The 824,648-nt window shown below is 47.7% G+C and overlaps 2 protein-coding genes across 5 annotated transcripts; one reads left to right on the forward strand and one right to left on the reverse strand.

Annotated features, from left to right (window-relative positions):
• Nucleotides 1–15,687: 15,687 nt before the first annotated feature.
• LOC119962444 (CD63 antigen-like) lies at nucleotides 15,688–56,685 on the reverse strand. Of its 2 annotated transcripts, XM_038790400.1 has the most exons (7): nucleotides 56,579–56,685; nucleotides 54,577–54,765; nucleotides 49,847–49,921; nucleotides 49,589–49,699; nucleotides 22,536–22,685; nucleotides 22,322–22,405; nucleotides 15,688–15,985 (listed from the first exon to the last, which is right to left on the reverse strand). In XM_038790400.1, the coding sequence occupies exons 1-7, from the start codon at nucleotides 56,642–56,644 to the stop codon at nucleotides 15,917–15,919; spliced, it is 744 nt and encodes a 247-aa protein (XP_038646328.1). In that variant the 5' UTR covers nucleotides 56,645–56,685; the 3' UTR covers nucleotides 15,688–15,916. The 2 variants fall into 2 exon arrangements, with proteins under 2 accessions (XP_038646328.1, XP_038646329.1); XM_038790401.1 differs by lacking the exon at nucleotides 54,577–54,765.
• Nucleotides 56,686–129,397: 72,712 nt separating this feature from the next.
• Nucleotides 129,398–681,819, forward strand: LOC119961939 (myosin light chain kinase, smooth muscle-like). 3 transcript variants are annotated; one of them, XM_038789529.1, is made up of 32 exons: nucleotides 129,398–129,812; nucleotides 295,412–295,591; nucleotides 312,579–312,786; nucleotides 349,484–349,532; nucleotides 371,880–372,042; nucleotides 389,299–389,464; nucleotides 400,772–400,793; nucleotides 400,944–401,953; nucleotides 409,768–409,971; nucleotides 416,999–417,133; nucleotides 453,786–453,938; nucleotides 519,905–520,039; nucleotides 523,164–523,361; nucleotides 533,875–534,121; nucleotides 538,526–538,606; nucleotides 538,955–539,748; nucleotides 540,164–540,280; nucleotides 540,955–541,044; nucleotides 571,587–571,637; nucleotides 573,730–573,857; nucleotides 577,214–577,367; nucleotides 626,801–627,100; nucleotides 627,659–627,691; nucleotides 627,778–627,871; nucleotides 627,976–628,179; nucleotides 639,005–639,222; nucleotides 642,176–642,299; nucleotides 661,776–661,928; nucleotides 662,080–662,203; nucleotides 664,189–664,324; nucleotides 670,174–670,305; nucleotides 680,765–681,819. In XM_038789529.1, exons 2-32 carry the CDS (start codon nucleotides 295,427–295,429, stop codon nucleotides 681,004–681,006), a joined length of 6,030 nt encoding a protein of 2,009 aa, XP_038645457.1. In that variant the 5' UTR covers nucleotides 129,398–129,812; nucleotides 295,412–295,426; the 3' UTR covers nucleotides 681,007–681,819. The 3 variants fall into 3 exon arrangements, with proteins under 3 accessions (XP_038645457.1, XP_038645456.1, XP_038645458.1); XM_038789528.1 differs by lacking the exon at nucleotides 129,398–129,812 and adding an exon at nucleotides 281,534–281,736; XM_038789530.1 differs by lacking the exons at nucleotides 129,398–129,812; nucleotides 295,412–295,591; nucleotides 312,579–312,786; ... (5 more) ...; nucleotides 409,768–409,971; nucleotides 416,999–417,133 and adding an exon at nucleotides 453,482–453,689.
• Nucleotides 681,820–824,648: the final 142,829 nt, after the last annotated feature.

Below are 824,648 nucleotides of genomic sequence, written 5' to 3' on the forward strand. Positions count from 1 at the left end.
TTGGATTTTCAATGGAGCAAATAACATTGTGGTATTTTATGTTTCCAAGTTGTTCTCAACTAATCAAGAACACTTGCAGCAAACTAACTGAATGATAAACATATATTTTATATCTAAACCTAACTAAATTAAAGCTCAATTGTTTGAAATGTGAAATTCTAATTAAGAGTTTCGGATCTTGAACAAATGAAAATTAGTACTTATTAAAAGAGAAATCATACAGATGATTTAGTACATAAATCTATCCACTGCAATTAATTAAACACAAATGTATGAAATTATGTCATCTGGTCTTAGTATGCTAAAATCTAGAAATCGTCCTAAAGCAATCATTTGAAACTGCAGACAAAAGGGAGGAAATGTAGGGAAAACAGAATATCCAGGATAAAGTCTTAAAAAAGATATGGAAAAATGGGACACACTTTGAGCAATGTCTAGACTGCAAAGGAAACACCTGGAAAAACTGGTAAGGAAGTATAAAGATACTTGGAGACCAAATATAATTTGAAACATTATATACCTCCTTTCTTTTAAATTTTTTAAAATGTTACTTTATCTTAAAAGACAGCGCTATCTGTAAATAAATCGATCATATGAAACACAGCAAAGGTGAAAATTCACATAAATGACCAAAAGACGGCAGGCTGTTCTTCTCAGGCCATCCCTCAGGATTAAGGATGACTTGTTTCCACTCCAATTCAATAGGTTCAGAGGTGGCTGATCAGTTCAGTGTGAGGTCTGCCGATTCATGTGGGGCAGCTGGATTTGTTTGGAGGTTTGTGTGCTCCCTCTGATACCTCAACTTTGCCCCTGCATGTTTCCAAGATCTCTTGATGTGTTCAGTGCCTTCTTGAATGAGCCTTCTCCATTTGGATCAGTTACAAGCTGAGGTATGTTTGACCACTTTAATGCTATGAGGAGATTCCTAAAGTGTCTCTGCTATTCTCTTGGGAACTCTCCTGCTGTGATAGAGTTCAAAGTAAAGCAGTTTCTGTTAAGGTCTGGCACCAGGCATACAAACGACAGTGGAGCTAGCTTTGAATGATCAAAGAACAACAAAGAACAAAGGAAAGTACAGCACAGGAACTGGCCCTCCAAGCCTGCGCCAACCACGCTGCCCGTCAAAACTAAAATCTTCTACACTTCTGGGGTCCTTATCCCTCTATTCCCCTCCTATTCTTGTATTTGTCAAGGTGCCCCTTAAACGTCACCAACGTCCCTGCTTCCACCACCTCCTCCGGCAGTGAGTTCCAGGCACCCACTACCCTCTTGAGTAAAAAACAAAATTGCCTCGTACATCTCCTCTAAACCTTTCCTCTCGTACCTTAAACCTATCCCCCTAGTAATTGAGCCCTCTACCCTGGGAAAAAGTCTCTGACTATCCACCCTGTCCATGCCCCTCATAATTTTGTAGACCTCTATCAGGTCGCCCTTCAACCTCCGTCGTTCCAGTGAGAACAAACCAAGTTTATTCACCGCTCCTCATAGCTAATGCCCTCCATACCAGGCAACATCCTGTTAAATCTCTTCTGCACCCTCTCTAAAGCCTCCACATCCTTCTGGTAGTGTAGCGACCAGATTTGAACACTATACTCCAATTGTGGCTTCACTAAGGTTCTATGCAGCTGCAACATGACTTGCCAATTTTTATCCTCAATGCCCCGGCCAATGAAGGCAAGCATGCCTATGCCTTCTTGACTACCTTCTCCACCTGTGTTGCTCCTTTCAGTGATCTGTGGACCTGTACACCTAGATCACGGTCAATACTCTTGAGGGTTCTACCATTCACTGTATATTCCCTACCTTTATTAGACCTTCCAAAATGCATTACCTCACATTTGTCCGGAATAAACTCCATCTGCCATATCTCCACCCAAGTCTCCAAACGATCTAAATCCTGCTGTATCCTCTGACAGTCCTCATCACTATCCGCAATTCCACCAACCTTTGTGTCGTCCGCAAACTTACTGATCAGACCAGTTACATTTTCCTCCAAATCATTGATATATACTACGAACAGCAAAAGGTGCCAGCACTGATCCCTGCGGAACATCACTACTCACAGTCCTCCAATCAGAAAAGCACCCTTCCATTGCTACTCTCTGCCTTCTATGACCTAGCCAGTTCTGTATCCATCTTGCCAGCTCATCTCTGATCCCGTGTGAGTTTACCTTTTGTACCAGTCTGCCATGGGGGACCTTGTCAAAGCCTTACTGAAGTCCATATAGACAACAACCACTGCCCTATGTGCCTCAATCATTTTTGTGGCCTCCTTGAAAAACTCTACCAAGTTTGTGACACACGACCTCCCTTTCACAAAACCGTGCTGCCTCTCTCTAATACGTCCATTTGCTTCCAAATGGGAGTAGATCGTGTCTCATAGAATTCTCTCCAGTAATCTCCTTACCACTGACATAAGGCTCACTGGCCTGTAGTTCCCTGGATTATCCTTGCTACCCTTCTTAAACAAAGGAACAACATTGGCTATTCTCCAGTCATCCAGGACATCACAAAGACTGTGTGGATCCAAAGATTTCTGTCAAGGCCTCAGCAATTTCCTCTCTTGCCTCCTTCAGTATTCTGGGGTAGATGCCATCAAGCCCTGGGGACATATCTACCTTAATATTTTTCAAGACGCCCAACACCTCATCTTTTTGGATCTCAATGTGACCCAGGCTATCTGCATACCCTTCTCCAGACTCAACATTCACCAATTCCTTCTCTTTGGTGAATACTGATGCAAAGTATTCATTTAGTACCTTGCCCATTTCCTCTGGCTCTACACAGAATCTCCCACCCTTCAGTGGGCCAACCCATTCCCTGGCTACTCTCGTTTTTTATTAACGTGTAAAAAGCCTCGGGATTTTCCTTAACCCTATTTGCCAATGACTTTTCGTGACCCCTTTTAGCCCTCCTGACTCCTTGCTTAAGTTCCTTCCTACTTTCCTTATATTCCACACAGGCTTTGTCTGTTCCCAGCCTTCTAGCCCTGACAAATGTCTTGTTTTTCTTTTTGACGAGGCCCACAATATCTTTTGTTATCCAAGGTTCCCAAAATTTGCCATATTTATCCTTCTTCCTCATGGAACATGCCGGTCCGGAATTCCTTTGAACTGACATTTGAAAGCCTCCCACATGTCAAATGTTGATTTACCTTCAAACATCCTCCCCCAATCTAGGTTCTTCAGTTCCCGCCTAATATTGTTATTATTAGCCTTCCCCCAATTTAGCACATTCTCTCCAGGACCATTCTTATCTCGTCCACCAGCACTTTAAAACTTACTGAATTGTGGTCACTGTTCCCAAAATACTCCCCTTCTGAAACTTCTACCACCCGGCCAGGCTCATTCCCTAATATCAGGTCTAGTAGAGCCTTCTCCCTAGTTGGACTAGCTACATATTGTTTTAAGAAGCCCTCCTGGATGCTCCTTACAAACCCCACCCAAGCTCCCAACACCAAGTGAGTCCCAGTCAATATTGGGGAAGTTAGTCTCCCATCACAACAATCCTGTTGCTTTTACTCCTTTCCAAAATCTGTCTACCTATCTGCTCCTCTATCTCCCGCTGGCTGTTGGGTGGCCTGTAGTAAACGCCCAACATTGTGACTGCACCCTTCTTATTCCTGATCTCTACCCATATAGTCTCGCTGTCCTCTGAGGTGTCCCCCGCTGTACAGCTGTGATATTCTCCCTAACCAGTAGTGCAACTCCTCCACCCCTTTTACATCCCCCTCTATCCTGCCTGAAACATCTAAATCCTGGAACATTTGGGACAGGATTGACCTTCCCTCAACCAGGTCTCCGTAATGGCAACAACATCATCGTTCCAAGTACAGCGCCTCAATACTGGGCAAGTTAACTTGATAGAGGACATTGCTGTTGGATCACCTTTCTTGCCACTGGATTTACAGCCTCTTGCAAAGGCACCACTGGTGATACTTCTCCAGTGCTTGCTGTAAGAAAGCATCATGCACTGGTTAGGATGATCTGTGCTGTCATAAAGCACTCACTTATTCCACAGAGGAAGTCACTGAGGAGCCAGACAAGCTCACTTTCGATGACGAAGCCCACCCCATGGAGATATCATTCCTATTGTGGAAGGCCCTTCCAGAAACAAAATGTGTACCTACCAGCTCGTTCTTTACGGTTGGCCGTTCATGCACATCATGTCTCACTTAAAGCAGCAAGGTCGATGTCAATATTCCTGAGTTATGATTTTTTTAAGTACCCAATTATTTTTTTTCCAATTAAGGGGCAATTTAATGTGGCCAATCCACCTAACCAGCAGAGTTGTGGAGGTGAAACCCACGCAGACACAGGGTGGAATGTGCAAACCCAACACAGACAGTGACCCAGGGCTGGGATTCGAACCCAGGTCCTCAGCACCGTATTACCAGTGCTAACCACTGCACCGTGTGCTGCCCCATTTCTGAGGTATGATAGCGGTGCGGTGCTCATGTCTGTCTGTCACTAGGTTGGGGTTGTCCATCATCGTTCAGATGTTCCAAACTTCATTTTGATGAGTGGAAGATGTCTGTGCATTCAATCTTTCTAAAATGTGTAGTGGTCATTGCATTCTTTAACCACACAGTCTCAGCAAAATGGAGTCTTGGTTCTGAGAAAATTGGAGGCCAGGCTCTGCTGAGAGGCATTAACATGTTCTGCCCATGGTCATACAGATGCGTATGCAACCTTGGCCAAGAGCAGACACATCTAGTGTGGAAAATCAGAGAATGGTGAGCTCTCTAGTTGGCGAAAGGGAGAGGGGATTGAGGCCCTGAAGGGTGATTGTGGAGAAAGGAATCAAAAGTGTGAACTTGCCGTTCAGCAACCTAGGAGGTTGTTCAGGGCTTAACATCACTAGAAGAGAGAGATAAGGGGGAATAAGAAGACTGTGGTATTCATAGTTTTGGGGAAGGTACAGGAACACACAAAGGCAGAGTACCACATTGGTATGCAACCTAGATTTAAAGAATTAGGATTTGAACACATAAGCAAAGGAAAGTTGAGGTTGAATCAGTGTTTTACACAGGTTTAAAAGAATTTCCTTACTTTTATACTCTATGTCCCTATTAAAAAATCCCTGGATGCTGTAGGCTTCATTAAACATTCTCCCAACCTGTCCTGCCACCTTCAATGATTTATGTACGTATGCATCCATGTCCCGTTGCTCCCACACCCACTTTGGAATTGTACACTTAATTTCATACCTGGAATAATCTCTAATTGGTCTTATTCCTCTTCTACAACCCATTTATTATTTATATATCCACAGAAGATTTTGGAACTGCCTTGTAGGTTAGGTGCCAGTTTCTTCTAATACTCTCTTTTGCTTCTCTCATTTGCTCTCTGAACCATCTATATTCTGCCTACTTGTCAATTGCCTTATTCACCTGTCAGGAGCATAATTTGTTTCTTCATCTTAATCTCTATAACTTGTTGGATTTGTTTTCGTATCTTTCCCTTTCATGGGAATATACTTTGACTGTGCCTAAACATTCTCTTAGCCCATTGTTCAGTTACAGTCTTACTACTCAAAATTTGAATACAATTATAGAATTCCTACAGTGCAGAAGGAGGCCATTCGGCCCATCAAGTCTGCATTGGTCCTCTGAAAGAGCACCCTATCTAGGCACATTCACCCGCCCTATCCCCGGAACTCCATAACCCCACCTAACCTGCATCTCTTTGGACACTAAGGGACAATTTTAGCATGGCCAATGCAGCTAGCCTGCACATCTTTAGGCTGTGAGAAGAAACCAGAGTACCCGGAGGAAACCCACACAGACACGGGGAGAATGTGTAAACTCCACAGTCACCCGAGGTCAGAAATCAAACCCAGGTCCCTGGCACTGAGGCACTCTGCTGGGTCACCCACTGTGCTGGGTCAGATCCATTCTTACCCCATTGAAGTTGGTTTTCCACCATTTAATTATTCTTAATCTGGATTGCTCCTTGTTCTTTTTCATCGGCAACCTAAACCTCATGATACAATGATCACAGTCTCCTAAATCATCACCGACTGACATTTGCTCCACTTTGCCCAACTCAATCCCAAGAACTAGGTCTCACAGTAACTTTCTTATTGGATTGGAAACACACGGCTGATGAAAATTCTCCTGAACACACTTTGAACTCTCGTCCCTCTCTTCCCTTTAGAAATATCCCAGTCTATATTCAAACTATTTTACAATTTTGGACCTCTGCAATTTCCTTGCAAAGCTATTCAACTGTCTCATTAATTTGTAGCCTATAGACTACACTAAGCAATGGAACTAAATTTGTGTATTATCTCTAGCCAAAGAGATTTTCCTTATTACCTTAACCTCTTTTTAAACTATTAATTAATAATTATTTAAATAATATTTAAATTTTATATTTAATATCCTCCTCATGTCTGTCTGGTTTTTCTCCGGGTGCTCCGGTTTCCTCCCACAGTCCAAAGGTGTGCAGGTTAGGTAGATTGGCCATGCTAAATTGCCCTTTAGTGTCCAAAAGTTTAGGTGGGGTTACAGGGGTGGAGACGTGGGTTTAAGTAGGGTGCTCTTTCCAAGGGCCAGTGCGGACTCAATGGGCTGAATGGCCTCCTTCTGCACCGTAAATTCTATAAATTTACACCTAGTCGGACCTAATCCGACCTTTCTTTGAGCCTGGTTTCAGTCATAGCCGCAGCATATTCCTACATGGCTATCTGCACCTGCGATTCACCGATCTTATTAGCCACACTACACACCTTCACATATGCACAATAATCCTAATTTAGACTTTATTACGCTGAATCCACATAACATCTTACTATTTGTTCCTCACCATCTCTCCCACTATTCTGTCTATCTTGGTATTTCTCTCTAGTATCACCTCTTCATTCCCACATCCCTCCAAGTTCATTTAAACCCTCTCCAATAACACATGCACAATTTCCCCACAGAGAAAGTGGTCCTAGCTATTTAGCTGCAACCTGTCCAGCCCATCTCTTCAGAGCTGGTTCCAATGCCCAAGGTATCTAAAGTCCTCCCTCCTGTGCCATCTTTCCAGCAATGCATTAATCTGCTTTATCATTCTATTTCTACACAATTCAGAGATTACTATTTTTGAGATCCTGCTTGTGAATTTCCGACCCAGTTCCCTTACTTCTGAATGCATGACCATCTCTTTCTATCTTTGTTATCGGTATTGATATGGATCACACTTGCCGACTGTTCACACTTGCCCGTCAAGATGCTCTGCAACCATTCAGTGACATCCTTGACCTGGGCAATATACCATTTTAGAATCACATTTGCGACCACAGAAGCGCCTGTCTCTTACTAATGCCTGTTAGTTCTTCAAACTATTGAATCCCCGATCACTCATGTTCTTCCAGTCTTCTTTCTGTTTTTCTATAGAGCTGAGTCAGCCATACAGTCATGGACTTGGATCTGACTCCACTCCCCAGATGAGCCATCACTTTCATCTGCATTCAGAACTGATTACTGGTTGGCAAGTGAGAAGTACTCAGTGGACTACTGCACGATCTGCAGGTTTCCTCTCAATTGCCTGATGGTCATCCATTCCCTCAATATTCTTTACTGCAGGGTGATCACATCTCTAAACATGCTATCCACAAAGCTCCCAACCTCACGGATATGCCATTGTGATCTCAGCTGCTGTTCAAGCTCCAAAGCCCAGAGCTCAAGCTGTTGCAACTGATGACACTTCCTACACACATGATCAAAGGACACAGGAAGTATCCTGGAGTTTCCACATGGCACAGAATGTGCATTTGAGGGGTCAAAGCTGCCCTGCCATCCCTTTATTTATGAGATAAATGAAACTGGCTACTTAAAGACAGGCTTACCAACTACTGGCTTCCCTATGGTTGATGTCACTTAAATAAAACATTTCAGTGAGCACCATCTATATTTAACGCTATCCAAAACATTTGAATTTAATTTTCCAGAAACTTCAACTAACTCCTCAACCTTGAAGGAGGGACAAGTACCTACAAATTTCTCTGACCAATGCTGTAACAAACAGATGCATCTCTTGTGGTGATATGCCTGTTATCAATATTGTAGGTGGCTGGTGGCGCGACCTCCAACCCGCAGGACACCCTAGTTAAACTTGTTCACATTGATTAAACATATCACAAATGCATAAAGTTAAAAAAGAAACAGTGATTGTGAACAAGGGGCGGCAAGGTGGCACAGTGGTTAGCACTGCTGCCTCACAGCTCCTGGGTCCCAGGTTCAATTCCGGCCTCGGGTTACTGTCTGTGTGGAGTATACACTTTCTCCCCGTGACTGCGTGGGTTTCCTCCGGGTACTCCGATTTCCCCACACAGTCCAAAGATGTGCAGGTTAGGTGGATTGGCCACGCTAAATTGCCCGTTAGGTCACGTTACTGGGTTATGTGGATAGGTGGAAGACTGGGCTTAAATAGGGTGCTCTAGCCAAGGGCATGCAGACCCAATGGCCAAATGGTCTTCTTCTGCACTGTAAATTCTATGAAACATTAATGTTTTCTGAGGAAGGGGGTTGTGGTGATATGCCTCTAAGCAATATTGTAGATGGCTAGTGGTGTGACCTCCAACCAGCAGGCGGCGGTACAGACTCACCATGTGGTCTCCAGACAGGGGTCATGTGACAAAGCACTCAGATACAAGTGCGGGTACATCCAGGGATCGGCAGATGATTATAAGATGTACACGTGAACCGCCGTGCCTACGTGTAGTTACAGTTGAGTACAAAAATACTGCATGATAACTTGCTCTGTATCAGATCGCTATCTTACCATGTGTGATTCAATAAAGATCCTGGTTTGGATAAGTCACAAGTTGTTTGGTAGATTCCTCGAATACCAAACATATCTCTGACAGGGAGATTAATGTGAACATGGTCAAGTAGGGTATTCCCTGTTTTTCTCTCACCATCGATGCAAGCCCAGTCTAGTAGCTATGTCCTTCAAGACTCAGCCAGCTTGGTTAGTAATGCTGCTACTGAGCTGCTCTTGGTGATGGACACTGAAATTCCCCAATCAGAGCACATCCTGTGCCCTTTCTACCCTCAGTGATTCTTCCATGCAGCTTGCAATATGAGGATATACTGACTCATCAGTTGAGGGAGGATGATGAATGAGGATTTCTTGCCCAACATTCCCTGATGCCATGCAACTTCACAGGGTTAGGATGTATGAGGATCGGTTGAGGACTCTGGGTCTGTACTCGTTGGAGTTTAGAAGGATGAGGGGGGGATCTTATTGAAACTTACAGGATACTGTAGGGGCTGGTTCAGCACAGGGCTAAATTGCTGGTTTTAAAGCAGACCACGGCAGGCCAGGAGCACGGTTCAATTCCCATACCAGCCTCCCCGAACAGGCGCCGAAATGTGGCGACTAGGGGCTTTTCACAGTAAACTTCACTTGAAGCCTACTTGTGACAATAAGCGATTTTCATTTCATTTTTCACTGCGTGGCCTGGATAGAGTGGATGTGGAGATAATGTTTCTACTTGTAGGAAAAACTACAGGACACAATCTCAGACTAAAGGGATGATCCTTTAAAACAGGGAGGAGGACGAATTTCTTCAGCCAGAGGGTGATGAATCTGTGGAACTCTTTGCCGCAGAAGGATTTGGAGGCCAAATCATGGAATGTCTTTAAAACAGAGATAGATCGGTTTTTGATCAATAAGGGGATGAGAAAAATATCAGCCATGATTGAATGGCGGAGCAGACTCGATGGGCTGAGTGGCCTAATTCTGCTCCTATGTCTTATAGGACTCAAATATCAAGGACTCCCTGGGCACTCCCTCTGACTGCATAACAGTGTGCTGCCACCACTGCTTGGTCTGTCCTGCCAGTAGGTCAGGGCACCTCAGGGATGGGATGACAGAATCTGGGATGTTGGCTGAAAGGCATGATTCAATTCTCTGAATATGCCAGCTGAAAGTTCGAAAGTTGTCCCACAAAGACCCCAAATGTTAGTGATGAGGCCTTCACAGCATTGTCTGTGCTGAGCATCCCTTGTATCCAGTGCCTAGGTCAATGCTGGGTGGTCTGTCCAGTTATTTTTTTGCCGCTGTTGGCTTGCTAGTTTCAGAGTGCGGTGAGCATCAGAAGTCATGTAAAAAGGCCAGACCACGTTGGATGGCAGATTTCCTTCCCTAAAGAACATTAAGAATTAGAGGGTTTATATAACAATCTGGTAATTTCACAGTCATCATTATTGATCCTCACTTTAATCAAAGCTTTACTTAATTATCCAAATTTAAACTCCCAAGCTGCCAAATAACTCATGTCAATAAATTTTTAGGCCAGACCTCTGGGTTACTGCTCCGATAATCTAACCATTGTGCTACCTTACCCTATTGTACCCAAGACGATACATTCATTTTGGGTCAGCTCTATTTATTTGAATGGGGCCTATAATTTAGAGGAGTTATTCTACAACAACTAAATTCAGGAACACATTGAAAAGCATGGGCACGTTGCATAAGCAAGGCTGAAAATTAAACACTGGAGTTAGAATAAACTTGTACCAGATCCAAATCTCCTTCCTCGCAAATCCTAAACCAAGCAGTAATTGTCAGGGAAAATTAGTTACACATTTATCAAGGTACTATGTGATTCGACTATGTTACTGTCATTGATTCTACGTTTCTTAGTAAAATGAATCTTATATTCCCAAAGTCAGGAGGAATTAATGTCTTTGTTAGTCTGATAGTTTCAGATAAGATATTTATGCCAAATTTGGCTGACTGAACACAAGACGATTTAAGCCACAGAAATGTGTCTGGAATGTGTATGGAGGGTGGTAAAAGTAAATTTAGCTTACTAAAGAGGAGAAATGTCTAAAAATGGCAAAACAGAACACCAAAAACATATTGCTTCTACTTATTCTCTCAATTCTCTTCTGTCACTAGAAAGAGGGAAAATATTATTGGAATGCTTTTATGTTTGCAAGTTTCCAGCCACTGTGACGTGTGTGCAAATCATGATGGTATTTGAACCTGTTCACTTCACTAGAGACATTCCAGCAAGCTCCATCAGTTTATATATAATGCTATTAAGGCATTGAACTGGCAACGCATTTTGTAACTATTTAAAATTGTATATCTTGTGTTTTTGTGCAAACAAAACATGCACTTTTAATTGTATCCCTCTCAAAGATTAAACAATAAATATTGAAATTGTGGAGCTAAGTTTTCTTCATTCCATGCACCCACTGAAAAGACCCAAGTGCTAGTGTAGCATCATGCTCCCAACATACAAATTTGTTTAGAGACAAAATCAAACCTGAGATACAGGGCTCACTCCAACCCCAAATGTTATGCAAATCAATGAAGAGGGTTCCCTGGTGAATTGTCTGTGTTTTCAGGCACCATTATATTGGAATTGATGATTTGGATTTTGCACCAATGTTTGACTTTTCAATTTCTGTCTGCTGTTTAATGGGTAATTTTGCTACTCCGATTATTCTGCACAGAGCTGTAGTCACAGCTTTGTTGATACCAGAACTGCAACTGGCTGCAAACTGCTCAGCATTGGTATTCCACTAGGTTTTCTCCTAGTCGTCATGAAGTTGGAAGAGAACAAGGAAGTTTTGCTGAAGGTAGAAACAGACACCTGAGCTGTAAGCATACCTGCTCAGAGTTACCTCAGCAATCAAGTTTCATACACCAACTAAAGGTCTGCATGTTGGCAGCTACCTCTCCATCTCTTCTACAAAAGAATGTGTGATCAAGTTATTATCTACTGGAACTGGACATACAGCAGCAGAAAAATTCCAGTACAAAGGCAACTCTAGCCATTTCACTAAAGCTCATCGTGGCACTGAGGTTTTATGGAACCAGATCTTCTCCGAACACCTACCTACCCCACTTTTCAAACCATGGTGTTGACAAGAGTGGTACAGATGGGTTTTGAGTCACTAGTGACCCTGGAAATGTTGATGGTGGTGCCTTTGAAAGTTTAGAAGCAAAGGGTTTTCTAGTTTGAGATGGTCATCACTTGTCACTTATCTGCCCTAAGCTTGGCTGCTCTTCAAATCTTTCCCTAGATTGGCATGTTAAATAGAGCTGAACACAATAAATTTATCAGTGAACACACCCACTCGTGTCTTATAGTGGGTAGAATATCATTTATGAAGGAGTGAAAAGATGGTTGGGCCAAGGATACCTTCCTGAGAACCCCTGGGATGATAGCTGGGTTTAAATTGTTGGTCTCCAATAACCATTGTTACAAATAATAATATTTAGTAGTGTCACAAGTAGGCTTACATTAACAATGCAATGAAGTCACTGCCTGGCACAAGGCAGAGAATGGATCTTTTTCAGGATGACAGCGGTTACCAGTGGTGTGCCTCAGGAGTTGGTTTTGGGACCACAACGTTTCACAATATACATTAACGATCTGGAAGAAGGAACTGAAGGCACTGTTGCCAAGTTTGCAGATGATACAAGGATATGCAGAGGGACAGGTAGTATTGAGGAAGCAGGGTGTCCTCCTCTAAGGAGAGTGGACAAAGAAGTGGCAGATGGAATACAATGAGTGTGTGAAGTTATGCCCTTCAGTAGGAAGAATGGAGGCAGAGACCATCTTCTAAATGAAAAAGGCTTAGGAAATCAGAAGCACAAAGGGACTTGGGAGTCCTAGTTCAAGATACACTTGTGCAGGTTCAGGATAGCAGTTAGGTGAGAATACAAGAGCAAGAATGTACTTGAGGCCGTATAGGCTTTAATCAATTTGGAGTATTGTGAGCAGTTTTGGGCCCATATCTAAGGAAGGATGTGCTGGCCTTGGAAAGGGTATAGGACGAGGTTCACAAGAATGCTCCCTGGATTGAAGAGCTCGTCATATGAGGAACATAAGAACTAGGAGCAGGAGCAGGCCATCTGGCCTCTCGAATCAGCTCAGTTATTCAATAAGATCATGGCTCATCTCCTTGTGGACTCAGCGTCACTTACCCTCCTGCAATTCCTTCACTGCTCAAACTCCGATCTTTGCCTGAAAAACATCCAACGAGGTAGCCTCAACTATTCTTGTGGCTGCACTGCGTGTGTAGCAAGTGGAGCGCTTAAAAATAGGTCCAGCTGGCAGGTTCTTTGGCGCCAACTTTAGCCCCAGTGCTTAAAACGGTTACAGGGCCAGAAGCGCTCTCAATTTGCAGCAGCTGAGTGTTAACCTATTTGCATGTCCTGCCTCACTTTCCAAATAACACCCCAAACGGAAGTGCGAATCGCACGCTATTCAATCCCGGTAGTAACACATTAGCGTGGGAGTGATTCAATCGCAGCCAAACTCGCCTAGCTAGCGTTTAGCTGTGCGTTTCCCATCGCTTGCAGTGCCAACAAATATGGCTATGCAACACGACTCGCGTTAAATAAAGGGGCCTGAATGGGAAATGCGTGGCAGAGACTGCACATACCCCATTTTGTACAGCGGTGAGTGTCATGGTGCAGACACACACACTGATGGACATACACTAGGACCAATCAACATGCACAAATACCACAGCCAATCACTATAAAGGCAGAGTGCATCACTTTTCCTGCTCATTCTGGTGCTGCCTCTCAGAAGCACAAGAGCTCATCAAGTTTAGTACTGACTCATACCACGTGCTGAGAAATTCAACTGGTTCGGACAGGCACAGGTCTCTAGTTAAACTAGCATCGTTTAGACCCACAGTTCTCGTATGTCTATTATTTTATAAGTAGTTAATAAAATAAGAGTTGAACTTTCTTCAGTGTTGGTGGCATATGTTAGCTTCACAAGTCTACACTGCCCAAAACTTCAGTGAGCTCCGCTCGTCAGAACATGGGCAGCACGGTAGAACAGTGGGTAATCTGCACGTTCGCCATGTCTGCGTGGGTTTCCTTCCGGTGCTGCGGTTTCCTCCCACAAGTCCCAAAAGATGGCTGTTAGGTAGTTTGGACATTCTGAATTCTCCATCTCTGTACCCAAACAGGCACTGGAATGTGGCGAATAGGGACTTTTCGCAGTAACGTCATTGTAATGGTAACGTCAGCCAACTTGTGACAATAAAAGATGATTATTATTATTAATTCCTCAGTGTAACGGGATGCTATTTTTTAAGTGCTGTTCCATCTAGTCCCCGTTTGTGGGGACCAGTGCTGAACAGTACTCACCCAAGGCAAAGGTTTGAATCCCAAAGCCTCTGGTAGCTCTGGAATCTGCATGAGAGAATAACTGCCTTACTCCAATATTTGGATTTACCAAAAAGTGATCCTGCGTATTGTGGGCGGGATTTACACCACAGCATCTCATTGGATCTTGTGAGACGTAGATCCCGGGAGCAGGGTCTCCCAGCTTTCATAGACTATGTTGCACCGTCGAGCTGCTTTAACGGTGCACCGTGGCCATTGGATCATGCTTTAGACTCCGGAGAATAGCAGCCTAATATTTTCCCCAATATCTCTATACTGAGAAAAGGCTTGTGAGAGAGTATAGGTGTAAATAATTTACTTAAACAGAAAACGGTGAACTGCAAGGTTTAGAACATCAAAAAAGAACGGGTTAGCTGTAAAATTAAGGAGTTTGAAATGGAGATAAGCAGAGCTAAACTGGAGAACCAGTGGGGTCTCCGAGGATAATAAGGAAAGAGAAGTGATATGAAGTCAATTATGTACTTCAAAAGGAACATGTACAATTGACATAAATCGTAAATGGATGAAGCAAAGTATTCAAGTTTTCTTTTATCCAAAAAAGGTAGTCACCATAAAACATGAAAGACCTGTAAATTTTGAGAAAAGAAAAAAGGATTGTAAAACATTTCAGATTTTACAGCGCAGGAGGTGGCCATTTGGCTCATTGAGTCTGCACTGGCCCTTGGAAAGAGCACCCTACTTAAGCACCTGGGACACTAAAGGAGTGATTGATCAGGGCCAATCCGGCTAACCTGCACATCTTTGGACTGTGGGAAGAAACCAGAGCATCCAGAAGAAACCCATGCAGACACTGGGAGAAAGTGAAACTCCACAGTCAGTCAGCCGAGGCTGGAATTGAACCTAGGACCCTGGAGCAGTGAGACATCAGTGCTAACCTCTATGCTACCCCAATTGCTCCCTTCCTGTTGAAGGGAGAGAGCTCGATCATCCAAGTCCTGAAGTCTTCTCTCAAATAAATCATTGAAAAAAGGTTTCACAATCCTAATTCAGTTGTAGTAGAGATCACAGCCCAGTTACCAGTAGCCATGGAAAGCTACTGCCCCACTCCACCAATCCGTTAGTCTTCCAGGTAGACGACAAGCAACGGCATGTCTACAACATCCTCCCAGAGAGCTGTGATGACTGTGGGTGTTTGATGCCATTTATTGCAGTGACTCTTTCCTTATCATCCTCGGGAAGCATGTTGGTTTCTTTCTCAAGTGAAGCATCTTGGCTTCTATATTTAGAATCATAGCATTTACAGTGCAGAAGGAGGCCATTCAGCCCATCAAGTCTGCACCAGCCCTTGGAAAGAGCACACAACTTAAGCCCACGCCTCCACCCTATCCCCATAACCCAACCTAACATTTTGGACACTGAGGGGGTTAATTCACCTAACCTGCACATCTTTGGACTGTGGGAGGAAACTCCGGAGCACCAGGACGAAACCGTGCATCATTATAACTGAGATATTCTTGATTTGGATTCAGTTTATCCAAATGTCATTTGCTAGTTGCATTTACTTAAAAAAAAACAAACAAAACAATCTGAGATGAAGGTTTTATTCATACAAGTTCTCACATACGTATAAAAATCAATTAACAGAAGTACTAGTACCAACATAGTGGCCATTTTCTATCGACACTGCCCATGAAATGCACTCTGCACACTTGGCATGCAAATAAAATTCAAAACATGGTACAGCTCAATAGCTAGATCTATATATTCAAGCCTGAAGAAGTGAAGAGAGAAACTGAAGAACTCTGTATTGTGCATCAGTAACTTGGTATATAATCATCTTGAAGCTTCTTGATATAGAGATAGGAGGTGAAAATGCCAATAACCTGGGTAGGGAATAATTGATTTCTTGTAGTCATTAAAACAATTCTCTAATACACCAACATCCTTGCACTCTAACCCAAGGACATAAATAGAACTAGGTCATACAATCCTTCAACTGCTCCATAATGCAATAAAACCTGGATTTCAACTTCATTTTCCTGTCCAAGCCAGATCAAAAATGTATCTTAACATTGAACCTGCACAGCAAAAAAGCATCTGCAGCACTCTTGGATAGAGAGAGAATTTCAAAAGATGCACAATTCTAGATGAAGAAATTTTTTGTCATCTTAAGTCTTGAAAAAAGGCTGTTTGGAGTCTGCACGTTCTTCCAGTGTCTGCGTGGGTTTCCTCCAGGTGTTCTGGTTTCCTCACATTCCAAAGATGTGCAGGCATGCTAAATTGCCCTATGAAGTGTCCAAAAGGTTAGATAGGGTTAAGGGTTATTGGGTTAGAGGGATAGGTTGGGTTATGGGCCAAAGTGGAGTGTTCTTTGAGGGTCGGTGCAGACTCAATGGGCCGAATGACCTCCTTCTGCACTGTAGTGGTCTATGATTCTAAATGGCCAATCCCTTGTAGTGAGACCGTCCTCCAGTTCTCAAATCGCCAATTAGTGCAAGTAGCCTGGATTTTATATACCTGCTGGCATATCTGAAGGCAGGGGATTCAAAGTAATATGGGTAGCCCTCCCACTTCTTTCCTGTCCACTCTTGACCCGTTATTAGGGCATTTTTGCAGGAAATATGCCTCCATATAAAACCCATTCCATGCACTCATCTTAGACATCAAATTATTTTAACCTCAGTGCATTTAGGCCCACCTTTTCTCAGAGAGCAATCCTCTCATTTGAACCTTTGTTCCCTTATGGAGGGATGCAAATGGTATACACAACGAAACTATATACACTACATGTGGTTTCAACAATGCTCTCCACAATTGCAGTCAAATGTGCTTAGGTGTTTATTTCTTTGCAATAAAGTGCCAACACGCTATTTGCCTTCGTAGTAGCTTGCTTGTATCTGTGCATTATGTTCCTTGTACAAGGTCAACCATTTCTGGGCCTACATTTAAATTTCAAAACATGCCCCTCCTTTCTGCCTATCAAGCAAATAGATTCACATTTCCCTACATTAAAAAAAAATGACATCAGCCAGTATGTTTAGCTGCGGCATTTTTACATTTAATAACTGCAGCAAACAAAATGCTCTTATCGTGGCTGCCATTAGAATTGCAAACTGCCAAATCAATTTTTTCATCGGCCTTCCAGTCAGGATTGCTTCATAGAATTCCCTGCAGTGCAGGAGGCCATTTGGCCCATCTGCAACAACCCTCCAAAAGAGCACTGTAACCAGGCCGTCTCTATATAACCCTACGCATAGATCATGGTCAATCCCCTAACCTGCATATCTTTGGACTTGGGAGGAAACCAGAGCACCCGGAGGAACCTCACAGACATGGTGGCAAAGTGCAAACTCCACACAGACACCAAGGCCAGAATTGAACTCCACTCCCTGGCGCTGTGAGGCAGCAGTGCTCTTCACAGTCACCGTGATGTCTGTTCTGCTGTTTTGCAATGGATTAAACATTTAAGGCAAGATTAATATAAATGGGAGGTTGCTAAGGCACATTTTTCCAAAACTCAAACATTCATTTGTTAAAAAGTGCACACACAAAAGAATCACTTCACAAGTTGAATACAAACCACTTCGATGTTGCTTAAAATAATATACACAAGTGACAGATTGGGACCAATATTTGGTCCCTTAACTTAAATCCAGAAGATGGCAAGGTGAAAAATACAGTCCAGTCAAGTCAATTTTGTGGGAAACAATCTTATTGATTTACACAGATTAGGAAAGTTGCGCAATATGTACTTCTAATAGGCAACTCCATAAGAAGGGGCCAAAGCAACAAACTTTCAAACTTTGAAGGGAAAAAAGAGAGAACAAAATGAGAACACTATCACCCTCAGGCAGAGCAAAAAAAGGTGACAAGTGTGAGAAGGGAGGTAGTCAATGTAGGACTAAGGGTGCGCAAATGCGCACAGTATACGGAACAAGGTAAATGAGCTTGTTGCGCACATTGATTAGACTTGATTAGGGAATTTAAGGTGAAGGAACCCATAGGGAGCAGTGACTACAATGTGATAAACTCTGCAGTTTGAGGGGGAGAAGCTGCAATCAGATGTAGCAGTATTACAGTTAAATATGGGCAAGTACAAAGACACGAGGGAGGAGCTGGCCTGAGTGATTGGAAAAGGAGCCGAGCAGGGAAGACAGTGGAACAGCAATGGCAGGAGGTTTTTGGGGGTTATTAGGGAAGCACAGCAGAAATTCATCCCAAGGAGGAGGAAACATGCTCAGAGGAGGACAAGGCACCCGTGGCTGATGAGGGAAGATAAGGACAGTATGAAAGCAAAAGAAAAAGCATACAAAGTGGCAAGGATTAGTGGGAAGCCAGAGGATTGGGAAGCCTTTAAAAGCGAACAAAGGACAACTGAAAAGGCAATTGGGGGGAGGGAAGAAGACGATGAGGAGAAATATATAGGAGTAAAAGCTAGCCAGAAATAAAAGAGAAGATAGGAAGAGGTTTTTTTTCAATAAAGCGGTGAGAGGCAAAAACAATAGACATTGGGCCACTGGAAAATGTGGCTAGAGAAGTAATAATAGGAAACAAAGGTATGGCAGCGGAACTGAATAGTTACTTTGCATCAGTCTTCACGGTGGAAGGCAACAGTGGAATGCCAGAGCTCCAGGAGAATTGAGGGCAGAGGAGAGTTCAGTGGTCATCACCAAGGAGAAGGTTCTGGGGAAACTAAAAGGATTGAAGGTGGATAAATAACCTGGACTGGATGGACTACACCAGAGGGTTCGAAAAAAAGAGATAGCCGAGGAGATTGTGGAGGTATTGATAGTGATCTTTCAGGAATCACTGAGGCAGGGAAGGTCCCAGGGGACTGGAAAATGGCTAATGTAACATCCCTATTTAAAGGGGAGGGAGGCAGAAGACGGGAAATTGTTAGCTGGCTAGCCTGACTGGTCATTAGTAAGATTTTAGAGTCCATTATTAAAGATGGGATTGTGGAGTACTTGGAAGTGCATGATAAAATAGGACTGAGTCGGTACGGTTTCATCAAGTGGAGGTCATGTCTGACAAATCTGTGATGTGGAGATGCCGGCGTTGGACTGGGGTGAGCACAGTAAGAAGTCTTACAACACCAGGTTAAAGTCCAACAGGTTTGTTTCAAACACGAGCTTTCGGAGCACGGCTCCTGTGTCTAACTTCCTTGTTACCACCTCAAAGAACAAAGAGAACCAGTGGATGTGATTTATTTAGATTTCCAGAAGGTCTTTGATAAGGTGCCACACAGCAGACTTGTCAAATAAGTTAAGAGCCCATGATGTTAAGGGTAAGATACTGGCATGGATAGAGGATTTTCTGACTGGCAGAAGGCAGAGAGTGGGGATAAAGGGGTCTTTTTCAAGATGGCAGCCAGTGGTGTGCCTCAGGGACCACACCTTTCATCATATACATAATAATCTGGAAGAAGGAACTGAAGGCACTGTTGCCAAGTTTGCAGATGATACAAAGATCTGTAGAGGGGCAGGCAGTATTGAGGAAGCAGGCGGGCTGCAGAAGGACTTGGACAGGCTAGGAGAATGGGCAAAGAAGTGGCAGATGGAATACAAAGTGGAAAAAAGTGTGAGGATACGCACTTTGGAAGGAGGAATAGAAGCATGGACAATTTTCTAAATGGGGAAATGCTTATGAAATCCGAAGCACAAAGGGACCTGTGAGTCCTTGTTCATGATTCTCTTTTATTTCTGGCTAGCTTTTACTCCTATATATTTCTCCTCATAGTCTTCTTCTTCTCTTTCTCTCCCCCCCCCCCCCCCCCCCCCCATTGCCAGTTGTCCTTTGTTCGCTTTTAAAGGCTTCCCAATCCTCTGACTTCCCACTAATCTTTGCCACTTTGTATGCTTTTTCTTTCATGCTGTCCTTATCTTCCCTTAATAATGGACTCTAAAATCTTACCAACGACCGGTTCACGTGCAGGTTCAGTCATCAGTTAGGAAGGCAAATGCAATGTTAGTATTCATGTTGTGAGGGCTAGAATACAAGACCAGGGATGTACTTCTGAGGCTGTATAAGGCACTGGTCAGACCCCATTTGTAGTATTGAGAGCAGTTTTGGGCCCCGTATCTAAGGAAGATGTGCTGGCCTTGGAAAGGGTCCAGGGGAGGTTCACAAGAATGATCCTGGAATGAAGAGCTTGTCGTATGAGAAACATTTGTGGTGCTGGCCTTGGAAAGGGTCCAGGGGAGGTTCACAAGAATGATCCTGGAATGAAGAGCTTGTCGTATGAGAAACATTTGTGGACTCTGGGTCTGTACTCGTTGGAGTTTAGAAGGATGGGGCCGGGGGGGGGGGGGGGGGGGGGGGGGGGGGTGCGAGGATCTTATTGAAACTTACAGGATACTGCGAGGTCTGGATAGAGTGGACGTGGAGAGGATTTTTGCACTTGTTGGGAAAACTAGAACCAGAGGACACAATCTCAGACTAAAGGGACAGTCCTTCAAAACAGAGATGAGGAGGAATTTCTTCAGCCAGAGAGTGGTGAATCTGTGGAAAACAAATCAGTGTCTTCAAGACAGAGATAGATAGGTTCTTGATTAATAAGGGGATCAGGGGGTTATGGGAGAAGGGAAAAGAATGGGGATGAGAAAAATCAGCCATGATTAAATGGCGAAGCAAACTCGATGGGCCGAGTGGCCTTATTCTGCTCTCCTGTCTTATAAGAGAGTTCAGGCAGGAGCAGAAATCCTTACTAGATTCTAGAAACAAAGAATAGTCAAGGAATGTTATGCTTTCCCAATCTTATGGAATTCTTTGTAGTAGTAAATCTTATTGAATTCTTTGAAGTAGTAATGTAGTATATTTGGATTTTCAAAAGATGATCAAAGGTAATAAAGTGGAGTTGGAGGACAAGTAGTAGAATGGAGGACAAATATATGGAGGACAAACGAAGGAAATTTTCTCAGGAAACTAAGGAAATTCGGCATGTCCACATTAACTCTTACCAACTTTTACAGATGAACCATAGAAAGCATCCTATCTGGCTGCATCACCGCCTGGTATGGCAACTGCTTGACCCAAGACCGCAAGAAACTTCAGAGAGTCATGAACACCGCCCAGTCCATCACACAAACCTGCCTCCCATGCATGTCTACACCTCCAGCTGCCTGGGGAAAGCGGGCAGCATAATCAAAGACCCCTCCCACCCGGCTTACTTCTTCCATCAGACAGCATCTACAAAAGTCTGAGAACAAGCACGAACAGACTCAAAAACAGCTTCTTTTCCGCTGTTACTTCAAAACGACCCTCTTATGGACTGTCACTAACACTCCCCCACTATATGCTTCACCCGATGCCAGTGTTATGCAAGTACATTGTGTACCTTGTGTTGCTCCATTATGTATTTTCTTTTGTACATGATCTGTTGAGCAGCTCATAGAAAAATACTTCACTGTACCTTGGTACACGTGACAATAAACAAAATCTAATCCAACCCAAATAGTAGAATGGATAGTAGTTTTCAAAAAACAGAACAGAAATCAGAGGGATTGGGTACAGATTACACAAAAGCACCAAAAAGTATAAAGGTTTAAATTGCCATAAAAAGGGACTCGGAGTTCATTTCTGGGTAATGAACGGAGAAGCCATGTTAAAATTGTATGGTTGGGACACACAAATTACTCTCCATATTATAATAAAAAAAAAAGTGATAGAAACATTGGAGAAGGTACAAACAATTTACTTGAATGATGCAGACTGAGGCATGACCAAACTGCAAATTGGCTGATCGTACTGATATATCTGTGGCAGCCTGGAGGGAGCCAGAGGTCAAAATGTTCAAGGTTGCAGTGACCTTGTACTTGCAGTTGGCTTTAAGGTTCCTGGTGGGGCCATCAGTATCTGCATGGTAAACACAATCCCTCCATATGCAACATTTCTCAGAACTGCAGGTACATTGTCCTGGGCATACCTCCGTTTGGTTAATTAGAACATTCTTTCTTCCACTGGAACTTCACAAAGTTTCTTTATTCCCAGAATGGGATTGTCAATCAACCACCCCATTCTGCCCACACTCAAAATGAGGATTTGCTATGTAAAGAACCCAGATCATGTAATAAACTTACAGGAATTACAAATTATGTACAACTATTAGAGGAATGTTTCATAGAAGCTTTTTCAGAATTGTTGACACAAGTAAAAAATCAAAATTAATGCTCTATTTTCCCCCAGAGCAAAATCATTAATACCGTTCTACCTGTCCTTACCTGTGCGAATCCAAAGCCGATTCCAGTTCCTCTAATAAATGAAAAATGCTCTTCAATCCATGTTGCCATCATTCTTGTACAGCCCTGAATATATCCGTCAATACGATTGAAAAACAAATAATCACAAGGCCATATTAATCTGGACATAAAATGTGCAAGTGGTTTCTAAAACCTCACACCATCAATATACCAATTTGTAACGGCAGAGCCTTACCACAGTATGAATATTTGCTATTTGATAGGAAACTCTACTTCCACAAGATTCTGTGATATTGATGCAGCAGCTCAATGGAACAGATAAAGTTGCCTTCCCAAATGTTGTTTTAAACCAGTCAGTGTAATTGTGGGAACCACAACAATGAAACTGTGGAGACAAAAGGAAGGGTCATTTCAAATAGAAATTTAACAGCAGAGCTAAGTAGTCAAACTTTATATACTTGCAGTTGCAATAATCTGAAGTGTTTTCAGACATATTGACCTGGAGAAATACACAGTTGACAGTAGAACTCTGATCTGTCAAATTAACATCACAGTTCACGGCTACTTGTCAGATTTGAGAAATTTCTGGTGTGCAGCAACATTCCAACAATTTGCACTTAAAAAGTTAAAAATAGTACAAATGTAAAATGTACAAGTTATTATGCAGTTAAATCTTATGAACAAAGAACCTTTCAACAGTTCGTGGTCTGCGCTCTGCCAGGTCAGCTATCCATATCCACCTAAATTAACTGACAAGTTGTCTGAGCATAACCTTGAACCAATATCTGACATGCAACATAATATTTTTGCAAATGCAGGTGAATTCAAATGCAAATCATGAAATGATCACCAGGCACAGTATCCTGTAGTATGCTTTTTCTTGGATTGCTTCCTTCCCCTGGAGGAGGAGAGGCTTGGACATTCCATTGATCCAGAGAGCAATGCTGTAGGAGGAGATCTTTTCCTGGCAGGGTCACCCATGGTGGCAAAGTTGGAGGGGAGGAACCAGACAAAAAGTGAAATCCAAAACAAATGCCCAATGGAGGAAGATACCCATGTGGTATCAACGGCTGCAATGGATGAGGGCTGCAGCAGTTGGGAGATCCCCCGTCATCGAGGTTCCCTTGCCACTGGAACTGGACCTACCCTCCGTCAAGGACAGTGTGCCTGATGTAGAAAAGATGTTCTGCACCAGATATCTACTTGGAGGAAACGAGCACCCCCCCCCCCCCCCACCCCACACAGACGTGCTCTGCAGCAAATTGGCAAGAGGTGGTAGGGACAGGACCGAGAGATGTGGAAGTCCCTTCGGACCGGCACGGTGGCTGTGGAGTTTGGTTCCATCGTCTCGCTCTTGGAATAGGAACAGAAGCGCGTTTTGGTTGCTTTCTTCACAACTGAACAGCCCTCCTCAGGATCCACTCTTCTCAACCCTCGTAGGAAAAAGGGAGAAAAGGGGTCCTAAAAATAGTCTGTTCCATACCATACCTGGCTGGAAAACCACACCCAGCAGGTTTATCTACCTGCAGTCAGAAAATAAAGTTAAGCTGTATTTCAGAACCTGGAAAGTACAGACACCCGTGGATAATGAGCAAAACAGTCAGTCAGCACAGAGAACTGCCCTTATTTTCCGTGAACTCCATACTGACGTCGCTGCCCTACAAGAAACCCGAAGAGCTGAGGGGAGGTGGCATTGGTTACACCTTCTTCCGCAGAGGAAACCGGGAGGATCAGCCTGGGATGAATGGAATTGGTTTCGCCATCAAGAACTCACCAACTGACTCAAGCTCCCCGTCGGCTTCAACGAGCTCCTCCCTGACTGTCTGTCTACAGCTCATGAACCAGCAGGCAACAGTCACGAGTGCCTATGTCCCAACCCTTGAAGGAGTCCAAAGGCAGCTCAACTGCACCCCGGACACCACACTCTCCCAACATCGATACAAAACCGAAATGACAAACTATCAACAACTATCCACTCCTAAAGAAACCTAAAACATCCTCCTCCTTCTCTTTCTCTCTCTCTCTTCCCCCCCCCCCCCCCCGCCCCGACAAACAGCAACCAGATCCTTAGTGCTTTTGAATGGCTGCCATCTACAACAGAACCCGGCAATTGACCCCTCAGTGAACTTGACCTTAAAACATCAGATCACGCTGCAGCACTGGGTGATATCGCCTACCTCCAACTCAGCGGAATCATAGAATTTACTGTGAAGAAGGAGGCCACTCGGCCCATCAAGTCTGCACCGGCCCTTGGAAAGAGCACCCCACTTAAGCCCACACCTCCACCCAATCCCCACAACTCCAATCAACCTTTTTGGACATCAAGGGCAATTTATCATAGCCAATCCACCTAACCTGCAGATCTCGACTGTGGGAGGAAACCCACACAGACACAGGGAAAATGTGCAGACTCCACACAGACACACAGTGACCCAAGCCGGGAATCGAACCTGGGACCCTGGAGCTGTGAAGCAACTGTGCTACCATGCTGCAAAGTCAGCAATGAAGTGAAAGCCCCCATACTCTTACTCAATTCTGGGTGGTCCAACACCCCCAATTTTGCTACTATTGGGCAAGGCTCCAGATCTACGTTCAGGATTGCAGATATGGTGTTTTAAAAAAAAAACACTAACTAGGGACAGGACCAGAACATGTGCATATGATGAGCAGGCCCTCTCGAGCACCGCCCACACCTATCCTGAACCCCTTCAAGAAAACCAATTCATTCTGGCCTTGATGAGGAGTGCCCTGAACACCACCTCGAGCTCCATCAAATATAACCTCACGCAGGATGAAGTTGTATTCACCCTACGGAGGGACTCCCTCCAAAAATAAGACCCAGTTCCTCCTCCCACCTGGCCTTCATCTCACTGAAACCTGCTTCCCCCCTCTTTTCCTTCCCTCCCTCCCCCCCCCCCCATATGATCTATCTGTATATCTCGGACGTATTGCCCTTCTTCAACCCCACATAGGAGAGTATCATTTCCAGCAAAGTGGGTGACAGTGCCGTTGGAAACATCGAAAAAGACCACCAAACCCAATCATGCTCCTCTCATCCATCCCCCAAAGACCTTCTTTCTCCTTTAGCTCCTCCCAGCTAGCAAACTCACCCTCCAATTAAAAATCCCTCACCCTCTCCTTACCTTGTTACCCCCTTCAATTGTGGTACTCAATTTCACTGGTTTGAAAAAAAAAAAATAGTCCCTAATAATCTTTATTGAGACAAGGCAGCTTATACATTAACACTGCAATGAAGTTACTGTGAAAAGCCCCCAGTCGCCACATTCCAGCATCTGTTCGGGTACACAGAGGGAGAATTCAGAATGTCCAATTCACCCAACAGCATGTCTTTCAGAACTTGTGGGAGGAAACCGAGCACTTGGAGGAAACCCATGAAGACACACGGAGAACACGCAGACTCCACAGAGATAGTGACCCAAGCCGGGAATCGAACCTGGGACCATGGCGCTATGAAGCAACAGTGCTAACCACTGTGCTACCATGTCACATTACATCCAGATACTACCAGCAGCTTAAAATGTTGGCGGAGTTGCCAACATATTAGTGATAGACAGCATTTATTTGTGAAGGGAATGTTGTGCCTTACTAACTTGATAGAGTTTTTTGAGCAGGTGATTGACGAGGGGAGGGTGGTGGACGTTATTTACATGGACTTCAGTCAAGCCTTTGACAAGGTGCCTCATGGCAGACTGGTAAAAAAAAAATGATGAGGTGGCAAGATGGATACAGAACTGGCTCAGTAACAGAATGTGGAGATGCTGGCACAGTAAGAAGTCTTACAACACCAGGTTAAAGTCCAAAGGGTTTGTTTCGAATCACTAGCTTTGAGCGCAGCTCCTTCCTCAGGTGAAAGGTCAATAATAGAAGGCAGAGGGTAGCATTTCTGAATGGAAGGTTGTGACTAGCGCTGTTCCACAGGGATCGGTGCGGTGGCCTCTTGTTGTTTGCAGTAAACATGAACGATTTAGAGGAAAATGTAGCCGGTCTGATTAGTAAGTTTTCAGCTGACACCAAAGTTGGTCGAGTGGCAGATAGTGTTGAGGACTGTCAGAGGATACAGATAGGTTGGAGACTAGGGTAGAGAAACGGCAAATAGAGTTTAATCAAGACAAATGTGAGGTAATGCATTTTGGTACGCCCAACGTAGACATGAAATTGACAGTAAATGGCAAAGCTCTTAGGAATATAGAAAGTCAGATCTGGGCATACCGGCCCCCAGATCTTTGAAAGTGGCAACACAGTGGACAAGGCAGTCAAGAAAGCATACGGAATGCTCGCCTTCATTGGACGGGGCATCGAGCATTAAAAGCTGGCAAGTCATGGTACAGTTGTAAAACGTTGGTAAGGCTGCATTTGGAATATTGCACACAATTCTGGTTGCCACACTACCAGATGTGGTGGCTTTGGAGAGGGTCCAAAAGAGGTTTGCTAGGATGTTGCCTGGTCTGGAGGGTGTTAGCTATGTGGAGGGGATGAATAGACTCGGACCATTTTCATTAGAATGACGGGTGACTTGATAGAGGTCTACAAGATTATGAGGGACATGGATGGAGTGGATGGGCAGGCACTCCATCCAAGGGTGGAGGAGCCAAGTCATGAGGGGGCATAGGTGTAAGGTCTGTGGGGCAAAGTTGAGAGGAGATGTGCAAGGCAGGTGGTTTTTAAAAAAATATATATACACAGAGGGTGCGAGTGCCTGGAGGTTGCGGAAGCAGATACCCCTAATGGCATTCAATGTTAATGAATGGTCTGGTCCCAGGGGAATTCTTGGATAGGATGGGTATGGAGGGATGCAGAACTAGGAAGTGCTGAGGGTTTTGGCCAAAGGTCCATCATGACCGGTACAGGCTTGGAATACTTGGATAGGATGGGTATGGAGGGATGCAGAACTAGGAAGTGCTGAGGGTTTTGGCCAAAGGTCCATCATGACCGGTACAGGCTTGGAGGGCCGAAGGGCCTGTTCCTGTGCTGTTTTGTTCTTTATATATATTTAATGTGAAAGCATATTTTCGCTGGGGCAAACATCACCACAAAATATTCACTCTTCCCAGCATTTACTTTATATCCGAAAGAGCTGAACCTTTTCAATATCAATCTCTCCATCACAGTCACTTATGTACAGAAAAGTTTGTCACCATACAAAGACACCGTGCGCTCCCCACCATCCCTCATAATCCCTCTACAATAACAGCAATGGACAATGGTTCGATTGCCAATACAAACAACAACGGAGACCCTGTCACATCCCCCTATACAGCCTAAAGGACCACAAACTCATGGTGTTAGTTCACATAATAGAAGACGGTGCCTCATACAACAGCTGCACCGGACTTCCAGTGGCGATTGAATGGGTCAGCTGCATCTAGAGGAGCTCCTGCCAGTGGCACCTGGAGTGGAGGCGTTGGGCCCAGCGCATGCGGTGGTCAGAGCAGTGTGGCCGGAGCCAAATGGAGGACGAGGTGGCAGGCCTGAAGTCAGGTGAGAAATTCCACCTTGGGTGCCTCCCACCTAGAATGTTTTAAGACTGAAGCCCAGTCCCAGGGGAATTCTTGAGGAATACAAAAAAAGTAGAGAAAGAAGTTTTAAAGACAGATTGTGGAAAAAAAAACTTCTCTTTTTCTTGAAGGTAGAATTTTTTTGGCTTTAAGATTGAAGAAGGAAAGAAGGGGGAAAAAAAAAGGAAAAATAATAAGTTGTTAAAGGATGCGAAAAGCAGCTTCGAAGAAGGGAGGAAGCACGGGCTCGCTGTTGAATAAGACGACCAGCAAAAGGGCTGACAAGATGGCGGATGCCGGACCACATGGTGGGGCCGCACTGATTACGGTGGAGAAGATGACCGAGGTGATGGCTGTGGAGCTGGAAAAGCAGTTTGCAAGGCACATGGAGATTGAGGCAGGAGATGGCGGTAGCATTGTCATTGGCAGAGGAGGCAATCGCCCCGGAGAGGGTAGCTGTGGCAAAGACATCAGCCGATGAGAGAGAGCAGGGCGAGAAGATGAAGGAAGTGGGGAGACCGTGTCGCAGCACAGCGACCAGCTCACCTGAATGGGGGAACAAGCTGCGGAGGGTGGTGGAGGTCAACAGAGGACTCCGAGCAAAGCTCGAGGACTTGGAGAACCGCTCAAGGCAGCACAATCTGAGAATTGTGGGCTTGCCTGAATTGACAGAGGGGCCCAAGGCCAACAGAATACTTCGCTAAGAGGTTGGCGGAATTGATGGGGGAGAGTGAGAACCCCTCCACGAGCTGGACCGAGCTCATCGGTCATTATGGCCGAAACCCAAAGTGAATGAGCCACCAAGAGCAGTAATTATCTGCTTCCATAATTACTGCATGAAGGAGAAGGTGTTAAGCTGGGCGAAGCGGGATAAGTTCGAATTTACCAGGACCAGACAGTGGAATTGGCAAAAAGACGAATGGCGTTCGGGCGAGTGAACGCGGCACTGTACAACAAGAGGGTGCGATTTGTATGGTATACCTGGCGAAGCGGAGGGTGACATATAACGCAAAGACTTTTATTTCAAACCAGTGGAGGCGGCCGAGGCGTTCGTGAGGGCAGAAGGCTTGGGACAGACGTGAGGAGCGGAGCTGGAAGAGAGACTGTGGACTGTGATTGGGGAGCTGGAAAATGTATAAATGCTATAACTTGCTTTTCATTGACGTGTATTGCAATTTACTTCACTTCACATTGTTACAGAGCTCAAGGTATTAGTTGGGTTGATTGGCATTCTGTGTTGCGACGGTTATATATTATTTTAGTGAATAGCATGGGTTGGATTGTTGTTTTTGTTTCTTTCTCTGGGACTGGGTGAGAGGGAATGGTATACCTTGGGGTTGGGAGAGCCACCCACACTAGCTAACTAAAGTTGGCTAGTGAATGGAAGGAGGTGAGGTGAGAGGAGGGCTAAGGACATTGGAGCCTGGATAGCAGGTTTTGATGAGCCTACGAGGCAAGCGGGGGAGGAAGGAATCGATGCTGGGAGATGTTGCTGATGTTTTTGAGAGGGAATGTGGGGGGGCGGGGGAAAAGGGGTTCGATGTTAATAATGGATAGGGATAGGTCAGGCTCGTGGGGCAGGGCCCGGTGGTATGATGATGGTGGATCAGAAGAGTGGGGGGGGGGGGGGGGATTGAGAGACCCCCAGTTAGGATAGTCACGTGGAACACGAGGGGGTTTGGAGGTCTGGTCAAGAGGTCAATGGTGCTTGCGCATCTTAAAAGTTTGAAAGCCAACGTAGCAATGCCGCAGGAGATTCACTCGAGGGTGAAGGACCAGGTGAGACTTAAAAAAAAGGGGCTGGGTTAGTCAGGTGTTTCACTCTGGATTTGACGGAAGGGCTCGAGGGATAGTGGTAATGGCCAGCAAGAGAGTACGCTTCCAGATGGAGAAGGTGGTGGCAGATCAGGGGGGGTAGATATGTGATTGTGACACGGGTGCTGGAGGAGAGATTTGGGGTGCTGTTAAGTGTATACGATCCCAATTGGGACAATGTGGGATTCGCAAAGAAGGTGTTTGGGGCCATCCCTGACTTGGACACACAAGCTGATTGTGGGGGGGACTGGAACTTGGTGCAGGAACCAAGGTTGGACAGATCACAGCCACGCTCGCTGGTCCCATCAGGGGGGGCAAAGGTGTTGGATAGGCTAATGGGAGGGGTGGACCCTTGGAGGTTTCTGCACCCGAGGAAATGGGAGTACTCGTTTTTCTCAGCGGTCCATAAGGTATACTCGCGGATCGACTTTTTTGTGGTGGGGAAGACTTTGCTGGCTGGGGTTAAGGGGTCGGAATTCTCAGAAATTGCAGTGTCAGATCATGCTCCGCATTGGGTGGATATTGTACTGGGGAAGGGGGTAGCGCAGAGGCCGGGGTGGAAATTGGATGTGGGACTTTTGGGGGACCAAGGTTTCTGTGACAAAATTGAAAAGGTAATTGAGGAATATGTAGGTTTTAACTGTACGGGTGAGGTGTCGAAGACAGTTGTCTGGGAGGCTCCAAAGGTGGTGGTGAGGGGTTAGGTGATAGTGTTCAACTCCAAGGTGGACAAAGAGGAGAGGTTGGAGTGGCAGAGGGTATTAGACGAGATGTTGGAGGCAGCTTGGAGTTATGGAGAAGATGGGGACCCAGCGAAGCTGGAAAAGAGGAAGGAACTACAGGCGTGCTTTGACCAACTATCTCCCAGGAAGGCGATGCACCAACTGAGGTGAGCAAGGGGTGCAGTTTACGAGCATGGAGACAAAGCGGGGCATATGTTAGCAAGTCAGCTCTGGAGGGAGGCAGCAGCAAGGGAAATTGTTCACGCGAGGGACAGGGAAGTTAGAGGTGGCTCCGGATCTGGTTGGCAAGGTCTTTGAAAATTAAATGAGGAAAATCGCTTATTGTCACAAGTAGGCTTCAAATTAAGTTACTGTGAAAAGCCCCTAGTCGCCACATTCTGGCACCTGTTCGGGGGAGGCTGGTACAGAAATTGAACCCTGCTGCTGGCCTGCCTTGGTCTGCTTTCAAAGCCGGCGATTTAACCTTCTGCGGAAACCACAGATTTGAGCCAGGACAGTGGGATGGAAATTTCTAGAAATGAGAGGAGAAGGGGATTAAGACACTAAAAGATTGGTTTCTGTCAGTTTGCAGGATTGAGGGAGCTGGAAGTGAAATATGGGTTGGAGCAGGAGGGAATGTTTAGATACATGCAGGTTCGAGATTTTGCCAGAAAGGAGATGAAGCTTCCCGGTGGAGCCAGCCTCCACATTGCTGGAGGAGTTGCTGATGACAGGGGGATTGGGGAAGGGGAGTAGTGTCGCTGGTTTATTGGGCTAATTTGGAAGAGGAGAAGCCACCACTGAAAGAGATCAAAGCAAAGTGGGAGGAAGAGTTGAGAGAGGATATGGAGGAGGCGTTCTGGTGTGAGGTGCTCCGAAGAGCGAACGTCTCCACCTCGTGTGTGAGGTTGGGGCTGATACAGCTGAAGGTGGTATATAGAGCACACCACACGAGGCTGAGTCGATTCTTTGAAGGAGTAGATGATGTGTGTGAACGATGCAGGGTGGGGGGCGCTAATCACATTCACATGTTTTGGTGCTGACCAAAGCTGGAGGTTTACTGGAAGGTGGTTTTTCGGGTAATTTCTAAAGTGGTGCATGTGAAACTGGACCTGGGCTCTCGGGAGGCCACAATCGTAGTGTCGGATCAGCCAGGGTTGGAAACGGGTGCGGAGGCAGATGTTGTAGCCTTCGCCTCGTTGATCGCCCGAAGGTGGATCCTGATAGGTTGGAGGAAACTCTCCACCCTTTGCCCTGGCGTGGGAAACCGGTTGGAATTCTTGACTCTTGAGTTTGAACTGAGGGGAAGGATGGAGGGGTGCTACAATTCATGGGCATTATTCATTAACTGGATAACATCGAACATTAGTTGTGGGGAGGGGGGCTGTGTGTGTGTTAATGGTGACTATGGATGATTCTGGATTCCTTTTTGTCATTTGTTTATGTGAACATGCAGGCTAATGTTTTGGGTTTGGTGGGAGGATGGGATCGTGGTTATTGACATGAGGATTGACATATTTGTTACTGATTATTGTTGGTGGGTGTAAATTTGGGAGAAAATGTGAAAAACGAGAATAAAAATATTTTCAAAAATACAACAGCCGCACCCAAGAAACAAATCCATTCAACACCTTTTCCACATATCCCCGGTTCTGGTCCCACCGCCGGCGTGAGAACTACATTGAGTAACCACCTCACTTTGGATGCCAACTTGCTACTCTTCACAAAGCCAGTTTGCTTCGTCCCCCCCCCCCCCCCCCCCCCCAACCACACACACACACAACCTCCAGAGACAGGGCTCCAACCTTAAATGCCAAAACCTTAGCCAAACCTCTCATCCTCATTGAGCAGAGAAATCGGTCAGTATGACCCACACTCTGTAGGGTCCCAATCCTTCATCAGAAAAAGGATGCTCACCCCAACATCCCTGGGAGAAACACCATGCCAATGAATCATTAAACACAATTGATCCACAAGATTCTTTATACAATTTTACCGTGAACCCATCCGGCCCTGGCACCTTCCCCATCGACAAAATTTCCCAAGGTTGTGCAAACCTTCTCAAAGCCCAACGGTGCCTCCAACTCCCCCCATAGTTCTACCCTCGGCTGGGGGGGGGGGGGGGGGCTCCAAACCCCAACTTCTCATAGAAGACCTGAATCACCCAATTAACCGCCTTCTCGGAGGCTGACACCATGCCACCACCCCCAGCATTCACACCTACATCATCTCTCTAGCCACCTTAACTGATGAACAAAAGGACTAGCTTTCTCACCATAATCATGAACCATAACCTTGCAGGTCAAACTGAATTTGCAGCTTCTTCCTAAGAGCCCAAATCTCTGGCTTGGGGTCACTCGCATACTCCACATCCACCAGACCCAGGTACTGCTGCCTAGCCACATGTGCCTGGTAAGAGATGATCTTTCCCCTGACCACTGCCTTTAGTGCCTTCCACAGCTAGGAGAGACCATCTCATTCCAGTCTACACATTATGGCCCTAGAGATCTTTACACAAAACACGAGGTCCACGAGCAGTCCCACATCCAACCTGCAAGCGCACCTGCCCCACCTCCAGCTTCAAGTCCACCTAATACAGCTCATGGTCCGAGATAACCACCGAATACTCTCATTTTGTACCTCAGGAGTAGGATCTTGCCCATAACAAGGGTACACTCTAGGATTGACTTTATGTACAAAAACAAGAATTCCTTACCCCCAGGTTCACAAACAGTCAAAGATCCACCACCCCCATAAATGCTGCCAACACCTTCACCATCCCTGAAAGGAACAGTGATCCAACTTCAGCGCCAGAATGCAACCCCTCCCAAAATCAGCTGGTACACATCTACCTCCAGACTAGCAGCCAAGAGCCATTCCATTAAACTGGATATCGTATGGAGCATACATGTTCCTCAATACCACTGCCTTCCCCTCCAGTGTACCCGTGACCATCACATAACACCCTCCCAGATTAGCCACCACCGTCCACACCTGGAAATGAACCTTCTTCCTGACCAAAATCATAACCTCCCTTGAATTACTAACCCCGAGTGAAAAATCTGGCTCACCATCCTCCACAACTTGACCTTGTCCCACACCCGCAAGCACACGTCTCCCCCCCAAACCTTGGAAAAAACCCCCCCCCCCCCCCCCCCATGTTCCAAATGATGCATCTTGGGAAGTCTCTCACCCCCTCCCCTTCCAGTCAGTCATCAACAGCATTATAATTTAGTGAGAAAGGGGGCCATTGTTCCATCGTGTTTGCACCAAGCCTTGGAAAGAGCATCCTACTTAAGCCCACACCTCCACCCTAGCCCCATAACCCAATAAACTCCACCCAACCTTTTTGTACATTATGTTCCTTCCCAAATTCCTGGATCCCCAGCAGGGTCTTTTCCTTTCTTCAAATCAATTTAGCGCCAAAATGGCGGTGTCAAATGATCGGTGCCAAAAGGGCGCCGCCAAAACGTACCCGACCCATCACCACAGCCAATGTGTCTAGCGTGAATCGCCGTGACCATCTTCCCTCCTTCAACTTCTTTTGATGGGCATCTCTTGAACTGAACGTCTTGGTTGAAGATTTTGACATATATCCCAAATGGTAAAGGTCTCTAAACCCTTTGGTCATCAAAATCCCAACCCCACCAAACAAAGAAGTAAAAGGATTAAAAACAAAGCCCCTGCCAGGAACCACTTTTCCTCGTCTTGCTCTCACATGTTGTCAGTGGAAACCCCTCTCCAACATTGCCAAGGAAGACGAGATCAGCCCAGGGTTGGAAAGGATGCCTAACACTGGAAACAAAACATTGGACGAGTTGGGAATTGCAATTCCAAACAGGATTCTTCTGCTCACCAAAATGTTCAGAACAGCAGCCGGTCATCACTAAATGTTTCACCAAGAAGATGGGTTCCAAGACTTCCTGGAGACATCCACGATCAAAGCATTGGCACATGAACGGCATGGTCATAGTCAGATCAGGAGACAAAACGATGCACGCATCACCAAAGGGATAACCTGTGTAGAGGACTGCTGGACAGATCATCCACTCCTCTATATCCATCAAACTCCACCAGAAGCAGCAGATAAAACAGCATTTAAAATGTCTAATTAAGGGGCAATTTAGTGTGGCCAATCACCTTTGGGTTGTGGGAGTGAGACTCATGCAGGTGCGGGAGGATTGTGCAAACTCCACATGGACAGGGTCCTCAGTGCCGTGAGGCAGCAGTGCTAACCACTGTACCACCATGCTGCCTTACACCTGGGATAGAACCAGCAAGGCAAAGAGGAGAGCTCATTAATAACTAAGTTGGAGGTACAAGAACTAGAGACCAATGGTGGACAGATAAAGCCAAGGAACTGCAACTCTTCGCTGACGAGCATGACACCTGGGGTTCTTGTGCCACCAAGACAATATCTGGACCCAGTACCCTAGTCCTCAAAACCAGTGCAAAAGGATGGAACCCTAGAGTCAGAAAACATTAACCTTTAATGGAGAGAACACTCAAAAAAATCTTCTAAACCATGATATAACCATAGATGAGGTGTGCTTGAGGAAATACCCCAATCAATGATCTTGGACTACCATTAAGCGCGGATGAAGTTGAAGCCACATTAAACATGAGGAATGGTAAAACCACAAGAGAAGAGATCACCCGTCATCTCCTGCAGCTGTTGCTGACAACATAAATGCTTGCCGACCTTGGGATGCCGTCGTTGCCACCACCTTCAAGAAAGGAGACAAAATTGACAGTGGAAACTACCGAGAAATTGCCCTATTCTCCATCGCCAGAAAAATCATTGCCCAAATCTTTGTAGCCCAGTCTTTGAAGAATTCCTTCCAGAAAGCCAGTGTAGCGATTGACCAAACCGTGGAACAGCAGTCATGATTTTCACTGTCTTCAAAATCGATCCGACCAAGGCTTTTGACTCAATCAGGACGTGCTACGGAACATCCTGTCAAAAAGCCAGCTGTCCAGAGAAGTTAATCAATATTCACCAACAAGATGACAGCAACAGTCCTCGCTGATGGAAATAAGGCAAATCCTTAGCAGGTCAGAGTCAAATAGGATTGTGTAAACCCCTACCCTTTTCTCAATATTCATCGCCACCATCCTTCACCTCATTAAGACAAGCATCTCAGTGGAGTGGACACATGCAATGACGGATAACCTTTCAACCAGAGCTGGTTGAGAATCCAAGAAGAAAACAACATGATATTGCTCATGGAGGAGGACATTGCCATGCCATCACCACTCAAGAGAATCTCCAAGCCACGTTTGACACCTTCGCGGAAGCATACTAATGAAATTGGTCTCAGCCACAACCAGTTTACTAACCAGCCCCAGGGCAAGATACGGTCCTTCCCTCCATCGAGATAAATGGAGAAACCCTCCCGTAGCCACCTCTCCTCGAAAGCCGACATTCACACAGAGATTCAACATCGTATACAATCGGTGAGCGGCATCCATGGACACTATAGTGTCTTTGATGATCACAACATTTGTGCTGATGATCCTCGCGTACAAGGCAGTCGTCCTCCCAAATCTTTTATAGTGGTCTTTGAGAAGGTAGTGGTCTTTGAGAAGGTAGTGCTAGTCACCTTTTGAGCTACCCAACGCTACAAATATGTTAATAATATCTACCAAAGTACATCCAACATCTGAAAACATGGTGGCAGCAAATGGAATGCAATTTTGGAGACCCAAGAAAAATTAAAACCCTGGAAAACCGAAGGGAACAAAATAGCATTCAGCCCTGAAGAAACATCCGAGCAGCAAAAGAAAAAAAAGGTAATCAAGAGAAAAGCTCTAAAGAAAGATGTGAAAGCTGAAGGCAGAAATTAAGGGTGGGATCCTCCAGAGCTGCCCGCCACCGGTTGGAATCCAGATAGCCCAGTGAGGCATTGGCAAACGTTTCACACCAGTCGTGAAACCCGTCAAGTCTTCCAGCCTTCCCCAGATATCAGAGGAGGAGGTTCCCGACGGCAGGAATATGCAAATAGCTGATTAGTGGTGGTGTTTTGAATCTAATTTGTGGGCTGGATGCCCGGTTCACATGCTTCCAGGGCCCTGCTCGCACAAATTGGTCCAAGCCCCAAGGAACTGGTACCTGGTCACCTGCAGTGAGGGGTGGCAAAGTGGAAATTATCCTCCCGACAACTGCCGTCAGGGTGCCCCTGGATAAGTGTTTTTCCAATTGGCGAGTCAAGTTTGCTCCCAGCAGCAGTTTCGGCTGGCGGGAGCACTTATTTGCCAATCTGAAGAATCACACTTTACGTTCTTCACTGTGGAAGACTTCATTCAATCCGGTGACAGTTCGGCTTCAATACCAGAGTATGCCAAGTCAGCAGACCCAACAGGGGCAAGCTAAAAAAAGTTTAAATTCATGGACAGCACAAGTCCTTAAAATATCAAATACTTCAGCAGTCAGAAATTGGCATTTAAAAACCAGGGGAGGATAGATTTTTCCACCCTCTGCAACATGTTTCTTTGTGGTGGGAGGCGGCCTGCTGTTGGCCAGCAGCAGAATCTTCCTATCCACTGAGTCAATGGGATTCCCACTCCCTGCCGCAGGGAAACCCATGGCAGGGGGGGGGGGGGGGGGGGGGGGGGTGCCGTTGGCAGGATTGGAAGATCCCACTGGTGAGGACAGCCAGAAAATGCCACACCTCCCACGCCAGCATCCAGCTCAGTTTGAACAAAGAAAAAAATAAACTTAATAGCTTCAGAAAAAAGCAAAAGCTGAGAGTTAATGATTCCAAGACCTGGAGAACATTAATGTGCTAAAAGGGAAGACAAACCAGCCGATCCAGGCAGCCATTGTTAAATGCCGAGATTATCATAGAATTTACAGTGCAAAAGGAGGCCATTCGGCCCATCGAGTCTGCACTGGGTCTTGGAAAGAGCAACACGAAGGGCAATTTTGGACACCAAGGACAATTTAGCATGGCCACTCCATCTAACCTGCACATGTTTGGACTGTGGGAGGAAACCCGCACACACACGGGGAGGATGTGCAGACTCCGCACAGACAGACGGTGACCCAAGCCGGAATCGAACCTGGTACCCTGGAGCCGTGAAGCAATTGGATTGGATTATTGTCACCTGTACTGAGGTACAGTGAAAAGTATTTTTCTGCAAGCAGCTCAACAGATCATTCAGTACATGGGAAGTAAAGGGAATTAACAAAATTCAAGATCCGTTGGGGAAGAGCTTGCAGAGTCGACTCGCTCCGGTGCAATTGTGCTATCCACAATGCTACCGTGCTGCGATTATTCCAGGAGCCCGCCAAAAGCAGCAAGGATGGAAAACACTTTAGTGCAGTGAGGCACCATCTTGGATTTTCAGAAATTTCTTCTGAACCTGCAATTTAAAAATTAACCATGCATCAGAAATCTACTCTTCCAGATCATTTTGGGTTTATCCAAGGTCCAGATAAATTCCATGGCCATCGATTCCTTTACACATGGCTTTATTTCCCAATAAATGATAGAAGAGTAATAAAACATCTGCAAAATTTGATGAAGTATTAAAGCAATTCAAAACTTAACCTCCAAAGTAACAAAAAAAGACGGGTCATATTTAAACAAAGCAGCCAAGGTCCCAGGTTCGATCCCGGCTCTGGGTCACTGTCTCGTGTGGAGTTTACACATTCCCTCCGTGTTTGCGTGGGTTTCACCCCACAACCCAAAAATGTGCAGGCTAGGTGGATTGGCCACACTAAATTGCCCCATAATTGGAAAAAAATGAATTGGGTATTCTAAATTTTTTTTTTAAAAATATTTAAACAAAGCGTCCAGCATCCAGGAGAACCTGCCAACTCCTTCATTACGGAGCTGTGCGGAATGGCTGAAGGCTGTGATTATGGTGATCTGAAATCAGAGATATAATATAGATGTAGAGTGGCAGATGACATTCTCCCAGACATGTTTCAAGCAAAGGAAGATCAAACCCTCAGGACAACCATTCAGATTGTCACACAATCTGATTCTGAAATCGGTTTGTACAGATCCATATTAAAGGGGATAAAACAAACCATGGTTCAAAGTAAACCCCAGTGTCCAGTTAGTGAAACAGCAACAATCCAGGCCAAGGGAGGCAATACCCTAACCAACCAGGAGAGCAATCAAGGCAGCATTGGGGATCGAAGTATTCCTGCAGGCGCAATTTCCAGCAATTCCAGCCCAATGCTTTCAGTGTAACAGAATAGCACTTCAGGAAGCTGTGTAAAGCCTCACCCTCTAGTCATTAGAATCCCATCCAGCTCAATTCCAAATCCACACTCACCAATCCTGGCCTCATTGAGCACGTTAATGGCACCACCACTGGTGGTCATTAGTTGCCTTGGTCAGGATAGCTATAGAATTTGACCAGGATTTTGTTAATCTGACCCAATATCAACCTATATGGCCCAGTATCGTATTTTGTTTTATAATACTCCCGTTAAACATCCTGGCTCATTGCATGCCTTTAAAGACACAATACAAATACAGATGTTTGTGGTGGAAGTTCTGTGCCCAGGATGATGATGATGCTGATCTGTTTTTAATCACTTCAGCCCTTCCACATTGCATTTGTTTCCACTTTAGAATCTAAAAAATCTCCAATCTTTCCCTTCAGTTATGTTTCAATCCCAACTGTGTTTCACAATATTGTAGAGACAACACCAAACTCCGTCTCTTTCTTCTTCCCTCCCCTACCCCGCCTCCCTACACAGTTGAAAGAATTAAAATTGAGGAAAATAACTGACTGGCTGTTTGCTCCCCGCTCCCTATCCGTCCCCTCCTGTAATGAAACTCATCAACACCAATGTCACTGGTGTCAGCCAGTTTAAATGGCTTTGCATAATTTGGTGCCAAAACCTGTGCAGTAGTCAATACAGCTTTTAAGCTGTCAAGGCACTGGTCTAAATTCCTCCAACAAGCTTATCGAGGAGCCATTACCAGTGCTGAAACAAATTTCTGCTAGAAATCACTTAGTTTTGTCTTTGACTTGCTGTGAACAGGATGGTGTGTGTGTGTGTGTGTGTGTGTGTGTGTGTGTATCTGGTTTCACTACTTTGCAGGTCATATCAGTCCAATTCACTCAAAATGGCCAATTATTTACCTTGTAGCCAGAGACTTCAACCAGGTTTCTTGCAATAAACAGAACAATTGCTAGTTATAAAACAACTTGCGGGTTAACACACAAATTGTACTTGGCAAGTATAAATACTTCTCGCACACGCACCCACACATAGGACAAGCACAAACAGATATCTGCAGAGATGGGCCTTGGATACAGACAGTGCACAGATGAGGATTCTTTGGCAGCTGGTTGAGAACCACACAATTTCAGGAAGGCAAGAGAGAGACAGAAGACCAGTACAGTGGCTCTCTGTTCTCACTGGATAAAAGCAAATTACTGCGGATGCTGGAATCTGAAACGAAAGAGAAAATGCTGGAATCTGGCAACATCTGTAGGGAGAGAAAAGAGCTAAAGTTTCAAGTCCAATGACTCTTTGTCAAAGCTAACAGAGAAAGTGGGAAATATTTATACTACATATTACTCCACAGTACAAATATTTCCCACTTTCTCTGTCTGTTAGCGTTGACAAAGAGTCATTGGACTCGAAACGTTAGCTCTTTTCTCTCCCAACAGATGCTGCCAGACTTGGGAGATTTTCCAGCATTTTGCTTTCTGTTCGCAAGCTTATTCCCCAACAAAACCAGCAGTGTCTGCCATGGGATTTTCAGTAAGTATTTGCCTTTCAGTTTTTCCCTCATCAATTAAAGTGATTAATAAACAAACAGCTCTTCCTCAGGTGCCAGCCAGGTGTTTTTGGAAGCAGGCAGGCTTGCTCCCAGTCCAAGGTGAACTAATGACATTCTTTACTCCAGGTCAACATCCAAGCTTCCAGATAATACAATGTCTTTCCATATTTTTTTTTAAATGGAGCTTTTAAACTTTTTGCCATATTAGCTGCTCCAGCTGCTGTGACTGTGTTCAATAATGGAATGCAATAAGAACTAGGAGCAGGTGCAGGCCATCTGGATCCTCAAGCCTGCTCCACCATTTAATAAGATCATGGCTAATTACGTACACGCCCGCTCACCATTACCCCGAATTCCTAAAAATCCATCTTTGCCTTAAAAACATTCCATGAGGTAGCCTCAACTGTTTCACTGGGCAAATGCTTTAAGGTACTGGGAGGCTGGAAAACTCAACCGCACTTGAAACACCACCACATTCAAGGATATGGGATCAGTGCTGGTAACTGTGATTCACGCAAGATTAGGGGTTTTTATTGTTTTGTGCAGAACAGCCTTTCTGCACTGTATGACTATGACTCTTCCATAATCAACATGGGAGGCCTTGTGGTGCAGCACTGGTAGTATCCCTACCACTGGACCAGAGCTCTGTGGTGATATGCATCACGGTAAACACACAAATACACTGCGGCTAAGTAAACACTAGAGGGTGCACTAGAGGGTGCACCAGAGACGTCATGACCTGCAGACATATAGCTCATGAACACATAGAATAGGGCATGGCCAATGGGCAGTCAAGACACCCAGAGGTGACACTACCACAAGGAGGCATCACACAACCTATACACCAAGGACAGGGCACACATGCTCTGTCTCTATCCACAGGCGACACAGAGTAGAACAGGGGCAGATCAGAAGCATCACACCCACCACGTGGCTTAGAGCAGACTGGCTAAATGGACTGAGTTACTATAGCAAGATTAGCAGGAGAGTCGAACTCTGAACTGTGCTAATGGTTCAATAAATCACATTGATTTTACTTCAACGTTGGGAGTATCTTTTGGTCAAAGCTGCATCGAGTTGCAGCCTGTGTTATCCCAGAGTACATACACAACACTCTGGGTCTGGATTGATTCGGTCAGGAAGTTGCTTTATGGGTAATGCATCACCAACCTCAACATGTGTGATCAAAGACATTTTCCCTGGCCTACTCACACAAATTGATTCATGAGCTGGTTAACAGTTTGACAGATTTCTGGAAGACAGCTTAACATCTGGTCCATGTTTTCAAGCACTTTTGTGTTGTCCAATTAGAATACTGGAGGGTTGACTTTAGAATTTGTCTTGATTCACTCAGTATTCTGATATTTACATTTCACCCCTGAATACATTCCTCTCCTGGCTGGCCAACGCATACTTTTGGGAGGCAGTGGCGTAGTGGTATTGTCACTGGACTAGTGATCCAGGAGACCCAGAGTCATACTCTGGGGACCTCGGTTTGATCCTGCCATGGTAGATGGTGAAATTTGAATTCAATAAAAATCTGGAATTAAAGAAGTCTAAAAAGGTGACCATGAAAACATTGAAATTGTCTAAAGCCATCTGGTTCAATAATGTTCTTTAGGAAAGGAAATCTGCAGTCTTTACCTGGTCTGGCTAACATGTAACTCAGCTCCACAGCAATGTGATTGACTCTTCTTCGATGGGAAAACGCTGGCCCAACCAGACACTTGTATCTCATGAACAAATTAAAAAAAGTAATTCTGGAAATTTGAAACATTTGATTCATTAATATCTCTAATTCAGAAGTCATCTCATCTCATGCCCATATCAATTCAAAAGGACACAATCCTGTGGACTCATTAGGGTTATCCCAATGGCAAATAGTAAAAATGGAATCATGTATCTCAACTCATTCAGACATTCCTGATAATTGGCTTTAGAATCATAGCAAGTTTGATGCCATCTTTCTGATGCTCCTTTAAGACTGCAGATAACTGGAAGACAGTTTTATTGCCAAATCATTCATTTGAATATTTGTGGTGCAAATTTTGAGCCTTGGTCCAATTGTCATCCATATCTTATTTAAAAAGAAAATTGAACTGACTTTTCTGCTACCACTTGTTATTATTTCCCCCCAAAGCCCTGCCTCAGAAAATCTTGCTGAAACGTTGGTTAAAAAGAAATGGATTCCCACTTCTGCTTTTAGATAGGGACCCTAATAAAGGGTCCATAAAGAGCTGGTATCAGAATGAAGTAGGGACCCTAATAAATGGTCCATAAAAAGATGGTATCAGAATGAAGGGTACAAGTTTAAGTTTAATTGACGATTGGGGTTTCGCCACTACCTGACTGATCTAGCAGAATTTAACTAAGTCTTGATGTAATCCTAGCAAATAAAAAATAAGTTTTCGTACATTAACTTGCATATTCCAAATGCCCAAGTGACCTGCTGTTGAAAGTTACTACTGCCCATTCCTCATCTGCTGGTATTGGGAGTGGTTGCCCTTCCCCCCCCGAGCATACCACTTTCACTGGTTGTTTCAACACAAAGGTGAGGCTGATATTTTTCAGCCTACCAGGTCATTCAGCAAGATAAAAATCCATTCCTACTATAGGGGTTTGCTTCAGTCAGCATCAGTGACCGACTTACTCACGTAGTGTTTTAATTGGTTCCCTCCAAACCGTTCTTGGAATTGGTTTTCCACAATTACTTGATTTATCTGTGGAATTGTCCCCAATTCTTTGGTAGATTCTACACCTTCACTAGGCTACTATTTTGTCAGTAATCTCATTACCCAGTTTGTCTAAAGGCTCTTCGGGCGGCCCTATTACTGCAATCGACCTCAATTAATTTCTAGAAATTAGCTTTCGTATTGCGATGGAAGCGTACTAGGTGCAAAAGCGTACTAGGCGCAATTCAACTAATTGGGAACAAAAGTCCCATAGCTGACGTGTTAGCCGTGAGTTCCCCGGCACTTGCAGCGCTGAGAAACACATGAAATACCATCACAGTGTGCAGTACTGTGCATTCACCGGTCAGAAAAATCACCTTCACACAATAACTAAGAGGAGCAATATAGAACATAGAACAGTACAGCACAGAACAGGCCCTTCGGCCCTCGATGTTGTGCCGAGCCATGATCACCCTACTCAAACCCACGTAATCCACCCTCATCTTAGAAGGTAATATTTTCTCTGGTGCAATATGTGCTCCAAGCAGGGCTGGTATAAAGAAAATTGTTCTTTTTTTTGTTTTAAAACAGCACGGTGTCGACCAGGCTTTCTCATTTGAAGACCAATTGACACAGATCTACAAGCGTCAAGCTTGTGGTGTCTCAGGCTGGTACACCACTAATGGCTTAGAAATTGCCTGGAATGTTCCCACTAAGCAGAACAATCAGGTGATCTTGGCTGCTTGTAGTCTTTGCCATTTTGGATACTGCCAATAAAGTGGTCTCATTAATATTGAAAACTTGGTTTGGGAGAGTAGTCATCATCTTCAATCACTCGAGAATTTCAGCTTATTCACCAAGGAGCAGATAGCAATGCCTCTTGGAAAAGCTCAAACCATTCGCTACTGTGGTGATATGCATCACTGTAAATACACAAGGGGTTAATGTGAACACATTACACCTAGCTAGACACTAGAGGGAGCACCAGAGACATCATGACGCACAGACAGTCAACCAATAGGTCAGTAAGAAAAAAAAAATAGGACACAACCAATGGGCATTCAGGAGGGCATTACACCAACCCATATATAAGGACACAGCACACATGATCTTCCTCTTTCCAGTGGAGAAACTTGGTGAGTATAGACAGGGTTGACTGAAACACATCACACCCACCACGTGGATTGTAGCAGACTGGTTTGTCAGTCGAAGTAGCTATAGCAGGATTAACAGGAGAGTCAAATCCAAGTAGGAGAATCATTAACAGTTTAATAAATATGTGTTAAAGCTAAGTCTGAACCTTCCTTTGTCAGAGAGCACATCAAGGAAGCAGCTTATGCTACGTCAAGAGCATGGCAAAACATGGTACCTAGGAGTGACCTGTTGAATCCAGATAGTTCAACTCAACAAATTTGTGACAACCAGCAACAGCACCCAGGCATGATGTTCGAGATTCCAGTTCCACAGCAACTCAGGTACCACGGCAATCTCAGTGCAAACTGGTGTGCGTTTAGGCAGAGATTTGAGATCTACCTGGTAGCTTCCAACCTAGATGGCGTAGCGGATGCAGAGAAAATAAAGCTTCTACTTACCTTCACGGGTCCAAGAGCAGCTGAAATCTTCCAGACCATCAAATACTCAAAAGGGGCAAAACAAGAGACACTTCCAGGCAGTCCTGGACAAATTCCAAGAATTCTGCGAGGAACATACAAGAAAAAAAAACAGACACCAATACGGACCACAAGGTGGTGAAGGTAGGCTTTCCATTGCAGAAAACGGCAGTTTGATCTGGCGGCCATCTTGGAAAAGGGTGCCACACATGCGCAGTTGAGAGAAGGGAGCAAAGTAAAGGAACAGCGATGTGCGCATGCACAATCCATTCCTATGCTCTACGTCAGCGTCATGACGTCAGAGGTCCCAGACCACGCTCACTAAAAAGGGGAAATGTCACAAAACAAGAAAATTTTTTTTAAAGCCTCAAAACAAGATTCTTTCAGCTGGAACGACAGCACAATCATAGATCATAGAATTTACATTGCAGAAGGAGACCATTCGGCCCATCGAGTCTGCACCAGCTCTTTGAAAGAGCACCCTACCCAAGCCCACATCTCCACCCTATCCCCATAACCCAGTAACCCCACCTAACACCAAAGGGCAATTTAGCATGGCCAATCCACCTGACTTGCACATCTTTGGACTGTGGGAGGAAACCGGAGCACCCGGAGGAAACCCATGCAGACACGGGGTGCAGTCTCTGCACAGACAGTGACCCAAGCCGGGAATCGAACCTGGGACCCTGGAGCTGTGAAGCAATTGTGCTGCCCCAAGAATCAGGATCAATGCCCGATCTTCGACCAGTAGCTGAAAGTAACCTCCGCAGAACCCTGCAAGAAGCAGTTAGCACTGCCTTAGATGATGATATGGTCCTTGATGACTATGACTCAGACCTGGATTTCTTCTTTGGACATCGCGAGCCCAATGCCAGCTCCAACACAATACGTGATTGGAAGACAACGACTCAAGATGAAGATTTAATCATTGGACATGGCGACCCCGGTACCAAATCCAAACCGCAACTGTTGTACATTGAAGACCCCAACGACCGGTTATTTGGATTGGGGAATCCTCAGCCCAGCATATACGACATCCCGACTCGTGAGTGCAGGATTATGCGGCAGCCTGATGCCAAGAGACAGAGAGCAGTACAAGCCTCCACAGCGAGCTCATGGACAGCCTCCACGATAGAAGCAATGCAAGACTCCAGAGCGCAGTCCTTGCATGAAGACAAAGTGATGACAGTTTCCACAGGGAACGCTGCAAGACTCCACAGGAGGGTGTGACACAAGCCTCCACGATGGAAGGACGCAAGACTCCAGCGCAGTCCTTGCATGAAGACGACCACGAGGGTCTAGCAACCTTATCTGAACAACCAGCGGCAGACAATGCAGGTCTGCCACACTCAAGTGAACAGAGGACAGTCTACCCAGCTCGAGTGAACAACAAGACGACACTGAGGCTCTACCCACTGCATGTGCGACAAGTGATGACGGCATCCCACGTCCCACAGGATGTGCGACATGACAGACCTCAGCTAGTGTGCGCAGAGGCACTCGACAATCAGAGTGAGACTACTGGTGACTCCGGTGATACCACGTTACTTCAAACCTCATTCGCTCGAGCCCTTCCTGCATTCCTGAACATTTTTACTCCAGACGTGGAGCATAAAGAAACCTCAGTTGACTGAAGTGAACCTGCAATGACTCCGGATGGGCAGCGGCAAGAAACCAAAAGCTGATTCAGGTGAACCAGAAACGGCTCCAGATGGAGAGTATCGACAAGCCAAAGCCGATTCAAGTAAGCTGGATATGACTCCAGACTGGGAGTGCTGCAAACTCAGTAATGGCATGCTCAAGGAAACAGCAGATGCCACAAAGGACCCTGACACAAGTAACTTTTTGAAGGACTCGTATTATCCACAGAGTGGTCCTCGAGCGCAGCAAACACGACAACAAAACCAACCAACACAAAAACCACATCAAAGACAATAACAAGAAGCGTACCAAAGGCAACAGCATCGACAACAAGCACGACAAAAACAACACCGATGGAAGTACGACTGGTGCAACATGGTACAACTCTGCAACTGCGGGACACTTGTTACTGCTCAGCTCAGTACAATGACAAACCATGGTTGGACACAACACAGATTGCATACATTGCTACCACAAGCAGAGTCCAAATCAGACAACAAAATGATTTGACCACTTCTTGGTTCCTTAGGCACAGGGACACTGACAGCATTCACAAGAACATGCCACCATCAACATTACCACCTCACCAAGACAAGAAAGCCACTCAACCATATTAATTAATGAACTTTGGACTCATACATATGATTTAGACTTGTTGTTTAATGATCACCGTTATCATGATTTGTACATATCATCCCTTATCTACCTAGTTTGTTCAATTTTCTTTTAACACTGTACAGAAAATATGTAACACGATAAAAAGGGGGGGGGGGGAGATGTGGTGATATGCATCACTGTAAATACACAAGGGGTTAATGTGAACACATTACACCTAGCTAGACACTAGAGGGAGCACCAGAGACATCATGACGCACAGACAGTCAACCAATAGGTCAGTAAGATAGGACACAACCAATGGGCATTCAGGAGGGCATTACACCAACCCATATACAAGGACACAGCACACATGGTCTTCCTCTTTCCAGTGGAGACACTTGGTGAGTTATAGACAGGGTTGATTGAAACACATCACACCCACCACTTGGATTGTAGCAGACTGGTTAGATAGTCGGAGTAGCTGTAGCAGGATTAACAGGAGAGTCGTTAACAGTTTAATAAATGTGTTAAATCTATCACCAAATCTGAACCCTCCTTTGTCAGAGAGTGCATCAAGGAAGCAGCTTATGCTGCATCAAGAGCATAACAAAACAACTACCAGCAGTGAAGATTTCCCATTGACAACACTCACCTTGTCCAGTCCAAGTCTTCAAACAGATAGCAGTACTGGTTTTGGTCTTCGATCCCGATTACCAAGAATCTTTCCATGTTCTCAGTTATGCTGCTTCTAGTCTGACTCACCTGCCATCACTTGCTGTGATCAGTGTTATCAAAGATCGTACTCAAATGGTAGCCCAAGCACTTTACCAATATCAACTGCCCATTCTCCAACCAGATGCTTTAAAACATCCACTCACTGCTATGCCGTTTTCCTAGTAACAGCAGACTCACTGCCATCACTTTTGGGTGTTTGACCAGGTTCAAAAGCAATTTCAAGAGATTGCAGAACTAAATCACAAGCTTGAAACAATCTCAAAGCTTTAAAATGGTTGGTGTTGTGACCCCATTGGTGGCAAGGACAGTGCTCTATTCAGTTTACCCCTTACACAGCGTAGTACAAACTCCCCCAGTAATTGGGGGCAGGGTTTCCCCTTAAAAGGGGAACTGCTCAGTATAAAAACTGGGTGCAGGTTAGGGAGGGTGTCCCTTCAGAGACAGCAGTAGTATTTCCATTATTGTTGTGTATACTGTAATAGGCCAGACATGCATTTCTACCCTACAGTGTGTTCTTGTTGTCTCTCCCGTTCGGGTTCTACAATTTCTCCACTTCACTGCAACAAATTGTTTTCTGGGTAGCACTAGTGGATGGCACTGTGGCTTCACAGCGCCAGGTTCGATTCCCCACTGGGTCACTGTCTGTGAAGAGTCTGTACATTCTCCCCGTGTCTGTGTGGGTTTCCTCCGGGTGCTCCGGTTTCCTCCCATAGTCCAAAGAAGTGCCGGTTAGGTGGATTGGCCATACTAAATTGCCCTTAATGACCAAAAAGGTTAGGAGGGGTTATTGGGTTACAGGGATAGGGTGGAAGTGTGGACTTAAGTGGGTCGGTGCATACTCGATGGGCCGAATGACCTTCTTCTACACTGTATTGCAGCCTCACATGTATAAGGGTCAGACCTGGGATGAGAGCACATCTTACAACACCAGGTTAAAGTCCAACAGATTTGTTTCAAATCACTAGCTTTCAGAGCACTGTTCCTTCCTCAGGTGAATGAAAAGGTATGTTCTCCAGATTGTCTACCATCGACACTGCAAACTGCCGGCTCAAAGTGGAGAGGATCTCCAAGAACCTTCCTCTTCATTCACCAGAGGAAGGAGCAGTGCTCCGAAAGCTAGGTGATTTGAAACAAACCTGTTGGACTTTAACCTGGTGTTGTAAGATTCTTACTGTGCTCACCTGATCAAGTACAGCACTGCAGGCACACCCAGGGCTTCTACATTCAAATTGCTGAGTCAAACGGGCCTTCTCACAGAAATGAACAGCCCAGACTTCTACTTCATTTTGCAAAATAAAATTTTGTTTGGGTATTCATGGAAAAGTTTCAGCTTCTGAAAGAATTGTGAATCCTTCAAGTGCAATCAAACAAACACCTCGCCTTGTACTCTATTCAGTCAGGTGCCGATAAGAGTACATGAAAGAGCAGCACAAAAACACAAAGAGTAATGCCACATAATAACATGAAATTACAAGGGAAAATCAGAATGGAAAACAGAAATTCGGAATTCTGCAAGTCATTAAATAGAAACAACGAGCAGGAACGCAAGGTGGTTTTCTAAGGAACAAAAAAGGAGGAAGAAAGATAAAATGGAAAGCGCAGCCATAATGCCTCCTATTTGGTTCGTGCTCAAGAGATTTTAAAGACTAGTTTATTCATAATTATGGGCTCTTACCATTTGTGGAAGAAATATTAATGCATCCATAAAGCGAAAATTTACAATACTGCTACAAATCGAAAGAAATCCCTTCTCCATGCAAGAAATTGGGATCACAAGCCTAGAGTTACAAGTATAGAAATGATAACAGCACAGAAGGGGCCATTCAGACCCAAAGACAACCAGGTGCCCTTTCTAATCCCAATTCCTGCACAGTCCACTGAACATCTGAGATCCCCAACTATATCACTTTTAAATTTCCACTATTTTTTAAAGGTAATCTAGTTTAGTAGCATTTGTTGAAGTAGAACAAAATCTATTCTTGAACCACTCTCCCAATCACTACAGCTTCCTTTAAATATGTTAATGATATAATTTTGCGTTAAAAAGGACCAGCTAAGTCCTTAGAACAGTTTTTTTTTTTTAAATCAGCCAGCATTTTTAAATTCTAAAAGAAAGTTATCTTTGATTAGAGTTACTAAAATCTTTAACACTTCATAAAGCCATGTGTTCCTTTCATAACAGCAACAGATGAAGCAGAGGAAAAGCAATTGAAGAAAAAGAAAACCTGGATTTGCAGTTGATCTATCAAAGTTTCCAGTTTTGACTCAAATCCATGAACAGGCTTTGCGTAACCAGGAATTGATTTCTCCAGACTGTCAGTTATGGTACTGTACACCTACAGAATAGGGAATGCAAAACTCAGAACTTTAGGATAGATAACACAATGCAAAATGATGCCAGAAATTCAGCATGTGGTCAAGTACAGTACATTTTACATTTCCAACCAACAAAAATGTACTGCTTCTCTAAAAACAATACTTGCCTGGTTCCTGAAGATATATATAAACATCTCAACAGTTACTTCCACAAAAAAGATGAGAATCATCAGAATCAGAAACTGCAGAAGAAAAAAGGTTTTGAAGTGAATCAAATATGACCATTTGTCCTTCAATTCAATAAGTTACATTTTCTATGTTTAAAGTCAGTTTTTGGCACAGCAGAACTATTACAATTAGAAATTACTAAATTACAACTCCAAAAGCAATGACCTAATAAGTCTTGAATATTGGGCTGAACATCCGTGGGAATTTTGTCTGCTAGAACTTCAACCATTTTACAAGGTAATCTTTATTTTACATGCTCCAGCAGATCATAATTTTTGTCACAACTTCCTGGGCTAGTGCGCGGTCAATTCCAGCCTCACTTGAACTGGAGTCGCAACACAGGTGAAATTAGATTTTATTTAAAATACCAGAGATCCTTCATTGGGCCCAATAAACTACAGCACTAACTTTAAAACACAAGTAACCTTTTATCACATACAGTATCATAATTAAATGGTTAGAATATCTACCAGCCCTTTCCACAGACCAAAAAATAATAAAACAGAAAAAAAAGGAACAAAGGAAATGACAGGAAGGACTCAATTTTTAAAAGCATTAATAGAGAATTTAATTGAAATCAATGCAAAGTCATTGTCTCGGATTGCTACCCAAGTGAAGAACCAAGCTATTTAAATTTAACAAATTGCACTAATCTCGCACTTATGCAGGAAAAATAAATTTAAAAAAATAAATAAATAAAAAAAAAGAGTAGCACTTCATACAGAACAAATCTGAAAGATAAAAACGTATAGCACTGGAGAGGCAAGGATGAAATTTGAGTTCAGAGCCAAAAATGGCTGATGGCATGGTGAATGCATAAGACATCAAATGTTGCAGGAGCATGGGGTTCTAGATTATGCATCTTGTTGTGCAAATGTGTTGATTTATTAAAAATGAAACAAAATTTAAATCTGACAATTTTTTTTGAAGGGGGTAGGTTTGGGGGCAATTTTTAAACGTGGGTCAGTGGGTAAGGGGCTGTTTAGCTGAGCAAAATAAAGCCAGTCAATAAAAAAAATGTCCGGAAGCAGGCTCCAACTGCTGACTTTTGGGTTTAACTCAAGCAGTCATACCCACTTCCAGGTGAAAGGTTAGCATATTAATATGCTAATGAAGCAGGAACCCGCTGATTTTGCCATCGCGGTCCTGGATCCCCAGGAACCCTTGTGGGCCAAGAGCAGTAGGAGCACCTAAATTGTCCTCCCCCACCCCAAATTCCACCACCGCCAGAGTTCGCTACCCATCCTGTCCTTTGTGGCCTCTCCTCCAGTGGTCTCCACTTGACTGGATACAAAAAGTCTGTCAATCCACAGGGTGACTTGCAGGTGGTGAAATTGGTCAGTACTGTAGCGTCACACGAGACTTGTGGATTTCCTTGTGCTACCGGCTGCTGACAGATCACCTCCCAGTCGCTCAAAAAGGTACCCCCAGCCAAAATCTGTAAAATAGCTATACAAATGTAAACTTACCAACTCTTATTTTTTTTAAACTAAAATCAGGTTTTGCTGAAAATCCATAATGGTAATTTGGCAACTGAAACCCAAGTCAATTTGTGAGAAATTATTTTTCTGCCTTTCCAAGATCAGTAGGGTTGTGTGGGACCATATGATGGAACGGCTGAAGTAATTTGAAGGATGTTCATTACATAGAGATTGAGTTGAAACATATTCTGAAGGAACATGTGTACAATGCTTCACCTATAAAAAAGGTGAGCTTGATTCAGGGAGGCCACAAATATAGATTTTAAACTCAATTCAAAACAAAATGAATACTAGTAGTTCCAAGGGAGAACCACATGCATGTTACTGGCTGACACAGCTATCAACACAAATGTTCAGTCAGAACATTAAAGCACAATTGTATGTGATTTTAATTATTTCAGGAGGTTTGTCACCACAAGTCAGCAAGTACTGCAATCTGTCAAGCGGGAAACAGATGAAATTCTGCTGGAACCCTGGTTAAACCACTTAAAGAGCACTGCTTGCAGTTCTGGTGTCATTTTATGAAAGTAATATTGAGACACTAGAGAGGGTACAGAGAAGATTTATAAACAGGATGATACCAGAAATGTGGGGGTATACAAAAAGGAGGAACAGACTGGGTCTCAATTCTCTTGAAAAAAAAGGAGGCTGAGAGGTGCCTAATGGAGCTATTTAAAATTATGAAAGCTTTTGATAAAGTGGATTAAAATTTGTTGGGAACAAAGGCGACCAATAGAACATTTAATTCAGCCAGGAATTTAGAAGAAACTTCACCCCACCAGTGGTAAGAAATGTGAAGTTGTTGAAGCAGATAATATAAATGCATTTGTGAGGGAGACAACGGTAAATTTAGATGAGAAAAAAAAGAGAAAGAAGTTTTGAGTGGAACATTAACACCAGCATGAGCTGGTTGGGCTGAATGGTCTGTTTCTGTGCTGTATATCCTATGCAAGTCGAGTGTAACACATCGAATGTCAGCAATAAAAATTTTCGGAGAAATACAACAGCTATGTTCTTGCAAGACAATTACATTTAATTATTGCACACCAATAAAAATCAACTACTCATTTTTGCCAGGTAGGTAGAGGGCACAAGCTGCTTTAAGCAACTGTTGATTTAAAAATTACTCCCATAATTTCTCAGACATTGCAGAAAATGTACATTTCTGGGGAGTGGGTGGGGGTCTAGTGACATGTACAATAGATTTTAAAAAGTACATAGAATTTCTATGCACCCATCTTCAGCTGCATCCAAATGGATTTGACCCAGATCAAAGTAACTGAGCTGCAAGTTCAAAAGGTGTTGCTTTGTACGAAATGAGTGGACCAATAACGTTAGTTAAGGTTTTGAGGGAGAAAAGCACATCAACAACAACCCCAAGAAAATAGAGTGAAACTCTGGTGAACAGCTGGACTTCATCCATCTCCAAACTCAGCTTGTTGATGCTTCATGCTTATTCCACCTGACCCAAATCGTCCATTGTAGTTTACTGGTTATCAAGTTAACTTTACACATATATCGGTTCAAAACCAGGCAGAAACATCATCTCGGTTCAAAACCAGGCAGAAACATCATCCAGATCGGTTTGTTTAAGTGAGGGCAGGTTACATTATTCAATCAGGTGACCTCCCATTTACCATCACCTTATGTACCCTGATGTTTACATTTAGATCTATGAAACCGGTTCTTCCTGCGCTCATTCACAATTGGCTGCTGCTCGCCCAGTCTATTTTCACCAAAGAACATTGGTGGAAATAGACTGATGGGCTCAGGTCTGGAGCAGCAGTCAAAATATGTATGCAAATGTACGCAGGAAGCACTTGTGACTATAGGCCTAGTAATGTAATGGCTGATTGGACACTTCACTTTGAAGTGTCATCTACACTTTCTACCTTCTTACCATTTAGAAAATGCACTGCACATCTGTTCCTTCTACCATGATGGATTACCTCTTTTTCCACATTATATTCCATCTGCTATTTTCTTGACCACTCATTAAGTCTGTCCAAATCCTCCTGTAGCCGCTTAATGTCTTCTTCGCAACACACATTCCTATCTAGCTTTGTATCACCCACTAACTTGGAAATATTACATTTGGTCCCCACATCCAAATCAGAGCAGCTGGGGCCCCAAGTACTGATCTTTGTAGCACTCCACTAGCCAAAAGTGACAATGAATACAATCTTATTGTATTCTGCCTGGTCTCCTCCTATCCCATATGCTTTTGTTTTGCAAATTAACCTCGTCTGAAAGCCCACATATACTACACATTTTGGGAACATCTTAATGAAGGGTGCTTCATTAGGTACCAAGTTGTTGTGGAATGTCAAACACCAAAGACTATCGTAACTGTGGGAAGACACTTGTACGAACATGAACCATAGCCAAGTAGAATGTTCACTGCCAATTCGGTTCTTCAGTTTGTAATACGATTCCAGCTGTTTCTGGTAAACTGTAATATGCAAACTGTAGAAGTTTGTAAACTGAATTTTTTGAGGAGAGTACACCCCTCCACTGAAGTGAAGAACTCGGGTCAGACTACAGCCAAGCATAATAAGCTGAATGCATTCTAGCTGTGAATGTTCTGCATACCTCACAGACAGAACACCTAATGAGGAAGTGCTCGAAATGGCTGAAGAGGAGAAACAGTTTCAATACTTTTGCCAATCATTTAGACCACACGATAGACAAGGGGAAGACAAGAGACAGAAAACATGGGAGGGGAAAGCAGAAGGATAGATATAATAAACCAGATGCACTTGACCCATGTGGAACATGCAGAGACAGCACAAGATAGAGAGGTGGGAGATCAAGTCTTCCAAAAAGATCCCAGGAATGAACAAAAACATCTGAGCGAGTTCTTCCTACAGTGCACATCAAGAAATCTGAAAGGTGATTTATATCTCTCCAAAAAAAGCATGTTGACTAAAAGGTTGATTACCTGGAATCCCATTTGCCCCAAGAGTTCCAAGCAAGCCATCTAGTTTTTTTTAAGTATCAAAAATCATCTTACACATGTGCTAATGTAGCGGCAGGAAGAAAGGTCTGTTGTAATAATATTATTATTGACTGTGGGAACATTTAAAGCTTTACAGAAAGTTTAACCATTCTGTTTAACTTCATTTTATAAACATGTTAGTTACGAATACAAACAAAACAAAATCATGGAAGCAAAGTACAGATTTTACCACTTTCATCATAGTAATGTTTTCCTTCCAAACAGCAGCAATCCCAAAGATAGCCATGAAAAAAATTAGGACACCGACAATCAGGAGAACAGCAGGGACGCCAGAGATCGATTTACCAGCCAGTAAAGAAATGGGATATAGGTTCAGGTGAATTGAAGCACCCATCCACACAAGTTCAATACCAAATACCTAGAACGAAAATAATTGTTTTATCTTTAAAATGAGCTTTTGCAAGGTTACACATCCGGAAGATTCTAAACTGTATTGTCAAAGCTCTGCAGAGCAGGAGGCAAGGTAAACGTGCCACATCACACAATTAACTTTGAATCAGGAGGGATGGATGTTTAAAACAAAACTACGATGTACTGACAAAAACTCTCCAGGTGCAGTAAGCCTCAATCGATTTTTAACAATTCAAAGTTGAATGAAATTGGCTTCTCACTTTAAAAGTTAACACTTGTATCATTGAATTATTTGGAATTTGTGTTGATTATCGATTTTTAACAATTCAAAGTTGAATGAAATTGGCTTCTCACTTTAAAAGTCAACACTTGTATCATTGAATTATTTGGAATTTGTGTTGATTATCGATTTTTAACAATTCAAAGTTGAATGAAATTGGCTTCTCACTTTAAAAGTCAACACTTGTATCATTGAATTATTTGGAATTTGTGTTGATTATTTCAGTCTTTCAAAAGAGTGACCCGTATCGGGGTGGCGGGGGGAGCATTTGACTCCCAACTCCCCCTTCAAAGACTCAATGCCAGTTGGGTAATCGCCCTTCCTCAATATAAAAGGCACAAGCAAGCCTAGCCTCCATTATAGATAACACAAGGGTTTATTTTTACTATGGTGATCTCAGGATTAAGGGAATGTACAACTGTTCTAAGTTTTGTTCCTTTCTCGAAGCGAATACAAAGTGGACAGGGCATGCTGCTAATCCATCTCCTGGCTTGTTCAGAAAACTAATTCAAATTGAATCCAATTCATGGTCCCGACAGAAGAGGCATACCAGATCCAAGCTGATAAGAATAGGCAGTACACCCGATCTTAGGCAAAATGCCGAGAAGGTGCAGCTGCTTAATGCCAGTCGTGAAACTAAGTTCACGATTGACTCAAGGTTGACCATTAGAACTTGTTGGCCCACATTTATAGTCATATTCACCAATAGGCAGGCTCTTTACTGCAAAGGATGTTTATGAATCGACTGGCTACAAACGCAAAGTGAGGACATTTTGACAGTATTTGATCAGTCTGAGATTGGGCCTATATTACATTTCAAAGGAAGTATTTGGAGAGTAGTTTCCCTAAATCAGTGCCTGTAGCTTTAAGTAGTTTCCCTTAGCCTGATGGGAAAGCCACACAATGTGAAACGGGAGGTGCTGCAGACTCAGGATGAATGAGTGACTTTAAAAAAAAAGGTGAAGTGGCAAGCTGTTCAAAACACCTTCGTTCCAGTAATTTGGACAAGCGGTAAATAAACCTTCAAAAAGGAGTAAATTATGTTTTAAAATCAAATTTATATCTCCATTCAATCAATAGGTAACAAATTCAACAAGATTCCTACCCGCAGGAATGCTGAAAGTACTGTTTGAGCAATTGACAATTAAAGTATAAGAATGTCCGTCAAAAGGAACATAAATCATTTCGATGATGAACTAAATTAAGAATTACTGCGCCAGTTTGCAGAGAACTAGTTTCTGATCCTTAACACCCATGTTCAGAGAATTGGGCACAACTTACTGACGAAGTCTTTTATGTCGATATCACTCTCGCTACATTTACCACATATTTAAATAAAATAAATTATGGAAACTAACTCTGGTAAATAAGACATCTAAAATGGTCGGGTAGAAAAAAAAAGAGAGCGATCTGACCACATTAATGCGACTTAATGAAATCGGCACAGCATTTACATAAACTTATTTCTAGTTCAACAAAGTCATTTAGATTTTTAAATTCCAGGGATTAACTTTTCAAATAAAAATGTATTTAACGTTACCAAAAAGAGCAGGTTAAGCGCAAACAGTGTGATTTTAAGCATCACTACCCCATCTCTGGACTCCATCACAAACCACTTATCGCAAACTCAGCCAAGGTAAACTTGGATGATTATATGGTTGCAATTCACACGTATAAAAGCCTCCCCCCCCCAATTAAAGCAAATTGCTTTTAACACGAGTAGTCTGACATTTTCTAGCGATGGGATTTATTCAATAGCACCCCTGGTTTCATGCAATTTAAATAAATTACTTTCAAATAGTTCCAATGAAAGGTCATTGACCTGAAACGTTTACTCTGTTTCTCTCTCCACATATGCTGTTTCTTTTATTTCAGATTTCCAACATGCACAGTTTTTTGTTTTTGTATTTTCAAATTATTTTTGCTGGAAATTAGATTGGTTGAACTGGTATGACATACTTGCATTTATATAGCACCTTTCGCTTCCTGGGTACATCCCAAAATGCTTTCCTGCCAATTACTTTTGAAGTATGGTCACTGTTGCAATGTAGGAAAATCAGCAACCAATATGCACACAGCAAGCTCGCATTGACAGCAATGTGCCAATGAGCTGATCATCTGTTTTCATGATGTTGATCGAGTGATAAATATCGAGCAAGACACAGGATAACATTCCTGCTCTTCTTCCAAATTGTGCCATAGGATCTCTTATGTGATAATAATGCTAATAATCTTTATTTTTGTCACAAGTAGGCTTATATTAACACTGCAATAAAGTTACTGTGAAAATCTGCTAGCCGCCACACCCCAATGCCTGTCCAGGTACACTGAGGGAGAATTCAGAATGTCCAATTCACCTAACAAGCACATCTTTCAGGATTTGTGGGAGGAACCGGAGCATCCAGAGGAAACCTACACAGACGCAGGGCAAACGTGCAGACTCCGCACAGACAGTGACCCAAGCAGAAATCGAAACCGAGATCCTGGCGCTGTGAAGCAACAATGCTAACCTCTGTGCTACCATGCCGCTCACCTGAGTGATAAGGCAAGTCCTTAGTTTAATGTCTTATTCAAAAGATGGCTCCTCTGATAGTGCAGCACTCTCAGTACTGCGCTGGAGTGGCAATGTAGACTTTTGTGCTCAAGTTGTGGCTTAGGGCCCTCGGTGTATGTATGAATTCTTGTCAGTTGTGGCTCCATTGATAGCAGTTCTGCTTCTGAATCACACGACTCTGGGTTCAAATCTCACTCCAAGGATTTGAACACAAAAATCAAGTCTAACACTCCAGGATGGTACTGAGGGAGTGCTGAACTGTCAGAGGTGCTGTCTTTTGAATGTGATGTTAAACCAGGCCCTGTCTGCCTGCTCAAAGATCCCATGCCACTACTTTAAAGAAGCGCAAATAAACAGATAACCTGGTCCTTCTTGCATTATTATTTTGGTAGTTTGATGCAAAAATATTGGCTGCCATATTTCCTTTGTTGGATTATGGCATCATTCCATCGCTGAAAGATGATGGGCACACCACAAACAACCCAGTTAGGTGGTGTACCTTTATTTGGTGCATCTTTGCTCATGGCTGTGGATGCCAGTCCTTGAGAGGCAGGTTCTGCCACAAGCATTCTACATGAAGTTGTGCAAAGTGACCTTGTGAGTTATTGTTTTTGGCATTTGCAACTGTTGTATAGCGACTGGGCACACCTGCAGGAAGTGTCGCTATTTCTGCATTTTGCTAGTCAGTAACTCCCAGGTGCAATAATCAATGTTTAGGGTCTTCCGTGTCACACTTACAAGCATCATTGAAGTGAAGCTTTGGACTGAAAGTCGGCCTCATTCCACAGCATGATGCCAAAATCATTTCGTACATTACAACAGTGACAGCACTTCAAAAAATAATTCACTGATTACAAGCACTTTGAGACATCAAGTGGTTGTGAGGAGCACTATGGAAAATGCAATTGTCATGAACAGAACGTTTTCCACCTGTCCATTCCATCTGTAGTTTGGGTGTGAGGTGTGTGTATGTTTTTACCCTCAGAGTGATGGTCTCAAAGTAAATAATTCCAGCAGCAAGTGTTTTGTGAGTTTGCAAATAAAGAAGGTTATTTATTATCCCACACTTTCTCCAGCAGTTCAGAAAATGCAATTTCATTCACTTGCCTCACACACTATCATTCGCACAACAATCAGATACAGACGAACAAAAAAACAATACAATTACAAAGTATAATTGTCTCAATTCCACTCTTCAGTTCCAAAGAAGTTACATTGGATTCAAAACTTTAATTATGCTGCTCTTGCCACAGATGCTGCCAGACCTGCTGAATTTTTCCAGCAGTTTCTGTTTTTATTTTAGATGTGAAGCATCCACAGTATTTCGCTTTTATTACATAACTGTCTCACTCTGTTTTTCCTTGCAGGTATGTAGGTCAGACCGTCCTTACCTGGTCTGGCCTTCATGTGCCTCCAGACCCACAGTAATGTGGTTGACTCTTAAATGCGCTCCGGGATGGGCAATAATGCTGGAACAGCCAGTGACAGCCATATCCCAGTGACGCCTACATCCCAGAAGCAAATAAGAAAAACAATTTGCTCCTGTTCCTATTTCCAATGTTCTTACTTTCACAACCTTCAGTTTAAATTGGGAAATGGTGTTAAATCAAGGGGAGATAAGTACTTAGAAGTAATGAACATTTTGTCACATAATTTAGAATTCTCACAATTCCTGTAGAATTTTGCATGGTCAATCTCTCTTATCTGCATCTGGTATATTCTGGCTCATTCCCTCTAATTGTTGCTATACACCCTGACTCCTTCACTCTTTCCTCTTCCCTTCTTCACTTACCCTCTGTTCCTTTCCTTCCATCTCTCAATTTTACTTCCTCTTTGCTTTCTTCTTCCCCCTTTTTAGATAATCATAGAACAATACCACACAGATAGACTCCACTTTGGGCATTGTATGATTTTTTAAAAAATACAATGTGTATTTCCTGTGTATTTGAGAAACTCACATCAAGTTGTTTCTATCACGGCTGGGAATTTATTCAATTCTCCCGAAGCCAGTTATTGCTGTGATGTCTTGATCCACAATGACACGGACTTGGTACATTGGATTGGACACCCTCTCATTCCTAAATATATCTATTCAACTGTTTTTTCCACTGTTTCTCCCCCATTGCCAACTAATTCATCATCAGAAAACTTCAGGTCTCAGCTTCCCATCCTCACATATCCATGTCTCATGCTTCGCTGGGCCTGCTGCTTTGGACCCTAACCATTCCATTTAGTAAGCCCTCTTCATACTTGTGCACCGTTCACCAAGCTTGTACAATCAGTAACTATACTAAAAGTACACAAAATTTGGGGTAGAAATTTATTTCAACTGATGGTGCAACATGGGTGATATTGGATCGACCACCTACTTAACACAGAGTCTGAAATAGAACCGAATATTAGTAAGGAGATTATTAGCCACAGTCCATGGGTAGATCTCTCTATCAGTGACACAATTTATTAGATAGCTTGAGGGACACCAATCCACATCAATCATGGAGCAAGGCAAGGAGGCAGACCCTCATGAAGTACCACAGTTGGTATGGGGGCTGAACCCTTGGTATTGGCATAATTACATATCATATTCTGGCAAAGATTGTATAAAGGTATAATTCTAGCATGCGGCGCAGTGGTTAGCACTGGGACGGCGGCACTGAGGACCCGGGTTCAAATCCCAGCCCTGGGTCACTGTCCGTGTGGAGTTTGCATAGTCTCCCCATGTCTGTGGGCTTCACCCACACAACCCAAAGATGTGCTGGTTAGGTGGATTGGCCACGCTAAATTGTCCCTTAATTGGCTACTCTAAATTTATTTAAAAAAAGGTGAATTTCAACACCCAAAACCCCTGTCCTGAATTGGTCAGATGCCGGAGGTGGGATAGCAAAAAAGAATGCCTGCAGAGTAATCTAGCTGGAGATCCCAACCCCTTTCCTGTCCTCTGGTATTTTCCTGAGGACGGGAGAGTGAGAGGAACCCAAACAGTCCCACTCCTATTAACCAACTAATTTACATGGTACCAGGCTATGAAGATCCCATCTCCAGTAAGATTTCAGATTTTGTGGGAGATGGTCAGGGTTCAGCAGCTTTTGGATTTTACTCCAGATGCATGGAAGCAGGAAGAATTTTATGGGAGGCACGGTAGCACAGTTGTTAGAACTGTTGTTTTACAGCACCCGCTTCCCGCTTGGGTCACTGTCTGTGTGGAGTCTGCAGATCCTCCCTGTGTCTGCATAGGTTTTCTCCAGGTGCTCCACTTCCCGCCCACAAGCCCCGAAAGACATGCTGTTAGGTAATTTGGACATTCTGAATTCCCCCTCAGTGTACCCGAACAGACGCCAAAATTTGGCGACTAAAGGATTTTCACAGTAACTTCATTGCGGTGTTAATGTACACCTACTTGTGACAATAAAGATTGTATAAAGGTATAATTTTTAAGCACTTTCGATTGCTTTATTATTTTCAATTTAGGCAAATGCTGAGATAAGGGTCAAATTGTTTATTTGGGGAACGTATGGGCTCTTGGTTACATTCCAGCGTTTTAATGGGCGATTCGCTGGAAAACTTTCTAAGTATGTTCGCGAGCTTCCCGGCGCTCGGCCCAGCAAGGCCAACAACGCTATTCAACGTTAATGGTCTACTTAACGAGGCCTCATGGGCTTCTCGCCACAAATGGAAGCTCGCCAACTGATTTGCTCTCCAGCCCCCTGCTAACAAGGTTGTGCAGCGCTAAAGCTGCACTTTCTTAGCCAACGATAGTCAGCTCGCATCAATGGCGCTGATGGAGACCAGCCCCAAGATTTGGGATGCTGACCTGAGGAGGCTCCTAGACACAGTGGAGGCCAAGACGGATGGCCTCTTCCCGTGAAGGTCCTGGTGGGTGAGCCATAGGGCAGCGAGTGCTGACTGAGATGAGGTTGCAGGAGCTGTGAGCTCAGGGAGTGTGACCGGGAGGACTGGCATCCAATGCCGAAAAAATTTCAATGATCTACACCATGCAGCATGATTGAGTAGACACCAATGCCCCTCAACCCCCCCCCCCCCAAGGGAGCATCAACCTCCCCAATTCCCCATGCGATCCCCAGCCCGCTCTTCAGCCCTCTCCCCCCCCCTCAACCCCCCAACACACCCCACTTCCCACCACTGTGAACCAAGCATATGGCTAATGACGCCCCCTCTAAGTCGTGTCAAGAAAAGCTCTCCCATAATCGTCAGGAGAGGGCCCAGACTGGCGGAGGGGTGCCGGACTTAAGCATCCTCACCTCCTTCGAGGAGCGTGCCCTGGAGGTGACTGGTGTGGCCAAGGACAGATCGGTCACCCACATGGAGGCCACAGAGATGAGAAACCACCAGGCCCCACCCGGGGGACCTTTCAAATGTGAGTTGTTGTTGCCTCACAGACTGATCCATCCCTCCCACTAACCACATGTCCACTCTCCCACAGGTCCTCCAGCCGATGGTGGAGGAGAGCTCCGAAGATGCCACCATTATAGTCACGGCACAGCTGTAATCCCAGCAGATACAGACACCTTGTTGGGACATGTTAGTGGACAGGCTTCGGGAGCACAATCTGGTGAGCACCACTTTGCTGCACATCAGGTAGAGACAGGAACCCGCAGATGAGACAGCAGTCGAAGGGCTGCCAGATCCCAGGACTCAGCTGGGCCCAGCCTGATGCTGAGCCTGAGAAACAGAGTTACCTGGAGCAGATAGGGAGCAGCTCGGACATTCAGAGGGAGATGTCAGCGGCACTCCAGCAGATCCGTAGCCAATTAGAGGAGTCTCAGAGGCTATGGGCGGAGGAGATGTCACGGGCAATGCGTGGCACCAAGGCGAACACTGCTAGGGTGGAAACCACAGAGGAGAGCCTGGTACATGACGTCAGCACCATTAGTGAAGGTGTCTAAGGCGTTGTGCAGTCGGTGATGGCCACGGCTGAGAATTTCGACAAAATAACTGCCTTTCTGGGGGATTTCACCCAGTACCAGGCTGACCTTGATGAGGTTCTGCGGGACTTGTCCCACTCTCAGGTGGGAATGGCACTGCAGGGCTTGACCCAGTCGCAGATGGGCATGGCCAAGGCACAGTGGAGCTTATCCAGTCACAGGTGGGCATGGCTGAGGCACTGCAGAGCATGTCCCAGTCACTGAGGAGCATCACCGAGGGCATTGACACAATGGTGCAGACCATGGGGAGCCACCATGGCTGGCAGAGCCAGATGATGCAAGGGTAGCCAGGGCTTGAACGAGCTGCCACTCCATCCCATGGGGAAACGCAGGGCCCTATGGGCACCGTGGGAGATGGGGCCGCTGAGTGCCAACCTGGACCCATCCCATGGACTGGCTACAGAGGCCACCAGCTTCTCCGAGTTCCACCACTCTAATGAGGCCACATCTCAAAATCAGCTCATGGGACAGGGCAGAATGGCTGTGCATGTGCCGTCAACAAGTGAGCCGGGGCCCCCCAGCCTCGGAGCCCCCAGAGGATGACCGCCAGGGACATCAAAGGCCATGGGACAAGGTAAACAGCTGGTTGCCTCCACCTCTGATGTGCATCCTGGGGAGCCAACAAGACATAACGGTAGAGCTAGGAGGGTCAATCATATTGAGGATCACTGAGGGCATTGTTAAAGGGGGGGTAGGGGGGCGGGTAGGTTGGAGGCAGTCGGTGGGGGTTGCGGGGGGGGGGGGGGGAGCGGCACCATCAGGAGAATGGGAACTTGTACTACACATTAAACACCCTTGTGCACAACCAGAATGATGCCTTTGTCACTTTCATCCACAATGTGGGTCGACCTTCAAACCCTTGGCCCATCTCTCCAGGCATCTCTCCCTCCCCATGGCATCCACGCACCCACTGGCCATGGACATGTCACATTCAGATTTGATGCCAAAATTACGGCTGGTGCCGGGTTCATGCCAAATCGTAATTCTGCGGTGCTTCGACAGCGCCGTCAATGCATTCTATTCTGCATGTACAGTAAACACCATTTGCTTTTCATTAGCAGGCCTGACCCGGTGTTCTCTGGGGCCTCCACGATTCCCTGCCTCCAGTGGGGGGAATTTCTGGCGGCGAGCTTCATTTGTACTTTCAAAAATCATGAAACAGGCGCCGTGGCTGATGAGGGGGAGAGAGGCGGTATGGAAAGTGTCCAACATCACCATAGTGTGCTGACAGAGGGTTGTGCCGCTGGCTAGGGGGCATTTGCCAGGGCAGGGGAAGCAGCGAGGGTTGGCCACGTGGTGAGTCGTGGGGTCAGGGTGGACGGGCAGGGAACACCATTGCCGCAGCTGGCAAGGCAGCCATGCAACTGTGCATGCTGCTGACTGACCACTGTGAACCTAGCACCACAGGTTGTATGGGTGCACCCCAGGCCACCCTCCTAGGTACCCTCTAGCCTCAGTCGATCCAACAATGGGATGGCCGCATTCCAGTGCAACCAATGTTCTTGTTGGCTGGCATCATTGTCTGTGGGGAATGGAGTGCTAATATATGGCTGCTGCTTGTCAGCCTCTCTCGCGTCAATCTCATCCCCAGCGAATCTGACTCCATTTTCCATTGGAATCAATCATGTTCCTTGTGGCACCGGTACTAGCCTCTCAATTGCCACTGAATCGGTCCAGGTGCAGTGGCACAAATTCCATAGGCGGTACGTGATTCTGGAGAAAAGCTACTTTAATGAGATGATAATGAACGCAAATGGCATTCACACCACTAGTTAACAGAATATATTGAGAAAATTGCAAACTATTTATATGTTGGTAAGTTTCAATTTTTTTGTCTCCCGCTAGGTCCTCCATGCCCGCCCGCCACAAAACCTGCAGCGGACAGGATGGGAAAATCATGCCTCGAGACGGAGAGCAGAGAGTAAGAAGCAGCAAGTCTCTATTGTTCACTGTACGGGATGCGGGTTGGATATCATACTTGGACTGAACAGACAAAGTTCATGAAGGTTTAAACAAGGCTGGAAGATTTGCCTAGCTTTGGCTAGAGAGAGGTTTCTAATTCATCCCTCACTGTGAGAATCAGTTCAGGGAGTAGAAGTTATCATCTAGAAAAGGAAAAAGGAGTTGAAAATCTTTTTGGACTGGTTCATGGAGAATAAATAATATTAATCTTTATTGTCACAAGTAGGCTTATATTTACATTGCAATGAAGTTACTGTGAAAAGCCCCTCGTCATCACATTTCGCCGCCTGTTCGGGTACACAGAGGGAGAATTCAGAATACCCAATTTACCTGACAGCACGTCTTTTGGGACTTGTGGAAAGAAACCGGAGCACCCAGAGGAAACCCACGCAGACACAGTGAGAACATGCAGACTCCACACAGACAGTGACCCAAGCTGGGTATCAAATCTGAGACCCTGGTGCTGTGAAGCAACAGTGCTATCCACTGTGCTACCGTGCTTCCCCTTGACATGTCCACTAATGGGCCAGAGTCAAATGGAAACATGGCAGGGGGAGTTGCCTACTGAAATAGTGCTTTCATAATTTTGCTTCCAGCTTGTTACAGTAAAAGACTTAAAACTTTAAATCTTGTCATATCATCCTTTCAGTCATTTCGTGGAAGTTTGAATTTTTTTAAAGTTACTAATCCCTACAGCAATTGTAACACTTTGAAAAATTTATCCAAGTAGATGACCAAGGATTATCGAGGGAATTTATATGAGCTTCCAGAAGGTATTTGATAAGATTCCACATAACGGGTCTGTTAGCAAAAGGTAAAATTAGTAAAATGTAAAAGACTGTTGCAGCATTTACAGGTATGGGGAGAGTACTGGAGTATGGCGTTGAGATAAAGGATCAGCCATAATCATGTTGAATGGTGGAAGGGCCAAATGACCTATTCCTGTCCCATTTTCTATGTTTCATTGTTTCTAACAACTTTCGCAGAGGATGAAAATTACATTCCTTTATAAGAAAAAAAACAGAGTGCTGCTGCTTTCTCCTAATCTGGAAGTATTTTGTTTGAATAGACGAGCAATAGACTGCTTCTGTTATTTATGTGGAAGATCTTTCCTGAGTGGCATTGGCAGGTTGTCCTACATGTATGAAGCTATTTTAAACGTGTCATAAAAGACGTGTTTTACAACATCCAGAAACTGGACGCCAGTCAGGCCTGTCAAATTCAACAAATAGGTTCTCTCTTCAGAAATGTGCTGTAACCCCAGCTGACTCTTGCTGGAAAAATTCACTAATTATACAATTCTAAGCATTAGAAGGAGGCATTTAAGTGCAGAACATGAACTCAATAATTATACAGTGGGGCAATATGTGCTTTTAGATTTTAGGTGTCCCAGAGTATTTCCGGTAGAAAAGCAGTTTCAGTTATGGTGTATCCAGTTATGTTCTACAAGTAGCCTGCTTGGCTGCTGGTAAGATTGCAATTGACTTTCTTTTCCTTGGAATAATCAAGGTTGAAAATAAGATAGGTACAGGTTAGGGTTATCTTTCTTGTTCAAAGAATGAGTTAGACTTATTCGAATTCTTAGAAATAGGAATAACTTAGAAACCCACACTGTAGAAGCAAACATTCAAGGTTACTGTTCAGATAAGCTTGCTACAAATCTGAAAGTTGGAAAGTATGTTATCTTGCTTCGTAAAATGTGAAGTTCCATACAATGTGTTGGATTCATTAAGAAGTTGGATGGGCGTACCTGAACCTTATTTTAAATAGTTTTGACGTTTGCACACACAAAATATCAACTTCCATGAATATCTGTTGGAAACTTGAGAAACTTAATCAAAACCAGGCCAAACATTTGAAATCTGAAAATATTTATCATGAAATGAAATTATTAGACATGTCACCCATCATTTAAGTGGTAAAAATAAATGTAATATTCCAGCATCCTTTGCGGATAGCCATTTCACGTTCCACAAGATATGCAAGCAAGGGTTGTTTGTTGATCCTGCATATTTTAGAAAATTCATGTTACAGCACCCTAGGCTAATGCACGGTCAATTCTGGCCCCACAGGCCCCAGCATCAGAACACAAGTGAATTAACCAATAATTCCTTTGAAAATACACAAATCATTGACCCTTGGCTGTCCAATACCTACAGTCAACAGGCTTGTAAGTTTACACACAATTACTATTTATTTATAAGCAGAAAAAATATAGAATATGCAGCAAAAAAACTAGTTAATGGCGAGCAAATACCTGACTCCCCTTTTAACTACCCCACCCATACACACAAGATAGACAAACACAGAGGGGGGGGGGGGAATAATAGGCATGAAGGCCAAAAGTTAAAGGTCTTTGCTTCTGATGATGCACTTTCTTCCCTTATTAGATTCTTTTGTTTTCAGCAGGTAATGACTTTGGCAGAATCATTCAGTCATATTCCTGGAACTTGAGAAAATGTCTTACTCACAGGCAACAGCCTTTCTGGAGACCCCTGACTTCTCATCAAGCTGGCCCTTCAGCCCAAGTTTTGCAACCAGACTTCAATCTTCCTGTAGAGACACTTGATTTCACACCAAACCCTGCTTTCAGCTGTGGTCTGACTTTACTTTTCTGCAGCCCCAAGAGAACCATGCCTAGATGTGCTAGAGAGAGAGAAGAGCTCTTACACTAGATTTCCAGAGAAAATTCATCATATCTTTGAGAGATATAACTCCTCCATCCATGCTGCAGAACCAAAAGTGAAATGAAACACAAGCCTTGTGACACTGAAAAGCATATCAATGTGATCATATCCAATCACCACCTGTTACCGGGCAGAGCACCGGCTTTTTGGGCTTTTTGGGCCAATTCATTTGCCACCAGCCAAGTCAGTAAAACCAAGTCACAGCCAATCTCTGTCATTGGTCAATCTCCAGTTTAAACCAGCACAGACTTCTGCTTGAATTAGAGGCATAGGTCATTGCTTCTGCTTGAGTTAAAGATACCGGCTGGGCAGCATGGTGGCACAGTGGTTAGCATTGCTGCCTACGGCACTGAGGACCCGGGTTCGAATCCCGGCCCTGGGTCGCTGTCCGTGTGGAGTTTGCACATTCTCCCCGTGTCTGTGTGCGCTTCGCCCCCACAACCCAAAGATGTGCAGAGTAGGTAGATTGGCCACTCTAAATTGCCCCTTAATTGAAAAAAATAATAATAATTGGGTACTCTAAATTTAAAAAAAAGATACCGGCTGCATTATAGTCACAGGGCCATGACACATCCATGGATCAAAATGGTAATAGCAAAAATAAAAGAAAGGGGAAATAAGGGATTAAACAGGAAACAAACAGGAGGGACCCACACAATGTTCATAGATCATTGCAAACTGTGTACATTTTTAAAATCACACACGTTTCACTGCGGCTTTGAATTTACTTGAAAGGGCTATTATGTACATGGCAACATCTCCAAAACTGCAAAGCATCACTAAAATAAATTGATTCATGTGCTAAATTTGAACTGAAAAGTTTTTTTTAATGACTTCAGTGTTTCAACATTGATTTTTGCCACTCAGGCCTGATTCTAAATTTTAACCCAGGTGTATTAGGAAAAGACTCCTATCACTCTCCATTGACTAAAAATCCTACCTGAAATGGTAATGATCAATTTTAACATAGTTCCTCATGGTTATGACACCATATCACAACATAAATAGTTTGACACTAAATTTTAGTCTCAGATTAGCTAAAAACACACATATACACAATAGGTGATTGGTCCAAAGCTAGGGTACAGCATATTGCTGGGGTCATGAAGAGGAAACGTATTCGTTGAATTTGACAGGGAGGTAACTCCTTCCAATGGAATGCAGCAACCTAATTGGCTTTCAGTTTCTGCCTCTTTTGAAACACCTCTCTTTTAACATGAATAGCTCACTAACCCTGTTACGTGCACATGGCTACAGACATGCAGCTTGCGGATGCCATCCCAGAATCTATAATGAAGACATCCAAATGTTCATAGACTTTCAAATAAAGGGATGTAGTATGTTGAAAATTCTTCAGTGTCTGCTCTGAGTCTGGAGGTATAGGCCATGAAATTACCAGTTTAACGTTAAGCAATGTATAGTGACATCAGAATGTCTCCCTTATGATTGAACTGAGTCTGAGCCTCACTGAAGCCTCAATAGCCAGGCCAACTGACAGCTGAAAATTGTAAAACATTTGCATCTCAGCCACACCTTGGATGCCCAAGGCTTGCCTGATGCTAATTTCAGGAAGGTCTCTAAACATGTTTAAAGCTTACATAAGACAGGAGATTGAAAATAAGACTCCTGTTACTAGACCGACGAGGCAGAGTTCTGCGCCAGTTGTAGATCTCAATTTGCAATTTTCAGGTACAAATGGATGGAGCTTGCACTGCCCATGATCTGTCTATGTGCACCTGTTAGTGAAAGATCCAAGAGACCACTGGAGGCTGCTCCAAAAAAGGCCGAGGGTGTTTTAGGGGATTTTTGTGGGATCAGTTGAGCAGGCGCACCATGACACATTGCACTGGTTACTGGGTGAGCTCCAATTTTGCAGAACTCTTCTAGATTGGCTCGCTTGTGGAGTGATTAGATTTTCTAACCCATTTTGAGTATAACATTCATAGAATCTCCACAGTGCTGAAGACGGCCATTCAGCCCATAAAGTATGCACCAATCCTCTGAAACAGCACGCTCCCTACGCCCACTTCTTCGCCCTATCTCTGTAACTGCACCTAACCTACACATCTTTAGACACTAAGGAGCAATTTCCGCATAGTCAATCCACTTAACCTGCACATCTTTGGACTTGGCAGCTCATCTGAAATATGCTGATGCAGCCCAAAGCTGAAAATGGTTCAGATCTCCTAATACTGGCTTTGTGCCAGACATTACAACTGCTGGATTCCTATTCTCTTTGGACGTTAGTTGAAGAATCCTCACCTCATGGGAAACTTTGGGCCCCAACAATATAACTGCCTGCATGAAGATCAACTGCACTTAACAAAATGGAATGTAGAAGTGCAGCAATTTTAGCTCACTATCTAATATCCAAGATGCTGTGTAAAGGTAACTAATCAGACATCAGTGGTTTGTGCTTCTTCAATATTAATTAGCTGGTTAATTGTATTCAGTTGGTGGGCATTGATTGAGGATTCACCCATACTCATTTGTACACGAGCAGACTGAAATTGTGTTGAATGCATCTTGAGGTGCATGGACATTCCAGTTCTGTCCACACTGAGACCAGATTCCTGCTGAGGCTAGCGGACCTTTCAATGATCTGTCAAATTTTCTACCTCGCCTGCGATGATTCTGGTGGCGGGTGGGACTGGAGAATTTACCCTGTAATGCTCTGTAAATAAAAGGTTGTCAGTGTATAAAGACTAGACTCCAGTTCTATCTTTCACTGCCTGGCTTTCAGAATTATAATAGTTGGTTGATATTTTATTGAAATATCTTCAGACCTCTTGATGAATGGTCAATTTAAGATTCAGACTTCTTTATAAAGACATTCAGCAATCGGTGGTTCAAGAATTAATGGTTCTTGAAACTTCCTTCCTGACAGCACAGTAGGTGTACCTACACCAAGTGGACTGCAGTGGTTCAAGAAGACAGCTCACCACCACCTTCTCAAGGGCACAGTAAGAAGTCTGACAACACCAGGTTAAAGTTCAACATGTTTGTTTCAAACACTAGCTTTCGGAGCACAGCTCCTCCCTCAGGTGAATATTAATTAGCTGTTTAATTGTATTCAGTTGGTGGGCATTGATTGAAGATTCACCCATACTCATTTGTACAAGAGCAGACTGAAATTGTCTTCACCTGAGGAAGGAGCAGTGCTCCGAAAGCTAGTGTTTGAAACAAACATGTTGGACTTTAACCTGGTGTTGTCCGACTTCGTACTGTGCTCACCCCAATCCAACGCCGGCATCTCCACATCATGGCTTCTCAAGGGCTAGTAGGGATTGGCAATAAATGCCGGCCATGCCAGCAATGTCCCGATCCTGTGAAATAATTTTTTAAAATGAACAGGCATAATATATACAATCTCAAAATTTACTAAAATGTAACACACAGGCGTATCAGGATCAACGGCTAACTGAATGTTGTGTGAAAATAAGTGGGTTTTACATCTCAATTCTGTACATAAAATTAATTTTTAATAATTGCGATTCTTCTCCCATGCCACATGAGCACCTCTTCCTCTGGTTTTGTCACTTGCTTTTGCGCAAATGACGCTGTTGCATAGTGTTACATTCCAAGAGAAGGATTGGGCATCTCAACCTATGTGCTTAAGAATGTTCTGTCACAGTGAAACTTTCAGCCACTTCCACATAATCTGCAAGCCTAACAAGCATTATTGCTGTGCTGTGTGAATGAATACTGTAAGAAGGTTGACCAGCGAATTGTCAGCAGTTTAACCTAAATTCTCTTGCACAGGTTGTGTACATTCCTTTGCTGGTTAATTGCTATTCATCTAGAGGCCTGACTGATTGCATCCTCCAGTTCTATCATAACTGTCTGTCTTAAATTGCAAATGTCAGCCACACCAGTGCTCAAAGCATTGTAATGACTGCTCATCCTAGTCTCTATAGTACCTTGCTGATCTGCGACGGCATTTTAAATGACAATTTTGATTTGTGATACCAATAAATTCTCATGAAAATCATTACAATGATAGTAACATGAGAAATAATCTTTATCCAAGGGTGAACTTTTACATTGGTACCCCAATTCCAAATATCATCCCACCAACTCGTCTTTATCTTTCGCTCAGTTTCTTTGGCATGTTGGATAACTCTAATGAATGTTTGGTGGTCTCTCTCCAACTGTTCTTTAATCCAATGTAGATGCTCAGGTAACAATTGGATATTGGTTTTGTAATTCTCAAAGAAATTGCCCAAATTCCCCTTAATTGTTTCGGTGACGTTAATGATGACATTTTCAATTTCGTTTCGCCGGTAATTCAGACAGCTGTAATGAAGTAGATTAAATTTCGCAACTGCTATTATTTACTATCAAATTGTTCAGAGAGGCCCCATCCGTCCCAACCTAGGTCCTCTTTATACTTTCTTGTCAGATATCTGCCATGTTTCCTTTCCCAAACTGGAGACAGGGGGCTGGATTCTCCGCCGGCGGGATGCTCCGTTTTGCCAGCAGCCCGGGGGTTTCCTGGCAGCGTCGGGCTGTACCAAATTGGGAAACCACATTGACCAGCCGGCATAATGGAGCATCCCGTCGGCGTGCTGAAACAGAAATGTGGCGCGGCGGGGCGGAGAATCCAGCCCAGGGTTCTTTGTTTTCTGGATTTTATTTTAGTTAGAGGTTGTACAACACCAGCTGAAAACTTGCTCTTCCCACGTGTCCATTCCTTGAAGGAGAGCAGCTGTGCTGGTGAATAGCAGGAGAGGCAGAAAATGTGAAATGCGTCAGGTGCCAAACTGTTTGCGATGCAACCTGCCTGCTTCTGTAGGCGAAATCGGGATCTCGCCACCAATTATCACTACTTCAGCCCTATTTCTGTACAATTAATGGAAACCACCCCATAACCAACGGCTTCCACTGATTCAGCAGCCTCCACAGCAAATGGTCACGCTGGTGCCGATTAGTACTCCTTTTGAAAACTTGGTGGATGGGCTTCTGCAGGGAGCCAAGGAGGTGAGTAGCCATCCTCACTCACAGGCAATGAACCCTGGAGCGCTGGACATGCTGCCGGTATGCTCAGGAGAAGGGGGGGGTGGGGGGGGGGGGGTGCAACTGGGGTGTAATGTTCTTGTCGGATGGCCTGATTTATAGAACAAAGGCAAATAAAGAACATAGAACAGTACAGCACAGTACAGGCCCTTCGGCCCACAATGTTTTGCTGACCATTTATCCTAATCTAAGATCAACCTAACCTACACCCCTTCTAATTTAGGATGTCCATGTACCTGTCCAAGGATCGCTTAAATGTTCCTAATGACTCTGATTCCATCACCTCTGCTGGCAGTGCATTCCATGCACCCACTACTCTGTGTAAAGAACCTACCTCTGACATCCCCCCGATACCTTCCTCCAATCACCTTAAAATGATGTCCCCTTGTGACAGCCATTTCCGCCCTGGGGAAAAGTCTCTGGCTATCCACTCTGTCCATGCCTCTCATCACCTTGTACACCTCTATCAAGTCACGTCTCTGCCTTCTTCGCTCCAGTGAGAAAAACCCAAGCTCCCTCAACCTTTCTTCATAAGACATGTCCTCCAGTCCAGGCAGCATCCTGGTAAATCTCCTCTGTACCCTCTCCAAAGCATCGACATCCTTCCTATAATGAAGCTACCAGAACTGGGCACAATATTCCAAATGTAGTCTAACCAGGGTTTTATAAAGCTGCAGCAAAACCTCACGGCTCTTAAACTCAATCCCCCGTTAATGAAAGCCAACACACCATACGCGTTCTTAACAACTCTATCAACCTGGGAGGCAACTTTGAAGGATCTATGTACGTGGACCCCAAGATCCCTCTGTTCCTCCAGACTTCCAACAATCCTGTCTTTAACCCTGCATTCAGCACTCAAATTCGACCTTCCAAAATGAATCACTTCACATTTATCCAGGTTGAACTCCAACTGCCACTTCTCAGCCCAGCTCTGCATCCTTTCAATGTCCTGTTGTAACCTGCAACAGCCTTCAACACTATCTACAACTCCACCGACCTTCGTGTCAACAGCAAACTTACTACCCCACCCTTCCAGTTCCTCATCCAAATCATTTATAAAAACCACAAAGAAAAGAGATCCCAGAACAGATCCCTGCGGGACACCAGTGGTCACCAACCTCCAGGTGGAATACTTTCCATCCACTACCACTCACTCTTCTTTCGGCCAGCCAATTCTGTATCCAGACAGCCAGATTTCCCTGTATTCCATGACCCCTGACTTTCTGAATGAGCCTACCGTGGGGAACCTTATCAAATGCCTGACTGAAATCCATATACACCACATCCACTGCCTGCCCTTCATCAATGTGTCTCGTCACACCCTCAAAGAATTCAATGAGGCTTGTGAGGCATGACCTGCCATACTGACTATCTTTAATCAAACCATGTTTTTCAAAATAATCATAAAACCTAACTCTCAGAATCCTTTCCAATATTTTGCTCACCATAGGCGTAAAGCTGACTGGTCTCTAATTCCCACGGATTTCCCTATTCCCTTACTTGAACAGAGGAGCAACATTCGCCTCCCTCCAATCATCCGGTACTACTTCAGTGGAGACTGAGGACGCAAAGGTCATCGCCAATGACTCCCTTCCTCGCTTCTCGTAGTAACCTTGGGTATATCCTGTCTGGCCCAGGGGGCTTATCTATCTTGATGCTTTTCATAATTTCCAGCACATCCTCCTTCTTAGTATCAACCTGTTTGTGTCTATTAACCTGGTTCATGCTGTTCTCATGAGCAACAAGGTCCCTCTCTCTAGTGAATACTGAAGCAAAATACCTCCTACCTCTACCTCCCCAGACTCTAGGCACAAGTTCCCTCCATTATCCCTGATCGGCCCTACTCTTATTCTGATCATCCTCTTATTTCTCACATAAGTATAGAACGCCTTTGGGTTTCCCCTAATCCTTCCCGCCAGGACTTTTTCATGCCCCCTTCTAGCTCTCCTAAGTCCATTTTTTAGTTTCTTCCTGGCTACCTTGGAACCCTCTAGAGCCATGCCAGATCCTTGCTTCCTCAACCTTGCATAAGCTTCCTTCTTCCTCTTCACTAGAAACTCCACTTCTCTTGTCATCCAAGGCTTCTTCACATTACCATTCCTTCCTCGTCTCAGTGGGACAAAACTCACAGCAAGTGCTCCTTAAACAACCCCCACATTACTGTTGTGCATTTCCCTGAGAGCAACTGTTCCCAATTTATGCTCCTCAGCTCCTGTCTAATAGCAGTATAATTTCCCCTCCCCCAATTAAATGCCTTCCCACACTGTCTGTTCCTATCCCTCTACATGACTATGGTAAAGGTCAAGGAGTTGTGGTCACTGACACCGAAATGCTCCCCCACCAAGACATCCGACACCTGGCCTGGTTCGTTGCCAAGCACCAAATCTAATATGGCCTTCCCCCTAGTCGGCCTATCTCGATATTGAGTTAGAAATCCTTCCTGAGCACACCTGACAAAATCTGCTCCATCCAAACCATTTGTAGCAAGGAGGTTCCAGTCAATATTAGGGAAGTTGAAGTCACCCATGACAACAAGTCTGTTACTTCTGCACCTTTCCAAGATCTGCTGCCCAATCTGTTCGTCCATCTCTCTGTTGCTATTGGGGGGTCAATAGAAAACTCCAAATAAAGTGACTGCTCCTTTCTTGTTTCTGACTTCCACCATACTGACTCAATAGTCCAACCCTCTTCGACTACCTCCTTTTCTGCAGCTGTGATGCACTCCCTATTTAACAGTGCCACACCATCTCCTCTTTTACCTCCCTCCCTATTTTTTTTTTTAAATTTAGATTACCCAATTATTTTTTCCAATTAAGGGGCAATTTAGCGTGGCCAATCCACCTACTCTGCACATTTTTGGGTTGTGGGGGCGAAACCCAAGCAGACACGGGGAGAATGTGCAAACTCCACACGGGCAGTGACCTAGAGTCAGGATCGAACCTGGGACCTCAGCGCCTTGAGGCGGTTGTGCTAACCACTAGGCCACCGTGCTGCCCTTTTCCTCCCTATTCTTAAAAACATCTAAACCCCTGTGAAATCCATGTCTCAATAATGGCCACAACATTAGAATAACACTTGTAGCTAAAGCTATAAACGATTTATTAACATAAACTGTGGATCAAATATATACAAAACAACAGATGAACAACAGCATGATCATGCACAAGCAACCTCTCTGTTCCAGCTCCCTCGTCAGTCTGCGGTCGCCTGACTCCAACATTCACTTATATACTAATGAGACTCCTAGTGGTCAGTCCGTGAAATACAGCACAACCATGATATCATTAAACGGAGGCGGGGGGCCCCAGTTGGGAGTGGGCTGCCATGAGGGGCTGGAGTATCGAGGCTGGACAGGGGGCCGGTGGGGCTGTGGGCAGGGGGGGGGGGGTGCTGGACATGCATGGGTCTGCCATGTATGTGCAATGGTAGTACAATGGTTAACACAGTTGCTGCACAACTCCAGGGTCCCAGGCTCAATTCCCAGCTTGGTTCACTTTCTGTGCAGAGTCTGCACGTTCTCTCCGTGACTGGGTGGGTTTCGTCCGGGTGCTCTGGTTTCCTCCCACAGTCCAAAGATGTGCAGGTGGATTGGCCATGATAAATGGGGAGGGGTTACTGGTTATGGGAATAGGGTGGAGGTAAGGTGCTCTTTTCAAGGGCTGGTGCAGACTCGATGAGCCGAATAGCCTCCTTCTGCACTGTAAATTCTATGATTCCAAGATGCCAATGCCTGGACTGTGTGTTCTCGTACTAGGTGCAACCCTAGCCCCTGCTTGTCTGCCCCATCAACCACCCACAATTTCCACTGACAGTCAAGGCCTCTGACCATGTGACTGAAGGCTATTGCAAATAGGGAATTGGCAATCGCGGTTAAGTGAGCACTTCACACATCCTTAGTGGATCCCCATGGATGGGTAAGCCATGTAGCATGTGGGGCTCATTGACCAGCATCCTAACCACTCCTTGATGCATGGACATTGAGCTTGAAAACTGCAAGAGGCAGCACCTCAGATGCAGTGGCCAACCTTTAATCACCCAGGGTATGGGACCCAGCCTCGGGCACATGTCCGCGGGCCGGGTGTATGTGGGCAGGGCATGTCGGGAGGGAGCACGGGGGCATGTCTGGCGGGATGGAGTATGGGATTGGTGGTTGGCCCGAATCGCAGACCAAAGAGCCAGAGGCGTCATACTAGTTGTGATGAGGGTATTTTAATGTTAAAAGTGCACACTACTGCCCCACTATCCTGATGGTGCCGCCCCACTATCCCCACCCTCCCTCCCCCCCAAATCCCCACAACGCCCACTCCCGCTTTGCCCAATGCACACTCCACTTCTTATCCCCCACCCACCTTGCCCCCCCGATACCCGCCCTTGACATCCGCCTCCCCCCGTTCTCTCCCCCCCGCTGTGAGTGCCATCAGTGATCCTTGATGTGCTTGGCCTTCCTTTATCTACTGCTACGTCTCGGTGTATCCCCAGGATGCACATGAAAGGTGGAGGCAGCCGGCTGCTTGCCATGTCCCGTGACTTTCGATGCCCCTGGCGGACATCCTCTGGGGCACTTGTCGCTGGCACATGCACAGCCGTGCAATCCTGTGTCGGGTATTGGCTGTGAGACAATGCCCAAAATAACCTTATTCACCCGTTTACAAAAGGCCCTCGGGATCAAGATGGGGAGACACTGAAAGACAAACAGAAATCTGGGGCGGACCGTCATTTTCACGGTCTGTACCCTCCCCGCCAGTGATAGCGAGAGCATGTCCCTCTCTTAAAGTCCTCTTTCATTTGTTCCACGAGCCGGGATAGTTTTAACTGGTGCAGCGCCTTCCATCCCCGAGCCACCTGGCTTCCCAAATATCGAATGCTCCTGCCTACCATTCTAAATGGCAGATCTCCCAGTCTCTCTCTCTCTCTCTCTCTCTCTCGCTCTCTCTCTCTCTCTCTCTCTCTACCCACACCCCCCCCCCCACCACCGAACCAGCTCTTTCCAGTACCTAACGCCATGGCCAGTGGCTCCATGGCCAGAGAAAACAGTAGCGGGGAGAGGGGACACCATTGCCTGGTCCCTCCATGTAGTTTAAAATAACCCAACTTCCTACCCTCAAGATTTGGGGGCAGTGGAGGCGACATAGGGGAGAAGTGGGGGGCTCGATGGAGGCTCCGTTAAGGGGGAACCATAGGTTCGTCCCCGGGAACATTGATGGGGGATTTCAGGGTTGGCACAGAGCGGGCATCAGACAGCTGAGGGACCTGTTTATTGATGGGAGGTTTGTGAGCCTGGGGGAGTTGGAGGAGAAATTTGGGCTCCCCCGGGGGAACATGTTCAGGTATCTGCAGGTAAAGGCATTTGCTAGGCGGCAGGTGGAGGGATTCCCTTCGCTTCCCGCGAGGGGGGTGAGCGACAGGGTGCTTTCGGGGGTCTGGGTCGGAGAGGGGAAGATATCTGATATCTACAAGGTTATGCAGGAGGCGGAGGAGGCATCAGTAGAGGAGCTGAAAACTAAGTGGGAGGGGGAACTGGGGGAACAGATCGAAGACGGGACATGGGCTGATGCCCTGGAGAGGGTTAATTCTTCCTCCTCGTGTGCGCGACTTAGCCTCATCCAATTCAAGGTGCTGCACCGGGCCCACATGACTGGGACGAGGATGAGTCGGTTCTTTGGGGGTGAAGACAGGTGTGTCAGGTGCTCGGGGAGTCCAGCGAACCATGCCCATATGTTCTGGGCATGCCCGGCGCTGCAGGAGTTCTGGAAGGGGGTGGCGAGGACGGTGTCAAGGGTGGTGGGATCCAGGGTCAAGCCAGGATGGGGACTCACGATTTTTGGGGTTGGGGTGGAGCCGGGAGTGCAGGAGGCGAAAGAGGCCGGTGTGCTGGCCTTTGCGTCCCTAGTAGCCCAGCGAAGGATCTTGCTACAATGGAAGGATGCGAGGCCCCCAAGCGTGGAGACCTGGATCAATGACATGGCAGGTTTCATTAAGCTAGAGAAGGTCAAATTCGCCCTGAGAGGGTCGTTACAAGGGTTCTTTAGGCGGTGGCAACCTTTTCTCGACTTTCTGGCTCAACGATAGGGTACGGGGATAGTAGCAGCAGCAACCCGGGGGGGGGGGGGGGGGGGGGGAAGGGGGAGGGAAAAGGTGGGGGGGGGGGGCGGACGATGACTATGTTTGTTTATTTAATTTAAATTTATTTTGAAGTTCTTTTGTTGTTCATTGGGGTTGGGGGGGGTGGGGGATGGGATACATGCGTCGATACGGTCTGGGGGTGGTACGGTTATTATGGGTTATTTTGTTGCATTTCATTGTTTGTCGTTATGTTTTATATTTTCTGTAAAATATTCCAACAAAAATTATATTTAAAAAAAAATAATAACCCAACTTCAGCTGGTTCGTACACACACAAGCTATTGGTGTCTGATAGAGCAACCGCACCCAGTCAATGAAGCCCTCACCAAGCCCAAACCTTCCCACAGGTAATCGCACTCCACCCAATCAAAAGCCTTCTCCGTATCCATCGTGACCACCACCTCCATCTCCCCTCCTTCTGAGGGCATCATAATAACATTTAGGAGCCTTTGAACATTGGCTGTGAGTTGCCTGCCCTTTACAAACTCCGTCTGGTCTTCCCCAATCACCCCCGGACATAGTCCTCTATCCTTGTGGCCAATATCTTCGCCAGCAGTTTGGCGTCCAAATTCAGTAGAGAAATTGGCCTGTGTGACCCGCATTGCTCTGGATCCTCCTGTTTCAGGATCAATGAAATCGAGGCCTGCGACATTGTTGGGGGGAGGACGCCTTTCTCTCTTGCTTCATTAAATGCCGTCACCAGCAGTGGGCTCAATAACTCCAAAAATGACTTATAGAATTCCACCGGGTAGCCGTCCGGCCCGAGGCCTTGCCAGATTGTATGCACTCCAACCCCTCCATTATTTCTTCAATTTCAATCATTCCACCAGATCCTCATCCATCCTCGGGAACCTCAACTGACCCAAGAACTGCCTCATCCCCTCCACCCCAGCCGGGGGGTTCCGACTTGTATAATTTACTGTAAAAGTCCTAAAACACCTCATTCACCCCCGCTGGGTTCAGGACCATGATCCCACCTCTACTCTTTACTCTCCCTATCTCCCTGACCGCCTCCCTTTTTCTGAGCTGGTTCGCTAACATTCTGCTTACCTTTTCCCCGTACTCATAGATCGTCCCCCTTGCCTTCCTCAGCTGTTCCACCGCCTTCCCTGAAGTCAACAGCCCAAATTCCACCTGTAACCTCCGCCACTCCTTCAGTAGCCCCGCGTCCGGGGCTTCCGAGTATCTCCTGTCCACCTGGAGTATCTCATCAACTAATCTACCCCTCTCAGTTCGTTCCACCCTTTCTCTGTGGGCTCGTATCGAGATTAATTCCCCTCTGACTACTGCCTTCAAAGCTTCCATTTCTGCAGAGACCTTCCACAGGCTGCTTCACCTGCTAACAACCCCACATCCAGCCTCCATAGTGGACGTTGTCCTCTGTCTAAACTAACCCGTCGATCCACCCAATGTGGGGCATGATCCAATATTGCGATTGTCGAGTACTCAGTATCTGCCACCCTCGGAAGTAGAGCCCTGCTCAGAACAAAAAAGTTGATCCGAGAGTATACCTTGTGGACATGTGAGAATAAAGAAAACTCCCTCGCTCTTGGCCGTCCAAACCTCCATGGATCTACTCTCCCCATCTGTTCCATAAACCCCTTCAATTCCTTTGCCACGGCAGGCATTCTCTCTGTCCTAGATTTTGACCGGTCCTCTTGCTCGGACACCTTTTTGCACGTCTGTGGATTTCTTGATTTTGCACCACCTGATCAATCAAAGCCTTGATCGGGTCCAGCGTGTCCTTCTTAAGCTTGGCTAAGCATTCTTCAAAAAACGTCACCAGCTGCTCCGTCGACCACTGTGCCATCTCCCCGCGGCCCTGCTTCCCCGCCAAGTCTTCCTGCGTTGCCAGCTCTGCTTGCGCCTTTCTTGTAAAACTCTGACTTCTCACACGACCACGTCTGGTCCAATTCTCCATGCGCTGGAGGGGGACTTCTCCTCACCGTCTCACTCTCCATCCATCAATCCATCAAAATCCAGAAAGAAACAGGAGAAAAAGGTCCAAAAGTCCGTCACAGGCGGGTGCTATCAAATCTGTGACCTACTCCTCCATGGCCGCCACTGGAAGCCGCTTTTTCTTCAGCTTTTGCGATGTCCTTGACTTCCCTCATCAGCCATAGATGCCTTGTCCTCCTTTTCACACGTTTCCTCCTCCTTGGGATGAATTTCTGTTGTGCCTCCCGAATAACTCCCAAAAACTTCTGCCATTGCTGTTCCACTGTCTTCGTGCTGGGCTCCTTTCCCAATCAACTCTGGCCAGCTCCTCCCTCATGTCTTTGTAGTTACCCTATATTTAATTGTAATACCGTTACATCTGATTCCAGCTTCGCCCTCTCAAACTGCAGGGTAAATTCTATCATATTGTGGTCACTGCTCCCTAAGGGTTCCTTCACCTTAAGTTGCCTAATCAAGTCTGCCTCATTACACATCACCAAATCCAGAATTGCCTGTTCCCTAGTTGGTTCTGTCACAAGCTGCTCCAAAAAGAGCAGGACATCCATCCTGGGCTCCACTGAATCTATGACTCTCCCTGCGTCACCAAGCCAGGGGCCGGTTGTCTTGGTGCCATTGCTGCAAGCTGAGTGGGGCTGGTTGTTCAACGCTGTTTAAGTGCTGCTCGACCTTGTTCGGGGGTGGGAGGGTCAAGCTAGCGAGCACGGACCTATGAATTGACTGGTGATCCTACATTTGCGGCGTGATGCCCGTGAGGCATTGTTAAGTGGACCAATTAACATTGAATAGCGTTGCCAGCCTCACCGGGCCAAGTGCCAGGAATCTCATGGCAGTTCATGCTCGCGACCACTCTTGGAAACCTTTCCCGAGAATCGCGCCCGTAGTCTCCCAAACAGAGAATCCCATCTAAGGTGTTTTCAAGAAGGGATTAGATACAGCTCTTGGGACCAAAGGGATCAAAAGATATTGGGGAGAAGCAGGGACACGTTACTGAGTTGGATGTTCACCATGATCATAATGAATGGCAGAGCAGACTCGAAGGGTCAAAAGGCCTCCTCCTGCTCCTATTTTCTATGCTTCTGTGTAAAAAAATGAAGGCTGGAGAATTCCTTGGGGTAGTTTCCGCACTGCTATCTTTACTTCACTGAATGGGAATTTTAAACCCTGTTTACATTGTGAATAGGGATTCTGCTGCACTTACATTAAGATAACACCAACAGAACAGGAGTAGTTCCAAGTCAATTCCCAGCCGTGGCTTCTAAAATAGGATTAAAATCTTGGCTTTTGTGTGATTGCCTTTGGCAAATAAAGCTGACATTTCACCAAGCTTTGTTCTGGAGTTTTTACATGAAGTTGGTCATTTTTCGCAGTCAAGTTGGAATGGTTTATTGATTCCATGTTTGGGCAACTATGTGATTGAAAGTGGGATTGACCTAAATAGCTTTATCTTATTCCAAATTTCTGTGAAATCCAGTTCCATTTCAGCATAGCCAGCTTGGATTAATCTTCAAAGTGGAGAACACTGGAAATGTTTCAGAAGGACCCTGTTGCAATTGACACAACTCCAAGTCACCTTGGGTTCCAAATTTTCAGTAACATTGGACACTGAGCTAATTACAGCTAATGATTTTGTTTTGAAGTGGAGTTCCTGTTGTACCCTGTCAAACATAGCACACAGAAAGATCTCACAAGGAAGAGGAAAGTAACTGACCACATAATCTGTTTTAGTGATGTTAACTTGAGAGTCAAACAGCATAACCAGAAAACAATAGGCAGAGCTATGCAATTCCACAACCAACAGATCAGATATAAGCTCTGCAATCATGCCACATTCTGTCACGAATGGTAGTGGACAATTAAGCAATTCACTGGAGAAGGAAGAAACCAACAGGAAATGCCTGAGGGCAGTGGATACTGAAAAGGCAATGGGCCCTGATAATATCCTGGCAATAGTATTCAAGACTTGTGCTCAGAACTTGCCGCATCCCTAGCCAAATTGTTCTGGTACAGCTACAACACTGGCAATGTAGAAAATTACCCAGGTATGTCCTGCACACAAAGCACGACAAATCCAACCTGGCCAATTATCATCCCATCAATCTGCACTTGATAATCAGTGAAGTGATGGAAGGGGTCTTCGACAGTGCCATCAAGCAGCACTGGCTTTGCAATAACCTGCTCACTGACACTCAGTTTGGGTTCCGCCAAGGTCACTCAGCTCCTAACCTCATTCCAGCCTTGATTCAAACATGGACAGAAGAGCTGAACTCCAGAGATGAGGTGAGAGTGATTGTTCTTTACATCAAGGCAGCATTTGACTGAGTATGGGATCAAGACGTCCGAGCAAAACTGGAGTCAATGAGAACCAGGAAAGCTCTCCAGTGGTTGGGGTCATACCTAGAACAAAGGAAGATGGTTGTTGTGGTGGAGGTCAATCATCTCAGTTCCGGGGCATCACTGCAGGAGTTCCTCAGGGTAGTGTCCCAGGCCCAACCATCTTTAGCTGCTTCATCAATGACCTGCCTTCCATCATAAGGTAAAAATTATTATTATTAAGTGGGGATGTTCGCTGATGATTGCACAATGTTCAGGACCATTTATGGTTCCTCAGATACTGAAGCAGTCTGTGTCCAAATGCAGCAAGACTTGGACAAGATACAGGCTTGCGCTGACAAGTACCAAGTAATATTCACGTCAGTGCCAGGCAATGGTCTTTTCCAACAGGAGAGAACCTAGCCATCAGCCCTTGACATTCAATGGCATTACCATTGTGAATCCCCACTATCAACATCCTGGAACACTGTTCAATCTCTCTTGATACGACAAACCCCATATCTCTGGAACCAATCTAGTGAACCTCTTCTGAACTGCTTTCAATGCCACTACATCTTTCCTCAAATAAGGGGAATAAAACTGGGCACAGTACTCCAGGTATCGTCTCATCAATGCCACTGTTAATGCTCTGTACTCCATTGCGATGAATGTTAGCTATTACATTACCCATAAATATTAAAATAAATGTACTGAGCATAATTTAGTAAACATTAATGTTTTTAATATATTTTTATACATTTATGAAATATATTTTTATTCCAAACAATACAAAAACTTTCACGGACATAACAAAAATGAAGTTTGCCATCTTTTGTTTTTGCAGACTAACTATAATAACCCCAAGGCCCCCGGGACCAACCCCCCCCCCCCCCCCCCCCCCCACCCCACTCCACTGCATAACACCCCTTCCTCCCCCCAGCAATTACTGGCCACAAACAAATTTTTGAAGAAAGCGATGAACGGCTTCCATCTGGAGTAAACCCTACCTCCGATCTCCTATTTGCATACTTAATTTTTTCCAGTGTCAGAAATTCTGCCAAGACCCCGACCCTGCCACAATCCTAGGTGGTATCGCTGACGTCCACCCAAGCAGGACTCGTCACTGGGCAATCAGAGAGGCGAAGGCCAGGACGTTGGCCCTCTTTCCCCAAAAAAACTCCAGAAAATCCAACACCCCAAGATTGTCACCAGTGGACCCGGTTCAACCTAACCCCCATGATCTTCGGCCATGGTCTCAAAGAACAATACACGGAACTCGACCAATTTTGGCAAGGGGCAGAATATGTGCGGGTGGTTCACCGGACCCCTTAAATACCTCTTATACCGATCCTCCACATTGGGGAAGAACCCACTCATGCGCACTCTAGTCAGGTGCACCCTATGGACTACTTTAAATTGTATCAAACTCGGTCTGGCGCAAGAGGAAGTAGTATTTACCCGATACAAAATCTCACTCCAGACCCCTCCCTCCAGCCCCAAATCCAATTCTTCTTCCCACTTCCTGTTTATCTCTTCTAAGGGAGCCTTCCCCTTCTCCAGCAACCACCCAAAAATGTCAGAGAACTTCCCTTCTCCCAACTTATCATAGGATAGCATCCTGTCCAACAATGTAGGTCTTGGTAACTGGGGAAGGATGAGAGTTCTTTGCGAACAAGGTCTCAGACCTGCAGATATCTAAAGTCACTGCCCTTCGGGAGTTGATATTTTTCCATCACCTCCTCCAGTCCTACAAACTTGCCCTCCGCTAAATCTCTCGAACCCCTCCCACTTCCAAATCCTGTACATTGCATCCATCCTTGACGGTGCAAACCTATGGTTTTCGTAAATTGGTGACAGTACATGTCCCTTAAACTTAAATGTTGCCTGAATTGATTCCAGATTTTTAGCGATGCCACCCATTACCGGGCTCATTGTGAATCTGGCCAGAGAGAATAGGAGAGGGGCAGTAACCAGCGCCTGTAACACAACCCTACATAGGAGGCCTCTTCCATCTGCTCCCACCCTGACCCCAGCTTCCCCCACCACCATTGCACCTTCTCAATGATGGTCGCTGAACACTGGCCCCTCTGCAGAAAGGCTTTCCGAATCCTGGGTATCTCACCCATCCGCAAAAAGGCTAAAATAAACTTATCCACCCCAATGAAAAAAACTTTGGGGAGGAAGATTAGGAGAGACTGGAACACAAATAGGAATCTCGGCAAAATGTACTCTCCCCGTGAAAGAGAGGATGTTTCCACTTGTAGGAAAAACTAGAAGCAGAGGTTACAATCTCACTAAAGGGGCAATCCGTTAAAACAGAGATGAGGAGGAATTTCTTCAGCCAGAGGGTGGTGAATCAGTGGAATTCTTTGCCGCAGAAGGCTGTGGAGGCCAAATCACTGAGTGTCTTTAAGACAGAGATAGATAGGCTCTTGACTAATAAGGGGATCAGGGGTTATGGGGAGAAGGGAGGAGAATGGGGTGAGAAAAAAAAGCAGCCATGATTGAATGGCGGAGCAGACTCAATGGATCCAGTGGCCTAATACTGCTCCTATGTCTTATGGTCTTATGATACACTCCATAGGACAGCACGGTGGTGCAGTGGGTAGCACTGATGTCTCACGGCGCCGAGGTCTAAGGTTCGATCCCAATAGAATGTCTCAAATGCACCATTAATTTTATATGGAGCCATCAAAAGCCACCCCCGTCATACTTATCCTGAGCTATTTCTCATGTGGACTCCTGTCACCTCAGCTGGTGAGCCAACAGATGGCTGGCCTTCTCCCCATGCTCATAGAATGCTCCCCGTGAGTGATGCAGTTGGTTCACTGCCTTCCCAATTGGTACCAGTTCAAAAAATATTTGTAACCTCTTTCTCTCTTCCAATAGCTCCATTTTTGGGGCTGTGGATTACTGCCGGTCCGTCTCCAGAATTGAGTCGACCAACCTCTGCTAGTTTACCCTCCCAACCTTGTGCCTGTGAGCTTTATATGAGAGTACCTCCCCCCTAATCACTGCCTTCAGTGCTTCCCAGAACATAATGTGGACGTGCCGGCGTTGGACTGGGGTGAGCACAGTAAGAAGCCTTACAACACCAGGTTAAAGTCCAACAGATTTGTATTGAATAACTAGCTTTTGTAGCACAGCCTGAGGAAGGAGGGCAAGACTTCCCCAGTCTGATTGAAATCTACATGTTTCCCTATGGCCCAGGCTACCTTCTCATAGAACCCATTGTCTGCCAGACGCGTTGTGTCTAACCTCCACTGGGGGCGCTGGGCTCAAGCTACCCCCACCCTCACATCAACATACTGTGGTGCATGATCCGATATCACTATCACAGTGTGCTCAGCTCACATTATTTCCAGGAGTACCGATTTCCCCTCCACAAAACAATCCATTTGTGAGTATGCACCTGGGAGAAGAAGGAGAACTCCCTCTCTCTCGGGATGACTAAACCTCCATGGGTCCGCATACACACATCTCTCTATAAACACTACCAATTCTTTTGCCAGCCCTGAAGTTTCAAAATACTTGGGACTCGACCTTGGATCCAATACACAATTGAAGCCTATCCCATTATCAACTGATGAGAGTCAACATTGGGGAAGGCCACCAATACGTTCTTAATAAAATCTACATCATCACAATTCGTAGTGTATGTATTTACTAAAACTCAATTTACCATACATACCAACCCATAGGGTCCGTCAAAATATTGGCCGCTGTAAAGGCCACACTCTTGTTAAACATAATCGATGCTCCTCGTGACCTCATAGCAAAATTTGAATGGAACGCCTGCCCCACCCATCCCTTCCTTAACCTTGTCTGATCCCTAATCCTCAGACGTGTCTCGTCCAGGAAGATTACATTGGCTTTCAAGCTCTTCAAGTGAGAAAACAGCCAGGATTTTTTTACTGGACCATTTAATCCCCTCACGTTCCACGTGACCATCCTGATAGGGATCTCTGAACCTCCCCCCCCCCCCCCCACCGCCAATTAGGATCCGCCATATCTACCTCATGAGGCAATCCAGCCAAATCCGGACCTGCCTTGGTTCCAGGCCCAACCAAAATGGCTATCATCAAAGTTTATTGTTGGAGGATCGTAAATATTTAAAACTCACATATCACCAGTACATTTTTGAAAACATCTTGCAACTTCAGGATTGTGGGAGATTTCTAAATAAAGGCGTAGGATTATATTTCAAAAAGAGTGTCCATTCAGACATTCCACTGTTAGTATAGTGCCAATTAATCCGGCACCTCTGTTTCGGATAACAGCTAATGCTGTTATCAGTACACATTTATAAAGAAACTTGTTTTTCAATTTTTCTTCGAAAGGGGAAACATTGTTTTCTTGTGACATAAATTTATTCCATATGCCCTTGTTATCCAGAGATAGCAACCTAGTCTGTTCAAAATACTTCTATTTTTATAGTTTACAGGTGGAGAGACACAAATAGACTTTTGTAATCCTCAAAACCTGAGACCAGTATAAATGGTCAACTCGATCTGATATTTCAACTAACACATTTGTCTTGGATGAGTCAACTGGGATGCGCCAGATTTCTGAACAAAGGAAGTGGGTGAGAAATTGATGCTATATTATAGAAAGCCAGGTGGTGAAAGATAGAACATGAGCCAATCTTTACATAATTTTATAAGCATTTATTTACAGATTTACACATTACAAACATTCATCTCAATGATAGGCTTCAGTCTTTTCCTTTTTATTCGTATTTACCATCACAGGTTTAAAAAAAAATGTTTTGAATACATTCCTGTTTATAAAGCACAAGTGAATCCCCAGTTAATAGCCACAAATTTACAATTAACCATTTTCTTCTCTCTCTTTAAACAAAAAGGAAGAGTTCATCATAGAATTTACATTGCAGAAGGAGGCCATTCGACCCATCGAGTCTGCACCGGTTCTTGGAAAGAGCACCCTACATAAACCCCCACCCCCACCCTATTCTGTAACCCAGAAACCCCCCTTAACCTAAGGGCAATTTAGCATGGCCAATCCACCTACCCGGAACATCTTTGGACTGTGGGAGGAAACCAGAGCACCTGGAGGAAACCTACGCAGACACGGGGAAAATGTGGACAAGAGCTTTCCAAACAAACTAAATCCAAGGCCTCCATATTTTGCACAAAACATTACATTGTGAGTGCCTATGCTCTTGCACTCCGAACAATTTATTTGTATAGTATGTGCATTTCTTCTGCAAAAACATTTTGTACAACACCTCATTTAAAAGATTTGAAAAACAAAATTCCATATTCACTACCTCCAAACAGCTAATGTTTTGTTAGTCGAAGTAGTATAAAACAACCTGTTTTATTTCCTGGTTTCACAAGCTAAAGGATAACATTTCCCATTCCTACCCATCAGATGTATTACAAACGCAGTTGCATTGGAATACTTGTCAAGAAGATTAGAATGCAAAGCATTGGTAAAAAGGACTTTGTGATCTTTGAACCAGCCAAGGATGGAAATGTAGGTATGTATTTCTCAAAATTGAACTTTCTTTGTGTTTAATTTGTAAGAGTCCTTCCTGTTTATTTACTTTGTTCCCATTTATTTTAGTTTATTATTTTGGTCCATTGACCATAATCAGAATGTGCTTTTAAGCAGAAGACTCAAAGTTAAAACAGTCTGCTTTCCAGGACACTGTATTCCCAGGTTTTGTTTTTGGAGAGGAGAAGCCAGACTCCTTGGCATCCGTGGATCTTAGGAACCAGGTTTAGAGGTGGTTGGTTTGATTGGGTTAACCAGCAACTGGTGGGGTTGGCCAGGGAGAGTCTTCTGCCGGGCAACTGTCAGTGATTGATTCCTGCACGATGCTTTCTGGAAGCAATGAGTGCCTTGCACATGCTTTGATGTGAACCCGAAATGATATTGAGTCTGCAGAGAAAGTAGACAACTTTGCCAGAGAAAACAACTTCAAGCCTAAGAGAAAGAAGTACCAAACCGAAAGCCTGAACTTCAGAAAGACATTGACTGGAAGTCATCCCAGTGCATCAAAGATCTTTACCCTTCTACATTTATTAATATTTTTTGTCCCCTTTCCACCACACTTTCCTCTCTGTGTTGTTTTCCTGTGCGTGTATGTGTGTGTGTGTATAGAGTGGGATGAGTTAGGAAGAGAGGGGTTTGAAAAGGGACAGTAGATAATCATGTACATTTTCTGCCCGTTTAATTATAATACTGTGCACAATAAAAGGTTAATTGTGTTTTAAAGTTACAAACCTGGTGACTGTAGTTTATTCAGCTCAGCCAAGGGCCTTGAGTATTTTAAATTAAATCTAATTTCACCTGTATTGTGACTCTGGGTCAAGTAGGGCTGGAACTGACTGTGCATTAATCTAGGGTGTCCTGACACCTTAAAAAATTGCTTTTGGGTGTTTCTACATCAGACTTAACTAACACATCAAAACTAATACCTGGTCTAGTCAAATTGCACAACCAGTTCAACTGACCAAACAAAATGCAAAAATGCTTGTCTCTCTTTAGATTTAATTGTGCGATTTTGTGCTTGTGTTTGCTGTTCTTGCAAAACATTACGCGACTTGGAAAACGGAAATCTCACCGATGAGATCTTGTATTCGGATTCACCCTGCACATGTACCATGTCCATGATGACTTTGTGCCATATGGCGGCAGAGGACACCCGCTCCCCATATATTTAACTTTGTATACCATTCACATTAGGATAAAAATTGGGCAAGTTCTCTGAAAGCCAGTTGATACTCTCCACAAGCTTTTAACCCATTTTTAACTTTCTGTAGTTAAAAATGACCCCCATACAGCATTTTTCTATTAATCCCACCCCTGATAACTTGATGCTTCTGACCGACATTTTGCGAATCATTAGAACCTAGTTGAAGGTTTCAAAATTTTATGTCCAAAAATGTAATAATGACTTGCAAAACACAGATGTATTCCCATGTTATTTTAACAGCATTATTGCAGTTTTACTGAAAAGAGATAAAATAAATTGAAGAAATAAACAATCGAACTTGAGTGTTAAATGTTAAGAAAAGGTCCAGAAAGCAAGCAACAGCTCAATGCAACATTCATATATTATTCTGTATGATACACATTTAGTTAATTTACATCCATCCAGTTCATTAAGTTTGCTGCACTATTTTAATAGCTTGTTACATTTTTAAAATTACAGGTTTGCTGAATGTTTCTGCACCACTAAAACTAGAAACCTTTGTTAAACCCCCAAATTTGTGCCATTGGCAACGACAAATGACTAAATACGACAGCAAATTAACCACAGTGGCAGTGAATTAAGTTCCACAGTGCGCTCAATATTTTAGAACTTACTCACCCAGATGTATCCTTCCAAACATATTACACAAAGTCATGAATGGGAAAGCACCAACATTGGCAAATTCAGCAGAAAGAATTAAATAAAGACAAAAATAAGGACATCATGTGAATTGGAATGGACAAGAAGGTATGAAGTGTTCAGAGTTAAAAATAATATTTAGACGTGTATTAAATAGAGCTGTTGATCCTCATACCAAGCTACTTCAAAACCTTTCAAATATTAATATTTTAAACTCAAGTCTTTCTCAGTAAAATCTCAATGTGAGATTAAATTTTAATTCTGTATTTACACAAAATGTGCCTATAACTTTTATGAATAAAAGCTTTGATGGTACTCTTCAGAGTTTTAAGTTTACTTCTTTCATTTCTTTCCTCTCAACAATCCTTGACTCTATCATACTTTAGTAACTAAAGATTAATTGTATATTGGCTGCATCATAGCTATTCAGCTCCTATTCCAAAGAAGCAATGACTATTAGGCGAATTTGTGAGTATTTTATTTGAGAGGAAGAAGAAATTCTTTGTGCTCTGATCTATCTTGTGAAACATATGTGTATGTTTTGCTTTATTAATATAATTATTATTTAAATAACCATCTTGATGTTTATTTTTAGCCTACCCACCCACCAGAAGCAGAGTGGTATTGCATTGGAAATGACATCTTGTCCTGTTCCTGCCATTGATACAGCTGCAGAGCCTACTTCAGGGCTTTTAATACAACTGTTCACAACTTTGGTGTCATGCTTTACACTGATATGAGTTTCCAAACAAATATCCATGCCATCAATAACGCTGTCTATTTCGCTCTCAATAACATTGCCTGACTTCACCCATACCTCAGTTCATCTGCTGCCAAACTCCTCAGCCATGTCTTTGTTACCTTCAGATTTGACTATCCCAACCCAACGCTGTCCAGGTTCAATTCTACCCTCCATAAACCTGAGGTCATGCAAAATTCTGCAGTGTGTTACTCCAAACGTCCTGTTCGCCTTTCATCCGTATATTCGCTGACCTACATTGGCTCCCAATCAGGCAACACATCAATTTTTTAAAATGTTGATCCTAAATTTTCAAATCCTTCCATGACCACAAATGAATTTGAAGCAGGAGTAGGCCATTCGGCCCTTTGAGCTTGTTCTGCCATTCATGGCTGATCAAATTCTAACCTAGACTGCACATTCCTGCCTATCCTGAAGCACCGATCACCCCTGTGCTTGTCAAGAATTTATCTCCCTCTGCCATAAAAATATTCAAAGACTCTGCTTCCACTGCCTTTTGAAAAATAGTCTCAGGTTCCAAAGACGCATGGCCCTCTGAGAGAAAAAAAATCCTCCTCATCTCTGTCCTAAATAGGTGACCCCTTATTTTTTTTAAAAATGGCCCCTAATACTAGATTTTTCCACAAGCGGAAGCATCCTCTTGACACCCTTCAGGATTTTATATGCTTCAATCAAGCTGCCTCTTACTCTTCTGAACTCCAGTGGATTCAAGCCTAGCCTGTCCAACCTTTTGTCATAAGATGACCAGCCCAATTCAGGTATTAGTTGAGTAAAACTTGACTGAACTGCTTCCGATGCTTTTACATGCTTCCTTTAAATAAGGATGATGTGGAGATGCCGGCGTTGGACTGGGGTGAGCACAGTAAGAAGTCTTACAACACCAGGTTAAAGTCCAACAGGTTTGTTTCAAACACGAGCTTTCGGAGCGCAGCTCCTTCCTCAGGTGAATGGAGAGGTATGTTCCAGAAACATTTATATAGACAAAGTCAGAGATGCTGGACTTAAATAAGGAGACCAGTACAGTACTCCCGATGTGATCTCACCAATACTCTATTACTGAAGCATAACTCCCTATTTTTGCGATCAATTCTCTTCACAGTAAACTATGATAGTCTATTAGCTTTCCTAATTACTTGCTGAAATGAAATGAAAATCGCTTATTGTCACGAGTAGGGTTCAATGAAGTTACTGTGAAAAGCCCCTAGTCGCCACATTCCGGCGCCTGTCCGGGGAGGCTGGTACGGGAATCGAACCGTGCTGCTGGCCTGCTTGAAAAGCCAGCGATTTAGCTCAGTGAGCTAAACCACAGCAACTGTACTTGCTGTACTTGCATTGGAGCTATTCAGTTTTTCATCACAACCAGAATTCTCCGGTCGTTGCAATTCACTTTTCCCGCTGCCATCGCTCCACTGCCCACAGGTTTCCCAGCAGCGTGAGGTGACTTCAGTGGGAAAAACCATTGACAAGCGGTGGAAGTATAAAATCCCACTGCCAGCAAAAGGCATTTCGCCAAGAAACACGTGACTGGGTGACCAGAGAATCCAGTCCCATGTATATAATGTGTTTATTTTTCATTTTTCCTTCCAAAATGACAATTTTCCACTTTGCCACATTTACTAGGTCTTTGCCAGCTCACTTAATCTGTCTATTTCCCTTGTGTCCTCTTCACGTTATACATCCCCGCTAACTTGCAAGTCAGATTCTTGCACCACGCAGTCCCAAAATTTTGCAGTAAAATGTGTTTGTGGACTCTGCTAAGACCGCAAGATAATGAAGCATGTGCGGTACAGCTCCTCACACTCTGCCCCCTGTAAGAACTCTGTGGTGATCACAAGTTAACTAGATGCAATACAACTGAGCAAACACTAGAGGGGGCACGGGAGAGCCATATAAATAGACGGGGACAGGAAGTGAGGACACACTTCACTAAGGGCAGAACTTGGAGCAACACAGATACAAGACACACGCCAGCTAGGAACACTGAAGGTAACTTTAGGAAACAGCTCTGAAGAGAGAACGAACTCACAATAAAGCATCTTCTCCACATTTGAGACTACGAGCTTTATTAAGACACGAGTAACAACACATGGTACCCAGGAGTGGCTTCAGACGCTTACTACAGGACAACTCAGTGGCAGATACAGAAAGCTCAAAATGGCATGGAAATCTCCTACTGGACATTTCACTCAGGAAGACATCGCTAATGCGAGGCTGTGGCTTGAATACCCAGAACAACTGAACCTGACTGGCAATGTAAGAGGTATCTGGAAAAACTTTAAACAAATGTTTGATATTCATCTCGTAGCAAATGGAATACCAGACGCCTCCGACAACACTAAAATAGCAATTCTCACCGCAGGGCCTGTAAATAGGAAAGTGTATAATGGATTTAAATACTCAAAAGATGAAGACAGAAACAGCTTACAAACGTTACTAAACAAATTTGAAGAGTACTGTGAGAAATTTGAACAGCAAGACATACTCAGAGTCCAAACTGCACAGAGACTGAGTGATGCAAAACTTAAAAAATCACGAAAAGAGCAAGAAATCGCGAATGAAAAGTACAGATCAAAAAGAAGAAATAAAAAGAATTTCTCACAAAGCCAAAACGCTGAAACCCTGTCCAAATCGGGAAGAGAAGATAACTTACGAATTTTGGAGAGTGAGTCCTGGTGGGACAGAAAAATCGCTGAAATCCGCGAAAAACGGCAAAAAATGGCGTTGGAGCACATTTTGCAGTCTCCGGTAAGCAAAGAACTACAAATTGCATCTGCGCATGCGCCGGAACCGGAAGCCGCGCATGCGCAGTTTAAAAAAGATCGCGGTGCCGATCGTGATGCGCATGCGCAAGCCGCGCATGCGCAGTCAAAAGAAGTTTTGGTCGCGGATCGTAATGCGCATGCGCACGCCGCGCATGCGCAATGGAAACAAAACCGCGCAGTGAAGGAGGAAGGCCGATTTGCGCATGCGCAATGCATTCCTGCGCGTGACGTCATGACGTCTGAGCATCCCGACCACGCCCACTTAAAAGGGAAATGCCCGAAAATTGAAAATAAGACACTTAAAGTGGTAAACACAAATTTTCTTGCCTCAGAACACAGAAAAACGCCTGAACTTACACCAACAGTAAAAAACAACTTGCACAACACCCAGAAAAAAGCAGTCTGCACCACCCAAAGGGAAGAGAACAAAAAGAATTCCGAAACAACAAAAGATGATTTGTTTTTCGACGAATACTACTCAGACACAGCTGAGTCAGTCGGATATGCTTCTCACAGCATCAGCGACACGGTCGCAAAGTTCAACACGAATCAACTCGTGGTAGAAGAATCCAACCAGGATGATTTGTTTTTCGAAGAATACTACTCAGACACAGCTGAGTCAGTCGGATATGCTTCTCACAGCATCAGCGACACGGTCGCAAACTTCAACACGAATCAACTCGTGGTAGAAGAAGCCAACGAAGATGAAATGGGTATCAAAGAATACTACTCAGACATGGAGGAGTTATTTGGACATGCTGATCACAGCATCAGCGACACCGTTGCAAAGCTCAACACGACTCTACTCATGGTAGATGAATCCAGCACCATGAGGCCATGGCAGCTCGTCGATACATTGGATGACAGCAATACCCAAGACGAAGACGACGCCACACAGAGAGCACAGGAAGACTCCACAGAGCGAGCGATGACAGGCTCCACAGTGCGAGAAATGAAAGACTCCAAAAGGGATGCAAGCAAACACTCCCTGGCGAACACCATGCATGAACAAGACCATGCAGGTAAACCCGCAGTATCTGAGCAACCACAAGCAGACTATGAAAGTCTGACAAGCTCACAGGAACAAGAAGAAGACAATGCACCTCTACCCACTGCATGCGAAGACAGTGACAAGGTGATCGCACTCGACGTACAGGATCACAGCGAGACTGACAGTTCTCAGCTTGTCTGTACAGAAGCACAGAGTCGGGCCACCCAACAGTCCAGAGAGACCAAGCCAGAAGAAACCATACAGATTTTGACTCCAGAAGAGGAGCACCTGGAGTCCAGTGAGATAACATCAACGGAAATCATGAAGATTTCAACTCCAGAAGCGGAGCACCAAGAGTCCGGAGACACCACGTCAACTGAAATCATGCAGATTTGGACTCCAGAAGAGGAGCGCCAGGAGTCCACAGACACCACGTCAACTGAAATCATGCAGATTTCGACTCCAGAAGAGGAGCGCCAGAAGTCCACAGACATCACGTCAATTGTAATCATGGAGGTTTTGACTCCAGAAGAGGAGCGCCAAGAATCCAGAGACACCGCGTCAAATGAAATCGAGAAGAATTTGACTCCGGAAGAGGAGCACCAAGAAAGCAAAGATGAGGAATCCAATTCTCCACAAATGATTGAGGTCACCTGCACCGATGCAACATCAGATCATTCGCACCACTCTCGAGACGAAATGCTCAATGACTCAAATTATCCACTCGGAACACGAATAGAGTATAACAAAAAAAACAAAAGTCAAAAGAAGCACAGCAGAAACGGGACAAACAACAGCAAGAACAAAAGCAACATGAAGCGCGACAAGACCAACAACAATAGCAAGAAGCACAGCAGAAACGAGAACGACAACAGAAAGAACAAAAGCAACATGAAGCGCGACAAGACAAACACCAAAGTCAGGCACAAAGATAGCGACAACGACAGAAACAGAAACAACAAGAACGGCAACGAAAACAACAAAGTCAGGAACAAAGATAGCGACAACACCAAAGACAGAAACGACAAAAACAGCAACACGAACGGCAACGAAAACAACAAAGTCAGGAACAACGACAGTGCCAACACCAAAGACAGAAACGACAAAAACAGCAACAAGTACGGCAACGAAAACAACAAAAACAGGAACGACAGAGACAACAGCAATGAAACAACGACTTGTACACAATGGTACTACTCGGCACATGAAGGACAATGCCACAGCACACTGCAAAACGATGACAAGACTACAAACATGTCATGGGATGACAACGAATCGCACAAACTCACGTCTGCTCCAGAACGAGCAAGCACACCAGCATCCAAGGCGGATGAGACAATAAATCAACACCACAAGCACAGAAAAAAGGCCATGCCAGTCAACATCAGTGAGGTGACCATGCAAACACCTCGGGATGATGCATTGGGTACTTAAAATAACAAGGAACACCAACAACATTCACAGCGGACTTGCAATATCAATATCACCACGTCATCAACAACAAAAAGAGAAAAAAAAAAAGCTCTGAACAAATTCATCAAGTTTGGACTCATAAATGTTTTATTGAGATTGGACATATAACTACATTGGCTTTGTACAGTATGCAATAGCACCATCACCTGTATAGATACGCATATCATAAGTAACTGTTTTCTATAATTTTCTTTAACGATGTACAGAAAATATGTAAAGAGAAAAAGGGGGATGTGGTGATCACAAGTTAACTAGATGCAATACAACTGAGCAAACACTAGAGGGGGCACGGGAGAGCCATATAAATAGACGGGGACAGGAAGTGAGGACACACTTCACTAAGGGCAGAACTTGGAGCAACACAGATACAAGACACACGCCAGCTAGGAACACTGAAGGTAACTTTAGGAAACAGCTCTGAAGAGAGAACGAACTCACAATAAAGCATCTTCTCCACATTTGAGACTACGAGCTTTATTAAGACACGAGTAACAACACAAACTCCATCCCATTTTCCCAGTTTCTCCATTGGTCCCAATGATGCAACCCTTGAAAACAGCTCTTCTGCCATGCCTGCCTTCTTTCTCAAGCAAGGATTTCCCCCATTGTGGTTGACAGGGCACGCGACCATGACTGATCCATCTCCCACACTTCTGTCCTCATCCCTTTCCCTCCCTCCAAGAACCATGAGAGGGTCCCTCTTATCCTCACTTTTCACCCCATTAGCTTCCACATTCAAAGGATCATCCTCTGCCACTTCTGCCAACTCCAGAATGATGCTGTCATGAAATACATCTTCCACTCACCTGCCACCCAATATTCCATAAGGACCCCTCCCTCTGTGACACCCTGGTCCATTTCTCCAACACACCCAACCCTTCATCCCCTTGCCACGACATCTCCTCCCTCCTCACAGTCCAAGGGCTCAAACTCAATCCTTTTAGATGATGTGACATTTCACTTGCACCTCCTTCAATCTGGTCTACTGGATTCATGCTCCTAATGCAGTCTGAGACTAAATGTGGACTGGGTGACTGCTTTGTGGAACACCTTCGCTCAGTCAGCAAGCATGACCCCAACCTTCCGGTCACTTGTCATTTCAACTCAGCATCTTGCTCTCATGTCCACATGCCTATCCTAGACCTGCTGCAATGCACCATTGAGGCCCAGTGCGAATTGGAAGAACAAGATTAGGCACATCACAGTCTTTTAGACTCAACATTGAGTTCAATAATTTTAGACTGTGAACTTTCCTCTTCACCTTGACCTCCCCTTTTTGATTTTTGTTTCTCGATCCCCTTGGCTTACCCCAACACAACCCCACCCCTCTCCCATAGCCACCTGTCCCTTGTTGTTCAGTTTAACTCCCACGAAGCACTGATCTTTGTTCTCCTATTAACACATTCTGCTATCTTACCTTTTGCCACTATTAGCACTCTTCAGTTCTTAATGGAACCACTAACACTCGCCTTTGTCTTATGTCCACTTTTGCCAATCTCTCCCTTGCTTCGACCGATCCCTGTCTTTCTAATCTATCTCACCTCCTTCACCCGCCTCTCCAACTGTATAATTAATTACATTTCTACCTCTCTTCATTTCTGTAGAAAGGTCATGCAGACTTGAAATATTAACTTTGTTTCTCCCTTCACAGATGCTGCCAGATCTGCCAATTTATGCAGATTTTCAGCATTCACGGTATTTTACTTTTATTAAGATAATCAATATGCTGCATTAACCAGTGGTTGTTGAGTATGCTGCTTGGGAGTGCTTCTCGGCCTTTTGGCTAAGATGAGCATGAGGTCAGGTGTAATGCCTGGATCTGGTATATTTCTCTTGTGGGGACCATGAATTGGATTCAATTTGAATTGGTATTTGGAACAGACAATGAGCTGGATTAGGGATTTACCCCTGCCCACACTCAGCTCTGGCTTTGTAACTCTGATAAAAGGAATTAGAAAAAAAATAGTATGCTGTTTTGGACTATGTTTTGTAATAATTTTGCTACAGAACACCCTTTTCCTCTTCTTGTTCAATACTTTCCGCTAATGATTTCACCTGTATTTAACCCACACGAGACTACGGGGCAGAAGCAGTTAACCTCCCTGCGAGCCTTGTTGACTACGAGCTCCCCCGCTGAGGGGCAGGTAGCTCTTGGGACACTAATAACCTCTAATATAAAGTCGGCCAGGTTTGAAACTGGCACCTTAGACCTGGCTGGGATCTGAAGAGTATTGTAAATATTATTGCTTCATAATAAAACTAGTTTTATTACTCGCCTCAGACTTGTCTGTGGTCATTCAGTCTCGTTCCAGCAAAATTATCTAATTTATTCCCAATTTTATCTCATGATTTTCCCTTCTCTTATCCTCATTAATCTCCGTGCCTAGTTAGTTAAATTGGAATCTTGATGGAGGTGGATAGCTCCTCACTCATTTACAATTAACTCCTGTTCCTTTCCCCCCTTGAGGATAACTAACTTATGATTATTTCAAACAAAACAGAAATCAATAAGGTCACATTATAAATGTATCTTTTATTACAATCCAGAAACAAGTAAGTTAATTGGTACCAGAAAAAGAAACACATCCTGTTCCGGCATTGTAAGCCACAGTACCGAGCAAACTAAAATGCATCAAGCTTATTCTTATCACCTGGACACAGAGCACCAGGGCAGCACGGTGATGCAGTGGGTTCGACCTGCAGCCTCACGGCGCCAAGGTCCCAGGTTTGATCCCGGCCCTGGGTCACTGTCTGTGTGGAGTTTCCACGTTCTCCCTGTGTTTGCGTGGGTTTCGCCCCCAGAACCCAGAAACGTGCAGACTAGGTGGATTGGCCACACTAAATTGCCCCTTAATTGGAAAAAATGAATTGGGTACACTAAATTTATTTTTAAAAACACAGACTACCAAATATGGCACAAACTTTTGAGTGTAACTTATGACGGGTCAATCGTGATTCCAGCATTAGCACCACCCACCTAATTTTATCAGGAAGAAGTCTGAACCATTTTGATGGACCACATTTACATTTATTTCATTTTTTGGCATCAGGATTAGAATGTTGATAGGCAGCTTGTCATTTTGGAAGGACAGAAAATTGTGGTATGTAATATTAAAGGAGTGGCTGTGGTGTGGGCGTTGCTGGTTAGGCCAGTATTTATTGCCCATCTCTAGTTGCCCTTCAGAAGGCGCTGGTGAGTTGTCTTCTTGAATTCCTGCAGTCCTCGAGGTGTAGGTACATCCATTGTGCTGTCACGGAGGGAGTTCCAGGATGTTGCCACAGCGACAGTGAAGGAATGGCGATATATTTCCAAGTCAGGGTGATGGGTGACTTGGAGGGGAACCTCCAGGTGGCGGGGTTCCCAGGTATCTGCTGCTCTTGTCCTTCTAGATGGTAGTGGTCATTGTGATGATAGGTAGACTATCACCTATATATATATATATAAAATATGAGTTGATCATCATCTGTATGTGTATTATAAATTATATGTTTTAATGTTGTAGTTCTAGAATCCGACCAGCAGGTGATGCGAGTATGCAGGCACAGCCCCGGACGCACATGTGTTCCAGTACAGGGTGTTAGTAAGGAGTTGATAACAGTCACATATTAGAGTAGCTCTGTAGTATCTTAGTGTAAGTTAGTGTTAGACCATTATTTCCAACTGTATTAATCTTAGACATTATCGTAATCCTTTAGAGTAATGTTAGCAATAAATAGTTTTGTAGTGAAGTAAAGTCTAATGTTCTTTGTTAACACTACCACATCAAGATTCAACATCGGCATATCAAAAGAACATTACAGTCGAGGGTTTGGAAGGTGCTGTCTAAGGAACCTCGGTGAGTTACTGCAGTGCATCTTGTAGATGGTACACACGGCTGCCACTGTTCGTCAGTGGTGGAGGGTTTGGATGTTTGTGGAAGGGGGGCAATCAAGCGGGCCATATTTGGTGGTCTGGTTGGTGTTGAGCTTCTCTGGTGTTGTTGGAGCTGCACTTATCCAGGCAATGAATGGCGAGATTATTGAAAGGTGTAGGGTTGCCAGATATGAGTAGGGTGGTCGATTACAATCATCCTGAGGACCAAACAGCACCACATAGATATGTGATTATTTGGCCCTTTACTCAGTGAACAAAGTGTTATTTAATTTTAAATTCATTTAAATGGACACCCCTTTTTAAAAAATTAACATTAGGGGCTGCTGCCATGGAGCTCTCTATGCTATATGTGTACAATCAATTGCATGCTGTACTCTGGCTGTTTCTGAGGCTCCCCTGGACCATGGACCTGAGACCAAACCTCCTCTTGAAGCTGCATTAGGTGACACCTGGCCTTTCTTCTCCTCAGTTAGATCACTACCATCAATAAGGCAGCATTGACCACAGGGGCCATTATTCAATCCACCTTTTCCTAGGGAAATTACAGATGAAAGAGATTAATGAACACTGAGCAGATACAACACACCCCCCACTCACACACAGAAAGTCAACTTAATGCCCCAGAGCGATGTCTGCGATAATAGCTTCTCGTTGAAACAGCATTGCAGCTGAGACAAACACTTACATATCTAGATGTCCATGATGCCTGCCCTGACACTTTACTTCTCAACCCTCCTAATCGCCGCAGCCCTGAGCAATGCACTGTGGCTGTACGAGCTGGTGTGCATGTGTGTGTGTGTGTGGGGGGGGGGGGGTAGTGACACACGTGTCATTGGAAACCGCAACACAGCGGGATCTCACTTCCTCGCCCAATGCCAACCTCCGCCCTGGTGGCTGCTCTTTCTTCGGGCCCTCCAACCATGTCCACTATCTGTTCTGCTGCAGTGAAGGGCTGCAAGTCCAGTGGTGCGGGGGGGGGGGGGACACAGAAAATGCACAGTGTTAGACAGTCCGACGCATGCAGCCCTGGAGGAGGGTAGTTGGTGGCTTCAGTGGCCAGTGCACCGATATGGGTGCCGGCATGTGGTGCAGAGTGGGGGTTCTGCCACCCTCCAGGTGGTGGAGTGGTGGGGTTATGGGTGTGTGGGATGGAGGGTTGCTGCTAGGGGCACAGTGCTGCCTACTTCACCTGGCCGCCCTGAGGAGGTTGTGCAGTTTCTTTCAGCACTGCTGGCCGGTCCTCGCGATGTTGCCCACGGCGCTGAAGACATCTGCCATCTACGAACAGGCGAAGTGACCGGTGATGGCTGGCAGCCTCCTTCACACCCCGGGTTACAGGGTTGCCCACATCTCTTCCACGGTGTCCAGCAGGGTCTCCAGTTTGGCATCTGTAAACCTTGGTGCCGCTCATCTTGCTGCCACATCTTATTGGCTGGGATGGTGCGTGTGGGGAGTGCTGTGTGTATATGCGGCTGCAGCTTGTCAGCTCCTGAGTTCCAATTCCGAACCCGGCGAATCCCACACCATTTCTCATTGGAATCGATCGTGTTCCATGTGGCGCCGGTGCTAGCATCTTAACATTCGGTGAATTGGTCCAGATGCGGCGCCAGTTTTGCTGTCGTAGAAGTCCCCGAATCCTGACCCATCGTCAATCCGGCTCATGGACTCTCTTGGTCTACAGCTTAATGTTGCCAGATGAAATAGGTAGAGTGTCAAGAAAGTTTAGAGCCAGGATGACCTCCTGTGGATTGGGAGATTCGGATATTGTATGTGGCAGTGGAAGCCTGCTCACAGTGTCTGCACCTGATATCTGGGTTCCCGGTCTATGCTGAAATATATATGAACGTGCATCCAAGAGCAGTGCCCATTTTACACTCGGGCTGATGCTATAAATGGGTATTTTTCTGGTTGGCAAGATGTAACTTATGGGGTGCCACAGGGTTTGGTTCTCGGCCCCAACTGTTTCTAATATATGCTAATGACTTGGATGTAGGGATAGAAGGTTTTATAGCCAGATGTGCAGATGACACTAAAATAGGTGGGATAGTAAGTTGCAATGAGGAAATAAGAAATTTACAAATGGATATGGATATGTTTGGTGAGTTGGCCAAAATTTGGCAGATGGAGTTTAACTGGATAAGTGCGGGGTTATCCATTTTGGGCGGAAATATGGAAAGGCAACTTGGATTGGATTGGATTGGTTTATTGTCATGCATACCGAGGTACAGTGAAAAGTATTTTTCTGCAAGCAGCTCAAACAGATCATTAAGTACATGAAAAGAAAAGAAAATGAAAATACATAATAGGGCAACACAAGGTATACAATGTAAATACATAGACACCGGCATTGGATGAAGCATACAGGGGTGTAGTATTAATCAGGTCAGTCCATAAGAGAGTCGTTTATCTAAATGGAGAGAAACATCAGAGTACTTCAGTGCAGAGGGATCTGTGTCCACGTGCATGAATCACAAAAAACTAGTTTGCAGGTACAGCTGGTAATAAGGAGACAAATGGAATTTTGGTCTTTATAGATAAAGGGATAGAGTTCAAAAGTAGAAAGTGCTGCTGCAACTGTGCAAGGCATTGGTGAAACTACATCTGGAGTACTATGTACAGTTTTGGTCCCCTTACTTGTGGAGTGATGTAGTTGCATTAGAGGCAGTTCAGAGGAGGTTCACGAGATTGATTCCAGAGATGAGGGGTTTGTCTTATGAAGCGGGATTGAATAGGGAATGAGAGAAAATCTAATTGAGGTATATAAGATCATAAAAGGCATTGACAAAGTGGATGTAGAGTGGATGCTTCCTTTTGTGGGGAAATCTAGAACGAGAGGTTGTAGTTTTAGGAAAATGGGTATCAGATTTAACACAGATATGAGGAGAAAGTACTTCTCCTAAAGGGTCGTGAATCTGTGGAATTCACTACCTCAGAGTACAGTGGATATCAGGACTTTGAGTAAATTTAAGGAGGAGATAGACAGATTGTGAAATAGGAATGGGTTGAAGGGTTATGGAGAACGGGCAGGAAAGTGGAGTTGAGGCCGAGAGGAGATCAGCCATGATGGTATTGAATAGCAGAGCTGGCTCAAGTAGCTGAATCGCCTGCTCTTGGTCCTAGTTCTTCTATATTTATGTTCTACTGGTGGTACAGGTTTATTCTCATGATAAATACCAAGTAATGGTTGATGGTCTGAGGCGAGGGTGAAGTGCTGGCGGTGTTATTGATTAAATATTTTTATCGTGTAAATGACCGCCAGATTTTCTTTTTTGATTTGGGAATATTTCCTCTCAGCATCCGACAGAATTCTGCATGTGAAGGCGGCAGGCCTTTCCAGATCAAATTCCATTTTGTGGGTGAGTACCGCCCCAATGTCATATGGTGATGCATCGCAAGTGACCATGATGGGTTTATCCAGGTTGGAATTGACCAGCCAGGCTGTTGGCTCCAAGGCATGTTTGGCCTGGTCGAAAGATTTCCTCTGGGAATCTTCCCACTTCCAGCATTGGTGCTTCTTCAGCAGTTGATGCATAGGTGCCAAAATGATAGACAGATTGGGTAAAAAATGGCCGTAATAATTGACCATCCCTAAAATGGAATTAAATTCCGACTAATTCCTTGGTTTAGGTACCCCTTTTATTGCCTTTATCTTATCTTCAAGTCGGTGCTTTCCCTTTGCATTAACTCTGAAACATGGGGCAGCACGGTGGTGCAGTGGTTAGCAATGCTGTCTCATGGCACCGAGGTCCCAGGTTCGATCCTGGCTCTGGGTCATTGTCTGTGTGGGGTTTGCAAATTCTCCCCGTGTTTATGTGGGTTTCACCCCCACAACCCAAAAGATGTGTAGGATAGATGGATTGGCCATGCTAAATTCCCCTTAATTGTAAAAAATGAATTGGCTACTCTAAATTTAAAAAAAAACTATGCAACTTAAATACATGACCTCATCTGTCTGAAACATACACATCTCTCACTTTAAACCTCTTAAGAACTTCTTCTAAATTTGCTCTGTGCTCCTCTGGTTTGCTCCCCTCACTAGGATATCATCCAGATACACGACAACCTTTAGAATTCCCTACAAAACATTCTCCATTGTGCGCTGAAATATAGTGCAGGCCCATGAAATACCAAAGGGCAGTCTTGTATATTAGAACATATTGTATTTATGGTAATGACATTTTTTGACTCATCTTCCAGCTAAAGCTGCTCGTAGGCATGGCTTAAATCCAGCTTGGTGTATTTGAGGCCCCTGTCAACTTGGCATATAAATCTTCTGTCCTGGGGATAGGATATTTATCTACTTTAGCAACCCTGTTCACTGTCATCTTGTAATCATTGCAGATTTGTACTGTGCGGTCTGGCCTCAACACTGGGCTGATGCTGGCACGATACTGGTATTGATGCCGTTCCCAATGTCTTCAGAGCCTCCGCAGTATAGGTGGCTAAGGTTGCCAGAGTACTGCTGAGATTTACAGGCTCTCTGATTTGCAGCCCTCCCTGAGCGTTTGTTCACCCACTACTGTGGCATTTTAAACGGATGGCCATTGACAACAAGGACAATCTTGGTGTGGAGGGGGGGTGTTTTACTTAATCTGACCATGTTAAGCTTGTATACTTCTGATTTTTCTTCAGGGTCTTAAAGAGCTTGTTCACTGGAATCACCGACCTTTTTGGGGGAACTTGGACTGTCTGACTCTGCATCTGGTTTGTATATCGTCTTTCTTATTATATCTGAAGCAAATTAATTCCTTATACTTGCATCTGTCTTAGGAATGCTCTCCCCGCAACGATAACAAGCTCCAAACCGTTGTGATTCTCGGTCACTTTTCTTCTTCACAGGCTCCACTGCTCCCTCACTTCAGGAACCTCCAGCGGCTGCCGTTTCCCGCCATAACTGATTAACCTTGCATTGCACACTTTGTAATTCAAAACCACTTTGTTTAGTGCTTTCAGTCGCTTGAGCCAACTCACCCACTTTGTCCAAGATATTCTGGTTTCTGCCAGCAATGTCTTCTGAATATTTAAGCTGTTTATCCCACCGACCAACCGGTCACGAAGCATGTCACTGAGAAAAGTACCATATTCACAATGTTCTGATATTTGTCGAAGTCTGGCTACAAAGGCAGATACCATTTCTCCATGACCTCTAATGGCTGAATAGAATTTATAGCACTGCATAATAATGAAGGCTCAGGGATTGTAATGGTCCCTCACTAGTTACACCAAGTGATCAAAGGACTTGGAGTCCGGATCCTCCAGAGATGTTAAGCTTCGCACAAGGTTCTATGTTGTGGGCCACAAACTGTAAGTAATATAACTTTCTGTTTATTTTCTGCCAGGATTTCATTGGCAATGAAAATTTATCAACGCGTTTCTACATATTGGCCCCAACTTTCAACCTCCGGATCAAAAGGATCAATTTTCCCCAATAGAGGCAACGTTATTCTAAAGCTGATGATCGTTTACCTTTTCAGGACTCTTTCCCCCGCCACCTTTCAATTTTCAACAAGTTTCCTTCAACTGGATTGAATTTTTCTCTTTGCCAATGTTGTATTGCACAGAAAGTGATGAGGTAATGTTAAATCATAACGGTGATTTGTTTAACTAAGAAGAACTTTATACACAGGTCTAGTTCCCTTGTTTCCCAAACTTACTCTGGCCAAACCCCAACAGCCAGGTCTGCGTCTAAATGCCTGATAGGCTAACGTTCGCCCACTCCATCCCCATCGGTTCCAGGTTGGTCACATGGCCTGCGAAGGATCGCCCCTTTAAGGGGCTACGCTACCACATTATCATTTAAACATCTAAGTCGTTTGTGATAAATAAATATTGCTGCAAGTGAATATGCAATGGCCAGTTTTTACTGTTCGCAATTAGTAAACACACGTGACAAAATAACTGCCAGAAGGAAATGTAGTGGATTTTACATTTAATTCTTTTCATTCTGATTGCGATTTGATCTGAATTTGTCCTTCCCTCCCACTCTCGACTAAAATGCCTGTACATGTTTGGTCTTTATCTTCTTGTAAATACTTACTTTCTGGAGATTGGAAATGCTGATTTTCCTTCTCTCTGTAAAGCTTTTTTGTTTTTTTTTAATTCATACATTGAAATCCAATACACACTATCGCAAAACAATCTTTCTTGAAATGAAATACAGCAGTTCATGGTCAGTTCAGTGAGTTCAGAAAAAAAAATCAACTTTTCCCGTAATCAAATTAAGGGATTCGCTGTGACCTAAAGTTCCATAAATAGTTTGTTCTCCAACTCCTCCGCACCTATAGTAGCCCCAGCACAGACTGAGCTCGCTAAGTTATCTCTTGTTGTGCTGTGATTTGTATATAAAGCGGGTATTGGTTTCGATTAGTAGAGGGGTAGGGTGCAAATCAAAATAAGTTAAATTCTTTAATGTAAGGCACTGTCAGACAACACTAGACACATAATTAAAGGAAGGATATTGCACTGCATGTTAAAACACATGGAATGATATTTTCAGTTGGATTCCTCTGACAGGAGCAGGACATGATGTGTCCATTAAGTTACACTTTTATCTGCACCCTTCAGCTGATGAATATTGTTGTTGAAAATACGGAAAAATGTGTCATTTGAAACATGGAGGTCTGGCAATATCTGGTCTGAGAGAAACATGAGAGGATACAGGGAAAGATCCCATAAAGGGTTAATAGCAGCTGCAAAGAACAGGATTATAAAGTGCAGATTCTTTCTCTCAAACAGGCATAGCAAACACACAGGATTCTTGCATTTAAGCTAAAAACAATGCTTCACACCTTCATTGAAAGTAGCTATCTTAGGAAGCATCTGGAAAAGAAAAGGATTAGGTTCAGTTGAATTTGGTGTCAATTCTAAGTGTGAAATTCTAATAACATCAAGTAAATTAAAAGAAAATTGGAGACAACCTGTCTACGAGAAACATAATTTAAAGTCAAAATCAAAGTCAAAGTTATGAGCTGGAGACAATTGGAAAATCAAACTATTGAAATCACAGGAATTAAAAGTAACACCTCTTGAAACCAAAGCATTTTTGAACATCACAAAGGACAATGTAATCAGATCTGAGGTTATGCCCAAAATGAATACTTAGTTGTATTAGAATGTTTAGATCAAAGATACTTTTTAACAATCAAAGTGAAATAAGTTAATTGACAATAAGGTAATAAAAACTGAATAACTGTAAGAAAGAGAATATAAACCCAGAGACCAGAAGCAGAAGGAGAACCAGAACTCAGAGAGATAAGAAACAAGAGAAGCAGATTCAGCTTTCACAGCTTGGTCATGGGAAAGATAAAGACAAGCAGCCGAGCTAAAACAAGCTAATACATCTAAGGAAGACTAGAATTTAAACAGGAGTCAGTCAGCTCAGTGATAGCCAGCAGAGCCAGCTCTTATAGCTCAGTACATGGGATCAACAAGACACAGCAACAGAGCTAACCAGCAAATACATCTCAAGAATACCAGACTTTAAAGAAGATTGATCGTCAAGTTAGGCCTGAAGGTCCCTTCAACCAACCAGCAGAGTCCAGAAGCAAGATCTTTTTACCTTTCTGTAAAGAAATTGATTTCAGTTTTTAAAAGAAAAAATATAATAATAAAATAACTTAATTTAACCTGAAACAGTGGTTATTCCTAAAGTCTACTTTACTTACTTAGCAATGCGGTACCCAGGATCGATGCTACTAAGTGGTAAGTAGATAAAATCTTCGGTGAAGGGGTTATACCGGGGGAATAACTTGAAAGTATAGTTTGACCTGAATAGCCCCCACTGAAGCCTGCATCAGAGTTAGGGAGTGAGAATCCCTGTTCACCGTTTAGAATGTCGGCCCTTTTTGGTATAGGGGGAATTCTAAGAATAATGGTGAGTTTTCAAATTCAATATTTTGTTCTGTACTTGCTGGAAGTGCGAGCTGACATTAACGGCCAGAAATCATTAAAAGCCGGTGGGCAAGTGCAAAAAATAATTCTTAAAATAAAAATAATGGAATTCAGGCCTTTATCTCAAAGAAACTGGAATATAAAGAAATGGAATTGATGCGACAGTCATATAAAGCTCCTGTTACACCCTATTAAGACCGCTTGCAGAAATTGAATGCAGTTTGTACGCAAGAAATTGTCTGGATAGCATAAAATTTAGTCATGGTTTTCAGGGCTGGCAAGAAGCAGGCTTGCTTGTAACTTTGCAGGCAGTGGTTGAAGCCACCAACCCTGTTAAATCCATACCGCTGTGTTCAGTTCTGGGATTGCACAATCTCCCCCTTGTGCTGCTAGTGGTACTGTTGCATTACAAGATGCTAAGTAACGATACGACAAATCACATGCTTTAAGCTACCTTCCTTTCTCATACGTGCAGAATCTATCAAAGGGAAGCTGCACTAGTGCACTGCAGGCTGCTGGATAGTGGCTTTGGAGCAATCATGGTCAAGTGATATGTCACGCCATTGCAGAGAGAGGAGCATTCCTTGGAGGCATTGGTCAGACAAGGTGGAGGCCAAAAGAGGAGCCACGCTTTGCCTGCTCGGGAAGTCAAAATTTCGGAATGGGAGCAGGTAGTATGGGCAATTAATTTGCAAATTGTTGCCTGATGGGTGGCACGGTTGTGCAGTGCCTCACAGCGGCAGTGCCTGGTTCGATTCCCAACTTGGGTCACTGTATATTTTGCACTTTCTGCCCGTGTCTGTGTGTGTTTCCTCCATGTGCTCCGGTTTCCTCCCACAGGCCAAAAATGTGCAGGTTTGTTGGATTAGACAAGCTAAATTGCCCCTTAGGGTGAGGTTAAAGGGCCTAGGTAGAATGGTTTTTGAAAGAGCTGGTGTCAGTGGGCCTAATGGCCTCTTTCTGTATTGTAAAATTCTATGATTCTATGAGATAACGCAGAAAGAACTTTAAAGAACTCACACTGCTCAATGCATCACACAGCCATCATTCACCCAGCAACACACCCAGGCACTCCGGACTCACCCCTAACATTCTTGCACTATATCTCACCCACACAAACCTTCTAATCATGTCAACTATTCACAACTTTTAGTTTAATAATAGTTGGCAAAATCAATTTTACGGTCAGACATAGAGAGATTCAACATTTCCACAGCCGGGTGGAAGATTTCTCGCATGTCTCTTGATGTGCCATAAATGTACAGCGTCTCAGCTGTAGAAGGGACATCACCCAGGTACATGGACACAGTTTCTCTTTTGCAGGAGAAAGCAACACACAATAGGTGAGAAAGCCAGAGGTCCAGTGGATGATCTGCAACCCCTCAGTACCGTGGGAAGACAGTTCGGCAAATCATTGAGACCAATGCCACAGTGCATGTGGTATCCAGCGCTGCTGTGGAGGTCCAGAATGATGGCATGTTCCTGCCAGGTGCACTTTCTCCACCCACTCCTCATCCTGAAATATGCCATAAAACAGAAAAGAAAGATGATGTGACTGTGGAATTCCTGCTTTCCTCCCCGCCCCAATTCTCCTTACTTTCAAAGATAGTCAAGAACACTTGACTGGTCAGCCTTCAGAGATCCATCAGAAAGAGAAAGAGCACACAAATAAAACTGAGGATACAAGGCACAGAAACAGGCCATTTAGCCCAAACAATTGTGTACCCCAGCATTAATATTCCACTTGAGCCTCCTCCCATGTTCCTTCATCTAAATGTATGATCATAACCCCCTATCCCCTTCCCTCAGAAATGGTTGTCTAGCTTCCTTTCAATACTTCAAGTCTTTGCTTCGACCATATTCTATGGTAGAGAGATTTACTTTTTCACCACTCTCAGGTAAATTCTTCTGAATTCCCTACTGGATGTCTTGGTGACTATCTTATATTGATGACCTCTATTTATGTTCTTCCCCATAAGTGGAACACCTATCCAATTCGGGAAGTAGTGTGAGCTATGCAGGAAGTGGCCAGGAATGCATCTCACACACAGAAAGGTGGTAGACCTCCCTCTATAATGCTGAATTTTGCACCCATCGTCTACTATATTCCCAACAAAGTGTCAGACACGTTTTAGACCCATTTATAGTCCAATCTACTTTGTGTATCTGGAAGGAGAAGGTGTGTCTAACCCCTCAGACATGTTTCACTTAAGTTCAACTTCAATACCACCCAAGATGGATGGTGTTAAGAGCGACAGGAGTGTACCCTGAAAGTGGATGCTATACTGACAAGCATCGTTATTTTGTACTTTGGTTGAGTATGACTGTTACTTTGACTGCATATGAATCACTTCAGTGCTTTAGAGGCCAAGGTTTCTATTGCTAGTTTTCCTCAACTCCATGCAAAGTACCGCTTCACACTGGCAAGTATTTTTGAACAATTAAATCTCCATCCTTAAGCTATGAAGAGAGGAAGATATGGAAGAGATTAGACTGGATGCTCTTAAAGTCAGGCTTAATTCACATCAGAAAGTGGTTTGTCTAAGTGATCATAACAAATCACCAGGGTCTAAGATATGCAGCTGAGATGTTTGTGAGGTGTGGTGACGTAATGGGTAGTGTCCTTATCTCTGAGCCAGAAGCTCCAGGTTCAAGTCCCACTCCAGGACTTGATGGCTACAGAAGATGTGAACATAATGCAGCCAAACATGCTGATTGTCAACCTGCAAATCTTTCCAACATGTCCATGATAAGTGGTCTTCAGTGATCACTCGCTAACTAGTATGATTGTCCACCTAAGAAACTCTATGTGGGTCCTTGCATGGCTGATGACCCGATCCTTAAGCCGCATCTTCGACCGCACACTTGGCAATGTTTCTGGGAGGTGGGATCGGTCCTTAGGCTTGTGATTGCTGGTATTCCTTTCTTAGGCTCTTTTTCCAGGCCACCTCTTGACTTCAGGTGTCCTCAAAGAATTATGTCCCTTCAATCAGGAGGTTCCGCTAAGTAGGTTTCTTCTGAGCAAGGGCCTCCCAGGTGTTGACATCTATGCTGCATTTCTTGCAGTAAGCCTTCAGGATATTGTTGAACTGCATTTTTTGTCATCCTCTAGTTCGGGAGCCTTTCTTGAGCAGGGCGATTTGCATTGGCAGTCCTGCTGTGGAAGTCCAATCATTGAGCACGTTCAAGGCAGAAATCGATGGATTTTTGGAGACAAATTGTATCAAAGAATATGGAGATAATGCAGGAAAGTGGCACTGAGGCAGATATTCAGCCATGATCTAATTGAATGATGCAGCAGGCTCAATGGGCTGAATGCCCTGCTACTAAGTCTGTCCTAAAGGCTGAGTGGAATGATTTTGAAGTGCATTGGAAGACTTGACTTTGGCATAGCAGGGAGAAGAGAGCCTCCTGAAAAGCAAGAAGAAACTTGGAACATAATATTTAAGGCTACATATCTACCATAAGCATGTGTTATGAATTGGAGAGATGACAGGATAACATTGCCCTTTTGTCCTCACTTCTTAATTGTCTGCAACAGGATGTATATTTTAGAGGGAGTATTTTAGACCTCTATCCATGCCTCCAATCACCTTGTATACCTCTTTCAAGTCACCTCTCTTCTTTCTTTGCTCCAGTGAGAAAATGTTTAGTCTGTTTTGATAATAGTTTGCTTGTTGCAGTAAAAGTCAAAATATGAAATTTTTGACCTTCAGTATTTCCATTGGTCATTGGGAAATTTATCTCTATGGGTATTGTAACAATTTCAGCACACAATTGCTGGCTACCATAATTTTAATCATCTGGAGATGCTAAAACAATCACTTGAAGTTTTAGCACTTAAGCACTGAATAGAAACTGTCTTTGAAGAGCAATGTGGGTGGCACAGTGGCCTCACAATGACAAGGACCCAGATTCAATTCCAATCTTGGGTGACTGTGTGGGTCTGCACTTCCTCCCCATGTCTGTCTGGGTTCCGGGTGCTCCAGTTTCCTCCCACTGTCCAAACAAGTGCAGGCCAGGTGGATTGGCCATGTTAAATTGCCCCTTAGTGTCCAAAGATGTGTAGGTTAGGTGGGGTTATGGGGAAAGGGCGTGGGGTGGGGGTATGCCTCTGTCGGGTGCTCTTTCAGAGGGTCACTGTAGACTAAATGGGCCAAATTTGTAGATTCAATCCAGGCAAATGCGAGGTGATGCATTTTGGAAGATCTAATTCAAGAGCGGACTATACAGTCAATGGAAGAGTCCTGGGGAAAATTGATGTCCAGAGAGATCTGGGAGTTCAGGTCCATTGTACCCTGAAGGTGGCAATGCAGGTCGATAGAGTGGTCAAGAAGGCATACAGCATGCTTGCCTTCATCGGACGGGGTATTGAGTACAAGAGTTGGCAGGTCATGTTACAGTTGTAATACTGTGTGCAGGCCACATTTGGAATACTGCGTGCAGTTCTGGTCGCCACATTACCAGAAGGATGTGGATGCTTTAGAGAGGGTGCAGAGGAGCTTCACCAGGATGCTGCCTGGTATGGAGGTGTAGCCATGCTGGCCACGCAAAATGGACACTGAGCCAAACTAAAATGGAAGGCAGCAGGGAAAGCCTGTTTAGTAAGAACAGACAGCCTGCTCTCAACTAATTAGCATTTTGCAAACAGCAAACCAGTTTTCTGGCCAGGTGCAGATCTCCAAGCAAAGGTGTTAATGGCAAAACGCTTAACATCCTGATGAGGCAGCCCAGATCCAGACACAAACAATGGCAACATTTCCATCTCAATGTAGCAGTTAATTGGTGGAGTAGACAGGATGGCACCAGAGTAACAAATATCGAAACCACCCCCCCCCCAACATCGAGGAAAGCCCCGCATTGGAGGATTTCGAAGGTAGCCGTTTGGAAACGTTCCAATCGGTACCGAAAGGTAGAGCCCGCCTAGAAGGGGGCAAGGACATGAGAGAGGGGTATAAAAGCAAATCCCCCACAGAGCCCCGGTCTGTTAAACCCGTGCTCCGGCTCTGACTGACATCTTGCATCCTGACTCCAGCCGTTGAGCACCAGCCGCCGAAACCGTAAGTTCAACGCTCGCTACGCGATCCAAGCCCACTAGACTCCCAAGTACCAGAACGCTTGCTGAAGGCTGCAGACAAAACCAGGACGAAGGCCTCGTTCTCTGACCTTGCCTGTTCCTGTTAGATAAGTATTCTGTTTGCTTAAGTTTAGTTATAGCTTAGTCTCTTAGTGTGCATGAGTATTTATTATAACTGTATAATAAATATTGATCGTTTGAACTTTACTAATCGGTGTATCGTCTTTATTACTTTGAACTTGACCTTGGAATACTTGTGACGTTGCCTATACGGCAACTGGCGACTCCAGAGCTAAATAATTACATAGAACAGAGCCTAGTAGTGTTAAGCACACGTCGAACTCGGAGGCGTGTTAATACACTCCAATAAACGCGTTTTACGCCCATAGTAAAACGTGCAACATTTAGTGGCGACTCTGGTGGGATCCTGTTGTAAGTGGAAACACCACAGTGTCCAGGACCCTGAAATTTGAATTAGAACTCCAAATTGCAGAGAAAGAAAGAGATCACAAGTATTCAAGGTGTTCAAAATAATAAGCGAAATTCGGAAGTGTGTTTAGTGCATGCGTACTAACAGGGCTGTAAGGTAAAACTGAAAGCTTTTTGTTGCGACAAACTTTCGGTAGTTTTGTGATCGGAAAATAGCGTAAGCCGTACCCTTTTCTCGAAACACCACCCCAGCAACCCCCTGTTCCAAATTATAAAAAGAGAGTCAGAGGAAATGGCCATGCAGGCAATGGAACGTCTGATGGATCCAGCAAAGTTTGTGGTCGCAGCGACCAGCAGCAGTAGCAGAGTAGGCCAGTGTCCCACGTGGGAGCTGGAACTCCGCAAATATTTACAAGGAAAGGGATGGCCCCTTTGGAAAGAGTTTTGTGCAAATGAGGAGACAGGTCCCGGGAGTATAGGTCATACTTGGTGGGAGAACCTCTCTCAGATACACAAAAAGAGTTTAGGTAAAGCACGCAAGCCGATGGCGATTGTGTCCTGCTTGGCACAGTTGCGAGGCGCAGAGGAGGTCATCAGGACGCTCCGGGCAGATTTAGAGGAAAGGAACCGAATGAGTAAGGTCGATGTCAGGGACATCGAGAAAGAAAACCTGGAATTAAAAGGGAAGTTGGCAGAGAAGGATAGAGAGGTGGATGATGCCAAGAGGGCTCACCAGTCTTGTCTAGCTCATCTGAGCAGTTCCCAGACCCAGTATGAGAAAGCCTATCAGGACGTGCAACGTGCCGTTCTGATAAGACAGGAATCGGAAAAGCAGGTGGAGGCATTGCAGAGGCAATGTTCCGATCTCAAAGCAGCTTTGAGAGCACTCCACGCTGCAACGACCGAACAAAGACAAAGCACAGTTGACCACGCGAAATGCAGGAAACAGATTGCGGAACTGCAATCTCTGCTTTCGGTGCAGAATGGCTTCCAAAGCACCTTTGGAGCACAGTTAGATGGGGAAAATGCCCCAGATTGGCAGGAATTAAGCGAGACAGCGCAGCGTTATGTTCAGGGAACATGTGCGCCCGCAGCTCAGCAGAAACGACAGGCACCCCAACCCCCCACAGCTCAGACCATAACCGCACCCATGAATCCCGTAACCACGCAGAGAAAAGCCGAATCAGAAGGCGCCCCAGACATAACTTACACCACCCCTTTAACAGTAACCCAGCTAAGGGACGCTTGTGAAAAGATCACTCCGTTCCTCCCCACCGCAGACCCCCACCAGTTTTTCGCAAAAGTAAAACAGCAGGCTACCATGTACGGCCTGGATGAGAGAGAGCAGGTTAAGCTCACCGTGCTGAGCTTAGACCAGAGCGTAGTAGCAGCCCTCCCCGACCCACAGAACGTGGCAGGAGGCAGCCTAGAGGAGATGCACACCGCCATTTTAGATGCCATCGGGTACAATAGAGGTGACCCCGTAGAAGGATTGAATAAGTGCAGGCAGAAGAGATCCGAACACCCCACAGCATTCGCAGGAAGGCTGTGGATTCATTTCAGTGCAGTTTTCGGACAGCTAGATAGAGCGCATTTAACCCGCGAAAACATGGTTAAGTGGACGCGCACAATTATCTCACACGCAACAGAAGCAGGACAGAGCGCTTGCAATAGCTACGACCCCTCAGAAGAGGCCCATAACGAAAAATGGGTCCTGAAAAGATTGTCCCGCGCTTGGGAGCAATCGCTTCAGGGAAAAGGAAAAGTTAGATCCCCAGAAGAGGCTCAGGCTGCTGCAGATATCCAAGCAGTCAGAGAGCACCAGAAGCCCGCATGGGTAAATGAAGGCAAGAGCAGCCCACAACAGAAAGGACAGGAATGCTATAACTGTGGACAGTTAGGGCATTGGGCAAAAGAGTGTAATGCACCCCAGCGATCTCAGAGAGGCCAGCAGACAGGCACTCTGAACCGCAGTAAGGCAAAACCCATCCACAATGTAGCAGTACAGTCAGGACCCACCAATGTGGACGAGACGAACTGACGGTGTTCGGGCTCCCCCACTTGGGTCTGTGACACACTATGGGACTCATCAGGGAGGCCCGTAGTCACAGCAAAAGTCAAAGGGAAGCCCATAGAGTTACTGTGGGACACAGGAGGATCCCGCACCACCATTAACTCCACAACCACGGCACACGCAGACACGTGGCCGACCACCTCCACCATCACACTTAGCGGGTTCACCGGACACTCGCAGCAGGGACATATCACAGCACCCGTAGCGATCCAGCTAGGGAACATTTCCACAAGACACCCCGTAGTTTTAGTAAATCTTCCCCGGACAGCAGAGCACATCCTGGGGATAGATTTTATGAACGCTCACAGCTTGTCGTTCGACCCAGTGAACCAGTGTGTCTGGCGAATGGCGAGATCAGACAGAGCCCCAGCCACCCTCACAGTAGGAGACTACGCTAATCGGATTAGCGCAGTGGGAGAGTACTCATTCGACCTGACTACACTCCACACCGACAGACAAATTAAGGCCCTACTAAACAAACACAGGACAGCATTTGCAAGTCACCGTCATGACTGTGGTAGAATGACTGGACAAGTTCATGTTACCGGACAGGACCCCCGACCGCAAAAGCAATATAGATTTCCCCTCGAGGCAGAGGTGGAAATAGAAAAGGTTATAGGCAGCTTGTTGGACCAAGGTGTACTGAGAACGGTAGCCTCCACCAACAATGCCCCTATCTGGCCAGTGAGGAAGCCCGATGGATCATGGCGTCTGACCATCGATTATCGGGAACTCAATAAAGTAACCCCCGCAGTAGCCCCAACGGTAGCTACTAGTCCCGAGACCATGCTCAAGCAGGGTCTCAACGCCAAGTACTTCACGGTATTGGACATCAGTAATGGATTCTGGTCAATACCATTGGCAAAAGCGTGCCAATACAAATTCGCATTCACTTTTAAAACTCAGCAGTACACGTGGACATGCCTCCCACAAGGATTCCACAATTCACCCTCCATTTTCCACCGACAGCTGGCAAGTGGATTAGAGAAATTTTCCCGACCCGAATGTCTGGTACAGTATGTAGACGACCTACTACTGCAGACAGACACAAAGGCAGAGCACATTTCGCTTCTGGCCGAACTCCTGGAACTCTTAACTGAAATTGGCTGTAAAGTTAACCCGAAAAAGGCCCAAATATTGGAAAGTAAAGTGATGTATTTGGGAACAGTCATCACGCACGGCAAACGCGAGATCGAATTCAAAAGAATTGATTCGATTGTCAAATTGCCCCTTCCCCAAAATGTATCAGCCCTCCGGTCGTTTTTAGGACTGGTTGGCTATTGTCGGAACCACATAGACGGATTCGCGACAAAAGCCGCCCCACTTTCAGACCTCCTTAAGAAAGGAGCCCCCTGGGAATGGCTTCCGCAGCATACAGGCGCTGTGGAAGAGTTGAAACGAGCCCTTAGTGCAGCACCCGCGCTGCTAGTCCCCGACCAACTTTCACCGTACGCAATCGAGGTAGCGAGCACCGATCTGACCCTCTCGGCCGTGTTGCTTCAGGAACGGCACGAGCAGCTAAGACCAGTGGCTTATGCCTCCCGACTGTTAGACCCGGTAGAACAAGGATTTTCAGCCTGTGAGAGGCACCTCCTTGCTGTCTTCTGGGCAGTACAGTATTTCTCATACATCACCGGACTCAACCCCATTACTATTCTGACCGAACACACACCCACACAGCTACTACTAGACGGTCGACTGAAGGACGGTTCAGTTAGCCAGATTAGGGCAGCTAGGTGGACCCTACTTTTACAAGGACGGGACATTACTGTAAAACGGACACGCACACACACATACTTAGCAGACAACCTCCAATACCCCGGACAGCCCCATGACTGTGAAATTGTAGCTCCCCTGCATAACACAGGACCCTTTTTAGCAAAAACACCCCCCAGGAAGATAGGGAACCCGAAACAAAGCCCCCAGCCCACAGACACGTGTGGACCCTTGAGGATTTATGTAGACGGTTCCTCCACAGTTTTAAATGGTGAGCGTATCACAGGATGCGGCATCTACGTAGAGGACGCGCAGGGGCGCGCTCTCGAAGAGATAGCTCTTAAGTTACCAGGTCACTTAGGCGCGCAGGCAGCAGAGCTAGCAGCCATAGCGTACATAGTGGACCACCCCGATTCTTTCCCCAGCCCAGCAGACATATATTCAGACAGCTTATATGTATGCAATAGCCTAACAGATTTTCTGCCCCTGTGGAGGACACGAGGTTTTGTCTCCGCAGACGGAAAACCCCTTCCATCAGCCCCCTTACTCCAGCATATCCTAGAGAAAGCGAAGGACAGGACCTTCGGCATAATAAAAGTAAGAAGCCACCATAGGTCATCACCCCCTGGGAATGTAAAAGCCGACGCATTGGCTAAGGCAGGTTCCATGAGAGGACACTTATGGACCCCCCCAGCTAGCGCACCAGCTAGCGCCCCTGTGAGCGCAGTCCAAGTCTCACAGACTGATATTAAAGATCTCGTGGCAGCACAGAAACAGGACGGAGACCTCAGGGAGGTTTTCAAGGGAAACTTTGTGCCTGCGTACGAGCACTTTAAACACACACTGACCACACATGAGGGTGTGATCATTAAGGACCAACTTTATGTGGTCCCACAGCAGGACAGGAATCAGATGATTGCCTTGTTCCATGACGGACACGGGCATCAGGGAATTGATGCAACAACGAGGCACCTCAGGCAACTCTGTTGGTGGCCTAATCTTAGGACTGATGTCACACATTACATAGAGAATTGCCTGATTTGTGCTCAGAATAACCCGGAGCGGTATTCTAAGAAAGCACAACTTCGGCATACTCGCCCAGTTAACGGCCCTTGGACAAACCTCCAGATCGATTTCATAGGTCCATTGCCCCCTTGTAGGAATGGCTATAAATACGTTCTGGTGGTGATAGATACCTTTACCAAATGGGTAGAGGCATTTCCCTCACGAACAAATACAGCAAAGACAGCTGCAAAGATCCTGACCCACCACATCTTCACGAGATGGGGTTTACCCCGAAGTATCGATTCGGACCAGGGATCTCACTTTACAGGACGGGTCATGAGGAACGTCCTGACAATATTCGGTATAAAGCAAAATTTTCATATTGCGTATCATCCACAGTCCAGCGGGATTGTGGAGCGCATGAATCGGACCCTAAAAACTACCCTTAGGAAAATGGTTCAAGAGAATAATTCCACATGGGATTCAGTGCTCCCCTTTGCACTTATGTTCATAAGGAACACTGTCTCCACATCGACAGGATACACACCACACACACTCATGACCGGACGCCCTATGAAAGGTACAGAATTCCTTTTAGGACTGGACATGACAAGCCCCGAAGTGACGGCCCTCACACATGAAAAGGCAGTTAAAGATCTAGTTGAGACTGTGAGGTCTGCACAGCTCGCAGCCGCAGTCCAGCTAGGGAAACGCCGACAGCAACGGACTGCCTGTTTCAATAAGACCGTACACACCACAGAATTCCAGGTTGGGCAACAGGTAATGTTATCTGTTTATAACCCCAGCAGTTTTTTGGCTCCAAAATATTCCGGTCCCTACTCAATTTCGGACAAAATTAGCCCCTCCGTTTACAGGATCAAATATCCTAATGGCAAGACCGCGTGGTTCCATATAAACCAGTTAAAGGCATATGGAACACAGGCCAACCATGCTCACCATGTCCTGCTGGATGCAGCAGAACACTTCACCCCGCCCACCAGAGACACTTTTCCACCATCCCCCTCACAGACCAGTTCATCCACGGACTCGCCCACGACTCCACCCACAGACCACTACAGACCACGCCCCGACACGCCCACAAGCTGCCACAGCAGAGACAGCAGGACTGACACTGACTCTGAAGACAGCGACAGCACACAGCCATACAGCCCACACTGCACCAACTACGACCCCGACTCCAGTGACCCCATGGAAGTCACCTACCTCAAATATCCAGAACCACCACCCGACCCCGACTACCCCGACAACACACTCGACACTACACAATGGCACAGGGACAATTCCTACAGACTTGTCCGCAATGACGAGAGTGACCCCCGGTCACACAACTCCAAAGTTTCATGCCTGATCCACACAAGGGTGTGGGATCCGGGAGAGCAGGACGACACGGTGTCTGACTCCCGACACGGCAACCCCTTTGTGACCCTGTTCACAGAGGCAGAATCAAAGTGAGGTGTCCAGATGATGTAAGATAGGAATCGTTTGAGGGAAACGATGTCCTTTCTGATGGAACCTGCACGTATGTTTGTCTTCGTTTTATGTTTGTTTGTTTTCAGGAAAGTAAATGGTTCAGCTGGAGGATGGACATCTTCTTTTCAGCTGAAAAGATTGTGACCACCTCACATACACGTTAGCTTGTCCGCAGATATCTCTGAGAACTTCAGTGATGTCCTCAGTTGGAGCATCTTGGCTCCCTTGGTTTTTTAGGTGCCCCTCTATTCGGCGAAATAGAGGCTGCAAGTCATGGTAAACACATTCATACCCGTTTCTTTCCAAGTTACTCAGGCAGTGGACAAACGGCACTGAGGACCCGCCCTGTCTGAGAACCAACCCTTGGTCAGCCAAGCTCGGGTATGGCACAGCACGCCCTACCCGGGGATCCCATCCAACTCGTACCCGTAGCGGCCCATACGCGACTCATTCGGATGTTTATTTCCAAGTTTGTTTTCATTTTAGGTTAGGTAGCCCTTCGGCCGCCATCCCACATGCTATTTACATCCGGGAACATTCGGATGGTAAATCAGCAAAGCCTGCGAGACGGCTCGCAGAAGGAAGGATTGTTAGGTGTATGCTGGTCTTTAAATTCGCTTTTTGAAAACAAAATGAGGGGAGTCACAGGGTGTGACTTAGCCAGTCATTTTAAAGGGTCAATTGGGTTTTGAAAGACAGATGCACTAACAAGTAAAGGTCTTAAACTGTGTATTGACAGATACTGTGCTTGATCCCAAAGGTTTCAAAGGACGAGACAGAGGTCGAAGCCAGGATTGTCAATACCGGAGGAAGAAGGAAGAGAAAGAAGAAGAACAACAAAAGATGATGGAAGCCCACTTATTACTGTTTAATGTCATATGTATATGTGTGGAAACAAGACACGTTTCCCCCACAACCCCCACCGTAAATGTTTCCATTACAGCAAACCCCCAGTGCTCAGCTCTGATCAGCGAGGTTCAGACCTGGTGTACTAAATTCATGACGTGGTACTCCATGTCCTACATAATCGAATCACTGTTGGTGATCGCGATCCTCATCATCCTAGTGCAGACCCTCAGGTTGAGGAAATGGAAGAGGAGAGCCTCTCGTTCCAGCACCTCACCCATCTATAGAGTGCAATCCCCCATCTTCGGATTCCACCAAACCCCTCAACCCCTCACTGATTACAACACTCTGTAAATAAAATTCAGCCATGTATTATATTGTTCCATACTCGACTGCCGAGTTGGGAAGTGTGATGTTGTGGTGTGAATGGTTAAGATTTTAGAGTGATTAAATGTTTAAGTTAAGGTTAAGGTTAATAGTGATAGGTAGAGGTTCCCAATTGTAGTAATGCATGTCCCTTTTGACATAGGGCCAAGTAGAGATGTTAGTTAAAAAATTTTTTCTTCTTCCCATAGTTTAGGAACAGAGTAGAACAGGAACTGGCAAGAGGTCAGAGAACACAAGGAAGGCAAAGTACATAGGTGATCCTTCACAATAGTATGATTGTGAGGATCACAAGGAGGGAATGTAGCCATGCTGGCCACGCAAAATGGACACTGAGCCAAACTAAAATGGAAGGCAGCAGGGAAAGCCTGTTTAGTAAGAACAGACAGCCTGCTCTCAACTAATTAGCATTTTGCAAACAGCAAACCAGTTTTCTGGCCAGGTGCAGATCTCCAAGCAAAGGTGTTAATGGCAAAACGCTTAACATCCTGATGAGGCAGCCCAGATCCAGACACAAACAATGGCAACATTTCCATCTCAATGTAGCAGTTAATTGGTGGAGTAGACAGGATGGCACCAGAGTAACAAATATCGAAACCACCCCCCCCCAACATCGAGGAAAGCCCCGCATTGGAGGATTTCGAAGGTAGCCGTTTGGAAACGTTCCAATCGGTACCGAAAGGTAGAGCCCGCCTAGAAGGGGGCAAGGACATGAGAGAGGGGTATAAAAGCAAATCCCCCACAGAGCCCCGGTCTGTTAAACCCGTGCTCCGGCTCTGACTGACATCTTGCATCCTGACTCCAGCCGTTGAGCACCAGCCGCCGAAACCGTAAGTTCAACGCTCGCTACGCGATCCAAGCCCACTAGACTCCCAAGTACCAGAACGCTTGCTGAAGGCTGCAGACAAAACCAGGACGAAGGCCTCGTTCTCTGACCTTGCCTGTTCCTGTTAGATAAGTATTCTGTTTGCTTAAGTTTAGTTATAGCTTAGTCTCGTAGTGTGCATGAGTATTTATTATAACTGTATAATAAATATTGATCGTTTGAACTTTACTAATCGGTGTATCGTCTTTATTACTTTGAACTTGACCTTGGAATACTTGTGACGTTGCCTATACGGCAACTGGCGACTCCAGAGCTAAATAATTACATAGAACAGAGCCTAGTAGTGTTAAGCACACGTCGAACTCGGAGGCGTGTTAATACACTCCAATAAACGCGTTTTACGCCCATAGTAAAACGTGCAACAGAGGGTGCTAGCTATGAAGAAAGGTTGAGTAGATTAGGATTGTTTTTTTTGGAAAGACGGAGGTTGAGGGGGGACCTGATTGAGGTCTACAAAATTGAGAGGTATTTCCAAGAGTGGGGGTGTCAATTACAAGGGGTCACGATTTCAAGGTGAGAGGGGGAAAGTTTAAGGGAGATGTGCGTGGAAAGTTTTTTACGCAGAGGGTGGTGGGTGCCTGGAACGCTTTGCCAGCGGAGGTGGTAGAGGCAGGCACGATAGCATCATTTAAGATGCATCTAGACAGATATATGAATGGGCGGAGAACAGAGGGAAGTAGGTCCTTGGAAAATAGGCGACAGGTTTAGATAAAGGGTCTGGATCGGCGCAGGCTGGGAGGGCCGAAGGGCATGTTCCTGTGCTGTAATTTTCTTTGTTCTTTGTTCTTTGTTCAAATGGCCTCCTCCTGCACTGTAGAAATTCTTCTACTGGTGACTCCCATATGGTCTCAAATAAGATAGTGCAGCAAAGCACTCACTCTTTTTAAGTGAATTCCTCAGAAAACTGCTGAAATAAATACTGATATTGGTGAAATCTAGACAGAGTATCCCAGAAAGCCTCTCAATTTTCAAAAATTCTTTCGAACTTCCAGCATCAAGTGAACATTAAAAGGGGACATCCCTTTAAGTAACACTGAAAATCCTCAGCAATAACTTCTTTACACTCAATCAGGGGTGGCACGGTAGCACAGTGGGGAGCACTGTGGCTTCACAGCACCAAGGTCCCAGGTTCAATTCCAGGCTTGGGTCATTGTCTGTGCGGAATCTATACATTCTCCTCGTGTCTGCGTGGGTTTCCTCCGGGTTTCTTCCCACAAGTCCCGAAGACATGCTGTTAGGTAATTTGGACATTCTGAATTCTCCCTTTGTGTACCCGAACAGGTGCCGGAATGTGGCATCTTGGGGCTTTTCACAGTAACTTCACTACAGTGTTAATGTAAGCCTACTTGTGACAATCAAGATTATTAAATTAAATTAATTAAAATCAGCTAGTTACTGTTGGGAGAGGACATTGTGTCAAGCTCAGTCCACCAAAATACCATACAGTCTTGCGAATGAGTGCTAGCAGATAATGTAAACTGCAGTCAGCTCCTTAATGATCCTGTGACAGCTGATCCAAGGGCACCATCAACACCTTTACCAAAATGGTGTCTTGGCATTTCAGCTCAAGATCCTCATTGGTTAACTTGGAGGCCTCTTAGTGGTTGGAGAAGCCATTGTAAATCACCATCTAACTAAAAATCTACTGAGCATAATGTTTTCAGAATTCTAATTTCTTTAATCATACATTAGATTTCTGAATATGGAAGTGAGGCCCAACAGTGATTCTTCAGTTACATCTTACATTGTGTTGCAGTTCACATAATAGATTGTGTACAGTATCTATCACAATGCTGAAAGAGGCCATTTGACCAATTGAGTCTATGCCAGCTTTCTGGAGAGAAATCCAGTCAGTTCCATTCCCCCGTTCTATTCCTATAACTCTGCAAGTGTATTTCCTTTAAGTGTCCGCCAATCTCCTTTTGAAATCAGTTTGTCTCTGCATGCACTGTTTTCGTGGCCAGTGGATTCCAAGTCAACACTATTTGCTCCTTAAAAAATGTTCTTCCTTACCTTCTTCCTGCACCTCTTACCCCAAACCTCAAATATTTGTCCCCTGGTCATAGAACCATAGAATTCCTACAGTGCAGAAGGGGGCCATTTTGCCCATCACGTCTGCACTGACCTGCTGAAAGAGCACCGTACCTAGAACCACTCCTCAGCCCTACTCCCATAACTCCATAATCCCATCTAACCTGCAATCCTTGGACACTAAGGGGCAATTTAACATGGTTAACTCACATAACCTGCATATCTTTGGACGGCTGGAGGAAACCAGAGTACCTGGAGGAAACCCACACAGATATAGGGAGAGAAAGTTCATACTCCACACAGACAGTCATCCAAGGCTGGAAATGAACCCAGGTCGCTGGCGCTGTGAGGTAGCAATAGTAACCACTGAGTCACCGTGCCACTCCTCTGTCACATCTTTGTAGTCTTTCTAGCATGTTAATAGGTACAGCTTTTCAGTGACTACCTTATCTAAACCTGTCATAATCTTGTTTACCTCTTATGAAATCGTCAGTCAATTTTCTTTGCTTCAGGGAGAACAACCTTAGGTTCTCGAACTTGACCTTGCAACTGGAATCCTTCATCTCTGGTAAATCTCCTTTGTACCCTCTCAAGGACCCTCACATCTGTGCGGTGACCAAAACTAGATTCAAAACTTTAGTTGTGATCTAACCAGAGTTTTATAAACGTTCAGCATTACTTCTCCGCTGTTATACTCAATGCCTCTATTTATGAAGTCCAAGATCCCAAATGCTTTTCTAATCAGTCTGTCAATATGTCCTGCCACCATCACAGATTTATTCACATGCATCCACAGATCCCTTGGCCCCTGTGCACTCTTTAGAATTATGTTATATTGCCTCTCCCTATCCCATCTGCCAAAGTGCATCACATGCACTTCTATGTATTACATTCTATCTGCCACTTGTCTGCCCATTCTGCTCATAAGAACATAAGAACATAAGAACTAGGAGCAGGAGTAGGCCATCTGGCCCCTAGAGCCTGCTCCACCATTCAATGAGATCATGGCTGATCTTTTGTGGACTCAGCCCCGCTTTCTGGCCCGAACACCATAACCCTTAATCCCTTTGTTTTTCAAAAAATGATCTATCTTTACCTTAAAAACATTTAATGAAGAAGCCTCAACCGCTTCACTGGGTAAGGAATTTCATAGATTCACAACCCTTTGGGTGAAGATATTCCTCCTAAACTCAGTCCTAAATCTACTTCCCTTTATTTTGAGGCTATGCCCCCTAGCATCTATCCTATCTATTCCCTTCATAATTTTATTTGTTTCTATAAGATCCCCCCTCATCCTTCTAAATTCCAATGAGTACAGTCCCAGTCTACGCAACCTCTCCTCGTAATCCAACTCCTTCTGCTCTGGGATTAACCTAGTGAATCTCCTCTGCACACCCTCCAGCGCCAGTACATCTTTTCTCAGGTAAGGAGACCAAAACTGAACACAATACTCCAGGTGTGGCCTCACTAACACCTTATACAATTGCAGCATAACCTCCCTAGTCTTAAACTCCATCCCTCTAGCAATGAAGGACAAAATTCCATTTGCCTTCTTAATCGCCTGTTGCACCTGTAAACCAACTTTCTGTGACTCATGCACTAGCACTCCCAGGTCTCTCTGCACAGCAACATGCTTTAATATTTTATCATTTAAATAATAATCCCGTTTGCTGTTATTCCTACAAAAATGGATAACCTCACATTTGTCAACATTGTATTCCATCTGCCAGACCCTAGCCCATTCACTTAACCTATCCAAATCCCTCTGCAGACTTCTAGTATCCTCTGCACTTTTCGCTTTACCACTCATCTTAGTATCATCTGCAAACTTGGACACATTGCCCTTGGTCCCCAACTCCAATTCATAGATATAAATTGTGAACAATTGTGGGACCAACACGGATCCCTGAGGGACACCACTAGCTACTGATTGCCAACCAAAGAAACACCATTAATCCCCACTCTTTACTTTCTATTAATTAACCAATCCCCTATCCATGCTACTACTTTATCCTTAATGCCATGCATCTTTATCTTATGCAGTAACCTTTTGTGTGGCACCTTGTCAAAGGCTTTCTGGAAATCCAGATATACCACATCCATTGGCTCCCCGTTATCTACTGCACTGGTAATGTCCTCAAAAAATTCCACTAAATTAGTTAGGCATGGCCTGCCCTTTATGAACCCATGCTGCGTCTGCCCAATAGGACAATTTCTATCCAGATGCCTTGCTATTTCTTCCTTGATGATAGATTCCAGCATCTTCCCTACTACCGAAGTTAAGCTCACTGGCCTATAATTTCCTGCTTTCTGCCTACCTCCTTTTTTAAACAGTGGTGTCATGTTTGCTAATTTCCAATCCACCGGGACAACCCCAGAGTCTAGTGAATTTTGGTAAATCATCACTAGTGCATCTGCAATTTCCTTAGCCATCTCTTTCAGCACTCTGGTATGCATTCCATCAGGACCAGGAGACTTGTCTACCTTTAGCCCCATTAGCTTGCCCATCACACTACCTCCTTAGTGATAACAATCCTCTCAAGGTCCTCACCTGTCATAGCCTCATTTCTATCAGTCACTGGCATGTTATTTGTGTCTTCCACTGTGAAGAACGACCCAAAAAACCTGTTCAATTCCTCAGCCATTTCCTCATCTCCCATTATTAAAACTCCCTTCTCATCCTCTAAAGGACCAATATTTACCTTAGCCACTCTTTTTTGTTTTATATATTTGTAGAAACATTTACTGTCTGTTTTTATATTCTGAGCAAGCATACTCTCATACTCTATGTTACTCTTCTTTATAGCTTTTTTAGTAGCTTTCTGTTGCCCCCTAAAGGTTTCCAGTCCTCTCGTCTCCCACCAATCCTTGCCACTTTGTTTGCTTTTTCCTTCAATTTGATACTCTCACTTATTTCCTTAGATATCTACGGTCGATTTTCCCTCTTTCTACCGTCCTTTCTTTTTGTTGGTATAAACCTTTGCTGAGCACTGTGAAAAATCGCTTGGAAGGTTCTCCACTGTTCCTCAACTGTTCCACCATAAAGTATTTGCTCCCAGTCTACCTTAGCTAGTTCTTCTCTCATCCCATTGTAATCTCCTTTGTTTAAACACAAAACACTAGTATTTGATTTTACCTTCTCACCCTCCATCTGTATTTTAAATTCCACCATGTTGTGATCGCTCCTTCCGAGAGGATCCCTAACTATGAGATCATGAATCAATCCTGTCTCATTACACAGGACAAGATCTAGGACCGCTTGTTCCCTCGTAGGTTCCATTACATACTGTTCTAGGAAACTATCGCGGATACATTCTATAAACTACTCCTCAAGGTTGCCTTGACCGACCTAGTTAAACCAATCGACATGTAGATTAAAATCCCCCATGCTAACTGCTGTACCATTACTCCATGCATCAGTTATTTCTTTGTTTATTGCCTGCCCCACCATAACGTTACTATTTGGTGGCCGATAGACTACTCCTATCAATGACTTTTTCGCCTTACTATTCCTGATTTCCACCCAAATGGATTCAACCTTATCCTCCATAGCACCGATGTCATCCCTTACTATTGCCCGGATGTCATCCTTAAATAACAGAGGTACACCACCTCCCTGATCATCCACTCTGTCCTTCCGAATAGTTTGATACCCTCGGATATTTAACTCCCAGTCGTGACCATCCTTTAACCATGTTTCAGTAATGGCCACTAAATCATAGTCATTCACGATGATTTGCGCCATCAACTCATTTACTTTATTCCGAATACTACGAGCATTCAGGTAAAGTACACTTATGTTGGTTTTCTTACCTCTGTTTTGAATCTTAACATCTCCAGTTTTATTCCTTTTAGTATTACTGGGCCTATTCACTGAGCTCCCCTCAGTCACTGTACCTTGTACTGACGCCCTTTTTGATTTTTGACTCTGTCTTCTCTGCCTTGCACTTTCCCCCTTACTTCCTTTTGCTTCTGTCCCTGTTTTACTGCCTTCCAACTTCCTGCATCGGTTCCCATCCCCCTGCCACATTAGTTTAAACCCTCCCCAACAGCTCCATCCATGTCTTTTTTTTAAAATTTAGAGTACCAATTATTTTTTTTTCTATTAAGGTGCAATTTAGCGTGGCCAATCCACCTACTCTGCACATTTTTGGGTTGTGGGGGCGAAACCCACGCAGACACGGGGAGAACGTGCAAACTCCACACGGACAGTGACCCAGAGCCGGGATCGAACCTGGGACCTTAGCGCCGTGAGGCGGTTGTGCTAACCACTAGGCCACCGTGCTGCCCTGCTCCATCCATGTCTTGATGCAGGAAATTAGTATCAGTCTGACTGTCCTTGAAATTTGGCATTATCAGCAAATCTTGAAGCTCTTCTCTGTATTCCAGTGTCCAAGATATTTATCTGTATCATAAAAAGCAGTGGTCCTAGTACTGATCTTTGGTGATATCACTGTCTACCATCCTCCAGTACAAAAAAAAAACATTTACCAAGACGTGCTGTTTTCTGTCTTTAAGCCAAATTGACACTGGCCTTGCTATTCCATGAGTCATAGGTTTGTTAACCAGCCTTTTTCTGTGACACTTTGCCAAACGCTGATTTAAAATTCAGAAAGCCAACATAAATTGCTGCCCCTCCATCAGCCTTCTCAGCTGCTTCATCAAAAATTTCAATTTAATTAGTCAAGTACAATCAGCTTTTTGCAATTGGTGCTGGCTCTCCTTCATTAACTTAAACTTTTTTGAGCACCTGTTGAGTTTTCCCTTGATTCTTGTTTCGAAAACATTACCCACCACTGATGTCAAACATATATTTACGACATATATTTTTTGGTTAGTGTTCAATTATTTTGTTCTGTGATGATTGATTTTGTGGTCAGTGTTATACATTCTTCTTTTGGAATTACTGCCATGTCATCTGGCCATTACTACATGATCTGCATGCGATGATTTAATGATGTCTTGTTCACAGGAGACAAAAAATCCAGAGACAACACAAGGAAACATTTTTAACACAGCAAGACACTGTGACCTGAAATGCACTGCCTGAGATGGAGGTGGAAGAAGATTCAATAGTAACTCAAAAGTTTTAGTTTTAAAGGAGAATTAGCAAATAATTGCAGGGAAAATGTTTGCAGGTTTATGGGGCTAGATGTGAGTGGGACTCGTTTTGGTAGCTCTTTCAAAGGAGTTTGCCCAGGCATGATGAGCCAAATGATCTTCCCTCTGTATCACTCTATCATATTCCTCTGCTGCTTAACGTGCCTGCGATTGAGTGTATGGACTAATCATTTAGGGCTGGCAATGGGCTAAGTAGTGGAATGTGCAGGTATTATTGATTTAACCAGCTCAGTCAGCAACCTCACAGCTATTAATTGGGATACAGGGCCATCTATTCAAATTATTAATTAATGTGTGGTATCTAAGGTTCAGTAACATGCCAACTTTAGTTTAAACACTTCTGGACTACATAGAAAATGACAAAGGTGAATCAGCTTTGCCCAGCTTTACTCAACGATGGCAAAATCCTTATTCAGGTTATTTTTAATTGTTGGAATGGAGACATCGCTGATAAAGGCAGTATGTGTTGCACATCCCTTACCCTCGAGAAAGCGGTGTTGATTGTTTTTGAACTGAAGTGTGTGTAAGGGGGAAGGTGCCCTCACAATGCTGCTGGGCACAGTTCCAGGATTTTCTGCCACTTTCCCTTTGTTGTGCTTTAACATTCTCTCCTGCCGGTTTGATATTCTCTCCTGCTCTCTGTGCTCTGTTCCTCTCTGTTGTGTGGAGAAATCCAGTCTTGTGACTGCCAAACGGCTTGCTTGCTTCACTGAGAATACTTTGTGGTTAACATTGTTTTAATACAGCCGCTCTAAAGCTCCCCTCCCACGAAAACATTACCTAATAAGGCTGACGGTAGCTAATGCACGAAATCAGTGAAAAAATGTGGTCCAGGGCGCCATATATCACAACAATGTGATTCTTTTTCGTGCAGCAATTGGACTCCCAACAAATCGCAAGGTTAGTCGATCTTGTGCAACCTCCAAGGAATCGCAAACTGGCAGATCCCTCCAGTGGGAGCAGCTGCGAGATATCTGTGGCAGTTATAGGAAAGCTGTAACCGACTACAAGGAGAGAGAGAAAGAAATCAATAACTAACTGGTTAAGGTAATCATTTTTGTTTTGGCTTCTTATGCGAAACAGCTCGAGCATCTTGAAAATAAATAGTTTGTGCTCCGTTTTAGAGACCTCCATCTCAAATCTCCGACTCCAGTACCTGTTGAATGGACTGTGAATGAATGGGTTAGTTTGACCTGGTCTTAAACAACCAGGTTTAAATATTCCCTGAGACAATGAGCGCTGGAAAGTCAGCTTCTGTGACCTGTAGAGGTGAAGATTGAGAATCGATATGATGTTGTCACAATAATTAGAAAGTTCCAGTGCTGACTGTCAGCAGAGGGAAGTTTTTTTTTGCCATTTCTGGCGGTGGCTGGATTCGGTAACCTGTTGTTACTCGAAGGAAAGCAGTGATCACATCTAGTCCTGTTGGAGATTTTAGCCGCTGGATGGGGTCAATAGTGGACTGCCGAAATATTCCATTCTGTGACCGATGAAATGGAGTATGTGGAACATGATTGTGGTGAGCTCGGTGGTTCCTTCACCCTCTGATTGTCGGCAGTGAAGGTCTCGCTGCCGCCTCTCCCCTAGCTCGCAGGCTCCGTCTGCCCTGGGTGCAAACCGCAGAGAGGCGGCGGACAGATTGGAGGGCTCTCCCTGGGACTCTCCTTCTCTGCAAGGTTGGTGTGCTGGAACAACATCATTGCAGCCTGTCCTGTTAAGCCAGCCTTAGCACTTTTTTCTTACCCCCCTGGGCAGGGTTGCATTTATCCGAGATAGCTGAAACAAAGGATTGTGCAATCCGAAATTTAATTCAGCCAGTGTGAGAGACCTGACTATCATCAATGTATTTTTTTATTTCATCGGTCAAGACTCTCAGTTTATACCGTGCGCTGGCAGAAGTAAAGGGGCATTGTCTTTGTGAAAGCATACACTGTCGATCTTTATTAATGTAAAATCAGAAAATGTTGGATAAGCTCAGCAGGTCTGGCAGTATCTGTGGAGAGAGGAACTCTGTCAATCTTTATGTTGATGGCTGTAGGTAGAAAAGCTGTGTAGCTTTTGCCAAGTTGGGAGAAGTATGAATGTTCTTGTACCTCTACGTATTTGTGTTTACAATGAATCCGAAAGACCCACTGTATCTACGTGAAGACGCGTATCTTTTAAGTGCATATCTCTTTAAACTATAAAAGGATGGGCATTCTTGCAATGGCGTTCTGAAATTAGATTTGAACCTGTACAATAAACAATGCTGGGTATAACACACTCCTCACCCAGCTGTTGTCGGGCACGAGCAGGGACAGAGCATACTGCATCTGCCAATGTTTCGAAAACAGTTCATCACCGCCAAATTAACACAAATCCCCACCGGACTTTCCTCAGCGTCCCCAGGTGCATTAATATTTTAAGGTGGTTTTTGCATGCTTTCATTGGAAGCAATGAATGCCATCCTGTAAATTTACATACTGAGGATAAGGGAATAATTTCACAGGGCATTTTTGAGAACTGACATTTGAGCCTGTCACAAACTAAATACTTAAAAAAATGAAAATTGAAATGGGATTCAGCGGTCAGCTTCTTTCAGCAATTACAATGAAGGGACTTGGACTTTGAATTTGTTTGTGTTTTTATTTTTTGCGCCTTTCAAAATATATTTTCACCTCTTTATAACTCCACTATGTCCCACCCCCCAATTAATTCCTTGCCTGAGAAAATAGTCAAGAATTACAAATATTAAGAGGCAATCCAAGAAGAAATGCGCACCAGTTGTCTGTCCCCTCCCCCGCCCCACTTAAGTAGCAAACCTTCACCCGTCTCCTCTGATGGGGCAGCTGAGACCATACCAATGAGTTCCATCCTACACCACACCTCCCAGGCTTTCCTGCAATATTACAAGAATGTCAAGTGGGATAATTTGCCCTGGATTTATTCTGTGTGTTGGGATTGTGCTCCAACACATTCTGTTTCGTCTTACCTAGGCAGTCCATAATTTTAAGTGCTTATTCTTGGTTAAGTGGGTTTGCAAAGTTGGCAGAAGAGAGTAAGCTGTCATCTAGTAGTCTTTGTCTACACTACAACCATGCATGAGAAGCCATTACTATCAAAGTCTTCCTTCAGATCAAGTGCCCAGAAATCAGTCATGTAACACATTTGTGAAAAGTATACTTCATTCATGATGTCAAATGTCCAAAGTATGCTCTTTTTTTATTTCTCTAATTAAGCTTTCCAATTGTCTTTTACTCTGATTCAATCCCTTCTGGTACCACTAGAAATCTTGGACTGACACCTTACTTAATATTTTCACCTTCTGGTTCAATGCCCATCTTTCTGCATTGCACACTAATATAGACCGTTGAAATGTAGGTGGTGAATTGGGCACAGACGTAGCTTGTGTTCCAGAAAACGGACCTCCCCAAAGGTAGCTCTTTGGCATAATTACCTGGTGCTCCCTGTGCATGACATACTAGAAATGCCAAGGTTAAAAGCAGGATTCCCCACAACATAATCTCATCATCTTGTAAAATGTTGCAGGCTACCCACAAAGGGAGTCATCTTTCTGGGTTCCATTACAGACAGGAACAGAAATGAACAATCAGGTTCCTATCTAGAGAAGTGGACATCTGTACTCACTGGGTGGGAGAGTGAGCACCCCCTGTGAACAGCCAAAACAATGGAATTACTGACTGAACATGGCAAAGGTGTGTTTCACAGTGAACCTGATGGATGCATGGGCTGTATTATATTTTTCCTGAGCTCCTGCCAATGGCCAAAGCACTGGTGCCGTGAGATACAGCAAATGTATATATCCTTGAACCTGGAAAAGACATCCAAAGTCTCCCTTGGAGGCATGGGCTTGGGTGCTCTTTCCAAGAGCCAGTCCAGACTTGATGGGCTGAATGGCCTCCTTCTGCACTGTAAATTCTATGATTCTATGATTCCTAGTCCTTCAGATATGTCTGACATTATTGACTGCCACAGGATGAATGGATTAAGGGAATCTTCAGCATTATGTGTATTTTCCTATTTTATTCTGTACCTGTGATGGTAGAGCACCTGTGTGTTGATGGACTGGTAGCCTTTCTATCCATAATGCTGTTGTGCTCAGGCAAGACTAATGTATGGTCACATGAATGCACTAAATTACTATGTAGATGTAAGAATATTACTATGTTGTAGGAATGCAGGAGTCTTTCTTGTTACTGGTTGATTTCCACAGGAAACATAATTATATGTTTCTCCCATTGCAAACAATGTATCATTTAACTTGATACTATTGTGGACTAAGGTTGGAAGATGTGATCAATATCTCCCCCATATGCCTGAAAAAAACATGTCATGTAAAAGTTTCCAGCAGTTAATACTTTGACTGGCACTCACACAGCTATTCTGGTGTTGAATCCAGGTTTTCAATTCTACGTGCAGAACTCTGCAAGATTTAGTGATTTATTCCATTCTGGATAATAGCTGGTCCTAGTAGATTTCTTCATACACACGGGTTCAGATGAGACATCCTGACCCTATAAAGATAGGCTTTAGTTGAAGGACATGTTTTAACATAGAACATACAGTGCAGAAGGAAGCCAGAACATACAGTGCAGAAGGAAGCCATTCGGCCCATCGAGTCTGCACTGACCTACTTAAGCCCTCGCTTCCACCCTATCCCCATAACCCAATAACCCCATCTCAACTTTTGGACAGTAACGGCAATTTATCATGGCCAATCCACCTAACCTGCACGTCTTTGGAATGTGGGAGGAAACCGGAGCACCCGGAGGAAACCCATGAACTCACGGGGAGAACGTGCAGACTCCACACAGACAGTGACTCAGCGGGGAATCAAACCTGGGACCCTGGTGCTGTGAAGCCACAGTGCTAGTCACTTGTGCTACCGTGCTGCCCTATATGCAGGATCACATGCTTTTTTTTCTATTTTTATAATTCTTGCTCTCCAGAACCACAAAGTAAAGAGGTATGACTGGATAGGGATGGCATGGTGGCACAGTGGTTATCATTGCTGCCTCACAGTGCCATGGACCATGGTTCAATTCCAATCTTGGGTGACTGTATGGAGTTTGCACATTCATCCCGTGTCTGGATGGATTTCTTCCGGATGCTCTGGTTTCCTCCCACAGTCCAAAAATGTGTAGGTTAGGTGGATTGGCCATGCTAAATTGCCCTTACTATCCAAAGGGCCCTGCATGGAGATGTGTAGGGCACTTTGGACACTAAGGGGGCAATTTAACATGGCCAATCCACCTAACCTGCACATCTTTGGACCGTGGGAGGAAACCAGATATCTCCCAGGAAACCCATGCAGACACAGAGGTAACGTGCAAGTTACCCAAGACCGGAATCAAACCCGGATCTCTGGCAGTGAGATAGCAGTGCTAACTACTGTGCCACCACATATTCAAAAATCAGGGTCCGATGCTTTAATTTGGAGCCTAATGTGCTGTGGTGGATTCAATGGTGAAATCTGGCAGCAGGTCAGACCCTGGCCAGAAGATGCTTCGGAAAGTTCAAATATTTAAAGTTTTTTGAGTGCTTTCTTGTGAATTAGGAGGGGCAGGAGTGCTCTACCAGGCCTCCTAAGCAACTCTTCTCCCCCTTTCACAGCTGTGATTGAGTCAAGAAATCCACCTCTCACCATTTTTCTTAGCGCCAGGCATCATCCCTGCCCTTCATCCTCATCATCATTCCTGCCATGTTCATGCAGAGCTCAATCCTGGAAGAGAATGTTGAGGAGCTGCAATAGCTTAGGCTGCAGACTGAAACCACCATAGGCTGTTCTGCCTCACATCATCCCAACCAGAGTTGGATCTGTTAACCTCCAACCATGACATCACAATGACCTGCATTTTGGGTGGTGCTGAGGGAGTGAATGTTGACTAGAATATTGGGGGAATTTCCCACTCCTCAAATATTATTGAGAGCTTTCAGAATTACATTAAACTATGGCATAAATTCTCCTCTTCCTGCCGCCAGCAGCAAAAATTGGGATCGGGTGGAGAATAGTGCACAATGAAAAAATATAGCACATGAGAGTTACAAGTTCAGGAAACACGGTAGCATAGTGGTTAGCGCAATTGCTTCACAGCTCCAGGATTCCAGGTTCGATTCCCGACTGGGTCACTGTCTGTGCGGAGTCTGCACGTCCTCCCCGTGTGTGCGTGGGTTTCCTCTGGGAGCTCCGGTTTCCTCCCACAGTCCAGCGATGTGCGGGTTAGGTGAATTGGCCATGATAAATTGCCCTTAGTGTCCAAAAAGGCTAAGTGGGGGTTGCTGGGTTGTGGGGATAGGGTAGATACGTGGGCTTGAGTGGGTTGCTCTTTGTAAGGGCAGATGCAGACGCGATGGACCAAATGGCCTCCTTCTGCACTGTAAATTCTATGAAAATAATTCTATAAGCTAGCCAGGAAGGACCTAAAGAGAGAGCTAAGAAGAGCCTGGAGGGGACATGAGAAGTCCTTGGCAGGAAGGAATTTTTCCATTATGAATAGAACGTTACAGCGCAGTACAGGCTTACATTGAGTGTTATACAAGGAAAACCCTAAAGCTTTCTATAGGTATGTCAGGAATAAAAGAAGGACTAGGGTAAGAGTAGGGCCAGTCAAGCACAGTAGTGGGAAGTTGTGCATGGAGTCCGAGGAGAATGGAGAGGTGCGAAATGAATATTTTTCATCAGTATTCACACAGGAAAAAGACAATGTTGTCGAGGAGAATACTGAGATACAGACTACTAGACTAGACGGGATTGAGGTTCATAAGGAAGAAGTGTTAGCAATTCTGGAAAGTGTGAAAATAGATAAGTCCCCTGGGCCAGATAGAATTTATCCTAGGATTCCTTGGGACGCTAGGGAGGAGATTGTAGAGCCTTTGGCTTTGATCTTTATGTCGAGATTGTCTACAGGAATAGTGCCAGAAGACTGGAGGATAGCAAATGTTGTCCCCTTATTCAAGAAGGGGAGTAGAGACAACCCTGGTACTATCAAGTTCAGTTACTAGTTGTGTACCACAAGGATCTGTTTTGGGGCCACTGCTGTTTGTCATTTTTATAGATAACCTGGAGGAGGGCATAGAAGGATGCGTGAGTAAATTTGTGGATGACACTAAAGTCGGTGGAGTTGTGGACAGTTTGGAAGGATGTTGCAGGTTACAGAGGGAGATAGATAAGCTGCAGAGCTTGGCTGAGAAGTGGCAAATGGAGTTTAATGCAGAAAAGTGGGAGGTGATTCATTTTGGAAGGAGTAACAAGAATACAGACTACTGGGCTAATGGTAAGATTCTTGATAGTGTGGATGAGCAGAAAGATCTCGGTGTCCATGTACATAGATCCCTGAAAGTTGCCACCCAGTTTGATAGGGTTGTTAAGAAGGCGTATGGTGTGTTAGCTTTTATTGGTAGAGGGATTGAGTTTCGGAGCCATGAGGTCATGTTGCAATTGTACAAAACTCTGGTGCGGCCGCATTTGGAGTATTGCGTGCAGCTCTGGTCGCCGTATTATAGGAAGGATGTGGAAGCATTGGAAAGGGTGCAGAGGAGATTTACCAGGATGTTGCCTGGTATGGAGGGAAGATCATAAAAGGAAAGGCTGAAGGACTTGAGGCTGTTTTCATTGGAGAAAAGAAGGTTAAGAGGTGACTTCACAGAGGCATACAAGGTGATCAGAGGATTAGATAGGGTGGACAGTGAGAGCCTGTTTCCTCGGATGGTGATGTCCAGCACAAGGGGACGTAGCTTTAAATTGAGGGGAGAAAGATATAGGACAGGTGGCAGAGGTAGGTTGTTTACTCAGAGAGTAGTAAGGGCGTGGAATGTCCTGCCTGCAACAGTAGTGGACTCGCCAACATTAAGGGCATTTAAATGGTCATTGGATAAGCATATGGATGATAATGGAATAGTGCAGATGGGCTTTAGATTGGTTTCACAGGTCGGCGCAACATCAAGGGCCGAAGGGCCTGTACTGCGCTGTAATGTTCTATTCATAATGGAAAAATTGGGATTTGTGTCTGCCACTGATTCCTCCGCCATGCTCCAGTCCCGCTGGCAGCGATAACAAAGTTTGCACCCTGCACCTACGGGTCCATGCAAAACCATAATTTGCATGGATTTAAATATCATTAGCGAGTTGAACACTTCATGCTCCATCCCTCTGCAATGCTCCCCCCCTCTTAGGCAGAAGGCACGCAGGTGTGAATTGGTGCAAGTGTCTACAAGCAGGGCCTGAGGGCCATGGCTGCTGAGGGAGAGCAGGAGGCTAAAACATTGTCAGGCTTGTTGGGGGTGTGGCTGCCCGGGCTGGGAACAGTAGCGTGGAATAACTTGGTGTCATGTCCGTGGACTCAGTGTGTTCCCCTCGAGATCGGGGTGACCTGGATCAGACTAACATTGCTGCAGCACGGTAGCATTGTGGATAGCACAATTGCTTCACAGCTCCAGGGTCTCCGGTTCGATTCCGGCTTGGGTCACTGTCTGTGTGGAGTCTGCACATCCTCCCCATGTGTGCGTGGGTTTCCTCCGGGTGCTGGTCAGGTTTCCTCCCACAGTCCAAAGATGTGCAGGTTAGGTGGATTGGCCATGATAAATTGTCCATAGTGTCCAAAATTGCCCTTAGTGTTGGGTGGGGTTACTGGGTTATGGGGATAGGGTGGAGGTGTTGACCTTGGGTAGGGTGCTCTTTCCAAGAGCCGGTGCAGACTCGAGGGCAGAATGGCCTCCTTCTGCACTGTAAATTCTATGATCATCTATGATAAACGCACCCTTTGGTGCCACTTACAATCTCCTGGCTTTTCACACTGCTGACTGCTCACTGTGTCCTGTAAGTGCCCAGAGAGCCTCTGGTGATGTGGGAGCCTACCCATGCCTCCCATCTGGAAACCCTCAGACCCCAGTGGTAACAGCAAGGGGGTGGGCATGGCCATGCTCAATCAGTAACAGCTCACCAGGTGTTGGCACTCCTCAGAAGTGCTGCCCTACTGCCGAGGAAGCAGGGGAGTATCTGAGGTCACCCCAAACAAAGGACACTTGCACAGTGGCCTTTGCAACCCTTCCTGGTACTCTGCCCCTCTCAGAGTAGAGGTCTCACGAGTAAACCCCATCCCTTAGGACCACAAGCTATCTCCTCCTGGTGAGGCTAGCAGCACTGACTGCCTCTGTCATCACCTCCCAGGCACTGTTCAGGAGGACGGGCTTGAGTCTGGGTCCAGCCTGGGGAAGAGAGTGTACCTCTTCTCCTCACTGGCGCTGAGCAGTGGGTCCATTTCGGACTCCCAAAATCGGGGAGCCATCTGCATGACTGCAATGAGTGTGTGGTAAGTGGAGCGCTTAAAAACAGCTCCAGCTGTCAGGCTCTTTAGCACTAATTCTGGCTGCAGTGGTCACAACGCCGGCAGAGCGCATGCCCTGAGTCGCAGAATGAATAGCGTCCCCAACAGAAATGCAAATTGCAAGCTATTCAGTCCTCGTGGGAACTCCCAAACCGATAATCCAGCATTGGTACAAAACAAAGTGGACAGCCTCACTCTGCTTCATCTTTGTAGGTGAGTTTGAACCACCTCATCGGATTTCTATTCAAAGTTCAGTTTTGTGCAAAGCAGTTTCAGTTTTGCATCGACACAAAACTGGTGGAATACGAATACGTCACTATTCAAAATCAAATCACTAGAAGTGTCAAGTTAAGCACGTCATGTCTAACTAACCTCAATACTTCCACAATGTGGCTTAAATTCACAATCTGCTGACTCAGAAGCAAGTGTGGCAAACCAACATTTCTATCTGCATTTGTGAAGTATGGGACGAAAATAGTAAAAGCATTCAGTGGTGAATTAGAAATGATAATGTTTTGTTTGTTATAAGTATCAAATCACAAGGCTGCATATCCTCCTCCTTGAAGAAAGAAGTTGAAAATTCCAATCATGCTGTGGGAATTTTCTTAATAATGAGTCACGTCATCTGGATGGTGAGAAGAAGCTCATATAACACAAAATACTTGTAGAAATCTTTTGAAACTAATTTGAATCTTTCAGGGTCACCTGTGGCTCCAGATTTGTTGTGAAGACTGAATATGTTATTCAAAATTTTAGAATGCCAAATTTACATCACGTGTGAGAAATAAATTTATGAGAACCTTTTCATTCTCAGTGCATTTAAAAACACTCTTTCTCATGCAAAGACATTGTGGGTGGTGATGCATTGTGCAGGCATTGAAGTTGAAAATGACCCCCAAAGTTATCCAAGAAAAGTTTTTTTTAAAAACCTTGAACCTTCGGGAGATGAGGGACACAAACCACAGCCATAATAACATGTGGAAGTGACATTTTCATGCATTTCCCCAGTGCCTATGTCAATTTTCCACAGACTACAGATGTGTGTCTCAGTGGCCGCAGTCTACCATGCCAACACCTGGACTGTGTTGTCCCATTCCAGGGGCAACCCAGCCCCAGCATGCCTGCCCCACTGACCACCCATAACTCCCACTAACCATGGAGGCCTCTGGCCACAAGGTTGAGGCCATTGCTAATAGGGAATTGGCAGTCGTAGTTAAGTGAGCACTTCACACATCCCGAGTGGATTTCCGTGGGTAGGCGGGCCATGCAGCATGTGGGAGTCATTGCCTAGCATTCCAATCAGACCGTGATGCCTGGACATTGTGCCTGAGCACTGCAGGAGGTAACATCACGGCCGCAGCAGCCAACATCTGACCAACCAAGGGCTGGGCCCCAACACCGGGGACATTTCGGCGACCAGAGGTTGGGCATGTGAACCGGGGAGGGGACCAGTGTCCACTCCAGGTAACGTAATGTGCAAGTGTCTGGTGAGCAGAGGCCCTCGCTCTGCATGGGCAGAGCGTGTTGGATGGCAGGAGATGTGGGGGGGAGTATTGGGATTGGAGGGTCCCGGGGTGGAAGACACTGCTGGTTGTCAGTCTCACACCCTCTCACAATTCCTCACAGATATTTAACGGCATGGATGATGTCTTGGACCCTGTGGAAGCTGCCCCACTGGTGCTGCTGGCAGGCCAGGTGGCCAGAAGGTGGAAAAGGCGGCAGCAGCAGCATTGACAGAGGCCCGAGGCAGTGGTCCATGTTCAAGGCCCCACCTATCACTCAGAGGCAGGGAGGGACCCAGAGGGAGAGGCCCATGACAACCCAAGGTGTACAGGCGTCGCTGATCTTTCAAACAAATGACGGCCAGTGTGGCCTGCTGGAGGCTCTGATTCAACAAGGGGACGGTGCGGCACCTCTGCCATGTCCTCGCAAACTTTATACAACATGGGGGAGGAGGGTACCCACTTTGATGACTGTCAAGGTCACCGCAACCCTGTATGTTTAAATCCCAGGATCATTCCATGGTTCAAGCGGGGACTTGTGTGGCATCACAAGCTGCAGCCCACAAGTGCAGGCGTGAAATCATGAATGCCCTGTTTGCCCAGGCAGCGGACTAGATAAACTTTGAGATTGGCCAAGCCCTGCAAGCTGCCCGGGCACCATGTTTCCCTGCCATCAATGGGATGCCCCAGGCCCAGGGGCTAATAGATGGCACTCATGCCTTGCGCTCAGAGGGCCATCTGGGAGTACCCTACATCAACTGGAAGGGGTTCCACTCCCTGAATATCCAACTTGGGTGAGAGTACCACATGAAGATCATGCACATGTGTGCAGGCTTCCCAGGGAGTGTGTATGACAGCTACATCCTGGGGCAGTCAAACAACCTCAGTCTCTTCAAGGACCACCCCAGGATGGCCAGTTTGCTCTTGGGGATATGGGTTACCCACTGAGGACCTGGCTAATGATGCCAGATCGGAGGCCGGTGACCGATACGGAGACTTGATACAATGAGGCCCATGCGGCCACCCAGGCTGTCACTGAGCAATGCATCGGATTCCTCAAGGTGTGGTTCCGATGCCTTAACTGCTCTGGTGGTGCACAGCAGTACACCCCCCAGAGGGTCGCCCACATTGTGGTGGTCTGCTGTGTCCTTCATAACCTGGCACAGCAGCAGGGTGACATGCTGGAGGTGGAGGGGGATGAACATGGACCAACCTCTGAGGAGGAGGTTGGGGAGGTACCTGACCAGGAGGGGTTGGAGGACATCCTGGGGAGGACCTGCAGGACAGGTGACAGGGGTGTGTGGGGTGTGGCTAGGAGTGGGGTGGGGGCAGGGGAAAGATGCATCCAGGGCCTCCATGTCCAGGGAGATGGGGCATGGGATTGTGGAAGAAAGTGTCAGAGGCTTCACACTGGTCGAGGTCAATGATTTTTAATAATTTACACATTTGGTGCTGTCTCAATCTCCTCGCCCATCCCTCCCTCACAGTGCACCCCCCCTACCCCTTCCCCACCCCTCGTGTCCCCTCAGTGATCCTCGACCTGCTTAGCCTTCGTGCTTTGCCGCTGCATCTTGGTATGTCCCCAGGATGTACACAGAGGTCCAGGCAGCCTGCTGCCTAATGCAGTCCATTGCCTTCGATGCTCCTGACGGGCATCCTCTGGGGCCGGATGATCCTGGAGCATTTGCCGGTGGCACATGCCCCACCGTGCCATCCTGTTCTGGGTGCTGACTCCAAGATGTGCCATAATCAGTGGGGTGGGTCTCAGGGGAGCAGGTGGCCACCGTCGCCATTCCATAGGGTGTCTCTCGGTTGGCACCCAGGACCCCTCCTACTGGTCAGTGCCCATAGGGCCCTGGCGTTCACCTTGGAATGGAGGGGCAGCTAGTATGACCCCTGGAAGCTCTTGCGTCATCTGCCTCTGCCAGCCCTGGCAGCTCCCCAATGTCTGCAGCACAGTGTTGATGCCCTCGGTGATCCTCCTCAATGACTGGGACATCCTCTGGAATGTCACGGAAATGCGATCTGCAACTGGAACACGTCCTCCAATGCCCCAGACATGCGCTGCAGTGCCTTGACTATGCCCACCTGAGACTGGGAAATGTTCGGCAGCTGCTGATGTTGCACAACAGGCTCTCCACTGCAGTTGCCACCCCAGCTGAGTTGGCTCCCGTAGCCTCTGGGACTCCTCCAATTGGCTATGGACATGCTGGATGGACGTTGAGATATCCCTCTGGATCTCTCGGCCGCACCCTATTGACTGCATCAGCATCTGAATGGGACGCAGCTGGGTCCTGGGATCCAGCAGACCTCCGACTGTTGTCTTGCCTGGGCGTTCCTGCCTCCAATTGATGTGCATCAGCAACTGTGTGGTGCTCACCAGAATGTGCCCCAGAAGCCTGACTACCATTTCCCACCGAGGTGTGTGTCTCTGCACTGGTGGGGGTCGGGATGACAGCTGTGACGCATCGACGATGGCATCCTTGGAGCTCTCCTCCGATGTGTTCTCATGGGAGGCAGGGGGCGGTGGGGGGAGGGACCATCCAAGATGGGCCAGCACCGCCGGATGAGGATCCTGTGGGAGAATGAACATTTGGTCAGTGGAAGGGATGGGTCGTACTCACGTGTGACAGTTCATCTGGGTCGGGGCCAGTGGATTCTCACCTCTCGCCATCCACTGATCTCTACGTTCTTGACAGATCTGTCCTTGGCCACCCCTGCAACTTCCAGAGCTTGTTCCTTGTAGGGGATGAGGATTCTGAAGACCGGCACCCATCGCCTGTCTGGGTTTTGGACCAGCTTCTACTGTGGGGTCACAGAGGAGGGTATCGTTAGCCGCATGCCTCGTTCATCGTGGGGTTGTGGGCGGGGGTTCTCAGGGGCAGGGGGGTTTGGGGAGATGTGTGATGGTGGTTTGGGGAGACGGGCTGGTGAGCACGGCCCTGGCGAATCAGCCGGTGGGACCATCATTTGCGGCATGGAGCCTCGTTAAGTGGACCGATTCATGTTTTTATAGCCGGGCTGAGTGTCGGGAAGCTCGTGGCAGTTCCTGCTACCACACTGAGACATTAAATCGCGTCCTATGTACTTGGGATTCGGGTCATCAAATATATTTTGGGAAAAAATCCATTGAAAAACATTTTATTCTGACCACATTATTATGCAAAAATTGAGTCGCCTCCTACATTTCCAGGATTTTCCACTAACAATTCGTTGATATATAAACAACTTTTCTGTAAACAGTGATATGTTTTTAAAGTATGAATGCAAATAAATGAGTGATTGCAGTCCTCAGCTTGTCACGTTTACTGAAGACAACACAATTTGGTGGTTTTATTTACTCCAATTTATCATCGAGTTTATATTTAAATTGATTTGAAAAGCCCCTAAACAGAAATACTTCGGCATGCAGACTATCAGTTACCCTATTTGGGAATATAAACAAATATAAACAAAACAAATGTTTTGGAATCAGTGCTGTCCCGAAATAGTTTGACTTGTTTTGGTTAATTGGTCTCTGCAAGGGCAGCACAATGGTGGTGGTTAGCATTGCTGCCTCACGGAGCTGAGGTTCCAGGTTTGATCCTGGCTCTGGGTCACAGTCCGTGTGGAGTTTGCACATTCTCCCCGTGTTTGCGTGGGTTTCGCCCCCACAAAACTTTGCAAAATCACTTCACAGATATTGTCACAAGCTGAAAAGAAACCTTCTTCTAGTTGGGCTGACTAAAGATGACAATACATCCTGGGAAATGATGCATACTGCACTTGCTCAGGCTGTAGGCTCTGCCTTCAACCAATATAGTTACAATGATGTAGAGATGCCGGCATTGGACTGGGGTGAGCATAGTAAGAATTTTTACAACATCAGGTTAAAGTCCAAAAGGTGTTTTTCACATCACTAGCTTTCGGAGCATAGCTCCTTCATCAGGTGAGTGAAGAGGTGGGTTCCACAACCACATATATAGACAAAGTCAATGATGCAAGACGATACTTTGAATGCGAGTCTTTGCAGGTAATTAAGTCCTTACAGGTCCAGATGGAGTGACTGGAGAGACGGACAATCACAGCTTAAAGAGGTGTGAATTGTCTCAAGCCAGGACAGTTGGTAGAATTTCACAAGCCCAGGCCAGATGGTGGGGGGTGATTGGAAGGCCGAAGATCAGTGGCTGAATGCCCTTGACTGCTGAAGTGTTCCCCGACTGGAAGGGAACATTCCTGCCTGGCGATTGTCATATGATGTCCGTTTATCCGTTGTCGCAGCGTCTGCCTGGTCTCGCCAATGTACCACGCCACGGAACATCCTTTCCTGCAGCATGTGAGGTAGATAACGTTGGCCGAGTCGCATGAATATGTACAACGTACCTGGTGGGTGGTGTTCTCACGTGTAATGGTGGTATACATGTCGATGATCTGGCACCTCTTACAGAGGTTGCCATGCAGGGTTGTGTGATGTCGTAGTTGCTGTTCTGAAGGCTGGGTATTCAATGGTCTGTTTGAGGTTCCGCGGTTGTTTGAAGACAAGTAGTGGGGGTGTGGGGATGGCCTTGGCAAGATGTTCATCGAGGCCATTCCCACACCTTCACCGCTCCCTTCCAGTCGGGGAACACTTCAGCAGTCAAGGACATCCAGCCTCTGATCTTTGGATAAGCGTTCTCCAAGGCGGCCTTCAAGGTGAATCGCCGAGCAGAAACTGCTAGCCATGTTCACACACGTGAGTACGGCCTCAACCGGGACCTTGGATTCATGTCTCATTAAATTCACCCCCCTACATCTGGCCTTGCGAAAGTCTACCAACTATCCTGGCTTGAGACAATTCACACCTCTTTAAGCTGTGATCATCGCTCTCCAGTCGCTCTGTCTGGACCTATGAGGACTTAATTACCTGCAAAGACTCTCATTCAAAGTATCATCTTGCATCTTTGACTTTGTCTATATATGTGGTTGTGGAACCCACCTCTTCACTCACCTGATGAAGGAGCTATGCTCCGAAAGCCAGTGATTCGAAACAAACCTATTGGACTTTAACCTGGTGTTGTAAGACTTCTTACAATATGGTTACAATTTGGGACAAAAATGTCACCCCTAAGATTGATGTTATAATAATGGTTGATGCCTTCCACTATTAACTTAACAAAAATGGCATCATGTCTGGATCCTTGTTCAAATGCATTAACTGGCATGACATGTTTGTACCTGCACTCTGAATACAATGCATTTTCAACACTAAATTAAGTCATATTTAGTCTAATTAAGCTTTAACAACATTATAAGTGTTAATTACCACTAGTCAACCTCTTGGACTCTGAGAATTATTTTCTTCATAAGGGTGGTGTCACATTCCTTCATGTTTTAATTGTTGTTGGATATTATTTTTTAATCATCTAATATTTTCCTGATTTTCTTTTTCTCTCCTTTTAATCTTTCCCTTTTATTTATTTGATCTGTACCTCATTTGACACTGAAATCACCCACCCTGATGGACATTTCCTTGCTCAGACCTTGCACTGTTCATTTTACAATGCTTCATTCTGTTGGTCCAGGAGATAAACCATTGCTTGCCTGTTCACTCTCATTCCAGATGCCAAACTTCCTTGACTGCAACATTATCAGTTCTCACTTTCAGCAGCCTGCCACACACGGAAAGAAATGGCCTAAATGTGCATTGGCAAGCCTAACTAATGGCAAGTGCTTTTCATTTACCAGTTACAGGAATTTCAGGGCCAACATCTCTAAGGCCAGGCTTTTGAAAGGAGCAGAGGCCTTCAAGCAAAAACACTAATGCATGTACTCAAAGGCACAAAAGATAACTTTATAATTACATTTAATAACTTTTCTGCAAACTATGCCAATTTTAATGTTAATTTTATATTACAAACGTGAATAATTTCAGAAATGGAAGAAATGTAGTGAATTAAATTTACTTTCAAAATTATTAATTTACCTTTTTCTTTATCATTCTACACATTCGCCAATTGATCATTAAGGTTGGAGTTTTCATTGGTCTTTACTAATTATTACTGATAGATTTCTCCCCACTTTTGATTCATCCTCTCCTTACCTCTCCAATTCTGATTCCCAGCCAATCAACAAAGTAGGACAAGAGATATCTACTAGGCAGGGCTTTTATCTATTTCGTTATATATTCTTATTCCAACATTCTGCAACATTTTCATCTATGTAGTTGAGTATTTAGGGACTTAGTACTTGACCAAACAGGAAAATATCAAATCCTGTTCCAAATTAGCCTGAAGATGTTTCATGCAAAGGGAACCAGGACCTTATTGATTGGTGTAATTCACTAATGTTATGGGAAGATAATTCTGATAGTGAAAAATGTGATTTTTGATAATGGTGCTAGAAGTAGAGTTAAACCAAAATTATAAATTTATAATTATAAATTCATGGTAATAACTGGATAATACCATTTTTATTGAACCCGCTGAATGTAATGCCCGCCCCCCTCTGCCCCAAGATGAGTTTGTGGTATTTAATCGAGCCAAAGGGTGCACATAGGCGACCCATCTGCCTTCCCACCTCAGTCAGATGCTAATTGAGGCCCAATTTCCCACAAAAGGGCCTCATCCCACTCCTGCTTGTATACAACCAAAGGTGGCTGGGAAAAATCACCATGTTGGGAGCCCAAAAAGCAAACGCTTGTCACATTTGCTCGTGGGCTTCTGGGGTGGGGTGGAGTGGGACTCCCATGTTGAAAGGCAATGAGTGCCTGATAAAGGAACACAGCATTAGGAAGGGGCAACCTCTTAACACCCTCACTGTGAGCCCCATCCCACCCTCACTTACCTGTGGTCTGGATTCCTTATTGATCCTAGGCCTCTGCTGGCTGTATTACTGACAGCAGCTTCTGCTCTGAGTGGTGCTGACAGGAAATTGAGAGCTTCTCGGCCTCTTGGCTAAGATCAAGGGCACAATCTACCCGCTTAGCGTGCAAGATTAACCAGGTGTGTCCCAGCACTCTGTGCACCGAGAAACAAAGAACAAAGAAAAGTTCAGCACAGGAACAGACCCCTCGGCACTCCAAGCCTGCGCCGACCATGCTGCCCATCTAAACTAAAATCTTTTACACTTCATGGGGCCGTATCCCTGTATTCCCATCCTATTCATGTATTTGTCAAGATGCCCCTTAAACGTCACTATCGTCCCTGCTTCCACCCATCTCCTCCAGCAGCGAGTTCCAGGCACCCACTACCCTCTGTAAAAACACTTACCTCATACATCTCCACTAAACGTTGCCCCTCGCACCTTAAACCTATGTCCCCTAGTAATTGACCCCTCTACCCTGGGAAAAATTCTCTGACGATCCACTCTGTCTATGTCCCTCATAATTTTGTAGACTTAAACACCCCGCCCTCTTACGTCCAACCGTGTAGGTCAGGGCCTCAGCGGGGAGGGAACGCTCTAACAAGTCTGCGCTTAGCCCCATTTTCTGCACTGAGGTGCTCCACATGTCAAAACTCCTCAGTGCAGCAAGAGATCAGGATGCCGTTTTTAAATGGCATCCTGATCTCTTGAGGCCCCAACTCAACCCCTGAATCCCCAAGCCTCAACTCGCTATAAGAGAGCCCCCCAGCCAAATCGTCCACTACCACACAAAAAATGCCATCCTGGCAGTGCTCCCTGGGCACCATGGCAGTATCAGATTGGCAGCCAGGGCACTGCCAGAGTGCCCAGGTGACACCCTATTCAGGGAGCATGCAGCTGGGGGCCTCCAATCCACTGGGAGACCCCATAGGTCTCCCATTCCGTCTGGCCCCTGTTTGTAGAGACAGAATGGCACTCACCCAAGGTCTCCAAGACAAAGGATTTATATACCACCACCTTGAGTAGATCTCGGCAACGCATTTTAGAGTGAGACTTGCTGTCTCACTCCAATGTGCAGATTTTCCAAAAAGTGATCCCACCCATCTTGTGAGGCGTGGCGAGCCAGGTAGATCCCGGAAATGGGATCTTCTGGCATCCACTGGTCACATTGCGCCACACTGCTTTTCGGGCGCAACGCGATCAATAGTTCCTGCCCCAAGTGTGAGATCAGTTGTTCTTGTCAGCTTGGACCTAGTGTGTCGCGTTTGTGGGGACCATGAATTGGATTCAACGTGAATTGGTTTTTGGAGCAATCAAGGGGATGGATCAAGGGTTTTCCCCATCTGCTCTGCGCATTTTCTTTGTAACTCTGAGAAAGAAATAAAAATTTTTAAAAGTGGAGAGCTGCTAGCTACTGATTGGCTGCCAAACTTTAGCAGGTGGGATTCCTGCCACCAGGGCCCTAAATCCCAGGGAATGCCTGATGCTGACCAGTTACGTGCCTGACGAGCATTTAATTCTGATGGGCCTTTTCCAATGGAGGCAATCCCTGCCAGTTGCTTAGCCGTCAGACGCGATCCTGGTTGCCAACAGAGGAACTCATATGTGAAACTTTAATTGATTGCTCAATTACCAAAAAAATGCCATATCTTGAGAAAGTTTGAATACTTTTTTGCTATTTGAAACTGGCAGTCTGCAGCACAGTAATTAGAAAATATCTTAAATAGTAACTAATGAAGCCAAATGTCCTGGATCACAACCTTCTCTGTGAGTGCTATCTTTGTGTAACAGGGTGAGATGGGAATTCATGTGCCATTGGCTGAATAAACTACACTGCTTTAGGAACATAGGAATTAGGAGCAGAAATAAGCACTTGGGCCTTTCAATCCCAATGCTCCTCCATTCAATCAGATCATGGCTGATCTCTTTCTGGTCTCAAATCCACCTCCTTACCTGTTGCCCATTTTTAAAAATCAGAAATGTATCTATTTTCTTCTTGAAACCATTTCATGACTCTGATTCCACTGCACTATGGGACAGCGAGTTCCAAAAATTCACCACTCTCTGCGAGAAGTAGCTCCTCCTCATCTCAGTTTTGTGATGACTTGGTTCATTTTTTAGACTCTGGAGTGCTGTTCTTCAGGTAAAAATTTAAGCCGAGCGTTGTTTCCCATTCATGTGGGCAATAAAAATCTCAAGCGACTATTGAAAGAAGAGGAGGGCATTCAGTGCACCAGCCAACATTTCATCCTCAACCAACACTATTAAATAAGTAAGAATTAATTGGCCATTTAACTTGTTGCTCATGTGATAATGTGTAAGAGAGGAGCTCCAAGAGATGTAACTAGACAGCTTATAAATACATTTTTTCTGAACAAAAACATTTCATCCAAAACCTTTGCCATTGTAGCACATAAATGAAGAAACAAGTGCTTACTTAGGGAGTATTTGATTGAAGTGAATAAGAGGCCACACATGGAGTGAACTATCTAGGAACTTGGCATTATTGGCATTAATCTTCAGTTTGTATTGTATTTCCATTCTATGCATACTTTGTTTCTATTCATTTTTATTCATTTGTTCCAACTATGTTTTGCAAAATGTTATAAACATTTTTCTTCCAAACAATGTGATTTAAAGGCATGAAATCTGTCATTGTGCTGCTTGCATTTGATGTCTTTATAACAAAATTGATATGCAGCTGTCCTACTGTTCTGCCTCCCACACAACCAGGATGGTAGTGTTTCTAATCCCCAATTGGTAATTGTGCCAAACATATTTAAATATACTTGATTTAACTATTGGAGAAGGGCACTTTGTATTCAGAATATACCTCCTAATCCCGTTATTTGAGTTCCTTACTGGCAGGAACAGCTTTGTTGGCATGTCTGGAAGAAAAATGACCCTTGGTGGTTACTGAATTTCACTGAAGTGTGTAATGCCTGTCTGCATTGCTTCTGCTCCACTGTTCCCTTTCGAGATAAGTTGCTGATAAATCACTCTGATGACATTTAACAAACCAAATAGGGTGTTTCAGTGTTCAACACGGATCTTTGATGGTGGATTTTAGTAGCAAATGGTGCTTGCAAGTCTTTAATGGAGAACAACAAAAATATTGTGTTCGGGTAACTATAGTTGTCACTGCTCCCAAGGTACTTAAGACAAATGTCCTACTTTTAATGTGGAATTTGTAATGAGTAACATTTTGAATCTAATAGAACGTTGGATTTTAATGTAGTGGAAATGTTACGTTGCCTCGGCACAGACCACTAATAATTGATCTGGCTGCTGAGAAATGTTCTTTTGGACAGACGAAATGTGGACAAGTCAGGTAGTGCCCTGACTGACTTGTGTTCTTTTAGTGCAATTCAACAGTGGGAATCCTGAATTGAAATTTTGACTACTGTTGTAGATCCCATTTCTTTTCTCATCCAATATTTCTCCCAGCTTTCCTGCAAAGCACTGATTGTGCTTTTAATATGCATGTTTCTTATGATGGATGTTACTTTTTAAACTACTTTTGGAATATGGGGATATTCTGTAAATAAGGCTGTGTGTGTGTGTGTGTCCATGATTAATTAAACTAAGGGAAGGTTTTCAAAAATATACATTTATTGGAATTTTCAAGTTTTTAGAAATGTCACAACAGAAGATGTGAAAAGAAAAACATATCAGGTATCAATGCAAAACAGGTACAACATAGAATAGGAGTCATTGCAAGTATAGGAACAAACAGAACAGGACAAGTAGGAGCAATATGTCCAACATGTTACCTTCAAGGATTCAAGACCTCTCTGTACAAGTGCAGGATATAGTCAACAGCACAGAGATACATCGTATCCATCATTTCAAAAGAAAACAAAATTCCACAAAATCTCAGAACTAAGGGTACATTTATGTCCCAAAACGCTATCCAACCTCATTTAGTACCAGGCAGTACTGACAACCATATAGCTATGACTACAAAATACTGAAATGAGACCAGCAACAACAATTCCAAGTTAATCTCAGACCCAGGGTCTCCCACAGAAAATGAAGAAAAGAGCTAGCAGGCCCAACGCATCGGTCTCCAGTCCAGATACGTTACAGCGCACACAAGGTGCCCAACAACCAAAGAGGAACAGGCCACCAAACCATCAAGCAAATAGCACATCCCTATGGGGGAACAACAGAATAACCTTGAGTCCCCTGAGTTTTAAGTAAGAATATCTTCCGGCCCCAGTTGAGGAAGGGGAATCCGGCCCTGGGGTGAAGGGGGCCATCAGGACACCGCCGAAACCAGGAAACGCCACACCACCAACCAGGGCCACCCAGAAAAAAGCCCATCACCACAAAAGAGCACACCAAGCGGGCCTATTCCTAAACAGCCAGAACACAAGGATCCGACCGACCATCTTCCACATATACCAAAACTAAACTTCACCTCAGTAGCTCAGTTGAAAATAAATGCAAGGTGAGGGGCAGAACAGAAGAATCACCTCTGGGTCTCTCAGAAAGGAGTCAAACAAAACCTAGTGCTCACCAGGGTAACAGTCTGCCCGGGCAACTAAGGGAAGGTTAATAGAGATGACTTGTCTGTGAGAGCCGAGAGATACTGCATTTGTAATGCGGGGTTAGTTGAGATTGGATTTACAAGTAAATAGGTTGGATTTAAAACTTGCTTTATAAGATAAGTAAGGACTTGACTTTTCAGCTTTTGAATTTCAAAGAGAAGTTCCAAAGTGACAAGGAACGTTTACAACTTGCAATCGTTTCTCAAGTAAACAGGGGAAGGTATATTAAGATATATTTGAGAACAGATCTAGCAACTCGAGACAGGGCATCCATGAGGCGCTGTGGGCCATCATCACCAGGAATCAGGGGAAAGCTCTCCGCTGGTTGGAGTCATACCTGGCACAAAGGAAGATGCTTGTGTTGGTTGGAGGGCAATCATCTTAGCTCCAGGACATCACTGCAGGAGTTCCTCAGGGTAGTATCCTGGGCCCAACCATCTTCAGCTACTTCATCAATGATCTCCCTTCCATTATAAGGTCAGAAGTGGGGATGTTTGCAGATGACTGCACAATGTTCAGCACCATTCGCGACACCTTAGATAATGAAGCAGTCTATGTCCAAATGCAGCAAGACCTGAACAATATCCAGGCTTGGATTGACAAGTGTCAAGTTACATACAAACCACACAAGTGCCAGGCAATAACCATCTCTGACAGGAGAGGTCCTAACCACTGTCCCTTGACATTCAATGGCATTACCATTGCTGAATCCCCCACAATCAACATCTTGGGGGTTAACGTTGATCAGAAACTGATTAAACAAAAAAAAACGATTTATGGTCAGTGAGAGCGGTTTCCTTCTGGGATCTGGATTGCTCATCAAATAACATCTGTTCTGGTCATAATATTCTATAAATGTCAGGCACCTCAATATCTTGCCAAACTGGTCATTATTCAGCTCTACTGCTTAACCATTAGTAATAATGACTGAGGCTGCACATAAATCTTGCAGAATGTGAAGGGCAACAGCTATTTATTGTGAAAGATAACCATTCGGAGTAGGTTGAGGAGTTTCCAGTGAATCGAACAACAACTAGCAAATCCCTAGGGGTGGGACTGTCCATTCCGTCAGCCCTGTTTTCTGGCGCGGTGTGTGTTTCTCCGTTCCTTGTGCCTGCCAATGGAGTTTCCCATTTGGACCACCCCCACGTCGCTGGTAAACCTGTGGGCTTGGGTGCACTGCCAGCGAAGCGGAGGGTCCTGCCAATGGAGAAACCCACAATAGATATTTTGCATACTTTGTTCCCAGCAGAAATTGTGTCCAACAATGGATGGTGGTAGTGTTCAGAAGAATTTAAAATTCATGAGAATGATTGGGGTAAAACACACTAGAGTGGCTACCCGGCAGAGTTGTGAAAATATGTGATTGTGCACATATTTGATCAAGATGTTTGGTAGTGGAAAGGTTCAGTGTGTACATACAGATCATATCTTACCTTCAGATATTCACAAAGAAGAAGGAAGTTGAGAAGAATCAAAAGAGTTTGATGAATTCCATAGTTGGGTTATAATTAGAGTTTCAACATTTACTCCAAAACAAGGGGGGCGAATCTCCAATATGGAGCCCAAGTGTTTGCGCCGTTGTGAACGGCGTCGCGCCAACCTGCGCATTTGCGGGGGAATTCTTTAGCATGCCGGCCCCGACTCAACATGGTGTCGGTGCTCAGGGGCCGGCCATACCAGAAAGTAGGCCCGGGGGGGAGAGGCCGGCCCGCTGATCGGTGGGCCCCTATCGCGGACCAGACCCCATCGGAGGCCCCCCCCCCCCCCCCCCCCCCCCCCCCCCGGTGAAGGTGCCCCCCGCCTCATACCCCCCCCCCCCACCCCCTGACCGTTCGCGCAGAGTTCCCGCCAGCAGCGACCAGGGGTGACCGGTGCCGGGGGGACTCTGTCGTATCGGCGCGGCTGCTTGGCCCATCCGGGCCGGAGAATCGGCAGCCCCACCGATTCCAGCGGCCCGTGGCCGGCGCAAATGGCGCCGATTCTCCACACCTCAAGCATCGCGAGCCGGCGTCAGGGCGTTGTGGCGCGGTTGCGGCGATTCTCCGGCCCGGCGCGGGGCTCGGAGAACCGCCCCCAAGATGTACCCGAAACAAGTTCATATCCAAGTCAGAGTCGGACAGGCATGACTGATGAAGTGGAAAATTGAATTGATGGTCAAAGGTAAAATCATTCCTCATTGGAGAAACTTCACCTCAGACTCGGGCCCAAATTGTCAAAGTCCTTCCCCAAGTTCTGAAAGTTAGATCATGAAAGTAGGTATCATCTTAAGAATGGGAAACCAGAATATGAAACTATTGGTTAAGTTAGATTTGGAGAAAATTGAAAAACAGGAAACGTGTGGTATGTTGAATGGAATTTTGAATGTTGTGTAACTTTTATATTAAGGAGGGAGGTGTGTAATGGCACCCTCTTGTGGTTATTTGTGTATGTTTGTACGCAAGCAATCTGGAATAACTAGTTTGGTTGGGTATTAAGAGCTCCATGTACATGCTTCAGGGGGCAGAGTCTTCCATTCTGAAGTCTAAATTCAGTGGTAGGAATACAAGTTGGACACCCACTGGAGGGACGGGACAGCTGACAACGTACAATCTTGTGCTGTTCACCTCATTACTTCTGAATCCATGCGGAGCACAGTAAATCCCGTGGGTGGGTAGGTAGTCACCCCCCCGACTGTTACCTCATGAGGTCAAAGGTCAAAGCGTCATATTTAGAGGGCACCCGGATAGCCTGCTTCCCCTCCCACCCTTTGCATGCTTCCTGTCTAGCCTCCACACCAACCTTCCACCCTACCCCCCACGTTCACCTTTTCATGCCTCCCGTGTCCATACTTGGCACAGCTTGTTGTCCAATATGAGTCGAGTTGTGAGTGGTCCCAAGAAGGTGAAAGCCTCATCCATCCACCTCAATTTTGTGGAAGAAGTCCATCTCGCCATGTGCATGCTATTAATGTGCAGTCATAAAAGGGAATGTTCTATTTTCTGGCTGGTAGGAAAATTAATTCTGGCGAAGTGGTCTTTTAATGAGCATGCATGATACGTTAATGCCATGAAATGAATAAGGCTTCCCAACATTGTTCATCGGAAAGCTTAACCTGACTTTAAGCCTCCTTTAAAATCCCAAGAATTCCTGCATTTCATCTTGAAGTTGGGAAACTGACTGAAGTTCCCCTGCACGCCATGCTTAGCACTGCCGGCAGGAGCAGAGGATTCTGCCCAGTGCTTCCATGCCATAAAGATATCGCAGGTAGAAATGTAAGAGGATAAATGGAGTCACATATTTCAGCAGCAGGCAAATTTAAGGAGCATATTGATGAAACCATCAATTCACAAGACGCGGGCCTGCGAGTTTGGGAAGCGAGTGCTCTGGGCTGCGGGAGAGTTTGGAGTAGGAGTTTTCTTCGCCAGGCAGACCCGGGCATAGTGCCCTTTGCGACCGCAGCTGCTGCAGGTCGCGTTGCGGGCCGGGCAGTGCCGCCGTGGGTGTTGGGTCTGCCCACAAAAATGGCACACTGGAGCTGCGTAGTGGGTGGGTGGACACGCGGCGCAGGCCTGGGGCAGTCGCTGGTCGGGGGCCCATGATGGGGTCGCTTGGTCCGCGGGGAGCGAGGTGAGGCTGCGGAACGAGACCTCCGTGGTTGTAGCTAACTCTACAGTGTCCTCCAAGTTCTGGGCCCCTTTCTCAAGCAACCGCTGGCGGACATAGTTGGAACTGAGCCCTGCCACGTATACATCTCGGACAGCGAGCTCCATATGTTGGGCGGCTGATACAGCTTGATAATTGCAGTCCCGAGCTAAAGCTTTTAAATTGCGCAGGAGTTTGTCTAGCGACTCCGCGGGGCGCTGGCGGCAGGTCGTAAAAATGTGGCGCGCGTAGACCTCGTTGATGGGCCTCACGTACATTCGATTGAGCATGGCCAGGACTCCGTATACGAGGTAGTACTGTTAAGTTAAGTAGAGATACGGTGGCTCACCCTTGCGTGCAGTAGGCTGAGTTTCTGCTCCTCCGTAGTTTCTGAAGTGCTTAATTCAGCCAGGTAGGCCTTGAAACATCTGAGCCAGTGTAGAAAGATTTCTTTCGCCTCTGCAGCCTGCGGGTCGAGTTCTAGTCGGTCAGGTTTGAGGGCTGATTCCATAGTCGTTTTCTTCAAGTTTCCTAAGACTATTAAATTGATGAGACCATCAATTCACAAGACACGTGATTGGAAGTGAACAGTGGTTTTAATAGTCTTACAACTGAGCCTGCCTGCGACGAGATGAACTGGCAGCAGGCTCACGACTGCAGAGCTTTATACTTCTGGTTAGTGGGAGGAGCTATGGGCGGAGCCATGGGTGGAGACAAGGGTGGCGCCCAGTACAAACTCCTTATCTCCCCCTATGGGCAGAGCCGCGCAACGGCTCGTATACAGAGCCCACAAGGACACAGTACATATAATACAACACAGTGTGAATTACTAGGTATATAATTCACCACACATATCCAGCAGCATGTTGTTGAAATTAAGGAAGTTGTAAGACTCAAAATTCACAGAAGATCGAAGTTTATGTGAGAGTCAGACCTACTTCCACTTTCTTTGACTGCAGCTAATGATCCTTTTGATTCCTTTATCTAATTTTGCAAACTACACCCTCCCCCTCCCAAATTGTACTGTCCATGCTTTTTGGTTGGGTGGAGGAAGTAGCAGTCATACTAGGGATCCTGATATTGTCTGGTTCAATATCTTGTTGTTTCTTGCAGCATTCTTTGGGCAGCACGGTAGCACAAGTGGATAGCAGTGTGGCTTCACAGCGCCAGGGTCCCAGGTTCGATTCCCCGCTGGGTCACTGTCTGTGCGGAGTCTGCATGTTCTCCTAGTGTCTGCATGGGTTTCATCCGGGTGCTCCGGTTTCTTCTCACAGTCCAAAAGCATGCAGTTTAGTGGATTGGCCATGCTAAATCGCCCTTAGTGGCCAAAAAGGTTAGGAGGAGTTATTGGGTTACGGTCCATTTGCTGTGAGGGCATAAGTGAGTCAGTGCGGACTCGATGGGCTGAGTGACCTCCTTCTGCACTGTATGTTCTATGTTCTAACTATCTATACCAAGGTCCATACAAAAATCCAAACAGGCAGGTTTCCAGGGTTAGATTCTTGTCCCATTTACAGGCATCACAAGATGAAAACTGGGTTTGGGGAAGGAGTTTGAAATGGGATCTAAACTATTCAAGTTTGTTGCTGAGTTGTACAGAATATTTCCACCGAAGATTGTTCCCTAAATTTTCTCAGAAAAGGAGAAAAGCCTGCATTTCACCTGCACCCAGCCCTGTTTAAATGCAAATTGTTTCTGTCCTGCACTCAGGATATGTTACTGGATAGGGCAGCACGGTAGCATTGTGGATAGCACAATCGCTTAACAGCTCCAGGGTCCCAGGTTCGATTCCGGCTTGGGTCACTGTCTGTGCGGAGTCTGCACATCCTCCCTGTGTGTGCGTGGATTTCCTCCGGGTGCCCCGGACTCCTCCCACAGTCCAAAGATGTGCAGGTTAGGTGGATTGGCCACGATAAATTGCACTTAGTGTCCAAAATTGCCCTTCGTGTTGGGTGGGGTTACTGGGTTATGGGGATAGGGTGGAGGTGTTAACCTTGGGTAGGGTGCTCCTTCCAGGAGCCGGTGCAGACTCGAGGGGCCGAATGGCCTCCTTCTGCACTGTAAATTCTATGAAATCTGTCATGACAGAACTGAGCTCTTTATGTATGTCCCTAATAAAATGCTGCTGATTTCAGTCCATGTAGCGTTTCGAATCAGCACAAGTAAGGGTTAAAATCTCGAGCTGGAGAAGTATATTTGTCAGTAGCTTAATGCTGCCAGAGCACCAGACAGACTTGCATTACAGATGACTATAGGCTCAAATCCCAGGGCTGACAGAATCTGACAAATATTTGGCTGCTACGATTGATGAATGTGTAGATATATTTGGAATCAGAACTGAACTCCCTGTTCACTCCTTTGCTCAACACAATTTTGAATAAATTGGAAAAGAAGTCTATTTGAAACAAAAAAGCTTCAGTTTAACCTAAACTGATTGGGAGCCGAGTAGACAGGACATGTCGGAACAGGAGTAGTGCATTTTGCCCTCTTTCAATTAGATCATGGCTAATCATTTAACTCTATCTGTTCCCCTTGGTTCACACCCGTGCCTGCCAAAAATCTATATCTATTCTGATGAAAGGAATCAGATTTGACTTGCTAACTCTGCTTTTCTGCCCACAGATGCTGGGATGAATTTTACATGGCCCCAGTGGACTTGTTTCCTGCGGGGGGAGGGGCTACAAAAATGGTGTGGTCATCTCACCACCTTCCCACCCACTTCCCAGCTCATCCCCATACGCCACATTTAAATGGCTATTTATGGATAAAGTAGGCTTGTTATCATAGTGACACTAATAATACGCTGAACATGCCTTAATAAATTTGGCGGGGTGGCGGGGTGGGAGCAGGAAGCCTGATTTTTAACCTCAAATCATTAAAGGCGGGAAGAGGGTGGGTCCACTTGCAGGGCAGTCCCCCTTAGACTGAAACTCCCCCCCTTCCTTCTTACCCGCTCCCTCCCTTAAATCCACCTGCTCCCTTAACCTCCCAATCCAAGAGCAATGTCTGACCTGCTTCAGGGATGCTCGGCCTGCAGTCTCAGCAGCTCCAACTGACACCTTCCTGGTGTTTCCTGGACCCATAGAGCTGTCAGCCAATCAGATTAGCCGGCAGCTCTATGGGGCTGGAATTCTACCCCAACCAGTGGCAGAAGTCTCACTAAGCCCTTGTTTATGAGCCCCACAGTGTTATATTGCTGCAGGACTGGTCAGTGTGAAGACTGTCGGCTTCACATCAATGTGGTTTCTGGGAGGGGGGGTGAGGGGGTGGGGTGGGGGCATTTCCTTCCCATCCTGGCCGCTGTTCCAGCATTTTCTGTTTTTATTTCCGATTTCCAGCAGTATTTTCTTTTTGCTAAATCTATCCACCTTAGTTATGACATTTTAAATTAACTTAGCCTCAACTTTGAGGGATAAAGTTCTTGTATTAAATTAATCATTGTATGAAGGAATGCTTTCTGACATCACCCCTGACTGGTGTAGCTGTAATTTTCATGTTATGTCCCGTGTTCTGGATTCCTGGGCGGTATTTTCCGATCCTGGGGCTAAATGTAGACTCTGTCGTAAACGCCAGAGCGATTTATGGCAGTGTCACCTGTCCCCTAGGATCAGCAATCCTGCTGCGCACAGGGGGGCAGCATGGCACTGGAGCGCCTCACGCAGCTCCAGCTGCTGATAGGGGCGCCAGCACGGCCGGCACGAGTTCGCACATGCGCACCACTGCCGGCGTGAGTTTGCGCATGCGCATGGGTTGCCTAAGGATGGCAAATTTCCTTCCATAAAGGACATTGGTGAACAAGATGGCTTTTTACGACAATTAACAATGGTTTCATGTTCATTATTAGACTTTTAATTCCAGATATTTTTTTGAGTTTAAATTCCATCACCTACCGAGGTGGGATTTGAACCTGGGTGCCCAGATCATTATGCTGGGTCTCTGGATTACTAGTCCAGTGACAATACCACTATGTCACCACCTCCCCAAGTATAATGGCTCTAGTTCAAAATTAGTACCGTAGAAATCTAGAAATTCTGAGATTAAATCCCATTGAAGTAAGTTTGTCATTTGCATTATAAAATAATTACAATTAAACTGCTGGATTGTTGCTCGAAAACTCAACCCTCGAGAACCTACATAGTCTGTCCACACATAACTCTAATCCTACCGCATGTAGTTGACTCTTAATATCATTTGAAGTGATTTCCCTCGCACTCTTAGCTTCAATTTCTTTCGATAAACTTAGCGCTGGGCGTCCAAGATCATAGAATCCCTACAGTGCAGAAAAAGGCCATTATGCCCATTGAATGCGCTCCAATCCTCTGAAAAGGCACTCTACCGAGGCTCAATCCCCACCCTATCCTTAACCCGGCCTAGGGGCAATTCAGCATGGTCAATACATCTAACCTGCACATATTTGGATTGTGGGACAAAAGCAGAGCACCCGGAGGAAACCCATGCAGACATGGGGAGAATGTGCAAACTCCACACAATCACCTGAGGTCGGAATTAAATTCGGGTCTCTGGCGCTATGAAGCATCAGTGCTAACCTCTGCTCATTGAGCAGATGCTGAAAGATGGTCGGTTAGGGGATGTGCTGACTGGAATGTGAAGTCTGGGTGCACTAGTGACAAATGTTCCCGACTACTGTGAAGACTGAAAACAAGAGGAATGTTGAAGAAATTGCAAACAGAATTATGCTTTGCCATCTTACAGGTGGTCCCTTTAATGACTGTCTATTAAACAACATGTGAACATGATTTCCTTGAGTGTAGCTGGGGGCCTCAAACGAGCATTAGGCTCCTTATTTCCACATGCAAAGGACTAACATTTAGTTAAGGGTTCAAAGAAATTTCCATCTGCTCCACTCCCCAGACCTATGCTCTGTTCCTTGTAGTGTAGTTTGACAACTTGTTCCCTATTCCTCATGCTTAATAATATGCTTAATGCAATCATTTTATTTGCAATATAGTATATTTTATTCATTCATTGGGGTGTGCACAGTGTTGGCAAGGCCTGATTTTATTGCCCAGCCCTAATTATATTTCACATGGTCATGGTGGTGAGCCACCTTTTTGAACTACAGGAGTCGGTGTCCTGTTGTGCTGTTAGGGAAGCAGTTCCAAGATTTTGACCCAATAAACAGTGAAGGAATAACAATATAGTTCCAAGTCAGGTTGGTGTCTAACTTAGAGGGGAACTTGCAGATGATGGTTTTCCCATGTGTTTATTCCCCTTGTTTTTCATGATGGTAGAGATTATGAGGAGCTGTCAAAGGAGCCTCAGCCTCACAAAATGCAAAGTTTCTACATTGCATTTTGTAGATGGTACAAACTCTGCACCGGTATTGCAAGGAGTGAATGTTTAACGTGGGGGATTGGCTGCAGATCAAGCCTGTTGTTTTGTCCTTTTTTTATTCATTCGTGGGATGTGGGCATCGGTGGCAATGCCGGCATTTATTGTCCAAGCCTAATTACCTTTGAGAAGGTGGCAAGGTGCCTTTTGCAGTCCTTGTGGTACAGGTTTAACCACAATCCTGACAGGGACGGAATACCCTGAGTGATGTGTTTCTTGAGTGTTGTTAGAGTTGCATCTATTTAGACAAGTGGAGTTTACCCTATCCCACTCCTGGTTTGGGCTTTGGAAGTATGTGATAGCCTTTTGGGAGCTAGGAGATGAGTCATTCTGACTTCTCCATATACTCACATTATTTAAGTGACTGGACCAATTAAGTTTCTGATCAATGATATGATAATCTTTTTCCAATCTTATAATCTTTATTATTGTCACAAGTAGGCTTACATTAACACTGCAATGAAGTTACTGTGAAAAGCCTCTAGTCTCCACACTCCGGCGACTGTTCGGGTACACTGAGGGAGAATTCAGAATATTCAATTCACAAAACAAGCACGTCTTTCGGAACTTGTGGGAGGAAATTGGAGCATCCCACAGACACGGGGAGAAAATGCAGACTCCGCCCAGATAGTGACCCAAGCTGGGAATTGAACCTGGGACCCTGGCGCTGTGAAGCAACTGTGCTCACCACTATGCAATCATGCCACCCTCATTGGAATTTAGAAGATATTGATAAAGGTGATTCAATGATGGTGATATCATTGAATGTCAAGGGGAGGTGATAAGATGCTCTCTTATTAGGGACGATTATTGTCTGCCACTTATGTGGTCTCCTAGGGGAAGTGGTGGCATAGTGGTATTGTCACTGGACTAGTAAACCAGAGACCCGGGGTAAGTTCTGGGGACCCAGGTTCAAATCCCGCCACATGTGATGGAATTTAAACTCAATAAAATAGATGGAACTAAAAGTCTAATGATGACCATGAAACCATTGTCGATTGTTGTAAAAACTCATCTGGTTCACTAATGTCCTCTGGGGAAGGAAATCTGCCGTCCTCACCTGATCTGGCCTACATGTGACTTCAGACCCACAGCAATGTGGTTGACTCTTAACTATCCCCTCAAGGGCAATTAAGGATGGGCAATAAATGCGGGTGCAGCCTGCAATGCTCATGTCCAATGAACGAATAACAAAAATGTTACTTGCTGCTGATCAGCCCTAGCCTGGAAATTGGATTATGGCTGATGCGACATTCCTCACGCCCACTTTCCTGCCTTTTTCCCGTAACCCTTGATTCCCTTACTGATCAAGAATCTATCTGTCTCAGCCTTAAATATACACAAGGACTCTATCCCCACAACTGCCTGTGACAAGGAGTTCCAAAGGCACTCAACCCTGAGAGAAGACATTTCTCATCATGGCCGGGAATCTCCCCTACCCAGCGGGGCGGGGGGTCCCGGCGGGATGGAGTGGCGTGAACCACTCCGGCGTCGGGCCGCCCCAAAGGTGCAGAAGTCTCCGCACCTTTAGGGGCCAAGCCCTAACCTTGAGGGGCTCGGCCCGTGCCGGAGTGGTTGGCGCCCCGCCGGCCAGCGGGAAAGGCCTTTGGCGCCACGCCAGTCAGGGCCGAAGGGACTTCGTCGGCTGGCGGAAGTCCACGCATGCGCTGGAGCGTCAGCGGCTGCTGACGTCATCCCCACGCATGCGCAGGGGAGGGGGTCACTTCCGCGTCCACCATCGTGATGAGTTCCAACCTGTTTAACATTTGCTCATAAGACAATCTATTCATACCAGCGATCAATCTAGTGAACCTTTTATGAACCGCGTCCAATGAAATAATAGCTTTCCTTAAATAAGGGGACCAAAACTTCTCACAGCACTCCAAATTTTGCCTCACCAGTGCCTTGTAAAGTTGCACCAAGACTTCCCTACTCCTATACTCCAACCCCTTTGGAATTTTTTTTTTATTCGTTGATGGGACATGGACATCACGGGCTGTGCCACATTTATTGCCCATCCCTAATTGCCCTTGAGGGGATAGTTAAGAGTCAACCACATTGCTGTGGGTCTGAAGTCACATGTAGGCCAGACCAGGTGAGGACGACAGATTTCCTCTCGAAAGGACATTAGTGAATCAGATGGATCTCCTTACTTGAGAAAGGATGGGCTGTCACTGGAGTGGGTGCAGAGGAGATTCACTAGGTTGATTCCAGCTTTGAGAGGAATAGTTCACGAGGAGAGACTAAGTAGACTGGGACTATATGCATTGGAACTTAGAAGAGTAAGTGGGGGATCTTAGAAAATTATGAAGGGAATAAATAGGATAGAAGCAGGGAGGCTGTTTCCACTGGCGGGTGAAACTAGAACGAGGAGGCATAGCCTCAAAATAAGGGAGAGCAGATTTAGGACTGAGTTGAGGAGGAACATCTTCACCCAAAGGGTCATGAATCTGTGGAGTTCCCTGCCCAGTGATGCAGTTGAGGCTACCTTGTTAAATGTTTTTAAGGCAAAGGTAGATATATTTTTGAACAGTGAAGGAAAAAAAGGTTATGGTGAGCAGGCGGGTAAGTGGAGCTGAGTCCACAAAAAGAACAGCCATGATCTTATTGAATGGTGGAGCACAGGGGCCAGATGACCTACACCTGCTCCGAGTTCTTGAGCAGGATTTTCCAATAATGGGGCTATGTCCCCATGCCGGCATCAAAGCATGGACGTTTCACTCTGGACTTTCCTTAAGAAAGCCCAGAGTGATTCTCCAATTTGCGGGGGGCTAGCAGGGCCCCGGAGTGCTTCTCACAGCTCTGGCTGCGGATACAGGGCCCTGCATTTTCCGGTTGGGAGTCCGCACAAGCGCACGGCGGCGACCTACAGCGGCCACCCCGTATGACATGGTGGACTCGGCCCGCGGAGCGGCGCCAGGAATGTAGGTCCCCCCCAAGATCGCGCACACCCGTGGATCGGTGATGCCCGATTGCTTGACTGGTCGTCTGTGAGGCCCCCCCCCCCCCGGTGAAGGATCCCACCGCCCCCCCACCAGGGTGGCCGCGGCCTGAGTCCGCATCCGCCACCAGCCGTTCTTGACAGGCAAAACATGGCTTGCACCACACCGTCGAGGACTCGCCCAATTGTCCCCAGAGAATCACCGCGGGGCCTCTGTCAATGGCCCCTTACCCATGCCGCGTAGACTGTGTGTGCATGGTAATTCTCCGGGAATTGCGGGAGAGGCGTCGGGCCAGATTTCGGCATCAACGCCCATTCTCCGCCCCTGTGCCGATTGTGATTTTGGTACGGAGACTCGCAGAATCCCGTCCCTTATGTTTACAATAATCGACAATCGTTTCGTGGCCACCATTTTTTTTATTCCAGATTTTTATTGAATTCAAATTGCACCATCTGCAGTGGCAGGATTTGAACCTGGATCCCCAGAGCATTACTTGGGTCCCTGGTTTACAATTCCAGTAACAATACCATTATTCCACCGCCATTGGAATCATTCCATTAGCCTTCCTAATTACCTGCTGCACCTGTGTGCTAGCTGTCTGTGTTTCGGCACAAGTACCCTCAAGCCCCGTTGTGTTGCGGCTTTCTGCAGTTTTTCTCCATTTAAATAATCTGTCCTTTTTGTTTTCCCTTCCAAAATGAACAACTTCACATTTTGCCATATTATACTCCATTTTCTAACTCTTTGTAATCTGTTACATCCCTCTCGCAACTTGTTTTTCCACCTATTTCTGTGTCGCCTGCAAATCTGTCTACAGTACATTCGCTTCCTTCCTCCAAGTCATAATATGTATTGTAAACAGTTGCGGTCCCAGCACAGATCCCCATGGAACCCCACTGGTTACAGGTCGGCAACTTGAAAAAGAACCCCTTATTCTCACTGGCTGTTTTCTGCCCATTATCCAATTCTCTAGTCATGTCAGTATACTACCTTCAACTCCATGGGTTTTTATTTAGCACAGGGCTAAATCACTGGCTTAGAAAGCAGACCAAGGCAGGCCAGCAGCACGGTTCGATTCCCGTATCAGCCTCCCCGAACAGGCGCCGGAGTGTGGTGACTCAGGGCTTTTCACAGTAACTTCATTTGAAGCCTACTTGTCACAATCAGCGATTTTCATTTCATTTTATGACAACTTTTTCTGAGGTACTTGTCAAATGCAATCTGGAAGTCCAAATACAAACATACTGGTTCCCCTCTATCTGCTCTGGTTGATACTTGCTGGAAAAACTCTGATAAATTATTCAGTAACAATTTCCCTTTCATGAAGTCATGCTGACTCTCCTTGATTAGATTATTATTTTCCAAATGTGCTGCTATTGCTTCCTTAATAAGTGATTCGAACATTTTTAAAACAATAGATGTTAGGCTAATCGGCCTACCTTTCTGAATAGGGGTGTCATGTTGGCAGTTTTCCAATCCTCCGGTATTTCTTGAGAATACAAGGACTTCTGGAAAATTACAACCAATGCATCCACTATCTCTATAGCCACTTATTTTAGGATCCTAGGATGCATGCCATTAGAGCCAGGGGACATATCTGCATTTAGCCCCATCAGTTTGTCTAATACTACGGTCGGAATTCTCCGCAAGGCTCGACGCCGTTGTGAAACCTGGAGAGGTTCACGACGGCGTTGGAAGCCTCTCCCGGCCCCCTATTCTCCCCTACCCGGGGGGGATTGGCGGGCCGTACCCGGAAACTCGGCGGCCGGGCCTTGTCCCTGGCTTCAAGGCCCGGCGCGACAAGAATGATGCCGCGGCGGAGACTAATGACACCAGCCGCGCATGCGCGGGTTGGACAGCTCAAACCCGCGCATGCGTGGTTGCTGTCTTTCCCCTCAGCCGCCCCGCAAGACGTGGCGGCTTGATCTTGCGGGGCGGCGGAGGGGAAAGAGTGCGTCCCCTTGAGACGCCGGCCCGACGATCGGTGGGCACCGATCGAGGGCCAGTCCCCTCCCGAGCACGGTCGTGGTGCTCGATCCCCGATCCGCCCCCCCCCAGGCCCCACACTTACCTGGCACGCCATGTTCACGACGGCAGCGACCAGGTGTGGTTGCCGCCGTCGTGAACAGGTCGGGAACGGCAGGCTGCTCGGCCCATCTGGGTCGGAGAAAGTTTTTCACGGCGGCCTGCGTTTCTCTGAGCAGCGTGTCGGCAAACCGGACACGCCATTTTGGGTGGGTGTGGGAGAATAGCGGGAGGTGCGGGAGCCATCGTGGTTGCGGAGAATCGCGGCCTACTTCTCTAGTGATGATGATGGTATTTAATTACTCCCCCGTATTCGTTAGTATTAATGAGATGTTTGAAGTATCTTCCACCATAAAGACAGATGTGAAATGTTTAACACCTCTGCCATTTTCTTGTTCCTCATAATTATCTCCTCAGATTCATTTTCTAAGGTGCGTATGTTCACTTTGACCTCTCTCTTCATTTTTATATATTTAAAGAAGTTCATATTGTCAGTTTTTATATTCCTTGCCAGTTTCCCTCATAATTTATTTCACCTCTCTTTATTATCTTTTTAGTCCTTTGTTGGATTCTGAATTTACCTCAGTCTTTGGGGCTATCACTGACTTTTCCCTCCTTATCTGCTTTTTCTTTCAACTTAATATTCTCCTTTACTCTCCTTAATTTCTTAGTTAGCCATGCTTGGTTTATCCCTCTCTTAGAATCTTTCTTCCTTACAGGGTATATTTTTGCTGAGAGTCGCGAATTACTTGCTTAAATGTCTGCTACTGCTTGTTTACTGCCTTTCCTGCGAATCTATCCGCCCAGTCCACTTTAGCTAACTCTATCTTCATTTCATGTAATTCCGTTATTTGAGTTTCTCACTCCCAAAATGAATATTAAATTCTATCATATTATAATCATTACTTCTCAGGGGATTTTTTACTCTGAGGCATTTATTAAACTTGCCTCGTTACCCATTATCAGATCCAAGATAACCTGTTCCCTGGTTGGCTCCATGACATATTGCTCTAGGAAACTATCCCTAATGTACTCTATGAATTTGTTGCCATAACTACCCTTACTAACTTGATTAACCCAATCGACATGAAGATTGAAGTTACCTCTAATTATTCTATTCTTTTTACATGATCCTATTATTTGTTGATTTATACCCTTTCTTACAGTGATGTGTGAGGGTGCGGTTGAATGGGAATGGTGTGACTGCAAGTGAGCCACACACATACATATTTCCCACACTCAGTAAGCACTCTTTCTCCCACACTCGCTCTCTCTTCGTCCCACACTCAGCTCTCTTCCCTTCTCACACTCTCTCTTTCCCACACTCCCTATCTCACATTCTCTTTCCCCTCCTATACTCACTCACATTCCCTTTCCCCCACTCACACTCTCTCCCACACTCACTCTTACTGTCTCCAATAGTTGTTCACTTTCTCCAACACTCATTCTATCTCTCTTTCACACTCACTCATTCTCGCTCTCCTGCACACTCACTCACACTCTCTCTCATACTCACTCACTCTCTCTCTCCCACACTCACTCATTCTTTCTTCCTCCCATACTTTCTCTCTGTTCCTCCCACACTCACTCACACTCTCATCCTCCCACACTCACTCTCTCTCTCCCACATTCACTCTTTTGACCACACTCACTCACTCTCTCCAACACTTACTCATTCTCTCTTTCCTAATGTCACTTATTCTCTCTCCCCACTCTCTTTCTTTGCTCTCTCCCATTCATTCACTCCCACTCTCGTTCTATCAACAATACAACTAATGGCATTATAGCTGCAGTTGAAGCCAAAACAAGTTTATACGCCACTGCACTCCCATTGTAACTATCATTGTATGTTATCCGAGAGGTCATTTGATTTCAGTTGTCATGGAAAAACAAGCTGAAATAAAGAATTGAATCTACTCACTCACTTTCTCTCTCGCACTTTTTCTCTCTCATGCATACAGTCACTCACTCTCTCTCCCCCACTCTCTCACTTTGTCTCTCCCACTCATTCACTCTCTTTCCCACTCTCACTCTCTCAACAATACACTAATGCATTATAGCTGCAGTTGGAAGCCATAAGTCTATGTATCTGTAACAGGTTTATACGCTACTGCACTCCTATTGTAGCTATTTTTGTATGTTATTACAGTAGTGAGATAATTTGATTTCTTATGCCATGGAAAAACAAACTGAAATAAAGAATTGAATCCAAAAATGCTAATTAAAATCCAGAAATCTAATGTAATAACAATTAATTTAATGTTTACCATCACCTTGAAGCAATGGCCTTGGTCACAGACCGTAAGTCAGGGCTGTTTTTAATTATATGTTGTTTCTTCTTCTTTATGGGCTGTTTTGGGTCTGTGTCAGCTTTTATAAAGCTGTTTGCCAACTTTACTGTGTGTTCTCTGTTACATGAAGTTATTATCTTCAGAAGAGTAAAGGAATAAAAATTTCGCAACACAATAATTGAAGTACAGCATTTATCTGAAGCAATAATTTCATGAATATTTCTCTCAAACTGCGCTGATCTAAGTGTGCCAAATAACCCCAGCACTACACAAAGGAAATGAAATAAAGTGTAGATTTGTTGCTAGAAACTGAAGAACCATTATAAAACACCGAGTCCCTCTACAACAGCATCGAAAAACTGAAGAAAGATTGGGAATTCTGTTAAGCAGGGATGGCAAAATCCTCTAATTTTATTCCCTGTTGTGCTGGGAACAATCTTCTGATTTGTTTTATTGCATTGTGCATCAATTTATATTATGTATATACTTGTTTTGTTGTAACAATAATATGCTTAGTGTTTTGAAAACATTGAGAAATTCTAACTTCTGCCCTGTCCTTTGATTGCCAAGAACACAGTAAAAAGTTGCCCTTGCAAGCACTGAATGCGTGAGCCACTAATTTCTGTATTTCACAGTACACAAAGAAATTACAGCACCGTAAGCCACTAAATCACAGCTCAGTTGTTTTTGCCTTGTTATCTGTTGATAACAATGCTATTACAACATTTGGGAGTGGGTTCAATTCAGTCTTTAAAAGCTTTCAATGAGCCAGTCTATATTGTAAAATTCAAACAACCTAGTGTGAAATATAGGAAGGAATTGCATGACTGATCGATTTCCAGGATAAGAATGTGCGTGTCAATTGACCACAGTGCAGCTCCAGCCTGAGCCTATAAATTATGAAGCAGTTATGGCCCGGCAAACATTTGGCTCTCAACCAAAAGCATTAAAACAGCCTAATTGGTCATTTATTACATGTTTTCTTTCGGGGGGAAGCTTGGTGTACAGAAATCAGTCGTCTCTTTTCTCCACAACAGTGAGTAAAGTGCAAAAGTAATGCATTGGTTATTAAGCACATTTCTAAGTCCTGAGGTCATGAGAGATGACGTGTAAATGCAAGTTCTTCTCTTTCTTAACTTTTTCTTATTATTCGTGAACTATTCTAGCACATCCAAGAAATTATCAATGCTCCCAGTATCAAGGTGCAAAACAGTTCGCTAGGTAAGGCTGAGCAAGCATTTTGCTGGAAATAAGTTTTATTTTGTTTCATTTACTGATGAAAAGAGGAAATGGTTGTACTTGATTTTATAAGAAGCATTTAAAATGTCTTTGCAAAGGTTAAGGCTTTATGTCTTCCGCGTGATTGGGAGAAATATATATTGGCTGGAATTCTCTGGTTGTCGGGATCCTCTTTTCCCGCTGGCAGCACAACCCCGCCCACGGGCTTCCCGGTGACGTGGGGTGGTTTCAATGGGAAATTCCATTGAAAATGGTGGAAGTTTAGAATCTCACTGCCAGCAAACGGTGCACCGGCGAGAAACACGCGGCTGGGAAACTGGCAAATTTATTTCCATTATATCAGGCATTTAAATGGTAAAAGGAGGAGTAAGGCCATTACAGACAAAAAAGAGGATTTATGTTGGGAGGCAGTGGACATAGCTTGAGACATTAAATGGATGCATTGCAACCATGCCCATATGTTCTGGGCATGCCCGGCACTGGAGGAGTTCTGGAAGGGGGTGGCGAGGACGGTGTCGAGGGTGGTGGGATCCAGGGTCAAGCCAGGATGGGGACTCGCGATTTTTGGGGTTGGGGTGGAGCCGGGAGTGCAGGAGGCGAAAGAGGCCGGTGTGCTGGCCTTTGCGTCCCTAGTAGCCCGGCGAAGGATCTTGCTACAATGGAAGGATGCGAGGCCCCCAAGCGTGGAGACCTGGATCAATGACATGGCGGGTTTCATTAAGCTAGAGAAGGTCAAATTCGCCCTGAGAGGGTCGGTACAAGGGTTCTTTAGGCGGTGGCAGCCTTTTCTCGACTTTCTGGCTCAACGATAGGGTACGGGGACAGCAGCAGCAGCAACCCGGGGAGGGAAAAGGGGGGGGGGGGGCCGACAATGACTATGTTTGTTTATTTAATTTTAATATTTTTAAAGTTCTTTTGTTGTTCATTAGGGTTGGGGGGGTGGGGGGATGTGATACATGCGCCGATACGGTCTGGGGGTGTCACAGTTATTATGGGTTATTTTGTTGCATTTCATTGTTTGTCGTTATGTTTTATATTTTCTGTAAAAAATTCCAATAAAAATTATATAAAAAAAAAAAAAGTGGATGCATTGCATCTGTCTTTATCAAGGAAGAATTTGCTATCCGGGCCATGGCGAATGAGCAGATAAGTCAGACACTGGAAGGGTTTTAAATCGATAATAGCGAGGTATTGGATAGACTCATGTTAAGATCCCAATGAGAAACCCAACAATTTGCAATTTGTTAAACTGTGTGGAAAGGATACCTCACCACGGGAGTGATAACACTGACCAATCAGTATGTTTTATGCTAAAACAAACTTTAATTTAAACATTGAATCAATCACATTAGATACTAATTAACAGCTTTACAGTTAACAATTCTTAAATAAAAGGAAAAACGTTTACTTACTCCCTTTAGCTGCAACTAAATATATATTGCGATTAAGCAGACCAGTATAGTTCAAATACCACTTATAAATAAAGTTAACAATCAGGTTTACTTTCTTTCCTGTGTGCAAATACCTTGGAAAGAACCTTCTCGGAGTCAGCTGAAGCCCTGTCTTGTCGGACTAAAATCCTACGGCAAACTGCAAAACTACACACAGATCTGGGTCCACCTCTGAATTACATCATAAGGCATTTTATGGTCTCCTCCCACAACGATGTCCCATAACTTGTTTATCCAGGACTAAGTGCCATCCCTCATAAATTATCTACATCCCAGGGATCCTCTAGAACCCAAATAATATTCCATTAGCCATCTATCTGTAAACAAGTAAATGGTTAAAATTAATTTTGACCTCACTTTTATGGCCCCTGAATCTCAGGTTTTGCAGGCATACTGCCAGTATGTATCATAAACCAAGGTTTTTAATATCATTACTGCAGCACATATAACATATAATATATAACAATTTCTTACATTCATCACACTCTCTGTGGATAAGGCACCAGGACCAGATGAGATATATGCAATGATACCGAGGAAAATGAGAAGTGGAAATTACAGAGGCACTGGCCATAATTTTTCAGTCTTCCTTAGACTCACGGGTGGTGCCAGAGGAACCGGAGAATTGCAAATGTTACAACCTTGTTCTTAAAAGGGTGTAAAAATAAGCCCAACAACTAATGGGGCTGGTTTAGCTCACTGGGCTAAATCGCTGGCTTTTCAAGCAGGCCAGCAGCACGGTTCGATTCCCGTACCAGCCTCCCCAGACAGGCGCCGGAATGTGGCGACTAGCGGCTTTTCACAGTAACTTCATTGAAGCCTACTCGTGACAATAAGCGATTTTCATTTTCATTTTTCATTTCATTTCATACAGGACAGTCAGTTTAACTTTGGTGGTGGGGAAATTTCTAGAAACAATAATTCAGAATTAAATTAATAATCAAAAGGACAAATGAAGGTAAATTAAAGAAAGGCGGCATATATTTCTTCAGGGAAAATCATCTAATTAACTTACTGTTTTTTTGAAGAGGTAAGAGAGAGGGTTGATGAGGGCAATGTTGTTGATGTGGTGTACATGAACTTCCAAAAGGTATTTGATACACTGTCACACAACAGACTTGTGAGCAAAGTTATAGCTCATGGAATAAAAAGGACAGTAGGAAACAGCTTATGGAACGGAAAGGACCGTAACAAATAGTGTATAGAATTGGTTGAGTGAGAGGAAACAGAGAGTAGTGATTAATTTATTTTCAGGCTTGAGGAAGGTTTATAGTGGAGATCCCAGTCGGTGTTAAGACCCTTTTCAAATACATATTAATGACTTGGGCTTTATTAATAGGAGTACAGAGTACAGGAGCAAGGGGGTTACGTTGAACTTGTATTGCGTCCATTTGTGTGCCGCTCTCCAGGAAGGATATGAAGGCATATTGGAGAGAGTGCATAAAAGATTCATGGGAATGGAATGTCAGTTTCGAAAATAGATTGGAGACGTTAGGATTATTTTCCATCAAGAAAATAAAGTTGTGGAGATTTGATAGATCATCCAGCAGAGGTGGCAGAGGAGGATTCTGGGAGAAGTCAGCTCAGTCACCTCAACTGTCGTCACTGTCCGTCCTCTGTCCGTCCCGCTCGAGAGTCCCGGATTTGGGGGATGGCCCTCCTGGCCGACCTCCTGCCACCCTCTGGCGTGCAACCCTGGGTGCTACCCCCGGTAGCTGTTATTTTAAAAAATTAATTTATGGGATGTGGGCATCGCTGGCTGGGCCAACATTAATTGCCCATTCCTACTCGCCCTTGAAGAGAGGCCATTTAGGAATCAACCACATTGCTGTGGATCTTCAGACACATGTAGGCCAGACCAGGTAAGGACAGAAGATTTATTTCTATGCAGGATATTAGTGAATCAGACTTTTTATTCTAGATTTTATTGAATTCAAATTTCACCAGCTGCCATAGTGGGAATTGAATTAGGGTCCCCAGAGCATTACCCTGGGTCTCTGGATTGCTAACCCAGTAACAATACCACTACACCACTCCCTCCTCAACATCTGAAAAGGAAGAATGTTCAGGGTTACAGAGAGAAGGCAGGAAAGTGCCACAAAGTGAATTGCTGTCTCAGAGCAGATATAATGGATCCTTATGCACAATAACAATTATGTGATTCTGTGACTGTGATTATTTCTTGAGACACTTTTATTGACTGTTTGACAATTGACTGTACCACTCTGATTCCAGCCTTATCTGCTTTTATCTCTCTTTCTTTTCTGCATTACCTCTTCCTAACTTTGTGTAACTCTCTGTCTTTACATCTTTCTTTATATCCGGATGGGAAGTGACGCATGACAGAACAGCCGAGAGCATTTGGGCTATATTTTCCAGTGAGATTGGGAGTGAAACGCAATCTGTGGCACTCAGCAGCTGCCTTTTCCATCCTCTCCCTCATCATTCATACTATCTCTCACCCTTTTTCTTTCTCACAATCTATTCTCTTTATACCAACACGTATTCCACATGCTCCTACTTCTGCCCCATCTTTTCTCTTTTTTTTTCATAATTCCTGTTCAAATTGGACAACCAACATAAAATAGGATGAGAAAAGATTCTGTCTCTCTTGATCTCTGTTTTTTTTACAGATTCTGAATTATGTGACTCACAATTTTAAATTCAGCTATAATCTGATTAATAACATATGTAGTATATTGCAAGATATGAGCATTTTGTTCTGAAGGTTAGAGAGTCATTCATAGCTGTTACAAGGGGGCATAACTATAAGATTCAGGGTGGGAGATTTAGGAGGGATGTCCAAGGTAGATTCTTTACTCAGAGAGTGGTTAGGGTGTGGAATGGACTGCCTGCTGTGATAGTGGAGTCGGACACTTTATGAGCCATCAAGCGGTTATTGGATAGGCACATGGAGCACACCAGAATGATAGGGAGTGGGAAGCTTGATCTTGGTTTCGGACAATGCTCGGCACAACATCGAGGGCCGAAGGGCCTGTTCTGTGCTGTACTGTTCTATGTTCTATAACACAGTAGGAGGCCATTCGACCCACAAAGTCCATGCTGGCTCCCTGCAGACCATTCCAGTCAGTCTCACTCCGCCAGTTGGTCCCTATAGCCCAGGAAATTTATTTTCTTCAAAAGTCCTTCCAATTTATTTTTGGAATTGTTGATAGTTTCTGTATTTACCAACCTCATGTTCAGCGAGTTCCAGGTCATTAGCGCCCACTGCGTAAAATTACTTCCTCACATTCCATCTGCATCTCTTGCATCAAAATCCTATATCTGCTTTCTCTAGTCCTTGTCAATCTGCGATTGGGAAGAATTTTTTCTTGTCTACTTTAAAAAAAATAAATTTAGAGTACCCAATTATTTTTTCCAATTAAGGGGCAATTTAACATGGTCAATCCACCTATCCTGCACATCTTTGGGTTGTGGGGGTGAAACCCACACAGAGAGAATGTTCAAACTCCTCACAGATTCGACCCAGGTCCGGATTCGAACCGGGGTCCTCAGCACTGTAGAAAGCAATGCTAACCACTGTGCCACCGTGCTGCCCTTTTCCTTGTTTACGTATTCAAACCTGTCATAATCTTCTACACCACTTATCAAATCTCCCCTCAATTTCTTCTGTTCCAAGGAGAATAACCCTAGACCTTCCAACCTAACCTTGTAACTAATGCATAAAAATACATTATGGTAAATTTCCTCTGCACCCTCTCAAGGAACTCCACATATTTCCAAAGGAGTGGTGACCAGAACTGGGCACAATATTCTAGTTTTGCTGCCCTCTCTGAAACCCTCTGTGGGCACGGCGGGCTGCAAATAAACTTAGCTCAATAATGGCTGCATGTAACTGAGTACGTGTCAATTTTACTCAATGCAATACACATCAGAAAGATGGCGTCAAGGATGATGAGATGGCATTTTCTTTTACACTTCATTTGAGAAATTAAGGACCGAAGAACATTGTAACACATATTTGGAACTCCTAAAGTTGAATTTGAGAAGGTTTGAGCAATTTGAAAGATTGTTCAATGCGCAAATTGCATTCAGGCATACAATTGAATCAGCGTGGTATGTAATCTTTTAAAATGGCACTGAAGACATATTTGAGGACAATGCAGGAAAGAGGACTGGGGTAATTATGAATCAATTTCACATTTGGCTGGAAGTGAATACAGTAGGAGGTGAGGATAAAGTAAATATTTTCCTCAGCATGATGGGGCTTTTAAGAAAGTTTTCAACCAATCTTGACCAAGAGATCCCAGTTTGATGGACTATATTGAAATTAAGATTCTAGACTTAAAATCTGTCACAAGAAATAATGAGTTTGCACTGAGTGTTGCATTCCATGAAAGGAAACATATGCCAAATGAGATTGTTACACATTCCTGAATTAAAGAAACTCTCTCCTCACTGTGAGCATGTTGTGAACTTAGAAATTAACCTCAGAGGCAAGTCCGTAGGAGGCCTAAAGAAGAATAAAATCCAGGCCAAGCTTTTGAAAAAAGACAAAAAGCTAACATGGAAGAAGGCTTGCGATGAGGGCACAGCCATTGAACTGGCAGAAAGAGATAGATGGAAAATAGCAAGTGAGTCTTTTCCTAATTCAGCAGGGGAGGTCCAAGCCATGACTCTCAAGTTCCCAGTCTGATTCAGAAACTTAGATGGTGCTGTTGTGGTAGTCAACAACCATTTAAAAGCCCCTATTCCATTTCAAAGCACTATGCTTGTGTGGAATCAAGCAGATCCAGGACTAGAGGAAACAGTAATGTTGTGGTAAAACTGCAGGTCATAGCCATACAGCAGGTTGAGGTCATGGTATATTTCAAGCTGGTTCAGGAGTCTGGAAATCCTGAAATCGCATACGACAGATTGGAAACAGAAGTTTTTCTTATCGAGGAAGATTGAATTGTACTCAGTCAGATAGCAAGAAAAACAGCACATGGTAGATGTGAATAATAGGGCTGAAGATAAAATTCCAACACCCACAGTAGAAATCAGAGTCAGAGATTCACAACTTACTCTTATTGATACAGCAGCCGTGTCTGTTATTTCAGAAGGAGAGTGTAAGAAGTCCTCATGCCACATCCCCATATACAAAACTGATATGAATCTGACTTTTAACTCCAATTACAGTATTCCAATGTTGAGTTAATTTTGTGTTCGAGTGGAATATGATGATATCCTATTACTTGCTATCACAGAGAGAGAGAACACAGGGCTGGATTCTCCGATTTGAAGACTAAGTGCTGACACCGGCATGGGAACAGTGGCATTTTACGCCTGAAAAACGGCGCAAAAGCTGCACCGGTCTTCCATCTGGTGGGGAGCTAGCTAGCAGGCACGCAGGGTAAATCCCCTGGCTTTACCTGTAGATTAGGCCGGAGGATTTCCGGGTCCGTAGCACTGCATGCGAAGAACGGCCGCCTGGCGCTTGCTGTGCGTGGACCCGGCCTGCCAAAAACTGCCCCCCCTATAATCAGTCTCACCATCCCCGGAACGCTCCCTCTCCCCCCCCCCCCCCCCCCCCCCCCCCCCCCCCCGCCCGACTATGGCAGCGATGGACTCAGTCTGCAGCCACCATGCTGGGTTCATGAAATGAAAAGGACAAGTGTTCCACACCGTTGGGAACTCGGCCCATCGGGGGAGGGCCTCAGGTGACGTCGTGAGGCCGTCACGACAGTGTGCGGTGTACTAGTACACCACTTTCAAGGGGGCGGACCATTGCAAAAGCGCCGTTGCCCCCGATTTCGGCGCAAACGGGGATTCTCCAGCTGATCGCCGAACGCGATTTCGGCGTCGCCACCTGGAGAATTCTGCCCAAAGTCTTTGTGATGGGAAGAATTGCCTGAGAAATATAAACTGGGCCAAATTACTAACTCGATTAGGGATCAGTAAGAGTATGTCTGACCTCAAGCAAGTGCTGGGAGAGCACCTATCTTTCAGCAAAGAGGACCAAATGATAAAATTTGACATCACAAGGCCCAAGTCAAGATTAAGGTGCCCAGTTCTGGTCACCACTCCTTTGGAAATATGTGGAGTTCCTTGAGAGGGTGCAGAGGAAATTTCCCATAATTCATTTTTATGCATTAGTTACAAGGTTAGGTTGGAAAGACTAGGGTTATTCTCCTTGGAACAGAAGAAATTGAGGGGAGATTTGATAAGTGGTTAACATTTTGCAAGGCTTGGTCAGTGATTTATGTACTGTTAGAACTAGTAAGAACTGGATAGATTAGAAAGAATGGGGGCAATTAGGAAGATGAAGAGCAGTGAATGGGCCACACCGATTGCTTGTTCAAAAAGCAGATATATCCATTTAGATTTGTACAGATTATAAGAAAATTATAAATAAGGTTATCAAGAATGATACTTACCCGCAGTGAAGATTCGCATTCTGATTTAGCCAATAGAAGGTGTTCAGTCAGATTGATTTGTCAAATGCATATTTACAATTATAATTAACTGACAAGAGCAAGGAATTGCTTTCCATTCATAAACACAAGCGGTTGCACCAGTATGAAAGGTTATCATTTGGGGTGTCTACTGTTCCTTGAGTATTCCAGAATGTCATGGATCTGGTATCAAGTGGGATGAAGGGGGAGTGCTGCGTCTGCGATAACATTCTAATTAGCAGTAAGACCGAGAAAGATGTTGAACAAAATCCTAGATCAACTTCAAGAGTATGGTATCAAAGCTGAAAAGCACAAGTGTTGCTTCATCGTGTCACATCTAACATACCTGAGTCATTAAATAGATGGTGAATGTATCCACCCAGTGCAGGAGAAGGTTGAGAGGATTTTGAAAGTAAAGAGACCAGAGAAAAAAGAAAACTGAAACTGTGCAGATCGATTTTTAAAAATATTTTTGTGGAGTATTATGTAAAGAAGTCTGCAGGTTTGCATTTGTGCAAATGTTTTAATTAAGCTGTGGAAATGCTCATGGAGATAGCTTCTCTGGGAGAATTGAGAGTAGAAAAGACAGAGGTGCTAAATGTATGCATTTTAATGAAGCTAGGGTCAAGTCAATTTATAAGTAAATAGATAAAGTTTAGAAATTTGCATTAGGAGATAGAGAAAGACTTTTTTCACCTGTTAAATTTCAATGGGGAGTAAAAGGCTTGCAAAGGTTTCATAAGTAAATGAGGGAAGGTTATTGAATTCTATCCGACCCAAAAGGGGAGGCAATAAGAAAAATATGAAAGATTTTTATATTTTGGAAAACTGCTGAGGACAATGGAATCAAAGATGACAGAAAAAGGAATGCATAAGGAAAGATGTTTAGCTGAGTTGTTTTGGCTGTATGGGTGAAGACATCCTGGAAACAGCTCTATCCTGGGCGAAGGTGCAAAATTTGAATCAGCCATCCAGTCAAGCCAGAAAAGTCTTGGGTTTCAGAATGCTGTCTTATTTCTCGGGTTTCTTAGATTTCCACAACAGAGTGAATGAGCTGAGAGGTTGTGTGGTATATCTTTACTATAGCAACAACAGTCTTTTCATGAGTAATATCACTGGATTTGTATAGTTAAACATTCATAAGGGAGTGTTAGTGTTGCTTGGAATCTGTTAATGTGCGGGTCTGACCTATTAGGGTTTCTGGTGGGACTATTTGTAAGACTATTTGAACTGTGTAACTATAATTTTGTGTGCTTATATTGTCTTTTCTTCTATTTAAAATCCCAGAAATGGTACTGGGATTCTAGCTGTTGAGATCAGGAGGTTCTTGCACATTTTCGGGTTACAGAAAAGGGTATGGAACCAAATGTTCCTCTGGGACTTGGCTTACTCAGAAGTTAACATCTATTGTGGTTATAACAAGAGGAATTATTGTGTATTGTTCTTAGTTAATCTCCAACTTTGCTGATACATTCTCTCCATTATATTAACTGCTGAAAAGTGACATTTTTGGTTGTGGTCTGTGGAGTGTCAAAAGCATTTAAAGAAGGTACTGACTAGTGATGATACTTTGGCAAACTACAATCCCAATAATAATTGTTTTTAGTATGCGATGCCCCTCCGCAGAGGTATTATCTCATATAATTGGGGATGGTGTGGGGAAGCCTGAAGCATAGCTTCATGTACTTCAACACGGGCAGCACAGTAGCATTGTGGTTAGCACAATTGCTTCACAGCTCCAGGGTCCCAGGTTCAATTCCCGGCTTGGGTCATTGTCTGTGTGGAGTCTGCATGTTCTCCCCGTGTGTGCGTGGGTTTCTTCCGGGTGCACTGGTTTCCTCCCACAGTCCAAAGATGTGCAGGTTAGGTGGATTGGCCATGCTAAATTGCCCTTAGTGTCCAAAATTACCCTTAGTGTTGGGTGGGGTACTGAGTTATGGGGATAGGGTGGAGGTGTGGACTTGGGTAGGGTGTTCTTTCCAAGAGCTGGTGCAGACTCGATGGGCCGAATGGCCTCCTTCTCCACTGTAAATTCTATGAAGTGTCTATAACAAAGTCAGAGAAAAATTATTCACAAGTTGAGAAAGAGGCATTAGCGATCATATATTGTGTTACTAAGTTCCTCAAATATCTCTACGGCAAGATATTCACTTTGTTAACTGACCACTAAGCCCTTATGATCATATTTTGTTCAAAGAAGGGAGTATCATCCCTAGTTCTAGCACAGCTTCAGAAATGGGTTTTGATTTTGATGACCCATCAATAGGATATCAAATACCATCCCCAATTATGTGAGATAATACCTCTATGGAGAGGCATCGCATATCGTGCAAATACAGAGGCACCGCATATCGTGCAAATACAGATGTTCTTTTGAGATTTCCCCTCAAGACAGATTCATTTCTAAATAGGAACGCCGAACCTAGGAGTAGGAGCAGGCCATTCAACCCTTTTAACCTACTCTACCATTAAATAAGATCATGGCTGATTTGATCATGGCCTATAATGGTTTTTAACCTTTTTTTCTGTCCTGGCTCACCTTTATACCATAAAACAATATAAGGCATACCTCCTATTTTCTCCAACTGAGCTTTCCTCGAGCAAAAGGCTTTTATCTCTAAAACCTCTTAAAAACACTTCAAAACATTTAATACAATTTTCATTAGTTCAAGAAGTTAACATTGAAAGCTTTATCACCAGTTGCCTGCCAAACAAAATAATTTTAATTGAAAATGTACACAATTTAAAAGTGTTCCCATTAAAGATTGACTTTGCTTGCAGTTTTTTTAAATCAGCATTTCTCAATATGAAAGTTTAGAAATGAAGGAAGTACTATGAGCAGCATCTTACAGACAGTGTTAATGTGACACCTGGGCCTGCCTCTGTGAACATAGTCTCTTGATCCAGGGTGAACAGAGTCCAGGGACGAACTAATGACAGAGCAACTTGCAGCTCTAGCTCCACTGACATACGCTCCCTCCTTTATTTTATCACATAAACCAGTGTTCAGAATGCCAACTTGCACAGGTATGTCATGGGGAACAGTAAGAGTAAACACACGCAATTTCAAAGGACCTTACTTCACAAAATTCACAATTTTCACTCTTTGATGTAACACTGCTGTTAATTTTAGAGATAGTGGCTGATCTGGGTGTCACAATTCTGTTCTTTCGCCTTACTTGCAAATACTTTGTCCAGTCAAGATTGTTTCCTGCCATATAGGCAGTTGTGTCACAAAATGTTTACTCTCAGTTCACATGACCAGGCAATTGTTTGCACTCCATCAACATACCTGGCTTAGGCCAAGAGCTGGCAATGTCTGTTAATATCTGTGGAATCATCAAACTGAAGGGCAAATTTCCAATCATTTCTAAATTCTGTTGAACATCAACAGACATTTTGTCAATATGCCGTATGATTGTACTATTAGAAAGAGGAACTTTGTCAATTTTCTTGGCAGCATTAGTTCCCAACATTATTCTCCTAGTACTTTTGCATGCCGGCAGGATTAGGGTTTTGGCAATGGAGTGCGACTTCTTTGATTTCACTACCAGCTCAGCCACCAGCTTCCTTTACATTATCTGACACATGCACACACTCCCACACTCCATCATATGTTGATTTTGCTTTACATTTTTTTCTCTCAGGCACTTGACATACTGTATGTCATTGCAGGAGAATGAATGATGTTTTGTATTGAAATGGTGCTTCAACGTACTTGGTATCATTGCAGTGTTTGGGAGGTTCTCCCTGAAAATTAGGCAGGGCAAGGAGCACCTAGGAGCAATTTACTAAGTGAATTATTTGCATGCATAACTATCATGACTGTTTGCTCGAGAAATTAGTGCAGCAACTCACAAGGATGTGGCACTCAGTAAAGTGATCAATTATGACATGAATAGCTGGGCACAAGAGTATGAGGATGATAAATTGCAGAAGTAATTCATATGTAGAAATGAACTAAGTGCAGATTAAGGCGGTCTCCTATGGAGTTTAGAAGTCATTATTCAGCCCATTTTTAGAAAGAGATTGTTAGAGGAAGAGCACACAGGAATAATGTGCATGAAAGCAATAGCAAGAAGCTACCTTTATTGTAAGGATCCTTCCTGTTTCTTTTAGTTTGTCTTTTTTGCTTTTGGTCCACGGATCATTACTGGAGGCATACCTTTAAGTCGAGCAGAGGAAATAAGGAATTTAAAATGTCGAAACAGTACACTGTTATAAAGTTTTGCATTTTGGGCAGAAGAACCCAGACTTTATGGCACCCACAAAATTGGAAGAATTATATTTTGAGTGGTTGACTGGTGGCCAATGGATTGGCCAGAGACAGTATTTTGCCCGGTAACCAACAGCAATTGATTCCTGTCAGGTGGGCTTTTTCAGAGAGAACCCAGGCGGAGCCACTAGACCCTCAAGGTGGAAGCAGCTCTCTCTCTCTCTCTCTCTCTGCTCTACTGCCGGCTGTCTGAAGGCAGAAGCTTCGAGACCCTGAAAAAAGAAGCTTTCTCTCACTCTCTCTCTCTCTCAAGTGCTGGCTGCCTGCTCTAACTCTGAGTCTACAGTGACAATCGCAAGCTGAAAGAAAAGATAACATTTATCTGAAAGCCGAGCCTGAAGAAAGAAAATAACTAGAAGACGTCCACCTGAAACAAAAACTTCTCCTTTTACTTTCATTATTATTTTACACCCATCTTTGCCCTCTGTGTGGCTTGTTTGTGCGTGTGTGTAGAGGGCGGGTGAGTTAAAACGGGGTTAGAGATTAGATAGTCGTAAACTAGTTGTTTTTGTTGCCTATTTAATTATAATTACTATTAATAATAAAAAGTTAATTGTGTTTAAATTTACAAGCCTGGTGACTGTAGTTATTGGGCAGATGAAGACCTCGGGTATTTTAAAGTAAAAGTTACTTTCAACCGTGGGGCTGGAAATTGCTGCGCACTGGCCCAGGGTGTCGTTATACCACTTAATTTTGGACAATGAGAATTTTAAAGAATTGGTGAAAGATTGTGAAGTGTGACTCAGCATGAGAAAGACTGTTTTCATTCTATGGTTAAACACAAGAAAATTATGAGAATGAATACATGTTGATTTCTTTGAAGTGGAAGGGAAAGAGTGTTTTGCTTTGGTTGATAGAACTTCGAACAGTACAGCACAGAACAGGCCCTTCAGCCCTCAATGTTGTGCCGAGCTTTGTCCGAAACCAAGATCAAGTTATCCCACTCCCTGTCATTCTGGTGTACTCCATGTGCCTATTCAATAACCGCTTGAAAGTTCCTAAAGCGTCCGACTCCACTATCACAGCAGGCAGTCTATTCCACACTCTAACCACTCTCTGAGTAAAGAACCTACCTCGGACTTCCATCTCCCCTTGTAACAGCTACATCCACCCGAGGAAATAGTCTCTGAACATCCACTCTATCTATCCCCCTCATCATCTTATAAACCTCTATTAAGTCGCCTCACATCCTCCTTCGCTCCAATGAGAAAAGCCCTAGCTCCCTCAACCTTTCCTCCGATCCAGGCAGCATTCTGGTAAATCTCCTTTGCACCCTTTCCAATGCTTCCACATCCTTCCTATAATGAGGTGACCAGAACTGCACACAATACTCCAAATGTGGTCTCACCAGGGTCCTGTACAGTTGCAGCATAACCCCACCGCTCTTAAACTCAAGCCCCCAGTTAATAAATGCTAACACACTATTGGCCTTCTTCACGGCTCTATCCACTTGAGTGGCAACCTTCAGAGATCTGTGGACATGAACCCCAAGATCTCTCTGTTCCTCCACATTCCTCAAAACCCTGCCGTTGACCCTGTAATCCGCATTCAAATTTGTCCTACCAAAAGGAATCACCTCGCACTTATTAGGGTTAAACTCCATCTGCCATTTTTCAGCCCAGCTCTGCATCCTATCAATGTCTCTTTGCAGCCTACAACAGCCCTCCACCTCATCCACTACTCCACCAATCTTGCAATCAGCAATTTTTACTGACCCACCCTTCAGCCCCCTCCTCCAAGTCATTGATAAAAATCACAAATAGCAGAGGACCCAGCACTGATCCCTGTGGTACACTGCTGGTAACTGGTCTCCAGTCTGAAAATTTTCCATCCACCACCACCCTCTGTCTTCCATGTGATAGCCAGTTACTTATCCAATTGGCCAAATTTCCCTCTATCACACACCTCCTTACTTTCTGCATGAGCTGACCATGGGGAAACTTATCAAACACCTTACTGAAATCCATGTATACGACATCAACTGATCTACCTTCATCTACACACTTAGTTACCTCCTCAAAGAATTCAATCAAATTTGTGAGGCAAGACTTATCATTCACAAATCCATGTTGACTTTCTGAGATAAAGTTGCATCTTTCCAAATGGTCATTAATCCTAAAACGAAAGGGAAAATGCTGGAAAATCTCAGCAAGTCTGGCAGCATCTGTAGGGAGAGAAAAGAGCTAACGTTTCGAGTCCGATGACCCTTTGTCAAAGCTTTCCAGCATTTTCCCTTTCGTTTCAGATTCCAGCATCCGCAGTAATTTGCCTTTATCCGGTCATTAATCCTGCCCCTCAGGACACTTTCCATTAACTTACCAACCACCAAAGTAAGACTAACCGGCCTATAATTACTAGGGTCATTCCTATTCCCTTTCTTGAACAGAGGAACAACATTCTTCACTCTCCAGTCCTCTAGCACTATCCCCGTGGACAGTGAGGACCCAAAGACCAAAGCCAAAGGCTCTGCAATCTCAACCCTTGCCTCCCAAAGAATCCTAGGATATATCCCATTTGGCCCAGGGGACTTGTCGACCCTCAGGTTTTTCAAAATTGCTAATATATCTTCCCTCAGGACAGCACAGTAGCATTGTGGATAGCACAATGGCTTCACAGCTCCAGGGTCCCAGGTTCAATTCCGGCTTGGGTCACTGTCTGTGCGGAGTCTGCACATCCTCCTCGTGTGTGCGTGGGTTTCGTCCGGGTGCTCCGGTTTCCTCCCACAGTCCAAAGATGTGCAGGTTAGGTGGACTGGCCATGATAAATTGCCCTTAGTGTCCAAAATTGCCCTTAGTGTTGGGTGGGGTTACTGGGTTATTGGGATAGGGGGAGGTGTTGGCCTTGGGTAGGGTGCTCTTTCCAAGAGCCGGTGCAGACTCGATGGGCCGAATGGCCTCCTTCTGCACTGTAAATTCTATGATCTATGATCTACTTCCTCCAGCCTACCCGCCTGTATCACACTCTCATCCTCAAAAACATAGCCCCTCTCCTCGGTGAACACTAAAGAAAAGTATTCATTCAACGCCTCTCCTATCTCTTCTGACTCCATGCACAAGTTCCCACTACTGTCCTTGACTGGCCCTAACCTCACCCTGGTCATAGAACATAGAACATAGAACGATACAGCGCAGTACAGGCCCTTCGGCCTTCGTTTATTCGTTTATTTCTCACATAAGAGTAAAAAACCTTGGGGTTTTCCTTGATCCGACACCAAGGACTTCTCATAGCTCTCCTAGCTCTACTGAGTCCTTTTTTTAGCTCATTCCTTGCTCCTTGTAACCCTCAAGTGACCCAACTGACCCTTGTTTTCTCATCCTTACATATGCTTCCTTTTTCCTCTTGACAAGACATTCAATCTTTTTTGTGAACCATGGTTCCCTCACATGGCCATTTCCTCACTGCCTGACAGGGACTTACCTATCAAGGACACGCAGTATTTGTTCCTTGAACAAGCTCCACTTTTCATTTGTGCCTTTCCCTGACAGTTTCTGTTCCCATCTTATGCTCCCTAATTCTTGCCTAACCGCATCATAATTATCCCTCCCCCAATTATAAATCTTGCCCTGCCGTATGGCCCTATCCCTCTCCATTGCAATAGTGATAGCTTTAACAAGACGTTAAATGTTGAGTCTGTGTTAATGCCACAAGTGCCAAAGCTGTTGAGGTTTTGAGATGTTCCCGTACCAGCCTCCCCGAACAGGCGCCGGAATGTGGTGACTAGGGGCTTTTCACAGTAACTTCATTGAAGCGTACTCGTGACAATAAGCGATTTTCATTTCATTTCATTTCATGTTGTTTGAAATTTGTGGGTAGCCAGAGTTATTGGTGTCAGACAAATGGTCCACGGTTTACATCAGAAAAGTTTGAAATATTTCTGAGTAAGAATGGAAGTCAAACACTCAACTTGTATTGCCATGTCACCTAGCATCGAATGGCTGAAAGAAGTGGACATGTTGTGAAGATGTCTTTGCAGAAATATGTGCAAGGTGGCAAGCTAAACAATTTTGTGTTCTCTTCCAGAAAAACCCCACAGTCTACAACAGGTTTTTTACCTTATGAGCTAGTCTTTAAGCACGCTCCTAGAATATGGTTCAGTTTGCTTAAACCTGATATCAATAGCAAAGTAACAGAAAGGCACGACAAAGTGAAGATGAGTCACGATACATAAGGCATGAAACGTAGACAGTTCAATGCTGGTCAGACGGTCATGGTGAAAAACCAGCAAAGTGATAAGGAGAACGATATGATTGGACTTGTAAAGAAACTAGGTGCATTCACATATCTAGTGAAGATTAGAGAGGCACTCTGTCCGTCATGCAGATCATTTGCTCGAAAGAGGAAATCTGATCAAGTGAGAGCAGGAGAAACTCTTACCATTCACATTTCTCCTACAGCCCAAAGTGGAAGTCAGAAAGTGAAAATCAAAAGCAAACTGAAAGTTTGCCGTATTACAGAATCCATCGGTAGAGCAAAATGAGTTAGGGTTTTTGATTAACAGAAAAATCCGTCAATGTGATGGACCCAACCATGAAGTAAACCTTGGTAGTCAAAGTAAAAGTTGATGTTTGACACATTCAGAGGTGGTGGGAAAGCAGATCCAAGCTAATAGGAATGAATGGAGATTAATAAACAGAAAGAGATAGAAGCCAGATAGGTTAATTAATGTGGGAAGGAGAAATAACATATTTATTCCTTCCATCATTTCTTGACAAATGATAATTTTGTTAAACACACGCTGGTGTTCAGTAAAAACAGTTTTGTACTTGCATTTTTACTCTCTGGCTGTACTTGGTCATATGTTTTGGTCATGCTTTGGGTTTAAAACAAACTTACATCCCAATCTGTTACATTTCCAAAGTATTGTTCATGTTGGTTTAGTCATTTTGTATTTTTGGAACTTATGTACATGTACCATTTTACCTTTTATTGTACAACTTGTTATTTTAAGTGGGGAGTGAGTGGAGTACATTGCAAGATCTGAGCATTTTGTTATATTGCCCTTTCTCCTGCAATTTATGTTGAGGAAGTGTAAATAAAGTTAGTTCTTACTCCCTGCAATACATAAATACACATGAACACATTTTTCAAATTCTGCACTAACCCCCCCCCCCCCCCCCCCCCCCCCCCCGCCCCCCGCCGCCTATAAGAAATCATTATGGTACACCCTGAACATTCCTGAAAATTTCCCTTTAGGACACCAATAAAACGTTGCAGGATCTTTTTTGAGTTGAACACAAACTATTCCAGCAAAACAGTTTTTGGGACCTGCCTCCTTTCCTTACCAATGATGAAGATCATGATGATATTGGTTGGACCTACATTCGGGCAGAGAACTCCAAAAGAAGAAGAACATTATATTAATGTGCAGCACTCGGACAAGCAAGAGCACATGGGATCAGGCACTTAGGGAATGCACAAGGGTGATTAGTTGTCATTGTAATGCAATATGGCATAGCTTGATTTATACATTTACTTTGGAATACTTATTGTGTGATGCCTTTTATTTTTGCTCTGTAACCAAGTGGACATAGTGGAATACAAAGCCTGCAATGGCCTCCAGTATGAAACAGTGAATGGCAAACTGGGAAATGTTGCAAATTTTGCCTGCTCCAACAATGATCATCTTCACCACTGGCAATGCTGTCCTTGCCCTGCTCTGAAGTTGTGGTTGTTGCTGCAGTGGGTGCCAGGTTTCAGTGAGGGTGTCCATAGTGAAACAGAAATCTCTGACACACTGACCGGGATTCTCCGACCAGGCGCTGGGTTGGAGAATCCCCGGGCGGGGGGGGGGGGGGGGGGGCACGAGAATTGTGCCCTGCCGCCGACTTCCCCATTCTCCGGCGCCGTTTTCTAGGCACCCGCAGGCTCGAATTCCTCACTTTCGGGGTCATTGATGCCGGAGTGGTTGGCCTAGATTTTCACGCTGGCGTGAGGTCATAGCCCCATAATTAGAGAATCCCGCCCACTGTTCCTCATTGAGATTTGGTACAACATCCTGGGCGAGTGCACAGTCAATTATAGCTCCATGTGCCCCGGAGTCACAATACAAATGAATTAACCGACAGTTCTCATAAAAATACCCAAAGTCTTTGGTCCTTGGCTGCCCAATAATTAGTCACCAAGTCTTTAAATGTAAACACAATTACTGTATATACAACTGGTTAACGAAAAGCTAATACCTAATACCCACTTTAACGTGCCCCCCATCCACTATACTCACATACAGACACACACTCAGCACGGTAGTAAAGTGCTATAGCTTCACAGTGCCAGGGTCCCAGGTTCGATTCCCGGCTTGGGTCACTGTCTGTGTGGAGACTGTATATTCTCCCTGTGTCTGCATGGGTTTCCTCCGGGTGTTCCGGTTTCCTCCCATAAGTCTCGAAAGATGTGCTATTAGGTAATTTGGATATTCTGAATTCTCTCTCTGTGCACCCGAACAGGCGCTGGAATGTGGCGACTAGGGGCTTTTCACAGTAGCTTCATTGCAGGGTTAATATAAGCCTACTTGTGACAGTAAAAATTATTATTATTGCACGCACAGCCACATACAAGACAGACAAACACAGAGGGGTAGAAAGAGCGGAAAATCATATGTGGTGGGAAGAAAGAGTCTTTCTTTCAGATAGATGATGGTTTTTAACACACTTTTCCTCACAGCAAGCTTGCAGATTAAAGTATTTGGTTTGCAGCCCAGAATGAGCTTCTCATCAAACTGTGCTTTCATTTTGTGGTTTGTCTTCAAGCCTCTGTAGTTTTAGGAGAGAGAGTTGGTCAGTTCTGCCTTTGTCTTTCAGGAGAGAGTTGGTCAATTCTGGACTTTGCTTGCTCTTGTACATAGATTCATCCAGACTCTCTGCTTGTCCCAAAACACAGCCTTTTTGGAGGAAAATGAGGATAAAGGATAGCAGGACCTTTCCCAGGGCTGCCAAGATCATAACTTAAACCAAGCTCAAACATTGGGATTTTGAAAAGCATTCCTGTGGGATCAGTTCCAATCACCACGTGCTACCAGGCCAATTCATTAGCCACCAGTCAATCAATCAAACCATGTTGCAATCTATCTCTCTGCCACTTTTGCCGGCCAGTCTGCAACTGTAGTTTAAACTAACAAAGGCTTCTGGGTTCTCCTGCTTGAACTAAAGATACAGGCTGCGAGGCTTGAAGACACATGCCCATTAATCATCCATGGATCAAAAATGCAATGGCAAAAGTAAAAGAAAGGGGAAATAAAGGAATAAACAGGGAATAAAGGAAGGATCCTGACAGATTGAAGTAGGAAAATTGTTTAATTAACAATCTTGGTAGAGATGACCTCCTGCAGAGAGCCCTATTCCTCTTTCCTCTTCTAGCAAGTTGTCTTGCTCTTGTGGCCTTTGATTATTCTCCCTGCATTGCTACAGACCAAGGGGGATGCAGACTATTGCATGAAGACAGGACAAAGTCCTGCTTTACGTGATGTTACTCCCTGTAGACATTGTTATCAATACATATCTCCAGGAACAATGGGCAGGATTCTGCAATAATGGGGCTATGTCCCCACGCTGGTGGGAAAACCGGCGCCAACCACTCTGACATCAACAACCCCCGAACGTGAGGAATTCTCACCTTTTTTGGGGGCTAGGTTGATGCTGTGGAGGTCCTGATGCTCCATCCGGCGCCAAAGGGCTGGCGCGAATTTGAGCAAGCGTGGAACGGCCGGCGTGATCTCGCGCATGCGTGGACTGACCGGTGTATTTCCGCGCATGCGCAGAACGTCCGCCGTATTTCCGTGCATGCGCGGGGGTTCCCTTCTACACGCTGGCCCTGGGCAATATGGCAGAACCCTACAGGGGCCTGGCGCGGAGGAAAGAAGGCCCCCATGGAACTAGCCTGCCCGCAGGATCGGTAGGCCCCGATTGTGGGCCAGACCACTGTGATGGCCCCCCTGCGGTCGGATCCCCGCTCCCTCCAGGGACCGCCCCCGCACACTTACCGCACACTTACCTGTCAGGTCCCGCCATGTGTGAGGTGAGTAATTCACACGGGCGGGACTGGGAAAAACTTGATGGCCACTCGGCCCATTGGGGCCCGGAGAGTTGCCGGAGGGGCCGCTGTCAACAGCTCCCAACCGGCATGGGGAATCCCGCTGGCCCCCGAAAAACGGCGCAGGAGAATAGGGCAACCGACGTCTGGGTGGCGGGGCGGGATTCACGCCTCCCCACGGGGATTCTCCGACCCGCCGCAGGGGGTTTTGTTTAAAGCTTGTAAGTTAATTTTGGCATGTGGCAAACTGCCCAAGTAACCAGTGTGGTTCGATAGATAGCAATGGGGAACCCGTCAACAAAGCTGGGGAGACACTCCCAGCCAAACTCCCAGAGCTGACATTTAGGAACCTTTCCGTTAAACTCTCTCACTTTGGTGAATCTTCATGGTGTGAATAATGCATGTAACTGGAGGCTATTTAATTTAGTTGTAACCATAGTTCAGGATGTGTACAAATCAACAAGGTCAGAATGGGAGGAATATCTCTGCTCCATCTGCAAGTGTGATCCTGTTCCAATGAAACTCAACAGCATCTCAAGAGCAGCGCCTCATCTTTCAATTAGCAATAATGTAGCCTCAGGACTGAACACTGAGTTGAATAATTCCAGATCAGAACCACATTTTCAGAGACAACATCTGTTGGTAATTATTCTATTTTCATTTACATTTCCTCTTTTGTGTCTTTACTCATCCCATTAGCAGCTCCTTCTGATTTGCACGAGAATTTCTTGAAAGTGCTCCATCCCTTCAAAGACAAGCCTATGCCACCATTCACCAACCAGCCCTTTCTGCCTCTCAGGAGCATAGGTGTCCATAGGAAATGCCATAACTACTTCTGAGTATCCCTGAAAGTGTGAAAGTTATGGGTGTTCAAATATCTCCAAGTGCTCTCATCTTCTGAGGAGTCAGAAGCAAGCACAATTGAAGTGCTTTGCAATTTTTTTATTTCCTGCACAAATCTGATTTTTAAAAAATATTCAACCTGCTTTCTTTCAGGAACTCCTCACTCCATTCTGCTTTTGTCAGCAGATCCTGACAGCTGTTACATTAATTGAACCATGTGTAATCTCCTGCAGGTACATCAGCCAAATATCAATACTCTGGGTTAGGTTCAGGGTGCGATGGGAGAGAGTGTCCTCCACCTTGACTTCTCGCATACAGGTATAGAAATGAGGCCAGTGATATCTAAGTTAGACCATAAGACCATAAGACATAGAAGCATAATTAGGCCACTCGGCCCATCGAGTCTGCTCCGCCATTCAATCATGGCTGATATTTTTCTCCTCCCTATTCTCCTGCCTTCTTCCTATGACCCCTGCCCCCCTTATTAATCAAGAACCTATCTATCTCTGTCTTAAAGACACTTAATGAATTGGCTCCACAGCCTTCTGCGGCAAAGAATTCCACAGATTCACTACCCTCTGGCTGAAGAAATTTCTCCTCATCTCTGTTTTAAAGGATCGCCCCTTAGTCTGAGATTGTGTCCTCTGCTTCCAGTTTTTCTTACAAGTGGAAACATCCTCTCCAGGTTGGTGAACTACTGCACTGTTCCAGGTCCATAAGCAATATTGAGAGAGGCATTTTATAAGTAGAAGGTTTTTTCACCCAACATTCCCCATCAAGACATGTGGTACCAGACTAAGGGTAAGAACCAGAGTGAATAGTTTGTTATACTTTGGAGAATTTGGACGAGATCTACCAGCCACGTTATGCCTGGAAGACAGTGTGTGTGATGCAACTCGACTGGTTGATGCCAGGCGATCCCTCTTCCGGGATCTACCTGGTTCACCACGCCTCACGAGATCGAACACGATCTTGCAAGATGTTGCAATGTGAATCCCGTCCATTATAAGCAGGATCACATTTTAGCAAATCTGCATATTAGAGTGAGGCAGCTAGTCTCACTCTAATATGAATTTCCACAATCTATCCAAGGCATGGGATCTAACCCCCTTGCCTTGAGAGATCTCTGGCGAAAGCTGTTCAGTGCTGGTCTCCACAAATGGGGGCCACATGGAATGGCACTTGTGGGGGTCTCCCAGGGGATTGGAGCCCCCAGGCGGTTGCCCTCTGGGGAGGATGGTACCCTGGCACTACTGGTGCCAGGCTGGAAGTGGCAAGGAGCCCATGTGGCAGGGGCCCTGCCAGAGTACCGGGCTGGAATTTTTCCTGTGCTGCGGATCAGGCCCAGGAGTGCCCTTGGGAGACTGCTCAGTGCAGGAGACGAGGGGCCCCTTATCTATCCGAATGGCTGTTCGATAGTGTGGTGTTTCTTGGCGTTCCAAATGCCGGGAAACACCCGGCTAATCCCGCGCTACAGGTCTCTGTTCCCATTTGAGTTGATTGCGCCTATTGTTTCTGTCATGCTTTTATAATTTGTTTTTCATGTGTATAAACAGTAAAGTGGAAATTGTAGCCATGATGTGAAGATGCCGGCGTTGGACTGGGGTGAGCACAGTAAGATGTCTTACAGCACCAGGTTAAAGTCCTTCACCTGAGAAAGGAGCAGTGCTCCAAAAGCTAGTGTTTGAAACAAACATGTTGGACCTTAACTTGGTGTTATAAGACTTCTTACTGTGGAAATTGGGCAGTGATAGAATCGGTCCTCTTTTTAAAATTGTGATCTTTATAGTGAAGGGATTGAAAGCATTGAGTAAAAGATGATGGACTGCAAGTCATGGGAGGTACATCACCTGGCAACACTGCTCGGGAGTCTGAAAGTGACGCTGGTTTCAAAAACATGCTTCAATTAGATGGCATGCATGAGCATCGCTCCCAGAAGTGAGTAACCTACCTGGAGGTCTCTAAAGCTTCCCTATGTTCCCCCTTCCGCTTCCTCATATTGTGGCTCCTGAGTGTGATCACCTGCTGTATTTGTTGGTTGTCGTGGCTGACATCTCATGAAGCACAGATTGTGGAGAATGCAGCAATTCACCTTGAATTTTGACAATCTCAGCCAAGCGCTGCAGGGTAGCTCATGGCTATTCTAGGCATCTAAACGTCAGTTTGGGTTCGCAATGGTTTGCCCAATGTTATTCCTGGTTGTTGAGTGAATCTCACTGTAGGAGCGCTCAGTTGGTATTTGTGGGTCTTCTCAGTGCATTCATGAGCCATGATAACAGAGGGTGTCCCTTGTCATCTAGTAGCCAGCCATGTACATTGTTGAGGCTCAATAATCTGTGAGATGGATAACTGTCTCAGTTTAGATGCATCATCCCTGGATAATATACATGATCTGCTGCCAATGGTCAGATGCACACTAAGGGAATAGATTCCCTGCCTGATCCTGAAAAACTCAAGAGTAGAAATGAGAGGTTCACAATCAGTGTATCTCTGGTCCATGAGGAATCCCGTTGAATTCTAGAGCTCTCTGTCTTAGGTCTTCACTGTTATTAGTGTATGATAGCTAGTCAGTCTTCAGCATATGGAGCTGCAGAGGCCCCCCATTGTACAGAGGATTATGGGATGTGACTTATATTATGGCAGCCTGGAAGAATCAAACAGCATAAAAATAGGTACTGTGACCTTGACTGCAACAGGCAGTGCAGTCCTGGTGTGCTGTATAGTTTGAGTCTTTGTCACAGGAGGCCATAGATTACTGCACTGACCTCCTTGGGAAAGCAGTTTCCTCATGCACTGGCCTTGGGCCATGCAAGTGTCGGCTTAGTACTCTCTGAAGACCCTGAGTAGATAGAGCCTCCTGCTGAAAACTCACCTTGCACTCTAGTCCTTCCTGTCTCTTTCTTTCCTGCAGCAGTTGGTCCTGCTCTCTCTGTGCCTCATTCCCTTCTCCAATTCCTCATGCAGAGGGAGGGGAACTCTGTGCATGACCATGCCATCCCTGTCTCCTGGTGACTCCTTAAAGTATCCAATAAGGTAGAGTAGCAAAGAAATCACGGGCGGGCTTCTCCGTAGCCTGACGCCGAAATCGGGAATGGCAATCGGGCGGAGAATGGCTCCCGACGCTGGAATCAGGGCAGGCACCGGCTCGATGATGGGCTGCAATGCTCCGCCCCCTCCAAATCGGCGTCATCGGGTACGTCATTAGCCGGCCCACCTGCAATGCTCCACCTCTGACAGGCCAAGTTCCCAATGGGGCAGGCCATGTGTGATCCCAGTGGACGGGAGCATGGCGTGGCGGCTGCGGGGAGATAGAGAGGGCGTGCGGATAGTATCCAGTGCTGCCACACTCGGCCGAGATCCGTGCCGCTGGCTGAGGTGCTTCCACCAAGCCTGGGGGAGTGGTGGGGGGGTGGCCAGGAGGTAGGCTATGGGTTATGGGGTCGGGGTGGGCGGGTACGCGGCCCAGCACAGCCGGCGCCATCTTTTCGGGCGCGACCGGTGTGTGTAGGCGTACGCGCGGCTGCAGCTTGTCAGCCCTGTGTATGTGCAGCACGGGCCCGGCGATTCTCCAACCGTTTTCCGTGCGTTCCGTGGGTGTTTCATGTGGTGCCGGTGCTAGCCCCTCATTGGTAGCAGAAGCGGTGATGATTTTGCGCCGATTTTCCCATTATGAAATACCACAGATCCTCCATTGGCGTCGGCACTTAGCCTCAGGAATGGAGAATCCAACCCCGCATCTTTTAGGTGAAATCCTGAGAGACTATCTGGGAAAAATGTTGTTGGTGAAGTCTTTCTAGGAATTCTTATGTATCAAATCTTCTCTTCAAATGCAGTTCTCAGCTGATTTCAATCAACTAATGAGCGAAAAGGCGAACATGGCTTCAAGCACAGCTCAAAAGCCTCTGAAATAACTTGTTTATTCCTGTTCAGTTGTTCACTACTGTGAGTAGAGGTCGTTATACGGAGCATAATCCACCAGAATGCCATGCAGCCTCTTTAATGAACACCATAGAAGAAGCAGGAAATTGAATTGTCAATCAACTCCCCAATGATTCTGGGTCAACCATTCCTATCTCACACTTCAACTCCTTTACCAAGATGGCGTCCTGTGTGAAAGACTTGGTTAACCCATGGGAACTGGATTTTATGGGGTGCAATGGTCCCCACCACCATGGTATAAAATGTCAGGTAGTGGCTGCCCAGCAGAGGAATGGTTGCCTCACAGCCATTTACCTGACTCAAAAAATTGCCAGTCAATCAGAAGCCAGCAGCTTTCCAGTGCTGGTAGTGCCATGGGAGCAATAGCCACTGCTAGTACTGTACTCAGGGCCCGAGAAGTCGAACTGCTCTGGATTGTGACTTTGTAAGTGTTTGGTGTCTTACCGGATGTTGGGTGTTAGGAGCCAGGGTTTTGAGAGGCCATAGGAAGAGGGGAACCTGGGTGGTTAAGACTTTGGGGGGAACTCTCTATTGGGCCCATTAAGAAGGGACCCCTAACTGCCATCAGTCCATGTTGGTGTTGGCTTCTCCTACCACTGGGAATTAATAGCTCACTCAATTGGCTCACTGGTGAGCAAGCCATATGATGCCATCCTGTGCAGCTCGTAAAATACTGGTGGCGGCAGGGGCGATAGGGTCGGTGGTGGGTAGGCCGCCTCCTGGATTTGACGTGAGCCCCACCTTCAAATCAGCTTTATGTTGCAGCTTGAGACACCACCTCAGAGACCTTTGATCATTTAAAGCAGTGCTTTTCAAACTTTTTGCCCAGGACGCATTTTTACCAACCAGCCATCCTTCGGGACCCACACCGGCTGATCTTCGCGACCCACGTCGTCCGACCTTCGCGACCCACGCTGGCCAACATTCGTGACCCACCATTTTCTCTTACCTTTAATGCGAGAAGTGAGACTAGGCATATATTCTATAGTCTAGAGTAGTGAAGAATGAAAAATGACCTAATTGAAACAGGCATTATTCTCTCAGGACTCTACAGAGAAGATGCAAATATAAGTTTTCCTCAGATGGGTGGTTTACAGTCTGGGGATACAGCCCGCAAATTATAATGCAACAATTTTAGACATAGATGAGAAGGTATTACTTCACTCAAAGTATTGTGAATCTTCTTAATCTCTAAAATTCACTATCAAAGAGAGTTCCGCAGGCTCGGCCATTGAGCATATTCAAGACAAATGCAGGAAGACTGAATTGAATTTTTAAAAATAGCTTCTCCTGAGTCAATGCGCTGTTGTCAGGAGGAGGTGTTGTTTCTCTCTGGACTCTGAGAATGCGCACAGATGAGCGGGCACACATGCGCAGCACACCCGCATTTGTTTTACAATTCGGGGCAATTTAACTAGGCCAATCCACCTATCCTGCACAACTTTGGGTTGTGGGGACGAAACTCACGCAAACAATGGGGAGAATGTCCATAATCCACACGGTCAGTGACCCAGAGCTGGAATTGAACCTGGGACCTCGGCACCGTGAGGCCGTAGTGCTAACCACTGCACCAATGTGCGGCCCATGCGCCCGCACTTTTAACGGTGGTCGCGGACCTTATTCTTAAAGCCGCTCGCAGCCGGCATTTTTAAAAGCCATATGCTGCGGCCGTTGCGCCTGAATTCCCGTGATTGGGAACGCAGTGATGAATGGCTCCGTGGCCCACCCGTAGGTCACAACCCCCACTTTGAAAATGACTGATTTAAAGTATCTAGGGAGGGAGGGGGGGGTGCTATTCCCTTCATATCTGATGCCCAAGAAAGGTCTGGCAGTTGGTATACCTTTGTGCATCCTGTCCATTTAGTGTGGATATAAAACAAATATAAAACTAATGTGACAGAAATGATTAAACACAGATGCGTCTGGATTGAAGAAGATGTCATTGCCTCTATACAATAAAGATGCTAATATTTATACATGGGATATTTGGCTTTGTTCCCACAAGTTCCCCTTTGCACATGAAAGTACTTTCTACTAATAGACGCATGATTTGTAATATCACAAATGAAAAAGAGTAAGGCTGCCTTTGCTTCAATCTATTCACACTAACTTCCCTGACATTCTTGGAGTAATTCAGAGCTCCAACATCTGGTGATGTTGGTGGGGGAGGTGAAAAAGTGAGTCTTATTGCAGGCAGGAAAGTGAGCTCGACTGTTCTGCTCCCTGCTTTTGTTTGCTCAGTGCCAGTAACTTCGCACAATACTTCATGGATGTTTAAGTGAATGCGTGACATGAGAATGTTGACATGTCCACATATGACAGTAGATTTGACAATGTGATGTTAGAAAATGCAAATAACTCTCAGGATGGGCCACTGAGAATCTTTCTGTGTTGTGCTACCTTTCCCATATCCTTTTTTAAAAATCTGGATTGTTTAATTTCACTGATAATTGGATTGTTAATTCTCCTTTCTGTACTTAGAACTATATTTAGTATTAAATATTGTAAAGGCATGAAGGAGGAATCATCTTTTTGCAGAAAGGCATTGCTAATGAATTAGCAAATATACTTGAAAGATGACAAAGACATTGGATTGCTTTCAGTGATTTACTTAAATAGTAATTCAATCTCAAGGTTCAAGTGACACTGCAGACTTGTGAGAATGAAGTTTGAATAGCTTATGTTCTTCATCTGATTCCAGAGACTGGGCTATTGTTTTAATTCACTGAGAAGCATCTGGTATTATTTAGCAGATATATGTTGGATAGTTAATTTTCACATAAAATAGGTTTGCAGTGTATTTTCCATTGGCATTGCCTGATTTCTTTGATGCTGCAGAAGTCTGTTTTGGAGATGAAAGCAGTGTTGCGTGATGTAAAACATCACATCAAGTCTTGTGAAGCATTAACAGATTATTTTGGATAGTGAATTACTGAAATAAATCCGTGCATATTATAACATTAATCACTTCAGTATACAGTGACCTTTAAAGAGGCAAGAAAATTCAGCATAATTTGCTTGTGTTGACTTCCATCTATCTGCCCAATGAAACACCTGAGTGGTCACATTTTGTCGCTCTATTCCCCAGAGCCAGAATTAGATAGCAATTAATTCTTCTTTCCCCTTCCCCAACCCTTGAGAGTGTGCACACTTGTGAACTGCGCTCTGTCACATTTTGACTGGATAAAAATGATGGATAAAGAATCATTACTTTTGTACCTATTTTTCTTTTCCACTAACACTACAGACACTATGCCTCGCTGGGGAAGATATTGCCGAGCAAATGCTTCATTACCAAGATGGAATTTGTTGCAGAAGCTGGTAGTAGACAAACTCCTTTGAAAGAGAGGAAAAATGTTGCTTTTTTTAATTGGCCCGAAATGAAAGTGTTTAATCCTTTCGTTTATTTCAAATCTGCAGCTTGACCTGTTCCAATTAAAAAGCTTCACTCTTCTGGAATCCTGAATATCTTAAACAAAGTTCAAAGAATTTTGGCAACACTCCCAACATCTGAAAGTCCTTTACAGATATTTACTGCAGGTTTGGTTTTGCTTAGAGTGAATGGCCCATTTTATTCAACAAAAAGTAGATATGCATTGTTTCAATATGAGTTTTGCTAGTCTTGTACCTTGTTGTTGAGGTTAATGCTTTAATTGATAAATTGCTAAGTTTCAGCCTTGGCTACACATGGCAACATGCTTACCTCGATATCAGAAGGTGATTGGCGCAAGGACCTGATCTACTAGGCTGATACTTCTGGTACTGTGCTGGGGATCACTGCATTGTAAGAGGATGCTGTTTCAGATGAGACATTCATTAGGGCCCTGTCGGTTTGCTCTGTTGCCAATTTAATGGAATACTATAATGATGTTGCTCTTTAGAGTCGCCAATATGATACTGAGGCTCATTTTGTGATATGATGTAATGTCCCAACAGCGTCGCCAATACTGTGGGTGTTTCTATTTCTCTTACAGAACCACAAGGCTTTCCCGTATATCAGTCAAATGACCACACAACCAGTTAGTCAGTTCAAGTTCAAAGATGGTTTATTTACACGCAAGGATTACTTCGACATGCAAGCACAATATAGTACAAGTTAAACTACACCTATCAACTACAATAACCTATACTTAACTTCAGGTGACCGGCACTGTGCAAGTGGATAAGGCCTTTATCTTGATCACATGGCTGGTTTGAAGAAGTGGCTCTGTCTCTGCCGGCCTCATCCATCAGGTAGCGATCGTTGGTCTTGAACTTGGCTGTCTGATCGTTATGCTGCAGTTGGGCTGGCACAGGCTGGATTCAAAGGAGGCTGGCACAGGCTGGGCCCAAAAGAGACAGAAATCATGGCTGCATTGTCTTTTGACTGGCTTGGGTTTTCCCCGTCCCTTTTGTGGGTAGTTTCTGCGTCACTGTCAATCAATTCCTCAGGGCTCCACCCTCTGATTGGTCACATCCAATCAGTTTTGGGGTGGGCATCAGTGGCCAATCCTGGGAGGGCTCCGAGCAGGACCTCGGTGCCGCCTAGGCCCAGTCTGGAAGATGAAGCGATGGACCAGATGCTCCCATTGTTATTTTAATCGCCTTGAATGGCCCATTTGCAGGTGTGAATTCCTGCATACTTCTGGGCTGCCGTTTGCAAAGATTCAAGTTGCAGCTTGTCTGTCTCCCAAACCTGGCCATAATTCCCATCATTCTTTGCAGGTGGCCATCTCAGATGGCTACAGCTCAGATTGAAAAAGAGCAGGAGAGTTCTCCCAGTTTTCTGACCAACATTTATTCAATTACAATTCATAAAAAACCATGTACAAATTATCTGCTGTGTTTCTCTACAAAGCAACAGTGACTACACTCAAGCTCCTTATTTGTAAAGTTCTATAGGGCAGTCTGGGAATGTGAAATACGCTATATAAATGCACGTTCATTCTTTTCTCCTATCTATCATGGGGGTTAATACCGAAGACCAGGTAAAACAAGTCAGTGCAGATAGTTTTTGTATTCACCACTTGGACGGTAACTGGTGTACTGGATTGTCTGCCGATTATATGACCTGCTCGTTTGTTGTCAGAAATTGGATTTTAAAAAATATATAAATTTAGAGTACCCAATTCATTTTTTCCAATTAAGGAGCAATTTAGCATGGCTAATCCACCTAGCCTGCACATCTTTGGGTTGTGGGGGCGAAACCCACGCAAACACGGGGAGAATGTACAAACTCCACACGGACTGTGACCCAGAGCCGGGATCGAACCCGGAACCTCGGCGCTGTGAGGCAGCAGGGCTACTGCACTGTGCCACCATACTGCCAGAAATTGGATAATTAACTATTCAAGAGATGAAGGTGAAAATTATCCACAATATGGTTCACATATTGAAAGATCATTTCAACATCAATTCCTTGTAATGCCCTGCAAATGATTAAACTAATTTTTCCTCGGATGGTGATGTCCAGCACGAGGTGACATAGCTTTAAATTAAGGGGAGATAGATATAGGACAGATGTCAGAGGTAGGTTCTTTACTCAGAGAGTAGTAAGGGCGTGGAATGCCCTGCCTGCAACAGTAGTGGACTCGCCAACACTAAACGCATTCAAATGGCCATTGGATAGGCATATGGACGATAAGGGAATAGTGTAGAGGGACTTTAGAGGGGTGTCACAGGACGGCGCAACATCGTGGGCCGAAGGGCCTGTACTGCGCTGTAATGTTCTATGTCAGGGGTGGGCAAACTACGGCCCATGGGCCGCATGCGGCCCGCCAAAGGTCTTTATGCGGCCCACCAAGATCAAGTCATCAAAAAAAAAAAAAAAAAATTTTTTAATTTGTTTTTTTAATAATTATTTTTTTTAAAAATAAGGTTAATGGGGGGGCTGTTGGGTTACTGGTATAGGGTGGATACGTTGACTTGAGTAGGGTGATCAGTGCTCAGCACAACATCGAGGGCTGAAGGGCCTGTTCTGTGCTGTTCTATGTTCTATGTTCTATATGAGGCGCCCAGAATCATAACCGGGTGAAGCGCCATTTTTGAAAAGTAGAGAAAAAGAGGGCTAAAGGCAGGATGCCGCCGGGGGAAGCGCTGAGGTATATGCCGCACGCTAATTGGTTACAACCGGGACTATTAATTAATATACTATGCGGCCCTTTAAAATTGTGAATTTCTGAATGTGGCCCTTGCACGGAAAAGTTTGCCCACCCCTGTTCTATGTTCTAAAGGAATCAAGACAGCCTTAAAATGTTAATACTTTTTCATTACAAAGCTATTAGTAAAGCCCTGTCCATCATGCGAACCCGCCTCCCATCCATTGACTCTGTCTACACCTCCCACTGCCTTGAGAAAGTGGGTAGCATAATCAAAGACCCTTCCCATCTGGATTATTTTCACTTACAACGTCTTCCATCGGGCAGAAGATACAAAAGTCTGAGAGCACGCACTAACAGATTCAAAAACAGCTTCTTCTCCGCTGTTACCAGACTCCTGAATGACCCTCTTATGGGCTGAACCGATCTCTCTGCGTTTCTTCTCTACTGTTGTTAGCAATTTACTCCGTATGCTTTGCCCAGTGTCTACGTATTTACATTGTGTATTTATTGTATGTCCTATGTATTTTCATGCATGGAATGATTTTCTGGACTGTATGCAGAACAATACTTTTCACTGTACCTCGGTACATGTGATAATAAATCTAAATCTAAAATAATCTAAATCTTGTGCTGATCACATCAGTCACATTTCTTACTACCTCTATGGTGATAGTACATGGATTCTGGAAGATTAATACCTTGATATCTCATTTGATTGGAGGCAATAAAGGTAGCCTTTGAACCTGTATTTGTGTAAGCCTTGGTTTAATTCCCTATGTGTTCTGGAGAGTGGGTGGTTGCAGTGCTCATGGGCTACATAGACTCCTCCGCTGTCCAGGCAAGTGCACACAACCACACAAGAATACCTTCCACATCTCCATGAATCTTGTGCTGTATTTCCAGCATTTGCCAACTGAAGAACAACTCCAGGCGCTCGCCATCAGTCTGGGGCTCAGCAATTAGCTCACGTCCAACACTCGCTATCTCAGTCTCTGACAGCTGGTTTGCTGACTGTGATATCCTAGCACCTTTGTGTGGATCCCTTTTAGATGACTTGAACGTTCTCACTAAGGTGCATGTGTCTAATTTGCTGTTAGGTGCTGCGGAATGATATGACCGTGAACTCTCTGAGGCTCTGTCCTCTTCCTCCTCCTCAGTTAATGTTGGTCCCATGCAGTTGGTGAGCTGCTAATGTGTCACCTGTGCTTTCCTTTTTTTTAAATAAATTTAGAGTATCCAATTATTTTTGTTTCAAATTAAGGGGCAATTTAGCGTGGCCAATCCACCTACCCTGCACATCTTCGGGTTGTGGGTGTGAAACCCACACAAACACAGGGAGAATGTGCAAATTCCACACGGACAGTGACCCAGAGTTGGGATTGAACCTGAGATCTCAGCGCCGTGAGGTAGCAGTGCTAACCACTGCACCACTGTGCTGCCAAGTAATCCCGCACTTGACGCATATCACACCTTCGCACACTTCCATTAAGACTCATTTGCAAAACAGTTACACACTCATTCTGGCAGATTGGGGGGCGCAATCATTGAGTCACTGCAGTTATGTCCTGTGGATAACTCATGGCTGCTTACCTTCGCTGTGACATCCATCCAGACTGCTTGGTCTGTCTGAGAAATCTCCTGTTCCCATCAGCATGCATGAGGACCTCCCACCGATCACTCACAGCCTCGAGGAAGACTTGCAAGAAGTTATCATCAAACTCTGGGGCCATCCTCAGACTGGGCCCATGAATAGCTGCTCACTCTATTTTCTCGGCCTCTGCGGAGAGACAATGAGAGTTAAAGGGTAGAGCTTCAGTCTTTTCCTAAACACTTGTTATTCATGAGGGGAATGGGGCAGGTATACTCCAATGTTTTTTTTTCTCCCTGGCAAGGGTCCTGACTAATACACTGCTGGCACAATAATCACCAAAAAAAAACCACGCCCTTATCTGCTGCTGCAATAATCCAATGGATTTACCGGCTTCCAATTGACAGCCTCTGACCCCGAGCTCACTGGATGTCCTGCCCTAGCATCCTGATTGGGCATGTTACTGTTCTTGCAGGCTGTTGGATGGATTCCTGTTATTTGTTATTATTGTTGTTATTTGGCCAATAAATGTTTTCAGCATCTTTAAAGGTAGGTGTGGAATCGGTGAACCACCCACTTCCAGCTTGGGCTACCACATCAACCCCAACCCACCGTCCCTGAAAAGTGTAAAATTCACCTCTTCTTGTTTCTTCGAGCCTCCCCTCCTATCCCCAACTCTGACCCCTCATCGCTGTAGCTTGAAATAGTAATTGAGCCCAGAAGATATTACCAGAGCCTGGTCTGCATGTTTAAAGAAGGGCCCATCAGTCTCTGGCAGATGTCCCTCATGACTGCTGAAAAGTGCAGGTTACAATTGGTGACAGGACAGCGTTACCTCAGCGGATAATTCCTGTTGGCAGTTTGAACTGGAAAAGAAAATTGTGTGGGGTGTAATCACCCATTTTTCATCCGGCTCTAACAGTTAACGGTTGACATTTTTAGTGCATTCCTTCAAAAAAGAATGACGTTTAATTTGCCAAGTGCTGAAATAGATGCTTTACTGCAAGTTTAACAAGAATTACACTTCAAAACCTTTGGACATTTCTTTAGCCCCAATTTTAATCCGCATTAGGCAACGAGAAGTACTTTTTGCACATAGTTGATCACAGAAATTATGCACATTTTGAAGCTAAGAGCACTGAGAATGAATACCTAAAATTAATGCATTTCTCCAGCTGGCGTCTGGCACTTTGCAGTTGTAGCACTACTTCTTTACTTATTTCTGTATTTTCTTTCTTATATTTTCATTTAGATATACTTCTGGGAGAAAAAACACTTGTATTCATACAGCACCTTTCACAGGCATAGGATGTCCCAAAGCATTTCTAGCCAATGAAGCACTTCTGAAGTGTAGTCACTGTTGTAGTATGTAGAAAACATGGCAACCAATTTGTGCACAGCAAGTTCCGACAGACAGCAATGAGAGAATGGCCAGAAAATCTGTGTTTTGTGATGTTAATTGAAGGATAAATATTGGCAAAGACACTTGCGATAATTCCCCTGCTCTCCTTTGTCATTGTATCAGGCGGTATTGTACATCCACCTGAAAGAGCTTCCACAGTTTCCATTTAGCATCTTACTTGAAAGACATTACAGCAGTCGTTCAGTACTGAACCCGAACAGCTACCCCGATTTCTGGTGTGGAAATTGAACCCACAACCTTCTGACTCAGAGGTAAGCCTGCTACCAATTAAGCGATGGCGGATACCTCTGATCAGCATGTTTTTTGTAAAAATCATATTGCTTACAAGATTATAAGTGATGTTACAACACTTAGGGTAACCTAGCGGAATCAGTGCCTGGGATGGTGATAGCTTTTCTTTGTCTTTCCTTAGGTAAATCCGCAATTTGCATCGCTGGTGAAGAGACTGTTTTAGGACATTTTGTAATAGACTTGTATCTTGCTAATGTGCAGGTTATAACTTGCAGCCAACAATTGAAGTCTATAACCTGAATTATTGCTCGCAGGTCAGGATTGAACAGTCAGGAGATTTCCCAGCTCTATGTACCCGACTCCTGAAAAACAACCCTGCATGGGGCAAGGGGATCTAATGGAAGCCATGCCCACCAAACCTGGAAAAGGTTTGGAGGCAGCACAGGGGCGGCGAGGTTCAGAGGCAGGCTGGGCAAAGCCTTCACTGATCTGGCACTTGTGTCCTCCCCACCCAACTCCTCATGTTACCTCCATGTCAACCCATGCTATCATATGCCCCTTACCCTTCCCCATGAACCCTCATAGCCTCCATGCAATATTTTAAAGAAAACACCCTCATTGTTCTCTACATTTAATTCGTTAAAGCACATATTCTCTCATAACAACAAGCATTTGTATTCATAGTCCCATTTCAAAGATTTTAAGAACTTGTAGCTGTCAATGAAACTGTGATTGGACAGGTACCCCTCTGTGATAATTGTAGGTTGTAATTTCTGTCATGCAGCACTAATTCTCTAATATCAGCTGAGTAAAATGGCAAGTTCTGTTTTTTAAACACTGCAGGCAGTTCCCCCCAAATATTTAAAGGGTAGAAGATTTACATTTCTTGAGAGTTCCCTTAGCAGTTTCCATGACCGTTTCCTCAACAATTCCATTTACAGCTACCTTGGCAGTTCCCTTGATACGTTTTATGCACATTCTTGTCTGTTTTAACAATCCTAAAGGGCATTTGATCTTCTCAAAGGAGAGTCAGAGAGGGGCAAGGGAGGAGAGAGAGAATTTTGGGAGGGGAAGCGGAGAGAGATTGTTAGGCAGGAAAGGGGAGAGAGAGTTGGGCAGGAAAGGAGAGAGAGTCGGGCAGGGAAGGAGAGAGAGTGAGAAAGTTGGCTTGAGAAGGACAGACAGAGAGGGAGTTGGGCAGGGGAGGAGAGAGATAGAGGGAGTCAAGCAGGGAAGGAGAGAGAGAGAGAGTGAGTTGGGCAGGGAAGGAGAGAGACTCGGACAGGGAAGGAGAGAGAGAGAGTCAGGCTGAGAAGCAAAGCATGTGAGATGGGAGAGTCTGGTAGGGAAGGTGTGAGAGGGAGAATCGGGCAGAGACGGGGGAGAGGGAGAGTTGGGTAGAGATGGGGGAGTTGGGTAGGGAGGGTGAGAGGGGGAGTTGGGTAGGGACAGGGAGAGGGAGAGTCAGGTAGGGACGGGGGAGAGGGAGAGTTGGGTAGGGACGGGGGAGAGGGAGAGTTGGGCAGAGACTGGGGGAGAGGGAGAGTTGGGTAGGGACGGGGAGAGGGAGAGTTGGGTAGGGACGGGGAGAGGGGGAGTTGGGTAGGGACGGGGGAGAGGGAGAGTTGGGTAGGGACGGGGGAGAGGGAGAGTTGGGTAGGGACGGGGGAGAGGGGGAGTTGGGTAGGGACGGGGGAGAGGGAGAGTTTGGTAGGGACGGGGAGAGGGGGAGTTGAGCAGGGACGGGGAGAGGGAGAGTTGGGCAGTGACGGGGAGAGGGAGAGTTGCGCAGAGACGGGGGAGAGGGGGAGTTGGGTCGGGGCGGGGGAGAGGGGGAGTTGGGTAGGGACGGGGGAGAGGGAGAGTTGGGCAGAGACGGGGGAGAGGGAGAGTCGGGTAGGGACGGGGGGAGAGGGAGAGTTGGGTAGGGAGGGGAGAGGGAGAGTTGGGCAGAGACGGGGGAAAGGGAGAGTTGGGTAGGGATGGGGAGAGGGTGAGTTGGGTAGGGATGGGGAGAGGGAGAGTTGGGTAGGGATGGGGGAGAGGGGGAGTTGGGCAGAGACGGGGGGAGAGGGGGGGTTGGGTAGGGACGGGGAGAGAGGGAGAGTCGGGTAGGGACGGGAGAGGGGGAGTTGGGTAGGGACGGGGGAGAGGGGGTGTTCGGTAGGGACGGGGAGAGGGGGAGTTGGGTAGGGACGGGGGAGAGGGGGAGTTGGGTAGGGACGGGGGGAGGAGGGAGAGTCGGACAGAGACGGGGAGAGAGGGAGTTGGGTAGGGACGGGGGAGAGGGAGAGTCGGACAGAGACGGGGGGGAGAGGGAGAGTCGGGTAGGGACGGGGAGAGGGAGAGTCGGGTATGGACGGGGAGAGGGGGAGCTGGGCAGGGACGGGGAGAGGGGAGAGTTGGGTAGGGACGGGTAGAGGGAGAGTTGGGTAGGGACGGGGAGAGGGAGAGTCGGCAGAGACAGGGGAGAGGGAGAGTCGGGCAGAGACGGGGGGAGAGGGAGAGTTGGGTAGGGACGGGGAGAGGGAGAGTTGGGTAGGGACGGGGAGAGGGAGACTCGGGTAGGGACGGGGGAGAGGGTGAGTTGGGTAGGGACGGGGGAGAGGGAGAGTCGGGTAGGGACAGGGGGAGAGGGAGAGTTGGGTATGGACGGGGAGAGGGGGAGTTGGGTAGGGACGGGGGAGAGGGAGAGTCAGGCAGAGACGGGGAGAGGGAGAGTTGGGTAGGGACGGGGGAGAGGGGGAGTTGGGTAGGGACGGGGCGAGAGGGGGAGTCGGGTCGGGACGGGGGAGAGGGGGGGGGTTGGGTAGGGACGGGGGGAGGGAGAGCTGGGCAGAGACGGGGGAGAGGGAGAGTTGGGTAGGGACGGGGGAGAGCTGGGTAGGGACGGGGAGAGGGGGAGTTGGGTAGGGACGGGGGGAGGGAGAGTTGGGTAGGGACGGGGGAGAGGGAGAGTTGGGTAGGGACGGGGAGAGGGAGAGTTGGGCAGAGACGGGGGAGAGGGAGAGTTGGGTAGGGACGGGGGAGAGGGAGAGTTGGGTAGGGACGGGAGCGGGAGAGTCGGGTAGGGACGGGGGCTAAGGGAGAGTTGGGTAGGGACGGGGGAGAGGGGGGGTTGGGTAGGGACGGGGAGAGGGAGAGTTGAGGTAGGGACGGGGGAGAGGGAGAGTTGGGTAGGGACGGGGAGAGGGAGAGTTGGGCAGAGACGGGGGGAGAGGGGAGAGTTGGGTAGGGACGGGGGAGTGGGGGGGGTGGGTAGGGACGGGGAGAGGGAGAGTTGGGTAGGGACGGGGGAGAGGGGGGGTTGGGTAGGGACGGGGAGAGGGAGAGTTGGGTAGGGACGGGGGAGAGGGAGAGTCGGGTAGGGACGGGGGAGAGGGGGGGTTGGGTAGGGACGGGGAGAGGGAGAGTTGGGTAGGGACGGGGGGAGAGGGAGAGTTGGGTAGGGACGGGGAGAGGGAGAGTTGGGTAGGGGAGGGGGAGGTGGGTAGGGACGGGGAGAGGGGGACCTGGGCAGGGACGGGGAGAGGGAGAGTTGGGCAGAGATGGGGGAGAGGGAGAGTTGGGCAGAGACGGGGGGAGAGGGGGAGTTGGGTAGGGACGGGGGAGAGGGAGAGTTGGGTAGGGACGGAGAGAGGGAGAGTTTGGTAGGGACGGGGAGAGGGAGAGTTGGGTAGGGATGGGGGAGAGGGGGAGTCGGGTAGGGACGGGGAGAGGGAGAGTTGGGTAGGTACGGGGAGAGGGAGAGTTGGGTAGGGACGGGGAGAGGGAGAGTTGGGTAGGGATGGGGGAGAGGGGGAGTCGGGGAGGGACGGGGGAGAGGGGGAGTGGGTAGGGGAGGGGGAGTTGGGTAGGGACGGGGGACAGGGGAGTTGGGTAGGGATGGGGGAGAGGGAGAGTCGGACAGAGACGGGGGGAGAGGGAGAGTCGGGTAGGGACGGGGAGAGGGAGAGTTGGGCAGGGATCGGGGAGAGGGGGAGTTGGGTAGGACGGGGGGAGAGGGAGAGTCGGGTAGGGACGGGGAGAGGGGGAGCTGGGCAGGGACGGGGAGAGGGGGAGCTGGGCAGGGACGGGGAGAGGGAGAGTTGGGTAGGGACGGGGGGAGAGAGAGAGTCGGGTAGGGACGGGGAGAGAGGGAGCTGGGCAGGGACGGGGAGAGGGGGGGAGGGGCAGGGACGGGGAGAGGGAGAGTGGGTAGGGACGGGGAGAGGAGAGTCGGGTAGGGACGGGGGAGAGGGAGCGTCGGTAGGGATGGGGGAGAGGGAGAGTCGGGTAGGGACAGGGGGAGAGGGAGAGTTGGGTAGGGACGGGGAGAGGGAGAGTCGGGTAGGGAAGGGGGAGAGGGAGTCGGGTAGGGATGGGGGAGAGGGAGAGTTGGGTAGGGACGGGGGGAGAGGGAGACTTGTGTAGGGACGGGGGAGAGGGGGCGTTGGGTAGGGACGGGGAGAGGGTCTGTGGGTAGGGACGGGAAGAGGGAGAGTTGGGCAGAGACGGGGGAGAGGGAGAGTTGGGTAGGGACGGGGGGAGAGGGAGAGTTGGGTAGGGACGGGGGAGAGGGAGAGTTGGGTAGGGACGGGGGAGAGGGAGAGTTGGGTAGGGACGGGGGAGAGGGAGAGTCGGACAGAGACGGGGAGAGGGGGAGTTGGGTAAGGACGGGGAGAGGGAGAGTTGGGTAGGGACGGGGGGAGAGGGAGAGTTGGGCAGAGACGGGGGAGAGGGGAGTTGGGTAGGGACGGTGAGAGGGGGAGCTGGGCAGGGACGGGGAGAGGGAGAGTTGGGTAGGGACGGGGGAGAGGGAGAGTTGGGTAGGGACGGTGGAGAGGGGGGTTGGGTAGGGACGGGGAAGAGGGAGAGTTGGGTAGGGACTGGGGAGAGGGAGAGTTGGGTAGGGACGGGGAGAGGGAGAGTCGGGCAGAGACGGGGAGAGGGAGAGTTGGGTAGGGACGGGGGAGAGGGGGAGTTGGGTAGGGACGGGGGAGAGGGGGAGTTGGGTAGGGACGGGGAGAGGGAGAGTTGGGCAGGGACGGGGGAGAGGGAGAGTTGGGTAGGGACGAGGGAGAGGGAGAGTCGGGCAGGGACGGGGAGAGGGAGAGTTGGGTAGGGACGAGAGAGAGGGAGAGTCGGGCAGGGTCACGGGGAGAGGGAGAGTCGGGTAGGGACACGGCGAGATCGAGAGTTGGGTAGGGACGAGGGAGAGTTGGGTAGGGACGGGGAGAGGGGGAGTTGGGTAGGGACGGGGGAGAGGGAGAGTTGGGTAGGGACGGGGGAAAGGGAGAGTTGGGTAGGGACAGGGGAGAGGGAGAGTTGGGTAGGGACGGGGGAGAGGGAGAGTTGGGCAGGTACAGGGGAAAGGGGGAGCTGGGCAAGGACACGGGGAGAGGGAGAGTTGGGTAGAGAAGGGGGAGAGGGAGAGTTGGGTAGAGAATGGGGAGTGGGAGAGTCGGGTAGGGACAGGGAGAGGGAGAGTTGGGCAGAAATGGGGGAGAGGGAGAGTCGAGCTGAGACGGGGGAGAGGGAGAGTCGGGTAGGGACGGGGGAGAGGGAGAGTCGGGTAGGGACGGGGGAGAGGGAGAGTCGGGTAGGGACGGGGGAGAGGGAGAGTTGGGTAGGGACGGGGGAGAGGGGGGTTGGGTTGGGACGAGGGAGAGGGAGAGTCGGGTAGGGACGGGGGAGAGGGACAGTTGGGCAGGGACACGGCGAGATCGAGAGTTGGGTAGGGACGGGGAGAGGGGGAGTTGGGCAGAGACGGGGGAAAGGGTGAGTTGGGTAGGGACGGGGAGAGGGAGAGTTGGGTAGGGATGGGGGAGAGGGAGAGTTGGGTAGGGACGAAGGAGAGGGAGTGTCGGGTAGGGACGAGGGAGAGGGAGAGTCGGGTAGGGACACGGCGAGATCGAGAGTTGGGTAGGGACGAGGGAGAGGGAGAGTCGGGTAGGGACATGGCCAGACAGTGAGAGTCGGCCTGTTGGAGAGGCAGTGAGCGGGTGGCACATATGATTGTTTGGCAGAGGTCGAGGGTCAACATTGACATGAGTTTGACTATTAGTTAAGTATATTTGGTATATCAACCAGGAGCTTAAAGCAATTTTGGGAGAATGCTGTTGGCTACCTAGGTTGTAGAATTCCCTCCCTAAACGTCTCTACCCATTCATCTTTCTCTGTTCTTTCAGATGAGAGGGAGAGTTGGGCAGAGATCCTCTTGGACCAAACTCATGCTCCTGTGTCTCTTTATGTGATTTGGTGTGCGGTTTTGTTTGATAATAAGCATGTAAATGCTTTGGGATGTATTACCAGACAGGTATATAAGTCGGATCAAGGAATTTATTCCCAGTTCAGCTCCTCAATAGGACACTTCCTTAAAGTTTATATTGGTGAAGGAATTTAACATTCTGTAAAATGAGTTGCTCTAGGTTTTAATATTTTGGTTTGCATTTAGCTAATCTTAATGGTAGGACTATGAGGCACTATAAAGATTTGAGTATCTTTGTTCAGATCCCCTCCTCCGAGTTGGAGCCACTTTCTTAATCCTTTAATACTTATGGTCTTAACTACCATGATCAGAGACCCAATGGACTCTTTGGGAGTGCTCTATTTGCCAAGCAGAACAATCTAAGAAGTTCTGCTGTGTGTATTTCAGCTATTGGTCAACAAAATATGTTACTTACAATATATAAACTTGTCAGACGGGCACATTGGTTATCACTGCTACCTCACAGTGCCACTGACTCAGGTTCAATTCCGGCCTTGGGTGACTTGTGTAGATACCCAGGGTGGGATTCTCCTGCACCCAGCGGGGCGGGGGGTCCCGGTGGGACGGAGTGGCGTGTACCACTCCGGCGTCGGCCCGCCCCAAAGGTGCTGAATCCATCGCACTTTAAGGGCTAGGCCGGCGCCGGAGTGGCTTGCGTCCCGCCGACTGGCGTGGAAGGCATTTGGCGCCACGCCAGCCGGGGATCGAAGGGACTCCACTGGCTGGTGCGGGTCCGCGCATGCGCGGGAGCGTCAGTGGCTGCCAACGTCATCCCCGCGCATGCGCAGCGAGGGGTTTCACCTACGCGTCAGCGATCGCGGAGGCTGACACGGCCGGCGCGTAGGAAAAGTGTGCCCCTACGGCACAGGCCCGCCCATGGATCGGTGGGCCCCGATCGCGGGCCAGGCTACCGTGGGGGCACGGTGGCGCCACCGGAGTGGCGGAGCCTGCCCGCGCCGCCAGGTCCCTGCCGGTAAGGGACCTAGTCTAATTTACACCGGCAGGACTGGCAATGAACCAGCGGGACTTCGGCCCTTAGCGGGTCGGAGAATCGCTGGGGGGGGGGGGCTTCTGCGAGCGGCGCGACGCTGATTCCCATCCCCGCTGAATCTCCGGTGCTGGAGAATTTTGCGGCCGGTGGGAGCAGGATTCACGCCGCCCCCTGGCGATTCTCTGACCCAGTGGGGGGTTCGGAGAATCCAGCCTCCAGTGTCTGCTTGGGTTTTCTCCGGGTTTCCTCCCACAGTCCAAAGATGTGCAGGTTGGATGGATTGGCTATGTTCAATAGACGGGGTTACAGGGACAGGGCGGGGGAGCAGGTCTAGGTTGAGTGCCCTTTCAGAGGGTCGGTGCAGACTTGATGGGCTGAATGGCCTCCTTCGGCACTGTAGGGGTTCTATAACTTAAACTCTTATTTACACAATAGAAGTGTAACAATTTCAAAATTATTGAGACGTTGCATACATAGGATTCTATAGGATATACAGCACAGAAACAGGCCAATCAGTCCATGCCAAACTCCCAACTTTCGTAATCTAACTATGTCAGCATAATCCACCATTCCATTCTTCCTCATATGGTTTTCTAGCCTTCCTTTAAACACATCTACTCAACCATTCCTCATGGTAGTGAATTCCAAATTCTTACATTCTCTGTATAAAGAGGTTTCTTCTGAACTCCCTATTTGATTGCTTGCTAACTATTTGATATTGATGGCCACATGTTTTGTGCTTCCCCACAAATGGAGGCAGTCCGATCAAAAATCATAAAAAAGCTAAAACCTATCGTCATATTGATGTACCATCAATTGGATGCGAGACACGATGAAGGTCCAAACTTAGGCTTTAATCAGCTAGATGTTAGCCCGGTGGTCGACTACAGTGAAAGGCCGACCGCTGGGAACTCTGGGGACTTATACCCCGCCTCAGAGGCGGAGCCTACTTGCCTCTCGACGAATTGGTGAGCAGTCACATGACTAGTCCCAGCCAATCAGCCGAGAGGCACATGACCAGCCAGAGCCAATGGGAAACCAGTGCTCTGCACCAATGGCAGTGCTCCCATACATACCACCACATTCACCCCTTGTGGGGAAAGAAGCCGGGGGGGTGTTGTAAGGGGAAAAGAGAGGGGGGGGGGGGGTGGCCGGGAACTGGTGGTATGAGTAGAGACAATCGAGAAGATGGGGGATGCCCACTGGCTCGTGGCAAAAGTGAACAAAACCGAATACAGTTGGGTGCAAAACAAATATTACAATAGAGTCCAATAAAGTCCCATGGTTGCATCAGATGGACACGATCAGCCTGTCGGGTGCCCGTGGTGTTCTGGTGGACCGTCGCAGTGGAGCCGGTGACGTCGGGCCGGTGGTCGTTCTTGACTCCGGGAGCGTCGGTCGTAGATGTGTCTCCGTACACGGGACCGGTGGTGAAGACGCTGTGATCGGGGAAGGGGGGTCTGTGCGCTGGGTCGTGGGGGCACAGGGGGCGCTGGGGGTAATCGGGATTGGGGGGGAGGTGTTGATGTAGTGGGGGAAGGCCGCACGCCGGTGGGTGCCAGGTCCCGAAGCGAGACCGTATCCTGCCAACCATTGGGATACTCCACATACGCATACTGCGGGTTGGCGTGGAGTAACTGGACTCGCTCAACCAACGGGTCGGACTTGTGCACCCGCACATGCTTCCGGAGCAAGATGGGCCCGGGGGTGGCCTGCCAGGTCGGGAGAGGGGATCCTGAGGACGACTTCCTAGGGAAAACAAGAAGACGTTCATGAGGTGTTTGATTAGTGTTGGTACAGAGGAGAGACCGGATTGAATGGAGGGCGTCGGGGAATGACCTCTTGCTAACGGGGAATAGGGAGGTCTCTGGACCGTAGGGCCAGCAATATGGTCTTCCAGATGGTGCCATTCTCCCGCTCGACCTGCCCGTTACCCCGAGGGTTATAACTGGTCGTCCTGCTAGAGGCTATGCCCCTGCTGAACAGGAATTGACGCAGTTCGTCACTCATAAAGGAGGACCCCCGTCGCTGTGGATGTACACAGGGTAACTGAACAGGGAGAAGATGGATAGGAGGGCCTTTATGACGGTTGTTGTGGTCATGTCGGGGCAGGGGATGGCGAACGGGAAGCGGGAGTACTCGTCAATAACACTCAAGAAATATGTGTTGCGGTTGTTTGAGGGGAGGGGACCCTTAAAGTCTATACTGAGACGCTCGAAGGGGCGGGACGCCTTGATCAGATGCGCTTGCTCGGGGCGGTAGAAGTGAGGTTTGCACTCTGCGCAGACGTGGCAGTCCCTGGTGACGGTCCTGACTTCCTCAACGGAGTAGGGCAGGTTGCGGGATCTTGATAAAATGGTAAAAACGAGTTACCCCTGGATGGCAGAGGTCCATGTGGAGGGAGCGGAGGTGATCAATCTGCGCGCTGGCGCAGGTACCGCGGGATAGGGCATCGGGAGGCTCGTTGAGCTTCCCAGGACGATACAAGATATCGTAGTTGTACGTGGACAACTCTATCCGCCACCGCAAGATCTTGTCGTTCTTGATCTTGCCCCTCTGTGCATTATCGAACATGAAAGCTACTGACCGTTGGTCCGTGAGGAGTGCAATCTTCCTGCCGGCCAGATAGTGCCTCCAATATCGCACAGCTTCAACTATGGCCTGTACCTCCTTTTCCACCGAGGAATGGCGAAGTTCGGAAGCGTGGAGGGTCCGGGAGAAGAAGGCCATGGGTCTGCCCGCTTGGTTCAGGGTGGCCGCTAGAGCAACTTCGGACGCGTCGCTCTCGACCTGGAATGGGAGGGACTCGTCGATAGCATGCATCGTGGCCTTTGCGATATCCGCTTTGATGTTGCTGAAGACCTGGCGGGCCTCCATCGACAGGGGAAAGGAGGTGGACTGGATGAGGGGGCCGGCTTTGTCGGCGTAGGTGGGGACCCACTGGGCATAATAGGAGAAGAAGCCCAGGCAGCGTTTGAGGGATTTGAGGGAGTTGGGGAGGGGGAGTTCCATCAGGGGGGGCATGCGTTTGGGATCGGGGCCTATCACTCCGTTACGCACTACGTTGCCAAGGATGGCTAGAGGTGGGTGCTGAACACGCACTTATCCTTATTGTAGGTTAAATTAAGGAGTTCTGCGGTTCGGAGGAACTTTTGGAGGTTGATATCATGGTCCTGCTGGTCGTGGCCGCAGATGGTGACGTTATCAAGATACGGGAAGGTAGCCCATAAACCGTGCTTGTCGACCATTCGGTCCATCTCCCGTTGGAAGACCGAGACCCTATTTGTGACACAGAATGGAACCCTGAGGAAGTGGTAGAGGCGCCCATCTGTCTCAAACGCGGTGTACGTGCGGTCACTCGCGCGGATGGGGAGCTGGTGGTAGGCACACTTAAGGTCCACTGTGGAAAAGACTTTGTATTTCGCGATCCTGTTAACCAGGTCGGAAATACGGGGGAGAGGGTACGCGTCCAGCTGCGTAAACCTGTTGATGGTCTGACTGTAGTCAATGACCATCCGGTTTTTCTCCCCAGTCCGGACTACCAGCACTTGGGCTCGCCAGGGACTGTAGCTGGCCTCGATGACTACTTCCTTTATGAGCCTCTGGACCTCGGACCTGATGAAGGTCCGGTCCTGGGCACTGTATCGTCTGCTCCTAGTGGCGACAGGTTTACAATCTGGGGTGAGATTAGCAAACAAGGAAGGGGGGTCCACTTTGAGGGACGCGAGGCTGCAGACAGTAAGGGGGGGGGGGGGGTAGGGCCACCGAATTGGAAGGTCAAGCTCTGCAGGTTGCACTGGAAATCCAGGCCCAAGAGTGCCGGAGCGCATAGACTGGGGAGGATGAGGAGTTTGTAGCTTTTGAAAACCCTCCTCTGGACCATAAGGTCCGCTATGCAACACCCGGTGATCTGGACGGAGTGCGAACCCGAGGCTAACTCGATCTTATGTTTGACTGGGTGGATGGGGAGCACGCAGCGTCTTACCGTGTCGGGGTGGACGAAACTTTCCGTGCTCCCGGAGTCCAGTAGGCATTTCGTCTCATGCCCGTTGAGCTGGATCGACGTTGTTGTCTTGGCGAGCGTGCGTGGTCGCGACTGGTTGAGCGTGATGGAAGCAAGTCGTGGTGAGAGTTCCAGATCATCCTCGGTGGCAGAGTAATCGCTGGCAGGGCCTTCCGTGTTGGCCCATGATGGCGGTGCCCAGGACCCGCACGTGGAGTCGGGGCCCCAAGATGGCGGCGCCCAGGACCCACACGTGGAGCCGGGGCCCCAAGATGGCGGCGCCCAGGACCTGCACATGGAGTTGGAGCCCCAAAATGGCATGCCGTCCGGGGCCCAAGATGGCGGCGCCCGTGGGACCCTCATGGCGGCTGTGGGCAGGATCAGCGGCGTCTGCGGGCTGGTCAGGGTAACCGGGAACGGGGGTAGTGAGGACCATGGGCCTGATGCGGGGGCCGGGAGGCGAGCCGGAGAGGCCGGTGCACGGCGCTGGGCCCTGGGAGGGCCCGGGGTGGGGGGGGGGGGAATCCGCGGTAGCTGCGCAGAACAGCAGCGACCGACTTAGTCTGGCAGACCACAGCGTAATGGCCCTTCTTCCCACAGCTCTTACACAGAGCGGAGCGGGCCGGGCAGCGCGGGTGGGGGTGTTTTGAGAGGCCACAAAAATAGCAGCGGAGCCCCGCTAGCTTGTCGGAGCGTCCCGCAGCGCAGTCCTGGTCAGGGTCAGCGGAGGACGGAGGTGGCGCGTGCCATGAAGTCCAAGGGGTTGCTGCGCGGCCGGGGGCGTATGCGCGGGCGTTCAGGTCGGTGACCTCCAGGGAGGTTGCGAGGGTCCGTGCCTCAGCTAGGCTGAGGGCGTTCTTTTCCAGTAATTGTTGGCGGATAGAGGAGGATTGCTCGCTGGCAACGTAAGCGTCTCTGACTAAAAGTTCCATGTGCTCTGTCGCCGAAACCTGGGGCAGGCGCAATTCCTCCCCAGAGCCGCGAGGGCCCGGTAAAACGCGTCGAGGGACTCACCAGGGAACTGTTGTCTAGTAGCCAGGAGTTGCCGTGCATATACTTGGTTGACTGGCCAGAGAAAGTGTCCTCTCAGGAGATCCATAGCCACGTCATAATCCTGTTCGTCCTCAATCATTGAGTATACCGCCGTGCCCACACACGAGTGGAAGATGTGGAGTTTCTGCTCCTTGGTGGGCTTGCTGGCTGCAGTCGTCAGGTAACTGTTGAAACACGCCTGCCAATGTTTAAAGGTTGCAGGCGCGTTCGAAGCATGCGGGCTGATGCGGAGGCAGTCAGGCTTGATGCGTAGCTCCATTCCAAAATTCTAGCTGATTAAATTGATGTACCATCAATTGGACGTGAGACACGATGAAGGTCCAAACTTAGGCTTTAATCAGCTAGATGTGTTGCTCGTTCTGGGTGAGTGTGCTTTTCACTCAATTGGCTCTGTTTTATTCCTAAACTCTAGAGTTGCCAGGTATCTTTATGATACCGCCACGAGGTTCAAGTTCAAGTTCAGATCAATGACTCAATACACCAGTTAGTAAGTTCAAACAAGACACATTTATTATTACACAGTTATTTACTACTCATGCATATAATACTAAGACTAAACCGTTCCTACCACTACTAGGCCAATACTTATCTGGAATAAGGGAACTGCTGGATCAGGGAACAATGGCCTCTTGCTGTGTCCTGGATCAGCAGGCTTCCAGTTGGTGTGGACTAAAGGGGTCAGGAGTGTCTATTCTCGTAGCGGGCGTTGTATGACACTTACTTGTCGGTGTAGCAATTGGCCAAGCCTCTCCTTCTCACGTTCAAGTTAGAGAGCTGCTGCAAAGGTGTTCTGCTGGGAGGGCCGGCTAAGAGAGAGAGGCCTGCTAAGAGAGAGAGGCCGGCTAAGAGATCGAATTCGTCTTGGGACCTTACTTTTATAGGTCCCAGGGGCTACGCGCCCTTTTGGGTGGACCCCTAACTCACTGGCAATCGATTGGGTCTCATCCCAATCGATTGATACGAATCCCCCAATACTGAGGCTGTCCCTCGATCGCGGGGGGGTTCTTTTTAACTTGTTTGTGTCCTTTTGTTTCAGACTCCGTTGGCGCCAATAAGTCTGACCTGCTATAGAATGTTTCTATTGCAGCTAATTGTTGTGTCCATTGTGCCCTGGAATCACGGGGAATCGCTCAATTAGTATGCAAACTTGTTAGTTTCTATGCTGTCTGGTTTCTTCACGGACAGAATCCAGAGAGGTTCTGCAGCCTGCTTGCCTTTCTGACCTTGTCCGGTTTTCCCTGCATGCAACTCAATGTTCCATTTTATGTCGGGACGTGGCCAGCTACGGTGGCTCCAGATGTTAGCCCGGTGGTCGACTACAGTGAAAGGCCGACCGCCGGGAACTCTGTGTACTTATACCCCACCTCGGAGCGGGGCCTACTTGCCCCTCGACCAATTGGTGAGCAGTCACATGACTAGTCCCAGCCAATCAGCCGAGAGGCACATGACCAGCCAGAGCCAATGGGAAACCAGTGCTCTGCACCAATGGCAGTGCTCCCATTCATACCACCACACATAGCATGGTATAGAGTGTTTAATACACAAATTTCTGTCTTCAGACTTTGACACGGTTTACCACACCAAACTGCTCCAATGCCTCTCCACTGTTGTCCAGTTGGGTGGGATGATTCTCAATCGGTTCTGTTATAACCCCCATGAAGACCTGGGGGGGTGGATCATCGATTGATCTCCATGTGGGGTTTGTGGAGTACGGGTTCTCCCGCAGGCGATGGCCTGCCCATTAGTGGCTCATTAGCAGGGTCTTAAATACCATGACCCAAACTGGGCCAGCAGGACCCCATGGTCCCGGGCTCGGTCATGAGCATTGTCCGCCATGGCTGAGGATTTATTTCTGTTCACGAATAAACCTTTGCTTGCCTAGTCTGGCCTCTGCTGGAGTTATTATTATCCATTTTTATCCATCTAATCATAGCCAAAGTGTCAATGTCAGAGACCTCTTGGCCTGTTCCCACACCCTTAGCAAGGGTCTATCCTTGGTCCGCTTTTGATCTCATCCATATGTTCCCCCTCAACAACTGACATCATCCAAAGGCACAGTGTTAGGTTTCATGATGTACGCTGATGATGTCCAGCTGCACTCACCAATACCTCTGTTAACTCTTCCACTGTTGCTAAAGTACTAGACTTCATCTGACATTCAGTACTGGATGAGCATAAATTTCCTCCAATTAAATATCAAAAAGTCTGATGCCTCTGTTTTCAGTCGCCGCTCCAAACTCCGTTCCCTCGTGACCGAGATCACCATCCCTCTCCTTGACAACAGTCTGAGATTAAACTTGCCTGTTTGCAACTTTGGTTGACATTTGACCCCAAGATGAGCTTCTGAACTTGTATCATCACTCAGACAGCCTAATTCCACCTCTGTAACATTGCCTGACTTCTCCCTTGTCTCAGTTCATCTGTTGCTGAAGTCCTCATCCATGCTGTTATTACCTCTAGACTTGACTATTTCAACACACTTCTGGCTGGTCTCCCCTATTCTATCCTCTGTAAACTTGAGGTTATCCAAAACTCTGCTACCTACAGCTTAACTTGCAACAAGCCCTGTTTCCTTCTCACCCCTGTGCTCACTGAGCTACATTGGCCCACAGTCTAGCAATGTCTTCTCTTCCTTGTTGTCAGGTCTGTCCCTGACCTTGCCCCTCCATATCTCTGGAATCGCCTCCAACCTTCTAACCCTCCGAGATATCTGCACCCGTCTAACTTTGGCCTCTTGTGCATTCCCAATTACAATCACTTCACCAATGGTGGCCAAGCCTTCAGTTGCTGAGGCCCCAAGATCTGGAATAGGCTCTTGCCACCCCTCTGCCTCACTCCCTCGCTTTCCTTCTTTAAGACATTTATTGAAACCTGATTCTTTACTTGAGCTTTTGGCCATCTGACCTAATAACTCCTCATGTGACTCAGTGTCAGACTTGGTTTTATAATGCTCCTCTGAAGTGTCCAGGGATGTTTCATTATGTTAAAGGAACTATATAAAATATAAATTGTTGTTACACAGAGAAAAAGCTTTGAGGCACAGCTCAATCAATTATTGAATTGAGGGGCTAAGCAGTGTAATTTTCATCTTTTTGATATTTTAGAACCAGTGGTAGATGATCAGATTTAAGTTGGAACCTTGCATTCCTACAGTGTAGATGGAGGCATTCGGTCCATCAAGTTTGCACCAACCCTCTGAAAGAGCAACCTACCCGGGCCCACTGCCCCCATAACGCCAACTCACCTACATCTTTGCGGGAGGAAACCGGAGCACCCGGAGGAAGCCCATGCAGACACTGTAAGAACGTACAAACTCCACACAGACAGTCATCCAAGTCCGGAATTGAACTCTGGTCCCTGGCACTCGCCACCGTGCCACAATGTCACCATGTTAGCGGAATAGCTAAAACATTAACCTTACCTGCTTAATGGATACCAGTTAAAGATGTGAATAGAACCTGACTCTTTACAGCTTTTCCAATTTCACACAAGAAATTGGAGCTAGATGGGCCATTCAGCCCTTTTAACCTGCTCCTCCATTCAACACGTCCATGGCTGATCTTCTATCTCAACTCCATCTTTGTCCCCATATCTCTGAATTCCCTTAACCTGCAGGATTCTGCAGATGATTATTTGGTTACCGAAAGAAGGCAGGATTCCATGAACTTATCTAAATCAGCATTTTATTACAATAATAGGATCTTGGTAACATTTTACCGAGGGCCTGGACCAGGGGTCCGCCATGCGTTTCCTGACTTGCTAAAGCAAGTCGACAGCTGGTGAGAAGGAAATCTTTCACGTAAGGGAAAGCATTTCCTTTTAAGGTGTCAGGAAGAGCAGGATTCCTCCTCTGGGTCTCATTGGGAAACTCATGGGGAGCGATTCTCTGAAATGGAGACAGCGTGTTTGCGCCGTCATGAACACTGTCGCATTTCATGACGGCGCGAAACGGGCACAGGATTACCGATTCTGCCCCCCATAGGGGGCCAGCACAGCGTTGGAGCAGTTCACGCCGCTCCAGCCTCCCTTCCTGACGCCAAATGGGTGCCGTGCCACCCCGCGCATGCGTGGGGGACTTCTTCAGCACGCCGGTCCCGACACAACATGGCGTGGGGGTTCAGGGGTCGGCCGCGCAACAAAGTAGTCCCGGGGGGGGGAGGCCGGCCCGTCGATCGGTGGGCCACGATCGCGGGCCAGACCCCATCGGAGGCCGCCCCCGGGGACGGAGCCCCCCTCACCCCCCACAGGCCGCCCATCAACCCTTCGCGCAGAGTTCCCGCCGGCAGCGACCAGGTGTGGACGGCGCCGGCGGGACTCTGATTTTCCCACGTGACCACTCGGCCCATTCAAGCTGGAGAATCGGTGGCCCCATCACATACAGCGGCCCGCAACCGGCGCCGCATCAAATGCGCCGGCACAAACGGTGCCGATTCTCCGCATCTCGGAGAATCGCGGCTGGCGTCAGGGCGGCGTGGCACGGTTGCGCCGATTCTCTAGCCCCGGCACGGGGCTCGGAGAATCTCGCCCATGGCCTCTTCTCCTTTTGCTTCCCTTCAAAGTCATAAGTCTGTACCAAAACCTCCACCTCGCCACTTTAACTATTAGCTGGTGGGAAGCCAAACCAAACATGCTGGCAGCTGTTCTGTGCCCACATCCCAAGTGGATCGATGGTATTTAATTGAGGTCCAGGATGAAAATAACTCAGACAGAAAATTTAACCCAGTGAGTGCATTTCATCAAGTGAGGTGATCTGACACAGTTACCAAATCCCCTATTTCTGATCAGTGAATCTTCAAATCTAATAAGACAAGTGTGATACGTTATTAGAATATGTTCCATGCTAATTAATGTCTTTCGAGCTGTTCAAAATGAATTATCTTATTACTTTAGGAAAACCTATTATTCGTCATTACATATTGGGTGCTTAAAATGGTGGAACCTGAAAAGAATCTGTTTAATTTTTTTCAGCGACAAATTGTTGCAATGGTGGTTAATGGTTTCCAGCTGTATGCAGCTGCAAACATTCCTCTAGCAATTGGTCTTCTACTGGAATGAGTGCACGGATGCTTTGTTCAAATGCTCTATCTGCTCTCCAAAGCTTCTGGATTTCCTGTCAAACATCAGTAGCTGTATTTCATAGCAGAGCTGGAATTTAAGAATGGTTTTATTTTAACTATTTATGTTCAGGTCCATGGTTTCAGACAATCGTGCAGCATTATATTGATTTTCCTTCCATCCTCAAAGCTTTGAGTGAATTGAAAATGAGGATGATTATTATTTTGAAATCTCCGTCGAGGTTTTGCACCACATCAATTGTCTTCACTCGCTCCAGTAATTAGGCTGATGCAGTGATTTTAAATTCAATCTGTAGGCTTTATCTGCTCGCACAAAGAGGAGTATTCAATTCCTGTGGACAAAACTTGACTGGTTCTATTTAAAATTTAAACCTGCTGAGAGTAAAAGCATCTTCCACGTATGTTCCTGTATCCTTAGGAACCAGCATCAAATAACTCGCATTTGTGAAAAGAAGTGTTGCTCCTTCAACTTTGAAAAGGAACTGAAATAATTGAAACCGATAATAAGGTGAAAAGCACTGAAAACATCTCCATAGCGATTTCTCATTTATTCGGTTGGCTTAATGGGAAAGCAGTGAATTAATCCCACTTCTTTAAGTTGCTTAAAAAGACACCTTTTGGAGCTGAGATTAGTTTTTGTAGTTTGATTGACATTCACACTGGAAAGGAAGTGATTGACAAACACTTCAGGGTAATTTGCTGTCGGTTCTTGGTATTCTCGCTTCACGTAGCTATAACTGGCCTGTATCAAAACTTCAAAGTAAAATGCATGTTTGGGGTTTCCTTTCTTTCGACGTTCCATTGTCTTTCGGCCACAATTGTCTCTACTCAATAGATTTGGGGTCACATCTGAAAAGCAAATTGAGATGCATTTCAATGCAGCATGGCTTGACTCTTCAACAGTTTGGCACTATAGAAAGTACAACGATTGAAAAAGAAATAACCTATGACACAATCACTTAGCAAATGACCACTGAAGTGATTTATTTAACTCAGTGAGACACTAACATACCGCCAAAGAAATGTTGCCTTTAAAAACAGCATATATTTAAAATGGACGGAGTACTAGCATGCCTTTCTATCATCATTTAGTATCAATAAACCACCAACTTTGTAAGCTATCATGATCATTTGAATTGTTTCAAGGGCCTGTGCCAGAAGATGGCTCCAATCTTCGTTGTCTCAACTCAACCATCACATCTCCTCAATCTCCTCCTCTCATGTTCAGAAGGGATCCTGCATTTTTCCATATTCTCTATCCTTGGTTCTCATTGCCGAGACCTAGCTCCTCCCCGTTGGCTTCATCTGAAAGCATGGGATTCGCTTCCAATATACAGTGATACTATCTTTCTGCTCCCAACATTAATTTCAGGGCTGTTACTGCACTATACAATGGTATAACCATTGGCGTGCAGAGGGGGGGGGGGGGGGGGGCCGACGGTGCGTTGGCCCCGGGCATCCATTGGATGGAGGCATCAGCAGATCTTCCTCAAGGCTCCCCTACCTCCCGTTTGCTTCTACCCGCAGCGTGTGGGGAGGGAAGCGTTCAGTACGCCGGGAAGAGATCCTTTGGGTCTCTCTCTGCCTGCGTTCTGTGTGAAGGCGATCCACACAAGATTGAATGTTCCGCTGTGGGCTGAGAGAGATGGAAGAATGAATTGCAGTTGGAGCAATGCTTTTGTGTATGTGTATGTATGTCTGTGTGTGGATGATGGTAAGTTCTCCTCACGTCACATCATTCACGAGTTGCGATTCTTTTAAAACTGTGCTAATTGTTGCCTGACAGCCTAGAATTCTGCCGCTCGACTCCCAGTGACTCCAGAGAAGCCAATCCCACTGTGAGCAGATAGGTGACATAAACCACTGACAGGGTGAAATCACACAGAATCATCCATTAAGCCCGAATTTCTCTTAGAAATATAACATATCCACCTGATTCCATCTCGCCCTTCAGAATTCCGATCGGAATTGCCAGGAAAAAGAGCATGTTTATTGGATGTTTCAGTTAATTTGTGATAATCGAAAAGAAAAATCAATTATGTTCTGATTATAGCAAAAGTATTCTGCATTCTACTTGGTTCATATCTTCATTAATTAGCATCTCCTATCAAACTAATGGAGAGAGATGGTGGGGCTGTTTAATTTTGTCCAATTGCTCTACAGCATAATTTACTTTTTGCACATTGTAAAGTAGGACTTTTAATACGAAAATAATCCAAGGCTGTTGCAGTAATCCACCATCCCTCCATTTAATTTCCTGTCAGCCTAATCAGGTTGCTTTCACCCACAGCTGCCTTGGTGGTTTGCTTTGCAATGTTTCTGGAAGAGTGGGGAGGTAGGAGATTAATCACTGCAAACAAATATCTTCACTTTCATCACTGGTTTTCTTCTATACAGACAGAGAGAAAAGGGGGCCGGGCTTCGAGCATTTTATTGCTTCTTAATATGGGGTTAGGTTTTAATAAAAGTTAAACGGTCTCTGACCAAATTGATTTTGTGCAGTTATCCATGTCACAAGGAAACACGTTTGCCGGTGTAACTGCCTGAAGGATTTTGCTGTCCCTTAGCCCCAGTGAGAGCTTTGTGAAATGCATTCAAAAGTGTGGCATCGGAGGAACTATAATGACACAATGCAAGACTGACCTTGCTTTAAGACGAGTGCTATTGCCATGCGCATAAAGTGGGGGGGGGGGGGGGGGGGGGGGGGGGGGTTGGTGCTACTTGAGTCTTTGGGGCATACAATCAAGATTTGCCCCGGGCATCACCAAACCTCTGCACGCCGCTGGGTATAACTGACACCAGGTCCTAGATGATTTGCAATATTTTAAAGTTGAACATCAGCAGAATGTGAATTATTCTATTTGGCTTTCATCAGAACCTGAGTCCACCAACTTTCCTGGCTGTTTTTTGAGATGAAACCTGAGAGTGCACAACATTGGGGTTCAGTTTGATCTCAAGCTGATATTTGAATTACACATTGGTATTGTTGACAGAATCTGTAACTTCTGGAATTTCACCCAATCATACCACCAGCATTCCCCTCCATATGTTTACCACCTCCTTCTTGGAAATAAAACCTCAGAATGCTTCACAGCTCCAGGGTCCCAGGTTTGATTCCCGGCTGGGTCACTGTCTGTGCGGAGTCTGCACGTCCTCCCCGTGTGTGCGTGGGTTTCCTCCGGGTGCTCCGGTTTCCTCCCACAGTCCAAAGATGTGCGGGTTAGGTGGATTGGCCATGCTAAATTGCCCGTAGTGTCCTTAAAAAGTAAGGTTAAGGGGGGGGGGGTTGTTGGGTTACGGGTATAGGATGGATACGTGGGTTTGAGTAGGGTGATCATTGCTCGGCACAACATTGAGGGCCGAAGGGCCTGTTCTGTGCTGTACTGTTCTATGTTCTATGTTCTATTCAAGAACTCTTCAATAAATCCTTGAGGTGCCCCTTGTGCTTCAATGGCAACGCACTTCTGAATCAAAAGGTTGTGGGTTCAACCTAGTTTTGGTGAGGACGCCGTGTCGAATTCTGTGCTCTGGAATATTGGGCGAGATTCTCCCAAAACGGGAGAAATCGTAAAGCTGCCGTAAAACCCGGGCGGGTTTTACGGCAGCGGGCCCCTTCCCGACGGAGGACCGATTCTGGTCCCCGGTCGGGGCTAGCAGCCCGACGCCGTAGGCTCCGGTAAGCGGGCTTAACGATTTTCGTTAAATCGATTTTCGGAAAATCGTTAAGCCCGCTTACCGGAGTTAGCGCCGGCTGACGCGTCATATGACGTCAGCCGCGCATGCGCAGTTTGGAAGACTCCAACCCGCGCATGCGCGGGTGACGTCATCGCGTTTTTGCGCGAAACCCGCGCATGCGCGGGCCGGGTTGCCCCTCAGCCGCCCCGCGAATGGATACTGCGGGGCGGCGGAAGGACAAGTAGTGCGCGGGCATCGGGCCCGCTGCCCGCGATCGGTGCCCACCGATCGCGGGCCCATGGCACCCTTGGCACGGCCGTGGTACTGCCGTGCCAATCGGTGCCATGGTTATAAAAAGCGAGTTTGTGACGCCGTTTTTATGAATGGCAAGACCAGGTGTGTTTGCCGTTCGTGAAAACGGCGGAAAGGGCTGGGACTTCGGCCCATCTAACAGCTGAGAATCGCTGCCGGCTGTAAAAAAACGGCGGCAGCGATTCGGGTCGGGACTTCGGCGGGGGGGTGGGAGAATAGCGGGAGGGCGGCAAAAATGTCGGGAAGGCCCTCCCGCTATTCTCCCACCCGTCGTGGGGGGTGGAGAATTTCGCCTATTGTAACTAACTTTAGGCATTACGGGCGCGATTCTCCGCTCCCACGCCGGGTGGGAGAATCACGGGAGGGCCGCTCTGGCACCCCCCGCGATTCTCCCACGCCCCCCAAAATGGCGTGTCGCGTTTTGCGTGTCGCCGCTCGGAGAACCTGGTCGCTGCCGGCGTGAACATGGTGCCAAAAGCTGGTTTGTGAATTGTGGGGGGCGGAGAGGGGAGTGAGCATCACGGCCGTGCTCGGGAGGGGACTGGCCCGCGATCGGTGCCCACCGATCGTTGGGCCGGTGTCTCAAAGGGACGCGCTCTTTCCCCTCCGTCGGCCCGCAAGATCAAGCCGCCACGTCTGCGGGGCAGCGGAGGGGAAGACGGCAAATGCGCATGCGCGGGTTGGAGCCGTCGTGACGTCAGCTGCGCATGTGCGGGTTGGAGCCGGCCAACCTGCGCATTCGCGGCTGACGTCATTAGGCACGCCAGCCGCGTCATTCTCGGCGCGCCGGGCCTTGACGCCAGCGACAAGGCCCCATGGCCGAGATTTACGGCACGGCCCTCCTAGCCCCCCGGGAGGGGGGGTGGGGAGGGGGGAGAATAGGGGACGAGGAGTGGCCTCCGACACCGTCGTGAACCTCTCCAGGTTTCACGATGGCGTCGGACCTTGCGGAGAATTCCGCCCCACACTTCAGGAAGTCCTCACAAAGAATGCAGAAAAGATTAATGAGAATGGTTCCAGGAATGGGGAACTTGAGGTAGGTGGATATATTGGAAAAGCTGAGCTGTTCTCTTTGAAGAAGAGAAAGTTAGAGGAGATTTGATAGAGATGTTCAAGATCATGAGGGGTCTGGACAGAAGACATAGGGAGAAACTATTGCCATTGGCAGAAGGTTGGAGAACCAGAGGACACCAAAGGCAATGTGAGGAAAAACCTTTTTCATAAGCAGCGAGTGGTTAGGATAAGCAGCGAGTGGTTGGAATTTGGAATGCACTGCCTAAAAGTAGTGTGGAGGCAGGTTCAATAATATTTTTCGTAAGGGAATTGCATCATTATCTGAAAAGAGGAAATTTGCAAGGTTAGCAGAAAGGGCAGGAAAGTGGGATTGTCTGAGTTGCTCTTGCAGGAGCTGACATTGACACAAAATGACGAATGGACTCCTTCTGTGCTGCAGTGGTTGTTATGCCACCCTGGGCAAGTGCACAGTCATTTCCAGCCCCAAGTGCCCCGGAGTCACAACATGAGTGAATTAACCAACAATACTTCCAAAAAAATCTGGAGGTATTTGGCCCTTGGCTACCCAATAATTGCAGTCATCAGGTTTGTAAGTAGAAACACAATTACTGTTTATTTATAACAAGAATAACGATGAAATATGCAGTAAACACAACTGGATAACGACAAGCTAACCTACGATTCCCCTTTAACTGTTCCACCTCTACCCACACACACATAAGACAGACAAACACTGAGGGGGAAAAGAGGTAAACATAATAAGGATGAAGGCCACATTTCCCATTTTACAATGAACAAAAACCAAAGAACAGGCCCTTCGGCCCTCCATGCCTGCACCGATCATGTGTCCTATCTAGACAAATCGCCTGTATCCTTCAATACCCCATCTGTCGGTGTTTATCTAGATAAGTCTTAAAAGCCACTAACGTATCTGCCTCAACCACCTCACTCGGCAGTGCATTCCAGGCCACCACCACCCTCTGTGTAAAAAACATAAGTTCCCATCCCTGGTCACCCTGCAAGCATGTCTCCATAATCACGATTATATCATACCCGTTTACATCTATTTGCACAATTAGTTAATCTGTTTTATTGTGTATGCTTTGCGTGTTAAGCTTGTCTTTTTAACATTACTTGTCTTGCCCCCAATATTTTTCACTGTGTCCCTGTTTGAATCTGGCTCTTGGTTTCTCTGCATATCACTTTTATTATTTCCCTTTCTGTCTTTAGATTTTGTCCTTGTTTCTTCCTCCTCTGACTCCCAAGCCTTGATATCGTCCAGGTCTTGCTACATTTGGACATGGACTCCTTTAATGTTGCATAGAAAGGACAGCACCTTTGGCAGTGCAGAATTCCCTCAGTACTGCACTGAATTGGCAGCCTCCATTTGCAATAAGTCTCTGGAGTGGCACTTGAACTTTCTGAATCAGACAGGAGAGTGTTACTATGGAACTATGGCTAACACGCGACATTGTAGGATTGTAATAAAAATTGTCGTACTCTATTTTTAGAGTTGACTTATTACCAACTATAACTAATTCCTTGTCGAATTTATTCATTTTACATATGTATTTATCAAATAACAAATTAATGGTTCTTGGCAGCAGTTCCAGAATGACCAATACATTTTAACTGCACTTTCACCAATTGACTGAGTTTCACACTTAGAAACATTGACCAGTGTCACAATATACATCCATGTATATAATGGAGTGCAGACAGGCAGTGATTGACACACAGGATGACCAGTAAACACACAGAACGCAGCAGCCAATCACCAGACAAGACGCGACCACTATAAAGCCAGAGGGCACCAGTTTTCCCGCTCTCTCGGGATCCAGCCTCTGAGACAGTCAGAGCTCGTGAGCATTAGCCAGTGCAAACACCATGTGGTCTGGTCAGGCTAGCCTCAGGTCTCCAGTCAAGTCAGCATAGTGTCAACCCACAGTTGAACATGTAAAATAGTTAGATGTTAAATAAAATCGTGTTGCATCTCATCAAGTGTTGGAAGTCTGTCTCTCGCTACACTGCATCAAACGCAGTCCACATGAAATGAAAATCGCTTATTGTCACGAGTAGGCTTCAATGAAGTTACTGTGAAAAGCCCCTAGTCGCCACATTCCGGCGCCTGTCCGGGGAGGCTGGTACATAGATCCAGCCTACCCAACACATCAACCAGAATCTCACACTCTCCCACCAGCAGATATTTAGGCAGGGGAGCCCTCCTCCTCCATCAGAAGCCCCCTTTTGAAGTTGGTCGCTCCACCCTGATGGTCCAGCAGCCTCCGGACCATCCTTCTCCTTCCCATGCACATCTCTTCCGTCCACCCTCAGTCTCTCCCTTGAGATCCCAATCATCCACTTTGTGCCCCTGCCCAAGGCCTTTACTACCCCCCCAACCCCCTTTGCTCTGCGACCCCTTGAACTTAGTTGGGCCTCCAGTGTTCCTGCAATTCTTCTGTGTGTTTTAATAATGTGACTAATTACAATGATTACAATAATGAGTTTAATTACAATGATTACAAAGTACAATTACAAAATGCTGTGGAAGCAATTTTCATCCTTGTTTTTGCTTGTGAATGGGGTAATAGCATCCCTGAAAACTGGGGGTGCACATGTATTGCACTTTCCCCCTGATGATCAAAGTTTTGGGTCGGAGAATTGGTGGTGACGCTGGAAATTCCCACCATGCCGCTCCGACGCCAGGACGCGATTCTCCGGCGACCAGAGAATCGGCGGCAGTCGCACGCACATGGTCGACGCCGCGCCGGTTGGAGGCCATTTTCAAAGGCCGACGCGGCGATTCTCCGCGATTGACAGGCCGAGTTCTGCTGGCGTAGTTCCAACCTGGTTCCACCCGGCGGGAGCTCGGACTCGCGGCCCTGCTGGGTGTCCTGGTTGGGGGGGGGGGGGGGGGGGGGATCAGACTCCTTTGCTCCTTTGGGCAAGTAAAAATCACTCCCACTGAATGGCTGTCTGCAGCTCTCATCATGATTTCCTTCCACCCTCTCCTTAACTTACCTGCCCACATTTCCCACCCTATCTGATTAATGAGCTGCTGAGAGTTTGTGAGCAGCTTCTTAATAGGAATCTTTAGGCCATAAAAATACTTTAATCGTTAATTGATAGATCAACAGCAGGAAAAGCAATAACTGGCATGTGTGTAGAGATTTTTTATGCATTAGAAGATCCCAGGCCTGTTCACAGAAGAGTTATCAAACAGATCTTGACAGACTTTAAGGAGTGTCTTAAAGGAGGAAAGAATGGTGGAGAGTTTGGATTGGATTTGTTCGATTGGATTGGATTTGTTTATTGTCACGTGTACCGAGGTACAGTGAAAAGTATTTTTCTGCGTGCAGCTCAAACAGATCATTAAGTACATGAAAAGAAAAGAAAATACATAATAGGGCAACACAAAGTACATAATGTAAATACTTAGACACCGGCATCAAGTGGAGCATACAGGAGTGTAATATTAATCAGATCAGTCCATAAGAGAGTTGTTTAGGAGTCTGGCAACAGTGGGGAAGAAGCTGTTTTTGAATCTGTTAGTGCGTGTTCTCAGACTTTTGTATCTCCTGCCCGATGGAAGAAGTTGGAAGAGTGAGTAAGCCGGGTGGGAGGGGTCTTTGATTATGCTGCCCACTTTCCCCAGGCAACGGGAGGTGTAGATGGAGTCAATGGATGGGAGGCAGGTTTGTGTGATGGACTGGGCTGTGTTCACGACGCTCTGAAGTTTCTTGCGGTGTTGGGCCAAGCAGTTATCATACCAGGCTGTGATGCAGCCAGATAGGATGCTTTCCATGGTGCACCTTAAAAGTTGGTAAGCGTCAGCATGGACATGCCGAATTTCCTTAGTTTCCTGAGGAAGTATAGGCGCTGTTGTGATTTCTTGGTGGTAATGTCGACGTGGGTGGGTGGATCAATTCAGACTTTTGTTGATGTGCACACCTCGGAATTTGAAGCTGCTAACCATCTCCACCTCCGCCCCATTGATGCTGACAAGAGTGTGTACAGTACTTTGCTTCCTGAAGTCAATGACCAGTTCTTTAGTTTTGCTGGCATTGAGGGAGAGATTGTTGTTGTGACACTACTCCACTAGGTTTTGTATCTCCCACCTGTATTCTGAAACGTCATTGTTCGAGATTCAACCCACTATGGTCATGTCGTCAGCAAACTTGTAGATGGAGTTGGAACCAAATTTTGCCACGCAGACGTGTGTGTACAGGGAATATAGTAAGTGGCTAAGTACACAGCCCCGGTATTGAGGACTATCTTAGAGAAAATGTTGTGGTTTATTCTTGCGGATTGTGGTCTCTGGATCCAGTTGCAGAGTGAGGAGCCAAGTCCTAGGTTTTGGAGCTTTGATATGAGCTTGGCTGGGATTATGGTGTTGAAGGCAGAGCTGTAGTCAATAAATCAGAGTCTGATGTTGGAGTCCTTGTTGTCGAGATGCTCCAAGGATGAGTGTAGGGCCAGGGAGATGGCGTCTGCTGTGGACCAGTTGCGGCGGTATGCGAATTGCAGTGGATCTAGGCATCCTGGGAGTGTGGAGTTGAAGTGCTTCATGACAACCTCTCGAAGCACTTCATTACGATTGATGTCAGGGCCACCGGATGGTAGTCATTGAGGTACATTGCCTGGTTCTTCTTTTGCACAGGTATGGTGGTGGTCTTCTTGAAGCAGGATAGAGGTTAGAGGTTCGCGATATAGGTTTAGGTATCACAGCAAAGTCTTTGCTCCTTCCTGAAAGTTGTCGAACATAAATCAAAAGTATACCAGGAGTGCAATTAATAGTAAATAAAAGTGGTTAGCACAGTTACTTCACAGCTCCAGGGTCCCAGGTTTGATTCCCGGCTTGGGTCACTGTCTGTGCGGAGTCTGCACATTCTCCCCGTGTGTGCGTGGGTTTCCTCCGGGTGCTCAGGTTTCCTCCCACAGTCCAAAGATGTGCAGGTTAGGTGACTTGGCCACGTTAAATTCCCCTTAGTGTCCCAAAAGGTTGGATGGGGTTACTGGGTAACAGGGATATGGTGGAAGTGTGGGCTTAGGTAGGGTGCTCTTTCCAAAAAAAGGGCCGGTACAGACTCGATGGGTTGAGTGGCCTCCTGCTGCACTGTAAATTCCATGATTCTATGAAAATACTGCAGAAGCTGGAAATCTGAAATAAAAACAGAAAAACTGGATAAACTCAGCAGACTTGGCAGCAACTGCGGAGAGAGAAACAGAGTTAACGTTTTGAGTCCATATGACTCTTCTTCAGAACTGAAGAGGGATAGAAATGAAATTAATTATATAGATGGGGGTAGGATAGAATATAAGGTCAGGGATAAGTTGGAGCTGAGGTGAGACTGACAAAAATGGTCTTGACATAAGACAAAGGGAGTGTTGATGGTGGAATTAAGGGCTGAAGAAATACTAATTGTGACATAAAGATAAGAGAGCAGAACCTTGTGACCAGATGAGACAATCACAGGGTGATATACTCTCACTATTAAATAATAGTTATTGTGTGGGTGATGGACTGACAGGGAAACGTGTCACCTGTAATGTTGATAATACCTATCACAACATTGCCAACTATAGGAGATAATTTAGTTATTTAAACTGAGTTTTCAGTTATATCCCTGGCATATATTGAACTTAATACATATAGTTGTCTGTTAATACATATGTCAGACTTTTAGCTCTTAGCTTAAACCTTTAGTTACCTGACTGATGATGAAATCTATTTTACTCATTGAGAACATGACATCGTTGTTGCATTGTTCACATGATGAAGATTGAAAAGTAGGAGAGGCTCCTACCAACCACCTGCTTACTATAATTTTCATCAAATTTTGTAATAGGAATTTAGATTATCAAACAGCACAAACATGATTTGTTCCACAAATTTCTCCATCTATTTTGCTTTTTATGAGGCAAACAGCTGTATTTAGGATTGAACTTGCTGTTGAAATATAAACCTTACCCCTGTGCATTTTCTGTTACACGCAGACACATACCACTCTGCTGGTTTGGAGTCAAACAAAAGACTTGGAACATTTTTCATTCCCACTGTCCTGGATTTTCTCCAGTTACTTCAGGCTAGTTATTAGGATTCAGAGACAAAGAGGATTATTATTGATTCAGGTAAAATCCTCTTTTTTGTTAAATATTATAGTTATTCAGTTTTTTCCACATTCCAGGCATACAACAATTTCATCTTATAAATGTATATTTTGAGAAAAGATGTTGATCCGGCAAGGAAATACTGACAGATTTGTATTTAGCTTACCATAATGTACTATGTGGCAGTGGAAATATTTGGTCACGCATACATTAATTCCCCATATGCAATAATGGAACATTGCTTTACTGAATAATAGATTATTATTTTATGAACATGATACTCAGCCAGTACTGCAATTAATACATTATTAGTTTGGAAATATAGAATGGGATAATCTTTGCCCCTTTTCCCTTACCTCTTGGTTGTGCACAACAAGATATATGGGCAGGACTTTCCAATACTGCCTGCTGTGGAATCACAGCGAATGGGACGGACAATTTGATGGAGCAGCAGAAGGTCCATTAACTTTGGATAGAGATTTTTGGTCCCAACGAGGATGGGACTGGAAAATCCTGCCCTATGTTTTAGAGGGAGTGTTTTAAACATCCTGAGTGTTCTGACCTTAAAGAATAGACCTAAAACAGGCTTTCTGGTATGTTTAGACCGAAGGAAAAGATAAACGTTTAATCACACAGCATTCGAAATGTAACACTCACTTCCTCAAACACTCAGACACATAAACAGAAGAAAAGATGAGTGCTGGAGAGGAAGAATGCATTTTGGTTATCAACAGAACAACAAGAAACAAGTCACGTGTTTTAAATTAGTCATATAAGATGGGATGTATTATAGGCCTGATGAGTTCCTTCTCATAGTTCTGAAGATAAGTGGAGTTTAAAAGTCTTTGGGCGCGATTCTCCCACGCCCCCCAAAATGGCGTGTCTTGCAACACGCCGCTCGGAGAATCAACCCCTCGCCATTTTTCCCGGCGACCGGCGATTCTCCGGCCCAGATGGGCCGAGCAGCCTGACGACCCCGACGGGTTCACGCCGGCGGCAACCACACCTGGTCGCTGCCGGCGTGAACAGCGAGCGACAGGTAACTGTGGGGCCCGTGGGGGGCGGAGAGGGGATCGAGCACCACGGGCGTGCTCAGGAGGTGACTGGCCCGGGATTGGTGCCCACTGATCGTCAGGCCGGCGTCTGTAAACGACGCACACTTTCCCCTCCACCGCCATGTCTTGCGGGGCAGCGGAGGGGAAGACGGCAACTGTGCATGCACGGGTTGGAGCCGGCCAACCTGCGCATGCGCGGCTGACGTCATTTAGGTGCCGCCGGCCGCGTCATTCTCGCCGCGCCGCTTTGACGCAAGCGTCAAGGCCGGCGCCCGAGTCTCCCGCAATGCCACTCTTCGCCGCCGGTGGTGGTGGGGGGGAGAATAGGGGGCGAGGAGCAGCCTCCGACGCCGGAGTGAAACAGTCCGGGTTTCACTCCGGCGTCGGCTATTGCGGAGAATTTCGCCCTTTGGGTTTTCTCATTAAGTTGAGGCCAAGATTCTGTAGAAACCTTGGAGGTGGGAATAAATTAATAACTCTCTCACTACCTGAATTAATTGGTTGTTAGGTAGGGTTCTTTGCTTCTTTCTGAGTGGTGGTTTCCCTTTGTACTGTCTAGCCCAGAAGACCTGCACCTGGCTCGTCCTTGGAACAATATGATGTTATCTCAAGTCAGTTTCGATCATGTGGCTATATGATCAATACATCTATTATCCACATAGATGATACAATGCTAGATGTCATTGCAATACAATGAAAGATGAATTGTGGCCAGTCACACCTGCCTTTAATAAACTGATCTGAAGAAGAGTCATACAGACTCAAAACATTAACTCTATTTTTCTCTCCAAAGATGCTGCCAGACCTGCTGTTCCTTTCCAGCAGTTTCTGTTGTTATTTCTGATCTCAGAGCAGGCTTTCACAGTGAGGGCGACATTGTAGATTCTTTCTCTCTAGCCCTCAGCTAGGCAAATATTCCTGCCTCCTCTAAAACCTCACAAACACGGTCTCTTCAATCTGATCTCAAGCTAAACTCAAGTGTTTTGTGTAATGAGCAATAGAGTCGTCATTTCTTTCGCTTCAGGTACAATATAGATTGCCTCTACCTCATGCTCTCACTCTCTCAGTTGGCTGAAGAACACACCAAAACAAAACAGTTGTCTGTGTCCAATATTCAAGAACTTGTAGGAAAACCTGTAACCTGATCCCAAAAATGGCTTCCTCTGTCCTCTTCTCCAAGACAAACACATTGGCTCACTAAGTAGAGATGCTAATTAACTATCTTTGAACCCAACTCTCTTTCATCTTTCATCTTAAAATAAGTGGATAATGTTCAACTGAACTGTTTAAAATCTGATACCAATAACATTTTTCTAGGACTTTGGGAAACTCATAATCTATTTCTGATATACTCAGACAGCTGCCATTGTCTCAAAGTATAAATATATTGCACCATCTTTTCAGTCAAACAATTCAAGTCTATCTTTGAACCCTAAGGATCAAACCACCCAGGTGTACTGTCAGGCAGACTGCTAAACAGGTCACATGAACCCTTCATTTACGCTACTTTTAAAGATACAATCCCAAAGTGTAATGATCTTATAAACCTCATTGCTGAAAGCAGTTCATTGAATCCAATTGTAGCAAAATCATTTTTGGTAAGAGTAGAAGCTCTGCTTCAGCCTTGGATACGGTGTGTCTGTGTGTTTGTTTCAACCAAACTTTTGTGTCAAAGCAATATTTTTACAATTTGTCAAAAATGTTCCCTTTAAATGTTCTGTTTTAAAGTATTGTATTAACACTAGTTTAAAAAGTGAGTTGTGGGATGAGAGGTGGTTATGATGAAAATGAACTAGCTTTGACGTTGTTTCCATATAGTCTGTTGGTGATGAGTTGTTCACTGGCTTGTCTAACATTTGATAAATGATTCATGCCTATTGTGCTGAAGAATTGCTGGTCCCATGTGTTCAGCAGGGGACCTGGCAGGCTTTCGTTTTCTGGTTATGAACAGCAAGAGATAAAACACAGAGTCAGGCACAGGCAGGGAGGCAGAAGGGGCATTGAAAAGAATCGAAGGCAAGAGATGTTGGTAGAAACCATTTTAGACCACAAGACACAGGAGCAGAATTAGGCCACTCGGCCCATTGAGTCTGCTCCGCCATTCAATCATGGCTGATATTTTTCTCATCCCCATTCTCCTGTTTTCTCCTGTTGCACGTTTTGCTATGAGTGTAAAACGCGTTTATTGGGGTGTATTAACTTGCCTGTGTTAAAGGCCGTGTGCTTAACACCACTAGGCTCTGTCTTATGTATTTTTCAGCTCAGGAGTCGCCAGTTGCCCAATAGACAACTCACAGATATCTCAAGGTCAGGTTCAAAGTAATAAAACGATACACCGATTAGTAAGTTCCAAACGATCAATATTTATTATACAATTATAATAAATACGCATGCACACACTAAGGGACTAAGCTATGACTAAACTAAGCAAACAGAATACTTAACTACACAGGAACAGGCAAGGTCAGGGAGCGAGGCCTTCGTCCCGGTCTTGGGCTGCAACCTTCAGAAAGCGTGCTGGTCACTGGGGGTCTAGCGGGCTTGGTTCGCGTAGCGAGCGTCGTATTGGCACTTACGGTTCGGCGGCTGGTGCTCAACGGCTGGAGTCAGGATACGAGTTGGAGGTCTTGGTCAAAGCCGGAGCACGAAAACAACAGACAGGACCATTTGTGGGGGTCTATATTTATAGGGGTCCCCAATGTCCTTCCCTCTTTCTGGGCGGGCTTTACCTGTAGGTATCGATTGGATAGCTTCCAATCGATATCTTTTGAATTCCTCCAATGTAAGGGTCTTTCTCGATGGTGGGGGCGGTTTCTATAGTGGATACTTCTGGTGCCGCTCTGTCTGGACATCCACTCAAGTATCTTATTCAAACCCAAATGTTGCCATTGTGTGTGCCTAGATCTGGACTGCCTCATTAGTATGTAGAACGTTCTGCCATTATCACCTTTGGTTGGAGATCTTCCACCTGGCCAGAAACTGGTTTTGCTGCTTGCAAAATGCTAATGAGTGTTTGCAGGCTTTTTGCCTTGGCTAAACTGTTTTTCCCTACAGTCTTAGCGATTCTCCATTTTGTTTGGTTCAGTGTCCATTTTAGGTGGCTACAGTGGCTACATTCCCTCCTTGTGATCCTCACAATCAAAATATTGTGAAGGATCACCTATGTACGTTGCCTTGAGTGCATCTGGGTTGCCTTCTTTGTGTTCCCTGACCTCGGCAAGCTCCTGAGCGTCTACTCTGTCCTCAATTATGGGAAGAAAAATTTTTTACCTTACATCTCTACTTGGCGCTATGTCAAAGGGGACATGCATTACCACAAACGGGAACCTCTACCTATCACAATTATCCTTAACTTAACTTAAACATTTCCTTACAGACTAAACCTCATCCATTCATACCACATCACATAACATTTCCTGACTCGGCAGTCGAGTTCAGGACAATATAATACATGGGTATATATTTCATTTTATTACACAGTACTTTATTCATCATGGGGCAAAGGGGATTGATGAAATCGAAAAATAGGAGATCGAACTCCATAGACGGTTGAGGGGCAGGAACGGGAGGCTCTCCTCTTCCACTTCCTCAACCTGAGGGTCTGTACAAGTATGGCGAGGATCGCAATCACTAGCAGTGATTCAATCACGTATAGTAAGAAGTCTTACAACACCAGGTTAAAGTCCAACAGGTTTGTTTCAAACACGAGCTTTCGGAGCACGGCTCCTTCTGAAGAAGGAGCCGTGCTCCGAAAGCTCGTGTTTGAAACAAACCTGTTGGACTTTAACCTGGTGTTGTAAGACTTCTTACTGTGCTCACCCCAGTCCAACGCCGGCATCTCCACATCATGTCAATCACGTATGACATGGAGTACCATGTCATAAATTTTGTGCACCAGGTCTGAACCTCACTGATCAGAGCTGAGCACTGGGGAGTGGCTGTAAGTGAAACATTTACGGTGGGGGTTGTGGGGGAAACGTGTCTTGCTTCCACACAAACAAATATAACATTTAAAAGCAATAGGTGAGCTTCCATCATCTTCAACTTGTTCTTCCTTCTTTCTTCCTCCTGTATGGACAATCCTTGCTTCGATCCCTGTCTCGTCCTTCGAAAGCTATGGGATCAAGCACAGTATCTGTCAATACAGCTTAATATCCGTACTTGTTAGTGTATCTGTCTTTCAATTCCAATTGACCCATTAAAAATGACTGGCCAAGTCACACCCTGTGACTCCCCTCATTTTTTTTTTTCAAAAGCGAATTTAATGAACACAATACACCTAACAACTCTCCTCCTGCGAGCCGTCTCGCAGGCTTTGCTCATTTACCATCCGAATGTTCCTGGATGTAAATAGCATGTGGGATGGCGGCCTAAGGGCTGCCTAACGAAAAATGAAAACAAATTTGAAATGAAAGGTCGAATGGGTTGCGTATGGGCCGCTACGGGTGCGAGTTGGATGGGATCCCCGGGTAGGGCGTGCTGTGCCATACCCGAGCTTGGCTGACCAAAGTGGGTTCTCAGACAGGGCGGGTCCTCAATGCCGTTTGTCCACTGCCTGAGTAACCTGGATTAAACGGGTAAGAATGTGTTTATCATGGATTTGCAGCCTCTATTCGCCGAATAGAGGGGCACCTAACAAAACAAGGGAGCCAAGATGCTCCAACTGAGGACAGAACCTGAAGTTCTCACAGGTATCTGCAGATAAGCTATTGTGTGTGTAAGGCGGTCACAATCCTTACGACTTGAAAAGATCTCCAATCAAACGGGTTTGGGAACTGAAGTTCTCAAAGGTATCGGCGGACAAGCTAACGTGTGTGTGAGGTGGTCACAATCTTTTCAGCTGAAAAGAAGATGTCCATCCTCCAACTGAACCATTTACATTCCTGAAAGACAAACAAACATAAAACGATAAACAAACATACGTGCAGGTTCCATCAGAAATGACATCGCTTCCCTCAAACGATTCCTATGTTACATCATCTGGACACCTCACTTTTCCTCTGTCTCTGTGAACAGGGTCACAAAGGGGTTGCCGTATCGGGATTCAGACACCGTGTCGTCCTGCTCTCCCGGATCCCACACCCTTGTGTGGATCAGGCATGATATTTTTGAATTGTGTGACCGGGGGTCACTTTCATCGTTGCGGACAAGTCGGTACGAATTGTCCCTGTGCCAGAGTGTTGGGTCCAAAAGTGAATGGGTATTGTCGGGGTCGTCAGGGTCGGGTGGTGGGTCTGTGTTTTTAATGTAAGTGACTTCCATGGGGTCACTGTAGTCGGGGTCATAGTCGCTGCTATGTGGGCTGTAGTGTGGTGTGCTGTGGCTGTCCTCAGAGTCAGTGTCTGCATCGCTGTCTCTGCCGCGGCAGCTTGTGGGCGTTTCGGGGCGTGGTCTGTCATGGTCAGTGGGCGGAGTCGTGGGCGAGTCCGATGAAGAACTGGTCTGTGAGGGGGATGGTGGAAACGTGTCTCTAGTGGGTGGGGTGAGGTGTTCTGCTGCATCTAGCAGGACATGGTGTGCATGGTTGGCCTGTGTTCCATATGCCTTTAACTGGTTGATATGGAACCACGTGGTCTTACCATTAGGATATTTAATCCTATAAACTGAGGGGCTAATTTTATCCGAAATTGAGTATGGGCCGGAATATTTTGGAGCCAAAAAACTGCTGGGGTTGTAAACAGATAACATTACCTGTTGCCCAACCTGGAATTCTGTGGGGTGTACGGTCTTATTAAAGAATGCTGTGCGTTGTTTACGGCGTTTCCCTAGCTGAACTGCGGCTGCAATCTGTGCAGACCTCACAGTCTCAACCAAGTCTTTAACTGTCTTTTCGTGTGTGAGGGCCGTCACTTCGGGGCTAGTCATGCCCAGTCCTAAAAGGAATTCTGTACCTTTCATAGGGCGTCCGGTCATGAGTGTGTGTGGTGTGTATCCTGTGGAAGTGGAAACTGTATTTCTGATGAACATTAATGCAAATGGGAGCACTGAATCCCATGTGGAGTTGTTCTCTTGAACCATTTTCCTAAGCGTTGATTTTAGGGTCCGATTCATGCGCTCTACAATCCCGCTGGACTGTGGGTGATACGCAATATGAAAATTTTGTTTTATGCCAAATATTGTCAGGACGTTCTTCATGACCCGTCCTGTAAAGTGAGATCCCTGGTCCGAATCAATGCTACGGGGTAAACCCCATCTCGTGAAGATGTGGTGGGTCAGGATCTTTGCAGCTGTCTTAGCTGTATTCGTTCTAGAGGGGAATGCCTCTACCCATTTGGTAAAGGTATCGATGACCACCAGAACGTATTTATAGCCATTCCTACAAGGGGGCAATGGTCCTATAAAGTCGATCTGGAGGTTTGTCCAGGGGCCATTAACTGGTCGAGTATGCCGAAGTAGTGCCTTTTTAGAATACCTCTCCGGGTTATTCTGAGCGCATATAAGGCAATTCTCGATGTAGTGACCTACATCTGTCCTTAGGTTAGGCCACCAACAGAGCTGCCTGAGGTGCCTCGTGGTTGCGTCGGTCCCTTGGTGCCCGTGTCCATCATGGAACAAAGCAATCATTTCATTCCTGTCCTGCTGCGGGACCACATAAAGCTGATCCTTTATGATCACACCCTCATGTGTGGTCAGTGCGTGTCTGAATTTATCATATTGTGGCACAAAGTTGCCTTTGAAAATCTCCCTGAGATCCTCATCCTGCTTTTGTGCGTCTACTAAATCTTTAATACTGGTCTGTGAGACTTGGACTGCGCTCACAGGGGCGCTAGCTGGTGCGCTAGCTGGGGGTGTCCATAAGTGTCCTCGCCTGGAACCTGCCTTAGCCAGTGCGTCGGCTTTTACATTCCCAGGGGGGGATGACCTATGGTGGCTTCTTACTTTTATGATGCCGAAGGTCCTGTCCTTCGCTTTCTCCAAAATGTGCTTGAGTAAAGGGGCTGATGGAAGGGGTTTCCCATCTGCGGAGACAAAACCTCGTGTCCTCCACAGGGGCAGAAAATCGGTTAAACTATTGCAGACATATAAACTGTCCGAATATATGTCCGCTGGGCTGGGGAAAGAATCGGGGTGGTCCACTATATAAGCTATGGCCGCGAGCTCTGCTGCCTGCGCGCCTAAGTGTCCCGGTAATTTTAAAGCTATTTCTTCGAGAGCGCGCCCCTGCGCGTCCTCTACATAGATGCCGCATCCTGTGATACGCTCACCTTCTAAAACTGTGGATGAACCGTCTACGTATATCCTCAGTGGTCCACGCGTGTCTGTGGGTTGGGGACTTTGTTTTGGGTTCCCTATCTTCCTGGGGGGTGTCTTTGCTATAAAGGGTCCTGTGTTATGTAGGGGGGCTACAATTTCACATTCATGGGGCTGTCCTGGGTATTGGAGGTTGTCGGCTAAAAATGTGTGTGTGCGGGTCCGTTTTACTGTAATGTCCCGTCCTTGTAAGAGTAGTGTCCACCTAGCTGCCCTAATCTGGCTAACTGAACCGTCCTTCAGTCGACCGTCTAGGAGTAGCTGTGTGGGGGTGTGCTCGGTCAAAATGGTGGTGGGGTTGAGTCCGGTAATGTACGAAAAATACTGCACTGCCCAGAAGACAGCAAGGAGGTGCCTCTCGCAGGCTGAAAATCCTTGTTCAACTGGGTCTAACAGTCGGGAGGCATAAGCCACTGGTCTTAGCTGCTCGTGCCGTTCCTGAAGTAACACGGCCGAGAGGGTCAGATCTGTGCTCGCTACCTCTATTGCATATGGGGAGAGTGGGTCTGGGACTTGTAGCGCGGGTGCTGCGCTAAGGGCTTTCTTTAACTCCTCCACAGCCTCTGTATGCTGCGGAAGCCATTCCCAGGGGGCTCCTTTCTTAAGGAGGTCTGAGAGTGGGGCGGCTTTTGTCGCGAATCCGTCGATGTGGTTCCGACAATAACCAACCAGTCCTAAAAACGACCGGAGGGCTGAAACATTCTGGGGAAGGGGCAATTTGACGATCGAATCAATTCTTTTGAATTCGATCTCGCGTTTGCCGTGTGTGATGACTGTACCCAAATACATCACTTTACTTTCCAAAATCTGGGCCTTTCTTGGGTTAACTTTACATCCAATCTCGGTTAAAAGTTCCAGGAGTTCGGCCAGAAGCGTAATGTGCTCTGCCTTTGTGTCTGTCTGCAGTAGTAGGTCGTCTACATACTGTACCAGACATTCGGGGCGGGAAAATTTTTCTAAGCCATTCGCCAACTGTCGGTGGAAAATGGAGGGGGAATTGTGGAATCCTTGTGGAAGGCATGTCCACGTATACTGTTGTGTTTTGAAAGTGAAGGCAAATTTGTACTGGCACGCCTTTGCCAATGGGATTGACCAGAAGCCATTGCTAATGTCCAAAACCGTGAAATATTTGGAGTTGAGTCCCTGCTTGAGCATGGTCTCGGGACTTGTTGCTACCGTGGGGGCTACTGCTGGGGTTACTTTATTGAGTTCCCGATAATCAATGGTCAGACGCCATGATCCGTCGGGCTTTCTCACTGGCCAAATAGGAGCATTATTGGTCGAGGCTACTGTTCTAAGCACACCTTGCTCCAATAAGCTACCTATCACTTTCTCTATTTCTACCTCTGCTTCTAGGGGAAATCTATATTGTTTTTGTGGTCTGGGGTCAGGTCCGGTAACGTGAATTTGTCCAGCCATTCTGCCGCAGTCATGCCGGTGACTGGCAAATGCTGTCCTGTGTTTATTCAGTACTGCCTTAACTTGTTTAGATTAGAACAGTACAGCACAGAACAGGCCCTTCGGCCCTCGATGTTGTGCCGAGCAATGATCACCCTACTTAAACCCACGTAACCCGTATACCCGTAACCCAACAATCCCCCCATTAACCTTACACTACGGGCAATTTAGCATGGCCAATCCACCTAACCCGCACATCTTTGGACTGTCCGTGTTTAGTGTAGTCGGGTCAAATGAGTATTCTCCTACTGCACTAATCCTGTTAGCGTACTCTCCTACTGTGAGAGTAGCGGGTGCTCTGTCCGATCTTGCCATTCGCCAGACACACTGGTTCACTGGGTCGAACGACAGGCTATGGGCATTCATAAAATCTATCCCTAGGATGTGTTCTGCTGTCCGGGGAAGATTTACTAGAACAACGGGGTGTTTGGTGGAAATGTTCCCTAGCTGGATTGGTACGGGTGCTGTAATGTGTCCCTGCTGCGAGGTGAACCCGCTAAGTGTGATGGTGGAGGTGGTCGGCCACGTGTCTGTGTGTGCCGTGGTGGTGGAGTTAATTGTGGTTCGGGAGCCTCCTGTGTCCCAAAGTAACTCTATGGGCTTCCCTCTTAACTTTGCCGTGACTACCGGTCTTCCTGATGGATCCCATAGTGTGTCACAGACCCAAGTGGGGGAGCCCGAACACCGTCAGTCCGTTCCTTCCATATCGGTCTGTCCTGACTGTATCCCTATACTATGGATCGGTTTTGTTTTATTCCTGTTCAGAGTGCCTGTCTGCTGGCCTCTCTGTGATCTCTGGGGTCCATTGCATTCTTTTGCCCAATGCCCTAACTGTCCACAGTTGTAGCATTCCTGCGACTTCTGTGGAGGGCTGCTCTTTCCCTCATTCACCCATGCGGGTTTTTGGTGCTCTCTCACTGCCTGTATGTCTGCTGCAGCCTGAGCTTCTTCTGGGGATTGAACTCTACTCTTGCCCTGAACTGATTGCTCCCAAGCACGGGACAATCTTTTCAGGACCCACTTCTCATTATGGGCTTCCTCTGAGGGGTCATAGCTGTTGCAAGCGCTCTGTCCTGCTTCTGTTGCATGTGAAATTATGGTGCGCGTCCATTTAACCATGTTTTCGCGGTTCAAATGGGCTCTATTTAAATCGCCAAATACTGCATTAAAATGGATCCACAGCCTTCCGGCGAATGCTGTGGGGTGCTCGGATTTCTTCTGCCGGCACTTATTCAGTCCTTCTACGGGGTCACCTCGATTATACCCTATGGCATCTAAAATGGAGGTGTGCATTTCCTCTAGGGTTCCTCCGCCAACATTCTGTGGGTCGGGGAGGGCTGCTACAACCGATTGGTCCAAACTCAGAACTGTGAGTTTGACCTGCTCTCTCTCGTCCAGGCCGTACATGGTAGCCTGCTGTTTTACCTTAGCGAAAAACTGGTGGGGGTCTGCGGTGGGGAGAAACGGAGTGATCTTCTCACACGCGTCCCTTAGTTGGGTTACAGTTAAGGGGGTGGTGTAAGTTATATCGGGTGCGCCTTCTATGGTCGCTTTTCTCTGGGTGGTGACTGGATTCATTGGAATGGTAAGGAGCTGATCTGTGGGGGGTTGGGGTGCTTGCCTTTTCTGCTGCGCTGCTGGCGCACATGTTCCCTGAACATAACGCTGCGCTGTCTCACTTAACTCTTTCCAGTCTGGGGCATTCTCCTCATCTAACTGGGTTCCAAAGGTGCTTTGAAACCCATTTTGCACCGAAAGCAGCGATTGCAGCTCTGCAATCTGCTTCCTGCATTTCGCGTGATCTACTGTACTTTGCCTTTGTTCTGTGGTGGCAGCATGGAGTGCTCTCAAAGCTGCTTTAAGGTCAGAGCATTGCCTCTGCAAAGCCTCTACCTGCTTCTCTGATTCTTCTCTTATCAGGACGGCACGTTGCACGTCCTGATAGGCCTTTTCGTACTGGGTCTGGGAACTGCTGAGATGGGCTAGACAAGACTGATGTGCCCTCTTGGCATCATCCACCTCTCTACCTTTCTCTGCCAACTTCCCTCTTAGATCCATATTTTCCTTTTCGATGTCCCTGACATCCACTTTACTCATTCTATTCCGTTCCTCTAATTCTGCCCGGAGCGTCTGAATGACCTCCTCTGTGCCTCGCAATTGTGCCAAACAGGACACAATCGCCATCGGCTTACGTGCTTTACTCATGTTCTTTTTGTGAATTTGAGAGAGGTTCTCCCACCAAGTATGTCCTATACTTCCGGGACCTGTCTCCTCATTCAGACAAAACTCTTTCCAAAAGGGCCATCCCTTTCCTTGCAGATATTTGCGGAGTTCCAGCTCCCACATGGGACACTGACCTACCCTGCTACTGCTGCTGGTCGCTGCGACCACAAACCGTTCTGGGTTCATGAGGCGTTCCATTGCCTGCATGGCCATTTTCTCTGACTCACTTTTAAATTTAGGAACAGGGGGTGTTGAGGTTATGTCTCACGAAACGGGTAAGGCTTACGCTATGTTCCGTTCACAAAACTACCGAAAGTTTGTCGCAACAAAAATGCTTTCAGGTTTTCCTTACAACCCTGTTAGTACGCATGCACTAAACACACTTCCGAATTACGCTTATTGCTTTGAACACCTTGAATATTTGTGATTTCTTTCCGTTTTCTTTACCAGATTTCCAATTCAAATTTCAGGGTCCTCGACGGAGTGGGGGTACCACTTATAACCGTGTCCCGTCAGGAAGTCGCCACTAAATGTTGCACGTTTTGCTATGAGTGTAAAACGCGTTTATTGGGGTGTATTAACTTGCCTGTGTTAAAGGCCGTGTGCTTAACACCACTAGGCTCTGTCTTATGTATTTTTCAGCTCAGGAGTCGCCAGTTGCCCAATAGACAACTCACAGATATCTCAAGGTCAGGTTCAAAGTAATAAAACGATACACCGATTAGTAAGTTCCAAACGATCAATATTTATTATACAATTATAATAAATACGCATGCACACACTAAGGGACTAAGCTATGACTAAACTAAGCAAACAGAATACTTAACTACACAGGAACAGGCAAGGTCAGGGAGCGAGGCCTTCGTCCCGGTCTTGGGCTGCAACCTTCAGAAAGCGTGCTGGTCACTGGGGGTCTAGCGGGCTTGGTTCGCGTAGCGAGCGTCGTATTGGCACTTACGGTTCGGCGGCTGGTGCTCAACGGCTGGAGTCAGGATACGAGTTGGAGGTCTTGGTCAAGCCGGAGCACGAAAACAACAGACAGGACCATGTGTGGGGGTCTATATTTATAGGGGTCCCCAATGTCCTTCCCTCTTTCTGGGCGGGCTTTACCTGTAGGTATCGATTGGATAGCTTCCAATCGATATCTTTTGAATTCCTCCAATGTAAGAGTCTTTCTCGATGGTGGGGGCGGTTTCTATAGTGGATACTTCTGGTGCCGCTCTGTCTGGACATCCACTCAAGTATCTTATTCAAACCCAAATGTTGCCATTGTGTGTGCCTAGATCTGGACTGCCTCATTAGTATGTAGAACGTTCTGCCATTATCACCTTTGGTTGGAGATCTTCCACCTGGCCAGAAACTGGTTTTGCTGCTTGCAAAATGCTAATGAGTGTTTGCAGGCTGTTTGCCTTGGCTAAACTGTTTTTCCCTACAGTCTTAGCGATTCTCCATTTTGTTTGGTTCAGTGTCCATTTTAGGTGGCTACAGTGGCTACACTCCCCATAACCCCTGATCCACTTATTGATCAAGAACTTATCTATCTCTGTCTTAAAGACACTCTGTGATTTGGCCTCCACATCCTTCTGCAGCAAAGTGTTCCACAGATTCACCACCCTCTGGCTGAAGACGTTCCTCCTCACCTCTGTTTTAAAGGATTGCCCACTTAGTCTGAGATTGTGTCCTCTCGTTCTAATTTTTCCTACAAGTGGAAACATCCTCTCCACATCCACTCTATCCGGGCCTCACAAGTTAAATCATGAAACCTGCTCAGATGGGAAGTATATAATGCTCAGTTTGGCACACTGAATTGAATGAGTCAGATCAGAACTTTATCATAAGCATATTGATTGGTTTGAAGTCTCATCTCGCCAAGCGTATGATCAGTTTGCCATTGGAGAAATTGTGGAACTACATTTACAAAACAAGCTGTTGGACTGTATCTCAAATACATTGGGCAACACCTACACCAAACATTAAGGGTCTGACTGAAAACCAGCTTGTTTCTCCCCAGATAAATTTTTGAAGGGGACGCGTGTTGTGCTATCAAAGTGAGGGGTGGGGCCTAAAGACGCCAGCAGCCTGGCTCCACAGGAATCGGGGGTTCATTTTAAAGTGCACCCCAAACTCTAATTGAATGTAAAGCAACCCCCCCTCACCGGCCCACACCAACAGACATGGAAACACCCCTTAATTAATTGCCGGTATGACCCCACCCCTTACTGTTCACCGGCATCGGAGCCCTCCCAATGGGTGACTCTTTAGTCCTCACCCCTTCAGGCCCTGCTTCCTTGGCAGTTTTGGCCTGGCAGTGCCAACCTGGCAGTTTTGAGTTGGCCTTGCCATGTCCCCATCCACCTGAGGGCTGCAATGCCCTCCAAGCCCCCTGGCATGGTGATCACATCTGGTCTACGTTTGTGGAGACCAGTAGTGGTACCCGCCAGATTCATGTCATGCCAGTGGGTGGGAACATAGGATTTTCCTGAAAGATTTGGCGTTAAGCTGATTTAGCATATTTAGATGCCTGTAAAGCCATGGTACTAAGGGCGTGACCTGATTACGTCTGCTGGGAGGGACCAGTAATATCACGTTCCAGCTTCACGCCGGCGCAAGTTCTGTATAGCCCTCTCACAAATGCCATTCCGGCATTTGCACCAAGCGTAACGGGCTGAAAAATCACCCCCATTTTGTCCAAATAATGTTTGAAAGGCACATAATTTCCAATCAGCACTCATTCATTGGAGATCCAGTATAAAGTAAGAAACGTTTAAATTCCTAATTTTGTTCCTCTTTATCTTTCCTTGGGAAGATACTCATCTGCTCACGGCTGACAGTTTGCTCGAAGGACTTTTCCATTATTCCATTCAATCCTGCTCCATAATTAGCTGTCAACAGGCGTCTAGGACTCTTGTCCTCTTTACTTGGCGACACTTTAGCCCGACAAATGCACAGCTGAAGCATCTCATCAGGGACCAAATGAAATTTGTTTTTAGCTGAGCTTTAGTGATTGATTGCTCTGAGGCCAGCAGACAGTAAGCTGAAAGCAAATTACGGAGGATGCTGGAATCTGAAATAAAACCAGAAAATACTGGACAATTTCAGCAGCTCTGACAGCATCTGTGGAGAGAAAAGGGAGCCAACATTTTGAGTTTAGATGATTCAAAGCTTTGACAAAGCTCCCTTTTCTCTTCACAGATGCTGTCAGACCTGCTCTGAGAAAGTAAGCTAAGTTGCCATTCATTTAAAGTCACATTTTATCAGAAGATAGGTTTGCATGAAGTAGATATTTCACCCATTTGATTTAATCCCACCAGAATATTAACTCCACTTCCATTATAGAATTCACAGAATTTACAGTGCAGAAGGAGGCCATTCGGCTCATCGAGTCTGCACCGGCTCTTGGAAAGAGCACCCTACCCAAGGTCAACACCTCCACATTATCCCCATAATCCAGTTACCCCAGCCAACACTAAGGGCAATTTTGAACACTTAAGGACAATTTATCATGGCCAATCCACCTAACCTGCACACCTTTGGACTGTGGGAGGAAACCGGAGCACCCGGAGGAAACCCACGCACACACGGGGAGAACGTGCAGACTCCACACAGACAGTGACCCAGCCGGGAATCAAACCTGGGACCCTGGAGCTGTGAATAAATGGTGCTAACCACTATGCTACCGTGCTGCCCTAAATACAGCATCAGTCTTTTTTTAATTCATCCCTCATGGATAGGATGACCTTAGCCAGACAAACAACAATGGCCCAGATCTTCCAAGGAGCGGCAATCATCCTCGGATTGTGGTTCTGGATGAATAATTGGATGGATGGAGGGATGGATGGATGGACAGATGGACAGAGTGTCAGGTGGGTGAAGTGGTTGGGTGATAAGTGTAGTCAGGTTGGAGGCTAGTCAGATTGGGTTGGGAATTAGTTGGGTGATGGGGGTAACCAGGTCTGGTCAGTGGTAGCTGGGTGAGGTGGTCGGGAGGGTTAGTCAGGTCAGGTTGGCAATTGCAGGGTTCAGGAGGATAATCTGGAAATATCAAATCTATTGGAAAGCACCTCCAATGGTGAAGCGCCTCCCCAGTATTGGACAGAAGTGTCAACTAGGTTATATGCACAATTCCCTACAGTGGCACTTAAACTCTCAATTTTCTGACTCATTGCCACTGAGCCAAGTCCAATTAGGTTGTATTTGGTATCTGAACAATATGTTCATTACCAACTATCGATTGTGTGAAACCACACCTTATGGAAAGAAAGACGTGATCATATTGCACTTTCTTTGGCCGCACAATGTCTCAATGCATTTTACAGCCAATGAATTACTTTTGAACAATTGTCACTGTTGTAATCTAGGAAGCAGCCAATTTGCCCACACCAAACTCCCACAAACAGCATCGATAATGACTAGCTAATCTGGGGGATAAATATTATCCAGGCCACCGGGGAGATTCTCCCTGCTCTTATCAAAATACTGCACAGGAATCTTTTCTGTTAGGATAACAAGGGCGCGATTCTCCGCACCCGCGGAAAATTGCGAAGTTGGCCGTGAAAACGGCCGAATTTTGCGACGTCCCGACACGGCCCATTTCCCGAGGTATTCACGTCCGAGAAATGGGATAGGAACGGGGCCACGTCAATCACGTGCGCGATGACACTGGAACACAGCGACGAGACGAACACGCCCACGTGACGCCGCCCGACGCCGTAAAAAGGCGCGGGCGAGCACAGAAACTAGGCCAGGATGTCGGAGCTGAGGAGAGCAGCCCCTCGATTCGTGGAGGCTGATGTGGAGATGCTGCTCGAATCAATCGAGCAGGGGAGGGGCATCATCTGCCCGCATAGAGGGCATCGCCACCCTACCAGCGAGGTACGCCAGGCCTGGCGTGAGGTGGCTGCTGCCGTCAGTGCTGTGGGGCAGACCCCTCGCTCTGCTGACCAATGTCGGAAAAAGATGCACGACCTCACCAGGGCTGCCAGGGTAAGTGCCAAGAGGGTGCCCCCGGGTCACAACCATCCCTCCCCACTTTACTTACTCACCCACCTCCCCCCGGCACGGGGGGTGGAGGGGGATTGGGGCAGAGTGAGTTGAGGGTGGTTCACAAAGTTGTCACAGACCCAGCGCTCTGGCCCCCGTGGAGAGATGCAATGGTCTTATTACAACTTGACCCCCAAACTGTGCCAGTATCTGAAAAGACTGCTGATACCTGCCGTATTGTAATGATCTACCTATGCCCCCTCCCCCAACAGGACAAGACCGCTCACAACACCCGTGAGCGGAACAAGACTGGAGGGGGTTCGCCCATCCTGCGGCCCCTCACCACGTTTGAGCAGAGGGCACTGGACCTTGTTGGGGGATCTGCCACCCGGGAGATCACGCAATGCGAGGTTGGCGGAGCTGCAACAAGTGAGACAACCCTGCATGACAAACACCCCCCCCCTCCCCCATCCTCTGTCCCTTCACACACCCTGCCCACTGGGACACCTCCCCCATCCTCTGTCCCTTCACACACCCTGCCCACTGGGACACCTCCCCCATCCTCTGTCCCTTCACACACCCTGCCCACTTGGACACCTCCCCCATCCTCTGTCCCTTCACACCCTTCCCACTGGGACCGTCCATCGCCCGGCCGAGCGAATCTAAATAACTCGTTTCATTCTCTTCCCTAGGATGTGATGCCGAACGACCAGGACCGTCTGCCTCCAGGCGGACATAGGCATCTGCCCCCACCTCACCCGGGGCCGCATGACAGAGGGTGCCCGATCAGCGGGGAGTCCCATCCTCTTCAACCGAACCTGTGGAGCAGGACGCCCAGAGGGCGGCGACACAGCCAGAGAGAGAAATGGCCCGCGAATGCCCTGCGGCCTCTCAGCGGGCCGATGACATAGAGGAGGCGTCAAACCAAGATGACCTCGAGCTTGCAGCACAGCTATCTCCCACACCATCCACCATCCCAGAGACACTCACCCCGGCTGGCCTATTTAGTGATGAGGCTCCTGGGTCACAGTCTGGGTCGCACATCACAGCTGAACAGGTACAGCAGGTGGAGGTCGGAGCAGCCGAGGGCCCGGACTGGCGGAGGCCAGGCCAGGCCCAGCATGCAGCTGGCTCCCAGACGTTTTCCGAGTTCCTGGACTTTCTCGACCCACCCACACAGCCGATGCATCAAGAAACCCAGGGACACAATGACGGGATGAGGGCTGTCTTCCAGACTCTGCAGACGCTGTTAGAGGAGTCGAATCGCGTCCAGGAGCAGGGAGTGGTGCTGCTCATGGCAGCAACCCAGTCCGACACCACACGGGTGGCATACGCGGTGGAGGCAATGGGTCAGGTTATGCAAGGCATCGGGCTTAATGTGCACGCGTCATCCTCGGCCCTGGACAGGGTTGCCCTCTCACAGGCAGCAATGCACCAGAGCCAAAACGACATTGTCGGCGCACTGCGGGCCTTGGCCGAGTCTCAGCAGGTCATGGCCCAGTCGCAGCATGCCATGGCACAGTCGCAGCATGCCATGGCACAGTCCCAGCAGTCAGTCGCGGAGAACATCAACCGCCTGACACATGTGCTGGATGGTGTCGTGCACTCACAGGTTGAGATCGCACAGTCCCTGGCAGGAATGTCAAACTCCCTGGACTCCGTCTCTGCAAACCTTCGGATCCTGGTGGATACCGTTGCAGGCCTCCAGGACTGGCAGCGCCAGGTGTCGGTGGTGCGACGGGGCACCTCCCCGCTCGCACCTCTGTCCCAAAGTGAGGCCCGGGGGCCACCGGGCTCCCCGAGGGAGGAGGAGGTTTCGGGGCCCGTCCCATAAAGTCCATCACGGGACGTCCCGGAATTCTCGGCCTCCCCCCGTCCCATCCCTGCTGCATCGGGTGGGCTGCAGGCAGAGCAGGGTGGCACAACGTCACCCGAAACGCCCGCAGAGCAGCCTGGCCCATCAAGGCCGGGTCGCCCCAGGAAACGCTTGCCGAAGGAGAAACTAGTCAAAGGGGGCGATTCGCAGCAGTCCTCCTCCACTCCTGCTGTATCATCTGGGGAATCACTTAGACGTAGTGGTAGGGCCCGTAAGGCAACAAAGAGAGACACTTAGTAAGTTGGCACGGGTGAAGGGCACAGTTTAGTTGTAGGGGCTAGGGCACCGGTAAATGTTTGTTCACATTAAACGCACTGTTCCACCTTACTTGTAATACCGTGTGATTGTTCCACAGCCACAGGAATCGTGATGGTGACCGAGTGTTGCTGGGGTTGACGAGCGGTGAAACTTCGGTGCCGGGTGTGCAGTCCCTTCCCCCCCACCCCCTCCCACAGCTAGCCCACGCGGCTCGTGATAGAGTGTCCGTGACGATCTCAGCGGCCACCAAGGTGGATGGTTCAGCTATTGCCATGGGTCAGACTCTCTCTAACGATTCTGAGCTCACAGCTCTTCGCAGAGCGGGCTGTCATCATTCCACATGGCACTGATCACACCCGCTGACACAGCCATCGATGTTGTACCATACCGTCTGGACCCAGTGGTAAGGGTGATGTCTAAGTGGAGCACTGTACACTGAGAGGGAGTGGGGGGGGGGGGCTGTGGTGGTGGCAGTTGTGTGTTGACCCTCTGCACGACTAGCGATGCAGGTGGTGGTTTGGTGTTCAGCAGGGACGTCGCATACGACGCGTGAACCGTGCTGCCACCAAGGCGTCACGTGCCTGCCGTCCTTGCCGGGTCCGTCGTGCCGCCTCCTGGACATCACCAGCACCTGGGTCTTGTCTGCATGCTGCGCCCGCCACTCCACCAGCCTCCTCCTCCTCGTCCTCCTCCCTCTCCTCCTCCTCCTCCTCTGTGCTGGCACCACTGCCACTGGCTTCTCCCTCCGCCTCCTGCAGCAGGTCATCTCCCCTCTGCATCGCGATGTGCAGCGCACAGCAGACCACAACAAGGCGAGCGACCCTGTCGGGCTGGTACTGCAGGGCCCCTCCGGAGCGGTCCAGGCTCCTGAATCTCATCTTCAGGAAGCCAAGGCAGCGCTCCACCACACCCCTGGTTGCTGCATGGGCCTCGTTGTATTGTGTTTCCGCATTGGTCTGAGGCCTCCGTATAGGCGTCATCAGCCAAGACCTCAGCAGATAACCCATGTCGCCTAGCAACCAGCCCCTCAGCCAGGGGGGACGCCCCTCAAACATTGCAGGGATGTACGCCTGCGCCAGTATGTAGGAGACATGCACACTCCCTGGGAACCTTGCACAGATGTTCATGATCCTCATGTGGGGGTCGCATACCACCTGGATATTCATGGAGTATGTCCCCCTTCTGTTTGTGAACACATCCCTGTCCCCTGCAGGCGGGCGCATGGGGACGTGAACACAATCGATTGCTCCCTGCACCATCGGTATCCCGGCCACGCTGGCAAATCCACGAGCTCGTGAGTCTTGAGTTGCTCGGTCCTCGGGAAAGGTGATGTAGCGGTCCGCGATGGCATAGAGGGCGTCGGTCACATCCCGGATACACCTGTGGACCGATGACTGGGAGATCCTGGAGAGGTCCCCGCTCGGAGACTGGAAGGAGCCGGTCGCATAGAAGTTTAGAGCGACCGTCACCTTGATGGCAACCGGGATCGGGTGTCCTCCCCCGTTCCACGTGGGGCGAGGTGCGCCATGAGGTGACAGATATGTATCACCGTCCGCCTACGCAGCCGGAGTCTCCTCCTGCAGGTGATGTCCGTCATTGTCTGGAAAGAGATCCGGACACGGTACACCCTCGGCCTTGGTCGTCGCCTCTTGTGCCGTGGCTGCACCCTCACTCTCTCCTCCTCCTCCTCCTCCTCCCCATGCTGCTCGACGACTGGCAATTCCTCGGCCCTTCCCTCTGCTGCTGCAGCTGGCCCTGCATCCACTGCGGGTTGTGGCTGTGGATGCCGCTCCATCTCCAAATGCAGTGCAGCGGCCCCAACCACTGCGCAGAACATCGCCGTTCTGTTCGCAGACATTGTGCTAACCTACAGAAGGGTGGTGGGGGGCAGAGAAACGGGACATGTTAGACGGAGGTTAGTCGACACCTCGGCAGCCGCCTGCCACGGGATACCTGTGTGTCCCGGTGGCCTGGTTGCGCTGCTGACACGCGGGCAGCCTAACCCCTGATCACTTTCTGCATCCAATGGGCAGTTAACTACGTCCTCTTCACCGGTGCGTCAGTGGCCTGTGTCCTCGTGACCGGCACGCCATGGCATGGTGGAAGACATTTTGTAACCGTGGTTGGACGGGTCACTCACTCACTCTCTCCCTACCCACCCCCCCCACTCCCACTCCCCCCTCCCGTCTCACCCACTTCCCCCCTCCGTCTCCCACACTCCCCCCTCAGTCTCCCCCACTCCCATCTCCGTCTCCCACACTCCCCCCTCAGTCTCCCCCACTCCCCCTCCATCTCCCCCACTCCCCCCTCCATCTCCCCCACTCCCCGCTCCATCTCCCCCACTCCCCCCTCAGTCTCCCCCACTCCTCCCTCCATCTCCCCCACTCCCCCCCTCAGTCTCCCCCCTCCGTCTCCCACACTCCCCCCTCCGTCTCCCCCACTCCCCCCCGCTCTGGACACCCTCCCGTTCTCGGGGATGCCTTCCCCGTTGTGGCCAGACTCCAGCAGTGCGCTGAGCGGTGCGCTGAGCGGTGCGCTCACCTCCTCGAAGCTCTCGTCAGCCAGCACGACTGGTTGACGAACATGAAAAGCAGGTGTGTTGGCCGGCGTGAAAACAGTGCGTGATGACGTCGGGACTTCGGCCCATCCGGGCCGGAGAATAGCGGGGGGCCAATAAGTAGCGATTCTGGTCGTGTCGGGGGCGCATTCGAGGCCTTTGCCGGGAATCCCGACATGTAGTTTGTGCGGGGTTCGGAGAATAGCGGGAGGGCGTTGGACCTGCGTCGCCGTGAAAATTTGCGCGGCCCGCTATTCTCCGAACCGGCGTGAGTGCGGAGAATCGCGCCCCAAATCTTTGAAATTCTCGACCCCATGGAGCTCAATCCTTTATTTTATTCATGATGTGGAGATGCCAGCGTTGGACTGGGGTGAGCACAGTAAGAAGTCCTACAACACCAGGTTAAAGTCCAACAGGTTTGTTTCAAACACGAGCTTTCGGAGCACTGCTCCTTCCTCAGGTGAATGGAGAGGTATGATCCAGAAATATTTATATAGACAAAGTCAAAGATGCTGGACAATGCTTGGTACGCGGCAAATACTCGTGCGACTCGACCAATGTAGTCTACATCTTACGCTGCAGGAAAGGATGTCCCGAAGCGTGGTACATTGGCGAGACCATGCAGACGCTGCGACAACGAATGAACGGGCATCGTGCGACAATCACCAGGCAGGAATGTTCCCTTCCAGTCGGGGAACACTTCAGCAGTCAAGGGCATTCAGCCTCTGATCTCCGGGTAAGTGTTCTCCAAGGCGGTCTTCAGGACACACGACAACGCAGAATTGCCGAGCAAAAACTTATAGCTAAGTTCCGCATGCATGAGTGCGGCCTCAACCAGGATCTTGGATTCATGTCGCATTACATCCACCCTCCACCATCTGGCCTGGACTTGCAAAACCCTACCAACTGTTCTGGCTTGAGACAATTCACAACTCTTTAACCTGTGATTATCCCTCTCCCTGGATCTGTAATGATTTGATTACCTGCAAATGCTCGCATTCCAAGCATTGTCTGGCATCTTTGACTTTATCTATATAAATGTTTCTGGATCATACCTCTCCAGTCACCTGAGGAAGGAGCTGTGCTCCGAAAGCTCGTGTTTGAAACAAACCTGTTGGACTTTAACCTGGTGTTGTAAGACGTCTTACTTATTTTATTCAAGCAAGGGATCATCAGATCCCGAAGGAAATTATGAAATATGGGGATAATGCATGAAGGTGGAGTTGAGATAGGAGATCAATCATGATCTTACTGAATGGCTGGCAGAATGACTTCCTTTTGCTCCTATTTCTTGTATTCTTATGTCCAGCCGAGGGGGAATATGGGATTTGATTTAATGTCTCACCTGAAAGACAGCACCTCCGCAAGTGCAGCAGTCTCTCAGTTGAGAGCGTGCAATGGCTAACTTATTGCAATGATCCTTGGCAATCTACATGAGAGAAACATCAGATGGAACTAAATCAAAGTGAAAAAAGGTAGCAGCAACAAACTTCAATCTAACACTTTGATTTTCAGATGGCTTGCTGTTTTGTTTTAATCATTCATGGGATGTGGGTGCATCTGTAAAGCCAGTCTTTATTGCCCATCATTTGATGCTCTGGAGGAAGTGGAATTCTGGGCCATTTCAGACGGAAGTTAAGTTAACTGCATTCCTGTGGTCTGGAGTCACATATAGGCTGGGACAGCTAAGATGGAAGGTTTACTTCTGTTACCAGCCCCATGGAGGAACCATAAAGCAAAGTTACCAAATTTATCAAATGTCCCCCAGAGAAGAAATTACCAACAAGATTTCACTTTTTGCAACTTCGAAACAAATCTGAATCAGTGTAAATCACATAAGAATGCAGGCAAGTGATATATTGCTGCAAAAAGACCCGTGTTGTCGAAGCTTTTTATCTTGCACTCATCAGGATAATTCGTAAGAGTACTAAGTATAAAGGGAACGATAATATATGTTTCATGAAAGGAGAGTTCAGGTTGGTTGACAACCTGATCCAGTATTTCTTATTATTCAAGAAAATGACAACTGATTCCTTTACAATTGGCACAAATTCTTAAAAGCCCTTTTTGAACATTCTTGAAAATAATTACAGATCTTTCAAATAAATTACTAATTTGTTTTACTGTACTGCTTCCAGATCAAAATATGTCACATTTCCCTGAAGGCTGTTAGTGAAGTAGATGGGTTTAGACAACAATCCAGCAGTTCACGGTCGCCATAACTGGCACTAGCTATTTTTAAAAATTCCATGCTTTGATTTAATTAACTGAATTTTAATTCATCAGTTGCTATGATGGGATTTGAACTCATGGCCATGAGATCATTCTTGCAGACCTCTGAATTACTATCCCAGAAATATAAAATATTTGTTACTACTACGTCCATAAGCAGGCTGAACTACATCGCCAGACATGCCAGCTGACCGCTGAAGCAGTATCCTCAGCAAATGCTGGCCACAATTTGACAATATTGAAACTCCAAATCATTTATCTCTGTCCATGAAACTCAGACTGATGTTTAGAATACCATAATTAGAATGTCTTTATGGTAAAATGCCTGTCTTTATAAGTCAGTTTGTGCTTGTTTGGTTAAGCTGAAGCATATTATTATTTTAGGATCACCATATTGAATCATTTTATACAGAATATGAAATATCCTGTTCCAGGTTTGAAGATTCTCCATGAGGTTGAAGGTCAGGCAGCTGCTATACTTTCCTTTAAGCAGCAGCTTAACGGATGGCAGTGTTTCCTCCCAAGCCACTGAATAGGTCAGCTGGAAATTCCCCGCTGCTCCAGATGGCAGCCCAACAGCTGTTTAACATTTGGGGCGGCCCTTTTACCCCCATCCGGGAAGGAAGTCCTGCCTCCAATTGCTCCCTGCTATCTGATTAACCAGCAGTGCCACTGGGAGTGGTGACCACTGCTGGGACTGCATCCAGTTCCCGTGAAGAAGAGCCAGGAGCTGGATGCAAGAGGGAGTCTCGGAGGGGCCAGGACAAGAGGCCCATGGTGGGTAGAGGGAGCAGTGGGGAGTGAGGAGGGTGAGGAATGGGGTGTAAAAGCCAGACATGGACACCCAGGGAGGGGTGTGAGAAGGAAGAGCCCCAATCATAAAAGGGGGCCAGGAAAAGAGGCACCCCGTTTTCTTTTGCCCAAGGTTCAAGCAGGCTCCCGTTTGGCCACTTAAGGGCTTCAGTTGGGGTAATGGCGTTTCCACTGCCCAGAAAAGTGGGGCAAGATAGGGTTCTGGTGAGTCGGCAGCGGGAATGTCACCTGTTGAATTTTACAAACCCTGGCATCCGCTAGCCCACCCATGCGGAGGCTGTATAATTCTGCCCTATATATTTATTTTGTGGAACCATTTGCCAATAAATCTGTTTCAGAAGAATAATAAAATCCTTACCTAAATTATCCTGTTACTTCCTGTCACTTCTTATCAATTAGAAATACCTTTGAATGCTGTGATACATAGATTAATTAACTGAGAATATAATGGCGAAAAAGTACAGAGCATGTTTTTTAGAGGAAGGAATCATAAGAATATATTGAGTTTCTATCCAGTATATAATGTCATATATAAACTGGGAAGAATTGTTTAATAATTTATTAGCAAGTATTGGCACCGTTCGTACAGCAGGTTTTAATCTCCTTCATCAAATCAGTTTGTATCAGATTTGTGTATAATAAGATCCTGAATATATTATCGCCTTGATGTAGACATGGAGAAGGATTGAATGCCAGAGGAAAGTGAGAGTAGCTGCCTTCAACATCAAGACACCAAGGAGTGCTAATGAAACTGAGGAACGCTGATGAAAACCTGACACAAAGGAAGATGGGCGTGATTCAGTGGAAACATTTCTAGGTGCAATCACGGGGGCGTGGCGAGGTGTTTCATGACAGCAGCAATGCCAAGGTGGAGATTGCTTTTTTGGGCCTTGGGAAGGACATACTTTGAAATTTATCTGCCAGGATGGCGGGGGAGTGCCAGGGTACTACCATGCCCTATCCCCGACAACCTGGAGGCTCTAATGGCCTCCGAGACTTCCTGAGTTGCCATGGCGCCTGGTCCCCGCTTGTGAAACAGTACTAATTGGCGCCTGGTTGAGGCCTCGCAGGCATAAGAACTAGGAGCAAGAGTAGGCCATCTGGCCCCTCGAGCCTGCTCTGCCATTCAATGAGATCATGGCTGATCTTTTGTGGACTCAGCTCCACTTTCCGGCACGAACACCATAACCCTTAATCCCTTTATTCTTCAAAAAACTATCTATCTTTACCTTAAAAACATTTAATGAAGGAGCCTCAACTGCTTCACTGGGCAAGGAATTCCATATATTCACAACCCTTTGGGTGAAGAAGTTCCTCCTAAACTCAGTCCTAAATCTACTTCCCCTTATTTTGAGGCTATGTCCCCTAGTTCTGCTTTCATCCGCCAGTGGAAACAACCTGCCCGCATCTATCCTATCTATTCCCTTCATAATTTTAAATGTTTCTATAAGATCCCCCCTCATCCTTCTAAATTCCAACGAGTACAGTCCCAGTCTACTCAACCTCTCCTCGTAATCCAACCCCTTCAGCTCTGGGATTAACCGAGTGAATCTCCTCTGCACACCCTCCAGTGCCAGTACGTCCTTTCTCAAGTAAGGAGACCAAAACTGAACACAATACTCCAGGTGTGGCCTCACTAACACCTTATACAATTGCAGCATAACCTCCCTAGTCTTAAACTCCATCCCTCTAGCAATGAAGGACAAAATTCCATTTGCCTTCTTAATCACCTGTTGCACCTGTAAACCAACTTTCTGTGACTCATGCACTAGCACACCCAGGTCTCTCTGCACAGCAGCATGCTTTAATATTTTATCATTTACTCCGTTGACTCCCAGGAACTGTGTGAATGTGGTGCCACAATATTTAAATAAGCCTAATGGTTCATTTAAATATCAATATCTTTATCACGCCCAGCAAGGGTGTGATCCAGATCGCACCGGACATAGCAAGTCGGGTAACGCACGATCGGCAACCAGCATGAAGCCAGATTTGGGGCTCTCCAAGGATTCACCTGTTGCACCCAGCTCCATGCCGGATGCAACGCGGCGGCTAAATTGTACCTGTTATGTTCAATGGAGGTTGGTCATTAAAACTACAGGAGTGTCTCAAAGAAGCAGCTTACCATCTTCAGCTGCTTCTTCCATGGCTTTCACTTGATCATAAAAGTCAAATATAGTCTGTTCCCTAACAATTCCACAGTAAGAAGCACCATTCACAACTTCTCTAATAATGAAACAGCCCATACCATTAAAAGGATGAGGGCTTGCCCTGGTACCCCAAAACAGCTCGAGAGATCGATGTCTTGTTCAAATCAACAATCTTTATTATGCACACGAGTGATTGTAGGAATTCTTCAGTATAATGTTTGAGCTGTCAGTTTATACAGTTACAAAAAATTCACTTGACCAGCTGTTTCGCCTTTAATTATGGCCGCGATCAACCGGCCTCACCACGTCCAATTCGGGACGTGATGAGGCTGTAAAATCTCGAGAGTGGCCTCTCGAGGGATTTAACGGCCCTATTACACATCGCGAGATCTAACGATCTGGATCCAGATTTGCACACTGAAATGTGTAGTCAACCTCACTTGAATATGTTTGCGCTGGAGTTACCCAAGGCACGGGATCTAAGGCCCGTGAATTTGAGACCCCGAGTGAGTGCCGTTTAGCACTGGTTTCCACCAACGTGGACAAGGTGTACTGAAACTTGCGGGGGTTTCCCAGGTGACTGGGAGCCCCTGGGTGGTCAGGTTCTGGGCTTGGTGGTACCCTGGCACCCTTGATGCCACCTGGACATCATGTCACTGCCAGCCTAATTTATTGTTGTACAACTGAACCCCTCAGTCAACCACGGGGATCACACCAGACCGTTAAGAAGCATGTTAACCACCTGAGGAGTGGAGGAGTGGCGACCCCTGACGCGAGCATCGTGAAAACTCCTGCAATTCGTTCAGGCCAAGGGGAGCCAGGGACTCCCATTTCTGTTCAACCTGCTGCTTCTGTCGAGGCCAGTGAGGCTAATTCTCCTATCGAAGTGGGTCTCCTGAGGTGGTACCACTTGATCACCCAAAAGAGTGCTGAGCCTTTGGCTGGGCTACAGAAGCCTGGGAGAACGCGGAGGTTTCCAGACAGATTTACTTTTTGATGGACTCTCTTTCTTTGGTTTCCCCTGTTAACCATTGTAAATAGTTTTGGGATAGTGTGTTAAGGGACTAAAGGGGGAAGGGATGTGGTAGTGTGGCCCCTATAAGTGGGTGGGCTCCGTACATCATGTCACTGGCTCGGGACAAATCATGCGGGAGCCCCAGCAAATGGGAGCCGGACCCCGTGTGCATCAAGGAGCTGAAGTGTGAAGACCTGTTATATAGTGTTCTGTACCTGTTATCTAACTGCCTATGCCTTTCACCAATAAACCCCTTTGTATATTACTGGAAGCCTTCAGTGTATGTCCTGAGCCACGACAATTATAATTATAAATTCTCAGTTGGATTGGATCAATCTTGGGATAAAATTGCTGCAAAATTTGAAGATTCTGATTCCTGCCACAGCTCTTAAAAGACTATAGGGGATTTATTTTAATTCTGGATATTGCTAATTGGTACTTAGAAACAAACATTTTTTGGATATCTAAATTCAAAAGCAGAAATCAAGATCATTCTCCGACCCCCCGCCGGGCCAGGGAATCGCCCGGGGGGAGGGGGGGGGGGTCGCGGTGTGAATCCCGGCCCGCTGCCCCGACGCTGGCTGACGGATTCCCCGGTGCCGATTTTTCTGCTGGGGCGGGAATCATGTTGCGCCAGTCGGGGGCCGTTGGCAGTGGCCCCCCCCGGTGATTCTCCGCTCCGTGATTGGCTGAATGGCCGCCCGTTTACAGCCAGTCGCGCCGGTGTAAATCAAACAAGGTCCTTATTGGCGCGACCTGGCTCTGCGGGCAGCCTTCGGAGTCCTCGGAGAGGGGGGTGGGGTGCAGGGGAATCTGGCCCTGGGGTGGGGGGGGGGGGGGGGGGGGGGGGGGGGGTTGGCCTGGCCTGCAATCGGGGGCCAACGATCTGTGGGCGGGCCTGTGCCGTGGGGGCACTCTCTCTCTCCGCGCCGGCTGCTGTAACGGTCTGCCATGGCCAGTGGGGAGAAGAACCCCCCTGCGCATGCGCTGGGATCACACCAGAACACGCTGGCGCTCCCGCACATGTGCCAACCCCGCCAGCGCCGGCCTAGCCCCTGAAAGTGCAGAGGATTCCGCACCATCCAAGCGGCCGACGCCGGAGTGGTTCATGCCACTTCTCAGCGCCGGTACGTCCCACCCTGCCGAATGGCGGGGAATCCCGGCCCAGAATTTTACGATGCCCCCCGGCCCCCAAGATTGTGGGAGAGTGTAACATAGAGTGGACGGATCCCAGAGGGAATCGCATCCACTCCAACCCACACGTGTTTCATAGTGGGGCGGACAAGGGCTCAGATGGAAAGTCCGCTCATGCCCCTATTAAAGTCCTTACATGGTCACTTAATGGATAGTTAAAGGCCTTTTAGTCAACCCCTGGTGAAGTGGTTTATCAGATTGCATTCCCATGGAATGCTTGAAAGTTTGAAAGGCCCTCAGAGCCGGATTGTTCAATGTTGGGTGGTAGGGGGCTATCCTCGTGTGTCATATGCGATTTGCTCTCATAAAAAACTGGAAATGATCGCCAGTGAAGGGCGTGCCATTGTCCGAAGCAATTGACTCGGGAAGCACATGAATGGCAAACACTTGACACAAGGCATCCACGGTGTCCACTGAGGTAGTGGTCCCCTTCTCATGAACTGATGGCCACTTGGACATTTTGTCCAGGAATGGGCCTGCACATTCAAAATTAACCCTGGCCCACAGTAGACCTGGCCTTTCGCATGGGGTGAAGGGTGGCGGAAGGTGGCAAAATTTGCTGCATTTGGCAAGGGTGGCACTGTTGTACTCTTTCTTCAATGGCTTTGTCTATGCCTGGCCACCAGACGGAACTGCACACCAATACCTTCATCTTTGTCTGCCCTGGGTGGGTACTGTAGTACTCTCAAAGGAGAGGCTTGAGGTGGGCCAATGACCTGTAATTCTCACAGAATCATGCCATCTTCACATGTCAACTGATCTTGATGAGTCAAGTAGGGCTCCAGCTGTTCAGACTTCAACAACAACCAGACTGTATCATTTGTTTCACCTTTGAAAGAATAGGGTCTCTTTGGGTCCAGCTATGGATGTATCTTGAGACAGTGTGGAGATGCCGGCGTTGGACTGGGGTGAGCACAGTAAGAAGTCTTACAACACCAGGTTAAAGTCCAACAGGTTTGTTTCAAACACGAGCTTTCGGAGCATGGCTCCTTCTTCAGCTGAGGCCTTGCCAGCTTGGCATAGAGGCCTTCACTTTGAGGAATCAGATGCCGATTGACCTGGGCAGCTTGATTTATTGTCACCTTATAGTCCACACAAATCCTTATTGATCACCTGAGGAAGGAGCCGTGCTCCGAAAGCTCGTGTTTGAAACAAACCTGTTGGACTTTAACCTGGTGTTGTAAGACTTCTTCTTGAGACAGTGGCATGGTATTATAATCAGTCACTATGTCGAACCGTCCACCGTACATATACTGGTGGAATTTCTTCACTCCGAATATAACCGCTAAGTCCTCTTTCTCAATCTCATTCTGCTTCAGAAGGGGTCCTTGAGGCAAAGGCGATAGGGTGTTTCAACCATCACATGTCAGCACGATTGGTTTCCGTAGATCAAAATGCACCAAGAGGTTTGAGGACTGCAATGCTTGCTTCCCAACTCAGAAGGCTTCCTCCATTGCCACTGCTGATTTTTCCTTAATAGCTGGTGTAATGGTGTGGCTAGATTCAAAATAAATCTCCCATCGTAATTGACCATACCAAGGAAGGATTTAGGCTTGTTGACATTTTTGGGAGCAGGGACATCTCGTCTGGTCTTGACCATTTCTTCCATTGGGCGCAACCCAGTCGCATCAACACAAAATCCCAGGTACACCACTTCTGAGGCCTGGAAAGTAAATTTTTTGCATTTTAGGCAGTCTCCTGCATCACAAAACCTCGCTAATACTTCTTTGAGGCTGGCCAAGTGTTCTTCTGGTATAGTGCCGGTGACTATCTCATAATCAAGGTAAACTTTCGCCTTGCGAATTCCCTGGAGGAGATTTTCCATCATGCACTGGAAGATAGCACAGGCTGAAGCGATGCTGAACAGCAGGCTGGTATATTGGATGAGGCCTTTATGGGTATTGATTGTAGCATACCTCTGAGACTCCTTCTCCAACTGTAGTTGCAGTTAGGTGTGATTGAGATCCAATTTTGAATAGCTGAGGCCTTGCCAGCTTGGCATAGAGGCCTTCACTTTGAGGAATCGGATGCCGATTGACCTGGGCAGCTTGATTTATTGTCACCTTATAGTCCACACAAATCCTTATTGATCGATCAGGTTTAAGAACTGGGACTATTGGTGCTGCCCACTCTGAAAACTGAACAGGTTTGATTATATCCAGCTCTTCCAATCTCTTTAGCTCTGTTTCAACCTTTTGATGCAATGCATATGACACTGGTCTGGCTATGAAGAAATTGGGTGTCGAATACATATTGAATTTTATGAAGGCTTTTATTCCCTTAATCTAGCACAATTATTTCTTCATCCCTCCATGAGACATCTTGGAGGATGCCACCAGATATTTTGAAGATTTCCTGCCAGTTAAGCCTAATCTTCAGTCACCAGTCTCTTCCCATCTGACTGGATCTATATCTTCCCACAACAATCAATAGCAGACTACCCCCCTTGCCCTCTGTAGGCCACTGAGGTCTTGGCTGTTCATCAGCGCCCTCAAAATCTCCCTCGTGTATGTCGAAAGGCTTGGCTGCCGTACTCTTCAAGCTTAAACACTGTGTTCCTGCATGCAGATCTGGAAGATCTGTTCAACCATGCAGTCACCGAAGCTCCGATGTCGACTTCCATTTTAAGGAGCCTCCCATTTACCCTTAAAACAATTTCAGTCAGAGCCATCTTATTCAGTTGGACTGCATTCAACCAATGCACTGCATGCTATTCTTTAGAGCTCTTCTGTATGTTCAGTCGTGCTGTGGACCGTTGCCTGCTGTTTTAATTTTCTTTTTTGCATTGATGTGCTTTGCCTCGCCTGGCAATGTACTTGAACATGCCACTTTGGTTGCAACGGAAGCACACAAACTCTTCAACATGGCAAGTCTCCTGGGGATGGCCCCGCCCACAATGATAGCAGTCCACCTTGGAGTAATTTTGACGTTCCAATTCCTTCCCACTCCTTGGGCTCTGGTCCTGTCACAGGTTCTGTGTCTGTCTTTGAACTGTGCCTGTTGTTCCCACCATAGACCTCGTGGACGTACCACCTTGTAAACCTCCTCTTCAGCCAAGCTCTGAAACTCATTTACGCCTCTTTTGGCACACTCTGTCGCCTGAGCGATCTACACCGTTTTTTTCCAACCTAATTGTGATGTCCGCCAGAAGTTTCTTCTGGAAATTAAAGCTATGGATTCCACAAACTAGCTGGTCATGCAACGTGTCACTAAGTGTGGTTCCAAACTCAGTGCTCAGAAAGCTGGCGAAGCCTGCCTGTGAAAGCTGAGTCAGACTCTTCATGGTCCCTCACTGCAGAGTTAAATTTATAACATTGGAGGATGATCGAGTGCATTTGGTTGTAATTTTCTTTAACCAATCTTACGATCTGGTCAAAAGTCTTGGAGTCGAGTGCCTACAGGGACATGAAGTTCCTAATCAAATTATACGTTTGGGGCTTGCAAACTGTCAGTATCATTACCTTCTGCTTGTCCTTGCCTGTGATCTAAATTGCGGTAAAGAGGAAATGGAGCCGATCGATAAACTGACTCCGTGACTCAACCTCTTGGTCAAATGGGTCTAGTTTTCCAAGTTAGATTTGAATGATTCTGACACTTGCTGGAGATCCTCTACTTTTTCGACTGCTCCTTCCTCCCCTCCTCGATTCACAGTGACTTTCCGCTACACATTTATCTCATCACCAATGTGGTGGCTACTAACATACGCTGGAGGCTTCCAGGAGTAAACAAAGGGGTTTATTGATGAAAGGCAAAGGCACTTACATAACAGGCACAGAATCTATACAACAGGTATACAACCTTTACACTCCACACTGCCAGGGATCCGGCTCCCAGGGCCCCGTGCAAATTCGCAATTGGCTAGGGTTCGCGCACTCTACTCGATTTGCACCAAGCTGGTCATGTGGTCTGTGGAGCCCACCCCCTTAAAGGGCCACACTACCACAATATTTATTCCAAAAATTTCAAATAAAGCATGCTTCCCCATTGAATTTGTGATTTTATGATTTAGATCAAACACACAGATGTCACACATACAAAAATTAATCCAAACAAAGAGACAGAAAAGAGTATCATGAGTGTTTAAAGGAAGGTAAATGGTAAAAAATCAATTATGTCAAGCACCCCAATTTATTCTTCAAGTGTATTTCAACAACTACAACTGTAAAAACTATCGAGAAGTTATAAATTCTCACAAAACAGACAAACTGGATTGGATTGGATATTGTTTATTGTCACGTGTACCAAGGTACAGTGAAAAGTATTTTTCTGCGAGCAGCTCAACAGATCATTAAGGACATGAAAAGAAAAGGAAATAAAAGAAAATACATAATAGGACAACACAAGGTATATAATGTAACTACATATCACCGGCATCGGATGAAGCATACAGGGTGTAGTGTTAATGAGGTCAGTCCATAAGAGGGTTGTTCGGAGTCTGGTAACAGTGGGGAAGCAGCTGTTTTTGAATCTGTTCATGCAAGTTCTCAGACATTTGTATCTCCTGCCCGATGGAAGAAGTTGAAAGAGTGAGTAAGCCGGGTGGGAGGGGTCTTTGATTATGCTGTCCACTTTCCCCAGGCAGCGGGAGGTGTAGATGGAGTCAATGGATGGGAGGCAGGTTTGTGTGATGGATTGGGCTGTGTTCACGACTCTCTGAAGTTTCTTGTGGTTTTGGGCCGAGCAGTTGCCATACCAGGCTGTGATGCAGCTAGATATGATGCTTTCTATGGTGCATCTGTAAAAGTTGGTAAGAGTTAATGTGGACATGACGAGTTTCCTTAGATTCCTGAGGAAGTATAGGTGCTGTTGTGCTTTCTTGGTGGCAGCGTCGACGTGGGTGGACGGGGACAGATTTTTAGAGATGTGTACCCCTAGGAATTTGAAACTGCCAACCATCTCCACCTCAGCCCCATTGATGCTGACAGGGGTGTGGACAGTACTTTGCTTCCTGAAGTCAGTGACCAGCTCTTTAGTTTTACTGGTATTGAGGGATAGATTGTTGTCGCTGCACCACTCCAGTAGGTTCTCTATCTCCCTCCTGTATTCTGACTCATCGTTATTCGCGATCCGGTCCACTATGGTTGTATTGTCAGCAAACTTGTAGATGGAGTTGCAACCAAAATTTGCCAAGCAGTCGTGTGTCATGACCAACCTCTCGAAGCACTTCATTATGACTAAAATCAGGGCCACCGGACGGTAGTCATTGAGGCACATTGGTTCTTCTTTGGCAACGGTATGATGGTGGTCTTCTTGAAGCAGATAGGGACCTCAGGGCAGAGTAGGAACAGGTTATAGATGTCCGAAAACACATCCGCCAGCTGGTCCGTGTACACTCTGAGTGCACGACCATGGATCCTGTCCGGACCCGTCGCCTTCCGAGGGTTCACTTTCAGGAAAGCCGATCTGACTTTGGAAGCTGTGATGGTGGTATGGACTGCAGGGGTACGTGACACATTTGCGGACCACTAGTTTCCTGCTTGAACCGAGCATAGAATGCATTGAGCTCATCGGGGAGGGGCGCGCTGCTCCTGCAGATACTGCTCAGCTTTGCTTTGTCACCCGTTATGTTGTTTAGCCCTTGCCACAACCGCCGAGCGTCTGTAACGCTAGTCTGTGACTCTAGCTTGGTCTGATATTCTCTCCTGGCATCTCGGATGGCTTTGCGTACCTTGATTTTTTGTATAGGTCAGTGTCGCTTGACTTGAACGCCTCAGACATGCCTTCAGTAAAGAGTCAATCTCGCGATTGAGCCATGGTTTCCGGTTGGAGAACATACATATTGCTTTCTTTGGGACGCAGTCGTCCACACATTTGTTGATGAAGTCTGTGACGGTGGTGGCATACTCAATTAAGTTGGTCACTGAGTTCCTAAATATGGACCAGTCTGTTGTGTTATGCTGCTTCGGATAACACAGGCTGCTACTTGATGCAGTCTTAACTAAAGAATGCTCCAGACTCTGAAATGAGTTCAACGTGTTTATTGAACTATTAACACAGTTCTCAGATGAGTTCGACACTCTGCTAATCTAACTGTAGTAACTCATTCTAACTGTACCAGCTTTCTCTAAGCCAGGTGCTGGGGTGTGATGCTGCTGATCAATCCTGTCTAACTCTCTAGATGTCTGTGCAAAGAGGCAGGGTGTGAGTGCCTCATCCCTTTTATAGTGTTTATGTCATGCCTCCTTGTGGTGATGTCACCTCTGAGACTCCTGGCTGCCCATTGGTTGTGTCCTATTCTGAGTGTTCATTGGTTGCATGTTTGCATATTGTCATGTGAGAGTACCTTTAAGAAATGGATGTTAAAGCAATGTACCTTTAAGAAATGGAGCAGCTCATATTACTGGCGTAATGTCAGAGTGTGGGGAGAGCTGAGCTCACTTCTGCTTTCAGTTTCAGTTTGAGAGAGAGCAGCTGAAAAGTGCCTGGCTGGTTTGCTGTGAGCTGTTTGAAAGGAGAAAGGGAGAATGCGAGAAATAAAAGAATGACCAGGGTGAGGGTAGGGCCGGTCAAGGATAATAGTGGGAACTTGTGCTTGGAGTCAGAAGAAATAGGAGAGGCGTTGAATGAATACTTTTCTTTGGTGTTCACCAAGGAGAGGGGCCATGTTTTTGTGGATGACAGTGTGATACAGGCGGGTAGGCTGGAAGAGGTAGATGTTCTGAGGAAGGATGTATTATAGGCTAGTTAGTCTTACTTCGGTGGTCGGTAAGTTAAAGGAAAAGATTCTGAAGGATAGGATTTATGACCATTTGGAAAGATGCAGCTTAATCCAGGATAGTCAAAACGGTCTTGCCTCACAAATTTGATTGAATTCTTTGAGGAGGTAACTAAGTGTTTAGATGAAGGTAGAGCAGTTGATGTCGTATACATGGATTTTAGCAAGGCGTTTCATAAGGTTCCCCATGGTCGGCTTATGAATAAAGTAAGGAGGTGCGGGATAGAGGGAAATTTGGCCAATTGGATAAGTAACTGGCTATCACACAGAAGACAGAGGGTGGTGGTGGATGGAAAATTTTCAGACTGGAGACCAGTTACTAGCGGTGTACCACAGGGGTACAGATCTTGGGGTTCATGTCCACAGATCTCTGAAGGTTGCCACTCAAGTGGATAGAGCCGTGAAGAAGGCTTATAGTGTGTTAGCGTTTATTAACAGGGGGCTTGAGTTTAAGAGCCACGGGGTTATGCTGCAACTATACATGACCCTGGTGAGACCACATTTGGAGTATTGTGTGCAGTTCTGGTCACCTCATTATAGGAAGGATGTGGAACCATTGGAAAGGGTGCAAAGATTTACCAGGATGCTGCCTAGTTTGCAGGATAGGTCTTATGAGGAAAGGTTGAGGGAGCTAGGGATTTTCTCTTCGGAGCGGAGGAGGATGAGATGCAACTTAATAGAGGTTTATAAGATGATGAGGGGGATAGATAGAGTGGATGTTTAAAGACTATTTCCTCGGGTGGATGTAGCTGTTACAAGGGGGCACAACTATAAGATTCAGGGTGGGAGATATAGGAGGGATGTCCAAGGTAGGTTATTTATTCAGAGAGTGGTTAGGGTGTGGAATGGACTGCCTGCTGTGATAGTGGAGTCGGACACATTAGGAACTTTCAAGCGGTTATTGGGTAGGCACATGGAGCACACCAGAATGATAGGGAGTGGGATAGCTTGATCTTGGTTTCGGACAATGCTCGGCACAACATCGAGGGCCAAAGGGCCTGTTCTGTGCGGGACTGTTAATATAATAATAAAATAATATAATATAAAGCCAGTTTTGAGAAAAAGAGCTTGAACTTGTGGTGAGCTGGATCTGCTGTGATCTCTGCCATGAAAGACTATCTCTGAATCATTTGGGTGATTTGAACTCATAATAGTAATGTCTTTCACCTGATATGTTTCTGTTGTTAAAGGTAAAATCTTTTGGAGGTTTGAAGGAACATGTTGAGGGATTATTTAGTGTTGTATTATTTTCGGGGTTATCTTTGAAGTAAGGGGTGTTAAGCGATCCAATGTTTATTTAAAAGGTTAAGTTGAATTAATGGAATAAACATTGTTTTGTGTTTAAAAACCCACGTGTCCATAATTGTAATACCACAGCTGGAGAACAAGCCGTGTGCTTCAAAAGCTAACAATACATTAAAGGGAGAGGTTGGTTGAACTCCATGATACGTTTTGGGGTTCTGAAAACACCGCTCCCATAACAATATCATGACACAGTCCACTGTCTCTAAGCAGTCACGTTTCTGTTTCCTCAGACCAGCACTGCGCGACTTTCTTAGCTGGATTCTCCCGCTTGAGTTTCTGCTTGTATGCCGGGAGAAGGAACACCGCCTTATGGTCTGATTTCCCAAAATGCGGTCAGGGCTTGGAACAGTAGGCACCCTTGATTTTTGAATAGCAGTGGTCAAGAATGTTGTCGCTCCTGGTGGGACAGGCGCTGGTGGAATTTTGGCAGTACACTCTTGAGGTTGGCCTTGTTGAAGTCCCCGGCCACGATGAACAAGGCCTCCATTGTTCTGGTTCGTAGTTGTTTGTAACTGTGTACAGTTTGACCAGCGCTCCAAGAGGTTATGCAGCAGCCTTGCACAGTCATTCTAATCATTCAAATTCTAATTTTTATCATGAGTTATTTTGTTTTGTCTTCTTTAACTTAATCTACTAGATACAACTTTGCTCAGAGACGTTTCACACATTCACATTTCGCATTCAACAATTTCTGTTCACCCACACAGACCAAACATCAACATAGACTTACATATACACAGGTTTTTCTCTCTTTGTCCTTTCAACAGCATTCTAGACGAGCGTCCTACTTCCAATGTGATTTCTATTAAACTTTCCCTGATTCCTGTACGAGTTTGTTTTTGTTGCTTCTTTTAGTGGCCTGGTCTTGTTTCTATTCTCGCCAGCAGAGTCCCAATTAAGAATCGATTGTGATCATTAATGCATTATCTTTCCTTTTAAATTTTCCAGATCATGTTCTCATATTTATCTGCTATAAACCTGGTAAGGGATCCCACTGTAGCACTAACAATTATACTCAAAGACGAGAGACTAGTACAATCGAGGCTTTATTGCTGTGCGATGCTGTTCCTCCATCTGCAACTGTAGACTAAGGTCTTAGTGACTCACACGCATATTTATACACAAGCTCCCTGTGGGCGGAGCTAGCCGGCAGGGGCTTACCGGAGGAACCTGTATTACAGGTTCAGGCATACATCCCCCTACTGCAAGTATACATAACTACAGTGGTTATATCACCACACCCACCAGTCCCCAATATAGGCCTTCTGCTATACAGTAGTCCCCCGTTATAACGCGGGTGTTGGGGTCCAAGACAGCCACCCGCGTTGCATCCGAGCCGCGGATATCCACGATGGGGGTTTTTTGCCTCTGCAACTTTTTTTTTGGACCGGAAGCATTGGATAAAACCTTCAATCAGAGTTCTGATAAGAACTTACTTTAGTTGACTGCAGAATTATTACATTCTGCTATCATAAGTTAAATATAAGTTAAAGTAAGAAAGTAGCACTTCTAAATTTATTTAAAAATCTATGCATGCGCTTCCCATTGTGAGTCTACGGGGGGGCGGGGGGAGAGATCAGACCCCCGTAGACTCACAATGGGAAGCGCATGCATAGATTTTAAAATAAATTTAGAAGTGCTACTTTCTTACTCTAACTTATATTTAACTTATGGTAGCCGAATGTAATAAATCTGCAGTCAACTAAAGTAAGTTCTTATCAGAACTCTGATCGAAGGTTTTATCCAATGCTTCCGGTCCAAAATAAAGTTGCAGAGCCAATATGCAGCAGTGGCTGCAGGTTTGATTGCTATAATAAACTGACAGCATCAATTTCTCCTGGTCCTTGAAACTATATGAATAGAATCTGCATAACCCACCACCTAGTTCCCTTAGTTCATATTAGGAAACCCACAGAAACTTACCAGGAACACTGCTCCTCTCTCACTGAATCTCCCTCCAATCAGCCGGCAGTGTCAATTTCAGCGGCCGGCTCACTTTGATCCGGAGAGGGAAGCTGACAGTTGGGGTCCATAAGCCCCCCTGCCGTATATCGCGTACCGCTGTATTGCGGAGCGCGGTATAACGGGGGACTACTGTATTGGTCATTCTGTCTATGAGTATGGTCTACTGCTGAGCAGTTTTGACCTATGGAATACCCTTTAAATTCCCTGGGCGGTATACGGACCTACGGAATATGCTTTTAAAACCCTGGGTGGTGTATGGAGTTACACAATACCCTTTAAATCCCCTGGACAATATATGAACCTACAGTATATGCTTTAAATCTCCTGGGTAGTATATGTATTTATGGGGTACCCTTTAAACACTTGGGCAGTCTATGGACCTAAGGGGAAATGCTTTAAATCCCCTGGGCAGTATATGAACGTACAAGATACCTTTTAAATCCCCTGGTTGGTACATAGACCCACAGCATACTCCTTAAATCCCCTGGCAGGCGGGGCGGCATGGTGGCGCAGTGGTTAGCACTGCTGCTTCATGGTACTGAGGACCCGGGTTCAATCCTGGCCCCGAGTCACTGTCCTCGTGTAGTTTGCACATTCTCTCGGTGCCTACATGAATCTCACTCCCACAACCCAAAGATATGCATGGTAGGTGGATTGGCCACACTAAAATTGCCCCTTAATTGGAAGAAAAATTTAAATAAATAAATACCCTGGTGATATATTTACCGATGGGACACGCTTTAGATTCCCTGAATGGTATATGGACCTTGGGATACCCTTTAAATCCCCTGGATGGTACAAACCGATAGGAAACCTTTCAGATCCTCTAGTTGGTATGGAGACTTTTAAAGACTGGTTGGTGTATAGTACGGTATATGTTTTTAATCCCCCTGCGCAACACAACCTCTTTATAATATCTCAGTGTGGTTTCCTGCGTGGTAGCAGCTTATGGGATAATTTTAAATCTCTGTCTGGTTATGGGCTGCAACCTTGGACTCGAGTGGGTTTTCCTGGAGCACACATTACTTCAGTTTTCTTTCAGCTGATCATCAGGCTGAAGTTGTTGTCTGTTTCTATGAGCAAAACTTCTCGAAAGCACGGTTATATAAAAAATGGAACATGTTGTAGTTTCGCTATTAGTAAAGATAACACTGCTTTCATATCCGCTGCAGGACCAAAATGTCTATTGCATTGCCACTAATATAGGATACATGTCCATGGTGTTCATATGATAAGTGAACTACATTAACTTATTAATTTCTGAAAAGGTGTAACTGTTTCCTCTGTATATAATTGCTAGTTGGCTGATCCAATTATTTACCTGTGAATCTAGTTTACAATAAACATTGCCATGTGCACTAATGTTTCCAACACAATTGAAGACATATCCAGCATTAGCTACAGAATGGGTGTGGATCCTTGTGTTCCTGCAGTGCCTGCTAGAGATTTGCTGGCTGGAGCTCTAATGGTTTTTCATGCTGTTTTCAGGACATGAAAAAGCACACTGATGCAAACAAATTGCTCATAAGTACAAGATTAAGCAGTTCAGCGGAAATGCAAAGTAATGCAGGACTAATAGGCCAATGAAAGAATCATGCAGCAAAATACAATGAAGCCAAAGTCTTCAGCCTTTACTGCTGGATTGTAGGAGAGTGGCCAGAGGTTAGGCCAGGACCTGGGTGCATCAGTTTATGCAGATTGCTGATGTACCCCAAAGAACGACAGCACTGTAAGAGTGATTGGATGGGCAAAGAAATTCAGGAACTGTGTTTCCAGGTCTGTAGCCTTGATCAACCACACCACAGGGAGCGGATGGGCCCATCTGAAATTTCAGCACTAAAGTAGGCAGCCTCCACCTAATCCATTGACGTGGCCCTGTGCTTGGGATTGGACAAATGGCTCTTGGACTTTCAGGGCAAATGGTTGCAATCAACCACAGAGTCCGCTTGTTGAGTTAGCATGCAAAGTGATTTTGTATTATAAATAATGTGATAGTTTGCCTTTTCTGTCAGTGGAGGATGGCAGAATTATATGTGGAATGAATGTGTGGCTGCTACAGATGCAAGCAATTTATTGAAAGACGAACAGCAGAGCTTAGAGCACTCCATTCGCATTAGCAACCTTGCCATGAACACATAAAGGCTCTTTGATCGCTTGAAGGGTTTCTAACTGGATAATTTCAACACAAGCTTGAAGCCAAAAAACACAAGAAAGTAAACTTACCCTAATTGGGCAGAACTTAACACTAAATTATTCATTTCCCTTGGAAGGGGGACAGGATAAGATGACTTTCAAATACTGTGATGTGGAGATGCCGGCGTTGGACTGGGGTGAGCACAGTAAGAAGTCTTACAACACCAGGTTAAAGTCCAACAGGTTTGTTTCAAACACGAGCTTTCGGAGCACGGCTCCGTGCTCCGAAAGCTCGTGTTTGAAACAAACCTGTTGGACTTTAACCTGGTGTTGTAAGACTTCTTACTGTGTTTCAAATACTGAGAATACATCTATACTTTTTATCTGATATATAGGATACTGCGGTGTACCTACACAAGTTGGGACTGCAGCGGCTCAAGAAGAGGGCTCGTCACCACCTTCTCAAAGACAAACAGCAACAAATGCTGGCCTAGCCTGTGATGCTCACATTCTGAAAAAGAGTTTTTTTTTTAAGTACAGATAATGTGATTGTCTGATTTTCACCCTTTAACTTTTTCTACTTTTCAACTGCTTAAAAGTCCCAGATAGAGCACTGAAAAAAAACTATTCCAAACAGGTCACAAAGGAAAATAAACTTTAACATTTCTCTGAGCCTTTGTTGGGGAGTATACTTTTGCCAGCTTCCTGATTGGCCGAGCATTGATTGAATGGCAACATGTAAATATGCGATGCAACTATCATATCTGCTGACCTTGTACAGTGGCAGCCCTTTTCCTCCCGTAGCAGTCAACAGTGATAGGAATTAAGCACTCTACTCTGTTTATTAATAGAAGTGGGTTCAATTTCAAGGCTAACTTGAGCAAAAAAATTGAGATTAACCACATTATAAAAGTAGAAAGTTTGCACTGAAACATAAACTGACCAAAGAGACTACCATAGTAGTGGAATGGCCTGTTCCAGGAACTGAACACATAAAACTCCCCCTACCCTAAAGCAGCATTCCGTTAACATCCAACGTGCAGTTTCTATATGCAACAGTGTAATAAAAATGGTTGAATTATAATAATAAATACTGATTTCTGTGCTACCTTCCGAGTAAAAGCATGCTTTGAAACCTAGTACTCCATAAGACACCTGGGATACGGTAAACATCTCAAATACAGTCAGAGACTCATTAACGGCTTTCAGCCCATTAGGTCCATCACTGTAGAGCACTCAAATCAATTCCCATTCCCTCATTCTAGCCCCATAGTCCTGCAAGTTTATTTCCCTCAAATGGCCAATTTTGTTTGCAAATCATTCATCACCTCCACTTTCAGCACCCTCATAGGCAGTGAGTTGTGGGAGGGAAGAGGCAATTCATTGGGATTTGGTTTTGAACGTGGTTGTCCAAGGAGTTGAAGGGAATCAAATGAGATACAACCTTTTGCCAAGCTGGAATAAGGCACAATCAGGCACTTAAGATCTTCCCAGGTGGCCAGAATGGGCCAGTTTAACCAATGATTCACATGCAGAGCAGTGGCCATGGTGAGCACTGTTGGGGGCTCAGAGGAAGAGCAATCATGGATTCCCCAGATTCAGGATAAGTCATGGATCTCTCCAGCTGGTAGGAACCAGTGAGGGGAGGTTAGAGGTTGAGCTTTGGGGAGGTTGGAAAGTGCCAGAGAGTGAATGCAGGGAGGGAAAACTGTGAGGTTGTTTGATTGATACCATGGACTTGAAAAGAAGGCATCCCCCTCACCCCCCCTCACCCCAGTTCCATTTGCCAGTATCTACAGGAACAAACATGGTGGACTGCACATTGTGAAGAGGCCTCTCACACTGCCTGATAAATCGGAATGGAGATGGGGTGAGGCCCTTAAATGGGCATCAAATGTCCAATTGAGGGCGTTGGTTAGGTTAGAGGCAGATGGCTCTCCCACCACTTGTAAAATTGGGGGATGGGTTGTAACAGCCAGCAGTGGGTCTGTGATGCGCTGTCAATTACTACAAAGGCGAGAGCAGTGAATAATCGAGGCTTTATTAAGCAAAGGTGTGTGGCCTCCTGTAGCTGCTACCAGAATGGGAGCAGCTCCGGTGTGCACACACATTTATACGCAGCCTACTGGGCGGAGCCAGCAGGCAGGGATTTACCCATGTACCTCTAGTACAGGGGTCATACTGTACTACATCTAATATACATCTAATACAGTTAGTGGTGACCACCACAGTCTGCTTCAATGTAACAGCAGCCTACTTTAAGGTTTCACCCACCGGCTTTCCAGCCCACAGGAAGCCTGTAAAACCCAGCTCCATGCTCATGAAATCTCGAGAAACCACAGAACCCCAGACACCGGATGAGCATTCATACAGTGAGAGTCATTTAGCCATCAGAAATATAATTGAGCAAACTATCGGAGTCCTTATGCAGAAGTTTAGGTGTCAAGAATGCTGAAAAGTGGCTCGGCAGTCCTTGCCTGACAAGATGGCAGATTCATGGTTAATTGCTGCATTCTCTACAATCTGACCATCATGGGAGACCAGCTTTTACCAACTGCACTCATGGTAGGGGAGGAGGAGAAGATGGAGGAAGAGGAGAAGAGATTGAGGAGGAGGAAGAGGATGAAGCGGAGAAGAAAAAAGATGAGGAAGAGGAGACGACAGAGGAGAGGAGGAAGTGAAAGAGTAGAAATAGGAAGAGATGGACGAAGAAGAAGAGAAAGACAAGCAGGAGGAGGAAATGGGCATCCTGGGGAACACCAGATATCTCCGGGTATACAACCCACACCTGGGAGGGTTGATCACCACCATCAAATTGAAGATTACTTTTGAAAGATGTGCTCCATTAGTACACACTGAAACAATCTTGCCATATGATATACTTCAACTATTCCCAGGGAAAGGCACTCAAAATTCTATAGATTGTGATATCTCCCCCCCCAGCCAGCACCATCTCAGTGTGGATTTATCAGTCTGGGCCACCCGGCTGATAGTTGATGGTGAATGTGGTGAGAAAGCAGCAGTTCTGGCATCCAAAGAGAGGCCAGGATGTTCCTACTCTGGAATTCCCATGTCATTATCTGTCCAGCTGGTCAAGTGATCTAGTGGAGGACCGCAATTGACTCTGTGAGCTCAGTGACCAGATGATGTTTGATCTTGGAATTGACCAGCCTCTCCACGCTGTAGCGGGTGGGCTCCAGACATCAGATTAAACCACAACTGAAGATGAAGAGGGATTTCTCCACCCTCATGGCTTTGACCAGTTACGCTTTAGGCAGACTCTCATTTGGACTAAGCATTTGGTTTTGTTGCTTCCTTCACCTTTCTTCAGGGGCTTGGCCTTTCGAGATCCTGTCTTGACTTCTCCACGGCAGAACTAATATGTGGCCTTTTCTCCATAGAGAAATGTCCCTTCATCCAGCATGGCTGCTTCCTACTTGTTCCTGGTATATTCTACTGTGAAAACCTTTCTTTAACCTAGCCTCTAAGTTATGAGTGCCACCAGTCTCTGAGCTGGTACCTGTGACATTGGTGCCAATTGATGAAGTTCATTCTTCCTAAGTCTCCTCCTTCAATGGGTGGAGGGGTGAGTGGTGAGGGGGGACGGGAGTGCTGGTGCCGGGGATCTGGTGCAAAGTGGCTGTATCCAACTTGTATTTGCTGCAGGGGAGGGGGACGGTGTTGAGGGGAAGCAAGGTGATGTGGATCTTTCTCCTGATTCTGCAGTCAATAATAAAGATGGGAAAAAAGCAAATTACTGCGGATGCTGAAATCTGAAACCAAAGAGAAAATGCTGGAAAATCTCAGCAGGTCTGGCAGCATCTGTCGGGAAAGAAAAGAGCTCACATTTCGAGTCCAGATGACACGTTGTCAAAGCTTTTGTTTCCCTACAGATACTGCCAGACCTGCTGAGATTTTCCAGCATTTTCTCTTTGAATAAAGATGGGAAGGTTGGGGTGCAGCGTGTGTGGCCGCTATAGGAAGATGCATGTGATGAGACGACATGGAGCTCAAAAGTGATTGGGTGCTCAGGGATCAGGGAATTGGTGTGTATCTGGAGGAAGCTGGAGTGCCTCCGGGCAAGATGTCCCCTCCTCTGCCTGGAACCACAGTGCCTCCCGCTCTCTTTCCGAGAGAGCGCTGCCTCCTCAAGGGGAGTTTTAACAGACAGACATGGTTGCCCTCTGCTGGTCAGGGCCCACTACACTGGCTGCAATGTGTTATTTTGTTCCTGAAGAGAAAGGGTGATGATTGTGAACGAATATATCAACAGGTATATTTGAGTATGTGTGTGATACCCGACACAGTTGAAGAGCTGTGAGATGTGCCTGAAGTGTGAGTAGTCCCTGTGGATTATGCAGTAGTATGCCCAGAAGTGAACATAAAACTCGAGTTGAGATTTATTTGTGCATTATAAAGGTTCAGCATAACTTTTGTCCTGTGTACTCTGTGTCTCGAGCAATAAAACCAAGGCTTTTCTAACAACTTTCTCAACTTGTAGATCCACCTTCAAAGATTTGTGTACATAACCCAAATCTCTCTGCTCCTGCACTTCCCTTTAAGTTATACTATTTATATCCCTCCTAATTCTTCTTTCCAAAATGTATCGCGTCCCCGTGTTAAATTTCAGCTGTCATGTGCCTGTCCATTTCACCAGTCCATCCTCCTGAAGTCTGGTACTATCCTCCTTATTGTTTACTACATTTTTGAGTTTCTTGTCATTGGCAATCTTTGAAATTGTGCCCTCTATACCCAAATTCCAAGTCATTAATATACATCAAAAAGAGCAGCGCTCTAAAAACCAACTATTGGGCAACACCACTTCATACTTTCCTCCAGTCTGAGAAACAAGAATTTACCATTTTTCTTTATTCTTTTGTCCTAAGCCAATTTTGTCCCTTTAATCCCATGAGCTTTTATTTTACTTACAAGTCTATCATGCAGTGCTTTGTCAAATGCATTTTGAATGTCCATATAACATCATCATACTGCCCTCATCGATACTTTCCATTACATTATTAAAGAACTGAAACATATTAGTGAAACACCCTTTACTTTAACAAAACCATGCGAACATTCCTTCATTCACTCATGCTTTTCTAAGTGCCCATTAATTGTGTTTTGGATGATTATCTCTAAAAGTTTTCCCACCATTGATGTTAGGCTGATTGGCCTGTAGTTGCCCAGCTTGTCCTATTTCCCTTTTTTTAACAGAGGTATAATATTTTCAATTCTCTGTCCCCACCTCTATATCTAACTAGGATTGGAAAATTGTGGCCAGAGTTTCCATAATATTTACCTTGACTTTACTCAGTAACTTAGGGTACATCCCAAGCCTTCAAATACCTCCCCTTTACCTTATTTTAATCCACCCACCTGGTCCTTAAATGCTATAGTGCATCTATTTACAGCGAAGGCAGATGCAAAGTACCCATTTAATACCTCAGCCGTAACCTCTGCTGCCACAGAATCTCCCTTTTCATCCCGAATCATTCCCCCTTTCCTTTATTTACCTTTTACTATTTATGTGCTTATAACAGATATTGGGGTTCCCTTTTATGTTAACTATTAATCTATTCACATACTCTCTCTTTGCCCTTTTTATTTATTTATTTTTAAATCTCCTCTGCACTTTGTATATTCATTTTGGTTGTACAATGAAAACTAGCTGTTGCCACTCAGATAACAATCCTCAGTTTGTATAGTTAGTTCTGTAACATTTGGCCCACAACTAGTAACTGTCTGGGGCTATGTGAATTGTAAGATAAGGACCAATCTTACCTTACTGTGAAGAAAAAGCTTATGAATGTGCTGTTGTTGCAATTATTCTGTTGCATTGAGCACAATATAAAGGTCTTTAATGTTATTAATTACTCTGTACTTTTTCTGAACAGTTCAATAAGCACTAGTGCTGCAACTTTAATTTTCTAAAATTATTGTCATTGCCAAGGAGATTGCCATTTTATGATTAGGGCAGTGGTTCTCACGCTTTTTGCCTGTGGGCCACTTGGGTGGCAAAGGTCTGAGTGGACTTACTACTGGTCCTACCTCAACCAACTCTGCTTGCCATTGCAAAATAATTCAACGGAATTAATGGGAAGAAAGGCTATATACTATGTACACTGTTGGAACTGTAAACATTGCACTGTTATTTTTTTACCACAAAATGTAATTAATTTATGTTTGTTATTTTTATTAAATATTTTAAGTGAAATTATCATACTTAATTGAAACATCACAATAATCTTTTTCTGAGAAACTAATTCTTTATCTGTAGATCCAGAAACCAAACTTGTCCAAACACCAACGCTAGAATTCTCTTACAGTTCACACCGGCTGGCTGGGCTGGCGGCGCACCTCCGCCATGCATTTCCCAGCGGCATAGGGCGGATTCAATGAGAAATCCCATTGACAGCAATGGGACCAGAAGATCCCGCCATTGGCGAATGGCACTGCCGCCGAGAAACATGTGGTGGGGAGGCCAAAGAATCCCACTCCAGATGTTTTTTTGAATGGCTGTGCAATTAATTTTATTTTCATAAAGCAATGATGTAATAAGTCTTATCAGGTAGGAACTGGGATATGTGGGAGTTTGCAAATGGGGAAACAACCTAGTGCTTGTGTACAGATTAAGTCGCCATAGTCCGAGATGACTATAGGCTGCTTTCTCTTTTGAGGTGGAGAGCTGACTGGTGGTGATTTAATGTGACGATCACCACACCTTAGGCAAGGGGCAAGGTTGAGTAGGTTGGATCTCCATGAATAACCTTTCCACCCTAAAGTGCCTCCTCAACTGTTTCCATATCTTCACTGTGGACTGCACCACCGGGCTCTCTGAATACCTATTCGGAGCCATTGGCAATGCTGCTGTTGCCATAGACCTCAAACTTGATTCCTTGGGCGCGATTCTCCGCAACGGCCGACACCGGAGTGAAACCCGGAGTGTAATCTGGAGTGTTTCACTCCGGCGTCGGAGGCCGCTCCTTGCCCCCTATTCCCCCCCCCCTCCCCCCCCCCCCCCCCCCCCCCCTCCTCCCCGGGGGGCTAGGAGCGGCGTTGCGAGAAATTCGGCCGCCGTGCCTTGACGCTTGCGTCAAAGCAGCGCGCCGAGAATGACGCGGCCGGCGGCACCTAAGTGACATCAGCCACGCATGCGCAGGTTGGCCGGCTCCATCCCGCACATGTGCGGTTGCCGTCTTCCCGTCCGCTGCTCCGCAAGATGTGGTAGCTTGATCTTGCGGGACGGCGGAGGGGAAAGAGTGCGTCTCCTAGAGACACCGGCCCGATGATCAGTGGGCACCGATCGCGGGCCAGTCACCTCACGAGCACGCCCGTGGTACTCGATCCTCTCTCCACCCCCCACAGGCCCCACACTTACCTGTCGCGCGCTGTTCACGCCGGCAGCGACCAGGTGTGGTTGCCACTGGCGTGAACCCGTCGGGGTCGTCAGGCCGCTTGGTCCATCCGGGCCGGAGAATCGCCGCTCGCTGTTTTTCGCAAACAAGCGACATGCCATTTTGGGGGTGGGGGGGTGGGAGAATTGCGGGGGGTGCCAGAGCGGCCCTCCCGCGATTCTCCCACCCGGCGTGGGGAGCGGAGGATCGCGTCCCTTGTCTTTCCTAACCCACTCTGCCCCTTCTCCTTCCCACCATGGCTGCACCTTATCCACATTTGCCGCCCAATAATAAAGATCGAGAGAGCCTGAAAAATAAACAAGAACCTAGGCAGAATATTTATTTTCACCACTTGGAACCTCTCCGCCAACATCAACTGGATTGCTCACACTTATGATAATGTATGTTGTGCATGTGGGAGGCGTTCTAGTTGTGTGACATCACGCTGGAGGTTGGGACGATGGTTCTGGCCTGTTCTCTTGTATGGCATCAGTCGTGGAATTGCATGACACTGGCTTGCATTTTGAACCCAGTCTGCACCACACGTGAAGGACCCTTGCTACACTTTGGGAACCTTCGGATTAGGATATGTTCTATTGACATAATAATATACTAAAATGGTATTTATGTGACTTTGCAACTGGGAGATAATGCTTTGCGATTCTTCCTGGATTATCAAAGAGGACATATAGCAGAAGGTAAACATTTCCTGCAAGGAAAAGAATGAAAAAATCTACAACTGCTTGACCCTGGACTTGCATGTTCCTCCAGTGGATCGGAAACAGATTGCCTGCCAGCCACTTGGTCAGGGATTAGGTGTTCCAGGTGTTTTTCATCAGTGGTAGAACATGAAAATGTCAAAGCTCTGTAAAAATGAGGTTTATAGTCCAGTACAAAAAATCCCAGCATATTATACACTTGTTACAGTGATTTTTAAAACAAACTCTAAACTAATGACTGATTTCAGCATTTTGTATAGATTTAGTTGGACCACTTCAAGCATAACTAGGTCTTTCTCTCTTCTGCCAATACTTACTAAAAACTGCTGATTATTCTGGGGTTGGCTTGCAAAACAAAGCTAAACCTGGCTCCTTTTGTCCATAACCTACCATCTTCCTTTCTTTGCCCCTCACCTTTGACAGCAAGTATGAGGAGCACACAGTCTTCTTTGTCACAAAAAAAATAGCATTTATGAAGCGGGGTCCTGGCAGAGTGGACCCTGGAGCCAAAGAATGAAGACATGTTTAGTGACTGTGTTTACCCTCACTTGTTACCAATAAACTCTTGTTCAGTTACACTGGAAGCCTCCCTCGTGTTGCCTCAAGCCACCCCACCTTTGTTTCATTTGTTTCTTCAAAGGCACAATTTTTGCATATCTCTCACAAATCGAACAGACATTTACCATCAACATTCACCTTAGCTGGAACACCCACATTTTTTATGTTGCTAGACGGTTGGTTTCCTTTTATGTGCCAGACATGTTTTCCTTTAACAAATATTCACTCGCAATAAGGCCCACATCCATCTCTGACTTGAATACTATTCACTTATCTTAAAAATTCTTTTCAAGCCTCTCATGCAACTGAAAAAGAAAAAGATTGTTATCAGATATATATGCTCCCTCATGTAGCTCCAAACCTCTCTCTCTCTTCGGATCTTTTCTTTGCGTGTCTCACATGTCTCACTTTCTTTACTTTATTAATTCTGTTCCCATTAATATTTGTTCTGATTATTTCATGTTCATTATAAGCTGTAAATAAAGATAGAAGAATAAGCATGCATTGATTTACCACATTCTCGGGAGATCCAAAAACACTTTACAGTTAATGGGTTAACTTTTGAGGTGCAGTGACTGTTAAATGTAGACAAGCAGGAAGCCAACGTGCCTATAGCAATAATCCACAAACAGTAAATAAGTGATTCACCAGTTAATCTATCACTTTGTTGAGGGACAAGTTGACTTGATGATCGGGAGAACTACCTACCTACGTAAGTAACTAACAACCAGCACAATTTATATAAGCTATTTAATGTACAAGATCTCCTAAATGTCGTTCACAGAGGTTTCAGGGAAAAGAAAACGCCGTTGCTGACCCAAGCAGGGAAATATTGGGAGGTGTGACCAAAGTTTTGTTCAGAGCTGATGATTTTAACAAGTTTTGGCAGAGGAGAGGGAAATGGAGAGAGGGAGGGAATTCTGAAGAGCTGGGACCCTGATGGCTGATAGAAGAGCCACTAATTGTTGCTGCAACTGTACAAGATGCTGGTGCGACCACATCTAGAGTACTGTGAGCAATTTTGGTCTCCTTATTTAAGGAAAGATATTATTTAATTGGAGGCGGTTCAGAGAAGGTTGACTAGGATGATGCCTGGTGGGGAGGGATTGTCTTATGAGCAAAGGTTAAACAGGTTTGTACTCTACTCATTGGAATTTTGAAGAAAGAGAGGCGATTTCATTGAAACTTCTGGATTCTTAAGGGGCTTGATAGGGTAAATGCTGAGAGGATATTCCACTCATGGGAGAGTCTGGGACCAGAGGGCATTGTCTCAGAATAAAGGGGTGCCAATTTAAGATTGAGATGAGGAGAAATTTCTCTGAGAGCTCTGAGTCTTTGGAACTGTTTGCCACAGAGAGCTGTGGGATCAGAGTCCTGTATATATTTAACACCGAGACAGATAGATTCTTGATCAGTAAGGGAATCAAGGGTTAGAGAAAAGGGCAGGAAAGTGGACATGAGGAATGTCGGATCAGCCATGATCCTATTGAATGGCGGAGCAGGCTTGAGGGGTCGAACAGCCTACTCCTGTTCCTATTTCTTATGGTATTGTGGTCTAAATTCAGGGTCGAATATCCATAAGAATTCAGAGCCAAAAGAATCCAAAATTTGAGACTTTTATTTTTTCCATCCATGGCATTCAGGCATTGCTGGCAAAGTCTGTGTTTATTCCTCAACAATAATTGCTTTTGAGAATATGGCGGTGAAATGCCTTTTGACATGGTTGCAGTCATGTGGTGTAGGTACATCCACAATGCTGAAAGGAAGGGAGTTCAGGATTGTGAACCAGCGAAGGTGAAGGAGGAACAATATGTTTCTAAGTCAGGATGTGACTAATTGCATAACTTGGAAGGAAGGTTGCAGATGGTGGTGTTCCCAGGTGCCTGCTCCTAAGTGGTAGAAGACAGGGGTTTCAAAGCTGATGCTGAAGGAGGCTTGGCAGGTTGTTGCAGGTTGGGGCTGATACAGCTGAAGGTGGTATACAGAGCACACCTCGCGAGGATGAGCCGATTCTTTGAACGAGTAGAAGATGTGTGTGAACGTTGCGGGGGGGGGGGCCCCCCGCTAATCACGTTCATATGTTTTGGTCCTGTCTAAAGCTCTCTTTTTTTTTTATAAATTTAGATTACCCAATTATTTTTTCCAATTAAGGGGCAATTTAGCGTGGCCAATCCACCTACTCTGCACATTTTTGGGTTGTGGGGGTGAAACCCGCGCAGACACGGGGAGAATGTGCAAACTCCACACGGACAGTGACCCAGAGCCGGGATCGAACCTGGGACCTCAGCGCCGTGAGGCGGTTGTGCTAACCACTAGGCCACCGTGCTGCCCGGTCCTGTCTAAAGCTAGAGGATTACTGGAAGGAGGTTTTTAGGGTAATTTCTGAAGTGGTGCACATGAAACTGGACCCGTACCCCCGGGAGGCCATATTCGGGGTGTCGAACCAGCCAGAGTTGGAAACGGGTGCGGAGGCAGATGTTGTAGCCTTCGCCTCGTTGATCACCTGAAGGCGGATCCTGATAGGTTGGAGAGCAACCTCTCCACCCTGTGCCCTGGCGTGGCGGGGGGGACCTGTTGGAATTCTTGACTCTTGAGAAGGTTAGGTTTGAACTGAGGGGAAGGATGGAGGGGTTCTACAATTCATGGGCATTAGTCATTATGCACTTTCAAGAACTGGATAACATCAAACATTAGTTGGGGCGGGTTGGTGGGAGGGGTGGGGGGAGGGGGTCTGTGTGTGTTAATGGCGACTGTGGGTGATCCCTAATTTCTTTTTGTCATTTGTTTGTGTGAACATGCGGGCTAATGTTTGGGGTTGTTATTGATATGGGGATTGACATATTTGTTACTGATTGTTGTTTATTGTTGGTGGGTGTAAATTTGGGAGAAAATGTGAAAAAGGAGGAGAATAAAAAAATATTTTTTTTTAAAAAGAGACGGTCATTATCTGGTACTTCTGTGACATAAATACTTGGTATTTGTCAGTCTAAACTCAAATGTTGTCCGATCTTGCTGAATGCTTACGTGAACTGTTTCAGTATCTGAGGAATTGCGAATGGAACTCAAAATCCTTATTTCTGACCTTTTGATGGAGGAAAGATAATTGGGGAGGCAGCTAAAAATGATTGAAGTTAAGGCACTGGAGGAGGTTACGAAGATAAGGAGGGCAAGGCCATAGAAGGATTGTGGTCTGATAATCCAATAAAGTATCTGTATTATTTCTAGAAATGATCTTCAATCTTAATTTTGGCATTACATTTTGTTCCATTGTTGCATCAGTTTGGACATACTCCATGCAACAATTATCTACCAATCTAACGCTATAAAATACATCAGAACATCCTGTCTTTTTCCATGCACTTTTTGTTTTTAGTGTAATGGCTAAAGCTACAGTCATATATTTCCTTTTCCGATAACCAGCACAAATTAAGCTGAATATTTTTATCTGAGTGAAAATGCAATCCAGTTTTAAAAGGATGTGTTCCTCCATTCTCAAACATCTGTGATAAGAGCAACAGGGAAACCATCTTCTTGCTTGCACAGAATTTTTCATTAATGAGTGAAAAGAGGAAAAGATTAACATATTGATGTATGTATCTCCAAAAGGGGGAGTGAGGTCCTAGGTTTCTAGGCCTGGCTTTCAGTTATGATTCAACATCCAAAATTCTTTGAATAGTGCAAATTATTTTTGTTCCTTAAACTGCCATTAACAAACATGTTTTCTTGAAATTCTTCCATTTTAATTTGAGCATGCTAAGAAAAGTTTTGCCCTTTCATTGTTTCCTTTAAAAGTTCATGGTAAAACTATTAGCATAAGTTTCTGACATTCATTTGAATTCATGCTTATTGCTTATAATGATTATATAAATAATCTTAGTCTCTCTTTTTGTGTTGACCAAATCATGACTGGAACCATGTACTAACACAAGATTAGTGGCTCTGGGTTTGCTGGTGGTCAAAAATGTACCTTATCCTCATGGAAGTGCCCTGAACCACTCAACTTCAAGAACATTCTGATTGCTGACTACATTGAATAGTGGATGTACAAATAGTGTTTTATCTTCAAATCAGAAGACCAAACCACTCACAAAAATATTTTGATGTTGGACACTAGCCTAAAAGCATCAGTTAAAATATTCAGCTCTTTGGCTTTGTGTTATTTTGGTTCAGTTAAGCTCATCTTGCCTGAGAGTCAGGAGCTTCAGATTTAACTTCCTCTGTGGTCTTAAGCTGGAGTGCTACATTGTCAGAGATGTGCTTCCCCCCCCCGCAACATTTAACAGAAGCTAGTTTTCCGCCTGTTCAACTAAACATTGTAAGAAGTCTTACAACACCATGTTAAAGTCCAACAGGTTTGTTTCAAACACTAGCTTTCAGAGCACTGCTCCTTCCTCAGGTGAATGGAGAGGTATGTTCCAGAAACGTGTCCTGGTGCAGGAATGTTCCCTTCCAGTCGGGGAACACTTCAGCAGTCAAGGGCATTCAGCCTCTGACTTCCGGGTACGCGGTCTCCAAGGCGGCCTTCAGGACGCGCAACAACGCAGAATCGCCGAGCAGAAATTTATAGCCAAGTCCTGCACACATGAGTGCGGCCTCAACCGGGACCTGGATTCATGTCGCATTACATTATCCCCCACCACCTGGCCTGGGCTTGTGAAATCCTACCAACTGTCCTGGCTTAAGACAATTCACACCTCTTTAACCTGGGGTTACCCCTATCTCTGGATCTGCAAAGACTTAATTAACTGCAAATGCTCGCATTCTCAGCATTGTCTGGCATCTTTGAATTTGTCGATATATATGTTTCTGGAACATACCTCTTCATTCACCTGAGGAAGGAGCAGTGCTCCGAAAGCTAGTGTTTGAAACAAACCTGTTGGACTTTAACCTGGTGTTGTAAGACTTCTTACTGTGCTCACCACAGTCCAACGCCGGCATCTCCACATCAAGTAAACATTAGTTTGGGAAATTCTGAGGATGTGAAGAAGTTATATAGAAACAGGTTGGCCAGAATTCTCTGGCCCATTGGGCTTCTCTGTTCCCGCTGGCAGTGTACACCCACTCATGGGTTTCCTACTGGCGTGGGGTGTCTTCAATGGGAAATCCCATTGCCAAGTGCAAAAACATTCCACCTTATTACCTGGTCATGCGTTTCACATCTTAACCTAGCAGCTATACCTACTTGGTCCATCAAAACTCCTCATGATTTTCAGTTGCTCAAATAGCTCAATTGGGTCTCCCATACATCTTCTCTGCTGTTAAAAGAATAATCCCAGGTTCTCCAATTTCTCCATCGAACTGAAGTCACTCATCCTTGGAATCATCCTTCTGTACCCTTTCCAAAGCTTTCCTCAAGTTTGGTGCGCAGAATTGTCATAATATTCCAGATAAGTCTGGCTAGTGATTTGTAACGGTTTCCATAAGACATAGGAACAGAATTAGGCCTTTCGGCCTATCGATACTGCTCCACCATTCAATCATGGCTGATATGTTTCTCATCCCCATTCTTCTGCCTTCTCCCATAACCCCTGATCCCCTTATTAATCAAGAGCCTATCTATTTCTATCTTAAAAACACGGCTTCTTTGTTTTTGTATTTATCGTCCTTGTTTATAAGCTTTCTTAACTGTCTTTCACGATTTGGGATGTGGCAAAATATTGATGATGGGTAACAATGCACAAGTATTAATCAGGCTTGAAGTAAGGCAGAGAGCTAGCTTAAATTTTTGTTCAGCGAGTAACTAGCTTAATCAAGGGGGACATCATGGCAGGAACCTCAGACCTGTACTATGCTCCTCCTGCACAATGTGGGAAATGAGGGATACTGGTGACTGTGTGCAGAAGGTGTGTTCAAATGCAACTTCTAGCTAACCAGATTTCAGAGCTGGAACTGCAGGTGGACTCACTGTGGAGCATCTGCGATGATGAGGAGGTTGTGGAAGGGTTCAAATTCTTGAGGCACTGGGACCGGTTCTGGAGCAGATGGAACCTGTACATACCGGACGGGTTTAACCCGGGCAGAGCTGGGACTAATGTCCTTGCAGGGGCTTTCGCTAGTTCTGTTGTGGAGTATTTAAACTAGTGTGGCAGGGGGATATGATCCCAGGACTAGGATCAGATAGGTCAAAATCAGATCAGGAAAATGGAGGTGGAACATTAGCTAGTGAGGTAGAAGATGTTGTGGTAGATTTGGAATTACAGGAGAAGCAAATTTCCAAAAAACGTTCCACCAAGGGAAAATGATGGGGTTGAAGGGTTTATATTACAAATAAAGTAGATGGGTTAAGAGCACAGGTAGACACATGGCAATATGATGCTATTGGTATAACGGAAACCTGGCTCAGGAGGAGAAAAATTGGCAGCTCAATATCCCTGGATACAGAGTTTTCAGGCAGAATAGAGTGGAAGATAAGAAAGAAGGGGGAGTAGCACTAATGGTTAAAGAATCAATTCCAGTTTTGAGAAGGGATAATATGCTAAACAGGTCAACAAATGAGGCTTTATGGGTTGTACTTAGAAATAGAAAAGAGGTAGCCACATTACTAGGAACATACCACAGACCCCCAAAGAGTGAAAGGGAGATAGAAGATCAAATCTGTAGGCACATTTATGCCTGTAAGAACAAGAGGGCAATAATAGTAGGAGACTTTAACTATCCCATTATAAACTGAAATTCAAACAATATAAGAGGAACTGAGGGAGAAAAAATCATGTAGTGTGTCCTGGAAAAGTATTTCAACCAATCAGTGACAAACCCAACAAGAGGAGATGCAATTCTAGACCTAGTCTTTGGGAACGAAGAAGGGCAAGTGGGTGAAGTGACAGTTGCCGACCGTATGTGGTCTCATTGTTTAAAAAGTTTTATGGGCCAGGGGTTAGAAAACTCCAAAGTATATAATGGAGTTCACCTGACCCACAACTGTTTATAGATTTTGGTTATGAGGAGCACAAGGGCCTACCTTTCAGGTGTTATTCAACAGAGATCTTAAACACTTTCTATGAGTCTAGAGCAATGGTAGAAAACGCAACTTTTTGCCCGAACACAATTGCAAGGAACTGTTGTACAATCACTTAAGTGAAGGTGCCTCTTATCATATGTGGATCACAGTGAATCAATGAACCAGCTATCCATTATCCCCAGTCGGGGTGGCACGGCGGCACAGTGGTTAATACTGCTGCCTCACAGAGCCAGGCATCCAGGTTCAATTCTGGCCTCGGGTGACTATCTGTGTGGAGTTTGCATTTGCTCCCCGTGTCTGCATGGGTTTCCTCCGGGTGCTCCGGTTTCCTCCCACAATCCAAAGATGTGCAGGTTAGGTGGATTGGCCGTGTTAAGTTGCCCCTTAGTGTCCAAAATATTAGGTGTGGTTACTGGGTTACGGGGATAGCATGGGGGCTTGGGCTTAGGTGGGTTGTTCTTTCCAAGGGTTGGTACAGACTCAATGGGCCGAATGGCCTGCTACAATCCCTGATTTTGTTTTCCATTTGGAATGTAAGTTTCGAGGGTATAAAAAAAGCTTACACCCACAGCACTCACTTTGTGCCTTCACTGTAGTTAAACATTTAGTCTCTCTACATCATTATTCAGCAGGTTGGTGTGCAAAGATTTGCACTGGGTCCTGTTTGAGGGGCTTTTTCTGCCAGTGATAGAGGATGGTTCTCTTCTTCAAAATCCATGCAAATGTGCATTTGCAATGTAAATCTCTTTTCTGCAAAGCAGGTGTTACAACCATGCGCAAAGGGGTAAAAATTACTCCCTTATTCTATCACTCCAGATCTGACCATAACAGGGTTTATTTTGTGAATTTAGAGAGGTTGGACTTTCCCATACTAAAGAAGTTCCACAAAGAATGCTCTCAGTTTATAAAGAATTTGTCAGAAAGGTTTTCTGAGTGTAAACAAAGATAAGGTAAGTTTATTGAAACTACTTCCTGAATGTAAAAAAAAAACTAGATAAATTGCAATCACCATTTATAGGTCATACACATTACTTGGGCCCACACACACGAATATGGATAGTAGAAAAAGAGGATGGGCTTAAATTTTTTTACAATTCAAAGAAGAAGCTGAAACAAAGGCAGATACAATGAACTGTTCTTTGACTCGTCTCGATGCAGTGACTCTATGTTGCAGTAGCGTTGGGTGGAATCGTTTGTTTTCTGCAGAAACCCGGATGAGGCGAGGAAATCCACATGCAGCTCGATGGTTGCACAGATGGCATTTCTCTCAGCGCTGTGCAGAAATAATCTGCAGGAGCAGAAAGATATTGCAGTGGTTAGCATTGCTGCCTCACAGCGCCGAGATCCCAGGTTCGAATCCCGGCCCTGGTTCACTGTCCATGTGGAGTTTGCACACTCACCCCATGTCTGCATGGGTTTCACCCCCAAAACCTAAAGTTGTACAGGGGAGGTGGATTGGCCGTGCTAAATTGCCCCTTAATTGGAAAAAATTAATTGGGTACTCTAAATTTATTTATTTATTTAAAATAATCTGCAGACGTTGCCCGTGCCGTCACGCTGGCAGCCACACCCCTTCAGGATCCGCTCCTTGGCACTGCCCCCTGGTACAGCTAGATTGGCACTGCCAGGGTATCCTGGCGCTATCTGGCCATGTCCCCAACCACTTGGGGCTAAAATGGCCTCTGAGCCTTCCGGCGTGGTCATCCCATGTGGTTCCCGTTTATGGAGACTAATAGTGATTCCCGCTGGTGCCACATCACGCTGACAGGTGGGAATATAGCATGTTCCCGCAAGATTGGGTGTCAAGCTGACTTTGCATATCAAAATCTATTTAAAAGCATGATAATCAGGTTTACTACCTCGCTGGGCATGAACATGACAACGTCTGCTGTGAAGACCCGGGAACATCAGAAACTGTTTGGCACCCACTGCAAATCCCGTTTCAGGCCGCTCCCAGTATTTTCCCGACAAGCGGGATTTGCGTCAGGCGCAAGACAGTTGGAACATGTGGCCACCATTATTTTTTTAAATGGGCACATCTCCTCTAACAAAGGCAATAACTATCAGTGATTGCACAAAGCTTTACCTGATATGTTGAGTTTTCTAAAGCTTTGTTTCTGTATTCTTTTTCCAAGAAGTCCTGTGCAAGTACGAAGATGTGTTTAAAATGAGATTGGCTGAATACATAAGAACATAAGAACTAGGAGCAGGAGTAGGCCATCTGGCCCTTCAAGCCTGCTCCGCCATTCAATGAGATCATGGCTGATCTTTTGTGGACTCAGCTCCACTTTCCGGCCCGAACACCATAACCCTTAATCCCTTTTTTCTTTAAAAAACTATCTATCTTTACCTTAAAAACATTTAATGAAGGAGCCTCAACTGCTTCACTGGGCAAGGAATTCCATAGATTCTCAACCCTTTGGGTGAAGAAGTTCCTCCTAAACTCAGTCCTAAATCTACTTCCCCTTATTTTGAGGCTATGCCCCCTAGTTCTGCTTTCACCCGCCAGTGGAAACAACCTGCCCACATCTATCCTATCTATTCCCTTCATAATTTTAAATGTTTCTATAAGATCCCCCTGATCCTTCTAAATTCCAACGAGTACAGTCCCAGTCTACTCAACCTCTCCTCGTAATCCAACCCCTTCAGCTCTGGGATTAACCTCGTGAATCTCCTCTGCACACCCTCCAGTGCCAGTACGTCCTTTCTCAAGTAAGGAGACCAAAACCGAACACAATATTCCAGGTGTGGCCTCACTAACACCTTATACAATTGCAGCATAACCTCCCTAGTCTTAAACTCCATCCCTCTAGCAATGAAGGACAAAATTCCATTTGCCTTCTTAATCACCTGATGCACCTGTAAACCGACTTTCTGTGACCCATGCACTAGCACACCCAGGTCTCTCTGCACAGCAGCATGCTTTAATATTTTATTGTTTAAATAATAATCCTGTTTTCTGTTATTCCTACCAAAATGGATAACCTCACATTGTCAACATTGTATTCCATTTGCCAGACCCTAGCCCATTCACTTAACCTATCCAAATCCCTCTGCAGACTTCCAGTATCCTCTGCACTTTTCGCTTTACCACCCACCTTAGTGTCATCTGCAAACTTGGACACATTGCCCTTGGTCCCCAACTCCAAATCATCAATGTAAATTGTGAACAATTGTGGGCCCAACACGGATCCCTGAGGGACACCACTAGCTACTGATCGCCAACCAGAGAAGCACCCATTAATCCCCACTCTTTGCTTTCTATTAACCAATCCTCTATCCATGCTACTACTTTACCCATAATACGAGGGGTAAAGGTAAAATTTACTTAAACCCTGAATCCACACCAAAATTCTTCAGAGTGAGCCCATCCCGTAAGCTCTATACCAAAACGCTGAGGCCAAGTTTACATACTTGGAAGAACTAGGGATCAGAAAACCAATACAATTCTTTGAATGGGCAGTCCTTATCGACCCTGTCTAAAAACCTGACTGCGCTTTCAGAATCTGCGGTGATTAAAAACTCACCATAAATCAAGCGGCCCAACTCGACAATTATCCAACCCCTTGGATAGAAATTTTTAAAAAATGAAAATCGCTTAATGTCACGAGTAGGCTTCAATGAAGTTACTGTGAAAAGCCCCTAGTCGCCACATTCCGGCGCCTGTCCGGGGAGGCTAGTACGGGAATCGAATTGTGCTGCTGGCCTGCTTGGTCTGCTTTAAAAGCCAGTGATTTAGCCCAATGAGCTAAACCAGCCCAAGTTGGTGGGTGGCCTCTTGTATACAAAGCTTGACTTAAGTCACGCTTATTTGCAATTTGAAATGAATCAGGACAGGACTCCAGGATATTTGCAACCATCAGCGCACACAGGAGACATTTCCAACCCACCAGCATGCCTTTTGGGATATCATCGACTTGTGCAATATTTCAGTGGATGATGGAGAACTTAACACAAGGAATCCCAAAAGTTGTGGTGTACTTCAACAACACCTTAGTGACGGAGAGTTCACATTAAGAGCATCTGGCAAGCTTGGAAGAAGTCCTGAAAAGGGTCAAAGATGCTAGCATCAGATTAAAAATAGAAAAGTGCACATTTCAGGCCAGTGAGTCATGTATTTGGGATTTAAGGTGGACTCAAAAGGTTTTCACCCTTTAGCGGACAAGGTAAAAGCCATCAAAGAAGTCCCTGTGCCAACAAATGTCGCAGAATTGGAGTTGATTCTAAATTACTATGGCCACTTCATCCCTTATGTTAGTGCCACTACACCCCCTTTTAAAGAGACACTAACACTATTATTGTAAAGACCCACAAAGCAAGCTTTTCATCAAGTCCCTACAGTCATCCAGCTTGTTGATCCATTTGACCTGCGACACTTCGCCTTTTGGTATTGGTGTAAGGGCAGTCCTATCCCACAAGATGAGGATTGCACTGAGTAGCCCATCGCCTTTGCCTGCTGAATACTCACCAACGCAGAATGAAAGTATGTAAAAATTGAAAAAGAGGGCCTAGCAGTAATATACGGCATAAAAAATCGATCAATATGTGTGCGGCCGCTGGTTCACCAATGTAACTGCCATAAGCCACTACTGGGGCTACTCCATGAGGATATATCAATTCCACTTATTGCTTCAGCCAGTGTATAAAGGTATTGGCAGCTTAAAGCTATGATTTACAACATCGACCAGGAGCACAGATCAGCAATATCAATGCCCTGATTCAGCTCCTGCTACCCCAAGTCTGGCACTGCCGCTTGTGCTACAAGAGATTGTCCTAGCATTAAGTTTTCTGGATACCCTGCCACTCTTTTTGGCCCACATCCGGAACTGTACCTTTTATAAGGTTCTTTAGAAGGCTATTTGAATGGTTCTAAGTGGGTGGTACCATGATCAGCTCAGGCCCCACATACTGAGGAAAGATGATCTCAGTTGCGAAGACGGAGTATTGCTTTGAGGTCCCTGTGTAATGGAAACATCTCCAGAGCCACTGCTGCTGGTGCACCCTGGCCAGACTAAGATGAAAATGTTTGCCAGTAGCTACATATGTTGGTTGGGTGACTTCTGTCAGTCTTCTGTCTGTGACTTCTGTCAGTCACAGCAAACCTTGCCGCCTGCGGCTCATCTGCATTTATGGGAGTGGCCTGGTCATCCATGGACAAGGTTACCCATTGATTTTTCTGGCCCTATCCTGGGGAGAATGTTCTTGATGCTTGTGTATGCCCACAAATGGCTGGACATCCAGAAAATGGAGTTGGCAGCCTCCTAATTTCCTCCTCTTGTACAATTCCATTCCTCACGTTATTCCTGGGATTACATTAGCAGAGCTGTTAATGAGCCTTTGTACCTGGTTAGACTTGATGTTTGTCAATTTGGCGAGGAGGGTGGAGACAAGGTAAGCTGCACAAAAGGAACACCATAATTTGGAAAAAGATAACAGATAGTTTAAAACTGGTGACCTGGTAGGGCCTGAGCTGATCGCGTAAGGAACTTTGCATCCGGTCCATCATGGATAACTGGGAAAACTGGCAAAATGTGGTTTGTCTCATACCTGGTGGACTTACAAAGGAGACAAGCATGTAGATCATAAAAGGAGCCGAGAGACCGCAGCCCCGAGTGAACAGGTGGTTCCACTTGACATTAGCAATGTCCCTTCGGTGTAGCCTGAAGCAAGGGAACCGGAAGATTTAGAGGAGGCCCCTTGCACTATTCCTGAGGGGACTGGAGAGGAGTGCACCCCAACCACCTGTTGAGGCCTTTAAGCAACCTCCTGCTGTTGATGAAGATACTGCCTCACTGGTGAAGGAACTTGTCAGGGAACTGAGGCATTCCACCAAGTGTAAGAAGTCCATTGACAGATTGACTTTGTGAAGGACAGTACCAGACTAACCCCCTTAGTGTTTCTGCTCTCACTGCACATAATTAATTGTAAATGACCTGTGATGTATATATGTGTCGAGGAACTTAAGGAGGAAGGGATATGGTAGCAAGGCCCATTTCTTCTTTCTTTTTTTGAATAAATTTAGAGTACCCAATTATTTGTTTTTCCAATTAAGGAGCAATTTAGTGTAGCCAATCCACCTAACCTGCATATCGTTTTGGGCTGTGGGGTGAAACTCAAACAGACATGGGGAGAATGTGTAAATTCCACACGGACAGTGACCCAGGGCCGGCATTCGAACCCAGATCCTCAGCGCCACAGTCCCAGTGCTAACCACTGCGCCACATGCCGTCTTAGCGTGGCCCCTTTAAGGGGTGATCCTTCATGGGCCACACAACCAGCTCAGATTCCTCCTGCAAGAAAGTGCACAAACCTCGATGGGGAAAAAGCATGGGGCCCTGGGAGCAGGGCCCGGGGCAGTGTGAACCCCAGACTCAATGAGTAAAGACCTGTATGATATACCTCTGTGTCCGTACATAGTTAAACCTCATTGTAATTTCCAATAAACTTCTTTGTTATACAAGCAGTCTCCTCAGTGATACCTAGCGCTATTACACTTACATTTCACAAGCCATTGCATGGGACCCTTATCAGACAAAGATATTGTCACTGTGTTAAAAAAGATGTTCGGACCCAGGTGACATGAAGCTTGATCTCAGAGGTAGGCATTGAGGAATGTCTCAGAGGAGAAAAGGCAGACTGAGGAAGGTGTGAGCTTAGGGACTAGACAGTTGAATGCTTGACTGTCAATGGTGAGATGAAAGAAGTTGAGGATGCACAAGAGGCCTGAATTGGATGAATGCAAAAATATCAAAGGGGTAAAAATGCTCGAGGAGGTTTAAGAGATAGGGAAGTTCGGTCCTCATGTTTATACATGAAAATTAGACTTTTTAAATGTAGGCTTTCAGATTCAAGGGATGGGTCTCTCCCCTGGTCCTGCCAATGTCTGTGGTGTTTTATGTGGCTTGCTCGTCCCACCACCTGGGAACCCGCCGTGGGGATTGCCTTCGGTGGGACCAGAATCATGTATGACTTGGTGAGAGGACATGGCCTGCAGAGTTTTGGAAGAGCTCAAGTGTATGGGGGTGGAAGATGGGAGGTCTGCCAGGAGCACATTTGAATAGTCTAGACTTAATGCATTAGGATTTTAGCAGATCCGAGGCACTGTCAGAGATGAGCGATATTACGGAGGTGTGAATATGTGCTTTTGTTGATTAAAAGGATGCCTTTGGTCAGACGCTCAGTGCAGGGTTAAATAGACCCATGCGTAGTGGTGGAAAAGTGTTATACTAACAAGTGGGGACGAGTATTTTAAACGTTGTTATTTAATTTTTTGTGGCACGTTTGAAGTTGCTGTCAGGTTGACTAATAATCTAATTCCTGAATGCTCATCATTTATGGTAGTTTGCCAGTTTGCTGATGTGTATCCTTGTACATTCTTCAGATAGTTTACATGTTAAATATTAACAAAATGTTTCCTTCACATTGTCAGATTGAATCATTAACCATGGGAGATGTTAAGATTGCTCAAACTGCCACTCATATTTCCAAAACAACACTAAATTTGGAAAGACCTCAGGCTGACACTTACCCTCCTGAAGCACCAGCGTTCACACTGCCTCCAAGAAATATTCGGATTCCTGTCGGTGGGACAGCCAGGTTTGATGGAAAGGTAGGAATTTTGCATTAAAACTATTCTGAAGTACGATCACCTTGTTACTCATGAATGAATGTGCTAACAAAAATCTTTGAGGTGAATGGACCCTTTTGTATCTAAATAGCACTGTTCATAATGTCTCAAAGCATCTTACAGCCAATGTCAGAAACACAACAGCTAAATTACGAGCAGCAAGCTCCCAGAAACAGCAATATGATAATGACAAGTTAATCTGTTTTAGTGACGTTGGCTGAGGGAATAAAATTGGCCAGAACACGGGAAAGAACATATGCTCTTCTTCAAAATAGTGCCAGGGGCTTTTTTACGTTCACCAGAGGGCAGATCTCAGTTGAACATCCAAAAGAGAGCACCTGCAACAATGCAACACGTCCTCAGCTCCGCAGTCGCTTGTTAGCCTAGATTTTGTGCTCAAGTCTCTGGGGTGAAACTTGAATCCACAGCCTGCTGACTCAGAGGTGAGAATAGTGCCAACTGAACCACAGCTGACACCATATAAGAAAAAGAGTACCACTCAAATGTTGCAAACAAATTAAGAGCCACTTCCTTGTCAAAAGTATGCCCTTGTATAGAAGAATTTGAAAATGCACAAATGGCTTGACATCTGGAACGAGGAAGAATTGCTATTGATAAACATATTAAATTTACTATATTATCTGTTTATATTGTTGCATGGAGAAGATAAAGCATGAAATGAAAATGAAAATCGCTTATTGTCACAAGTAGGCTTCAAATGAAGTTACTGTGAAAAGCCCCTAGTCGCCACATTCCAGTGCCTGTTCTGGGAGGCTGGTATGGGAATTGAACCGTGCTGCTGGCCTGCCTTGGTCTGCTTTCAAAGCCAGCGATTTAGCCCTGTGCTAAACCAGCCCCGGCATGTAAAAATGTAATTACAAACATGTTAATTCTTTCTGATTCCTTATCTCAAACTGTAAGATAATGAACATAAAGGAGTTAGAAAAGTCTCCTTTTCATAATATTTAGCAAACTGTATTGTACTGAACAAAGATAAATAATATGTGTCCCATCCAAAGTCTTTAGACATGCCTCGTGCAGATTGCTCGATGGTTGAGTGTGAGTGCTGAGTGTGAGTGCTGTGCTATCAATTAACTGGTGAGGGATGTTTCATAACTGACAAAAGAAAGAGTCAAATGCTTTACAATTGTCATCAGAACCTCAGGCTGGATTTTAACTCGCTCTGCCCGGCAGGAATGGGGAGTTGGTATTTTTAAAATAACACTGCTATGCTTACCGCCCCGTTCCGAAGTCGTTTCTCCATTCTCATCTGGTGTGATTTTGCTCGGAGTCTTCACCAGGGCCTTTGGAGCAGACTGGACTTTCATAAAAAAATTTAAATTGGGGCCATTAGAGCCCCAAGATTCAATATGGAATGTTGAAAAATAATATGCACAAACCAGAGATTTGAAAGGCTAGTCAGGTTAAATTATGAGATAAGTACAGTTATAAAGTACAGCAGCTTGAATGCATACTGGGAAATATAAATATTTATGTGCATCTCATCAGCACTTTCTCCAACTCTACTTCCTCAGGTAGAGTATAATTAAGTCTCCTTAATAGCAGGACATTTCCTTGATTCATATTCCTCAATTATGCAGTTGCATGAGGAATACCTAGCCAAGCAGACTTCCAGCAGCTCTTTCGTCTTAACAATATTGCTTTAGCAAAAACTGAAGAGTTTGCAGGTAAAGCCAGTATTTATCTGCCTTTCAAGGTGGTGTTGAAATCCCAGATACACTCCAAATTACGGTGGCTGACCAGATTACAGCGCTGACCAGGACAACCCAGGGGAAATTCCTAGAGTTTGTGTACTGATAATTGTAGTTCCTGGCTTATTTGCAGGTATCATAAAATTGCTGTTAAATGATGGTCTCTCTGAGAGGGGTCATACAGGCACATGGCTCAAGAAATTATATCATACACTTATAGGGATTAATAATGCGAACCATGCATTAACAAGCATGACCTTCTATTTGTCTCTGGCGTGCAGTATATCTGATTACATCTTATATGTTTAGTCTGTAAAATTCAATGTGATCTTAGAGAAAACTGCAGATAATTGTTTTGTCAGGTGCACAGTTGGACAATAAGTGGTTTCCATCAAATACAGGTTATAACCAATATCTAGAAACATCAGTTCTCATTTAAACAAAACAATTGCAAAGAAATCCAAGCATAGTGGCATGCATCACATTATATGGAGTACAGAATTTAACTATATACTGCTATTTAAGTAAATTTGGCTGGGATGTGCTGCTGTAAAATGGATAATTAAACAGGATTGACTATCAGGAAATTTTGTGTGATGATGCTAATTCTAGTTTCCAAATTTCACACTTGTTTTTTTCAAAATTCGGTAAGGTTATAAGGAAAGTTTTGTTTGTGCTAATAGTACTGCACTAAGAGTTTTATGAGAGCAATGGCACAGCTTTCTTTGATTCACTGAGCATGTTAGTATTTTTTAAAAGAATATTGTAACCCTAAAATAAAATAATGTTTGTCGGCAAGTTTACTAGTCTCACTTTTTTGTTAGTGGGCAGAAAAATCATGTACTGTCTGACATGGCAGACTAAAACATGAATTAACCACAAGTACTGGAACCCTATCGTCTTGACAGAAAGCAAGTGCCGAGCCCAAACCTGTCGGCAGTTGGAGTGTCCTGGCAGTTTTACCACAGGCAGCCTCCTAGTTGACGGCATGATGGGTGGGTCAGCAGTTCAATCAGACAACTAGCAGGTCTGAAGTCTCAGCAGTGTTGGTTTACTGGATTACAGGGGGTAGAATTTGGGAATTGTCCAGGCCTCTTTCTCCCTTTAGCTCACCTTCCATTATCCCTTTGCCTCCTTCTTTCCTCCACCTGACTCTGACCTCCAGGTGCTCCCAACCGAGCCCTGGCCTGGTTTCAACTGCCAAGCCCCCATGGTAGCACAGTGGTTAGCATTGTTGCTTCACAGCGCTAGGGTCCCAGGTTCGATTCCTGCTTGGGTCACTATCTGTGCGGAGTCTGCACGGGTTTCCTCCCGGTGCTCTAGTTTCCTCCCACATGTCCCGAAAGACATGCTGTTAGGTGAATTGGACATTCTGGATTCTCCCTCTGTGTACCCGAACAGGCGCCGAAATATGGCAACTGGGGGATTTTCACAGTAACTTCATTGCAGTGTTAATGTAAGCCTACTTGTGACAATAATAAAGATTTTTTTTATCCATAAGAGTACTGTCAAGACCCCAACAGTACTCTGCAATATTCCTACCGATACCCCACTACTTCCTCTTCCATACTGGTGTGATCAAATCCAATCATTTATCTGGAAATTGGAGCACTAATCTGTTTGGGCTGCCATTGTAGGCCCAAAATCCAGAGCTCCTCAGACCTCCACAGCTGTGTTAAGGCACCCAAAAATAAGCATGCTCGAATTTCTCGACCTCCATTGGTCTGACCTCAAACAAATATATTTTGTACTTTTGGAAAACTTGAGAGACAACCATGCTTAGTTGTCTTATTTAAAATGTAACCTTTGTGGGCAATGCTATTCAGCCTTCAGTGGAAGCCAGTTTAGCTTTTGCCTATGTTTATTATAATGTGATAGGAAAACTTCTCCTGTAGTTTAAACTGTTTGAAAATTATAAAGTATAATATTTATATAGGGATTATTAGATTTTATAATGATCATTAATCACGCAATTTATTTGATTCAATAGAAGTTGGTTATATTACTGGTAACAGTGTTAAGGTTTTAATTAGAAACACTAGTCATCTTTAGAAAGATGAATGGTAAGAGCCCTGATATTACTCAGTAGTGTAACTGGACAAGCTGTATATAGTGAAAGTCATTGCGAAAAGGTAGCAGTAAATCCTGAACGTCTATCAGACAGAAATAGCGTTTAATAGATGTGTTTTATTTCTAGAGACTAGATTTTATATTCTCGTTATGCTTGAGTTGCCTGAGAATTTTCACTAAATTATTGCACTTCTATTGCTGCCAGAGCCCCTTGCCAAAGCCCCTTGGCACGGCCACTTCATGTCCCGCCTTCAGCTTCCCCCCTTGGCACTGCCCTCTGACACTGCCAGGGTTCCAGTCTTGTCCCTCACCTCCGGACCCAAGACATATCCCCACACCCCTGGTGCAGTCATCAGGTCTGGCTATTGTTTTTGCAAACCGGTAGCGATTCGTACTAGCATGACATCACCCTACTGGGGGATGGGGTGGGGAGGGGGGCAGAATCCACTGTGGGAAGATGCTATATGGGCGGCACAATGGTTTGCACTGCTTTCTCACAGCTCCAGGACAGGGCCGGCTCAAGGCACCGGCAACTCGGGCAGTCGCCCGGGGCGCCATGTGCTAGGGGGCGCCAGAGACTCGGGTCCCGCGCATGCGCAGTTGGGCAGGTGCCAACCAGCGCATGCGCGGTGGCCGCCCTCCCCCAGGGCGCCCCCCCCGCTCGGTCCGCTCCCCCCGCCCCCCCCTCGGTCCGCTCCCCCCGCCCCTCCCCTCGGTCCACTCCCCCCGCCCCCCCCTCGGTCCGCTCCCCCCGTCCCCCCCTCGGTCCGCTCCCCTCGGTCCGCTCCCCCGTCCCCCCCCTCGGTCCGCTCCCCCCGCCCCCCCCCTCGGTCCGCTCCCCCGCCCCCCCCCTCGGTCCGCTCCCCCGCCCCCCCCCTCGGTCCGCCCCGCCCCCCACCCCCCCCCCGGTCCCCCCCGCCCCCCCCTCGGGCCCCCCCCCGCCCCCCCCTCGGGTCCGCCCCCCCTCGCCCCTCGGCCCCGCCCCGCCCCCCCTCGGCCCCCCCCCCCCCTCGGCCCCGCCCCGCCCCCCCCCCCAAGGGCGCCGAAGTTCAGCTTGCCCGGGCGCCAGCAACCCTAGGGCCGGCGCTGCTCCAGGATCCCAGGTTGACTTCCGGCCTCGGGTGACTGTGCGGAGTCTGCACGTTCTCCCCTTGCCTGCGTGGGTTTCCTCCGGGTGCGCCGGTTTCCTCCCACAGTCCAAAGATGTGCAGCTTGGGTGGTCTGGCCATGATAAATTGCCCTTAGTGTCTAAAATATTAGGTGGTGTTACTGGTTATGGGGATAGGGTGGAGGCATTGGTGCAGGTAGGGTGCTCTTTCCAAGGGCCGGTGCAGACTCGATGGGCCGAATGGCCTGCTTCTGCACTGTAAATTCTATGACTTCTATATCGACAAGCTCAGTGAACATATTTAAATGTATTAAAATATATGGAAATCAGGTTCTCGCCCTTTTTGGGCTTGAACTTCATTACATCACCAGTGCGGGAGTGGGTGTGATGGGGGGGGGGGGGGGGGGGGGGGGGGGTGCGTTGGGAAACAACTCAAACTGAGCTCTCGCCAGTGCAAGTCACGTTCATGGCCGCTCAAGAGATTTAACGGCTATTACGAAATTTGCACCCTGGGTTAATGATCATGGCCAAGGAATCTGTAAACATACATAGAAACATAGAAAATAGAAGCAGGACGAGACCATTCACCCCTTCGTACCTGCTCCACAATTCATTATGATCTTGGTTGATCATCAAGTTCAATACCCTGATCCAACATTTCCCCAATATCCGCTGATCCCTTTAGCCCCAAGAGCTAAATCTAATTGCTTCTTGAAATTACACAATATTTTGGCCTCTACTACTTTCTGTAGTAGTGAATTCCACAGATTTGCCACTCTCTCGGGGTGAAGAAATTTCTGCTCTCCTCACACTGAAAGGTTTACCCCTTATCCTTAAACTATGAGGACATAAAGTCAATTGACAGAAATTTTGCAGATGGAGTATAATGAGGGAAAATCTAAACGTATACATTTGGCAGGAAAACTGGAAAAACAGCCTTTATTTAAATGGGGAGAGATGACAGAACTCTAAGGTACTGAGGTATCTGAGTGTCCTGGTACAAGAATCACACAAATTTAGTTTGCAGGTACAGCAAGTGACTTGTAAGGCAAATGGAATGTTGTCATCTATTGGAAAGGGAATGGAATATAAAAGAGAGGCGGCGGAATTCTCCATTCCTGAGGCTTAAGTGTTGACACCAGGGCTGGATTTGTGGAGTTCTATGACAGCAAAACTGGCTTTGACCACAGGCGAGGTTCCAGAGGACTGGAGAATAGCCAATGTTGTTTCCTTGTTTAAGAAAGGAAGCAGGGATAATCCAGCAAATTATAGGCCTGTGACCTGAACATCAGTGGTGGGGAAGCTTTTTGAGAAGATACGGAGGGACAGGATATATGCACATTTGGAGGAAAATTGACTAGTTAGTGACAGGCGTCAAAACCGGCGCGAGCGACGCTGGCGTCAACGGGCCTCCAGGCGCAGACATTCACCCCTTCCACGGCCGGCGCGGGTCGCGCATACGCGCGCCACGGCTCGCGCGGGTCCGCACATGCGTGCCACGGCTGTCTCTCTGCCGGCCCCCGGGGCAATATGGCGGAGCCCTCCGGGGGCCTGGCACGGAGGAACATATGCCCCCCCCCCGACGGAATGAACCCACCCGCTGATCAGTTACCCCCCGATTGTGGACATGGCCACCGTGGAGGCCCCCCCGGAGTCAGTCCCCCCCCCCCCCCCCCACCAGGACGACCCCCGCAGCCAGAACGGCGAGGTTCCACCAGGTAGGACCATGAGCAAACGACGCCAGCGGCACTTGGCGGGCACTCGGACCGCTTTCAATGGCCCCCGACCGGCGCCGTGGTAAGCGTGCCAGCGCAATTGCCGCCGATTCTCTGGTCGCTGGAGAATCGCCGGCCTACCATCGGAGCGGCATGGTGGGATTAGTGCCCCCCCCCCCCCCCCCTCAGCGATTCTCCGACCTGGCACGGGATCAGAGAATCCCGGCCAAGGTTTTTTTACAGGGAAGGTAATTTCTCACCAACTTGATGAGGGATGGGCTGCGGATGTAGTTTATATGGGCTTGAGTAAGGCATTTGACACATGGCAGACTGGTACAAAAACTAAAATCACATGGGATTCGGGTGGACTGGCTAGATGGATACAGAACTGGCTTGGTTATAGAAGACAGAGAGTAGCGGTGGAAGGGTGTTTCTCTGATTGGAGATCTGTAGCTAGTGGTGTTCCGCAGTGATCAGTGCTGGGACTTCTGTTGTTTGTAGTATATATAAATGATCTGGAGGAAAATGTGGGTCGTCTGATTAGTAAGTTGGCGGATGAGATGAAGATTGGTGGAGTTGCTGATAATGCTGAGGATTGTCAGAGGATACAACAAGATATAGATAGATTGGAGACTTGGGCACAGAAATGACATGGAGTTTAATCTGGACAAATGCAAGGTGATGCATTTTGGAGGATCAAATCTAGTTATGAATTATACTTTAAATGGCAGAACTCTTCGGAACATTAACACACTGAGGGATCTGGGAGTGCAGGTCCACAGGTCCCTAAATGTGACTGCATAGGTCGCCAAGGTTATTAAGAAGGCATATGGCACGCTTTCCTTCATCAGCCAGGGCACTGAGTACAGGAGTTGGGAAATCATGTTGCAGCTATATAAAACCTTAGTTCGGCCGCATTTGGAGTATTGCATGAAGTTCTGGTCACCACATTATCAGAAGGACTTGGAAGCTTTGGAGCGAGTGTAAAGAAGGTTCACTAGGATGTTGCCTGGTCTTGAGGATGTTGACTATGAGGAGAGGTTGAATAATCTAGGATTATTTTCACTGGAAAGACGGAGGCTGAGGGGAGATCTGATAGAGGTCTACAGAATTATGAGAGACGTAGACAGGATGTATTGTTGGAAGCTTCGTCTGAGGTGGAAGTGTCAATTACAAGGGGACATAGGTTTGAGATGAGAGGTGAAAAGTTTAAGGAAGATGTGCGGGGTAAGTTCTTCATGCAGAGAGTGGTGGGTGCCTGGAACGCGCTGCCAGATGATGTGGTGGAAGCAGGCAAATAAGGAACATTTAAGAGGCATTTGGATAGCTCCATGAAAAGGGAGGAAATAGAGAATACGGACCGAGTCAGGGCAGAAGGTTTTTTTAAATTAGGACACCATGATCGGCGCAGGCTTGGAAGGCCAAAGGGCCTGCTCCTGAGCTGTACTTTTCTTTGTTCTTTGTTCTCTTTGATTCAGCGACCACTGTGGGGCTAGCACCGGTGCCACGTGGAACACAATCGATTCCAAAGACAACCGGTGCAGGGTTCACTGGATTCGCGATTGACACTCAGGAGGCTGACACACTGCTCTCCCACACACAATATCCCAGCCAACAAGATGGCACTGGTTGTTCTGGAGTGTGCCCATCCCATTGATGGGTTGGCTGGGGCTGAGGGCACCTCAGAGGGGTGGCCTGAGGGACACCCGTACAACCCGTAGCACTAAGTTCACAGTGGGCAGTCAGCGGTGTGCACAGCTGCATGGCTGCCTTGCGGGCTGCAGCAATGGTGTTTTGTGCCCATCCATCCCGACCCCACACCCAGCTCCTGGCCACTCCCCATTACTCCCCCCGGCCCTGACAGAAGCCCCCCCCGGCCAGCGGCACAACTGTCAGCAAACTATGGTGATGTTGGACACTTTCTGTATCTCCTCTCTCCCCCTCAGAAGCCATGGCGCCAGATTCATGCGTTTTGAAAGCACACTGTCGGGAATTCGTCCCAGTGGAGGCGGAGTATCGTGGGGGCACCAGAGAACACTGGGTCAGGCCCGCTAATGATATGCCAATGGCGTTTACTGTACATGCAGAGTGAATGCATTGATGCCGCTGTTTAACCGGAGAATTCCGATTTGGCGTGAAACCGGCACCGCTACGATTTTGGTGTTAAAACTGATTCTCCACCCAATCGCATTTTAAGATTCCGGTGTCGGTCGATGGAGAATCCTGCGCAGGATGTTTTGCTACAGTTGTACAGAGCACTTGTGAGACCACACCTGGAGTACTGTGTAAAGATTTGGGGCTGGATTCTCTGATTCCACGGCTATGTACGCAGGATCCATCTAGTCTTACGGCCAACAAGTCGGCGCCGCCCCCGCACCAATCCTCCACCCAGTGGGAGGCCAGCAACCATGTAACGTCCCTGGCTTTACCTGCAGATATGGCTGCAGAATGGCTGGGTCCGTGGCCTTGCATGCGCTTGGCGGCGGGCCATGGCGGACACACCGCACAGCATGGTGCCGGCCGTGCGCAGATCCGGTCTGCCACAAAATGCTCCCCGTGACCCCCGTTGCCACCCTGGACCACCCCCCACCAGTCCACCATGCCCCCCTGAAGCCCCCCCTGCCAGCGGAACAGCTCCCCCCTCCCGAACTGTGGCAGCGCTGGACACAGTCCCTAGCCGCCACGCGTGGTCCCTGAAAGTTGTGAGGACTCGTGTCCCATGCCTACGGGGACTTGGCCCATTGAGAGTGGAGCATCGGGGGAGGGCCTCAGGTGACATCCTGAAGCCGTCCCAACGGCGTGTGTACTCCTCGAGTATGCCGTTTTTCAGGGGGCGGAGGATCGGAAAAACAGCGCCGCCCCGATTCCAGCTTAAAAATGGATTCTCCGGCCGATTGCCGAACGCGATTTCGGCATCGGCGATCAGAGAATCCAGCCCTTGGTCTCCTTATTTAAGGAAGGATATAATGCATTAGAAGCAGTTCAAAGAAGGTTCACTCGATTGATAAGTGGGAAGGAAGGGAGAAGTTATTTTATGAGGAAAGGATGGGTTTATACCAATTGGAGTTTAGAAGGTTAAGAGATGATCTTACTGAAAACATATCAGATCCTGAGGAGACTTGACAGGTTGGAAACTGAAAGGATTTTTCCCTTTATGGGAGAGACAAGAGCTAAGGGACACAGTTTAAAAGTAAGGGGCTGGATTCTCTGTTCTGGAGACGAAGTGATGACGCCAGCGTAGAATGTGTCAACTTTTATGATAGGAAATTCGGCGTCGACCCCTCACCAATTCCGGTACCAGTGAGGGGCTAGCACTGCGCTGACTAAAACACCTGCCGCCCGTGCTGAAAACGGCCAGGGAATTGCCATGTCCCGTGACGCGCATCTGCATGGCTGACGACCTGCACCAGTCGTGCCTTACAAAATGGCGCCGGCCATGTGCTAAACCTATCCTGCCGACCGCAACCCCGCAGCCCACCCCCGGCTCCCCCGGCCACAATGCAACAGTCACCTCAGCCCCCCCCTCGGGCCCCCCCCCCGCCCCCCCCTCGGGTCCGCCCCCCCTCGCCCCTCGGCCCCGCCCCGCCCCCCCTCGGCCCCCCCCCCCCCTCGGCCCCGCCCCGCCCCCCCCCCCAAGGGCGCCGAAGTTCAGCTTGCCCGGGGCGCCAGCAACCCTAGGGCCGGCGCTGCTCCAGGATCCCAGGTTGACTTCCGGCCTCGGGTGACTGTGCGGAGTCTGCACGTTCTCCCCTTGCCTGCGTGGGTTTCCTCCGGGTGCGCCGGTTTCCTCCCACAGTCCAAAGATGTGCAGCTTGGGTGGTCTGGCCATGATAAATTGCCCTTAGTGTCTAAAATATTAGGTGGTGTTACTGGTTATGGGGATAGGGTGGAGGCATTGGTGCAGGTAGGGTGCTCTTTCCAAGGGCCGGTGCAGACTCGATGGGCCGAATGGCCTGCTTCTGCACTGTAAATTCTATGACTTCTATATCGACAAGCTCAGTGAACATATTTAAATGTATTAAAATATATGGAAATCAGGTTCTCGCCCTTTTTGGGCTTGAACTTCATTACATCACCAGTGCGGGAGTGGGTGTGATGGGGGGGGGGGGGGGGGGGGGGGGGGGGGTGCGTTGGGAAACAACTCAAACTGAGCTCTCGCCAGTGCAAGTCACGTTCATGGCCGCTCAAGAGATTTAACGGCTATTACGAAATTTGCACCCTGGGTTAATGATCATGGCCAAGGAATCTGTAAACATACATAGAAACATAGAAAATAGAAGCAGGACGAGACCATTCACCCCTTCGTACCTGCTCCACAATTCATTATGATCTTGGTTGATCATCAAGTTCAATACCCTGATCCAACATTTCCCCAATATCCGCTGATCCCTTTAGCCCCAAGAGCTAAATCTAATTGCTTCTTGAAATTACACAATATTTTGGCCTCTACTACTTTCTGTAGTAGTGAATTCCACAGATTTGCCACTCTCTCGGGGTGAAGAAATTTCTGCTCTCCTCACACTGAAAGGTTTACCCCTTATCCTTAAACTATGAGGACATAAAGTCAATTGACAGAAATTTTGCAGATGGAGTATAATGAGGGAAAATCTAAACGTATACATTTGGCAGGAAAACTGGAAAAACAGCCTTTATTTAAATGGGGAGAGATGACAGAACTCTAAGGTACTGAGGTATCTGAGTGTCCTGGTACAAGAATCACACAAATTTAGTTTGCAGGTACAGCAAGTGACTTGTAAGGCAAATGGAATGTTGTCATCTATTGGAAAGGGAATGGAATATAAAAGAGAGGCGGCGGAATTCTCCATTCCTGAGGCTTAAGTGTTGACACCAGGGCTGGATTTGTGGAGTTCTATGACAGCAAAACTGGCTTTGACCACAGGCGAGGTTCCAGAGGACTGGAGAATAGCCAATGTTGTTTCCTTGTTTAAGAAAGGAAGCAGGGATAATCCAGCAAATTATAGGCCTGTGACCTGAACATCAGTGGTGGGGAAGCTTTTTGAGAAGATACGGAGGGACAGGATATATGCACATTTGGAGGAAAATTGACTAGTTAGTGACAGGCGTCAAAACCGGCGCGAGCGACGCTGGCGTCAACGGGCCTCCAGGCGCAGACATTCACCCCTTCCACGGCCGGCGCGGGTCGCGCATACGCGCGCCACGGCTCGCGCGGGTCCGCACATGCGTGCCACGGCTGTCTCTCTGCCGGCCCCCGGGGCAATATGGCGGAGCCCTCCGGGGGCCTGGCACGGAGGAACATATGCCCCCCCCCCGACGGAATGAACCCACCCGCTGATCAGTTACCCCCCGATTGTGGACATGGCCACCGTGGAGGCCCCCCCGGAGTCAGTCCCCCCCCCCCCCCCCCCCCCACCAGGACGACCCCCGCAGCCAGAACGGCGAGGTTCCACCAGGTAGGACCATGAGCAAACGACGCCAGCGGCACTTGGCGGGCACTCGGACCGCTTTCAATGGCCCCCGACCGGCGCCGTGGTAAGCGTGCCAGCGCAATTGCCGCCGATTCTCTGGTCGCTGGAGAATCGCCGGCCTACCATCGGAGCGGCATGGTGGGATTAGTGCCCCCCCCCCCCCCCCCCCCTCAGCGATTCTCCGACCTGGCACGGGATCAGAGAATCCCGGCCAAGGTTTTTTTACAAGATATAGATAGATTGGAGACTTGGGCACAGAAATGACATGGAGTTTAATCTGGACAAATGCAAGGTGATGCATTTTGGAGGATCAAATCTAGTTATGAATTATACTTTAAATGGCAGAACTCTTCGGAACATTAACACACTGAGGGATCTGGGAGTGCAGGTCCACAGGTCCCTAAATGTGACTGCATAGGTCGCCAAGGTTATTAAGAAGGCATATGGCACGCTTTCCTTCATCAGCCAGGGCACTGAGTACAGGAGTTGGGAAATCATGTTGCAGCTATATAAAACCTTAGTTCGGCCGCATTTGGAGTATTGCATGAAGTTCTGGTCACCACATTATCAGAAGGACTTGGAAGCTTTGGAGCGAGTGTAAAGAAGGTTCACTAGGATGTTGCCTGGTCTTGAGGATGTTGACTATGAGGAGAGGTTGAATAATCTAGGATTATTTTCACTGGAAAGACGGAGGCTGAGGGGAGATCTGATAGAGGTCTACAGAATTATGAGAGACGTAGACAGGATGTATTGTTGGAAGCTTCGTCTGAGGTGGAAGTGTCAATTACAAGGGGACATAGGTTTGAGATGAGAGGTGAAAAGTTTAAGGAAGATGTGCGGGGTAAGTTCTTCATGCAGAGAGTGGTGGGTGCCTGGAACGCGCTGCCAGATGATGTGGTGGAAGCAGGCAAATAAGGAACATTTAAGAGGCATTTGGATAGCTCCATGAAAAGGGAGGAAATAGAGAATACGGACCGAGTCAGGGCAGAAGGTTTTTTTAAATTAGGACACCATGATCGGCGCAGGCTTGGAAGGCCAAAGGGCCTGCTCCTGAGCTGTACTTTTCTTTGTTCTTTGTTCTCTTTGATTCAGCGACCACTGTGGGGCTAGCACCGGTGCCACGTGGAACACAATCGATTCCAAAGACAACCGGTGCAGGGTTCACTGGATTCGCGATTGACACTCAGGAGGCTGACACACTGCTCTCCCACACACAATATCCCAGCCAACAAGATGGCACTGGTTGTTCTGGAGTGTGCCCATCCCATTGATGGGTTGGCTGGGGCTGAGGGCACCTCAGAGGGGTGGCCTGAGGGACACCCGTACAACCCGTAGCACTAAGTTCACAGTGGGCAGTCAGCGGTGTGCACAGCTGCATGGCTGCCTTGCGGGCTGCAGCAATGGTGTTTTGTGCCCATCCATCCCGACCCCACACCCAGCTCCTGGCCACTCCCCATTACTCCCCCCGGCCCTGACAGAAGCCCCCCCCGGCCAGCGGCACAACTGTCAGCAAACTATGGTGATGTTGGACACTTTCTGTATCTCCTCTCTCCCCCTCAGAAGCCATGGCGCCAGATTCATGCGTTTTGAAAGCACACTGTCGGGAATTCGTCCCAGTGGAGGCGGAGTATCGTGGGGGCACCAGAGAACACTGGGTCAGGCCCGCTAATGATATGCCAATGGCGTTTACTGTACATGCAGAGTGAATGCATTGATGCCGCTGTTTAACCGGAGAATTCCGATTTGGCGTGAAACCGGCACCGCTACGATTTTGGTGTTAAAACTGATTCTCCACCCAATCGCATTTTAAGATTCCGGTGTCGGTCGATGGAGAATCCTGCGCAGGATGTTTTGCTACAGTTGTACAGAGCACTTGTGAGACCACACCTGGAGTACTGTGTAAAGATTTGGGGCTGGATTCTCTGATTCCACGGCTATGTACGCAGGATCCATCTAGTCTTACGGCCAACAAGTCGGCGCCGCCCCCGCACCAATCCTCCACCCAGTGGGAGGCCAGCAACCATGTAACGTCCCTGGCTTTACCTGCAGATATGGCTGCAGAATGGCTGGGTCCGTGGCCTTGCATGCGCTTGGCGGCGGGCCATGGCGGACACACCGCACAGCATGGTGCCGGCCGTGCGCAGATCCGGTCTGCCACAAAATGCTCCCCGTGACCCCCGTTGCCACCCTGGACCACCCCCCACCAGTCCACCATGCCCCCCTGAAGCCCCCCCTGCCAGCGGAACAGCTCCCCCCTCCCGAACTGTGGCAGCGCTGGACACAGTCCCTAGCCGCCACGCGTGGTCCCTGAAAGTTGTGAGGACTCGTGTCCCATGCCTACGGGGACTTGGCCCATTGAGAGTGGAGCATCGGGGGAGGGCCTCAGGTGACATCCTGAAGCCGTCCCAACGGCGTGTGTACTCCTCGAGTATGCCGTTTTTCAGGGGGCGGAGGATCGGAAAAACAGCGCCGCCCCGATTCCAGCTTAAAAATGGATTCTCCGGCCGATTGCCGAACGCGATTTCGGCATCGGCGATCAGAGAATCCAGCCCTTGGTCTCCTTATTTAAGGAAGGATATAATGCATTAGAAGCAGTTCAAAGAAGGTTCACTCGATTGATAACTGGGAAGGAAGGGAGAAGTTATTTTATGAGGAAAGGATGGGTTTATACCAATTGGAGTTTAGAAGGTTAAGAGATGATCTTACTGAAAACATATCAGATCCTGAGGAGACTTGACAGGTTGGAAACTGAAAGGATTTTTCCCTTTATGGGAGAGACAAGAGCTAAGGGACACAGTTTAAAAGTAAGGGGCTGGATTCTCTGTTCTGGAGACGAAGTGATGACGCCAGCGTAGAATGTGTCAACTTTTATGATAGGAAATTCGGCGTCGACCCCTCACCAATTCCGGTACCAGTGAGGGGCTAGCACTGCGCTGACTAAAACACCTGCCGCCCGTGCTGAAAACGGCCAGGGAATTGCCATGTCCCGTGACGCGCATCTGCATGGCTGACGACCTGCACCAATCGTGCCGTACAAAATGGCGGCGGCCATGTGCGAAACCTGTCCTGCCGACCGCAACCCCGCAGCCCACCCCCGGCTCCCCCGGCCACAATGCAACAGTCACCTCAGCCCTGGCAGGCGGCACCCCGGTCAGCGGCACGGATCCTGGCCGAGTGTGGCGGTGCTCGACACAGTGTCTCAGGCTGTCGGGAACTCAGCCCATCAGGGGCAGAGCATCGCGGCTGGGCGGGTCGATGAGGCACCAACGGCATTGCGACTGCGCGGGGCGCACGTCACAGGGACGCTGGTTTGGAGGGGTCAAACCGGCGTCAAACCGGTGTCGGCCCCGATTCCGGCGTCGGAATCAATTCTATCCCCGATCGCCAATTACGATTTCAGCGTCAGGCAACAGAGAATTCCACCCAAGGGATCTCCCATTTAAGATAGAGATGAGAAGAGTTGTTTCTCCTGAGGACAGTGAGTATTTGGAAAACACTTCCTTGGAGAGCAGTGGTGGAGTAATTATTGAATATTTTTAAGGCAGAGTTAAATAGATTCTTTACGAATAAGTGAGTCAACATTTATTAGGGGTAGGCTGAATGTGGAATCGAGGCCACATTCAAATCAACCATGATCGTATTGAGTGGTAGACCAGGTTTAAAGGACTGAATGTGCTACTCCTGCTCCTTATTTGTCTGTGTGCAAGTGGCATTAATGTGTTACCATTCAATTGTGGAGCATTTACACGATTGTCAAGACCAGAATTTTTTTTTAATGTCAAGTGGATGTCTGGCATGTACGGAAACTAATTACCATCTTTAATGATCTCTAAAAACCACAGTAAAAAGTCTCTGGTTAATCAATAAAGAAATTTCACTTTCGAAGGTGAGATTCTGATGCATTCACTTACACAGCGTTAAAATCTGGCCCAAATCTGTCTCCACAGTGAGCCACACACTTACTTGATTTTTTTTTAATTAAAAAAATGGTATAAAAATAAAACTCAAGCATCAACTGCAGACAACTGGATGCTCTTACAAATTACCTAGTTTAACCAACTTCATTAAAAGAATTATGGTTAAACATGAACAGCAGTATTAGGGGAAGGCAACATCTGTGGAGAGAGAAACCGATTTAACAATTTCTTTTTTTTTTAATTTAGAGTACCCAATTCATTTTTTACAATTAAGGGTCAATTTGGCATGGCAAATCCACCTAGCCTGCACACCTTTGGGTTGTGGGGGTGAAACCCACGCAAACACGGGGAGAATGTGCAAACCCCACACGGACAGTGACCCAGAGCCGGGATCGAACCTGGGACCTTATGATTTAACAATTTCAATGACTTTTCATCAGAACTGAGGAAAGTGAGAAATGTAATAGCTTTCAAGCAAGTAAAAGGGGAAGGATGGAAGAACAATAAACAGGAAGATCTGCGATATGTGGAAAGCAGGAAAAATTAATTGAGAAAAGAGTTGCTGGTGCAGGCCAAAATGGAATGTGAATAGAAGAATTAATAAAACAATAGAAACAAAGGATGTATCTAAAGGAGGTGTGAATGCCAAAATAATGAACGGCTGCCATCCAAAGAAAAAAAGCAAGATTAAGACCAAACATTGCAAAGAAAAGGAAACAAAATGGCAGCAGAAATTATGGTCTGAACTGTTGAATTCAGTGTTGATTCTGGAAGGCTGTAAAGTGCATATTTGAAAATGAGTTCTTGTTCCTCGAGTTTACATTGAGTTGCACTGGGAGAAGACAACATGAGATTAAGGCAGTGAATTAAAATGAAAAATGACCAGAAGCTCAGGGACATGCTTGGGAACTGAATTTAACTCTGTTCATCTTTCCAGAGATACTGAGTGTTGCTAATCATCAACAACCCCAGTTAGGAGTATTTCATCTTTTTTTTTCAGGTCAGAGGACGCCCAGAACCTCACATCACATGGTACAAGAATGGACAACCTGTCCCAAAGAACGATCGGTACATTACTGAACAAAGTACACGTGGAACTTTCAGCTTAGTCATTAAAGAAGTGCAAAAGGAAGATGCTGGAAAGTACACATGTGAAACTGCCAATGTTGGTGGTGTTCGCCAAGTAACTGTGGAGTTAACTGTACAAGGTATGTGCAGATGGTTTATCTGATAGAGTAATGATTGTGACACATTATGCAGCTAGCTAAGTGAAATCAAAGGATTAACTATTTGAAAGCTGTGAATTTTCCTACATTATTACTGCAGAACGGACCCACATCTTCCTTTCTATTTTACTTACTCTCCACATGAATACGTTCAATAATAATTGTTTATTCCTGTACTGGGCACACCATCAAGTCTTAATAGGGAATGGGGAAACATCTGAACAAGCAAAAGTATATGAAAGACAGGAAAATTGTGATTGACTCATCTTTCCATTTGAAAAGAATAGATCATTACGTTTAGCCATGTGTTTCCTGGTGCTTGGATCGCCGAAAACGATCCCACTATTAAACGGAACTCTGCTTCTTTTCTGGGTCCCTTCGGCCTTCCTCCCTTCCATCAGCTCTGGCTTCTTCAATATCCCAAATATCGGCACCAAAGGCTCAACCTCCTCCCCCATGATCCTTGCTAGTGCCGCAAACCCAGAATCTCCAACTTTTCACAGCCCAGAACATATGTGCGAGATTCGCTGGTCCTTGCCCACACTTCTCACACTCGTCTGCCACCACTTGAAAGAACCCACTCATTCTTGCCCATGTCACATGTACCCTGTGTACCACCTTGAACTGTATCGGGCTCATCCTTGTGCACGAGGAGGTCACATTTACCCTTCATAGCGTCTCACTCCAGAAGTCCCAACCATTAACATGGTGGGTAAATTACAGTCCTGTCACTCAAAGTATTCTTCCTAAACCCCTCCACCCAACCTACTTCAGTCATCGTGCTTTACTTGAAAAATCATCCATGCGAATTCTATCTGTATGAACTGCCATAGTTTTCAGAGGAAATTTACAATATTAAATGGAGTAATGACGGCTCTTATCTGATTGAAAACTCATTGTTAGGAACAATGGTATGCGTTACTCCTGTGGTGGCACTTTTATAGGTATATTTTTATGTTTAAGGCGGAATTTTGTGCAACGCATAGTAGCTGCCACAATCTGCTGAATTGCATAATACAACCAAATTATTCAAAATAGTCTCAGTGTATGTTTAAACACGTCGGGCACGATTTAACGCCCGCCTTGCACTTAAGCGAGAGTGTGACAAAGCCATTAAATCGCGGGACAGGCCAAAACCAAAAGACGCGCAGGCGCTGATCTGTTTGCGATCTAACCAGACAGTTCCCGTTGGTGAAATCAGGATCCCGCCGTAGTGCGGTGAGAAATCAATAACAATTACTTAAGCCCAATCTCCATACAATTAATGGGAGCGACCCCCTATTAATGCCCTCCCGTGATCTAGTGACATCTCCATCAAGTGGTCACATGGATGCCAGTTAGTACTCCTTTTTAAAAGGTAAAGCTGGCAGAAAGGCTGCTGCAGGAACCAGAGGAGGTGAGTACCCACCTTCATTCTGGGCAATGAGCCCAAGAGCACTGGGGTTGCTGCCCTGCGGCTCGGAGGTGGATGGGGGAGCTCTTGTGGGCAAGCCTTGGTTTGGGTGGGCCGCCACTTGAGGGGGGGTGGTCAGTTGGCCGCCCATGACCTCGGCTGGGGGTGGGAGGGAGGGGGTAGATGTGTCTGAGCACCCACAGTTCCGGGGACAACCCCAGCCCGCCTGCTCCACCAGCCACCCACATCTCCCACTAACGTGAAGGCCTCTGGCCATGTGGCTGAAGGTTATTGCGAGCTGGAAATTGGCAAGCGTAGTTAAGTGAGAACTTTACAGTTCCCAAGCGGCTCCCCATGGGTGATCATGCCATGTAGCATTTAGACGTTATTGCCTCGCATCCCAATCAAATTGTGATGCCTGGACACTGTGATTGAACACTGCGGGAGGCAACACCACACACGCAGCGGCCAACATCCGAGCACTCAGGGGCTGGGCCCCAGCCCTGGTTGTGGCGACCAGGGGTGGGTGTGTGCACCGTGGAGGCGACCAGCGCCTAGTCCAGGTAACATTAAGTGCGGGTGTCTGGGATACAGGGTGTGGGGTCCAGTGAGCAGGGGTCCTCGCTGCCCCCGGGGGTGTTTGGGCTGGTCTTCCGGATGGCTGGGGATGTGGGGGCGAGGAGGGGACGATATCTTGGACGCCTCAGAAGCTGCCCTCTTGGTGCTGCTGGCAGGCCAGGCATGCAGGCGCCGAAGGAGGCGGCGGCAGCAGTATCGACAGAGACTTGAGGAGGTGGCCCATCTGCAGGGCTCTGCCCCACACCCCGAGGACTCGGCTGCCAATCAGGCCAGGGAAGGACCTGATGCGACCATCAATTCACGCGAAACAGAGAGTAGATGTAAACTGTGGCTTTAATCGACTAGAACAGTGCCTGCCTGCGACTGCTCTGCTACTGAGAGCCGCCTACAGGGCTGCTGCTCTTTATACCTCCCCTCAAGGGGCGGAGCCAGGGCGGAGCCCACAAGAGCACCAACCTGATACATTCCATGTAATATCGTACAATGGTCCATAGGCGGAGCCCACATGGGCAGCAGCGTGACACAGTAACATACATGGTGAATGGTTAATACAATACGTTCACCACATTAACCGCCTGTTAAAAAATTGAAGTCCGGCGGGGGTGAAGGATTCACAGGTTCAGTGTGTCCGGCGCCCGTATCGTGCGCTGTGATCGCCGAAGCTCTGGTATCGCAGCTGGCCCAGGTGGTGAAGCCGCCGGTACGGGGACAGACGTGGACTCCGGAAGCGTCTCTTCTGGAGCTTCATTCCTGTGGGCCAGTGAAGGGGGGGGGGGGGGGGGGCAGGAGGGGGTGCGGGTGCCATGTAGGGGCGTAGCTGGTCAGTGTAGGTTGGGCGGGGTAATTTGAGGTGGCAGTGGGAGTGGAACCTGCAGGTGCCAGGTCCCGGAGGGAAACCGTATCTGTCGGCCGTTGGGGTGTTCTATGTATGCATACTGAGGGTTGGTGTGAAGGAGCTGGACCCTCTCAACCAAGGGGTTGGACTTATGGCTCCTGACGTGTTTGCGGAGTAGGACGGGCCCCAGTGTCTTCAGCCAGGATGGAAGCAAGACCCTAGAGGTGGATTTCCTGGGGAAAACAAACAGGCGGTCATGAGGAGTCTCGTTTGTGGCCGTGCAAAGGAGGGACCTAATGGACTGGAGCGCGCCGGGAGGACCTCCTGCCAGTGGGAAACTGGAAGATTCCTAGACCGTAGCGCCAGGAGGACGGCCTTCCAGACCGTCGCGTTCTCCCTCTCCACCTGCCTGTTTACCCGGGGGTTATAACTGGTAGTCCTGCTCGAGGCGATGCCCTTACCAAGCAGGTACTGACGCAGTTCGTCGCTCATGAACGATGAGCCCCGGTCACTGTGGATGTACGTGGGGAAACTGAACAGTGTGAAGACACCATGCAGGGCTTTAATCACGGTGGCCGCGGTCATGTCGGGGGATTGCAAAGGGGAAGCGGGAGAACTCGTCTACGATGTTGAGGAAATACGTGTTGCGATTGGTAGATGGGAGGGGCCCTTTGAAGTCAATACTGAGGCGCTCAAAGGGCCGGGATGCCTTTACCAGGTGGGCCTTATCCGGTCGATAGAAGTGCGGCTTACACTCCGCGCAGATTTGGCAGTCCCTGGTCATGGCGCTGACCTCCTCGGTGGAATAGGGCAGGTTGCGGGCCTTGATGTAGTGCAGAAGCCGGGTGACCCCCGGGTAGCAGAGGTCATCGTGGATAGCCTGGAGTCGGTCACCTTGCGCGTGGCGCACGTGCCACGGGACAGGACATCTGGAGGCTTGTTTAGCTTGCCAGGACGATATACTACATCGTAATTATAGGTGGAGAGTTCGATCCTCCACCTCAAGATATTATCATTCTTGATCTTGCCCCGCTGTGTATTTTCAAACCTGAAGGCTACCGATCATTGGTCGGTGACGAGGGTAAACCTCCTACCAGTGAGGTAGTGCCTCCAGTGCCGCACAGCTTCCATGATGGCTTGGGTTTCTTTTTCGACCAAGGAGTGTCGAATTTCGGAGGCGTTGAGGGTACGTGAGAAAAATGCTACTGACCTGCCCACCTGGTTAAGGGTGGCAGCGAGGACGACCTCTGATGCGTCACTCTCCACCTGGAAGGTGACTGACTCGTCCACCGCGCGCATCACGGCTTCGGCAATATCTGCCTTGATGCTGTTGAAGGCCTGGCGGGCCTCGGCCGTCAGTGGGAAGATGGTGGCCTTGATTAGTGGGCGGGCTTTGTCTGCATAGTTGGGGACCCACTAGGCGTAATAGGAAAAGAACCCAAGGCACCTTTTCAGGGTCTTGGGGCAGTGGGGAAGGGGATGTTGTAGGAGGGGTGCATCCAGTCGGGGTTGGGTCCTCAAAGTCCGTTTTCCACGACGTAGCCAAGAATGGCGTCTGGTTGTGTGAAAATGCATTTCTGCTTGTTATATGTGAGGTTAAGGGTTTGGGCGGTTTGGAAAAACCTCTGGAGGTTGGCGTCGTGGTACTTCTGGTCGTGGCCGCAGATGGTGACGTTGTCCAAGTATGGAAATGTGGTCCGCAAACTGTACTGGCCCACCATTCGGTCCATCATTCTTTGGAAGACCAAGACCCCATTTGTGTCACCGAAGGGGACCCGGAGGAAGTGGAAGAGGTGGACGTCTGCCTCAAAGACCGTGTAGTGGCGGTCCTCTGGGCGCATGGGGAGCTGGTGGTATGCAGACTTCAGATCCACCGTGGAGAACACTCGGTAGTGTGCGATCTGGTTAACCATGTCTGCGATCCGGAGGAGGGGGTACGCAATGAGGTGAGTGTACCGGTTTATGGTCTGGCTGTAGTCTATAACCATCCGGTTCTTTTCCCCGGTTCTGACGACCACCACCTGAGCTCTCCAGGGGCTATTGCTGGCCTCGATGATCCCCTCCCGCAAGAGTCGCTGGACCTCGGACCGGATGGAAGTCCTGTCCTGTATGCTGTACCACCTGCTTCTGGTGGCGACTGGCTTACAGTTGGCGGTGAGATTTGAGAAGAGTGGGGGAGGGTCGACTTTCTGGGTCGCGAGGCTACATACGGTGAGTGGGGTTAGGGGCCCGCCGAACTTCAGAGTTAGGCTCCTGAGGTTTCACTAGAAGTCCAGTCCCAACATGAGAGGAGCGCAGAGGTCGGGGAGTACATGTAACTTAAAATCGGCGTACTCAGCGCCCTATATTGCAAGGGTTGCGGTAGTGCACCCCCAGATCTGCACCGAGTGTGACCCAGAAGCGAGGGAGATTGTTTGATGTGCAGGGAAGATTGGGAGCGAGTAGCGCCTTACCATGTCTGAATGAATGAAGCTCTCCATGTCCCGGAGTCAAGCAGGCAAGGCGTTACGTGTACATTGGCGGACCTTCATCATGGAGCTCCGGAGGTGTTTGGGTCATGACTGGTCAAGGGTGACCGCGCTGAGTTGCGGTGGTCCCAAGATGGCGGCCCCTGTTGGTCGCACGTGTCGGGCGGCGAGGAAGATGGCGTCCAGGATGGCGACCCCCATGAGTCGCATGTGGCGGGCCGCATGGGCGACGATGGCCAAGATGGCGGACCCCATGAGTCGCACGTGTTGTGTGGGCTTGAAGATGGCTGCCCCTACGGACAACACGAGGCCGATGACGCGTCCGGGAGGGGAGCGGAGCCAGCAGGCATGCAGCCACATTGCAGGGTCTGCGGGCCTGTGAGCCTGAGAGTCAGGCCTGTCATTTTGAGGATTTGGACCTGGCCAGGCAAACTTTAGCGAAATGTCCCTTTTTACCGCAGTCTCTGCAATTTGCGTTCCGAGCCGGGAAACGCTGCCTGGGGTGCAGATGCTGGCCGCAGAAATAGCAGGGTAGACCCCCCCGTGTTGGGCGGGCAGCCGCGCGGCACAGGCCTGGGTACTCTCTGGTTGAGGGCCCACGAGGGGGCCGCGTGATCAGACGGGAACGTGTTGAGGCTTTGGAACGCTACTTCTAGGGGGGAGGCTAGCTTTACCATCTCTTCCAGGTCGAGTAGGCACTATCTCACGTAGTTGGACCTTACTCCAGCCACATAGGCGTCCCAAACGGCGAGGTCCATATGTTGCGTGGCCGTAACGGCCTGGTAGTTGCAACTTCGCGCAAGGACTTTGAGGTCACGTAGGTACTCCTCCGGCGAGTACCCGGGGCATTGGCAGCGAGTATTGAGGAGATGCCACGCGTACACCTCGTTCACTGGCCTAACGTGTAGGCGCTTCAGTATCGCGAGGGCATATGCATATGTGGAGGCTTCCTTGAGTTGTACAGAGATTCGATGACTCACCTGGGCGTGGAGGAGGCTCAGCTTCTGATCGTCGCAGACGGAAGGCAAGGAGGAGGCGGCGAGGTAGGCCTCAAAACAGCGGAGCCAGTGTGAAAAAATCCCTTTGGCCTCCACAGCTTGTGGGTCGAGTTCCAGTCAGTCAGGTTTGAGGGCTGATTCCATCGTGGTATTGTAGTCGATTAAATTGATGCGACCATCAATTCACGCAAAACAGAGAGTGGATGTAAACTGTGGCTTTAATTGACTCGAACAGTACCTGCCTGCGACTGCTCTGCTACTGAGAGCCCCTACAGGGCAGCTGCTCTTTATACCTCCCTTCAAGGGGTGGAGCCAGGGGCAGAGCCCACAAGGGCACCAACATGATACATTCCATGTAATATCGTACAATGGTCCATAGGCGGAGCCCACATGGGCAACAGCGTGACACAGTAACATACATGGTGAATGGTTAATACAAAACGTTCACCACAGGACCCAAAGGGGGAGGCCGGCTATGGCCCAAGGTGTACAGGCATTGCTGGTCTTTCGAACAGTGTGTGCCGCAGAAAACTCTGTTTCAATGAGGAGACGATGCGGCAACGGTGCCATGTTCTCGGCATGGGCAGCACGGTAGCACTGTCGTTAGCACAGTTGCTTCAGAGCTCCAGGGTCCCAGGTTCGATTCCCGGCTGGGTCACTGTCTGTGCGGAGTCTGCACGTTCTTCCCCTGTCTGCGTGGGTTTCCTTCGGGTGCTCCTGTTTCCTCCCACAGTCCAAAGATGTGCGAGTTAGATGGATTGGCCATGCTAAATTGCCCTTAGTGTTCAAAAAAATGTTAAGTGGGGGATACTGGGTTACGGGGATAGGGTAGGGTGCTCTTTGTAAGAGCCCGTACAGACTGCACTGTAAATTCTATGATCTATGATCTTGCAGACATAGCACCACGTGGAGTAGGAGGATACCCGCCCTTGGTGGCCGTCAAGGTCACTGCATCCCTGACGTCTGCACCTCAGGATCACTCCCGGGCTCATGGAACATAGAACATACAGTGCAGAAGGAGGCCATTTGGCCCATCGAGTCTGCACCGACCCACTTAAGCCCTCTCTTCCACCCTATCCCCGTAACCCAATAACCCCTCCGAACATTTTTGGTCACCAAGGGCAATTTATCATGGGCAATCCACCTAACCTGCACGTCTCTGGACTGTGAGAGGAAACAGGAACACCCGGAGGAAACCCACGCAGACACGGGGAGAACGTGCAGACTCCGCACAGACAGTGGCCCAGCAGGGAATCGAACCTGAGACCCTGGCGCTGTGAAGCCACAGTGCTAGCCACTTGTGCTGCCGTGCTGCCCAGATTTAAACTAATTTGAAAAAGAAGCAAATGTAATGCGAGAAAAAAAACACACAGCGAGTAGTTTAGGTCTGGAATGCACTGCCTGGAAGTGTGGTGGACGCAGGTTCAATCGAGGCATTCAAGAGCGCAGACTCCGCACAAACTGTGACCGTGGGTAATCGAACCTGTGACCCTGGCGCTGTGAAGCCACAGTGCGATCCACTTGTGCTACCGTGCAGCTCACAGTGGGCGCGAGCGGGGACTTGCATGACATCCCACAAGCTACAGCCCACAAGTCAATCCGTTAAGTCACTAATGCCCTGTTTGCCCTGCATCCCTCAGACTTCGCCTTCCCCTTGTACCCATTCCCCATACCCTTCCCCTACTCCCATCCCACCCTCACAGGGTCTGTGTAACTGCAGTCCAGGGTGATAGGAGTGTGCACTGTCAATGGGTCGCTATGGTGGACAGAGGGTTGATGATAACCCATAGAGAGCTGAGTGCTGGTACTCGTCAATTGATGCCATAGTCTGACCCCTGACTGTCTGCTGAGTGCTCGCCATTCCCAACACCTGAACATGGTGTGCTGGGTGAGCTGGGAGGGCAGGTGGGGAAGAGGTATCCAGGACCTCCATGTCTGGGGAGCTGAACACGGGACTGGTGCTCAACTCGCATTGCGAAAGAAAGTTTCATATTGATTGAGGTCAACTTTTTCAAAGCAATACACCGTGCTGAATTAACAGTTTCTGAGAGTAAGGGCGGGATTCTTCTTTGCCTGACTCCAAAATTGTATTAGGCGATCGGGCGGAGAATCACCGTTGATGACTGAATCAGGTCCGGTGCCATTTTCCGGATGCTCAGCCCACTCCAAATCGGCGTCATCGAGGCGCGTGGCACATGCCGCTGGGACAGCGTCAGCGCATCGCTTTGAGGCGCTCCCCTGATGCCCCACTCCCGATGGGCCGAGTTCCCGACCGCGCGGGTCGCGTGTGGTCTGAGCTTTCGGAAACCCGGCGTGGCCGCGCTGGACACTGTCGGGCGGTTCCCGTGCTGCTGGCAGGGGCAGCTTCAGCGAGGGCTGGGGGGGGGGGGGGGGTTCTGGTAGGGAGTGTCCAAGGGGTGGTGAGGGGGTGTCCAGGGGGGCACTATTTGGCCGGCTGTGCCCGCGCGCAGCTGTCGCCAGGTTGAACGGTGCAACCACTGCAGATTGTCGCCATGTGCATACGCAGCCACGGACCCATCAATTCTCCGGCTATTTATGTCGGGAACGCTGGGAGTTTTACATTGCGAGGCTGCTAGCCCCCCACTTGGTGGAACATCGGTGCAGGGGCGGCACCGACTTTTTCATTGTAATTCTAGATACTTCCTCCGGACATACCCTCAAATTCGCCAATCACATAGCCAACGTAGAATCCATGGACTTTCAGGATAGAAAAACCGGCACCAAACCTGCACCAATTTTGCTCCTATTAATGGGTTAGCACCGGCACCACGTGTAACACAATCAGTTTTCATGCAAAACAGTGCCGGATTCGCCGGGTCCCTGATTGACACCCAGGAGGCTGACAAGCTGCAGCCGCACATAAACGATTCTCCCCACAACACACACCATCCCAACCAACAAGATGGCTATATGGAGAGCGGCACCAAAGTTCATGGACACAGAACTGGAGACCCTTCTGGATGCGGTGGAGGAGAGGCGGATGACCCTGTACCCTAGCCCGGGAAGCAGGTTGCCAGGCACCGCCATCCGTCGTGCCTGGGCGCGGGTGGCAGAATTGGTGAGCCCTGTGGACAACGTTGCCCGCACCGGCATGCATTGCTGGAACAAACTGCACAACCTCCTCATGGTGGCCAGGGTGAGTAGGCAGCACTGTGATCCCTGGCATTAGCCCCGCCTCCCCACACACCCCTAACCCACCCCCTCCTCCTGAGGGAAGGCCAAATTCCCACCATTCCCCACATGCCAGCACCCATACCAACTGCCAACAGCCTGGAGGAACGGGGATGTCGCCAAGGTGGAGTGCAGCCACGAGTGAGAAAGTGAGACCACGCTTAGTTGCGGTCTCCATGGCACATGTGCCTTGCCCGGGCATTACTGCCTCCACTGGATGTGCGTCAACAACTGTGTGAGACTCACCAGAATGTGCCCCGGAAGCATGTCCACTACGGTCACCTACCGAGGTGTGTGTCTCTGTGCTAGTCAAAGGAATAACAGCTATGCTGCGTTTACGCTGGTGTCCTCAGAGCTGCCCTCCGAGGTGATCTCACGGGAGGCAGAGAGTGGGGGGAGGTGGGGACCACACTGGATATGCCGGCACCATTGGATGAGAATCCTGTGGGAGAATGGACATGTGGTCAGTGGGAGGGATGGGTCAATCTGTATGGCATTAACAACTGACATGTGACAGATCAACTGGGTGGAGGCCGGTGGAACCTCACCCCTGCACCACGTGCCACCCTCTACGTCGGTGACAGATCTGTCATCGGCCATCCCCATGACTTCCAGTGCCCATTCCTCGAAGGGGGTGAGGACAGTGATGTCCAGCACGCCGCTGCCCTTCTGGGCCCTCTCTGTCTATTGTGGGCCAACTTCTCCTACGGGTACACAGAGGAGGCATCATAAGCCGCACGTGTCGTTCACCACGGGGCATATGCAGTGGAGAATGGAAGTATTCATGGTCCCAGCAAAATGGGCCGGCAGGACCATCATTTGTGGCGTGAAGCTCATTGGGCCTCGTTAAATGGACCAATTAACGTTTTATAGTGGTGCCGGTCTCGCCAGTCCGAGCGTCAAGAAGCTGGCGCCAGTTCCCGCTTGCTACCAGACGTAGAAACCATTTGGTTAAATCGTGCCCTTCATGTTGCCTTTATGGTGAGCCCAGTTCAAGTTTGGCTTACTTAAAGTAATGCTTTTACAGCAGTTTAACCAGCACATTGAACCCTGTGGATGTGGTGTATTTTCAGAGGATATTGGCTATATCTGGGTCGTTAACAAAAATTGATCCTTGTGTTTTATCTTCAGAAGGGTTGAAGCTGTTATTAATGAATGCAAGGCTTCAATTTTTATGGCCAAACACAATAAATTCCAGAATGTGATTGCTAAATTCTAATAGAAAATCCTTGAAATGCAATGAAAAGAAAATAAATAATACTTATCCAGTCTCCATGAAGCAAAGGGATTAGTGAAAGGCCTTCCCTTAGGGCTGATTTTCAGTTAATATCCTTTTGTTTGAGAACTGCTTTATTGCAGTTATTTGTCAGTTTTTGAGCGTTTTGTACTTTGGCATGTATGGATTTATTTGGAATCAGATGAAATTCTAGATAAGAAAAACTTAGAAGCCTGGCATTCAACCAGTGCTCAAGCCTTCCAGAAATTACTTTTTTATTACATGGAGGTTGAATTGATATACAGGGTTAGTATGTCAGTGACCAAGATGGGTTGCGAAGCATGTTTCCAGCATCTCCTACTGGGTGCAAATGAGCATAATGCTGTATAATAATCCATGGTTCCTAACACTGGGAAGGTGTGACCTGGATCGCCAAGAGTTAGAACACTTTCAGGAATTACCACTTCATGGAATGAATCCTGAATACCCAGAATTTGCCTAAGAAATGTGTGATCGTCACACCATTATTTTTTTCCCAAAAAAGGGCTTTACTTTCAAAAGATAGGAAAATGTCAACAAAACACAGCTCACCCGAAATGACGGTCACTCCAATATCCAAATCAGAAACAGAATTCATTTCCATCCCATTTGCCTGGATAATCTCAAATAGATAAACATATAAGAATTAAGATTAATGGAACAGAAGAAATAGGAGTTGGCAGACCATTCAGCCCTGCGAGCCCGCTCTACCAGTCAATAAGTTTATGGCTAACCTTCAATTTCAACACTGGAGGAGGCCATTTGTCCAATTGCATCTGAACCTGCTCCTTAACAAGCATTGTTATTTTGTGCTGTTGACCTACCTCTTTCCCGCACGCCTGCGAATTGCTTCTCTTCAAATAATCATCAAATGCGCTCTTGAATGCCTCGATTGAACCTGCATCCACCACACTTCCAGGCAGTGTATTCCAGACCTAAACTACTCGCTGTGTGTTTTTTTTATCGCATTACATTTGCTTCTTTTTTCAAATTAGTTTAAATCTGGGCAGCACGGTAGCACAAGTGGCTAGCACTGTGGCTTCACAGCGCAGGGTCCCAGGTTCGATTCCCCGCTGGGTCACTGTCTGTGCGGGTCTGCACGTTCTCCCCGTGTCTGCGTGGGTTTCCTCCGGGTGCTCCGGTTTCCTCTCACAGTCCAAAGACGTGCAGGTTAGGTGGATTGCCCATGATAAATTGTCCTTGGTGACCAAAAAGGTTAGGAGGGGTTATTGGGTTATGGGGATTGGGTGGAAGTGAGGGCTTAAGTGGGTCGGTGCAGACTTGGTGGGCCTAGTGGTCTCCTTCTGCACTGTATGTTCTATGTTCTATCTGTGCCCTCTCGTTCTTGATCCGTTTCAAAGTAGCAACCGTTTCTCCCTTACTGCTTAGCTGTCTGATTCCGACCTCAGAGATGAGCTTGGTCTATGTCATCCTTCCCCACAGACAATGAACTGGCCTGTGTCAGTCCCCCACAACCATTGACCTAGGTCAGTGTAAATCCCACCCCCACCGCCAATGAACTGGGTCTAAGTGATTCCCACCACAGCCGGTGAGCTGGGTCTGAATACTTTTCCCCATAGCCAATCAGCGGGTCTGTCATTTCCCTCACAGTCAATGAGCTGGGTGTGTGTGACTCCTCCACAGCCCTTGAGCTGAGTATGTGTAATCCCTCCACAGCCGATGAGCTGGGTATGTGTAATTCTCCCCAGAGCCGATGAACTGGTCGTGAGTGATTTACACAAAAATTCACACAATCTCAAGCAGAATCTCCCATAGACACTGAGAGAGAGACACAGACAGGAATGCATAATCAGATAAAGACAGACACACACCCACATCCCACAAACTGCTGCTGTTTCCCCTCCCGGCCGCCAGTGGCCGCTATAACTGTCCCTGCTCCCAAGTATCACCACTTGCCCACCTCCCGGCTTGGGCACTGCTCGTTGGTGGAACATCCGGAGCTTGTCGGAGGGGGCGGCCGCCATACTGCAGTGATGTCACCGCTATCCCCCCCCCCCCCCCCCCCCCCTCAATCGTGTTTTTAAATATATTTTAATTCCAAAGAAGGTTTTTCAATATTACAAAATAACACTGTGTTGGTCGACAAATGTATACAGAAACAATACAGAAGTAACACATTGTAATCAATATCAACCTTACGGGCCCCCACCTCTTACCCCTATAATTCAAAGCAAAGAAAAACTCCGATTACAGCCTGATAAAACCCCACTCTTTTTTTTAAAATGTTTTTTATTGAGTTTTCATATTTTATATCCAACAAGTTACAAATTATTAGAAAAGAAAACATGCAAAAATTAACATGTATATTTACAGGTAAGCATCTTCATAATAACAACTGTGGCCGCCCCCTTTAGCCGGCATACATAGAACATAGAACAGTACAACACAGAACAGGCCCTTCGGCCCTCAATGTTGTGCCGAGCCATGATCACCCTACTCAAACCCACGTATCCACCCTATACCCGTAACCCAACAACCCCCCCCTTAACCTTACTTTTATTAGGACACTACGGGCAATTTAGCATGGCCAATCCACCTAACCCGCACATCTTTGGACTGTGGGAGGAAACCGGAGCACCCAAAGGAAACCCACGCACACAGGGGGAGGACGTGCAGACTCCACACAGACAGCGACCCAGCCGGGAATTGAACCTGGGACCCTGGAGCTGTGAAGCATTTATGCTAACCACCATGCTACCCTGCTGCCCCTATTTGACATTCCCCAATATGGCCGAGGCACATGTTTATAGGCATTTATTTACAGTTTGGTTTTGGGCCTTAGCTTGCCATCAAACCCCCATAACGAACCCGTAGCCGCCCCCCCCCCCCCCCCCCCCCAACCCCAGCTACCTTCCCCCGCTTCCCATCCATTTTCCCTGATTCTTGGCCACCCGACTATTCTTCCTTTTGTTCGTTGGCCACAAACAGATCCCGGAACAATTGCATGAATGGCTCCCACGTTCTGTGGAAGCCGTCGTCTGACCCTCGGATAGCGAATTTGATTTTCTCCATTTGGAGAGATTCCGAGAGGTCGGACAGCCAGTCTGCAGCTCTGGGCGGTGCTGCTGACCGCCAGCCAAACAGGATTCTACGGTGGCCCATCAGGGAGGCAAAGGCAAGGGCGTCCGCCCTCCTCCCCAGGAATAGATCTGGCTGGTCTGAAACCCCGAAGACCGCCACAATCGGGCATGGCTCCACCCTCACCCCCACCACTTTGGACATAGCCTCGAAGAAGGCTGTCCAGTACTCCACAAGTTTGGGGCAAGACCAGAACATGTGGGCGTGGTTGGCCGGGTCTCTTTGGCACCGTTCACATCTGTCCTCCACCTCCGGGAAGAACCTACTCATACGGTTTCTCGTTAAGTGGGCTCTATGTACCACTTTTAGTTGCGTCAGGCTGAGCCTTGCGCACATGGAGGTGGAGTTGACCCTATGCAGTGCTTCACTCCAGAGTCCCCATCCTATCTCAATCCCCAGGTCATCCTCCCATTTCATTCTTGTTGTGTCCAGTACGGTGTCGTCCCTTTCTACCAGTCGGTCATACATGTCGGTCATACATGTCGCTACAGTTTCCTTTCTCTAGGATACTTGCGTCCAGTAGGTCTTCTAAAACCCCACTCCTAACAGCTGATTGATGACCAATTCTCTGAAAAAGGAAATGAATAGCTGCCATCTCGAGTAGAACCCATCAACCGAGTCTCCAATGGTCTACCTGACCTTTTCAAGATAGAGGAAATCCATTAGATCCCCCGGCCATGACGAGGCGCTGGGTGGAGTGGGAGAACTCTATCCCAGCAGAACTCACCTCTGGGCTATCAGCGTGGCGAAAGAGAGTACATCTGCCTTTGTCCCCGTCTGCAGCACCGGTAAGTCCGAGACCCCAAAAATGGCCACCAACGGGAAGGCTCCATTTCAGTACCAAGAATCCCTGACGTGGTGTTAAAAAAGGAGACCCAAAAGCCAGCAAGTTTCGGACAGGACCGGAATATTTGGGAATGATTCGCCGGACCCGGAGAACACCAGACACACCTATCTTCCGCCCCCCGAGAAAAACAACACACAAACTAGTCCTAGTCAGGTGCACCCTGTGCACCACCTTGAACGGAATCAAGCTGAGCCTAGCACAAGAGGTGGTCGAGCTGGCCCTGTACAGAGCTTCACCTCACCCACCCCTCCTCAAAAACCAGACCCAGCTCTCCCTCTCACTTCCTCCTCACCTCATCCAGTGGAGCATGCTCTGCAGACAGAATCTGACCGTTGATATCTGAAATCTTACCCCCATCCATCAGCAAGAGATAGGGGGCGGGATTCTCTAATAATGGGCCTATGTCCTCACGCCAGCGTGAAAAGCGGCACCGACCACTCCGGCGTCAACGCTCCCCGTAAGTGAGGAATTCTCTCCTTCCTAGGGGGCTAGGTTGGCGCCTGAGTGAGTTCCCGAGAATCCCGCCCCGGATCTTATTCATGAGAGAGGACGAAGGTGCAAACGGAAACAACAAGATCTCCTTATGCAGGAAATCGCGCACCTGTAGATACCTAAAAATGTAGACCTCGAGAGTTGGAATTCTTCCACCAGCTCCTCAAAACCAATAGACCTGCCTTCCACAAATATGTCACTGAACTTCTCCAGCCCTTCCCTCCCCCAGGACCCAAGCTGCGAGTCCAAATCCGCAGGCCCATAGCGGGGATTCCCACAGATAGGAGCCAACAATGATATGTAGCCGAGCCTAAAATGTTGCCTGAAGTGTCTCCAAATCCTCAGTAGCCACCATCACTGGACCTGAGGTACATTTTGCAGGAGAAAAAAGAAGTGAGGCAGTTACCAGGCCCGCCAGCTGGAACCATGACAAGAGCTTGCCTCCATCTGATCCATATCGAATTTGGATCCTTAAACCACTGCAGCACCTTTTCAATATTGGTAGCCCAATAATAGAACAACAAATTTGGTAACTCTAAGCCCCCTGATTGTGTTTCTCTCGGCAGGAATGTCCTGTAAATCCTCAGGGTCCTTCCCGTCCAAATGAAAGAGGTAATCAATTTATCCATTTTCACAAAGAATAATTTGGGAAGAAAGATAGGGAGACATTGGAAAAGAAACAAAAAAGTCAGAAGGACGTTAATTTTATGTGGTGATATAACCACTGTAGTTATGTGTACTTGCAGCCCACAGGGAGCTTGTGTATAAATATGCGTGTGAGTCACTCAGACCTTTAGTCTATAGTTGCAGATGGAGGGACAGCATCGTACAACCCGTCCTACCCCTCTATTGTACTAGTCTCTCGGCTTTGAGTATAATTGTTAGCGCGACAATTTATTGTTGTACGATTTCCCATTCACCATGGACATCAGAATCAAGCCTGACCGTCTGCAGCTGGATCCGCAGTCGCCTCACGCCAGAAAAGACTTTGTTCACTGGCTCGCAGTCTTCGAGGCCTACATCTCTTCAGCGGACCCTCCCCCGACGGAGGCTCAGAAAAAGCAACTCCTGTACTCCAGACTTAGCTCCTGTGTCTTTCCGCTAATTCGAGATGCGACTGACTACACCACAGCGATGTAACTGCTCAAGGAGAACTATGCACAGTCGGCGAACACCCTGTTTGTGAGGCATCAACTCTCTACTCGCGTCCAGCATCCGGGTTAGTCGATTGAGGACTTCTGGAGGGCCCTTATACCTCTGGTACGAGACTGTGACTGCCGGGCCCTCACAGCCACGGAACATTCTAATTTACTCATGCGCGATGCCTTCGTTACAGGCATTGCATCGGACCCCATCCGGCAACGACTGCTGGAAGGGGCCGCCCCCGACCTCGCGGCCGCAAAGGCACTGACGATTTCCATGACGGCCGCCTCCCGTAGTGCGCAAACTTACTCCGCTAGCCACTCGGCCCACCCGTCCTACCCCTCGTGGACCCCGCAAACGGCCCCCCAGGCTCACCCGTCCTACCCCTCATGGACCCCGCAAACGGCACCCCCAGCAGCCGCCTCCGCGCACTATGCCTGCGCTACCCACCGCACCGCACCCCCTGGGGGTCCCCACTGTTACTTCTGTGTTCAACAGAAGCAGCCAGCGCTGCCCGGCCCGCACCGCGACCTGCAAAGCTTGTGGCAAGAAAGGCCACTTTGCAGCGGTGTGTCAGTCCCGGACGGTCGCCGCTATCGCGCCCCCGGTCCCCTCGCCTCAGCCGCTCGCTCAATGGGCCCCGCCGTCCGCTTCCCCCAACCCCACGTGCGATCAGTGGGCGCCGCCATCTTTCACCGCCCCCACCACGTGCGCTCCATGGGCACCGCCATCTTCATCCACCACCGCCATGTGCGTTCCATGGGTGCCGCCATTTTGTTCCGACCCCACAACGTGCGCTCCATGGGCGCCGCCATTTTACCCACAGGTACTGCAGATGCCGCCATCTTGTCTCCAGATGCCGCCATTTTGTCCTCTCCCCGGGACGGGGCCACGGGACACAGGTCGCTACCGCTCCTCGTCGGACTCATCTGACTCAACCGCCGATCGACAGCTGCTCGCCTCCGTTACGCTTGACCAGTCCCGTCCTCGTAACCTGGCACCCTCTTCCACATCGGTGCTGATCAACGGCCACATGACCTCCTGCCTCATCGACTCCGGGAGCACCGAGAGCTTTGTCCACCCGGACACAGTAAGGCTCTATTCCCTTGCGGTCCATCCCGCCAACCGGCAGATCTCTCTCGCCTCCGGGTCCCACTCTGTCCCGATCCGGGGTTTCTGCCTGGTTAAACTTACTGTACAGGGCGTGGAATTCGACCGTTTCTGTCTGTACATTCTCCCCAACCTCTGCGCGTCACTCTTACTAGGCCTGGATTTCCAGTGCAATCTCCAGAGCCAGACGGTACAGCACCCAGGACAAGGCCTTCATCAGGTCCGAAGTCCAGCGGCTGCTTCGGGAGGGTATCATCGAGGCCAGCAACAGCCCTTGGAGAGCACAGGTGGTAGTGGTTAAGACCGGGGAGAAGCACAGGATGGTCATGGACTACAGCCAGACCATCAACCGGTACACGCATCTCGACACGTACCCCCTCCCCCGCATTTCTGAGATGGTCACTCGGATTGCACAGTACCGGGTCTTCTCTACTATTGACCTGAAATCCGCCTACCACCAGCTCCCCATCCGTAAATCGTACCGTCCCTACACTGCCTTCGAGACAGACGGTCGTCTGTACCAATTTCTTAGGGTTCCCTTCGGCGTCACGAATGGAGTCTCGGTATTTCAGCGAGAAATGGACCGAATGGTTGACCGGTACGGACTGCAGGCCACCTTCCCGTACCTCGACAATGTCACCATCTGCGGCCATGATCAGCAGGACCATGATGTCAACCTTTATAAATTCCTCCACACCGCATCTCTCCTTAATCTCACGTACAACAAGGAGAAATGCGTGTTCCGCACAGACCGCTTAGCCATCCTCGGCTATGTAGTCCAAAACGGACGACTGGGGCCCGATCCCGACCGCATGCGCCCCCTCATGGAGCGCCCCTTCCCCCACTGCCCCAAGGCTCTCAAATGCTGCCTGGGGTTCTTTTCTTTCTACGCCCAGTGGGTCCCACAATACGCGGACAAGGCCCGCCCACTTATCCAGTCCACACATTTTCCCCTCTCGGCCGAGGCACGACAGGCCTTCGCCCGCATTCGATCTGACATAGCCAGGGCGGGGATGCACGCAGTAGACGAGACACTACCTTTCCAAGTAGAGAGCGATGCTTCAGATGTCGCACTTGCCGCCACGCTGAATCAGGCAGGCAGACCCCTGGCATTCTTTTCACGCACCCTCCACGCCTCCGAAATTCGGCATTCCTCTGTTGAAAAGGAGGCCCAGGCAATCGTTGAAGCGGTGCGGCAGGAGATTCACTCTCCTCACTGACCAACGGTCGGTAGCCTTCATGTTCAACAACACGGGCAGCACGGTAGCATGGTGGTTAGCATAAATGCTTCACAGCTCCAGGGTCCCAGGTTTGGTTCCCGGCTGGGTCACTGTCTGTGCGGAGTCTGCACGTCCTCCCCGTGTGTGCGTGGGTTTCCTCCGGGTGCTCCGGTTTCCTCCCACAGTCCAAAGATGTGCGGGTTAGGTGGATTGGCCAGGCTAAATTGCCCTTAGTGTCCTAAAAAAATAAGGTTAATGGGGGTTGTTGGGTTACTGGTATAGGTATACGTGGGCTTGAGTAGGGTGATCATTGCTCGGCACAACACCGAGGGCCGAAGGGCCTGTTCTGTGCTGTACTGTTCTAATTCTAACACGCAGCGGGGCAAGATCAAGAATGACAAAATCTTGCGGCGGAGAATCGAGCTCTCCACCTTTAACTACGAGATCTTGTATCGCCCCGGCAAGCTCAACGAGCCCCCAGACGCCCTCTCCCAAGGTACATGTGCCAGCGTACAAGTGAACCAGCTCCGTTGCCTTGCACGAGAGCCTTTGCCATCCGGGGGTCACTCGGTTGTACCATCTAATCAAAGCCCGCAATCTGCCCTACTCCGTCGAGGAAGTACGGACAGTCACCAGAGACTGCCAGATCTGTGCCGAGTGCAAGACGCACTTCTACCGGCCAGATCGCGCGCGCCTGGTAAAAGCGTCCCACCCCTTTGAACGCCTCAGCGTGGACTTCAAAGGGCCCCTTCCCTCCACCGACCGCAACACCTACATCCTTAGTGTGGTCGATGAATTTTCTAGGTTCCCATTCGCCATCCCATGCCCGGATATGACGTCTGCCACCGTCATCAAGGCCCTGGACTCCATTTTTGCCCTGTTCGGTTTCCCCAACTACATCCACAGCGACAGGGGATCCTCGTTCATGAGCGATGAGCTGCGTCATTTCCTGCTCAGCAGGGGTATCGCCTCCAGCAGGACGACCAGCTACAACCCCCGGGAAAACGGACAGGTAGAGAGGGAGAATGGGACGGTATGGAGGGCCGTCCAGCTGGCCCTACGGTCCAGAAACCTCCCAGCCGCTCACTGGCAGCAGGTCCTCCCTGACGCGCTCCATTCCATTCAGTCGCTACTGTGCACCGCAACTAACAGTACACCCCATGAACGTGTTTTTGCCTTCCCTAGGAAGTCCACATCCGGGGTGTCGCTCCCGACGTGGCTCACGACTCCGGGCCCAGTCCTTCTCCGTAGGCATGTATGGCAGCACAAGGCGGAACCCCTGGTGGACAAAGTACGCCTCCTCCACGCCAACCGTCAGTATGCCTACGTGGAGTTCCCCGACGGCCGCCAGGACACAGTTTCGCTCCGGGACCTGGCTCTCTCAGGTGCCGATCCCATGCCCACGCCCCTTTCTCCCCCCGCGCCAACCCCGGCGCCCCCTTATTCACCCCCACCAGGTCCATCCCTCATCCCCCTGCCCACCCTGGAGGACACGGAAGATTTTGGCTCGCTCTCGGAGTCATCCCGCCAGCAGCCAGCACCAACACCGCCAACACCTGCACCATCGTTGCCATCACCGCCTGTGCCGACGTTGCCACCACAGCTACGTCAATCACAGCGGAACATTCGACCACCGATTCGGCTCAACCTGTAACCTGCTAACCGGATGGACTCTTGATTTTCCTTGTTTGGACCCTCTTGTAAATAGCATCCTTTGTATTAGAGTTATATGTCACCCCGCCGGCCTCATTTTTTTTACAGGGGGTGAATGTGGTGATATAACCACTGTAGTTATGCGTACTTGCAGTAGGGGGGTGTATGCCTGTACCTGTAATACAGGTTCCTCCGGTAAGCCCCTGCCGGCTAGCTCCGCCCACAGGGAGCTTGTGTATAAATATGCGTGTGAGTCACTTAGACCTTTAGTCTACAGTTGCAGATGGAGGGACAGCATCGTACAACAATAAAGCCTCTATTGTACTAGTCTCTTGGCTTTGAGTATAATTGTTAGCGCTACATTTTAACCGTCTGAATTCTGCCCGCCAAGGACAAGTGGAGGTTATCCCACCGCGGCAAACCTGCTCTGACCTCATTCTTCAGCCTAGCAAAATTAAGTTTATGAAGAAAGGCCCAGTCCTGGGCCACCCTGATTCCCAGTTAACGAAAGCTAGATCTGACAAGGCGAAAAGGCAACATCCCCAGATCAGCTCCCCTCGCCGGGGGATTCATCGGAAAACATTCGCTATTGTCCAGACTTACCTTGTACCTCGAAAAGGAGCCGGAACATCTCAATTGTGTTGTTATCTCATCCATTGTGGAGAATGGATCCATGACATAAAGAAGCAGTTCATCTGCTCACAGGGATAATCTATGCTCCTTCCCTCCCCTCTCTCCCCCCCTTAATCTCACGGAAGACCTCAACACGGTAGCCAATGGCTCAATTGCCAATGCAAACAGAAGCGGAGACAGAGGGCATCCCTGCTTTGTTCTCCTACCCAACTGAAAATGGCCTAAGTTCAAGGTATTTGTACAGTTGGTCCTGGTGGGAGCCCTTTACAACAAACAGATCCAAGATATGGGGCTGGATTCACCATTTTACAGGCTAAGTGCCGACACCGGCGTGGGAACTGAGGGGCGGGATTCTCCAACCCCCCGCATGGTCGGAGAATCACCTGGGGGGGGGGGGGGGGAGGAGCGGTGAGTGAATCCCGCCCCGTCGCTCCGACGCTGGCTGCTAAATTCTCTGATGCCGGATTTTGGGCGGGGCGGGGATCACGCCACACCGGTCAGGGGGCCGTTGGCAGTGGCCGCCCCGGAGATTCTCCGGGCCCCGATGGGCCAAGCGGCCGCCCATTTTCGACCAGTCCCGCCAGCGTGGATTAGACAAGGTTCATAGTGGCGAGACCTGGCTTTGAGGCGGCTTGTGCAGTCCTCGGGGGGGGGGGGGGGGGGAGGCGCGAGGGGATCCGGCCCCATGGGGGCCCCCACGGTTGCCTGACCCACAATCGGGGCCCACTTATCTACGGGCGGGGCTGTGCCATGGGGGCACTCTTTCCCTCCGCGCCGTACTGTGTAAGGCTCCGCAATGGCCAGCTCGGAGAAGAAACCTCCTGCGCATGCGCAAGAAACACGGCAGCGGTTCTGCTGTTTCCCGTCAGCAGGGCCGGCTCAAAGCACCAGCAACTCGGGCAGTCGCCCGGGGCGCCATGTGCTAGGGGGCGCCAGAGACTCGGATCCCACGCATGCGCAGTTGGGCCGGTGCCAACAAGCGCATGCGCGGTGGCCGCACTCCCCCAGGGCGGTCCCCCCCCTCTGTCCGCCCCGCCCCCTCGGTCCGCTCCCCCCCCCCGCCTCGGGTCCGCCCCCCCGCTCGGTCCGCACCCCCCCGCCCCCCCCTTGGGTCCCCCCCGGGTCCCGCCCCCCCCTCTCGGCCCCGCCCCCCCCCCCTCTCAGCCCCCCCGCCTCTCGGCCCCCCCCTCTCGGCCCCGCCCCCCCTCTCGGCCCCGCCCCTCCCCCTCTCGGCCCCGCCCCTCCCCCTCTCGGCCCCCCCCCCCCAAAGGCGCCGAAGTTCAGCTTGCCCGGGGCGCCAGCAACCCTAGGGCCGGCGCTGCCCGTCAGAGCTGGGTTTTGAGTCGAATTTCTCATGTCTCTAGTGAAAATTAGCCCTTGGTGTTGGGCATGGCACGTGATGCAGGGAGTCCCAAAATGAGGAAATATTAACATGGAAAATTAACATTCTTTGCATCTCCCAGCAGTTACAGAGGACTAGTGGTAGCAGGTGGAATCCACTCACAAATATAGAGTGTGTGATATGGTCAATATTGTAAGGGCAACAAAGAGTCCACACCGAGTAGGTTGAATTAAAAACTTACTACACTTGATTTGATTTGATTTAATGTCACATTTCCCTAAGTATAGTGAAAAGTATTTTTCTGCGACTGAGGGAACGTACACAGTACGTACACAGGAGAGAAAAAAAGAATAATCAACAGAGAACATTGACAAATGGTACATTGACAAACAGTGATTGGTTGCAATGCGGAAGAAGGAGCCAAACAAAGCAAATACATGAACAAGAGCAGCATAGGGCGTTGTGAATAGTTTTCTTACAGGGAACAGTTCAACCTGAGGGGGAGTCATTGAAGAGTTTTGTAGCTGTGGGGAAGAAGCTCTTCCTACGTCTGGATGTGCAGGTCTTCAGACCTCTGTACCTTTTGGCTGATGGAAGGGTCTGGAAAAAGGCAATGCCTGGGTGGGAGGGGTTTCTGATAATGCTGTCTGCGTTCTTGAGGCAGCGGGAGGTGCAGACAGAATCAATGTGGGGGTGGCAAACTTGTGTGATGCGTTGGGCTGAGTTCACCACACTCTGCAGATTTTTGCCATCTTGGGACGAGCAGTTGCCATACCAGGCTGTGATGCAGCCGGATAGAATACTCTCTATGGTACATCTGTAGAAGTTTGTGAGAGTTGATGCAGATATGCCGAATTTCTTTAGTTTCCGTAGGAAGTAGAGACCTTGTTGGGCTTTCTTGACTGTTGCATCAACGTGAGTGGACCAGGACAGACTGTTGGTGATGGTGACCCCCAGGAACTTAAAGCTATCGACCATCTCCACTTCGAAGCCACTGATGCAGTGGGTGTCAGGCTACCTTCCTGAAGTCGATGATCAGTTCCTTGGTCTTTCCGACATTTAGAGAGAGATTGTTTTCGGTACACCATGCAACCAAGTGATCTACCTCCCTTCTGTAGTCTGATTTGTCGTTTTAGATACGGCCCACCACAGTCGTCTCATCCGTAAACATATAGATTGAGTTGGAGTTAAATCTTGCCACACAGTCATGTGTGTATAGGGAGTACAGTAGAGGATTGACCACACATCCTTACGGGGCCCCGGTGCTGAGGACTATTGTGGAGGAGGTGCTGTTGCCTATCCTGACAGATTGTGGTCTGTGGTGAGGAAGTCAAGTATCTAGCTGTACAGGGAGGTGTCAAGTCCAAGATTGCAGAGTTTGGTTATAAGTCTTGTCAGTATAATGGTGTTGAAGGCGGAGCTGTAGTTTATGAACAGCAGTCTCACGCAGGTGTCCTTGTTGTCGACATGTTCAAGTGTTGATTGTAGAGCCAGGGAGATAGCATCTGCTGTGGACTGGTTGCGGTGATAGGCGAACTGTAATGGGTTGACACCATTGATCCGTCTCATGACTAGCTGCTCGAAACATTTCATGATAACAGATGTCAAGGCCACCGGTCGGTAGTCGTTGAGGCAGGCTACCTTGTTCTTCTTTGGTACTGATATTATGGTGGTCTTCTTGAAGGAGGTGGGTACCTAGGAGCGGAGGAGTGAGGTGGTGAAGATATCTGCAAATACACTCGCCAGCTGGTCTGCATAGGCTGAGTACTCGCCCAGGGGCTCCGTCGGGGCCCGTCGCTGTCCGCGGATTCACTTTCAAGAAGGCAGCTCTTACCTCTGAGGCTGTAATAATGGGTATGGGTGTATCCAGGGCTGTTGGGGCGGGTGGCACTGATGTATTGGCTGACTGTTCAAAGCGGGCATAGAACGTGTTCAGTTCATCGGGGAGGGATGCTCCAGCCCCAAATATTCTGCCTGGCTTTGCTTTGTAGCCTGTGATCTTGTGTAAGCCCTGCCATAGACTTTGTGGGTTTGTATCGTTGGTCTGGGACTCTAGTTTGATGCAGTATTGTCTTTATTTTACAATAACTGTTATTTCCAGCTCCAGTAGTTCCCTACTAGGTCTTCTCTAGTTGAGGCCTAACTGGCCGACTGTTTATATAAAGCCATGTATTGTTAAGGGTACCCTGCCTCCTTATCAGGCGAGCTTCTATTCTGCATGATCCCTGGGGTACTTAATCATCCTTACCTGTAAGACCCGTCCGGGTTATCATAGTCAACATTATAAAAAGCAGGGTTATTATATCCAGTGCTTTCTGTTGACAATTAAGTCTAATATGGAATCTAAAGTGCAATGGTTATCTTAATAGACAAACCAATGAAGACTGAGTTATTGAGTTAATCAGCTTTACTTTCAAAGACATATGCCCAATTAGTATTTCATGCATAAATATCTATTCAACATTCACAAGTGCATTCTAAAATATACCATTTATTCTCAATGATTGTAAAATAAAAGTCATACTTGACACTTTTGCAGTCCTCCTAAACGTTAAAAAAAACACTTTAAGTCGCAGATTGCTGCTTGGATTAGAGCAATTGGCCAGTGATGTCAAGGACACAACTTCCATAAATCTATTGTTAATATCATCCGGGCTGGTGCAGCATCACTGAGAGAAAATTATCAACTCAATTTGCAACGGCTAAATTGAAACTAGCTATCCTAAAGATTTTGTGCTTTATGGGTGCATCAAACATTACGGCGCGATTCTCCGCTGCCCACGACGGGTCGGAGAATAGCGGGAGGGCCTTCCAGACATTTTTTTACGGCGAACAGCGATTCTCCCCTGGCCAATGGGCCGAGTTCCCAGGCCTTTACGGCTGTTTTCACGAACGCAAACACATCTGCTCTCACCGTTCGTGAAAACGGCTGCAAAGTGCCGTCCCGGACAACCATGGCACCGATTGGCACGGCCGTGGTGCGGCCGTGCCAAGGGTGGCATGGGCCCGCGATCGGTGGGCACTGATCGCGGGCAGCGGGTCCGATACCCGTGCACTCTTTGTTCCTCCGCCGCCCCGCAGGATCAGTCCGCGGGGCGGCTGAGAGGCATGACGGCCCGCGCATGCGCGGGTTTGACGCATATGCGTGATGACTCCAACCCGCGCATGTGCGGGTGACGTCATCGTGCGCGTCAGCCGGCTTGATGCTTGGCGCGCGGGCTTAGCGACGGTCGCTAAGCCCGCGATGCCGTGCTTCACGGGGCCGCGCTGCTAGCCCCGCCCGGGGGGGGAGAATCGGGTCCCGGGAGGGGGCGCGGAGGCTGCCGTGTTCACGGCAGCCTTTACGACTCTCCGCATTTGCGGAGAATCGCGCCCTACATCTTCCACTCATTCACAATAGATGGTCTAAAATAAACGAATAACAAAAATACAATGGATATGTATTAATTAACATAAATAATCACATGAATTAGTTTCCTATTAATACCAGTAAAGTGTGGTATTCAATAAATAAACTTTAACTATAGTCATGTGAGGCAGCACGGTGGCACAATGGTTGACATTGCTGCCTCACGGCGCCGAAGTCCCGGTTCGATCTCGACCATGGGTCACTATCTGTGTGGAGTTTGCACATTCTCCCCGTGTTTGCATGGGTTTCACCCCACAACCCAAAGATGTGCAGGGTAGGTGGGTTGGCCATGCTAAATTGCCCCTTAATTGGAAGAAATGAATTGGGTACTCTAAATTTATTTTTTTAAATAAGTCATAAGATTTATAAGTGTGAATTTACTAGTGCTATATTAGATTTTCCCTTTTCACTGTTTCCCCCTCTTTGAGCACATTCCTCACAACTTTAGCAGAGTGCCATTCGCTTGCTTTTGTAGTGCCCTCTCTTGGTGGATTAATGTCATTGAAACAGTCACTTTGAACAGCAGTTCATATTTATCTGGAATATTTGCAGGAGTCTTCACCCATGGAAACAAGAGAACAGACACAGAAATAAGTGGGAGGAGTGGCAGCAGTGCCTATAAGGTTGACTGATGCACTGAATTTTGACAGACCTCATCCCACATTCTGCAGGAGTCACCACGTGGCAACCCATGGTTAATTGATTTCCCCTCCCAAACCAGAACATCTGCTTTGCCTAACTTATTGCTGTCCTGTTACTTTGCTTTCTGATAAATTGTTTGAATTTTCCCTTTGCCTTTTGGTTTTCTTGTATCTTGCACTTTATCTTCTTTTATACCTCATCATTATTTTTATGTTTTGTAAATTGTCTGTTTTTCATCATTTTTCTGTTTTCTCATTTTTTTTCCCCATCTGTTTTATATTATTTTTGTTAGCTTTGAGTCTCATTCTCGCCATATAATTTTTTTTTGTTTGCTAATTTAACTTGCGTTAATTGAGTGAATTGTTTTACGCGTTGTATTTTATTGAGGTTATTTGTAATATTTCTAGTTTACACTTTTTGTGTTTGTACTTGTACTGCACATTTAAAAAATGTTACATTTATCCTGTTTGGGGAGGAGGTATGTATGATATTTAGTTATTGCTTTAACTGTGAATTTGTGTTGTTTTTCAAATACTGAAGTAAAAGAGGTGACACCCCAGAACCCAAAGATATGCAGTGTAGGTGGACTGGCCACACTAAATTCCCCCTTAATTGGAAAAAAATAATTGGGTACTCTAAATTTATTTTAGTTTTATATGTTCTGATTACTATCATTTTTCTAATTGACTATCTTAAATTAGTTTGGTGGTGGATAAATGATAAAGGACATTAGGAAAACCTTCCTGCAGGATCATGAGATCTTTTAGACCATAAGACATAGGAGCAGAATTAGGCCATACATTCTATCAAGTCTGCTCCGCAGCCAGGCCACAGATTAATGACTCATCTGAAAGATGATATGCTTGACAGTATATAGAACCCCTACAGTGCATAAAGAAGCCATTCAGCCCATCGAGACCAATCCTCCAAAAGAGCACTCTACCTGGGTCCGCTCACTCACCCGATCCTTCCAACCCCACGCATTGATCATGGCCAATCCACCTAACCTGCACATCTTTGAATTGTGGGAGGAAACTGGAGCACCCGGAGGAAACCCGCGCAGACACAGGCAAAACATGCAAACTTCACACAGACAGTAATCCAAGGCAGGAATGGATCCCGGGTGTCTAGCGCTGTGATACAGCAGTGCTAACCATTGTGCTACCGCGCCACCGCCGTGCTCCCTCAGTATTAAATAGATGTGTCAGCCCAGATTTAGTTCTCAGATCTCATTTGCAGGACTTGGACCCAGGATAGAAATGCAAGTTTTATTTTTGTCCTGTCTTCTTGTTGCTTCTGAAATCTTTGCACAATTCTCAATCAGGCTATCTACTGACCCAGGCTGTGTGGTGACAGTGTCCCACATGTATTTCCAGGTAAGTGAAGTAAACCTTGCAGAAGGTGTTGACATCTTAACAAGATGCGTAAGTTGGTGATCACCTTATCCCTTCTTTCATATAGTATCACTGAAAACAGGGCATATGTGAAGGTATCAGTGGAATGGTCAGGTGGGCAGAAAAGTGGCCAGTGAAATTCAACCCATAGAAGTGTGAGGCGATGCTTTTAAGGAGGTCAAACAAGGCAAGGGATTACACAATTAATGGGAGAATACTGGGGGCTTGATTCTCCACAGCCCCGCACCGTAATCGTGTTCGGCGCAGTGGTGGAGAATCCAATTTCACGCCGAAATTGGGCCCGGCGCCAGTCTGGCGATTCTCCGGGACCCGAGAATCGGGGTGATCGCGATGTACGCCGCGCGGCTGGGGTCCCATTGACAGAGGCCCGCCCAGCGATCCTCCGCTCTGGACCGGCCGAGTTCCCAATGGCATGGAACTAACCTGCTATTGCCGGTCGGGATGCTCACATGGCGGCTGCGGGCTCAGTCCACGGCCGCCCTGGTGGAGGATGGGGGGATCGGACACTGGGGAGAGCCTTATAGGCGGCCCAGGTTAATATCCACGTGGTCAGATCCTCGGGCACGCAGCCAATCGGGGGGTGTCTAATTTTTCTCTCTGCCTCCACGGTCAGAGTCTGCCATGGCGCTCGGCGCGGCCTCTGGAGGCTGCCGTTGTGCACATGCGCACATGACTCAAAACCGGAAGTGTGGAGGCCCGTATCTGCAGCTAAAGCTGCGTGAATTTCTCTGGGTCACTGCTAGGCCCCTGCAGGACATTGAATTAAACATAGAACAGTACAGCAGAGTACAGGCCCTTTGGACCACGATGTTGTGCCGACCATTTAACCTAACCTAAGATCAACCTTGTCCTTCAATTTACTGCTGTCCAAGAGTCACTTAATTGTCCCTAAAGACGCTGACTCCACCACCTCTGCTGGCAGTGCATTCCACACACCCACCACTCTCTGTGCAAAGAACCTACCCCTGACACCTCCGCTGTACCTTCCTCCAATCACCCTAAAATTATGTCCCCTCATGACAGCCATTTCCGCCCTGGGGAAAGGTCTCTGGCTATCCACTCTATCCATGCCTCTCATCACCTTGTACACCTCTATCAAGTCCCCTCTCTGCCTTCTTCGCTCCAGTGAGAAAAGCCCTAGCTCCCTCAACCTTTCTTCATAAGACATGCTCTCAAGTCCAGGCAGCATCCTGGTAAATCTCCTCTGCACCCTTTCCTATTATGAGGCGACCAGAACTGGACACAATATTCAAAGTGTGGTCTAACCAGGGTTTTATAAAGCTGCAGCAAAACTTCACAGCTCTTAAACTCAATCCCACTTTTAATGAAAGCCAACACACCATACGCCTTCTTAGCAAACCTATCAACCTTTAGCACAGTGGGCTAAACAGCTGGCTTGTAATGCAGAACAAGGCAGCAGCATGGGTTCAATTCCCATTCTGGCCTCCCCGAACAAGCGCCGGAATGTGGCAACTAGGGGCTTTTCACAGTAACTCTATTGAAGCTTACTTGTGATAATAAGCAATTATTATTATTAACCTGGGTGGCAATTTTGAGGGATCTATGTACATGAACCCCAAGATCCTTCTATTCCTCCACACTTCCAAGAATCCTGCCTTTAACCCTGTATTCAGCATTCAAATTCGACCTCCCAGAATGAATCACTTCAGATTAATCTAGATTGAACTCCAACTGCCACTTCTCAGCCCAGCTCTACATCCTGTCAATGTCCTGTTGTAACCTGCAACAGCCCTCGACACTATCTACAACTCCACCAACCTTTGTGTGATTGGGAAACTTACTAACCCACCCTTCCACTTCCTCATCCAAGTTATTTATAAAAACCACAAAGAGTAGAGGTCCCAGAATAGATGCCTGCGGGACACCACTGGTCACCGACATCCAGGCGGAATATTTTCCATCCACTACCACTCACTGTCTTCTTTCAGCCAGCCAATTCTGTATCCAGACAGCCAGATTTCGCTGTATTCCATGCCCCCTGACTTTCTGAATGAGCCTACCTTGGGGAACCTTATCAAATACCTTACTGAAATCCATATACACCACATCCACTGCCTGACCTTCATCAATGTGTCTCGTCACATCCTCAAAGAATTCAATGAGTCTTGTGAGGCATGACCTGCCCCTCACAAAGCCATGCTGACTATCTTTAATCAAACTATGTTTTTCTAAATAATCATAAATCCTATCTCTCAGAATCCTTTCCAATATTTTGCTCACCACAGACGTAAGACTGACTGGTCTGTAATTCCCAGTGATTTCCCTATTCCCTTACTTGAACAGGAGAACAACATTCGCCTCCCTCCAATCATCCGGTACTACTCCAGTGGAGAGTGAGGACGCAAAGATCATTGCCAATGGCACAGCAATCTCGTCCCTTGCTTCCTGTAGTAACCTTGGATATATTCCATCAGACTCAGGGGACTTATCTATCCTGATGCTTTTCAAAATTTCCAACACATCCTCCTTCCTAATATCAACCTGTTCAAGTTTATTTACCTTGTTCACGTTGTTCTCCTGAGTAACAATATCCCTCTTTCCAGTGAATACTGAAGCAAAATACAGTAGTCCCCCTTTATAACGCGGGTGTTGGGGTCCAAGACAGCCACCCGCGTTGCATCCGAGCCGCGGATATCCACGATGGGGGTTAATTTTAGAATACAGGGCTACAGAGGGGAGGGGTGATGTGAGACCATGCTGGTCTTGCAGAGGCCCATATGACCTCCTCCTGTGTTCTCTGCTCTCTCCCTCCAATCAGCCGGCAGTGTCAATTTCAGCGGCCGGCTCACTTTGATCCGGAGAGGGAAGCTGCTCTCTCACTGAAACAATCAGCCGGCCGCTGAAGTTGACACTGCCGGCTGCTCTCTCCCTCCAATCAGAAACATTAAAACTTAAAATTTCAGCGGCCGGCTGATTGTTTCAGTGAGAGAGCAGCTTCCCTCTCCGGATCAAAGTGAGCCGGCTGCTGAAATTGACACTGCGGGCTGCTCTCTCCCTCCAATCAGCCGGCAGTGTCAATTTCAGCGGCCGGCTCACTTTGATCCGGAGAGGGAAGCTGACAGTTGGGGTCCATAAGTCCCCCCCCCCCCCCCCCCCCCGCCGTATATCGCGTATTGCGGAGCGCGGTATAACGGGGGACTACTGTATTCATTTAGGACCTCCCCTATCTCCTCAGATTGTAGGCACAAGTTCCCTCCACTATCCCTGATCGGCCCTACTTTCACCCTGATCATCCTCCTAAGTCCATTTTTGAGTTCCTTCCTAGTTATCTTGTAACCCTCTAGAGCCGTGTCAGATCCTTGCTTCCTCAACCCTACGTAAGCTTCCTTCTTCCTCTTGACTAGAAGCTCCACTTCTCTTGTCATCCAAGGTTCCTTCACCTTACAATTCCTTCCTCGTCTCAGTGGGACAAAACTATTCAGCACTCGCAGCAAGTGCTCCTTAAACAACCCCCACATTACTGTTATGCATTTCCCCAAGAACATCTGTTCCCACTTTATGCTCCTCAGCTGCTGTCTAATAGCAGTATAATTTCCCCTCCCCCAATTAAATACCTTCCCATACTGTCTGCTCCTATCCCTCTCCATGACTATGGTAAATGTCAAGGAGTTGTGGTAACTGTCACCGAAATGCTCTCCCAGAGACACATCTGACACCTGGCCTGGTTCGTTGCCAAGCACCTAATCTAATATGGCCTCCCCCCTAGTCGGCCTATCTACATATTGAGTCAGTAATCCTTCCTGTACACACCTGATAAAATCTGCTCCATCCAAACCATTTGCACTAAGGAGGTTCCAGTCAATATTAGGGAAGTTGATGTCATCCACGACAACAACTGTTACTTCTGCACCTTTCCAAGATCTGCCGCCCAATCTGATCTTCATCTCTCTGATGCTATTGGAGGGCCTATAGAAAACTCCCAATAAAGTGACTGCTCCTTTCTTATTTCTGACTTCCATCCATACTGACTCAGTCGACAAACCCTCCTCGACCACCACCTTTTCTGCAACTGTAATGCACTCCCTAATTAACAGAGCCGCTCCCCCTCCTCTTTTACCTCCCCCCCCCCCCCCCATTCTTCTGAAACACCTAAACCTTGGAACATCTAACAACCAATCCTTCCCCTGTGAAATCCATGTCTCTGCAATGGCCACAACACCGTAGTTCCAAGTACTGATCCATGCTCTAAGTTCATCTCCCTTATTCCTGACACTCCTTGCATTGAAACAGACACACTTTAACCCATTCCACTGAGTGCAACTTTGCCCTATCAATTATCTATCCTTCCTCACAGACTCACTGCATACTATTTCTGCCTGTTCAACAGCTACCCTATCCTCTGATCCATAGCTCTGGTTCCCATTCCCCTGCCAAACTAGTTTAAATCCTCCCGAAGAGCTGCAGCAAACCCCCCATCCAGAATATTGGTGCCCCTCCAGTTCAGGTGCTATCATGTACAGGTCTTACCTTCCCCAGAAGGTATCCCGATGATCCACATATCTGAAGCCTTCCCTCCTGCACCAGCCCTGTAGCCACATGTTCAGCTGCACTCACTCTCTGTTCCTTGCCTCACTTGCATGTGGCACCGGTAGCAATCCTGAGATTACTACTCTGCTTGTCTTGTTCTTCAGCTTCCAACATAACTCCCTAAAATCACTTTTTAGATCCTCATCCCTTTTCTTAGCTATGTCATTGGCGCCTGTGTGCACCACGACTTCTGGTTGCTCACCCTCCCCTTAAGAACCCTGTTGACTTGATCCAAGACATCCCTGACCCTGGCACCCGGGAAGCAACATACCTCCCGGGAGACTCGTTCGCGACCATAGAATCTCCTATCCGTTCCCCTAACCATTGATCTCCTGTCACTGTTGATTTCTATTCTCCCCCTTCCCTTCTGAACCACAGAGCCAGGTCAGAGACCTGGCCACTAGGGCCTTCCCCTGGTAGGTCATTCCCTCCCAACAGCATCCAAAACGGTATGCTTGTTTTGAAGGGGAACAGCCACGGCGGATCCCTGCACTGTCTGCCCGTTCTCTTTCCTTCCCCTGACTATAACCCAGCTACTCTTGTCCTGCACCTTGGGTGTGGCTACCTCCCTGTAACTCCTCTCTATCACCCGCTCTGCCTCCCAGATGATCCGTAGTTCATCCAGCTCCAGTTCCTAACGCGGTCTCTGAGGAGTTGGGTGCACTTTCCGCAGGTGTAGTCAGTGGGGACACCAGTGGTATCCCTCACCATCCACATTCTACAGGAGGAACATGCAACTCCCCTAGCCTCCATCTCACAAAGACAGCTTGCTGTCCCCAAAAAAACCCAAAAACAAACAACTCTTACCTTACAGAATGTAGTTGCCCTGTGAACCAACTGGAACTCCGCCCTCTGACTCTGCTCCCCGTCAGCTGCACTCTGTGTAAACTCATGGCTCCTTTCACGCTCTTGTTCTAACCCAAACAGCATATTTTAAGTTAATTTACTAAATAAAAGCAATAAAAGAAAGACTAGACTTTAGATAAAATTAGCTGTACTTTTGTGCCGGAATCTCCAGAGTAAAACTCCAGTGTTTTTTCACCGGCATGGGGACATAGTCCCATTATGGGAGAATCCAGCCCTGGGGTTTCAGTGGAAGTGAGGAACATAAGAACTAGGAGCAGGAGTAGGCCATCTGGCCCCTCGAGCCTGCTCCACCATTCAATGAGATCATGGCTGATCTTTTGTGGACTCAGCTCCACTTTCCGGCCCGAACACCATAACCCTTAATCCCTTTATTCTTCAAAAAAACTATCTATCTTTATCTTAAAAACATTTAATGAAGGAGCCTCAACTGCTTCACTGAGCAAGGAATTCCATAGATTCACAACCCTTTGGGTGAAGAAGTTCCTCCTAAACTCAGACCTAAATCTACTTCCCCTTATTTTGAGGCTATGCCCCCTAGTTCTGCTTTCACCCGCCAGTGGAAACAACCTGCCCGCTTCTATCCTATCTATTCCCTTCATAATTTACTGTTTCTATAAGATCCCCCCTCATCCTTCTAAATTCCAACGAGTACAGTCCCAGTCTACTCAACCTCTCCTCATAACCCCTTTAGCTCTGGGATTAACTTAGTGAATCTCCTCTGCACACCCTCCAGTGCCAGAACGTCCTTTCTCAAGTAAGGAGACAAAAACTGAACACAATACTCCAGGTGTGGCCTCACTAACACCGTATACAATTGCAGCATAATATCCCGAGTCTTAAACTCCATCCCTCTAGCAATGAAGGACAAAATTCCATTCGCCTTCTTAATCACATGTTGCACCTGTAAACCAACTTTCTGTGACTCATGCACTAGCACACCCAGGTCTCTCTGCACAGCAGCATGCTTTAATATTTTATAATTTAAATAATAATCCCGTTTGCTGTTATTCCTACCAAAATGGATAACCTCACATTTGTCAACATTGTATTCCATCTGCCAGACCCTAGCCCATTCACTTAACCTATCCAAATCCCGCTGCAGACTTCCAGTATCCTCTGCACTTTTCGCTTTACCACTCATCTTAGTGTTATCTGCAAACTTGGACACATTGCCCTTGGTCCCCAACTCCAAATCATCTATGTAAATTGTGAACAATTGTGGGCCCAACACGGATTGAAGTGAATGCCCACAGATCCTTAAAGGTGCAGGGCATGTTAATAAGGTGGTTGAGAATTCATAAGAATCCTTTCCTTTATTAGCAGAGATATAGAATATAAGAGCAGGGAGGTTATGCTGGAACTCTATATACCATTGGTTAGTGCACAACGTAAGTACTGTGTGCCATCCTGGTCATCACATTACAAAAAGGATATAATTGTATTTGAGAGAGTACAGTGGAAATTTATGAAGGTTTGGTCAGGACTGGAAAATTGCAGTTCTGAGGAAAGATTGGAGAAGTTGGAGTTTTTCCCCTTGGGACAGAGGAGGCTGAGGGGAGACTTGATTGAATGTACAGAATTGTGAGAGACCTGGATACAGTGGATGCAAAGGGCCTATTTTTGTTTGCAGAGAGGTCAGTGACTAGGGGGGTCTCGATTTAAAGTGATTGGTAAGAAAGATTGTAGGGTAGTAAGCTTCTGAACTCATTTTCTGAAGGGTAGTAGAGGCAGAAAGCCTCAACTCATTTAAAAGCATCTAGATATACACCTCTTGTACCTTAACCTGTAGGGCTATGGACTAAATGCTGAAAAGTGGGGTTAGGCTGGATGGCTTGTACTCTAGTTGGCATGGACACGATGGACTAGGTAGCACCTTTCTGTGTTGTAAACATTCTATGTTTGGGATTGGAATGCTTCTGATTCTGCTTGATAGCTAGTCAGGCATTCCTATACCTTGATTTGTCATTAGTCTCCATGTTTCAGTTGGAAATAGGCATCTTTGCCTGTACTAATAATCTTCAAACCGACCCATGTTCACCTTTGCCTATACTTTTTGGTGAGTAGGTGCAGAACACATTTCATGTAAGTCGAATTACCTGATGTTCTTTCTTCTTGGTCTAATTCCTCAAAATATCTCAGATAGGCCCACTCTACTCGGACAATTCAGTGGTGCCAGCAATGATGAAGATAAACTATTCAGAAATGTCTGAAATCCACTTCCCTTAGTTCTTTGTATTTTACTCATGTTACATATCACCGACTAGCAACACTCAATAATTATTTCCCGTGGTATGATTTATTTAGCTGCAGCAGGAAATGTTGTGCAGGACAGACACATTCCTATTAATGAAACAGTTGGGTCAATTTTCAATTATCCTATCACCCTGGGACAGAATTCCAGTGGAATAGATCTGTTACTTTCCATTATTAGTCACCCAGTTTACATTGCAATTAGGATGGTGGACTACAGCAAATAGAAATCTAATGTGCCAAAAGGGTAATTATGTGATTTTTTAACTGGAGTAAGAGTTTGCTAATTCATTGCCCTTTGCTTTGACACTCAAATTTCTGAATTAAATTTGAAGAACCATCAGCCTAATACTGATGAAAAAATATAATTTCTGTAGAAACTGGTATTTGGGTGAAAAGTAACAAACCCACACAAAATTCACATTTATGTGTTTGTCCAAGTATACAAGTGTGTTAGCAACTTACGTATCCTATGCCTCAGAATGTTTCAAACTGTTAGCGGTATGTGATGGGAGTGAGTAACTCTGCAGAATCTATTTATTCATTGTATAATTGCATTCAAATTCTCTTCCCACATCTAGTTTTGTACTAAGGCAGACTTTTATCTCTTTTCAATGCTAGTAATTATGGAATTGGTCGCTTGGCGGCACGGTAGCACAGTGGTTAGCACTGTCGCTTGTCAGGCCCGGGTCCCAGGTTCGATTCCCGGTTTGGGTCACAATCTGTGCGGAGTTTGCACGTTCTCCCAGTGTCTGCATGGGTTTCTTCCAGGTGCTCCGGTTTCCTCCCACAAGTCCCGAAAGACGTATTTGTTAGGTAATTTGGACATTCTGAATTCTCCCTCTGTGTACCCGAACATGGCGCCAGAATGTGGCGCCTAGGGGCTTTTCACAGTAACTTCATTGCAGTGTTAATGTAAGCCTACCTGTGACAATAAAGATTTTTTTTTTTAAATGAATCTGTCTCCAGAAGCTTACAGCTTGGGGATGCAGCTCCATATTAAGCATGGCTGACCAGGAGTGTCTCCTGCTCTTACTGCCAGCCATTGGCGAGTTGGAAGGATTTGTAAGTTGATACTCAGCCTGTTTGGCCACATAATGAATGCACCTTCCTTGACCAACAAGTCTTAAGGTGGGACTCAAACCTGGAGCTCTCATTCAGAGGCAGGGACGCTACCCACTGTGCCACAAGACCTCCATTCATTGTGTAAAGTAACGTACAATCAAATGTTCAGCAAATTTTACTTTCACAAATATAACCTTTTATGAATTGTACTTTTTATATTACAGAGGATACTGACAGGAAATATGGATGGCCTTCCAACACCAGTACTACCAGGTATATGCTTATTAAATGCAATGTCAACTAAGATTTTGCAATCAAATGGAAGTTTGAAAATTGATCTGAAATCTACACACCTGGTAGAAACTATGTGGATGGGCACTCAAGATCCCCAAGAGCATTTACTGCTGAGAGCTATGATTTCCATTTATTTCACTGAGCAGTTGGTGTAGATACCATGCAATTTCTCTTCGATACAACTAGCTGCTATAGTCTGACAAAAAAACTCATTATAGTACCCCAGTTATCTCTTTACAACTTAGTCTTTGTTAGTTTATCATGTCAATTAATCAACCATAACAGCCATTGTTGTAATTTGCAAGATACTCCTGGATGAAGAAGGCCATTCATAGAACATAGAACCTAGAACATACAGTGCAGAAGGATGCCATTCAGCCCATCAAGTCTGCACCAACCCACTTAAGCCCTCACTTCCACCTCATTCCCATAACCTAATAACCCCTCCTAACCTTTTCTGGTCACGAAGGGCAATTTATCATGGCCAATACACCTAACCTGCATGTCTTTGGACTGTGGGAGGAAACCAGAGCACCCTGAAGAAACCCACGCAGACACAAGGAGAACGTGCAGTCTCCGCACAGACAGTGACCCAGCAGGGAATTGAACCTGGGACCCTGGAGCTGTGAAACCACATTGCTAATCACTTGTGCTACCATGCTGCCCCAACAATTCAGAATGAACCTGAAGATCCCTCATTGTAGTTCAGTCTATTCTTAAGTGTTTCCATGATTTTCACCTCCACCAATATTCTTAATAAATCAGAGAATCCATTCAATGGATTAAATGCTCTTTGTGTGAAGAAAACTGATTTCAATTGTAAATTTGTCTTTTACAAATTGAAACATGTCTACTCTGGTAAACCTGGAAGATTGCTATGAATTAAAATACATTTTCCGCACTATTTACAGTTTCCAGACATATATAAGATTATCCATCGGACATGTCCTTTGAAGGCTCAAGGACCCAAAATTCCCAAGTCTTTTCTTGAAATTGAGATTTCTAAACTAAAAACCATCCTTGTGACTCTGCTTTGAATTTCTTCCAATGTTTGAATGACCGCCTTAGGTCTTAGTGGCCAAGACAGTATACATTGCTCAAGGTGTAGTCTGATAAAAATCACTGCACAGTTTGAACCTGATTTCCTTATTTGTAGCTCTGGCTATATGACTAGTCTAGTGGCTATATTTCTTGCTGCTGTAACTTGTTTGATCACTGTAAGCATCTCCTCTCTTAAGACACCTGCAAGCTTTGTTTGCAGCCTAGTTCATAGAATGTACACCATTTGTACCTCTGTCATTCATTTTTACTTCCTAATGTAAAAGCTTCAAATTCTTGGAATTAAATTTTCCTCCTTTATTTGCACACATTTTTTGCAGCTCATTCTGTAACTGGAGTTGCCAACCTCAGTTGCATTATCTTCTGGGAAATTGAGTACCTGAGACCAAGTCATTGATGTAAATTGGCAATGGTAGTAACACTAATCTCTAGAGCAACCCACCAGCAACTTGCAACTTGACAGAACTCTCCTAACCAATGTTTTATGCCCTTCACTCAATGTTATGTCCATAACCAAGATTTACGCTCTCGAGTTCAGAGCATTAATAATAGCCTTTTGTGTGCAGCTTTGTCAAATGCTGTGTTGAAATCTAGTGAAGATTACCACAATCTACTTGGAATGTCACTGACTCTGAAATAAACCAACAACATGGTCAGAGAGGATTGTCCTCTCTGGAGTCCACATTAACAATGCCAATTAAGTTATTATTGTACAGATAATCTTCATTTTACACCTATAACTAATCCTATAATTTTACAAAGGTTTGAAATCTCAGTCTCATCCCTTTTGAATACAGGTATCATGTTGATCTATTTCCAATCTGCAATGTCCAGGAACTTCTTCATACTGTTTGTCAACGTCACCTCTTCTTAATGACCTTTTAGTACTTGGAATAAACATAGTGTGCCCCTATGAATTTATTGCTTTTCAGCCTTTTTAGTTATCCAGAACATCCATCTCTATTACATCAAAGACACAATGTGGCCTGGATTAACTCTGATTTGGAAAGGACTGGGTCCTCATATCTTTCCTCGTGAATAGTTGAAAGGAAAGTAATCATTCAGAATATTTATTGTCCAGCGGTCATATTTTAATTCAAGCCAGTTTGCCTCTTTTATGATTCTCTTCCCTAATTGGCAGCACTCAATTGAAATATTGGAAGAACATCTTGCAGATGTATTTTCAGGGTTTTTCTTTACTCCTCTAATCACCCTTTTAACTTGTTTCTGTGTGACCATAAGAACTAGGAGCAGGAGTAGGCCATCATGGGCAGCACGGTAGCATTGTGGATAGCACAACTGCTTCACAGCTCCAGGATCCCAGGTTCGATTCCGGCTCGGGTCACTGTCTGTGCAGAGTGCACATCCTCTCCGTGTGTGCGTGGGTTTCCTCCGGGTGCTCCGGTTTCCTCCCACAGTACAAAGATGTGCAGGTTAGGTGGATTGGCCATGATAAATTGCCCTTAGTGTCCAAAATTGCCCTTAGTGTTGGGTGGGGTTACTGGGTTATGGGGATAGGGTGATGGTGTTGACCTTGGGTAGGGTGCTCTTTCCAAGAGCCGATGCAGATTCAATGGGCCGAATGGCCTCCTTCTGCACTGTAAATTCTATAAATTCTATCTGGCCCCTCGGGCCTGCTCCGCCATTCAATGAGATCATGGCTGATCTTTTGTGGACTCAGCTCCACTTTCCGGCCTGAACACAGTAACCCTTAATCACTTTATTCTTCAAAACACTATCTATCTCTATCTTAAAAACATTTAACGAAGGAGCCTCAACTGCTTCACTGGGCAAGGAATTCCATAGATTCACAACTGTTTGGGTGAAGAAGTTCCTCCTCAACTCAGCCTTAAATCTACTTCCCCTTATTTTGAGGCTATGCCCCCTAGTTCTGCTTTCACCCACCAGTGGAAACAACCTGCCCGCATCTATCCTATCTATTCCCTTCATAATTTTATAAGTTTCTATATGATCCTCCCTCATCCTTCTAAATTCCAACGAGTACAGTCCCAGTCTACTCAACCTCGCCTCATAATCCAACCCCTTCAGATTCAACCTAGTGAATCTCCTCTGCACACCCTCCAGTGCCAGTACGTCCTTTCTCAGGTAAGGAGACCAAAACTGAACACAATACTCCAGGTGTGGCCTCACTAACACCTTATACAATTTCAGCATAACCTCCCTAGTCTTAAACTCCATCCCTCTAGCAATGAAGGACAAAATTCCATTTGCCTTCTTAATCACCTGTTGCACCTGTAAACCAACTTTTTGTGACTCATCCACGAGCACACCCAAGCCTCTCTGCACAGCAGCATGTTTTAATATTTTATCATTTAAATAACAATACCTTTTGCTGTTATTCCTACCAAAATGGATAACCTCACATTTGTCAACATTGTATTCCATCTGCCGGGCCCTAGCCCATTCACTTAACCTATCCAAATCCCTCTGCAGATTTCCGGTATCCTCTGCACGTTTTGCTTTACTACTCATCTTAGTGTCGTCTGCAAACTTGGACACATTGCCCTTGGTCCCCAACTCCAAATCATCTATGTAAATTGTTAACAGTTGTGGGCCCAACACGGAACCCTGAAGGACACCACTAGCTACTGATTGCCAACTAGAGAAACACACATTAATTCTCACTCTTTGCTTTCTATTAATTAACCAATCATCTATCCATGCTATTACTTTACCCATAATGCCATGCATCTTTATCTTATGCAGCAACCTTTTGTGTAGCACCTTGTCAAAGGCTTTCTGGAAATCCAGATATACCACATCCATTAGCTCCCCAGTTTCTACCACACTGGGAATGTCCTCAAAAAATTCCATTAAATTAGTTCGGCACACGTCAGCACGGTGGCCAAGTGGTTAGCACAACCGCCTCATGGTGCTGAGGTCCCAGGTTCGATTCCGGCTCTGGGTCACTGTCTGTGTGGAGTTTGCACATTCTCCCCGTGTCTGCGTGGGTTTCGCCCCCACAACCCAAAAATGTGCAGAGTAGGTGGATTGGCCACGCTAAATTGCCCCTTAATTGGAAAAAATAATTGAGTAATCTAAATTTAAAAAAAAAAAAATTAGTTCGGCACGACCTGCCTTTTATGAACCCATGCTGCATCTGCCCAATGGGACAATTTCCATCCAGATGCCTCGCTATTTCTTCCTTGATGATAGATTCCAGCATCTTCCCTACTACCGAAGTTAAGCTCACTGGCCTATAATTACGCTTTCTGCCTACCTCCTTTTTTAAACAGTGGTGTCACGTTTGCCAATTTCCAATCCGCCGGGACCACTCCAGAGTCTAGTGAATTTTGGTAAATTATTAGTGCATTTGCAATTTCCCTAGCCATCTCTTTTAGCACTCTGGGATGCATTCCATCAGGGCCAGGAGACTTGTCTACCTTTAGCCCCATTAGCTTGACCCATCACTACCTCCTTAGTGATAGCAATCATTTCAAGGTCCTCACCTGTCATAGCCTCATTTCTATCAGTCACTGGCATGTTATTTGTGTCTTCCACTGTGAAGACCGGTCCAAAAAACCTGTTCAGTTCCTCAGCCATTTCTTCATGTCCCATTATTAAATCTCCCTTCTCATCCTCGAAAGGACCAATATTTACCTTAGCCACTCTTTTTTGTTTTATATATTTGTAGAAACTTTTACTATCTTTTTATATTCTGAGCAAGTTTACTCTCATGATCTATTTTACTCTTCTTTATAGCTTTTTTAGTAGCTCTCTGTTGCCCGCTAAAGATTTCCCAGTCCTCTAGTCTCCCACTAATCTTTGCCACTTTGCCTGCTTTTTTCTTCAATTTCATACACTCCCTTATTTCCTTAGATATTCATGGTCGATTTTCCCTCTTTCTACCGTCCTTCCTTTTTGTTGGTATAAACCTTTGCTGAGCACTGTGAAAAATCGCTTGGAAGGTTCTCCACTGTTCCTCAACTGTTTCACCAGAAAGTGTTTGCTTCCAGTCTACCTTAGCTAGTTCTTCTCTCATCCCCTTGTAATCTGCTTTGTTTAAGCACAAAAGTTTGATTTTACCTTCTCACCCTCCATCTGTATTTTAAATTCCACCATATTGTGATCGCTCCTTCCGAGAGGATCCCTAACTGTGAGATCATTAATCAATCCTGTCTCATTACACAGGACCAGATCTAGGACCGCTTGTTCCCTCATAGGTTCCATTACATACTTTTCTAGCCATGGTGTGGAGATGCTGGTGTTGGACTGGGGTGAGCACAGTAAGAAGTCTTACAACACCAGGTTAAAGTCCAACAGGTTTGTGTCAAACACGAGCTTTCGGAGCGCAGCTCCTTCCTCTGGTGTTTGAAACAAACCTGTTCGACTTTAACCTGGTGTTGTAAGACTTCTTACTGTGCTCACCCCAGTCCAACGCCGGCATCTCCACATCATGGCTACCATCGACACCGCAAACTGCCGGCTCAAAGTGGAGAGGATCTCCAGGACACCGCAAACTGTCGCGCATATAGACACTGGCATTCAGTTTCTACAAAGATGCAAAAAAGCAGAGATTCACCTGAGGAAGGAGCAGTGCTCCAAAAGCTCGTGTTTGAAACAAACCTGTTGGACTTTAACCTGGTGTTGTAAGACTTCTTACTATACATTTCTAGGAAACTATCGCGGATACATTCTATAAACTCCTCCTCAAAGCTGCCTTGACCGACGTGCATAAACCAATCGACATGTAGATTAAATTACCCCTGACAACTGCTGTACCATTTCTATATGCATCAGTTATTTCTTTGTTTATTGCCTGCCCCACCATAACGTCACTATTTGGTAGCCGATAGACTACTCCTATCAGTGACTTTTTCGCGTTACTATTCCTGATTTCCACCCAAATGGATTCAACCTTATCCTCCATAGCACCGATGTCATCCCTTACTATTGCCCGGATGTCATCCTTGAATAACAGAGCTACATCACCTCCCTTACCATCCACTCTGTCCTTCCGAATAGTTTGATACCCTCGGATAGTTAACTCCCAGTCTTGACCATCCTTTAACCATGTTTCAGTAATGGCCACTAAATCATAGTCATTCACGATGATTTGCGCCATCAACTCATTTACCATATTCTGAATACTACGAGCATTCAAGTAAAGTACACTTATGTTGGCTTTTATACATCTGTTCTGAATCTTAAATCCTCGATCAGTAACCTTTCCTAAGTTATATTTCCTCTTAACTTTTCTCCTCATTTTCCTTGTCGTTGAACCCATGTCTTCATGTAACAACCTGCCGCGTCGCTTACCATTTACTCCTTTTAGTTTTATTCCTTTTAGTATTACTGGGCCTATTCACTGAGCTCCCCTCAGTCACTGTACCTTGTACTGTCACCCTTTTTGATTTTTGACTATGGCTTCTCTGCCTTACACTTTCCCCCTTACTGCCTTTTGTTTCTGTCCCTGTTTTACTATCTTCCGACTTCCTAAATTGCTTCCCATCCCCCTGCCACATTAGTTTAAACGCTCCCCAACAGCTCTAGCAAATAACGCCCCCCCCCCCCCCCAATCCCCCGCAGGACATCGGTTCCAGTCCTGCCCAGGTGCAGACAGTCCGGTTTGTACTGGTCCCACCTCCCCCAGAACCGGTTCCAATGCCCCAGGAATTTGAATCCCTCCCTCTTGCACCATCTCTCGAGCCACGCATTCACCCTATCTATTCTGACTTTCCTACTCTGACTAGCTCGCGGCACTAGTAGCCAACCTGAGATTCCTACCTTTGAGGTCCTACTTTTTAGTTTAACTCCTAACTCCCTGAATTCAACTTGTAGGACCTTGTCCCGTTTTGTACCTATATCGTTGGTGCCTATGTGCACCACGACAGCTGGCTGTTCACCCTCCTCCCCCAGAATGTCCTGCAGCCGCTCCGAGCCATCCTTGACCCTTGCACCAGGGAGGCAACATACCATCTTGGAGTCTCGATTGCGTCTGCAGAACCTCCTGTCTATTCCCGTTACGATTGAGTCCCCTATCACTATAGCCCTGCCACTCTTCTTCCTGCCCTGCTGCGCAGCAGTGCCAGCCACGGTGCCATGAACCTGGCTGCTGCTGCCTTCCCCTAGTGAGCCATCTCACTCAACATTATCCAAAGCGGTATATCTGTTTTGCAGGGAGATGACTGTAGGAGACACCTGCACTGCCTTCCTACTCTTGCTCTGTCTTTTGATCACCCATTTTCTAACTCCCTCAGTAACTTTCACCTCTGGTGTGACCAACTCGCTAAACGTGCTATCCACTACGCCCTCAGCATCGCGGATAGCATATTTACTCACTAATCCCCTTCCCTTTTCTTCCTGCAAAATTTTAGGCATGTTTTTAAAATTTTATGCATAATTTGTTTATTAATCCACTGTCACTCATTCCTATGCAATCTGAATTTATCAGGCATGCTCAACACTCTTGAGGGTGAATTTCCACAATTTGCCGATCCAGTGTAATATTGGCAGAAATGTTGTCAAAACCCCAGAAACAGACACCAAGGATGATGGTGAACAGAAAGTACTGGGTGTTGCCAGCATAGATACAGGGTGACTCCATAACAAGGAATGCTTTTGCTAATAATTTGCGTTTGATGGAAAATAAGGGGTCCAAATATGAAATCTTGAAGTAGCAATGTGGAACCAGAGGGGAAGCTGGACTGCGGTGATTCAAGAAGGTGGCTCACTACCACTTTCTTGAGGGTGTTTAGGGAAAGTGAAAAAATGCTGATCCTCATATCCCATGAAATAAATTTTTAAATGCTGGTGCAGGAAATGTGCTGGCCATTTTGGGACAGATAGTAGTGGAGTCAAACAAAATCAGTAAGATGGAGCAATGTGGGCAGTGTTAATGAAGTAATTCAGAGACAAGAGATGGCGGAGAAGAATGAACCAAGTTGATTACAGTAGAGTCAGTAAGGAAGACCATGAAGAATAGTACACAATGGATCAGATTTTCGCAAAGTCGGGACGGCTCCACAGATCATTAAAAATGGTGGGTAGGACACTGCTCCCATTTTTCACAGGTCCAACTTGCGCTGGCAGGAAGGAAAGAGGCAGGGTGTGATTCACACAGATGGAAAACCTGAACTTACTAGGGCCAATTGATCTTAGTGCTGAGTTCAAAAAGACCCCCAAATTGACTGTTCCAAGGACCTTAACCTACAGTGTGAAGTTCTTAATTGATGGAGTAGATGTAAACACACTTGAAGGGATAGAATTCTGTTAAGTGTCATGATCTGATTTTTAAACATTATCCACTCTTTAAACATGAAAAAGGGGCTGAAGCTCTCAGTGGCCGTCTTTGATCGACAGGTCATCTGGTATAGGTTACTAAAAAATTACCATCTGGTTATCAAGTGTCAATAAAGTTCTTTGTTGACATTCCTCCATGAGCTATTACTCTGTCAATATAGATGCTGGGCTGAGTTTCAAAAGCTACAATTATCTAAGCAGGGGATGCTGGTTTCACAGTTTGATAGTTTGAGATGGTATTCAACAATTAGTTGCCGATGATGTGGGATCTGAATTGAAGTTTGTTTTTATAAGCGATTAATCACTTGTAGTGATTTAAAAGTTTTGAATCGGCTTGTTGAATGGGAGTTTTTCACTATGAAGTGTATCTGTACATTAGTTTGCTAAACGTTTATTGTTTTCATACCCACATGGCTCCTGAGATCTGTCCATAGTGGATACTGAGTGAGCAACTTTGGAGGAGTATGGTGTGGTGTGGTGCATGAATTGGCATGGAAGTGGCATGGGGATGTGAGGGGCGTAGTATTGGGGGTGGGTTGTGAGAGCTGAGGCTAGAGGGCCTAACAGCATCTAAAACAACAGGGACAAAGTTCCAGAGGACTGAGGCAGGCTTTCTAACCAGCTGACATCTGCACTCAGCCAAATCCGTAACCATCTTGTACTGCTTCTAGGGTTTATAGGCCGGCTCTATCTTGCCCTTGCCACCCTGGAGCGAAGATTCAGTCAAATGGGGCCCCGCAAACCAAGATGGGTCTGCTAAGTCGGGAAATTTTCCAACTCAAGCTATCCACCTCGGCAGCAAAAATCGAACCCCATGAACAAAATGAGAAAGCAGTCATTCTACCAGGGCACTCAGTGTCATTGATGTGGATAAGGTGGGAATTGGATTGAAGATATGTGACAGGTGGATATGAAGCTGACTCAATATGGACCAAGAATTCAATGTGGAACCAGTTGCCTCGTAGGACTTAACCATCTGCAAACCTATGAAAGCCTGAAACATTTTTGTGGCAGAATGTGTGCCTTTTAAAAAAAAAAATTATTTGAGAGATGATGACGCCACTGGGCATTTTCTGCCAATCCTAATTGCCTTTGCGAACATGGCAGTGAGCTGTCTTCTTGAATCATGTGGTGTAGGTAGACCTGTGGTGCTGTTAGGGAGGGACTTCCAGGATTTTGACCCAGTGACAGTTAAGGAACAGTGATATATTTTCAAATCAGGGTGGTGAGTGGCTTGAAAGGGAACTTTCAGTTGCCGGTGTTTTAAGGGAGTTGCACTGTATTTGCAAAATTCAGATTGGTTTTAGAAAATCCAACATTTAGTTGATTCCATCAAAAATTACAGTATCCAAATGTAGGTGGCAATGCTACTGCTGGTCATTTTAAAACACACTACAGTTCACTTGCATGAATGCTGACAGTGAAACTGTACATGCAACCAGTACAACGATGGGCTGAATGGCCTCCTTCTGCACTGTAAATTCTATGATTCTATGATGAGGGACTGTCTGAACTTTGCGAAAATTATTATTATTTATCTAAATGACAATGAGCAAAAGAGCTCAAAAGTTTGGGATAGTAAATCCAGAAAAATGTCATTCTAACATATACAAGTTATGTTTAGTGTCATTAACTCATATTTCTCCATTACTATTATTAATATTCTCAATTAGCTGTACATGGTGATAGGAATTCTAAGACTGTGTGTTACTCATTTAACAAATTAAACATCAGTGTGATAACTTGCTGGTGTCTTAAAAGAACAGAACGAAAGGAGTTAGGTTGCAGCAATTTTGTATCATGTTTTTAATTACTGAAGTGGGATATTGTGATCTGGGAATATTATAAATCTCTGATTCCATTCTTCATTTACATTCTCGACAACTGTAGTACATCGAGAAACTGATTTTATGATTTGTTGTCAAAACTATGGTTGCGAACCAGAATGTGGTGTGGAGATGTACCAGATTTGGAGAGAAAATTTACATACCGAATGGAAACATAATTTAAAAAAATACATTTTTGTGACATCAACAAACATTTGCTGTTCCTTTACAGGTGCATCAGAATTGCACAGCACCAATGGATCCAGAACCCTAAGTATTTAGAAATACATACTCCTGTGTTCTTGACTAAAATTCAATGTTATCTGTTTTGACAGAAGTAAAACAATTTCAGGACCTCCCATGTGCCAAATTGAGTGGAAAAATCCAGTATTGAGGTTTTGTTCCCTGCCCCCACTGCTCTTTCATTGCCCTGCACAATTGGGTGACAGTGGGGAGCTAAACCCACAAGCCACTTTGACTTCCGCCCCGACTACCACTAACCCAAGGGATGGCCAGGGAAGAGTTGCCATAGTTCTTGAGGCAATGCCTGGAGGCATTTTGAACTCCTTTTTGGTGGGGGAATACCCACTATTGAGCATTTCTCCTCAGCCTCAATCCTCAAAGCTTGAACTGATTTTATGCCTCAGCCCTTTGGAGCAAACCTTCAGCTCTCTTCTGTTAGTTTAAAATTCCTTCAATCGCTTCAGTTGCTTGAATGGATGTCCCACTGCCACTTTGGGATATCCCTCTTCCCTAGATTGAAGTGGAATCCTTTACCTGGTTGGGTTTTTACCTTGAATAAAATGAATGAGGCGCAACCCTGGGAATTGGGTGGAGTGGAGGGTTCAAGCCAGCAGGCACTTTGTCTCGTAGAGATGAAAGGAAATTCAGAACTGTCGTGCCCGCAGGATTGATGATGGGAGGCACGGAAGCTGACAAACTAAAGGAGCTTTATTAATGAGATGTATTTGTTACAGGCTGCTTCTCCCTGGGGTAAGAGTAAGATGGGGAAGGTGGCTCAACCATGGCTAACAAGGGAAATCAGGGATAGTGTGGAAGCTTGCACTTGAAAATAAGAGGCATATAAATTAAAAATTCAGCAGGAGGACAAAGGGTTTAAATCGGAAACGGAAAACAGAATACGAAAGTAAGCTTGCAGGAAACATAAAAATTGGCTGCAACATCTTCTTTAGATAAGTGAAGAGAAAAAGATTGATGAAGACAAATGTAGGTCCCTTACAGTTAGAATCAGGTAAATTCATCATGGCCATAAAGAGATGGTAGACCAGTTGAACAATTACTTTGGATCTGTCTTCACAAAGGAGGACACAAATAACCTTTCGGAAATACTAGGGGACAAAGGGTTTAGCATGAAAAAGGAACTGAAGGAAATTTTATTGGAGAAATTGATGGGATTAAAACTTGATACGTCCCCAGGGCCTGATGCTCTGCATCCCAGAGTACATAAGGAAGTGGCCCTAGATATAGTGGATGCATGATGATCATTTTAAAGCATTCTATAGACTCTGGAAGAGTTCCAATGGATTTGAGGGTAGCTAATGTAACCCCACTTTTTAAAAAGGAGTGAGAGAGAAAATGGGAAATTATAGATCAGTTAGCCTGACATCGGTGGTAGGGAAAATGCTGGAGTCAATTATTAAGGATGAAGTAACTGAGCATTTGGAAAGTGGGGACCGAATCGATCCAAGTCAGCATGGATTCACTGAAGGGAAATCATGCTTGACAAATCTGGAACTTTTTGAAGATGTGACCAGTAGAGTAGACAAGGGTGAAACAGTGGATGTTGTGTGTGGACTTTCAAAATGCTTTTGACAAGGTCCCACTCAAGAGATTAGTGAGCAAAATTAAAGCTCATGGTATTGGGGGCAATGTACTGACCTGGATAAAACTGGTTGGCGGACAGGAAGCAGACAGAGGAAATAAACGGGTCCTTTTCAGAGTGGCAGGCAGTGACTAGCGGGGTGCCACAGGGTTCAGTGCTGGGACCCCAGCTATTCACAATATACATTAACAATTTGGATGAAGACATTGCATGCAATATCTCCAAATTTACAGACCACACTAAGCTGGGTGGCAGTGTGTGCTGTGAGGAGGATGCAAAGAGGATGCAGGGTGACTTGGACAGGCTGGCTGAATGGGCAAATATTTGGAAAATGGAATATAATATGCGTAAATGTGAGGTTATCCACTTTGGTGGCAAAAACAGGAAGGCAGATTATTATCTGAACAGTGGCAGTTTAGGAAAAGGGAACGTGCAACAAGACCTGGGTGTCATAGTGAAACAGTCACTGAAGGTTGGCATGCAGGTACAATAGACGGTGAAAGGCAAGGGGACGGAGTCTCTGACCCCGGACTGGTTCGGAGAATCGCCAGGCCAGGTGCGATTCACATAACGCCGCCCCGCCGCCGGTTGGCGGCGCCGGTCCCCAGCGATTCTCTGCGCGGGATGGGCTGAGTGGCTGCCGGCGCCGTTCACATGTGGTCGTACCCGGTGGGACCTCGCCGTCCATCATGCGGGGGCACGGCCTGGTGGGGGGGAGGGGGGGTCCAACCCCGGGGAGCTCCACCGTGGCCTGGCCCGCGATCGGAGCCTACCGATTGGTGGGCCGGCTTCTCCTGGTGTGTCCTCTCTTACTCCGTGCCGGGACTCTGTTACTCTACGCCATGTCGCGTCGGGGCCGGCGTGGAGAAGGAAATGAGCGTGCATGTACATGTTTGCGCTGGTCGCAGCGCGCACGTGCAGACCCGTAGCGCCCGTTTAACACCGGTATCGACAGCTGGCATCAACACTTAGCCTCAGGATCAGAGAATCCTGCTCACGATATTTTGCTTTTGTACGGCGCAGACTTACTTTGTTGTATACCATCCCCTTTCAAGCAACTTTCAAATTCTTGAGAGACAAACTGTGATCCGGAAACACTCACTAATTGCTCAGGAAATCCAAATCTTCAAAATACTTTTTACCTCACAATCATTTTCTCTGATGCAGTTGGTTTCAATATGCAACTTCTGGCCACTTTGAATGAGCATTGAATGTGACTAGGAACATGTGTCCTTCAAAAGGTCCTGCATAGTCGATGTGCACCCATTGCCAAGCCTCTTCTGGCCATTTCCAAGGATACAGCAGCTTTGAGGGTGGCAGGTTTTGCACCTTTACACAGGAAGAACGCATTATAGCCTTCTCTTTTTCTGCACCTAATCCAGGCTACCAAAAATAGCTCCTCGCTATCTCTTTCATTCTCACAATTCCACAATGCTCCTTGTGTAATTTGTCCATCACACTTCTTCTCAATGGTGGTGGAGTGGCTACTCTGAGTCCCCAAAGACCCCGTGGGCGCGATTCTCCCAAAGGGAGACAAAGTCCTGACGCCGGAGTGAAAATCGGAGTGTTTCACTCCGGCCTCGGAGCCCGCTCCCAGCCCCATATTCTCTCGCCCCCGGGGTACTAGGAGCGGGGTCGCGTCAATTATGCGCGCTGGACCTTGGCGCCGCATAGAAAGCGGCGCCGCGTAAATGACGCGGCCGGCATCACATAAATGACGTCACCCGCGCATGCGCGGTTGCCGTCCTCCCCGAGGCCGCCCCGCAAGAAGATGACAGATGGCTCCTGCGGGGCAGTGGAGGAAAGGAGGTACTCCTTTAGAGAGGCCGGCCCGCCGATCGGTGGACCCCAATCGCAGGCTAGACCGCATCGGAGGCCCCTCCCCGGTTAAGGAACCCCCCCACAGCGTTCCCGCACAGTTCCCACCGGCAGTGACCAGGTGTGGATGGCGCCGGCGGGGACCTGTCGTGTCGTAGCGGCCGCTCGGCCCATCCGGGCCGGAGAATCGCTGCAAACAGCGAGCGGCGATTCTCCAAGTGGCCTGGCACGTTTCTCGTGGCGCTGGTTTGGGGGGGGTGGGGGCGGCATGGCGCGACTCGCACGGCGGCCCAGCGATTCTCCCACCTGGTGTGGGGGTGGGGAGAATGCCGCCCCCTAACTTTACAGATAATTCTGTAAAGGGCGGGGGGGTCCGGGGGTGGGATCCGACTCCCGGGGGGAGCCTCCACGATGGCCAGGTTCGTGATCAGGGGCTATCGATCGGCGGGCGTGCGATCCGGTGGGGGGGGGGGGGGGGATCTGTGGTAGTCACCACTAGTAGTATTACATGTATTACGGTAAGACCCGTATAGTAGAGGTACATGGTTAAATCCCTGCCTGCTGGCTCCGCACAGTAGGCGGCGTATAAATGCTCGCCGGTGCTGCAGCCATTCTGATTCCAGCTACAGGAGGCACAACATCTTTTCTCAATAAAGCATCGATTATTCCACTTCTCTTGTCTTTGTGGTAATTGATAGAGCATCAATTTATTGAGCAAAGATTTTTTAAAACGATGGATCTTCGCATCTAACCTGACCGCCTGCAGCTAAGCCCTCAAGCAGCCAACGCTACATCCGCTTTTGACCACTGGCTAGCCTGCTTCGAAAGCTACCTCCGAACATCTGCTGAGGAACACTCGGACTCGCAGAAGCTCCAAGTGCTTTATTCACGGGTGAGCCCTGACATTTTTCCTCTCATCCGGGATGCGCCCACTCACTCCGAAGCGATGGAGCTCCTGAAGGGACATTACGTTCGACCAGTCAATCAAGTATATGCCAGGCACCTCCTGGCCATGAGACAGCAACTCCTCGGTGAGTCTCTGGATGATTTCTGGCATGCCCTGCTCATCCTGGGGAGGAACTGTGACTGCCAGGCAGTTTCAGCAGTCCAGCACACAGAACTTTTAAATAGAGACCCTTACGTTACGGGCATGAAGTTTGCGTACGTCCGCCAGCGGCTACTGTAAGGGGGTACGCTCAATCTTGCAGGAACTAGGCAGCTCGCTAACCCATTAGAATTGGCCTCCCGTAATGTCTAGTCATACGCCCCCGACCGCGCGGCTCCCTCGTGGGAATCGTGGGCCCCACCACCTACCGACTCCTGCTCACCGCAAGCCTGTGTCGCGCGGCAGCCAGCCAACCCTAGGGGGCCCAAGTGCTATTCTTGCGGGCAGAACAAACACCCCCGGCAGCGCTGCCCGACTTGCAACGAATGTGGGAAGAAGGGACACTTTGTTTCTGTTTGCCAGGCACGGTCGGTCGCCGCCATTTCCAGGCCGGCGTTCCTACACCCCCCCCCCCCCCAGGGGCGCTGCCATTTTCCTCTTCGCAAGCCACGTGCGGCCCGTCAGCGCCGCCATCTTCAGCGCCATTTTGGGCGGTGCCTCAGAACCCCTGCTCTTCTGGCCGTTCATCGGCGGCCGCTACCTCTACCATCACTGACCAGCCCGGGACCTCCCAGCATCTGCTGCAGCTCGCCCCGATCACCCTGGATCAGTCCCGGCCCCGCAACCTTGCGACCGCGACGACAACGGTGAAGATCGATGGGCACGAGATAACCTGCCTTTTTGACTCTGGGAGCACAGACAGCTTCATCCACCCCACTACGGTAAGGCGCTGATTCCTCGCAGTACACCCCATCACCCAGAAAATTTCCCTGGCCTCCGGATCCCATTCCGTGGAAATCCGTGGAAACTGCATCGCGACCCTCACCGTCCAAGGCGGACAGTTTAGCAACTTCCGGCTCTACGCTCTCTCCCACCTCTGCGTTGCCCTGTTACTCGGCCTGGACTTCCAGTGCCATCTCCAAAGCTTAACCTTAAAATTCGGCAGACCCCTACCCCCCTCACCGTATGCGACCTCACGACCCTTATTGCTCAATGTTCTGGTGGCAAAAACAATGGGTTTCTCTTCGCCTGACAACATGATGTGGGTTACCAGTGCTCCAACACTACATCACACGCTAACTATAGGTGTAGGTTTGGATCGAAAGGTGTCAGGACTTCAGATTTGATCCTCCTTTGTCACACGAACGTGTTGTGCACTGATCTGACCAATTTTGGTTCTTGTTTTGGCACAGCAGGATATGCAACAGTTTTTAAATGGTTGCCAAATTTGGAACAAATCTTCTGTTGTGATTCAACAATCCTAAAAAGGATCACAACTGATTAACATTGTTAGATGTGGTACTTTTGCAATAGCCTTGACCTTCAAAGGAATTTTGTCAAGGCCTGTAGCATCCATCACGTGTCCCAAATATTCGACTGAGGACTGGAAGAATTTGCACTTGTCCTTGCGCACTCTCAATCCGTTGTCCTCCAATCTTTGAAGAGTGGCCTCTAGATTCCAAAAATGTTCTTCTTCATCTTTACCAGTAACCAGAATGTCATCAGAGTAACACTGGACTTCGCTTAGTCCTGGGTTTTTCAAAATACGGGCCATGACCTGCAGGTGGGTTGCTGTCACGTTTCGAGAGGGTCATGGAGAGATTGGTCGCGGTGTTCCTGCAGTAGTCCTGATCCTGGGAGAAGCGCCCAATGGCCATTGATGGTGTTTTTATTGAGAAGGGTAGCCGTTGCTGCCTTTTAAATAAGAAGGAAAAGAGATTGTGTGTAGTCTTCCAGCCAGAAGGCACCAGTGAGAAGATCACGCACCCTGCATGTACACTTGACGTCAAGCACCCTGTATGTACATGCTTTTGACACCAAACCACAACGAAAGCTTCTTCCATTTTTTAGCTGCTGGCAAGCAAGGCAAGAGGATTGTGAAGATTTTCGTACAAGTACGAGAAGGCCAGAGACACAAGTAGGCAGTGTATCTACTGGACAGATTCCTGCAACTGAATCTGCTGGAGAGAGCTGCCCAGGAGAGACCACGGTAGTACAGAGTGGTGCTAGTGTTACCTCTATACAGAGCTCCAAGACTTCTGGGTAACAGCCTACAAAGAAGAAACTTAACTCGAGAACAAAGCAGTATAAAGATGATTCCTTGAGGTATAGTTTTGTCAATTGTGCCAATGCAGACAAGGATACAAAGCTCATGTGTGTCATATGCAGGAAAGTCATGGCAAATTAGAGGAGAAGCTTCAGATTTTGAAAGAGAAGAGGTGGGTGGAAAAACTTCTTCTGAGTTTGATGCCCCAGAGTCAGTTATTAACTTATAGCTGACTCCAAATGAAAAGACTGTGCTGTACCTGACCTGTGACAGCCCCGGAGTGGCCTCCTTCTGCCTGTAAGTTCTATGATTCTATGATCTTCTGCTATTTTGTTTGCTTGCAATAGTCAAACTGTATAAGAGCTCCATCATTCTGCATTTTCGTTGAAAGGTCCCATGGCGGCACAAACTCCCACCATTTTCTCCATAATGGAGGTTCCCCTGGCTGGATTCTCCGATTTTGCGGCTATGTCCAAAATGTTGGTGGCGCCCCTGCACCGATGCTCCGCCTGGTGGGGGGGGGGCGAGCAGTCGTGCCACGTAAATCCCCCAAACTTTAGCTGCCGTTATGAGCGCGGAATAGCCTGGTCCGTGGCCACGCATGGTGGCGGCCTGCAGCAGCCATGCCGTACAACATGGCGCCAGCCATGCACGGACCTGGCCTGCCAGATAGTGCCCACCAGTAACCCCCATACCACCCCCGGACCATCCCTCACCAGTCTCACCAGCCGCCACCGAAAACCCCTCTGGCCAGCAAAACGGCTCCCCCCTCCCAACTTGTGACATCTTGAGGCCGTCCCAACGGAGTGTGGCATACTCCTCGAGTTTGCTGTTTTTGAGGGGGCGGAGCGTCCGATAAATGGCACCGCTCCAATTTCATCGTAAAAACGGATTCTCTGGCTGATCACCGAACGCGATTTCGCCGTCGGCAAATGGAGAATCCCACCCCTGTCATAATATACACCAGTATATCATGGTGCAGAAACACACTGATGGACACACACAGGGACCAATCTGCATGTACAAACACCGCAGCCAATCACCAGTTAGAATACACACACTATAAAGGCAGAGGGCACCATGGTTCCCGCTCATTCTGGGTGCTGCCTCTGAGTGTAACAAGGACTCATCCAACGTGTGTTAGTTAGTTAGAAGTAGTTAATAAAATTGAGTTGAACCTTCATCAGTGTTGGAAGTGTCTGTTCATCTCTCAAGTCTACACTAGCCAACACTTCAGCCCCCTGTATGCACACTTTGCAACATGTTTTCAGCAGCCATCTTGCTTTTTCCTTTGAAAACAAGGCACAAACTGAGCTTCAGCCTATTTTCTCAGACACCCCCAGCCCTGTATTTGCTTCTGTAATTGCTCTTTAATCATTTTGCAGGGCGATCAATACTCACGTCCACTGAGCATGTTCTGTCCAGAGTACGTGGAGAGCTTATCTTCTAAGTCCTTTTTCCCCACTTTTCTGACGATTCTTTCCTCCTGCCCAGTGGCTAGCAAGTGCTGTTCGACCTCCTCGTCGGCAGTTACTGTGTTATGTCCACAGGATTGACGCTAGGAGACACAGAGGCTGACAAGCTAAAGAAGCTTTATTAAAGAGGTGTGTTAAGTACAGACTGATTCTTACACTGCACGGTTACCTGTGCTAGTGATCTAGGGGCAGCACGGTAGTATAGTGGTTAGCACAATTGCTTCACAGCTCCAGGGTCCCAGGTTCAATTCCCGGCTTGGGTCACTGTGCGGAGTCCGCATGCTCTCCACATGTCTGCATGGGTTTCCTCCGGGTGCTCCGGTTTCCTCCCATAGTCCAAAGATGTGCAGGTTAAGTGGATTGGCCGTGCTAAATTGCCCTTAGTGTTGGGTGGAGTTACTGGGTTATGGGGATAGGGGGGAGGTGTGGGCTTGGGTAGGGCGCTCTTTCCAAGAGCTGGTGAAGATTCGATGGGCCGAATGACCTCCTTCTGCACTGTAAATTCTATGATCTATGATCAACTATGATCTGTGACACCACGTCCAATGACGTCATGCATATATCATTATACAGTGCTCAGTGCTGCTTCAGTACTGCTTCAGAGAAATGAATATAATTACATAACAAGAACAATAGATCGCCTTGTATTGATTACTTCCATTTCTGAAAGGTATTTCCATGGAGAAATGCTCCTTGTCTTTCATAGCTCCCATAATAATGATTCACAGAATTTTAACATTCCCAATAATAGAACTGTGCACATTTTCACTCATTACCTAAATAGTTGAGTTATGACTTAAGTGCTAATTATCAAAGTAGTTAATGTTTCATCTCATGAAAAAAGCACACCAGGCTTATTATATTTGAATTTTACATATTAAAGATGGAGTATTTGCCAGAAGTGACAACTGCCTATATAATTTACCTTCATACTATGTGAGGCTGAATTTTGAGGACCTGGCGAAATCAGAAGCTGCCTCTGATACCCCTCTACAGCCATGAGGGAAAGTGGGCACAGTGGGTGCTGAGGGTTGGAGACCACAAGGGCACTTTGAGATGGAAGCGCCCTCAGAAACCTTGTAAATTGTACAAGATATATATTCTAACCGCAGCCACCAGGCCATCATTGCAGAGAGGGATCGTCTCCAGGGGATGGCCTGTAGCTGTGGCTATTCTCTTTGTAACCCTGGTGAATCCATACTGGGCTTCTCCACAGGGTGTGCCTCTGCACCCCCGCCACCATCCCCCCAGCATGCTGCTAGGAATAACTCACCTGCCATCTGGAAAGTTCGAATAGCTTACAAAGAATGCCTCAATTGGCACTTTAACTGGCTGCTCTCCCCAAAAGCAGCCTCTCTGAACATAGGCTGGAGGTGGAAACCTACTGGCAGTTTGGCATTCCAGCCAAACAAGCTAGCAACCCTCTTCCAAACTCACCACACTGTTGGGATGAAACATCCACCTGTGGTATTTACAGAAGCATTAAAATATAGTGGGCTGGATTCTCCGCAGCCTGCCACCGGTAACGGAGGTCCCGATGTGGTGGAAAATCCAGCATCAGGGAAACAATTGGGATTGGCGCCTGTTTCCAGTGCTTCGGTCCTCTGCTGGCGGCGGCATCGAGGTTCGCCCCCCCCACGCCAGCTGGAGGATGCAAGTGAATCAGAATAGCCTATTTGCATCTTATTAACAGGCTGCACACTGGGTTCCCCATGTTCCCGTGATTCTCCAGCCCTCTGGGCCAGGTTTCACGCAGGCGTGAATTGGCGAGCGTGGCCCTAGCACAGTGGACCTTGGTATTTATGATTGGTGACCCCAAAGTCCATTGGAGGGCCCCTCCCCACAATGCAAACCCTGCCCACCCGCACCCACCAGACCCCCACCCATCAGAGAATCCCCACTAGAGACCTGATATGAGGCGGTTCTCTAATACGGGGTGTGTTCTCTGAAGTCTCTGATATAGGGGCTGTTTTATATGGGGGGTCTCTGGTGAGGGGTCTCTGATATGGGGGGTTTCTGGTGGGAGAGGTCACTTGTGAGGGTCTGATGTGGGTCTCTGGCGGGGGTGGTTGGGTGACCCTCATGCGAATGTACTGAAGGGGGCGGGGGGGGATGTGACCCACCATTTGGGGGGGTGGAAGCATCTACTTGTCAGCGGCGGAGGGGGGAAAGATTTCCATTGCAGGGGGGAGGGGGACCAGCCGACAAACCTCGCTATTGGGCATCTGCTCAAATAGCGGGGTTCGTGATGGAATCCCTCGCGATGCCCACCATGCATATATTGGCATTGCAAAGGACAGTGAATCATTCCAAGCTTCACTCCTGGCAGCAACACAAACAAGAGGTAATTCATCACCGGCGGCAGAACATAGGGCGCGATACTCCGAAAAGGAGACAGAGTGTTCACGCCATCGTGAACACCGTCGCGTTTCACAATGGCGCAAAACGGGCGCAGGGACTACCGATTCTGGCCCCCACAGGGGGGCCAGCATGGCGCTGGAGCGGTTCACGCTGCTTCAGCCTCCCTTCCCAGCGCCAAATGGGCACCGTACCAACTCGCGCAGGGGACTTCTTCAGCGTGCCGGCTCCGACGCAACATGGGCGTGGGGGTTCAGGAGCCGGCCGCGCAACAAAGTAGGCCCGGGGGGAGAGGCCGGCCCGCCGATTGGTGGGCCCCGATCGCGGGTCAGACCCTATCGGAGGCCCCCCCCCCCGCGTGGAGCCCCCATTCTCCCCCCCCACCCCGCCCCCAACACGCCACCCCCGACCCTTTACGCAGAGTTCCCGCCGGCAGCGACCAGGTGTGGATGGCGCCAGCGGAACTCTGCTTTTTCCATGCGGCGGCTCGTCCCATCCAGGCCGGAGAATCGGCGGCCCCGCCACGTACAGCGGCCCACGGCCGACGCCGCGTCAAACGCGCCAGCACAAATGTGGTGCGGAGAATCGTGCACCGGCATTGGGGCGGCGTAGCGTGGCGCGGTTACACCGATTCTCTGGCCCGGCGTGGGGCGCGGAGAATTGCGCCAATAGACTCCCAAATGGAGAACCCTAACCAGTACTTTCACAGCCAGTGCATAGACCTTTTAAATTGGGGGGCCAAGTTAAAATCAACATGGTGTACAGACACAACTGCGATCAATGATCAGCTTTAGTGCTTCTTTCACTGCAGTTGGGAAGTTGAAAGGAAAGCACAGTTTACACATTTGGCCGAGAAGTTTAACCATTTTTAGCTTTGCTTTGTCTAAAGCCTTTTCAGATAATTTTCTCAGCAGATTTATTTATAGCGCCAAGTGAGCAATTATTTATAGTTTAAAGCGCCAAGTGAGCAACCTTTGCCCATTTATGTTATGAATGGTCCAGTAATGGGACAAAAAATATAGGCTTCTGGCTTGAAGAGCCTTTCCTTCCATCTGGTCTTTATTGAAACAGGCAGCCAACCTACCAACTGATTCACCCTCCTGCTGATATCATTAGATATGCAGAACCGCACTCTGTACCAAAATCAACCCCTCATTATCCTGCAGACGTTTTAGGATACCATATGCTATTTCCCGGGAGAGGCAAAGCACTCACCCGTGGCACTGAATATATTAAACAGCTGATTAAAGAGGCACTTACCTGCTTCTTCGTCCCCTGTGAGTTTTTCAAACCTGCCACAGTGCACTTTTGCGACTCTAACAAACAATTCTGAAACCAAATATCTATCATAAATATAGTCTACATTTTGGCAAAAGGCATATATGTCATCAGAAAAGTTTTTTAATTTATCTAAGGTCTTGGCTAAGGTTAAGCAACGCCACAATTTTACTTCAAAGTTCCAAATCATTTTCTTTATAAAGTGAAAAATAATAAAAGTATTTTTAAAAAGGTTTTCTTTCTTTTCTTTACAGTCGGTATTCTACTCCATCAATTGAAAATAGACCAAGTATTTGGGGTGAAAGTCCACCAAAATTTGTAACCAAACCGACACGACTGATTGTCAAAGAAGGGCAGAATGGCAAATTTTCTTGTAAGATAACAGGCCGGCCTCATCCTCGAGTAATTTGGTTAAAGGTAAGGCAAACTTGGCCTCCAATGTTGCACAACACTGCTTCTAAGCAACCCAACACATTGTTAAACTGAATAATATTTTGAAAAGTTCTTTACATTTCTTGTGTCATCGTTTCGCAATCTCTTTATTCCTGAAGTTGCCAACAGTCCTTTAACTTTTTACATATTTTCTGTCTGACTTAACTTATTTGCTGACTTCTTAGATTTTAAATTGGTCTTTGTTAATTAATTCTTTTGTTATTAGAAATTTCCATTGGATGAATTTTATTGATTTCCTTCATAATTTTGAAAACTTAAATTAATGCATCAACACAATTAATTCAAGGAAATCCAGCTTCCATAACCATTCTAAACCAGAATCATATTGTTTGCCTCCATACTATCTTGAGGGCAGTAATACCATTGCAATGATCAGATGAGCAACACTGTACAGAGAACTCTTTATAGCAACAATGCCTTGATTGGTTCTTTTTAACTGAAGCCCATTGATTTATTCATGATTTATTCCATATAACTCTGAAATTGTGTTCCTGATCATCATTTGGGCTGTTCACCACTGTTCCAGTTTGCAGCTTCTCCCTCATGTGATTCCTTCTGAGCATATTATTTATTTTACACTTAGCTATGAAGATCTGCAACTGCCAATTGCCTTAAAGATTGAAATTCTCCTTCTTCAACAACTTTACCCATTCTATTTATTTCGCTGAAGAATTTTTTAATACTTTCTATTCCTTTTAAAGATGTAGGGCAGGATTCTCCGCCCCACCACGCCACATTTCTGCCCCGACCCGCCGGTGGGATTCTCCGTTATGCCGGCTGGTCAATGGGGTTTCCCATGTTGAGGCAGGACCACGCCGTCGGGGAAACCCCCAGGCGCCGGAAAAACAGAGCATCCCGCCGGCGGAGAATCCTGCCCGTAAAATTCAAATCAAACCTATCTGTCTAATATTACATCCGATATTATATACACCAGAACTGCATGTTACACCATTATGTGGAATTCTTCCAAGTCAATGCCGATGGGTTTGATGGCTGACGGGCGGGGGGCAGAATTCGACGAATGGCTCAAAAATTGGTTTCACGTCAATGGGAAAATACAGCTGGCGTCCGCCATGGCAGATCGGGAAACCCGCTGGAGGCCAGCATGAAACTCATTTGCATCCCGCAAATGGATGCAGATGAAGATCCGACCACCCACTGCTGCGGCATGGCAGCGCAAAACAAGTTTGGAATGTCTTTCAGAGCAGGAAATCTGCTGTCCTTACCCGTCTGGCCTACATGTGAGTCCCGACCAACACAGCAATGTGGTTAAGTCTTAACTACCCCCAACCCACTAAAATGGCCTCAGTTCAAGGGCAATTAGGGATGGGCAACAAATGCTGGCACAACCAGAGATGCCCACTTCCCAAGAATGAATTTTTTAAAAACATCGTAGTGTGCAGATGTCAGGACTCATATCAGTAATGCGTAGGCTGCCTCTGGAGTTCAGGAAGGTGGCCAATGACAACCCCAGATCACCATAGCAGTGGATGGAGGGAGCATCTGCAGGTAGACTTTCTAGATATGGGGCTGGATTCCCCATTTGGGAGACTAAGCGCTGACGCCGGTGTGGGAACAGTGGCGTTTTACACCTGAAAAAACGGCACAAAACCTCCACCGATCCTCCGTCTGGTAGGGGGCCAGCAGGTAGGCAGCATAGAGTCCCTGGCTCTAGCTGCGGATATGAACGGAGAATTGCCGGGTCCGTGGCCGCACATGCGCATGGTCGGCGGCCTGCAGCGGCCAGGCCATGCAGCACGGTGCCGGCCGCACATGGATCCGGCCTACCAAATAGTGACCCCCTTGGCCAGGCTTGCCATCCCCAGACCACCCCCCACCAGTGCCCCCAGCCCCTGTCAAAGACCCCCTTCCCACGGATTCCCCCTCCCCCCCCCAGACTGTGGTGGAGCTGGGATTAGTCCGCAGCTGCCTTGTCAGATTCCCGGAAAAAACATACCACACGCACGCCACGTCGTTAGGAACTCGGCCCGGCCCATTGGAGGCGGAGCATTGGGGGAGGGCCTCAGGTAATGTCCTGAGGCCGTCCTGATGTCGTTAGGCGTATTCTGCGAGTACGCCATTTTGGAGGGGGCGAGTATCACAAAAGCGGCGCCGCCCCTTATTTCAGTGCCAATGGGGATTCTCCGGCTGATCGTCGAAAGCGATTTTAGCTTCGGAGACCGGAGAATGCCGCCCATAGTGTCCCAGAGGAGACCCATCCTGCAGCCTCAGAATGTTCCTGGAGATCCATCTTCTTTTTCAGAAGCCCCATCTTCCAATCTCAGAAGACTCTCAGAGATCCATCTTCATTTTCTCGAGGTTCAACCTTCTTTCTTCAATAGTGGGTCAGTGATGTTGGACGCCTTTTCAATATGGCACCCAGACATGAATGCAGGCTACACATCATCCAGGCCTCCCCGCAATGGAATACGGTGTAAAACACCTGGGTGCATAATTAATTAGGTTTGGGATGGAATGTTTGCCGTGTTTTCCCACCCGCCTATGCAGCGGGAAACAACCCACGTTCCTGCCCCTGCCACAGGACTTAGTCTCCGATGGGAAAATTCCAGCCTCCATTTCTAATTAGATGCAGAATTTAAGCCCAGATTTCTGCTCCCAAATTGGTACCTCTGGGCTGGATTCGGCCAAAAAGGGACTATGTTCCCACGCCGGCGTAAAAATGCTGGAGTTTTACTCCAGAGATTCCTGTAAAAAGGTACAGATAATTCAGTGCCCTGCAGGGGGCTAGCAGGGACCCGGAGTAAATCTCACAGCTTTAGCTGCGGATACGCCCCCCCCCGCACATCTAGTTTGGAATCCGTGCATGCGCACGGAGGCGTGCTCCATGGCGGACTCGGACCCCGTAGCCAGACGCAAAAATTAGATCCCCCCCCCTTATCGGCTGCGCACCCGAGCATCTAACCACGCACAAGCACTCCCCTCCCCCCCCCCCCCCCCCCACCCCCACCCACCCCAGGTGTCTGATCTCCCACCCCCCACCAGGGCGGGTCGCAGACTGAGTCCGCAGCCACTACGCCAGCATCCTGACCGTCAATAGCAGGTTAGTTCCATGCCGTCGGGAACTCGACCGGTCGGGAGCGGAGGATCGCTGGGCGGGCATCTGTCAACTGGGACCCCAGCCACGCGGCGTACACCGCGATCACACCGATTCTCGGGTCCCAGAGAATCGTCGGACCAGCGCTGGGCCAGATTTCAGCGTGAATGTGGATTCCCCACCCCAGGCGCCGAACACGAATCCGGCGTGGGTCTGCGGAGAATCCAGCCCTCTATTCGTGAAATCTCCTGGCTTGCTGGCCTCAGGATCTGGCCACAGGATCCTCTTTCATCTTGTTCCATGATTTCAGACTCTGTTGCCAAGGGGTGACATGAATCTAATATTTGTCCAAAGTCCAACTGTTGTGTACAATGTGACAAGCTCCCAAAGAGTTAATGTTACAGGACAGCGGGGCTGCCTAGTGTAGATTAGGTTTCAGGCTGTGCATCTGACCAATTTCCTAGAAGCAATAAAAGATAGTTTCACATCCCACTGATTGCACTTATTGTTCCTTAGACAAGTCTATTCATTTGAACTCAGCAGGGGTTATTGCCATGTTCTACTGGTGGATTTGATTGGTTGGGTGTCGGCTGATTAAACGCTGACACCCGTCAGGCTGTTTAAAAACAAGAGAACTGTGAAAACTGAGGAGCAGTCAGGCACCAACGGGCTACAATGGAATAATGAAGAGGAGGTGGTATTATTCAATCAATCAAGGCGACTGACTGGGTGGCATAGTGATTTCAAGCTGGATTTTGCAGTTAGCTGCAAACAAGTGGTACAAGCTGTTCACCACATTTGCACTTCCCGATATACTTTCTCTGTATTTTTAACCGGAGGATCCTGCCTGTCAGTGTCTGGACGTGGGTGAACAGGGCAAGCAATGGTGTATTTCTACCAAACCTTCAATCTGATTGGTTAAAATGAGTAGAGCAGAAATGTCAGTTTGAATATTGGATTCATATCAACTCAGGTACAGAAAACGAAATAGAGAGAGGAAAAAAAAGATTGGATTAAGAGAGAGATAGGTAAAAGTGACGGAATGAAAAAGAAAAACAAGTTTTGTTTTTTTTTAATATTTTAAAATCTTCAATCAAGTCTGAAGGTTAAATTTCAATGCCAGAGTGGTTGTTTGGAATAATTGAGACTTACCACATTGCTAAATGGACCTCCTATTGGTTGTCCAGATCTCAACACTTGTAGCACAGTACTGTGCATCTGCACATCTTGTTGACACTCTGTTAAATGTAACAATGTGCATCATAACTGGAACTCTCCCCTGGCTTGTCCTCGCAAACATCATCCCCATGCATCCACAAACTGATAAAAACCCACAAACTGGTTGAAAACATTATGCTGCACCTCACTTAACTGTTCAACCCACCTACTGCCCACTTTGGATCTCGGCACCTCATACGGAGCACCCTTCCTGAGCATGATCCGACAGCAGACACCCACTAATACAAGTAATGGGAAACATGGGAGGTCACGAACAGAACTATGTGACAAGCCCAACCTGTCAAATTTCAGGCTTTTTTAAAAAATAATTTTTATTGGAATTTTTTGAAAAATATATATCAACAAAACAATCAGAACAATAACAATAATAATAATAAACACCCCCCGGCACCCGTAACAACGCATATAACAAACCCCCCCCACCCCCCCAACCCCAATAAACAACAAAATAAATTAACAATAAGCAAATTAACTTAAACACTATCCCCCTAAGACCCCCCCTCCCCCCAGGTTGCTGCTGCTGCTGACATAGTACCTTATCGTTGAGCCAGAAAGTCGAGGAAAGGCTGCCACCTCCTTAAGAACCCTTGTACCGACCCCCTCAGGGCGAACGTGACCCTCTCCACCTTAATGAAACCCGCCATGTCCTTAATCCAGGTCTCCACACTCGGAGGTCTCGCATCTTTCCACTGCAGCAAGATCCTCCGCCGGGCTACTAGGGACGCAAAAGCCAAGACATCGGCCTCTTTCGCCTCCTGCACTCCCGGCTCCACCCCAACCCCAAATATCGCGAGTCCCCAGCCTGGCTTGACCCTGGATCCCACCACCCTCGACACCGTCCTCGCCACCCCCTTCCAGAACGCCTCCAGTGCCGGGCATGCCCAGAATATATGGGCATGGTTCGCTGGACTCCCCGAACACCTGACGCACCTGTCTTCGCCCCCAAAGAACCTACTCATCCTAGATCCGGACATGTGGGCCCGGTGCAGCACCATGAACTGGATGAGACTAAGCCTCGCACATGAAGAGGAGGAGTTCACCCTCTCCAGGGCCTCCGCCCATGTCCCCTCCTCAATCTGCTCCCCCAGCTCCACTTCCCACTTAGCCTTCAGCTCCTCTACCGACGCCTCCTCCACCTCCTGCATCACCTGGTAGATGTCAGACACCTTCCCATCCCCGACCCACACCCTCGAAAGCACCCTATCCCTTACCCCCCGCGGGGGCAGCAAAGGGAACCCCTCCACCTGTTGCCTAGCAAACGCCTTGACCTGAAGGTACCTGAACATATTCCCCGAGGGGAGCTCAAACTTCTCCTCCAGTTCACCAAGGCTCACGAATCTCCCGTCAATAAACAGGTCTCCCAACTTCCTAATTCCCGCCCTGTGCCACCCCAGGAACCCGCCATCCATGTTCCCTGGGACAAACCGGTGGTTCCCCCGCAGCGGGGCCTCCACCGAGCCCCCCACTTTCCCCCTGTGTCGCCTCCACTGCCCCCAAATTTTGAGGGTAGCCGCCACCACCGGGCTCGTAGTGTACCTCGTTGGAGGGAGCGGCAGCGGCACCGTTACCAGTGCCTTCAGGCTCGTGCCTCCACAGGACGCCATCTCCATCCGTTTCCATGCTGCCCCCTCCCCATCCATTACCCACTTACGTACCATCGAGACGTTAGCCGCCCAATAGTACCCAGAGAGGTTGGGCAGCGCCAGCCCCCCTCTATCCCTGCCCCGCTCCAAAAAGACCCTCCTTACCCTCGGAGTCCCGTGCGCCCAAACAAATCCCAGAATGCTGCTGCTCACCCTCCTAAAAAAGGCCCTCGGAACGAAAATGGGGAGGCACTGAAACAAAAACAAAAACCTCGGGAGCACCGTTATTTTAACAGACTGTACTCTACCTGCCAACGACAACGGCAGCATGTCCCACCTTTTAAATTCCTCCTCCATCTGCCGAGTCCCCCAGGTACCTAAAACTCCTCACTACCCTCTTTAGCGGGAGCCTACCAATCCCCTCCTCCTGATCTCCCGGGTGTACGACAAACAGATCACTCTTGCCCAGGTTCAATTTATATCCCGAGAAACTCCCGAACTCAGCAAGAATCTCCATCACCTCCGGCATTGCCCCCACCGGGTCTGCTACATACAACAACAAATCGTCCGCATACAGCGACACTCAGTGCTCCTCCCCACCTTGCACCAAACCCCTCTACCTCCTCGATTCCCTGAGAGCCATGGCAAGAGGCTCAATTGCCAGCGCAAAAAGCAAAGGGGACAGGGGCACCCCTGCCTCGTCCCACGGTGGAGCCTGAAGTACTCGGACCTCCTCCCATTTGTCGCTATGCTCGCCATCGGGGCCTCGTACAGCAACCTCACCCATTTAATAAACCCCATCCCAAACCCGAACCTCTCCAACACCTCCCACAAGTACTTCCACTCAACCCTGTCAAAGGCCTTCTCCGCATCCAATACCACCACAATCTCCACCTCTCCTTCTGCTGCCGGCATCATTATCACACGTAGCAGCCTTCGCACGTTAGTGTTCAGCTGCCTCCCCTTCACAAAACCCGTCTGATCTTCATGTACCACCCCCGGCACCCAGTCCTCTATTCTAGTGGCCAAGATCTTCGCCAGCAACTTGGCGTCTACATTCAGCAGGGAAATCGGCCTGTATGATCCACAGTGCAAGGGGTCCTTATCACGCTTCAGGATCAGGGAGATTAGCGCCCGAGACATCGTCGGGGGCAGAACACCCCCCTCCCATGCCTCGTTGAAGGTCCTAACCAACAGGGGGCCCAGCAGGTCCGCATATTTCTTATAAAATTCAACCAGGAACCCATCTGGTCCCGGCGCCTTCCCCGACTGCATGTGGCCAATCCCACTGACCAGCTCCTCCAACTCGATCGGCGCCCCCAGTCCCTCCAGCTGCTCCTCCTGCACCCTTGGAAATCGGAGCCTGTCCAAAAAACTCTCCATTCCCCCTCCCACCGCCGGCGGCACCGACCAGTACAGTTCCCTATAGAAGTCCCTAAAGACCTCATTAACCTCTGCCCCCTGCTGCACCACATTCCCATCTCTATCCTTCACTCCACCAATCTCCCTAGCCGCGTCCCGCTTACGAAGCTGGTGCGCCAGCATCCTGCTCGCCTTCGCTCCATACTCATAGACCGCTCCCTGCGCCTTCCTCCACTGTGTCTCCGCCTTTCTGGTGGTCAATAAATCAAACTTGGCCTGCAAACTACGCCGCTCCCCCAGCAATCCCTCCTCCGGGGCCTCCGCGTACCTCCTATCCACACTCAACAGCTCCTCCACCAGTCTCTCCCTCTCCCTCCTCTCCCCCCTCTCCCTATGGGCTCGGATGGAGATCAGCTCCCCCTTAATCACTGCCTTCAGAGCCTCCCACACCATCCCCACCTGGACCTCCCCAGTATCATTGACCTCAAGGTACCTCTCGATACATCCCCGAACCCTCCTACACACCTCCTCATCAGCCAACAACCCCACGTCCAGACACCAAAGCGGGCGCTGGTCCCGCACCTCCCCCATCTCCAGATCCACCCAATGCGGAGCATGGTCTGAAATCGCAATAGCCGAATACTCGGCCTCCTCCACCCTCGGGACCAGTCCCCTGCTCAAAACAAAGAAATCAATGCGGGAATAAACCCTGTGCACATGGGAGAAAAAAGAGTACTCCCGAGCCTCGGCCTCCCGAACCTCCAGGGATCCACTCCTCACATCTGGACCATAAACCCCCTCAACACCTTGGCCGCCGCCGGCCTCCTGCCTGTCCTTGAACTAGAACGATCCAGTAGGGGATCCAGCACCGTATTGAAGTCCCCCCCCCATGATCAAGCCCCCCACCTCCAGGCCAGGAATGCGGCCCAACATACGCCTCATGAAACCAGCATCATCCCAATTTGGGACGTACACATTAACCAACACCACCCTCTCCCCCTGCAGCTTACCGCTCACCATCACATATCTGCCGCCACTATCAGCCACAACCTCAGACGCCTCAAACGCCACCCTCTTCCCCACCAGGATCGCCAGCCCCCGGTTCTTCGAGTCGAGCCCTGAGTGGAAAACCTGCCCCACCCACCCCTTCCTCAGATGGACCTGGTCTGCCACCTTCAGGTGGGTCTCCTGGAGCATGGCCACGTCCGCCTTCAGCCCCTTCAGATGCGAAAACACCCGGGCCCGCTTAACCGGCCCATTCAACCCCCTCACGTTCCACGTAATTAGCCGGATCAGGGGGCACCCCGCCCTCCTCCCCCATCGACTAGCCATAGCCCATCGACTGCTCGCCCCTGGCCATCACCCATTCGGCCCGTTTCCCACGGCGATAGAACCTCTCCCCGACCCCCCCCCCCGCACCAACTCCTCCCTGGCCAATCCAGCAGCAACCCGGTATTCCCCCCCCTCCCCCAGGCTAGGACCCCTCCTAGCCGCGACTCTCCCTCCACTGTACTCCCGTGAGCCAGCTGACTTCTGCTGACCCCGGCAGCTCCCGCTCTAACTCCGACCCCTCCCGATATGAGGTCCCCCCTCCTCCCCGCATCAGCTCCTGGGCACCGCTTCAGCACGGGAAACCTGGTCTAATAACCACGCCCCTCACCACCAGCTCCACCCCCTCGTCCCGCAGCGCGAGAAACCAGAGAAAAGCCCGCGCTTTCACACTGCCCCACCCCACCAACGCAGCTCCCAAACCGCAGTCCCAACCCAACCACCATCTCCGTACAAACAAAGACACAGATCAACCACAAACCCCAGTACCCCCCTTAGAACACAAAACCATAACCCACATCGTCCGAAAGCAAGAGAAAAAACAGAAATAATCAGAATAACCCGCTACAGCATAAACAATGATATATGAATAGAAAAACTCCCACAGTCCCCAACCTCTAGTTCGAGTCCAGCTTTTCAGCCTGCACAAAGGCCCACGCTTCCTCCGGGGACTCAAAGTAGTGATGCCGGTCCTTGTAGGTGACCCACAGGCGTGCAGGCGGCAACATGCCGAACTTCACCTGCTTTCCATGGAGCACCGCCTTTGTCCGGTTGAACCCGGCTCTCCGCTTGGCCACCTCCGCACTCCAGTCCTGGTAGATACGCACTACCGAATTCTCCCACTTACTACTCCTCACCTTCTTGGCCCATCGCAGCACACACTCCCGGTCACTGAATCGATGGAACCGCACCAGCACCGCCCGCGGGGGTTCATTCGCCTTAGGCCGCCTGGCCAGTACTCTGTGGGCCCCCTCCAGCTCCAGGGGCAGATGGAAGGATCCTGCCCCCACCAGCGAGTGCAACATCACGGCCACATAGGCCGGCAGGTCCGACCCCTCCAGCCCCTCCTCGAGGCCCAGGATCCGCAGGTTCTTCCTCCGTGACCGAAGCTCCATCTCCTTGAACCGATCTTGCCACTTTTTATGAAGCGCCTCGTGTATCTCCACCTTCCCCACGAGAGCCGAAACCTCCTCTTCGCGCTCAGAGGCCTGCTGCTGCAACTCAAGTATCGTTGCACCCTGGGTTGTCTGGGTCTCCAGCAGCTTACTCGTCGTCACCTTCAGGGATTCCAACAACTCCCCTTTCAGCTCCGTAAAATAGCGCCGAAGGGCCGCTTGCTGCTCCTCAGCCCACTGCCTCCACTCCTCAGGGGCTCCACCGGCCGCCATTTTGTCCACCTCCCCCCGCTTTTCCAGGGGAGCTGCTGCCGTTTTTCTTCTCGCCCCACTTCGAGTCCGCACCATAAATCCCGGGGTGTTTTGCTCCAGACCCCTTTATCCACAGGGAATCGTCGAATCAGCGCCGTTTGGGCCCCTTAAAAGAGCCCACAAGTCCTTTTAAAGCGGGAGCTGCCGAACGTGCGGCTTAGCTCCGCTTAGCCGCAACCGGAAGTCCCCAAATTTCAGGCTTTGAGCTACCATGGCAAGAATGGTCCTTGCTAAACAGCTACAGGACAGGCTAAGGCCCATGTGTAGCCAACATCCACTGTTGGGGCCTCAGTACAAACCCCTTATGTACTTGTGGAAGGACACAAACAATGCTGCACATTGTTATAAATTTGGAGTACCCAATTCATTTTTCTTTCTAATGAAGGGGCAATTTAGCGTGGCCAATCCACCTACCCTGCACCTCTTTGGGTTGTGGGAGCGAAATCACACAATGTGCAAACTCCACACGGACAGTGACCCAGAGCCAGGATCGAACCTGGGACCTCGGCGCCGTGAGGCAGCAGTGCTAACCACTGCGCCACAGTGCTGCCCAAATTACTCAGGTGTGCCTAGCAAACCCCTCAGTTCAAGGGAAATTAGTGATGGACAATAAATGCTGGCCAGCCAGCGACATCCACATCCCATGACTGAATTAAAACAAACACCTTAAACTCAGAAAATGAGAAGGATATCATATGGCTTTGGTGTTTTATATTCACTAAGTAAAATAAAAATTGGCCCTCCAACTTCCGGAGCGCACTCTCCATCTTTTATTGGACTGCAAGCTCACCCGCTGGCCATTAATTGGCCAATTTGGGGGAAATCACAGCCGAGTAACTGCTCCCCACACAGTGTAGGTTTCGACTCCCCATTTGAGCCCAACACCCGCATCCTGAAGCCCATGGGGAAAATCCTCTGCCAGCTATCACAGTACAACTTGATGTTACTGCTAGATGTGAGAATCTTAGCAAGCTCTCTCCAGGCATATCTGGTGCCATCATGTTTGTGGATCTTCCTGCCATTGGCTGGAAACAGAACTTTTCTTCCACCCTCACCTGATAATTTTCAGGACAGCTTAAAGGTAACTGTGGGATTTATTCATGACACGTGTTTCAGCAGCTGTTTCCTGCTCTACTCCAGAAGAAACATCAGCTAAGAAAAGAATGCAACCTCACTTCAGGAAGTACATTCCCACTTTAAATAGCAACAAAGACAAGAGGGAGACGTGTCTCAATCAACCAGAGTTGATTGGAAAGGGAGCCGAGCAGGGAAGACACTGGAACAGCAATGGCAGGAATTTTTGAGGGTTATTCGGGAGGCACAACAGAAATTCATCCCAGGGAGGAGGAAACATGCTTAGGGGAGGATGAGACATTCATGGCTGACAAGGGAAGACAAGGACAGCATAAAAGCAAGAGAAAAAGCATACAAAGTGGCAAGGATTAGTGGGGAGCCAAAGGATTGGGAAGCCTTTAAAAGCGAGCTTGGACAACTAAAAAAACAATAAGGGGGGGGAGAAGATGAAATATGAATGTAAACTAGCTAGTAAAGACGATAGGAAGAATTTTTTCAATATATAAAAGGTAAGAGAGAGACAAAAATAGACATTGGACCACTGGAAAGTGAAGCTGGAGAAGTAATAATAGGAAACAAAGAAATGGCAGAGGAACTGAATAGTTACTTTGCATCAGTCCTCACGGTGGAAGACACCAGTGGGATGCCAGAGCTCCAGGAGAATCAGGGGGCAGAGGTGAGTGCACTGGCCATCACTAAGGAGAAGGTTCTGGGGAAACTGAAAGGGCTGAAGGTGGATAGGTCACCTGGACCAGATGGACTGCACCCCAGGGTTCTGAAGGAGACAGCTGAGGAGATTGTGGAGGCATTGGTGGTGATCTTTCAGGAATCACGGGAGGCAGGGAGGGTCCCAGAGGACTGGAAAGTGGCTAATGTGACACTGTTGTTTACGAAGGGAGGGAGGCCGAAGACGGGAAATTATAGGCCGGTTAGCCTGACTTCAATCATTGGCAAGATTTCAGAGTCTATTATTAAAGATAAGATTGCGGAATACTTGGAAATGCACGGTAAAAAAGGACTGCTTTGCAAAGCACGGCTTTGGTCAAGGGGAGGTCATGTCTGACAAATCTGTTACAGTTCTTTCAGGAGGTAACAAGAAAGTTAGACAAAGGAGAACCAGTGGACGTGATTTAGTTAGATTTCCAGAAGGCTTTTGATAAGGTGCCGCATAGGAGACTGTTAAATAGGCTAAAAACCCATGGTGTTAAGGGTAAAATCTTGACATGGGTAGAGGATTGGCTGACTGGCAGAAGGCAGGGAGTAGGGATAAAGGGGTCTTTTTCAGCCGGTGACTAGTGGTGTGCCTCAGGGGTCGGTGCTGGGACCACAACTTTTTACAATATACATTAATGATTTGGAAGAAGGGACTGAAGGCACTGTTGCTAAGTTTGCAAATGATACAAATATATGTAGAGGGACAGGTAGCATTGAGGAAGCAGGGGGCCTGCAGAAGGACTTGGACAGGCTAGGAGAGTGGGAAAAGAAATGGCAGATGGAATACAATGAGGAAAAGTGTGAGGTTATGCACTTTGGAAGGAGGAATGGAGGCATAGACTATTTTCTAAATGGGAAAATGCTTTAGAAATCAGGGGTGGGATTCTCCCCTACCTGGCGGGGCGGGGGGGGTCCCGGCGGGATGGAGTGGCATGAACCACTCCGGCGTCGGGCCGCCCCAAAGATGCGGAAATCTCCGCACCTTTAGGGGCCAAGCCCTAACATTGAGGGGCTAGGCCCGCGCCGGAGTGGTTGGCGCAATGAAGCCTACTCGTGACAATAAGCGATTTTCATTTCATTTCATGTCAGTCTCAGCTGAGTTTTAAAAAAAATTTAGCGTATCCAATTCATTTTTTCTAATTAAGAGGCAATTTAACATGGCCAATCCATCTTACCTGCACATCTTTGGGTTGTGGGGGTGAAACCCACGCAGACATGGGGAGATTGTGCAAACTCCACACGGACAGTGACCCAGGGCCAGGATCGAACCTGGAACCTCGGCGCCGTGAGGCAGCAGGGCTCACCCACTGCGCCAACATGCTGCCCTCGTCTCGCCTCAGTTGATAACTATCGTCTGAGTCATGAGGTTCCAGATTCAAGTCCCATTCCAGGCCTTGAACACAAAAATCAAGGCCGACATTCCAATGCAGAATTAAGGGAGTGTTACGCTGTTGGAAGTACCATCATTGAGACGGGATGTTGTACCCAGGCCTCATCTGTCTGTTCGGATGAATGTAAAAGATACCATGGTAATATTTCATAGATGAGCCAGGGGAATTATCCCTGGTGTCCTGGCCAATATTTATCACTCAGTAAAAAGCACAAAAACAAATGATCTGGCCGTTATTGTAACCTGGTTGCTGTTTTGTTTCTTGCTTTACAACAGTCCTTTGTCTGAAGAGCATTTCGAGAAATCCTTCATCCAGGGAATTTCTTTCTTTCTCATGCATATCCTTTTCTATACATTTGAAATCCTAGTTGATTCTGGTCAAATGTTGACATTGTGAAATTTACAAAAGTCAATTAAAAGAAGAAAGCCTGAGGTGGTGGAGCACTTTTGTTCAAATAGTTTCTCAATTTATTTGGAGGAAAACATAAAATCATAGAATTTATAGTGCAGAAGGAGGCCATTCGGCCAATCAAGTCTACACTGGACCCTGAAAGAGCATCCTACTTAAGCCCACACCTCCACCCTATCCCTTAACCCAGTAACCCCACTTAACCTTTGGACATTAAGGGGCAATTTAGCGTGGCCAATCCACCTAACCTGCACATTTTTGGACTATGGGAGGAAACCAGATCACCCGGAGGAAACCCACGCAGCCAGGGGGAGAAAGTGCATTTTCCACAGACAGTGACCGAGGCCGTAATTGAACCCGGGTCCCTGGGTAAACACTGTTAGATTTTAAGCACCAATTTTCTGAGATCGAAGAAAGCCAGGAAAGTTCAAGAGTTAATGTCAACAATGTCTCAGTTAAAAACAACAGGACAAGCCGTGTGCTGGACTCTGTACCCTATGATGCTTATGTTATTCTGAAGTTGTGGACCTAAGTTTTTTCAATGGAACCATTTTCAGATCAAGGACACTCCAAGTAGGAGATGTCATGTAACAACCTAGCAGGGACTTTGTGTATCTCTTTGAAATTCAAACTCTGAAAATTCATGGGCGCGATTCTCCGCCCCCCACGACGGGTCGGAGAATAGCGGGAGGGCCTTCTTTACATTTTTCCCGGCCTCCCGCTATTCTCCCCCTCCCACGGCCGCCCCTCGACACGAATCGCTGCTCGCCGTTTTTTTACTATTTTCTCCCCTATCCGATGGGCCGATTTCCCAGGCCTTTACGGCCGTTTTCACGAATTTAAACACACCTGCTATCACAGTTCGTGAAAACGGCCGCAAAGTGCCGTTCTGCACAATCATGCCACCGATTGGCACGGCCGCACCACGGCCGTGCCAAGGGTGGCATGGGCCCGCGATCGGTGGGCACCGATCGCAGGCAGCGGGTCCGATTCCCGTGCACTCTTTGTCCCTCCGCCGCCCCGCACGATCAGGTTTGACGCATATGCGCGATGACGTCATCCGCGCATGCGCGGGTTGGAGCCGTCCAACCCGCGCATGCGCGGTTGACGTCATCGTGCGCGTCAGCCGCCGTGAGTCTTGGCGGCCGGGTTTAGCGAACGTTCGCTAAGCCCGCGCTGCCGTTCTTCCCGGGGCCGCGATGCTAGCCCCGACCAGGGGGGTGAATCGGGTCCCGGGAGGGGGCGCGGAGGCTGCCTTGAAACACGGCCGGTTTCACGGCAGCCTTTACGACTCTCCGCATTTGCAGAAAATCGCGCCCCATGTTTTGTTTAAAGTGAAACGAAATTCTTGTGAATTTCCTTTTCACTTTTTGAATAAAATGTACTTTCCGAACAAGTCCTTCACATTTAACTCATCAAAGTACAGTAGAGACTCATGCGTGCAATTCAAGACTATGGGCTGGATTCTCCAAAAATGGGGCTATGTCCCCATGCCAACGTAAAATATAGAACATAGAACATATAGTGCAGAAGGAGGCCATTTGGCCCATCGAGTCTGCACCAACCCACTTAAGCCCTCACTTTCCCCCTATCCCAATAACCCCTCCTTTGGTCATTCAGGGCAATTTAGCATGGCCAATCCACATAACCTGCACGTCTTTGGACTGTGGGAGGAAACCGGAGCACCCGGAGGAAACCCACGCAGATACGGGGAGAACGTGGAGACTGCGCACAGACAGTGACCCAGTGGGGAATCGAACCTGGGACCCTGGCGCTGTGAAGCCACAGTGTTATCCACTTGTGCTACCATGCTGCCATTTCACGCCAGACTTTCCTTGAAAATATCAAGAGCTATTCACCTACCTGCAGGGGGCTGGCAAGGCGCGGAGTGCTTGTCGCAGCTTTTGTTGTGCGAACGGGCCTCCACACTTTCGGTTCCGCGTCCGCACATGTTAACGGCGGCGGCCTCCAGTGGTCGCGTCGAACGCGATGGCGGACTCAGCCGCCAGACTTGGACCAACAAAGAAGGTCCAAACGATCTGCCTCGTGCCGCTCCATCTACCCGGCCGCCCATAAGGCCCCCCCCCCGGTACTTGATGCCCCTGTCCCCCACCAGGGCGGCCACGGACTGAATCCACAGCCGCCGTGCGAAGGTCCCGACCGGCCAGACGTGGTTAGAACCACGCCGTCGGGAATTGGGCCAGTCAGGACTGGAGCATCGCTTGGAGGGCCTCTGCCAATGGCCCTCCAGCCGCACCGCGTAAAGCGGGAGCGCCGCTGGCCCGATACGGGCACAAAAGTGGATTCTCCGCCCCCACACAAAACGCGATTTCGGCAAGGAGCCGCGGAGAATCTAGCCCTATCTCTTTCCAATTCACCCCTGCTTTATAGAAATTTTAATCCAAGCAAAACATACCTGTTTAAGTGAGCAGTGTAGCAGGATTTGGTTTCAACTTGCCTGTGTTATGTCTTTTGAGCTGGAAGAAATAAATGTGTTTCTGGAAAATGTAGAATGGAGACTGGTGTGCAAGGCTGATTTTATATTTTAATTCATATTTAATTGCTTTAAATATCTTTGTGTAAACCCTTGCTTTCACAATGCATATTTCACTGGTTGTTTGGATGACCCCACAACTATGCTCAGTTTACAGAAGGCAGATTTTCCAGCAGTTTTTCAAGTGCAAGTTTTGTGCAAGTTTTTCTCATCCCTAGGAATTGTGCTTCATGAGAAATCTGATGAATAAATTGAGGGCAGTTGACTTTACTAGATTTTTGTTTTTTTTAATAAATTTTGAGTACCCAATTCAGTTTTTTTTCAATTGAGGGGCAATTTAGTGTGGCCAATTCACCTACTCTGCACATCTTTTTGAGGTTGTGGGGGCGAAACACACGCAAACATGGGGAGAATGTGCTCCACACGAACAGTGACCCAGAGCCGGGATCGAACCTGGGACCTCGGCGCCGTGAGGCAACAGGGCTAATCCACTGTGCCATCGTGCTGCCCCAAGAGTGAGAAAGATTTAGAATACACTTATGCAGCAAACATTAGCAAGTAAGGAGGCCTTTCTCGTAGAAGAGGAAGTACCAGTAGCACATTAGTGCAAATTAGGGTGACACAGACATGCGCGTTTATTGGTATATTCAACTGTACCAAATGTTCCTTGTGGATTAAGGCTTTTATTGGCTGAAACAAAAATCTTTTCTCCAATTAGTTACAAGTAAATTATTCCCATCGTTACTGTGTCTAGTGGAGCATTGATCATCTGAAATTCAGAGAGAGGACGGTAGGAATGATTATGTCCACAGAATAAATGACAACCCAGCGGAACACATTGCAGACAACTCTGAGCAAGTGACCGCGGAAGTTGTTAGGGAGCAAATAAATTCATCCCTTGACTATTAGTTTTCTTTGATGAGAAGTCTATCTGAAGAACAGGCTTGTCGCATGGCAACACCACTGAGACTGTGAATAGTACAAATGAAGACTTGCTGATTATGAAGTATTGAAGTAAGGACAAACGTCCGCAGTTGGACAGTTACAAGAGTTAACATGCTGTTTGCCGAGAATTTTTAAAAATTGCTTTCAGAAAACATCAATGACTATTTGGTTAATAACATAAAATTCTTCTTTTCCCCAGAGTGATACAGAGCTGCAACAAAGTGATCATTTCAACATGTTTGAGAAGTCTGGGATTCACTGTTTGGAAATCCGAGCTGTTCAGGCAGAGGATGCTGGAAACTATGTGTGTTTATTGATGAATAATTCTGGAAAAGCAATGGCAACTGTCGAGCTTATACTTCAAAGTATGAATGCCATTTTGGCCTATTTTTCAGAAATTTGTCTTTCCTGACTCTTCATAAATCATTCATGTATTTAGTCATCTCATAACATTGATGTTTTAACTGGAGGAAAACAGATCACAATCCACCACTATTAATTTTGAGATTACAAAAGTGCACTGATCAAATGCTGATCAAAATAAAGTGGCTTCCAATTCCTTTTAACTTTTAAATCTCTATCAGGCTTTATATTGTCATTGAATAATTTGATTTAGGCCTGTCTTTTGAGCCTGCATGATCTGTAACCACATTCCACATCTGGAGGCAATATAGAGAATTATTTTCTTTCTTTCAATTCTGGGTTTAGAACTCTAAACGTCCTAATGCATGATCTGTACAAAGCAATCATTGCAATGCTACTTTCTTTACCTCAGGAAAATGAAAATGAACAGAATACTGGGCTGGATTCTTTCAGCTGGGGCCAGGCCGGAGAATCCCCACGGCCGGCGCAAAGCACGCCACACCGCCCCAACGCCGGCACGCAATTCTCCGCAGAGCGGTGAATTGGTGGCATTGGCGCTGGTGCGGTGCCGGTCAGGGGCCGCTCTATGCGGCCCCCCGCCAATTCTCAGCCCGGGATGGGCCGAACGTCCGTCGTAAAAAAGCCAAGTCCCGCCGGTGCCGTCCGCACCTGCTCTCAGCTGGCGGGAAGGCGGCGTGGAAGCGTCGGAGGGAAACCTGTGAGGGGGAGGGGGATCCGACCCGGGATGGGGGCCTCCAATGTGGCCTGGCCCGCGATCGGCACCAACCGATCGGTGGGCTGGCCTCTCTGGCTGGGGGCCTCCTTTCTTCCGCGCCAGTCCCTGTAGCCCTGCGTCGTGTTGCATCAGGGCCAGCGCGTTGATGGGAGCCACTGTGCATGCGCGGGTTGGTGCCGGAGCCACTGCGCATGCATGACCCCGCGGTACCCAGTTGACGCCGGGTTCATCAGCTGGAGCGGAGTGAATCGCTCCAGTGCCGTGCTAGACCCCGGTAGAGGCCAGAATTGCTGATCCTGAGGCCGTGTTGACACTGGCGAGAAACACAACTGCGTTTCCGACAGCGTCAACACTTAGCCTCAGGATCACAGAATCCTGCCCTCAGTTCCTGCATAAATACTAAGTGCTCCTTTTTGCAGCCCCACTATACATTCCAAAAGAGGAGGTGCTTTTTAGATCTTTCTACTCTTGGCACTTTGAACCAGCATTATCCATTGCTGTTACTCCCAGTCTACCATTACTTCCCCTTGAAAACATCCATAATTTCATCTCATTCTTAAAAAAGATGACGCTTTTTCAATTTACAGCTGCAGCCATATTGACCTTACGTTAATACTTTCCAAGATTATAGCATTCTTTCACTCTCTGTGACCTTTGAACTGCCCTGCAATTTTCGAGCTTATACTTTTGATTCTTGTTCTCATCTGGACAATTGTTATCTCGAAAATTGTAATAGAAACACCAGGCATGTATAGACAATGGGCGCGATTCTCTGCAAATGCGGCGAGTCGTAAAGGCTCCCGTGAAACTGGCCGTGTTTCACGGCAGCCTCCGCGCCCCCTCCCGGGACCCATTTCTCCCCCCCGGGCGGGGCTAGCAGCGCGGCCCCGTGAAGCACGGCATCGCGGGCTTAGCGACCGTCGCTAAGCCCGCGCGCCAAGCGTCACGGCGGCTGACGCGCACGATGACGTCAGCCGCGCATGTGCGGGTTGGACGGCTCCAACCCGCGCATACGCGGATGACGTCATCGCGCAGATGCGTCAAACCCGCGCATGCGCGGGCCGTCATGCCCCTCAGCCGCCCCACGGACTGATCCTGCGGGGCGGCGGAGAAACAACTAGTGCGTGGGTATCGGACCCGCTGCCCACGATCGGTGCCCACCGATCGCAGGCCCATGCCACCCTTGGCACGGCCGTGGTGCGGCCGTGCCAATTGGTGCCATGGTTGTCCGGGACGGCACTTTGCGGCCGTTTTCACGAACGGTGAGAGCAGGTGTGATTGCGTTCGTGAAAACGGCCGTAAAGGCCTGGGAACTTGGCCCATCGGCCTGTGGAGATTCGTGTCGTGGGGCGGCCGTGGGGGGAGGGGGAGAATAGCGGGAGGGCAGGAAAAATGTCGGGAAGGCCCTCCCGCTATTCTCCGACCCGTCGTGGGCAGCGGAGAATCGCGCCCAATAAACATTAGAGCTGAAGGGGAAGTCTATGGGTTGAATTCTCCCAACATTGTTGAATCAGGTGAGAATAGCAGTGTGAAACTCATTGGCATCACAGATGCCTTTTCCCACCTGATTAAACAGCACGCTGTGCAATTTCAGAGTTCTGGCGAAGATCATACAGCCATTTCATCTTTCTGGCATGAACCTGATTACATTCCGGCAGGGAAGGGGGAAGATCTCAAACTGGGCCCAGAAATCTTTGCCCTAAATTCAGTTCACTAAACTGTGAAAACATTTCAGCTCTCTAAATATAAACTTGTGAAACAGAAAAGGGCACGCATGGCAGATGGCTGGATAATAATCCAATGAAAGCCAGGCTAAATAGGGAAGGTTTGGAGAGGCAGTGGAAAAAGAAATAAGAGCAGCAAAGAGACAGCGTGAGAAGAGACTGACAGCCAACTTAAAAGGGAATCCAACAGTCTTCTATAAACATATAACAAGTGAAAGAGTGGGAAAAGGAGAAGTGGACCACTTACAAACCAAAAAAGGGATTTACATATGGAGGCAGCGGGGCATGGCTGAGTTCTTAAATAATTACTTTGCATCTGTCTTTACCAGGGAAGAAGATGTTGCCAAAGTCATATTGGATGAGGAATTAGTTTGGGCAGGGGATAGTCTGAAAAATTATAATTAGGAGGTGGTAAAAAGGCTGGCTGCACAGATACATTGGATACTGAGGGAAGGGTGGAAATTGGAGAGACACCGGTCATAATATTCCAATTTCTCCTCAGATACGCTGCTGGTGCCAGACCACTGGAGAATTGAAAATGTTACACGCTTGTTCAGAAAAATAGTGTGAGGATAAAGCCAGTTGTTAAAGATCAGTCATTATTATTTAGAAATTATAATCCAAGACAAAATTAGCAGTCGCTTGGACAAATGTGGATTAATTAACAAAATCGAGCTTGGATTTCTTAAAGGAAATTGTGCTTAATTAATTTTCCGATGAAGCAACAGTGAAGGGTAGTAAGGGTAATACAGTTGATGTGGTGTACTTGGATGCATTGGATACTGAGGGAAGGAACAATTGACAAAGTTCCACAGAACAAGTCTATCAGCAAAATTAAAGCCCATGGCATAAAAGGGACAGTTGGAGCATAGATATGAGGTTGGCTTAGTGACAACAAATTGACAGTAGTAGTGATGGTTGTTTTTTAGACTGGAGAAAGGCATAAATGGGGTACTCCAGGGTTTGGTGTCAGAAACTCTACTTTTCTTGATTTATGTTAATGACCTACGGCTGGATTTTTGCCACTGAAATGGGTAGCTCTGGTCACAGAATCACAGAATAATACATTGCAGAAGAGGCCCTTCGGCCCATCAAATCTACACCGTCGCATGAAAGACATCTGACCTGCCTGCCTGATCCCATTTGCCAACACTTGGCCCATAGCCTTGAATGTTAACAGAACATAGCCTTGAATGTTAACAGAACATAGCCTTGAATGTGGGGAAACTTCCCAACTGGTAGACATGCCTCGATATATAGGGCCCCATGAGATTAAATTTTCAGTCTGGGGGTGCAGGGAAAGGATTGAGTGGGGCGTGCAAACCCTAGGCTGAAAGCAGTTCCTCGGTGGCTACAGTGGCCAAGATGGGTTGGCTGTAAGACCTGTCCCAGTTCTCTGCAATTCTGTCCTAGTTGTTTTTGATGCTGTTATCCCTCTAACTCTCAGCCCCTCATTCCCCACCACAAGCCAACCGACTCTCCATGGCTCCTCCATGCCAACTCATGACGTCCACTAACTTCCAATGCCCCAACATATTCCCTATACCCCCTCAATACCTACTCACCTAGTATACATCATGGGCTGACCAAAGGAGCCATGAGAAGGTAAAGAAAAGAATAAACTTCTAACAGTCTGTATGGTTCTCACTCATACCCACTTGATACTCAAAATCTCTCATTCATAAAATCTCTTCAAAGCTTTTAAATCTCCTAAAGTGGTCAATTTCTTAAAAAAAACAAAATGAAAATGACAATGGAAAAACAAACACCACCTTTCAGACCATAAGACCGTAATCATGGCTGATATTTTCTCATCCCCATTCTCCTGCCTTCTCCCCCTAACCCATGATCCCCTTATTAATCAAGAACCTATCTATCTCTGTATTAAAGACACTCAGTGATTTGGCCTCCATAGCCTTCTGCGGCAAAGAGTTCCACAGATTCACTACCCTCTGGCGGAAGAAATTTCTCCTCATCTCTGTTTTGAAGGATCGTCCCTTTAGTCTGAGATGGTGTCCTCTGGTTCTGGTTTTTCTTACAAGTTCTTCATTACAGGGATCATTCTTGTGAACCTTCACTGGACCCTATCCAAGGCCAGTACATCCTTCCTTAGATACGGGGCCCAAACTTCTCACAATACTCCCAATGGGTTCTGACCAGAGCTTTATACAGCCGCAGAAGTACATCCCTGGTCTTGAATTCTAGCCCTCTTGACATGAATGCTAACATTGCCTTCTTAAATGTCGACTGAACCTGCACGTTAACCTGAAGAGAATCGTGAACAAGGCCTCCCAAGTCCCTTTGTGCTTCTAATTTCCAAAGCATTTCCCGATTTAGAACATAGTCTACACCTAAATTCCTCCTTCCAAAGTGCATAAGCTCACACTTTTCCACATTGTATTTCATTTGCCACTTCATTGCCCAAATCCTTCTGCAGCCCCGCCAGCTTCCTCAATACTACTTGTCCCTCTACAGGTCTTTGTATCATCTGCAAACTTAGCAACACTGCCTTCAGTTTCTTCTTCCAGATCATTAATGCATATTGTAAAAGTTGTGGTCCAAGCACAAACCCCTGAGGCACACCACTAGTCATCGGCTGCCATCCTGAAAAATACCCCTTTATCCTCACTTTCTGCCTTCTGCCAGTCAGCCAATTCTCTATACATGCCAGGATCTCACCATGGGCTCTTAACTTATTTAATAGTCTCCTATGCGGCACCTTGTCAAAGGCCTTCTGGAAATCTAAATAAATCATTTCAACTGGTCCTCCTTTGTCTAACTTCCTTGTTACCTCCTCAAAGAACTCTAACAGATTTGTCAGACATGACCTTCCTTTGACAATGCCGTGCTGACTCAGTCCTATTTTACCATGCACTTCTAAGTACTTTGCGATCTCATCTTTAATAACAGACTCTAAAATCTTACCAATGACTGAAGTCAGGCTAACCAGCCTATAATTTTCGCTTTCTGCCCCTCTCCCTTTTTAAACAGCAGTGTCACATTAGCCACTTTCCAGTCCTCTGCCTCCAGTGATTCCTAAAGATCACCACCAATAGGGCAGCACGGTGGCCTAGTGGTTAGCACAGCTGCCTCACGGCGCTGAGGTCCCAGGTTCGATCCCGGCTCTGGGTCACTGTCCGTGTGGAGTTTGCACATTCTCCCCGTGTCTGCGTGGGTTTCGCCCCCACAACTCAAAAATGTGCAGAGTAGGTGGATTGGCCATGCTAAATTGCCCCTTAATTAGAAAAAATAATTGGGTACTCTAAATTTTTTTTTTTAAAAGATCACCACCAATGCCTCCCCAATTTCCTCAGCTATCTCTTTTAGGACCCTGGGGTGTAGACCATCCGGTCCAGCTGACTTATCCACCTTCAGACCTTTCAGTTTTGAGAAACCTTCTCCTTAGTGATGGCCACTGCACTCATCTCTGCCCCGATTCTCCTGGAGCTCTGGCATCCCACTGGTGTCTTCCACCATGAAGACTGATACAAAGTAACTATTCAGATCCTCTGCCATTTCTTTGTTTCCTATTATTTCTTCTCCAGCCACGTTTTCCAGTGGTCAACGTCTATTTCTGCCTCTCTCTTACCTTTTATATACTGAAAGAAACTCTTCCTACCTTCTTTTATATTACTAGCTAGCTTTCACTCATATTTCACCTTTTGTCCCCTTATTGCTTTTTTAGAGTCCTATGCTCACTTTTAAATGCTTCCCAGCCCTCTGGCTTCCCACTAATTCTTGCCACTTTGTATGCTTTTTCTTTTGCTTTTGCTTTTATGCTGGCCTTGACTTCCCTCGTCAACCATGGATGCCTTGTCCTCCCCTTAGCATGTTTCTTCCTCCTTGAGATGAATTACTGTTGTGCCTCCAGAATAACCCTCAAAAACTCCTGCCATTGCTGTTCCACTGTCTTCCCTGCTCGGCTCCTTTTCCATAAGACCATAAGACCATAAGACATAGGAGTGGAAGTAAGGCCATTCGGCCCATCGAGTCCACTCCGCCATTCAATCATGGCTGATGGGCATTTCAACTCCACCTCCCAGCATTCTCCCCATAGCCCTTAATTCCTCGCGACATCAAGAATTTATCTATCTCTGCCTTGAAGCCATTTAGCGTCCCGGCCTCCACTGCACTCTGCGGCAATGAATTCCACAGGCCCACCACTCTCTGGCTGAAGAAATGTCTCCGCATTTCTGTTTTGAATTTACCCCCTCTAATTCTAAGGCTGTGCCCACGGGTCCTCAACTCCTCGCCTAACGGAAACAGTTTCTTTGCGTCCATCCTTTCTAAGCCATGTATTATCTTGTAAGTTTCTATTAGATCTCCCCTTAACCTTCTGAACTCCAATGAATACAATCCCAGGAACGCCAGCCGTTCCTCATATGCTAGACCCGCCATTCCAGGGATCATCCGTGTGAATCTCCGCTGGACACGCTCCAGTGCCAGTATGTCCTTCCTGAGATGTGGGGCCCAAAACTGGACACAGTACTCCAAATGGGGCCTAACCAGAGCCTTATAAAGGCTCAGTAGCACATCGCTGCTTTTATATTCCAACCCTCTTGAGATAAATGACAACATAGCATTCGCTTTCTTAATCACGGATTCAACCTGCATGTTTACCTTTAGGGAATCCTCGACTAGCACTCCCAGATCCCTTTGTACTTTGGCATTATGAATTTTCTCACCGTTTAGAAAGTAGTCTATGCTTGGATTCTTTTTTCCAAAGTGCAAGACCTCACATTTTCTCACGTTGAAATGCATCAGCCATTTCCTGCACCACTCTCCCAAACTGTCTAGATCCTTCTGCAGCCTCCCCACTTCCTCAGCACTACCTGCCTGACCACCTAACTTCGTATCATCAGCAAACTTCGCTAGAATGCCCCCAGTCCCTTCATCCAGATCATTAATATATATGGTGAACAGCTGCGGCCCCAACACTGAACCCTGTGGGACACCGCTGGTCACCGGCTGCCATTCCGAAAAAGAACCTTTTATCCCAACTCTCTGCCTTCTGTCAGACAGCCAATCCTCAACCCATGCCAGTAGCTCACCTCGAACACCATGGGCCCTCACCTTACTCAGCAGCCTCCTGTGTGGCACCTTATCAAAGGCCTTTTGGAAATCCAGATAGACCACATCCACTGGGTTTCCCTGGTCTAACCTACTTGTCACCTCCTCAAAGAATTCTAACAGGTTCGTCAGGCACGACCTCCCCTTACTAAATCCATGTTGACTTGTTCTAATCCGACCCTGCTCTTCCAAGAAATTAGAAATCTCATCCTTAACGATCGATTCTAGAATTTTACCAACAACCGAGGTTAGGCTAATTGGCCTATAATTTTCCATCTTTTGTCTTGATCCTTTCTTGAACAAGGGGGTTACAACAGCGATCTTCCAATCGTCCGGGACTTTCCCTGACTCCAGTGATTTTTGAAAGATCTCAACCAACGCTTCCGCTATTTCTTCAGCCACCTCCCTCAGAACTCTAGGATGTAGCCCATCGGGGCCAGGAGATTTGTCAATTTTAAGACCTTTTAGCTTTTTTAGCACCATCTCTTTTGTAATGGCAACCATACTCAACTCAGCCCCCTGACCCTTTATAATTTTTGGGATATTACTAACGTCTTCCACTGTGAAGACAGACGCAAAGTACTTATTAAGTTCTCCAGCCATTTCCTCATCTCCCATCACTAGCCTTCCAGAATCAGTTTGAATTGGCCCAATGTCTACTTTGGCCTGACGTTTGTTTCTTATGTATTGAAAGAAACTTTTACTATCATTTCTTATATTACTGGCTAGCCTGCCTTCATATTTGATCCTCTCCTTCCTTATTTGTCTCTTTGTTAACCTCTGTTTGTTTTTGTAGCCTTCCCAATCTTCTGATTTCCCGGTGCTTTTGGCCACTTTATAGGATCTCTCTTTTTCTTTGATACATTTCCTGACCTCCTTTGTCAGCCATGGCTGTATAATCCCTCCCTGGATAATCTTTCTTTTCTTGGGGATGAACCTCTGTACAGTGTCCTCAATTATGCATACAAACTCCTGCCATTTTTGCTCTACTGTCTTCCCTGCTAGGGTCTGCTTCCAGTTGATTTTCACCAGTTCCTCTCTCATGCCCTCGTAATTACCGTTATTTAACTGTAACACCATTACATCCGATTTTGCCTTCTCTCTTTCAAACTGCAGACTGAACTCAACCATATTATGATCTCTGCTTCCTAAGTGTTCCCTTACTTTAAGATCTTTAATAAAGTCTGGTTCATTACATAGCACTAGGTCCAGAATAGCCTGCTCCCTTGTGGGCTCCATGACAAGCTGTTCCAAAAAGCCATCTTGTAAGCATTCCATGAATTCCTTTTCTTTGGATCCACTGGCTACATTATTTACCCAATCCACCTGCATATTGAAGTCCCCCATGATCACTGTGACCTTGCCTTTCTGACATGCCTTTTCTATTTCCCGGTACATGTTGCGCCCCTGGTCCTGACCACTGTTAGGCGGTCTGTACATAACTCCCATTATGGTTTTTTTGCCTTTGTGGTTCCTCAATTCTACCCACACAGACTCCACATCATCCGACCCTATGTCGTTTAGTGCCATAGATTTAATTTTGTTCTTAACTAACAAGGCAACCCCACCCCCTCGGCCCACCTCCCTGTCTTTTCGATAGGTTGTATATCCTTGGATGTTTAACTGCCAGTCCTGAACCCCCTGCAGCCATGTCTCTGTGATGCCTACCACATCATAATCATTCACGATGATCTGTGCCATTAGTTCATCTACTTTGTTACAAATGCTACGAGCATTCAGGTAAAGTGCCTTAATGTTAACTTTCTTATCAGTACAGATATTGGAAGTCCTAAGATGTCCAAAGTTATCCTTCCTTTTTGTTGCATTCCTAGTCTGCCTCAAGCTTAAATCCACCTGCCTACATGTTATCCTCCTGCGTATCTTGCCATTTAACTCCCTGCTCCCTGTCGCTTTCACTTACCCTTCCCCCCAACTCAAATCAACTCTGACCAGTTCCTCCCTCATGTCTTTGTAATTACCCTTATTTAATTGTAATTTTGTTACATCTGACTCCAGCTTCTCCCTCTCAAACTGCAGGGTAAATTCTATCATATTGTGGTCACTGCCCCCTAAGGGCTCCTTCACGTTAGATCCCTAATCAAGTCTGCCTCATTACACATCACCAAATCCAGAATTGCCTGTTCCCTAGTGGGCTCTACCACAAGCTGCTCCAAAACAAATCTCTTAAACATTCCACAAATTCCTTTTCTTGGGATCCACTACCAACCTGATTTTCCCAGTCCACCTGGGAATAATCCAGGATTATTGTGATTTTGCCTTTTTTACATGCTTTCTCTATCTCCAGATTTATTTTCTGCCCTACATCCTGCATTTTCAGACCCCCGCATCAAAGACTGTCAATAACACTGTGAATTCAGAATGCCCAGTGGAGAAAATTGTGGCTTTTGAAACTTGGTTGAGCATTCATAATAACATACTGATATCCCTTGGGGAACAAAAGAGTTTATTGAATCTTCATGACCAGATGATGCTGTTTCTTTCCAAACTACACCCAGTGGCTACACCCTACACCCTCTGCTCAGCAGAGGGGTTTTTTAACTGTCTTTAACATTTAACATATGCCTTTTTTTAATGTTTAAAGAGGGGAAGACTTTTTAAAAATCCAGATAATGTCACTTCAACAGACCTAATCTGCCTTTCAAGAGCATTTGTGTCGACACCATCAATATGTCACTCCCACACTGTGGGTTAAGATTTTTGCAACAACCAAAATGGGACTTGTTAGTACTCAGCACAAAGTTCAAATGGTCCTCGTTAGTTTGGGCTTCCCTCCCGTGGAGCTGTCAGAAATGTTGGGGTGGGAGAGGACTTTGCTATGCACCAAAATTCAGCCCCTAGACTTGGAAGTGTTGTCATGTGTGAGGAGAACAGCATTAGATGTCAAGAGGATAGACAGAGGCTGGTGGATGGGAGGGGGGGGGGGGGGGGAGAGAGAGAGAGAGAGAGAGAGAGAGATAGAGAGAGAGAGAGAGACAGGGGGTGGAGGGGGGGGGGGGTGGTAGAAAAAGATACATCAGGGTGAATGTGCAGAAATCATTGAAATGGGATGAGGAAAAGCTTTTTATGCTGTGATTGGAATGCGCTGCCTGAGACTGTGGCAGAGGCAGACTCAATCGTAGCTTTGAAAACAGAATTCAATAATTATATGAAGGGAGAACATTTGTACGGCTCCAGGGAAAAAACAATGGAGTGCCACTGACTGAGTAGCTCTTGCAATAAGTCAGTGTGAACACGATGGGCTGAATGGACTTCTGTGTTGCTTACCATTGTATCACTTCAAGCTCATTGCCGTAAAAATCTAAACTATGACTCTCACTGTTTTAAGAAGTTTCAGGTGTTATCTCGCACAACATTGATGGGTGCATCTAATTGCAGTGGACATAACTGCAATGAATGAGGCTTTCCTTGGTGGATTAAGTACAAGACCTCACTAGTATAACTTTCTCCATGTTGGTCCACCCATTTCATTTGCCATGTACTCCACTTTATTTTGAATCTTCTGCTTTAGTATGTTTCCTTCGCAGTATCACCCACTATAGAAAAAGAAGCTGCACATTTCAGATTTCTCATTACAAGAATCAGTCAGAATGCCAGAGCCTCATGTCAGATGTCACCCACAGATATTTGCATTTTTGTAAAACTGATTCCGATCAAATTTAAATGAATATTTATTTATAAACCTTACAGTGAGACAGAACTATCAGTTTGTTTCAAACAATTGACGTTCAAGTGACTTTTCCATTTCTTTTCTTTTTCAGGTATGGGTTCAACACCTGAAATGTAAGTATACGCTTCAAGCAACATTGCAACTCCCATATATAACACATCTGTAAACCTGTTTGTTTCTTTACATTTCTTTGTATGGTATCAGTCTGTTAAACCATGGGTGAAACGATCAATGGAATAACAAGATTTTGTGTTCATTAATAGTGCATCAGTACAGCAAGGAAACAATGGAGCCAAAACTCTTGAACCTCTGGAAACTAAACAGACAACGACAAATGGTGTCCGATTGGAAAAAGAGAGGGCATGCACAGTCACCATTCAACCCAAGGAAAGTTTAAAGGTGGTGAAACATACTGTAGCAGCCTCTGAGAAACAGAAACCAGAGATTGAACAGAGACTAGAAAAGTCAATTGAAGAAAACAAGTCTCATTCAGAACCAAAGACGGAAATAAAAAAAGTCACGCTCCAACAAAAAGCGCTAAATGCTGTAACGCTTCAAGAATCAAAAGTAGAAATAAAGAAAATGCTAATACAACACAAAGCCCACACTACTACTACAGGCCCCAGCCAACACAAAACCCAAATTACTTCAACAGCATCCACCCTACAGATACCCCAAACTACAACATCCCCAAATCTACTGAAAACTCAAGCAACAACATTCCCAACCCTACAGAAAAGCCAAACCGCACAAACCCCAAACCTACAGAAAAGCCAAACTGCACAAACCCTAAATCTACAGAAAATGCAAGTTACAACATCCACAGCCCTACACAAAACCCAAACTGCTGCAACAAGCCACATCCTACAGAAAACCCAAAGTACTCCAATAGCCCCCTCCCAACAGAGAGGCAATAGCATTGCCATAGCCCCCTCCAAACAGAAACTTCAAAGCATTACAACAGGCCCCAACCAACAGAAAACACAAAGTTTAACAAGCCAAAACCACCAGAAATCCAAGAGTACTCTGATGCTTCAGTCACACAAGATGGAAGAACAGCCAATCATTGAAAGAAAAGATGTTTCAGGAAGGCAGACAGAAGACTGTAAGAAGGTTATTCCACATTCACAGACAGGGACTGGGAAACTGCAAGAGGAAAGCAGAAAGATTACAGAACACAAATCTGCAACCAGAGGATCACCCCCGGACTTCCTTACTTATCCTCAAAACCAGGCAGTGGCAGAGGGTGAAGAGGTCAAGTTCAGATGTAAAAGTAAGTGAGCAAAGGAAAATATCATGGGCAGCATTCTTTGTTGGCTGACACCGAAATTGCGAAACACGATTGGGTGGAGAGTAGATTCTGAGGCTAAAATCATATTGCGCCCTGATTTGACGCCAAATTGCAATTCTCCGGCACTTCAATAGCGGCGTTGGTGCAGTCCAGATCGTACATATAGTAATCACCGTTTGCATGTCATTAAGGGGCCCGACCCGGTATTCTCCAGGGCCTCTGCGATGCTCTGCCTCAGATGGGCCGAGTTCCTGAGGGCACGGTTTACTTGTGCTTTTAAAAATTATGAAACCGGCATCAGTGTCCAACATCACCATAGTTTGCTGACAGTTGTGCCACTGACCGGGAGCCTTCTGCCAGGGCCGGGGGGAGTATTGGGTGGTGGCCGAGAGGTGGCCGTGGGGTCAGGGTGGAAGGGTGCAGAACACCATTGCTGAAGCTGGAAAAGCAGCCACAGTTGCTGAATCAATCCAGGTTCAGCGCCAGTTTTGCTGTCGTGAAAGTCCACGGATTCTGCGTCCGCCTTAACACTTCGGGCGGGATTCTCTGATTGTCGACGCTGACATTGCATTCGACAGTGGCCGGAGAATCCCTTTGGACGCTGAAATCGAGGGGGCAGCACCTTTGTCGGATGTTCCACTCCCTCCAAAACGGTGGTGGGTGGGGGGACTGGTGGGGGGTGGTCCCGGGGTGGCGAGGGGGGTTACAGAGGGGCAGTATCTGGCAGGCCGGGTCTGCGGGCGGCCAGCGCCATGCTGTACCGTGCGACTGCCGCAGGTCATCGGCGTGCACATGCGCGGCCACGGACCTAGCAATTCTCCATCCGTATCGCTAGGGAAAGCCGGGGGTTTAACGTGGCGCGGCTGCTAGCCCCTCCGGCATTTACGACAGCGTCAACACTTAGTCCCAGGATCAGAGAATCCCGCCCAGAGGATTTTCATGACTGCGTCATTGGGCCCCTAGGTGGAGCTATTCAACGGCCCACAAGGGGCTAGCATGGGCAGAACCATGGGTCCATCATTGATGCGACGCCACGGCTCCAGTTAAAAATCCTCCCGCACCACACACAGCCGTCGCAGGCAAGATGGCAGTGAGCTAGAGACCCTCCCGGATGCCATGGAGCAGAAGAGGCTCATAATATACCCTGGGCTAGGCCACAGAACAGCAGGCCCCATTGTTCGCCATGTGTGGGCAGAGGTGGCCGACGCCGTCAGCGCCGTCGGGGCGGTGGCCTGGACAGCTGACCAGTGCCGAAAGAAGCTGCACAACCTCCTCAGGGCAGCCAGGGTGAGTATCCAGCGCTGTGCCCCTGGCACCAACTTCCCTACCCCCCCCCCCGCACAAATGTGACCCCCCACATGGGGACGGTCGGACCCCCACCCTGACACACATGGCTGCACCCACCCATGCCATCTGCCCGAGACTACCCAAGACACCAAGACCCAGGGGACAGAAACACAGGGGACAGACACACAGCACACCATGACCCAGGGGACAAACAACAGGGGACAGACACACAGCACACCACGACCCAGGGGACAAACACACGGGACAGACAGACAGCACACCACGACCCAGGGTACAAACACACAGGACAACATGACTCAGGGCACAGAAACACAGGGGACAGACACAGCACACCACGACCCAGGGGACAAAATCACAGGGGACAGACACTCAGCACACCACGACTCAGGAGACCCCGGACTTCGGGTCCGATGGGGACATAGGCTTCCCGGCACTGCTGTCTCCTGCATCATCCACCATCTCAGAGACTAGCACCTCGGTTGTGCAATTTAGTGGAGAGGCTTCTGGAATACTCACTGGTGAGCACAACACAGTCGTTCCGGTACAGCAGGTGGAGGTAGGAGCAGCCGAGGGCTGGATGGTCGGAGGCCTGCCCGGCCCCAGCAACCAGCTGCCACCCAGATGGGTCCCGGGCCGCTGGAAGATCTAGTCCCACCCATAGTTTAGGTGCAGTCAGAGACCCAGGGTCCAGAGGAGGTGATCACAGCCAGCTTCCAGCACCTGCATGGAAATTCAGGGCAACCGTCACCTTGACGTCGACCGGTGGCGGGTGTGCTCCCCCACTCACACGCGGTGCCAGATGTGCCATCATGTGGCAGATGTGTCCGATAGTCTCCCGGCTCATCCGCAGTCTCCTCCTGCATGCCCGGTCCGGGACTTCCTGGAAGGATGCAGGGCCTCATCAGGCGACTCCGCCCCATCAGTGCCCCGTTCCTGGCGTCCGTCCCTGCTGCCAGGGCCACAGTTTAATGGCACTGCCCTCACTGGGGATTGCCGTGGTTGTGGCCCTAGGTGATCCCTCCAGTGGGTGTCGGCGGGTGAGTGGGGTGGCCAGGGGGGGGTGATGGCACCCATCCATACGGTCGTTAACCCTTCGTTCACCCAGCGCCCAGGGTGGCTGGCCAACAAGATGGCTGCCTTAATGGGCTTCGGTGTCCATTCCGGGAGCCCGCATACCCCGCACAGCAACCCCTACCTCCTCCTTGGTCGCCTCAGCCAGCACGCCGGCTTCCCAAATTTTAGGTGGTTAGAACAACGCCATCGGAAACTCGGCCCATCTGGGCCGTTGAATCTGAGGCCTTGGAGCATCGGTCGTCGGAGCACTTGAGGCAATTCTCCGGGCTGCGCGGTGGGCGCGCGATTCCGTCGAGTTAGGGGGTTGGGAGAATTGAGATTCAGCAAGAAACTGGCGTCACAGCTAATTTCGGCGTCGGACCCGATTCTCCGGCCGATCGCATTTCGTGATTTTGGCGCGATGTCTCGGAGAATCTAGCCCAGGGAATCCGCCCCACTTGTTTTTGTGGCATATCGTATTCCATGTCTTTATTACCACAACTGTGAACATTTGTAGTCATGATCCTGATGTAATTTAGTAAAACTCTCTTTCTATTGAGATCTGCATTCTAATCACAATTACCCCAGTTTTTAAAAAATATTCCCATTGTATATTTTTGAGGTCAACAATTAAAAGATAGGGCAGCACGGTGGGCTAGTGGTTAGCACAACCGCCTCACGGCGCTGAGGTCCTAGGTTCGATCCCGGCTCTGGGTCACTGTCCGTGTGGAGTTTGCACATTCTCCCCGTGTCTGCATGGGTTTCGCCCCCACAACCCAAAATTGTGCAGAGTAGGTGGATTGGCCACGCTAAATTGCCCCTTAATTGGAAAAAATAATTGGGTAATCTAAATTTTAAAAAAAAACAATTAAAAGATATATTTTTAATATATTTTTATATAGGCCAGGCCCTATCTGCAATTGTTAACTTTATAACAACTTTATATAAATTAACAGGCAAAGAAGCTCATTTCTGAGCCATGTTTGTGCATAGGGAAATAGATCTAAAATTAGTTTAATAGATATTGATGTTCTTATCCTATACTTTAATTTACAGAAATAATTTTGTTAAAGAGTACATAAAACAGTTACCCATAGACTTTTTTTCAGTTATGTACACCTTCACACGTGCTTTAAATTAACGACTCAAAAAAATGAACATTCTTGAACGGTCTGATTTTTGTTCAACTGAATATGCAGAAAGCAGTGAAAATGCTTTGATACAAGCAGCAGAATGGAATAAGTTTAATAATGCTCAAAACGTATTTTACATTGAAATTATTTTTAAAGCCAACACTTGTTGGCTTGAAAATTGGGTTATTATCACCCATATTTGGAGTGTTATTGCCCTGAGAGCTCTAAAATCGCATCTGTACACATTTTTGGGGCGAATCATAGTGAATGCTATATTGATGCAGGTGTCAACAGGTGCAGTAACATTATTCAGTGTGCAATGCTGATTCAATCGATTGAAGGCATTTTAGAGATCAAGGCTCCAGCAAATGCCTTCTCTTAACCTGGCATGGTGGCACAGCGGCTAGCACTGCTGCCTCACAGTGCCAGGGACCGGGTTGAATTCCAGCCTTGGGTGACTGTCTGTGTGGAGTTTTCATGTTCTCCCCATGTCTGCGTGGGTTTCCTCCGGGTGCTTCGGTTTCCTCCCACATTCCATAGATGTGCAGGTTAGGTGGGGTTACATGGATAGGGTGGGGAGTGGGCCTGGGTTGGGTGCTCTTTCGGAGGGTCGATATAGACGTGATGGGGCGAAAGGTCTCCTTCTGCACCCGGGATTCTATGGATTAACCTTAAATAGCTGAACACATGTCCGGTACTCTGAAGGACCCCATAACAGTGTTATTTAAAGTGAACATCAACTATGTACAATTTGTTTCTGGTTGATTTCATCTTGTTGTTGCCATGATTGTAGAAGTGTTTGGCATTTTCCATATTTATTTAAAGTTGCGAACCTCTGGTTGGAGCTGTGTGACAGGTACTGAAGAACTTCAGAGTTTTTCACAAAGTAGTTGTTTCCGTACATGGATGCATTAACAGGCATTCCCTGGCAATACAACATTGGTCACAGAGAATGAGGGCGTAACCAGCAAGGTGGAGTTCTTTGAGGGTGTAACCAGCACAGTGGATAATGGTGAACCTGTGGGGGTGATATATCTAGACATCCAAAGGCGTTTGACAAGTTGGAGCTCAAAAGCTGAGCCAGAAGGTGAGGTTGCAAGGGATTGGGGGTAGAGTACTAGATTGGATTGAGAATTGTCAAAAAGCAGAGGGTCGGGATAAATGGATTCTTCTCTGGCTAGCAAACTATAACTAGTGGGGTGCCGCAGGGGTCAGTCCTTGGACCTCAACTGTTCACAATCTATATAAATGATCTGCGAGCAGAGTGTAAAATAGAAAAATGTGCGAATGATACTAAAATAGCTGGGAAAGCAGGGACAGAGTGAAACATAGCAAAATTTGCGGATGATACTAAAGTAGGTGTGAAAGCAGGCAGTGGAGAGAAGATAAAAATGTTACAGATGGATGTAGATAGGCTGGGAGATTGGGCCAATTGGCCGAAAAATAAAAAGGCAAATTATTATCTAACTGGAAAACAGATTCAAAATGCGTCTGGACAGAAGGAGCTGGGTGTCTTTGTTCATGAATCTCAGAAAGTCAGTATGCAGGTACAGCATGTAATTAAAAAGGCAAATGGAATGGTAGTGTTTAGTGCAAAAGGTTTTGAGTATAAAAGTAGAGAAGTGTTGTTGCAATTAAAGAGGGTGTTGGTGATATCCCATCTGGATATTGTGTCCAGTTTTAGTCTCTTTGTTAAGGAAAGATGTGGTGGCATTGGAGGCAGTTCAGTGGAGATTCACCAGATTAATTCTGGGGATGACAAATTTGACGTATGGGGAAAGTTTAAATAGTTTGAGCACATACTAACTGGCGTTTAGAAGGATGAGAGGGAATCTGAACGAAGTATATAAGATACTAAAAGGAATTGATAAAGTAAACGTAGACCAAATGCTCCCCTTGTAAGGCAATCTAGGTCACAGATATAGGTTGAGAGGTGGTAGATTTAGAACTGACATGAGGAGGAATTACTTCTCGCAGAGGGTGGTGAATTTGTGGAACTCGCTGCCCCATAGTGCGGTACAATCTGAGTCATTAAAGGGTTTCAAGAAGGAGATAGATACATTTCTGATCAAATAAACGGGTTAAAGGGATATGGGAAACATGGAAGGATGTGGATTTGAGACCAGGAAGAGATCAGCAATGAGCTGATTGAATGGCGGAGCAGGCAGAAAGAGCTGAATTGCTTCCTTCTGCTCTTAATTCCTGTGTTCCTATGAAGACAGGTCACAGAAAGCAAAGGGAAGAGAAGGAGGTGGTTGAAGGGCTTTCAGCGGAAGGCCATATGGCTCTGGGTGATTAGGGAGCAATTTTCCTAAACATCAGCCAGGAACAATGCGAAAGATATTTGTGTTTCAGTAAAGATGTCCACACTGAAATCTGCCAACTGCTGCAGACACAACTGCAACCTCAGAACAGGGTCAGAGGCTATCTAAGTGGCTGTCGCAATAAACTCCTATGCATTTGGCTCATTCTAGGCTGGAGCTGCAGACATTTGCAATAGTTCACACTTTGCCTCCATTGTTGCATAAGAGAGATGACTTCGTTTCTCTTTCCAATGAGAGCTAACTCTATTTTATTCTTTCTTGCCAGAGACAAGTCAGCAGTATGAGTTGATGGGTTTGTTCAGATTGTAAACTTCTCTGTGGTGTAGGGTACCATTGAATGATTAAACATCTCTCTGTGGATGCCACATGTGAATTCTACCCTATCCAGGAATTCCACTCCCTCAATGTCCAGCTGATGTGTGATTGTACTCAGTGAATCATGCAGACGAAAGCCCAGTACCTTGGCAACAATCATGATGCCGTCATTCTGTGGCAATACATTGTGCCTGATGTGTTTGAACTGCCACGGCAAACCAAAGGGAGACAAGAGTTATCCTCTGACTGTATGGTTGACACCTGTCCTAATGTTCCTTGCAGTGTAGTATCCCAATAGCTGCAGCATGGCTGGTAGAAGGCTACTGACTGTAGATGTTCCTGGAGGGTGACTCTGTACAGTGCTGAGAATAGAAGGCATAGCTGCTGACTGCACCATCTCAGCATGGGTGGCAGCAATCTGGGCTGGCTGGCTGATGGGCAATATCAAGAGTACTGGCAGGGTGACAGTGATGAGAGGGCAACTGCAGCCTCCCTGCAGAAGACAGCTGGTTTCTATTCCATGCATCCCATGTCACTCCCTGGGCAATGCCTTAGTAATCCCAGTTAGCTGCTTGAGCACAGACTGCTGGACTGCTGCGAGGTCCTGCAAGCCCTTTTGCATGTTAACCTACAACCCTGCTGGCAACATTCAATCGTATGACCATTTTCTAAGTTTCCTCTGCAGCACTCAGACATTAGATGGCCACAGTAGTGGAAGGTGCAACATTGGTAATTCGATGCTGCAGCATGGTTGACCCCATATTTGTGCACATAGAATTGACCAGCACTTACACAGTGGAAACAATGAGCTCAAGGTTCTGTGTAACACCTTGTGCCAAGTTGAAGCTGAATGTCTCTATGCACCTTGACATTGACTGAAGGCTTTCCAAAAGGCTTTGCAATGTCCCAAGTACTTTATTCTACATACTCATTCACATTATGTTGTGGGCTACCCCATTACAGTCCTCTGTGCCAGAGCCCATATGCGACTTTGCCCTGGCTACACCTTGCATCCTGGTATCTCACCACCTGCAGATTCTACCTCGAAGCTAACCTTTAAATTAGGCACATTGTCAGTATCTGAATGACAGTTGCGAGCGTGAAATCAAATTATGGTGCTGTTTCTGCATCATCACTATCTTCTCAGAATTCTTCCACTGGCCTGACCAGGTTGCATTTCTTGGTTATCCAAAAGGGGAAAGACACAAGAGTAAGGTCACGGTATGGGGAGGGTTGCTTATAACAACTGCAGCTTTAATGGAAAGAGATTATGGGACGAGGAGGAACTGGTACGTGAGAAGAAGGATTAGGTATGAGCATAACGTCATCTTTGATAGTTTCAACCGCACACACACAGTCCCAGTAATAACCAGCACTGTCTCCTCTATGAGTGATGTGGAGATGCCGCGTTGGACTGGGGTGAGCACAGTAAGAAGTCTTACAACACCAGGTTAAAATTGGACTTTAACCTGGTGTTGTAAGACTTCTTACTGTCCTCTATGAGTGTCAGGATATGCAGGCGCATTTTCGAGGCCAAATAGCCACCAGATGAAAAGAACATCCGGTATAATTATTAAGGCGCATTTATTATTAGAATTAGAAGTTAAAGTGTCTTGCAATTTCATATGCCATTGTGATTTTTGATATAAGCTTGTGTTGACAGTTGCAGGAAGTCCAAAACCAGAAGTAAAATGGGCGAAGAATGGAGTTTCCCTGAAAGGAAAAGGAGGTGTTGAAATGTATGAAAAGGATGGGATTCAATATCTTGGCCTTCATAATGTAAATATGGCAGATAATGGTTCCTATAGCTGCACAGCGACAAACCACAGAGGCCAGTTTTCTAGGACCTGGACACTAAGTGTAAAAGGTAAGTTGCATAGTTCCATAGAGTTATTTCACATATTGTTCATTTTAAAACGCTATTAATAGCGCATTAAATATTAGGATTATGTTTATGTGATTGTAGCACTGGAATAACAACAGCAAAAAGATCATGACGGCAAGCAGCTTCCACATTGTCCTAAAACTTCAATTGTTTGACAAATGTATGCTTAGTTCAGAATGAAGTGTGCCACCCCTACCTAGTCTTGCAACATAGGGTGGAATCGTCCCATAATTTGTCAGAGTAGCAGTTTCAGCAGGAAAACCGGCATGTAGCTCTCCAGCTGCACAGCCGAATTTTCTCTCCAGATTCTCTGGCACTCGGTGCACAGAGAATCGGGGGGGGGGGTTTCCACCGTCACTCTAGTAGGACAGGGTGGGGCCTCATAGGGCAGAGATTAGGGCGCCATCCTTAAAGGACGCACCGAATTTCACTACAAATAAACTCCCCCCCCCAACCGTCACAGACATGTGGTCCCCTCTCACAAGCATCGGAGCAACCCTCTCCCTCCACCACAAGGGTGTCAGGGCACCGCCCTCCCATCCTAACCTCCTACAAGCATCAGGCAAGGAAACTGTAGGCCAACACCAGATGGTTGGAGAGTTTGGTTGTCAGGATTGTCTTACAAGATGCTGTAATTAAGGCATTTGGCCCAATGCACCAGAGCTAGCTGCTGCCCTAGAAAAGCTGTTCCAATACAAGTATGATATTGGCATGGAGCTGACAATGTTGGAGATAACTCAGGTACACCTTATCCACAAAAAGGTGAATAAAGGGTATAGAGATTTGTTTCAAAATCTGGATTTCCACGGAGGAAGAGCACCCTAGGTCACATATACATCACCTTGCGTGTTTCCCGTAGAAAATAGGAGCAGGCGTAGGTCATTCGGCCCATCGAGCCTGCTCCATCATTCAACATGATCATGGCTGATCCCCTATCTCAATGCCACACTCCTACACATTCCCCAAACCCCTTGACACTTTTAGTGTTGAGAAATCTATCTATTTCATTCTTAAATACATTTAATAACTTGGCCTCCACAGAAAATAGCTGACCCCATATCCTGAGTACACGATCCCTTGTTCTAGACAGGCCTCAGCCAACGGAAACATTATTCCTGCATCCAGTCTTCACAACCCTGTCAGAAATGTATCTGTTTCAATGAGATCCCCTCTTATTCTTCTAAATTCTAGTGAATAACAAGAGTGGCCCATGGGTGAGGATGCTTAATTGGACGAGGGTCATTTACATCCAAATTTGACAGGAACTGGAGAATTTAGATTGGGTGCAGCTATTTGAGGGCAAATCTACATCTGTCATGTGGGAGGCAATTAAAGGCCAGTTGATTGAAGTGCAGGACAGGCATGAATGAAGGATAGAAATGGCAGGATTCAGGAACCATAAGACATAGGACCAGAATTAGGCCAACTCGACCTATCGAATCTGCTCCGGCATTCAGTCATGGCTGATATTTTCTCATCCGCATTCTCCTGCCTTCTCCCCATAACCTCTGATCCCCTTATTAATTATGAACCTATCTATCTCTGTCTTAAAGACACTCAGTGAATTGGCCTCCATAGCCTTCTGCGGCAAAGAGTTTCACAGATTTACCACCCTCTGGCTAAGAAATTCCTCCTCATCCCTGTTTTAAAGGATCGTCCCTTTAGTCTGAGATGGTGTCCTCTGGTTCTAGTTTTACCTACAAGTGGAAACATCCTCTCCACGTCCACTGTATCCGGGATGACATGGGAAATTGTAAGCTTACTCAAAGGGAAAAAGGAAGCAAACAATAGGTCCAAGCATCTAAAAACTAATGAAGCACTTGAGGAGTACAGTGAAAGTAAGAAGGAACTTGAACGTGGAACTAGGAGGGCTAAAGGGGGCCAATAAATGTCTTTAGCAAACATGGTGAAGGAGAAACCCAAGGCTTTTTATGCATATATTATGAGTAAGAGGGCAGCAAGAGAAAGTAGGCCCACTTAAGGACAATGGAGGGACGTTATCGGTGGAACCACAGGAAGTGGGTGAAATTCTTAATGAGTACTTTGTATCGGTATTCACCAGGGAGATGGACATGACTGATGTTGAGGTCAGAGATAGGTATGTGAACCCTCATGAAAATGCCAATATATCGAGGAAGTATTGTGTATTCTAAATTGCATTAAGGTAGACAAGTCACGGGGCCGGGTGAGGTATATCCCAGGTTACTGCAGGAGGCAAGGGTAGAAGTAGCTGGGCCCTTAACAGATATCTTTGCATCCTCTTTGACCACAGGCGAGGTTCCAGAACACTGGAGAATAGCCAATATTATTCCCTTGTTTAAGAAAGGAAGCAGGGACAATCCAGTAAATGATAGGCCGGTGAGCTTGACATCAGTGGTGGGGAAACTTTTGGAAAAGATACTGAGGATACAGGATATATGCACCTTTGGAGGAAAATGGACTAGTTGGCGACAGGCTGCAAAGTTTTGTATGGGGAAGGTCATGTCTGACAAACTTGATTGAGTTATTTGAAGAAGTGCCAAAGAAAATTGATGAGGGGAAGGCTGTGGATGTAGTTTATATGGGCTTTACTAAGGCATTTTACAAGGTTCCCCATGGCAGACTGGAACAAAAACAAAAATCACGTGGGATTCAGAGTGGGCTGGCTAGATGGATACAGAACTGGCTTGGTTATAAAAGACAGACAGAGAGTAGTGGTGGAAGGGTGTTTTTCTGAATGAAGATCAGTGGTGTTCCACAGGGATCAGTGCTGGGTCTTCTGTTGTTTGTATAAATGACCTGAAGGAAAATATGGATAGTCTGTCAGTACGATTGTGGATGACATGAAGATTGGCGGAGTTGCTGATAGTAGCGAGGATTGTGAGAGGATACAACAGGATATAGATAGAGGCTTGGGCACACAAACGGCAGATGGAGTTTAATCCAGACAAATGCAAGGTGATGCATTTTGGATAATCAAATCTAGGTATGAACTATACTGTAAATGGCAGAACCCTTCGAAACATTAACATACAGAGGGATCTGGGCATGGAGGTTCACAGTTCCCTAAAAGTGGCAACAAAGGTGGCCAAGGTGATTAAGAAGGCACATGGCATGCTTGCATTCATTATCCGGGGGCATTGAGTACAAGAGTTGGGAGGCCGCATTTGGAGTATTGCGTGCAGTTCTGGTCACCACATTATCAGGAGGACATAGAAGCTTTGGAGAGAACGCAAAGCAGGTTCACCAGGATGTTGCCTAGTCTCGAGGAGGGATTGAATAAACTGGGATTGTTTTTACTGGAAAAACGGAGGCTGAGGGGAGACCTGATAGAGGTCTACAAAATTATGAGAGGCTTAGACAGGGTGAATAGTCAAAGCGGTGGATGCCCGGGAAACGCTACCAGAGGTTGTGGTGGAAGCAGGCGCATGAGCAAATTTAAGAGGAGTCTGGATGGATACATGGTTAGGTGGATTGGCCATGCTAAATTGCCCGTAGTGTAAGGTTAATGGGGGGATTGTTGGGTTACGGGTATACGGGTTACGTGGGTTTAAGTAGGGTGATCATTGCTCGGCACAACATCGAGGGCCGAAGGGCCTGTTCTGTGCTGTACTGTTCTATGTTCTATGAATCGGGAGGAAATAGACGCATACGGACCTGAGGGCAGAAGGTTTTTTTTTGGCTAGGGCATCATGATCAGCACAGGTTTTGAGGGCCGAAGGGCCTGTTCCTGTGCTGTACTTTTCTTTGTTCTTAATACGGGCCGTGTCGACCCAAACTCTCCTCAGGAATCAATCTGGTCAACCTTTTTTTAGGTAAGGAGGTCAAAACTGCACACAACACCCCACGCGTGGTCTGACCAAGACCCTGTACAGCTGCAGTAAGACATTCGGCTCCTGTACTCAAATCCTCTAGTAATGAAGGTCATGTAACATTTGCCTTTCTCACTGTTTGCTGCACTTGCTTGCATGTTTTCAGTGATTGGTGTACTAGGACACCCAAGTTCCCTTTGTGCATCAACATTTCCCAATCTATTGCCATTAATACAATACTCTGCCATTCTGTTTCTTCGACCAAACTGGATAAATTCACACTTATCCGCATTAACCAGCATTGCTTTCAACAGTCTCTCTATGTTCAATTTATTTTGTGACTACCAGCAGCAGCCAGGAACATAGACACAGAATGCTGATGTTATCTAAGACATGTAACAACATAGGCTCTGACAGAATAAAGCTTTGGCGGCCAGAAACAATGGTTCCACTGTCTAGTTTGCTCCAAACGAGACCTTCAGTGCAACCTAGAGTGTCAAAACCCATAAGTGCTTGCTGCACATTCATAATATTGCCACACAAAAGGCAGTTGCTTATCGAGAAGATATTTGCCTGAATGATCCATCACTGCCCAGAGCATCAACAATTCCTTCTTCCATCTGACTCAAGGCAGTGTATTTAGAAGGTCCATATGGATTACCATTAGTCTCCGTATCTATTGTTGCCCCTTGATATATTTTCCTGTGCCCTTTGCAGTGGGACCAGGATAAAAATTGTCGCTCTAGAAAACTGCTACCTCTCCTGTCCCTGTCCTTGTGCCTGAATACTAGTGCTAAAAGGACTGAAGTTAATTTCAATCAATATTCTACACAAATTTCAACGGTCATCAATGTTGCTAGTGTATGTGTTTTTGTGAATCAATACTTGCATGTGGCACTGTTACTCGTGCTCTAATGATCTCCACTTCAGTCAGAACATAGGTCTTTCAGGATCATTAAAAATGAAGAAGTCTTACAACACCAGGTTACAGTCCAACAGGTTTACATCAAATCACTAGCTTTCGGAGCACAGCTCCTTCCTCAGGTGAAGGAAGCTGCGCTCTGAATGCTAGTGATTCGAAACAAACCTGTTAGACTTTAACCTGGTGTTGTAAGACTTCTTACTGTGCCCACCCCAGTCCAGCGCCATCATCTCCACATCATAATAAAAATTAAGTTTGTGTTAAAAATGAATTATTGTGGTCATTTTTAAATTGTTTGAGAATATTAATGGAAATAAGCATGCAACACAGTATTTATTAACTATTATTCTAATTTTTTCATAAGCCCGGCTACACCAGCGAAGAGCTAGTCTGTTAATTTTAATGTGTGAGTTCTGTGAATAACTTCCCTCATTACAGTTCAGACAGTCAAAAATATAAGCATAGTAATTCCTGATTGTCATGTTTCCTGACGAATACTTTATGTGTTCACATGACACTCCTTTTTGCACCTAACTCCATATGGAGGAGTTTAGGGTGTCCTAAACTCAGTCCTAAATCTACTTCCCCTTATTTCCCCTTATTTTGAGGCTATGCCCCCTAGTTCTGCTTTCACCCACCAGTGGAAACAACCTGCCCACATCGATCCTATCTATTCCCTTCATAATTCTATATGTTTCTATAAGATACCCCCTCATCCTGCTAAATTCCAACGAGTACAGTCCCAGTCTACTCAACCTCTCCTCATAATCCAACCCCTTCAGATCTGGGATTAACCTCGCGAATCTCCTCTGCACACCCTCCAGTGCCAGTACGTCCTTTCTCAGGTAAGGAGACCAAAACTGAACACAATACTCCAGGTGTGGCCTCACTAACACCTTATACAATTGCAGCATAACTTCCCTAGTCTTAAACTCCATCCCTCTAGCAATGAAGTCCAAAATTCCATTTGCCTTCTTAATAACCTGTTGCACCTGTAAACCAACTTTTTGCGACTCATGCACTAGCACACCCAGGTCTCTCTGCACAGCAGCATGTTTTAATATTTCGCCATTTAAATAATAATCCCTTTTGCTGTTATTCCTACCAAAATAGATAACCTCACATTTGTCAACATTGTATTCCATCTGCCAGACACCAGCCCATTCACTTAACCTATCAACCTATTAGGGGCAGCACGGTAGCATTGTGGTTAGCACAATTGCTTCACAGCTCCAGGGTCCCAGGTTCGATTCCCGGTTTGGGTCACTGTCTGTGCGGAGTCTGCACGTTCTCCCCGTGTGTGCGTGGGTTTCCTCTGGGTGCTCCGGTTTCCTCCCACAGTCCAAAGATGTGCAGGTTAGGTGGACTGGCCATGCTAAATTGCCCTTAGTGTCCAAAATTACCCTCAGTGTTGGGTGGGGTTACTGGGTTATGGGGATAGGGTGGGGTTGTGGGCTTGGGTAGGGTGCTCTTTCCAAGAGCTGGTGCAGACTCGATGGGCCGAATGGCCTCCTTCTGCACTATAAATTCTATGAATTCTATCCAAATCACTCTGCAGACTTCCAGTATCCTCTGCACTTTTTGCTTTACCACTCATCTTAGTGTCGTCTGCAAACTTGGACACATTGCCTTTGGTCCCCAACTCCAAATCATCTATGTAAATTGTGAACAATTGTGGGCCCAACATTGATCCCTGAGGGACACAACTAGCTACTGATTGCCAACCAGAGAAACACCCAACACCAGAGAAACATGAGTCTTTTTAAAATATATGGGTTAATGCTTCTGCTAAAAACAGTAAGTTTCTGACAAATGCATTAAATGTAGCCCATTTATATCCCATGTTGTGCATGTGATCCTTCATTACATGTTTTTAAGGTAAAGATAGATAGTTTTTTGAAGAATAAAGGGATTAAGGGTTATGGTGTTCGGGCCGGAAAGTGGAGCTGAGTCCACAAAAGATCAGCCATGATCTAATTGAATGGCGGAGCAGGCTCGAGGGGCCAGATGGCCTACTCCTGCTCCTAGTTCTTATGTTCTTATGTTGTAACTTCTGCGTATTAGTTGTAATATCTGAATTTTACGTTCAAGAGATTGTTAACTAATTGAAATGAAATAACTTGGCCACTACTTGCCAAGCACTACAAGTGATCCCTACAGTAACATTTTACTTAAATGAGAATTTCTATTCCATATGAATTCCAGTGTGAGGGCTATATTACTCATCTGGAGCATGCACATTAAAAGAATTTAGTTATGCAGTATTGATGGATTATTTCTGATTAATCAATTTAAGGTTCTCAGGAAGAGGAGGTGCCACCATTTTTCACAACTGTACTGAAGGAATGCAAAGTGAGCGAGGGTCAGGATTTTGTTCTGCAGTGCTCTCTGGATGGCAAACCTCAGCCTCAGATTACATGGCTTGTGAATGGTAAGGAAAACATCTCCACAGGAACTGATTCAAAGAGGTAGTTTGGTTAACATTCAAGCATTCGTCATTCAATAAAAACATCTCTCATGCCAATTTCTGGGACTAAAGTTTAAATTTGAAACGCAAATGGATAGCTTGAGATCTTTGAAATTCCTTAGAAGGATGCAGCCAGATTTCTGTGACTCAATGAAGTCATTGAAATGTCTGCACATGTATCAGACACTGTCACAACAAACAGGGAAATAATACTCAATTGATATTCAAACATTATAGGCAAAATTTTCCCATATTTTTTCAAAGTGGCAATCCAGGTGAGAAAGCTGGTGAATCCCGACGGTGACAAAATTAACTGGACAGTCAGACTGTCTGACAGAACTTTTTTTGCTGTGTAATTCATGCCGTGCTCCTGGCGACTTGCCTCTGATTCGCTCACCCCAGGAAAATGTAATCTGTGCAATTAGTGAGTGGGGCGCTCCTTTTAAAAGCCTGCCCTGCACTTGGTCCAAATCCAGTCGGGGGAGTGGGGGTGGCTGCCAGAAAGACAGCACAACGTTTAAAGGAGGGAGCACTCATCAAACCTCTGAATGGTGTCGGCTAGGGCTTCAACTGCATGGTGCAGGCACTGGTATGAATCCAGGAGTGTCAGCACCAGAAGTTGGTGGGGCTTCTGGATATCACTCCACCTGCTGCTCCATCCCATAATGGAGTCCAGGAGCGCAGGAGCACCCTAAAGGAAGAGGATCAGCAGGAGCGCAGCCCAGGGCCTTCCACATAAGAGACTCTTGGAGTGTCCAGCCCATTTGACACCCCCCTCCATATGGGCGGTACACCTCCAGTCTCGCACACTCAGACGGGCCGCACTGCAACACCAGTGCAGCCTGAAAGTAAGTCCAGGCTCCCCAGGGGATATCCGGCACGGTAATCTCAGGCAACAGAACATGGATGTCAGCAGGCTGCCTCAACCTCAGCTGTGAATCCTGGGGGTAGACCTCGACATGATAGGAGGGTGAGGAAGAGTAAGAAACGATATGCACCTAGTGGGCGCACGGGTAACATAAGCATTAGTGGAGATAAGTCGCCATTGTACTATCGCGCTTGTATTAAAATAATAATAATTATTACTATTACAGGCATTAGTGGAAATAAGTCACCATTGTAATATTGCGCTTGTATTAAAAATCACTTTGTTCACGCACACAGATTCCCCACGATGTCTACCAGTATTCTTTAGTTATAATGATGCCAAGGACTGTATACATGTTGAGAGTCTGTCCACCTCTTGAGGAGGTGTAGAAAAACACCCTGAACTCGGAGGAGGCAGTTGCAGCTGAGATGTGCCACTCAGACTCTATTCGTGCCTAGATCACCCCATTCAGTGACAGGTCACATTCAGCACTCTCAGGCAGGAGTCAGACATTTTGTGGAGGATAAGAGGAACATCGCTCTGTCCTCACTGCAAGTCATCATCATTTTCCTGTAGTATCCGGCCAATCACTTTAGCTTCTTCCCATATACGTAACCACCATCATGATGACTCTCGCAGGTACCACAGCAGTGAGAGGATGTCAGACCCCATTGTGGGAGAGGTCTTCACACCCTAGTCCTGGTCATCACCAAACTAAGAGCCTCTGAGGACTCACATAGCCCTGTGCCACATGAGAACCCTGGCCATCACCCGAGGTTCTTCCTTCTCCTCCACCGCGGATTGCTCCCTGCCGATCTCATTGACATCCTCTTCATCCGAGGAGATGTGGCACTGATTCACCGCCTCTTGTTTGTAATTTGATTTGTAAAGTGATTTTTAATAGAAGCGCAATATTACAATCCATCGCGCTGGTTGTTCCACTGCAGTGCCAGATTGTACAAAGTGCAGAAGACCACTATGATGCAGGACACCCTCTGGGAGCTGTAATGCAGGGCTCACCCCCCTGACCTGTCCAGGCACTGGAACCGCATCTTGAGAAGTCCAATTGCCTACCCGACCAGCGCGTCTATTGACACATGAGCCTTGTTGTAGCACGTCTCAGTGGATGTTCAGGCATCCACAGTGGCATGATCAACCACCTCCTGGGTGGGTACTCATTGACGCTTAGGAGCCATCCCTCCAGCCATTGCTCTTCCTCAAAAATGGCTGGCATCTGCGAGCGTTCCAAGGTGTAACTATCATGGATGTTCCCTGAGAAATGGGTGCACTCCTTGAGCATGATGCTCATCGCATGTTCACAGTTGATCTGGACATTGAAGGGGTGGTGTCCCTTGTGGTTCACTAATGGCGTCCCATGTTGCCATGGGGAGTGCAGAGCCACGTGGGTGCAGTTGATGCTACCGTGCATCTGGTGTATGCCTGTTATGCGGACAAAGTCCATGGCTCTGGCATCATGCTCAACTAGTGCTGGTTCAAGTTCATGTGCATGTGGGCTCTCACGAATAGCACATCTGTGACCTCCCATAAACACTTCTGTGTGACTGACTGAGATATGTGCAGCCCTGTGCACCTGGGCAGCCCTGAAACAAACCACTGGCAGAAAGGTTCAGAGCAGCAGTGACTTTCAGGGCAACAGGCAATTGGTGACATCCCAGTCCATGTGGTGCCAACACTTCCTGGAACAGGTGGTTCACCAACCCCTGGGACAGATGCAGTCTTCTCTGGCACTAGACCTCTGAAATTTGGAGGTAGGAAGTTCCACAGCAGAATATCTGTGGCTGGTAGTATCTCCTCTGAGGCTCCGCCATCAGTGATCCTGAGCCCAGAATATTAGTGGGCCCTGCTTCCCCTCTTCTGCAGGACACTGGTCCTGGCCATGTGCAGCGGCACGTCGATGTCACAGCTGCTCGATTGCAATCAAATGAATTACCAGCTCGGCTGGCTCCATGATTCGCCTGAATAAAAAACTGAAAGGAACAGAGCAAAATTAGTGATGAGGAGTTCTGACAATGCCCTGACCCACAGCCCACTCAAAATCTGGGCTATCCACGCATGTGCATCCCCCTTTGCGAGCACCTTTCCAATCCACCTCCCTCTGCTGTCACACAATCACCTCTTCCCCACAGTTGCCCCTCTTAACTCCACCTGAATGAAGCACTTCGACCCTTGAGACCCTCAGCGGGCCAGGTGACTCCCCCAAGGGTTAGAATTGAATGCATTCAATGGACCTGCGTTCTAACCTTATGCGGGAAATGAGACACTGCCACCAGTCATCTCCTGAACAGGATAACTGATGAGTGACTTTACTGTAACACCTTGCATTGGGGGCCACATCTGTGTCACCCTTCTGTTATGGAGATGTGAGCATTAGAGTTCAATGCTTGGGGGCTAAGCTTCCAAAGGGTTAACAATTGGGCGCCAATCAGTGGCACACTGATACATTGCAATACCGACTAAATTGGCACAATTTAGTTATCAAAGAAGGGTCAGGGAGCTGATTAGGCAACTGGCTTGCCCTTGGTACAGGTAAGGCACACCTGATGCATGTGAAGTTAGCAATTTGCAGTAGATTGCATCCTTCGTGAGCACCCTCATTCCCCCAACTCTTAAAGACCGCGGATTAAACAAGCCTTCTAATTTGAACAGCCAGTCACCCATACATAATCCTTGACAGTCTAACCTCCATAACCAGTGACCTTGATCTTCCAGAGATCTCATGGCCTTTGGCTTCAAAATGCAGCCTGAGTATGGGGATTCATTCTGACAGCACCTGTCCTTCCCCTGTGTGAGGGCTTTCAGCCCCCATTAGGCTGGAAACCACTCCTTGTCAGAGTCCGCCATTCTGCCATGTCGCCTGGCTTCTCACAGGACCCCACCTAGGGAGCTCACAGTCACTCCTGTTCTTGTGGTGATATGCATCACTGTAAATACACAAGGGGTTAATGTAAATACATGGAGACTAGCTAGACACTAGAGGGAGCACCAGAGACATCACACACATACTCCACCAATAGATCAGTTAGATGGGACATGACCAATGGGCATTCACGATACACACTGAGGTGACACTACCACAGGAGGGCATTACACCAACTCATATATAAAGGACACCACATACATGATCTGCCTCTTTCCAGTGGAGACAGTCAGTGAGTAGAGACACAGGGTTGATTTGATATCTCTCCCACCACGTGGATAGTAGCAGTCTGGTTAGTAAGTCTGAGTAGCTATAGTAGGATAGACAGTACTGTCAAACCCAAGTTATAGAAGTGTATATAGTTTAATAAACGTGTTTAAATTATCTCCACGTCTGATCCTTCCTTTGTCAAGTGCACCACAAGGAAGCCGCTTATGCCACACTTAGAGCATAAGACAGTTCTCACCCTGTGGATTCACCTGCTCCCACCCACTGCCCCTGCGGAAGGGCGATCCCTCAGCGGTGCTACCACCACAAGCATAGCATGGGGGACACTGGTAGCACTGCATGCAAATCAACCGCCGAACCCCTTTAAACCCAGAGGCTCAAAGCCATGAAGGGCCCTGTAGGCTGGGAGCGACCCCACCCCCTGAATTGCTGAGGCTGAACCCCCCACGCCTTGAGGTGCACTTAGCTGGGTCCCCGGCATCCTCTGCAGTGGCCTCTCTGCAATTGGCACCTTGAAGGGTGATGGCAACCTGAGCACTCACCTCTGATATCCCCTTCGGAGGTGAGATCGGCAGCTTGTCGCTTTTATACAGTTGTAAATTGATAAATATTCTGTGAGGAGGGACGACCTGACTGGAGTGCTCGCTATTAAGATGCTAATGGATTTAAATGAGACTCCCAACCTTCCGTGATGGATTCTTGTCACGCAACCAGCGAGGGCCTGGAAAATCAGAAAACACAATCTCATCAGCGAGAATCAAGTTTCCAATTTTTGCCATAATTTGCGCTCAAGTCGCTGTTCTCTCTAATAGCTTACCCGGCCGAAATCGTCCCCTACATTTTAGAACAACTGCAACATTGCACTAATATTAGTCACATAAAAGTGCTTAAATATAAGTTGATTAAATATAAAGTAGTGTTCTTGTGAAATCTAAGTTGTTTGTGAAAGTATCAATTGGTTGTTACGCTCCCAGTTGATGTTATAACAGGATGGAAAGATCCCAGAATGGAAACCTGCTTCAAAAGACCATGGGCTGGATTCTCTGTTTCAGTAGCTAAGTGCTGCGCCAGCTGAGCATGTGTGGTCTTTTACGACCAGAAAATCTGCATGAAACCCTCACCGATTCCGGGACAGATTAGGGGCTAGCACCGGCGCCGCCAGAAACTCCCGGCTCTGTACCGGAAATGGCCAGAGACCAGGCACCCTGGTCATGCACGCGCATGGCTGACAACCTGCAGCAGTCACGCCATACAACCTGTCGCCGGCCGTGCGCGGACCGTCCCGCCATCAGCAGCCCCACAGCCGACACCCTGGCCAGCGGCACAGATCCCAGCTGAATGTGGCGCCACTGGACACAATCCGCAGCCGCTACACAAAGTTCCCGCACGGCTGAGACCAGACGTGCCCCGCACCATCGGGAACACGGCCCATCAGGGGCAGAGCATCACAGGAGAGCCGGCCGATGACCCGCAAACGCCATTGCAATGGCACACAGCACGCAACACGATGACACTATTTAAGGAGGGGCGGAGCATGGCTGACCCGCGGCAAACCGGCGCTGGCCGGCTGGCGTCGGGGTTAGCCGAAAGGCCTTTGCCGGTTCGCGCATGCACCGGTGCATCAGCTGCCGCTGACATCAGCACCGGCGCATGCGCGGTAGGGGGATTCTCTTTCGCCTCCGCCATGGTGGAGGCTGTGACGGCGGCAGAAGAAAAAGAGTGCCCCCACGGCACTGGTCCGCCTGCCGATCGGTGGGCCCCGATCGTGGGCCTGGCCACGTGGGGGCATCCCCCCGGGGTCCGATCGCCCCGTGCCCCCCTCCAGGACCCCAGGGGCCCGCTCGCGCCCCCAATCCCATCGCCACCAGAGGTGGTTGAAACCACGGCGGCGGGATTGGCCTCTTAGCGGCGGGACTTCGGCCCATCGCGGGCCGGAGAATCACCGCAGGGAGCTCGCCAATCAGCGCGGAGGGCACGCCGATCATCGCGGCGCGATTCCCACCCCCGCCAATTCCCAGGTGGCGGAGAATTCCGGTCACGGCGGGGGCGAGATTTACGCCAGCCCCGGGCGATTCTCCGACGGGGGCTCTGCGGGGGTTCGGAGAATTTCGCCCAAGACCTCTCCACTTGTTTTCTTAACCATTACTACATGGTACGGCATTTCTTCTAGCAAAGCTGAATGAGATGTTCCCTCTCTAGTTTTCCAAACCAACTTCTTCTAGCACAGCTATGAGAGCGGTCTTCCCTCTCGCTGCCTATCTTCAACTACAATCAAATCAGTTAAACTAAAACTTAAATGCTTCCCTGCCTTACAAGGTCCCAGGTGCTAAGCATTAATTTATTATTCACACCATAGCACTGTCTAAGCACAATAGAAATATAGTTGGAACTTAACACATACAAACACCTTTGTCCAGCATGAAACAAAATCTATAGGTTTTACCCTTCCAGGAACAGAAACATTAAATTAAACCCACTTGAAACTATAACCTATTTCTAATGTTTACCAATACAAATATAAATCCCTTTAAACTACCTTTTCTTTCCTAACATGGTAATCTAATCACTTGTCTTCCTTTTTGATAGCTGTGGAGTTATTTGTTCGAGTAGGGCAGCACGGTAGCATTGTGGATAGCACAAATGCTTCACAGCCCCAGGGTCCCAGGTTCGATTCCGGATTGGGTCACTGTCTGTGCGGAGTCTGCATAACCTCCCCGTGTGTGCGTGGGTTTCCTCTGGGTGCTCCAGTTTCCTCCCACAGTCCAAAGATGTGCAGGTTAGGTGGATTGGCCATGATAAATTGCCCTTAGTGTCCAAAATTGCCCTTAGTGTTGGGTGGGGTTACTGGGTTATGGGGATAGGGTGGAGGTGTTGACCTTGGGTCGGGTGCTCTTTCCAAGAGCCGGTGCAGACTCGATGGGCCGAATGGCCTCCTTCTGCACTTTAAATTGTGTGTGAATAAGATGTTTATTTCTCACAAATTACAGAACAAGTATGAGTGCTTAACCTTTAAAATATCTGAATTGAATGGTTTCTATAATGTGCATTTCAAAGTAACAAGTCATCATATATTTTATGTATGAACCATTCATACAACACATTTGTAATTGTGCTGAAATCCATGATCTTAAGCTGGCGAATTAGCAAAGAAATAAAGGACAGTTGTGACATTAATTAAGTCCAGCTACATTCTGAACACCACTATCTTGAGCTTTGCTTTGAGATTTTCATCAGTACTCCTTTGATCGGGATTTCCTTAGAGGAACTTCAACTGGAATTTAAAGATTTCTTCCACTTTATTTTCTTGGTTTTAAAAATAATGCACCATATGCTCTAATTTAAAATCCTTACCTACAATAGATGTATAATTGTGAACTTTGTAAAAAGTGTTCACATTTACTGCAGAATTCAATCTATTCTTTTTGGTGTAGTTCTAAAACAATGCCAGAAGGAGTCTCCAAACTATCGCGATACTGGGTCCTTTAGAGATGCTTTCACAGTAATATCACAGTTGGCTTCCGTTTCACCTCATGGGTTTATAATAATGTGCCACGTTGCAGTTCAATGAGAACTTGGGGTGACTTTATTTCGAAAAGTTTTTATCTAATTATTCAAGTTGTTCCTTCTTTTCTTCCTGCACAAGACAAAAGGAGCATTTTTGAATTCATAATGAAATTCAGCATGTAACAATGTTAATCACAGCACTTGACTTTAAATTTTCAACATTTCAGCCATGTTTATACTTCGGAGACTTTGTTTAGTGCCTTTTTTGGCTGATTATAATAAAACTCTTGTTGAACATACTGCATTCTATCTAAATTTCCTGTCACATGTACGAGTATTTCTAATCAATTTTGCTCAGTCAGAGGATATGCTCTTTTATGAGGACAGGAACATCACCCCATGTAACACAGAATTCGTAATTCTATTATTGAAGTGTAAGTATGGTGTTTCCTTTAGGCCACAAGGTCTCTTTTGCTGTGCCTCCATGTGGACAATTAGAGACTAGAGACAATAGAGATTATTATTATTAATTTCTTGAGCAGATCATGTGATCAATTAAAGGTCGAAATAGATAAGTCGGAAATTATTTTCCCCCCCTTTTAAATGTGACTTTTGAAACCAGTTAGAAACTTTTATTCCTCAGAAAGTATCTTTGTAAATTAAAAGTGATCGGCATGAAGCACAACATAGTGTTCCAGAAGTTTTATGACGATATAGGGCGGGATCTACCAGTTGTGTTGCTCCCGAAAAGCAGCACAGTGTGGCACAACTTGATTGATAGATGCCAGGAGATCCCACTCCCGGGATCTACCCGCCACAGGCTGCAAGATCTAACGCGATCTTGCGCGACGTCGCAACATGAATCCTGCCCAATGTGAGTGGGATCACTTTCTGGCAAATCTGCATATTAGACTGAGACAGCGAGTCTCACTCCAATATTTGTTCCCGAGATCTAACCAAGGCATGGGATCTAACTCCTTTGCCTTGGAGACCTTGGGTAAGTGGCATTCAGTGCTGGTCTCCACAAATGGGGACCAGATGTAAGCGCACTTGTGGAGTCTCCCAGGAAATTAGAGGCTCTAGGTGAATGCCCTCTGGGCAGGTTGATACCCTGGCACTGCTGGTGCCACCTGGACATGCATGCAGTGCCATGTGGGTGGCATCCTGGCACTTCCAATGTCAATTGACAGCGGCACTTTCAGGTGCCAGGCTGGCGCTGCCAAGGTGCCAAGCTGGCATTTTTTGCGTGGAGGTGATCACGCCACGGCGTGCCCTGCGCTGGTACAGGGAGGCCTGGGGAGCCCTTGTAGTCAGTTGGGTTTTGGGGGTCATGTCGGGCGCTTGAGAGATCAGGTGCCATTTAAAAATGATGTCCTAGGGCGGGATTCTCCGACCCCCCGACGGGTCGGAGGATCGCAGGGTGTCGGCGTGAATCCCCGCCGGCCGCTGAATTCTCCAACCCTCCAAAAGTTGGCGAGGCGTGAGTTGCGCCGCCCGCCTCGGAGAATGGCGGTGACCGGCGCGACTCAATGGGCCCCGGGGCTGCCCGAAGTCTCTGGCGTGGATCACACTAGGTTCCTTACTGGCGGGACCTGGTGGCGTGGGCGGGCTCCGGGGTCCTGGGGGATTGCCCCCACGGTGGCCTGGCCCGCGACCGGGGCCCACTGATCCGTGGGTGGGCCTGTGCCATGGGGGCACTCTTTGACTACACGTCGGCCATGTCAGCCTCCGCGATGGCCGACGCGTAGGTGACCCGTGCGCATGCACGGGGATGATGTCAGCAGCCGCTGACGCACCCACGCATGCGCGGACTCTCGCCGGCAGGCGGAGTCCCTTCGGCCCCGGCTGGCGTGGCGCCAAAGGCCTTCCACGCCAGCCGAAGGGCGCAAACCACTCCAGCACCAGCCTAGCCCCTGAAGGTGCGGAGGATTCTGCACCTTTGGGGCGGGCCAACGCCGGAGTGGTTCAGGCCACTCCGTCCCGCCGGGACCCCCCGCCCTGCTGGGTACGGGAGAATCCCGCCCCTGATCCCTCATTGCACTGAGGAGTTGCGGTGAGTGGAACTAAGTGCTGAAGTCCCCTATCTACCCGCATGGCCGAATACCAGGAAACACCTGGCTAATCTTGCATGCCAGGGGACTTTGTCGCACCCATATTGTTATAAATTAAATATTTCTCAAGAGAATGTAAGAAACGGGGGAATCTAGGGATTAACATGTACACATTTTGAAGATGGTGATAAGTTGAGAAAGCTGCAAAAAACATAGAGGATCCTTGGCTTAATTAATAGAGGCATGAAGTACAAAAGAATGAAAATTATGGGCCAAAATTGTATCTTGCACGAATAGATGTGCAGCCAATCCGAAAGCGCATAAAATAATGCGAGAAGATGTTGGGCACATGTCCTGGCGTCATCGCATATTTGCACAATATTTTGGTTAGCGTGCGTGAGTCAGAAATGCTCCCATCGACAATCAAGAAGCCTATTTAAATTAAATAAACAGTAGTTGACTGGGATTTTAAGTTGCCCATCTGCCATTACAGTTAGCAGGCATCTGATTGGCCAGGTGACGTTTACATTTTGGCTGCAGCCAGCAGCTGTCCCCCTGAGGGGGCATATTGGACGCGCCATCCTGCACCCTACCTTTTCCCAGCTCCTGCCCCCCACCCCCACCCCCCCCCCCCCCCCCCCCCCGCCCCACCCACCCTCCCCAGCTTTTCACAGAGCATGTTTCGTGCTGCATGGCCATTAATTAGTCAGCCAGTGTAACATTGCGTTAACAACGCAATCTCAAGCGGAAGCAGATTTCACAACCTTGTGCTGCCGAACTGCTTCCGATTCCGCACACCAAATCAGAAAGGATTCAAAGGCTTTCGAGAGGCTGCAGAGGAGATGTAACAAAATGGCACCAGGGATGGGGACCTCAGTTGTGGAGATTGGAGAAGTTCACCTTAGAGCAATAGCTAAGAGACGATTCAATAGAGGGCTTCACGTTTCCGAGGAATTTTTTTGACAGAGTAGATTGGGAAAAGCTGGCAAGAGGGTCAGTAATTAAACAGAGTTCGATGGCAAAGAAACCAGAGAGGAATCAAGGAGATTTCCCTTCTTGCTCAGCAGGATGCTGTGATTTGCATTGCATGAAAAGGCGATGGACGTAAATTCAATAGTAAAGGGCAGCACGGTAGCACAGTGGTTAGCACAATTGCTTCACAGCTCCAGGGTCTCAGGTTCGATTCCGGCTTGGGTCACTGTCTGTGCGGAGTCTGCACATCCTCCCCGTGTGTGCGTGGGTTTCCTCCGGGTGCTCCGGTTTCCTCCCACAGTCACAAAGATGTGCAGGTTAGGTGGATTGGCCATGATAAATTGCCCTTAGTGTCCAAAATTGCCCTTAGTGTTGGGTGGGGTTACTGGGTTATGGGGATAGGGTGGAGGTGTTGACCTTGGGTAGGGTGCTCTTTCCAAGAGCCGGTGCAGACTCGATGGGCCGAATGGCCTCCTTCTGCACTGTAAATTCTATGATCTATGAACTTTGAGAAGGGAATTGGATAAATATTTTAAGAAGGAAACATTTTTAGGGCTAGTGATAAAGAGCATGAAAATGGGACAACGAGTTCAGAAACTGGTACATGCATAATGGATCCAGTCACCTCCTTCCGTGCCGAGATCCACTGTCCCTAAATAGCCAGACGGCTTTCTGACACCCAATGCTGGATGTGTAGAAATGTCCTCCATTGAAGCATTGGGAAGGTGGAAGCCATTGTGAGGGTTCTCCAGTCCCAACTGCAACAGGTTCTTTTGGCCCTGTCAAAGTAAATGGACCTTTGGCTAGCTCACTGCATCCAACCGACGCAGGGAAACCTGCAACGGTGGGGCCAGAAAATACCGCCCATTGTCTTTGGTTCCTCCCCCATGCCTGACTTCACTCTTACTCAACTCATTGCTGCTGATTCCCTCATTCATGCTTTTTTCACCTCTCAACTTGACCATTCCATTGCCCATCTGGCCAGCCTCACACGTTCTACACTCTATAACCTGAGGTCACTAAAATGCTGATATCCGTCTCCCAACTCTAAGTCCTGAAATAATTTAAGAGAATACTTCCCAACTCCCCATCCCCTTCCCATGGCACCTACCCTTGCAACACGTGCCTCTTTAACTCCCCCTTCTCAGCATTCAAGGCCACAAAACTCCTTCCATGTTAAACAGTGTTCCACTTGCACCTCCTTCAATTTGATCTTTTCTATTTGCTGCTCCCAATATGGTTTCCTCTGTATTGGAGAGATAAAATGCAGACTGGGACAAAAACAGAGTCCTGTTTTAGGCACGTTTAGCAGGGTGTTTCTCGGTGCTGAATATCCCGCTGTTCAACGGCATTTGCCTTTTTGTTGGCCTCGACGGGGAACGCCCATCAAAAACTGCATTTATATCATTTCCTGCGCTGATGAGCTCAGCTCGCCAGTTCAGGAAGACAATTTGCGGTTAGAGACACCATTTGTTAAGGTCGTCCAAATCTTTTGGTCCCCTTCAGGGGTCGCACAGCGCCCTACGGACCCCTCACTACTGCACCTAACTTACCTCTTACGGGGTCCGCGAGTCCCCCCCTCACCCCATCTCTTATGGACAAGGCAGCCCAGTCCTGACCACTAGCACAGGCAATCTGGAACCCAGGCCAGTTGGTCAACCTGGCAGTGCCAAGGTCCCAGGCTGGCCGCCAATGTACACAGATGCCAGTGGGTGTGCCAGGGTGCCATCCTCCCCAGAAGCTAACCACTCTGTGGATCTCTAAAGACCTCAGAGACCACCCTGTTGCCATTATGCCTGGTCCACATTTGTTGTGTTCAACAAGATCGGTAAATCACACCCTGGGCAACTGCTTTGCGGAACACCATCACTTCCTGTGACCCCAAACTTCCTGTTGCTTGCCATTTTAATTCAGCATCTTCCCTGTCTAGGCCAACAAAGAGCTCCAGTGAAGTCCAACAAAAGCTGGAGGAGCAACATCTCATCTTCCGACTAGGCATCTTACAGGCCTCAGGACTCAACGTACAGTTCAAAGAACTTTACACTGTGAACTTTCTCCTCCATCTTAAACCTTTTTTTAAATATCCCAAGCATTTTATCTCAATGCAAAACCCTCCCTTCTCCCCAATATCGGGCCATCTAGCTCTTGTTCTTAAGTTTGCTTCATCTTTGTTGCAATCTCTCCCAGCTACAGTATAATATCCAACACATTTTCCCTCTCTTTTAGTTCTGACGAAGAGTCAAACGGACTCGAAACATTAACTCTGTTTTCTCTCCCTATGGAAGCTGCCAGACCTGCTGAGTTTTTTCAGAATTCTCTGTTCTTGTTTCAGACTCCAGCATCCTCAGCATTTTCTAATATTATTGTTCATTCTAAGTTCTGTTTGACTGTCAGCCCTGCGTTCGCTGCTCTGCACTGGCTTCTGGTGAAGCAACACTTCAATTTTAAAATTCTCAACCTTGTTTTCCAATTCCTCTGAGACCTTGTTGCTTCCCTATCGCTGTCATCTCCTCCAGCCCTGCAACCCTTCCAGATCTCCTCCTTCAACTCCGACCCCTTGAACATCAATCCTCATTTTAATTGCTACTTTGAATTGGTGGTGTGGCATCAGTTGCTATGTCCATAAACTCTCAAAATCTATCCCTAAACCTCACTATCTCCCTTTCTTTCTTTAGGCACTCCTCAAAACCTCCCTTTTTGCCATCTGCCCTGTGATATCTCCTTATGTGGCTGTGTGTCAAATGCTGTCTGCCAGCACTCCTGTGAAGTGCCTCGGGGTACTTTACTATGCTAAAGATACTACATAAATACAAGTTGTTGTTCTTGTTCCATGAATCAGTGATTTGTATAAGTTGAACGTAGGATTTCCATAAGTTGAACCCTGCAGTCAAATTCTTATGAAGTCTCGGAAAGCAAAAATCCACTTTTAAACACCGTTTCCAGCATTTTTACTTTTGACACCGTGCGCACAGCTTGCAAGTGTTGTCTTTGGAATTTGATACAAGTGTAATAAAGCTCATGATGTTAATTCAGCTGTGTAAACTAGTCTCCAATCACTGAATAATTGATCGGAACTGTAGACAATGTAAACAAAATGGTACAATTATAACATAACACGGAGACATGGGGTGCTGGTCACAAGCACAATTCTTTAAAGGCAGTAAGACAAGTTGATTGAGCAATTTTAAAAAACAAATGGAATCTTTGGCTTTATTTGCTGACGGTATAGAATGCAAAAGCAAGGAAGTCATGCAAAATCTTCAGAGGTTACCAGTACCAATTCTCTTCCCAAACCTCGGCACTGAGGCAGGTCTGGCAGTATCAGAGCTGAAGAAGAGTCATACGGACTCAAATTGTTAACTCTCTTTATCTCTCCACAGATGCTGAGTCTTTCCAACATTTTCTGTTTTTATTTCAGATTTCCAGCATCTGCAGTATTTTCCTTTTATTTTAAGGTTAAGGTGTAGTTTAATAGAGATCGTCCAAATTATGAGTGCTTTTGAACTGTTTTACTAGCTGGAACGTCAGTAATCAGAGGTCTGGGGCGGAGGGGGGGTCGGAGAATCGCCCGGGGCCGGCGTCAATCCCGCCCCCGCCGTGTCCCGAATTCTCCGCCCCCCGCGATCAATTCCCGCATCAATCCCACCCGCGCCGCGCCAGTCGGCGGGCCCCCCGCGGCGATTCTCCGGCCCGCGATGGGCCGAAGTCCTGCCACTGACAGGCCTCTCCTGCCGGCGGGAATCAAAACACCTACCCGACCGGCGGGATTGGCGGTGCGGGCGGGCTCCGGGGTCCTGGGGGGGGGGCACGGGGTGATCTGACCCCGGGGGGTGCCCCCACAGTGGCCTGGCCCACGATAGGGGCCCACCGATCGGCGGGCGGGCCTGTGCCGTGGAGCACTCTTTTACTTCCATCTTCGCCATGGCCTTCACCATGGCGGAGGGGGAAGAGACCTCCTCCCCTGCGCATGCGCCGGTATGACGTCAGCAGCCGCTGACGCTCCGGCGCATGCGCGGATTTATGCCGGCCGGCGAAGTCCTTTCGGCCACGGCTGGCGTGGAGCCAAAGGCCATTTACGCCAGCCGGCGGAGTGGGAACCACTCCGGCACGGGCCTAGCCCCTCAATGTGAGGGCTTGGCCCCTAAACCGCACCTTTGGGGCGGCCCGACGCTGGAGTGGTTCACGCCACTCCATCACACCGGGACCCCCCACCCCGCCGGGTACGGGAGAATCCCGGCCCTGGTGATTGATTAAAAAAAGCCAGGAGGGGGATGTAAATTTTGTGTATCCAGCAAGGTGGTACAATCTGGAATACATGGCTTCATAGAAAAAGAACAGTACAGCACAGAACAGGCCCTTCGGCCCTCGATGTTGTGCCGATCCATGATCACCCTACTCAAACCCATGTATCCACCCTATACCCGTAACCCAACAACGCTCCCCCTTAACCTTACTTTTTAGGACACTACGGGCAATTTAGCATGGCCAATCCACCTAACCCGCACATCTTTGGACTGTGGGAGGAAACCGGAGCACCCGGAGGAAACCCACGCACACACGGGGAGGACGTGCAGACTCCGCACAGACAGTGACCCAGCCGGGAATCGAACCTGGACCCTGGAGCTGTGAAGCATTTATGCTAACCACCATGCTTCGAGTGGAACATTTTGATAAATCCTTAGAAAAATCGTTTGCAGGGCTACAGAGAAAAAGCAGGAGAATGAGTCTACTTGGTAACACTTTCAGAGAGCTTGGATGGGCACAATGGTTTGAACGGCCTCCTTCTGTAAATTATAATTATAGGATTCTGTATTGGTGAGTTAACCAGACGATTTCTGTCACTTATCAGCTGCCTTAACTTGTCTTCAGCCATTGGATAATGAACTGCAGGGCAGCACGGTGGCGCAGTGGGTTAGCCCTGCTGCCTCACGGCACCGAGATCCCAGGTTCAATCCCAGCTCTGGGTCACTGTGTGGACTTTGCACATTCTCCCCGTGTTTGCATGGGTTTCACCCCCACAACCCAAAGATGTGCAGGCTAGGTGGATTGGCCATGCTAAATTTTGCCCCTTAATTGGAAAAAATGAATTGGGTTCTCTAAATTTATATTAAAAAAAACAAATAATGGACTGCAACGAGAGGCAATCTGAACAAAATGGTACAATTATAAAAGAGAGACCTAAGTGGTTCATAACAACAAATCTTCAAAGGTGATATGAGAATTTGATATGAGAAGCTGTTGTAAAAGGGATTATTGGCGTTATGGATAAGACCATTTTTTGTTACGAGAGTCAGGAAAACTTGCGACTGCAAATCCGACTCGGGAGAATGTATCCCAGATATTCAGATTTCTTTTCCGGGCAGGGCAGTTGGGGGTGGCAGTGGAGTGGTGGGTGTTAGCACGAGTCAGGTCCACCGCCTTTGGAAACAGTGTGGAGTCAACCATAGGGGCTGCCAGATGCGGAAGCGTGGGCCCACGCCGATGCTCCGGGACTTGGTCCCAGCTATGAAAAATATGATAAAACCCAAAGCAGCCCTTAGCCCCAACCCCCACCCCCCCCCCCCCCCAACACACTCCCCATATTGGATCAATGCCAATTCATGCCATCTCATGCCTTCCCCCCCCCCCCCCCCCCCCCCCCCCTCCTCATGTCCCCTCATATCGTCCATGCCAAATCATGCCTTACTTGGCTTGGTGTCAATTTTTGTTTTACGATGCTCCTGAGAAGCACCTTGTGATGTTTTACCACACTGAAAGGCACTCTATAAATATAAGTTATTGTTATTGTTACATCCACCTCCTGACAACTTTTTCTGAGGCATCCAAAAACGAAATCAGAGCCTGATTTACATTTTTAGAGAGAATGCTGCTGGATATAGATAGGTGTCCTTACCACATGAAATTTCAAATATTCAGTTGGTGCATTGTGGCAGGGTGCCAGTGGGTAAGGCCTCCTTTCCATACTGACTACACCTGCCTGGTTTTCACTGAGTGAGGGATGGGGGTGTTAAAGTTCACCCCACAAAGTTTGTGGAGAAAAGAGAAGGTGACCATTTGGTATGAATTATTACCCCGATGCAGGGCAAAAGATAAATTAAGAATATAAAAATGAAAGTGGAAAGAGGGCATAGCAGCATAAAAATCTGTGGACCAAACACCTTTTCCAAGTCTACAACAGCAAAAGAATAGAAGGAAGTTAAAATCTAAAAAGTCTATAAGGGCTTGAAGATGAACAAGAGATAGTTAATGTGTTAAATCACAATTCAATTGAGGAAGTTATGTCAGGAGATTGTCAAAAATATGCCCTCTAATATGTGTGCTTCAGCAGATTTATCCAGGTGAAAGATTAATAGAAGGGGCAAACAACAATATATTCCCGAGGATGGATAACTATCCGCCAAGATTTTCCCATTGCTGGAATCAAACATTTTCATGACCATGCTTAAACAATGCCAAACAGCAAAAAAAAAGAAAGTTGGTTGCTTTAACCAAATAAGTTAACTTCAAATGTTGAGAGGACAGAGAACTGTTGTACAGTGTATTGGTGGGGCTCCACTGGAAAACTACAGATAGCTCTGGTTACTGTGATGTGAGGGGGCCATGCACACTCCAGAAACAGTGTGAACGAGATAAGAGAATCGCAAGCTGCTAAAATCTCCCCATTGGGAATCTAATTTTTTCTTGTTATTCCAGGGATTTCAACTCTATGCGATTCTATTTTGACATCCGTATATCAATCTATGTATGAAGAAGAGTTCCTTGATACAAATATGCCTTTTAGGATTTGAGTAGGGTGAGATAATTTTCAGGATTTACCATGACATTTACTATCCTGCATACCTCTGTACTATAACTCAAATCTGAAAGCTTAGCTTCCTTTAGTTGTGAAAGCAGATAGTAAGCTCGTGAGTCTTCGCTTCAATGCTTGAATTTCTACTTGTGTCTCAATGACCAGGACTGAACTCAGTCTTAGTTTGAACATCATTTTCACTGCTTTTTAGTCTCCTGTTTCTTAGCATTCTATTTGTTTTGCTGTTTGTTTCTCTGCATAGGCTAGGCAAGTTTTGCATCAAGATTGTTCCATCCTGAGCTATTTTAGCACCATTGATGGAGCATGTGTTTTTCTTTCCAAGATGCAGTGCCTTGCCCTGGTCTGCATTAACTTGCATCTGCAGCTCCTCTAGCCACTTATAGGTTTATCCAACTTTCTCGTTTCTAAGCTCTTACAGCTAGGGAAGTCTATGAAGAACAAAACAAACAAGGAGTCTTCTGCTTTGAAATGTGATGTCTCATAAGAGATGTAACAAAGTTGGTACTGTCATAAATGCTGGAACAATAGGACAAAAGGGCACTGGACAGAGTTTGTGAAAGGCTAAGTTGATACAGATGTCAGGAAGCGTTCCCATATTGGGAGAGTGTGATCAGCAGCTGCAATGGGTTGCCAGCAAGGTTTTTTGAGGCCAACACATTGAAGTTATTTAACATACAGATGCTGTAACAGGAAGCTGGTCCAGTTAGTATTCTCAAAGGATGAGAACAGAAGTTTACCTTGCAATTTTGAGATTTGAACGATCAACAGCTCATTTTCACCCCTCAGTTTCATTGGTAACAGTGAACTAAATATTGCCCATCAATGTTTACTTTGCCCTCAACACTCATATCACATTTCAATGTTTTCTTCATGAATGATCAGGTTCTAGTACATTTGTGGATGACAGAGCTCTAGCTTCACTTCAGTTAGCATCGTAAGAAGGCAGGGGTAGAAATGTGGAGGAAAATTTTGAAAGATAAAAAGCCTTGATGTTAATTTGTAAGTGATGTGGAGTGGGGAGGGGGTGAAAGCAATTTTAACTCCCACAATTAATTTCCACTAAGCTGATGGGCCACCTTGTCGAAATCAAGAAGGCTGCCAACAGAATGCACATACTTTGTGCTGAGACTCCCAAGTCCTGTTTAAAGCAAAGATACAACTTTTAGAGCAAGATTCCATTGCTTGTTTGGATTTTTCCATGACCAACTGGAGATATGTGTTACGCACAAATGAGTCAAGGGGCTGTTCTTGGGGTTTTTGATGTCGCCCTTTGGAGGATGAGAGAAAAAGCAGGCAGCATACCCATGGCCAATATGAAGCAGGCCTGGTTAGAGAGTCACAAGACAAGACTGCAGCACCGCTATCTCTTACTTCCAACAAGCTCACTTTACTTTCCTGTCTTCACGCTGCACACAGGCACCAGTCTCTTCTCACATACTATTACTGATGTAACCAACAATTCCTCCCTGCACTACTTCCATAGTTCATATTCTGCTCACTTGCCTTCACATTGACCACCTCCCCATCCAGATTCCAACTTGCTTCTTCGCCACCTCCCAATATGTGCACCATGCGCACAAGCTTTATGTATTTTCACTTATCGTTACAACAGTGCATGAAACAAAGAAGACACCCAAAACTGTGGAAATGATTCACCAACTTCATCACTCTCACCCAAGTAAAGCAAGAGGCCCTGAGAATCAATGATCATTATAGCAGCTTCTGAGTTTGCATTGTCAATATGGCATTAATATTGAAATGTTATAAATGTCGGAATGTGATATAATGCAGGCTTGAAGTAATTCTGAAAGATGCAAGAAAGACTGGTATATGATAAGGCTTTGTCAAAGTTTGCAGGGCAGAGGTGAGAGGAATTGAGTAGAATTAGCTGATCCTTCACATCCCTTGATGCAAGGTGGTGAATTGGCCCTCTTTATTCCCCTTCCTTAACTTTTCCCTGGTCTTTGTCATTGTATAAGGTACTATTCTTGCTGCCATGCCTCCTCCACATTCTGGTCTCTTTGTGTGATAAGGTTGGGTAGAACAGCACACCACTGAAAGGTAGAGACTTTTCATGGGGCAAATTGCAGAGAACCTCTAGATCAACCAATGAACATGAACCCCTGTTTCAGTGTTCCAGTGATATGCTCAATAACTATTCTGATGCCCCCCTGTGTTGTTTAGGCAAGGTGGGGCTGTAGAGGGGTGTTATTAGCCATATCTGTATGGTATATGTTTTGCCACGGAGCTGCCATATTGTCACGTTCCTGGCAGAGTCAAATCTTATGGGGTTGAAGGAGGATAAATGTGATAGGATAAGTATCTGGTACCTGGCATAAACTTGCATGATCCTGTTCCCCTGATCAGACCTAGACATTAACTTAGGAATACCCTTTCCATTATCATAGACTGCCACCTGGGGTTCTGCTGCATGTGTTTGATCATTGGCACACAACTCTGAGGAGAATATAACAACTGTTGTATACCTTTCCTGAATACCTTTATGTTGCCAATTAAGTTAATTGGGGAAGACAACATACAGGTCAGTCCTGACTAACAAGGCATCAGTGGCCTCTTTAGTGCATTTCTGTGCTGTAGATTTGGAGTTGTGGCTGATGTCTCCTGTAGCAGACTGGACAGAGCCAGTGGTTTGGCGACTCTGACTGTCACTGGCAAAGGATGGTATCCCTTTACCAGCAGGCAGGAGGTCCTGCAGCAGGATGCTTCATTGATCTGTGATAATCTGCCCAGATACTGGTAGCCTCCTGCTACACTGCTCTTCAGACAGTTAAAGAAAGTCACTCTTGGCCAAAATACAGCTGTACTGAGTATGGTCTTTCATGAGGAAATCCCCTCCATTTGCTATCTTCACATTGGCTCACCAGTTGTTGCCATTGGGCAGTAAGACTGCTGCTGCTGCTCTGTTGCCTCCAATTGTTCCCTGACTCAAATGAAACAAAGAATATATATTTTTTAATTAATTCATGGGATGTGGACATCACTGGCTGGGTCATCATTTATTGCCCATCCCTAATTGCTATTGAACTGAGTGCTGGGCTATTGCAGAGGGCAGGTAAGAGTCAACCACATTGCTGTGGATCTGGAGTCACATGGAGGCCTGACCAGGTAAGGATGGCAGATTTCCCTCCCTAAAGGACATTAGTGAACCAGATGGGTTTTTACAACAATATTTTCATGGTCATCATTGGACTTTAATTCCAGATTTTTACTAAATTCAAACTTCACCATCTGCCGTGGTGGGATTTGAACCCAGGTGCCCAGAGTATTACCCTGGGTCTCTGGATTACTAGTCCAATGGCAATACCACTACGCCCCCCCCCCCATTTACAGAGGGTGATAAAGTGATACAAAGCATGCTGATGTTAGCTGCGAGGGTATCCCAACTTGGAACACTGGTTCATGGGAGTGTATAGTTTTGTTTCTGGAATGGTGTGAGGAGACAAGTGAAACCCCAGTGAGAATAAACAGCCGAGTCATCATGTAACAATTATTAAAGACGATTTATTAAAGCAAAGGAAAGATAAATATTCATGAACAGGATTACTCTGTGACGGGGCTTTTCACAGTAACTTAATTGAAGCCTACTTGTGACAATAAGCGATTATTATTATTATGAATTACTAAACACACGCACAGTTTATGTAGAACATAGCACCTGTTCCAAAATATATCTACAATCCCTGAACTCCTTAAGAGTCACCTGTTTCCCCAAACAACATCCAAATTAAATAAATCTAGAAGTTAAAACCACCTTATAATTACCACAAAATACAGGGATGGTAATAAAGTCCTGAAAATGTCTTGTTCTGGTCCAGCGAATATACTTAAACTGCCTTTATGAAGGTTTTCTGCACTGTGCTCAGTGGCTGTTAGCTGGAAACTGGCTTTTCTATTTCTGTATGCGAGGTGTTAACTGGCCTGCTTTGCCTCTGAAGGTATGGCCGATTATACCTTTGCTCCACTTTGATTGCGCCTTCTGCACATTTGGCTGTCTACTCCTATTAAATTCCTTGACTCCAGATATTATCATATGTATACCTATTGATCTTCCCAATCATCGAGGTAAACTGTTTCAACTCATAATCTATTGACATCTGGGCCGGGATTCTCCCCTACCCGGTGGGGCGGGGGGTCCCGGCGTGATGGAGTGGTGTGAACCACTCCGGCGTTGGGCCACCTCAAAGGTGCAGAAGTCTCCGCAACTTTAGGGGCCAAGCCCTAACATTAAGGGGCTATGCCCGCGCCACAGTGGTTGGCGCTACACCAGCTGGCGGGAATGGCCTTTGGCGTCACGCCAGCCGGGGCCGAAGGGACTTTGGTGGCCGGCGGAAGTCCGCGCATGCGCCGGAGCGTCAGCGGCTGCTGATGTAATCCCCGCGCATGTGCAGGGGAGGGGGGCACTTCCGCCTCCGCCATGGTGAAGACTATGGCGAAGCCGGAAGGAAAAGAGTGCCCCCACGGCACAGACCCGCCCGCCAATTGGTGGGCCCCGATCGCGGGCCAGGCCACCGTGGGGGCACCCTCCGGCGCCAGACCCCCCCCCCCAGGGCCCCGGAGCCCACCCGCCTGGTCCCGCCGGTAAGGTAGGTGGTTTGATCCACGCCGACGGGAGAGTCATGACAGCGGCGGGACTTTGACCCATCGCGGGCCAGAGAATCGGGGGGGGGGGGGTGGGCGCCGGCTGGCGCGGCGCGATTCCCACCCCCGCCGAATCTCCAGTGCCGGAGACTTCGGGACACGGCGGGGACGGGATTGACGCCGGCCCCCGGCGATTCTCTGACCCGGCGGGGAGTCGGAGAATCCCGCCCTAGATTTTTATCTAAACTGCCTTCTAATCTTGTTATTGGGAGAGATGTATAGAACATAGAACAGTACAGCACAGAACAGGCCCTTCGGCCCTCGATGTTGTGCCGAGCAAAGATCACTCTACTCAAACCCACGTATCCACCCTATACCCGTAACCCAACAACCCCCCCCCCCCCCCAACCTTACTTTTAAGCACACTACGGGTAATTTAGCATGGCCAATCCACCTAACCCGCACATCTTTGGACTGTGGGAGGAAACCGGAGCACCCGGAGGAAACCCACGCACACACGGGGAGGACGTGCAGGCTCCGCACAGACAGTGACCCAGCCGGGAACCGAAACTGGGACCCTGGAGCTGTGAAGCATTTATGCTAACCACCATGCTACCGTGCTGCCTTATCTCATCTGTTTTTTTGAATACTGGCTACTTCTATCTCTAGGCAGATTTCTGCCTGTTGCTGAGCAGGTCATATCCTATTATATTTAATTAAATTCAATTTACTGCAGTTGCTGATTAAAGTTAATTAAAACAAGTGTGAAAGAAGCAAACTGCAATACTGGAAACACCAAACCAGAGAAAAAATGATTATGTGATCCACTGTCTGTCCCAGGCACTTTCAGTGGCTGTTGGATGCCAGCCCCAGACAGTTTTATTAACGGGTCAGGTAGATGGGACTTTCTCCAGCTCCACCCTGCCAGCGTTACCGTGTGGGTCATACCTCTACTTTGTTTGCACCAAGTGCTGCACAATGTGGCGAAAAAAGCTGACTGCGTAACTGCACGTCAGTTTTCTCGCTCAACCAGCAGTCGGTGCAAAAATTAGAAAATTACGCCTCAAGGCTTTGTGTTGTGGATGAACGTGAATGGACAGGTTTTGCTGTCAAAGTAACAGTGAGATTAATGGCGCTCACCTTGCTGCAGGGCCTCCTGCCAGCCCTAGGGTATATTATAGCCCACTATATTTTAATATCCATTTACGGGATGTGAGCATCACTGGTTAGGCCAGCATTTATTGCCCATCTCTAGTTGTCCCTCAGAAGGCAGTAGTGAGTTGCCTTCTTGAACCGCTGCAGTCCCAAGGTGTAGGTACACCCACTGTGCTGTTAGGAGGGAGTTCCAGAATTTTGCCCCAGTGACAGTGAAGGAGCTGCGATATATTTCCAAGTCAGGGTGGTGAGTGACTTGGAAAGGAATCTCCAGGTGGTGTGGTCCCCAGGTATCTGCTCTTGTCCTTCTTGAAGGTAGTGGTCATGGGTGTAGAAGGTAATGTCTAAGGAACCTTGGTGAGTTATTGTAGTGCATCTTATAGATGGTACACACGGCTGCTGCTATCTCAAAGCAGATTCCTACCTGTTCGTCAGTGGCTGAGGCATTGAATGTTTGTGCAAGGGGTGTAATCAAGTGCGTTGCTTTGTCCTGGATGGTGTCGAGCTTCTTGAGTGTTGTTGGAGCTGCACTGATCCAGGCAAGTGGAGAGTACTCCATTACTTTCCTGACATGTGCCTTGTAGATGGTGGACAGGCTTTGGGAGGGTCAGGAGGTGAGTTACTCGACGCAAGATTCCTAGCCTTTGACCTGCACTGGTAGCCACAGTATTAATATGATTAGTCCTGTTCAGTTTCTGATCAATGGTAACCCTAGGATGAAATGAAATGAACTGAAATGGAATGAAATAAAAATCGCTTATTGTCACGAGTGGGTTTCAATTAAGTTACTGTGAAAAGCCCCTAGTTGCCACATTCCGGCACCTGTCCAGGGAGGCTGGTATGGGAATCGAACCGTGCTGCTGGCCTGCTTGGTCTGCTTTAAAAGCCAGCGATTAGCCCTGTGAGCTAAACCAGCCCCAGATGTCAACTAGATGTTGATTGTGTGGGATTTAGTGATGGTTAAATCCTGTCTTGTAGGAGATGGTCATTGTCTTGAACTTGTGTGGCACGAATATAGCTTGCCACTTGTCAGCCTAAGCCTGGATATTGTCCAGGTCTTGCTGCATTTGAACATGAACTGCTTCATTACCGGATGAGTCGTGAATGGTGCTGAACATTGTGTAGTCATCCTCAAACATCCCCATTTCTGACCTTATGATGGAAGGGAGGTGATTGATAAAGCAGCTAAAGATGGTTGGGCCCAGGGCACTACCCTGAGGAATGTCTGCAGTGATGTCCTGGATTCCTCCACAGAAAACAGGTGAGGAACCCCTCCGTAAATCTAGTAAGAAGTCTTACATCACCAGGTTAAAGTCCAACATGTTTGTTTCAAACACAAGCTTTCGGCGCACTGCTCCTTCCTCAGGTGAATGAAGAGGTATGTTCCAGAAACATATATATAGACAAATTCAAAGATGCCAGACAATGCTTAGAATGCGAGCATTTTCAGGTAATTCAGTCTTTACAGATCCAGAGATAGGGGTAACCCCAGGTTAAAGAGGTGTAAATTGTCTCAAGCCAGGACAGTTGGTAGGATTTTGCAAGCCCAGGCCAGATGGTGGGGGGTGAATGTAATGCGACATGAATCCCAGGTCCTGGTTGAGGCAGCACTCGTGTGCGGAACTTGGCTAGAAGTTTCTGCTCGGCGATTCTGCGTTGTCGCGCATCCTGAAGGCCGTCTTGGAGAAGGCTTACCTGGAGATCAGAGGCTGAATGCCCTTGATTGCTGAAGCGTTCCCCAACTGGAAGGGAACATTCCTGTCCGGTGATTGTCGCACGATGTCCGTTCATCCGTTGTCGCAGCGTCTGTATGGTCTCGCCAATGTACCACGCTTCAGGACATCCTTTCCTGCAGCGTATGAGGTAGACAACGTTGGCCGAGTTGCACGAGTATGTACCGCGTACTTGGTGGTGGTGTTCTCACGTTTAATGGTGGTATCCATGTCGATGATCTGGCACATCTTGCAGAGATTACCATAGCAGGGTTGTGTGGTGTCGTGGCGCTGTTCTGGAGGCTGGGTAGTTTGCTGCAAACAATGGTTTGTTTGAGGTTGCGCGGTTGTGTGAAGGCAAGTAGTGGGGGTCTGGGGATGACCTTGGAAAGATGTTCATCTTAATCGATGACGTGTTGAAGGCTGTGAAGAAGATGTCATAGTTTCCCCACCCCGGGAAAGTAGTGGACGACGAAGGGTACTCTGGTGGTTGTGTCCCATGTTTGTCTTCTGAGAGGTCAGTGCGGTTTTTTGCTGTGGCGCGTTGGAACTGTCGATCGATGAGTCGAGCGCCATATCCCGTTCGTACGAGGGCATCTTTCAGCGTCTGTAGGTGTCTGTTAAGCTCCTCCTCGTCTGAGCAAATCCTGTGTATACGGAGGGCTTGTCCATAGGGGATGGCTTCTTTAATGTGTTTGGGGTGGAAGCTGGAGAAGTGGAGCATTGTGAGGTTATCCGTGGGCTTGCGATAAAGCGAAGTGCTGAGGTGACCGTCCTTGATGGAGATGAGTGTGTCCAAGAATGTAACTGATTTTGGAGAGTAGTCCACGGTGAGTCTGATGGTGGGATGGAACTTATTGATGTCATCGTGTAGTCGTTTCAGTGATTCTTCGCCGTGGGTCCAAAGGAAAAATATGTCATCGATGTATCTGGTGTATAACATCGGTTGAAGGTCCTGTGATGTGAGGAGGTCTTGTTCAAACTTGTGCATGAAGATGTTGGCATATTGAGGTGCGAATTTGGTCCCCATGGCTGTTCCGTGCGTCTGGATGAAGAATTTGTTGTCGAAGGTGAGGACGTTGTGATCCGGAATGAAGCGGATGAGTTGCAGAATTGTGTCTGGAGATTGGCAGTTGTAGGTGTTGAGTACTGAGGGGCAATGCCGTCATCATGGGGGATGTTGGTGTCGAGTGCCGAGACGTCCATTGTGACGAGGAATGTTCGTGGTTCAACTGGTCCATGGGTGCTAAGTTTCTGTAGGAAGTCCGTCGTGTCACGACAGAAGCTGGGTCCTTGTACGATGGATTTCAAGATGCCCTCGATGTAGCCAGAGAGGTTCTCACATAAGAACATAAGAACATAAGAACTAGGAGCAGGAGTAGGCCATCTGGCCCCTCGAGCCTGCTCCGCCATTCAATTAGATCATGGCTGATCTTTTGTGGACTCAGCTCCACTTTCCGGCCCGAACACCATAACCCTTAATCCCTTTATTCTTCAAAAAACTATCTATCTTTACCTTAAAAACATGTAATGAAGGAGCCTCAACTGCTTCACTGGGCAAGGAATTCCATAGATTCACAACCCTTTGGGTGAAGAAGTCCCTCCTAAACTCAGTCCTAAATCTACTTCCCCTTATTTTGAGGCTATGCCCCCTAGTTCTGCTGTCACCCGCCAGTGGAAACAACCTTCCCGCATCTATCCTATCTATTCCCTTCATAATTTTAAATGTTTCTATAAGATCCCCCCTCATCCTTCTAAATTCCAACGAGTACAGTCCCAGTCTACTCAACCTCTCCTCATAATCCAACCCCTTCAGCTCTGGGATTAACCTAGTGAATCTCCTCTGCACACCCTCCAGCGCCAGTACGTCCTTTCTCAAGTAAGGAGACCAAAACTGAACACAATACTCCAGGTGTGGCCGCACTAACACCTTATACAATTGCAACATAACCTCCCTAGTCTTAAACTCCATCCCTCTAGCAATGAAGGACAAAATTCCATTTGCCTTCTTAATCACCTGTTGCACTTGTAAACCAACCTTCTGTGACTCATGCACTAGCACACCCAAGTCTCTCTGAACAGCGGCATGCTTTAATATTTTATCATTTAAATAATAATCCCGTTTGCTGTTATTCCTACCAAAATGGATAACCTCACATTTGTCAACATTGTATTCCATCTGCCAGACCCGAGCCCATTCACTTAACCTATCCAAATCCCTCTGCAGACTTCCAGTATCCTCTGCACTTTTCGCTTTACCACTCATCTTAGTGTCATCTGCAAACTTGGACACATTGCCCTTGGTCCCCAACTCCAAATCATCAATGTAAATTGTGAACAATTGTGGGCCCAACACGGATCCCTGAGGGACACCACTAGCTACTGATTGCCAACCAGAGAAACACCCATTTATCCCAACTCTTTGCTTTCTATTAATTAACCAATCCTCTATCCATGCTACTACTTTACCCTTAATGCCATGCATCTTTATCTTATGCAGCAACCTTTTGTGTGGCACCTTGTCAAAGGCTTTCTGGAAATCCAGATATACCACATCCATCGGCTCCCCGTTATCTACTGCACTGGTAATGTCCTCAAAAAATTCCACTAAATTAGTTAGGCATGACCTGCCTTTAACGAACCCATGCTGCGTCTGCCCAATGGGACAATTTCTATCCAGATGCCTCGCAATTTCTTCCTTGATGATAGATTCCAGCATCTTCCCTATTACCGAAGTTAAACTCACTGGCCTATAATTTCCTGCTTTCTTCCTACCTCCTTTTTTAAACAGTGGCGTCACGTTTGCTAATTTCCAATCCACCGGGACCACCCCAGAGTCTAGTGAATTTTGGTAAATTATCACTAGTGCATCTGCAATTTCCCTAGCCATCTCTTTTAGCACTCTGGGATGCATTCCATCAGGGCCAGGGGACTTGTCTACCTTTAGCCCCATTAGCTTGCCCATCACTCCCTCCTTAGTGATAACAATCCTCTCAAGGTCCCCACCTGTCATAGCCTCATTTCTATCAGTCGCTGGCATGTTATTTGTGTCTTCCACTGTGAAGACCGACCCAAAAAACCTGTTCAGTTCCTCAGCCATTTCCTCATTTCCCATTATTAAAACTCCCTTCTCATCCTCTAAAGGACCAATATTTACCTTAGCCACTCTTTTTTGTCTTATATATTTGTAAAAACTTTTACTGTCTGTTTTTATATTCTGAGCAAGTTTACTCTCATACTCTATCTTACTCTTCTTTATAGCTTTTTTAGTAGCTTTCTGTTGCCCCCTAAAGATTTCCCAGTCCTCTAATCTCCCAGCAATCTTTGCCACTTTATATGCTTTTTCCTTCAATTTGATACTCTCCCTTATTTCCTTAGATATCCACGGTTGATTTTCCCTCTTTCTACCGTCCTTCCTTTTTGTTGGTATAAACCTTTGCTGAGCACTGTGAAAAATCGCTTGGAAGGTTCTCCACTGTTCCTCAACTGTTCCACCATAAAGTCTTAGCTCCCAGTCTACCTTAGCTAGTTCTTCTCTCATCCCCTTGTAATCTCCTTTGTTTAAACACAAAACATTAGTATTTGATTTTACTTTCTCACCCTCCATCTGTATTTTAAATTCCACCATATTGTGATCGCTCCTTCCAAGAGGATCCCTAACTATGAGATCATGAATCAACCCTGTCTCATTACACAGGACAAGATCTAGGACCGCTTGTTCCCTCGTAGGTTCCATTACATACTGTTCTAGGAAACTATCGCGGATACATTCTATAAACTCCTCCTCAAGGTTGCCTTGACCGACCTGGTTAAACCAATGGACATGTAGATTAAAATCCCCCATGATAACTGCTGTACCATTTCTACATGCATCAGTTATTTCTTTGTTTATTGCCTGCCCCACCATCTCGTTACTATTTGGTGGCCGATAGACTACTCCCATCAGTGACTTTTTCGCCTTACTATTCCTGATTTCCACCCAAATGGATTCAACCTTATCCTCCATAGCACCGATGTCATCCCTTACTATTGCCCGGATGTCATCCTTAAATAACAGAGCAACACCAATTCCCTTACCATCCACTCTATCCTTCCGAATAGTTTGATACCCTCGGATATTTAACTCCCAGTCGTGACCATCCTTTAACCATGTTTCAGTAATGGCCACTAAATCATAGTCATTTACGATGATTTGTGCCACCAACTCATTTACTTTATTCCGAATACTACGAGCATTCAGGTAAAGTACACTTATGTTGGTTTTTTTACCTCTGTTTTGAATCTTAACATCTCCAGTTTTATTCCTTTTGTTATTACTGGGCCTATTCACTGTGCTCCCCTCAGTCACTGTACCTTGTACTGTCGCCCTTATGGATTTCTGACTATGTCTTCTCTGCCTTGCACTTTTCCCCTTACTTCCTTTTGCTTCTGTCCCTGTTTTACTACCTTCCAACTTCCTGCATCGGTTCCCATCCCCCTGACACATTAGTTTAAACCCTCCCCAACAGCTCTAGAAAACACCCCCCCTAGGACATCGGTTCCAGTCCTGCCCAAGTGCAGACCGTCCAGTTTGTACTGGTCCCACCTCCCCCAGAACCGGTCCCAATGCCCCAGGAATTTGAATCCCTCCCTCTTGCACCATCTCTCGAGCCACGCATTCATCCTATCTATCCTGACATTCCTACTCTGACCAGCTCGTGGCACTGGTAGCAATCCTGAGATTACTACCTTTGAGGTCCTACTTTTTAGTTTAACTCCTAACTCCCTGAATTCCGCTTGTAGGACCTCATCCCGTTTTTTACCTATATCGTTGGTGCCTATGTGCACCACGACAGCTGGCTGTTCACCCTCCTCCCCCCCAGAATGTCCTGCAGCCGCTCCGAGACATCCTTGACCCTTGCACCAGGGAGGCAACATACCATCCTGGAGTCTCGATTGCGTCCACAGAACCGCCTGTCTATTCCCCTTACGATCGAGTCCCCTATCACTATAGCCCTGCCATTTTTCTTCCTGCCCTGCTGTGCAGCAGAGCCAGCCACGGTGCCATGAACCTGGCTGCTGCTGCCTTCCCCTGGTGAGCCATCTTCCTCAACAGTATCCAAAGCGGTATATCTGTTTTGCAGGGAGATGACCGCAGGGGACACCTGCACTGCCTTCCTACTCTTGCTCTTTCTTTTGGTCACCCATTTTCTATCTCCCTCAGTAACCTTCACCTGCGGTGTGACCAACTCGCTAAACGTGCTATCCACGACCTCCTCAGCATCGCGGATGCTCCAAAGTGAGTCCATCCGCAGCTCCAGAGCCGTCAAGCGGTCTAACAAGAGCTGCAACTGAACACACTTCTTGCACGTGAAGGAGCCAGGGACAGTGGACGTGTCCCTGAGCTCCCACATCGCACACGAGGAGCATGACACGGGTCTGGGATCTCCTGCCATGTCTTAAACCCTTGGTAAACTTCAACAACTACAATTTTAAAATAAAATAAATAAATTAGACAATGAAAAGAAAAAGAGAGACTACTTACCAGTCACTTACCAGGGTTAAAGAGCACCTCCTCACACTCTGCACCGAATTACCTCACTGCACCAAATTACCAAGTTTCAATCCTCCACTCTGTATGAGTTTCACTCCGGATGAGTCTCCTGGAAAGTGCTCGCTTACTGTGTGCGCAGTCTCTCTGTCTTTTATACAGACCTCAGCTAACCGATGACTCAAAAAAATACCTTAACTTCAAAGAGAAGAATACAATGTGCCCCTAAACAGGCCTCAACAGGCCTCAGGTGATTGCCAGATAACTGCCTCTCAGCAATTAGGGTGGGGGCAGCTTCAACCAATCAGACACTAAGCTCCACACTGCACTTTTAACTGAAAAACAGCAGAATTAGATTTTCCACTTACCTTTGCTGATTTACCTCACTGCACCAAATTACCAAGTTTCAATCCTCCACTCTGTATGAGTCTCACTCCGGATGAGTCTCCTGGAAAGTGCTCGCATAGGGTCCCATTGCCTCAAACGATAGGACGCCCTGGTGCGTTGGCCTTGTATATTTGCGGGAGGCAGTAGAGATCCCCAATGCATGGGATGAGAGCACGTAGTGTGCTCTGAAGGTCTGGATCCAAGGTCTTGATCAGTCTGTTGAGTTGGCGGATGTGTTCCTTGGTTGGATCTGCGGGTAACTGTCTGTAGTGTTCCTGGTTGTTGAGTTGTCGGTATACTTCTTTGCAGTAGTCCGTTCTGTTCAGTATGACGGTGGCCCCTCCTTTGTCTGCTGGTTTGATGACGATGTTGCGGTTGGTCTTGAGAGCGCGGATGGTATTGCGTTGTGCTTGAGTGACGTTCGGGGCTGTCTTGTGAATGCGACTGATGAATCTGGCATTGACACGACTCCTGACGGGTTGAGCATACATGTCGAGTCCAGGGAAGCGGCCTTCCGGAGGAGTCCAATTCGACTCTTTCCTCTTCGGTTGCCGTACAGCAGATCTCTCGGTCTGCTGTTCCGGTTCATTGGTGGTCTCCTTGGGTTCGCTGTCAGCCTCTTGGGGTCTCTGGAAGAATTCCCAGAGCCTCATTCGCCTGATGAATTCCTCCGTGTCTGCCACGAGACTGATGGGGTCCATTTTGGTGGTGGTGTAGAAACTGAGCCCTCTGCTGAGGACTTTGATTTTGTCTGGTTGAAGGGTGTAGTCCGACATGTTGACAATAGATTTCCCTGTATTGTTCTCTACTGTGGTACTGGGGGAGGCTTGGTTGCTGGTGGTGGTTATGCTGAGTTTCTCAAGCTTCCTGTTCTTGGTGTGCATATAGGTGGCATAGTATCACTGTCTCATCTGTTTGGTGATGTTCCGCAGCTGGTCTGCTGCGTCCTGAGTGCAAGTTGAGAATATGGCCTCTATCTTGGTTTCCAGGTTGCATCGTCTGCTGTAGAGCTGCATTCTCAGCATTGTCTGGCATCTTTGAATTTGTCTATATATATATGTTTCTGGAACATACCACTTCATTCACCTGAGGAAGGAGCAGTGCTCCGAAAGCTAGTGTTTGAAACAAACCTGTTGGACTTTAACCTGGTGTTTTAAGACTTCTTATTGTGCTCACCACAGTCCAACGCCGGCATCTCCACATCTCTGTAAATCTAGGAACTGGTTTCCTCGCTACCATCCCCTGGCTTGAATGACTGTAAGTATTGTGAAGCCTTTGAAATGGAGCAAGCCTTTCATTGAAGTGCTCAAATGGCCCTTGGAACAGGTGAATCAGACGCTTCACGCCTCAGGCACAATGTTTTTCACGTTAATTACACCATTTTTCTCGCCAAATATGACACTTTGTAATTTTTCAAAACATTCTGCCCTATTGTTGACTGGGCTAATTGTGAAACCTTGATTGTCGAAGGAGTTGGAGATATTGTTTTTTTTACTTCCTGTGAATATTTATAGAGGACTTGGTGATTGGTGGACTTGTGATGTGAATTTATTTTGTAGAAACACAGCAGCAGGAATAAGCCATTTAATCTCTTGAGCCTGCCCGACCATTCACATTTGACTGTGTATGTGGAGTGGCCAAGGTTGTTGCCAGTTTTACCCAGTTATAAAGGTGAGCGCTGACAGTCGAGCCATCACTAGTACAGAATAATCTGGCCCTTTGTGTTTTATACTAATATAAATACATCTGTTCTGTGCTCAAAAACTGTCCCTCCTATGGTTTACACACGCAATTTACAGTGCAGAAGGAGGCCATTCAGCCCATCGAGTCTGCACCGGCTCCTGGAAAGAGCACCCTACCCAAGGTCAACACCTCCACCCTATCCCCATAACCCAGTAACCCCACCCAACACTAAGGGCAATTTTGGACACTAAGGGCAATTTATCATGGCCAATCCACCTAACCTGCACATCTTTGGACTTTAGTTGTACTTCTTGTAGAATATGTCCAGTGTTATTTTTTAAATTTACTCTTCGTTCAAAGCAATATGAAGGTAATCTCATATTTAGTTGGCCCTAACTTCATTTGTCTCAGAGCAGTGTGATTGTTTGCCATACCAGGGATAAAAATGCAGATGACCCAGAAAAGGGATTTTCAGGGCCTATATAATTGACAGACTGACCTTACTCTACAAATAAAGTTATGTTCTGATATTTATTTTCAGAAATAATTTTAAACTTTGACCTGCTTTATAGTTCCTTAAATTCCATTTCTTTAGTCACTACCAGGAAGCTTTTCCCAAGTTCAGGTCACATGAAACAGTTTATTCTTAACAATAGAGCTTGCCAAAAGTAAATTGGACAGATCCGCTATTCAGTGCAAGAATATTTTTATAGTTCACAGCAGTTCACTTGGATGGATTGGTTGAACTCTTACAGGGCAGGCAGACATAACAAGTAGCAGATGGCCCTGTTTTCAGATACAAACAAGAATGCAAAAATATATTGCAACCACACAATGCGAGCACAATGCAATGATCATTTTAAAGATGGAAGTGTTAAAATTCAATTCTAGCAGTGGCGCAGAATGGGCAGTAGCAGAGGTCAGCAAAAAGGAAAATGAAGGAATCAAGGCAGTACTTCTGGCAAAATGATTTCCCAGTTCAAAGCATGTGACAGATATTGCAAAAACATGAGGACATAATTGGAAACTAATGCCATTAATATTCAGGCACCGATTTCTGGGGCATTCCAGATGATTTAATGAAAGTTATAAAATCATTACAGTGCAGAAGGAGGCCAGTAAGCCCATCAAGTCTGCACTGACCCAGGCCCACTCCCCCGACCTATCCCCGTAACCCCGCTTAACCTTTGTACACGGAGGGGCAATTTGGCAAGGCCAATCCACCTAACCTGCACATCTTGGATTGGGTTTGTTTATTGTCACGTGTACCGAGGTACAGAGAAAAGTATTTTTCTGCGAGCAGCTCAAACAGATCATTTAGTCCATGAAAATAAAATAAAAAGAAAATACATAATAGGGCAACACAAGGTACACAGTGTAAACACATGAACACCGACATCGGGTGAAGCATACAGGAGTGTAATATTAATCAGGTCAGTCCATAAGAAGGTCATTTAGGGGTCCTTGCTGTCTCATGTATATAATTAATGATTTGTACTTAAATGTGAGAGACATAATTGGGAAATTTGCAAAGGACACAAAAATTGCCTGTGTAGTTGATAGTTAAGAGGATTGCTATTGTCTCCAAAATTATATAAATGATGTGGTTGATTGTATGGAAAGGAATTCAATCGAGAGAAGTGTGAGAAAGTGCATTTGTGAAGGGTAGAAAAAGCTAGGGAAAACGTAATAAATGGGAGCATATAGAGAGGGGTTGAGGAAGTGAGAGACCTTGGAGTGCATGTCCACAGGTCCCTGAAGGTGGCGTGGCAGGCGGATAAGATGGTAAAAAAATTATATGAGGCATGATCCAATGGGCACATTGTGCCCAAAATGAAGCTCAACGTGGTGTAACGTGGACCATAAAAACTGGAAGACCCAGGGAGCGGGGTCTACCCAGCTCACAATGCCTCGCGAAATCCAATGCAATCTCACGAGACGTTGCGATGTAAATCCCACCCACAATGGGTGGGATCACTTGTTGGCAAATCTGCATATTAGAGCAAGGCTTCTCTAATATGCAAATTTCCGAGGTACCTGAGGCTTTGGGATTCATCCCCTTTGCCTCGGAGACCTTAAGTGAGCGCCATTCAGCACTGGTCTACACAAACAGGGACCAGATGGAGGGGCACTTGTGGGGGTCTCCCAGGTGATTGGATGCCCCTAGCATGCCCTTTGCGCAGGGTGGTGCCCTGGCACTGCCGGTGCTACCTGGGCACCCTATGCCAGGTTGGCATAGCCAAGATGCTAAGCTGGCATTCTGTGTGCACGATTGGGCCAGAAGTGCCCTGAACTGGGGAGTTTTGGCAAATCGAGCTGCCCTGTGTACAAAACGGAACTATGTGCCACAGGTTCCCCACTCAGGCCGCTTATACAATTGTCATAGGCCCCTTATACAATGCGAGTTTCCCCGCTGCTCCCCTCATAAGTCATTGGCCAGCACCTCCTTCTCACCTTGCTGAAGGTTGAGCCTTGCGCTGCAGTGCTGTGCATTTCATTGTAAGTCCTCCTCGGATCTGAAGGCTACAGACCAAGCGCTGCAAAGGAGAATTAAAATGAGTGGCTAGTTTCTTTTTTTGACCAACGCAAACATGATGGGCTGAATGGCTTATTTCAGTGCAGTAATGTTTCTAGGGCTCTATAAGCCCTTCATCCCAGGAAAGAGTTGTGTGAATCTTCTCTGAACTGCTTCTCAGGATACAATATCCTTTTCAAATAAAGAGACCAAGGCTACACAGCTATCCAGACGTGAGCCTGGTTTTTCACTGAGTTGGGATGACTCAACAGCCTTTTAAAACTGACAGGCAGGTCCCATTTCCCGAATTCTTGACTCCATTCCTAGGTTGTCTAATTTTTGGAAATGTCTTCAAAGGTTTTGGGCTCGTTTCTATCAAAAGCTCGCACCTGGAACTCCTGAGCTGGCCGGCTGGGTTGTGAGAATAGGCATGTTCTACTCCTTCCCAACTTTCATGCAGCCAGGCCAGATTTTCAAAGAGTCACGGTTCACGGCACCTTAGAAGACTGATGAACCCTATTGTATATGGTGGATGTTTTAAAAGGCAATTTCAAAAGGGCCTTGTCGTGCTCCCATGGCAACTCTGCCCTTCCACCCACCCCATGGCCCCTCACGCCCTCCATGAAAATTTATGCTCTTCCAGCCACCCACTAAAGCTCCTCATGCTGACAACATTAAATTAAAGTGACACAGTTAATGGTGAAAATTTTGAGGACAGGATGCATCATCTCAGCTTTTAGTCCATTGAGTATAGAAGATTCAGGATGAATGATCAAAGGATTTGATAGGGTAGCTGGACTAACACTTTGTAAAAATAGAGAGATACTTTTTTTCTCTCTGGTGGGAGAGTCCAGAACAAAGGTACATAATATTAAAATTACAGGGAGGCTGTTAGGGGTTGATGTCAGGAAGCATCTCTTCACGCAAAGCTTAGTGGAAATCTGCAATTCCCTCCTACTAAAAGCTGTTGAAGCTAAGTCAGTTGAACATTTCAAAACAGAACATTCTTTTAATCTGCAAAGGTTTTAAGGATTATGGAACTGAGGCAGTAAATGGAATCAAGGTGCTCATCTACTAGAATCCATTTGAGTGGTAGAACAGGTTTGAGGGGTTGAATGGCCTGCTCTTGTTTCCGTGCTGCTAGCTGCGGCTAGCGATTGACTGGACTATTTTAATTATGCTGGGTTCCTGGTGGTGGGAGCTTACTCAGCCAAGCCATTCAGTGTTTCAGTAGGGAATGTTTTATAAACAGAGGGGATTATAGACAAACAGCTCAGGAGAGAGATCAAAGCCATCCAGCACAGGCCTGCCTCATTAATCTAATGCAGACAGCCAGAGATAATACAACCTGAAGGGTGCTGGGAAATGTTCAACGAGAGAACAATGCACAAGCGTAGAGAGAGACGGGAAGGAGTCTCTCTCTCTCTCTCTCTCACCTTGTAAACAGTTTAATGGGGCACCATATCCTAAGAAAGTGTGTTGAAATACCCAGCAGGACTAGGATGCTCGGGAAGCAGAATGTCTCTAACTGCCAAAGGAGGAGAATGGGGCTGGTGAAACACCATATGTATGGGATAGGATTATAGTTCAATGAGACACCTGCATGGCTTTATTCAAAGATAATGTGTATTATGGCTTTAATGTCTCTCTGTTTAATACACAGATAAACCCATTCAGTATGCTCACTGCTCATTTGAAAATAATGTCGCAAAACTGTCCATACAAGATGCTTTGCCAGAAGATGATGCTATTTACACCTGTGTAGCAGAGAACACATGTGGAAGAATATCTTGCTGTGCTAAAGTGACAGTAAACGGTAAGACGATTTTTAAAAATTCACACGTTAAAAGATGTGGTCAAGATGATAATCTCATGAACTACTTTGCTGAAGCATTCCACAGGACTGTAAGACCATCATCCTATTCGTCAACCTCTTTCGTTATTTCAACCTAGCTTAAACATTGGTCCATCTTCCCTTACCCTTCAGCTCAAAAATCATTTGCCTTGCATGTTTCTGGAAGTTTGAGATGATTCCATTGCCAACCATGCATCAGGAACCTTGATGAATGATGGAACCAGCAAATTATGGTGATTCACAATTCAGGGGGTAACTCCACAAGTGGCAATATGATTTACACATTAATAAAATCATGAACATTAAACTTGTTATTTTGGCAGAAAATTCTGGTCTAAATTATCCACAAAGCTAGACTTTAGATATTGTGTGTAGTTTATGCTTGCAACCGAGTCAAATTTTGAATGTAAGTTATAATACTCTCCACCTTGAGCTCTTTAATTACTTGTGTTGAGAGTAGAGATAGTAACTCATTTACATGCTCTGATTTGGTCACAATTAAGTGGGTGAGTATTGTCTTCACATGTTAATGTATAAACGTTTTGACTTTCTTTTTGGAGAAAGGCCTTATTTTAATTGGTATTTCTGCAAGTTATGAATAGAAAAACTATAAACATAGTTCACAAGACATCACAAGGAAATAAATATGTCCTGCTACTGTATGGTACAACGTAATGCAGCTGAGTGGAGCCCACCCTTTTTTATTTAAGTTTTTTACAGGCTTTCTCTTAGTTTTCCTTGCTTACTCATTTATTTCAACATATAAGTATTTCCAGAAGTCCCTGCATTGCTCATAACCAACTAAGCTTTCTCCCACTTAGAATTTTGTACTCGTCTTTGTAAAGCTCACTGACTTACTGTACACCACAGTGTTGCTGTTTCTTTTCTACTTGGTCTTTTCTGTGGCTCTGTTCCAATTATGGCAATCAGTGAATTTGCCCTTTTTATGTTATCTATGTCCGAATGCTTAGAGTCGCCAGGTATCAAATGATACCACCAAAAGTTTCAACCGGCTGTCGATCAAAGAACCAAACACCTGTTAGTTAGTTCAAGGTCAAGGGTACTTTATTTACACACAATTAGTCATGCCCGTACCAGCCACCCCGGACAGGCGCCGGAATGTGGCGACTAGGGGCTTTTCACAGTAACTTCATTGAAGCCTACTCGTGACAATAAGCGATTTTCATTTCATTTTCATTTTTCATGCAACATAAACACTACTAGTTAACTACACCTATCAACTAAGACACCCTGCACTTAACTTCGGGCACCCGGCTTAGATCAGAAAACAGTGGCCGCTGTTCAATTCTGGATTTCTTGGGTTCAAAGGAGTAACTGCTGCTCAGCTGGGCTCATCCGTCTGGTAGCGGGCGTTGAACTTGGACTTGCTTCTGGTGTTGCTGCAATTGGCGATGACCATGACCGGGGTACCAAGGCCAAGAGAGAGCGAACATATGGCAAACTCTTCTTTTTATACTCGGGGGTTTTCGCACCCTTTTGGGCGGTCCTTACTAATTGGGTGATGCCTGATCACTCCGTTCAATTCCTTAGCCAATATGTGGATGGGGATCTCGATGGCTGGGCGTGTCCCAAGCGGTCACTGACCCCGTTGTTTATGCGTCCTCTGAACAAGGAGTGCCGCCGAAATGTCTAGGATATTTGTTCGAGTACCAGTCCTTTGTCTTGGTGAAGATGGGCCATCAAATGCTAATCGGCCCCATTAAAATGCTATTTGGACGGAGTTCCGATACCGTCTGGACTTTTTGCTGACAAATATGCATTTCAGGCTCTGGGCCTGCCTGAGTCTTGGCTTGTCCATTTTGCCCACTTGGCTTTGCGAGTTTCTCTGTACTTAGTTGGAAGTGGCCATCCCAGATGGCTACAAGTCTAAACTTTCAAAAACACCCCCCCCCCACTGATTGAAGTCAAAGTTCTAAACTTTTTATAGCGTAGATTTAAAAAAAACATTCTAACTCATTTTTAAAACTTATTTATAGTTGTAGTTTGTTGGCAGCCTCGTTCCACTTTAAATCTCTACTGAGGGTTCTCAGAATGCCAGCACTTTCCCATCCGATGTTTCAACCCTTTTATGTAGCCATTCTGTGTGTCCAGGTAGTGCCTTATTATTCCCAATGGCTCACTCGTTTCTTGTCTTTTACAGCAAAATAATCCACATCCTAAAAGATGCAACATTAAAAAATATATTTTCTCCAAAGCAATTAAATTTGATAATGAATGATTGAATGATACACCAAACTTAACCTAATGGTATGCTAAATTTGATCTAATAGCGATCATTATCTGATTGAGTTCAATGTTGTGTTCGAAAGGGAGAGACAAGAACTTGCACTGAGATTCTAGATTTAGATGAGGCTTTGAGACAGCAATTGCCAGCCAACGTTAATCTAAGCAAATCCGGTCACAGATAAATTCACAGAAAATCAAATCTATCCACTCGGAGCCATTAGGGTGAATTTTCCCAGCACCGCACAGACAGCTTTGGAGGCAGTTGTGAGATTGGTGCCAGTGGCTAGCACAATTTAATCGCCACCCCATTGAGCTGTCTCTGCAACATATTCCATGCTCTTTACCCAGAGGCAGGCTCTCAGCAGCGAAAGCTACCTGACTGGTCACGGCAGGTAACCAATTAGGGCACTTAATAGGGCAATTAGCTTCTATGGTAGAAATGGTTTGAAATCTTTACAACTGCACATGGGACCCCCACTGTATTAAAAGACTGGACGTGGAGCTGAGGCAGCTACAGAGTTGGGGGGCCAAGCCGCAAACTATGTGAGGCCTTTTATAATGTTGCCAGCATTATGTTGCAGTGCTCAGGTAAACAAAAGGCATGCTATTGCAACCTGTTCATGGAGACAAATATCTCCACCATTTTTGCTGCAATGCCAGCTGCTCCCCTCAGACTGAAGGGATCGCCCTGATTCAGCTGTCACTCCTTCTGCCTCCTAGCAATGGCCACATTGCGAAGGCAGCAAGCACTTGCTGCTAAATGAACAGTCTTCCTGATACTGAATCGGACTGGGTTCCCAGAGTAATTTTTTAATTGCCTACCTCTGGAATGATTGCATCTGATGTCTCACCACAGCCACTCCTGTTTCCGATTCTAGATTTGCCGTGTCGCGTCTTTTCGTCCGACGTCACTTCGTCCAACGACACTTCGTCCACGTCTTTTGGTCCAACGTCTTTTTGTCCGCCCGTCTTTTGGTCCAACGTCACTTCGTCCAATTATCCAATTACAAATTAACTCCGTATAAAACCATTTAATTGATAAAATGCAAGTACAATACAGCAAGTGAATTTAATTGCTAAAATGCAAGTAATTGATAAAATGCAAGTAAAATGCAAGTTGAAAAATGCAGTTAAAAAATCTAAAAATGCAGTTAAAAAATCTAAGAGTTTACTAATTACTTAAAATTCCCAAAATTACTTAAAATTGATGTAAATTGTAAGCAACATTCCTCAAGAAATCAATTTTTGTTGTAGAATCATATTGAACGACCAATCTTTTGAGGCGTTCAGTTATTTTCTTATATCGCGTACATGAAGTCGACTGATCTCCCCAAAGAATTTGAGCCTTTTTTCCTATTATGAACCCTTCCTCTTCCTTCAGAGTTTTGATTAACCTCCGGATATTCAAATGAGCTCCACCCGCCGAACGCTTTATCGCAGAATGAAACCCCTCAGCAGCATTATTTGTTATTTGCGAATTAAGAAAGAGAACGGTAATATCTATTCTTTAACGAGGCTCGTTAAAGGAAAGAGAACGATAATAACTATCCTTTAACGAGGCTCGTTAAAGGAAAGAGACCTTTAAAAATAAAAATCCTTTATTACATATTATACCTTGCTATGTGCATTAGAGAAGATTTCTATTTACAAAAAGTTATTGTGGGGAGTGGAGTGGAGTGCTACTAAGCAAGTTACAAAAAGTCAAGTCACAAAAAGTCTTTGACGAAAAAAATCATCGGACAAAAAGACGTTGGACCAAAAGACGGGCGGACAGAAAGACGTTGGACCAAAAGACGTGGACGAAGTGTCGTTGGACGAAGTGACGTCGGACGAAAAGACATAGCACCAGATTTGCGACAGATGTTGAGATCACCACCCACCCCCGGAAATTTCAGTCCATTGAGTTGGAGACACGCATATCCCTCCTTAAGGGAGGGGCAGAAGTTTCTGGACAGTTTACTTTAGTCACACATATAAGGGTACATGGTGTCAGAATGGTGTGATTGACAGGAGGGGAACTAAGCTGAGTTAGAGAAGATAAATCATTGGGAACTGAACCAAGTAAACAGGAACAGGTACGCTATAATTGTTAACTGTGAGAATAAAGATCTAGCCTGTCAGAAGGACAGCCAAAGTATGGTACTTTGCAGGAGGAGCTCCTCAAAGAGGGTAAGATGAGGACTGGTTGGGACCTGGGTCTTGACAGAAAGGGTAAATAGGGCAGTCATGAGGACTTTAAACGAATAAATTGGGAAGGAGAGGGCTCAAAAGGAAAGATTGTTGGGTTTATATTTTGATTTATTGTCACGCTTAACAACGTACAGTGGAAAGTATTGTTCTGTGTACAGTCCAGGTGGATTTTTACATACATGAAAAACATAGGACATCCGATAAATATACAATGTAAATACATAGATACAGACATCCAGTGAAGCATTTGGAGTATACTGCTACAACTGTAGAGAAGACGCATAGAGAGATTAGTTCAGTCCATAAGAGGGTCATTCAGGAGTTTGGTAACAGCGGGAAAGAAGCTGTTTTTGAACCTATTGGTGCGTATTCTCAGACTTTTGTATCTCCTGCCCAATAGAAGAGGTTGGAAGAGAGAATAACCCAGGTGGGAGGGGTCTTTTATTATGATACCCGCTGTCCCGCGGCAGTGGGACATGTAGGCAGAGTCAATGGATGGGAGGCGGATTTGTGTGATGGACAGGGCTGTTTATGACTCTGTAGTTTCTTACCATCATGGGTCTGGCAGTTGCCATACCAGGCTGTGATGCAGCCAGATGGAATGCTTTCTATGGTGCATCTGTAAAAATTGGTAAGAGACAGTGTGGACATGCTGAATTTCCTTAGTTTCCTCAGGAAGTATAAGCGCTGTTGTGCTTTCTTGGTCGTATCGCTGATTTAGGCAGACCAGGACAGGTTGTTGGTGATGTGCACACCTAGGAATTTAAAGCTGTCAACCATCTTCACTTCGGCACCATTCATGCTGACAGGGGTGTGTACGATGCTTCGCTTCCTAAAGGCGATGACCAGCTCCTTAGTTTTGCTGACATTGAGGAAGAGATTGTTGTCATTGCACCATGCTACTAGGTTCTCTAGTAATCTACTCATTGTTGTTTGAGATCCGACCCACTTTGGTTGTGGCATCAGCAAACCTGTAGATAGAGTTGGAGCCAAATTTTGCCATGTAGTCGTGTGCGTATAGGGAGTATAGTTGGGGGCTAAGTACGCAGCCTTGCGGGCCCCGGTATTGAGGAGTATAGTGGAGGCAGCGTTGTTGTTTATCCTTACTGACTGTGTTCTATGGGTCAGGAAGTTGAGGATCCAGCTGCAGAGGGAAGGGCCAAATCCTAGGTTTTGGAGTTTGAATATGAGCTTGGCTGGGATTATGGTGTTGAAGGCAGAGCTGTAGTCAATGAAGAAAATGAAAATGAAATGAAATGAAAAGAGGAGTCTGATGTAGGAGTCCTTGTTGTCACGATGCTCCAGGGATGAATGTAGGGCCAGGAAGATGGCATCTGCTGTGGACAGGTCGTGGTGGTATGCAAATTGCAGTGGATCAAGATATTCTGGAAGTATGGAGTTGATGTGTCCCAGGGTGATCATTGCTCGGCACAACATCGAGGGCCAAAGGGCGTGCTCTGTGCTGTACTGTTCTATGTTCTATAACAAACCTCTCGCAGCACTTCATAACGATAGATGTCAAGGCCACCAGACAGTAGTCATTGAGACACATTACCTGGTTTTCTTTGGCACTGGTATGATGGTGGTCTTCTGGAGGCAGTTGGGAACCTTGGAATAGTGTTGGCCCTTACAGGATCTGTGTGCACAACCAGTGAATCCATCAGACCCATTGCTTTCCATGGATTCAATTTCAAGAAAGCCGATCTGGCTTCTGAGGCTGTGACAATAGGTATGGGTGTGTCCGAGTTTGTTTGGACAGTTGACAGCGGTTTACTGGTTCCTTCGCGAAACGGGCGTAGAATGCATTGTGTTCATCAGGAAGGGTGCTCTGTTGCCGGAGATTCTACTCGGCTTTGCTTTGTCGCCCGTTATATTTTTTAAGTTTCAGGGCAGCACGGTGGCGCAGTGGTTAGCACCCTGCCTCACAGTGCTGAAGTCCCAGGTTCAATCCCGGTCCTGAGTCACTGTCCGTGTGGAGTTTGCAAATTCTCCCCGTGTTTGCATGGGTTTCGCTCCCACAACCCAAAAGATTTTATATGTAGGCCGGGGTTGCCTGTCTTAAACACCTCAGACCTGGACTTCAGCAGGGAGTGGATCTCCCAGTTAAATCATGATTTCCAGTTGGGGAACGCACCTATTACCTTCTTTGGCATGCAATCTTCGACTCACTTTCTGATGAAGTCTGTGACAGTAGTGGCATACTCATCTAGGTTGGCCACTGAGTTCTTGAATATGGACTAGTCCACTGACTCCAAGCAGTCGCATAGGAGCTCGTCCGTTGCCTCGGAGCAGCATTGCACAACCATCTCAACCAGATTCTCCCGCTTAAGTTTCTGCTTATATGCCAGGAAAAGGAGCATCGTCTTGTAGTCTGATTTTCGGAAGTCGGTCGGGGAATGGATCGGGAGGTGCCCTTGATGTTTGTGTAGTAGTGGTCAAGGATGTTGGGGCTCTTGGTGGGACAGATAATGTGTTGGTGGAATTTTGGCAGTACACTCTTGAGGTTGAAGTCCCTGGCCACGATGAACAAGACCTCCAGATGTTCTGTTTCACTGTTATTGTAAGAGGTGTACAATTCATCAAGCACCTTCTTCAATTCTGCCTGCAGTGGGATGTAGACTGCTGTGATGTTGACAGAAGTGAACTCCCATGGAAGGTAGTATGGGCGGCACTTCACAGTCAGCTTTTCCACATCCAGGGAGCAGTCATTCGACAAGATCGCTACGTCTGAGCACCAGGAGGAGTTGATGAGGAGACAAACTCCTCTACCCTTCGCCTTGCCAGATAATGCCGTGCAGTCAATCTGGTGAATTGAGAAGCCATCAAGTTGTATGGCACTGTCCAGTGAGGCAGACGTGAGCCATGTCTCTGTGAAACAGAGCACACAGCAGTCTCTCACTTCCCTCTGAGAGATAAGTCTAGATTTAAGCTCATCCAGCTTGTTTTCGATTGTTTGGATGTTTGCCAGGTGTATGCTGGAGAGAGGAGACTTGGAACTATATTGCTTTAGTCTCACCTACAGACTGGCACGTTTCCCTCGCTCCCTTGGGTCAGTGACTGCTTATGGGTGGTCCCGGGATCCGATGAGAGAGTTCTGACCTTGTGGAAGGTAAGTAGTGGAATTCTGGGGTCGCCGGGAGGGGCATATTCACGATTTGGTCGGGCCCCAGGGTTCTGCGCGGACTGGTCTACCTTTCGGTGTGTTCAGGTCCTCGCGTCGTTGTTTAGGGGGTGTTTAGCCTGGGACTGAGTCGCTGACAGGGTCTTCCTTGGTCAGGTTGGGCCTGGTCACATGGTTGGTTTCAGCATTGATTATCAGGTTGGGCTTTCCTGAGGTTGGGCCTCAATATGGGCCTGATCGGGCCTACTCGTCGATTCTCTTCTCCTCCTCAGGTCCCGTGGGCGGGGGCCAGGTCAGGCGTTCTGGGAGCCAGGTCAGGCATCCCGGGAGCCAGGTCGATTTCTAGGCAAGGTCGGGGTCAGGCCTCTGCATTGGGCCTCTTCCACTTCCAGGTCGAGGTCAGGGTCGGGTCACTGTCAAATCTTGCCGGGTCGGGTCGTGTCGGGTCATGTAGGTCAGTCCATGGACATCGGAAAATCTGCAGAGCTGTAAGTAAACATAAAAGAGCATGGTTATATCAAGACTAATTCTTCAGGAATTTTTAATTGATTGTCATCGAAGGTTATTTTTGTTCGGGGAGGACTTCAAAAGCATTCCCAATGCAGAAGCAGAGAATGACTGATGATAAATTCTTGATTTGCGAATTTAAATGTGACAATGTGGAATCCAGGGGTCAGATTTTCCCCTCGGTATTGAGAAATACAAGCCTGGCCTTTTTGTTGCTTCCAAAACGCACCTGCCTTGAGACCGACTTTGCCTGGGATTTTTGTGATTTCAGGCAAAGGGCGTGTTCCATATGCAGTTCCATATGCGAGTCACAATTGCATACAGCCTGGCATTCGGGGATGGAAAAAGTCAGGATAAAGGCAGGTATTTCCTATCCTCTGACGAATGAAACTGAAGTAAACAGCACAAAAATAACATATCTGCCACGAGACAGCCCTGCCACCTGACTAAAGTGACTCTTGCACTGTAAATAATGTCAGATGTGATGTAGGCAGAAACATTGGCCTGAATCATCCAAGCAGTGGCAATGGCAGGCAGATTGCTGCTGTGCTTATATTCCCCAACACAACACAGCCTCACATTACCAGGGCAGGGGGTAGTTAGTTAGGTCTGGTCGAGGGTTAATCAGGTGGTTGGAAGGGAATAGTTGGATGGTCGGCAGACTTAGTTGGGTTGGTGAGGTAGTCGGGGGGAGGGGGGCGGCGTCAGGAAGATTCGTTCGGTGGTTAGAAGGGGTTGTCAGGTGGTAGGCAGGCGGTTCAAATGGGATAGTCAGGTCGGGTTATGAGCGATGGTTGGGTCAAGTCCGGGAGTATTTGCGAGGTAAGGGTGGGTTACCGGGTGGTCAGGGGTGGGGGGAATGTTGATCGGGGGCCGGTTGTTTAGTTACCCAGGTGTTGGATTTGGTTTTAATCTGTCCAACGTTTCCTGGGTAACTATTCAGATAAATATCGCAGAATAGTCCAAAGTGTTGAATTATGGCCAGGAGCAGGAGGCATCTCGGAGAGCAGGGGAATTATCAATCAGATGTTTAAACTTCCCAAGAAATTTCCAGTCATTCGGGAGATTGAGGGCTGGTTTAGCTCAGTGGGCTAGAGAGCTGGTTTGTGCTGCAGAACAAGGCCAGCAGCGCGGGTTCAATTCTGTACCAGCTGTATACCCGAATGTGATGACTAGGGGCTTTTCACAGAAACTTCATTGCAGTATTAATGTAAGCCTCCTTGTGACAATAAAGATTATTAATTAGATTGGAAGACTTAGCCCATGGTTTTCCTGTGTGAGCTGGCCCTTTGAGTGCATTCCCTTAGTTAAAGCGAGAGGCAGTACGGTCTTGTGAAGGGGAGGTCGTGTCTCACTAACTTGATAGAATTTTTCGAGGCGGTCACAAAGATGATTGATGCAGGTAGGGCAGTGGATGTTGTCTATATGGACTTCAGTAAGGCCTTTGACAAGGTCCCTCATGGCAGACTGGTACAAAAGGCAAAGTCACTCCGGATCAGAGGTGAGCTGGCAAGATGGATACAGAACTGGCAAGGTCACAGAAGGCAGAGAGTAGCAATGGAAGGGTGCTTTTCTAATTGGAGGGCTGTGACTAGTGGTGTTCCACAGGGGTCAGTGCTGGCACCTTTGCTATTTGTAATATATATAAATGATTTGGAGGAAAATGTAACTGGTCTGGTTAGTAAGTTTGCGGACGACAGGTTGGTGGAATTGCAGACAGCGATGAGGACTGTCAGAGGATACGGCAGGATTTAGATAATTTGGAGACTGGGTGGAGAGATGACAGATGAAGTTTAATCCGGACAAATGTGTGGTCTAAATCAGGTAGGGAATATATAGTGAATGGTAGAACCCTCAAGAGTATTGACAGTCAGAGAGATCTAGGTGTACAGGTCCACAGATCACTGAAAGGGGCAACACAGGTGGAGAAGATAGTCAAAAAAGCATACAGCATGCTTGCCTTCATTGGCCGGGGCATTAAGTACAAAATTGGCGAGCCATGTTGCAGTTGTATAGAACCATAGTTAGGCCACACTTGGAGTATAGTGTTCAATTCTGGTCGCCACACTACCAGAGGATGTGGAGGCCTTAGAATGAAAATCGCTTATTATCACGAGTAGGCTTCAATTAAGTTACTGTGAAAAGCCCCTAGTCGCCACATTCCGGCGAGAGGGTGCAGAAGAGATTTACCAGGATGTTGCCTGGTATGGAGGGCATTAGCTATGAGGAGAGGCTAAATAAACCCATTTTGTTCTCACTGGAACGGAAGAGATTGAGGGCGACCTGATAGAGGTCTACAAAATTATGAGGGGCATAGACAGAGTGGATAGCCAGAGACTTTTTCCCAGGGTAGAGGGGTCAATTACTAGGAGGCATAGGTTTAAGGTGTGAGGGGCAAGGTTTAGAGGAGAGGTACGAGGCAAGTTTTTTTACACAGATGGTAGTGGGTGCCTGGAACTCGCTGCTGGAGGAGGTGGTGGAAGCAGGGACGATAGTGACGTTTAAGGGGCATCTTAACAAATACATGAATAGGATGGGAATAGAGGGATACGGACCCTGGAACTGTAGAAGATTATAGTTTAGACGGGCAGCATGGTCGGCGCAGGCTTGGAGGGCCGAAGGGCCTGTTCCTGTGCTGTACTTTTCTTTGTTCTTTTCTTTGCTCTTAAACCAACATGCACTGACATGCTCATTGTTCTGAGCCAATGTTGCCACCGACCCTACTCTTTCAAGAAACACTGTACAGTAGTTCAGAGTGATGCAAGTTACCGCAGCAGCACAATTCATCTGCTTACCCCCGTCAATCCAACACAGATCTTCAAACATCCATAACACCCATCTCAATGCATTCCCCTTCGGAGGACACAGCACAATGTGGACTATTATGCCTACCTCCTGCAGACCACAAATGCTCCTCATGCCCATTAAATCCCATGAAATCCAGACCAAGAAAAACCATGACACCCACACATGTTGAATCATGTACTTTCCCTTCCCCATTCCAGGATGACCCATGTCCAGAATCCTGGGATGGAGTAGCACCCAAATTCACTGAAAATCGCCTGGAGATCCTGTTGCAGTAGACGGAGGCCCACAGGGATGTGTTGTCCCCACATTAGGCTGAGGCTGCCTTCCAGAACCATCAGGGCAGCGGGCAGAAGATAGCTGAGCTGGTCAGCATCTCGGGCCAGCACTAGTGAAGCTGGATCCAGTATTGTATGTGTCCATATGCCAAGGCACAGCAAACAGTACACATGTGACTGAAGGGCTTTGAGGAAGATATATTTGAGACAGTTTGGACATCTGCCTCAATGTATCTTCTCTGTGGTTGAGTTTGTAGTTGGTGGGGGGCAGTGAGACACCACATTTTCAGGGGATTACTCTTATTATTCTTATCTTGAGAGGGGGGGTAGCTTGGCACAGTCAGAATATTAATTCTAGCCCAGATTCTATTAAGATAAACACATTGTGGCAACGACCAAAGTGGTGTTGGTACAGAGAAGTTGGACATTTGGAGAGCACAGTCTGTATAGGTGCCCTTATTGTTTCAAGCATAGAGTTGACCATACCCTGCACCTGGTTGAAGCTTGTAACGGAGGCAAATCCTGTTATCCTCTGTGCCTGCAATGCAATGTCTGTCTCGATTGAGAGGAACTGCCTCACTCGAGCAAAATAGGGCATTGGTAGCTTGATAGATGCACCTGTGTGCTTCTGACTGAAATTTAACGGAGATCAGCTGCAAAAGCTTGGAACAATCAGCTGGTGAGACAATGACAGGCTAAGTCACCTTCAAAGTCACTGAGAGAGTAGACCCCTGGCATCCCCTTGGCTGCAGTTCTTGTTGCAGAATGATACAAAGCTCAACCACCACTGATAGAGCCAGAGGCAGCCTCCTCCATCATTACCCCTCAGTCATGTTCAACATGACCATGCTCAGGTGAGTTACCCATCCCTTTATACCTGTCTGGATGGGCACTGCCTCATCATTCAATACCTCCTTGTGGGCATTTGGCACCTTGCTTCTTCCTGCGCTTTGACCTGTGCACGTGGAGAATGAGCCATTTCAACCTGCTGCAGCTACACCTTTGCTTCTATGTATGGAAGGTGGCCTGGACCTGCACCTATTACAAAATGACGATTTGTAAAGAGGAGACCTGGCTGCTGAGGGCTGCAATGGAAATCAGCTGCAATGACAGGCCTCCAGATGTGTTGGGTGTGGCCTGCAGAGACCCCTCCCGGGCAGAGAGTCCTTTGGCTTCTTTGCAGCGGGCAGAAGATAGCTGAGCTGGTCAGCATCTCGGGCCAGCACTAGTGAAGCTGGATCCAGTATTGTATGTGTCCATATGCCAAGGCACAGCAAACAGTACACATGTGACTGAAGGGCTTTGAGGAAGATACATTTGAGACAGCTTGGACATCTGCCTCAATGTATCTTCTCTGTGGTTGAGTTTGTAGTTGGTGGGGGGCAGTGAGATACCACATTTTCAGGGGATTAAAAGTTGAGAAAACCACTGGCAAGAAGTTGTCCAACTCCTACTGCACACTTCACAACCTGGCACAAGTGGCCACACCTCAAATGAGGACATTTTTTTTAAAAATGTTTATAAAATGTGCATGTGGCAATATGCATCTGCACATCAATGTGTATAGTTATCTATCCATGTATATAGTTATCGGTATGACTTCCAACCAGCAGGTGGCGATAGAGATCTGCTATGTTACACGAGAGATTCGGCAGTTGGTCATAAGTCGCACTAAAAGTAGCTCCAGGAGAATTCACTGAATTCAATTATTAGTCACCGTCTGTAATGTAGTTTGTTATCTTTTCACTTGTTCACCTTGTTAATAATCTATCTTACTAGTCAAAGACCTAGGGACGGGATTCTCCCGCAATTGGCGGGGCGGGCTGTACCGGCGCCAAAGAGTGGCGTGAACCACTCCGGCGTCGGGCCGCCCGGAAGGTGCGGAATCCTCCGTACGTCCGGGGGCTAGGCCGGCGCTGGAGTGGTTGGCGCCATGCCAACCAGCGCCGAAGGGCCTCCGCTGGCCGGCGCGAGTTGATGCATGCGCAGGAGCGCCAGTGTGTTCTGGCGCATGTGCAGAACCGCTGGCAGGATTCCTGCGCATGCGCAGAACTGCTGGCAGGATTCCTGCATATGCGCAGGGGGTTTCTTCTCCGGCCGGCACGGAGGGAAAGAGTGCCCCCACGGCACAGGCCCGCCCGCAGATCAGTGGGCCCCGATCGCGGGCCAGGCCACCGTGGGGGCCTCCCCCGGGGCCGGATCGCCTCACGTCCTCCCAAGGACTCCGCAAGGCACCCTCAAAGCCAGGTGCCGCCAATATGGACTTTGCTAATCCACGCCGGCGGGACAGTCTGAAAACGGGAGGCCGCTCGGCCCATCGGGGCACGGAGAATCGCCGGGTGGGGCCACTGCCAACGGCCCCTGACCAGCGCGGCGTGATGCCCGCCTCTGCCCAAAGACCGGCGCTGGAGAATTCGGCAGCCAGCGGCAGGGTGGATTCACGCCGTCCCCGGCAATTCTCCGACCCGGCGGGGGGTTGGAGAATCCCGCCCTAGATGTTCTGTGGAGGTCTTTACCACAGCCATAACACAGAAAATAACATGGTACCAAGAGTGTAGAACAATTGAAGATATGTCGGGACAAACGAAGAAGTAGGGTCAAAACTGACTGAAGAAGTAAAAAAGAAAATTCTTCCACCTACCTGGTAAACTACGGACAACGGGAATTCAATGCACAGAAAGACTGTGGAGTTAGAGGTGGAATGTCTGAAGGCACCTCACCAGCTTCAAGTCACTGGTAATGCCGATGAGAATTGGCGTGTTTTTAAGCAGTAGTTCAGAGTCTATGTTGCAGCTATTGGTCTGCAGGCACAGCCTGATGAGAGTCTTATTGCGTTTTGCTCACAGTAGTGGGTCCTCAAGCAATAGACATTTATAATATCTTTGCGTTTGACAGTGAAGCGGAAAGCAAAAGCTTTGATGAAGCAATTAAGTATTTTGATCGCTATTGTTCCCCAAAGAAGAGCGTTATGCCTTTCACACGTGTACCCAGAAGACGGGCGAATCCTTCGATAGTTTTCTAACCGACTTGCGGTTGAAGGCGCAGTCGTGCAATTTTAATACTTTAAAGTCGTCGATGATCCGCGATCAGATAGCGTTCCGGATATCAAATGACAGGGCACACAAGAGGCCATTAAGGGGAGATGAGCATCAACTGGAAAATGTCAATATTACTCATGCCTGCGAGCGAGCTGCACAGCAGATTAACGCGCTCAATCTGAAACATTTTGGCACCAATGTGGCAGAAGACACCAGCACCATAAGCACTGTGAAATAGACAAAGAAGAAACGTTGGTCTCAGTGCGGGCAGCCATTTTGAGCAGCCGACGGATCCACCATTTTGTAGCAGCAATGCGGCAATCGACATTTTCCAGGATAATGCCCCGCATTTGGAAAGGTGTGTTACAAGTGTGGCAGAACAAATCACTTTGCTAGGCGATGTCTCTCATGTCCAACAGTGGACCCAGCAGGTTCAGTCAACTTAATTAATGCGATATACATCGTCGACCTGGTTGCTGTGGACGTGATTTTGACTGAGGACACAAGTAGTCCGAACAGGCAAAATGGTAAATTCTTCCTCACCATTTGCAGCCATAGTGATGCAGAAGCAAATACCATAGAAAATTGAGGGACGTTTCCATTGATGGTTAATGGCATGCTAATCAAATGCAAGCTCAATACGAGAGCGAGAGTCAACATTATCACTTTGTCAGCGTTAAAAGGGCTAAAAACTAAACCGAAAATAGTTTGTCGATCAACACTACTGAAAGACTATATTGTCATCAGATCACAATGTGAGGAGCATGTGAGCTCGCAGTAAATGTCAAAGACAGAACATGTATGATTATATTTTCCATAGTGGAGACAGAACATGAATCTCTCATAGGAGGGGAAGCGTGTGAAGCGTTGGGCTCTTTTAAGTGGGTTTACAGTGCAGAAAGCATGGCACCCCACCAACATGCATCTGTAGAATCTGCCATACAGGACTTTCCGGAGATATTTCAAGGTTTTGGAACTCTGCCTTCACAGACCGCATCCAATTGAAGGAGAATGCAAAGCCAGTCGTACATGCACCGAGATGTGTACCTGCTCCATTGAAGGGCAAATTGAAGGCTGAGTTAGAATGATGGCTCTAGGAGTCATTAGATGCACAGAGGAACCTACAGACTGGGTTAACTCTATGGTGTGCGTATAAAAGTGGAATAATGACCTATGAATATGCATGGACCCCAAAGACCTGGACCCTCACATCAAGAGAGAGCCTGATTCCGAAGAGGGAGGAAATAACATGCAAGATGGCTGGAGCGACATGTTTCAGCAAGTTGGATGCGTCGCAAGGTTTCTGGCAGCTCAAACTGGACAAAGCAAGCACAAAGCTATGCATGTTTAACACATCGTTTGGGAGGCTATTGTTTCCTGAGAATGCCATTTGGCATAATCTCTGCACCAGAAATTTTTCATCGTGCCATGGAGCACATAGTTGAAGGGTTACCAGGCATCCGAGTCTATGTGGACGACATAATAATTTGGGGGTCCACATGCGATAAGCATGACAGAAGGCTTCTTAGGGTCTTCCTAAGGTAAAGAAAAATGATCTGAAGCTTAATAAAGCAAAGTGTCAAATTGAGGTTGACAGCATCACCTTCTTGGGGGATAGGCTCTCTGCAAAAGGTGTGCAGCTGAATAATGAGAAGATATAGACTATTTCGACAATGTCATGTCCCACAGATAAAAAAAGGCATCCTATGGATACTCGGGATGATCAACTTTGTTGACCAATCTATTCCCAACTTGGCATTTAAAATCTCTCCCCTCCGAGATATGATCAAAAAGGATGCGGGTTCCAATGGTCTCTCAGACATGAGTAGGACTGGCAAGCATTGTGCATCTCGTTGACTATAGTGCTAGTGTTTTTTGATGCTGCGAAAAAGACCAACATTTTAACTGATGCATCTAAGGATGGCCTGGTAGTGGTGTTACTGCAGCAGGATGCAGAAGACAGCTGGCTGCCTGTGGCATACGCATCCAGAGCAATGGCAGAGACGGAGCAAGGTATGCGCAAATTGAAAAGGATGCCTCGGGTTAGTCAATGGTTTGGACAAATTCTATGATTATGTGTGTGGCCTTCTTATGGAAACTGACCACAGGCCACTCGACTCAATTGTAGAGAAGAATTTGTGCCCGAGGATTCAGCACATGATAATGAAGCTCCAACACTACGACTTTGACCTCATCTACACACCAAGCAAGCATCTCATTGTCGCTGACACACTTTCTCAAGCCACGGGCATTAAACAGATATACCTGGTTGATCAGGATGTGCAAGTCCATGTTAATCTCATCACTGCATCTCTTCTGATCTCTGATGATAAGTCGCGCCTAATAAAGGAAGAAACAGCCTAATAAAGGAAGACTCAGTCCTACAGAAAGTAATAAAGTATCTCCATGAGGATAGATTTGAGTGAGGCAAATGGGCTTCTGCGACAGCACAGGATGGTGATTCCACATTCCTAGAGGCCACTCATTCTCAAGAAGCTCCCTGAAGGGCACCTGGGCATTGAGAAGTGCAAAGGCAGGGCCAGGGATACAGTTTATTGGCCAGGTGTCACCCAAGACATTGCAGGCATGGTTGACAACTGTGACACTTGTCAGAAGTTCCAGTGCAAGCAGAGCAAAGAGCCAGTGCACATGGGTGAAATCATCACAACTCCTTGGCAGAAGGTGGGCATGGATCTTTTTCACTTCAATGGAAAAGAATACCTCTTGGTCATTGACTACATCTCTAATTACCTGGAGGTAGCACTGTTAGCAAACTCGACAGCTCGGTGTATCATCTAACATGTCGAAGAGATTTTTGCCCAGCATGGCATTCCAAACACTGTTATGACTGACAATGGTCCCTTTAAAAACTATGAGTGAACTGAGTTCGCCCGTCATCATGACTTTAAGCACATTATCTCAAGTCCTTTATATCCTCAGTCAAAGGGGAAAGCAGAAAAGGGTGTGCACATTGTTAAACAGCTGCTGAAAAAAGCCATTGATAGGTAGGAAGACATGTATCTGGCACTTTAGAGCTATGGTTCTGCACCACTCATCAATAGGCTGTCATCAGTGAGCTACTGATGAATAAACAGCTATGAACGACCTGGCATCCATTGCAACTCACCCTGTGGATTCTTCAGAAAATGAGGCAGAAATGGTTCTACGATAGATCCACAAGGAAGCTCCAGCCACTGCATCCAGGTGACACAGTTAGACTGGAGGATGCCAATGGAACGGATAGTCAAAGCTTGCAAAGGTACTGCAACATCCAGGTCCACATTTGCTTCTCATCATCACTGAGGATTACTTAGTCTTTTGAAGAAACCGAAAAGTGCAGTTGAAAGTTCAACGTCTCTTCATTTTGAGTCCACCAGAAGAGTTCATATGTAATCCCAAAATGCTTAAAGAGGATACAGACTACTCATGACAGCCAGCAATAGAAGAAACATCTACAGCAATAAATACAGAGCAAGCAGGAACACCAACATAAATGAAGGTGGAACATGATCACCTATTCAGCCATTACTCAGGAGATCAATCAGATTACATCATAAACCAGACAGACTGAACTTGTAGTGAGCTGTGTACAGTTACATGTTTAAAGTTATCATGCATATCAAGTTCTGTAAAGCGTAGTTACATTTGTAAATGTTAACACTTCCAAAGGACGGGGGTGTAGTGGTATGCAATGTGTATAGTTATCTATCAATGTATATAGTTAGTGGTATGACCTCCAGCCAGCAGGTGGCAATAGAGATCTACCGTGTGCTTCGAGCGATTCAGCAGTTGGTAGTAAGTCATACTAGTGGACAGTCGCACGAGAAGTAGCTTCAGGAGAATTCACTGAATTCAATTATTAGTCGCCGTTTGTATTATAGTTCATTAGTTACCTTTCCACTTGTTCATCTTGTTAATAAACTATCTACTAGTCAAAGAATTAAATGTTCTGTGAAGATCTTTACCATGGCTATAAGGCAACAAGGAAACAAAAACCTGTCCCCAGCAATTGCTTTCACTTTCAGTGGAGTAATGATGGTGAAAGCTGACAGTTCCCCTGTCATTATATACTGCAGGACAGTATAAGTGGAAACAGAATTTGCTTCATTTTGGTTTATTTATGAAATCTGAACCATTCTGCAATTATGAGACATTCCAGCCTTTCATCAGTCACGACCAATAACTTGAATTCAAAATATTTTTCCTTTGGTCTCTTGTGCACACTTTGTTTGAACCAGGTCATGAACTTGGAACTGATATCTGGTTTTAAAAAAAGTAATAACCCAACCATCCAGTTTTCTGCAGTCTTCCTAAAATGTGGCATGTTATGGTTTGACCATTTGCAAACAATATATCCACCATACTTTCAAACATTTGATCCTCATTCCCGTGTTATTAAACTAATGATGATTGAATCGGCTACTTCAATTCAGGTACAGTCTTTGTCCAATAATAGTGCGTGTTAAGAGCAGATAAACCAGGCAGAGGACTTTACAAAAACCGGGTTTTCAGTGTTGCACGTGGTTTTCTACAATACTCACTGGTGAACCAACCTACCCTTTAATTATTTATTTGTCTTGCAAAGACGATTCGTTTTTATGCGTGGTCTCTTTAAATTTTTTCACTCGGCCACACACGTATGTCCTCTTAAAATGTGTTGACTTGCGCATGTCATGCACGGGCACCTTTGGGTTGCCATGCAGCTTAGAGAGAATATTACCTCGGGCACTTCAAGAAGAAGCTAGTGCTTCCTCTTCAGATTATTAGATGTTCATTTCCTGCCCACCAGATGGCAACAGCCCCTATTCCTTCCTACATATCAACAAATTACAGTCTTTGACCCATGACCTCTTACACCACATAGCCACTGTGCCCAATGCTGCAGATATTTGAATTTCTTGTTTCTAGATGTCTTCCTGTGCTACTCTGTACATGTGAGCAATAGGGACCAGAAAAGTATTGTAGGAGGGAGAAGCAGGCTCAGCCAAAATATCTGTTGCTACCTATAGTGAAAAATCTAAGATTCCAGAGCACTCAGTTATGTGAGAAATTGGCAGCAATGTATAATAAGTATTAAGATCAATGATTAATATCTAATGCTATTCCATGTGCCAGTTCGCAAAGCTTTGCTGTTATAAATTACAGATCACCACGAAGATTTTACAGGAAGAAAGCTGCAGTTTCATGGGTTCTGAGAAGAACTGGATAGTTTTCATCGAGTCATGCATTAAACTTTGAGCATAATGTTAAATGTCATCAGTTGTGCTAAAATATGACAGTAGCAGTTTAACCCAGAAACACATTACAAAGATTTAGTTCAGCCACCCACACTTGTTATTACCAGGATAGTGTTAATCGTTGAGTTTCAGATAAACAGAAGGGTTCGAATTTTTCAGTGTGACCTTTATTTTACCGTCATTGTTGAGGATTTATTCCAGTAACTGTGGAAAAAAAAAGCTCCAATCTTTCCGGTTACGTTTCAAGCATAAAGAGAAGTATTTAAATTTTTCACTGAATATGTCACTGAAAATCTGGTCCTACTTTGACCAGACGTTGGATCTAGTATTTACTTTTAACTCTATAACGGAAACGTCTACGAGGCAGCAGCTTCTCAATCACAGCACTTCATAAATTTCTGTGCCAAAATTATAAAAACACCAATTGCTCTGTTTATATTTTAACATATCTATTAATACTTCCCATCCTCATTGAAGACCCTTCATTACAGCTCTTCTTCTCTCCAGGCTGCTCAGGATCATCACTCAGAAAAAGACTGTCAGTCTGCAATCCAGGGTGGCTGATTTGAATTTAGCAACAAGTTATTATATTTAATAACCCTCATACTGCAACTCCTCCCACATCTTTATCCACTGTATTTTAAGTGATTACAGTTTATCTTAAGTCTTACATTGTCATTACTATAGTATATTTACATTATCAGTACTACACAATCACTGGCCCATCCGCTCTTCAAATCTTTGAATTCAAAGGTTTACGGTGGTCCGGAGCCCTTACAACCCTTCCGTATCACAGTCACATGACTCTCTGTGGAGTGTTGCTGCTGTTGTGATATCCTCTGTGGTGGAGAATGAACATTCCTGTGACTAGAATGAGGTTTTGTGGTATATTTGCCTCTGCGTTTTGCTGCTGGCCATGGCTGCTATTGGGTTCCAAAATCTTTTGTGACTTCAGCGGTGCCGGCTGGTTCCCTGGTGTGTGGTCTGTGCCCATACCCGGCGATTCTCATGCCCCCCCCCCCCCAGTCAGTGAACCGGGCGGCTATCAGTCTGTCCCGTGCCCGCTGGCCCAGCCGGTAACGGTGGGCAGCCTCCCCTCCATGTCCAGCCCGTCTGTCCAGACCATTGCCCCCATCCTCCTCATCTGGGGAGGACTGAACCTCGTCCTGCTGCTCCTCCACTTCCCCCTCCTCTGCCTCCGGCACATCGCCCCTCTGCTGGGCTATGTTGTGCAGGACGCAGCACACCACAATGATGTGGCCGACCCTATCTGGTGGGTACTGGAGGGCCCCTCCAGAGCGGTCCAGGCACCTGAAATGCATTTTGAGCAGCCCAAAGCAGCTCTCTATCACACCCCTGGTCGCTGCATGGACATCGTTGTAGCTGTTCTCCGCGTCACTCTGTGGCCTCCGTATAGGCGTCATCAGCCACGCCCGCAATGGGTAACCCCTGTCACCCAGCAAGCAGCTACTCAGCCGTGGGGTGCATCTCTTGAACATGCCGGGGATGTAAGACTGCCCCAATATGTATGAGTCATGTACGCTTCCCGGGTACTGGGCGCAGACGTGCAGAATCATCATGCGGTGGTCGCAGACCACCTGAATGTCCATGGAATAGGTCCCCTTCCTATTTGTGAACACGGCCCTGTTATCTGCAGGTGGCCGCACGGCGACGTGCATCCCATCGATCGTGCCCTGGACCATGGGAAACCCGGCCATGGCAGCGAAGCCCGCTGCCCGGGCATCCTGGCTGGCCCAGTCCACAGGGAACTGGATGCAGCAGTCTGTAATGGCATATAGGGCGTCTGTCACTGCACAGATGCACTGGTGCACCGATGCCTGCGAGATTCCGGACAGGTCCCCACTCAGCGCCTGGAATGACCCCGTGGCATAAAGTTCAGGGCCACTGTTCCCTTGACGGACACGGGGAGAGGGTGTCTTTCCCCAGTGCCACGCGGTGCCAGGTGTGCAATCAGGTGGCAGATGTGTGCCACGGTTTCCCGGCTCATCCAGAGTCTCCTCCTGCATGCCTGGTCCGTGAGGTCCTGGTACGACGAGCGGGTCCGGTACACGGGCACGGGGCCTCCTCGGGCGTCTCCGTCGCCATGGCACCACCACCTCCTCCTGCCCCACCTCGTCCTGTCAGGCGGGCGGGCGGCCGTCCAGTCTGGGCGGCTGCCACCTGCCCCTCTGCGGTATGCTCCTCTACGGCAGCCTGTGTCGCCTCCCAGGCACGCTCTTCCTCCTCTTCCTCCTCCCCCAGGGCAGCATGTAGAAGTGCGGCTGCCGCCACGGCAGCCAACATCGCTGGCTGATCAGCAAACGTAACGGCCTGCAGGGGGTGGGGGGGGATGACGACATGTCATCATTGTGCATACCCCCCCCCCCCCACCCCCCCCACCCCCACCCCCCGCAGCCAGGTGCCATGGGCTTCATGGGCACGACTGTCGGAGGCTGGCAACTGGCCAGACGGACGACCTCCCTCGTCCTCTCACCTCACCCCGGCACTTGACCTCTCCCCCCTACCCGGCATTCGCCGCCCCTCCCCGGCACACGCCCCCCCCCCCCCCCCCCCCCCCCCCCCCCCCCGCGGCACTCGCCCCTCCCTCCCCGGCACTCGTCCCCCTTCCCCGGCACTCGTCCCCCCTCCCCGGCACTCAACCTCTTCCCCCTCCACGGCACTCGCCCCTCCCTCCCCGGCACTCATCCCCCTTCCCCTGCACTCGCCCTCCCCCCCTCCCCGACACTCCTTACACCCCTCCACCCCCCCCCCAACAGACTGCGGCCACGCCGTCACTTCTCCTGTGGCCACCCCACGCCGTGACCTACCTCCACGCTGTCCGGCGTCAACCATCAGCACTGTTTGACGGCGTTATTTAAGGTGGTTTAATTTACACCGGCGTGACCCGTGGTCACGTTGGTGGGACTTCGGTCCATCCGGCCAGGAGAATTCGGGCAGCCCAAGGGTCCATAGCGTCGCGCCGGTCCCCGCCATTCTCCAAGGCGGGCGGCGCGATTCACGCCTCGGCGAATTTTGAGGGGTCGGAGAATTCGGAGGACGGCGGGGGCAGGATTCACACCGACCCCCGGCGATTCTCCGACCCAGCGGAGGGTCGGAGAATCCCGCCCAAGGACTTTGGAGAGGAAAAGAAATTGGAGATGGGGATGTAGATTACCAGCACATTGGGATGAAGAGTTGTTTTATTGAGGGGAGTGGTGATTATGGCAGATTTTAAGAAAAGAGGGACAGCACCTAAAGAGAGAGAACCATTTACAATTTTAGTTAACATGAGGATCAGGATGGGAAGATGGGTTCACAGTTTAGTGGGAAAAGGATCGACAGAGCTGGAGTTGGGACTCATGTATAAGATGAGCTCAGAGAGGTAATTGGGAAAGAAAAGAGAGAAACTAGAGAAATATTCAATTTCAGGGCTAGGAAATAACTTCAGGAGAACTTTGGTCCAGTGGACTGGTGGAAAGGAGGGACACAGCAGAGGCAGCTAATCAGATGGTCTTGATTCTCGTGACAAAGAAGTCCATAAGTTCCTCACACCAATTGTTGGAAATGAGGGTGGAGGGGACAGGGGTTTAAGAAGGCAGTTTTCAGATGACAACTTTGTACTTGCCATGGAGCTAATTGGAAGCCAGAGAAAAATGCTGTTAGCGAAGTGAACAGCACATCCTGCCAGCAAAAACACAATGGGTGCGATTCTCCGCTCCCACACCAGGTGGGAGAATCGCAGGAGGGCCGCTCTGGCACTCCCGTGATTCTTCCACCCCCCCCCCCCAAAATGGCGCGTCGCGTTTTGCGACACGCCGCTCAGAGAATCGCGGGCCGCCGTTTTCATGGCGACCGGCGATTCTCCGACCCGGATGGGCCGAGCGGCCGGCCGTTCCCGACCGGTTCACGCCGGCGGCAACCACACCTGGAGAATAGGGGGCCAGGAGCGGCCTCTGACGCCATCGTGAACCTCTCCGGGTTTCACGACGGCGTCGGGCCTTGCGGAGAATTCCGCCCAATGAATCTTCCTTTAAAAAACAATACTTTTCAAATTGTGTCTGTGTGTGACTTAGGTTTGTATATGTAAACATTCAAACCGATATTGAAGGAATATTTTAAACAAATACTACTCTCAAACTGAAAATCAATTAAAAAAAGTATTGAGAACATTAAACTGAAATATTTACCATAAAGATTAGCAGTTTGAATATTCAAGCTTCTAGACACTGACCTAGTCTTCTGTATATGAGTTCCTTAGGAGTTAAATCTTTATGCTCACCACATAAAATTTATTATCCAAGCTGCCAAGACTGCATTCAAATACCATATATGGTAAACATCAACTGCTGAGTAAGGGTGTTCTTGGGTCTTTCTAACATGGCCTCTCCAGTAATAAAATAATGTTTCCATTGAATTGTCAGCTGGTCCCATTGTTCCATAGGCAAATGTTTTAAAATGAGAATGTGTTTGAAATCCAAACACTGAAATAACTTACCATAAGTGCTTGCTGTTTAACCCAAATAAGATTTGATTTCCGCGGGCTTCAACAATTGAAACTAACAGGATCTCCTCATGATATTTCTGCTGTGTTGCAAGAGTTTGCTAAAGGCTTTCGACTAACTCTATTTCAGATTGAACTGAAAATGCCATCAGTGAATAGCATAAGTTGCAGTGTAGTCTCTATTATCATGCTGAACTATTTGACACCTATGTTTTCATTTTTCAAATAAACATTTTTGCAATGCCTTGTTGGCAGCGACGGGAGTTGTCCCTCGATTCCAGGATGAGTGTACTCAGAGTCACGGGTTTTTGTCATGAGTCTTCACGTGATTGAAAAGACCAGTTCTCAACTGGCAAATCTTTGTGCACATGGGGCAGGACATTCCATGAGGTGGTAGGATCCAGAGTGCAGGTTTTGCTTCCTTTTCTTCCCTTCTCTGCCTAGAATCTGCCGTAAAGCATCAAAGCATTTTAATCAAAGCTTGATGGACAGCATATTGCCATTTTGAATGATTGGTATGGTGCGCCTCCCAGTCACTAATGTCAATGCTGATGTGCTTCAAGGAGAGCTTCAGCATGCCTTTGAGATGTTTCTTTGTGTTCACTTGTCAAAGGAGGAAATACCTGTGCTGGTGAACTGAGTGTTTTTAGATTTCTTGAACCCACTGTAAGTATCATGTAGTTCTGATTCAGGTATAGTACACTTAGGTGGAGATCTAAACTCCATTTTAACCTGCTGAAAATTCTTAAAGCTGGAAATTGATTTGCATAAACAAAGAGACCTGCACTGCTTACCGAGTGTGGGCACATTGCCAGCCACTTCCAGCATAGCCCATGTGACAGAACGGGCAGAAGGAAGGTGCACACAAGTGTCTCTGCTGCACATGCTGGAACAGCTTGAACCATGGCCAATCTGACATTACACAGCAGAATTAGCTAATGCAATTGAATACTTCATTGACGAAAGCATAGCCCACAAATTCATACATCACTCACCAAAAATCAGATGGCAGCTGCAAGAGAGGATCTGGACCTACTTCAATGGCCTGTCCACAAATTGGTGGCTTCTCCTTCAGTCTGGTTGGCGAGAGCTCTGGACTGGGTTCCTGGAGGTATTTGCTGCCAGTTTAAAATTACAGCCAAGGAGGAGACCCAGGTGTGGGAGCAGATTTTTCATTGCTCCGTGGTCGACAAATGATTTGGTAATGGAATGGAAAAGGCAGGGAACAAGCTCTGCGAGGAGGGAGAGAGATAGAAAAGAAACAGGAACAGGAGAGCAGAGATATCCTGGACCCTATGTAACTGAATGCAACATCAAACAGAGGATTTGGGTTCCACTTTCACTTCAAAACCTTCCCCATCCCAACCTGAAGCCATCAATCACCACCCTTCCATTTATCTCATACTCCCCATTACAGTGTCTCTTGGCCAACATCCAGCAATACAAGACACCAACGGCATACTTCAATAAGCAACTTTATGCAACAACACATCCAGTTATACAAAAACAGTGAACTAATCAACCCTATGCATTGAAAGTGTCTTGTGGGTACCTTGACCTGATCTCGTGCCATTCCAGTGACTGCAGTAAGGGCTTGGTGGAAAGCTGCTGACCTTGAATGGGGACAGCAGATGGCCTTGAAACATTGGCTTCAGACTGCCCCACTCAGTGTGTGCAGCCAGGGCATAGCAGAGTGGCAGTGGCGGGAGCTTGAATACAGTCAAGCTGAAAGAGGACAACAGGTTAGCATTTCACAGTTGTGGTACCTCAGCTATCCTAATAATCTGCCGAATGACATATTTCTGAACTGCAAAGAGAGCCTGCATGCCCGTTTGAGCATGAAGATCTCCAGCCAAGATCGCAGTGGTCTAAACCTGCATGGCAGCAGACATGGATCCGTCTGGGCTTCTACTGCACCACTGAGATATGTGAGGATTCCAATTGTACTGCAGAGAAAGCAGAGACAGCAACATCATGGGTTGTTTGACAATGCGTTTGTGGAGTTCATCATCACTTTCAGATGGGCTCCAAGCTTAGAGTGATACCCCTTGCCAAGCTGGAGCCAAACTACTCCATGCTCCTCATGTAGCATGAGATTCAAGCACATGGACTAAACAAAGGTACAAAAACATGGATCCTTTATTCCACTGGAATCAAATCTTCATACATTCATGAAAAAGCTTAACACAGAGGGACAGACTAACTACAAATGACATCCACCAAGATGCTGTCCAGAGCTTAATTCCTGATCTCTATACAGTTGGGGAGAAAGGTATAATTGTGGAACACCTGCTGTGAATTTTCTGTGATCAGGTGTGCCAGATTACATTGTCTTCCAGAAACTAGGGCAATCTCAGATTCAAGAGTACTCTCCAGGTCGTCTGCTATGGTCTCCAGTAGCTGTATGCTTGCCCCAATTCTCCTTCCCAGTTTTCTAGCCACTGTATGGAACTCCTGGCATGCCCTTGCCTCATACCACTGAGAACCTATAAGTCCGGGGCTTCTGCTCCTGCTTCCTTCCTTTCCTCATGGCATCTGGTGGTTCCCCGCTCTCCCCTCAAAAACCAACCTGCCAATGACACTGCTTGATGCACTCCCCCACCAACGTCCCCTGCTGATGGAAGTCCCATTACACGAGACAATGAGAGGAGGTTGTCTAGCAGGCCTGCCATCAGCATTCACCTGTATGTGGCCCCACTGGGTTCATCATTGATGAGATGAGGCAAGACTTAGGATGCATAGGATGGGTAAGGAAACTGCAGGGGATGGGCACAATTGAAATGTGGCGCTCGTTCAAGGAACAGCTACTGCAAGTCCTTGATGAGTATGTACCTGTTAGGCAGGGAGGAAGTGGTCGAGCAAGGGAACCGTGGTTTACTAAAGTAGTTGAATCACTTGTCAAGAGGAAGAAGGAGGCTTATATAAAGATGTGATGTGAAGGTTCAGTTAGGGCGTTCGAGAGTTACAAGTTAGCTAGGAAGGACCTAAAGAGGCAGCTAAGAAGAACCAGGAGGGGACATGAGAAGTCTTTGGCAGGTAGGATCAAGGATAACCCTAAAGCTTTCTGTAGGTATGTCAGGAATAAAAGAATGACTATGGTAAGGGTAGGGAAAGTCAAGGACAGTAGTGGGAGGTTGTGCGTGGAGTCCCAGGAGATAGGACAGGAGCTAAATGAATATTTTTTGTCAGTATTCACACAGGAAGAAGACAATGTGGTCGAGGAGAATACTGAGATACAGGCTACTAGACTAGAAGGGCTTGAGGTTCATAAGGAGGAGTTATTAGCAATTCTGTTAGCAATTCTGGAAAGTGTGAAAATAGATAACTCCCCTGGGATGGATGGGATTTATCCTAGGATTCTCTGGGAAGCTAGGGAGGAGATAGATGAGCCTTTGGCTTTGATCTTTATGTCGTCATTGTCTACAGGAATAGTGCCAGAAGACGGGAGGATAACAAATTCTGTCCCCTTGTTCAAGAAGGGGAGTAGAGACAACCCCGGTAACTATAGACCAGTGAGCCTTACGTCTGTTGTGGGCAAAGTCTTGGAAAGGTTTATAAGAGATAGGATTTATAATCATCTAGAAAGGAATAATTTGATTAGGGATAATCAACACGGTTTTGTGAAGAGTAGGTCGTGCCTCACAAACCTTATTGAGTTCTTTGAGAAGGTGACCAAACAGGTGGAAGAGGGTAAAGCAGTTGATGTGGTGTATATGGATTTCAGTAAAGCGTTTGATAAGGTTCTCCACGGTAGGCTATTGCAGAAAATACGGAGTCATGGGATTCAGGGTGATTTAGCAGTTTGGATCAGAAACTGGCTAGCTGTAAGAAGACAGAGGGTGGTGGTTGATGGAAAATGTTCAGCCTGGAGTTTAATTATTAGTGGTGTACCACAAGGATCTGTTTTGGGGCCACTGCTGTTTGTCATTTTTATAAATGACCTGGAGGAGGGCGTAGAAGGATGGGTGAGTAAATTTGCAGATGACACTAAAGTCGGTGGCGGTGTGGACAGTGCGGAAGGATGTTGCAGGTTACAGAGGGACATAGATAAGCTGCAGAGCTGGGCTGAGAGGTGGCAAATGGGGTTTAATGCAGAAAAGTGTGAGGTGATTCATTTTGGAGGAGTAACAGGAATACAGAGTACTGGGCTAATGGTAAGATTCTTGGTAGTGTGGATGAGCAGAGAGATCTCCGTGTCCATGAACATAGAAAGTTTCCACCCAGGTTGATAGGTTTGTTAAGAAGGCGTACGGTGTGTTAGCTTTTATTGGTAGAGGGATTGAGTTTCGGAGCCATGAGGTCATGTTGCAGCTATACAAAACTCTGGTGCGGCCACATTTGGAGTATTCAGTTCTGGTTGCCGCATTATAGGAAGGATGTGGAAGCATTGGAAAGGGTGCAGAGGAGATTTACCAGGATGTTGCCTGGTATGGAGGGCGGATCTTATGAGGAAAGGCTGAAGGACTTAAGGCTGTTTTCATTAGAGAGAAGATGGTTATGAGGTGACTTAATTGAGACATACAAGATGATCAGAGGATTAGATAGGGTGGACAGTGAGACATTCCTCGGATGGTGATGGCTAGCACGAGGGGACATAGCTTTAAATTGAGGGGAGATAGATATAGGAGTTGTCAGAGGTAGGTTCTTTACTCAGAGAGTAGTAAGGGCGTGGAATGCCCTGCCTGCAACAGTAGTGGACTCGCCAACATTAAGGGCATTTAAATGGTCATTGAATAAACATATGGATAATAGGAGAATAGTATGGATGGGCTTTAGAGTGGTCTTACAGGTCGGCGCAACATCAAGGGCTGAAGGGCCTGTACTGTGCTGTAATGGTCTATGTTCTATCATCTAAATCCTCTACAGCAGAGGTCAGAGACCTGACCCTGGCTCCGGGGAGCCAGCACGCAAGCTATTCTTACATACTCTCCTATCTCACCCCACAATGTCTCCCAACTCCAGTGAGGGAAGAGGGGTGGAGAGGAGAACAAGGATATCATGGTCACACCTTCTACAGCTCTCCTTGATACCAGATCTCTGAAGGAGAGAGTTGAAAAGTGGCATGGGGCTGTGCAGGATGATGATAAGTGACACCTTGTGGTCTTTTCAATTCCCTCTTCACCCTCAGCCAGAGATTTGACATGAAGTGGAAGCTGCATATAGTGTTACATGGAACAGGTTCTGTCACCTATCATCATCCAGGACAGCCATGGACTAAACTGTGTCTGGCCTCGTAATCCGTATGATTATCTCTTCCAGGGGGCTCTGGAGATGAAATTGTGGAGTCTCCCCCTTCCTAGTGTTGTTGGGCAAACTCTCTTGCAAGAGAAAGTGCAGAGTATAATGATTGTTTGATACTGAGCTGAGTGATATGACTTCCATGATTAAATAGTTAGGCCTATGTGGGAGGAGAGGTAGGTGGGTTTGAGACTAGCTGTATTTGAAGATGTATGTGGGTGAGGTGGTGTATGTATGCATCCTGTGTGCTAGGGAGTGCTTCTGGGTCTGTGATGCAGGTATGGTGTGTTACGCAGTGTGGCAGGTTGTTAGTGTGGTGAGTATGAGATGCACAATGCTGATGCATTCACTCACCTTTCCCACCTGTGTGATGTCATTGTATTTTTTCCTGCACTGCTGTCACATCTGTAATGCTGGACTTCAGGCATTCATCTCCCCTGGCTGACGTGCCCCATTCCTTCTTCAGGCTGTGGGTTGAGGGCTTCATTCCCACTCAGGGAAACATTGGCTTCTTCCCAGGTGTCCACTTTAGTGACCATCCTGTTGTACCAGTACACTGGGCAGTCCTCCACCCTTCCTGCTGCGACATCTATCCAATACTTCAAAACAATTTTCTATTCATGATAATTTCAGGTACACTGCCTTTCGTTCAATAGGCAGAGTGTTTTGAAGAGGACTAGGCTGCCTGGAGATTGTGGTCACAAACAACACTGTTAGCTGTGCACAGAGGCAGCACAGAGTGATGGGAACAACGCAAAGCTAATTGGACTTATGCTACTATTAGTTACATGAGGCACATACGGCCAACCTTCATTTCACGGGTCACGAATCATGAACCCTGTGCCCAAAAACCAGACCACATTCTAGCCACTTCCCTCCAAAAAGCATCCACTACTGAACCAGTCTGAATTTTCCATTTCCCACATTATGGACTAAGTAGTGGCCAATTATACAGCTAATTTGTCATCTGAGGCCAGATGCCGTGTAACACCCCAACATCAAACAATTGTTGTAATAATTTTTACAGAAATCAGTAACCTGATGCCATGAGAGAAACTTCCTGAAAATGGTTAATGCGCACCACGGACATTGTTCAAGTATTAGAGCATGGGCCTCATGGCCGAGGCCTTCATGTCTACACTCACCAGCCTATATCTGCTGGCAATTAAAATAAGAATTAGGAGGTGCTGAACACAGAAACCGATAACTAGAACCTCTGAAACTAATAAAACTACAGTTGCCTGTAGTTGGAATGATAGAAGAAAGTGAATGTTCTTGGCTGTGTTTCTGTTAAAACATTTAAACAACAGGCTGATTTCAATAGAAAATGTCTAGCCTGTGAGAATTTATTCTAAGCTGGAGCAAAGCAGTAGGGGCGCGATTCTCCGTTCCCACACCGGGTGGGAGAATCGCGGGAGGGCCGCTCTGGCACCCCCCGTGATACTCCCCCCCCCCCCCCCCCCCAAATGGCGTGTCGTCTTGCGGGGCAGCAGAGGGGAAGACGGCAACCTGCGCATGCGCGGCTGACGTCATTAGGTGCGCCGGCCCCGTCATTCTCGGCGCGCTGGGCCTTGACACCAGCGACAAGGCCCGGCGGCCGAGATTTACGGCACGGCCCTCCTAGCCCCCCGGCGGCGGGGAGAATAGGGGGCCAGGAGTGGCCTCCGACCCCGTCGTGAACCTCTCCGGGTTTCACTATGGCGTCGGGCCTTGCGGAGAATTCCGCCCTAGATGTCTGATCTGACGATGATAACTTTTTATTACTTAGTTTTGCTTTTTATAAGATTTACAAATTGTTACTATCCAATTCAAGAGAAAAATGTTTGCCAGTGTCAAATGTAGGCCTCAATTAGCAGAACCCTACATTCAAAGCAATTGTCAAGATGGTTGACCCAGATGCCATGGGCGGGATTCTCCCAGCCCCGGGCCGGAGAATCCCCGCAACCGGGCCGTGCCACCCCAACGCCGGCAGGCGATTCTTGGAGCAGGGAATCGGCGGCATCGGCATGTTTGGCGCGGCGCCAGTCCATGGCCGCTCTACACAGCCGGGCTGCCGATTCTCCGGCCGGGATGAGCGACCGCTCTAAAAAGGCAGAGTCCTGCCGGCGCCATCCACACCTGGTTGCAGCCGGCGGGAACTCTGCGCGCAGGGTCAGGGGGCGGCCTGTGGGAGGGGGAGGGGGGCTCCGACCCCAGGGGGGCCTCCGATGGGGCCTGGCCTGTGATCGGGCCCACCGATCGGCAGGCTGGCCTCTCGCTCCCCGGGGCTATTTTCTTGCGCACCGACCCCTGAACCCCCGCACCATGTTGCGTCGGGGCCGGCGCGTTGATGGAGGCCACCACGCATGCGCGGGTTGGCGCGGCACACAGTTCGGGATGGGAGGTTGGAGTGGCGTAATCCGCTCCAGTAAGGTGCTGGCCCCCTGTAGGGGCCAGAACTGGTGCTCCTAGTGGCCTGTTCACTCCGTCATGAGATGCGACGACATTTCCGACGCGTGGACGTCGAATGGGAGAATCCTGTCCCATGGCTGTGAATTCTGCTGCTGTGATGATCTTCCTGGCAGCAAGGAGATGTATTTAGAATTATAATTGAATTGCCAGGATTGGTGAGGCAGTCACTTATCCCTACAGTGCAGAAGCAGGCCATTCGGCCCATCAAGTCTGCACCAACCCTCCGAAAGAGCACCACAGCCCTGGGTCAGGCCCCCTCCTTATGCCCATAACCCAGTATCTCACACCTAACCTTTGGACACGAAGGGACAATTCATCATGGCCAATCCACCTAACCTGCACATCTTGTGACTGTGGGAGGAAAGCGGAGCACCCGGAGGAAACCTATGCAGACACGGGGAGAAAGTGAAAGCTGCACACAGACAGGCACTGTGAGACATCAGTGCTACCCACTGTGGCACAGTGCCGCACTTATACCGTACCATGCATAACCAAAATTAAAATCTGTCGGCAGGATTCCCCGTTCCTCAGACTAAGTGTTGACGCGGGGGCAGGATTCGTGGACTTCCACGACAGCAAAACTGGTGCCGCACCTGGACTGTCAAGGGGCTAGCACTGGCGCCACATGGCACACAATCGATTCCAATGAAAAATGGTGAAGGATTCGCCAGATTTGCAATTGACACTCAGGAGGCTGACAAGCTGCAGCCACATATACACACTTCACTCCCCACACACACCATCCCAGCCAACAAGATGTCAGCAAGGAGAGCAGTACCACGCTTCATGGATGTCAAGCTGGAGGCCCTCCTGTACATCGTGGAGGAAAGGCAAGCTACCTTGTGCCCCGGCCTGGAAAGGAGGCTGCCAGCCGTCGGCATTCACTGTCATTCCAGTGAGAACAAACAGAGTTTATTCAACGGCTCGTCATAGCTAATGCCCTCCATACCAGGCAACATCCTGGTAAATCTCTTCTGCACCCTCTCTAAAGCCTCCACATCCTTCTGGTAGTGTGGCGACCAGAATTGAACACCATACTCCAAGTGTGGCCTAACTAAGGTTCTATACAGCTGCAACATGACTTGCCAATTCTTATACTCAATGCCCCTGCCAATGAAGGCAAGCATGCCGTATGCCTTCTTGACTACCTTCTCCACCTGTGTTGCCCCTTTCAGTGATCTGTGGACCTGTACACCTAGATCTCTCTGACTTTCAATACTCTTGAGGGTTCTATCATTCACTGTATATTCCCTACCTGCATTAGACCTTCCAAAATGCATGACCTCACATTTGTCCGGATTGAACTCCATCTGCCATATCATAGAATTTACAGTGCAGAAGGAGGCCATTCGGCCCATCGAGTCTGCACTGGCTCTTGGAAAGAGCACGCTACCCAAGGTCAACACCTCCACCCTATCCCCATAACCCAGTAACCCCACCCAACACTAAGGGCAATTTTGGACACTAAGGGCAATTTATCATGGCCAATCCACCTAAACTGCAATCCACCTAATCTTTGGACTGTGGGAGGAAACCAGAGCACCCGGGGGAAACCCACGCACACACGGGGAGGATGTGCAGACTCCGCACAGACAGTGACCCAAGCCGGAATCGAACATGGGACCCTGGAGTTGTGAAGCAATTGTGCTATCCACAATGCTACATTGCTGCCCCAGATATTGGGATATTTGGGAGACATCTCCTCCCAAATCTCCAAATGATCTAAATTCTGCTGTATCCTCTGACATTCCTCATCGCTATCCGCAATTCCACCTACCTTTGTGTCGTCTGCAAATTTACTAATCAGACCAGTTATATTTTCCTCCAAATCATTTATATATACTACGAACAGCAAAGGTCCCAGCACTGATCCCTGCGGAACACCACTAGTCACAGCCCTCCAATTAGAAAGCACCATTCCATTGCTACTCTCTGCCTTGTATGACCTAGCCAGTTCTGTATCCACCTTGCCAGCTCACCCCTGATCCTGTGTGACTTCACCTTTTGTACCAATCTACCATGAGGGACATTGTCAAAGGTCTTACTGAAGTCCATATAGACATCATCCACTGCCCTACCTGCATCAATCATCTTTGTGACCTCTTCGAAAAACTCTATCAAGTTAGTGAGACACGAACTCCCCTTCACAAAACCATGCTGCCTCTCACTAATACATCCATTTGCTTCCAAATGGGAGTAAATCCTGTCTCGAAGAATTCTCTCCAGTAATTTCCCTACCACTGACGTAAGGCTCACCAATTTGTTGTTCCCTGGGTTATCATTGCTGCCCTTCTTAAACAAAGGAACAACATTGGCTATTCTCCAGTCCTCTGGGACATCACCGGAAGACAGTGAGGATCCAAAGATTTCTGTCAAGGCCTCAACAATTTCCTCTCTAGCCTCCTTCAGTATTCTGGGGTAGATCCCATCCGGCCCTGGGGACCTACCTACCTCAATATTTTACAAGACGCCCTACACCTCGTCTTTTTGGATCTCAATGTGACCCAGGTTATCTACACATCCTTCACCAGACTCAACATCCACCAATTCCTTCTCATTGGTGAATACTGATGCAAAGTATTCATTTAGTACCTCACCCATTTCCTCTGGCTCCATATATAGATTCCCTTGCCTATCCTTCAGTGGGCCAACGCTTTCCCTGGCTACCCTCTTGCTTTTTATGTATGTATAAAAAGCCTTGGGATTTTCCTTAACCCTATTTGCCAATGACTTTTAGTGACCTCTTCTAGCCCTCCTGACTACTTGCTTAAGTTCCTTCCTACTTTCCTTATATTCCACACAAGCTTCATCTGTTCCCAGCCTTCTAGCCTTGACAAATGCCTTCTTTTTCTTTTTGACGAGGCCTACAATATCTCTCGTTATCCAAGGTTCCCGAAATCTGCCATATTCTTTTTTTTTTAAATAATTTTTTATTGAAATTTTTACAAAATATAAACAACTCAGCTCTATGAATAAAACAACCGCGGTAACACCCCAAGAACAATTCCCACCCTACTTCAAAAGTCCTGAATTCCTTTCAACTGACATTTGAAAGCCTCCCACAGTCGCAGAGCCAGGGACTACATGAGGTGTTGCTTGCGAACATCCAGCACCTGCAGGCGCAGTTGGAGGAGTCAAACCGCATGCAGGAGCAGGAGGTAGGGCCGACAATGCGTGCCACCCAGGCCAACTCCGCATCCCTGGTGGAGGCATTGGGGCGAGGGCTTTGGCAATGGCTCAGCAGGTCCAAGGCCTGGGGCACTCTATGCAGGCACTGGCTGATGCCCAGGACAGGACTGCCCTCTCACAGGCAGCCATGTGCCAGAGCCACCTAGACATTGCAGCAGTGCTTCTGAGCGTGGCCCAGTCACAACGGGCCATGGCTGAGAAGGGCGGCGGCATTGCCCAGGCACTGGCCAATATGGCGCAGACACAGAGGGAGATGGCCCAGTCCCAGAGGTAGATGGCACAGTCACTGGCTGATGTGGCAAAGATCCAGAAAGTGTTGACACAGTCACAGTGTAATGTGACGCTGTCCCAGACGAAGAGGGTCCACTCACTGTGGTCCTTGGCCCTGAGCATGCAGACCCTGGTGGAGACCAGAGCGGGCCTCCAGGACTGGCAGCGCCAGGTGGCAGGGGTGCGATAGGAGATAGCTCTACTCACACCCCCATCCCATGGAGCAGCCCAGGTGTCACCGGGCATCCTGAGGGAGGAGGAGGTGATGGAGCCAATGTCATGACTCCCGTAAGGGAGGTGTCAGAACACCGCAGCACCTCGGACACCCCCTCCTGTCCCGGACGCATGAGGTGGACAGCGGGCAGAACAGGGCAGCACCACACCATCTGGGATACCTGAACAGCAGCCGGGCCCGTCCAGACCCAGTCGCCCCAGAAGACAGCTGCCAACAGAAACCCAGGCCTCAGGGCGGGACGTACAGCAGGCCACCTCCATACCTGGTGAACTGTCTGGGGATCCACCTAGGCGTAGCATTAGGGCCCATAAGGCCAGAAAGTTAGACACCGGTTAAGTTGGCACGGTTGTAGGGCACAGTATAGTGATTGGGGCCAGGGGTGTTTTCACTGGCTCACACGTCGTTCAGCCTCCTGTGCTTGCCTGGGCTAAAGTCCTGCCCATCCTCCCTCTCTCCCGCGTGTTTCTCATCAGATGAGGCCTGACCTTCATCCTCCTCCTCTTCCAGCACATCACCTCTCCGCTGTGCGATGTTGTGGAGGCTGCAGCAGGCTGCCATGACGCGGGCAACCCTCTCAGCATCACACTGAGGGCCCCTCCAGTCCAGGCACCTGAACCGCATCTTCAGGAGGCCGAAGTACCGCTCGATCCACCCCAATCACTGCATGGGAATCATAGATCATAGAATTTATATTGCAGAAGGAAGCCATTCGGCCCATCGCGTCTGCACCGGCCCTTGGAAAGAGCACCCCATTTAAGTCCACACTTCCAACCTACTATTGGGTTACAGGGATCAGGTAGAAGTGAGGGCTTAAGTGGGTCGGTGAGGACTCGATGGGCCAAATGAACTCCTTCTGCACTGTATGTTCTATGTCCTATCCCCGTAACCCAGTAAACCCAGCTAACCCTTTTGGACACGAAGGACAATTTAGCATGTCCAATCCACCTAACCTGTACATCTTTGGACTGTGGGAGGAAACCGGAGCACCCGGAGGAAACCCACGCACACACAGGGAGAATGTACAGACTCCGCACAGACAGTGACCCAAGCCGGGAATCGAACCTGGGACCCTGGAGCTGTGAAGCAACTGTGCTAATTACTGTGCTACCATGCTGCCCTATCTCTGTGCTACCATGCTGCCCTGCCACTGTGCTACCATGCTGCCCTGCCACTGTACTACCATGCTGCCCTGCTACTGTACTACCATGCTGCCGTGCCACTGTACTACCATGCTGCCCTATCTCTGTGCTACCATGCTGCCCTGCCACTGTGCTACCATGCTGCCCTGCCACTGTACTACCATGCTGCCCTATCTCTGTGCTACCATGCTGCCTTGCCACTGTACTACCATGCTGCCCTGCCACTGTACTACCATGCTGCCCTGCCACTGTGCTACCATGCTGCCCTGCCACTGTGCTACCATGCTGCCCTATCTCTGTGCTACCATGCTGCCCTGCCACTGTGCTACCATGCTGCCCTGCCACTGTGCTACCATGCTGCCCTGCTACTGTGCTACCATGCTGCCCTGCCACTGTGCTACCATGCTGCCCTGCCACTGTGCTACCATGCTGCCCTGCTACTGTGCTACCATGCTGCCCTATCTCTGCTACCATGCTGCCCTATCTCTGTGCTACCATGCTGCCCTGCCACTGTGCTACCATGCTGCCCTGCCACTGTGCTACCATGCTGCCCTGCCACTGTACTACCATGCTGCCCTGCCACTGTGCTACCATGCTGCCCTGCTACTGTGCTACCATGCTGCCCTGCCACTGTGCTACCATGCTGCCCTGCTACTGTGCTACCATGCTGCCCTGCCACTGTGCTACCATGCTGCCCTGCCACTGTACTACCATGCTGCCCTGCCACTGTACTACCATGCTGCCCTGCCACTGTACTACCATGCTGCCCTGCCACTGTGCTACCATGCTGCCCTGCCACTGTGCTACCATGCTGCCCTGCTACTGTGCTACCATGCTGCCCTATCTCTGCTACCATGCTGCCCTATCTCTGTGCTACCATGCTGCCCTGCCACTGTGCTACCATGCTGCCCTGCCACTGTGCTACCATGCTGCCCTGCCACTGTACTACCATGCTGCCCTGCCACTGTGCTACCATGCTGCCCTGCTACTGTGCTACCATGCTGCCCTGCCACTGTGCTACCATGCTGCCCTGCCACTGTGCTACCATGCTGCCCTGCCACTGTGCTACCATGCTGCCCTGCTACTGTGCTACCATGCTGCCCTGCCACTGTGCTACCATGCTGCCCTATCTCTGTGCTACCATGCTGCCCTGCCACTGTGCTACCATGCTGCCCTGCCACTGTACTACCATGCTGCCCTATCTCTGTGCTACCATGCTGCCCTGCTACTGTGCTACCATGCTGCCCTGCCACTGTACTACCATGCTGCCCTGCCACTGTGCTACCATGCTGCCCTGCCACTGTGCTACCATGCTGCCCTATCTCTGTGCTACCATGCTGCCCTGCCACTGTGCTACCATGCTGCCCTGCCACTGTGCTACCATGCTGCCCTGCCACTGTGCTACCATGCTGCCCTGCCACTGTGCTACCATGCTGCCCTGCTACTGTGCTACCATGCTGCCCTGCTACTGTGCTACCATGCTGCCCTGCCACTGTGCTACCATGCTGCCCTATCTCTGTGCTACCATGCTGCCCTGCCACTGTACTACCATGCTGCCCTGCTACTGTGCTACCATGCTGCCCTGCCACTGTACTACCATGCTGCCCTGCCACTGTGCTACCATGCTGCCCTGCCACTGTGCTACCATGCTGCCCCGCTACTGTACTACCATGCTGCCCTATCTCTGTGCTACCATGCTGCCCTATCTCTGTACTACCATGCTGCCCTGCCACTGTGCTACCATGCTGCCCTATCTCTGTGCTACCATGCTGCCCTGCCACTGTGCTACCATGCTGCCCCGCTACTGTACTACCATGCTGCCCTATCTCTGTGCTACCATGCTGCCCTGCCACTGTGCTACCATGCTGCCCTGCCACTGTACTACCATGCTGCCCTATCTCTGTGCTACCATGCTGCCCTATCTCTGTGCTACCATGCTGCCCTATCTCTGTGCTACCATGCTGCCCTATCTCTGTGCTACCATGCTGCCCTGCCACTGTGCTACCATGCTGCCCTATCTCTGTGCTACCATGCTGCCCTATCTCTGTGCTACCATGCTGCCCTATCTCTGTGCTACCATGCTGCCCTATCTCTGTGCTACCATGCTGCCCTGCCACTGTACTACCCTGCTGCCCTATCTCTGTGCTACCATGCTGCCCTGCCACTGTACTACCATGCTGCCCTGCCACTGTACTACCATGCTGCCCTGCCACTGTACTACCATGCTGCCCTGCCACTGTACTACCATGCTGCCCTGCCACTGTGCTACCATGCTGCCCTATCTCTGTGCTACCATGCTGCCCTATCTCTGTGCTACCATGCTGCCCTATCTCTGTGCTACCATGCTGCCCTGCCACTGTGCTACCATGCTGCCCTATCTCTGTGCTACCATGCTGCCCTATCTCTGTGCTACCATGCTGCCCTATCTCTGTGCTACCATGCTGCCCTATCTCTGTGCTACCATGCTGCCCTGCCACTGTACTACCCTGCTGCCCTATCTCTGTGCTACCATGCTGCCCTGCCACTGTACTACCATGCTGCCCTGCCACTGTACTACCATGCTGCCCTGCCACTGTACTACCATGCTGCCCTGCCACTGTACTACCATGCTGCCCTGCCACTGTGCTACCATGCTGCCCTGCCACTGTGCTACCATGCTGCCCTGCCACTGTGCTACCATGCTGCCCTGCCACTGTACTACCATGCTGCCCTGCCACTGTACTACCATGCTGCCCTGCCACTGTGCTACCATGCTGCCCTGCCACTGTGCTACCATGCTGCCCTGCCACTGTACTACCATGCTGCCGTGCCACTGTGCTACCATGCTGCCCTATCTCTGTGCTACCATGCTGCCCTGCCACTGTGCTACCATGCTGCCCTATCTCTGTGCTACCATGCTGCCCTATCTCTGTGCTACCATGCTGCCCTGCCACTGTGCTACCATGCTGCCCTATCTCTGTGCTACCATGCTGCCCTGCCACTGTGCTACCATGCTGCCCTGCCACTGTGCTACCATGCTGCCCTATCTCTGTGCTACCATGCTGCCCTGCCACTGTGCTACCATGCTGCCCTATCTCTGTGCTACCATGCTGCCCTGCCACTGTGCTACCATGCTGCCCTGCCACTGTGCTACCATGCTGCCCTATCTCTGTGCTACAATGCTGCCCTGCCACTGTGCTACCATGCTGCCCTGCCACTGTGCTACCATGCTGCCCTATCTCTGTGCTGCCATGCTGCCCTATCTCTGTGCTACCATGCTGCCCTATCTCTGTGCTACCATGCTGCCCTGCCACTGTGCTACCATGCTGCCCTATCTCTGTGCTACCATGCTGCCCTGCCACTGTGCTACCATGCTGCCCGGCCACTGTGCTACCATGCTGCCCTGCCACTGTGCTACCATGCTGCCCTGCCACTGTGCTACCATGCTGCCCTGCCACTGTGCTACCATGCTGCCCTATCTCTGTGCTACCATGCTGCCCTATCTCTGTACTACCATGCTGCCCTGCCACTGTGCTACCATGCTGCCCTGCCACTGTGCTACCATGCTGCCCTGCCACTGTACTACCATGCTGCCATGCCACTGTACTACCATGCTGCCCTTCCTCACTGTAGCAGGTTCCGCGTCGGTCTGTTGCCTGCAGTGAGGCATCATAAGCCATGACCGCCGGGGAGGGGGGCGTCTCGAAGAGGCCGGGAATCAGAGAGTGTGCCAGGATGAAGGCCTTCTGCACACTGCCCGTGCACAGACGTGTATGATGCGCAGCTGATGGTCACATATCAGCTGCACGTTCATCGAGTGGAACCCCTTTCAGTTTGTTGAGAGTGGCCTGTTATCTGCAGATCCTTGTAGGGCGACATGCATCCCGTCAATCGCACCTTGGAGCTGCAGGCATGTAGGCGATGGCGGCGACCCCCGCTGCCCAAGCATCCTGGTGGGCTCGGTTCACATTGCAATGGATGTATTGCGCTGACTGGCGTATAAAACCTCCGTAATGATTTTGATTTGATTTATTATTGTCACATGTATTAGTATACAGTGAAAAGTATTGTTTCTTGCATGCTGTACAAACAATGCATACCGTACATAGAGAAGAAAGGAAAGGCTTCAGAATATAATGTAATGAAGTTTCAGAAGCATAGAACGAGAGCAAAAGATAGAATTAGAGGGTATGCTGGGCACAGCTTGCAAGAAGTCGCATCACTCCAGCGCCATCTTGGAATTTCATATGGTGTGGATGCAGCTGTGCACTGAGCTCTGTGAGATCCCGGACTGGCCCCCACACGGCGGCTGGAAGAACCGTCACCTTGACATGTCCTCCCCCATTTCCCCACAGTGCTCCATGATCAGGCAGATATTTGCACTGTCTCCCTGCTCAGCAGGTGTCTTCGACGGCATGCCCGGTCCGGCAGGCCCTCGAATGGCAGGCACTGCCGGTACACACGAGGCCTCATACGGCGTCTCCTTTGCACATCCTCCTTCTGCCCTCCTCCTCGGTCTGTTGGGCAGCCGGCTCTCCATCCTCACCGGCTGCCTCCTGTTCCGCTGTTGCAACTTCCTCCTCCTGTGCAGCTCCAGCTCGTACAGCCACAGTGCGTCCTAGAAGGCTGCGGAGACCAGCAGGAAGGCCTTTGTTGCTGGTTGTATTCCACTATCCATTGTCTGCTGACACATTAGCACGGTGCTTACCCCAGTGCCCAACCAGGCCCTACGGGCTACATAGTTCCCCGGTTGGCACTGTGGACTCTGCCCCCGCATGTTACCCCTCCCCAATCCCCGCACACCTGGACTCGTCGGTGCCTGGCACCATGGGGGCCTCTGGCCCGTCCCTGCTGCCTGAGGTACCGTCAGCTGGCGCTGCCCTTGTCAGCAATATGCTCCCCGGCACCTGTCCTGAGCTCCCGTACAGGCCAAAAAGGGCTTTGACCTTGGGTGGGCTGCCTGCTATTCTACTGGCGGGTGGCGGCCAGGTGGGGGTATGGAGGATGGTGGGGTGGAGGTGTAAGGGCACCCAAAAGGCTGGAGTCACATTGCCGAACCAAGGCCAAGGTGGGTGGTCAGTGGGGTGCACAGCAAGATGGCTCCTTTGCAGGCCACGGCAATGGCGGTCCATGCCTAGACACTGCCCCAGTCCCTTGGGGGGGGTCACCCCGGCCACAAACCTGTTCTTCTGTCACTCCCCAACCCCAGTCCCATTGGAGGTCATCCCAGCCAGGTGGCCAGTGTTCGGCCCGGCAGCCCACGGTCGCACCCCTCTATATCCTACTTCCCCTCCCTCCCTCAACAGCCATGGCGCATCGGAATTTTGCCCCAGTGGAGGCAGAGAATCATAGAGGCCCTGGAGTATACTGGATCGGGTTCGCTAATGTTATGCCAACGGTGTATACTGTACGTGTGCTCTGGAACGCATTGACGCTGCTGTCGAGGCGACGGAGAATTGCGATTTGGCGTGAAATCGGCACCTGCCATGATTTTGGCATCAGAAACGATTCTCCACCCAATCACATATTCCAATTCTGCCGTCAGCTGACACAGAATCCCGCCCCAGATTTCTGAAAATCTTAACCATATTCTCCAGTTTTTTCTTCATATCTTCATTGTGCATCAAAAGCCATATATGTTTAATAATGGAAATATTACTTTGTGAGCTAACTGAACTCCAGAGACATTTAAGCAGACTTTGACCACCCATGACCAGGGGTGCAAATTGTTGGATCATTGAATGCTGTCAGTAGAATAATCCTTGATCTCTTTCCATCTAACTTCAGGCTTTAGCTTGAGGAGGTGGCCGGGTGTGAGAGTGTTTTCCCATGATTGCAAAGATAGCTTTAGCAAACAATTCTGTATCTATATGGAAACTTCAGAGAAACTGAGATCAGGAAAAAGAATTGTCAACTTTTAACCAAAATCAGTGGAGCACAGAAATCTCCCGCCCTAAACTGACGTTTGGAGACCTGAACAATTTTCTAGTTTGGGCTGCATTTGCATGTTAACAAGTAAAGTGCAGGCAGCAAATGTCCACTTTGCTACAGCTCTCTGATTGTGGCAGGGCAGGGAAACTGACAGTATCCTACATAAGGGGCCTCACGGTAGCATGGTGGTTAGCATCAATGCTTCACAGCTCCAGGGTCCCAGGTTCGATTCCCGGCTGGGTCACTGTCTGTGTGGAGTCTGCACGTCCTCCCCGAGTGCGCGTGGGTTTCCTCCGGGTGCTCCGGTTTCCTCCCACAGTCCAAAGATGTGCGGGTTAGGTGGATTGGCCATGCTAAATTGCCCGTAGTGTAAGGTTAATGGGGGGATTGTTGGGTTACGGGTATACGGGTTACGTGGGTTTAAGTGGGGTGATCATTGTTCGGCACAACATCGAGGGCCGAAGGGCCTGTTCTGTGCTGTACTGTTCTATGTTCTATAAGGGAGAGGGGGTAACTGGATTTCGAAAAGAATATTTGAAGTCTTGTCATTTAGGGACCAACAAGTGGTTCTTTTATGGAGCACTAGTTCGGCTGCTTGCCACCAAGTACAAATATGATTTGTGTCACTGTATATCTCTGCCTTCTACAATCAGTCCCTTACAATGGCAGAGGACACCTCTTGTGGGATTATCACCTGATTAGTAATCCAGAGACCCAGAGTAATGCTCTGGGATCCTGGGGTCGAATCCCACCATGCAGATGGTGAAATTTGAATTCAATAAAAACGTGGAATTAAAAGACTAAAGGTGACCATGAATCCATTGTTGATTGTCGTAAAAACCCATCTGGTTCACTAATGTCCTTTAGCAAAGGAAATCGGCCATCCTTACCTGGTCTGGCGTACATGTGACTCCAACCCACAGCAATGTGGCTGACTCTTAAATGCTCCCTCTGACTGAAATGCCCGAGCAAGTGACTCAATTCAAGGGCAATTTGGGATGGGCATCATATTCTGGTCCAGCCCATTTGTATAATTGACCTGACACCCGCCTGGGTGATTGTTTGCACCCCTCAATTTTGAACTATTTTTCCAATGCTTGGAAGTTGAAAATAGCTGGTGCAAAGTTTGATGGTGCTATACCTCAATGAAAGGGTTATTGTGGCTGATACATTTTTTACAAAGTAGCTTGATGATTAAATGGATTGCAATATTTTGAAAGTGTGTCCTGTGTCTTAAGATCCAAAATTCTGTCTAACCATAAGATTTTAAATTTCTAGTTTATTCTACAAAGCCATTCTGAAAAACGGCAATAAACATTTGTAGTTTTTCTCCCCTTTTGGCAAAACGATCTGGGGGCGATTCTCCGAGACCCGCGCTGGGCCAGAGAATCGCTGCAACCGTGCCACGTGCCAGCGCGCGATTCTCCGAGGTGCATAGAACCGGCGCCATTTGCACCAGCGCGATTAGCGCAGCCCCGGCCGCGTGCCGCTGGAATTGGCGGGGCCACCGATTCTCCGGCCCGGATGGGCCAGCGGCCACGCCAATACGACAGAGTCCCACTGGCGCCGTTCACCCCTGGTCGCTGCCGGCAGGAACTCTGCAGGAATAGTCGGGGGGGAGCCTGTGGGGGGAGGAAAGGGGGAGCTCCTTCACTGGGGGGGGCCTCCGATGGGGTCTGGCCCGCGATCGCGGGCCACTGATCAGCGGGCCGGCCTCTCCCTCCTCCCCCCCCGGGCCTAATTTCTGGCACGGCCGGCCCCTGAACACCGACTCCATCTTGAGTCGGGGCCGGCGCGCTAAAGAAGTCCCCCGCGCATGCGCAGGATGGCGGGGCCCAACTGCGCATGCGCAGAATTGAGCTGGCCCAACTGCGGATGCGCGGGTTGGAGCCAGGCTGGAGCGGCGTGAACTGCTCCAGCGCCATGCTGTGGGGGGCAGAATCGTACGTAACTGGGCCTGGTTCGCGCCACCGTGAAACGCGACAGCATTCACAAAGGCGCGAACTCTTGGGCCCAATATTGGAGAATCGCCCCCCCCTGATTTGTGGTTTTCCCCCGAGCCGAGTGAATAAAGTTGCCATAATTTGTCTCCTGCCCCAATTTTAAAATTCTCATCCTTATCTTTAAAGACCTCCATGTTCTCCCCACCTCTGTAATCTCCTCTAACCCTACAAAACTCTGAGGCATCTGCGCTACTGAAATTCTGGCCTCTTGCACATCCCCAATTTAAATCCCTCACTGTTGGTGGCCATGGCTTCAACTAGTGAGGCCTTAAACTCTGGAATTCCCACATATCTACATCTCCACCTCATTTGGAACCTACGTCTTTGACCAAGACTTTGGTCATTTGCTCTAATACCTCCTTAAAATTTGTTTGACGATTCTCCTATGAAGCAGATTAAAGTTTACTACATTAAAGGGGCTATTTAAATGTAAGTTGTTGTTGTCGTCATTCAACTTTCGGTCCCGATTGTAATTAAACCCGAACAATTATTCTTTTCAACGCAGATGAAAGTTGATGCCCTGAAAAGTATTCTGAATACAGTCCATGTCTTCAGTACATTTATAATAGAAACATAGAAAATAGAAACATAGAAATATGAAGGCTGTATATTTTAAATTCTGAATTATTTGGACTGCATGTCAGGAGAATGAATGCTGCATCTTCTGCTTCTGGAGCTTTGAAATCATTTTTGTTCCGGTATTGCTTGCTTTGCTTTCTGTTATCCATACTGTAAATGGAAGCCAAACGCATGATTGTTTCATGCTGAGTGGATTTTAGTTTCCTACTCTAAAATAATAAACATCCTTCCATCATGTTTTTATATGGAAGGACAGTGGGAGCCAGTCACTGCAATTAGATATTCAAAATTATCACAATGTTTCTCACCCATCAAGGTTACCAATATTCTGCCCTGAAATACATTGCTCAGTGAGAAAGCTTGAGCCAGTGATGTGATTTACTTGAGATTGTTTTTATCATGAAGTCTCAATTTTGACATTGTGAGATTAGTTTACTGAAGACACATGTGTTCTTATTGACTTTCCCATGTGATATTATCTTTTATATGTGATTTATAGTTCCCAAAGCTCTAGATGTCTTTGTGAATGACAGAATGAAACCCAGACTTGCAAGCACATGCTGCGGTGGCCAAATCTTCTTAAAACGTAACATTTTTGCAAAAAGATTTAGATACTTTTTACCATGGCCCACTGTTTCCGATTTACATTTTGGGGAATTGAGCCTGGGGCTGGCAAGGAACTTATACACTGAACTAGCAAAATCTTGCAGTTTTGTTCATTGTTTTGATTTGTCTTATCCGCAGGAATACTTGCCCTCTGGTCACTGAAAACAAAGCAATTTGCTCCATACCATTGAGGCAAGCTAATTGTTCTCATTGATGAAGAATTCAAATGTGCAAGAATACGGATTTAAGTAGCTTTAAATAAAAGATTCATTCAAGGGTGACGATTTATCAGGAAAGGCCTTTGACGTAAAAAATATAAATTGTTCAGGAGGACACTAGTTGGTCTAAAGGTTTGGGGGGCAGGATCCCGTCCCTAAGAATGAATAATGAGACCCTGGGTGCCCCTGATGTTGGGACTTGGGAATCAATTCAATTAAGCTGCCATCTGCTCAGAGCTACCAGCATATTGAATGTCAGGTTGCTGCAGGTGCTGTAGCAGTCCTCATGTAAATGAGAAAGGATAGACAATCCAGTCTTGGACTAGCAGAAATGTAGCATGGCCAAGGGAGAATGATCTGATCTCGGGGTCAGGAGATGGGGGGGATTCATGGCTGGCTCATAGGGGTCTGTGGCCACATTTAACGGGAATCTGTAGACAGCCGAGACTTGGGGATAAGATAGAATCTATGGTTGGACATATCCGTGAAGGTTTCATCACTTAGCTCCTGCCTCCTGTAGCTTTGCACAGTCAAGCATTCTTTTTTCCCATTTCCAATATCTATATAACCTATCAACACAAGTGTTAAAAGCAAATGCAATAAACACACATTGGGCGGGATTCTTCGTCCCGCAGCACCCGTTTTCTGGTGCGGTGCACCCCGCCGGTGGCAGGATCCTCCATCCCAGCAGCCGGCCAATGGGGTTTCCTACTTTGGGCACCCCAATGCCATCGAGAAATTTGGGGAGGTGAGGTTGGGGGGGGGGGGGGGTGCGCTGCTGGTAAAGTGGAGGATCCTGCCCACAGATTCCAGCCCCTTATTTTTCATAACATCATAGAATTTTCAGTGCAGAAGCAGGCCATTCAGCTCATTGAGTCTGCACTGGCCCTTGGAAAGAGCACCCTACCTAAGCGCACGTCCTCACCCTAGCCCCGTAACCCAGCATGCCCACCTAACCATTTGGACGCTAAGGGGCAATTTATCATGGCCAATCCACCTAACCTGCATCTCTTTGGACTGTGGGAGGAAACTGGAGCACCCGGAGGAAACCCACACAGACACAGGGAGCAAGTGCAAACTCCACACAGTCACCCAAAGCCGGAATTGAACCCGGGTCGCTGGAGCTGTGAGGCAGCAGTGCTAAACACTGTGCTGCCATGCACCCTGTGATTTTTCTCCCAGATTATTCAAGCAATGCCAGCAGGAAATTTGTTCGCTTTTCCTGAATGCCACATTGAGAGCCATTCAGCAAGTGGGAAACATGCTGTCCAGTCACATTACTGGGATGTTGATTTATGTAGAAAGAAGGAATTAAGGGATATAGTGAGGTGAAAAAACATGCCTTATGAGACTTTGTCGTTGTTCCTGTTCCAAAAAATATGTTTTGTTCATACTACAAAACATCTGACGAGGACCATGAGTGATTTTTTAAAAAATTAAACACTTTTGAACTTCCTCCTTGAAGACTTTCTGCAACTAACACCATTCCTCCCTAAGCCTTCTCGTTTTTAGGTTCACTTTGGGGAGAGATGGTGAAGACACATTTCCTTTAATGAAGGTCAGTTCTGTATATTCATCTGTGAGATACGCCTTAACCGTCTATTCACATCCAGACACTGGAAAAATAGTCTGCTCTTCAAATATTGTATAAATATTCAAACAATAAATAAAAATAAACCATTCTATTCAAGTACCAGCTGAAAATAATATTTAAATATTCCCATACTGAGAAGAATATGGAAAACAGTTGAAAGCAAAACAGGTTTGATTTCAACAGGCATTAAAGAACACCATGGTATTGAATAATTAATGAAAGTCAATGTCCTAAGGCATAAATATCCTCTTCCCAATTGGCGGATAACTCTTTCTTATTGCTTTACTTGTCCATTGTAAACCCATTCCTTGTAAGTGCATCCAGTCACACACTCTCTCACACATCTTGAAGTCATCCATTAGGTGCACTACAATAATAAATGGTGTACAGCTAGCTCTAGGTCTTGAATTTAGATCCAAATAGTGGCAATTATGATTGCTAGAAAGGATGACAGCATTGCTATGAAATAAACTATTGAAATGGATCCAGTTGGCCTACACCAACCTGAAGTGCGGGAATCAGCTCTTAAAATGAGCAGTAACCCAATCTAACCTCTGAAATTAGTGAAGTACTACAAAATGTAAATTGACTCATAGAACTTTGCAGTCGAGAAGCAAACAGTTAGCCTATGAAATCTATTGATGGCTTTCTGCAATTAAGTTATCCGTATTTACACTCAGTAGTTCGCTCTTCATATTCTTTATTATTCCTTCCTTTTCAAGCTGCAATGCAATTCTTTTCTAAAATAAATTATGGATTCTGTTTTAACAGTACTTTGTCACAGAGAATGCTACTTGCTAATCGTTTTCTGTAAAGAAATACTCTGTATATATCTTAATGTGTGTACATTGTGTGCAAGATGAGTAGCTCAGATTAGGCTGGAGCCTGGCAATATGCCCCTTTCATCAGGTTTTATTCCTTATAATTCAGCTCAAAAAGGATTTCCATTGCAAACTGCTGAAAGTGTGAGCTGATACCAGGATCTACAGGACATCTGGGATCTCAGTGAATAATGCGACCAGCGACTTATCCCCATAGCAAATTAGATTTAAGGATAATAAAAGAAACAGCCGAATGAAGGATGCGAGAACAAGATGAATTAAAATTGTGGTGGCTGGCCCCTTTTAAAGGGCGATCCTTTGTGGGCCACATGACAGGCCCAGAGCTTATGTGATGGAGTGTGCGAAAATTGGCCTATCAGATGTTTGGATGTGAACCTGGCTCTTGGGGGGTTTGGTCAGAGTTTGCTTGGGAGTCAAGGGAACAAGGCCTGTGTAGTAGTTAAGCTGATCTGTATCTAAAGTTCTTCTTACTTAAATAAACGACTGTTGTGATTTTACACTGCCTTGTCGCTTGCCTTGCAATACAATATTGGCAAAGAGAATAAATCAATCCGGTTGAAGGGAACTTCAGAGTCCTGAAAACGTAAAAGATCATCAGCAGTCGAATAGGCATGCCTCTATTCAGGAAAAGTGATCCGAAGGTTGAAAGTTGGGGTCAATGTGTCAGAGGGCTTCAATACTTTTCATTGCCAACTGAAACATGGCATAAGACCAACAGAAAGTAATGTTGCTTACAGTTTGCATCCCCCAAACATATAACCTTGTGCAAAGCTTAACATCTCCGTAGGCTCTGGACTCCCAAGTCCTTTGATCAATTGGTGTAACTAGTGAGGGACCATTACAATCCCTGAGCCTCCACTATTATGCAGCACTGTAAATTCCATTCAGCCATTAGAGGTCCTGGAGAAACAGTATCTGCTTTTGTTGCCAGATTTAAACAAATGTCAGAACATTGTGGATTTGGTACTTCTCTCAGTGACATGCTGTGGGACTGGTTGGTCGGTCGGATATTCAGAAGACATTGCTGGCAGAAACCAAGATATCCCTGGACAAAGTAATTCAGTTGGCTCAAGTGACTGAAAGTGCTGAGCAAAGTACTTTTGAATTACAAAGCGGGCAAAGCGAGCTGAACCAGTTATGGCGGGAAGCGGCAACCGCTGGAGGTACCTGAAGCGAGGGAGCAGCTGAGGCAGAGAAGAAGAAAAGTGATCAGCTGTCACCAGAATTAGAGGCTTCTTACCATTGCGGGGGAGGGCATTCCCAAGACAGTTGCAAGTATAAGGAATTCACCTGTTTCAAATATGAAAAGAAAGGCCATGGACAAGCCAGATGCAGAGTCAGACAGTCTACTCCAAGTTCAAAAACAAACGTCAAAAAGACTCCAGTGAACAATCTTGAGAAAGACCCTGAAGAAAAATCTTAACATGGTGAGCTTAAGTAAATCACCCCCCCCCCCCCCCCCCGCCATTTAGATTGTCCTTGTCGTCAACAGCCGTCCGCTTAAAATGGAGGCTGATGTAGGGGCATCTACCACAGTAGTGGGTGAGCAAATGTTTAGGTAATCCCAAGTTGGCACAGGCCTCAAATACACCAAATTAGATTTAAGCCATGTGTACCAGCATCTTATTGTGACTGTTTTTTATCCAACCTGTCTACCATTTTGGCATTCCTGAGTCAAATGCTGAAGATGAGTCAAGAAAGTTAATTACCATAAATACCCACAAAGATTGTTTCAATATACAAGACCGCCCTTTGGTATTTCATCAGCCGGCATTATATTTCAGCGCACAATGGAGAATCTTTTGCAGGGAATTCCAAAGGTTGTCATGTATCTGGACGATATCCTTGTGAGGGGAGCAAACCGGAGGAACACAGCAAATTTAGAAGAAGTCCTCAAGAGGTTTAAAGAAGCTGGGATTCAGTTAAAGTGAGAGAAGAGCATGTTTCAGACTGATGAGGTCATGTATTTAGCTTTCAGAGTTGATGCGAAGGGATTGCACTCAATTGAAGATAAATACGATAAAAGGGGGACCTGAACCAAGGAATATGTGGAATTAAAGTCTTGTTTCGGGATGGTCAATTATTACGGCTGTTTTTTTATCCAATCTGTCTACCATTTTGGCATCCGAGTCAACTGCTGAAGGAGCACCAATGTTGGAAGTGGGCAGATTCCCGGAGGAAGTCTTTCGATCAGGTCAAACTTGGAGCCATCAGCCTGGTTGGTCAAGCCCAACCTGGATAAACGCATCGTGGTCACTTGCGATGCATCACCATATGGCATTGGGGCAGTACTCTCCACAAAATGGAAGATGATTTGGAGATGCCGCCATTGAACTGGGGTGAACACAGTAAGAGGTCTTACAACACCAGGTTAAAGTCCAACAGATTTGTTTTGAATCACTTTCGGAGCACAGCTCCTTCCTCAGGTCACCTTCACATCCGGAACAATGTCTGTTGCTCAGAGGAAATATTCCTAGATCGACAAAGAAACTTTGGTGGTCATTTATGCTGTAAAGAAAATGTAATCAAAGTGTTTATGGCCGGCACTTCACCGTTGTCCCAGACCGTTGACCATTACTTGGAATTTTTTTGTGGCGATAAACCGCCAATAACATCGGCCCGAGTACAAAAATGGGCACTGCTCTTGGCTGCCTATTCGTATGTCTTTCAGCATAGACCAGGAACCCAGATATCAGGTGCAGACACTGTGAGCAGGCTTCCACTGCCACATACAATATCCGAACCTCCCAATCCACAGGAGGTCATCCTGGCTCTAAACTTTCTTGACACTCTACCTATTTCATCTGGCAACATTAAGACCTGACCAACAGAGACCCTGTGATGTTGAGAGTTAAAAGGATGGTTCTCACAGGCTGGCATTTTGAGAAGTCAGAAGAGATTAGGCCCTATATGCCAAGTAAAGATGAAATCACTTGTGAGGATGGGGTTCTCCTGGGGGGTTTCAGAGTGATCGTGGCACAACCGGCACGGCAGCCTCTTCTCCAAGAATTACAGAGGTCATTCAGGTCAGTCTAAAATGAAGATGTTGGCCAGGAGTTACGTTTGGTGGCCAGGTGGCCAGGAATCGCCAAGGAGATCGCAAGTATACACACAAGTATATGATGGTGCACAGACAGACATTGATTGACACACAGGATGACCAATGAACACACAGAACACAGCAGCCAATCACCAGACAGGACACAGCCACTATAAAGCCAGAGGGCACTAGTTTTCCCGCTCTCTTGGGATGCAGCCTCTGAGACAGTCAGAGCCTGTGAGCAACAACTGGAACATCCACCATGTGGTAGTAAGATAGTCTGGTCAGGTGAGCCTCAGGTCTCTAGTCAATTCAGCATAGTGTCAACCCACAGTTAAAGTACTTTTAATAGTTAAGAGTTCAATAAAATAGAGTTGCATTTCTTCAAGTGTTGGAAGCCTGTCTCTCTCACTGCTATAGTAAATGCAGTCCTCGCAGACCCAGCATACCCAACACATCAGGATGGTCAACCGATGCGAACAGTGCCAGACCCAACACAACCTTCCGCCTGCAGCAAATCTTCACCCTTGAGAGTGGTCAGGGTGTCTGTGGAGAAGGTTCCACATCAACTTTGCAGGTCCCTTTTTGGTTATGATGTTTTTCTTTGTTGTAGTTGCCCACTCAAAATGGCTGGATGTTCAGCTTTTGTGTTCGACCACTGCAGCAGCCACCATGGGCAAGCTGCGCTAAATCTTTGCCATTCACAACCTACCTGAGGTGATTGCCTCAGACAATGGTGCTGCCTTCACAGCCAAAGAGTTGTGGGAACCAGCACATAATGACAGCTCCCTATCACCTACATCAAATGGGCTGTCTAAAAGAGTAGTTCAGATGTTCAAAGCGTAATGAAAAAACAAGCTAAACAGCCCCTCCTGCTTTGTTTAACGGACTTCTTGCTCTCGTACAATTCAATCCTGAATACCACCCTGGCTGAGTTGTTAATCATAGAAACTCTACGGTGAAGAAAGAGTTCATTCAGCCCATCGAGTCTGCACCAACCTTTGGAAAGAGCATACTACTTAAGCCTACACCGCCACTGTATCCCCGTAACCCAGTAACTCGCCTAACCTTTCTGGACACTAAGGGCGGGATTCTCTGACCCCCTGCCGGGTCGGAGAATCGCCGGGGGGGCACCGTGAATCCCACCCCCGCCGGCCGCCGAATTCTCCAGCATCGGAGATTCGGCGGGGGCGGGAATCATGCCATGCTGATCGGCGGCCGCTCACAGCGGCCCCCCCCCGGGCGATTCTCCGGCCCGCGATGGGCCGAAGTCCCGCTGGTTCTTTGCCAGTGCTGCCGCCGTAAATTAGACTAGGTCCCTTACCGGCGGGACCTGGCAACGTGGGCGGGCTCCGGGGTCCTGGAGGGGGCGCAGGGCGATCTGGCCCTGGGGGGTGCCCCCACGGTTGCCTGGCCGTGAGGGCACTCTTTTCCTACGCACCGGCCGTGTCAGCCTCCGCGATGACTGACGCGTAGGTGAAACTCCCCCTGCGCATGCGCGGGGATGATGTCAGCAGCCGCTGCGCTCCCGCGTATGTGCGGACTCTTGCCGGCTGGCGGAGTCCCTTCGGCCCTGGCTGGCATGGCGCCAAAGGCCTTCCACGCCGGCCGATGAGGCACAAACCACTCTGGCGCTGGCCCAGCCTCTGAAGTTTGCACTTTTGCCCCATGTCTGCATGGGTTTCCTCTGGGTACTCCGGTTTCCTCCCACAGTCCAAACATGTAACTCTCTTTGTCTGTATATAATTATGAATAAGAGTTTTTCTGCTTTTGTATTTCAGGGATCTGTAAGGGAATTTAAGGGGAGAGGAATGCAGTATTGTGGCCCCGTTAAGGAGCGATCCTTTACCAGCCACATGACAGGTCCAGAGCCTATGGGGAAAGAGCACGTGAATGTTTGCCTATAAGGTGTTTAGGTGTGGCCCTGGCTGATGGGGGTTTTGGTCAGAGTTAGTTTGGGAGTCAAGGGAATGAGACCTGTGTCGTAGTTTTACTCCTCTGTATATAAAGTTCTTCTTCGTTAAATAAATCTCCTTTGTGATTTAACATTGCCTTGTCACTTGCCTCGCAATACAACAAAAGGCAAACTAGATACAGAAAGGAAATGAAAGAGAGAAAGAAAGATTAGATTGAAAGATATTGGAGACCAAGAGACAGAGAGAAAAATGTTTTTAAAATTAATTTTTTTAAATGTCTAAGAGTATTTTCCTGCCTGCAAAAACAAAATACCACCATTTCAGTTGTTCTCTTCCTGATCTGGAGAGGTTAAAAAACATATTGAAATCATTAAAAGTGTCCTGACTGTGTTAAACACTGGCCCAAACTCTCTATGGCTAATTCCATTCATTTTAACAGCAGAACTGTGGCAATTCCTTGAAATTCAAGGGAAGGTTAGCATGGAACTGTCATTTTCACAAGACAACAACAAAGCTGTATAAATCCTCCTGCGAATTGCTGGACAATTTACACATTAATAACAATCTGCACACTAGACTCTGCATTATTTTGCCAGAAAATTCTGGTCTGTTAGCATATTTGTGGTTAGATGAGAAAGGACTTATGTGATGTGTGACAGTTCAATTAGGGAGTCTGAGTTGCTGTGGCAACATGCTATTTTGCATGCATGTTGTAGTCTGGAGCTATGGATAATGATGGTCGGAGCTCCAACATTCTTTCAATCACACAGATGACCAGGAATCTCTCCCACTCTTACCGCCTGCCATTGGCATGTGTTGGAAAGATTTGCAGGTTGATACTCGGCCCATCTGGCTATACCATGAATGCACCTTCCAGTGCCATCAGGTCCTGGTGTGGGCCGAACACAGAGCTTCTGGCTCAAAGGCAGAGGTTATTCATAGAATTTACAGTGCAGAAGGAGGCCATTAGGCCCATCGACTCTGCGCAGGCCTTTGGAAAGAGCGTCCCACTTAGGCCCACACCTCCACCCCATCCCAGTAACCCCACCTAACCCTTTTGGACACTAAGGGTAATTTAGCATGGTCAATCCACCTAACCTGCACATCTTCGGACTGTGAGAGGAAACCGGAGCACCCGGAGGAAACCAACTTAGACACGGGGAGAACGTGCAGACTCCGCACGAACAGTTACCCAAGCCGTGAATCAAACCTGGGACCCTGGAGCTGTGAAGCAACAGTGCTAACCACTGTGCTATCATGCCGCCCCCATTGCACCACACAACCACCACGGAAGATTTATAGGCGGTTGTTAATACAGTGGTCAGACATAGCTGCAAGAAGGTCCCAAATTTTTCATTCCTTCATGTGATATGGGCACATTGGCAAGGTCTGCATTTATTGCCCATCAACAATTGTCCTTGAGAGAGTAGTGGTGAGCCTGCACCTTGAGCTGCCACAGTCCATGTGGTGTAGGTGCATCCACAGTTCTGTTCGGGAAGGGGTTCGAGGAGTTTGACCCAGTGGTAGTGAAGGAATGGTAAAATATTTTCAAGTCAGGATATAATGTGACTTGGAAGAGATTTTCCAAGTGGTGATGATCGCAGGCGCTTCCTGCCCTTATTCCTTTAGGCAGTGGAGGCCGCAGGTTTGGAAGCTGTTGTGACAGTTTCCGGTTACACTCCCGCTCAAGCGTAGTGAGGCCGGTGAATAGTGGGAGGGGCCAAAAATGAGATGCACGCTTGGTGTCAAACAGTTTGCGATGCAACAGGCCAGCTCTTGAAGGTGAAATGGGGATCTCACCATAGCGTGGCGAGAAACCATTTATCACTACTTAAGCCTCATTTTCATACAATCAATGAGAGCGACCCCATATCCAAATCTCCCGTCATTCATCAGACTCCCCAGCAAGTGCTCATGCTGACGCCGATTAGTACTCCTTTTGAAAAACGTGAACCTGGCGGAAGGGCTTCCATGGGGATCCGAGGAGGTGAGTAGCCACCTTTGCTCACAAAGAGCCTGGGTGTGCTGGGCTTGCCACCCCAATGCCAGGGGTGGGGCACCCTCCATTTGGATGGGCCGCCATGGGAGGGTAGGGGGGGAGGCGGTTGGGGGGGCCATTCCACCATGCCAACCACTGGATTCCAACCTCATTCTGGGGGCAACCCCTGTCCCTACCCGTCTGTCCCACCGATCATCCATACCTCCCACTGACTGCTGAAGCCTCTGACTGCGCAGCTGAAGGCTATCACTAATAAGGAATTGGGAACCATGGGTAAGTGAGCACTTGACACATGCCAAGTGGATTCCCATGGGTGAATGTGCCAGTCCCACCTTGATGACGGAACACTGTGGGAGGCAACACTACACATGCAGCAGCCAACATCCGAATTTGCCAGGAATGGGACACAGCTCTGGGACATGTCCATGGCCGGAGGATGGGGTGAGTGCCACGTGGGGGTGGGGGGGGGGGGGGGGGGGGGGGGTTTGCCTGGAGTGAAGGGCAAAGGGTCCAAGGATAAGCCGCATTGCAGAGAGAGGCATCATAATGGTTGTGCTTAAAGTTGTTTAATGTGCTGTACAATACCCCATTCCTGATAGTGTTGCCCCCCCCAACACCGCCCAACTCCCAACCCCACCCCCTCCCTATCTACACCCCTGCACCCCCTCCCCTCTACCCCGGTACTCTCAGTGATCTTCAACATGCCTGGCCCTCCTAGCTCTCCCAGTAGGTCTTGGTATTTTCCCGGGATGCAACCTGAGGTGGAGGCAGCCAGCTGCTTACCTTGTCCCATGGCCCTCGATGCCCCTAGCGGGCATCCTCTGGGGGCTCTGGAGCCGGAGGGCTCCATCCCACTTGTCGACGGCACATGCACAGCCGTGCCACCCTGTCCTGTGCTGCCTGCAAGATGCTGCCTCACCAGAGGGGTGGAACTCAGGGGCAGCTGGTGCCACTGTCACCACTCACTGGGGCGGGTCCAGGTTGACAACCAGCGACCCCTCCTCCTGCTCGGTGCCCATAGGGCCCTGGGGTTCACCTTGGGATGGAGGGGCAGCTGGTTTAAGCCCCGGCTACCCCTGCATCGTCTGGCTCCCCATGGTCTGCACCATGAAGTTGACACCCTCAGCGATGCTCCTCAGTGACTGGAACAAGCTCTGCAGTGTCTCAGCCAAGTGACAATATGTATATTGTAAGAATAATGAAGGATTAACAATTTACTGCAACTTCATCCAACCACTAGATGGCGATCAAACGCATACAAGTGGATCCCGTGATACTCTTGATTGGGGGGAGAAGGTTGTTAGGCAAGGTAGCGAATAGTCGTGTTATTAGGTGCTCTGTAACTAGAATCATAGTTTTAGTGAATCTGTTACCTTTTCTGCCTTAACAAGCAAATCAAATCTATTTTGTTGTAGTGTAAATAAATTAGCTTTGTTCAAAACTTAACTTGATGTTCTTTGTAAGACACTACACTTTGAAGCCATCCTCATTCAGAAAGCAAAGTTCATGACAAGCCATGCCCATCTGCGACTGGGACAAGCTCCGCAGCGCCTTGGCCGTGCTCATCTGAGAGCAGGACATGTCCCACAGAACCTCATCAAGATCGGCCTGGTACTGTGTGATATCCTCCAGCGAGGCAAACAGACGCTCAGCCGTGGCCGTCACCGACTGCGCAACGCCTTGGACACCTTCACTCATGGTGCTGACATCGTGCACCAGGCACTGCGGTCGCCTCGCCACCTCAGCAGTGTTGACCTTGGTGCCACTCATTGCCGGCGTCATCTCCTGAGCCTGTAGCCTCTTGTACTCCACCAAGCAGCTATTGATCTGCTGGAGTGACGCTGACATTGCCCTCTGAATTTCCTGGCTGCTCCCTATCGTCTCCATCAGCTCTGGGTAACCAACTTCCAGAGGCTCAGCACCAGGCTGGGACCCAGCTGGGTCCTGGGATCCAGCAGAACTCTGCCTGCTGTCTCGCCTGGGGGTTCCTGCCTCCACCTGATGTACATCAGCAGCAGTGTGGTACTCACCAGAGTGTGCCCCGGGAACCACTAACATGCCCCACCAAGGTGTGTGTATCTGTGCTGGTGGAGGGTGGGGATGACCGCTTTACCGCGACCATTATGGTGGCATCCTCGGAGCTCTCCTCCGAGGTCTTCTCCTCGGAGTCAGGAGAGGGGGCCACCGGGATGGGCTGGTGCTGTCGGCTGGAGGACCTGCAGGAGGATGGACAAGGACCCAAGGTAGCACAGTGGGTAGCACTGTTGCTTCACAGCTCCAGGGTCCCATGTTCGATTCCCGGTTTGGGTCCCTGTCTGTGTGGAGTCTGCCCGTTCACCCCATGTCTGTGTGGGTTTCCGTCGGGTGCTCAGGTTCCCTCCCACAAGTCCCAAAAGAAGTGCCGTTAGGTAATTTGGACACTGTGTACCCAAACAGGTGCTGGAGTGTGGCGACTCGGGGTTTTTCACACTAACTTCATTGCAGTGTTAATGTAAGCCTGTTTAGGGCAGCACGATGGCGCAGTGGATAGCACTGCTGTCTCACGACACCAAGGTCGCAGGTTAGATCCCAGCTCTGGGTCACTATCTGTGTGGAGTTTGCACATTCTCCCTGTGTTTGCATGGGTTTCACCCCCACAACCCAAAGATGTGCAGGGTAGGTGCATTGGCCACGCTAAATTGCCCCTTAATTGGAAAAAATGAATTGAGTGCTCTAAAAAAAAATTTTTTTGATGTAAGCCTACTTGTGACAATAAAGATTATTTTTTAAAAATTAAATATGTGGGTCAGTGGGAGAGATGGGTCAGTCAGTAAGGCAATCACTACTCATGTTTGACACATCCTCCTGGTGGATCCCAATGGTTCCTCACCTCTGCGGTGTTCACCAGCCTCCGTGTTGGTGACCACCCGGTCCTCGGCCACACCGGTCACCTGCAGGGCACGCTCTTCGGAAGGAGCTTCTCCTGAGTAGACACAGAGAGAGAATCATTAGCCACACATGTGGTTCAGTGGTGGGAGAGGGGGTGTGAAGGTGGAGTGGGGGGAAGGGGAGGGAGGGCTGGGGTCACTTGGAGATTTGGGGAGGGGTGAATGCTTCATTGGGGGGGGGGGGGGGGGGGGGAGTTTGGTGCCTACTCACTCGTGCAGCCCAGTGTAGGTCGTTGACCTTTCTGCACTGCAGGCCAGTCTTCTTGTTCATACTGTTGGAACTAACGGCTTCCGCCACCTCATCCCAGGCAGCACTTGCTGCCCTGTGGCTCACCCTCCGTGAACCCCGGGGAACAGAACATCCCTCCTGGTCTCCACCGTGTAGAGGGGCCTCCCTAGCTAAGAGTTCGCGAATCTTGGGGCTGGCCTTAGGGGCCTCCATAAGTGGACCGATTAACTTTGAATAACGTTGCCGGTTTTGCTGGGCCAAGTGGCGGGAAATGCGCGGCAACTTCCACTCACTAGTTCGCTACCACACTTTGAAATGTTTACAGGAATCGCGCCCACAAACCTGCATCGTACTTTGTAGTTTTTCAGATTGCTGCTATTCCTCATTCCAGCTACCCACAGAGACCTTTGTCCCATGGAACATACCTAGGAGGGTATATCTTCACAACACAGAAATTGTGGCCTGGATTCTACAAACCCCCGCCGGGTCGGAGAATCCCTGGGGCACCGCGTGAACAGCGCCACGCCGCTCCAACGCCGGGACGCGATTCTCAACAGAGCGGAGAATCGGTGCCATTGGCGCCAGCGTGGTTGGCGCGGCGCAGGTCGGGGTCCGCTCTACGCGGCCCCCTGCTCGATTCTCCGACCCGGATGGGCCGAGCAGCCATAGCAAAAAACCCGAGTCCCGCCGGCAGCATTCTAACATGCTTTGATCTGGCGGGACCTCGGCACTGAAGGGTCTGGGGGCAGCCTGTGGGGAGGGAGGGTCCCACCCCAGGGGGGTTTGGGGGGGCCTCCATTGTGGCCTGGCCCGCAATTGGGGCCCACAGATTGGTGGGCTGGCCTCTCACGCTGGGGGCCTCCTTTCTTCCGCGCCGGCTCCTGGAGCCCTACGCCATTTGGCGTCGGGGGTGGCACAGAGAAGAAAGCCACTGCACATGCACGCGTTGGCGCCGGTGCCACTGCGCATGCGCGGACCCCGCCCTGCCCAGTTGATGCCGGGGTCAGCCGCTGGAGTGGCATGGGCCGCTCCAGCGCCATGCTGGCCCCCTGTGGCCCAGAGAATCGGGCGCCGGAAGGCCTGTTGACGCCGGAATAAAACACTCCTGCTTTTACGCCGGCGTCAACACTTAGCTGCCCGATGGGAGAATCCCTGTGATTCTTGAGGCCTAGTCAGCCTAGGTAGCACAATGGTTCGCACTGTTTCGTCACAGCACCAGAGTCCCAAGTTCGATTCCTGATATGTGTCTGTGCGGAGTCTGCATGATCGCCCTGCGTGGGTTTCCCCCGGCTGATCCGGTTTCCTCCCAAGTACCGAAAGACGTGCCTCTTAGGTGAATTGGACAATTTGAATTCTCCCTCTGTGTACCCGAACAGGCGTCGGAGTGCGGCGACTAGGGGATTTTCACAGTGTTAATGTAAGCCTACTTGTGACATTAATAAAGATTATTGTAATAACAATCATTAGATTATTATTATTATTATCATCGCATCTAGAACATAGAACAGTACAGCACAGAACAGGCCCTTCGGCCCTCAATGTTGTGCCGAGCCATGATCACCCTACTCAAACCCACGTATCCACCCTATACCCGTAACCCAACAACCCCCCCCTTAACCTTACTTTTTTATTAGGACACTACGGGCAATTTAGCATGGCCAATCCACCTAACCCGCACATCTTTGGACTGTGGGAGGAAACCGGAGCACCCGGAGGAAACCCACGCACACAGGGGGAGGACGTGCAGACACCACACAGACAGTGACCCAGCCGGGAATCGAACCTGGGACCCTGGAGCTGTGAAGCATTTATGCTAACCACCATGCTACCCTGCTGCCCCTGTACTTTAAATTTCCAACCTCCAATGCCTCCAGATCAATGGAATTTTTTCAAGGGTTCAGTGGTGCCTTCAATTATGTTTGTGCTCAATAAGTGCATTCTTGGAAGGTTTGGTTTGTGTTTCTCAGTTTACCTCACCTGGCAGGACTATTCAATGTTGTTTTATGGAGTTTGCATGATGACTTTGTCTGTGGCACTCCATACACCAGCAATTGTTTCCACTAGCCTTGCGCGGCCCTCTTTGGAGCTTGCATTATTCTGGTTTCTGGCCCAGCTTATCCCACATCGCGTCATCAGAGAAGATGATCCTTAGCCTTCCGGCAGATCTTTTCTCGAGTCAATTGTGTTATGTATTCAATACTTTCTATTTGAGCTGCTGAAAGCCCTCAATCAGTTACATTGTTGAATGTCCCCAATATTGAAATCAGGTTGACACCACCATTATAGCTAGATCAGCCCACATCACACAGGGTGGACATGAATAAGACACTACCTTAGTTCTGCTGAAGATTTCACCCATTGAAAATTCTCTGCCATTGCATCTTAAAATGAATCCTTGTAAATGCCACAAAAGTTGTCGTCATAATATACATCTATGTATATAATGGAGTGCAGACAGGCAGTGATCAACACACAGGATGACCAGTAAGCACACAGAACACAGCAGCCAATCACCAGACAGGACACTACCACTATAAAGCCAGAAGGCACTAGGTTTCCCGCTCTCTCGGGACCCAGCCACTGAGACAGTCAGAGTTCGTGAGCTAGCCAGTGTAAACACCACGCGGTAGCTGGTCAGGCTAGTACTAGGTCTCCAGTCAAGTCAGCATAGTGTCAACCCACAGTTGAACATGTATATTAGTTAAGACGTTAAATAAAATCGTGTTGCATCTTATCCAGTGTTAGAGGTCTGTCTCTCGCCACACTGCATCAAGTGCAGTCCACATCGACCCAGCCCACCCAACACATCATGGTACCAGTGAGTGATACTGCAATTTGACGGACCTACCTTGAGTGAATCAGCGTTGACCAGCAAGCAGCCATCCGGTGACATGGAAAACGTCCGTCCTCCTCCGCAGCTCTGCATCGCCGGCAACCTCGGTACAAATTGGAAGATCTTCAAACAAAAGTTCCTCCTATATATCGAAGCCACCGACCTCGAGGCCGCATCAGATGATAGGAAGATCGCACTATTCCTCTCCACAACGGGGGACCACGCCATCCACATCTACAACTCCTTTACATTCGCTGAAGGCGAAGAAGTGACAAAATTTTAAACAGTCCTGCTGAAGTTCGACAGCCACTGCGACATTGAGGTGAATGAGAGCTTTGAACGGTACATTTTCCAGCAGAGGCTTCAGGGTAAGGATGAACCTGTTCAGTCCTTTTTGACCCATCTCCTCATCCTCGCGCAGTCATGTAACTATGACTCGACAGCTGATTCCATGATCCAGGATCAGATCGTTTTCGGGGTCCACTCCGATTCCCTTCGCCAGCAGCTCCTGAAAGTCAAGCAGCTCACCCTCACCATCGCCATCGAGACGTGTGTTGTCCACGAACATGCTAACAATCGATACTCCCACATCAGGGCGGCAGAGAATGCAAAGCTAGCCTCCCACGAGGCGGAACGGGTGCAGGCTATCGCACAAATGCAGGGCCTAAGCATCGACAAGAGTGGCCATTTCACGCACTTTTCCCGGGCCGCTGCGTAGAACGCGCTGACGTTGGCATCATGACGTGTCCGAATTGTGGCTCCGCCCATTTACTGCGACAATGTCCGGCAAAAGCACGACGGTGTCAATAGTGTCGCAAACTTGGCCACTACGCAGTCCTTTGCAGATCTGCTCCACTGCCCAGCAGCCAGCAATCCCAGCCACGGCGCAGAAGTGTCCGTTCAATACAGCAAGGCATGCCAGATTCCGATCCCGACAGCCCAACAGATCCTGATGCTGAGTGCCTCAAATCCCAACTCCGGGTGGGCATCATTACGAAGCGTACGCTGCCTCTCACCAAGACAGTGAAGCACCTCCCGATCCTCAGCGTGGATCCTGACGACGAGTGGTGTGCTGTCCTCACAGTTAACAAGGCTCGCATCTGCTTCAAACTGGACACCGGCGCATTGGCGAACCTCATCTCGAAATCCGATCTCGACACCATCCGCGTCAGACCAAGTATTCTTCCACCGGCCTGTCAGCTCCTTGACTACAATGGCAATGCCATAGCTGCCAGTGGCTCGTGCCAACTTGGAGTGTCCAATAAGTCGATTAAAGTGATGCTGCGGTTTGAGATCGTCAGACCTGACAGAGCATCCTGCTCTGTGCTCGGGCCTGCAAGCGCTTGAACCTGGTTCAGTGAGTCCACACCATGTCATTGTCAGAGGCGACGGCCTCACCTGATGAAAACTTCCAGGCTGATATTGATGACATCATCACGCAGTACCACAGCATGTTCGATGGAATGGGCACGCTCCCATACTGATACAAAATCCTGCTCAAACTGAACGGCACCCCTACAATTCATGCACCACGTCGGGTGCCGGCACCCCTCAAGGATCGCCTCAAGCAGCAATTACAGGACCTCCAGGACCAGGGCATCATATCAAAGGTCACAGAACCCACGGACTGGGTCAGCTCCATGGTCTGCGTCAAGAAGCCGTCAGGGGAGCTTCGGATCTGCATCGACCCCAATGATCTAAACCACAACATTATACAGGAGCATTACCCGATACCAAAACATGAAGAGTTGACCAGTGATATGGCTCATGCCAAATTCTTTACGAAGCTGGACGCCTCCAAGGGATTCTGGCAAATACAGCTGGACGCATCCAGTCGCAAGCTGTGCACATTCAATACCCCGTTCGGTTGCTACTGCTACAACCGGATGCCCTTTGACATCATCTCTGCCTCAGGTATTTCACCGCATCATGGAACAGATGATGGAGGGTATCGAGGGGGTGCGAGTGTATGTTGACGATGTCATAATCTGGTCCACAACTCCTCAAGAACACATCGATCGCCTCAAGCAGGTATTCCACAGAATCCATGAGCATGGTCTCCAACTCAACAGGGCCAAGTGCTCATTCGGTCAATCAGACATCAAATTCCTTGGTGACCACATCTCGCAGCAAGGCATGCGGCCAGATGCTGACAAGGTTTCGGCGATCAACACCATGAAGACCCCGGAGGACAAGAATGCAGTCCTCCGCTTTTGTGGGATGGTCAACTTCCTCGGGAAATTCATTCCCAATATGGCGTTCCACACCCCAGCCCTCCGTCATCTCGTCAAAAAGTCGACGGAATTCCAGTGGCTGCCCACGCATGAAAAGGAATGGCGTGAGGGCGAAGCTCACCACAGCCCCGGTTCTGGTATTCTTCGACCCAACCAAGGAGACCAAGATATCCACTGACGCAAGCCAGGATGGCATTGGGGCGGTACTCCTCCAATGGGATGACTCCTCGTCCTGGCCTCCAGTGGTGTATGCCTCCAGAGCCATGATGCCCACTGAGCAACTGTACGCTCAGATTGAGAAGGAATGTCTGGGCCTCCCAACAGGAATCAACGAGTTTCACGACTATGTCTATGGCCTGCCAAAATTCACGGTAGAGACTGACCACAGACCACTAGTCCACATAATCCAGAAGGATTTAAAATATGTGACGCCTCGGTTACAGCGAATCCTTCTTAAGCTACGCCGCAATGACTTTGAACTTGTCTACACGCCAGGCAAAGAGCTCATTGTTGCAGACGCCCTTTCCAGGTCCATTACCACACCGTGTGAACAAACTGACTTAATCTGCCACATTGACACGCAGGTGCAATTGTGTGCCACCAACCTTCCGGCCACTGATAAGAGGGTGATCCAAATTCATGAGGAAATGGCCAAGGATCCTCTGCTACATCGTGTGATGCAGCACCTTACAAATGGCTGGCAGAAGGGACAATGTCCCCAGTTCTACAACGTCAAGGACGACCTGACGGTGGTGGACGGCATCCTCATGAAGCTCGACAGGATCGTGATTCCTCAGAGCATGCGAGCTATGGTGTTCAGCCGACTCCATGAGGGTCACCTTGGGGTCGTGAAATGCCGACGCAGAGCTCGGGAGGCAGTCTATTGGCCGGGCATCAGCCAGGACATTGCCAACACGATCCTCAACTGCCCTACATGTCAGAAGTTTCAGCCAGCTCAACCCAAAGAAACTTTGTAGCAACATGAGATAGTGACCTCTCCGTGGTCCAAAGTAGGTGTCGATCTTTTCCATGCCAAGGGGCGTGACTATGTCCTCCTGGTCGACTACTTCTCCAGTTACCCAGAAGTGGTGAAACTGTCCGACCTCACGTCGAAGGCAGTGTTCAAAGCCTGGAAAGAAACATTCGCCAGGCATGGGATGCCGCTCACGGTGATGAGTGACAACGGTCCCTGTTTTTACAGCCAGGAATGGTCTGATTTTGCCCGGTCCTACAACTTCAGTCACGTAACCTCCAGCCCCCACTACTCGCAGTCAAACGAGAAGGCTGAAAAATGAGTCCATATTGTTAAGAGGTTGCTATGCAAGGCTGCATATTCAGGCTCCGACTTTAACCTGGCACTGCTGGCATACAGGGCAACCTCGCTGTCCACTGGGTTGTCTCCAGCCCAGATACTCATGAATCGCACTCTGGGAACCACGGTTCCAGCCATCCATGTTCCAGACCTTGACCACCTCACGGTCGTACAAAAAATGCAGCAGTCTCGGGCCCAACAGAAATCCGTATATGATGCTCATGCCACGGATCTACCAGAGCTGGTCCCATCTGATCGTGTTCGTGTACAGTTGCCTGATGGCGGCTGGTCAGCCAGAGCTGTGGTGGTCAAGCAAGTGACCCCAAAATTGTTCCTTCTCCGCATGGCTGATGGCTCCTTGCTATGGTGCAACAGATGGGCACTGCGCAGTGTTCCACGCCCGCCACCTAACCAAAATGCCCCGCCACTCACAATGCTTCCTCTGGACGTGCCCTACCATGAGGCCACCAATCTACCAGCAATCCTGCCGGCCCCTGCGACCACCGCATTGGCAGTGGTCCCGCCTATCCAAGTGCAGGCGGCCCCTGATTCATCCCTGCGGCGATCAACAAGAATTCGTCGCCCACCACAAAGACTAAATTTATAGATTGAACTTTTGTACATCTTGTTACCTCATCGTTTTGACCTCTGTAAATATTGTTTTATCGTTTCATCTGCCCTATATCTGCACTAGGGACACCTTCCTATGTATATAAGTTCATTTTAACACATTCTGTATATAGTCAGGCACATATACATATCCACACGCACTCTCACCTTAATATTTATTATCTAAAAAAAAGGGGGGGAGATGTCATAATACACATCTATGTATATAATGGAGTGCAGACAGGCAGTGATTGACACACAGGATAACCAGTAAGCACACAGAACAGAGCAGCCAATCACCAGACAGGACACTACCACTATAAAGCCAGAGGGCACTAGGTTTCCCGCTCTCTCTGGACCCAGCCACTGAGACAGTCAGAGTTCGTGAGCTAGCCAGTGCAAACACCACGCGGTAGCTGGTCAGGCTAGTACTAGGTCTCCAGTCAAGTCAGCATAGTGTCAACCCACAGTTGAACATGTATATTAGTTAAGACGTTAAACGAAATCGTGTTGGATCTTATCCAGTGTTAGAGGTCTGTCTCTCGCTACACTGTATCAAGTGCAGTCCACGTCGACCCAGCCTGCCTAACTCATCAGTTGTTTTAACCAGAGATTTTGTTTTGTAAACAGAAAGAAAGAGCACCAAGACTGAGAGTGCAAGTGTCGAAGATTCCAAAAGAACTTTTGCTCCAGTCATCCTTAAGGAGCTGACTGACCTGCAGGTTATGGATGGTAGCCAAGTGAGAATGACGATGGAGGTGGCAGGTGAGGCAATCAGTGTGAGCAAATAGTATTGAATCTCTAAGTGAGACTGTTTTTTGCCACTTGCCTGTTGATTTTAATTGTGGCAAGGTTGTAAATATCAGAATAGGGCAGAAGAAGGCTACACCAGTTAAGTGATGGGAATGTACGTCACAATAATGGCCACTCCAATGTTTCTGTTCCCAGAAAACAACTACACCTGGCCAGTAACAAGATGCACCCATCTATTTAATGTAGGTCGGGGGTAAAGCGTTTCATTTCCCGCCTGCAAATGCAGTTCCAACTTCCTCCTCCTCCTCCTGTCCATGAGGATGTCGGTAGTTTGGCCTTCTCAGGCATACCCACTCCTCTTCAGACTGTTAGATTATGAAGTAGGCAATAGACAAGTTTCTGGGGTTTTCGGAAATCTCCTTGTAGTTTCCTCTTGGTGCCTGCCACTTGCTTTCTGCACTTGCGACCATCAGACAGACTGCTTTGATTGACGTCCCTATGTGGGCTCGAAGATCAAACAGCAAAAGAAAATGATATTGCCACTTTACTGGTGTGATATGTCAATCATCAGTATATTTTGAATGTAAACCTGTGGCACATAACTGTGAAGTGAAGGGGCTGGCAACGGATCACCTCTGATTCCCCACGTAAAACTGACACAGCCGATAGAGTCATCCTGGAGAATCACCACAAGTGCACAGAGCCCCTGAAGTGCCTTTGCACCTAAAGGTGATGGGCAGGCTTCTCTGTTTCAGAAATTAAGGGCGCAATCCTCTAGCCACACTGCACCAAGAAAGCAGCTCACCGTGGCTCCGCATGGCTGTTGAAAGCCGGGAGACCCCGCACCTGGGATCTACCCAGTTTGTAATGCCTCGCGATATTCAATGCTATCTCGTGAGATGTTGCAAGGTGAATCCCGCCCACAATGAGCGGGATCACTTTTTGTCAAATTTGCATATTAGAGCGAGGCAGTAAGCCTCACTCTAATATGCAGATTCCCGAGGTACCTGAGGCTTTGGGATTCAATCTCTTCGCCTTAGGGACCTTGGACGAGCGCTGTTTGGTGCTGGTTCCCACAAATGGGCACCTGACGGGATGGCACACGTGAGAGTCCAAGGGGATTAGAGGCCCCCAGCTGTATGCCCTTTGGGAAGGGTGGGGCCCCAGGCACTGCTGGTGCCATCTGTGCACCAGCCTGGCACTGCCAAGCTGGCATTTTTTGCACGCCAATCGGGCCGGGGTTGCCTGGCGTGGGGGTAGGCAGGGCTGGGGGACCCTCCTATGTTTCATTTTGACTGGTCTGGGATTCATTTGGGGCCACCCAGGGAGAAGGCGACGCACATCCCTAGAGAGAGAGAAAATACCGGAGGGGAACCATTGGACTTGTGGACTTCGCCAATGCAGAGCAGCGGGTACTGGACCTGGTCGGTGGGCCCAGAGAGAGGGCAGCCACTAAGGCAAAGGTCAGTATCAGGCAACTAAATGAGACCCTGTTGCTTAGCGGTTTCCCAAGGTATGCGTGACACAGTCGCACCACACGCCCCCTACACCACCCCTCACATCATACTCCCCACCACACCATCCCCCACACCATCCCCCACACCATCCCATCTCCTCCACACCACCCAACACCCCAACACATGACCCAATGATGTGTCATGTCTTGTGTTTTGATGGTCAACTGCCGATGAGGCGGACCCTTCTGATAACCCCAACCCCAATCAGATTCCAGCGACGATGAGATAGTGGACAGTGACGGAAGCCAGCCCAAGACACCCCGGACCACCAGTCCTGGGATAACACTGACTTCCCGTCACGGCTGTCACCAATACCCTCCACCCCTCATTTGGGGGTTGGCTTCGAAGGTGTCAGGAACCGTCGAGTGTGTCAGGATGAAGGCGTTGTGCACACTGCCCGGGTATCAGGCGCAGACGTGCATGATGTGCATCTGATGGTCACACACCAGCTGCACGTTCATCGAGTGGAAGCCCTTTCTGTTTGTGAATACCAGCTTGTCATGGGCCGGTGCTCGTAGAAGGACATTCATCCCATCGATCACCCCCTGGAGTTGGGGTAGCCGGCGATGACAGCAAACCCAGCTGTCTGGGTATCCGAGTGGGCACGGTCCACATTGAAATGGATGTATTGCACCGACCAGGAATACAGGATCGCTGTGATTGCGGGGATGCACTTTTGCCCCGAGGTCTGCAAGATCCCAGTCAGGATCCGACTCGGTGCCTGGAAGGACCCCGTAGGATAAAGGTTCAGGGCGACCGTCACCTTGATGGCCACCGGGAGCGGGTGTTTTCCCCCATACCCCCACGGTTTCAGGTGCGACATTACCCGGCAGATATGTCGCACCTCATACGCTGCAGGAAAGGATGTCCCGAAGCGTGGTACATTGGCGAGACCATGCAGACGCTGCGACAACGAATGAACGGACATCGCGCGACAATCACCAGGCAGGAAAGTTCCCTTCCAGTCAGGGAACACTTCAGCAGTCAAGGGCATTCAGCCTCTGATCTTCGGGTAAGCGTTCTCCAAGGCAGCCTTCAGGACACACGACAACGCAAATTCACCGAGCAAAAACTTATAGCCAAGTTCCGCATACATGAGTACGGCCTCAACCAGAACCTTGGATTCATGTCGCATGACATTCATCCCCCACCATCTGGCCTGGGCTTGCGAAATCCTACCAACTCTCCAGGCTTGAGACAATTCACACCTCTTTAACCTGGGGTTGCCCCTCTCTCTGGATCTGTAAAGACTTAATTACCTGCAAATACTCGCATTCAAAGCATTGTGTTGCATCTTTGACTTTGTCTATATATACGTGTCTGAAACATACCTCTTCATTTACCTGAGGAAGGAGCTGTGCTCCGAAAGCTAGTGATTCGAAACAAACCTGTTGGACTTTAACCTGGTGCTGTGAGACTTCTTACTGTACTCACCCCAGTCCAACACCAGCATCTCCACATTTATTTAATGGTTTAATAGCTTCAGCACTGTGCAGGAATATGATTACCTTCTCTCAGAAAATAATTTGTGCATAGTTGGACAATTCTAATGTGTAAAATATTTCTTGATTTCCATGTTTTCTATTTGCTAATGCTAATAAATGTGTTGATTCCATCAGCTAATCCACTCCCAGAAATTATCTGGCTCCATAATGGAAAAGAAATTCAAGAATCAGAAGACTTTCAGTTTGAGAAGAATGGAAATGAATACAACCTTTACATTCAGGAGGTATTTCCTGAAGATACAGGAAAATATACATGTGAAGTTTGGAATGACCTTGGGGAGGTGCAGACACACGCAGTACTAACTGTACAAGGTATTATTCTTTCCAAAGTGTATCTCAACAGTTTAAGTAGAAACTGATATTGCTTCTGTGTTCCATGCATTTTCCTTTTCATTTAAAAATTGGTGGCTTTTAAAAATCAGTAATTGAAACTATGGAAATAATAACTTCTGTTTGTATTTCTAATGTCACACTAAATTATGTCACAACATTTAAGACGCTTTTAACAAACAATGCTTTTTTGAAAGTAATATGAGCTATTCACTTGCTTTGTAAGATCAGTTCAGAGCACAGTATTATTTTGCTCAGCCATCGCAGGATAGATAACTTCAACATTTTGAGTGCGTGGGAAACGTTTGACACAATATGTCCACCATATCTATGGCACAGAGGTTTCTACTTTCTGGGATTTTGAGAGCCTGGCTTCCATGTGTTGGTTCAATGCTGACCTGAAGTAGCTATTGTAAACTGTTTGAATGTGCACCGATGCAAACATTGGGGTATCATCTAGACATTACGCACATCCTGGCCAGACAGCAAAATTGGGCAAGGAGGTTCACACAGATGCTACAGAACCGTCCTGAATTGTCATCATTTTATTTGGCATGGTAGCACAATCGTTAGCTCTGTTGCTTCGCAGCGCCAGAGTCCAGGTTCGATTCATGGCTTGGGTCACTGTCTGTGCAGAGTATGCATGTTCTCCCCTGTCCGCGTGGGTTTCCTCTGGTTGCTCTGGTTTCCTCCCAGTGCAGGTTAGGTGGATTGACCATGATAAATTGCCCATAGTGACCAAAAAGGTTAGGAGAGGTTATTGGGTTCGGGGGATACGGTGGGCTTAAGTGGGTTGGTGCAGACTCGATGGGCCGAATGGCCTTCCTTTTGCACTGTATGTTCTATGTTCTAAATAGAAAGAAAACCGCATCACCCTACCAGATATTCTTTTGTGCATTGTCCCCAGATAAATTTTGGTGCCCAGATGTTGAAGACAAAAATCTGCTCAACTAATTGGTAATAGGATCAAACCTATTAAAAGGAATACTTAGAACATAAGAAATAGAAGAATGGGTAGTTTATCTGGCACGCCAAGCCTGCTCGGCCATTCAGTATGATCATGACTGATCTTGGGTTTCATCTCCATTTTCCCACCTGCTCCCCACATGTTTTAATTACCCGAGAGACCAAAAATATCTCGATCTCAGCCTTAAATATATTCAACAATAATGTTTACGTTACTCTCTGTCTCTCTGTCGAAGCCATAAATATAAATTGTAAATAGCTGAGACCCCAACACTGCTCCTTGCAGCATCCTAATAGTCCCAACCTGTCAAGTTGAAATTGCTCCGTTTATCCCTTCTCTCTCTTTCCATTCCATTGACCATTCCCCTATCCGTGCCAAATTCATGAGCCCTTATATTGTGTATTAACCTTTTGTGTGGGACCTCAATGATTGCCTTTTGGAAATCCAAGCATACTACATTTACTGGTTCCTCTTTATCTACCCTATTAGTTACATCCCCAAAAAACAGCAATAAATATGGCAAACAGTACTGCTCTCTCATAAAACCAAGTTCTTTTCCCCATTTTTATTAGCTTTCTGGTGGTCTTTTGCTGGTTTCCAATACATTCTCAATCCTCAGACTTAATTATGTTCTTTGCAACATTATCAGCATCCTTTATTTATCTCATACTGTTGTTAACCTCCTTAGAAAGCCATGGATGGATCTTTTGCATTGAGGATTTTTCTCTCGATAAAATCTATTTTTGTTGAATAATTTGAATTGTTTCTTTAAATATTTCCCACTGTTCATTTACCTCCATCCCTTTTATTTCCTAATCAAAGTAATCAGCATTCCCCTCATACCTATGTAATTGGCTTTGTTTAAGTTTAAGATTATCCTTTGTGATTGGAGTATGTTGTTTTCCAACTTAATGTGGAATTCAATTTCATTATTGTTATAACCCTACAGGAGGCCAGGGATCTGCCACCTCAGAAACCCTGTGGTCTCACCTGAGTACGATTTACACAGATGAGGAGGCGGAGCTAGCCCCCCTCTTCCTAGGACTGCAGGGATCTAAATGCTCCAGTCCGGGGGTGGACCAGGAGCCCCCTTTGGGGACTTGGAGGTGTAAATAGTAAGGAATATAAATCAAAGCTTTGCGACAAGGATTAAGTGGAGCTGCATTAGGCCTCAGAAGGCCTCCATTCAGGCAAAGGATATGCAAATATGCCCCTCATCGGTAAGCTAGAAGCATTTGATGCCAAGGCGGGGGATTGGACCCAGTACATTTAGCGAATGCGCTACTTTTTTTTGTCTGAATAACATAGTCCGGGATGCCAAACAGGCGGTGACCGCCCTCGTGGTTTGCTGCACAGAGACTCACAGCATTAGAAAAAGTTTAACTTTCCCTGACTCACCTGACAATTTGTGGAGCTCATTACGCTGGTCAGCAGCCATTTTAACCCGAAAGCACCGTTAATCTTTTGGCGTTTTCATTTCCACATGACTTCTCAACACCTGGGTGAACCTACAACTGAATTTCTGGGCCATTTGCGAAAAGTCGCTGAGTTCTGTGAGTCACTTGGAGGATGTTTGGTTTGCGGGATCAGAGGTGAGGCGACCCAAAGAAACTAATTTGGACCTGAAGTAAGTGACCAAGATAGCTTTGTCCCGGGCAGGTGCAGAACACAGTGTCCAGGAGCTCCGAGGGATGGCCCAACAGCACAAGGAGCGCCCTTCTCCCGTGCTGCAGTTCTGGACTCCCACCGTTGGGAGGCTCTCCGGTTGACCAGGACCGTCGGCAACATTTTCCTGCTAAGGGACGCCATGTTTCTTACACACCAGAGACCCCTGACACACTGAATGAACACACTGGCACCAGAGGGAGTCAATGGGGCAAGCGCCAACGTGAAATTACATCCACCCGCCACCTCGATGACCATCCCAGAAGGTGGACGCAATTAATGCCGACAAGCCCACCACCTTTAATGCATTCTGGCACCAAGGGTGGCACTTATCCAAGTGATGGTCCAGATCACTGATTTCCTGACATGGATGGAGCATGATACCGGAGCGGCGGTTTCTGTGATCAGTCGCTGCACATACAATCTAATTCGCTCAGAGATACGCATCTTGGCATTACGAGATACCGATGCTGGTGATGTATACCGGGGAGCCATTGGAGCGCCGATGTGGTAGTGGTAAAAGGTTCAGGCCCAGATTTGCCGGGGTGTGACTGGTTGAAAAGTCTCCAGTTTAACTGGCAGCAAGTATGCCGAATGTACCCCGATAGGCCGGATGCGATATTGCCACGTTTCCCGAGGGTATTCTCGGGTGGCCTCAGTACCATCCAGGGGGGAGCTCCACCAAGATGCCAGTAGACCCAGGGGCCCAACCACACTGTTTTCAGGCCCGCCTTGTTTCTATGCTTTGAAACCAAAGTTCGATGCAGAATTGGACCATTTAGTGAAGTTGGGATTTATCCGCCTGGATAAATTTGCAGATTGGGCAGCTCCGGTCATGCCGGTTATGAAGTCTGATGGTTCTGTCCGCCTCTGCAGAGATTATAAAATGATTATCAACCAAGCGCCCTGTCTGGATCATTATCCAGTGCCCAAGATTGAGGATCCAAACGCAAGGCTCCGCAGAGGAACGGTTTTCACCAAACTCAATACAAGCCACGCTTATCTTCAATTTGCCTTGGACCTGTCCTCATGCAAATATGTGACCATCAACATACACAGGGGTTTGTATGAGTATACCAGGCTGCCATTCACAGTCTATTAAGCATGTGCCATATTCCAAAGGGTGATGAAAAATATCCTGCGAGGATTGCCACAGGTGGCAGTCTACCTGGAAGATGTTTACTGGTTCCTCCGATCAGGAACACTTGAAAAATCTAGTGGATGTGCTAAGTCGGTTCACGGCAGCCGGGAACCGCATGCAGAGCGAAAAGCCCATTTTCCACTTGAAGGAGGTAGTCTATTTAGGTTACAGGCTGGACAGGCACGAACTACATCCAGTAGACGATAAGTTACAGTCCATCCAGCAGGCATCCATACAAAAGGATCCCACTCTGCTCGCTCTTGGGCCTTATTAACGTTTGCGAGAAGCTCATCCCAAACTTGGTGACAGTGTTGGCCCCACTGCATCTGTTGTTAAATAAGGGCCAGTGGTGGTTTTGGGACCCACAGCAGCAGAGTGCTTTCGACAAAGTGAAACGATGACTGTCATCTTCACATCTGCTGACTCACTTCAACCCATCGAAACCTTTGTTGCTCACATGCGACACTTCACTCTACAGGATCGGGGCCATCCTGGCACACAAGGTGGACGGTAGTACTGAGCGGCCCATTCGCTTCCCTCACTTTGGCGGCAGCGCAGCAGAATTACGCAATATCGCATCCGGCCTATCGGGGTACATTCGGCATACTTGCTGCCAGTTAAACTGGAGACTTTTCAACCAGTCACACCCCGGCAAATCTGGGCCTCAGATAGACAAGATGGTTTGGCGCTTGTGTTCGGTGTAAAATGGTTCTATCAGTATGTCTATGGACATGCGATCACAGCGTACACAGATCATAAACTCCTATTGGGGTTGTTTAAGCCAAGTCCCCCAGTGGCCTCTGCCCGCATTCAGAGTTGGACTCTCCTCTCAGCGGCATATGAGTATGTTTTGGAACTTCGCCCAGGGATGGAAATCCCCCATGCAGATGCTCACGGACACCTCCGGCTTCCCACCAGCACGCCAATACCGACGACATTGGACCACCACATAGGCGGTCCAGCACCTCCCAAAGGACCTGAGGGCTTTTACCACAGAAATGGCAGAACTTAGCATGGTGGACAGTGTTCTCTATAGGTTCCCGAGTGGTCATTCCCGAACGCAGCCAGAGAACAATTTTGCAATACCTCCAGAGCAGACACCCGGGCCTCGAAATGAAAATGTTGACTCAAAGCTATGTGTGGTGATCGGCATTGACACGGATATCTAGAAGTTGTGAAAATAGTGTACACAGCTTCCCCATGGCAACATTGAGCGCTGGTCCACATAAACATGGACCAGGTGTAACAGCACCTAGGGCGTGTCCCAGGCCATCAGAGTCCCCCAGGTGGTCGAGCTTTGGGCAGGGTGGTACTCTGGTACTCCTGCAGGCATCAGCACCTTGACACTGCTAGCCCTGCCCCTTTCCACTGCGACCAAGGCACCCTGGCATTCTCACTGATGTCGTAATACAATCCTTTATTATCAGGCTACGCCTCCAACTTTTCCATTTTGGCTGTCTTTTCAAAATGTGATGTCGTAATCTGGATATATCTATTTGTAACCTTGTAACCATGGACACAATCTGCCGGGCTAATCGCACACGACTTGGTGACATGACGAGACCGCTGTATCTCGTTACAGGCCTCTCACTAGATTCGCCACCTTTGCCATGTCCTGTGAGATTAAACCAAACCATGTGAGACTTTGCAATCACACCCAGCATGGGCGAGATCCAGATATAAATATTTGAATTAGCTGTATGGGTCATTTAAATTTGTCTGTGCCAGATTCTCCCGGCGCCCGGGAATTAATGGCCTCCCCAGAGAGGCCTGGACCAAGCGCCATTTAGCGCCACAAACGTGGACCAGGCGTAACAGCACCTGGGGGGTCTCCCAGGCCATTGGAAAGAGCCAGCAGATTGGAGACAGGCACTGCCATGGTGCCAGGGTGGCAGTGCTGGGGTGCCCAAGTGCTAGAGTGGCACTGCTAAAGGCCTGGGCCTGTCCATGAAGGGAGGAATGAGAGTCATGTGAAGCATAGTGGAGGGAAGGGCGGTTATGAAGGGGTCTCATAAAGGTTAAGGAATGAAGGCTAGGGGTCCTCAAAGGGGGTTCCCAAAAGAGGGGGGGGGGTGGGGAGGCTTGAGAAAGGGGGAGCTCCAGCGACCTCATAGTGAGATGTCCTCACTGGGGGGGGGGGGGGGGGGGGGGGTAATGCACATGCGTGTGGGGGTGATATTGCCTGTGGGTGTGGTGTGTGAGGGACCATTGTTGAAAACATTTCTAAGTGTGGGCTTGACTTGGGAGAAACACACCAAGGCCCAAAAAAATGACTAAGAGCACGATTTACCGACCGGAATCAGGATGGGATTTGGCTGGTAAATCCTGCAAGAGGCCTCTTCAGGGATTCCTGATGGTCGTATGCCTCACAAGATCTAATGAGATCTCACGTGATGCCGCATAACTGCTCAATTAACTATGCCTGCACCAGAACTAACCAGTCCCTGGGATCTCTGGCCTGGCCGGGGGTGCCCTGCCCGTATGAAATGGGGTGTTGGGGGGTTCAAGGACCTCCCAACAGGTAAGTTGGGGTGTTGGGGTGTCCAGGGGTTGCGTTGGGGTGGGGGGGGGGGGGGGGGGGGGGGGGGCCATTTAAAAATAGTTCCTTGATCTCTTCCTGTCCTGGAGAGCGGAGCTCCTTAGAGCAGGAAATGTGACGGAGTGCGGCCTTGGTGGGGCATTCCACACCGGTGCCCGAAGAAATAACAGAGTCCCTTTCAATAGTGGGGTCGTTCCTAGTGCTGGAAATATCCCTGCTAAACCTGCCCAAAATTTGACTCTTTTTTTAATTAAATCGCGCCCTAGGTGTGGTCGAATATCGGTGTAGATCTCACTCAAAAAGCCTGCAAGAAACCACCCGCCAAACACGCCCAAAATGACACTGGGAAATTGTTCCATTGAATCACGCCCCGTATCTTTGTCATGGCAATTAGGTCAAAACAATTTGTGCCTATTTGTACCACTAATTTATCTGTCTTATTGCAGATGGTCTGCATATTCAGATAAAATTACTTCAATTTTATTTTTTAAATCTATTTCCTGCATGCACCTTATTCTCTGATGCACTATTATTTTAAATGTCCTGTCACTTCCTGTCCCACTCGGCTTGTCCTTACCCACATCAATACACTTTCCTATTGCCTCAAATCTTAACTTGGATTTTAACTTGATGGCACGGCGGCGCGAGAGTAGCATGGTGGCACAGTGGTTAGCACTGCTGTCTCACAGCGCCAGGGACCCGCTCAATTCCAGTCTTGGGTGACTGTCTTTGTGATGTTTGCACATTCTCCCCGCGACTGCATGGGTTTCCTCCGAGTGCTCCAGTTTCTTTCCACAGTCCAAAAATGTGCAGGTTAGATGGATTCTCCATGCTAAATTTCCCCTTAGTGTCCAAGGATGTGCAGGTTAGTTGCGGTTATGGGGATAGGGCAGGGGAGTGGGCCTCGGTAGGGTGCACTTTCTGAGGTTTGGTGCAGACCTTATGGGCTGAATGGCCTCCTTCTCATCTAAGGGATTCGACGTGAAATAATCTTTCACCTGAATCTCTCCCCACTCTGTTCGCTGAAAGCCATTTTTTCGTAACCAGACCATACTTGCTGCTTGTGTTTGTTTGTTTGTACTGTCCCTTCCTGTCACACTCAGCTTACCACTGCCTGTATTGTTACCCTGCAGTATTTCCTTGTTCTTTCTCTTTAACTTAACAAACCGTCCCTCATCTGAGGCCCCCTACCCCTTGCTTATTCAGTTTATGACCCTCCTTACAGCTCTAGCTATACTAATCACCAGGACAACGGTCCCATGCAGTTCAAGTGAAGTCCATCCTATTGGTACAGCGTCTTTGTTCTCCAATAGTGGTGCCTGTGTCCCATGAACTAAAACCCATTTCTTGTAATTCAGCCAGACATTCTTATTTGTGCCAATTTGGCCTTGGCTCAAGTGGTATTGCACCTTTGTGGTCTTGTTTTTATCATGTAGTCCCTAGCTGTTCATCATCGCTCAGTAGACTCTCTTCGTCCTACCTATGTCATTGGTGCCCACATGCAACATGACAATTGTAACAATCCCTTCCCACTCCAAGTTCCTCTCTAGCCCAGAGGAGATGCTCTTAACAGTGGAACCGAGCAGGCAACACCACCTTCTGGACTCACACTCTCAATTGCCGAGAACAGTACCTACGTCTCTAAATATACTGTCCTCCACTACAATTGCATTCCATTTCACTCCCCCCACTTGAATGTTCCCCTGCACTCAGGTGCCACGGTCAGTTTACTCATCCACATAAACTGCAAGAACCTTGAACCTGTTGGACAATTGCCAGGGATGAGATTCCTCCATTGCTACCTTCCATATACCTGCCTCACCCGCAGTCAGTATTCATCAGGAAATCAGGCAAACAGCACATCATAAAGGGGAGGTACGTTCTGGCTGTGGACAAGAGAGAAACTTGCCAAATGTTTTTAAACGACTAGAAAGGTCCAGAGAGGGCACTCAGATTACCTGATGTTATATTGAAAGTGCCATTTCAGGCTATGGAGAGAAGGTGGAAGATATTTCCCATAGGGGTCAGCAAGACCTCCAGTAACCACTTCTGTTGCCAGTGGCAAGATGTCACTGAGGATGTGAATGCCTGGACCTTAGTTGCAGGACCTGCGTGAAAGGCCAACAGAGGTTCAATGATCTCGTCAGAAAGCCTTTTATAGGTGCGGGCTGGTATGGCCACAAACCTATGCCATGCACTCCCGGCCTGGCCAGCTCTATCATGGAGACAGGCATGTCCTACCCTGTGATTTTCAAGGAGTTGGGCCACATTTTTAATGAGTCATGGTTCACGGCAACCCAGAGGTGTTGTGAACCATAGGTTGTATGAGGATACATTTTAAATGGTGAATTCAAAAGGTCCTGTTCATGACCTCAATGCCAAGCCATAATCTCCATTCACTCCATATGGCCCCTCAAAGCACTATATCAAACTATGAACCCACCCCCCACCCCATGACCCCTCCTGCCCCGATGCCAAGTTTTGAACTTACCCACATCCCCCATAGCCCCTCATGCCAAGCTATGGCAGTTCTATACCCATTGACCTACTGTCTGCTTTATGGAATTAAGGTTCAAGGTTCTTGCAGGATTACAGGATGTTAAAAAAAACTTTAAAAGATAAGTCATTCATTCATTGAATTCCACTATGCTAAAAAATGTCCTTTCATTGCAGCCCAACAAAATTGTTAATCATCCAGATCCTTGAAACATCAATGACAGAAACCACCAGCATTTGAAACAACTTAACCTTGTGTAAATAAACATTATATGATTGATAGCAGAGATCAGAGAGCCAGAACTGCCAATCAAACAATGTTTTCCCTGTTCATGAGTTTCATCAGAGTAATTGATGTCTGGACTTTCATCCAAGCCTCAATATGTGTGTTTGAACATTCAAAGATCATAGCAAAAACCCTACTTTGCTCAGTCCAGGGGGAAAGAGATGGCGCCTTGGTGACCTCTCTGATACAATGATGGACTTCAAACAGTGAGTTGTCATTGAATCACCTGCTGGAGCCCAAAATAAGCCTTGTTCTGTGCTATCAATTATTTGGTTTCAGGCTCATGTTGTAACTGCAGCAGGAGATATGGTTCAGTCATAATCTCCTTTGTAAATATGCTGCTCAATGGAAAGAGTAGTGCTTCCTGAAGACCATTGTGAGTAGATGTCCTATGCAGAGCCCTCCTTCCTCCTGCCAGCTGTTACCAATCTCTTTATCTTATTGCCTTATCCTCCTCATTCTTCAGCTCAAATGGGAGCCCTCTAGACTACCTGGGCAGCCCTATTTGGGTAAAACCAATGCAGCAAAAAAAAATATTTTTAGTAGTCAGAATTAAGTTATAAAAGTCAGAAAATAGCCTGAAAATTATCCAGAAATTAATAGGTGCTGAAACAACAAAACGGGAACTGATTTGTCTGTCGTAAATAGACACTTTGATTTGCACTGCTGAAGGGTTTTTGCTGCCTATTGATGCCTTGAGTTGTGGAGTGAAATTATCACTTGGTCAAGTGCAGGCACTGTTTAATTTTAGCAAAGGCTCCTACAAAGCATAGGGCTCTTATTTAAGTATTTTAACCAGTGCTTTAATTGCTTACGGTGTGCACCTTGGATGCCCACAGTGGAACTTGACCCATTTTTACATGACAGAATTCTTACTTTGTTGAAGCATGTCACAGAGAGTTGTCCACATGTTTGGCTTGGAGGTAGGATTTCCAACTCTGGTTTGATGTATTCCAGGAGATTTCATTGCAGTCGTTGCTACCTCCAATTGCTGGTCTCCCACTATTGGTCACCCACACAACCATTCTCATGGTGCAATGTCTTCTCACACCAATTGGAAGGCAAGCAGTGTATTAATTACCCAACTGAGCGATGCTTGATTGTCAGTCAGCCAGCCCTTACATCCAGTCACTAATAATTTTATAATTGATAAATATTCAAACAAAATGAAAAATAATCACAAATAACTTTTTAAAACCCTCTACTTGGCTTTTTCCCCTGAGGTGGCTCAACAGTGTCCAGGAAATTAAGCTTCAATTCTTGGGACTCCAATACTGGAAGGTTGCCAACCCTAGTTGAAATTATGATATGCTTGAACAAGAATAAATTGTATGTTTCGTACTGTCCAACGTGGATTTATATCAGAAAAAAGTCATACAGATGTCTCTTCTGATTCTGTAGAGCCTCAGGATGGGATACAGCCCTGGTTTATCAGCAAGCCAAAAGCTGTGACTTCGACTTTAGGGGAACACGCCCTCATTTCATGTGCCATTGCTGGAGATCCGTTCCCAACTGTGCAGTGGATGAAGGATGGGCAAGAGGTCATCATAGATGAAGACTGCAAAGTCCTCCAAAATGAGGATGTATTCACACTGTTCGTCAAGAATGTTCAGCTTCATCATGCTGGCCAATATGAAATTCTGCTCAAGTATGTTTAAAATGCACTCTTTATGCTGTCGTCGATATAAACTGCAATAATCAAAATATGATATTGTATTTGCTATTTATAGAATGGTCATAAATGTGTATAAAGAAAGCATTTATGATTTCACTGTGAGATGCTAATCGCGAAAAGTTTGCTCGATATAATTTATTTTATTGTAGGTGTACAGATGTTCATCAAAAGTTTTATTTTTAATTTTAATGTAATTTTTTTTTATAAATTGCAGTTTGTCATTTTATTAATTTGATCTGACTCCATTATGTGGCCTTTTCTAACAGGGCCTTTCACAAAATGTGTGAATTTTCAACAATTTGTGCTGCTACAAAGGCTTTTCACTCAATTGCCTTATTTTTTCGGCACCATTTCCCCAATGTTGTGGTAATCGCCGCAAAAGATTGTGAAAATTTAAGTACAAATTCATCACAACTTGAGTGTCCACAATGTTTTGTGCCAGTTCTAAAAATATTACACAGGCCACAACCACAAAACTGAGCATAGTTTTGTATTCTGTTTAACAGTTATTTTCTGTAATTTAAAATGGAGTTACTTACAGCTGGTGGATTGACACTGTGGGCTGGATTTTACAGCCCCCTTCCCCCCTTTGCTGGGCATATTTCTAGGAGGGGGGTGAGGGCAGGTAAAATAAAAGGGGTGGCAAGCTCACAACCACCCCACCCACCCCAGAGGTGTACCGCATAACATGGCAGGTACTGGATGCCAAAATCAACAGCCCGCTTGCTATAATTAATTATATAATTAAGGATCATTCAATTAAACTTGTTAACAAGCCAATTGACTTGTATAATACATTGCCCTTGCCATTATATGGTGGGCAGGGGCAGGCAGATGGGAGTGGGGAGGCCATTTAATAAAATATATCCCCACCTGACTTCTAAAAGAGACCCACAGACAACCCTCACTGGGCGACACAATCTCTCCCTAAATCAAATGGGCCAGCAGCTCTTGAAGGCATGACATCCTCCCCATCAGAGGCAGAGGCCCTGCTCCCAGCCCACTGACAACATTTTATTTATCTTGCAACGGTGAGTGCAAGATGTCTGACCCCCACCCCCCCTAAAATCCAGCCCAATGATTTAAAGCGTTTCTTTTGGCACGACCCACCGGCCATGCTGCTCGAGAAAAGCATCTCGCCCTGGTGCAACGTGGCCGCTGAAAGCCAGGGGACTCTGCTCCCGGGATCTACCCAGCTCGCAACACCTCATGAGATTCAACGCAATCTCGTGAGACATTGCAAGGGGAATCCTGCCCACAATGGGTGGGATCACCTTTTAGCAAATCTGCATATTGGAATAAGGCAGTAAGTCTTACTCTAATGTGCAGATTCCCAAGGTACCTGAGGCTTTGGGATTCAATCCCTTCTGCTCGGGGACCCTGGACAAGTGCCATTTGGTGCTGGTCCCCATAAACTGTGAGCAGACAGAATGGCACTCGTGGGGGTCTCCCAAGGGTATTGGAGGCTCCCGGCTACATGCTCTTTGAGCAGGGTGGTGCCCTAGCACTGCTGATGCCACCTGGGTATCCTGGCAGTGCTAGCCTACCACCCTGGCAGTGCCACATGGGTGCCAGCCTGGTACTGCCATGGTGCCCAGGTGGCACTGCCAGCTGGAACTGTCAGGGTACCAGGTTGGCACTGCCAAGGTGTCAAGCTGGCATTTTTGTGCATGCGTGTGATCGGGTCAGGGTTGCTCGCCATTGGTGTTGGGAGGGGGTGTGTGGGGGTTTCCCAATTTGTGTTCGCGAGGGAGGTCAGGGATTATTTGTAGGGCCTCGGGGATCAGGACGCCTTTTTTAATTGACATCCTGTTCTCTCGCTGAAACGAGAGTTCTGACGAGCAGAGCTCCCCATTGTAAAAAATGGGGCTATGTGCAGCCTCGGCCGCATTACTCATTCAGTCCCTTTATTCAAAGCGAGTCTCGTTGAATAGCCATGTGTTTCTACGCATTACGAGTGCCGGGAAACATGTGGCTAAACGCCTCATGGGACTTTGTTCCCTTGTGGGTGGATCGCGCCCTTTTTGTCAGAAAACCATTTTTACCTCTACTAATCAAACTTTACTCTTAACTATATCAAGGTGTACTTTTAAAGCAAATTAGTTTCTTAAATTATGTTTTAAAATGTTGCTCATTCTGCCGTACCGTAGATTTTGCTGTCAGCGAGATGTAACTGAGTTTGAGCGGAACCTCAGGGAGAAATCTCTATTGAAAACAGTTGTAAATGTGGGCACAATTACACGCAAAGTGGAAATACCAACCCAGCATGCACTTCAGTTTCTCCTGGCTAGTTACATTTTCAACGAGTCTAAATGAGCTGATTGAGATTCATGTGTGGTTTCAAACGAGCTTGTATTTCTTACTGCTTAAACTGGGCTGCTGCTTTTCAAGAATACCAAACATTCCTTCAAGGTGAACTGCAGGAACTCACCAAGGCTCCTTAAACAGCACCTTCCAAATCCCTGACCACTGCCATTTAGAAGGACAAGGGCAGCAGTTACAGGGGAACACCAACCACCTGGAAGTTCCCCTGCAAACCACTCACCATCCATACTTGCAAATATATCGCTGTTCTTTCATTGTCACTGGCTCAAAACCCTGAAACTCCCTCCCCAACAGCCCTGTAGATATACCTACACCTCATGGACTGCAACAATTCAAGAAGGCAGCTCACAATCACCTTCTCAAGGATAATTAAGAATGGAAAATCTAGGTTGGCCTAGCCAGCGACACCTACATCCCTTGAATGAATAAAAAAAATAATTTTGGCTGGACCTTGATAGATTTCTGGATACTGATGTCATCAAGAGGATATGGGGATGGGGGGGGGGGGGGGGGGGGGGGGGGGGGAGAGGGGGGGGGGGGGAGAGAGAGAGAGAGAGAGAGAGAGAGAGAGAGAGAGAGAGAGAGAAACGGCATAGAGATGGATGATTAACCATGATCTATTTGATTAGCAGAGCACAATGGCCTTGGGAAGACCTTACTGCTTGTCCACCTCATATCAGTGATGGCATCAAAAATTATTTCTGCTGGTCTCTGAACGGCTGCAGGGCATCCTGAAAAGTGACAGTAAACAGACAGATGGCATTGTCCACATTGGTACAAATGGCATAGGCAGCAAGAAGTCCTGCAAAGACAATTCAGAGAGTTAGGTCAGGAGCTGAAATGTCAGAGGATACGTGAGGATATGGATAGATTGAAGATTTGGGTACAGAAATGGCAGATGGAGTTTAATCCGGACAAATGCAAGGTGATGTATTTAGGTATGAATTATACTGTTAATGGCAGAACCCTTTGGAACAATAAAATACAGAGGGAACTGGGCAGGTCCACAGTTCCCTAAAAGTGGTAACACAGGTGGCCATGGTGATTAAGAAGGCATATGGCATACTTGCATTCATCAGCCGGGGCATTGAATACAGGAGTTGGGAAATCATGTTGCAGCAATATAAAAACTTACATTTGTTATTCAAGCTGAGATAAGGTTAATCAGACAAACTGAAATTATGCCTGGGACCCTCGTTAATTATATCAGTTAAAGTGAAGTACACACAGGTGGAGGGCATTTATTGGATGGTTGCTTGAGCACATATGAAGAGACACTTACTGACACAAGAATTGAGTGGAGTCTATCTCTGTAATATTTCATTCTGTATTCAAGTAAAGACTGGCTTTGAATCCTCCCTTCACCGATTGGCTATCGGAACTCTAACATCCCATTTGATTGTGCTGTTTTGCTACTCGATGAGGCTTCGGGGGAAAGAAGGCAGAGCCGATCAATTCCTGTGTCAGGACTTCCGTGCCCTGCCATGACATGTTCCGCTCCCTCCCCCAGTGGATGCTGGGGGCAGGGTGGGGGGGCATTTAAACTGCTTTACACTATTTTGTTGGGGTCGTAATATCCTGATGGGCAGAAGGGGCTGTAAAGTCCTGGCTCTGAAGTTTATTCAGAGTCTTTGCTTTGTTCCTTGCAACCGCTAATCTTTAAATTATTTGGCCGCTGCATTCATAACTGTAAGCAGTTTATTTCTTCTGCAAAGGAAGTGTTAGCAGTCTGATTATATCGCATCCTACAAATCTGATTCAGCTAATTGTAGTAGGTTTGTTTTCCTTTGATAAGCAGTAGAATAGTTCTGTGCAAACTTCTCTGCACGGATACTGTTCACATTGCGATGGACAGATGGCAAGTGTTTAGAACCAAAACGCCTTAACAATATGATGCACATTTCACAAAAAAATCGCCTGCATATGTTACATTTCAGATGCATGTTCAAATATAATTGCTCACATCAGTCACTATCTTTGCAAACTATTTTTCCATACATTATTTAACTTAATTCCCTCAGCCCCATTCTTTTTTTCTTTCACAAATGTCAGAAACCAAGTTGGCAAGTGCAGCTGCCACGTGTCGCTTGTGGTCAAAGAATGCTCCCTTTCCAGAGAAGAAGCCAAGGAAGAGTAAGTATGATTCCCACATTACTTGGGAGAGTTCTATTTTTGCACTGACTATACGACGGCCGGCCAGTTCTAGTCTGGAAAAGATTCAAAATTAATCCCCAGAAGTGACCAAACAAATTGTTTACATCACACAGCTGTGCCATAGTACATGGTCCAAGTAGAGCCTGTCTCACTTTTTTTCATGCCCTTACATGGTCACTGAAGTCATCAGTGATGCAGTACTGTAATAGATTGTGTTCTTGTAATAAGCCTTTCCCTTTTATAAACATTCTTGTATCAAGCCTGGGGCTGTTCTGTGGCTTTCAAACTAACCTCTTGTTAATTCTTTCTTTTCACTGCTGCGAGCAGTAAGGAACAGTGGAATGCCAGTGTCCTTGAAGAGGAGGAGGGTAGTGGTGATGGCATAGAGAATTTTGGTAAACTTGACAGTGCCAAGAAGAGCACAGCAGAAACAAAAACAAGCACAGACGAAGAGAAAGCGTTCCGTGGAGTGCTCAGGAGAAAAGTTGAAACCAAAGAGCAGTCAGCAGACCAACTCAAACAGCAAGAGGCTGATCAGAAAGACTTCCGTTGCGTGCTAGGGAAAAAAGTATTCACCAAAAGCTTTTCCGAGGAAGAACTGAAGGAACGTTCAGCAGAACAAATGAACTTCCGAGACTCTCTTTCCAAACATGTTAAAACGACCAATACATTTGAAGAAGAGAAGAAGATTTCGAATCCCCAGCAGGTAGATTTCCGGGCCGTACTTGGTAAAAAGAACACTCCCAAAATATCACAGGAGAATACACCAAAGCAAGCACAGTCAGAATTCAGGAGTGCTGTAGGCACAAAGAAGCAATCTTCAACTGGCAAAGAGGCAAATAATGTTGCTGAAAGCAATCAATCTGTCAAAGTGGACTTAAATGATGGCGGTGATTGTAAAAATGGATGTTCATGTGTCGATGGTGGAGTAACTGATAAGAAATCTGAAAGTACAGGAAATACACCTGTCTTTAAGGAAACATTAAAAGACGTTCAGGTAGCGGATGGTGAATGTTTATTGTTGCAATGCCGGGTTGTTGCAGAACCAACTCCAATAGTCACCTGGACTATAAATGGAAAGGTCATCAAGTCATCCAAGTTTATTAATATATCTCAAGAAGGTAACTGACTTCCAAGGATAGATGGAGCTTTAAATTAAATCCTAAGTCTTAATAAACATTCAAACAGTACACTGCACTTGTATTGCAAATTTATGCATAAGATAACATTTCATTTAATTGTTGCTCTGAGAAAACGTTCATCGCTATTAATCCTGAGGACTGTAAATCACTAATAATGTTTGATGTAACTGCATATCAGTTTTACAAACAGCAAAATATTCCTTAAAACAAGTTTTATTTTGTAATACAAGATATTGTGTAATAAGAATTAGTGGAAAGTTTAAAACGTTTTTATTAATCTGTAGTTGATGAACACTTAGCCTTAAAAGCTGTTTATGAGGAGTGTAAGTGTATTTGAACCTTAGTTTAAAATCCATTTGGATTGTGGACTCTCACAAGCTTTTATTTATATTAGGGTCACTTTGTACACTTAAAATTGAGGAGGTCCTGCCTGAAGATGAAGGCCAGTACAAATGCATAGCAGAGAATTCTGCAGGGAAAATGGAATGTACTTGCTCGGTTACTGTGGCTGGTAAGAGCATTCAACAGCATGAAAACTCACAATGGAAAACATTCCTCTGCATGCAACATTGTTTGTCGTTTCTTCCTGTCATTAAACTGCAAAATTAAAAACAAAATTCCTTCCAGCAGTCGAGAGCAGAAACAAATTACGAACACAAGATTAAGCCAGAATTTCCCTCAGAACAAACAAACGTTTAACAACGCAAAGGAAAATGAAAATGATCCCGGGCATTTAAAATCAAGGAGATTGAAAACATTTATGGTCCTATTTTAACACTGTGCAAGTCGGTGAATTTTGAACGAGTTAAAATCTCACCCTTTGAGTACTAGACAAACACGTATCTATGTGGGTCAAAGATAATTTGTCAGAATAATTTCCTATTATAATGCTGGAAATTGTATATGTTTGTGCAATCACTGTTGATATAACATTTAAAATTGTACAAGATTGTGGAACTGTCCAGAAACAAAACAATATTCTAAATCTCAGTATTCTCTAAACAACCAATTAAAAATAGAACCATGAATAGTTAAACAGCACTGAGTTAATTTTGTGCAGAAAGGTTTGTTTGGTATCTTCAAAATAAAATGCTTTTTAACTACAATATAATTCTGTTAACTTCAATAGAAAATAAAATTTACTTGTCAGTCAACCCAAGTTATTTTAGAATCATTGATTTTCAGATGCAGCTTCATCAAAAGTTCCCAAAACGACTGAGAAAACTTCAAAGAAGGGAAAGTCTACTTCTAGTCCAACTTCAGAAACAGACTGTGGTAAGTCAAGATCATTTTATCGAACCTGTTTCCAAATAAGGAATGGATTGGGCTTCCAGCAATTTTCCCATTAGTTCGAGGCTATCCACTGTAGAAGTTGTCATCTGCAATGTTGATATACTATGTTGTTTTAACCTCTGGCACAGGATATGTGAATTTCTCCATTGTGAAACAAACTATGCGATGAATGTTAAATATCATAAGCTAATGTAAAGGAGTTTGAAGTTGACTGTTGCAAATTCCATCCTTTCTTCTCAATTATGAATTAGGATTTATTCCTTTTCAGCAAGTGATAAATGTGACAGAGAATAAAACGTGTAAACTTCATTTCTTTTAAAGGCTTTTAATCAAGAACTTTTTAAAATCTAAGCATGAGTTTTAAAAAGAAAGAGAACAATGGTATAATTTGCCTCTCTTTGGTCATAAAAGTAACAGTACTTTAGGAATTTAAACAAAATTGATATCACAGTTACAATAGAGAATTTTATTATAGAATTGTAGAATTTACAGTGCAGAAGGAGGCCATTCGGCCCATTGAGTCTGCACCGGCCCCTGGAAAGAGCATCCTACCTAAGCCTACACCTCCACCCTATCCCTGGAACCAAGTAACCCCACCTAACATTTTTGGACACTAAGGACAATTTAGCATGGCCAATCCACCTAACCTGCACATCTTTGGACAGTGGGAGGAAACCAGAGCACCCGGAGGAAACCCAGGCAGACACAGAGAGAACGTGCAGACTTCGCACAGTGACTCAAGCCTGGATACGAACCTGGGACCCTGGATTTGTGAAGTAACAATGCTAACCAATGTGCTACCGTGCCACCCATGCTGTATCATTTTAAAATGATACAGCAGAGAAGGGGGCCATTCAGTCTACTGTGCCCATGCTGATGCTTTGATAGAACGATCCAGTTACCCCCAGTCAACAGCTCTTTCCGCATAACAGAATTACCGAATTGTTAACATGTAGAAGGAGGCCATTTGGTCCATCGTGTCTGCACCGGCTCTCCAAACAAGCATCATGGCTTAGTGCCATTCCCCTGTGTTTTCCCCATACCCTGCACATTATTTCTGTTCAGATAATCATCTAATGCCCTCTTGCATGCCTGGATTGAACCTGCCTCCAACACACTTCCAGTCACTGCATTCCAGACCCAAACCACTTTTTATGTGAAAATGTTTTTTCTCACTTCACATTCGTCCTGTTATATTATTCCTTCAAGTACTTATCCAATTCCCTACTGAAAATTATTATCAAATCTGCTTTCACCAACGCGCACACAGTGTGTTCCAGGTCATAACAACTTGCTTCCTAGATGAAATGTCCCACCTCCCCTGTTCTTTTCACAATCACATGCTATGTTTTCTGACTATCTACCCTTATGCTATGGAAACAGTTCCTCCCCATTTAGTGAATCAAAACTCTTCATAATTTTCAACACTTCTAACACCTCCACTTAACCTTATTTGCTGGGATAACAACCCCTGCTTCTCCAGTTCATCCAAATAACTGAAGTTCCCCATTCCTGGTACCATTCTAGTGAATCTCTTCTGCACCATCTATTGACATCCTTAAAATATGATATGCAGAATTGAACACAATAAACCAACTGCATTCTAAAGACTGTTTTATAAAGTGTTGGCATAATGTCCTTACTTTTGTACGTTATGCCTTCAATAATAAAACCAAGAATCCTGGGCGGGATTCTCTGATCCTGAGGCGAAGTGTTGACACCGTCGTAAACGCCGTTGTGTTTCTCGACGCCGTGAGCATGGCCTCAGGAGCAGCGATTCTGACCCCTACAGGGGGCCAGCAGGGCACTGGAGCGACCCACGCCGCTCCAGCTGCTGATCCCCGGTGTCAGATGGATGCTGCTGGTCTGCGATGCACAGTGGAGATGACGCCAATGCACGAATGTACAGTGGCTCTCTTCTCCGCGCCGGCCCCGACGCAACATGGCGTAGGGCTACAGGGGCTGGCGCAGCCCGAGAGGCTGGCCCACCAATCGGTAGGCCCCGATCGACGGCCAGGCCACAGCGGAGCCCCCCCCCCCCCCCCCGGGGTCGGACACCCCCGCCCCCCTCCCCCCCCCCCCGACCAGGCCACCCATGGATGCATCCACGCCGAGGTCCCGCCGGATAAGAGCAGGTGTGAATGGCGTTGGTGGGCCTCGGCTTTTTTTGCGTGGCCGCTCGGCCCATCCCGGGCAGAGAATCGCCGGGGGGGGGGGGGGGGGGCCCCAAAAAGCGGCCCCCGACCAGCGCCACGCCGACAGCACCAGCGCCAATGGCGTTGATTCTCCACTCTCTGGAGAATCGGTGGTCCGGCGTCGGGGCGGCATGGCGCGATTCGCGCCCATCCCGGCGATTTTCCAGCCCCGAGGTGAGAGAATCCCGCCCACTGAATAGTTTTTTAACAGCCTTCTCAATTCTACCTTCAAAGATTTGTATGCATCGGAGGTCAAAATAACCTTTCTGAGGGCTCTTCTTGAGATTTTCTCAAGGGCAACTTTTTTTTAATTTTTGAGGGCTAGTCGGGGGTTCCTTTTTCATTTTCCCCAACTTCTTTATTAGAGGGGGAAGTCACATAGTGGCATTCTCTTTGTATTTGTGCTGACATTATGAGGCATTTGGACTCAAGCAGAGGCAGAATTAGAAAAAAATCATCAACATCCTCAATAATCATCATTCCCCCGTTAAACTTAAAGCCACAACACACAAGGAAAGCATCAGTTTCCTGGACACCATGGTATTTAAATTGACACCAAAAAAGGACCAGGCAAAATTAGCGGCAATTTATTTTTTCAAAATAAGTGATCACTCTGAGACATTCATTCCATGGACTGACAAAATCACAGCTAGTGCATTTTCTTGCATATATACAAATCTGTCAGATTTCTACCAGGCAGTTACTACCTTTTTGTTTTACCACATCTCACAGCTCAATCTTAGATTTAAATTTAACAATTAATCTAACATTGATATTGATCTGGCAACAATTGGTGTTTGTGGAAGAAATTTCAAAACTTCTACTCCCCTTTGTGTGAATAGGTGTTTCATAAATATTCTCCTGAAAGCTCTGGTTCTATTTTTAAGATTATGCTCGCTAGTCCCCTAAATTAGTTGATCATTTACTCATTATATTTCCTTGATTACCACAGTGACTATATTCCAAAGTATTTATTTGACTGTAAAGTACTTTGGGATGTCCTAAGGTTATAAAAATCACGATTAAAATGTAAGTCATTCATTACTCTTTTGGATCTTACCATATGCAAAATGTTACACGTTTGTCTTTAACACAGTCACTGCACTTCATATAGTCCACAGTATCTGAAACACTTTGAGATGTGACAACATATAAATGCAAATATTACTTATGAAATAAAACTGTTCAGTATTAAATTATCCGAATTATAATTTCATTCACGATAATATTTCTCCATTAGAATAGAACAGTACAGCACAGAACAGGCCCTTTGGCCCTCAATGTTGTGCCGAGCCATGATCACCCTACTCAAACCCACGTATCCACCCTATACCCGTAACCCAACAACCCCCCCCCTTAACCTTACTTTTATTAGGACACTACGGGCAATTTAGCATGGCCAATCCACCTAACCCGCACATCTTTGGACTGTGGGAGGAAACCGGAGCACCCGGAGGAAACACACGCACACAGGGGGAGGACGTGCAGACTCCACACAGACAGTGACCCAGCCGGGAATCGAACCTGGGACCCTGGAGCTGTGAAGCATTTATGCTAACCACCATGCTACCCTGCTGCCCTACTCATTGAGTAGCTCCTGAATTTATGCAGTCTTAAGCTAGAGACTTCACATTCATTTGTCAGGAATTAACTAGCTCAGTGACTTCAAGTTCCTGTGGCTCCCAGTTAGCTGAGTGTATTTTTTTATTGACAAGTTTAAAACTGCTCTCTCTCCCTTCACAGCCCGCCTCCCCCCCCCCCCCCCACCCCCCCCCCCCCCCCACACACACACACACACAGCCTCACTCATCCCTCTCCGCAGCCTTTCTCTCCTCTGCAGCCTTTATTCACACACAACCTCTCTCCCCTTCAGATCTTCTGCCCCTCCCCCACCTCCCCTCCACCCTGGATGCTCACTCCACTCCACATCGCAGCCCCTCTTCCTTTAACAGCCTCTCTCCCCTTCACAGCTTCTGTAAGAAGTCTTACAACACCAGGTTAAAGCCCAACAGGTTTATTTCAAATCACTGGCTCTCGGAGCACTGCTCCTTCCTCAGGCATTCACATGAGGAAGGAGCAGTGCTCCGAAAGCTAGTGATTTGAAACAAACCTGTTGGACTTTAACCTGGTGTTGTAAGACTTCTTACTGTGCTCATCCCAGTCCAAAGCTGGCATCTCCACATCATTCACAGCTTCTACCAGTGCCAGCCCCACAGGCACTCTTAGTGAAAGGTCTTACTAGTGAGCTTATCAGCAGCAATCATGGCAGAGAAAGAGTCTGGAGAATCAACACCTCACAGAGTATATCTCTTCCATATACATGGGCAGCTTTCATCATTGGGCACTCCCATGATAGTATTTTCCCAGGCTTTCTGGGACTTTCAAGGCCAAATTTGTCCATTACCCTCCTAACTCCTACATCAGACTCCTATTCATTGACTACAGCTCCACCTTCAACCCCATAATCCCAGCCAAGCTCATATCAAAGCTCCAAAACCTAGGACTTGGCTCCTCCCTCTGCAACTGGATCTTCGATTTTCTGACCCATAGACCACAATCAGTGAGGATAAACAACAACACCTCCTCTACAATAGTCCTCAATACCGGGGCCCTGCAAGGCTGCGCAATTAGACCCCTACTATATTCCCAATACACACACGACTGTGTGTCAAAATTTGGCTCCAACTCTATCTACAAGTTTGCTGATGACACGACTGTAATGTGTCAGATCTCGAACAACGTTGCAGAGTCAGAGTACAGAAGGAAGATAGAGAACCTAGAGGTGTGGTGTAACGACAACAATCTCTCCCTCAATGTCAGCAGAACTAAAGAGCTGGTCATTGACTTTTGACTTCAGGAAGCAAAGTATCGTACACACCCCTGTCTGCATCAATGGTGCCGACGTGAAGATGGTTGACAGCTTCAAATTCCTAGGCGTGCACATCACCAACAATCTATCCTGGTCAATCTATGTCGATGCTACGGCCAAGAAAGTACAACAGCGCCTATACTTTCTCAGGAAATTAAGGAAATTTGGCATGTCCACATTGACTCTTACCAATGTTTACAGATGCATCATAGAAAGCATCCTAACTGGCGACACCATAGCCTATTATGGCAACTGCTCAACCCAAGAACATAAGAAACTACAGAGTCATGAACACAGCCCAGTCCATCACACAAATCCTCCTCCCATCCATTGACTCTACCTATACCTCTGCTGCCTTGGGAAAGCGGGCAGCAATAATCAAAGACCCCTCCCACCCGGCTTACTCACTCTTCCAACTTCTTCCATCGGGCAAGAGTCTCAGAACATGCACCAACAGATTCAAAAACAGCCTCTTCCCCGCTGTTACCAGACTCCTAAATGACCCTCTAATGGACTGAAACCCAAAGAGAAAATGCTGGAAAATCTCAGAAGGTCTGGCAGCAGCTGTAAGGAGAGAAAATAATTAACGTTTCGAGTCCAGATGACCCTTTATCACATCTCTGATGAACTGATCTGATCTCTTCACACATCTTTACTGAATGGTACTGCACTCCTGTATGCTTCATGCGATGCCTGTGTCTATGTATTTATGTTTGCCCGATGTTTTTTTTCATGTATGGAATGATCTGTCTGGACTGTGTGCAGAAAAATACTTTCACTATACCTCAGCATACGTGACAATAAACAAATCCAATCCAATCCCCCTGTATCTTGAACCCAGGTGTACATACATTCTCTGGGTCTCTGTTCCTGCAATGTATTTAATACTGTCTCATCAGTTTGTTTTGCCTCTTGCTCCTACAAATGTTTTCACTTCACATTCCTTCCTGTGTGTTGAATTCCATGTGCCAGGTGTCTGCTCCTTTCACCAGTGTGTCTTATTTATTATATTTCTGGGATTTGTGTTCTCTGCAAACTATGAAATTATGCTCTGCGCACTTATGTCCAGGTTATTAATACATATCAAAAAGAGCAGTGGTCCTAGTAACGGAACACTATCTGGATCAGGCAGTAGCATTCTTGCCTCTGAACCAGAATGCGCCACGTTTACCACCCCCTTAAGGATTGTTGGTCATGGAAGAAACCCGGTTACTGGTGCACACAAGCCATTGTGTATCAGTGCCAGTCCCCGGACTATATAATTGGCGAGGATTAGTGGCAGGAAGGGCATTTGGTTGTAAAACCAGCTGACAAATCAAATGATGATTGTTAGGAATGGAGATGGCACAGGATAATCAGCCAACATTGTGGTCCATGTAATGTGAGAAAAGCTGAAAAAGAGCGAGCAGTAGTCCAAGTACCAATGTTTGTGGAACACCACTTCCCGACAATCTGAAAAACAGCATCTGTTTTTCATATTTTAGCCAATTTTGTATCCACCTCCATTCCCTCTACTCCCATGGGTTTTAACTTTGCAAACAAGCCTATTATCTGGTACTTTATCAAAAATGTCTTGAGACTCCATGCAAACAACATCAATTACTCCATTCTCATCAACCTCCCCCTGTGTTATTACAGCAAAGAACTCAATCAACTGCGGCAAAATTGATTTACTTTTAATAAATCAATTATTAATCCATACTTTTCCAGATACCAATTCATTTTGTCACAGTTCATTGTCTTAAAAATTTTAGCCACAACCAATTTTAGGCTGACTGGGCTGTAATTGCCAGGTTTTTGGACAATGTGTAACATTTCCAATCCAGCCCTTTAGAGCCACCCCCTTATTTAAGGAGGATTGGAGAACTTGGCCATATCCTCAGCAGTTTCCACCCTTAACATCCCTCAATAATAATCCAGGATGCATCCCATCTGGTGATTTTTCTACTTTGTCACCCTGTCTCCAACCAATACTCCCCACGGACACTGCTTCTTACTGGACACAGCGGGCTATAAATAAGACTGTTTAATGTGTTTCTATTCATAGTGAAAAACACAGTATGCAAATAACAAATTGAATATTGCAGTAATATCTCATTTATAACACTGAAGCATCTTCACACTTTTTAACACTCAAGCATCAATGTGATTACTTATGTGAACAAGAAGGGCTTCCATTCCATCAACATATACAGGCATGTGATCACCACCACCAAAACAACAATTAACATTTATATACATTAAGGGGAATTTTATGCCCCCCCCCCCCCCCCCCCCCCCCCCCCCCCCCATGACGTGTTTCTCGGTGTGGGAAGCGGCCCACCATTAACCGGTCATGGATCTTCTGGTCTGCTGCTGTCAATAGGGTTTCCTATTCAATCCACCCCGCTGGTGGAAAAACCCCTCCGTCATAGAGCAAAATATATCCATCCACATGGGGCAATATTAAGGAAGACCAACAAAGACGTGGTCAATGGGCAGTTTTTATGCAGTGGCTAAAGGAGGAAAGGAAGCTAAAGAGGCAGGGAGCTCCAGCTGATATCCGGAGGGTTTTAGAGCTGGAGGAGATTGCAGTGATAGGGAGGGGATGAAGCCATGGAAGGATTTGAAAACAGGATGAGAATTTTGCACTGAAAGCATTGCTTAACCGGGAGTCAGTACAGTCAGCGATCAGCAAAGTGGTCGGTGAACTAGATTTAGCATGTATTTGGACCTGGTAGCAAAGGTTTGGATAACATCAAGTTTATGGAAGATTGAATGTGGGAAGCAGACTAGATATGGGTAGGAGCAGTCAAATCTAGAGGTAATATAGGCATGGGTGACAGTTTAAGCAATAGATGACCTGAGACAGTGTTGAAGACAGGGAATATTCTGGAGGTGAAAATGGTCAGTCTTATTGGCAGCACAGATATGTGATTGACAGCTCACCCAGTGTCAGATGTGACATTGTGAACAGACTGCTTCATCCTCAGAGTGTTGTCAAGGAGTGGGCTGGAGTCAGTAACTGGGGAACAGAGTCTGAGTGGGGGACCAAAGACAAAGGCTTCGGCCTTTCCAATATCCAACCTGTTGAGACCCCTCAGGATCTTAAAGGTTTCAATAAACTCACATCTTACTCTTCTAAACTCCAGTGGATACATGCTTAACTTGTTCAACTTCCCCTCATAAGATAGTCCCTCCATTCCTGTTATTAGTTCAGGAACTGCTTCTAATTTACCTACATCCTACATTAAACAAGGAGACCAGTACTGTGCACAGTACTTCAGATGTGTTCTCGCCAATCCTCTGCACAATTGAAGCATAACTTCTCAAGTTTTGAATTAAATTCTCTTGCAATAATCAATAACATTCTATTAGCTGTCCTAATTATTTGCTGTAACTGCATACTAGCCTTTTGTGATTCATGCACGAGAACACCCAGATCCCTCTGCAAACTCTGCAATCTCTCGCCACTTAGAAAATGGGTGCTATCCAACATCTATGCTGCACCTGAAAAGAATCTAACTGCAGTGCAGCATGGCCGATAAAAGCCGGAGGACGCTGGTCCAGGAATCTACCCAGCTCACAATGCCTCTCAAGATCTAATGCGATCTTGCGAGACGTTGTGATGGAAATGGGCAGGATCACGTTTTAGCTAACTTGCATATTAGATCGAGACAGCTAGCCTCACTTTAATGCGCAGATGCCTGAGTTACCTGAAGCGTTGGGATCTATCCCCTTCGCCTCAGAGACCTCGGGTGAGCACCGCTCAGCACAGGGATCCAGACTGAATAGCATTCGTGGGGGTTTCCCAGGGGATCGAGGCCCCAGAATCATGCAGGATAGTAACCTGGCATTGCTGGTGCCAGCATGCACCCTGGCACTCCCAGTCTGGCACCCTGGCAGTGCTACCTAGGTGCCATCCTGGCACTTCCTAGGTGGCAATACAAGCTAGCAGGGGCACTGGCAGGGTGGGTGTCAGGTTGGCACTGCCAAGGAACCAAGCTGGCATTTTCTGTGTGCTGGTGATCGGGCCAGGGCTGCCCTGCGTGGGTGTTGGGTGGGATGCACGGCGGGGCTGTTGGGGGAAGTGTGGGTGGGGGGATGGGTGGGGACGGTGACCCTCCCATCGTGTGTTGGGGCTTGGAGTGGGTTCGGGAATCACAGCGGGGGCTTTGGAGAAGGGGACACAATTTAAAAATAATGACCCAATCTCTCGCTACACTAAGGGGTTCCAGTGAGTGGAGCTCCTCAGTGTAGAAAACAGGGCTATGTGCGACCTTAGCCCCGTATTCTCTGCTGAGGCCCCTTATTTTGTGCGAATGGCGTTGTATAGCTATGTGTTTTTCGGCGCTGCGAGTGCCAGGAAACATGCAGCTAAAAGTGCTCACAATGGGACTTTGTTCCCATTTATTTGAATCGCGCCCAATATGCTTCTTTTTTGTTCTTCCTGTCAAAATGGGCAATTTCACATTTTCCCACATTATACACCATTTGCCAGATCTTTGCCCACTCAGTTCACCACCCTATGTCCCTTTGTAGCCTTCTTCTGTCCTCGTTATGACTTACTTTTCTACCTAGCTTTGTGTCTTCAGAAAATTCAGCAGCCACACCTTCAGTCCCCTCATTAGCTACTCTCTTTCTCAATAGCTAACCAATCTGCTATCTATGCAATATGTTACCTATTACACCATGAGCTTTTTATTCCACAAGAAACTTCAATTTAACATCTTATCAAACATCTTCTGGGAATCTAAGTACAGTACATCCACTAGTTTCCTTTTATCCGCAGCACATGTTAGTCCTTCAAAGAACTCCAATAAATTGGTGAAACGTTTTTTCTTTCACAAAACCATGTTGACTCTGCCTGATTGCCTTGAATTTTTTTAAGTACCTGCCATAACATCTTTAATAATAGCCTCGAAAATGTTCCCTATGACAGATGATAAGCTAACAGACATGTGATGTCCTGCTTTCTGTCTCCCTCCCTTTTTGAATAAACGAGTTACATTTGCTATTTCTTTTTTTTTAAATTTAGAGTACACAATTTTTTCCAATTAAGGGGGCAATTTGGCGTGGCGAATCCACCTACCCTGCACAGCTTTGGGTTGTGGGGTGAAACCCACGCAAACACAGGGAGAATGTGCAAACTCCCCAAGGCCAGTGACCTAGAGCCAGGATCGAACCCATTTGCTATTTCTAATCTAATGGAACCTCTCCCGAATCTAAGGAATTTTGGAAAATTAAAACCAATGCATCAACCATCTCACTAGAGATTGTGTTTAGTATCCTAAAATGAAGTCCATCAGGACCCAGATATTTTTCAGCCCAAAGCTCCAACAACTTGCTCTGTACCACTTCCTTGGTGATTGTAATTTTCTTGAGTTCCTCCCTCCCTTTCATTTCCCAATTTACAGCTATTTCTGGAATGTTCTTTGTATTCTCTAAAATGAAAACTGATGCAAAATACCTGTTCAATTCATCCGCCACCTCTTTATTTTCCATTATTAATTCCCCAGACTCATTTTCTGTAGGACCAACTTTATTAACTCTTACCCTGTTTAAATATCAATAGAAATTATTACAATCCAAGTTTACATTTCTAGCTAGCGCTCTCTCGTATTCTATTTCTTCCCTTCTTTTTTTCAAAATTTAGAGTACCCAATTCATTTTTTCCAATAAAGGGGCAATTTAGCATTGCCAATCCACCTACCCTGCACAACTTTGGGTTGCGGGGGCAATACCCACGCAAATGAGGAGAATGCGCAAACTCCACACGGACAGTGACCCAGAACCGGGATCAAACCTGTGACCTCGGCACTTGAGGCAGCAATGTTGACCACTGTGCCACCATGCTTCCCCTTTATTTCTTCCCTCCTTATTAATTAGGGCAGCACGGTAGCATAGTGGTTAGCACAATTGCTTCACAGCTCCAGGGTCCCAGGTTCGATTCCTGCCTTGGGTCACTGTCTGTGCATGGGTTTCCTCCGAGTGCTCTGGTTTCCTCCCACTGTCCAAAGATGTGCAGGTTAGGTGGATTGATCATGCGAAAAATTGCCCTTAGTGTCCAAAATTGCCCTTAGTGTTGGGTAGGGTTACTGGGTTATGGGAATAGGGTGGAGGTGTGGGCTTGGGTAGGGTGCTCTTTCCAAGAGCCGGTGCAGACTCGATTGGCCGAATGTCCTCCTTCTGCACTGTAAATTCTATGATCTATGAATCTTTTCATCATTCTTTACTGATCTTTATATTCTGCCCAAACTTCTGAATTGCCACTTCTCATTTTGCAATGATATACTTTTTGTTTACATTTAGTATTATTTAAATTTTTCTTTTGTTAACCACAGATAGTTTATTAACACCGCAGAACAATACTTTTCACTGTACCTCAGTACACATGACAATAAACCAATCCAAATCCAGATGGTGGGTCCTCTCATTGGAATTTTTCTTTCTCGATGGAACAGAACTATTCTGTGTATCCTGAAATAGCTCCTTTAATGTTTTCTGCTTTCATGTCATCATAATTGCTCTTATTTACGTTTAGAATGCTAGTCTGTGACTCACCCAGTGGCAAATGGAATTTAACCCTGAAAAGTGTGAGGTTATGCAAGTTGGGAGGACTAACAAAGCCAGAAAATGTATAATGAATTGTGTGATGCTACGAAGTACAGAGGACCAGAGGGACCTTGGCTACTAGTCCAAAGGTCCTTGAAGGCAGCAGGACAGATAGATAAGAGATAAGAAGGGATATGGAATTCTTGTTGTTATATATAACATAGAACATAGAACATTACAGCGCAGTACGGGCCCTTCGGCCCTCGATGTTGCGCCAACCCGTGAAACTATCATAAGAGCAGGGAGGTTATGATAGAGATGTATAAAACACTTGCTAGGCAGCATCTAGAGCATTGTGTGCAGCTCTGATTGCCACATTGTAGGAAGGATATGAAGGATATGATTGTACTAGAAAGGGTTCAGAGGAGATTCACCAGAATGTTGTCTGGGCTGGAGCTTTTCGGCTATGAAGAGAGGCTGGATAGGCTGGGGTTGTTTTCCCTTAGAGCAGAAAAGGCCTCATTGAGGTGTACAGAATTGTGAGGGATATAGATAGGATAGATAGGAAGAAACTTTGATCCTGGTCAACAACCAGCAGGCATAGATTTATGGTAAGAAGCAGGACATTTAGAGAAAATACTTTTTCACCCAGAGGGTGGTGGAAATTTGGAACTGCTGCCTGAAAGGGTGGCAGAGGGGGAATCCTCACAACATTGAAGAAGCATTTAGATGAGCACTTGAAATGCCAAAGCATACAAGGCTACAGACCAAGTGATGGAAAATGGGATTGACCATCAGACATGATGGGCCAAAGGGCCTCTTTCTGTGATGTAAAACTCGATGACTAGATGACACTTGAATGACTTTCTGTACCAGAGAGTCATGTTCAGTCAGCTCATCCACCTTGCACCCTCACCCTCATCCAAATAAGCTGAATTGACCTCAAACCTGTTAGACAACTGCAAAGGTTTAGGCTGAATCCGGTAGTTCGCAAACCTGGCCCCCATCATTTTTGCAGGTGGATAATGGATGGGGAACAAGTCAAACTTTGCACATCCATGATTCAGAATAGCAGCTGACAATGTTGAAGTGCAGCTTCCTTCAGTCTGATCTGATATTAATAAGGAGGAAGTGGAAAGTATGAGATATGTACTTTCGGCATGGTAGTAGAAGATATAAACTTATTGAAGATCTTTGGAGAGGTAGGGTACATTTGTAGAGATGTAAGCTACCCTCTTGGATATGGTTCCAAGACAGTTTTGGGAGAGGTCAGGTTAGGTACCCTTTGAGATTGTTAAAAGTGGAAATGATTGTGTGTAAAATGTGGATAAACTCATTGGAACTGTCATTTGAACTGGCAAAGGGAGCTATTAATGTTGGAGCAGGACTTCTCACCCAGCCATCCTCCGCAACCTCTATGTTGCCTCTGAACGTTTCTGGGGGTGATGACCCTCGGGAATGCAAATTTTTTCATGGGTTAGGTTTGTGGAATCTGGAATTTTGGAAAATTCATTTATGGTATATGGGCATTGCTGGTTAAGCCAGTATTTACTGCCCATCCCTAGTTGCCCTTCAGAAGGTGGTGGTGAATTGCCTTCTTGAACTGCTGCAGTCCCTGAGGTGTAGGCACAGTAACAGTGCTGTAAGGGAGGGAGTTCCAAGATTTTGACTCAACCACGATGAAGTAATGGTGATATATTTCCAAGTCGGGCTGGTGAGTAACTTGGAGGGGAACCTCTAGGCGGTGGGGTTCCCAGGTATCTGCTGCTCTTGTCCTTCTAGATGGAGTGGTTGTGGGTTTGGAAGGTGCTGCTTAAGGAGCCTTGGAGCCTGCAGTGAATCTTGTCAATGTACATATGGCACTGTTCATCAGTGGTGGAGGGATTGAATATTTGTGGAAGGGATAGCAATCAAGCGGGCTGCTTTGTCCTGGATAATGTTGAGCATCTTGAGTGTTGTTGGAGCTGCACTCATCCAGGCAAGTGGAGAGTATACAATTACACTTGTGACTTGTGCCTTGTAGAAAATGGACAGGATTTGGGGGGTCAGGAAATGAGTTATTCGCTATAGGATTCCTAGCCTTTGTCCTGGTCTGGTAGCCACAGTATTAATATGGCTAGTCCAGTTCAGTTTCTGATCAATGGTAACCCCCAGGATGTTGATTGTGGGGTATTCGGCGATGGTAATGCCATTGAATATCTAGGGGCAAATGTTAGATCCTCTCTTGTCATTGCCTGGCACTTGTGTGGTGCAAATGTAATTTGCGACTTGTCAGACCAAGCCTGGATATTGTTCAGGTCTTGTTGCATTTGGTCATGAACTACTTCATTATCTGAGGAGTTGTGAATGGTGCTGAACATTGTGCAGTCATCTACAAACACCCCCACTTCTGACCTTATGATGGAAGGAAGGTCATTGATGAAACAGCTAAAGATGGTTGGACCTGAGGAACTCCTGCAGTGAGGTTCTCAAGCTGAGATGATTGCTCCGACCACCTTCCTTTGTGCCAGGTATGACTCCAACCAGCAGAGAGTTTACCTGCTGATTCCCATTGACTCCAGTTTTGCCAGGGCTCATTGATGCCATATTCGGTCAAATACTGCCTTGATGTCAAAGTGCATATATTATGCCTAAAGTGCATATATTGTACTTCCCACTTCCTCCTTATTAATATCAGAAGAGACTGAAGGAAGCTGCACTTCAACACTATCACCTCACCTCTGGCATTCAGCTCTTTTGTCCATGTTTGAACCAAGGCTGTAATGAGGTCAGGAGCTGAGTGACCCTGGTGGAATCGAAACTGAGCATCTGTGAGCAGGTTATTGCTGAGTAAGTGCCACGTGACAGCACTGTTGATGACTCCTTCCATCACTTTGCTGATGATGCAGAGTAGACTGATAGGGCGGTAATTGGCTGGGTTGCATTTGTGCTGTTTCTTGTGTACAGGACATACCTGGGCAATTTTCCACCTTGTCGGGTAGATGCCAGTGTTGTGGCTGTATTGGAACAGTTTGGCTCGGATGCAGGATCAAAAGTCTTCAGTACTATTGCCAGAATATTGTCAGGGCCGATGGCCTTTGCAGAATGTGCATTCAGCCATTTCTTGATATCACATAGAGTGAATCGTATTGGCTGAAGACTGACATATATGATGCAGGGGACCTCTGGAGGAGACTGAGATGGATCATCCACTCGACACTTCTGGCTGAAGATTGTTGTGAATGCTTCAGCCTTGTCTTTTACACAGATGTGCTGGGTTCCTCCACCTTTGGGGATGAGGATATTTGTGGAGCCTGCTCCTTCAATGAGTTGTTTAATTGTGCATCGTCCATGGCTTGATGTGAAATGACTGCAGAGCTTAGATCTGATGTATTTGTTGTGGAATCACTTAGCTCAGTCTATTACTTGCTGCTTATGCAGTTTGGCACACATGTAGCCCTGTGTTGTAGCTTCACCAGGTTGACACCTCGGGCGGGATTCCCCGGCCCCCCCACCGGGTTGGAGAATCACCGGGGGGGCGGTGTAAATCCCGCCCCTCCGCTCCGACGCTGGCTGCCAAATTCTCCGGTGCCAGTTTTCGGGCGGGGATGGGGATCGTGCCGAGCTGGTCGGGGGCCGTTGGCAGCGGCCCCCCAGCAATTCTCCGGGCCCTGATGGGCCGAGCGGCCACCGGTTTTCGGCCAGTCCTGCTGGCGTGAAATGGACATGGTCCATCCCGGAGGGACCTGGCTTGTCGGCCGTCTAGCGGGGTCCCCGGGGTGGAGGGGGCCACCACGGTAGCTGAGACCGCGATCGGGGACAACGATCTGCGGGTGGGCCTGTGCTGTTGGGTCACTCTATCTCTCCGCGCCGGCCTCTGTAAGGCTCCGCCATGGCCGGCGCGGAGAAGAAACCCTCTGCACATGCGCAGGAAACACACCGGCGGTTCTGCGCATGCACCAGAACACGCTGGCAGTCCTGCGCATGCGCCAACTCGCTCCAGCCGGCGGCGGCGCTTCGGCACCGGTTGTCACAGTGCCAACCCCTCCAGCACCGGCCTAGCCCCTGAAGGTGCGGAAGATTCCACAACTTCTGGGCGGCCCGACGCTGGAGTGGTTCACGCTGCTTTTGGCACCGGTACAGGCCACCCCACTAATTGCGGGAGAATCCCGCCCCCCCCCCCCATTTTTCGGTATGCCTGGTGTTGCTCCTGACATGCTCTCCTCCACTCTTCATTGAACCAGTGTTGATACGCTGGCTTGGTGATAATGGTAGAGCAGGGGATATGCTGGCCATGAGGTTGCAGATTGGGTTGAATACAATTCTGCTGCTGCTGATGGCCCTCAGCACCTCAAGAATGCCCAGTCTTGAGTTACTAGATCTGCTTGAAGTCTATCCCATTGAGCACGGTGGTAGTGCCACACAACACATGGAGCATATCTTCAATGTGAAGACGGAACTTAATCTCTTCAAGGTCTGTGTGGTGGTCACTTGTACCGATATTGTCAAGGACAGATGCATCTACAGCAGGCAGGTCGGTGAGGAAGAGGTTTTTCCCTCTTTATGGTTCTTTCACCACCTGCTGCAGTCCCAGTCTAGCAGCTATGTCCTTTAGGATCCAGCCAGCTTGGTCTGTGGTGGTACTACCGAGCCACTCTTGGTAATTGACATTTAAATCCTCCCACCCAGAGGATATTCTGTGCCCTTTCCACCTTCAGTGCTTCCTCTATGTGGTGTTCAGCATGGGGGAGTATTGATTGTGGCCGGTACGTGGTAATCAGCAGGAGGATTCCTTGTTTAACCTGAAGCCATGAGACTTCATTGGGTCTGGAGTCAATGTTGAGGATTTCCAGGGCACCTCTCTCCCGACTGGATCCCACTGTGCTGCCACCTCTGCTGGATCTGTCCTATCGATGCAATAGTGCATAGAATCATTGAATCCTTATAGTGCAGGAGGAGACTATTTGGCCCATCGAGTCTGCAATGACTTTAGGCCCAAGCCCCCACGATAGCCACATAACCCAGTAACCACAGTTAACCTTTTGGACACTAAGGGTAATTTAGCATGGCCAATCCACCTAACCTGCATATCTTTGGACTGTGGGGGGAAACCGGAGCGCCCGGAAGAAACCCACGCAGACACGGGGAGAAAATGTAAACTCCACAGAGACAGTCACCCATGGCCAGAATTGAACCCCGGTCCCTGGCTCTGTGAGGCAGCATTGCCACTGTGCCACCGTGCCACCCAGGAATGGTGATAATGGTGTCTGGGGCATTGTCTGTGAGGTATGAATCTGTGAGGTTGCTGTGCTAGTCTTTGAGACATTCTCCCACCTTTGGCACAAGCCCCCAGATGTTAGTAAGGAAGACTTTGCAGGGTCGACAGGACTGGGTTTGCCATTATGATTTCCAGTGCCTGGTCGATGCCTGGTGGTCCATCAAGTTTAATTCTTTTTTCGTGCTTTTGTAGCAGTTGAATACAACTAAGTGGCTTGCTCGGCCAATTCAGAGGGTATTTAAGAGTCAACCATATTACTGTGGGTCTGGAGTCACATGTAGGCCAGACTAGGAAAGGATTGTAGATTTCCTTCCCTAAAGGACAATAACAAACCAGTTGGTTTTTTCCGACAATCGACAATTGTCTCTTGGTCATTATTAGCCTTTTAATTCTAAATATTTTATTGAGTTTGAATTCCACCACCTGCTGTGGTGGGATTTGAAACCGGGTCCCCGATCATTATCCTAGGTCTCAATACCACTATGCCACCTCTCCACTCTGTGCTCCCCATCCAGGAGCAAAAATTCAGGCCATGGTTTTAATGGACCTTGTGCATCAAAGATGGAGGTGAGAGTGTAGAAATGGTCTGTTGAACAGAGGCCAAATTTTGAGAGGGAAGTCGGATCACCCACAGACTTCACAGGATCAGCACTGGGAAAGATGAGTTAGAGGGGAAAGAGATCAGCACGATCATCGCCCAGCAGGTGCACTGGGTGGGAACGTAAACTCGAGATACAACGTGACAGTTGTGGTTACTGCTCATAAGGATACAATGCTGAGTACATTGATGAGCCTTTTCAGAGAATACCAAAGAAGCTGTTGGCTTATTTAAGAGCGGGGGTCAAACCTTGGGCAGTGGCATTTGAGTAGGAAAGTTAAGGAGTATTAAAGGGTTGCAGAAAAAGAATACAGGTCTACACCAAATTCTGTGGCAGTTGGCACAAAGGCATCGTTCTGCAACACATCCATCGGCCCACTTTTCTACTAGTTAGTAACATCGGAGAATGGCGGCTTGGAACTAAGGGGCACACCCTCCAAACTGAGGCCCCCAAGCAATATGGGAGCAATTGGACCACATCTGTCATCGAACATTGCATTGCCATTTTGAAACAAAATTACACCCACCTTGATCACTCTGGAGGCTTTCTATAATATTGATCAGACAAAGTTATGAAGAAACAGATGGACCATATAGACCGTTTCTCTGAATCCACGGGCGGGATTCTCCGACCCCCCGCTCCAGCGCATGCGTGGACTTCCGCCGGCTGGCGAAGTCCCTTCGGCCCCGGCTGGCGTGGCGCCAAAGGCCGTTCCCGCCGGCTGGCGGGGCGCCAACCACTCCGGCGCGGGCCTATCCCCTCAATGATAGGACGCCGGAGTGGTTCACGCCACTCCATCCCGCCGGGACCACCCTCCCCGCCGGGTAGGGGTGAATCCCGCCCCACAAGTCACCCACACCCCCCACCATAACCCACAGCAAGACTTATCTAAGGGCCAATGTTGATGAGGCAGATGGCCCACCATTTATTTCCTCATGGTAGCCGAGAATGCTATTGAGGCCTGAGGATGAATCTCCATTGATCCTCTGACGTCTCAGTTCATGTGTGTGATAGCTGGGTGATGCCAAAAAGGAACCCAAATTAAAATCTACCCCCAATCTTAGTGTTTGAAGAAAAACACATAGTGGTAGTGCCATGTTAAATCAGACTTTTCTTATTGCAATGTATATTTTCTCCAAAATTTTGAATGACTGCAACTTCATTATCTAATTTAGTCAAATCTTGTTTTTAATGGAAATTATTCAATCATTGTAACACACCAAATGTTCCTATATTTCAAACTGAAGACAAGGTTCCTGGTATAATGTGAAGAGGTGTTGTGAGAATGACCATAAAATCATTGTTATGAATTGCCAGTGGCCTCGGACAGTAATCATTTATGATGAGAGCTTAACAACCTGTGTATTCAACCATTTCCTTAACAGATATTTATAGCTATTTTCAATATTACCAAAAAAGGACATCTCTCAAGTTGTAGCCTGAACCTTTACATGCCCCCACAAAATGTGAGCAAACAGCAGAAGTTAGTTCTGTAAAATATTCCAACAATGTTATACTGCCGAAAGACATGGACCACTTAGAATTGAAGATGAACTTTCATTTAAATATTTTAATTAAGACAAATTATATAATGCAAGCAAAGCACCAAGTATGCCTAACATCATATGTGCACCAGAAGCAAGTTTTCACTTTCTGCCAGATGTTTAATCTCATTTTCATTTGCTCACTTCATGATGATGTCACAACTGTGGCCTGATTCACGAAGCTTTGCCTGATCTATAAAATCCATTTTCCTTCAGAAGCATTGTGCAGAAAAATGCAGCAAGAATATTTTGAACCATTTGTGAAAGGGGCATTAGTTAATCTTGGTTCAGTTTTCTTTTGGTAACGCTACACTGTTTTCACAGAAATTCTCGATTCTGTCTGCCAACGACATAGCATGTTGAAGTCTTGTTAACTCATTCCAGAGGCCAATGATTGTAACAAAGAACCTCCCTCCCAAGAGCTAACACATCAGCCTTTAAGATTTGTATTCAAATGATTGATTACCTTGTTAATCCAACACATACAAATAATTTATAATTCTGCACATTTGTATCTGGATTAGTAGCCAACCTTTGAGGGCACCCTTGAGGCAATGAAGTGAACATCATAGAACATACAGTGCAGAAGGAGGCCATTCGGCCCATCGAGTCTACACCGACCCACTTAAGCCCTCACTTCCACCCTATCCCTCTAACCCAATAACCCCTCCTAACCTTTTTGGTCACTAAGGACAATTTATCGTGGCCAATCCACCTAACCTGCACGTCTTTGGACTGTGGGAGGAAACCGGAGCACCCGGAGGAAACCCACGCAGACACGGGGAGAACGTGCAGACAGCGGGGAATCGAACCTGGGACCCTGGAGCTGTGAAGCCACAGTGCTATCCACTTGTGCTACCGTGCTTCCCAATATTGAACATCTGACTGAACTGCGTGGATCTTGGAAAAACTGGTTTGATTTGCTGTCCCAGGTGAAGGGCCTTAACTAACCAATTTCTCAAGAGGAATCGGGGTCCAGATTGCATCTCATGTTTAAGGAAAGTGATGAGACCATCAATTCACAAGACACGTGATTGGAAGTGAACAGTGGTTTTAATAGTCTTATAGCTGAGCCTGCCTGCGACGAGATGAACTGGCAGCAGGCTCACGACTGCAGAGCTTGAAACTTCCGGTTAGTGGGAGGAGCCATGGGCGGAACCAAGGGTGGAGCCCAGTACAAACTCCTCATCTCCCCCTATGGTCAGAGCCGCGCAACGGCTCGTATACAGAACCCACAAAGACACAATACATATAATAGAACACAGTGTGAATTACTAGGTTTATAATTCACCACAGAAAGCATGGTCAGTATTCATGTTGAATTCCTAAAACATGTCAGAGAGCGTAGTTGAACAACAATGGTCTTGTTGACATTCCCAGAAACCTCGGACTTATCTTGAAACTGCCCTGGTAATTAGGATTCTCTCTGAGCAAAATATATTCTTAATATCCCATTGTGCAACTGTAGTTTCTGCCCTCAAGAAGGGAAACCCTAGTAAACTGAAAAAACACTAAAGAATCTAATTGATAGCAGTGGCTCTTAAGATGGTTCTTTCAGTTGGCACACTGCCTGTCCATGAACTATGAAGGTTCATGGGGCAATCAGAAAGGAACATATCAGAGTTTGGTATTGTAAGGCATTAGATCATGGAGTTAGGCCAGTGATGGATTCATTTCATCAATACTCTTAAGCTTTCAATTTAATACCCATTACGGGCCAATGAAGGAGACAAAATCTGTGCAGGTACATGCCACAATCTTGGGTTTTATTCAGGATGTGCATTCTCGCTCCAATATCCACATCTGGGTAAATTAATGATTCATAGACTCCATCTCAAAAGAGTAAAGATAAAGTGGGCAGAATTCTCCGCTCCCCACGACGCTTGGGAGAATAGCGGGAGGGCCTCCCGACACTTTTTGTGACCCCCCCGCTATTCTCTCCCCCCCCCCCCCCCCACGCTCGCCCCGTGCCCCGAATCGCCACTCGCCGTTTTTCACGGTGAACAGCGATTCTCCGAGGCCGATGGGCCGAGTGGCCGGCCGTTTACGACCTTTTCACGATGGCGGCAACTACACCTGGTCACCACCGTCGTCAAACGGGCGCCAGAAGCCCGTTTGGGGCTTCTAGGTGCCTGATAGGCACGGCAGTACCACGGCCGTGCCAAGGAGGGCAAAGGCCTGCGATCGGTGTCCACCGATCGCGGGCCGTGCGTCCAAAAGGGACACACTATTTTCCCTCCGCCGCCCCGCAAGATCAAGCCGCCACATCTTGCGGGGCGGCTGAGGGAAAAGACGCCAACCTGCGCATGCGCGGCTGCGTCATGCTTGGCGCGCGGCCTTGACGACGGTCGTCAAGGCCGCGCCGCCGAGACGCCCGGGGCCCCACTTCTAGCCCCGATGGGGGGGGAGAATTGGGTTCCGGGAGGAGGCACGGAGGCTGCCGTGGGTGACGGCCTCTTCCACGGCAGCCTTCCCGATTCTCCGCCAGGGCACAGGATGGAGAGGTTCATCTCCATCCTAACAGGATCTGCCTTCAGGCAATCAACGAGGCGAAGGCGATAACATCTGCCTGCGCACACATTACTAACCCCGGCTGGTCCGACACCCCGAATTTGACCTCCCGGGGGCCTGGGTCCAGTTTCATGTGCACCACTTTAGAGATTACCCTAAAAACCTCCTTCCAGTAATCCTCCAGCTTTGGACAGGACCAAAAGATATGAACGTGGTTTGCGCGGCTCCCCACAACGTTCACACACATCTTCTACCCCATCAAAGTGCTGGCTCATCCTCGCCCTTGTAAGGTGTGCTCTATCCACCACCTTCAGCTGTATCAGCCCCAACCTCGCACATGAGGTAGAGGCGTTCACCCTCCGGAGCACCTCACTCCAGAACCCCTCCTCCATACCCTCTCCCAATTCTTCCTCCCACTTTGAAATGAAAATCGCTTATTGTCACGAGTAGACTTCAATGAAGTTACTGTGAAAAGCCCCTAGTCGCCACATTCCGGCGCCTGTCCGGGGAGGCTGGTACTGGTACTTTGCCTTGATCCCTTCCAGTGCCGGCCATAGCATTTGACAATCTTCCAGCACTTCATGAAAGGAATGGGCCAGCTGAGACGCTAATCACACCTATGAACAGAAATCTCTCCGTCTACCACATGGCACATCAGCTAGCCTTTTCTATCTTTCTTTTTTGTTTTCTGAATTTGTGAAGCATTAGAACATAGAACGTAGAACATACAGTGCAGAAGAAGGCCGTTCGACCCATCCAGTCTGCACCAACCCGCTTAAGCCCTCACTTCCACCCTATCCACAGAACCCAATAACCCCTCCTACCCTTTTTGGTCACTGAGGGCAATTTATCATGGCCAATCCACCTGACCTGCACGACTTTGGAAATGCTGGTGAGCATTCTCCTTGAACTGTTGTATTTGTGTGCATTGTAGTTTGCTAATTGCATTTTAAACTTTCAGAGTGTAACCGCTGAGCTCAGCAATAAGTGGGGGCACCTTGAAAACTCAAGGTGACAGAACTAAACCTCTCTCAGCCGCATCATTGTCCTGGCACTCGAGTGTCCAACCTTGTGCATTTCTCACCCTGCAGTTTTGTGTTTTGCGGGACAAGGCACTTGTCACAAACATGAATACTTGCCGAGGTCACTGATACTCATTCCAAGCGGTGATTCCAGATCGGCAATAGAACCTCTGGAAGCACATGTTGTTGCTTTGGACAATGTGGAGGGGAACAATGGGATATCAGTGAGATGTACTGAAGCAGAAATGTGCTCATTATTAGCAATGACCTGTGCCCTTGAGGGCTCTGTGGTTTCTGAGCATTTTCATAGATCATAGAATTTACAGTGCAGAAGGAGGCCATTCGACCCTTCGAGTCTGCACCGGCCCTTGGAAAGATCACACCACTTATGCCCATGGCTCCACCCTCTCCCCTTAACCCTGTAACCCAGTAACCCCACCCAACGTTTGTTTTTAGCACTAAGGGCAATTTATCATGGCCAATCCACCTAACCTGCACATCTTTGGACTGTGGGAGGAAACCGCAGCACCCGGAGGAAACCCACGCAGACACGGGGAGAACATGCAGATTCCACACAGACAGTGACCCAAGCCGTAAATCGAACCTGGGATCCTGGAGCTGTGAAGCAACTGTGCTAACCACTGTGCTACCATGCTTTTGGATTTTGTGAGGGCCAAAGCCGGTCATAGGGGAACAGTAACTCTTTTAAAGATGTCTGGCAGGCAAGTGTTTGATATTGTCATGCTCAAGTGATTCACATCCATATTAAAATGAGGATAAATGAAGTCCAGGATCCTGAACTGAGACTACCTCATGTCAGTATGATTTGGAATAATGCACCACAAATGACTGAATGATCTATAAATGGATTCACAACAACGGATCATCATCCGCTGTATTGTCCCAAGTGTGAATTATCATATTCACTATCGATGTTCCACAAAGTGCGTTGTTGCATTGCTTGAGATGAATTCCGTTAAGGAGCCTTGTCACATTGAAGGCATAAAGCTACAAGCCCACTGGGGATTGATTGACAGCTCCTCGCTCTTGTGGTGTTCAGTTATGACTGGCATGCTGAAGAGGTGACCACCTTCTGATGTCTGATGCCAGATGTCCTCGTGCATTTAGCACCTCATTTGAGCAAGGACACCTGCCTCCCAAGCGTCATTGTCCTTCAGAGGATCGGGACAATGTGAGCCTGATGTGTAAGCTTGAAGTGTGTCACAATCCATACTGATGTTATCTACAAGGGTATCCCAACTTGGAACACCAGTTTACCAAGTTGTATAGTTTTGTTTTTTGAATGGGGTAAGTAGTCAAGTGAGACCCCAGTCATTGTGTAACAATTGTTAAAGATTATTTATTAAATGAAAGAAAAGACAAATGCACAAAATCCTGACTATATTACGCTAAGAGAATTAGAGATATGAATTACTACACAGGCATACAGTTAATGTAGAACATAACCCTTGGTCTGTGATCCCTGAACACCTTACGTCTTCTCTGTTTCCCCAAACAACATCCAAATTAAATAAAACTATAAGTTACCATACAATACAGGGATGGTAATCAAGTCTGGGAAATGTCTTGTCCCGGTTCAGTGAAGGTATCTAAACTGCCTTTACAAAGCTTTTCTGCACTGCTTTAGCTCTAAGACTGAGAAGCTGTTAGATGTAAAACATGATCTCCAAGCTGCTAGCTGGAAATTGGCTTGTCTGCTTCTGAGGATGCTGAGTATTGACAAGCCATCTTGCTTCTGAAGCTCCTGGCAATTATACCTTTGTTTCACTTTGATTCTGCCTTCAGTGTATTTGGCTGTCTGTCCCTATCAAATTCCTTGACTCTAGGTATCGCGTGCTGTATACCTCATTGATCTCCCAATCATCTGGTAAACTGTTTCTATTCATAAGCTTTTCACATCTGATTCTATCTAAGTGCCATCTAATCTCATTACTGGGAGAGATGCATCTCATCCAGCCTTTTGAATACTAGCTACTGCTGTCACTAGGCAGATTTCTACCTGTTGCTGAGCAGGTCGCATCCTATTATGTCTTGTTAAATTTGTGTTACTGCTGTGACTAGGCAAATTCATGACAAGTGCAAGAGTAAAATAGCAATACTGATGTCATGCTAGTGCATGATAGAGGGCACTCGTCATTCTCCTGGTGAAATCTGATGGCTATCAGGGCCCCGAGCGCATGCTTGCCTTGTCTAACTCATTCCATGGCCTTATTCTCTGCAGCCTCAGAATTGTCAAACTGATCACCCTCATCCCTTTTGAGGTCCTCCGGAGGAGAGGCTCAGCTGGAAAGTCGCCTACCCTTTGCAGCACCAGGTTGTGCAGCATGCAGCAAGCCAGCATGATCCGTGAAACCCTCTGGAGACTTTACTGGAGTAATACAGCAGATCTGTCCAGGCATCAGAATCGCATGATTGGATTCCTATGGTGTTCACCACCAGTGCCTGGATAGTGGTATGATCTTAGTTGTACCTTCTCTCTGCAGGAATCTGAGGCCTCTGCACAGGTATAATTAATGAAGTGCTTTGTGGTCTACCCTGTGCCACTGAGGAGTCGCTTCTGTAGGATCCTGTAGGGCCCCTCAAAGATGTCTGGGATCTGTGATCCACTCGAGATGTATGAGCCAATGATGTTTTCTGGGTCTCTGGTGAAAATTTGAATGCTCAGTTTCTTGTGGTCACAGACCACCTGAAATTGAGCTAATGGTAACCTTTCCAATTAATCTATTGCAGTGCCCGTTGCCATGGAGCTTTTATAGCCACATGAGTACAGTTGATGGCATGTTGCAATTGTGGGTCTTGGCAGAAAGGGTGTCTGTGACCTCATGAATGCTTGAGAGATCCCACAGAGGTTCCTGGAAGGAGCTCAGAAGTTCAGAGCAGCCATAACTTTCACAGCCACTGGCAATGGATGCCTTCCCAGTCTAGAATGTGGGTAATGTGTGTAACCAGATCCCTGGACATGCGGAGCCATCTGCAACACTAGTTCTCGCTCATCTGCAGATAAGATATATGAGCTCTGTAGACCCTGGGTCATGTGAGATGCCTATGCACAACATCTCCAGAGGTCCTCTTTCTATCAATGGCGCATCAGTGAATGTGAGTTCAAGGGCTTTATTCCCATGTCAGAGAATACTCACCCTGAAATGATGGCCAGTGTAAGGTATGTATCAAGGTCGGCTGACTAATCTCGATGTGATGAACAAGGTGCAGGTTGCCAGGTGCAAGTGGCTTATAGACATTGTGAAACATGTCATTCAAAATGCACACCGCCATGCCCGGATGATCCAGTGTTGTAGGGAGGTCGGGGTGGGGGGCAATACCAGTGAGCAGGCATTATAATGAGATGTAAATGTATTTAAATGACATTCATGATGTGCGGTGGTGGAAAATGCGGCCCATGATTGACGGGTGGAGTATGTAATTATGGCCCCATTTCACAATGACATGAAACCGATTTTTTGGCCTTCTCAAAATTTTTTATTCAAACATTATATTGAAGGCATTTTTCATGCATACAAAATCACAAAAATACAAATGCCAGCTGCGGCAACAGGTAACCGACAACTTGCCCTCCCTTCATCGCCCCACCCTCCAATCCCACTCAACCCACTGCCACCCCAGAGCCTGCCTCCTTTTATTTCAGCCTATCCCCCCAAACAAAACAAAACAAAACAAATAACCCCCCACTGACGACTCAATACTCCTTAAAGAAGTCAATAAACAGCTTCCACCTCAAGGTGAATATCTCCTCCACCACATGATTGGCGAACTTAACTTTTTCCAGATACAGAAATCTGCCAGGTCACTCACCCATACCACCTGTGGTGTCTCAGAGTCCCGCCAACCCAACAAAATTCACCTCCGGGCTATCAGAGAGACAAAAGGCCAAGACGTCGACCTCTCTCCCCACCTGAACTCCCGGATCTTCCGGCACTCCAAATATTACCACCTCCATACTCGGAACTACCTCCACCTCCCAGAATCTTAGACAATACAACCGGACATCCCTCCCCGAACTCCCTGACCCATGGACACACCCGAACATGTGCACATGATTCACCGTCCCTCTCGCACACTGGCCACACGTTTTCTCCACCCCATGAGGAACCGACTTATCCTGGATACCATCATGTGGGCTCTCTGCACCACCTTAAATTGGATGAGGTTTATCCTCGCGCACGACGAGAAATCATTCACCCACCGCAAGGCTTTCCTCCACACTCCAGCCCCCAACACCGCCCCCAACTCCTACTGCCACATGCACCGAATCTCCTCTATGGGAGCCCCTCCCTCTTTATCAGCTCCCTGTACATATCCAACTTTATCTTTCCCAATATCATCCTCAGACAATAACCTATCCTGCAGCACCGGGGGGAGGCACCGCCAGAAAGGACGACACCTCCTTCCTCACAAAGTTCCGAACCTGCAGTTATCTGGGGCAAAAGTCTCCCCAACCCGGCGGGGCGGGGGGTCCCGGCGTAGCGGAGTGGTGCCAGCCAGTCCAGCGTCAGGCCTCCCCAAAGGTGCACCTTTAGGGGCTAGGCCCGCGCCGGAGTGCCTCCCGCTCCGCCGACTGGCGCCAACGGCCTTTGGCACTACGCCAATCGTAATTGGGGCTGGCCGAAAGGCCTTCGCCGGTCGGCGTGAGTCCGTGCATGCGCCGGAGCGTCAGCGACCGCTGACGTCACCACCGGTGCATGCGCGGTAGGGGGGTCTCTTCCGCCTCCGCCATGGTGGAGGCCGTGGCGGCGCCGGACGAAAAAGAGTGTCGCCACGGCACTGGCCCGATTCATGGGCCCCGATCGCGGGCCGGGCCACCGTGGGGGCACCCCCCGGGGTCCGATCGCCCCGCCCCCCGGGGGCCCGCACGCAACACCAATCCCGCCGGCACAGAGGTCGTTTAAACCACGCCGGCGGGAGGGCCCGCCGATCGGCGCGTGGGGCATGCCGACCAGCAGGGCGTGATTCCCGCCCCCGCCGATTCCCGGGTGGTGGAGAATTCCGGCCACAGTGGGGGCGGGATTTACGCCAGCACCGGGCGATTCCCCGACCCTGCGGGGGGTCGGAGAATTCGGCCCCTGAACCTATTCCCTTTGGTAGCTGATATGTCTCCTCGAATTCTTCCAGGCCCGCAAACCTTTCCACCACCCCTGGAACCTCGCAGCCTTCTCAGAATATTTTCCACTCTGCAAGCCACAACGCCAGCCGCAAAATTGACAGAAAATCCGGGCCTTTGTCTTCACAGTGGTGTATTTCACTCACTCATACTAATGCTTTTCTGAACAAATATCTCTGAAAAAAGTAGTTTTATGCTTACAAGATTCTCTCATTCAGTCTGGTAAGTATGGGCTGGATTTTGGCCAGCAAGGTAGGAAACTCATGTTGGAAAATTTCACAACTCGCTGGACCCACTCAGTAAAAAATGCCCCAAATTGCAAGATTTTCACTCCGGAGAAGTGAGTGTGGGATTGAGTCAGAGTGCAGGTGCTGACTGTCAGCTGCAGCTACTTTTATTGTACAGTTTACAGAGCAGGACATTTAAAACAAAAACTTAAGAACATAATAGTTAAACAGGCATTATCCACACTTCAAGAGCTTTGCAAGTTCAGGCCCTCAGCATTTTCACATCTCATTTCAAAGACCATGCCATTAACAGTGTAGCACCCCACCAGCAATACATTGAGTTGCAACCCAGAATTTTGTGCATGAGTCTCTAGTGTGGGGCTTGCATCTGCAACCTGACTCGGTGGTAATATGGTACCACTGAGTCACAGCTGCCACCGTGCCAAATAGGTGGGTGTAGAGGAGGATCTGGAGCAGGAGAGAGAAGTGGCAAGGGGGAGCTGTTTAAGGAGAGTGATCTAACAGGCGGAATGGAAAATACCACCACAAGTGGCCAGTGCCCCCCCCCCCGGCGATTCTGCAGACCCCGATGGGCCGAGCGGCCGCCCGTTTTTGGCTGGTCCAGCCGGCGTGAAATAAACAAGGTCCATACCAGCAGGACCTGGCTCTGAGGGCGGCCTGCGGAGTCCTCAGGGGGGTGCGGGGGGATCCGGCCCAGGGGGGGCCTCAATGGTGGTCTGGCCCGCAGTCGGGGTCCACCGATTTGCGGGCAGGCCTGTGCCGTGGAGGCACTCTTTCCCTCCACACCGGCCTCCGTAAAGCTCCGCCATGGCCGGCGCAGCGAAGAAACCCCTTGCGCATGCGTAGGGATCACGCCAGCGGTTCTGCGCATGCGGCAGAACACGATGGTGCACCCGCGCGTGTGCCAACTCACGCCGGCAGGCGGAGGCCCTTCGGTGCTGGTTGCCACGGTGCCAACCACTCCAGCGTCAGCCTAGCCCCCGGAAGTGCGGAGGATTCCGCAACTTCTGGGCAGCCCGACGCTGGGGTGGTTCACGCCACTCTTTGGCACCGGTACGGCTCGCCCACCGGTTGGGGGAGAATCCCGGCCTTAGTATCTGTCTTTACCAAAGAAGAAGATTTTGCCAAATTCACAATGAAAGAGGAGGTAATTGAGATACACTGCTGAATGGTTAAAAATTAATGAAGAGGTACTATTGGAAAGACTGGTTGAACTTAATGTAGAGTCACCAGATCTGATGGAATGCATTCTAGGTTGTAGAGAGAAGTAAAGGTGGAATTTTTGGAGGTTCTGTCCATAATGTTCCAATCCTCCTTCGACAGAGAGGGCTAGAGAATTGATTTCCATGATACCTATATATAAGTGACTTGAACTGGTGTATCCAGAGCACAATATCAGAAGTGTAGAAGATAGTGTTCGACATGGTCAGGCTGATGGCCAATTGAAATTTAATGCAGAGGAATGTGAAATGGTACTTTTGGGAGGAAGAATGAAAAGATGCAATGTAAACTGATGGGTGCAATTCTAAAGGAGGTGCCGGGTCAGAGGGAGTTGGGGGTATATGTGCATAAATTGTTAAAGGACAAATTGAAAGAAAGCTTAAAAAGCATATGGGATTCTGAGCTTCATAAATTGAGGCGTATGCTACAATAGCAAGAAAGTAATGATGAACCTTTCTAAAACACTGGTTCTTTCTCAACTGGAGTATAGACATGATGGGCCGAACAGTCAGTTTAGTAAATCCTGTGCAACCCTATGTAGGTTTTTGTAGTTGACGTTTTTCACAATTTCCTAGGTTTTGAGGAACCAAAAGACAACAGAAAATACATTTTCTTTCATCAATTTATTGTCAATTCTGAGATAGTGCTATTTCATTTAAGGACAGTCAATCTAAGAGTGCTGGAATTTAAAATTCATAGTGCTTTTTGCAATGTTTTGAAATAAATTAATCTGAGTGACATGTTTCCAATTGAAGAAAGCTGGATTATATGAACAGAAATAGGCCATTTTGCCCTTCCAGTCATTTCCGCAATTCAATGAGGCCATGGCTGATCTGCAACTTAACTCCATATTTCGTGATACCTTAACACAAAAGTTACAGAAGCAGACAGTGCAAATCCTTAAAATGCCAATGAATGCCCTTTTGAATTGATCGCTTGAAAGGAGAAGTTGATGATGGCAGTGTCCTTATTGCAGTGTTGAGCCAGTCAATGACTGAACTCTGAAAAGAGCACTAATCTAAATCCTCCTTATGGCCTCTATGCACATTTGCTTTTCATCAAAATTAATTTGGATGGAACCAGTTTTCATCACATCAAGAAGAAGATGGTCATCTGGAAGTCTGAACCATGCTGCAAATATAGTTCGACAAGACCCGTGACACTGATCTTTTGGATGGCAAGTCAGCCCTAATAATGGTCCCTGTATAATTTAAATGTAATCAAAACACCATTTTAATTGTTTATAATTGTATGTTTGATCACTGAGTGAGCAATGATATTAGTCTGAGGCAAATACCTTCCATTGGATTAACATCCGAATGCTGGACAGTCTGTCAATTTATTTTAAGATGTTTTGTATTCAGAAATGCTTTTTAATTTCTTTCAGTTGAGGCCACCATAAAAAAGAAACCAACTCCTAAAACTCCCCCCAAACCAGGTAAGTTTAACTTTCCTTTTATTTTTTAACCAAACTGACGAGCAACATTTTGTTCATTCTCAAGACAGTGGAGTCTAGCGTTTTGCAACCTGTGTCATTCCAAAACTTTTGCTAACACTTCCCTTCCCTGGCCAGGGCCTTCAACCTTGTAAGTAAAGGAACTCTAATATCATGAGCCGTTCCTTATTTTTTACATATTTGTAGTTGTTTTGGAAAATTGACCTTAACATATACCAGCTGCCGAATAATTTTCAATTGATCAAACAAGAAACTTACATTTCTCCAACTATTTCCTACTTTCGTTATCAGATCAACAGAAAATGCTCATGCAGTCAGCTGGGACCCTCTGGGGTATTTGTTTATTAAATCTAGCATGAGCTTTTGAACTTAAGGGAATGAAGCCAGAAAGTTCAAAAGTAAACTTACTGAGACTAAATTAAGATGTTTTAATACAGGTATGTGGGTCAGTCATGTAATAATTAAGTATTTTTTTGTAGTTAATGAATTTAATCAACGGTAGAGGGAAGGTTTACTGAAATTAAACAAATAGAAAAACATGTGGAAATCTGAGCTAAAATTGGAAATGTGTAGCATATTAGTCAGCATCTAAAATAGAAGTTGAAAGTTTAGAGATTTTATAAACGTCAGAGCTGATGATGTTCAATGAAATCCATGCTTTTCACATGTGACTGAGAGTTTTTGGAGACAAATTAAAACCAATGCATTGCATGCTTAGCTCTTTGATGGTTCCTTTTTTTTGGCAATACTTTTCATATCTTTTTTAAATTCCTGTAATATTGGTATCACTGGCAAGTATGGGATTTATTACCAACCTTGTCGCCCTTGACCAAGTGTTGGTGATCCTTCTTGAAGCAGTTTGATACAAATGGGTGACTTAATTGGTCATTTCAGAGGGAATGGAACCACATTTGTGTCGGACTAGAGTCACATACTTGGTAGGGAAATAAGTGAACTATTGGCTATCCAACCACTTCATTGCTACCTTATAGTGGTACCAGATTTTTATTTCCAGGTTTCTTAAAAAGTGAAATCACTGTCAAACTGCTACAGTTGGAAATGAACTCACGTCCTCTTGCTTACTAATCTAGGCCTCTGGATTGTTAATCCAATTTCTCTGCCTATGTACTGGGATTTCTTATTTCTCAGTATACTTTGTCAAAATATAACCTTACTCCAAATCCTAGTGTTCTAAAAGAGACTAGTTACATGAAACAGCTACTATTCACAATCCAGCGGAGAAAATCAAAAAGGTCCAATTCTGCTGAGCAAATTCATCAGGGCATGAGAGATTATGAATGAATATAGCGTCACAATGTGAGTGTAGTGAATAATACATTAAAAGGCATGTCCTATTATCATGTTATTATGAATTATTTTGTTACAGAAATACTCAAACACATGTTTGCTAAATCATATTTTACTATCTTTTTTTATACAAGACTTGCACAATAAACTTGATATATAGCATTGCTTGGCAGTGCATAAAGCAGTGCCTAAATAGGACTGTTTATTTTATCACTTGTAATGTCAGAGTTATATTTTGATGAAAATAAAGGTTGCATTTGATTTTGATAGATTAAAAGAAACAGCAACAATAGCTCTAAAATGTCAGTTCAATATTCAAAGGCAACTTGCTCATCTTTACATTAACAAGCCAGCAAAGATTGTGATATTGGTTTCTTTGCTCAAAGTATTATGAGGTTGTTTAATAAATAGATCAGACACTCTAATCTGGAACAAACTGCCTGATTATAATCATTAAACGTTTCCGGGTTCTGTTGCTTCGAGTTTTGAACACAACTGTTCTGAAACCTTTTCATAATAATTGCAAATAATTTTTTTTGAGGATCACATTCTTATTTTCAATGAGTAAATCATCCAACTGGAAGGTTGAACTGTTAATACTGCTTAAAATCATGAATTAAGGCCCAAAATATCATTACGGGTGTTTTATAAACTTGTCCAGTTATATTAACACACTCAATATTTTCCTGAATATATGATCATGAAATTCGAGATAGCATTCAACCAATTTTTCCTTATCTTTCACTATGATGTTCATTTCCAACAGCTATTCCACCACAGATCGTTCAGTGTCCAGGAAGCATGAAAGTCCATGCTGGAGAATCTGCAGAACTATTTTGTAAGCTTGCTGGAACACAACCTCTCAGCTACACGTGGCTAAAGTTTAGAAAACAGGTAATGTTTTATTCTTTCATTTAGTATTTACATTTTCTGAAAGAAAGGGCTCAACTGCTAGGTCCACTCCAGAAGGAGGAGATTAGTGCACGTTGTTGACTAGTCTAATATAATATATAAAATTGGAGAAATGTTAGCTCAGAAGAAGCCCCATCAACCTTGTTCCTGATGAGTATAAAACCAAGGGACAGGTTAAGGGGCAGACCGTTTAAGACTGAGATGAGGAGGAGTCTCTTCATTCAGCAGGTGGTGAATCTTTAGAACTCAAGCCCAGAAACAATGGAAGTTCAATCATTAAGCATGTTCAAGATAGCAATCAAGAGATTTCTGGAGACGAATGACATCAAGAGATATGGGGGGGGTGCAGGGAAGTAGTATTCAGGTAGATGGTCAGCCATGAATTAATTGAAAGGCATTGTAGGTTGGATGGGCTGAATGGCCTGCTCCTGTTCCTATGTACCAGTGCTTGCTTTGTATCAGATTTGCCTCTTTTTTAAATTTAGAGTGCCCAATTCATTTTTTCCAATTAAGCTGCAATTTAGCATGGCCAATCCACCTACCCTGCAGATTACATATATAGATTACATAGAATTTACAGTGCAGAAGGAGGCCATTCGGCCCATCGAGTCTGCACCGGCTCTTGGAAAGAGCATCCTACCCAAGATCAACACCCTATCCCCATACTGAGTAACCCCACCCAACACTAAGGGCAATTTTGGACACTAAGGGCAATTTATCATGGCCAATCCACCTAACCCGCACATCTTTGGACTGTGGGAGGAAACCGGAGCACCCGGATGAAACCCACGCACACACGGGGATGTGCAGACTCCGCACAGACAGTGACCCAAGCCGGAATCGAACCTGGGACCCTGGAGCTGTGAAGCGATTGTGCTATCCACAATGGGGTGAAACCCATGCAGACATGAGGAGAATGTGCAAACTCTACATGGACAGTGACCCAGGGCCGGATCAAACCTGGGACCTCGACGCGTGAGGCAGCACTGCACCAACATGCTGCCCTAGATTTGTCTCTCTAAATCCCATTTCCACACTTTGTCCCCAGATATTCAATAATTTATTTTCTTATGTATTTTTTAACTGTTATATAACACTGTCTTCTACTTTGTACAAAATATGCAGGATGTAAATTGTGCTGTTTGCAAAGCATTTCAGTAGATATTGGGCGAGATTCTCTGGCCTCCGCGCAGTATTTCTCGGTGGCGGGAAACGGCCCACTGTTGACTAGCAGTGGGATCTTCTGGTCCTACCACTATTAATAGGATTTCTCATTGAATCCACCCCACACTGCTGGGACTGGAAGATCCCTCCAGCATGAACAGCTAGAAGATCTCACCCATTACACATTTGGACACAAGAAGAAATCAGTATAATAACAATTTTTTTTAGCAAACAATTTTATTGAGGTATTTTAGGCATTTAGAAAAAGTGACATTGTACAGTACAAAAAAAAGAAGTCAAGACACAAATTAAACATAGTGCAAACCACGGCTCTGTTCACGCACCGACCTGCCTCAATATCCCCCTACTCTACTCTATTCTACCCTTGACACCCCCACCTCCTGTGTAAGCTGATGCTTACACCTCTGTGAAGAAGTCAATAAATGGCTGCAACCTTCGGGCAAACCCTAATAGCGAACCTCTCAAGGCGAAATTGACTTTCTCCAGGCCAAGAAAGCTCACCATGTCCGATAGCCATACCTCAGCCCTCGGGGGCTTTGAGTCCCTCCATGTTAACAATATTCGTTGCCGGGCTACCAGGGAAGCAAAGGCCAGAACGTCGGCCTTTCTCTCTTCCTGGATTCCCAGGTCCTCCAAAACCCCAAAGATTGCCACCTCAGGGCTCATTACCACCCCAGTTTTCAATACCCGGGACATGACATCTGTGAATCCCTGCCAATACCTCCTGGGTTTAGGGCATGACCAGAACATGTGTACATGGTTAGCTGGCCCTCCGGCGCATCTAGCACACTTATCCTCCAGCCCGAAGAATCTGCTCATTCACCATGGAAGCCGGTTTAGCTCATTCACCAGGGTCATTACACCTCAGGAGAGGGGCACAATTGAGAAGGTGGAGCCTTCATGGATAACCTCAGCCAGTACGGGAAATTAACCCACACTGTTGGCATCGCTCCATATCTAGAACTAGCTGTCTAGCTAACTGAGTTAACCTTATAATAATCTACACAGAATGTTTCTAATACCAGCAATAATTTGTATTGGTGTTTTGGAATACCCAAGGCACTAAGGAACAAACACAGGAACCATTTGTGTTGTCAGAAAACACTTGGGGAAAGAGTAAAATTGGGCAAGGGCGAGGAAGCAAGAAATTAGTTTCAAAAAAGACTTAAGCCTTGTAAGAGCATGGAGATATCGAAAGAATTTGTGAAATAATATGGGGTCAGCACTGAAGTAAGAGGGGGCTGACAGGCAACAGGAAGATGAGAAGATGGCAGCTGTAGATGACCATCCAAATGGTCTTGATCACATTGACAAAATCTTCCTCATATTTGGCTCTGAAGTGAGGATGGAGCAGGAAGATATAAGAGGTCAGAGGAGATGATTTGCCATTGAGAAGAGGGGTCTGAAATTGTCCTTATCCTCCAGAATTTGTATCTTGTATTGGGTAAAGTATCAAATCCACAAACTATTTCTTCAGATAGGAATTTGTAGGTCGCACAATACAGTCCTCCATAATAAATTAATTAATGTAGCATTAAAATGCCAGTGCCAAGTTTATGCTATCATTTACAATAAAAAATCAATTAAAATTTTGCTTTGGACTGCAGTTGATAACCTGTTTTGAAGTATTTTGATGACATAGTTAAACTTGTAAAGATGAGGTTTTGCAGTGTTAAGCAATGTAATATTTTGGTAATACTACTAATTTTTAGCAACACTTCTTAAGGTTAAGAAAGTATAAACCCATTTAATGCAGTTCAGTTACAGCTGTCATCAGGTTGAGTAGAATATGAAATTCAGGCACCAGAGGTAAAAACTGACTCCATCACCCAATCCTTTAAATTGAATTATTAATTAAATAGTGGTTTTCGATTTTATGAATGGAGCTGCGTATGTTGGCTTCAGACACCTCTCACACCAAGGATGTGTTGCTGCTGCTCAAGAGCTTGGCCTGCCTGTAATACATCTCCAAAAATCACAATTGTGTTGCCTGGCGTACAATAGCAACAGGCGAAGCATCCTGTCACCACCATGTGCTCAAACCGTTGCCCTCATGGTATGCAGGCTTTGTGATGAACCTGGAATTTTGTCCAAAATGAAGATTCAAAATAAAAGGTTTCTAAAGCCATCCAATATTTTGTTTCTCATTTCAGATTAAGGAAATTGATCGCATAAAAATCGAGAATACAGACTGCAGCAGTAAACTAATCATCTCTTCAACAAAGTTTGAAGACTGTGGCTGTTACTATTTACTTGCAGAAAACAAGATAGGAAGCAAACAAGTTCAAGTTAACCTCACAGTTGTCGGTAAGTCGATTAAGTCGTGCCTGATAACGTCCTCACTGTGTAGTTTTAACAAATTCATAAATGCAATGCTTGTTAAGGTGGTTACGAATTCATTAACACGGATTTACCCAGGAAACTATAGGGATATATATGTAACAGTGATATGTGTGTTAAACAACTTGCTTCAACCCTTATAAGAAAAAGCATCTTTGTTTCAGAATACTTTTGGAAAAAAAAACTTGTCACATTTTACACAATTAGAAGAAGCTAGGCCGGTCGATAATTATTTCAAGCAGAAAACATGTACAATCATCTGTATAAAAATCCTTGTTGAACTTCAGCGAACGAACTCTCTGAAAGGCAATGGCTGAGATTTTTGCCACGATGGACGATGGAGAGCCCTTCCTTCATGGTGAAAATGGCCCGAATCTGGAAGTCTCACCCCTAAACATGGCACCTACCATTTTCACCAGAGCAGGAATGGGCCCTGGTCAGGATTTATGCCTGCAGATTTCCCAAAGGCAGCTGCCCACAGAAATCAGCAGCTGCCTCCACTTGTGTGAACTTGGTGTGAGAGGTGTCTGAGATCCAACTTGTACAAGTTAAACCTGGGAGGAGACAGTCTGAATTTTGTCTATTTGTTTGGATAGCCTTTTGGAGAGGGAAGTTACTCCTTTGGATATGGTCTCAGGGCACCGTTGGGGAGGTCAGGTACCCTTTTGATTTTCTAATAGGTATGAATGTGCATAAAAAGTGCATAATTTCATTGGAGTTGTGAAAATAATTGGAACTGTCAAAAACAACTGTCAAAAGAACAGCACGATGACACAGTGGTTAGCACTGCTGTCTCACGGTGCCGACGACCTGGGTTCGATCCCGGCCCCAGGTCACTGTCTGTGTGGAGTTTGCGATTTCTCCCCGTGTCTGCGTGGGTCACACACCCACAACCCAAAGATGTGCAGGGTAGGTGGATTAACCACTCTAAATTGGCCCTTAATTGGAAAAAAAAGAATTGGGTACTCTAAATTTTTTACAAACAACTCAAAGGTGTCAAGATGAACTGACAAGAGGAGCCATCAAGCTGCTAAGACATTTAGAACTCCTACCCTTCAACTCTTTGAAAAAAAACTGTCTATGGTATTAAAAATAAATTACTATTCCACTCTGTCTGTGACATAAGCTTTTGGGTTTCCATTCAAGGATAAATGTTGCATGATTGAAATTGTCACAGTAGAGTGGCCTGTCATTTCACAATTTGATTAACAGCATCAATTGGTTCAGGACTCTTTGAAATGGGACTATGAATATCAATGCTTGTTTTTATGATGGATTTGACAATTGAATGAACAATTCAATTGTTCCACAAGTGGAGTCCAGTCGTGATGGTGACTTGGGGGTCTTGGCCATTGGAAACCCCCGGATGGTCGGGAACAGGGCTGGGAACTTTCTCTTTAGTTGGGAACTCTCCCAGGGACCCTGCCAGCCTGGCATTGCCACCCTGGCAGCCTGCCAGTACATGCAGCATGCAGCGCCAAGAAACACCCCACTAAGCACGCCGTTCAGCAGACTTTAACTCAGGTCCACTGAATCAGGCCCAACATTGTCTCTGTCTGTGTACAAGGTTCTCACAAAGTAAATCACTTACCTTTCATTCTGGATGAATTTCTCTCCCTTAATTTCTATTTGAAACATTCAGATAAAACTGGAATACTGTTTTTATTCAAATACATGAATTGTGTCATAGTTCACAGTGTTAAATCAGGAAGATAATCAGTTATTAAAATGTTTGCAAGCTCAGCTAGCTGTTTTCGTATTATTCAGAGATTTCTGTCTTATAAATGAAAACTATTTGCAATTATATTCAACAGTATTTTATATATCCATCTTAACAATTACAACGTGAACTAATACTTCCTAATGATACTTGTTGGTATTCTGGCAATATTGAAATAGAGGAGGCCATTATGTACCTCAAACCTGTTCTACCATCAATCTGATCACCGTTGATCTGTATCTCAAATCTATTTATCCGCTTACCTTCAATATCCTTTGATATGCTTACCTGACTGAAATATATTGATCAAAGGCTTGAACATTTCAATTAACCACACTCACAGTTGTTGCAGACTCAGTTCCTGATTTCTAATACCCTTTGAATGAAGAAGTGCTTTTTGATTTTACACCTCAGTGGTACTCCTAAGCTGAATGTTAAGACATGCCCCCTCGTCTCTCAAAGTTTCCAATATTAATTTTGAATACCTTGATTTGATTACCTACTCAACCATCGAAAAGAATACAAACAAAGGGGTGATTTTTCACTCCAAAGTCAGGAGTGCAGAGTTGTGAAATTTCTCAACTTCCCAAACCCAACTAAAGAGAAAGTTCCCTGAACGATGGATTTTCATTCTGGGGGAACAGAGGGCAGACGGCTAACTAGAGTCAGGGTCACTGACCCCGGAAACAGTGTGGAGTCAGCCATAGAGGCTGCCAAATTAAGAGCCAGGTTGTTTAAAAAGCCCACCTTATTTCTCTGGGACTTTCCCCAGTTGTAATAAAACAATAAAATAAAAATTGTCCTCATCACTCCCATTCCCACATGCTCCTCATGCCCCATCCTTTCCAATTCATGCCACCTCATACTGTTCATCTTTCCCCAGGTCAACCCGTGCACCCACCTACCCACCATGTCCCCTCATAACTTCATGCCAATCTACACCCCATTGTCCACCCATGTCTCCTCACACTCTCCATTTCAACCTATGCCCTCTGCCTACTCCCCTTGGCTCTTTATAGCCCCTGTACTAACTGAGTGTCAACTCATGCACTCACATCCTTTTCATCTTCCATGCCATCTTATCCAGTATCCAATGAGGGCAGACCTCAGGTGCCATGTCAAAATGAAATAAAGAAAAGTTCCAAGTGCCTATTACAGATTTCACTATATTTTTAAAAAGCACTCATTGCTAAATGCCATTCAATACATTTAACTTATTTTAAGCATTTAATCGTCTCTAAAATTAGGCAAGTCCTTCAAGTACTGAATCCCTTATTAAAACAAACATTTATACTCATAGCCCCACATCAAAGACAGTTACTCTCCTCGTGACCACTTGGATGTGTTGATCAAAGAATTTACAGGCCCACCACTGTGATAATGATAGGTTGTGGAAGCAGTCAAACAAATAATACTATATTGATGGCACTCAGGCTTATGTCAACAACATCAATTGAAATTGCAAACACTTTTTTGGCAATTGAGGCTGGCTGCTTTTTTGCCCCAAACATTTATAGAGCAGGGGATTTAAATTATTTGACAGTTCCACAGACTTTATTCACTTTTTGCCATATTCATGTCTACTGTTAATAATCCCAAAGGGTACCATGACATCTCCAAATAGCTTTGGAAAGTTTAGATCATTTCATCAAATGGCTAAAGCTTGTAAATCATGCCTCGGAAGCCTGGGTGACCAAAAATGATTCTGTTTGAAGGCAGCTGCACTTTTATATGTGAAACTGCCACTCTGAGCCACAGATGTGTGAAAAGCATCTAGACCCCAATCCCTGCCTGCCCCTCCCCCCAACTCTGTTCTCCCCCCACATCCAGTGGAAATGGTGGATGTAGTCCAGGGTCAGGATTCCTGGAGTCAGGGCCTTGGCACTATTCTGTCGAAGCAAAGAACCCTTTCAGCTTTTTAAAAATTCAGACCAAAGTTAATTCAACCTGTTCTAATTATTTAAACCTTTAAACATTGGTATCACTAAGGTGAATCTGCATTGTCTCCAATCTAAAGCTAACCTATGTTTCCTGAGGTTTGATGCCCAAAATGAAAAACTACTTTCGATGTTTTCTGCCAAAGGTTTTGTACAACTGAAACATCACGTCTTCATTTCTGAATTTCAATCCCCCTTAAGATAAAGCCAACGTTCCATTGATACTTCTGATTGTTTTTTTGTACTGGTGAGCCTGCTTTAAATTGTGGAAATGGTCACCTTAATAAGTTTCCTCCTCCACAGTTCCAAACTTTGCATCAAAGTGAATCCACTTACTTTCTGTTTTGTTCATTCACGGGATGTGCTCATCATTGACTAGGTCAGTATTTTTTTGCCCATTCCCAATGGTCCTTTAGAAGGTGATGTTGAGCTGCCTCCTTGAACCACTGCAGTCCATATGTTGTAGGTACATCCACAGTGCTGCTAGGGAGAGAATTCCTGAATTTTGACCGAGCGGAAATGAAGGAACAGTGTCATATTTCCAAGTCAAAGTGGTGTGCGAATTGGAGAGGAACTTGTAGTTAATGGTGTCTTTCTCACAGCAGAAGTCAGAGGTTTGGGAGATGCCATGGAAGAAGCCTTGGCAGAGTGCTTGTAAAAGGTACACAATGGGCGCGATTCTCCCGAGTTACGAAAAATCGGGAAGCTGGCGTCAAAAGCGTTTGACGCCAGCCTCCGCCCCCCCGACCAGGAACCGATTCTGCTCCCCGGTCAGGGCTAGCATCGCGCGGCCGTGAACTCCGGCATCGCGGGCTTAACGAATTTCGTTAAGCCCGCTAGCCAAAGTTAGCGACGGCTGACGCGTCACATGACGTCAGCCGCGCATACGCGGATTGGACGACTCCAACCCACGTATGCGCGGATGACGTCATCACGCATATGCGCGGGCCGGTATGCCCCTCAGCCGCCCCGCGAATGGATCCAGCGGGGCGGCGGAGGGAGAAAGAGTGCGCGGGTTAAGTACCCGCTGCGATCGCGGGCCCATGGCACCCTTGGCACGGCCGTACCACGGCCGTGCCAATCGGTGCCATGGTTCCCCAGATCAGGACTTTACGGCCGTTTTTACGAACGGTCAGACCAGGTGTGTTTTACGTTCATAAAAATGGCCGTAAAGGCCTTGGAAATCGGCCCATCGGCCAGGGGTGAATCGCTGTTCGCCGTACAAAAACGGCGAGCAGCGATTCGTGTCGGGGGGGGGAGAATAGCGGGAGGGCATCGGACCAGTATGTCCGTAAAAATTTACGCCGCCCGCTATTCTCCGATTTTTCGTAAGTCCGGAGAATTGCGCCCAATGCAAACAGGCCTTGAAATTCGAGAACCCCTGAAAATAGCCTGGGGGATTATTAATGCAATTAAACTGTGCCCATTGCTTCTGATACAGGCAGCACGTAATCTTTGTCATGGCTAATAATTTAAATGATTGTCATCTGCTGCCAACACAAAGCGCATTGTTGAGTGGCTGCATGCTGAAGCAGGGGCTACAAAATCTTGAAAGGTTAGCATGAGTTATATATCGCCTGCACTACTTAAAGCAGCCTGCATCCCTGAACAAGGGATGAATTCTGACTGGACCTGAGGTTGGACCTGAGGTTGGAAGCCCTTGTACAGCTGATTCTGATCTGGCAAAGATACAACATGCTCCAAGCTTCTCTGATGTTGCAATGAAGGCCTTGCTGCAGGAGGTGGAGAGGAAGAGAGGCATCTTATACCCACTGAAGACCAGGAGACCCTCCACACAAAAATTGTGAAAGCAGTGGGACCAAACAGCCATGATAGGCAATGCCAGAAATCTAGCCCTGAGGATCTGGATGCAGTGCCACAAGAATGTAATCGCCCCACAGGAGGGAGAAAAATAAGTGAATGTATCTTCAGCTGCACCACCAGCTTCACATATTGCTCAATTCACCAAAATCCCTTCACTCACCTATCCACAATTTTGATCAATCAGTTTGACAACTAACATTGACACGTATAACCTCACTCTCCCACATTTAGCACTAAAGTAGGAGTGGTGCTCATTATTTAAATTGTGTATGACCTCCCAGAGAGACTTACGGGCTTAATGGCCATGGGCTTCCCCTGGTTTTCCAGGGGATAAAATCCAGTTCACTCATTGAACTGATTTCAGGTCATGATAGGGCAGGAGGACAGAATAGACATAACTAGAAGGGGGGTCGAAGAAGAAAATCCAAATAAGGAACTGGAAGATTGAAAAGACAGATCTCTATCATAGAATTTTCATAGAATTTACAGTACAGAAGGAGGCCATTCGGCCCATCGAGTCTGCACCGGCTCTTTGAAAGAGCACCCTACCCAAGGTCAACACCTCCACCCTATCCCCATAACCCAGTAACCCCACCCAACACTAAGGGCAGTTTATCATGGCCAATCCACCTAACCTGCACATCTTTGGTCTGTGGGAGGAAACCGGAGCACCCGGAGGAAACCCACGCACACACGGGGAGGATGTGCAGACTCCGCACAGACAGTTACCCAAGCCGGAATCGAACCTGGGACCCTGGAGCTGTGAAGCAATTTTGCTATCCACAATGCTACCGTGCTGCCCTCTAAAACCTGGTATTCTTTTTCCATTACTTTTCTGTGCTACAAAATCCTAGTTTTTTTGGGGGGATGGAGGCAAGTTACCTCAGGAGTGATGTGAAGTCAATGACGGACAGAGGAAGGTGCGGTGGAAGCAGATGGTTAGGAACAGGTCAAGCAGCATAGCAGGAATATTTGGAAAGGAGTGAGAAGGAGAGCCAAGGCTGTCTTCTGGGATTGGGTCACAACAAGTCCAGTTGTTCTCTCCCTCTATCTATCTATCTCTCTCTCTCTTTCTTTCTCTCTCCCTCCCACACTATTTTTCTTTCTCGGTCACAGTTTTTCTCATAATTACTCTCAATTTCTCTGTCACGTGCATTAATTCTGTTCATTCTTCTTCATTCCTTCACCTTCTGTCTTTCAGCACCTCACCTTTTTTCTGTTTGTCTCTCTTGCCCCCTGCCCCTTCTATCCCTTTTTTGTTATTTTTCTTTTTTCTCTCCAGTTTTTGTTAACTTTTTTGAATCATGGGGGAATGGAGGCAAGGTAGCAAAGAGCAAGAGATTGCAAACAGCAGGGGAGATTGCTGCCTGATCTTTCATCTTTTGTTTAGAGGGTAAAAAGAGTTCACCCAGAGCTACAAGTTGATGGGGTTGGACAACAATGACAGACAGAGGGGTCTGGCCATGGTGCTAGGATAGTGTGGAATGCATGCCATTGTGGCCATGGCAAGTTTTTAATTTAAAAGTGGTAAACAAAAGCTTTTTAAAAAATGCTTATATAAATAAATGTGTTCACATGTTTTATCATGATTCTACTGGGCTGAACTTTAACACATGGTAACATATTCGGAAAGTTCTGGGGAGGTGCATACTTAATGGATCCTGGTTAACTACTTCGTTTAACTATTTTTTTTAAAGTACAATTGTGTTTTATGTTAGCGTTGTAAAACATTTCTTAAGGCCCTGTTTGCTGTTAAAACAACAGAGATGTTTCCAACAAGGGATTTTCCGATTAAAAGTATGCTTAAAACAATCTTGCAGTAAGCAGTAAAGATTGTCAGTAGCTGGAGGCTATTCCTGTTGGAAGGAAACTTCAATTATAGCCTTTTATGGTTTCGGTTTCTCCAAATGATTTATTTAAAAAGAGTGGTGTTGCCAATAGCCTCAGCATGAATTTTATTCAAGTTGGCTTGTTGATCACTAAGTGCTTTGGTGGCTACGCAGCTGAGAAAGGGGAACTATATTAGTGTGTGTCTGTTCTTCATCTACCACTTCAGCATCTAAACAAGTAATTGTATATTCCTTGTGAAAATACAGGGAGCTTGACCCTTTAAAAATAATTAGAATAGACACAGCTAATACCTTTGCCATCAGAATAAATGATTTGTACATTACTGGCATCACTTTACATAAAATAATTATTGGGCTAGAATTTGCTGAGCACAGCATCTCACGGTAAGGTCAGGTAAAGTCACTATTGTCCCAGAAGCCCTTTGAGGGGGAGAGCTGACTGATGGTGATTGAGCCTGAGGAACACCATGCCTCAGGCGTAAGGTTGAGAAGGCGAGTCCTTCATGAATAACCTCAACCGACATGGCGCTGCTGGCCTTGCTCTGCATCACAACCAGCTGTCCAGCCAAGTGAGCTCCACCGGCATATGCATCTCACAGTTAGCAGCACCATGTGTTGAACATTTTCCTGTATCATAGAACATAGAACAGTACAGCACAGAACAGGCCCTTCGGCCCTCGATGTTGTGCCGAGCAATGATCACCCTACTTTAAACCCACGTAACCTGTATACCCGTAACCCAACAATCCCCCCATTAACCTTACACTACGGGCAATTTAGCATGGCCAATCCACCTAACCCGCACATCTTTGGACTGTGGGAGGAAACCGGAGCACCCGGAGGAAACCCACGCACACACAGGGAGGACGTGCAGACTCCACACAGACAGTGACCCAGCCGGGAATCGAACCTGGGACCCTGGAGCTGTGAAGCATTGATGCTAACCACCATGCTACCGTGAGGCCCCTTTAGCTCCAATTATTTTGCACTTCAAACTTCTGGATGTGTGAGCTAATAATGACAAGGTGAATGATGGCACCCACAGTCTCTCCTGAACCAATGAAATTTAAGAATGAAGGAGCAACAGAGAAGGAAATAGGGTTGATTAGAATAAAGATACAGAGAAATAAATTATAAAATGGAAAGAAAGATTAAACTAAGAGAGTGAAAAAGACTCATGGCATTGCTCTTCCTTGCCGCAAATTGTTGGGATTTTTGGGCACTAATTAATAACAGCTCACAGTGTGAGCCATTATTTTCTCAAATACTTCTTGGGTGATATTTAGGACAAATTAAATGGAATACAGACAAGTTATTCCAGCAGTTTACTATTGGATCCCCAACTAGGGTGGCACGATAGCACAGTGGTTAGCACTGTTGCTTCACAGCACCAAGGATCTGGGTTTGATTCCCGGCTCGGGTCACTGGCTGTGAGGAGTCTGCATGTTCTTCCTGCGTCTGTGTGGGTTTCTCCAGGTGCTCCGGTTTCCTCCCACAAGCCTCGAAAGACGAGCTTGTTAGGTGAGTTGGACATTCTGAATTCTCCCTCTGTGTAGCTGAACGAACGCCGGAATGTGGCAACTAGGGGATTTTCACAGTAACTTCATTGCAGTGTAAGCCTATTTGTGACACTAATAAAGATTTTATTAGATGATCACAGGTATAACTCCAATTTGAATGAACATTAAAATTTATCTGATTTTCTGAGTTTTTGACAGTTTTCAAATAGTCCATTAACGGGAACAATGTGATCTGACCAGGGAAGAAAAAGCTGACTTGAGCAATTTCACTCTGGAGGGAATCATGGCTGGGTTTCTCTGGACTGCCAGCTGCGTTTTCCGGCACGGCGCGCCCCACTGGCAGCGGGATTCTCCATTCCCACAGCCAGGCCAGGGTTTCCCATTGTGGACACCACACGCAATAGAGAAACACGAGGGTGTGGGTGTGCTGCCGGCGGGCCGGAGGATCCTACCGACGGAGAATTCCGCTGCATATCTTTGCAGTTGATCAGAGTGCAGCATTGATAGTGACTGCTGTGAGATCTGTGATTCCAAGTATATTGCTTCCTTGACAGAAGGAGAAATGGAACATAGAACATAGAACGATACAGCGCAGTACAGGGCCTTCGGCCCTCGATGTTGCACCGACATGGAAAAAAGCTAAAGGCCATCTAACCTACACTATGCCCTTATCATCCATATGCTTATCCAATAAACTTTTAAATGCCCTCAATGTTGGCGAGTTCACTACTGTTGCAGGTAGGGCATTCCACGGCCTCACCACTCTTTGCGTAAAAAACCCACCTCTGACCTCTGTCCTATATCTATTACCCCTCAATTTAAGGCTATGTCCCCTCGTGCTAGCCACCTCCATCCGAGGGAGAAGGCTCTCGCTGTCCACCCTATCTAATGCCTCTATTAAGTCACCTCTTAACCTTCTTCTCTCTAACGAAAACAACCTCAAGTCCATCAGCCTTTCCTCATAAGATTTTCCCTCCATACCAGGCAACATCCTGGTAAATCTCCTCTGCACCCGTTCCAAAGCATCCACGTCCTTCCTATAATGAGGCGACCAGAACTGTACGCAATACTCCAAATGCGGCCGTACTAGAGTTTTGTACAACTGCAACATGACCTCATGGCTCCGGAACTCAGTCCCTCTTCCAATAAAGGCCAACACACCATAGGCCTTGGTCACAACCCTATCAACCTGGGTGGCAACTTTCAGGGATCTATGTACATGGACACCGAGATCCCTCTGCTCATCCACACTACCAAGAATTTTACCATTAGCCAAATATTCTGCATTCCTGTTATTCTTTCCAAAGTGAATCACCTCACACTTCTCCAAATTAAACTCCATTTGCCACCTCTCAGCCCAGCTCTGCAGCTTATCTATGCCCCTCTGTAACCTGCAACATCCTTCCGCACTGTCTACAACTCCACCGACTTTAGTGTCGTCTGCAAATTTACTCACCCATCCTTCTGCGCCCTCCTCTAGGTCATTTATAAAAATGACAAACAGCAACGGCCCCAGAACAGATCCTTGTGGTACGCCACTCGTAACTGAACTCCATTCTGAACATTTCCCATCAACTACCACTCTCTGTCTTCTTTCAACTAGCCAATTTCTTTTTTTTTTTTATAAATGTTTTTATTCAGTTTTCGTATTTTATATTGAACAAATTACAAATTGTTAGGAGAGAGAAACAAAAAAAAAACAAACAAAAACAAACACGCAAAAATTAACATACATATTTACAGGTAAGCATCTTCGTAGTAGTAACTGCGCCCCCCCCCCCCCCTCAACATGTTTATTTAGCTTGGTTTTGGGCCTTAGCTAGCCATCGAACCCCCGTAACGAACCTGTAGCCCCCCCCCCCCTCCAGCTACCTTCCCCCGACTATTCTTCCTCTTGTACATTGGCCACAAATAGGTCCCGGAACAGTTGCATGAATGGCTCCCACGTTCTGTGGAAGCCGTCGTCCGACCCTCGGATGGCAAATTTGATTTTCTCCATTTGGAGAGATTCCGAGAGGTCGGACAGCCAGTCCGCAGCTCTGGGCGGTGCTGCTGACCGCCAGCCAAACAGGATTCTACGGCGGGCGATCAGGGAGGCAAAGGCAAGGGCATCCGCCCTCCTCCCCAGGAATAGATCTGGCTGTTCTGAAACCCCGAAGACCGCCACTATCGGGCATGGCTCCACCCTCACTCCCACCACTTTGGACATTACCTCGAAGAAGGCTGTCCAGTACTCCACGAGTCTGGGGCAAGACCAGAACATGTGGGCGTGGTTGGCCGGGCCTCTTTGGCACCGTTCACATCTGTCTTCCACCTCCGGGAAGAACCTACTCATACGGGTTCTTGTTAAGTGGGCTCTATGTACCACTTTTAGTTGCGTCAGGCTGAGCCTTGCGCACGTGGAGGTGGAGTTGACCCTATGCAGTGCTTCGCTCCAGAGTCCCCACCCGATCTCCATCCCCAGGTCGTCCTCCCATTTCCTCCTTGTTGCGTCCAGTACGGTGTCGTCCCTATCTACCAGTCGGTCATACATGTCACTACAGTTCCCTTTCTCTAGGATACTTGCGTCCAGTAGGTCTTCCAGTAGTGTCTGTCGTGGCGGTTGTGGGTACGTCCTTGTCTCCTTTCGTAGGAAGTTTTTGAGCTGCAGGTACCGTAGCTCGTTCCCCCAGCTAGCTGAAATTTCTCTGTCAGTTCGTCCAGTGTTGCGATCCTGTCGTCCGTGTATAGGTCCCTGACTGTCAGTGTCCCCCCGTCCTGCCTCCACCTTTTGAAGGTGGCGTCGGTCAGTGCTGGTTTGAACCTATGGTTGTTGCAGATGGGAGCCCTGTTCGACATTTTGGTCAGGCCAAGTTGCTGCCGCAGTTGGTTCCAGGATTGGAGGGTGGCTGTCACCACTGGGCTGCTGGAGTGTTTTTTGGGTGGGGATGGGAGTGCTGCCGTGGCGAGGGCCCGGAGGGAGGTTCCCATGCAGGAGGCCTCCTCCGCACGCACCCACTCAGCTTCTGGCTCCTGGATCCATCCCCTTACTCGCTCGGCTGTTGCTGCCCAGTGGTAGAATTGTAGATTCGGGAGGGCTAACCCTCCCCTGGTTTTTGTTTTTTGTAAGACCTTCTTTGGGATCCTAGCATTTTTACCCCCCCATACGAACGCCATGATGAGTTTGTCCAGCGCTTTGAAAAAGGCCTTGGGGATGTAGATCGGAATGGATCTAAACAGGAAGAGGAACCTGGGCAGTACGTTCATTTTGATCGTCTGAACTCTCCCCGCGAGGGAGAGCGGGAGTGTGTTCCATCTTTGCAGGTCCTTTTTAACTTCCTCCGTCAGGCTGGTGAGGTTCCATTTGTGGATCCCTTTCCAGTCATGGGCTATTTGGATCCCCAGGTAGCGGAATTTATGTCGGGCTTGTTTGAACGGCAGCCCCTTTAGTGCTGCCCCCCCCCCCCCCCCCCTTGCGGGTGTAATGGGAAGATCTCACTTTTGCTCATGTTGAGTTTGTAGCCCGAGAAGGCTCCAAACTCTTTCAGGAGCGCGATGATTCCGTCCATGCTGCTTTGTGGGTCCGAGATATAGAGGAGCAGATCATCCGCATAGAGTGAGACTCTGTGCTCTCTACCTCCCCTTCGGATCCCCCTCCAATTTTTTGCTGCCCTAAGCGCGATTGCTAGCGGTTCGATTGCTAGTGCGAACAGCAGCGGGGACAGTGGGCATCCTTGTCTGGTGCCCCTGTGCAGCTGGAAGTATTGGGAGTTGGTATTGTTGGTCTGTACACTCGCCATGGGAGCGTTGTACAGGAGCTTTACCCAGCGGTGAACCCTGTTCCAAGCCCGAACCGCTCCAGTACCTCTATGAGGTATATCCATTCGACTCTGTCGAAGGCCTTTTCTGCGTCCAGGGAGACGATCACCTCTTATGTTCTCTCCCCGGAGGGGGTCATTATCACGTTCAGCAGGCGCCTGATGTTCGCGGTCAGCTGTCTACCTTTGACAAAGCCCGTCTGGTCCTCTGTGACCACCTCAGGTACACAGTCTTCTAGCCTTTTGGCTAGGATTTTGGCCAGTATTTTGGCGTCTGCATTCAGCAGAGATATGGGTCTGTATGACCCACATTCCGTTGGGTCTTTGTCTTTCTTAGGTATCAGCGAGATTGAGGCCTGTGCTAACGTGGGTGGCAACGTGCCCCTAGCTAGCGAGTCTGTGAACATCTCCCGCATGTGCGGGGCCAGCGCTGTCGCAAATTTTTTGTAGAAGTCCGCCGGGAATCCGTCCGGGTCCCGGCGCCTTCCCCGCCTGCATGGAGCTAATGCTCTCCATGATCTCTCCCAGTGCTAGTGGTGCTTCCAGATCCCGTTTTCTGCCCTCTCCCACAACTGGTATGTTCAGTCCGTCAAGAAACCGGTTCATCCCAGCCTTCCCCGTTGGGGGCTCTGAGGTGTACAGCTCTTGGTAGAAGGCCTTGAAGGTTTTGTTAATCTTCTCTGGTTCTGTTTCCAACGTGCCTCTGGTATCTCTGATTTGCGCAATTTCTCTGCTGGCTGCCTGCTTTCTCAGCTGGTGGGCCAACAGGCGGCTGGCTTTGTCTCCGTGTTCGTATAGGGCCCCGCGTGCCTGGCGGAGTTGGTGTACTGCTTTCCTGGTGGAGAGCAGGTCAAAGTTCCTTTGTAATTCTTTTCTCTCCGCCAGGAGTTCTACAGTCGGGGCCTCGGAGTATTTATGGTCTACCTCCAGTATGGAGTCGACCAGCTTCTGCCTAGCCACCCTTTCCTCCCTATCTCTTTGCGCTTTGTAGGCTATGATTTCCCCTCTTAGTACGGCCTTAAGCGCTTCCCAGAACGTGGAGGGTGAGACCTCCCCGTTTTGGTTGATCTCAGTGTACTCCGCTATGGCCTGCGCTATCCTTTCGCTGAAGGCCTTGTCAGCTAGTAAGGCACCGTCCAACCTCCATTTGGGGCGCTGGGCCCTTCCCGTCTCTAGCCGCACATCCATGTAGTGTGGAGCGTGGTCTGATATCACAATTGCGGAGTATTCCACCTTGTCTATCTCTGGAAGCACCGTTTTCCCCACCACAAAGAAGTCAATTCTGGTGTACACGTTGTGTACTGGGGAGAAGAAAGAGAATTCTTTCTCCCCCGGTGGGCGAATCTCCAGGGGTCTACTGCTCCCATCTGCTCCATATAGTGGCTGAGTTCCCTTGCCATGTTTGAGGTTTTCCCCGTTCTGGGGTTTGATCTGTCCGTCGTTGGGTCCTGTACACAGTTGAAGTCCCCCCCCATGATTAGTCGGTGCGTCGCTATGTCCGGGATTTCTGCCATGGTCTTTTGGATGAAGCTCGTGTCGTCCCAGTTGGGCGCGTACACGTTAACTAGAACTACCGGCGCCCCATCCAGGGCCCCGCTGACCATGACATACCGTCCCCCTGGGTCCGTAACCGTCTTTGTCGCCCTAAACATTGTCCTCTTGCCAATCAGGATCGCCACCCCCCTGGCCCTTGCCCCATAACAGGAATGATAGGTTTGTCCCACCCAGCCCTTTCTTACCCGCAGTTGGTCCTGCCCCTCAAGTGCGTCTCTTGGAGGAAGACTATGTCGGCCCTCATGTTTCTAAGGTGGGTGAGGACTCTAGATCTCTTCACTGGGCCGTTAAGTCCCCTTACGTTCCAGGTGACTATTCTGGTGGGGGGCTTCTGCCCCCTTGCTCCTGTGGGGTTAACCATATTTGTCCGGTGGACGCGCCCCTGCCCTCTGGGGTTTCCCTATGTTAGGGGGCCGTCCAGGATGTCCACTATCACTGCTCTCCCCATGCGGTCGGGTCCCTGCGCTCCGGGGTTCCCCCTTGTCCCGGGGACACCCGCCATGGCCGTCCACTTTGTGTCCGCCACGCGGGTAGTCCCCTGCACTCCGGGGGGCCCCTTCACCCACAGACCGTACTGGGTGGGTGCTTGCAGCAGTTCCCTGTTTCGAGCCCTTGTCTGTGGCACTTTGTGGCCCTATTCCCTTACTGGCCTCTTTTGTCCCTTCGTCCCTGCGTTTCCCCTCCCTGGTCTCTCGCCCCCCCCCCCGCTCTATCCCTTTCGGGGATACCCCTGTGTACCCCTCCATTGCCCCTCTCTCCCCCATTCCTGTCCCCATTTGCTCTCCCACCTTTGATGGGTGATCCCCCCCCTCCCCTGCCTGGCGCCTTCCCCCTGTTGGGGTGCGCTGCGGCCCTGCTCTGTTGCGCGCCCCCTTCGCTAGCTTTCCTGCTAGCACGGTGGCTCCCCTCTCGGAGGTTGCTGTCCCGCTTCCCCTCTCCCCTCTCCAGTACTCCCGTTCCCTCGTGCCGGGGCCTGGCCTCCCACCTGGAGCGGGCCCTAGGGCATTGGGTTGTTTTCCGTTCTGGGTGTTCCTGCCAGGGGGGAGGGGGCTGGCTTTGCCTCGCCCCTCCCCAACCCCCCGTCGGCATGACGTGTCTCCTTGCCATGGGCCCCTCGTCCCTACTTCCCATGGCGTTTTTCCAGCCCGTGCTCCTCGACGAATCTATTCGCCTCGGCAGGGGCTGTAAAGAAATATTCCTTGTGTTGGTATGTGACCCAGAGTTTTGCTGGGTACAGCATACCAAAACGTACTTTGTTCTTATAGAGAGCTGCTTTCGCTCTGTTGAACTCCGCCCGTCTCTTAGCTATGTCCGCTCCAAAATCCTCGTAGATTCGGATGGCGTGCCCGTCCCAATTGCAGGCTCTATTCTCCTTGGCCCAGCGCAGGATTGTCTCCCTATCCCGGTACCGGTGCAGTCTGGCTATAACTGCTCTCGGTTTTTCCCCTTCCTTGGGCTTCGGGCGCAGTGACCGATGAGCTCTGTCCATTTCCGGTGGGGTGGGAAAAGTTTCCCGCCCCACTAAGGAGCCCAGCATCGCAGCCACGAATGTTGTGGGATTTCTACCCTCTATCCCCTCTGGCAGGCCCACTATCTTAATATTTTGCCTTCTCGAGCTGATCTCCTGGTCGTCTACCCTGCCCTTCAGGCTCCCCTGTGTTGCACTCAGTTTCACCATTCCCCTCTCCAGGGATATGACCCGGTCGCTCGCGTCAGTCGCTGCCTTCTCCAGCTCTTTAATGGTTGTCCCCTGGGCTTCCAGTATCTTCCCTTGGGCTTCCAGTATCTTCCCTTGGGCATCCACTTTCTTCTCCAATCTGGTCAGAACCTGCTGCACCCCTGACATGGCCCTGGTCACTGCTGCCTGTGCTGCGGCCTCTGCGTCTGCTTTTAACTCTGCCTTGAATGCCTGCAGCTGCTCCCTCACCACCTCGGCAAAGGCTTCCTTCCAATTCACGCCCCCCTCTAACCCCAGGGGAGAGGTTGCCCGCCCGTCCAGCTCTTCTGGATGCGGCGAAGCATCCTTCCCGCCGCTTCGCGTGTTGACTCGTTCGCTCGAGCTGGCTTTCCCTTTGCCCAGTCTACTTCCGGTGCCCCCTTTCTCTTGGCTCCCTTCTGGCACTTTTTTCTCCCCCTTCCCCTTCATCTTTTCTTCTCTCCTTGTTCTTCTTTTTCCCCCTTTTCCGCACCCTATTTTTATTTTATTTATTATTTATATCTATATATGTATATATATATATATATATATATATATATAGATTTTTTTTTTTTAAATTTATTTCCCCTACCCCTTTTCTCTTTACCAGTTTTCTTTTGGGAAGAACAGAAATACAAGTCTCTTTTTTCTTTTTTTTGTCTTCTTTCCCCACTCAACCAGGAGAGAGAGTCCCTTTGTCTTTGCCACGTGGTGGTCACAGCAGTTGGGGGGGGGGGGGGGGGGGGGCGAGTGGGCCGGTGGTCGCTGCTGGTTGGGGGGGGGGTGGTCGCTGCTGGTTGGGGGGGGGGGGTTGTGTCCCCGCTGCTGGCTGGGGGGGGGGGGGTCGCTGCTGGTTGGGGGGGGGGGGGGGGGGTTGTGTCCCCGCTGCTGGCTGGGGGGGGGGGGTCCCCGCTGCTGGCTGGGGGGGGGGGGTCCCCGCTGCTGGCTGGGGGGGGGGGGAAGAGAAGAGGGGCCGCCGCCGCCGCACCGCTCCTGGCCCGCGTGGGGGGGGGGGAGAGAAGAGGGGCCGCCGCCGCACCGCTCCTGGCCCGCGTGGGGGGGGGGGGGGAGAGAAGAGGGGCCGCCGCCGCCGCACCGCTCCTGGCCCGCGTGGGGGGGGAGAGAAGAGGGGCCGCCGCCGCCGCACCGCTCCCTGGCCCGCGTGGGGGGGGAGAGAAGAGGGGCCGCCGCCGCCGCCGCACCGCTCCTGGCCCGCGTGGGGGGGGGGAGGGAGAGGGGATGGACCTGCTGCTGTTGGGCCCCCCTGTCGCCGCTCCGCTGCCGCTCCGGCTCCTCCGCTCCGGCTCCTCCGCTCCCGCTCCGGCTCCTCGGCTCCTCCGCTCCCGCTCCGGCTCCTCCGCTCCGGCTCCTCCGCTCCGGCTCCTCCGCTCCGGCTCCTTGGCTCCTCCGCTCCGGCTCCTCGGCTCCTCCGCTCCGGCTCCTCGGCTCCTCCGCTCCGGCTCCTCGGCTCCTCCGCTCCGGCTCCTCGGCTCCGGCTCCTCGGCTCCCGCTCCGGCTCCTCTGCCGGCGCTCCTCCTCCGCCGTCCGGCCTGTCGGGGGGGGGGGGGGGGGGGGGGTTGTTTCTTCTTGTCTACCGCTTGCGGGAGCCCCTCTCCCTGCGACCTCCTCGCTCGCCGCCCGGAAGTCAAGTCAACTAGCCAATTTCTGATCTACATCTCTAAATCACCCTCAATCCCCAGCCTCCGTATTTTCTGCAATAGCCGACCGTGGGGAACCTTATCAAACGCTTTACTGAAATCCATATACACCACATCAACTGCTCTACCCTCGTCTACCTGTTCAGTCACCTTCTCAAAGAACTCGTTAAGGTTTGTGAGGCATGACCTACCCTTCACAAAACCATGCTGACTATCCCTAATCATATTATTCCTATCTAGATGATTATAAATCGTATCTTTTATAATCCTCTCCAAGACCTTACCCACCACAGACGTTAGGCTCACCGGCCTATAGTTACCGGGGTTATCTCTACTCCCCTTCTTGAACAAAGGGACCACATTTGCTATCCTCCAGTCCTCTGGCACTATTCCTGTAGCCAACGATGACCTAAAAATCAAAGCCAAAGGCTCAGCAATCTCTTCCCTGGCTTCCCAGAGAATCCTAGGATAAATCCCATCCGGCTCCGGGGACTTATCTATTTTCACCTTGTCCAGAATTGCCAACACTTCTAATGTAGGAGAAGAACAAACCAGGGAAGAAGTTAACAGAGAGCCGAAATTCTGCCTTCATGCTGGCCATGTTTCAAATGTTGCTTCCAGAAGAGGGAATGGATGTGGAAAACAGAGCAGACTGGGATTCTGCTTCATGGAGAGGATTTTGAGAAATTCCAGTTGAGACCAAATGAAGAATTTTTTACCGGACCCCAAGCCTGTGGGTTGTGGCTGGTAGAGAGAAAACACCTCTGGAAACTTCTATGCTATAGAATTATAGAATTTACAGTGCAGAAGGAGCCATTTGGTCCATCGAGTCTGCACCGGCTCTTGGAAAGAGCACCTACCTCTCACACCTCCACCCTATCCCTGTAATCCAGTAACCTCACCTAACCTAAGGGCAACGTATCATGGCCAATCCACCTAACCTGCACATCTTTGGACTGTGGGAGGAAATCAGAGTTCCCGGAGGAAACCCACGCAGACATGAGGAGAGCGTGCAGACTCCACACAGACAGTGACCCAAGCCGGGAATCGAACCTGGGACCCTGGAGCTGTGAAACAACTGTGCTAACCACTGTGCTACCATGCCACCCTATAGTCCACAGGAGGATGTGGCCTAGTGATAATGTCACTGCATGAGTAATCCAGTGGCCCTAGCTAATTCGTTGGGGTTATGGGCTCAAATTGCGCCATGCCAGCTGGAATTAAAATGCTGGACCGGGATTCTCCCCTACCCGGCGGGGCGGGCGGTCCCGGCGTAGCGGAGTGGTGCCAACCACTCCGGCGTCGGGCCTCTCCAAAGGTGTGGAATTCTCCACACCTTTAGGGGCTACGCCCGCGCCGGAGTGCTTTCCGCCCGCCGGCCGGCGCCAAAACTGGCGCCAATGGCCTTTGGCACTGGCCCGCCCGTCGATCGGTGGGCCCCAATCGCAGGCCAGGCCACTGTGGGGGCACCCCCCGGGGTCCGATCGCCCCGTGTCCCCCCCCGGGGGCCTGCTTGCGCCGGCAATCCCGCCTGCACCAGAGGTGGTTTAAACCACGTCAGCAGGATTGGCCTGTCAGCGGCGGGACTTAGGCCCATCGCGGCCCGGAGAATCGCTGCGGGGGGCACGCCGATCGGCGGGGCATGATTCCCCCCCCCGCCAATTCCTGGGTGGCGGAGAATTCCGGCCATGGCGGGGGCGGGATTTACGTCGGCCCCGGGCTATTCCCCAACCCTGCAGGGGGTCGGAGAATTCCGCCCCTGGTCTCAATAATGGTGACCATGAAACCTATTTTCAATAAAACCCTCCTGGTTCACTAATGTTCCTTAAGGAAATCTGTCATTCTTATATAAAACATAGAACATAGAACAGTACAGCACAGAACAGGCCCTTCGGCTCTCGATGTTGTGCCGAGCAATGATCACCCGACTCAAACCCACGTATCCACACTATACCCGTAACCCAACAACCCCCCCTTAACCTTACCTTTAGGACACTACGGGCAATTTAGCATGGCCAATCCACCTAACCCGCACATCTTTGGACTGTGGGAGGAAACCGGAGCACCCGGAGGAAACCCACGCACACACGGGGAGGACGTGCAGACTCCGCACAGACAGTGACCCAGCCGGGAACCGAACCTGGGACCCTGGAGCTGTGAAACATTTATGCTAACCACCATGCTACCGTGCTGCCCCTTATATAGTTTGTTCTACATCAAACCCATAGAATTTTCATAGAATTTACAGTGCAGAAGGAGGCCATTCAGCCCATCGAGTCTGCACCGGCTCTTGGAGACTCTTACCTGCCCTCTGAAATGGTCTAGTAAACCATACAGTTGTACCAAAACTAGCAAGTGGGGGGAAGTAAAATGGCCAATGGGAAGCAAAGCAGCAGATAGCAAAGAGAAAAAGAACTCAGGACATGTTGTTAACGGAGGTTACAGGGTTCAAAAAGAAGGTGTTGCAACTAGCATAAATAGCCACGGGGCGAAATTCACCGTAACGGCCGACGGCGGAGTGAAACCCAGAGTGTTTCACTCCGGCGTTGGCGCGTTGCGGGAAACTCGGCCGCCGGGCCTTGAGGCTTGCATCAAAGCGGCGTGCCAAGAATGGTGCGGCCGGCGGTGCTTAAGTGACTTCAGCCGCGAATGCGCAGGTTGGCCGGCTCAAACCCCCGCATGCGCGGTTGCCATCTTCCCCTCCTCTGCCCCGCAAGACGTGACGGCTTGATCTTGCAGGGCGGCGGAGGGGAAAGAGTGCGTCGTTTACAGACGCCGGCCCGACAATCGGTGGGCACCGATCGCAGGCCAGTCACCTCCTGAGCACGCCCGTGGTGCTCGATCCCCTCTCCGCTCCCCACAGGCCCCACACTTACCTGTCGCGCGCTGTTCACGCCGGCAGCAACCAGGTGTGGTTGCCGCCGGCGTGAACCCGTCAGGGTCGTCAGGCCGCTCGGCCCATCCGAGCCAGAGAATCGCCGGTCGACGGCAAAAACGGCGAGCGGCGAATCTCCGAGCGGCGTGTCGCAAAACTTGACACACCATTTTGGAGTGAGGTGGGAGAATCGCGGGGGGGTGCCAAAGCGGCCCTCCCGCAATTCTCCCACCCGGCATGTGGAGCGGAGAATCGCGCCCCCGATATCGAAAGAAAGAAAGAAAGGAGGGTATTAATTTGAAAGAAAAGGCAAACAAAGTGGCGAAGATTAGTGGGAAACTAGAGGGTTGGGAAATCTGTAAAGATCAACAGAAAGCCATGAAAAAAGCTATAAAGAAAAGCAAGATAGATTATGAGAGTAAACTGGCTCAGAATATAAAATACAGCAAACGTTTCCACAAACATATAAAACTAAAAAAGTGTTGCTAAGCTAAACATTGGTCTTTTTGAAGATGAGAAGGGACACCTAACAATGGGAGATGAGAAAGTGGCTGAGGTATTGGACAAGTATTTTGTGTCGGTGTTCACAGTTGAGGACACAAATAACATGGCAATAATTGGAGGCTATGGCAGGTGAGGACCTAAAAACAATCATTATGACTAAGGAGGTAATGTTGGGCAAGCTAAACGTAGATAAGTCTCCTGGCCCTGATGGAATACATCCCAGGGTACTAAAAGAGGTGGCAGGGAAAATAGCAAATGCACTCTTGATAATTTACAAAACTTCACTCGACTCTGGGGCGGTTCTAGCAGATTGGAAAATAACAAATGTGACTCACTGTTTGAAAAAGGAGGTAGACCAAAGGTGGGTAACTATAGGCTGGTTAGCTTAACTTTTGTAGTGGGGAAAAAGCTTGAATCTATCATTAAGGAAGAAATAGCGAGACATCTGATAGAAATTGGTCCATTGGGCAGATGCAGCATGGGTTCATGAAAGGCAGGTCATGTTTGACTAATTTAGTCTTTGGATCCTCACTGTCTTCAGGTCATGTCCCGGAGGACTGGAGAATAGCCAATGTTGTTCCTTTGTTTCAAAAGGGTAGCAAGGATAATCCAGGGAACTACAGGCCAGTGAGTCTTACGTCAATGGTAGGGAAATAAGTGGAGAGAATTCTTTGTGACAGGGTCTACTCCCATTTGGAAGCAAGTGGACGTATTAGCGAGAGGAAGCACGGTTTTGTGAAGGGGAGGTCGTGTCTCACTAACGATAGAGGTTTTCGAAGAGGTCACAAAGATAATTGATGCAGGTAGGGCAGTGGATGTCGTCTATATGGCCTTTGACAAGAGTCCTCATGGCAGACTGGTACAAAAGGTGAAGTCACATGGGATCAACGGTGAGCTGGCAAGATGGATACAGAACTGGCTAGGTCATAGAAGGCAGAGAGTAGCAATCGAAGGGTGCTTTTCTGATTGGAGAGCTGTGACTAGTGGTGTTCTGCAGGGATCAGTGCTGGGACCTTTGCTGTTCATAGTATATATAAATGATTTGGAGGAAAATGTAACTGGTCTGATTACAGTAGTAAGTTTGCAGATGACACAAAGGTTGGTGGAATTGTGGATAGCGATGAGGACTGTCAGAGAACACAGCAGGATTTAGATCATTTGGCGACTTGGGTGAAGAGATGGCAGATGGTGTTTAATCCGGACAAATGTGAGGTAATGCATTTTGGAAGGTCTAATGCAGGTAGGAAATATACAGTAAATGATAGAACCCTCAAGAGTATTGACAGTCAGAGAGATCTAGGTGTACAGGTCCACAGGTTACTGAAAGGGGCAACACAGGTGGAGAAGGTAGTCAAGAAGGCATATGGTATGCTTGCCTTCATTGGCCGGGGCATTGAGTATAAGAATTGGCAAGTCATGTTGCAGCTGTATAGAACCTTTGTTAGGCTACAATTGGAGTATCGTGTTCAGTTCTGGTCGCCACACTACCAAAAGGATGTGGAGGCTTTAGAGAAGGTGCAGAAGAGATTTACCAGGATGTTGCCTGGTATGGAGGGCTTTAGCTATGAGGAGCGGTTGAATAAACTTAGTTTGTTCTCACTCGAACGATGGAGGTTGAGGGGCGACCTGATAGAGGTCTACAAAATTATGAGGGGCATAGATAGAGTACATATTCAGAGGCTTTTTTCCAGGGTAGAGGGGTCAATTACTACGGGACATAGGTTTAAGGTGCGAGGGGCAAGGATTAGAGGACATATACGAAGCAAGGTTTTTACACAGAGGGTAGTGGGTGCCTAGAACGCGCTGCCAGAGGATGTGGTGGAAGCAGGGACGATAGTGACATTTAAGGGGCATCTTGATAAATACATGAATAAGATGGGAATAGAGGGATATGGACCAAGGAAGTGTAGAAGTTTTCAGTTTAGACGGGCAGCATGGTAGGCACAGGCTTGGAGGGCTGAGTGGCCTGTTCCTGTGCTGTACTTTTCTTTGTTAGTGGAATTCTTTGAGGACATTATGAGTGCGGTGGAAAATGGGGAACTGGTGGATGTGGTATATCTGGATTTCCAAAAGACATTCAACAAGGTGGCCACAAAAGACTGCTGCATAAGATAAAGGCGCATGGCATTACGGGTAGTGTACTAGCATGGATAGAGGATTGGTTAACTGACAGAAAGCAAAGAGTGGGGATAAATGGGTGTTTTTCTGATTATCTATCCGTGGCTAGTGGTGTACCTCAGGGATAAGTGTTGGGACTGCATGATGCACCATCAATTGGACTCGAGTCGTAGTGAAGTTCCAAACAACAGGCTTCAATACGCTAGATGTGAGCCCGGCAGTGGTCATACAGAGAAAAGCCAACTGCCAGCCAGTACGAGCTCTTATACCCCGCCTTGTAGGCGGAGCTCCCAACCTCTCAGCCAATGGGCGGGGAGTCACATGACCAGCCACAACCAAGGCAGAGAGGCACATGACTTTTCTGGGCCAATGGGCAGCTTGGTTCTCCGGTAATATGATCTCTCTAGCCATACTACCACATTCACCCCTTGCTGAGAAAGAAGTGGGGGTGGGGGGTGGGAAGGAGTGGCGGGAGAGACGGGGGGAGGGGGGGGGGTGTATGGCCCGTAAAACTGGTAGTATGACTAGAGACCTTCTCGGGTAGTACCGAGGTAACTATGGCTGCCACTGGCCCGCGACGAACGTGTAAGAAAACCATGCTATATACAGTGTACAAGGGAATAAAACAACAATAACCATACTAATAATAATGAGAACCAAAAAAAACACAGGCAAGAAACATATGCAGAACGTGAAAGTCCATAAGGTCCATCAAATTGACTCGATCTGCCGGATGGGCGCCTTCGGTGTCCTGCGGACCTGCGCAGTGGCGCTGGTGACGTCGGAGCGGTGGTCGTCCGTGACTCCGGGAGCTGCGGTCATGGTCCTGTGTCCGTACCCCTGGTCGGAGTTAGTGGTAGTTGGGCCGGGGGAAGGGGTTCCTGTGCGCTGGGTTGCGGGGGCGCTGGGGGCGGTCGGGTCGGGGGGGGGGGAGGGGGTGGTTGGTGTTGGGGGGTGCCAGGTCCTGAAGAGAGATCGTGTCCTGTCGTCCGTCGGGATACTCCACGTACACGTACTGCGGGTTCGCGTGGAGTAACTGGACTCTTTCAACCAACGGGTCGGACTTGTGCACCCGCATATGCTTCCGGAGCAGGATGGGCCCGGGGGTGGCCATCCAGGTCGGGAGTGGGGTCCCAGAGGAAGACTTCTTGGGGAAAACATGAAGACGTTCATGAGGTGTTTGATTCGTGGCAGTACAAAGGAGAGACCGAATAGAGTGGAGGGCGTCTGGGAGAACCTCTTGCCAGTGGGAGACTGGGGGACACCTGGACCTCAGGGCCTTCCAAACCATACCGATCTCGCTCTCGACCTGACCGTTACCCCGGGGGTTATAACTGGTCGTCCTGCTAGAGGTGATGCCCCTGCTGAGCAGTAATTGACGCAGTTCGTCACTCATAAAGGAGGACCCCCGGTCGCTGTGGATCTACGCGGGGTAACCGAACAGGGAGAAAATAGAGTGGAGGGCTTTGATGATAGTTGAAGTGGTCATGTCGGGGCAGGGGATGGCGAACGGGAAACGGGAGTACTCGTCAATCACATTTAAGAAATATGTGTTGCGGTTGTTGGAGGGGAGGGGACCCTTGAAGTCAATGCTAAGACGTTCGAAAGGGCGAGAAGTCTTTATCAGATGCGCCTGCTCGGGGCGGTAGAAGTGCGGCTTGCACTCCGCGCAAATGTGGCATTCCCTGGTTACAGTCCTGACCTCCTCGATGGAGTAGGGCAAGTTGCGGGTCTTGATAAAATGAAAAAAACGGGTGACCCCTGGATGGCAGAGGTCCGCGTGGAGGGAGCGGAGGCGGTCCACCTGTGCGTTGGCGCAGGTACTGCGGGACAAGGCATCAGGAGGCTCGTTGAGCTTCCCAAGACGATACAATATATCGTAGTTGTACGTGGACAATTCGATCCGCCACTGCAAGATCTTGTCGTTCTTAATCTTGCCCCTCTGTGCATTATCGAACATGAAGGCTACTGACCGTTGGTCTGTGAGTTGGGTAAACCTCCTGCTGGCCAGATAGTGCCTCCAATGTCGCACAGCTTCGACTATGGCCTGTGCCTCCTTTTCCACCGAGGAATGCCGGTTTTAGGAAGCGTAGAAGGTCCGGGAGAAAAAGGCCACGGGTATGCCCGCTTGGTTGAGGGTGGCCGCCAGAGCTACATCGGAAGCGTCGGTCTCGACCTGGAATGGGAGGGACTCATTGATATCACGCATCGTGGCCTTCGCAATGTCAGTTTTGATGCAGCTAAAGGTCTGGTGGACCTCCATCGACAGGGGGAACGTGGTGGATTGGATGAGGGGACGGGCTTTGTCGGCGTAGTTAGGGATCCACTGGGCATAATAAGAAAAGAAGCCCAGGCAGCGTTTGAGGGCTTTGAGGGAGTTGGGAAGGGGGAGTGCCATAAGGGGGCGCATGCGTTCGGGATCGGGGCCTATCACTCTGTTATGCACTAAGTAGCTGAGGATGGCTAGATGGTTAGTGCTAACCACGCACTTATTCTTATTATACGTGAGGTTAAGGAGTTTTGCGGTTCGGAAGAATTTGCGGAGGTTGATGTCGTGGTCCTGCTGGTCATGGCCGCAGATGGTGACATTGTCGAGATACGGGAAGGTGGCTCGTAAATCGTATTGGTCAACCATTCGGTCCATCTCCCTTTGGAAGACCGAGACCCCATTCGTGACACCAAAAGGAACCCTCAAAAAGTGGTAGAGTCGCCCATCCGCTTCGAACACTGTACTTTCGGTCCCTCGTGCGGATGGGGAGCTGGTGGTAGGTGGACTTAAGGTCCACCGTGGAAAAGACTTTGTACTGCATGATCCTGTTAACCAGGTCGGAGATACGGGGGAGAGGATACGTGTCCAGTTGCGTAAACCTGTTGATGGTCTGACTGTAATCGATGACCATACGGTTTTTCTCCCCAGTCTTAACCACCAGCACTTGTGCTCACCAGGGACTGTTGCTGGCCTCTATGACCCCTTCCTTCAGAAGCCTTTGGACCTCGGACCTGATGAAGGTCGGGTCCTGGGCACTGTACCGTCTGCTCCTGGTGGTGACGGGTTTGCAATCCGGGTTGAGGTTTGCAAATAAGGAAGGGGGGTCGACCTTGAGGGACGCGAGGCTGCAGACAGTAAAGGGGGAATAGGGCCACCGAATGTAAATGTTAAGCTCTGCAGGTTGCACTGGAAATCCAGTCCAAGAAGTGCCGGTGCGCAGAGGCGGGGGAGGATGAGGAATTTATAGTTTTTAAAAACCCTCCCCTCGATCGTGAGGTCCGCTACGCAGCACCCGGTGATTTGGACAGAGTGTGAACCAGATGCCAGAGTGATTTTGTGCTTTACGGGGTGAACGGGGAGCGCGCAGCATCTTACCGTGTCGGGGTGGACGAAACTCTCTGTGCTCCTGGAGTCCAACAGGCAGCTCGTCTCACGACCGTTGAGGTGGATCTGTGGAGTCGCCGTGGAAAGCGTGCGGCGCCGTGACTGATCCAGTGTCACCGAGGCGAGTCGTGGCAGGAACTCGGAGTCGTCATCCAATACGGAGTAATCGCTTGCGGGGTCCTCCGTGCTGATCCAAGATGACGGCACCTGTCGGCCGCACATGGTGGGGGATGAACAAGATGGCGGCACGCTGGGGTCGCACGTGTCATCGGGGGCCCAAGATGGCGGTGGCCGGGGATCACTCGTGGCAGTGGGAGGTGGAGGCAGCGAGGTCCACTGGCCGCACGGGGCCAGAGAGGAGTGCGGGGGGGGGGGGGGGGTCCCCGCGGTCGCTGTCGCTGTCTGGAACGCAGAAATAGCGGCGGGGGCAGGCGAGCTTGTCTGGACGTCCTGCAGCATAGGTCTGGGGGTCTCAGTCGGCGGGGGCGAGTGGGGTGTGCCACACTGCCCAAGGGGCTGCCACGCGGCCGGGGGCATATAGGCGCGCGTTGCGGTCAGCGACCTCCAAAGAGGATGCAAGGGTCCGTGCCTCAGTGAGGCTGTGAGCGTCCTTCTCTAAAAGTCTCTGCCATATTTGGGGTGACTGCATGCCCGCCACGAAGGCATCCCTAATCAAGAGTTCGGTGTACTCCGCAGCAGTGACCTGCGGGCAGGCGCAGTTTCTCCCTAGGACAATGAGGGCCTGATAGAATTCATTGAGGGACTCACCGGGGAATTGTTGCCTTGTTGCCAGGAGATGCCACGCGTAGACCTCGTTTACTGGCCTGATGAAGCGTCCTTTTAATAGATCCATGGCGACATCATAGTCCAGTTCGTCCTCTATCATCGAGTAAACGGCGGTGCCCACGCACGAGTGGAGGATGTGGAGTTTCTGCTCCTTTGTTGGTTGATTTTCTGTAGTAGAGAGGTAGCTGTTGAAGCACGCCAGCTAATGTTTAAAAGTTACTGACGCGTTTGCAGCATGCGGGCTGATCCGAAGGCATTCTGGCTTAATCCGTAGTTCCATTTTCAAAATCTAGCGTATTAAATTGATGCACCATCAATTGGACTCGGGTCGTAGTGAAGTTCCAAACAACAGGCTTTAATATGCTAGATGTGAGCCCGGCAGTGGTCATACAGAGAAAGGCCGACTGCCAGCCAGTGCGAGATCTTATACCCCGCCTTGTAGGCGGAGCTACCAACCTCTCAGCCAATCGGCGGGGAGTCACATGAGCAGCCACAACCAATTGGCAGAGAGGCACATGACTTGCCTGGGCCAATGGGCAGTGAGGCTGCTGTACCAATGGCAGCTTGGTTCTCTGGTAATATGATCTCTCTAGCCATACTACCACACTGCAATTGTTTACAATTTACATAGATGATCTGGAGTTGGGGGCCAAGGAATGCTCCGCTCCCGGGAAAAATCGGGAGGGCCGTCGTGAACTCGGCCGAGTTTCACGACGGTCTCGGAGGCCGCTCCTCGCCCCAGATTCTTCCCTCCCGGTGGGGCTAGGAGCGGCGCTCCGTAAATCTCGGCCTCGGGAGCGTCGCGCCGAGAATGACGCGGCTGGCGCGCCTAATGACGTCAGCCGCTCATGTGCAGGTTGGCCGGTTCCAACCTGCGCATGCGCGGCTGACGCATGACGCTGACGGCACAAACCCGTGCATGCGTGGTGGCCGTCTTTCCCCTCAGCCGCCCCACAAGACGTGGTGGCTTGATCTTGCGGGGCGGCAGAGAGGAAATAGTGCGTCCGATTTGGACGCCGACCCGACTATCGGTGGTCACCGATCGCGGGCCTGTCCCCTCCCGAGCACAGTCGTGGTGCTCTTTCCTTTCTAGGCCGCCTACAAGCCCCAAACGGGCTTCTCACTCCCATTTCATGACGACAGCGACCAGGTGTGTTTGCCGCCGTCATGAAACGGCCGCGAACGGCAGGCCGCTCGGCCCATCTGGGTTGGAGAATCACCGTTCGCCGTGAAAAACGGCGAGCGCCGATTCTTCCAAGCGGGGGAGCGTGAATTTTGTCGGAGGGCCCTCCTGCGATTCTCCCACGCCGCGTGGGGAGCGGAGAATTGCGCCCAGTGTGTCAAAATTCGCAGATGACACTAATGTGAGTAGTAGAGCCAAGTGTGCAGAGGACACTGAAAGTCTAAAGAGGGATATAGATAGTTTAAGTGAGTTGGCAAGGGTCTGGCAGATGGAATTCAATGTTGATAAATGTGAGGTCATCCATTTTGATATGAATAACAGCAAAATGGGCTATTATTTAAATGATAACTTGCAGCATTCTGCTGTGCAGAGGGGCCTGAGTGTCCTCGTGCATGAATTGGTTTGCAGGTGCAGCTAGTAATTTAGATGGCAAATGGAATTTTGTCCTTCCTTGTGAGAGGAAAGCAGTTTAAAAACAGGGAAGTTATGTTGCAGCTGTATAGGGTGCTGGTGAGGTCATACCTGGAGCTCTGTGTACAGTTTTGGTCCCCTTACGTGAGAAAGAATGTACTGGCACTGGAGGGAGTGCAGAGGAGATTTACTAGTTTGATTCCGGAGTTTAGAGCATTAGCTTATGAGAAGAGATGGCACAGTGGGGTGGCATAGTGATTAGCACCGTTGCCTCACAGCTCCAGCGACCCGGGTTCAATTCCGGCTTCAGGCGACTGACTGTGTGGCGTTTGCACTTCCTCCCCGTGTCTGCGTGGGATCCTCCGGGTTCCTCCCACAGTCCAAAAATGTGCAGGTTAGGTTGATTGGCCATGATAAATTGCTCCTTAGTGTCTGAAAGGTTAAGTGGGGTTACTGGATTCTGGGGATAGGGTGGGGGAATGGACTTAGGTCGGGTGCTCTTTCGGAGGGTCGGTGCAGACTTGATGGGCCGAATGGCCTCCTTCTGCACTGTAAGGATTCTACTTTAATCCATCTTTGTTCTCTGGAGATCCATCTTCTGGTCTCAGCGTGGTCCTGGAGATCCACCTTCATTTTCAGGGGGTTCACCTTATTTCTTCAATGATGGGTCAGTGATGTTGGACGTATTTTTAATCTAGCACCTGGTCATGACGGTGGGCTACCTGCCATCCAGGCCTGCCCCACCACTGAATACTGCATGAAACACCTGAGTGCATAATTAATGGACTCCAGGTTAGAGGATTTGACATGTTTTCCCACCGGACGTCACAGCGGAAAACACTATACGTTCCTATACCCATTAAAGCACTTCAAAATGGGAGAATGCTGTCCATCAACTTCTAGCAGCAAAACCTACTCCAGTGAATCCTTTCCCAGCCAGGGCAGGCTAAATCTTTCAGTGTCCTTAAGTCTTTACAAGTCCTGTTTACAAGTTCCCACTCGCATTCGACCTGGTGGCGAACAGATAACAATTTTTTCCCTGCTGTTCACAACTGCTTTTTCCCTGTACTTCGTACTGGTACTTCCTCTCTCTCTCATTCTCTCTACCTATATCCATGGTCTTTGAGTCCAAAAGTCTCCACACTTCAAAGCCAGTTGCTCCTTTCTTTGTGTCTGGGTGTGAAAGCTTGCACTTGGGTTTCAATAGAACCTAACCTGGACCCCCTGGTACCCATGGCAAATAGGTCACATAAGCTTATCACCGGGCAGAACAAGTAGGAGATCACATGTCCTTCTCCATAGTTCATTTTACCTTGAATTAAAGGAGTCTGTTTAAAACATAACCATCTTATAAACCCTCACACTCGTATAAATGTGATCCACTTGGGCATTAAGAAAGAGTTCCGTAAGTTTAGAAAATATGCACGCATGGTATTGGCAGCAACATGGTGAGATAGTTCTATTCATGCTGGCTGATAGGAAAAAGAAGTGCCAAGAGTACACTTCTGTTTATATTGTGTCCTTTCTGTGACCTCATTGTTTATGGCCCCTTATAAACTCTGAACATCCATTTACACTGGGTATTTTTCAAGCCAGGTGTCTGCGCACTAGAACAATGTCATACCGGCCTGATGCACACCCAAATTTGTATTAAAATCAACGACTGATCCATTTGAGGCATGCATTGCCAATAATAGAATAGAATCCCTCCAGTGCAGAAAGAGGTCATTCGATCCATCGGGTTTGCACCGACCCTCAGAAAGAACACTCTACCTCGGCCTACTTATTCCACCCTCTCCCGATAACCCCACTTAAGCTTTGGACACTAAGGAGAAATATAGCATGGCCAAGCCACGCAGACACAGGGAGAACTAGCCAGCTCCACACATATGGGGCAGAATTCTCCGCTCCCGCGCAGCATCGGGAAGGCCATCGTGAACTCGGCCGAGTTTCACGACGGCCTTGGAGGCCACTCCTCGCACCCTATTCACCCCCCACCCCCAGGGGGCTAGGAGTGGCGCTCTGTAAATCTCGGCCGCCGGGCCTTGACGCTTGCGTCAAGGCGGCGCCCCAAGAATGACGCGAAGGTGGCACCTAAGTGACGTCAGCCGCGCATGCGCAGGTTGGCCGGCTCCAACCCTCGCATGCGCGGCTGACGTCCGACGGCTGTCAGCTCCAACCCGCGCATGCGCGGTTGCCGTCTTCCCCTCCACTGCCCCGCAAGACGTGGCGGCACGATCTTGCGGGGCGGCGGAGGGGAAAGAGTGCGTCTCTTGGAGACGCCGGCCCGACGATCAGTGGGCACTGATCGCGGGCCAGTCCCCTCCTGGGCACGGCCGTGGTGCTCACTCCCCTCTCCGCCCCCCACAAGCCACAAACGAGCATTTGGCACCATGTTCACGCCGGCAGCGACCAGGTGTGGTTGCCGCCGTCGTGAACCGGTCAGGAACGTCAGGCCGCTCGGCCCATCCGGGCTGGAGAATCGCCGGTCACCGTGAAAAATGGCGAGCGGCAATTCATCTGAGCGGGGGTGGGGGGGGGGGGGCGGCATGTCGTGAGTCGCCCGGCCGTCCCGCGATTCTCCCACCCGCCGTGGGGAGCGGAGAATCGCGCCCACAGTCAGCCAAGGTCTAATTGAACCCCCGTTCCTGGCACTGTGAGGTCGCGGCGCTGTGAAGCAGCAATGCTGACGAGCACAGATGTCATTAGTAAAAGATGCAATAGTGATACAAGGAAAAACATTTTTATGCAACGGATGGTTAGGATCTGGAATGCTCTACCTGAAATTGAGGTAGAGGCAGTTCAACTGAAGCATTCAAGAGGGAATTAGATTGTCCCCTGAAAAGGAAGAATGTGCAGGGTTACAGGGAGAAGGTGGGAGAATGGAACTTTGTGAGTTGCTCATTCGGCGAGGTGGTGCAGACAAAATGGGTCAAATGGCCTCTTTCTGCTCCGCACCAAGTTTGTAATTCAGTGAATTGATCGCGCCATTCACTACCAGATCTGGCTAAACCACATAAAGAACTTTCAGGTCCTCCTCTGATTTGTAAAACACTGCTCACTATTCCAGGATTGTCCTCAAATGCAAAGATAACCCCTTTTTATGTATTTTCTTTAATGTAATTCAGCTTCTTACATCCCCATTCTCATTTCCAACAATAAGTGTAAGGGGTTTATGAACTTTTTTGTCACTAAAATTGAAACATCTGATCAGGTGCCTTTGCTGCATCTCTCTATTCCCTAAAGCTCTCCATCTTTGTATCTCTCTGCCCAACTTTCCTCCTTTAAGACTCTCCTCAATCTGTTTACTCAAACTGTTGGCCATGTGCCCTAATATCTCGTGCAGTTTGGTTTTATAATGCTTCTCTGGAGAACTTTGAAAGGTTTTTGTTAGATTAAAAGGCACCATATACATATAAGTTATTGTTGTTAAGGTGTTGAGTGAGCAATTTGGGAAGTGTAATACAGCACGCATGAGCAATGGGGTACGGGGATGAGAAGGGCCATGCTGGAAACTGTAGGTCAGACTTTTCCTGAAACCCTCACTCGAAAAATCAATCTTTAGTGACTCAACACACCATTCAAACCAACACGTTCTGTCTGTAAGAAATGAAGAAACTAGCCGAGGGAAAGGGAAAAAGGACATAGAGAAGCAAAAGAGACAACAGGTTAAAAAAGCGTAGGACAATAGGAAGAGAGATACAGATGCAGAAGATGACAAAAGAGCAACATAGAGGCAACAGAGGAATGTAAGAAAAAATAAACCATAATCTTTGCCATAATAATATCCATCCCGATCCATTTTACTCGATCGCACAAAGTCAGTTATCTACCCACTTTGTGAAATGTATTGAAAATCCACCAGCTGATATGTTAACTTTTTAAGGGGCGTTGAAAATTGCTTTCTTGGTGCAGACCTGATCAGTGACACAGACATTCACCATTGGTGAAAAAAAAACACAGTGATAATTTTACCAGAATAACAATACCTATTCCAAATGCCTCTTTTCTATATCCTGACTTCTGATCGCAAAAATGTACTGATACCATGAGTGGACCAGCATAATTTACACCAATCATGGAAAAATCCTCTAATTCCTTTTAAAATGTTACCTCATCCAAGAGCCCATCAACTTTGCACCTTTGTGTTTTTAGTGAACTTTCAACAATATTTTGTTGTTCAGAATTCTAACTGCCATGGATCCCATGTTGCAAAAGCCTCAATTAATAATTCTCATGCACAATTTGGAAATGGTGCTTGAGAAGGAAACAAACCGACTGCTGCTGTTTGTCACATATTTGGAACATCAGTGCTACTTCATTGGGAAAAGAATAATGCCATATGCTGATATGAATGGCTTAAAGTAAATTGTACTAATGACAAGAACCTGTATCTGATCAAAATTGGAGCGAGGTAATTAATTCTTTTGCTGCTACGTTGGGTTTATCTACTAGTTAGGGCACTTGTTTTATTAATTCAGTATTATATTTTTGTTGTGCTCGATTTTTTTCTGTATGTTGCTGAAATTGGAATGTGGTCTAAACTGTCTTGTGGTGAAGAGCACTTTGAGCTGTATATGAATAGTGCTGTTTAAACCCTTGTTTGAGCAATTACATTGGGGTTAACACTGCCATCCTATGCAAATAAAATACAAATCAGAGCATTTGTTTGGGAAACTATGCTGAAAGTGCTGGATCCCTTAGAGAAGGCTGCGCTCCATGAACATCAAAAGAAATTTGTGTCTGCAGATTTACTAATATGTTCATGTGGAAAGTTGTTTTGGTCTGAAAAATAATACCGCGGTATTTGCTTCTGTGGGCTTTTGAATTCTCCGTCTGGATAGTTGCCAAAAAAACATTAATTACATTTCAGGGAGACCGAGTAATCTTCAAAGGAGTTGTTCTGTGGTTTAATTTCCAATGTAGGTTGAGATTGTGTGTGTGTGTGTGTGTGTGTGTGTGGTGGGGGGGGGGGGGGGGGGGGGGGGGGGGGGTCTGTGTAAATACTTGTTTTATTTTCAATTTTGATTTCCACACCACAACATTGCAATAACATGTCAAGAGCGAGGAATAGATAAAGGGCGGGATTCCCCCCCATTGGCCGGGTGGGAGAATCGCCGGGGCACCGCGCGAATTGCGCCACGCCGTCCCGACCTCCACACGCGATTCACTCCCCCCCCCCACCGAAACCAGTGCCGCGCGAATTACGCCGGACCGCTCGGACAATCGCTGCAAACGGCGAGCGGCAATTCTCTGGCCCGAATGGGCCAAGCGGCCGCCGAGAAAATGACCAGCGCCGTTCTAACCTGCTCTCGGGCCGGTGGGACCTGGGGCTTCAAGGGCCAGGAACGGCCTGTTGGGGCGGTTCCAACACCGGGGAGGCCCTCCGGAGTGGCCTGGTGCGCGATCGGGACCCACCGATTGGCGGGCTGGCCTCTCTGTCGGCGGACCTCCTTTCTTCTGCCGGCGAGCCTGGATCCATGCGCCATTTGTGTGTGGGGCGGCCTGGAGGAGGACGGCCACCGCGCATGCGCTAGTTGGCGCCGGTCCAACTGCGCATGCGCGGGACCAAAGGCGCCGCGTCTTCTACGTGGCGCCGGGTCTGCTGTGACGTTGTGCCGAGGCCCCGCCCCTGTAAATCTCGCGACGGTTTTTACTCCGTCATCAGCACTTAGACTCACGTTGGGAGAATCCCGCCCAAAGTCTTTTCTTGAAAGGCGTATATTTTCAGCATGTGCAATTGATCATTTTAGATTGTGATGAGGTAGAGTGTTCTTTCGGAGGGTCGGTGAAGACCTGATGGGCCGATTGGCCTACTTCTGCACTCAGAGGGTTGTGAATCTTTAGAAGTATCTCCGACAAAGCTCTGTGGATGTCAGTTGTTGCGCATATTCAAAGTTTAGTTGGATAAAGATCTGGGCCGGGATTCTCCCCTACCCGGCAGGGCGGGGGGTCCCGGCGTACCGGAGTAGTGCCAACCACTCTGGCGTCGGGCCTCCCCAAAGTTGCGGAATTCTCCGCACCTTTGGGGGCTAGGCCCGCGCCGGAGTGGTTGGCGCCACGCCGACTGGCACCAAAACTGGCGCCAATGGCCATTGACGCTCGGCTTTGGGGCTGGCCGAAAGGCCTTTGCTGGTTCGCGCATGCACCAGTGCGTCAGCTGCTGCTGACGTCACCAACGGCGCATGCGCGGTGGAGGGGGTCTCTTCCGTCTCCGCCATGGTGGAGGCTGTGGTGGCGGCGGAAGAAAAAGAGTGCCCCCACGACACTGGCCCGCCTGCCGATCGGTGGGCCCTGATCGCGGGCCAGGCCACCGTGGGGGCACCCCCCCGGGGTACGATCGCCCCACGACCCCCCAGGACCCCGGGGGCCGCTCGCACCGCCAATCCCACCACCACCAGAGGTGGTTGAAACCACGTCGGTGGGATTGGCCTGTCAGCGGCGGGACTTCGGCCCATCACGGGCCGGAGAATCGCTGCGGGGGGCATGCCGCACGGGAGGCACGCCGATCGGCGTGGCGTGATTTCCGCCCCCGCCAATTCCTGGGTGACGGAGAATTCCGGCCACGGCGGGGGCGGGATTTACGCCGGCCCCAGGCGATTCTCCAACCCTGCAGGGGGTCGGAGAATTTCACCTCTGGGCTCCAGAGGAATCAAAGGATGTGAGGGTTAGGATGGAAAGTGGAATTCTGGTTGAAGATCTGCCATGATCTTATTGACAAGCAAAACTGAATTGAGAGGCCAAATAGCAATATCGTGCCCCCTTTTCTTTTTCTCTTATGAGATCACCCATACTTTGCACATAATGGCTGTTATCTTGTGTCCTCCCTTGTGGCATGTTTGAAGACCTGGGGGTGGGGTGGGCTGGGGATGGTGGTGGTATTTAATCAGGCAGGAGAATGACAGGTGAGGACGCCACCACCTTCTTGCCTCCACTCTGATTAAGACCATGGTGGAAAGGCCTGTCAATGGACTTCCTACCCCACTGTTGACTAAGTTTCTTAAGTGTGAAATCAAGGGCCTCTTCCACCACTGCTGGTATTAACCCAGTATTAACCCTTGCCATGTGGGAGCATGATAAGCAAACCTGTGCAGGATTGCTTCCGAGCTCTCGGGGACAGGGGAAAGATGAAGGTAGGGGTCCATCGTTCAAAGACACTCAAAGGATGAGAAGGTTGTGTGAACCACCTCTTCCCCTTGCTGCTCACTCACATCCTTCCCCCACAGCCCCAACATGGTATCATGTACACAAGCGGTGACTCTCTTTATGAATGCCACATATCCATTAGTGAAGGACACATATTTTCTCATGGATACTTTCACATCTCCACCATCCTCTGTTCCTTTTGGAGAGGCCTCTCCTCTTTGCATGACCAGATTGTGAAAGGCGTAGCAAACTATGATCATGCAGAAACCCTGTCCGGTGCATACAGCTGAGAGCCACCTGAGTTGTCCAGGCATCTGAATCGCATCTTCAGAAGTCCTATGGTCCACTCTGGTCTGCGGTACAAGGGAGCATGTGGAGCTCTGAGAGTGACACACTGAAGTAATCAGCCACTGTTTAAGTGGGTAGTCCTTATCCTTCAGAAACCATCCCAGTCGATGTTCTGCATCCAGTCATTGTTGTGGTGGGCGCCCACCCTCCCCACATGGACCTCTACACCCCCCACCTGGAGTCAGAACACATCTCCTTCCAGTAAACAATATGGCATCCTTTAGGCCACCTTTTTTGGCAGCTTTTCATGCAGGCCTGTCAAGGTCCAGGTTCCCTCCACTCCGTCTTCCTCTACCTCCCATTGTTTATCATCCTTATCTACCTCGTTGCACCTCTGCCTGTGATCATACAGCCCGCACCCCCTCATTCCACAGCCCTCATTTAACATTGCCCCCCCCCCTTCTTCATCAGTTACAACCCCGCTCCCGGCACCCAAGCGCCGGTCAAATTTATGTCTGTTGGGAGTGGAGGGTCCATGAGTCCTGCAGCGCAGTGCTTTCCATAAAGACCAGCTTGGCATGGAGCTGGAGGGCACTAACTGGTCTTCTCAGCAGAGTGACATTCAGCATAACAAGAACAGCGTAGTGCTAAGGCAGGTAGGCTATCTATGTTGCACTCACCTTGAAGTCTCAAGCCAACTGAGGTCCACTTTTTGCATATCATTCTTTTTCAAATGCGTTTGACGCCAACATTATTTCCTGCCAATGGGGAACAAGATTGGAAGGCTTGATGAGATTCCAATGTGAAGCTGTTTTAATGAGTACTTGTGAGGTGCAAATGAAAGCAAATGTCAGTCACGTCACCAGGCACCAGAAGAACCGTTAACCCACCATAGGGAGAATTTCAAACTGTTTTCACACCGGCGGGTTTCCAACTTTTCGGCTCCCGCTGGATTCTCCACACCTGACAGCCACCAAATCCGCTATGGGTGAGATGGGAAAATTCCATCCAATGTTTTAAGTCCAATATGACTCTTCTTCATACCTGAAGAAAGGTAGAAAGTGATGGGTATTATGCTGTTGAAAAAGGTGGGAGGGTCCAGTAGAGCATAAAGGGAATGTCAGGGATAGGTTAGAGGACAGGGGAGATTAAATCGCAAAGATGACATGGAAGACAAAAGCAAAGAGAGTGGGTGTGGAAGTAGTGAAGAAACAAATCATTCGTACAGAGTAGTTGCAAATAGTAGAATAAAGGACAGTGCTGTCTGAACACAAAATAGCAGAATGTGTTAATAACGGAATAAAGGTCAATGCTGTCTGAAAGAAAACAAGAGGACAAGATACAGACAGGCACGAGGGGAAAGAAATATGAAGTGGAGGACAGATTTCATGGTCTGAAGGTGTTGAAGTCAATGTTGAGTGCAGAAGCCTGTAATGTGCTAAATCAGAAAATGAGATGGCATTCCTCAAGCTTCAATTGAGCTTCAGGGGAACAGAGATTAGGAGGAATTTCTTCAGCCAGAGGGTGGTGAATCTGTGGAACTCGTTGCCGCAGAAGGCTGTGGAGGCCAATTCACTGAGTGTCTTGAAGACAGAGATAGATAGGTTATTGATTAATAAGGGGATCAGGAGTTATGGGGAGAAGGCAGGAGAATGGGGATGAGAAAATGATGATGGGGATGATTGAATGGTAGAGCAGACTCGATGGGCCAAGTAGCCTAATTCTGCTCTTATGTCTTATGGTCTTATGAAACATTGTAGCAGGCCAAGGATAGAAATCCCTTTATCATGCAATATACACTTGTGCAGATTATAATTTGATAGTGTATTATTTTTTAAATGTATATATAATATATAGAATAATTTAATTACAATTATTCCACTGTCACACCAATATAAAGTTCCACATTATCATTTATAATTAACATAATCTTTGCTGAATAATATTTGGACTGTGAGGCATATTTAGATGTGTTACTATGTGAAAGATACCATAGAAATGCAATTTTTAACACAAACAAAAGTGAGGTATTATGTTTTGATAAGAAAAGTAAGGAAACCTCATATTATTGGTGAATAAGAATCTAAAGGGGCTGGTTTAGCACAGTGGCTAAACAGCTGGCTTGTAGTGCAGAACAATGCCAGCAGCGCGGGTTCAATTCCCGTACCAGCCTCCCCGAACAGGCGCCAGAATGTGGCGACTAGGGGCTTTTCACAGTAACTTCATTGAAGCTTACTTGTGACAATAAGTGATTATTATATTATATTATTATTATAAATGTGGTGGAGGAGCAAAGTGATCTCAGAATATGTCATAACTCCCACGGGGAAATCTTATTGATCTCCCTGTGGGGCTCGTGGAGTACGAGCTTCCCAGGTAGGGGTGGAGGCCAACCAGCTGGGCTCGTTAGAACTGAACATAAAAGCCGGCCCAAGCTGGGCCCGGGGAGTTGATTATCCCAATGGGGACTGTGATTGTGCACAGTGATTGCCGTGGGCAGATATTGTAAAGAGTTAAAATAAATCTTTGCTTACTACCGCTGGCTTCCTTGCTCATTAAACTGGCGATGAGGACAAAGGAGACGCAACTCGCTTGTTGAAATGCCCAGGTGCTTCAGATGAGTATCACAAAAGAACATGAAGATAGAAAGTTTGAATATGTTGCTATTTATTAATCTAGTGGCCTTCAATGCGGGCCTGTAAAATTGGAGCCAATACATGGAATATAGGAGGTACTTCTTTCAAGCAACAATATCTTGGGGGAAGACCATCAGAAAGTGATCCTCCTGACCACCTGCAGGGTCCCGTCTTCTGGAATTATAAAGATTCTTCCTTACCCAACTGCACCGGATTCCAAATATTTAATCAGTTTGTTGGACTAGTGGATGAACATATGGGGTGGGATTCTCCGACCCCCCCCCCCCCCCCCCCCCCCCCCCCCGGGCCAGGTCGGAGAATTGCCGGGGGGCGGCGTGAATCCTGCCCCGCCACTCCGATGCCGGCTGCCGAATTCTCCGGCGCCGGCTTTCGGGCGGGGATCGCGCCGGTCGGGGGCTCCCCCGGCAATTCTCCGGTCCTCGATGGGCCGAGTGACCCATTTTCGGCCAGTCCCGACGGCGTGAAATGGACATGGTCCATCCCGGCGGGACCTGGCTTGGAGGGCGGCTTGCGGAGTCCTCGGGGGGTGTGGGGGGATTTGGCCCCGAGGGGGCCCCCATGGTGGCCTAGCCTGCGATCGGGGCCCACCGATCTGCGGGTGGGCCTGTGCTGTGGGGGCACTCTTTCCCTCCGCATCAGCCTCTGTAACGGTCCGCCATGGCCGGTGGGAAGAAGAAACCCTCTGCGCATGCGCAGGAAACACACCAGCGGTTCTACACATGCGTCAGAATACGCTGGTGGTCCTGCGCTTGCGATTGACCGAGCCAACTCCGACACCGGCCTCGCCCCTGGAAGTACGGAGGATTCCGCAACTTCCTGGCGGCCCAACGCCGGAGTGGTTCACGCCACTCTTGGCGCCGGTGTGGGCCGCCCCGCCGATTGCGGGAGAATCCCGCCCATGATCCAAAACCTTCCATTATAATGCAACATATAGGTTCAGCTCTCTTCTGCAGTCTTCGGGTGAGTCAGTCACTGACCTTTTGACCTGCCTTAGGTGACTGGGAGAGAACTGATAGTTCTGACCGTCCCTCTCGGAACTGTTGAGTAATAGGCTAGTTTGTGGAATAAACAACACAGACACAAATGAAGATGTTGGCGGAGCCCACTTTAGACTTGAATTGTGCCATTGAACTATCACCATCCCATGAAGATGCAGACAACGGGGTGCAGGAGCTTCAAGTGTCCATGGACCATGGCATCCAGAGTTTAGCTGCCCACTGTATCAGACTCCCACCACCTCGCGGGGCAGTGCTAGACTGGCCGGATCACTTCCCTCGAGACAACCCAAGGCACAGTTCTGCAATCAGGCCCAATACTCAGGAGCTACTGAAGATCTGAGGGATACCTCACCTGAGGGCAAAGGTAAGGGTCGTCCACATTGCTAGATGCGTGGCCAGAGGGCCTGTGGTGGTCAGAGCTGACTGTTGCATTGAAGAAAACGCCGTCCAGACCAGCTGCCAAGATCGCCATGTGACAGGACCTTGTACGTGGCCGCTCCAGAAGAAGACAGAAAGTTCCAGAATACACCTGCCTCCCATTCAGGGTCCCAGCAATCTTCTAATGAGTAATGGACGGTATTATTCAGGGACTGCCGAAAGTAGCCGTATGCTCAGATGACGTGCTCATCATGGGCGCCACCAATAAGGAGCACTTTGATAACCTACAGGAAGTACTCAGACGGTTCTCCCAAGTTGACACCTGGCTGAAGAGGAGTAAGTGCATGTTCAGAACAAGAGTGGTAACTTATTGGGGTACAGGGTGGTCAGGGATGGTCTACACCCTGTGGAGGAGATGGTTTGGGCCATAAAAGGGGCCCCAACTCTGAGGAACGCTACAAAACCCTGGTCAGTTTTAGGCCTGATGAATTATTGTGGAAAACTCATGTCCAACTTGGCCATCCTATTGGCGCCCCTTCATATACTGCTAAAGTAGGACCAGAGGTGGGTTTGGGGTGCTTTACAGGATGAAGCATTTACCGGGGTGAAAAAGAGTCTATTGTCCTCGCAGCTGCTCACTCATTATGACCCCCAACTCAGCCCCTAATCCTGGCATGCGATGCGTCGCTCTATGGCGTTGGGGTGGTGCTGGCCCTCAGATGGGACAATGGCACGGAACGCCCTATTGCTTTTGCTTCAAGGACCCTGGCAGATGCGGGATAACATTATGCCTAAAGAGAGAAGGAAGGCTTGGGGGTGATATTTGGAGTCATGAAATTCCATCAATACGTCTACGGGTGGCACTTTAACATTGTGACTGATCACAAACCTTTGCTGGGCCTCTTTAGAGGGGACAAGGGATTCCACCCATTGTATCAGCCAGGATTCAACTTTGGGGGCTTCTGCTCTGAACATGCACTTACTCCTCTTCAGCCAGGTGTCAACTTGCGAGAACCGTTCAGGTACTCAGATAGATACACCCTTAGTTGTTTCCCATTGCCCGTGAGTTCTCTGTCCCCACGAGTGGCAGATGAAGTCATAGCAACCCTCAATTTTGTGGATACTTTGCCAGTGATGGCTGCTCAGTTTCGAAGATGGGCTCAGCGGGATCCTAAACTGGCAAAGCTCTGTCACATGCTTTTAAATGGTGAATTGTAGCCCTACAGCCTTATGCCCAGAAAGTCCAGGAGCTAAGCATGGAGGATGGTATCATTCCAGGAGCATGCATGGTAATCCCACTGCAGGGTCAGGAGTTCGTTCCTGAGGGATCTACACAGTGGTCACCCAGGCGCCTCAAAACTCGGAGCTATGAGATATTGCGCAGTTGTCATACATAGACATGGAGCATGGCATGCAGTTGTCTGGCGTGTCAGGAGCACCAAAAGCTCCCACCAGCGGCCTCTCTTCATCCCTGGAAATGGCCAGGATGTCCATAGGTAAGACTGCGCGCAGTCTTTGCAGGGCCGTTCATGGGTCCATGTGCCTTATTATCTAGGACGCCCACTTGAAATGGCTAAGTGTTCACAAAATGGGCTTGACGACATCTTGGGCCACCATCGAGAAGCTGAGTGCTCGTTCAGTACCCATGGGATAACTGAGGTATTGGTGACGGACAACGGGACGCCGCTCACGAGCAAGTAGTTTGCCACATGCGCAAAACAAAATGGCATCCGACACATCAGAACTGCCCGATGCCATTCCTCATCTAACGGCCCGGCAGAAAGGGTGGTCCAGACGTTCAAAAGAAGCATAAAGAATCTGACCACAGGCGCCATAGACACGCAACTGGCACAATTCCTTTTTAACTATCAGGCAACGATGAACCTGATGACAGTGGAAGCACCAGCAGAACTGCTGATGGGCCACAGGCTTAGGACCCAGTTAAGCCTAACTTTCCAGAACCGAGGTAGGGAAGTGGAAGTGCAGCAAGAAGCACAGAAGCAGCACCATGACCGTCGGGCACCAGGGCAGCAGTTTCAATCAGGGGACACAGTCTATGCCCACAACTTCGGAGATAGACACTCTGGCTCCCAGGAATTGTGCTCGAGAGAATGGGGACAATATTTACATAATGCCTTTTAAAGAGAGAACGGGGATGGTCTCCTGTACAGTTAAGATTTGTGGGAGCGTCCAGCGGAAACATGTGGGTCACCTCATGAAGTGGGAGCCCGCACTGCACGACACCAATCGACGATGCTTCCTCCATGACAAGAAACACACCTCAGCCAGGAGACCCAACCGGCCATGACCCATCACCGGACCAGCAGGAAGAAGATGATTTGGGCACGGATATGGATACAGAAGCATCCGTGCAGACAACTGATGTTGTGTCCGGGGCCAAGGCTCCAGCGATAGCCCTCTGGAGGTCAGGCGGAAAATGGTGGTCGACAAAACGGTACCCACCGCCCGCCCCAGAACAGCCACAGGCAGAAGCTCAGCCTCGGGCAAAACAGCTCAGAAACCCCCACTGATGACAGCAAAGGGGGAACCTTCAGAATTTGGTGGGTGGGGGGGAGGGGGGGGAATGTCATAACCCCCACCAGACCCACGGGGAAACCATTATCGATCTCCCTGTGGAGCTCGTGGAGTACGAGCTTCCCAAATCGGGGGCGGAGGCCAGCCAGCTGGGGCTCATCAGTACAGAACATAAAAGCCAGCCCAAGCAGGGACCGGGGTATTGGTTGTCCCAACGGGGTCAGTGATTGCCGTGGGCAGAGTATTGTAAATAGTTAAAATAAATCTTTGTTGTCTACCGCTGGCTTCCTTGGTCATTAAAGAGTACAAACACACATCAATAAAGGTAGAAACACAAGTTAATAGTCCATAAAAGTAGAGCAAACAAGCAGAGAAGTAAAGAATTTATTATCAAAGCTGTATCGATCTTTGGTGAGACCACAATTGGAATACTGTGAACAGTTCTAGTCCCCATATTGCAAAAGGCTATTGAGGCACTGAAGGGAGTACAAGAAAGTTTGACAAGGATGCTGATAGAACAGTATGTTTAGGGGAAAGAATGAAGGCTGGGTGTCTTTTCTCATGAAAACAGATGGCTGAGGGGAAAACTAATGAAGTGTTTTCTTTAATTATGAAAAGCGTTGATAGAGTAGACACAGATAGTGTGTTTTCATGTGTGGGGCAGTGCAAAACCAGAGACAATCAATAGAAAATTGTCACCATTAAATCAAATAAGGAAACCTCCAGAGATTGGTGAAAATGTGGAACTCGCTATCAGAGTGTGTAATTGAGGTATAAATGCCTTATAAGAGTTAGATAAGTATATGAGGGATAAGGAAATAGTGTTATTGTGATAGGGTTAGATGAACAAGGATGAGATGAGGGTTTTGTGGAACGGTTAAGGACTCGTTGGAGTTTAGAAGGATGAGGGAGATCTTATTGAAACTTACAGGATACTGCGAGGCCTGGATAGAGTGGACGCGGAGAGGACGTTTCCACCGGTTGGAAAAACCAGAACCAGAGGACACCATCTCAGACTAAAGGGACAATCCTTTAAAACAGAGATGAGGAGGAAGTTCTTCAGCAAGAGGGTGGTAAATCTGTGGACCTCTTTGCCGCAGAAAGCTGTGGAGGCAGAGATAGATAGGTTCTTGATTAATAAGGGGATCAGGGGTTATGGGGAAAGGGCAGGAGAATGGGGATGAGAAAATATCAGCCATGATTGAATGGCGAAGCCGATCGGCCTAATTCTTCTCCATTCTTTATGGTCTTATGGTCTTATAAATATTTTGAGTTTATTAGCAACTCCATGGTACAAAAAGAACACAGCCAAATACGAAATAATCAGCAATACGCCGAGAACATCCACAATACACTAAACACAGAAATCAATGAATCAATATGAAAACAAAACCACCAGCTGTCAAGCCAGCATATGGCCACCTCCTCCCCGCACCCTTGCCCCAGCAATAGCCCCGCATCGGTTGCAAGGTGCCCAATCGAGCAGCACGGACCACCGGAAAAGGACACATCGATGTGGGGGTTGTGTGGAGCGTAAAAACCAGTATAGACTGAGTGAGACAAATGACGTGTTCATGATATGTGAATGGTATTATTTAAGGTTCAAGGATAAACAAGTGGAAGACATTGATTAAGTACTTTGAGAACATAAAAAGAGAGACTCCCACAGCTATGTTTGTGCCTAGATGTCCTTGGAGAGGGAGCATGCAGTGCTCACTGGTATGCTTGAGACCTTCCGTGACTGGGCAAAACAGGAACTGGAGTGCATCGTCAGTGTGGTGCATGTAATATGATAATATACACCATGTCTTTGTAAGCACAGTAGCGTTATCCGACCACTAGGGGGAGTAGCTCTGGGAATGCTCAGGAGCTTGTACAAGGCTCCACCCTTGGCTCCGCCCACGACTCCTCCCCCTAGTGCTGCTGTATAAATACCCTTGTCCAGAGTCAGCCTGCAGTTCACTGAGAGTTCATCAACGGGTAACAGGCTGGCTCTATAGTAAGTCGATTAAAGCCTAGATTCATATCGGAAACACGTGTCTGGTGAATTGATGGTTCCATCAGTCAGCTAAGGGAATACTATTTTGATTTGATTCTTTTGAATTTGTTTTTGGTTATTAAGGCATTGTCAATTTAGCTAGTTTATTTGTTTAAGAGCATATAAAGAGAAACTTCTAGGATACTTGGTGGTGATTAGGGAGAGCCAGGTGTTGGAATGTTCTATTCTGTAAAAAGAAAATCTTGCATTCAATAAAAGATTGGCATCTGTTTTTCCTGTTTCACTATCTGGTTATTTAACAGGCCTGTTTTTGTGCTGGAATTTAAAGTAGTTCCATCCAATTAGTTAGACTCATTTTTATAGCTCTGGTGAGGCATTGAGCAGTCAAAGACAAGAGGCTCAAAGATTTCTAAAATATCACCCTCCATCCTCATCCATTTGTTCAGAACAAGCTGGCAGAGCTCACTGTGTCTTCACAAGCAGCTCAACAAGGAAGGCTTATTAGTCGTAAACCGAAGATATATCCTGGGACGGGATATAGTGTGAAGTGATCCGAGGCGTAAGGTGTATTGTGGAGCCAGAACAAGACAAAGTGTCCTAGAACCATGTTACAAGTAAAACAAAATGTGTCCATTGTTTCGGTGGTCACCACAGGTTAGGCTGCATCTACAACCAGAAAACCTCAGCAAAGCAGACCTGGGGCTAGTGTCTAAAATGGGTCATTAAACAAGACATTTGGAGATACCTGGGTGTTCAAGGGCAAGGGACTGGGGTCAGCTTCACAAATTCAATTTGGACAGGTTGATAGAGCAAGTGAAAGGGGACTTCCGAAGGTAGGACGTGCTCCCGTTGTCATTGGCGGGGAGGGTACAGACTGTGAAAATGACAGTCCTCCCGGGATTGCTGTTTGTGTTTCACTCTCTTCCAATTTTCATTCCTAAGGCATTTTTTAGGAATGATGTGGAGATGCCTGCGTTGGACTGGGATGAGCACAGTAAGAAGTCTGACAACACCAGGTTAAAGTCCAACATGTTTGTTTCAAACACATCATGTGTTTGAAACAGACATGTTGGACTTCAACCTGGTGTTGTAAGACTTCTTACTATTATTTAGGAAGATGAATGCGGTGATCTCGGGTTTTATATGGGCCGGGAAAGCCCCATGGGTGAAGAAGGTCCTACTCGAGCAGAGGTGCTGGGATGCGGGGGGAGTTGGTCCTTCCAAACTTTATTAATTATTACTGGGAGGCTAATATATCGATGGTTATGAAGTGGGTAGTGGGGGAGGTGTCAGTGTGGGGGCCAGTGGAGGCAGCATCTTGCAAAGGGACGGGTCTGAAGACTTTGTTAACGGCACCTCTGCCGTTCTCACCGGCTCGGTACTCCACAAGCCCTGAGAGTGTCGGGGCAATGGAGGCAGCACGTGGGACTGGAGGGGGCATCGCTGTGGTCAACGATCTGTGACATTCACCGGTTCGCTCCGGGAGTTGGACGGGGGCTTCAGGAGGTGGCAGCAAGCAGGGATTGAGGGATTTGGAGACCTCTTCATTGAGGAGGGTTTCCCGAGCTTGAAGGAGCTAGAGGATGAGTTTGAGTTGCCAGGGTGGAATGGGTTCCGGCTCTTACAAGTGCAGGATTTTGTCCGGAGGCAGGTTCCGGGCTTTCTTTGCCTCCCACAAAGGGGACTACAGAATAAGGTGATGTCAAAAGCCGGGGAGGGGAGCGTCTTGGAAATAGAAAAGGAACTGATGGAGTGGGAAAGGGTTCCAATATGGGAGATGAAGAAGAAGTGGGAGGGGAGTTGGACGTCGGATTATGGGAGGAGGCACTGAGGAGAGTCAATACATCCTCGCCGTGCGCCAGGCTTAGTCTGATCCCATTCAAGGTGGTCCACAGGGCTCATATGACTGTGGCCCGGATGAATAGTTTTTTTGAGGAAGTGGAGGACAGGTGTGGGCGGTATGGGGGAAGTCCTGCGAACCATGTACATATGTTTTGGGCGTGTCCGAGGTTTAGGGGATTTTGGCAGGGATTTTCAGATGTCATGTCAGAGGTCCTGGAAGGGAGGGTGACTTTGAGTCCGGGGGTGGCAATATTTGTCAGAAGATTCGGGAGCCCAGGGGGGAGAGAAGCCGACGTTTTGGCCTTTGCCTCCCTGGTGGTCTGGAGACAGATTTTGTTGGGATGAAGGGACTTGGAGCCTTCAAAGTCAGGTGTTTGGGTCAATGACGTGGCAGGATTTCTTCAGCTAGAAATAATTCGCCTTAAGGGGTTCACTACAGGGGTACACTCGGAGGTGGCAGCCGTTCATCGACTTCTTCAAGGAAAGTTAACTGTCAGCAGGGGGATGGGGGGGAAGAGGAGGCATCGAAGTGACGAATAAAGTAGAGAATCTAATGTATGGGTAGTTAGAATCTATGCTTGTGGGGGGTTGAGTATGTTAGTGGTGTCTTTGTGTGTGTTGGAACTCTTTGTTTAAAATGTTAAAATTATAAATGCCTCAATAAAATATTATAAAATATAATAAAAAATAAAACATTTGAAAGGGATTAATAGCTGATGTGGACAAGCTCCCCATCAGGTTGAAAGATGGCCTGATTTCTAACCGCTTTGGAGAACAAACCTTTGAGCCCCTGAAGTCAATCCTTTCGCACTTTGGTCTCCAGCTATGAAACATGTGTAACAAGGATAATAATAATTTTTATTGTCAGAAGTAGGCTTACATAACACTGCAATGAAGTTACGGTGAAAAGCTCCTAGTCGCTACATTCCGGTGCCTGTTCGGCTACACAGAGGGAGAATTCAGAATGTCCAAATTACCTACCATTCTTCTTGCATCTAAGTGGTATAAAGTAATAAAGTAAATGTGAAGCTAAATAAATTTCTCTTTCATAGTTGGATCAACCACCCTTCCATTGTAATTAATGAACCTTTGCCGAAAGTAAGAACTTGTTGGTCAACTTAACTTTTTGAAAAAGGTCAAAATCCTTTCAGATTTTGGCTGCAAGAGTATATATCAATTAATTGACTGAACACTTTTTGACAGTCTTTCCCTTCTAAAATTCGAGAGCTCATGACTTTCTCCTCACATGCCTTATAATGAACATCGAAAGTTAACTGAAGTCTCAGTCAAGCAGAAAATACTAGGAATACGCAGCATGTAGAATTAGGTTGATTCGCAGAAGCTTCAATTTTCCTTTATTAGGCGGACTAATAATGCCTGAGCTGTATATTCAGAATTACAGCTTGTTTTATTTTTAGCTGCCTTTAGCACTGACTGGAGGAAAGAGCTTAAAATTTGTGTCTTGCTTCACATCCTCCAAAAAAGAAAACTGCTTGGGATTCAAGCCCTTGAGTCATATTGTTTGACCCGAAGCCATTAAAACCCTTTGAAAGAATTCAATGAGGAAAAAAAGTTAAGCCAATAAAACGAGTTCTATGCAGCTTCCTGGAATGGGACCTTTCTATGCTGCAGAGAAATCTGGGTTCTCAATCCTGCATTAATCCACTGTGGCATATCTTCTAGTGATCACAGAATGGCCTGATAGAAGTGATTTAACTGAGGCACTGCTGTTAAATTTGATCTATTTTGCAACCCAGGCTTCACAGAAGCGCAGTGGGAAGCTTCTGGCATTAAAAGGACGCCCTGCTACAGCTCATGGTTTTGGGAAAGCAGGACATTTCTCTGTGCCCGCATTGAACCGGCTGACAATCAGACTCTGGGAGCGAGGTCTGCCAGCATAGGGACTGACAAAACCGACTGACATAGGGACTGACTGGGGCAGCACAGTAGCACAAAGGAGGGGCAGCATGGTAGCACAAGTGGATATCACTGCGGCTTCACAGCGCCAGGGTCCAGGTTCGATTCCCAGCTGGGTCACTGTCTGTACGGAGTCTGCACCTTCTCCCTGTGTCTGCGTGGGTTCCTCCGGGTGCTCCGGTTTCCTCCCACAGTCCAAAGACGTGCAGGTTAGATGGATTGGCCATGATAAATTGCCCTTAGTGACCAAAAAGGTTAGGAGGTGTTATTGGGTTACTGGGATAGAGTGGAAGTGAGGGCTTAAGTGGGTCGGTGCAGACTCGATGGGCCGAATGGCCCCCTTCTGCACTGTATGTTTTATGTTCTAAAAGTCACAGATTTCTTGGGCCGTTTTCTGAGCAACCTCCAGTAGTTCCTATAGGGATCACCAGTCGGGTTGTTTGCACCCGGTACATGGGGTGGAACATGTGGAATGCACACTCCTATAATTTCTAACTCAAAATTGCAATTTTGAGTCTTTGTACATTATGTGACTCGAATTTACATCTCACAGGTGATTCTGAAAGAGGCAGGAATCCTGGACCCCTTTTCCAAGATGGCAGTGTTGGAGCTCCAGAATGAAAGGGTGGTACAGTCCTCAAACCTCCATTTATGCCACGTCGGGACCCTCAAAATCAGCCTTTCTGTGACTCTTTAATGAATCTAGACAAAGGTTATATGAGCAAAACCATTAACATTGAATGAAGTGGTGGAGTACATTGAAAACTGTTGATGTTTCTTCCATTTTAATTTTGTAACATCTTGCTGTGGACCTTTCCCTTTTCCTCTACACAGACAGACCTGAACCACCTGCTGGAAAACCATGCTCTTCTGACATCCGTAGTTCTACCCTGACTCTGTCATGGTACGGTCCGACGTATGATGGTGGGAGTGTTGTTCAATCTTACAACGTGGAAACTTGGAATTCAGTGGAGGCTCAATGGACAGATCTTACCACCTGCCGCAGCACATCCTGCAATGTGGGTGACTTAACTCCTGACAAAGAGTACAAATTCCGTGTCCGAGCTGTTAATGTCTATGGAACCAGTGAGCCAAGTCAAGAATCTGATTTGGTCAGAGTGGGAGATAAAGAAGGTTAGTTCTACCTAAAGGAAATAAAATAATCTGCACAAAACCTTCTCCTTTAATGGCTACATACCTGGCACATGTGTACAATTTAAATGTTTTAAAGATTTTCCATTATCATCCTTTGTTCCATACTGTGAAATAGTATTGCTTTTTCCTGGACTTTTATATCATGTTGGTCTCCAAATGCTGCAATGTGCCGAGAAAGGTTGTGCACAAAGTTAGAAGGTTTCATCTGCATGAAAGGAAATCTTGTTTGTTATTTCACAAAAATGCAAGCTCTTAATTTAAACCATATGCTCCCACTCATAGTTGTGCTATGACATTGAAGCTGACAGCCAAAAAAAAGCCAAAATACCATTTGATGTTTAAACTGTGGACTAAAATCAAGGAAATTCGTGCAAATTTGATGGCATTCCAGAGGCTTTTAGCACTGGTTTATAAAATGCTTCAACAGAAGTTAAGGATTTATTAGGGGCCAAGTGTTTGGACTTTCAAATACGTTTATTTCCTTTTAAACACGATTCTGTTGCATTTCGCTCTAACTTAGTTTTGTTTAATTTTAAGAACACAAAGATGAAGCTGATCTTTCTGACGATGGTAAGTTTTCGTTTTAATTTCTGCTTACTTTCTAAATAGTGTGTAAAATACTGTGTTATATTTTACAAAAATAAATTACCTTTCAGACGAAAAAGGTGGTGAACCAGATTATCGTGATGTAAAAATCAACACAAATGAGAAAGTTGCGGAATATTACGATATATTGGAAAAAATAGGAACGTGAGTGTCCCTCTTAATATGGCAAAGTAGCCAATTTCATACTGATGATAGATTCCATTGAACAGCCGCAGCTATATATCAAAAGCATTGTGGTCTTTCTGCAGGGGAAAATTTGGACAAGTTTTCAAACTTGTTGAAAAGAAAACTAGAAAAGTTTGGGCAGGAAAGTTTTTCAAAGCCTTTTCAGCAAAGGATAAGGAAAATGTGAGGCAAGAAATCAATATTATGAATTCTCTGCACCATCCAAAGCTTGTTCAATGTGTTGATGCCTTTGAATCCAAATCAGACATAGTAATGGTCCTGGAAATGTGAGTAAAAATGAATTCCTTTACTTGGATGTTGGTTGTTGGATTTGTTTATTGTCACGTGTACCGAGATACAGTGCAAAGTAAATCATTTAGTACATGAAACTAAAACTAAAACAAAAACAAAATACATAATAGGGCATCACAAGGTACACAATGTAAATACATAGACACTGGCATTGGGTGAAGCATACAGGAGTGTCGTATTAATCAGGTCAGTCCATAATAGGGTTGTTTAAGGGTCTGGTAACAGTGGGAAAGAAGCCGTTTTTGAATCTGTTTGTGTGTGTTCTCAGACTTTTGTAAATTGTTCATTCCGAACCTGCTGCTTAAAAAATGATCCAAAAGTGATAGTTTAGGTCCACAAATTAAGGGCAATACAATGCACAGTCTCCCAGCAAAATCGAGTAACTGCTTTAAAATCGGGTTAGTTAAATATCTGGTTTGGAACGATAAAGCAAAGCTAAATGCTGTCTAGAAGCAGATAAGGTTACACGATGGCGGAGTACCTGTTCTTTTTTATATTGGGGTAATGCAGATTGTTTGCAGCATTGAAAATAGGAGCAGGAGGAGGCCATTTGACCCTTCAAGTCTGCTCTACCATTCATTTTGATCATGGCTGATCATCTAACTCAATAGCCTGTTCCTGCCTCACCATCACACCCTCCCCCCCCCCCCCCCCGCCACCACTACCCCCTGTATCATTTGATCTGTTTTGCCGCAAGAGTTATGTCCAACTGCTTCTAGAAAACATAAATAATGTTTTGACTTCAACTAGCTCCTGTGGTAGCAAATTCCATAGGCTCACACTTTTCTGGGTGAAGAAGTGTCTCCTCAACTCAGTCCTTAATGATCTTCCCCATTTCCTCAGATTGCGAATCATGGTTCTGAACACCCTCACCATCAGGTACATCTTTCCTGCATCTAAGCTGTTGAGTCCTGTTTGAATTCTATGGGTTTCTATGAGATCCCCCTCATTCTTCTGAACTCCAGCAATCCTAACCGATTCAGTCTCTTCCTAAATGTCAGCCTTCCATTCCAGGAATCAGCGTGACTCCCCCGGCGTGCAGGTGATGGGTGTGAGTGGGCACTCAGCAGACCGGCAGGAGTCAGACGATGGCATAGATTGAGGAGCACCGGCGCTCAGTTCTTTGCGGGTTATCATCACCCCCCCTGTCCTCACCAGTGATCCACTGATGGTGCAGCACCCTGGAGTGATGTAACACATACTCTGGGAGGATGGGAGATGTGGAAGGTGGGTGGATAAAGCAGCAATGATGGACCAGGTCATGTCCTAAGTGAATTGGGCGAGTATGAGGGCTTGCCGAACCCTTGCCGCTCCCGCCTGTCTTGTAGCCTACAGCTGGTCCTCCGATTCCACCCTGTCCTTGTCCTCCAGCCTCTGTTGGTCCGGCGCCATGTCATCATCCTCATCCTCCTCCTACTCGGAGGTGGCCACATGTTCCTCATCACCATCTTCCAGCGCGTTGCCCCCACTGCTGTGCGAGGTTGTAAAGGGAAATGTCCTGCAGCATCGGAGCATTCAGGCATCAAAACCAAATCTTGAGGAGTCTGATGCACCGCTCAATTACGGCATGGGTGGCCATTTGGACCTTGGTGTATTGGGTCTCTGCCTTGCTCTCCAGCCCCCGTACTGGCATCATTAGCCAGATCCTCAGCGGATATCCCTTATTCCCCAGGAGCCAGCGCCCATCCTAGGGTGGCGCTCGAAGAGGCCGGGGTTCACAGACTTCCCCAGGATGTAGTTGTCATGGACACTCCCAAGGAAGCGTGCACACACGTGCATGATCCACACGAGCTATATGTTGAGCGAGTGGAACCCTTTTCTGTCAATGTAGGGCACTCCTAGATGGCCCGGTGAGTGCAGGGCAACATGCGTGGCATTTATTACCCCCTGGACCTGGGGCATCCCGAGGAAGACAGAGAAACCTGCTGCCCGGGCATCCTGCTAGGCCTGGTACATGTCATAGATGATGCAGTTTTCTGCCCGGGAATACAGGGCATCCGTGACCTGTCGGATGCAACTGTGAGCTGTGGCCTATAAGATGCGACACAGGTCGCTGATCCAGCCCTGGAATGATCCTAAGGCATAAAAGTTCAGGGTTATGGTGACCTTAACGGCCACCAGGAGTGGGTGTCCTCCTTCTCCTGGTGACCTTAACGGCCACCGGGAGTGGGTGTCCTCCTTCTCCATGTGATGCCAAGTCCGCAAAGACATTGCACGGGTGCCGCACAGTCTCCGCGCTATCCGCACTATCCATCATACCTTCAAATGACTGTACAGCGATGCCTGTACACTGTGGGCTGTTACGTGAATCTCCCTCTGGGTGCCTCCCTAGCCTGATGGGTGGCCAGGTCCTCAGGGTCTGGGGAGGGGTCCGGCACAAGGGCTCCTTCGAGCATCTGCAGACATTGCTGCTGTCGCCTTCTCCGGCGTCTAGTCGCCCGGGCTACCCTGCCATAGCATTCAATATCTATAAGGGAGAGGGTGTTAGACTAACAAAAAGGTGGGTTGTTCCCACCTCGGTATCCTCCAATTCCCCATTGATCCCATCCCTGGGTGTCTGAATGCTGGTTTCTGCGTGTGTGGTGTTGCCTCCCGCACAGTTCAGGCACAGTGTCCAGGCATCACGGTTTGATTGGGATGCTAGGCAAAGACTCCCAAATGCTACATGGCCTGCCCACACACGGGAATCCACTTGGATTGTGTGAAGTGCTCACTTAACCACGATTGACAATTCCCTATTTGTAATAGCCTTCAGCCACACAGTCAGAGGTTCAGCAGTCGTTGGGGTTATGGGGCAGACGGGCAGGGATAGTGTTTGTCCTCGGAACGGTACACACAATCCAGGGGAGGCATGGTGGTGCTGCAAGCGGTTACCCCCCCCCCCCCCCCCCCCCCCCAGCGCCTCCCTCCCACCATCCTATGATGGCCCACCCCTGCGGAGTAAAAAAGACTTAAGTGGTGATAATTTTTTTAAAAATAAATTTAGAGTACCCAATAAATTTTTTCCAATTGAGGGGCAATTTAGCGTGGCCAATCCACCTAGCCTGCACATCTTTGGGTTGTGGGGGCGAAACCCACGCAAACACGGGGAGAATGTGCAAACTCCACATGGACAATGACCCAGAGCCGGGATCGAACCTGGGACCTCGGCGCCGTGAGGCAGCAGGGCTAACCCACTGCGCCACCATGCTGCCCTAAGTGGTGATAATTGATCTCTCGCCGCACTACGGTGAGATCCCGATTTCGACTACAGGAGCGGGCCGGTTGCATCACAAACTATTTGGCGCCTGGCGCGGTTCTCGCTTTCTGCCTCTCCCGCCAATCACCAGCCTCAGTTTGTTTGAGCGAGAGTGCAACAAGGCCGGAGAATCGCGTCCTGAGAGTTATTGGCCAGAATTCTCCCATGGCCTTGCTGGTGGGTTCAATGGCAGGCAGAAGGGAAGAATTTGGTGGGAGTGAAAAAATCTGTTTCACTCCAGTGTGAATTTCCAGTGTGAATCTTCTGCTGGTGCTCGCCATCGCGGATCATGAAACCTGCTGGAGGCTGGTGTTAAACTGATTTTTATTCAGCTAATGGGATGCCGATGAGAGCCACCAAGAATCGTCCATCCCCGCCCAATTCCCTTCAACACCAGTGGGAAAACACACAGGTGTAAAACACATCTGGAACAACATGCTATGCAAACGCCGGGACTCACCTGAACAATGCTTGAGGCTGCCTTCGGAGTTCAGAATGGAGGCCGTCAGCAACCCGGCACCCTGGAACACAGTGGGTGGGGGGATCATCTGCAGTAGACCTTCCAGATTCGGTAACTTGGAGAAGGTCCATCTTCCAGCCTCAGAATGTTCCTGCAAATCCATCTTCTTTCTCAGGAAGTCCAACTTCATTTTTTTAGAGTGCTCTGGAGATTTATTTTTGTTTCCAAGAATTCCATCTTCTTTCTCCAATACCAGATCTATGATGTTGGACACTTTCAATCTAGCACCTGGATAGGATGGCAGACTATGCGCGACCAGGTCCGCCCAACATGGAATACGGCAAAAAACACCCGGTTGCATAATTAATAGGTTTGGGGCAAGAAGATATAATGGGCAGGATTCTCTGATCCTGAGACTAAGTGTTGACACCGTCGGAAACGCCGTCGAGACGGCCCCAGGATCAGCAATTCTGGCCCCTACAGCCGTCCCACCGGCGCAATTTCCGCGCATGCGCGGTGTCTCCTTTCTCTGCGATGGTCCTGATCCAACATGGCGCAGGAGTACAGGCGCCGGCGCGGAGGAAAGGAGGCCGGGAGACAGAGAGCCGGCCCGGCAATCGGTGGGTCCCAATTACGGGCCAGGCCACATCAGAGGCCCCCCCCCCCTGGGGTCAAAACCCCCACCCTACAGGCCACCTCTGGACCCTTCAACGCCAAGGTCCCGCCGGCTCAGAGCATGTTAGAACTCAGATTTTTTTTACGGCCACTCGGCCCATCTGGGCCAGAGAATTGCGGGGGGGGGGGGGGGGGGGGGGTCCGTGTAGAGCGCGGGGTCGGAGAATCCCGCCAAACGTGTTTACCAGCTGGCCCCTGCCACAGGACTTAGTCCCAGGTGGGAAATTTCTGTTGACACAAAATTTCCCAGCAACGGTGAGTCCAAAGCAAGCCTCGAAAAATGAGTTGAAAGCAAAACAGCTTTCATGAAATGTCAGGTCAGCAGAGTAAAAAGTAATACTTTTCATCATTGGGAGTTAAGCTCAAAATTAACTTCGACTCAGGATTGTCATAAAACATTCATCCTTAAGGTTCATGAGCAAAATATGTTTGGCTACTCCCCGTCTAGTGTGGAACGGAATAAATCTATTATATGAGGCCAACCCAATTTTGGAACTAACTTGGCAGCTGTGCTGCGAGGTGAAGTCACATAGTTTCAAAGTGGAATGATCCTCTCGGGATGGTATTTACGTACGCTGCCAGGGTAATGGAAGATTGATTCTGCATTGTATCTGAGCGGAGCCATATCTAATATAGGAATGCTTGACATAGAACTAGCTGCGATTGCCAAACAATTTGTTCCATTCCCCAGTGTAAGCAGCTAACAATCTACAGCCATTCACCTTCAACAGAACCTTCCACACACATGAACTCATGAACTCTCCCAGATGCATGGAAATACTAACACCTCCAAGTCATGCCCCATCCTGACTTGGAGATATAGTGCTGTTCCCTCACTGCCACTGGCTCAAAATCATGGAACACCCTCCCTAACAGCACTTTGGGTTTATCTGCATCACACAGACGGCAGAGATTTAAGAATGAGACTCACCACCACCTTCTCATGGGCAATTAGGGATGGACAATAGCTGATTCACACCCAGTGAAAGAATAAGAAATACTCACTACATATAAGGTATGTATGAAACTTCAAATGCTGGGCTGCGGTTAAATTACCATTCCTTAAATGAAAAATCCTGTAGAATGTACAAAGCAACATTTACTTACAGTGTGTAAACGTGATAAATAATCTAACCTAATACCTTTGATTCTAGTTTTTTTCACCTGTGCCGGCCCAATGTCTGTGTCAAATTCAGCTTGAGGCTTCATTAAACTGCTGATAATGAACTGCTATGGTTTTATACTATTGCATAATTGAGAGAGAAAGAAGAACTAAAATGACAGCTCTCCATAAGACAAGAAAGACAAATTGTTGTTTTTTCAGAAACAGAAGAGATATTTCTTATAGGGAAAGTACTTCCACACTGCCAGAAGGATGTGGAGGCTTTGGAGAGGGTGCAGAGGAGGTTTACCAGGATGTCACCTGGTCTGAGGGTGTTAGCTATGCGGAGAGGCTGAATAGACTCGGACTGTTTTCGTTTGATTTAACGGAAGTTGAGGGGTGACCTGATAGAGGTCTACAAGATTATGAGGGGCATGGGTAGAATGTGTGGGCAGGCACTCTTTCCCAGGGTGGAGGGGTCAGTCACCAGGGGGCATAGGTTTATGGTCTATGGGGCAAAGGTTTAGAGGAGATGTGTGAGGCAGGTTTTTTACACAGAAGGTGGTGAGTGCCTGCAACTCGTCAAATACATGGATAGGATGGGTATAGAGAGAAACGGCAGAAGAAAGTGCTGAGGGTTTTGGCCAAGGGTGGTATCATGACCAGTACAGGCTTAGAGGGCCAAAGGGCCTGTTCCTGGGCTGCATTGTTCTTTGTACTTCCTTTAGACTTTGCATCCCTTTATATGATACAACCAGACCTCCATCTTGAATAAAAGTAAATTACTGCGGATGCTGGAATCTGAAATGAAAGGAAAATGCTGGAAAATCTCAAAAGGTCTGGCAGCATCTGTAGAGAGAGAGGAAAGAGCTAACATTTGAGTCTAATGACTCTTTGGCAAAGCTGAACTAACATCAGAGGCTAAATTGTGACAGATGGAGATGTGAGGGAGGGGAAGGGGGAAGCAAAGGGGAGAAGAGGTAAGGAAAGGTGGATAAGATTGGAGGGTGTTAAATATATAAAGAAAGACAAGAAAGAAAGAAATGGTAAGAGATCGTTGAAATGAAATGGGATAAAAACAAATGGGTCTAGGTGAGGTAGAGCTAATCATCTGAAGTTGTTGAATTCGATGTTGAGACCGGAAGGCTGTAGCGTGCCTAACCGGAAGATGAGATATTGTTCCTCCAGTTTGCATTGAGCTTCACTGGAACATTGCAGCAGGCCAAGGACAGACATGTGGGCATGGGAGCAGGGTCTTGTGTTAAAATGGCAAGCAATGTGAAGGTCAGGGTCCTGAATGCGCACAGACCGAAGATGCTCAGCAAAGCGATCACCCAGTCTGCGTTAGGTCTTTCCGATATAGAGGAGACCGCATTGGGAGCAGCCAATGCAATAGACCAGATTGGAAGAGGTGCAAGTGAAATGCTGCTTAACCTGGAATGAGTGTTTTGGGCCTGGGATGTTAAGCATGTAAGAGGTAAAGGGGCAGGTGTTACACCTTCTGCGATTGAAAATGAAATGAAAATGAAAATCGCTTATTGTCACGAGTAGGCTTCAATTAAGTTACTGTGAAAAGCCCCTAGTCGCCACATTCCGGCGACTGTCCAGGGAGGCTGGTACGGGAATCGAACCGTGCTGCTGGCCTGCTTGGTCTGCTTTCAAAGCCAACGATTTAGCTGAGTGAGCTAAACCAGCCCCTGAGTGAGCTAAACCAGCCCCTTGAGTGAGCTAAACCAGCCCCTTGAGTGAGCTAAACCAGCCCCTGCATGGGAGGTCCCATGTGTCATGGGAGAGGTACTGGGTATGATGGAGGAGTGGACTAGATTATCTCAGAGGGAACGGTCTCTGCGGAATGCTGACAGAGGGAGTGAAGGGAAGATGTGTTTGGTGGTGGCATCACGCTGAAGTTGGCGAAAATGCGGAGGATTGCATACGGAGGCTGGTGGGATGAAATGTGTGGACGAGGGGGACTCTATCCTTGTTCTGGGAGGGAGTGGGGGTGAAGGTAGTGGTGCGGTAGATAGACCGCACACTGTTGAGGGCCTTGTCAACAACTGTAGGTGGGAACGCACGATTGAGGAAGAAGGAACACATTGTCGAAGCACCATTTTGGAAAGCGCCATCATTGGAACAAATGAGATGGAGGCAAAGGAGTTGAGAGAAAGGGATGGAGTCCTTACAGGGTGCAGGGTGCAAAGAGCTGTAGTCCAGATAGCTGTGGGAGTCAGTGGGCTTGTAGTGGATATTAGTAGATAAAGTGGACAAAGAGTCATTGGACTCGAAACGTTAGCTCTTTTCTCTCCCTACAGATGCTGCCAGACCTGCTGAGATTTTCCTCCACCTTGAAACTCTAGTGATGGATTTTATTCTGAGCATCCAAATTATGAACAATTACTTAACTGATAAATTTCAGTTTGAATACGAAAAACCTTCTCTTGAACATTACCATATTCCTCTGTACTGGCTCTTTGCAAATAGCACTGCCAGGGTGCCAGACTGGCAGTGCCAAGGTGCCTGAATGCCACCAGCAGTGTCAGGTGCCATTCTGTTCAGAGGCCATCCACTTGACGGCCTCCGATCACCGAGGAGAACCCCCCCCCCCCCCAAACTGCTGTTCCGCCTGGTTCCCGTTTGTGGGGACTAGTGCTGAACAGCATCAGGCTGGGGTCCCCTCGGCGAGGCCGATAGATGCCGGGCGGCCGTTCGATCTGATGTCAGTACAGCTAAGTGGGTTTCTAAACTCACCTAAATATTCGAGACTGGGTCCCACCCATTGTGGACTTAACCATCAAGAATCCTGGGGGAGGCCTCTCCCGGAATCCAGCGGCCGCATCCCGCTCTGATTTTCGCGGGACGCAGCCGATAAATCACGCCCAAAAATGAGAACAATACTCACTCTGTAGTGTGATGCCAGTGAAACTGGACTTGGAGCAACATTCATGCAGCAATCCTTTGGTTTGCATCCAGAGTGTTAACATAAACTGAACAATGCTACACACAGATTGAGAAATAGCTGGATATTGTCTTTTCCTGAGAGAAAATGATAGTGGAGTCTAACCACAAGCCACTTCAAAGCATCTTTCCCAAACTACTTCTATCTGCTCTGATGTACCAGTGTAGCCACCTGAGATGGCCACTAACGAACACAAAATGGAAGACTGCAAAGAATGCAGGGAAAACGGACATGTTAAAGAGCAAACAGCTTGCAGAGCAATTATGTATTGGGACAACTGCAGAAACCGGTTTCTGACTGCTGCAGAGACCAGGCAGCGCTGTGAAAGAGAAGTCGTTAGCATACTAGTGAGGTGATACCGGGCAAGTCCCAGATACAATGGACACAAATTAAGTATCAATCGATACATTCTATAGGAGACAAGACCCAGTGGCGCCAGAGAAGCCCAGGACAATAAGTCCTAAGAACCGCCCCAGCAACCAAGGAACGGCCCTATGATTGGGGGGTTCAAAACATATCGATTGGGAAGAGGCCCAATCGATCCCAAGCAGGTAAGGGAGTCTGCCCAAAGGGGCGCGGACCCCCTGGGACCTATAAAAGAAAGGTCCCACACATGGTTCAGTCTCCGGCTCCAGCCTCCAGACCCCTGTCTTCTACACCAGCCGTTGAGCAGCAGCCACCAAAACGTAAGTGCCTAAACGACGACCGCTACCTGAAACCGGCATTACTGACACCCTTGCCAACTGATAGCGATTCAAAGCCTGCAGACCAGAACAGAACAAAGGCCTTGTTCCCTGACCTCGCAGTTCCTTCTTAGCTAAGTATTAGTTGTTTAGTGGTAGAAGTAAGTTTAATCTTTAGCGTGTGCATGAGTGTTATTATAATTGTGTTATAATAAACTCTAATTGTTTTGGACTTACTAATTGGTGTACAGCTTTATTGCTTTGAACTTCACCTTGAAACCTGTGGCGGTGTCTTTACGGCACCTGGCGACTCCAGAGCTTAGAACGAGAAACAGAGCCAAGCGAGTGATAAGCACACTCACCCAGAACAACCAACATCTGCAAAGGATGTTACTTTGTTTGCAGGTTTTTCATTTGGAAGTGAGGTACAAGCAGGGGAAGCAGATTTACATCATTGACATGCTATCAAAAGCTGCATTCCCTTTGAAGGAAGTTGATGATGCAAGTGCAGAGTGTGAAATTTTCCAGATTTGACAAGAAGCAACAGCATGACAGGCTCTGGAAATCATCAACACAGCAGAGACATTGAATCTGACAGACTAGCGTCTATGCAACAAGATGCAACTCTGAAAATGCCACAGGAAGTGATGATGAAAGGATGGCTGGAAACCGCCAAGGATACACATGTTGCTTTAAGAGAGTATTGGGCATACAGAGGTGAAGTCATTGCCCAAGATAGTACCTTGTACAAAGGAACTGGAGTCATTACCCCGAAAGAAATTATAAGAGTGATTCTGAACATATCCATGCAAGCCACCAAGAAAATGAGTCATCTGAGGAAGGCTCTAAGGGCCAAACATAAACAATGAGTATCAGGGGCATATCAGTCAGGGCAGCTCTTGGAATGGGCATCAAGCTAAAGAGCTGCTCATGACTGATGACATCCCAAAAAACACGAGAAAGAAAAGTTTTCTGTTCATGTATGATGACTTTCTTTATAGACCATGGATGTGGGTAACTTGTAACTGCAGATCTTAGTGCACATAAATCTGGGTTTTTTTCTTTTCATGTAATGAGGATCATGCAAGGGGGATATTTGGAAAATGCATGTGTGCACAGTTGCCTTTTATGTACTGCGACTTGCCAAAGTCATGTGACCTTTGAACACACATTTGGTAAAACAAAGGATTGAGCCATTTTATCCACATTAGGGAAAACAGGGGTAAGGACTAGTCTTAGTAATTCCAGCAATGAAAGGAATGATGGGAAGAGTTGGGGCCGGCCCTCACCTGTTTCTAGGAAGCACTTGAGAACAAAGAGGCAGCTCCTCCAGCCCAGCACAAGCCATCCTTACCACCACCTCCCATGAAGTCCCAATACAGGACTCTTTTTTTGCACGTTAAATCACGCCACACCAAGGTTGCTCTGTGGAGATATCCTGTACACAGATAAGTGCTAACTGTAACCAAAACAATCCAGCAGGAACAAGACAGATGTTCAGGTCAGATGTTCGTTTTACACCCCACCAGCTTATTTGCTCCATTGAAGTCAAGGGACCCAAATCCCCCATAAAAATGTTTGACAAACACATCCTCCCAATCAATAGATGCACATTCAATGTGTTAACCTGCTATGCTTCTCCCCATTGTTTCTTTAATTATTTAGACAATATATATTTTTGGCTCACAGAGTTTCAGGAGGAGAGCTGTTTGAGAGAATAATTGATGAGGATTTCGAATTGACCGAGAGGGAATGCATCAAATACATGCTACAAATTAATGAAGGCGTGCAATTCATCCACAAGCAGGAAATTGTACATCTGGACCTAAAGCCAGAAAACATCATGTGTGTCAACAAAACAGGAGCAAGGATAAAACTTATTGATTTTGGTCTTGCCCGAAGATTAGGTAATTATTCCAGCTTTGATAACTTTGACATATTCCATATTGCCAAGTGATCTGTGTGTGAGTGATCCCACCGAACAATGCAGGCCTGGGAGATAGGGGCAGCACGGTAGCATGGTGGTTAGCATAAATGCCTCACAGCTCCAGGGTCCCAGGTTCGGTTCCCGGCTGGGTCACTGTCTGTGCGGAGTCTGCACGTCCTCCCCGTGTGTGCGTGGGTTTCCTCCGGGTGCTCCGGTTTCCTCCCACAGTCCAAAGATGTGCGTGTTAGGTGGCCTGCTTGGTGGGCTCCATCCCAATCCCCCACCTTGGGCTCCTCCCCAGTCCCCTACCACGGGCTCCCTTCCGCTCCCCGACCCCGGACTCCCTCCCGCTCCCCTATCCCAGCCTGCCTCCCACTCCCCGACACCAAGCTTCCTCCTACTCCCCTACCACAAACTCCCTCCCACTCCCTTACCCCGGGTTCCCTCCCACTCCCCTACCCCGGGCTCCATCCCACTCCCCTTCCCCGGGTGCCCTCCCATTCCCCAACCTGGATCCCTCCCACTCCTTACACCGGGCTCACTCATACTCCCCTACCCCAGACACCCTCCCATCCCCTACCCCGGCGCCCTCCCTCTCCCCTACCATAATATTGGTGGAAATGATTTGTGTGTTTGGATATTCACAAACATCTTCTCCCAAAGCTACGGTGACAATTGCAAGAGAAGCCCTGGAGGAACTCCTTGCACTTAAGTGAATTAAAATGAGAAATCAGCACTTCCTCGGGCAATTTGAGCCATGCAACTAAAGAAAAAGGGAGGTGAGATGTCAATGTTAGAAATTCGGGTGCCTTTAAGACTAAACCAGGATGAGCTTCACAGTGAATTGAGAGTAGGTGATGCTGATTGAAGCTCATATTGAAGTGCTGGGGTTTTCCCCAGTGCAAGAGGCTTCTGGATAAGGAAAAGATTCAGAATGGAGAGCAGAAACCAATGATTGTGCTGAGCTATTGTATTACAATAAAACTGTTGTTTATAATTAGAGTTCTTCTGCTGCCTAATGTGATAAATGGATATGCACCTATAAAACAGGAGATACCCAAACAATAGCTGGTAGGGAGCTGCAGCATTTTTGTGGGGCCAGAAGGTCCATTCCTGCGCCTCATGGCTTCACATAAATTCCCCAAAACATGTTCCACATTGCCTTCTCTTTAAAGACTACTGCTTAGGCTACTCACTGCCTGGTACAAATGAACATGCTTGTAGAGTGCACACTCTGCCGATTTGAATTTGAAATTTGCAATTGAGGTCCTATGACCAAGTGATATCCCAGTTTGTATCTGAATGCAGCATCTAGCTTATTCCTGACAAAAGCAGCTGCAGCTCAATTGGTCCCTGACCAGGAGGGGAGCAGGTCGCTTTATAGCTCAAATGCACAATGTGCGGGTGGTTGACCCTCATTGTTCCAGCCATTTGGCCCAGGCTCAGGCCTTGGGGCCTATTGGAGGAGGGGGCTGTGTAAATATGAATATTGCCAGTTGACAGTCAGAGTGGACATGCACCAGCTGGCAATGGGTGGGAGTGGCCCTTTTAAAGACAGCCTGTTAAGCTGCTTAATGTTGGCACCAATGGACAGTATCCATTGAAGTTCTCAGAATAGATCCTCAAACAGGCATCAAAGCCACAGTAACATATTCCAAGGCTGACTCTTAAACTGAGGTGCCACCTACAGTGTAACTCATGCTCCCAAATGGATAGGCGTCAGGAGTATTGTGGTTGCAGCACCAATGGACGCAGCCTTCCATCTAATCTCTCAGGTGGATGTAAATGATCCGATAGCACTATTCAGAAGAAGGACAGGAGAGTTATCCCTGGTACCCTTTCGAATATGTATCCCTTCACTCAAGAAGATATCTGTTCATTATCATGTTGCTCTTTGTGGGAGCTTGGTGCACCACATTCCCTTCATTGCAACAGTAACTTCACTTCAGAAGTACGGCATTGAATCAAAGTGCTTTCCATTATCCTGAGATAATGGCACCCGGAGGAAACCCACGCACACACCTGTTTTTGAGGGGGGTGGAATTTCTGTGTGTTCAATGAACAACCAACTTGAATAATGGATAAGACGGGAACTTGGGGATTCAAAGGGCAGCCAAGGTTCTCCCCACATTATTCACTGCTGGTTGTTCATTTTGCATGCAAGAAGCATGTAGACAGCAGTTGAATGTCACCCTCGGTGTAATTTGTTTGTCGTTTGTAATAGTTTTTTCTTACACATTTCCTTGCCCTCACTTATGAATTGATGCAACTGCTTCATGAATGCATCATCTTGTCATCTGTGCACCAAAGTGAGGTGTCACATCTATCATAGTTCATTGTGTTTTATTTTCATAAAATTTGCAGTGCAGGAGGAAGCCATTCGGCCCATCGAGTCTGCACCGGTGCTTGAAAAGAGCACCCTACCCAAGCCCACACCTCCACCCTATCCCCATAACCCAGTAACCCCACCCAACACTAAGGGCAATTTTGGACACCAAGGGCAATTTAACATGTCCAATCCGCCTAACCTGCACATCTTTGGACTGTGGGAGGAAACCGGAGCACCCGGAGGAAACCCACGCACACACTGGGAGAACGTGCCTTTTCCACACAGACAGTGCCCCAAGCCGGGAATCAAACCTGGGACCCTGGAGCTGTGAAGCAATTGTGTTAACCACTATGCTACCGTGCTGCCCTACCTTATCTCCTTTATCTCCTACCTTTACTCACACTTCTTCTCCAATAAATGGAGCAGTTCATTGGCAAAGCTTATCCAAGATAGACAGTTAACTGCAATGTTTTGCAAAGGCTAGGAATGAACGAGTGACCCTATGCAATGGGTACTGTGTGGCCAGAACTCAACAAGAACCTTACATGTTTCAGCACAGAAAGGAGCTTTGGTGCATAACATGATCCTTTTGCTATTTCTGCAGAAAGTACAAGCTCTCTAAAGGTTCTATTTGGAACACCTGAATTTGTGGCTCCTGAAGTTATCAACTATGAACCAATTGGATATCCAACAGATATGTGGAGCATCGGTGTCATCTGCTACATCCTGTAAGTTTAGTCAATTGCAACCCTGATGTGAACCTAACTATATCATGAGCAAATGCAAAATAGACACAGACAAAAAGGTAGGGCGGGATTCTCTCATCCCGCGCAGTGTTACTAAGCTGTCGTAAACGCCATTGTGTTTTACGACGGTTTGAATGGGCCGCTGCCAGGACTAATTCTGGCCCCTACAGGGGGCCAGCATGGCGCTGGAGCGGTTCGTGCTGCTCCAGCTGCCGATTCCGGCATGAACTGTGCGGCGTGGGATCCGCACATGTGCAGTGGCGCCGACGCCAATGTGCGCATGCGCGGTGGCCTCCTTCAACGCGCTAGCCCCGACGCAACATGGCGCAGGGCTACACGGCCGGCGCGTAGGAAAGGAGGCCCCCAGCCAGAGAGGCCGCCAATGGCACCGCTTCTCCACTCTGCGGAGAATCGCGTGCCGGCGTTGGGGCGGCGTGGCCCGGTTGTGGGGATTCTCCGGCCCTGCCCAGAGCTGGGAGAATCCCGCCCGTTAGATTTTTATTGGAGCAGATCTCCATTTTTACCCTGACTGTTTCACAAATAATTTGAGTTGCAAATAGCTGTTTCTTTTTTTAACTGCAGGAATTAGTGGGGATGATTCTCATCTTCACGACTTGGGCAGTAACCTGGCCATGTGGATCCCATGCCCATTGCAGAACCCGCATGATTTTTATCATATTAAAACTGATAGGATGAAACTCTGTTGTGTTTGACAACAGACAGACGATAGAAGTAGAATTCTCCCCAGTGTCTTTGATTTTAGATCAGATTAGATTAGTGGCTTCATTTAAATTGATGCAAATAGGAGTGGTTTCCTTAATCTTAAAAATATAACAGAGGATCTATTTTTAATGTCTGGTAACAATTTGACATGCACATTTGTTTGGAAACCTAAAAACTTTTTGACTCTTTATACACACAAACTTATTTTCTAGTTAACTGAGCTCTATCTCGCTCCACACTGTAATAATGTGTTCTATCGTTATATTAGTTGTAACATTGTTATTGAAATATTCTTTAATTGATCTTGGCCTGCGAATGGCACTTGCTGCACAGTATTTACTGTCATCCCTCATTGCACTGCAGGCAATAAGAGTTAACTATGTGGTGTTGGACTGGACTCACATGCAGGACCAAACAGTTAGGGGCGGCAAGCTCCCTTTCTTGACATCACTGAACCAGTAGCTTTTGCAATCCACCAGCTCTCATTGTCTCGTTATCTTGTACCAGCCACAATTATAAAATTTATTGAATTCAAATTGCCATGGCTGGGTTTGAACTCAGATCCCCGAGGTTTGTGAATATCATCTTTTAAAATATATTTGGAGTACCCAATTCTTTTTTTCCAATTAAGGGGCAATTTTAGCATGGCCAATCCACCTAACCTGCACATCTTTGGGTTGTGGAGGTGAGACCCACACAGACACAGGGAGAATGTGCAAACTCCACATGGATAGTGGCCTGGGGCTGGGATTGAACCCGGTTCCTCGGCGCTGTGAGGCAGCTGTGCTCACCACTGCCTCACCGTGCTGCCCCTGTGAATATAATATTGTTAATCTAATCTGACAATGCAAGAATTAATGGGTTTAAATGTATTTTGGATCTGTTCATCTGCCAACTTGCTACATGATTGGAAAGAAGACTCATTTTGAATTCCCTACTTTAACACTAATATTATGATGTGATATTTTGGTACTAAAAGCTGTTGCATTTATTCAGAAAATATTTTTAGTTAGGGTTCATACGAATTAGGAGCAAGAGAAGGAAGGCCATTCAGCCCTTTAAGCCTGCTCTACCATTCAACAAATCATGGCCGATCTGACTGTAACTTCAACTCCGCATTCCCGCCGATCCCAGTAACCTTTCAGCCCATCACTTATCAAGAATCTACCTCTGCCGAAAAATAGTCAAAGATTTTGTTTCCACCACCTTTCAAGGAAAAGAATTTCAAAGCCTCTCAGCTCTCTTAGAGAAGAAAATCCCTCATTTTTGAACAGTAGCCTCTAATACTATTTCTCTCACAAAGGGAAACGCCCTCTTCACATCGACGCTGTCAAGACCACTCAAGATCTTATAGGTTTCAATCAAGTCACCTCTGACTCTTCTCAAGTCCAGTGGATACAAGCCCAGCTGTGCAACGTTTCCTCATAAGACAACCCACCCATTACAGGGTTAGGTTCTCTGAACTGCTTCCCAAGCATTTATATCCTTCCTTAAATAAGGAGACCAATACTCCAGATGTGGTCTCACCAATGCCCTGTATAATTAAAAAAACTCCCTACTTTTGTATTCAATTCCCCTCACAATAAATTATAATATTCTATTAGCTTTTCCAATTACTTGCTCTACCTGCATATTAGCCTTTTGTAATTCATGCACTAGGTCACCCAGTCCCTCTCCATCTCAGGCTGCTTAATCTCTCACCATTTAGATAATATGGCTTCTTGCCAAAATTAACAATTTCACATTTTCCCACATCATGCTCCATTTGCCATGGTGTTGCTCATTCACGTAACTTATCTATACCAATTTGTAGTCTCCCTGTGTCCTCTTCACATTTTACTACCCTATCTATCTTTGTGTCATCAGCAAATTTAGCAATCATATCTTTGGTCCCTTCATCCAAGCCAAAATGACAGGAAGTCGAGGACCCTCAAGTAATTGCTGGTCATTTGAAAAAACGAAAATCGCTTATTGTCACGAGTAGGCTTCAATGAAGTTACTGTGAAAAGCCCCTAGTCGCCACATTCCGGCGCCTGTCCGGGGAGGCTGGTACGGGAATCGAACCGTGCAGCTGGCCTGCTTGGTCTGCTTTAAAAGCCAGCGATTTAGCCCAGTGAGCTAAACCAGCCCCTTAGTGAGCTAAACCAGCCCCTTGGTTTTTACAAACTGATTGGGAAGTTCATGGCATGTTCCTATTTTTGCGAGGTTGAAGACGGAGCGACACAAATCACCCAGCAACTTGTGGGGATTGGGATATTTGTTTCTTGATATAATTTTGCTGAATTATTTACACAAATGTAACAGTAGGTACATTAAACCCACTGTTATAGGCGGTCACGTGTTGTGAGGTTGTTGTTTTCACAAGCTCCGGCTCTGCTCATCGTTTAATCCTTTATTCTATCCTGATGCACATTTCATATTTGCTTTCTCTTGGGTTGCATGGTTTGCGTTATGTCCCTTGAGGTTCCTGATGGGTGTTTTTGCAAGGTGAGCCGAGACAAATCATTAAAATCCTTGTTTGTTTGTGGTGGTCGGAATGGTTTGGGGTGGGGCCCAGCTTGCAATGGCATAGTTGCTGCTGAGCGGAAGCTCACTTCAGTGGTGCTGTATATTCCTGGATGATGGCCGCCATTGAAACTGTTGTCTTGGGTGAAGATCTCAGCTCTGCATTGTAGGTCACCAGAGCTCACCTGGAGGAATTGTGGGGTACATTTGGGAGAGTGGTGGAGGCACATTTGACAGAGTTCTTGCATTCGAAACAGCACTTTCCTGAAGGGTGCTCGCTAATCCTCTCTTTTACTTTATCTTCTCGTGCAATGTGGATGGGATCTTTATCCTGCAATTTATCCTGCAATTCTTTTGCAATCCTGGACATCACTCCCTTCTGATTATGTTGTTGATTGCTTAATATTTAAAGTTGTCTCCTGCAACGGAGTGCAAGATGTTGTCGATTATCTTGTTCTCGCAAAATCATGTTGAGTTGATTATGTGAAATGTAATCTGCCAGTTTTACTCCTTTTTTGTTATTGTCTTTTAATCCTTGCGGCTGTGGCAGCAGAGTGTTCTCTTTCTATCACCCCTCTATCTTTATGAGAAGGATGAGTGGAGGCGAAACGGGGTGAAGGGTTGGGGTTGGTAAGCTAAGTTCACTCCCCACTAAGATTGCTGAAAGCCCCCCAGTTAGGCTTATCTGTATCAGGTTCTTATTTTTAAGATTGTTTTTTTTCTTAATTTTAGGGTATTTCAAGTTAAATGTCCATGCCTTTATCCTTTGATGGACTGGGCAGATTTTGTATCCTGGGGAAGATTGGGTTCCTTCTGACTCCTGAGGTCAAGCCTTCCCTCAGATGGATCTCTCTCTGTGGTTCTCTTTAGAGCTATTAAAACAAGAAGATGTAATGATGGTGCACACTGAGGTCAGACTGGTTAATTGTGGTCAGGTTGTTGAGGAGAGGGATTGCTCTTGGCATCCTTTCTGCGATGTTGGTCATTCTGAGTCAGTTCAGGTGTTTCTCCCTGGGGCACTTATTTCTCTGGGGTTTCATCTGGGTGAGCAGTGTGCTGTTTCTAATTCTGCTCTGTTGGTCTGGGAGAGGTTCCCTTGGTTTTACCGGGGAGGAGGGAATTGCCTTTGCCTGCAGGATGCCTAATTATTGGGGGGTCTTGAGGATTGTTCTTCTTATCATAGCCTTATCACAGAATTTACAGTGCAGAAGGAGGCCATTCGGCCCATCGGGTCTGCACCAGCTCTGGGAAAGAGCACCCTACTTAAGCCCACACCTCCACCCAATCCCCGTAACCCAGCAACCCATCTAACCTCAGGGCAATTTAGCATGGCAAATCCACCTAACCTGCACATCTTTGGACTGTGGGAGGAATCCAGAGCACCCGGAGGAAACCCATGCACACACGGGGCGAACCTGCAGACTCTGCACAGACAGTGACCCAAGCGGGAATCGAACCTGGGTCCCTGGTGCTGTGAAGCAATAGTGCTAACCACTATGCTACCGTGCTGCCCCTAATTTGTACCCCTGCCCAGACTCGGGTTGGAGTGATCATCCTTTTCTTCTTCGTATTAGTGGGGAAATGATGCATTGCCCTAGATGGGGCAGGAGAGGTGTGGGTTTGGCTGGGGGGCAGGTTTTGGGGTGTGGAGAAGTCCTTGTTGTGGGTCGGGTTGTACTCGACTAGTCTAGGTCCGGTGCAGTGGTCAGTATCCTGTTGCCTCTGGGGGCTTGTTGGGGGTATCCTGAACAGTTAGCTTTGCTTCGGTATATGGAGGTCTGGGGATGAGGTGGGTTCTATGCCTGCTGGATATTCTGGTGCTCCCTTAGGGTGTGGGATGCCTTTTTGGTTGATTGAATGACCTATTCCCTTCTCTTCTCCTCTGGTGGTTGACTGGCATGCGCCGGAGTAATATGGAGACTGGATTGAGCCCCAATTACTTGTTATCCTGTGCGTTAGTCCTGGTAATTCTAGTCTTTCCTCCCTTCTTTTCTTGGCAAGCTCTGAAGGTTTGATCCTAATTCGAACATGTTGCTGCTGATCTCTCTGCATAATGGTCTAGAATGATGTTGGGTCTGAACCGGGCCTCAGTTTGGGGTTAAGTTGCTTTGTGTGTTATATATGTAGCTCCTCTTAGAACTGGGAAGTTTGCATAGTTTCATTATTTTTGTAATTGTGGGTATGAAAATATTGGCTTGGTTCCTACATTTGGCTGATGGGTCTGGTATCCAAGGAAAAAAGGCTTTGGTGGGTCATTGATGCCTTTGATGTTGGTGGAGATGGGAAATTTGTATGTTGGTGCGTACCTGAACATGGCGCGGAGGATTTATTCTGATTTGTTGTAGTAATTGTGGGCTAACACAGCATGGGAGGGTGGGCACCATTTTGCCATCATTTTCGTGGACTTCTCCTGTTTCTCCCTCAGTTTTTGGGGGATGCATTGGTTCCTATTTATGTCTGTTGATTGTATCAAGCCAGTTTTGTTTTTCTCCTGCCAGTCTCTTTCTCTACTCATGTATGCCGAGCCGTTGTTTTCTCTTGATCCTTGTTTATGGCGATGCATTATTTTATAATTTTGTTGTGTTATTCTTTAAAATGTAAAACCTTAACAGAAATCCCTATTTTAAAAAAATGTATTTTCCGAGTAATTCGAGTCAGCAATGTTTTGCTACTTAAGCTTCCCTTTGAAGGTGAATCTTTCCATTGGGAAAAAAACTGAAAATAGTTGTCATACCTTGAATTCTTCATATTGTCTGAGCAAGATGGTGTTAAAAGATAGGGGGCATGAAATTGGGATTCTTTGGGTCATCTAAGAGACACAAATTTGTACCATGCGCACACATTTTAGAACAAGTTGTAGAACAGATGCCATATTGGTAAGTTCATGTGCTGAAGGAAGTATTTCCCTTTGAATACAGCATGACATGAAGAATGAACAGAGATAACACAGAGCAGAACAAATTGCTGGAAGAGGGAGGATAAGGTGAAAATGGGCTCTCAGCAGTAGGCCCTGTGCAGGGTGCTCAGGGAGTAATTCTCCTACTTGAATTTCAGCAAGGAACAATGGGCAAAATTCTCCCCTACCCGGCGGGGCGGCCATTCTGGCGTCGGGCCTCCCCAAAGGTGCGGAATCCTCCGCACCTTATGGGGCTAGGCCTGCACCGGAGTGGCTCCTGCTCCGCCAACTGGTGGTACCGGCCTTTGGCGCCACACCGGCCGGTGTCGGGGCTGGCCGAAAGGCCTTCGCCGGCCGGCATGAGTCCGCGCATGCGCCGGAGCGTCAGCAGCCGCTGACGTCACCACCGGCGCATGCGCGGTGGAAGGGGTCTCTTCCGCCTCCGCCATGGTGGAGGCCGTGGTGGCGGCGGAAGAAAAAGAGAGCCCGCACGGCACTGGCCCGCCCGTCGATCGGTGGGCCACGATCGCGGGCCAGGCCACCGTGGGGGCACTCCCCGGGGTCCGATCGCCCCGCGCCCCCCCCCCCCCCCAGGGCCCCGGGGGCCCGCTCGTGCCGCCAATCCCGCCGGCGCAGAGGTGGTTTAAACCACGTCGGCGGGAGAGGTCTGACAGCGGCGGGACTTCGGCCCATCACGGGCCGGAAAATCGCTGCGGGGGGCTCACCGATCGGCGCGGGGGACACGCCGATCGGCAGGGCGCGTTTCCCGCTCCCGCCGATTCCCGGGTGGGGGAGTATTCCGGCCATGGCGGGGGCGGGATTTACGCCGGCCCCGGGCGATTCCCCGACCCTGCGGGGGGTCGGACAATTCCGCCCAATGTGTGTGCAACATCTATGTTTAGTTTGGATGTCTTAATTAAAACCTGTCGCAGCCACAACTGCAACCTCAGAGCAGATGACTAAGGCATTGCCAATGGCTCTGATTGTGACTGCTGTGATCAATGTTTGTGCTTCTGGCTCCTTCCAGACTGGAGCTGGAAATACTTGCAAGATCTTGCAGTTTACTGTCCACTATTATGTAAGGATGTTATTGAGGCTCTCTTCTTAACGAGAGTGAACCGAATTCCATTCTCTCTTGCACTACTCAGCAGAGTGGGTGTCAATATCCCTGGTCTGCTACATGGTGCATAATCTTGATAGCATGAGGGGACAGCCTTGCTATCAGCTATACAGAAAGCAGCTGAAGGGCAGGAAAATGAGGGCAAGGAGGAAGAAGAGAAAACTTGGACAGGCCCTATCTACCTGGGCTGTCCATGAGAAACTCATCTGAGTGCAATATCAATAGCCAAGGTGCAAAAATTAAATCCATAACAAAATAAACATTCAAAGTCAAATTTACCAATCAAACCATGCTACATTGCACACAAAAAATAATAATTATTCTTGTGCGTTCCCTTAGTGCCTATTTTCTGTGTGTCCCTGCCTGTCCTAATTCTCCTACATGGTGCTATCCCAGTGGCTGCAGCACTGGGATATTGGTAGCTGCTGCTTACATTGCAATGGGAAGCTGTGACATCAGCCTTTAGATACTGCATCATGGTTGTGTCCACACATGCGCTGATGGAGTTGCTGAGCAATTCCATGCCAGAAAGGAGGGGCTCCAAGCTCCTCACAGCCTGTGCCAAGTTGATATCAGACTCAGACATGTATCCTAATATTGACTGCAGGCTTTCTGACAGGCTTCCTAATGCATAAAAAATTAAAAGATTTATGACACAGAAGAAAGTTATTCAACCTTTCATGCTCATGCCCAGCTGAGAAAGAGCTATTCTGTCAAAATCCACCTTCTAGCTCTTGGTCCAGTATCCTGTTAACTAAGACATTTCAAGTGTATGCCCAAGGGTTTTAGGAAATGTCTCTATCCCTTTCAGAGAGTGCGTCCTAGATCCACAGCACCATTTGGCTGAATCATTTCCTTACCAACCTTCAATCCTTCTACCTGTTACTTTGGGCTCTTCATAATTTTATGTGTCTCAGGGCAGCATGGTGGCACAGTGGTTAGCACTGGGACTGCGGCACTGAGGATCCGGGTTTGAATCCCGGCTCTGGGTCACTGTCTGTGTGGAGTTGCACATTCTCCCCGTGTCTGCGTGGGTTTCACCCCCCCACAACCCAAAAGAAGTGCAGGTTAGGTGGCTTGGCCATGCTAAATTGCCCCTTAATTGGAAAAAAAAATAATTGGGTACTCTAATTTTTTTTTTTTGTAAATTTTATATGACTCAGTTAAATCAATGGTAGCATCTCTGCCTCTGAGCCAGAAGCTCAGGTTCGAGTTACACTATTAAGATTTGATGGCCATGGAGGATGTGCTCATAACGAATATCAACTGTAAGTCCTTCCAAAATACCTACGGCGAGCAAGAGAGTCTCCTCGTCAGCCGTGCTTGATGTGCAGTGGTGCTCCTCAAGCTATAGCCTCTGGCAACAGGCTAGCAACCTGTTCTGGGAAAACCTAGTTACTGAAACAAGCATAAGCATGTGTTTTGTCTGCCTTATACATCTATAGATGTGGGAAGAGAATCAAGAAAAAGTCTCCTGTACAACTACAGCCTATCCAATCTTTCCTCATAACTAAGATACTTAATTCCTGGCAATATCTTTGAAAATCTTTTCACTGGTGTGATCATACCCATCCTGTAATGTGGTGACCAAAACGGTACGCAGTACTCTAGTTAGTGTTTATACAGTTCCAGCATACGCTAGATCTCAGCAAAATAAGTAAGTATTCCATTTGCCCTCTTAACTACCTGTTCAGGTACCTTAAGGGGTCTGTCAATACATGCTCCAAGGACCCCTTGTTCCTGTTTGTCAGAATCCTACCACTTATTGTATATTCCTTTGCCTTGTCCTTTGCAAATGCAATACCTCACACTTTTCCAGGGTGAATTTTATCTGCCACGTTTCTGTTGCAACTGTCCAGTCCATTGACACCATCTACAAGTTAAGTTCCTCTCCAAGCCACACATCATTTTGACTTGGAAATATATCGCCGTTCCTTCACTGTCACTGGATCAAAACCCAGAACACAGTTCCTATCAGCACTGTGGGTATACCTACACCACATGGACTGCAGCAGTTCAGCAAAGGCAGTTAGGGTCGGGCAATAAATCCTTGCCCAGCCAGTGATAACCATATCCCGTGAAAGAATTTAAAATTCCTTTCTGCAGTCGCCAACTTTCTTCTTTTCTATCAACTTGGCGGTCATTTTTTGTATCATCTGCAAACTTCTTAATCATGCCCCCTATATGTTTGTCCAAATCATTGATTATATACCACAAACAGCAAGGAACCTGTGGCATTTCCTTGGAAGCAGCCTTCTGTCCACAAAAACACTTAACAACCATAACCTTTTACTTCCTGCCACTGAGCCAATTTTAGGTCCAAATTGCCACTTTTCTTTGGATCCCGTGAGCTTTAAATTCACTAATAAGTCTTCCATGTGGAATTTTAACAATAGCTTTGCTTACATCCATGTAGATTACATCAAAACTGCTATCCTCACCAACTCTCTTTGTTATTACCTTAAAAAAAGTCAATCAGGTTAGACAGAGATGACCTTCCCTTACATAGTTTTCTAAATTACAGTTCATAGAGTCGCTTAGAATGTTTTCCATCAGCGAGGTTGAGCTGACTGACCTGTAATGACGAAGGCTATCTTCAGTTTTAAACTACTGTTCGACTTTAGCAATCCTCCAGTTCTCCAGCATCAGGTTTGTAGACAGAGAGCTTTGTAAATTGTGACATTTGTGAATCCTACTCTTTAGTGTAATGGCAACATATTTGTTCTGAAAACCTTTTCCCATTTAAATAACTCCCACTGTTCTGATACAGATTTCTCTTCAAGGAGCTGTTTCCAGTCCAATTTTGCCAAATAGCATCTTGACTGAGTAAAACTGGCCTTTTGCCAATTTGAAACATTTACTCTTTGTATGTCACTCTTTAATCCAGCTTCCACATTCCCTGTGTTATCCCAGCTGCCACACACCCTGCATTATCCCAGCTCCCACACTCCCTTCCCGCCTCCCGCACTCCAGCTTCCACACTCATTGCTCTATCCCAGCTCCCAATCTCCCTGTGTTTTCCCTTGCAGAAGGAGACCACTCAGCCCATCAGGTCTGCACCAACCCTCCAAAAGAGTGCACGACCTAGTCCCATGCACCCACCCTATCCCCATAACCCCACGCATTGATTTTGGCAATCCATCTTACCTGTACATCTTTGTGAAACTAATGAGTAATTTAGAATGGCTAATCCACCTAACCTGCAAATCTTTGGAATGTGGGAGAAAACCGGGGCATCCGAAGGAAACCCAGGGGAGAACATGCAAATTCCACACAGTTAACCAAGGCTGAAATTGAACCAGGGCCTCTGACACAGAGGCAGCAGCTAACCACTGTGCCACCGTGCCAGCTCCCACTCTACCTATGTTATCCCAGCATCTTCAATGGTTTCAGCCATGCCATTGGCTTCAGCAATGACTATTCCATTAATGGCCAACACAGAGGCTAGAACAAGCAAGTATCGCTCTTTCCCCTTCAGTTTGCTCATGCTTGTTGTGTTCTGTGATGGCAATTATCATAGAATTTACAGTGCAGAAGGAGGCCATTCGGCCCATCGAGTCTGCACCGGCTCTTGGAAAGAGCACCCTACCCAAGGTCAACACCTCCACCCTATCCCCATAACCCAGTAACCCCACCCAACACTAAGGGCAATTTTGAATACTAAGGGCAATTTATCATGGCCAATCCACCTAACCTGCACATCTTTGGACTGTGGGAGGAAACCGGAGCACCCGGAGGAAACCCACGCACACACGGAGAGGATGTGCAGACTCCGCACAGACAGTGACCCAAGCCGGAATCGAACCTGGGACCCTGGAGCTAACCACAATGCTACCATGCAGCCATTTTAATGATGTATACAGAACATATACTTGTTTAACTATAAAGATGATTTATTAGTAAACACGTGGAAAAGATAACGAAGGAACTACAATGCAGATGATAGATACTAAATGAATTCAGTGAATTCTCCTGGAGCTACTCTAAGTGCGACTATCTTCTTGTACATCATACTACTAAATGGCAGGTGTGTTGAGTCACGTGATAGATCTCTATTGCTACCAGCTGGTTGGTCACATTGCTAACTATATGCAGAACTGTGCACAGGAATATCACCACAATGCTGCATCCAGTTGCGTGCTAACTTGTCCTGCAAGAGAGAAGGGATTGTGACAGGGAGCATGGAACTATCTGTTTCGAGGGTGTTGTTGTCATGGCTGGCCATGTGTCCAAGATATAAGATGTGGGTGGGAGGCTTGCTAGGTGTGTGAAGGTGAGGTGAAGCATATGAGCAGCAGATGTGTGTCCTGATTGTTAGAGATTGTTTGTAGGTGACTGATGGGGCTCAGTGAGCTGAGCCTGAGGCTAATGGGGTGGTTGATAGGATATGGCATTTGAAGGTGCACTTACTGACACTGACCACACCTGTGAGGTCATTGAACTTTGTGCAGAACTGCATCCATATCTCCAGCCCTTAACTCTGGCCTTGACCTCTATGACCATTTGTTCTTCCTGCCTTCTGAGTGTGTGTCTGGAGAGCCTCCTGGCTCCCTGTGGGTACAGGATATTTCTTCACATTTCCATCTCTTTCATCAAGTCCTTTAGTGCAGCACACAAAAACCTTGCAGCCACACTCTCCCATGTTGTGCCACTTTTTATTTTTTTCCAGGTCAGAATCACTTGCTTCATGCTGCCATAAAGCATCTTTCCTTTAAGAGATAGCTTGAAGCGGTGCAGTATAGTTTAATTGTTGTTTAACCACTTGTGATACTGCTGGTTAATGCAGGCTGCATGCTGAAGTCATTGAAATGAGCAGGTAGCTTAAGTACTGCTATACTGATACGAAAGGGAAAGTGCTGGAAAATCTCAGCAAGTCTGGCAGCATCTGTAGGGAAAGAAAAGAGCTAACGTTTTGAGTCCGATGACTCTTTGTCAAAGCTGGTATACTGATGATTGATTGCAGCAATGGTATGGGTCAATCATGCATCGCAATCCGCTTGCCCATTTTATGCAGCTTTTGAATTTAGTTCCCACTGTCCTTTCAGCTGGTCTCTGAACTGAAGAAAGGATGAAAGCTGATAACAATTATCTTCAGCTAGGCTATGAAGCTCGATATTATTGACTTTATTGAAGCGCAGAAAGCGTATTGTAGTGGAAAAAGTAAACTTTTCAGTTTAGTAATAGCCACCATTTTATAGTCATGCTAGATTTTGAAAACAGTGATCTGTTTTTAATCATTCCAGTCATAAGATTTTTTTAAATTCATTCATGGGATATGGGCTTCGCTGGCTAGGCTCGCATTTTTTGCCCATCCTTAATTGCCCTTGAGAAGGTAGTTGTAATATCCCACATGGAGCCTACAGGGTGGGAATGCTTGTGTTTCCTTGTGGAATACAAGCTGCCCTGCTAGGGGCGGGATATCTCAATTAACCCACATATATAAGGCCGGCCAGTAAGGCACCGGCCTCAGTTGGAATCCTGTAGGGATTTACCGGGTGGTGTGCATATTGTTTGTGTAAATAAACTTTGTTTCTTATTTTACTCGGTGCTGACTCCCCGTGTCCTTATTAAAGTGGTGGTGAGCTGCCTTCTTGAACTGCTGCAGTCCATGTAGTGTAGGTACACCCACAGTCCTGTATGGGAGGGAATTCCAGGATTTTGACGCAGCAACAGTGAAGGAACGGTGATGTAGTTCCAAGTTAGGATGGTGCGTGACTTTTAAGGGTGATGGTGCAGGTGATAGTGTTCCCATGTGTCTGCTGTTCTTGTCCTTCTAGATGGCAGTGGTCATGGTTTTGTAAGGTGCTGCCTAAGGAGCCTTGGAGAGTTCCTGCAGTGCATCTTGTAGGTGGAACACACTGCTGCTGCTGTGTGTCAGTGGTGGACAAAGTGAATATTTGTGGAAGGGATGCCATTCAAACGGACTGTTTTGAGTGTTGGAGCACATCAATGTCCTCAGAATGGTGCATGGAACTCACATAACTCACATATGAATGATATAATAAAGTAATGCTAGTGCAAGTTACAGAACATTAAAATATGGGAAGTGTATTTTATACCGTATGCCCCAAAAGTTACATGAGATATAAAACCGAGAAGCATTTATATTTTATGGCTTCATCAGATGAGTTCAAAAAATATCTTGGCAAGCTTTAACTAAAAGGAAATGATGTTTATAAGTGCATATGATATATTTTTAATCCCCAAAAAAGCACAGTGTTTATGATCTTGTGCTTGAAAAGGAGCCAAAATTAATTAAGTGGGTATAAGGGCTAAGATAAAGGGAAATCATGTAAATAGAACTGAAGTTGATAATAAACTTAAGATTATTCTAAAACAAACTAGAATTGTAAAGAATTCAGAGGACTGTAGTAAGGAGCTGATGGCTTGTACCCAATGCCATCTGCTCTTTCGACAGTCTCAAGATAAATCAGTTTATTTTTGCATTCCGGATGGAAAATTGTTTCCATAGTAAGTAGATCCACTCTTACCAGTTATTAACTTTAAAAGGATATAAAAGGAGCATAGTGCTCATTCCAGATTTATTCATTCTGTGCTGAAGCAGATTTAATAGTCCTGATAAAGTAAAAGCAGGTTAACTGTACTGAGGGCTTGTTATATGGAAAATCAATTTTAATGCCATAAATCTTTGCAACTATTTTATTGTTATAGTACTAGGCTACATTGCGTGTTTTTTTCCAGTTTTAAAATACCATACTTTAAATGCCTTATTGAGTCAACCGAACTACTGACTTAAATGGAAAAGTCAGTTGCGTGGTAGCTTTTTTTGTCGAGAGATGATACACGAGCTCCCCAGAGAGACATCTGTTGTTTCCTGTGTATTATTTTTTTAAAAGTTTTTTTTATTCCAAATTTTCAACATTTTTACAATTTACTACAATAACAAAACCCACCCACACATTAAACCCCCCCCCCCCACCCACTCATACCTCCCCCTCCCTCCCACCTCCTCCCTGCCCCTCCCTTAACAGTAAACGGTAACCAACTCCCCAAAATGCAAAACGAACAAACCCCAGCTAAAAGCTCCAGCAGCTCCTCTCGCCACATCGCAGCATAGGGTTGAGAAGATGACCTCCACCCCAATAAGACCCGCCTACGAGCAAAGGCATCTGACCGCACCTATCTGCAATTCTGGCTGGTCTGACACTGAATATGGCTTCCAGGGGACCTGGCTGAATATCAACATGTAAAACCCCCGAGATGGTGCTGAACACCGTCCTCCAAAACCTTTCCAGCTTTGACAGGACCAAAACATATGTACATGGTTTGCGGGGCCCTTCCCACAATGCTAACAGACATGCTCCACTCCCTCAAACAGCCGGTTCATCCTTGACTTTGTCAGGTGCGCCCTGTACACCACCTTCAGTTGTATCAACCCCTGCCTCACGCACAAAGTCAAGACATTCACCCTCTACAGCACCTCGCACCACAATCCTTCGTGCAGCGCCACCCCCAGCTCATCCTCCCATTTAGCCTTAAGCCTTTCCATGGACACCTTATCCTCCAAAATCCTCCCATAAATCGGCAAGACAGCCCCCCTCTCCAACCCACCTCCACTGACAGCAGCCCCTCGCAAAGTCCCACACCTGCATGCACCAGAAGCTCTCCCCACCACCCCCTCAAACCATCCTCCCAGAAACAGATGTTTCATCTCTCTAATCCCCTTTTCCTCCCATCCCTGGAATCTTGCATCCATCCTCCCCGGCTCAAATCCGTGATTTCCCCTGATCGGCACCACCCCAACCCCGCTCCTAACCTAAAATGCTACCAAAACTGCCGTGAAATCTTCAGCGTGGCCACCACCACTGAACATCCCAAATGCTTCCCTGGGGCCATCTGGAGCATTGCCGTTGCTAGCACCCGCAACCCCAACTCCTACATGAGCTCGCCTCCATCCTTAACCAGAAAGCCCCCACCTCCCTATTCCATCCCTGAACCTGCTCGGTGTTCGCCGCCCAGTAATAGTACATCAGATTCGGAAGGCCCAAGCCCTCCCAACCCCCATCCTATCCTGAACCCAAACTATCTCCCTCGTCGTGGCTTGCCTGTGTAGCTGACCTGCCAACGCTTTCTCCCCATACTCATAGATAGCCCCCCTTGCCCTTCTCAGCGGACGCACCACTTTCCCCGTGGACAGCAGGTCGAATCTCTCCTGCAACTCTTTCCTCTTCGACAGGAGCCCCGGAACCAGGACCCCTGCATACCTCCCATCCACCTCCAAAATCTCTGCTATCAGTCGTTGGAGTGTCTTCCTCTCCTCCCTATCCACCTTACCCTTATACGAGATCGCTTCCCCTTTCATCACTGCCTTCAGAACCTCCCAAACCACGAACAGCGAGAACTCCCCCTGTGCAATTGAACCCATCTTATCACAGAAACTCTGGTCCGCCAACAGCCCCATATCCATCCTCCACCCCATCTCTGGGCTGCCCCCTTCTCTAGTACCACATCCATCCAGTGCGGAGTGTGATCCAAGATCACAATTGCCCGAATACTCTGCCCTCTTAACTCCAACCAGCAACGCCTTTCCCATCGCAAAATAGTCAATGCTCGAAAATACCTTTTGCTCCGGGGAAATAACAAATACTCCCGATCCCTTGGGTGTAAACTGCTCCCATCTCCCTCATGAGCCCGGCCAATGCCTTTGCTCCCTTCCACTACAAACGGGGTCAGCGAGCGCGGTTGGGACTTTGCCACCATTGGCTCCAACACTGTGTTCCACATGCTTGCCTTCATTGGATGGGGTATCGAGTATAAAAGCTCAAAAATTATACAGTTATATGGAACATTGGTTAGGCCACATTTGGAATAGTGGGCCGTATTCTCCGGTGCCGTTTTTCAGGCGGGGGTGGGATTCACACCATGCCCGCCGGGGGCCGATGGGCCGAGCAGCCGTCCATTTTTGGCCAGTCCCGTCGGCGTGAATCACTCACCTCTGACACCGGCGGGACCTGGCAGGTAGGTTGGCAGAGGCGGTCTTTGGGGGGGGGGGGGGGCATGGGGGAAACCGACCCCGGCGGGGGGCCCCACGGTGGCCTGGCCCGCGATCGGGCCCACAGATTCGTGGGGGCTAGTCTTCCTTCCGCATCGGCCCCTGTATGGCTCCGCCATGGCCAGCACGGAGAAGAGAAGCCCCCCTGTGCATGCGCCAAAATACGCCGGCCGGTCTGTGCATACGCGGAACCACGCCGGCAGTTCCGCGCATGCGCGAGATCGCGCCAGCCCTTCGGCGCATGCGCAAACCCGCGGCGTCCCTCCTCTGGCATCCACCCTAGCCCCTGAAAGTGTGGGGAATTCCACACTTTCAGGGGCTGTTGACACCGGAATGGTTGGCGCCGGTTCTCCCGCCGGCGTGGGGATTTATCCCCAGAAGGGAGAATCCCGCCAGTGTATCCAATTCTGGTCACTGCACTACCAGAAGGATGTGGAGACTTTGGAGAGCGTACGGAAAACGTTGACCAGGATGTTGCTAGGTATGGAGGGTATTAGCTATGATGAGAGATTGGATGACCTGGGATTGTTGTCCCTCGAGAGATAGAGGCTGAGGGGCAACCTAATAGAAGATAATAAAATTATTGTGGGTATAGATATAATTCCAGGGCAGAATTGAAAATTACAGGGGTTTCAAGTTCAAGGTGAGGGGGGATAGGTTCAGTGAAGATGTGTGGGGAAAGTTTTTTACACAGAGGGTGGTGGTGGACTGGAATGCAGTGCCAAGTGAGGTGTTTGAGGCAGATACATTAGTGACCTTTAAGACTTATCTGGATAGACACATGAACAGACGAGGTATAGAAGGATACAGGTGGTTGGTCTAGATCGGATATGTGATCGGCGCAGGCTTGGAGTGACGAAGGGCCTGTACCTTGTGCTGTATTGTTCTTTGTTCTTTAAATCATGATGGTCGACCAAAGACTCTCAGCTTTAAATTGTAAACAGCAAACTTAGGATTGTCGCTCCAAGCAACTTACTAATAGAGAGTCAGAAGTAGATATCATGGAATAATTTAACACATAATTTGTTGCGATGATGAAGACACCAGAGTGTTTTTCCAGATAGTTGAGCATGAGTCTTGTTTAAACTTCACCCAATAGAATCGCAAGCAGTGTTTAAACTTCACCCAATAGAATTGCAAGTAGCGCATGATTAATCCTCATCCTGACCCCAGCAGCTTGCTGACTGTGAGAAGCAGAACTACAGAACGAGCACCCTGAATTATTTCACAAAGACAAGGGCCGGGATTCTCCTGCAATTGGCGAGACGGCCCGCCCCCGGCGCCAAGAGGGGCGCGAACCATTCCGGCATTGGGCCGTCCAGGAGTTGCGGAATCCTCCGCGCTTCCAGGGCTAGGCCGGCGCCAGTGGAATTGGCGCCGTGCCAACCAGCGCCAAAGGGCCGCAAGTTGGCGCATGCGCAAAACCGCCGGCGTGTTCCCTGTGCTTGCGCTGGGGTTTTCTTCTCCACGGAGGCGATGACAGAGCCCTACAGAGACCGGCGCGGAGGGAAAGAGTGCCCCCATGGCACAGGCCCGCCCGCAGATCGGTGGGCCCCGATCGCGGGCCAGGCCACCGTCGGGGGCCACCCCGGAGCCGGATCCCACCCGGGCCCCCCCCCCAAGAACTCCGCTAGCTGGCCTCTAAGCCAGGTCCCACCGGGATGGACCATGTCTATTTCACGCCGGCGGGACTGGCCAGGAACACGCGGCTGCTCAGTCCATCGGGATTCGAACCCGTGACCCCAGAGCATTACCTTGGGCCTCTGGTTTACTAGTCCAATGACAATACCACTGCACCACCACCTCTATCTTCTATGAGTCAATGTATATGTAGCTTACACCTGAGGTGCTGTGATTTTTTTAAATGATTTTGATTTAAGTTACATGAATGTAACTGTTGGATAATGCATGACTGATGCTGTGATTAAATTATTTTACATCATACGTTGACACGGTCACAAATGTAGTTATCTACCCAGGATCAGAATTGATATAAATTTTTCTGATATAACTATCATTGGTGCGTCCTGTCCATCCCATAGTAATTTTAGCCAATGTTCAAATTGGTGTTGTTTCACCAAGATTTATTTTATACTATCTCTGCTCAATGTGAATTCCCTCATGCTTTGCTCCTCAAAGAGGAAACTGTAATTCGGCCTTAAGAACATAAGAACTAGGAGCAGGAGTGGACCATTCAGTCCTTCAAACCCTCTCCGCCATTCAGTGATATCAGGACTGATCTTTTCTTCAACACCATTTTTTGCATCTATCTGATTCTATTTCCTTCAACACTGAACCCTTTGAATTTTTGTTCATCCTCTGAGATTCCAATCATTGTAGCAGCCCACCAAAATATGTTGCAAAAGGAAAATAACATATTGCCACAGAGGTATAAACCCCACATTTAGAAGTGTAATGCTTCCTCGTCAAATTAGACCTTTTCCTCCTCAGTAATTGCCTAGGTGACATTGATACTGTGCAGAAAAAAAGATCTACCCAGGTAAATGTAGGGCAGACAATTCAGACTGACAAAATTGTGATAAAAGTCCAGATTTTCAGTCAACACCTGGTCATATTGGGTGAAAAATAGACAGGAAGATTACTGAGGGTTACCTAGAAAATTAACTCCCCCTGTGGAGGAAAATGGGAAACAAATTACAGATCGTCCTGCGTGCGTCTTAATGGGTAACTGAATTATACTGCTTCTTATTCTGATTGGAAATGACAATGATGTGTGCTTTGGGAAGATCCATGGAGAAGAGAGAAAGTAATAATAGATTTCTTGTTAGGTAAAACGAATAATGAAAGGCTATCCTTTTTAATGTTTGCACAATCTTCTGAAATTAAGAAATTGACTTCACTCCAAGGCCATCAACAGTGGACCTGCTCACATAGCAATCGGTTTTCAATACAAATTGTGTTGATGATGTTAACCCACTCTACACATAACTGTTACAGTATATACAGTGGAAATGCATTAGAATGGCTATGTTGTTGTTTGGATAGAAATGTATAATATTGTATTGACAGACCTGGAATAACTTTTAATTCCATTCTTAATTTCATTTGGTTGTAACACTTGAAATAAGGGGAAAGTTTACAAATCTGCAAGTAAGGTTAACAAGTATTTTTAAAGGATTAATCTTGATAAGTGTCCATCTTTATGGAATTAGATAGCGTGATTTTCATTTTGTGCCCTAGGGTCAGTGGACTTTCTCCATTCATGGGTGATAATGACAATGAAACCCTTGCCAATGTAACGTCTGCTACCTGGGACTTCGATGATGATGCCTTTGATGAAATTTCGGAAGATGCCAAAGACTTCATTGATAATCTACTGAAAAAAGACATGAAGTAAAGCTTTTCATTTGCAACATCTTGGGTTTAATTTTTAATTTTAATAAAGTGTTTTTTCAATTGTCATTCAAGATATCAATGTAATGGTGAAAAAAACTAATCAAGGTCATGTCTTAAAACTCTACCATATATATTCATTCATCACCAGACAGCGCATGAACTGTGATCAGTGTCTTGAGCACAAGTGGCTGAAAAAAGATGTTAAAAACATGGCAGTGAAAAAGCTTTCAAAGGAAAGAATGAAGAAGTACATGGCCAGGAGGAAATGGCAGGTACAATTGACAATAAACAACAGTAAATGTAATAACTAAGTGCAGAAGAGATTTACTAGGTTGCTACCGGGACCTGATGGTCTGAGTTATAAGGAGAGGCTGGATAGGCTGGGACTTTTCTCCCTGGAGCGTAGGAGGCTTAGGGGTGAACTTATAGAGATCTATAAAATAATGAGGAGCATAGATAAGGTAGATGGTCAACATCTTTTCCCACAGGCAGAGGAGTCTAGAACTAGAGGGCAGAGGTTTCAGGTGAGAGGGGAGAGAAACAAAAGAGACCAGGGGGGAAATTTCTTCACACAGAGGGTGGTGAGCACCTAGAACGGGCTGCCAGAGGCAGTGGTAGAGGCAGGTATGATTTTGTCTTTTAAAAACCGTTGGACAGTTACATGGGCAGGGTAGGTATAAAGGGAAATGGGCCAAATGTGGGCAAGTGGGACTAGCTTAGTGATAGAAACTGGGCGGCATGGACAAGCTGGGCCGAAGGGCCTGTTTCCATGCTGTAAACATCTGTGACTCTATGACTCTAAGTCACCGAGAAATACGCTCCCTGAAATAACTCAAAAAATATCAGGCAAAGTGCAGAAAAGAACGGGCGAGGTTCTCTGGCCTCCCAGCTGCATATTTCTCGCTGGCGGGTGGCGGCACATTGTTCACTGGCAGTGGGTTTCTCTGCTCCCACCACTGTCAATGGGAATTCTGATTGATGCCATCCCACACCACTGGCAAACCCACATGAGGGGGTGCTCTGCCGGCAGGACCAGCGAACAGAGAATTACGGCCAATTTCTTTTTATTCTTTTTTTTTAACCAAATCACTTCTTCCTTCCTGGAGATATTGATTCAAGTTATTCATGTAAATGTTGCAACACGACAAGGGTGTTGCAACCCTTTGATGCATTTGATTCCTCTCCCCCAGGAATGTTTCTTACCTACCTTACCACACCAGTTGAGAGTTTATGATGGATACCTTCTTTCTGCTTTTGTTTTGTGCAATTGTTGATTTGGGAACTGTGAACCAGCCATCAATTTAGAGGTCTGTTGAAACTGCCTAAACTAATTTAATGTAGTTTTATTTAACAACCAACATAGAGATGATACCAAACCCGAAAGCAATAAAACAATAAGAGTATCGTTCCATTTTGCCATACAGGAGGTAGACCTGAAAGCTTATTACAAGCCATACCACAGTTAGAGATCCAATTTTTCCTTTTACAATAAGAAATATATTGCCCTTTTTCCCAGTAATCTTTCCCTCATGAAAGTCATGCATTTCCATCATATCTACTACAGTCAGAAAACATTGCTATCCACCATGAGTTGGATTTTATTTTTTCTATATTTGCTGATTTTACAGAAAAATCTTTCCATATTTCCACTAGATGTAATTTGCTTTTCTACTTATTGGGACACAATGGTTGATTGCTCTCTGACCTCTGCTCAAAGTGGCCCAAAATTGCTGGAGTGCCATTACTGTCTACTTAATCATATGCTGGCATTTCACACAGGTGCGCAGAGACGGGAGAATTCCAAGCTCCGTGAACTCAACCTTTAACAATGGCAGCCTGGATATCAGAAATTTGGTTGGGGGGGTGGGGGTTGGGGGAGGGGGCAGGGGGGCGGGGGGGGGGGGGGGGGGGGGGGGGGGGAATGGGGTGCCATTTAGTGGCCCTGTAAAAAGTGAGGAGGCTGCCATGTGTGGAGGTAGGCTGAGTGGAAGGCCTCCCTCAGGTCCTCCAGCTTCCTTCTGGCTGTTGCAGGCTGCCAACCTGCTTGCTCATTTCCACCCCTTTGAACTCCCATCTACTGGCTCTCATTTCCCAGGCGAGTAAAGGAGAGGCAGCGGTTGAAAGATGTCCGTGGTAAAGTGTGATAAGTTAACGATCAATGCACGGTGTGTCACTGTGTTATATTTGCAATACATTTTGTCCTTAAACAAAATTTGTATGGAAATTTAATGTTATTCAATTATTTTGTGATTTGTAGAAAACGGGACATGCAGTGAGGGCAATAGGACGGCTGTCTTCGATGGCAATGCTAGCTGGTCTAAGTGGGAGGAAGACCTCACTGGGAAACTCGCCCACCAGTCCTCCAGATTCTGTTGAAAAGCCAGAAGTCGAAGGTAAATAAAAATCTTGGCTTTTGTGCTATTTTTTTTTCAAGATTCCGTTATGTTAACAGCAAGAGCATAAATCTGCCTCACAGCCATGAGGCTAAAATGTTTGTCATTTCTGTCTTTATATTTTGACAGTCACATTTCCCCACAAATTACACAAACACCTAGCCAGTAATAGGGTGAGTAATAATCCTACCAGAATTCAAATGTTGCCTTAAAACAAGACATCTGGCATGATAATCCAACGATTTATGCTGTGCCTAAAAAACTTGAGTTTCTGTTGGCACAGCCAGTATTTGCAACATGTGAAGTCTGAACAGTGCCCTGAAGCTGCAGGTGATGGATGCTGATGGAAAGAAATAAACTGATAAAACAGAGATTATTCTATAACTAGATGGTAACTAAAATCTGAAACCATTTCCAGATGCTGTTAAGTCCAAGACAACCTTTACGTTTGTTTTGAATTCTCTTATGAAATTTTGGTTGGGATTTTCCATTCCCCACCACTAAGATCGTGGGCGGGATTCTCCGGTCTCTGACAATCCGGAGAATCGATTGGCCGGAGAATCCCCATTGGTGCAGAAATCGGGGGGCAGCGCTGCTTTTGCGATGCTCCGCCCCCTGCGCACGGTGTATGGACAGCCTCAGGACATCCACCTGAGGCCCTCCACCGATACTCCTCCTCCGATGGGCCGAGTCCCTGATGACGTGGGTCACTCATGATATTTGTTTTCCGGGAACCCGGCGTGGCAGCTGCGGACTAAGTCCAGCGTTGCCACAGTCAGGGGCAGGGGGGGGGGGGGGGGGGGGGGAGCTGATCCGTGTGCAGGGGTGGCTTTGGTAGGGGCGAGGGCACTGGTGGGGGGCGGTCCGGGCATGGCGAACCTGGCCAAAGGGGGGCACTATTTGGCAGGCCGGGTCCACGCGCGGCTGCGCCATGTTGCACGGCGCAGCTGCAACAGGCCGCCGTCGTGCGCATTCGCGCCCATGGACCCGGCAATTCCCTGGCCACATCCGCAGCTAGAGCACGGGGCTGTACGCTGAGTGCCTGCTAGCCCCCCACCACACGGTGGATCGGTGGAGGTTTTGCAATGTTTTGTGAGGGAGCAAGGAAGGGAGAAAACTTTTCCAGTGGATAGCACTGGGACTGTGGCGCTGAGGACCCGGCTTCGAATCCTGGCCCTGTATCACTGTCTGTGTGGAGTTTGCACATTCTCCCCATGTCTGTGTGGGTTTCGCCCCCACAACCTAAAGATGTGTCAGTTAGGTGGATTGGCCATGCTAAATTGCCCCTTAATTGGAAAAAAATAATTGGGTGCTCTAAATTTATTTTTAAAAAAGAAAACTATTCTCTTTATTCTGGCTTGCCGGGGTGCGTGGGCCTAGAGCTTTGCGAGTAGCTTGGTGTCAACAAAGAACAATACAGCACAGGAACAGGCCCTTTGGCCCTCCAAACCTGTATCAGTCATGATACCACCCTTGGCCAAAACCCTCAGTGTCAAGGGTGTAGGATCAGGGTGTCTGTCTCTCCCACCCCCCTACCCCACCACCCGAGTTTGCGGTGCCCTGGCTGAACCTCCCATTGCTGCTCTAAAAGCCTTCCAACCCACACTATGAATGTACCTTACATTCCCCTGACTGTTGAGACTGTTGATGGCAGACACTATCCTGGGAAAGCTCTGAGGTCTCCTGGTCATGTGGAAACCCTTTCAGCCTGCCCATCTGGACACACTCATGTCTCAGCAGTGTAATCAAGAGGCTGGGTGTGGCCATGTTCAATTGCTGGACCACCAGGTGTTTGCACTCCCCATTGCACTCCCTAGATGCACAGCTCCACACCAGAGGAAGCAGGAGGATGAGCAGACCTGACCCAAACTAAGGACACATGCACCAGAACCCTCCCTGACACATTGCCACACTCAGTGTCCCTGCCTCCCTCGACTATCAGCTAACCCACTCTTAAGGATCACTCAATGTCTGCAGGCCCTGCCGGTCTGGTGCACACCATTGTTATCAAACGGTTTGATCCCATTCATCTTGGAACAGGCCAGGAAACCTGACCATCTCCCTGTCACAACCTCGGCTCCACATCACACTGCAGCTAAGCTCCTAGCAAACGCAGACATCACTCAGTTGTTTCCATCTGTAGGACCTGCCCACACACCAGTCTCTTAGCTTACAGCCGCATGCCATCACTGTATGAACGTCTCCAGCACATAGCCAGCTGCCTCCATTTGATAGGAAGGCACAAGGCTCACCCAATGAGGACACCCACAGTAGATCCCACAGGGAGAAACAGTGCAGGGGCCATAAAGCCCATCGCTAACACCTGGTGTGGCAGCCAGCGGTTCCCCAGTTGGCAGGGCCGAGCAGTCAGGAGAGAGGCATCCCACATCAAGGGCCTGGTCTCAGTCCCTGATGGGGACAGGGATGCATTGTGGAAGACATGATGACAATGGACCCAGGGGAGAAGGGGGAAGGGGAGGTGCAAAATGTTGATGGTGGCCAGAGGGCAGCACGGTGGTGCAGTGGTTAGCACTGGGACTACGTCGCTGAGGACCCAGGTTCGAATCCCGGCCCTGGGTCACTGTCTGTGTGGAGTTTGCACATTCTCCCTGTGTCTGCGTGGGTTTCAAGCCCACAACCCACAAGATGTGCTGGTTAGGTGAATTGGCCATGTTAAATTGCCCCTTAATTGGAAAAAGAATAATTGGGTAATCAAAATTTATATTTAAAAAAAGAAGAAAAAAAATGTTGATGATGGCGCAGCAGTGCAACCCCTGGTGACAATGTAATCTGGTGGCTTTGGATGGTCAAGGGAGTGCTCACCTTGGTGACAATCTCTGTTTCTCTCCCCTCCCCCACACAAAAATGGATTTTGTAATTCAGACAGCAAGGCCAGCTGTCTACCTGGCTGCTGCTGCCATTGTGGATGCACAGTTCCACGAGTGCCAGGGCCAGCCTGGGGAAGACACTACACGACAGGAGCTTGTCCCAGAATGGCAAGGGCCAGCCGGTGAGTCTCAAGTGCCGGCCATCCACCAAGCCGAGGAGGAGGTACGAAGGCGGCGCCGTATCAGGCTGCATTTATATCATCAGGCCTTATCCTTCGAGGAGCTGCCGGACCACATATGCCACCGTCAACTCCATCTCACCAGGGAGACCGCGCACCACCTGTGCCAGATGGTACTGCCACCCGGTTAGAGGAGGACACCATCAGGTTGACAGTGGTCTTAAACTTCTATGCCTCTGGCTCATTCCAAGGCTTGAGTGGGGACCTGTGCGGTATCTCACAATCGCCTGCGCACAGGTACATCCGAGAGGTGACTTATGCCCAATGCACCCAGGTAGCAAAGTACATATACTTCAGCCTGTACCATGCCCACCAGGAAATAGGAGCTGCTGCATTCCTCTGCTCCGCAACCTCTCCCTTATCCTTTCACGCCTTCCCTCTCCCTTAGCCAAGATTCTGTCTGCCCTGTCAGATTGGTGCCAAAGATCCCAAGGTACTATTTTGAAGAAGAGTGGCAGAATTGTGCCTTGTGTCCTGGCTAATATTCATCCCGCAATTAACATCACAAAAGCAGATTATCTAGTCTTTGTCACATGCTATTTGTGGTTGTTGATAAACAGAAATTGGCTGCGGCATTTCCTGCATTACAACAGTGACTACACTGCAAAAGTACTTTATTGGCTGTAAAGTGCTTTGAGATATCCAGGTGTCATGAGAAGTGCTATATAAATGCAAATATTTTTTTCTTATGCCCTTATCCTGCTTTAAAACCCTTGAAAAAGTTGCACCTTATTGATTAAGGTGTAACTGGGTTTTTTACGGGATACTTAGTTCAGAATTATTACTAAACAGCCTCACAGCCAAACTTTTTAAGGTTGTTGAATTTCTCCATTATAATGAGGAATTCTAAATAATTTTTGAATCATTTAATTTATTTATGATATTCACCTTTTAACATAACCCTATGTGAAATTTCCTCATGCTTAATTAGAATCTGTCCTGTTTTCTGTCTATGAGAATACATCAATGTGATTGGCTACTTGCCCTGTTCAATGACATCACTGATGCTGGACACTTGGTGATCCCCTTTGAGCAGAACAAATTGTTGTTGAGAAAGAATGGGAGAATTTTCCTGAAAAGGTCAGCGTTAGGGCAGCGTTAGGGCAGCAGGGTAGCATGGTGGTTAGCATAAATGCTTCACAGCTCCAGGGTCCCAGGTTCGATTCCCGGCTGGGTCACTGTCTGTGTGGAGTCTGCACGTCCTCCCCCTGTGTGCGTGGGTTTCCTCCCACAGTCCAAAGATGTGCGGGTTAGGTGGATTGGCCATGCTAAATTGCCCGTAGTGTCCTAATAAAAAGTAAGGTTAAGGGGGGGGTTGTTGGGTTACGGGTATAGGGTGGATACGTGGGTTTGAGTAGGGTGATCATGGCTCGACACAACATTGAGGGCCGAAGGGCCTGTTCTGTGCTGTACTGTTCTATGTTCTATGTTCTATGTTTCGACAGTGGCTGTAAATACATGTCGGCAACATGCACGACAGCTGGCAGAACTTCCCCTGTAATGTTATGGATAGTAAGAAGTCATACAACACCAGGTTAAAGTCCAACATGTTTGTTTCAAACACTAGCTTTCGGAGCACTGCTCCTTCCTCAGGTGAAATTTCACCTGAGGAAGGAGCAGTGCTCCGAAAGCTAGTGTTTGAAACAAACATGTTGGACTTTAACCTGGTGTTGTATGACTTCTTACTGTGCTCACCCCAGTCCAACGCCAGCATCTCCACATCAATGTTATGGATAGCAGCTCATGAACAAGATGCTATTCAGGACAGCTGCCTGCCCCCTAGGGCTGCCGATCAGAGGGTTGACCACTCAGGATCCTCAACAGCAGCTACAGGTATGGGAGCCACTGTTGAGGAAGACAAAGGCCGTGCTGTCTACACTAAGTAGGCCAAAGAAAATGTAAAAAGACATAAACCCCCTCCAATGTAATTGATGGGGTTGCCTTCTCTGGCCCGCAGTCTTCTCTTTGAGTAATAAAATGCTTTCCCTCCAAGGAGCTGCTGGGAGGCTACCTGCATTCAGCTGGCAGCCTCCCCACGCAGTCATGGGCAATCTGCTGCCGATGGACTGGTACAGTGGCCCTTGATAGGCATTCCAAGATATTTTTCCCACCTGCTTGCAACGTAAAGCCGGTTCCAAGCCGATTCCCTGGTTGATAAAATTGCCTGATGGTGGGTCATGATTGAGGAGACAATCCGACATGGCTCCCCCTCATTTTAGTGCCTCCTCATTGGGTGCCTGTCTCGTGTTGGCTGGTAAAATAAGTATAAGTTTCCCTCTGCAGCAGCAATAAACTAAGTTGTGGTGTGCATTAGTTCATCCAACATTTTTCTGCTCATTACCAGCTGTTTAAATTGATCTAATAGTCTTACATACAGTGGAGACTTGACCTTGTGACAGTGTCTGCAACCTTTCCCCAAATTTCATTGGTAGCACCATATTGCCACCATTTGGAGATTTTTTTGAACTTCAGAAACTTGGTAGCATTGTAGATTTTAACATTCCCACTTGGCTGGTACTTAGGTTTTAGCCAGTGGAAAATGGGACAGTTTAATTGAACAAGCCTCAAGATAAATTGGCACTAGAACATAGTGTTTCAATAAATATAGATTACCAGTAATAATCATTTTAAACTCAGACTTTTGACAACTGGTAGAAAATAGAATGCCAATGCCTCAGCTGCTCCAACATTGGCAATCGCCCAATATGTGTGGGTATTATGGTTTCACATGGTGACCAAAAATGGATATTCTGTTTAAATGGTTTGTTTTTCCTTATCTCAGCTGATGAAGCCAAGATACTTCTTGAAGCAGTTTCCGAAGAAAGGCACAGTTTTAAGCCGTATTTTTCCGGGACCTTTAAAGACAGTGAAGTTGTAGAAGGCAGTGCTGCTCGCTTTGACTGCAAGATCGAGGGTAAATCCACAGATCCTGATTCCGATTCAGAATGCATCCGTTTGCGGAATCTTTCACTGAGAAACATGTGCATATATTTCAGTGTAAAGCAACTGTGTCTTGTTTATCTTTGTTGGTGAATAATTGAACTATTTGTAGCGGAACGATTGCATTCTAAATTCCATGAGATCACAGCCTTCTTCCATCATGGAACTTTTATCCTGATTATTTGACATAAATTCAATGATTCTTGTTGACAAGAGAATTGAAAAACAACACAAAGAACCATTGGAGTATCAAAATGTTAAATTACCATTCATGTAACAAAGCTGTATTTGTTTTTTAGATGAGTGCTACAAGAAGCCATCGAACTATAAAGGTTTTCAGAGACCTTGTGGTCCACTTCTTCTACCAGATCAACCCAAAACTAATCCCTATTCCCTGCTTTCTCCCCATGGCATTGTACCTTCCCCTATTTCGAATTTTATTTGGTTTTCTCCTGAACGATATTGTCTCTGCCTCAGGCACTCTCTGGAAATGTGTTCCATAATTTGACACACAAAGAAATTTCTCCTCAACTCTATGTTCTCATAGTGACAATTATACATTTGCAATGATTGGCACAGAGTGCAAAACAGGAAATAGTTGACCTACTCACATTAATTAAAGCATTTGTAATTTTAAATCTTTTCTTCACCTCTGTTTGAGTGGAAATACTTCAAGTATTACAAATCTGATCTTCGAACTATAGATTTCCATCACTAGCATCACCCTGCTAACTAGTTACACCATTTCTTCAATCTGAGTACTGTTTTTTTAATTCCCTTATGGGGTGTGGGCGTCACTGGTTAGGCCAGCATTTATTGCCCATCCCTGATTTCCCTTCAGAAAGTGGTGGTGCTTCTTGAACCGCTGCAGCCCTTGAGGTGTAGGTACACCCACTGTGCTATTGGGCAGGGAGTTCCAAGATGTTGCCCCAGTGACAGTGAAGGAATGGCGATATATTTCCAAGGCAGGGCGGTGAGTGACTTGGAGGTGAAGGTCCAGGTGGTGGGGTTCCCAGGCATCTGCTGCTCTTCTCCTTCCAGCTGGTAGTGGTTTGAAAGGTGCTGTCTAAGGAACCTTGGTGAGTTACTGCAGTGAATCTTTTAGGTGGTATACACGGTTGCCACTGTTCGTCGTTGGTGGAGTGTTTAAATGTCTGTGGAAGGGGTAGCAATCAAGCGGGCTGCTTTTTCCTGGATGGTGTCGAGCTTCTTTAATGCTGTTGAAGCTGCGCTCATCCAGGCAAGTGGAGAGAATTCCATTACACTCCTGACTTTTGCCTGGTAGATGGTGGACAGGCTTTCAGGTGGTTAGGAGGTGAGTTACTCGCCGTAGGATTCCCAGCCTTTGACATGCCCTAGTAGCCACAGGCATGGTGGCACAGTGGTTAGCACTGCTGCCTCATGGCTCCAGGAACCTGGGTTCAATTCCAGCCTCGGGGGACTGGGTGGAGTTCGCATTTTCTCCCCATGTCTGCGTGGGTTTCCTCTGGGTGCTCCAATTGCCTTCCACAGTCCAAAGGTGTGCAGGTTAGGTGGATTGGACACACTAAATTGTCCCTTAATATCCAAAAAGGTTAGGTGGGGCTGCTGGGTTTGGGAATAGGGTCGAGGCATGGGCTTAAGTAGGGTGCTCTTTCAAGGGCCAGTGTAGACTTGAGGGAACCCAGATACTGTGCCTCCATGCGACCTCTACCAGAGTAAGAAGTCTTACAACACCAGGTTAAAGTCCAACAGGTTTGTTTCAAACACGAGCTTTCGGAGCACAGCTCCTTCCTCAGGTGAATGGAGAGGTATGTTCCAGAAACATTTAAATAGACAAAGTCAAAGATGCCAGACAATGCTTGGAATGCGAGCATTTGCGGGTAATCAAATCATTACAGATCAGAGATAGGGGGTAATCCCAGGTTAAAGAGGTGTGAATTGCCTCAAGCCAGGACAGTTGGTAGGATTTTGCAAGTCCAGGCCAGATGGTGGGGGATGACTGTAATGCGACATGAATCCAAGATCCCGGTTGATGCCGCACTCATGTGTGCAGAACTTAGCTATAAGTTATTGCTCGGCAATTCTGCGATGTCGTGTGTCCTGAAGGCTGCCTTGGAGAACGCTTACCCGGAGATCAGAGGATGAATGCCCTTGACTGCTGAAGTGTTCCCCAACTGAAAGGGAACATTCCTGCCTGGTGATTGTCGGACGATGCCCGTTCATTCATTGTCACAGTGTCTGCATGGTCTCGCCAATGTACCACGCTTCGGGACATCCTTTCCTGCAGCGTAAGAGGTAGACTACATTGGTCGAGTCGCACGAGTATGTGCCGCGTACCTGGTGGGTGGTGTTTCCACGTGTAATGGTGGTATCCATGTCGATGATCTGGCATGTCTTGCAGAGATTGCCCTGGCAGGGTTGTGTGGTGTTGTGGTCGCTGTTCTGAAGGCTGGGTAATTTGCGGCAAACAATTGTTTGTTTGAGGTTGCGCGGTTGTTTGAAGGCTCTACCAGAGTGGCAGTGCCACCCTGCCATTCTTGTTGAACAAATTATGAAAATTCAGTTAATTAACATTTTGTGCATTAACTTATTTGTCAATCGGCGGTATGGTGGCACATTGGTTAGCACTGCTCCCTCACGGCGCCGAGGATCCGGGTTCAATCCCGGCCCCGGGTCACTGTCCGTATGGAGTTTGCACATTCTCCCTGAGTTTGGGTGAGTCTCACCCCCACAACCCAAAGATGTGAAGGGAAGGTAGATTGACCATGCTAAATTGCCCCTTAATTGGAAAAAAAAACTTTATTTGTCATTTCAGTTAAAACTATGGGCAAAATTCTACCAACCCACCTGCAGTGGGTCTGGTGGCCGGTGGGCATAGAGAATCTGGCGAGAGGCAAAAAGTAGGAAATCCACCAGCACAAAAGCACACTGCAGTTCTACCAATGGCTGGTTAATGGTGGGCCGCTCTTCCCGCTGGCAGGTGGTGCAAATGTCATTAGCATTAATTTACCCCTTATCGTGAATGCTCATTAAAAAAGCTGGCTGTCTGCATCATGTTCTAGCCTTTCAATCGTGCATCACGCCAGCAAGGAATTATATCGGTGTCAATCCCAATTGCTAATGAGTGTCATGCACAAGGCAGTCCTCAGTTCAGAGTGAATGCAACAATTTTCCGCCATAGTGCTGCACTACTCCCGATATGCTGTACATCACTCTGCCAGGGCAGACTGGCTCCTGCTGTCCATCTCCATGCCAACCTGGTCAGCGTGGACAGTAATGTGCTGCTGGACCCATGAACACTCCTGTGTCACTGACTCCAATCAGTACAGAGCCTGGGATGGGGATTACAGGGGTCTCCTTTACCCCTGGTGCCACACACCAATGTCTAGCTGGACAGGGCTGTGCTCTGGCACTCATGCAGCCACCGCAAAAGAGATCTGGGGCTGGATTCTCCGGCCCCTCGCCGGGTCGGAGAATCGCCGGTGGGGAGGCGTGAATCTCGCCCCCGCCGTCTCCTGAAGTCTCCGGCACCAGAGATTCGGCGGGGGGCGAGAATCATGCCGTGCCTGTCGGCGGGGCCCCCCGGCGATTCTCCGGCCCGTGATGGGCCGAAGTCCCACTGCTGTCATGCCGGTCCTGCCGGCGGGAATCAAAAACCTCCCTTACTGGCGGCGCGGGCGAGCTCCGGGGTCCTGGGGGGGGGGGGGGGGGTGCGCGGGGCGATCTGACCCCGGGGGATGCCCCCATGGTGTCCTGGCCCGCTATCGGGGCCCACTGATCAGCGGGCGGGCCTGTGCCGTGGGGGCACACTTTTCCTTCCGCGTTGGCCATAGCATAGCTTTCACTATGGCAGACACGGAAGTGACCCCCTCCCCTGTGCATGCACGGGGATGACGTCAGCAGTCGCTTACGCTCCGGCGCATGCACGGACTTCCGGCGGCCGGCGATGTCCCTTCGGCCCCGGCTGGCATGGCGCCAAAGGCCTTCCACGCCAGCCAGCGGGATGGGAACCACTCCACCGCGTGCCTAAAGGGGCGGAGAAATCCACACCTTTGGGGCGGCCCGACGCCGGAGTGGTTCACACCACTCCATCCCGCCGGGACCCCACGCCCCGCCAGGTAGGGGAGAATCCCGGCCCTAAAGTTCATCTAGGAGCGGAGTGCAATGTGAGGTCCGGGAGGAAGGGGGGAGGTGGCCTAACAAACACAAGGGGGGCAATGCAGAAGGAGGGCAGTGCAAGGGGAGGGAGGTACGGGTGAGTGCTCATAGTGGCAGACAAGGGGGAAGGAGATGGATGAGAATGATGAATAATGGAAAGCAGAGGGAAGACCAAGTGGAAGGAAGCTGGATCCTGACAAGGCTTCATGAAAAACTCACAAACAAGGGGGTCAAAGGGATAGCACATTGTTTACTGGAAGGGGATGTAGGAAGAGGCAGCGAGTAGAGGTCCAAATGGGGCATAGGCACCTCGCAGGTGATGGGCTCAGTATGGGTTGGGAGGGGGAGGGCAGGGGGGGGCAGGCCGTGATTGAATCGAGGAACAGACTTCTTCTTGAGGCTGCTAGCCTGCTGCTCAGGGCTACTGACATCCTGCAAGGCCTGGTGAAGACAGGTGGGCTGGAGAGAGTGATGTGAGTGGGCTGGACTGGTATTTAAATATGGTGCTGGGAACCTTCAACTTATCAGCTGACATTGGGTGGATGAATCAGCTACCGCCCCGCCAGGTGACTCTGAAGCAATCTCACCTGTGCAAAACTAATGAGGTTCCAAGTGCAGAATCTGGCATGGAATCTCGCCATTCTGGTCGGGGGGGGGGGGGGGGGGGCATTCTGCCAGCAGAGCTGCCTGCTACCGCACTTAGTCTCAAAATGGGAGAATTCCACCCTACCTCTTTGCAAAATTCTATTAAATCAGTCGATCACAACTTGCCCTTACAAGTCCTTTCTGACTGTCCTTGACTAATTCATGCATTCAAAAATGGTCACTATCTTTATCTGAAGCTATGGATTCCCACAGTTTACTAGAAAAGCAACTTGCATTTAAATGGCACGGTTAACATAGTAAAATATACCAGGATTTTTATCTGATTATGCTCTTGTGAAGCACATAGGGGTATTTCACTGTGTTCAAGATGCTATACAAGTTATTGTTGTCGTACTATGTTGAAGTTCTCCAATGCCAATTCAGAATTTGCAAGCATCTAAACTTCATGCTCAAAACATCTGCTAGCTCCAAATATCCAATAGTGATTGGCTACAATTATATAAATTATAAAAACATATAAGAAGTCTTACAACACCAGGTTAACGTCATTGGTTGTGGTTATGTGCAGAGGGAAACTAGTCGAAACATTATTTTCTGGTGGTTACATTTTTTCCTTTTCTTTCCTTGTACTGAGCACTAGCTGTATAACATTTCAGATTGGATTTTAAACACTCTAGATTTTAAACAGTCTTGTGTTCTTCAACACAATTAACGTTTTATTAACAGTAGCGATAATTAAATAGGTAAGAAATGCAACTGGTTAAGTACTATCTAATTTCTAAACCTTTTAACTTGCCCCGCCCTCTATATAACAAACAACCAAAACAGAGAGGAAAGAGGGGGGTAGAATAATGATGAAGGCAAACTTTTAAGAGTCTTTGTTTCAGATGGATGTCTTCCAGTTTCTTCTTCAGTCTAGGCTTTCAAGTAGATGTTATCTTTTCTTTCAGCTTGTGATGGTTTTTCCTGTAGACTCACAGAAGTAGCAGCCAGCAATCGAGAGAGAGAGAGAGAGAGAGCTTGTTCTGTCAGGATCTAGAAGCCTGCCTTCAGATAGTAGGCAGTAGAGAGAGAGAGAGCTGCTTCCAGCAACTTCTCCTAGGTTCTCTTCGAAAAAACCCACCTGAAAGGAACCAATCGCTATCGGTTGTTGGGATGAATACTTGCCCCTGGCCAATCAATTGGCCACCAAACAACCAATCAAAGCAAACCCCTCCAATCTTTTGGATGCCATAAGGTCTGGGTTCTTCACCCCAAAAATATAAAACTTCACAACACAATTTACAATAGAACATAGAACACAGAGAAATACAGCACAGAACAGGCCCTTCGGCCCACAATGTTGTGCCGAACCTTTGTCCTAGGTTAATCAAAGATTATCATAGAATTTTGGACACCAAGGGCAATTTATCATGGCCAATCCACTCAACCTGCACATCTTTGGACTGTGGGAGGAAACCGGAGCACCCGGAGGAAACCCACGCACACATGGGGAGGATGTGCAGACTCCACACAGACAGTGACCCAAATCGGAATCGAACCTGGGACCCTGGAGCTGTGAAGTAATTGTGCTATCCACAATGCTACCGTGCTGCCCTTAAGAACAAATTAATCTACACTCCATTATTCTACCGTAATCCATGTACCTACCAATTGCGCTTGAAGGTCCCTAATGTTTCCGACTCAACTACCTCCACAGGCAGTACATTCCATGCCCCCACTACTCTGTGGGTAAAGAACGTACCTCTGACATCCCCCCTATATCTTTCACCATTCACCTTAAATTTATGTCCCCTTGTAATGGTTTGTTCGACCCGGGGAAAAAGTCTCTATCTATTCCCCTGATCATCTTATAAACCTCTATCAAGTCGCCCCTCACCCTTCTCCGTTCTAATGAGAAAACGCCTAGCACCCTCAACCTTTCCTCGTAAGACCTACTCTCCATTCCAGGCAACATCCTGGTAAATCTCCTTTGCACCTTTTCCAAAGCTTCCACATCCTTCCTAAAATAAGGTGACCAGAACTGCACACAGTACTCCAAATGTGGCCTGACCAAGGTTTTGTACAGCTGCATCATCACCTCACGGCTCTTAAATTCAATCCCTCTGCTAATGAACGCTAGCACACCGTAGGCCTTCTTCACAGCTCTATCCACTTGAGTGGCAACTTTCAAAGACCTATGAACATAGACCCCAAGATCTTTCTGCTCCTCTACATTGCCAAGAACCCTACCGTTAACCCTGTATTCCGCATTCATATTTGTCCTTCCAAAATGGACAACCTCATACTTGTCAGGGTTAAACTTCTCAGCCCAGCTCTACATCCTATCTATGTCTCTTTGCAGCCCACAACAGCCCTCCTCGCTATCCACAACTCCACCAATCTTCGTATCATCTGCAAATTTACTGACCCACCCTTCAACTCCCTCATCCAAGTCATTAATGAAAATCACAAACAGCAGAGGACCCAGAACTGATCCCTGTGGTACACCACTGGTAACTGGGCTCCAGGCTGAATATTTGCCATCCACCACCACTCTCTGACTTCTATTGGTTAGCCAGTTCGTTATCCAACTGGCCAAATTTCCCACTATCCCATGCCTCCTTACTTTCTGCAGAAGCCTACCATGGGGAACCTCATCAAATGCCTTACTAAAATCCATGTACACTACATCCACTGCTTTACCTTCATCCACATGCTTGGTCACCTCCTCAAAGAAGTCAATAAGACTTGTAAACCTTACCCTGTTGCACGCACCTATCCCTCTCCATTACTAAAGTGAAAGTCACAGAATTGTGGTCACTACCTCCAAAATCTATCACCTGCCCTGGTTCATTACCAAGTACCAAATCCAATATGGCCTCCCCTCTGGTCGGAAAATCGACATACTGTGTTAGAAAAGCTTCCTGGACACACTGCACAAACACCACCCCATCCAAACTATTTGATCTAAAGAGTTTCCACTCAATGTTTGGGAAGTTGAAGTCACCCATGACGACTACCCTGTGACTTCTGCACCTTTCCAAAATCTGTTTCCCAATCTGTTCCTCCACATCTCTGCTGCTATTGGGGGGCCTATAGAAAACTCCCAACAAGGTGACTGCTCCTTTCCTATTTCTGACTTCAGCCCATACTACCTCAGGAGTTAGATCCTCCTGCCTTTCTGCAGCTGTTATACTATCTCTAATTAACAATGCCACCCCCCCCCCCCCCCCCCCCCCCACCACCACCACCACCACCTCTTTTACCATCCTCCCTAATCTTATTGAAACATCTATAACCAGGGACCTCCAACAACCTCCAACAACCATTTCTGCCCCACTTCTATCCAGGTTTCCGTGATGGCCACCACATCGTAGTCCCAAGTACCGATCCATGCCTTAAGTTCACCCACCTTATTCCTGATGCTTCCTGCGTTGAAGTATATACACTTCAACCCATCTCCTTGCCTGCAAGTACTCTCCTTTGTCAGTGTTACCTTCCCCACTGCGTCACTACACGCTTTGGCGTCCTGAATATCGGCTTCCTTAGTTGCTGGACGACAAATCCGGTTCCCATTCCCCTGCCAAATTAGTTTAAACCCTCCCGAAGACTACTAGAAAACCTACCTCCCAGGATATTTGTGCCCCTCTGGTTCAGATGCAACCCGTCCTACTTGTACAGGTCCCACCTTCCCCAGAATGCACTCCAATTATCCAATTACCTGAAGCCCTCCCTCCTACACCATTCCTGCAGCCACATGTTCAACTGCACTCTCTCCCTATTCCTAGCCTCGCTATCGCGTGGCACCGGCAACAAACCAGAGATGACAACTCTGTCTGTCCTGGCCTTTAACTTCCAGCCTAACTCCCTAAACCTGTTTATTACCTCCACACCCCTTTTTTCCTACCTATGTCGTTGGTACCAATGTGCACCACGACTTCTGGCTGCTCATCCTCCCCCTTCAGGATCCTGAAGACACGATCCGAGACATCCCTGGCCCTGGCACCTGGGAGGCAACATACCTTCTGGGAGTCTCGCTCGCGACCACATAATCTCCTACCTATTCCCCTAACCATTGAATCATCTATTACTATTGCTTTTCTATTCTCCCCCTTCCCTTCTCAGCCCCAGAGCCAGACTCAGTGCCAGAGACCTGGCCGCTAGGGCCTTCCCCGGGTAGGTCATCTCCCCAACAGCATCCAAAACGGTATACTTGTTTTGAAGGGGAACGGCCACGAAGGATCCCTGCACTGTCTGCCTGTTTGTTTTCTTTCCCCTGACTGTAACCCAGCTACTCTTGTCCAGTACCATGGGTGTGGCTACCTCCCTGTAACTCTTCTCGATAACCCCCTCTGCCTCCCGGATGATCCAAAGTTCATCCAGCTCCAGCTCCAGTTCCCTAACACAGCCTCTGAGGAGCTGGAATTGGTGCAATTCCCGCAGGTATAGTCAGCGGGGACACCGGTGGTATCCCTCACCACCCACATCCTTCAGGAGAAGCATGCAACTGCCCTAGCCTCCATCCCCTCTTACCTTACAGAATATAGCTGCCCTATGGACCAACTGGAACTCCACCCTCCGACTCTGCTCCCAGTCAGCTGCACTCTCTGTAAACTCCTGGCTCCCTTCTCGCTCTTTGCGGAAATGAAATGAAAGGAGCACCTTACTCCCTCCTCACCTAACTCCCTCAGTCACCAAACTCTCACTATAGCACTCAAATGCACCAAGTTCAGCACTCCCTCAGTCACCAAACTCTCACTATAGCACTCAAATGCACCAGGTTCAGCACTCCAGTGCAAACAAAAAACTCTGACACTTCGAATTTCTTACTTACTCTGCTCGACTTAAAGGTATGCTTCTATTAACTATCCACGGACCAAAAACAATGAAGACAAAATAAAATAAATATGAACTAAGTGAATCAACAGAAAGGGCCCTGACTCTAGGAACTGACCTAATGGGGTACTACATTAAGAGCGATTTGGACTAAGATGGGCTAAATGTCCCACTTACCTATCTACTTTGTGAACTTGGCAATTGGTAATATTCAGAAGTTCCTCCTTGGCAACTGCATCATCCAAACTGTCTGTATTCTGGATCTAATTTGCTATTTATTGCAATGTTGATACATCACTTACTGTGTCAATGTCCTATATTTCCTCACATTCCAATATACTCTTGCAAGTATTATTCTCTTTTCGTAGATTGGATTGGATTGGATTTGTTTATTGTCACGTGTACCGAGGTACAGTGAATACAATTCCTATTTTAAACATAAATAGCAACCAACAGGTAGAATATGTGAAATGTGAGCACAAATCCTCCACACTTGTTCATACCTGAAAGGTTTGATAATGTATATAAAATCATCCAGAGCAGTTTCACATCCGTGAACTTGGAAAAAACAGTGCAATCATTCATTTTATTAAGACAGCAGACATGAATTTTGACCATTAAACTTATTGCTCAGTATTTCAAGGGCGAGAGTGCAGAATTTTGAAATCTGTACTCTCAGCATAGCAGTTACACTAAAATAAAGCATTCCAGACAAAAGTGCGATAATTTTCATGTAAGAATTATTGTAAGTTGTAAGCTGCACTGAAGGATCAATCCATCAGCAACAACTGGTGTTTATTTATTGAAAAGTAACTGCAGTTTCTGTGTGTATGACTATTTCTAATCGTGTAATTTCATATTGTTTATAGGCTACCCTGATCCTGAAGTTATTTGGTTCAAGGGTGAACAGCCTATCAAGGAGTCTCGTCACTATCAAATTGAATACGACGAAGATGGAAACTGCTGCTTGATTATTTCTGAGGTATCTGCACACGATGATGGCAAATATACTTGCAAAGCCATCAACAGCCTAGGAGAAGAAACCTGGACATCTGAACTCATTGTGGAAACGATGGAAGAAGATGAGATGAGTAACACTGACTCAAAGTAAAAGTGTTGCTTGTTTGGATGTGCCTTTTCTTTGATGTCAGATTCAATACTACTAAAACACATGCAAAATAAGGTTTGACTATGCAACGTTCTTTGTTAATTTCCAAGGGATGGAAAGTGTTCATGAATATGTGTGTTCTATGCCTACGAAATCACGACTGAATATTGCAGTCATGCCCAGAAATTTAAGATTAGAACCCACCCACTTACCTAATGATGGATATATCTCCATGAGTACACCACAGCATATGTACTATATATTCAACATTCAGTTTCACCCACATTTACCAATTTACAGCAATAATCACTTTCTTTCTCAGAGGGATTTAGGAATTTTTTGGACCCTAATGTTTCTAAACCAGTTATTTTGAAACCTGCCAATTTAATCATTTGTACATCTCGATTTGCATCTGCAGATGTATGAGAGACTGATAAATCTTATGGATCTCAACCACCTTCTTCGCTTGCAGATGTATGGATCTTTCTGTGATCCAAAAGATATTTTAAGCACATATTTTGTTTACCATTACACTACACCGTTTACATTTGTTATGTTTTCACGTTGCTTTTTATGTCTCACTTATCTGATTTTTGACAACCCAGTTGATGCTTTTACTGGTTTCATAACAGTTTCAAACAGGAGTCCAACACCCCAACTTCTTTTCATCAAGCAGCTATTCATTTTTATTGCTAGACACAACATACAGCTTGGTTTATGATTTACAATAAAACCCTAAGAATGTAAACTTCACAGAAATGTAACATTGGTTACCAAAGCGTGCTGTTTGAAAATTAAACAGGAAATGATTTTTAATATTGCTGTATCACTTTACAATGTGCACTTTGAACCTAAAACCAACATTGGGAATGGAACTCGCAAATTTATACAACCTGAATGTAAGGATAATGCCATGAGACATTGCAAAGTGTATTGTTAAACAGTACTGAACTAAAATTCAAGATCAGAGAATAAATAGACTGGGTTTAGCATTGTCTAATCCAGTTGCTTATAGATGCAGTAGAGGGGTCTTGCACTTCAACGCAAAAGCCCTAATTCTCTAAGGTTTCACCCACAGCATGGAGCTTGGCTGGCAATGAGGGCACATTGAAAAATCCAGCCTTCGTTTCACGTCTTAATTCCAATTGCACTCAACATTTTGGGTCCCTTTCAATTCACCCTTGTATTTTTAATTAAGTTTTCCATTATTTGCCCTTGAAGGTTTCCCTATTTTTTGCTTTTTTCCTTGCCAATGTTTTCCTTTACTCTTGGTTTCTGCTGACTTTGAAATCGTCCCATGCTAATTGACATGGTATTCCTTCAGGAGGTCCAAATATAATGCAAAACTCAGAGAAGAATCTGGCTGTAATGAAGAGTTCAACTATTGGAGATGCAGATATACCAGAGCTATTTTACCCTGCATTCAGTGCTGCCTCCAAGACCAATGTTTTCCACACATGCCTGGACATATCAGAGAGAGGATTCTCTTTGTTCACAAGAGCAACCAATGCAGAAGTATACAAGATAATCTGTAAACAATATTTGGAAGAGGAACAGGTTTTTCAAAGAAGGGAAAATTGCCACAGCATGAAGTTTTTATGCCACCTAATTCTTCCAATACAATGGACATCTGCTGCATCAGGAAGGGGACAAAGTATAATCTTTCCTGTGTAGAGGAGGCATCAGCTGTATAGGCCAGCTAGCTTTCACTGGATGGCAGACTTTCCTTGAGTGAAATACATTGTTGATGGCACTCGAGCAGACATCATGATATTTCATAGAAAACCTTTGGCCTACTTGTACAGAGAAGGTTTTACTCAATTACAGTTCAGGTGATAATTCACCACAGAGGTATCACTACATATATCTGGGGCTATTATCTATGAAGAAGCCATGATGTCTTCATTACGTGGCAGCTCGCAGTGCCCACATAATTTGAAGTGGAAGAAACATTGATTTGCTGGCTATTTTCTACATCCCTACTGCTGACCCTACTGAGAAACACATCAACACTAAAATATGTCAATAATATGTTTGCTGTTCACTGAACATCTCTGTTTTCAATGAAAGTGCAGTGTTTCAAATGGAACCATCTAGAGAGTGTAACGTATCACAACTTAAGTTTGTACATGTGGTCCCCACAAGAACTGTTAGCAAAATTGAAAACAGTTACTTTCACCTTCCTCCTGATACAAGAAAGGTTATTCCTCACCTGGAACTAGTTACAAGCGATCTGGGTGTCTGCATTGCTTCAGTCAGTGATATCTCTCCATGCTAATCGCATCTAGAATATTTGACTAGAAATTGGGCTGCAGATATGAATAGGAAGACTTTCCTTGAATGCTCCTGCTGCTGCAAGACCTTTAAGCTTTCTGCTGCAGAAATAGCAATGCTGCCCACATGTTCACCGATGCCATTGTCAACAATGAGCCACTTCTGTCAACGCCATGAGTTTTCCTTTAATGACAAGCTGCAGCTTATGGTGAGGCTTACCATTTAACTCAAGTTAAGTGAGGTAGTCCTGTTGAAAAATTCAGCAAGATACTCCCTCTGTGCCAACTCAGTCAAATCTATACCATGGACCAACTCAACCACCTTTGCTATCGTTAGAAAATTAAGGTTGAAGTATTGACATAAGACCAGGTTAGACTATCCCTTGTGTGAATTTGATCAGGACCAGCTTCGCACCTCCAAATTTGCATTGATAATGTCAAAAATTGCTAACCACGGATTAGTTCTGTCATATTCATATCTAAGCTCACAACGTGTACAATACTGAATGTCATAACCTGTGATATGGAGTAGTTAAACCAATTTTAGTTTGGATGATAGACAGCAGCAGTCTAAATAAAGGGACTTGTAGTTGAGCGTTTAAATTTTAAGTGAGTTGGTTTGGCAACCAATGTTTCATTTGGAAGTCATCCTAATTTCCAACCATTGATAGTGATATGAATAAATTGTTTCAGATTGTAATATAAAGATTGTACAATTTAAATTTAAACTTCACATTTACTACACATTTCAAAATAGTTATAAAACTATAGTTCAGTTACATTTTTCATTGACGTATTGTGCAGATTATCGTTGTTATTAGTATATATACCAAAGAACAACATTTTTAAAACGATTTCTATCACACAAACATATTTTTGGATCCCCGTTTTAGCTGCTGAAGCTAATCTTGAAATCCTGTATCATAGGAAATCCTAATTTCACAACATTATTTTTCAGCAAATGCCATAATTATTATCCCTGTGACTTATTTTCACCTGGCATGTATATTTTTATTTACTCAAATATCTTTAAACATTACAGGTTTTTTATGTTAGCTTATTATTCCTAAACAATCACTAAGTTACTTAAATTTCTGTTTTGAAACTGATTATATTTATACATTATGGGATTCCAAGTGATTATTTAGGAATCAGCATTAAAAAGATTATAATGTACCACGGAATGCAAAACCTAACGCTGACTACTAACTACCTGCTAACTACCGTTTCTAGAAGTGGCTTCTACAAAATCAATTAATTTTAGTCAATTCTGATTTTGGACATGCCCTAACATATTGCATTTCTGTAAACATAACACATAATAGTGTGACTGACTGCTTGCTATCCAAATTGCGCAGGGGAGGAGTGGTAAGTGGGATTTCTTTGGGATTGAGGTGGCTCCAAACTGTTGGACCTGGTGATAGAGGCTTGTAACCAAGTCAGAATAGGATAGCTGAACCAAACAGAGTACTTCATTCTAAATGATTGACCAGCCAACCAAGCTCACTGATATAATCTAAAGGTAGATCTGTCACAAAGATTGATGGCTGCAGCAAATAATGAGTCCAATGCCCTGAGGGTATGGTGGTCTTGCTCACCAAGCAGTGCGCTCTATACTGGTACACAATGTAGTGTTAGCTGGCCAAACCCCTGGAGCACAAATGTGCACATTTGGTTCCAACTCTGCTGACTTGTGACTAAGCTCTCTACCTCTGAGCAAAGTACCTCTGTACTATGTCCCTATGAAAAGAGAGTGTGTGCTTTATATTGGATCAACAGAAATTCGACATCCTCATCCTGAGGCCCCAGCATTACAGATCGCTGTCATCAGCCAATTTGATTCACTCACATAAAATCAAGAATTGCTAGATCTGGCAAAGGCTCTGGGCCCTGACAACATCTCACAACTCCTCTGATACTGTAGCCGATTGTGTCCAGAATGCAAACCTTGACAACACTATGGCTTGGACTGAGCAGCAAGTAACACTTGGGTCACTTAAATATCAGGCAATGATCATCTCCAGCAAGGGAGAACCTAATCATCTCCCCTTCATGTTTAACAGCATTGCCATCACTGAACTCACCAGCATCAAGTTCATGGGGTTACCATTGACCAGAAACCTAACTGGACCAGAGATATACAAGAGCGGTTTGGAGGCTGGGAATTCTGCAGCGCATATTTCACCAATCCCCCCCCCCCCCCCCCCCCCCCCTCCCCACACACACACACACACACACACACACACACAAACCAGTCCACCATCTACAGGGCACAAGTCAGGAGTGTGATGGAATACTCTCCAGTTGCTGAAATGAGTGCAGCTCCAACATCACGCAAGAAACTTGACAACATCCAGGCAACAACAGCCCGCTTGAATACCTCCTATTCACCACCTCCTTAAACATTCACCCTCTTCCCCAGCAACGCAGAGTGGCAGCAGTGGGTACCAATTACAAGATACATTGCAGCAACATGCCAAGGCTCCTTTAACAGCACCGTCCAAACCTGTGATCTCTGCTTCCTAGATGGACAAGGACATCAGACACACGGGAACACCACCAACGGCAACTCACACACCATCCTGAATTGAAATATATCACCGTTACTTCATTGTCGCTGGCCAAAAATCTAGAACTTCCTCTCTAGCAGCACTGTGGGTGTACCTACACAACATGGACTCTAGTCGTTCAAGAAGACTGCTCACCAGCACATTCTCAAGGGCAATTATGAATGGGCAACTGCTGGGTCTGTATGTGTGTGTGTCTTGCATCCATGCAGTATTATGCTGCATTTTGCTAAGAACTTTACATGAATTGAAAACTTGAAAGCAGAATATGCAGGTCTCTATAAGAAGCATGAATGTTATAACAAATGGAGAGACAGAGGTGGCTATTGTTAGTAAAAAAATATTATAATTATTATAATTATTAATAAGTAAAGTCATCATTGTCCTAGATGACCATAGACTACTTTCCCCTGTTAGGGGGAGAGCTGACCAGTGGTGTTTAACCTGAGGATCAGCACACCTCAGGTGAGGAGCAAGGTTGAGAAAGCAAAGCTTTCATGAATAATTTCAGTTGGTACAGGAAGTGAACCCACACTGTTAGCCTTGCTCATAATGAACACCTCACTATAGTGTGTATAATATTTTGTGTGTCAATATCATCTCACCTATATTCAACAATACACTAATTCAAGGGCTATTGTTGTGCGTGTCTCTTTGAACGTCAGCCAGTATTTATGTTACAACATCCAGTCTGATTAAGAATTGATCAGATTTTAACAGACCTGATGTATTCTAACAGTACTGCATTGTACTATGGCATTATCCTCAACAATAAGAATTTGGCATTTCAAAATGAGAGATGAAAGGACATTGTTTCAAATTTAACTGTAGTTTGCAGTGGTTTCCGAGGTCGGAACATTTTTTCAACTCTTTCACACGCATGTACCAGATTTAGGTTTCAATAAATGACCAATAGAATAACATATATTTTCCACTGCTGTCTTATTGCTTAATAAATGCAATTATGGATTTAAAGCTGCACATGATATTCTATCAACATGAATTTAATTCAGCTAAATGCAAAAAAATATTTCCACCATAATCTATGTGAACCACATTTTAAATTTGGTAATGCCTTTTCCATAATTGTAGCTGATGAAATAGCTATAACGTTGATGATGCTAACAACTACCAAGTATTTGTATTTTGGAAAGCAGTCATTAAAGAAATGGACAATACTTCAATTTTTTTCACCATTTTTTATATTATTTTCTCCTTCCCAGAATGTGTTTCTTCAGGCAGGGGTGTAGCTTCCGGTGCAAATTCAGCTAGGGGCCATCAGTCGGCTATTTTGAACTTAAAAGGTGTCAGAGCAAACTCTGATCCAACCTTTGTCTGGTATGCACTTGTGGATTTTCCAATGGGTTGAAACCACGGCAAAGACCTTGGCTAACTCTCCCTACCCCGTGGGTCTCAGGGGTAACTGCAATTCATTACCATTGAACAAAGAACAAAGAAAAGTACAGCACAGGAACAGGCCCTTTGGCCTTCCAAGCATGCGCCGACCATGCTGTCTGTCTAAACTAAAATCTTCTACACTTCCGGGATCCATATCCCTCTATTCCCATCCTATTCATGTATTTGTCAAGATGCCCCTTAAACGTCACTATCGTCCCTGCTTCCACATCTCCTCCGGCAGCGAGTTCCAGGCACCCACTACCCTCTGTGTAAAAAAACTTGCCTCGTACATCTCCTCTAAACCTTTCCCCACGCACCTTAAACCTATGCCCCTGAGTAATTGACTCCTCTATCCTTGGAAAAAGTGTCTGACTATCCACCCTGTATATGCCCCTCATAATTTTGCAGACCTCATTCAGGTCGCCCCTCAACCTCCGTCGTTCCAGTGAGAACAAACCGAGTTTATTCAACCTCTCCTCCTAGCTAATGCCCTCCATACCAGGCAACATCCTGGTAAATCTCCTCTGCACCCACTCTAAAGCCTCCACATCCTTCTGGTAGTGTGGCGACCAGAATTGAACACGATACTCCAAGTGTGGCCTAACTAAGGTTCTATACATCTTCAACATGACTTGCCAATTTTTATACTCAATGCCCCGGCCAATGAAGGCAAGCATGCTGTATGCCTTCTTGACTACCTTCTCCAGCTGTGTTGCCCCTTTCAGTGACCTGTGAACATGTACACCTAGATCTCTCTGACTGTCAATACACTTGAGGATTCTACCATTCTCTGTATATTCCCTATCTGTATTAGACCTTCCAAAATGCATGACCTCACATTTGTCCAGATTAAACTCCATCTGCCATCTCTCCGCCCAAGTCTCCAAATGATCTAAATCCTGCTGTATCTTCTGACAGTCCTCATCGCTATCCGCAATTCCACCAACCGTTGTGTCATCCACAAACTTACTAATTAGACCAGTTACATTTTCCTCCAAATCATTTATATCTACTACGAACAGCAAAGGTGCCAGCACTGATCCCTGCGGAACACCACTAGTCACAGCCCTCCAATCAGAAAAGACCCTTCGATTGCTACTCTCTGCCTTCTATGACCTAGCCAGTTCTGTATCCAATTTGCCAGCTCACCTCTGATCCCGTGTGACTTCACCTTTTGTACCAGTCTGCCATGGGGGACCTTGTCAAAGGCCTTACTGAAGTCCATATAGACAACATCCACTGCCCTACCTGCATCAATCATTTTTGTGACCTCCTCAAAAACTCTATCAGGTTAGTGAGACACGTCCTCCCCTTCACAACACCGTGCTGCTTCTCGCTAATACGTCCACTTGCTTCCAAATGGGAGAAAATCTGTCTCGACGAATTCTCTCCCGTAACTTCCCTACCACTGATGTAAGGCTCACCGGCCTGTAGTTTCCTGGATTATCCTTGCTACCCTTCTCAAAAAAGGAACAACATTGGCTATTCTCCGGGACATCACCTGAAGACAAGAGGATGCAAAGATTTCTGTCAAGGCCTCAGCAATTTCCTCTCTAGCCTCCTTCTGTATTCTGGGGTAGATCCCATCAGGCCCTGGGGACTTAACTACCTTAATATTTTTCAAGACACCCAACACCTCATCTTTTTGGATCTCAATGTGACCCAGGCTATCTACACACCCTTCTCCAGACTCAACATCCATCAATTCCTTCTCTTTGATGAATACTGATGCAAAGTATTCATTTAGTACCTCGCCCATTTCCTCTGGCACCACACATAGATTCCCTCCCCTGTCTTTCAGTGGGCCAACCCTTTCCCTGGTTACCGTCTTGCTTTTTATGTCAATGGCTTTTCGTGACCCCCTTTAGCCCTTCTGATTCCTTGCTTAAGTTCCTTCCTACTTTCCTTATATTCCACACAGGCTTCGTCTGTTCTCAGCCTTCTAGTCCTGATAAATGCCTCCTTTTTCTTTTTGACGAGGCCTACAGTATCTCTTGTTATCCAAGGTTCCCGAAATTTGCTGTATTTATGCTTCTTCCTCACAGGAATATGCCGGTCCTGAATTCCTTTCAACTGACATTTGAAAGCCTCCCACACGTCAGATGTTGATTTACCTTCAAACATCCGCCCCCAATCTAGGTTCTTCAGTTCCCGCCTGATATTGTTATAATTGGCCTTCCCCCAATTTAGCATTCACTTATCCTTGTCTACCAGCATTTTAAAACTTACTGAATTGTGGTCACTGTTCCGAAATGCTCCCCTACTGAAACATCTACCACCTGGCCGGGCTGATTTCCCAATACCAGATCCAGTACAGCCCCTTCCCTAGTTGGACTATCTACATATTGTTTTAAGAAGCACTCCTGGATGCTCCTTACAAACTCTGCTCTGTCCAGCTCCCAGCACTAAGTGAGTCCCAGTCAATATTGGGGAAGTTTAAGTCTCCCATCACAACAATCCTGTTGCTTTTACTCCTTTCCAAAATCTGCCTACCTATCTGCTCTTCTATCTCCCGCTGACTGTTGGGAGGCCTGTTACACTTCTTGTATTAAAACATATGCACTTCAGGCCACCAGTCCTGGTGTTGTCAGCATAATCTCCCTGTCTGCTCTTCCTCAGAGCCATACTGGCCCTATTCCCTAGTTCTCCCTCAATGCTTCCACCTTCTGACCTATTGCTCCGTTACCCACCCCCCCTGCCATACTAGTTTAAAGCCACCCGTGTGACACTAGAAAACCTTGTGGCCAGGATATTTATGCCTCTCCAGTTTAGATGCAACCTGTCCTTCTTATACAGGTCACACCTGTCCTGGAAGAGCTCCCAGTGGTCCAGATAACTGAAACTAACCCCTTCCTACACCACCTGTTTAGCTGCTCTATCTTCCTATTTCTAGCCTCACTAGCACGTGGCACAGGGAGTAATCCGGAGATTACAATCCTAGAGGTCCCGACTTTTAACTTTCTGCCTAGCTCCCTGAACTCTTGCTGGAAAACCTCATGCCCCTTCCTGCCTATGTCGTTAGTACCAATATGTACCATGAGCTCTGCCTGTTTGCCCTCCCCCTTCAGGATGCCCGCTATCCGTTCTGATACATCCTGGACCCTGGCACCAGGGAGACAACATACCATTCTGGAGTCTCTTTCACGTCCACAGAAGTGCCTATCTGTGCCCCTGACCATTGAGTCCCCTATGACTATTGCTCTTCTGCGCTTTGACCCTCCCTGCTGAACATCAGAGCCAGCCGTGGTGCCACTGCTCTGGCTGCTGCTGTTTTCCCCTTATAGGCTGTTCACCCCAACAGCATCCAAAGCGGTATACAGGTTAAAGAGGAGGAAAACCACAGGGGATTCCTGTACTTACTGTCTGCCCCTTCTGGTGGTCACCCATCTTTCTGCCTGCACATTGGGTGTGGCCACACCTCTATAACTCCTATCTATGAAGCTTTCCACCACCTGCATGCTCCTAAATGCATCCAATTGCTGCTCCAACCGAACCACGCGGTCCGTGAGGATCTGCCATTGGTTACACTTGCTGCAAATGTAGTCGACCGAGGCGCTGGAAGCGTCACACATCTGCTACATCTCACAGTTGGAGAACTGCACCTCGCTGAGTGACATTTAAGCACTAGTTAATTAATTTGAAATAAACACTTGAATTATTGTTAGATTGAGTTACAATTAATGATATGGCCCTAACGCTAGATTTTTACTGTAAAATTAAATGCTAAATACCAATCTCTGCCCTCAGGTTTAGTTACTCCACTATCTAGTTAATCAATTAGATTTGTTTTGCAATATTGTTTTTTTTTTCTCAAATTTACAGATTCCCAACGAGTCAACCATGTCACAATTTTACTGTGATATCACTTCAATTCCCCCCCCACAATTTAGAAAGGTAATGAAATTACTTACCTTCCCGGGATGCTCTCTGGATCTCTCCCTGCAGATTCACAGTTACAAGCCAGAAGAAAGAAAACAAAATTACAGGGAAAAAGCACCTCCTCCCACTCTGCACCAAATTACCAGGTTCCAATACCCACTCTGGCTGTCTCTCACTCAGGATGTCTCAACTTCACCATTGCTCCATCTGAGATCAGCCAACTTAGCATAGTCGAGCGAACAATTCTGGGACTGACATATTCAATATTGCTCTGCATTATGCAAGGAGTTACATTCACTAACCCAGTTACTTGGACATTCAGCTTTCATATTTTTTGATTTTCTTCCCAATAATTGCACTAATCAAGAAGACAGTCAGGTAAAATGGCTGTAAGTGATTATATGCTAATGTGGCACAACCTCAATACCCTCCAGCTTTCTCTCCCTCTCTGTGAAAAAACACTTTGAGTGCAATTTTCTCATCCTCCCGCGGTGGGTTTCAAGACAGGTGGGATCGGAGAACGTAGCATGAGCCAATCCGCCGGCCAAGAAACAGTTTGTAATTCTCCAATGACAGGTTAAAGGCGGGTCAGTTATCTGCCAACTATTTGCATTCATTAACATCTCGTGAATGCTCATTAAAACAGCCGCTTGCCGGAATCTCCTCACACCTTCCAATGGGAAATCACATAAGCCTGAAACCCATTTGAAAATGAGTGGTATGCACTGGTTGGTACTTACTGTTAGGGACTTGCTTGGCTCGCAGAGATCCAATGAGAGAACAATGATGGAGACCTCCAGCTATTGGACCCTTGTGGAACACGTGCATAGCATGGTGTGTGAAGCCTGTCCGTAAGGCACCTCCATGAAGGCGGGAGGCCTCCATACAGCAGCTTCAACTTCGCTGAGGCTTTGGGCTTTCACGTACTTAGAAGAATAGAATAGAATCTCATAGTGAATCGTTATAGTAAAGAAGGAGGCCATTTGGCCCATCGTGTCTGCACTGACCCTTTCAAAGAGCACCCTGCATAGGCCCACTCCCCTATCCCTGTAGCCCCACCCTTTAGACAATAAGGGGCAATTCAGTACGGCCAATCCACCTAACCTGCACATCTTTGGACTGTGGGAGGAAACCAGAGCACCCGGAGGAAACCCACACAGACACGAGGAGAAAGTACAAACTCCACACAGACAGTGACCCAAGGCTGGAATTGTGTCAGTGGTTAGCACTGCTGCTTCCCTGGCACTGTGATGTAGCAGTGCTAACCACTGTGCCACTGAGCTGCCCTTCACCGATGCTTTGGGCCATCTTATAGGGACTTTGCCATTGGGGATGGGAGCCTCGAGCTAAGAATTGGAAGACAGCAGGAGGCACTGATGGGCAGCAAGGGTTGCAAGGAGAGGTGTTGTCTAGGTATGAAGGGTGAGAGGGAATGTTCGGGTGAGTGTGCTCACAGGAAGGAGTTGGTGAAGTCAATTGCTGACTCCTGGGATGCGAACTCAGGGCGGTCATGATAGGAGGGTATGGTTAAGATTATAGAGGACAAAGGGAGCCAGGACGGTGATAGGGTGAGGGTGAGGGTTCGATGGTGTCAGGTGAAGGGGCTGAAAGTGTTGTTAGTTAGGATACAGAGAGAGAGAGAGAGAGACGCAGATATTGTGGGTTGGCAGAAAGAGGTTGGGGAGGTCAATGTGAACGGCTGTGGGATGCTCAGGAAGGAAGTGACCATACATGTTCACCTTGACATTCTGTAAGGAAAAACGTTTGGGCTGCAGGTTGACAGTGGGGAGGTCGAGGATGTTATGAGGGGGTTCAATGGTGATGGGGAAAAGACATGAGTGACTGGGGTGTGGAAATGGTGGGGAAGCTCATAACACTACCATAGCTCTCAAATTAAAAGTGAGTGGATCCTTGTGTTGGATGGTCACAAATGGTGCATGGGAGTTGGGTCAGTGTGTGGGTGTAGATGTAGGTCATCTCAGCTGGACAACAAAAATGAAAGGAAACCACAGCGGAACCTATTGAACATGTTAGAGATCAGTGAGATGCATTTGATGGGTGAAGGCTCCATGTGTGCGGAAGAGTGCTTGCACAACTTTATGAAAGCTCCTGCACATGTGAAGAAATATATTTTTTCATTTTTCCGCCATATCGTTATGGTATACTGAGAAACAGGCTTGTGTGTCAGTATGGGTGTGAATAACTTAGTTAAACTGAAGACAATAGACTGCAAGCATCAGAACATCAAAAAATGGTGAGGTGTGAAAGCAAGTAGTTTGAAGTGGTATGAACAGAGCTAAGCTAGAGTATCTGTGGACAGCATGAATAGAAATTTACATTAGGAAGATGAGGGAAGTGATTTGAAATTAACCATTGTATTTCAAAAGGAACATGTACAATTGGCATAGATTGTAAATGTATGAAGAAAAGTAGTAGGTTTGCTTTTACCCGAAAAGGTAGTCACCATAAAATAGCATGAAAGAACTGTGATTTCTGAGAAAAGGCACTTTTAAACTAATGTAAAACAATAGAGTTAAAGATGAAAGAGAAAAACATATTGAAAGAGAAAGTGAAGACTGTATCGGTAGGTGTGGTTGTGAGATCCTAAAGCACTGTGTGCTGGAAACAGACCTTTGAAGAAGCAGCTTCCACCATGCAGGTGCATTTTCAAGACCTCTGTATTGAATCAGCTTTAACTGATTCTCTCCTGTGGTTATGGCTCAACTCAGTACAGAGAGCAACAGACACAACAACCTGGATAAGATGGCTTTATTATCCCAAGCTTGGTTTTGTGTACACGAGAGAGAGATCTGGATGTTTGCCAAGATCTATCTGCTAAACACTGAGAAAAATAAATCAATTATACGATTTTCCAAAAATCAATAGTGCCCCCTCACCCCCCCCCCCCCCCCCCCCCCCCCCCCCACCCCGTTGGTCTTGACCCAATCCTTGAAGCTGTCATTTCCAAACTTATCGAGTAAAATTGTGATTAGCCCATGATTTAACCCCCATCCTGTCAACTGTTGTTTACCAAGGTCCTCTGTCCATTTTAACGTTATTTTTCCCGGACATTCTCATCCTGATATCGCAGTCAGTTCCTGGCTACTCATTGTCCATCCAGGGGCAGGATACCAGAACTGGCCTCCTCTTTACTCTATGAATTGTTTCAGAGGTGTAGAATATTGGGGCCACTGATAAAACATGTTTACTAAGTCCACTATGTAATCTGCTGGTCACACATCTCGTGTGTCTCAAAAACATGTGCAGGTTAGCTGCATGGTGGCCCTGCTTGTAGCTAGAGTTTACATGATTATCACTGCTATGTCCTAAAATACAGATACAATGGTTAATAATGATTACTGGGTATACTTTCTATGATTAATCTCAATCCTTAATAAACTAACTTATGTATAACTACTTTAATGGCACCCTAGCTATTCAGTTTAAAGAGATCTCATCACTGGACACCCCCTTCACACCACGCTCAGAGAAAAAGGTTTGTGTTTGCAAGGTTTCGGAAACCAGCATTAGCTTCCTAGTATCAAATGAGTAGTGAAAGAAAAGCCTGTGTCAGACTTCCACTTTAGTGACAGTGTATGCTGGTAACATTACTGCAAATCTATAAGGACTGTTGCCCAAAAGGTACGTTTAGCTCTGAGTTAGTTAAGCACAATTTTTTGTGAAATGTTTATAAAAATACTGTTAACTGTGCAAATATAATCTCGTGTCTTTATTTTTTTCCAATATTGTAATAAATGTTTCATTTAGGTTTTAAAATATTCACAAGTGGTTTGAAATTCTTTCTCCTGACTTCATATGCCTTCTCATACATTACAAATTGCAAATTGTTGTGATAACTTGTTCAACTTTCTCTTTGGGATATGGGCAGCCCGGTACTTGGTTGTCAGGTTGGTTGTGTGCAGGATAACCGCTTGGTGGGATTGGAGGAGGGGGTTGCTTGCAAAGCCTTCAGAAGACACTGAAAGAACGCAGTAGACAATAAACCGTGAAAATAAATATCTCTGCAGATGTTTAATTAGTTACAATAATTGGGTTCACCCATGCAACAAGATGTGAATCAAATTCTTTTATTCCTCTAGGCCTCCCGCTCCTTCCAGCTGCTGCCCTGTCATCCACAGGAGGGGTGGAGGCAGCCTGCGGAGTTGTTTGCACTCCTACATTTGATAACTTCAGCTTTCATCCTCTTTGAATGCTTCAAACACCACTGCGTGATGTTCCCCGTATCTTGCTGAATATCCACCATGTGTTAGAAGGCTGCTTCAGAGGCTCATCAACTGTCTCAGACCTAGCAGGTGGCTGTTTTCCTGTAGCTCCTTGAGTGCCGGATACCTGGGCTGTTCCTGCCTCCAACTACTGCAGGGACGTGTCAGTGAGATCTTGTCCAGAAAGTGACTCCCAGCCTAACCTAGAGCTGTGCACCACCAAGGTGTCTGTCGCTATGCTGCCGGACGGTGTGGGTGAGTGCTGTGCAGGTTCTTAATCATCCTCCTCCTTGGATGTGGTCTGCGAGATCTCGGCCTCTATCTGCAGGTGTCCAAAAGAGAGAGATGGAGTTTTAAATGATGCGAAAGATACAACTGCATGTCACTCACTGAGAACTCATGGAGGAGTAATCCATACTAGGTTGCTGGCACAATCCGATCTTCACTTCCCCACGGGAATGATCCCATGATCCCTGTCCTCCCCAGTGATCTCGGCTGCAACTCCTCAAACTCTGTGAGGAAATGATGTCAGCATGTAATTTAGAGAGCAAACAGAGTAAATAGAGGGAAATTATTTACAATGATTAGGGAGACTGGGGCAATGGGGCAGAATCTATAAGTTGGATTCCAGGTGTGCAGGGGTTGCAGTGGGCTGAGAACAGTTTTTGGGGTGGGGGGCTCTCTAGGGTAGGGTTGGGACCAGGAGAGACAATCAGAGGACTGGAAACTCAGCAGCTTCAATGCCACCACCATTAGCTGTGGCCATTGCTGGGGCTGCAACCTGGAGGAAGAAGGAGCTTTGATGGTGGGGCATTCTCAAAGTAAATTAAGTGGACTCTGAGGACCCCAGCAAGGGGAGGTGGGGGGTTGTGGCCGGAGCCAACTGAGCCAGTTGCAGGAAGGAGGCAGAGTCATTGCTGCAGGGACAGCCATGGCCAGCTAGGGTACCTCCCTGTGGGTCAAAAGGCTGCCCAGAAAGGACAGCACTCCCACACCCCAGCTGAATGTACAGTGCCAGCAGAGCCAGGAAGTGGCCCTTAATTGACCAATTATTGGCTTAGTTGGGCTCCAGGCAAGGGGGCTGTTTACCACCTTTCCCATCACTGGCAAAATAGCATGGTGGTGGGAAGCTGATGGGCTTGTGACCTGCTGCCTGCTTGCACCATCATACAATCCTTTCCCACATCTCAGCCTGTCTCCAAATTTCAACACTACAAATTAGAGTGAAGTGAAATTTGGAAACATGTATCCACACAAAAGGTGGTATAGGTTTGGAACTCTACTCTGCAAACTACAACTGATGCTAGACCAATTTTTATTCCAAAACTGAGATGGACAGATTGTTATTAACCAAAAATATGAAGATACATGGGGATAAAGGTTGAGCAGTGTATGCCATTCGGCCATAGGTCAGCCATGTTCTCAATCAATGGCAGAATGGTTTGAGTGGCTAAGTAACATTCTCTTAGGTTTCTAACATTTCAGGGCAGCAATACAGAAATAAAGCACAACAGGTGTCACAATTGTTAGAGCTACACTCTTCCAGGTAGGTGGAGTGTTCCATCACACTCCTGACTCATACCTTGTAGATGGTGGACAGGATTATGGGAATCAGTAGGTGAGTTACTCATGGCAGAACACTCAGGGCGTGATTCTCCGCTGCCCACGACGGGTTGGAGAATAGCGGGAGGGCCTTCCCGACAATTTTCACGCCCTCCCACTATTCTCCCCCCCCCCCCCCCCCCCCCCACACGGCCGCCTCACGACACGAATCGCTGCTCGCCATTTTTTACAGCGAACAGCGATTCGCCCCAGGCCGATGAGCCGAGTTCCCAGGCCTTTACGGCCGTTTTCACGAACGCGATCACACCTGCTCTCACTGTTCGTGAAAACGGCCGCAAAGTGCCGTCCCGGACAACCATGGCACTGATTGGCACGGCCGCACCACGGCCGTGCCAAGGGTGGCATGGGCCTGTGATCGGTGGGCACCGATTGCGGGCAGCGGGTCTGATACCCGCGCACTATTTGTTCTTCCGCCACCCCGCAGGATCAGTCCACGGGGCGGCTGAGGGGCATGACGGCCCGCGCATGCGCGGGTTTGACGCATCTTCGTGATGACGTCATCCACGCATGCGCGGGTTGGAGCCGTCCAACCCGCGCATGCGCGGCTGACGTCATCGTGCGTGTCAGCCGCCGTGACGCTTGGCGCGCGGACTTAGCGGCTACTAGCTCCGCCCGGGGGGGGAGAATCGGGTCCTGGGAGGGGGCGTGGAGGCTGCCATGAAACACGGCCAGTTTCACGGCAGCCTTTACGACTCGCCGCATTTGCGGAGAATCGCGCCCTCAACCTCTGACCTGCCCTTCTAGTCACAGTATTTTGCTGCTTCTGTTAAGTTTCTGGTCAATGGTTATGCCCAGGATGTCGACGGTGGAGATTAAGCAATGGCATTGAATCTCAAGTGGAGATGATTAGATTTTATCTTATTGAAGGTGGTCATTGCTTGGCACTCAATGGCGCAAATATTACTTGCGATTTATCAGCCCATGTCTCACCCTGGCAAACCCAAAGATGTGCAGGGTAGGTGGATTGACCATGCTGCTTTACTCAGAGAGTAGTAAGGGCGTGGAATGCCCTGCCTGCAACAGTAGTGGACTCGCCAACACTAAGGGCATTCAAATGGTCATTGGATAGACATATGGATGATAAGGGAATAGTGTAGATGGGCTTTAGAGGGGTTTCACAGGTCGGCGCAACATCAAGGGCCCAAGTGCCTGTACTGCGCTGTAATGTTCTAAATCAAATTGCCGCTTAATTGGAAAAAACAAAGAATTGGTTACTCTAAACTTATAAAAACTAAACAACGAGCATTCCCACTCCTGACCTTTAATGAATCAGGTTGGGCCTAGGATTCTACCCTGAGGAAGTTCTGCATTGATGTCATAGGGCTGAGATGATTATCCCCCAATTACCACAACCATCTTCCTTAATTGTGCTAGGGTACTTTGATGATACACTTGGTCAAATTCTGCCTTGAAATACCTTACCTTGGGAACTCAGCAATTTTGTTCACGTTTTCACCAAGGCTTTGATGAGGTCTGGAGCCAGGTGGCCTCAGCAGGATGAGCTAAGCAGTAAGGAGCAGATTATTCCTGTGTAAGTGCCGCTTCGGTGGAGAGGACGGAAGGATGTTTGTGAATGGTGACCGTGAGGTACATGTGCAAGACATCAATAGGGTCAGAGTGTTGGCTTTTCAGATGAGGATGAGAGAAGCTGCATGGAGAGAGAGGAATAAGTGGAATTGCAAGGTGTGTTGTTCTGAGGAGTGTTGTGTCGGAGAATGCTGAGGATGTCAGAGTGTGGGGCTTGGCACCTGAAAGTGATATACCACTCACCTTTCCCACCCTCCTGAGGTTCTGAATCCTCTTGGTGAACTATCTACAAGTTTGAGGGAACACACTCCTGCTGCTTACTTCCTCGGCCACTTAAATCTACACCTGCTTGTCTGGAGAGACGGGCCTCTTCCTCCTTTCCTCCCCACAGTCCCTCAGATCCAGATGCAGGGCCTCCATGTAAGAGTGAGGTTTCTGAATCCTCAAAAAATCATGTTCAATTGACCCATTCTAAACCATGCTGGAGTCTCTTTGGTTAGAAATCTTTCCTTCAAAAGATTTGGTGCATCATCCTGCCTGAACTTCCTGATTGGCCAGGGAACATGGAGGTGGGCTGCCAATGCCATTTCTCAGTTAAACAGTCACAGCAAAGCCCATTGGAGCTTTCAACAGGTTCATGAAATGCTAGTGGTCCTGCCATTTTGTCTGGGTCAAAGGTGAAAATGTTTTGCACATTGTATACACCCATCTCATTGATTAGAGTAATACCTATTTTCCCTGAAAGCACAATGAAAACACGCTTTACTTGCAGCACTTTCATATTATAAATGCCACATACTATAGTTTAGATGGGGTGGGTTTTGTGATTACTAATCTATTTGAATAGGGGTTGTTCTTGAACCAAAAACATTTGAGAGTCATTGTATGAGTTCAGGATGTGTAAGGGGCCTTCCTGTTGATTCCCTTATTTCCCATTTATTTTATTTTGTCATTATCGTTTTTGGTTTGTGGATATTTATGGACATACACCTTTACGTAAAGCAGAGGAAGCGAGCAACTCAAAAGTTCAAAATACTGCAACGTGTTATGATGTTTAAGCTTTCGAACACAAAAACTCAGACTTTCTGGCACCCGAGAGATCGGGGAGATTTTGTTTGATCGATTGGCTGGTGGCTAACCGATTGGCCAGGGACAATATTCTGCCTGGCAACAGACAACAATTGGGTTCTGCCAGGTGGGGATTTGCCGAGGACTCAGCAAAAAAAGCCCCTGGACTCTGAGAGGAGAAGCTGTGTGTTGCTCTCTCTCTCTCTTTCTCTCAAATGTTGGCTGCTTGCTGTTTCTGAATCTGCAGAGAAGTCCGGCGATACTGATGAGTCTATAGTGAAAACTATTACAGACTGAAAGCAAAGATCTCATATAACTGGAGGCCTAGACTGAAGAAAGATGGAACTGGAAGATGTCTATTTGAAACATGGGCAGCACGGTAGCATAGTGGTTAGCACGGTTGCTTCACATCTCCAGGGTCCCAGGTTTGATTCCCGGCTTGGGTCACTGTCTGTGCGGAGTCTGCACATTATCCCCATGTCTGTGTGGGTTACCTCTGGGTGCTCCAGTTTCCTCCCACAGTCCAAAGATGTGCAGGTTAGGCGGATTGGCCATACTAAATTGCCCTAGTGTCCAAAAAGGTTAGGTGGGGTTATGGGGATAGGGTGGAGGTGTGGGCGTAAGTAGGGTGCATGTGCAGACTCAACTCCTTCTGCACTGCAAATTCTGTGATTCTATGAATCTTATCCTATTACTTTTACTATTTATTTTTATACACCTCTTTCCCTTCTGTGTTTATCTGCCTTTTGTGTGCAGAGAGTGGGGCTTCTTAAAGACTGGGGTTAGACTGGGGTTAAACCAGTTGTTTATTGCCTATTTAATTACCGTTACTGTTATTAATAAAAATTAATTATGTTTAAGTTTACAAAATCTGGTGACTAGTTATTGGGTAGTCAAAGACCTCAGGTATTTTTTAAATTAAAAGTTAATTTCAACTGTGTAGCAACTCCAAGTCAAGTGGGGCTGGAATTGACTGGGCACTAACTAACCCAGGGTGTCGTAACAATGTACCCACACTAATACCTTCCTTTACCTGATTCACATCCACCTAGTTAATCAACAGCAAGCTGCCAGGCCCCTGGATCAGCCTCTTGTCCCTCGGGGTGACCTGCTCGGTCTCCGGCTAGCAAATCCTGCTGTTCAGGGTGGATTTGGCATCTGAGCCCAGTTCCTGGTAGTTGTTCAGTAAGTGTTTGTGCATGTTGAAGTGGCTTCAGCGTTGCCATTCAATGAACAGGTTTACTTTACAGCTCTGGCTGCTCTATGCTTGGTGGCAGCAGCAGGATCAGGCCCCAGGCTCGCCACAAAGGGCTTTTGAAAGGTTTTCTTATAAAACATTTTCAGCTGCAGTAAGAAAGTTTTTAATGAAGGATCCAGGGCTGTTATAAAATTAATAATCCTCTAATGAGGAATTTAAACCAACTGTAAGTCTACATTGATTCCTGTTTGAAAATGAAACAACTCATGATTTTTATTCCAAATCTCCGATTTCAAGAGACATGGATGTCTGTTGTTCCTTCTATTTTTTTCATAAAATAATACTCACTACTCTGGAAATGCCCACAATCAATTAAAGAAATTTAAGGTTTTAAAATTCACTCCTCCGCTCAACATTGCATTCTTTCAAACTGCTTTCCACAAATGTCTTCTAAGCCAAGAACTCTGAACATATTGCCATAGCAGGATCCAATGTTCGTACTTCCACACATAGCATGGGTGGTGAACGAAGGGGACGCTGTGTGTTCTGATAAAGGAAGCAGGGTTTTAGATGAGCTCAGCTCCATGGAGTGTGAAAGTTGGGGAACCTGTAGGTTAGGGAAGTCCGAAGGTAAGGAAAGGATGAATAACAGTGTCAGTAACAATTGGGCTAAGGTGGGGCAGACACTGAGGGTCAAGTATGAAGTCTTGGTTATAGAACATAGAACAGTACAGCACAGGACAGGCCCTTCGGCCCTCGATGTTGTGCCGAGCATTGTCCGAAACCAAGATCAAGCTATCCCACTCCCTGTCATTCTGGTGTGCTATCCAATAACCGCTTGAAAGTTCCTAAAATGTCCGACTCCACTATCACAGCAGGCAGTCTATTCCACACCCTAACCACTCTCTGAGTAAAGAACCTACCTTAGATATCCCTCCTATATCTCCCACCCTGAATCTTATAGTTATGCCCCCTTGCAACAGCTACATCCACCCGAGGAAATAGTCTCTGAACGTCCGCTCTATCTATCCCCTTCATCATCTTATAAACCTCTATTAAGTCGCCTCTCATCCTCCTCCGCTCCAAAGAGAAAAGCCCTACCACCCTCAACCTTTCCTCATAAGACCTATCCTGCAAACCAGTCGAGAGGATATGGGTTTGAAAGCCAATTCAAGCATATCACCAAATTTGAAAACAGTCAGGTACAGATCTAGCAACTCAAGACTGGGCATCCATGAGGCAGTATGGGCCAACAGCAGCAGCAGAATTGGACTCGACCAAAGTCTGTAACCTCATGGCCTGGCATATCCCCCACTCGACCATTACGATCAAGCCAAGGGAACAACTCTGGCTCAATGAAGAGTGCAGGAGGGCATGTTAGGAGCAGCATCAGGCATATCGAAAATGAGGTGAAGCTATAACACATGGCTAATTGCATGCCAAACACCATAAGGCAGCAAATAATTGACAGTTAAGCAATCCCACAACCATCGGATCAGATCCAAGCTCTGTGGTCCTTCCACAACCAGCTATGAATGATGGTGGACAATTAAACAACTCACTGGAGGAGGAGGCTCCACAAATATCCCATCCTCAACAATGAGGAGCCCAGCACATCCATGCAAAGGACAAAGCTGAAGCATTCACAATAATCTTCAGCCAAAAGTGCAGAGCTGATGATCCATCACAGCCTCCACCAGAGATGCCCAGAATTACAGATGTCTATCCTCAACCAATTTAATTCACTCTACCTGGATATTAAGAAATGGCTGAAGGCACTGGATACTGCAAAGGCTATGGGCCCTGTCTGGCTCCAGAACTTGCTGCACCCCTAGCCATGCTGTTCCAGTACAGCTGCAACACTGACATCTACACAGACATGTGGAAAATTGCCCAGGTATGTCCTGTACACAAGAAATAGGACAAATCCAACCCAGCCAATTACTGCTTCATTAGACTACTATTGATCATCAGTAAAGTGATGGAAGCGGTTATCAACAGCACTATCAAGCAGCACTTACTCAGCAATAACTTGCTCATGGACACTCAGTTTGGGTTCTGCCAGGTCCACTCAGCTCCTGAACTCATTGCAGCCTTGATTCAAACATGGACAAAAGAGCTGAAATGCACTTGACATCAGGTCTGCATTTGACTGACTGTGGCATCAAGGAGTCCTAGTAAAACTGGCGTCAATGGGAATCAGGGAATTCACTGCTTAGTCTTACCTGGCGCAAAGGAAGATGGTTGTGCTGGCTGGAGGTCAATAATCTCAGCTCCAGGACATCACGACAGTGGTTTGGGCAGCACGGTAGCATAGTGGTTAGCACAGTTGCTTCACAGCTCCAGGGTCCCAGGTTCGTTTCCTGCCTTGGGTCGCTGTCTGTGCGGAATCTGCACATTCGCCCTGTGTGTGCATGGGTTTCTTCCGGGTGCTCCGGTTTCCTCCCACAGTCCAACGGTGTGCAGGTTAGGTGGATTGGCCAATCTAAATTGCCCTTAGTATCCAAAAAGGTTAGGTGGGATTACGGGAATTAAGGGGATAGGTTGGAAGCATGGGGCTTAAATAGGGTGCTCTTTCAAAGGGCCGGTGCAGACTCGATGGGCTGAATGGCCTCCTTCTGCACTGTAAATTCTATGATTCTATAATTCCTCAGGATAGTGTTCTAGACCCAACCATCTACAGTTGCTTCATCAATGATCTTCCTTCCATCGTAAGGTCAGAAGTGAGGATGTTCACTGATGACTGCACAATGTCAGCACCATTTACGACTCTCAGATGCTGAAGATGTCCATGTCCCCATGCCGCAAGACATGAACATTCGGACACGTGCCAGACATTGACCGTCTCCAACAAGTGAGAATCTAACCCTTGACATCTTCCCTTGACATTCAATGGCATTGCCATTTCTGATTCTCCCACTATCAACATCCTGGGAGTTACCATTGACCAGAAGCTGAACTGGGCTAGCTACATAAATACTGTGGCTACAAGAGGAGGTCAGAGGCTAGGAGTCCTGTGCGAGTGACTCACCACCTGACTGCCCAAAGCCTGTCCACCACCTACAAGGCACAAATCAGAAGTGCAATGGAATATTCTCCACTTGCCTGGATGAGTGCAGCTCCAACAACACACAAGAAACTCGACACCATCCAGGAGAAAGCAGCCCGCTTGATTGTTACCCCTTCCACAAACATTCAAATCCTGCACCACTGATGAACAGTAGCAGCCATGTATACCATAAACAAGATACACTGCACAAACTCATCAAGTTTCCTTCGGCAGAAGCGTGGAGGCCTGGATCAATGATATGGCGGGGTTCCTCAAATTGGAGAAGGTAAAATTTGCCCTGAGGGGATCAGTACAGGGGTTCTTTAGGCGGTGACAGCCTTTCCTGGACTTCCTGGCGGAACAGTAGGGAAATAGGCCGGCAGCAGCAGCAACCCGGGGCGGGGGGGGGGGGGGGGGGGGGTTTGGTTCGGTGGGAGGGAGAATTGTGTACATGGGTTTGTTGGATGTGGCAGGTGGTATCTCTTTCCTTTTTGTTGTTTGCTTTTTTTGTTTTTGCAGTTGCTTTTGTAATTGGGTGGTTGTTCTTGGGTTTTTACCATGGTTGTTTTGTTAATATGGTTTTGTTGTTTATATTTTGTGAAAATCTTAATAAAAATTTTTTTTTTTTTAAAGTTTCCTTCGGCAGCACCTTCCAAACCCACCAGACACATGGGAACACCACCACATACAGATATCCCTCCAAGTCATTCACCACCCTGACTTGGAAATATACGCTGTTCCTTCACTGTCGCTGAGTCTAAATCCTGGAATTCCCTCCCTAGCAGCACTGTTGGTGTACCTACACTTTAGGAACTGCAGCAATCAAGAAGGCAGTTCACCACCACTCTCTTAGGGACAATCAGGGATGGGCTATCAATGGTGGCCGAGCCTGTGACACCCGCATCCCGCAAATTAATTTTAAAATGTCTGAGACAGTGACTGCAGAGGAGGATGGAATTGATGGTTATAATAATAATCATGGGAATTAACTGGCAAACCATTTTTGCTAATGATATTGACAAAAGGGAGCATTAAATTAGTGTCCAGCCATGTACATAACACTATCGAAACACTCAATACTATTGTCACTTACTTTATTTACCAGGGTCCAATGTGTGCTGTGATGCTGCAGTATCAGATTATGACCACTGGAGGCCATCACTGAGCTAAGCAAATTGCAGCTGAGACTAAAATAACAGCTATGAAATTGAGCATCGCAGTGCCATTATTACTTGTACCACAGAAGCCCCAAAGACAGGGAAGAGCTTGGTAATAAATAACATGTACAGGAAAGATAGGGGGCTGACTCAGAATTTGCATTCGGCGATCGGCCGGAGAATCCACGTTGGCGCCGAAATCGGGGGATGGTGCTGCTTTTGCGAAGCTCCGCCCCCTCCAAAACGGCATACGTGCATGCCATATGGACTGCCTCAGAACGTTACCTGAGGCCCATTCCCCCGATGCTCCGCCCCCAAAGGGCCGCATTCCTGACGGCGTTGGTCGCGTGTGGTATTTCTTTTCGGGAACTCGGCGTGGTGGCTGTGGATTAAGTTCAGCTTCGCCACAGTCGGGGGGGGGGATCCGTGGGCAGGGAGGGCTTTGGCAGGGGATGGGTGATCCGGAGGTGGCGAACCTGGCCAAAGGGGGACACTATTTGGCAGGCTGGGTCCGCGCATGTCCGACGCCATGTTGCACGGCCACGGACTCAGCAATTCTCTAGCTATATCTACAGCCAGAGCCGGGTGCTCTACGCTGTGTGCCTGCTGCCACCCCCCCTCCTCCCCCCCCCCCCCCCCACCAGACGGAGGATCGGTGGCCATTTTGCGCCACTTTTTCAGATTTAAAACGCCACGGGCGCGATTCTCCGCAAATGCGGCGAGTCGTAAAGGCTGCCGTGAAACTGGCCGTGTTTCACGGCAGCCTCCGCGCCCCCTCCCGGGACCCTATTCTCCCCCCCCCGGACGGGGCTAGCAGCGGGGCCCCGTGAAGCACGGCATCGCGGCCTTAGCGACCGTCGCTAAGCCCACGTGCCAAGCGTCACACCGGCTGACGCGCACGATGACATCAGCCGCGCATGCGCGGGGCCGTCATCTCCATCGGCCGCCCCGCGGACTGATCCTGCGGGGCGGCAGAGGGAGAAAGAGTGCGTCCGTTACGGACGCACTGCCCGCGATCGGTGGCCACCGATCGCGGGCCCATGCCCCCTTTGGCACGGCCGTGGTACGGCCGTGCCAATCGGGGCCCTGGATGCCCAGAACGGGCATGTTGTGACGGTTTTTCCGACGGCAGCAAGCAGGTGTGTTTGCTGCCGTAAAAACGGCCGTAAAGGCTTGGGAACTCGGCCCATCGGCCTGGGGAGAATCGCTGTTCGCCGTAAAAAATGGCGAGCAGCGATTCGTGTCGTGGGGCGGCCGTGGGGGGGAGGGAGAATAGTGGGAGGGCGTGAAAAATATCGGGGACGCCCTCCCGCTATTCTCCGACCCGTTGTGGGCAGCGGAGAATCGCGCCCCACCTTTCCCACACTGCCGTCAGCACTTAGTCTCAGCATCAGAGAATCCAGCCCAGGAAATGCAATTCTCCCAAATCAATTGTCAATGTTGCTGCCAGTGGGAAATCCGGCATGCTTCCCATTGGTGCTGGCAGCACTGCTGAGATGCAATTCAAAGGCACCTTCAAACTTTTTCAGAGAGGGGTGGGTTTAGCGCTGACTTTGAGAGAGGCGTGGTCTAAGGTCGCTGACAATTCCAGCTCCTTAGAAGTCGGGGTGCCCTGTAATGATATGATAATAGGCACACCAGTGAAGGATTAATCATTACATCTCAGTGTAATTCAAACACTAGAGGGCACCACCAGTTCTCAGTATATATCAGACCTCAGGGAATGCTGGGTAGTTAGTTAGGTGTTCGCAGAGGAAAAGTATTGATCACAAGTTAAGGAGTAGTTTGGATTAGAGAGAGTTAGCACGAGGTCATTATTAGTTAATACTAGATTAAAGATTACTGTTTAACAGATTCAATCTAACTTTATTACTAGTTATAGCTCTGAAGTGTGTGCAAACTCTTTAAATTAATTGTTACTCAGTAAATTAACTTTGCCTCAATCTAAAGATTGGTGGTTTCTTTATCATTAACTCATCAGACCATTCTGGAACACAAGGCAAAGAATAACGACGTATTACCACAAAGTGTAATATAACAGCTCCCATCTCAGAATAACACAGCCGCCACCCCTATTCACAGGCAGACCCTCCTGCACCAGGTCACTGGAAAGCACTCCCTCCTTCAATCTTTGGCAAGACCTTCACCCCCAAGTGAGCAACGCCGCATTATGGGCTCGCCAAATGCCCTCCCAGTTCAGGCCCCTCCCCTCTTCAGCCAATACTCCCTCGGTCCCCCTCTTCTGCCCCCACCCCAGTCACCCTCTTCAGCGCCGCCCCCCCAGGCTCCATTCATTGGCAGTATCAATCTTGTACCATGAACTCTGAGGGGGGTGCAGGTGGGTGAGTACCTTCCAGGATGGCGAGAGGGAGACTTCAGGGGAGGTGGAAGCCAGGAAGGTCTGGGCCTGGGCTGGGCTGGAGGGGCTCAGGACTGGATGGGTGTTGTGTGGCAGGTCTTCCCTCTGTAGCTTTGAAAATCATTATACTGTCTTTCAGCAAGCCGAGTCGTAGAAAATGTCTTCCTTCTGATGTGTTGGAACCCTTTGATGTCTCTCCCAGCATGTCAATATCAAAGATCCGTTAGCTGAAGGTGAACGTCTCCCCTCTATAGCCATGAAAAACTTTGATATCTCTCACAGCATAACAATGTCAAGGATCTGGCAGATGAAGTTCTTCCCTTTGGGAGGTCATGTCTCACTAATTTAATTTAATTTTTTGAGGAGGTGACAAAAATGATTGATGAGGGAAGGGCTGTGGTTGTTGTCTACGTAGACTTTAGTAAAGCATTTAATAAGGCCCCTTATGGCAGGCTGGTGCAAAAGATGAAAACACATGGGGTCAGGGGTGAACTAACCAGATGGATTCAGAACTGGCTTGGCCATATGAGACAGAGGGTAGCAGTGGAAGGGTGTTTATCCGAATGGAAGTCTGTAACTAGTGGTGTTACAGGGATCAGTACTGGGACCTCTGCTCTTTGTAATATATATAAACGACTTGGAAGAAAATGTAGTGGGTCTGATTAGCAAGTTTGCGGATGATTCTAAGATTGCAGGAGTTGCGGATAGTGATGAAGATTGTCAGAGAATACAACAGGATACAGATAGGCTGTAAAATTGGGCGGAGAAATGGCAGATGGAATTTAATCTGGGCAAATGCGAGGTGATGCATTTTGGTAGATCCAATTCAGGTGGGAGTTATAAAATAAATGGCAGAACCATCAGGATCATAGAGACACAGAGAGATCTGGGAGTGCAGGTCCACAAATCCTTAAAAGTGGCAGCAGGTAGAAATGGTGGTAAAGAAAGCATATGGCATGCTTGCCTTCATAGGATGGGGTATCAAGTATAAAAGCTCGAAAATTATGTTACAATTATATAGAACATTGGTTCGGCCACATTTGAAATACTGTATCCAATTCTGGTCACCACACCACCAGAAGGACGTGGAGGCTTTGGAGAGAGTACAGAAAAGGTTTACCAGGATGTTGCCTGGTATAGAGGGTATTAGCTATGAGGAGAGATTGAATAAACTGGAATTGTTCTCCCGAGAGAGACAGAGGTTGAGGAGCGACCTGATAGAAGTTTATAAAATTATTAAGGGTATAGATAGAGTGATCAGTTGGGGGCTTTTTCCCAGGGAATGACAATTACAAGGGGGCACAAGTTCAAGGTGAGGGGGACGGTTTCAGTGGAGATGTGCGGGAATATTTTTAACATAATGGGAGTTGGTGGCCTGGAATGCATTGCCAAGTGAGGTGGTTGAGGCAGATATGTTAGCGGCCTTTAAGACTTATCTGGACAGGCACATGAACGGACAGGGTATAGAAGAATACAGGTGGTTTGTCTAGATAGGACGTGTGATCGGCGAAGGCTTGGAGGGCTTAAGGGCCTGTCCTTGTGCTGTATTGTTCTTTGTTCTTTGGTCTTTGATGTTTGAAGTCCATTTCATTCCCCTTTAACTTTTTCAATCCTTTGGGTATGCTGAGAAGCCTAAAAGATTTGTACTGCATTGTTTGTGTTAAATTTCATGGTCTATGACCTTGTACAAGCCACTTGATTAACAGGTCCAAGCTATTTCATAGAATCATAGAATTTACAGTGCAGAAGGAGGCCATTCGGCCCATTGAGTCTGCACTGACTCTACTTAAGCCCACGCCTTCACCTTATCCCCGTAACCCAGTAACCGCACCTAACCTTTTGGACACTAAGGGGCAATTTATCATGGCCAACCCATCAAACCTGTACACTTTGGTCATTGGGAGGAAACCGGAGCACCTGGAGGAAACCCACGCATACATGGGGAGAAAGTGCAGACTCCACACAGACAGTCACCCGAGTCCGGAATTCAAGTCAGGATCCTGGAGCTGTGAGGCAACAATGCTAACCACTGTGCCACTGCAAGGGGAACAGGGCTGGGATCGAAATATCCATGGATATGTGTCCTATCGAAAGGACAGGCAGATGGGCAAAAGGGGGCAGCGTTGCATTGTTAATAAGGAAGAGTGGACAGCACGGTAGCATGATGGTTAGCACTGATGCTTCACTGCGCCAGGGTCCCAGGTTCGATTCCCGCTTGGGTCACTGTCTGTGTGGAGTCTGCACATTCTCCCTGTGTCTGCTCCGGTTTCCTCCCACAAGTCCCGAAAGATGTGCTTGTTGGGTGAATTGGACATTCTGAATTCTCCCTCTGTGCACCTGAACAGGTGCCGGAATGTGGCGACTAGGGGATTTTCACAGTAACTTCATTGCAGTGTTAATGTAAGCCTACTTGTGGGGCAGCACGGTGGCGCAGTGGGTTAGCCCTGTTGCCTCACGGCGCCGAGGTCCCAGGTTCGATCCCGGCTCTGGGTCACTGTCTATGTGGAGTTTGCACATTCTCCCCGTGTTTGCGTGGGTTTCGCCCCCACAACCCAAAGACGTGCAGAGTAGTTGGATTGGCCATGCTAAATTGCCCCTTAATTGGAAAAAATGAATTGGGCACTCTAAATTTATTTTTTTAAATGTAAGCCTACTTGTGACAATAATGATTTTCATTATTAAAATTAAATCAATAACAAGGAGCTATATAGGATCAGAAGGCATAGAATCTCTGAGGGTACAGTTGAGAAATTGCAACGGTAAAAAGACCCTAATGGGAGTTATGTACAGGCCCCTTAGCAGTAGGCAGGATATGGGCTGCTTCCGCCGCCGCGATACACATGGTGGTTTTGTGTGGAAAATTCTGTCAACAATCCAGAAATTCCTCCCATGCCAGATGCTCCCATCCCATTCTGAGGGTATTCCTTGAGGGTCTCCTGGTCCCTACGAAAACATGAGGCTGGATTTTACCAGCCCTCTGATTTGATTTGATTTGATTTATTATTGTCACATGTATTAGTATACAGTGAAAAGTATTGTTTCTTGCATGCTGTACAAACAAATCATACAGTACATAAAGAAGGAAGGAGAGACTGCAGAATATAATGTTACAGTTATAGCAAGCTGTAAAGTAAAGATCAACTTAATGTGAGGTAGGTCTATTCAAAAGTTTGATGGCAGTAGGGAAGAAGCTGTTCTTGTGTCGGTTTGTACATGACCTCAAACTTTGGTATCTTTTTCCTGACGGAAGGAGGTGGAAGAGAGTATGTCCGGGGTGCGTGGGGTCCTGAATTATGCTAGCTGCCTTTCTGAGGCAGTGGGAATTATAGATAGAGTCAATGGATGGGAGGTTGGTTTACGTGATGGACTGGGCTACATTCACAACCTTTTGTAGTTTCCTGTGGTCTTGGGTAGAGCAGGCTCCATACCAAGCTGTGATACAACCAGAAAGAATGCTTTCTGTGGTACATCTGTAGAAGCTGGTGAGGGTCGTAGCTGACATGCCAAATTTCCTTATCTTCTGAGAAAGTAGAGTCGTTGGTGGGCTTTCCTAACTATAATGTCGGCATGGGGGGACCAAGGCAGGCTGCTGGTGATCTGTACACCTAAAACCTTGAGGCTCTCGACCCTTTCTACCTTGTTCCCATTGATGTAGACAGGGGCATGTTCTCCACTACGCTTCCTGAAGTCGATGATAATCTCCTTCGTTTTGTTGACATTGAGGGAGAGATTATTGTCGTCGTACCAGTTCATCTGATTCTCTATCTCATTCCTATACTCTGTCTCGTCATTGTTTGAAATCCGACCCACTACGGTGGTGTCATCAGCAAATTTGAAAATCAAGTTGGAGGGGAATTTGGCCACACAGTCATAGGTGTATAAGGAGTATAGTAGGGGGCTGAGGACACAGCCTTGTGGGGCACCGGTGTTGAGGATGATCGTGGAGGAGGTATTGCCGCCTATCTTTACTGATTGTGGTCTGTGGGTTAGAAAGTTCAGGATCCAGTCACAGAGGGAGGAGCCGAGGCCAAGGCCACGGAGTTTGGAGATGAGTTTTGTAGGAATGATGGTGTTGAAGGCTGAGCTGTAGTCTATAAATAGGAGTCTGACATAGGTGTCTTTGTTATCTAGGTGTTCCAGGGTAGAGTGCAGGGCCATGGAGATGGCGTCTGCTGTGGACCTGTTGCAGAGGTTGGCAGACTGTAGTGGATCAAAGCAATCTGGGAGGCTGGAATTGATTTGTGCCATGACTAACCTTTCAAAGCACTTCATGATGCTGGATGTCAGAACCACTGGACGATAGTCATTAAGGCACGCTGCTTGACGTTTTTTTGATACAGGGATGATGGTCGTCTTCTAGAAGCAGATAGGTGCCTCAGATTGTTGTAAAGAGAGGTTGAAGATGTCTGCGAATACCCCCGCCAGCTGATCCGCGCAAGACCTGAGTGCTCGTCCGGGCACCCCATCGGGCCAGTGGCTTTCCGTGGGCCGTGGGTTGACCTTCGAGAAGGCTGCTCTGACGCCTGCAGTGGTGATCTCAGATACAAGTTCATCCGCGGCTTCTGGGGTGGAGGGCTCGCTCTCACTGACCTCTTGCTCAAAGCGGGCATAGAATGCGTTGAGCTCATCAGGGAGGGGTGTGTTGGATCCGTCGATTTTACATGCCTTCATCTTGTAGCCTGTTATGTCTTGCAGATCTTGCCATAGACAGAGGGGATCCGTGTGGCAAGCCTGGGACTCGAGCTTGGTCCGTTACTGTCTTTTGGCATCTTTGATGTATTTCTTTAAATCATATCTGGCTTTCTTGTAGAGGTCAGGGTCGCCTGACTTGAACGCCTCAGACCTAGACTTCAGCAAGCAGTGGATCCCTGTTCATCCAGGGTTTCCTGTTGGGAAACACGCGGATTTGCTTCTTTGGCACACAGTCTTCTACACATTTACTAATGAAGTCAGTTACTGTAGTGTCGTACTCGTTCAGGCTGGTCACAGCGTTTTTAAATACTGACCAGTCCACTGACTCTAAGCAGTCCCGTAGGAGATCATCCGATTCCTCAGACCAACAATGCACAACTTTCTTTGACGGATTCTCCCGCTTCAGTTTTTGCTTATAAGCCGGGAGCAGGAGTACAGCCTTGTGGTCAGATTTGCCAAAGTGTAGGCGGGCGATAGAGTGGTAGGCATGTTTGATATTTGTGTAGCAGTGGTCCAGGGTGTTTGGGCCTCGGGTGGAACAGGTGACGTGTTGGTGGTAACTTGGTAGTACGCTCTTGAGCTTGGCCTGATTGAGGTCCCCGGCCACTATGAAAAAAACTTCAGGGTGTTTGTTTCAAGGCTATTTGTGGTGATGAATATTTCGTCCAGTGCGATTTTCACATTCGCATGGGGTGGGATGTAAACTGCCGTCAGGATAACGGAGCTGAACTCCCACGGAAGGTAGAAGGGGCTCTGGGGACAGGCTGGAAGGTGCTGGAAAAGTGCAAGGGATGGCATTGGGTAACATACTCATCATCCTCCTGCTGCAATGCCATCTTCCCAGTGGCAAGGAAGCTGGAAGGTGGCCAACCCACCCAGAGGGCAACTCTTTATGATTCCACTGGTATTTGTCAGTTTGGCCAGGTAAATACTGCTCTTAGCAAACACTACTCCGCATCACCCACCCCGCTCCTACCCTTCTCGCTGGGATTGCCTGATTGGCCCTAGCACTCTTAGACTTCACTGACCTGGTTGTGAGGGCGCACATCCATCACTGAGTCCTCCTCCACCATGTCCAGCCCCAATAGTGACCAGCACTCCTGGTGCCGCCCATGAGACTAGTTACTGAGCTGCCACTCCATGGCAGACAATGGGATGGGGTGGCTGTCCTTAACAGAAATAGCAGCCCAAGCATCAGCTACCTCCAGCTCCGGGTCCCACTGACCACCAAAGTGGGCTCGCACACGCACTCACCCACTCCTTCCCTCCTCCCTGTCTTTGGGACCATTATGTGGCGATGCCAGCGTTGGATTGGGGTGGGCATAATAAGAAGTCTTACAGCACCAGGTTAAAGTCTAACAGGTTTGTTTGGAATTACTAGCTTCGGAGCGCAGCTCCTACCCGTCACGTCCACTCTGCAAGTGCAACTTTCCTCTCCTTTGCTTGAAACCTAAAAATTTCTCTCTTTTGATAATAATCCATTTCCCTTTTGAAAGCCATGATTGAATCCGCCTCTATCATACTCTCCGGCAGTGTATCGTGCATCATACCCACACTCTATATAAAATGGCTTTTCCTCATGTCACCTTTGGTTCTTTTGCCAATCACCTCAGATCAATGACCTGTGGTTCTCGACCCTTCCACCAATGGGAACAATTTTCTCCTATCCATTCTCTACAGACGCCTCATGACTTAGAACACCTCTATCAAATTTCCTCTGAGTAGAACATGCACCAGCTTTTCCAATCTATCCACATAACTGAAGGCCCTCATCCCCTGCACCACTCTCATGAAAGCATTTTTGCATTCTCTCTTATGCCTTCCCATCTTTCCTAAAATGTGACCCCCTCGCCTCAGTCTTCCCACCAAAATGTATCACTTTGCATTCTCTGTCGCTTGCCATTTCAACGCACCATCTTACTCTTGTGCCCACATGTCCATTCTTGGCCTGCTGCAATGTCCCAATGAAGACCACCCCAAACGGGAGAAACAACAACTCGTGCTGCATTCTCCCAAAATGGGACTAAGTCCCCACGCTGGCGCAAAAACGTTGGCGTTTTACTCTGCCGATTCCTGGGAAAAAGTGAAGCTGATTCAGTGACCTGCAGGGGGCTAGCAGGGACCCAGAGTAATTCATGCAGCTTTAGCTGCGGATACGGGCCCCCGCACTTCCAGCTTTGAGACCGCGCTTGTGCACGGGAGCGGCCACACATAAAAACCAGACCCCCCTATCGGGCGCTTATAAGGCCCCCACTCGCCCCCGGTGTCCGATCCCCCGACCCCCACCAGGGCGGCCGCGGGCATCCCAACCGGCCATAGCAGGTTAGTTCCACGCCGTTGGGAACTCGGCTGGTCGGGAGCGGAGGATCGCTGAAATGGCCTCTGGCAATGGGCACTCCGTGATCACGCCGATTATCGGGTCCTGGAAAACTGCCGGGCCGGCGCCAGGCCCGATTTTGGCGTGAAATTGGATTCTCCGCCCCTGCGTCGAACGCGATTTCAGCACGGGGCTGCAGAGAATCCAGCCCCTCATCTTCCAATTGGGCACTTTATATCTTTCTGGACTTAACCTGCTGTTCAACAGCTACAGTCCTCTTCTGCATCCTGACCCCCCCTTTTAATCCAATTTTGTCCAACGTCTACACCGCCCCCCCCCCCCATCTCCCCACCCCCCCCCTCCCCCCCACCACCAGCCACCCCGAAATGGCCACCTGTCGCTTATTCTTAGGTTTTGCTTTCACAGAGCGCTGACACTTGCTCTACTATTAACACATTCTGCTATCTACCTTTATGCCACTATTGCCACCTTCTTCTGTCTTTTACACTTCCATTAGTACTCCCATTGTCTTGTCCCAGCGACATCATTTCATTTTTTTTTCATTTCATTTTCATCTTTGTCAAATCTCTCTGAGCTCCAACATAGAACATAGAACATAGAAAAATACAGCACAGAACAGGCCCTTCAGCCCATGATGTTGTGCCGAACTTTTGTCCTAGATTAAGAACAAATTAATCTACACCCCATCATTCTACCGTAATCCATGTACCTATCCAATAGCCGCTTGAAGGTCCCTAATGTTTCAGACTCAACTACTTCCACAGGCAGTGCATTCCATACCCCCACTACTCTCTCGGCAAAGAACCTACATCCCTTCCCTTTACTCAACCTGCTGTACTCCTTCTTAAGAAGTATAAAATCCATCACATTCATCACAAGGGGCTTTTCACAGTAACTTCATTGAAGCCTACTCGTGGCAATAAGCGATTTTCATTTTCATTTTTCATTTCTCCCTCTCTTCAGCTCTGAAGAAGAGTCACACAGACTCAAAACATAACTCTGTTTCTCCCTCCACAGATGCTACCAAAGCCTCCTGAGTTTTTCCAACATTTTATATTTTTATTTCAATTAATTCTATCAGGTTAGCATTTTATTTTAAAGTCTGGTCACAAATTATCCAGACTTTGATTAAATTATTCCATGCAGTGAAAATCCACTAGAGGTCCTCATGATACTTCTTGGTTCCGATATTGATCTATAAAAGACTCAGGGTTGATTTTAACTCCCAGTGATTTAAACCTGCAGGAATCAATCCGTTTCCTGTCCACTTGTGGCAGCGTGACACCATGGCGATATTAATCACCCAATCTGATAGGCATGCCAATGATCTGCTCCCTACCTGTAAAGTGGATATGAAGCAAGTTAGGTTCATGCAGCCCGTGGCAGCTGTCTGATATGAGGGCCAGGATGCATGAACAAAGAGGTCCCACAGGAGAAATGGGCTTTGGAGAGTTCAGGGCAAGTGAGCCCATCAGCTTTCCTTGTGCTTAGATCTTCAAATTCAATTAAACAAAAAGCTCAACTTTTCGTGTTTCTTCATATCTCAATTCTCTTCTGACTTGCTTCAACCTGTCAACCGGGGCTTGCCTTCCAACATGTTGTTATGCACATGTATATCTATATAGACATACATATAGTTCAAATACCTTCGGCACCCAACCGACTTCATCAGACCTCAGTTAGGATTTAAATGAAGAGCACAATCTTCACATAAATTAAAGTCCCTCAGTGCTTCCACCCATTCTGGAGAGTGACGTCCCTCTGGGCACCTCAGGGGTCACTTGACTCTGAACCCACCCAGCCATACAGGTTTGCAAACGAGTTCCATGAACCGAGGTCTCAGGAAAGCAGGAACATCTCCGGCCCGCCACGCCACATTTCTGCCCCGACCCGCCGGTGGGATTCTCCGTTACGCCGGCCGGTCGGTCAATGGGGTTTCCCATTGAGGGGCAGCCCCACGTCGTCGGAAACCCCCGGGCTCCGGCAAAACGGAGAATCCCGTCGGCGGAGAATCCTGCCCATGGTCACTCTACCTTCGATGACATGAAGATTAGGAACTTACCATATGAAGAATTATTAGTACAAATCTGCACTAGTACAAATTGCACAGCAAATCACATTTTAAAACAAACTACCTGAATTAAGTGGTCCTGTACATTCCACCTTCCCTGCTGCAACTGAAAGAAGCAGCAGATGAGGGAGAGGAATATAGAAAAAATATTATAATATTGTTGGAATTTTGTTATATTATTCAAAAAAAAATACGAATTATGTTGTTATACACATGTATAACTATATAGGCATACATATAGTTGTTTTAACATATACATTATATATATATATATCCATATAATTCACTACTGCACCAGTCAGTGTACTCAGCAACAATGCATTCATCAACAGCACATGATAAAATCTGAGATACACTCCAGCATTTGGGTTTAGAAGTGAGATTACTTCAGCCTTCTGCAAATAACAATATATAACAATAACAATAATCACTTATTGTGACAAGTAGGCTTCAATGAAGTTACTGTGAAAAGCCCCTAGTCACCACATTCTGGTGCCTGCTCAGGGAGGCTGGAACAGGAATTGAACTCACGCTGCTGGCCTTGTTCTGCATTACAAGCCAGCTGTTTAACCCACTGTGCTGAACCAGCCCCTGCAAGAAACAAATCTTTTCCCTGCAAAAAGGCATTCATTGTAATGGAATTACAGAGGAGAGGTTTGGAACCCACCTGATCTGCATATACAAATGTTTAACCTTTATAATATTGTTAATAAGATGGAATATGTTTTTTGAGCGAAAGGGAAAACCACTACCAATGTAAGATGCAATTGAAGATTAATATTATCGTTTGATAGGTTATTCCTATTGGCATAAGAAAATTCATTCCAAAATCATCATAAGAATAGAATATTTGTCGGTTATTAGTATTATTAATAATTTGTTCCATTACATGGTGCATGTCTCTAACTTCACTCGTCAAACTAGAAATAGAGGCCAACAGGATTTTTAGAATGGCAGGGTTTCCCTTCCTACCATCTGAAGAATCAGTGGTGAAGCTAATGCTCAAATGAGCATTATTGACAGGGATTGGGACCCCCCCCCCCCCCCACACCTGCCATAATTACAAAGACAATCAAAATAAAATAAAAATATATCAAATATACAGACTGAGATAATATTACTTTCTGCCTTCCTCATTTTGTCTCAATTTTTCCCCTGGCAAGAGGCAGAGTGTACAAGAATCTAGACTGCAGGCGCCTTGCTGGCCATTATTATTGATTTATGGTTAGCCAGCGAGGATTGAAATGTAGTGAGTTACCCAACACAAGCACAATGATCTTTGGCCATCCTCAGGAAAGCCATGAAGTCAGCAGAGCAGTCTTGATACCTGCCCAAAGGCAGCTTTGGGAGGTCCAAAATAATTTCCTTGTAATTTCCATTCATTTACACACTCGTGCTGGTGAGTCCTGCTCTGTGGCAGCTTGATGGTTGAGGAGAGTGAGAGAAAGAGCTGTTGACAGCTGTAAATTGTCCCGAGTGTCTCTTCTATGTTGCACTCTGCCCAGAAAGAAAACTAGCTTGCATTTATATACTCCCAAAGTGCTTCACAGCCAATGAATTACTGTGATGTGTAGTCACTGTTAATGCGGACAATTATAATGGTTAATATGGGCACAATAGGTTTCACAAACAATAATGAATAAATGACAAGATAATGCTTTGTGGTTTTGGTTGGGATATAAGTGTTGGCTAAAACACTGAGAAACCTCATTTGCTCCTCTTGAAATGGTGCCATGCAATCTCTTAGAGCTACCTGAAAGGGAAGGCTAAGCTCTAATGTATTGTCTCATTTGAAAGACGGAGGTGAGATTCTCCGTTTGAGAGATTATAGGCGGGATTTTCCGTTTCTGAGACTAAGGGCAGGATTCTCCGTTGCCTACACCAAAATCGTACCCGGCAATTGGGTGGAGAATCCCCGTTTGCGACCGAATCGGGGTTAGTGTTGTTTTTTGGAATGCTCTGCCCTCTCTAAACCGGCGTCATCTACGAGAACGCCGCACGCCGTTACGACGGCGTCAATGCATCACTTTGAGGCACTCCCCCGATGCTCTGCCCCCGATGGGCCGTGTTCATGACCCGTGGGTCTGGTTCCCACAGATTCATTATCCGCAAACTATTCATAGCTTTCAAGTAGTGGTCTGTGATTGACAGCTCGTAATAACCATCTGCAGCTTTGATCCATTCTTATCCTTTGATGTTTTAGTGGCCTGAGTGGTGAAACCCCAATGTTTCTAAACATTGACCACATCAAAGAGATGTAAGTGCAGTGAAAGCACAAGTAGGGTCTCCCTTTGCATCTCCTTTAAATCTGGCGAGATCTCCCCATTACAGGGATCCCTAGGGCGGGTTCCCCATTATAGGAGTTGCTCTGGGGGGGGAGGGACTGCTAGAGGAGGCGTAGGCAGGCAGTTGAGGGGCAGTATGGTCCTCGAATGGGTTTGGATGGGATTGAATGGTCCCTACCAGCATGGCCCTGGTGTGATGGAACTCACGGTGAACCAAGGGGGCAACCGTTGGTCTCTTGACGTAAGGTTCACGAGGCTGAGACCACAAGTGATCCGCGTCCACGTGATTCCCGGCTGCTGTAACCGGAGAATCATGGGAGACTGGAGCGTAAGGCGCCTGGCCCACTAAATAGATGTAAATGGGTCACTAAGACGGAGAATGGCTGATTTTCCCCAATGCCAGATTCTCTGTTGCATCAGGGGGCGGGGAAAAGAGGGATGGATGAGGTTAGATGGAGGATGATTTGGGAGGGGGGTGGGGGTGGTTCAATGCAGTGCCCCTGAGGAATGCCGAACCCTCCCTCTTTTCCCCGCCCCCACACCTGGGGTAAACACAGAACCTAAACTGCACTGTAAATCTGTGCCAGTGCACAGGGGGATCAAATAGCTCTGGAACAAAGGGCAGGATGAAGAGAACGTGAGAGAGAGAGAGGAGAAAGGGGGAGAGAGGAGAAAGGGGGAGGGAGGAGAAAGGGGGGAGGGAGGAGAAAGGGGGAGGGAGGAGAAAAGGGGGAGGGAGGAGAAAGAGGCCCAGGGGGGTGGGGAGGCAGAATTAATCCAAATTCCCTGCTTGTTTTTCTCAGACTCTTCAAAAGGTTGTTCTCTCTCCCCAGAATTAGAAAAGGTGCCTTGATAATTCACAGCGCAGAACCCTTTCTTGCGCTGTGAATTATAAAGGCAGAACCCAGAAACTTTGCCAAAAGTTTTTCCCTCTCTCTCCGCGCGTTTTTTCCTGTTGTTGTGAAACTGACCTGAAATCGCAGAGGCCTGAAGCTGAAATAGACAAATCCAGACACATCTCCCACCCCGGGATCCAGGATTTCCCTCTGCATTCTAACCAGGGCAATATTCCTGGGTTTAGGCAGATTGCAGTATACTCACCAAAGCCCTGCTCTCAGCCAGAGGACAGACGGGACTCCCTCTCTCTGTCTCTCTCTCTCTGTCTGTCCCCACAATCTCCCTCTCTCTGTCCCCACAATCTCCCTCTCTCTCTCTCTCTCTCTCAAACAAAGACAAGGCAGCTGGGAGGAAGGGGAGCCTTGAGGAAGATCTGCTGATGCCCCCATCCAATGGATGCCCAGGGCCAACGCACCGTCGCCCCCCCCCTCTCTGCACGCCGCTGCCCCCTACCCCAACCCCCTACCCCTACCCCCTACCTCTACCCCTACCCCCCACCCCCACCCCCTCCACCCCCTCCCCTCCACCCCCCCCCACCCCCCACCCCTCCCGACCCCCCTCCCCCATCCCTACCCCCCCCCCCCCCCCCCCCCCCCACCCCCCTCCAACGCCGCGACCCCCCCTCCCCACCCCTCCCAACCCCTCTCCAACGCCGCTATCCCCCAACCCCTCTGCAACGCCGCTACCCCCCACCCCTCTCCAATGCCGCTATCCCCCCACCCCTCTCCAACGCCGTGACCCCCCCTCCCCACCCCTCTCCAATGCCGTTACCCCCCCCACCCCTCTCCAACGCCGCTACCCCCCCACCCCTCTCCAATGCCGCGACCCCCCATCCCCACCCCTCACCAATGCCGCTACCCCCCCCACCCCTCTCCAACGCCGCTACCCCCCATCCCTCTCCAACGCCGCTACCCCCCCACCCCTCTCCAACACCGCGGCCCCCCCTCCCCACCCCTCTCCAATGCCACGATCCCCCCTCCCCACCCCTCCCAACCCCTCTCCAACGCCGCTACCCCCCCTCCCCACCCCTACCGCCCTCCAACGCCGCTACCCCCCACCCCTCTCCAACGCCGCTAACCCCCCCACCCCTCTCCAACGCCGCGACCCCCCCCACCCCTCTCCACCGCCGCTACCCCCCTACCCCCCTCCAACGCCGCTAACCCCCACCCCTCTCCAACACCGCTACCCCCCCACCCCTCTCCAACGCCGCTACCCCCTCCCCATCCCTACCGCCCTCCAACGCCGCTACCCCCCACCCCTCTCCAACGCCGCTAACCCCCCCCACCCCTCTCCAACGCCGCGACCCCCCCACCCCTCTCCAACGCCGCTACCCCCCTACCCCCCTCCAACGCCGCTAACCCCCACCCCTCTCCAACACCGCTACCCCCCACCCCTCTCCCCACGCCGCTACCCCCCCTCCCCACCCCTATCCAACGCCGCTACCCCCCACCCCTCTCCAACGCCGCTAACCCCCCCACCCCTCTCCAACGCCGCGACCCCCCCACCCCTCTCCAACGCCGCTACCCCCCTACCCCCCTCCAACGCCGCTAACCCCCACCCCTCTCCAACACCGCTACCCCCCCACCCCTCTCCAACGCCGCGACCCCCCCCTCCCCACCCCTCTCCAATGCCGCTACCCCCCCACCCCTCTCCAACGCCGCTACCCCCTACCCCCTCCAACGCCGCTACCCCCCACCCCTCTCCAACGCCGCTACCACCACCCCTCTCCAACGCCGCTACCCCCACCCCTCTCCAACGTCGTGACCGCCCCTCCCCACCCCTCTCCAACGCCGCGACCCCCCCTCCCCACCGCTCTCCACCCCTCTGCAACGCCGCTACCCACCCCCCCGCGCACTCGATGTAGGTTACTGAACGGCGTCAACCATCATCAATGGTTGACGCCGTTATAAACCTACTTTGATTTTCGCCGACGTGACCCGTGGCCACGTCGGCGGGACTTCGGCCCATTCGGGCCGGAGAATTATTCACCCTAAAAATAACATGACATCCCGCCAGCGCCAGCTGTTCTCCTTGGTGGCCGGCGGGATTTGAACAACGCCGTTTTATGGCAGGGTCGGATAATTCCTTACATGGCGGGAGTGGGAATAACGCCGCCGCCGGCCGATTCTCGGACCCTGCGTGGGGTCGGAGAATTTCGCCCCAGATGTCCCGGGTTGGAGAATCCCGCCCAGGATTACTGACAATGTAGCGCTCCCTCAATATTGCATGTCGCAGAATAGAGATCAGAAGCAGCCTATTGAAGCAAACAAGTCTGAGTGAGAGGCAAATTTCACGATGGGAGGCCAGCACTAAAACTCAACCTATTTCCAATTTCTTATTCGAAATTAATCAAACCGGAATATAAATGGACACCAAGGGCAGCATTTTCCATTCTGGAGACCAAGTGTGGTAGCGGGAGAGAAAGTCAGCTTGGTTCATACTATGAGATTGGGTGGCTGGACAGGCACAATCTTCTGCTTTTCAGTTCACTAATTATGCATCAGCGAGGAGCTCGGTGAATCTCGGGGTGAGGAGGACAGGCAGTCACCAGCCCTGCCATTACCTCATGGCGTCCAAGGTGCGAGTGCTATATTTAAATGGCACCCAGACAGACATTCACTCACTGCAAGGCAGGATGTTGTGGTGACAAAGAAAACTTACAACACCCAAGTGAAGGAAAGCTTCTGCTCATGGTTCAATGATGCCTCCCTGGGAATTCTCCTCCAGGCTGTCTGTCTCTCCCATCTGACCACACCTGCCTGGAGAGAGGTTCCTGGAGAGGTTAACACCTATGGGGCCCAGAAAAGGACTGTTCTGTAGTGCCGGAAATGGATGAATGATCTGTTCCACTCCACCAGGATAAGTGAAGCATCCAGTCACTGCAAACTCATACTTACATCAGGGCATCAGGCAGTCTAAGGGTTAGAGCCCACAAACAGCAGATGAGAGATCACAAATTAGCTGGATGTTCAGGGAGTGAAACCCTTTTCTATTGATAAATCTCACTGGCTGCTGTGAAAACCCAATATATCTCAGCGACAGTGTGAAAGGATGGGGAAAGAAGCACCTACTGACTTCCAAATCGTGGACGATTTGGATTTGATTTGGATTTGATTGATTGTCATGTATACGGATTTGATTGATTGTCATGTATACCGAGATACAGTGAAAAGTATTGTTCTGCATACAATCCAGTCAGATCATTCCATACATGGAAAAACATAGGACATATGTTAAATACACAATGTAAGTACATAGACACAGACATCAGGTGAAGCATACGAAGTGTCGTACTACTCAGTAGAGAAGATGTGGGAAGATATCAATTCAGTCCATAAGAGGGTCATTCAGGAGTGCGGTAACAGTGGGGAAGAAGCTGTTTTTGAACCTGTTTGTGCGTATTCTCAGACTTTTGTATCTCCTGCCCAATGGAAGAGGTTGGAAAGAGAATAACCCAGTGGGAGGGGTCTTTGATTATGCTGTCCACTTTTCAAGGCAGTGGGAGGTGTAGACAGAGTCAATGGATGGGAGGCAGTCTTGTGTGGTGGGCTGAGCTGTGTTCACGACTCTCTAGTTTCTTACGGTCTTGGGCCAAGCAGTTGCCATACCAGGCTGTGGTGCAGCCAGATAGGATGCTTTCTATGGAGCATCTGTAAAAGTTGGTAAGAGTCAATGTGGACATACCAAATTTTGTTAGTTTTCTGAGGAGGTATAGGCACTGTTGTGCTTTCTTGGCTGTAGTGTCGACGTGGTTGGATCAGGACAGATTGTTGGTGACGTGCACCCCTAGGAATTTGAAGCTGTCAACCATCTCCACCTCGGCGCCATTGATGCAGACAAGGGTGTGTACGATACTTCGCTTCCTGAAGTCAATGACCAGCCCCTTAGTTTTGCTGACGTTGAGGGAGAGCTTGTTGTCGTTACATCACACCGCTAGGTTCTCTATCTTCCTCCTGTACTCATCGTTGTTCGAGATCCAACCCACTATGGTCATGTCATCAGTAAACCTGTAGATGGAGTTGGAGCCAAATTCTGCAACACAATCGTATGGGTATAGGGAGTATAGTAGGGGGCTAAGTATGCAGCCTTGCGGGGCCCATGTATTAAGGTCTATCATGGAGGAGGTGCTCTTGGTTACCCTTACTGATTGTGGTCTATGGGTCAGGAAGTCAAGGGTCCAGTTACAGAAGAAGGTGCCAAGTCCTAGGTTTTGGAGTTTTGAAATTAGTTTGGCTGGGACTATGGTGTTGAAGGCGGAGCTGTAGTCAATGAATAGGAGTCTGATGTAGGAGTCCTTGTTGCTGAAACGCTCCAGGGATGCGTGTAGTGTCAAGGAGATGGCGTCCGCAGTGGACCAGTTGTAGCGGTATGCAAATTGCAGTGGAACATTGCATTCTGGGAGTATGGAGTCGATGTGTCTCATGACCGACCTCTCGAAGCACTTCATAATGATCGATTTCAAGGCCATCAGACAGTAGTCGTTGAGGCACATTGCCTGGTTTTTCTTCGACACCGGCATGATGGTGGTCGTCTTGAAGCAAGTGCAAACTTCGGAACCGAGTAGGGAGAGATTGAAGATGTCCGCAAACACACCCGCCAGTTGAAATTAAACGCACCAGATGCGCGCCACTTATCGCAAAACAGAACGTTCTAATTAACCATTGCCGGGGAACTTAATTTGGAGGGAGACTGTGATTCCGGCGAGGTAGCCTTTTAGTGAACATTAATGAGATGCTAATGAATGCAAATGGGGTTCCCAACATTGCTCAGCGGGAAATTCGACCCGCCTTCTACCAGCCTTTACAATTGAGAGAACAAAATTCCAAATTTTAATTTTCCACCCGCGGAAAACTGATTTTTTTTTCATTCACGGCAAATTAAACGCCCCCGCCCAACACGATTCCTGCTGCTGGCAGGAGCGGAAGATTCCGCCCCAAGAGTTAACAGTTATAAATTAACTTATGATTTCCAGGAAGAAAAAATAGCAATAAAAGCAATCCGAATAAAATATATGAGTGCAGTACTTTGCCGAGAAATTAATTGAATGCGAAATGTAAAAGAATAAATTCACTCTAGGGGTGTGATCTACTGGCTTTGCTGTATCAGGCTCGAATACAAATGGGCCAATTAGATAGTGGGAGAGGCCAAAAGCAGGAACCATGCGGGCGCCAATTGGTTCCTGATCTAACCGACCCCCTCCCGTTAGTGAGATCTGGATCCCACCATGGCGTGGCAAGAAACCAATAATCACCAATTAAGACCAATTTCCATCCCATTAACGGGATGGACCCTCATTCGAACGGCTGGAGAGACTGATGTTGTTCTTGGCCCACTGTCTACACATACAGGTTTCCAGTTAACAATCAGGGGGTTTATCGTGGCCAATTGTCCCTCGCTAAGCAAGGGAACATTGCAGCACCTGGTGTGGCTGAAATTAACTCAGCACATAATGGATTAAACCAGGAACGTCCTGATCTGTAATGCTATTTAATCACTGCGAAACCAACTTGGCCATCAGGAGAGACCCTAATATAGAACATAGAACATAGTACACTACAGCGCAGTACGGGCCCTTCGGCCCTCGATGTTGCGCCGACCTGTGAAACCATCTGAAGCCTATCTGACCTACACTATTCCATTTTCATCCATATGTCTATCCAGTGACCACTTAAATGCCCTTAAAGTTGGCGAGTCTACTACTGTTGCAGGCAGGGCGTTCCACACCCCTACTACTCTCTGAGTAAAGAAACTGCCTCTGACATCTGTCCTATATCTATCACCCCTCAATTTAAAGCTATGTCCCCTCGTGTTGGTCATCACCATCCGAGGAAAAAGACTCTCACTGTCCACCCTATCTAACCCTCTGACTATCTTATATGTCTCTATTAAGTCACCTCTCAGCCTTCTCCTCTCTAACGAAAACAACCTCAATTCCCTGAGCCTTTCCTCATAAGACCTTCCCTCCATACCAGGCAACATCCTAGTAAATCTCCTCTGAACCCTTTCCAAAGCTTCCACATCCTTCCTATAATGTGGTGACCAGAACTGCACGCAGTACTCCAGGTGCGGCCGCACCAGAGTTATGTACAGCTGCAGCATGACCTTGTGGTTCCGAAACTCAATCCCCCTGCTTATAAAGGCTAGCACACCATATGCCTTCTTAACAGCCCTATTAACCTGGGTGGCAACTTTCAGGGATTTATGTACCTGGATGCTGAGATCTCTCTGTTCATCTACACTACCAAGAATCTTGCCATTAGCCCAGTACTCTGCATTCCTGTTACTCCTTCCAAAGTGAACCACCTCACACTTTTCCGCATTAAACTCCATCTGCCACCTCTCAGCCCAGCTCTGCAGCTTATCTATGTCCCTCTGTATCCTCTAACATCCTGCAGCACTATCCACAACTCCACCGACCTTCGTGTTGTCTGCAAATTTACTAACCCATCCTTCTACACCCTCTTCCAGGTCATTTATAAAAATGACAAACAGCAGTGGCCCCAAAACAGATCCTTGCGGTACACCACTAGTAACTGAACTCCAGGATGAACATTTGCCATCAACCACCACCCTCTGTCTTCTTTCAGCTAGCCAATTACTGATCCAAACCACTAAAAAATGAATAGTATCCAGAATCTGTTGTCTTGGCAAATTGTTTCTCTCAATGATCTGTACCTGTGTTCGATAATTGAAGTACAGAATGTCCTAGCAAAAGAAGTAGACCATAGATGGTGCATCCAGACAAAATATATTTTATCTGCATGGGTGTACAGTATTTCAGTTTGGAAAGTCAGGGTCATAGGATTGACGAAAAGCACAGCTAACCTTTTTACAGAACAGATTATCCTTGAGGCTTGCAGTAACACTTCTCTAACAGTGTCCAAACAGGAGTTTTTGTTTAAGTTGGGTCCCACAAACAAAACTAGAATGAAGAATAAGAAGCAAACCAAGACAAGCCTCTCAAACATATGCAAGACTAATTGGGACCCAGAAGTGGGACCCTAGGCCTCCCAAAGCTACTTTGACTACACATCATCGCACCCTACACCCTGTGAGAGGAGAGGATTCTGTTCCATTCTCCCTGATCCTCCACCCGTATTCCAATGATACAATTTTCAACACTAATTCTTTTGAGATGTCCACTTTTTCCCCAGCAGAGGATTCCACCCCCCCCCCCCCCCCCACCCCACCCCCCGCCCCACCATGGTTGGCATGGCCCTTGTTTCCCACACTTCTGTTCTCACCTCTTCCTCTCCCACCCAGAATTGTGATTGGGTTCCCTTACCCTCACCTCTCCCCCCCCCCCCCCCCCCCCCCCCCCCCACCAGCTCCATATTCAACAATAATTTTCCGCCATTTCTGCCATCTCCAGTGTGATACCACCACCAAACCCATCTGCACTGCTTCACTTTCAAAATTCAAAGGAGCTGTTACCATCATGTACCACTCTTCAGTCACCCCCAACACCCCATCCCCTTCCCATGGGATCTTTCCATGCGAGTGCAGGAGATTTAGGGCTGGATTCTCCGTAGTCCCACGCCGCAAACGTGGCCGGCACCGGGGTGAAGAATCTGGTTTCACGCCGTAATCGGGCCCGGCGCTGGTTTGACGAATCTCCGGGCACCAAAAATCGGCGTCGCCACAGAGTATGCCGTGTCGCCGGGGGGCCATTGCCAGAGGCCCACCCAGCAATCCTCCTCTCCCGACCGGCCAAGTTCCCGATGGCGTGGAACTAACCACCTGTTGGCGGTCGGGAAGCTAGCGTGGCAGCCACCCTGGTCGGGGGCGTGCAAATCATAGACCGGAGGAGGGGGGGGGGGGGCCTTATCGGGAGCCGGCAATTAAAGGCGCGGGGTTTGATCCTTGCGCACGCGTTCGACCAGTGGTTTATTTTTTTTGTTTGGCTCCGCGAGCCGAGTCCGCCATGGAGCACGGCGTGGCCGTTGGAGGTCGCCGCCGTGTGCATGCGCGGCCTCTGACCCAGAAGTGCGGGAGCCCGTATCTGCAGCAAAAGCTGCGAGATTCACTCCGGGTCCCTGCTAGCCCACTTCAGGGCTATGAATTCATCTAACTTTATTCAAGGAATTTCAGGAGCAAAACCGTTTTTATGTTGGCATGGGGACATAGTCTCATTTTGGGAGAATCCAGCCCGTAACATCTGCGCTTTTATTTCCTCACTTCTCACTGTCCAAGGCAGATCTTTTCTATATTTTCCTGCTCCATCACCATTCTCTTTGGCCCTGTAGGAATAACTCTTCTGTAATTCAAACACCCCTGCTTCCGTCCTCTCACAAGTCTTCCTTTTATCTTTGTCCCACCATCCCTTACTCAAAATTTGTACATCCCCAGTTCTGATGAAAGGTCATCTCGACCTGAAACGGTAACTCTGTTTTTCTCCACAGATGCTGCCTGACTTGCCACTATTTTCTGATTCCATACCTGGAAGCAAATTGCCTGCCCACTTTGTTTGTGGTATAGAGGGAATAACATATAAATAAATGGATAAAAATGCTAAAGAGTTGAAGGAATTTCAAATACCAGATCAAGAAATGTTGTTGAACATACATGAAGGACAACTGGTTTAGCCAATCATCGTCAGATTTGGCTGGTCACGTAAAGCACTTGCAGGTCCTACCCCCCTCTGTCAAAACTGCTCACTATCCGAGGTCCATCTTGGATTGCAAAAACAATCTCTTCTTTTCTCTGGTATCGATCATCTTCTTAAACTCCTCCCCTTTGCCTCTTCTATCCTGTTTTCCATTAACATGTGAGGAACTCATGGACTTCATTGACATGAAGATTGAGGCCATCTATTCAGCTGCCTCTGCCGCTTCTCATCCTTCTCCTAGTCCACCAGGCCCAAATCCCTGTGATAGCTCTGAACTTGTTTTTTTTTTTTTGGTTTCTCTCCCATCTCCCTTCATGCCCTCTTCAGGTTAATCTTGACCATGAGACCCACCTTTTGTACCTCGATTCCCATTGAACTGCTGAACACGCAGCACCCCTTCCTGGCCACCATGGTAGCTGATATTGTTGAGCAGTTGTCTGCTCAGGGACTGTCCCTTTCTCCTTCAAATTTGACATCAGCATCCCTCCACTCCTCAGATACTGATGTGTGACCATTATGTCCCAACAGCTGTTGTGCGATTTCCAACATCCCTTTCTAAAGTCCTTGTAAGTGTTGTCTCCTCCTAAATCAATGCACATCTTTCCAGAAACTTCATGTTTAAATTCCTCAAATCAGGTTTCCTTCTCAGCCACACTGTGGCATCAGTTCTTATCAAAATCACAAATGACATTGCATGTGACTGTGACCATAGTAAACTAACCCTCCTTCTCCTTCTCAACCTTCCTGCAGTCTTTAACATAGCTGGCAACACTGTCCTCCTCCAACAACTGTCTTCTGTCTTCTAACTGGGTTGGACTACATGTGTCAAATTCAATTCTTATCTATTCAGTTGTAGCCAGAATAAATAGCTTCTCTTCCCATTCCTGCACCATTATCTCCACTTTCTCCCAAGGATCTCTCTTTAGCCCTCTCATACTTCTCATGTAAGACCATAAGACCATAATACATAGGAGCAGAATTAGGCCACTCAGCCCATCGAGTCTGCTCCGCCATTCAATCATGGCTAATATTTTTCTCATCCCCATTCTCCTGCCTTCTCCCCATAACCCCTGACCCTCAGTGACATCATTTGAAAACAGGTCAGGTTTCAGATTTACCATTTCTCTGAACCCTTTTATTGTCCCCAAATTGTCAAATTACTTGTTGAGTACCCATGACTGGATGAGCAGAAATTTCCTCCAAGAAAATATTGTAAAGCTGAAACCATTGTCTTCAGTTCCCCTCACCCCCTCTCATAAGCTAATCGCACTAGCCACTGATTCCATCCCTCTTCCAGGCAACTCTCTGAGGCTGAACCAGACTATTTGCAACCTCCGTGTTATACTTGATCCTGTTATGAGCTTATGACCATCTATCCACACCAGAAATAAGTTTGCCCATTTCCATTTCCATAACATGGTCTGATTGCTCCCCTGCCTCAGCTTACCTGTTGCTGAAACCCACATTCATGCCTTTGTTACTACCGGACTTTATTATTCCATTGCACTCCTGGCCAGTCTCCCATGTTCTACTCTCATCCAAAGCTCTGCTGCCTCTTTCCCAACTTGCGCCATGCCTTTGACCAGTCACCCATGTGCTCACTGATTTAAATTTGTCCTAGGATTAAGCAACACCTCTGTTTGAAACCTCTTCCCTTTTGGTTTGAAATTCCTCACAGGGATGCTCCATGTATTCAGGAGGGTCACAAGCAAATCTGCAGAGCAGGTTCTTCATGCCTGCGCTGTGGTGCAGGGCTGAAGGGAAGGACGGGAACCCAGGGGCACAGGTTTCAGTGCGGGGTAAGGGGGAGTCAATATGGATGAAAGGTTGCATGCGATTACAAGGTGGGATGCACCATGCAGGGAGGTGGGATGAAGACAAAGGCAGGGCAAATGGAAAAGCATGGCAAAGGTGGGCACTCTGTCGCAGCTGAGACCATTTAGTTTGAGCTCAGTTAACATGGTTAGAGTCAGGCTGGCCATGCAATTGTGCCCATTCAAACAGTATTAATGTTTGAGAGTGCCAATGATTGTTGTTCTACATTTCACCCCTGGTGCACAGACGTCCAAATCCAGTGAGTGCTATGGTTTGGCAGTAACTTTGGGCAACTGGGCAAGCAAGAATATTCCCTTTGAATGGTGGCCATGGCACACTGCTGAAGGATAGTGCTGCTAATACTCGGCCTTGTTGCGACTTCTTGGGTGAGTGTGCTTAACACTCAATTTGGCTCTGTTTCTGTACTTAGCTCTGGAGTCGCCAGGTGTCGTTAAGACACCGCCACAAGCTTCAAAGGGGGCCTCACGGTAGCATGGTGGTTAGCATCAATGCTTCACAGCTCCAGGGTCCCAGGTTCGATTCCCGGCTGGGTCAATGTCTGTGTGGAGTCTGCACGTCCTCCCCGTGTGTGCGTGGGTTTCCTCCGGGTGCTCCGGTTTCCTCCCACAGTCCAAAGATGTGCGGGTTAGGTGGATTGGCCATGCTAAATTGCCCGTGGTGTAAGGTTAATGGGGGGATTGTTGGGTTACGGGTATACGGGTTACGTGGGTTAAGTATGGTGAGCATTGCTCGGCACAACATCGAGGGCCGAAGGGCCTGTTCTGTGCTGTACTGTTCTATGTTCTATGTTCTAAAGTGAAGTTCAAAGCAATAAAACCATACACCAATTAGTGAGTCCAAACAACTGAGTTTATTATAATACAATTATAATAACTACCCATGCACATGCTAAAAGGATTAAACTTATTCCTACCGTTAAATAAACTAATACTTATCTCGAAGGAACTGCTGGGTCAGGGAACAAGGCTTCTTGCTCTGCTCTGGTCTGCAGACTTCAGGTTGGTATCAGTTAAAAGGGGTCAGGAGTGCCTATCCCTGGTAGCGATCGTTGTGAGGCACTTACTTGTTGGCGGCTGCTGTCCGAACCCTCACCTCTCTCTCGTTCAAGATCTTCTTGGCAAAAGCTGGTCGAAGTGCTGGTCCACGGAGGAGTGTTGGTCAAAGAGAGAGAAGGACTGGAGGCCTGGATCAGAAGACTGAACCATGTGTGGGACCTGTCTTATAGGTCCCAGGGGATCCGTGCCCCTTTGGGCGGACTCCCTTACCTTCTTGGAATTGATTGGGTCTCTTCCCAATCGATATGTTTGAACCCCCCAATCATGCGGCAGTTCCTCGGTCACTGGGGCGGTTCTTGGGACTTATTGTTTTGGGCTTCTCTGGCGGCGAAAGGTCTGGCCTTCCATTCAATGTATCGATCTGTGTTTAACTTGTTTCCATTGTATCTGGAGATCGCCCGGTATCGCCTCATTAGTATGTTAACTGGTTTCTTTTCACAGTGCTGTCTGGTTTCTGCAGCAGTCAAAACTGGTTTCTGCAGCCGTCCCAATATACAAGCGTTTTGCAAGCTGCTTGCTTTACAACATGTCCATTTACCCTGCATTCCTTGCAATCTTCCATTTTGTGTTGGGCAGTGGCCACCCCAGGTGGCTACAGCCTTATGTTGAAGTGCCGATTGAAACCTGGCCTCATGGTCCAAGCAGAGCACAAAGACTTAGAGTCCAGCTTAGGACAATGTCTGCACCTCAGACAAGAGCTCAGAATGCAATTGAGTGGCCGAAGCTGTCTCTTCTCAGTCATTTGATGTGGGAGGTTGGTGGGTGGGGTATTGCGTAACCATCATGTGCACTAAAGACTGGACACACATATTGTGGTCAGGGCTCTCGAGCATGCATCTTGAGAGGCAGCCGCAGGTGATGAATAGACAAAGAGTGGTCCTTAGCAGACAAATGCTGTCTGTCAAGTTTCTCTCTTTGATGCTGTAGTGAGCAGACCATCAGGAAGATAGAGCTTGATGATCTGGCTGTCTGCTTCATTGCTTATAAGCAGGAGAGAAGACCAGAAGAATGCAACAATGACACTTGGCTTGTCAAAGGCAGGAGCAGAACCCTCAAGACCAAGGATGAACCCCACTGAGCCATCGCTCACAGGCGCCTCACTAGACCCAGGGCCTACAGATGGTACTTGCCATTTCTGCAGATGACTGAGAACCTATGTTGGCAAAGGCGGCATATATCCAGAGAACTGGTTGGTCACATCGGCCACCTGCTGCAACAGTTTGCACCAAGGGGATTTGAAAGGTACCAGAGCTGGTTTAGCTCAGTGAGTTAGACAGCTGGTTTGTGATGCAACAGTAGCACAGGTTCAATTCCCGTACCAGCTGAGAATTCTGAATTCTCCCTCTGTGTACCCGAACAGGTGTGGGAATGTGACGACTAGGGGCTTATCACAGTAACTTCATTGCAATGCCTACTTGTGGCAATAAAAGATAATTATTATTATACTGGTGTTGCTGAAAGTGACTTCAGTGCTCAATATTTACACTAGTGGCTCTTCTTCCAGAGCTCTACAGAAAACCTCTGTGAATCTTACAAGCCTCCAGACACAAGTGCATCCAAGAGGTCCAAGAGAAAATGTTGTTCTCAGGGCTGGAGTCCAGGACCTGTCTCATGGACCCCTCAGCTGCTTTCCAGATGTGCCTCCAAAAGAAAAGAGATACCTTAGTGCATGGCAGGAGCCTGTGAAACAGTGGATGTCACTCACAGAATGGATGTCTGATGAATGTTGCAGTGCAGGATTCTCATTTGGTTGAGCATCGCCAAACTCACCATCAGCACAGGAACAGTCCACATCCTCACCGGCCATCTGGATCATGCTGTTTTCAAAGTCTGCGAGGACCTTGGATTCAGGCTTCCCTCCACCAGTCTGGGATCTTTCCCTTTTGTTGTGTACCCAGCTTGCCACGTCTCAAGACAGATGGAGGGAGTGTAAGCAGGATGCATGCCAGGGCAGATGAGAAAGATGCTTGGCATGTGGGGATGATGAGTGGGGCCATAGATTGGATGAGGACATGACACACGAGAGATTAAGGTTTGTGAGGTAGAGTGAATGGTGGTGTCCCTTGCGCTGGTTGTGAGTGAGATCTCTGTGGATGTTTGATGGGTGTATGAGTTCAGAATGATGAGAAGAGTGACTTACCCTGGCAGAACAGAGGTCATCCACAGGGTGGCTGTCCTCTTTCGGAGGGCATTGGCGCTGACCACAATCTCCCATGCTGGAGTTGTCACCTTGGATGAGGCTGTTCATCCAAAGTGTGGGTAGAGTACATTGCAGCAGCCTCCACTGAGACAAACAGATGCCCAAGGGAGGCATTATGAATTTTGGAGCAGTGTGTTTCTTGGCTTTGGCAGCCATCACTTCCTTTCACTGCACATTAACCGTAAGAGAATCTTGAACAAGGACTCCCAAGTCCCTTTGTACTTCTGATTTCCTAAGCATATGATCTGTGAGCCCATCAATTCCCTCCCTTTCATTGTATTACACAGCTGAGTTACTAAATCTTTTTGCAAAGTTTGTCTCACTATCCTTTCACTTGAAGTGTGTTAGCTGTGTGCAGTTCAGGATATTTAGTGGCTTTTAACTTCCTGCTTTGTTGTCTGTGAGAATTCTTTAATCTGATTGGCGGCTTACCCTGATTGATGACATCATTGTTGCCTGAAGATCCTTTTGACTTGATGCCAGACTCAATCCAACATTGGGAAAGCTATAATCCCTGCATTATAAATCACTAGATCTTTGCGAGAGATTTCTTCGAGGTGAGCGAGTGCCGGTTTTTCACGACAGACATCATTATCTGGACTATTGCATTATGAAACTGAAGGAAAGAATAGTGACATGTAACATGACCCCCGGCCACGTAACTAGCCGCAATTATAATATTCCTGGGATTTGGGTTGCTGTGGGCTGTTCTTTCCATCATTTACCCATGCGGGGTTCTGGTGCGCTTTAACTGGATTCATGTCTGCATCTGCCTGCTCTTCCTCGGGTTTTATAAATGCGGTTTTGCCTTGTACTGATTGCTCCCAAGCGCGGGACAACCTTTTCAAAACCCATTTTTCATTGTGGGCCTCATCAGAGGGGTCATAATTTGTGCAAGCTCTCTGTCCTGCCTCTGTTACATGAGAGACCAGGATTCGAGTCCACTTGGCCATGTTATCTGCGGACAAATGGGCGCGGGCTAATTCTGCAAAAACTGCTGTGAAGTGTATCCACAAGAGTCCAGCAAACGCTGTGGGGTGCTCTGTTTTCTTTTGCCTACATCTGTTTAGGCCTTCTACCGGGTCTCCTCTGTTGTAGCCGATCGCATCAAGGATCGCTGTGTGCATCTCTTGGAGTGTGCCTCCTCCTACATTCTGTGGGTCGGGAAGGGCTGCCACGACTGAAGGGTTGAGGTTTAAAACTGTGAGCTTTACCTGCTCTCTCTCGTCCAGGCTGTACATGGTGGCCTGCTGCTTTACCCTAGCGAAGAATTGGTGGGGGTCTGAAGTGGGGAGGAACGGTGTGATTTTTCCATTAGCGTCCCATAATTGGGTCACGGTTAAAGGGGTTGTGTAGAGAAAATCTGCTTCTCCTTCTGCTGCGGCCCTGCGGTGTGTGGTTACCGGGTTCATGGGGTATGTTCTGCCTGTTCAGTGGGGGGTTGGGGTGCTCTACTTTTCTGGGGGTTTTCCAGCGTACACGTTCCATGTACATATCTATGGGCCGTTTCATTTAATTCCTGCCAATCGGGGCCGTTCTCCTGATCTAATTGGGGTCCGAATGTACTCTGAAATCCATTTTGAACTGAAAGCAGGGATTGCAATTCTGCAATTTGCTTCCGGCACTTTGCGTGGTATACGGAGCTCTGCCTTTGTTCCGTTGTGGAAGCATGCAGTGCTCGTAGGGCTGCCTTTAAATCATTGCACTGTTTCTGCAATGCCTCTACCTGCTGTTTGGTTTCCTGTCTTACCAAGACCGCACGTTGTGTGTCCTGGTATGCCTTATCGTACTGCGTCTGGAAGCTACTTAAGTGCAGAAGACAAGACTGATGTGCCCTCTGTGTTGTTCCTCGTGTCTTAATAAAGCTCGTAGTCTCAAGTGTGGAGAAGATGCTTTATTGTGAGTTCGTTCAGTTTCCAGAGCTCGACCTAGAACTACCTTCCAGTGCTAACTACCAGCTTTGCTTGCTGTGTGTCCTGCTTACCAGCCCGCCTGCTGTGAAGAGTGTGTCCTCACTTCCTGTCCTGATCTATTTATATGGCTCTCCCGTGCTCCCTCTAGTGGTCGCTCAGTTGTGTTGCATCTGGTTAACTTGTGATCACCACATCCCCCTTTTTCTCTTAACATATTTTCTGAACATCGTTAAAGAAAATTGTACATCCTGTCCCAGTGTATTTATAGCTCTCCCGCTCGTGTTTGCTCTGTTGTTTTTGTATCTGGTCAATCTACGATCACCACATCCCCCTCTTTCTCATTACATAGTTTCTGTACATCATTAAGGAAAATTATACAAAACAGTAACTTATGATATGCGTATCTATACAAGTGATGATGCTATTGCCTTAGTTAACAAAGCCAATGTATTTATATGTCCAAACTTAATAAACACATTTATGAGTCCAAACTTGATGAATTTGTTCAGAGCTTTTTTTTTTTCTTTTTGTTGTTGATGACGTGGTGATATTGATATTGCAAGTCCGCTGTGAATGTTGTTGGTGTTCCTTGTTATCTTAAGTACCCAATGCGTCATCCCGAGGTGTTTGCATGGTCACATCACTGATGTTGACTGGCATGGACTTTTTTTTTGTGCTTGTGGTGTTGATTTATTGTCTCATCCGCCTTGGATGCTGGTGTGCTTGCTCGTTCTGGAGCAGACGTGAGTTTGTGCGATTCGTTGTCATCCCATGACATGTTTGTAGTCTTGTTATCGTTTTGCAGTGTGCTGTGGCATCGTCCATCATGTGCCAAGTAGTGCCATTGTGTACAAGTCGTTGTTTCATTGCTGTTGTTTCTGTCGTTCCTGTTTTTGTTGTTTCCGTTGCCGTACTTGTCGCTGTTTTTGTCGTTTCCGTCTTTGTTGTTGTCGCTATCTTTGCTCCTGACTTTGTTGTGTTTGTTGCCATTCTTGTTGTTTCTGCCTCTGTCGTTGTCGCTATCTTTGTGCCTGACGTTGTTGTTTGTCTTGTTGCGCTTCATGTTGCTTTTCTTCTTGCTGTTGTCGTTCTCGTTTCTGCTGTGCTTCTTGCTATTGTTGTTGGTCTTGTCGCGCTTCATGTTGTTTTTGTTCTTGCTGTGTTTCTTTTGACTTTTGTTTTTCTTGTTATACTCTATGAGTGTCCCGAGTGGATAATTTGAGTCATTGAGCATTCCGTCTCGCGAGTGGTGCGAATGATCTGATGTTGCATCGGTGCAGGTGACATCAATCAGTTGTGGAGAATTGGATTCCGCATCTTTGCTTTCTTGGTGCTCGTCTTCCCGCGAGTGGTGCGAATGATCTGATGTTGCATCGGTGCAGGTGACATCAATCAGTTGTGGAGAATTGGATTCCGCATCTTTGCTTTCTTGGTGCTCGTCTTCCGGAGTCAAAGTCTTCTTGATTACATTTGACGCGGTGTCTGTGGACTCTCGGCGCTCCTCTTCTGGAGTCCAAATCTGCATGATTTCAGTTGACGTGGTTTCTCTAGACTCTTGGTGCTCCGCTTCTGGAGTTAAAATCTTCATGATTTCTGTTGATGTTATCTCACTGGACTCCAGGTGCTCCTCTTCTGGAGTCAAAATCTGCATGGTTTCTTTTTGTTTGATGTCTCTGGACTCCAGGTGCTCCTCTTCTGGAGTCAGAATCTGCATGGTTTCTTTCGGCATTGTCTCTGTGGACTCCAGGTGCTCCTCTTCTGGAGTCAAAATCTGCATGTTTTCTTTTGGCGTTGTCTCTCTGGGCTCCAGGTGCTCCTCTTCTGGAGTCAAAATCTGCATGTTTTCTTTCGGCATCGTCTCTCTGGACTGTTGGGTGGCCCGACTCTGTGCTTCTGTACAGACAAGCTGAGAACTGTCAGTCTCACTGTGATCCTGTACGTCGAGTGCGAGCACCTTGTCACTGTTTTCGCTCTGTGCTTCGGTACAGACAAGCTGAGAACTGTCAGTCTCACTGTGATCCTGTACGTCGAGTGCGAGCACCTTGTCACTGTTTTCGCTCTGTGCTTCGGTACAGACAAGCTGAGAACTGTCAGTCTCACTGTGATCCTGTACGTTGAGTGTGATCACCTTGTCACTGTCTTCGCATGCAGTGGGCAGAGGTGCATTGTCTTCTTCTTGTTCCTGTGAGCGTGTTGGACTTTCATAGTCCGCTCTTTCTTCTTGTTCCTGTGAGCGTGTTGGACTTTCATAGTCTGCTCTTTCTTCTTGTTCCTGTGAGCGTGTTGGACTTTCATAGTCCGCTCTTTCTTCTTGTTCCTGTGAGCTTGGTAGACTTTCATAGTCTGCTTGCGGTTGCTCAGGTACAGCGGGTTTACCTTCATGGTCTTGTTCATGCTTGGTGTCCGCCCGGGAGTGTTTGCTTGCATCCCTGTTGGCGTCTTTCATCACTCGCACTGTGGAGCCTGTCATCGCTCGCTCCGTGGAGTCTTCCTGTGCTCTCTGTGTGGCGTCGTCTTCGTCTTGGGTATTGCTGTCATCCAATGTATCGACGAGCTGCCATGGCACCATGGTGTTGGATTCATCCACCATGAGTAGAGTCGTGTTGAGCTTTGCAACGGTGTCGCTGATGCTGTGATCAGCATGTCCAAATAACTCCTCTATGTCTGAGTAGTATTCTTTGAAACCCATTTCATCTTCGTTGGCTTCTTCTACCACGAGTTGATTCGTGTTGAACTTTGCGACCGTGTCGCTGATGCTGTGATAAGCATATCCGACTGACTCAGCTGTGTCTGAGTAGTATTCTCCGAAAACCAAATCATCCTGGTTGGATTCTTCTACCACGAGTTGATTCGTGTTGAACTTTGCGACCGTGTCGCTGATGCTGTGATAAGCATATCCGACTGACTCAGCTATGTCTGAGTAGTATTCTTCGAAAACCAAAGCATTTTGGTTGGATTCATCTACCACGAGTTGGTTCGTGTTGTACTTTGCGACCGTGTCGCTGATGCTGTGATAAGCATATCCGACTGACCCAGTCAGGTCTGAGAGGTAATCGTCGAAAAACAAATCATCTTTTGTTGTGTCGGAATTCTTTTTGTTCGCTTCACTGTGTGTGGTGAAGGCAGCTTTTTCCAAGGTTTTGTGCAAGTTGTTTTTCACTGTTGGTTTAAGTTCAGGCGTTTTTCTGTGTTCTGAGGCAAGAAAATTTGGTTTTACCACTTTAAGTGTCTTGTTTTCAATTTTCGGGCATTTCCCTTTTAAGTGGGCGTGGTCAGGATTCTCAGACGTCATGACGTCACGCGTAGGAACGACTTGCACATGCGCAAATCGGCTTTCTTTCCTTGTGCGGTTCGGTGTCCATTGCGCATGCGCGGCTTGCGCATGCGCATGACGGTCCGCGACGAAGACTTTTTTTGACTGCGCATGCGCGGCTTGCGCATGCGCATAACGATTGGCGCCGCGATCTTTTGTAAACTGCGCATGCGCGACTTCCGGTTCCGGCGCATGTGCGACTTCCGGTTCCGGCGCATGCGCGACTTCCGGTTCCGGCGCATGCGCAGACGCGATTTGTAGTTCTTTGCTTACCAGAGACTGCAAAATGTGCTCCGACGCCATTTTATCGCGGATTTCAGCGTTTTTTCTTTCTAAAAGTTGTAAGTTACCTTTTCTTTCCGATCTGGACTGGATTTCAGCGTTTTGGCTTTGTGAAAAATTCATGTTATTTCTTCTTTTTGATCTGTACTGTGCATTCGCGATTTCCTGATCTTTTTGTGATTTTTTAAGTCTTGCATCACTCAGTCTCTGTGCAGGTTGGACTGTGAGCATGCCTTGCTGTTCAAATTTCTCACAGTACTCTTCAAATTGACAGGCCCTTCGATGAGAATTGCTATTTTAATTTTGTCTGAGGCGTCTGCTACATCATTAGCTATGAGATAAAAATCGAACATTTGTTTGAACCTTTTCCAGACATTTCTTACATTACCAGTCGTGTCCAGCTGAGGTGGGTATCCATGCCACATCCTCGAATTAGCGATGTCTTCCCCAGTCAAATGTCCAGTAGGAGATTTCCATGCCATTTTGTGCTTTCTGTATCTGCAGCTGAGTTGTCCTGCCGTAAGCGTCCTGAAATCACTGCTGGTACCATGTGTTGTTCCTCGTGTCTTAATAAAGCTCGTAGTCTCAAGTGTGGAGAAGATGCTTTATTGTGAGTTCGTTCAGTTTCCAGAGCTCGACCTAGAACTACCTTCCAGTGCTAACTACCAGCTTTGCTTGCTGTGTGTCCTGCTTACCAGCCCGCCTGCTGTGAAGAGTGTGTCCTCACTTCCTGTCCTGATCTATTTATATGGCTCTCCCGTGCTCCCTCTAGTGGTCGCTCAGTTGTGTTGCATCTGGTTAACTTGTGATCACCACACCCTCTTGGCATCATCCACCTCTCTGGCCTTTGCTGCCAGCTTCTCTCTCAAATCTCTATTCTCCTTCTCTATCTCACTCACGTCTACTTCACTGGTTCTATATCTCTCCTCTATCTCTCTACGGAGCGTCCTAACGACCTCCTCTATGCCTCGCAATTGTGCCAGACAGGACACGATTGCCATCGGCTTGCGAGCTTTTCCCAAGCTCTTCTTGTGGATCTCTGTCAGGTTCTCCCACCAAGTATGTCCTATACTCCCGGGACCTGTTTCCTCATTAGCGCAGAATTCACTCCAAAGGGGCCATCCTTTCCCTTTGAGGTACTTTCTAATTTCCTCTTCCCAAACGGGACACTGTCCTACTCTACTGGTCGCTGCGACCTCGAATTCCTGGGGGTTCATAAGGCATTCCATTGCCTTCATGGCCATCTTTTCTCTATCTCTGGGTTCTCTACTAAATTTAGAACAGGGGGTGATAAAGCGGTGATGTAAACACGGGTACGGCTTGCGCTAATTTCCGGCCTACAAAACTCCCGACAGTTTTACACAACAAAATCTCTCAGCTTTACTTTATATCCCTGTTAGTACGCATGCATTAACACGCTTCCGAATTCTGGAGGCTTGATCAGTATTGCTTAAACACTTGTGGTTTTTCTGTTTCTAATTGGATTTCGAATTCAAATTTTGGGTTCTCTCGGAGTGGGGGGGGTGGGGGGGCACTTCTAAGTCGAGTCCTGTCAGATGTCGCCAGTAAATGTTGCTCGTTATGCTCTCTCCTTAATTGGCTCTGTTTATGATGGTTAATGTGGTCGCCGTCCTTAATTCTAATTATGTTTGCTCAAGAGTCGCCAGGTATCTTTCCGATACCGCAACAAGGTTCAAAACCGAATACTGATCAAAGACTCAATACACCAGTTAGTAAGTTCAGAATCAATACTCATTTATTTACACACAGTCAATTATACTCACGCACAGACGCTACTAACTAAACTATCACTACTACTAAAAGCTTATACTTAGCTTTGGGTGCCCACTCAATCAGAGGAACAATGGCTGTTGTCCGGTTCTGAGGCTGCTGGCATCGAACTTGTATAGAATAATAGCTCGGAGCGTCTATCTCGTAGCGTGCGTTGACTTTGGACTTACTTGTCTGGTGCAGCTGCTAGGCAGGTCTCTTGCTGCTGAGAGCCAAGGCCAAGAAGCTGGGCAGGTCTCTCGCTGCTGAGAGCCAAGGCCAAGAAGCTGGGCAGGTCTCTCGCTGCTGAGAGCCAAGGCCAAGAAGCTGGGCAGGTCTCTCGTCGCTGAGAGCCAAGGCCAAGAAGCTGGGCAGGTCTCTCGCTGCTGAGAGCCAAGGCCAAGAAGCCGGGCAGGTCTCTCGTCGCTGAGAGCCAAGGCCAAGAAGCTGGGCAGGTCTCTCGCTGCTGAGAGCCAAGGCCAAGAAGCTGGGCAGGTCTCTCGTCGCTGAGAGCCAAGGCCAAGAAGCTGGGCAGGTCTCTCGCTGCTGAGAGCCAAGGCCAAGAAGCTGGGCAGGTCTCTCGCTGCTGAGAGCCAAGGCCAAGAAGCTGGGCAGGTTTCTCGTCGCTGAGAGCCAAGGCCAAGAAGCTGGGCAGGTCTCTCGCTGCTGAGAGCCAAGGCCAAGAAGCTGGGCAGGTCTCTCGTCGCTGAGAGCCAAGGCCAAGAAGCTGGGCAGGTCTCTCGCTGCTGAGAGCCAAGGCCAAGAAGCTGGGCAGGTCTCTCGTCGCTGAGAGCCAAGGCCAAGAAGCTGGGCAGGTCTCTCGTCGCTGAGAGCCAAGGCCAAGAAGCTGGGCAGGTCTCTCGCCGCTGAGAGCCAAGGCTAAGGAGAACGATTCTGTCTTGGGGGCTTCCTTTTATACCCCAAAGGGGCTTTGCGCGCTTTTGGGCGGGCCTTGAACTTAGCCCCAATTAATTGGACCATATCCTAATCATCGGTATTGATTTCCTCCAATAAAGGGGTGGCTGCCCTGCTCGCTGGGCGGACCCTACGTGACCGTTGGCCTGCTTTTGTTTTAGTCTCCACTGGCGCCGGGGTGTCTGCTTTGGTATCGTTTGCTTAAATGTTTCTCTTTTGTCCCCGGAGATAGCTCATTACTATGCTAATGGCTCTGCAGTATCGGTCTTGTCTGGGAGCTGCAAATTTCAATCCACAGACAAACCTTGCACCTGCTTGCTTTCTTAGCATTGTCCAATTTTCCCTTCATTCTCTGCATGTGTCTATTTTGTAATCGGGACGTGGCTACCCCAGGTGGCTACACTTGTTGGAAAAACTAGAACCCGAGGACACAACCCCAGACGAAAGGGACAATCCTTTGATTTCTTCAGCCAGAGGGTGGTAAATCTGTGAAACACCTTGCTGCAGAAGGTTATGGAGGCCAAATCACTGAGTGTCTTTAAGACAGAGGTAGATAGGTTCTTGATTAATATGGGGGTCAGGGGTTATGGGGCTGTGGTGAGCCACGTATGGCTGTTGTATATATTATTGTATTTACTCACTGTTACTGTTTTTGTGTTAATGTTGTTGTTGGCTCCGCCCCTCTGAGAAAGTATATAATCCATCGATCCGGAACAGCCTCTCAGTGCGGGAGGAGCTACTGTTGGGCACATTCTAGCTGATTTAAACCACAGTTCTTGTTAACTACCGTATCGACTGGATTGATTGGTATCAGGGACGAAGGCAGGTGAATGGGGATGAGAAAAATATGAGCAATGATTGAATGGTGGAGCAGACTCGATGTGCTGAGTGGCCTAATTCTGCTTCTATGTCTTATTCCCCCTTCCTCCTGTTAGTTTCCACTACAAGCTATGCACAGTTTTTGGAGGGTAGTTTAATACTAGTGTAATTTTGTATCCATAGCAAAGTACAGGAAGTTCCCAGACTGTTCCCTCCGAATTTGATACATTTAGGTGATTGACGTCTCCACTGATTTCATTGGTCCTGAAAACACATGCTTTCATGCTTCTGAGTTTGTTACGAGGTGAATTTCATAGAATCCCTACAGTGCAAAAGGAGACATTCAGCCCATCGAGTCTGCACGGACCCTCTGAAAGAGCATCCAAGCCCACTCACCGCCCTATCCTAAACTACACATCTTTGGACACTAAGGGACAATTTAGCATGGCCAATCCACCTAGCCTGTACATCATTGGACTGTGGGAGGAAACCAGAGCGCTCAGAGGAAACCCACTCAGACACAGCGAGAACGTGCAAACTTCACACAGGCAGCCACCCAAGGCTGGAATTGACCCGGGTCCCTGGTGCTGTGAGGCAGCAGTGCTAATCATTGTGTCACCGTCCTGCCCTAACTTAATAACAAACAGCACATGGTGCCAGAATGAAAATAATACACTCAATTTACCAGAGTACCTATTGAGAACACTGTCACAGGGTGTTAGGATTAATGATTAGCGTAAAGGGTCTGAGAGGGAAGGTTATGGTTAGTGGTTTGAGTTAATAGTCAGGGTTAAAAATTGAATATTTCCTTGATGGCATTGTTACTATATGCATCCTTGGTAAATGTCTTAACAGAGGTATAGAAAAAAGGAGAACACTTGAAACCAGGAATAAAGTTTCCAAAAGAAATATGTTCTTTCTGCTGAACAACTTAAACATATTTTAAACAGATAAAATCCAGATTTTGTTTCACGATCGAAACATGAATAGATCAGCCAAAGGTAATTTTAATGGAAAATTATAATATTAAATATTGGAGATTCCACTGTTATTAAATCTTGAAAACCTACAAAATGTGCCGTTGCCCATTGAGCTAGAGATGGAAAGTTATCAAGCACGTGGAAAACATTTAACAGAATATAAGAAAATTAAAAGGTTGTTCACTTAGCAGCCAAATAATATCAGTACTATTTACCTGTATGGGCAGAAAGGCAGTACAAATGCTTCACGGTCTTCAGTGTGAGACAGATGAAGATAAGACTGCTGTAGAGGTGCTCCTCAGTGAAAAGGATATATTTTATGTTCAGAAGACAAATTAAGAATCATCAGAACATTATTGATGGTTACGGATTGATCCAAGTGGTGCCCCCCTTCCCCATAGCCGCTCACGACCATCCCGTCCCTCCTCCCTTCACTGCACCTTCCCTGTCCCTCCTCCCTTCTCTGCACCTTCTCTGACCCTCCTCCCTTCACTGTACATTCACTGTCCCTTCTCCCTTCTCTGCACCTTCTCTGTCCCTCCTCCCTTCACTGCACCTTCCCTGTCCCTCCTCCCTTCACTGCACCTTCTCTGTCCCTCCTCCCTTCACTGCACCTTCTCTGTCCCTCCTCCCTTCACTGCACCTTCCCTGTCCCTCCTCCCTTCACTGCACCTTCCCTGTCCCTCCTCCCTTCACTGTATATTCACTTACCACTGCCCTTCACTGCACCTTCCCTGTCCCACTGCCCTTCACTGCACCTTCCCTGTCCCTCCTCCCTTCTCTGCACCTTCTCTGTCCCTCCTCCCTTCACTGTACATTCACTGTCCCTTCTCCCTTCTCTGCACCTTCTCTGTCCCTCCTCCCTTCACTGCACCTTCCCTGTCCCTCCTCCCTTCACAGCACCTTCCCTGTCCCACTGCCCTTCACTGCACCTTCCCTGTCCCTCCTCCCTTCACTGCACCTTCTCTGTCCCTCCTCCCTTCACTGCACCTTCCCTGTCCCTCCTCCCTTCACTGCACCTTCCCTGTCCCTCCTCCCTTCACTGCACCTTCCCTGTCCCACTGCCCTTCACTGCACCTTCCCTGTCCCTCCTCCCTTCCCTGCACCTTCCCAGTCCCTCCTCCCTTCACTGCACCTTCCCTGTCCCTCCTCCCTTCACTGCACCTTCCCTATCCCTCCTCCCTTCACTGCACCTTCCCTGTCCCACTGCCCTTCACTGCACCTTCCCTATCCCTCCTCCCTTCACTGCACCTTCCCTGTCCCACTGCCCTTCACTGCACGTTCCCTGTCCCTCCTCCCTTCACTGCACCTTCCCTGTCCCTCCTCCCTTCACTGTATATTCACTGTCCCACTGCCCTTCACTGCACCTTCCCTGTCCCACTGCCCTTCACTGCACCTTCCCTGTCCCTCCTCCCTTCACTGCACCTTCCCTGTCCCTCCTCCCTTCACTCCACCTTCCCTGTCCCTCCTCCCTTCACTGCACCTTCCCTGTCCCACTGCCCTTCACTGCACCTTCCCTGTCCCTCCTCCCTTCACTGCACCTTTCCTGTCCCTCCTCCCTTCACTGCACCTTCCCTGTCCCACTGCCCTTCACTGCACCTTCCCTGTCCCTCCTCCCTTCACTGCACCTTCCCTGTCCCTCCTCCCTTCACTGCACCATCCCTGTCCCTCCTCCCTTCACTGCACCTTCCCTGTCCCACTGCTCTTCACTGCACCTTCCCTGTCCCTCCTCCCTTCACTGCACCTTCTCTGTCCCACCTCCCTTCACTGCACCTTCCCTGTCCCACTGCCCTTCACTGCACCTTCCCTGTCCCACTGCCCTTCACTGCACCTTCCCTGTCCCTCCTCCCTTCACTGCGCCTTCTCTGTCATTCTGCCCTTCACTGTATTTTCACTGCCCCACTGCCCCTCCCTGTACCTTCCCTGTCCCACTGCTCTTCACTGCACCTTCCCTGTCCCTCCTCCCTTCACTGCACCTTCTCTGCCCCTCCTCCCTTCACTGCACCTTCTCTGTCCCTCCTCCCTTCACTGCACCTTCTCTGTCCCTCCTCCCTTCACTGCACCTTCTCTGTCCCTCCTCCCTTCACTGCACCTTCCCTGTCCCACTGCTCTTCACTGCACCTTCCCTGTCCCTCCTCCCTTCACTGCACCTTCCCTGTCCCTCCTCCATTCACTGCACCTTCCCTGTCCCTCCTCCCTTCCCTGCACCTTCCCAGTCCCTCCTCCCTTCACTGCACCTTCCCTGTCCCACTGCCCTTCACTGCACCTTCCCTGTCCCTCCTCCCTTCACTGCACTTCCCTGTCCCTCCTCCCTTCACTGCGCCTTCTCTGTCATTCTGCCCTTTACTGTATTTTCACTGCCCCACTGCCCCTCCCTGTACCTTCACTGTCCCACTGCCCTTCACTGTTCTTCACTGCCCCACTGCCCTTCCCTGTACCTTCACTGCCCCTTCCCTGTCCCTCCTCCCTTCACTGCGCCTTCTCTGTCATTCTGCCCTTCACTGTATTTTCACTGCCCCACTGCCCTTCCCTGTACCTTCACTGTCCCACTGCCCTTCCCTGTACCTTCACTGCCCCTTCACTGTCCCTCCTCCCTTCACTGCACCTTCCCTGTCCCTCCTCCCTTCACTGTACCTTCTCTGTCCCTCCTCCCTTCACTGCACCTTCCCCGTCCTTCCTCCCTTCACTGCACCTTCCCTGTCCAACTGCCCTTCACTGTACCTTCCCTGTCCCTCCTCCCTTCACTGCACCTTCCCTGTCCCACTGCCCTTCACTGCACCTTCCCTGTCCCACTGCCCTTCACTGCACCTTCCCTGTCCCACTGCCCTTCACTGCACCTTCCCCGGCCCTCCTCCCTTCACTGCACCTTCCCTGTCCCTCCTCCCTTCACTACACCTTCCCTGTCCCTCCTCCCTTCACTGCACCTTCTCTGTCCCTCCTCCCTTCACTGCACCTTCCCTGTCCCACTGCCCTTCACTGCACCTTCCCTGTCCCACTGCCCTTCACTGCACCTTCCCTGTCCCTCCTCCCTTCACTGCACCTTCTCTGTCCCTCCTCCCTTCCCTGCACCTTCCCTGTCCCTCCTCCCTTCACTGTACCTTCCCTGTCATTCTGCTCTTCACTGTACCTTCACTGTCCCACTGCCTCTCCCTGTACCTTCCCTGTCCCACTGCCCCTCCCTGTACCTTCACTGCCCCACTGCCCTTCCCTGTACCTTCACTGTCCCACTGCCCTTCACTGTTCTTCCCTGTCCCACTGCTCTTCACTGCACCTTCCCTGTCCCTCCTCCCTTCACTGCACCTTCTCTGTCCCTCCTCCCTTCACTGCACCTTCTCTGTCCCTCCTCCCTTCACTGCACCTTCCCTGTCCCTCCTCCCTTCACTCCACCTTCTCTGTCCCTCCTCCCTTCACTGCACCATCCCTGTCCCACTGCTCTTCACTGCACCTTCCCTGTCCCTCCTCCCTTCACTGCACCTTCTCTGTCCCTCCTCCCTTCACTGCACCTTCTCTGTCCCTCCTCCCTTCACTGCACCTTCCCTGTCCCTCCTCCCTTCACTGCACCTTCTCTGTCCCTCCTCCCTTCACTGCACCTTCCCTGTCCCACTGCTCTTCACTGCACCTTCCCTGTCCCTCCTCCCTTCACTGCACCTTCCCTGTCCCTCCTCCATTCACTGCACCTTCCCTGTCCCTCCTCCCTTCCCTGCACCTTCCCAGTCCCTCCTCCCTTCACTGCACCTTCCCTGTCCCACTGCCCTTCACTGCACCTTCCCTGTCCCTCCTCCCTTCACTGCACCTTCCCTGTCCCTCCTCCCTTCACTGCGCCTTCTCTGTCATTCTGCCCTTCACTGTATTTTCACTGCCCCACTGCCCCTCCCTGTACCTTCACTGTCCCACTGCCCTTCACTGTTCTTCACTGCCCCACTGCCCCTCCCTGTACCTTCACTGCCCCACTGCCCCTCCCTGTACCTTCACTGCCCCTTCACTGTCCCTCCTCCCTTCACTGCACCTTCCCTGTCCCTCCTCCCTTCACTGTACCTTCTCTGTCCCTCCTCCCTTCACTGCACCTTCCCCGTCCTTCCTCCCTTCACTGCACCTTCCCTGTCCCACTGCCCTTCACTGTACCTTCCCTGTCCCACTGCCCTTCACTGTACCTTCCCTGTCCCTCCTCCCTTCACTGCACCTTCCCTGTCCCACTGCCCTTCACTGCACCTTCCCTGTCCCACTGCCCTTCACTGCACCTTCCCTGTCCCTCCTCCCTTCACTGCACCTTCCCTGTCCCTCCTCCCTTCACTGCACCTTCCCTGTCCCTCCTCCCTTCACTGCACCTTCCCTGTCCCTCCTCCCTTCACTGCACCTTCTCTGTCCCTCCTCCCTTCACTGCACCTTCCCTGTCCCACTGCCCTTCACTGCACCTTCCCTGTCCCACTGCCCTTCACTGCACCTTCCCTGTCCCTCCTCCCTTCACTGCACCTTCTCTGTCCCTCCTCCCTTCCCTGCACCTTCCCTGTCCCTCCTCCCTTCACTGTACCTTCCCTGTCATTCTGCTCTTCACTGTACCTTCACTGTCCCACTGCCTCTCCCTGTACCTTCCCTGTCCCACTGCCCCTCCCTGTTCTTCCCTGTCCCACTGCTCTTCACTGCACCTTCCCTGTCCCTCCTCCCTTCACTGCACCTTCTCTGTCCCTCCTCCCTTCACTGCACCTTCTCTGTCCCTCCTCCCTTCACTGCACCTTCCCTGTCCCTCCTCCCTTCACTCCACCTTCTCTGTCCCTCCTCCCTTCACTGCACCATCCCTGTCCCACTGCTCTTCACTGCAACTTCCCTGTCCCTCCTCCCTTCACTGCACCTTCTCTGTCCCTCCTCCCTTCACTGCACCTTCTCTGTCCCTCCTCCCTTCACTGCACCTTCTCTGTCCCTCCTCCCTTCACTGCACCTTCTCTGTCCCTCCTCCCTTCACTGCACCTTCCCTGTCCCACTGCTCTTCACTGCACCTTCCCTGTCCCTCCTCCCTTCACTGCACCTTCCCTGTCCCTCCTCCATTCACTGCACCTTCCCTGTCCCTCCTCCCTTCCCTGCACCTTCCCAGTCCCTCCTCCCTTCACTGCACCTTCCCTGTCCCTCCTCCATTCACTGCACCTTCCCTGTCCCTCCTCCCTTCCCTGCACCTTCCCAGTCCCTCCTCCCTTCACTGCACCTTCCCTGTCCCACTGCCCTTCACTGCACCTTCCCTGTCCCTCCTCCCTTCACTGCACCTTCCCTGTCCCTCCTCCCTTCACTGCGCCTTCTCTGTCATTCTGCCCTTCACTGTATTTTCACTGCCCCACTGCCCCTCCCTGTACCTTCACTGTCCCACTGCCCTTCACTGTTCTTCACTGCCCCACTGCCCCTCCCTGTACCTTCACTGCCCCACTGCCCCTCCCTGTACCTTCACTGTCCCACTGCCCTTCCCTGTACCTTCACTGCCCCTTCACTGTCCCTCCTCCCTTCACTGCACCTTCCCTGTCCCTCCTCCCTTCACTGTACCTTCTCTGTCCCTCCTCCCTTCACTGCACCTTCCCCGTCCTTCCTCCCTTCACTGCACCTTCCCTGTCCCACTGCCCTTCACTGTACCTTCCCTGTCCCACTGCCCTTCACTGTACCTTCCCTGTCCCTCCTCCCTTCACTGCACCTTCCCTGTCCCACTGCCCTTCACTGCACCTTCCCTGTCCCACTGCCCTTCACTGCACCTTCCCTGTCCCACTGCCCTTCACTGCACCTTCCCCGGCCCTCCTCCCTTCACTGCACCTTCCCTGTCCCTCCTCCCTTCACTGCACCTTCCCTGTCCCTCCTCCCTTCACTGCACCTTCTCTGTCCCTCCTCCCTTCACTGCACCTTCCCTGTCCCACTGCCCTTCACTGCACCTTCCCTGTCCCACTGCCCTTCACTGCACCTTCCCTGTCCCTCCTCCCTTCACTGCACCTTCTCTGTCCCTCCTCCCTTCCCTGCACCTTCCCTGTCCCTCCTCCCTTCACTGTACCTTCCCTGTCATTCTGCTCTTCACTGTACCTTCACTGTCCCACTGCCTCTCCCTGTACCTTCCCTGTCCCACTGCCCCTCCCTGTTCTTCCCTGTCCCACTGCTCTTCACTGCACCTTCCCTGTCCCTCCTCCCTTCACTGCACCTTCTCTGTCCCTCCTCCCTTCACTGCACCTTCTCTGTCCCTCCTCCCTTCACTGCACCTTCCCTGTCCCTCCTCCCTTCACTCCACCTTCTCTGTCCCTCCTCCCTTCACTGCACCATCCCTGTCCCACTGCTCTTCACTGCACCTTCCCTGTCCCTCCTCCCTTCACTGCACCTTCTCTGTCCCTCCTCCCTTCACTGCACCTTCTCTGTCCCTCCTCCCTTCACTGCACCTTCTCTGTCCCTCCTCCCTTCACTGCACCTTCTCTGTCCCTCCTCCCTTCACTGCACCTTCCCTGTCCCACTGCTCTTCACTGCACCTTCCCTGTCCCTCCTCCCTTCACTGCACCTTCCCTGTCCCTCCTCCATTCACTGCACCTTCCCTGTCCCTCCTCCCTTCCCTGCACCTTCCCAGTCCCTCCTCCCTTCACTGCACCTTCCCTGTCCCACTGCCCTTCACTGCACCTTCCCTGTCCCTCCTCCCTTCACTGCACCTTCCCTGTCCCTCCTCCCTTCACTGCGCCTTCTCTGTCATTCTGCCCTTCACTGTTCTTCACTGCCCCACTGCCCCTCCCTGTACCTTCACTGTCCCACTGCCCTTCCCTGTACCTTCACTGCCCCTTCACTGTCCCTCCTCCCTTCACTGCACCTTCCCTGTCCCTCCTCCCTTCACTGCACCTTCCCTGTCCCACTGCCCTTCACTGCACCTTCCCTGTCCCACTGCCCTTCACTGCACCTTCCCTGTCCCACTGCCCTTCACTGCACCTTCCCTGTCCCACTGCCCTTCACTGCACCTTCCCCGGCCCTCCTCCCTTCACTGCACCTTCCCTGTCCCTCCTCCCTTCACTGCACCTTCCCTGTCCCTCCTCCCTTCACTGCACCTTCTCTGTCCCTCCTCCCTTCACTGCACCTTCCCTGTCCCACTGCCCTTCACTGCACCTTCCCTGTCCCACTGCCCTTCACTGCACCTTCCCTGTCCCTCCTCCCTTCACTGCACCTTCTCTGTCCCTCCTCCCTTCCCTGCACCTTCCCTGTCCCTCCTCCCTTCACTGTACCTTCCCTGTCATTCTGCTCTTCACTGTACCTTCACTGACCCACTGCCCTTCCCTGTACCTTCACTGTCCCACTGCCCCTCCCTGTACCTTCACTGTCCCACTGCCCTTCCCTGTACCTTCACTGTCCCACAGCCCCTCCCTGTACCTTCCCTGTCCCACTGCCCCTCCCTGTACCTTCACTGTCCCTCCTCCCTTCCCTGTACCTTCGCTGTCCCACTGCCCCTCCCTGTACCTTCACTGTCCCACTGCACTTCCCTGTATCTTCACTGCCCCACTGCCCTTCACTGTACCTTCCCTGTCCCACTGCCCTTCCCTGTACCTTCACTGACCCACTGCCCCTCCCTGTACCTTCCCTGTCCCACTGCCCCTCCCTGTACCTTCACTGACCCACTGCCCTTCCCTGTACCTTCCCTGTCCCACTGCCCCTCCCTGTACCTTCACTGTCCCACTGCCCCTCCCTGTACCTTCCCTGTCCCACTGCCCCTCCCTGTACCTTCCCTGTCCCACTGCCCTTCCCTGTACCTTCACTGTCCCACTGCCCTTCCCTGTACCTTCACTGTCCCACTGCCCTTCCCTGTACCTTCACTGTCCCACTGCCCTTCCCTGTACCTTCCCTGTCCCACTGCCCTTCCCTGTACCTTCACTGTCCCACTGCCCTTCCCTGTACCTTCACTGTCCCACTGCCCCTCCCTGTACCTTCCCTGTCCCACTGCCCTTCCCTGTACCTTCACTGTCCCACTGCCCCTCCCTGTACCTTCACTGTCCCACTGCCCCTCCCTGTACCTTCACTGTCCCACTGCCCCTCCCTGTACCTTCACTGTCCCACTGCCCCTCCCTGTACCTTCCCTGACCCACTGCCCCTCCCTGTACCTTCACTGTCCCACTGCCCCTCCCTGTACCTTCACTGTCCCACTGCCCTTCACTGTACCTTCACTGTCCCACTGCCCTTCCCTGTACCTTCACTGTCCCTCCTCCCTTCCCTGTACCTTCACTGTCCCACTGCCCCTCCCTGTACCTTCACTGTCCCACTGCCCTTCCCTGTACCTTCCCTGTCCCTCCTCCCTTCCCTGTACCTTCACTGACCCACTGCCCTTCCCTGTACCTTCCCTGTCCCACTGCCCCTCCCTGTACCTTCACTGTCCCACTGCCCCTCCCTGTACCTTCCCTGTCCCACTGCCCCTCCCTGTACCTTCCCTGTCCCACTGCCCTTCCCTGTACCTTCACTGTCCCACTGCCCTTCCCTGTACCTTCACTGTCCCACTGCCCTTCCCTGTACCTTCACTGTCCCACTGCCCTTCCCTGTACCTTCCCTGTCCCACTGCCCTTCCCTGTACCTTCACTGTCCCACTGCCCTTCCCTGTACCTTCACTGTCCCACTGCCCCTCCCTGTACCTTCCCTGTCCCACTGCCCTTCCCTGTACCTTCACTGTCCCACTGCCCCTCCCTGTACCTTCACTGTCCCACTGCCCCTCCCTGTACCTTCACTGTCCCACTGCCCCTCCCTGTACCTTCACTGTCCCACTGCCCCTCCCTGTACCTTCCCTGACCCACTGCCCCTCCCTGTACCTTCACTGTCCCACTGCCCCTCCCTGTACCTTCACTGTCCCACTGCCCTTCACTGTACCTTCACTGTCCCACTGCCCTTCCCTGTACCTTCACTGTCCCTCCTCCCTTCCCTGTACCTTCACTGTCCCACTGCCCCTCCCTGTACCTTCACTGTCCCACTGCCCTTCCCTGTACCTTCCCTGTCCCTCCTCCCTTCCCTGTACCTTCACTGACCCACTGCCCTTCCCTGTACCTTCACTGTCCCACTGCCCTTCCCTGTACCTTCCCTGTCCCTCCTCCCTTCCCTGTACCTTCACTGTCCCACTGCCCTTCACTGTACCTTCCCTGTCCCACTGCCCCTCCCTGTACCTTAACTGCCCCACTGCCCTTCCCTGTACCTTCCCTGTCCCACTGCCCCTCCCTGTACCTTAACTGCCCCACTGCCCCTCCCTGTACCTTCACTGTCCCACAGCCCCTCCCTGTACCTTCACTGACCCACTGCCCTTCCCTGTACCTTCACTGTCCCACTGCCCCTCCCTGTACCTTCACTGTCCCACTGCCCTTCACTGTACCTTCACTGTCCCACTGCCCTTCCCTGTACCTTCACTGTCCCACTGCCCTTCCCTGTACCTTCACTGTCCCACTGCCCTTCCCTGTACCTTCCCTGTCATACTGCCCCTCCCTGTACCTTCACTGTACCGCTGCCCCTCCCTGTACGTTAACTGCCCCAGTGCCCTTCCCTGTACCTTAACTGCCCCAGTGCCCCTCCCTGTACCTTCACTGCCACTTCACTGTCCCTAGTCCCTTCACTGCACCATCCCTTTCACACCGCCCTTCACTCCATTCCACCACTGAAGCTCCCCCTCCCCCCTGCGAGAGTCCTACCAGCATCACCATTGGGTGTCAGCCCCGGGTAGGCAGTATCAGTGGGTCTAATCCATGGGACAGAGGATGATGACGACGAGCTCTGGTGCTCCTCATCTTATGACAATGTCTGACTCCTGCCTTCCGGATCAGATTCCACTGTCCGCCTGGATGATCCTTGCATGTATGCTGGCCATTATGAAGCTGGTGAGCGATGACAGGTCACTGGGTTAGCTGCCATACAAGGCGGCTTCATAATTCAGGTCCTATTCCCTGCCACCTCTCTGAGTGTGACCCCAGTAAGAAAGTTCAAATGTCCTGGGGGCCCTATGCCATCCTCCAACAGCAGCACCTCTCCCCACCATACACACACCCTGACTACCACCCTCCCACACACTCCACTATCTATACCCTCTACACCAATCCCAGCCTATCCCTAGAGGAATGAGATAGGTTGGTATATTGGTCAAACGGTCTTTAACGGTAGCTACATACATTGATGTTCCCTGACCCCTAACTCTAACCTGTGCTGCACCCATGCCAACATAACTGGTGTCCAACTTTCTAAATTTCCTTCTCGGTGTGCCCCCAGACAGCACATCAGACATGGTGGCAACCTGCTGCATTTCTCGCCCTCTGACCTGAGATGTCTTTGGCGGCCGTCCTCTGGAGGGCCTGGACCTGGATGGGCCCGGCCGACTTTTGGGTGTCAAGGGGGATGAAGATATGGCAGTGTCAGGGGGAGGGGGGATTCAGTAGCGCGGAGGTATCCCGACACCTCCCCGGCAGGAGGCACTGGCACAGGCCTCTTCTCTTCCTCCTCCCTCAGGGTGCTATTTGGTACCCGGGCTATTCCATTGGATGGAGGTTAGGCCAGAGTGAACTCTGGAGGCTTCACCCTCACCTGCCGCTGCCAGTCGTGGACACCTGCCCTCCTCTGAACCAGGGTCTCGATGCCCTCGACTTGGAGCTCTGAGTCTGGGACACTTCCCTCAGTGAGTGAGTCATGTCCCTCACTGCGCCTGTCATATCCCTCTCGCACTATTCAACGCCACACTGGGACTGTACCAGGTGCCTCTGTGGCTGACCCAGGTCATTGAGCACCCGGCCAATGCTCTTGGTGCCCTCAGCCAAGATCCTTTGTGGTTGAACCAAGCTCTGAAGCACTGCAGCAATGTCCATGTGGGCCTGGGCATGTTTGCCTGTGACTGGGCTCCCCTGTCCTGAGCCTCAGCTGGCGACTGCACAGTGTGCCCCAAGCCTTGGACATCTTGACTCATGGCTCTGATGCCTTGTCCCAGGGCATCCACCACAGACTCCACCCATTCTGTATTGCCCTGGGTGTCGTTCATTGTCGCCACCATCGCCTGCACCTGAGAGCGGTTGGACTCCTCCAGCTACACCTGCAGGTGCTGGAAAGTTGCTGACACCTCCTCCCGTAAATCCAGTCTGTGTCCCTGGATCTGTACTCGTGATGGGATCATACTTTCCAGAAGAGCGATTCCTGTCCGTACTGTAGCTGTTTCCTGGGATCGGGCAAACCTCCAACCATCTGTTCCCTCAGGAGTCCCTACCTCCAACTGATGTGCTGCATTATGTGCATGGTGCGTACCAAAAGGTGACCCAGAAGCCTCATCACTAAAATGCCCCACCAAGTTGAAATAGTCTGTGTGGTGTTAGCGGGTGCAGGTAACCGTAATGACAAGAAGTCGGTGTTTTCCCCGGAATGGTGCTCCGGGGTGTTCTGAGAGCTGGCTGGGGGTGAGGTACGCAGACGGTGTTTTCCCCGGAATGGTGCTCCGGGGTGTGCTGATATCTGGCTGGGGGTGAGGTACGCAGACGGTGTTTTCCCCGGAATGGTGCTCCGGGGTGTGCTGATATCTGGCTGGGGGTGAGGTACGCAGTCGGTGTTTTCCCTGGAATGGTGCTCCGGGGTGTGCTGAGAGCTGGCTGGGGGTGAGGTACGCAGACGGTGTTTTCCCCGGAATGGTGCTCCGGGGTGTGCTGAGATCTGGCTGGGGGTGAGGTACGCAGTCGGTGTTTTCCCTGGAATGGTGCTCCGGGGTGTGCTGAGAGCTGGCTGAGAGTGAGGTACGCAGTCGGTGTTTTCCCTGGAATGGTGCTCCGGGGTGTGCTGAGAGCTGGCTGAGAGTGAGGTACGCAGTCGGTGTATTCCCTGGAATGGTGCTCCGGGGTGTGCTGAGAGCTGGCTGGGGGTGAGGTACGCAGTCGGTGTTTTCCCCGGAATGGTGCTCCGGGGTGTGCTGAGAGCTGGCTGGGGGTGAGGTACGCAGACAGGCCAGCCTGGTCTGATGGTGACCTTGCAAGACAAAAGACAAGAGACATGTCTCTCTTGGAAAGGGGTGGTCTGTGGGAGAGGGGTAACTCACTTTGTATTGGGACATCATTTTACATTGGGGACTCACTTGGTTGATGCATGCCGACCTCCACCTTGGAAAAATCCCTCACTTGTACCCCGCCAGTTAATTCCAGCGCCCTCTGCCCAGCAGAGGTGCAGCCCTAAGGTCCGGGATTGTTTTCTCCTGCTCCCTTTGATTATGGGCGGCCGTTTCCTCAGGGACACAAAAAGGAAGTGGTGAGATGCATGGAGCCATGTTCTATGGGGCAGCCTGTAACAGGTTGCAGGTGTGTGCAAGGAACCTGGCCAAAGAGGATAATACAGGTGCTGGGCTTTGGTGCAGGGTGGCATGTGGGGGACATGTGGGCAAGTGGCTTTTGATTGGTTTGTATGGGACTGGGCATGTAATGTGGGGAGTGAAGGAAAGGAGTGATGCCGGGGCACAGAGGTGGTGACTTGTTTTTAAATTTAGAGTACCCAATTTGGGGTCAATTTTAGTGTGGCCAGTTCACCCACACTGCACATCTTTTTGGATTGTGAGGGTGAGACTCACGCAGACACGGACAGTGACCCAGGGCCGGGATCGAACTCGGTTCCTCGACGCTGTGAGGCAGCTGTGCTAACCGCTGTGCCACCGTGTTGCCCTAGAGGTGGTGACACACGTGAGTTGCCCCAAGATGATCATTCATCTTTTTGTGGCATTGCATGCCAGTCGCCTTGTCAGGCTAGCAGCACTGACCGTCTCTGCCACCTCCTCTCAGGTCCGGCTCATGATGGCAGGCTGGAGCCTCCTGCCCACTCTGGGGAGTAGGGATTCCCGCCTCTCCTCCACTGCATCCAAATCACTGTCACAAAATCATGGTTCAGGTCTCCTTGGTGGCATCTTCTTGGTTAGAATGAGAGTGTGTAGGGAGTAGAGAGCTTATAAGCAATTCCAGCTTGTCAAGTTCTACAGCACCAATTCCAGCCCCAGCAAGTCAGACACCAGCGAAAAGGGTAATTGCTCTAGATTCACGTGGGCAGAGTACTGGTACATTAGCATGTCCTGACTTGTTCCCCAAATAGTGCCCCCACTGATAACCTGAACCCACGCAATGAAGTCCAGACGTCAACGCTTAGTCTCCCAAAAAGAGAATCCTGCCCTCTGTTATTCCGCTGGTGATCAATCACCACTCAGTTGCACTAGTGCTGGGACTGCAAATCCAGGGGTGATTCCTTATCTCTTGCCATGCAAATGTATGCATGGCAGGGATTGCAAGAGATTCCCTCTCACATTCCGTTATCAGGCCCAATAGCGAGGTTTGTAAACTGACCCCCCACCACAATGCATTTCTGCTCCCCCCACTATGGGGTTTTCTGGATCACCCCCCCACCCCCACCCCCTCCACAGTCCGAGGGTGATTCTCACTTCCTCCTTTACTCTGCAGAAAGCACTTAACTGTCTTTGATGTGGCCCAAGAGCTGTCAATTGTAGCTTGATGTTTATAAACATTGTGGTTAGTTTCACAGTGGGGTCTCTGTAATGGGATCTTCCAGGCAGTGGTCTCTGTAATGCGGGGCTTCCAGGCAGTGGTCTCTGTAATGCGGGGCTTCCAGGCAGTGGTCTCTGTAATGCAGGCCTTCCAGACAACGGTCTCTGTAATGGCGGGGTTTCAATTGGGAGTCTCTGGTGATGGTCTCTGTATTTGGGGTTTATAGTGTGGGTCTCTCTTATGGGAGTCTCTGGTGGGATTCTCTCATAGTGGGTCTCTGGTGGGGTGGGTGGTGGGTGTGGGGGTCTGGTAAGCATGGGGTTGGCAGGATTTGCATTGTGGGGGGGAGGTGGACCTTCGGTGGACTTTGGGGGCAACACCCTTAAAGAGTTACCTCCTTGGCCCACTGCAAGGTCCACAGGGCTGAAATGGGAAATGCCTGCACCAATTCTCTCCCACATGAATCCCAACCCAGAGGACCAAAGAATCACATGGGCTTGGAGAATCTGGTGCCAACCCATTAATGGGATCTAAGTGGGTCAATTTGACCCATTTGCATCCTCCCACTGGTGTGGGGCACAAACCTCAATTCCTCCACCGGCGGGGAAGTGGAGCATCAGGCACCAATCCATTTTTTAGCCGACATTGGATTCTTCACTGCATCAAGAACTCTGCTACTAGCGGCTGGCGGCGGAGAATCCAGCCCAATATCTTTCATTATAAAATAACTTGCCACACAAAACATTATTTAGCTTGTTGACAGGAAAATCCCTGGATTGGTTGGTGTTCCAATTTGAAAAATGGCATAAAAGAGAACGGTTTCAAAGTTCACCTGTCCAACAAAAGCCTCAAATGGAATCACTGGCCAGCTTGAACTGTAGATTTGCCCAAACTAGCAAGAGTCAAACTATTCACATTTCCTGATGCAGCAAAAGGGTTTGGACATGTTGGGATAGATTCTCCATTTCAGCGGCTAAGTGCCGGTTCCAGAGGAGCATGTGTGTTCTATTAAGACCAAAGAATCAGCACGGACCCCTCACCGATTCCACCACCGATGAGGGGCTAGCACCGCCACCGACTGAAACACCCACTTCCCGTGCCGAAAACAGCCAGAGAATGGCCGGGTCTCGGGCCACACATGCGCACGGCTGACGAACTGCAGGAGTCGCGCCACAAAACATGGTGCCAGCCGTGCATGAACCCAACCCATCATCCGCGACCCCACAGCCCACTCCCTGGCCACCCCCCACCAGTACCCCCAGCCCTCGCAGAAGCCCCCCCCCCCCCCCCCCCCCCCCCCCGGCCAGTGGCATGGATCCCGGCTGATTGTGGCCGGCACGTCGGGTTCACGATTTGTGGGACCACATGTGGTCCGCGCCATCAGGAACTTGGCTTGTTGAGGGCGGAGCATCGCGGGTGGGCCGGTTGATGAGGTGCCAACGGCATTGCGACTGCGCGCGGCACGCGTCACGGTGATGCCATTTCAGAGGGAGCAGAGCATGGTGCACTTGTGTCAAATTGGCCCCGGCTTTGGCGCGGAGCCCATTCTCCGCCCGATTGCCGAACATGATTTCGGCTTCTGGCAACGGAGAATCCCGCCCATTATATTTAAATGAGTTGTCCTATTCATTATGATATCTGTGCTTATTCATGGTTTTCAGAATCTCTTCAGCTATTTAGAAAGTTCAGAAAAATCTGGAAGGGGTTGCTGTTATGCTAAAGACACTTTAGTCTAAGGCACAATAGAACAAGGCCATGATTAGAAATTGGAAGCTCTATTGAAGCAATGGCAACAAAAAAATATTCAACCAAACAAAAATCAGATGAAGTTCAAGAAAGAAGGAGTAAAATAGTTGGGCCATAAGTTTTCTGAAAATGAACAAATACCAGATGTTGTTCATTTTGAAGCAATGCCTCAGGTGCCTTTCCCTCTGACGTACAATAAAAGTTTCTCGGAAATAAGTATGCACAGCCATTTTCTCCTCTTTGTAACTTACTGAAGGAGGAAGTTAACCATGAGAAGAATACAGACCAAATCAAAAGGAGCACCTTGCATACGCATTGCAAGGGCCCAACTGACTGTTTCAGGCATGGGCCCTGGACGTCCAGAGTTCAACCTTTACTAATATAGCAGATGGCTTTCTTCTGATGTGGGATAGACGCCTAGCACTTTGGATGTGTTGAGGATTGTTTTGCATCCATTTAAAGGGTTCAGTGTCAACAAATATTTAGGTCTAATTCTCTGTTCATTCACAGCCTCCAATATATTTTCAGGAGATATTTATATTCTTCAATTCCATGTTTTATTTTTCTCTCCCAGAATGTATTACCTCAGATGAATCCATATTAAATTACACGTGCCAGTTGTCTGACTATCCTGCTGATATTTCAGTGTCATCCATGAATCTTCAAATCCATTCTCATTGTTTGCCAAACTTCCTGTTTATATGTATATACAAGAACAAAACTGGATCAGCACTGACTGCTGGGGTGTGCCACTTCCAACCTGAGGCTGGTTTAGCACAGAGCTAAATCACTGGCTTTGATAAGCAGGCCAACAGCCCGGTTCAATTCCCGTACCAGCCTCCCTGAGCAGGTGCTGGAATGTGGTGACTGGGGGCTTTTCACAGTAACTTCATTTATAGAACATAGAACAGTACAGCACAGAACAGGCCCTTCAGCCCTCGATGTTGTGCCGAGCAATGATCACCCTACCCAAACCCACGTATTCCACCCTATACCCGTAACCCAACAACCCCCCCCCCCCTCTTAACCTTACTTTTTAGGACACTACGGGCAATTTAGCATGGCCAATCCACCTAACCCGCACATCTTTGGACTGTGGGAGGAAACCGGAGCACCCGGAGGAAACCCACGCACACACGGGGAGGACGTGCAGACTCCTCACAGACAGTGACCCAGCCGGGAGCCGAACCTGGGACCCTGGAGCTGTGAAGCATTTATGCTAACCACCATGCTACCGTGCTGCCCCATTTGAAGCCCACTTGTGATAATAAGCAATTTTCATTTCATTTTTTCATTTCAACCTTTCTCCAGTCCGAGCCATATTAATTTAAAAACACAACAAATGTGTTTTGTGTCTGTCAATCAGATACCTCTCCATGCTTCTGCAATTTCTCTGACACTATGGGCACGATTCAACTAAAACAATTCTATATCCGATTTCAGGCACATTTAGTGCAGTGTTTGTCTGCAGCACCAAGAAAAACTCTGCTATTCAACGGCACTTTGCCTGTTATTTTGGCCTCGGGGAGCTTCTCTCTGCCAAGGTCGCACTTAGAGTTTTTGCAGGGAAGGCTCCTCACAGGTCAGGGCGGCATTTTAGAAGGCTGCCCTGATCTGTCCCCCCCCACCCCACCGCCTCGTTCAGGCCCCTCTTTCCGTTTTTAACGCCCATCTTTCCCCCCCCCCCCCCCCCAACATTTGGGAGGCCCATGGAACACCCCCTCATCCATCCCCGACCTGGTAAGGCCACCACCAGCCCAGTCCCTGGCAGTGCCAAGGTGCCGGGATGCCAGAGGGAGAGCCAAGGTGCCACTCTGCCCTGTCCCTGACCACCCAAGGATCTCTAATGGCCTGGGAGATCCCCCCTCCTCCAGCTGCCATTACGAGTGGTCCACAATTGTGCAAGGTCTCCCAGGCACGACCGTTAGAGCCTAATGACTCATTTCAATATGTTGATCTGGGTCATGTCTAGTGAGGGCAAGATCCAGGTCACGACGTCGCATGAAATTCCGTTGGATCTCGAGAGATGTTTCGAGCTTCGCAAATCCCACATGAGTAGAGACAACCCTGGTAATTATAGACCTGTGAGCCTTACTTCAGTTGTGGGTAAAATGTTGGAAAAGGTTATAAGAGATAGGGTTTATAATCATCTTGAAAAGAACAAGTTGATTAGCGATACTCAACACGGTTTTGTGAAGGGTAGGTCATGCCTCACAAACCTTATTGAGTTTTTTGAGAAGGTGACCAAACAGGTGGATGAGGGTAAAGCGGTTGATGTGGTGTATATGGATTTCAGTAAGGCGTTGATAAGGTTCCCCATGGTAGGCTATTGCAGAAAATACGCAAGTATGGGATTGAAGGTGATTTAGCGGTTTGGATCAGTAATTGGCTAGCTGAAAGAAGACAGAGGGTGGTGGTTGATGGCAAATGTTCATCCTGGAGTTCAGTTACTAGTGGTGTACCGCAATGATCTGTTTTGGGGCCACTGCTGTTTGTCATTTTTATAAATGACCTGGAAGAGGGTGTAGAAGGATGGGTTAGTAAATTTGCAGATGACACGAAGGTCGGTGGAGTTGTGTATAGTGCTGAAGGGTGTTATAGGTTACAGAGGGACATAGATAAGCTGCAGAGCTGGGCTGAGAGGTGGCAGATGGAGTTTAATGCAGAAAAGTGTGAGGTGGTTCACTTTGGAAGGAGTAACAGGAATGCAGAGTACTGGGCTAATGGCAAGATTCTTGGTAGTGTAGATGAACAGAGAGATCTCGGCATCCAGGTACATAAATCCCTGAAAGTTGCCACCCAGGTTAATAGGGCTGTTAAGAAGGCATATGGTGTGCTAGCCTTTATCAGTAGGGGGATTGAGTTTCGGAGCCACGAGGTCATGCTGCAGCTGTACAAAACTCTGGTGCGGCCGCACCTGGAGTACTGCGTGCAGTTCTGGTCACCACATTATAGGAAGGATACAGCTTTGGAAAGGGTTCAGAGGAGATTTACTAGGATGTTGCCTGGTATGGAGGGAAGGCCTTACGAGGAAAGGCTCAGGGACTCGAGGTTGTTTTCGTTAGAGAGGAGAAGGCTGAGAGGTGACTTAATAGAGACATATAAGATAGTCAGAGGGTTAGGTAGGATGGACAGTGAGAGTCTTTTTCCTCGGATGGTGATGACCAACAAGAGGGGACATAGCTTTAAATTGAGGGGTGGTAGATATAGGACGGATGTCAGAGGCAGTTTCTTTACTCAGAGAGTAGTAGAGGTGTGGAACGCCCTGCCTGCAACAGTAGTAGACTCGCCAAATTTAAGGGCATTTAAGTGGTCACTGGATAGACATATGGATGAAAATGGAATAGTGTAGGTCAGATAGGCTTCAGATGGTTTCACGGGTCGGCGCAACATCGAGGGCCGAAGGGCCCATACTGCGCTGTAATGTTCTATGTTCTATGTAGATCTCCCATGACTTTTAATGGCCTCATCCCGCCACCAAGCTGGGAGTGATGAGGCCGTGAATCGCACCCCATACATCATCATGCAATTAGAGGCTGGGTTAGCTCAGTGGGCTAGGCAGCTGGGTGTGATGCAGACCAAGACCAGCAGCGTGGGTTCAATTCCCGTACCAGCTGAGAATTCTGAATTCTCCCTCCGTGTACCAAAACAGGCGCTGGAATGTGGCGACTCGGGGTTTTTCACAGTAACTTCATTGCAGTATTAATGTATGCCTACTTGTGACAATAAAGATTATATATTTTATTTATCATTTCCCTTCCAACCCTCCTGTGAGAAACTTTGGCTGGAATTTTAGCAGTTCTTTAATTTTTTTTTTGGAAATGTTTTATTATAATTTTTAACCATCTTTATACAAAGCATACAATAACACAGAATAACAGCCAAACAGTAAGAACCACCCCCTTTCCCCTTACAACACCATAACCTCACCATTAAACCCCACCGCTCCCACCTATCCACAACCCCCCAAAAGCTAACAGTGACCAGCTCTTCAAAATACATTGTAAATGGCCGCCATCTCCGGTAAAACCCTCTGACGGTAAACATGACCTTCTCGAGGTGCAAAAACGCCACCAAATCACCCAGCTGAGGCACTTGGAGGTGTAATTGCCCTCCAGCCCAAGAGGATCTGCCTCCTTACTACAAGCAAGGCAAAGGCCAGCCCCCCACTCCCTGTCTGGAGCACCGGCACACCCGAAACCCCAGAAATCGCCACCCGTGGGCAATGGGCAAGGATCCAATGCCCAGGATTGCCGACATAGTATCAAAAAAGTACATCCAGAACCCCACTAGCTTTGAGCACAACCAGAACATGTGCACGTGGTGCGCCGGCCCCCACAAACACTGATCACATCTGTCCTCCGCCCCATCGAAAAGCTGAGTCATTCCGGCCTTTCTGAGGTGCGCTCGAAACACTACCTTTAGCTGGATGAGACTCAGCCTCACACGAGACGAAGTGGTGTTCACCCTCCTCAGTGCCTTTCTCCAAACCTCCTCTTCCAAGATTGGCCCCAGCTCTTCTTCCCGCTTTGCCTTCACACGTCCCCTCCCCCACTATCCGCTGGTACATGTCCAATGTACTGGCCACCTCCAATCCTGAGCAGGATAAAATCCATTTAAGCAAGGTAGAAGGCTGCTTCACTGGGAAGGCTGGAAAATGCCTTTTGGACACCTAGAGATATCTGAACCCATCAGCATCTGTAAGCCCATCTGCGGGATTCTCCGTCAGCGGAATCCTTCGCCCCACCAGCAGTGCACTCACACCCACATGTTTCCCAACGCCGTGGGATGGCCCATAATGGGAACCCCGCTCCCTCATTGGCCGGCTGCGGGAACGGAGAATCCTGCTGCCGGCGGGAGAGTGCCGCGCCAGAAAACCGGCTGGCAGGACAGAGAATCCAGCACCATGGGATGGACTCTCCGATTTGGAGACTATGTCCCCACGCCGGCAGGGAAACTGGTGCAAAACGGCCACCGATTCCCCGTTTTGCTGGGGGCTCACAGGAAGCCAGCGTAGAGCACCCAGCTCTAGCTGCCGACACGGCCTGGAGAATTACCGGGTCCGTGGCCGCGCATGCGCATGTAGGCGGCCTGCAGTGAATGCCATTCGCGGACCTGGCCCGCAAAATAGCCCCCCCCTTCGGCCAGCTCGTGCACCCCAGACCGCCCCACCACAGTGTCCCCGGCTCCGAATATGTCCACCCCTGCCCGCGGATTGGCTCTCCCCCGACTGTCATGGTGCTGGACTGAGTCCGCAGCCGCCACGCTGAGTTCCCAATGGATGAGACCACACGGGTCCAACACCGTCGGGAACTCGGACAGTCGGGAACGGTGCATCGTGGGGTGGGTCTCAGCCAACGTATGGAGGCTGTGGATATGGGTAGAGCTTCGCGAAAGCAGCGCCGTCCCCAATTTCGGCGTCATCGGCGAGTCTCTGCCCCGGCGCTGAATGCAATTTCGGCGTCGGGGATCGGAGAATCCAGCCCCATATTTCTCCGACCCTTCAGGCTAGCAAAGCAGCTCTCTAAAAATAAATCGCCCACACTCTCCAACCTCTTTTCCTTCCACTCCCTAAACTTCACATCTGACCTAGCAGAATCAAATAACTGATTTGCACAGGTGGGAGCTAGCCTCAAGGCAGCCTGTAAATTAAAATGTTGACAGAATTTTTAATGTGGCTATTACCTCTGGATTAGTCGATTGTTTCTTCGGCACCACTGGGAGAAGAGCTATTACCAACAAGCCCATGCGTTCCCCTTCACAGACACCACTTCCACCCACACCAACAGCTCCTCCGATTCTCCGCACCCCTCTTGCACTTTCTCAGCATTGGCTGCCCAATAGTAATGCTGAAAGTTTGGCAAGGCCAAGTCGCCTACTTGTTGACACTAAGGACAGTTTACCTGCATATCCACCTGACCTGCATATCTTTGGACTGTGGGAGGAAACTGGAGCACCCAGAGGAAACCCTCGCAGACACGGGGAGAACGTGCAGACTCCGCACAGACAGTGCTAACCACTGTGCTAACATGCCGCCCGTTGTTAAAACGGGACAGCAGGAGGTAGTGGGTGTTGGTTATTTATTACGTTGTATAGTTTTACTTTTGCTTTCATTTCTTTCGTTTGTTGTTTTTTTATGCAAATGCCTGAATGAAATATATGCTTTTAAAAAGGTACAATACAGTACCCTAGGTCGATTCCAGGCTTGGGTCACTGTCTGTGCAGAGTCTGCACATCCTCCCCCTGTGTGCGTGGGTTTCCTCCGGGTGCTGCAGTTTCCTCCCACAGTCCAAAGATGTGCAGGTTAGGTGGATTGGCCATGATAAATTGTCCTTCGTGTCCAAAATTGCCCTTAGTGTTGGATGGGGTTACTGGGTTATGGGGATAGGGTGGAGGTGTGCGCTTGCGTAGGGTGCTCTTTCCAAGAACCGGGTGCAGACTCGATGGGCCGAATGGCCTCCTTCTGCACTGTAAATTCTATTCTATGATTGATAATCTTAGAGAAAGAAATGTTGACAACGGTCAGCCTGTAAAAGGAAAATTGTTACCAACACAAGAGAAATAAGAAATGAGTATTTATATAGCACCATGTACTAACTGAAAATGGGAAAGCATTTAGCAGGAACATAGAACAGTATAGAACAGGCCCTTCATGTTGTGCCGAGCAATGATCACCCTACTCAAACCCACGTATCCACCCTATACCCGTAACCCAACAACCCCCCCCCCCCCTTAACCTTACTTTTTAGGACACTACGGGCAATTTAGCATGGCCAATCCACCTAACCCACACATCTTTGGACTGTGGGAGGAAACCGGAGCACCCGGAGGAAACCCACCCACACACGGGGAGGACGTGCAGACTCCGCACAGACAGTGACCCAGCCGGGAATCGAACCTGGGACCCTGGAGCTGTGAAGCATTTATGCTAACCACCATGCTACCGTGCTGCTGACATCTTTGTGTCCATAGTTATGAAATGAAAAATGAAAATGAATGAAAATCGCTTATTGTCACAAGTAGGCTTCAATGAAGTTACTGTGAAAAGCCCCTAGTCGCCACATTCCGGCGCCTGTCCGGGGAGGCTGGTACGGGAAGCTTTCTGACGGTAGCACGGGTGCCCAGTGGTTAGCACAATTGCTTCACAGCTCCAGGGTTCCAGGTTCGATTCCCGGCTTGGGTCACTGTCTTTGCGGAGTCTGCATGTTCTCCGCATGTCTGCGTGGGTTTCCTCCGGGTACTCCGGTTTCCTCCCACAGTCCAAAGGTGTGCAGGTTAGGTGGATTGACCGTGCTAAATTGCCCTCAGTGTCCAAAAAGGTTAGAAGGGGTTACTGGGTTACGGACACAGGGCGGAGGTGTGGGGTTTAAGTGGGGTGGTGCTCTTTCCAAAGGCTGGTGCAGACTCGATGGACCGAATGATCTCCCTCTGCACTGTGAATTCTATGTTCTATGAATGCAGTATCTGAACTCGAGATGTATAGATGGTTGGTAAACATTGCCAAATATTGCTTTCCCTAATATCTGAAAATTGTCCATTTCCCTGGCACTATGAGATGAAAAGAGGACAGAGACATGCTATGCAGTTCCGCACACTTTTGATATTGTCCCAAGATTTGCTCGGCTTCCTAATACATGTGGTCCAATCCTGTGTCGATGAGAATGACCAAATACCCTGAATTTGAATTCTCTGAGGTATGGACAGGATTGCACTTCAGGTACACTTCACCTGTCCAGGAAACAAAGGATGAACAGGGAGAAATATGAGTACCATATATTTTCCTTCAGTCAAAATCAGTTCTGAATGTTTTAAAGGTTAAAGGCCGTAGTTTTACACTAGTCACCCCCCCCCCCCCCCCCCCCGTTCCTGTTCCTGCCTCCCCCCCCCCCATCCTGTTCTGTAGATTGGCCGATATGAATGATGCACAACAGTACATCTAGTTAAAATAATTCATTATTATGAAACAACTGTGTGGTAAAGATAACTGGAATCAATAAATAACAAACAACTAACAATAACTAATTATTATAGAGCTGCTGCAAAATAAATCTATCCTCCAACATGACTTACCCCCCAACTGCCTCGAGGCACAGAGCCGCATGGGAGATATGCACTGCCATACTGCCCCCTGCTGGTCAGAGGTCATGTATAATATTATATGCAGAATTGCTTTATGCATATCATCACATTCCCTTTCCTTTGGAAAATGTAATTATTTACATTTATTAGATCATTTTTACAATTCAATATGATATGCATAAATATTTACATCTTTAAACTATTTACAGTCTGTCACAAATTCAGTCTCTCAGGTTTACGCCACAGCCTTATTGATTCTCTGAGTGGTTGCTGAACTTGTGAAGTTACTTCATCTTCCTTTGTGGTTGTGGATGCTACTTGTTGTTCTTCTTGTATTGTTGTGTCTATATCTTGTTGTTGTTGCTCAGTGTGCTGCACTGCATCTTCTTCAGCTGTCTTCAGGCTGTGAACGACTTCTTCTGGTGGTTGCATTACAAAAGGTTGTCGAACTTTCAGCAGAGTTCTTCTGTTCCTTCTTAAGACAACACCTTCACCATGATGATGAGATATGAGTCTGGACCTGCTTGTCGCAGTAACTTTGCATACTTAGACCATCCATTCCCTTTGGAATCTCCCAGTCTGACTGTGTTATCTGGCTGCAATGGTTGGAGTCTTTTCACGGATCTAACATAAAAATCCCTTTTGCCTATTTGTTTGAGAGATCAGTTGCCTTTCTAATGTATGGTTAACAGGTTCTTGAGGAATATAGGGCAAGGGCACAGTTGCTTGTTCATCAGCAACTGAGTTGGCAAAAGCCTATTGATTAGTGGTGCAGAATAATAACCTAGGAGCCCAAGATAGGTATCATCTCGGCTATCTAATGGCTTTTACAGGAGCTGTTTAACGATATTAATGCCCTTCTCAGTCTTCCCGTTAGACTGAGGGTAAAGAGAACGCGAGGTGACGTGTTGGAAGTCATACTGCAGTGCAAATTCTGTCCACTCATATCTGTCGAAACAGGGGCTATTGTCACTCATGACTAAATTCAGTATCCCGAGGCGCACAAAAATTTCTTTAACGTTCTTAATGATAAATCTGGCCATGGAATTCAACAGCTGTGCTATCTTTGGATAGTTAGAAAAGTAGTCCATGACCAGAAGGTATTCCTTTCCATTCAAGTGAAAGAGATCCATGCCAACCTTCTGCCATGGAGTTGTGACGATCTCACCCATCTGCATTGGCTCTTTGCTTTGTTTGCATTGAAACCTTTGACAGGTTTTTCAGTTATCCACCATCATTTCAACGTTGTGGTTTATCCCTGGCAGATAATTGCATCCCTGGTTCTACGCTTACACCTTTCCATCCCCAAGGGCCCTTCATGAAGTTTTGTTAGGATCATTGACCACAATGACTGTGGAATCACAATTTGTTGTTTCCACAGCAAAAATCCATTCACATCACTTAACTCTGCTCGTACATTTGAAAAACGTGAGCAGGATCCTTTCGGCCATCCTTCGTGGGCCAGTCCCAGGACTTTGCGTTAAAAAATCAATGCTGCAGTACATCTTCCGGCCACTGCAGTGCTGTGCCTGGAGGGGCTGGAGAGCTGCAGGCCAATCTGATTGACCAACACCTCTCCAAGGGCGGGCGGATGTCCCGCCTGCTGCCAATCAATGTTTAAATGAGCGTAAAATGTCAGCGGGCCTGTGAGGGTCAGCACTGTTTTATCCCCAGCAACCCTCAGGATGGCTGGTTACAAATTCTCGCCAACCTGAAAGTTCAGGCCTAAGTATTTTTTTAGTTTGTGACTGACTGAACTAAATAACAAACACAAAGGTAACTACAGTGATAAAGGGCGGGATTCTCTGACCCCCCGCCGGGTCAGAGAATCTCGGGGGGTTGGCGTGAATCCCGCCCCTGCCGGCCACCGGCCGCCAAATTCTCCGCCCCTCCAAAAGTCGGCGAGGCGTGAGTTGTGCCGCCCGCCCCGGAGAATGGCAGGGACCAGCGCGACTCAATGGGCCCCGGGGCTGCCCGAAGTCTCCGGCCTGCGATGGGCCGAAGGCCCACTGGTTTTTTATCAGTCCCGCCGGCGTGGATCAGACTAGGTCCCTTACCGGCGGGACCTGGCGGCATGGGCTGGCTCTGGGTTCCTGGGGGGTCTGCGGGGCGAACTGGCCCCGGGGGATCTAGTCTCCACGGTAGCCTGGCCCGCGATCGGGACCACCGATCCGCGGGTGGGCCTGTGCCGTGGGGGCACTCTTTTCCTATGCGTCGGCTGTGTCAGCCTTCAGGATGGCCGACGCGTAGGTGACCCCTGTCCTGCGCTTGCGGGGGATGACGTCAGCAGCCGCTGATGCACCCAGGCATGTGCGGAGTCTCGCCAGCCGGCGGAGTCCCTTCCGCCCCGGCTGGCGTGGCACCAAAGGCCTTCCACGCCTGCTGGCGTGGTGCAAACCACTCCAGTGCCGGCCTAGCCCCTGAAGGTGCGGAGGATTCCGCACCTTTGGGGCGGACTGACGCCGGAGTGGTTCACGCCACTCCGTCCTGCCGGGACCCCCCGCCCCGCCAGGTACGGGAGAATCCCGCCCAAAGAATTCCAAAGTCATCTTATGTTTCAGTCCAAATGCCACACGTGTGATGGCCTTTGCTTTTCTCACTTTTTTTGTAATCTCTTGCCTATTTTTACAATGGTTTTGTGGCCAGTGGTGAAGTGAAAACATTCACCACTGACCTCCTAAAAAGCTACAGACTAGGATCTAGTGATGTCTGTGGTGTGAATTTCCCTTTTTTCAATCTGACTTTTCCTCATGCTTCAGCTCAAAGCGATCTCCAGTGTCTAGCAACAGTGGTATCACAAGCAGGCAAAGCAACCAAACACATTCAAGAATTGTCAGGCAGCAAACTAGGAAGCAAACACCATTATGATCTTCAATTGTTAATCATTTTACAAACAGCAAAATAAAGATTGGGACATTCGTTTTCATTTTTTATTGTATTCAAAATCTATGTTTTTATTCAACAATGAAAAAAATTGGCATTCCACATTCAGGAAAGTTGTTGAGCAGTAATTGTGAATTTAGTAGGCCATTACAGTCCAGTTGCTTCAGGCAACTGAGTAGGAAGAGAACCTACTCAACTTCGAGTGCAAGGAATTTGTCCAGACTTCGGGCAGCACTGGGGCCCATTGAGTCGCGCTGGTCCCTGCCATTCTCCGGGGCGGGCGGCACGACTCACGCCTCGCCGACTTTTGGAGAGGCGGAGAATTTGGTGGCCGGCAGCCAGCAGGGGCGGGATTCATGCCAACCCCCGGCGATTCTCTGACCCAGCGGGGGTCGGAGAATCCCGCCCTTTATCATTGTAGTTACTTTTGTGTTTGTTATTTAGTTCAGTCAGTCACAAACTAAAAAAATACTTTGGCCTGGACTTTCAGGCTGGCGAGAATTTGTAACCAGCCATCCTGAGGGTTGCTGGGAATGCAACAGTGCTGACCCTCACAGGCCCGCTGACATTCAACAAGGTGCAACTTTTTCAAGGGTTTTTACATGAACTCTAATAGCAAACAAGTGGAACTTCATGTCAATTCAGGTGATTAATGAAGATTCCTATCTGTTTTTTGCTATTTATATTAGCCTCAATAGTGGGCCCTATGAAGGAGCAGTGATTCACTGACAACAACGTCTGGATCTTCATGTGCAAATGACAGAAGCTGTCAGTCTTACAGTTGTAATGACAGTGAATGCTGACAGCTTCACCCTAATTGCAACTGCAAAATACAGACCATTATCTTTGTAGCTGTGCTGAAACCTATTGTAATTCTGAACAATTTATTTTCTAATAGCCCCTAATGAGCAAAACCTTTAAAAATGGTACTTTCTGTTAATGGTCCTGAATGCAGGATAACATAAGCACATAGGAATCATTTGTTAGCACCTCACGTTCACTAAAAATAGATTATGGATCTGTAATCTGGATTTTTTTTTGATTGAACACAAACACAATTGTAAATGAGGTGGTACAGGAAGAGAACCTACTCAACTTCTAGTGCAAGGAATTTGTGTCAATCCTGGATAGTCTCAATAGTTTAATAGAATGATGTATGGAAGATGGTTCTGTAAGCCATACATAGGACCTGCTCTCCATCCTTTTCTCAAATTATTGCACTTGTAGCAGAATGTGACACAGCCTAAAGCTTTAGCTCTCAGCTCTGACAGCCACCTCAATCCCAAGAAGGTTGATTTTGCACATAAAACATATAGCCACCTTTCACAATCCTATTCGGAAACATATTGCCATGACGCCTTCACAGAATGCTTCTAGATCTATCCAGATAGCTAAAATAATTATAATTATAATAATCTTTATTGTCACATTGGGGCAGCGCGGTAGCATGGTGGTTAGCATAAATGCTTCACAGCTCCAGGGTCCCAGGTTTGATTCCCGGCTGGGTCACTGTCTGTGCGGAGTCTGCACGTCCTCCCCGTGTGTGCGTGGGTTTCCTCCGGGTGCTCCGGTTTCCTCCCACAGTCCAAAGATGTGCGGGTTAGGTGGATTGGCCATGCTAAATTGCCCGTAGTGTCCTAAAAAGTAAGGTTAAGGGGGGGTGTTCTTGGGTTACGGGTATAGGGTGGATACGTGGGTTTGAGTAGGGTGATCATTGCTCGGCACAACATCGAGGGCCGAAGGGCCTGTTCTGTGCTGTACTGTTCTATAACTGACTCTAGGGTATCAACCTCAAAAGGAATTTTTCACCAAAACATTGTTTTCAAAATGTGAAACTTCTCTTATTTGCCAGTACTTCCCTGCATATAGCACACATGGGCTTTGCATCCTTATTTGCATTGGCACAATTGACAAAGCCACACCTCAAAAAATCATCTTTATATTACTGAGTTTATTTTTTGTCTGGAGGCCCTGGAGCTCAGTACAGAGCTAACATTGGTACTGCTCTGACCTGCCCTGGACTCTCCTGAACAGCTCTCTCCAGCAGATTCAGATGTGAGATCAGGTCCAGTAGGTACACTGCCTATTTGTGTCTTTGGCTGTCTCTGTAAGAAAACAATTCATCTTCACAGTCCCCTTGCCTTGTTTGCCACCAGTTAGAAAATGAAAGACGGAAGACAGAAGGGGGAGCTGGAAGCACCAATAGACCTGGGAGAAATCATGGCGAGCATCAGTTCCATGCAGACGGGGAAGGCACCGGGACCTGACGTGTTCCCGGCGGACTTCTACAAAAAATTGCACCAGCCCTGGCCCCACACTTAAGGTACATGTTCGCGGACTCACTGGCAAGGGGCACCCTTCCCCCCATGCTAGCGCAGGCCACAATTTAATTGATACCCAAAAAAGATAAAGACGGAATGTGGATCATACAGACCCATTTTACTGCAAAACGTGGATGCGAAAATACTCGTAAAGGTCCTGGCCAAAAAGCTGGAGGGCTGTGTACCAGAGGTGGTCGCAGAGGATCAAACGGGCTTTGACAGGGTTAGGCAGCTCACAGCGATCATCAGACGGCTGCTGAACGTAATAATAAGCCCTTTGGGGAGAGAACACCAGAGGTGATCATCTCCCTGGACGCAGAAAAGGCCTTTGACAGAGTCGAATGGAAATACCGCCTCGATGTACTGGAACGGTTTATAGTGGGAGCGGGTTCACCGCCTGCGTGAGACTCCTGTACAACGCGCCCAAACGCACCACCAGCTCTGAATACTTCCAGCTACAGAGAGGAAAAGACAGGGCTGCCTCCTGTCCCCACTCTTCTTCGCACTGTCGATCAAACCCCTGACGATAGCCCTGCGGGACGCGAAAAGCTGGAAAGGAATCAGGAGAGGAGACAGAGAGCTCACTTTATGCAGATGACCTGCTCCTCTATGTCTCAAAGCCACCTGAGGGACTGAAGTCAATACTGCAAATACTGAAAGAGTTTGGAACCTTCTCGGGCTACAAACGGAACCTGGGCAAAAGCGAGGCATTCCCAGTGAACCCAAACAGGGAAGGGAGAGAGCTGGAGGGGCTCCCGTTCGAAACAGCCCAGAACAGATTCTGGGGATCCTACCACTGGGCAGCAACGGCAGAAAAAGTGAGGGGATGGGTATAAGAACCTGACACAGATTGGGTACAAATGGAGGAGGCATCCTGTAAAAGAACAACCCTCCGGGCCCTGGCCACAACAGCACTCCCATCCTCCTCAACAAGATACACAACGAGCCCACTGGTAGCGGCCATGCTGAGAATGTGGACCCAACTGAGATAGCACTTCGGAATAGCCAAAATATCCCCCATGGCTCCCATATGCGGCAATCCCAAATTCCCCCCCAGCCATGCTGGACACCACCTTCAAAAGATAGAGGGGGGACGGGGGCACATTGACGATCGGGGACTTCTACATAGGGCACAGACTGGCAACATTAGACGAACTGACGAGGAAGTGGAGGCTAGCAAAAGGACAGGAAATAAGACACCTCCAAATAAAACACTTCCTCCACAGAGAGACAGTGGGGTACCCCGGGGCCCCAGAAGCCACACTACTAGAGGACATGGTAGGCACAAACAACGAGAAAGGGGGGGGGGGCTATGTGGGAAAATATACGGACAGCTACTGGACAGAGCCTGGACGCCACTGGATGAGACCAGACAGAAATAGGAGGACTAACTGGGGACAGAGGTGGGATGGGGACTCTGGAGCAAAGCACTGAGCAGGGTGAACTCCACCTCCTCCTGAGCAAGACAAAGCCTAATGCAGCTCAAAGTGGTGCACAGAGCACACCTGACCAGAACCCGAATGAGCAGGTTCTTCCCGGAGGTGGAGGACAAATGTGAGCAGTGCCAGAGGGGCCTGGCCAACCACACGCACATGTTTTGGACTTGCCCCAAGCTTGCTGGGCTCTGGACAGCCTTCTCCAAGGCAATTTCCAAGGTTGTGAGGGTGAAGCCATGCCCAATAGTGGCAATCTTCGGGGTCTCAGAGCAGCCAGAGTTACACATGGGGAAGGGGGCCAACGCCCTTGCTTTCACTTCCCTAATCACCCGCCGGAGAATCCTGCTCGGCTGGCGATCAGCAGCACCACCCAAAGCTGCAGACTGGCTCGCTGAACTTTCGGAATTTCTACACCTGGAGAAGATTAAGGACGCTACCCGATGGTCAGAGGAAGGATTCTTGGATACTTGGGGCAGTTTATCAGACTGTTCCAAAACCTGTTCGAGGCCAGCAACGAGGAGTAACCTAATAAGATTTTTTTTTAAACACCAAGATAGATGAGGTACCAAAAGACAGCGCAACCCGGGGGAGGCGGGGGGAAGGTGGGGAAAGCACGAGCGATGAGGGGGGGGGCTACTCGCCTTTTTTTCCCCATTCTATTCTGAAAATAAAAGAAAAGCACAGCCGAAGCCCGGGGGGGGGGGGGGGGAGACAACGTGGAAGGGGAAGGAACCATAGACCGATCCAGAGGGCAACAAAATGCACGTAGGGTCAGTTAAACGAAGGACAAACTAAACCTCTCTGTATAATAAAGGAAATTAGCGCAGGCGAGAAAAATGTGATACGTGTATATATACAACTGTTTATAAATGTGGGAAATGCCAATAAAAATATTTTCTTTTAAATGAAAGAAGCTTTCCTCCATGATTTAGCACCAAAAGAACACACATACAGGGTGCTTGATGTTAAATGTACCTGCAAGGGGTGCTAGCCTACTCACTGCTGCCATTTCTGGCCAGAAGACTGAACACAGCCTCGTTTCTTCTCATTTAAAAGGTGGCTGAAAATGCTGGCAGCAGCCTTTGGGCACTTCTCCTGCGATCAGTACCGTCACGGGAACACTGCCACCAATCGCTCCGTGGCTTTCCCGACACCTGCCGGCGACCCACCCGCTGTTCGCGACCCGCACTTTGAAAAACATGAATCTATATAACCCCTGCCAGGAATCCTGTCATTTTGTAAGAAGGCACTGCCCTTCACAAACTGCTCCTAATTATCCATGAATGAGATATGTAGTGGCCTGCTTAAGCAAATGGGGATAAGGGGGTTAAATTGTGTTGACTTCTGTCTCTTTTACTAATAATAACAATATTGGGTGGGTGACTCTTGCCTTCCACCTGCAGTTCCCTTTTTCGGTGGTTCAAATATAGCAGTCTGACAAGATCCCATTGTGCTTTTTGCATATTGTCCTTTGATTGTTAAACCCAAATAGGATGCTTCTGTTGGGGTTTACCCATAATGTATCGTCCTCACATTCCCCTGCACTAGGTGCGGCAAACCATAGACACCCTGAGTATAGAAAGTTCATGTTGTCCTGTGATCCAACAATGAAGTTGATGAAGAAGATTGTTCCTGGATTCATCCTGTGGCTGTGTCTGTCGTTCGTGGTTCTAGGGAGATCGAGCATAATGTCTTATCATTATCTTGCATTTAACATCTGTATTTTATTAATCTTCCTCTCTTAATTCCAATTACCCTTTATAATTATGTTTGTTGTCACTATGTGTGACTCCCCATTTTGTTTGAAATAAACTTAGGAGAGAGACAAGAAATGCAAATTGTAGTGCAGGAAAAAAATTAAGTTTGCGTCTTTCTCACAGCCTGTCTGGTCGAGTCTTGGAGTGGCAAGACACTGGTTTCGACCAATCTCCATCTTGAGCACAACCATGTCTGGTTGAGGTTTTGCTTAACCAGCCAAATTTTAGGGCGGCCAGTTTTATGTATTTCTTAGCCACAATCACATTTGGCCTGGGGTATAAATAGCATATGGAGACGGTGTAGCGTGACCGAAGAAGAGAGGAAGAAAGAGAGAAACAAAAATGAAGTGGCATTGCTGAGGTGTCTCTGCCATGAGAAGTGGCGGGTAAGCCCTCGCAGTATGCATGGGGCAGCTGGAACCTTCTAGCTGCTGTGGGTGGTGTCCTCTTTCATACCTGGAGGCTGGTGGTGGGCGGGGCTCCTACAATCTCGGGTGAAGTGTCCTGACTGCTCACAGTCGTAACATGACCTCTGGGGCGTGTAAGGTGGAGCAGGCTCTCTCGTGTATTGCTCCCTTGGATATGATTCCCTTGGGTATTGTTCCCTTGGGTATTGGACTTCCCCTCTACCCTCATTTCTCCATGTGGATCCCTGACCAGTCCTTACTGGATGTATGGTGGCTTTGAGGTCCTTCTGTTGTATTTGTTCCTGCAGTGTTTGTCCTAAAGCTCTAGGTAAGTGCCTAAGTACCCATGCCTCATTGTGCGCCTGTTCTGTGGGATCAAAGTTTACGCAACCCTTTCTAACTGCTTCAGTGGCATGTGAAACTAAAGTGCGGGCCCATTTAGTGGTGTTAGCGGCACCTAAATCAGCCCGATCTAATTCCCCAGATACTTCTTTCAAATGTATCCAGAGCCGGCCAGCAAAGGCAGTCAGATCTTCCCCTTTCCTCTGTCTATATTTATTTAAACCATCCACAGGATCCCTCTATTATATCCAATGGCAGTTAATATGGTTTCCTTCATTTTGTCTAGTGTTCCCCCTACTACATTTTGGGGCGCAGGTCGAGCTGATCATATGAATTGGCTAAGGCTCATTACTATCAGTTTAACCTTTTCCCGTTCATTTAAACCGTTAATAATTTTCTGTTAGCGAACCTCTTCAAAGAAGCAATGCGGGTCCGCAGTGGGCTCAAATGTGGTGATTTTGTTACACGCGTCCCTTAACTGGGTTACCGTGAGTGGAGTGGTGTAGATAATAGCAGGACCTACAGCATTCCGTATCCTTCTTTCTGTCGTAGTTTCACCACTCACTGGGGTTGGTGTGACCTGTGCAACCGGGGTATCTGGTGCAGCTGGTGTATTTATTACTGGGGTTGGCAGTGGTTGCTTTCGGCTCTCAGTTCTCACTACATACATTTGAGTACTTTCCTGTCGTTCCTCCCAATCAGCCATCTCTTCTTCCTCTGTCCCTACTGTCCCGAAGGTAAACACAAATCCCTCTTGAACTGAGAGTAATGAATGAAGTCTATCTATTTCTCGCTGGCATTTGGTGTGGTCAGTGCTAGCCTGCCTCTGTTCTTTGGTAGACTGGTGTAGCGCTCTTAAGACTGCCTGCAAATTGGCACATTTGTTTTCTAACTGGGTGACTTTCTGTTCGGCCTCCTCTCTTACCAAGACAGCATGTTGTGTGTCCTGGTAGGCCTTTTCATACTGAGTTTGGAAGCCGCTAAAATGGATTATACTGGACTGGTGTGCACGTTTAGCATCGGCAATTTCCTTGTCCCTGGCCGCTAAATTCCACAGGTGTTCCTCTTTTAGTTCCCTAATCTCCTCCTCTTTTTCTTTTCTTTCAGAAAATATTTTATTGAAGCATTTGTAATTTTCACAATTTAACATGTTGTCATTTCTAAAACAACCGCGCAGGTCGACGCACAAAATACCCCCTAAAAGAACAAACAATAAACCACGTCCCCCACTTCTCCCGCCCTATCCCCAATTACCCATATACTAAGTTCTCTGTCCTTATTTAACATTACCATGCTCCTGTTTTCCTCCCCCCACCACCCTTTTCCCTTTCCCCCCTTACTGCTGACGTTCAATTTTTGTTAAAGGAATCGATGAACGGCCGCCAACTCCGGGCAAATCCCTGTATTGATCCTCTCAGAGCGAACTTGATTTTCTCCAGACTGAGAAACCCTACCATATCGCTGACTCGCACTCCTGATTTCGGGGGCTCCGAGTCCCTCCATCCCAGCAAGATCCGTCTCCGGGCCACCAGGGAGGAGAAGGCCAGGATATCTGCCTCCCTCACCCCCCTTTGCCCCCGGATCCCCTGACACACTAAATATTGCCAATTCTGGACTCGGAGTTACCCTACCTTCCAGGATTTCTGACATAACATCCGCAAATCCCTGCCAGAATTCCCTCAGTTTCGGACATGCCCAAAACATATGAACATGGTTGGCCGGGCTACCCCCACACTGTCCACATCTGTCCTCCACCTCCTTGAAGAACCCACTCATCCGGGCTACCGTCATGTGGGCCCTGTGGACTACCTTGAACTGAATCAAGCTAAGTCTATCACAGGACGAGGATACATTTACCCTTTACAAGGCTTTTTCCCACAGTTCAGTTTCCAGCTCCCCTCCTAGCTCCCTTTCCCACTTCCTCTTCACCTCTCACTTCCCACTCTAACAATTCCCTGTATATCTCCGAAACCTTCCCACCTCAACCCCTGTTTTTTACAGCACTTTATCCTGTAGTCCCCTCAGGGGGAGGCGAGGAAAGCTTGGGACCTGCCTCCGTACAAAGTCCCGCACTTGAAAGTACCGAAACCCGTTGCCACCCGGCAAATCAAACTCCTCCTCTAATGCCTCCAAGGTAGGAAAGCCCTCCTGGATGAATAGATCCCCAAACCTCTCAATCCCTGCCCGTTGCCATACCTTAAAGCCCCCATCCAGCCCCCTCCCCCGGGACAAACTTGTGATTGTCACAGATCGGTGACCACACTGACGGCTCCTCCAGTCTCATATGCTGCCTCCATTGCCGCCATACCCTAAGGGCTGCCACCACCACCGGACCTGGAGAGTACCGAGCTGGCGAGAATGGCAGGGGAACCATCAGTGAAGCCTCCAAACTCGTACCTTTGCAGGATGCTGCCTCCATCTGCTCCCAAACCGACCCGTCCCCCACTACCCACTTCCTGACCATCGATATGTTGGCAGCCCAGTATTAGTTAATAAAGATCGGGAGAGCCAAGTCCCCTTCTCCGGGGGTCCGTTCCAGGAGAACCCTCCTTACTCTTGGGGTTTTACCCGCCCATATAAACCTCAATATCGCCGCATTCATACTTCTGAAAAAAGCCTTTGGGACAAAAATCCGGAGACATTGAAAAAAGAAAAGCAGTCTCGGAAGGACCATTACCTTCACTGTCTGAACCCTCCCTGCCAGTGTCAGCGGCAGCATGTCCAATCTACGGAAATCCCTTCTCATTTAATCCACTGCTTTGCCCAAATTTATCTTGTGAAGCTGCCCCCAATCCTTGACCACTTGAATCCCCAGATATCTAAAACTCCTCCCAACCACTTTAAAAGGTAGCTCCTTGATGGGACCATCAATTCACAAGACACATGGTTAGAAGTGAACAGTGGTTTTAATAATCTCACATCGGAGCCTGTCTGCGATGATATGAACTGGCAGGCAGGCTCAGACTGCCAAGCTTTATACAGACAGTTGGTGGGAGGAGTCATGGGCGGAGCCAAGGGTGGAGCCCAGTACAAACTCCCGTACACTCCTAGTACATCTCCCCCTAGGGGCAGAGCCGCGCAGCTGCTCGTGTGCCGAGCTTACACAGACATAGTACATCATATGTAATAACAGTGTGAATTATGCTACTGTGATTCACCACATTCACCCCCTGTAAAAATATTGAGTCCAGCGTAGGTGATGTGTCTACAATTTTCCTGATTGCGGGTTACAGTTATAAGTTACAATTTACAGGTTAAGTCGATCCGGAGGCCGAGTCGCCCTCTGGGATCGACGAAGCACCGGGGTTGCTTCTGGTGGCTGGGCGGTGGTGGTCGGTGAGGGAACCATGGCGGACTCTGGGGGTGATTCGTCCAGAGCTTCGTATCTGACTGGTTCGGCTGGTGACGGGGAGCACCGGAAACCCAATGGCGCGGGGGCGTGGAGCACGGGCAGCGGAACTGCAGGCGTGGGGGTGCCGGGCGCAGGGGGTTGGGAGGGGTATAGTGCGAGAGGTATCTCAGTGGAGGTAGTGTCGGAGTTGGATCCTGCAGGTGCCAGGTCCCGGAGAGAAACAGGGTACTCTATAAATGCGTAATGTGGGTTTGAATGGAGCAGGAGCTCTCTCTCTACGAGTGGATCAGTCTTGTGAGTCCGGACGTGCTTCCGGATGAGAACCGGGCCCGGTGTCTTTAACCATGCTGGGAGCGAAACCCCCGTGGTAGTGCCCCTGGAGAAAACGAATAGCCGCTCGTGAGGGGTCTGGTTGGTGGCCATACAGAGGAGGGACCTAATTGCATGGAGCGCGTCGGGGAGGACCTCCTGCTAATGGGAGATCGGGTGATTCCTGGACCAGAGGGTCAGTAGGACTGTCTTCCAGACCGTCGCGTTCTCCCTCTCCACCTGCCCGTTCCCCCTGGGGTTGTAGCTGGTAGTCCTGCTCGAGGCAATGCCCTTGTCGAGCAGGTACTGACACAGCTTGTCGCTCATGAAGGACGAACAGGGTGAAGATACTATGCAGGGCCCTAATGACTGTGTGGGAGGTCATGTCGGGGCACGGGATAGCAAAGGGGAAGTGAGAAAACTCGTCGATGATGTTCAGGAAGTACACATTCCTATTGATCGAGGGGAGTGGCCCTTTGAAATCGATAGCGAGGCTTTCAAAGGGCCTTGACCAGGTTGGCCCTGTCTGGTCTATAGAAGTGCGGTTTGCACTCCGTGCAGATCGGGCAGTCCCTGGTGATGGCCTTTACCTCCTCGTTGAAGAAAGGCAGATTTCGAGCTTTGACATAGTGGGCGAGCCGGGTGACCCCCGGGTGGCAGAGGTCACCGTGGATAGCTTTCAGGTGGTCATCTTGCCCGCTGGCGCACATGCTGCAGGACAGGGCATCTGGGGACTCGCTGAGCTTCCCCGGTCGGTACATAATATCGTACTTGTAGGTGGAGAGTTCGATCCTCCACCGTAGGATCTTATCATTTTTGATTTTGCCCCTTTGAGAGTTGTCGAACATAAAGGCTACCGATCTTTGGTCGGTGATGAGGGTAAACCCCCTACCTGCGAGGTAGTGCCTCCAGTGACGTATCGCTTCCACGATGGCTTGTGCTTCCTTTTCGACTGAGGAGTGTCGAAGTTCCGAACCGGAGAGGGTTCGGGAGAAAAAGGTGCCTGGTCTCCCTGCCTGATTTAGTGTGGCTGCGAGAGTGACCTCTGAGGCATCGCTCTCTACCTGAAAGGGGACGGATTCATCCACCGCCCGCATGGCCACTTTGGCGATGTCCTCCTTAATACGAGTGAAGGCCTGACGAGCCCCATCCGATAGAGGGAAGAGTGTGGCCTTAAATAGTGGGCGGGCTTTGTCCGCATATTGAGGGACCCACTGGGCGTAATACGAGAAGAATCGCAGGCACCTCTTGAGGGCCCTGGGACAATGAGGAAGAGGGAGTTCTAAGAGGGGGCGCATACGGTCCGGGACAGGACCCAGGACTCCGTTTTCCACGACATAGCCGAGGATGGCTAGCCTGGTCGTGCGGAAAACGCATTTCTCCGTGTTATACGTACGGTTGAGTTTCTGGGCAATCCGGAGAAATCGATCGAGGTTAGCGTCGTGGTCCTGCTGGTCATGGCCGCAGATGGTGATGTTATCCAGGTACGGAAACGTGGCCCGCAGCCCGTACTGGTCCACCATTCGGTCCATTGCTCGTTGGAACACCGAGACCCCATTAGTGACACCAAAGGGAACCCGGAGAAAGTGGAAGAGGCGGCCGTCGGCCTCAAACGCCGTGAAGTGGCGGTCCTCCGGGCGGATTGGGACTGATGGTATGCAGACTTCAGATCCACCGTGGAAAATACTTTATAGTGGCCGATCTGATTCACCATGTCTGCAATTCTGGGGAGGGGATACGCTTCGAGGAGCGTCAACCGATTAATGGTTTGGCTATAGTCCACTACCATTTGGAATTTTTCCCCGGTCTTGATGACCACCACCTGAGATCTCCAGGGACTGTTACTGGCCCCTCTGATCCCCTCACGTAGGAGCCTATGGACCTCTGTTCTGATAAATACCCTGTCCTGCAGGCTGTATCGCCTGCTGTGAGTGGCTACGGGTTTGCAGTCCGGTGTGAGATTGGCAAAGAGTGGAGGGGGGTCGGTTTTTAGAGTGGCGAGGCTGCAAATAGCGAGTGGGGGCAAGGGCCCGCCGAAGCTAAGTGTGAGGCTTTTCAGGTTGCACTGGAAATCGAGTCCCAGTAGGAGTGGGGCGCAGAGTTCAGGGAGTACGTACAGCTGGAAGTTTGAGTAGCTAGTGCCCTGGATCGTTAGGGTCGCGGCGGTGCGCCCTTGGAGGTGAACAGAGTGGGAGCCCGAAGCGAGGGAGATAGTTTGCCGTGCAGGGAAAATAGGGAGCGAACAGCGTCTTACCAGTTCTGGGTGTAGGAAGCTCTCGGTGCTCCCGGAGTCGAAGAAGCACGGTGTACTGTAGCCTTTGATCTGAACGGTCATCATAGAATTTCAGATGTGCTTTGGACGCGACTGGTCCAGTGTTACTGCGCTTAGTTGCAGGTAGTCGGCGGCTCGATCAGCTGTGTTGGAGTGGCCTCGTGATGACTGCCCTCTGAGTTCGGAATCTTGGAGCCCAAGATGGCCGCCCCCATGAGTCGCACATGGCCGGACGCATGGAGGAGGATTGCCAAGATGGCCGCCCCCATGGGTCGCACATGGCCGGCCGCATGGAGGAGGATTGCCAAGATGGCCGCCCCCATGAGTCGCACATGTTGGGTGGGGGCGGAGTCGGCATACAGGCTGCAGCATTTCGGGGCCTGTGGATTCTGGAAACGAGTGCTCTGGGCTGTGGGGGAGTTAGGAGAGGAGGCCTGCTTTGCCAGGCAGACTCGGGCATAGTGTCCCTTGCGACTGCAGGTCGCGTTACAGGCCAGGCAGTACTAACATAGGTGCTGGGGCTGCCCGCAAAAGTGGCACACTGGAGCTGCGTGATGGCTGGGTGGCCGCGTGGCGCAGGCCTGGGGCAGTCGCTGGTCGGGGGCCCAGGATGGGGTCGCTTGGTCCGCGGAGGACGAGGTGAGGCTGCGGAATGAGACCTACAAAGTGGTAGCTGGTTCTACCGTGTCCTCTAATTTCTGGGCCCCTTTTTCTAACAACCGCTGGCGCACATAGCTCTTTTTGAGGCCTGCCACGTACACGTCTCTAACGGCAAGTTCCATGTGCTGTTCGGCTGATACAGCCTGGTAATTACAGTCCCGAGCTAAAATCTTTAACTCCCGCAGGAATTCTTCTAATGACTCCGCGGGGCTCCGGTGGCGGGTCGTACAAATATGGCGCACGTAGACATCATTGATAGGCCTCACGTACATTCGATCTAGCATGGCTAGGGCCCCCGTATACGAGTTGGTACCATTTAGTTGAGAAGATATACGGAGGCTCACCCTTGCGTGCAGTAGACTGAGTTTCGGCTCCTCTGTAGTTTCAGCAGTACTTGATTCAGCCAGGTTGGCTTTAAAACATCTGAGCCAGTGCTGGAAGATTTTTCTTGCCTCTGCAGCCTAGTCGGTCAGGTTTGAGGGCTGATTCCATAGTTGTTTCTTGAGTTGTTCCTTTGATTTCTTCTTGTTTCCTGAGATTATTAAATTGATATGACCATCAATTCACAAGACACATGGTTAGAAGTGAACAGTGGTTTTAATAATCTCACAACGAGCCTGCCTGCGGCGAGATGATCTGGCAGGCAGGCTCAGACTGCCAAGCTTTATACAACCAATTGGTGTGAGGAGCCATGGGTGGAGCCAAGGGTGGAGCCCAGTACAAACTCCCGTACACTCCCAGTACATCTCCCCCTAGGGGCAGAGCCGCGCAACTTACACAGACATAGTACATCATATGTAATAACAGTGTGAATTACGCTACTGTGATTCACCACACGCCTTCAGTCTCCTTTCCTTCCCCCGTGCCTGGATCACGAACATCTCATTCTTTCCCATATTTAACTTATAGCCTGAAAATCGCCCAAAGTTTCCTAATACCTCCATGATTCCGGTCACCCCCCCCCCCCCCCCCCCCCCAACCGGGTCTGTAGCATAAAGCAGCAAATCATCTGCATAGAGAGAGACCTGTGTTCCACCCCACCCTCCCCTCATTATACCCCACCAGTCCCCCAAAAGTGACAGAATGTTGGTTGCGAAGTTTGTCATATCCTCTGATCTTTTGCCCTCTTTTGGGTGGTCCCAGGTAGGGATCCAATGGATCGATTGCATTTCAATCACCCTAATCGATCCTGGCCAATTATGGGCGGGTACCTTTTTTAAAAAAATGTATTTTATTACAAGCATGTATCAAAACAAGTTACAGTGAACAAACATCCCGGGAAACATACTACCTGACAATCAACTACACAGTCTGTACAGATTTTTCCTCTTTATCACCCCCCCATCCCCCGCGACGAACAGCCCCTCAAACACGGTCACAAACATCCCCCACCTTTCCTCAAACCCCCCTGAAGAGCCCCTTAACTCATACTTTATCTTCTGTAATCACAGGAAGTTGTACAGGTCACCCAACCGAGCCGCTACCCCTGGTGGCGATGCCGACCGCCACTATAGCAAAATTCGCCGCCATGCAATCAGAGAGGCGAAGGCCAAAAGATCGGCCTTCCTCCTCTCCATGAGCTCCGGCTTCTCTGAGACCCCAAGTATCACCACTAAAGGGTCCGGATCCACGTCCTCCTCCACTATTCTGGCTAAGACTGTGAACACTCCCGCCCAGAATCTTCCCAATTTTTTGCAACACCAAAACATGTGCTTGTGACTCGCTGGCCCCCACCCACACCTCTCACACTTATCTGCTACCCCCTGAAAGAACCCACTCATTCTCGCCTGGGTCATATGCACCCTGTGCAAACAGTCTGCTACTTATGGTAGGTTTCAATCTGAAGCCCATTGTCCTGGGAAAGCCTGCGAGTAGCCTTTTGCAGGTGTGACTTTCTATATAAGTGTGAGTTGTTGTTTGCAATTTACACAAGTTGTGTCCTGTCTGGATCCCAATTGACTACAATTCCCATCGTCCTTTGCGGGCAGCCATTTTAGATGGCCACATATTGGTTAAGGTTGAAAACTGGCACGGAGGTCGTAATGTGTGATTAACTCACGCCCCATCTAATTTTTAAAGTGGTGCACGTGAAACTGGACCCGGGCCCTCGGGAGGCCATATTCGGGGTGTCGAACCAGCCGGGGCTGGAAACGGGTGCAGAGGCAGATGTTGTAGCCTTCGCCTCGTTGATCACCCGAAGGTGGATCCTGTTGGAATGGAGAGCAACCCTGAGCCCTGGCGTGGCGGAGGTCCCGTTGGAATTCTTGACTCTTGAGAAGGTTAAGTTTGAACTGAGAGGAAGGATGGAGGGGTTCTATAATTCATGGTTGTTATTGATTATGCACTTTCAAGAATTGGATAACATTGAACATTAGTTGGGGGGTGGGGTTGAGAGGGTTGGGGGGATCGCGGGAAGGGGATGTGTTAATGGTGACTATGGGTGATTCCTGATTCCTTTTTGTTATTTGTTTATGTTAACATGCGGGCAGTTGTTTGGGGGTTGGTGGGAGGATGGGATTGTTGTTGTTGATATGGGGATTGACATTGTATTCATTGCTGCTTATTGTTTATTGTTGGTGGATGTAAATTTGGGAGAAAATGTGAAAAAGGGGGAGAAAAAAATATTTTTTAAAAAAAACTCATGCCCCATCAGTGGAATGCAGGCAGGTTGCCAGCTTTGTGCTGCCTGCGCATTATAATGAATTCAGCATTTAGTCAGGGCTAACCATGCAGTTCTTTGGTTGCACGTATCAACAGGGGGCCCAATGTAGTTACTTCCCTGGAATATTTTTTTTTGAAAATATTTTTATTCAAGTTTTTGATATTTTAACATTTATAAAACACAACATAGCAAACAAAAAACAAGACAAACCCCCAACTCTCCCCCCTGCAGTAACCTCAACCAAACACCCCACTCTGTCCCTACGTCCGTCTTAACAGCTGACGGTAACCAAGTCCTTGAAATGTAGTACAAACAAACCCCATCACTTGTGGAACCCCTGACTCGCCCCCCTCAAAGCAAATTTTACCTTTTCCAGATACAAAAGCTCCGTTGGATCCCCAGCCACACCAAGGATCTGGAAGGAGCAACTGACCTCCAACCCCAACAGTACCCACACCGAGGTGAAGGTTCAAACATCTGCCCCTGCTCCCGTCTGCAGCAAGTCCCACACCCCAGGGAACTGGGCTCCAAATCCATGTGCAAGACGGCTGACATGGTGCTGAAGAACAACCTCCAAAATTACTCCAACTTTGGGGCAGGACCAGAACATATGCGCGTGATTTGTCGGGCCACTCCCACACTGCACACAAGTATCCTCCACATCTTCAAACAACCGGCTCATCCTCGACATTGCCAGGTGCGCTCAATGTGCTACTTTTAGCTGTATCAACCCTGGCCTCGCACATGAGGTTGAGGCCTTAACCCTCCGCAGCACCTCACACCACAACCCCTTCTCCAAGCCATCCCCAGCTCCTCCTCCCACTTGACCTTACTTTCTCTAGGGATGCCATATCTTCCTCCAGAATCCTCCCATAGATCGCCAAGATAACCCCCCCCCACCCCCCCCTCCACCCCCCCCCCCCCCCCCCCCCCCATCCCCATTGTCGACAGTTCCCTCTCCAACAACAAGGAGGGTGGTGCCACCGGAAAAATCATAAAGACCTTTTTCTGCAACCCTGCACCTGCATTTACCTGAAAATCTCCCCTCGCGAGTTCCTAAACTTTCCCCCAACTCCTCCAAACTCGCAAACTGCTCTTGTACAAATAGGTCCTTCATTTCCATCACCCCTCGCTCCTCCCATCTCTGAAACATAGCATCCATCCTCCTTGGCTCAAACCTATGGTTCCTTCGGATCAGCATTAACTTTGAGCCCGTACCTAGCCTAAAGTGCTGCTGAAATTGCCTCCATGTTTTCAAACGTGGCCACCACCACTGGACTCCTCAAATATTTCCCCGGGCATACGGGAGCGGCGCTGTTATCAACTCTCATAACCCGGACTCCTTAAAAGAGCCTGCCTCCATCCTCACCCATTAAGCCTCCAGGTCCCTGCTCCAGCCCCACATCTTCTTCGCATTCTCCACCCAATAATAATATAGCAGGTTTGGAAGGGCCAGGCCCCCTGCCCTCTCTGAAGCACCACCCTCCTAATTCTTGATCCTTTACCTTCCCACACAAATGACAAAATCAACCGTTCCACCCCCATAAAAAACATTTTTGGCAAACTGAAACATTTTTGGCACTGAAATAAAAATAAAAACTGTTGCAAAATGTTCATCTTAACTGCCTGCACCCAGCCTGCCAACAATAGTGGAAGGCTGTCCCATCTCAATTAGTCCACATTGGCCCTACCCACCAAGCTGTCAAAATTCAACTTCGGAGCCGGGCCCAGTCCCCAGCCACCTTCACTGCCAAGTATCTAAAGTCGGTAGTTGCCACCTGAAATGGCAACCGCCCCCAAACCTACATCCGTCCCCGGAGAAAACACCACAAAACACTCACTCTTTTCCAAATTTAACTTACAGCCTGAAAAAGTCCCAAATCTCCAAAGCAGCCCCATTATATCCCCCACCGAAGAGCCGGGGATGGAAATATACAACAACAGATCATCAGCATACAGAGTCATCCTGTGCTGGCCTTCTCCCTACTCATTCATACACAGCCCCCTTCACCTGCTTCAACTGCCAAACCACCTTTCTTGTGATTAGAAGGTCAAACCTGTCTGTAATTCCTTTCTCCCCACCAGGAGATCTGGAATAGGATCCTACACATAATTTCCAATTACCTTCAAAATTACCTCGACCAGCCACTGCCGCTCCTCTCTTAGCTCCCTGTCCACTTGAGCCTTAAATGAAATGATCTTCCCCCTTACTACCACTTTCAATGCTTCCCACACCACTGATAGCAAAACTTCCCATTAAACCCCACATAATCATCAATCACCTTTCCCACCTTTGCACAAAAGTTTCGATCTGCCAACAGCCCCACATCCAACCTCCATGCAGGTCTCTGTGCCAGTTCCTCTGCAGGACCACATCCACCCAATGTAGAGCACAGTCCAAGATAACAATCGCCGAATATTCTGCTTTCCTCCCCCGGCCAATAGCGCCTTCCCGATAATAAAAAACACAATCCTTGAAAATGCATTCTGTACTGGTGAAAAGAATGAATAGTCCCTGTCCCGTGCATGCAAAAATCTCCACTGCTCTGCCCCCATCTCCTCATAAATGTAGCCAACGCCTTCACGTCCCCCCCTCCCACCTCGAGGGGGTCAGCGAATGGGGCTTGGACCTATCTTCTTTGTAATATTTAAAGCTTGTCTGTAGTACTTAAAGCTGACCTGGACTTCTGAAATTGAAGGTATTTTTTGACTGAGGGAAGTGCGGATATCATTGGAAATGATGTGCAACAATCATCGAAGCTCATCCTGAGAGAGAGCAGGCACAACGTTTTCATACTGGAGGGCTTGGTGGATAGTTGAAACGTAGGAGAGACATCCGATACCCTCAGGGAGCCTGGAGGTCCTTTAGATAGATATTCAGTAGGCAATGACAACAGTAGTTAAGGATTTCACTGTCAAAGAGAGAGACCCAGGATCATTGGTACCATGCAGCAGGATTTTAATCATTTCTCATAAGTAGACAAGGTCAGTTAATTCATTCTGTGGTACGGTGGCACAATGGTTCTCATTATTGGTGACTCACACTGCCAGGGACTCGGGTATGATTCTGACCTTGGGTGACTGTGTGGAGTTTGCACATTCTCCCCATGTCTGCGTGGGCTTCCACTGGATTCTCTCGTTTCATCCCACAGTCCAAAGATGTGCAAGTCGGGTGGATTGGTCATTGCAAATTGCCCCTTAGTATCCAATGGCTAGGTGGGATTGCGGGGATAGGGCAAAGAAGTGGGCCGAGGTGAGGTGCTCTTTTGGAGGGTTAGTGCAGACCCGATGGGCCAAATGGCCTCCTTCTGCACTGTAGGGATTTTATGGTTTCTGTGAAATGTCATATCTTACCAGCTATGCCGCTCACCTTTGTACTGCTCAGTCCACCACTCACCCACCAATAATCTCTATCAATCAGGGCCCATATGTGATATTTGTATACTTCAACTCACCCTCACAGATATAACGTTGTTGCAAGCCTCAAACCCACATCTCACATCTTCTGTACATTGCCAGCTATTAAACACAATCACCCAAATACATTGCATGATACTCACTGACAGGCTTCCTCTTTCTTGAAGGAGAAGATAGCCCACTTTAGACAACAGAAATAAAATGGGAGGCACATCAACAAGTTCTAACCCCATGGAGGAGAAGGTGCTGGCTATTATAGGAAGGGCCACTACTGCAATCATGACTATCAACAGGGCTGAAGCCAATGAAAATGATAGTATCCAGTCATGGGAGTGTCCCTTTAAGAAAGGTTTTTGGCTTATCACGTGGCTTCAGTGATGTCATTGTGTGGGTGGAGCTGGGCTGTGGTTGTGAGGTTAGTTTTACTGTCGCTTTCAGTTTTGACTGCTGTGGACCCAAACAGAGAAAAGAAGTATTTTGACTTGTCTCTTTCTGTTTTCGTTTTAAATATCCTTTCCAGTAAAATAAACATTGATTATAGTTGCCTGCTTTGGTAACTTAAAAGATATAGGACGCGATTCTCCGCTCCCACGCGGCATCGGGAAGGCCGTCGTGAACTCGGCCGAGTTTCACGACGGCGTTGGAGGCCGCTCCTCGCCCTCTATTCACCCCCCCCCCCCCCCCCCCCCCAGGGGGCTAGGACGGGCGTTGTGAGAAACTCGGCCGCCGGGCCTTGACGCTTGCGTCAAAGCGGCGTGCTAAGAATGACGCGATGGCGGCGCCTAAGTGACGTCAGCCGCGCATGCGCAGGTTGGCCGGCTCCAACCCGTGCATGCGCGGTTGCCGTCTTTCCCTTCGCTGCCCCACAAGACGTGGCGGCTTGATCTTGCGGGGCAGCGGAGGGGAAAGAGTGCGTCCCTTGGAGACGCCGGCCCGACGATCGGTGGGCACCGATCGCGGGCCAGTCCCCTCCCGAGCACGGCCGTGGTGCTCACTCCCCTCTCCGCCCCCCACAAGCCACAAACGAACCTTTGGCGCCATGTTCACGACGGCAGCGACCAGGTGTGGTTGCCGCCGATGTGAACAGGTCGGGAACGTCAGCCGCTCAGTCTATCCGGGTCAGAGAATCGCCGGTCGCCGTGGAAAATGGCGAGCGGCGATTCTCCGAGTTGGGGGGGGGGGGGGGGGAGAGAATTGCGGGGGGTTGCCAGGGCGGCGTGTCGTGATTTGCCTGGCCCTCCCGCGATTCTCCCACCCGGCGTGGGGAGCGGAGAATCGTGCCCATAGTTTGCTTTCCGGAAGGGTTTAAACCTGCTGCTGAGAAAGGGTCAGGATCTCAGGGAAAGCCAGTCTTATTCAAGTGAGAATTCAGGGTACTGGGCCACGCCCTTGAAAAGGGGTTTTTGGTTTATGGGATTTTGTTTTTGAATTGGAACAGTTAAGGGTGAATTCATGGGCAGCACGGTGGCACAGTGGTTAGCATTGCTGCCTACGGCGCTGAGGACCCGGGTTTGAATCCCGGCCCTGGGTCACTGTCCGTGTGGAGTTTGCACATTCTCCCCATGTCTGCGTGGGTTTCACCCCCACAACCCAAAGATGTGCAGGATAGTTAGATTGTACACTCTAAATTGCCCCTTAATTGGAAAAAATAATTGGGTACTCTAAATTTATTTTAAAAAAGGGTGAATTCATTGATTTCTATACCTAGATTACTGTAGCTGTGTGGTGTCTTGAAAATTACAGTCTATGCAAACATGAATCCTCTGGTAGAGAGAATTGTGTATGGGTGTGAAAGTGGCAGCAGATAAATCCAGAATGTTTCCAATGTATTAATTCCTAACTTGTAATCCACTATCAGTCCTTCTTCCGAAAGGCACAGGTTACAGAGGATTCATGTGGAGAAAATCCATTAGAATCCTATGAATGAATTTGGGGCAAAATTGGCATTGATCTAACAATTTGTGCACTCGTACTTTAACAACCAAGGAATAACAAGCAGACTTTTTTTAAATACATGAATAATAAAGTTAACTAAACGTGTTATAAACACTCATTGCAGTTTCAGGATATTCCTCTATATTGGTGGGCAAGGTCATGAAGCAACGATGTCCGAGTTGAATGTTATGGGCTAGATTCTCCGCCCTTCCGCGCCACATTTCGGCCCCGACCCGCCGGCAGGATTCTCCGTTATGCCGGCCGGTCAATGGGGTTTCCCATTGTGGGGCAGCCGCACGCTGGCGGGACACCCCCGGCGCTGGCAAAACAGAGAATCCCGCCGGCGGAGGATCCCGCGAGGGAATCTGCATCGAGGACATCAGCACACTTACATATGGAAATGATTAAACTAGTGGGCACCTCTGGTGGAAATTTTCACAGGCACATAATGGACAGCAAAATGGCATACCTGTCCCCCAACACTCTTTCTAGGTGTTTTTGTCCAATTTCTACCCATTTTTAAATTAAAATAGCTAAAACATTGCCGACAGGAGAGTTTGGAAATATATCAATGTTTGCAGTGGCAGTATAATCTGATTAAACCATATAAATGTACAGCACAGAAGGTGCCCATTTAGCCTATTATGTCCATATTAACCCTTCTCTGGTTTAATCCAAAACTAATCCTATTGTTCTCCTCTTCTGTAGACTTATGAACAAAAGTGCATCAGCAGAATGAATTCTTTCTAATTTCATTTTAAAAGATTTTTAAGCATAACTGGTCATCAAATAACAAATGGGATTCCCCTACAAGGCTGTAAATTACTTCAGTTGATGCTTTTAATTGTGTGACAGGGGAATATGTCGAACACTTCTTAGATTTGTACCATGATTGTGTTCACTGTAGCTTGCCTCCAATTGGTGCTGCCATTTTGCTCTTTTTAGAGAAACTGAAATGTTTCAGACTTAACCGGGCAAAATCTCCAAGAGAAAGAATCTTACAATCTTTGAAAAATATCAGGCGGGAGACCATTTCCAGGGCCCAACCCGCATAGTTCAGAGGTCTGTCCGGCGGTGGAATCTTTCAGGAGGTAACCTGTTCAAAGACCACCTCCACGTTAACTCTCTGGTTAAGGACGACGGGTGGGTCCCCAAGAAAGGTGGCAGAATCAGAGGACCTGAAGGACTGGATGGGCAGTCCCAGTGGGATGAATGGGCGCTGCTGAGGCAGGTCAAAGAGCAGGTCATCTTAAAATGGAGCTGTCCTCAAAAGCCTAAGCTTGCTAAGGATTTAAACATAAGGGGCTGGATTCTCCGCCTCGCTGCGCCACATTTCTGCTCCGACCCGTTGGCGGGATTCCCCATTACGCGGCCAGTCAATGGGGTTTCCCATTGTGAGGCAGCTCCATGCCGTTGGGAAACTCCTGGGTGCTGGCAAAATGGAGAATCCCGCAGGCGGAAAATCCCACCCAAGACATGGCCACAGCCCTGAGGACTGCCAGTGTGGAGAGGAATGGGTATGACACATCCTACAGCCTTTGGATTGATGAAACTCAATAATGGGGCTCTTGAGATGAGGACCTGCTGGTCCTCTGACCTGTTGTCTGAAGGTCACTTCACAAGTTCCTACCTGCCTTCTGATTTGGGAGTAGTGGTGCAGTCCGACTGCAGGAAAATCTCAGACAGATCTGCACCCTGTCCCAAAGTGAGTACTTAATTGTCTCTGTAATTGGTTACCCACTGCTGCCACTTGGAGCCCACCTCTGTCTACCCCTCTACTGCAGCTAAATGTCCCTGGAGAGAGAGTATATGGTATCCACAGGCACCATCAAGGCCTTCCGTGCCCGCAGGGTCTGGGGTTCTTTATCGACTCTTTGAATCACAATTTGGTTTGATGTTTCAAGTTTCATTTATGATTTGTTTTTGTTTAAGGCAGTATACCTTTAAGGGGTTGCCCTTTTTACTTTGTTCCTCAGTTTATTTAATTTAATTGTTTTCCATCAAAATATTTTAGCCCACCGCTGGCAAAAGCATGTGTCAGAAAACCGACTAGATGCACAACTTTCACAAATTGCTCTCAACAATTTTGGAGGGTTGGGATGATTTTACTCAACTTGTCTGCCAGTTAGCAGCGCCTCAGCCACTGTAAGCGAGTTTAAACAGGACAGCTTTCATAGCTGTTTTGTAATCATTGAACAACACATTCTTCATGAAAACTATTTCATCATTCTTTTTCTTCTGTTTGGTTAGGGGAAAGAGTCAGAGGAACAACATGTTATTTTTACTCTAAAATCATGTATTAGTTCAGGAATAGTTTCAGCACATATTTTCTTGGCAAAAAAATCTTTTTTTCTGGAGTTTTTATCTAAAAGCAATTGGTGGGATTTGACATGAAGACAGTAACCACTCGACCCCCTCCCCTCCCTCCAATTAAAAATTGTGGGGCTGGGAAGCCCTGAGCCATCGAAAAATTAATTGGCTGGGGGCAAAACTTCTGCCCCCATCTGGGAAGAGGTCTTGCCTCCATGAGTTGTCAGCCAATCAAATGGTCAAGAGCTGACTTATTCCAGCAGCACAACTGTGAGCAGCAGCCATACTAGGGCTGCAGGCAATCCCCAACAATAGATATCACTGAAGCCCGATTGGGAGGTGAATAGGGACAGGGTGGTGTGGAAAGTATGCTTCTATCAAGACCAGATTGGCAGGCCCTGACGAAGGGGTGGGATGCTGCGACTGGAAGAGCAGATGTAGGGGAACTTGTGGAGGCAGTCAGTACCATAGTGGGTGGCTGCCCCTCCCCCCCACCCCACCCCGGGATCCCCCCCAACCTAATTTTATTTGATGCTTTTGCAAAAATATCAATATGATGTAATTTACATTAATTGCTTCAAAACCACCCAAGACATATAGCTGATATTCTGTGTCCATATGCTTCCCAAACCTGCTCCATTTAAATCAACAGAGGCATACCTCAGAATGGCCTGACAGCCAGCTTAGCCAAAATGAAAGGCTCTATTAATTCATATAGGGCCAGTCCAAAATACACAAGGGCATTTAGAATTGGCAACAACAATAGCACCCTATAGCAATGAGGGAAATCTAAATCAAGAGTTTCTATGTAGCTAAAAAAATTTTTTAAATTAAAATAGGGAACAGACTTCTCCTGAGTTCTTGTTTTACTTATAACACGTGTAGCCAACAATTCAAAACTCAAAAAGCAGAAAATAAACTGTCGAGCTGCATAAAGGAACAAATTTTAAACAGATATATCGTGGTTATGGACCTGGACCAACCTTCTTAATACCTTGTGGTAGTCACCACTGATGTATATATTGTATATAGAGGATGTCAATGTACGTGCTTTATGTTAAGGCCCTGTACTACAGGTACGGGGGTAGTTCCCTGCCTGCTGGCTCCGCCCAGTAGGCAGAGTGTAAATATATGTGTGCTCCCCATACAGCAGCCATTTTGCCAGCTGCTGTAGGAGTCCACACATCTTAGTGTAATAAAGCCTCGTTTGCATCCAACTCTCGTCTTTGTGTAGTTGATCGTGCATCATACCTCCAGCTCCCAAATTTCAGGCGGTCTGTATCCTGTAATGATGCTGAGATTGGCACAAGTGAAAACATCCACCTTGAACTTGGATGAGTACCAGAAAAGACGATGGCGTTTTGCTTTTGCCATGTGTCTCTCTCTGCTGCTGACCTATTTTCAGCCATCCTCTTTCTCTGGGCTGGTCTTAAGGCTCTTGCTGATTTTTAATGATTTTTCTCTCCTTTACCAAATGCTCTTCTGACGTGCTATTGTGTTCTAGGCTTGGCTCAGTTAGTGATACCCCTGCTGCTAAGTGCAAAGTTTGTGAGTTCAAGCTCCACTCCAGGAGTTGATTGCATGATACAATATTGAAGGCGTGTTGTGTGGTAGGATGAGAAATTCAACTAACTTAGCTTGTGCTGGTGATTTGGATAATAATGTCTCTTTTTCCCCTGGGTTGTGCTATAGCTATATTTTATTTTGCTCTCTCGCTCTACACAATTTTCTCAAACTCCACATTTACCAAACTGACTCCCCCTACTCCTGATCAGCTTTCTGTCACTCCACATTCCTGGATTTTATTTATGCTGGCTCTTTTCCAGTCTTTGAAAAGAACATCCGGCACTGCACTCCCACTGGCCCTGTTTGGATCCATCATTACAGACTCCCTGTTTTGTTGCCACTGATCACATCCTTTGTTATTTTGCAGCTCCTGTCAGGAGGACATCTTTGTGGGTAGGTTCCAAGCGAAGCGCAGAAAGAGATGATTTCAGTGCCGGAGAATTATATGCCACTTGTGAAAACACTGCACTATGAAATTAGGAGTTACTCAATCAGAAAGTACTCGTGCTGAATTTGCCTTTCAATTTAATTTTATTTTAAATTTCAATGAAAAATGTTACATCCTCAAAAATGTTGGTAGCCATTAGCATGAGCATTTTGATCTAAACCGTCAACCATCTTCTTGTTTTGACCTCTGGGGCCCTGCTCTTTTTCCCCCTCACCCAGCCATAACTACTTTTATCTCCCCACTTTGCCCCCATTGATCTTTATCCTTACCCATCATTACCCCTCATCTTACCTATGCATGTCCTCCTATACCAGGTTTGATTCCTCCTTGAACAAGTCCGTAATTGCCCTCTAACCTACCTTGGTATTCTGAGATGTTTCACTATAGCACCCAAAGCTACTTCCTAAAGAGCAATGACTCAAAATGTCCTTTGTTCACTGCCACTGAATTTCCTACCCAGTGTGCTCACTGTTGGCTAATCAAATCAATGTCTTTCCCATCTTTCTAAGCCCACCCATCATAACAACCACTCTCTGATCTCCGCTGTTAGATCACCAATCATTGCCTCCTCCACGTTTCCTACCAAAATGCCCATTCACACATGAACAAAGTCTGTTTCATAATTGTGGAAGATTGCATTGTCATCCTGGTCTTCATTGAAATTTGGCTCATGGGTGGTGACATTCGGCCCATTGACAAATTGACTTTCCTTCCACTGTCTGGCCCAACTAACCACTGTTTTAGTGTCAAGGCTTTTATCACAAACTTGTAAGTTTATTTCACACTCTATTCCTCTAGAACCTTCTCTTTCAAGTACTTTACCTTGCTCAAATCCCATTTCCTCTTTGAATTCTTTGTCATCTATTACACCCTCCATGGTTACTTCAAGTTCCTCACTGTCATATTTTCTTTCCTCAATCTCCATACCAATTGACTCTTCATCTTTATTGATTTCACGCTCAGGTCCCCTTGTCCTTTTTCCTCCAAATGCACTGTTCTCCTGCACCCATCTAAACCTCTCGCTCCATATAAACTCCTCTACTTATGTTTATGACAACATTTTGGACCTTGCCTCCCCCATGTTCTCCTCACTCCTGATCATCAACAAGGCTACATTGTCCATTTCTTTGTCTCCCTCATTACCCATATCTCCGTATTATCTTTCAATGTCACTTCCTTCAGTATCTACTGATGGAAGAAATCGCCCCCAAGTCATTTGCAACTACCCAACTGGCAATCCTTTGACTTCCGTCTACCACAATTTATGTTCAGCTGTTAATTTACTGAACCGCACCATCAATTTCAAAGCTATTATTTCCAGCAAAGCCGTTGCTGCCTTTTACCCCTCTTGTTTCCTCTGGTCCACCATTTATATTTCCCCAAGTCAGAGAAGTATAAAAGCATATTTGATGCAGAACAGCTTTGGCTGTCCATTGTCAGCTCTGGTTTGTCCAAATCAAGAACTCTTGGGCATCATTCTCCTTTGCTCAACCATTCAGTACCCTACAATCAACTTTGAGGGCACCCCTATGTCCTTATAAATTACCACCCATCTTTTCCCTGTGAGATCCTTGAACAGTTCCCCAGCTTCTTGTATATTCATGACTTGTTCATCTTAGTCGGGTTGTGCTCACTTGCGGTATTACCTATCCAAACATAGAATCATCACCAATGGCTTCTCAAGTCATCCCTCTATCTGAAGTCCCTTAATAATCTATCCCCCCACCCCCCTCGCCTTCTTCAGCTCTTTGTGACATCAATCACAGGTATTGGGACAACCAAGTCACTCAGCGCTGCCTCTTCATCATATCTCTTGATTTCTTTACTGCCAAACTGCTTAAGTGAGTCTTAACTTCCCACAGCTAGGCATTAACACACCACACGCTCAATTCCCTCCCACTCACTCTATCCCCTCCTCAGCCACTCTCTCAAGTTGAACTCCGTATGGGCGGCACGGTAGCATAGTGGTTAGCCCTATTGCTTCACACCGCTAGGAACACAAGTTTTATTCCTGGCTTGGGTCACTGTCTGTGCACAGTCTGCATGTTGCTCCCGCGTCTGTGTGGGTTTCCTTCGCGTGCTCCTGCAGTCTACCCGAACAGGCGCCGGAGTATGGCAACGAGGGGCTTTTTTACAGTAACTTCATTGCAGTGTTAATGTAAGTCTACTTGTGACACGAATAAAGATTATATTACATGTAATTCACACAAATATTGCTATTTAATTCTGAATTCTGTTGCATCACTGAACTGTCTCCATTGTAATGACCACATTATTCCACCTCGGCAATACTGCTTTCCTCTACCTCAGCTACTCTACCACTGAAAGCCTCAATTCAATTCTTCAGCTCCAGACTGTTCCTCTAAAATGCACCTTTCTTTTTATTCTTGACCATTCATAAACTCCAGATAATCCAGGCATTATTGCCTATATCAATGTCACAAGTGCCAATCACACTGCACCCTCTGCCAATTGACCTAATCTGGATTCCAGTCCCACAGGATCTCTAATATAGAATTCATGCTCTTCCCAATGGCCTCACTGCTGACATACACTGCAACCACTTTCCCTACCCCACCCCTAGCCCCTAACCACAGTAGTAGTTTGCATTCCTACAATCCTTCACCATATTCTCTGGGCAGATTTCTCCATTTTTGAGATGAAGGGGGCAGTTTGCTGTCAGAGAGATCAGCAACATGGCAGAAAATATGGTAGTGACCGGGAAAAGTAATTGCCGTCTGATTCAAAAACAGCGGGCGAAATTCTCCCAAAACGGGAGAAATCGTCAAACTGCCGTAAAACCCGGGCGGGTTTTACGGCATCGCGCCCCTTCCCGACGGGGGACCGATTCTGGTCCCCCGTCGGGGCTAGCAGCCCGACGTCGGAGGCTCCGACAAGTCGGGCTTAACGAAAATCGTTAAGCCCGCTTGTCGGACTTAGCGCCGGCTGACGCGTCATATGACGTCAGCCGCGCATGCGCGGTGACGTCATCGCGGTTTTTGCGCGAAACCCGCGCATGCGCGGTCCGGGTTGCCCCTCAGCCGCCCCGCGTATTGATACTGCGGGGCGGCGGAAGGACAAATAGTGCGCGGGCATCGGGCCCGCTGCCCGCGATCGGTGGGCACCGATCGCGGGCCCATGGCACCCTTGGCACGGCCGTGGTACTGCCGTGCCAATCGGTGCCATGGTTATTTTTTTCCAGGTGGTCACGACGTTTTTACGAACGGCAGGACCAGGTGTGTTTGCCGTTCGTAAAAAGGTCGTAAAGGGCTGGGACTTCGGCCCTTCTAACAGCTGTGAATCGCTGCCGGCCGTAAAAAAACGGCGGCAGCGATTCGTGTCGGGATTTCGGCGGGGGGGGGGGAGAATAGCGGGAGGGCGTCAAAAAAGTCGGGAAGGCCCTCCCGCTATTCTCCCACCCGTCGTGGGGGGGGGAGAATTTCGCCCAGCTTCTTCCCCGCTGTTACCAGTTTCCTAAACCACCCTCTAATGGACTGATCTGATCTCTTCACATATCTTCTCTACTGAGTAGTACTACACTCCTATATGTTTCACCCAATGCCTGTGTCTATGTATTTGCATTGTGCAGTTATGTTTGCCCTATGTTTTTTTTCATGTCTGGAATGATCTGTCTAGACCAGGGGTGAGCAAACTTTTCCGTGCAAGGGCCACATTCAGAAATTCACAATTTTAAAGGGCCGCATAGTATATTAAGTAAAATAATTGATATTTAAAATAGCCAAAATAAAAGGTTTTTAAAGAAAAAAAAGCAATTAATTTTTATTAATTAATATTTTAAAGTAGAAACTTTACATGAAACACATTTATTTGAAAAACAAAGTAACTCAGTTTAAACAAAAAAAGCAATTAATTTTTATTAATTAATATTTTAAAGTAGAAACTTCACATGAAACACATGTTGTGCCGAGCAATGATCACCCTACTCAAGTCAACGTATCCACCCTATACCAGTAACCCAACAGCACCCCACCCCCCCCCCCCCACCCCCATTAACCTTAAAATTAAAAAAAAACTTTTCTTAAAAAATTTTATTTATTTTTTTTATGACTTGATCTTGGTGGGCCGCATAAAGACCTTTGGCGGGCCACATGCGGCCCGCGGGCCGTAGTCTGCCCACCCCTGCTCTATGAGATACCCCCTTATTCTTCTGAACTCCAGTGAATACAATCCTAACCTAGTCAATCTCTCCTCATGTAACAGTCCCGCCATCCCTGGAATCAGCCTGGTAAACCTTTGCTGTACTCTCTCGAGAGCAAGAACATCCTTCCGCAGAGAAGGAGACCAAAACTGCACACAATACTCCAGCCGTGGCTTCGCCAAGACCCTGTATAATTGCAGCAACACATCCCTGCTTCTATACTCAAAACTCTCGTAATGAAGGCCAACATACCATTACCCTTCTTTACTGCCTGCTGCACCTGCATGCTTACCTTCAGCGACTGGTGCACAAGGACACCTAGGTCCCACTGCACGCTCCCCTCTTCCAATTTACAACCGTTCAGGTGTTAATCTGTCTTCCTGTTTTTGCTTCCAAACTGAATAGCCTCACACTTTTCCAAATTATACTGCATCTGCCATTGCTTTGCTCACTCGTCCAACCTGTCCAGATCTTGCTGTAGGGTCTCTGCATCCTCATCACAGTTCAACCTCCCACCCAACTTGGTATCACCTGCAAACTTTGAGATGTTACATTTTGTTCCTTCATCCAAATCAGTAATATATCTTGTGAATATCTGGGGTCCCAGCACTGATCCCTGTGGTACCCCACTAGTTACTGCCTGCCAATTTGAAAAGGACCCATTAATCCCTACTCTTTGTTTCCTCTCTGCCAACCAGTTTTCCATCCACTTCAATACACAGACGTCAGGAAACACCCTGCCAAACATGCTCAAAAGCAGACTTTTGTCCATTGCATCGGGCCCATAATATACCTCAAATTTTTGATGAGCCAACAATCATGAATGGCTCAAATATCATGAAATTAAAAACACAAATCACAAAACTCTAATATATCAAGACTTACACAGTTCTGCCAAAGTGATTAAAATTGTGAGAAGTTTTATTTGCTGTAAGAGGCATGCTGCTGTGGCTCGTCCCGTTTCAGGCGCCTGTGGACGTTTACTGCTTTTTAAAAAACTGAAACATTCATTATTCCCTACTTCAGACCTATTACAAAAGTGTGAATCAGTGACATATTTTCCACAAATGCACAGTCGTGGTTGAATTTTCCTGTCTGGTGCCCAATCTCACATCAAATTTTATTTTTCATTCAAAGGACATTTTTGATCTCCTGACTTTTGCCTTACATGCTTTCTGGAGTTTTGTTTCCTCAAATTGGGCCACAGCTCGGGGGCTTATTCTCCGCTTAAAATAAAGCAATTGGATCATATTTTCCATCAGACATGATTTGAGCCAAAAGTGTTCAATTTCAGAGTCAAGTTTCGCTGACACCATTTATGTAGATCCAGTACATCCAGTAATATTGTAGATATGCAAGATGTTATTTAAAAAGTCTAACTGATATCTTTTAATAAGATATATGCATTTATGACATCTGAATTTCACTTTCAGAATGAAAGGACAATACAGGACTTTGATGTGCTGAGGCACATGACTTAGATGTACTGGGAGGAAAGGAATTTAAATATAAAATATTTTTGAAGTTGCAGCGCATGAATTCAGAAGCAGAACATAGCGATATACTTTTCCCTTGGATAATTTAATTACTACTGCTTTTCAGATGGCAGATCAGGCAAGGATTTGTGTTTGATGGCTTAACCCATCACTTTGATAGGTGAGTGTTCAGCGAGGAGGCCAATTGTTCACCGTCTGGGTTTGCATCGCCTCATATGTGATGTGAAACCAAATCTTTCTTTGCAGATTAAATTTTAAATATTCCACACAAAGTCACGATTGGAGGGTGGAGGCACTGGCTTAGGAAAATACTGTCCTGTAAGAACCTGACGCTGTTCTCCTCAAGTGTTGGGATTGATGGATGACAGACATTTCTCCACATCGATCGGTCTTGTGTGATTTATTTTTCCAAGATAGTGGGACCTACCTTATAGGCTCTGACATTGGCTTTCAGGAGGTCTTTATATCTTAGTTTGGGATGTCCTATGGTGTGGGTTCCCATGGTCAGCTGGATGTAGAATACTGCCTGTGGCATCTGAGAATCCTCCACGCGAGCCAAATGGCCAACTTGGATTTGGATTTTTTTTTTGTTTATTGTCACGTGTACCAAGGTACAGTGAAAAGTACTTTTCTGCGAGCAGCTCAACATATCATAAGTACATTAGCTTTTTGATTTGATTTATTGTCACATGTACCGAAGTACAGTGAAAAGTATTTTTCTGCGGCCGAGGGAACGTACACAGTGCATACATAGTAGACAAAAAGAATAATCAACAGAGTACATTGACAAATGGTAGATCAACAAACAGTGATTGGTTACAGTGCGGAACAAGGGGCCAAACAAAGAAAATACATGAGCAAGAGCAGCATAGGGCGTCATGAATGCTGTTCTTATAGGGAATAGATCAGTCTGAGGGGAGTTGTTGAAGAGTCTTGTAGCTGTGGGGAAGAAGCTCTTCCTATGTCTGGATGTGCGGGTCTTCAGAATTCTGTACCTTCTGCCTGATGGAAAGGTCTGGAAAAAGGCAATGCCTGGGTGGGAGGGGTCTCTGATAATGCTGTCTGCCTTCCTGAGGCAACGGGAGGTGCAGACAGAATCAATGTGGGGGTGGGAAGCTTGTGTGACTGTGTGATACGTTGGGCTGAATTCACCACACTCTGCAGTTTCTTGCGGTCTTGGGACGAGCAGTTGCCATACCAGGCTGTGATAAAGCCGGATAGGATGCTCTGTATCGCACATCTGTAGAAGTTCATGAAAATAAAAGGAAATAGAAGAAAATACATAATAGGCCAACACAAGGTACACAATGTAACACCGGCATGGGGTGAAGCATACAGGGATGTAGTGTTCATCAGGTCAGTCTGTAAGACAGTCGTTTAGGAGTCTGGTAACAGCGGGGAAGAAGCTGTTTTTAAGTCTGTTCGTGCATGTTCTCAGACTTTTGTATCTCCTGCCCATTGGAAGAAGTTGGAAGAATGAGTAAGCCGGGTGGGAGGGGTCTTTGATTATGCTGCCCACTTTCCCCAGGCAGCAGGAGGTGTAGATGGAGTCAATGGATGGGAGGCAGGTTTGTGTGATGGGCTGGGCTGTGTTCACAACTCTCTGAAGTTTCTTGCGGGTTTGGGCCGAGCAGTTGCCATACCAGGCTGTGATGCAGCCAGATAGGATGCTTTCTGTGGTGCATCTGTAAAAATTGGTAAGAGTTAATGTGGACAAGCCAAATTTCCTTAGTTTCCCAAGGAAGTATAGGCGCTGTTGTGCATTCTTGGTGATAAAGTCGACATGGGTGGACCAGGACAGTTTTTGGAGATGTGCACCCCTAGGAATTTGAAACTGCTAACCATCTTCACCTCAGCCCCGTTGATGCTGACAGGGGTGTGTACAGTACTTTGCTTTCTGAAGTCAATGACCAGCTCTTTAGTTTTGCCGGCATTGAGGGATAGATTGTTGTCGCTGCACCACTCCACTAGGTTCTCTATCTCCCTCCTGTATTCTGACTCGCATTATTCTAGATCCGGCCCACTATGGTCGTATCGTCAGCAAACCTGTGGATGGAGTTGGAACCACATTTTGTCACGCAATCGTTTGTGTACAGGGAGTATTGTCGGGGGCTAAGCACGCAGCCCCGCCATCCCTGGAATCAGTCTGGTAAACCTTTGCTGCATACCATTGCATATGTCGCACTGTCTCCCTGCTCAGCCAGAGTCTTCGACGGCAAGCCGGGAGGTCCTCGAATGATAGGTGCTGCTGGCACATGCCAGGTCTCATGCGGCGCCTCCTTGGCACTGCCTCCCCCTCGGCCTGTTGGTGGCTTGCTCTCCATCATGGACAGCTACCTCCTGTTCCTTTGGGGCAGGCTCCACTGCCGCACACTCCGCTGCTGCATGCTCCGCTGTTGCAGCTTCATCCTCCTCCTCAAGCAGTGCTCCCTCGTACAGCCGCAGGTCATCCCCCAGGGCTGCAACGACTAGCAGGAAGACCACCATTGTTGGTTGAATTCCAATATCGATTGTCTGCAGGGGGGTGAAAGGTTGTGATGCTAGCATGGTGCATACCCCATGTCCAATCAGGTCCAAGGGGCTACATGGTCACTCCAGTTGGCACTGCGGGCTTTGTCCCGCATGTACCCCCCCCCCCCCCCGCCCCCCCCCCCCCCATCGTTGCCCGGCAGGGGCCTCTGGCCCTGGCGCCTGTCCCTGATGTTCTTGCCAGAAGTACGCTCTGCAGGCCCCTCCCAGCGCCCCTGTAGAGGTTACAGTGGGCATTGACCTGGGTGGGCCATCTGATGCCCCGCATGGTGGAGGGTGGGGACTCCCATAAGGCTGGCGTCACTCTGTAGAACCAGGGCGGGTGGTCAGTTCAATGTGCAGCAGGATGGCTGCCTTGCAAACCAGGGCAATGATTTTTTTTTATAAATGTTTTTTTATTGAGTTTTCATATTTTATATATGACAAATTACAAGTTATTAGAGAGAGAGAAAAAAAAAAGGAAAACACAAAAATTTAACATGAATATTTACAGGTAAGCATCTTCATAACAATAATTGTGGCCGCCCCCTTTAGCCAGCATACATATTTTACATTCCCCAATATGGCCGAGGCACATGTTTATAGGCATTTATTTATAGTTTGGTTTTGGGCCTTGGCTTGCCATCAAACCCCCATACCGAGCCCGTAGCCCCCCCCCCCCCCCCTCCCCCCGGCTACCTTCCCCCGATTCCCGTCCATTTTCCCCTGGTTCTTGGCCACCCGACTATTCTTCCTCATGTACGTTGGCCACAAACAGGTCCCGGAACAGTTGCATGAATGGCTCCCACGTTCTGTGGAAGCCGTCGTCCGACCCTCAGATGGCGAATTTGATTTTCTCCATTTGGAGAGATTCCGAGAGGTCGGACAGCCAGTCTGCAGCTCTGGGTGGTGCTGCTGACCGCCAGCCAAACAGGATTCTACGGTGGGCAATCAGGGAGGCAAAGGCAAGGGCGTCCGCCCTCCTCCCCAGGAATAGATCTGGCTGGTCTGAAACCCCGAAGACCGCCACTATCGGGCATGGCTCCACCCTCACCCCCACCACTTTGGACATAGCCTCGAAGAAGGCTGTCCAGTACTCCACAAGTCTGGGGCAAGACCAGAACATGTGGGCGTGGTTGGCCGGGCCTCTTTGGCACCGCTCACATTTGTCCTCCACCTCCGGGAAGAACCTACTCATACGGTTTCTCGTTAAGTGGGCTCTATGTACCACTTTTAGTTGCGTCAGGCTGAGCCTTGCGCACGTGGAGGTGGAGTTGACCCTATGCAGTGCTTCGCTCCAGAGTCCCCACCCTATCTCCATCCCCAGGTCGTCCTCCCATTTCCTTCTTGTTGCGTCCAGTACGGTGTCGTCCCTATCTACCAGTCGGTCATACATGTCACTACAGTTCCCTTTCTCTAGGATACTTGCGTCCAGTAGGTCTTCCAGTAGTGTCTGTCGTGGCGGTTGTGGGTACGTCCTTGTCTCCTTTCGTAGGAAGTTTTTGAGCTGCAGGTACCGTAGCTCGTTCCCCCCAGCTAGCTTAAATTTCTCTGTCAGTTCGTCCAGTGTTGCGATCCTGTCGTCCGTGTATAGGTCCCTGACTGTCAGTGTCCCCCCCGTCCTGCCTCCACCTTTTGAAGGTGGCGTCAGTCAGTGCTGGTTTGAACCTATGGTTGTTGCAGATGGGAGCCTTGTCCGACATTTTGTACAGGCCAAATTGCTGCCGCAGTTGGTTCCAGGATTGGAGGGTGGCTGTCACCACTGGGCTGGTGGAGTGTTTTTTGGGTGGGGATGGGAGTGCTGCCGTGGCGAGGGCCCGGAGGGAGGTTCCCATGCAGGAGGCCTCCTCCGCACGCACCCACTCGGCTTCTGGCTAACCAGGGCAATGATGATCCGTGCCTGGACTCTGCCCCTGTCCCATGGAGGGGTCAGCCTGGCCACTCGGCCTGTTCCTCTGTCATCCCTCCTCCTTCCTCCCCAGCCCTCGCAGCCCCCCCCCCCACCCCAGCAAGCCTGGCCATTGTCTAGCCTGGCAGCCCACGGTCGCTCGTCTCTCTTTCCTACTTCCTCTCTCTCTCTCATCAGCCATGAGGCCAGTTTCAAAATCTTTACAAGCATAGGTGAACTGCGCCATCGGCCCATTGGAGGTGGAGAATTGTGGTGGCCCAGGAGGATACCGGGTTGGGACCGCTAATGATATGCAAATGGTGTCTACGTACATGTGTTCCAGACCCCATTGACGCAGCTGTCGAGGTGACAGAGATTTGCGATTTGGTGTCATCACGGCGCCCGCTGCAATTTTGGCGTCAGAACCTATTCTCCGCCCAATCGCGTTTCCCGATTTCGACGTCAGCCAACAGAGAATCTCGGCCATGGGGTTTATAAAATTGTTATTTTCCGGCACTGTGTCATGCATTTATTGTATTATGAAGTGGATCATGGGAGCTGTTCTGAGGTCTGCCTAACAACAGGCCTGGGTGATGTGGCTATTAAAAAGCATAGGGAAATCCAGGTTATCCTGCTGGAAAGAAGGTGTTAGGTGTTCATACTCAGAGGAAATGGCAGCAGCATCTGTGTTTACAAGTATCTCATCTCCAACATCGCAGGCAGGTTTTCAGAATTTTGGAGTTTGAATTGTTGTACTTCAAATTATCCATTTACTTCCAAGTTAAAATTGAGTTGGGGACCTAAAGCATGGCTCGTCAGCCATTTCTACCTGGATACAAGGTCCATGTGATTCATGTTGCCACTGAGATGGGCTCTGAGGGTGGGCAAGACCTTAGGAAACCATTAAATGACGACGTTCATACTTTCCTAAAGTATCAGTGAATGTCCCAGACAATTCAGGGAGACAGAGATCAGCTAGAGGCAATAGGTGGGAATGCCACTGAGAGCTTGCATTCAAATTAAGAAGACAAAATTCATGAAGATCGAAAATGAGGTTGGAAGATTTGCCCAGCTTGAGAAACTCCAGAGAAGACTCTCACCATGACTGAGGCTTCAGGGTTAAGCGTTACCAGGTTGGGAAAAGAGAAGAATGGAAATAAATCCTTGGGATCTAATAATTACTTTGGACTGGTTCCAGGAGAATTGAATGTCTACCTCAGGGACAGTGTAGAATTAAAAGTAGAAGGGGGTTGTTCTGTTTGGTATTTTTAAGCATAAGCTGCCTACACAAATAATATTTACCAATGTTGCTCTCAATTAGCTTGTACGGTAAAAGTCTTCAAACATCAATTCTTGCTGTATTATCCATTCAGTATTAATCAGAAGTTCAAATTTCTTATTGAAAGTTATTGGTCTTCTACAGCAATTGTAACAAGTATATCCCTCATAATCCTAGCAAATCTCTTATGCCGGGTCGGAGAATCGCTGGGGGGGCGCGCAAATCTTGCCACGCCACTCTGACACCGGGACTACGATGCTCCGACCCGGGAAAAACTTCGCCAACGGGGATTGCGCCGTGCGGTCTGCAGAATGGCCAGAATTGGTGCGACGTGCTGGTCCCTGGGCCTGCTGCGAGTCTCCGGCCTGGATGCGCCGAAGTCCTGCTGACGTGACCGCAGCTCACACCGGCATTAATCAAACATAATATTTAACGGCATAAATCAGTCATGCTGGCTGACGTCGACGAAGAAGGAGGTAGCGGTCGGCGTGGGAGGGGCCGCCACATGTCGAGATGGCTGGGCCGTGGCTGGGGGGGGGGGGGGTGCATTTGGCAGGGGCGGAGGCCGCCCAGGGCCGGGGGTGCTGGGCAGTGTCGGCACTGGTGTCTGGGGAGGGTGGGGGTGGAGTGGGGAGTGTCGGGGTTGGTGTCTGGGGAGGGTGGGGGTGGGGTGGGGAGTGTCAGGGATTGGGGGGTGGTTTAAATGGCCAGGTGCCGCCTGTCAACAGTGGCGACCATATAGCCTATGGCATCAGGTTGCGGAGGTGGGTGTGTGCAATGATGATATGTCATCTACCCCCACCCCCTGCAGACCATTACCATTATGCTTGGCCATCACCCAGCGATGTTGGCCACTATGGTGGGGGCCACTGCCCTGCATGTAGCCCTGTGAGAGCTGGAGCAGGGGCGTGCCAGGGAGGCGGCGGAGACTGCCGCAGAGGAGCGTGCCACAGAGGGGCAGGTAGCAGCCGCCCAGGCCAGACGGCCGGCCGCCTGACAGGATGAGGAGGAGGAGGAGGCGGTGCCATGGCGACGGAGGTGCCCAATGAGGCCCCGTGTGTACCAGAGCCGCATGTCCCACCAGGACCTCACGGACAGGGCATGCAGGAGGAGACTCCGGATGAGGCTGGAAACCGTCGCCCATATCTGCCACCTGATGACACACCTGGCCCCGCGTGGGACTGGGGGAGGTCACCCTCTTCCGGTGGCCATCAAGGCGACGGTCGCCCTCAACTTCTACGCCACGGGGTCGTTCCAGTCGCCAAGTGGGGACCTGTCCGGCATCTCCCAGACATCGGTGCACCAGTGCATTTGTGTCGTGACTGATGCCCTGTACGACATCGCTGACCGCTACATCCAGTTCCCTGTGGACCATGACCACCAGGATGCCCGGGCAGCAGGCTTTGCTACAGTTGCCAGGATTCCCATGGTCCAGGGGGTGATCGATAGGGTGCACGTCACCATGCAGCCACCATCGCATAACAGGGCCGTGTTCATGAATAGGAAGGGGACCTACTCCATGAACATTCAGGTGGTTAGTAACCACCGGATGAGGATCCTGCACGTCTGCGCCCATTACCCGGGCAGTGTGCATGCATGACTCGTTCATATTGGTTCAATCGTTCATCTCCACATGTTCGAAGGACGCCCCCCCCCCCCACCGGCTGCGGGGCTGGTTGCTGGGCGACAGCGGTTACCCGTTGCGGTCGTGGCTGATGACGCTTATACGGAGGCCACAGACAGACGCGGAGAACCGCTACAATGACGCCCATGCAGCGACAAGGGTTGTGGTCGAGAGGTGCTTTGGGCTGCTGGAGATGCGCTTTAGGTGCCTGGACCGCTCTGGAGGGGACCCCCAGTCCCCGTCGGAGCGGGTTGGCTGCATCGTTGTGGTCTGCTACGTCCTGCACAATATAGCCCAGCAGAGGGGTGATGTGCTGGAGGCAGAGGAGGAGGAGGGGGAACACGACGAAGGGCACACCTCCCCAGATGAGGGGGATGTGGAGGGGGGGAATGCACGGGACATACGGGCTGGACAGGGATGGGAGGCTGTCCACTGATACCGGCTGGGCCAGCGGGCACAGGACAAGTTGATAGCCACACGGTTCACAGACTAGTGGGGGGGAGGGGGATCACTGAGCATGGGCACGGACAGCACAGTACCGCACCACCCCACCACCAACCACCCGCATGCACACCAGCCCTCCATCACACATCCACCTGCGGCACAAGTGGCAGGGCTCACACGCTTGCCAATGGATGCGGGTCTATTCCATGGCGTGGAACCTGATGACAGCCTGCTCTGCGATGATCTCCAGACTCTACAATGTCTGACTCATGGCCACAGTACCATGCCCTACCTGGGTAGTCCCTACATGCGGCCTGGACACTGCGGTGCACGGACCCGTTATCTGCCTGGAAGCAAGGTGAGAAGGGCGACCTGGGGGGGGGGGGGGGGGGGGGGGGGGGTGGGCACACCACACTCACCTGAGCTCGACCGCTGTTCATCTGCCACACACACTGGTGCTCACTTCCCACCCCACCCCCGCACGCATCGAACAGAGCACAGAGGCAGCTTCCATTGGTGTGAAAGCGCTTTTAAAGACAAACAGTTCATATACGTGCCCTAGCCCCTATAACTAGTCTGTGCCCTGCACCCGTGCCAACTTACTCAGTGTCTAATTTTCTGGCCTTACGGGCCCTCTGACTACGTCTAGGTGCTTCCCCAGACGGTACAGCAGAACTGGAGGCGGACTCCTGTGATTCCTGCCCTGTGACTAGGGTCCCCTTTGGCGTGCATATCCTGGGGCGGCCAGGCCTGGATGGGCCAGGCTGCACCTCGGGTGACCGGGATGGCGTGGTGCCAGCCTATTCTGCCCGTTGCCCACCAGATGCACCTGGGACGGAAGGAGGGGGTAGAGTCCAAGGTGTCACGGTGCTCCTGCAGGGGGACCCGGAACAGGTCCCAGCACCTCCTCCTCCCTCGGGGCGCCCGATGGCCACGGGCCTTTCCATGGGACGGGTGTGCGAACGGATCCAGCATCCGAACCACCCCTGGCATCTGGTTCTGCCAGTCCTGGAGGACCGCCCTGGCATCGACGAGGGTCTGCAACTTTGCAGCCATGGAGCTCAGGGACTTGGCCATCCCTGTCTGTGTCTGGGTGATGCTGGCCAGCACTTGGCCAATGACACCTATGCTCTCAGCGATTGCCTGCTGAGACCGGACCACGGCGGTGAGCACCTCTGAGACCTGCAGTTGGCTCTCGCTCATGGTTTCCTGTGAGAGGGCAGTCATGTCCTGGGCCACGGATGCCGCCTGCACAGAAAGCCCCAGGCATTGCATACTGCTACCCATGTCCGACACCATCGCTCCCATTGCATCCACCGTGGATGCCACCCGTGCAGTGGCACGCATGACTGGCACCATTCGTTGCTCCTGCATGCGGGAGGACTCCTCCACTTGTCCCAGGGTCCCTGGACTGCACGGGTCTATGGGTGGTTGAGGGAACCCCAGGAACCCGGGACCCATCTGGGTGGCAGCTGGTTGCCCGCCATCCGTCCGGCCCCTCGGTTGCTCCTACCTCCATCTGCTGTACCGGGACGGCTGTGTTGTGCGCACCAGTGTGTGTCCCAGATGCCTCATCACTAAAGTGCCCAACCGAGGTGAAAGTCTCTGCAATGGTGGAGGGTGTATGAGATAGCAGTGGCATTCCGTGGATGTCCTCATTGGACCCAAAGTCCAGGGTACCCTGGGGTGGTGTGTCCTGTCCTTTCGTCCCCTGTGTCTGACTGTCCTGTCTGTCCGCCCCCTGTGTCTGACTGTCCTGTCTGTCCGCCCCCTGTGTCTGACTGTCCTGTCTGTCCGTCCCCTGGGGTAGTGTGTCCTGTCTGTCCGCCCCCTGTGTCTGACTGTCCTGTCTGTCCGTTCCCTGTGTCTGACTGTCCTGTCTGTCCGCCCCCTGTGTCTGACTGTCCTGTCTGTCCGCCCCCTGTGTCTGACTGTCCTGTCTGTCCGCCCCCTGTGTCTGACTGTCCTGTCTGTCCGCCCCCTGTGTCTGACTGTCCTGTCTGTCCGTCCCCTGTGTCTGACTGTCCTGTCTGTCCGTCCCCTGGGGTGGTGTGTCCTGTCTGTCCGCCCCCTGTGTCTGACTGTCCTGTCTGTCCGTCCCCTGTGTCTGACTGTCCTGTCTGTCCGTCCCCTGGGGTGGTGTGTCCTGTCTCTCCGTCCCCTGTGTCTGACTGTCCTGTCTGTCCGTCCCCTGTGTCTGACTGTCCTGTCTGTCCGTCCCCTGTGTCTGACTGTCCTGTCTGTCCGTCCCCTGTGTCTGACTGTCCTGTCTGTCCGTCCCCTGGGGTGGTGTGTCCTGTCTCTCCGACCCCTGTGTCTGACTGTCCTGTCTGTCCGTCCCCTGTGTCTGACTGTCCTGTTGTCCGTCCCCTGGGGTGGTGTGTCCTGTCTGTCCGTCCCCTGTGTCTGACGGTCCTAGGTTTGTGTGTCCTGGGTGTCAGTGTCATCAGTGTGGGTGCGCTGTGTCATGGTATCTTGAGTGGACTGGGATGGGGGGCTGTTGGTGTGGCTGCCCTCCCCGTCGCCGGATGAATCCCTACATTGTAATGCCCCGGCACTGGATGGGGGCGGCGTACGCCTGATGGCCCGGGTCAATCCATGGCTTGTGGTTGCCCTGGCACGGCCTGTGGTTAGATACGCAGACGGGGCTGAGGGGTGGTGGGAGGAGGGGGAATGGGGAGTTGGGAGGGGGGGAAGAGGGGATGGGAGCAGGGGGGAGGGGGGATGTGAGGAGGGGGGAAGGGGGATGAGAGGAGGGGGAAAGAGAGATGAGATGGGGGGGCAGGAGTGGGTGGGGCTGGCAGGGGGGAAGCGGGGATGGGAGGAGGGGGAAGGAGGGATGAGAGATGGGGGGAAGGGAGGATTGGAGGAGGGGGGTAGGAGTGGAGCAGTCAGGGGGGTCTCACTTGGTGGTGCGCCCCCGATCTCTGCATCCGCAACCTCCCAGTCCTCGGGTCCCCTGTGACGTCCAGGGCCCTCTCTTCATGAAAGGTGAGGGGGCACAATTCAGGTGGACCTCCTCCGGACCTAGCACACTCCCGGATGTGAGAGGCACACTTCTCCTGGGGGCGGTGGGAGGGGTGGGGGGGTGTTCGGGGGTGGGGGGGGGGGGTTAGGTCATTGACCTTCTTGTGGCACTGGCTGTCTGTCCTGGGGGTTATGCCCACGGCCCTAACGGCTTCTCCCACCTCCCTCCACAGGTGCCGGCTGATGTTGGCTGCGGCCCTTCGGCTATGTCCGGGGTACAGGGCATCCGTCCTCTGCTCCATGGCGTCCAGGAGCGCTTCGATATCCCAGTCCTGGAACCTTGGAGCTGTGAGGCGGGTGGCCATCTTCCCACATTGCACTGTTTCTCTGCTGATGGCGTCCATTTAACAGCAATGCCACATGGCGTCAATTACGCCGCACGCGCCTGTGACGCCGTTCCGTGTCGCTCCATCGCGCTTCCCATGACGCCCGTACTGGCCCCTTCCGTGGCACAGAATTAGCGCACTTTTGCTGGCCTCGACACCGGAGTCGTTCGCGCCGCTTTTGACGCAGGCGTCAGAACTTGGCCGCGGGATCAGAGAATCCCGGCCACATGTTTACCTGTTGTGGAGATGGTTAGCAGTTTCAAATTCCTAGGGGTGCACATCACCAAAAATCTGCCCTGGTCCACTCACGGCGACGCTATCACCAAGAATGCACAACAGCACCTAGACTTCCTCAGGAAACTAAGGAAATTTGGCATGTCCACATTAACCCTTACCAACTTTTACAGATGCACTATAGAAAGCATCCTATCGGGCTGCATCACAGCCTGGTATGGCAACTGCTCGGCCCAGGACCGCAAGGAACTTCAGAGAGTCGTGAATACCGCCCAGTCCATCACACGAACCTGCCTCCCATCCATGGACTCCATCTACTCTCCATCCTCCCGCTGCCGGGGGAAAGCGGGCAGCATAATCAAAGACCCCTCCCACCCGGCTTACTCACTCTTCCAACTTCTTCCATCGGGCAGGAGATACAGAAATCTGAGAACACGCACGAACAGACTCAAAAACAGCTTCTTCCCCACTGTCACCAGACTCCTAAATGACCCTCTTATTGACTGACCTCATTAACACTACACCCTGGATGCTTCAACCAATGCCAATGCTTATGTAGTTACATTGTATATCTTGTGTTGCCCTATTATGTATTCTCATGTATTTTCTTGAATTTTGTTTAATTCCCTTTTCTTCCCATGTACTGAATGATCTGTTGAGCTGCTTGCAGAAAAACACTTTTCACTGTACCTCGGTACGCGTGATAATAAACAAATCCAATCCAATCCAATCCAATCCAATTATATTTTGTAATATTTTCTGCTGATACGGCGAAGCTGTGCTAAAGCAGGCTCGCCTATGTTAGTACAGGAAGTTGAATTGCTGTAAATAAGCACAAGTCCAAGATGTGTTGCAGTTCAATTGCAGTTGGTGAGCGAATGGAAATTCCTGGCTCCAAGTCAAGCTGCAAACTCCCTTTAACAACAGCAAACATTCTGCAATTGACCTCAGCATGAAATGACTGTGTTCCTTTGCATTTTGATGTGTTGCTCGATATATGATGAATTGTCTCCCCATATTAGATATGATAAATGGATTGTCAGATAGGTAGATAGATTGGTGACTAGGTGGGTAAGCAGATAGAAAATTAGAGAATGTTCCTGTTATACTGTTATATTTTTCCAATATGATTTGCTGAACCACAGTCAGTATTTCCAAACTACAAGGTATCATTGCACAGCACATTGTGAGATGTAAGAAATATTCCTGAAAGCTCAAGTGTTTGTGTCTAAAAATGTGGATGCACTGAACTTCTGGCAACCAAACGGCATAACATCTCAATCCTTCTCTTTGCTCCCACTCTTTTTCCCTATAAATCCTCCAAAATCCAAATCATCCTATGCTCTCCCACCACACCACTTACTTCTGCAATATTTCAAATTCTCCGATACACAAAACACCCTTTTAAAAAAAACCTTCCCCACTGTAGCATCTCAGTCTACAATTTGTGGTGAGTTATGCTGCAAAATACCTGCTACTTATTATTGCTAAATATATTAATAAAAATTACATTTAAAAAAAATATTCATTCATAAGAGGTGGGCATCCCTGAAAAGGCCAGCATTTGTAGCCCATCCCTCGTTGCCTTTGGGAAGGTGGGAATGAGCCGTCTTTTTGAACTGCTGCAGTCCCAGTCTGCGTGGCGTAGATACACCCACAGTGTCCGGTGGAAGTTCCAGGATTTTGACCCAGCAAAGTGAAGAAACAGCGATATAGTTCTCAGTCAGGATAGCGTGTGTGTTATTATAATGGTATAAAAGGCACCAATTGCTCATGAGGGATTTGGGATAAGACATTGTTGTGTCCATTTATTAAAACTAGGCACATGAGAACAGTTATACACAGTTATAAAACTTGATGACATCAGAGCTGTGCTGTGCTCAACACAAAAGTAAAACTAAGACTAGGACATATTCCTTTCTAGCAATGTCATGCTGTTATCCATTAAAGACGTATCACAATAGAAGGGAACTTACAAGTGGTTGTGTTCCCATAATTCTGCTGCCCCTGTCCTACTCTGTAGAGGTTGTGGGTTTGGGAGGTGTTGTCAAAGGAGCTTTGGCGAGTTGCTGCTGTGCATCTCTGCTGCCACTTTTCATCAGCGATAGAGGGAGCAAATGTCGAAGGTGGTGGATGGGGTGTTAATGAAGCGGGTTGCTTTCTCCTGGATAGTGTGAGCTTCTTGAGTGTTGATGGAACTGCATTCATCCAGGCAAATGGAGAGTATTCCATCACACTCCTGACTTGTGCCTTGTTGATGGCTGACATGCTTTGGGGAGCTATGAGATGAGTTATTCACTGTAGAATTCCCCGCCTCTGACTTGCACTTTTAGCCAGGGTATTTATATGGCTGGTCAAGTTCAGTTTCTGGACAATGGCAACACCCAGGGTGTCGATAATAAGGGATTCGGCAATGATAATGCTAGTCAAATGTCAAGGAAGATAATTGGACTCTCTCTTGCTGGAGATGGTCATTGTCTGGCACCTGTGTGGCACAAATGTTACTTGCCACTTATCAACAAAAGCCTCACTGTTGTTCAGGCCTTGCTGCATATGGGCACAGGCTGCATCAGTATCTGTGGAATTGCAAATGGTGCTTGAGCATTGTGCATCGTATCATTCCATTAAAATCCTCCACAACATAGAAGGACAGGGGCATGGGAACAGCAACAAAAATTTAAAATGGCAGAAAACAAGATGACTGGCATATCTGCCTTATTACATTTCCAAATGATAACCACGTTCAGTTGTAATTACATCTCGTCCTTATTTTATTGTTGCATCACAATAATCATTTAGCTGGGCTCACTGACATCAGTGGAAACATTGTATTTTTTTAAACACACAATAACCCTTGTTTGGGTTTGTTATCTGTTGTTCATATTTAAGTTGCTTTGCGGTACAACTCATGTTCTTTGTTCATCTATTCTGTGTGTTTTGAACACTTGGCTGAAGATTTCAAGCTTCCCTTGAAGTTTTCTAATTATATGAGGTGCAAAAACACTACAATATTTTTTTATAATAATCTTTATTAGTGTCACAAATAGGCTTATATCAACACTGCAATTAAGTTACTGTGAAAAGCCCCAAGTCGCCACACTCCAGCGCCTGTTCGGTACCCAGAGGGTGAATTCAGAATGTCCAATTATAATAATAAAAGTAATCTTTATTGTCACAAGTAGGCTTACATTAACACAGCAATGAAATCACTGTGAAAAGCCCCTAGTCGCCATAATTCACCTAACAAGCACGTCTTTCGGGACATGTGAGAGGAAACCGGTGCACCCGGACGGAACCCACACAGACACGGGGAGAACGTGCAGACTCCGCACAGACTGTGATACAAGCCAGGAATCGAAGGTGGGTCCCCGGTGCTGTGGAGAAACAATGCTAACCACTGTGCTACTGTGCCCCCCCCCCCCCCCCACCATAAAATGGCGTATTACAAATGATAGGCCAGACTTCCGGTTGCGGCTATGACCAGCTAAGTCGCACGTTTGGCTGCTCCTGCTACAAAGGTGTTTTCGGGCCGATTGGAGGGCCCCAACGGCGCTGTAAGGACAAATCCCGGTGGGGGAAGGCTCCCTGAAGAGAACCAGACCAACTTTATGGTCGGTACCCGGAGTGGGGTGGTAAAGAAAGCAACAGCAGCTCCCAAAAAAAAGCGGGGGAAGAAGACCAAAATGGCGGCCGGTGGCGCACCCGAGGAATGGAGGAAATGGGCGGAGGAGCAGCAGGCCGCTCTCCTGCGCTTCTTTACGGAGCTGAAAATGGAGCTCTTGGAGTCAATGAATGCGACGACCACCAGGCTGATGGGAGCCCAGGCGACCCAAGAGGCGTCGATTCGGGAGCTGCAACAGGAGATGACTGTGAGGGAGGAGGAGGCCACGGTCCTCGTGGGAAAGGTAGAGGTGCACGAGGCACTCCACCTGAAATGGCAGAGCCGTTTTGAGGAGCTGGATACCCGAATGAGGCGGAAGAACCTGAGGATCTTGGGCCTGGCAGAAGGCCTGGAGGGGTCAGACCTCCCGGGATATGTAGCAGAAATGCTGAGCTCCCTGATGGGGGCAGGGGCCGTCCCTTCGCCCCTGGAGCTGGAAGAGGCCTACAGGGTCATGGCTAGGAGGCCAAGAGCAAATGAGCCCCCGAGGGCGGTGCTGGTGCGGTTCCAGCGACTCAGCGACCGTGAGAGAGTGCTGGAGTGGGCCAAGAGGGAAAGGAGCAGCAAGTGGGAGAATTCGACGGTGAGGGTCTACCAGGACTGGAGTGCGGAGGTGGCAAAGCGGCGGGCCCGGTACAACCGGACGAAGGCGGTGCTACATGCAAAACGGATCAGGTTCGGAATGCTGCAGCCAGCGCGCTTGTGGGTCACCTACAGGAACCAACACCACTATTTTGAGTCCCCAGAGGAGGCGTGGGCCTTTGTACAGGAAGAGAAACTGGACTCGAATTAGACCCAGGGGATACTTGGCGGCCGTAGCCGCTCGGGTACTTTCTGCTGAATTCTTTGTTTGGATTTTGAACTCTTGCTGTGGTTTTTCTTCTGATGTTTTTTCCCCCTTTGCCAATTTCCCTTAGTTATGGTTATTGTGGTTATTCATGGTTATTTATGGTTATTTATGCTGTTTGGTAGAGGGCGACTGTTAAGTACATTGTTATTTGTTATTTATCTGATATTTATAATGTTAAGTTGGGGAGGTGGGACGGGGGGGAGAGCAGATCGGGGATATGGGTTCCTAGGGGGGGTTCTTTTACAGGCATGGACGGGGACGGGGGTGGAACTGAAGATGGCGGGGTGGGGTGTGGCAGGGCGAAAGCGCGGGCTTTCCTCTGTTTTCCCGCGCGCGGGGCAGAGGAGGGGGGAGGGGAGGAGTGCGGGGCGTGGCTAGCAATGGCGACCTTTCCCGCGCTGGAGCGGGGCCAGGGAGGAGTGGCAAGGGGGGGGAGGCCCCCCCCCCCGAGCCGGGGGGAGTCGGAGTGTGGCAGGAGCAGCCGGGTCAGCGTGAACCAGCTGACTTACGGGAGTACGATGGAGGGTACATCGCGGCTAGGAGGGGTCCTAGCCTGGGGGTGGGGGGGGAGGGGGGTTAGGGAGGGATACCGGGTTGCTGCTGAAAAGACCAGAAACGGGAAGTGGAGGGCTGGAGAGGTGGGGGGAGGGGGACATCGCCATGGGGAGCGGGTCAGAAGGGAAGGGTCGACCTGGGGCGAGCAGGGAACAGGACATGGCTAATCGGCAGGGGAAGGGGGCGGGTCGTCCCGCGACCCGGCTGATCACTTGGAACGTGAGGGGGTTGAATGGGCCGGTCAAGAGATCAAGGGTATTCTCACACCTGAAGGGACTGAAGGCTGATGTAGCAATGTTACAGGAGACCCATTTGAAGGTAGTGGACCAGGTTCGCCTGAGAAGGGGGTGGGTGGGACAGGTGTTCCACTCTGGATTGGACGCAAAGAACCGGGGGGGTGGCGATTCTGGTGGGAAAGAGGGTGTCGTTCGTGGCGGAGGAGGTGGTGGCGGATAAGGAGGGTAGGTATGTGATGGTGAAGGGTAAGCTGCAGGGGGAGAAAGTGGTGATGGTCAACGTATATGCCCCGAACTGGGATGACGCGGGTTTTATGAGGCGCCTATTGGGCCTCATTCCGGGACTGGAGGCAGGGGGCTTGATCATGGGGGGGGACTTTAACACAGTGCTGGACCCCGGGCTAGACAGATCGAGCTCAAGGACCATTAGGAGGCCGGCAGCGGCAGAAGTGCTGAGGGGGTACATGGAGCAGATGGGAGGAGTAGACCCATGGAGGTTTGGTAGGCCGAGGGCGAGGGGGTATTCCTTTTTCTCCCACGTCCATAGAGTGTACTCCAGAATCGATTTCTTCGTGTTGAGCAGGGGGCTGATCCCGAGGGTACGGGAAGCTGAGTACTCGGCCATTGCGATCTCTGATCATGCACCGCATTGGGTGGATGTGGAAATGGGGGAGGCGCGGGACCAGCGCCCGCTGTGGCGGCTGGATGTGGGGCTGTTAGCGGACGACGAGGTGTGTAAAAGGGTCCGGAAGAGCATTGAAAGCTATCTGGACTTGAATGACACGGGTGAGGTGCAGGTGGGGATGGTCTGGGAGGCCCTGAAGGCAGTGATCAGGGGAGAGCTGATCTCCATAAGGGCGCACAGAGAAAGAAAGGAGAGGCAGGAGAGGGAGAGGCTGGTGGGGGAGCTATTGGAAGTGGATAGGAGATATGCGGAGGCACCAGAGGAGGGGCTGCTGGGAGAACGACGCAGCCTGCAGGTCAAGTTCGACCTGCTGACCACCAGGAAGGCAGAGACGCAGTGGAGAAGGGCACAGGGCGCGGTCTATGAGTATGGGGAAAAGGCGAGCAGGATGCTGGCACACCAGCTTCGCAAACGAGATGCGGCTAGGGAGATTGGGGGAGTGAAGGAGAGGGGCGGGAAGGTAGTGCAGAAGGGGCAAGAAGTGAACGGGGTCTTCAGGGATTTTTACAAGGAGTTGTATCGGTCTGAGCCGCCGACGAGGAGAGGGGGAATGGAGGACTTCCTAAACAAATTGAGGTTCCCAAGGGTCCAGGAGGGGCTGGTAGAAGGGCTGGGGGCGCCAATAGGGCTAGAGGAGCTAGTCAAGGGAATAGGTCAGATGCAAGCGGGGAAGGCGCCGGGGCCAGATGGGTTCCCGGTGGAATTCTATAAGAAAAATGTGGACTTGGTGGGACCGGTACTGGTACGAGCCTTTAATGAGGCGCGAGAGGGGGGGGTTCTGCCCCCGACAATGTCGCAGGCTCTGATCTCCCTGATATTGAAGCGGGATAAAGACCCCGTGCAGTGCGGGTCCTACAGGCCTATCTCGCTTCTGAACGTGGATGCCAAGTTGCTGGCAAAGATCCTGGCAGCGAGAATAGAGGATTGTGTGCCAGGGGTAATCCATGAGGACCAGACGGGGTTCGTGAAGGGGCGGCAGCTCAACACGAACGTGCGGAGATTGCTGAATGTAATTATGATGCCGGCAGTGGAGGGGGAGGCTGAGATAGTGGTAGCGCTGGACGCGGAGAAGGCATTCGATAGGGTGGAGTGGGAGTACCTGTGGGAGACGTTGGAACGGTTTGGGTTTGGGGAAGGGTTTATTAAGTGGGTGAAGTTGCTCTACTCGGCCCCGACGGCGAGTGTAGTGACAAACGGGAGGAGGTCGGAGTATTTCGGGCTCCACCGAGGGACCAGGCAGGGATGTCCCCTATCCCCCTACTTTTCGCACTGGCGATTGAACCGTTGGCGATGGCACTGAGGGGTTCAGGGGGGTGGAGAGGACTGACTAGGGGAGGGGAGGAACATCGAGTATCGCTGTATGCGGATGATCTACTGCTGTACGTGGCAGACCCAGAAGGGGGAATGCCGGAGATAATGGAACTATTAGCAGAGTTTGGGGACTTCTCGGGGTACAAACTAAATTTGGGCAAAAGCGAGGTTTTTGTGATACACCCGGGGGACCAGGGAGAGGGTATTGGGAGACTCCCCTTCAAGCGAGCAGGAAAGAGCTTTAGGTACTTAGGGGTGCAGGTGGCAAGGAACTGGGGGACCCTCCACAAGTTGAACTTTTCCAGGCTGGTGGAACAGATGGAGGAGGAATTTAAGAGGTGGGACATGGTACCGTTGTCGCTGGCGGGGAGGGTGCAGTCAATCAAAATGACGGTCCTCCCAAGGTTCTTGTTTTTATTTCAGTGCTTGCCCATCTTCCTCCCTAGGGCCTTCTTCAAAAAGGTGACGAGTAGCATCATGAGCTACGTGTGGGCGCATGGCACCCCAAGGGTGAGGAGGGTCTTTTTGGAGCGGAGTAGGGACAGTGGAGGGCTGGCACTGCCCAATCTCTCGGGGTACTACTGGGCGGCAAATGTGTCAATGGTGCGCAAGTGGATGATGGAAGGGGAGGGGGCAGCTTGGAAACGATTGGAGAGGGCGTCCTGTGGCAACACAAGCCTGGGGGCCCTAGTAACGGCACCATGGCCGCTCCCCCCCACGAGGTACACCACGAGCCCGGTGGTGGCGGCCACCCTCAAGATATGGGGGCAGTGGAGGCGACATAGGGGGGAAATGGGAGGTCTGTTGGCGGCGCCAATAAGAGGGAACCATAGATTCATCCCGGGGAACATCGACGGGGGATTTCAGAGCTGGTACAGGGTGGGCATACGGCAGCTGAAGGACCTGTTTATAGAGGGGAGGTTTGCGAGCCTGGGAGGGCTGGAGGAGAAGTTTGAGCTCCCCCCGGGAAACATGTTCAGATATCTACAAGTGAAGGCATTTGCTAGGCGGCAGGTGGAGGGGTTTCCCCTGCTCCCCAGTAAGGGGGCGAGTGATAGGGTGCTCTCGGGGGTCTGGGTCGGAGGGGGGAAGATATCAGACATCTACAAGATAATGCAGGAGGCGGAAGCAGCATCAGGGGAGGAACTGAAAGCCAAGTGGGAAGGGGAGCTGGGAGAGCAGATAGAAGACGGGACGTGGGCGGATGCACTGGAGAAGGTCAACTCTTCCTCCTCGTGTGCGAGACTGAGCCTCATTCAATTTAAGGTGCTGCATAGAGCTCACATGACGGGGACAAGGATGAGCCGGTTCTTTGGGGGTGAGGACAGGTGTGTCAGATGTCTGGGAAGCCCAGCGAACCATGTGCATATGTTCTGGGCATGTTCGGTGCTGGAAGGGTTCTGGAAGGGGGTGGCAAGGACGGTGTCGAAGGTGGTGGGGTCCAGGGTCAAACCAGGATGGGGGCTTGCGATCTTTGGGGTCGGGCTAGAACCGGGGGTACAGGAGGCTAGGGAGGCCGGAATACTGGCCTTTGCGTCCCTAGTGGCTCGACGAAGGATATTAATTCAATGGAAGGACGCGAGGCCTCCAAGCGTTGAAACTTGGATTAATGATATGGCTAGCTATATTCAGCTAGAAAGGATCAAATTTGCCCTGAGAGGGTCGGTACAGGGATTCGCCAGGCGGTGGCAACCTTTCCTTGACTTTTTAGATCAGAGATAGACGTTCGGGGTCGTGGCAGCAGCAACCCGGGGGGGGGGGGGGGGGGGGGGGGGGAGGGAGGGGGGGGAGGGGAGGGGGGGCAGCAAGGGCCGTGGGGGGACATGCACGACTGTAACGCGGGCAAGTCTGCTCGCTGCTCATGTCTGAAACTGTAGGCTGCCTTGTTTGTTAAGGTTGCCTGGGGGGGGGGGGGGGGGGGGGGGGGGGAGGACTGGTGCGCGCGAGAGGGCAGGCGAGGGAGGGACATTTGCCTAGAGGGATTGTGTTGTAAATAATTTAAAAATTAGTAGGGGTAAATGTTTGTATGGAAAAACTCTTTCAATAAAAATTATTTAAAAAAAAAACAAAAAAAAAACAAATGATAGGCCACTTAAACCACACGGACAACAAAATGGAGTACTGAAGAGAACATAGAATCCATAGAATTTACAATGCTGAAGGAGGCCATTCGGGCATTACGTCTGCACCGGCCCTTGGAAAGAGCACCTTACCTAAGCTCACACCTCCACCCTACCCCCACCCTATACCCGTAACCCCACCTGACCATTTTTGGACCCTAAGGGCAATTTAACACAGTCAATCCACCTAACCTTCACGTCTTTGGACTGTGGGAGGAAACCCACGCATCCGGAGGAAACCCACGCATCCGGAGGAAACCCACGCAAACATGGGGAGAAAGTGCAGACTCAGAACAGACAGTGACCCAAGCCGGGAATCATACCTGGGACCCTGGAGCTGTGAAGCAACTGTGCTTACCAATGTGCGACCATGCTGCCCATGTTAGGGCATGGTTGACAATTAGCAGAAGGTTTGAAAAGAGAACCTAATGGGTGGGAATTTGAGATGCCAGCAGTTGGCATTGGAGGCATGATGCAAATAGAACAGGCCAGATTTAGCAGGACCCGGGGGAAGGTTGACAGTCGGAGTGTTGACATCTGACAGTCAACATTCTCCAACATTTACCCTCTGAAATTAACCAGCATTTTGGGATGTTGGACATGCGCAGAAATCCCAAAGTTACAGTCTGTCACTCAGACTGCTCTGTGATCTCCCAAAAGAGAAATTCAACTTTCCTGCCGCCGTATATTTGTTTGAAGGCCTTTAAGAAATTACACCTTGTTCAGTCAAATATACATAGGCTTTTAACAGTGATATAATTAATAATACTTATAAACAACAGAACTGGCCCTGTAAAAAAATTACTTTATGAATGTGGACTCCTGTCAAGTGATCAATTAGTTGATTTTTCAAGCTTATTTTATGTATATTTAAAATTCTGAATATTGTAGTTTCTACCTTCACCGCCTGAGTATTTCACAATCTTTAATTTCCCCTGTGTAAAAATGTTTAAAATCGACTTCATTTTACTCTTAGTTTCCTGGTTGGAGGCCTGTGAAAATCCTTTAATGTGATTGGCTGCTTGGACAGTCTGATGTCATCAACCTGTGAATTCCCCTGTAAAGAATGCTGCAATCAGTTGCAGTACCACTACATGCTGATAGAGGTGATATTCTCTTCAGAGAAATTGTTCGATCTTCCAGCAAGACTTTTTTTGGTGTCACGGAAGAGCACCCGTATTTGGCCACTGATCACAATATACAGCCCAATATATTTGATTTCAAGAAGAGGGCAAACTGCTTTTATTTTCCCAAATGTTTTTCTTGCCCGTTTTGTAAACCATTCATCAATTCTAGCCAAGAATACAAATGACTGCCTCTCAAGGATTTTACCAGTGGGTTGGGGTTGTCTGTCGCAAATACTGAGACTTTCCCCTGCCATTCGTGTTGAGCGGGTTTGGAGACGAAAGCGAAAATATAGCAAGAAAGCCAAAGTCACGTTTCATGATAACGTGAAAGCATGGCGCGACTGTCCCTTCCCCCCATCTGTGACAGGCGGTGTTTCTCATTATAATAAATTATCATATAATTATCAGACCCATTTGCCAAGATCATTTCCCCACGTCAAAAAATCCATCCATGGCACCGTGATGTCAAATTGCATGAAGGACAATTGATCTTGGAAGATGTGCACCTGGCGAGCAGTACTCCCAATGAGTTCATGTGAGTGCTCCCAATGAGCTCATGTGAGATTTGTTCAAAGCCCCGCACTATAAGGTGGAGAAAGCCGCCAATGCCTTTGGTGACTTCAATGTCGCTTTTCCTGCCCGACATCAACCTTTGTCAATATTTGAGAAAATCCTGGCCAATTTTTTTTTCTCTCGCCATTGGAGCTAATGTCTAAACATTACTCACAGCCCCAAAAGGTAGAGTCATGCCTGATAAACTTGATTGAATGTTTTGTAAAGGTGACTTCCAGAAGACATTTGACAAAGTCCCTCAGATGCGATTATTAGTTGACGTATATGCTCATGGAATTAAATTTGTGGAATTCACAGGATTATAAAACAAGATTTTAAAAAATAAATACATTTAGAGCTGGAAAAGCAGGCTGCTGCGGTGCGGTGTGACCAATAAAAGCCGGGAGACCCCGCTCCCTGGATTTACCTGGCTCGCAATGCCTCACGAGATCCAACGTGATCAGCGAGACTTTGCGATGTAAATTCCGCCCATTGTGGGCAGGGTCACCTTTTGGCAAATCTGCACATTGGAACGAGACATAGAACATAGAACATAGAACACTACAGCGCAGTACGGGCCCTTCGGCCCTCGATGTTGCGCCGACCTGTGAAACCATCTGAAGCCTATCTGACCTACACTATTCCATTTTCATCCATATGTCTATCCAGTGACCACTTAAATGCCCTTAAAGTTGGCGAGTCTACTACTATTGCAGGCAGGGCGTTCCACACCCCTACTACTCTCTGAGTAAAGAAACTGCCTCTGACATCTGTCCTATATCTCTCACCCCTCAATTTAAAGCTATGTCCCCTCGTGTTGGTCATCACCATCCGAGGAAAAAGACTCTCACTGTCCACCCTATCTAACCCTCTGACTATCTTATATGTCTCTATTAAGTCACCTCTCAGCCTTCTCCTCTCTAACGAAAACAACCTCAATTCCCTGAGCCTTTCCTCGTAAGACCTTCCCTCCATACCAGGCAACATCCTAGTAAATCTCCTCTGAACCCTTTCCAAAGCTTCCACATCCTTCCTATAATGTGGTGACCAGAACTGCACGCAGTACTCCAGGTGTGGCCGCACCAGAGTTATGTACAGCTGCAGCATGACCTTGTGGTTCCGAAACTCAATCCCCCTGCTTATAAAGGCTAGCACACCATATGCCTTCTTAACAGCCCTATTAACCTGGGTAGCAACTTTCAGGGATTTATGTACCTGGATGCCGAGATCTCTCTGTTCATCTACACTACCAAGAATCTTGCCATTAGCCCAGTACTCTGCATTCCTGTTACTCCTTCCAAAGTGAACCACCTCACACTTTTCCGCATTAAACTCCATCTGCCACCTCTCAGCCCAGCTCTGCAGCTTATCTATGTCCCTCTGTATCCTATAACATCCTTCAGCACTATCCACAACTCCACCGACCTTCGGCCGAGACAGCTAACCTCACTCTAATGTGTGGATTCCCGAGGTACCTAAGGCTTTGGGATTAATCCTTTTTGTCTTAGAGATTTCAGGTGAGTGCTGTTCAGCACTGGTCCCCACAAATGGGGACCAGGCAGAATGGTGCTTGTAAGGATCTCCATGGGTATCAGAGGCCCCCAGCTGCATGCCGTTTGGGTAGGGTGGTGCATTGATATTGCTGGTGCCACCTGGGCACTCTAGCACTTTGGGAGAGCTGCCTGGGTAACAACCTAGCACTACCCAGGTAGCACTGCCAATTGGCATGGGCACTGTGAAGGTGCCAGGTTGGCAATGCATGCCAAGCTGTCATTTTTTGCATGCACATGATTTTGCCAGGGGTGCCCTGTGTGTGTGTTGAGAGGTTTGGGGAGGGTCAGGAACTCTCCCATAGTGCATTGGGTTGGGGGAGGTCGGAGATCGCTTTGGGGGCCTCGGAGATCAGGACGCC

The sequence above is a fragment of the Scyliorhinus canicula genome, chromosome 2, assembly GCF_902713615.1.
Source record: "Scyliorhinus canicula chromosome 2, sScyCan1.1, whole genome shotgun sequence".
Taxonomy (NCBI): domain Eukaryota; kingdom Metazoa; phylum Chordata; class Chondrichthyes; order Carcharhiniformes; family Scyliorhinidae; genus Scyliorhinus; species Scyliorhinus canicula.

Coding starts and splice junctions, on each gene's coding strand:
- LOC119962444 (XM_038790400.1), bottom strand. CDS start 56,644: ATGGAGTCCAGAGATGGGGTAGTGATGCTTAAAATCACACTGTTTGCG. Junction 49,922..54,576: donor ACATTACTATGATGAAAGTG/GTAAAATCTGTA, acceptor TTTCTTCTGCAG/TTTCTGATTCTGATGATTCT. Junction 22,406..22,535: donor TAGCAAATATTCATACTGTG/GTAAGGCTCTGC, acceptor GGATATATTCAG/GGCTGTACAAGAATGATGGC.
- LOC119961939 (XM_038789529.1), top strand. CDS start 295,427: ATGGGAGATGTTAAGATTGCTCAAACTGCCACTCATATTTCCAAAACA. Junction 520,040..523,163: donor AATGACGATGGAGGTGGCAG/GTGAGGCAATCA, acceptor TGATTCCATCAG/CTAATCCACTCCCAGAAATT. Junction 664,325..670,173: donor TGAAAAGCCAGAAGTCGAAG/GTAAATAAAAAT, acceptor TCCTTATCTCAG/CTGATGAAGCCAAGATACTT.